Source organism: Microtus pennsylvanicus, chromosome 18, assembly GCF_037038515.1.
Source record: "Microtus pennsylvanicus isolate mMicPen1 chromosome 18, mMicPen1.hap1, whole genome shotgun sequence".
Lineage (NCBI taxonomy): Eukaryota > Metazoa > Chordata > Mammalia > Rodentia > Cricetidae > Microtus > Microtus pennsylvanicus.
This window is the reverse complement of record NC_134596.1, coordinates 39,181,927-40,335,359: the sequence shown is the minus strand read 5'-3', so window position 1 is coordinate 40,335,359 and position 1,153,433 is coordinate 39,181,927. Positions and strand designations below refer to the sequence as shown.

The 1,153,433-nt window shown below is 47.6% G+C and overlaps 9 protein-coding genes and 1 non-coding gene across 22 annotated transcripts; 2 read left to right on the top strand and 8 right to left on the bottom strand.

Moving 5' to 3' along the window:
• Positions 1 to 5,909: 5,909 nt before the first annotated feature.
• On the bottom strand, positions 5,910 to 12,133 carry Kctd14 (potassium channel tetramerization domain containing 14). Its single transcript, XM_075952967.1, has 3 exons — positions 11,918 to 12,133; positions 11,402 to 11,513; positions 5,910 to 7,047 (listed from the first exon to the last, which is right to left on the bottom strand). Exons 2-3 carry the CDS (start codon positions 11,510 to 11,512, stop codon positions 6,397 to 6,399), a joined length of 762 nt encoding a protein of 253 aa, XP_075809082.1. The 5' UTR covers position 11,513; positions 11,918 to 12,133; the 3' UTR covers positions 5,910 to 6,396.
• A 29,698-nt stretch (positions 12,134 to 41,831) lies between these two features.
• Thrsp (thyroid hormone responsive) lies at positions 41,832 to 47,502 on the top strand. Its single transcript, XM_075952953.1, has 2 exons — positions 41,832 to 42,444; positions 46,904 to 47,502. The coding sequence occupies exon 1, from the start codon at positions 41,973 to 41,975 to the stop codon at positions 42,423 to 42,425; it is 453 nt and encodes a 150-aa protein (XP_075809068.1). The 5' UTR covers positions 41,832 to 41,972; the 3' UTR covers positions 42,426 to 42,444; positions 46,904 to 47,502.
• A 3,181-nt stretch (positions 47,503 to 50,683) lies between these two features.
• Positions 50,684 to 55,390, bottom strand: Ndufc2 (NADH:ubiquinone oxidoreductase subunit C2). Its single transcript, XM_075952708.1, has 3 exons — positions 55,089 to 55,390; positions 51,225 to 51,368; positions 50,684 to 50,839 (listed from the first exon to the last, which is right to left on the bottom strand). The coding sequence occupies exons 1-3, from the start codon at positions 55,255 to 55,257 to the stop codon at positions 50,790 to 50,792; spliced, it is 363 nt and encodes a 120-aa protein (XP_075808823.1). The 5' UTR covers positions 55,258 to 55,390; the 3' UTR covers positions 50,684 to 50,789.
• Positions 55,391 to 60,003: 4,613 nt separating this feature from the next.
• Positions 60,004 to 78,030, bottom strand: Alg8 (ALG8 alpha-1,3-glucosyltransferase). Of its 5 annotated transcripts, none has more exons than XM_075952648.1 (13): positions 77,914 to 78,030; positions 75,688 to 75,766; positions 74,081 to 74,274; positions 71,854 to 71,963; positions 71,504 to 71,571; positions 70,256 to 70,382; positions 69,902 to 70,005; positions 69,114 to 69,239; positions 66,332 to 66,431; positions 64,006 to 64,111; positions 61,972 to 62,069; positions 61,752 to 61,824; positions 60,004 to 60,623 (listed from the first exon to the last, which is right to left on the bottom strand). In XM_075952648.1, exons 1-13 carry the CDS (start codon positions 78,006 to 78,008, stop codon positions 60,392 to 60,394), a joined length of 1,512 nt encoding a protein of 503 aa, XP_075808763.1. In that variant the 5' UTR covers positions 78,009 to 78,030; the 3' UTR covers positions 60,004 to 60,391. The 5 variants fall into 5 exon arrangements, with proteins under 5 accessions (XP_075808763.1, XP_075808760.1, XP_075808761.1 ...); XM_075952645.1 differs by having other exon boundaries at positions 64,006 to 64,145; positions 66,332 to 66,471; positions 69,119 to 69,239; XM_075952646.1 differs by lacking the exon at positions 61,752 to 61,824 and having other exon boundaries at positions 64,006 to 64,145; positions 66,332 to 66,471; positions 69,119 to 69,239.
• A 21,670-nt stretch (positions 78,031 to 99,700) lies between these two features.
• Positions 99,701 to 117,923, bottom strand: Kctd21 (potassium channel tetramerization domain containing 21). Of its 3 annotated transcripts, none has more exons than XM_075952335.1 (2): positions 117,579 to 117,923; positions 99,701 to 102,472 (listed from the first exon to the last, which is right to left on the bottom strand). In XM_075952335.1, exon 2 carries the CDS (start codon positions 102,441 to 102,443, stop codon positions 101,661 to 101,663), a length of 783 nt encoding a protein of 260 aa, XP_075808450.1. In that variant the 5' UTR covers positions 102,444 to 102,472; positions 117,579 to 117,923; the 3' UTR covers positions 99,701 to 101,660. The 3 variants fall into 3 exon arrangements, with proteins under 3 accessions (XP_075808450.1, XP_075808449.1, XP_075808451.1); XM_075952334.1 differs by lacking the exon at positions 117,579 to 117,923 and adding an exon at positions 116,923 to 116,984; XM_075952336.1 differs by lacking the exon at positions 117,579 to 117,923 and adding an exon at positions 105,188 to 105,606.
• On the top strand, positions 117,170 to 139,180 carry Usp35 (ubiquitin specific peptidase 35). 2 transcript variants are annotated; one of them, XR_012908245.1, is made up of 12 exons: positions 117,170 to 117,466; positions 123,475 to 124,250; positions 125,212 to 125,344; positions 126,967 to 127,096; positions 127,454 to 127,555; positions 128,140 to 128,298; positions 133,258 to 133,451; positions 134,783 to 134,876; positions 135,585 to 135,691; positions 136,098 to 137,358; positions 138,140 to 138,355; positions 138,600 to 139,180. XR_012908245.1 is itself a non-coding variant. In XM_075952333.1 (11 exons), exons 2-11 carry the CDS (start codon positions 123,578 to 123,580, stop codon positions 138,302 to 138,304), a joined length of 3,018 nt encoding a protein of 1,005 aa, XP_075808448.1. In that variant the 5' UTR covers positions 117,170 to 117,466; positions 123,475 to 123,577; the 3' UTR covers positions 138,305 to 139,180. The 2 variants fall into 2 exon arrangements, 1 of the variants encoding a protein (XP_075808448.1); XM_075952333.1 differs by having other exon boundaries at positions 138,140 to 139,180.
• A 3,906-nt stretch (positions 139,181 to 143,086) lies between these two features.
• On the bottom strand, positions 143,087 to 269,838 carry Gab2 (GRB2 associated binding protein 2). Its single transcript, XM_075952320.1, has 10 exons — positions 269,583 to 269,838; positions 180,981 to 181,281; positions 154,954 to 155,197; positions 148,686 to 149,257; positions 147,759 to 147,826; positions 146,551 to 146,815; positions 145,765 to 145,855; positions 145,206 to 145,308; positions 144,065 to 144,190; positions 143,087 to 143,467 (listed from the first exon to the last, which is right to left on the bottom strand). Exons 1-10 carry the CDS (start codon positions 269,658 to 269,660, stop codon positions 143,324 to 143,326), a joined length of 1,992 nt encoding a protein of 663 aa, XP_075808435.1. The 5' UTR covers positions 269,661 to 269,838; the 3' UTR covers positions 143,087 to 143,323.
• A 20,249-nt stretch (positions 269,839 to 290,087) lies between these two features.
• Positions 290,088 to 368,036, bottom strand: Nars2 (asparaginyl-tRNA synthetase 2, mitochondrial). Its single transcript, XM_075952652.1, has 14 exons — positions 367,697 to 368,036; positions 363,245 to 363,354; positions 362,012 to 362,132; positions 360,175 to 360,315; positions 353,636 to 353,716; positions 334,249 to 334,343; positions 315,951 to 316,083; positions 308,717 to 308,815; positions 308,574 to 308,611; positions 305,246 to 305,312; positions 301,418 to 301,555; positions 293,552 to 293,649; positions 291,484 to 291,510; positions 290,088 to 290,772 (listed from the first exon to the last, which is right to left on the bottom strand). The coding sequence occupies exons 1-14, from the start codon at positions 367,835 to 367,837 to the stop codon at positions 290,628 to 290,630; spliced, it is 1,434 nt and encodes a 477-aa protein (XP_075808767.1). The 5' UTR covers positions 367,838 to 368,036; the 3' UTR covers positions 290,088 to 290,627.
• A 14,954-nt stretch (positions 368,037 to 382,990) lies between these two features.
• LOC142837985 (small nucleolar RNA SNORD62) lies at positions 382,991 to 383,071 on the bottom strand. The gene has a single exon (XR_012908436.1). It is a non-coding gene; the product is annotated as a small nucleolar RNA SNORD62 (small nucleolar RNA).
• A 10,430-nt stretch (positions 383,072 to 393,501) lies between these two features.
• On the bottom strand, positions 393,502 to 1,071,304 carry Tenm4 (teneurin transmembrane protein 4). Of its 6 annotated transcripts, XM_075953236.1 has the most exons (34): positions 1,070,875 to 1,071,304; positions 932,697 to 932,752; positions 854,815 to 854,913; positions 794,162 to 794,258; positions 741,180 to 741,467; positions 737,755 to 738,024; positions 597,206 to 597,461; positions 587,136 to 587,234; positions 585,728 to 585,963; positions 565,607 to 565,777; positions 559,027 to 559,241; positions 557,302 to 557,512; positions 525,118 to 525,219; positions 523,744 to 523,938; positions 519,837 to 520,037; positions 505,353 to 505,538; positions 497,297 to 497,323; positions 488,803 to 488,949; positions 477,694 to 477,910; positions 453,707 to 453,826; positions 450,058 to 450,319; positions 447,303 to 447,570; positions 444,927 to 445,070; positions 443,231 to 443,480; positions 441,048 to 441,068; positions 433,861 to 434,093; positions 429,727 to 429,881; positions 423,277 to 424,154; positions 414,799 to 414,971; positions 411,574 to 411,809; positions 407,862 to 408,158; positions 404,808 to 406,422; positions 401,412 to 401,554; positions 393,502 to 398,773 (listed from the first exon to the last, which is right to left on the bottom strand). In XM_075953236.1, exons 5-34 carry the CDS (start codon positions 741,400 to 741,402, stop codon positions 398,015 to 398,017), a joined length of 8,310 nt encoding a protein of 2,769 aa, XP_075809351.1. In that variant the 5' UTR covers positions 741,403 to 741,467; positions 794,162 to 794,258; positions 854,815 to 854,913; positions 932,697 to 932,752; positions 1,070,875 to 1,071,304; the 3' UTR covers positions 393,502 to 398,014. The 6 variants fall into 6 exon arrangements, with proteins under 6 accessions (XP_075809351.1, XP_075809347.1, XP_075809348.1 ...); XM_075953232.1 differs by lacking the exon at positions 794,162 to 794,258 and having other exon boundaries at positions 1,070,875 to 1,071,011; XM_075953233.1 differs by lacking the exons at positions 794,162 to 794,258; positions 1,070,875 to 1,071,304 and adding an exon at positions 1,069,285 to 1,069,382.
• Positions 1,071,305 to 1,153,433: the final 82,129 nt, after the last annotated feature.

Here is a 1,153,433-nt window from a genome sequence, read left to right as displayed (position 1 = left end):
AGCCTCTGTCGGACCAGTCAGCGTGCTGTGCTCCCCGTGTCTCTGGAAAGGAACCAACACTTCCTCTGATAGCTGTGGAGGAGTGGAAAGAATCTTGAGACTGAGGAGGAAGCCAACGTTCCTCTGAGCCTCTGGTACAAACGTACCGATCATGTGTAACCCGACAAAAACATGCTTACAATGGAATGAAACAGTAGAGAAACAAGAACAACTTGTAAGCGAATGTATGTGGTACTGTCAAGTTTTACAACTTACAAGAAAAGAAAGTTAGCCGGGCGATGGTGGCGCACGCCTTTAATCCCAGCACTCGGGAGGCAGAGGCAGGCGGATCTCTGTGAGTTCGAGACCAGCCTGGTCTACAGAGCTAGTTCCAGGACAGGCTCCAAAGCCACAGTGAAACCCTGTCTCGAAAAACAAACAAACAAAAAAAAAGTTAATATGGGATATTTAGGGGAGGAAACAGGAGGTTAGTAAGTACAAAGACCCAAATACATCAAAGGTTATTCTCTCTCTCTCTCTCTCTTTCTCTCTCTCTCTCTCTCTCTCTCTGTAATTTTGTTTTTGAGACAGGATTTTATTGTGTAGCCTTGGCTGTCCTGGAACTTGCTCTGTTGATGTGGGATTCCCCTCTATGCTATGAATATCATTTGTGAATAAAGAAACTGCCTTGAACTGTTGATAGGGTGGAACTTAGGTAGGCAGGGAAAACTAAACTGAATGCTTGGAGAAAGGAAGCAGAGTTAGAAGAAGCCATGTAGCTCCACTGGAGACAAGACACTGGAACTTTAGCTGGTAAGCCACAGAGAAGTGGCGATACACGCTCAGGAAGCAGAGGCAGGTGGACCGATCTTTGTGAGTTCAAGGCCAGCCTGGTCTACAAGAGCTAGTTCCAGGACAGGCTCCAAAGCTACAGAGAAACCCTGTCTTCAAAAACCAAAAAGAAAAAAAAAGATTTATTTCTCATGTATACAATGTTCTATCTGCATGTATGCTGCAGGCCAAAAGAGGGCACCAGATCTCATTACAGGTGGTTGTGAGCCACCATGTGGTTACTGGGAATTGAACTCAGCCAGTGCTCTTAACTGCTGAGCCATCTCTCCAGCCCTTTTTTTTTAAGGGTACATTTTCAATAGAAAAAGACGATATCTCAGACTTCAGAGACAGCAGAGCGTATGCTGTGTCAAAGGAAATAGCAAACCGTTTCTTGAATAAATAGTAGCTGTTCTTACTATTCCAATATTTGGCTATCCTCTCAAACCCAATTGCTAATAAATGTAAGACCACTAGCTAGATGGATTTGTCCCATACTCCCAACCACAGGGAGACTCTTAGGGGCTAGCCTGAGCTTTATAAGAAATTTAAGGCAAGCATGTGCTAACCATAATTTTATGTGGGAAATTAACAAAACCGAGACTAACAGTAGTGGTTCAAGAAATGAATACAGTCAAAACACAATGACACGATTATGGAAATGCCGTGCCGAAAACCATGTGTTTGCATGCCAAGCAAAACAAAGTGTGGTGCCTCAGTCTGTAACCCCAGCCCCCAGGAGCTAGAGAACTCAAGGCCATCTCGGTACAGTGAATTCAAGGCCATCCTATGGATGGGAAACCAAACAACCTCAGGGTAAAATTGGAATGATACTGAGCTGAGCACATGCAGATTCGTGAAGCGTCCCACATTATTAAAGCAGCCTAAGGAAAAGATTTCGAAGGTTTCAGCTCCTCGAATTAGTGGCAAACACTAAATTAAATTAACAGTGAAATCCTTGTGTGTATGAGTGGTGTGTCCATGGATGGCTATAGAAGCCGAAGGTCAGTGTTGGGTATCTTCCTCAACCGGTTCCACCTCGCTTCTTGAGACAGTGTCTCTCACTGACCCCTGACCCTGATGCTGTTTTGGCTAGACTGACTCCGAATCCAGCGGTGACATCACAGGCGTGCCTCACCACACCAGTTCTGGGTGCCGGATGTCTAAATCTAGGTCTTGGTCATTTGAAGGAAGGACACCCAAGGTTATTTTCTGGCCTCCACGTGTGTGTACACACACACACACACACACACACACACTGCCGAGTAGAAGGATACTAAGGAGATGGCTCAGTGAGTTATGTTCCTGCCGCACACTGGAACCCCTGAACTGATACAAAAGCCAGGCACAGAGGTGGGGATCTGTGTCCTCAGCTCTAGGAAGTCAAAGACAAGCAGAACCCTAGCGCTTACGGGGCAGTCAGCCTAGTCAAATTATCAATAGTCCAGTGAGAGTACCTGTCTCAAAAGCACACTCGCGCACGCGCACACACACACACACACACCTCTATATAAAGCCGTGCTAACGAACACCATAGGAGGAATGTCACTCACGTGCCAAGCTTTAGCCACTAGAAACTGGCAATTGGAACTGCGGTGAACTGGAGTAAACTGTGAAGTAGCCTTCCTCTCCTCTTAGCTTTCCGTTCTGCCCTGACATGTCTCTGAGGAACGTCTCTAGGGCTTGTCATCTGATCTATGTTTTCAATTATCAGGCCATCCTTCCCAGATTTATTGTTCTTTGTCTAAAAAGCATAAAAGCTCCATTTCCTTAGACTTCACTCTGTCTGTGTGTGTGTTTACATGTGTGCTCTCTCAGCAAGGATCCTGCTGCTAGCTCTATGTGTAACCCTGTCAATGTGACTTTAAGACTTCTTCCATTAAAAGATAGGGTCATCCGGGTGGGGTGGCACACACCTTTAATCTCAGCACTCCAGAGACAGGGGCAAACAGATTTCTGTAAGAGTTTGAGACCAGTCTGGTTTATATAAGGAGTTTCTGGCCACTCAGTAAGACCCGGCTCACTGAAACAAAAGAAAAGAAAAGTAGACTCCATCTTCCCAGCCTTTGAATTCTGGTTGGCATTAAAAATTGCAGGCAGAGCATAGCAGAAGTAACGATAGAATAGATCTGACTTGAGCATTAACGTACACCTTTGGAGACAGACTTTGTTATACTGCCCAGAAACAACCATGCCTTCCCACCCATGGCAGAGAGTCATAGCACCCTGAAAGAGCTCCAAGAAGGGAGGGTTGTGCTAGTTTTATTACCCCATCACAGAAAGTAAAACTGCTCCTAGCCTCTCAGCAGATCTGTAAACATCATCAAACAAAGCTGTCAGTGCCATTTGCTCAGAAATGCCGGCATGTCTCCCAACAGTTTGTTAAGAGTTAGCAGCGCTGACTGATTGGCAGTGAAATAAATCTGCCACCACAGAGCGCCTGTGGAATGGAGAGGTAGCTCTCTTGGTAGAATGGGTGTCTATCATGTGGGAAGCATTCTGTTCAATCCACATCATCCCCAAAGGAACCAGGTGTGGTGGCCCATGCCCAGAATACCAGCTTTTGGGAGGAAGAACCAGGAGAGTGAGGAGTTCAAGGTCATCCTTAGCGACAGCAAGTTTGAGGTCAGCCTTGTTGCTAAAGAGTCCCCTGCAGGACTGGAGCGATGGCTCAGAGGTTAAGAGCATTGCCTGCTCTTCCAAAAGTCCTGAGTTCAATTCCCAACAACCACATGGTGGCTCACAACCATCAGTAATGAGGTCTGGTGCCCTCTTCTGGCTTTTAGGCATACATGCAGACAGAATATTGTATACAATATATATATATATATATATATATATATATATATATATATATATATATATATATATATATATATATATATAAAAGAGTCCCCTGCAAAGTGATGTACTCTCAGGAGGTAAGCCTCAGTGTCCGCTGTGGGCTGGTTAGACATGTCAGCGGCAAGGTTGAAGTCCACACTGCAGAACCTAACCGCCAACCTGCCTTTGTGTCATTTTGCTCATCCATTACTTCATAAAGCAAGCATGCAAGGAACTGGTCGAAGAGACCAACTGGATAGATTAAGGAGGCGTGGTCTTCCTGGATTCCTCCAGGAAGTGTGTCACTAGGAGGTTTTAGATGCCGTGCACCATTCCCAGATCGTTCTGTTTTTTTGCTTGTGGTTCCGGGAGTGAGCTCAGCTGTCCCTTTCACTGCATATGCTGCCTCCTACCACAGTTCTGTGTCCCAGTGGACTCTTATCCCTCTGGAACCATAAGACTCTATGAGTTGCCTTGGTCACTGTGGTTTTAGTGTAGGAATGGGAAAGCAACTAATAAGCCAGGAAATAAGTTTTCCTCTTTTATCCCCGAAAAAACTAAAGTGAGTTAGATGCTGTAGCTCATGCTTTTTTTTGTTTTTGTTTTTGTTTTTCGAGACAGGGAGCCTGTCCTGGAACTAGCTCTTGTAGTGGAACTAGCTCTTGTCCTGGAACTAGGTCTTGTCCTGGAACTAGGTCTTGTAGACCAGGCTGGTCTCGAACTCACAGAGATCCTCCTTCCTCTGCCTCCCGAGTGCTGGGATTAAAGGCGTGCGCCACCATCGCCCGGCAGTAGCTCATGCTTGTAATCTAAACTCAGGAACCAGACTTCTTGGGGCCTTAAGTTTTTGTTTGTTTGTTTGTTTGTTTATTTGTTTTTTCGAGACAGGGTTTCTCTGTAGCTTTTTGGTTCCTGTCCTGGAACTAGCTCTTCTAGACCAGGCTGGCCTCGAACTCACAGAGATCCGCCTGCCTCTGCCTCCCGAGTGCTGGGATTAAAGGCGTGCGCAACCACCGCCCGGTGGGGCCTTAAGTTTTTATGTGCCTTGCTGTTTCTTTAAAAGGCTGAGTTCTTATAAACTCGGAAGTGATCCAGCCCAGCCCTATCGCAGCTCCAGGTTCAGACCTGTCTGCCATTTGCTTGAACAAGTATTTTGTTTCTGATTTCAGATTTTGATCCAAGGTCTCATTATTGAGCCAGAAGTTGTCTTGAGTATGGGATCCTCCTGCCTCAACCCCACAAGCTCTGGGATTGCAAGTATATGCCATGGTGCTAGGCTAGAAAATGGCTTCAATTTTTTGTATTTGTTTGTTTGTTTGTGTGAAGGCCAAATGACAACCCTATTCTTGTGTGTGGGTGCCAGTGATGAAGCTTGGAGGCAAATTCTTTTTTCTGTTGGGCCATCAGGCCAGCCCGTTTCTATCTGTGTGAGAGTTATGTACACGAGGGTGTAGTTGCCTGTGGAGGCCAGAAGAGGGCATTGGACCTCCCTGGAGCCGGCGTTATAAGCAGTTAAGCTGTAAACTACTGCACCAGGGTGTTCTTACCTACTGAACCATCTTTTCAACCCCATTTTGTTTCTTTTAACTGTGTATGTGTGTGTGTGTGGGCACCCACCTGGGTGCATGTATGCCACCGCATACCTATGGAGCTCAGAGGATAATTCTTAAAAGCCACTTCTGTTATTTCACTGTGGGCTCTAGAGATCCAACTTAAGTCCTCAACTTGCACAACAAATGTATTTATGCACTGTTTTTTTGTTTGTTTATTTTTGTGGGTTTTTTGCTTTGTTTTTGTTTGTTTTTCGAGACAGGGTTTCTCTGTAGCTTTAGAGCCTGTCCTGGAACTAGCTCTTGTAGACCAGGCTGGCCTTGAACTCACAGAGATCCTCCTGCCTCTGCCTCCCCAGTACAGTCAAAAGCCATGACCGCCCGGCTTCTCTGTGTAGCTTTTGACTGTACTGGAACTTGCTTTGTAGACCCAGTTGGCCTCGAACTCACAGAGATCCGCCTGTCTCTGCCTCCAGAGTGCTGGGAATAAAGGCATGCGCCACCATTGCCCAGCTTGTTTTTGTGGTTTTTTTTTTTCTTTGACACAGGGCTCTCTGTAGGGCTCTGGTTGCTCCAGAACTCCCTCAGTAGTCCAGGTTGATCTTGAACTCAAGAGATCCACCTGCCTCTGCATACCTGCTGGGATTAAAGGTATGGACCACCAGGCAAGGTCTACTGTGTTAAAAAATACTGTTACAATCCACTGAAGGAAGTTACAGACATGAGGCCAGATCAGAGTCCTTTATTTAATCTGTGGCTGTTGTGACAGTCCTGCCACAAAGAACTTTTGGCCCCTAACTTGAGCACTACAGGATTTATAAAGACAAAACACAATGACATCACACCAGGTGCAGGCTAGAGGAGTTTTTGCATCAGGGTTATTTCCCAGAAAGCAAGGAGGAACCCTTTGATCTGTTAAACATTTGATAAGCTTCATTTCCCAGAAGACAGGAGAAACCCTACTTTATTCCAGGCAGCAGGATGAGGCTCCAGAGGGGAACAGGTGTGGAGTCAGGAGAGTCTGGCCTCTCCTGAGCTGTTTCGGTGGGGTCTCAATCTATATCCAAGGCTAGCTTTGAACTCATGGTGGTTAGTCTTCCTCAGCCTCCTAAGTACTGGAGCTACAGGCCCAGCTTTAGAACTTGGCTTGTGGTGGCACCTGGTTTCACAAGTTCCATCACAGCCACTAACAAACAGTCCCCACTCCTAGGGATCACCACCAAGTGAAGATGAATATCCAGAAGCATGTATACGGGTCCTTGCTCAGATGGTACCTCTGAGGGGACACCATATACCCCTTGGCTCTAATGTCCTTCTCCAGGCAGTACACAAAGTCCTCCGTCCCAGGGCCTGCCTTCCAGGGCCCAAATTTGACGACAGGTGTCTTTTTGGCCTCCAGGATATGCAGCGGCTCCACGCACTTGGCCTCCTCCTCCTCTGTGTGCACCACACACACCACCACCTTGGACGAGCGCATTGCCACGGCCTCTGCCCGAGCCAGGTGCAACAGGACCTCCAGATTCTCCCTGTAGTTTGGCACTCCCAGCAAGAACTGCATGCGAGCCACCTGCTCACCGAAGATCTGGGGCATATCCTCCAAAACCTTCACCAAGAGATGGATCTGGTAGAACTTAGCCTCGTGGTAAACCTCAAGAATGTTCTCTGTGGGCACTTGCCCAGTGCGTAGGTAGTCCAGGATAGGCCCGAAGTAGGTGCCAGGACGATCAATGAAGAAGCGGCCGTGAGCATCCTTGTAGAATTTTGCTGATCGGGATAATATCTCGGAGAACTTTGAGCCTGGATGTTTCATCAGGGTGCCCATGGTGGTGGTGTAGAACTGTCCACCTACGTTCAGCTCCACAACCTGCAGACACAAACGGCGGCGTGAACCAACAGTTGAGGAGACACACTGCAACAACCTACCAGGGGAGGTGCTGTCTGCAGTAATAAAAGTGAAGGCTGCATTTCCAACCTGAAGGTTCAAGTACAGGTCAGGGTGGGGGCCAATGATGGGGATGGTCCTTCATTTTGAGGTAGGCATGGCCTCATTCTCAACCTGTCTGTCTCACAGCCTCTTAGGATTTAAGTACTGTCCTGGAATTAGAAGACCCCAAAACAAGCCAGCTGCTGGGGTGGGGAGCATTGAGTTACCAAGTCAACAAGTCCTACAGGGGCTATTTCAGCTGTGGGGGGAGGTGGCAAGAGAAGAAGGACCCAGATCATACAGCTGAGGAAAGGAAACTCAGAACGTCTGCCTCCCCTAGACTTCAAGGCCCCTTGGCAAGGCTGTTTGGTTAAGACGGAAGCAGGGAGTTCTCAAGGAGCTACAGACTAAACCTTGAATAAATCACTCTGCTGGCAGTTCCTATTCTGCAGACGCTCAGCTTCTAGGTCCTCTCAGTGCCCTCATTTTACAGATAAAGAAAACCCAGAGGAAAGATGCATAGACCAGGGAAGTGATGAAGTGCAGCTAGGATCAAATGCCCACCAGACGGTCTAACTCACGTCAGGGTGGGTGTTCCAGCCCATGCCAAGTCCTGCCTCACTGAAGCCCATGTTAGCTCCCTGCCTGGGAAAGGAAGCTCACTCCTTACCTTAAGCCTTGACCTCTGTGAAAACGGAAGCAAGATGGACACAGAGAACTCAAATCTTTCCAACTCTCAAAGTCTAATCCACCCAGCCGCCTCATAAGTCCTCTCCAGCCGGGCAGTGGTGGTGCTCACCTTTAATCCTAGCACTTGGGAAGCTGAGGCAGATGGATCTCGCTGAGTTCAAGTTCAGCTTGGTCCGCAGAGTGAATTCCAGGACAGCCAGGACTACACAGTGAAATCCTGTTTCAAAAAACTAAAGCAATAACCCAAAGGAGTCCTTTCTGAAGCTAATTTACAGAAACCATTTTCCTAGCTAAGCTGTGGTAGCCCAAAAGTCATTCAGCACTCAGGAGGCACAGGAGTGTTTGTGCCTTGGCTATACAACAAGACCCCATTTCAAACAAAGCAAAACTAGTTTCCTACTCTACCACCCTGTGCGACACTGTTTCGTTTATCTTATAAGACCTCAGCCCTGTCCACAAGCTTTTTTATTTTGTGTCTTTTTTTTTTAATTTCTTTCTCCGCAAAGTTCCCAGCCTCTGTGCAAATCTTAGCTTCCACTCTCATCCATACACACTGCCCAGTGTGCTCCTAGAACGATGAACTTCTTTTTACTCTCTGGAGGAAGGCCCCTCTTCATCTTTACTACCAATCCCCTTGCCAGTTCCTGGGTGGGAGGGAAAGCCTTGGTGAGTGGCTGGCAAAGACTTTGCCTCTGGGGGGAATCTGCTGGGTGTGGAGTCTGTGACAGCCATGGAGATGCAGAGAGGGACCTGGCTTATCTCTCACCCAGTTTGGTCAGAAGGGTCCCTACACCTTCCTGGGTCTACCCAGCATTCACACATTATCTGAGCCTCCCCTCCCCCAGCCGAGTGAATGAGTGGCATCTCCACTCATGTTCTCAGGCCCCCAACATTGACCCCTCCTGCTGTTTCCCAGTTAGCTGAGTCAGAAGCCCAGCATAATGTGGTTTTCCCTTGATCTTAGTCTCCCCTACACACTTACCACCAAGTCCTGGCAGTCCTGTTGCCTTGCTAAGTTCTGTGGCCTTTGCTAGGGCCTACCCCTGGATCGATTCTGCACACTCAAACCAGAGTTCCTTTTCTCTGAAGCAAACCTGAGTCTCCTGCACTAAACACTTGAATAGCTTGAGGTTTCCCAGGCTCTTTGCAACAGGCCTACTGCTTGGCCTCTAGCAAAGCAGAACAAAATCACCTACTGCAGCCCTCCCTCTATCCATGGTGGGTTGGGGTCCGAAGCCCTCAGGACTTCACTCTCTTACGGCTTGCTTCCTATCACTGAGTCTACCCATCTTTCTTTTCTTTCTCTTTTTAATCCTTTTTTCTTTTCTTTTCTTTTTTTTTTTTTTGAGACGGCATTTCTGTATAGTCCTGTTTATTCTAGAACTCACTCTATAGACCAGGCTGACCTTGAACTCAGAGATCCTTGCGCCTCTATCTGGGATTAAAGGTTCCCCAGGGGCCTTCCAGAATGGTGGTCTTATGACCCCAGATTGACAAGTCATTCTAAGGTTACAGTAGCCTCTCCCTTGGGATCTCCTGTGTCCTCATCCTCCATTAGACTGGGAGGTTTGAGAGGGGAATGCTATTCCTCTCTGCCATACGAGTCACCAGCACCCACTAGCAGGGCTCAGCACACCAGAGACACTAGCACCCACTAGCAGGGCTCAGCACACCAGAGACACTCGATGAATACCTGTTAGAATGAAGGAAGTTCACCCTTGGCCCCGATCCGCAGCAGGACCTGGTATTCTGATAAACGCAGATCTTGCCCTACCTGGCATCAAGCTCAGTGCTGGCTCCCTGCAAGGCCTTCACCCAGGAACTCACTAAAGTCCTTTTTTTTTTTTTCGGTTTTTCAAGACAGGGTTTCTCTGTGATTTTGGAGCCTGTCCTGGAACTAGCTCTTGTAGACCAGGCTGGTCTCGAACTCATAGAGATCCGCCTGTCTCTGCCTCCCAAGTGCTGGGATTAAAGGCATGCGCCACCACCGCCCGGCTACTAAAGCCCTTCTTGAGCAGGAACGATGGACACCCTGAGTGCTGAACCCCTTGACACTAGGCAGGTAGCTTTGAAAACAGCCGGCAATGACATAATCATCACACTATTGGAAGGAGCCACTTGCCCTGCTTCTGGGTCTGCTCTCTCCCCTGACTCAGTGCTGCCGAGAATAAGAATTTTATTCTCTCAGTGTGCACCCAGACTTACTGTTAGCTGCTAAGTGAGGCAGGCACCTTTAGGGGCTAACTTCTACACTAAATGGGGTGGGGTGGGGTGGCATGCCACCTACTTACCACACTCTCAAAGCTGTCTCTTCTTTAATTTCAACTAAAACTCTGGGGAAGTTCATTGAGTTTTCTGATTTATTTATTTATTTATTTTAGGCAACCATCCTAACAGAGTGAGTGTGTCCTAACAGAGTGAGCATGTCCTGACAGAGTTCACATTGGCCATCTCCCCTTTCCTTTGTTGTTGTTTGGTTGGTTTGGTCTTTTGTTTGCTTGTTTTTGTTGTTGTTTAGTTTTTCTAGGCAGGGTTTCCTCTGTGAACCAGGCTGGTCTTGAACTCACAGAGACCCACCTGCCTCTGCCTCCCGAGTGCTGGGATAAAAGGCCTGTGCCACCACCACCTGGCTTGGTTTTTGGGGTTTTTTTTTTTTTTTTTGGTTTTTCGAGACAGGGTTTTTCTGTAGCTTTGGAGCCCGTCCTGGAACTCCCTTGGTAAACCAGGCTGGCCTTGAACTCACAGAGATCTGCCTGTCTCTGCCTCCCAAGTGCTGGGATTACAGGCGTGGTTTTTGTTTTTAAAGACAGTCTCCAGAAGCCCAAGTAGGATTGTGGGTATGTGCTGTGGAATTCAGTTAAAGAATGATTCTTATTATTTCTTGTTCCTGTTTTGTTGACAGTACTGGGGACTGTGTCCTGATCCTCCCACTGAGCCACATCCTGAGCCTTTGAGCGTTTGATCTATGAACTAAAACTGAGTGTGTGCTTTCCTGTGTGGACATGTATAGACTTCTTCAATAAAATGCCCACCCTTACTTCTTGGGGTCTAGCACTACTGTGAGAATAGCCCCAGTGTTATCCTCATTAAATTCAGTTACTCTTTCTCCCTTCTTCTCCTCCCGGCTTTGCACACAGCAAACGCCATTGTGCTCCCAAAGTCCTGTCACCCAGCCCATGCGAGAAGGCAAGTAAGCAAGGCACTCTTTGGGGCAGAGGGACAGTGAGGGAGCTGGCCAGGCTACCCCTATCAGGCAGAATAAAGGACTGACTGAAGTACCCTCCCCACCCCACCCCCGGACTATGTAGAGCCAGAGGTTTTCAGAGGGGACACACAGAGGAGCTAACAGACTAAGTGAGGTGAGCCAGGGAAGAAAAGAGCAAGTGAGAGAAGGCACAAAGCTTGGTGGAGCGGGAGGGGGGACCGCACAGGTATTAAAGGAGTTTACTGACAGGCGTAAGAAGATGCTCCCCGGGGTGGGGGTAGGGGGACTACTGGAGGGTGGGCGAACGAAAACGGAAAGGAGCTAGGAAAGCATCCGGCGGGGGTTGGAGGTGGGGCGTTCAGGACAACGGGAGCAGCCGCTGAGCAGGGGCGCACTTACAATGTCCGGGTCAAAGCCCAAGATCCTGGACTCCTGGCTGCGTTCCTTGAGTTGGTTGGCGGGCAGAGACTCCTGGCTGAGCTCCTTGAGTTGGTTTGCCGGCAGGCTCATCCTGGTGGGAAAGGACAGCTCGCAATGACCACACAGCACCGCTTTGTGCTGATAACTTATGGGCGGGAAACACAGTCCTGCCACGTGTCGAAAACTTCCCAGCCGGAGAGGCTCGTGACTCCACGCCCCTGAGAAACTCTGTGCCTCCCCGTTGCCTCCTTTGTGAAACATCTGTAGTACTTGCTTGTTTAGCTGGCTTAAAAGCGCTCTGAGGTGTTGAGCACCGACCCCACTGGGTCTTTGAACTGTCATCAACTTCAAGTAATCTATAATCTTTCAGGGAAGCGGTACTAGGAGACAGTCCTGGGGCTCTCAGAGGGTAGATGTCAGACCAGAGACTATAAAACGGTAAGTAAGAAGAAGAAGAAAAATGCTGCCACTCAAGGCAAGCGCTGTGAAATTTACCTGTTCCATGCCTTAGTTCTGAGTGAGAAAAGTCTTCTCTAAAACATGTTTACACTACGGGAGCCCAGTACGGTCATCAGCAGCGACAACAGCCAGACACTTGATTCAAATGAAACTGATTAGACGCTGCAATCACACACTTGGCAAAGGAAATAAAACCCAAGAGACTGGAGCATGGTTCAGTGATAGCACACTGCTTAGCCTGTATGAAGTCTGGTTTGAGCCACAGCAAAACATATAATACCCACAAAGAAGAGAGCTAGGAAAGCGGGAAGGAAGGAGAAAATGACACCCACCGTGTTCGTGTCCCGCCGTGTGTGTGTGTGTGTGTGTGTGTGTGTGTGTGTTTGTGTGTGTGTGTCCCATAAAAAGATAATAAAACCAATTTTCAAAGAATGTACACAGATAGCAAGGAGTCCTCAAAGAAGCTCACTGTCCAAAACCACAAACAACCACTAAAGGAAACAAAGTGTCCGTCATAGGAAACAAAAGTCAAAGGAAACAAGCCGGGGCCCCTCATGTACAGTGTGAACGGATTTAATGTCATGAGATAAATGAAAGAGCGCATCTAAAACACGGGCTGCAGGTGTGGGTATGTGGTAGTGCATTGTCTAACATGCACCGGACCCCATCCTAAACACACATCTACAGAATCAAAACCACACCTAAACCCAAACGTGAGTAAAGAATAAGAAAATACAACGTTTTAAAAGACCAGGGAGATTTTTTTTTTTTATTTTTATTTTAGAGACAGGGTTTCTCCGTAGCTTTTGGTTCCTGTCCTGGAACTAGCTCTTCTAGACCAGGCTGGCCTCGAACTCATAGAGATCAGCCTGCTTCTGCCTCCCGAGTGCTGGGATTAAAGGCGTGCACCACCACCGCCCGGCTGACCAGGGAGATTTTTTGAGCCCAATAAAACCTCTAAAAATGCAACACTAAGGTAGCCGAAATAAACCCTTATAAACCCTTCTGCAGCTTAGAAGGATTTAAACTAACGCAGTTGAAGGAGCAATGAAGTGTGTAATGATTTGTCCTGTCCCTTTAAGAGACAAGCCACGCCCACTCCCTCCCCTTATGGGAACTCTAAGAGCGAATGCCTGTGAAGTCTGGGAGGCAGGAAAAGGAGTGTTCAAACTTTGCTGGTTGGAATGTGAACTGCTGTAATCATTAGACGTTAATATAACCGTCTCTATGTAAAGATGTGGAAAATTTTAAGAAACTTTGCTTGATCAGGAGTTGGTTAGGGCACTGGGTTCAAGATACTTTATAGCATCAATAGTTAGCTGGAAACAGGAACCTTTGCAAAAGCACAAACTATGAAATGTCCCTAGCAGAAGTAGCCCACACCTTGCGTCTAGTGAACTGACCCTAAATGAACCTAGTTTGCAGTTCATAATGTCAACCCCAGATGATGAGGGGGGGTCTCCTCCCTACTGCGCTGCGTCTAGTGTTGTGGTCGAGTCCCCAGCCTGGCTGGAGAGTGCACTGAGTAAACCCTGCTTTTGCTTTTTGGACTTGACTGGATTCCGGTGGTGGTCTCTCTGAGGGTTCTCAACTTGGGCACAACATCTAAAACAAAACAAAACAAAAAACCCACTTTTGGTTATCCACCCAACAGAAAAAAAAAGGCCCATTTTGTATGAATATATTTACCACTGATCTGTTTGTGTTAGCCAGATTAGCTACAGTTAGCAGCTGAGTAAACCTCAGTCTGTCTTTGCCCTGCAATGCTGTGTGTCTGTTGAGAAGATAGGGAGGGACTGGGGAGGCCGCTCAGCAGTTAAGAGCGCTTGTTGCTTTTTCAGAGAACTGGAGTTTGGTTCCCAGCATCCACATCAGGACGCTCACAACTACCTGTTAACTTCAGTTCCGGGGACTCTGCTGCCCTCTTCTAGCAGGAGAGAGGGAACTTAATTGAGAAAATGCCTCCATCAGATTGACCTGCAGACAAGTCTGTGGGGGATTTTCTTTACTGATGGTAAATGCAGAAGAACCCAGCCCACTATGGGTGATACCATCCCCAGGCAGGTGGTCCTGGGGTATATAAGAAATCAAATTGAGCAAGCCCGGCAGAGCAAGCCGATTAAGTTAAATGAATGTAAGCAGTGTTCCTCCACAGCTTCTGTTTTAGTTCCTGTCTCCAGTTTTCTGCCTTGAGTTTCTGTGGTGGTGGCTTCCCTCAATAAACTGCGACTTGGGATAGATAAGCCAAATAAAACCTTTCTTCCCCAAGCTGCTTTTGATCAAGGTCTTTATTGAAATAATAGAAACCAGTGTTAACTGCCGTTATCCAGTTGGTTGGGTGTAGGAATGGAGAGACTTTTTGTTGTTAATATATCTTTGCATTGACATCAGTTATAGTAAAAAGGTGAAAAAACGAAAAAGCAAGAAGTCAGCTTTTCAACGTGAACAATCTAGAATGAGAAGAGTGGCAGGGAAGCTCGGTCTTGATGGATGATGATGCTCACTTTTGAGAGACCCGAATAGATTTTTCATTAGAATGTTGTACAAGAGAAGGAGAGACAAGGTATATATCTATAGTCCTGACTGTCCTGGGACTCACTATGTAGACTGCTTGCCCTTGTCTGGCCTCGAAGTCACAGAGATCCACCTGTCTCTGCCTCCTGGGTGCTGGGATCAAAGGTGTGCGCCACCATGCCCTGTTTGAACGCTGTGTCTTATGTAACAAATATCTATGGGCAAGGAAATAAAGCGTGAAGAATTAAAATGAAGACCATATAGATTTCCAGAGTCAAGTTTGAGCTCTGTGACTGTAATTCTGTTGCCAGACAGACATTAGGACGACCTTGGAATTGAGATGAGTAGCTTGAAGTAAAAGGATCCCCCCACTATGGGTGCCACCATCCCCTAGGCAAGGGATCCTCCACTGCATAAGACTGAGAAATCAGTTGGTCATTAGCCCAGATGGGCTCCTGTCTTTGTGACTTCCCCTCTATTATGGACTGGAACCTGAACTGGGTGCCAGATAAACCCTTCCTCTTTTAGCTTGCCGTTGTCAGAGTTTTATCAAAACGAAAGTTACTGTGACCATGACTTTTCTCTCTCACTAGTCCTCTCTCTCTTGACCATGAAGAGTTAATTACTTTGTATCACAGTGCATTGATCCATTTTCTGTCACTATAGCCAACTTTCTGAAGTTAGGTGTTCTACAAAGAAAAGAGATTTGCCCGGTTGGTGGTGGTGGCACATGCCTTTAATCCCAGTACTTGGGAGGCAAAGGCAGGTGGATCTCTGTGAGTTTGAGGCCAGCCTGGGCTACAAGAGCTAGTTCCAGGACAGGCTCCAAAGAAACAAAAACAAAAAAAGAAAGGAAGGAAAGAAAAGAAAAGAAAAGAAAAGAAGGTGGTGGCGCACGCCTTTAATCCCAGCACTTGGGAGGCAGAGGCAGGCGGATCTCTGTGAGTTCGAGACCAGCCTGGTCTACAAGAGCTAGTTCCAGGACAGGCTCCAAAACCGCAGAGAAACCCTGTCTCAAAAAAGAAAAGAAAAGAAAGAAAGAAAGAAAGAAAGAAAGAAAGAAAGAAAGAAAGAAAGAAAGAAAAGAGATTTATTCAGCTCACAATTTTGGAAGACGCTAGATGAGAACTCCCTATTGATTCAGTCTCGGGTGAGGACTCCCCTGGCTGGGTCACATTATGGTGCATGGCGCCAGGGGAACATGTGAGACGGGAGAGATCACACTTCACACACAAAATCCAGAGAAAGACCAGGCAGAGGTCAGCAACGACCTCCGGCAGGGAGGTCCTAGCTTTTAAAGGTTCAGCCAACTGCTAACATCGCCACGTGAAGCCACGTAAGCTCATACCACACATATCCAATCCACAGCCACAGGCAAGGTATGCGCCTCCAGCAACATCCCTCGGCAAAAATGGCCAAGCCGCGTAGACGAGGCTATGATCTCCTAGAGTCACGCTTCCCTGATTTATACAGTCCACAGAGCACTTTGCTTTAAGCATTTGGACTCCCAGAGGGATTAATGGCAGACTGGGATGATTCCCGCAGGGAGCCAGCGGTCGCAAGGACCTTCAACCCCGAGTGGAGGGCGCGACGCTGAGTAACAGCTTTTAGCTCCATTTCCTGTCTCCCCCAACCCAGCTGTCTGCTCTCCTTGCCTTTGTTCCTGCTGCCCCTTCTACTTCGAGTGTCCTTTGCCTAGAAAGCTCAGAGTGAGCTTTGAAAATGAATTTAGTCGCCCCCCCCCCGCGCCCCCGTCCCAACTTTTGTATTCATTAGTGCATTTAACCCTCACAGTTCAGATAAGGGAAGGGCACCTCTGTTGCGGTGACCCCTCTCTCAGAGTCTGTAGCAAACAAGAGACCTGAGTGTTACCTCTGGCTTTGCCACTGGGTCTCAGTATTTTGGCAGTCCCTGTCCGCCTCTGTGTTTTGTTCTCTACCTGTATAACACGGTAGAGGTTGGGGCATTATCTGAAAGTGCGTCCTTGTAATATCATCTTGGTTCGTGCTCTGGCCACAAAAGAATTCAAAATGCTGCATGCCCTTGTCTGTGACTGGGTTTTCTTTCCCTCTGGCCTAGTTCCGAGAACAAGCGAACAGCGCTGCTCCCTTCTGCCCTCCTCCCACCGACCCCAGCCCTTTGTTCTTCTTCCCGAGACAAAGCTGCCAGTCCCGATACTCCCCAAGCAGTTGGGCTTCATGCCAGCCAGTCAAGTGGCAGCTGGGGCTCAGATGAAAGGGCCCTCAGAAAGCTACCTGTGGCAAAATGCCCAGCCCAGGCTTGGCAGCTTTGAGCCCAGATGCCTCAAGAGGCATCGTGTCCACCACTCCCACACAAGGCTCTCTTTGTGAGCCCCACAGAGGGACACAACCCTGCCAACCCCCCCGCTACCCGCTTCCCTTTCCTCTGTTCAATAGTAGTTTGAGAAATAGCCCTTAGGTAGTGCTTCGGGCTTAGATCAGGTTGTCCTGCCCTTGTGCCTAGGAGTCTGGAACGTTTTACCCCATTTAATCTTCAGAACTGCGCAGGTAGCAAGTACTGTCTTTTTCCGTTTTCTGTTTTAGGCAGGGTCTGGCTTGTTATGTAACTCAATTAGTCTTGAATTTGCAAGTCTCCTTCCTCAACCTTCTGGGTGCTTGGATTATACCGTGCACCACAGATCTGGCCACCATTGAAATCGATATTCATTTGCAATCCTCTCTCTCTCTCTCTCTCTCTCTCTCTCTCTCTCTCTCTCTCTCTCTTTCTCTCCCCCTCCTGTATCCCCCCCATCATCCTCCCCTTCTCTCCCCTCTCCTTTTGCTATTCCTCCTCCTTTTCCCCCCTTCTTTTTGAGATAGGGTCTTTAGCCCTGGCTGGTCTTAAACTTTCCGATGTAGCTGAGGATGATCTTGAACTTCTGGTCCTCCTGCCTCTTGGACTCAGGCATGTCACCACATCTGGCTTATGAGGTATTGGGGTTCACACCCAGGCTTCTTACAAGCTAAGCAAGCCCCCCACCTGCCCCTTTTTTAAAACAGAGTCAATGTAGTCCCGGCTGTCCTGGAATATTCTATGTAGGACCAGATTGGCCTTAAACTCACAGAGATTCACCTGCCTGCTTCCACCTCCTGGGTGCTGGGTACTAGAACACTTTCTCCTTTCTTCCTTCTTTTTTACTTTTATTTTTTATTTACTGTTTTTGAGACAGGGTTTCACATAGCCCTGGCTGTCCTTGAACTCTTGTACCTCCTGCCTCCATCTCCCAAGTGCTGGGATTACAGGTGTGTGCTCTTACAGGTGTATCTCTATTTTAAAAGAGGGAGAGCACAGACACCGGAGTGTCTGCAGAGGTGACCTGAAGGACAGGGAAAACAGAGATGGCATGGGAAAAGAAAGGCACCCCTCACTCTGGAGTCTGAAGTCTCACACCATCAGGGAATCAAAAATCCAAGCACAACTAATAAAATGGTGTGAAATTTGCCTACACAATGCGAACGTTGCTTTTATACAGAGACATTTTAAAAAATAGTGTTAAGACCACAGTGGAGGGGCTGGAGAGATGGCTCAGCGGTTAAGAGCACTGCCTGCTCTTCCAAAGGTCCTGCGTTCAATTACCAGCAACCACTTGGCGGCTCACAACCATCTGAAATGAAATCTGTTGCCCTCTTCTGGCCTGCAGGCATACATGCAGATAGAATACTGAGAATACTGTACACATAATAAATAAATAAATCTTAAAAAAAAAAAGAGCCGGGCGGTGGTGGCGCACGCCTTTAATCCCAGCACTCGGGAGGCAGAGGCAGGCAGATCTCTGTGAGTTCGAGACCAGCCTGGTCTACAAGAGCTAGTTCCAGGACAGGCTCCAAAACCACAGAGAAACCCTGTCTCGAAAAACAAAAACCAAAAAAAAAAAAAAAAAGAAACCACAATGGGCCATGCCTGAGTGTACATGACCTTCAGTCACGGCCTACGCTTTTTCCAGACACATAATTCCAAACACAGTTTTCTGAGACTCTTACAAGCAAGACTACAGTTTACAGTAGAATCATGTTTCAGCTTCTACTCGTAACCCACGGCTTTACCTTACCATTGTAAATCTAGCAGTCAGCTCAGAACATAACCTGTGATGTCCTTTAAAGATGGGCTAGCGGTGAGGCAGAGCAGTGAGGACTTCTGGGAGGTGAGGTCTCAAAAGGGAAAAGCTGGGTGGGGGCACACAAGACTCGGAGTCCTGAGGCAGGAGGGAGGAAGAGAAAGGGCAAGTCCGTGGTGGGAGATGAAGAAATGTGTGCACTCTCTTTTGATCACCTTTGGCTGAGGCAGCCTCTGTCCAGAAAGGCCATACGTGAACCCAAACCATGTAGGGTTCCTGTGAACCATCATCACATCAGAGGGTCCTCTATTCTCCCAGGAAAGCCCACCCACCCTGCCTGGGGATTTTTTTTTACTTATAATCTTAATATCCTTTTATATCTGGGAAGTTCTGGGCTGGCAAGACGACTCAGTGGGAAAAGGCACTTGCTGACAAGCCTGGCAAACTGAGTTCGAGCCCTGAAACCCAGTTAAGGCAGATAGAGTCAGGTCTATACCGCTGCCCTCTCACCTTTGAATATGCACAGTAGCGTTTGGTCACTCACTACCCCACAAATCTCTCTCTCTCTCTCTCTCTCTCTCTCTCACACACACACACACACACACACACACACACACACACACTCGCACGCACGCACGCACGCACACCTATGGGACCTCACGCTCTTTGGTGATACCCCTACAGAATATCTGGGAGGAATCTGGAGAGCACGTACTGTCAGTGCCCAGGTACAGACAGGCATCCACATAGGCTGCCATAGAAAGAACGTCTGAGCATCCTCTCCAAAGGCCCCAGATCTAACGAGGTCCCCTCTGGAGAAGCCGGTCTTTGGGTAAGGGATGTAACTCAGTGATAGAGCGCCTGTTTAGCACGTACTAAAAGCTGGGCTCAGTCACCAGCACTAATGTCGATTAATAGCTTGGTCAGTTCAGCCTTGGCTAGAAAAACAGAACGTGGCTGGGAGGTCAGGGGTACTCCTGTGCCTGTGGGCCTGTTACACTTAAGAACACCCTTGCCAGGAGAATTCAAGATGCCCAGAGTGTTACCCTTTGTTTCACGGGTGTTATCTTTTGTTTTATCTGCTTACATGTATTATCTTATTTAGTCTTTGCAGCAAATTCGTAAAGGAGCTTAAGAAAATAACATTCCTGCTAACGATCCTAGCCGATTTTATGCGCCATGAAGCAAGCCAATCACCGGAATGAGCATTTGGAAAGAGTTTATCTGTGAGCAAGGCAGCGTGAGTGAGCACCTGAGGTGGGAGACCAGGACTCACTCCTGTCTTCCCGAGGGAGACATTCAGGGTATGGTTTTAGGATATCTGTGAAATAAACAAAGAGGTGAATTAAGGCATGGGGAAAGGTGAGATTTGGAGGTGAAGTCTTCAGAGACCTGCATATTTGAGGTCAGTTTTCATTCCTGATCATGGGATGCAAGCTCAGATGTGGTAGGTAGCCTTGGTATGACTTAAGGTTGAAATTCAGCTTCTGGTATCAAAAGGTTTCCCATCACAGGTGAAGAATCAATGTTTTAAAAGCAACTTTCCAGTCCCTGTAGAGTTAGTTACCCGGGAGCTGCCATCGCCATCACAATCCACAGTAACCTAGACAACCGTCATCATCATGACCCACAGTAACCTAGGCAACCATCATCATCATGACCCACAGTAACCTAGGCAACCGTCATCATCATGACCCACGGTAACGTAGGCAACTGTCATTATCATGACCCACGGTAACCTAGGCAACCGTCATCATCATGACCACATACTGAAGGGATAGCAAAGCTGGTAGGAGATGGACGTGTACGGCTCAGCTGCCTGACCTCTACTACTAGAGATTTGTTTGAGCTAGAACTCTTTATGTAGACCAGCCTCATCCTAGAGTCACAGAGATCTACCCTCCTCTTCCTCCCAAGTGCTGGGGTTAAAGGTGTGTGTTCCACCACTGCCCACAGTACTAGGGATTATTATTAATTTTTTTTTTGGTTTTTTGAGACAGGGTTTCTATGTAGCTTTGGAGCCTGTCCTGGAATGGAACCTGCTCTGTAGACCAGGCTGGCCTTGAACTCACAGAGGCCCACCTGTCTCTAACTCCCAAGTGCTGGGATTAAAGGCATGCACCACCACCGCCCAGCTAATACTAGGGATTTTTAAAGATGGTGAAAAGGATGTAGCCTCAGAGATAGGAACTAAAAGTACCAAAGATTACTGTAAATGAGACAAAGAGCCAGCTGTGTTCGTTGGCTGATAGTTAACAAAGTGAGGACTCAGTTCTAACAGTCTTAGAGACTAAAGCCTTTTCTTTCTTCAATTTTTTTTGGGGGGGGGGTTTCGAGACAGGGTTTCTCTGTGGCTTTGGAGCCTGTCCTGGAACTAGCTCTGTAGACCAGGATGGTCTCGAACTCACAGAGATCCACCTGCCTCTGCCTCCCGAGTGCTGGGATTAAAGGCGTGCGCCACCATCGCCCGGCTTTCTTCAATTTTTTAAAAAAATATTTATTTATTTAGCCTGCATGCCTGCACGCACACACACCAGAAGAGGGCACCAGATCTCATTATAGATGGTTATGAGCTACCATGTGGTTGCTGGGAATTGAACTCAGGACCTGAAGAGCAGCCAGTGCTCCTAACCTCTGAGCCATCTCTCCAGCCCCTTTTCTTCGATTTTTATTTTACATGTACTACACTTTGTCTGCATGTACATTTATGCACAGCATGTGTGCCTGCTGCCTTTGGAGGCCGGAGAAGGCTTTGGATGCCCTGGAACTGGAGGTACAGATGGTTGAGAGTCACCATGTGGGTGCTGGGAATGACATCTGGGTCCTCTGGAAGAGCAATCAATGCCCTTATCTGCTGAGCCATCACAGCAGCCCAACGTGCTTACTGTTAGGATGGCTCTCCTGTCCTGGACGAAGGCCCCAGACTGTAAGAATGCACATTGGTAGTTGCGAGGACCAGCAGATCCCTGTAATCTGCTGTTGTGGTTTGAGTGAGAAATGTCCCCCATAGTCTCATTTAACAGCTGGTCCCCAGGGCGTGGGAAGCTACAGAACAGTTAAGACATGAAGCTTCTCTGAAGAATTCCACGAGGGACCGGCTTTGATAGTTTTTAGCCTCACTCCACTTCTGGTTCGCTCTGCTTCCTGTAGAAAGGTTGAGATGGGATCTCAGCTTTCTGCTCTGATCTCTCGTCATCATGCCTTCTCCACCTGGACATCTAGCCCTCTGGAGCCCTAGGCCAACATAAACATATATAAACAAAATAAACGTATGTAAGTTGCTTTTGATGGTGGTATTTTATCAAGGCAACAGAAAAGTCTAACGATCCTACTGAACATTATTATTCGAGGGAATTGGATTATTATCTGTTATTATTGTGGGGGCCTTGTGGGCTGCAGAATACATGTGGGGATCAGAGGACAACCCATGGAGTCTGTTCTCTCTGTCTTGACATGGGTTTCAGAAATCCAGCTCAGCAAACAGTTCCCTGCTGAGCCATCTCTCCAGATCTGAAATAGATCTTCACTGGGTGCTCACTTTATGTCAGTCCCTAGGAGGGTCCTTTATATACATGGCTTGGTTCCATCATCACAATTCTGTAAAGTAGAACTTTAAGCTACATATTATAAGAGATAAAACTGAGGCCTAAGCAGGTGAAGGGACTCACCAAAGCTACAGCTCAGCGGTAAAGTACTTGTCCAGCATGTATGTAACCCCGGTTCTATTCCCAGCTCAGGGGTAAGCTCTGGTCCAGCATGTATGTAACCCTGGGCTCTATTCCTAGCACAAGAGCTGAAAATATTTACTTAGTGTTCCACAACTGGTTAAGCAGTGGAATTATGATTGGAAACCCACATATCCCTGGCTCTACGTGTCTGTGATGGCTACTGTCAATTATTAGCACAGTCCAGAATCACTGGAGAGGTAGGCTTCTGGACACGCCACTAAAGGATCCTCTCAGTGACGTTAAGAAGCAGAGCGTGAGGCCACTGTGGGTTTCAGTGTTCCCTGACTAATCCTGAACTATATAAGGTGGATAGCAAACTTTGCTTTCTGCTCTCGTCTTAGGGTTTGGTCTTGCTATAGTCAGGCCTCGGAGAAACACTTGCTAAGTGTCTTGGCTGCTTTTCTCTTGCTGCGATAAGACACTACAACTCTGACCAGTTATAGAAGAGTTTATTAGGGGCTTACGGTTCCAGGAATGGGAGTCTATGATCGTCACGGCAGGAAACATGCAGCAGGCAGGCACGGCCCTGGGCCAGTAGCTGAGAGCTTACAACCTGATCTACCAGCACAAGGCAGAGAAAATCATTTAAATCGTGTGAGACTTTTGAACCCTCAGCGCCCACTCCTGATCTCCTCCAACGAGGCCACATCCTTCCAATCATTCCCAAACAGTTCTACCAACTGGGGACCAAGTATTCAAATATGAGCCTATGGGGTCCACTCTCATTCAGACCACCCCAGTAAGCTCAAAATGGCAAGGAAAGGAAGAAATACTGGGGTGCCTGTGTGTGCCAACCGCTTTACAGGCTTTGCCCTATTGGCTCCATATCCTGTATGGTATGCCGCTGTGGCGGTTTGAATGAGAAGGTGCCCATAGCTCACAAGTTTGAGTACCCTGTTTCTAGTTGGTGCAACTGCTTGGGGAGGATCAGGAGGAGTGGCCTTGTTGGAGGAGGTATGTCACTGGGGGTGGTCTTTGAGGTGTCAGAAGCCCACACCGGGCCAGCAATCTCTTTCTCTCTCTCTCTCTCTCTCTCTCTCTCTCTCTCTCTCTCTCTCTCTCTCTCTCTCCCTCTCAAGCTCTCAGATCCTGTCACAATGCCATCCATGCCTGACTGTTCCCCACCATGATGATCATGGACGAACCCTCCCAACTGCAACCCGCCCCCGCCCCCATTAAACGCTTTCTTTGATGAGACTTGCCTTGGTTATGGTGTCTCCTCACAGCAGAAGAACCACAGTGACTAAGACAGCCACACAGCTGTGAGCTGGCTTTCAAACACCAGCCCCTCTACTGTCACAAACGCTTCATTCTCCTGTCCCTCACTTAGGGTTGACCACGATACAAGAGGCAGGGCTGGCCAATGGAGGTCCTGTGAATCATTCTTGGACAAACAGAAACCTGGAGAGCAAACAGTGTCCACTGTGGACACTCTCCTGTAGTCAGCGCTCCCAGACCATCCCAAGCCAGGCCAGGAATCTACATTTCTCCCTGTTTGCTCTCAGTCTCTAGGTCCGAGTCCACCTGGTCTGTGACCTGTAAGGATTCTCAGCTCTCTTTTCAGGGCTGTTTTATGAGCAACCTACTCACCAAGTTCCCAAGGGCTGGACCTAAACCCCAGATACTGGGCATGGTACTCCTAGGACTCCAAGTCCAACATGCAGGACAACTTACCAAATTCTGATGATTTAAAAAAAAGGGGGGGATTTCTACTAAGTCCCCAGACATGTACATAAGCCCAAGCTGGAACCTGGGGTGGGGGTGTCTTTTCTTTCCTTCTCTGGCTCTCAGAACCTGCAATGTCCTCTTTTAAAAGCCTAAACTTGTTGGGAGCAGTGAGACCCCAGATCCTGAATTTCTTGTGAACAACTTGTTTTCCCCTGATCTGAGTGCCTACAGCTGCTCTGAGCACAGATCTTCAGGAGTTCCTGATGGCAGGAGAGTGGTTTCTGGTGCGTTTGGCTGGGGCGTGGCTATCTCTATATAATCTGCCCCTGAACACGATAAAGGGGGCATTCTTGGGGAATTCAAGGATGACCCGTGTCGCTGTCTCTCTGTCTCTGTGTGTCTGTGTATTTTAACCTTCAGCCCCCTTGCCCGAAGCTCACCAACTGGGTGCCAGCGCACAGAGCACCTGGAACCTGGTGTGTGTGTGGGGGGTCTTTTCTTTCCTTCTCTGGCTCTCAGAACCTGCAATGTCCTCTTTTAAAAGCCTAAACTTGCTGGCACATCCCTGTAATCCTGGCACTTGGAAGACAGAGACAGCAGGGTTGGGAACTCCAGGTCCTCCTTGTCTTCTTGTCTTCTTAATGAGTTCAAGGCCAGCTTGGGCTGTGTGAGACCCAATCTCAAAGAACCAGAATCATTGCCTGGGGCTGGAGGAGCGGTTTAGTGGGTAAAACGCTTGCCTTGAAGCGTGAGGACCTAAGTTTGGATCCCCATAACCCATGTGAAGCTGGAGGTCTTGGTGGTGTGTTTATTAGTCCAGCACTCCTACGGAGAGATGGGAATTCCTAAGACACTTGCAGGCATACATAGCAGTAGGCGAAGAGACCGATTCAAACAAGATAGGGGTGAAGGTGTCACCAGACATGACACATTTGTACCCATATTCACACACATGAAGAGAAACATACACATCATATACACACATAGACACATTAATAATAATAATAAAACGGTTCATCATTGGTGGCGCACACCTTTAGTCCCAGTACTCAGGAGGCAGAGGCAGGTGGATCTCTGTGAGCTCAAGGCCAGCCTGGTCTGCAGAGTGAGTGCCAGGACAGCAGGGCTACACAGAGAAACCCTGTCTCAAAAAACAAACAAACAAGCAAAAAATAAACTCTGCCTCTCAGGTGAGTTTCTGAGATGCTAAGCAATGCTGGGTTGCTTATTTTCAAGATAGCGTCTTACTGTGTGGCCAAGGCCGATCTCCAATTTGAAATCCTCCTGGCTCAAATGCTTAAATCCTCCTCTTAAATGCTAGGATTAAGAAAGAATTTCCAACAAATTCAGAAGTGGCCCTAAACATATTCTTCATATACATTTATGCAAAGTGACATTCTCAGCATCAACAGTTAAAAAAAAAAACAAAATATCAGTCACCTGGAAACTTGACAGTGTTCTGTATCTTACAGTACAAACTTTAGCCATAATTTAATTTCTTGCATAAAGATAATGAAATCTGTTTCACTGATATGAAAATATGTTTTTATCTTTAATGAGCAATAAAACTGTATGCATGACAAATAATTGATTTAAAATAAATTTATTTGGGCAGGCAAGATGGCTCAGTAGATGAAGGAGCTTAGCTTTGAAACTGATGACCAGAGTTTGAGCCCGGAAGAGCTGTTTTCTCAAAGCTGTCCTGGCCTCCACATGCATGTTATAACACACACAACCATAAACACACAAAATAAATACATTTGGAGGGTTACTTGAATAAATAATTATTTATGGTTAATAATTCTTTATGTTCAGTAATGGTAGTAACAAATGTTTTAATTGATACACCTATTTTATATCTTTGCACACCAAGGTCCTGTAAAAATTTCTTGGGCAGAAAGGGATTACAGGTAAAAAAAAAAAAGATTAGGAAGCTGTGTCATTGAAACCTGTCTACAGGGGCTGGAGAGATGGCTCAGTGGCTAAAAGCACTGGCTGCCCTTCCAGAGGACCCAGGTTCAATTCCCAGCACCCACATGGCAGTTCACTGTCAAATAATCCAGGTGAGAAAGTCACAGACCTCCACAAATAGAGAACTGAATTAAAGTACTTTATTAGTTGGCACCAGAACAGGATTTTGCCCCTGAAAACTCTCAGCACCAAGGCTCAGGGGTGCAGCTTTCTTAAAGACAATAGCCAGAGTAATGTTACTGTTGGGTGAAGGCAGGAGAATCTTGTTTGTTCTTACTCTTCTTTCAGAGGGGACACTGCCACCTAGCTCCCAAATAAATCACACAGAGTTTTAGGTTGACTTGGTTCTAGCCTGCTTTTCTTTTCTTTTCTTTTTTTTCATTTTTCGAGACAGAGTTTCACTGTAGTTTTAGAGCCTGTCCTGGAACTTGCTCTGTAGACCAGGCTGGCCTTGAACTCACAGAGATCTGCCTGCCTCTGCCTCCCAAGTGCTGGGATTAAAGGCGTGTGCCACCACTGTCTGGCATCTCCTTGTTTTCATGACCTCTATTTCTTTAATTGTTGTCACAAGCGCACGTGTACACTATACACACACATATATATAGTGTTTTATATATATATAAACTTATATAGATAAACACATAAAAGTTATATATATATATAAATCTATATGTACATAAATATATGTGTGTATATATTCCTAAATATATGAATACAATCTGCTTGGTTCATATAGTTATATATGTGTGTGTGTTTTTGGGAGATGACCATTTGGCTTGGTTAACCAATTGGGAGGCTCTTCCTTGAGTAAAACTAATTTTCCTGCTCTCATCACACCTTAGTAGTTAGCTTGTAGTTCTCAGTCTAGGATTGAGGCTCCACGACAACGGTTCTCAGCCTTCCTGATGCTGGGCTCCTTTAATACTGACCCTGCAACCATAAAATTACTTTCATTGCTACTTCAGAACTGTAATTTTGCTACTGTTATGGATCATAATGTAAATATCTGATATGCAGGATATCTGATATGCAATTCCTATGACCCAAAGGACTCATGACCCACAAGTTGAGAACCACCGCCTCAGGAGCCACCGTTCCTTGTTATCAAGTCCAGTGATGCCATCCCTGCTCAGGTCGTGTTTAGGCGGCCATGTTGCTAAGACTTCACGGGCGCAGCTTCTCTGACTCTTCTAGGAGGCACAGCCAACTTTCTGCTTCCCTGGCTCTTACAGTTTTACCTGTTGGGTTGGAGCACGCTGTCATGTGTTCTGTGTTCTTAGATCTCGTGTGGTTCCTGGTCATGGTCCCTATCTGTTGCCAGGAGACGTTGTTTTGATGAGGGGAGAGAGCTATACTTATCTGAGAGCATCAGGACAAATATTTAGAATGTAGTTAAGCACTGTACTGGTTTCATAAAGTGGTAGGTGTCAGGCTCCCCTTGATCCACGAGTCTGGGGTGGTTAACTAGGTTTCCAGTAGCAGACATGGTTTCCTCCTTGTTTTGTGGCCTTAAAACCCAATTTGAGAGCTGTGGCTACTGCTAAAGGACAGGTGCCACTAATTTTACCCTCGGGAATATTGTTCCACACTGCTCATCGTAGGGTTAGTCACCATAGCTGGGGAGGGTCACTGCTTGCTTGAATGGAACCGTCATGAAGACATTTGTAAGCTGTTTTCTTGGAGAAAACGACCCAAGATGCCCCAGGGGCAAAGCCCTGACCTGGCTCATAGCTGATGACCCCCGCTGCTATGGAGACAGGCAGTTTTCTGGTGAATTCAATTACTGGACTTCACAGTGAGAGCAAAGAGCGGGAGTTGGCCTCCTGCCAGAGACTTGGAGAAAATTCACTCCACAGGGAAAGCACCGGGCTCCTAGGGAGGAACCAATCTAGATTTTAGATGATTAAAACAATTTACCAAGGGTGGAACGGAGCTGAAATTCAAGATGACTCTAAGCAGGGTGGGGAGATGGAAGTTAGTGACACCCTGTCACGGAACATTTGAATTATGCGGTTTTAAATGCACACATACATACGGGTGCACGTTTATTTCCTCACCTAGTCACACGGGATTTCCCCATATCGTGAAGGATCTTTCTCTTTTCTTTTTCTTTATTTCTGTTTAGTCATCTGTTTACATATTTATGAAAGGGCCCTTACTATGTACCCTGGGCTGACTTCAAACTCCCACCCCTTCTGTCCCAGCCTTCCAAGAGCTGGGATTATCAGCATCTGCACCCGCGCCTGGCACTGTACTGTTCTTGTCCTGCAAGTACATGAACGGAGGACTTACCAAACCTGTATCAACATTTTTTGGTGTTGATTTTTTGATGCAAGAGTTTCTCTTTGTAACCCTGTCTGTCCTGAAACTCCCTCTGTAGACTAGGCTGGCCTCGAACTCACAGTGATCTGCCTACCTCTGCTTCCTGAGCACTTGGATTAAAGGGGTGTACCACTACCACCTGGCAGCACTTCTATTTTTATTGCTTTTAATTGTGTGCATGTGTCTGTGGGTGTCTTCAGGTGCCCACGGAGGGATCAGAACTCTGAGGAGCTAGGGTTACAGGCCTGTGTGAGCTGCTGGTGTGGGTGCTGGGGGCTGAACCCCAGTCCTCTGTAAGAGCAGTACACACTCTTGACCACTAAGACATTTCCCCAGAACTTTATTATCTCTATTGAGACAGTGTTTCTCTGTGTAGCCCTGGCTGTCCTGGAACTCTCTGTAGACCAGGCTGGCCTCAGACTCAGAGATTCACCTCTTTCTGCCTCCTGAGTGCTGGGATTAAAGATATGTACCACCACGTCTGACCTCCTTATTTTTATTTGAAAAAAATATTGATTTGGGGCTAGAGAAATACATGATTAGTTCAGGAGCATACAGCACTCTTCCAGTGGTTCTGAGTTTGATTCCCAGCACCTTGATCAGAGATTCCCATCAGCTTACTACACCAATTCCTGGGGTGCGGGGCTTCTGGCCTCCTAGGTACATAACCCTCCTCACTATATATATATATATATATATATTTCTTGGGTGTTCATGTTTTTGCCTGCATGTATGTCCTTATGAGGATATCAGATCCCCTGGACCTGGAATTACAGACAGCTGTGAGCTGCCATGTGGGCACTGGAATTTGAACCCGGGTCCTCTGGAAGAGCAGCCTGTGCTCTTAACTGCTGAGCCATCTCCCCAGGCCCACTAATTTTTTTTTTTTTTTTTTGGTTTTTCGAGACAGGGTTTCTCTGTGGTTTTGGAGCCTGTCCTGGAACTACCTCTGTAGACCAGGCTGGTCTCGAACTCACAGAGATCCGCCTGCCTCTGCCTCCTGAGTGCTGGGATTAAAGGCATGCGCCACCACCGCCCGGCTCCCACTAAATTTTAAAATAATAAAAATAAGTAAAATCTTTTAAACTAGAAATGTTATCTTTTGGTACACATACGTGGTGTGGGTGTGTGGGTGCGCATGCACCTACATGTGTGTTTGTGTGAGCACGAACGTGGAAGCCAGGGTGTCCGTATCCCTCCGAATTACTCCCCACCTTTATCCTTAGGCTTTGAGACAGGGTCTCACGTAGCTCAGGCTGGTCTTCAGTTCACTACAGAGCTGAGGATGACCTTCCAAAGTCCTGGCATTGCAGACATGTGCCACTGGGTGCCAGGGATTGAGCCCAGGTTTTCACACATGCTAGGCAAGCAAACATTCTACCAATTGAGCTGAAAGGAAAAATAAAAAGGAATAAAAAGGAAGGACATGACAACTTCTAGGTATGGTGGAGAAGATTTACTGTAGATAAAAGGGACAGATAGCCAGAGGCAGGGACATCTGGGAGAGTCCAGAGTGGATATGACCTGAGCCATGTGAGGAGATGGGGGAGGGGAGAGCCAGACCAAGGGGCCAGGAGGGTGAGGGGTGAATGAAAAAGAACAGGTAATAAAAATGGCTGGATTATATAGGGAAGGGCAGCAGGGGGAAGGGAAAGGCCAGTGCTTGGGCTGGAGAAGTTTAGGGTAGGGGGCAGGGTATGCCAGCCATACCCTGTGACAGGTAGGGGTTGAGGGATGCAGGGAGAACCTGGTGGTCAGCATCCATTTTGACAAGTTAATGAACACCCCAGCAAGCCATTTTTTCCAAGTCAGAGACCTAACATGAGCCCCAGCCCCAGCCCCAGCTCTGCGCCAACACTGTACCTATACGGCTGTGTTACATGAATCTGTCTTAAATGGATGAAGCTACATTTCATTTCTTCCTATTTTCTCCCTTTCCTTGTAGCGTATGCAGCAACGCAATCAGTATTCCTTATGTCTAAGTGCCTGTGCAGAGAGTGTGCACTTTTTTGAGGGCCTTATCCTGTTGCTAAATTACTAGGACTACTGCCCGGTAGTGGCACATGTCTAATTCCAGCACTCAGGAGGCACAGGCAGGCAGATCTCTGTGAGTTCGAGACCAGCCTGGTCTACAAGAGCTAGTTCCAGGACAGGCTCCAAAGCTACAGAGAAACCCTGTCTTTGGAAAAGAAAAAACAAAACAAAACCAAACAACAGGGCTGGAGAGGTGGCTCGGCAGTTAAGAGCATTGCTTGCTCTTCCAAAGGTCCTGAGTTCAATTCCCGAAAACCACATGGTGGCTCACAATCATCTGTAATGAGGTCTGGTGCCCTCTTCTGGCCAGCAGGAATATAGGCAGACAGAATATTGTATACATAATAAATAAGTATTAAAAAAAAAAACAAACCCCAACAACAACAAAAGTGAGTTTATGGCCAGTCAAAGGCTACAAAGAGAAACTTTGTCTCAAAAGAAAAAAATTCCTAGGACTGCTATGCCACCCTCTGGGGACACAGCGTGCGGACATTCCTGTTTCTGTTTTTGCCTCATGTTCTGGTACCACACAGACAATTGTTTTCACATCGGTTTATCTGGGCCAGAAGGATGGCTCTGTGGGTAAAGGTGCTGCCTTCAAGCCTCGCCATCTGAGTTCAGGACCCGGAAGAACTGATCCCTACAAACTGACCCTCAGGGGCTGGAGAGATGGCTCAGTGGTTAAGAGCATTGCCTGCTCTTCCAAAGGTCCTGAGTTCAATTCCCAGCAACCACATGGTGGCTCACAACCATCTGTAATGAGGTCTGGTGCCCTCTTCTGGCCTTCAGGCATACGGACAGAATATTGTATACATAATAAATAAATAAATATTTAAAAAAAAACTGACCCTCACAGGGATGCACTGCAAGCCAGGTTGGCCGACAGCCAGACCAACAGCCAAGCCAAAGCTTTCCCCACCTGTCTCTAGTGATTTGCTGGATCTGCTGCAGGAGCATTCTTGTGGAGGACTCCAACGTCCAGGCCCACAGTCCTCCCCAGTGCCCACGCTTCCTTTTTTCTGTCCTTTTCCTCTCTTTTCTGTTTTCTCTTTCTCCCTTTAATTTTTTGTTTTAATGATTTTGCTTGGTTTGTGTGTGTGTGGGGGGGGGTTGTTTTCTGATTGTTTGTTTGTTTGTTTGTTTCTTGTGACAGGGTCTCACTGTGTAGCTCTGACTGGCCTGGAACTTGATATGCAGACCAGCTGCCCTTAAGTTCACAGAGATCCGCCTGCCTCTGCCTCTCAAATGTGGCATTAAGAATGTGTGGCACCAATCCCAGAGAACCTAGACAATGATGAGGACCTTAAGAGAGACATTCGTGGATCTAATCTACATGGGAAGTAGAAAGACAAGATCTCCTGAGTAAATTGGGAGCATGGGAACCTTGCGGGAAGATAGAAGGGGAGGGGAGAGGTGGGGAGGGGAACAGAGAAAAATGTATGGCTCAATAAAAATCAATAAAAAAAATGTGTGTCACCAGGACTGGCTTCCCCTACTGCTTTAGCTCTGGTCTTTGCCCGGCAGGCTCTTTTCTCTGTGTGTCTGCCTCCCCCCAGCCCCTTCTCTGTCTCCTTCTCCTTTCAATGTGTTCTCCCTTGGATCCACCCTTCTTTCTTTTCCTTCCCTGCAGCTCCTTGTCCTTTCCAACCACTTCTGCGTGAGTCACTGTTTCTACAAGAGACCAGCCAGCCTGGGGAATTGGGAATTAAAAGAAGGTGATCTTGCCTCTCCCAAGGCAGTGCTAACAGATTACAGAACGGAGAGCCAACCCAGCATGATGTAGGCAGTCTGAGCTTCCAGGAGTCAGCTTGCCTGGAGGCTTTGCCACCCAGGCTTTATCACAACGTGTTGATGACTCGTGAGACACAGGGCAGTAGGGAGCGGACTTTCTCCACCTGTGCGGGTTTAAGATTCCAAACAGGGAGCCCAGCGGCGCAGCAGGATCACCACGCTTCCTGCTGTGGGGCCTCAGGTCACAATGCTGAAGTGAGAATGTTTTGGGACCCAAACTCACCAGAGGGTCTGAGGTGAGATCAGTCATCTTTATGCTAAGGCTGGGTGTGCCGCCCCATTTTAAATGCTCTGAAGCCCATTTCTGAGATGTTCTTCTTTCAAACCATCTCCAGGAGTCCTCTGTGGGCAGATAGGTGTTATGGCACTGTTTGTTTTACAAGGGTGCTCTTGTACCTGTGTGTGTGCGCGTGCGTGTGTGTATGTGTTTGCAGGCGTGCACACATCTTAAATATCTGTTAATATTCATCCATTAAAGGGAACGAGGTATTCATAGAAGCATAGATGATTGATAACCAAGACTCATGAGAGGGAAGGGTGGGGAATTTTGCTTAATCTATTCAGATGGGTGTTTTGTTTTGTTTTGTTGAGATCAGAGTTCCCCATGTAGCCCATGTTGGTCTGAAAATCCTGGTCCTCCTGCCTCTGCCTCCTGAGTGCGGTGATTACAGGTGTGTGACCCCAGGCCCAGCTCGGGTGCCGAGCTTCTGTTTGGGGATCGTTGTATGATATTTTGATGTCGTCAGCACACACACAGAGACATACACACTCACCACATGGCAAATTAGTGTGCAGACTAACACAAAAGATATTCAAGGTGAAGTGGAAACCGAAACCAAGAAGTACCATGTAAATTACAAAAGTGTGTGAGTGTGTTTGTGTGTGATCACAAGGGCACACGTCACTTTCTTAGCCGCGTAAATTTTAGAAGTGTGTGAGTGTGTGATCACAAGGGCACATGTCATTTTCTTAGCAGTTATCAACGGATATGGGGTTGACTGGGCAGGCAAGGAAGGGTAGCATCCTTAGTGCAGAAGCACCTTGTGGGGACAACCTGGATCAGCTAGAGGACGTCAGGTGAGGGTCTTCCTGGAAGAGGAGACATTTTGGCTTCAAATGCCAAAAGATGGTCACCAATTGGAGAGGCAGAGATCTCAGAATGAGACCAGCTTTTCAGACGCCAGCTGGATTCCAGACCCCACGGAATACGGGAAGGTGGTTTCCTTAAACTTCTCTCTGTGGCATTAGGAGACAGGCTGCTCCCCTCTACTTTCTGGTTGGAAAGCCGTTGTAGGAACAAGCCAGGGGACCCTTGACGGTTCTCCAAAGAAATTTCCCCTCTAAATTCCTAAGGGAGCTCCGGTTTCCCTCTGAGGTAAGGGGTTGGATTTTAGATTTTTTTTTTTTTTTTTAATGAGTCCTGTGTCCTAGAGGCATGCTCTCCGCAAAGGCCCACAGCCCTGCGCGGCGGTGCCCTCTGTTGGCCGGAACCAGAGCGGCAGGCGCTCGCTCCTGCTGTGCCTGGCTAAGGACAAGCCTGGTTGTTAGATAACCGATAGCCAGGATGGACTCTTAAAACTATCGGAGCGCCAGTTCCACAGTGGGGGAGGAAAGATCTTGTCAGAAAATATGGCTATTGGGAGTGAGGCTGGATTTGAGGAGTTAAGATAAAAAAGAGAAGATTGGGAAAGCTTCCTTGGAGTTCGGGAGAGAGCCACAGCCTTGCCAAATCCTGTGTGTATATATAGCCTTTGAGCTTTTTCTTTGGGCTGGTATTTCCACCTGGAATCAATCAGTCTCAATCGTCTCTCTCCCTCTCTTCCCACCTCCCAACCCTTCCCCAACTCTGTTACAGAGCCTCACTAAATAGCCCAGGCTGTTCCTGAACTCGCGGCTTTCCTCCCTCAGCCTCCAGAGTGCTGGAGGGCTAGGATAGCAGTACACACCATCATGTCTGGCTTTTTCTAAGCAGTGTTAAAAGTAGCAGATATTTATGACTATCAACGTGCCCATTTCTTAGCGTGATGCACAAGACCTAGCGAATATAAAGTAACTATACTATTTTCTCCCCACCCCACCAAGTGATAGCTATTTAAATTTGTGGTTTTCATCGTGTGGTAAGTTCCTCTCATTTGAAATGCTGTAAACAGCCCAATGCTGGTACTAAACAAATGCTCCAGCACTGAATTATACTCACCCCCTTTATTAAAGTAGTTATTTCTTTTTGTTTTATGTGCATGCATGTTCTGCCTGTGTGAGCATGGATGTGCCATGTGCTTGCAGGCACGGAGCCCAGAGGAAGATATCAATCCCCTGGAGCTGGAGTTAGTCACAGATGGCCGTGAGCCAACACGTGGGGGCTGTGAACTGAACCTGGGTCCCCTGAAAAACTAGTCAATACTCCTAACCACTGAGCTATCTCTCTAGCCCCCTCTTTTATTGCCATAGGGTCTCACCATATGGCCCAGGCTGACCTCCACCAGGCAATCCTCCTGCCTCACCTTCTCAAGTGATGGGACTTGTGATACCAGACTAGCCCGATGCAAGTTTCTATTTACTGCACATGTATATGATCATAGATAAGGTAAAGATGCACGAAATCAGAAAAATTATACATACATTCTTCATTATATATACTATGCCACAAATACAGCTCATGGTGTGCAATACATGTGTATATATAGGATATGTAGTATAATAGTGTGTTTCTGTCTGTGCATATGTGTGTGTGTAGATATGTACATTATGTGGAGGGAAGGAAAGAAGGGAGGAGGAAGAAACTGTTTCTCCCTTAACATTCTGTGTATAAGATCACCCCAACTTTTCTTCATTGCTAAATCCACATAGTGAGAAATTCTTCTGGAATCTTTTCCAAGCTCCCAGGATAAGCGAGTGCCTATCTCCATCTGCCTGTGCTTTGGGGTTCATCCATTTCTGCTGAACTGGCACACTGGGTAGTGTGTTTGTCCGTCTTTCCCTGGCAGTCTCCGACTCTGAGCTTCCTGGGGTCTCGACTGTGAGTGTCTGGAAAGATGGAAGGACTTTTCTCCTACCACCTTCTCTTTTTTTGGGGGGGGGAGGACCCTATTTTTTATTGATATTTTTTGAGCTCTACATTTTTCTCTGCTCACATCCCTGCCTCTCCCCTCTCCTACCACCTTCTACCAGTGAGCAAGCAGATGATTCTGAGTCCGGAAACATGTGGTGTGTGCATATATGTGTGTGTGCGTGCGTGTATGTGTGCGCATGCGTGTGTGTGAGTGCATGCGTACGTGCGTGCGTGCGTGTGTGCTCAGGCTGGAACTTAGCACAGAGAGGAGGTCAAGTCAGTTCACTGCTGGCAGGGAATAAGGCCAGGAAGGCCAGTGAGGCCACGATAAGGCTTTGAACTTTAACCAGCAGGTGGTTCTCTAGCTGGACTTTGCTCCTTGTTCTGTAGAGGTGACCTGAGAGCTAACGTAAGAGGATTGCAGCCACGCTAGCTTCTTCCTTCTCTTGTTTGCTGGCTTCAACGCAAACCTTCCCTTAAATAGGCTGTGAAATCAGAATTGGAAGAGATGAGAAGAATGGCAGGCATAATAATGACCCGAAAGGAGTCTGTCCCCTAACCCCTGGGACTAAGATGGCTTACAGGCCAAAAGGGAATTAGGCTGCAGAAGGAATTAAGATTCCTAGTCAGCAGGCTCTGAGACTGGGGGATCATCTGGGACTATCCAGGTGTGCTTGGTGTAAATAGGAAAGGGAGAGGGGGAAGGGAAAGGAGGCAACAGAGCAGTGGGGGAGAGGCCTTGACAGCGGAGGAGGACGAAAGAGCACAGCGGATTCTAGCGGCTGGGAAAAGGCCACCAAGTGAATCCTCCCCCAACACCAGAATGGTCTACATCCTGGCTGACATCTTGATTTTAGGCCAGTGAGATCCTTTCTTGAACTTAGACCTCCAAGACTGTAATGTAACAAATTGACCCGTGCCCCTCTGAGACATTAGATTTAGGGTAATTTGTGACACAGAGGAAGCCATGGGGGTTATTTTCAGAAAGGAGGAATGGGGTCCTCGCACCTCAAGACTGACTGCGAAGGGCAGAATTGTGCAGGAGTCTGGTCCCGCAGAATGGAGGCCCCAAAGGAAGAAGGCCGTTAGGATAGATAGGGATGCTCAAAGCCGGAAGTTTGAGAAGCCTCGGAAGAATGGCATCTATTGGCCAATCTTTGTTCCTGAGCTCCTGGATCCTTTCCTTTGCTTTTTTGAGACAGAATTAGGTTGTATAGCTCAGGCTGGCTTTGAACTCCAGATCCTCCTGCCTCTAACTCTCAAGCGCTGGGAGGTGTGTGCCACCACCCCCAGCAAGTTTACAGATCCTATCTTGTTCAAGGTCTCTCATAACCAGCAATGACTCCTGCAAGCACTTGCCCAGAGAAGGCAAGGGCTCCCCAATCATTTTCTGGACACTGGCTAGGGTCCTAGCTTAGGTACTGGCCCTGGGGTAAGACCGACAGTTCTCCTAAATACACACAACTCACTGAGAAAGGGGTTGACCAAGGCAGAGTATGCAGGTAGGCTATTTGGGTCCTGGGCATCCAGGATAAGCTCTCTTTGGCCAGTATTTCACTCAGAGGAGCCAAGCAAAAGCCCGTGGAGTGAAACAATGGAAGTCTAAAATAAATAAAAATAAATAAATAAGAACAAACACCTGGAACACAGAGAAGCCGGATGTCCAGGCTTTTCCTTCATCACCTGTCCTTGTGGACCTCTTGAGAGGTGGAGTCAGGAGACCAAATAATTCAAGGTCAGCCTTAGAATACAGGGAATCCCAAGCAAATGGGCTACACAAAACCCTGTTTAGATAAATACATAAGAGCTGGGCAGTGGTGGTGCATGCCTTTGATCCCAGCACTTGGGAGACAGAGGCAGGTGGATCTCTGTGAGTTCAAGGCAGCCTGGTCTACAGAGCAAGTTTCAGGACAGCCAGGACTGTTATACAGAGAAACCTTGTCTCAAAAATAAGAAAGGAAAAAATAAAGAGAGAGAGAGAAAAAAAAAGAGAGAGAAAGCAAAATAAAGAGGAAGAAAGGAAGAAAGAGAAAGAAAGACACACAAATCAATATATACCCTTCACCCTTTTGGTAAGCAGTAAGGAAACAGAATCCTGAACTGCAGGGCAGGGGAAGAGGAAAGATCTGCATGTTGCCTCCCAAGTGTTCCCAGAGAAGCACAAAACAGGGACAAGAATTGTATGGTGACAGGGTTTAGATAGTGATAAGCCTGGCAGATGAAGTTCTTCCAGTAGAGGAAGCAAAATGTGGCTGCGAATAGAAATTGGGGTCTCAGTTTCCTCATCAGTAGATTTTAGGGGCCGTGTGGCCAGACCACCATACAGTCCTGCAGCGGTGACAATTCCATGCTTGTGATGATGGAGCTGTGAGGGAGCACTCAGGAGGAGCACTCCTGCTCCACAGCCTCAGAAGCCCAGTGTGAGCCCATTGCATCAGCCACAGGAGGGACTGGTTTTTCCCAGAACTGGGGCGAGGGGGCGGGGTTGGATGGGGGAAGTTGGGAGTGGGGCTGGATAGGAAGGCCTGCCAGCTTCCGGGGTCCACGCTGGTCAGGACTTCATACAGTGCCTAACAGTCCGCTGTCAGTAGGCTCTCTGAGCTGCATAGACTCACATTACAGCCAGCAGTGGAAAGAACCTGGAGCTCCTGATGTGACTGAGGTCTCCAGGGAAGGGTCTCTGTCCCCTTGTCAATAAACAGTCCTTAGACACCTGATGCCTCCATAGCCAGAAGACCTTTTTTTTTTTCCTTTAGCCTAATTCTTCCGGTTTCTAGGCAGGAGGCTGAGGCCTGCAGAGGCTTGTCATGTATGGACCCAGCCGTCCCTTTAAGTTCTGTGGGTGGTGGATAGCACACGTTCCTTGTCATGTATGGACCCAGCCGTCCCTTTAAGTTCTGTGGGTGGTGGATAGCACACGTTCCTTGGTCTGAGTGCATCCACTCTCCTTTTTCCCGGGGATAACAAGTGCCTGGAGTTAGGCTGGACAGGATCTGAGAAGCCACATGGCTGCTTTCTGAACATTGGAGGCTGCTGCCCTGCCGGTGACGTGAGTGACCCGAGTGTGTTATCTTGCATCTCCCTGATGTACATCGCAAAGTAGACAGGGTGGTGATGCCGGCAGATTGTATATGTCATCATGACTCTCCCCCAGATCTCAACCACCTAGCGTGCTGTTAGGACACACAGGAGGCTCTGAGCTTCTCTAGGGCTCAGAGACACTGTGTGGGTTAAGCCACTGAGGGCAGGAGCAGGGCAGATCACAGATAGAAGGCCTCTGACCTTGGGGGGTGTGTACCCGCGTCAATGGAGGTCAAACTCAGGGCCTTGTGCTGTGCCGAGCTGCCGTCTGCTACTAAGTTGTACCCTCAGGTATGGACTGCTGGACTCTGGACCTCACCAGTCAGGACTGGAGGGAACTGTCAAGGAAAACATCTAGGAGGTGGGGGTAGATGGCTCAGTAGGAGGATGCAGTGCCCAGGAAGATTCTAAGCCTTGATCTTAGCATGGTAGATGGTAGACGGGGAGGGGAGGAGAAAGAGAGAGAGAGATTCCTAGCGGCAGCCTGGGGCCCACAGACATTAGGTGACATGTGTATACATGTAGATACCATTTTTATCCTGGAAAAGCTGTCCCTCCCTTGGTCTGCAGTTGCCACGTGGGCTGGGTGCCAGCTGAGGTTACTTGGGGTCTGGCAGCCTGGGTACCACTTGCTCGTCTTGCCCTTGCTCCAGATTCACATGGTGTTCCTGGCCAGGCCCTTGACCCCAGTGCCTGTGGTGCCAATTCAGTTGGTCCAGCTTGGAGCACTCAGGGCAAGGTTATCCCAGGAGTCACATGGGCCAGCCTCAGTTTCTCCATGTGGTTGTCGTCTTGGAAAGGAAGACTAGAGAAAGGTGTGTGTGTGTGTGTGTGTGTGTGTGAGAGAGAGAGAGAGAGAGAGAGAGAGAGAGAGAGAGAGAGGAGGGAGGGAGGGAGGGAGGGAGGGAGGGAGGGAGGGAGGGAGGGAGGGAGGGAGGGAGGGAGGGAGGGAGGGAGGGAGAGAGAGAGAGAGAGAGAGATCTTGGAACCCAGAGTTTCACTGCTGCTAGGCAACGGTTCTACTCTTTAGCACACGGCTGGGGAACTGAGCTAAAGATTGAGGACCAGGCCAGCTTCCACACTTCCCTCCTTCCTAAGGGTCTCCTGGCGGCCTCTGTCCAGATGACTCAGATACGGCATCTGTGAGAGCAGGAACACTGCGCCGCTGAAGAGACCCTGTTTCCCCTTCCTGCCTCTCTTCCTTCTCTAGAGCTAGACCGCCTGAATCCAGCCTTAGGACTACCGCGTGTATCTGCGCCTGCGCACGCGTGTTGGGCGTAGGCATGCGTGCAAAGCCAAAGCCCAACCTCGGGTGCCTTTCTTCAGGAGCCCTGCTGCCCTTTGAGAAAGGCTCTCTGGGATTTGGGGATCAGCAACTCAGCTTTCTAGCCCAGCAGCCCCAGGATTCTCCTGTTTTCATCTTCTCGCACTAACACACCCAGTTTTCTATGTGGGTTCTGGCGAGCAAACTCAGGTCCTCATGCCTGTGCCCCAGCTCAGTCTGTCTTCTGATGTGACGCGTAGGCTGGTGACGTCCTATCCAGGGCTTTCTGGCTGTCGTGGAGACCCGGAGGCCGTCTTGGTTAGTCGTTTGCTGTCTGGGTGTTTCTGCAGCCTCCCCTCCCCCCATCCTGTGGCTCCCGTTTGTCCGTGCGTACAGTTCATTTACTCACCGGATCGCCAGCCCACGTCCTCCTTTGCTGCTAATACTGGGAATAGGCAGCCTCAGGTGGGATTCAAATATGCACACAGAGGCAGAATACACCGTGATGCGCACCGCGCAAGGGAGGCCACTCCTGTAATCACCGCACTCCGGAGGCAGAGACATGTGGATCTCTGAGTTTGAGGCCAGCCTGGTCTAGAGAGTGAGTTATAGGACAGCCAAAGCGACACAGAAAAACCCCGTCTCAGAAAACCAAACCAAAATAAGAACAAAACTGAGGCGCTAGGACCAGGCACTCGGGAGGAGCCCCTGCCCGTGGATCTACGGTGCGGAGGCACACAGTACAGACTCACCCTTGAGTTTTTTAACTGCAACGGAAGAGGCCCGGGGATGACCTGGCCACTGGGTGAAAGAGGCAGGAGGCAGTCGTTCCAGAGGCTCCCCGGGCCCTTCTGGCCCTTCTCCATGCCACGCTGGAGACAGCTCTCCCAGGCCTGACCACAACAGAACACTCTGTTTGCCGGTCCTCCCTTGTGGCCCTGGGCTTGGGCACTAGGCAGAGGGTAATGCCCTCAGGGACCTGGATGTGGATTCAGAAGGGGTTACACAACCGGTACTGGAAAGTCTTTTCCTTTGGAGATTTCCAAACCGTTCAGTTTGCGGGTGCACGCCAGGGAGTCTTGCGGCACGGCAGCTGTGAGCAGCACCAGGGCCCCTAGGGACGATGTCCTGCCTCATGACCTTAGGCTAGACCCATGATCAGCATCAACACGGGGAGAAGTTCTCTCCAGAAAGTGTAAAACACATAGCACATGAATATAGGGATAGAATGAATCAATAAAACATTTATTTTTTTTCCTAGATAAGGTTTTTCTGTAGCTTTGGTGCCTGTCCTGGAACTAGCTGTTGTAGACCAGGCTGGTCTCAAACTCACAGAGATCCACCTGCCTCTGCCTCCTGAATGCTGGGATTAAAGCCGTGTGCCATCACCACCCGGCAATAAAACATTTACTTAAAAGAGCACTTTTACTCTCACAGAGGACTTGGGTTCGAGTCCCAGCACCCACACAATGGCTCACAACTGTCTGTAACTCCAATTCCAGAGGTCAAATGCCCTCTTCTGACCTCTGCAGGCACCAGGCACACCTGCAGTGGGCCAGGCATACAAACAGGCAAAGCACTCATACATACAATATAAAATGTTTAGAAGTCAACAAACCAAAGACCTCATTTACTTAATTCTGTCTATTTACTTATTATTTTTGTGGCGCTGTGATCAAATGCACAGCCCCTACCTGTTATGGATTCTACCACTGAGCTACATCTCCTAACCCTGGATTAATTTTGATTTTAGTTTTGTTTTTCCTGAGGCAACATTTTCCTTCGTAGCCTAGGTTGGCCTGGAACTCATTATGTAACCCAGGCTGGCCTCAAACTGGTGGTGAGCCTACTGCCCCAGCCTCCTGAGTGTTGGCATTATTGGGTCAAGTCATCACAGATGGAAAATCCTTTAACTTAACATTCATTTTGGAAAAACTGCTCTTTCCCAATTCAGTTTAGCCAACAGCTTGATGTCAAGTCTCTAACTACTGACTGATCTGGGCTGCACTGGGCTAACGTGTCCTACAAAGCAGTTCTGCCACCGACAAGGGCTTGGTGGAAAATTACCACAGAGAGGACTGTTAGGGTTACGCATGGCAACACCCACTACGACTGGGCTTCTGGGCTGGTTTCAGAGCTCTTTGTCTGGCATCAAGCCGTTCCATTTCAGGATTTTGTTCCTGTTCTTTTCATAGCCAGTTTACCTGGATTGAAGAAGTGAGCTCTGCGCATTAGGAGGGGAGCAAGTGGCAAAGAGGCAGCTTGACTTCAGGTAACCTAAAAGAGCTATTGATTGCCTGCCCTCGAGTGTTCCGGCTGCCAAGGGGACAAAGCTTCCCTTTAGCTGGCTGGGCCAGCTGCTGAAGGAAGAGTTGGCCTCTCATTGAGGCGATCATGCAGACCCGAAATGACAAGCAGAAGGCTAGATGGATCACCTGATGTAGACACTGGGGACCAAACTCTGGGATTGGCTTAAACCAGGGCTGTGTTGCTCCAATGGTTGGGTTTTGGCATCCTGACAATCTGCTGACTGCTCAAAAGCCTGGAAATAGCGCCAGGGCAGTCTGTTGCACTCCTTGGAAAAGAAAGCAGCCATGCAAGTGCTGACCAAACGCTACCCCAAGAACTGCCTGCTGACGGTCATGGACCGGTACTCGGCTGCGGTGCGGAACATGGAGCAGGTGGTGATGATCCCCAGCCTCCTGAGGGACGTGCAGCTGAGCGGGCACCAGGGTTCCGTCCGGGAGGGAGCTCCGGATCTCTACACCTACTTCACCATGCTCAAGACCATCTGCGTGGAAGTGGAGCACGGGCTGCTCCCGAGGGAGGAGTGGCAGGCCAAGGTGGCCAGCGGCGAGCCCAGCGACCCTGAGAATGAGGCCTCCGAGGCAGAGGAGGCTGATGAGGAGAGGCTTGCCGGGGAGCTGGACCTAGAAGCTCAGTTCTATCGGCATTTCTCCAGCCTCCATCACATCCTTACCCACCTCACCCGGAAAGCCCAGGAGGTGACAAGGAAGTACCAGGAAATGACGGGACAGGTCCTGTAGGCCTCCAGCTCTAAGGAAGGTAATGGTGGCCATGCCAGCAGGTTATAATCCATGCAGGGGCACGAGGGAGGAGATGAACAGTGGTATAACTCAGTAGAAGGGGGCCAGGTGAGCGCTCACATCAAGGGTATTGGGGTTATCAAGTGGGGGAACCCAGAACTGGACTCCTTAGCATTGTCCCCCAGTATTGATAAGCAATGACTGTGAATTCCTACAGAGAACAGCCTGTGTACATCTATGTAGAAAGTAGTCTATGAACACATCCCTCCTGAGTACATGGGCGTGTGTGTGTGTGTGTGTGTGTGTATGTGTGCATGTGACTATGCACACATCCCTCCTGAGTACATGGGCATCTGTGTGTGTGTGTGTGTGTTCACTGTGGATTTGTTAGTAAACACATGAATGTTTGTAGATTAGCACTTGAACGAGTCTATTCTCAAGGTTACCCCAACCCCAGAAAGGGTTTCTCTGTGTAGTCCTGGCTGTCCTGGAACTTGCTTTGTAGACCAGGCTGGCCTCGAACTCACAGAGATCTGTCTGCCTCTGCCTCCTGAGTGCTGGAACTAAAGCTGTGTGCCACCATGCCCAGCTTTCAAGGTCAACTTTTAAAAAAGCTTTTAAATTATTTATCGTCTTTTAGAGAGTGTGTGTGTGTGTGTGTGACATGGCATACATGGGAAGGTCTGAGGACAACTTGCGGGGGTCAGTTCTCTCCTTCCACCATGTAGACTTGGTGGCAGGCACCTTCATCTGTTGGGCCATCTGGCTGGCCCTTTCATAAAGTTACTATTATTCCTGTGTGTGTACATGATGTGTGCTGTGAGCAAGTGTGCTCTAGTGTGTGTGGAAGTCAGAGGATCTTGTGGTTGAGTAAGTACTCCTTCCACCTTTCCCAAAACCACAACTACTTCTCCTCCTTCTCCTCTTCCTTTTTTTCCCCCCTTGAGAGAGGGTTTCTATGAAGCCCTGGTTGTCCTGGAATTTGCTATGTAGACCAGGCTGGTCTGGAAACTCCAGATTCTCTCCTGCCTCAGAGTATCTGAGCACCAGGATTAAAGTCATACCACACCATGCTCAACTTCAAAGTCAGCTTCTTTAAAAATCTGGTTATGGGGGCTGGAGGGGCGGCTCAGTGGTTAAGAGCACTGACTGTTCTTCCAGAGGACCTGGGTTCGATCCACAAATGGCAGCTAACAACTGTCTGCAACACTGTTTCCAGGGGACCCAAGGCAAAACACCAATGTACATAAAATAAAAATAAATAAATTTTAAAAAGGAGAGAGAAAGGGTCTGGAATAAGCATTAAAGTAAACTTTCAAAATATAAGTCAATAAAAGTCTGATTATAGGTATCGACTGTCCCCAGAGTTGGGACACATCCTACACATATAATCCCAGGGCATATACCACCCACTAAGGCCATCCACAAATCCTAAGACCTCTCCTGCCATGAATTAGTATCTCTTTTTTTTTGGGGGGGGCGCGTTTCGAGACAGGGTTTCTCTGTAGCTTTGGTGCCGGTCCTGGAACTAGCTCTTGTAGCCCAGGCTGGCCTCGAACTCCCAGGGATCCTCCTGCCTCTGCCTCCCGAGTGCTGGGATTAAAGGTGTGCGCCACCACCGCCCAGCTGAATTAGTATCTCTTTTGCACGAAGTGCCAACATGGCTCCCAATTGCTGTATAATTCCCGTATAAACCTACCAAGGTGAAAGCAGCTTTTAGGTTTTGATTATTTTTATGTTTCAGAGACAGGGTTTCATCTCACTATGCTGTCCAGGTCGGTCTTAAACTTGCCGCCCTCCTGCATGTCCCTCAGATCCTGTCAAAGACGAGGTTATTGTTTTCACTATGCAGGTGAAGATCCTGACCAGCTGTGTTTGTGTGTGCACGATGACTCCTATCTGCACAAGCCCACCTTGGCCTTTCCTGGCACACAGGGTGAGGCTGCTCACGGTGGTCCTGAGACTGGCAGGGAGAAGTCAGACTGCAGCGTCCGCTGGCTTTGACCGTGGGCTACCTGCCAGCTCCATCTCAGTCCCTTAGTTAGCACTGAGACTAGATTTGACCTCCAGGGTGGGCGAGATGGCTGGGCAGGTAGACACCTGCCACCAAGTCTGACAACCGGATTTGATCCCTGGGACTCATACAGTGGAAGAGGGGATCGACTTCTACCAGGTGTCCTGGCCCCCCGTGTGTGCATTGCCTCCCCCATTTCCTAGTATGGAAGTCGACGTGGGAGAGCTGAGTGACCATCTGAAGTCATGTAGGTAGGAAAGGGACAAGAGCCAGAGGAGACATGGTGTGCTCCTTGCGCTCAGAGTCAGAGTTAGAACTGGGAGTCCCAGAGCAGCGCCAAAAAGCCCAAACCTAGGATGGGCGGTGGTGCACACCTTCAATCCCAGCACTCAGGAGGCAGAGGGAGGTGGATCTCTGACTTCAAGGCCAGCCTGATCTACAGAGTGGGTTCCAGGACAGCCAGGGCTACACAGAGAAACCCTGTCTAGAAAACTAAAAACAAAACCCCAAACAAGCAAACAAAACCCCCAAACATCACCCAGCAAGCAAACAAACAAAAAGCAAGTCTGGCCCAACTTTGAGCTGAGGGTTCTTCCCAGAACCATTCTCCATCACCCTGGAAAGCTAGGGACCTCAGGGATCAGACAGAAACTCTGCTCCGGGCACTTTCTCCACCTCAAACATGACCTGTTTCCTCAGGCCTCTCTCCTCATCCCCTTGAGTCTTCCTGGGCTGCCTTCCAAAGGCGCTCTTTGAACACAACTAGGCTGGAGCCTGGGGGAAGGGGACGGGCTGAGCCTCAATTCCTGCTCACCTATCAACACTGAAGGGCTGTGGGGCATTAGGGCAATACTTTGTTTGTTTTTCCTCTGCACGTCAGCAGTAGTAAAGCAATGACTGGCATTTGAATAGTGTTTAAATCCCCTGCATATTAATTGTTCAATGAATTATCATTACTTAAATATTTTGCTACTATTGCACGGTTGGGGATTTAGCTCAGTCATTCAACACTTTGCCCAGCAAGCCGAAGACCCCAGGGTTTGCTCCTCAGCCTCAGCCTGCCTCCTGGTGGGTGGGGGGATGTTTTATTATTGGTGTGTGTGTGTGTGTGTGTGTGTGTGTGAGAGAGAGAGAGAGAGAGAGAGAGAGAGAGAGCGTGCACGCATGTGTGTGCACATGCACAAGCATAGGCAGGCTTCTGTGCTGGAGAACAACTTTTGGAAGTTGGCCTGTCCTTCCACCAAGGGTTCCAGAGTTCAAGGTCAGGCCATCCAGGATTGCTGCCAGTGTTCTTAGCTGCTAAGCCATCTTGCTGGTCCATATATTTTTATTACCTCTTATAGAAAGAAACTGGAGATCTGTTAGGCACGGTGGTGCATGCCTATAATTCTAGCATTTGGGAGGTAGAGGCAGGAGGACCAGAAGTTCAAGGCCACCCTAGGCTACACAGCACGCTTGAGGTCACCCTGTGCTACACAAGTCCCTGTCTCAAAAACCAAACCAAACCAGCCAAATAAACAAACAAAAGCGCTGGAGGACTGAGAATTCGGTTTTCTGTTCTTTAGAGCAATAAAGCCTGCAGCCTATGGTGGAAATGGGAATTGGGGGCAATGGAAGGGGTAGAAACCACATTCTCCAACTAATGGAACAGCTTTAAAAATCTGGGCTCTTCTCTTAGCTCCACTATTGCCTGCTATGGTACCCTGGGCCTCTTTGGAGCCTTGCTGCTTCTCGGCTTCTGCTAACAGGATGCAGAGGAGAAAATACCAGCAGCCCGGCTCTCGGCTTGTCTGCTAGCCCTTAATGCCTAAGGCTTGCAGTGCTACCAGCTTTCTCTCTCTCTCTCTCTCTCTCTCTCTCTCTCTCTCTCTCTCTCTCTTTCTCTCTCCCCCCCTCTCTCTCCCTCCCTTCTTTCCTCCTTTTTTTTCCTCTGTAGCTTTGGAGCCTGTCCTGGAACTAGCTCTTGTAGACCAGGCTGGCCTCGAACTCTTGATTCATGACCCCATAGGGAGTCATATAACTGATTTTATTTTATTTTTTATATTTATTTATTTTATTTATTATGTATACAATATTCTGTCTGTGTGTATGTCTGCAGGCCAGAAGAGGGCACCAGACCTCATTACAGATGGCTGTGAGCCACCATGTGGTTGCTGGGAATTGAACTCAGGACCTTTGGAAGAGCAGGCAATGCTCTTAACCACTGAGCCATCTCTCTAGCCCCCCTGATTTTATTTTATTTATTTATTTATGTTGAGACAGGGTTTCTCTGTGTCACTGCTCTGGCTGTCCTGGAACTTACTCTGTAGGCTGGCCTTGAACTTACAGAGACACAGAGATCCACCTACCTTGGTCTCCCAAATGCTGGGACTAACGGTGTGAGCCACCACCAGCCGGCTTGATTACATTCTTTTTTCTTTTCTTTTCTTTGACATTTGACTTTTGAAACATTTCCACTCTACAGATCAGTTTACTGGAGAGAGGGGGCTCTGATGAAGACTCAATGGCCCATCACCCTGAGACTGGAAAGGAAGACCCGGACCCAGCTGGATGTGAAGGGGACTTGTATCTCTGGGGTGCTTCCCCACCTCCAGCTGATTGAGTTTGTGGACTCAGTTGCAGGCTCACCTTTAAGAAGTTTGTTACGATTCCCAGTTTCTCTTCCTTAGCAGTGTGAGGTGGTGACTGAGCTTCACAAGGCAACGATCAGTATAAAGCAAAGACGTTAGCGATGCGACCTCTCGGATGTCATTTAGTGCCTGGTGTCACAAGTTATCTATCCCCTGGGGCCCACATTCCTTCACGTTTAGAGCAGGGACGCTGCACCTACCTCACAAGGAAACACGGAATTAAAAGCACCGGGCATGTGCCCACATCCTAACCGCCGGCGTTTCTAACCTCCTTGGAGCACGTGCTGTCTGGAGCTCCTGCTTCTCGCCCCAGGAAGAGGCTGAGGTAGTTGAGTGTGTGGGATGAGCTCCTCACCCTGCTGGATCTGATGAGGCTGAGCACAGGTGACCTATGAACCTATTTATTGCAGTAACAATTAAAAAGAAAAAAAGATGGCGTGTTGGTGTCTTTTTTAAAAACATTTTCTGTACTTTTAATTTTCACAAGTATACCCACCCCTGAACACCAAATTCATCTGAAACAATTGCCCAGAAGCAATTTCTTATATTCGTACTGTTACCTAATTTGAAATCAGGTACCCACCAATTTTACTCACTTCTGAAACCTAATCTGATTAGATATAGGTTTGTAGAGAAAAAAGGGTTTGGACAGCATTTGGATTCGATGCGCTGTAAAGAATTGTCTCTCTGGAGGCAGAGACAGGAGGGTCTCTGTGAGTTCCAGGGAAGCCCAAGCTATACAAGACCTGTAGCAACAAAGACCTTCTGCCTGCTATGTGTCGTCTTCTAGTGGCGATGCTCCAACCGACTATGGTAGCTACTGGCTGTCTTTTCCAGCGGTCCATCTAGGTGCAAATTCAATCTGTCCCGTTGAATCTTCCCAAACCCCGCTCTGTATTGTTACAGAGAAAGCTCAGAAATTCAAACCTGTTGTTCTCATTAAAAACATTTAAGGGGGCCTGGCAAGATGGAGCAGTGGGGAAGGATGCTTGCCACCAAGCCTGAAGACCTGAGCTGGATCCCTGGAACTTATGTAAAGAAGGGATCGATTCCCACAAGTTGTCCAACACACCTGCCATGGCATGAGCACACGCCCTAAATATAAAACACAAACCAAAACCCTTTGGTGACCCAAGAGTGACGTCTTAATCCTAGTGTTTGGATGGACAAACTGAGGCAGGAGATCAAAGCACACAGTCCACTGGGCTACATAGGAGTGAGGGCTCAGAAAATCCCAAACCTATTAAACACTCTGGTAACTTCCCAGGACTCACTGGGATCAAGTTGAAATCTCTTTGTGTGGCACAAACCCTCCATAATCTCCCTTATTTTGTACCCTCCTTGCACCAGAAGAGAAGCTGGGGGATGTTGGTGAAGGTCAGACACTATCTCAGGCTTTTCAAAGCAAATTGTCGTTACTATTCAAGTTCACAGCTGTAGTATTCTAAAGCAGCCACAAGCAATACATAAACAAATGAACATGGTTGCTTTCTAATAAAACTTTATCAATACTGGGGCTTCAGGCGTAGTTCAGTTGGTAGAGTTCTTGCTCAGCATACATGGCTTCAGTTCCCAACGCCGTATAAATTGGGTGCCATACAGAACATCCATAAATCCAGCACCGGGGAGGTAGAGACAGAAGGAACAGAAGTTTAAGGTCATCTTCAACTACATAGTGAGTTCAGAGTCATCCTGGACTAGAGACCTTGCTTCATGAAAACAACCCTCCCAGAGCTTTATCAGCAGTCAGCCAATCTGATCCACGTGCTAGTTTTTGTTTTATTTTTTGTATTGCTAGGACCAGCGCCTTGTAGCTGCTAGAAAGCATTCTACCGTAGATATACTCTACTGAGCTATATCCACAGTCTCTAAACTTGGAAATATTCCAACTGGGGGCTAAAGAGATGGCCCAACAGGCTGTTCCTCCAGAGGACCAGTGTTTGATTCCCACCACCCACACAGTGGCTCACAGCCATCTCTCACTCCAGCTCTAAGAGGATCCAGGGCCCTCTTCCAGACTTGTGCATGCGCTGTGCACATACATACATGTAGGCAAAAACACCCCACACATAAAATTAACAAATTAATTAATATGAAAAAGTAAGATCTGTGCTGATACTAATAAACTGTTTAAAACACATTTCACCTGGAGGGGGGCTAGAGATGGTTCTGCTCTTAAGATCACTGGGTTCAATTCCTAGCACAACTGTCTGTAACTCCAGGTGAAGGGGATCTGCACCCTTTCCTGCCTCTGAAGGCACCCATTCTGTGCACAGACACACATGCAGACAAAACAACAAAATACATAAACCTGAGTTTGATCCCTAGGACTCACGTGGGAGAAGAGAGGATTCCTGCACGTTCTTTTCTGACTTTCAGATGCTCACAGAATACACAGGATAAATAAATGTACAATATTTAATGAAGGCAGAGTTTCCCTGTGCCGGCAGCCACTTTCAAATAACCACCCAGAGTCTTAATATAAATGCTTAGCCAATAGCTCAGGTTTGTTACTAGCTTTTTTCTTTTAAGTTTTATAATAGATTTACTTTTAAAGGGCAAAACACTCAGACAATTTAAATACAAGCCCAACATGTCCAGATGTCCATGCTCAGTTAATGTCCCTGGGGAGCCTGTTTTTGTTTTTTTTTTTTTGTTTTTTTTTTTTTTTTTGAGACAGGGTTTCTCTGTGTGGAGCCTGTCCTGGAACTCTCTCTGTAGACCAGACTGGTCTCAAACTCACAGAGATCTGCCTGCCTCTGCCTCCCAAGTGCTGGGATTAAAGGCGCACGCCACCACTGCCCAGTCAAGGCCTGCTCTTATATTTGGGAGATGAGGGTGGGAGAGAAGGGGTGGATCTAGGGGAGAGGGCAGCTGTGGGGGCTGGGAGGAATTGAGGAAGGGGAAGCTGTGGCTAGGATGTATTTTGTGAAAAAATTGAAACAAACAAGGATTCCGAAGTTAGGGTTAGAGCTGGCAAACACCTATCATTCTAGCACTTGGGAGGATGAAGTGCGGCTTTGAGGCCATCCTGACCTACACAGCAAGATTCTGTCCCACGATGAGTATGGTAGTATACACCTGAAACCTCCAAACTTAGGGGGTGAGGGCTGGCGGATCAGGGGTTCAGGTCATTCTCAGGTACATAGTAAGTTCAAGGTCAGCTGATCATAGCAGACCCAGCTCCAAAACAACCAACCAAATATTCATTTATTTATTTGTGGTTGTTTTTTTGAAACAGGATCTCACAATGTAACCCTGGCTGACCTGGAACTTGCTATGTAGATCAGGCTGGCCAAAATCTCAAGGAGATCCACCTGCCTCTACCTCCCCAGTGTTGGGATTAAGGGTGTGTACCACCACATCCGGCTAAAGCATAAAAAACTTTAAAAAGGAACCTTGCTGGAGAGACGGCTCAGCAGTTGTGAGTGTGTACTGCTCTTGCCAGGGCAGCTCCAGCTCACAACCACTTCTATTAACTTCAGATCCACAAGGCATGGACACCCTCTTCTGGCTGCCTTGGATACCCAAGTGTACAAACTGCGCGCGCACACACACACACGTGTATGGGTGCACGCACACACACACAAACAGAAAGCAGCAAAAGAACAGAGTGCTTATAATAACTATTTTAATTACACTGATTAACCTAAATGTAATTGATATTACATAAAATTGGGAAACCACTCAGGCTGGGGTGAAGTGGAGCCTCTGCAGACCTCAGCGCACTGGATGGAACACCTCCAGAATCTCACCATATGTCTTTCTCTCTGTGAAGGAAGCACACCACAGTTATTATTAATTTATACTTAAAACAAATGCGACTTCTTGGGCTAGGGATGTGGCTCAGGAGTGGAGCACTTGCTGCGTGTGTATGAGGCCCCAGCTTATTCCTCAGAATTCACAAAAGAAACAAAGGTTGGGGTCTGGAGAGACAGCGCAGTAGCTAGGAGCACAGGCTGCTCACTACTATCTGGTAGATGTGACGAGGTGGTGAGGGGCGTTCAGAACGAGTATGTTCTTATAAAAGACATTTCCTATGGACCCAAGGGAGTCTGGTCTACTACAGAATATGTGGAGTCCACACAACCAGACAGTACCTGAAACCATGGACAGGAAAAAGACAAAGCAAATAAAGAGGTTTATATGAAATACCTTTCTCAGGAAAATCTTCTGGATGCAGTTTGATATACCCAAACATGTCACGGTCCTTCAGGGCACAAAAATACTCATGTCGTCTTAAAAGATAATATCCGGCAAAGTAAAAGGAAGAGACATACAGAAGCTGGCGATGCAAGCCTGTAGTTGAGAGACCCCAAAGCAAAGTCAGAGCACACAAAGGATTTCATTTTGATGTTGCACCCGGGGACCGCGCCTCCTGCCCCACCCACCCTGCAGGGTCTCATGTGGCTCAGACTGGAACTCTGTTCACCAGCATTGAGTACGCTGTAGCCTCTTTCCCACACCTAGACCTCGAAGCCCATCAATTCCACCTGGTAAACACTTCTCCTCCTCAGGGAGCTTACCCCTCTAAGGCTGGAGCCCCCGGCTCTGATCCGGTGTTCAGCTGGTCACCTTTGACCCCTCCCTCCCTAGTCTGTGAAGCACATGCTCCAGCTACTGCAGTACCCAGCAACTACATCATCACGCTCAACTTCTCCACAGTGGCTTCCCAGCTTGTGGGATTCAAAGGATGTGCTGGTTTGAAAGAAAATGGTCCTCATTGGCCCACAGAATGTGGCACTATTTGGACTTGTGACCTTGTTGGAGCAGACGAGGTTTTGGGGGAGGAGGTGTGTCACTACGGGGTGAGTGGGCTCTGAGCTCTCAGATGCTCAGGCCAGGCCCAGTGTGGCCCCCTTCCTGTAGCCTTCGATCCGGAGGCAGGACCTGCAGCTACCTCTCTGGACCACTGTCTGCCTGAGCGCCACTGTGCTTCTCACCATGATGACAATGGACTAAACCTCTGGACTGCAAGCCAGCCCCACTTAGATGGTTTCCTTTATAAGAGTTAACTGTGGTCATGGTGTCTCTTCACAGTGACAGAAACCCTAAGGGATGGCGAGATGACCCAGGAGTTAAAGGCACTAGCTCAGTTCCCCGCACCCACACGGCAGCTTGCAAGTGTCTGTGACTCCAGTTGAAGGGATCTGGCACCTTCACACATTTATACATGTGGGTAAAACATCAATACACATAAAAAAAAAATAAATCTAGCTGGGTGGTGGTGGTGCACGTCTTTAATCCCAGCACTCAGGAGGCAGAGGCAGGCGGATCTCTGTGAGTTCGAGGCCAGCCTGGTCTACAGATCCAGTTCTAGGACTACACAAAGAAACCCAGTCTTGAAACAACAACAAAAGTACCTGGACTCTGCAGTTCCAGGCCCTAAGAATATCTTGTGGGGCTGGAGAAGCAGCTCAGCTGTTAAGAGCACTGATTGCTCTTCCAGAGGTCCCGGGTTTGGTTTCCAGCATTCACATGGTGGTTCACAAATGCCTTTAACTGCCGGGCAGTGGTGGCGCACATCTGTAATCCCAGCACTAGGGAGGCAGAGGCAGTCGGATCTCTGTGAGTTCGAGGCCAGCCTGGTCTACAAAGGGAGTTCCAGGACAGGCTCCAAAGCTACAGAGAAACCCTGTCTCGTAAAACCAAAAACAAACAAACAAAAACAAACAAACAAACAAACAAAAACCCAAAACCCAAATGCCTGTAACTTGAGTTCCAGAGGATCCAGCACCCTCTCTTGACCTGCACAGGCTATTGCATGCATATGGTGCACATACATATATGCTTAGGCACACACACATATATGAAAATATTGTTTAAATGTATTTTTATTTATTTTATTGGGATTAAACGTTGCACCACCACTGCCAGGCTGGGTCCAGTTTCTTCTGCTTCAAACAGCTACTAATTCCCTAAACTGGTTCTGAGCCAGGGTAAGCCAGTGCTAGGAGCTCTCCAATGTGCCGCTGGACTACACAGTGGCCCATACTTGGGAGAAGCCCTTACACATGTTTTAGATACTGAGGCCAGGCCTTTAGATACTCATGGCTTGGCCTTACTTCTCCAGCTTCCTTTCTCTCTCTAGTTGTCCTCCACAGTCGCTTTTCCTTTCTTTCATTTGATGAGACTAAACCTGGAAGTCATTGTGCTGTTTGCATATGATACATTACCAATGTTAACCTAAAAAAATCAACAAACATTTAATTTTAAGAGACGTAATTACCAACTAACTTGAAGTGGTTATCAACAAGGTTTTCTGTTTGTTTGTTTGTTCGGTTTCAAGACAGGATTTCTCTGTGTAAGAGTCCTGGCTGTCCTAGAACTCTCTCTGTATAGACCAGGCTGGCCTTGAACTCACAGAGATCCGCCAGCCTCTGCCTTCCGAGTGCTGGGATTAAAGGCATGCGTCCCCACTGCACCCCCACCGTCCGGCTGACTTGCTTCTTTCCATCGCCCACAACTGAGTGGGCAGTTAGTTCTTCACCCCATCTACTCAGTTCGTGCCCCAGCACCTGGCAGAGAGAACGTTTAGCCACTTCCTTCTCACTCAGCACCTTGTGTGTCACACATCTTATCTACAGGACTCACTGAGCTGCCACAACAAACACACGAAGCTCCGTTATTCTCATTTGTTAGATGAGAAAACCTGCAGACTGACCACATGGACTGCCTAAGGGACACAGACAGGAAACAATGGAATAAAAACACATAGTTCCAAGTGATAGGCTTAGATGAATGTGGTGTGTGTGTGTGTGTGTGTGTGTGTGAGAGAGAGAGAGAGAGAGAGAGAGAGAGAGAGAGAGAGAGAGAGAGATTGATTTCCCTAGCAGTACAAACAAACAAAAAGATTACTTCCAAGAGCGATGGGATCCCACCAGTATTCAAGTACTTGTGGTCCTAGGAGGGCATCGATGCGGACCTCCAAGCCTAACACAGAGATGACTAACTGGGATGATTCCTAGTGGCTGGGACCATTTCGTTAGCTTTCTTGTAACTGTGGTCCTTAGCTCCAACTGGTGGTTTATGTTGCTGACAAACCCGGCTCGTTTCTCCTAATCTCACACACGAAGGAAGCAATAGAATGCACCAATGCACCCGCTTTCAGAAGTTCTTGCACCTCCTCCCCAGGCCTAGACCTCTTTTAACTTCGCCTGATATTCAAAGTTAAGTTCACAGTTAGTGAGGTGGATAAGGGCACTTGCTACCAAGCTTGAGAAGCCGAGTTCAAGCTCCAGGACTCACCCAGTAGCGGGAGAAAGCCAATTCCCTCAGGCTGTCATCTGCCCCCCACGTACCCACACACAAATAAAACAACAAAGTTCAAAGACACCCAGAGTTAGTTTCTTTCTTTCTTTTTCTGTCTTTGTAATTCTACAGTTCTTAGCACCGCTATTCTGTCAGCTGCAATCAATCTTGACAGGAAGCCAGTGACATACTCTACAGAATAGAAGGCTTGCTAGTTTAGTGACAGTCCCCTGTTCAGTAGGTGCTCCCAGAACAGCAGCAGCAGTAGCGTCTGGGAGTTTGCCCACATTAGCCCCTTCCCCAGACCTTCTGAATCAAACCAGTATTTTCAATGGATCCATTCTTCCGGGCTTTAAGTCTCTGAAGCTCAGGTTCCGAACACACACTAACGCAAGCTCCGCCCCTTTGACTAGCCACGTGACCGTGGGCAAGGGGTTTTAACCGCTCTTAGGCTCTGGGTCCCCGTCAGTGGCACTACTTTCCCAAGTTTCTGTTTTGTTTCTGACACCTACTGCTATCACGCCCATCCGAGTGACAGCAGCGCGAGCCCCGGAGTGCGCGACCGTGTAGTACGAACTAGAGCGCGAGCTAACGGCGGGATCTAGAGTTTCCCGCAGCGCCGCATTCGGTTTCTTTAGTTCGGTTCGGTTCGGAGGAGCTCTGGGAGGCGCCAGGCCCGGGGAAGCAGGGATCCGGGGTAGGGTGGGGGGACCATGGCAGGCGGCCCGCGCCCCTCCTCCGGGCGGCTCCCGTGCACGCAGCCCTCACCTGCTTTAAGCACAGGCCGCCTCTGCAGCGCGTTATTCAGCAGGCCGGCGCAGTAGCCCAGGAAGCCGGAGTAGACGAGGCGTGGGTCGTTCAGCTTGGGCGGCGGCAGGATCCGGGCCTCATCCGGCAGGAATGTCAAGGGCTCGTGGCCCGGCCGATTGTTCATCATATTGATGCCGGTTCCACGTGAGGTCTGACCTCAAAAGACTCCCGGCTCTGAGAGAAACCACGACGCCCACCACCGCGACTGGTAACGTCCTCCTTCGAGCTCCGGGCTGAAGGGCAGAGCGGACGGCGGTGCAGCACCCAAAAGCTTCCCCCGCGCGTGCAGCCGTAGGAGCAGCAGCACGCGAGGTTCCGGGCTACTAAGTGGCCCACGAGGCCAGAAGGCTTGCCCTAAGGTTGGAGTGAGAGCTTGGGAAGCCAGATGGATCCAGTCCAGGGGTACAGTAAATGACCTAAAGTGGGCAAAGACTAGGAGATATCGATATTTATTTATTTTTGTCCAGTTCTCACATAGAAATGTCCCCAGTTCTCCCTCACCTGTCCCTCCGCCCATAGTTCTTCAGTAAAGATTATCTTTGCATTCAACAATCAACACCCATAAGTGGTCGCGATGGATAGTTAATTTACTGAATTCCGTAAAAACTAGCTTTCTGGGGTTCATTTGCAGTTACACCCTCCAAAGTCTAAAATTAAGGTACGGCCAGCAACAAAGTATTGAGCGAAGGCCCGGAGCGGATCATTTAACCTGTTTTTTTTTTTTTTTAAATATTTATTTATTTATTATGTATACAATATTCTGTCTGTGTGTATGCCTGCAGGCCAGAAGAGGGCGCCAGACCTCTTTACAGATGGTTGTGAGCCACCATGTGGTTGCTGGGAATTGAACTCAGGACCTTTGGAAGAGCAGGCAATGCTCTTAACCACTGAGCCATCTCTCCAGCCCCATTTAACCTGTTCTTGAGATTCACTTCTGGTGATAGTCTGCTAAATGATTCCCTCTGGGCCTTCAGGTCTATGTAAGTGGCTGAGGGGACGGTTCCCTTAAAGACTAAGGAGTGAAAGAAAGAAGGAAGCTCTAATATCCTGTCAGATGATTGCCCAGTCTCTGCTCACTTTCCTAGAATAAGGGCTGTTTCCTGATACTGAACTAAAATGTTTTTCTGTCCTGTCTATTCATTGGTGACATTCTGCATTTTATCCAGAAGACTGCTCACTAAACCACAGGTCAGTACAAATATATATGCATCAAAGACCTGAGTGCTAGCCGGCGTTGGTGGTGCATGCCTTTAATCCCAACAGGCAGATCTCTGGGAGTTCGAGGCCAGCCTGGTCTACAAGTTTCAAGACAGCCAGAGCAGTTACACAGAGAAAGCTTCTAGAAAAACAGTATAACCACCAAGCCATCTCTCCAGTCTCACACACAATACTGATAAAATTGTTAATGAACCACGCCTGGAGTCGGTGTTCCCTTTGTGTACCAATACGGATCCTTTATCCATCAGAATCTCCCAGCACTCCCCTTCCATCTGTAAGCCTACAGTGTACCTGGTAAACCCGTTCAGAGCATTGCAGAATGTTCCTTTACACAGTGTGAAGACATGTCACTATGATTAATAAGGAGCGGAATGGCCAATAGCTAGGCGGGAAGAGGTCAGGTGGGGACAGAGAGGCCTCAAGGAAGAGGAAAGGCAGGGTTGCCAGCCAGACTCAGAAAGCAGCAGGAGCAGTAGAGAGAGGATAACGAGCCATATGACAAAATGCCGATTAAAATAAATGGGTGAATTTAAGTTATAGGAGATAGTGGGACAAGCCTAAGTTAAGGCCAAGCTTTCATAATTAATAAGTCTCTATGTTGTTTTTGGGAGCTGACAACACAGAGAAAGACTTGCTACCACAGAGCTCTTTGGATAAGAGAAATAAATATAGCAGTGGGGCTGGAGGTGTAGCTCAGCTGATAAGAGGGCTTGCTTAGCACGGATAAGGCCGTGGGTTAGACCCGAGCACCACATAAACAAGGTGTGACACCCGCACGGACTCAGGTTTTCTTTTCTTTGTGTGTTGTTTTCGTTGTTTGAGACAGGTTCCCATTCCCCAAGATGGCTTCATACTTGCTATGTAGTTGAGGATGACTTTGAATTCAGAACCTTCCTGACTCTAACTCTCAAGTGTTGAGATTACAGTCATGTGCCACAACACTCAACTCTTAAGTTATTTTATTTTTTGGATTTTTCGAGACAGGGTTTCTCCATAGCTTTTGGTTCTTATCCTGGAACTAGCTCTTGTAGACCAGACTAGCCTCGAACTCACAGAGATCCGCCTGCCTCTGCCTCCCGAGTGCTGGGATTAAAGGCATGCGCCACCAATGCCCGGCTAGTTATTTTATTTTTAAATTGTGTTTCTGGTGCGTGGAGGGGGAAGTCTGTGCACAAGCCTATCAGATCCCCTGGAGCTGGGATGACAGGCAGTTGTGCTGGGATCTGAACCCTGGAAGAGCTGCATACACTTCTAACCGCTAAGCCATCATTTTACTGCCTCCCTGGTCCCTGCCACACCACTAACACTTTCCTAAGGCCCAGAACTCACAGAGACCCACTTGCCTCTTCTGCCATGCCCAGCTTATTTTTTCTAAAATTACATTTTGTTTTTGTGGATATGCGTAGGTGTGGATGTCAGAGGACTTCCATCCCAGGGATGGAACTCAGGTCTTCACGCTTGGTGGCAAACACTCTTGCCCACGGAGCTACCCTGCTAGTGTGGAGCTTGCCCCGCTCAGGAAATCCCCACACCAGGCGGGCACTCTCACACTCTCATTCTGCATCCCATCACGTTCAGAGTGACAGTCTACAAATCGTAATTTAATTTACACTGGCATCGAAATTAACTCATTGAACTTGATCATGCCAGGCAGGGCAGCACACACACATACATACACAAAACACAGAGGAGTTAAAGGTGGCACATGTCTTTAATCCCAGCACCAGGAGGCAGAGTTAGGGGCAACTCTGTGAGTTTGAGGCCAGCCTGGTTTACATAGTGAGTCCCAGGACAGCCAGGGACAGGCTTTGAGACAGGACCCTGCCTCAAAGAGAAACAGAATCACTTTTAGTTTTAGGTTTTTCTCAAATGGTTTGGTGGCTGGCAGAAATGTGCGTCACCATGCCTGTTTTTAAACTGTATTTGTTTATTGTGTGTGTGTGTGTGTGTGTGTGTGTGTGTGTGTCACACGGCACACATAGAGGCTAGAGAAAAACTTCAGGAGTCATTTCTTGCCTCCCGTGAGTTCTGGGGACAGAACCTGAATGACAGGGTTTGTGCCAGACACCTTTACCGTCATCTTGGTAATTCTTGTTCTATTTTAGTGTGAAAACCTCATTATTAGCCAAGGGTGCCCTTTAACTCCTGATCCTCTGGCCTCTAACTGTTGGGAGCTGTTCCAAAAATCTAGACCCCTATGTGTGATTTGAGGAAAACAGGTAAACACACTCAAATATTACAGCTATGCATTAAGGGCGTAGAGAACACATAAACAGCAACTGATAATCATTTCAGAGACACCATGGTAAAGAACTGTTAGATAATGTCCGATGGCTCGGTTAAGGTGCTTGCCACTACGTAACCAGAATTCAACCATAGAACCCACTCGGTCAAAGGGAAGGACCAACTCCTGTGTTACCCCAGACTTCCACAGGTGGGTGCCATGGTGTGCACACACTTACACATGAACACACAGAATGGGAGCTTGCTTTCCAAGCAGGCTGTATGACTATTCTTTAATCACTGTGCTGTGCTAGCTTTAATGTTCACACACACACCACCATGTGAGGCTGGGCCTGGACACAGTGCATGGGGGATGGGGGAGCTAGCATATGCTTTCCCTTCCCTCTGGCACAATCCCCACAGACAACAGATGGGATGACTGGACCACACCCCATGACGACACAGGCTGTGGGCTTTCTTGGGTCTGTAGTGGGTAACGGATAATTACCATGTATACCAGTTCCTGTGTCAGCTAGGGTGGGCTGAATTGGGATGTGTGGCACATGGTAGGAAAACTGAGAACCAAGACCAAGTGTCTATGAAGTAGTCTCAAGAAAAGGGAGAAAAGGGGACATATGGGTAGGGACAGCAGCTGCTCTTGGACCAAAGTTTGGTTCCCAGCTTCCAGACTGGTGTGGGAGGTCCTTCTGTCTGTTTGTTGCTTTTATTGGTTAATGAATAAAGAAGTGCTTTAAGCCTATGGCAGGGAAGAACAGAACTAGGCGGGAAAGCTAGGCTGAATGCTGGGAGAAAGGAGGGTGGAGTCAGAGAGATGCCATGGAGCCACCGCCACACAACCTGTAACTCCAGTTCCAGGGACTCAACACCCTCTTCTGGTGTTTAGACTCCAAACACACATGTGGGGCATAGATGTACACACGGGGGCATACACACACACACAAAATAAAAATAAGCAAATCTTAAAAAACAATAGTTGGGTGGTAGTGGTACACGCCTTTAACCCCAGCTCTTAGGAGGCAGAGGCAGGAGGATCTCTGAGAGTTCGAGGCCAGCCTGGTCTACAGAGGGAGTTCCAGGACAGGCTCTAAAGCTATACAAAAGAAAAAACAAAACCAAAACAACAAAAAAACTCCACTAAATGAAGGGAGAGGAGCCGAGCCCACTCCAGTGTGTCCACAAGAGGAAGGTCATGCGGTAGGTATCCTTGTCTGAACCGCAGGGCTTGCTGTGAGAGAGTGAACACAAGTCCTACGGTGGCCTGGAGGCTCAGTGGCTTGCTGAGTGTAATCGCTGTATCATCCCTAAGAACAACTCTCCTGGAACAAGGTGTACAGAACAGACACAATACACCATCTGCCCATGTGTGTGCCAACAGGAAAATAAATGCAAGGGTTGGTAATGACCCAAAACATTTTGATATTTTATGTGTAAATATAAACCAGCATTTTATTTAGATTTCCTTAGGTATAGAATCCGATCATATTGCATCCTAACGATGGTCAGAACAGCAATAGAATACTATGCTATTAGTCACCTCATGGCTCCCCTTCAGTGGGCACAGCAGACCATTTTAACATAGGACAGCGAGAGCTTTCTCAAATGTGCTTTGCTGCTTAGAGAGGGCAAGTGGCTTCTCACCATGGAAACAATCGGGTTGCTAGGCAGGGCAAGGCCAAGTGTGGAAGAATGATCCTTAAACAGATTACGAAATAAACAGACCCTGCTACTGGCAACTGCTTCAAGTTCTGAGTAATATCCCATGAAGTAAGTGCTTGGCTTTCATCCAAAAGCGTCTTTCCTCATTGCTTCTTTGTCTTGCTGACAAGACAGCTGGTCAGCACCGAAACGTAGAGCCTGGCCCAGGCGTATGTGATGCCCACAGCACAATACACTGAGGTCAGCAACAAAGGGATGAAGGGGTACTTCAGCTTCCAGGAGGTGAGAGGGAAGACCAGTTCACAGCAGACTTCCAGTGGCCCCAGGCCGAGGAGGTAGACAGTTTCCATCCAGTTAAGAAGAGGTTTTTCTTTCCTGAGGGAGAAGTCTGATTTTAGATGAGTCACATCTGGTCAGTGAACATCCCGCTAATGTCTCCCACCCACATCCTCCGTGAACAAGAGCCAGGCTGAGGTTGGAGATCGCACTGACGCTTCACATGTGGGAAAAGCACTATCTCAGACACACTACCATCGCAACAGTTTAACCTACCACACCTACGCTGCTCAGACAATATCAGTTCTGCAGAGGACACACAGTGTCTGGGCACTGACAGCGGAGTAAGAACACACACGGAACCAGGGATTCTAAAAACGTGCTTTATTCTGGTAAAACACAAGTAACTCTTATACTTTTGGTTGTAAGCCTAGCTTTTAACTGCTGAGCCCTCTCTTTAGCCCCCAAAAAATCATAGGAATCATAGTACATAGTTTAGAAGGTTAAAAATTCTGACCGCAGTTTTCTACTAACTTTTCACAGTGTGAGTATTTTAGTTTTTCCGATTGTATCTGCAGCTATGCCACCATATCCTTAAGAGCACCTCACATTCTAGGCTTTGGTTTTCAGATAAGGTTTTGAGCTAGGCAGACTTCTTCATGTAACCCCCAAACTAAGACAGGGCTAGGGAATCCCCCCCTCTGCTTACCAAGTGCACACAACAGCTCCATTACTGTTATGAAACAGTGATGGCTGTGGGGACCACAGGCTGAAGCAAGGTGTCTTCAGAACTGCTTCTCTACCTTATTTTTAAAATTATTCATTTCACATGTATGAGTGTTTTCCCTTTATGTATGTCTGTGCACTGTGTCTGGTGCCTGTGGAGGTGAGACCCCTGGGACTGGAGTCACTAAATGGATGCCGGGAATCAAACGTGGATTCTCTAGAAGAGCAGCCAGTGCTTCTGGGCATCGTGGTCTGGCTATACTGGCTGGCCAGCAGGGGATGCTGTCTCCCACCTGCCCAGTGCTGAGACTGACCACAGGATCACATGTGCCTGTTTTCTGGGGGGCTGGGGATTTGAACTCCAGGCTTCCTGCTTACACTGAAAGCTTTACCATCTGAACCAGCACCCTGGTCTCAACTTGAAAATACATGTAAAATCCTCTTTGACCACTGAAGAGCAAACATCTCCCAGAAGGGAGCATGCCCTCGATGTGCTCGTACCTGAAGAGTGTCTGCAGAGAGGAGACGCTGTACACGGTGAACAAGAGCATGAGGGAGACTTTAATGGGGAGCTCTGTTAAAGACAAAACACAGACGTCAGGAGGGCACACGGACATTGCTGAGGTTCTCTTCTCTTCAGACAGGGTCTCCCCATATTAGGTTAGCGCGCACTGGTTTGGCACGGCGACCAAACGCGCCTTCCCCAGCAGAGACTGCTTACCTGGGGCAGTGAAGAGCAGAGGGAAGAGGGAGTAGTGTCCCGTCGTGGTCAGAATCAGAAAAGTCGTCGCATCCCCTGCTCTCTCCACAGACAGAAGGCTGAAAGGAAAAGTTCTTACAGAAATTCCTTAACACAACTGGAAGTTGTGTGTTATTCTTCTAAGGACTGGCTAAATTAAATACTGACAATCCCTTCATAAAGCGAACACTGATAATCCCCTATGAAATAAACATTGAGTCTGTTACAAGTCCAACTCAAATGAGATTTGACTATGTTTTTTTAAAAAAGTTTTTCCTGGGGCGGGAGAGATGGCTCAGAGGTTAAGAGCATTGCCTGTTCTTCCAAAGGTCCTGAGTTCAATTCTCTGCAACCACACGGTGGCTCACAGTCATCTCTAGTGAGGTCTGGTGCCCTCTTCTGGCCTGCAGACATACACACAGACAGAATATTGTATACATAATAAATAAATAAATTTTTTTTTTTTAAAAAAAAAGAGCATTGGCTGCTCTTCCAGAGCTCCTGAGTTCAATTCCCTGCAACCATATGGTGGCACACAACCAACTGTAATTTGATCAGGTTCCCTCTTCTGGCATCCAGAGAGAATACTGTATACATAATAAATAAATAAAATAAAATAAAAGTTTTTCCAAAGTTTTGTTTACTTCATGTGTATACACACAGTATGTCTGTGTGCACACACATATGTCTGTGACTGTGCTGGCATGCGTGGTGCCTGCGGAGGTCAGAGGCATCGATCCCCTGGAAGTAGAATTACAGCTGTCATGTGGGTGCTGAGAACTGAGCCAGGACCTCTGGAAGAGCAGTCAGAGCTCTTGAGTGCTGAGCCATCTCTCCAGCCCCAGGGTGTTGTGTACACACACACACACACACACACACACACACACACAACCTTGCTTTGCTGAGTGAATGAAGGACCGGCAGCTGCTCAGGGGAGAAAGACAGGGAAACTACTCATTTCCAAACCTACAGCCAATCTCAGATGATCCCTGGACCTGCGGTGTGAGTTCAGAACAGAGTCTGCTCTACCTTGTATGAAAGTTCTATGGCTCCAAAGATACGATACTGATCATAGTTTAAATGATTTATCTTGATTTGAGAAAACTCTTAAAAATACAAAGAGGCAGATTCCACTCTCATTCATGTGCTGGATTTTAATGAGGTGTCAAGCGGCTATTGTTCCATTTATAGCACTATCAGAAAAAGCACCGAGCCTGGTGCACACCTTTAATCCCAGCATTCAAGGGAATTTCTGAGTTTGAGGCCAGTCTGTTTCCACAGAGTGAGTTCCAGGACAGCCAGAACTATGCAGAGAAACTCTGCCTCAATAAACAGTAACAACAATAATAAAAAAAGCAGAACAAGTGAGAAGAACACAAACTCAACAGCGTAAGGGCAGGCTGAAGTCCTAACAGCGACTTGCTAGCCCTGTAACTTGGTTTTTAAGACAGCATCTTGGTATACAGCTCAGAACGGCCTTGAACTCATGATCCTCTTGCCTCAGCCTCCTCAGCCTGGGGGACACAGGCAGGCGTCACCAGAATAGGTTCAGCTATGTGACTGGTAAGTCACACGCGCTCAGCTTCCTGGCTTCTGCAGATTCTAGCTGGGATGACATCACTTCATCCCAATTGTCCTAAAGGTTGCCGAGCAGAAAATAAAGCCTGCAAAGCAATAAGCTGAGAAAGACCCAGCTCTGGAGAGTCTAGGTGGAATCATGAGAAGTTCTGTCATGCTCGGTCCTTTTGTGGACTAACGAAAGGGAACACCAGGGCTTTGTTCTTACTGATGTGATGATGCCAAGGGTGACGGTCTTTACCACACCACACTCCCACCCAACACCCAGACCTATCATGGTATTTGATCATCAAATATATAGAAGTAATGAATGATTTTCGCACGTCTCAGAACCCTCACAGGTCTAAAGATCCATCACCCTGACCCTCCCCACTGGACACAACGAGAACAGCACACAGTTAAGACCCTCGGAAACACAACACTGAACTGTCTGCCTACCTCATCGGGAGAATCGCCAGGAGTATGGCCTTTTCGTGGACGTGCCAGCCGAACATGAAGGAGCTCAAGGCACAGAGAACCAGGCACTGGAGAAAGCCTCGGGGCCCTTGCGGTTTATACCACAGACAGAAAACAGAGGGCTAGAAGCAACAGGCAGAGACAGAAGTTCAGTGTTATCGCAGCGCAAGGCGCAGACCAACACATCAGCAGGGCCAGGGGAGTTTCCAGCACCCTGTGCAGTCCCCACAGCTAGTGCTACAAAAGAAAATACAAGGCCACAGGGATCTGTATTTACTTCATCAAAATGACCTTTATACAAACTAGTAAATGGTAAGTTCTGGAATATAAAATTTAACAGCTTACTATCTGTATAATTAGCTAATGTCCACTGAACTTACTAGGTCAAACTACAAAAATTCATAGAAATTTTGGAGATAGCGCATTAAATTTTATCAGCTTTGTGAGCTGCAGTGAAATTTACAATAATAAAGCCATTGCTCTCTATACACACAGCTTACACAGCTGAGGTTTCATGTTCTTGTTGGTTTGCCAGGTTTTTTATATTTTACTTATTTCTCTCTTTCTGGCACCATGTGTGTGTGCACACTTGTATGGGATAATGGCACATGTACACAAAGCATGTGTGTGTGTGTGCACACTTGTGTGGGGTAAGGGCACATGTACACAAAGCATGTGTGTGTGTGTGCACACTTCTGTGGGGTAAGGGCACATGTACACAAAGCATGTGTGTGTGCACACTTGTATGGGATAATGGCACATGTACACAAAGCATGTGTGTGTGCACACTTGTATGGGATAATGGCACATGTACACAAAGCATGTGTGTGTGCACACTTCTGTGGGGTAAGGGCACATGCACACAAAGCATGTGTGTGTGCACACTTGTGTGGGGTAAGGGCACATGTACACAAAGCATGTGTGTGTGCACACTTGTGTGGGGTAAGGGCACATGCACACAAAGCATGTGTGTGTGCACACTTGTGTGGGGTAAGGGCACATGTACACAAAGCATGTGTGTGTGCACACTTGTGTGGGGTAAGGGCACATGCACACAAAGCATTTGTGTGTGCACACTTGTGTGGGTAAGGGCACATGCACACAAAGCATGTGTGTGTGCACACTTGTGTGGGGTAAGGGCACATGCACACAAAGCATGTGTGTGTGCACACTTGTGTGGGGTAAGGGCACATGCACACAAAGCATGTGTGTGTGCACACTTGTGTGGGGTAAGGGCACATGCACACAAAGCATGTGTGTGTGCACACTTGTGTGGGGTAAGGGTACATGCACACAAAGCATGTGTGTGTGTGTGCACACTTGTGTGGGTAAGGGCACATGCACACAAAGCGGTCCGAGAAGGATGTCTGGTGTTGTGCACTCTACCGCTGTGCTATTCCTTTCAGACAGAGTCTCTCATTGAGCCTGGAGCTAGGTGGTGGTCAGCAATGCCAGCCATCTTCCTGTCTCTGTTCTCCACACTGCATGTGTGCAGCCATGCCTGGCAGTTTTCATCATGGGAGCTGAGATCTGAGATCCTTGTGTTTGCACGTCATGCTCTCACTCACTGCCCTAGGCAAGGCTGGGGTTTTAGAATTCTCTAAACCTGCGACTAAGGAGATCAGCAGAACTCCGAGGCCTGCAGGTTAGAACTGCCACACGATCGCATGGGTCACGTGTCTTGCCAGGAGATCTTCATCATTTAGAAACCAAAATCAAAGCTAACGTGTACTACCCTTCCAACACTGTCCCAAAGCTGGAGTCACCGAGCAGTGACAGGCGTGGGCAGAGGTGGGCTCTCACCGCAGCTGGCCCACAGCAGCTGTCTTTGACCCCAAGGAGCAATCTTCCTGCCTCCACCCTCACAGAGCCGGAACTGCAGGCCTGTGCTGTTCCTCTCAATTCATTATCACCATCAAGACAAAATATCCTGTTTTCCAGACACGTTTGATCATTTAGCCAAGGATGAGAAAAACAAAACAAAGCTTGGATGTTTTGCCACAAAGATTTCCTCTTTCTCCACAGCATGCTCCACGCCTCCTACTTGGGCTTTTCTTTTTCCTTGTGCCAGGATGGACAGATGGCTTAAACAGCCACTGGCAAGACTGTCTCACAGAGGCTTTTCTGGTAATCTTCCCTCGCTATGTTCAAAGTTACTGAGAACTGCTAGGAAATAATCCATTCTGCAGGAATTCAGCCATGGAACTTATCCTGCAGTTGGAAAAGCTGAAAGCGGAAATTCAGCCAGTACTGCAATAGGAGAAGCAGAGAAGCATCAACAAGTGGGTACCACATGCCAAGTTCTTACCAGTATGGCTATCAGTGTGCAGATGAGGGTTGCCAGAGGGGAAACTGAGGGAAGGACTGTGTGCTGGAACTGCTGAACCAAACCACTTGTCATTGAGGCCCTGGGGATCTGGTTGGGGTCAAGAAGTTTCAATTCCAAACCTAGAGAGTAAGCAGACATTCCACTTTAATCAACAGGACTCCCTATCTTTTTTTTTTTTTTTTTTTTGTTTTTTTTGAGACAGGGTTTCTCTGTGGTTTTTGGAGCCTGTCCTGGAACTAGCTCTTGTAGACCAGGCTGGTCTCGAACTCACAGAGATCCGCCTGCCTCTGCCTCCCGAGTGCTGGGATTAAAGGCGCGCGCCACCACCGCCCGGCCAGGACTCCCTATCTTATGAGTCCACTGCTTGAGTAATAATTGTAAAACGCTAATAAATCTGCGGCCGTTCAAGGCTGGATTTCATGGTTCATGGGTGTAGGTCTAGCTGTGCTGCCTCCGGCACAGGCTTCTTTCTGGTTACAGACGATAATCTATGGCTATAGACTAAAATTGGAACAAGCCATTTGTGCAGCCTACAGGAACCTTGTGAGCAGGTGGCATTGGAACAGCAATCTTCTCTACCACTTAAGTGATGCAAGCTATTTAAAGAGCAAACCATGTCAGACCAAACTCAGCCTTTTTGACTTCCTGTAGCATGAAGTCCGTATTCCCACATCTAGCAGCCTTTGGTGAGCTGTCACTGTCCCCTCTCCGGCTCATCTGCACTGATGTGGCTTAGTCACAATGGACTGCGAGTCCTGAGCATACTCTCCTCTGCTCACGCAACTCCGAGTGACTCACCCACTCTGCCAAACTAACTAACTCAGTCATGCAAAGAGAACCCCTAAATCGAGAAGCCAGACTGCTCTACGGTTCTCCAGCGCTGTTTCTGTGTTTACTTTCTCTACTATACAATGTCCCTGAAATACAGAAGTGACTTGGAGTTCTTTCTATCCCCAAACACAGAAGGTCAATAATTACTTGTCAGATGAACCAAGCCTGGAACAACGATGCGAGCCCCACCCAAAATGAGCTCCAGAGAAAACAGTGTGGCTAAGACAGCCTGAGCACACACAGCCCTTTCTATGGCCACCGAGAACCAGCAATGCGGGGAGGCCACAGCCACCAGATGTGTTACCTACGTACTCCTTTCCCTTCAGATTCTGGGTCTCTTTTTCCTTTTTGTTGTTTTGAGACAAGTAGCTCAGTCTCAGTAGATCAGGCTAGTTTTGAACTCCTGATCCTCTTGCCTCTGCCCACCAAGTATAGGAATTACAGGTGGCCCAGCCACCTCCTCTCTTTTTTGGGACAGAATCTCATGTAGTCAACCCAATCAAGAACGACTCTGAGCTTCTGATCTTCCTGCCTCCACTGTCTGAAAGCTGGGGCTGCAGGCGTACCCCACTGCACCTGGATCACGCAATGCTGAAATTTGGGCTGCAGGCGTACCCCACTGCACCTGGTTTACGCAACGCTGAAAGCTGGGGCTGCAGGCGTAACCCACTGCACCCGGTTTACGCAACGCTGAAAGCTGGGGCTGCAGGCGTACCCCACTGCACCTGGATCACGCAATGCTGAAATTTGGGCTGCAGGCGTACCCCACTGCACCTGGTTTACGCAACGCTGAAAGCTGGGGCTGCAGGCGTACCCCACTGCACCCGGTTTACGCAACGCTGAAAGCTGGGGCTGCAGGCGTACCCCACTGCACCTGGTTTACGCAACGCTGAAATATGGGCTGCAGGCGTACCCCACTGCACCCGGTTTACGCAACGCTGAAATATGGGCTGCAGGCGTACCCCACTGCACCCGGTTTACGCAACGCTGAAATATGGGGCTGCAGGCGTACCCCACTGCACCTGGTTTACGCAACGCTGAAAGCTGGGGCTGCAGGCGTAACCCACTGCACCTGGTTTACGCAATGCTGAAATATGGGCTGCAGGCGTACCCCACTGCACCTGGTTTACGCAATGCTGAAATATGGGCTGCAGGCGTACCCCACTGCACCTGGATCACGCAATGCTGAAATATGGGCTGCAGGCGTACCCCACTGCACCTGGATCACGCAATGCTGGTAGAACTAGGATTTGCACTCCACCAGTGGAGATAATTCCCGATTTTATCTTACTATTAATGGCTATTCCCCTAAATATCTGAACCCGACACTAATTTCCATGTAAGGCATCTTTGGGGAGCAGGTACACAAGGTGGGGCACATTTCCGGGCTCAGGCAGGGTAATTAGGCCTTGTACTGCACACTAAGCTGAATGGACAACAGCTTTTCAAAATACAAACGTCTGAAGTTACTTTGTAAGAACGCCAGTGTCAGTGACACTGGACTGATGAGGGAGGGAGGAAACCAAATTATAATTTCTAAAAATAAATAAGTAAACAAAGTATCAATTCCCTATAAATATGTAACTCCAGGTCCAGGGGGATCCAGCACCTCTAGCCTCTGTGGGTATCAGCACTCAAGTGTACACCCTCCCCCATGTGATTAAAGGTAATTCTTAAAAAGCACCCAAATGCTTAATCTACTTATTCAAGGAAAGCATCTACAACCTCACTGCCACAAGGGACATTTGTAAGCAACGCAGTCCACTTCCTGCATGAAAGACTCGATCTCAAACAATTTGGCTCCACTCATCTTGTGCTGAAGTGCGGGGCTGGAGACCAAGTGATCCAGAACACACACCCAAACACAGCACGGGCGGGTGCTTCCACCTCCCGAGAGAACTACTCGTAGTCTACGTGAGAAAGCTGGTACCATACCAATGACACACAGGGCTTTGTCCACGGCATTGTACAAAGCCCAGAAGTTTGGAGCCCAGTAGGCATGGCAAAGGCCCCTCTTGAATGGAAAGAGTCGGGAAAAGACTTGTGGCAGCTGGTTCTGTTGAAGAGAAATGAAACCAATTAAACAGCCATCAACTTTTTCCAAATTCTAGAACAGAGCAGGAAAACTGCCTGCGGCACATCGCATAGGAAGTTCAGCAGTCTGGGTTCCAATCTTTGTTTCTACAGGTGAATGACCTCTTTGCCTAACCTTCCCAAGTGGTCAGGAGAAGACACCTAAAACCTTCCTGCTAAAACCATTCTTCCTGCTAGGAAGCACACGGAATCGACAAGGCACAGGGAGAGCACAGACTGTGCTCCAGGTAAGCCTGAAGTGGTAAAGAGCAGGGCACATTAGATATGGTTCTCCTCCCTTAACAGGAAGTAAAACACTGATTTCAGGGTGTGCAGCAAGAGAGAAAAAAAGATATTTGGACATCTATCGCAGGTGCTTCCCAGCGTTTACTGTCTACAAAGGATGATCTGAGAGGCCAGAAATATTAATGAGAATTAATTCCCGAGTGTAACCACAGTTCCATGCCACTTGAACATGACTAACATGTGTGGAGAGCACTTCCCTTCCCCTTGATAGGAAGGTAAGAAAGGAGCTTTTACAACGGCTTCATACACCCCCCCCACACTCTACTGTTCCTTCTAAACAACAAAACCATGACTTACAGTACTTTTTAAAAAGTGAAAATCAGAAATAAAATGTCTTACCAAGGCTAGGAAAGGGCCCAACGAAAGAGCAGAAACTAGGAAAACAATCAGTCCTAGGGAAAGTACGCGGACAAAGCTGAAGCTGCCCCATCGGACACTGCCATCTACAGAAAAGGAGAGCCGCATTACCAGGAGCATGAAGAAAGGGTTTCGACACATAGCCCAAATGTCCTCCCGCTTCAGCCTCCCTAGTACTGGGATTAGAAGTGATGCCACCATGCCCGGGGAATACACTGATGTCTCTGTGGATGGTGAAGGGTTATAGATCAGCACCCAGGAGACTCTATAACGCTCCATAACAGTGTAAGCTGCAAGGAAGAAAATAAGGATTTGGTTACCACTGCTCAGACTTGCCTGGTTTGCTCGCAGTAAAACAGTAAGATCGCAGCAGATAGATACCATAGGCTGGTGCTACGTAGAGGTAGATGTGCTTGAAATGCAGGAGGACAGCAAAGAGAAAGGCCGCTTCCATATGCCTTTTCTAGGAGACAGACAGGGAAATGGCTTTAACTTCAAAGTGGATGAAATGCAGTGTGTAAATCCTGCAGTGATCCTGGAACAGAAGGAAGACATTAGCAGAAAAGCTAATGAAGTTCAGATACACCAACGCTGGCTTCTTAGCCTTGGCGAACGGTTGTTTGAGAAGGCAGCACCAGGAGGAAATGAGTGAGGGGCATTCAAGGACTCGAAACTAGGACTGAATGAATCCTATCTGTTGTGCTGTGAGAAAAACAATTTTTTCGTGTGTATGGCTTGTGCTGGGGATTGAATCCAGGCCTAGTGCATCCAGGTGCGCATTCTCCTGCTGAACTACACCTTATCCTATTAAACAACAAACAAACAAACAAGAACGAAACCTCCAGTGGTTACAGCACTTGCCTAGTGTGTGTGAGACCCTGAGTTTATCTCTAGTTTGGTCTCACTATGACATTGAGCAGATGGGCCCTGACTGCCCAGCTCCAAAAGATCCACCTACCTCAGCCTTCTAAGCAGCTGGACTATAGGGTGTACCACCATGCCAGGCCAAGGGGAGTAAATGTGCTATTTAATCTACAGGAGTAATGGTATCCTGATTCAGAAAACAAAACTTCAGACAAGCCCCAGCTAATTCTAACATAGAAGTCTGAATTCTATCTACCTCATAGGAATTGGAGAAGAACCGAATACGGTAATGTTAAGGCCTGGCTGAGCCTTATGATTTTATTAGCATTAAGATAGAAGCATGGGTCTTTTGATTTCAAATTCCCTATTTCTATCACATTATTCTAACTATCTTACAAGCTTCTCATGAAAAGACACCACCATTAATTACTTCAACAGAAAATGCTCCTGGAGATTCTACCGACAGAAACAGTTCAGTCAAACACTCTGATCCACACCTGCCACACTGTAATGAGTTTTTTAGGATATAATTTTCCCATCTATAAAATAAAGAAAACTTATCATCCTAAGAGCAGGTAGAATCTGTGGAAGTACCAATAAAAGTATCTATATGGTGAAATTCTGAATGGGGGGGGCAAATAATATCTATCGCCCACTACAGCGTCATCTGTATAAGCTACAAACTGAAAGGGAAATCTCCTCAGGTTCTTCCGTGCTCACCTGAAATATCCGTGCAATTGATAGCAGCATGAGCCCAGACAGAAAGCCGTTGTACTGGAAATGAATATCTGGATGGACGTCAAGGAAATGAGCACACTAGATTCATAATGAACTGTGCTATGAAAAGGTACGGAATTTGTGGATGCTTTCTTAATGAGTAAATTAAGAATAATAGTTTAACTGGTCTTCCAAATTAACTACTCAGGGACAAATTACTTTAATAGCCAGAATCCAGTACATCTGGAGAAAGCAGCTTGTGGAGTTAAGTAGCCCAGACCTACACTGACGAATCCTCACTCCACAATGAACCTATCAAGTTTACGCTGTAAGATAAAGCACACCAAGGATACGGTCTACAATCAGCAACCCAAAGTTCCACAACAGCAGCACGGACAGAATAAACTTGGGCTTCTCTATAAGTTCTTTGCTTGTTTTCTTCCCGTCAATGCATTTGCAGCACCTACATGGACACACCAGGAGGGGAACAGAAACAACTTTCAGCTTCATCACAACATCGCCTTTTCTGACAAACTGTCCATGTTGTCCATGGTCGACCTCAGGGCTGCCCGCATCTTTTCCTTGGGTGTGCTGATCAGATACAAGTGTTCATTTAATAAAACTAAGCCAATAAATAGCAATCTAAGTCCTCAAAGTAAGGATTTTAAAAATGAGAGTGCACACACTAGCTCAGCCCTTACACGTGACAAGTGTGGGTCAAAGGCGTGGCTCTGTTGGCGGGGGCTGGCCTGGCACACAGGTGGCCCTGCACCAACCCTGAAGTCAGTAGTGCATGTCTGCATTCCAGCTCTGACAAGCAGAGGTAGTAAGAGGACATTATCAACAACATGGCAAATCTGAGGCCAACTTGAGACCTTCTCTCAATAAAATAAATAAATAAAAATAAATAACTCAGAGGCAGAGCACAGCTCTTGTGACAAGCTAAGCAATGAAAAGCAAGACTCTGGCTGGGCTCATTTCCCAATGTGCATGTATGATCCATATATTTATTTATATACAGAGCAAAACATTCAGACCCTGTCTCAAAAATAGACAGAACACTACCGAGACAACTACAACGATGACAATATCCTTCGGGAGAGGCTGCTGTGCAGGCGTGGGGACCTGAACCAATATTAACAAAACAAAACCTGAGCTCAGGGCTTGTCATCCCAGCGTCAGGAGGCAGAGTAAGGGGATCTCTGGGGACTGTCATTCATTTTCTTCCTCTTCCTCCTCTCCCCTCCCCTTCTTCTTCCTCTCCTTTTTCCTCTACTTCTTCTTCTTCGTTTTTATTTATTTACTTATTTGAGACAGGGTCTCTCCCTGGCTTGGAACTTGCCAAGTAGGCTGGTCCAGACTGGTCACAAGCACCAAGGATCTCCTTGTATCCTCCACCTCCGTAATGGGATCCCACATGTATGTTACCATGCCAGTCTGTAATGGGATCACACATGTATGTTACCATGCCAGTCTGTAATGGGATCACACATGTATGTTACCATGCCAGTCTGTAACGGGATCACACATGTATGTTACCATGCCAGTCTGTAATGGGATCACACATGTATGTTATCATGCCAGACTGTAATGGGATCACACATGTATGTTACCATGCCAGACTGTAATGAGATCACACATGTATGTTACTATGCCAGTCTGTAACAGGATCACACATGTATGTTACCATGCCAGTCTGTAACGGGATCACACATGTTTGTTACCATGCCAGTCTGTAATGGGATCACACATGTATGTTACCATGCCAGTCTGCAACGGGATCACACATGTATGTTACCATGCCAGTCTGCAACGGGATCACACATGTATGTTACCATGCCAGTCTGTAACGGGATCACACATGTATGTTACCATGCCAGTCTGTAACGGGATCACACATGTATGTTACCATGCCAGTCTGTAATGAGATCACACATGTATGTTACCATGCCAGTCTGTAATGGGATCACACGTGTATGTTACCATGCCAGTCTGCAACGGGATCACACATGTATGTTACCATGCCAGTCTTTTCCACATGGTGCTCTGCTTGTTGCAATGTGTGTGTAGAATGTGCATGCCTGATTCCCACAGGTCTGCCGAGGGCACTGGGTCCCTTGGATCTGAAGTCATAGACAGCTGTGAGCTGCCAGGAGGGCACTGGGAGTCAAACCTGTGTCCTCCACAAGAGTAGCAAATGCTCTAGCCAACCGTGAGATAAAGAGTTGACTGGAACGACACTGGCCAAGCAGACTGTGGTGAAGCACAATGGGTGTGTGTGCATAAATGTGTGTGTCCTACCAAACAGTGCAGGCCTTTGTGAGAGAACAGTTCAACAACGTTCACAGCATCTTCTCAAACCGCCACCCCAAACCCTAACAGCTCCCAATTTGTCCACCACACCTCCAAGACTGCTCCCTGAAATTACCTTAAGCATTTTGGAGCTCAACTGGGTTTTTGCTGTTTCAAGATTTGCTATTATATGAACAGGGCTGTGTTTCCTGAAAATCAGCGGTAATACAATTTCTCAATACCGTCCGCACGAACAAAAGCCCATGCAGCATGACGCCTGCCACTTACTCGTGAACAGCATACACAAAGAGTGCATCTGCCAAGATGACGGAGAACCTCTGGAAGAGCAGCGTTCCTGAGCTGAGGTAGTTCAGGTTACGGACATTAAGCATCTCTTGATCAAAGAATTTGGCAATATGTGATAGGGCGTACTCAAACCACGCAAAAAAAGGGGGGTAATCCAAAGTCCACTCTGAAGTTGCCTGCGATAAAAAAAAAAGTCAAAATTAAAACTAACTAACTAACTAAACAAGGTACATACTGAAATAAAGTTGCACTTCAAACACGCTAAACATGCAGAGCTCTTTGTATGTGAGAAGAATTGGAGAGTGACGAACACAATGCTCACCTCTAACCCCAGCACTGAGGAGGCTGAGGCGGGAGGACTTCAGACCAGCCTGGGATTCCTCGGCCATGCACTGGCCTAGACACCAGTCACAACCCTCCTTCTCTGCATTGAAATTTCTTTTTTTAATTTTAAAAATATGTATGAGTCTTTTTCCTGCATGAATGTAGATTCCCCGGGCAGGACTGGACTTACAGACAGTTGTGAGCCACCATGTAGGGGATGGAACCCTGTTTCTCTGGGAGAATAAGGCTCTTAGCCAGAGCCCATTCTCCAGCTCCCTGTTACTCTTTCAACAGACAGGACAGGCTCCCTGGGCACTAACTGGTTCGTCACTGGGACTCAGCGTGGCTCAAGGTGACTGAAAGGTAACTGTAACCAACGTGAGACTCAGGACAAACGATTGCTCGCTCTCTGCTCATTTTCCTTGTTAAGTTCTTTTTTGAAGTCCTGGGGTTGGATTTACGCAAGCATCATCACAGTTAGCCACGCTTCCGGTCCAGCCCTCTGCTTATATGAGCGAATGACAGATAACTGCTGGTCTGGAGAAGTCATGACTGGTTCACGCCCCCTCAGGTCTAAACACGGAAGCTTTAGGTCCCAGGTAAATCCCAAGGCGCTCGGGCTCTAATGCACCCACTCACTAACCTCCACACTTACAATGTAGTGAAGAATTCCTTCTAATTCAAGTCTCCGATGTAGGATGTAAGCAAAGTGACACTGGGCCAAGGAAAGAAAAGATGGACCTAGGGCAACGGGTAGTGGAGAGGTCATAGGAGGAAGTGAAAGCACCTACAGAGAACAAGAGAACTGAAGGGAAAAGGCCACGGACAGAGCCTGAGAGTACCAGCATCTTAGGGCTGTGAATATAGGCATGTGTTGCCAAGCTAGTTTACACATAATCTTTTTGTTCTCCTTACTAATTCATTTATTTGGTTTTTTTGAGACAGGGCTTTTCTGTATAGCCCTAGCTGTCCTAGAACTAGCACTATAGACCAAGCTGGCCTCGAACTTAAAGAGATTGCCTATCTCTGCCTCCCGAGTGCTGGAATTAGCTTGCTGTCACTGCCCGGCCCTGTTGTTTAATTTTTTTTTTTTGAGACGGAGTTTCTCTGTAGCCCTGGCTGTCCTAGAACTCACTGTGTAGATCAGGTTAGCCTCAAACTCAAAGATCTGCCTGCCTCTGCCTCCCAAGTGCTGGGATTAAAGGCATGCACCACCACTGCCTGGCAGCGTACATATAATTTTAAAAGGTGAAAATGAAACTTACCTCATAGTACCACTGAGATATTGGCAGACTGTGAGTAATAGCAAGCCAGTTTCGGTGTACTTCAAAATCCGTGGAGTGGCTACACAAGGCAAATACAGGCACAGCGTGAGATTGAAACAGCCGTATCTCATTATACCCTATAAAATGACATGGCATGCACACATGCACAGAGCCCTAAACGGTCATCTCTCTTATGAACAGGTCTCCCTGTGCTTTACTGGAGGATCTAGGGTTTGTGAAGGGGTCTCAGAGATATTCAAGGGCTGACAGAAAGCTTAAACTGGGCTCTCAGGCCACTGCACAAAGTGACTTTCTCTTCCTCACAATCCAGAAAAAGCCTTACAAGGAGCTTCAAATGTCTAAAATCAATCTATATTATTTTGTGTGTAGGCACAGGTGCGGAAGTCAGAGGACAATGTATGACAGTTGTTCTCTCCTTCCACTGCATGTGTTTGCGGATGGAACTCAGATCGTTAAACCTGCCATCAGGGGCCCTTTACCCTCTGAGCATCTCAAGAGCCCAAGGATTTGTTTTCAGACAGGGTGTCATTATACAGCCCTGGCTGGTCCTGAACTTGCTCCATAAGCCAGGCCTTGAATTTACATCAATCTTCCTGCCTCTGCTTTCAGAGCGCTGAGATTATAGATAGGAGCCACCATATCCAGCTCTTGCTTCACTGAGACCACACTCTACCATGGGTTACACTCCCTGCCTTGGAAACTCTCTTGAACTAACACAAATAATACAGAGGTGGTTTTGTGTATCAACAGCCCTATTAGACAAAGTCTGGCCACACAGTCCAGGCTGGCCTTATATTCTTTTCTATTTCTTGCATTTATTTATTTTGAGCACGGGGGAGGAGCAAGTTGTGGCCTGTGTGTGCTTGTGTTCAAGTGTGCGTGCAAGGAGACAGCTTGAGAGTTTGCTCTCTCCTCTCACAACGTAGTTTCTGGGGATCAGCTCAGGTTGTCAGGCTTACCATGGCCTTGAGCTCTTGGTGTTCAGCCTTCACATCCCAAGTGTTAGAATTATTATGCACGTACCCAGCTTAAAAGTTCCTCTGTCTGCTAAAACTGTTATCATTCTACACCTGCTTTCAAATTGTGGAATGCTGTTCATATTTATCACACCTAGAATTTATGTTGTTATTTTTGAGAAAGGGGTTTGCCATATAGTCCAGGATGGCCTCCTGAGTTCCGGAATTAAAGACATGAGCTGCCACGCCTGGATTTAATGTACATTATTTTCACATCATTTTAGTCAGGTTTGGAGATGAGATTAGCTTCGGTAACCAAAACCTTCAATGAAGCTGTGAGTTTCTCCCATCTCTATTGTTTCTTCCTTGGCGCTCTGACTTAGTATAGTGCTTAGAATAAAGTAGTTGGGAAAACAAAACAAAACCAAGTCTAGAAACAGGATGTCAAACAGCAAGCAACTACAGTGATCTATTGCTTAAAGTCAGGGTACATTCTGAAAAACTGCACTGTGCACACATTACAGAGCAAAGTTAAAAAACTAATAACATTATGACATCACTTGAGAATAAACTCGTGGGCTGGAGAGATGGCTCAGAAGCTAAGAGGACTTGTTGCTTTTACCCAGAACTCAAGTTCAGTACCTAGCACCCACACTGGGATGCTCACAATATCCTGTAACTCCAGCTCCAACACCTTCTTTTGCCCTCCCAGGGAGCCCACACACATGGGGCATGCAAACACACACACACAAATAATTTTTTTTTAATAAGGTGAACATATAATCTTCCAGGACTATCCTTGTATATGCAGTCTATCAGCGACAAAAACATTGTCGTCAAATGATACATTTGCGTTCTTGGTACTGCAATGTCTGCCATGCTCGGACTCGTTAGCCTCACACCGTGGACACACAGATAAGTGGTGGTTCCTGAGCTTTTAGTTTTGACTGTACACTCATCTTCGACACAAATGTCTTCCACAGCCCGGTGTGATCTGACCGCCGCCTATGTTTCCCCGTGTAGCTTTTCTTCCTTTCAGTTCTTAACTACACTAACAACTTTCTGGACTGAGAACCCGGAGCTGACCAGACACGGCTATACTCCAGCTCTCAGGTTAAGCATCAACCCGTGTGGCAAAGCCTTAAAAGGCGGAGAGAACACATGGCCTTTCCTCGTCCCGCCCAGGACATCCGCACAAGCCTCGCTCGCCCACCCTGCCGACCCAGCCCCTGCCTCTGTAGGTCCTTACTAGGTGGGGATGAGAAGGCATTTGAAGAGCGTCACCCCGAGAGCCAAAGCCGAGAACCAGTGGCCACTACGGGTGCCAAGAGCGGACGCCGCCATTCCTGGAGCCCGTCACTTCCGGGACGCTGCGCATGCGGGTGAGGCTTTTGAGGAGGCAAGGACGAGCTCTGCGCATGCGCCGACTGCTTGGGGGCGCTCTCAGGCGGGCGCGCCGGAATTTAAACCTCCCTCCCGGACTCCGCTGTCTCAAGAGTTAGCTGCACCTGCCCGGACCTCTGCGGTGACATTATTTATTCATTTTGATTGTTGTTAGTACGTACTTCTAGTCAAATAGTGGTTGTTTGCTTTCGGTCTTGATTTTTGGTTAGTTTGGGTTACACACGTGAAAAACAAACAAGCAAAAAAATAAATTAATTAAAAAAAAAAAAAACCAGAGCTGCTCAGTGGTGGTAGTGGAGACAGCTGTGAGCTCAGAGCAAGAATGGCGAAGGCCTTTGGGGGCCGGAAGTTAAGTCCAGTTGCAGTATGCTCTTAAGTAGAGAGAGCTGAAAACCATTTTGATTCTAGCACCGCCAGGCTAAGCTCTCCGTGCAGCCCCTGCCCCAAACAGGAGGAGGCCAAAGTCGAGCACTTAGTGCATTGTCGTTGTGGTAGTCGGTGGTTCGTTCACAACACCTGCATTTTCCTGACCCTTCTTTTACATCTCTCCTAATGTTGGAGATTGAATTCTCAGGGTAGTGAATTCATATTATTAGTGAGCTACATCCCCGCACTTAAATGCATTTAAAATTTTTCCTTATTTTATGTATTTTGAGGCAGAAGCTCAATATGTTGTACCCCAAGCAGCCTCAACCTCACTCTGGAGTCCAGGCCGTCCTTGAATTTTCAGTCCTGCCTTAGTTACCAAGTAAATGACATTCACAGGTTCTGGGGATTAGGACTTGGGTATCTTTGGAGGGTGTTCTCTAGTTTACCACATACCTCGTACTTATTATAACCAAAACTGAATTCCTGATTTTTAGTATTATCCACATAGAGGTCATCAAATATCCAGTTTGCAGCACACAACGTCTGTCTGCGCTCTATGCACTACCATACAGTTCGCGAGCTTCGGGCAAGAGGCTAGAGGTTGAAACACACAAACACACCCATACAGAGAGACAGAGACACGGACCTCTAGTCACTGGTAAGAAGCCCCCTATTCAATAGCACCACGGAGGCTTCTATACCCAACAGTCAAGTGGGCCAACAGGTGAAAACCTTATCCTCTGATCCTCAAGGCCAGTGAAGCAGAGCTGGTAAACAACTTTGACACAGCTTTCAGTAACTCAAATCAAAAGGAAAGTAAAGATCTCTAGCAGGGAAGAGCAGCTGGAGGCCAGGACTCCAAATGGTCCTAACACAGTTTCCCTCCCTCCCACACCTGTTCAGTTTGCTGTGACACTGACTGTGAAGTGATAGTGAGTGTCCTATTTGAGAGGGCTCTCTCTGTGTTACCCAGGTTAGTCTTAAACTCCTGGGCTCGAGTAATCTTCTTGCTGTTCTAGCAAACACACATCATCCTAATCCCCACCAGCAACCTCATGCTTCACTGTAGGGGTCTGGTTGGCCTCCGGGAAGCTTACTGTTACAATCTACCTGCCTGGATAAGAAATAATTTCAAAGAAGATTGGTCCTTTTTGTTTCTGTGTTTTGAAACAGGGATATTACCTAGGTTAGTCTTGAACTCACCATCCTGAGCTTCAGTTATAGCCATGTGAGCCACCATCTCCTTCCTTCCTTTCTCTCTCTCTCTTTTTCTTCTCCCTCTTCTTCCTCCTCTCCCTCTCCTCCTCTTTCTTCTCTTTCCCCTCTTCTTTCTCCTCCTCCTTCCTCTTCCTCTTTCATCTCCTCCTCTTCCTTCTCTTCCTCCTCCTTCTTCAAGGCAGGGTTTCACTATTAAGCCTCTGCTAGTCTAGAACTATCTGCTATCTGGAACTAACTTGTAGGTCAAGCTGGCCTCAAAGTTGCAACAACCATCCTACCTCTGCCTCTCAAGTGCTGGGTTTACAAGTGTTACTGCCCTAGCAGGCTAACTCCTGTGTTTTTTAAAGACATATTTATTTTTATTTTATATGTACAAATGTTTTGCCTAACTGTATGTATGTGCAACACATGTGTGTACTGCCCACAGAGCCTACAAGAAGGTGTTGAGTCCTCTGGAAATGGAGTCACAGGTAATTGTGAGCTGCTATGGACATGCTGGGGACTAAACCTAGGTCCTCTGGAAGGGCAGCCAGTGCTGTTAACCACTAAGCCATCTCTCCAGCCCCCTGGCTTATGGCTTTTACTCAAGAACACCTGCATTTTCTTCTTTAATGTGGCACAGTGGTGGAGAGCTAGTCTAGCATGCAAGAGGTCCTGTGTTTGCTCCTCAGCACTGGGGGAAAATCTTACCACTGTTTCTCTCTTCATTCCTTGTGTTGAATAGCTTTATGTTAACTTGACACAAGCTACAGTCATCAGATAGGAGGGGACTTCAATTTAAAAAATGCCTCCATAGCTGGCAGTGGCACATGTCCTTATCCCCAGCACTCGGGAGTCAAAGGCAGGTGGATCTCTTCGAGTTCAAGGCTAGCCAAAGCTATAAAAAAAAACCCTGTCTCTAAAAACCAAAAAGAAAAAAAAAAAAGAAAGAAAAGGCCTAAATAAGATAGATGGGATCATAGGGAAGTCTGTAGGGCATTTTCTTAGTGTTTGATGTGGGAGGTCCATTGTGGGTATGGCCATCCAGGAGCCAGTCAGTGGTCCTGGGTTCTATAAGAAAGCAGCCTGAGTAAACCAAGCCAGTTAACAGCACCCCTCCATGGCCTCTGCAGCAGTTCCTGCCCCTAGATTTCTGTCCTGCCTGAGTTCCTGTCCTGAATTCTTCAATGATGGACTACAATGTGGAAGTGTAAGCTAGATAAACCCTTCCTCCCTAAGTTGTTTTGGTCATGGTGTTTTATCCTAACAGTAATAATGCTAACTAAGACAATCCTCACGTAGGAAAATGTATGTGTCTTTCACATATTCAAACCCACCTCCTTAGCTAGATTTTTGTTGTTTATTTATTCCTTCTTTCCCTCACTCCCTCCTCCTCATAGTACTATAGTCAAATGTCTCAACATTCATCGTATGTAAGATCCATTCATCTATTGATGTTGATCTGACCTTTAAAGGTCCATGGGTCTTTTTGGATTCTAATTTAGTATTTTCAAGAGCCAGAGATTCAATAAGTACACATCTAGCTTTTGGATCTGTTACCCCTATTTGTACAGCCTTAGTTAATTTTTGTATAAAGTCACTAAAAGGTTCTTTCTGACTCGTTTAACCTTGATATATGATTTAATTCTTTCTTTGTTCCTGAATCCTGTCCCAAGCATTCTGTGCTACATAGGGGCAAGTGTTATTCATCATAGAGAGCCTGGTCCTGAGGATCAGAGCAATGGCCCTCGCCAAGGGTTTGATCCTGGAAAGCCTCATGTCCTTTGCTTTTCCCTGTTGTTCTAAAATTTTTGCCTCTTCTCGCCAATAACATTTCCATAGCAGTTGGGGTCCATTTTCTAGGACCACTGAGATTAATTGAAGCCAATCTTGTGGGATAGCTTTATTGCTTGAAGCCCACATTTTCACCAATTATAAATGCAGGCCATAAGATATTATCGCTTGCTTGATTTATTTTTAGATCGCTCACTCCTATAGGTTGTTGTCTATATTCTTTGACTACCTTAGAGTATTTTGTGCCAGATGGCTTCTCAGAGGTATTACCAGATAGGTAGCTAAAACTCTGGGTAAATCATCCTGGACTCTGGCATGAACTGGCGAGGCTAAACCCTGTCCTTGTACCTTCTCTCCCTGCTCCTCATTTTTCGTAATTTCCTCAATCTTTTCAATTCTTTTTACCACTGCCTTTTGCAAAGTCAGAATCTCCTGTCCAGTGTTCTATTATAATGCCCTCATTGATGATTCCAAGTTATGAAATTTGTCCAGTAAAGATAATGTCTCATCCTTGGACATAATTTTAATGGTGTGCATATTGCCTTCCTGGAGAGATATCTTATCTGTTAAGCTATCATAATTTTTCATCAGATTCCGATTACTAAATTCAGCAGCATGAATTTTTTCAGGTAATGTCACAGTACCCTTCGACATTGATTGGATTTTGTCTGTCAAATTAATGTTATCCTTTTCAATAATATTAATTTTGTCAACTAGCTGTTTATTATTAGTCTGTAAAGACTGTAACATTTTAAACGTGCCTCATTCTTGGCTCTGTTATCAAACCATTTTTTAACGATATAATATGAAAAACAAAACTAATTCTCAAAATCAAATAAATGGATGTATAAGGAAAATCACAGAAGCCTTGCAGAATCCCATCCATAGTATAAGCAGAAAGGTTATTAAATTCCTGAATGGTAATATTGTCTGTAATTGTATCACTTTTAAATTCATTTATTTACTTACCTTTGTTAGGAGAGTTCAGTAAATTGTTGTAGATGTAGTGATCTTTATTGGCCAGCAGGTGTCGCGGTTGTAGCTGCATGGTGGAAAGTCGCGACCAGCCACGGCTCCACGCATTGGTGCCTGGTTAAATACTGACAAATATGCTTTGCTTGACAAATTTAAAGCAATTAAATCAATTCTGTGCATTGAACAAGGAGTCCGGAGTTTGCAAGCAGGGAACACAAACAGGAAGCTGTGCATGTCTCTGTGCAGCAGGGAAAATGGCAGGGGAAGGGGGGCAGCATACACAAGCCGGGTATATTGCCAATTCACCCTCACAGTGGCTGTGGCGGGTTTGGCAAAAAAGCTGCTTGGTGGGTGAAATCAAGCCAGGCAGGCGGAGATGGGAGACCTGTTTTGTCCTATCCCCGTAGGTCTGGAGCTGGGATCCACATGGATACCAGATGAAGATGGAAGTTATAAATAAAGTAATCCCACACTAGCTCCGAATTGAGTATAATAAAGGGTTATTTATTTAGGGGTGGACTCACAGATCACAGTCCTCTGCATGAGCGGGAAACAGAAACTGAATCCAGAAGCCAGGGGAGAGAGAGAGTACACATGCACTTTTTGTTGGTAGTCGGCATTTATAGTGTGAGACCACGCCCAATACTGGCTGAAGGAATTCCTACAGCAATCATCCTCATAAAGTCACATTTAAAATTGTTTTCTTGTGTTTCTTCTGGGTTAGGATGATCAAGGCTGCCTGTTGTATGACCACTGGGTTCTAGTGTTACCATGTTGCTTTTGAGGTTGTTGAGTGAATTCTTGCATTGGTGCCTATCCATCTCTTCCTTCAGTTGGTGTCGGCAGTGTCTTTGCCTCCTGGTCCAATCCCTGCAGTGGCTGTCTGTGTCTTTGGGAACTGTTCTTGGTCTGCTCTGTACTGTCGCTGTTTGTGTCTCAGAGAGCCATTGAGGTCCCTCTGGGCCCGCTCTCTTGGTTGGCTCTCTTGGTTCACTTTGTGCAATCCCAGCCTATGCTTCAGAGTTCCTCTCTTGGTCCTCTCCGTGTAGTTGCAGCCTGTGTTTCAGAGTTCCTCTGAGGTCACGGGGGTAGGGAGGGATAGGAGAGTTTGGGGGTGGAGTGGGACTTGTAGCTTACAGGATCCCATCAATGGGACTGGAGTGTTGAAGCAGCGTACCTGCAGGATACTTGCCTGCTGACTCAGAGCATCAAGATTTACGCTTGACCTTTTCTACAATAACAGCTGTAACTTTTCATGTCAGGAAGCCAATGTGAAGGTTCTGATATTTGCCAAATGCATCTCCACCGATCTTTTCTCTCAGAAATTGAAGAACTAGCTGCAGGATGGGTCAAGGACATACTGAACCACTGTGAAATGGACTTGGGTTAAACATCCTTTTATCATTTGGCTCCTATAATCTGAATTCATCATCTAAAAGTGTTGATAGCCCTTGTCGCTTAGAGTTAAGGAGCCCATTCAATGATAATTAGAAGCACTAACAGCAAGCAGCTCTTGGCAGAGAGAGTGTGGGTGTCCAGAAGCAAATGTGCTGGCCTGTCTTTCTATAGATATCCTGGCTCTCCTCGGAGTGATCTCCTCGACTCTTGAGGGTTTTTCCTTCCCCTGATTGCCCTTCACAGCTCAGTATAGTTATTAAAAATGAGGACCGAAGATTTATCTAATTATTCTTTATTAATCAAAATTGGAAGTCAGATATTGGAGTAAAAACCTGAATGATCAGAGAACAGGGGAAGCCACCAATCACTTCCTCCCTCTCCTGTAAGGGGTCAAGATCCTCTAAGCCCTGCCTTACTACTTCCTCAGTCCTCCAAAACCTTTGTGGTTTATGTGGCTAGCCCTCTGGTTTCAAAACAAACTCTGTAGTCAGAAAGCAATCAAAATATCACACAGTTGAAGACTGGGGTGTGTGTGCGTGTGTGTGTGTGTGTGAAGAGGATGGCTCAGTGGTTTCGAGTCCTTTTTGCTCTGCAGAAGTCCGGTTTTAAGTTTCAGCACCTAGCCGGAGGCTCACAATATCATAACTTCACTTCTAGGGGATCCAACACCTGCTTTTTACCTCCAAGAACACCAGACATATACATGAACCTGTGTGTGTGTGTGTGTGTGTGTGTATGTGTGTGTGTGTGTGTGTACAAGGAATACACCAGGCATACACATGGACCCACCCATACATGTGCAGGGAATCCCTCATAAAATAAATAAATCTAAAAATATATTTAAAAAGGAAGACTTGCAATCCAGTTTGGGATCTCGGCTGGACAAGCAGTTGTCAGATGTTGGGCACATGGTTTAGCCTCTTCGTAATTCTGTTTCTTTACATATTGAAAAAAAAAAGTCAGTATGTATCTCACAGTATGGCTTCGTGTGCTGTGTTACTAGATGGGAATGTCTGGGATCCCCTGGCATAGAGTCTGCACCATGTAAGTGTTAGCTACTATTGCGGTTATTATTTGGCCAGCTCCCTCACTCAGGATTCTTGCTAGCCTGGTGTGTTCTCAGAATCCTCAGCTGTTGCTCTGTTGCTTCATTCTCTAATCCCTCCTTTCTCCTCTTCATATCCAGAATGTAATTCTTCCTAGATCTCTGTTTAGCTTTCTGCTTCCAAGTTAGACAGCCACAGTTTTTGAAAACACGGTCATGTAAATGTTTACCCTGCCAGACATGGTGACTTATGACTGTAATCCTAGCATGTAGGAGGCTTGAGGCAGGAGGATTGCCACAAGCCCAAGGCACACCTAGGCTACATAGTGATTTCTAGACCAGCCTGGACTTCAGAGTCAAATCCTGTTTCAGAAAACCAAAAATAAAAAACCCAAACCAAGCAAAAATGTTACCCTTACTCTGTGCGCTGTGCTAAATGCTTTCTTTGTATGCATCAACTCAGTCTTGAACCTCAGAATCTCCTGTCTCCACCTCCCAAGTGCTAGGATTTAAGGCAGGTACCACCATGCCCACTTTATTTGGTGCCAGGGGCTAAAACCAGGGTTCCCAGAATGTTAGACAGGCATGCTATCAATGGGGCTATAGCCCCAGTTTTGTGTCTTAAATAAAATTATTTTTTACTCTTTCTCATTTATTTTCTTATTTTTATATCCTAACCAATGCTTCCCCTCCTTCTCTTCCCAGCCCCACCCCACCTCCCCCACGTGCCCCATTCCTTTCTCCTCCACTGTTTCCCTTCAGATACAGGCAGGCATTCTATGGCTATCAGTCAGCCATGGTATATAAAGTTGTAGTGAGACCAGGCAACCCCTCCTCCACCAAGGCTGGGTGAGGCAACCAACTAGGAGGAATGGGTCCCAACAGCAGGCAACAGAGTCAGAGACATCCCCGCTCTCACTGCTAGGATTCCCGTATGAAGAGAAGGTTGCAGAGCTATAATAGATATGCAGAGGGCCTAGGCTGGTCCAGTGCAGGCTCCCCGAGATAGGATTTGGCTATGTAGTCTACAATAGTCTTGAACTTACAGCCTCTCTGTCTGGGCCTCCCAAGTCCTGGCATTGCAGGTATGTACCATTATACCCAGATTTAATATGTTAATTAATAAATGACTTTAAGTCTTTGAGAGGCATGTGATTTTCCATACACGAATGCACTGAAGAATGATGAAGGACAGCTACAACATTTTTGTAGTGAGAGTGTTTAAATTTTAATCTAAGTCTTCAGATACAATGTGTGTTATTGGATGGCCATGCTGCTAATAGATCTCCAGTGAGTATTCCTAACCTAGAGCTGTGCAATGGTGTTTCTCTATTCCTGTCTCGACTCTCTGCTTCCACCGATAGCTGTGCCATTGACCAGTGTTTCTCTATTCCTGTCTTGACTCTGCTTCCACCGATAGCTGTGCCATTGACCAGTGTTTCACTATTCCTGTCTCGACTCTCTGCTTCCACTGATAGCTGTGCCATTTATTTCCCTGGCCTGCTACCTGTACGTTAAAGATATGGGGCCTTTTTATGTTGCCCAAGCTAAGACGGCCCTCCCACTCCAGCATCCAGTGGCTATGTGTGTGCCACATCTAGAAAATGAGTGTAAAATAAGCCCAACTCGTTCCAGATGGTGGTTAGTGAAAGTTAATCTTCTTAGTTCAGGCTTTTTTCCTGAGAAGTAATCATTGTTTCCTCCTATTTACATGTTCTCTCTCTCTCTGTTTCTGTCTCTGTCTGTCTGTCTGTCTGTCTCTGTCTCTCTGTCTCTGTCTCTGTCTCTCTCTCTCTCTCTCTCACACACACACACCCCAACCTGGAGTGGGCTGGGGATGTTCCCAGGCACTAAGATAAATTCAATTTTAAGATAAAAGTAACTAATATTTTCACATTAATTAATGTGTGTAGTGTGTGTATGTGTGTGTGTGCACGTGCATGTCTATGCCAAGGTACATGTATGGTGGTCATCAGTCAGCGTGTGGGATTCAGTTTTCTCCTTCTGCCCTGTGGGTTCTGAGGGTCACACTCAGATCATCACGTCTGTTGACGAACTCCCTTAGTGATTAAGCCATTTCACCTCCTCCAGTTAAAATTAAGCAGACAAACAAACAAATATACACAAAGAAGCCACTGAGGATGATACCCAGTGTCGACCTTTGGCCTCCACACATGCATCATGTATACACACATGTTCATGTCTGCACAGACAAGTGATAACTGCAATAGAGCAAGTACGTTTGTGCATGCATCACAATGTGCAGGGATATCTGTGCCGCCTGCCTGTAGTGACGGTGAGTGAGTGCTTGCTTCTCCAGTCACACTGACACTGGGATTTAACCTACTTGTTTTTCTTCAAACTACCAAGAAGAGCACATAAAACATCCCCATCGTACGTCTTTTTTTCTGGATAAGAATGACAGATGTGTTTGGTTTTATCTTTCTGATAGTGGGGCTGCATCTCCTGTCCCGTCCTGTGGGCCGTACTCTGAGGACTTGGGGCAGGTGACCTGACCACAGGACTCAACCAGAATAGCTTCAGGCCGCCCAGGTAATTGAGAGCCAGGCTGGTGCCCGGCCTCATAATGGAGATGCAGACAAGCCAAGTTCTATAATAGAGCACAGGGCCACTGCTGGGAAACCACAAATTGCTGACTCGCTCCAGCAAAGACTACTCAGAAGCCAAGTCCAGGAATTCTAAAGAGGCATCAGGATCCAGGGTGGGGGAGGCCTTGCTTTTAGAAGAGAAGCCAGCAGCAAAGGCCTTGGTGGTGCTTCCTAGAGAGCCAGCGAGGAGCCATGGCCTTTTGCCACCTCTGATGACCCCAGGACAGTAAATGGCTGGAGCTAGAGTGGACCCCACACTCAGCATCCTCCAGGGAGGAGCCTCCAACTGTCAAGACCTGAGTGCTCGCTTCCCATGGATAATGCAGGGCTTCACCTGGGCCAGATCCTGATTCAGGCTCTAACCAGCTCTCTGAGTTGAGCATGTGATATACTTTAATGACCTGTCTATGTCTCAAATATCCTCTCTCCTTGCTTTAACTTTCCCAACCATAGATTGCTTGCTATTACACCTGTCTCAGAAGGTCAATGTAAGAGTCAATTGAATGATTATGTTCGTTTATTATTACTTGGCTATTTACAGTGTCCTAATGAATTATTGTTATTAATATCATTAATAATACAAGAGGACCCAGGAAGGGAAATGAGGGGAAAAGTGTTTGGAGGAGGGACTGACTATCTGAGATCTTGAAGAATCAGGATGATTTGACACATTAGAATGACTGAAGTTAATGTACAAAGGTCTCTTATATGTTCCTGGGCCCAGCTAGTCCACAGTGCTGGGCCTTAGGGCAGACCAATGTAGGAAAGAGGTAGGGGTAAAAGCAGGAGTTATCCGCTGAGAAGCATGACCAGTAGGCCTGGCTTAAATGGCATTGACAAGGGCTCTAACGTTTGCGGTTACATTGAAGTGTAGGACTGGGCACAGCAGCAGTTTCTGTGCAGTAGAAGCATGTTCCTCAATATCAGTCTCTTTGGAGAAGACTTGGGCTTTGGAATCTTTAGTATATTCTAGGGACAAGCTGTGTTCTTGGTTCTAGATTTCATACTTGATGGAGGAAGGTCATTGGTTAAATAAAAAGAAACTGCTGGGTCCTCATTGGTTAGAAGATAGGTGGGAGGAGTAAACAGAACAGAACGCTAGGAGGAAGAGGAAGTGAGGTCAGACTCGACAGCTCTCCTCTCCGGAGCAGACGCCTCAGAGAGACGCCATGCTCCCCGCTCCAGGGAAGATGCACGCTATGAAGCTTCGACCCAGGATGGACTTAGGCTAGAATCTTCCCGGTAAGACCGGTGCTATACAGATGATAAGAAATGGGCTAGTCCAGGTGCGAGAGTTAGCCTAGAAGAGGCTAGGTAGAAATGAGCCAAGCAGTGTTTAAATGAATACAGTTTGTGTGTTGTTATTTCGGGGCAAAAGCTAGCCGAGCAGGCGGCTGGGGTGTTGGGGACGCAGCCCCGCCGCTCCTATTACTACAGATTGGCCCCCAACGTGTGGACAACTGTATTAACATAAAGCCTGAGAAAGCTTGGGAAAGAGTAAAGCATGTTTCTTGGTAGCAGCGATTTCTTGGGTCTGCTCTGCTTGCTAGAAGCAAGCAAGCACTCTCATCTAAGAGAGGCTTCCTGACTCAGCTTCAGTTGCAAAACCCTGCAGCTCTTAAGAGGTCCTGCCATGAAACATTTAAATGGTGTTGATAAAAGCTGACTAAATGCTTGTTTGTTTTCAGCAGTAGCAGGAAAAAAAACCTGTGTTGTTTTAAAATGCCGGCTTTCTGGGCCATCCTGCCAGGGCAAACTCTGACTGTTTGAGGCAGGAGGGCCGGCTACAGAGAGAGGACTTGAATGTTTTCTGCTGTAGCTCTCTGGCTGGCAGGGACCTTGAAATGCCATATAGTTGTGGCGATAAACATGGTGGCAGCCTGTATCTCCGCCATGAGGCTGGAAAGCTAAGGAATGGGCTGGATCCAGCCGCCAAAGCAACAGCTTTAGTCCTACTGAGATTGCTTGGTAAATTAAAGACTCATGTGATTAGAAAAAGAGAGATATACAGTAAAGAGAGATTCAAAGACAAAGAAAATTTCTAAATGGTTTACTGTGTGTTAAAAATATATGCAGGCTAAAAGTTGAAGTTCTTAAAGTAAAAAGGAAGAGAGTTGTTGTGTGTGGTAGTACACACCTTTAATCCCAACATTTGGAAGGCAGAGGGATATTGACCTCTGTGACTTCAAGGTGTGGTAGCACACGCCTTTAATCCCAGTGCCTAGAAGGCAGAGACAAACAGATCTCTGTGAGTTCAAGGTGTAGTAGCGTATGCCTTTAATCCCGAATGCCTGGGAGGCAGAGTCAGGCGGATCTCTGAGAGTTCAAGGACAGCCTGGTCCACAGAGTTATTCCAGATCAAAGATATACAGAGAATATAAAATAGAAGTAGAAAGAAATGAAATAGAGATTGAAATAGAGATTAAACTGAAGCCGAACAAAGATGGAAAATACACAGAGACTTTTGATACTGTATGCTATTATGCTCTCTTTGAATTGTTTGAATGCTGAGGAAGGAGCAACAGCTGCTAAAAGATATTTGTTTATAAATGCTGCTGAACTAATCCAACATAGATATTTTGAAAATGCCTTGACTTTGAAATTTGGATCTAAGGACATGATGCTTTGGAAAGGAGTTTCTTATTTTGTTTTCACAGAGGATGAAACCCTGTTCATTTCTTCTATTTCGCTATGGTATGATGGACCATGCCCTCCTGAAGGGTTGCTGTGAACATCTTCAGAAAATTGCTTCACTCAACTGCCAACTGAGATGAAATTAGCACATAGGTTATACCATGAAAGACCTAATTAACGACGCCCCCATTCAGCAGGAAGCAGTTTGGAGAGAAAAAACTGCGCCCATGTTCCCAAATATGGTTTATAAACGTTCTTTTACATTTAAAGGGGAATATGATATAGATATGAATAATTTGCATTAGTATAGATTTTGTTTTATTGATAGAGATTTAAGGTCAATTTTGTTATATGTATATGCATATTTCTGCTATTGCTTAAGATATTGTGATTGTGTAGTTCATTAAAAAATGTAATATATAATTAAGAAATATAGGTTAATGGATAATCATCAGTAATAGTCAAACTTGTAGTCATGTTAGTTAGATTTTCTAGATATATAGAGATACATTTCAGTTGGATAGACATTCTTCATATCTTTCAAAGATTATAGAATATGGCATTTAATGTTTTAATAACTTAGGGTTTTTCATGACAATGAGACACTCTGCTCCTGGCAGCACCAATCTACTTCAAGAGGAAGATGGGCATCGAAGAGGATCGTTATGGAGTTTGATAGCCATTTAAGCAAGAAGCTGCCTGGACTATTGCATAAACTGGACACAGAGAACCCACAGAGAGAGGACTACTGAACTTGCCTAAGGTGAGATGATCTTTCGGGGTTCCTGATTCATGAAAGAGTCTGCGAGACATTGTGCAGGACACAACAGATAGTGACTGAACTGACTTTGAATTTTCCTGCTTTATGGAAATGTCTGCTGGATACCATGGGCCTGAAGGCTGAAGATGGATGCCCCAACGGTACAGAGGAACTTTGGGTGACTGTCCAGGCAGCGAGATGTCTCTGTCATTTCTAGAGTTTTGAAAGTTGCTTTTTTCTTGTTTGCTTAGGTAGTATTGTATCTTTCTGGAGTCTTTGATGGAGTTAAGAATAGTTAGTTATAGTTTTCCTTAGTTATGATAAAGATTATTGTAACTTTTACTTGATAACTGTTTCGTTATATGTAATTTTGCTGTGTTAAAGTTAAAGCCTTTTTTTTTTTGTTTAAACCGAAAAAGGGGAAATGATGGAGGAAGGTCATTGGTTAAATAAAAAGAAACTGCTTGGTCCTCATTGGTTAGAAGATAGATGGGAGGAGTAAACAGAACAGAACACTAGGAGGAAGAGGAAGTGAGCTCAGACTCCACAGCTCTTCTCTCGGGAGCAGACGCCTCAGAAGAGAGGCCATGCTCCGTTCTCCCAGGCAGACGCACACGATGAAGCAAGCCGCCAGGTCAGACATGCTGAATCTTTCCCGGTGAGACCAGAGCTACACAGATTATTAGAGATGGGTTGATCGGGATATCAGAATTGGCCAGTAAGGGCTAGAGCAAAAGGGCCAAGCAGTGATTAAAAGAATACAGTGTCCGTGTAATTATTTCGGGTAAAGCTAGCCGTGGGGGCGGCCGGGTGTCAGGGACGCAGCCCCGCCGCCCATATTACTACACATAATACCCCCGCCCTTGGTTTTTCAAGATGGGGTTTCTCTGTAGCTTTGGAGCCTGTCCTGGAACTAGCTCTTGTAGACCAGGCTGGCCTTGAACTCACAGAATGCTGGGATTAAAGGCGCACACCACCACCGCCCAGCATATTTCATACTCTTTGAAACCAGAGGAGCACGCACCGGACATCTCCTGCGGAGCCTGGTGGGATCGCCATTGTCATCATCATCATATTATTTGTTACTGTTACTATTATTATTATTATCATCTGTGACAGGTCTCATTTTGTAGCACAGGATAGGCTGGGAGTCATTACTGAAGTTCATAATGGCAGCCTCCTGCCTCAGTCCTTTAGATGCTGGAATTCTAATGAAACAGTCTGTGTCTCAAATATCCCAATCTCGTATTGCAAGATGACACACCCTTCCAGAGTCCACCACTAGCCCTCATTACCATGAAGCCATGGATTGGGATGTAGCTAGGTCCTAAGAGTGGAGCCTGCATGATGAGATTAGTGGGTTGGTAGTGTATGCAAACACAGAAGTGGGGCCTCACCAGGTACCACACATCTGTCAGCACCTGGATCTTAGGCTTCTCAGCCTTCAGAACGAAGAGAAATAATCTGTGCTGTTTTTATGAGAGCAGCCCAAATTTTCTAGGACATATCCATTCTCTCCCACTGAAGAAAGCGTAGATGTAGCCATGGTCCAACGTGCCGTGGTGTCGGCAACACAGGTTCCTCTTCACCATCTCGAGGATGCATCTCCGTAGTGTGGCCTCTGAATCCTGCCACACACCTGACATTTCAGGTAGCAGAAGGAAGGGGTGGGGATGAAGAGAGACATTTCCCAGCAAAGGTTGACATCTATCATCTGTGTATGTGTATGTCTGTATGTATGTATGTATGTATGCGTTTATCTACTGATCTTGTGTGTGCGTGCATACGTAGATGCTATCGCACACGTGTGGAGATCAGAGGACAGCTAGCTGGAGTCAGTTCTTCTTCCTGGGAACAGAACTCAAGTTCTCTTCTCTCAGGCTTGGCAGTCGATGCCTTCACCTGTTGAACCACCTCGAGAGCTCCACAGGTTCTTGAGTCACACAACCATCGTTTACTCTAAGAAAGCAAGGGGATATGATGAATACACAGATATATGCTTTTGGGGAGCGTGTGGTCAACCACCTGGTTACGATTTGGGCTAATACTGAAAGAAGTTAGGTCCCCGGGGAGTGGCTGTCATTTTCCTTGGTGGTGTTGCCTCTGGTAAGTTGCCCATATCCCAGGAAGTAAGCCCCATTCATGCTCATGCAAGCAACCACAGGTAAGCTTTAGTGGGTCCAAAACAATTAAAGGTAACAAAGTAGGAGGGGCTTGTTGGGAAAGAAAGAGTTTCAATGGTGAGGTGGGGGGTGAGAGAGGCCGTGGGGAGATACATGTATGAAATTGTCAAAGAGCAAAAATTTAAAAGGCAGGAAAAATGTATCGTGGTAGTATATCGGGTGTTATCCTTGAGGATGCATAAGTGAGGCCAGAAGGTAAGGTCACTTCCTTGTGGGCCTACGAGGCTTCCCTTGGGGGGGGGGAGGGTGATTATGTGTGGTGACCCTGAGAGTATAGAAGGGGACATCTGTGAAATATACGTCCAGGGGAGGCCAGTGGGAGGCGAGCTGTGTCTCTGGGCCTCTTCCTGGAGTTCTGGGCGATGGTGGACAGTGTTTCTGATGCACACATAGCACAGGGTGGACAGGAAGTCTTCCCACAGGGTGTCCTAGACTAAGGAGTCCTTCTCTGTGAGGATGGTCTAGAGCTGCCCAGACCCCGTCAGCCTTCGGCACTGCTCTCCCATAGCTGTTGCAAGCTTGGTTTTGTTCTTCTCTCAGGATCCTCGCCCTCCTGGAACATCTCCCCCTCAATCTCTGGCTCTACACACTCCCCTCTGCCCTCTGAGTTCAGTTCAGAGGTTACCCTCCTGACCCCGCCCAGCTCTCCAGCCGGGGAAGGGGGTGGTTCTTCTCTCTGCCTCATTTTATTGACTGGTGCTCCCAACCCTGGTCTGGGACTTTCCTGAAACAGACCATTCATGAGGTTCAGGCCTCAGTCTCCTAGCACCTGGCACCACACTTGTTTATATCTTTGGACAGATTATGACCCCATTGCTTTCCATGCACAGAAACAATCCCAGAGAGGCAAAAGAAGCAGTCCAGATCACACAGCTAGTTAGAGAGTCAAGGCCAAGCCCTGGAATCCGACTCCTGCTGTCTTTCACCACCTCGTGGGCATGGGACGTTTGGGAAAGTCTGTGAGCATCTCTGGGCCTTTCTTAATTCATCTTGCATCTTATCCATCTTGGCATCTTATCCCCTAGAGGGCCGCCAGGAGAGTGGTGGTGGGAGGATGAGTCTTGGCAGTCTTGTCTTGGAGTCACCAGGCAACAGGGAGAAGAGATAGACCATCCAGAGATGTATTTTGCTGACCCAGTCCTCAAAAACATGAGAACAAAACACTGCAAACTCAAGCTGGTGATCGGGCCAGCAGGGCGCTGAGTCTACTTGGACGAAATACACCAAACACATTCACCACCTCTTTCCTCTGGAGAGGAATTGTTTTCTGGTTCATCTGGATTTAAAGAAGAAAAAAAAAACCAAAAAAAAAAAAAGACAGTCTCTGTGTAGCCATGGCTGTTCTGGAACTCACTCTGTAGACCAGGCTGTCCTTGGACTCACAGGGATCCACCTGCCTCTGCCTCCCAAGTGCGGGTCTAAAGACGTGCACCACCACCGCCTGGTTAAACAATATCTAAAGTTAAAAAAACACAACTGATTTTATCAGGCTCTAGAGCATTAACGGAAGCTCCAGGGATGTCTTCTTTGGCTCTGCCTCACTTCTCCTGGGTCCTGGGTCCTGGGGATGGTTTATAGCACAGACAACTGGGGCACACGATTCTCCCTCAGCTGCTTCCCAGCTTCACTCTGGGCTTGCAGGGCTTCTGTGACAAAGTAGTTAAGGCTGGGTGGCTTAAACAACAGCTGGCAATTTTCTGACTTTCCTGGAGTCTTGAAGCCCTCAAACAAGGCCTCTTTGTGTGGCTCACGGTTGGTCAGCTTCATGGCCCAGGTGTGTAGAGATAAGGCACCATGAATTCAAAGGAAGTGACCCTCGACAGCCTAGGGAAACAGTGTACAGACTTACAGAGACTGTGTTCTAGCTCGCCCATGCCAGATTTCCCTTCATCAGCAATAACTCCAAGACACAAGTTTATTTTATGTTCTATCATAGAGGAATAGAAACTGACAATTGGACTACTAATTGCTACATTTTATTCTGACTTTACTGATGCTGGCATTTGAAAAAAAAATGTATTGGATTGACAAAAGATAATATATCCAGTTTTCTGGGTCTTGGCAGCAAGGTCCACCGGCGAGGGAGCAGGTTGGGTTATCTGGCTGGGGCCTAAGATTCTGCTGCTATTCCATATCAGGTTGAGCAGAGGAGGAGACTGGTAAAGGGTCAAGCTTACTGAGGACAATCACCGGCAGAACTATCCACATTCGTGGCCGGAAAAAGACATCAAAAACCACTGTTGATGCCCCACCTGAGTTTTAGTGGGCCCTGTGAAATGAATCTATGGCTTGTTTGGGTTCTTGTTTCAAAGCTATTACTAACTGACCAAGGGGTTGAAAAGAGAAAGGCTTCCAAGTATGAAGAGGGCTTTGTGCGCAAACATGGGAGGAGGGAGTGGGTGCCGGGGATTCCGGAGCCTGGCCTCAGCTCCTCCTTCCCTGGCCCTGGACTAGGCCATTTCTCATGCACTGAGCGGTGGAATTTATTTACCCATTCAGCAAATGTGAACTGAGGGCCTCCCCACAGCTGGAGGCAGTGTGCTGGGGTGCAGGGATAGCGGTGCCTCTGTTTCAAGAAAGCTCTGCCCTTTTTGGGGCGAAGGCGGCCACACTCCTGGCAGCATTTCCTCCTCTCGTTCTAGTGTCACTGAAGTAGATAAAAGGGTTTGTTTTTCTTTTTTATTTTGAGGTCTGGCCCTGTGGCACAGACTGGCCTCGACTCGCCATCTTCCTCTCTCAGCCTCCTGGCTGCAGGCATTTTTCATTTGTATTTGCGGCACACAGTCACCGAGAAACGGAACCAGTGCCGCTGGCTCGGGTGTGAGTGGAGCCGGGTCCAGACTCCCTCTCCTTGACTTCAAGCCAGCTCTCTGTCTTAAGTGGCCTGTCACAAGTTTGCTTTCAACATAATGTGTTTTTTTTTTAATTTTGTGCCAAAATAGCCAAAGAATATCACATTCTAGTCATCCCCAGTAGGTTCGCCTCTGTCATCAGTCAAATAAGACGAACCTGTTCTGCTGGTGGGAGGCATTCAGGGAGTCTACACTGGCTTCCTGATAAGGAGGCAGAGGGCACCGGATTCCAGAAGACTGAGCCACACCCTCACAAAAGCCTCCTGACTATAGTTATGGGAGGGTTCAGGTGTGACCCGCCCCCTGTCACCTCCATTTTGCCTGGCCGCTTCTCCTCCCTAGTAGCACTTAGTGCAGTTCGGCGTTTCACCCTGGGAAATACGGTGGCGTAAAATGCAGTCATACGATGGCTCCATCAGCCTTGCAGCATCTTGGTTACAGGTACGAGCCACAAGATGAAAGGGCGGCTGAGAACACAAGAGGCCAGCCTCCTGCCTGACAGAGACCGAACGTGGATTGTCTGGGCTCTACTGGCATGCTTCCATGGGCAAGCAGGTGATCTTCCCTTCCAGCTCTGGCTAGAAAAAGACTTTTCACTGGAAGAGCAGGCTCGTAATGTTGCAGTTTGCTGAGGAAGCTTTCAGGCTCAGGTCATTTGGAACACCAGGGGAAAAGCCTGGATCCGAGTCCTGGCACTCGCAAGCCTGTTCTGTCCTTGGCCTCAGTTGACTGGACATAACCTTCAAGTGCGTCAGATCAATTTCCAGGACGATTTTTGCCCCAACCTGGCCACTTAAATTAAATGCTATTTAATTAAATTTAATCCTAGCTAGGAGCATATTATGTGAGGGGCACCCTACTTACAGGCAAGCCATTTCACCTCCGTGTACCTCAGTTTCCTCATCTATGAAGTAAAGCCCTTTTGGTGCAGCTTCTCTTGGGAAAGAGAAATCAAGTCCTTTGTGGACCGTGAAGAGATTTATCCACCCAGGGGTATTGCTAAGCTTGCTGTCCTGTCTGTGAGGTCCATGCTACCTGCAGCCACCAAAGCACTGGCCACCGTATCTGTTTACCTGTGGCTGTGTCTCAGCAGCCTTCCCAAGGATGGATGTGTGGACTTTATACTCACGGAGCCCATCTTTGGGACTGGCATATTGTTTAACAGAGCTTTCAAATGTCAGAGTTTGCTTGGGAGAATATAATACACAGAATGATTTATAAATAATAGGAAAAAAATTTTTTGTGCCGAGGATAGAATCTAGGGCTTTATGCATACTTCGTGTGTACTTGAGACAGTCCATGAATGGTAAAAATTGGTTTCTCAGTTTTGGAGGCTGCTAAGTCCAAGAACAAGGTACAAGTTCATTAAATACCTGTGGAGACACTACGAATTATTACATCAGCTTTCCATGGTGGTAAACAATATCTGCTGTAAGTTCTTATGAAGAGAGATTGTGATAGAGGTTTTGTAGTCAAGAAGATAGCCTAGCGGTAGGGTGTTTGCCTAGCAAGTGTGAAGCCCTGGTTCACCCTCAATAATAAAGTTTCTTTAGACTGGATATGGTGGTACAGTTGTATAATCCTGGCATACAGGATGCTAAGGCAGGGGGATTGTCACTTGGAGGCAAGCCGAGGCTTTTATTGAATTCGATGTCAACTTGGGCTACATAGCAAGTTCTTGTCTCAAAGTTTCCTTTTCTGTGGGGCCTGTGGTGAGGGTACTGTATCAGGGGAGGAGTACAAGTCAGAGCGGAGAGTCACACCCCAAGTCAGGAAGAAAGAGAAGATGGGGTGGTGGTTCCCAGAGGTTCTCAGAGAGTGGCATAGCCTTATTGGAGGAAGGCAGTGGGCTTTGAGGTTTCAGATGCTCAAGCCAGGCCTATTGACTGTCTCTTCCTGCTGGCTGCAGATCCAGATGTCGAACTCTCGGCTCCCTCTCCGGCACCATGTCTGCCTGCATGCCGCCATGTTGCGCCATGATGATAATGGACTAAACCTTTAAACTGTAAGCCAACCCCAATTAAATGTGTTCCTTTATAAGAGTTGCCATGGTCATGGTGTCTCTTCACAGCAATAGATACTCTAAGATAGACAGACAGACAGACAAATAGAGGGAGATAGACCCACAGTTATTTTCAGTGAGCTAAGGACCCCCCACCACTCATCTCTTAAAGCCTCCATCCTGGGAAGCTAGCCTTTAATTCATGCGCCTTTGGGGAATTCATCATCCAAGGTATAGCTAGCTGCTCATTCCCTGCTCATACACGGCCATGTTTTCCCTGTGCTCCCAGGGTAGGAAGGGCAAGAGCGTCCTCTACAGTCCTCTTTCTAAGGCAGAGTGTGTGTTGGGGGACTCACATAATAGAGAGACGGGTTTGGAGTACTCTAGGCTACCAGCTAACCCGAAAATGGTAGCCTCTAGCCCTGGGCACTGGGGGCTGGGCGAAGGTCAGATATGCAAGGTTCAAACTCACTGCCCGTGAGACTGGCAGACAGCACCACTTTCAGAGCTGTTTGTTCACCTTGGTTCAGGTGGGACCCGGGAGCTATGGGTGCGTAGTGATCCTCAGAGTGACTCTGTCACCAGACTACCTCCGCTGCTCGGCCATGCTTCACTGACCCAGAGGTTCTGAAGGAGACTGAGGGCACCCAGCTGTCTGGGCAGATGGAGCTGTTAAAAGTCCGATTCTTGGGACCTGGAAACCAGCCTGGTCTCTCCCTCTGATAGGTCTGTTGTCAGGGTTTTTTGTTTCACTCTGGGAAATGATTACAGGGTCTAGTTTCCTTGCCAACCACTGCCACCAGCCCCGAGCCCCTGGATGCCCAGGCAGACACAGATGGTCAGTGTGGACTGCAGTCCAGGGAGGGAGGGGTGGCGCTCCGGCCACGAGCTGACCTTGGCTAACACCCCCTTCACAGAGTCTGTTGGGAATAATTCATGAAAGGAAGCTGGCACTGGGTAAATTCTAATAAATGCCGCGATTCAGGCCACACAGTGCCTAATAAAGCACTGTGGAAATGGCCGAATCTGGGCCGCACCGAGGGTGTCGGTGACAGAATGGTACCTCGGAGGCAGCCGCTGCTGGCCTTCACTGGGGCAGGCCTCACGCAGTGGTCATCCAGGTGCCTCAGAGTTCCCATGGGCACCTTTCCTGACCGTGTGCTGCACGTAAGGGAACAGAGAGCCGACAGGGCTGCCGCCTCAGCAGCGGTAGAGCTCAGCTGACCGCGGGTGAGCTCCCTCTGGGAGTGAGAGACTCAGAACAGCCCACCCCTGCTCCTGCCCCACTCCTACATCCTTGGCGATGACTCCGCCCACACTGCTCCGGGCTCCTCCTCTCTCACCTTCGCTGGGTAGCTGGCTGACCTCACCTGTGAGCCTGTCCCCATCACTCCCCCAGGCAGCCACCATGTGGGAGGTCCACCTGCCCTCAGCACTGTCCCGCCGACCCTCAGTGCACGCCTGTCAATTCCATCAAGGGCTAACCCACTTTCCGCCACCCATAAGGCTATGCCACATTCCCGTGGCAGGTGCGCAGCTGTTTCCAGGCTGGTTAGCTAACTGCCTACACCACGGTCCCCAGTAACATCCTTGAGAGACAGCAGCATCTGCTGAGCTGTGTTCCAGGACCAGCTGGAGTTCCTACCAACTCTTTCAAGGTACTTGGGGCATGGGTTAACCCAGTGAGGAAACAAATCAGAGGAACTCAGTTAGGGCCAGGGATCTAACAGTAAGCAGTGGAGCTAGTTCCAGCCCAGGTCCATCTTATTTAAGACCAGAGGTGTCCCCCTTTGGAAGCAGACACAAAGTAACTGTCATGTACGGTTTATTCTCACATTCGTTATTTGTGTGCTCCTCACAACAGTCCTGTGAGGTAGGTAGGGTTAAGTGTTACTCTACGCCCATTTCGCAGATGAAGAAATGGAGGTGGCTCAGTGAGGCGAGTGACCTGCAGAGTCACGTAGTGTGTTAGTGTCTTCACAGGCTCTGCCCTTGCTCTAAGGTCAAGCTGTTGAATTAGGAAGCACCAAACAGATGAAGAAAAAAAGGGGGGGCAGTGTTGATTTTGGAGGGTTTTTTCCCCCTTGACTTATCTGACCATGATCACAGCTTCTGTTGTCCGGATTGTGTTCTCTGAAGAACTTTCTAGTACCACTGTGCAGTGGCTCCACAGGCACAGGGAGACTCCTGGCTCCCGCCGGCTTCGCTGAAGGCAGGGAAAGGCCTTTGTTGCCTTAGGACCAGGTTTTGTCTATAACTATGAAAACGCCTCATGCACAAGGTGTAACCATGGAAACCCTTTGCTCTGTTCACCCCTGGATCCTGTTCCCGGCTTCCCTGGCTGTGTCTGGTGTGTGTCTCCAGCAGGGAAGATGACTCACAATGTGTGGCTCCTGTTGGGGAGTAGCAGTCTGGCATTTCTAGCCCTTCATGTGTCCCCGGGAGGCCCACAGGTAGTTATGACGGGGAAGGCTGCTTTCTTAGGAGGAGTGGTAGGGGCTGGACACTCACTCCAGGGCACTCTGGTGGTACAGAGCTGTACTCCCTGCCGAACACCGTGTTCCCACACCCCAGATCTCTCCAGTCAGCAGTCTTCTTCCAGCCAGACATGATCAGGAACATGCTGAGCCATGGCTGGTGGGGAAGGCTGATGAACTGGGGGCCAGGAACGAGGATAGAAAGGAGCTAATTTTGCTAATGACAAATTGCAAAGGGAGGCTGAGTTCTGAGTAATGGCACCGTCAAAGTGTCTAGTCAAATCAAGCACTTACGTCTGTGTGAAGAGGAAGACCTAGCGGGATAGACTGTCAACACTGAAAGAGCTTCCTGATAACCAGCAGGGCTCAACCTTGGTAGAAGCTGCCCTGGGTAGTGAGCTTTCTGTCACCAGGGGTGTGCAAGCTGGCAAAGGTGATCCCTTGCAGGTACTCAAGGAGAGGCACTCGTCCCCAAATGTACTGGGGTGTCCTAGAGAAGGGGAAGAACTAAAAGCTTCTGGATTATTTTCCAACCCTGAGAGTTCATAATATATTGGTTTAAACTGTTGAGTGACGCTTCCAATTCACGGGAAAAGGGCTAGGAAAGTCAAGCAATAGGCAGGATCGTGACGTGTCTTTCATCATCCTGGCTCCAATACTATCACATCTTTGCAGGGAAAGCAACCAGTTTCTGAAGCCAAGAACCCTTCATTCAGCATCTTTGGGAGGGCCGTTCCCTCCAGCTGAAGCCTAGACAGGCATCCTCTAGGCCACAGCACAGCTCAGCTTTCTCCCTGAGTGGAATCACAAAGGGTTCTGGGAACATAACGCATTCCGCACCACCTACACACGGGCAAAGGTGTCCTGGTACCTGGACGCACCCCCCAGGGCAAAGAGCAGGTGTGGCGGGAGTCGCTGCACACGCAAAGGAGCCTCTGGTTCCCACCCTCCCCCTCGGCAGCCAGGGCTCTCTCTGGAGATGGGGAAGCGAGGCACTGACTGGAGTATGAGAACCCAGGAGCCCACTGCGCCTCCTTTGTCCCAGCCAGAGAGTTCTGTGGGCGCCTCCTGTGTGCATCAGCTGACGTCTCACTTGTAAACTACCCACCGCCAGATCAACATAGCAAGAAGAGGTGGTTTCGTTTAGAGGACACGTGGATTCCCGAAGGTGGACTTCATCGTGCGGGATCAAGCCCTGCTATGCAATTAATACAGATTAGTGTAGGTCCCCACCTCGTGCCTGGTGAGACCCTTCTCAAAGCCAGGCTGGCTCCTCCCCCGTGTGGAGGGGGTCTTTCTACCTGTACCGTATCAACCGGATGATCTTATTGTTCATGAAGTCCAGAGCGTGCGGATGGGAAGAGTCGATGCAGAATCCATCGCTCAGGGCGATCTTCAGCACCTCTTCCACGAAGACCTGGAAGCTGTTGATCTGCTTGTTGGCGGGCACCACCCACAGCCTTTTGAGGTTCTGCTTGGTGTACTCTTCCTCTGGGAGGCCTTCCACATTGGCCACCCAGTCCAGAGTGAGGTGGTTGGGGTCCTGCAAGTGGCTGGTGATGGAGGAGAGGTTGCCGTTGGAACAGTAGAAGAGCTTGGAGCCCAGGAGCTTGAGGAAGAGGCAGGAGGTACTGAAGATGTTGGCGTTGAACACCTCCATGCTGGAGGACGACAGGCTGTAGATCTGCGGCGCCTCCCGCACGGTGAAGTGGACCGTCTGCACGCGCTGCTTCAGGGTGATGTTGAGCATGGCATTTTTCTCCGCCTTGGAGAGCTCCACCTCCTTCTCCTGCAGGGCCTCGATCAGGGGCTGGACCTGGTAGAAGTCAGCTTCCCTGCGGAGCAGGCCCATCTCCTGGAAGTCCTCCGGCAGGTCCAGGTGGGAGGTCCGCAGGAAGTTGAGGATATAGCGGAAGACTTTGCCATCGCGGTCGATGAAGCAGTTGCCCTGGCTGTCCTTCTTGGTGGGTATCTTCCCGCTGAACATGGCGCCCAGCATGGAGTCGGGGAAGCTGGTCAACGTGGCCAGGGAGGTTGTGTAGAGCTTCCCCCCGACATTCAGTGTGATGGGGTCAGACATGGTAGGAGGCCAGGTGCCTGGAAACAGTTCTGGGTGTGTAAAACGAGAAATCCTAAATTATTAAATTAAAATAAAAACTAAATTATGATCTAAGCATATCTACACAGTCACACGCCTTAACTCCTAATTACAGGTCAAGCCTCGCTGAGGGTGAAATGTATTAATGCCTGATGAATGGTTGACAACTGCCGCACATTAGACTCACAAGGGAAGAAAAACGCACACATGTGCACGCACACACACACACTCAGGCAGACACACATAAGAATTTTTGGAAAAGCTTCCTTGGTGATTTCAAAAGCTCAGTAAGGCTGGAGAGCCACTGGTCTGTGGATGAAAGGAACACATGCCTGGGCTAAGAGCTCCCTGAATTCTTTTATGAGTATTAATTTGCATACGTAACAGGCCTATCATCTTTGGACAAAGACGGTGCCATCAACCATCCCTGTGGACAAGGACATCTGGGCCAGGATTTATTCCTGGCTTAAAGAAGTGAGTGCTTTGGCAGGATTCAAACTCAAGGTCCTTTTTTTTGTGTGTGTGAAAGAAAAATGTGTAAATGATTCAAGATCATTCTGTGCGTCCCTTAACAGATGCTTTGTGCTGGGCTCAGTATTCTCACTGCATCAGCGCTGATCTGAAATGAACTATTTTCCTCTTCCAATTCACAAATGATTGTGACTGGTACCATCTCCACCTATCTGCAGAGCTACCCTGGATCACTGGCATCCACATGACTGTCCTTTTTGGACCCCTCCCCCACACCAAACCACTCGGTCCTCAGCCTGAAGCTGACTGCAGAGGGGTGCTGCTCCTGAAGGCGGTCTCCCCACTCCTTAAAAACACCCTTGGTTGGAGATGGCTCAGCAGACAGAGCATTCACTGCTCTTGCCGAGGACCGGGGATCAATTCTCAGCACCCACATGGCTGCTAACAACTACCTGTAACTCCCGTTCCAGAGGTTCTGACGCCCTCCTCTGGGCCCTAAGGGCGCTGCATGCATGTGGTGCACAGACGTACATGGCAGGCAGAATATTCATGTGCTATTAGTCTTGGATTTATTAAAATATTCCTTTTAATCTTCTTACATTTACTAGCATTGGTAAGCTGTAACTAACTGGATAAAATACATGTCTAAATTTAGCTTATATGTCTAGTTTAAATATAACAGGTAATGGTGCCCAATTCTCAAGTGCCTTTACAGATCTGAGAGTATGGCATTTAACAAAAGAGCTTCTACCACAGAGACATGCCAGCTCCCACAGCATCCTATAGCTCCTCCAAGAAGACGCACGTGGTTACAAAAGACCTTCCGCCTTGAGGCCTGCCTTTGGGTATGGCAAAGCCACCCACACAGCAAAATGCGGCCTTCCACCCCTTCAGCTTCCTGGATGCTACACCTGGGGGATCTGATGTCTCATCCTGCCGAGGCAGGCAGACTAAATCCTCCCCCACCACCATAGGAAAATCTTCAGGCCTCTTATACTCAGCAGCTACTGGCAAGCACTGCCTCTAAGGCTGGTGTTCTCCAAGGACTAAGGAGAGACTTGGGATTGCCTGTGTAGCTAAAAAAGCTGTCTCATTTCTGCTCATTTATCCCTCCCAGATCTGCTAATGGCATTTGATGACTTAAGGTACTGGTAGCTCATTGTCTCATTTGTTAAGTTTCCTGTTAAATACAGACAGGTGTGCCTCTTTAAAAGGCTTCAGAGTCCAGGACTAACAGGTGTATCTTTTAAAATTCCCTTTAATGTTCCTGTAAGAGAATGTCTTACAAATACCTACAGGTTCAAAAAAAAAAGTTTTGCTGCTTTATCAGGAAATCAGGTCTGGTAAAAACTAACAGTCTCCAGAGCCTATTTTAACCCTACCCATTTTACAGGTCACTCCTGCTGTCTGGACCAAGACCAACTTTCAAAGGGCCCTCCAGACAACGCCAAAACCTGCACCAGCTCCTGGGACTTCACCACTGGTACCTACCAACTAAAATTTGGTCTTATCTGCTCTTGTGTCTCAGCTATTCACCCGAGCCTCTCTACAACCAGGGCACTTCTCTGTCCCATTCTTTCTGACAGTTAATGATTTCCCACGACTAGCCCCATTCACAGGGCCAATAATAACAGTATTTTTTCTCCTAGCCACCTGCTTTTCTGTCTCCCTCAAGGAACAGCTGCCTGAGCTCTCCAGGATGACAGCAAACCGGATGCGTCTCCAGCCACACCTCTTGCTGAGCGTGAGCCCACCAACTCCCAGCTCTCCCCTCTCCCATGTTATGCCATGCCCGCAAGAAGTAGCCAGACTTGAGTCTGCGCCCCTTTATCCAAAGAAAATCTGAAATGCTTGGTCAAAAGCATCACCTCAGCTCCCTAACACCCCTTTATACAAAAAGTCTGGATTGTTAGTTAGGGGGCTTTACCCCAACCCCTGGTATCCATTTATGGAATGTTGGGTGGAAAACTCCATTCCAAGCTCCCTCCCCTGGGAGTTGCCTCAGTCCAAACTCCACCTCCGAGAAAGTCCACCAAATGGTGACCCCTCCCCAGGGAGGGTCAAGACCACTCCCACAGGCTATTTAGACTGCCCCCCCCAGAGAATGAACACGTGGTCTCCCCTTTTCCTCTCTGTGCTTTCCCAGGGGACACCCAGGAGTATTGTCACCCATTAAACCTGGGTATCTTTTAATTTGGTCCGATGGGGATTAGTTGTGTTGGCGGAGAGGTTGGTTGTTTAAGAAAAATACTAACAGCGAGGAAATACTGGAGCAAAGTAAGACCGAAAGCCAGCTGGGCAAACTCCAAACTCTGCATCTCCACGTCCGATGTCAAAGCGCTCTCGGCTTTGTTGACTGCAGCACACTTCTCTGTCTTGGGCTGGTTCCACTCCCCGTTAGCAGCTCTCCTCGGCAGGTGTCCCATGGCTCTGGCATCTAGAACACCTTGGGTTCTCCAAGCGGTCCAGGCTTCACCTTCACAGCTTCGTGCAGTGGCCTCTCCACTAGGCCTCCCAGGGATGCCCCTGACACATGCCTAGCCTTGGTGGCTTTATTCCATAATTCCTTTCTTCTATCCTTAATTCTTTTTTTTTTTCGAGACAGGGTTTCTCTGTAGCTTTGGTTCCTGTCCTGGAACTAGCTCTTGTAGATAGACCAGGCTGGCCTCAAACTCCCAGAGATCCGCCTGCCTCTGCCTCCCGAGTGCTGGGATTAAAGGCGTGCGCCACCACCGCCTGGCTTCTATCCTTAATTCTAAAGCCAGAACCACACGCCTGAAGCTGCCAAGTTCTGCTGCGTGCTGGGGCTGGAACATGGCCCCCTCCTTCAAATCCATCTTCACCTGTTTTCTGTTTTTCACTGTCTAAGTTTGGCTGTCTTTGAACTTGCTCTTTAGACCAAACTCAGAGATCTGCCAGCTTCTGCCTCCTCAGTGCTGGGATTAAAGGTGTGTGCCCCACTATACCCTGCTCCCAAATTTTTCTTCAGTTTCTTTTCACAAGTTGGAAACTTAGCTGGGTGGGGTCTTGCCCTGAAGTCACCATTCCCTTTATCTCCTTGAACACACCATTTAGCTTTATCCCACTTCCTGGTACCCTTTTTTTTCTTTAAAATTTACAGTTTGTAATTTACCTTGCTCAGCTTGCTCCTTTTCATTATTAATTTTCATTAGAGTGACCACTAAAAACCACACAACAGTGTCTATACTAGGCTGCTTTGAGAGTTCCTCTGCCAATGGAATTAGTTCAAAATTCTTCACTTTAGCCTGAGGCAGACTTTTCAGACAAGGCCAAAGACAGCTGCCTTCTTCACCAAAATATCACAAGAACGATCTGTAGACAACATAATAAAATTCTTCTCTGAAACCTCTTGAAGTGAGCCCCCAGCAGTTCAAATGACCTTAGCACCTCTGTCTTCCATGTTCCTACGAGCATGGCCCTTAAGCAGTGCTTAAAGCAGTCCACTGTTCATAATCCAAAGCACCAAAGTCCAAATTCCTCCAAACAAGCACACGGTCAGGCATATCACGGCACAACCTGACTTCTGCTTGCAACTTCTGTCTCAGGGTCTCCACTGCTGTGCGGAGACACCATGACTATAGCAACTCTTATAAGGAAAACACTTCAGAGGTTCAGTCCATTATCATCTGGGGGAGTGTGGTGGCATTGCCGAAGGCATAGTGCTGGAGAACTAGCCAAGTGTCCTACATCTTGCAACAGGAAGTCAAACTGACAGTCACACTGAGGGAAGCTCGAGCAAAAGAGATCTCAAAGCCTGCTCCCACAGTGACACATCTCCTCCAACAAGGCCACACCTCCTAACAGTGCCTTGGGAGCAATTTTCTTTCAAACTACCAGACCCTCCATCTTTTTTACTGTCAGCTTTTAAGGCCTAAACTAGGAACCAGTCATCTATAAGGCTCTGCCCAAGGTTCCCATGTTCAGAGCTCTCCTCTCATTGTGCATGGTGGTTGATACTTTTAATTCTAGCACTCAAGGAGACAGAGAAGGAAGGATCTCTGTGAGCTCAAGGCCAGTCTGGTAGAGTAAGGTCCAGGCCACACAGGGTGAGCTCCTGTCTGTACAAACAAACCAACTCTGTTCTGGGGGCTACAGTCCCACTCGGGAGGCGGAGGCAGGTGGATCTCTTTGAGTTCGAGGCCAGCCTGGTCTACAGCGGGAGTAGCAGGACAGGCTCCAGAGCTACTGAGAAACCCTGTGAATCTGGACGTAAAGCTCTCGGCTCCAGGGCCAGGCCTGTCTGTGTGCACACCATACTCCTTGCTATGATGATGAATGAACACTCCAAAACCATGAGCAAGCCCCCAGTTAAACTCTTTCTTTGAGGGAAGTGTTGCAGCCAGACAGTGATGGCACACACCGTTAATCCCAGCACTCGGAGGCGGACACAGGTGGACCTCTGTCAGTACTCGGAGGGTGGACCTCTGTGAGTTCAAGGCCAGCCTGGTCGAAGTGGTGAGTTCTAGGATGACAGCCAGGGCTACACAGAAAAACCCTGTCTTGAAAAATCAAAAATAAATAAATAGTGTTGCCTTGGTCATGGCTCCCCTTCATAGCAGTAGAACAGGGACTAAGGTGGGGTAAGGTGAAGGTCAGTGAGTTCAGAAGGCCCTGAGTTCAGAAAGTGGTACTTTTTTTTCTCTTTTGGATTTTATTTATTTATTATATGCATAAGAGTGTTCTATTCCAGAAGAGGGTATAGGATCCCAGATCCCACTGAAGATGGTCATGAATCACCATGCAGCTGCTGGGGATAGAACTCAGGACCTCTGGAAGAGCAGCTAGTGCTCTTAACCACTGAGCCACCTCTCCAGCCCAGAAAGTGGTGCTTAAGGGTTGAGTCATACAGCTCAGGAGCATCTCCCAAATACGTGCAGTGTTTCCAAGCCTAACACTACAGACTGACAAACTGGTAATGAAAGCCATAAGCAGCAGAGGCAGTAGCAGCCTCAAAAGGTCTGAAACCTCTTGAAGCATCTTGTTCAAACACCACTCGGCGACCTGCTTGGCAAGCCAGTGGCTGCCGCCTGTTGCTGGGCCTCACTTAACACTTGGCAACTCTTTACCCATTTTAATTAATTTCTTCCATGTTTGGTGGTGGAGTCAGGCAAGCATTCTGTCACTGAGCTCCATCTTCAGCATTCATATATTTTTAATTTTTTTTTTCTGTTTTGTTTTTGAAGACAGGGTTTCTCTATACAGCCCTGGCTGTCTTGGAACTCATTCTGTAGACCAGGCTAGGCTGGCCGTTAACTCACAGAGATCTGCTTGCCTTTGCCTCCTGAGTGCTGGGATTAAAGGCCTGCGCCACCACTGCCTGGCTCACATTTTTGTATTGTGGGAGATAAAACCCCAGACCTTGGGAATGCAAGAGTCTCTACTCCCTGCTACAGCCTCAGTCCTACTTTAATATGGAGTCTATGGTGCTAAGTGATTCCCTCCAAGCCTTTACAAGCACACCTTGAGGGGGTCTAGGACACACCACCCTCAACACGACATGACCAGAATATGCTGTGTCTCCTCAGGAATATGGACTGTTTAGTTATTTTGAGAAAGTGCAGGCATCGGAGCAGCTCTGGACAGATGTAGAAGGGGGGGCTGCAAGTACACAGGAAACTCATTAGGACCGAGAAGGGGGCCACTCGGAGACGGCTGTGGTCACCTGAGACTTCCTTCATTACACATTTCCTCCCCCCACTCTCCCATAATTCCCTACCACTGTCCGAAGTTCAAGCTCTTCCTCCTTTCTCTAGTCCAGGATGCTGTATAAACTTAATCACAAATTCTTGGAGCCTCATCTCTGTGGACTCCCAAAGGTGCTGACCAAAATGGGCTTCCTCCTGTTCGTCTGCTTTAGCTGTCCTGGGCATCTAATGCCCATTTTTCTTTCCTACAATACTCTCGTCCCCTCCAGTTTGTAGACGAGGGAAACTGAGGCTCAGAGAGGGTAGGTCGTATCTAGTCAGTGGAGGAGCTGAGATCTGAATCCGATCCTGAACCTCACACTTCTCAGTTTCCTCTATCACAGGATGAACGTATTCCCCGGTACACAATGAAAGCAGAGATGCCCACGTCCTCACGCTCTGTATACAGCAGCGTGGAGTTCTGCCCACTGACGCCCGAGGACAGGGGACAAAGTCCCAGGATGATGAACAGCACCAGCACAATACAATGCAGGTCCACTGAGCCTTTCCCCAGCAACCCAGGTCTTTCTAGGCCAGATTCGAAAGGTAAGCGAAGCAAACTGAATCAGGAAATAGAAGTTCCAAGCAACACCTACAACCTTGAACTAAGATCTCTGAGACAGAAACAAAGGAAAGTACTGGTTGTAGGTGTGTCAGATATAGTGGCCTCTTTAAGATCGGAAGGGGGAAACTGAGGCTCAGGAGATTAGGTGACTTGCCCAAAGCAGTGGCCGGTTGTGTGTGGAGGCTACTCTGTCTGCAGGGTGTGCACTCCGCAGCCTTTGCCCTGTAGGTGTTTCCACATCGACCACCTCAATTTGACTGAACTATGACAGGCTCAGAGCCATGGGAGGCGTTGTCCTGAAGATTAGGTCACTAAACCGGCACAGCGGCAACACTGTCATCATCCTGGTTGTGAAGGCAGCTACTTAAGACCACACACCGAGAGGAGGCTGGGCCAGATTTCCAAAGGAGGGCTCCCGAGCCTGTGCCCTGGCCAATACCAGAAGCCACAGTATTTTATTAAGGACTAGAAACAGAATTTGAATAAGGCTCGCAATGCTTCTGGGAGGAAAACCAAGGCCATTCATGAATTGATTGATTGTGGTGCTAGGGCTCAAACTAGGACCCTGTCAATGCTAGGCAACGCTGTACCAGTGAGATACTGAGCTCAGAACAGAAGATATTAAGGCTGTCCGCAAATGACAGAAAGGGTTGGAGATGTGATCAGTAGGACCAACTACTGTGACAACCAGAAGCCTACAGATAATAATCCCTCTCCTTCTGCTTAACTCATTCACTCATTCATTCTAGAGCCTAGAAATGATATGTAATCCATGCACACTTGTACGGGTCTTTCTGGACATCTCCAACAATCATTCATTCATTCATTCATTCACTCATTCATTCTAGAGCCTAGAAATGATATGTAATCCATGCACACTTGTACGGGTCTTTCTGGACATCTCCAACAATCATTCATTCATTCATTCATTCACTCATTCATTCTAGAGCCTAGAAATGATATGTAATCCATGCACACTTGCACGGGTCTTTCTGGACATCTCCAACAATCATTCATTCACTCATTCATTCTAGAGCCTAGAAATGATATGTAATCCATGCACACTTGCACGGGTCTTTCTGGACATCTCCAACAATCATTCATTCATTCATTCACTCATTCATTCTAGAGCCTAGAAATGATATGTAATCCATGCACACTTGTACGGGTCTTTCTGGACATCTCCGACAATCATTCATTCACTCATTCATTCTAGAGCCTAGAAATGATATGTAATCCATGCACACTTGCACGGGTCTTTCTGGACATCTCCAACAATCATTCATTCATTCATTCACTCATTCATTCTAGAGCCTAGAAATGATATGTAATCCATGCACACTTGCACGGGTCTTTCTGGACATCTCCGACAATCATTCATTCACTCATTCATTCTAGAGCCTAGAAATGATATGTAATCCATGCACACTTGCACGGGTCTTTCTGGACATCTCCAACAATCATTCATTCATTCATTCACTCATTCATTCTAGAGCCTAGAAATGATATGTAATCCATGCACACTTGTACGGGTCTTTCTGGACATCTCCGACAATCATTCATTCACTCATTCATTCTAGAGCCTAGAAATGATATGTAATCCATGCACACTTGCACGGGTCTTTCTGGACATCTCCAACAATCATTCATTCATTCATTCACTCATTCATTCTAGAGCCTAGAAATGATATGTAATCCATGCACACTTGTACGGGTCTTTCTGGACATCTCCGACAATCATTCATTCACTCATTCATTCTAGAGCCTAGAAATGATATGTAATCCATGCACATTTGCACGGGTCTTTCTGGACATCTCCAACAATCATTCATTCATTCATTCACTCATTCATTCTAGAGCCTAGAAATGATATGTAATCCATGCACACTTGTACGGGTCTTTCTGGACATCTCCAACAATCATTCATTCATTCATTCATTCACTCATTCATTCTAGAGCCTAGAAATGATATGTAATCCATGCACACTTGTACGGGTCTTTCTGGACATCTCCAACAATCATTCATTCATTCATTCATTCACTCATTCATTCTAGAGCCTAGAAATGATATGTAATCCATGCACACTTGCACGGGTCTTTCTGGACATCTCCAACAATCATTCATTCACTCATTCATTCTAGAGCCTAGAAATGATATGTAATCCATGCACACTTGCACGGGTCTTTCTGGACATCTCCAACAATCATTCATTCATTCATTCACTCATTCATTCTAGAGCCTAGAAATGATATGTAATCCATGCACACTTGTACGGGTCTTTCTGGACATCTCCGACAATCATTCATTCACTCATTCATTCTAGAGCCTAGAAATGATATGTAATCCATGCACACTTGTACGGGTCTTTCTGGACATCTCCAACAATCATTCATTCATTCATTCACTCATTCATTCTAGAGCCTAGAAATGATATGTAATCCATGCACACTTGCACGGGTCTTTCTGGACATCTCCGACAATCATTCATTCACTCATTCATTCTAGAGCCTAGAAATGATATGTAATCCATGCACACTTGCACGGGTCTTTCTGGACATCTCCAACAATCATTCATTCATTCATTCACTCATTCATTCTAGAGCCTAGAAATGATATGTAATCCATGCACACTTGTACGGGTCTTTCTGGACATCTCCGACAATCATTCATTCACTCATTCATTCTAGAGCCTAGAAATGATATGTAATCCATGCACACTTGCACGGGTCTTTCTGGACATCTCCAACAATCATTCATTCATTCATTCACTCATTCATTCTAGAGCCTAGAAATGATATGTAATCCATGCACACTTGTACGGGTCTTTCTGGACATCTCCGACAATCATTCATTCACTCATTCATTCTAGAGCCTAGAAATGATATGTAATCCATGCACACTTGCACGGGTCTTTCTGGACATCTCCAACAATCATTCATTCATTCATTCACTCATTCATTCTAGAGCCTAGAAATGATATGTAATCCATGCACACTTGCACGGGTCTTTCCGGATGTCTCCGACAAGAGGAACCACGGGCTTCCTGGAGAAATGAATGGCTCCTGGATTTTTTAAGGGAAATTTCCAGGTAAGCCCGGAACTTCCTTTGCCACATAACAAAGAACAAAGACTAATAAGTTCATGTCAGAAGAATACGGGAGCTGGTCTCAAGGACAGGTTTAGGATAATCTGAGTATCAAAAATAAAAACAGCGATAGATTTCAGCACACTGGATTTTTTTAATGGGTCCATAATCTCACTGCAGAAAGAGAAAAACGGGTGAGGGGGAACAGGGAGCGAGAAGGAAGGTGCACCAGGCAGTGGGCGGGCCTGGTCCAGACTTCGTTCCTTTTCCTGTGGCTGTGATAAACTATCCTGACTGAAAGAATCCAAAGGAGGAGCTGATTCTAGGACACAGCCCAGCGCGGTGTGTGTGTGTGTGTGTGTGTGTGTGTGTGTGTGTGTCAAGGGCAGCACGGGGTTGCAGCCCAACGTGTGATCACACTGAGGAGGCACAGCACGTGGTCACACTGCACCCAGTCAAGAGACAGAGGGAAATGAGTGCTCACTGTTGCCCAGTTCCCTTCCTCCATTTATATAGAAAGAGATAGGTCCCACCCAGCGTTAAGATGGCTCTTATGGCTGGATGTCATGGCAGATGTTTTTAATCCCAGCACTCGGGAGGCAGAGGCAGGCGGATCTCTGAGTTCGAGGCCAGCCTGGTCTAAAAGTGACCAGTACGGCTAAGGCTACATAGTGAGACCTTGTCTTGAAGAAACTGAAAAGCTGAGTCTTGTGGTAGTTGGAGTGAGAATGTCCGCAGTAGGCTCAGATGTTTGAATACTTGGCCTCCAGTTGGTGGTGGTGTCTGGGTAGGTTTAGGAGGTCTGACCTGGCTGGAGGAATAATATGTCACTGGGGGAGGGCTTTGAGGTTTTAGGGGTCATGTACCATTCTCTGCTTCCGACTTGCAGTTCAAGATGTGAGTTCCTACTGCCAAGATGGACTCTTAGTCCTCCGGACAGACTCAAACAAACTCTTAAATTGTCTTGGTCACAACAAAAATAATCCAGATAACCTCCCATGGCATGACCAGAGGCCCACCTCCAAGGTGACTGTAGATTCTATCTGGTGGACAATTACCAGTAGCCATCACGGGGATATAGGCCTGTTTCCCCAGCACTTGGGAGGAAGAGGGAGGGAGAGCAGAAGCTCAAGGCCAGTCTGGTCTACAGGAGACCCTGTCTCAACCTACTCTTCCACCCCAAATGAACACCAATACAGAAGGAATGGAAGAAAAACACCGTTTTGCAGCCTTCAGCGTTACAGTTCAGGCGTGGATGGAAGGAACGCAGTGCAGGGCAGAGGTTCTCAACTGTCCTCAGGCTGTGACCCTTCAATACCGCTCCTCACCTTGTGGTGACCCGGCCAATAAAATATCTTCATTGCTACATCATAACTATAATTTCGCTACCATTATGAACCGTAATGTGAATATGTGTTTCCTGGTGGTCTTAGGTGACCCCATGAAACTGTCTTTCAGCCCCCAAAGGGGTCAAGACCCACAGTTGAGATCCGCTGGTCTAGAGAATTGTGTTACAGACATTTTCCCTGTTGCCATGGAGACATCATACGGTCATGATATTAACTACTAACCAAATGCCTCATAGAGGCCCCTGATATCTGCTTTCCAGAGTGATGGAATCAGAAGCACACATTACCAAAAAGGCAGAAACAAAAATAGCCAGGCCCCGATCACTAATGGACTAATCAAGTATACATTGCTCAGAGAGACGCTAACGAACGCGGTATGTGGGCTGGGTGGGACCGCATCTGATGGCTAAAGGCAACAACTCAAGATTTTCGATGAAGGGAAATCTGGAAAAAATGTAGTATCAACCGCTAATTTGGTAACTGTTATGTAGCAGAACGCCACTATTATGAGATGGGTGCATATCGGAGAATTTAAGAAAAAGTTGTTTTTTTTTTTCCTCTAGGCAAGGTCTCACTATGTACCCCAGGCTGGCCTAGAAGCAATCTTTCTGCTCGGCGTCCCAAATGCTGGGATCACAGGTACGTGCCACCATGCCTGGCTAAGATATTCATCCTCTTCCTCCTTCTCTCAGTTCACTCTTCCTATTTCCGTCCCCTTTCGTGTGTCAGGCTTTCATAGAGCTGCCCTGCCCGCGCAGTCTGGAGCTCTCGGGCTCAAGCGATCCTCACGCCCCCAACTCCTGAAGGGCCCGGACTCTAGGAACAAGCTGCCCAGCCTGGCTTGTAGTTAAAGTAGCTGGGAGACGTGTGTGTGTCCGCAGAGAAGCAAATGTGGCCAAGCATGAGCAGGGGAGTGCAGGCTGTTCTTGGAACTTGTCTGGCAGTTGGAGGCTAAGATAGTGAGCGAGGTTCAGAGCCGGGGGAGTCGCTGAGTGGGAGACGTCCCATGGGAACAGCCTGATGTCTTCCACACTGGGATCCAGGCTTTGAGATATGGCTGCCTGGGAATGTTTCTGCCACTTCCTCCTGAGCCTAGAATCTGCTGCTGTTACGTGGCAAGAGCTACTTCTATAGCCAGAGTGCATTGAGTGTAGGCAGTAAGAACCAGCGAAGCTTTAGGGGTCGAGGACAGTGCATGGTTTTTGGACGGAATCAAGTTTGCTGTAGGTTCTGCCGTGTCCTAGCTGTGTAGCCAGTGGCCAGTTCCCAGGGAAGACTGCGATCATGAAAACTGGAACAGGAACAATAAGCTGACTCAGCATTTCCAACTGCTAATGAGTCAACATGCTCATCTCTACGAATCTCATAGGCGAATCAGACTCTCTCTTTCCTTCTCTCAGGACAGGGTTTCTCTATGTAGCCCCAGCCATCCTGGAACTCAAGAGATCCACCTGCCTCTGCCTCCCGAATGCTGGGATTAAGGAGTGGGCCACCTCGGCCCGGAGAAACAGATGCTCTCGGTGCTCTGCTTTATAGACCACGGCAGGCCATCTCCTTCCTCTGTAACTTGGCTTCTGCCATCCCCTATGCCAGGAATTCAAAGAGAAAAATCCCACTTCGCTGCCCAGCCTTGCATATGGAATTCCTGTCTTCCTCTTCTTTGGCTCCTAGCACCTTCCCTCCGCGCATTATTAGCACAGCTAACCTAAGTAGATGGGTGCCTGGCCTCTCTGTGGGCTGGGAAGCCCCTCTCTACGCCCAGAAACAGGCTGGGCAGGGACTGGAAGCAGAGTACACTTTTTTTTTTCTTACTTTGTTTAGTTTGAACCATTTCCACCTTCCCTGACAGACTTATTTACCAACAGGAATATTTATTTCCCTGTCTTGGAGACAAATATTTTTGAAACACTTCATTTTGAAATACTTTAATTTTCTGTTTGGAATCAAAGTCCTGGGACAAGGTCTCTCTGACTGCTGGGCTGTCAGGCAATGAAGACTGCCATTGTGGAGGGGAGTGGGCAGGGCACTGGGCACATTTCAAAGAAGACAGCGTTCCAAGTGTCTACTGGTCAACTAGCAGCTTCCCCACCTAACCCGGTTAGGTCACCAGCTTATGGACTTTGGCTGAGAGTCGGGCAGACTTCACCTTCACCCTGCACACCCAACAGCTGTGTCCAACCTGTAAGAGGCCATAGGACCAACTTAGCAAGAGAGGACAGGTACCTTCTAGACTCAGTTCACACAAGGGACCTGGACTTTGTGACCATCAGCGCAGCGGAGGAGGTGGTAGGGCTGGAAGAAGAAATCACCCAGCCAGATGCGATTTCCCTGCTTGTACAGAAATGCTTTGTTAAAGATGGTGCAGACTCCCAACAACCATGCAGAACTTTCCTTAGCCATATTGGCTCGCTCTCCTGCTTTGTAACCACCTCCTTTCTCTTCCCGTGGTCTTTCCACGCCTCGCATCAGTGATAATGAGAAACAAAGGGCTTTCAAACCCCTCCAGCCTGAAGACACCATAGGAGGGTTGCCTTCTAGCTTGGCGCGTGGAGGAGCTGGGGGAACTCGTCCGAAGCACAACTTTGGCAGGGTAGATCAGAAGGTTTATTTCTTCCCTATACTACCACAGACCCAACCTGTTTCCCCGGCCTACAGAAAAAGGCTGGGTCGTTGAAGGCGTTTGCGGCGAGTAACTTATCATCCGTGTTCCTCAAATGGAACCGGATGAGGCAAAGCCTTTGCGGGATGCGAGAGTCGACTGAGTTTTGTGTGTGACGCACTAAGCACCTACGATGAGCTCTTTATTTCTTAGTCACATGGAAAGAACGGTGCGTGTCCATCCACGGGTCCACAGTTCAACCACACGCCCTGGGGTGGCCAGAGCTGAGAGAGGGTCCCTGTCATCCCTGTGGTTCGCCCGCTCCCCCTTCACCTGACCCAGCACCCTACTCCAGGGCGCTGCAACCCGACCCTTCGACCCTTCGGAGCTCAGACAGACAAGACGCCCCTGCTCATCTGCAGACCCCACCCCTCTCCCCACCCATCCAAAGCTCCTCCCACAGAGCGCCCTTCCCCAGTCCCGTCCCCCCCCCCCCAGCTCCGTTCACCCCACCACCACCAAACGCGCCCCTCCCCCGCGGCCAAGGGCGGGGCCACCCCACTTCACTGATGAGACCATCGAGGCGGCAACAGATGACATTTCACGGCGGGACAGGTGCCCTGCGGGCCCCACTACGCGTCTGCTGGGTCCCGAGCTCCCCCTCACCCCCGGCGCACCGCACCCACCTCCAGCCCTCGCTCCGCAGCCTCCCCTCCAGCCAGCGCAGCTTCGCCAGGGGGCGGGCCGGGCTGGGGCAGGGGCGGGGCATCCCGGGCCGCGCGCTGGCCGCCGGGACTTGTAGTCCCCCTGATGGAGCCTCGCGACGCCGCGCGCCCCCGCCCGGACTCCACCTCCCAGGAGGCAATGCAGGGAGCCGGTTCGCGACTGGCCCGCCCCACCCACCCTTGGGCCAGCTGGCCTTAAAGGGGACGCGGCCCGAGTGGCCGCCCGCGGGGGTAGCCCCCGCTCTGGCTCCGCCCCGTTTCCCGCACCTCGCCCCTCCCCCCCTCGGCTCCGTCCCGCAGCCCAGCCACCGCGCAGAAGAGTTTCACTGTCCGGGTCCATCTGGGGTTATGCGGAGCGGGGTGGGTGGAGTTGGACATCACGGTGGCAGCAGCATCCCTGAGGTCTGGGACCCCCCTGGAGGGGAGCGGAGGACCCGCCCTGACCTCGCCTGGCCCAGCCTAGTCCAGCCTGGCCCCAGCGCCCCGCCCAGGAGTGGGTTCTGAGGTAAGGCCTGCTGAAGTCCAGGAGGTAAGGGGGCCCTGGGTGTGAGTGCTGGTGGCAGGGGTGGGGGGCAGACAGTGTCTGCATCCTGATGTTTCCAGGGCCCCATACTTACCTACAGGGTTCTGAGAGCAGGAGAATGGGAGGTGGGAGGTCTAGGTTCTTCTGGGCCTTGCTGTGTGACCTTGGGCTAGTACTGCCCCTCTCTGAGTCCTAACCATCTTCATCTACTGAGTATAGAGGTGGGCCAGCTCCTGCCCCCTTCAGTACTGAGAGCACAAACGCCTAGTACCACGAAGCCTGGCAATCTTTTTGCGGAGAAACCCCAGTCCCAGTCCGGGCTGGGCAGGGGTGCGATGGCAGAAGGAAGGGAGAGGAGGGGACCCCAGCGAGAGTACAAACCAAGGATCGGGAGAGGCTGCCTGGTCGTCTTAGCTTCACGGAATCTGGATCCCTTGACAACCCTTGCAGATTGGACAACCGAAGCGTAAACTCGTGTCCCCTCCTCCCAGAAAGGCTGGGTTAGTCAGGGGTAGTTCTGGAGGCAGGGGTTGAGTGTGGCCAGTCCCGGAGGTGGAACAATCTCCTGTCATCTTCCGTCTTCTCTCTCACTCCTCTTCAGCAATAGGGCACTTGCTTGTCCCCAGCAAAACCCTTGCTCGGGGCCAGACAAGGCCTCCTAGGAGGAAGGGTGCCCTCGGGGCTGCCTTGGTCAAGCACTAAGTTAAAAAGCAGACATTCTGCAGCTCGGAGACCCCAGGGTGCCCCCAGGAAGCCCTGGCACCCATGGAAGGAAGTCAGGGTGTGAGGTGTGAATGTGAGGGGCCGAGGGAAGGTGAATCCACCCCCCCCATCCCTAGCACAGGGCAGGGACCTGCTGACCCTCCCTCCTCCTTTGGAGGCCATCTGGGAACACCTGCCCTAGGGGCTAACCAGGAACAGGGTTTTTAATTCTACTTCTCTGCCTTGCTTGTGTGGACCATTTCTGGAGTGGCTAGGGGCTCTTTCAGTCTTGTCTAGTGGCCTCTGTGGGGTATCTCACAGATGCTCAAGGGTTGTGGACCAGGCCCAGGCAGGGGAGGGGACAGGAACTGCACTCAAGGTTAAGCCTGTCTCTGGAAGCTACTTTCCTGGTCACATCCTTGGATTTTATCTCGTGTTGCTGTCGCGAGTCTCTCATCAATAGCTAGGCACACCTTCACGGCCACCTCTGTCCATCCTGGGCGCCGTATACAGAACAGGATTGGATCTACTTCCTACAGCATCAGGCCCTAGCCAGGTGGGTGAGAGAGCGTGCCGAGAGGAGTCAGACTGCAGAGAGTGAAGAAGCCAAGGCGGCCTTGGAGCCAGACCTCTGAGGCTCGCTCTGTGGAGGGACAGGGAATGGCCTGCAGACTGGGCATTGCGGGATGAGTCAGAACCAGCCAGGAGAGAAGAAGCGAGCCCTTTCCAATAGAGAGGACACCAGCAAAACAAAACAAAACAAAACAAAACACAAACCCTTCTCAAATTCCCATCCATGCCTTGTATCAGTGTTGTGTCTCCCAGATAGCCTCAGCGCCTGGCTTTCGAGTGTGGGTTTTGTCGGAAGGGGCTAGTCGCCTTGAGATTCTGCGTAGCCAGGCAAGAAGCAACTTTTCAGAAATGAGGTTCATCTGATGGCATTGCTGGGAGAGTTGGGCCCAGAGAGAGGCTGAGGAGGTGATGAAGGCTGAGCTGATCACTAGGGGTCTTGGTCTCTGGTCTCTTTCTCCCTCTCCACAGCCCCCCAGGTGGTGATAGAGAGGAGCCAGGTCCGCTCAAGAGGAAGCAGGGAACTGTCAGCACACAGCCGAAAGGCCAGGGGTTATCTTTGAAAAGGCCAGGGCCTCTGGGAGGGGTGTTGCTTCTCCCAGGCGGCCTGGAACATACAGACAGAATGTGCCTGGGCACCCAGGTTGGAAGGCTGGTGGGGTGAGGACACAGCTCAGGGCCTGGGCAAGGGCAGCAGCCCTGGCTGGAAAAGGCCAAGGACTAAGTGGCCATGCATCTTCCATTTGGGTCTCAGAGGCTGAGAGGTGAGGGAGTTGCTTCCTCCATAACCAAGACCACCATGGCGGCTGTGTCTGGCTAAATTAAACACTGCGACCCTCCAGGACTTGTGCCTTTAGTGGAGGATGGATCAGATGAGGAGTGAGGTTCAGAAAACTCCTGTCCTGGTCCAGGCAAGGGAAACAGAGGAACTGATGTCGGGGGAGCGTGGAAACAGATGAACAGATGAACTGAGGGAATTCCTAGAGGCAGCTGGCAGTGCATGTTCCCTCCACGACAGAGGACCAATGAGAGACTCATGACTGCCCAGGCCACCATCTTTTCTTTTCTTCTTTTTTACACTGACCCAACCCTGGGAGTGGCAGACGCAGAACAGCTCCCATTTTCCAGAGAGAAAGCTGAGGTGCTAGTTCTGAGGGGAAGCCTCTGCCCCGTCCCTGCTGCAGGCTCTAGCGAGGGAGGAAGGGCTGCTGCACCTGGTGTGGGACTGGCTGCACTCAGAGCTTGTGTGGACACGCCATCCCTGCTGGGTAACCCAGCCTGCACCTCCGAGAGAGGTGGCCTACAGCTCTTTCCGGGGGCAGGGCGGGGGGGGGGGAACGCCAGCTGATTCTGTGTCCTGGAAGCGTGTCTCCCTCTGCTCCCTCCACCTGCCCTCCTTCTCTGGTCTGCGACCAGGAGTCAGGTGAAGTCAAAACCTCCGAAGCTCTTTTGCATGAATGCATCCAGGATATCGCGGAGTGGGTTTACTGGTAACCATGGTGACAGCTGACCCAACTGCTTGCGTAGGAGTTGGAGCAGGTAGCAGGGGTGGTGCTTTGTGGAGAGGCCAAAGACTGAGGAAGGCTGGCTCCGGTGACTGGAACTTCGGGTGGTACTGGAGGACAGGGCTTCCAGCTGCCAAGTGCGGCCCACCCGAGGTAGTGTCAGGTAAACTGGCAGGGAATTGTGGGTGTTTGATTATTCGGTTTCTGTGGTTTAATCTAAGGCCATTTATCTCCCCATTTTTAAAATGAGAAAAGCAGTGTATATATATACATATATATATTCCTTATTCAAGGTCACACAGTGCAGGTCTCCATTTCTACTTTGATTTTTTTTAAATCGTTTTCTAGAACCTTCCCTGGCTCCAGAATTCCATTTGTGCCTGCCCTTTGCCCTCACCCTCTATACATGATGCCAGAGTCTCATTGATTAAGGTTCCTTCTCAGCAGTGTGCGTGCTGGGCTTTCTTGGCAGCCAGGGTTAAGAAGCACGACCTACCCACTAGTCTACACGGCCTAGGGGGTTGATGACAGCAACTGCCTTGTTAGGGGGCCCAGGGTGACGTGGTGGGGGTGGGGGGTGCCCTCCTGCTTTCTGTTAATTCTTCTTGTGGTGCTGGGGATCCAACCCTGGCATTCCCAGCCTCCAGGCTGGATCCCGCTTTGCTTTGCTCCGCCTGCTGCTCTCTCTAATGGCATCTGCTTCCACTGCTGTGCTTCGCCTCCTTAAGGACCCGGATTTTGCTTCCAGACCAGCGGGAATTGACGTCTCTCGAGAATTTCCTCACATCCAGCACCATGCTAAGGGCGTCTTGGTTCATTTTCATAGCCCAGAGAGTGAGAGGTTCAAGGGGCTGGGTAATCTTTCCGGTAACCAGAATGCATGCCAGATAGGCCTCTCTGTAAACATGGAGTCTCACCTACCATCCTCCCGCTGCCTAACTGAGGAGGCCCTGGACATTTAACTGCTTTCTCCAAGGTGAAATCATTATTTAAAGAGAGCAATGAGAGCCGGCACTGGTGGCTCACACCTGTAATCCATCACAGCCCTGAAGAGGCTGGGAGAGGACACCACGAGACTCAGGTCAGCCTCAGCTGCAAAGTAAAACCCCATCTAGAAGCAAAACATACAAACAAAATGAAAACGGATAAGCAAACCCCAAGAAGCAGGCGTGGTAATTCATGCCTGCGATTTGAGCATCTGAGAGGTGGGAGTGCTTGCCTAGGGTGTGTGAGGTCCTAGGTTCAATCCCAGCGTTATCAAACAAATGGAACTGCACAGTGACATGCTAAGAGCACTTGGGCTAAAGGCCTTTTGATGCTGAGGCGGCGAGGCTAGCATTTGGGGGCCACTGATCTGGGCTACAGTGTACCCTACAGCCATGGAACTCCAAAGATTCTCACTTGGTGTGGCAGATGCCAGCCACTGAGACATAAGCTTGGTCCCTGTCCCAGGGAGCTTACACCCGGAGACAGACTTTAAAAAGGGGCCCCTGGAGAGAGACATGCAGTAATTAATGGTGGGCGCAGTTCAGAGGCAGGACACAGAAGTGTGCATCTCCACAGAGCCTGGTGTGTAGTTGGTTCCAGAACAGCTCAGGTTCTGAGTCAAGTGTTCTGACCCCTTGTCCAGAAAAAGTCCGCTGTCCTCACTCAGCTGCAGTGGGAAGCTTCGGTGGTTTTCATGGACTCAGCAAATGAGGCAGCTACTGTGGGTTTTGCCTAGGATAGGATTATGCAGAGAAAGGGCCCTGTCTTCTCTTAGGTGCCAGCTAGATAAGGGTGGGCCAGCGGTACCTGTGAATATCAGCCTGAGACTCGGGAGCCAAACGGCTCGGTGTGCAGGCGTCTATACCGCAGGGCAGTGAGGCCCTGACTTACCCAACACAAGCCTGCCATGTGCTAAGCCACGTGCTAGGTGCCAGGAGGCAGATACACAAACCTTGACTTCATTGGTGGGGAGGCGGACACCTGCCAGGGGCTGTAGAGGAGCTGGGCAGGGTGTTCTGAGGTCTGAAGCAAGGAGGGAGATCTGGTGAGGCTGCTCGGAGCGCCCGCTAAGTGTCTTGGTTACTTTTCTATCGCTGTGATAAACGCCACAACCAAGGCAACTTGTAAAAGAGTGTTTAATTTGGACTTGATGGTTTCAGAGGGTTCGAGTTCACGATGGGTGAGCAAAGGCGTGATAGCAGGAGCAGCTGAGAGCTCACATCTTGTTTGGTAAGCAGGAGGCAGAGAAAGCTAACTTCTGAACCCTAAAAGTCAGTATTATGGCACCCCCAAGACCACACCTCCCACTTCTCAAATAGGCCTTTCCGTGGGAACCAGGTATCCCACCGCGAGCCTGTTGGGGGCCCGTTCTCATTCAAAGCACCCCATCAAGCGAGGAGAGGAGGGGGCGAATGCATGTGACCAGAACACGGTGGGCAAAGGGCAGGGGCTGAGGCTGGAGACGCAGGTAGGGCCCTGGGGTGAAGGGCTGTGGAGCCAGGCTGGGTGGGAGGGCCAGTGAAGGCCTTTGGGATGATAGGCATCACCCGTGGCAGCTGGAGAGGGAACAGGCTTAGCCTAGAGTTTTCCAGGTGCACAAAAACACCCCAAGGGAGCGAGGGTTTCTTGCAGCTCCCTTCGCAGTGTAACAGTCAGGGTGGGGCGGTCACGGGGCAGAATTTGAAGCAGCTGGTCACTGCACGCTCAGGAAGGGGAGGGCAATGAGGGCTTGTGGTCCGGTCACTTTCTCCTCCCAGCCCAGAGGATGGTGGGTGGGTCTTTGATCCCAAATCAATCAAGATAACACCCCACAGGTGGCCAGAGGCAGAAATCCCTCTCTGGTGTGTCCAGAAGCAGGTCTTGCAGGTGATTCTAGGTCATATCAAATTGATAATAACGTAATCCACCGCGAGGGTGGTCTGGCAGGACCGGGAGTGGCTCACTTCGGAAAGGAAAAGCAGTTTGCCCGGTGTCTGATAGTGATAGGGCCTTATAGATGTGGTACAGCACTTTCCAAGAGAAGTTTCCAAACTTGTCGGTGATCTGCGAAAAGGGTCTTGGGCGGAGCCTAGCCCCCGCCCCGCCCCAAGTGCCTTTCCCAAGATTATTGCGTTTCTCAGGAGTGTCTGTAGTCACCAGCGAGGTGAGAAGGCGCCCAGCAGCCAGAGCTGTTCCCGGGGGCTGGGCAGGTGCTAAAGATATTCATGTGTGTGTGCCATTTTACAGGCTAGAAAACCGTGGCCGTTCTCCAGCGTCAGCACCCAGGGATTTAGACCGGGGTGTGTGTCAGGAGCGCCACCCTCTCTGCCCCCAGCCGCGTGTGGCCGTCATGGACAAGATCCTGGAGGCCGTGGTGACTTCGTCCTACCCCACGAGCGTGAAGCAAGGACTGGTGCGGCGCGTGCTGGAGGCGGCGCGGCAGCCCTTGGAGCGGGAGCAGTGCCTGGCGCTGCTGGCCCTGGGCGCGCGCCTCTACGTGGGTGGCACGGACGAGCTGCTGCGCCGCGTGGGCTGCCAGCTGCTGCACGTGGCGGGGCGCCACCACCCCGAGGTCTTCGCCGAGTTTTTCAGCGCGCGCCGTGTGCTGCGCCTGTTGCAGGGCGGCGCGGGGCCCCCCGGGGCGCGCGCGCTGGCCTGCGTGCAGCTGGGGCTGCAGCTGCTGCCGGACGGGCCTGCGGCCGACGAGGTGTTCGCGCTGCTGCGGCGCGAGGTGCTGCGCACCGTGTGCGAGCGGCCCGGGCCCGCCATCTGCGCTCAGGTTGCCCGGCTGCTGGCGCGCCACCCGCGCTGCGTCCCCGACGGCGCGCACCGCCTGCTCTTCTGCCAGCAGCTGGTACGGTGCCTTGGCCGCTTCCGCTGCCCGGCCGAGGGCGAGGAGGGCGCCGTGGAGTTCCTGGAGCAGGCCCAGCAGGTTAGCGGGCTCCTGGCGCAGCTGTGGCGCGCGCAGCCCGCCGCCATCCTGCCCTGCCTCAAGGAGCTGTTTGCCGTCATCTCCTGTACAGGTGCGTGTGCAGCCCGGGCTGGGGCGGGCACTCGGGCTGGATCTGGTGCGGGTTGCGCACGGAGGCGGACTGCGGCGCTTGGTTTTAGTGCGCAAATCTACCGCGGGCGTTTGCTGTGGGTATCATCGCGTGGTGCGGCTGGAAATGCGGGGAGCACACTACGTGGGGCGGAAGATGAGATTAGTTTGGGAGGGCAGAATGGTGGGGGGTCCTGGGCTTTAGGGTCAGGAAGGCTTGGTCTGGAGTCAGCATCTGGCATTGGGGGAGCTTGCAGGCGATACTTAAACTCAGGCTCTTTCTTTTTAAATTTTTATTTCACGTGCATGCGTGTTCTGCCTGTGTGTATGTTTGTACACTGCGTGTGTGCCTGGTCCGCTGAGATCAGAATAGGGCACTGATCCCTGGAAGTTAAGGATGGTTGTGAGCCACCGTGTGGATGCGGCGAACCGAACTCCGTCCTCTGCAAGAACAGCAAGGGTTCTTAACCGCTGAGCCATTTCTCCAACCCCTGAACTCTTGACATCCAGTTGCCAGCCAGCAGTGGACCTTAGATTCTAGCGTGGATGACCGAGTTGAAGGCTGTGATTTTTCTGATCTTAGGGCTGTCGTGCGGGGGAGGGGGCAGGGAGGAGAGAGCCAGGGCCAGCCTCTGTACCACGGCCTGTCTTCTGTACAACTGCACAAGAGTTTGGCATTAAATGTGCTGTCTCACATCCCCCCACTTTGTGTAGCTGCACCTGGAATGTCCTTTCCTCCCAAGGATAGTTCCAGCCTGAACTCTTCCGCAGGGCGTCTCTGCATGTCTGGTTGTCAGCTTATGCCAGTGAAGGGTTTTGAATGACTGTGTTAAATGGAATCAGAGGCTTTGATGCTGTAGGGGGAGGGGAGGTGGCTCCACGTGCTATCTGCCTAAGTAGTGAGAGCAGGAGGGCACGGAGAGCTGAGGCTAGCCCTGTTCCAGAGGAAGAGCCGCCGTCCAGCGCCTTGGCCAGTGTGGTCCAGCACCTCCCGCTGGAGCTCATGGATGGCGTGGTCCGGAACCTCAGCAATGACGACAGTGTGACAGACTCCCAGATGCTGACTGCCATTGGCAGGTGGGTGCTGAGGTTAGTGGGTGCGGGTGGGCTTTCCCCCCACTTCTCTCTGAAGCTCTTGACTGTGGATGGGGACTCAGGCTCTCCGCGGTCAGAGGCCAGGCTCATCTCTGAGTTCTACGGTCCTCCTCTGCTTGGCCTTGGGTTAGCTGTAAAGGACAAAGTCCTGCCCCAGTGATCCCACCAGACTGTGTGCTAGCGTGTGACTCTGAACCCTCGGCCTCATTTTCCTTCTGTATGAAAAACAGAGGTGCATGGTAGGATGAGATGATAAAGATAGGGGCTGAGGGAGTGCCCCGGGAGTGAGGAGTGCTTGCCCCTGGGGACCTGAGTGCAAACACCCACCTCCTGGCATGGCCGTGCATACAAGTGACTTCAGGATTGAGGAGGCAGAGATGGGCAAATCCTGGGGGTTCCATGACCAGTCAGCTTCAGGCTCTTGGGAAACCCTGAAGACCAGCAATAGAGCAGGGCGCCTGCTGTCCGTTAGATTCCGTACTATAGGCACACACGCACGTGAAGGCACACGCATGAAGACACATGCACACACGGTGAAAGTAGTTTTTGGTGTACTTTATGAGTCTGGAAAAGATCAGAAACAGTTTGGGTGCTTTTCAGCTCACTGCATTGGTGTACATTCCCCCTGACTTGAATGTTGTCACCCCGTGAGCTAGCTTAACCTGCCTGCCTTGTGACCTCTGACTAGGCGGCCTGTACTCTTCTCTTCAGGCCTTGGCCTGTGCAGACTTCATCAGCCTGGCATGCCTCCCTCTGCTGTTCTTTCTGTACGTACGCACAGGGCACCATCTCCATAGGGTTCTCCCGGGTTCAATTCCCCGCAACCACATGGTGGCTCACAACCATCTGTTCCTTGCAGTGGGTGAGGGTGCAGGCAGAGGGGCTTGTCTTCCAGGCTTCTCGACTGTGTGGCTTCGTTTCCCTTTCCTCAGCTCTAAACTGGTCATCCTTGAATGTGTTGAGGATTAGGTCAAAGTGAGCCATCCTGAGGTGCAGCGCAGCATCATGGGAACGTCCATTGGGGCCATTATTCTCATGGTGGCACCGTCAGCTGAGTGCCTGAGATTGGTGCTGGTTCCTGAGCACTGACCACATACCAGCCCATGCTCAGTCGGGCACATGGTCCTGGGGGACACTGCAGGCAGGGTCTAGCTGCTGCCCTCCTATGTGATAGTTTTCGGGGGGGGGGTTGTCTTGATTTGCAGCTGAAGTCCAGGCTCAGAGGGGAAGTGGTTTGCCCTGGTCCCCAGCAGGGACTTGGTGGAGCCAGAGTTCTCAGCCCAGGCTGGAGCTCTTTGCCAGGATAGCCTGCAGTGCCTTCTCCCCTGTGGTCCGGTACAGTGGGTGAAAGGGTCTGGCTTCCCTCTGGAGGACTGGGAGCCATTTCTGCTGGGTGCGGGGCTCGTTTGCATTTTCCAGGAGTGTCCCATTTGTCGCTGTGCGGGTGTGAGGCAGGACTTTATGGTCAGTCCCTGGGCTCCCTGACTCTGGCTTCTGGGCCTCCCCAATCCCCTCCCCTGTCCTCTCCCCTGTCCCCTCCCCTGTCCCCTCCCCTGTCTTCTCCCCTGTCCCCTCCCCTGTGTCACCGTCACCCCCCTCACCAGGATGATCGACTGGGTGTCCTGGCCCCTGGGGAAGAACATTGACAGGTGGATCATTGCGCTGCTGAAGGGCCTGGCTGCTGTAAAGAAGTTCAGCATCCTGATTGAGGTTTCGCTCGCCAAAATCGAGAAGGTTGGTGGCCTCTGTCCAAACCTGGGCTTGTGGCCTTTCCCGCTGGTCTCTTCTGGGCACAGTGCAGGTGTGGGGTGCAGGGTCTTGGGGTCACTGTGTGACGGGGCTAATTTGCTGCTCCTCTCTGGGCCTCAAATCATAGCTCCATTACCCTGACCGCTCATCCAAGGGCATGTCTGCCCACCCATTGCTCGCCCAACCCTGACTACCTGCTTCACCATGCATTGCTCCATCCAGCTCCGAGGCACATTTGTCTGTGTTCTTGCGTTGTCAGCCTGTTGCTGGGTCAGCTGTGACCACGCTTGGCTTTGGGTAGCAGCCTGGGTCTGAGGACCCCTGACACGAGCTCTTTTCCAGGTTTTCTCTAAGCTGCTGTACCCCATTGTTCGGGGGGCTGCCCTGTCTGTCCTCAAGTACATGCTCCTGACTTTCCAGCACTCCCACGAGGCCTTCCACCTGGTAAGGGCCCCACTGCGCTCTCCTCCACCTGAGACCTGGGAGACGGGAGCTGGGACTTTGGAGGCTCAAGGCCCTGTTGTCGAGGTGGGAGGCAGAAGGCAGAGGATGTGTGACTCTCACGAGCACACTGTAGGGTGACAGGGCCTGGGTTGGTGACAGCTGCAGTTCTTCCAGGTCAGGAATTTGCTACAGGTGCTTGCTCTCCCAGCTCCCAGACAGGCCTGCCTTCTTGAGATAAAGAAATGGCATTGGGGGCTGCAGAGATGGCTCAGAGGTTCAGAGCATTGCTTGCTCTTCCAAAGGTCCTGAGTTCAATTCCCCGCAACCACATGGTGGCTCACAACCATCTGTAATGAGGTCTGGTGCCCTCTTCTGGCCTTCAGAAGAGGCCAGACACACAGACAGAATATTATATACATAATAAATAAATATTAAATAAAAGATGACTGTGTGGCGCTCAGCTCTATACAGTGAAGGAGGACACAGGTCCCATGAGTGCCCCCTCCATCCGCCGAGGCCCCCCCTTGCAGTCGAGCCACAGATGGGTAGCCTGGCACTCACACTAACCCCCTATTCTCTTGTAGCTTCTCCCTCATATTCCTCCCATAGTGGCCTCTCTAGTCAAGGAGGACTCGAACTCTGGGGCCAGCTGCCTGGAGCAGCTGGCAGAGCTGGTCCACTGCATGGTGTTTCGGTTCCCAGGCTTCCCCGACCTGTATGAGCCTGTCATGGAAGCCATTAAGGTGAGTGGACGGCCTTCTCGGAGGCTATACCGTGGCTTGGGAGCAGCTTCCATTACCTGAACCCCTGCTGTTTCTTGTCATCTCTCTGGGTCTCAAAGACTGCCTTCAGTGAGCCTTCCCTGGGCTAGTGTCGGCAGGGCCTCTCAGTGACTCCTGCAGTACCAGCACTGTGTGTCCCATGTCTCTGTGTGTCCCGAGCACTTCAGAACAGGGGTGACACCTGGCTAATAGGGCTAGGCTGGTGTCCTGCCCTCAGCCAAGCTGGGGACCCAGGCACAAAGCAAACCAAGATGTCTTCCTGGAGGAGCTTTTGGAGCCCATTGGGGTAACAGACCGGCTTATAGGAAGTCTAATCTAAGGACCATTGCTACAGAGAGAGGGGGGCGGGGGGGGGGCGAAGGCCTCTTTCAGAGGCTCTGATGTGATGCTCGCTCCCACAGCAGACCCAGTGCCCAGGACACTTCTCTACAGGACATCCGGGCATGTGTGTTCAGACAGAGACAGCTTTTCCGTGTGTGTGTGTGTGTCTATGTCTATGTCTATATATGAAGAGGCCAGAAGAGGGCATTGGAATCCCCTAGAGCTGGAGACCAGTAGTTGGGAGCGGCCTCCTGCTGTGCACGTGGGAACTGATAACCCTTGCAAGAACAGCCCGTGCCTTTAACTGGTGAGCCATCTCTCCAGTCACATAGCAGACATCTTTTAAAGGACAGAGCTGATCTTGCAAGAGAATTGAGGGGAAACCTCCAAGGAGCCCCAAAGGAAGAGAAAGCTGAGTTCTCAGATGGTGGGGGGGGGCAGAGGATAATGCCTTGTAGCCAGGGTAGGAGGATCAGTGACATGACCAACTTCAAGCACAGAGGGGCTTGAACTGGTGTCGAGAAACCCCGATTAACCTCCACTATGGAGTGGTACTTTGAAGCCCCTTGAAAACCAACAAAAAGGCTTCCGTGTTGATAAGAAGAATGGTCTAGGGAAAAAAAATACATGTGGTCCAAAACAGAAATTGGAAAAACTTTTCTGGCTTGATGTAGACCCTAGATGAGAAAAAAAAAAAAGGAATTTGTAACCACCAGGTTTAGGGTTTGAAAGACAGGTCACTTGGTAGTGTTGTGGGTATTGTTATCTGTGTAGGCGTTGATTTAAAAAAGTATAAACTCAAAATACCCAAGGGCTGTCTGGTAGACATAAAACAAGCCAGCAATATCAGGCTGTATTGTAGATGAGTTAATCTAGAAATTACTGTTGTAAAATCCTTCCCAGGAGTCAAAAGCTATGTCCATTCATCCCCCCCTCTACGCCCCACTTTTCTCAAGACCCCAGTGACAAATGCAGGCACGAGTCTGCCAAAGTTCACTCCTACGAACCAGCGACTTTATAGGCTACTCTGCAGTGCATAGGAGAGGGGCTACTGACCCGTGTGGGTGATTCTCCTGTAACTCCACCTGGAAAGCCTTTACCCAACAGAGATGAGGCTTTCTCTGTGGCCATCCAGGTATAGCCCTCCTCTAGTCTTCCCCAACCAGTGTACTCAGGCCTCTCCTTAAGGCTGTGTGTGCAGTTAAGGCAGAGGTGTGAATGACAGGTGGTGGGGGGTGGGGAACTTCCTGGAAAGAGCAGTTTGACCTTGACTATTAAGTTCTGGAGGAGAAAGACATTTCCAGAGAATTCATGGGAAAGGCTTACAGGTGGGGAAGGTGAGTCTAGTCATTGGTGTGCAGGGGGCCTCAGAAAGGCCTTGAATCCAGGCAGAATCACTCTTCTTTGCTCAGTAGATCTGAGTTGCCCAGGCTGGCCTTGAACTTGTAGCCTTCCTTCAGCCACTACCCAAGTGGCTGGGATGACAGGCAGCTTTTTCTTTTCTGTTTAAAAAAATGTCATCCGTGAGAGGTGACTGATGTAGCTGATAAATGATCCTGGGGAAGGATCAACAAGAATGTTAACCGTGTGGTCAAGGCTGGGTGGGGGCTCTGTGCTCAGCGAGAAGGATGTGCTGGCTCATTTTATGTCAACCTATTCAATGCAAAGTGTGGTGCTTTGAATAGGTAAGGCCTGAATAGACTCGTGTTTGATGCTTGGCGCATAGGGTTCAGCACTCTTAGGAGGTGTGGCCTTGTTGGAGGAAGTGTGTCCCCTGCGAAGGAAGGCTTTGAGGTGTCATAGAGGCTCAAGCCACTCCCAGTTATAGCAGTTGCTCCTGTAGGTGCCTGTGGATAGAGATGTAGAACCTCTCCTGCGCCATATCTGCCTGGATACTGCCATGTTTCCCACCATGATGATAATGGATTAAACCTCTGAAACCGCAAACCAGCCCCAATTAAATGTTTTCCTTTATAAGAGTCGCCCTGGTCCGATGTCTCCTTACAGCAGTAGACACCCGAATTAAGACGCCACTGTAGAGTCATCAGAGAGGAGAGAGCCTCCTTGAGAGAATGTCTTCAGAAGATCCCGTTGTAGACAAGCCTGTAGGCGTTTTCTTAATTAGTGGTTGATGTGGGAGGCCAGCCCCTTGTGGGTAGGGCCATCCTGGGAAGGTGGGAGAGTGGTTCTGGGTTCTATGAGAAAACCGGCTGAGCAAGCCAGTTACCAGCACCCCTCCATGGCCTCTGCCTCCAGTGTCTCGCCCTGCCTTAGTTGCTCTGCTGACCTCCTTCAGTGGATGTGGAAGTGTGAGCCGACTGTGCCCTTTCCTTCGCAAGCTGCTGTGGTCATGGTGTCATCACAGCAGCGAGAACCCTAAAAGGGCAGAAATTGGTGCCAGGATTGTGGGGCCTTGCTGTGACAGACCTGATCATGTTTTTAGAGGGACTGTGGAAAGACTTTTGGAACTTTGGTCAAGAAAAGTATTAAGGGCTCAATGAACTCTTCTGTGGGAACAGGAAAAAGCTAGAAATGGCGATAGGAATGCCGGCAGCGGAGCCTGGCTTGTGAAGGTCCAGAGGGAAGATTGACAGTGGCTGCAGGACTCTCCGGGCCATTGAATATTTGCCACTTTGAATTCAGATTCTGTGACATTGTCAGTGATTGAGGTGAAATCTGGGAAGTGTTTCCTGAGAGTCAGCACACGGAAGCTGTGTGCCAGAGGTGGCCAACGTTGTACCTCACCCTGGCAGCTGAACTTGGTCGTGTACGGGTCCCCCAGGTGGTACTGGTTTTGAAGGCATTAAAAGGGGGTCGTGGAGAGCAGCTGAGGCTTGACGCTGAGAGGCCAGGAGAGGCCGCTGATGAAGGAAGGTGTTCCTTTAGGAGCAGTTGAAAGCCCAGGATAGAAGGGGTCATGCAGAGAATGCAGGGCTCAGCGCCAGGAAGAGCACCCGGGAGACACGGGTGAAAGCGAGGCCCAGTTGCCGCAGAGATTCCGGCATTCTGGAGGTGCCAGTATCTGGCTTGGGTGACTACCAGGAAGAGCAATGGTGGAGTGGGGCTAGCTGGCGCCTGGGAAGATAATCCGTTTGCTGCAGAGGGAGGAACCAGAGACTGGCCCAAACCCTTTGGGAGGAGTCTGGAAGATTGAGTGGATCCCAGACAGTGGATGTTAGAGTTTACATAATTGGAGTTTGATTTTGATTTTATTGTAAATGTGCCCTGGTTCTTCCCTCTTGAAATAAGAAAGTATTTAACTAATTTTTGATTTTATAGGATCCCACAGTTGAAAGAGTTTGGATTTTAAAAGAGGCTTTGGATTTTTTTTAAGAGAATTTTTAAAGTGGTTGAATTGTAAGACTGTGGGGCTTGTAAGTTAGAGAGTATCTTACAGTATGATGTTAAAATTTGGGAAGGCACACGAAAGGAAGAGTTGTGCTTAGTGGATGTGTTTGTGTCACCTTGACCCAAACTGGAGTAGTTAGCAAGGGGGTAACCTCAATTGAGAAAATGCCCCAGGTCTGGCTGTAGGCATTCTCTTAGCCATTGATGTGGGAAGGTCCAGCCCATCGTGGGTGGGGCCATCCCTGGGTTGGTGGTCCTGGGTTCTGTAAGAAAGCAGATTGAGCAAGCCAGTAAGGAGCATCCCTCCATGGCCTCTGCATCAGTTCCTGCCCTGAGCTCCTGTGCTGAGTCCCCTCAGTGATGGAGTATGGTGTGGAGGTGTGAGCCGGCTAACCTCTCCTTCCTGAAATTGCTCCTGGTCGTGGTGCTTCACCACAGCAATGGACCTAACGGGGCAGGTGACTAGTTAGAGGAAGTGTTGGGAATGCCTTGATGTGTACTCTAGAGCAGCGTGCTGGGCTCAGATGCCTGCCTCTGATGTCACTAGAACTGGTGTCAGATGCCTGCCTCTGATGTCACTAGAACTGCTGGCAGACAGCCTCTGGTGCAGCTGTTGAGTGTGACCAAAGACAGCCTGGGGAAGCATGCTGACCTCGGAGCCCTCGGACCTCTCACCGCTGTTGCGGGACCAGTGCCGGGCGTGACTGATCTGCCTGGAAGCTGGCTCTGTAGTGTCACACTGGGAGGCAGAGTGGGGTCATCACTCTGACCCCATAAGTGCTAGACCCATGGAGGGAAGGGTGTCTTCTCGGCAGCTGAAGACACCAAGGCACCTGGAGGTCAGCAGACTGAATCAGAGGCTTGCTAAGCACTCTCACCTGCTGTGGCGAGAGTTGGGGCTGGGACTGAAGTCTCAACACGGCTAGATCTGGCTAGCGGCCAGTGCCATCGTGGCTTAGAGTGTCACCCCTGGGCTCTGCCCACAGCAGATGTGTTAGTCCCCTAGTGTTTATGGGACTACACAGTCCTTTGCTCTCCTGAATCCTAGTTTTCCATCTCTGAGATGGGGATTGCTCCTTCACACAGCACCTGAAAGATGGCATAGAAGGCCCACACGTCAGAATGAGACCCTGCGTGAGCTGTAAGCAGGGGCTGTGCAAACACCTTTCCAGATGCCTCTGAGGGTGTGCTTGGGAGGGAGCAGTGGAGTGGGCTCCGCAGCTACCATTGGTGTCTGCTGTTCCTCCCCAGGACCTCCACATTCCCAATGAGGACCGAATCAAGCAGCTGCTGGGGCAGGACGCCTGGACCTCACAGAAGAGCGAGCTGGCTGGCTTCTATCCCCGGCTCATGGCCAAGTCAGACACGGGCAAGATTGGTTTAATCAACCTGGGCAACACATGCTATGTGAACAGTGTCCTTCAGGCCTTGTTCATGGCTTCCGAGTAGGTGCTCTTCTGCTTTGCTCTGTCCCTCCCTCCCTCCCTCGACAGGTTCTTACTGTGTAGCCTAGGTAAGCCCGCCTCAGCCTCCTGGGTGTTGGTATTGTGGGTGCAGCTGCCACATCTCCTCTTCTGCCATTGATGTCACCCAATCACCCGTGGCTCCTGGTACACCTTGTGGCTTGCTTGCCACATTGGGCACCAGATGAAGATGGACGCTTAAAAGAAATCCCACACTGGCTCAGAATTGAGAATAATAGAGGGTTATTTATTAAGGAGTAGACTCACAAGTCACAAGTCTTCTGCTGAAGCGGGGAACAGCAACCAAATCCCCGAATCCTGCAGTCAGAAAAGAGGCCGGATGCTTGTTTTACATAGGTATAAATAGTATAAGGGGCCATGCCCAAGTGGGCGGGTAACTTAAAGGCTACTGGCTGTAGGATTTCCTACAGCACCCTCAGGGCTCCATCGGGGCTCTGGGAAGGAGAGCTCTTTCTGGCGTGCCTCTGACCATCAGTTTTCTCTAAGCTGGGCGCCACTGTCCTCACTGCCTGCTGGGGTGAACTTTGTGTTCTGCTTCCTGCAATGCCCACACGATGACTGCTGTAAAATACAGCAAAAGGATTTGCTGGAAAAATCTCTTGGCTGTGTGAGGTCTTGTGATGTTAAGATGCTACAGCCCTCTGTGCTGCTCACTGTCTGCATCTAACCTTGTCTGAGATCCGCCGTGGCGCGGAGCTCCGAGTGCTGCAGGCTGGGTGGTGGCTCTGAGTGGGGCAATGTGGGGCCGACCTGCTGCGAAGGAAGGCAGTGTGCTTCAGGGACAGTGGGTCTCAGGACATCCTGACCCCACGGGCTCCATGCAGTGTTCTCTTGTGCCAAGGAAACCCTCTTTTAGAACCTGCCTGGTTTGAGGGCAGAGGCTTACTTAACTCAGTGTGGCTCTGGGCCAGGGCCCTGAGCAGGGGCCGCAAGAATGGGTTGAGGGCTGAGGTTGGGAGTGAACGAGACGTTATCGTGTAAGTGTGCCAGTGCTTGGGGCGATGCTATACCCTCTGGGACGCCACCTTCGAAAGCTGGCATGTATGAGTCCTGGAGTCACGGGGTGTCAGAGCTGGAAGAGAGGGCAAGGGTCACCTTGTGGTCCTGTTTGTTGTGTCCCAAGGCCATTACAGAATTCATGGCCCCAGCCACACCAGACCAAGCTGTTCACCATCTACTCCCTGGTCTCTGGCCTCATCTGGAGCAAATGCCAGAGACTCTGGGCGGCCAGGATAGGGAGTAGTGGCTCCCTGGGGCTTTGGCTTAACCCTGGGCTCCTGTTTCTTTCGAAGCTTTAGACACTGCGTGCTCCGCCTGACTGAGAACAACTCGCAGCCCCTGATGACCAAACTGCAGTGGCTGTTTGCCTTCCTGGAGCATAGTCAGGTGCATGCTGGGTGTGGGTGTGGGCGCAGTGGGGAGGGGAGGCAGTGCCCTGTCCTGCTGACACTGTTCATGACTCCAGGACTTGCCTGTGCCTGGCTAGAAGCTCCCATTGTGTGGATTGAGCTGCTGAGCCCCAGCCCCTGCTGGCGCCAGTTCATAGCCAAACTTCCAGGCCCATTCAGTGTCCTGATGCAGGGGCTGCAGCTGGAGCCTCTTCTGAGCTGTGCAACACCAGCTCCCCTGCAGAGTTCAGTCCCTGTGCACTAACGCACTCTCGTCTGCTGACTGTGAAACCTCGGTTACCTGAATGCGGGAGAGCCTCTCTCTGGTGCTGGAAAGAGGAGAACAGGCTGGGTGGGGGTTGACGGCTCACAGAAGGGGGCACAAGGCCTTGGGAAGGTGTCATGGAGGAGGCCTCTTGTACCCTAGGGACTCATTTTGGCAAAGCGGGGGATTGGGCAGAGAAAATGATGAACAAAGGCCAGGAGAGACTTATGTGGTCTGTGAGGGCAGAGCAGATTCCTAGAGAGTTATCAACAAAATGATGACGCCCACTCCTGGATCTGTGGAATGGGATGTGGGTCAGGACCAGCACGGAAGGGGAGGGTAGGGGGCTGACGTATTTGGAACATCATCTTGATAGATTTCAGAGGCTGCCTGTTGCTAGGCATGGCTTGATCTCCTGACCCCACCTTTCACCTGTCCTAGAGGCCAGCCATCTCTCCCGAGAACTTCCTCTCCGCGTCCTGGACACCCTGGTTCAGCCCCGGAACCCAGCAGGACTGTTCGGAATATCTGAAGTACCTGCTGGATCGGTAAGAATCGCGGTGTGGGTCCTGAGAACACTTGGGGCAGCAGCTCATCCCTCTGAGTGGGGTTGGATCTTCTTTGCTCTTCTGAAGGACAGAGACGGTGTGGACTGTAGGTGTCCAAGGATGCTGAAGTGCGTGTGAAGCCCTGGAGGGGCTGTCAGTGTGTGCTGCATGAGTGTGCTAACCCTTATCACACTGCTCTAGGGCCTCCTTTATGTAGGCGTGTGCTACGTGAGAGTGTCAACTCAGAAGGACAGGGATGGGATTTGTTTTGGCAGGCTCTTCATGTGTCTGAAGTATGGCGGGCAGTGTGCTGGAGGCGGGCTTGTGTGTCGGTGTGTGCACCCCGCCTGTCGGTCTGTGCACCCTGCCTGTCGGTGTATACACCATGCCTCTCTGCTTGTTCCAGGCTTCACGAAGAGGAGAAAACCGGGACGAGGATCTGCCAGAAGCTCAAGCAGTCCAGCTTGCCCTCCCCACCGGACGAACTCCCTAGCTCCCATGTGACATCCGTGGAGAAAATGTTTGGAGGCAAGATCGTGACTCGGATATGCTGTCTGCACTGCCTCAATGTTTCCTCTCGGGAGGAGGCCTTCACAGACCTCTCTCTGGCCTTCCCTCCTCCCGAGCGATGTCGTCACCGCCGCCTGGGCTCGGTGATGCTCCCCATAGAGGATGTGCAAACCCAGGAGATGGCACTGACTCCCAGAACCCCGGCAACACAGAGGCAGAGGAAGCACTGTGTCACGGGGGATGCTCCCTGCACGGAGCTAGACATAGAAAGGCTGAGCATCACAGACACTGGGCAGGAGGAGAAGGTGGAGAGGGAGCAGGCCGGGAAGGAGAAGGAGGCCGAAGAGGAGGAAGAGGAGGAGGAAGGAGCAAGGGAAGAGGAGAAAGAGCAGGGGGAAGAGAAGGAGAAAGAGAAAAAGGAAGACGAAAAGGAGAAGGAAGCCGAGAACGGCAAGGAGAAGGAAGCAGACAGCTTGGGTCCAGGGACCCACAGGGATGCCGCCGTCCCACCCAGGGAGCAGGTCTGTGGCCCTGAGGGTTCCCGCTCGGTACTGGACCTGGTCAACTACTTCCTGTCCCCGGAGAAGCTGACAGCGGAGAACCGTTACTACTGTGAGTCATGCGCCTCCCTCCAGGATGCAGAGAAGGTGGTGGAGCTGAGCCAAGGTCCGCGCTACCTCATTCTTACCCTACTGCGCTTCTCCTTCGACCTGCGCACCATGAGGCGCCGCAAGATCCTGGACGATGTCGCCATCCCCCTCTTGCTGCGCCTGCCGCTGGCCGGGGGTCAGGGCCAGGCCTACGACCTCTGTAGTGTGGTGGTGCACTCTGGGGTGTCCTCAGAGAGTGGCCACTACTACTGCTATGCCCGGGAGGGCGCTGCCCGGCTGAGCCCCGTCCTGGGGTCCACGGACAGGCCTGAGCCTGAGAACCAGTGGTACCTGTTCAACGACACCCGGGTGTCTTTCTCGTCCTTTGAGTCTGTCAGCAACGTCACCTCCTTTTTCCCCAAGGACACCGCCTATGTGCTCTTCTACCGCCAGCGGCCTAGGGAGGGGCTCGAGGCCGAGCCCAGCTCTCCCCGAGTTCGAGCAGAGCCCACCCTCCACAAGGACCTGATGGAGGCCATCTCCAAAGACAACGTCCTCTACCTGCAGGTGAGTCTTCTGCTGAGGGTCAGTAGAGCTCCAGACATCCGATGCCACGCCTGGGTGAGGACCTGGCCCGGTGCAGCCACCCACATAGGCCAGCTTCTTCTTCCGAGTCATCCTTAGTTTTAATCCATCCGCTCACTCGGCGCTTAGTGGGGGGATATGTTGGCGGCTGGAACGGCACACCCCTTAACATCAGGAGTGGACCCTGAATAACAGCACAGATTGATGCTCAAAGAGTGGGATTAATGGGCAGGGACTGCCTCTGGGGCTCCTGGAGGGGCCACTTCTTCAGTGGCCTTCATGTCCCAGTGTTCTCCTTTGTCACTGCCTCAGGCTCCCTTATCAGAGTCCAGAGCCATGGGGCAGCCACACCGGAGCTCTGTGGGTCCTGCACCTAGAGTTGGTGTTTCCTGTGAGGACCGGGAGGGCATGGGACACCAGCCTGCTTCTACATTTGCTAGGCCCTGCAGCGGAGTTGCAGCTTGGTGAAGTCTGAGAGAGGCTGATCTTATTTTAGCAGGAAAGGACCTGCTCATGAGCAGAAGATGGACCTCGTACCCCAGGAGAGGCAGCGAGGGGCAGTTGGAGGGGTTTTCTCGAGGTCCCAGGCAGGCACTCAGCTGGTCGTTATCTAGCGGTCATTGGGAGGAGAGTGTAGAGTCTGAATCTTAGACCTGAAGTTCTGCTTCCTGCTCCTCTACAGGGGCCAGTCCGGGAGGGGGAGGGGCCCGGAGCTGCTAACAGTGTTGTGCTCCGCCTACTTCCTGTCCTCATCTGTTTCCAGGAGCAGGAGAAGGAGGCCCGGAGCAGAGCTGCTTATATCTCTACACTCCCTGCCCCTCCACACTGGGGTCGGGGCTTTGATGAAGACAAAGACGAAGATGAGGGCTCTCCAGGGGGCTGCAACCCTGCAGGTGGCAATGGTGACTTCCACAGACTGGTCTTCTAACGGGAACTCCTGCCTGTGGGGGTGTCGCAGACAACCTCAAGAGTGGGCCAGGTGGGGCTCAGGGCCCGGGCAGAGCACTCTGCCGTCTGGGGTCTTAGGGAGCTGCGGAGGCAAGCCCAAGGTGAAGCAGGTCCTTTCGAGGGCAAGGAGGATGGAGAGGGACCATCTGGGGTGTCAGCCTACAGCTGAGGGTCACGGAGAAGCTGAAACCCAAAGCTCCTTGAGCAGCATCCTGTTAAGAGGTTCCGGTAGGAGCAGCCTGGATGAGCCCACTCTGGGCTTTGCCTCCCTGCAGGCCCAGGCAGCTCAGGAGCTGGGATGGCATCCCTTTGGTGTCCAGCATCCGGTAGCCCTTCCTTTTATTCTGGTTCCTTCATCCAGTTCTTCCTCGGTAGGAGAAAAAGCACAGCTCAAGTCAAGCCCTTGTACCAAGAAGGGGGGGACTGTGTTCCCTCTGTCTTGTTTCTTCAAGGGGGTCCCTAAAATGAGGTCTGTGGGTGCCTACACCCGCCGTGTGTTTGAGGCATTAGTGGAAGGCAGCATAGCACAGGATTGGAGGTAAGAGTCTTACCTGCTCCCCATCCCCCAGGCAAGCCACTGGGAGAGCCCCGTCCCTCCCCTCCCTAGCCTGCCTCAGTGCCTGCGATGCTGCCAGTGCATCGCCATTTAGTTAAGGTCCCGGGTCCTCACCCTACTGAAGACATTAGTCTGTTGAAAGCCATTGTCGTTTGAGGGAGCTAGCTGGCTTGGCTCCTCTGCTAGAATGTGCGGGCTGGGTAGGTCCACACAACCTCATTGTGCCCTGAGATGACTATAGCCCTTCTCAGTGGAGAAGAAACCTGTGTTCTTAATAGGAATAAAACTCGCTTCTCTGGACCCTGTGCAGGTTGCTGTTCTTCCAGCTTGAGCTGTGGCGTCTGCTATCCTTTGGGATGCTCACTTGTGTCTAAGCAGTTTTACAGAAACTTGGCCCCCCCCCCATAGGTAAGATGAGGATGTGCCCATGACCTGGGGACTTGAGATGTAGCAAGGAGGTGCTTGGTGCTAAGGTCTTGAAGGCTCCCGAGCTGGCAGCCTCCTGGGGCAGAGAGAGCGTGAGGGGGTAGCTGGGGGTGCTTCACGGGATAACTTGGGGCAGACTGGTTTGCCGGGTAAACACAGAAACCCAACAATGACTTTTCAGATTCTGAGAATTCTGAGCCACTGCCTTCCTCTATCCCTTCTCTGAGGAGGTCATAGCCTGTGCCTGGCTAGACGAGGTGTGGGCTGGGATGAACTGGGAAGCAGGTCTCCGACACTCCAGAATCAACAGCTCTTTTTAAAAAGATTTTATTTTTTTTATTGTATGAATGTGTGTCCGAGTGTCTGTGTACCATGTCTGTGAGGAGGCCAGTAGAGGGCACCAGCTCCCCTGGAACTTGAAGGTACAGGTTGTTGGGAGCCACCTGAGGTGGGTGTTGGGAACCAAGCGGCTGAGCCATCTCTCCAGTCCCAATATCCAGCTCTTTCCTCTGATTCCCGTCACAATCTTGAAGCCGAAGAGGGACATGGGCAGCTGTGAGTACAGGGAGGGTCTGTGACCGGCCTGCACCCCACGTCCCCTTCCATGCGTACTTGTCCTCTTAGGAACAAAGCGGCTCAGAGGTCATGATGGGGCTGTGACAGGGCTTTCATGGGCTGCGGTGGAGGTTTTGGTCCAAACGCCAGACTCCCGAGCTGTCGGGGAAACTGATCGTCCTGCCCCTGCTTCAGCTTCGGGAGTGCTGGATTACAGATGTGCACAACCATTAATGCCAGATGCTGGTCTGAGGAGGGAGGGTCCGTCCCTGTCCCTGTCCTGGAAAAGTGCCCAGCCGTTGGCACGGAACAGAGTTGGGCACACCGGCTCCCAGGCCTGTTTGTCAGAGGTGTGGCTGTACGACAGCGTGGGTCTCAAGGCTGCCCAGGATGGGACAAGAGTAAGTTTCCGCGCCCTGAAGGTGATCTCCAGTGGCCCACTCTGGGTGGCACTCCTAAAGGACTTCATTGTCCTGCTTCTACACGATAGTAGAAAGGACCCGCCAGTTCCAGGCCTGTGCCATCTGTGGTCACGGCCGCAAAAACACGACTCACTTGAACACACTTCCCGCCCCACCCCCAGACCTCACACGATAAATACATGTTACAATTTTTTTTGAAAACAGAATAAATTAATAACTTAAGTGATTAGGCACCAACAATGATTTGAAAAATTGAATGCCGATCTTAATGGGAACAAGAGACAAATGTAAGACTAGGCTTGCTTCTACTTCATTTTCTCTTCCCCACAAACACTGACAGTCCTGTGTGAAAGGGTTCTAAGTTTCAAGACACAAGTAGCCAATAGGTTACACAAGAACACACATCACCAGATACCACAACAGCACAGATCACCACTAGGCGCTCCTGTCAAGTCTGGCTCCTGCAGGGTCCAGGGCCCAAATATGGCAAGTCCCACAAAGATGGCCCTCTAAGGTTAGCCTGCTTATCCACACTTCACAGCCAGAGGCCCAAATGGAGAGGAGCCATCTCTCAGCCTTCAAAACTCGGCTGTAGGGAGGGGAGGGGGCCATGGCTGGGACCATGGCCACTGGAAGATAGAGGGCCCAATGGCAGACTGGACCCAAACCCACGTTCCAGTAGCTTCAAATGGTTGTGCTTCGGTTCTGGGAATGGGGCTGATCTTCATGGAGTCAAATACAGCTAGGGAGGGGTTGAGTTAATTGAGCTAATGTTCTGTGTGCTGCCCCTCCCCAGTGACCCAGACCTTCAGAGGATCCCCCCGGGTTCTCTTTACAGCCACAGAGCATCAGCTGTGACTACCCCATGTCAGACTGGCGAGTCTCAAGGAGATGCCATCTCCTTCCTTCACAGAGGGCGGAGCTGGAAGAGTCCCTGCAGGACAGGACAGGTACTTGTGGTATCTATGCTAAGAGGTGATGAGTGGTTTTGATCTCAGTCCTTGACAGCCACCAGGAGAGGTGAACTTTGACCCATGGGTAGGCCAAAGGATTTTTTTTTTAAATGGAATTGGCTTTTTCCTATTCGGGGGTTGGAGGATGGGTTGGTAGGTATATTAGACATGGTTAGGAGTTGGAACCAGAGCAAGACTAACTAGACTTGGACACCGGATTCCGTCTTGATAAGTGGCAGCAAGTTCCACACTCAGCTCAGAACACACACTCCGGGGTGGCTGCTGAGGCTGGGGATACCTGGACCTGCTGTGAGCTCCAGCAGTACCAGCCAGAGCTTGGTCACATGGGAGCCCCGTTGGAAAGTCTTAAAGGGTGCCATGAGAGTCGGGGAAAGCCAGTACCCTGTAACTCTGTTCAGAGCAACCAACCGCAGCCCCCTTACTCAAGGGGACAGCACACACCTCTGTGGCTGGCTTCACACCTTCAAACACCTTCTGTTCTCTTTTGTCTTCTCCGGGACCCAGCCACACCTACCTTTCTGAAGGTTCACTCTGCTCTCTCCTGGACGCCTCCCTCCCCAGGGCACAATCTCCCTCCCCATCCTCTGTGCTTTTAAATTCCTAGTCATTGTCTTACTTTTCTCACTGATTGTGACCTTGTTAGGTTTCATCTGTAGCACAGGGCTTGTTAGCCATTCCTAAATGGCCCATCCTCGTGGGAGAAGAGGGCTGTTACTGAGGGGGGAGGTAAGGTGTGCCTCTGGTTTTAAGAGGACAGTGGTCAGTTCATCTGGGACAGAATGAAATGCTGGTGTGCCCTGTTTGCTCAGAATTTCTTGAAGACCTGGTCAACAGCTTTCCACACAAACACATTCAGATCTCCCTGCCGTATCTTAGGAGCCTTAGGGAATGTCTGCTTCTCGTCCCTCTGATGCCGTGGGAGGACAGGGATACTCTCGACCATCCCTGCAGAGAAGGGAGCTGAGAAGATCTGGCCGGGCCCTTGGTCAGAGGTGCCTCTGTTGGGCACAAGCCGTGACCCAGACCCTCGTGTGGTCCCTAGATTTGATTAAGTTGTAGCTCCTTCCCATCCTGCTTCCTGCTGCACTCCTGCAGGTGGCCTTGGGCTCACCATCAGGCCCTTGGGACACGCCTGCCTCCCCAGCTCCTCAGCCACCTCTGCACCCTCCTACCTCCTAGAGACCTGCTTCATGTGCCATCTCTGCCACAGTGTCCGTGTTGCTCTGTGCCTACCACACCCCGTCCCAGGGGCCCCCTGCCTCACCCCTACTTTCTTTCCCACTCTGTCTCCTTCCATCAGGGCCAGGGAAGAACACTGCCTGTCCCAGAGTGGTAGAGTCCGTTAGCCCCGGGGTTTGTCACCTCAAGCCCTGTTCTTTGTTCCTGGTTGCCTGTCATCGCGTTCTCCTTCCTCCTGTCCTTCATCCTTAGCCTCTTGCAGTCTACAGCAGCGGTGTATGAGAACCTGATCCTGGGTTCCACCCTGCAGGTGATCAGCTACCCTTCTGTGCCCGGGAACCTAATTTCTTTGTCACTCAAGGTGACTTCTGACCTTCATTATTCTTCCTGTGGCATCTTGTCTTTCCCTTGCCCCAAACAGCAAGGATCTGAAAGCCCACGTCTACTTTAGTCTGTTGGTCCTCGGCTCCCTGGTTAGCATCCTCGAGGGATGGAGAAGCGGCCCTGAGGTAGAGGGTAGAGAGCGGTGAGCAGACAGGAGACATGAGCCTGGCTCAGAGCCTCAGCCCTCCCTCTGAGTCCAAGCAGCAGACAAATGGGTCCAAAGCAGGAGACTATTTTTTTTCTTTTTTTTTCTTTTTCTTTTTTTTGGCAACAGCTCCTAACTAAGGTGGCGGAGGCACAGCTAGTAGTAATGACAGAAGTCACGGGTGGACCCCGAGTGGCAGAGGCAGTGTCTCCATCAGGCCCTTGCCTCCAAGGGGGACGGGTCAGGGTCCCTGACTTTGAGTGCTTTAAAGGCTGGAAGTGGCACAGAGGAGAGGAGGTGTGGGAAGGGATGGAGAAGGAGGTGGCAAAGGCCAGCGCTGAGCAGCCGCCTTGAGGCATCACAGCTTGGCACCCTTGGAAGGCTCTGAGGACTGCCGCACATCTGTCCACTCCTGCATGGTGTTCTGCAGGGCCTGTGTCTTCTCCTTGTCCACTTGGACGTAGTCTACCTTCTCGTCCGAGGTGACAGATGAGGTGGATGGCTGAGGGGACAAAAGGGACGGACTACGGGTTACCCCTTAGGCTAGCACTGTGGGTGGCCTCAAGGTCTTGTCTGCGCACAATGTGGACTTCACAGGGCAATCTCACGTTGGAGGCATGGGGCCTGCTGGTACCTGCTGCCCAGGTTTCAGGGTAACCCCACCCACCGCACCTGGGCCCAGCCGCTGGTTCAGGCCTTGGCAAATGCCTCCATCCATCTTCCTTTGAAAGGAAAGGGCTGTGTTCCCACAAAAAGGGATAAGCGCCGGGCCTTAGAGCCCTCACAACATGCTGAGGGCAACTGTTGAAGGGGGCTTCCTCCTTGCTCTTGGCGAGGCTTTCCTGGGCCCTGAAGTCCCTTCCAAGGGTGCTGTGTCTTCTCCATCACAGCTCTTGGCCTAATCCAGACAGGTTTTTAAAGGGTAGGGAGACAGGACCTCCATGTCTTGGCTTGCTCCCTGAGCACTCTGTGTGGGTGTATCCCACAGTAAGGAAATGGGCAGACTAAGGGGACTGGTGCCCTGCACCCCCAGGTAAGGTGCCATGAGTCATAGGAAATGTCCCTGGCATGGGTCTCCTAATCCCCAACCTCCAGTTACCTTGCGGTGAGGGCTCGGGGAGCCAGGCTGGAAGTCCAGGGCTAGGTAATCCACACTGCCGGTGCTCTTCTTCGGAGCCGGGCTGTTGGTGCCACTGGGAACAGGGGATGCAGACACTGGGTTTTGCTGAGACGGAGAGGAAAACTGGGTAAGTTCAACAGCCAAAACCGTCACCTTGAAAAACGTATCAGGGCAAGAGCTCCCGAGTCTACTGAGCTGTGCATGGTGACTTTTCATAGTCTCGTTTAAGTCTTCGTGGCAGTCTGGGAGGTGGCTATCACTACTGTTGAAATCACTAAAGGCTAAAAACCTAGATTCAGGAAGGACAGCAAGACAACCACAGTGCCACAGCTGGTGTGGGATGAGAGCCAGGGATTTTTTTTTTTTAAAATGATTTATTTTTCTTTTTTTTGTGCATTGATATTTTTTGCCTGCATGTATGTCTGTGTGAGGGTGTTGGATCCCTTGGACTTAGAGTTAGTTACTCTGACCATCTCTCCATCCCCCGGGGATGTTCTCTGACTACCCATGTACCTGGCCGCCTCTCTTTAGAGAGACTCGGGGCGATGCTTAGGTACTGCCTCCCCCGGAAGGCCAGCCTCAGTTTGCAGGTCCCTGATACTGGTGATGCAGAGTTTCCTGTCACATCCGGCCACAAGCAGCAGGCACCCTATTCTCTTTTCCACAGGGACCTGAGCAAGGTCCGACTGCAGTAAGAAGTGACAGTCCCATTTTAATGACTGATCTGTCCTGAATCTTCACAGCCTCGGAGCTGCGCCCTTTTCGGGGACCTCAGAGAGGGACCGTCGTATCATGCGCTGTGTGTGTGTTTGTCTGTCTCTGTCTGTCTCTTTACTACTGCCACCACCACGGGGACTTATATACCTGCATGTCTCTCCAAGGGCACCAACCATGCTATCACCTGAATTACAGTAGTGAGAGAAGCAGGCCACGGAGGGTTTTAAGAGACAGATCTCCCTGGGGGACAAAACTGCATCTTCCTTAAGGTGGATAATGACCCCTTGTTTGACATTCATACATCCAGGAAGGGTCTGCAGGGGGAGGCTAAGGCCATCCCGCGCTGCAAGGCAGCCAGGTCCTGAGAACTGGGAGGCGGGGCAGGGAGCGCCTGAGGACTCACCATAGGGACGTAGTTCTCCTCGCTGTCTCCCGAGTCTGTGCTGGTGATGCTTTGTGTGGAGATGGGGCGGCAGTACTGGGAGGAGCTGGAGTTGAAGGAATGGCTGCGGGGCAGAGAACGGAGTGAACCCCAAGAGTCGCACTTCTTACCTAGACCTGGGTTGCCAGAGCTCTAAGATAGGGAAACTTAAAGCCATTTCTCCTTCATAGATGAGGAAAACAATTCCTAATAGAGCGAGACAGATTAATAAAGCAGAAGATGATTGGCATCTGGGAAGACCCACCCTAAATAGGCTGGGGCGGGATGGAACAAAAGCAGCAGCAGGGAAGGCATGCTTTCTGGCTGCCATGCCCTTCTCCTTAATCGGTTTCTGCCTTGCCACAGGCCTCAGATGAGCCAGATGACCACAGATTGTTTACGCCACGTTTTGTGAGAAAGACCAGAAACCGAAGAAAACCCCTGCCCTGATAGAGCATTAGCATCAAAACCCCGGTGTCCTGACCGCCCTGTAGTTATCACTCAGTACTGACACCAAGCTCCTGCTTCTACAGACACTTACTTGATCCTGGACCAAGACTTGGTGACAGGTGACTTGAAGGGGAGCTCATCGATGACAGCATTGTTTCTCAGGTCAAGGGGCGTTGGCTTTGCTAAGGTAGCAACAGAGTTCAGGGTTGAGCGACTGTGCCGAGTAGACACGCTTTGCACAACACAAGCACAGTTAGGAAGGCCACCAGTTTTATGCAAGGGATTTGGTTTCAGGACTCCATGGCTGTCACAGTCCAGATACTCAAGTCCATATCTTCACATTCTCTACAGCTCGAGTCCTTTCCATTGTATCTACCGTAGGCAGACTCTCAGGATCTAGAATGGACTCGTGGATATGACAACAGATTCTCCCCAGGTTTGTGATTTTATGTAAAATCAATTGTATCCAGAACAGAGACAGTCACAGTAACAGCTACTGCTGATTTTAGACAGTTAAAAAGTTACAAAGATCACACTGAAGAAAAGTGGCACAATAAACCTCAGCGTCCAAGTAGGCTAGACCCATGGGCAGCATCTCTGCCCAACTTCCTACTCTTCCCTTTGAGTCCCCGCTGCTCAGCTAGGGCCAGCAGAAATCTAGTTTGGACATTTTCCTGATCTCCATGCTGGTCATGCATGGGTCCGCTGCTACAGCACACCTGTGGTAGACCATGTGCCACACCCTAGATGCTTTCCTTTGATCCTTTGAAACAAATCCCAAGTCTGAGTCTGTATTATCTGCAAACAGCCACACCCACTACGTCCCGTAGATGCCTAGTCTCTTTAAGACACAGAATGGGGGAAAGAGTAGGCTCACCTTTCCGGTCAGGCTTGAGGTTGCGATTGACGGGGGGTGGCTGGATCTCACTTCCTCGGCTGGGGCCTCGATGGATAGGAAGGGCAGTGGATGGGTAGCCAAGTGGGTCAAAGTGATGGGGCCCTGGGCTCATGGGGATGTAGACACTTTGGGAATTGTCCCCTGCTCGTTCTATAGCCAGCAGGGTAGAAGAACCTGGGTTCATGGGCACGTAGTTGTCATCAGAGCTGGTACTGTCTGATCTACCCACGATAGTCTTCCCTGGCTGAAAAAAAAAAAAACCAGGAAAAGACCTACTTGTAAGTAGTGAAAAGAAGGTGAGACTCTGTACAAGGTGAGCTGTCTGTTCCAGTTTGTTGGATACCTGTTGAAGCTACACTGGAGACCTTGCGAAGACCAAATAAAGAGAGTGGGAACTGAGGTGAGCTGAGCTCTGCAAGCTCCTTCTTGCCTTCATGACCTCTTAGGAGCCATCTATAATTTCCGATAAGATTTAAGTACAAAACTCTGTGGCTACTCAAGCCTATGGCTCATGGCAGGAATATTCAAGTTACAGACGCCTAGCTAGTTCAGGCCAGAAATAGCTCAGGATTCACCACAGGTAAGTCAGTATAGACCCTGGCCAGCACATCCTGGACGCATAGGTCACAGCAGGTTGCAGGTAGAGCAGTCCCCAGACCTGTGTACACAGTGCAGCAGCCCTAACGACAGCCATCCTCCAACTTTCACCCCATTGTGCGACAGAGCACATCTGCCCACACGGATCTTCCTCCCTGGCTTTGCAGCGGGTTAAGCCCTGATCGGCTTGCTTCCAACCTGGACAGGTTTGGTCAACCCATTCCAGAGGCAGCCTGGGATCCTCACGGAAGCTGCCATCACTTCTGCTATGTCCCTACTCGGCATGCCAGCAGGCGAGCAGGGCTGTCGCCTCAGAGGAAGGACCCTCTACTTTGGCACGTGCCCGCTCCATTGTGTTCCAGGTGTGTCTCAGGATCAGATGAGAGTACCATTCTCATTTGCCAGTAGACACCTCCCTAGGATGTTGGACTTTGACAAGTAGGCAGATCCTGAAGGAATTACCATCGTTCTTTGGGTGATGTGCTTTTAGTTACATGGGGTGTGGCTGCTTCTCTACCCTGACTGACCCAAGGGGCCCTGATCAAATCCCACTCCCACCCCCCCAGGAAAGGGTGAACATGCTCACTCACAGATTCGGCAGACCAGCTGGCGCTCTCCCCACTTCGGGTTGGGTACTCATAGGTTTCACAGGAAGAAGCTGTGAGGAAGGAAGGACAATGGTTATACTCACACTGTCCCCCATGTTGACTCCCCGGTCCAGTGTGGCCATTCTCTTGATGTTCCCAGAGGTGCTGCTGGGCCTTCGAGGGACAGGGTGTTGCTTGCCACGCACCCCTCTTGCTCTCAGATCTGTTGCAGTGGGGGTGCCTGCAGAGAGGGCCTCCTGACTTCAACCCTGGCTTCTCCTACTTCCTTCACCTCTGGGAATATGTTAGTAATGGCACTGAGACTAACTACATGTTAGTTTTCTTTTCCCAGCGGGTGAGCTCTGAAAGGCAGGGGCACACGCATGTATGATACAGCTTCCACAGTACAGGGTGACTGCTCAGATAGCCCGACCAACTGCCGAGCTCTAAAGTGCCGCTGTGCAAACTCTAGAGAGAGCTCACTGAACAGAGGGCATATGCAGCATTAGAATTCACCTGGGACAAGCGAGGATAGAACTTAGGGGTTCGGGTCAAAGTTCAGATTGCAACCAGAGCTGTTGGTATAGCATGAAAATACCCTGAAGGTAATTTCGTATTATTTTCTGTGAGTCCACATAGGTTTGCTAGTCCTTTAAATTTGTTTTTACATTTTTGACTTAGTTTTAAATAGTTTTATCTGAGCCTCCAAAATATCTCTAAGGCAGAGTCTGCTTCCCTTCTTCCAAGGTGGGGGTCACGTGGTCAGCTGGGCAGAGGATTAACTGCTAAGGGGACCGCATGGACGCTGCCTTAGGTTGAGCTTGGTCCTTAGGTTGAGCTTGGCTTAGGGGTGACCAAGGGTTCGCCATACACGGAGAACGCCTTGGCCACCTCCCCGGCCCTCTGGTCTCAGCCAGGGATTGCACTGACCTCGGTGGAGTCGGCTGTTGTCCATTGCGGGGAGGGTATTGCGCCTGGGGATGGTAGCAGCTACGGATCTGCTATTTTCGCCGATGGGAGGTCTTTGCTGAGGGCTGCCCCACCGAGGTGTTTCTGACTGACTTGGCTTGGGGGGCCGGGGTGGGGGAGCTATGGCTGAGTCTCCAGGAGTGGCTACCGTCATGGCGTTGTGGTTCTTGTCCAGTGTGAATGTTCTAGGAATCTGGTAGGCTGAGAGGGGGGTGGTGGGAACATCCATATTGTCCACTAGGAGGTCTCCAAACTCCCGGCACAGGGTGTTGCTGGGGGTCTTGAAGGTGTACACATCTTCATCTGTCTCGGACCCTGTGAGGCTGCCCTTGGTGTGGCTGTGTGAAGCCAGGCTACGGGGGAGGTCATAAGTACTGTCTTTGAATTCTGTGTTGTGTCGGCTTGGCTTGGGGAGGCTGTAGAAGCCGTGGACTTGACCGCTGACTCCGTTGATACAGTGTCCATTGCCCTGGGCAATTTTTTGCACGGCCGTATCACTCTTCTGCCGGGTGCCCTGAGAGAAGCTGGCACTCCTAAAAGAGGGAAAAGGGGCAGTGAGAAGGGGGCAGGGGATGCTCTGAGCATGTTCAGCTGGTTGGCGTGGGAATCCTGAGGCGTCAGACCTATCCGAGGTTGACCTAGTTCCTACCACATATTAACGCGTGATCTTGAGACTCTTTTGGCATCTCCAACACAGTGATTAAAACCATACTATGAAGATTATTTAGGAAGTCAGCGCTGGTATCTAGCATGTATATGCTCCAGCAATGTTAATCTTTGCGAACCTCCTGACTCCTGTGACTGTCCTTGGCAGGGAACAGGGTCATTCCTGCGCCCCAGAGATACAACTAAACCAGTCGTTTGAATGACCACAGAACACAAGGACAAAAGCGAGGAGACAGTGGCAGGTTGTGGGAGACAGCAAGTCATTTACTCTCTAAAAATACATAGGTAAAATGGGTTCTATTTGGGAGCTCTATTCAGGATAGAAACTGGTATTTTTATTATTTTAAATGATGGTTGAGGGAAATAAAGGAACGGCGAAGAGGACATCTATGTCAGGTCCTGGCATTGCTACTGCCACACCATGTGACCATCCATCGTCAAGACATACTCCCTGATGTGACCGAGGAGGTCTTGGTGACTTCTGAGAAGCCACCTGGATCAGAGGCTCTGAGCCTCCCGTTTCACAAGAGTGTGGTTAAACTGGGTTCTGCATAAGTGCTTTGAAGGGTGAGGTTTGAACAGCAGGGAGCTTTTCTCTCTCTCTGATGATCCTTCCGAGGATGTCATCTTGGTTGGGGTGGGGGAGAAGAGGGATCAACACCTTCAGCAGTAATTCTCGGTCTTTTGTGGACCAGAGGTTGCTTAGGAACCTAATAACCCGCCCTGGGAACTCTTATCAGGATAAGGTGCAGGAACACCCTCAGACCTGTGCATTCTCAGGGGTCATTGGTGGGTCATTTGATTTCTCTTAGCTCTGCTGCTGCAGACTGGCCACAGGTGTGGTCACCAGGTGGTAGTAGAAAGAAGAAAGACGAGCCGGAGCGAGATGAAGGCGCACAGCTTTAATTCCAGCAATCGGGAGGAAGAGGCAGGCGGATCTCTGTGAGTTCGAGACCAGCCTGGTCTACAGAGCTAGTCCAGGACAGGCTCCAAAGCCACAGAGAAACCCTGTCTTGAAAAACCAAAAAAAAAAAAAAAAAAAACCAGGTGTGTGGGCCAGGTCTCTCTCCCCCCCCTCTCTCTTTCCTCTCCCCTCTCTCTCCTCTCTCTCTTTCCTATCCTCTCTCTCTCTTCTCTCCTCTCTCGCTTCTCTCTTCTCTTCCTCTTCTCTCTCTCTTCTCTCTTCTCTCGCTTCTCCTCTCTTCTCTGCTCTCTCATCTTCTCTCTCTTCTCTCCTCTCTCTCCTCTCTTCTCTCTCTCTTCACTCTTCTCCTCTCTCATCTATCTCTCTCTCCTCTCTCCTATCTCACTTCTCTCTCTCTCCTCTCTCTTCTTTCGCTTCTCTCTCCTCTCCTCTCTCTCTCTTCACTCTTCTCTCTTCTCTCTCCTCTCCCATCTTCTCTCTCTTCTCTCTCCTCTCACTTCTCTCTCCTCTTCTCTCTCTTCTCTCCTCTCACTTCTCTCTCTTCTCTCTCTTCTCTCTCCTCTCCCATCTTCTCTCTTCTCTCTCTCTTCTCCCATCTTCCCTCTCCTCTCCTCTCTCTCTTCTCTCTCCATCTTCTCTCTCCTCTGCTCTCTCGCTTCTCTCCTCTCTCTTTCCTCTCCTCCCTCTTCACTCTTCTTTCTTCTCCCCTCTCTCTCATCTCTCCTCTTTTGTCCTCTCTCTCCTCTCCTCTCTTTCTTCTCTCTCTGTTCTCTCTTCTCTCCTATCTCTCCTCTCTCTTCATTCTTCTCTCCTCTCTTGTCTCTTCTCTCCTCTCTCTCCTCTCTTCTTTCTTCTCTCTCTCCTCATTCTTCTCTCCTCTCCTCTCTCTTCTCTCCCATCTTCTCTCTCTCCTCTCTCTCTCCTCTCTTCTCTCTCTTCTGTCCTCTCTCTCCTCTCTTCTCTCTCTCACTCCTCTTTCTTCTCTCTCTCTTCTCTCCTATCTCTCCTCTCTCTTCTCTCTCTCTTCACTCTTCTCTCTTCTCTCCTATCTCTCCTCTTTCTTCATTCTCTCTTCTCTCCTTTCTCTTGTCTCTTCTCTCCCTCTTCAATCTTCCCTCTCTCTTCTATCTTCTCTCTCCTCATTCTTCTCTCTCTTCTCTCCTCTCTCTCCTGTCCTCTCTTTTCTCTCCTCTCCTCTATCTTCTCTCTTCTCGCCTCTCTCTCGCCTCTCTTCTCTGTTCTCTCTCCTCTCCTCTTTCTTCTCTTCTCTCCTCTCTCTCTTCTCTCCTCTTCCCCTCCCCTCGCGTTCGTTTCTCCCATTCCAGTCGATTCTAAACACATAACCAAGCTAGGGCCCAGAACAGCTGAGGCAGGAGAATGGACAGCAGGTACAGAGTGTGTTCATATTGTCTTGTTACTGTCCTTGGATATCCAGCCCTCTGCCAGATGTGTTCATTTGATTTGTTTATCTGACAAACACTGGCTGATGTCCTCCTTCCTGTCCAGTCCAGACAATGGGTCCAGGGATGCCACATGCTTGTGCTTGGAAACCACTCTAGTCCAGTCTGAGTCTGCCTGGTGGTGGCGCTGCCACCGCCAAGTGCCAGGAAGCCTTTCTCCCAGGCAGTCCAGCTTGTGACACAGCTTGGCATGTTTAAGGACCTACATGCTGCTCGGGCTGGAGGAAGCATGCAGAAGGTAAGGCAGACAGACACCGCGTGATCTCACTCGTATGGAATCCAAATCACTTATCGCACAGAAGCAGGGTCACCACCATTATACACAATAAAGTCACGCAATGGCAGCTGTCAATGTAAAAGGTTCAGTTAGTTTGGTTCAGCTCTATAAAAATCTGGTAGTCCAGGGAGACTTCCAGCAGTGGCAGAGCATCACAGGCATCCTGCAGTAACAACGGACACATTCCAGAATGGACTGGTCCCCTTCCTGCCTTGACTCTCTGGTATTGGGAAGCCAGAATCGAGGGGTTACCCATCCTGATCTATCAGGATTTTATGTCATCCAGGACCCTCTGGTCACTTGCATCCTGCTGATAGCTCCCTAGACTAACCTTCTGTCATCAGTACAGCCTCAGTGACTTAGGGCTGCACCCCAGCCTTTAGGTTTATTTCTGTCTTATGCTTTAGAGTGTCCTCATCAAATTTACTATAGACACTAGACCCTCACTGCCCCTGCCTCCCAAGTGCTGGGGTTATATAGCAAGTGCCACCATGCCCTGCTGACCTTTTCTTCTTTTGGTCTACCGTATTGAAATCTTCGTTCCTTCATGATTTTATCCCTGCCCCAAGACGGCTTTTCTGTGTAGCCTTGGTTTTCCTGGCACTAGTTCTGTAGATCAGGCAGGCCTAGAATTCACAGAGATCCCCCTGCCTCTGCCTCCCACATGCTGGAATTAAATTAAAGCTTAGTTTTATTTTTTCAATTTTTATTTCTAGAGTGCTGAAGATTAAACCAGGGCCTTGTAAATGTTAGGTGGACATTAGACACCATTAAGTTATGTTCCAGGTTTCCTCAGCCTTAGAACCCTCCTCTGTAGTTCACAGAACTGCTCCCTCGTTCCCAAACACAGCCCCTTGCCTGGACTCCAGCCCTGGCCTCGTGACTCACATAACAGACTCATTCCCTTTACAAAAGCAGAGTTGGTTCCCAGCTCCCATTTCCTTCTGCTGCTGCCACAGCCCCGGAACTTGCTTTGTAGATCAGGCTCTGCTCTAGTTTATTTGCATCTTTTATCCTTAGTTAGTCTACCTAAAAGACTTAATTTTATTTAGCTTTTCAAAAACCCAATTCTTTACTGATCTCCTGTGGCTTTTCTCTTTTAGTCTATATTACAGGCCTGGTGGGAAATGACTCCATAGGTTTTTGTGTTTCATATTTGGTCCCCAAACGGTGATTCTATTTTGGAGGAATATGGGTTCTACCGGGAGGAATTAAGTGGGGAGGGGGCAGACCTCGAGTGTCCTAAAATGGGCTTGCTTCCTGATCCACTGAGATGCAAATAACAAGTTACACCATCTGCTTCCGCAGCCGAGGACAGAGCTGCCCACTGCCATGCCTTCCCTGCCATCACGGACTGCAGCCTTAGAACTTTTCTAGAGCTTTGGGATTTTACTGTTTACATTTAAGACGTCGTCTGTAATTGTGAGTTGCAGTCCTAGAGGCACAGTGTGGCATGGTTTATGCTCTCGGTGGAACTGGGATTCCTAAAACGCCCCTCAGAGTTTCTACACTGCTCCTGAAGCTCGCTGTTACCCCCTCTAGTACACACCTGTGGAAACCATTGATCACAACATTTAGAGCCCTTTAAGACTATCTCCCAAATCTATGTGTATTTTAGTCTGTTCCTATTTTTCTTAGCGATGGGTCCACATTTTTACAGCTGCTTCTCCTCAAGTCAAGTCAAGGCCTTTATAACCACCACAATGTGTGTGTGTGTGTGTGTGCAGGTAACTCCCACAGCACATGTATGTAGGTCAGAGAACAACCACTGCAAGCTGGTTCCCCCTGCCACCTTGTGGGATCTGGGGACTGAAATCACAAAGTCAGGCCTGTGTGCAATTGACTCTACCCACTGACCCATCTTGCTGCTTCTTCGCCTTAGTTTTAAAAACGGGAATTATGCCTTACTAAATTAATTCAGGAACATGATTTGTAATCTGGATATGGTGGCAGCTGAGAACTTATTTTGGCAAAGCTCTGCACTTGTTTCTTCTAACAGTGAGAATAAAGCTCATAAGAATAGGTATAGCTCTGTGCCGAGAATGTGTCCCAGAATGTTCTAAGATGATGGATACATTTCTGTTCCTGCTGTCTAGTAGGAGTCACATGGCACCTGAGGTATAGCTGGCTTTGACTATGTCACCGTGGCAGGCAGGATAAGATACCTCTTATGTTGTTTACTAGGGTGTCTCTAGAGAGTTAAACTGAAGAGGGAGGACTCAGCCTAAACCTGTGCTTCAGGGGAATCTTTCCCTGGGATGGGATCCTGGAGTGAATTGAACAGAGAGAGAGGGCTGAGTGTCAGTATTTATCTCTGCATCCTAATTTGGATGCAGTCAAACCAGCTGCTCCATGCTCCTGTCAGTGTGAGCCAGAGCAGACCCTTCCTCCTCTAAGTTGCTTCTTACCAGGAGAAAAGTAATAATTGCAGACATAACAGAGCAATTGAATTTTAAAATTTCTCTCACTTAGCTAATGTAAGGCTACACAGACATGTCTGAGCGGTAGTTGCTATCAGGAGCAGCACCACCCTAGAGCGGAGAAACAAGGAGTTGCCCAGCAGTGTTTACCAGCTGAGCTCTTAAAGCCAGCAAGAAATTTGATTGTTACATTGTAGTATTGTTACATTGTAGTTCTGAAGCTTTATTCCCCGATGCTTCCTCTTTTGAGACAGGGTTTCTCTGTGTAGCCCTGGCTGTCTGAGACCTCACTCTGTAGACCGGGCTGTCCTTGAACTCACAACTATCCTCCTGCCTCTGCTCCTGTGTGCTGGGATTGAAGGTGGGTGCCACCATCACTCTGATTCCTTAATGCTTCTTATTCTTCGTCTTTAAAGCTGAAACCCAGGGACTGAGGAGTAACAGGACCTGAGTGACCACGAATCCCCCTGTTGTCTCCTACCTCGCGTTCTCCGTCCTCCGGCTGATGCACTGGTGTAGGTAGAGATACTCCTGAGGCGCACTGGTGGACAAGGCTGGCTGGATGTGGCTTGACACGGGGGGCTCAAATGTGAACAGAGTGGGTTGGCTGGAGTGGGAAGGGGCAGAGGACTTCCTTTCTCGGAGCAGGTGCTGGCTGGAGCTGCTGAACTCAGCAGGAGAGGAGCGGGGACCGTGGCCGGCTGAAGAAAGGTTTCTCAGGGAGTCTGTGGAAAGAAGAGCGAGCTCTGTGAGTGAAAGAAGGAAGGGAGCCGGGCGGTGGTGGCGCACGTCTTTGACCCAGCACTTGGGAGGCAGAGGCAGGCGGATCTCTGTGAGTTCGAGGCTAGCCTGGTCTACAGAGGGAGTTCCAGAAAACCAGAGCTACACAGAGAAACCCTGTGCCCCAAACAACCACCAAAACCTGAAGAAACAAATTAAGTAAGTCAAGGCTTCTAGGATGGAGTCATGTAAGGCATGGCGGGTTCCTGATGTTACCATCCCCTGGAAGCTTCTAGGATGGAGTCATGTAAGGCATGGTGGGTTCCTGCTGTTACCATCCTCTGGAAGCTTCTGGCTCTGCTGAAGGACACATTGCTTACTTCAGACTCACTGACTCAGTCCAGAATCTTTGCCTTTCTGCGATGAAGCACAAACACATCCCAGCTGCCCTTCAGACTAGACCCTGCTTGTCCGGGTGCTCTTCAGTTTCTCTCCAAGGACAACTTGGTTCTCTGTTCCCTACTTTTCTTGTCCACTGGTCCTTCTTTGTTTCTTCTTATCTCAAACTCTCCTCTGTTAGATTGGGAAGGAAGTGAGGTATTTGAGGACAGAAAAAGGCTTAGAGTACTACAACCTGAGCTCAGAGCCTTATTCATGGGCTGGTTCTTTAAGCTTGGTCCTCGTTTCCTAGTCTGACCTACTTCCTACTCTCTCTCCACACACAAGCAAAGCAGATGGAAGCATCCTCGGTCTCTGAGCATAGTGGCTTTTTCTTCTGTGATTCTTTGTTTTCCTTACACTGCTCCTTCGTCCTGGGTTTCATCTCTACACTCCTAGCAAACTGATATGAAGACCTCAAGATCCCATGCAGATGCTACATCCCCACAAAACCTTCTTGAACGCTTTTTCTTTCTGGGTGCTGACAGGTTCCAGGGCACACTCCCTTCAGATCTCTGGCCACTGTGCTCTCTTGCTCTTGGTTTCTGAGAAGTGTGTCAGTGAGGTTATTGCTTATACAGTCCCAGCATTTACCTACATCAACCGTTCTTAGTCCATGGTTATAGAAGAAAAACCTTTGCTATTTAAAAATTCCAACAGTAAAACTCATGTTCTTAAGAAATACGGAATAAAGGTATAAATGCGCTCAGGTGACATGCTAGCTAGGGAGGACCGTTTTGAGGATGATGGCTTTCTAAGTTATCCAGATCCTATCGGAGGAGACAGGTTCTTTGGCTACTCTCTCTTCTGACCTATTTCAGGCTGCACTGTCCGCATGACCCAGGGCAGGGTCATTGGTGCATTAGTGCTAATCACTCTCTGGTCACCCCCCATACAGTCAGGGCAGAGGAGAGAAAGCCAGTGAGCCTCTGGGGAAAACTGCTCCACAAGAGCCATATTGATCTCCAAAATGAATTCCTATAACAGGTCTCCTAGTGACCTGGATGATGTTAACAGAATCAATGCATCTGTTACTCCATTAGGTTTGTGGAATGAACTCTCTAATGGTGGGTGAGAGACGGTTTATACCCGACACAGAGTGGTCATGGCATGGGGGAGGAACACAGCTGTTCTGCTGAGAAGACACAGGGGAGGGATAAGAAGCCCTCCGATAAGGTTCTACACTCTCAGCTGACTATCTGGCTTCCTCTTGCTGTCTACATCTGCATTCCTCACGACCTAGTTCTAGACCGTCCTGTGACGGATGGCAGCTCTCACACTTCATCTCCAGCCCCGGTCGTCCTGGCTTCCTCCTGTACACCCCCTACCTGCTGGGCTCTTCCTTCGTATGTCCTGTCAGCTGCTTGAGATGAGCAACCTAAGCCAGTCTCCTCCCAGTGCTTCCTATCTCAGGGAAACACACCAACACCTTCTCCATCAGTCAGTCAGCCAAGCACCGTGTCAGCCTGGCACTGCCCCACTCAGCGATGGTGGCTTCTCCTTACGATGCCTACAGAGCTCTGTCTCTCTGAATAGTATTTTCTTGTTTATTTGTTCAACTGTATTTCTTACTGATGCGTCTTGTACTCCAGAGTATTTCCAGGAACACGCCAGTCTCCCCCTCATGACTGGGCTCCTTCCGCATTAGACTGAAACTCAGTGAAGCCAGAGATTCCAACCCTTTCCTAACAGCCGTGGCCTTGGGTCATGCCTCCTGAATCACGTGACTTAATATTTGTTGGCCAAAACAAATAAGACACAAAGGATAATAAAGTGCTACATCTTCAGTAACAGTTACTGATTTCTCATTGCCTTCGGAATAAAGGTGCTTCGGTGTGACAATGAAGGGTATTTTGTAATATCCTGTATACTTTATCTTGTCGCCCAGTGCCTCCCTCACTCCTGCAGTGCACAAATAAAGGGACCATCATCTTTGCCCCGCAGCCCTCTGCCTTCAGCGCGGACTGGAGTCAGTCTAGGACTCAGTGTATTCATTTGCCTCTCAGAGTCACAGGGAACTGGAAGATATCGACAAGCTCTCTTACCTCGATTTACTTATCTTACTCCTTTAATTATGTTTGTGTTGGGGGTGGATAGGTATACGCCGCAGGGCATATGTGTCTACGTATAGAGGATCTCTACGTAGTGAGACAGAAACAGAACAGAACCCGATAAAACATCTCTGAGATGTGGCTATCTCCTGGGAGCTGGCTTTCCTTCTACCGTGTGGATGCAGGGCTGGGGTGGGGTGGAGTGGTGGAATCAGGCTGTCAGACTTGGCATCAGGTGCCTTTACCTGCTCAACCTTGTCACAGGCCTGGGACAGTCTTGACAGTGGGGTATAGATAATCTCGTATGTTCCAATTGTTTCTGTATCTCCAGCACTGTAACTGCCTGGGTGCATTCAATACATACAAATAAAATTATTGAATGAGTGTACTGAGTAAGTAAAAAGATTTTCCCTAGCACACAAATCCAGATGTGTCTGTTCCTTGTGGTGAAGATCTGTACTTTATGCGTTAAAAAGATGAAGCGGGAGCTGGGATGAGCTGGGTCCTCTATGAGACCACTGGCGTTTCTATGTAGCTCTAGTCTGTAGATCTAGACAAGCTCTGTTAAAGCTGGCTCACACCAACCCTGCAACTTCAAAAGAGCTCTGCCTGGCCTGACATTGTAGTTCATACTTGTAACAGCCCTACAGAGTCCTGGGCAGAGAAAGTACGCAAGTCTGAGGGAAGCCTGCACTACATGAGTTTCAGTGAGATCCTGTCTTCAATACAAAACAAAGCATCAATAAGAAATCTCTGCCCTGGGGTTGGGGAGATGGCTCAGGGGTTAAGAGCACTTTCTGTCCTAGTCCAGGACTGGGATTTGGCTCACAACTGTCTCTGGCTTCTGTTTCAGGGGATCTGACACCTTTGTCTAGTCTCCTTGGGCATCAGGCACTCGCAGTGTACACATAAATTTGTCCCCTTATGTCCCCAACTATAAATATTTGTCCTTTATACTCATGGATAAGTGTAGTCCTGATCCCTCATCAAGGAAATTTCTCTTTGCCACGGATGGAGACTATCATAGAAAACCACAGCCAATCAGAATGCAGAGTTGTGGAGCCTGGTTTCAAGGGCTAGAAGTACAATACAAACCCTGCACCCAAGGCTTAAGGATCACTGCAGAAGAGGGGGTGGAGAGATTGTAAGAGCCAAAGGAACAGGGAGTTTGTCGTGAAATTATCTCCTAGGGATGTCAGAATCTACATTTATTAAGTCTCAACAACACGATTGTCTAAACAGGAGCTGAACAAGAAAAACAATAGGCATGCTAACATGGATAGGGTGTGGGCAGAGCCAGGAAGGCTTCAAACCTACACAAAGAACCACAGGGAACTGAGGAATGCTAGAGCCAGAGAAGTCTTCCACAGGGAAGAGCACACCAATTGGTTATCCTATACCAAATGGCCTTTGAAAACATAAAGGCGTCGTTCAGACTGAGAAGGTTGTATTTATGTATTTAGGAATCAAGATAAATAGATATGCAACAACAATGAAAAAAAAGAGATCATGGATTTGAAAGAGAGCAAGGAGGATGACATGGGGGGAATTTGAAGGAAGAAAAAAGAAGGGAGAGATGACAGAACTATGTTATAATCTCAAAAAGAAGACAACAAAACATGCACGTGCACGCACACGTGCATACACACACCAACATCCAACAACATACCAACACCCCTATAACATGACCTCAAAAAAAAAATCAATCGAATGAATCCCAAGTTTCATATAAGGTCTTGCTTGCTTTAGGAATAATAATAATAATAATGATAATAATAATTAATAAAAGCTGAATCCAGCTTACTGGAATAAGGTGTCCTCATTATGGACACAGAAGGCCCAGTATCCCTGGAGCCCTTTGCAAATGGAAAGCAGCCTGTGCACCATCCAGGGTGTGCTGGGGGATGCTGTCCTCACTTTCCCCGTCGGCTACAGGCAGTGTATCAACCAGCTTGGGCTCTGTGCTGCTCTGCTTTGTTCCTTTTAGGCAGCAATGGTCTTCAGTAATTGGAGTGTGTTTTACATGTGTGTTCTAGATAGGGCTTAGTAGTGCTATGACTTATGACTCTATAAGCACTCAGGGTCCTAGATTATAATAAAAAAAATTCAAAATTAGGGGCTAGAGAGATGGCTCAGAGGTTAAGAGCACCGGCTGCTCTAATAGAGGTCCTAAGTTCAATTCCCAACATCCACATAGTGGCTCACAACCATCTGTAATGAGATCTGGTGCCCTCTTCTGGTGTGTGGGCAAACATGCAGGGAGAGCACAGGGTTGTAGGAGAAAGGCTGCTTGTTTGTCCCTAGCCTCTTAGCCCCAGAATAATAATCACACAGAAACTGTATCAATTAAATCACTGCTTGGCCCATTAGCTCTAGCTTCTTATTGGCTAACTCTTACACCTTAATTTAACTCATCTCCACTAATCTGTGTATCACCATGAGGTCGTGGCCTACCAGCAAAGTTTCAACACATCTGTCTCTGGCAGTGGCTTCATGTCGTCTCCCTGACTCAGATATTCTTTCTCCCAGCATTCAGTTTAGTTTTTCCTGCCTACTTTTGTTTTGCTCTGCTCTACTATAGGTTCAACTCAAAGCAATTCTTTATTAATCAGTGGTTTTCACAGCATACAGAGGGGAATCCCACATCACCGGGCACATAATCTTTTTTTTTTAAATCAAAATTATATCCAAATACTTGACAGCACAAACTCTCCATGGGATGGCATATCTAACAGAAAAGGATGCATCAAGTAAACAACTGAGAGGTTGGATTCCTTTTGTAACTGTGCTTCTGCTTTGCTATTTAACTCTTAGCAAGTAGGCTGCTTGCCTTTGATGGACGTTACCCACCTCAGCAGTGGAAAGTTACAAGTACCACACACCCTACCACTAAGTATTGAGGGTTGCCAAAAGGATAGAGAATTGAAACACCCCCCCCCCCAAATGTCATACATGCAGGTTTCTGACAGCACTATTGAAATCACCCACAATGGAGCTGGAGAGACGGCTCAGTGGTTAAGACCATGGACTGCTCTTGCGGAGGATCCTAGCGCCAACACTGTGACTCAGTTCCAGGGGCTCCAGCCATCTTCTGACCCTCACAGGCACCAGGTGCACACACAGTGCACACATTTACATGTCACGCAAGAATAAGTAAAACGTAAGGAGAAACAGCCCAAACTGCCCACTGACTACTGAGTGGCTAAATAAAATGCAGCAGTCCCCAAAGTGGAGTCACAGACGTAGGCATGAGTGAAATACTGACGCGCAGCATTCTGACGAACCCTCAGGACTTTGTAAAGGAAGCCAGTTAGAAGAGATGGAGACCATACAGTGTAACTTCGGTGTAGGGTTTGGAAACCCAGACAAATCCCCAGACAGAGAAAGCAGGCGCAATGAATGCTTAAGACTGAGCAGAGGGTGGGGGTGGGGCAGTCAAAAGGGAGCGTGACCGCTAAGGACTATGAGGTTACTTGGGAACAATGAAATATTTAAAAATTAAGACTGCGGAAAGGGCTGCACATCCGTATAAACACACTAAAACCTGCTGGACTGTATATGTGATAGGCGAATTTAATGGTATGTGAAATAAATCTCATTAAAGATTTAGACATACAGTTTGATAATTTCCCAACAAGCTAAATATACCTATCCCCTCCAAAAAGACCCAGTAGTCTCACATGTACGTATATGTCCTAGATAAATAAAAAATTTGTCTGTAAAATGAACTTATACAGAAATACGTTCATGGCCACTGAGACAGCTCAGTGTGTATGCTGGTTACCTGAGTTTCATAGCCAGGATCAAACTTTACCTATCGCTGTAGCCCAAAATATCAGTTACTAGATTGTCATGATGATTGAATAACCTGCATGCTTCAGACGGGTTATAAAAGACCATACGTGTCTGGGCACGGCGACACGTACCCTGGGATCCCGGGGGTTCAAGGTCATGCTTTACTAGGCAGTGAGCTTGAGGCCAGTCTGGGAAACACAGTGAAATTGTGTCTCAAACATCAGAACAAAACAACAGAAAACCAAATAAACCATACACACACATACAAATCCCTAGCAAACTATTAAGTGTGGACAGAGCTCAATAGCATCTAATCATATGTTCCTGCCAGGCATAGAAGTTCGTGTCTACATTCCCAGCATTTGGGAGACTGAGGCAGGAAAATGACTGTGAAGTCAAGGCTAGCCTGCGTTATGTAGTGGATTCTAGGTTGGTCGAGGATACATAATGAGACCCTGTCTCAGAAAAAGGTGGGGAGGAAGTCACAGCGGCACACCCTTTTAACCCAGACATTAAGGAGGTAGAGGCAGAAAAATCATGATGTGTTTGATGTCGCCCTGATTTACACAGCAAGTCCCAGGCCGGCCAGGATTGCATACTGAGACCCTGCCTCAAGACACAAGGTTCATCCGACCTTTATTTTTTTCTTAGTTCCTTTTCTGAAGTGAAAACTGAGCATGTGGTAGACACCAGTCCTCCTGAAAGTGGTACATACTTGACTAAGAGACCTGGCCCCTTTTCCATTTTCGTCATCCCGTGCCCCCTCCTTTACTCCTCTTCACCCCGTAATTACAGCAGGGCAATACGACTTGGAGACCCGAGCAAGCTGAAAAATCCTTTCCAGACAGTGACCTTCACGTTTGGACAACAGCCAGTTCACTCAGACCCCAAGTCTGGTTCCGCAGGCAGCAGACTGAGGTCACGCCCCAGTTGGAGCTGGGAGGATAACGCCTGGCCTATAGTCCCCATGCTATGTGGCTGTTGTCAGAGTCGAGGTCAGAGTGTGAAGCAGACCATGCACAGATATAAAACGTTTGCAACGTTTGTTTTTATTGCCTGGAACCTTTGGAGAGAAGAAACTGTGGCACAGATAAAGGAAAAACGTGAGAGAACGTATGTCTGGGATGTTTTCGGTATGAGATGGACATGCTGTCGCGGTGATGTGTCCTGGGTCGCTAGGAAGGTCGGCTACACGGAGAGAAGGGAGGTTTCCAGACTCCTGGCCTGGCTTCTATCTCTAAGTCTAGACTAAAGATAACGGCTGCAAATGTCTCGGTCAGTTTGTTTTCTTTTAAGCAGGGTTTTATTTTTTCCTTTTCTTCCTGGCTTCTTTTTACGGCTCTACAGAATCACTCCCCTTCCTTTCCACAACCACCCCTGGGAAGGCTGCCCAGCATGCAAGTACTCCTCCCACCGCCCTGCAAAACTGCAGTGCAGGAACGCTCAGAGGGTGTCAGGGGAGGAGCTCTGCCCAGGCCGGGCCAGCCATCAACAGGCTGGTGATAACGGAGGCAGGAAAGGAGACCTGGCAGGGGTTTCTGGAAAAGATGACTGGCCGTATAACAACCGGTTCCCTTATCTGAATGCCCTTGTTATCTCTATTCCTTCTCTCCAAACAATCCACATCCCTAAAAGTCTCAGTGGGTCTCAGTATCCAGACCCAGGGAGACCAAAATACTGGAGATGAGGCTGGACCCAAAGCCTGTCTCTGCTAACTCTGAGCTCCATGGCTTGGGCGTGGAAGGATTCGAGATCATCTTGTAGGAAGCATTTGGCACATCCCTTCTTACCGGGAGACTTCAAGAGGGCCAAGAGGGATGAGCTGGATGTATGGATGGCAGCTACCCTGGGGAACTACTGAGAACAGAGAGCCAACAGCGTCTACAAATGAAAACTACCATTTACCCAGCACTTACTAAGTACTCCTCGTCACCCTGTGAGGACAAGCTCTTCATGCTTCCTGCAAGGACATGGGTTTGGTTCTCAGCACCACACTGGGCAGCCTACAGTGGTGCATAATTCCAGTGCCAGGGTGATTTGACACCTCTGCCTCTTCAAGTACTTGTAGTCCTGTTCCTACACACATGTGCCCAAGCCACAGAGCTCAGAAAGTTCAATGAAGGAACAAACGCCTCCAAACCTTTTCTCTGTATCACTGAAATTATAAAGCTAATTCCCAAGCAGCAGGATCCAAGTCCTCAAATCTAAACTCTGAAATCACTTCGCTTTTGCTCTGGGCAAAACATTTAATGTTGTTATATGAGGCCTCACATCCCTCATGGCCATGCCAAATGCTGAGGAGTCTCCGCAGAGTTCTCTGAGAGGAAGAGGCACTAGCGTGTTTGTGTTGTTGTGTTTTCAGTGCTGAGGATCAAACCCAGGGCCTGATACACACACTACTGATCAGCGGCACCACCCAGTCGATAAAGAGCAATAATTTAATTCTCGATATACCGTTAGTTTTTATTTCAAGAAGCGGGTTGGTAGAGGGGAGCTTCTAAAGGTCTGGCAAGAGATAACGGTCGATGGAAGAGTTTTAAAGACAGAACGGTAGAGGATCCCAAGAGCGGATGTTCCTCTAATAAAGCTCACTAGAAAAACAGATGGGTCAAGAGGGAAGGGCGAGGCTGGGTCGACAGTTCCAGGCCATTTGAACTAATAACCACAAGCTCGAAATTATTGACAAAGGCATAATTCTCATAGTCTTTCCACACATACCATAACTAGGGAGAAACTGCTAACCATAAGGACAAATAGACAAAAAGGCTCCACTGAATAGACAACCCTATCCGGTGGCAACAGCAGATTCCCTGGAGCCCAGTTCATTTACCACTGTTCGTCCTCCCCAAAGCTTTCATCCACCGTTCAAGGAACGGTGGCCCAGGGAAGGGAAACTGCTGGTCCAAGGCTCTACGGTGAGATCAGACATGAACCGTGGAGCTGGAGTTCAAATCTCTTGGTCTAAGAACGAGGCAGTATTCTCTAGAGCGTGGGAATCTATAAGGAGCCTTGAGATCCGACCACCAGAACGCTGGCTGGCAGGAGGGTTGTTTTGTTCTGGGTTTATAATGTTTTGCAGTAAGCAAACATCTGTTAGATCAAACTTAAAGACCACTATAAATAATTCTCCACGTTCAAAAATACGTCTTCTAGTGTCTACAGTCGTCATAAAGCAGAGGAAGTCGAAAGAGGTGGCAGAGATGGCGGGCGTGAGAGAGAGCCCGGGAGACCTTCCCCTGAGTGCCGCTCTCTCACCCCCTCCGCGGAAGAATTCGAGAAAGAACATCTCAGCGCTCGGGGCAGCCAAGTCAGAACATCCTGACCTTGGCGCATACGATCCTGAGGTATGTATTAGCGGAAATTGATTCTGGGGAATGCACAGAGGAAAGGCAGAGAGTGGCTGTAGCTTAGCGCTGTGGCTCTTGCTTACTTGTCCTTGGAGGACTCTTTGCCCCAGAACAGCCCCCTGAGAGACACAAATGCCTTCCATCAGGCCTCTAGCCGGGATCAATCATGCCTTAGTTTCGCCTCGGGTGGTAGTTGGGAATTCACAAACCTGCCACATAAAACAAGACTACAAGTCAGGATCCTGATCACTGTTTCTCTAACGATGCTTCCCACAGTGTTCCAGGCCTAGCAAAAGCCTGGGTTTCGATAAGAAATCCGTTCAGTCAGAATTTTCCCTCCCTGGCATCAGCAGAATGAATGAGCGGCCCCAGGTTCCAAATTCTCTCGGGCTGGAAGAAGCTGTTCCCACGGTGTGACGTTTGCTGGGCTGTGTATGCTTCTGGCTTTGGACAATGAGTCTGTATTTAGCCAGGTGCTGTCCTGCTCATTCGTGAGTGATCAGGTCAGCAAGCTCTCTTGTTGCCTTACCAAGCACACCCACCTTTCTCCTCTTCCTTTCTTGGGAACTTGGGCTGGTTAGGGTCCCTGTTGAAAGGTAGTCCCCTCAAAGTGTTTTCTCATACTTGAAATAAAGCTGATTTGGGGGTAGGGCGGGGAGAAAGTGCTGGGCGTGGAACCCAAGGCCACACATGTTTGCAACCACTGGAATGAAACACTCTTGTCATTGTGTATGAGTCATGAGCAGCCGCCATAGGGACTACACGAGCAATCTCAGGCCAGTCTCAAGGGGTGGATCTTGTCCTTGATTCACGAGCTCCTGCCACAGAAGCAAAGTGCTCATCTATATTCACGGGAGTACTTCCATCCTCCTCCTAAGGAACCCTGGGAACCCATTAGCATTCCCGGGGGGATCAGTCCATCCAGTGGGTACCATAAATTCAGATTTTAGGGATGCATTTGAACCTTGAAAACTTTCCATGAAAATATATATAAAAAACATTAACAATAAATACTTAAAGCTAACCAGCTTTGTCAGGTGGAGATTTTGCTCCTTTCTCAGCAACTCTCACTAAGATGGCACTGGTGTAAACTCCACAACTGTGGGAGCCCACTGAGAATCATTCGCCGTGGGATTAATTGAACAATAGCTTAAACTGATCAGTTTGGATGTGATGCTGGGAGTCTAAGAGCTCTAGCTTCCCCTATGGAACAAGGAGACACACAAAAGCATCCGAAGGGAAACTGGCTTCAGGAGAGGCACTGTGATGTTGGCGAAGGAACTTGAGATTTGGAGCCTGGATCCTGGTGTGCTTGCAAGGAAACTGAGTGAGGCTAAAAGCCCTTGGTTTGCACAGTTTGTAAAGACTGCTAAACTTTTCCAGGAAGAAACACCCGTGGTCCCAGGGAACTCCTGCAACTCATAAACACTTTCAGTAATGTAGCAGGATACAGGATTAACAACAACAACAACAACAAAATCAGTAGCCCTCCTTTACACAGATGATAAATGGGCTGAGTAAGAAATCAGAGAAACATCACCCTTCACAATAGCCACAAATAGCATAAAATATCTCAGAGTAACTCTAGCCAAGCCAGTGAAAGACCTGTATGAAAAGAACTTTAAATCTTTGAAGAAAAAAATTGAAGAAGACACCAGAAAATGGAAAGATTTCCCATGCTCTTAGGTAGGTAGAACTAACATAGTAAAAATGGCAATCTTACCAAAAACAATCTACAGATTCAATGCAATGCCCAGCAAAATTCTTCACAAACCTCAAAAGAATAATACTCAATTTCATATGGAAAAGCAAAAAAAAAAAGATAGCTAGAACAATTCTGTACAATAAAGGAACTTCTGGAGGCATCACCATCACTGACTTCAAACTCTACTACTGAGCTACAGCAATGAAAACAGCCTGGTATTGGCATAAAAACAGACAGGAGGACTAATGGAACCAAATCAAAGACCCAGATATCAATCTACACACCTATGAACACCTGATTTTTGACAAAGAAGCAAAACATATAAAATGGAGAAAAGGAAGCATATTCAAAATGGTGCTGGCATAACTGGATATCCACATGTAGAAGAATGAAAATAGACCCACATTTATTACCATGCACAAAACTCAAGTGCAAATGGGTCAAAGACCTCAACATAAAGCCAGTCACACTGAACCTCATAGAAGAGAAAGTGGGAAGTACACTTGAACGCATTGGCACAGGAGATCACTTCCTAAGTATAACCCTAGTAACACAGACACTGAAAGAAACAATTAATAAATGGGACCTCCTGAAACCGAAAAGCTTCTGTAAAGCAAAGGACATGGTCAACAAGACAAAACAGCAGCCTACAGAATGGGAAAAGATCTTCACTAACCCCACATCAGACAGAGGGCTGATCTCCAAAATATACAAAGAACTCAAGAAATTGGACACCAAAAGATCACATAATCCAAGAAAAAAAATGGAGTACAGACCTAAACAGAGAACTCTCAATAGAGGAATCTAAAATGGCTGAAATACATTTAAGGAAATGTTCAACATCCTTAGTCATCAGAGAAATGCAAATCAAAACAACTCTGAGATTCCATCTTATACCTGTAAGTTAAACCTGTAAGAATGGCCAAGATCAGAAACACTGATGACAACTCATGCTGGAGAGGATGAGGGGCAAAGGGAACATTCCTGCATTGCTGGTGGGAGTGCAAGCTGGTACAGTCACTTTGGAAATCAGTGATTTCTCAGAAAATTAGGAAACAACCTACCTCAAGACCCAACAATACTGTAACTCTTGGTATTTACCCAAAGGATGCTCAATCGTACCACAAGGACATGTGCTCAACTGTGTTCACAGCAGCTTTGTTTGTCATAGCCAGAACCGGGAAACAACCTAAATGCCCCTTGACTGGAGAATGGATAAGGAAAATTTAGTACATTTACACAATGGAGTATTACACAGCAGAAAAAAATCTTAAATTTTGCAGGAAAATGAACGGAGCTACCTATTTTGAGTGAGGTAACCCAGACCCAGAAAGATAAATATGATATGTACTCATTCATAAGTGGCTTTTAGACATAAAGCAAACAAAATCAACCTACAAATCTCAGTCCCAGCCTCTTATGAATAACATTAGAATTTCTTTTTAAAAAATGTATATATGGGTGTTGCCTGCATGTATGTATATGCACCACATGCATGTCTGGAGATCAGAACAGGGTGTCAGGACCCCTGGAACTGGAGTTATAGATGGGTGTGAGCTGCCATGTGGGTGCTGGGAATTGAACTCAGGACCTCTGGAAGAGCAGCCAGTGCTCTTGACTACGGAACCATCTCTCCAGCCCTAAAGTTTAAATTTTTCATGCTTCTTTCCTATTTCAACAATGCATTTCTGAAAACAACATTTGGAAATGAGTTAGGAGTTCTAAAACAAAGTAGATTAAACGACAGTTTTCAAAGTTATAGCCCAACACTGCAGCTAAATAATTTTTTTGGGGGGGGGGTTTCGAGACAGGGTTTCTCTGTGGCTTTGGAGCCTGTCCTGGCTCTGTAGACCAGGCTGGTCTCAAACTCACAGAGATCTGCCTGCTTCTGCCTCCCGAGTGCTGGGATTAAAGGCGTGCGCCACCACCGCCCAGCTGCAGCTAAATAATTTAAGAGAACTGTATCAAAATATCTATCTCTATTAGTGGCCACATGGTGCATAATATTGAAGCTAAATTCAAAAACACAATTTAAAGAATTAAATTTTAATTTGTTCAACTGATAGTATGTAACCTTGCTAATAAGGATGCAGAGCCATCAAGAAGGGTCCAAGCCAAGCGCTTGAAAAGATGAGGCATTCAATCTGAGCTCAAGACTAGCCTCTGGTACACGTTTCTCAAACCCAAACTATGAAAAGGTTCACAAAGGAAGTCTGGCTGAGAGAATAAAAAAGCAGGTTCTCCGTGGCAGAGGCTGGATGAGTAAACAGAACAGAAACAGAGGCAGCACTTAACACTGTGGGCTGCAGTGGTCAAGAGGAAGAGGAAACAGGTTCAGGGGAAGCAGAAGCAGATTTTCTTCAGAAATTCAGGTAGACACCACTGGAAACCCAGACACCTTCCAGTGGGCAGCGAGGCTTTGGGCAATGACTTAATGTCTGGGAAGACGCTGCTCTATGAGAATGACATTAAAAACAGGACAGGTTCATCCTAGGTTAGACTGAAGAGTGCAGGGCTCATCCTAACTGGAGCGGATGTCATGCTGGAGTGGTGTGTGCACGCAATGGACTTGATGGTGCAGTCAGAGGTCTGGGCATGACTGCAGAAGCCGAGGTGGGGACCGGGTCCTCGTGACACTTAGTGGGGCCCACTAAAGCACTGTTTCCAAATGTCCCATCCTATTGATGAGCTAGAGCACAGCCTGCTCTTCCTCTCTGTGCCTTTAGAAATGGCCATTTAAAAATGGGTCTGCCACTTTATGTATTTATTTGCTTGTTTTGATTTCCTAATAAATTCTTTCTCTTTTTGTACTTATTTTGTTTTTACAGCCTGCCCACAGTTTCACTTCCTTCGTCTCCTGCAAATATCCCCCCCCCCATCACCATTCTATTCCTCCACTCTTCGGAAAAAGCAGCCTCCCATGGCTATCAATCAGCCATGGTATATCAAGTTGGGGCTCCACCCCCCCCATTTTTTTTTTGAGACAGGGTTTCTCTGTGTAACAGCTCTGGTTGTCCTGGAACTCACTCTGTAGACCAGGCTGTCCTTGAACTCACAGAGATCTGCCTGCCTCTGCCTGAGTGCTGGGGTTAAAGGTGTGCGCCACCACCGCCCGGCCGGGGTGCCATTTTTTACTGGCGTCAGCTATGGGGAAAGCACCATCTAGTAGGACTGTGATTTTATGTGCACACGAGAGAGCGTGTTGCATGCGTGTGAGCACGGAGAGGCTCTGGATAAAGAAGCCTGACAGTCTGACCATGCTTGGTTTCATAAAATCAACTCTGTCTTTCTCTTGGTGTTTTCCATTTTGTTGCTGACCGATAAAAAGTTTTCGTAGCTTCGTCCTGGCCTAAAGGTCAGTGCTCTCCGGTCTCCACCACAGGCAGTATTTTCATACCGTGTTTTAGCCTTTGCAGGAGAGCGAGGGAGAAGAACACCCAGGTCCTGCTTCACTTGGAGCCTTTGACCCTCTCTGCTGAAACCTTCACATCGACCCTACTTTCCCTTTTCAGGTATTGTGTTCCATGCAGGACTGGATTAAAAAGCAATGCTTAAAATAGTGCTTTAAATGACTCCTAGTTTACCGCTGAAGGCCGCAAGATCTGTGCATCGAATCAATAACAAAACTGAAATCTCCTGGTGTAGATCCTGGAGATGTGACCACACCATAGACCCTGTGGCATCCAGAATCCCCAGAATAACTATCTATAACTGGATGTTTAACCAGCCTCAAGACTGTCAAGGATTCAAGAAGACAGCTTAATACAAATGCCACTTACCACTTGATACAAAAATCTAGTTCTATCTCTGGTCCAAAATGAAAGTTAAGACAGAACTTTGGAATCTACTCTGACAATTCAACCATCATTACTGCCGTCCTTCACTTGGGAGAATCACAAGTCCTCTATGAATAGCAACAAGGGGGTGTGGGAGCAGGGAATCTCAAGTTATAGTTGGGAGCTATCCAAAGCTGCTGGGGTGGGAATTTGGGACCAGACTGCTGCTACCTCTCAGTCTGTGGGTTTTGGCAGGTAACACTAGACTTAATCTATGCTGGCTGCTAGGGGGTGAGGGGGAACGTCTCGTATAAATAGACAGAGCAGGAAGAAGGATCAAGGTTTTGAATGGAGAAAGGGGTCATGTTTTTCCCAGTCACCTTTTCCTCCTCCAGAGTCTGGACTTCCTTGAAGGTCAGGGCTGGGGCCTGTTCCAGGACAATGCAGTAAGTTCTATGAAGATTTGTGGAGTTTATATTCAACTCAAGACCTGTTCTTGGGGGTGACTAGACCCAGTTGTAAACAAAAAAAATAAGCCAAAGACTTACAAAGGAGATGTGCTACTTTAGAAGGACTCAGAATAACAGTTTCCAGAAAAGACACAGGGATCCCAGATCAGGCTGAAAACTGGTCTGGATGTTTATTTTCCTCATTGTCTCAGTGGAAAAAAAAATGGGTGGGTGATTGAGACCGCAGCCTCCACCTCTGGGCTGGGGCCTGGGTCAGTCCCCACCCTGTTCTTTGCTTTGCTCCTCAGCAGCTGGTTGCAGTCTGGGAGATGCTGTCTCTCACCTCCCACACTGGCTCTCAGTTTCCAGAAGGGTCCCCAGAGAAGCTGGGAGTCTGAGCTCAGAGAAACAAAACAGAAAAGAGAAGGTCTCCCAGGGATGAGGGAAGGAAGACTTCTTCTCTCCCCACCCTATTCCACGCCCAGCTCGCCACACTCCCACCCACTTTTAGTACCGGGTGGCGGGGGAGGACACGGTAGTCAGAGACATTTGTGGGGACAGCGGCTCTCCCAGGGCTCTCTGCTGCCCAGCAGGATCTAGAGAGGGGCAAGCTGTTTGAAGACCCCTCAGTTTGAAGACATTTGTCTGCAGGATGCTGTCTATTTTCCCAAATCATTTTTATGAGTTTTGTCTGACCCCGGATGGAATCCAAGACTTGAAATACCCTGCTGGGTAGTTGGGAAACTCAAGGATTACTAGAGGTTTAAATATTTATAAAACATTTCTGGGGACAGTCTCATCAATTTTATAGTAGAGAAAGGCTGGAGGAGGAGATAAAAAGCAGCTGAAATCTGGGGAGTTCATCCCCAGAATTAGGCTAACGACTGCCACAGAACTCCTGCCAAGGAGTAAAAGAAGAGAAAAGCTAATCCCGTGGAGAGGATATGGAGGAGCTTTGGCCTTATTTCAAAATCTTTACCAGTTACAAAATGGGGCTTTGGTGACCTAAACTCCCCGAGCTCAAATTCATTCATAGTGGCTTGCTGGCTACGCAGACAGAGAACGTTGGTCTGCTAATTTAGCTGTCAGAGGCTGTTAATGTATAACAGCGCTGCACCGGCAGAGTCATCCGCTCCCAGTGACTTAGAAACGCCCTGCTGCTCCTCCTTCTGGCTGGCTACTTTGTAACTTAGAAGCGGCTATGCTATACCTGTCTGTGAAGAGATTAGAAATGAGAAGGAGTTAGCAAACGCAGCCTGAGGATGCCTCAAAGCCCTGGAGCTCACCCCAGCACCTCTACTTTCAGGCCAGGCTGCTCAATGATCCTAAAGCTCCCTGTCCCCGCGTGTGCAATCGGAAGAGCGCTGGTTGCCCCCGTCTACTTCACTTAGTTTCAAGTGAGACTACGGAAGGTTTGCTGACAGGAACGCTCTCTAAAAATGGTAGATACTAAGTCACACTGTTTATCTTGCTCTATAGATAGAGAAAACATCTTACTTGACATCTTCGTCCTCATTGTATGAAAAGCAGCACTTGGCAGCTACTGTCCCTACTGTTTCCTGTATCATCTGGGGTAACCCTTCCCAACAACCCTGGGAGCCTTCATTTCCATTTTCTAGATGATAAAACCTTAAGAGGTGAAGTTATGTATTTGACGTCAAACAGCAAATAGACCGAAGCCCTGGGTTCCAGCCAGACTCGGTAGTGGCTCTGTGGGTCCTGGACAGCAACTGAGGAGGGAGGGCGGGAGGTAGGGAGGGGACACAGGACTCAAAGGGGTGAGGGCTTTCTTTCCTAACACTGGCAGATTTCTCAGCACATGAATAATTCATCCAAGCTTTCTGCTGAACGCTGGTTCTTTTTGTCTGTGGTACATCTGGTCAGGGACAGCTGCCCACGAACGGCCACCAGCGTGAGGACCCAGCCGACTCTACTAGTAAACAAAGCTCAGAGTGGTTATCTGCTTCCTTATGTCAAGTTTTGAAAGTAAATTTGATTCATAGAGGGAAGGGGATTTTAATTTTGTATATACACACACAAAACAAAAATGGACCCTACATGCAATATGAAATCTTTCTGGCATGTATTCTTTTCTTCCTGGAGTATTCTCCCGGGTTTTCTTTTGGGAGGCGCTCTTTGTCAGGCTGATTTCTCCCCCAGCCTAGGTGAAAACTCATAGTCAGCTCCACTGCTGGTCCAGCTTGATCACTCAGGCTCTAGGCTAGACGTTTTTGGCTGGAGAATGTGAGGAACTGCAGGGTAGCAGTAGAAATAAGAATCTGGGGGTGGCACGAAAGTTGAAGAAAGAAAAGGACAGACTCCATCTGCTAGAGAAGCTCTTCCAGATGAACGAGAAAACCAGAAGCGCTTAGTGGATCCCATTACAGCCCTTGAGGGAAGGGGGCAGACAAAGGAAAAGGGGTGTCTGCCCGAAGAAGGCGCCCACGCGAGGGATTTGTACAGGGTCAGGCAGCAAGCAGATGACCCTGCGTGGGGTACAGTGTGCCCAGTTCTGGGGAACCACGCAGAGGGAGCGCAGCCAGAGATCTGCGGTTTGCCTGACGGCTCACAGAGAAGCAGAGACACTCTCAAGAAGGAGATGAAGATGGGGCTCAGGCAACCCTTGCTCACCCAGTCCCAGAGAGAGGATCGGAACCAGATATCCTTCCCTCAGCCTACAGGCACGCCGATGAAATCGGTCGCTGGACTGAAGCCCTGGAAGTCATTACAGAGATTATGGGAATGATTTGAGGTATAAGGAGCGACACCTGAGCCAGCTGTGGGACCGGCATGGCGGGGTCAGCAGGGCCTGCAATCTTACACAACACCAATGGGGAAAAAGTTGTCTAGTTCTACCAGATACTCCTATTCCAGGAGTTCAGGAGCAAAGAGATGGACTATCCTTTATAATGTGGAGTCAACCCTAGCTTAAACGTGAATCCTGGATGGGTCACTTTCTAGCTGTGTGACCGTGGGTCGAGATTATTACTACTGAAAAAGATAGCTGTTAATTTTTAGTAGGGATTTATTTAAAGTCTCTATGTTCAGAGCATCCGTGGCAGCAATTATTTCATTTTATGGCCGATGAAGGGGAGGTTGAGGCAGCACAGGGTGCTCTATACCTAAGGTGGGTGTTGATGCCAGGACACGGGGTCCCAGCAGGAGAGCAGGGACTGCCACTGGTTGGGCAGCTCACTGCACCGAGCCCAGGTCCGGAGTGGGTGGGCAGAAAGAGTCTTTAAGTGCTGTCGATCTGAAAGCGCTGCTCGGTAAGGAGAAATTACACACCGTCCTTATTTGTAATCGGAGGTGGATGTGGTGGCACACAGCTGTCATCCAACCACTTGGGAGGCTGAGGCAGGAAGGGCCATGAGTTCAAGGCTACCCTGGTTTACAAAGCAAGATCACACGAGAGGAAGATAGGAAAAGAGGGAAGGAAATAGGAAGGTGGGGGTAGAGGGAGGAAAACTGAAAGGAAGCATGAGGGAGAAAGAGAGAGGAAGGCAGGGAGGGGAACACGAGAAAGGAAGACAACAGAAACAAAGAGATTGAATGGCACAGGGTCGATCACATTAGATGAAGTTATGCCACTAGGGTGACATTGCTTCCCCCTGAGAACCATAGTTTATTTGACAAAGACTCAGCACCAAGCAGAAGAAACCTTGGGTCGAATTGTTGGTCAGGGGACTCCAGAAACTTATAAAACAATATAGGTGATTGCCATTGTCCTTGTCTCCCTCCCAGAATTTGAAGACAAACCCTTATTTCTGAAGACTCCATGTGCTTTACATATAGAATTTAGGAGAATTGAGCCAGAGCAGACCTGGCAGCCTTCTGCCCAAGGACTGGTTTTTATAGTACCAGAAGGTGCTATGCAAGCTGCCAAGGGGGAAACAATCAATAGTTGTGGCAGTTTGAACGTAATTGTAATTGACCCCCATAAGCTCATAGGGAGGGGCACTATTGGGAGGTGTGGCTTGTCAGAGTAGGTGTGGCCTTGTTGGAGGGAGTGTGTCTCCGTGGAGGTGGGCTTTGAGGTTCCTTATGCTCCCTGTCACCATGACAATGGACTGAACTCTTGAAGCTTAAGTCAGCACTTCAATTAAATGTTTTCCTGTATGAGAGTGGCCATGGTTTGTATACAGGAGGGATACTGATTTTTTTTTGAGTTAATTATATACAAATGATAAACTGGCCGAGAGCGAAATCAGAGAATCAACACCCTTTACAATAGCCTCAAATAATATAAAATATCTTGTGGTAACTCTAACCAAGTAAGTAGAAGAGCTGTAGGATAAGAACTTCCGTTCTTTGAAGAAAGAAATTGAAGAAGACAGCAGAAGGAAAGATGTCCTATGCTCATTGATAGACAGGATTAACGTAGTAAAAATGGCCATTTTACCAAAAGCAATTTACAGATTCAATACAATTCTCATTAAAATCCCAATGCAATTCTTTACAGACCTTGAAAGAACAATAGTCTACTTCATATGGAAAAACAAAATCCCCAGGATAGCTAAAACAATCCTGGACAATAAAAGAACTTCTTGATGCATCACCACCCCTGATTTCAAACTCTACTACAGAGCTATGGTAATAAAAACCAGATAGTATTGGCATAAAAACAGACAGGTGGATCAATGGCATCGAAGCAAAAACCCAGATGTAAATTCACACACTTATGAACACTTATGAATCCAAAATTATACAACAGAAAAAAGAAAACATTTTCAACAAATGGTGCTGGTCTAACTGGATGTTGGCATGTAGAAGAATGCAAATAGATCCATTTCTTTCACCTTGCAGAAACCTCAAGTTCAAGTGGATCAAAGACTTCAACATAAATACAGATACACTGAACCTGATAGAAAAGAAAGAAGGAAGAGGAAAATAATCTGGAACACTTTGGCACAGGAGAGGACGTCCTGAACAGAACACCAATAGCACAGGCACTGAGACAATTAATAAATGAGATCTCATGAAACTGAAAAGCTTCTGTTGTGCAAAGGACTCTGTCAATAGGACAAATGGCAGTCTACAGAATGTGTAAAGATCTTCACCAACCCCACAGCTGACAGAGGGCCAATTCAAAAATACATAACTCAAGAAAATAGATATCAACAAACCAAAGAATTCAATTTAAGAAATGGGGTTACAGATTTAAACAGAGAATTCTCTACAGGAGAATCTCAAATGGCAGAGAAACATGTAAGAAGGAAATGTTTAACGTCCTTAGCCATCAGGGAAATGCAAATCAAAACGACTCTGGGATTCTAATTTACAGCTGTCAGAATGGCTAGGACGGAAAAACACAAGTACCTGCTCATGCTAGGAAGGATGTGGTGCAATGGGAACACGCATTCATCGCTGGTGGAAGTGCAAATTTGCACAGCCACTTTGGAAGTCAGTGTGGCAATTTCTCAGAAAACTGGGAATCAACCTACCACAAAACCGAGGTATACTGCTCCTGGGCATAAACGCAAAGGGTGCACACTCATACCACAAGGACACTTGCTCAAATATGTTCACAGCAGTTTTAGTTATAATAGCCAGCACCTGGAAACAAGCTACATGTCCCTCAAATGAGGAATGGATAAAGAAAATGTGGTACATTTACACAGTGGAGTACTACCCAGCTGTTATAAACGAGGACACACCAGGAGATTTGAAGGTAAATGTACGGAGCTAGAAAAAAAAAATCATCCTGAGCGAGGTAACCCAGACTGAGAAAGATAAACATGGTATGTACTCACTCATAAGTGGATATTAACTGTAAAATAAAAGATAACCAACCATGCTACAATCCACAGCCGCAGAGAGGCTAGGTGACAAGGAGGGTTTGTGGGGGACATGTAGATCGCCCCAGGAAGGGGAGATAGAAGAGATGTTCTGAGTGAACTAAGGGGAGATGGGGAACATGAGCGGTCAGGTTGGTGGGGAATAAAGGAGGGGAGAATACTTAAAGAGAGCACTGGAAATGTGGGGGCATTTCAAGGTCAGGTAAAAAATCTAGCACAGTGGACTTTCCCAGGAATCTGCAAGAAACTTAGACTCCTAACAACAGCGGTATGGAGCCTGAGCCAGCCATTTCCTGAGACCAGACCTATGCCTAACACAACGGTCATCAGAGAGGCTTCATCCAGCAACCGATGGAAACAGACGCGGACCCACAGCAAACATTAGGCAAAGTTCGGGGAATCCTGCGGAAGATGGGGAGGAAGGATTGCAGGAGCCAGAGGGGTCAAGGATGCCACAAGAAAATCCACAGTATCAACTAACCCAGGGTTCACAGGGGCAAACAGAGACTGGATCGACAACCAGGGAGCCTGCATGGGACTGACCTGGCACTCTGCATATATGTGATAGTTGTGGAGCTCGGTCTTGTTGTGGGACTCCTAACAGTGGGTGCAGGGGCCGCCTCCCACTCTTCTCAGGCTTTTGGAACCCTACTCCTCATACTGGATCACCCTGCCCAGTCTTAATACGTGGGGAGGTGCTTCATCTTACTGCAACTTGATATGCCATGTTTTGTTGATGCTCGTGGGAGACCTGCCCTTTCCTAAACCGAAATGGAGGAGGAGTGGATTGGGGTGGGGACAGAGGGTGGGTGGGAGAGGGGCTGGGAGGATAGGAGGGAGGGAAAACTGAAGCCAGGATGCAAAATAATAAACAAATAAATTATCCGTCTGTCTGTCTGTCATTTATTTAAAGAAAAAAAAAACAAAAGACTTGCCATGGCCATGGTGTCTCTTCACATCAACAGAAACCCTGACTAAGACCGTCGTCCTATCCAGATATTATAGGTAAGGTATCCCCAAAGGTTCAATGGTGGTACTTATCTTCTGAGGGCAATTCACAGCTAAGTGTTATGACTAATTGGACAGAAAGCCCACTCACTGAGAGTGAATTCATGCTTAGTGCTGTGAACCTAGTCAACGACAAATGGCTGGTGAGGCCGCAGAACCCAGAGACCTTAACGTGGCCACTTTCCCAACTACAGTCTTAACTGCATTCTAAGTACTCATCCTCTTACCCACAGAATTTCTTTTCGTGGTAAACCGAGCCCACTGTAGAAAACTAGGAGAACACTGGCTGGGGTACCCGTCCCCAGGAGATACATCCCTCACCCTCTACCCTTCCCACAGATCCGTGGCCCCCTTTGCTTTCATTACCGTTACGTGTGCATGTACAAACACAAGCACAGCCTGCTGAGCCCATTTACTTTGCTCACACGTGTGTATTTTTAGGGTTGACCACTTCATATTAGATAACCAACCAGGGAGTTCATCTCTGGGGAAGACCGATTCTTCCTGTGGTTTTCACTTAGGGTTGGGGCCCCGTGAGAGTTCCCCATCCACGCTGGCATGTCCATCATGCGTTATCACTATGCAGGTCTTGTTTAGGTGACCATATGCCTGAGGTTTCATGGGTGCAGTTTCCTGACATAAGAAGATACTATCTTGAAGTGGATTTCTGGTTTCTGGCTCTTGCCATTTTTTTTTACCCCACTTCTTCTGTGATGTTCCCTGAGCCTTAGGTATGTGGATTGTTTCTTGAGGCAGAACTTGTTTTTGTTTTTTAAAAAATATTTATTTGGCAGAACTTGTTTTGAGGATGCATGCGTGCGTGTGCATGTGCGTGAGTGTGCGTGTGCAGGTGTGTGAATTTCCCTCCCCTCATGCTGCCATTTCATAGGTCCACAGCTAGCTTAGCGAGCTGTGAGCTTCCAGAAGACTCTCCTCTCCCTGGGTCTTACTTCCCACAGCTGTGCTTTGATTACAGACGCTCACTGCCAGACCCAGCTTGGCTTCTGAGGATTGAACTCAGGTCATCGGGGTTGACTCATTGAGCTTTGTCCCTGGCCTCACTTTGATGTTTGAGACAGGTTTAGCTCTTGTCACCCAAGCTGGCCTCAAACTCACGTTATCTTCCTACCTTAATTTTTTGAGTGCTCAGATTAAAGACATGAGCCACCATGCCCTAATAAGTTTTGTTTGTTTTTTCGAGACAAGATTTCACTGTAGTTTTAGAGCTTGTCCTGGAACTAGCTCTTGTAGACCAGGCTGGCCTTGATCTCACAGAGATCCGCCTTCGTCTGCCTCCCCAGTGCTGGGATTAAAGGCCACCACTGCCCGCCCAAATGTTTTTTCCCTCTGTGTGTGTATGCAAATGGATGTGTCCACTACACATGTGGAGACCAGCGTCGGCTGTTCGGTGTCTTCCCTAGTCCCTCTCTACCTTAATTTCTGAGATAGGGCCTCTCACGGGTTTAGCTAGGCTGGTTAGCGAGCAAGCTTCAGGGACCTGCCCCGCTCCCCTCTCTCTCTCTGGAGCATTTCTGCTACACCAGCTTCTTATGTGGATACAGTGAACTCACTTATGCTTGCGCAGAACTTACTGACCAACTATCTTCTGATCTCCCCAGACCCTTGGTGTTTGTTCTGTGAGCTGTTTCCCAGTTTTCTGAACAAGGACCTCACTAACTGTGCCCTGGGCTGTAACTACCTAATCACACCTTTCTAACTTCTGGCTTTTATTCCATTCTTCCAAATTATGAATCAGCCCAAGCCACAGTGAGATCCTCAGCATTATCTCCACGTTTCTCTGAGAGGACCTGGCGTGGTATTCCACATTCGATTATTTGGTATGAGCAATTCCTGTTTTTGGTAACAGTGCATGTTTTAGCGCCCACTGCAGACAGGTGTTTGGTATTTAGACATTTAAATTGTTAACATTTCAAATTACATGGTAATGGTTTGGAGCTATACAATAAACTAGCAAAACGTTCATTACCTGCCAATTCAGTGATGTAAACATAACCTCACATCTTCTTGAATGGGTGATAGTACGTGAAGGGATAGAACTGTCTTCTGTGATTTATGAGTAATAAGCCTAAATTATCACCCGTGTATCATTTACTTAAAGAACAGGTTATCACTTTGGAGTCTTTACTTGCGCTCACATGAAGAATCAGAACCTCTAGATCATTTTTAGATCTGTGTAAACTGCATTCATTTTGTAGAAAAAAGGATAAAGGCTGGGATACAGCTGAGTAGCAAGTTCCTACCTAGACCCAAAGGGCTTGTGCTTAGTTTCCAGAACCATCAAGAGTGACAGTAAACTAATAATTCCTGTTGGTATGGATGCTCCAGGGAGTTGGAGGTCAGGGCACACTTTTGTGAGCTAGTTATTTTCGCCGCGAGTCTCCGAGACAGAGCTCAGGTTGTCTTTCTCGTGCAGCAGACACTTCTGCCGAGCTGTCTTGCCAGCCTAGTGAATTGCTTCTGACAAGAGATGCGTTCTGTCCTGCTTTCCTAGAGTGCAAGTCATTCAAGTTGATCTGGGTCAGTCTCCTTTTATATTTTGCTACCGAGGCAACTGCACCTTCTAATGCTAAGACTATTACATACATGAAGACGCTCACTGCATTTTATTAAGGGACTGTGCCTACGGATGCTGCTATAGTGGACATAAAACCTTTGTAATTTAAGAGCCACAGTTATGACTTGCAAATGTGAGATGCCAGTAAGTCCTAAAATCAGTGGGAAGATTTTAAAGAAGAAAAGATATTTGCATGCCAATAACTAAAGTAGAGGACCACAGAAGTGATACTCAGCGCTCACCGTTGGCTGCTGTACGTGCATGGATGGGTGTGCACACCCCTCCCTCCCGCACATAAAACAGAGACAAATCGAGGTACTTTTTAAGAAAGGGCTCTCAAAGCTGAAACATAACCTCAGCCTTTCGTTCTCTTATCTGTCCTCAAATGGATACAAAGGAACACAAGACTATGTATCAATAACCACAAAGGATGCCTAAGAAGCAAGCAAGCAAACTGTAAAGTGCTCTGAAAGAGATGGACTATAGCAGACAGAAACGGACCATAGTGCGATCCAAGGGAGCTCTTCCCTGGCACGGCTGACAGGTGGAAAGACACAGTGCGCTAAACCGGGGGTGGGGGAAATGGTTCAGGGCTGACAGACGGTAGAAGCATCGGAACACCTGAAATATCGTTAGCCCCATCATAACCCTGACCTTTCTGGATTCCCCGTCGGATCATTATTAGAACCTGGAGGTCCCTCTAGATGGGGCCAACTCTGTTCCGCTCTCCCCATTTGTAAACAACTTGTACCAAAAACGAAGCCTTAACCAGAGCTGGCTCTCCCGGCTGGAGGGACCGGGGTCTCAGCAGCGTCCCCTTGGAAAGGGCTGTGTTTGCGCTCATACCTGTGCTCTCCTCGGCCTGGTTGAAGCCGCAGATCTGGCAGATGCTCTGGACCCACTTATTCATGTCGGCCTCCGTCTCGGCCACCAGGTAGAAGGTGCGCTCGCTGGTCTTGATGTCGAACACGAAGCTATCCTGCAGCTCTTTCTTGTTGAACGTCAGGCCCGCATCCACCTGCTCGCAGAAGTTCAGGTTGATGATCCGCAGGGGTTTCTTGGAGTGCTCGTTCTTGTAGTATTCCAGAACATCTGGGTCGCCACTCATCCGGCCGCTCCGCAGTATAAACCAGCGCTTCTTCCAGGCCTAAATCACCAGAGCCACGGAAAGAAGAGGGAGAAAATGTCATGTTATTTCAAAGCTTTTATCAGGTCCTGGCATATCACAGATTGAGGATGGGTATGATGGGAGGGTAAGGCCTGGAGGGAAAACTCAGGTCATCATAGGAAGGCCCCACCAGATTGCTCAGTGGATAAAGGTACCTGCCACCACACTGAATGATCTGATCAATCCCTAAAACCTACGCGGGATGAACGTTATCATCTGACCTCCACATGTGTATCACGGCGTTTGTGTTCCACCAGATAAATATGTAATTGAGATTACCATATAAAGGAAGCCAGTTGACAGAGGAAGACGGGGACTTCTGGCCATTGGCTACACGGAACAAAACAAGAGCATTCCCTGCAAAACAACCCCCCAAGACTCAATCTCTCTGAACGAGGAAGAAGGAAAGTGCTGTAGGTCACCTAGAAAGAATCCAGGCTGTCAAAGTCAGAGGACCTGGGGCCTGTGCTGGCTCCCTAACCACTCCATTCTCAGTGTGGCATCTATCACTAACCTGTGTCCCTAGTCCAGTTCTTTATTCTGGGACACAAGAACCTGGCAGTCTCAGCAGGCGGTGACAAAGAACAAATCCCAAACAACCAGAAGCTAAATACAGCTGCAGAACTTCAGGTTGAGTGTGAGCTCTCCTGCAGACGCATTGTAAGATTCTTCAGCTAAGTTACTTATTTCTTTGGATCTTTCTCTATGAAATGAGAATTGTAACCACCACTAAGACCATTTACCCTATTTATTTATTTATTTATTTGGTGGTGAGCCTAGACTTTAACGGTTGAACCATCTCTCCAGTCCAAGAGGGTTATTTTTAAATACAAATGAGCTCATAGTGGTATAAATGTCAATATTTTATAATCATGATCACCATCACAATTCTTTCAACCTCCAGGAAGCTGAGCTAATTCTACAATATTTCACACACACACCTTTCATCCTTGTCCTCAATTATTTTTCAGTGTTCAATTCTCCCAAACTTGCTTCTTTCTCCATTTCTCTTGTTTCCTTGACAAAACCGCAACCTCCAGCTAAGTCTAATGTCCTACCTCTTCTGCCTGTTGATGACAGGCAAGGTGGGGTGAAGTAAGAGAGCTCATCGCAGACCGGCTTTCCCGGGCCTTCCCACGGGCCACTCACAATGTCCAACAATCCTGATCTCTTTATACCTCCAAAACCTCTACTCCTTTCTCATTTTCAGAGAAAATACAATCAAAAGAGATCTGGTGCCACCTTAACCGATGCACCTGCCTCCACAGGCACGTTCTGGAGAGTTCAGCGGCTCTCCTGATAATTTATAGCTGTCTTCTTCCCTAGGCACAGGCTCCCTCACTCCCCTGGAGCATCGCTTCAGTGACTGTGCACTCTCTAGAGTAGCCGCTTCATCCTTCCCTGCTAGAACCATTTCTGCCATCTCAGAAGGCTGGTAAAAGGTGTCTTGATTCTATGTTCGTCTCTCACTATGGCTCAGCTTTTCAATTCTTCAGTTAAGCTGCAAGCATTTTCTGTAGTGCTAGGTTCACTTGTTCTGTCTCCTCCTTATGACGGCACTTTCATCAGGCTGCTCCCCGCTGCACCTCTGGGATAACGCATCAAAGGCCTGAAGATCTCGGTGATGCCAACTTGCATCTTATTGTGACCTCTCAGGAACCTGTTTCAGTGGTCTGTAATTGACACACCTTCCCTATCTCACCTCCATTGACAAACTTTCCTCAGTGGGCTCTGGCATCCACATTTAACTGTCCACTTGGTATTGCTTTTCCAGATCCCAGTGCTGGTTTTTCTTTTTCCTGTTCTCTAAGCCCTAGAGTGTTCCAAAGCTCAGTTCTCAGTTGGCCTGCTTCTACGCCCACCTTTGGTTCAAGGCCATTTCCCAATGTCAGCCCCCAGCATAGTCCCATCTGAGGAACCCAAGCCCTATACCAGCTCTCCATTATCGAGCATTTCAAAACTAATATGTTAAAAACTGAACTCCCAGCCAGGCACAGTGGCTCATGCTTGCCGTCTCAGCATTTGGCTAAGACTGGACGGCTGTCAGTTTGAGGTCAACAGGAGTTACGTGGTATACAAACGAGACTCTGCCACAGCTCCTATCTACCTCCAAAATTTGACCTTCTAATATCCCTCAGACTCCTTTTTTCCCACCATCTTTCCTATCTTAGTTATGGCTGTAACATCCTTCCTGTGTCAAAGTCAACTACTCTCACATTCCACATTCAATCTATCAGCAAATTCTGCCAGTGAACAAGTTCAGAGTATCTCTCATCCCCCCGTTGTTCCCTCATTTCATTGTGATTGTGTGTCTGTGGTATGAAGTGTGTGCATGCTACCGTGTGCGCGAGTGCGCGTGTGTGTCAGGGGTCAGGTCTCCCCTCCACTACTTGCCTACTGAGGACTGACCTCAGGTCACCGGGTGTGGCGGCAAATGCACCATCTCATCAGCTCACAACTGCGTTGATTTTTACACCTGCCATGATTCTATTCAACAATCTAGTCACAAAAGTGAGGCTAGAAAGCAGGGTAGGATGTAAATCGGAATCACCGGTACTTCTCCACATGAAACCATCGTCTGTCCACTCAGAGTAAAAACCAATTTCCTTACAATGACCCCTTAGCCTAGGTTACAGTTTGGGTCTTGTGTGATTCCAAAGCTTTGGTCTCAGCGTGTAATGCTGTTTCGGAGGCTGTGGGATCCCTAAGAAAAAAGGCCAAGAGAGAGAGGCCTTGGGTCATTGGTGGCATGACTTGGAAGGGACTATGGGACTCTCTTTTTTTTCTCTGTTTGCTCCCTAGTCTAAGACAAGCAGCTTGCTCTACCATGTGCTGCTCCCTGTCATAGGTACTTCCTTCCTATAGCGTAAAACAACAGGGCCAACCGAAACTTCTAAAACCGTGATCCAAAGCAAGCCTCTTTCCCCTCTTTATGGTGCTGAGCATGGGCCCCAGGCCAGTGTTCTGTCTTTTCTCTATAGTTGACTGTCTCAGGTATTACAAAAACTTGACTAACGCTGCCTGGCAGGCCTGAACCTCACGCCAGTCTTGTCCGTTTTGTTGCTGCATGGCCTTAAACACTGCCAGGCGCACACCTCCCTCGGGCTCTCCGTTCCAGTCGCTCTCTCTGGGGCCCTTCTTCTCCTAGTGTCCCCATCCTGGTTCTTTACTTCAAGTGCTTATCCAAATGCCACACTGTTGAAGACACCACCCCTGTTTTCCCACCTCTCCCCTTGCCAACACTCAAACTCTTTCTCCTTGCCTGGCTTCCCTGGTGCCATTGGTCTCCTTAGTGTCCACCCCAGCCCTGTGGACACTCTGCACACAGTGTTGGAATGTAAACACCGCCAGCACAGGGACCCTTTCTTTCTCATTTGCGGTCCCTCCTGTGGGGTTTGGAGTGAGAAATGTCCTCCATAGGCTCCGAAATTTTAATGCTTGGTCCCTAGTTAGGGGTGGGTGTCGTCTGGGAAGTTCAGGAGGTGTACCTTTGCTGGGGAATGTGTCTCACTGGGGGCAGGCTCTGAGAGATTACAGCTTAACCCCCCTCCAGTTTGCTCTCCCTGCTTGGTGTCTGTGTTTGAAGATACATGGATGCAGCTTTCTGTTCCTGCTACCGTGCCTGTCACCTGCTCCCATGTGTCCCCCCACGATGGACTTTTATCCCTCTGGAATCATAAGCATGAGCCAACTCCTCTATAATTGCCTTGGTCAAGGTAAATTAACCAATACTCCTCCTTACTCCCATGTGATAGTCACAATTTTTAGAATAGTGCTTGGCACATAGAGCATAATCAATAAATATGTTCATTAATTGATTATTTTTTTTAGCATAAAGTCCTTATGACATTTACTTGGTCAAGGGAAATATACGTGAGGTCTGATAAACCTTCGATTAAGTTAAAATTGAAAACTGAGGTATTACCATATATAAGAAAGTTGAGGGAAATAAAAATGAAAAGCATATGATTATAGTCACATAAAAATCTTATCCTGGTCATGGTTTGTGAAACTCTATACTTGTATAGATGCATCCAGCAGGTGCTATATACAGCTATATGTACACTGTATATATACAGTATATACTATACAGTATATTATACAGTATATACTATACAGTATATAAATACCATGGTACATTATAAATAGTTTCACTAGGCCAGCTGCTGCTGGAGTTGAAGTACCCCTTCAGTGCCCGTCTCTTTGGAAAAGGCTGTCCCTAAATCATAGATGTGCAGGTGCACACATAAACAAACACAGACACTTCAAGAGGAAGAAAATGAGGTTGGCTGCAGATACTTTAAGAGCTTCCCAGGTTCTTCTTCCAAGGAAGTAGTCCAGACCAATAAATGGCTGCTGCAGAATGCTGATGTAGTCATGGCAGCGGGCAGCGCTGTCTCTAGTCACAACCCTCTTCTGCCATAACTGCTTTCACCTGTTCCTTGGTATTTTCACCTCTGTCCACACAGTGAATGCTCACTTAGTGTTTACCATGTTCCAGGCATTATCCTAGAGCAATGGTTCTCGCCCTTCCTAACACTGAAGCCCTTAACACAGTTCCTCAAGTGTGCTGACCCCAACCACAAAAAATTATTACTATTCTTAACTGTGATTTTGCTACTGTTATGAATCATAATGTAAATATCCCATATGCAGGACATCGGATACGTGACCCTGGGAAAGGCTCATCAACCCCTAGGTTGAGAACCACCGTGCTTGATACAGCAAGAACTTTGGATCTCAAACTGTTAATACCTTGGACTTTGGAACTTCTTTCTCCAAATCTGAATTTCAGTTAAACAACTGAAATGTTCTTATTTACTTTAAGTCTTTTGAGGCTACTAGGCTCGGTGTGGCCACCAGGTACTTGGCACGGTGTAAACACACGGGAACTAAGCAAAGATGTACTGGCATTTTTTTCATTCAATGAGAATATTCATTTATTCATTCTAAGAGGTTTAATTTAAAAAAATAAGTTTTAAAAACAGAAAATAAGAAAGGCGAGCAAGAGGATTACAGAAGAGAGAACAAAATGAAAGCGTATATAGATTACGATGTGAGCTCCTTAGCTCTGCCCTTCCATTCTGAGCAGAGTACATGATAAATATTTATGAAGGGGTTTGGGAGCGCTAGCCAAAAATCCCATGACCCAGATACAAAAACATTACTCTCGGAAACAGACACATAATGCAGAGACAATATGGGACACAAGTCCTGAACATGATGTTAAAAGAAAGTTTCCCAGGTCCATTCTCATATGCACAAAATCTTGAAAAAAAATTAAAGTGGATTATGGATCTGAGTGCAATTCAATAACCCAAAGAGCCAGGTAACTAAGTGCGGCTTATTATGAGGAGGTGGAGCTGATCGGAAACTAACAAATATAATCACCACACAGAAAGGCTAGAACTGAAAGCAAGGTTCTATCAGTGCAGAACAAAATACTCATTCATTTAAAAAACTTAGAAGATAAGAATATAGTTAAACTTGTAGAATGTGATAAGTTGCTTTAAAAAGACCAATATCTAAGATTATAGGTTATAGTGAAATCTGAAAGACCGACCAAGTTGGAAGTAAGACAAAGACAATCACTTCCAATACCATGCTGGAAGTTCCAGCCATGCAACAAAGCAGGAAACACATATAAGAAACATACAGACCAGGAAAACAGGACAAAGACAAAAGATAAGGAAAAAAACTGTCCTGTTTTCAGATGACGTGATTATTTATGCTGAAAACCCAAAAATAACTGCAAAGGACTTCCTAGAACATGGTGGTCACAGGATATAAGACAAGTAAAAAAAAATCCATTTGCTTCTAGTCTATTTATTCTGTAGTCTAGCAGTGAATTTGTTGGAATAGGCAATGAAAATATACATTGGAGCTGGGTTGGGAGCTCAGTGCTAAGTGTGAATAAGGCCCTGAGTTCAGCCCTCAGCACCGAAAACAAGGAAAAAGATAAGAAGAAAACACACAGGATCATTTATAGGCACCATTTTAAAAATAAAAAGTATAAATCTAACAAATCATTGTGCACGCTGGACATAAATGTTACAAACCATATAGTGTTGAGAAAATTAATCAAAGTAGTACTAGATGTTTGCAGATATACCATGTTCACAGACTAGAAGAATCAACACAGTACATCTTTTTATATATATATATGTTTACCACAATAATTATAAAAATATCAGTGAAAAGATTTGTTATGTAGACCAGTTTATTCTGTAGTATAATATATGGAAAGAAAAAAGGATGAAAATGGGCAAAACAATTTTTGAAAAGAAGATTATAATGGATAGAATCAGGGCACCATATTAAATTTTTTATGTATTTTATGAGTGTTTATAATTCTGTGTAACAGGTGTGTTTGTGTGCGTGGAGCACTTGGAGGCCAGAAAAAGGCAATTGGCACTGGGCACCCTGGCACTGAGGTCGTGGATGGTGGTAAACTGCCATGTTGATGCTGGGAATTGAGGCTGGGTTCTCTGAAAGTGCAGCCAGTACTCTGAACCAATAAAGTCATGTCCAGCCCCAGTGCGCATATTTCAAGTGTTCTAAATGTTTGTTAGTCTCGAGCAATCAAGACTATGTGTGCTGGAGGAAAGCAACAAACATACAGAACAGAGAACTGAGAACTAGATCCAAATGATATACTCACTAATCTTTATGTATTCCTATGGTTACATTTATTTAGGGGGTGGGCATGTGTACCACAATGCAATGGAGAGGCCAGAGGACAACTTGCAGGAGCCGATTCTCTCCTTCTACCACGTAGGGCCTGGAGATGAAATTTGGGTTGCCAGGTTTGTCAGCAAACATCTTTACACACTGAAATATCTCGCTGCCTCCCATCGATTTTTGATAAAGGGGCCAAGGAATGGAAGACAGACAGCCTTTTCAACGAATGGTGCTGGAGAAACTGGGTATCCACGTAGAAAGGGCCCAGGGAAGGAGTCAGGTACAAGCCTGTAACATCTACTACTCAGGGGGCTGAAGCAGTAGGATTATGGGTTCTGGGCCAAGCTGGCCCACACACAGAGACCTCGTATGGAAAACAAACAGGCTAACAAAACAGTAACAAAAGATGAATCATGGATTTGAAAGCAAAATGTCAAAGCGATAAAATATTTAAAGAGTAAACAAAGAGCTGGATGGCTCAGCAGTGAGGAGGGCTTGTCACTTTCCCAGAGGACAGGACTTAGGTTCTCAGCACACAGTTCCTGGAACTCCAGCTCCAGGGGATCTGACCCCGCCCCTCTGGGGACTTAGTGCACATGTGCATGGACAGACAGACTCCTCTCCAAATAAAAAATAAATGTTTTTTCAAAAGGTAAATAGGTGGAAATTTTTGTCTTATGATGAATCAACAAGTTTGTTGTTTTTTTTTAAGTAGTCAGTGAGAACAAAGATGAGTTTTATTCTGTGCTATGTGGGATAAAGAGGAGACGCAAGACACAACGATCCTTTTAAGTGACTTAAAATATTTATAAAGTTCCAGGAAGATAAGACATTGATGTATAGCCCTTGGAGAAGAAGCAGGGTTTTAAGCGTATCATAAAGAGAGACACAATATCCTAGCAGAACCCTGAAAAAGGAACTCAGACTTCTAGGGACAGAAGCAGAGAGGGAGGAAAAGGGAGGGAGGAAGAGGAGAGAGAAATGGATGACTATAAACACGAGGGAGCTCGTAAAGCACGGAGAGACGCTTTGCTTTGAAAAGATTGCACGGTACAAACAAGGCCTGGGCACGGGGAAAGATAAGACAGGTTTGGAAAATTCCGTGAGTCTCTTGGCTGCGGGAAGGAGGAAAGCAGAACTGGGAGGTCTCGCGAGGCCTTCAGAGCCACCCTAGGACGCTTTATGTTTATCGGTGTTGGGAGTCATCGCAAAGTGCACAGCAGCAAGAAATGTTAAATCGTGCTGTGCACCTACTTGTTAAACTGTTAAATAGTGGTCATCTAGCAATGAGGAAGGTGAGCCAGAGAAAGAAAAATAAATACGAGGCAAAAAAAACAAAAGGTAAAAAAACCCAACAACAACAAACCCAATCTATTTAGGAAGTCATTGCTACAGCTTTCTATGGTCAGAGAAAATGGCAGCCTACGTGAGGATAAAGTCGGAACATTAGCTTGGGCAATACAGTTGAGACCTCTCCTCAAACAAACAAACAAAACAAAACAAAACACCAAAACAGAAAAACCAAACTCAAAAAAACACCCAAAGGAATACATGAAATAAATAAATAGAGTAGTGATAATCAAGGCAGAGGAGTCAGAGCTTAAAGAAGTAGACAGACAGATACAATAATGTTAGAATTTGTGTCCAGCATCAAGTAGCTATCACCGTTTGCTCTGATGAAACAGAAGTGACTCTTTTCCTTTTGTACCCAAATCGAGTCAGGAAACAAAGCATTTCACAATGACCCAGACCACAGGGACACAGATGTGGGCACGGACGACCTGGACGTTGCTCCACTTCTGCTGCCCAGCGCGGGGACGGGGTGGGGGGGGTGTGGTGTGTGGCAGGTCATGCGGTCCTCTCTGTCCTTTGGGTCATGTCTGTAACTGTGTAGAACAAAGTCATGACTTCCTCCTACTGCTCTTTGGCAACCAGAAAATTAAAATAGACCCCAACTGGGACTTAGGGTGACTAAATCACACTTTGGGTATTCTACTGGTGACGGACTTAAAAAATCCTTGTCTATCAGCCTCCGGTGAGATTCTGTGGCATCGCGAATGAGTGTAGTGAGTACAAAGGCTGCTCGACATACGGAACAAGAACTTGACTGGTTTTAGGTTATTCCACATGCTAAAGCTGAACTGGACTACTTCCTACGGGGGAGTTAGTTCTCTTCTGTTTTCAGGAGGAACTTCCTAAAGACCCTTTTAGCTTCAGTCCTAAAAGCTAAAAGTACTTTTTTTAAAAAAATAATTTATTTTACATCCCAGATGAAGTCTCCCCACCGTCTTTTCCTCCCAGTCCCTCTCCCATCTCCTCTCTGCCTGCCCCACCCCCCTCCTCCATTTCTATTCAGAAAATGGCAGGCCTCCCATGAGTATCAACAAAACATGGCATATCAAGTTGCAGGAAGACTAAGAACCTCCTCTTGTATTAAGGCTGGGCAAGGCAACCCATCATGAGGAATAGGGTTCCAACAGCCAGTAGGAGAGCCAGAGACAGCCCTGTTTTGACTGTTAGGAGTCCCACAAGACCAGGCTAAGCAACTGTCAAATATGCAGAGTGGCTAGGTCAGTCCCATGCAGGCTCCCTGGTTGTTGGTTCAGTCTCTGTGAGCCCCTGTGAGCCCAGGTTAGTTGGTTCTGTGTGAGTTTTATTGTGTTGCCCTTGACCCCACTGGCTCCTGCAATCCTTCCTTCCCGTCTTCTGCAGGATTCCCTGAGCTCTGCCTAGTGTTTGCCTGTGCTTGTCTGCGTCTGTGTACATCAGTTGCTGGAGGAAGCCTCTCTGATGACAGTTAGGCTAGGCACCAATCTGGTCACAGGAGACTGTCAGTTCAGGCTACCTCTACAATTCCAGACTCTCCTGTTCGGTTTGAAGTACTATACCAAAGAAAATAGAACTCTTTTTGAAGTACTAAGGATTTTTCTTAGACCCTCTATGTAAACTAAAAAAAAAATGTTTAATACTGGAAATTCTGAAAAAGGAACAGCCTAGAGTAGTGATCGGCCAAGTTCCCCGGAAAGGGCAGACAGCAAACACTTTAAGGCACACGGTCTTCATTACAATTCCTCAGATCTACCTTAGCGTGAACACAGCAGTTTATGAGCAAATGGATCTTCGGGAGATACTATTCCTAAAGAGTGGTGCAGGGTTCTTTGCTGAGCCCCAGATTAAGGTAAAGTAGAAGGAATAGTAGAGGGTGTTCTCAGAGAACGTGCTTAACACATGGACGAGAGACTGGAGTTTCTTCCAACTGGACAGCCTCTCACGGTGTTCGCTAAGACAATCTGATATCACAGTACCTTATTTAACCAGACTACTCAGATTCTTGGAAGCAAGAGATGTGTTCTTCTGAATAGCCAAGCTAGGCAGAACCTTCTATCACTTTCTTCCCTGGCAGTTGGAAATACTTCTAGAACTCCACAATCTTCTGCTGTGCCTTAGGTACTGCACCACAGATAACAGAACTCTTCTTTGCTGGCTAAAATGTTCTCAGTGCCTACAATCATCTTTCTCCAGATCCTGTGGCTGGAGCTGTAGAATGGGCAAGGCATTTCTTGGAAGAGAGTTTTGCATAACTTCTAGAAATGGGTGTGTCCTTTTAACTTCCCTCTTTCCGATGAAGGTGAAACCAAAAACTGCCAAGAAGCCAGGAGGTGCCTGTCAAGTGAGGAGTATAGTCCATCGAAACCTAACAGAGACTATCACTTATCAATATATCACTCTATTAGATAGAACAGAAAATACTTTATCTTTAAAAATCTCCTTGCTTTCTTAAACAAAAAATCTCCATAGCTAACGCTAAATCTACTTCCACCCTGCAGACTTCCAAGTAATGGCAGGATTGGAATTCTGCTTTAAGCAATCATAGGCACAGCAGACTTGATCAGGCTGATGAGTATGATTATATCCTAATTTATTTTAGTGTAAAGCACATCAGGCTAGCCTCCTGTCCTGGTATACCGAGTACAAGCAGGGACAGAGTAGATTCCTGGAGGAGTTCTTCCAGAGAGCAGAGGCTCTGGAGTTAATGTTCTTCTAGGAATCTTTCAACTACTGTGGACCCCTGAGACGTCATACTCTGAGGGACTCAAAGGAAGCATTTCCTGAGCTCCTGCAACATGCTGTGTGCTTTCTGACCCTTATCAGATTTAATTCTTAAACCAAGGAGGGAAGATAATTATACCTCCCTGTTCACAGATTGGGTGAGGGGAGCTCAGAGACTCTACAACTTGCAAACATCACAGCCTCAGATCTTCTTATCCCAGAGGTTTAGTGAGAGCCCAGAAAAGAGCTGTAGGAGATCGAGACAAACTCCTGATAAAATCTGAGAAACACGGCCATAGAGTTCATGGAGAATATTCAAGTAATAGCTAAGTGATGATGGCAGAAGACAACAGCACCACCAGAATTCAGGCGTTAGCTCTGGGCGCAAAGTTAACCTGAGATGTGAGCCCCCAGGAAAAGGCAGAACAGTTACCTGCTCCTGACTTCTTATAAACGCTCGCTCAGCCTCCAGATGAACACAGAATTAGCTGTATCTAATCACAAGACTGTTACGTTGAGGTCAGGGCTCTCTTTATCTCAGCACTGAGCACGGTACTTAGGACTCATAGTGTACCAGATAACAGCGATAGTCACACTAAAGAGCAGGAGGAAAGAGTATCTGCTTTTCTGTTGGCAAAACAGGAAAAGCGAATGAAGCAGATGCCAGAGCAATGCCACACCTCTCCTGGGTGAGGTGGTACCGCACACACAGCAGACACACAATGGGCATCCAGGCAAACTCGTGCTTTATATCTGAAACTACACCAGTTACAGGTTGTAGTGGGCAGAGCCTAAACCAGGGGAGGAACTTCCAGTGAACCACAGTGGTTAGTTCAGCAATCAGCACACAACCAAGATCCAACTCCGGCACCATTTTCTATGTTAATTCAAGCTCTCTATCATTGTACAGGGGCCTGTGATGATTTGGTTCTGAAATGCAGAGATTGCTATTTGCCACCCAGGGACAGTTAACCCAGAGAGAGCGGAGTTCTAAGATGAATCCTGTCCAGGTGTGGTAAAGAAGTGGGAACAGGGCAATCAGAAGTCCGTTAGTCCAAGCTCCGTGGGGATGACGGCGGAGACAGGAGTGGGGTAGCACGACAGAAACGTGAGCCCTAAATCAAATTCACTTTTGAGCCAGGTCTCTCCTCGGGTCTGTGGGCTTAGATCGCTAGATGCTCATTTAAACCTTTCTCATGGATTTCCTCTTACCTACAAAAACCTTCCTCTTCCTCTGAGCCCTACTCTGCCTTGAGAGAGACAGGGAAACTCACAGCAGAGATGATATTTGGGCTGGATGGTAAAGGATGGAACATTCCACCAGCTGAAGGAAGAAAAATATTACAGGGGAAATATTCAAGCAAGGAGAACGAGTCAGATTGACTCGATTCTTGAGGAAGTTATGGTTAATAAGGTCAGTGCGATGAACTGTGGCTGCTGAATCATTTTCCTAGGGGACAGAGTATTGGGCTTCTGTGAGCCTGTACTTATGTTGCATGCTGGTTTTTGAGGCAGGGTTTCACTATGAAGCCTTGGTTGTCCTGGAACTACATCTGTAGACCAGGCTAGCCTGGCATTCAGAAATCCGCCTGCCTCTGCCTCCCACGAGCTGGGATAAAAGGCGTGCGCCAGTATGCCCGATTCTAGTCACCTTTTTAAACACAACCCTAGTGACCTTTTTAAAAGATTAATCTTGTTTTCAGTGTTTCTGTTCATAGACGCTTTACTTATTTAATATAGATATTATTGACTTATTAGCACAAAACTCAGGGTCAACAGCATGAAAAAAGTTTATTGGACATAATTCTTTTCTCAGTTAAACATACCCAGTCTTCTTTGCTTAGACACACATGACATAACACCTCAGCATTGGAAGCACTCAGTAGAACCACTAACAGAAAACATGAGAATTACACACACCTACAATTGTGAAGGGTCCCTCTGGCCTGTAACCACTGAATGGAAGTATGCTTGAACCACTTCTGGGGAAATAATGGCAGTTTGGACCAGGACAGTGGCAAAATGAAGATAACAAAGCATAGATTTCAGAGACTGCAACACCAGGCAGTGAGCTGAATACGAGGGATGCAGAAGAATACGGAGAACTCCACGGTTTCTAGCTTAAACAACACCTGACATTTCTAGCGTAATCAGTTCAGCGGGCTACATCATGACTTTCACAGAAGAAAATCCCAGCTATCTTTCTGAGACAAGGCCATTATAATGCATTCTATCCATTTCTGCCCCGACCATGTCAAAGACAAAGGGTCCATGTGCATTTGACACGTTTGAGGGGGGACAGATGACATCTGGGAAACCAGAGAGCCTTCTTCAGTCGTTACATTGCCTTCTAGGAGATTGATTCTTCACAGGTCAGGCTAAGCTTCCTGCAGAGGACTCAAAACCCTTTAATGGAATTACCTCTCCCATTGACAAAGAAACAGAAGCTGTTGCCAGTCATTTGAGTTTTAGCAATGGAGGTCATTCTGTTGAGGGACAGCACCGTCATGTCCTTGAGTAATCTGATTTAAGCCATGTTTTAAAAACTGAATTAAGCAAAGGTTAGTATGAAAAACTAAGCACAGTTAAGTGAAAGGCAGACAAATAATGTTCATAAATACAGCTAACTAGTTCCCTTGGGAACAGAGACTTCTTGCATCAAACCCCCATCCCCAGATGAGACTCCGTATTTTCTTAAGTACTATCTGTGTTCTAGCCTTGCCATTATCCTTTCATGAGCCTTAGCCATGAAAGAGCGCCAGGGCCTCCTTTCACAGGACTGCCAAATGCTTCCTGGGGTTCTTTTCTCCCTTCCCTCACTGTCTGTAAACATTCTAGACGACAGGCCAAACAGAAGCTTTGGGAAGGCAAGCCCTGCAATTTTGAGTTTTGGGATGATCTCTGTCAGAATCCTATTACCCTTCCAGGAGTCTATCCTTCCTTATTCTCGGAGGAAAGGTGGGAACTCAGCCTTTCCTTCCCCGTATGCTAACACACATGGAGTGCTTGGTTCCGATGACTTCTCAGAATACCAGCTCTTATTTGCATTTTAAAAATTGCTTTATGTCAGAGACAACAGGGGGAATAGCTTCATCATTTTACAGATCACAGACCAGAAAATAGTAGCGACCTGCATGGATGTGCACGGTGGAGCGGAGTCAAGAACTCAAGTCTCCTCTAGCCAGACCATAAATCATTGTGCTTTTATTGAGGGTGGAGGAGAGACAGAGAGAGAGAGAGAGACAGAGAGAGACAGAGACAGAGAGAGACAGAGACAGAGAGGCTCCACACATTCCCCAGCCCTTCACAACACTTCTTCTGAGACAAGGGTCTCACTTTGTATCCCAGGTTGGCTTTCGGCTCACGACAATCCTCTGGTCTCCTCCTATATGCTAAGATTACAGGTGTGCGCCATCACACCCAACCAGACCAGCCATGTAAATTGCAAAAAAATAAAAAAAAATTCCTAGTATTGTTCTATACAATGTATACAGATGTTAGGCTACAAGATCGGTAGCAGATTGAAGGTCAGGATGTTAGACAGGACTGAATCCTGAGTTTTCAGACAAGAGAAGAGTCCTCCATTAAGAGAGAGACTAGTTTTCCTGAAGCTCTTGCTGCTGTCTTCCTTTTAAAATCTGATGTGCATGGGTGCTTTGCAGGCCTGTATGTCTATGTCCTATGTGTGTGGGTGTTTTGCCGGCCTGTATGTCTGTGTCCTGTGTGCATCCTGAGTTCAGAACAGGACCTGGATGCACTTGGAACTGAACTCACAGATGGTTGCGAGCTGCCATGTGGGTCCAACCTAGGGCCTCTGGAAGAGCAGCCACTGCTCTTAATGGTTGAGCTATCTGCCCAGCCCAGTTGAAGCATTCCTCCTAACTTAGCAATTGCTGTTGCCACCTCACCGGTTCACAGGTGTCTGTACACAGAGGAAGATGCTGGTCCCTTCAGGAAACAGCACCGATGCATTTTCATCTCAAGACATCCTTATCTCAAGCTATCTTTCTCTGGTTCTATGTAGCTGTACCCTGTGGTTGAATGAGTATCGGAGTCTAAATATTCCATTTCTCACCATTCTGATTCTGGGATATAGGGCTCCCTCTGTGGCTGAACCACGCCATCAGCTCCCACGGTTCTCCAGATTATGCATGACTTCATGACTCAATTCTTACAGTTAGTCCCATGTTACTATACACCTCGTCCATCCTATTGGTTCATTTCTCTGAAGAACCCACACTGATGCAGACACTAGCTATGTAAAGTTTTCAATCAATTTCTATGAGGAAAATGAGTCAATACACTGGATGCTCTCTCCCATTAAGCGACATAGTTGAGAAGCAGTATGGATATGTGCCTATTTCTGTCTGTACGTGCGAGGACAGAATCAATAAAGGGAGCGATCCAGAAGGACAAGATACTTGCCAGTACTAAAGAGCATACATAATGGCTGCTTTAGTTAGGGTTTCTGTTGCTGTGGAGAGACACCAAGACCATGGTAACTCTTAGAAAGAAAAAACACATTTAATCGGGGTGGCCTGCTTACAGTTCAGAGGTTTAAGCAGGCAGCATGCAGTCAGACAAGGTGCTGGAGTGGTTCTGGAGAGTTCTATATCTAGCACAGGCAACAGGAAGTGGTCTGCCTCACTAGGAGAGTCTTGAGCATATATAAGACCTCAAAGCCTGCCTCCACAGTGACACACTTCCTCCAACAAGATCACACTTGCTCCAAAAAGGCCACTCCTCCTAATAGTGCCATTCCCTTTGGGGGGCATTTTTTTCAAACCAACACAGTGGCCAATAAAAGAGTACCCCAACAGTTAGAAAGCACCGGTGTTTGTGTACACTGACCAAGTAGACTGACTTCAGTGTGCTTCAGGAAAACACTTTAGCCTGCAAGGTAGGCTAGATTAAGGAGCCACTGTCTCATTTTTTTTCAGGTGTATTTTATCAACTTTTAGCATGCATCAGAACTACCTACTGCATTTTTTACAATACAGATTTCTGGGCCCCAAGAAATTCCAAGAATTTCTGATTTAGGAGGTCTGGGATTTAGAAGAATGTAAGAATTTATGTATTTTTTAATTAATATTTTTACATTTCAGTTTATTTATTTTGTGTAAACATATGAATGTGTGTATGTTCATACACTCGTGTGCCACATCATGTGTGTGGAAGCCAAAGGATCACGTGCAGGAGTCAATTCTCCTTTCCTGCTGCGGGGTTAGGCCATGCGGCCTGGTGGCAAGTGCTTTTCCCTTCGAGCCATCTCATAGGCCAGACTTGATTTTCTATTAAGTTTTAGACGCTGCCACTGTCTCTAGATCAGTTTATTGTTCTTGTTTCGTTTGTTTGTTTTGGGTCTTCAAGACAGGGTTTGTCTGTGTAGCCATGGCCGTCCTGGAACCGCCTCTGCCTCCTGAATGCTGCGGTGGAAGGTGTGCACCACCACAGCCAGCCTAGGTCACGTGTGAGGCACAGCAAGTTCTGAGGAGCATTAACATTCGGGTCCCAACGCCACCACGACAGGACAGTGTTTTATTATTCTGGCGAACTAAAGGACTGAGAGAAGGGGCCTTCAATTGCAGGTAAGAAACTGGAGTAGAAAAGAAGCATGTGAGTCACAATCACACAGCAAGAGAAGTCACAAGCCACGGCACAGGCTCCAGTCATCTTAAGAAAGAAGCCAAGCTCCACGCCTCCACCCAACACCAATCAGCTATCGGGCCCCATGACCTTGCCAATTCGAGCAATTCGAGAAGAAACTCCTTTAACTTTTTATTCAGGTGAGACCATATTTTATCCTCTGGTTGTTTCTTTGGAGAACTCAAATTCACACAACTTAAATATGGGGAGGATATCGCTGTGAATGTAACAGTACCCTAAGGGAGCATACAAAGAATTTAGTTTTAGGGTGAGGTTAATCATAAGACACAAATAGATTTCCAATTGTGATATTTATGTATTTACTGTCTAAGACTTGTAAATTAGTCAAGGGAATGAGGTGCAAACCTCAATTACGATGCTGAACAGAATTTAAACAAATTTACAGTAACATTTGACTGTGCAATAAAAAAATCAATTTTCTAAGTTTTGAAATGAAACATAGGATAAAGCATAAGTAGACAACATTCTTCTACAGATACTGAGTATCTGTAATGCTAAGTGCGTAAAAAAAAAAAAACTTGAGTTCAACTTCTACTTACTATCTATCTAGTCTCAAATCTGGTTGGCCAGGCACAATAAACAACTTGTTATTCTAATATGAAACATCTTGTGAAGGTTAAGAAGGAGAAACCAGAAAAAAATATTAAAAATATAGAAATAAGTTTTAAAAATCAAAAACTAAAAACAACCAGCCAACCAACCAAACAAACAAGCAAACAAACAAAAGGGTCTCATGAGATGGCTCAGTTGATAAAGGAACTTGCTAACCAAGACTGATGAGTTGAGTTTGATACTGGGACCCACACAGCAGGAAATAATTGATTTCCTGTACATTGTCCTATGACCTTTGCAGGCACGTGTGCGTGCGTGCGTGTGTGTGCGTGCGTGTGTGTGTGTGTGTGTGTGTGTGTAAAATAAATGAAATGCAAAATAAAATACCTAAGGGGAGAATGGGCTCCAAGAATTGTGGAAGACAGAGACTCAACTATTCTACCTTGAGAGTGGAGACAAGGATACGTCAAAATGAAAGAACTGAAGAAACCCTAAAATGCAAGCCCATGGAGCACAGAAATGTGTGGCATCTGCAGAAGTGGCAAGTTCTTTCATGAGTTACAGGGAAGGATGTGGCAGACATTGTAGCCATGAGGTAACCATAAAGTACAGTCTCCGACTGCCACATCAAGAAATGTGAACTTAGCACCTTCATGACTTGGTTTTAAAGAGTGAACGAAGCTGCTCACAAAAGAGACAGGGAATATAAAAAAAACAGGAAGTAGAGAAAAGGAATTAAGAATGAGAATGTAACATTTTAAACATAGCTCAAAAACAAAATTAACAATATTGCTCAAAAATATATACTTACGATAAAAATATAAATAAAGCCAGGCAGGTGAAGGCAAGCAGGCGACCACAAAGGTCATGTTAACTGATGGCAGAAGAGTGTCAGTATGGTATAAATTAACCAAGAAGGGACATACAGAGTTTTTCGGCTGCTAGTGACAGGCAGGGGTCTTTCCTTTATGGCACAGTATATTTTATGCACTCTTTGTATGTATATTATATTTCAAGATAAAAAGTTGAGGACATATCATGTGGGAGTGTCATATATCAATCTGTTTATTTCATTGGTTAAGTAATAAAGAAACTGCTTGGCTGGCCCTCATAGGTTAAAACATAGGTAGGCGGAGTAAACAGAACAGAATGCTGGGAGAAAGAAACTGAGTCAGGGAGTTGCCATGATTCTCCCACTCCAGACAGACGCAGGTTAAGATCTTTCCTGGTAAGCCAGCTTGTGGGCTACAGCAGATTATTAGAAATGGGCTAATCCAGGTGCGAGAGCTCGCCTAGAAGAGGCTAGATAGAAATGGGCCAAGCGGTGTTTAAAAGAATATAGTTTCCGTGTAATTATTTCGGGTAAAGCTAGCCGTGGGGGCGGCCGGGTGCCGGGGACGCAGCCCGCTGCTCCAACTACAACAGACATAACTGAAAATATCGTGGAGGCTGGAAGACATTGGGAACAGTGAAAAATGAAGAGAGGTCACGACAGTGTTGGACAAGGGGATGTCACTTCAGTAAAGAGAGGATTCGAGGATTATTTAGGAATTAGGTCCTAGTAACCCATTAGAAAAGGAATCTGAGGGGAAGAGGCACTGCAAGCGACTGGGAGCTTGGAACACTAAAACGATAAATGGGAAAAATATTAAAAGTAGCAGACTTGTAATTTTAGAAGAAATTACTATCTGATCCACATGCCACAAAATGTCTAATCATGGGGGAGTGAAACGGCTCAGGTGGTAAGAACCCTCGCTGCCTAGACTGAATTCCATCCCCAGAGACCACATGGTAGAAGGAACAGAGCAACTCCATGTTGTCTTCTAACCACGTGCCTGACCCCCTACACATACATACACACAGTAACTTAATAAACAAACAACAGTTTATATACCTCTGTCTTTTAGCACACTTTTAAGGGTGTGAAGCCATCAGCCCTATCAAATTCCACAATATCTTTTCTCAAGATGGATCTAGTTCCAACTTAAAGAGTCAAGGTGTCAGGACATAGTGGTCTTCAAAGAGCAGAAGCGCTGTCCAGGATGGCTGGAACTGTGACTCTGTGTGATGGTACCTGGAGCTCTGTAGGCACCATTGCTCAGGGGACAGGTATACAAACTAAACCTGTATGGAATAATAGTCTCCCGTAACAAAGCGTTGTCACCTGGCTCCCTCAAATGTCAGTGGAGCCCGTTTCTCCTCAAAGAAATGGAAAAGGCCGAGATCCTATTATTTCTGCAAGTGCAACAACCCAAATGGAATTTACGATCTCTTAACCAGAACCAGGCCCGTGCTCAAAAAATGTGTGGTTAAAAATAGCTTAGAGAACAGCAGATTTAAATTAGCTCGCATTGAAAAGGGGGTATTAATAGAAACTTAAGCTATTTATAGCAGTGGATCTCAGTCAGCTATGGAAGCTGGTGACCCGAAGCCTGCAGCTCTCTGCCTCTGCGGCCTTGGCGTCTATGCTGTACCGCGGAGCTGCAGCTTCATAGATGCGGGAAGGGCAAAGGCTGTGCCCATTGGTACAAACCTGGGCCCCATAGAAGCCAGCAGAAAGAGGACCCACAGGGCTATGTCCTACAGCTTAAGAATAAGTGTTAGGGAGCTCTCTACATAAGACGTGTGCATCTAAATCTTTTTTCCCCTCTCCAGTTACTTTTGTATGGAATTCTACCATTGATCATTGCTTCAATTTTATCATGAATACTAAAGTTGATAATTTATTTCCAGTGTTTATTATAAGTGATACTCTATGAAGCATGTACAATGGTAGGAGGCTGTTCTCAGATAAAAAGGGCTTCATTCTTGTTGGGGAAATAAAACCCTGAACACAACCAAAAAAAAGAAGCATTCACCTATTAACAACTGAAAGTAGTTTTGGCGCTAATTTGGTGCTACAGAATTCTCTAAATTTGGGCTTTTTCATGGATCTAAGCCTGTTTCTCCAATTATTACACAAAGATCTTAGGAGGGCAATTGTGAGAGTCGGGTAATGGAAATGAAAGGGTGTTTTATTTCTTTGCCTATATGGAGACTATTAATTTTCCAATACAACTTGTTATAGAAGAAGAAAAAAATGTATTTAATATAGGAATGCTTCAACAAAGTGGGCAGCACTTGAACTAGGCTTCAAATTCGTGCTTAGGGCCGTAAACCTATTACATCACCGAGCGTTACATCATGACTGGGCCAGGCATGACATACTAGTGTATTGCCTAATGAGCTGCTTCAACAGCACCTTCCTATGTTTGCTGATTCTTCCCATAAATACCTAAGATGCAGGATGTTTGCCAGAAGGGTTAGACCCTCAAGCCTGTGCCCTTGTGCCTCATGGAGGGCAGTCTTTTAGGAGGGAGCAGCCCCCTAAATAGGAGTCAACCAGCAGCTCAACCAGGTTGGGTCAGGCAGAGGCCAGAGCTCTGCAATGGAAGGTCCAGAGAGAGGAGGCGTGGGAGAGCTCTCTCGGCGATTTTACCAAAAGAATAATGCTGTCCAGTATGGGATTTATGGATAGAAAAATCCAGCTTCAGTGCCTTGCTGCCATGGCTGAGACTAGTGATTTCCCCATTAGCTTTAGACCTGGAAACAGTTTGGGGAAGAGGGAATTATATCATAAAACACAACGTCGCATAAGACGCCCTAAGCTGAGGACAAAGCAGGATGGGTACCTGTTGGTGTTCATAGAAAACCCTAGGTCAGCCTGACCTGGGAGAAAAACCCAAAAGGATATATCGTTTCCACATAGCTCTTCAACAGGAAGGCACTAATGGAAAAGCAGGAGGAAGTTTTTTTGAGATCCCTAAGTTGTGGGGTCTTTGCCTTGGCAGTATCCATGGACACCCAGCATCTATAAGTTAATTTAATAATATCACTTTATAATATTTGCTTGTCTCATCTTCACAGTACATGACTAGCCACCATTGTCCCATTTGAATAGCAGATTATATAAAGTTATCAGAAGTCACAGTCGTGACTTCTTTACCTTCTTACAAGGTCTTTGCTGACTAAGATCCATCTCTGACCAATGGAGGCCTGCCTCAGACAGACCACACGTCTCTCAGAGATTACTGCAACTTTCTGGCCTGGAATCCCTATTACAGAAGGAGGGGTTGGAAACAATAAACGTTTACACTGATTCATAGTATTATGTCAATTTTTGATCTAAGCACCATTTTTGGGTTTAGTCTGTAATCTGTCGTTTATTGCATGATCCTCGACACCTTGCAAATTCTTTGGTGTAAAGGTCATGGAAAAGTTTATTCTAAAAGGTTATGCTAAGAATCAGATATGTGTACCTTGATATATAGGTTTTAGAATTATTGTGGAATTTTATTTCACCCTTTCCCCTTTTAAATTCTCCAAATGGCTTGGGTGAATGCAGATGTGAGATAGATGGTGTCCCTACAATAATAAAGCATGTGACTCACTGAATCAGAATCCTGGGCTGTTGTAAATATTAACGGCCAGGTCTGTTTTACATGTCTGTCTCATGTCAAGAGCTCCATGTGATGCTGACCAGATTCAGATGTCAAGCGAACGGTCCCTTTACTTCCCTTCCTGGCTTGGTGCTTGTGTGAGTGACTGAAATAGACAGGGCTTGACACTCCTGGCAGGAGACAAAGGCACAATCCTGCTAGAGACAGAATGCAGGATTCCATGGCATTCCCTTATCTGAGGATCACTGGGGATCATGAGCCCTACAACTGTCCAGCAATGCAGTTTCCCCACGCCCCAAATAGGCTGACTCATTTTACTCAGGGTACGCCGTGGAGCCCTGCCAAATGCAAGCCGCGGAACATGTGCCAGGCTTTTCTGGGAGCCAGATCATTACTGCCATAGTCATTACAGCAAACAACAACAAAAGCCTCTAGGTGCAAATTATCACACATAATAAACTTAATTTAAGAAACACTGAAGAGATCTTTAGCTGCATTTTAATTTACGCGGCACTGTTTATCGCACAAGTGCCCTGGGGCCACGCAAAGTGAAAACAAGACATCGGTGCAGGACAGTGTACCATTCTAAACCCACCTACCTGCCGCCCTGCCCCCCAAAGTGACGAGGAACACGGAGAAGACCGTAAAGAACTCTGGCCCACCATACCGTGAAGTTCTAAATCCCGTTTCTACCTGGATCAGTAGTTATGGTTTAGATCTGAAATATCCCCCCAAAGTTCATGTGTTGAAGGCTGGCTCAGTGTAGCAGCGTTAAAAAAAAAAATAGTGCCTGTTGGGAGGCGAATAGATCCTAAGGGTTTTCAGAGCTTAACAAGCTGCTCAAAGGCAGTAGAGACTTCAGGAGGTGGGATAGTTGGAGGGGGCAGGTCACTAAGGATCTGTACCTGAAGGGTGGCATTTTCCCTCCACTCTCTCTTCTCTCCCCTTAGCTTCCTGGCCACCAGGATGTGAGCAGCTCTGCTCGACCACACAGACCACACACACCACACACGTTGTAATGTCCTGTCTCACCACAAGGTCCAGAGTCAGAACATGCCAGAGATGAAATCAAAGGATTTATTCTGGCTCACAGTTTCAGAGATTTTAGTCCATGATCACTGTTGACTCTAAGTAGATTGAGTCCAGTGTGATTCATCTGCAGAAGGACTAAGCTGGGAGGGTGCTGTTAAAAAGGACCATTCGGGCTTAGGCTGGCCTCACGCGAGGCACTTGACGTAGGGGTCACACGTAAAGCAGGCTTAGTCACTAATACCACAACAATCCATGCCAGGCGTCCTCTCCCCAAATGCCCAGAAAGTGTTCTGACGGCGACAGAAAGATGACAGGTGAGGATAACTCTCAGCATCAGAGACCCTCCATGATGAGTCCTTACTATACCACATTCTCCCGTGCTGGCTTTAACACTCATGGCCCTTAGGAAGCGAGGACCGTTACCTTTATTTTACAGATGAACTAATTTGGTTGATGAAGTGGGTAAACATTTTACCTAAAGTACCCCACTTGGATCTCAGGTTAGCCAGGTGGCCTTGAGCAAATCCCTCAGTTTTCCTGGGCTACGGATTCCTGATCCTAAGCGAAGATAAACAAAGCCTCTCTCTTCGCTCAAATAATGTTGTCAGGGACAACATGCTACACAGAAAATTAAAATATCAGGTGCTGATTAAAATACTGTGTCTTGTTCCAACTTCACTGCAGCTGCTGGTGAGTAGAGACCACACAGTATCTTTTCTAATTCCTAAAATTAAGACTATATTGTGTATGCTGATGGAAAAATTATTTAGCCATCTTTTGACCCATTAACGGCATGCTCATTTCTGTGCCAGGTGACATGTGTGAGCTTGTGTGCCGACTGTGAGATCTTAGACAGGAAGGAATCCATGAAAGGTGTGGCGGTTAAATGAGCACTTATGAGGCGTCCGGTCACAAGAGTGGAAACTAACACAGCCGCAGCAGGGGGTGAGCACAGATAGGCCCAGACAACAGGCTCAGGAGAGACAGCAGAGTGATGAGCGGCAGAGAGACCATGTTGGCAGGGGTGCAGACACGGATAGATTAAAGGATGCAGGCGTCTGTGGCCATAGCTCAGAAACAACAGAAAGAAAACCCATGATGGTAAGGTGGTCAGACTTGAGCAGACGCAGGCAGGGTAGGGCGCAGACTCTGGAAGGTTGGCTCCTATGCACCGTGGACCTCGAGCGGCGTTCTTATTTCGAAGGAGTGTCTTTTGACCAACTCTGAATGCCTCAGATCCAGGGCCGTCACCCAAAGGGAGGGAACTGGCACAGCAGTTAATCTGTCTCAGCTGCGTGCTTCTCCCTTCTCCAGGAATAATGGGAGGACACTGGTGAAGGGAGCATCTGGCGGCAGCGAGGATCCATTCCTCCCTGGGCTGGGGCCGCTGGCTCATTCTTGGAAATCATAAACAATAGAGAATGGAGAATCGTTCTTTTCATCCCTTCTCACTGCATTATCCCAGCGACCCAGTCCCCTAACAATGGCACAGTTTGTGCTATGCTTTCCCTTCATCCCTCTCCTCTCTACCCCGCATAACGGAGATGCTGTGCACCAGGGGCCACAGAAGCTGTCATCCCTTGTAGCTTCTGACAGTCTGCACGGGTCAGGAGGCTCCTTCCGAAGGGGCTGTAGGCACGTAAGACGGGGAAAGGTCTAGGAAGGACTATTTTTCTCTCTAATCGGCAACAGATTTTAATGACTTCCAGGGAGGAAAGTGAGATTTAAAAAGTTATCCTCATATGTTTCCATAGTTGAAAGATTGTATAGGGTCAAAATTTCATTTCTAGACATAATTGCTAGAAATAATGGTCTTTTTCATTTTAATCCCTGGATGTAACTAGTTTAATTCAAATTCATCAATTTGACAATGAGTCAGGTTGTCTTCCCTTTCCTTAATGAAAACTGCTTGCTAAATTTTCAAGATTTTTTGCAACCCGGAGGACTTCAAAATGATAGTGTGCAACCAGCCACGTTGGGAATATTGACGCCATGGATGTTAGTAAATGCTTCGAAATAGAGGCTACTACTACTCTTTCCCTGATAACCCACTGCTAAATAAATCCCGGCACACTTCTGTCCGATAGCCGTAGAGATGAAAAGGGATGGCTCCCGTCCTGGCAAGTTCTACCTATTGGTTCTAGCTGTGATGAGGAAAGGTTGTTGAGTAGGGTTCGGAGACATCGTGTGCGGTTATCATTAATAATACACCAGAAGATGTTTATGACATTGTGCACATGATTCCAATACTTAGAAGCTAAGATGGAGGAATCAAAGTTTAAGGCCAGCATGGGCAACTAAGTGAGACTTTGTCTCAAAATAACAACATGAAAACCAAAATCTTCCCAGACTAAGAAGGGAGGAGGGGAAAGTGTCTTCACTTAATCCACGTCCATATTCCCTAACATGCCCTAATTTACAGATGAAATAAAAGCCCCACAGAAGGAAAGTACCTTCCCCGAAGCCAGAGTTGTGGGGCTCAGGCTGAAGTAGTCGGTGATCCTGAAGCTAGGAGAGCACACAGACCAGGGAGTTGAACCTCTCCTTGATGTGGCTGCATCCCTGCGAGCAGCATTTAACAGCATCAAAGAATGCAGCTAAAGGAATACAAAGGCAGTGCAGAGTAGACGGGGTGAGCCCTTGGCTCTTGGCTTACCGTGTTTCTGTCTATTCTCTGGTAGGCCTGCCTCCCGGCTACAGAAACCACCACCAACCTGAGGTGTGACGCTTCTAAGAATCTTACACAACTCGGCAACACCCTGACAGCTATTACATGGTAAATGATTAAATCACAAGATATAGAGATTATACTGTCAGGGTGATTTCATCAGAAAAACATGATGTTAATGATAACCACCAATAACAATTCAGACACAGTGAAAATCCGACAACGTTTATTAGAAATATACCACCCTAAAGCATGTTTTGTTCAGGTAACATTTCTTTCCTTAAACATTTTTGCTAAAAAGAAAACCAGCCTACAAACCACAATCCCAGAGAACCTAGACAACAATGAGGACCCTAAGAGAGACATATATGGATCTAATCTATATTGGAAGTAGAAAAAGACAAGATCTCCTAGGTATTAAATTGGGAGCATGGGAACCTTGTGGAAGGGTTGAGGGGGGAGGGGAGAGGCAGGGAGGGAAGCAGAGAAAAATATAGGGCTCAATAAAAATCATTTTTTTTTGCTAACGTAAAAAAGTCAGGGTGTGGGAGTTGTACACACATGTTCCTGCCTGGAGGTCAAAAGGCAGCTTCCAGGAGCCAGTTCTCTCCTACTCTGTATGACTCCCAGGAACCAGATCCAGGTTGTCAAGTTTGGCGGCCACTGAGCCCACTAGTCAGCCTGATTTTTTCTTTTTCTTTTTTTTTAATTAATTTCTTTTTTTAAAAAAATCTTTTCTCATTCCCTTCCTTCCTCCCACTCCCCCCACCTTTCTCCCCACCCCATCTCTCTCCTGGGAGAGGGTAAGACTTCCCATGTTCTAGAACATATGAGTGTGTGTGTGTGTGTGTGTGTGTGTGTGTTGGGGGGGGCACCCATTAGCATGTGCAGGCCAGAAGAGGGCGCTAGACTTGGAACTACAGATGGCTGTGAGCCACTGTTGATGTTGAGTGCTGGGAATTCAACTCGGGTCCCCTGGAAGAAGAACAGCTGTTGTTATATAGAGATCCCACTATGGTATCCAAGTTGTCGCCAAACTGCTGGAAAGTAGCCCTTTCTGCCTTCGCCTCCTGAATAACTGAGACCACTGGAGCGGGCTACCATTCTAACTTAAATATGGCTTGTTTTATAAAGACACAGTCTCATGTAGCAGAGGACGGCACCGTACTTTGGATCTTTCTGCCGTTACTTCTGGAGTGCTGAGATTATAGGCATATACCACGCTAGCTAACTTATGTGGTACCAGGGACCTAACCTTGCGGGCCAGGAAAATGTACCATCAACCAAGCCACATACCCACTCCTAAGCACTGTTTTACGAGAGAAAATTGTTTAAAAATCAGCAGTAGAAGGTAGTAGAGGGGAGATGGTTTAGCAGTTAAAAGTATGTATTGTTCTTGCAAAGAACTAGGTCCTAGCGCCATGGCCGGCAGCTCACAACTGCCTGTAATTGCCACCACCCCAGCCGCCACACACACAAAATTAAAAAATGAAAAAATAAATCTTTAAAAAATGAATCAATAGAAATAGGCAACAGGATGCAGGAACACATGCTTGCAGTCCCAGAACTGAGGAGGATGAGACCAAGATTGTAGATTCAAGGTTAGCCTAGAGTATATAGTGAGATCTTGTCTCCAAAGCCACCCAAAAGAAAATAAAAAGTTGTATATAGAATGGTAAAGATTAACAAGTTTCCCCCACCTTTAACCCCAGCATTCTGTTCTGTTTTGTAGAGATAATCACTGCCATCAGCTTCCTGTGTCTCTTTTTGAGATATCTGATGTGCATAACGAAATAGATATCATGTTCCCCACTATCTATTACATGTTTCTTGTTTTGTTTCCATTTAAATAATGTCTTGGAGGTTATTCAGTAACAGTATCCAAAGAACATATTTGTTACTTTTGTGGAAGACAGAGTGTTACAGCTTCACTGTCACATGAATGTCTTACCTCAAGTTGTATCACAGCTTGATACCGGAAGTCAACATCATTCAAGCCAGACGCTAAAGAGAGCTCTCACTGACAGACTTGGCGTGTAGCTGGGGATGATCTTGAACTTCTTCTAGTCTTCCTGCCTTTTGTGCTCAAGTGCTGGGATTTCTAGAAGTGAGCCACCAGCCTTAGTTTAAGAGGATTTATTTTAACGCTTACATGGATTTCCTTCAAGAAGGAAACGATATTTAAAGATCATGTCAATAAGAGGAATAAACAAGCACATCAGATATGTGCGAAAGAAGAGCAAATCATTCAAACTATAGTCAGAAAGCATTGTGAAGGGCTTTCCTGTAGGAATAACCAACTTAAAGTTATCTCTAGCCTATGATGTGGTGTTGTATGTGTATGTGACTGTGTATGTGCACCTGAGTGTGTGCATAGAGGTGTCTTCTTCAACAGATCCTCAGTCCCCATCCCCCTTTAAAGACAGGTTTACCCCTGAACTCGGAGCTTGCTGATTTTGCTTAGTTAGGGTTTCTATTGAAGAGACTCCATCATGACCATGGCAACTCTTATAAAGAAAAGCATTTAATTGGGGATGGCTTACGGTTCAGGGGTTTAGTCCATTATCATCAAGGCAGCTGGCATGTAAGCAGACATGGTGACGGAGAAGGAGCTAAGAGTTCTACATCTTGATCCACAGGTAGCAGAAGGAGTCTGTGTCTACAGCAGGTGTAGCTTGAGCAAAGGAAACCTCAAAGCCTTCCCCACAGCTAAGCACTTCCTCCAATAAGGCCACACCTATTCCAACAAGGCCACACCCCCTAATAGAGTCACTCCCTGAGTTTATGGGGGTCAAACTACCATACATATCATTCATTTGTGTTCCTGACCATCTTTATCTTAGCATCTATTGTTTTTTTAAGATTTATTTACTTTTATGATTATGAGTGGTTGGTCAACATGTACCACCTGTATCTGTATACCACATGCTTGCCTGGTGCCCCAAAAAGCCAGAGAGGGCACTGGCTCCTCAGAACTGGAGTTACAGACAGTTGTGAGCCACCCTGCGGGTGCTGGGAGCATAAAACAGTCTGTCATATTGCTTCTTGAAATTTTTTGTAAGTAAGATGGGCCAATATGCATTATAGACTAGCTCACTTACCTTGTACTCTGCTCTCCTTTTAGTGAAAAATTCTGGAAAACTAATCCAGGTGTGATGGTGTATGCCTGTAATCCAAGAGTTTGGGAGACGGGGGTATGAGGACCAGGAGAGGTCAAGTCCAGCTTTTTCTATGCAGTTAGTTCAAAGCCAGCCTGGGCTACATGAAATATTTTTTTTTAAAAAAAAAACTATTTCACATCTATCTATGGTGCTTATGAACTATGACAATGGCAATCCTGGCAAGGTATGCCGAAAGCTGCAATCCTGGCACACATACCTTGGTGGTGACCAACAGCTGTCTAATTGGCCTACTCGACTACAGGGAAATCATGACTGGTACCAGAAACCCAGCCAACTTCCTGGGGTTAGTGAGATCGTGGATATTTTACTACCACAACTTTTTACTAGGCCAGGATAATCTCAAATCATATTGATAGAGGAAATACCATGGAAGGGGGACATCTCGACGGTCCCGTCTATAGAGGAAGAACTGCCGGTAATTAAAGATGCTGAGAGAAGCAGAATCAGCCTCTCCCTGGGATGAGCCCCTTAACTTGTTAGTCAATACCAATTGGTCAATCCTGAAACAACATATACACAAGCCACATTTAATGGACTCAGGTGTGTGTGTGTGTGTGCAGGGGGGGGGTACGTCTGTAATAATAAGAATCAAAGAAGAAGAAGCCATCAATTTGAGATGGAGTAGGAGGATAGGAAGGGTTGGAAGGAGAAAGGGACTATAAAGCAAAATAAATAAGTTAAATAAAGCAAATAAATAAGTGAAATAAAGAAAAGTGATATAATTATATTTTAATTTAAAATCTAAAACGACAATATAAAACTGATATCTGAGGCCTCACAATTGTTACAGAGAAGGCCAGTATTCCAACCTTATTTCTCATCTAAATTGTTCATTCTTAAGGGATAAAAAAAGTCAGAATTTCAGTTCAAGAAACAGTGCAAAGCATATTTCTTTAAGCTTTTGCACATGTATGCACTGTGTGTTAAGCATATTTACCCTCAGACGCTCATCTTCTTTTTCCACCCCCTCTCCAAGAGTTCCCTTTGCTCACCTTAAAAGTTTACTTTAAAAAGTTTACTCTCATGTCATATTAATATACATAATTTTATGTATCTCCACAAAAATCTAGAAACCACAGTGCGAGAACATGTGTTTCTAAGATGGATTTAATTCATTTAATATTATTTTCAGCTGCATCCGTTTCCCTGAAAATAACATGGATTCATTTTCTCCATGGCTGGAAAAGTTTCTTTGTGCATATATACCACACTCTAACTACCCATTGCTTTGTCACTAGATGCCTAGGCTGGCTCCATAATTTAGCTCTTGTGAATAGCGTTGCAATGACCCCTGTGTTAAGTATCTTTGTGATGTGTTGACTTGGGTAAATACGTCACAGTGGGACAGCTGGATCCTGTGGCAGATCGATCTCCTTCTTGTTTGCAAATCTCCACTCTGATTTCCATAATGGCTGGGCTAGTTTGTGTTCTCACCAGCCGTGTATACAGACAGTTCCCTGGGCATCAAAGCACATTTAAATATCATGCCAACATAAGGAGCTGCTGTGCTAGTCACAGGAAACCTCTCTTCTACATGTAAAGACTCAAGGTAAGAAGGGAGTGTCCGTGCAGTTCTAAAGAGACTTTGGGGTTCGAGGGTACTCTAAAGCAGACCGGACTCACAATGGACAAAGAGTTGGGGGCAGTGGCAAAGAGGGAAATCTAGTGGCTGCCACCACAGCGTCCTTACTGAGACAGCTCTGTATCTCCACACCATTGTTCACGGCTCCTAGGACACCATCCGGACCTCATAAATGAAAGTGTCCATTGGGAAGTGGAAAACACATACACACACATGCCCCCTTCCACACACAAAAGCACGTTTGTGTCAGGGAGCCTCAGAGGCTGACACACATGAGGACCCGCCTCTCCCTCCCCGTCCAGAAAGGCAGCTTTTCTGGTGTTCCACAAAGGAGAGAGGCTGTGGCAGAGAAAAGAACAAGCCTTCTCCAAAACTGCTGACTTGATTCATCCCCAAACTGACACAATGTGGAGAGGAAAACTTCAGGAAATGGGTAGATTATGTCCAAGAAAAGATTTCCTGCAAGCAGTTAACAGGAAGCTAACATGAAAAGCAGTACTAAAAATACACAGGCGATTGGAAGCCAGCAGCAAGGGCCTGACATTTCAAGAAGCGGCTCAGGAAGTCACCAGGCTTCCCTGCACTCTCCTCTCAAGAGGTCAACTTAACATGGCTTACTCACCTAGAAGAAGCTGACTGGGGGCCCCGAGTGTGGTTTAAACTTCACCTGAGGCTTTATCAATCCTTGACATGTTTTAGGCTACTTATGGGAGTCATTACAGCCCAGAGAGAAGATTAAGAGTCTCAGTTCTCACACATGAAGAGAGGCATGAACCAGAAGAACAAACAGTGCCCAGGCCACCTGAATGTGGGCTCTGAACCAGTGAGCCTCACCTCTGAAGCAGCTAAGACTTCAGTCAATGGAATATGGCATAGAAGGGACAATGAAAGGCAGAATATCTATCTGCACTCAGAGGTCTGTGTATAGGGAAACTAAACTGTGACATCAGTAGGCCAAAGAGGAGCTCTTAAAAGTGGTTATTTGTAAATTTTGAGAAAGAACCCCTGTGTGGATGATTAGGGGCAGATGCTTGATGGAGCACAAATTTAAAGACAGTTGGGTTTCAGAGCTCTTCCTCTTCTTATACCTACAAAGTCCAAAATTTTTGGTAAGTGTTTACTGAACTCCAATATCTGTAATTTCTCTACAACACCGAACACAATTTAAAAAGGAAGACAGAAGAGGGGGGCAATGCTGGACTTCATTTCAGAGTTGGCCAGGAACTGTGGAGCGCTCAGCTGTCCTCAGCACCCACCTACCAGCTCACCCAGGCGAAAGGCACAATTCCTGACCTTGTATTTGTAGTTTGTACAGCTGGAAGTTCTGGTTCCCAGGCACGAAGGGAAAGTTTACTGCTAACTATCCTGCAAACACACAGATACATTATGGCAAGTTCTTCTTCCAAAATTAAAATGAATAATTTGAGAACGAAGATCTTTCTGCGGCATATTTTTTTATGCCCGAATAGGAGCCAGATGTGACGGGTACTGGCAAACAAAATGTAGGTGGTCCCGTGTGATAGAGTCTAGCGAGGACACAAAGCTTTCACCGTGGGTGATCTCTCTCTTGCTGGACACTTTGTTGCTCTTTGCTCACTTCTTGGCAGCGTCTGAAGCATCTGAGCGCTCCTTCTTCCCTAAAGGCTTCTTCTGAATCAGTTTAATGGTGGGGTATTACAATTTTCTGCGTCTCTGTGGTCAGTCTTCACACGGACCTTTTAACATCTACAACCCCTGAGATTTCACCCTCCTGTCTTACTCCCCACACTCTGGGTGTTTTAGAGTGTGCCCTCCTGGCACTTAAATTCCACGCTGCACTTTAGAACCTGGTGGGCAAGTATGAGTCAAGCTAACATCCTCGCCTTAATTTGTCAGAGCGGAAGGTTGATTCACTGGTACCCAAAGCCCTGAAAAATCGCTTTTCGATATAAATAATAGAATTTTGTATTTTGTCTATGAATATTAGGGTTTCTATTGCTGTGATAAAAAAACCATGACCAATTTGGGGGAGGGGGGAGGAGGTTTATTTCAGCTTATAGCTTCTCCATCCATAAAAGTCATGGCAGGAACTTAAGGCAGGAGCCTGGAGGCAGGAACTGATACAGAGGCCATGGAGGAGTGCTACTTACCGTCTTGATCACCTTGGCTTGCTCAGGACCACCAACCCAAGGATAGCACTGCCCACAGTGAGCAGGGTCCTTTCACATCAATTATCAATCAAGAAGATGAACCACAGATCAATTTGGTGGGGATGTTTTCTCAATTGAGGTTCTCTCTCCCAAAATGACTCTGATTTGGGCCCAGCTGACATAAAACTAGTCAGCACAAAGTCTATGTGTTACTTATTTTAAATCTTGGAAATATGAATACCACAATTGGCATTTCATTTGATAAATTTAAACAGCAAACATCATCAAACAGTGAAAAATCAATAAGAATAAAAAGTCTGAGAAAATTAAGTGGCCAAATGTTTAATGGCAATCTTAGTGTACAAGCAAACATAATAAAAGCCAAATTAACTGGATTAAGGATGAGACTAATACATATTGAAACATAATAGCAACTATTTACTATTTTTATACCTTATTTATTTACAGGGTTTGTTTGTTTGTTTGTTTATTACAGGGATTCTCTGTGTAGTCCTGGTTGTTCTGGAACTATGTAGACTAGGCTGGCCTCAAACTCAGAGATCTCCCTGCTTCTGCTTTCTGAGTAACGGGGTTAAAGCCACCATGCCTGGCTTCTTCTGTTTTTAAAAACTCGAGGTCATAGAAGAAAGAGAAAAAAATCACGGGATTCAACTGTTCAGAAATACGGTTATGATTTCTGATATCTCTACTTCACGGTGGAGTTTGGATGACTAGACTTAGGAAGGAACAGGGAGGAGAAAATCTGGGCTGGTCCCACTAGTTTCTTTTACGAAATGACTATTCTAAACATTCACCTAATGCTTCTGGATTCCAAGATCCCGAACACATTCTATTCTCACCATCTGGTCTGGTCTCAGGGAAGGAGTATATAAACATTTATAACTCAGTGTAGATTCAGTCAATGGGTTTAACGCCCTCCCCCAATATGAGCTGACATTTGAGTCTCCAGGAAGAACCAGAACAGGTAGAGTCTGCAGAAGGCACAGAGACACTACTTTGTATGGGGTTTTCTGCAACAGGCTCAGAGTTGGCAGCGAAGTCATTCAGTAAGATCTAGTTCAGAAGCCCTGAAATACAATAAAAACGGGGAATGCACTTCATCTTCTCCCTTAGGGTGTCAACGCAGAAGTTGGAAAAAGAACGGCAGCCATGAGCAGAAGAAATTCCTCACTGGTAACAGAAACATCATTTCAGTTACACCCCACCTTTACTCTAGGCGTCATTCCAGCTAAGAGTAAGAAGCAGAAATATTCTGTCAAATGTCGTAGGGAATTCCTACATTCTCTAGGCTACGGATCCTACAGTCAAGGTTCTTCAAACCTACCCAAGAAGACATGTGCCTTTTAAAAATAGAAACCAGGAAATAAACAGTGTATGTCAGGAGTTCAGTTGAATGAGCAATTGCTGTGGTTCTGGGTGGTCTAAAAAAGCTGTGTAAACAACGGACCTGGGACCAGGCCAGTCAACACGAAGGCTTTGCTGTTCTTCGTGGGCGACCTTTCTTCTTTAGAGCCATCATCAAGGAACTGTTAAACATATGATAACAACAATAACCACCAACAAACTACTTGCATGGGTAAATAAAAATACTTCATGAAGCACAAAATGTTAAATATGGTATCACTTCACTTTTCTAGAGAGCACAATGGGGTAGGAGTGCCTGTCTCCCTTGCCATCATGAAAGCATCTAACATCATCTGGGCATTGACGCTGAGTCTGAGCTGTTGGCTGGATAACACAACACCATACAACCCTCTCCTACTTTGCTTTCATCGTAGGGTCTAGAGAGGCAGAATATTTACTTTCCCGTTCTCCCTGTTAACACGTCACTGTCCTGGCTAATAAGTTACTAGCACAAATCTCCTAGGGGAAATGTTTGGATTTCTTTGTACCATGAGGCTGAAAACTAGTACACTGGATGGGAGGGCAGATTAGCTATCCTTGATTAAAGCTTGTAAACCTAAGAGAGCAAATGCTTGTTACAGAATTTCTATGTGAAAAGAACGAGCTATTTGTTGAAACCACTGTCAATCAGCCTTTCTGTTCCATAAACTGAAGATATTCTTGAAATAAATGCTTATCATGTGTTTATTCGGGGTTTATAAAGTAAGGAGGAGGCAGAAACAGATCTCAAGCCCATGGCTGACAGATCCAAAGCCCCGACTTAACTGCTGCATTAACAAGTAGTTACTGTGTGCACTGACTACCAAAGCTGCCTCTTGCTGGCCAGGCCATGAGTGCCTTGACTAGTCATCTGACGACATCATCCTAGGCACATTATAATAGCATCACCAACAACAGCACTGAATCTAGTTTTACTTGTGCTCACACTGGGGCAAAGGAACTCAATTTATTATTTATAGTCATATCCTGATTCTTTCCTTGATTGATGACCTTCTTTTCAACGTAGTTTTCTCCACATTTGAATTTTCAATATTTGTCGACAGGACATTTTCCTTTTTTGTACCAATTTGGAGATTAACGACTGTCACACACGAGACCAAGTCCTGCTCTTGTTGTCTATTAAGGAGACAAGAGCCACGTCGAAAGACTAAGCATCTGATAACACACTGACAGACAAACAGCCGACTATTTCTAGATGGTCACTTACGCTTACGATAGAGCAAAATGGAAGGCTGTTTGGAACTATTTCACAGCGGAAACAACGCCGATCTGATGGTGGCAGGGACCAGCTGGTGGCAGTTGTGGGGTTGCTCAGGGCTCACTCTCCAGGGAAATGTGTTCTTCTGTGATCAGGACTGGCCATTACATAGGAGGCTCAGTAGGGCTGCCTCTGGCTGTCATGGGAAACTTGGCATCGATTCTTTATGTGGACCCCTAAGAGCAGACAGCCCTTACGCGATGCTGATAGGTCATCTCCCTCAGTCAATTAGCTAATTGCCTGAAATCACCCCTCATAGATCAAGAAAAACTGCCTTCTAAATGAACTCGGTTCATTCAGAAAGCAAAAGCCTTTTAGTACCCTTTTGACAACCTTATTCAGCCCTGAAGCCCCTGCGGCTGTACAAAATTCTGCCAAAGTGCATCACCGGTTACAGTGAACAAATCCCTCTGACTTTACAGTGCACTTTTTAAAAAAGAGGAATTTTTTTTAAATGTAGCTTCCTGGATACACCAGGTGTGAATGGTAAATAAAAGAGCAAGCGGTTCCGCTGCCCGTCTTTGGCCGCTCCCTTCGAAGCTCGGCAAGCTGAGGTCGTTCCTGCTGCTTTCTCTTTCGCTGAACAAACTGGGTCTTGCTGGAAACACCTTTCGCACGACTGTCCCATCTAATCCAACACAGAGCTGATCCTAATAACTCAGGCTGCCTAGGAGACGGGGGGGGGGGGGGTAGCCACCCCCCCCCCCCCGTGTAAGCAGTGAGCACCCCAGTCGTTGTCTCTGGCCTACAGAGGTGCACCGAGTGACCTTACACTGGATGACCGAGAGCACCTTCCTGATACCGTTGCTCTCTGCCTCTTGCTAGCATTTACTTTCTTGCTTTCAAGCACAGGGCTGGCTCAGGTTTCTCTGCGCTCTGTGCCGCTTCCCTTCCTACTTAGAACCCTTTCTTTAAAGGTCTCACGTCCCACGAAGAATGCACATGTGGAGGGAATACTGTATCTTACACATCTGGAAACACTGGAAGTGCTTTATCGAGGGGTGATGTAATCGCTCAATAAAGGTCAGATAGGATTTTAATAAGCAGACACTGACTGCATGAGAGTCTCCAGGAAGGGGAAAAGGGTACTCGTCACGTGACAGACACCACTCTAAGTGCGCCTACATAAGTCCACACCTACCCCTTACCATCAGTGACTGTGGAAAAGACAAGCGTTGTGAGTATTTTCTCAAGGCCTTTAACGGATGTAAAACATTTACCCCAGTTCACAGAATAAAGGAGAGGGGAAGCTAGGCTTTCGGTTCAAGTCTGAATTCAAATTCTCTCTCTTCCTGTTGCGCCGGTGAGCGCGAGCATGGAAGCAGGGAAGGACAAAGCTGACTGTGGGTGGAAATGTATGTGGTACGCTTTAAGGATCTGTTCTGTGGAGTTAGCATTTAAAGAAAAGAGCTCCATGAGACAGATCTCAACAGTGACACGAGATATAACCAGCAAAGCTGGTGTTGTGTTTGCCCATGTGAATCAAAACTGGAAAAAAGTTATACCTTTTAAGAAGCAAGCATCAGGGGCAGGGTGGCGGCGGCACACGCCTTTAATCCCAGCCCTTGGGAGGCAGAGGCAGGTGGATCTCTGTGAGTTCCAGGCCAGCCTGGTCTACAGAGTGAGTTCCAGGACAGGTTCCACAGAGAAACCCTCCCCCTCCAAAAGTAACCATCATCAATCAGTCCTGGAGCTGATGACCCCAGGTGAGGACTATTCCAGTTGTTTCTTTTATCACATCTACTTGAAGGCATAAATAGTAGAGTCTCCACACTTAGACCCCAGTGTATCCATGCCCCAACCTTATTTCAGGAGATGACCTGAATGCTTCTTGCCTTACCTACATGTAAGGCTATGCTGATTCTTCAATTGAATCACATGGTCATTCTCCATTTACCAACTCTAGCCCCTTTCTTCCCTTTCTACAGTCCCTAAGTTCAGACCTAGCACACAACGGTAAGAGTCTACTGGAAGGAGGATACATGCCAGGCATTCCATAGGTATTTGTCACATAAAGAAACGGAGTGGATGCTGTGTCAGAAGTAGAGGAGAGGCAACGGTGCATGCATGTAAAGATGACAGATGCACACTGGAGCCTCCAGTATGCCTGAGGCCACCTTAGATACCACACATGGAAAACTGACTTCATTTTCTAGGCAACGAGAAAGATAGTTTCTGGATGCTGGGTACTGAGTAAGGAAAGGTGAGCCCTAACAAACAAGATCGTGAGAGGATACGGGGTTTCCAAAAAGCAAAGAGGCAGGAGAGACGGAAAACAGAATCCTCGGATTTCTCCGACCAAACACTTGGGCTTTGTCTGACGACACCAAAGGTCTTTCTCATCTTTTTCTTTCATCTGCACTTAGTGCTACTCTTCTCTCTATGGATCGTCAAACTTCAAGCACTGCTCAACATTGCTGGTTCAAGTTGTCATCTGGCTGGAGCAGCACAATGTCAAAGAGCCCCAGACCCCTAAAGTGGCTTAGAAAACACTCCCTTCACCATTTCCACTCCCGGCCTTGGTGAAGGGAGAAAAGGGTCAGGTGTTCTTGCTCCTGAAGAATTTCTCTGACAAATTCCAGCTAGACCAAAAACGAAGGAAAGGATTTCTTTCCGCTTTCTGTAGTGATGTTCTTAAAAACAGAGATTAACTGCCCTCATCTGGCACATCCAAATAACTCTACTCAGGGAAGCTAATTACAAGTTTCCTGGTCTTTGTTGATTGCTCTAGGGAATGCTCTCAGGTGACGTGCACTGACCATCTTGGGGGTTAACACTATCTTGGTGGACACTTAGGCTCATCCTCACGCTTCCAGGCAACTCCCCAACTGTGTGAAAATTATGCTCATCCTTCAAGCCCCGCCTTAAATGACGCCTCAGCTGACTCACTGCCGTTGATTTTGTAAGTAGGATGCAAGCCTCCCCTCATCGAATCTTTCCAATACTGTGTTACGTTTCTTAGCACAGATCATAAAAGAATGGTAGAATGGCTTCTCATCTCCTATTCTATTCCATTCAGAAACAAAATCATCTTGAAGCCAGGGTTTCTGTCATTGGATATTTCTCATCGTTTTTAAAGTAGCCCACCTAGTCTGTTCAATCAGAGGGTCTCAAGTCGTCACTGTTGTGAACTATTGACAATGACGCCTTGGTCAAGTTCTTCGGGGCATCATTATCCTAATCTTAAAAACAAGAAAATAAAAGTTCAGCCCTGCCCAGTGATTCAAAAAAGAGTTTCTGCTTTCCAAACAGAAGTTGATTAATAGTGTCCATTAATGGGTTCGGGTGTGAAGCGTGGGCTCCTTGGGTCACTGTCCCTTTCACTTATTGAGCAGTCCACAGACAACAGACCAGTCTCTGGGGCAAGGAATATAGAGGAGCAGCCTGTCAATACTTATATCGAAAGCTGTGAGGAAATAGGGTTGGTTAGTTCTTGTCGGCCAATCCTCAGAAACCACATCACGGTGAGAACCAGCTCCTCAGAGTTGTTCTCTGGTCTGTGCACACTCAGTGCACACACACGAACGAAATTCAAAGAGAAGTCAATACGATTTAATAAATCTATTTCTAGAAATATATTTTATCATCTGTTTATGATTCTAAGGCTTCTAAATACATTATGTGTTTTATACTTGAGGCATACATCAGTTCAGATGAGCCAGATTTCAAATACTCGGGAGATACACATGGCTAGAGACAACAACACTGGACAGAGAAAAATTACACAATAAGGAAAACATGATTGGAAGAGGGCCAGAAAAGAAGGTGATTCCTAGAAAGAACTGATCTCCCCTCATTTTACTTCCTGGAGTCCAGATACTCTGTACACTGTTATGGAAGGGGCCAAATTTCAGGTATAAATGGAAGTCTGAAAAGACAAACCTAACTAATGGTTCAATAATACTCACCTTACCCAAGAATGCCTTGGCGACATGATGAAAGTCACAATGCAGTCGGTAAATTACCCTCAACATTTATAGTAAGTATTTCTAAGTTTATAACGTTAAGAGAAATGAACTGAACCCAATAGTGAAGATATTAGGAAAGCTTCTGCCAGGGTGAAGCATGGTGAAGCAGTTTGTTTACCGAGTATCCAGCAGGCATTTGGCACTGTGCCAGGCATTTAAATCTAGCAAAACTGATAAAGTAGTACTATAATGTCAGTATAGATGGAGAAATAGGCTCAGGAGGCTTAAGGACCCTTAAAACTCCACCCAGATGGAAATAGCAGATTTTGATTTGGTGATGGGACTGGAGTTAGAACAGATCTCTTCGAAGACAGTAATAATATTTCCTCCACTGCTTAGAGCCTCCTCACCCCCCCCAGCCTAGGACAGGAAGGAAGGCCATCTCTAGATAGGAGTGGGCTATCCCCTCACGTATGGGGTTTCTGTTGTCTTTTTCAAAGGGGTCTTGAAGGGCTGGAGAGATGGCTCAGAGGTTAAGAGCATTGCCTGCTCTTCCAAAGGTCCTGAGTTCGATTCCCAGCGACCACATGGTGGCTCACAACCATCTGTAATGGGGTCTGGTGCCCTCTTCTGGCCTTCAGGCATACACACAGACAGAATATTGTATACATAATAAATAAATAAATATTTTAAAAAAAAAACAAAAACAAAGGGGTCTTGAAGAGTCGTAAGTGGGGTACACCTCTGCCTTGTGGACAAAGGACAATTCTCTTCCTTGGCTCTAGCATCTGCTGGTATTTTGTTAATTCTTAAGATTCCCCACCCACTGATTTCCCAGAGTCAAAAGCCAAAATATCTTGGCTGAAAGGGTGATGGGTCACAGATGACAGAGGTTCGAGAAAAAAGTCTGTAATGTGTTTCTCTTTTAAAGGCCAAAACCTATCACACACTTCTCATTCGTATTCTCTCTGCGTCCCGTCTTGAGAAACATTCTCTTGTCTGTGTTTTCATTCATCACGGTGGGAAAAGGCAAACAGGCCATGCTGAAAGCTTCAACAAATTTGCTGTCTTCCGATTTTGGACCAGCTGGCGTCCATCTCCACTGAAACAAGGCCAAGTATCAAGGAGAATACGCATGGAGCTGCTGACAGCGTACCCCCAAAGGAGTCCTCAGGGGAAGGGGCTCTAAGGGAGACCAACACTGGAGACCAGAACGACAATGGGACTCTGGGGTTTCCTTTCCTCTTGCCCATGACTCCTTTAACCTCACAACGCATGCATACTGGTTTTCAGAGAAACCTGCTTTTCAGCTTTTTAAAAAAGGCCTCCATTTCCAACCAAATATAACTTCCCCAGGTCCTCACGTTCTCAAGTCCTTCCTGTACGAAAGCTGCCCTGCCGCCTGTTTCTTCCTCAGCAGCCAAGCTTCGCTTTCCCAATTCTGTATTATAAAAATAGCCAGCTTTGCACTGTCTCATTATAAATTATAATACCAAATAAAAAATTGAAGTATGTACAAGCATCCTCTGAATCCTGTCTTCATCTGAGTGTTATTGAGAGGCAGGGATAAAGCCCATTAAAAGCAAATTGTGGTATTTTGGGTGGGTCCTCATTTTGGGTATTTCCATTCCTGATTTAGCCTGAGCTACTATCTTACTAAAGTTCCTTAGCTCCCCTTTCTCATGCACAAAGAACTCACCATAGGGTTATGGGCTTTTGTGCTCACCTGACTAAAGCCTCCTCCCCAGAGCGTACTCAGCCAAACTGTTTCTGGTAAGCGACTTTGGAGAATAAAAATTCCTTTGACATTTTCAACAAGGATGTAAGAGGCAGACACACGGGGGCGGGGGGGGAGAACTGAAGCACACCCCTCAAGTCACCTCTGCCCTGCGAGGATGGCGAGGAGAGCTGCAGAAGAAAGGAGGCCACGGGGTTTGGGCAGCAAACAGCTGGGTGCTGTATCCAGCTGTTGGCTAGACAACTGTCAGCTCAAGAACAGGAAGTCAGGATTCCATCTAAAGAAGGAGAGCATTAAACTCTGTCTCATTTGTTACAGTTTCTTCATGGTCCCTTTGAGCTCAAGGCCAGTGTTGGAAAGGTTCTTGGAGATCATTTGCCGGGTTATGTCTTTCTCTATCTCCCTTTGTTCCTTCTTTCTGACCCCCACTTGGAGCCCTCTCCCCCTTTCTGTATCCTATGTTTTGCCTAGAACTATGAGCTGTAAGTTCAAGCTGTCTGGCCAGAAGGAGACACAGGCCTCGCTGCCTCCCCGCCTCCAGTACGCACCTTTAATCCCAGCACTTGGGAGGCAGAGGCAGGTGAATCTCTGTGAGTTTGAGGTCAGCCTGGGCTACAGAACAAGCTGTAGGCCAGCCTGGGCTACAGAACAAGCTGTAGGCCAGCCAGAGCTTCACATTAAGACCATGTCTCAAAACAAAACAATAAAGTCTGGGTTTTGGTCTTGATTCTGCTAATTCTTAGTCTTAGGCTTACAGTACCATAGAGTCTCTGGATAGAACCTAGATGGCCGTGTCTTTACGTGTGATTTCACAGACTCAAGTAGATGTGCCTAACTTTCTTATAGATTCTCTTCTGAGGATATCAACAACTTCCAACATTTCATTTGCCATTTCTCTATGGAAGAGCCTCACATTAGACCTTTTCTTAGCAGAGTGATCTAAAGTACACTGGGAAGGAACGGGGATGCTGACAAGCAGATAGGGGTCTGGAAGTCTAGGACCAGAATCCAGCTGCTTGGTCTGAAAATTCGGGACCAGATTTCCAGCTCTCCGAGGACCGGAGAGAAAAGAATAACAGACCAAAATAGAAAATGATCATGGAATCAATATATGAACAGTTGCACCTTGTCAGGGACTTGGCTAAAAAGAAACAAATAAGAAAGCTTTTTAGAAATTGGGGGCTCCAACAGAAAGTGATCAGCCTTAAGACTTATTGATTTCCCGAGGCCTAGACCAGGTTCTTAAATCCCACACTCTCTCGCCTTAGCAAAACTGCTTTAGAGAATTCTCTGTAAGGTGGAAAGGCAGAGCCCTGCAGGGGTCACAGCACACTGTATCTAGGCTCCGACTTGCACAATGAAGCAAGTCAGTTGCCAAATGACAACCCAGGCAGATGCCCCTGTGTTTGGATCACTCACTGAGAGACCCGAAGCCATTTTCCTTCCAGCAATAGAATGCAGGTATAAAGCCAGGCATGGTGGTATGTTTCTACGAATGCACCACTTGGGAAGTAGCAGGAAGATCAGGAGATCAAGGGGCACCTCAGCTATATAGTGAGCTAGAGGCTAGCCTGAGCCATGTGAGACCCTGCCTCAAAAAAAAAAAAGTTACAGATTTGTTCTTTTCTTCTAGGGGAAAGTAGACCCTTCTTGTTACAGGAGTTGAAACCCAACTGGTCTAAAGCAATTGTGCATGTCCTTTTCCCCTCAGCTGGGACTGATCTAGAGAGGGACATGTTACCTAGTGATAGCCAATAACATTAAATAAAAATAAAAAAGAGAAGGAAAAGAGTCTGAAAACTAAACATAAGGGATTTTCTGGAGGACAGAAAGTATCTAATTTTCCTAGCAACAATGCTTGAGCCACAAAATAACCATAAACAAAACCCGAAACTTGTTACCTTTTAGTCTATGAAACGTGTCAACACCCTTAGGATTTAAATCACTACTGGTCAGATTTTGTTAACCACATCAGAGTTTTTCTGACTTGCTGAATTGCTTAGTAATTTGTAAAACCATGGGCCTTATATCCTGTATATAATCTGTATATCCATGTATTATTTGGTCTTTAAGTTTTGAGAGGCCCGCAGATTCAGATCAAGAGTCTTCAAGCTGGGCATGTTGGTGCATGTCTTCAATCCTGGTAATTGGGAGGCAGAGGCAGGCAGATCTCTGAGTTTGAGGCTAGCCTGGTCTACCTAGTGAGTTCCAGGATAGCCAGAGCTACATAGTGAGAGCTATATAGTTGCAGAAACAACAACAAAAGAGTCTTTACTTAATACCAGTGGCTCTCAGTGCATGGTACCCGGACTATCAGCGTGAATATCACTTGAAGTCTAGGTCACTGGCCAGATATCACACCAAATGAATTAGAAACATCAGGAATGGGGCACAGACAGCAGTCGGTATTTTATCAAGTCCTCCAGCTGAATTGATTCACGCTAAAGTTTAGAGAATATTGCTCTGAACTCAGGTTTATTCAACTGAACGTTTTACAGTGGTGACATGTCTTTATTTGAGATATCTAATAAAGTTATAGGTGAACATAAATGTCCCCACTGCTCTTGGAGAGCAGCTAAGTGCAACTGAGAAAGGGGATTTTTAATAAATGTTCATGGTCAGTGGCCTATGTATTAGAGAGCCCGGTCTGAGTTAAATAAGGAATCTTACATAATCAAACAGCTCTTGAAGGACAACTAGAAAAACATTGGTGCGCAATTAAATCTCTACAGCGAGTGGTAAAACATACAGGAAAGTCTCCCATTCCTGGAATTTACGACCCAGCAGGCCAGGCTTAGCCCGAGACCCTGCATTTCTGATACGTTCCTCTGACCTGGGTGTTTCTCATTTCAGGCTTACACTTTGAGAAGCACTGGAATGAGTAAAAATTGTTCACATTCTTCTATAGACTGCGCCTCGGACTCAGCAGGTGCTTGATATTACCAAAGGGACATGGCTGCTCTCTAACAAGAGAAACAGCTCAGAAGGCAGGCTGTGTTCCAGAGACCATTAATCATGATCGCCAGGTAGCAGGAGCCATGCTTCTGAAGAAGTTTACAGAAGTGATTTGCACAAGGTACCCCCACGTATTCCTTTTATTCCCTGATTCTAATCATGCCAGTGGAGGTAGGTGTGTGGTTTTGCTGAAAACCAAAATATCCAAGTGTGTGAAGATTTGACACATTCTAGAATAAAGTCAGGAAAGACAGCTGGACTGGTGATCAGGCTGGGGGCTACGCCTTCTTGAATAACACCACAGAGGAAACCATCTTTGCCAGAGACTGGGTCTGGCCAGCAACACAGCTTTCAAGTATTAATGAGAAAGGCAAAAATCAAGGACAAACACACAAGGGACTTTTCTGAAGGTCAAAAAGGCAATAATAAATGCCAAGCCCAGAGAAGCTTTTAAATCTGACCTTTTCCTCTGCTGCAGCCATTCGCCTTCCAGCGTCTTCAATCTAATAGACTGAGGAGGGCCCTCAGCAGAGGACGGGGCTAGCCTCTCCCTTAATGCTGCCTCTCCAGCCCTGCTCAAGCTGGAGCGCTATTACTGGTAATTACATCATTAGACCGTAATGGACCACATGGGCTGCGAGGGAACGAGCCCAGCAGCTCTTCAGTTGAGGAGAGGCGAAAAGGACTCCCCGTCCACGCTTCCATTTTTATTAACCCTCCCAGTTCCGGTTTATTTTTAAAGATAAAATGTCCTTAGGCGATTTCACAATCACAGAATAGAGAGCACAGAAGCGGAGCTCTGTTGAAAATCAGGAGTGAACTTAATACTTCAGTGTAAGGGCGGTTCCCCCTGGAACAGGAGCAGGACGTCTGTGTCTAGCTCACCTTTGCGGTGATCATGTGACAGTATGGACATAGTTTCTTCATCTACGAGGAGCAGAAGCCATGCAGTACACAGACCCTAGAACGTCACGGGGAGCCGCTGAGCCTGGACCCAGTGAGCTCAGGAGCTTGCCCAGCCCACTCTCAGCCCTGCCATTCTATTAAGTAAAAAGAGTCCAACAGGAGAGACGAGGGAAGGGAAACAGGAAGACCGACTCTGTATGGATTCTTGACTCTGCTCCACCCATACATTCACATTAGATTGTCGTCAGCAGCATCCTCAACATCTTCAAAAGCCCAAGCCCGGGACGTGCAGAGCACCCACAGAAGTCTCCTCCAATAGACAGAGTCACAGGGAGGCTAGTTTCTAACGCTTCTGTAGGGCACTCCAAGGTAGGTGGGAAATCGGAACAAATGGCACACGAACAACACCGAACACAAAACCGAGTTGTTTTTCCTATCGTTTTAAAAAGGTTTTCTTATATGGAAGGGGAAATCACCTAACAGAGCTCAAAGAAAGAATCAAAACATACAAAGCTACACACCAACTGTCCCATATCTCAGAACCTGAGATAGATCGTAGAATCTTCCTCTTCTAGTGCAAAGAAAATCAATTTAACAAACCAAGTGAAACAGTCCCCAGAATTAACTTCTAAAATACTATTACGTAAGCTATCTGTAGAGAACAAAATTAAATGAAGGCAGGTGGAAACGACCCAAAAGCCATCTGACAATGAATGGAATGGATGGATGAGCACAAAAGAAAATAATGTCCCGTGTATCACGTTCTCGCTCTTTCTCTCTCGTGTTATCATGCCACCAGAAGAGATGAACTTCTGACACAAAGCACGGCATGAATGAATATGAAAATATGCAAAGCGAAACAAGCCAAACCACAAGAGGAGAGATGCTGCAGGGCTGCACTAATGTAGCAAACTTAGCGTAGTCAGAGTCTGAGAAGAGGGAAGACCGGGAACCAAGGTTGGAGGCCAATGCGGTAATGTGTCATTATTGTTTAGAGGGTGCAGAATTTCAGTGTCCCAAGATGAGAAGTCCCGAGAGTGGATGGTAGCACCGCTGGCTCAACACAGGGAACGTTCACACCGCTGGACTGTTTGTGTGAAAATGTTCAGGGTGGTATAGACTATGGATATTTTGCCACAGTAAAAAGACTTGGAGAGTAAGCACTAAAATTATCTTCTGCACTGAGGCTTCCTAAGAGACATCCTAAGATGGTCCACAGGAGCTGGGGCTAGTGGCACGCACCCGTTATCCTGTTACTCAAGAGCCTAAGGCCAGGGACATTGCAAATTCAAGGCCAGCCAGTGTGACTTTGAGACTCTCCAAGTTTAAAAGAAGATTTAAAGAGACTGGAGCTAGAGCTCGGTCATAGGATACTTGCCGAGCACTGAGGATGTCCTAGGTTCAGTTTTCAACAAGGGATGGGGGTGAGGGAGAGGAGAGGAGAAAGAGGGAGAGAAGATCAAGAAATGAATTATAAGGGTGGAGAGTGGGCTTGATCGTTAAGAGCACTTGCTGCTCTTGCAGAGGACCTGGTTAGATTCCCAGCATCCACATGGCAGCTCACAGCCATCTGTATGTTTGGTTCCAGAGGATCCAGTGCCCTCTTCTGGTCTATGTGGGCACCAGACACATAAGTAGTATGCATACATGCACGAAGCAAAAACATTCACACACATTAAATAAAAATAAACAAATAATTTTTAAAGTATATTAAACTTTGAGAAATGAATGACAAAATAAGAGGATTTAAATTTTAACTAATCTTAGAACTTAATTTCAAAGATTAAAAGAAGAGGCTAGAGAAAGACATTATTCGGTGCCTTCAAATAGGACTTTTTCAGAGTCACTGAGAGAATAGAAAATTCAACAGTCTCAAGAAGATTAAACAGAACTAAAATCACACATTGCTATAAATTTGGCGAATTAAAGGCAAAAAAGATATTGAAACAAAATAACATGTCACAAGGGAAAGAATGGCAGCTAGACAGCTGGCAGACCCCACAGTAGTGACAAAATCTAGAGACTGCAGGGCATATTCAGTATGGGAAAAATGGGTTTCAATGTTTATAGCCAACGAAACTCCTTCAATATGGAAATAAAACAGGGATGAGTGTGGCTAGGTGACAGAATGTGTATGCAGTAATAGGGGGTCCTGGGTTCCATGTTCATTCTCCCCCTCCCGTGTGTGTGTGTGTGTGTGTGTGTGTGTGTGTGTGTGTGCGCGCGCGCGTGCATGTGTAAGATCCTGGGAGGAGGCACAGAGACAGGAAGAACAGACAAAGATTCACAGAGAAGGCATAGAAAGAAGAGCAAATGCATATCTGGGGACAGAGACTGGAATGGTGCAGCTGCCAGTGGCTGGAGGTGATTTGTCCCTAGAGCCCATAGGGTGGCTGAGCCCTATGTCACCTCGGGCTTGGAGCTTAGACCTCTGCAACTGTGAGAGAACAAATTCCCACTGTCTGAAGCCAAGATATTTATGGCAACCTGTTACAGCAACCATGGGAAATTAGAAGAACAGAAATTCATTACTTTACTCAAATTAAAATATATATACTCATATATATATGTATATAGTAAAGTACTCATTTTTTTTCTCTGTAGTGGTTTGAATAATGTATGTCTCCCATACTCTCAGGCATCTGAATACTTGGTCCCAAACTGACTGAGCTGTTTGGGAAGTTTAGGATGTGTGGCCTTGCTGGAAACCAGACATCACTAGAAGTGGGTTTTGAGAGTTTCTAAACAGTCCTGCCATTTTGGGTTAGCTCCCTCTGCTTTGTGTTTTTGGTTCCAGATGTGAGCCTCTGGCTTCTGCTCCGTTGTCATGCCGACAGCAGCTGCTGCCTCTCCTCTCTGCCACCATGAACTCTGACCCTCTGGAACTGTAAACCCAGATCAACTCTTCCTCCTACAGCTTGCTTTGAACAAGGTGTTTCATCACAGCACAAGAACATAACTAACATACTCCCCAAGAGAATTTGTTAATTTTACACATATTAAAATTAGAAGGCAATTTTAAAGTTGATATAGAAAAATGATGAATAAGGGAGACCACTGCAGCCATAAAACTACACCTTGAAGTATTATTAATAAAACAAAGTAGATTTCCATATGCATGGATCAACCAATGGAATTTAATATAATAATTAACTCTGTACATGGTTACTAATGCATCAATGCTTAGATTATTTCAGACGTAGGATCTCAGATCCGTGGGTAAAGGATTTGAGATGGCATTTAAATTTAAATGAAAGTGGCTGGACAGATCTGGGTAGGCTGGTCCACACCTGCGATTATAACATTTGGAATCTAAGGGAGCGGGGAGAACTGAGAGTTCTAGGCTGCTGGGTAATGTGGGAGAGAGGGAGGAAGGGAAGGAGAGAGAAGATACACAGAATGCAGAGGGGCACATTCCTTTTATAAGCGCTGAGTGGGAAAATATTTCTTACATATCTGATATCCAGAGTCATTAAAAAGATCATTAGAGCCAGGTAGTGGTGGCACACACCTTTAATCCCAGCACTCGGGAGGCAGAGGCAGGCGGATCTCTGTGAGTCTGAGACCAGCCTGGGCTACAGATGGAGTTCCAGGACTGCTATAGAGATTTGCATTGGTATGGATCTTGGTCTATTGATACAAATTTAAGGTCAATTTTGTTATATGTATATTTCTGCTCTTGATTAAGGTATTGTGTTTGTGCAGCTCATTTAAAAATGTAATGTATAATTAAGAAATACAGGTTAACAGACATCTGTAATAGTCAAGCTTGTAGTCATATTAGTTAGGTTTTCTAGATATATAGAGACATATTTCAGTTAAATAGGTATTCTTCAGATCTTTCAGAGACATTCAGAATATGGCATTTAAAATCTTTTAATAACTTGGGACTTTTCATGACAATGAGACACATCTGCTCCTGGCAGCACCAATTACTTCAAGAGGAAGATGAGCACTAAAGAGCCTCCATAAGGAGTTTATTAGCCATTTGGGCAAGAAACTGCTCTTGCCTGGACTGTCTTGAAATACAAACAACAACAACAACAAAAACAAAAAAAACATTATAGTGGTTATAAAATTTACAAATCTTGTATGGTAAAACACACATGTACACACAAATACACATAATCTGCAAATCCCTATAGATTTGCATATTGATAAACAAATTGCAAACTGTTAATAATCACATATTTTATCATAATTCCTGTTATGAAAGATGTATTTCTTATATAAAAAGCACCTACTATCAATGAGACCATCAAACCTGTAAAAAATGAGCAAAGGTTCATACATAGTGAAAAGACAACCAGCCAACTTACAATGCAAACAAAAAGCTCTCTGAAATACTGTTTTGCTAGTAGACAGGCAAAAATCCAGAAATTCAATAATATTGGCAAGACTGTGGAAAAACAGATATTTTTTTGCCAGAATGAGTCCTATTATCTCTTTGGAGGGCAAGATGGCAATGTAACATAAAACCAAACAGAATTATAATTGTGTATATACTCTCTCAGCAGACAATTTTTATATATACATCTATATTTATATATATGTAAACACAGACATACACACTCTTTAACCATGTAATTCCTTCCTAGAAATTAACCTTAGAGAAAGCATATATATAAAATGACATGCACATAATTACAGTTTGATTTTTAGTTTGTTTTTTTTAAAGTAAGAAGCAAACACTGTAAATGTCTATAAATTTAAGTGGGATGGGCACCCTGACATGGGCTCACATTCCCAGTTACTCAGTAAGCTATGGCTTCAGAACTTCTTGAGTCCAGGATTTCTGAACGACTCTTTCAGGGGTGGGAAGAGGGAGGCAAACAGATAGATGCTGAGATTTAGTTATGACTCCACTAATGACTGTAATAACACTCAAATATTGAAATGAAAGGTATGGGGAAGGAAAATCTTAACATATTAATACATACTGACTATTCAGATGTGTTAAGTGGATAAGTATAAATAAAGTTGTGCTTTGTGGTATCACAAAAATAAGTTAATTAGAATATGTATATATTTGTATTTACAGTTATGATCTGTATTAGAACATGGAGGTTAATATAGACTATATAAATTTGTTTATCCAAAGAATTAGAATAGAGCAGATTGAGGTAGAAGGGTCAAAGGGAATAATTTCTTAAGTGTATGTCTTTTCAATTGAAATTTTAAAAATTAGTAAGCCTTTTCTCAGCTGTCAGGCTGCAATAACAATGCTAAGATGTTTTTTTTTGTTTTTTAAAGAACGAAGTGGTTTAGTTTTTACAGTCCTTGAGGCAGGTAAAGTCCAAGGCCAAGGGGCTGACATCTGGCAAAGGTCTCCTTGATGCATCACCCTCTAAGGGAAGGCAGGGCAAGATGAGTGGAACAAGCCAAGATGAGCTCAGCCCACACATGTAACAAACATACTCTCATGGTAACATTGATCCGTCCACGGAAGCAGGGCACTAATGTCTCAGTCCCCTCTTTGAAGTCCCCACTTGCCAACACTGTTACATGAGGAACCAAGTTCCCACCACAGGGAACTTTGGGATACACTTTCAAATCATAACAAATGTGCTCAATCAAATGCCTAGGAAAACTATTAAAGTACACAGAATACAATGTCCAAACTAGTAGAGGAACAAAAATAGAGAGAAAGACAAAATATTCAGAACAAAGATTAAAAGAAGAAATAGAAAATTCAAGTCGATAGAAGGCATAACAGTATATGGTTTAGATAAGTCTACATATCCTCCTAATCACACCAAATATAAATCAGTTAGACTGTCTTAACCATAATAAATGGGAATTAGGTGAATTCACAAGTTAAAAGAGAGCCTCAGACTAACTAAAAACACAACCTTGTAACTGCATACTGTTTTCAAAAGATACCTCTCAAAATTTAACAGTCTAGGAAGGTTGAAAGTCAAGAGGTGGAAAAACTTACAAGCAACGTATTTCTCTAAGACAATAATGCTATAATGTGTGAACAGTCAGCAAAAACGATAATGCTAAAAGGTAAGGAGATTTATTTTCAAAGATAGAAGGTTAAAAGTCCAACCAGATATATTATTTTAAAAGTGTGTGCACTTAAAAAGCACACCCACAAAATATATTACAGCAATAACTTCTGTCTCCGCAAGTGGAGACCAACAGCCCCATTATCATCACGGGAGACAGCAAGAAACCTCTTAGTACTTGACAGAACAAGGGTGAGACTTCTCTTCTGTCCTCCAATTAACCTTTCTTAGAACTGCTCCGTCATCACGTCAGAAAAAAAAAAAAAGATCTGCTTCTACATTCCTGAGAAAATTTATCAAGATGGAAAGACGTGCTTCCTGTCTGGTTCTGATGACTAATATTCAAAAACAGAAATGGGAACTTACACACTGGCTGCATAAACAACCAGGCAGCTACATGTGAACATGTTCCCTGTATCAGCAGCCCTGTGTGCTTACGGTTCCACTTCCGAATGTTCTCAGAAGATGATAGTGCTTTCTTATACGCATCTGTATCTATCTCCACACCAACCACAATGCCTGACACACAGTAAAGGTTCATCAAGAGTTTGTTGGCTAATTCCTTAGGTACTTTTTAAAGATATTCGTGCCAGAACTTCTGAAGTGCCTGTTTTGTCCTAGATGTCAAGTACTGAGAACACACCGATAAATAACGGCATTTGCTCTCCAGGAGCTTATAATCTAGGAGTAAAACACAAAGGTTTTTAGAGTAGAAGAAAATAAGAACCCCCTGGCCCCCAAGCAAAGAACTAGACAACACAACCTATCAATGGACCAGTAGGTAAAGGGCCCAGAGAAGGACTGAATGTCTGAAGGGCATGTTCTAAAGTAGATGATATAGTTTATAAGCGCCTGATGCCAGAATCAGGACTGTATTAAAGAAAAAGCCTTTAAATTAGCCTTGAGAAGCAAATGTTTGATAAAATCCACAGGGGAAATGCTAGGTGATGAGAAAGGATAAGTATATAAGGCTTAGGAGGAAACGTAAGTGCTCAAAGTCAAACTGCGTGGGCATAGAACATAGCCCACCCTCTAAGATCTTTTCCTCCTAGAACTTTCTCTTCTCCAGTATTGATCCTGTCTAGCTCAGAGCTATTGACTACAAACGAACCAAATGATCTTTAAATTGAAGCCCAGGATTTAGAAACACATGGAACTCTAAAGTTTATTTGTTAGACAGGCTCTCTTTATGTAGCCCTGGCTGTCCTGGAACTCACTGTAGACCAAGCTGGCTTTGAACTCAGATCCACCTGCCTCTGCCTCCCTGCACTGGGATTAAAGGAATGTTCCGCTACGTCCAGCTTGAACTCCCAAGTTTTATGAATATCCTCTCTGGAAACAACGCATGCCACTTTTAAATATACTTCATTTCTTAGTTGATACAGCAGCAGCAAAGGGCTATTGAGGGAAAACTAACTCCTTCTGGTCAAGAGGATGAAATCTCTGACCTGGGTGGAGACCTGACACTTCAAGGTACCCAAAATACAAGTGAATTATTCCATAATTAACCCAGCTGGAGTAGCTGCTAATCACCTGGCTAAGGGAAGATAGACAGATCACTTGGCCCATCCTGAAGAGATAGGCAGAATAACTGTCCCTTTAATGAGATACTGTACTCTCCCTTCCCAGGAGTTTTGCTGCCCAGTGCAGTCTCCTATGGAGAGCAGACACGCACTCCCAAGTTGTGACCTTTCTCTTCGTTCTACCTCTTTCCTAAGCAGCTTTCCCTGGCACTTTGAACGTCATGCTTTCTCTAAAGCCACTCCCCATCATGTGGCTGGCTGTCACCACACGGCTGACTTTCATGAAGGATTAACACCAGCAACATAGGTTTTCTCCTTCTCTCCTCTGCATAGCTGCTTGGTACCTGCTTACGGCTGTCCTGTCCTGGGCTTTTTCTTTAAAAGTCTGATAAAATTGTCCTTTTTGAATAAACATGGGCTTTGCTTGACTACCAAGCTTTTGCTGACTTTTCTTTACTAGACAGAGAAGAGGAATCCATTCCTGCATTCCCTGATGGCATCAGAAGGACGGTAACAACTTACTCCCGTTGACTTCACTACTCAGTAACTGCTCTCAAGACCCTCTGTGTAAAAATGCTCATTGTGTGACAGTCATAATCAGCTAGAATTTCAACTCTAGGTCTTTTCTTTTAGTAAATTTACTTAATTAGTGCGTATGAATATTTTGCATGAATGTATGTCTGTGTGTATTTCTAACTCCTGAGGAGACCAGGAGAGGGCATCAGATCCCCTGGGACTGGAGCTGCAGATGGTCATGAGCTGACATAGGGGTGCTGGGAGCCAAACCTGGGTCCTCTGCAAGAGCAGCCAGTGCTCTTAACCACTGAGCCATCTCTCCAGTCCCTCCAGGTCCTTTCTTAGTTCAGAAAAAGACCACACACGTACACTGAACAATCATAATAGCGCAAACAGACATGACGCTAGGTTTGATAGAGTGCTCTGTAATTAAGCTTTCAAAAGCATGAGAATTTCATCAAAATTTCCCAGAGAGCCTTTCCCAAACTACGTATTTACAACAGAGCTAGTGAGCAGCTCTCGCGACTCAGCAGGGACAAAGTGGAGTTTGGACACAGGAATGTTGGAAAAGCTTACCAGGTGGGGGCCTAGCAAAGGCCTAGACTGGGACAAGAAGGAAATCTGAACTGTACAGATGGCCTTTACTTGTAGTCAGTGAGCCAGAGAGGAGCAGAGGAGAGACTAGAAGCCAGCTCATCTGATCTCCAGACCATTTCAGGAAGTTCCCACCATGGGAAAATGAAGTCTTTTCTATCAGTGTTCCTTCTTTCACGCTGACCCTTTTATTTTAAATCAGAAATTCCCCCAAGGGACCTTGGCATACTGAATGCCAATTAGATTTCCTCCACCTGCTCTGGGATTTAGAGGGCAGTGCTAATTCAGTGCCCTCCTAGGCTGACAAAGCCACGGGCATTCCTGGTATGCAGGGGTTGGTCTCCAATCTTTTTTCTCATTTTTTTTTTAAAGTCTGGAGCAATTAAAGGCTCCTGTTCAAGGCCTTAAGGAGGAAGTGGAGAGAGGAGGGGTTTTCGTTGGTCCAAAAGAAATGGAAGTACGGCCTCAGATCAGATTGATTGTTGTTGCAGAGCTGGGTGGGAACAAGGAAATTCTGGGAGGTGGCACTGGAATCCGGGTGAGGCAAACAAGCTAAATATTACTCAGGATTCTCACTCCCCGAAGGAATGCCATTGTCCTCCTGATCGAAGGGACGAGGACTTGGACAGCAAAAAAGAAAAACCCCATCCAAAAATAACTCGTCATAAAAACGTTTCCCTTTCTCGTCTTGCTTTCATATATACAAGTCCAAGCTACCCAGCCAAGAATGGTGAGCGCTCTGTACTCCAACCGTGCTCCGTATGGGTAGCACTCGTCTGAGGAAGTTCAGCATGGACCTTCCAGCAGGGGCACTGGCCTGCTTTCTCTATACTTTGGTTTTCTCATTGCAGCCTTCAGAGTTGACTGCGAGATCCAACGGACAGTAACTAAACAAAAGGATAAGCCACAGCATGGTGCAGAGTTTCAACCCAACTGCAAACACAAACCAATCCGATTCAGTCACCGAGTCTCTAGTAGAGTGCCTACACACAGCTGGCAGGGAATGTAACATCAATGTGAGCTCGCAGACACGGTTCTAACTAATGTGGCAATCGTGGCCTAGTTCGGGAGATAAGATTACAAAATAATATAATAAGCACTGAAATAGGGTGTGTGCAAAATTTAGGAGGAGGCGCCAATCACTCTGCTTCTGAAAAGTAAGGGTAGGGATTGATAATAAGCTTCCACCGCCCTGATGGAGAGAAAACATGGTTGGAGTGTGGATACAAGGAAAACATGATTGAGGGAACAACCCAGTGAGTATCCCATGATCTCCTACCATGACATAAGGATTTACATTTCCAGTCAGGCGGTGGTCCACGCCTTTAATCCCAGCACTCAGAAGGCAGAGGCGGGAGAATCTCTGTGAGGCCAGCCTGGTCTACAAGAGCAAGTTCTAGGACAGTTTACAAAGCTACAGAGAAACCCAATCTCAAAAAACCAAAAATAAAATAAAAAGATTTACATTTCCTTGCCTTCACGTTCAATTTTTTAAGATTTATTTTATGTGTATGTGTATCTTGTCTACATGAATATATGTGTACTATGATTGAGTTTGGTGCCCATGGAGGCCAGGAGAGGTGATTGGATCCCACTGGGGTTACGGATGGTTGTGAGCCACAATGTTGCTGTTGGCAACAGAATCCAGGTCCTCTGGAAGAGTAGCAAGTACTCTTTGCTGTTGAGCCTTCTTGACTTTTAAGTTTCCCTCAAGAGAAATTGTCCAAGAGAGATTTCAGCATCTCTTATGCACAATGTATTGTTAAGCACACAAACCATTACAAAGCAGACCCTTGAGGGATGGTGAGATGGCTCGTGGGTAACAGTGCTTGCTACACAAGAGTAAAAACCTGAGTCCAGACCTAACTTAGTACCCACATAAAGGCTGGGTGTGTTTCTGTAACCCCAGCACTAGGGGGCAGAGGCAAGTGGATCCCAATCTGGTGGGAGGTACCAGCCAATCTAGCCATAAGGACAAGCTACAGGTGCAGCGAGAGACCCTGGCTCAAAAAACACAAGGGAGCCCATACCTGACAAGGACCATTCTCTCTCTCTCTCTCTCTCTCTCTCTCTCCACACACACACACACACACACAGAGAGAGAGAGAGAGAGAGGAGAGAGAGGAGCAAACATAATATCATACACAAAACAAACAAACAAACAAACAGGTCCCTGAACCCAATAAATTTGCCGTCTAGTAACTGAGACAGTCACATATGGAAAGTGTGATGGGCAGATGTTTGCTAGGTCTAGGTGCCTCTGCAGCGTGTGTTGCATGTTTGAGTCTCTCAGAAAAAGCATAACCTTCCCTCCCTTTCCCTTTCCTTTTTTTCCTTCCTTTCCATCATTTTCTTTCTGATAATGATCAAGACATGCTGATCTTTCTCACTGGCTCCCTAACACACCTCCCCTGAGTTCTGCTGTGCTGCTGCTTACTGACCTCCCTTGGTAAACATGGCAAGCTAACTCGAAAGGCAGGACACTTTCTCTTTCTCCTCTCCATGCTTCCTCTCCCCCATAGTGGCTGCCAAGATTCACAGCTTTCTTGCCCTCTTATTTTTCTCTCAAACTTTTCATCGTTCACAAGCTCAAGACAGAGACAGATACAGAGACAAACGCTCCTAAGTCATATTAGCCTCTGGGAGGAAAGGAGAACCCAATCCCCTTCTCTGAAAGGATCAAAGTTGAAAAGTTCTACCTCATCCCCATATTTTAAACCAGGAGTTACAAATTCTTGCTTTTCACCACCACCACAAACATCTCCACCACCACCATCTCCAACACCACCTCTACCACCTCGATCACCACCTCCACCACCACCTCCGCCATTTCCACCACCTCCACCACCTCCATCACCTCCACCACCACCTCCACCATTTCCACCACCTCCGCCATTTCCACCACCTCCACCACCTCCATCACCTCCACCACCACCTCCCTCCACCACCACCTCCACCACTACCTCCGCCATTTCCACCACCTCCATCACCTCCACCACCTCGACCACCACCTCCATACATCTACTACATGCCAGAAGATACTCTGGTCATGAGGAAAAGAAATGAACACAATAGACAGAAAGTCTTGCTTTAAGAGACATACATTCTAGGTTCTACAGGTATACATATAGAAGAGATGAGAGGGAGGGAGGAAGGAGGGAGAGAAGGAAGTCAAGCCAACAGGAAAGCATAAGTTATGGCCAAAATAGACAGCTGCAACCCAGTGTCAGCTAACTGCTGCTATGCAAAAATTTGCAGCCAATGTTTCAGATCTGGAAGCTAGAAATTTTATGCAAATACCTCAGTTTTTAATACTTGACAATGAACGAAAACTCCAAGCAAAAATACTTCATGGGTAGAATTCTGGCTAAAAATGTCTGTTTAGGAAATGTTGGAAAACATTTCATGACATTGGTTTAGACACTACACGAAAGGTCTGTGGTAAACACAGTGCTTGCTATACAAGAAGTTCTCCTAGACTTGAGGAGGCACCACTTTCTTTGTTTTGGTTTTGGTTTTTTGAGACAGGGTTGTCTGTGTAGCCCTGGCTGTCCTGGAACTCATTTTGTAGAACTCACCGAGATCCTCCTGCTTCAGCTTATTGTTATGATTTAGACCTGATTTAAAGTTCACATATTGGGAAGCTTAATCCCCAAATTTGTAGGTTGATGGTATTTGAAAGTGAGCTGTTGTTGTTGTTTTAAGCAATTAGAGTTAAGTGAAGTCATAAGTGCTGGGATTAAAGGCCTGCGTTACCACCACCCGGTCAAGGAGACACCACTTCTCGTAGAGGTAGATTGGATAAACATCAAGCAGCCAAGCACATTATCTCAGAGCATTTCCGGTTCTTAATTCCTTATTAATTTTTTTTTCATTTCTTATTGTTCTTGTGGCTCACCGTGGTGCTACGTCTTGCTTAGAGACTGCCTTGCTAAGAATGAAAAGTTTAGTTTGCTCAACCAGAAAGTCTACACACAGCAATGCGAGCACAGCAGAGCCGTCTTGCTGGTTTGCCTGGATGTGCTACAGGCTAGTATTGTTCATTAGTATGATTAATTATCATCTGCTTTGTCATGGGCTTGCTATCTGGAAAATTTCTGAGGGTTCTGTCACCTCAAGTTCTCAACAAAGGGACATTTTCCAAATTATTTTGAGTAAAAAAACATTTCCTACAACTAAATCATGTCTGCCTCAAAGTCACTGAAATACAGTACTGACAATTAAGAAGCAAACTATGATTGAAAATAAAGTTCCACAGATTGTTATACAGTTACAATAAAAATATTGTAACAAAATTTGAAACAAAGTATACTCTAAAAAGCAAGAGTTTCACTAGCTAGTATATAACAAGAAAAGAAAAATGAACTCTAATTCTACCTCTCCTACTTCTCCTAGATACTGAAAGGGTGGGCTTTCAGTATCTATGTAATGGTACAACATAATCCAAAGCTTAAGAACAGGGGACAAAAAAATAATTGTATAGGTTTAAGTCTCCAAACTCAGACCCTTAGCAAACTCGTCCGATGTAGGTCAATCATAGTGTCAGGAAAATTCCTCACCCTGTGAGGTCTCTAGAGGGGTGTGTTAGTCACAAAAGTTCACCCATTAGCTTAGCCATACTCTTTCCAAAATAAGGTTCAATGGCTTTTAACTGAGTTAGTTCATTGTTTAGAAACTGAATGTAAGTCAGAGCTTCTGCTACATTGGAGTCCTGATTTAGGGCAGCAAACCCTTAATTTATAAGGTAATGGGTGAGAATGCACACCTGTGATCCCATTACTTGGGAGGTGGAGGCAAAGAAGATCAGGAGTTCAAGGTTATCTTTAGTTAAACCGTGAGTTCAAGACCAACCAGGACCTACATGATAGACTCTGCTTGAAAAAAATCCTAAGTAAAGGGATCCACTTGAGGTCATCCTCAACTACATGTCAAGTGACAGGCCATGTGGAATACGTGAGACTGTGTCAAAGACAAAATACATAAAATCTAATGGAGCAGCTCAGAACGGACCTCTGACCAGCAATGTGGCCTATGGCTTCTTTTGGTTACTAAACCCTAGGATGTGAAACTTGCGTCTCTATCACATTTTCTGTTTCTATTTTACTCTGATGGAGAAGTCATATCAGGGCAATCATTTTGTCTGAGTTTTACCTTGGTTAAGAGCCTTTCAACCTAGAAAACAGTTACATTTGACACTTGCTAGTATCTATATAAAATATTTCAAAGCAAGACAATGTATTTCCAGCTGATTACAGAAACACAAAGGCATTTATAAGGACATTTAAAAAGCAATTCAGCATTTAAAAATAGTAAAGAAAACATTGTAAAGGCTTATTGCTGTGATTTATGGTTCAAAGTTCAAGGGCTGGAAAAACTTAACCCCCAAACTTGTATGTTTATGGTACTGGAAAGTGAGGTTCTTCTGAGGAAATTAGAGATAAGTGAAGGAACAAGGGTGGGGACCCCACAACGAGAATAATGGTTTTATGACACTCTCTCCCACCACTGTGGATGCCTCTTACCGTTTAATGATACAACAAAGCTTTTGCCAGATGCAGCCACGTGACCTTTGCTGTCCCAGTCTCTAGAACTATAACAGATAAATTTACTTTCCTCAAGAGTTTAACAGTGTATGTGTTATGTTACAGAAATACTAAAATCACACCAAGACACTTGCTAACTGAATAATACTAAATCAAATTATTCACATATTACTATAGATATATCGGGGGGGGAACCCTTATAAACAAAACCCTGTAGGAGTGATGGGGACATTGTTAGTGAACCGTTATTTCTAGGTGAGAAGATGTGGGAGAGGGGCGAATCCCCTCACAGGGTTGCACATCAGAGAGCCTGCAGGTCAGATGTTTGCATCTCCATTCCTAACTGACAAAACTGCAGTTATGAAGCAGCAACAAAATAATTTTATGGGTGGGGGGTCACTGCAGCATGAGGAACTGTGTAAAGGGTCACAGGCAGCATCAGGAAGGTTTTCTGAATGCAATATGAACTTCCAATAATCCCCGGGAGACAGCTTGTCATGTGATCACTAGAGTCACTCAAGGGGCTCTTGAGACTTCAATTTGAGACAGGGTTTCACTTTGTAGTGCTGGCTGGCCTGGAGGTCATTACATAGACCAGATAGGCTATGACAATCCTGTGTGTAAAAGCCTCTCAAGGGCTAGGAATACAGGTTTGAGCCACTGTATTTGTCCTCGTGAGACAGATGACTTAGACATGGTCTGACAACCGTTTCCCCCCCCCATAAATGTGAATGTGAGTGTTGCGGGGTATCAAAGATTTTGAAGGCAGTTTTGTATGTCAGTCCCAGTAACAAATGGTCAAGTGACAAACTCTGAAACATTAATAAAGAACTTTGAACATAGAGGGGAATAACGCTATATTTTATAGCACTGCCTTAGGGACTGAAATTAAACAATAAAAGCTATAAACTGACAACAATAATCTTAGCACTAAGCTCGGGCAGGAGAATCAATGAGAGTTAAAGACCAGGCTGGGCTACCTAATGGGACCCTGCTCCAAACACAAACAAACAAACAAGAACTGGCGGGGGTCTGACAGGCCTGGCCCTGCCTCTCAGTATCCCATCCATGGTGCAGGGCACTAACTCAACTCTGACGGGAAAAGCAGAGACGGAGAGGATTTCTGCTGTGAGTCAAAGGCACCTGCTTCCTAACCCCCCCCCCCTCATTTTCCCCCATCTAAAACATTTTCATTGGCTATCAGCTCTGTGCTCAAAAGTCCATCCTCTGTGATTTGTGATGTGATTCACATTACCCTATGCGGTGAAAATTTTTATTTATTCTAGGTTTTTGAGACAGGGTCTGATGTAGCTAAGATGGGCCTCAAACTAACTATACAGATGAAGATGGCCCTGAACCCCTCCTCGTCGCTCTTCCCACAGGCACCAGGATTCAAAACCGCTCTTCCCTCTGTCCTGTTCTTATTCCCTTCTCCTTCCTCTTTTTCTTTCTCCTTCCTTCTGGTCACCATACTTGGCTAACTTTGTCTGTCTGTCTATCCATCTATCATCTATCTATCATCTATCTATCATCTATCTATCTATCTATCTATCTATCCATCTATCATCTATCTATCTATCTATCTATCTATCTATCTATCTATCTATCTATCATCTGTGTATCTGTCTACCAATTATGTTTCTATCTATCTATCTATCTATCTATCTATCTATCTATCTATCTATCTATCTGTGTATGTTTGTGTGTGTCTGTGTATGTGTCTCTGTGTGTGTAAGTGGCTGCATATTCTTATGTAAGTGTATATATAGGAGCCAGAGACTGACTTCCAGGGTAGTGTTTCTTCAGTCAATTTTCTACTTTATTTTTGAGATGGGGTTTCTCCCTGAACCTGGAGCTCAATGATTTAGCTAGATTGTCTGGCCAGAGAGCTCCACGAATCCAGCTACTCTCCCTCCTCAACACTGGGGTCGCGTGTTTGAGGTGCTGCACTTGGACTTTTCTGTAGGTTCTGGGAATCTGAACTCAGAACATCATACTTACACGGCAAGCACTTCACCAACTGAGCCATCTCTCTGCTCCCTGACTAACTCTTTATTATGGAAATACCATGTATCTTCTTGATTTTTATACTTTTACTTTTTTCAGTCTATCAGACAAAAGTAGAGTCCTGGAAGTGAACAGGAATCATTCCAGTGAACGAAACTTAAAAAAAAAAAAAAAAAACCATCCCGAGTACAGTAACCTGGACCCAGAAAGTCAAACACAGTGTGTACTGACTTGTAAGTGTAAGTGGGTGTTAGCTGTAAAGTCAAGGATAATCAGTTCACAGACCTATAGAGGGCTTAAGGGGAAACACAAGGACCTCCCCGGGAAAGAGAAATACAAAGATTTTGAGGGTTGACTGGGGGGGGGGGCTGGGAACAGAGGGAATCAACTGGGGGGGAGCAGGGATAGAAAAAAAAATAATCATTGCACCTTAGAAGTCAGGGTTGAAAAACAGGTGGAACTGTTAATATGAATTACTTATATATAAATAATAACTATATACAATTATGAGGTAAATTTGCTTTCTCTGTTATTACTTTTAAGATGTACTTGGTTTTGTTTTATAAGTACTTTGCCTGCATGTATATATGTGTACTACATGTGTGCCTGCCTGGTGCTCACAGATGTCAGAAGAGGGTTGATTTCCCAGAAGTGGAATTACAGACGGTTGTAAGCTGTCAGGTAGGCAATGGGAACTGAACTCGCGTCCTCTGAAACAGCAAGATCTCTTAACCACTGAGCCATCTCTCCAGCTCCACTTCCTCAGTCATGCACACATATAAAGAGCCAGCTCTAAAGTCAGGGTATTACAATGCCTCTTAGTAATTAAATAAGAAGCCACAAAACAAAAGAGCCAGGTTCTAATGTAAAGCTAAAAATCCTTGGCTGTGTTAAAGGGACTTAGGGGAAAGTTCCCAAAATGTAGGCAAATACTAAATATGTATCAAATACTTATTAGACTGCCTGGCCCTGGTACTGAGTTTATATAGCAATTATTACTGATCACTTTGCTTTTCTTTTAATTCTTGATTGCTCCAGCTTTTCCCTGAGAAGTGCTGTGTGATTGGGATCGACAAGGGCTTGTGAAAAAAACAAACCAGTCCCTCCGGTTCTCGTCTGAAGGCCTGAGACTTCTGCATTGAAAAGAATTCAAGTCCCAGCTAACCTTCCAGGAGATTCACTTTCAGTAGGGAAGTGATAACCCAGAAGATTTGCCCGAACCTACATCATAGTATTACACACGAGAAACAGACTAACTAGCCGCATCTTCCAATAAACCCCTTAAGACATCAAGTCGGTAAGTTTATTTTTGTGCTCCCAAAATACCACTTCCTCAATAAACGTTTCCCATGCCATTGACGGCCTCCTCAACAACTCTCAGAGAAAAAGAAGAACTTTAAAATACCCAGGCTAGAGCTGGAGAGATGGCTCCTGGGCGAAACTGCTTGTTGGACAAGCATGAAGACCGGTGTTGGGGTCCCTGGCACCCAACATGAGAACCTGAGCACAGTGGGGCTCAATGGCAGTTTCGGCACCTAGGACGGTGGAGGCAGGAGCATCCAGGTTCAGTGAACAACTCCATCTCAGAATGCAAGGTAGAGAGCAACTGAAGACATCTGGTGCTGGCCTCTGACACACACACACACACACACACACACACACACACACACACACACACACACACACACTCACACACCAGGGCCTAGCATACATATAATCTTGTATTTATCCCAGGTTGCTATGCCTTATCTGGAATCATTATAAATATAAAGTTGTATCTAAGGCTTCACTGATATAGGGGATATTTCTAGTTTTAATTCTGGTACTGCCTACACAGGCAAGTTGTTGTGCCTATGTGTCTGTGTACACAAGTGTGGATGTGAATGTGTGTGTGTGTGTGTGTGTAGGCCAGACAACAACCTAAGGTGTTAATTGCACTGTCTACCATTTTAGTTTTTGTCTTTTGAGACAGTGTTTCTTACTGGTCTTGAATGAGCACCAAGGCTAAGCTGGCTGGCAGTGAGTCCTAGGAATCCCCCATCTCTGCTTCCTCAGTGCTAGGATTACAGGTATACATGTCTGCTCCTTCTTTCCTTCCTTCCTTTTCTATCTTTGATGGCTCTTTGGGATTTGACTCAAGTCTTCAAACTTGTGTGACAGGTACTTACTATGTCCTCAGCACTGATCATCAATTTCATGGTTTAATGATTCACCCAAATGTTCGTTGAATGTTTATTATGTAGCAGGCAATACACTGAATGCTAAAAAAAAAAATACAGAAGTGAATAAGACTTCCCCCATCCTAAAGGTTCTGAGTTGTGGAATATGATTTTCAGGTGTGTGACTTTTGTTTACGCTGCATTTGTTTAACTCTGTGAAGCTGTGTTACTGCGCCTGTCCAAAACACCTGATGGTCCTAATAACGAGATGAATGGCCATGGCGAGGCAGGAGCAAGGACAGGCAGGGCTGGCAGGGAGAGAGGATAAATAAATAGAAGGAGAAATCTGGGAGGGTATGGAGGAACAAAGAGAACCAGGAGAGGAGGACGTCAGGGGTCAGCCACCAATGGCACAGCAAGCATTGGAGAAAGAAGTAAAGAAAGGTATGTAGAAATAGAGAAAGATAAAAGCCCAGATGCAAAAGGTAGTCGGGATAACTCAAGTTAAGAAAAACTGGCAAGAAACAAGCCAAGCTAAGGCTGGGCATTCATAATTAAGAATAAGGCACTGTGTGTGACTTGTACGGGAGCTGTGTGGTGGGCCCCTCAAAAAACCAAACGAGAAAGACATCACACAATGTGGCTGATATTCTTTAGGTCTCAGAAAGCATAAAGCGTGAGAGCCGCCACAGTGAAAGGCTGCACACGGTTCTGAAAAGCACGAAGGTGAGCCCGTATTCTCGCCAGCAGGTGGGTAGATACACCAGGGACCTAAGAGTGAAGAGAACCTGCCAGGAAGTTATTAATCCTAAGCATAAAATAAGGCAGAGGCTGGGAGGGAAACAAATATCAGAATTAGTTACTTCCAATCGCTGCTGACAACATCGAGTTTACTCAAATAACATGAAGGTTTGGGGTGGGCAGGGAGTGAGAAAGGGCTGCATATTGTCCAGATTGCCCTCACACCTGGTACATAGTAGGGCCCTAAGCTCCTGATACCCTTGCCCTTGTAAGTGCTGGGGTTAGATACGTGTATCATCATACCTAGCTTAAATATTCTTTTAATTGTATAATGTAATGAAAACTTTCAACAGAAGGAAGACTATAAACGGTATATTTTCCAATATTTAGGTAACTGAGTTAAGCTACTGCTGCTACAGAATAGTCTCAGTCTGTTTCATGGGACTTTTAAAAGCAAAATCTACAGCCATTCACTTTCATCTTGAAATAGTTTTCTTCATGGAAGTATTCATTGTCAAACACCTAATATGAAAAACAGTTTATATCAGTATATGGTTACATTGCCAACATGTCTATAATCAGACCAGAAGTTACCAAAGAGCTTAACATTTAGTGAGATAGTCTCCAATACGCCATTGATGCAGAAGCAAACACCTTGAGATCTGTCAACTACAAATGGGGCTTGGATCCTAACATCAGGTTCTAATCCGGACTGAGCAAGAAAGAATAAGAAGGGCCCAGAACTGGAGCACCCCATAAAAATTGTGATGGCTAGTCTTGGTTGTCAATTTGATTGTATCTGGAATGAACCAAAACCCACACTGCCAGGTTTACCCGTAAGGGACTTTTCTTGATTGGACCATTCGTGGTGGGAAGACCCGCCTCTCATCTGGACCACGCCTTCTAGCGGTAGTCTACACAAGGGACACGGAAGAAGGAAGCCCCTTTCCCTTTGCCTGTTGCCCTCTCTCTTGCTGCCCAGTTCAGTCCTTCACCGGTACTGGAGCTGACTACTTCAGGATTCTGGTGTATGTCAAAGACCACCTGAGCTATCCAGCCTTGTAGCCCAAACAGCTACTGACTTATTGGCCTTTCTGTTGGGAGACAGCTATGGTTGGAAGAGTGGGACCGTTGACTGTAAGCCACTCTATTAAATTCCATGTGTGTGTTCATTCCATTAGCTCTGCTTCTCACAGAGAACCCTGGCCGGCACACTCACCAAGCTTACCCAGTGACAGACCTCCCACTTCCCGTCGTACCTTACCAGCTGGTGTATCACAGAGAACGCTCAGGTTCTCCAGAGGAGCCTCTGCCAACCGTGAAATTCAGCCGCGGTGTCCCAGCTCCTTACCAGGGAAACCACATTCCAAGTCATTCAGAAGCTACATCCCCAGAGCCCGAATCTCCTACAAACAACTTGTTTTCCTGTGCTTGCAGCTGCTCTCAGCTTGAGACAGGGGAGTGGTTTCTGGTGGGCTTGCAGCTGAGAATTGGGGCGTGGCCATTGGTTAGGGAAGGCCCTATGTAAGCTGCCCTGGAACACAATCAAGTTGGCGTTCTTGATTCAAGGGGGCATTCTTGGCGTTCTTGTTTCAAAGATGACCCATCTGTGTGTGTGTGTGTGTGTGTGTGTGTGTGTGCTTCAATCTCCAGCCCCTTGCCCAGCTCGTGAACTGGCCCATAGTGCAGGTGGTAGTATCGTAGTACGTGTAGTACAGAACCGTAGCACACGTAGTAGCACAAACGCTACTGTATGTAGTGATATTTCATTTGTATTTTAATAAATAAAGCTTGCCTCAAATCAGAACACAAAACAGCCACACCAGTCAGCCATGCAAGCCAGGCAGTGGTGGCACATGCCCTTAATCCCAGCAGCCACACTAGTTAGCCATAGAGGCCGGGCAGAGGTGGTGCATGCCTTTAATCCCAGCACTAGAGAGGAATATAAGGCAGGATGAGACAGGAACTCCCTCTTTCAATCAAAGATTTCATAGGCGTGAGAGCTCTCTAGTGCCTTGGTTGCTGGGCTTCTCTGTCTCGGGGTTTTTATTAATTGTCTCCATATGTAAGTATAATAAGGGGATACAGATGGGAACCGTAGATGTATACACAGGAAAGGAAGGCCGGAAAAACCCCTCCCTCAGAGCTGTTCATTTCAGATCACGGTGAGGTGGGTTTGTTCCTCCGCGAGCTAAGCACGTAGATCCCAGGCATGAACTGAAGCAGCGGAATAATGCGTCCTTCAGCAGAGGTCCACCTGTTTTGCATTAAGCCCAGAAGGGCGTTACGATGGATGCCAGCGACACCCCCATAGAGGCAGCTGATGCACTTGCTGTGCACTAGACACTGCTCTCCGCATTTCAGACTGACGCATCCAGACTCACAATAGGCCTGATGAGCTAAGTTCTCTCACAAGCCTCACGTTAAAGATGAGTGAACCGAGACGCAGGACGCGCTGCCTCAGTGAGCAGTGGGGCTCCGAGCCAGAAATCCCGCGTGTGCTACAACAGCGCTGAAACCGAAGGCCATGCTCAGAAACGTGTCCTCCAGGTCTAGCACACTCACAGCACTATGGCTTTTCATCTGCCTTTGAGATTATTATAATGGCGTTCGTGTCTTCCTGTCCTCTCCTCTCTCCACATGCCTCTCCTTGCTCTCTTTCAAATTCATGGTCTTTTTAGATTTTTTTTTCAATTTTATTTTTATGATTATAATACAAAGTACTTCTTTTTAAATTTTTGTTTTATAACTTTTTTTGCAATACCAGGGAGTGAACCAGAGGCCTTGCTTATGACAAACAAGCGTTCTAGCAGTGAGCTAATCCCCCATCCTAGTATTCTTGTTTAGAAAACCACCGTGGGATGGAACAAGAGTGACGTAAGAGCGGAAAGCCTATAATTTAATTTATTTCTATCAATTAACGTGCATGGTATATGTGTGTGTACCTGCCCATGTGTTTGTATGACTGTTTTTATGTTATATGCGTGTGTGCATACATGCAGGTGCCCAAAGAGACCAGAAGAGGGTGTTAGAGCCTCCGAAGCTGGAGTTCCAGGCAGCCGTGAGCTGGAGCCAGTTTTCTGGAAGAGCAGCAAGTACTCTTCATTGCTGAGCCGCCTTTCCAGCCCTCTGCATCTTCTGTGTCTAGGTCAGTTGGTCACTGAGCTCCGGAATCTTCCTGTTCCTGTCTTGCTGGCATTGTGATAATAAGTACAAACAAGTTTTCACATCTGAGTGGCAAGCACTTTTGACTGGCTCATCTACCCAACCTTCATCTTAAGTTCTTTAAAATTTTTAAATCTCATTTTTATCATATGTGTGGATGCTTGGCTTACATGTATGTCTTTGCATCACATGCATGCGGCACCCTCAGAAGCCAGGAGAGGATGTCAGATCCCCTGGAACTGGGGTTAGAGCTGCTTGTGAGTTGCCATGCAGGCCCTGGAAATTGAACACAGGGCCCCCAAAAGAGGAGCCAGTGCTTTTGACCCCTGAGTCATTTCTCCAAGGCCTCATTTCAAATTCTAGCCAGGGTCTGGGATTCGGGAGAGGTGGTGGAGCAGGCCATGCTCACTTTATTTTGTATAACACAGTACAGAAATGTCTAATAAGCTTTGGAGATAAGTGGACCCGGAGTGTCAGGCTTTATCATTGTATGACTTGGGGAGAAGTTCCTTAATCTGAGCTTCTTTCTGGGTGGATGAAGTGAGTGCATTATCTACCCTATAGGATAATAATAATAATAGTATAATAAATGAATATGATAAAATAGTGCATGGAATTTACTTACTACATAAAAACACACAATAATATACTTTATTCTCCCCTACTTTTTAACTCCCGCCTCCCCCAATCTATCAGAAAGATAAAAGGAATGAACAAACTTAGGACAAAAAGCCAAACTATGGACACATACTTTATCACTAGCAATGAACGAGACCATTTCCCACGGGGAAGCTAAGCTACTCTGTGTGCCATACAAACAGGACACACCCATCAGGACGATCAGGTGGGAGACGCGCGGCCCTGGGCTGAGCAGCATGGTTCTCCAGCCCCGGGCCACACGGATTAGCCAAGAGGTAAAAGTATAACCTAGGTTATTCCAGGCCTTTCCGTTTAGAGTTCTGAGAACAGAGGCCTCACAAGAGTCTCAGATAGAGGATAACTGGGGGAGGAGCATGAGCTGACTGCAAATTTCTTTCCTATCATTGGGAGAAAGCTGGTCTACAGGGGACAAGCAAACCAGCTGCAGCCGAACAGTAAGTAATGCAGGAGGAGCTTTGGAAGCTCCAAATACTACTGCAAGTCCAAGGCCATCAGAGTTGCTCCGGAATCTGAAACACTTCTTCCAGTTTTACAAGCTTCCTTATGACCACTCAAATATATTTCTGTTTTTTCTTAATTTTGTCTGAGTTGAATTTTGTCATTGTGTAATTAAAAACAACATTTAAAACCAACCCAGATTTATATTTTATGCAAGGCTTTCTGTAAGGTGCTTTATAATCAAGATCCCATGCAGTCTTCACAGCAGGTCGATGGGAAGACAGGCACTGCTGTGTATCACAATGATGCGAGCTTCTCTGTAAGCCCAAAGTCAGGACGGCCACTCCTTATATTAACCAATCTGGTGGCAGAATGAAGAATCCCACCAAGGAAAATACATTCAGACTGCTCCTGCTAGGGGCACAATTAGTTAAATAGTTACGGAGGCCCGGGGATGGAATGTACTGTCTAGCCACACGGAGACACAGGGTAGATGAAGCCAGTTTCTTAGGAAGCACACGGACAGCTACCCAGCTACCGGGGATTAAAAGGGATGGTGTCGGGGGGAAGCCATCAGTAAGTGCTCACTACATATTCAACAAGGAAAATCAGAATGAACGGTTTTTTCAGACTGTTTAGGTTTCTGAATCATCCAACCAATAGCTCCCGCTGTTCACATCACTTCCTGCTGTAAGCTAGCATGTCTTTAGCCTAATTTAAGACCTTTGTTCTCCAGAGAGGAGGCGTCTCCGCAGGGATGTCAGCTACTTATCACTGGCTCTCCAGGCACTCAGTCCGAGCACCAAACTCAAGGGCTGATGTTGTAAGAGCAAGAGAGCTACAGATACTTTCTAGAAACTGAAACCATGAAGATCTGATTAAAAGCGAGTCCCCCCTTGACTTAATTGAAACTAAATGTCCCTGCTGCCTCCTTGCCTTGGCTTCCTCCTTACTACAGGTAAGCACAAGGTCACAGAAGAAGAACGCAGAGCTCGCTAGGAGAGGGTTCTGACCGTCAACACAAATGGGTTCTCTCCGGTTGGACTGTTAACGGGGGGGGGGGGGTGAGTTTTCTTCTTTTAAATAGAAATGTCCATTATTCTCCAGTTGTTGAGGGAACAGGACAGTCAAGATGGAGGAAGGACAGAGATGGTGAATAAGGAAAGAGATACTTTGATGGAGGGAGCCATTATGGGGCTAGCAAGAAACCACAAGGATGATCCCAGCTAAGACCCTAAGCAATAGTGGAGAGGTGCCCGAACTGGCCTTGCCCTGTAATCAGACTGATGAATATCTTAAATGTCACCATAGACCCTTCATCCAGCAACTCACTGAAACAGAGGCAGAGACCCGCAGCAGGGCACTGGGCTAAGCTCCCAAAGTTCAGCTGAAGAGTGGGAGGAGTGAGAATATGAGCAAAGAGGTCAGGACCATGATGGGGACACCCACAGAAACAGTCTACCTGAGCTAATGGGAGCTCACCGACTTCAGCCAGACAGGGAAGGAACCAGCATAGGTCCAAACTAGATCCCTGGAACGTGGGTGTCAGTGGTATGGCTGGGGCAGACTGTGGGGCCATTAGCAGCCATTAGCAGTGGCACTAGAATTTATCCCTACTGCGTGTACTGGCTTTATTGGGAACCCATTCTCTTTGGATGGTTACCTTGCTCAGCCCAGATATAGTAGGGAGGGCCTTGGACCTTCCTCAAAGCAATGTGATTTACCCTCTCTGAGGATGGGGTGGGGTGGGTGTGGGGAAAGGTGGAGAGAATGGGAGGAGGGGAAGCAGTAGGAACTGGGGTTAGTATGTAAAAAGAAAAAAAGATAGTTTGTTTTCTTTTTTTAAAAAATAAAATAGAAAAGAAAGAGATTCCCATTACTGCAATGAGGGTGATATCATTGTCCAGCACAACAGACTTTGGTTTGTCCACTGATGAGTTGCTCATTCCCTTCAGAGCAGTGACGGATGACCTCTCATCTTGAATAAGACCAGTCTTTCTATGAGTATCCTGTCCTGGCTTTTATAAATAAGGGATCCATAACCTACCTCATTTGAGTGACAAGGAGATTAAATAGGAACTGGCAAGGTTGCTTAGTGGTAAGGGCACTTGTCACCAAATCTGATGACCTGAATCAACCCCGAACATCCACATGGTGGGAGGGAGAGAACTGATTCCTCCAGACTGTCTGCTACACACACACACACACACACACATGGGGGGGGGGGATAGGGAGAGAGAGGGAGAAGGGGAAATAAATGAAACGTGAAACAAACTTTAAAAAGACTGAACACGGTGGCTGTGATTTGCATGTATCTCACCTGAACACCCGCGATGATTATCCATTGTGCAATTGTGGACTATAGCACCTATCTGAGTGGTTTCCAGGTTTGAAATATTATAAACAACAGTGGTAGTCCAGCTGTAATTAGAAGCCCCTTTAGACTCATCCAAAATAAAGTCTATTTCCCTAAACATGCAAAGCACTGAAAGATACTCTTCCCCAAACTCTAATAAATTCCCTGAAAGTTTGGGAATCGAAAATACATTTGTGTCTATGAATATTATGGATCTCTAATAGGGTCAACTCTGAGAACAATTTTGATCTCATAGAATTAAACACAACATATGACTGAGAAATTCTACTTTTAGGCACATGGCCAAGAGAGCTAAAAATACATCCATTCAAAAACTAACACATGAATGGTCCTAGTGGCATTATTCACAATAGGCAAGGAGTAAAAGCAATACACAAGTGCTTATCAACTGGTGAGAATTCACAAATAAAGCATGATATACAGGTCAATATATGATAGGATATCACTCAGTCTCAGAAGGGATCACCTTGAGCCCAGGAGTTTGAGGTCAGCCTGAACATAAATGGGGAAGTAGGCTAAAAAGTTGAAGTTTGTCCATTTCTCCCTTCTGAATCTTTCCAGTCACCACCGTTACCAGTTTAGCGAGACTTCCTGCTGTAATATTTTTATCCCTCGCAAGGCAAACCCATGTCCTCACTGTCACGTACAGACAGGCATTTTAGCTCTCTGTTAACTCAGACTTGCTTGGTTGTTTTCAGGATGGTCTCAGCCCTTTTCTCCTCCCATCACACACTCAACAGCTACAGACAGAGTAGGCAGCTTTCGAGGCACGCTATCCATGAACAACATACACACCACGCGTGAGGACAGAAAAGCACAGGACTTTCTGGCATAAATCTCAACAAGCACAGCCCCTCTTAAGAACACTTAAGAGATGGAAGCTCATACAGATAAGGAAGTGCTTAGTATCTTTCTCCTTGGCTTAAAAGGCAGTGGGAAAACCTCTGACACATTAGTGCCCACAGCAGCAAGCTGTAAACAGTGCTATTAGTCAAGTCCACCTTAACGGCCACCATGGGTAGCCTCATAAAAAGATTCACTTTGGGAAAACCAGGACCTTTGTACCTCCTTTTTTTTTCTCTGTGTGAAGGTTTTTAATCAGGGGGTAGGTGGCAAAGTCATATGGACTTCTGAACAACACATATCCTAAGTCTTATCCCTTATAGGCTTTGATATACTTAGGATAAAAGTAAATCAATATTTACATTTTTCTTAAAATTTTTATAGCTGGATATAGTGGTGTGATGTGGGAGGTCCCTCTGTGTGCTGTGATTACCATTAGTGAATAAAGAAACTGCTTTGGACCTATAGCAAGGCAGAACTTAGGTAGGCAGGGAAAGCTAGGCTGAATGCTGGGAGAAAGAAGGGCGGAGTCAGAGAGAAGCCATGCGGAGACAGATGCTGTGGACTTTACCTGGTAAGCCACAGCCATGTGGTGATATACAGATTAATAGAAATGGGTTAAATTAATATAAGAGTTAGCTGATAAGAAGCTAGAGCTAATGGGTCAAGCAGTGATTTAATTAATACAGTTTCTGTGTGATTATTTCGGGTCTAAGCTAGCTGGGTGGCCAGGAACCAACAAGCGGCCTCCTTACTACAGTTGTTAGGTTTGGTGATAAGAACCATTACCTATGTATGCATGTATGTGTATGCACGCATGTGTGTGAACAATTTTTGAGACTGTCACTGTGTAGCCCTGGCTGGCCTGCAACTCACTATGTAGATAAGCCTGGTCTCAAAGTCACAGAGATCTGACTGTCTCTGCCTCCTGAAGACTGGGATTAAAGACACCCACATCACAGCCGGCTCCAGGGTTTATACTTTTTAACTTCATCAAGTCATTTGGAAATCGTGTTAGAAATCTTTATAAAGAATGAGACAGGGACCTGGGTTTTGTCTCAGGTTTTCATGTAAACCATCCAAGCATCCATTTAACAATCAGGTCAAACTTGTCCCCAGCTTTAAATCAGAAAACCAATTGTGTGTCTTTAGGAAAGAGGACAAAGCCTTCTTAAAGTGCTCTTCTGAGTCCCCTACAACTTCCTACCTGCTTTCTGAGCTCCTGCATGATGCTGGCCTCGTGGAAATGTGATTTGATGGAAGGAAGTTTGTTTTATTCTTGCCATAGCTTAAGTCACCTTACTCTGAACCGTGATAGAACGGAGAACTGTTAAGACAGTTTTGAAAGACTTCTTGACTTGGGTCTTTGTGTCAAGATAGCTTCTCTGCATTTTCTCAAGTGTCTCCCTGCTTGCAAGCAGGCTTGAGGTAGAAAAAGGTATATTGATCTAAAAGTCCTGGTCAGAAAGGAGAGGACAGAGAGAAGCCTGGCCCTTCTACCTCTGTGGAGGAATGAAAAGAACAGAGACATAAAATCAAAGACTAGAGAGATAGCTCAGCAGTTAAGAGTGCGTGCTGCCCTTCCAGAGGACCCACGTTTTGCTCCCATGTCAGGTGCCTCACACCGCCTGGAACTGCAGCTCCATGAGATCGGATGCCCTCTTTAGGTCTCTGGAGACCCCCACATGTGTGGTGTGCATGCATATGTATCCATAAAAATCAGAGCTCACAAATTAGGCCAGCAATATGATTCAATGGGTGAAGGCATTTGCTGCCAAGCCAGATAATGGGTCTAATCCTTGAAACCCACATGGTGGAGAGAGAGAGAGTCCTGGAAGTTGGTCTCTGACACCCAACTGCACACCACAGCATGTGCATGGCCTACCATCAATATAAAATAAATAAAATCTGGACATCTAAAAATAAGTAAATATCATAAATTCTTTCTATTTCATCTATCAAGAAGTTTCAAATCTGTGTTCCTTTTTCTTGAATCGAAAGGGAAATGTGAGTCTCTCGATCAATAAATGGCAAAAGTAACACACGACTTCTAAGGCTCTATAAAGTGAAGTCCTGACCATAAAGATGCTTGCCCCTGCAGCTCTGAGCCGCCGTGTAAAGAAGTCTACGTTCTCTGAGTGTTTTGAGGACGTCCAGGCTGCACGTAAAGATATGCACACGTGTATGAAAGTGCTGGGTGGTGTTTCTGAGTCACTGCAGGCCTGATGACAGGTGAGTGAAGACACTTCAGGATGGCTCCAGCTTTGAGCCATTAAGTTATTTCAAGCCACCGGCTCTCACGCTGAGGCCCTGGATGCTGGCAAGCACAAGTAAGTTCTCACTCTGCTGTCTGAATTCCTGACCCACAGAATCCACGTGCAAAAATGAAAATGCTGTTTTATGCCACTTAGGTTTCAAACCTGTTTTAGCGTGAGCAAAGTTTTATGATTAAGTGACTAGGATAACCAGTAGAACTAAGAGGAAAAAATATGTAACTATTTCCTTCTTCCTAGTCTGTAATATGGAAATAATGGTAACTTTAGTTGGTTAGTTTAACAGCTGTAGGCCAAAGCAAGGTAAATGTTAATGTTTTTCTTTAGAACAGACAAAAATCTCCCTTTTCCATGAACCTCGTGCTGAGCCCACACGACTTTCTGGCCATGCTGGATGATTCAAAATCCACCAGTGAAAATTTCCGTGTCCACCTCTGGCTACTCTAGCGTTTCTGCAGATGTGAAGGGTAGATCTGTTTCATTCTTTCCCTGGTTCTTCTGCTCTGTTTCTTGCTGTGCAGAAGGTGCACAGTCTCTGACGCTTCTTCCCTGTGCCCTTCTAGACTCTAGTTGTTCGGATATGAGGTACGGCTTACGAGTAAGGGGCAAAGACTTTTGGCGGCTAGCTGCCTTGGAGTCTCCTGAACAGAGTTCCTCACTGCTTAACCAGCATTGCCTAAATGTGTATTTGGAGAATGAGTTCCTTCACTGTGTGGTCTGCAGACCTAAAGAATAGCATTCAGCTCTAACGTTCTCCGTCGGTCCATTTTCTGCCATCCTCTACTACCGTACTAAGCCCTCTTGGATGGAGAATTGGCAAATTTCCATGAGACCACTAGACCGATCAGACTTCTGTCTGTACCAGTGGTGGGGTGATAGCATCCCTGCCCCTAGTGACTCCATTTCCCTTCTGTCTGGACTGGAGCAGGCAGAGCTCTAAGTTGCCTGCCTACTTGCATATTCACCAGGAACTGGCCCTCCCCTTTTTTTCTTTTCTTTCCCCTTAACACCTGTAATTGGTTTGTCTCAACCCGCTAGGTCAAAGGGTCCACAATTTCTTCCCACTCTCTTGTGGGTTGTGGCAAAGGTCGGTGTACAGGAACACATGTCATGACTGGGTTAGAAGATCTCATACGATCACTTCTTTGAGTCTCAGGACTATGTCAGCCCTGCTTACCGACTGTTCTCCTGAGCTGGTGGGATCTTACCTCTGCTTTCTGCTGCGCATTCTCTTTACCATCTGCGGTGTAACTGAGAGAATTCTGCTTGGATTCCCTTACACAATTACTTTATAGGCTGCTGTGATGCTGAATATATTGTCAGGAATGTTTTAAACACTGTATATAGTCACAGTTATCACAGTGAAAAAATAACATATAGTCTTCAGTTCTAGGACACTTAGATATTTAACTATTTGTTTATTATGTGGCTTATTTGCCTTTTGATTAAGATCTAATATGTTTGTTTTTGTTTGTTTGTCTGTTTTCTTTGCTGGCAAACTGAACCCAGGGCTTCACTCATGCTAAGCACATGTTCTACTTATACCTCTCAGATCTCAGCTAGTTTAAAGGATATGACACTTTAAAACAAAGATTTCTATAGTTAGGATGAATTCCTATAAATTAAATTTCTAATTCACAGGGTGGAGTTAGTCATAAGGCTTTTGGATGCACTGTAACAAATAGAATTTCAGAAAGGATAGGTAGAATTTGGGTTTCCATGATCTCTCTTGGATACTAGGTCATAATTTTTTAAAAAAATACTTGACAATTCTGTTTAGATTTCTTTGATCGCTACTGACTGAATATATTCATGTATTATCAACTCATACTTTTAAAGGAATTGCTTATTTAAATGTTAGATACTCTGTGATATAAATGACGTAACTAAGAAGTGACTTCAGGTGTTGTAGATGAGAAAACTTGAAATAACATTAAGCTAGACGTGATAGCACACACTTATGATCCCAGCATTTAGATGGTTGATACAAGGGGTATCAGGAGATCAAAGCCATTCTCATACACTTACCAAGTTTAAAACTGTCTGGAATGCACGTGGTCCTGTCTCAAAAAGAGAAAAGAAAACTAACTTGAGCGGAGAATCACCTGCAGTTCAGTAGGAATGAGTGAGTGATCCGACCAAATGTGCCTATGAATTTAGCGGTTCTCTCTCAAGGGCTTTTCAGTTATGATTCCAGAGACTTACCTCATGCTACATTTGATAGTGATTCATTTTGGGGGCCCATCTCAAATGTCACCCACTTCTGATATTTTTCCCCTGGAGGAGCTACTCCTTCCCACCAGACCTGGCATCCCTGTGTTCAGCTCTTTGGATACTACAAGAAAGCTGTATTTTAGATGTCTTCCCCTTTGCACAGACTCCCCAGGACAGACTTGCTTCCTTTCTGCCCAGTCAGAATAGGAAATTAAAGCTCAGAAAGGGGAAAAATATACTCAATCCCACACAACAATGGGAGGGAGGTTTGGACTCTGATCCAGGACTAGCTTCAGAGACCATGCTTTTTTACACATCTGTCATTAGCGTCTGAAAATTCACTTGAATTTTTCATGCAGTCATGAAGAATAGTAAAAATCATATTTGCTGAAAATTAGATGAAACTAGATCATCATGCTGAGTGAGAAAGTCAGATGCAGAAAAACGAACGCCACTTTTCACTAAGGGTCTTAGAACTTTTTATAGAGACATCATGCTTCTATGTTTATGTCATGAAAGCATAAGAAAGATTATAGGAGGAAGCAGACAAGTTGGGACTCAGAGAGAGGGAGGGGGACTAAAATGACGGAAAGGGACCGAATGAGCATGGTCAATGGATACGACATACTTGAAAGGAGTTGTCTGTCTGAGACCCAACACTGCATGAAGACTGTATGCCAACAAGTGATTTTTGGTCATCTCAAGAGTGATTTTAAAAATATAGCTGGGCGGTGGTGGCGCCCACCTTTAATCTCAGCACTCACTCGGGAGGCAGAGGCAGGCAGATCTCTGTGAGTTCAAGGCCAGCCTGGTCTACAAGAGCTGGTTTCAGGACAGGCTCCAAAGCCACAGAGAAATCCTGTCTCGAGAAATATATATACACACATACGCACACACACAGACTCGAGGGTCTGAATGATCATTTTAGTGGCAAATGTTGTTTCTTACTAGCTACTACAGCATTTTAGAACTTAATACATAGTGCTAAGTTTCTCCCTTTTCATACAATAATAACCTAGGAAGAAAGTACAAAAGAGACAGTATGCAATTAATATGACTATTGCAATTAAAAGCCAGTGTGTTTGCTGCAGAAATCAACATTTCACTGGACTTCAGACCTAAGGTCATGTGGAGAAGAAATGATGGGGACAGAAGACAGACTACGGGAAGAAGTGTCATACCATCCATCTAGATCCAGGCAAACATCTGCATTTACAGAGAGTTTATAATGAATCAGTGAATACCAAGGGCATGAAATGCTGTTGCACCGTGAACTCTCAGTTGTTGTGAATGCTTGTGCAAGACGGAGCCGGTCAGCTCAGCATGGAGGAGGAAGGTTTACAGGCCCCGTTCTTAACCAAAGAAGTATGGGCAGATGATGGTTTCTGGGGGCAGGAAAGTCAGCATTCTTAAAGGTGCTATCCCTAGTAGGCCCACCACACCCCAGCGAATGGCCTCACACCCAGGAGTGTAGTGGATAGCTTAGCTGCACTCCATGGCTTATTTTTTAAAAAGACAAAAGTGGACAAGCAGTTCAAGGGATTAGGGAGGTAGAGATAAGATGGGAAGTAAATATAATCAAAACACATTATATTAAATTGTCAAAGAATTAATAAAAATACATGTCTTTAAAAGGAACATGAAATGGATAAAAATTCATTACATATACTTGAGAAGCTCCATATTAATGCCGTTCTACTTATATGGTCATTTAAAAAGCCATGGCTTACTGGGTATGGCGGTGAACACCTTTAGTGACAGGATTAAATATTATAAAATATAACAAATATTACACAGCACTCAGGAGACAGAGCCAGTGGATCTCTATGAGTCTGAGGCTAGCCTAGACTACATAGTGAGTTCCAGGCTAGCAGAGGCTATACAACCCTCTCTGAAACAAACAAACAAGCAAGCTATGCCTTAGGAGACTATTTTCTGACACAATATTTTTAATATACAAACTTAAGGTAATACACAGGGTGAACAGTCTTCCAGAGTTTATAAATGACACAAATATATAACTACAGAAAAAAATAGACAAAAAAGAAATACATTTAAATATTGTGTATCCTTTGTTGCAAGTCCCACTAATATTGTTACTTTGTTGCACATCCCGCTACCACGATTACTTTGTTGCCGGTTCCTCTAAAACTGTTACTTTGTTGCAAGTCCCGCCAATATTGTTACTTTGCTGTGGGTCCTGCCAATATGGTTACTTTGTTGCAGCCCCACTATGATTACTTTGTTGCAGGTTCCGTCTCTATGGTTACTTTGTTGAGGGCCCCACTACTATGATTACTTTGTTGCAGGTCCCACGGCTATGGTTACTTTGTTGCAGGTCCCATGGCTATGGTTACTTTGTTACGGGTTCCACTACTATGGTTGCTTTGTTGTGGGTCCTGCTAATACTGTTACTTTGTTGCAGGTCCCACTACTATGGTTACTTTGCTGTTATCTATTTTTATAATAACTACATTATAAAAGTAAAATTTAAGGGTCACTAAAAATTCTATTTTTGTTTTTATGTGTTGTTAAGCATATATTAAATATACAGAAAATGTATCTCACTACAATACATGTTTGGAATGTATTTTGATCATATTTACTACCCTTGTATTCCTCTCTTGTCCTTCTCCCATTCCGGTTGCTCTCCTTCCTTTTTCCAAGTAGACCCCCCCCTTTTACTTCCACGTGTGTGTGTGTGTGTCCTAGTGAATTTTATTAGAGTTGGTTACAGCAGCAATGGTGACACTAGGAACATGGGCATCTTACTAGTAGCTACACTGTTGAAGAAAATGTTTCCTCCTCCTCTAGCAACCCTTAACTGCCTATAGATCCTCAGATAGGAGTGAAGGCCTTGTGAGCCCCTCCTCCTGTTCGATTTTGAGATCGTTTCTCACTATGTTGCCCAGGTTTCACCTCAGCCTGCCACGTAAGGGGACTAGAAGGCATATGCCACCATGTATGGCATGAAAAAAAAGACTAGTTTTTGCAGGACAGTGGTGGCGCACGCCTTTAATCCCAGTACTCTGGAGGCAGAGGCATGTGGATTTCTGTGAGTTTGAGGCCAGCCTGGTCTACAGAGCAAGTTCCAGGACAGGTTCCAAAGCTACAGAGAAACCCTGTCTCAAAAAAGCAAGCAAGCAAACAAACAAAAAACCAACTAATTTTTAATGTCTCATTCTGTAAAAGTTTCCAGAACCTGCGGCTGAAATAGTCTTGCTTTCAACTCCGTTCTTGTTCCAGTCATTTCCTTTAAAAACAACATAATTAATTAATCAATGAATTGCCTGTATATAAGTGGGAGGAGGACCTATGCAAGCCACAGCACATATGTGAAGAGCAACCTGGCGAGTCCGTTCTTTCCTTCCACATGTAGGAGATCAAACCCAAGTCAGCAGGCTTGGTAGCAAATGCTCTTTACCCACTGAGCCATCTTACCAGTTCCCTCTTTCTTATTCAAGGAAATGCCACCAACCCTAATGTAATGTTTGTTCAAAACTTTAAAGAATAAAAAACCGGGCTGTGCAAACCACCAGAACTCCAACTGACACATTCTTTTAAGACAGACTAAGGAACGATGCTGATTTTCTTTCCAAGAAATCTCCCATGGGAACTGTAGTTATAGCATGCTATATATATAACAATGGTTAACAGCTCAGTGGAATTCTTAGAAGAGTGCCACCTCTATGACATACAGATCACATATGCTAGTAAATAACTGGAAGCAACATAAATGTCCAAGTGGGAAATAGATATGTAATATACGGCATCTTCACTAAGATGATAACCTTAAGATTTATAGACACTTCTAGGATTTAAAAGAAGACCACATGTCTTCTGATCTCAGAAGGTAAGCAGGGATGGGCCTGGGTAGTCCTTGGATGAGAGGCCCCCTGGGAATACCAGGTGCTATAAGTTTAAAAAAAAAAAGAAAAAAGGAAAAGTAAAGGAATAGATGAAACAAATGTGATGTCTTGATAATATGGGACACGATATGAATCTTTATTCATTTCACAATTTGCTTTATTTTTCTATATAATTAAGATTTCAATAGTTAAAAACTGGACAACTATTGTGGAGAAGTAAATGCACCTATTCATAATTACAGTGTATGGGGGAGAAGCAGAATATAAAATACAAGCTTATCGATAGCTTGTTACCATGTGAAAACCAACTGTGCAACCAACCTCATGATGAAATTCTTTCCATAGTGAGTTTCTATACAGCATTTTCCATAAAAGGAAGCAGAATCCTTTAAGGAACTGGATAATTCCATATCTGGATCAAGATATGTATAAAATAAACCTGGAAGACCTTGCCATACCATATCACAAAGAAATCATTAGACTACTAGTATGATATCAGAAGTCAATGTGAATAGGGTACCACAGGCTAAGGATAGTACAATCTGAACTTCGAACACAAAATAATAGGTCCAAATATGTTGAATATATTTAAGCATGTGATTTCATATGGAAGTGGAAATTTTGAATGGTATTATTTATAGAGCAATAAAAAAATAAAAAAAAAACAAAAAAATACTGAGAACCAGATTATAGTGCATGCCCATAGTCCCATTTACTCAGGAGGCTGGGGTGGGAAGAATTTGACTTTATGCTAAGTTCAAGATCAGCCTGGATAACACATATAGGTACTATCTCAAAAAGGCCACAATTGATCTGTTTGAAGGGTATTGTGGAACCAATTCACGGCTCCTTCTATGTCCCGTGCATGTGTGTTCAAGAGCTCATGGAGGCGTCACTCCTCAGGATCCATCTGCCTGTGGTGAATTACAGGGAACCTGGGGCTCACACAGGCTAGGTTGGTTGGCCAGGGAGCCCCAAAGCTCTTTCTTTCTACCTCCCCTGCACTGGGAATACAAGTATGTGCCACCACACCTGGCTTTGTGTGGGTTCTGGGATTGAACTCAGACCCTCCCTTTTTGATGGAAAAGTGCTTTATTAACTAAAGTGTCTCCCCAGTCCCTGACCCCCACTATTCCAACAACTTGTCAGTCGGTAAAAGCAGAAATCCAGAGTACAGTAGTTCTAATACACTGATCACAAGACTGTAACTGTCTTGGAGCTGTTGTCTAACGAATGGCACCATGCCACACCATACCTATACCCTGTGCGAAACGAGACATTGTCTGGGAAGCGCAAAAGGAAACTGCCAGGCCAGCATCAGAATGCTGGAGTTTAAAATGTCTTTTAGAAGCAAGTCCAGACAAAGGCTCACTTTGGAGACACTTGGAGAGGATCTCTGAGCTGAGTTTGAAGGATTACTTCAAGGGGCAGTTTGAATGAGAAATGTCTCCCATAAACTCGGATGTCTGAACACTTAGTTCCCAGTTCGTGTGTGCTGTTTGAGGAGGATGTGGAGCCTTTAGGAGGTAGTGCCTTGTGGGACACTGGGGGTCAGCTTCCAGTTCACCGTTTCCTGGTGTGTGGATGAAATGCTATTAGCATGGACTCAAACACTCTGGAACTATAAACCAAAATAAACTCTTTCTTTCCTAAGTTACTTTTAGTTACAATATTTTATCAGAGCGACGAAAGCAAACATACTGCTCCCTAGGTTTCGTCATTTCAGACCCGAGTCAAATGTGTGTCCCAGACTCTCATGTGTAGCTCCACACTCCCAGCACACAGACCCGTGTCAAATGTGTGTCCCAGACTCTCACGAGCAGCTCCACACTCCCAGCACACAGACCCGTGTCAAATGTGTGTCCCAGACTCTCACGAGCAGCTCCACACTCCCAGCACACAGACCCGTGTCAAATGTGTGTCCCAGACTCTCACGAGCAGCTCCACACTCCCAGCACACAGACCCGTGTCAAATGTGTGTCCCAGACTCTCACGAGTAGCTCCACACTTCCAGCACGCAGACATTTCTCAAAGTCAGGGCTTTGGGCAACTCACTGTGATTTAATTTCCATCCATTGAAATGGAAGACCCTTGAGATGGTTCTCGCAGGCAAATCTAACTCCTCAGCACTCAACTCTAGCTTCGGAATCCCACTTTTTACCACCACAACGCTAATCTGGCCCCAGCGAGAAAAGGACGTGAAGATGCTCGTTGACATGTTCAGATTTCCCATGAAAGGTTCAGTAAGTGTAAGTCTGCACCACCCCACTCGGCTACCTCCTCCGCCACTAAATACTGCCACACAGCTCTAGGTTAGGCAAAACTCGAGGTTTCTTTTCCATGTTATCCTGGTAAATCTCAAACTCTGTGGAGTGAGAAGCATCATTCCAGCCAGGCGGTGGTGGCACACATGCCCTTCATCCCAGCACTCGGGAGGCAGAGGCAGGTGGATCTCTCTGAGTTTGAGACCAGCCTGATCTACAAGAGCAAGTTCCAGGACAGACTCCAAAGCTACACAGAGAAACCAAACGGAACCAAACCGAACCAAACCAAACCAATCATTATCCCAGTTTTACAGGTAATAAAGTAGGAATCAGGGAAGGAAATAATTCACTTAAGAACCCAAACACCGAGGCAGGTCTTCTGAAGATAAACACTGTCAACTCTCACTGACCGACATCTCACAGAGAAAAAGGAGCCAGCTGTGAGGCAAAGACTTGCTGGGCAAGAGGGATGCTCCACCAGTCAACGCCACCCTACCATCCAAGGCCTTCTAGAGAACATCCTCTTTCGGGTTTCCTCTATGGACTTGACTCCTCCATCTGGGTGGATTTACTGTTTCCTAATCTCATATTTGTAGCCTCCATTATCCTGCACACAGTACTCCTTTTCATCCCCCACACTTCTGAGTCTAAGTCAGGTTGATTCCCTTCGGTCTCAAAACTCCTGTCATCGCCTGTACCTAGAGCTTTCGCCTTTCCACGGTGTGTGTCCCAGATCGTCTCCACCCATATAAGGGCAGCATTCGGCTTCTCGTGCGTATTTCTATCTCCCTAGTCTTCGGGGTCTTTGAAGGCAGGGTTAGGCACTGATTTACTCCTTTAGGAAAGGAAAGAATGTGATATATTCTCCAGTCATGGTTGTCAGAGTTAATCTGGAAGCTGGCAAAGGCCTGCTTTACACTTCTGCACATTTTGCTTAGCACCCGGCTATCGTATCCTGTTACTCCCTTCAATCTAAAGACCAGCCGGAGATACGAAGCAATGCCAGAGGTGCTGCATTTGGGGAAGGAACAGATGTGCTTTCAAGCTTCATATAAATTCACTGCCTCTGGTGCTCAGACCCTGATGAGTTAAGGCTATGGAGAGCCCATTCTGTCTTTTCTCTTTCCTTAGAAATATCAGCAATAAAAAAAGCAACCACTAGCAGCATTCCTAACCCCTACCAAATGCAGATTTTTAAAAATTAAATTTGGTTAATATTTTACGTGTATAAGTGTTTTGTCTTACTCAGGACTTTCCACCCGTATCACTGAAACTCTGAATTCACCGCACAATAAATAGTTCCTTACAGTCTCTCCTTAGACCTTCCAAATCACCATTCTTTCCATCACCGATCTAGATAAGTTATGAAAATAGTCATATAATATTTGTCTTTTGTGAGTAGCTTCTTTACCATAATATCATCAAAGTTCATCTATTTTGTAACATGTCTATGCGTCAACATTTTTCACATTATTATCTTTTTTTTCTTTCTTTAAATTTTTTCCAAGACAGGATTTATTTATGCAGCATGGCTGTCCTGGAATTCACTCAGTAGACCAGGCAGACCTTGAACTCACAGAAATCCACCTGCCTCTACTCCAGAGTGCTGGGATTAAAGGCGTGAACCACCACCACACAGCAAGATTATTCTTTTGTGTGCAAAAGTAACATTTTTCTTACCCATTCACTCACTGATGAACATGTGGATTGCTTCTCCATGAGGAAATAGGATATGATGCTAGAGACAACGGCTCAGGGCATTGAAGGGCAACACGGACTACACAGGATATGCAAGACCATCCTGGGCTACATGAGCTCCTATTGCTAAGATGAAATACACTAACACTGGGGGCCTGGAGAGATGAGTTGGCCGTTAAGAGCATCTGCTGCTCTTTCAGAGGAACTAGGTTTTGTTTCCAGTTCTCATGGTAGGTTACAGTCATCTGGAACTCCAAGTTCTAGAGTATCCAACGCCCATGTATGGCCTCCACAGGCACTAGGACACACACAACACACATACAAACATGCATGCAAAACTCTTACACAAGTAAAGCTCAAGAGAATGGACTGAGTTAAAGTAATATTTTTGTTGTATTTTGGAGACAGAGTCTTGCTGTGTGGCCCTAGGCTGACCTCAAACTCTCCATAAAGCACTGGCTATCAAACTCATAACCCTCCTAATTATCCCTTCGCGTGTCCCACCACACCTGGTCCAATTGGCATTGTAGACTACTTCATGATAGCAGAATAAACATCATTTCAAGTAGCCAAGGAACATTAAGGAAGAAAAATCATATCTTGGGCCATAAAGTAAATCTCAACAAACTTAAAATGATTGTTATTATACAGAATGTATTTTATTTCCACCATAGAGCCAAAATAGGAATTGGGAACAGAGAAATAACAAGAAAACCTACAAACATTTGGAAACTAAACAACATACATCCAAGTAATCCATGAGTCAAAGAAAGTCTCAAGAGAAATAAAAGACATTGAACTAAATGAAAAACGAAAATACAAATTATTAAAAATTTTAGAATAAGCTAATAGAACCCTCAAAGGGGACTTATGGCACTAAATGCATATAATAGTACTAGAAGAAAAGCCTCAAATCAGTAATTTAAGTGCCCACATTAAAAAAAAAACTAGAAAAGCAATATTCATCAAAGATAGAAAAATAGAAAAATGTTATAATAGAGAACAGAATAATAGATAAAGTCTGCGAAATAACAGCTGGTCCTTTAAATTATCAATAAGGTAGGCATGGTGGCACCCTTTAACCCTGGCCCATGGGGGGTTGATCAGGCTCCAGTGCCAGGCCACACATCCAAGATGATATGGGTGACACAAATTAGATTTGATGGGTGAGGGGTAAGGATGGGACCAGCTGGGTGGGCGGGGCAGGGGCTGGGTCTGAGCCAAAGTTAGCTGGGAGGGGGTGCCTCATCTACTCTGAGAGGAGGAGAGAAATCGTGGAAACCTCAGGTAAACTGGGACATCTGACTGGGATTTGTGCGGACAGCCATACCCTGATCGATTTTCTTTGTGACAAGAAGACGAGGTCATCAGCGAACACTGAAGGGCTGGGCCAGCGGACTAATCCAAAGCCAGGAACACACATATTTAATAACGATAATAAAAGAACAGACAGTTACTGTTTGTTCCCGCAGCTGGTCATTCCAACCAATACAACTTTCTTCAAATAAACCACCAGGGGGCAACACTGTGACCAATCTTCTTTTCCCTCAAATCTTGCCATACTGTGAAATTATAATAGCCTGTAACGTACTGTGTGCTGTAAATTTTCCCTCCACAAAATCCTGTCTAATATTTAAATACATGTACCCATGTGTTCTCACAGCCATACACGGGGACGAAGCTCCTTGTCCACTTCTCCGTGTAATCTCATGATGCACCCTGGGTAACACACGGTATGTTCCTTCTCTTCCCCACCCATCCAATTTCTTTAGGGCACACAACAAATACTCTCTAGCTTAGTGCTTCTCGACCTCTTAACCCTGCGACCCTTTAACACGGCTCCTCGTCTTGTGGTGACCCCCCAGTCATAAAGTTATTTCATTGCTACTTCATAACTTGTGATTTTGCTGCTGTTATGAATCAGCATGTAAACATCTGGTGCGCGGGCTATCCGACACACGGCCCCTGTGAAAGGTGCAGCGACCCACATGTTGAGAAACGCTGCTCTAGGTCATTTGTTCTTGCTTATGGCTAATCAATTAGAAAATTCAATGAGAAAAAAATCAAAACCCTGTTGCTGGATGTGGTGTCATATGCCTTCAATACCAGCACATGAGAGAACCAGGAGATTACCGACTTCAAGGCTAGCCTGGACTACACAGTGAGTTTCAGCCAATGTGAGGGTTAGACCCTATCACAAACAATACAACACTTTACATTCCGGCAACAGAACTTCTTCTGTATTTTTTCCTATTGCCTACCTTTTCCCACAAATTAGAGTTAGGTTTCAAAATAGCCTTCAGCTGTCATGTAGTTAATAAGCCACTTTCTTTTTTATCTCTGATGCTTGATGCACCCTTAAAATGAAGACATGTCAATCTACAATAACCACCTGACTATTACAGCTATTTAGGGGTGATGCATGTAGCAATTTGACTGGAAAATATCTCTAAGTTTGAGTCTAATTAATTTGAGCTTCTAAGAAACCAAGAACAGAGCTGTAACTCAAAACAGTTGGCAGAAATTTTAAAAGATTTTAAAAGAAAATGTAAGGGCTGGGGATTCAGTGATAGCCCATTTGCCCAGAACCGGCAAGACCTTGAGTTCATAGGGAAGCCCTTTAGTCCCCACCCTAGTATGAGGACGACCGTGCAAAAGCCAACTGTTTGCTCCAGAAACTTGGTGGACGTAGAAGGAGGCTGTGCTCAGGAAGCCTGGGTTAGTTAGGTCGCTTGTTTGAAGCAGGACTGGACTGCTCCAACTGGAGAGGCTTCCAGTCACACAAGCTGTTGCTCCAGTCAGATGCCTTAGGGGCTGGAGCCACAGGGAATGTGTGAAGGGGGCGGGGAGGGGGGTGGCTGAGGTCATCAGAGGACCCAAGAGCACTAAGGAGTTTAAATGGGTAAAACCAGAGTTTGACACAAGCCTCCAAACTTGGCTATTTTGAGCTAAAGCTGTTCTAAAAAACACTGGCAAGCTAGGTCATAAAGAGAATCTAGCGGGAAGGGTTGATGTAGCCAGGAGTCAAAGAGCAACAGTATCAACTATTTTGCAAACTGTTTCAAAAACAAAGTTTCAAAGACTTCTAAAGTAGTGGTTTTTTTTTTTTTTTTCAGTTCAAGGATGAACTTCTAATCCTTCCTTCTCCTTGGCATTCCAGACCTGGTCACCCAGCCCTGTTTTAGGCAGTGCTGGGATAAAACCCAGGACATCTTGTATGCTAGGCAAGCATCCTACCAACAATGTTACATCCCCTTCTAATTAGAAAACTGCATTTTTTAAACAGGACACCATTCCACTGGCTGGTCATGTAGTTTGGACTGGCCTTTAGCTGACTGTGCAGCCAAGGATGGTTTTGAACTCTTGATACTGCTGCCTCTGCTTTCCAGGGGTTGGGATTACAGGCATGACCAACCATACCCCTTAATTAAAAAACAAAATTCCCCCTAATTTTTAAAATTATTATTGGGTATGTGAGTGCATATACACACCACAGCATGAGCGTGGAGGTCAGAACTCTTCTTCCATCTTAATGTGGGTTTCCAGGGGATCAAATTTCAGTCACCAGGCTTGAGGGACAAGCACTTTTACCCACTGGGCCATCCTGGTGCTGTTCACTCAAGCACGAGCTTGAGTGTTGTTTGTTGGGTTTGAGGGTGGGGGAGCTGGGTTGTGTGTATTCGAAAGAGAGACAGGATTTCATGTACCGTAAGCTGGCCTAGAATGCTAAAACTATGCTGGCTTTGAACCTGTGATCTTCCTGTCTCCTGAATGCAAGCGCTGAAATTACAGACCTGGGTTACAGCAACAGGCAAGGCAAAACAAAACAAAATCCTCTCCTAATAACTAAAATATTTTACCCACATTAAACCCCCCAAAATGAGCCTTAAACTTTAAACACCTCTACTGTACTATATGTCAAATCTTTGTTCATGTTCAAAAGTCACGCACCAAATCCTTAGATTTCCCCCACCCACCCCCGCACGAATGACCTAAGTCAGAGCCTGATTTCATTGACACAGTTGCACTCCCCAACAACAACACTTCCTTTGAAAAACAGAATGTCACTTCCTCAGTCCAGAGGCCAGAAGTCCCTTGATTCTGATCAGGGGAGCAGAGACAGGAAACTCTGGTAAGCTTCTGTCCCCCATGGCCAGCCGCTAGCGCAGCTGACAGAGGGCAGGGTCTGTTGGGAGCTCCCTTGATGCAGTGCAGCTGGGAGCAACCGCTCACTTCCAGGCTGTGGGAGTGATTTCTCGGAGTCCAGCACTCCCAGCCAGCGTAACAAGAACGTTTCTTGGCAAGCGAAGAGGGAGAAGATGGGAGAACCTGCACTCCTTTAACGGACTTTCCGTTTCTGAACTCCCAGGACTACCCCACTCTCAGATCCTGGCACCACTTCGTTCTCTGACCTCGCTAAACAACGAGGGGGTGCACCCCACAGATGGCAGCTTCTCACCTAGAGGGACAGCTTGCCCCAGCAATTTCAGTAAACACTGTCAGTTAGCACCACCTAGCAATTCAGAACCATGATCTCGCCAGACCCCAGACACCATGGGCTGCACGACACAAAACTCTGGCCAGTTATAGCGGACCAAATTGCAGTGTCACCCCCGTGGGGAGGACGACCGCGCGCGGTGGGTGAGGGGGGCTGGGGTGGGGTGGGGGCTGTGAGAGACGTACGGAATAATGAGAAAGAAGGGGGACAAACAAATGAGTCACTTAAGACGAGCGCTGCACATGCCGCTGACGCTGCCGGTGATGCAGCGGCCGCGGACTGGGAGGAAGCCGGCAGCCACCGGGGAGGGGCGGGCCGAGAAAGGGACCGAGAGAGGGGCGCGGCGCCTCGCCCTTTGTGGGCCCGGGAGCCTACCCTCCCTCTCGGGGCGACTCGGCCCCCTCGGCTCCGGGCGGGCGTCAACTCTCCGGGTCGCCCAGAACGATCGCTCCAAACTTCGTCCCGGCGCGGAGTTCCCGGGGTTGGCGGGCGATGAGCAGCGGCTGCCGCCGAGCCGCAGCCCCGACCTGCGCCCCGCCCCTCGGCGGCGCACCTGGGACAGGTGTACGACGGCGCCCCACTCGCGCCCCGCCGCTCCTGCCCTCCGAGGCCGCGGGGCCCCGGCCTGGCTCGGCGCCCCCACCTCCGGGGCCGCGGACGCCCCCCTCCAGCCCGTCCACCCGCTCGCCCGGCCGCGCCCGCTCGCCTCACTCACATAGCGCCTCAACTTCTTCTCGGGAGGCGATTTCCTCAGCCAGCCGGTGCACACCACGTCGTCGCCGCCGCCGCTCATGGTCGCCGGCCGAGTGGAGCCCGCCGCCGGCTCGCGCGCGGACAAGGGCGCGGGCTGCTGGGTCAGCCGGCTGCCGGTGCGCAGCTCGCGGGGGAGGGGAGGGGCCGGGCAGCCCCGGGCGAGGACGAGGCGGCGCTGAGCGCGGGCCCGGCTGCCTGCGCGTGCTCGATCCACCCCCCCCACCGCGCGCGCGCTCGATCCACCCCCCACTCCACCCCACCGCGCGCGCACACACAGACAAGGCCAGCCCCACCAGGGCGCCTCGGCAGGCGGCCGCTCGCCACGCCCACAGCCCCGCAGGGTCCCCGAGGTCAGCCGGCGCAGAGGCCAACTCCCCAGGCTTCGGACCCTGCAGGCCTGCAGGCCTGGAGGCCAGGAGAGCTGTCGCCAGCCGGTGCGTCCTCAGGATCTTGGCTGGGCTATTTTTTTTGTTTTGTTTTGTTTTTTTTCTCCCAAACCTAGAGCTGCAGGCGGGGTGCTGAAGAGCAGCTGCCTGGTGCTGTTGGTGGAGCTAGGGCGAGGGACGGATAGAGCTGCCCACCCGAGATCGAACATGGAGCCTAGCCCCCACCCTCAGTCCCCACCCCCTAGGGTCGTGTGGGAAAGAGTTCCAAGGACTGCTCCGGTTTCCTGTCCATTCCCACAGTTTCAGGTTTCAGTACGTCCGATGCTGGCTGAGATGAGTGTCCTGCTTCCCTGAGAATTAACTCTCCCAGCTCTAGACCAGGGAAGGAGGCAGACCTACTGTGTGCTGGGGGCTTTTGCATTCCTTGTTCACAGTGATGGTCTCCAAGAACCTACCAATCCAGCAGGCAGTAATTATACCCATTTCACGGATAGCCTGAAGTACCGCAGCTGAGACAATGCAGTCCTTTCTAACCCAGGTGTGTTGGGAGGTGAGGAGGGGGTCGTCCCACCTGTTTTTTCTGAGTGGTGGATTGCTGTAAAGCCTGCAGATCACACGTGGGGGAGGGAGAGGGGGGACGAAGGGACGGGACCTTATTGCTAGGAAACAAAGTCCAGCTGGCTCTCTCCCATATTGCCTCTGGAAAAACCGAACCCAGTAAAAGGAAACGGTAAGAGTTGCAGAAAGGGGGAAGCAAAAATTAGTCAATGGACGTCATAATGAGTTGGAGAGCAGGGCGGTGTAGGAGAATAAGAAGCTGCGATAAAAGAAAAAAAAACTTGCAGGGTTTCCACTCACCCACTTAGGCAACGAGATCTCTCGTGTATAAATGTGACTGTAAGGACCTCCTCCTCACTGCTTTGTGTTGAGAAGGCTAAGACTAAGTACAAGGAAGCAGGCACCTCAGCCGGTGCTCCAGGGGGAAGGCGGAGGGAAAAGGGCACCCAAACCAGAACTCTGCTAAGAGTTCCTTTTTAACTCACCAAGCACCCTTACAAAGGGTATTAAGAGGTGGCTCTCCTCTAGCTTCTCTGGGAAGTTGCTTAGTAACCTGCGTTATCAATGGGGACTTGGACTGTTGACAGGTGAGTTGGAGGAGCAGAATCTCACAATGCCTCGTCCTGACTTTAGTTTCCAGATACTTTGTTCATTTCTCTGCTTCAGTGCAGCTGAGCGAGCTGTTTTAGACAGCTGGACATCCTTTACTCTAGTAGATTTTGATTGGATTGGAGAATCTTCAACCATTTCAGTTTGTGAAAACCCATCCCTACTACACTTAGCTTTTCTAGATACCCTGGGAAGTGAAAAGACCCCTCCCCTTGCCCTCATTTTTCCCTGACCTTGAAGTAGCCAGTGTGCTGCCGGATAGAATGCAAAACCAGAACACTTAGGCTCTATCTAGGACCATATCGTCCTTGACTTTTTAAATTAGGGATTCTTAAGCCACCAGTAGAATTATGGTCATGTTCAACTTCTGACTCCCAGGACCTTAAACTCTTTGTGAGACATAAATATCAAAATACTTAGTCTGCCAAATCAATCCAGAGGCAGTGACTCCCAGTCAAAATAAAGCAGCCCTGACTCTATTCACTTCTGAGTCATGGTGCCAAGTCTTCAGGATTGCAGCCTGAGAAAATCTCCGAGGATTGCCTGTCCCTGGGGTTTGTGATGAACGTGAAGCAGAAATATGCCCTATCCTTTCCTAGGAGTGTAGGAATACACTCCTAGAATCTGAGAATTACAGAATTCAAGACACGGGCTGGGAGACCCTTCAGCGGCTAGTTTGGGTTGCTTTTGTTTAACAAAGACCCACATGGAAACAAGCAGAAGTCTGGTGTTTGGCGACCAGAGACAGGAAGGGTCTTGAAAGGCAACAATTGCAGAGTATGGAAGTCTCCTAAGCACCCTGATCCTTCTTCCTCAAAGCTTAGAGCAAGGGGCCCTGCTTAGTGCTCTGGCTTTCCTGCCCTGACTTTGACCTTCCCTTTCTTATCACTGACTGCCAAGGATGAGCTGCACACAGCAAGCAGGACGGTTGTGTGTGTGTGTGGGGGGGGGTCCCCGGCTCTGAGTCCAGTCACAGAAGCGTGTTCTGCATGGAACAGACATAGGATAAAACGCTCCTGTCTGGACCTTTTCTAAGTAGTCTCCGTTCTCTGTTCTGTCCCCTGCCCTCCCCCCATCTCCCTGGGAAATAAAATGGAAAACAAATTATGTGAATGATTTATTTACATGAAGGTGGGCGCCATCTATCGGAAATAACTGGAGTGGCAGCCGCCCCCTAAGCCGTCTAGGGACATGCTTGACTAGTTTGTAATTTAGGCAATTTTGATTAAAGATCACTGGTATTTCCTAAGCGGAATTAATAGCCGGCCCCAAGAGTTCTTTGGGACATTAATCCTATATTCTCATTAAGTTCCCAGGAAATGACCATTTTAGGGGAGGTTACCCTGTAGAGATTAAAGACATGCACTCTTTGGGGGCCGGGAGAGGGAAATCCAGACACTACCCATGCCTTGTTTCCTCTCTCCTCCACAGAGCCTGGGCTCTAAAGGGTGAAGTGTGGCTTTGAATGTTATTGGTGGCAGCCTGAATTCGTGCCTGTCTCAAAAGTTGAGGGTTTGTGGCCAAGAGCAGGTGCATGGCTGGCGGAGGGATCCCAGGAATGGGTTGGGAGAGCTGGAGAGAGCTGCCCACAACAGCACACCAGGCCGGAGTGATTAATGCCCTTCTCTTTGGCCTTGACGTCAGTGACTGGCCTGTTAGTCGGGTTGGACGTTTGTGCCCTAGACCGTCTGCCTTTTCTCCCCTTCAATTTAAATGACAGGTTAATTTCAGAGCGGAGTGCTGCTGTGACTGGATGAGTTTCTCAGCTGGTGACTTTCAGGACACTTACCTCTGGGGGATATTGTGTGCTCCTGGGTGCTTTAAACCAATTTTATTACCCTCATTAAATTACCCTCTTACTTACCCAAAGCTGAGGATGGTGGACTTGGGGTGTGACTAAGCCGGAATTGGACTTCCTCTCTGTTGATGAGTTGTTTGATAAACTTCTTTGAAATGTTCAAGCTAGTCCAGTTTTCCTGATCCACCTTGATCAATAACCAGAACCAACCAGGCATGGTGGCACAGGCCTTTAATCCAAGCACTCTGAGAGGCAGAGGCAGGTGGATCTCTGTGAGTTCGAGGCCAGCCTGGTCTACACAGTGAGTTTCAGGGCAGCCAGGGCTACATAGTGTGCCCATTTCAAAAGGAAACAATGGACCAGTGCTACATGTTCTGCGACAGCTTAGCCTTCCAAGAAGTGGCAGCCAAACAGTGGTGGAGGTGACAAAGTAACTAGTCATTAGCTGAAAATCTACTCCCTGGCAACCTCAGCCAGCTACAGCCAATACCTGTAGCTAAACCGGTCCTCATACACCAATAAAGAGACATTTAACAGTGAAAAGCTGAGAAAGGAAATTTACCCAACGTGGCCATATTGAGAAATTAGAAGTATCACTGACCCGTGCCCCAACCCCAAGTTCATCCTGTGGGGAGCACTGGCTTAGATTTAAATAGAGGACAAGAGACATACATAACTAAGCATTTCTGGTCAAGGTGTGGTCCTATCTTTCACCGACCCATCATGGTCCTAGCGCCGGTCTCTCCTGGAAGTTGCTCCCCTACATTGTCTGAACTGTACGGGATCAAGTCCCTCCTCTGGCTAGCACAGGGTTGCAGCCTTTTTCTTCCTCCAGCATGCAAACTCTGGAGAAGGTTGTGTGTGTTTGTGTGTGTGCACACATGTGAGTGTGCTCTTCATTTTTTTAGTAGTCCAATAGCTGGAGGGAGACACGTTGGTGTTTCTTTAGCTACTCTTTCTCTGGCCTTGGTGGCCAAAGCAATATTTGTTACGCAGATCCTGCTGCAAATCCAGTGGTCACGTTCTCCCAAGAAATACTGAGCGCAGTAGCCAATGAACGGCGCCTAACCTGCTCCACAGAGAAGAAGCTCAAACTAGACCTTGAATACGTGCCAAGACCCGTTTTCCTTGAGCTGACCTCTTTCTTTATTGCAAATACTTAGCCAGTGCTGTGAATTCCTTGAGGGCGGGAGTAAATCTTAATTTTTTTAGGTCAGATAGACAATATGTGGTCACTCTGTATTTGTTGTCAGATCAAAAGAGTTCGCCCTTAAAAAGATGACGAGTAGGGCTGTGGATTACTTGAACACCCAGAATACCAGAGAAGGATCGTCCTACCACAGCCACTGACCCAGCTGGACAGGCAGAGCAGATCCGGGGGATCCTGTAGTTGCCTCCCTGAAGACGGCTATAGAGCTGGGAGTGTAGTTTCGGGCTGAGAGCTTGCCTAGCAAACAGCTAGAACTTTGGGGAATTTCAACATCCATGGTTCCTCTGACCTTTTGATTTCTACCCACAGGCTCGAGCGCTAAATCCGTTAACCTTTAGTTTCCAAATCCAGCTAGGGTAGAAGCCGGGTATCTTCTTCTCTGGGACAAAGTGCTGAAACTTTCTGGTTATCCTGACTCTGGCTTTCCTGATCACAGTCTTGCAGGTCTAGAACTAAGCTTCCGTCCCCAGACAACACTAGAAAAGCAGGAGAAATCGCGTCCCGATTTAAAGTGATTTCATCAAGCTCGAGCAGAAATTCTTCTGGCAGGCATGATGGTTTATGATTCTTGTGATCCCAGCACTCAAGAAGCCAAGGGAGAAAGGTTGCCATGGGTTGGAGGCCTAACCTATGCAGAAATCTAGGCTTGCCTGGACCATGGCTCTCCTCCCACCTCTGGCCACTTGCCCCTGCACCCCAAGTGGCACAGCATACTATGTGGGTCTGCAGCTTGGAGAGCTGATCTTTGTTTTCGTGGGGGATCCAAAGGCCTCAGGTATTTTTTCCCAGGTCCCTAAGATGATTGGACTAAACCTTGTGAGGAGCTGTTGACTGTATGTGTGTGTTTTGCCTGCATGTATATATGTTAACCACATGTGCCTGCTGCCCACGGAGAAGAGAGTAGTGGATCCCCTGGAACCAGAGTAATAGATGGTTTTGAGCCACCATGAGGGGTCTAGGGACTAAGTTCTGGTCCTCTGAAAAAGCAGTAAGTACTCTTAACTTCTGAGCAATCTCTCCAGCCCGCCCCCCCCCCCCCGCCGCCTTTTTTAAGACAGTCTCTTTTCCATGATGGTGGCAGCCATCAGGTGAGCCAAGATGGGTGCGTCCAAATACATCATCTAGGAGCTACAGAAGAAGCAGCAGTTCGACACAGTGCACTTCCTTCTGAGGGTCTGCCCTCGCAACCCTCCTACTCCCTGTTCCTGCAGGGTTACCAGCCCCACATATCCAGATTAAGGCACAGGCTAGGATAGAAGACCAAATGAGGTGGTGTCATATATAGGATTTGCACTCCTGCGGTGGCTGCAAATGCTTAGTTTTAAGGGTGCAACTTATGGCAAGCCTGTCCATCACGGTGTTACCCGGCTTGCTGGCTGGAGTCACCGGTGGGTCTGTTGCAGGACACAGAGCTGGATGTTTTGAGGGTGCTGAAGTTGGGTTCGTGAAAATTCTACATACAAATTCTTGTAGGATATCCTCATCAGTTCATTCCATAAAGCCATTAGAAGGAACCCTGGCACCCAGCGGATCACCAAACCAGCCCACAAGCACAGGGAGATGCGTGGGCCGACCTCCGTGGACTGCAAGAGCCATGGCCTTGGGAAAGTGCTGCAAGTCCCCCACACTCTTGCAGCTTGGAGAAGGTGCAGTACTTTCCAGCTCCACCATTACAGGGGTCTTACTATGCAGCCCTGAATGGTGTGGTGCTATGTGTTAAAGTCTCGAATTCCTGAGAGATCTGCCTGCAACTGCTGAGATCGAAGGGATGCACAGCACCTGGCTTGCAGGTCAAGCTTTTTCGTAAACACAGGAGTCTCTGATCCACTTTTCTGTTTTTTAAGATAGCGTCTCACTAAGCAGCTGCTTCAGTCACTGTGCAACATTGTAACCACACGACTGATAATGCAGCTTCAGAGAAATGCGCTTCACCTTCAAAACCCTGGCCCTGGTGACCTGCTTTTGTCAGTGAGGCCCCACCTCTTGAAGGTTCCTCAGCCTTCCAAATGCCACAATCAGCAGGTCAGCAGGCGGCAGGGGAATAAGCATTCAGAACCAGAGCCTGTAAGTGACACTTGTGATCCAAACCACAGCAGTAGCCCAGGAGGAGCTGGTCTTTTTAACTTTTAAAAAAGCATTTATTTTCTTATTTTATATGTATGACTGCTTCCCTCCCCCTCTTCGAGACAAGGTTTCTCTGTGTAGCTTTGGGGCCTGTCCTGGCACTAGCTCTTGTAGACCAGACTGGCCTCGAACTCACAGAGATCCGCCTGCCTCTGCCTCCTGAGTGCTGAGATAAAAGGGATGCACCACCATTGCCCAGCTATGACTCTTTTTTTTTTTTTGGTTTTTCGAGACAGGGGTTTCTCTGTGGCTTTGGAGCCTGTCCTGGAACTAGCTCTTGTAGACCAGGCTGGCCTCGAACTTCACAGAGATCCGCCTGCCTCTGCCTCCCAAGTGCTGGAATTAAAGGCATGTGCCACCACTGCCCAGCTGCGACTGTTTTCTTGAATGAATACATGTTCACAAGAGCCTACAGAGCCCAGCAGATGGTGTCAGACCCCTGGAACTGGAGTTGCAGGCTTTTGTGAGCCAGCACGTGGGTGCCGCGAAGCCGACCTCAATGCTCGTAAGGAAAGCAAATGCTCTCATCTGAACTCTCTCTCCAGCGCCCTGTTCATCTACTTAAGCATTGCTGGATTCTTTTCTGTAGCAGCCATACCTACCTGCAATGTATGAGCAGGGTTCCAACCTGTCCACATCTTCTCCAATGCTTATATTCCATTTTTATGACAATTTAAATCTTATTTAACAACTGACCTACAAGAAACCTTAAGACTGAGCAGCCCATTCTCACCACCTGGCATGGAGCCAGCTCTAGCGCCCCACCACACACGGCCTAAGAGAACCCACCTTTCTCTAGCCAGTTCTGGAGTGGACAGGAGCACACACAACAGATTTGACTTTCCTTCTAACGCCACTTTTCCCCTTACAGAAAATTGTACAAAAGGTCTTGGGTCCTTTCTCTTTGGGAATGGAGATGATTTCTAACTGCTGGACAATCACCAGGGTTGCAGCTCCCACCACGCGCTAGAGCGAGGGCAGGGTGTTTTCCCTCACACATTTGTATTGTGGAACAAAAATAAACCCAAACCCATCTTCCTGACACCCAGATGTACCTTCTGGATGAGCGCGCGCCCTCGAGCAGTTGCTGCAACAGGGTAAACATCTGTGGTCTGTTTCAACATAATTTGATGCAATCAGGGTTAATTTTGGTGATGTAGTAACCCTGAAGATTTTTTTTTTTAAAACTGGATTACTGTTGGGTCCACAATCATGTGGCATTACATTTAGTGGCTGAGACAAAAGCCAGAATGAAAACAGCTTCCGGCTCAGCCCCCTTCTAAATGACAGCTCCCCTGGGATGAGAAGTTACAAAGCATATTAAACACAATTGACTAAAAAAGGAAAGCAGCTGAAGTCGGAGGACAGGGAGGCACTTCCAGGGTCCAGCGCATCTCAGGAGAGCTGGACATTCATTTGCTTTATTTTCCTAGAGTGGTGAGAATTAGGTTGGCAGCAACTGTAATTTAGTATTTGCATAATGTTCTGGGGGGGAAAAAACCTCAAAATTTTCCTCTGCAATTTCTTTGATCCAATCAATGAACACAGCAGTTAACAATTTCTGTTTCTCACACACGTTTTAAAAGATGTTTGAGGTGTCTTGCTCTGAAACCTACCAGGGTTGAAAGTGTGTGATGACCGGGCGTGGCGGCACGTCTTTAACCCTAGCACCCAGTAGGCAGAGGCAGGTGGATTTCTGTAGTTCCAGGTCAAGGCAACATGTCAAGACCCTGTCTGATGACAATAAATGTGCGTACAAAGCCCACAACATTTGACATTGTTTCTGCAGATTGAGGTCTTCCTCCTGTTTTCGTACATCTGTTCATCTTCGCTCATGACGAGGTCAATGCCGTATCCCGGGTTGGTCGGAGCACACACACTTGTTCGAGTCTCTTCCATTTTAGCTTAGACCAGCTCAATACCAGTAAGGCCTATGACAAAGGGAACTTATTATATACAGTTCCCGAAGGCAGAATCTTTAAAGAGAGATGCTCCGGGAGGCTGTACACCACGCTGGTCCTTAGACCTCTTTAATCCAGTGCATAGTTTGTCCACCTCCTCCCTAAGTCGGCCTCACATACATGTTCTGTTCTTGGTGGTGTTCGTGTGTGTGTGTGTGTGTCTGTGTGTGACTTAGGATATTAAGAATCCTAAAAAGTGAAGAAGTCATTTAGCCTGTTACTGCATCTTAATTTTTCACCATGCTGGGGCACGGTGTGTGTGTGTGTGTGTGTGTGTGTGTGTGTGTGTGTGTGTGTGTGTGTGTGTGTGTGCGCGCCCGTGTGTAAGTCCTGTGGATACAGGGCAGCAATGGTTTGTCCAGAAAGAGTTCCAGGGAAGGCCCAGCACTGATGGAGCAGGAGATCGATGACTGTTTTTGATAAACGCCCGCATGTAAACATGTATGGATAAGGGAGTTTACTACATGACTTACTCTGTCATACTGTAGCTTCCGTGACACTTTGCTTTTTCCCTCTTTTTCTCTAATTTTTATTTTGGGGTGGGGAGGGAGATGGGTGGGACTGGGAGGCATGATGTGAAAGACACAAAGAATAACAAAAAAAAGAGAGAGAGCCAGGTATGGTGGCTCTTTAATCTCAGCACAGGAGAGGTGGTAGCAGGTGGCTCTCTGTGAATTCAAGGCCAATCTGGTCTATGCAATAATTCCTGGGCCAGCCAGAACCACATACTGATACTGAGAGCCTGTCTCAAATTTTATAAAAAATTAAATTATATCTAATGGAACAAGTTGATGGCCCAAGAAAGGAGAGTAAATTGAGCTAGCGACACAGCAAGAACTGGCCAGACAGGTCTGATCTGTGTGTCTCTGAGCACTGTCATTTCTGACTCTTGAGGCACTTCGCCTGGCAGCTCCAAAATTTGTGTTTCTGGTTTGAAGAATTGATCCATGTTCCTTTGTGTTCCCAAATGTATTTCTCAAGAGAAAATGAGACAGGGCCATTCTGGGTCAAGTGTCTGTTCAGCAAAGGTTTCAAGAGTGCTTGCTAGAGCCGGGCGGTGGTGGCGCATGCCTTTAATCCCAGCACTCGGGAGGCAGAGGCAGGTGGATCTCTGTGAGTTCGAGACCAACCTGGTCTACAAGAGCTAGTTCCAGGACAGGCTCCAAAACCACAGAGAAACCCTGTCTCGAAAAAACAAACAAACAAAAAAAACCAAAAAACAAAAACAAGAGTGCTTGCTAGGAACCCATTGGCTAACAGGAGGGGGTGGGGTGGGGCAAAGGAAGAGGATTTTGATGTGTTTAGAGACATAGTCTTGATGTGTTCCTCTTGCTGGGTTGTTACTATATAGCCTAGGCTAGCTGATGTTTTCCTCTTGCTGGGTTGTTACTATATAGCCCAGGCTAGCCTTGAGATGTTTTCTTCTTCCTGGGTTGTTACTATATAGCCCAGGTTAGCCTTGAGATGTTTTCCTCTTGCTGGGTTGTTACTATATAGTCCAGGCTAGCCTTGAGATCATGGCAATCCTGTGCTTTACCAACACCATGGCTAACTTAAAATGTTGTCTTTTTATTTCTTTTTCAATGCTGGAGTTTGAACATGGAACCTTGAGCGTGCTAGGAACTTATGGAGCTACATCCAGGCTTGAAGGATAGGTTGTTGCGAAATAGATATTCTTAAAACAAACAAAAGTCCACATTTTTTTTTTTGAGATAGGGTCTTCTGTAGCCTGCCTCTACCTTCTGAGTGCTTCTGAGATTGGGATTATAGACAAGTGCCACCTTGTCTGGTTTTATGGGGTCCTGGAGGCTCAAACAAGAGCAGCTGCTCTACAACTGAGCCACATCCCCATTCCTGCCGCTCTGCAACTGAGCTGCATCATCCCCACTCCCCATTCCTGCTCCCTCCCCCTGCCCTGCTCTGTCTCTCTGTCTCTCTGTCTCTCTCTCTCTGTCTCTCTCTCTCTCTCTCTCTCTCTCTCTCTCTCTCTCTCTCTCTCTCTCTCACACACACACACACACACACACACACACAGAGCTCTGCTCCCTCCAGAGTCTTGCTATATAGGCTGTCTTCAAACTTGTGGTTAATCCTCCTGGCTCAGGCTTCTGAATATTGGGATTATAAGAATGCACCACCTCAGGCCTGGAAAATGTAATAAAAAGCAATTCACTTTTCAGTGTGTATCTACTTATCATCTAAACCTCTAAAACACTTAGAAAAGCATATACTTCTTTCAAATATAAAATATTATGCTCATATCCAAATACACACTATTTAGGAATGGTTATGGGAATGGCATGCAACTCTCAGTAAGGATTTGCTGAGAAACTATCACCTCAAGTGTGGCAGCAGAACAACAAGATGAACAAAGACGAGTTTCTGAGAACTTCCAGATCCTTCTGGGGAAACAAAGAAGTAGGCAGACCTCTGCAGCAGTACCCGGGCAATGTACAACATGAGGCTTGTTCGGGTGAAACCAGGAATTACTAAGTCTGCGGGAACTGAAGACACACCAACCTACATTTCAGCTTCTTTCAGGCCCTCAATGCGGACAGGCAGAGAAGCCAACAGACATCTGTTGAGTTAGAGATGATTTAAGTAGTTACTGCTTCAAACGGAAGGCAAGAAGCTTGTCCAGAATGAGAGAAAGCTTGGAGAAAATCAGAAGCTGAAAAATCTCAGAACTTCAGCCCTATCCCTCTGAGTCTGACTCTGAAATTTTTTCAGCTGAAGTTTTTAGTGGAATGCCACATGCATGGCACACCGTCAGGCCCTGGGGACAGGACGGTGAAGCAGGACAGTTCCGTTCTTGAGAGGTCACCTGCCAAGTCACCGTAGTTCAAGAAGCAATGCCAGGAAAGACGTAGAAATCACCGAAAGGAACACAGATCCTGAGGACAGACTATTAGGTGAACCTTCAGATTCTTGCCTGTTTTGAGAGAGCAGCTCACTGTGAATCTCAGGTCACTCTCAAACGAGCTATTCTCTCGCCTCAGCCTCCTGAGTGCTGGGAATTCAAGTGCAGACCACCAGATTTGGCCCATTGCTTTTTAACAACAGTCTTTGTCTGTTTGTTTGCTTTTAAAGTAAGAGAGCTTCATGTAGTCCAGGCTGGACGTGAACACATATGTAGCTGAAGGTTCTTCTGTATCTACCTCTGAAATGCTGTAATTATAGGAATGTCCCACTATACCAGGTTTGTGCAGTGTTAGCAACCAACCCAGAGTCAAGTATGCTGGGTCAGTACTCTACCCACTGAGCAACACTCCCCCCAGGGTCAAGTATGCTGGGCCAGTACTCTGCCCACTGAGCAACACTCCCCCCAGGGTCAAGTACACTGGGCCAGTACTCTACCCACTGAGCAACACTTCCCCCAGGGTCTAGTATGCTGGGCCAGTACTCTGCCCACTGAGCAACACTCCCCCCAGGGTCTAGTATGCTGGGCCAGTACTCTACCCACTGAGCAACACTTCCCCCAGGGTCTAGTATGCTGGGCCAGTACTCTGCCCACTGAGCAACACTTCCCCCAGGGTCTAGTATGCTGGGCCAGTACTCTGCCCACTGAGCAATACTCTCAGACCCAATGTTACTTTAGTTTCCGCTTGTGATCCTACAGGGTTTTCTGTCTTGCTGTCTATGTGGTCATTAATTAACAAGCAGCCTATTCTGAGTTTTTAAAACACTAACTTGTACTTGTTACTACCTAGAAAGATGACAGAAGCCATTTTCAATAAAACTGACCCATCTAGGGTGCTGGAGTGGAAAGGGAAGGGGAGGTACTGGGACACTGATATACCACAGTGTAAGGGAGCAGAGGGAAAGGGGAGGACCTGGACACTGATATACCACAGTTTAAGGGACCAGAGTGGGGGAGGGGAGGACCTGGACACTGATATACCACAGTTTAAGGGACCAGAGTGGGGGAGGGAGGCACTGGACACTGATATACCACAGTGTAAGGGAGCAGAGGGGGAGGGGAGGACCTGGACACTGATATACCACAGTTTAAGGGACCAGAGTGGGGGAGGGAGGCACTGGACACTGATATATCACAGTGTAAGGGAGCAGAGGGGGAGGGGAGGACCTGGACACTGATATACCACAGTGTAAGGGAGCAGAGGGGGAGGGAAGGACCTGGACACTGATATACCACAGCGTAAGGGACCAGCGGGGGAGGGAAACATGGGAAGAAATACGGAGCCGTGCTGGAGGAAGAGCAATGTGCTGTGAGCTATGGCAGGCTGTGGTGTAAGGGTTCCCAGGGGTACCGTTTTGCAGGTCTGTTTCCCCATATTTTATACAGAAAAATCCAGGGGATAAACAGGCAAGGTTGAATATACCTCTAATCCCAGAAAGCGAGAGGCCAAAGCCGGTTGCCCCACGTCCTGGACGACATGAGAAGAATACGTCTCAAACAACAGCAACAAAAGAACAGGGGACGAGCCCACTATGGTGTTCACTGAGTTGGGCATTTGTATAATTAAGCGTCCCTTATCCCACACACCAAGGATCAAATCCCCTCTGGACGTTTCTCAGCGCAGAGTTAAACTCTTGCTCTTGACTGCTACAGCACAAGACCATGATGGGCTCTCAGATCCCAGCTATGCTCGCGTCAGTAGAAACAAGAGCCTCCGACAGGAGGGTCAACGGGGAGCGCATTACTGGGTGTGGCACAGGGAGCGGTCAATAAAAGTTCATGGAACTGAGCTGAGCGCGTAGGTAGACTTTAAAGGAAAAGCCACACAGCACCACAGCCCTGAAATAACTGATTCTCCCTTTTATGTATGTACACAGCATTTACCATGAATTAAAACTGAACTGTTCAAAATTTTTAACATATTTTCTCATAACCTTACTAGGTATAAAACTTCATTTGAAATGAATAAAATATAATATATAGAAAATACATATACATATTAGTTAATATAGGCATGCTTTTATTTTTAATTTTGAAAGAATTTCTATTAGGGACCTTACATTTGGGCAGTGCTTTCAACTTAGGAAACCCTGCCATATAATCTCACAGCTCTCCCGACATTATAGAAGCTCTACTCTTTGTAGGTGGCTTATAAACTCAGAGATGAGATAACTTGCGGAGTGTAATACAACCAAATAAATGAAACAAAATAGCACTTTGCTAGGTTTCCATTATCAGAGGGATACTCTTCAAGTAACCAACATCCATCTGTCTGGGAGAGCATCGGTAGTTCCCAACCAGGCTCTTCCATCTTTCTGGGTACATTTTAGGATAATCCAAAGAAGCAGACAGGGAAAACAGACTCAGTTAAGAAAGTGAGGATGGCTAGAGATGGACATCAGTTGCCCGAGTGCTTGGCTAGCATGAAAGGAAGCCTGGGTCTGATTCCCAGTACCACACAAACCTGGCATGGTATGCAAACCTCTAATCCTAGCACTTAGGCGGGGAGGTAGGAGGGTTAGGAGTACCAGGCCAGCCTGGGCTACATAAGACCCTGTCGGGAAGGACGGAACCAAAGGTGAAGTAAAGCCTAGTGGTCCAGCAATGTGATCTCAGCTCGCGGGAGGGTGAAGGAAGAGGACCTACAGGCTTGAAACTAGCCTAGGCTGCATACCGTGACCCTGTATCCATTATCCATTCTGAGGTTAACTGAGGTGTAGCTAAAATAAATTGCTTGACCTAGTGTCCTTTGTCCCATTTTCAGTTCCTTCACTAGAATGTATTTAAGCTCAATCATGTTTTTTTTTCCTTCTTCAATTTTAATTCCCCTTTCCCTCTGTAGAACAGGGAAATTAGAGGCCAAAGGTATGTTTTACAACATGTTGGGGTTTAAGATGCAACATTCTTTGATTACTAGGAAGTTCTGGCTTTAGTTTCTTTGGAGGCTGGGTGCTTTACCTGCAGTCTCTCTCTCTCTCTCTCTCTCTCTCTCTCTCTCTCTCTCTCTCTCTCTCTCTCTCCCCCAAGCTATCTTTTATTTAACCAAATAAGCTTCAAGACTACTCCGATACAAGAGAGCAAGGTTTATGCTATACTGCTTTGCGAATTAAGAAAATAAGACACATCAAAACATTTTAGAAACTCTAAAGCGATGTCCAAATGACAGTCCTAACACTAACAACAACCACACAGACTTAAGGCTTTAGGAAAAGGTTACTGAAGAGCCTACCTGATTTAGGAAGCACCTGGCAGCTTTTTTTTTTTAATAAAGTCACAAGAAACTACTCCACATGGTAATAAAAGCTGTGAATTCACGAGACTCCAAATAGAGCTCTAAATAAGAGCTTGTTGGAGCCACAACTGGTAAGAGGATCCAGGGTTCCCGGCTTCCACAGGATGTCCAGCTTCCAGGAGGAGTGTGAACCATGACCTGCTAAAATGTTTCTCATGGATGTTACACTGAGTCATGTTACCACGGCAATCAGGGATGCTCTCTCATTTCTTAGTGCTTTTGCTAATTCTTAATTTGCCACATACACTGGGAAGAAGTCACACTCGGACACCAACTTCATCTGCTTTCTTTGTAATTACACTGAGCTTAGATTGCAGACTGAACACAGATATTAATCAGAAGCCATCACTTATTAAACAAACACAGGAATAAAGAGCGATGAAACCCACAAGAGCATCTTTCACCTCTACTGGAAGCACAAAGTTTAAAGCTGGGCAGGGTTTCTCCATTTGACCAAACACATCTCCAGGGCCTGCCATGCTCAAGGCCTAGATCCCATTTACACAGAAGATGAATGGAACACACTGGGGTTATAAAGGGAAGCTTCTGACAGAGCCTGTCTGAGAAGGACACAGACAAACAGCTCCTTGCTGACCTCTAACAGATACAGTCTCTGGGATGGGTCAGACAATGAGAGCATAGATCTGGAATGTGTTACTCAAGCAATTACCTTCTCCTCAGATGGAAAAACATGACAACTGCCAGCTAAGAGGACAGTAAAAGGGAAATTCCAAACCTTGAAATGACAATAGGAACCATTGATAAAGAATATATATGGTGGTGCACACCTTTAATCCCAGTACCCAGGAGGTAGAGGCAGGTGGATCTCTGTGAGTCTGAGGCCAGCCTGGTCTACACAGTGAGTTCCAGGACAGTCAGGGCTACACAGAGAAACCCTGTCTTGAAAAACAAACAAACATAAAACAAAAAAATCCCAACAACAACAAAACCTCTAAAGGATACATACTCTTGAATTGCTGGGGTTATCATTTGGAGGCGATACTTGAAAATGTTGGGGAAATACAATCTCATGTCTTTCTCATTGGAAATTAGTCTTGCAAGAAAAACCTAACTTAAATCAACCTTTCAATACAGAAAACATAGTAAGAATACTCTTATGGGGCTAGAGAGATGTCTCAGCAGTTAAGAGTGTTGCCTGCCCAATCATGAGTACCACAGGTTCTACGAAAAAAAAAATCCCTGTAACTCTAGGTCTGAGAATCTAAAACCACCCTCCTTCAGCAAAGGGAGGGGGTGGATATTATACAATGCAATTCTGTGCTACTAAACGATACTTTTTTCCTGAAAAAATGTACTGGTCCAGGGCTAGGTGTGGCTCTATGAGCATGCCTGTAGCCCCTAGAGCTCAGGAGGCTACCAGACAGAGCATCTGAGCTCAGGACAGCCTTGCTAGCATGAGACCCTGCCTGAGTTACTTCTCTGCTGCTGTGAAGAGACACTGTGATTAAGGGAGCTTATAAAAGGAAGCATTTAATAGGGGACTTCTTACAGTTTCAGAGGGTGAGGTCCATGACAGTCACGGCTAGGAGCAGGGCGGCAGGCAGGTACCGGATCAGCAGCTCAGAACCTGCATCTTATCTGCACGCTGTAGGCGGAGACGGGGCCTGGAGTGGACATTTGAAGCCTTAAAGCCCACCTTCCATGACACACCCCCAACAAGGCCACTCCTCTTGATCCAAAACAGTTCCACCAACTGAAATATACGAGTCTATGGGGGCCATTCTTACTCAGACCCTGCTTACAGGTCTCGGGTTAACTGAGGCGTAGTGAGCTTTTTAACTGCTGGGCTTCCTCATGGTGACATTTTTACACGTGTATCCAGTTTACACAGGCCACACCCATATCCTTCCTTACCTCTTTTTCTCTGTCCCTTCCCCCTGGTCCCCTTACTCTGACATAGCCCCTGATCTACTGTCATCTTTTAAAACAGTCTATAGTCTAGAAGGGCACTGTGGTACACAGCTTTAATCCCAGAGCTGGTCTACAAATTGAGTTAGTTCTGGGTCAGCTAGGGCCACACAGTGAGAGCATTTCTAAACAACAAAAATCTAGATTCTACATGAGAGAAGATGTGGTATTTGTCTGGGTTGGATCTCCAATCCTACCAACTTTTCTGCAAAGGATGTAGGCATATGTGTTTAAGGGGATGGAGTACCCCCTGTGCATATGGAACCTGGGCTGGGCTGCATCCTGGCGACTGTGAACAGCGGGACAGCAAGGATCTATGGGCACGCTGCTGCACACTCCTTCTGTACACATCAGGAGTGGGGGCAGCAGGACCATATGACCGTTTTATTTTTAGCTGCCCCTTTAAAAAAGGAATCCCCAAACTGATTTCCACAGGACAGGGGTGGAAGGGATTCCCAATGCAGTCTTGATTTTCATTTCCTTTATAGCTAAGGATGTTGAGCAGACTTTTATATTTACTGGTCATTTGTATTTCTTCCTTTTCAAAATTTATACTTTTGAGAATAGTCTGTTCAATGAATTTGCCCACGGATAGATTGGATTATTTGTTCTATTAATGCTAAAATCCTCTTTTTATCTTTATATGCTCACATATCCAGTTGTTTACCTGTTAGCTGATGTGTGGACATTTTTAACAAGTTCCCTGTTAGGTTACCTGAAAGCCAGTTTGATTTGGTATCGTCTTCATTTTTCACAAATCGTGTTATCATCTGAAGTCAGTGTTTGTTTTGTTCAACTACCGGTAAAACACAGGCAGTTGAGACGAAGATGGAAACCAACGGGCGTGCGACAGGTGTTCAGCTTCAACCACACACTCCACACACGAACAACAGTCAAGGAGAGAAGGATTAAGTATGAGGTTTTGGAAAGACCCTGCTGAAGCTAAGCGAAAGGCCTGCAACAATATACGTCTGATGACCTAAAATCTTTCAATCCCGTACCACACACTGAACAGGCCGAGATCTACTGTTCGACTGTCAATCACTTGACTTCACTGTCCACCGTTAGAAACTCGGCGTGTGCTAGGTCCCGTGAATGATATAAAGATTACACAGACTTTAGTGACTATGTCCAATGCGGACCGAGAAATAGAAGGATCCTCAGAGTTTACCTATTCAGAGGATGAAATAACTGCAGACCCCAGAGATGATTTGCTTGCCTAAGACTCCACGGAGAAGCTGGTGCTGAGACTGGAGCATGGAGCTCTTACCCAGTGCTCCTTCATGGTGACTGTTGGGATGTCCTGCCGTCCTGCAAGACATCAGGGGAGGCCGGGTTCCTGGTGGAACTGCTACCACCTCAAGCTCCCTGGACTGCGGGTGGGTGGCCCTGGACTGCGGGTGGGTGGCCCTGGACTCGAGTGGGTGGCCCTACATATCACAGAACCACCGCCACTATGCCATACCAGCCAGTGCTGCGATGTTTCTACAGGACGGTGACTTGGTTCGCAAGATGAAGGCTTTCGCCTTTTTTTCCCCTTTTGGCCTGACAACCTGAATTCAACCCCTGGGCCTCACATGAGAAGAGAACAAACTCTGAAAAGCTGTTTTCTGCTCCCGACACCTGCGCTACCATGAACACCCTGTCCCCACAAATAAGTAAATGTAATAATTGAAAAACAAATGTTCTCTGCCTTTAGTCCCCCAGGTGTAAAGCTAAGCATCACTGTCCTCCGAAGGCAACTTTTCTAGACGCTTCTGTCCTCACACAGCTTCCTCTCTCACAGCGATTTGAATGTCACGCGTACTTCTTGTTACGTGTCCTTTCCAGGGATTATAAACGCCACTCTGCTTCGTCCACAGCTGCTCAGCACCCGGCACAGGAGTGGCATTCCAAAGCAGCTCAGACAGTATTCTCCTACTTCACAAGTGCTTTTCCTCTCTAATCCCGGCTAGAGCCGGTCTTATGAACGTCCTAATCATCCCTCTCAAACTTCCCTAAACTTAGTATGCAAGCCCAGGGCTTAGAGTTCCAGGGAAGCAGACTGGAGTGGGGTTAGCAATCATTCTGATTAACAGACTCAGCCATGGAATGAGTATCTTTTAGAGAAAGAAGCAGATGGTCCAGGTACAGAGGTGCTCTCTGCATTAGCAGGCCAGTCCTGCCAACCTCTTAGGGGTGTTCTGACCCTTAGCATCTCCAGTTCAGTCTTTTCAGCTGTTGTTTTGGATTAGGTTACAAAAAGGAACATAAACAAACTGGTTAGGAGCTAATCCAAGAGAGGGGCGTGCACTGTGGTACACCTCCAAGGTCAAGGCCGGTCTGCTCTGTGTAGTAAGTCCTGGGAGGCCAGGGCTACACAGAGAGACCCTGTCACCCCCAATCTCCATAAGAGAATAAACCTAAGAGGGGCTGAGAGATGGCTCAGTGGTTAAGAGCACTGCCTGCTCTTCCAGAGGATCCGGGTTCTAGTCCCAGCACCCACACAGCAGCTCACAATCTCTAACTCCAAACTCCAGGGCATCTCATGTCCCCTGTTGGCCGCGGTCAGCACCAGGCAGGCAACTGGGGCACACACATACACACAGACAAACAACCATATATCTACAAGTAAATTAAAAAGACAATCTGAGAGAGCTAGCTAATGAAACTCTTAAAATTAGTTATTTTAGGTATGCATATCCTTTTATAATTATTTGCTACACATAAATTCTGAGCACACAACCAGCAACAGACCCGTGCAGATGAAGCCCAGTGAGGACTGAAGCTGAGAACAAGTCGTTTTCGGAACGGTGAGACGCTGTTATCCCCCCTCATGCTGTGGATCAAACCCTGAGCCCAAAGCATGCGACATGGGTGCTCTAAGCCTGAGCCACACTTCTGGTACAAGCATGCTTTTCAACACACACACAAATACAAGTATACTCAGTCACTGCGGCAACTCTGACAAAAATGATCCAGGTCACACAAACCAGCAGCTTTGTCCAAGTACTGGAACGTGAGCTCCCAAACTGGCTCTTGTCCCTTCTTCCTAGGTCACACCACATTCGAGAATGACCTATTTCTGTCCCCATCTTGGATTAAAGGAGACCGTTCTTCCCAATTTCAAGTTAGTAAACTGGGATCCCAGCACTCAGGAGGCAGAGGCTGGAGGATCTCTGTGAGTTCGAGGCCAGTCTGGTCTACATAATGAATACCAGGCCATCAGGGATTTCATACGTTATACCCTGTCCTCACCCCAAAAATGTACCCTCTTAGGTACATTTTTATTGACTATTACATTATTTTAAATAGCTAATATAAATGAACTAGATTGGTGACTAAGGCCAATACACCATTAATCCCAGCACTCGGGAGGCAGAGGCAGGTGGATCTCTGTGAGTTCTAGGCCAGCCTGGTCTCTAGGACAGGCTCCAAATCTACAGAGAAACACTGTCTTGAAAAACCAAAAAAAAAAAAAAAAAAAAACCAAAACAAAACAAAAAAAAAAACAAAAACAAAAAAGACCGGTGCCCGAAGAGTTTAAAGGATTAAGGTTACCTCCGCAACTTTATAACTAAGGTCGACAGTTATTAAATTGATGTCTCTTCCCTGCCTGATAAGGAAAGTTTCAAACCAGATGAGCAACTTTGGCAATCAGTTCAGACCCTGAAAAGAATGTTTTCTTTCACAGAGTTGGGTAAAGCATGGAGAATAGGTGGGCATTTATTGCGGCTGAGATGGCAGGGGCGGAGGAAGAGCCAACATTATCTTATTTTTGGCCACTAGTAGTTTTAAAAAAATACAAAGGGAAGTGAGCTACTGATAAAAGCCAGAGCAAGGTGAAACATTACCATTCTGTCCTGGAGTCCAGGAGGAACTCTGAGGCCTTATCTTCAGCGTCTCCCCTCTTCTTGTTGAGATGTCTCCAGGCCCAAGTCACTCTCCTGCGCCAGCTCCTCCAGCAGCTGGACAACAGGCCCCAGCTACTTCTTTCCCCTCTTAACTGAGGTAACAGACTCAGAAGTCCAGTTGTTCTGAGGATTTCTTCTTGGGAGAGTTTATTACAGTCTGCGAAAAGCCTTTGGCCTTTAAGAAAATCAAGGCCATTTCTGGTTTCCATACATTATACCTCGTAGCACAAGAGCTGCGCACTGGAATCCACGTCTCTAAAACACACACCACCTGTCTTCTATATGTATATTCAAGGGCAGAGTTTTTACAAGTCTTTTTCCCCTCGGCTACAGAAGGCACGAATGAGTAAATCTTGGAAAAGGGATAACATCTTTGATATTGTCAACTCCTAGGATGCATTGCAAGTAGCGTTCAAATCCCATCCCAAAGCCTCCATGCGGCACAGATCCAAACTGGCGAAGGTCCAGGTACCTGTTTTTAAAAACAGAGAATCATGACTTCGAAACACTGTATGAGGTCAAGGTTATGACAGGAATTTTGTATTTTACAGCCATATGTTGTGGATGTCACTGCGGTAGATGGCGCACACCCATCTTTTCATTCCTCAGAGACCATGAACACGGAGACATCAGGAAGAGCTAGCTATCCTAGGGTTCCAAACAAGTGGCAGTGGATTCTGCTGTGCAGGGCAGGCGTTGGTCACGTGACCTTTTCTCTAGTTACTGATGCATCGCTCCTGTACAGAAATCTTGCCTCATATACTAGCTCTCCTTTTTCTTTCCACTTCCCAACTCAATGATGTGTTTTTACTATCTTATACTAGTTTTCCCCCCCTGAGACGGGGTTTCTCTGTGTAGCCTTGGCTGTCCTGGACCTTGCTCTGTAGACCAGGCTGGCCTCAAACTCACAGAGTTCTGCCTGCCTCTGCTCCCAGAGGATAACAGCAGCATCTAAGAGTCGGGATGATTCGAGGAATAGTGAACACAAGGATGGGAACGTTACTTGAAGCAGAAACTAAGGGGTAAACATCGCTTTACTGTTTTTCACAGACTGGAAGAGAGTAAACAATTTTCCGGCCTCACATTCAGTTCTTAGCATTGCTCACAGAGGCAGGGGAATACGAGTAACAGTCTTCCCCATATAACAGTCAGAATGCACGCAGAACGGGGGCCACATCCTTACCACTGGTAGGCTTCCGCAAGTCCTGATCTGTAAAGAAGAAAATAAGAAAAAGAATCGCGACGTCAATAAAACAGTTGTGCATACAGGGACCTTTGCAAGAAAACACAGTGAGGCCTGTGTCTCCAGTCATACACAATGGAAGTGAGGAGGTGAGGCTTCCTATTAGAGAGGGGTCTATTAATAACAAGGCAATCAACACTAACAGCAAGCAATGAGGCAATAAAATCTACAGACTGAGAACGGGACCAACATGCACTGACTCTCCGTATAAAATACAGACAGGCTGAACCAGGAAGGGCTGAAGACACTCTCTGTCCTGCACAAGTCCTCCTTTAGCTGTCTGAAGAACTGTTCTAATTTCCTTTCTGAGATGTGAATTCACAGATTACATAAAAAATATTTTGGAGATAGAAAGAAAGAAATCTTATTTCTAATTGAACTCCTGTATGAACAGCCGAAACGCTGCTCACTCAAGGAGCCTGAGGGACAGGCAGACAATGCGCACTTGGACACGAAGTTCATTCCGTAACATTTAAACCAACAGTGGGATTCTGAGGTTGCCTTCCCAACACGTATGTAATCTAGCTCTTGTCTAGAGGAATACGGGTAACACTTTAGGTGCTTAATGGTTACCGCAATTACCCTCAGCCCTTTCCAAAGGCAGCAGAATCACATCTGAAAGGACAAGGACCTTCAAAGTTCTAACTTTCTAAGGACAGAAACACGAGCTACAGCCACAGGCAGATCTGAGAGACAGAGGAGCACACATTTACTTCACTGCAAAGAAAAGTCTGGAGAGTATCCGAAGTCAGACACGGTTTCCTGGAGGGAGACGAACTGAAGAATTCGGATTGACTAATCTTTCAACAGATATGGTTTCCTGCCACGTGTCATTTCTGTTATGCTAAACATTTTTTAGAGAAATCTCCAATTCTTTGACTATGTCGCCAGGACTGTCTCACAGCGGGTGGCAGCGGGGAGGTGAGGTCTACAATAGCGGCCGCCTTCCGCACCGATCCAGTGCAGCAGCTAAGAGGAGTGGGAGGGCAAGACCAAGTCACTCAAGGGACTGACAGGTTGGGATCTTGGAAAAGCATCCACTTCCAAAGCATGTCTACATTAGGAAAAGGTGGCCTGAAAAATGGCTAATTCAGCAGGATATTTTCAAAATGTTTTTTTCCAAGTGTGACAGAACCCAGAAAAATCAAAACCAAATAAGATAAAAACAAAAAATAAAAGGAGAAAAAAAATTCAGTGTCTGATACAGCAAAAGTGGAAACCATAGAAAATGGGTTTGTAACCATGATCGGTTAGGAAGTCATCGTGGTTTTCTGGCAGATCATGCACATAGGAGTGATAGATAGTTCACTTAGAAATAGGATTTTTTACTTTCTATCTCCAAAATATTCTTATGTGATCTATGAATCCATTTTACAGATCTCAGAAAGTAAATTAAAACCAAGTTATTCAAGCAGCTGAACGAGGACTTGTGCCTAAGAGAGACTTACAAATGCTAGCTCAGCATCTTTCATCTCCAGCCATTCCTAGTTCAGCTGTCTTCACGATCAATGGGATCATGACCGTCATAAACCACAGTAGTAAAAAGTAACAGAAAACGAAGGAGATGCTTTAAAGGGCCTGGGAATTTCTCTTGCTTTTATTGCCATTTTTAAAAATTTTAAGACAGGGCCTTAATATTATGTAATTGTGTCTGACCTGGAACACATTATGAAAACCAGGATGGCTAGAAACTTAAGAATGGTCCTTGTGCCTCTGCCTCTGAGTGCTTGGCCTACAGGAATGAACCATAATGGCTTTTTTTTTGTTGTGTTGTGTTTTTTCTCTTTCTGTTTTTGAGAGGGTTTCCAGGCCAGCCTGCAACTTGTGAAATTCCTTCTCCTGCCTCGGCCTCTCTGTGAGATTATAAAGCATGTACTCCTACCCCTGCCAATAGATCCAGTCTTCAAGGAAGGGATGCTTATAGATGCTAGAGAAACATTCCTCAGGATGGGTGTGAGGAGCCCCTCCCCAGGTACTGAAGTGTGTTTCCTTTGTGTCTGACCAATACCTGGCCAGTCGCTGCTCGAGGATGTGGTACCGTTCCTCCCTGAGGCTTCCTCCAAAGAGCTCCCCAACTCCAGGAACCAGAAGATCCACAGCGGCGACCTACAGAAGAGACCAAGCAACCAGTCATGAATATCACTGTACTTCCCTGTGACTCCAACACTCGAGTTTTCAAACACATGAACCGTTTTCTTAAAACAGTTTTAAAATTGGCTGTTTGACTGCTTATTAGAATCTCATTTGGGGGAATATGTCTTAAATCAGCTGGATAACCAGTTCTCAACCTGTGGGTCATGACACCACAGGGGTCATATATCTTTCATATCAGACATTTACATTATGATTCATAACAGTAGCAAAATTATGATTATGAAATAGCAACAAAATGATTTTATGATTGAGGGGTCAGCACACCATGGGGAGCTGTATTAAAGGGGTGCAGTGTCAGAAAGGCTGAGGACCACTGAGCTAGAGCGTAGCATCAGAAGCTGCAAGTTTTGAAAATTCCCTTTGGAAAAGATCTGTTTCTTTTACTTATGTGGCTAAAAGCGTATTTACTTGTTCCTGTTTCTAAGCTTCATCCTGACTACGCTGACCAGCAAAGGAATGGCCAGGAGCACTCAGTGCTATGCTGGGTTAGTCTTTTTTCCTAGGAATTTATCAAATCACAGGCAAAATTCAGCCCGTGACCTTCAATTTTGAACATCCTCTGTATTAACAATCATTTCTACTTTAAAGAAAAAAAAGGAGCCGGGCGGTGGTGGCGCAAGCCTTTAATCCCAGCACTCGGAAGGCAGAGGCAGGCGGATCTCTGTGAGTTTGAGACCAGCCTGGTCTACAAGAGCTAGTTCCAGGACAGGCTCCAAAACCACAGAGAAACCCTGTCTTGAAAAACCAAAAAAAAAAAAAAAAAAAAAAAAGGCTCAAAGGACCAGAACGCATAGCGCTGGTGTAGATCTGGTGGTTCTGAAGAATAATAAGGGATTAGAAACTGGAGCTAAACATCTCATTAAAGATTTGCCAGTTGCTTCTAGGGAAATTCCCAGGAATCCACAAGGATAACCCCAGGTAGGACCCTAAGGAATGGAGGAGAGCAGGCCTGAACTGGCCTTCCCCTGTAATCAGATTGATAAGTATCTCAAATGTCATCATAGAACCTACATCTAGCAGAAGCGGAGATCCACAGCCGGGCACTGGGCCGAGCTCCCACAGTCCAGTTAAAGAGAGTGGGGAGCAATAATATGAGTAAAGGGGTCAAGACCACGATGGGGACACCCACAGAAAAACCTGACCTGAGCTAGTGGGAGCTCACTGACTCCGGACTGACAGTGGGGGAACCTGAATATCAGGACCAAACTGGGCCCACTGAATATGTGTGACAGTTGTGTGGCTGGGGCAGTCTGTGGGGCCATGGCAGTGGGATCAGGATTTATCCCGAGTGCTTGAACTGGCATCTTGGAGCACAGTCTTTTTGGAGGGATATCTTGCTCAGCCTAGATATAGATATAAGGGGGAGGGCCTTGGTCCTGCCTCAAAGTGAAGTGTCAGACTTTGTTGACTCCCCATGGGAAGCCTTGCCCTCTCTGAGAAGTGGATGGGGGTGGGGTGGGTGGAAGGTGGGGGAGCAGGAGGAGGGGAGGGCGTGGGAACTGAGACTGGTGTGTAAAATGAATAGAAAATGCTTTATAAATAAATATATTTCACTTAAAAAATTTGCCAGTTGTAGAGAGAAATGTCTCAATTCAAAGACGACCAAGTTTGAACCTTTTTGTATGAATCTGCAGCCTTGACATTTTAGTAGTGGAAAGACTTCAGCTCTGCCCTTTAACCCCTCTGCTAGGGGAGTACCAGAGGCTGCGTCACGTTCTTCTGCACATTTCCCCAACTCTCTGAGCATCTTTCGGCCCCGAATGCTCCTGGCCCATCTTCTACTGGGTGTGAGTGTGGATTCTGCTTACGTCACACAGCTGCAGCACACGCTGTCTGGAAACAGTCCGTGTTGGTATTCAAGCCAAGTGAACCCTGGCTTCTATTTATGATGTTCCCTTCTGACTCTGACTCTTGATCCCAATCAATGTACTCAAAATAAGGCTTAGGTTTCCAATTAAAAAGCAGGATAAACGGGAACAAAGCCTTTGATAGGTGACTTTCTTCTGCTACTTCTGTTACCCCGACCTTAGAGAAGGGGAAAACCTCTGATGCCAGAGCCAGGGGATGCAGATGGGCCAGTGGGGGCAACACTGAAAACTGTACTCTTGTGTTAATCCTCAGCCAATCTCATTACTTGTGCTTGCTAAATGGACAATGTTTTATAGCTTACAAAGATACTAATGGTTTCAAAGAACTGTAATTCTCACCTAGTCTCAAAATACATTCCCGTTCCCTCAGGGCCAAGGTAATTACCACGTTTCTTTCTTCCTTGGGAGTTCTAAACTCCCAGTCAGCCAGCAGAGATCAGCTGGGAGCCACACAGACACACAGGCTATCCAGTTCTTTCTCTCGGAGAAAGGAAACCATTTCTGTAGACACCACCTTAGGATTAAGTCTGACTCTGTGGTAATCACACGTGACTCACCCTTAGTTCTCTGCCTTCCTGTTCAATTCCCTCACCACGGCCCATCAGTTCTTGAGAACAGGTGTGTGTGTGTGTGTGTGTGCGTGTGTGTGTGTGCGTGTGTGTGTGTGCGTGTGCGTATGTGTGTACGCATGCACGCACGTGTATTGTGAAGCTCAGAGAATAATGAAGCTGGGGTTTGTTCTTCCTCCCGCTCAGGCTCTCAGGCTTATGGCAAGGACCTTTACCCGCTGAGCCATCTCAGTGGGACCTCTAACATCTCTGCAGAGCTCAGTTTGCAGAGATGACTGAACAGTTTTAGAGATGTCAGTTCTGCCTTTCACGAACCATCTGCAGTGAAAAAGTGAACTTGCTTCTTTAAGTCCTGCCTGTGCCCTCTTGGTTGTCATCCCTACAGGAATGACTTGACTATGATCACACAGGCTGCAGCTGTTATTCTGAGCTCCCTGTAAACTGCACCACACAGCACAGAGTTCTGGGGCTTGGCTCCTCTCACTGATAACTGTCTTTGTGGAACTAACTCATCATGCTGACATTGCCGTCGTCACCCTGTCTGCTGGTCTGACGTACAAGCTGTCATGACGGAGCTCCTTAGTATCAGCCAAAAAGATTCATGAACTACCTCTGGATTGGATTTCTATTCTCATGTTACACCCATTATACAAGGTCCAGTAGTGCTATAGGGGATCGAGTATGATCTGTGTCTCCCAAGGGTCTGAATGAAGATTTGACCCACAGATGCTACCAAAAGGGCACTGGATCCCCAAGACTGGAGTTACAGACACTTATGAGTTGTTGGGAATTGAACATGGGTCCTCTGAGAGAGCAGCCAGTGCTCTTAACCATTGAGCCATCTCTCTAGTCCAGCTAGCTTTCTTAAACAGTCAAGGATCTCTTGCTTAGAGACGGCACTGTATAGTGGACTGGGCTTGCCTATATCAATTAAAGTCAAGAAATGCCCTATAGACATGCCTAAAGGCCAATCTGATGGAAGCAATCTCCTCATGGAGACTTCCCAGATAACCGGGAGCTATGAAGTTGACATTTAATGCTAACTTGGAGAACTCCCTTGTATAGCCTGCTGCAAACCTGCTCCACACCTGTCAAAGAGTTACAGTGTTTATTCATGTAATTCATGCCCCAAGGTTTGTGCATTTACTATCTAAGGTTTTTTAGGAGTAGAAACAGGTACGTTTTACAGGTTAGAAACAAAACAAACTAACAAAAGACCAACCTACATTGCTAATATAAATGCTATTTGTTTTTTTGAGTCAGGGTTTCTGTGTCCTGGAACTAGCTCTGTAGACCAGGCTGGCCTCGAACTCAGAGATCTGCCTGCCTCTGCCTCCCAAATGCTGGGATTAAAGGATTAGAATTTACAAAGGCAAAAAGGAAATACGAGACAGAACTGCCTTTGAAGGACTCAGTTACAGCCTAACCGCTCGCAGGAACACTGAACACTGTGTATCTTTTCACAGGGTAGAAGGAACGAGGAGCAACGTCAGACTCACTAGCTGCCTGCTAGTTGAGGAGCGTGTCCCACTTCCCACTCGTGACCAATCCTCAGACCCAGAGAGTGATCTCAGTTCCCCACAGACCCTGCTGCGGACTGTGACTTTGTTTATGCTGCAATTGTTTAGTTATGGAAGGATGTGTTGCTGTTTCACCTCGCCTGCTTAAGACACACAATTGGTCTAACGAAAGGCTGAATGGCCAATAGCTAGGCAGGAGAGGTCCAGGTGGAGCTGGCAGGCAGAGAGAATAACAGAAGGGGAGAAAAGGACAGGGGAGAAAACGAGGGAGCTGACCGGCCGGACGTGGAGTAGGACACACAGAATGAAAGAAAAGTCAAAAGCCCTGAGGAAAAACACAGATGAAGAGAAATAATATAATTTATATAACTTAAGTTATAAGAGCTGGTGGGACAAGCATAAGCTCAGGCCAAGCATTTATAACTAATAAGTCTCTGCATCACGTTTGGGGTCTGGTGGTCTGAGGAAGCCTGCTAGAGAATCCTGACAGAAACTCTTTGAAAGACCTAAACTGCAACTGTTCAGATGGGTCGGTTCTTAACTCCCAAGAACCAAGAACGACCATAAATATGCACTGTTTAAATTAAAATTCAGAAGTTCAGAGGCTTGTCTATGATCACATTTGTCTTGTTGAGACAGCATCTGACTATGTAGCTCTGGCTGTTCTGGAACTCATCCTGTAGGGAGTGCGGCCTTGAACGTCCACCTAGCTCTGTCTCCCTGGTGCCGGATTAAAGGTATGCACCGGCCCACTCCACTCAGTCACATAATGTACAGCACACAGAGCTGTATCTTGAACCCAAGCATATATAATTCTGGGACCTTATATTTCCTTTTTATCATTGCCATCATTCAGGAGCTTTACGGTAAAAGTTCTTATCCACCCCTTCCCTAACAAATCAAGTTACCATGGCTTTATGTTCGCCCTGTGTCTAAATCTTTGGAGGTCTCCATCCGTCCAATCACCTATCCCTACACAGAACAGATACTTGCTATGTCCTCGGCCTTAAGCTAGGCACAGGTGTCCCGCTGCACAAAAGAGATCTGCAGGTGCTCTAGACAAAGGAAAGTCACCGATGACATAGTTACCCATGTGAGTAGAACATTACAAGTGTGTTAAGTCAACATGGATTAAGAATTAGCAGATCGTAATGAAGAGTCTGGCAACATACGCTCATTGGTAAAAACGGGTCTGACTGTTTTGGGGTAACCGATCACTTTCTCCTTGGGTTTAAGACCTGCTCCACAGGAAAGGACTCGATATAAACCGGCCAAGGACTTGTAGCTGAGGAGCTGGAGGAACTGCTCCTATGATGCTGCTGAAGGGATAAAACCGCCTCCTGAGTATTACTTGATAATCAGAGATAAGTGCGGCCTTTAGCCCTCACCAGAGAAGCTTCTCTGCAGAGGTCAGTTGTTGATACAGGTGCTCACGAGTGGTCAAAGTGCAGAGAGCAAGCATCTCCGGAGCGCTCAGCCTGAGCAGGACAAGTCAGACACACTCGGGCACCGCCATGGAGGAGGTGGGAAGTAGGTGAGAGTTGAGGATGGGGAGACTGCTGTGAAATGTCTACTGGGTGTGAGGCCTCCCAACACAGGTGGGGGAGGGCTCAGGAAGCTCCACCCACACCTGACACATGATTGGCAGCAAGGGTTGTTGGGGGGCAGATATTTTTCCCCTAGGAGTGTCACCTCTGAAAATATATGTATTGTATTTTCATTATATATATATATGAAATTTTCAAATAATGAATAGATAGTTACATTAAACTAAAAAAAAATAACGCTAGGTCTGAAATTTAAAAGATTATAATGGGTCAGAGAAGGTTCTTTTGAGAAATAGATAATCTGGGGAACAAGCAAAATCACTTAGGTGGGAAGACTGTACGAGAATAAAGCACGCATGGGGCAATAAGTTAGGAGGATGTGGGTGTGGCTGTGACAGAGGACAGGCAGACGGGGCGAGGGGTGTGCTGTACAGAGGACAGGCAGACAGGGCGAGGGGTGTGCCTCGAGTAGACTTCTTTAAATGGAATTTCTGAGTTATCTGAGAATAAACGATAAACTATTGAGACATATGAAGTCATCTGTCAAAGGAAAGAAGCTGCAAGATTTAGACTTAAGGAATTCCAAAACCAGTCTGTACAGGAGACTAATTAGAGTAACCAGTGGAAAAGGGAGAGGAAGCGGAAGACATGATGCCACGAAGCCAAGGGGTAAGAGGATTCTAAGAACAAGAAGCTGACAGTGCTGAATCATGCAGACAGATCCATTCAAAGACTTCTGAAAAAGACTTCTCAAAGACTGTGGGCTTAATACGTGGAGATCACCACTGAACCAACAGGGCTGGTGCAGCAATGACAGGAGAAGAGAAACGTCAGGGGTAAACACCAAGGGGCAGGAAACTTGGTTGATGCAAAAAGTGAAAAACATAAACAAAGGTCAATCTTGAGGCAGAGTTTAGCCTGAGAAAGTTACATTTGGACTATGAAAATAGACACATTGCTATGCACTTACCATTTCTTTACGTTTATGTAGAGTCAGGTAAGACGGCTCAGTACGGCAGGGTAACCCGAGTAAATCTTTACCCAGGAGGTAGAATGTAATACCCAAAAAAAGTACATTTCTGGACATGGCACGGAAGAGCACACAGCGCAGCCGTGCGGTAGGGACAGTAAGAGCTCAGTTATTGTTTTTTTTTTTTTTTTTTTTTTTTTTGGTTTTTCGAGGCAGGGTTTCTCTGTGGTTTTGGAGCCTGTCCTGGAACTAGCTCTTGTAGACCAGGCTGGTCTCGAACTCACAGAGATCTGCCTGCCTCTGCCTCCCGAGTGCTGGGATTAAAGGCGTGCGCCACCACCACCCGGCAAGCTCAGTTATTGTTGTGTGATGGTTTTAATTTGTAAACAGAGAACACAAGTTTCTTGGCAAACAGCTCTAGGATTCAGACAAGATGGCAGAATGTGTCTAATACCATCTTATAAGAGAAACAGGAAACTTCCAGACAGGTGCGTACGTATTCCTAAAGTGGCGGTGTCTGGTTTATTGGTAGGGTATAATCTTCATTTTCTACATGAGGTAAGATACGGGATAGCAAAATTTAGGTTTTTGACCTATTCTGAGATAAATATATTTGTCTCATAGACTTATAACAAATGATATTGCACATAAAGTGATTTGGGAAATTCATAAGTCAACAGTATATTCTTAGAGCTCAGCGTGTGAGTAGAACGAGAAGAGAGAAAGTAAATTAGGAGTAAAATCAATTAGAAATAGAGCATAAAGAAGAACGGAGGTTAAAAGGGGCCGAACAGATCAGAGAACCGATAGAGGCAGCTAGGGAAGACAGAAGGGGCCTGCGACAGGCAGTCAGCTAAGAGCTCCTCCATCCCTCCATGGCCTTCCCTCGCAGGTTCTATATATAGCGCAGACAAAAGAACGCTAAGCTGACCGTTCTTCTGCCTTATCACGCCAGTGGCATTATCTGAGGTCCAGCAAGCTTCTCTCCCAGGAGCCTCCTCATCAATACTGAACTTGACATTGGCCCAGTGTTATTCAGTGTTCTAGCCCACTTCCTGAGTGCAGTTATCCAAACAACAGCAAAAGAAAGCCGCTTGCATTTGGCTCCGCTAAAGGGAGAACCCCCTGTGAGAAGAATGAGAAGTATGTTTACAGAACACCGAGTTCTGTGGGAAGACTGGGTACAGTCTGGAACAATATCGGGGGCCAGGTTTCGATAGCCACGCTTACTTAAGGCTCTTCTTACCGTATGCTGAGGGCCATCTTCGTTATCCCGCATGTAGAAAGGCTTGAGTGCGGACGGGTAGTTAACGACGAAGACTGGCGTGCCACCGCAGTGTCTCACCAGGTACTTCTCGTGTTCCGTGTGCAGATCCTCCCCCCACTGGATGAGACACAAGGACACAGGATGACACACACGCACACACAACCCGTCCCGGTGCCAAGGCTTTCTCTCCCTGGGGCTGGACGATGTGTGCAGCTGTCTGCCAAGGCCACAGCTGACTAAACGAAAGGGAGAGACTCGCTAAGAAGAGCGGCCAAAGGCCTGGGAAGATGAAAGCCGAACCCAGCAGACAAACACTATTGTTTCTGGGCCCCATCTCAGGGGACAGCGTTCAGCAAGTGCGGCACAGGCAGGAAAACAAAATACTTTCCAAAGGGATAAAACGGATGCAGAATTATGGTTTTTATTAATACTGCTTAAAGTTTCTCCCCTCGTTACTGTTCCTAAGTCTCAGGAAATTAAAGGACGGGTGATAGTATTTCTAATACTAAGCCTATCTTCAGCAAGACGGCTTTTCTCGGTGAATTTCTATTTTAATGAAAGAGTCAATTCATAAATGAGTATGTAATAATACTATTCGGTCTATTTATTTAGTAAACACTGTTGTGACTATGAAATTCCAGGGCCAATATTAAATGGTGGACACAGTAGTAAGAAAAACAAAACAAAAGGGTATCACTCTTCATGAAGCTTGATACCAAAAAAGAAATTACACAATTAATTACTATAAAACCAACAAGCGCTGGTTGGTGGTCCACCTAAAATGCCAGCACCCATAATCCCAGAGGCAAGATCAGCAGTTCAAGGCCGTCCTCGTGACCCAGGAAACTGGAGACAAGCGGACTGCTAAGGTCCTTCCTCAAGAACTAAAGGATGGCCACAGAGCAGCCGAAGCTACTGTGGAAACTAAGGCACGTCTAACAACTGGAGGAGGAAGTAGGAGACAGGCCGTGCTACTTACTGTTTCCACGTTTGCCAGTACCCCCACAACTCCACACAAACACTTTAAACAGGATGCTTAATTAGGGGAAACTATTTTAGATTCATTTTCTGAAGTGTAATTTCCCCTACTTAATAGTCTGGCCTACATGTAATAGTTATACATAAACAAAAATTATAAAATTGTCCTTGATTTTATAATAAAAAGTGAAACACATTACAACTCTCCAACCAAGGATATTTATTTGTTTTATTTTTTATTGGCTTTTTCCTGTGAAGTTAGTATGAGTTTGTGCTCAGTCTGAATTCTTAGATGTTTGATCAGCTACAGAAAGCACAGGGGTCCCCTCAGCTACAGAAGGACAAGAGACGCAAGTCTGCACCAAATGAGCATACAGACGGCTTAACTGGAAGACAAAGCTGAATAAGCATGTCACTAACAGAGAAAGGAAATAGTATCAATCAAAATATCTACTGGCAATCAAAAAAAAGCAATATACACGAGTTACACTGTATGTACTAAAGGAATGTGGATGGAGAAAAATGAAAGAATAAGAAAACACTACTCAGTTGGGCAGTGGTGCGCACACCTTTAATCTAGGAGGCAAAGGCAGGGAAATCTTTGAGTTCAAGGCCAGTCTGGTCTAAGAACTGAGACTCTAGAAGCTGGAAGGACCCGGACAGATGTCAGGAGACCACAGATGCCAGCTCAGACTACTATTCCCAGGAAAACTTTTAATCATAAAAGATGGAGAAAATAAGACCATGCCAAAAACTTTAAGTAATATCTATCTATAAATCTATCTGTAGAGAATGTGCTAGAAGGAAAATTCCACCTAAAGAGATTGACCACACTCCAGAAAACACATGGAGCAATAATTCCAAACCAGCAACTCAAAATAGGTGAAACACACACACACACAAAATAAATAGAACCACCAAAACTAAAACAAAACAGGACTCAACCAACATCAATTATTGATCTCTCTCAACATTAATGGTCTCAATTCTATAATAAAAAGACACAGATTAGGAGAATGGATGTGAAAACAGGACCCATCCCTCTGCTGCACCCGAGGGACACACATTAACATCAAGAACAGATATCGCCTCAGAGTAAAAGGACGGGAAAAGATACTCCAAGAAAATTGTCCTAAAAAACCGAGCTGGTGAAGTCATTTTAATATCTGACAAAAATATATTTCAAATCAACAGTAATCAGAAGAGACAGGAATGGACACGACATACTCATCAGAGGAAAAGTTTACCAAGTTTACAATTCTTACATCTATGCACTAAAGACAAGGGCACCCAAGTTCGTGTAAGAATCACTATTACACGTTAAATTACATATTGGCACGCACACATTGACACTGGGAGATTTAAGTGCCCTACTCTTGACAGTAGACAAGTCATCTCGACAAAAACAGAGAAACACCAGCGCTAACTGACATTATATGCTAAATAGACTTAACAGACATTTACAGAACAGTTCACCCAAATGCAAAAGCATGTACCTTCTTCTCTGCACCTCATGAACTTTCTCCAAAACTGTCCATATATTCAGACACGAAACAAGTCTCAACATGTACAAGAAAATTGAAAATAATGCCTTGCATCCTAGCTAAACACCATGGATTAAAGACGGATACCAACAACAACAGAAACAAAGGAAAGCTTACAAACTCGTGGAGACCGAACAACTCTTGACTGAAAGAACAAGGGGTCTAGAAAGAAATTAAAAGTTTTCTAGAACTGAATTAAAATAAATACATGGGACATAATGTTCTAAAGAGGCAAGCTCATAGCGCTAAGACCTATATAAAAAAGTTGTAGAAGAGCAGGCGCTGATCTGTGAGTATAGCAGAATGACATTAGAAGTCTGTTTAGGTTTCCTATAGAGACCAGCAATACTTGGATTCACCCTATGTCCCTGGACTATCTAGTCTCAGGGTTTTGGTAACCCAAGCAGTGTTGGGCACGGGTTTCCTCTCACACAGTCAAATCTCATAGTAGTAAATTAATCTCAGAGATAACTTATCTCAGAGGTCACACAACAGTAACTTAACAGCATATCTCAAAGCTCTAGAACAACAACAAAAAAAAAAGGAAATCAGACACAAAAGACATAGATAACAAGAAATAAACTCAGGGCTGTAATCAAGGAAATAGAAACAAACAAATAAAAATAATACAAAGAATCAATGAAACAAAGAGACAGCTCTTTGAGAAAATAAGGAAAACTGACAAACCCTTATCCAAATTAACTAAAAGACAGAGAAAGAATATCCAAATTAACAAAATTAGAAATGAAAAGAGGGACAGAACACGAGACACTGAGGAAATCCAGAGAATAAGAAGGATGTACTTAAAGCTCTCTACCAAACTGGAAATCTGAAAGAAATGGATAATTCTCTTGATACTTACCAAAGTTAAATAAAGAGCAGAAAAGCAATGTAAAAATACTTAGAACCCCAGTGAAACAGAAGCAGTCATTAAAATATTCCCAACCAAAAAAAGCCCAGGGCCAGATGGCTTTAGTGCAGAATCCAACCAGGCTTTCAAAGAACGCTAATGCTAATACTTCTTAAGTTATTCCAAAAAATAAAAACGGACTTTTCTGAGTTCTAGGCTAGCTTGGTCTACATACCGAGTTCCTGGTCAGCCAGAGCAACACAGTGAGACTCGACTCAAAATGACTTACTCTCGAGCATGGCTAACAGAGACTCATAAAGCCTATGCATAGATCCACAAATATTAACGTTACCAAGAATAAAGTTATTTAGTGAAGCTAAAGACAACAGGGAAACACACTCACACACGTGCGTGCACACACACTCCATATAATACCTTGGGTGTAAAGGTGAAGTTCTGGGATGCTTGCTTTAGGATCTCAACTGCCTCCGTGTAAGAGATGCTGGGAAAACAAAGCAGAAGTGGAGAAGGGTTAGCACAGTGGGACTACTCTATACCAGGCCAGTTTAGACTGGAAAAAGTTCCAATATAATCGGTGAGGTCATAAATGAGCACTAAGTAATCGGAGATCTAGGCTGATCTGTCCCAGGAGTATGTGGTCTGCATGAAGAGAAGCGGCTGCTCAGTAAGTCCACTCGGGCCCAGCATGCAAGGTGCATGAAGTCATGTCAGAATGCGGTTTCTCAACATCCGTGCTCCACCAATACTCTACTAAAAGGTAGGAAATACCGAGGCTCCGAGAACAAAAGACTTTTCTAGAAGTTGTCACTTATTCATCAGGTGAACAAATATGTCACAGCTACTAGATGCTAAGCGTTATTCTCGGTGCTGGAGACACTATAGACAAAAATAGAGCCCCTGCCTTCTTGGAGCCAAGATGTGTGTGTGTGTGTGTGTGTGTGCGAACAAAGGTAAGCAGATAGCAGTGCCCAGTAGCCATTATGAAGAAACACAGAAGGGGTGTGTCTGGGTACCACTGCAGACAACGTATTCAGGGAAGGCCCACTGGGTTGGTGACATTTGGATAGAAACCTGCATCAGAAAATGAAAAAAAATGAACCATATAAACAACTGGGTGGAATACTCTAGACAAAAATATACTAAGAACGGGGCCTTCAGTGAGGAACAGTGTGTCCCTCTGAAGGAACAGAAAGGTCAGGGTGCCTAGAGCATCTGGAACACGGGGAAAGCGCCCAGGAAAGGCAGTAAGAATGGCAGTCTGATCATGAGCAGTTCTTCAAAGTCTTGGTCACGTGTTCTAAGCATTCCGAGACCGCTTCCCCCGTAAGGAACTCTCCTGCCTAACATGGAAAAACACGACTGCACGTGTGCGGACACCTAGCCGCTGAGACGGGAGGACTGCAGAGCCCAGGAGGACAAGGCTAGTCTAGCTACAAAGGGAGCTGAAGATGGTGGGAGAGCAGGAGGAAGGAAAGGAAGAAAAGAAGGGAGAAAGGGAGAGAGGCAAGGAAAGACAAAGCACATGCATCTCCCATCCTGCTCCACAGTCACGTGTGTATGTATGTATATCGCACGTGTGCCTGGTGTCCATCGAGGCCACAGGGTGTTTGAGCCTCTGGAACTGGAGTTACAGGTTATGAGCCACCGTGTGGGTGCTCAGAATCGGAGCAGAGTCCTTTGCAAGAACAGCGAGTGCTCTGAACTACCGAGAAATCTTCCCAGCACCTCCTGTATTCACTATACTGCGTTCGTGGTTACCACTTTCTTGTGCATCCTTTCAGAAGATTATAAATAAATATGTAGTTACAATATCTATTTTAGTAAATATCAGAACATATATCATACACACTCTCCTTTCACTCAACATTGTATGTTACAGATCTTTGCATTGTGATGAAGAACTTGTTTTATTAGACAAGGTCTCATGTTGCCCTGGCCAGCTTCGAATACACTATGTAGCTGAGGGTGACCCCCGAATTCCTGATCCTCCTGCCTCTACTTTCTGAGCACTGGGAAAACAAACATGTGCCACCACACACAGCTGTATGTGATGCTGAGGACTGAACACGGCAGCCTTCACGCGTGACAGAGACGCTCTCCACTAGCTGAGCTACAGCCACAGTCAAACAACTTCAGCTTCTGAATTAAACGTAACATTCCAATTATGTATGTACCTATTTACTTTACTCACCAACAGCTTTTCAGATGTTTCTACACATCCCTGTCCAATGCAAATGACAATAATTCTTACATACTGATTTTACACTTGAGAACGGATTATTGGATCAAAACTTGTAACTTTTTATGTATTCTGAAGCATACTGCCAAATTTACTGGCCTCCCTTTCAAAACGCCATAAAAGTGTCCACATATCAACAGCATACTAACACACCGGTAGCATGTGAACACGCCAGTTTCCTTACAAATTATCGGGAAAAAAATACCACAACAGTATTCTGGATGATTAAAAAAAATCTACAAAATTCTCTGGAGGACTCTGAGCTCGACCTACCAAGCACAAACTTAGGCTCTGAATTTTGGACCTACACAAACTAACTAGAATACGACTTTATGATGCAAGTACAGCCAGGCATGTTCTGAGTGACAGACTTTGCTGAATGCCCACTCTGTGTATTTCTAAGGAAATAGTGGCACTTGGTTGCAGGGGCAATAATAACGTGAAAGTTGAACTGCGTCTGCAGAAGGGAAGCCGAAGCTTAGTGAGAACAGGAGCAACTGTCCAGAGACCTCTCCTATAAGGTACGAAGCTGATCTGTTGGCTCAGCCAGCGCTTCCGATGCCTAAGATGGTATCTAATACTTGCATTTTCATGTGTCCCATCAGAACAAAAGATAACGGGTGCTGAGTCCTTCCGACTCGACTCTTTAGTAATGCCAATTGCTTCAACTTCATGAGAACGCACGGTTAATCTTTGCAATGTTGTAAGAACATTTAGACACTATCATCTATGTAAGATATTCTGTCTGAAGCTCTGTCCTTAGACAGCTGTTCTAGTCCATCAGTTACTTTGAATGATCTTCCAGCTCTGAGAATATTAAGAAGCAGTGGTTTTCATACAGCTGTTATGCTACTGTTTCAATATGAAGAAATAATGACTCCAATATTTCTTCTAGGGATAACGATCTTCTCCATCCCTCCCTCCACTCCCTCTTAATTTAAAGTATCGCTTTCAAGCTCAGATTACAGCTCTGACATGAGATATCCTTAATGGGCTTCTCAAAGTCTCTCTACTCAGTATGTGTCTTGATATGCATAGAGAATATTTCTTGGCCTTTCCAGAATGTTTCCAAAGTGCTTTTGGGGGCAGGGGGGGAAGTCATGGTGATTTACTTGTGTTTGGGGTTCTAATTAAACTATCTCCTATATTCACCATGGTATTGTGTATTATATGTAAATAGTATGCCATTTTATATAGGGTTTCAACCATTCAGACTTTAGTATACATGGGATCCAGGGATACCAAGGAATTACTGTACGAGGTATGAATTTCAGTAATACAGATCATAATTACTATAATCATCTATCTTATAGGATCCATTTATTAACAATACACGGGCTATCTATACTAATTAAGTATAAGAGCAATAAAAGAGAATTAGAATATGGGTCTTTCCTCAAATCTGGTTTGGTAAACACAGAGATAATTAAACAAAAACTATAACTCAATGTGATACAATGGTCAAATAGAGCAAAGCCCAGGAAAACCGTGATTTCTACTTACATTAGGAAGTTGTTTTTCAGCATATGTTCTAGTCTGTCCTTGAGAAGACAAAAAAGAACAAAATTTAAATGTAATTATATTCATGCTATATAATTAATATACATAAAGAGCGATGAAGCTGGCCTTGTTCACAAACGTGTTACCTTCTGGCCAGGAGCTATGAACCTGTGACACAGTGCGACGTCTTCAGGACAGTTTGTGAGAACCATCTCCGTGGTGGCCTTGAAGAGTTCTTCCATCACCTAGGAGCACAGAGACAGAATGAAAACCCTCAGGGCTCAGGGCCTGAGAGACCATCATTCCGTGTCCAGCAACTACAATCCATTACGCCTGTTAATCCCTGAATGTACTACAGCAATTTGGATCAATACTGGCACTGAAATGGGCTGTCACATGCACAGCTATCACTGACTGATGTCTCTTTACTCATTGATAAACTCATTTACAGAATTGAGACCATCACAACACCTCCCTCGTTGGATTGTTGTGAGAAATATGAAATATTCTGTGTATTAGCTTAGGACCTGGATCTAATATGTTATTAGATTTGGTTGAGAACTTTTTGCCTAGCTGTGTCAGTCAATGGTAAATGAAAGGAAACTCAAAAATTTGAGAAGCAACAACAAATATCTAAACATTAACTGTATGTATTTCTGTATGTTAAAATATAAAAATATAGATTAGTATATGAGGATTAATTCTACCATGATATCCCTGGAAGACATGTTTCCCTTAGAAGGAGGCAGTAACTAGAATGGAAAATATATCCCAAATTATTTATTTGTTTGTTTACTAACTAAGTTTATTTCTTGGAGACTAGGTTCTCACTGTGTAGCCCTGGCTGGTCTAGAACTCTCTATGCAGATCAGGCTGGCCTCAAGCTCACAGAGAGTACTGGGATTATTAGTGTGCCACCACACCCAGCCAGAAGTTGCAGCTTCAAAGTCTGTAAGCAGCAATGATGACGAATTTGGGGAGTAGAATCCAAAAATAAAATAAGGGTAAAGGAAAAGTTGGAGGAAATAGATAAAACCAATCCAAAATTTTCCAAGGGCTTTGCAATCTGAGGACAGGAGAGATAGTTAGCTATTGTAAAGCCGTAAGCACTGATATAAATAGGGCTGGGTATACAGCTTAGTGGGGAGTGCTGCCTGGCTCCCTGGCACTGCATCAACCAGGAGGTGGGGCAGTGTGGTAGCAACACTTCTAGAATCCTAGTCCTCGGGAGGGGGAGGCAGGACCAAGGCTTCAGGATCACTGTAGGACATTTGAGATTCCTGTTTCAAAAAACCAAAAGCCAGAAAGCACCACACAGAGATTGTTCAAATTCTAAAAGGGAAAGGAGGGGAAAACAATGCAATGGAGGCGGGAGTGGAGTCTGGGGACTTGAAAAGGAACAGCGGTGGTTAAAGGTCCTGCACTTCTAGCTGGTATTACCTTCCAGCACAGCGGTGAGATAAAGACACACCAGCGTCTGGACGACTTACAAGGTCATACCCTCAATTACGCAACACAGCCCACACACAGTAGGAGGGCAAAGAGCAGCCGGCCTGGGTGGTCCTTCGTTCTGTGGAAGAACCCAAGACCGCGACCACCTGGGTTGTTAACTTGCTGTCTGCTGAGCAGTAAATTTAACCTGAAGATGGAAACCTCTGCTTCCTTCCCTAGAGTCTGACTTTCAGACTGACTTCTATAAGTACATCTGATAAAACCAGAAACTATGGTGAAGGGTGAGTACAAGACGTTTCAGAAGTTTACTAAAGTGGTCATTGGTAATTAATTACTCATAATTCATGAAGGAAAAATTCTTTCTTTTATAACATTCCAAGTCAAAACTTAAATGCACCGAATAGGACAGAAGAAATGACGTATGTCACCACATCCTGTGAACTCTGGATACTTTTATTTATTTATTTATTTTGAGATTTTATTTTTAGGGTAATTCTTGCTTTGTCTTTTTGAAGAAGTGTTACTTTGCAGGTCAGGCTAGATGTCTTATAGATATCTATTTCCTATAAAGGAAGCAAAAGAGGAGGACAAGATTACTTTTTTCTGCCTTTAGGATTTATATTCTAATTGGCCAAGTCATTCAACAATATATGCTGAGTTTCACTGTTGAGTAACTAGCAAATCTGCCGCCAAAACCTAAATATTCTCTTTGAATATTTGAGTTTATTATTATACTTAGCTGTGTGGGTGTCGGCAGGCATGCACCACGGCGCGGGGCCAGCTCCGAGGACACCTTCCACAAGCTGGTTCTCTCTTTAGCGTGGGTTCCCAGGACTGAACTCAGGTCATCAGGATTACACAGCCAAGGGCTCTTATCTACTCTGAGCCATCTTACCGGCTCTTAAACCTCATTCTCACCCAGCTTCAGTTGTTACTGAGTCCAGGAGTCAGCACTGACACACAACTAGTCAGAGGTCTTCTTGTGCGATTACACAAGTGTTCCTTCTCTTTCGAGACAGGGTCTTCCCATGCAGTCCTGGCTGCCCTGCTTTCTATGGAGACGAGGATGGCCTCAGACTCACAGAGCTCTGCTTGCCTCTGCTTCCCAAGAGAGGGATTAAAGGTGCTCACAATCGTATCCTCTGGACCATGGATACTTTTATTTTTGAGATTTTTATGGTAATTTTTGTTTTATCTTTTCTTAACCAGCCTCACTTTGTAGTTCAGGCTTGCCTGGATCTCGCAATCCTCCTGACTCTGCCTTCCAAGTCAAGGATTGGAGATGTGTGCTGGCATCTTAAACCAGCAAATTAATGATCACCAGAGAGAAAACCTTTTTTTTCCCCATGTATGATATTGTTAAGAGAGAGAAAAGACAAGCCACCAAAATCAGGAGAAATATTTGCAACTTATGTATCTGAAAAATGAATTTATATTTGAAGATAAAGAAATTTCAAAACTCAACAACAAAGGGCCAGCTGTCATAATTCACATCTTCCCAGCACTCAGGAGGTGAAAGGGGGCAGAGCTCTGAGCTCAAGGCCAGTCAGGGCTACATATTGATGCCCTGTCTCAAAAAACTAAAACGGATCAAAGCTCAACAATAAGAAAACAAACAACTTGACCAAAGACTAGAAAGTAATGGCTAATAGGCAGAGGAAAAGATGTTTATCATAGAGAACCTCAAGAGATTGGGGAAATACAAAATAAAACCACAGAATGATGCTGATGCACAGCTAATAGATTCAGAAATTCATTCATTCTCTGTGTGACCACATGCGTGTGTGTGTGTGAGTGGTCACGTACACAAACACATCTCTGACTAAGTACTGGTGATAAGCAGACAAACCAGCTTTTGCATATTCCCTGTAGGAATGCAGAACAGTAGAGCCACTGTACACCAGACAGGTTCTTGATAAAACCTCACTCCTGGGATCTCACCCAAGAGAGATGAAAGCGATGTTCACACAGAACCTGCACCTGAGGTTTATAGCAACTTTCCCCCCCATTTCTTTCAGAGCCTGAACTATATCAAATGTTCTCCAACAGGAATGGTAAACCATGAGGTGCATCTGTACCACACACAGTATGCTGAGCGACAGGAGACAGAGTCAGGAACACAGTACATCACTAAAGTTCACAGGACACTCTGCAAAGGGCAGATTACTTAAGAAAGACAGGGAAGGCCAGCAGTTGACAGTGGGAGGGGTTGGGAAGGAAGGCTGCAGCAAGCTGGAGTTGTTTCGTAATGTCAGAATTGTTCTGTATTTTGACTGTAGTCATAGTAACAGAGGTGGACACATGCCTTAAAACTTAAAGTTCAGATGAGTATGATGCTAATAAAACAGACATAAATCAACACTGTCACAGGAATCCACTGCGTGCTTCTCAGAGTGTCAACGGGGTTGCCTCCGCTCCCAGACCCACTTCACCTAAAGCCACTGGACACAAAACTGCTCATCTCTCTGGTATCGTCTGGCCTTGCCTAGTGTGCCCAGACTATTGTGAAAACAATATGAAATAATACCAGCAAGAGTTTCTTAGGTAGTAGCGCTCTGGATAAAATGACCACCGTTCTGGTTCCCATTATTCTTGGACATTTATCATCAGTGCTTAAAATCCACTAGCGGCTGGGCATGGTGGCACACATCTTTAATCCCAGCACTAGGGAGGCAGAGGCAGGCGGATCTCTGGGAGTTCGAGGCCAGCCTGGTCTACAAAGTAAGTTCCAGAATAGCCAGGGTAGTTACAGAGAGAATCTGTTTTCAAAAACAAAAAACCAAAAAACAAATGCATCAGCTAAAATATTTATAAACAATCACAGCAATAGCTAATAAATGAATGAGAGAAAAACAGAATGGAACAATGATACAGTTCAAATATGTTTTAAATTTTGTTTTTTTTTTGAAGATTTATTTTTACTTCAGCTGTATGGGTGTTCTGTTTGTATACATGACTGCACACAGGAGCAGCCTGAGGCCTAGGGAAGCCAGAAGGCATCAGATCCTCCGGAAATGGAGATAAAGATGGGAATCAAACCCAGGTCCTTCAGAGAAGTAGCCACTGTTCTTAACCACAGAGCCATCTCCTGCCCCATCGTGACATTTTTGATTCATTTTGTGCAACTATGGTAGCTGTGTGGAGGTCAGTGAGAATACGGCCTTGTCTCCCACCTTGTGGGGCCCAGGGATCAAACAACTATGGGCTTAGCAGCAAGTGCCTTCACCCCTGTGTGAAAATCCGGAACTGAATTCCACTTACATTTCCTAAAGTAGTGTTTACATATCCATTTCTCAATGTTCTTATGAAAGAAACTTGAGGAAATAAAGGTATTTTGCAATCTTATCATGTGTCAAATAATTTGCATGTCATCTTTATAACTCTTCCCTTTGGCGTGCATGCTGCAGCAATGGAAATGCAGATATGGGGAGGTCTGGGAGTGGCCCCTTTCATTACAGAGAGAAGAGAAAACACCCGGTGGTGGGCTCAAATAGAACTCCTAAGGATGGCACACTGTCTTTTAAGGCTCAGAGCTCAGAGCGCAAGCAGCAGACTTGCTCCAGAGGCACTATTAACTAGATAACTCTTCTGGGGAAGAGAATTAATTCTGTGAGTGATGGGATGTTGAATGGCACCTCTGTCTTTAGCCATTACATCCAGGAGTAATTACCCTATCACCACCTGCAGGGATACACAGCAAGGTCCCCTGGGCGAAGCTGATCTAAAGAAGTCAGTGGAAGGCGGTACAACCCGTGGCCAAGTACGCCGCCTGGCAACGTGAACTGCTTATGGACTCTTCAGGAACTGTCAGCCCAAAGGCTACACCTTGCTCAGGGCTGTCTCTTTGAGGCTAACTAACCATGAGAAATACCTAGTAAATAGGAGGACACACAAAAGCCCACCCCCCTGCTCTCCTAAGGGAAAGTTATTTCTAGCTCTTAACTTCCTCATAGAAAAGGTAGCGGTCTCTCTAAATGTACCACAGTTCAATGTTACCCCCTACTCAAAGCTTTTCTAACCCTTTCCTCACAGACACGGTTCTCATGGCTGGGGCAGACTGCGGGGCCACCACCGGCAGTGAGACCAGGATTTATTACTGCTTGTATTGGCTTCCTGGAGCCCATTCTCTTTGCTGGGATACCTTGTGCTGTGGGATAACGCTCTTGATCCCTGTAAAGATTTGTCACTTGTATTGGTTTAATAAAACGCTGATTGGACAGAAGCCAGGCAGAAAGTATAGGTGGGGTGACCAGACTAAGAGAATTCTGGGAAGAGGAAAGGCTCAGTTTGCAGCGGCTCCCCTGATACAGAGGAAGAAAGATGAGAATGCCTCACTGAGTAAGGTACCAAGCCATGTGGTTAAACATAGACAAAAATTATGGGTTAATTTAAGTTGTAAGAGTTAGTTAATAAGCCTGAGCTAATAGGTCAAACAGTTTATAATTAATAAAATCCTGTGCGTGTGTCTTTGGGACTGAACGGCTGCAGGAGCAGGCAGGACAGAAACTCTGTCTACACTCTTGTTCAGCCTAGATATAGTGAGGAGGCCTGGTCCTGCCACAAAGCAATGTGCTAGACTTTGGTGACTTCTCATGGCAAGCCTTACCCTCTATGAGAAGTGGATGGGGGGGGGGGAGGAAGAGGAAGGAGAGGCAGCAGTGAGAACTGATTTTGGTATGTTAGATGAGAAAAGAGGTTTTTTTTAATAAATAAATTAATTTAAAAACATTAAAAAAAACAGAAAAAAGAAACAAAACAAAACAAAAACCCTTTAACTGCGGTTGCTGGAGATGGCTCAGCAGTTGAGAGCACTTGCCATTCTTGCCTGGGTTTGACTCTTGGTACCCACACGGTACCTCACAACTGTTTACAACTCTAGGTTCAGGAGCTCTGACACCTATTCTGGCTTCTGCAGTACCAGGCACACTTCTTCGTGTGGTGCATGTACATACGTACAGGTAAAACATTCATACATACAAAATAAATAAATCTTCAAAACCAAACCCTGGGTTAGAGAGATGGCTCCGGTGTTATTACTGAGAACCCAGGTTCAGTTCTCAGCACCCATGATGGGTTGGCTTGCAGCTGCCTGTGACTTGAGATCCAGGGGACCCACGGCACTGTCCTGTCTGAATAGTCATCCTTATATTCTCCTCTCCTCTCCTCTCCTCTCCTCTCCCCTCCCCTCCCCTCCCCTCCCCTCCCCTCCCCTCCCCTCCTTCCTCCCTCCCTCCCCCCTCCTCTCATGCAGATTATTAAAAAAGAAAAGAACTGCTAGTTCGTGGTGGCGCACACCTTTAATCCCAGCACTCGGGAGGCAGAGGCAGACAGATCTCTGTGAGTTCGAGGCCAGCCTGGGCTACAGAGTAAGTTTCAGGACAGGCTCCAAAGCTACAGAGAAACCTTGTCTCGAAAAACCAAAAAGAAAGGTAAAAAGAAAAGAAAAAGAACTCCGCTGGCAATAAATCTGTTAAAGAGTTGACCAGAAAAAGAAGGGGTCATATAAGGTCATGACCCCACCCTATCTGTACTGCCTATGCTTTAGGAGTATCAGATATACACTGAATAGAAAGTAAAGCTAATAGGAATTACTAAATTAAACAGTAAACTATGAGTAACCAAATATCATTGATAGAGAATTTAAAATAGTAAGTTAATTATTTATGCTAAGTATCACTCAGACACACCCAGACACTCTCTCTCTCTCTCTCTCACTCTCTCTCTCTCTCTCTCTCTCTCTCTCTCTCTCTCTCTCTCTCACACACACACACACACACACACACACACCACTTGTCCAATTCTCAACTGCTCTGTGATGTAAATTAAGGTATATTAAATAGATCACTATTTTCTCCACCCTATAAATCTCTATAATGCAGAAGCACTGTAATGTCAGAGATTTCTGAAAACGACAAACTGTATACCTACCTGCATGAGATCCTGAAGGCTGTCAATAAAAGCAATCTCTGCTTCAACCATATAAAATTCAGCCAGGTGTCTCCGGCTCTGAGAATTCTCGGCTCGGAATGTTGGGCCAAAGGTAAATACTTGGGCAAAAGCTCTGCAATTCAAGATTAAGAACATAAAAATAGAGCACACATGATTAATTGTAAATATTTAAAATACCCTTAGTGCTTAAGAAAACATGTTTTGCATCTATGCTGTGCCCACAAACCCACATACATTATCTGCTCCATTTCTCTAATGGGGGATAATAATAGTTTCATTAAAAATGTCACATTTATAGAAACCATTTTATCCCAGAGGAATCTGCAACTGCTTTAGAAACTCTATGGTTTTCTAAATATAGAAATGTAACCACTTCTGGGTGCACTTTACTGTGGCTGCCTTAAAATCAGCAACTCCGCGTGATGGCCGCCAAGAACAAGGGGACAAAAACACAGCAATCAAAGACACAGCTCAAGAAACAGAACTGAGTTGGTAACAATGAAAAGCAGAATTTCATGTGGATATGGTGTACTCAACTAAGTTTTTAAATACACAAAGATAGGATGTCATGAAAATGTAATACCCCCTGGTAGACATAGGTTTTTAAATGAAAATTTCAGTAGCAGGCATGGGAAGCCTCCCTTTGAGCTGGTGACCTAGGAGGAGGCCCCAGACAACACAGGTTATTGCCACTGCTCTTGGCTGCCATCAAATCAGTCTGTAAGACCTTACTGTCAAAGGCACAGCACACCTTAGCTGAAGGACACAGCAAAACCAAGCCATGGGGGTGGGGGGAGGAGACATCAGTGGACCCTGAACTTTACAATACTGATCTGCGGGGCTGGGGGTAACCAACTGCTTTCTGACTGACTTCAGGTCTGCTCCACAGAGTGAATTTATGCTTGATATTGTAAACCTGGCCAAAAGCCCATGGTTTGGAAGGGCATAGGCCCTAAGGAGGAATCTACTATTGTTTTGTTAAAGGGATGTGTTTTTAAATTATCTCATAAATATTTATGTTTATACCCATTGATTAGTATGCTATTTTCAACCTCTGCCTCCCTCCCTCCGGAGTGTTGGGATTAAAGGCATGTGCCACCACCGTCAGCACAAATACATTTTTTGACTGGTGATTGCTTCCCGCCGTCCTGTGATTCCAAACTACTGAGTTCTCAAAGTTGAATCTGATTATGTCAGTCAAATTTAAAAACCTTCAATGACTATCGCCAAATGGGTAAAATTCAAACTCCTATTCTCTCCTCATGAAGCTTTTTCAGCAGCTCTCTGAAGACATTCTCCTTACCTAGCATGTTCTGAGCCTATGTCTCTGCACAGAATATCCTTCTTCTTCTCTGGACACAAACTCTCACCCAACCTTCAAAATCTGCCCTAAATATCATTTCATTCTTGAAATTTTGTCACCCCGCCCCCAACTCATTATCCCTCCTGTATGTTACTGTAACACTTTATCCATATATTATTATATAAAATGCTTCACTTTGATATGCAATTAGGTTTTTAAATATCCCCTCCCCCGCAGAAAACTATAAATTTTTCCAGAACAGGAGTCATGTTTTATTCATGTCTGCGTCTACAGTGCCTGGTTAACACAGGTGTTCACATGAATGCGCACTAATGATGATGACAGGCTCCCTCGGCATCAACCGGGGAGGCAGAGAGAAGACACTCAGATACTTTCTCAGGCTGCGTCTTAGCATCTACAGTGGATGCTGAGATCGTATTCAAATGGGTCAAATGATTCTGATCTGTTCCGAGCATAAATCTGAATAGCACAGGCTGAGTTTCCAGTTTAGGGCTATGCTCTCCCACAAGGGCTGCCAAAAGTATCTACTTTTTAAAAATGGTAATTTTGTATGCCTCACAAGGATACACTGTATAAACATAAACGTTAGCATTCAAGTGTATCCTACTGAAATTTTTCAATAAATACACAGTGCAGTTAAAATTTACTTTGGAAGTTCTGAAATATAAGGAAAGACTTGTTACTTAAAATATGTTATTTCTATTAAAGAATTAGGTACAAACAAAACTGGTTTTTAATCAGATCTCCAAATTCACATTATAAGACCAACTGCCACTCCTGTGGCAATTCTATAAAGGATGTTATGGCATAAGCAGCAATAGTTGTTTAGTTATTCATGTATAAGGTCTTATACATCCTAAGTTGGTCTCAAACTCCTTACATAGCTGAGGATAACTTTTAACTTCTGATTGTCCTGCCTCTACCACTCCGGTGCTGGGATAATGGTAACGGCATGCACCACCAGGTCCAGTTAATGCAGTGCTCAGAGTTCTGTGCTTGATGGACACAGATTCTACAAACTGAACTGTATGCCCGGCCTTACAATTTTTAATTGGAATAATAATCAGGTTCTGACGAAGATGGTCAAGATTTAAGTTAACACCCTAAGCCAGAAACGTGACAATAACACTCTGAATTAACAGAAAGATAAAATATGTTAGAAGGTATATGGGGGGGGGACCCTAATTCAGCATCCAACTTTTAGGTAGTTTAAGCCATAAAATAATAGCCACACTACATGGGCACCCAATGTTCTATAAAATAGTGACATTAACTAGTAATGGTAGAGGCCACCATTAGAGAAAAGTAAAGAACCTTACAGTTAACTCTTTGGAGTTGGCTCATTTGTACATATGGATGCACATGTATATATTATTGCTTGTTTATACATATATACATATATCATTGCTTGTTTATCTATATGTACATGTTTATGTATTACTATTTATATATATGCACATGTATTACTGCTTGTTTATATACACATGCATTATTGCTTGCTTATATATACATATATATCTTGGTAGTATGTGTACATATATATGTATTATTGCTTGTTTATATGTATATATACATGTATATATTATTATTTGTTTATATACATACATGTATATATATTACTGCTTGTTTATATGCACATATACATGTATTATTGCTTGCTTATATGCATGTATACATGTATTTTTGCTTGTTTATATATGTATTATTGCTTGTTCATACATATGCATATGTACATGTATATATATTACTGCTTGCTTATATGTATATATGTATTATTGCTTATTTATATATGTATTATTGCTTGTTTATACATATGTATATGTACATGTATATGTATTACTGCTTGTCTTCCAGAACAAGAAACTGAATGAAGTTCACAGAGGTTAAGAAGCTTTCCCCTAAGTCTCAGAGTCACAGTCTGATGGGTGGTGGGGCTGCACTCAGGTCCAGATATACAGTTACACTACAGGTTCAGATATACAGTTACACTACAGGTTCAGATATACAGTTACACTACAGGTTCAGATATACAGTTACACTACAGGTTCAGATATACAGTTACACTACAGGTTCAGATATACAGTTACACTACAGGTCCAGATATACAGTTACACTACAGGTTCAGATATACAGTTACACTACAGGTTCAGATATACAGTTACACTACAGGTTCAGATATACAGTTAGTTACACTACAGGTTCAGATATACAGTTACACTACAGGTCCAGATATACAGTTAGTTACACTACAGGTTCAGATATACAGTTAGTTACACTACAGGTTCAGATATACAGTTACACTACAGGTCCAGATATACCGTTAGTTACACTACAGGTTCAGATATACAGTTACACTACAGGTCCAGATATACAGTTAGTTACACTACAGGTTCAGATATACAGTTACACTACAGGTTCAGATATACAGTTACACTACAGGTCCAGATATACAGTTAGTTACACTACAGGTTCAGATATACAGTTACACTACAGGTTCAGATATACAGTTACACTACAGGTTCAGATATACAGTTACACTACAGGTTCAGATATACAGTTAGTTACACTACAGGTTCAGATATACAGTTACACTACAGGTCCAGATATTCTGTTCCACTACAGTCTGACAATGATAATAAAAACTCTGCTACTCAATAAACATTTATCAGCTCAGAAAATTAGACAAGAAAAATGTATAGTACGTTCTCCCTTGTCAAAGACAGCTTGGTTAAGTAGCAGCTGTACCGCCTCTATGAGCAGCTTGTGTCAGAAGCAGAGCTGATGTTGTCATTCATAAGCAAGAATAACACATTACTAGTTATAACTGTAGTAAGTGAGTCAGCCGTGGCCTTCAGACTCTCACAGGAGGGGAGGCTTGGTATGGATCTGTAGTGTGTTTTGCAATAACTTTGTTTCTGGATCTACATGAAAGCAGTCATTTTAATTTATTCCATTTTCCCCCTATTATCTTAAGCCTTCCACAGTCACGAAGCCTTTTGCAGCAAGGCTTAAACACAGCTTTTTGGCCTTTTGGTGAAAACAAGTGTAGCAAAGCTTAAACCAACCAACATTTAAAATAAAAGCAGAGAACAAGGCTGTTCCTAAAATAAGCCACGGAATCAGGTGAAAGGTCGGCCCTGCTGCAAGAGGGGACCAGCAGAAAACATCCAGCCCTAAAAACCATTTCTGTGCCAAATTATGGAGAGATGAGAGCTATATAAGGAAAGTCATGAGCTTTGAGTAGATCTTAAGATAACAAAAGTACATTCAATACACATCAATCAAGATAGCCACAAAAATGGCTTTTTGGGAAAAAAGTGCAATTACAGAGAAGGCTCTACAGAGGACCCCCCCCCCCCAGCTTTCTGAAGCCCCAAGCTGCTAAGCAGATTAATAATAAAACGGTCACTGAATGTGTGACCTTTTTGAAGAACGAAGCTCCACAGCTAGAGAAAATACAGGACTTTCTGTTCTTTGGCCTGAGACTTAATCACCGTGACAGGGCAATAGTCGGTCGGCACCCAGGTACTTCCCCAGCCTCTGTGTCACGCTGCACTGTACAGGCGAAGTCTTTCCTCCATCACTCAGGAAGGGCCTGATCTCACCCGTCTGGTTGTATTTGGTGGACAAAGTGACCGTCAGCTCCTTAATGCCTGCCTGTCAACCCAGCAACTGTGGAAGTCAAGGCAAGAAAGTACAAAATCAAGGTCTGCTTGAGCGAAGGAGCAAGTGTAAGGGCAGCCAGGACCGCTTACTGAGCCGAAAGTAAAAAGTTAAAAACAGGCACAAGGACCGAAGCTAACTTTCAGCAATGCAAAAACATAGTCTGTTACTATCTCGTGCCCAATGCTTTATTAATACTGTAATGCATTTGCCACCCATGACTGACAGGTGACCTCATCATCTCCATATGCCACAGGCTTTCTGGAATTCAGGTCCTTCTGTGGCAAGTGGGATGGCTGTGTGGGTGGAGGGGCGAGCCTGAATTTAACCCCCAGGACCCACACGGCAGAAGAGAGCCAACACCCGTAACCTGTCCTCTGAACTCCACGTGTGTGTACGGGTGCGTGCATGTATGTGCCTGCATGTGCACAGAAACAGACACAAACACGATAAACCAATGTCATAAAAGAGATTCATTTTAACTTGTCTTTAATATTTTACTTGGAATTGAATTTGAGGCCCAAGCAAAATTTGCTGGCGACAACAGCAGAAGGGCTCCAGTGCTCGCTCCTCCTCCCTGACACGGGTTGAAAATGGGGCATTGAGCTGAACAGAGAATTCTCAACAGAAGAACTTCAAATGGCCAAAAGACACTTATGGTCATGCTCAACTTCCTTAGCGATCAGGGAAATGCAAATCAAGACAACTTTAAGATACCATCTTACACCTGTCAGAATGGCTAAAATAAAAAACACCAATGATAGCCTTTGTTGGAGAGGTTGTGGAGAAAGGGGTACACTCATCCATTGCTGGTGGGAATGCAAACTTGTGCAACCACTTTGGAAAGCAGTATGGCGGTTTCTCAGGAAATTCGGGATCAACTTACCCCTGGACCCAGCAATACCACTCTTGGGAATATACCCAAGAGAGGCCTTATCATACAACAAAAGTATATGCTCTACGATGTTCATAGCAGCATTGTTTGTGATAGCCAGAACCTGGAAACAACCTAGATGCCCTTCAATGGAAGAATGGATGAAGAAAGTATGGAATGTATACATATTAGAGTACTACTCAGCAATAAAAAACAAGGACTTTTTGAATTTTGCATGCAAATGGATGGAAATAGAAAACACTATCCTGAGTGAGGTAAGCCAGACCCAAAAAGAGGAACATGGGATGTACTCACTCATATTTGGTTTCTAGCCATAAACCAAGGACATTGAGCCTATAATTAGTGATCCTAGAGAGGCTAAATAAGGAGAACCCAAAGAAAAACATATAGGCATCCTCCTGAATATTAACCTTCAGCAAGCGATGAAAGGAGACAGAGACAGAGACCCACATTGGAGCACAGGACTGAAATCTCAAGGTCCAAATCAGGAGCAGAAGGAGAGAGAGCACGAGCAAGGAACTCAGGACTGCGAGGGGTGCACCCACACACTGAGACAATGGGGATGTTCTACTGGGAACTCACCAAGACCAGCTGGCCTGGGTCTGGAAAAGCCTGGGATAAAACCGGACTCTCTGAACATAGCGGACAATGAGGACTACTGAGAACTCAAGAACAATGGCAATGGGTTTCTGATCCTACTGCACGCACTGGCTTTGTGGGAGCCTAGGCAGTTTGGATGCTCAACTTACTAGACCTGGATGGAAGTGGGGGTTCCTTGGACTTCCCACAGGACAGGGAACCCTGATTGCTTTTCGGGCTGAGGGGGGGGGACTTAATTGGGGGAGGGGGAGGGAAATGGGAGGCAGTGGCAGGGAAGAGACAGAAATCTTTAATAAATAAATAAATTAAAAAGAAAAGAAAAGAAAAGGACATCCCGGCAACGGGCGCACGAGGCACTTAGGCTGTGTGAGAGCGAAGAGCCTGACGCACACTACAAGCAAAAGCAGGCCGGTGCAGGGTGACTGGCGGGGTGAGGTCAAGGAGGCAGCAGCAGCCAGGACGTTAAGAGCCTTCCCTGCACGCCTCAATAAAGGATAATGGCCTCCATTTCCTGAAATTCCTCACTGTGCTCTCTTCGGCTTTCTCCTACTCTGTCTCTTCTTTTCACAGGCCACTTATTCTGCCTGTTTATTAGATACTAACATTCACGGTGTGCACTCACTCATAAGTGGATATTAGCTGTAAGATAAAGGATAATCATGCTCCAGTCCATAGGTCCAGAGAGATTGGGTAACAAGGCGGGTTCATAGGCAGATGGGTCTCCCTGGGAAGGGGCAGCAGGAGAGACTTCATACACACATACGTTGTCCCTGTGCATTTATTTTAAAAGTTTAAATTTGTGACTATACAATATTTAGATACCAAAAGGAGTCAAAATGAACAAGCTAATGCAGAAAATAAAAGTGATAAAATTATAATAAAAGTACCAGCATCAGAGCCCAAAGGACCACCAGGCCACCACTGAGTCCATGAGCTTCCAACTCTCCCTTCTCCCCATTGTCCATTTAATCCAACAAATCAGGTACTGATATCTATACAGTCACCCGAGGCTAGAGAAAGCTCCAAACAGGGAATGACTTCAGGCACACAGGGTGTCAAACAGATCTTCCTTGTTCCACATACAGCTACCAACCACATATGGCTACTTACATGTAGTGACAATCAAATAAAATTAACAGAAATTTAGTTCTTTGAAGTACGGCAATCTCACCAGTCAACCTTACAGTGCAAACCACAACCATGGCCAGTGGCGTCCACACTGGACAACACAGCACAGAAGAGTCTATCACCGCGTAAGTCTGTCTAGCATCGGAACGGACTGTTGAAACCTCAGCACAGCCAGAAGATGACCAACTACTCAGGAAAAACTTCTCAACTTGCTCCAGGGTCTAGCCAGAGCTGGTTATTGTCTCCCGCAACCCTGGTCTTCCATGCCGACCTTTGGCTCTTCCCCTCTCACAGTGACTGCTTTACAGAGCACAGACTCATTGTCCCTGACAGGACGGCTTTCCCTCAGAAAGGTATTGTTGGAACCCAAGGATTATTTAGTAAAGCATGCTTGCAGCTTTTGTTAACTTTCAAATACAAGTGTTTTTTAAAACTGTACAAACCATGAACCACCTTGTCCATGTCACTGAAGAAGACGGAGGACCCATGACTCTCCAAAGAGCCTGGCTGTCCGATTGGGAACACGCAAAACAGACACAGATAAAAATGACCCGGAGTTCAGGTTTTTTCCACTGAACTTTCCTAGTGTCCTGAAGTACAACAAGGAGCAATGCCCAGAATAATTATACCGCTGAAAAAGCTAAGCAAAATTAATAAATAAGTGTCCCAGAAATAGGGTGGTGGTGGTGCCCACCTTTAGCCCCAAGACTCAGGAATCAAGGCAGGCAGACTTCTGTGAGTTTGAGGCCAGCCTGGTCTACAGAGCTAGTTCTAGGATAGCCAAAGCTACTCCCTGCTTCAAAAAACAAGCAAGCAAATAAAATGTTCCATAAAAAAAATTAGTCTCAACAAAGGAATTTTCAAGAACATCAAAAACATTTCTATCATAATTCTAATCATAATTGGCAGGTGCTAACCCTGCCTTTTAAACGTGAAATACGGCTTACTAAGGGTTTCCATACGCTCCAAACTGTAGAGATTTAACTCCACATCGGCTGTCTCAAATGGTAAAACATTGTGTTTTCTTCCTTCATTTGTTTTTTTTCAGGACACAATATATCACGGGAGATAGAGCAGGTGGCGATGTCAAGAGAAACGCAAACAAAATTAACCAATATCTGTGCAAACTTGTTATTAGGTTTCGTTCATGAGACAGAAGAAAAGAAATGAACAAAATTCCTCATTAGCGTCTTTAAAGGAGTAATGATGAAGTCCTCACTGTCCTGGTCTTAAAGACTCCTTTTATCTGCACATATGTGCACCACACTGGACCTGGTGCCCAGAGCTCAGAGGGCACTGGGATCCTCAGGAGCTGGAATTACAGAGCCACCATGTGGGTGCTGGGAACTGACTGGGGTCCTCTACAGGAACAGCAGATGCTCTCAGCCCCCAAACCACTTCTCTAGCTCCAGTTTCTTGCATTTCTACTAGGGCCCACCATGCCCTCTGTGAAATAATTCCCTTAAAAGAGATATAATACTAGTGAAGACAGATGTTTAATGTATTCATAGTCATCTGCTTTAGGATGCCCGTAAATCCTGGTTTGGACAGAACCTGCTTTGCAACAACTGACCTGGAATGAACCGTGGCTGGCCGCGCGAGAGAGACCAGTTACATCAGACAGCTGGCCGCGCGAGAGAGACCAGTTACGTCAGACAGCTAGCCGCGCGAAAGAGACCAGTTACGTCAGACAGCTGGTTGGCGGGTTTCTAAAGCTGTTTAGATATTCGACCTGCCCCATCCCTCCTTCAGTCTGTCAGTGTAGGTTTCAGTTAAATAACATATACAGAAGCAATTTAATTATTTCAGTAATTCATCAAGACTGTGCAGAAAAAAGTAGGTTTTGATTTTTAAGGAAACATACCAAAAGTTTTAAATTAAGATAAAAATTCATATTTATTACATGGTAATATATATATCAGTTAAACTGTTTCAGTATATCAACAGATAGTATTTCAAGATTTTTTAATTTTTAATTTTACTTTTAATTTCTTTCTTTCTTTTCTTTTTCTTTTTTTTTTTTTTTTTTTTTTGGTTTTTCAAGACAGGGTTTCTCTGTATCTTTGGAGCCTGCCCTGGAACTCACAGGCTGGCCTTGAACTCACAGAGATCCGTCTGTCTCTGTTTCCTGAGATTAAAGGTGTGCATCACCACCATCTAGCATATTCCAAGATTTTAAGAGATTTGTTTTTATTTCTTTTCTTTTTCCTTCTTTCCTTCCTCCCTCCTTCCCTTCCTTTATTTTTCAAGACAGGGTCTCTATGTAGGCCTGGCTATCCTGAAACTCACTCTGTAGACCAAGATGGTCTTGAACTCACAGTGATCTGCTTGCCTCTGCCTCCCAAGTGCTGGGATTAAAGGTGTGTACCACCTCCCAGTTATTTTTATTTTTTAATTATATACACATGTGTGTCCATGAGTGTGTATGAGAGCTAGTATCCGCAGAGGCCAACAGTATTGGATCTCCCTAGAGCTCGAGTAACAGGCAGCTATATGCCACTGGGCAGGAATGCTGGGAATCACACCTGGGTTCTCTTTATGAGCAGTACATGCTCTTAACTGCTAAATCATATCTCTGACCTCATATTCCAAGGTCCCCCTCCACCCTGGCTATCCTGGAACTAGCTCACAGTGACTCACCTGCCTCTCTATGAGTGCTGGGATTAAAGGCATACATCTTTTCTGTCTGGCAAAGTTTTTAAATGTATTTTATGGCAGATTTTCCAAGATTTTAGCTACTATTTTCTTCTGTAGTCAGAGACTGCATGTTCGTTTCCCAGCTGCCCAGACCCAAATAATCACACAAAAACTATATTAATTACAACACTGTTTGGTCAATGACTCAGGTATATTTCTAGCTAGCCCTTACATTTTAAATTTACCCATTTCTATTAATCTCTCACTAATGGACAGGTCTGCCAGACAGAAAATTAACACAGAAATAAGGGAACTAACAGATGTTATGACTCAGTTGGACTTAACAGACATCTATAGAACATTTCATCCAAACACAAAAGAATATACCTTCTTCTGAGCACCTCATGGAACCTTCTCCAAAGTTGACCTCAACAGATTAAAAAAAAATTGTAATAAAATAAATATCAGATCACCATGGATTAAAGTTAGAATTCAACAATAATACAAACTACAGAAAGCCTATAAACTCATGGAAACTGAACAATTTTCATCTGAATTACCACCGTGTCAAGGAAGAAATAAAGAAATAAATTAAAGATTTCCTAGATTTCAATGAAAATCAGAGGACAGCATACCCAAATTTAGCATCATAAAAACAGAGCTAAGAGGAAAGTTCACAGCACTAAGTGGGTACATAAACAAAGTGGAGAAAGCTCACACTGGCGAGGTAACAGAATACCTGAAAACTCTAGAACAAAAAGGGACAAATTCACCCATGAGTGGACAGCAGGAAATAATCAAACTCAGGGCTGAAAACAATAAAATAGAAACAAAAAGAACAATACAGAGAATCAATTAAACAAAGAGTTGGTTCTTTGAGGAAATCAGTAAGATTAACAAACCCTGATCCAAACTAACAGAGAGGCAGAGGGAGAATATCCAAATCAACAAAATCAGAAATGAAAAGGGGGCCATAACAACAGACACTGAGGAAATCCAAAGAATCATCAGGTCATTCTTCAAAAATTTATATTCCACATAACTGGAAAATCTAAAAGAAATGGACCATTTTCTGGAAAGGTACCCCTTACCAAAATTAAATTAAGACCACATAAATAATTTAAATAGACCTATTATCCTTAAGGAAATAGAAGCAGTCATTAAAAAATGTCTCCCGACCAAAAAAAAGGCCAGGGTCACACGGTTTCAGTGCAGAATTCAACCAGAATTTCAAAAAAGAGCTAATACGAACACTCCCCAAATTGTTCCACACACTAGAAACAGCAGGAACACTGCTGAACTCTTTTCACAAGGCTACAGTTACCCCATACCCAAACCACACAAATACACATAACAACAACCTCTTTTCATAAGGCTACAGTTACCCCATACCCAAACCATACAAATATACACAACAACAACAGAGGATTACAGACTAATCTCCCTCATGAACATTGATGCAAAAATACTCAATAAAATACTGGCAAACCAAATCCAAGAACACATCAGAACCATCATCCACCATGATCAAGTCAGCTTCATCCCAGAGATGCAGGGATGGCTCAACATACAAAAACCTGTCAATGTTACCCACCGTATAGACAAACTGAAAAATAAAAACACCATGATCATCACATTAGATGCTGGAAAAGTCTTCAACAAAATCCAACACCCATTCATGATAAAGGTCTTGGAGAGAGCAGGGATACAAGGAACATACCTAAACATAATAAAGGCAATATACAGCAATCCAACAGCCAATATCAAACTAAATGGAGAGAATCTCAAAACGATTCCACTGAAATCAGGAACAAGACAAGGCTGTCCACTCTCCATGTCATAATATCCCACAGATTTGTTCACATGGCAGCCCGAAACCAGAGAGACGGGTAGGAAGGGGCCAAGGATGAGAAAGCCTCCTAGAAGATCCCTGCTCTGAGCCCTGCTACTTCCAATCCAACCTTACCTTTATCTCCACCACTTCCCAATAATGTCATTAGATAAATTATGAAATTTTCAAGGGATATTATGACTTCTGCAAGGGGGCCTATGAGTTCCACTTATCACACACACACCTCATACATACGTACATACACACACGCACACACATTTACACCAAGACGTGTGTGTGTTTAAAAATGTTTAATGTGTGTATGTGCTATCTCCTCAAACAAATGGTTCATTCGGTACACTTGTGGCATGTGGGGATGGATGTGTAACACTGCCAATGTATTTTGGTTAAGATGGTGAATTTTGTTATTAGTTTACCATACATACATAAACTGCAAAGACAACCGTGGAGTCTGTTAACAGCTTAACCCCACCTAGACGAGAGAGGGGATAATTTATGCTGTATTACGTTCTAATTATTTACATTCTGATTGTGCTTCAATTACAGAAATAAAAGACATGTCAGGCATGCCTGGGAAATTCCAGATGGGCACAGAAATGATCCTGTGTGAAGGAAAAAACCAAGAATCCAGAATATTCCGTCCTACAGTCAACACACTGAGCGCGGCACTAGCACACTGTAGCACATCTGCTCTCAATTCCCGTCTTAGCTCTGATGTGTATCTGAGTTCTACACTTCGATCCAGTCCTTCATTCCAGGCTCCGGTCTGGTTTTACCTGACCTGTCTTGAGAGCCCTGAATTCAGGCGGACCCACTCTCTATCCCAACTCTCTTGCTTCTGGGAACTCCAGTCTATTCTGCTGGAAAACAACCTGAAAATGACCTGTCAGGCGATTCTGCCCGGTCACACTACTTTATCTGTCTGCCAGCGAGGTCCCAGCTGCCAATACCTGCCACCAGCAGCGCACTAACAAGTCGGGGCCTACACTGTGGCGAGTGTTTGGATTTTCACAACGGCTCTAAAAGGAAGTTATTATAACATCCTCCCTGATGTCCCACAGTTACCTACTGCTTAGGTGAATACTGAGCCATGGTTGAATACACGGATAGCCACTGTTACTTTCAGAGGGGAAGGAGCGAGGAAAAACATTTCAAAATGGTAAAAGCTCTCTGTTCCCAATGTAGCTTACATTCACCAGATACACACCACACACACCCACACACCACACCCACATACCCCCCCCCACGCAGGTTTTCTTGCTCCTAAAGAAGTAATTAAAGCTCCCCGAGCAATCGGGACAAGATCATACAGTAATTGAAAGATGTAACAGTATTTGCTTTGCTTTTTATAGATCTAATCACTGTCCACACGGGCCGAATTATTAAGGATTAATTTGATGTCTCCCTAGTTAGCCGATCAGTGGCTGCTTCTAGACAACACCGACAGGTATTGCGTTTCATGAACAGTAAGCTCCATGTCTGTGTGCCTGTATGGCAAATACTTCATTGACTGAGCCATTTCCCTAGCCTAAAGCCATAAATCGTATATGTTGAGTTATGTCAAGAAAGTTGTTCTTAAAAATATATAATTTAATTATCTGCACACAGTGATCTGATAAGCAGTCCACAAAGCAGATTTTTAACACCTATAAAACACCCCTCCTCTGTCTTCCCCATGTTAAATACACACAGAATCTCCAACCACTTGGTTAGTCTACCCCAGTCTTCATTATCCTGGCAATTCTCCTAGAGACAGGACACAAAGCTGTAACTTCTTCATATGAAGTCTAACAATAGATTCTAAGTATCTGGAAGTTGATTAGACAGAGAAGCTACACAGTTTTCTAGCTTTTAATGATTCTGCCAAAATAACTCATTCAATAACACATCCATCACAACGGAAGATATTCCAGAGCCACATGGACAAACAGGGACAGCAAACTAAAGATTATATATGATAAATGCTCTATAATAACTGGACTTCTGTGGCTTCAAGAATACAAACGTGAAGCATTATATCAAATACAAAAGTCATAACCATTAAATATAGGTGCCATTTTAAGACTCATCTTCATGTAAACACGGAGATAACATTGGCAGCTGCTCTTGTGCTTAGGACAATCTTTTAAAATCATGGCTACCCTACTTATGACTCATTATTTAATGCACATCTTGCTCAAAAGCGTTTATGGGGTAATAAATATCTGTATATCTCTGCAGACATGAACCTAGATCTTGTGCTTACCACAGACTTTCAATAAACACTGAGTCGAATAAATGCACAGAAGTTATAAAGTTAAGGAAAGTTTGATGTGGATGAAGACCAAAGAAGTCCAACAAGCAGATGGGAAGACAGGTCCACACTCCGTTACAAGGGGACCTACCTCGGTTAGGTCCTGTTCCAACGCCATCCGTCTCACCTGGGGAGGGGGGTAGAGCACGGCTTAGGAGCTCACTGGAGAACATGAAGAAACGACCTGAGGACGGCTCACGTCCATCACAGACTCAAGCTGAATGGAATCGGGGCAATGTCCAAGCTGATTTCCCCATCAAAACAGAAACAGATTTTTCTTTGATTATGAAGATATTAGACACTATTTTTTAAAAATATTAAAAGAAGAAAGGCTAAAGGAAAAAAATAAAGAATGCCAGCTGCAGGCTGGCAAGACTGTTGAAGGTGCTGGCTGCACAAGCCTGGTTAACTGAGCGCCATCCCTAGGACCCATGGAAAGTTGCCGGGAGAGAAAGGACGGCACAGAGCAGCTTTCTGACTGTTACTCCCCCCCCCTCTCTCTCTCTCTCTCTCTCTCACACACACACACACACACACACACACACACACACACAGTAATAAAAATGTAAAAGTTGCCATTCAAAACATGTATTTCAAGCGTGTGAGTGTGGGAAGAAAGCCTGGGAAATGCTTAAGGTCTTGGAAACAATAAAGAGATGTCCTTCAGTGGGTGAACAGATAAACACTACTACACAGGAACAACAGATTATGGCTCAACATTAAAAGGGAGTGAGGTAGCCAGTGACGAAGACACAGAGGCACCTCAGTGCACACTCCTCCGCCCATACAGTCAGAAACCATGGAAACACAGTGCACACTCACAGGAGAGCGTCCACAGCAGGGCAGCTAGTCTCTACATGGTAATGGTGGGCACGGGGGTCAAAATGTACAGCCCTAAGAATATATGCATGACTCTTGTGTTTACTATGCGCTCTACGACATAGTGACGTGTCAGTGTGGATTCATCAAAGGGAGGGACAAGAATAGAAATGGTGAACAAACATAAACAAAAGGAAACCCTCTAAGACATCCTGTACTACCAGATGACATGAAAGTACTTACAGGACACGAGACCCGATCTGTGCGGAGTTTTCTGTAATTACTGAATTACCTTAATTACCTAAAGTGGTTTAAGTAACTAAGTAGATAAAGCGATATCGAGGAACTCAAACTGTAAGCTAGATGTACCTGAGTCCATTCTGATGTCAAAATGACAGACTAAACAAAGTGCACAAACCTTCCAGGTCTGACCTCCAATACTCTAGTAACAGTGCAGTGAGTGTCCCCATGCAGACGACACAGACTCCCTCAGCAATGTAACGAGAGCAGCCTTCACCTCTGTGCTATTCTCTCAGAAAACCACCCTAGCCAGGACTCATCTGGAGAGGAACCGAGATCAGGTTACAGTCTACAGGCCACACAGACAAAGACTGGGAAAAGACTTGGGAAGAAGACAACTGTATTTCAGATATCTTGAGCTGGACCCTGGAAAAATAGGGTATTATAGGGAAACCAGTAAAACCAACATAAAGCCTGCACTCTGCCTAACAGTCACTGGCAAACTCTGTGCCCTATCCTGGTAATGGGGGATCCGGGGAGCGGCAAGGGTGGAGGTGGGGACCGTAGCCACTTGTCTACACACCCAGAAAACAATCCAAAGCAGAGCACCTACTTAAAACATGAAGAGCCTTGCAAACAGAGTCATAAACCCATCAGACTCACAGAGGTTCTTTGGAAAATGTTAGCCTTCTACATTTAACCACATTTGTGCCTTTAATGGTCAGTCGTTTAAATAAAACTAAGCAAAATCCAAAGTTAAGAGAAAGAACACTAAACATTTCTTATCAGAGTAAATCATGAGACACGATGTACTGCATATTAATAGTTCCAGAACGATGCATATTAGACCAGCAACATTGCATGACATTATCAGACACACGGATTATAAATTAAGGACCTAGTATTTCACCAATTAATCCTCATCAAGTTTCATTGCACACTGTGTTTTATAGGTCACTGTACTGAGAAAGAGGCTTGTTTACTACATGGTCTTATAATACAGAAATAAATGCCTGGTAAACACGTCCCATACACATGTGGTTTGAGGCCTGAAACTCGCTCGATAGCTGAGGCTGACTTTGAATTACTGGTCCTTTCTCCTCCTAAACGCTGGCTACAGGCATGTGCCTCATCCAAAAGGTTATTTATAAAGCTTATCTATACCTTGGATATAGGCTAATAGGTAAACAGCTTTTAAAAAGTAACGTCTTTTCAATGCAATACGGGAATAAGGACCAGTGCAAAGGACACATCGAGGAGAAGGCCCTTGCATTATTTCTTTACTGCGAGAGAAATATCCTGGAGTATGTCGAATTACATACCAATTTGTACATTTTGTCCTCTACAGAAACAAACAATTTCTTTCAGTTATGAGATAACACCAGACGTTAGGGTTTATTGGTCTATTGGTATGTAGAACACCAAGTAGTTTGTAATAATACAGAATTCTTAATTGGCCAGTTGTTAAAACTATCTATGGCTGGGTGGTGGTGGCTCACGCCTTTAGTCCCAGCACTTGGGAGGGAGAGGCTGGCGGATCTTTAAGTTTAAGGCCAGCCTGGTCTACCTAGTGAGTTTCAGGACAGCCAGAGGTACACAGAGAAACCCTGTCTCACCCCCCTAACCCCACAAAAAAAAAGAAAGAAAGAAAAAGAAAAGACAGAAAGCAGTTAGAGAACCACAGACAGGAGACTAAGGAAGAACTCTAAAGAGCTTGTTGTCCGATCTTTTCTTTAAGAAAGGGAGTAGAAGTTGGGCCCACAGGAATACACAGACTTTCCAGAGGTCTGACAGTCGTAGAAATTTACTCATAAAACCCTTGCTAGTATATTCACAGTCCCGTGTGTTAACTTCCCTTTTTAAAATTACCTGCTGGTGGTTGGGAGAGAGGGCTCAGGGGGTAGGAGTGCTTGCTGCTCTTACAGAGGACCTAAGTTCAGTTCCAGGGGCAGCTCATGATTGCCTGCAGCTCCAGTTCTATGGGACCCCATGCCCTCTTCTGGACACAGGCACGCAGGAATGCATTAAATACTGAGCAAAACTGGTTTCTACTTTATTTTGTTTCTAGAGACAGGGTTTCTCCGTGTAGCTTTGGAATCAGTCCTGGGATTTACTCTGTAAACCAGGCTGGCCTCACCCTCACGGAGATCCTCCTGCCTCTGCCTCCAGAGAGCTGAGATTAAAGGCGTGCACCACACCATCCAGCCTACGTTTTTTGGGTTTGTTTGTTTGTTTTTCCTCCAAGTGAAATGAGCTAGTATCTAATTTAGGCATAAACTGTGAGCATGGTCATTTATATTGAAATTTAGATTACACGGTTAGGATTTAAGCAAGAATAATAAGGAATACAAAAAAATTACAACTTCACATTTTACCATTAAACTTCTTATTAAAAACAGAAGTCTAAATGTGATGTTACTCGGAAAGCATTTCGACATTTCCTTTTCCTTTCCTTTTTATATTTATTGATTTGTTTTATGAGTACATGCTTTGCCTGCATGTGTATACATGTACTGTGTGCAAGCTTGGTACTCTCAGAGGTCAGAAGAGGATATCTGACCCCCTGGAACTCAACATGCAGTTGGAAGCCACCACGTGGGTGCTGGGAACCAAACACAGGTCCTCTTCAAGACAACAAGAACTCTTACCTACTGAGCCATCTCTCTAGCTCCTCTCTTGGACATTTTTCAAACTGTCTATTAAATCTACTTTTGTTACACTAATAATAGAAGAATTTCAGCTTTTAGGTTTGAGCACACTGTTTCCTTTGGTCTCCAATCACAATCAGCATATACAAGAAAAATAAAATAAAATAAAATTCTGTACCCTGACATCACTTCTAGGTGAAGCTGTCCCGAGACAGTTAAGAAAGCAGGAACATTGAAGAAATTCTCCTCGGGCACCTTCATTTTGCTTGAAGGCTGTAAATAAAAAACACAAGCCATGAAAATCAATTATGCATCTTGGTTGCTTTTTCCAACCACACATGATCCACAGCTGAAAACAACATTGCAGTTAAGCCTGTGCAAGGACTGCATGTACCTAACGCAACACACCTATGCAGGCACTGACGGCAAAGGAGCTTACCAAGTAATTTCAGAACAACCACAGGAAAACGCAGAACAGATACCTACATAATGATTCGTAACAATAGCAAAATTACAGTTGTAAAGTAGCAACCAAAATAATTTTGTGGGGCTGGAGAGATGGCTCAGTGGTTAAGAGCATTGCCTGCTCTTCCAAAGGTCATGAGTTCAATTCCCAGCAACCACATGGTGGCTCACAACCACCTGTAATAAGATCTGGTGCCCTCTTCTGGCCTGCAGGCATACGTGCAGGCAGAATATTGCATACATAATAAATAAATATTTAAAAAAAAATAATTTTGTGGTTGGGGGTTCACCACAACATGAGGAACTATAATTTGGGGGTCAATTCTATAAGCACATATGGAGAATGGACTCATGCAATCATTCACAAGGTGGGGCAGCCCACATCTGTTTCCAGCTACCCAAGGCTGAGGCGACAGGATGCTGCATACCCATGAGTTTAGGGGACCTGGGAAATAAAGCAAAGTCTGGCCGCAAGGGTGAAAAAAAAAACCCAAACAAACAAAACAGCAATTCTGAATCTCACAAGTTCAAAAACTACCCCCCCTCTGGGTTATGAATTTAAGGCTTAGGATTGCAATCTTAAATTTATAATTCTAAACAATTCCATTACCAGTAGCTGGCATACTGATAGGTGAGTCTGAGAACACCAAAGTTAAAGAATTTTATTTAATAAATCACAGACTGACAAGCGAATGAGGGAGGCTGGATGAAGAAAACAGTATTTGCAGCACAGGAAATCAGCCAGTGCTAGTGGCAGGGAGATGGCTTGTGGCTACGATAGAAAGGACTTGCACTGGGTCCCAGAAGCAACATCAGACAGCCCGATCAGACGAAGTTACAACCATCTGTAACGTCCGCTTCCAGGGATCCCATGCCTTGTGGCCTCTGTGGGCATCAGACGCATACATGGCCTATATCCACACAGACCTACGCAAGCACACATTAATGAAAAATAAAAACAAATCTTTAAAATTAGTAAGTGATTAGTGGGCAGAACAAAGCCTCTCTCCTGCCAAGAAAACAAGAAAGAAAATAATCTGCTGTAAATAGGAAAGTAGATTTACAGAGAAAGCATGGTTACATGGCTAAGATAGATGTGCAGAGGTTCTCAAACTGAGCAAGAAATTTAAAAAAGCAAATTACAAATAAGGCATGCTAAGAAAACTTGACAAACATTAGATTGCTAAAAATAACAAAGTTATATTAAGATAAAACATAGTATTAAAAAGTTACATCAAGTACAGGTGAAAATTCAGTGACACACACACACACACACACACATTCAAAGTGCAAAGGCCAGTTTGATCATTAGCACTTCAACAAAACAACTCACAAAACAAAGCTCAGGATGCGCACTGTGGGGAATTTGGGGCTATGTATACGTACCCTTCCACCCCAGATATGTTCAAACTGGGAACAGTCAAATATTTTCTGATCTGATGCCTATTCCAAATCGGGGAATTCGTGCCTGTATTGTAAACCTAGTGAAAGTCCATGGCTGGGAGTTCACAGACCGAGCAGGGAACCCACGACTGTTGTTCTACTAAATGCACGTTATCTAACTACCTTCTAAAGATTTATTTTTTTCCCTTTTATTGAAACTAGATTTTTTTCCTCACATAATATAATCTGATTACAGTTTTCCCTCCCTCTATTTCTCCTAGTCCTTCCCCACCTCCTCACCCACCCTTTCTGTCTCATTAGAAAACAAACAGGGTTCTAAGGGAAAATAACAATTAAAAAATGGAATAAAATAAAACACAAACTAACATATTGGAATTGGACAAAATAAACAGAAGAAAAAAACAAGAGAAGGCACAAGAAACAGCGGCCCACTCATTCGCGCACTCAGAGATCCCATAAAAACACTAAACTGGAAGCCATAATTCAGTGGTTCTCAACCTCCCTAACGCTGCAACCCTTTAATACTGTTCCTCATGCTGTGGTGACCCCCAACCACAAAATTACTTTCATTGCTACTTCATTAACTGTAATTTTGCTACTGTTATGGATCCTAATGTAAATATGTGATATGTAACCCCGTGACAAGGCTATCTGACCCCCGCAGGGGTTGCACCCCACCGGCTGAGAACCAAGGTCATAACATGCTGCAGGAACCGGTGCAGGCCCATGCAGGCCTTGTGCATGCAGCCTCAGTCTCTATGAGTTCACATGAGCTTTGCATGTTGACTGAAAGGCCCTGTTCTCCTGGTGTCCCCCATCCCCTCTTTATATACTCTGTCTCCTCTTCTTCAGGGCTCCCTGAGCTGAGGAGAGGGATCTGATGAAGACAGCCTACTTGCAGCTGACTGTTCCAAGGGCATAACTCTTGTGTGTACTTTCTGACCATGGGTCTTTGTCTGTGCGTCCATGAGCTGCAGGAGGAAGTTCCTCTGATGATGATGACTGACCTATGAGTAGGAGTCATTTTATTGCTACCTTGTTTGTACTTTTTTTTTTTTTTAGACCAGTAGATTTTAGTTTTACCCTACGTCCCCTCGGTCTATCTGGTTTGCCCACACGCGTATATGTGCACTGTGTGTGTGCCTGGTGCCCTTGGAGGCCAGATAAGCGACTGAGTCCCTGGAACTGGAGTAATGAAGGGTAGGGAGCTGTTATGTGGTGCTGGGAACTGAACCTGTGCAAGAGCTTAAAGCGCTCTCAGCGCCTGGGTCATCTCCTAGCCCCTCCATACTAATCTGATCTAAGAATTTTATTCTTTGTCTTGATGTTTAGTTACTCAGGTATTTTTACTCACTTTATTCCGTATGGAGATTTTCTTCCTGTTCTTGCCACTGCAGACTGAACTTGTGTACTGCCTCAATTACAGGTACTTTTGCACAGGACCAGGTCCCATGTCAATTCAGGGTTCTACTGAAGGAACATTGTTGCAGGGTGTGCTAGGCACCAGGCTAATGCTGGACACATTGGGGAGACAGTGACAAGGTCCCCAAGGAAGCCTTTTTTTTTTTTAAATTTTATGTGTTAACTCAACCAAGCAGAATGTTCGTAATACAGAATTTTCAATTCAGGGCTGGGGTGGAGGTGGGGTGCAGAGAGATGGTTCTGCATATAACACATTTGCCGCTGAGTGTGATAATCTGAGCTCAATTCCTGGAACCCACACGGTGAAAGGAAAAGTGACTCCCGTGAGCACAGGCACACACATAACAGACAGACAGATAAATGTTAAAAAAAAAAAAACCAACCAAAGACCCTTAAGTAGCATTTTTTGAAAGTGAGTGTGTCTGGATACTGACGAAATCCTTACTGAGTCACACAGTGGTATGCTGTCTCCAAGGAACTTAAACCTCTCCCCGGGCTCTGGCTTCTGCAGGTATACTAAGGAATTCTGGGTCACAGACTGTTGCTCATTTTCCTAGCCCAGGGTGGGAGTGGATGAGGCGTGTGATCCACAGAAAATGAGTCACGGCAGGATGCCAGTCACGTACCCTGAAAAGCCCATCAAGATTATCGCAAGCCTAGGGCAAAGGTCAAAATCCGGAACACTGACAACACTGAGCGCTGGGGAAGACGGGAAATGGCAGACGCTCGGTGACCATTGATGGGAAGGCAAAACGGTACAGCTACTTCGTTTGTAACACACCTAATTTCTTACAAAAGAAACATACACCATGAATCAGTGCCTGTCTGTGTCCCTTTGTATTTATCCAAAAGAGCTGAAAACTTATGTCTCCGTATTGAAAAGAAAATTGTATAGGGATGTTTACAGCAGCATTATTCATAGCTGCCAGAACTGGGAAGCAACTGAGACATCTTTTAGAAGGTGAATAAAGCCGGGCGGTGGTGGCGCACGCCTTTAATCCCAGCACTAGGGAGGCAGAAGCAGGAGGATTTCTATGAGTTCGAGGAGAATCTGGGCTATAAGAGCTAGTTCCAGGACAGGCACCAAAGCTACAGAGAAACCATGTCTTGAAAAAACATACATACATACGTACATACATAAATTAGAAAAAAAAAGCAGGTGAATAAGCTGCCGTACACTCAGAGAACAGAACACTCTTCAGTAATCAGTCCCAGATAGTACGAACTTTAACCCACTTCTAAAGTAAAAGAAGGTCATCTACAAAGACTTGTTTGGCTGTTTCAACTAAGTTGCACACCTCACAGCTACGTTTTAGTCAACAAAGGACTTCGTGGGCAATGGTAGCCCCCTGAGGAAGCTAAGAAGTATGAGTGTTGGGCCAATCTTGGCTATGGAGTGAGTGCTCAGAGAGCCCAAACTACAAGAGACTTGTCTTGTTGACTTTCTATTCCTGTGCTAAGATACCAGAAGGCTCGCTGTTTTAGTGGCTTAGAGCCCTTGACCCTCATGTCAGGGAGCATGGCAGAAGGAATAGCCTGGAATAGCAGGTGGGGGAGGGGAGGCACAGGCAAGCCTGCCAGTGAACAAGCTAATTCGGAATGCTGTGGGCTTTTGAAACCTCAAAGCCCACCCCCAGTGAACCACACACACCTGGAAACATGGAGCCCAACAGTGAAAGACCTTCACTAGTGGGGAGGAACATTCATGATAGATTTTCTTATATGGAAATCTGGTAAAAACAAAAACCCGAACAACAAGAAACCAAAGATACCAGGCAAGTCACGGGTAAATTTCAGGAAAGACCGGCTCAAGAAGAGCCTCAGGCAGGTCTTTTAGGACAGATCCTGAAGTGGGCACTATCACAGGAGATGCCTCAAGACCTTCCTACTGGACTACGATAATGTTTTCTAGAATAAAAAGTTATTAACCTGTAGGAACAGTTAGCTCTGTATCAAAGTCAAAGTGTTTCATGAGGGAACCTTTCTCCACAATATCCCTGGCTCCTGTCCTTTACTCACAGGAACAATCAACCGCGTGGTTCAGGCCATCAGCCACCTAATTAATATCGACTGCTTTTTAATCTACTTTACAGACTGAGTGCCAGTGTAAGACTTTATGTGGACAAGACATTTGGGCAAAAATATATAAAACTAACACAACAAATGATTTTTAAAAAGTCCTTCCCACGCTATTCTGTGACCCAACCAACTTTTCCCAGTCATATAAAAGTTATTGGAGCGATATGGTTTAACTTAGCCTTTATCACATACAACAGGAAAAACAAAAGAACTTCACGAGTTTATTCTGCCACTAGAAGCTAAAAAATAGTGTACAAAGAGACAGAAAACCAAGAATAACCAAACATTTTAAAATGCGTACAATCAGTGTTCTGTTTCTTTTTTGAAAAAAATCAAGGTGTACAGTCCTCTGCTTCTTTAAGGATTTCCAAGAAAATATGAAACAAATATTTTGAACTACCTCCCAGTTATCTGTTCTCACAGCAGAGCAAATATAGCTGAGTAATTTCCGTCTCGAGGGAATAAAATAGAAAAACCCACACAAGTCAGCTGTCTCCATGTAAGCTGTGCGGCGGGGAGAGCCAGCGCAGTGAGCCAGCACTGGAGAGCCAGCATGGGAGAGCGGGTACAGTGAGCCTGCACGGGAGAGCCAACGCAGTGAGCCAGCACTGGAGAGCAAGTGCAGTAAGCCGGCATGGGAGAGCGAGTGCAGTGAGCCAGCATGGGAGAGCGAGTGCAGTGAGCCAGCACTGGAGAGCCAGCACAGTGAGCCAGCATGGGAGAGCGGGTACAGTGAGCCTGCACGGGAGAGCCAACGCAGTGAACCAGCACTGGAGAGCCAGCACAGTGAGCCAGCATGGGAGAGCGGGTACAGTGAGCCTGCACGGGAGAGCCAACGCAGTGAGCCAGCACTGGAGAGCGAGTGCAGTAAGCCGGCACTGGAGAGCCAGCGCAGTGAGCCAGCACTGGAGAGCAAGTGCAGTAAGCCAGCACTGGAGAGCAAGTGCAGTAAGCCAGCACTGGAGAGCGAGTGCAGTAAGCTAGTACAGGAGAGCCAGCACAGTGAGCCTACACAGGAGAGGGAGTGCAGTGAGCCAGCACTGGAGAGCCAGCATGGGAGAGCAAGTGAAGTGAGCCAGCACTGGAGAGCCAGCACAGTGAGCCAGCATGGGAGAGCAAGTGAAGTGAGCCAGCACTGGAGAGGGAGCGCAGTGAGCTAGTACAGGAGAGCCAGCACAGTGAGCCTGCACAGGAGAGGGAGCGCAGTGAGCTAGTACAGGAGAGCCAGCGCAGTGAGCCTGCACTGGAAAGAACACAGTCAGTGATGAGTGTTTACTTAACCTCTGCAGCCAAACAAGGACTCCCATGCCATCCTCATGCTTGCTTCTGTTACTCAGAATCCCAGGATGGAAAAGGGGAGAATAAAATGGGTAAATAAGAAGCATGCCACAGAAACCTGAAAGGCCTAAAAAGTCAAGACTGCATCCTGCTGCCACGCTTATTTCAATCTGCAACGTCAAGTATGGTATGGTATTGAAACACATTCCAAAGTATAGACTCCTCCCCCATCTCCACCTGTGTCTGTGTGTGTGTGTGTGTGTGCTGTGCACGTGTGCAGGCCAGAGGCTGACACTGTGTCTTCCTCAATCACCTCCCCACCTTAATTTTTGAGACAGGTGTCTCAGTGTACTGGAGCTCACTGCGTGGCGAGCTGGAGCCCAGGAAGCCCTCAGGATCTCCCTGCCTTTATTAGCGCCTGCATTCAGGTTACAGGTACACTGGCACACTCAGTTTTTACATGGGTGCTGAGGATCTGAACTCAGGCCTTTATGCCTGTGTAACAAGCAACTTACCAACTACTCCATCTCCCCAGCACCAAAGTATAGCATTCCGATCACATAAAACAAAAGGACAAACTTTGCTATCCAGTCTCCAGGGATTTGCAGTTTGGTAATGGGGAACGTTCGTTTCCTATCAAACCTTGTCTTGAACATTGGCTGCTAGAACTGCTAAAGCAATTGTCCTAACAAGTCGTCAGAGTGCACTGCAGAAATAAAAATGGAATCCCGGGAACCGGGAGCAGCACAAACTGCACGGCACTCTGTAGGGCGTGAATTAACAGGACCTGGCTACCTCCCCACTCCCAGGGCGTCCAGTGTCGCCGCACACTTTTCAGCTGCTGCAGATGTGTATCCTGGTACACACTGAACTTCTAAAGAAAAAATAATCTTCCTTTAAAAGAAGGTCTATCTGCGTTCCAGCACACCGTGCCCAGCTCTGAGACAGGGTCCATCCTAGCAGCTGTTTGTTGCGTAGGAAAGGAAGTTTTGAGTTCCCACTGTTTGCAAACTCTTTTTCCTGCTGAGCATCTGAGAAAGAACAAGAATAAAAGAAATAAGGACCTGTCGCCCTTAAGGTTAGATAGGCTGGAGATTTAAAAAAAAGCTGCTTTTTTAAATTTTAACTTTATTTTATGTGCATTGGTATAAAGGTGTCAGCTTCCAGGGAGCTGAAGCTACAGGCAGTTGTGAGCTGCCATGTGGATGCTGAGAATTGAACCGGGGTCCTCTGGAAGAGTAGTCAGTGCGCTTAACCGTTGAGCCATCTCTCCAGCACCCCCCCTTTTAAAGGGGGGGAAACAATGTGAATGGGAAAAAAAGAAAAAGGAAAGGACATGACTGCTCCTAGGTGTATGGAGGAGAAAATTTATTATGTTACAGATGTGTGGGGGAGAGCACAGCCAGAGGCAGGGACAGATGTGCGGGAGAGATAGCCAGAGGCAGGGACATCTGGAGAGCCCAGTGGACACGACTTGGAGCCATGGGGGCCTGCAGAGACAGGAGAGCCAGACCAAGAGGCAAGGAGGGTAAAGGGTAGATGAGAAAGACCAGGTAACCAAATGGTTGATTACATAGGGAAGGCCAGCCCAGCCCCTGGGCTGGAGAAGTTTAGAGCAGGGACTGAGGGATGCAGGGAGAGCCTGGCGGCCAGCGGCCAGAACCTCAGCCATTTGTCCCAGGTTGGAAATCCAACAAAATGTCAAACAACGAAGCACAGGCTGAAGCCATGGATGGTCACGCTGCATTCCACACTAACCAGGGCAGTGCCAAATGCACTTTAGAAATAAATAATGGCAAATTATCAATCATAATGCAAGATATATGTCTTTTCCACATGTCATTCCTGTAAGTGTAGAGATTTGAGTAAGAGCAGTCCTGCATAGGCGTATTTGAACACTCTGCCCCCAGTTTGAGGCGCTTTTTGGGAAGGCTATGGAACCTCTGGGAGGAAGTACATCCCCTCCCCCACTTCCTGTGTGTGGATGAAACCGTGAACAACCAGCTCCTGCCACCGTGCCACGCCTTCCCCTCCATGATGGATGCCGTCCCTCTGGAAATGGAAGCTAAAGCAAACCCTTTCTTCTTTAAGTTGCATCTTCTAAAGCAATACAGAGGTAACTAATACAGCGCTACAGCTCCATTCACTTGTTGAAAAACAAACGAGAATATAGCAGTCCTCACTGAATACTGGCATACTCTGGTATACTGGCATATTCTACTGGTAATGGTGAAACTCCACCAGTACAGAGTAACTCCAATGTGCTAAGGTGCATGTGATAATATTCTGGACCAGACAGCAGCCCAGGATGCATGAAACCGTGTCTTAAAATTACACATTAAAAAAAAATGTTTCTTTGTGCTCTGGTCAGAACGAGATTAACTACACACAGGTGTAGGATCACATTTCAAATACAGGAGAGCAAAGTTTACGTCTGGAATCAACTTTATTGTGGGTCTTTCTTCCTAGATCTGTCCTAGGGAAAAGTCTGTCCCTTCTTGAACGATTGTGGGAAACTCTTTCAATCCACTCCTCGGTGAAACTGGTAAATATTATTAAAAGAAATAATAAAGCAACCATTAAGGTTTCTCTGGAAACAGTTTCAAGAATGTGTAGCAAACAAAGAAAGATCTATTTAAAAACAATTTACCAAAAATTAGTATGAGGAGCCTATAGTGTTTATATTAGAGATTACGCCCGTTCACCTCTCTTCACAGCTTAGAATGGCAGAAACTCTAGCTAGACTGGCGGTTCTAACCTTCCTAATGCTGAGACCCTTTAATACAGTTTCTCATGTTGTGATGACCCCCAACTTTAAAATTATTTCATTGCTACTTTATAATTTTGCTACCATTTGTAATGTAAATACCTGATCTGATACTCTGTGGTCCAGTCCACAGTTTGAGAACAACTGACCTAGACTGTTTGCCCGGTAGGTTCCACCCAGGTGGAATGTGGACTCCAGGCCAGGTGAGGCAATCCCAGGACACCTGGAGCTGCGCCCCCCCCCCCCCCCCCCCCCCGTCTGAACGAGGAAGCTATTCAGGGTCATCTTTGTTTCTGCCTCTAGCACCAGAGCCCCGCCCGGCTCCAAGATCTTGTCTCTGCAGAGAAGCAGGTCAGATAGCACCAATCCAGATCTGTCCCCAAAGGCGCTGCTGCACAACAGTGTAAGGGAAAGTTCAGGCAGAAGCGCGCTCTCCTCTCTGCAAGGGCAGTGATTGCAGCAAGAGGCAACTGGAGACTGGCAGATTCACTGAGGATAAGGCTAAACGGCAGATCTGTTAGTGTGCTGGGAAGATGGGGAAGCTGGCTGGGAACAGTCCTTCAGAGGTCAGAACAAATTTACATGCTGGCCATGAGAAAGATCCTCATATAGGAGCCTGAATTTGATTGAATTATTTTGAGATGCAATTTATAAATTTATAGCCCACGACTTGGTTAAAAATAATAAAGCAATGAGCCTGTGGTCAGGGGAAGAGGCAACCAAAGACAGCCCTGCCCAAGTTAGCAAGTGCCAAGTCTGTATCCTGGGCGCATATTCAAGCTGTACCCCCAAGGTACAGTAGGTCTTCCTGCTGCTGGGGAGGGACATCTCTAGGATATGTAAAAGAACCCCTACAACTCAACTGACTACCAAATGACAAACACATACAATTTTAAAATGTATTTAAAATGCTTCTATATACAAATATTCAACACACGTGAGAAAAGCCACTCACTATCCTTAGTAATTAAGACAATAAAAATTAAATCCATAATGAGACAGCACGCCACACCCCAGGAGAACTATCACCAAAGAGACTGGACATAGAGCACGTATGGAAGGAGAGTGGAACTGGAGCCCTCTTCACAGAGCTGGTGCCGACAGCACAGTACAGCCACCTTGGAAAGAAAATACTGCCACGGGGTTTGAAATGTTGACTAGAAAGTTACCAAATCTGAGAGATATGTAATGTTCATCCCCACAAAAGACTTGCACTAATCCTCTCTTTATTATTACTCATACTTCCCACAGAACAGAAAGTAAGAGAATTCATCAAATGATAGAGGGATAAACATACCGTGGGACACCCGCGCACTGGAAGACGTACTGGATATAGAAACCTAAGGACCACTTCATGGGACACACACACACTGGAGGACGTACTGGATATAGAAACCTAAGGACCGCTTCATGGGACACACACACACTGGAGGACGTACAGGATATAGAAACCTAAGGACCGCTTCATGCTGCAACATGGATGAACCTCACACGCCACAACAAATAGACTAAGTTTTATGAGTTCATGGAAAACGCAAATCTGAACAAAGTAGAGTAGATGAGAAAGGCTGCTGAGCAGCTCTGGGTTTGTTTCTGAGGTGATAAAGATGTCCTCACACGGTAACTGACTGGAAAGCTCAGCTAAGACACTAAACACTGCAACTATTTTTAAGTCAGCAAATTTAATGGTATGTGAAGCATGTCTAAAAAGTGCTCTTACTTTGTTTGAGACAGGTCTCATGTGGCTCAGTCTGTCCTCAAACTTGCTATATTGTGAGGATGATTTTAAACTCGGATTCTCCTGCCTCCATCCAAACTGAGCCCAAAACTCTGTGTTTGCTAAACAAGAATTCTTCAACTCAGCGGCATTCCCAGTCACAATAAAACATTTAAACACACACACCTTTAAAAACAACACACATGCACGCACGCACACACGCACACACACACACCCTGCTCTTTTTCCTCATCCCTCAAGCTATCCATCTCTATCTATGTAATTCATCGATAGGCACCTTCTCCTGTGTTTACTCCGTTCACTTCTCCAAGTCTTCTTGCCCTGTTCCTTCCCCCTTCCTGAGGCAGCTGAGTCACACGGTCATCTAAGAACTTCCTTAAGATTTATTTTTCATTTACGTGTGTCTGAAGCGTACGCACGCCACCTGCATGCAGACAACCACAAAGGCCAGAAACGGGAGCTGGAGTTATGGGCAGTTGTGAGCTACCATGTGGGTACTGGAGCTGAGCCTGGATCTTCTGCAAGATGCCCAAGGACTCTCTTTAGACCCTGGAGCTTCTTCTATCTTCTCAATCAATACTGGCCTAATTTTGCCTGAGATTCCCTATCACCTATAGTCGGTAACACCGTGACCTCAACTGTAGAAACACCACAGTTTCACCTCATTCTCTGATCGACTTTTAGTATGCCACAGCCCCAAATTCATACCTTAATCTCTTTTATCTTTTCAGAGACAAACCACAGATGCTTCTGGAGTTACGGTGGGACTGCATCCTGGTAAGTCCTTCATCAACTGAAAATATTAAATACTGAAAACACTTGAAAGTTATGGCTTAGCGACATACCACACTGAAGTGTTGGTGTACCTGGAGGAGCACGGAGCTGACTGTAGCCGTGGCTCGTTCGTCACTGCCTTAGCAGCATGAGAAAACATTCCTGTCACATACGATTAGCCCAGAAAAAGACGAAATTTCAGAACACGATTTCTGGGCTGAGGGTTCACCGGTAGAGTGCTTCTCTTTAGCGTGTTCAGGGCTTAGGTTTAATTCCCAGCAAGGAAAAACCAAAGTTACATTTTGGTTAAACGCTTATCACTTTTTGCAGCTGAAACATTCCAAACAGATTCATCCTAAACTGGGGACCATCCCCGGATGCTCCAACATTGTGAAGATCAAATACGGTTTTGAATTCAGTTGGGACCAAACAAGAAAAAGATACAAACAAATAGTATAAAATAAATATCAAGGATGAATAAAGAAGCATGCTCCTTCCTTCATCGCTTCCTGCCAACACACCAGTGCACAGGCCAGAGCCTCAACTGCATCATCAGCTCCTCTGCGATATTTAGCACAGCATCTTGAACACAGATGGCATCCAATGTGTGCGGAATAGCAAATGAATGCCTTGAACACAGCTTCTTACATATGTATGTTGCTGTCCCCAAATCTTAACAAACACGCCGTCTTAAAACTTTTGTACAGGCAATAGAGATGACAGAAGAAATAAACTACAACAGGGGGGCAGGCACCCACTTCTCCACGAGGACCGGGGTACACATTCTTACTCTGATTGCCCTCAAACCAGTGTGTACTATGTATTATTATCTTTAAATGCTTAGGAATACTTCAATATTGTCAAGGGCAGTGGGGCCGGGGTATAAAGGGTGCTCATTAAAAAAAGGCAAGGATTTAAATAGCAAACTCCACTCCTTTTTTTAAAGTAGACGCCAAGATTTGCACCATGAGCTTGAAGACGCAGCTAGGAGGAGACTGACAATGGACCCTAAAGGACAGAGTGACGTAAGGTGGGCCTGGAGTTCTTCTTCCAGACAACAGGTCTGCAGGTTACGCCTCAGCAGCTGAACTTCTGCAAGTAATGGAGGCAGCACAAGTAGATGAGACCTGGCCTGCTGGACGGACTGCGGGCCTACAGCAGCAGTCAGCTAGAGTGCAAGTCTTTGGGGGACTCGACAGTCAGGGCTGATTCCACCATGTAAAGTTCCCATGTCTGGTCCTGAAATAACATACATGATCACAGAACACTTCTCACTGTTCAGCTTTAGAAATATATTCTCCTCTTTTTAGTCGGACTCACCTGGTGATCTGCCTTCTTGAGTTATTTACAGGTCAAAAGGCACACGATGGAATCTACCAGATCTGCCTGAGAGATTTCCCATATGTGCCACTGAAGTTCAGGATAGCTTTCAACTTGTCTGAGTTCCTCTAAAAGTTCCCTTCTTATTTGTCCCGGTTCTTTTAACCTGCACCTTTGAAACCATTAAGTGGTTTAGATTAAGGGTTTATGCTGTGTATTTAAGATGGGTATTTTTTCAGTTCACATTCAGAATACTAAGAAAATGAGAAGACAATTAGAAGACCATTTTTTAAAAATCAACTCTTGTCTTTTTTATTTGCTGCCTTCTTTGAATTCATACATACAGATGCTAACTCTTCCATTTCAAATGTTCAACAAGTCTTTTTTTTTTCAAGTACTGGCATTACAGAAACACTATACCTCCCTTGACTCTCAAGTCATTTTTATTTTGCTTTTTCCAAAAAAAGCTAATTATAGCCAGGTGGTGGTGGCGCATGCATTTAATCCCAGCACTCAAGAGGCAGGGGCAGGTGGCGAGTTCGAGGCCAGCTTGGTCTTCATAGGGAGTTCATAGGGAGTATGGTCAGAGCTACACAGAGAAACCCTGTCTCAAAAACAAACAAACAAATCAACAACAACAAACCAGAAAGTTAATTATCATCAAGATTTCTTCACCTTTGGTATGAAGGAAATCATTTGATTCTTATTTTTAATAATGACGTCAACAGGTGAAGATGGTGTCTTACAGTGACCTCTCTGATAGCGTTAAAGAGGAAGAACCGCTAGGAGTCAGGAAGCACAGATCGTGTCAGTTGGCAGAATCAAACGTACAATAAAGCATCTTTTGGGCATAAAAAAGTCAGTAAATAAACACCAGGAACACAATTGTGACGCAACGACACAGTTCTCCGTGTCCGTCCCCACTGAGTCATCATGGGTGACAGCTAAGCCAGCAAACGCATGGCTCTCAACCGCCCGCGTGTGAGAAGCTGGGTGAGGATCCCACTTCTTCACTGTGTTTGGTCTTGTTATGCCCGAAATATACAATGCTCCTGCTTTAGCCATCGAGTGCTGGAATTCCATGAATGGAGACACAAGCATGGCCTGTTCTGATAACGTATCATGATCTCTACCTGCAGTGTGGGCAGGATCACAGTGTCTGGCACACACCACTCTCAGAAGAACTCGGGGCTGGAGAGAGGGAGCTCAGAGGTTAAGAGCGTCACGGCTCTTGCAGAGAAGGCAGGTTGAGCTGACAGCACCTAGAGAGCTCACGTGGATCTGGAAGTCCAGTTCCGGTATCTGGAGCTCTTGTTTGGCGACACAGGAGGTACACACACATACATGAAGGCAACACTCATGCATGTGAGATAAAAATAAATCTTTCAAAAATAAACTAAAGATCTTCACATCTTAAACAGAACAATGAGACAAGAGGGGGAAAAAAGCAAAAGATCTAAATAAGAAGAGGCTACAGCATCCTTATTTGCAGATGACATGATTCTATACATCAGAACTGTATTAGTTACTTTCATTGTGGTGATAAAACACTATGACCAAAAAAAATGATTTACGGGAGAAAGAGTTTATTGGGCTCATGATTGCAGAGGGCCGAGAATCCACTGTGACGAGAAAGCACGACAGCGTGAGGAGAAAGGTGAGAGATGACATATTTTCCCACAGCACAGAGAAAGCTCTCTCTCCCAAAGCCTGCCCCCAGTGACATACTTCCTCCAGCAGGGCCTTACCTCCCATACTTCTCCAGAGAGTCCTGCCCTCTGGGGAGGGGACGCCTGGGCCTAAGGGTGCATTTGGGGGACATTTCTCATTTTAATCACCACAAAGATCCTAATGACCACCAGACAACTCTTGGATATGGTAAACACTCTCAGCCAAGTGGCAGGCTACAAAACTAAGATACAGAAACCTGAAGCCTTCCTATATGTATCAATGACAAATATTGAAAACTAAATCAGGGACACAATGTTGCTCACAATTGCCTTAAAATGCAAAAACAAGCAAAAACCCTTGGAGTAAATCTAAGGAAATTAAAGAGGACAATGAAAACTTACACACCAGAAGGTAGAAGGATTCCCACATTCATTGATTGGAAGAAGTAACATTGTGAAAATGGCTATTTTACCAAAATTAATCTATAGAACCAATGAAATTCTCATAAAAATCCCAATGCCATTATACTAAAATAGATAAAATACTCTTGAGATTCCTAAAGAAGCACAAAAGATGCCAGACAGCCAACCAAGCCTGAACAGAGAGAAAGACGGCTGGTTACCGATGTGTCTGCTGTGCAGTATGGGGTCTGAGTCTGGTATACAGAGAGAGAAAGACGGCTGGTTACAGACGTGTCTGCTGTGCAGTATGAGGGTCTGAGTCTGGTATACAGAGAGAAAGACGGCTGGTTACCAATGTGTCTGCTGTGCAGTATGGGGTCTGAGTCTGGTATACAGAGAGAAAGACGGCTGGTTACAGACGTGTCTGCTGTGCAGTATGGGGTCTGAGTCTGGTATACAGAGAGAAAGACGGCTGGTTACCGATGTGTCTGCTGTGCAGTATGGGGTCTGAGTCTGGTATACAGAGAGAGAAAGACGGCTGGTTACAGACGTGTCTGCTGTGCAGTATGAGGGTCTGAGTCTGGTATACAGAGAGAAAGACGGCTGGTTACAGACGTGTCTGCTGTGCAGTATGAGGGTCTGAGTCTGGTATACAGAGAGAAAGACGGCTGGTTACCGATGTGTCTGCTGTGCAGTATGGGGTCTGAGTCTGGGTATACAGAGAGAAAGACGGCTGGTTACAGATGTGTCTGCTGTGCAGTATGGGGTCTGAGTCTGGTATACAGAGAGAAAGACGGCTGGTTACAGACGTGTCTAATATGCAGTATGGGGTCTGAGTCTGGTATACAGAGAGAAAGACGGCTGGTTACCAATGTGTCTGCTGTGCAGTATGAGGGTCTGAGTCTGGGTATCCAGAGAGAAAGACGGCTGGTTACAGACGTGTCTAATATGCAGTATGGGGTCTGAGTCTGTCCAGAGAGAAAGACGGCTGGTTACAGACGTGTCTGCTGTGCAGTATGGGGTCTGAGTCTGGGTATCCAGAGAGAAAGACGGCTGGTTACAGACGTGTCTGCTGTGCAGTATGAGGGTCTGAGTCTGTCCAGAGAGAAAGACGGCTGGTTACAGACGTGTCTAATGTGCAGTATGAGGGTCTGAGTCTGTCCAGAGAGAAAGACGGCTGGTTACCGATGTGTCTGCTGTGCAGTATGAGGGTCTGAGTCTGGGTATCCAGAGAGAAAGACGGCTGGTTACAGACGTGTCTGCTGTGCAGTATGGGGTCTGAGTCTGGGTATCCAGAGAGAAAGACGGCTGGTTACCAATGTGTCTGCTGTGCAGTATGGGGTCTGAGTCTGGTATACAGAGAGAAATACGGCTGGTTACAGACGTGTCTGCTGTGCAGTATGGGGTCTGAGTCTGGGTATCCAGAGAGAAAGACGGCTGGTTACAGACGTGTCTAATATGCAGTATGGGGTCTGAGTCTGTCCAGAGAGAAAGACGGCTGGTTACAGACGTGTCTAATGTGCAGTATGGGGTCTGAGTCTGTCCAGAGAGAAAGACGGCTGGTTACCAATGTGTCTGCTGTGCAGTATGGGGTCTGAGTCTGGGTATCCAGAACCTACATATAAGTGAGGGGCAGTGCACACATCTGCACCCTCAGCACTGGAAGGGCGCTAGAGGGCAGGTGGATTACTGGAACTCACTGGCCAGCTGGAAGCCTAGTCAAATCGATGAGCTCCAGGCTTAGCAAGAGACCTTGTCTGAAAAAAATCAACCAGAAAGAGATGGAAGAAGAGACCTGCTGCTGACCTCTGGCCTCCACATGCACCCACGTGAACCTGAATGTTCACGTGAACTCCCACACAACTATGTACACACAGTGTACCTCTACACACGAATGCTGTTACAAGTATCACTCACCTTACATAATTTCAAGTTATGTTTTAGAGCCATGGTATTAACTAATAATATCAGCACAGAACTGGCAAAGGATAGATATACAGATCAATGGAATAAAATAGAGAATTTAGATATTAAGCCTTCACAACTACTACCATTTGCTTTTTAACAAAAATGGCCAGCAAAATTATCCACTGGAAAAAATACAGCTTCTTTGACATATGGCACTAGGAACATTGGATATCCACATGCAGAAGGATGGACCTGATACCCTGTATAAAAATCTACTCCAAATGGACAGGAGACCCTCATGTAAGACGGAAAGTCTGAAACTATTAAGAGAAATAAGTACAGAAAACACTTCAAGATACAGGCATAGGCCAGGACTTTCTAGTAGCTCAGGAAATTATGCTAACATCTGACAAGGGAGAGCTCATGAAATTAGAAAGCTTCTGTACAGCAAAAGATACAACTGTGTGAAGATTCTCCTTGGAATGGGAGAAAGGCCTTGCTATCTGCGCGTCCAATAGAAGATTAATACCTAGAATACACAAAGAACTAAACAACAACAACAAAGTACCAAGAATCAACCCAACTGTCTTAGTCAGTGTTCTAGCTGTGAAGAGACACCATGACCACGGCAACTCTTATAAAAGAAAGCATTTTTTAGTCCGTTATCTTCACGGCGGTGAGCATGGTGTCACGCAGGCAGACATGGGACTGGAGAAGTAGCTGAGAGTTCTACATCTGGTGTACCAGCAGCACCAGAGAGAGACACGGCCTGGCTCGGACCCTAGAAACTTCAAAGCCAGTCCCAGTGACACACTTCCTGTAACAAGGCCACACTTCCTGATCCTTCAAACAGCGCCATTCCCTCCTAACCAAGTACTCAAATTTATGAGCTGGGGGAGGGGAGAGGGCATCCTCATTCAAACCCACTGCACCAATTGATAAGAGGTCTAATGAGACGAACAGACAAGACGGTTCTGAAAAGGTGAAGCAAAAATGGCCAATAAGCACATGAAACCCAAGTTCATCCTCGCTAGCCTAGTAATACAGATTAAAACTACCCTGAGATTCCACCTCCCCCGTCAGAATGGCAGTCCCTAAGAAGCAACAAGCCATGCTGTCGAGGATGAGGACAAAAGAGAACCTTCACACCCTGCTGTTTACAGTGTGAACTAGTCTGGCCACGAAGGAAATCCCTACAAAAGTTCCTCAAAAACATCAAAACCGAATCTACCACATAACCTAAATATATCGTTCCTAGGTATTTACCCGAGAGACCTCAAGTCAGCCTCGGGAAATGTCTGCACACTGGTGTTTACTGCAACTCAACGGCCGCGTAGCAGAACCATCAAACGTGGCATATATGCCCAGTGCAAGTTCGTTAAGACAGATTGCATGTAACCCAGGCTAGTTCTGAACTTGCCATGCAGCTGAAGGTCACCAAGGCTTCTGATCCTATGGCTTCCACCTCCCAGTGCTAGAAGTACGAACAGCACCACACCCTGACTGAGACGCTGGGAACTGAACCCAACTGAGGCTCTGGTGAGCATCCTAGCAAGTGAGCTAATTTCCCAGCCCATAAAGAACAAAGATGCCATTTGCAGAAAAAAATGGATGCAAGCAAAGCTTTCATGATAAGTCTACCTAAGAAAGACAAATATCACATTTACTCTCGTTATTGGTTTCCGGATTTTATATAAATGCATAAAATCAGGTATGTATATGTGACTGGAAAGCAGAAGCAGAACCGTGCAAGGGAACACAAGGGACAATGGGGGAGCAGAGGAGGAGAGGGTAGGGGAGCGTGTCGGGGAAATACACTCAAAAGTAAACTATAGATTGAGAGACAACAAAGCGTCTCAGGGAGACCTTCATTTCCTAGGAAAATCTACTTTACAAATCTGGTTCTTTACATGCACACTTTCCTATTTTGTTTAACCATTAATTTTTTGATTAGCATACACAGAAATGGGTGTGACTGTGACATTTCATAGATCTATTATTATTATACTTTGTTCTTATTTACAGCCCTTCTCTTCCCTGCCATTCCCCAGCCCTGCTTTCTTCCTCCAAAGTCTTCCTTCTGATTTCACTGACATATATGCTCCATGAAAAAGTAAACAGAATGCTAAATTAAAATTCATCCCTTCTAGTTACAGTAGAATCATGGGGCTGGATCAGCGGGAAATGGAAGTGATCAGAGCAGTGTGAATGTTTTTCAAGGATTACTATTGACAACTTCAGGCGCCAGCCGTGGTCTTCAGTCCACAAACGCATTATTAAGTTTCAAGCAAATCCTTAGAGAAAAGTGTTAAGCAGCAATAAGGGGGATACAGCTTACCTCCACTTGGAAAAGCTCTCCAGCACCCTCACAGTCGTTGGACGTGATGACCGGGGTGTGAATGTGCACGAAGCCATTGTCCTGGAAGAGAGGAAAATTTACTAGGTTTGCACATGAAGCAATTCCAAGAAGGCCTGCTGCGTTCTACTATTAAAATGGACGTTTGTTTGTGGGTGTTTGGGAGGGGTTTGCTATGTCCTAGGCAAATCTTGAATTCCTGATCCTCCTGTCTCAGCCTCCATACATCATTGCACCTGGCCAGCTGAATGTTTTATTATGCATAGAAGCATACAAAATGTTAAATATGGAACAGACTCATATGTATCTTGTCTACCTACTTCATTTAAAAAATAAGAAGACCCTGTCCCAGAGAGTTCATGAATTTCCAAGTTAGACAACTCATCAGCAGCTGAGCCGGGGATGGAACAGAAGCCCTTACTCTCTCTCTCTGTCTCTCTAACACTATTTCTTTGGCCCACGTCCCTAGTATACTGAGGAAGGTCCAAGGAGCACATGTTCACCCTGGCTAGTGTGGGGTGATGCTGCCCACACTGCTCACGGAACGCTACGTGAACAATACGAAGTTATCTTGAAATGAAACCTTGGCAGAAACGAACCATCAAAAAGGAGAAAACAGAGGCGGATAAACAGGAACTAAAGAAGGAAATGGGAAGAGGGAGACGTCTCTGTCCGCCAGCAACCGCACGATGCGCTGCACATGACACAGGCAGTGAGTGTACTTCCTTTGCCTGAAGAGTACTCTGAGCAGCAGCGAGCCCATCCATCACTGAGGCGCCAATGGCAGTCCTTCCGATCAAAAGTCTGCGACTTTTCCATTAGTGAACCACAAAAGCTGCTGCCAGCAGGACTGAAATAACCCATCAGCTTCAAGATTATGCTTCTTTCATTTTGACTATGCATGTAGGCAAAAGGTTAGGTTCACAATAGATGTGGCAGGACAGGAGCGCAGGTAGCTGAAAGTGAATTTACAGCACACAGGCAGAAAGCTATATACTTAATGCAGAATCTCAGCCTTGAAATCAATACGATAAATTCATACATCCCTGCTAGACTATCTAGCATTCTGCCTATCACTGGTAGACTATAAAAACATTTTTAGGCATAATCAGAGGGCGACCTTCCAAGTATGACCCTCTCTGAATTCAAGCGTTCTGGCCGTAAAAGAAATTATTTAATCAACAAAACCAGATAAAGACTGATTAAACAGTCAAATTACAAATTACGACTCCCAGAGATTATTCCAATATGCACCTAACCTGAAAGCAGCAGGCCGAGAGGGGCTGCACACGGCACCTTACGAAGGACCAATGAAATTCAGTCAATACGGTTACTGCATAAAACTTACTTCGTATGAGCTAAGAATTCTGGACATGAATCATTTATTCCACATGAATGCAGGCAACGAAGCATGAGCACAGTAAACAAAGAAGGGAAGTGAAAAATCCAAAGGAAACGAGGGTGGAAAGAAGAAACATGACGACAGTTGCCAGCCCTGGGTCTGGTGCAGGACCGCCTGAAACAGCACTGCTGATGGGAGGGAAATAATAGACTTCAGAAACAAAGTCAAAACATCAACTCTGCCAAGAGGCCATCGGCTTTTTAAATTTGAATGCTGCTATCAAAGCTTATCAAAGTCCACAACATCATCAAAGGCTGAAAGGAGAACATGTGAAGGAAGAACACAAAAAGGCAGAGTAAGAAAGTCTGGGGAAAAAAAAAATCGCGGTGGGAGAGGAAGACGCGGATGAGACCATGGCAGCGTCTGCCTCCCTGAGCTACTACTGAGGCCGTCCCATAGCCAAAGGACCCCTAGGAAGATGGAACAGCCGGAGAAAGGCCTAAAATGAGCAAACGCTTCGCTGGTTTCAGAAATCTCACCGACCACCCCCGGATATTGACGCGCATTTCAGAACCAGGTACGTTACAAGGTTCTTAGTGCCCCAAGTATAGCCCTCACATACCAACCCCCACGGTAGAAGACTAACAGGACCACAATTTTCTTTACACAAAGCTAAAGTAGCTGCTATTACTTAATCCACATCAACGAAGGCAGAAACGAGAGAGGAATTCCAATCACTGGCACGCCACCGGCAACAAGAGTGACAGGAAGAGGGAACAAGAAAGCCTGTGATTCACTAACACCCTGTTTTACACGCTAGCGGCTGCAGGCTCTGGAGGCACCGTCAGAGGGGGACACCCCTGGAACTCAGAGACACAGTCCTGTCTGTTGTGGACTTGAGGAGGACAAGGAAATAACATATTCCATTCTAGATAAACCCAGAGAATCTTCAGCTGTGTGAGGAACTTGGCTCTTCTAAAGGGTTTATCCTTGAGGAGTCTGAGCTGAGGTTTAGAACACAGCAAGAGTAATCTATGAGCAAATCAAGTTACGCTCACTGTGATTGTGTAAGTATGTAAAATCCATGCTTTTAATTTTCACTTTTAAAGCTAGAGTCTCATGTAACCCTGGCTTGTCTCAAATTTGCTAATGTAGTGGAAGATGACTTGAACTCCTGATTTTCCTGTCTCCAGCTCATGAATGGATTTCAGGCATACACTCCACCACGCCCTGCTTACTCTACCAATAGAGCTACAGCCCCATCCACTACCAAAAATATTTTTTTATATTCAAACCAAAAGATAGCGCTACACTGTCATAATACCCTAGCTTAAAATACTACCCAAATCCCATCTTTACCATATTAATAAATGTTTCATGGGTCTGGAATTTATGAAAATTTGAACATCTTTTAAGGAGCCTACAGTAATAAACCGAAGAAACAATAGCAAATACTAGGTAATATGTAACTGTTAATCGTAAGTGCAACAATAGACTTTTTGTTGATTCTTGAGACACAGTCTTACAATGTAGTCCTGACTGAAGTGGAAATCACTAACTCTAACTTATGACAATCCTCCTGCCTCTGACTCCGGAGGACTGGGATTAGTCATGAACCACCACACTCTGGTTCTAGTAACAATCCCAATTTTCACATACATAAGAAGACACCACAGAATGAAACATGGGCTTTATATATATATAATTATTATATTGGCTTTTTGAGACAGGGTTTCCCTATAGCTTTTGGAGCCTGTCCCGGAACTGGCACCTATAGACCAGGTTGTTCTCGAACTCACAGAAATCCACCTGCCTCTGCCTCCCGAATGCTGGGATTAAAGGCGTGTGTTACCATTGCCCAGCTGGCATTATATTTTTAAATATGATTAAAAATTTAAAAGAGCAGCACTCCGGAGGCAGAGGCAGGCGGATCTCTGTGAGTACAAGGCCAGCCTGGTCTACAAGAGCTAGTTCCAGGACAGGAATCAAAAGCTATGGAGAAACCCTATCTCGAAAAATCCAAAAAAAAAAAAAAAAAGTTTAAAAGAGGCTGGAGAGATGGTTCAGCGTTAAGAGCATGCTGATTCTTCCAGAGGACCTGGGTTCGAGTCACAGCACCTACAGTGGTTCACAATTACCTATTAATTCCAGTTCCCAGGGATCTGAAGTCCTCTCTGGCTTACACCGGCCCTGGAATGCATGTGTGGCCCAGACATACCTCCATGCAAAACACCCATACACATAAAGGATGCGTTTTAAAAAAACTAAAAAGTAAATTTGTCCAATTTAAAAAGTATCTCGATTTTATAACCACCGCATTAATGCTAAAATTATTATCAAACACATAAATGCTTATAATTTTTACTTCATCTTGATTATTTTCTTATTTCAGGTTTTATACTTTGCTTTATATTTTAAATTGTTTTCATATTTATAAAAGCTTTAAATAAATACATAAATGGAGGTAAAATTTACTTGTTAATGGATTGGCAATACCGCCATCTAGTGGCGAAACATATAAAACTATTTCAGAATAAAAGCAGGTTGAACCACACTGAACCTCATAGAAGAGAAAGTGGGAAGTACACTTGAACGCATTGGCACAGGAGACCACTTCCTAAATATAACCTCAGCAGCACAGACACTGAGAGAAACAATTAATAAATGGGACCTCCTGAAACTGAGAAGTTTCTGTAAAGCAAAGGACACGGTCAACAAGACAAAACGACAGCCTACAGAATGGGAAAAGATCTTCACCAACCCTGAAAATTAGGAAACAATCTACGTCAGGTCCCAGAAATACCACTTTTGGGTATATACCCAAAGGAAGCTCAATCATACCACAAGGACATGTGCTCAACTATGTTCATAGCAGTATTTTTTGTCATAGCTAGAACCTGGAAACAACGTACATGCCCCTCAACAGAGGAATGGGTAAAGAAAATGTGGTGTATTTACACAATGGAGTACTACTCAGCATTAAAAAGAAAATAATAACCTCTTGAAATCTGCAGGCAAATGGATTTAAGAAAAAAACCATATTGAGTGAGGTAACCCAGACCCAGAAAGACAAATATAATATGTACACTCATAAGTGACTTTTAGACATAAAGCAAAGAAAAAACAGCCTACAATTCACAATCCCAGAAAACCTAGACAACAAAGAGGCCCCTAAGAGAGATATACATGATTCTACATAAGAAGGAGAAAAAAAAACAAGTTCTCCAGAGTAAACTGGGAGCATGGGGGCCATGGATGAGGGTAGAAGGGGCTGGGGAGGAAGGGAGTGGAGAGGAGAAAAATGTATAGCTCAATAAAATCAATTTTAAAAAAATAAAAAAAAATTTAGAAAGAGAAAAGAATTAAAGCAGGTCCCTTTTCTCTGTTGAAAGTCAGGAAGGAAACAAAACCAAACCTTTTCTTTTTAGCTCTAAAGAGAGTCTGTATCTGTGTGTCAAGTACTACTAAAAATTCTTCATATGAAAGAAATCTGTGGGATCATGGGTAAATGGACTCTTTCAAACTCTAATGGGGTAAAACTATATACTATAATTTATTTTTCTTGTTTAATCAAAGCTATGTGCCTTCGATCTACAATGCTGTTGGGTGGTCTTTCAGAAAAGCAGACCTTTCCAAAAATCATACTGTCTCCCGGTGATGAGAACAGGCTGAAAGAAACCACCTGCATTTGGGCGCACCCAGGAGACCGGCGTTGCACTGCTTCTGTGCGCTAACGCAGGCTCAAGTAGTGATGTGGGAAAACAGCATGGGCCGTATCTGCTGAGTCACAGCTGGCCTTTGGTGGCCTCCCACTGACGACCAAAATACGGAAGCAGAGATTAGATTTACCCTCTCATCTGAACAAGCACAAAACAAACAGTAAAAACTGGACAACTGTATGAAACCGTGAACCAAAGCCTTAGGCCGGCGACCTGTGGGTTATGAGAAACAAGCACGGTGACACAGTGAGGTCCTTCTGGACACACCGCAGGAAGGAGGAAGGAAGGTGGGGCCCAGGAGACTCCACAAGTCATGGCCGGAATAGCAGACACGCAAGAAGAGAGGAGACTAGAGCCTAAAGCAGCAGGTTCAGGTACAGAACTGACCAGTGCATGAAAGGAGAAACTACCCAAGGCTGAGGACGGAATAATACAAAGAGGCTAGAGGAGACAGGGACCAGTGTTTGCATGCTGGCTTCATGCTCCCACTGGTGAGAGACTGAGAAATCTCACAAGTCATGAGGTACTAGGTAGACACTCAGGGAGGCTTTGCCTAGACCATTAGGAGTAATGACCACTACCCTGAGCACTGTTCCAGACATGACAAGCAAAAACTGTTGAGGAACAATCTTTCTGTACACTGTGAAGATTATCACTCTGATTGGTGTAATAAAAAGTGGAATGGCCAATAGCTAAGCAGGATTTTCAGCACAGAGAGAACAAGGAGAAGACACAGTGACAACCTTAAACAATCTGGACTTCGTCTGCAACACAAGGACTTGGGAGGCTGGGGCAAGAAGAGCTTGAGTTTGCGGCCGCCTGGGCTACGTGTCACTTCAAGAGAAGCCTTGCCTGTTTAGTAAGACTTCGTGGCTCAGTGGCTAAGAGCACTGCCTCCAATCCCAGGGTCATCTGACATCCGCTTCTGGCTTCCATAGGCACCAGGCATGCACACAGTATATTTACATACGTGCATGCAAAACACCCATACACAGAGAGATAAAAGTCTATCAACCTGCAATTCTATCTCCACAGAAAGTGACTTAAAAACTGAAAGTGACCTAAGAGATATTACATACGCACTTTCAGGATCGTAGATGCATTGACTACATTCATGTGGTGACGCTTTCAGGGGTACAGTCATGTGAAACTCATCAGATTACACACTTTCAATCTGCACAGTGTGCTATGCAAGCTACTCCTCTATAACGCTATTAAGTCACACACAAGAAAAGGACAAAAGGGAAAAGATAAAGATAGACATGTCTGTGACATCTAATTCCTTATAAAATAAAAAATGTTTACAACAAATAAGATCTTTCAGGAAAACACTTCAGGCTGACAATGATTCAAATTGTACATTAAAACACACACATGTATGTGTACATACACGTGCACACACACACACACACACACACACACACACACACACACACACACACGGAAGCAGGGCACCTTACCTTAAAGTAGGAATGAATAGCAGCCGTGGCTTCACTGCGGACCCGCAGTATGGAACCCAGAGTGTTCGTCCTACACCGCAGGTGAGGGTACTGTCTCAGGTACTCCAGGGGATGCCGCTCCTTGTACTTTATAGGGAACGCCTGCCAAAAGTACGGGGGATGTTTACAAGTGAAAAAAAGCTACCAAACAAACAACAAAAGTCATTTATGAACCAGTTTCCAGAGTATTTCTTAAAACAGTAGTGTTCTGGGGGCAAAACTAAGATGTCTTCCCTCTTTATTAATAAAAACAAAAACAAGTTTAAAAAAAACAAAAACTATTAATTACATGTATTTTCATGTGCACACACACACCTGTGCACGCACCTACATACATATATTTTGTGTGCACACAAACACACCATCTGCGCACATATGCATGCACACACAGGCACACACACACAGCACACACACACGCAGGCACACACACGCAGGCACGCACCACACACCACACACACGCACACACCACACACACACACGCACACACCACACACACACACGCACACACCACACACACACAGCACACCATTCAGAGGTAAGAGCACAACTTGGAATTGGTTCTCTCCTTCCACCACGCAGGTTCCAGGAATAAAACTTGGGGTCATCAAGCTTGGAGATCAGTACCTTCATTCATTGAGCCAGACCTTCTTTATTTCTTAACAGAATGGATTGTAAGCCAATTCCTTCTACCAGGTAAACCAGAGTTAGGGGGATGCCAGCTTCACTACTTAGTAGCTAAATTACTTAAAGCCACAGAGACTCGCCTGTTATTTACCAAGTTTCTATCCATTTGTGGTCAGTTTCTTACAACTAGAGAGATTAGCATGTAACTATTCAAATAATCCACTTGGGTACATGAGTTCAAAACATTACAAACATAAACGGCTTTTCCTAATAACATATACACACAGGTGGTATTTAGCTCTCCCCAATGTCGTGAAGCCACAAGCACAACCAATTAGGGTTGCTTATTGAGTATCAACTATTGTTGGTATCGAACAGCATGAGGGAGACACAACAACTTTCTTTCATTAGCACAGAAGTTTTGGAAAACATTAGAGGAAAGTATGGCTCCAACTGGAAACATCTCTGGCCTGGCCACACTCATGTTAGACATTGAGAAGACACACCTCTTTACAAACAGAACCTGAAATGGTAGCAGCAGAGTTTCAAAAGGACAGCATGGGTGGACTGCTTCTAGAATCCTCTCTTCTTTACGTCCTGGGTAAATATTTCTTTTTATGTTGTATGGAAACAAGTACCGTATTTACTAAAGGCAAACTGTGGCCCCATTAGTAGAGAGTCAGGATTCTCTCACGTCTGTAAACGTTAAGTAACACTCAGACGGGGCTAGGGATGTACCACTTACCCAAAGCAGAGTGTGGGGTATGATTCTCGGCAGCACTAGGGCAGGGGGTGGGGGATACCATCCATTTACATGCTGGAGGTCTTAGATTTGGGATCAGGAACGAGAGGAGTTTAAAATAAATAAATAACACTAAACAAAAGTATGAAAACAACAGAAGCCGAGGGACAATGATTTTGCTCATTAAATATTTAAAATTATAGCAAAAACAAGATTTCAAATGCTAGAAGATAAACTTCAGACCTGACAGGTCCCACAGAAATGCACAGTTATATTAATACATGGCTCCCGGAAGCTGAAGGAATTGTCATAGTGCTACTTCACACAAGGCTCAGCGGTCTGTTCAGTGATCAGGGAAGTTACAAATGAAACTGTTCTAAGTACCATCTTCTCCATAGACTAAACAGTCCCCCAGATTATCAGTAAACATACCTTGGCTTCACAACTTCCAATAACCTCAATTTTTTCTGCTTTCAGTTCCACATTCTGCCTTTTGGATAGACTTTTGACCAGCTGCCCTTGGACTTGCACGGAACTCCCAAAAGTCAATTCTCTACAGTAACAAAAAAGTACGATCAGAAAAGATACCACATATCACCTACACTTCAATCAAAATCTTACTGAAGTATATAATGCCAAAAGTATTTATCTATAGTTAAGTTAAATCATCTGCAGATGCTCTCTTGTACCAGGACTCTAAAAATAAATTCCGTGTTAAAATGGGAACGAGTAGATGATGTGGGATTACCATTAATGAATAAAGAAACTTCTTTGGATCAATAGCAGGGCAGAACTTAGGTAGGCGGGGAAGACGGAACTGAATGTTGGGAGAAAGAAGGGCGACGCCATGGAGCCCCCGAAGACAGATGCTGTGAACTTTACGAACTTTACCCAGTAAGCCACAGCCACGTGGTGACGTACAGATGAATAGAAATGGGTTAAATTAATATATGAGTTATCCAATAAGACCTCCAGAGAGGTTACAAAAGGGCATTAACTTTAACATCTGATGAATGAGACCGCAAAAGTTCCTTCCATTTATTCAATAATTATTGGCTATTTTCTAGCATCATGACAGAAGCTCAGGACAGAAACTGAATACATCGTTCCTGACCTCAAAGAGGTAAGAGTCAAAGGAGTCGAATAAGAATACAGTTAATTTCCAAACAATGGTATCCATGCTATGACAGATGGGCACAGGCTACCATGGGTGCGGAGAAGCACTTGCCACAGTCATGGGACACAGAGGTCAGCTGATGTTGAAGCACAAGCACAAATGAGACAGTATCTCTTTGTATCTCTTTTGGCAGAGGGGCCAACATGTGCCAGGTCTGGAAGACAGCAGGTTAGGGGAGGTGCAGGTAGTTTTAAAAATGACTGGAGGAAAAACACAGGCGGAAGATGTCGGCACGGGAAGACGTCAGAGCTCAAAGGCTCTTGATTCCAAGTTTATTTGGATTTTTCCTCAGAGCTATCTTTCACAGATTTGCTCAGAAAGATCATTCAGGTGGCAAAGGAAACACTCGGCTAGGGAAGCGGAGAACACTAGAAAAGCAAAATAAATAAATAAATAAATAAATAAATAAATAAATAAATAAATAAAATTTGAAGAACTCTCTAAAGAACAAGGGAAAAAAATATATATATAAAAAAAATCAAACTCGCCTGCTGTCAAAGCTTGAATCGGCAACAACCTGAAGGCTTTCCAGAGAGGATCCGTCATTGACGTGCAGGAACAGAACTTCCTTCTGGGACCTCACGGAGCGGACCCATCCCTGCAAAGAAGGATTCTTCAACGTAAGCTTGAAAACCGAACACTTCTACATTTTCAGGACACATTCAAAAAAGATTAAATGAGAGAAGAACGATGTCCATCATCTTGCCTCGGCATGCCAAACGCGGAGCATGGCCTGCTTTGGGCTGGCCTGGATGTGCGGACAGTGTTATACATGACTCTTATCACAGTGAGATATTATTTCATGGCCCACCTTTGTTAACAGAGCTCCTCATTTTAAATGGATGCTTTTCACTAAGGTGATGGGCCTAAGTAGCATAAACAGGGTCCTTAATATTGGCTTCCCAAAGCCATTCCTCACGCCTCAATTACAAAAAAAAGAAAAAAAAAAAACAAAATTCTCAAGTTGGTGCCTTTCTCCTGCCAAATTCTCAGAGAGATCACTAGACTAGAAATACCATATGGGATTTTGTTCTACTGACAGACTACCATACCAAAAAAAAAGTTACTTAAAAAAGTCTCGGGGCTGGAGGGATGGCTCAGTGGTTAAGAGCGCTGACTGCTCTTCCAGAGGACCAGGGTTCAATTCCCAGCACCCACATGGCAGCTCACAACTGTCTGAAGATCCAGTTGCAGGGGATCTGACACCTTCACACCAATGCACATAAAATAAAGTTAAATAAACCTTAAAAAAATTTAAAAAAAAAAAAAAGTCTCATGAAGCTAAATATAACAGCATACACCTGTGATCCCAATACTTGGGAAGCTAAGGCAGGAGGATCGTGAGTTTGAGGCCAACTTCAACTGTGTAGCTACTCTGCGACTCAATAATATATATATATATATATATATATATATATATATATATATATATGAAATGTCACAAAGAAACCTATTTCTCTTTGATTCTTATGGGGTTTTTTTTTTTTGTTTTGGGTTTTTTTTTTTGTTTTCTTGTTTTTTTTTTGGTTTTTCGAGACAGGGTTTCTCTGTAGCTTTGGTGCCTGTTCTGGAATCTTATGGGCTTTTATTAGACTAAAAAATTATGTGTGTGTCTGTATATACCATGTGTGCAGGGGTGCCAGGAGAAGGTGTTAAATCTCCTAGAACTGGAGTTTCACTCAGTTATGAATAGTCTGACGTGGGTACTGGGAATCAAACCCTTTTCCTCTGGAAGAGCAATACATACTCTTAAGCACTGAGCCATCTCTCCAGCCCCAGAAAATTAGTTCTTTGTAAGTTAACCAATACATTTGAAAAAATTGGAACTATTATTATCAAAAACAGCCTCTTAAGCATTTTCCAAATGTGATCTTTGCCATGGCAAAGACTGGGTATTATCTGCTCTGCAGCAGGAACAGAAACTAACGCCGAACAAGTAAAAATACATGATAAAAAGAGAGTCTCGTTAGGAACACATAGCCACACATCAATTCCAAAGACAGTCTTACCTTAAAGGACAGGTACACAAATGCTTACTAACTCAAGAGGCTTACTAACATAGTAACAGTTACACACCCAACTTGAGTTTAACCAGCTACTAGTTAACAGGGAACAATGTTTCCAAAGACTCTCAAAGATACACTTGACCTTTGAGCTGAACTCACAGGTGGTTGTGAGTCTCCTAATTTAGGCTCTGCCAATGAACTCAGCTGCTCTGGGAGAAACTCTGGTTCTCCAGAAGGGTGACAAGCACTCATAACTGCTAAGCCATCTCTCTGACACACGTTTTAAGTCAGAGAATACCCACTACCTACTGAACATGTATTATGTTAAAAAGCCGTTTCCCTCTTTCATATACTGCCTCATCTCCTGACGATTATCATACCTCTTTTACAAACAAGCAAACGGTGGCTCCAGGATGTTAAATGACTTATTGAAAGTCACGCCGCTGATGAACTATTCTCCAAGTTTGAATCTACACCTACATAACTAGGAAGTGCTTGATCTTTGGCCAAAGCTGCGCAGCATGAAGTGTGAACCACGTCGGCTTCACGGGCAAGGCAATTCCACCTCACTCATTCTCAGCCCACGGTCATTTCCGAAGCACCAGGCTCTAATTTTTACTGATTGGAGAGTAAACAGCAAACACGTTTAGTGTGCTTCTGTCCTAAATTAACTCTTTGTATTATGCTAACCGATCCTTACAATAGCTAAGTGAAGTGACTATTACCATTTGTGAAATGAGCAGACTTAGGGACAAAATGTCAAAGATAATCCAGGTAACAACTATCAGGTAGCACACTTGGAACTCAAATACAGCTCTTATTCTGAAGTTCACATTCTTATCCTCAAGCTTTCCTGGAATGCTACGGTCTCCCCATCTTCTGCCTGGGAACACATCCTGCTGCTATTTCCCAGCCATCGGTTACTGTACCTGGGGACACCATCCCCTAGGACACCCCGTATGCGGGTGACATCTTCTCGACCCCCACAGGGCTCAGGAACTCCCTCCCTGTTTCCTTACAGCTCTTTATTTACACCGCTAAGTAATCACTGCACTGCTATAAACTAGGGCTAACAAAAACATCATGTGAGCTACATAATAAAAAAAAAATAGAGCCAGAGAGATGACTCCAAGGTTAAGAACACTTCCTGCTCTTGTAGAGGACCCAAGTTTGGTTCATAGTATCATCCGAGGAAGCTTACAGTTGCTTGTAACTCCAGCTCCGGGGGTTCTGACCCCTCTATGGCTCTCCACAGGTACTCCTACGTACATGGCATAAAAATGCATGTGTACATATGTATTTACGTACATATACATAAATACAAACTAAATCTTTGAAAAGATTTGTTCCTACATTAAAAGCAAAAATAGATAATGAACTGGGCGATGGTGGCGCACGTCTTTAATCCCAGCACTCGGGAGGCAGAGGCAGGCAGATCTCTGTGAGTTCAAGGCCAGCCTGGTCTACAAGAGCTAGTTCCAGGACAGGCTCCAAAGCTACAGAGAAACTCTGTTTTGAAAACAAACAAACAAAAAAAATAACAAAAATAGGTAATGAGTAACATGTTATTTAACCAATTATGCTCCAAATGCCATTTACATGTAATCAATATAAAAGTATATTCAGATTATTTTTATATTTCTTTACTCTTCAACATTATTATGTATTTTACACGTACAACACATCTCCATGCACTTGGACCCTATTTCATGTGCTCCGTGGCGGGCAGTTTCCTTATTATATGGCTAAGCACTGAAGGGAAAGAAAAGCCTGTTGCTTGGCCAGTAGGTTCAGTTCGTTTTTGAATCTTCTTTGGATCATTACACAAAAGACATCATTAATGCATGTCAAATTAATCGATGAATACAGCAAATGGCTTTGATAACTTTGATTTGGATCATGGAACAAGTATAAAACCAAAATAAATGAAAGGAGAAACAGCTTGGTCACACCGGTCAACATCAAGAATATTAAGAGAGACCAATCGGTGTGTGTTAGCAATTCAAGAACTGCTGAACCCCCAGGTTTATTCTGTCCCTTTGAGGAACTCAGCAAAGTTGCTGCAGATGCTATCAAGAGAAATAACAGCAGCTAACATTGACCCAGAGGCCTCTGGTCTAAATAGCCTGTACCCATTATTATGTTTGATTTTCAGAACCCTCCGAAATAGAGACCAGTATTATCTCCGTTTTCATAAGAGGAAACCGAGGCTGGGGGCACTGTAGTGGATGCCCATAACTAACAAGGTAACAAGGCAACTGCAGCCCTGAGTTAGTCGGACTACAACATCCCACTCTCTCCTCGTGTATTACTTCCGTGGAAGCCTCGGATTAAGAGTCACGGTTGCTAAATAATGAAGCATGGGTTCCCATGTGTAAGGACCATACGAAGCTGTAATTCTGGACAGCTATGAGCGTAGCCCAAGACAAATGGTAAATTTTGAGACCTTTTTAAATGGGGGTGGAGTGGGGTGGTTTGTTGTTTGTTTTTGTAACTGGGTGGCTCAATTATGAACTTGGTAGGTGACAACATCGCGTTGCAATGAAGATGGTTGACACACTTGGAACTAGTGTTTCCTACCAGCCAGGTGAACAGGAAAACGGGAAGACAGGATTCTGCTCTCAAACAACCAGGCCAAGACATCCCTGACTATTACAAGATAAAGGTAGAAAAGGGGGGCGTGTTCGCTTAAACTTTTCTGCCCGACAGACAAGTTTACAGGCAACGCCTCGGTGTCAGACAAACTCTTTGTCGCACTCCTAATCGACAGAACGACTTGCAAACGGCCACAGGACGGTCGCCGAGAAGTCTGGCCACTGGCGATGCCTTCATTTCCGACTCTGCTCTGCCCACGCTGGGTACGAGAGGACCGTGCAGAGTGAAGCTAGTGGCCGGGCCCAGCAAGCTCCAGCAGCCGCCTTCCCACACACCCACCTGCACCGTGACGCGCTCCCCACTAGCGTCCTGCACCCCGAGGGCGTCCCGCACGCGCAGTCTCACAGACGCGCGGGGCCTGGGGCAAGAAACGGAGGAGCAGAGGCGCAGGGCGCCCAGGAGGCGCCGGGCCCCGAGCATGCCGTGGCCGGGACGGCTGGTCCACCGGAGCAGCTGGTCACCCGCGCAGGTCAGGCGCTCGCGTGGCTCTTCCTCCCCAGCCCTGGGCCGTCCCTGCAGGCCCTCTTCTCGGCGTCCTGCTCCCTAAGGCCCGGAAGGTGCAAGGACCGCGGAGCACGATGCTGACGGCGCGCTGGAGCGCCGGGGACTACCGGAGAGCGCAGCCAGAGTAAAAGCACGCTGCACTGGGCTACGTCACCCCGGGCGCGCCCTTACGTCATCACGCTAGGTGTGGTCTGAGGCTGAGCATGCGTGACTGTGTTCCGGAGCTGGCACGCCCACCGTGGGGCAAGAGCCGAGGTGGGCGGGTGCCCGCTGAAGTCACGGTTGTGTGGTATCAGATGTCATAACACACCCTTGCTGAGAAAGAAGAGACTCAAGCATTGCCTGTCAGAATCTTCAAGTCTTTCCCTTCTTTTGCTTGCTTTTGTTTGTCCTGAAAACCAGGACCTTTTCATATATTCGGCTGTATTTTAAGTCTACGCAAAAATTAAATTTTGCATAACTCAGCAAAACGCATGATAATGCCTTTATCTAGTTAAACAGTAAGAGGTCAAGGTAAAGGCGAATTACAGTTCCCACTGATGTTACACCGGTTTTACCGATAACAGGAACGGGTCATCCAACCAGCTTAATACAAGTGTCAGATTTAAACCCAGAATGCTCTAAACTATCCGACTATACGGTGTCTTGTGGGGAAAAGAAAACTGTAGTCCTGTCCATAGAGGAGCTCATGATCTAAAGATGATGATGATGGGGAACACACACACACACACACACACACACAGAGAGAGAGAGACAGAGACAGAGAGAGACAGAGAGATCATTACTGTGTAAACCAGCAAGCACACACATAATTATGTGTGTGGCAAGTGGATTGGCAAAGAGATAATTTGGCTGAGTTTTGAGGAAGGTTAGAATTTTGCCAAAAGAGAATGTCAGAAGCTGCTGGGAGGGCGAATGGCCTTGAAAGAATTGTAAAATTCTTCCCTAGACAGACTTGAAAATATCTCCAGTAAAAGTATTTTGGGGGCACTTCTAGAACCTCGAGAAAGGAAAAAAAAAAGAGAAATTTTTAGCCTTCCATATTATAGAAATGTATCTTTTATCTTACAGTATAAATTTGCATTGGATATCCCAGCCTCCAAAATAAAAAAAAGCAAAACCAGCAGCCAGTAGTTGTGGGCTATTTGTACACTGTGTGAAGGTATATTGCTGATTGGTTTAATAAGGAGCTGAATGGCTCATAGCTAGGCAGGAGGTGTAGGCAGAGAGAGGAAGTAGGAGGAGATAATAAAGGTGCAGAGGAGACGCTGACAGACATGGAGAGAGTTGGACATACAGAACGAACGAAAGAAAGGTGGAAAGCCACAGGGTAAGACGTAGATTAATAAAAGTTGGTTGATTTAAGTCATAAGAGCTAGTGGAACAAGACCAAGCTAAGGCTGAGCTATCATAATTAATAAAAAGTATCTGTGTCATCTTTGGGGGGAGCTAGCTGGTGGGACAGACAAAGACCCCTGACAACCAGCAGGCTCATTTCCTCTTCTTCATCAGTTTTCTGTCTCACCTTTCCTCTTCCTCTTCACTACGCTGGATTTTAAGAACTGTAGTCTGAGACTCAGGGAGACAGTCTTCCTCTACTTAAGCCAGAGGGATTAGAAATTCCCTTAGTTAGAAAATTCTGAGCAGAGGACCCTTGTTCAGTATCTCAAGGAAAAGGGAACCCAGTGGGTGAAATGGAAAACTAGCAGTGGTTAATCAAGCGTACAGCAAAAGGTGATCCTTCCCTGCCTGCCCCGTGCTGAGAGCCAGCCTCTTCCTGTATCTTTTCCTGCATCAAATCATATCGTCTTTTAGTCTGATTTGTCTTCAGTGTTTGGATTCATACTGCATCTTTAGATGCATCCCTTTTCAGGTAGTAGCAAGAATGACATTTCTACCATGAGTATCGTCCCATGTTAGCCGTGATGATGGGTAGAGTGTGTCAGAATGGCTCTTCTAGGCCAAGAATACGTCTTGTATTAACTCCATCGTCACCATAGCCCTTGCCCACCCCGAGGTTAGAAGGAACGAAAGCTTAGAGGGCTTTTGTACCAGACACCAACTTACTTAGCCGTCCTGTTCCAGCCCGTGCTCCGACTCATTGTGTTACTCTAGTGATTGAACTCCCGTGAATTGTTCTCCTACAACATAAGAAGACGTGTTATCATAGCCTGTCTAATAGACCTTCTCTGATTCCAGAAGTTCCCGAAGTGGCCCATTGTTAATCTTTGGGTCTGTTCAGTGAATGCTGCCAGCACTATTCTGGAGCTCTCGGAACTTTTTTTTTTTTACTTAAAATGTATGGGTGTTTTGCCTGTGTGTCTATCTGTGTACAACATATGTACCTAGTGTCCCCAGAGACTGGAATAGGGTATTGTATCTCCTGGAGCTGGAGTTACAGACCGTCATGAGTTGCCATTTGGTGCTGGGAATCGAACCCAGGTCCTCTAGAAGAGGGGCTAGTACTCTTCACCACCAAGCCATCTCTCCCTTTTATGGGAAGGTTTTAATAAGGTTCTATATAACGCATTGTAACTAACTTAAGCCAGGAACTTCTTAAAATTCCTTTTGTTCTAGGCTGGAGTTTACTCATGTATGTAATGTATTCTTCTTAAGGAGAATATTGCAAATTAAGAAGGCTCATGTCTCATGAGCCTAGATATGACTTTCATTTAAAAAAAGTACTTCAGTAAATACACTAGACACATTTAAATAATTGTCCATGTGTTATAGCCAAAGCATACTCATGTTGAAACTCACAAGGCTGTGCAAATTGTTTTCTGAGATGACAATCTGATTTCCGTGCCCTCTGGCATGCTCTGGAAGTTCCCAGAGTTTTACAGTTCCTTTGATTAGACGTTCTAATATTTATCACGAGGGGAAGAGTGTGTCGGTGTTTCCGAAGTTTATGCTTTGCTTCTCTTTTTCCTCTTCATCAAAATTCTATTTCAATGTAACTCCCATTTCTTTTTTCAGTAGCATGATGAACAAACCATGAGCCCGGCAATCAGAAGTCCTTGCTTAAGGCTTAGCTCTATGACCCATGATGGAACTTTCAGGAAGTCACTCGAACTCTCAATTTGGAGGGTTGGAGATGAAAGAAGGAGGGTGTTGGGGTGGGTACTCTCAGTGACTCACTAAGCTATGCTTGGGTTGACACTCTGCTTTGTTCATGGTGCCCGATCTGAGGCGAGTGTCCCCACAGAAAGCGGGACATACCTATGGCCAGTTTGAAAGCATTAATTATAAACTCAGAGTCCCCAATAATGGGCTGCATAAGGAAAGGGAGTTACTGAGGCCTTGTGCGTGGTGTGATTTAACCGAGATTTGAATTCCCCGCTTCCTTCTCCCCCGGTCTTCTGCTGTCTTGTGTGGGTCTGAATCTGTGCCTGCTAGAAGACTGTCAAACGTGTCTGTGGTGCATGCCCAGCAAAGGGCTTTGTTCCATGTTTACTGTCGAATGTGTCTGTGTGCGTGCCCAGCAAAGGGCTTTGTTCCGTGTTTACTGAAAGGCACAGGAAGTATCATATGGAGAAGGAATGAGGGCTGCGAAGTTTTTAAATTCAGTTTTACAAGGGATTAAGTCACTGACTCCAACTGACCCCACTAACCCAGACAACAAACAATATTACAAACATCATTGTTTATCAAGCAGTGTATGTTGTGTCCAATATTTCCAGTGGATGCTCACTTTATAAGGCCAATTTCATCCCATTTGCTGTTTTCGGCAAATGATTATTATGACATAACTCATTGGTCAGGGCCATGGAAGAGCCCATAACTGAAGATTACAGCTGTGCATTAACTTGGGTTGTAAAGCTGATTACATAAGAAATATAAGGCAAATAAGGTTGGCTGTTATACTGTTCTCTTAAGGTCATGTTAAGCAAACAGGCTGAGCACACAGTGCGATAGCAATCATAAGTGACCTTAAGGTTCATTATTAACCTTGGCTGTGAGGTTCAGCAAAATCTTACGATGTAAGGGATATAGTTATCTTTTTTTTTCTGTGTAGCCCTGGGCTGCCCTGGAACTCACTCTGTAGAATAGGCTGGCCTCCAACTCTGCTTCCCAAGTGCTGGGACTAAAGGTGTGCATTACCACAGTGGAGGGATATTATGCGTAATATTGCAGATAAGGAAACCCATAACTGGGATAGACAGACTGCTGCTAATTCTGATTTTGTTCAGTGAATCCTAGACACTTATTAATTAGCTGCCTGACCCGCGAAACTTGCATTTCCTGAATTGGAGGTGGACGTGGATCATAATGTCTACTGCAAATAGGTCAGTGTGTGAAGCTGATCAATTTTATGCCTTATTATTTGGGGGTAAATTGTAAAATAATTGCCTAGGTTTTCACTGCTGAGGTCGAAAGGAGGTTTAAAATGCTTTTATTATTCCATGAATAAAAGAAAAATGCATAAAACATAAATGCACAGTTAGGGACTATTTATAAAAATGAAACTTGTGTCAACACGATGTGGGTCAAGGTAAAGAGCCTTGCCAAGAATTCCAGCTACTTCACCTTTCCAACACAGCTTTCCTGCCCACGGGGGCCGCTAATTATGGAAGCTTTTTTGCTTCTAAATTTTCTTTACAGTTTAATAATCTAAGTATATGCAGCCTAAACATTATAATTGTACTTTCTCTACATTTGAACTCATGCAAATAGAATCTTGCAGAATGTATTACTCCATGTGTGACTTGTTCGCTCAGCATTGTTTCCATGAGGCCCAGCTATACCATTGCCTCGAGCTACGCTAGTTTTCCCCATTCATCTTCAATTTTGTTCTCTATAATTTTAGGTCGACCTGTGGTCAGCCACAGTCCAAATATGTTAAACAGAAAATTGCAGAAACACTTTGAAGGCTTTAAATAGGATCCCATTCTGAGGAACACCACGAACTCTCACATAGTCTGTGCCCTCGCACGTGGGGTATCTCTTTGTTCTGTATGTCCATCCTGGTATATACGCCATCTGTCTGTTAGTCCACTAGGTAGCTATTTCACTTACCAAGGTAAAAGTCACAGTGGAAGGCTGGGAAGACGACTCAACAGGTGATGTGCTTGGATCCCCAGAACCCACGCAAAATCCGTGTAGGTATGGCAACCAGCCTGTGATCTCAGTGCACCAGAAGTCAGAGATGAGGAATCCCCAAAGCAAGTTGGCTAACCAGACTAGCCAGAGTAGAAAGCTCTTGGTTCAAGTGAGAGACCCTACCTCAAAATATAAGACAGAGAGTGACCGAGAAAGACATATGCACATATGTCTATGTATACATGTGAACATACAGACACACATGCACACATACCACATACATATACAAAAAGAATCCATGCTATATATGAGGTTTGAGATGCTATTTGGCTTCGGGAATTCCTTGGGGTCCTAGAAGACACCCCAAGGAAAGAGCAGTACTAAAGCTTGCGTGTACTTTTTCATGACGAGCATCATCTCATTTAGTCAATGTAACCGCATGAGTCCATTTTCAGTTATTTGAACAAACAAACAAACAAACGACCCACGATCCTGAGTAATGTCTTCTGGGAAGAGGTCTATTTATCTCACAGTCAGGGATGCTGTAACCCCACGGTCGAGTGAATCCGTCTGTTCCAACTCTGGGGAGATCTCCTTTGATTACGCCACACCACGGTGGGTGGCATCACTGTGGGATGTGTAAGGATGAGAGGCTTCATGGCGCCTGAGGAAGTCAGAGAGAGTTGGGGCCCATGGTTGATTTTTGCCATTGGTGCCGCATGGTCAGTGGTAGTCTATATGCCGAGCTTCAGGGAAGAAACAGAGTTTGAAATTCCTCTGTTCATTGCTCAAGGCTGGTTCTGGCTGAGTGTAAATATTTTTGTGTATGATGAACCTCAAGCTTCAAACCAGAAAAGAATATGTCACTTTAGAGAATGAGCGCACTCCATTAAAGCAGGGTTAACCCCTTCTCATAGCGCCCTTCCTCACCTAACCATCACCCACTAGGACCCATCCTTTCAAGCCACCGCACATTGGCAGTCAAGCCTCCAGCTCGTGAACCCTTGAGGGACAACCCACCCCTATGCCGTAGCAATGACTAGATTTTTGTATCCATTTTTACTGATGGACATTTAGTTTGCTTCTCCATCATAGATCTTCAGAGTAAGATTGCTTGTTACAAATGTTTTGGTATATATAACTCACTATAAATGTGCACCAGTTAACCTGAGAGTAATATCCAGGAGTGAAACTACTATAGTATAGGATTTTAAATCTTTGCCTGTGATTTCCAGCCGGGCGATGGTGGAGCATGCCTTTAATCCCAGCACTCGGGAGGCAGAGGCAGGAGGATTGCCGTGAGTTTGAGGCCAGCCTGGTCTACAAGAGTGAGTTCTAGGACAGGCTCCAAAGCTACAGAGAAATCCTGTCTTGAAAAACAAAAAACAAAACAAACAAACAAAAGAAAGAAACAGCTTTTTCCAAATGTCACCTTCCAAACTTTGTCTTACCTCACATCCTCTTGACGTATCAGTGTGTGTGTGTGTGTGTGTGTGTGTGAGAGAGAGAGAGAGAGAGAGAGAGAGACAGACAGACAGAGACAGAGAGAGCGCACTTGGGGTAAAACTTGGGGTCTACACATATTAGGTAAATGCTCTACCACTGAGATACATTCCCAACCCCATCCTCAGACTTAAAAATAAATTATGTGCATATGTATATGCCTGCTTGTCTATACACACACATCGTGTGTGCGGAGTCCCTAGAGGCCTGATGACGACGTCCGTTCCTCAGGAATTGGAGTTACAGGTAGTTGTGAGGATATGGGTGTTAGGGTGTCAGGTACCAAACCCTGGCCTTCCGAAAGAGCAGCAAGTGCTCTTAACTTCTGAGCTACCTCTCTGACCTCTGTCAGACTTTTTGATGAATCTGTGTCAGTAAAGGTGGAGACCCAGTTCTTACTTATTCCTTCCTAGTACTATAAGTTTAAATCTGCATTCCTATGATCTTTGTTCTTGCATCCATTGCTGTGTTTATTTTTGCTGAACACTCTTGGATGAAGTGACTAAGTATTTTGCCCATTTTCTATTGAGCAGTTTCATTTAGTCTTGCTGGTTTTCTTATTAGAGCTATGTAGATCTAAGGTGTGTCTTTGGATATACGAACTGCCTCAGTTCAAAGAATGGCAAGCATCTTCAACAGTGTGGCTTGCCTTTCCAATGGCAAGCTGTGCCACAGGGGCTGGTGGGCAGCCAGCCTCGACATGAATCTTATCCCTTGCTTTGGAAATAATATTCAGTTTTTAAGCAATATTATGAAGATTCTTTACACTTTTCCTGAAAACGTAAGACCAACATCTTTTGTTGTTTTACCCGTCATTCTTTGAAAGTAGTTTCTTTTTTTGTTTTTTAAATGAAATGCCTATTTCCTTATGTTCTTGTGTTCCTTGTTGTATGGCTAACGCTTGTCTCTATGATGATCTCCTTGGAGCAGCCTGCAAAGCTTGGGATGTTGCTGGTTCTGGCTGTTTGCAAATATTTTTTGTGCATTATTAACTTCTAAAACTTCAAACCAGAAAAATAATATAATTCAGAGAAGTAAAATTGTACACAGCAGATAACAAAATCTGAGCCGATTCTCTCGTGCTCGTATTTTCCTTTGAATTGTGCAGAACTTCAAAGGTTGCAAGTAGCTTTTGAAAATATGTCTCACCGCATACGCAGATCTGTAATGAGAACCCCGCCGTGTCTTGGAAGTCTTTTTACTATTATACCTGCATTTTGCAGCTTTTTCCATTGATAGGGTGAAATTGAAAAGAAAGGACAAATTTTTCCCCCAAAATTTCTCAAAATATGAACAAAAAAGATATGCTTCATTAAGAGTATGTCCTACACATGTTCATAATGTTGTAGGGATTAATGCTTTATTAGCGACCTATTTTCTCTAATCAGGCACCCAGGTGTTGTCCACAGGTTCGGAAGACCGCTCCCAGTTCTCCATTCTTGGGATGACTTTGTTTCTGACTGTAGGGTCTGTGAACTGTTGGGAAAGGCCTCGTCCCTTAGGGAAGTTCCCCAATTACCCTGTGGATTGCTGCTCGCATGGTGTCTGCTCAACTCTAGTTACATAATGTAAATAATGAAGTCTCTAGTTCTAAATCTGAGGAAGCGCTGCGCTTAGGTTGGAGAATTCGGAAGCATGGTCTTCCTAGAACCCAGGCTGTCAGCACTCACCCTTGGTATACATGGAGCAGATAATTGTGTGAGCCTGGAGAGGTGGCTTAGTGGTTAAGATCCTTTGTGTTCTTGCAGAGGACCTGGGTTCAATTCCCAGCACCCACGCTGGGCCTTACAAGCCTCTGTAATTCCAATCATTGGCTATCTGATGCCTTTTTCAAGCCTCTGCAGACCCTGAATGCAGGTGGAACAATGAATTCAGGCAAACACTCATACACATAAAATTTTTAAAACATTTTCAAATCTCAAAAAACTTGAACTTATTGTAGGGCTGGAGAGATGGCTCGGTTACTCAGTTAGTAACAGTTACTGCCCTTGAAGAGTTACCAGCATCCACAACAAGTAGCTTGAAACTGCTTTTAAATCGAGTTCGAGGGGATCTGATGCCTCCTGGCCTCCACAGGCTCCTACATACAGGTGCTCAGATATACTCACACAGGCACTCATACATACACATGAAAAGAAAAGTTAGTAAATCTTTAAAAAATTAACTCCTCTGAGAAAAATTACTTTTATGCCCTTTTAAAAGAAGGAGGAGGAGAAGGAGGAAGAGGAAGAAAACAGCACATTACAGAGGATGCCCCAAGAAACCACTGAGCGCTGTGTTGCTGCCTGCTCATTGTGTCTTCCTACCGATTGCTTTGAGCATTCCATTTTAGGAGATACGTGGAATGCTTTACTTATTGTGTAAGGACTCTGGGAATCTTAATTATTATGCCTTCAAAATGATTATCCATTGTCAAATTATCGGCACATTGCCATGTACAGCTAGGACCTGGGTTTCTCAGAATTTTTTTCTGTATGGAGCTTCATATTAGAGCATTCCAACTCATGACATCTAAAAGCAGATGGCTTTTTAAGGGGTGCCCCTGTTTGGCTATGGAACTTTATCATCTGGGAACTCTGCCTTGTTGGTCCACTCGGCAAACATATGGGCAAAACATACTAGGTGAAAAAAAAAAACCTTGGTATTCTTGAAAATTCAGAAGGAAACCAATACACACAGTAATGTTTGACAAGAGTTTTCTAAAACCAATGAAAGACATTGAACTGCAGATTCAAGAGTCTACAAACCCCAGGGAGGGTAAACATGAAGCGTAGCCCATCTAGCATACAGCGAAGCCACTGACAACCAAATAAAATGAGAAAATATTTACAACTATTTATTATTTCAAATAAACTAAGACTGCTGCTCTTACAGAGGATCCCGGTTCAATTTCCAATATTCTCATTGGATGTTTCAGAGTTGCCTACTAACTCCAGCTCTAAGGGATCCAATACCCTCTCTGGCCTTACACATGCACACATGCACACACACACACACACACACACACACACACAGTCTAAAAAAACAAACAAGCAACATATTTGTATGTGTTGTGTATATGAGCACTTGTGTGCCAATGCCCATGGAGGCCAGAAAATGGCGCTGGGTGCCCTGAGCTGGAGCCATCTGATATGGGTTTTGGGAACATCTGATGTAGGTACTGGGACCTGAACTCCAGCCCTCTGCAAGAGCAACAGTACTGCTGGCCATGGAGCCATATTGAGAGCTTCTGAAACTGCAAAAATGTTCTACTAAAATCTAGAAAAAGGCTCCATTACAACATTCCGGGCAATGGATTTTGTTTTTGTTTTCTTTTCAACATTGATAGAAAACACAAGGCAACAAAGGCAAATGCAGACAAAAGGAGTTCTCCCGAGTTAAAAGCGTCTCCATAGCAAATGATCAAAGCACAGAGTAGACCATTTGAAACCCTTATATTTAAGAAGCTGTAATGTGTAAGATGCTCAATTCAGTAATCAGAAAACAACATGACTTATATGTGCAAAAAACTGGAATAGACAGTTTTTCCTGAAGAAGACATAGAAGTGGTTGAATATGTTAAGCTTAGCTAGCTAACTAACTAACTAACTAACTAACTAACTAACTAACTATCCAACACCTGACATCAGTAAACATTGGGGCATAAATGAGAATAAAAGCCTTGATGGACAATCACTTTATATATGCTAAAATGGCTTTTATTGGAAAGGCAAAAATTAGCAAGATTGTTAAAGATGTAGAAAAAAAAGGATACTGGCAAGTTAATGATGGGATTATAAATTATTGTGGCTGTTCTGGAAGGTAGTCCCTACCAAAAAATTAAAAATTGTGAATTACCAGATGTTTCAAAAATTTTGCTGTGGGTATACATCCAAAGGAGCATTGCCTGCTTTCCCAGACGACCTGGGTTGGATTCTCAGCATCCACCCTGTGACTCACAGCCATCTGTAACTCTCCAGTTCAGGGGATTCAACACCCTCTTCTGATTTCCACAAGACCTGTCTCACACATGGTATGCAGACATACACTCAGGCAAAATACTCCTAAGGTAAAATAATTTTAAAAAGTAATAATGTATTGTATCCATAGAAATTGCCGAGACATTTTCAACTCAAAAGATAAATATGAGGTGATACGTTGTCTTGATTTAGTCATTCTACAACATAAATATTCACCAACCATTATGTTATTAATATATGCAGTTGTTAGTTTAAAATATAATTAAAATAAATTCAGAGAGGAAAAAATGGAATGTATAATGAGTATTCTTAACTTTCAAGAGCCAAAGAGACCGTCTATGGGCTGGGGTATCGGGTATCTTACTGACCCAGCAAAGGGAATTAAGATTCCTTGCATGGGCTTCTTAGGTACTTACTATGTCCACAAGTATAAGCATGTATTCAAATTTGTTTTCAAGTGCCTACTTGAAAACATGCAGACATTGCTGTAGGCTTTGAGAGAGAGAGAGAGAGAGAGAGAGAGAGAGAGAGAGAGAGAGAGAGAGAGAGAGAGAGTCATTAAATATTCTGGAAATTCCCGTAGATTCTATCTCTTGCCCCGATGAATAGGTGTCTGTCTCCGGCTTAGGAGCCATGCAGAAATAGTGAAAATAAGGAGGAGCATTCCGATCATGGAGCGATCCCTGCTCTAGTGTTTATCGGGTTTCCAAGTTTGTTCATGAGAGATTGATGACACTTTTTATAAATTACTCCTTTTCCCTTTTTAAATTTTTTGAAAAATGTACATTGTTTAAAATATGGAGTTACACAAACAGTGAAAGAGTTCCCATACTCCTTACTTAGTTTTGTATTTTAACGATTTCTGTCTTCATATGAGTATAAATGCATGGTAGAATATTTATTAGAATATATGTATAGAATACATATGTGTCAATGAATAGTTTTTTCCCTGATCTGTTTGTGAGCTTCATGTATTATGCTCCTTTGTTTCCACATTCTGTTTATTTTTTAAGAGTTGTGACTTTCTCTTGAGAGCTTGTTTGGAGGTCCTAGCAGGAGAGGACAACTTGTACCCTGTGGTGGTTTGAATAAGAATGTCCCCATAGGCTCAGAGAGTTGAATACTTTGTCTTGAGTTGGTGGTAATGTTCAGGCAGACTTAGGCAGTGCGGCCTTGCCGGGGGAAATAAGCCACTGGCAGTAAACTTCGAGGTTTCAAAGCCACAAGACATTCTGTTCACTCCCTCGGTTTCCTGCTTAGAGTTTTATGATGTGCCTTCTCAGCGTGCAGGTCCAGCCACTGTGCCTCCAGCTCCCCATTATGGACCGATGTCCCTGGGATCACATGTTGCTCTGGCCATTCTGTTTGATCCCAGCGGTAGAAAGGTAACTGTTACATATACCGTTCACCTTTATTGTCCTCTGTGGGGGACATCTAAGGGACACACATGCAGTGGCGAGAGAGAAAGAGAATGCCTGCCCAGTTCAGCTGGATCAGCTCTGGTGATGGGTGGGTGATAGACGTTGCAGCCAGACTGCCCTTATATTTTTGGGGACTTCCTTTTATATAATTCCAATTCAATGAAAAAAATTTTAGAAAGTTTAATATTAATACTATTTTATGATACACATTCTATTTTTCAAACTGTACCAATTATCTCAATAATATCCTTTATATAAATTTCTCCTTGACCTAAGATCTAAACCTACATTATCCATTTAATTTTTATGGCTGTTTTTCCGTGTTAGTTAGAGCTTATTTCTGTTGCTTATAATGGAAGAATTTAATGATATAGAATCTGTTGTTTATGACCACAGATCCAACATATTACATCATCCAGTGTTAACCAATACTTCCTTGTAGGCACAAAAGTCTCTGCTTTAGAGATCAGGCTCATTTTCAAATTTATTTTATTTATTTCTATTTTTACATATATAGACGTATATTATATAGACATATGTGTAACATATATAAGAATATATATTAAGAAATTTATTCAGGATGACACTGCACATTCTTGGTCTGTGATTTAAATCCAAGCCTGCTTTATCCCAAACCCCTGGCTTATTTCATTGGCGGCCTGGAGATATTAGCAAACTGTAATCCCTCAAGTATCTTCCATGCTGTTTTTTTTTTTTTAAGACAAGTAATTGGAATAGATGACAGCAAATTTTAAACAGAGAAGTATGTACAAGGTGGAGGTGGAACTTGATCAATAAATTCATATCAAGAAATATGGTCAGGGCTTCAACAGCAGTGGGAGAAGATAAAATCAGCTTTCTCCCCTGGTGAAACCGAGTGTTTATAGATTGTCTGTCTACTGTCCAAAGTGTGATTAATATCAGCGCTGACCAGCCGAACTCTGCCATCTGCGCTGACGGTTACGTGTTGAGTTAGCTAACACCGCTAACGTTGACATCTGCTAATGTGACATTACCTCTGGAATGTGAGGGACTCAAGCAGTTCCTGTGTGATTTCAGTGTTTAACTGGCCATTCTGACCAATGTTGACATTATCCAGTCCTGACATTTAGCTGTAACGTATCGCAAAGATCCTATCTGTAAACGTGCATAAAAAAATCTGCCCTCTCTGGTTTGATAGTTTTAAAATATTGGCATCATGGAAGGAACTCTGAAGGCAAAGTGGTCTGATCCCCCCAAGCCGTCTAGAGCTAGCTCTCTCTCTCTCTCTCTCTCTCTCTCTCTCTCTCTCTCTCTCTCTCTCTCTCTCCCTTCCTCTGTCTTTCTCTGTCTGTCTCTGCCTCTGTCTCTGTCTCTCTGTCTCTCTTTCTCTCTCTCTCAAAGTCAAATAAAAAGTAAGCATTCGGCAGGAGAAAAAGCAGAGCTTTAGACCCAGAGCAAGCATTACCTGCCGTTTTATGGTTTTAGTTCTGAATCTGGTGACAAAGAGAAAATACGTGAAGGCGAGGAGCTTCATGGACTGAGTGTCTAGGAAGCAGTTGGAGGAAATTATTATGAATAGCCCAAGGGAAGCAAGAAGATGCTGACAAACCAATGGGCCCTCTGCTCGGCCAGAAGCCTGAGAATTTGCTGAGGTTCTCTGGATGGATGGGGGCCATCAGCAAAGGGCGGGAAGCACTGAGCAAATGTATGTTGGTGTCTTCTTGGTCCCAATGATGTGTGTTTAGAAGCCAGGCTGTCTTTTAACGCTTAACTCTGTTGTTTACAAGTAACTTGCCTTGTAGCGGTAGGCACTTAGGCATTATCATATTCTATTAAATTGGAAGATTTATCTTGGATTGGCAGGGGCCAAGCTCGAACATCCAAAGAAGGGTAAGAGTGGTTGCCATGGTGGCCATCAGACAGCCATCAGAGTTGTCTGGCTCACAACTTAGATTGTATTAGCCAGAATTCCTACTTAATTCCTACCTGAATTTTCATAAACCAGAAGACTCTAAGAAAAAACTTAAATCTGAATCATAAAAAGAGGATCATGACCCCCAATCGGTTCTCAAACTTGAGACTTCTAGAACCCCATGGATGAAGGGAAGACTGGGTACCCTTAAGAAAGATACTACTAAACATTTGTGTGATTAGTATTTCATCAGGCTTCACCCCAGCGTTCACACAGCCTTCTCTCTGAGTGACGAGGCTGAGGGAGCAGATAGCAGAACCCTTGGATACTACAGCACTATGTCTCTGAACCCCAAACATCACTGTGGTCCGCAGAGAAAGGGCTACGCCAATTATGGAGTTTTACATACACTGAGCAACTGACAGACTCTCCACACTGGCTTTCTAACCTTGGCGAGGAACAGAACTCATTGGCCTAGTTGAGTTGCCCCTTCCTAGGAAAATGACAGCCCCCCACCCTCCGCAAGACAGTGCTTTATCCCAGGAAGATTGGCAGAGTTCAGTGTCAGCATCAAGGGTCTCAAAGGTTTGGGGTTGGTGTCCCCCATTCCCTTCCCATTCCAATGATCTAATCTGCCTGTTCAGGACACAGAACCTAGAGAACAAGAGGAAATTGTCCCAAGTGTAGACAGGTGACATTTCTAACAGCAGGTGCTATCCCAGGTGTGGCTTCATCAAATAAATTAGCACAGCAATTGAAATTAGCAAATCCAATTTCCTGTTTTTTTTTTTTCTGCTAATGAACACTTGAAGAGGCAGTTTTCCTTCAGTTGGCACAGCTAGCGATACACCTTCAACAGTCCCTCCCTAAGCATGTACCAATTTCCTAGCCCTGTGTCATATATTAGTATGCGGGGGTCACCAGCTCCTTTCCCTTCTTCAGAACGCCACACTGGTCCCGCCATTCTATCTATTTACGACTGGACAGGAAGTAGAAAGAACTTCAGGTTTATTGGTTAAGATATGTGTCTGAATATGGAGAAAGTTTTGATAAAAATTCAGGGCTTTGGGACCAGAGACATGGCTCAATGCAAGAGCAAGAAATGTTCTGTCCTCAGCACCCACGTGATGTTTCACAACCATCTGTAACTCCAGTTCCAGGGGATCTGATGTCCTCCTCTGACCTCTTTGGGCACTGTTCACACAACACACACACGCATGCATGCACACACACATTTACATACAGGTAAAACACCCATGTACATAAAATGAAAGTAAATTTTTGAGTCCACAGTGGAGGGTCAGAAGGATCTATTGGAACTGCATCACTGAGAAAAAGTAAATTTTTAAAAATCCAGGGATCTTGGTGAAATTTCTAATACTCCTTTGATGTGGGGGAAGACATCCTTCCTGGGGTGCAGGGTAAGATGATGCATAGGGTTTCTCTCACAGTTATAAAACAGATTCGCTACATAGTAGGCTCCTTTGGGTTTTGGAAGTGACATGTCTCAATTTTCACGCTTATTCCATATGTTACATGACCTGGAAAACCTGCTGCTATTTTTGAACACAGGCTACACTAAGAGTCTTCTTTATACTAGGCCAAGGCCACTCTGCTCTCTGGACCATATGCCACAATATATCCGTGGTGCCCAAAACTTCGATGGCAAACAGAGCTGCTGTTTGGAAGAGTCCTTTCGGGTTCTAAAGCAAAGTCTAATGTCTTCTGTGATGGTCATTTTCATTTTTATAAAATAGTTGTGGCTTTCTACAAGGCCACCGAGATCGAATGCTAGCCATGGGGCACCAGCATGCCGTCCATCCTGAGCTGCCTGTCTGCACCATCAGGCCAGAAAGCGGGGTGTACCCAGCAGTATCAAATGGAGGTGGCACACGTGACTAGGCTTGCGTTGACTCCACAGGCTAAGTTACACGAAGAAGTTGCCCACACGCTCACAGTTTCTATTGCTGCTTACAAGACCTTCTTACCCCCAGCTGTTCCCATGGCCTCAGGGGTTGTTCCCTCCAATTCTTTAACAGGCAGAGAAGGAAAATTCAGGCCTGATTTACGGCTATTTTCTTGTTTCCTCAAGACACACAAGCATCTCAGTGACTGTGTGATATCCCTCTTGGTGGGGACCATCAGGAAGGATGTCCATGAAAGAAAAGCCCCCTACTGGCTAGACATGGTGTGACTTTTGCATGGAATGACCAGACATGAGACTCTATAGAGAGCTGTAGGCTGTGGTTGATGGTTTGGTTGGATGGTCAGAGACTTGGGAGGGACATGATCGGAAATTTGGTGACAGGGGAATTAAGGCTTAGGCATGCATATAGACCTTTCCTCATGGAATTGTTCTAGTTTCATTTCTGTCGCTGGGATAAAATACCTTGGCTGCATGAAACTTGGGAAAGAAGGGGATTATTATTGCTCCTAATTTTTTATTTTTATTATTTTCACATAGTATATTTTGATCATATGTCGTCTTCTTTTTCATCTCTTCCCAGATCCTGTCCACTTCCCTAACCACCCAACTTCAAGACCTTTCTCTAAAAGAAAAAACAAAATCCAAGGAAAAACAACAACAAAAAACTAACCAACCAAACAAAAGCAAAATAAAAAAAAGACAAATTGAAAGAAAATCAGTAAGAAAAACCCAAACAAACAAACAAAAAAAAAAATCAAAGACCCAACCAAATCAGATGAACAACTCAAACAAACGCAAACAGAAAGTGCACACACAGTCATGAACTCCTTCAACTCCTGGCATGGGTCCTTAGTTGTAGTAGATTATTTTTCCCTATTATTACAGTGGAATATTGCTAATATTCCTCTGAGGACTTTTGTATGTCTATTTATGAGGGATTTGGTTTATAGTTTTCTTTTTGTGATATCCGTGTTTTATTTTGCTATCAAGGTAATATTGGTTTAGAGAGTGAGCTAGGAAGTACTCCATCCTCTTTCGTTGTCTGAGATAGGTTTTTATTCATCAAAGTGAATAGCTACTTTGTAGCTCAGACTGGCTTGGATCTTAGTATATAGACCATGTTGGCTTAAAGTGTGGGATTATATACGTCCCACTATGCATGGCCGTTTCTCTTTCTGTGAGACAGTTTTGCTATACAGCCTAAATTGGTTTCAAACTGGAGATCTCCCTGCCTCAGCCTCCCAAGTGCATTGACTCCAAGCATGTGCCATGACATCCAACAACTCATTCCTTCTATTAAGGTAAAGGTTTAAAGAATCCATTAGTGACAATACCTAAACCTGGATATGTCTTCTCTACAAACTTCATTAAAACCGTGGATTCAATTCAAATACTATAATACTATCCAAATGATCCACTTTATCTTGGGTGAGTTTGGGTCATGGTTTGTGATGTCCAAAGAATGGGTCTATCTCACTGAAGTTGTAGGGCTTGGGTGTATAAAGTTGTTTGTAGTGTTCTCTAATTATTCTCTGAATATTTTTGTTGAATCTGTGGTCATGGTCCTCATTTCATTCCTTGTACTGATGTCTTCTCCCTCTCTTTGCTTATTAAATTCTATCCATATTTTAAGGGTATGGCCTTGTTTGTCCGTTTAATCCATCTCTTTATCATCTCCTCTCTGCTTGCCTTAGGTTTCTTCTGCCCTTACTCTCCACTTCCTTAAGGGTGGAAGACTTACTGACTTGAGCCCACACTCTGCTTCAGATACAGTAAGCTTGCGGGATTTTATTCTGTGAGTCAGGTAATGGAATTGGGTGGTGACCGTCCCACATGTTTTGGGAAAGGACAGGCATTGAGCACAGAGTCAATCAGATCTGGCTGGTTGATGATGGTTGGCAGAGCATAAAGTCAATCTGCTCTAGTTGGTCGATGGTTGGCAGGGCATTGGGTCTAGCAGGTCTAGCTGGTTGGTGATGATTGACAAGCACCGAGTTGATCACATCTGGCTGGTTGGCAGTTGGCAGTGCTGTTTGACAACCTCGCTGATTTTCTGCTCGCGAATTCTACTGCTGACTAACAAAGCTACACATGTTGATGTCGCCAATTACAACTGTGGATCTGTCTCTGTCTTCTTTCATTTCTGTCAGGTTTTTCCTTGTGCATTCTGAACTGCTTTCAACGCATGCACAATTAAGTACATTATGTCTTCTTGGTGGAGTGACTCTTTTATCATGGTAATTCGTGCCTGGCTTTGAAGTCGGCTTTGTTTGATGTCTGTGCAGTCACGCTGGCTTGCTTTTGATTACTGTTTTCATGGTATATCTTTTCCCATCATTTCACTTTTAACCTATGCCTATCGTATCGTTGGGTTCGAAGCGACTACTTCGCAAGGCATGGTTTGGGTCCTATCTTTTTCCGTAAAGCTTGCTAACATCTCTTTTATTTTGACGTGCTTACACCAGTTTGTGTCTGAAGCAATCACTGACATATTTACATTTGGGCTTTTTACTGCAGTATTTTTCTCTTTGTTTTCTTGATTTCTTTTGGATTTTTTTGAGCTGTGAAGAGTTCATCATGCTCTCACCGTGTCTGTTTTCTGGTCATGGCCTCAGGACTCGACACAGATGTCTTTCCTGCTTTGCTCAGAAACAATACCTTGTTATTTCTAGAGCAATGTACAAATATGCTACGCAGGTCCCTTCTGTCCTTTACTGGAAATCCATCCCTCAGTGCTGACCTGTCCACTCTCTAAAGAACTTGAACATAATTTATTAGGGTTACTGAAATGACTACCACTTCTGCTGTCCCTCTTTAATTCCCGAGGTGGCCAAGTTTCTTCCTAGATTCATGTCCACCGTCTGAAGAACCTCCCTCAGCAGCTCTGGGAGAGCAGGCACCCGGGAGAAATCCCTTAGCTCACTTGGTCTGAGAATTTTAATTTTATCCTCTTTCCTGAAGGTTCTTTTCATGACACTCAGAGTCATGAGCTGTCCTTTCTGTCCCTTCAGCACTTAGAAATGTCGGATGTCCTGACACAGTCATTGGAGTCATGGTTCCCTGTCAGCCACGCACTGTTTTCCTGTGTGTACCTATTCATGTGTGGCCGGAGTAAGCTGAGGAGGAAAGAAAGGGCTTGTTTGGCTTATACGTTCTACATCACTGAAGGAGGTCAGAACAGCCACTCAAGCAGGGCATGACCCTGGAGGAGGAGCTGACACAGAAGTCATGGAGGAGTGCTGCTCATTGGCTTGCTCCACATGGTTTGCTCAGCCTGCTTTCACCACCAGAATGGCCCCACTCATAATGGGCTGGGCCCTCTCCCATCTATCACTGATTAAGAAAATGCCCTAAAGCCCAATCTTACGGAGGCATTTTCCAAATCAAGGCTCCCTCCTATCAGATGACTCTAGCTTGTGTTGACACAAAACTAGCCACATACCCTACATCGGACTGTGTATCTGTGGGCCTCTGAAGTCAAGTCTGGCCCTTCTAGAAGGTCCCTTTACCATTCCTTTCACACAGAATAGTCCGTTCTCCTGGACACTCACCTCTGGATACTCAGGTTCTCCTGAGCAGAGGCTGTGGGATCTCCAATAGAGAAAAAGAAGTATGCTCAGTGCCAATTCAGTGAGACTCTAGGCTCATGTCCAGATCCCCAATCTGCCTGCTTAGATATGCTTTCAGAGTGTGCGAGACTCTGCTCTATACATCCTATCAAGTTCTACTGCTGCTCCCTTCCTGGTAGCAGAGCCTGAAGGTTCTTCCGAGAGCAATTGCATTGCCCCATGTTCAGTTGCTATCCCTGGGAGGCCTGCCCTCTTCTGAAGGGAAACACAGGGGTGGATCTGGCAGGGTGGTGGAGGCGAGGGACTAGGAGGAGAGGAGGGAGGGGAAGCTGCAGTGAGGCTGTCCTATACGAACGAAGACTAAATAAAAAAGAAGAAAAGAACAATGGCAAGCAATAAATGGAAAAGAAACCCAGGAAGTCAGCATGGTACTGCCCCAGGAGCAGGACTGGCAAACGCTCTGTCGGATACGTCATACTGTCAGATACTGACAGACGGACTAGGCTTGTTTACAACAGCCAGACCCAATTGCTGTGATTGTTGAGACAAGCCTGAGGAACTTATAGGAAACGTGGGGTCCAAGGACATAGGAAGTGACCCTCTGAAGAAACATCGGATTCAGGCTGGATGCTGTTCTGCAGCGTCCCTTCAAGGTGTCTATAACAGATAAACAGCATCCAACGTAAGGGGAAATTACAGAATAGGCTTCCGAAATAGAACAGGTAGGAGGGAGGCGAAGTAACTGTCCCCATGGTCTGCATGGGATGACTCTATGAGTCAGGCTTAGCGCTGCCTGGCAAATGGGAGATGAAAATTATTACTACATCAAGCCAACTCTCAGAGTCCCATCCCAGTCTCCTCGTTTGTAAAGCATTGGCAACATCTCCTTTTTAAAGCTGCGTAAGGATCCGAGGATTCCATCTTAGGTGTGGCGAAAGACACGATGCCACCAGTACCTAGTGTAATAATGCACATATTCACCACTAGATGGCAGATCAGGCCAGTCTATGTGGAGCCTGGGAACCACAAGATGCTGGACTTGTTTTTGTATTAAGAACTGCCTGATGACCCATGGCAGCCAGCCTGCTTCCCTCTCCCTAGGTAGGCGGCGTGAAGCTAGGGGTTAGAGTTGGTAGGGCCTTTAAGCATAAAAAGTTTGTTTAGAATTCACCTGCCGGGCAGAGGTAGTTCTTAGAGACAGCCGGACCAGCGTTCAAGCATTTCCTGACTTAGCTGTGTCTGATCTTGCGTCTGGTCACCAGAGTCCCAGGGCATTCCACCCCATCACGCATCACCTGTGTCCAAGTCTGGTCTGGCTCAGCTCTCTTCCTCCCCAGACAAGAGGTAAACTATACCTGGCATCAGGTACCTCCCTGGGAACGTTTACTAAGTGACTAAGTAAACACACCATGGTTATTCGGTTCGCTTTTGCTAGTAGCCTCCCGGTCAGGTAGCCCGGCTAACAACCGCATGCTAACCCCTGGAACTGGATTGCCTAGGCTCAAATCTTACTTGTTCCATCTGCTAGCTGTGTGCCTTTCCCAATACACTTCAATATCTCTGAGTGAAGACTGGGGATACCGATGGCACTTCTGAGGACCCTGTGGCCAGGGTTAAACGAGCAGATGTACTTAGGGTGCTGAGAAAATGCCTGGCGTCATAGGTGCCCCGACCATGTTGACTGCGTTCTGAAACTCGCCTTACCCTGGGGAAGACTAAATGTGATTGCAAAATGCATCCAGAGAAGATCTGCCAAGGGCCTGGCATGCTTGCCTGCCACTGGCAGCAGCATCTCAGGAAGAGAAGTCTTCTTTCTTTTCCTCATCACTGTCATTGATAGTTTGAGGTGCCCAGGGTAGGTCCCCAAGCTACGTGAGTCAGGGACTCTGCATTGTGTACCTTCTTCCAGCCCCAGGCTCAGCAGTGGCCTCTGCAGGTGACAGCATGAGAGTTGCTGTTGGGGACGGCGAGTTTACCACAGAGGGAGTATCATCACAGAGGGCGGCTCAAGGGTCAGAAAACACCAAGGTGAAAGAGGAAGGGGCCCCAATGCCTATTTTCTCTATTTCCTAACTAGAGCCTATTGTGGTTTTGAGACAGCTTCTGAGAGTCATTGTTCAGATGCAAGTGGAGCCTAGGACCACGAGGAGCTCATCTTGCTTGTTTTAAAAACTATGTATGTAATATAAACTATGCATGTATGCATGTGTGTGTGTGTGTGTGTGTGTATTCATTTGATTGTGTGCACGTGGGCATGGCGTTTAAGGGACAGTTTTTAGTACTGACTTCTCTCCTCCCATCATGTGGATCCTGAGGCTGGAACTCAAGTCACCAGGCTTTGCAGCAAGGACATTTAGTCGCTGAGAAATCTTGAAGGCTTGAGTCCTATATTTTGTTATGGGAAGCCATGTCCTGCCTGATCACACAGTAGAAAGGAGTTCTCTTCGGAGAAGCCATTTAGATCAACGTGTACATGGCTGGCTGTCAGTTGTCTGACGGAAGGTCTCCTGGACACCAGAAAGTGAAGGAACTGGACGGGAGCCTGGTGTTAGCCAGCTTTTCCACAAAGTGTGAGAGATGACCACTAGGTGGTGCCATGGGCGTGAAGAGATGGTGAGTGTAACTATTAGCCTGTCAGCAGGAGAGCTGGCAAACATCACCAAGAGAGGATCAGAGACCTCATCTAAATACATTCCAGCCATCTAGTGAGACTGGGGTGGGGATGGGGTTTGGCTTCGGAAACAAGCAGGGGAAGACACTAGGAGAGAAGAGGGAGGTGGAGAGGATGTGGTTGCTTGCTTTCTATTCACCTCTTCTATTCCACTATCAGGTCCCTCCACGACCTCACTCGTGAGATTATGTCTCCCAGCATGCATTGGTACCTCTGCCCCACTGCGCCATTGGCCGAAGATGCCCCTTTTCGTTCCTTTCTGTAGTAAGAAGGGAGGTGCGGGCTTACACCCGGGCTGGCAGGCTGCTTGGTCGTCCCGGCCACCTGGTTAGTTTATGCCCAAAATAATCACATGGAAATCTCTATTAATTAAATCACTGCCTGTCCCATTAGCTCTAGCCTCTTATTGGCTAACTCTCACATCTTGATTCAACCCATTTCTAATAATCTGTATGTCACCATGAGGCCGTGGCTTACCGGGAAAGATTCAGCATGTCTGACCTGGCGGCTTCCATGGTGGGCGGCTCTCTGCCTGCCTTCTTCCTCCCAGAATTCTGTTGTCTACTCCACCCACCTAAGGGCTGCCCTATCAAAATGCCAAGGCGGCTTCTTTATTCAACCAATGAAACCAACACAAATGCAGAAGGACCTCCTATACCACCTTTCTCTTTTGACTCAGCCAGGGTCTCCTGGAAGCCTCCTGTGACCACGCCCCCACAGAAGGAGCTGTCTCTCAGCTTCTTTAGAACCCACTTTCCTTACACCCCTCCTCGCACTTTGGCAGCCCAAGAGGTTTATCACCAAGTGACGCTTTTCTGGGTTCACTTGTGCAAAGCCCTTGGCTGAGCTTCGTCAGTCCCAACCCAACACACGCGAGGACATTCTTGTCCACCCGCCCCGTCTCTCCTTCGGAAATCCAGTGCCCACTTTGTCTCAGGGTCTTGAGAATGTCCTAGAATGCTGAGAGACTATTAACACTGAATAAGCAATACAGACACGCCTGGTCACGTGACTTGGATAACCCAACATAAGATGAGAATAAAGGGTACCCCCCCCTTAAAAAAAAGAAAAAGGAAAAAGAATTCAAGACAGAGCCAGAAGAACACTGAACTAAGAGTGGGGCCCTTCTAAGCTCGGAGCTCTCTGCAGGGTTGCACTGGCCCTGTCCCTGTGGCTGGCTCCAGGCCGAGGAATGCAGTATAATCTTAGGCAAGTCTGTATCTGCTGATGGGGACTTGAGAGGTCCAGCTCCCGGTGTCTTCAGTGTTTGAAGCCCTTTGCTTAGGAAATCCCTTGGTTCCCCAACCTTAGTACTAAGATAAGTAGTTTAGAATGTGGTCTTAGGCGATCCCAGATTCACGTTCTGATTCCATCACTAAACACAAATCGTGAAGCTCCAGCAACATGAGCTCATCTGCAGCACCACCAATCACCGATGGTTGTGGGTTCAGGAAAGATGAGTGTAGGCAGCTCCTGGTCTTGAGGCAATGCCCACTCTGTCTACTGAGACCTCCCCATTAAGATGTACTGCTTGTCCCCAGAAGTCAGGGACCCTGGGGCAGACCTTGGGCCTAAGAGTTGAGTGGCACTTGCTCAGTGGGGATTAGCTCCTGTGTGCTTTTGGAGCACAAAAGGGTCAGTTAAGTCATGGAGGGGAGAAGTCCAGAGACCCAGGGAAGGCCGTACAAAATCAGAGTTGTGCACACTGATATCTAACTGATATCTATGCATATCTCCTGTGCCCGATGCTGGGGAAAACGGGTGAGTGAAACCAGATGGGGTCCTGTCCACTGCTAACTGAAGGTAGCCTGTCCTGCTCCCCTGGCTGCACGCATTGCTTACCGATGGACATTTGTCAGGACACAGGACTCTACTAGCCTCTCTGGAGAAAGGAATGGAGGCTGTGCGTTCATTTCAACAGTCAACACCACAGAGTCTTCGTGAGCGGCCCTAGACATTTCCTCTTAAGGGTACAGAGACCAGAAGTGGGTGGCTCTCCAGGGCAGCTGAGAAAAGAGAGGCTGACCTTAGACCGGTGGGGAGCCGAATTCCTGTTTGGGGCACTGAGGATACTCAGAAGAAGAGACTTAGTCTCGCTTGACCCTGGGGGAAGATTTTTCCTAAATGTGACCCCATCTTGAACTTCTGAAGTCAGGCTAACAGGATGTCCTGGGAGAAACTTCTGAGAGGGGGATGAACTTCAGAACTTCAGAATGGTCTTCAGCTGGATGTGAAGCCTGAGCGTGGAAGCCTGACAGGTGTGAAAGTCTGGGGGCTTGGCCGGGTGGTCCGAGTTCTCAGGCCAGCCTGTGGTGTCACACGTGAAGGGAGAGTGGCCCAGAGGGCGGAGTGAGGCTGCCCCACTTGGGGCATTTGAAGCGCTACATGTGTTAAGCACCCTGTTGTGTACAATGCATCAAGGGTAGCGTAGCCACCGTTCTCAAAGCAGCAACACCTGGGAACCTGCTGGAACTGCACAGCCTGGGGCTGCACCCCAGGCCTGCTTACTCAGTAATTCAGGGGAAGGCGAGAGGGGCTATATTTTCATAAACTGCAAGACCAAGTTTGAGAAGCATCCGTATAGTGTGAAGAGCGCTAAGCTTCGGACAGTAGCTAAGGTGGGGGGCTGGGTTGGCTGGGGAGAGGGGGCTCCTGGCGTTCTGAGCAGTGTGCTACTTTGCACGACCTTTTCTTTAAGCGATACAAGAACTACCAAGTACCAAGAGGTCTGTGTCACCGCCTCTCACGTAGATGTACGATCTGGGGCTCAGAGTGATTAAATGACCCACTGAAGACCAGCTCCAGCCGCCAGGGGCCCCCCTTTACACCCATCTGACTCACAGTGGAGGGTCTTCACCATGGATGTCGCCTGCCCCTCTGCAGTGCAGTCCCCATCCGGTCTGGGTGGGAGGAAGGAAGGGGCCTCCAGCTTGATGCTTCGTTTCCCGAGTCCTTGGCGTGGACCAACCCTTAGGCCAGCGGGAGTGGTGTGACATTTCTGGCCTAGAAGGATAGTGGTTCGAATTTTCATAAGGTTTGCCATGTACGCCAGGGAGCAGGGCTTACTAGATAACCTCTTCTTCCCAACCCGCTTTCATCCCCGACTCTCATCCCTGCACACAGTTTAAGTGTGAGGGTGAATGGCAGAAGGACCCATGAACGGCCATGGGAACTCCGCGAGATTGCAAAGATGACTGCAGGGGAAACACACCCATGGCTAAAGGAGTTTTCACCTCTCTAAGTTGCACTAAGTGATGATAATCACGTCTCAGCTGAACATGCACCTGTTCATTTGTAGGGTGCAGTGTCCCTGTGGCAGGCCCTGTGTCTGGTGGTGGACAGGGCCAGGTATCTTTGAAACCACTGAACGTGGAAACCAGGACAGGACACGGCCTGGGTGGTGAATGGACTCTACCTGAGGTGAGGGGTTTCTGTAGTAACCTCATCTTTCAGTGAAGTCACCTCGGACTTTCTGTGCCCCTCTGGAAATCTCTGACCATGGCAGGCAGGACCTGCTAGGGACTCCAGAATTATGGTGGGGTTATCCAGCCCTCCCGGTAACCGCCACCGTCTCCCAACAAAGGCCACCGCACACCTTTAAACACAAAATAGTCTTTTATTTGTCAACGAAGGCTACACGGGATCACTTCTGGTTTTCTTTTTTTATGCTTTCCCCCCCTTTTTCTAGAAGGTATCTACATCTGCATTTATTTACAGCCTTGTTGGTATTTACACAGTCAAGAATACAGTGTTAGAAACACAAAAGTGTTGAGAAAAAAAACTTCTCAAAATTAGTTCCAGATCTCAGGAAAACATTTCCACATGGTAAGGCCAGAGTCTCCAGTGTCAGTCATCCAGAGGCAGCTTGCCAGAGCTGCGGGTTCAGAGGTCCTCGGAACAACGGGCACGTTTAGAACAGTGGGGTTCTGGTGGTGAGTGGATCAGAGCTGCCGGGGACCCCCAGACATCTGCGGGTCTGTTTCTGCTGGGACAGCCGAGCCTGCCCATGGGCAGTTATCCCTCAAATGTCTGCCCTTAGGATCAATCACATTTTTCTTAGGGACCAGGAAGTAGCCCAGTCTTGTGCCTTTGGCATTCCCCAGAGGGTAAGAAACACAACACAGGGCCCCGCCAGGGGCCTCCCAAATGTAACACGAGGTTCCCCACCCCAAGCCTTCCTGCCTTTGATCTTCCACAACACCGAGACACCTCAGAGCGCACCACTGTTCAGGGCAGTCAAGTACACAAGGCTGGTTTTGAGAATGAAAAGGTTGGAGAGGTTAAAGTTTCTCTCTGTCACCTGAGCAATGAGTCTTTAAAATGAGTTTGCTGTTTTGGGAAGGCTAAATAAAAAGGCCTTGCACGGCAGAGTGCTTTCCCCCCCACATCCTTCACCTCCCACAAAATAGAAACAATGGTTTGGACCTAGCTGGGGATGACATGCCTCACATGGAGGGCTTTTAGTCATGATGAGGATCCCAGGAGAAAGGAGAGGCTGGGTCTTTCGGGGACCTCCCATCCCCAGGATCGGGAGCCACCTCTTAGGCTGGGTGGTCGCTGTGAAGGATGAAGAGAATTCTCATCTTTGTGTAATGGGTGATCAAGTCCCAAAGCCCAGCAACCTGCTGAGATCCAGCAAGCTCATCTTCCTGGGTACAACACCTGGTGTCGCTGCTCTCACCAAGAGGCCACCAGAAATGCCAGGGCTGCAAATGGCAAAGCTACCGGCATTCTAAGATGTCACACTGCAAACCTTAACTGTAAAGGCAGCGGCTGAGAAGTCACAGCGGAAAGGCTCCTTCTTCTTCTTCCCTTGCTCTGTGCCTAGAAAGCCCTGCCCAGGTAACTCAGCTCTCTTAGGCTTCTCCGTCATCCAAGCCCCGCCCAGTGCCCTCTCTGTTTTCTGCAGGCACTTGTCCAGTCTCCATCTCCACTAGCTTCCTAGGGTGTCTGTCAGACCCCGTATCCCTCAGGAGAGTCAGGCACCAGCGTGGACCTTGGGCTAATTCTCTACCAGCGATTCTGAGCCAAGTGTCAGAGGCTAAGGTGTGGTTTACCACGGAGTCAATATTGCCCCTGTACCCTCCAGTGACGCTTGTCTGGGAGATGGTTGTAAGGGGGGTGGGTGGGTGGATCTTGGGGTATAGAAGACAAAATTGGGGATTGAGAAAGTCTTGGTTAAGGTCATGGAGGAGGGACTGAGGTTGGTAGCTATGGAGGGTAGAGGAGGCAAGGACTACTTGAAACAGATCTTAGAGCTACCACCCTTTAGAATCGCAAGCGTGAACCAGAGAGGAAGACCTGGTCACTCTATCAAGTAGACAGATGTAGTTGGTGCCCAAAAGACAGGTGCTGTCTAGGAAGACATTTAATACCCAGAACCTCCGACATAGGCGAAAGGAGCTGTGGCATAGGCCTCCAAACACACCTGGGAGGTGGAATCCAACTTAAAGGGGCCCAGGCTAGAGTGCCCAGCATAAGGTAGAGGCGTGTGTTTGTCAAGCCTGCTGCTGAATTAATTCCTTTGTAGCTCAGGATGCTTGTTTCCCCTGTAGAAGCTAGGTACTATCTTCTACATGGAACCCAGGAAGAATACTGGGTCATTCCTTTGTTTTGTTTTGTTTTTAAAAAGAACACCCAGTGATTCATCGTGTTTACTGCTCTTCTTTGAGGGAGGAAGGTAGTGGGGGAGGAAGACAGGCTGGCTAGGTACAAGGAGATGGTTCCCTTGGGTCACATGCTGTCTCTGGCTTACAAGTAAAAGTCCCCAGCGGATCTTAGCCAATGTCAGGCAGCCAGTCTGGGATAGATCAACTAGGCCAACTCACAGGACAACTCTGCCCAAAGGATCCTTACAGCAAAAGTACATTTTGAGAGGCGTTAAGTCTTTTGGATACAAAAAGAATTGTGGTATTTCAGGTCAAACTATTTTCTATCCCATCCAAGAACAATCATACCAGTCCCCATTAGCAGCTCAAGCTGGGTACAGTGGACCTGAGGGGGCATCGGATCTAACCTGGCAGAGCTCTCATCCAGAGGTAATGAGCAACCAGTGGACGAAGAGGGCTGAGACACACTGTGGTGACCAGTGGACAGGGCAGGCCATGACACACTGTGGTCACCAATGGACAGAGCAGGCCGTGACACACTGTGGCAGAAGTGTGGCATTTTTTTTTGAATCAGGAAGAGCACTTAGCGAAACACATCCTCCAATCCCAGTGGGACAAGGTAAGGCGAGATCTCCCCTCCTGGAGAAGCTTTGGGTGCCTCCCTCTGCCAGGCAGAACCTAGACTCCACATGGCTCTGATTCTCATGCAGTAAGAGACCTTCTCGGTTTCATTAACTCATGTCATGTTTCTGAAGACTCCATAAGGCTATAAAGGTGCCATGAGCTTATCAGTCCAACAAGGTTTCCACGGGGAATAGCTTAGACTCAGAATTCATTTTCCACACTTAATGTAAATGTAACCCATAAAAGTCCCATTTTCTAAGAAGCCCAGCTCAAAAGGAAGCATTTGGCTCCCCCCTTCTCTGCCCCCATCTCCCAGAGCCTCCTGTGAGTGCTAATGACCATGGGATCCAGGCAGACAGACCACAAAAGGAATTCTCCAGTGAGCTCATACCTCCCCTGGCCTGCTGGCTGCTGCCTCCCTCTGGGCAGCCCCTCAACACTGGCTGTGCCTGTGCCTAGACTCTTCAAGATGACATGTGCTAGCTATGTGCAGAGGTCTCCACGGGAACAATGCTAGCCTGGCCTTTGGGATCCGCGGGCACCAGCCTTTGGCATCACCATCCCTGATCCCAGTGGGGCTGCAGGACACCGACAAGCCATACCAAACAATCTCTTTCCTCTTATTTAAAACCCAAACCAAAACCAATCCTGGTTGGGGTTCTCTAGTGAAGAAACTCTGCAGAAGGGGTTTCCTGAAATCCAGGCTCTGGGACTCTGGAGCCTCTGGGAATAGCCCGTAGAGGGGAGGCAGAAGAGAGGCCAGGAGCCAGCTAGAAGGATCCCTGGCTCATGCCTTTGCTGACTCCTTTCTTTGGCTGACTTTGCATTTCCTATGCATCTTTCCAGGATCAAAGGCCACCGGGCATCTCTAGCCACACTCCTGATTCTCAGTGGCAGCAGCTGAACACTGGAAGGGACAGGGCTTCCTTGCCTTCCCTGGACTTTGAGGGCTTGCTGCACGGTGCTGGTTCTCACGTCTGACTTTGGGAGAGAGGAGGAAGATGAGCGAGGGGCATCGTGGAAGGTCAACCACTCACCGACATCCCGGTACTCTCGTCTCTTGGGAAGGATGGGGCTCGGAGCCCCAGGATGTTCTATCACCAGACTGGGGAGAGAACCTAGGAGACACCTTCTCTATCTTGTTATGGGGGTGGGGGTGGGGGGGGCACAGACAGCTACACTAGAGACTTGCAAAAGGGAGAGTGGGGGTGTTCATTTAGCATCAAAATACAATGCTGGGGCGGGAGTCTGGGGTGGCCTGGCAAGGTGCTGGCTGAATGACACCATGGACCTTCCCAGAGCATGATGTGGGCCCTCAGGAGACACAAAGCATGGTGGAGAGAAGCTCACCACTTTCTGTGGGAGCCTAACCAAAGTTCCTGAGGTCCCACAAGCCCGTTCCTCTCTGCACCCCTCACTTCCACCCAACTCCAGTCAAAGAAGAAAGGGTTACACATGAGACAAGTTAGCACAGACACTCGTGTCTCACATCACACTGGGTACCTAGGGATGGGTGAGGACACACCCAAGGCGATGTGTACCCCAAAGAGAGGAGAAATGTACCCCAAACAACAGGGAAAATTCCTCAGGGAAAAGGGGAACAAAAGACAATCAAGTCATCATTGTGGTCACACTACAGGAAAAATAACTTCCATTCTTTGCAAAAAAAAATGTGTGTGAAGGCCAAATTTGTGTTTTTCTTTAAAAAAAAATGTTGCATGAATTAACAATGCAACCATTATCTTTCTGTTTTGTTTTCTGCACTTGTTAAAAAAAAGTTTTTGTTTGTTTTTTTTGTTAAGTACAACACAGTCAGGTATACGGACACAGAAGGATAGCTGTCTTTGGCAAGAAGTCCGGGCCTTGGCCCTCTCTGTCACCTTCGGCCCATCTCGCTCTGTCTCATGAAGTGGATATTGTTGGCGCTGTCCGACAGTTCTGGGTACTGCTCGACGGAGGTGACAAAGAAGCCGTCATAGCCCTGCACCCGCCCTGTGTTCAGCACCTGCTGCCTCTCCCCCTCTGTCCAGGCCCGCAGGCCTTCCTCTCCTTCCCGCAGTCTTTGCTGCTCCCGGGCCCAAGCCTGGCGTACAGCTCTCTGCCTGGCCAGCTCCAGCACCCGCGCCTTCTCCTCATCCACGGTTGTCCCGTAGCGGGTGTTCAGGCACAGTGCCCTGTATTGCAGCTGGATGTCAGTGTAGCGTCTAGTCCTGCCACTGAGCATGGTGTTGATCTGGGACACCGTGACGTTGACCCCGTTCTCCAGGGTTCGCCGCCCCCCACTGAGGCCCAGGATGGCCAGGTCGCCTTCCGAAGGTCCTGGTTTCACAAAGTAGTGGGTGTCCACCCCGTCAATGGTGAAGTGAAGGTTCTCTAGATAGTGGGCATTGTTCAAGATGGCCGCAATCCTCCGCCCGTCCTCATTGGCCACGCTGATGATGTCTGTGGTCACGCGGCCATCTTTCAAGGCAAACTTGACCCCCTTGCCAAAGATGGAACCATTGGAGGCAAACTTCTTTGTCTCTGGGGCCTGCTGGCAGCTGGTGATGGTGGAGCCATAAAGCTGGTCAAAGCGTTCTAAGGTAACGAAGGCCTTGAGTTGCTTCTGGACTTCACATTGTACCCCAAGGATAGACTGATGGGGCAGGGTCATGAAAAAGAGAGAGGAAGAGAATAAGATAAGAAGAAAATCAAACTCCCGAGAGCACCAAGAATCAGGGCAAACAGTTATATGGAACCTCCAGGTAGTTTGTCGCATCTGTCTTGATGGTGCTGACCATCAGAATACCCAGCCATCCTTCATCCATTCATTCCCACACCCTTCTATTCTGAGCCAGTTCAGAAGAAACTGCTCTGGCCAGGTCCCTTTGAAGATACAAAATGAACTGGACGTCACTGTTGCCCTCAGAGAACTCACTGTTTCATGGGCACAGATGGACATGACAACAATGTTGCGACCACATGTAATGAATGACTGGTGATTTAGAAGACATAATAGCTAATAGATACAGTAATAGTTCTTGATCTACAAGCTCAAGTTTACCATTCAACACCCTGCTTGAGCCCTCTAGTAGATACTCTTATTGTTTCAAGGTCACTTTTTTTGAGACAGAGTAGGGGAGTCAAGGGCAGCTGCAATGAGAAGCAATCAAGGCTCAGAAGATGCTCAAGCTAATGATGGAGAAGAGAAGGAGAAGGGAGTGTTCCAAGGGGAGGGCCAAGCCGGAGTTAGGACTTGAAGAATGTGGGGGGTGACGTTAGCAGAGGGATAGCAAGAAAGACACGATGTTAGGACAACCAGAAATTGTCTCAGGCCTCTCACTTTGTTCTATTGCTCTGCACCTCCACTGTCCAAATATTTGAGGGACAGTCTCTGTCCCATAGTGCCTCCTCAAGTATCTCTGCATGTGGCTATGTGGGGTCAGGTTGGACCCTGTTGACCTGGGGTACCATCTCAAGGAGCTCAGTGAAGCTGTGCTCAGGGCTTCAGGGCTTTATCAGCAACTCAGGGAACAGGCTTTTGAAACAGCCCCATCAGCCTCCTGTTGAAATTAAGTCCTCTTTATAATTAATAGAACCCTGTCTGTGAACAATTATTTCCTAGAGTTTCACAAAAGCCAGAGTGCTCAACAACAAAGATCTTCAATGCTTGCCAAGGGCAGAAATCAATAATTCATTGACAGGCAAGGTTGGCAAACAGGCACTCAGACAGGGACTCTGGGGAGCACAGAAGGAACCTGGCGGGGGAGGAAGCGCTGTGTGGCTGGAATCAGCCTTGGGGACAGCAGATGCTGGGACATCTGCACGCAGGGGCTGGGGTAGTAAGGTCTGGTACAGGCTAGCACAGAAAGAGGAGGGGCTCTGTGGCCAGACAGACAGACACAGGTTCATGTCATCTTCTGTCATTCCCCAGCTGAACATCCTTGGGTAAGCTTTCTCTGAGCCTAGCCTCCTTATTTATAAAATGGGCTCTTTCCATGGGTCAGTTATGGTACCACAGAAGCACCGACAGTGTGCTAGCCTGTATGCTGGGCACTAATTGAGACGTGTAACTTAACCTATGATGATGTTTCATCATCTAGAAAAGGAGTAAGAAAGAAAAGGAAAGTTGGACAGAGCAAACCACTTGATCAGACTCATCCACAGGATTGGGAGGCGGCAACTAAGATGAGCCTAAATATTTAGTCTAGAACAAAAACAGGAACATGGTACTGGTGGGCTGGCTCAGTTAGCAGAGCTGACCCCACATGCATGAGGACCTCAGTAGAGAGCTGAGGATGGAGGCGGACATACATCTGTAGCCCCGGCGCTCAGGGGACAGAGACAGGGAGATCATGGTTCTTTTGGTCAGCTTGTCTGAATCCGTGAGCTTCAGATTCAGCAAGGGACACACAAAAACACAATCTTTCTGTCCAAAAGGTGACTGTATGTATACACACACACACACACACACACCATGTGTGCCAAGGTAGGGGAAGCAGGAGACAAAGGAAAAGGGGAGGGATTGGAGGGGAGACCAGGAAATTTTCCAAGGCCAGGACCATGCTCTGTGGTATTGCTGCTTCTCCCCAGAGTTTTCTGTCCCTGGACTCGCATCCCCTAGAAGACTTGGCCTACCTGCTGATCTACCCCTGCATTCCATGGGTTGCAGTACAGAGCGAGGCACAGACTCTGTTCCTGGTACAGGATTTATGAATGGAGGCCGAGTTTGGGACAAGCAATGCATGAAGTGAGAAGCAGGTGAGATGGGACTGTTGTAAAAGGTCTTCCCAGCCTTATAATCCCAAGCCTTTGAAATCTGGTCATAAAAAGAAGATTTTTTTTCTCTTTCTCTCCTAGAGCCTAGTCATGTCAGACGGGTGATCCAAAGTGGACAAATCTGGGTTTGAATCGTCTCCTGCATTAAACCTGGACAATGAGGAGAATAACAGCACGGTGCATTTGTGAGCTAGCTTAAGTAGAGCATCACTCAGTGCAGGTGCAGCAGGTGCTTAGAAAACACATCTACGTTCAGCCCTCTCGCCTAGCGCTTCTTCCTGCACGGTGGACAAAGGCTTATTATTTTTTACGGCACTCTGAACTTGGTGGCTCACACAAAACTCCCTTTATGCAGCCTGTGGTGTCCATGAGCTGCTACAGCTGGGTCCCCGGGGCCTGCTTAGCCACGGATTTGCTATTTTCTGAAAGCTGTCCGGCAGGAACCATGAAGGTGCTACCTCAGTTTCCATCCTGCCCGGAATGGCCTGAGGTGTGGCTGTCATGTGGGGCGTTACCTTGCTGTTGTCCCATTCCTGAGTTTTCATCTGTGTGTGCACGAGCTCGTAGGACGGCTCCATGGCATCGGTGTCTGGTTTGGGATAGCCAGGTATCACATTGTGTAGCTGGAATCCAAAGGTGAGCAGCCAGCTGTTGACATCTGGGTGGAGAGAAGCAGAAATATGCCTTGTGAGTGAGCGTGAGTGGGAAGTGACTGGTTACAGAGCTGACTGCCACACACACTGGAAAATGATGTCCTAGTCGTAAAAGCAAATGTACGGCTGGTCCCCCTTCCCCCCCCAGCCATCCCTTTCCCAGACTTGTGCCCATAATTGTCCTCCGGCAGGTAGATCCAGGAGAGAGGAAACCTAGGCAGAACCCACACTCCAGGTAGCTCTTTCCCTCTCTCATGCTCATCTGCTCACCCAGAGGTAGCTGCGGACGGATGACGCTCTCCCTGGCTCATCTTCACCCCCAGCGTCAATAGGAAACCCGTGCAAAGGTCAGTGAGACAGAGAAAGGATTTTCATGGCTGACTTGCAAAGTGGAAACATTCGTGTACGAAAAAAGCTGCCCCTTCTCTACCCACCCTCTTTGTAGCCATTAGAACCTCAGGGCCATCATGCCTGCAGGCATGAGGCTGGTTAGTGAGAGGATCAAAGAGCTCTCCTGTGAGCTACCTGTCTTATTTCTGACAGCACTAGGAAGTCTCTCGACCTCCCAGGGCCTCAGCCTGCTAGTCTCTAAGCTGGTTAATCATATTCCTTGGAGTTGCGAGTTATTGATAAGGTATTTCGGTGAGCATTGGGCTCACTGAAGAATGGACTCAGAAACCTGTGATCCCAGGTTGGGGTATACTTCAGCTGGTAGAGTGTTTGCCTAGCCTGCATGAAGTCCTGGGTTCAGTCTCCAGCACTACATAGATTGGTGCCCGTCATTCCTGCGCCCAGGAGGCGGAGGCGGGAGGAACAGAAGTTGAAGGCCATCCTTGGCTACATAGTGAGTTTGTGGCTAGCCTGGGCTACATGAGATCTATTTCAAAATAAAGCAAAGCAAAACCAAGGATGACAACAAAAATCCATCCAACTAACCAACCAAATAAAGAACTGCAAAAGCCATGCATGACCTTAGATGGGGGTTGAGGCAGGCTATCATGCGGCAGAAGGCCCACGGTGCTGGCAGATGCTAAGTCATCATAGAACCACCCCTTGAACACTTATGACCCCAAAGGGAGATGAGGCCTGGGCCCATAGATCTCTTAAATATGACAAAAATCAGACATGATGAAGGCATGTCATTGAAGCCTAACGAGAAAACCATGGCTTGTCTGGCATCCTTGGAGGTGGAGGTTGTACTCCAGGCAAAGATGGCCACACAAGGCGAGGTGCCTAAGAGGGGGCAGTGAGGATGAAGCAGAGAGGACTTCATAAATGCTGAGGAAGGACCAGAAACGACAGAGCCTGGGGTGGCCAGAGGGAGGTCATCTGAACCCTGCTGGAGGTAGTCTGTGTTGCAATGCAGCTCAGCCTTCTTCCAGAGGGGGCAGCTGAAGACGCAAAAGCTCTCATCGGAGGGACTCAGAATCCAAACCAACAGGGGGAGAGGTGGACAGGGTTTTGTGGCCAGCTCCAGAGCCAGGTTCTTTTGTTTTCTTTCCAGTGGAGACATATCTCTTTTGAGAGGTCCAGGGATGAGCCTGCCAAGGAGGAAGTGATAGTCCCCACCCACCGCAGCTGCTGAGTGGGAGCGACCTGTGGGGGTCAACAGGCAAGTGTGTTCTTGCAACTTTGTTGCAACCCGTGTTTCTCTCCCGCCTAAGCACCTCACATCTGTTTTTGCCTTTTCTGTTGTTTTCAGTTGTCCCAGGCCCATTAAACCCAGGTTTAAGTTCCCCCTTTAGCCTTGCTATGCAGGTCACAGAAGGGTTTCTTAGTGTACAAACAATGAACTTGGAGAGCTTACTTTACTTCTCAGAGACTTCTCCTGGGTCTGCATACTGAAGCAAGAATGGTTTTTACTAAGTCTTAGTGGAAGATAAGGATATCACTTGGAGGTAGCTGTTGTATAGCAGGAGCCTAAAATGTTGGGTTTAATTCACAGTCTCCAGATCAGGTACTCCCTCACAGAGGGCTTTCTGCCTTTGTCTATCCCAAGACCCCCATTTTCTTATTTGCAACAGGGGGCTTGGATGACTTCTCTATGGCCCTTTCCTCATTGAGTTTCCAGAAGTCTCTTATTCTATGCGTCTCAGCAGATGGATCTTCGGGAAATTAAAACTAGCAGAACATGGGAAAGAACACCTCACAAAGCCGTCTTGCTCTAGGCTGAGACTGTGCGTTGGGATTTGTGGTTACGAGGGACCCTTCTATCCAGAATAGCGCACATTCCCAGGGAAGCAGGGGATGCAGGAGAGGGCTGGGCTTTAATTAGGACTGATGGAAGACGGGAAGCTTGCTCTCACGCCTTTCAGGAAAACGTCAGAGATCTATTTATTTGCTAGCTTTCCTACCAGGCTTTTCTGAAGCACCGGGAATTGCACTCTGACGACCTGAGGGGCAGGCGTCTCCTTTCCATTGAAAAGCTCTGCTTTACCTGTCAGTCCCAGAAGTCACTGCTGCCAGGAGGGAGGGATAAAATGCAAGTGATCTGAATCCCTTTCACGTGGGCGTGACTTTCGTTCTTCACAGAATGTATTTGAGTTCAAAGAAGGCTAAGCATTTGAAGGCCGACCCACAGAGTTCCAAGGCTGGCCTCCCCATAAGTTTGCGTCTTTGAGGGAGGGGAGGGTTAATTTACCTGTCCTTAACTTCCTCACCCCAGGGGTTTCGGGAAAGACTTGTCCTGATGACCTGTGAGATACACCTGTGGTGGGCATTTTAGGGTTGCCTCCCCAAGATCTAGCTCTACCTTCTTTTTCTCTTGGGAGGGAGAGGGGAGCAGGCACTGATGGAGCAGTGGACCATGTGATCCAGGACGAGCCAATCAGCTCATTCTGTCCTCAACCCCAAAGCGCTCCATTGTCACATGACCCAGTAAGGTCACATGACCTTACTAGACTATACCCGAGTGTTGGGGTTAAGGTGTGCGCCACCACCGCTTGGCTGAGACATTGGGGTTTTTTGGTGAAACAATTTAGAAAAGTTATAGGTAGGTATACTAAAGAGCTCTTCTCACTACAGAACCTTGTAACCTCCACAAACTGAAGTATATTAGGAAAAGTTAAGAATGTGGTCCTGTCAACTCTGTTTGATGCTGGATCCATTATTTCCAGAGTAGTTTCCAAACTAGTGTTTCTTTAAATAGACTTTGGGGACCAATGCCACTAGGGGCAGTCAGTGTCTCCCGCCACCCCACACCTGCTCTTTACCAGAGCAACGGGGTAGGTCCTGACCTGGGGGTACCCCAGCCCTCACCTGTCATGAAGCACTTGATGTCCTGAGAGTTGCTGATGGGGTTGTTGTTCTTGAACATGTAGAGGTGAAAAGGCACGATGCTGCTGCTACTCAGGCGTTTCCAGAGGTCATGGTCTGGGCTCGTCCAGCGTCCGGCCAGCACATCATAATCCCGCCGGCCCATATGGACAAGCTTGGTGAGTGGGTCGTAGAGGCCGCCGTGGTAGCCGATGATGATCTGGAAGTTGGGGTTTGTGTCCATGTAGATCTCCCCGTAGGCTGTGTAGAGGATCTGCTTAATCATCAGGCCAGTTCCACTGAAGACCGCGAGAGGGGTCCCGATGTTGTCGCAGGCGATGTAAAACTCGTCGCCGCTGCTCAGCTCCATGGCGAAGAGGTGTCCTTGCAGGTCGTAGTAGAGGGACGTGATCTCGGAGCTGGAGTGGTTGTAGAGGTGGGTGACCTTGGTGGGGTTGGTCAGGTCGGCGTAGAAGAACTGCAGGTGATGACTGTGGCTGCTCTTGCTGGACACGCGCCGCCCCAGGCCGTCGTAGCGGTACCTGACACTCCAGCCACTGGCCCGGTTGTAGGCTTTGATGAGCAGGCCCGCCGAATTGTATTCGAAGACATCCCCACCCCGCTGCCTCAGGAAGCCGTCCTCATCCACCTTGTACTGCACATCACCCAGCCTCGTGATACGGTCACGGAGGTCGTACCGTAGTGGCGTGAGCCGGGCGCTGTTTCCGGGGCTCAGCAGGTGCAGGTTCCCATTGAGGTCATAGCTGTAGCGCCAGAGAGGCTTGTCGTTGATGGAGACTGTCTGCAGCTGGCCGTCGGCATCGTACTCGTACGAGTAACGGGTGGTGTTGGCGTAGGGTCCCACCTTCAGCTCCTTCTTCACTACCCGCCCCATGTTGTCGTACTGGACGGTCATCCAGTACATGAGGGACCGGAAGATCTCGTACTGTACTTCCTTCATCCTGCCGTAAGCGTCGAAATGCTTGGTGTGGGTCATGACGGCTGTGGTGATGATCTGGTTGATGTCGTAGTAGATGACACCAAACTTCCCAAACTGTTCCGTCTTCCCTGACACATCATCATAGCGGTAGAGATCGATGGGCAGCGGGGTCTCGTTGATCACGGCCTGCATGCTGGTCACGCGGAAGCTGTTGTCGTAGTTGTAATCGAAACGGGCGTTGACCATGCCTTCCTCTGTGAACCGGAAGATCTGGCGGTCGATGAGGGGCCCGATCTGACGGTAGCGGATCGTGCAGGTAAAGCCCTCGCTCTGGAGGTTGACGGTCTTCAGCATGCCCGCCGTTTCGTCGTAGGTGAAGCTCACCTTGGTGGTGTCATACAGAGTCTCGGCCAGCTTCGACAGCTTGCCGTACTTGTAGACCACCCTGCGGCCAGTGCCCAGGTAGAAGGTGTGCAGCAGGTGCCCGTCCTCGGTGAAGTCCTGAATGACGGAGGCGTTGCCTTCCGGGGGCTGATAGATGTTTCTGTAGTAGCCCACCGAGCGGATGGTTTCCAGCGTCTGCCTGGCTACGTTGGGCATGGTCACGGAAGAGAGGCGGTTGTTCTTGTCAAACTCGAAGATGTACTGCCTCTGGCTGTGGAGGTGAAGCACCATGGACTGGGGGGAGAAGACGGTCAGAGATGAAGGGGGTGGTGGAAGGAATGACAACCCAAGTACCCACAACATAGAGGTAAGGAATGAGAGCGAGCAAAGTGGTGGCTCTGTGCTGTGCCCAAGCAGAGCCTTCTTGCATGTGCACCGTGGGATGCTGCCAGCAGTTAGAGAGGCACCGTGGCCGGGCTTTCGCTCAGCCTTTGGCCTTGCAGGGTCCACACAGGCCATTTGCTTTCCTCTTGTGAGCAAGTAGTCTGCTTTTTTGTCCGGTATGGATCAGATCACTTCTGCATGCCATGGGGTGCGAGACCGTAATACTCTGCCCTGCAGTATTTGTAACTGCCTTCCCTGACCCAGACTTTCTGACCTCAGTCTTTCTATCCAAGGGAGAAGGAACATTACAACACAGCCTGATGGTCTTAAAGCCTTTGCCTGCTAAGCAACTTCTGAGGCTTCCCTGAGCCTGTAACAAGGTAACAAGTCTACGTCTAACTATCAAATCTACCAGCTGGGTGGTGGCAGCAGATGCCTTCAATCCCAACACTGGGGAGGCAGATCCAGCCTGGTCTATAGACAGAGTTCCAGGAAAACCAGGGCTACACAGAGAAACCCTGTCTTGAAAGAAAAATATAAAACAAAACAAGCCCCTCCCCCAAATAAACCAAATGGAAAAGGTACCACTCCCTCTTCCCTATATGAGATCAACTTCTGAATTTAGGTAATTTAAAAATTTACCCAAACACATGTAGAATTTATGTCATGTTTTTATTCCTAGTTTCTGGGGGAAGTGAATCCTGACCCAAAGTGGAAGGGATCTGCTAGGCCCACACCCAGGATTAGCAGCAGGGGATTGAGTTTGCTGTGCCTCTGAGGTGACCTCCAGGCTTGGATATCCAGGATGAGGCTGCACACTGTGTAATGGTTCTGGAAGCAGGAACTGGTCCTGTGTGAGCATCCTCCTGAGCCACTCTAGGAAGGTCCTACCTTATCATCCAATATGGTGGGCGGGCCTCCTGTTCTCCATCAGTACGACTTCTGTGTTTTCCTGGCTTAGGACCTTTTCCTCACTGCACTAAACCCGTTTTCCATCCAGAAACCTCCTGGGACCCCCTTTCCCCTTAGAAAATGCACATCTCCCCTTTTGGAAACCTCAACAGTCAGATTCATTCCTCTGAGGTCATCAGGCAAGGCTTGGTAAACTGGGGTACCTAGAAAAGGGGTGATGCTGGCTCAGAGGCAGATGTGCACACAGGCAATGAGGAAAGCAGGTGCCCTAGAGAATGCCTTCAGTTGCTCAGCAGGCCAAGACAGGAGGATCCGTCGAGGAGCCCAGGAGTTCAAGCACACCTTGGGTGGCGTAGTGGTACCATCATAAAAAATAAAGCCGCAATGATCAGCCTTCTATGTGGCAAGGCCATGGAAGGAGGGAGGCAGACACCCACCTTCTCTAAGTATGTGTAGCTCCACATCTTCCCATCCGCAAAGATCCGGGACGTGATGCGCCCTGCCTGATCATATTCCATCCTCTCAGACATGATGCCCCTTTGGATTCCGGCAATGTGACCCCCAGGGGAATAGGTCACATTAACCCCATTCAGCCTGCTGCTAGGCGACCAGAGGCTAGGCCTCCCTGCCTGGTCGTACAGGATCCGGAGGGTGAACTTGCGGTGGTCATCGTAGATCTTCTCTGTGCGTGTGACGCGGTCAAAGTCCAGAGACAGGAGGTTTCGGTTGTGAACCTGGGAAAGGAACAAGAAAGAGAGGGGCTCTGGGTGTGGGCATGGACGACGTGGCCCTGAGGGCCAACAATCGTGTCGAGTTCCTGAGAAGAGAAGGCAGCACGGGGGGTTGTGGGCATCAAACCTCACTCTGCCATCTGTGAGCTCTTTGAGGTGTCCCTATCTGCACAACAGGAAAAAAATGTACTTCTTGGCCTCTTGTAGGAATAAAGACAACATGGGTGATGAGCATACAGCATCTGTGGCTGTAGAAGACACATGATCTTATCATGTGATACATTAATGGGAACTTATTTAAAAGAAGAAGAAGGGGAGGAGGAGGAAGTCAGATCCTTCTTAGCTCCTAAAATCGGAACTGCCAAGTGAGCCCAGCAAATCAACACCTGATCTGTCTGCTATGAGCCAGACGCTGTGCTGTGTTGGATTCCGAGGTCACCGAGCGCAGGGAAGCTGCAGATCTGTGGACTTGGCTCTCGCTGGTGCAGTGAATACTTGAAGGCTTTCTGAGCAAGTCCCGGCATTCCTGGGGCCCTCTACTTGCTATGATTTGGGTCTCTCCTGTTTTTGCCCACAGTCAAGGCATCTGTTTCTCCTCAGAGGTGGCTGGGAGGCAGGGGCATTCACACCTCCTGTGGTTTTCTCCTCATAGTTCCTTATAGTCGGAACTAGTTCTAACTCTGTTAGAGGACTTTGCTTTTGCCTCCAGGGTCAGGAGCCCCAGCGTAGTCTCCCTGGGGTCTGTGAGGCTGCGGCCAGCTCAGCTTCCTTTGTGAGTCGGAAGCATAGACTTCCATAGAGGAAGCTGCACGTTGGAACTCTGTATGTGTTTGTGTGTTAGAGTTGGGATACACAGGAACCTGGAACTTTCTATTTAGGCTAGGCTGGCTGCCCAGTGAACCCCAGGGGCCTATCCGCTCTGCCTTCCCAGCGCCAGGATTACAAACGGTACCGCCATGTCTGTCCCCAAATGTTCACAGGTTCTTCAAAGCTAATGTTTACTGGTGGGGCTAGGGAGGGGTGCTGGCCCAACAGGGCACAGGGGGCACCTTTGCTGTCTCTTCTACTTGTCATTTAGTAAGTCTGACAAGCAGGAAGACCTAAGGGTTTTTTAGGTCACATGATGTAAAATGCATGAGTGGCTTGAGGAAGTCAAAGGTTGTTTTGGGATCTGTGCGTTTAGAAGAGGGTTTGGGTGTAGGCAGGGGTCAGGGTTAAGGTTGGAATTCCAACCTCGAGGAGGAGACCAGCTTTCCTGTGTGACCTTGCCCAAGTACCTTTACTTCTATGAGTCTCCCGCTAGATTCTAGACTATGAATAAGCACCCGTGGACAAGTAGGTGCATAGAAGGCACTGGATAAATGGCTATAATTATTTCCACTAAATGACAGAACGTGACCATGGTTAGTCCTAGAGGAAGGAGAGATATGTGTGTGTCTTCCCCCAGTCTCCCCGTACAAATGTCAAGGCCCCGAAAATCAGGATTTATAATGATGCCGCGGAGACAGCTGTAGCTGTGAATGGCCTGGTTATAATAAGCTTGCCTTCCCTAGGGTAATCAAACACAATTGCAGAAGCAAAAACTGTGTGGCAGACAATTCCCGTGAAAAATCAGAGGCGCCGGAAGCTCATCCCGTGTTCTTTGCAGAGGGTACGCGAGAAGAGGGGGCCACACTGCCAACAGCGATGGGCACATTTAAAAAGCATGTTTTGGGAGGTTCTTTTATACCCTCAGGGTTGGTGCCACCTAGACAGCTTCCCCCATAACCGAGGACGCTAGTGGAGAAGGGGATCTGTACCTCTGTGACAAAATTAATAAAACCGAGTTGAACAGTTCATGGGGGGAAGCACCTTGTGTTTCCTGTGCTTGGCAGTGGCGGCAATGAGATTATTTTACATCTTTCTTTATTAAAAAAAAAAAACCTCCCAGCTGTATAAAAAATGAGCCCCATTATGGAGAGGTACACCCGGCTAACATTCTCATTCCACACACCGCCACTGTGGGTGGCCATTTATTTTGGGAGGCAGCAGAGACGTGGCCACCGGACTAGAGTATCATCTATCTCTGGCTGGGAGAGGGAGCAATTAAAAGCCTGGGAAACTTCTGGTCCTGTTCGCACGGTAGAGAGACACTCCTAAGAGCCCTAATCACTGCCCTTTCCTGAGCACCTGGGATCTGCAGCCCTGGGCTAGCTAGGTACCTTGAATGCACCAGCGTCCCACAGCTGCTGAGGATGTTTAGGCTCAGAGCAGTTGCTGGAGGCTACACAAGAGGCCCAGCGGGAATCCAACCTAGGTCAAACTTCCCCTTTGGTTCGCTGCCTCAGAGGTGCATTGAAGGGCTCTTGAGAAAGCAGATGAGAGTTTAGTGAGACCACAGATGGTGTCAGGAACAAAGACAGCCAGGAACTAGTAGGGGGCAGGTTTCCACATTAGCTAGCTAGCCCTTGAGGGTGCAAAGGAAACCTGGCTTTTGTGGTTCTGGGTTTTGCTATTGGATAAGTCACTCCACTGTTGCTGCTTCTGACATGGGCCTCTTTCCCAGGATCTACAACACCTAATCACATGAGTCTGAAACAATCACTTGTTTTCTGGACTTTGCCCCATGTCGAAGATGGGAAGGTCTTAGCTTTCTTGGTTGTTGGAATCGAGAGTTCAGTGTTGCTGTGTGGATGTGTCTGTGGTTCACTGCGGCTCAGCAGCTGTCTCCTGAGTACCTGTGTTCAACGAGGTGCTGGGTAGAGAGCCAGGTCCAGGTCACCAGCTGTCCCATTGTACAGCCCTTGTCTTCTGCTTTGTACTGTGCATTGCTGCGCAATCTGCTGGGTAAACACTCAGCCACTGACCCAAAGCCCCAGGCTCCCTTAGCCCTGGTCTCCTCTTTGTTCTCATGCTAAGGACCCAGCAGACAAGCGCTCAGCCATTGAGTTCCTTCATTGATGCTCTTTGCCCTTTAACCCTTTACATTTTGAAATGGGGGGTGGGTGGTGGGTGGGCAGTAACAACATCCTAGCAATAATGACATAAGCTGCAGAAGTTACTGATCCCTGATGTGTGCTGTGCCAAGCCCTCTGTGAGACACTGTGCATGTCACTTTTGGTCCTTGGAACGGCACGTAAAATAGGTTTTATCTCCCAGGGACTGACACTGGAGCTCTAAGATGACTGACGTGCCCACGTTCAGTCCACGGAAGAAAATAAGCTGGAAACTCAGTGTAGGATCAATCACAAAGTCAGCCATGTTCCCGAACCCATCAAAACCGAAAAGGATGTCCCACAGTCCTTTGTTACGTGTGGTTCATGGTCTCAGCTCTCCCTACAGCAGATGAGGAAACTGAGGTTTTGGGGAGAGTCTTAAAAATGGAATCTGCTTCTCTGAACCCCCCCCACCAGATTGGTGCCTGCAAAATTATGCTCACCCGCAGACGGCGCCCGAACACTGTGACCTGCCCGCGAGCCTGCTCCTTGCGCTGCCGCCATTCCACCAGGTTGAGGCCATTGTCGATGGGCAGTGTGACGTTCCTCTTGCCCACAGTGGGGTTGACGGTGCCAGCCAGCAGGTGTGGCTCGGTCTGCAGGGCCACTTCCATGCCGTTGGCTAGCAGTAGCCGCAGGGAGCCATCAGCCCCGATGTAGTAGCTGTTCCGGACTTGGTCTGAAGGAGAGCAGAGCAAAGACGCTTAAGATGAGGGAAGACAGAGGCTGGGACAGGGGTCTAAATGTGCCTCCCGCAACTATAGAAGCAATGCATCACCACTGAGAAAAACTAGGAAGATATATGGAGACTATGCATAAACCCACTACTCAAAACCATCGGAAATATTTTGTATATCTGTAGAATTTACAATATTTCCTAATGCATTTACAGAGTCAAATAGTTACTGTGGAGTTTTCCATCATCCAATGCCTCATATCATGCCATTAAATATTTTTAATAAATATTTTTCATAATAACTACAGTCTTCCATTAAATGGCAATACAATTTATTTAATAATACCAGATAGACGTTTAATTTGTTTTAGCTTGCTTTTTTGTTGTTGTTGTTGTTTTCTTTTTTGGTTTTTGGAGACCGATTTCTCTGTGATGGGCTGTGGAGCCCATCCTGGAACTTACTCTATAGACCAGACTGGCCTTGAACTCCAGAGATCCGCCTGCCTCTGCCTCCCGAGTACTGGGATTAACCGCCCAGCTTGTTTCAGTTTTTCCAACTACTAATAAAACTGTAAGAAAATATATTATCAATTATCACTAAGTGAAAGAAGTCTGACACAAGCGGTCATATATCTTTTTTAGCTGAGAAGTCTTCAAAATATGATAGGTAGCTTTATTGTTATTCTATGTGCTTGGTGAGTATTCGGTGGATTAAATTAGGTATGTTCCAGGCTATGTTAAACCATAAAAACATCGTGCTGGGGCTTACAGCAAGACGAATCTCTGGTTAAGGCTATTTGCTGCTCTTGAAGAGGACTTGGGTTCAATTCCCAACATCCACACAGCAGCTCACAACAGTCTGTAGTTCCAGTTCCAGGGGACCTATCTGGTCCCCTCTTTTGGCTTCCATGGGCACCGGACAAAATGCCCATACACATGGAACAAAATAAATCTGTCTTTTTAAAAAGATAGTTTTCACGGGAAGCCCTTGCTGAATCTCCCCACTAAGGTGACATCCACTCAGGCCTTCCTTCTCTCTTCCCCATTCCATCTTTCCACGCGGTACCGCTTGCAGGGATTCTGCAGTCGGCCTCAATGTTGCTATGCATTGTTCACCGACAATCTGTATTTTGCTTCCATCTGAAGAGTGGGAAAGCCTGTGTCAATTTATCTTGTAAAGCGTCTCCTCGCTGAATGCACATGCGTCCATTAAGGTTGACTCTGGATGGACCAGCGTGCGGGGAGGTCCAGCCCACACGCGGTCCTGGTTAGTGTGGGCTGTGCCGGCCCAAGGCTGCCACTCATTAGCAGCTCCTTCTCATTATTTCTCGTAGTTCAGACCTGAGATGAGAGTGAAACAGATTTCTGACAAGGAGAGGCTCCTGAGATGGCGGCCAGGCCGAGCACCCAAGTCTGGGACACAGAACAGACGGGCAACCTGCAGGGGTGCCGGGCAAAAAATAGGTACCGCTCGTCCCTGTATTCTAGGGTGTGTTTTTCCTTTTTATGTTCTGATGTTTCTGCAGTTGGGGTTCTAGGCATGTATGCTGGACATTGTATTTTGATTCACCCCCACTTGAAAAGCTGGGATTAAATGGTGGGACTTTTTTAACCTGAGAAACGTGGCACTTTCGAATTTTAAAAAGTTGCCTAGCCATAAAAATCTTATTAAAGTAGACTTAGCAGTGTAAAGTGTGCAGACGTAACAGTTCTTGAGGGAAGAAACTCGCCAGAAGGCCCCACATCTTAACAATCATTGTCTTTGCTGTCCTAGGTCGGGCAGGGTTCTCACTGGATGGGGTCTGGCACCTTCTCTTGGCAATAACTCTGCCATAGCACACACCCTGTGATGTGCTCCAACTCCTCACGGGCATGATCTCTCTTTCTTTAATGGCTGCTATTTTTCATCCAGCTTTTTGAAAGGCAGAAACTATGCGTGGTAACTAAACCAGTAATGAAAGCGGAAACGTTTGCCTCCTTGTGGTAAATCCAACGGCTTGCTAATCACTGAGTTAATCCAGCAGGTGTCTTCTGAGCAGCACCCTGTGCCTGGCCCATGCCGGTCTCTTTACAAATTCTGTCTGCTGTGTATCTAGGCAACTCTGTGAGGCAGATCTTATAATGCTGCTCCATTTTCAAGATCAAGAAACTGAGGCTCGGGGAAGAAGAGTTGACCCCTCTCCAGTTCATGGCAACGGGAACGCGCATTGTGCAGCGGGCACAGGTGCCTCAGGTTCACTCAGGGACTCCACGCTACCCAGAACCCATTCACCATGCCTTTTTTCCTCGAAGAAGAAATGTGAGCACTGTGGCACTCAGGTAGCAGAGACGGAGCTAGAACTGAATCTCGGATGCCCAGTGCAAAGCTTCTTTTGCTATTGGATGTAGAGGCTTTGGGAGTGCATCGAGCCAGGGGAGGAAGGGAAAGGGCAGCCGGGGCTTTCCTAAGTGACGCTGAATTTTCTTAAATCCAACCAAGTTTCAGTGCATGGGGGTCCCTACTTCCCTTGGGAACAGTCTAGGTAGGGTAGGGAATTCACAGCAAGACTCCCTCACTGTCATTGACCTGAAGCTGATGTCACAAGCCATATTTGGGATGGTCTGACGGATGCATGGAAGGAAGGGTCTCTTTCCCTCAGAGTGAGTCCTGGCGGAGGCACAGACCTCTCCTGGGCTTCTGGGAGGATCTCTCCGCACCACAGTTAGGTGTGATTACTTGTGTCTTCTGCCTCCCTTGCACTAGCGTGAGGGGAAAAATCTGGGAGCCATTACAAGAGCAGAGGAGGTGGCCAAAGGATTCTCTCCTCTTTGTTCTGAAGATAATAGGACAGGACAATGGACAATCGCCCCGCCCCCAAGTTTCTGGGAGAGGATTTCCAGGTCTCTGCCTGGCGTGTTTGGCAAATGAGGAGGCAGAATGGAGACAAAGAGGGAGTCTTGGTCTTGGTCTTCACCTCTGGGTCTTAGAGGCCTCAGGCCCCGGATGACTTACCTTGCAACAGGGTGTAGAAGGCACCTGAGGCAGACAGGTTGGTGGTTATGGTGACGTCATCCTTGCTGGAGGTCTCTACCTGCACGTGCACGGAGCTGTCTGTGTCGCTCCGGAAACTGCTCACCTGGCCAGTTGGAAAGGTCACGTTGGTCAGGCGACCAAAGGTGTCATACCTAGAGACCGAAGGGTTGGCACTTAGTGATAGGCAGAGGATGGGACGTGTCATGGTTGACCTCAGCTGTCACACTGACCCTAACTTAGAGTCACCTGGGAAGAGGATACATCAATGAAAAGATTGTCTTGATCAGACTGGCCTGTGACCACGCCTATGGGAGTGTTTTCTTAAGTGCTAATGGAGCTAGGAGGCCCCAGTCTTCTGGGGGTGGCACCATCCCTAGGCAGGTGGGCATGAGCTGCCTAAGAAAGCTCTCTGTGCTAGGCAGAGGGACCCAGCCAGGAAGAAGCATCCCTCAGTGGGCTCTGCTTGAGCTCTTACCTCCAGGTTCCTGCCCTGGCTGCCTTCAGGGATGGGCTGTGACTTGGGTATGTAAAACCAATCAAACCTGTCTCTCTTCCGTGTTAGTGTTGAACACCCGTTGTTGTGATTATCAGAGCAGAATGTGTGCGAGCCATGCTCAGGCAGTGGCTTTGCACGGTCTGCCCTTTCTTTCTGGTCAGATCTACTCCCCAGTCTCCAACTTCTCCTTGTCCAGGGCTTGGCGGGGGGGTTTCCTAGGTGCGACCTCCCCTGCTGCTATCCAGCAGGAAAAGACATTACTTATCTGAATCTTTCTTTCCTGAGTCCATGTGGCGGAAAGGATAGCCTTGCCTGTCTGCAGCCAGCATGGAAAGGCCTTGCTTCCTGCTAGAGTGTTTGGGGAGGCTGGGGTACGAGTCGGCTCCCTCCTGGGACCGTGACTGAGCGCTGCAGGTCAAGACAGATCTAGTCACACGGCCTGGATCCTGTCATCTGCCACCGCTGTGATGCAGGGGCACTGGCTCTCAGTTCATCCCTGCCTCAGCATCATTTGGGAAAGTCAGAAACGGTTGGAAAGTAACAAATAAATGAATACAGTGGGCATGGGGAGAAGAGACCATGGTTCATTCACACATTGCCTCCTGCAGGACTTGGCAGACCTGGGCACACAGTAGGTGCACGGTAAACTTCTGCTGGAAGCACAGATCTAGAGGCAACCGCTCTCATTAAGTTGTACTTCAGCTCTCTCCCCAGGCTTCTCCCCCGAGTGTTCATCTCCAAACAGAAGGCGGCTTTGCAGCAGGTGGACAATTGCAATTATTATGGAAGGTAGATTGTAATGCATAATTAAATCGAGCCAGAGGAAGATACAATGAAAAGGCCCTGTGCCTTCAAGATCTGGTTTTCATTTTACATGCCACAGCCCAAACCCAGTAATTTCCACTCTTCACATATTCCATTAGAAGGACTGAATGTCTTAATTCAATGAACATCAAATGGAACAGCCAATTTATAAATTTTGGTCTCCTAGTCATTAATTTCAGTGTCTCCCAGAGCTTGAGAAATGCCAATGGATTGAGAAATTGATCCCCCGGCCTCTTGATCAATACCTGCGATTATCCTATCCGAGTATTCTACCTATCACATCGTGGGGAGAACTGGAGTCCCCCACGATCCGGGCCCTGAGCCCTCTGCCCTGTGGGCTGCCTCTGCACGACCCCATGGACCTTCTGAGAGTCACTGCGGCATGGGAGAGACACCAGGGAAAGACAGCTCCAGCTCCAAGTGGCTGCTTTGGGCGCCGGGTCTGTTTGGGTGATGTTGAGACAATGTCTTAATTCTGCTTATCATGGCTTTTGTTTGTTTGTTGATTTGGTGTGTTATTTTGAGACTGTGTCTGGTGTAGCCTAGGCTGGCTTTGGGCTGACTGTGCAGCTGGGGGGTGACCTCTCCGCCTCCACCTTATAGGTGATGGATGACAGGTGTGTGTCATCTCTCTGGCCTGACAGTCGTGCTTTCTATGACAGACACTCCCGAAGTCTGGTATGTTTTCTTCTATAAACAGGAGAGATGAAACAGTCTGAGCGGGGGTCCTGTCTCTACCCTTGACAGAGGTGAGCCTGGAGGACCACACTTGGCTCTGTCTAACCACAGCCAGTAGTAACACAGGCAGGCTCGTGGTGTAACTGTGGCAGCTATGCTTCCTTCGCCATGGCTGACCATACTAATGCTCATCTCATAAATACGCAGTGGACGTGAACTTCTGAACGTCTCAGCAGGGCCTTCCATATCCTAGGACTGTCCTCCGTGGAATGTTGGCCCCTGAAGGGAGGGATTCAGCTTGTCCTGGCTGAATGCCCACAACTTGGAGTACTTAATAAAGTGAATGAAGGTTGGCTACGTGACCCGACTCCTTCCTGTGTCTCTTTGAGCTTGCTCTTCTGAGCTTCCTTGGAGTCTCTGTGCTTCTGCTCCAAACATGCCATGCCCAGGTTGTGCTGGGGTGCTCTTCTGTTTGCAGAGGTTGATGGCTGCCTTTGAGTACAAGCCCAGCTAGTTCCTTTCAACATCTGGTGTGCTTCAGTTCAAATACACTAACAGTCAGGGACTGTTTGTAAAACAGACACCCCCTTCTCTACTTCATTACTCTCCTGTGTTCTTGTCACTATTTTTGTTATCTTGTTTGCCTGCCTCCTGACATTAGAATTTAAGATCCTTGAGGACAGGGACCTTGTTGGTTTCTCAGTGCCTGGAAGAGACTGAGCATGGAGATTCTGTTCTGCGATGCTCACTGACTAAATAAGGGAATGCTGGCTATTTTTGTTGATTTTTTGGGGTCTGATTAAGAACCGTCATCTACTTTATATCCCCTTCTATATGAAGAAAGAAGAGCTTGTTAATGTTCCGAGTGCTTTTCAGGTATCAAGCATCATGTTTATTAGCATCTTTCAGGGTAGGGATTGTTATTGTCATCTTACGAATGACAGTGACGGAGGTCAGCGAGGATGATCGTCTTGCCTAAAAGGACACAGGTCATAGAAAGATGCAGATTCAAAATCAGGTCTGCTTGACCGTAAAGATTGTGGGTTTTTTTTTTTGGACAAACTTTCCATAAAAGTGATGCTGTTTCAGATAAAGAAAAAAAAATCCTTTGTGTTCATCTCTTTAAAGTGGGGAAATGGAATCCTGTTTGGAAGTCTCAAGTGGGTCAAGAAGACTGACATTTTCAAGAGGTTCTGCTTGGCTCCGGCTGCAGCTCACTTTGCTGCAGAGCCAGGTCCCCGTTGGGAGGGGGGAGGTAAAGAGGGCCAGATGATTGGCTTGCCAGGGTTTCTTTTCCGCTGACTTTTCTTCACGCCAGTTTTCTGAAGCATCTTTACAGCACGGTGAAAGAAGACACATAAAAGATTCATGGAGCTGCTGCGAACTTGGCTTTCAGAAGAGGACGGCGAAAGGGTACCTTCACACGTGCTCCAAGGCTTTCTTCACACCGTGGACTTCACTGCTAGCAGCTCGCTACGTGTAGCAAGTGGGGGTGGGGGTATGCCAAGTTATCTCTGAGATATGTAACGTTTGCTGATCTTGACTTTTCGGTTGGATAACGAAGATGTTGATTTTCAAGGCTTTCGTCTGTAATTGTCCTAAATACCAGTGTCACCAGCAAAGGATCTGGTCACTGTGCCGTTGGTAAAGAATTAGAGTTCAAAGCCAGCTATAACAGTAGTTCCCTCGGCTTCGAGTCACGGCAATGGATGACATCACATCACCGGGCATTCTTCAGGCCAGGCAGAGCCAGAGAACTTTCTGGATTTTGCAGTCATGACTTACACTGAGTATTTACTGCAAGACTGAGTTCAAACAATGAATTCTAGCCTTCCGGATTCCTGAGATCCGTAGGACCTGCAGACTTTATAAGCTTAAGGATGCTGTTCTAAGGCCAGGTGTCTCAGCGGGGGACAGAACACTTAGGAGTCACGTCCAGCAGGGATGGAATCCTGGCTCTCCCTCTTCCATGGAACATGGAGCCAGTTGGTGACTCCAAGACCTGCCCTTTGACGTTCTTTGTCCCCTGAGAGGCTGGCGGCTTTAGATTGCACACTGGGCACCCTGCTGGTTTGCTTCAGTGGGGTTAGGTCAGCGGTGGGCATGGGAAAGAGCTGAGATCAGGACATGGTTTCCTTCACTATCTCCTGTGGTCCCTTTCCCAGCTGGCCAACCACATCTTCTTTGGAGGGGTGTCTATGCCCGAGGCTATAGCTTCAGTGACTTGTCCATGCCCCCCTTAGCCTGGAGGCTGGTAATGGCCGTTCGTTCTTCTTAGTGCCCGTGGGTCTCAGCTCCTTGTTATGATCCCTTATCTTTACCAGTCCCTCTAGATGTCTTCATCTAAACACATTTTTGGAATCACGTCTCAGTGGTCAGATATTAGTTTTGCTTTTCTTTTTGCATTCCTGTCTTTTAGTTTGCAGGGTTTCTGGTGAGAATTTGCTGTGATTGTTTTTTTTTTAATCATTTTTCCCCCTCCCCTCCTATAAAATATCCCACCTTTCCCCCGTCTTTAGGCTGTTTTCAGAAAATTCCCCTTTCTCTACGTTTCAATAGTTTGAATGTGATATGCTTAGAAGTTTCCGCCTGTGTATGTGTGTGTGTGTGCATGCGTATTTGGGCTGTCACTCTCTGAGCGTCTTTGGACGGTGGCCCGCTATTAATTATCAGTCATATTCGCTCAAGCATTTCTTCTGCCTATTCTCTCTTTTCTCGACTTCTATGACATGCACATTTGGCCATTTGATATTCTCTCCTGGCTCCTGAACGCCCCGCTCCGTGGGTTTATCTTTTCTTCTTTGTGTGTCCGTCTGGGTAATTTCCATTGACCCAACTGTGTCACGCTGTCATCAAGAGCCCTGGGTCCATCAGAGGCATCCTTCATCTCTGTGGCCATGGTTCTCAGTTTTAGCATTTCCATTTGATTCTTTTTTCCCACATCTCAGCTGAAACCGTCCATCTGATCTTGCCCCGCGGCCCACCTTTTCCATTAGAGCTGTTAATGTAATTACAGTTGTTTTAAATTCCCTGAAAGGGGTTTTCAACATTGCTGTCATATCTGGATGTGGGGGTCTGATGGCTACGTTTTTTGTTTTTTTTTTTTTGCTTTCTCTTGCCTCTTTGCACTGTCAGCTGGAAAACGTGACATCTTGTGTAACACAGAGGAAACAAAGGTGAGTGTGGGGGTGTGAGATCATAGCCTTAGGAGTAGGGCTAGCTTCGAAGGGTGCATCGCAGGCACCAACTTCTCAGCAGTACCTTGATTGAGAAACTGCTTTGCCAGAGCTGTTATTTATTCTTTTTCCCTGCCTCTAAGTCACTGCCCCTTCAGCCTTATGTACTGCCTTAGAGGGGTGTCTCCTTCCGTGTGCTGGCCTGCTCCCTATCCTTTCCTTTATCGTATCTGCCTCTTGCTTTTGCTTCAAGATTTCAGGCAGTTGTGGTGGTAGGGGCGCATTCTCTATGGTTCTGACAGGGCTTCCAGGGAGGTGCCCGAGGGTGCCCGAGCTGTTCTGTGCTCCTGGTCTTCTTAGGTGGTAGTCCTGGACTGGAGGTGCCCGAGGGTGCCCGAGCTGTTCTGTGCTCCTGGTCTTCTTAGGTGGCAGTCCTGGACTGGAGACCTAGCCCCACCCTTCTCTCGGCAGCGGTTATTCCATCCTCCTCTTCTTTGTCTCTCATTGAGCTGAGTGGATTTTCACCAGTGTCTGAGGAGAATGTGCGGATGCCCTTTCCCCTTGCTCCTTATTGGGGATAGGGTGAGAAAGGCATGGGTGGAATGGGCTGGTACTAGGATTCCCCTTAGCAGCTGCTGGGCCCCTCCATCATGTCAACTGTGAGAGTGGGTTCCTTAAGATTTTCTGTATGTGTGTGTGCATGCGTATGTGTGTGTGTGCGTGTGCATGCATATATATGTAGAAACCCCTGTTGTAGTTTGTAGGGGTCAGGAGGATCATGAAGAGGACATGCACTTCCCACATTAATTTCTGCAGCTCTGGCTAAACTTCTACTCCAGTGTTTGGCCATGTCTACCCAGGCAAGCCAGAGCACAGACATGGTCCTTTTCTGTGGTTTGAGTTCTTGGATTTGGGCCAGTTGCTTGCCCTGAGACCCCCGGGAAGGAATTTGAAGAAAACACATATATTTGTCTCTTGTCGGGCTTATTTTCATTGTAAAGTTGGGAAGGATGCTCTTTTTAGCTCTCATATCTCTTAGGCGCAGACCGAAAGCCAAGTATTTTATTTGAACTGTATGAATTGAATTCTGCGTCCCGCCAGGTGCACCGATAATGCCGGAGCCAGGATCTGCATCTAGTATTCTCGCGGCAGCGTGTGTGCCTTCTTTATCTCCCTTCCCCTCCTGAGTCAACATTTCATTCATAAAATATTTACTAAGCACCTATGAGGTGGCAAGCCCTAAACTTGAAGCAGAAATGAATTTAAAGAATTAGTAAGGAACCCACATATTTACTGCTGGTGTAGTTATAAGAGGAGCTGTCATGGGCACTGTGGGAGGCTGGAGCCACTTCCTCCTACAGGACATGGGGGAGTTTGTGGCTTACTCCCACCCAGAGAGTCAACTTTGGAACTAGCCTCATTCTGTCAGCTTCCTTGCTTGCTTCTCTTCTGGAGACAGGGTCTCACTATGTAGCACCACTCTGGCTTGGAACTCACTGTGCATGTAGCTCAGGCTGCCTCAGCTTCATGAATGCCAAGAGATGCAGAGCTGCAGGAGGAGCACCCACTATGCTCTGGCTTTATACCGACTGCATGACTCGAAGCTTATCATGCACTTTCTTTGAGCCTGGTGTGTTCATAGGTGAAGGGAACACGCAGATGGTAATTCTTACTGACTGGGGAGACCCTTGTCATGCATTTCTGTGTCAGGCCCAGGGGCTTGCAAACCCGAGGTGCTGTACAGATATTGGGGGAAAGGGTCTGACACACAGCAGTGATGTGTTCGCATTCAGTTTGGGATTTGATGAAGGGAGTGACCTTGGGAACTAATTGCGTGAACAGATTTGCTCTGACAAAGAAACCCCTGTATTGGCTAAATAATGTATAAGGGGTTTCTACCAGGCAATGGGAGAAATTGAATTATTTAGTGTATTTCCATTTCAATGAGCTAATCAAGATAATTGCTATTTTCCTGGATCTTTGTCTTTTTTTTTTTTTTTTTTTTTTGCAATTAACAAGGCCCCTGTTTGGAGAAAGGAATTTAGCTGGTGAACTTTGTACATGGGGCTATGACATTTTTTTTTAGTATAAATTATATTTAAAAATCAATTATAGCCCCCTCCCAACACGGGGTCCACTGTAGTGCTCTCGCTCCATTACAGCCTGCAAACGAGTCTCCCTCAGTCTCCGCCTTTGTAAAGGAGAAAATACTACCTGTCGCCCCCACTGCCGTGAGGATTAGCTCAATGACTCGGTTTCTAGCACAGAGCTGATGTTCGACAAGACCAAGTTCTCTGCCAGCTCCCACGGCCTGTCTAATGCTGACATATTCAGCAGGCTCGGTTGTCTCAAACATGACAAAGAAGAGAAACTTAAAAAAAAATCTCATATTGAAAAAGAGATGTTTAAGACCCATTCATTAAAACAGCACATCCGTCGTCTCCATGTATGTGAGATGAATAATTTGCCTGGGACTGTAGTGAGCTGCACTCCTGCCCCTCTGGCCGCACTGCTTTGAGATGCCTATCTCGTATGGAGAGGAGGAGGCAGGTACTTGAAGTGAACACCGTATTACACCCGAAAGCAGAGCACAAACGCATCACTGCGGTGAGGAGGGAGACAGTCAGAGAAGCCCATAAACAAGTGCTCAAAATCATTTGGTTCATTTAGGGGTGAAGGGCTCCGTGTCCCCACTCCTGGAAGTTAATTCTGTAGCACAGCATGACCTACAACATCATTCCTTGATGACCTTGACTTCCTAAAAGAAAGGCCAGGTGATGTTTATATGTTTGAGAAGGGAGAGTGTAATGAATGCCCTAAGTTCATCCAAAATTAAAAAAAAAAATGGAACCTCAATTATGTAGAAAATTCATTCATTTGGGGCGTTCCCTTTATTCTTACCTTCCTGTTTATATGAAAATATTAACACATGAAGTAGTTTAGGTTGACATCATGTTGCTGTGGTCTACTGTATCCATTTTCCAGGTATGCAAAGTGACACCTAGTGAGATTAAGGCCATGGTAGATTGAAGGCCATGTCTATGAGTCCAAACCATTTCCCTTTTAGGATAAATCATTCAGAACATAACCGTGCATAATCTACCATTTCCCTTTTAGGATAAATTACTCAGAGCACGACCATGCAGAACAAACCATCACCAGTAAGGGTCTTCAGTCCCAATCTGAATTAAAAGGAAATCCATAAAAAGTACATTCCCCCAAATCATTCATCTTCACTCTTACAGTGCATCCCGTAGAACACAGCCCCATCTTGATACTTACTCATAAAACGTCGTCCACCCGTTTTCATTGCTCTTGGTCGCCAAGAGGCCAGAGTTGCCATGGTATGTCATCATAGCCAGCTCGTGTCCTTGCGTGGTGACGCTTCTGAGTGCACTGTTGGTGCCCATGGTCACCCAGTACACCTGGCCATCTGGGACTACCAGCCAGAGGGGCATCCCGGTAGAATCCCGGCGGACGTTCACCATGTTGCCGTTGTTGTCGGTGATGTGCGTGATGTCGCCGTCCCCTGTGTAGGTGAAGTTGTACAGGTAGTCTCCCGTCGGCAGGCTCTGGGTGTACAGATGTTTGCCACTGGTGTCAAAGAGGTACAGCTCCTGGTCGATGGGGGAGGACAGCTCGTACATGTTCTGGGTGTTGAGGAAAGGCTTGTTCTTCCGGATGAATCGGATCCGGATGTTTCCAAGGTCAGCCACGTAGAGCTCCCCGTCGGCACACACAGCCAAGGAAGAGGGGGTGTTCAGCTTGGCGTCCTTGGCGTAGCCATCATCGCCAGAGAAGCAATCACAGTTGGCATCGTTTTTACAGTCGCAGCCGCTGGGGGCGCCGGCGACCAAGGAGATCTCACCGCTCGTGGTGACCTGCCTGATGCGGTTGATCTTTTTCTCATCCGTCTCGGCGATGTACAGGACCCCGTTGTGCGAGACAGCTAAAGCCGTGGCTGACTCCAGGGTGGCGTGGATGGCCACCTTGCTCAGCAGGAAGTGGTCGATGCCAGGGACCTGGCAGTGCATGGGCCTCCCGGCGACAATGCGCACCTGGTGGTTTTCGGAGATTTGCAGGACCACGTTGTTGTCAAGGACGTAGAGGGAGTTGTCCATTGGGTTGATGGCTAAGTCTGTGGGCCACTCCAGGCGAACCTGACAATGAAGACACAGACACTCAAATGACGCCAGGACGCTCACTAATCATCACCCCCAAACTCCCAATAATCCACGATTGTGTCCCAAGGGTGTTTATATTCAGTTTGACCCAGCAGGGCAGAAACAGAAGAAGGGGACCACAGCCTCGAGATGTAGACTCTGGAGTCGGACAGGCTTAGTTCTGAACCTAGACCCATCCACTCATGGCCTTTGGCAGGTTACTTTGCTTTTCTTAGCTTCAAAATTCATATTGGGAGAATAGGGGTGACCACTGTACCTCCCGACACACAGTAAGTGCTCGGACTCGTATGATGGATAACGGATGCAGGAGGGAGAAGAGGATGGGAGACTGGAGGCTGACATGGGAGTTGCTTGGGGGGTTTCAAAAGATCTCCATGAGATGCTGACATGGTTCACGCATGAAGGTGACTAACACGAAGTTAGGCTTGGGGGATGTAAAGCCAGAACATCCATGCCCGTCTGACACAGGATTCTAGACTAGTGGTTTTCGATTTTGGCCCCCTATTTGTGCTATCGACCAAGATTGTAGGAAATGTTCTGAGCAGTCAGATCAGTCGGGTCCTTGGTGTAGCTGGCCTGCTCACTGGGGTTGTTTAAAAGTGACTTCCTAGGTGATTATTTCTTGAGTTGGGAACCATATCTGGGTTCTTCTCTTAAAGGGAAATAATCAGACCAGCAGTGTCCGTTGGCACCCCCTTGCAGCTGGTCAGAAACGCAGAATGACAAGCTTGCCCACACCTACTGAATCTGAACCGATCCCTGGGGACCGAGTTCACACTGGAGCTCAGCAAAGACTGATTGACACGGGGGAGGAGGTGTCTCTAGGACTTCAGAGAGCAGGTCATATAGAAGGGATTAATGAGACTTGTAGTGGGACGTAGGCTCAGAGTCTGGAGACTCACATTGAGTCAGTCTCTCTCTCTCTCTCTCTCTCTCTCTCTCTCTCTCTCTCTCTCTCTCTCTCTCTCTCTCTCTGCTCCCCCAGCCTGGGAAAGTGGCTGGAGTCATGGTGAGCCTTCCAGTGGGTGCCTAGGTGACTGCAGCCATCAGGGTTTGGGGTGAGCAGTTTTACTCCAAGGATTGTTGCATGTATCACACTGGGAAGGGCTGGCCAAGAGAAGCCCTTGGCCAATAATGTCCCCAAGAGGCCCAGCCACGCTGCACGAATTCTGGAAATATTGACCCGTGCTTCTTGCAGCTGGCTTTCCAGCTCTACCTGAAGACCCATCATTTTGAAATTCCTGGGCTTCCTGCAAACCCTTGACATTCGGTCTGATTCGGAGCTTATTCAAACAATGTGAATAATGTAATTAGAAAGTCTCTCTTCTAGGAATTTTCTCTTGCATGCTAGTAGTGTTTATAGTGGTTTCTTCTTCTTCTTCTTTTTTTCTTTTTTAAGACAGGGTTTCTCTGTGTAGCTTTGGAGCCTGTCCTCGAACTATCTCTTATAGATCAAGCTGGTCTCGAACTCACAGAGCTCCGCCTGTCTCTGCCTCCCGAGGAGTGTGCCACCACCACCTAACTTTTTTTTTTTAAATCATGGCCATTTTAATAATGGCAACAAAACAAAACAACAAAAACCCCAAACCAAACAGAACCAACTCAGGTGCCAAAAAACCAAGAACTAGCTAAATAATGATAGCACATTTACTTGTCTTGTAATTTAGAAACCTGTGAATAATCTTTTCCCATGATGCTGTAGGTCAATGGTTCTCAGCCTTCCTAGTGCTGCAACCCTTCCGTGTAGTTCTTTATGCGGCGCTCACCCCTCAACCATAGAATTACTTTGTTGCTACTTCATAACTTCATGTTGCTACTGTTACAAATTGAAATTTGGATATCTGACATGCAGGATATTTGATGTGTGACCTCGAAGGGGTCGCAACCCACAGGGTGAGCGGTACTGCTCTCTCTAGGTGGTTATGGCATGAAGTGGGGGAAGTGTTTGCTACCTGCTAAATAGAAAGAGCAGACTACAGAGCTTCAGGAATAGACGGAAACCAGCTAGGGGAAATGCAGAAGTTACTTTACAGACAAAGAGGAGGTATAAAGCTCAAAGGAAACATACCAACATATTAACCATTCTGGGATCAAGGATGATGCCAGTATTCTTTTAACTTTAATTTTTTAAAAAAGTTGCTACAGTGTCTATGTGGTTGTCGGCAAATGTAAAACAACAATACCAAAATAAAAACCAAAAAAACAACCAAGCAAACAACAATAAAACCTCTAAACCAGTTTGTGAGTTTGCCTCTCTCTGTCCCCTTAGCTTAGAGTCCTTCTCAGATGGGTCAAAAAGCCTCTTGTTCCTCACTGGCCCCAGCCCCTGTCTGCAGAGCAGGAGAGTTACAGACCCCACAGAGCAACTGCCCCCGCCTCCCATCCAGTGCTCTCTGGGGCATGGTCCTGCCAGCTTTCGGCTACATCAAGAACACACAGTTTGCTTTAAAGTGACAGGAGACTTTTCAATTTCCTAAAGCCCATTCCTTGTCAACACTGGCCGCTAAATATTTTATGCCCTCTGGTCCTGTGGCGCCTTGGGGACTTCCTTGCAGAGACCTTTCTGCCTGTCGTTATGATGAAAAGATGGGTGGGGGGGATGGGAAGGAGCAGAGGCGGGGTGGGGGGGCAGAAGAAAGGAACAGGCAAGCAGAGCAGTTTAGCATTTTCTGTTTGTTTATGTGACCATGTGCCTGGGAAAGGGGATCCCTGCTCTCAGCTGCTCTGGGCTCTGACAGACTGGACTGCTGGCTTGACGTCTCTCCACCAGACCCCATGTGTTCCCCTCTCTCCTCTGGCTAATGATAACGCCGCCACAGCTTCAATCCCCATCACCAAAATGTTAGGCCTGAACCTCAGAGCTCCTGTGGCCCTCAAGGGACCTGGGGTGGAGGGAGCGCCCTTTCCCAGCTGTCCTGGGCACTCCATCAAGATGTTTCGAGGCCACTGCTTTGCCATGGAGCAATGAGCGTATGCAAATGTGTTGTCACAGGAATAACTCAGTGAATGTCTACAAACGGTGTGCAGGGCAGGAGGGATGGCGCAGGGCACCTCACTTCCTGTTCCCCTCCACAGTCACTAATGGGTCAGGTCACCTCACTCAAGTTTCTGAGACCCCGAACTTCTTTTCCCATATCAGAGCAATCAACATTATCCAGAGGACTGTGGCGAAAGAGAACATAGAGAGGGAAGTTCTTTATAGAGTTTCGTGGAATAGTTACATCCTATTACCAGCTGGTGGCCCTGTGCTAGGCAATTATGTTCACGATCTCATTAGAAAGATTCATTCCCCATCCTTGATGAAACCCAGGGCAGGGCTCTGTTTATAAAGGCATTTCCTTTCGCTCAGCCTCAGTTTCCCTCATTCTACCCCAGGGATGATGGTGACAAATAAACGAGAAAAGAGAAGTTGTACTCAGCTCCTTTCCAGCAGAGTGAGTACCCGGCACATGGTAAATTCTCATTTTGGCTCTACCGTATGGAGCGGTGGTGATTCTACCTGGGTAGCTGGGAATCAGCCTCCAGGGCTGTGGTGTCTGCTTGTCTACCGCATGCCCTCCCGCAGCGTGTCTCCTCCCACATTCCCTGCCTATCTGCTCTGTAGGCTTTGGTCATGGTTTCTGTGGCTTTCCTTCTTGGTCCCCACAGGAAAGCCAGCGAGCTGGGTGTTGTCACTAGAGGGGTCCCTGAAAACAAATGCCGCCTCCCATATGTGTGTGTAAAAACAGATGCCCGTGTTAAGAAAAAAAAATCCAGTTCCTACATTCAGACAAAGGCAGCAAGGACCAGGAGTAGAGATTTTACTCCGTGATTTCTCAGGATGTGGCTTTTCTGTTTTTCTCCCCTTCAACATGCCAGCTGCCTTCCAGAGCCTTTGGTGTGAGTGCCGGGCAGCGCCTGTATCTAAACCTAAACAACCTTCCGGTGTGTGGATTGAAAATGTTTGGACACCCTGTGCTGGCTGGTTGAGGGCCCATTTAGAGAGGCGAAAATACTTGTCTGCACATCCTTAGGTTTTGGCGGCTTCCTCCTGGGTAATTCTAGCTTGCTCACAGACTGGAGAGAGAAACTCTCGAGCCAGCAGGGCGAAGCCTGCCAAATTGCAAAGACAGTGGCAGGGAACAGATTCTTCTCTGGAAGGCATCATCGTGGAAGCTGGCACACGGACACTGCACCAGCATTGGGCTGGGAGGGGATGTGGGTGCTGGGACTGCCAACGGTGTGGTGACGGGGCTTGGAGAAGGCGTTCAGAGATGGGTGTTAGTAACAGAGGAAGGCACGGCAAGCCAGGCTGGGAGAGGCCACCATCAGCTTCTTTATATTCCCTAGGCTCTGATAATGTTAGCAGGATGGTTGCTCACCAATTGAACTCAAGCCAAGCTCTGATCCAGGGCCTGGCAGTAAAGAACCTGGCCCTTGCCAAATCATCAGAGGATATACTGGATAGCCAGTCACCATTGGGATTCCTGATGTCTACCTTCTGAGGCCCAAATCCCTATAGTATGAGGTTCTTCTCTCAGTGGCTCTAGGCCATTCTTCCTATCTCAGCTCCCTCCAAAGTGCCCTCTGCTTTGGCATTCAAGCCTCCAATGTTTTTGAGGGTCTCATGTATCTCAGGATGACTTTGAACATAAGCTAAAAATGAGTTTGAACTTTGGTTCTCCAACCTTAGGTCTCAGAAGTGGGATTACAGGAGTGTGCCACCATATCTAACTTACATGGACCTAGGGATTGAACTTGGGGCCTTGTGAATGCCAAGCAAGCAATATTCTATCAACTGAGCTGCATCCCCAGATTTCCAGTGTCCTTTGACCACACGAGGCCTGGTAACATCTTTGCATATACCATCTCTGTTCTTTTTTTTTTTTGTCATTCTGCAAATCCCTGGTCCAAACCTGGTACCCACGCCCCCTCTTACTGAAAGTGGATGCTACGATACTTTCCAATCATGACATCTCAAGTGATGAGCATTGTTGATCCCATTCTGTGCTGATGTCAATCACTTCGGTATATGGTTAGGAGAAATGAGGTTCAAAAGATCTCACAAACTCATACACGCACCAGAGCTTGGGGTAGCTAGGGACCTGTTGAGTGGTACAGCTAGGGTTCAGCCAGCTGTCCAACAAATACGGGCTGGGCTCTGACGGTATACCAGGCACCTTGGTTAAGTAGAGGAGACGGCAGGCAGGCTGAATTCCTGTCCTCATGCAGCTTATGGTCCAGAAAATAAACAGGTGTCTGTCTGTACATGGTGTAAAAGAGGAGGTTCAGGGCTATGAGTTTAGGTCCACCCTGGTCTGCTGGCCCTGGAAGGATTCTATCACTGTCCTCTGAGTCCCGAATCCAGCCACATACTTGTTAGACCTAATGGTTAACTCTCAGGGCAGTTAGGCTGGCGTAGTTTCTTCCTTGTCTTTGAACTCTGGGAACTCAACACAGGCCCTGAACCAAGTGAGACCCATTCAAAGGCAAGAGGAGTTGTCATCTGGTGACAGATGATAGGAAGGACACACGGTACACAGGGTCCCAGCACACAAAGTCTTCTCACCTGAGAAATATCCATGACAGAGTCGCAGCTGAGGGGCCTGGCGGAGGTGAGGTCATTGGAGCCCAGCAAGGTGGAGATGATCCCGTTTTGATCGACACGTCGGATCATTGTGCCATCCACGAAGTAAATGAGCCCGAACTTGTCCACTGTAATTCCTAGGGTGGAGAAGGCCAGGCAGGGGTCAGCACTGGAGATGAGAAGGAGCCGTGCAGTAGACAGTTTTGGGATCCGGCATCTTCTCCCGTCCAGCTCTCTGTCCCTCTGCAAGGGTCTCATACACGGAGGTTAGCACCAGAGCACTGAGCTACACCCCAGTCCCTCCAGCTCCCTTTTGTTATTTACCATGTCGTTTATCACTTAGGTTTGTTTACTTTTAAATTTTAAGAAAAAGAATCTAAAATTATTATTTTTTTTCAGACAGGACGTCCTATAGCCCACATTGGTCTTGAGTTCCAGATATAGAGAAGATGGAACTTTGGAACTCCTGTCTCTACCTTCCAAGACTGCTGGGATTATATAGCATGACCAGTGTTATGCAGGGCTGGGGCTTGAACCTAGGGCTCTGTGTGCTTCAGGCAAGCTCTCTATCAACTGAGCTACATCCCCGGCCCCTCCAGCCCCTTCCACAGATGAACAGGGTGCAGTGACGGTGTCCAGGCTTTGAGTGTCCCATGAGCGAGGGATTAAAAGCTAGTGTCCCAGACTTCAGGCTCTGGCTTCCTGCTTTGCTGCCACAAGAGAGGTTTCTTCTTTCACTTGGCTACTAAAAGAAACGTCAAGGAAGACCTTTGCCAGCCTCGCTGGGAATTATTTAAAGGAACCTCTTTCTGAAGTCCTGCAAACACAGTCATGGATCTCGTGTGTGTGTGTGTGTGTGTGTGTGTGTGTGTGTGTCCAGGCTGTCACTCAGCACCCTCCCTTTCACCTAACCACCCTTCCCAGGTCTCTGTGACCAAGTCACTGGAGCACCTGGCATCTGTTTTCTTACTTGTTAGATCAAAGGGCTGTTTGCAGCCCGCATTTCTGCCTCAGGCCTGCCTGAGAACTTCTAAGGAGCCTGTGGCACCCCAGCAGGCTGCTTGAGAAGATCTCACATGAGGTTTGCGTTCCCGAAGGACACCCTGGGTGATGGTAACGGTGGTACAAAACCGTCAGAAGGTCACTCAGGAGTTGGCTCCCTCTGGCCAGGGATTCATTTCATAGTCACCTGGAGAGCTTCTACTTGGCCTCACATCTGGCAACACCACTCAGGAGATGGCAGGGACAACGGCTCATGTGTGCATCCAAAGTTCCTGGGTGGCATCTGCCACCCATGTAGACAGTGAGGGGAGGTGGGTTTTGAAATGGAGGCACAGGACTGGGTCAGAAGCACATGCAGTACCGTGGGAAATGACAGACCCAGGAAGGCGGTGGTGACATAAAGGGTGATCTGGTCACTTGATTGGCTCTGTTTCCTTTTGGCCAGCCAATGTGAGGAGGGGTTAGAGGAGGCCTTGGGAGAGGGCAGGGTGAGCTCTGAGGCTCCTGATTTTGTGATTTCCCTCCTGACTCTTGGTTCTCCTCGTGGCTGTCTGGGATGATAGCTTCTGACTGGAGACCAGGGAGAGACCTCATGTGGTAAAGTGAAGACCTTCTAGTATCGGAACCCAAGGCCCACGGCCCTGGTGAGCCATCCCTGTGTTCCTCTTCACACACACACACACACACACACACATACACACACACACACAGATACACACCATACACATACACACACACACACACAGTTGGAGGCACAACTGACTTGGAATTGCTAGTTCCCAATATTCATCAGTGACCATTGTGACCGGGAACCAGCAGCCAGTACTGTGTGCTTCCAGGGCCTAGGTGGGCTTTCAGGTCCTTGCGTCTCTTCCAGGCCAGTAGGATGGGTTAAGGCCTCCAGGGGTATCTGAGTGACGGCCAGAATGCTCATCCCATCCCTCTGTAAAGGTCTGGGAGGCTGGAAGAGGACTTGACACCCATGTGCAGGCAGCTTCAGGGCTGGAAGCCTTTGCTGTGGTCCTGCCTGGAATGGCAATTAATTTCCTTCCTTCGGCAGCGGGGCATGAGTCTGCTTGTCTGCCTGGCTATGCCCCGTCTCTCCCTTCCCTCTGCCAGGACTGATGAGCTCTCCACAAACAATTGGGTTTCTTGTTTACGAAGTCAGCCGCACAGGCTAATAGAAGTGATCTGTCCCCTGATTAATTACTTCATATTTTTCTCCTTTTGTTGTGCTAAATAGACGGACATCTTTCCTCCTCCCTGTTGCGATGTGACTGTGGATTGCTGCGTCCCTGTCACTCCTATCTGGCCTAATTACAGGCTTTCGGGCAATGGTGCCGCCACTCCATCTGGGTGGGTGAGGGAGGGGATCGCAGGCGTTCAGAACAACGGAGAAATGCCAGGAGAGGAGAAAAACCTCTCGGCAAGAAACCGTTTCAATTCTGAGAGACTAGGGTGCTGCATCTGACAGGGTAAGATTTGGAAAGCTGGAACTTTCCTGCTTATTTACAAACCGGGAAACTGAGGTTGGAAAAGGTAGAAGCCTCTGTTGAGAGCCGTCTAGTATCAGAGAAGAATCTCGTGCAAACCTGGGCCTGTTCTCTGCTGCTTACTCCTTACTAAGAAATCTCAACTAAGAGGGCATTTAACCGTTGACGACACAATACTTCCCTGCAGTTGTCACCTGACTATTCCATTAGTTAGGGAGACAACCTGTCATGATGCTATCCCGGCGCATCTGCGTGATATAACACACTATAATGGCAGTAATGGGGATCTCCTCTGCTGTTATGTTTCCTGTGCACCCAGCTGTCCCTAGAAGACATTTATATTCCTGACAAGTTGGATTATGACCTTGTAATACAGAGGAGACAAATGAGGTTCAGAGAGGTTCAACAACTCCCCCGACATCACACAGTTACTGGACGGCAAAGCCTGAATTTGCATACTCGAGTTTTCTGAAGTCTACTGCTTTGATTTGAAACCAGACCTTGAAACCTGGTGCCCTTAACAATGTAACCATTTCTAACAGTTTTACAGGGGGCATGTGAAATGTATCAACTTTGACCCAGGAACAGTCTTAGGAGATAGGCACAGAGGGTATTATTACCCTCATTTTATTGAGTGGGCCTGAGGGTCTAGAGGCTGGAAGTTTCTTGGTATCTCGTTTGCAACATCTTAAAAGCTCTTCTGGAGGACGCTCGCTGGCAATGATGGCGTCTCTCCTGTCAGGCCTCCTGAGTCTCCAGGCATACAGGTCTCTCAGCTTAGAGCCCCAAACATAGCCCTTCCTTCTTACATCTCAGGGCCTGTGTCTCCTCGCTCCTATCAGAGTACTTCCCATTCAAGATTCATTTATTCTGCTCCAGTGAGCTTTGCTGTGTCCCACAAAGCTCTGTGTACTTGGTAAATCATTGAAAACTGGAGAATTAGAGACTGAGTCTACCGTCCATGCAAGGAAGGCACAGGACAGTGCCTCCGTGTGGCAGTAACTGAGAAAGCCTGCAAGGGATGGGGCATCGGTTTGTAAAAACCCGACGCGGCTGCGAAAAATGAGTAGCCAGGAGGCTGCTTACTGTCCCGGAGAAGTCACGTTGTGTCGTTTAGACAAAAGCAGCCTGCTGGATAGTGTGCTTGATGTGGTTTCATCTTCTTTGACTGCACTGACTAGTGTGCACAGACATTCAGAAAAAAAGACGAGCACAGACAGGCATTGTTAACCGGGGTGGATTCCGGCAGGTGGAATTACCACAGTTCCCCTGTGCACTCTCTGTCTCTGAGGCCTCTTGTTGATGATTGCCTATTATATACATAATCAATATTATATAATCTATTTATACATGTATATTATATAATATATAATTGTAACATTATATATTACAGTACCCAGAACCCATGTTAGAAAACAATAATCCAGCAGTGGGAACATGTCCTAGTATATCTATATACATATATATATATATTCAGTCAAATATATATTATAATTGTAACATTATATATTATATAATATATATTTGACTGAATATATGTATAGATATACATATATCTATACATATACATATATATATTCAACACCAAACAGATGGTACGGTTTTAAATGTGAGGCCTTACCCCTGGGATTAGTGAGCGTGGCTTCTGTGGCTTTCCCGCCATCTCCGCAGCGAGTGTCATCAAAGGGGAGACACTGGTCCCCAGTTCCCGCCACCACCTCGGAGTTCTTGACCAGGTCCTTCACCACTGTGGTGGACTTGATCCTGAAGACCCGCCGGCTGTTGGTGTCAGACAGGAAGACGGCCCCGCTCATGGGGTCTGTAGCCAGGTAGTATTTGTGTGCTGGGCTGTGGCTGCAAGGGAAGGCGGGGCTAGGGTGAGCGCTTTTCTTCTCTCCATCGTTAGCTAGAAATGTATAACACAACCATGGCCGTACCACCCTGAGCGTGCCAGACCTCATTTGACCTCAGAAACTAAGAAGGGTTGGGCCTGCTTAGTACTTGGATGGCGGATCTACGACATGAACCCCCAACCAATTTGATTCTAGGAAAGATGCTTTTATGAGGATGTTGTCTTTATTGCTGGTCACCTGAGAGCTCTGCCTAACGATTCCCCCCCCCCCCCCGGCCCCATTCAGTTACTAATGCAAAATCTCTTGCCTGGCCTGGGGACGCCGCTCAGTCGGTAAAGTGCTTGCCTGGCAAGTGCCAGGACTTGAGTTCAGTACCCAGAACCCATGTTAGAAAACAATAATCCAGCGGTGGGAACATGTCCTAGTAATCACAGTGTTTAGGAGGCAGAGACAGGCAACTCCTGGGCTCAGTGGCCAGCTAGCCTGCACTCCTTGGTGAGCTCCAGGCCACTGAGAGACTGACAACAAAGAGAAGGTTCTATGGTGCCCGAGAACCACCCAAGCTTGTCCTTTGCTTTCTACATGCATGTACACATATCTGATGCCTACCTGCACATACATGTGCCCTCACACCGTGCACACATACAAACATATACCAAAAAACCCCACCAGGCCTCTTGATGGCTAATGCCTCTATCAAACGCTGAGCTCATGCTTTCTTTTCTTCTTTTATGTGTATTTGTGTTTTGCCTATGTGGATGTATGTCAACCTGTGTGTGCAGTGCCCACAGAAGCCAGAAGAGGGCATCAGATCCCCTGGAATGCGTGTCACAGACTGCTGTGAGCTGCCATGTGGGAGCTGGAAATTGAGCCCAATCCTCTGGAAGCACAGCAGGTATTGTTAATAACTGAGCCATCCCTCTAGTCCCGGTATGTTTCCTTAAAAAGATTGTCAATGAAGTTTTTCACAGGAGATGGCTAATTCAAGATAGGAACATGCAGGCACATGGCTTTAAACAACAACCCAGGAATTTAAAACAAGTCTTTCTCTCAAGGTTTTTTTATTTGTTTGTTTTTTGGTTTTTAAAGACAGGCTTTCTCTGTAGCTTTGGAGCCTGTCCTGGAACTAGCTCTTGTAGACCAGGCTGGCCTCGAACTCACAGAGATCCGCCTCCCTCTGCCTCCTGTGTGCTGGGATTAAAGACGTGCGCCACCACTGCCTGGCTTCTCTCTAAGATTTTTACAAGTGGTTTCCAGTTCCATCTTGGGACCAACAGGTAAGATGCTGACTAGACCTGCCTCCTACCAGTGTCCACCCCATTTTCTGTTGCCCCCCATGATAGACTTAATCGGGAGCCCAGGTGTCTCCCCACTGCAGTCAGCCATACATGGAATGCAGGCTCAGTTTCTAATCTGCAGGGAACTTCAGGAGAAAGAAACAGAGCAGGCGTGGTGCTGATGGGGTCCTGTTTCTGGAAGAAAGTCACAAAAACTGGACTCTGGTAACAGGAAAACCAGACCATGCAGACACAAAAGGGACGCGGCATCCTAGCCAGAGGCTGGGGAAAGTGTTCAGGGTAGGAAGCCAGCTCAGTCTCCATTCCGAGGTGGGCCCTGAAACTTGGGTGTGTCATGCGGCCCTTGGACCTCCCGCTTCCTTCAGCTAGAAGAGGGGAGCGTTAGTGCTTGCTTACAAACTGGGAACATTCTTATGAAACCACGCGTGTCAAATGTGCAGTGACACACAGCACACAGGAGATGACGTAGGCTTCTCCCACAGGCCTCCCACAGATCCTGCTGCTCAGTAGCCCTGATTACAGCTTCCTTCAAGCCTAGTATGCATGGGTTCTGGGCTTGCCACGGGGAGTGCACTGTGACGTCAGCTTTCAGCTCTTTTGTGTAGTTTAACTACTCACTGGTCCCCCAAACTACATCTCAATATTGTACATTTATCAAGCAGAGAGATTAATCCCAGGTCCTTTGGGAAAACTTTTCATTTTACAAGCTGGCTCTCTTACCGCTTTCTTCCCGAGTTCCACTAATAAGACATGCTGTTCTGGGTGGCATTTCCTCTCCAGCCCCTACCACTCTCCCATTGTCTCTCTGTGAATGAGGGCAGCATCCTCTTCCTGCCCAGGTCTTCTTTAGTTGACCTACATCCCACCAGGTCATTACCATGTCTCACCGTGCATGACTCTCCTCCCATGTATCAGAAAAAGCACAGGTCTCCAAACCTGATGCGCCTCAGGCTTCTCTCACAGACTTCCTATCCTAGGAACACCCACAGCAGGCCCCTCAGTGTGTCTGACCCTGCCTGCATCCACTCTTCCTCCCTGTTCCCCTTTGCCACTTACTCTCCAGGCGCCCACTCAGGGACTTTTCCTGGCAAACTTCCCTGGTCGTTTTCTCGTGTGCCCTAGGGTTCATGCTAGTTAACATCTCACGAAACACGAGGCCATGACTATTTATACGTCTTCCATTCTACCCAACCGTGCTCAAAGGGGAAATTCTCTTCTGCAGGCCCAGTGTTCGACACGCAGCTTCCCAGCCCCCCACAGCAGCTTGTCCTCAGTAGACGACATGGCCATGCACGGCTTCTTTAGGTGGGGTTTGCATTGAAATCACTTAGCTTTCCTTTTACTTCCCGTGGGGTTGGTGAAATAGCCCAGACATCCTGCTTATCTTGAGATGTCCCCCTGGGACTTAGAAGGTGGCACAGAATTAATCTTCCCAGACAACCCTGATCCTGGCTTAATAAAAACGCAGTGACCTTAGATCCTGCTTTGTCACGCTGGAGCATCCTGGGCTCCCAGCTTCCCTGTGACAGCCAGGAGGCAGGGGGACTATTTCATTTCTGTGTGCATCACTCTTGATAAACGGCTACTATCTACCTTGGCAGGAAGAGGACCCCGAGGGAGGCTGGTGGAGGCCCTGTCCACTTAGATTAGCCCCTTGAGTTTCCAGCTCACATGGCCCTGCAGTCCTGGAGAAGTGTCACCTGTGTGGAGCGTCTCAAATGGGTGAATTCCGGGAGAAGGCGGCCTTGGCAGCATTATTCCAGAGTCTTTAAAAGCTATGGTTGCATTATTTATGCTTATCTTGTGGTCAGCATAGAAGAAAATGCTTGCTCTGGATGGAGAATGTGAAGGTTTAAATGGGGAAGTCAATGAAATGTGTCTCCTTCAGCTGTCCAATGGTCAGGTCTCTGCTCTGCCCACACACTGGCCTTTAGAGACATACGTACATACATACATATATGCATATATGCATGCATACACACACACACACGATGGTTGTTTGTTTTGAGGCAGGGGCTCATTTATCCCAGGCTAAACATCAAACTCATCATGTAAATAAAGATATCCCTGAACTCAGCACCAAATTCGCCATGTAGCTGAGGCTATCCCTGAACTCAGGATTGTCCTGCCCTGCCTCCCAAATGCTAGGATTATAGCTGTGTACCACCAAACTGGCTGTATTTGGTGCTGGGGATAAAACCCAGGGCTTTGTGTGAGCCTTGTTAAACCAATCTGGATGCAGCCCTGAAAGAAACTAGTTTGCTTTTTACCACCAGTAGACAGACGTGAGTGCTTGAGCCAGATAGGCAAAGGTTCAAACCCTGACGTTTGCTTGGGTAAGACTACATTTCCACTTAGACTCTGTGTTTGTATCTGAGAAATGGGGGTGATCAATCCACTTCCGAGGACTATTGGAAGTACATGAAGAATATAAGCCTCCCCATATCATGTCTGTTATGATAAAAACTGAGATGGTTAATTAATGGTGGCTGTTTGTTTTTGTCTTTGAGACAGGGTCATATATTTCGGGGGACCTAGAACCCACTGTGTAGCCAAGAACGGTCTTAAACTTCTGGTCCTTCTTCCGTCTCCCAATGGCTGGGATTAGAGGCCTAGATCACCATGCTAGTTTCTGTGAGGCTAGGGATCAAACCCAGGAATTCAAGAAATACTAACCAAGTGCTCTATTATCTAAGTTATGTCCCCAGACCCAAATGGCAGCTTTTAAGAAAATCTCTGGTAACACTGAGAAGATTCTAGAATATTTGTGTTGGTACACAATAGAGAAGCTACATCTTCTTGACGTAAAGCTGTCCTGTTGATCTATTTTCCATGACAGGGGCTCCTCTGTGTTAGTACTCTATGTGTAGCTTGGTTTGAGGGAGATTATATTTATGCGTACTTCTAAGACAGTTCTCCTGACTCTGGGGAAGAAACCATGGAAGAGATAAGGATGCTTATTTCCTGAACAGATCCACAGCACAGATGCCAAGGGGGCTATGGCTACTGGGAATGCCCACGACAGCAGGGGGCATGATGCTAAAAGACAGAGAAAAGTCTATCCTGGCAGTACAAACACACACGGGCCAAGGTTCCATCGGAGCCAAATGCTGCTATGGGAGAAACAGAAGCAACAATGAAGAAGATAAACTTCTAAAACTGCTTTAATCTATCCAATATCCAGTAGAGAAAACCAGAGTGATGTTTCATTTGTATTTTAATAAATGAAGCTTGCCTGAAGTTCAGAGAGTAAAACAGCTGCACTGACCAGTCTTACAGACCAGGCAGTGGTGGCACACACCTTTAATCCCAGTAGCCACACTAGTTTGGCATAGAAACTGGGCAGTAGTGGTGCACACCTTCAAGCCCAGCCCTAGAGAGGAATATAAAACGGGAGGAGACAGCCCTCAGATACAGTCTCATTCTGAGATTCCTAGAGGCGGGATTGCCATTTCAGACTGAGGTAGAGGTAAGAGCAAGTGGCTGGCTGTTTGTTTTTCTGACCGTCAGGTTAAACCCCAATTTCTGTCTCTGGGTTTTTATTAATGGAGCTACAGGGGACACCGAGGCTCAGAGAGAAGAAGGGATTTGCTAATAGTGAGATACCAGTCCAAAAAAAATCACAGTTGAAACCCAGATTTATTATCTTAGGAAAGTGGCTGGCAATGGGCCAGCCCCCTTTCCACTCTGGTTCCACTGTGGTTCACTATGGAGACAGATTTTTCTCATCTGAGAAAACAATGGGTAGAAAGAAGACAGGCCCTGTTTTTGACCCCGTATCATGGTTATATCAAAAGATCACTGAAGGAGCTGGAGAGACGGCTCAGCAATTAAGAACACTTTCTGCTTTCCTAGAGGACCCAGGTGCAGTTCACAGCATCCACATGGCAGCTCACAGCTGTCTGTAACTCTGGGATTCCACACCCTTGCACAGACATACATATAGGCAAAATACCAATGCATATTCATAAAAAAATCACTGAACGTCAGAAGTACGCACGCCCATACCTATATGTGTGCGGGATACACCCACACACAGAGACAATCACAACTTTTCTAACTGATAGGTGACGTGAACAGAAACCAGAGAGGCTGGCTGATCAGCGAATGCCACATAGCACAAGGCTTCTCAGCTGAGTCTGCCAGTACTGCAGGCATGTCTCCAGAGGTGTCACCATGGACTGAATGGTTCGATGCTAAACGCCGGGTTTTAACTTAAGATACACATGAAGAGTACCTCTGCAATATAGAAACTGAGAGGACAGACCTGTGAGCAGTACAGTGTCATCCATTCGAAGCTCACTGGGCATTGGCTTCAGTGTGAACACAGGCTACTTCTGCACAGGGAAGGGCACGTTTCCCACTGCTGACAGTGTGAACCAGGAAAGAGCTATGTTTCCACGGTTACTCTGGCTGCCATGACTTAAGAGTTTAAGGTTTGACCACAGTTGTTGTTCTTAGCTTTTACTTTTGGTCCTGATTTCTGCTGAATTTATCTTCTTATATGTGTCCTTGGTTGTCAAAGGACTAATTTCCTTTACGGGGAAAGACGGCGACATCTTATCATCATGATTATCTTAATTATGGTAAATTGTGGTAGGCTAATTACAAAGCCAGTGTATAGAGACTGTAACAGTTATTAAGATCACTAGTAACATTTTTCCATAGTAATTTCTGGAACTTCTTTCTGGGCCTGAAAATGCTGACTAATTTGAAGAGATCCTTTTTTGTTCCCTAGAATAATTTTTAATAACCATAAGATAAAAATAATGGGAGATGAAGCAATTACTTCAGGGTCATATTACTGGGAAACGTCACTAACCTTGCCGGTAAACTGGCTTATAATCACAGATGTCGACCTCACAGGGTGGCTCAGATATATTCATGTGCATTGTCTAACTCTCTGCTATGTAGTAAATAATCTATACATAGGAATTATTACTTAAAATAATATATGCACATCCATTCCTACTCACAGTTATATAGAGAGGTAAATTTAATAATGACTGGTACTTCAGGCTTTGTCTCATCATTCCCCAAAGAGCCTTCTTTTATCCCAACCTAGGACCATCCTATGCACCATCAGAGTCTTATGTAGACACCTGAGAGTCTCCCCTGAGGCTGCGTAAAACATAGCTCTGTCTGCTCATGGTCAGCAATCAAATCTACACACGGACACAGTTCTGTGCGAGGACTGTGATGTCCTGCCTGGAAGAGCCTCTGGAAGGGGTCGCTGGCATTGCCAGTGGTCTGATTCTGCAGTCTAGAATCTGTCTGTTTTCATAGTCTACCCCCCCCTCCCTCATAAGATGGCCTTGGTACTTCCCACCACGGTCATTGAATTCAATAGAGGATATGCTATTCTAGGGACTCATCAGGCTGTGGCTCTCAAGTTCTTCCCTGTTACTCCAGTCTGTCACATCCACAGACTACGGGGACCTCCCTTTGCCACAGGTCAAAGGAGTTCAGATCTTCGCCCTCCTACCCCACCACAACCAGTGGGGTGTTGTGGTTGCAACCGATTATCCCCTATCAGCTTCTAATCACACAGGGCTCCTTTGCCCTTGAGCCGGCTGGGATTGACAAGCAGGGCTTACCATACAGCATGCAACAGCAAGACAGGGGAGAGGCGGGAAATTCTCCACTGGTTGGCTTACCTATGTCTGAAATCTTTATTTCTGACAGAAGACAGGAGAGCAGGGAATAGAAGAGAGAAGGAGGTGTTAGCAGCAGGGTTAGACGCATTATTAGCGGCTGAAAACTTGACAGCAAGGCTACTGTACAACAAGGTAATAAATAAAGACTTAGCCATGACACTGATACATTTTATATTGGATACTCTGTCAGTGAGATCACTTACAAACAGCTACACAGCTCAGAAGGGCCCCAGCTCCACCTGCACCCTACTGCTAGCTTTGGGAAGAACATAGGTTGGTTACAGTGTTGCTGCCCAGAGATACACAGGCTTGCTACTCCAGGTCTGTAAGGTGTGTTTTCCTATGGAAGCTTTAGAAACTTGGCGAGCCTACTCAGAATATGGCATGGGGTTGGAGAATGAGTTCAGTTAGGTAGGAGGTGAATCAGAGAAAAGGGACCATCAGGAAAAGATGGGAAGATGCTTGGATAACCCCATACTGAGTTTCCTTTCCTAAGCTCACTTATTCCTTCTTTCCCCTCTTGCAGTCTCACGTGATCCTCATCAGTGGTGGGAGGGGGGAAGGGAAAACAGGTGGTCTTGTTTGGAGGATATGAAAACGGGAGGCCTCCTTTTACATGTGAGCTGCGGAATGAGATTCATTCGGCAGAGAAGAGCTTTATAAGACGGAACACTTCACACTGTGCCAGATGAGCACTCTTCAGTGGGGCGGGGCTGAGTAGTGGTCTCCTAGGCTTGGGTGTACCATTTTAGATGGATACACACTTTAAATCCCCCGTGTTTGCTTTTTGTTAACTGCCAAAGGGTGATAATGGTTCGTACTTTCCAGAGCTCCTGCACTGGTGACCAGTGGGACGCTATCTGCCCGTCCGTACTCTTTGGAGGACGCATTTCCATCCCAAGCATGCCTTGGTCATGTGGTTCCAAACCAGGATAGAGGTAGATATTTTTTTTTGTCCCAAAATAGCTGTAAAAAACAAACTTCCTGCAATTTCTTTTGGAATTGAGAGTGGGACTCCCCTGTCTCTGAAGTGTGGTTTCTCTCTAACGGTAGAGCCCACCCTGAAGCAGGGCTTTGGTTCCAAAGAGACCTGGTTTATGGATGTTGTGGGATATTTGATCACGCTGTGAACCCTGAATTTGCATTTGTGTTAATTAAATAAAGTCAACCTTAGTTTAGAGACAGCAACTAGTTGACTGGAATTACCCATAGGGAATCTGGAGGAACCAGGAATACGGATAGAGAGATACATAGGAAAGAGTAGGGCGGGGCCATGGAGTTTTGACCTTCTTTTTGGTTTGGGGTGAGTGGAGAGGTTCTTCTCTTCCTGGGTCTCTGGCCCAAAAGGAAGGCCAGCTGGTTGCTTCCCAGTCCCTCTGATCTAGCAGGCTTTCACCCCCACATCTGACCTACAAGTCCTTGTTGGCAAACAGAACAACAGAGACTTAGTTTAAACCTGCCTATCTCGGCCAGGGCCAAGCTGAGGCAGCGGAGCCAGAAGTCCCTGCAGGCTGCAGCCTGGGTGGCCAGTAGGGCACTGACTGTGGAGGGACATGGGGCCACAGATGGTAATTAAAATATTAGCAGACTCCTGTGTAGCTGCTAAGCCGACAGAAAGGTATCATAGGGACTTCGGAAAAACGCAAAGTCAAGCTGTCTCCAGCTGGACATAGGGTCTCAGCGCTCCATCACTCGTGGTCAGGGCTGAGAGTCTGGGGGTTCTGCTGCCCCTAAGGAGCAGACAGGCCCAGCCTGCATCAGCCCCGGGCCTCATTTCACCCCAGTCCTGGTTGGACAGAGCTAACCTCTTCTGAGGAACACTAAGGGACTGGGACCAAATGTGCTGACATTTGCTTGCTGTGTGTCCTTGGTCCTTAGAAGAAGACTCTTGTAGCCCATTCTATCAGGTAAGTGCAGAAAGAGGGTACGGTGGCTTCAAGGGGACTAACTTTTGGCTGTCAGCAGCCTTTCATGTCATCTGGATGTGAAGGACAACTCACTGTATCTTTATCTCAGAGCACGGGAGGCAGTGCCTGATGGAGCTGGGAAGTGAAAAGCCCTCATAGCCCATAGGTGTGGCTCTGTCATGGCCTCCTTCTTTGGTCCCCACAGGGAAGGCTGTTGGGCCTCATGATGGCAAGGGACACTGCTAGGAATCCCAGGGAAGGAATCCCCTTCCATACCTCATCTCCAGGATGTTGGTGACATTTCCAGAAGGGAAGATCCTGCGGATGTAATTGAAGTCTCCCACATAGAGACTCCCATCAGAGCCACAGGCAAGGGCCACAGGGGCCAGGAGCTTGTTGCCGTCAGCAAGCCCATTGCAGCTGGGGCAGGAGATGCTCCTCCTGCGCCCATTGCCCATGACGCTGCCGATGACCGGTGGCTGCTGGGACACGAACTGGTTCTCTCCGTTCCCTTTGTGTAGGATGCCTGGGATGAGGAAAGGAGGCCAGCGTCAGTGAGGGGCCAGGGGACTGGGTCCTTCTTCCTTGGGTTAGTCGATGTTATTGTGACTTCTGCAAAGTATAGGAGGAAGGCCTTGTCCAGGCTTGTCTTACCATAGTGAAACCCAGGGGAAGCTGAGAGGCTCCACAGTTTACCTACCAGATTCTCACCTTAGGCCTATGAGGCTGTACTGTTACCATTGCCGTGATGGACGGAACAGACCAGTAATTTAGCCAAGGCCCCAAGGACAAGAAGTGGGCAGGCCCAGAATCTCTCTCTCTCTCTCTCTTTCTCTCTCTCTCTCTCTCTCTCTCTCTCTCTCTCTCTCTCTCTCTCTCTCTCTCTCTGTGAGTGTGTGTGTGTGCATGCACATGCATGAGTATATGTTTAGATGTGTGCAGGTGTATGCAGTTGCACTTGGAGACCACAGGACAAATTCTGTCACCCTTCCTCAGGTGCTACCCTCCTGGTAATTTTGGTGCAGGGCCTCTCATGTCCTGGAACTTGCCAAGTAGACCAGGCAGGTGAGGGATCCCCAGTGAGCCCATCTCCTCCTCTCTAGGATTTGAATGGCAAGCATATCCTATCATGCCTGGCATTTTAAAAGACAGACTTTCTGTATATGAGTGTTTAGCCTACATGTATGTATGTGTACCACATATGTGCCTGGTGCCTGAAGAGGCCAGAAGAGGGCATTAGGTTCCCCGGAACTGAAGTTACAGGTGGCTGTGAGCCATTGTGTGGGCATTGGGAATTAAACCCAGGCCCTCTACAAAAGCATGTGCCCCTAATGGCTGAGCCATCTTTCCAGTGCCCAGCCTTCTTCTGGCATTTTTTACTTGGGTTCTGGGGATGGAACTCGGGTCCCTGTGCTTGCAAGACCAACACTTTCTTAACTGAGAGCTATCTCTTCAGCCCCAGAATGCAGCTCTTGACCATTCTGACTAATGCATCTCTCAGGCTCCATCCACATCTGTGTACCGCAGTTTCTCAGGTACGCAGGCTTGCTTTTCTCTTTCCGCCAATCTCGTTTCAAGTGTAGAGATTATGTCTCTGTCATTTCTGCATCCCCAGGGTTTACCACAGAATCCAACACAACATGAATACATTGGCTCACATTACAATGGCCTTTCTCTGCAAGTCCTCTTGCTCTGAACTCAGTGCCTTGACTCCTGCCCTGCCCTCTTGGAGGATCTACTCCGTGACACTCTGGGCTAGTCCTAGATCCTCTAGGATGCTGCCCAGGGCTCCTCCCTCTGTTGCTGCTTTGATGGCAACGAAGTGTTTCTCTCATGCCTTGCTGGCATTGCTAACAACCTTCTGCAGGCTCACCTTGGCGCCCACGTTATTCACTGTATGCCTTGTTTTAGGCTCCGTGGTCTAGCGGAGAAGGTGCCACCTCAGCTTAAGGACTCCCATGGTTCCACTCACCGCTCTGGATGTTCAGGGCGTGGTGCTTATCCAGGCTCCAGCCCCCCAGCTTGGAGGCATCGATCTCATAGCCCTGTAACACTGCCGTCCTTTTCTCCCACAGGATCAGATCTGGGCAGGATTCATATTCGTAACCCACGGAAACTGCAGGGACACAAGAGGAAAGGACACGAGTGAGCAGAGCCTCCGCCCTGACCCTCAGGCCAACAGGCAAGGCCTCTGACTGTCTTTCATGGAAGAGGAACGAGAAGGATCATGCTTTGACTTGGGCAATAGAACCATGTGGGATTACCAACACAGTGATGCTGGCCCTTAAAACCAATTTTTAAAGAAGAACAATCACACAATATTAAGAAGAGTTAAGTGAGCCACATGCCTTCAAAGGACCCAAGTGAACTGATTCTGGGGAAACAATTCTTTAAAATATTTTGTATACGCAGTGGTGCTGTTCATACGTGTGTGAGTGTGTATGAATGTGTAGGCATGTATACACGCGTGTGGAGACCACTTGGCTTTTACATGCCTTTCGAGGATCCAAACTTTAGCTACCATGGTTACATTCCAAGTGTTTTTACAGTGGGCGCCATCTTCTCAGCCCGGAAGTCATCTTTAAATAAGGAAAGTACCCCATTAACTCGTCAGTGCGTTCTCATTTGTGGCAGTGGATAATTGAAGCTAACACAGTGTTTCATCAGGTGAGACTCTAATCACGCCCAGGCCAGGGATATTACTCAGCCCCTGGACATCATGGTGGACGAAGACCACAGATGTCATAGGAAACGCTTAAAGGGACGTACTCAGTGGATAAGGCTGATTGTTTTCGGTCATCTTTGATTTAAAAAATCACTAGTTCCCTAAGCTTGGCTTCTGTGGAGGCCCAGGCAGTGGCCTTGGGAGAGCATCAGTGGAGACGGGCAAACCATCTCCTCTGAGTAGCTCCTCTGAGAGGGCACTATTTTCCAGCTGCCAACATCTAAACATGTGACTGAGATAGGAATGAACTGCTGGTCAGCCCTCTGAAGGCTGTTCACAGCTGCCCTGGGAGACGGCGCCCCACCTGCAGCAACAGGGGAGTGGGTTAGAAGATGTCCCCAAGCCTCTGGCCATGATGGTCTCAGCAAATGAGTCCCCACACTGGAATCTCATGGCATGGACCTTTTGAAACTACCTAGTGGGCTCTAAATCTGCTCATCTTAGTGGAGAAGGCTACAGGGCCTGGTTTTTACTTTTGTAGATGACAGAAGGGCCTGTGAACAGTGAGGTGTGGCATTTCTGCTCCTGGCGAGCCCTGGCATACAGGGTAGGGATGCAAATCTTAACGCAGAGCTGAATGAATCTAGCTTTCTTCCATCTATCTTTGCATCCTTGGGATGTCACCTCAGCATCCCCGAAAGGACGTGGCTGTGAGGTCCTCTTGTTTTCTTCCTGCATCCCTCCACTTCCTGCCACCCCTTCTCCCCTCCCTCCCTCCTTCCTTTTCTCAGCACAACTTCCAGGTTCCTAACCACTATTGCTATCTGAAGACACGTGAAAGAGGATTGGGATCAAGGTGAAGGAATTTGCTGGGCTATTGCTCCTCAGACATCTTGTTGGGCATCATGACTACTGACTGCCCATCGCTGAAGCTCCTGGGAGCCTGCTCTAACCCAGAAGGCAGGAAGGGCGGTCATCCTGCCAGGCACAAGATCCTGGTGAGGCAGCCAACTTTGGTTTCATCCCTAAAGACGGTAGTAAAAACAGTTACCAGAGGTGACCTCTCTGCTGGGAGACAAAATCATGAGGCCAGCTGGGCATGGTGTCGCACACCTACGATCCTAGCACCAGGCCATGCTGAATCAGGAAGCTGAATCAGGAATCACGTGAGTGCAAGGCCGGACTGTGCAACACAGAAAATCTGAGGTCACTCAGGGTGATGGAGGGAGGCCCTGTCTCAACCAGTCAAAACAACCATGAGGCCGAAAACCAAGCTTTGACTTTAGCTCTTATAACCGAAAATATGGCAGCGGCCCAACCTTAGCGCCTTTATTTTCATTTTAGATTTCGGTAGGACGACCGCGGGGTGACCAGACGACATATTCTGCTTTTCTGGCACACGGTGTACTTTAGCCCGACACACAGCACCCGAGTGCTTCCTGAGAACCGTTCTCATTCTAACTACTTTTCATGCTTGGGTTTTGCACACCCGGGTCTTCCAATGTTCATCTAGGTTATAGATGGCCACTGAGGTCTTACTGCCCCATTAAACCTTAGGTGGTTTTGACCTGAAAAGAGGAAGGAGGGAAGAAAGAAACATCCACGAAGGAAGCCACTCTCTGGTTCTGCTCTGTCTCTGCCGACGTGTGGAACCCGTGTCGCAGACACTTAGGGGAGGCTTACCGAAGGCTTCTGACAGCCCAAACACCTTCTGGTTGTAGACATCTGTCTTGTCCCAGATGAAGTAATAGGACAGGTCAGGGGCTGCAGCAAACCACTTCCGGAAGAGGCGGCCCTCAACTGCCACCATGAGGTGGACCTTCATAAGGTTGAAGGGGATGGTGGGGTGTGTGAGGCTGATCCTCAGGACAGACTTGTAGCCAGGCGTGCGGCTGCTCAGATAGCTCAGCCTCATCTTGCAGCCCGCAATGGTGATTTCCTCTTGTAGGGCCTACAGCACAGACAGAGCACAGCAGGGGTGTCACTGAAGGTCATGGGAGGAGGGGAAGTGACATCAAATACCTTGTGGACTTTGGGTGTTCATGGGGCACAGGAGGAAGCCGAAGGGAAGGAGGTGAGGAGGAGAAGGGAGAATAGCAGGAAGAAGATAAGGAGAGGTGAGGAAAAGAGAAATAGCCCTGGTCTCCATGGTCAGTTCCTGCACGGTGTACCTGCATTAACAAACCTCCGTGAGCCTTGGGCTCCTCCCCTGTGTAACATGAATGAAGATATTTTACTGTGGTCATGGGTTACTCAGCAGTGCACACCCCCAACTGATTAGCTATGTCAGTAGGGAAAACACAAGAATCTGGGAATCTGCTCTTCCTCACTGGGTCACACATGCAAAGTGCCTGGCCCATCACTGCATCAGGCAGGACAGTGGTATGGCTGGTACCTATGGTGCAGAGAGCAGGGGTGCCATAAAGACACTGACCTAAACAGCAGCCTGAGCCTGGTAGACTGTTTCTGTCTGAAGTGTTCTTAAAGCGAGATATAGTTTCAATGTGTCCTTTCCAGGAAGGTCAACAGAGAGCACACAGGGCTGAACAAACACATCAGGCAGCGCTTGAGAGCCTGGCGAGACCCTGTTCCAATGTCCCAGTGCGTCTCCAGAGGGTTGCCCACATGGAGTTTCCGTGCACACTGGCTCCTAGCTCCAGTGCCTTCACGATGAGCAAAGGAGGGAAGGCAGCGGCTCAGACTGAAGGTGGACACAGTCAGCGGATTCCAGACGATCACCCACAAGGCAAACGCAGGGGACTGTCATCAGCTTGATGCTCTGGGCTCTTTCTCAAGAAGGGGACATTAAATCAACTGATCCTAACACGTCCATTTCAGGGACGAGGGCTATATTTACCCTGTGTTTACAGAGGAACTGGGCCTTTTTCATCCTGTTTATTCCATAGAAGGGTGGAGACATTTTGTCTAGGCTTCTCTCTTGAACATAGGAAATGCTACAGATTGGGATTAATCCACTGCTGTCTTCCCAGTTTATAGTTCCAGACGAGGTAGGCTACACACCCGGGTGAGCCACGGGCGGCACTTGAGTGCTGGCCTGATGCTCTCATAAATATTTTCCTTCGTTAATGTGCCCACCACAGTTTCCACATCCCAGCACTTGTGAGGACTAACGGGCAATGGGGCTGGGAAAACAAAGAGTTCGTTTTTATGTGTTTTGCGGGACTCACAATAAGCAAGGGTTGTGCCCCAGCCGAACCTGTAGGCACCTGGCTCAGGGAGCACTGTAAGGAGGGGGTAACCTTGAACCTCATTTGTTCCACAGTCCCTGCTCCTGGGAAAAGATGTCTGGCTGGAACTGAGCCGGGGTTGAGTAACAAATTACTTCTCTCCAGCAAGTCCTGTCTCTGCTGACAAGCATTTCATACAAAGGTCAGCCTGGCCATTGAGACGGGAGACAGGCGCTGCATCTCTGAGAGGGAGTGAGCTTTCTGCCCAGAGCACAGTGAGGATTCAGGAATGGTTGTTTCCTTGCTGGGGACCGGCACTGGAGGCTGCTCGACAGGGCACACTCAGTGAGGTGGGTTTGCTCACTCAGACATGAAACACACACACACACACACACACATGCGCGCACGTGCGTATAAATGTTCTATTGCACCAGCACCAGGGCGATCCGTCAACATGCACTTTGCTGAAGGTCTCGATAGGCAGGCAGGTGACCTGGGCCTCTCTGGGCTTCTACGCTGCCATTTCCCCTCCTCCTTGGACCTTCTTTTCTGCCTGAAGACATCAGACTGGGGATGGCAGAGGAGATTCAACCCGGGGGTTGGATGGAGGAGATTCAATTCAGCATGGTTTTTCTTGGCAAAGAATTGATCTTCATTTTCATCAGATTAAAATACAGTTTTCTCAATTACTTCCCTTTAATGATAATTAGGCAAAACATTTGCATGTGTAGATCCGATCCAAAGCAAACCTTAATGGACATGGAGGCAGCAGGTGTTATAAATAATCTTACTAATAATAAGAGCTAAAACGTATCGAGCACTTAGTAGGTGTCAGACGTCGCGCTAAGTAACCCATGTTCCATTTTTCTTATTTACTCTTTATTAAAATGCTTACTAGTTGGGATCCCATGGCTTAGTCCTGTGTGTAGAAACTGGGTTGTTATACTTTTAGCAGAAATACCAAGACAAGTGAGACTCTGAAAGCTGGGGATGAGTAAGGTAGGGTGACCAGGATGGCAGAGTAGAAAGAACCAAGGAGTTTGTTGTAAGGCTTAGTGTGCCAGGCAGATTGTAGGCAGGCGTGTGAAATGGCCTTCATGATCTGATGCCATGTCCACTATGGGGTTTGGCCTTTGGGGTCTCGCCCAAGCCCGTAGGGGGACTTTCTTGGTTTCCATTGTCTCTGGGATTGTCCACTGTCCCCAAATAAAATAAAAGAATGGCCTGACATGGTCAAGAAGCCCGAGTACCTGGATTTCTGGGACAATGGGGCCTTTCTCAGCACAGGAACTCGCGAAGGACGTCAGGGGGGATGGAGACACCACGGGGTTGGGGCGGGCGAAGTTGCTCAGGTCACAGCTGGGAATCTCGTTCTCCTCGTGCCTCATGACGATGGTTTCCATGACAAAGAAGCGATCCCAGGGCAGCCAGAGGGTATGCTCTTGCGTGATGAAGGGTGCCCTTTCGAATCTCAGGATGATGGAGATGCCGCCGTTCGTGACCAGGTCAAAGCTGCAGTGGGAAGGGGAAGAAGAAGAGAACGGTGGGATTATGAAGGGTGAGAAGATCCCAGGAAGGGACCGAGTCCTTGGTCGAGGGCCACTCTAATGTTCAGAGACTGGACTGCAGCCACAACTAGTGACGGTGACTCCGGAAACCGCTAGCCGTTGCTGTAAAATGATTGGCGGGGGATGGGGGTAGTTACAGACGCCAAAGCACAGTAGCAGGGGCAGCTTAGCAGGACCCAGGGCATCTGGGGAGCCCCTGCGACAGAGCTCCGGTGCTATCACTGGGAAGAGCCAGAGCCCACTAAGGAGCCAGCAGAATGAGATTCAGCAGGTGCTACCTGGGCACTGGGAGCCCTGAATCCTTACCGCCATGAACTACAAGAGTGGCCACGAGTAAATCTGCCAGCCTCTTCAGTTTTCCCATCTATAAAAGCCCAAACTTTCGTGTGGATTATTTCTGTGTGCATGTGAGCAAATGTGTGTAGGCACATGTACTGTTTGTGTATGAACATGTGTGGAGATCACAGGCTGATATGAGTGTCTTCTTCAATTGCTTCTGGACATGATTGTTATTGTTATTTGAGACAGTTCACTCTCTCTTTTAAAATTAATTGTTTTTTTAGACAGGTTCTGACGATGGTCCTGGCTGTCCTGGAGCTCACTATTAGACTAGGCTGGCCTTGAACTCAGAGATTCTCCAGGAGTGTACCCACAGTTTGGGGAAAACACTCACGGGCTGACAATCTTGTCACAGAACTTCGCCAGAATGTTTTAAAATTCCAAACAGAAATTTGGCCAGACTTACAAACTCTGTTCAGGAGAGGCGGCCTGGAGGGAGGGAGGGAGAGACAAACATGAAAAGACTTATCTTCAAGGCTGTGGGCAGGCCAGGAGATGAGTGCAATGGGCTGAGGTCAGGCATGCTCATCTGGCAGGGGACCCTGCGGAAGATGTGAATGCTGACCCGGCCCCGGAGGGAAGGCCTGGTTCTCAAATGGAGCCTGTCTCTCTCTGGTCCAAGCTGCACTGCTTACATTACAGGTGAGTTAGACCATCTTCCAGGCCTCAGTTTCCCTGTCTGTAAAATTAGGCTGACCGTCATAATCACTTGCCAGGGTGATGGATGGACAAGCCCAGGGTCCCTTGTTTTCCCTGGGCCTCACTCAGCACAGCCCATGTTTCAAGTCTCCCCTTGTTAGGAGCTCTCTTAGTTTTGGTTGACTTCTAGTTTATATCTTTTAAATGATCTTTTGGGGTAATTTCTCTGTTACTATTTTCTGTGTATGAGCTACTGCTAAAATCTGGTCCTGCGCGTGTGTGCATGTGTGTATGTGTGCATGTGTGTGCATGCATGTGTGTGCGCATTCATGTGTGTGTATGTGTGCATGCATATGGATTCATGTGTGCGTGCATTCATGTGTGTGCATGTTTGTGTGTGCATGCATGTGTGTGTGCATTCATGTGTGTGTATGTGTGCATGTATATGGATGCATGTGTGCGTGCATTCCTGAGTGTGTGCATATGCATGCATTCACGCATGTGTGCATGTATGCATGTGTGTGAAGTGGGTGGGGAACTGGTGAGCACATCATGGTGCTGCCTGGAAATGGAAGATGACACAGGCGACTCAGATGCAGCGTAGGCCTTTAGTGCATTTCCATCCATTCTCTCCCCCAACCATCTTTAGCCTCATGGCTTCTCCTGTGTATCAGGGGAAGGGAAACTGAGTCACAGAAGAGAGGAGCGGAGTGGGCCAGATGTTCCCTGCTCACATACAAGAGGGAGTTTCAGACACTATGGGAACAAGTGGTAGCTTTTCCATATGTTATGGTGTCTATGTTGGAAAGAGCATGCTAGCCCCACGATGCATCAGCAAGGACTGATTTGAAATGCCACGTTCTGGCTGTGTCACCATGTGGGAGGCTGATGCAGGAGCCGTTCCTCTGAGCACTTAATGCCCACATGAAGCAGTACATATAATCAGCATAGCACAAACAGAGGGCCAAAGAATGGGTGACTGCTAAGGTCACCACATGTGGGATTACTATGGCATGTTTCGTGGATCCAGTCTAAGCAAGCCCAGCGGTGCCTCCTGCCTGACAGTCAGCTCTTTCATGTGGTGGGTGTCATGGCAAAAAGAGCAGTCTGGAGAAGCTCCATTTTCGATGACTGTTCCCCTGTGGGTGGGAGCGTTCTAAGAATATCCATGGCCGAGGATACCCACAGCTGCCATTTCCGTGCTATCCAAAACCCGAAGACCAGACGGAGTGAACAGGGGGAGCTCCTTCCTGCCCTGGTGGATGGCTACTGAGGGCCTTCTGAGCACGAACTCTGCAGCGGGGGGGAGCAGTGGCCTGGCCTGGTCAGTTTGCTTTTCCAGCTGGGTCCTTCCCACTGCCACGGAGGAGGGGAGGCTCCCCACACCCCGCTTGCCAAGCTGTCTTAGAGGCACAAACGGATGAGTCCTGCTTCATTATCACCCCGGCTGGGACATGCTCACATCTGATATTGGATTAAAGAGGTGCTAAAATCAATCCGGCTGGAGCATAATTTCCAAGGCAGAGTGAAGAAGCAACCTTATGGGCCCACGCTCAGCCAGATGGACTGACACCACCGGGCTCATTAAAAATAGAGGACTTATCACCACCGACAGGCTAAATATTCCACTCGCCTTCTTTTTTTCTAAAATATTTGTACTATTATCTCCTTGTTACTCAATAGTTCATCATAATTTGTAGTCTTAACATCCACTATTGATTGACTTTCTCTGTGTCATGCTAGTGAATCCTATGTGTGGTAAGAAGTCGTGACTTTTTAAACGCATACTATGTGCTAGGTGATCCCCATCCATTGTACTATCCTAGCCGTTCCTTTGATTCTCCCGACCAGTCTATGAGGTCGAGAACGTTAGAATCAGGCTACAGATGAAGAAGCCGAAGGTTGGGCAGCAGTGTTTGTGAGGCAGACGCCAGTCACTGGGGGAGATCCAGGCCATCATGGAAACCCTAGCTTTACTTCGTACTGTTGATGAAGTAAACCACTTCAGAGGAAATGCAAAGGCCAGGATTTGCTGTCACCGAGGTGGCTTCTGTTGAAGCAACTCCTAGGCAGTTGAAAGGAAGAATGTCACAGTATTCCTACGAGGAGCCACTGAGAAGAATACGGATAAGCTGCCCTAAGTTTATGTGAGAGCCTCATGAGAAGAAAGTGCTTAGCTCACAGCCGAAGGGACAGAGGCCAGAGTTAGACACAGGTCCCAGTAAGACCATAGGCTGTAGAACTAGGTGGGAGAAGGCAGGCTGTCTGACCCTCTGTCCACATAACCAATCCAGGGGCAGCCATGTTGGGAGACCACAGGCCCCAACTCCCTGTCCCACAAGAGGTCTCCTACCTGCCGTCTGGCCTGCTGATTGTGTACCCAAAGAGAGGGTTATTGATGAAACTGATGTTCACGCCAACCAGTGGGGTCCCATCTGATGTCATCACTTGTCCACGGATGACACATGCATGCCTGTGGGAGGAGGAGAAGGAACAGCATGAAGTGCCTCTCATGGTCAGCAGGGAAACCTCTGTTATAGCCAAAAGGCTGGTCACTTAGACACACCTTACATCCAGGAGCCCCAGGTGTTCACTTCCAATAATAATCTGTCACCTCTCAAGGGATCAAAGTGTCCTTGAGAGAATCACTCTGGGGAAATATTTTCAAGTATCATACTCCAATGTTATTTTTCTAAAGCCATGATTCACGTAAGGGAAGAAAGCTGATCCCAGGAAACAACACAGTATAGTTATGATGGGAACCACAGAGTCAGGTGCTCTAGGTTCAAATCCCAGCTCTGCTACTTCCTAGATCTCTGAACTTTTGCAAGCATGTGACAGTTCTTTAATCCTCATTTTTGTTTGCCTTTTTCTGCTTTTCATCTTGGAACATAGAAAACAACACTACTGGAAATGAGGATACAAGAAAGAGATTGGGATGGAGGGGTGCACTTCCTTCCACCTGGCATTCGAAAGAGAAGGACAAATGATGGCATCTCCTCGGGGTGTCTCCTTGGGAGCCTTTCCCCACTCCCAGACCCACTCCCTCCCCCAACTCCCACTTGTTCCCTGTACTTTAGACAACAAACCACGCACTTTCCCGCATTTGCCAGGAGAATGTTGTGTGAAGCCTCCCAGCTGTCTAAAATGTCATTTCTGCAGGCACCCCAACATCCTCATCCCACTTCTGCAGGCACCCCAACATCCTCATCCCACTTCTGCAGGCACCCCAACATCCTCATCCCATTTCTGCAGGCACCCACAACATACTCATCCCACTTCTGCAGGCACCCCAACATCCTCACCCCATTTCTGCAGGCACCCAAACATCCTCATCCCATTTCTGCAGGCACCCCAACCTTCTCATCTTATTTATTTCTGCATGCACCCCCCAACATTATCATCCAATTTCTGCATGCACCCCAACATTCTCATCCCATATCTGCCGGCACCCCCAACATCCTCATCCCTCAACACCCACTTCAAAGGACATGTCTTCTCTAAAGCCTTTCTTGACATTCCTGCTCAGAACTCACATCTTACTCCCTCAAACACTCAGACAGACACCTCGGTACCTTGCCTACTTCATATCTCTCTCCTCTCCACCCGGACCTCAGGCTGCTTGAGGGCATGGCGAGGCTTTCTCTATAGTGCAGTGCCTGGACCATAACTAGCAAGTACTCGGTCACAGTAAAAAAACCAAACCAAACCAACAAAAACAACAACGGGGATTGAGCAAAAAAAAACAAGACAATTTGCCATCATCTAGAATCATGGTTTGCATGTATTTCAGAAATCGGATCATTTTATAGATGACATTTTCTAAGGACCTCAAAGTAGGAAACAAACCAAAAGAAGACCTAGATGCAATGGTGACAGAATCTCTCCTTCTCTTGGCACACTGTGGTCACGGCCATTGATGCCACACTGTGGACACGGCCACTGATGACACACTGTGGACACGGCCACTGATGACACACTGTGGACACGGCCACTGATGACACACTATCCACTGATGACATACTGTGGACACGGCCATTGATGCCACACTGTGGACACGGCCACTGATGACACACTGTGGACACGGCCACTGATGCCACACTGTGAACACGGCCACTGATGACACACTGTGGACACGACCACTGATGACACACTGTGGACACGGCCACTGATGACACACTGTGGACACGGCCACTGATGACACACTATCCACACGGCCACTGATGACACACTGTGGACACGGCCACTGATGACACACTGTGGACACGGCCACTGAAGACACACTATCCACACGGCCACTGATGACACACTGTGGACATGGCCACTGATGACACACTGTGGACACGGCCACTGATGACACACTATCCACACGGCCACTGATGACACACTGTGGACATGGCCACTGATGACACACTGTGGTCACGGTCACTGATGGCACACTGTGGTCACGGCCACTGATGACACACTGTGGACACGGCCACTGATGACACACTGTGGACACGGCCACTGAAGACACACTATCCACACGGCCACTGATGACACACTGTGGACATGGCCACTGATGACACACTGTGGACACGGCCACTGATGACACACTATCCACACGGCCACTGATGACACACTGTGGACATGGCCACTGATGACACACTGTGGACACGGCCACTGAAGACACACTATCCACACGGCCACTGATGACACACTGTGGACATGGCCACTGATGACACACTGTGGACACGGCCACTGATGACACACTGTGGACACGGCCACTGATGGCACACTGTGGACACGGCCACTGATGACACACTATCCACACGGCCACTGATGACACACTGTGGTCACGGCCACTGATGACACACTGTGGACATGGCCATTGCTGACACACTGTGGTCACGGCCACTGATGACACACTGTGGACACGGCCACTGATGACACACTGTGGACACGGCCACTGATGACACACTATCCACACGGCCACTGATGACACACTATCCACACGGCCACTGATGACACACTGTGGTCACGGCCACTGATGACACACTGTGGACACGGCCACTGATGACACACTATCCACACGGCCACTGATGACACACTGTGGTCACGGCCACTGATGACACACTGTGGTCACGGCCACTGATGACACACTGTGGACACGGCCACTGATGACACACTATCCACATGGCCATTGATGACACACTGTGGTCACGGTCACTGATGACACACTGTGGTCACGGCCACTGATGACACACTGTGGACATGGCCATTGCTGACACACTGTGGTCACGGCCACTGATGACACACTGTGGACACGGCCACTGATGACACACTGTGGACACGGCCACTGATGACACACTATCCACACGGCCACTGATGACACACTGTGGTCACGGCCACTGATGACACACTGTGGACATGGCCACTGATGACACACTGTGGTCACGGCCACTGATGACACACTGTGGACACGGCCACTGATGACACACTGTGGACAAGGCCATTGATGACACACTGTGGACACGGCCACTGATGACACACTGTGGTCACGGCCACTGATGACACACTATCCACTGATGACACACTGTGGACACGGCCACTGATGACACACTGTGGTCACGGCCACTGATGACACACTGTGGTCACGGCCACTGATGACACACTGTGGTCACGGCCACTGATGACACACTGTGGACACGGCCACTGATGACACACTGTGGACAAGGCCACTGATGACACACTGTGGACACGGCCACTGAAGACACACTATCCACACGGCCACTGATGACACACTGTGGACATGGCCACTGATGACACACTGTGGACACGGCCACTGATGACACACTATCCACACGGCCACTGATGACACACTGTGGACACGGTCACTGATGACACACTGTGGACATGGCCACTGATGACACACTGTGGACACGGCCACTGAAGACACACTATCCACACGGCCACTGATGACACACTGTGGACATGGCCACTGATGACACACTGTGGACACGGCCACTGATGACACACTGTGGTCACGGCCACTGATGACACACTATCCACACGGCCACTGATGACACACTATCCACACGGCCACTGATGACACACTATCCACTGATGACACACTATCCACTGATGACACACTGTGGACACGGCCACTGATGACACACTATCCACACGGCCACTGATGACACACTATCCACTGATGACATACTATCCACACGGCCACTGATGACACACTATCCACTGATGACACACTATCCACACGGCCACTGATGACACACTATCCACTGATGACACACTATCCACTGATGACACACTATCCACACGGCCACTGATGACACACTGTGGTCACGGCCACTGATGACACACTGTGGACACGGCCACTGATGACACACTGTGGTCACGGCCACTGATGACACACTGTGGACACGGCCACTGATGACACACTATCCACTGATGACACACTATCCCACACGGCCACTGATGACACACTATCCACTGATGACACACTATCCACTGATGACACACTATCCACTGATGACACACTATCCACTGATGACACACTATCCCACACGGCCACTGATGACACACTATCCACTGATGACACACTATCCACTGATGACACACTATCCACTGATGACACACTATCCACACGGCCACTGATGACACACTGTGGTCACGGCCACTGATGACACACTGTGGACACGGCCACTGATGACACACTGTGGACACGGCCACTGATGGCACACTATCCACTGATGACACACAGTGGACACGGCCACTGATGACACACTGTGGACACGGTCACTGATGACACACTATCCACACGGCCACTGATGACACACTGTGGACACGGCCACTGATGACACACTGTGGTCACGGCCACTGATGACATACTATCCACACGGCCACTGATGACACACTGTGGTCACGGCCACTGATGACACACTATCCACTGATGACACACTGTGGACACGGCCACTGATGACACACTGTGGTCACGGCCACTGATGACACACTGTGGTCACGGCCACTGATGACACACTGTGGTCACGGCCACTGATGACACACTGTGGACAAGGCCACTGATGACACACTGTGGACACGGCCACTGAAGACACACTATCCACACGGCCACTGATGACACACTGTGGACATGGCCACTGATGACACACTGTGGACACGGCCACTGATGACACACTATCCACACGGCCACTGATGACACACTGTGGACACGGTCACTGATGACACACTGTGGACATGGCCACTGATGACACACTGTGGACACGGCCACTGAAGACACACTATCCACACGGCCACTGATGACACACTGTGGACATGGCCACTGATGACACACTGTGGACACGGCCACTGATGACACACTGTGGTCACGGCCACTGATGACACACTATCCACACGGCCACTGATGACACACTATCCACACGGCCACTGATGACACACTATCCACTGATGACACACTATCCACTGATGACACACTGTGGACACGGCCACTGATGACACACTATCCACACGGCCACTGATGACACACTATCCACTGATGACATACTATCCACACGGCCACTGATGACACACTATCCACTGATGACACACTATCCACACGGCCACTGATGACACACTATCCACTGATGACACACTATCCACTGATGACACACTATCCACACGGCCACTGATGACACACTGTGGTCACGGCCACTGATGACACACTGTGGACACGGCCACTGATGACACACTGTGGTCACGGCCACTGATGACACACTGTGGACACGGCCACTGATGACACACTATCCACTGATGACACACTATCCCACACGGCCACTGATGACACACTATCCACTGATGACACACTATCCACTGATGACACACTATCCACTGATGACACACTATCCACTGATGACACACTATCCCACACGGCCACTGATGACACACTATCCACTGATGACACACTATCCACTGATGACACACTATCCACTGATGACACACTATCCACACGGCCACTGATGACACACTGTGGTCACGGCCACTGATGACACACTGTGGACACGGCCACTGATGACACACTGTGGACACGGCCACTGATGACACACTATCCACACGGCCACTGATGACACACAGTGGACACGGCCACTGATGACACACTGTGGACACGGTCACTGATGACACACTATCCACACGGCCACTGATGACACACTGTGGACACGGCCACTGATGACACACTGTGGTCACGGCCACTGATGACATACTATCCACACGGCCACTGATGACACACTGTGGTCACGGCCACTGATGACACACTATCCACTGATGACACACTGTGGACACGGCCACTGATGACACACTGTGGTCACGGCCATTGCTGACACACTGTGGTCACGGCCACTGATGACACACTGTGGACATGGCCACTGATGACACACTATCCACTGATGACACACTGTGGTCACGGCCACTGATGACACACTGTGGTCACGGCCACTGATGACACACTATCCACACGGTCACTGATGACACACTGTGGACACGGCCACTGATGACACACTATCCACACGGTCACTGATGACACACTGTGGACACGGCCACTGATGACACACTATCCACTGATGACATACTGTGGTCACAGCCACTGATGACACACTATCCACACGGTCACTGATGACACACTGTGGACACGGCCACTGATGACACACTATCCACACGGTCACTGATGACACACTGTGGACACGGCCACTGATGACACACTATCCACTGATGACACACTGTGGTCACGGCCACTGATGACACACTATCCACTGATGACACACTGTGGTCACGGCCACTGATGACACACTATCCACTGATGACACACTGTGGTCACGGCCACTGATGACACACTATCCACTGATGACACACTGTGGTCACGGCCATTGATGACACACTGTGGTCACGGCCATTGATGACACACTATCCACTGATGACACACTATCCACTGATGACACACTGTGGACACGGCCACTGATGACACACTATCCACACAGCCACTGATGACATACTATCCACACGGCCATAAATGCAGGTGCTGTTGCTCACATTCTCTCACTCCCCGGCCTCAGGAACCCTTTTGCTCCTGGCCTACGGAAGAGCTACTGATAAGGCCTGTGGGCATTCATGAGAAAAAAAAAAAAACCTCAAACTCTATCCCATCTTTATTAGACACCCAAATCCTTACTTCCCTCAAGTGAGAAGCTTTTCTCTGTTTGATGAGAAAAGCAATTAACACCAGGCTTGCAAGCAGCTGGTTTTACTAGTGTCAGCTTGTCCTTTCTGAAGGCAACGACACCTACCCACAATGCACTGCAAGCCTCACCCCTCCCGCCCCACCCCACCCCACCCCACCCCACCTCACCTCACCTCACTCTGCAGTCTGACTGGTGCTAATTCAGTCAGAGCTTTCCTTCCGAGGCCCTTGGTCTAAATGCAATTACGTGGCAAGTCAGTTAAGCAGGCGAGGCTCAGCGAAGACCTGCAGTCCTGTTCGGACGGTCTCTCAAAGTATTTATGTGAAATTATCTTTCTGCTAATGGGAGGTATTTATTCCATCAATTGCATTCAGCTGGTACTGAGAGAGGCTTTCTTCAGTGGAGGACAATTGAATTTTGTTTCGCTGGAACTCTGTCCTTCCCATGAGTTACTAACAGATCTCAGCACCTGGTCCTGGCTACTCTCCAGCGCTTCCTGACATGCACAGCACCTTTGGATTCTGCCTGGACGGTAACCACCGTCATGGGGCTTCCCTGGCTGCACCCTGCACCCCTCCAACCCATGTGCCTGCAGACCGGCATCCTCTGATTGTTCTCTCTTTGGGGGAATTTCCTGGTTGTTGGAAAACATTAAACCATCAGCATTTGGCTATCGTTTAGTCCCCGTCCGGCAAACCAGAGCAGATGTAATGCTAGCGCAGGCTCCTGCGGACTGCTTTGGATTCTGGAGACGATTAAGTTGACACGCCTAGCCCCTCCAGGCCACTGAGGCCTCGTGGCAGAAGACAGGCGTTTGGCTCAGAAACCAGGTCCTAGAGTAAAACACTTCCATCCTCTTCTCTTTAACCGCGGCTTTCAGTTGTCGAGAAAGCCCTCTTTAACGCTAAGATGTCCCCGTGCCACAAAGGAGATGCGGAATGTCACTTTGTGGAGGCCTCTGTATGTGTTTCACGCTATGTGCTTTTGTCTAAGGAGGTTTGAGAAGAGCTAGGTTTCCCAACAATTGCTCCCTTTATGCAGTTATTCGGTGGTTACGACCAGCGGGGCATTGGTAGATGTTTAAGGACAGATGAGAGCGTGAAGGGGACAGAGAAGAGGAGAGTGAGAGGCACAGTTGTCAAGAGCGGTAATTATCCATTCCTGTGGTGTAAATGCTCCCATCATGGCCGCATTCAAGCTGCCAACATGATGCCACAGAGTTGGGGAGACAGAGTTGGGGAGAAATGCACAGTGGTAAACTATTATGGGGTATTCCTAGCTCCTGATGTCATTAGTCTCAAATAAGCTCAAAAGCAATGATAATTATAAAATCCAATCAAATCCTTAGGAAGTGGTAAGTCTCGAGTATGTATAACCCTTTGATATAATTCTAGTTTAGGCTTTTAAATTTAAACTGAAATTTTTTTATGAGTGTTTCGCCGGTATGTATGTCTGTGCACAATGTCCATGCCTGGTGCCCATGGAGGTCGGAAGAAAATATAGGATCCCTTGAGACTAGAGTGTTAGACTGTTGTGGTTACTAGGAATCAAATCCGGGTCCTCTGGAAGAGCTGCCATATCTCCAACGCGGTACAGTTTAATTTCTAATAATAGCAATTTAGCAACCAGCTTACCAAATTCCTAAACATTTAATAACTGGTTCTTTTAGTTCTAGCTGCTTGTTTGTTTTTGTTTTGCTTTGTTTTTATAGACAAGGTTTCTTTGCGTAGTCCTGGCTATCCTGGAACTCACTCTGTAGACCAGACTGGCCTCAAACTCAGAGATCTACCTGCTTCTTCCTCCCAAAGAAGTCATAGTCTACAAACAGAAAAAGGAAATGTTCAGTGCAGGGAGAGGATCCGCAACTTTTTTCCCCCTTATTCAAAGGAAATAGCTGGTATTCAGGGCATGGGAAAAGACGTAGGCCATCACCACCAGGCTAATAATCAGTTCTCAGGAGCCCAAATGAGTTGGTGTTTACACTCTCCTGGGACACTGACCTCATGCTGAAGGTGAGGTTTGGTGTTGTGGATGGGGTTAAGATACAATTGCTGCTTCTTTGATTTTAAAAGTCTACCTTGGCAAGAAACCAACTATCAGAGGTGAGGATCATTGCCACTCTGGATTTCCCAGCCGGCCATATCAAACCTGTGCTAATTAGCTTTCTTTTCTTTTTCTTCTTTCAATTGGATATGAACTGGAGTCATCATGGAAGATAGAACCTCAACTGAAAAAAAAATGATTCCATCAGATTGGCCTATAGGCAAGTCTATGTAGGCATTTTCATGATTAATGACCGATGTGGCAGGGCCCAGATCACCGCGGGCAGTGCCACTCCTGGGAAGGTGGTTCCTTGCTCTATAAGCAAGCTGGTTGGGCAACTCATGGGGAGCAAGCCAGTAAGCAGCACCCCTCTATGACCTCTGTATCAGTTACTGCCTCCAAGTTCCTGCCTTGAGTTCCTGTCCTCAAATCCTTCAAGGTAGACGATGACAGGCCCATGTAAACCAAATAAACACTTTCCTCCCCAAGTTGCCTTTGGTTGTGACATTTTATAACAGAAATCGAAAGCAAGCTAGGACAACACCTCTTATTTCCTCCTGGGTCCCTTGCTTGGGATGATGGAGGTGAGAGGTCTTATTTTCTAGTCATCCTTTGAGTCTCTTGCACCGTCACCACTTCGGTAAGGCTGTCACCAAGTCTTCTTGGTACAATTAATCACCCTTTCCTCTGAGCTCCTCTATGCCTTCTGATTATCTCTCCATGACGCTGACGATCCCATGACTACACCATTCACGTTCACGAGGCTGTCTCACGTGTCGGGGGCTGTGACTCACTTCCACTAGGTACGGCAAGCATGGCGGGCAGCTTCCTGCTCGTGAGGTGAATAACGACCAAGAACTTGAAACTCAGAAAGAAAACATTTGCTCAAGGTCACCTAGCCTAGAGACTAACTCGATTGGCTTAGTTCTCCCTTCCGAATCCTGACTGTGACCGCGGTTTCTATACGACACAGTCACAAAAGTCCCAGTTCTCCCCTATGAGCCAGGCGGGCACTGTGCTTGGTGCTAGAGTTACTGAGGTCTAAGAATCCCAGGTCCTGGTGACTTGCTGGCGCTCACAAACGCCATTTTGAAATTCCCTAGTGTGTTTGCCCCTGTTATCAGAGTGTCAACACATGGACTTAGCATATGCCAGGCAGCTGGGACACAAAACAAGCAATTAGGCTGGGTGAACCCTGCCAGGAGGAGTGCTCCTGCCAGGCCAGCAGGACTGGTGTCACAATACTGGCACTGGCCCAGCTACACACTCAGAGCCTGAACAAGGTGCCCTTGCTGGTGGCAATGAGATCTGTCCGATGGCTTCATGGCTTGGGACTGAGAGAAGAATCTGCCTGAGAGACAACAGACGGATTGTTACCCAGTCCTCCATCAGACAGTATAAAAAAAAGCAGCCTTGACTGTCACTCAAGGGAAAAGAGAAGAAAGAACTATGGTTGGGCAGTCACGGCTTCTTGTTCTGATCTGGTAACTGGCTGGCTCTGGAGAGCTACACACCTCTGAACCCCTATCCTTCAGCGGCTAAGTGCCCTGGAGTCCCCCCACCCCCATCTGGTGTAAAACAGGATTCAACATGTGTTTAGGAGTTAGGGATTTTGTTTTCCCAAAGAGTTTTTAATAATTTTTACCTGGTGCTAGGCGACCCGGTTCAAGTGGCCTTCGGAACAGAGAATTTCAGAATCCTCCTGGGCTCCTGACAGTGCACACCCCTGCCTCTGAGCTGTCCTCCCTGTCCTTCGCTGACCCTGCTCCCTGGAAAGCTGCCTGCTCATCTTTCAGACTCAGTCAGAGCATTGACCAAGCAGAGGCCACCTTTCCTGCCCCTCTGGGCTACTTCTGTAGAACATGAGTCATGCGATTATGATGATCTTATTTCCAAAGCGGGCTAAATTCCACGTAGATGGGATCAGCCATGTTTTCCCGCACACTCCGTTCCCAGCGCTGGGCCTGGCTGATGCTCACTTTCAGAAGGACAAGGGAAACATCTTCCGAGAGGCTCTCTTAGAATTTGAAGGCGTGGCATGGCATAAGCTCTTAAAGCTTTATGGAATCAAGAGATGAGCTGCTTCTCTTGCTGAAGGTGAGGGTGGTGTTGGAGAACCTGGGGCCACTTGACCTTGATGGGGATGTGTTTAGGGACCCCAGGCTGAAAGCACAGGAGCTTCTTCCCACAGTGGGAATCCCTGACCCTCGAAGGGTCACTTGGCTTCTGCTTGTACCCCTTGTTTGAAAGACTTAAAATGCCAGGAATGTGCTAGGTGTTAGGTTTACTGTTTGAGGCATAGTCTACAAACAGATGAAGGAAATGTTCAGTGCAGGGAGAGGATCCGCAACTTTTTTTCCCCTTATTCAAAGGAAATAGCGGGTATTCAGGGCATGGGAAAAATCATTAGGGATCTAGGTAGCAAATACTAACTGTGTGCGTCGCCTGCCTTCCCGTGTTTGCTTCTCCGTGCTGCTACTGGCTATGTAAATCAACACACCGCATAAGGCACTTTAAGTGGATTTATATGCCTGACTTGTACAAACCCTTACACTGTCTTCTGTGAGCTCCCGCTGACTGAATGGGATTTTTCCAGTACCAGCCGCAATTTATCCACAGTCTGTGAGAGATGTGTCTACAGTCATACTGCTTTTAAAGGCGGCTGGGCTCTGAGCCGGCGCTCTGTAGCGTGAAGCCTCTTGGTGTGTTGTGCTACGCTGTGTGGCATCCACGAGCCGGTTAGAGCCAGTTGGAGATGTCGAGTGTAACAGCATCTTGCTGTAGAGATTTCTGAACTGGAGACGCTGAACTTGGAACCCACCAGATTCAGCACAGAACAGATGCCTCTACCATTCACAAGCCTATGACCTTAACCCCCTGATGCAGTTTCTCTGTGCCTCGGGTTTTCAGGTTCTAAACCAAGGACCACCAACGGACTCCCTCTGCAGTATGGCTTGGGAGTTGGAGGTGGGGACTTAAGCACATCACTGCTTATAGACAGTATTCCTAGCAAGGCCTGGCACAGAGCACACTATAGCAGCCGGGCATCTGTGTATTTTATCTCACTGAACCTCACAGTACAGGGAAGAGCGCGTCTCCTTTGTCCAAGGTCACCAGTCTCAACTGCCCAAGAACTTGATCTAGGTCCCCTCTCCCTGTGCACTAAATCGTCTCTGCATCACCACGGCCTCCTCTGTTAACGCTTCCTGTGATGGACAAGGAGGAACCCGCTGAAGCTGCAAGGCAAACAGAGATGGTAATTCCTTTTGAAATCAATGAAGGGCTGATCAAGTGGCCGAGGAGGAGTTGTTAGCTGCTCATTAGGATGACGTGAGACGCTGCTGCCTGCATCCTCGATGGAATCCACCCTGTTGCTTTATCATCATAAACATTCATTTCGACGTGGGGAGGGAGTTTTAAAAACCAACATGAATAATATATTACGGCTGACACGTTTGGGAGGAAGTGGGAGCTTTATCTTTTTCCATCTTCCAGTAGGTAGTTTGTCACTGTCTCCCCCCCCCCCCCTTTGGTAACTGATGGGGTAGCCTGTCAGCTCAGTTTGTTTTGAAGGATCAGGAGTGTAATTCAATAATAAATTCACTCAGAGCCCAGCTGTCAGGAAGTTGGTGTTTATCTGAGTTCATTAGGAGATCCCCACGGCTCAGCCTCTTGGAGGATCTTGGTGGCTGTCTGAGGTCTGGGCCGGAGGTGAGGGCAGGAGCATGGGATGGGAACCACACGTGTGACCATTCCTTTTTTTCCCATTACCTTTTCCTTCTTTAGACTCCCATATTTAAAATTTCTGAAAATTTTGGGTTCTGCTTGAGGGTGTAAAAGAAATTCTGAAAGCTTAGGAGGTATGATGGTTACTTCCCTTCTGTTTAGATCTGGCTTTGAGTTGTGAGTCAAACACAATGCTTTAAATCGGTTTGTGGATCTTTCTGGGTCCCTGCCCTGACGCCTCCTTTCTGTTCTGCATCTACCATGCATGTCCTTCTCCCACGGGATCTCCACGCTTACCATTCTCATTTACTCAACTGCCATCTTGATTTCAAGTGCTGGAACATGCCTCCTGAAGAATGTCACCGTGGTTATCTTCCAGCACCGCTAAAATCCTCTATTTTCTGGTTACCCTGGAAACTCATACTCTTCTCCATATTGGTTTCTCAATCTACCATGCATTTCTAATCCTGTGCAACTGAAACCCACAGGAAGCAATACAGCTTCCCTACAGCACACACACCACACACACACACACACACACACACACAAATACATGCATGCATACACGTTTCACATACCCTCACACGTCCACACGCTTTCATGTACACACAGGTTCACATATTTATATGCTCTCGCTTACACCCCTTACATGTGAGGTTCCCCCCACCGACGCCATTTCCTGTCGCCCCCTGTTCACACCATGTCCTGTCACTCCCCGTCCACACCATGTCCTGTCACCCCTGTCCATGCCGTGTCCTGTCACTCCTGTCCACACCATGTCCTGTCTCTCCCTGTCCACACCATGTCCTGTCTCTCCCTGTCCATGCCGTGTCCTGTCACTCCCCGTCCACACCATGTCCTGTCACTCCCCGTCCACACCATGTCCTGTCACTCCCCATCCACACCGTGTCCTGTCACCTCCATCCACACCATGTCCTGTCACTCCCTGTCCACACCGTGTCCTGTCACCTCCATCCACACCATGTCCTGTCACTCCCTGTCCACACCATGTCCTGTCACTCCCTGTCCACACCGTGTCCTGTCACTCCTCATCCACACCGTGTCCTGTCTCTCCCCGTCCACGCCATGTCCTGTCACTCCCCATCCACACCATGTCCTGTCTCTCCCTGTCCACACCATGTCCTGTCACTCCCCGTCCACACCATGTCCTGTCACTCCATGTCCACGCCGTGTCCTGTCACTCCCTGTCCACACCGTGTCCTGTCACTCCCCGTCCACACCATGTCCTGTCACTCCCTGTCCACACCATGTCCTGTCACTCCCCATCCACACCATGTCCTGTCACTCCCCGTCCACACCGTGTCCTGTCACTCCCCGTCCACACCGTGTCCTGTCACTCCCTGTCCACACCGTGTCCTGTCACTCCCCGTCCACACCGTGTCCTGTCACTCCCCGTCCACACCATGTCCTGTCACTCCCCGTCCACACCATGTCCTGTCACTCCCCGTCCACACCGTGTCCTGTCACAACATGTCCACACCGTGTCCTGTCACTCCCCGTCCACACCGTGTCCTGTCACTCCCTGTCCACACCATGTCCTGTCACTCCATGTCCACACCATGTCCTGTCACTCCCTGTCCACACCGTGTCCTGTCACTCCCCATCCACACCGTGTCCTGTCACTCCCCGTCCACGCCGTGTCCTGTCACTCCCCATCCACACCATGTCCTGTCACTCCCTGTCCACGCCGTGTCCTGTCACTCCCTGTCCACACCGTGTCCTGTCACTCCCTGTCCACACCATGTCCTGTCACTCCCCATCCACACCATGTCCTGTCACTCCCCATCCACACCGTGTCCTGTCACTCCCCATCCACACCATGTCCTGTCACTCCCTGTCCACGCCGTGTCCTGTCACTCCCTGTCCACACCGTGTCCTGTCACTCCCTGTCCACACCATGTCCTGTCACTCCCCATCCACACCATGTCCTGTCACTCCCTGTCCACACCATGTCCTGTCACTCCCTGTCCACACCATGTCCTGTCACTCCATGTCCACACCATGTCCTGTCACTCCATGTCCACACCGTGTCCTGTCACTCTCCGTCCACACCATGTCCTGTCACTCCCTGTCCACACCGTGTCCTGTCACTCCCTGTCCACACCGTGTCCTGTCACTCCCTGTCCACACCATGTCCTGTCACTCCATGTCCACACCGTGTCCTGTCACTCCATGTCCACACCGTGTCCTGTCACTCCCCGTCCACACCATGTCCTGTCCACACCGTGTCCTGTCACTCCCCGTCCACACCATGTCCTGTCACTCCATGTCCACACCGTGTCCTGTCACTCCCCATCCACACCATGTCCTGTCTCTCCATGTCCACACCGTGTCCTGTCACTCCCCATCCACACCATGTCCTGTCTCTCCATGTCCACACCGTGTCCTGTCACTCCCCGTCCACACCATGTCCTGTCACTCCTGTCCACACCGTGTCCTGTCACTCCCCGTCCACACCATGTCCTGTCACTCCATGTCCACACCGTGTCCTGTCACTCCATGTCCACACCATGTCCTGTCACTCCTCATCCACACCATGTCCTGTCACTCCGTGTCCACACCATGTCCTGTCACTCCCTGTCCACACCGTGTCCTGTCACTCCCTGTCCACACCGTGTCCTGTCACTCCCTGTCCACACCATGTCCTGTCACTCCCCGTCCACACCGTGTCCTGTCACTCCCCGTCCACACCGTGTCCTGTCACTCCCTGTCCACACCGTGTCCTGTCACTCCTGTCCACACCGTGTCCTGTCACTCTCCGTCCACACCGTGTCCTGTCACTCCCCGTCCACACCATGTCCTGTCACTCCCCGTCCACGCCGTGTCCTGTCACTCCCTGTCCACACCGTGTCCTGTCACTCCATGTCCACACCATGTCCTGTCACTCCCCGTCCACACCATGTCCTGTCACTCCCCGTCCACACCGTGTCCTGTCACTCCCCATCCACACCGTGTCCTGTCCACACCGTGTCCTGTCACTCCCCGTCCACACCATGTCCTGTCACTCCATGTCCACACCGTGTCCTGTCACTCCCCATCCACACCATGTCCTGTCACTCCCCGTCCACGCCGTGTCCTGTCACTCCCCGTCCACACCGTGTCCTGTCACTCCATGTCCACACCGTGTCCTGTCACTCCCCGTCCACACCATGTCCTGTCACTCCCTGTCCACACCATGTCCTGTCACTCCCTGTCCACACCATGTCCTGTCACTCCCTGTCCACACCATGTCCTGTCACTCCCTGTCCACACCATGTCCTGTCACTCCTCATCCACACCATGTCCTGTCACTCCCCGTCCACACCGTGTCCTGTCACTCCCCGTCCACACCGTGTCCTGTCACTCCCTGTCCACGCCGTGTCCTGTCACTCCCTGTTCACACCATGTCCTGTCACTCCCTGTCCACACCCTGTCCTGTCACTCCCTGTCCACACCATGTCCTGTCACTCCTCATCCACACCGTGTCCTGTCACTCCATGTCCACACCGTGTCCTGTCACTCCCTGTCCACACCGTGTCCTGTCACTCCCTGTCCACACCATGTCCTGTCACTCCCTGTCCACACCGTGTCCTGTCACTCCCTGTCCACACCGTGTCCTGTCACTCCCTGTCCACACCATGTCCTGTCACTCCCTGTCCACACCATGTCCTGTCACTCCTCATCCACACCATGTCCTGTCACTCCCCGTCCACACCATGTCCTGTCACTCCCTGTCCACACCATGTCCTGTCACTCCTCATCCACACCATGTCCTGTCACTCCCCGTCCACACCGTGTCCTGTCACTCCATGTCCACACCGTGTCCTGTCACTCCATGTCCACACCGTGTCCTGTCACTCCATGTCCACACCGTGTCCTGTCACTCCCTGTCCACACCATGTCCTGTCACTCTCTGTCCACACCATGTCCTGTCACTCCTCATCCACACCATGTCCTGTCACTCCATGTCCACACCGTGTCCTGTCACTCCATGTCCACACCGTGTCCTGTCACTCCATGTCCACACGGTGTCCTGTCACTCCATGTCCACACCGTGTCCTGTCACTCCCCATCCACACCGTGTCCTGTCACTCCCCGTCCACACCATGTCCTGTCACTCCCCGTCCACACCATGTCCTGTCACTCCATGTCCACACCGTGTCCTGTCACCCCCTGTCCACACCGTGTCCTGTCACTCCCTGTTCACACCATGTCCACACCGTGTCCTGTCACTCCATGTCCACACCGTGTCCTGTCACTCCATGTCCACACCGTGTCCTGTCACTCCATGTCCACACCGTGTCCTGTCACTCCATGTCCACACCGTGTCCTGTCACTCCATGTCCACACCGTGTCCTGTCACCCCCTGTCCACACCGTGTCCTGTCACTCCCTGTTCACACCATGTCCACACCGTGTCCTGTCACTCCCTGTCCACACCATGTCCTGTCACTCCCTGTCCACACCATGTCCTGTCACTCCCTGTCCACACCATGTCCTGTCACTCCCTGTCCACACCATGTCCTGTCACTCCATGTCCACACCATGTCCTGTCACTCCTCATCCACACCATGTCCTGTCACTCCCTGTCCACACCATGTCCTGTCACTCCTCATCCACACCATGTCCTGTCACTCCCCGTCCACACCGTGTCCTGTCACTCCATGTCCACACCGTGTCCTGTCACTCCATGTCCACACCGTGTCCTGTCACTCCATGTCCACACCGTGTCCTGTCACTCCATGTCCACACCGTGTCCTGTCACTCCATGTCCACACCGTGTCCTGTCACTCCATGTCCACACCGTGTCCTGTCACTCCATGTCCACACCGTGTCCTGTCACTCCATGTCCACACCGTGTCCTGTCACTCCCTGTCCACACCGTGTCCTGTCACTCCCTGTCCACACCATGTCCTGTCACTCCTCATCCACACCATGTCCTGTCACTCCATGTCCACACCGTGTCCTGTCACTCCATGTCCACACCGTGTCCTGTCACTCCATGTCCACACCGTGTCCTGTCACCCCCTGTCCACACCGTGTCCTGTCACCCCCTGTCCACACCGTGTCCTGTCACCCCCCGTCCACACCGTGTCCTGTCACTCCATGTCCACACCGTGTCCTGTCACTCCCCATCCACACCATGTCCTGTCACTCCCCGTCCACACCGTGTCCTGTCACTCCCTGTCCACACCGTGTCCTGTCACCCCCTGTCCACACCGTGTCCTGTCACCCCCCGTCCACACCGTGTCCTGTCACTCCATGTCCACACCGTGTCCTGTCACTCCCCATCCACACCATGTCCTGTCACTCCCTGTCCACACCGTGTCCTGTCACTGCCTGTCCACACCGTGTCCTGTCACTCCCCGTCCACACCGTGTCCTGTCACTCCTGTCCACACCATGTCCTGTCACTCCCTGTCCACACCATGTCCTGTCACTCCATGTCCACACCGTGTCCTGTCACTCCATGTCCACACCGTGTCCTGTCACTCCATGTCCACACCGTGTCCTGTCACTCCATGTCCACACCGTGTCCTGTCACTCCCTGTCCACACCGTGTCCTGTCACTCCATGTCCACACCGTGTCCTGTCACTCCATGTCCACACCGTGTCCTGTCACTCCCTGTCCACACCATGTCCTGTCACTCCCTGTCCACACCATGTCCTGTCACTCCCCATCCACACCATGTCCTGTCACTCCCTGTCCACACCGTGTCCTGTCACTGCCCGTCCACACCGTGTCCTGTCACTCCCCGTCCACACCGAGTCCTGTCACTCCTGTCCACACCATGTCCTGTCACTCCCCGTCCACACCATGTCCTGTCACTCCATGTCCACACCATGTCCTGTCACTCCATGTCCACACCATGTCCTGTCACTCCATGTCCACGCCGTGTCCTGTCACTCCCTGTCCACACCGTGTCCTGTCACTCCCTGTCCACACCATGTCCTGTCACTCCTCGTCCACACCGTGTCCTGTCACTCCCCGTCCACACCGTGTCCTGTCACTCCCCATCCACACCATGTCCTGTCACTCTCCGTCCACACCATGTCCTGTCACTCCCCATCCACACCATGTCCTGTCACTCCCTGTCCACACCGTGTCCTGTCACTGACTGTCCACACCGTGTCCTGTCACTCCCCGTCCACACCGTGTCCTGTCACTCCTGTCCACACCGTGTCCTGTCACTCCCCGTCCACGCCGTGTCCTGTCACTCCCCGTCCACGCCGTGTCCTGTCACTCCCCGTCCACGCCGTGTCCTGTCACTCCTGTCCACACCATGTCCTGTCACTCCCCGTCCACACCATGTCCTGTCACTCCCCGTCCACACCGTGTCCTGTCACTCCCTGTCCACACCATGTCCTGTCACTCCCCGTCCACACCGTGTCCTGTCACTCCCCGTCCACACCGTGTCCTGTCACTCCCCGTCCACACCGTGTCCTGTCACTCCCCGTCCACACCGTGTCCTGTCACTCCCCGTCCACACCATGTCCTGCCACCCCCATCCACGCCGTGTCCTGTCACTCCCTGTCCACACCATGTCCTGTCACTCTCCGTCCACGCCGTGTCCTGTCACTCCCCTTCCACGCCGTGTCCTGTCACTCCTGTCCACACCATGTCCTGTCACTCCCCGTCCACACCATGTCCTGCCACCCCCATCCACGCCGTGTCCTGTCACTCCCTGTTCATGCTGTGTCCTCTCACTCCCCGTCCACACCATGTCCTGTCACTCCCTGTCCACACCATGTCCTGTCACTCCCTGTTCATGCTGTGTCCTATCACACCCCCCCATTCACCTATCTGCTGAGTGAGTGGGCTGACAACCGCCAAGGCTTGTCAAAGTCATACCATGTCTCAGACCTAGACAGGGTTCTTGAATGTATTCTCAGCCTCTACACAAATAGTGTTGGGTGTTATTTGCTGGCGCATCCCCTTGTAACCAGTAACTGCTCATGGAGGTGATATCTGCCCCACATCCATTTTCTCAACCTTCTTGGTGCTGCTCAGACATCTGCATGACCAGAAGAGGAAACTGCTCTCTCTTGAGGGTTTCCAGGAGATGCCCAGGCTGCCGACCCTTCCTTGCCTGTCTGACTCCAAGCTGCACAGTCTATGTCCTGTGCTCGCTCTTCTCTGTTTGGACGGTTGGACATCCTTCTACCATCCCCTTTAAGGCATTCTCGTCGGTGTCTGTTGATACAAAGCCGACTAACTTCAACAGGAGATGGCGAGACCTCCCCTGTTCTCCCTTCTCTGAAGTTCTTCCACCTCAGCTCCGAACCACCACTGTGGTTTTTTCCAGGGAGCCCAGCCTCCCTCCCTGAGGAGCTGTGGCCTGCCCCTCCCTATTCCACGCTTGCTGGCACTCGAATGCTCCACCTATCTTGTGTACATCTTCGAGGACTCTCTTGCTTCTTCATCCCAGACATGGATGGATGCTGAGGAGAGGCCTATACCACGAGAGTGGCTTGTTTATTTCCATATCTCAGGGGTCCAGCCAGTTACAAGCAGTAGCCTGGAACCCTCAATCTGAGTCTCCCTGGGCCTGGCATATGGCCGTGATTCTGCAGAGCAAAGGAGTTACCCTGCTGTCCTTACTGGACTCAGAGAGGCTGTGGGTGACAGTCTGCACTTTGGAAGCTGTGGAACTGTGCAACTCGTGGCACAGCATATAGGTTGCCCGGATGCGGGCTGGGCACAGGCTTTGTTACTGTTACATGTGGGCACTAAGCGGGCCTGTCTGTCCACCAGCTGCACCCTGGAGAAGTGCACTGGATTCCTCACTAACAAGGATCCCAGTGTCAGCTGGCTGGCAGAGCACAGCCTTTTCTTATCCTCTGACAGTGATCCAGCCACCTAAACCCATCTCTCCCGATAGGGGGGCTGGACATTTCTGGGGAGCAGTTGTTACTCAAGCTTTGATTCCCATTAAGGAAGTAGAGCTGGCAGCCTAACGCCATCGCCTTCATCCTCAGGCGCTGTTAGGTAATTATCCGAGGTGTTTCTGGGTGGCGGGCGCCCCAGGTTGAGCTTTGTGTACTTCTTTCCCTTTAATTCTCCAAGCCGCCCTCTGACACACACGTCACTCACCCAGTATCTCAGATGAGGGGACTGCACCTTTGAGAGCATGACCCCCAACCCCGCCCCACGCTACTGCCCTTCGCTCCAGGACCGTCTGATTGCAAAGTCTGTCCTAGTTTCTGATATGCTACATTGTAAAAGCCACCATCTACTGATCCATTAGGTGCCCGGCTCAGTCCATAACCAGGAGGCACTCAGGGGACACGCTCCTGCTGGCATGAACAGGGCACTCCCTAAGTGGATCCTTTATTTTAATCTTTTTTTAAGGCTGCTGTGAAATATTTATTATATTTCATGCATGCATGCATGGCTTGTGGTAAATCCAGGAAGGCAACACTGAGCCTTCCCCATTACCCTTACACCACCCTCTCAGATGAGAGGAAAGAAAACAACAGTTTGAGCCGGGAAACTGACTCTACTTCATCCCAATTGCACAAGGAAGGGTTTTTACCACTAGGCCCATTTGAAACCATGGAGTAGGCACCTGACACCTGACAGTGTTTCTGACTGGTCACCAGGCTTATTTGACAGAGGGATGTTTGGGGACCAATGGTGATGGATGGCTATTTTTTCTGAATCTAGATCAGCCAGGAGCAGGGGCCTACTGGATCAAGTGAAGGCCAGAAGAGGGATTTCATACTAACATTTTGGAACCTTCTATTATCGACTCATTTGTAAAACAAATACCACCTTCCAGGCCCTTCTTGACGTGTCACGGGTTCGCATAGATAAATAGTCACTGCCTTCCAAGTGTCTGTAATTTAACTGAAGGCAACAGATGTGTAAGCAAGGACGTGGGAGCTGTCTTCTCTAGTTTCTGCTCCTCACCTCCAGTGTGCTGTCTGGCAGATGGCTGAACCCTGCTGGACCCCGAATCCTCTGTCTAAAACCAAGTAAAATGTGTCTATCTGCCCCCCTTCCCTCTCCTCTTCCTTTTCCCTCTGCATTTCTCATTCTTCAAGGTAACTTATGTGCACACACATTCCTTGAGCAACTACTGAGTTCTAATGAGTGAGCTGCAGGATTGGCCTGGAGAATACAGATTCGAGGGGCGGCAGCTGCTGGCATGACTCTTTCATTTTATCGAGCCCCTAATCAGAGCCATGCACACAGGGGTTGCAAAGCCAGGAGCTGAAGTGGGCCTTAGCTTTGGCTCTTCCCCTAGCACAGGCTTCTCAAGTCCACGTAAGCCGTGCCGAGAACCCAGGGCAGGTCCCACAGCGTATCGTAGTACTTAAGCAGCAGGCTCAGCACGTCCCGAGGAGGACACCCGGGGGACATGTTCCTGCTGGCACGGAGCGGCCTGACATGAATATGGTACTCCCTAACAGAACAGCTACAGGCAACTGACAAACCGTAGCTCTAATCGGATGCCATATGGGCCGGTCATGAAAGGCTGAACAAGCACCATTTTCCTTGGTAGAAATATTATTTATATCTGCACTTGATTAAAAGAACTCACGCCGGGGGAAGGCCTACAAGCCTACATACAAAATCACACAATTGAATAACAGCATCTTCCTAGGAACAAAAGCAGCAGCTCTGGCCAAGAAATGTCATCCCCCCCCCCCACTCTTGCTGTTCCTCGCTCTAGCATGCGACTGGACGTGTGCACATGGAAAAGCCGCTGTACCTGCTCTGGGCTGTGTTTAAGAATGTGCCCTCTAATGTATCCACCTGAGTGGTGTACATGTGTACACATGACGCTGGGGGTGAGGTTGGGTCTTCGATGCTCTCCACTTGATTCTTCCAGGCAGGGCCCTCCCACTGAGCTTGGAGTTTAACATCTCATACTTCCTCCTGGCTATATGACTCTATTGTATCTTTACCCTTTCTCAGCTCAAGAATGACTTCAGACTGCCGGTAGACACTTCCCCCTGGATGTGTGACTATGTTGTATCTTTTCTTTACCCTTTCTCTGCTCAAGGTGAGGCCACCACTTTTCTCTTACCCCCGGTCTTGCTTTTAGATCCTCATCCTGGAGACGTCACCACTATCCACCCTGGCATCCACAGACAGGAAACCCCTCAGCCTCACACCCATCTCTAGCCAAGCCCCGCTGGTTCCTCATTCCCATGGTCTCATCACTTCTCATCACTTAGGGTAGGGACCCTTTGGGCCAGAAATCATTTTCAGTGACTGCAGGATTCACCGTGTTGACTCAGAGTTCAGCATGCATGAAGCATTACTGTATTAGAAGACATTGCAGAGAAATGATTATCTTTACTTCTGGAAACTGTGCTAGTTTAATGTCCTGACCAGAGCGGAGAACACGGGGTCATCTTTTGCTGGCTCCCAGATCCTGCCATACCTCCCACTTTTGTGTGAACTCTTCTTCCTCCTCTGAACCTCCCCTCTTTCACCGGCCTGGCTAACTGCCTCTCATCTTTAAGACTTGTTTCTCATCAGGCAGTGGTGGTGTGCACCTTTAATCTCAGGATGCAGAAGGCAGAGGCAGGTGGATCTCTGTGAGTTCGAGGCCAGCCTAGTCTATGGGGTGTGTTCTAGGACAGTCAGGGCTAGAGAAACCCTGTCAAACAAACCAAAAGAAAAAGTCTTGTTTCCCCTACTCATCCCGAGCACACCTCCTCTGTGTCCCTTAGGATCCTTGCCACACATTTTTGGCCAAGTATATCATAACTATATTCATTTTATAGTTGACAGTAAGTAACCAATAGGCAGACAGTATATCCTACCCATTGTTGTCACCCTAGTACTGGTCCTGACACAGACAAGGTCTCAGTGAGAAAATGTTCAGTGGGTGACACAATTATTAAAGGAAGAATGTGTGAGTACGTGGCCTGGGAAGATGCATGGACACGTGACGTGGGGGAAGAATGTGTGGACACGTGGCCTGGGGGAAGACCGAGTGGACACGTGGCCTAGGGTGCAGCAATGGCCTCTGCCTCCAGGTTAGTAAAGCCTTCTATCAGCTCTGAGGGCGAACAGTGTCAAAGCCCTTCAGCTCAGACCATGGGATCAGAAAGAGCTGACTGCAAAGTGGGTATTGATCCAAGATTCCCCTCAGACCTTTGATTTTCACTCACCCCATCTGTCACCCAGTGGGAAAGGCACAGCTTTGCTCGAAAGCCCTTGGGCAGCAGTGTTGTTGGTGGGAGTGCTGGAGGCTTGCTGGAGGCTGGGTCTTTGTCTCTCTTGCAAACACATTTGAGCTTCTGGCCTGCCCACCCTCTCAGCTTCCTCACACCAGACATCAGTCTCCCTGCAAGAGCTGCTGCTGGGGCTGAGCCCCACGGACTTACCCTCCATCAAAGGGGTTCTCCCCGGGGATGACGTGTGTACTGTCCCTGCCCACGAGGAACTTGACGCGGTCGTAGAAGGATTGCAGGTTCTGCTGGGGTACGGGGGCCTGGGTCTCTTGGATGATGTCCAGAGGATCAGGAGAGCCCAGGCACAGCGGGTTGACGTGACAGAGGGGCTGGAGGCAGCAGTCGGGGTCCATGCAGTCCACCAAGCCATCTGCAGGGGCGACAGAGCATGTGCAGAACATTATATAGCTACATTCAATCAGCCGTGTTTGCCTATCTGTCCCTCATTGCCAAACTTCAGATGCAGACAGACCCCAGGGCTTTTCAGAGCTCAAGAAGATCCAGGTGCTTCAGACGCCTCTGGCCCCAGACTTTCTGTCTCATAGCTGATACAGCTAGGTGAGCATATGGTGTGTACACTGTTTGTCCTCTTCTAAGGAGACAGCAGCGAGGGTTTTGGAGAAAGCTCAGAGGAGAGAGAATGCATGGCCATAAGAGATGCTAAGCCAAAATGCTGGTGTTTAGGGGGGAAATAGCAAGGATGAGGCTGCGGTGTGGGTTGGGGGCAGCTGTGTTGGACCGTTTAGTCCATGTTAGTGACCTGGAAATTTGCCCTCATGCCATAGGTACCCCCAAAGGCTTGCAACAGAGGGTGATTTCATCCAAGGCACACTGCTAAAACTCACAGATGGACCGGTGCGGTGCTGAGGTTGCACAGACGGGAAATGGAGCAGCTTAGGTGAGAGCGGCACTGATGGAGAACGCACAATCATTTTTGAGGGACCTACAGGGTGAAATCTAAAACCTGGTGACTCCCTGGCTCTGGTGTGAGGAAGAAGAAAGGATGCTCAGGCCCTGTAACCGTGGAAGCTTCCTCAGCTGTGGGATCAGTGGCCTGGGGCACAGCCCTCAGCCCTGCAGAGGCCCGGATCTGTCTTCTGTGAGTTGTGACTTGTGGGGAGTTGTCTTGACCACATGGACGGGTAGCTTCAGGACCCCTAAACTATTACAGCTCACGCTACTTCCCAAATACAAAGAAAGAGATTAGCCTAGGCTACATGGTTCGGGCTTTATTATTGTAAGGAACTCTTATAGTTCCCAACTAACAGTTTAGGATGGGTAACTGCTCCAGAGATCAGAAGATGGGCTGGGAAGACCCCAGAGTCATATCTTGGATGTTACAAGCAGAGGTGACCTGTGTACTGCCCTGGCTTGACAGCTTCTGAGCTGTGTGACACTGGAAAACTTTCCAACCATCCTGGGTCCCAGTGGTGCTTTGGTTATCTCTGCTGTACCCCTAGCACTCAGCAGATGCGCTTTGAAATGGCTATTAAATGAACAACAACAACAAACCAAATAAACAGTCAACAAATGACGCAGCAGATATCACGAGATGCTAGTCTGTAAAAGCCAGGACATGATTTCTTCAATCAACCGTATTCAGCAGTTGCGAGGATGGTAGGTTCATAAGCCACAGAGCCTGAAGATCATGTCCCAGCCCTGTCTGTAAGACTGACCCCAGACAACTGGCCGAGTCCGATCTCTCCGAATACCGGGTTCTCACCAACAGTACCCGAGAAATGCTGGCACAGCCAGCTCACCACCATTTTCCTAGGATTTATGGTATAGAGTCTGCACCTGTAGCGCAAGGGCATACCCCCTGGCTCTCCTCCGGTTCTCTCATTCTCGCTGGCTGAGTCACTTCAGGCCTACCTTCTATGGTGTGTTCAACGGCTGAATGAACAGTGCTTGGGGAACTTAACTTTAGTTAAATGGCCAAGCCTCTTGGTCGACCTCAATCCCAGTTTCTCGCACCCCCTTAAGTAAATTAGGGACAACAATTCCTGGCAATATTCCATTTGTTGTTGTTTTTTCCATTTTCCCCCCATTTTCAGTACAGTACCCAAGTGCCCGTGGCCTCCTGGCAGGGAGCACAGTGACAGAGTCTGAATTCCAGAGCTAGAGGACGGGATCAGCTGTCAGCTGTGACTCCTGGGATCAGATGTCAGCTGTGGCTCTTCCCACTGTGTGACCTTGGGTAAGTCAGTTAAACTATCTGGTCTCAGATTCCTATATTTTTCTCACTTTTTAAAATTACTACAGTTTCTTCAGGTGTGTATGTGTGTGTGTGTGTGTGTGTGTGCATGTGTGTGTGCGTGTGTAAAAGCATGGGCCACAGTGTACATGTAGTGCTAAGGGGACAACCTTGGGAGTCTTTCCTTCCACTCTTTCAGTCCCAAGGATCAAGCCTGGGTTTGGGTTGGTGACAGACCCTTCACACACTGAGGCATTTACTTAGCCAAATTCCCATGTTCTCACACAGATAATAAGAGGGTCATTAAGTTTCCTTTCAACAATGACCCATGTAGCACTACATCCCCAAATTCAACCCAGTACTGGGTACACAGTAGGTGCTTAATAAAGGTAGATTCTGAACCTAAAACATGGTTGACTGAAATGAAGGACTACCTACCTGTACCTCACCCCAGTATTATTGTGGGTGGTAACCTTAGCTTGTCTTCTAGCTTCCGGGTCCCACGGCCTAGCAAAGCAGCCGCCCTCTCCTGCCGATGGCGGTTTTCATTGCACCCTTTTTGGCTGCCCCCGTCAGACATTGCTTAAACACATAATTACAGCCCAAGCAGAGGGTTATTTGCATTCTGCTATTGATGTGAGCGTGACAGCTCCAGCGGCCGCATCCATAACTCTGCAGAGATGCTCCATTATTCAATCCCAGCGAGCAGGGACGGTGACCATTAAATCAGCCAGCACAATTGAAGGGCCGTGAAAAGTCATGGCTAATTTGAAATTTTATTAGCTCTTGCCTGCTCCTGTTTACCACCAAAGTAGTCCCTGGAAGCCAGTCTTTTACCTTTCCGTAAACACTCTGCCATGCGGCGCCTGGGAGGGGTGCCTACTCTCCAGCCCTGAGGAAGGTGACCCGGGAGTGAGGGTGCTTCTCACCATGTTAGGTTGGTGGAGAGGACAAATGACAGGGACGTCAGGCCCTGCATTGTGCTAAACACTTTATAAGGACTAAGGGCCTTAGTGCTGACCCATCCCGCGAGGAAGCCACTGTTCAGAGAGACAGAACCACATCTTAGGCGTGGTAAAGTTGACGGCTGTAGAGGTAGTTCCTAAAGAAGTTGAGGGGGGATCTGAACCCCGTTCTTTCTGACACACGGAATGTTCTCTGAGTCATCCTGGAGAGACTCACGGGAATAGTTTTGTAAATGGAGAATGGGAATTTGGGAGCCTTACTGAAACGATGCCCTGTTATGCCAGGCTCAGCACGTAAGACAATTTCTCTCCAGCCAGATGGCCACCGGAGTTGTGGGACCCTGTGCAAGTCTTAATGCCTCCAGCCTCGGTTTCTTTAGCCATGCATCATGACAGACAAAGGGTGGCATTTCCTTCTTTAGACTCATGGATCCGCCCACATCGGCTGTGCGTGCACAAGGCTTCCTCTGTAGCCTGGCTGTCTCCAATCCCAGGACTCAGCAAGTGTGCTCTGCAGTGAACCATATGCCATTCCTTAGGCATTTTATTTAGGATTGAATCTTGCGTACGTTCTGGAAAGTTCTCCTATAAACCGAGAATGCTCCTTTCTTCATTTCTCTCTGGCCCTTTCTTCGGGATGCTAATAAAAGTTTAAAGGGGCCGGCTCCTATTTCACGCCTCTCAGCCCCTGCATTTCCTTCCTTGTATTTGTGCCCCATCCTGATAAATTTCCTCAGACTTCCATTCTGCTTCCCTTATCTGCCCTTCATTTGTGTCTGGTCTGCTATTTAATTGGTCCCCTGGGTCATTAACTTAAATGACCATATTTTAAGACTGTAGATAGTCTCTTTGGGACTTTTAAAAATCTGCCATTCCCCCCCCCCCCGTAGTATCTTGTTCCATCCTTATGGTTTTACACATCAGCTATCTCTGTAGCCATGTAAAAGTTTATTTATGGTATAGTCTCTCTTGCATTACGTTCTTGTAGTCATCCTCTCGCATGCTATCACTGTTAACCCCAGCCTGTAGTCAGCCATTCCCGCCTGTTCTAGAAGTCTCGCTGGGGATCTCACGTGGTTGGTGAACCCTCCAGCATGATTTCTGGTGATTGCTGCCTGCCATGCCAGAGTACCACTCACGCAGGACTGCTTTCTGGGTGGATCTTCTAGCTTGGCGTTAGTACTCTGGTTTCCAAGAAAGGTAGGGCCTTTCTGCTGTGAGTTCTGTCTCTCACGGGCGCCTCTTCTGTGCCCTAGCTCCGTGCCACCCGCTCTGCTCTAGCAGGCACCTGCTTCACATGTAGGCTCTAGGGCTCCAGTTTTCCGTGTGGTGGCAGCAGCGATGCCCCACTGTGAGCACACCCTGCCATTGTCAGCGTGGTGCCGCGGCTTCTGTGCCTGCTGCCCTGGCTTCAGCTTCACTTTGTTCCTGCCTTCCAGGGCTCCCTGCTCCCCATTTCTCCTCCATCTTGTGGGCAGTAGGGTGCTATGATGACCTGCCCGGATCATGTATTTACTGAAAATACACGTCCCAGCAAAATCTCTGAGCCTTTTCCTCCACCTGTTAAATGGATCACCGTGAAGCCTACTTCACAGAGATGCCATGAGACTCAGGGAGGGAGGCAGTGAGAGGCTCCCATGTAAGGACCCAGCTAGGGACAGTGACTGGTGGCTTCTGACAGGCACTTCCCTTTGGCGAGTATCCTGGTATCCTGGCAACCAGTTGCCATTCGATCAAGCCCTGGTCTCTTCCTCTGCACACATTCCAGGCAGGATTCTGGGTGCAGTGTGACCCTAGAGGTCTGAGCTGGATAAAGCCAGCCAGGGTGACACATGTAAATTAGGTTACTGGAGCTCTCAGGGCCCTTTCGAAAGGAGACACCACATAAACCGCACCCTCACCAGAGACCTCGGAACTGAGGAATTGCCCACTGGGTGCCTGGTGATTGATGCCAGGCCAGAATTCTGCCTGCCTGCACCTTGGTAAGCCGGTGTTTCCTCCTCGCACATCTGACAAATATTTACTGAGCAGCAAATGTGGGCAACTCCTCCACTGTCACATTTAAATGAGACACATGCTTTGAAATGAATGGGGGGGGGGCACAAACTTCACTCTCAAAGATGCATTATATAAGCCCAGCATTTGTGCAAAACCTTTGTGTTCAGAACTGGCACTGGCAGCCTGTAACACTGTGGACGTCTGCTCCACAGTGTGTGTGTATTCATATATGTGTATGTGTCTGTATGTGTATATATGTGTATCCATGTGTATGTGTGTATGTGTGTATAAACGTATGTGTATATGTATGTATATGCATGAATGAATGATTCTGTAAGGCTCCCACATTTAACAGGTGGATCGGTTTGGCCAGCCTATCTAGGGTGGGGGCTATGACAGAAACCACACAGGTGTGCAGACAACAGCCAGATGAGGTTGGCTGATGTAAGCCAGCAGAGAGTAAGGGACTCATCCCAGACTTACAACCACCAGGGTAAGGAAAGCCAGGACAGCCATGGGGAAGCCGCTTATTATTAGCAATCCTTGTCTTCAAGCTTTCTCTCTTCCAGGACGCAGCCCACCCTGGGCTGAGGTGGGCCCTCGCTCTGGGCATCTCCACCACCCCCTGAGCTCCCCTTCTTCCCCATGAGAGGGCTGAGCCTCGCAGGATCATTCATGCATTTGTTCCTTTACACGGTGAGCATGGTGCCTACACAGGCAAGGTGCTGTGCTATGCACGGGAGATGCGGAAATAAGCAAGCCAGTTCCCGTCCCTATGGGACAGCAGGGAGGGGAACCAGAACACCCAGAGCATGGCTGGAAAGAGATGTGGGCAGACTGTAGGCCATAGACTGGTCTTACAGCAGACTGTGGGCAGCCCCTGGGGCAGGCCCTGGGGAAGGAGGGGAGGGTACCCCTCCCCTTTCTGCACACATCCCAGAGAAGTTTTTGTCACTTGCTATAATGAATTCCGTGCCTTCTTTCTAAAGGGCTTGTGAAATCTTTATCTGCTCCTTGGAACACGAGATTTTTTAAAGGTCAATTCCTCTCTTGTCTCTTATCACGAGAAATGTGGTTTAGAGACCGTCTGGAGGGTGACCAGATTCTAGGGCTTTGTGTGAGCGCCCCATGCCCACAGTGGGAGATGGGTGGAGCAGGTGGTAGAAGGACAGGGAGCTTTCTTTGTTTGCAGTTCTTTTGAAATTTCTCCTTCTGGGCTGCGGCTGTCAATTGGGGTATTGCCATCCGCAGTTGTCTTTCGTGGGGCCATGGAAGACGTTTTGATACCTTGAAGCTGCTTTGAGAAGTGTCATCTAAAGGGATCTGGCTGTTTAAATTCCAGTGGAGTTTTTGTTCCAGCATCTTCTTTACAGACAGGGCTCCTGTCTAGTCTAGCTCTCCCGCTGATCCACTGTGTGCAGCTGGGTAACTTCTTCCAGTTCTCTGAGACTCCGTGTCCTTGTCTGTAAATCTCTCTACCACCTACAGGTTTGTTGGAGGAGCTTTGAAAACCAGGCAGAGGTGGACCTTTTATTCTATGAATATGAAATGTTTGGGATAGATTTTTTAAGACCAGATCTTACTGGGTAACCCATGAGCTTTTGGTCCTCTTGCCAGGGTCTCCCAAGTCTTAGAATTATTGGTTGGAATCACCACACCCAGCTTGGAATATGAATTTTAATAAAAAATAAAAAAACAGTCAAAATCCGCCAATATATATAAAATATACTAAACCTACCTAAAAAGTATACTAAATATACTACCTAAAAAGGTAGTCTAAAACTTCACAGGGAGTAGTGTTCCCATGGAAATCAATTGTATATTGGAGTTCTCTCATGCTCTAGAAGGCTCCGTGGCATATTTCAAAGCGTCTTCAGGCCTGGGTATACACTCCCCACATTTCAAGGAGGACGAGAGTCTCTAAGAGGAGGAGGCATGCTCTAGATGCACAAGGCTACATGGGGCATCTCAGCTGGAGCCTGGAGTCCTAGTCTGGGCCCAGCTATTGGCTGTCTGTGTGACCGTGAGATGCATGAGGTCACCTCTCTCTCTCTCTCTCTCTCTCTCTCTCTCTCTCTCTCTCTCTCTCTCTCTCTCTCTCTCTCTCTCTGGTTTCCTGTTTCCTTGTCTACATTATGCAGGGGAGGAGAAGGAAGGACATGGAGTTCCTTCTAGCCCTGCTACTCAACATTAAACTCTGCTAATTTCCTCCAAGCCCCCAAGTCATTTTGGCCACTCAGGGAGCCTGTTGCACTTTCTCTCGACCCTGAATTGCCTTCTGGCCTTGCGCTGTGTCCCCTGTCTGGGCTGGCATGGAGGTGCTCCTCTCATTCTGCTTCCACGAGGTTCAGTCATTTAGATGACAGTTTTCTTCCGCATGACTGTGAGCTTCCTGAGGGAGACCGGGCCATGCTCACTGGTCCTTAGATCCTCTCAGAAAAGAGTGTGCTGCTGGACTGAGCACCCAAGGTCCAGATGAAGAGCAGAAGGAGGGAGAACATGAGCAAGGAAGTCAGGACCGTGAGGGGTGCGTCCACCCACGGAGACGATGTGACTGATCTAATGGGAGCTCACCAAGGCCAGCTGGACTGGGACTGATGGAGCATGTGATCAAACTGGACTCTCTGAATGTGGCTGACAATGAGGGCGGACTGAGAAGCCAATGATAATGACACTGGGTTTTGATTCTACTGCATATACTAGCTTTCTGGGAGGCTAGTCTGTTTGGATGCTCACCTTCCTAGACCTGGATGGAGGGGGGAGGGCCTTGGACTTCCCACAGGGCAGGGCACCCTGACTGCTCTTAGGACTGGAGAGGGAGGGGGAGGAAGTGTGGGGGGAGTGAGAGGGAAATGGGAGGATGGGAGGAGGTGGAAATTTTTAATAAATAAATAAATTTAAAAGAAAAGAAAAGAGTGTGCTGCCTTGCCAACGGCAAGACCCGTGGATGCTCCATGGAAGGGAAAATTGTGGATTGCTAGATATGGCCTACGTGTGTGCTCCCTGCATGGTGACCCTGCCTTTCCTTCTACCAGACTGTCTCTGCTTGTGCAAGGCCAAGAGACAGAAAGCCAGTGAGGGTAATGTCTGTCCTTTTGGAATCTGTAGTTTATTTCATCCACGCCATCTTACAAATCCAGGACCTTCTGGGGCTTCCTCCAGACTCTCTCAATGGATAGAAAGGCCAGCCTACCAAAGCGAGGCATCTCCTTACTTCACAGTGGAGAATCAAATGCCCAAGGCTTGTCCTCCCGAGACGGTTGAATTTCCAGTTGTGATGGAGGTCTTCCTGGGGAAGCCATGGCTCACTTCCCTCTGAGGTGGTTGATAATAGCAGCTGAAGGGCTGGATGCTTTTCTGGGACAGCAGGACCCCACGGTCTTACAGCTACCTCCATTTCCTCTTTCTGAATCTGACACGTTGCAAGGGCAGAGACTCTCGGTTTTACTTCTGAAGCCCTGGGAGTCGGGGCCTGACATGGTGCAGATGCTCAGCGAACATTCATGGAGCAAATGAAGGCCCTCACAGTGCAGCTTCTGTGTGCCGCGGAGGATGTACAAACTCATTCTGCTCTATAATATGCTTCAAACAACGTATGAGGTATGTTCTCCTGCAACTGGGGATTTTCTGGTTGTTCTTTTTGCTTTGTGCTGGCTCATTGCTCGGAGCAACTGGAGAAGGCTCCATTTCCCTAGGGTCTGGATTGTTTCCTATAACATGGGGTTCGGGGCTACTGTGGGCATAGGTTCTCTGGGAAAACTGGGCATTTCAGTGTTGGCTGTCTCTGAAGCATGGCAACCAGGGTGTCTACTCTGGTGTTCTTGTATGTGTGTGTGTATGTGTGTAGGGGGACTATATGTTTTCTGAACATCGCAAAGACCCCTTAGTTCCTTAGCTGTCCAGCTGTTCCACAGCTGTGTGAAAGCTTGGGCCAAGATCCTGGACTCTGGGAGAGGGAATGATTTCCCAGTATGGCTTCTCTCCTTTTTCCTAATTTTCCATGAATGTTATTGTTTATTACTGGCCTTGCAGCCACACAGGCAAGATGCAGCAGGATACTGAGGGCATCGTACAGACAACAGAAGCTGATCTCTTTCCCACAGACAGAGTCAGAATGCTCTTTCTCTTACTTGAAGACAAGGAGGATCGTTACCCTTCCTCACTTTGCCCTGCCTATGTGATCTCTTGAGAACAAAACACCCCTCCCCCCACATAAAACTCCTTCCTGCTCTGATATCACCTTCCTGATAAATGTTTTCCCAGTCCCACAACTAATACATAACCCTGCAATTTCACTTAGAACAATCCATGAACACTCAACCTTGGTGCTTCCTCCTTCCTCTGAGTTCCTGGAGGATGGACAGGACTTTCGCATCTCCGTGCCTCCTGTAAGACACGGTCCTCCAAAAGAGATGATACATGCTTGGGCAACTGAATAATGATGATCTCCCCATGTGTCAGCTAGATTAAGGGACATAGCAACACGATGGGATTCCAGGCAGGCACACATCTCTGCTCAAAAGCCATCAAGGCCCAAACCCTATGGGCACCTTGCTTCTAATTCTTCTCATAGCTGTTGTCTGAGGTTATCTGAATGACTGCTGTCTGGATTTGGGCAAGGGAAAGACAGTCCAGACAAACATCAAGGCTCTAAAACAACATTTCTAGGATTCCAGAGCCAACTGACCAGTTGAATTAGAGTGACCACAATATTACACACTTGGCCTTTTGATCCTCATGGGGTTTGAGATTGTAGAACACTGTAGACAGGAAATTTCCAGAAGGGAGGACACCAAGTTGCTAGTTCTCCAGTTTCTAACATTGTGCAGAATACAGGGAAGTCTCTTGGTTTAAATCAAAGAGAGCTGCCTAAGTGTGTCAGCTGCCAGCATTAGAAAGAGAAATTTTTTTTTGTTTTTGTGTCTGTCTTCTTTATTTTTCCAGTAACTCCCTGCGGTTGGTAGAAGCAGGTTCTACCACGTGGGAATGTGGAGTATATTATGGAGAATATTATGCAAGTTTACACCATAGAGAAATGGAAGCTAATTTTATGGCTAATATAAAGACTTGAATAACCTTGATGGGCAAACTGCCTCATGGTGTGGGAAGTCCTTCTGTCTATGTGCTGCTTTTATTAGTTAATGAGTAAAGAAGCTGCTTTGGCCTGTGATAGGGCAGAGTAGAGCTAGGTGGGAAACTCAAATTGAATGCTGGGAGAAAGAAGGCAGAGTCAGTGACATGCCATGTAGCCGCCAGAGAAGACAGATGTGCCCCGGAACTTTACTTGTAAACCACGAGCTTCATGGTAAAATATAAAATAATAGAAATGGATTGGTTAACAAGATATAAAAGCTAGCTAGCAACATGCTTAAGTGGTTGGCCAAGCAATGTTTTAATTAATACAGTTTTGTGTAATTATTTTGCGTCTGAGCAGCTGGAAACGAACGAGTAGCCTCTGTTAACAGCCTCATTTTATATTTGGGGAGAGTAAGGTTCAGAGACACCCAGTACCCAGGTGGGGTTAAGATCCAAGTTTTAATTAAAATGGGTTTTCACCCTGAGTTAATATTCTATAAGGCTAACCCCTCTTCCTTTGGGTTTTGGCTGTCCAACACTTGGGAAAAAAAGCAAAGGCAGACGTTATTACAAACCTATATGGATGAGAGAGCGTGAAGGAAAAGTGTGCCTTGATGTTCCTGAGAGGGTTACCTTCAGAATCAGAGGCGACACCTTAATCCAGGTGAGTGAACCTCCTTCCCTGGAGGAACATCCTTCACAGTTTCCGGGATACAAAAGAGGGCTGCTTTTGCAAACCCAGACCAGGTAACGATTCCACCACAGGGATAACTGAGGATGCTTCTCCTTGCCTTCTCTCCATTGGCCAATAGATGCCAACTAATTTCATTTATAGTCACTCATTAAAATGAGTCAAACTATGCTAACAATAGAACCCATTCCTCAGGCCACCCACACAGTCTTCTGTGTCCTGAAGTCCCTCGCTGTGTATTAGGATGCTGGTTCCCTGCTAACCCAGCAGTGTCCCCTCTTGTCTCTCTGTCTCCTACCTCTGGAACGGGCTGGGGTTTACGGACGCCAGATCCCTACCTCCATCGTTGTCTTTGCTGTCCCCACAGGCAGTTTCCATGGACGTGTCACATCCGGCTCCTCTCCAGCCCAGCTGGCACACACAGTGCCACCCATTCAGGTCCAGGGTACATCTGCCATTTCCATTGCACAAGCCAGGACAGCCCTCTGTAAGACAAAGCAGGGAGTCAAGGGCTGGGGCCCCATCGCAACTGCTACCCCTGCACTCTGCACTCATGCTGTACCAGCTGCCTATACGATGCTTTCACATCTGTCCGTCTCAGCAGCTGGGGAGGCAGGTACCACAACGACTCTCCACTTTACAGAGAAGACAGCAGAGACTCGGAGAAGTAAGGCCTCTTACGGAGGGGTCTGGAACCCTCAACATCTCCACCTCCCCCCATTTCACAAGTGATCAGGATTTGGAGCTGCAGTCAGTTGATCAAGCCTGCCAGAGCCTGACTAGGGAGGTCTTCCACCCATCCTCAATCCTGGGCTTGGTTGTCTTGTCTCTTGGCCTTTAACTCACAGAGATTCCCCTGCCTCTGCCTCCTGGGTGCTGGGATTGAAGGTGTTCTGTAACATTTGGCCTAGAGATGTGCTTTTCCCCCCTAGTTCTTGTAACTAGGTCAACTTCAGTGGGCCTTAGGCTTTTCATAATGGCTCTCCTTTTCTCCTAGACAACAGTATTTGCTTTGAGAATGAGGGCTTGGGTCTTTCTATTACCATTGTGTTTATGCTAGGCTTTGGAAAGGGCTTTATACCAGGGGAGCCCAGGAGACTGTCACGACATAGACGAACTCCTGCTGGTCTCAAGTACAAAGGAAGAGCCAAGCAGTGCTAGCTGCTCAGCTGTGTATTTACACACCTGTCCCTTATTAAGCATCTTATTTGGGCTAGCTACAGGCACAGAGATGAAAAATACCTAGTTGTACTCTTGAGAAGCAGGCATCCTACCAAAGTGCCTAGACGGAGACTTGAACTATACAGTGGGAACTAGGAACAGCTATGGCCATCTGAGAAGACGTGGGTGACCTAATAAAAAGAACAGGACACTGCTTGGAGCCCATTTCTTCTGCTCTGACCCCATGATGAAGTGGGGACTTTTAGTAACAGTCAAATAGGCTTACAGGATTTTGATTACTGCCCTTTCAAGCCTGGTTTGTGGCTCAGAAGGTAAAAGCTATTGACATGCAAGACCGATGACCTGAGTTTGAGTCTAGGAACCTAGGGTAAAAAGAGAAAACTGATTCCTAAAGATTGTCCTCTGACTTCCGCACCTGCGTCATGTTATGTACGAGTTGAGTCCCACAGGCTTTTGTGGTGTGAGAGAGACACACACACATTTCAATAAGGAAGAGACTCATGTTTAAGAAAACATTAGGTTTCATGGCTCACTTTAGCTCCTATTCTTTCATCTGAATTCTTTTCATTTCTATTCTTTCTCTTGAGTCCTTATTTTCATGATGGCCAGCTCTCTTCTCTGAGTGACTATCAACTCAAACTATGCTGTTCATGACATCTCTACTTCCTTTCCTTTGCTCCAGCCTCCAGGGAAGGAATGAGTTATACTAGTTTACTGTGATGAGCATCAAGTACCTGCCCATTTGGCTGTAAACTGAACATTCTGCCACGAAACCACAAAACCATGGAAAATGAACCTATTTCCACTATTGGTTGTTGTTTTCATTTTTTCTCTTTCTTTCTCTTTTTTTCCTCCCTTCCTCCCTCCCTCCTTTCTTCCCTCCCTTCCTTCTTTCTTTTTGAGACAGGGTCCCACATAGCCCACACTGACTTCACACTTGCTATGCAGTTGCAGATTGCCCTGAACTTGTGACCATCCTGATTCTGCCTCCCAAGTGCTGGGATTACAGGTGTGCACCACCACGTCTGCTCATGCATGCGGCGGTGATTAAAGCCCAGGTTTCACGAACGCTGAGTGAGCACTCTGTCCGCTGGGCTCCGCGACTCATTATTTTTACAGGACAACAAACCTGGCACATATAAACACTCAGGGAGCAGCTGATACAGCAGAACCTGAGACTAGTGTTTCAAGGACGTAAAAATGCATATTAAAACTAGCATGCAAAGATTAAATACCATTATGGCTCAAGGGCTTTGGATAGTTGACTCTGATTCCAACAAAAACCGGAAGTTCACTTCCTCTTGAGATGGTCGATGCAGACACCAACCAGTCAATGCAACCACGTCCTTTCCACGCAAGGAAGAAACACTGGTTGCATGTGGGGAATGCAGTGGGGATCACAAGAAGGCTTAGTAGAGGACGTAGAGCGTGTGGGAGGCTAGCCTCAAAACTGACCAAGAAGAAAAGCTGTAAACCTGGGCGCTAGGAGCAGTGGGTGACATGCGGGTGACTGGTCTGTGTTCTGACTAAGCCACCATGATCGGTCATCCAGAGTGATCTCAGCAAGCAGAGCCTCTCCTGTCTTTCAGTTCATCTCAAGTTTTCGTCCGTCTACCCAGAGACTACTTTTAATTAAACTACTCCTCCTGGGGTTAATCTTAGAGGAAGGAGGTGAAAGCTTTAAAAATATTAGGATACTCTTTTATTTTGCCCGTGATACAGCATCTCATAAGATGCAGAAAGGATCTTTTGTGAGCACGAGCTTAGAAGCCATACCAAAGGCCAGCTCTATGACTCTGTGGCCAGGGGACCATGTTATTAAATTTTTTTGAACCCCAATATTCTTAATTATAACATAGGGGAATTAAGAGGGCTCAACATAATAAGGTATCTGTTATAATCACTTGGTTCTGGCACTGTAGTCCCAAAGCAGGCACAGGCTATCCGTGAGTCATGAGCACAACGTGTTCTAATAAACTTGATTAACAAAAATCTGTGAGGAGGTAGACTTGGTCTGTGGACTATGTATTCTGGTAGATGCCTCAGGACAGCGAGGACAGTGACAGCTGCCATGTACTCGGGGGCTGCCATGCCGGGCCCCTGGGCTAGGTGCTTTGCACAGATTATTCCTCAAAGGGGAAACTTTGGGGGCTAGAGAAATGGCTCAGTGCGTAAAACACTTGCTGTGTAGATGTGAGGTCCTGAGTTTGGATCCCTAGAATCCACACCGAGACAGATATGGTAATCTCATTGTATCTACTTAGAGCTGGGTGGTTGAGACAGGAGAATCCCCAGGTTCTCAAGGGCTAGCTAGCTTGGTGCATACCGTGATGAACAAGAGACTCTGTTCCAAATAAGACGGATGGTGAGGACCAACACCTCAGGCTATCCTCCGGCCTTTGCAAGCGTGCTGTAGCTTGCACCCACATTCATCCACAAAACCTGGCTGTGTGTGTATGAGAACACACACACGTTTTAAAAAATAAATTTCCAGATTTTCAGAGAAGTTCCAATTTCACACCATTAGTCTCAAGTTTTTAATTAAAAAAACAAAATATGTTTTGTAGTTATGGCGAACTTCAACTCAGATCTTTTCTTCCCCTCTTTTGGCAGGGTTTCTCTGTGTACCTTTGGATCCTGTTCTAGAACTTGCTCTGTTGACCAGGCTGGCCCCGAACTCACAGAGATCTGCCTGTCATTGCCTCCTGAATGCCGGGTTTAAAGGCGTGCACCACCACCGCCTGGCATCAACTCAGATCTTAGCACAGTCATTGGACTTTCTGTTCGTGGGAAGATTATCACATTAACTCTGAACTTCAGTTTTTGTATCTGTAGGTGTGAAAGAGGCACTGAGAAGATTAAATGGCATGGTTTATGCCGGTTACTCAGCCCAGTAAGCATGGGAGCTGACTGTACAAGGGGCATTTACCATGTAAGGACCACTAATACTGGATTGGATTTTAGCTGTGTGTAACTTTACTAAGAACTGCACTCGCTGGAAAGTAACCCTCTGCTGCTCAAACTGTGCCATTGTTTAGGTCTCACAAATACCAACCTCTCTGAAGTGAAGGGGCGCCATGCAGCTAGGGACATAGCTGTAGGGTCACCGCGCCATGCAATTGGCATTGGTGTAACACGGGCAGTGCCATGAGTCCCGGTCCATCCTATTATCACCTCAAACTTCCAAGGCAGGCTGTCCTTCTGATGACAGTCACTCTGGTTATTGGTTAATTTCTCAATAGTTCAGTGGTCTCACTCCCTCTGTTAGAGTGCAGACTCCATAAAGGCCTCAGGGCTTCCCCTGGCGCCTTCACACGGCAGGCACTCACCACGCACTTGCTCAAATGAACCAACAGATCAGAGAGAAACGGGTTCTGCTTCTTCCCTCCTGACTGGTAAGGGTTGAGAAAGCTACCTCCCCTGTCTTGGCCTTGGTTTCCTGATGTATAACATGAATGATCCATTAGGTACCTCTAGCAAAACTGACCAATGAAGAAGGACAGACTATCAGATTCCATCACTCAATTCATAAGCTCAACATGTTTTATGCATCACCCACTGGATGCCAGACTTTGTGTTAATAGATGGACGGAGGGAGACACCTTTTGCCTGCATTTTCCTGGAAGGATTTAAACTTAAATTTATTTATTTATTTTGGAATGGTTTTACTATTTGGCCCAGGCTGGCCTTGAACTTGTGATCCTCCTCCTAACTCAGCCTTCAAAGCCCTGAGATAACAAATTTGTGCCACTCACATCTGTGGGGCATAAGATCTTAAACACTCATTCTCATAGGGAACTCTGTGAGAGACTGGTCGTAAGGGGTCTCTAAAGAGAAGCTATAGGGGCTGGGTGTGGGGATCAGTTGGTAGACTGCTTGCCTAGCCCCAGGAATATATGTTTATGTGGTGTGTGTGTGTGTGTGTGTAAAATCTGGGTGTAGTGGCACATAGCTGGAATCCCAGCTCATGGGAGGTGGAGGCAGGAGACACAGGAGCACAGGGTCATCTTCAGCTATACAGAGTTTCAGGTCACCCTGACGCAGACAACAACAATACCAACAACTATGAAAACCGACCAAAGATGACGAAGTGTCTGTTGTCAACTGAGTTCAGCAAACACTTTGGCTCTTAGCCACACTGAATGGTAGCACCTCACTGAAGAAAGCCCCATGTTTGTTCCCAGAGCATTTTCTGTTTTGGACTTGGAACTCTTTTTCCCACATATGTGCTGTGATAGTCTTGTCCAGGGCACCCCTCTTAGGTTTCTGCGAATTCCTCTGGTTGCCTACTCTACACACTTAGTGCTACTCAGAGGCACCCAGGGGAGGGAAACACTTAATATGGGGCCACTTTATCCACTCTCGGTTTCTTCAGATGACCCAAGTTCCACCCTGAGGACCTGCACAGTACGTTGGCATCAGAACGGCCTGAGGGTACTTGGGAGTGAAGAAGGTTCACTTGTTTCTGGCACCCATCACCCCCCATCCTCCACTCCATTAGCCAGCATGGGGAGGCCTCCTCCGGGGTGACTTGCTGATTTTCTTAAAGCAATGTGCCCATCCTTCCCCATGGGAGAAGCTCGTTAATTCCACAAACCCTGAAACTCATCAATAATTCAGAGAGCCCGAGTGACATTAACAGTCCCCTATGGAAGGGCTCACACCAGGCATTTGCTGGAGCCAAAATAATGTAGTCTGGAGATTTAGAGGAGGGCTCAGTTGTTCAAAAGAAACGATGCCCTTTAAATGACAAGGGACCACTTCATCTCAATATCACCTTTGCAGCTGACCAGCATCAGGCGTGGCCAGGAACCTTTCAGAATCTTGCGGAGTAGCAAGCGGGTTGCCTTCCGTCCAGCGCATGCCCTTCCAACTGCGTTTTGTCCTTTGCACCCCTTCATCTCTGCGCCCACCTCCCTGCACAAGATCAACATCTTTTCTCACCTCAGCGACAGCATTAATGTTACTGATCTCCTTGCTCCTAATATTCTCCCCCAACTCCTTTTCCACAGAAAGGACTAATGGGAGCCCCTAAATCACGAATGTCTTCTGCCCACTTTTAAAAAAACTTTTCACAGCTGTCTTAAAGCCCATGTCAAATTCCACAATCTGCAAGCACCCTGCCTCCTTTGGTGAGGTCTCCAAACCGCCACCAGCAGGGCTCTTATCACACTGGTTGGGATTATTTGCTTCTGAGTCTTCTCTGAGATACTATAGACCCCCTGCAGAGAGGGCCATTGCCACTGTGTGGAATCCACATTTCCTGGCAGTTTATGAGACCAGACAAGAGACTATTATTTATGTATGCTCTACCAACACAAGTGGGAAGAGAACAGAAGTGGGCTTTCCTTGAGCTATACCCCCCACCGCTCTGCTTTGACAAATCTCAAGCAGGCCGGTGCAGACCTCCGAACTGGGTTTGAGAATCAGCGCCCATTGCGCTAGGACACTGGCCGTACGGGGTTTGCTACGTACCCAGATTTTACCAAGAAGCATTTGTCTTTTAAAGGAAGTTCTGGTTCATTGACCTCAGCCCAATAAAGGTCTAGTGGTGGAATTTTCTGAACTACAGATCAGAGCAAGCGGCTTGAGGAAGGTGTAAACTACTTTCCAGGGAGGATACAGTTGGCGTATGTGATTGGGACGTAAAATACTGGGAATTATGAAACATTCTTGGTGACTTATGGTGATAGAATATAAAATGTTGGAGATCTGGATATGACCAGAAAGTCCAAAGTTCTGGCTTCATGACTTCCCAGACGTGTAACCTGGGTGAATCACTTAAAACTCCCTCAACTTCAGCTTCCGTTTTCACCCAAATGGGCAGCATTAAATCTGCTTCCTTTGAAAAAAAAATTAAGAGGACTCAAGACTCATGGACGCAAAGGACTCCACATGGTAGGGAGTGGTCCACTGAGTAATGATTCCATTATGAATTTAGTCTACACTCTTGATGGTGACTGCAATGAACGCTTGTCCCAGGAGAACACGGAGATATGTCTATTTCCTGCTGGTATGATTTTGTTCTCAGCAAAGGTCAGTGTATTAAAGTCAACAAACCTTGCTTCCTATCCGTTCGGTTGGGTCCTAGTAATACATTTGCTGCAGGGGCAAGGCTGACCCAGCTGAAAAGCATTTAGTCCATTATTGGTCCCTGTTGTTTGGATGTGAGCTGTCCCCCATAGACTCATATTTGAACACATGTTTCCCAGCTGTTTGGGAAGGCGGCGGAACCTTTTGGAGGTGGAACCTTATTGGAGGCAAGTGGATCACTGGGGGTTGACTTTGAGGTTTGGGAGTAGACTGTATTTCCTGTCTTCTCTCTACTTCCTGACTGCTGAGGTAATGGGGCTGGCAGGCTCATGTTCCTGCTGCCACACTTTCCACCAGGACGGACAATATCCCCTCAGACTGTCAGCTGAAATAAACTCTTTCTCTTTAGGTGGCTTCTTCTCAGGCATTCGGTCATAGCAACAATAAGAATAGTAACATAGTTCCCCAAACCTTTTCCTGAATTTTTTTTTAAAGTTGTTAGTCTTTCGTACAAACAGCCAATTTGCCCTTTTCTATTACAATTTTGGATTTTAATCTTGCTGAGTCCTTCAAGTCAAGAGAAAGAATAAGGACACAGTGACGGCACCATGCCACTTGAGTCTACGGAGTGACATCCCCACCCAGGTCCTGGTGCTTGGTGATCACTGCTTCATGCCACCCTCACGCTGCCCTCGTGGGGCAGACCTTCCAGCGTGCTCATCTTACAGATGACCATGTGACAGGGAAGTCACCTGCCCCCTGGTCACTCTGGCTATGGAGTGTGGAAGGGAGCTGGGATTCAGCTGATTACAGAATACAAGTCCCTAATCAAGGGACACAGGCACTGTGTTTAGACCCAAGGATTAAAAGCTATGACGTCATGTTTTCTCCTTAGGAAGTGCTGGGTTATTTTAAAAGTTTCAACCTGAGCCTTATTATTACGGCTCTGATGTCTTCGCGGAGAATTAGACATCACCTAAGCCATATCAATGTTTCACAATTACAAATCACGCTGCCATTAGGGGCTACTTTTCGTAGAACAAACTTACCAAAGCCAGGCCTTCTCTGTAAAGAAAAACAGGCAGCGAGCAACAGACCACCCTCTCCCCAGACTGCCATCTAGTTCTCATTCCCAGAGCCTGGCATGTGGACCTAGCACACAGTGAGTGCGCCCCGTGTGGCTGCTGGGAGAAGGAACACAGCAGTAATGGGATGCGGGCCTCGAGATTGCTTTCTCTTGCTCCCGAGCCTCTTCCTTTCCCAGGCCACCCAGGCTGGTCCCTAGTGTCTGGATTCTGATGGGCCAGAGGCCATAAGGAATGGGTGGGGTGACATGAGATGGGTGGACGGGGTGGAAGGTCTGGGGGTGGGGTGCAGGGGTGATGGAAGGGTCGCAACACAATGGTAATGTCACAGACAGCTCTATGTGACTGGGGCAAAGAGCGACATTCTCCATCCCCAAACCCACCCTCCTACGGTGACAAAGCTGGGGATGCGGCAGCATGTAGACACTGTCATGCCAATGGTGTGTTATATACATTCTTCTATGCACGTGACTTTTACGCTCACACACAAACACAGACACAAAGACAACAGGAAAATAGAGGAAGACCATACCTTTAACTACCCTATCCAGATAGTGAGCTTGGGAGATAAAAGACAGGACATTTAAGGTAGGACCAAGGAAGTGCAATACGGCCTGCCGTGTCACCATGCCAAGTGTTAAGGAGACACCAGGGAAGGGTGGGGAGTCAGGGTGGTGCCCAATGTTTGGGACAGGCCACTGTCATGGTGGGGGGGGAACAAAAACGAAAAACCAAAGACAAAATGACATGGGATAGAAGGACGGAGAGCAGGCGCATTCTCCATGAAGAGCCCGAAGGAGCAGTCGACTCATTCTGGGATCCAGGCATTTGGAAATGTGATCGTAGGAGCAGAAGACGTATGGAGAAGGAGGACGGAAGAAACGAGTCTGGGAAGCTGCACGAGTGGCCACAGTCCTGCCCTGTCAGGTTCATTAACGGTCACGGGAAACTACAGCTAACCCCTTGGGCTACCCAGAGCGATGGCCGACCTCCCTCAAGGGGAGGCAGCTCTACGGACAAATTATTTGGGCAGACAAACTCCTGAGAAATGAGAGGTTGGAGATCTGTAAATTTTGCCTAGTTTCTGATATACACCCGGGTTCTAGGTTCAGACTTTGGCTGAAATACATTGCTAGCTCATCTGTTTGGCATTTCCAAATTATCCAGGAATGCGCATGTCTACACAGACTCGAATGCAGGATGTGGGGGATGCCAAGTAAGATGTACCCCTACTTTGTGCATCTTATGAAGGATGTGAGGCGTAGATCGATGGATGTCACTGTGGAAAGTGGCAAGGCGAGGGAAATCTGGCCATGTCTTATCAAGAGACGGAACGATGGGTGCTTGGCTTTTCCAACGGAGGGGTCATTTGAATTATACGACACTCTAAGGTCTTGCCTACTTGTGAGGGTATCTGCCAAACATTGCTCTGATTTCTAAACCTAGTGTGTACACGTGCTATGTGTCTGGATACCCAGAACAGGACTAATCTCTTCAGTTCCTATTTTACCCTCCTTGTTGGGGTGTGAAAGAGGCTTCCTTTTCTGGTTTCTCTACACATCTTTTTTCTGGGTTCTCATACAGGCCAGACAGAAGGCACCATGTTCTAAAGCAACCAATGAATGCCTCAGACAGGCTGTACCCCATCCTCAGCTTGATTTCATGTACAACTCAAAAGTCCCTGAGACGGGACTGAACTATAATGATGGAGTGGCTTTATCTGGAAGCCAAAGGATTGTACGAACTGTAAGACCGGTTTTTCCTCACTTCATAAAAAAGACAGACAGGTACCATTGCTATCGCTATCTATCATCTGTCTGTCTATCTATCTATCTATCTATCTATCTATCTATCTATCTATCTATCTATCTATCTATCTATCATCCATCTACCTACTTACTACCTACCTATTCACTATCTATCTATTTGCTATCTATCTATCTATCTATCTATCTATCTATCTATCTATCTATCTATCTATTTATCTATCTATCTATCATCTATCTGTTTGCATCACAATACTGGTAGATGAGAGACTGTTCTTAGTTCATGTATCAATGCAGTAACTGTCATGATGATATATGCATCAGGAAGCCACATAGCCAAGTGGAAAATTGGGAGCAGGTGATTTAACGGGGCCTGCAAGCATCCCTTTATCCCCGGAGGTGCCGTGGGCTCTGTGCAGGAGGACATAAGAGGGGACTATGAAGGAGAATGGCGTTTAAGCAGGAGTGAATACACGGGGCCATGGGATGGCAAACATAGGGACCACCCAAATGAAAGAAAACTGAAACACGGGGAAAGCCCATCTCAAAAACAGCCAGGAGGTCTCTGGTCTAGAGGAGAACTTGGCTTGTTCTTAGTTCGTCTGTTTCTTTAGTTGTCTAAAAGTTTATTCATCTCAGTTTGCAAGGTGGTCTAAGATCTTGTAGCCATCACCTTGTGTGGCGTCCCGGAGCTTCGCCACCAGAGAGCAAGGGCAGATGCATAGAAAGTCCCGGCCCTGGTCGATTTTTCACTTTCCGGCATGCAGAGCTCCTGTGGGGGACCCTGGTTCAACATTCTTCTAACTACTCTAGACTCAGTGACATAGGACGTGTGCCGTGAGCTGTGACTTCCCTCCCAAGGATTTGGGTAGATGGGTCCCCTCACCGGGATCCACACGATCGCCTCGCTGTGTACTCGGGCTTTGAGGGAGTTTTCTGAACAGAAAACCTTCTTGATCGTCTCCAGACACAAGGGTGGCTCCCGAAGGTGAGGTACACTCCACGGGATAATCTCCTGAAAGCCAGGGCTGACTTCAGAGGGCTCTCTCTTCAAATGCCATTTCATTTCCGAGGACTTTGCAGTACGATAGATCTCTATTCGGAACAAATACTTTAATCCCTTTTAAGAACACTTGCTAATGTCTCCAGACCATAGGTGGGAACAGAAGCCAGCAGAAGTAACTGGAGCAGCTCAGGCTGTTTTCAGGAGGAAGTGTGGGCCTTCAAAATTTCAAACCCTAAGTCTACAGAGGGGTTCCTCTGCTACGGTGACACCAGAGATCACACCGACTAAAAAGGCTGGGAACACCTTCATGGCCAAGTCCAAGAGTTCTCTGAAAAGGGAACAAAACTTCCTTATCTCAGGCTGTAGAAAAAGGAAGCGACATCTGGGGTTTTGAAGTCCCATGCTGTTTCCTTAAACAAAGACAGAGGCCCACACTGTTACTGACTGGACATCTTGACAGGAGTGTTCTCAAACGCCACCATCTTGAAATCCATGACTTCAAGGTATTTTGAGACGATGGTGGCCAGCCCACAGTTTGTGGTTTGGAAGGTGGGTTCAGGAGTTCGTGAGATCTCTGCATCGTTCAACTCAGGGCTCCAAGATGAAGGTGCTGTGGGAGCAGCATCTTCCCCCACAGGCTGCAGGTATTTCCTTTATTTCCTTGTCTCATAGGTGTTCTTCCTATCTCCTTGTCACTGAGAAGACGGAGAAACCGGCAGCACAGAGTCATTTCCAGTAGGTTCTGAGGTGGGGTGTGTTAGGTGTCTTTGGTATTCCTGGGACCACCGGTGTGAAGATGCAGATTTATTTTTGTTCACTTGTCTGGACCCACAGAGGTTTCTAAGGGTTTTCCATCATAGTAGCTCCCAGGAGCACTGGGGCCTCTATCAAGGCTTCAAACCTGGTGAGAGGCTTCCCCTTCTCGCTCCCCAAGAATCCGGGGTTGACAATTAACCCTTGCATCACTGGCTCACACTATGACAGATGAAGTAGAGATCATTACAGAAGGTGCTGGAGTGGGGGTTATCGTCACGCGAATGTCTTTCCGGAAGATACCAACTACCAACGTGATGTTCTTACTGAGACCCAACAGGTCCTTGTTCTTCTTCTTCTTGAATGCAGGACTGGTAGATGAGGGGTCAGTGGTTTCTACCCTGAAATGACCCCACAAATCTCCTTTCTTTTCTTCCGGTTTCCCACCCTTTTCATAGGCGCACAGACTCGACTCTGACAGCTCCAGGGGGATCGCTGTGTGCTCTTTCCCTCTCTCTCCCTTTCCCGTGGGCTCTCGGGCCCTGTTGTGAGAGAGAGCTTTTGGGAATGAACAGCATAGGGTCATCACCCGGGTGCTGACACCGCCTGAGCGGCTTCTGAGCTCTTGTGGAAGGACAAATCTGATTACGAGGTGAAACTGGAGAGCTACCATTAGAAAGTGGACAAGGTACTCTAGAAGATTCTGCGGCTTTCTTGAAAATTCCCCTTCATCATGAAGTCTGGTTTTGCTCACTCAGGTGATTGCGTCACCAGAGTGTTATTTTGGTCTTTCCTCCCAGAAGAGGCTTTTGTTTAAGAATCGGGGTTTATGTGATTGGACGGCTCTCCCGAAGTTCAAGTAAATAATTCTGAATGTCTGGCATCTCCTGCCATCACAGCTTTGGGGTCAAGGTTGGATTTTATAAGTGAAATCAGAAGCTGGCATTTCCCACACGTGTTCTGAGGTTTTGTAGATGAGGGGGCGCTGAGGTGAATAAAATAATCACCGTAGAATTGATCCAAAATGTACGTGTTTTCAAAGACGGGGAAAAATTAAACACCTTAAATTTAACAATGATTTTCAACTTTTCTTAAGAAACTGGAGGTCAATTCTTGGACTGGCGGGACCCATAACATTCCTGGAACAGACATCTGAAATCGCACTTCTGATGATTGTATATGAACCACACACTTGAGGAACAGAGCCAAGTCAATCCATCTTACCTTAGCTTCTAGACTAGGAACCGTAGCTCCATATACGCAAATGACTCCCACAGACGCAAATGAAAGCATATTGAGGGAGCAAAACAAAATTGTTTTCTTTGGTGGGGGACAGTTTCAGGTGAAATTCTTCTGGGGTGATGGGAGGTGGAGGAGAGGGCTGGAATTCCATCATCACCAGTGACATCATCCAGCTGCTCATTCTGTGAGCGTTGAGAGAGAAACTGTCCCGGGCAATCATGTGATTTTCCTGTGGCAATTTCACCAGAGACATATCCACTAGGTGCCGAGAGAGGGTGATTCCTCACCTAAGGCATGGGATGGGGACGGGCTCCATGGGGCGCATTCTCACGAGAGTAAAAACAATATTGGCATTAAAGAAGATGCCATTGACGTGTTTTCTCTTATTTGGAAAACCAACCTTTTTGGAGATAAAACAGGCAGCTTCCTTGAAAGATCCAGGGAGGGTGAGGGTGGGGGAACCAAATCTCTAAAGGAAGGTGTGTGATGTCTACTATAACAATCTGCAATGGGAAGTGTCCCTGAGGGACAACACTTCTTCTGCTGGGGACTTGGCTGAAAGAGCCCAGAGTTTCCTCGGTCTTTATGTACTACTTCCTTCCTGCTGTAAGGTAAACACATTATTCCTCCCTGTTTGCGGAGGGTAGCGATGTTTAGATAAACAGACCCTGAGTCTGATCCCTTCCACAGCACAGAGGTCTCTGAATCGGCATCAAGGGTACTAGCATCTGCTCTGGTTGGGAGAGAACTGGATTGCAGGGTAGGTTCTAGCTTCAGGACTGATGGTGGGAGAGAATTGAACGCTTGGCATGTCTCTCACGTCGGCACCCTCTTTCCTACAAGTGATGCTCACAGGGATACAAAAGGGGGGATTTCTCCTTCCTACCACTTCAGCAAGGAGGGAGTACTCAACATTGTCTAAGCTGAACCCCTAACCCCTTCTATCCTGCACGGTTACTGACGTGTTACTTCAGCATGAGGGTACTGGGTTTCTCACAGGGATGCAGCTGGCCACAGCAGAGACCCAAAAACAGAAGGGAGCCATGCAGGGAAATTACACAAGGACAAAGAAAACGCTTATCACACAATGAGAGAATAGAATCCTGAGCCCAAGTCCTTTCATCTGAGCCACTGTGACTCGCCCGTGACCTCCTCTGTGTCCTGTGGCATTTTTCTTATTTTTGATATTTATGACTGTCAACCTTCCTCTTCAGCTATGCATATTTACCTTGATGTATTTCTTATCTAAAAGGAAAAACCATCTGCAATCAAAGAAGAAGCTGTTCTTAAAGGGAAACAATGGGGCAAGCAGGGGAGGTAGAAAGGACAGTAGAGCTTTTTGGCACCAAAACAAATGGGATCTTCTGAAAGCTGGTCTGATGAATGGCTACGGCAGATGTGGTCCAGCCTGCCTACAAGCCCTGACACCAATCCTCTGCAGCGAGACCAAGGGAGAATTTCCCTCCTTGCTGTCATTTGGCATGGGCGGGAGGTCTTGTTTTATAAAGGGCAGTTACCTCTTGGAATTTAGGAAAGCAAACTCAGAACTTCATAAGCAAGAGATGGAAAATGTGTTCTCCTTGGGTTCTGATGGTTTGTTTTTTCTAAAATGTATGTGTGAGCAGAGTGTGGTGGTGCACTTTTGATCCCTGTACTCAGGAGGCAGAGGCAAGTGGATTGCTGGAATTTTGGGAGCCAGCCTGGTCCACATAGTGAGTTTCAGGACAGCCAAGGCTACAAAGTGAGACCCTATCTCAATAAAACAAAAGCAAAAGTGTGTGTGTGTGTGTACACGTGTATCTATCTCAAAAAACCAAACAAATCAAAAACAAAAGCAAAAGTGTGTGTGTATATGTGTGTGTCTATCTCAAAAAAAAATCAAAAACAAAAGTGTGTGTGTGTGTGTGTGTGTGTGCTCACGCTCGTGCACAGCATGGAGGCCATAGAAGAATCTTAAGGAACACCACCACCTTATTTGAGATAGGGTCTTTTGTTGGCCTAGGGCTCACCAGTTAGGCTACACCCATTAGCCACTGAGATCCTATTGTCGGCACCACTCTGGCGCTGGGATTACGAGCATCAGCCACCACACCTGGCTTCGACATGGATTCTGGGGTTTGAACTCAGGCCCTAACGCTGGCAAGGCAAGCAGCTTACCAACTGAGCCATTCTCTAGAACCTGATTCTTTCCTGAAATGGGAATGAACTTCCAGGTTAAGAGGCTGAAAGTTTAGGCTGTCCTCGGAGTAAAGGAGAGAGGAAAGCAGAGGCTCTGAGATGACCAGGCTCACTAAGAATTCCGAGACAGACCTGAGATGGGATAACCTTACAGAAGTCGTCAAGCAGCTCGGAATGAGATGGGACGGCACGGTCTGCTGTGCGGAAGAGAAAGCCGCGTCACCAATATGAAGGGATCTATGAGGAGCATGGGGTGAGGCAAAGTTGGGGGGACTCCGAGCCTGACTGGACAAACAGGGCCCTGTTCTAGGCAGGGCCTGAGCTGGATGCCCGGTGGACACCTGGGAACCAGCTGCAAAGGACCGTAGGGCGAACAGCTGGGAAGGGAAAAATCAAGCTTCTAATTCTTGTTTTCAAAGGTTATACGCCCTTTACTTCCAGGTCCCCGAGAAAGAGAAAATAATCCATAACTCTTTGCATTGTTAGAAGTGTAAAATAATGCAGTTAGAGCCTTAGGCACAGTGCTTGGCACATCATAAATACTCAAAAATTAGGAGCCATTATTGTTAATAGATAGAACATGTTCCATAGCTGTTTATTAACTTGGGGATGTTCAGAGGACTGAGGATATGAAGTAATGGCAAAACAGAAAGACTGGATACAAGGTACACAATTTGCTTAAAATCCGTTTCTCTCTCAAAAGTTAGGACTTTTCTTGCCATTTCTATGAGACCCAAGGGGTCACTTTCTGCACTGAGAGGCACCTGGAATCCTGCCTTATAAAAGCCATGTGCTTACCATCTGATCACAAACCCTTTCTTAAAAAAAAGAGAGAGAGAGGAAAGGGAAGAAGTTAAAACGCGTACACAAAGCAGTCGATCCAATAAAGAGCTTTTGGTGAGTGTTCATTCCAGGATAATAAACCAAGCGAAACGTCTGGCTGTGTTTAAAATCAACAAAGCCAGCAGGAAAGGCAGAGAGACGGGAAGAAGTGATCAGCTTGTTTTGAAAGTGGCCGACAGTGCTGCTTCAGCAGGGCCTGGTGCGGAGCAGCCCCCAGAGAGGAGAAAGGAGACAGATGCAGACAGGATGGAAGCCTGGGGCAGGGGAAAGAGAAATGCAGATGTGGCCTAGGGACCTGGAGAAGAGTTTTTGCTGGGATTAGAGGCCTCTTCGGGAGCCTTGGATACTACAAGGAGCCGTGCAGCCATATGATAAAACTGCTAACGACGGCCACATGTTTGGGGCACTCCACCGTGCGCCAGCCTGTGCCAAGCTCTTTGCTTGCCTTATTCTCCCCATCCTATAGGTGAGGAAATTGAGATTCAGTGGGGCAGTGGCCCTTGCCCATAGCCGCCACTTGACTCATCTCTGAGCAAAGAGCAATGTCACATTTAGCTCGGGAAGGGCTCAAGAGCAAGACCTGCTAACCAGCTAGATGCCACGTGGGGAATGCATCTGGGGGAGGACGTGTGTGGAAAATGCCAGATGGTGCGCTTAAACCCAGCTGATGTCTAGGAGAAGCCAGTCATAATGCCGTCAGATGAAAGGACTTTGGGCCTCTATCCACATGCAGTGGAGGCCCAGGCTGGCCCCCAAGTGTCTTTCAGAGCAACCAGAATGCCCTGAGACCTTTGCCATACCGATGGTGCAGTGTTCGCCGTTCCAGCCGGGGCTGCATTCACACTTGCCATCCCTGCAGGTCCCATGTTCCGCACAGCGAGGGTGGCAGGCCCGTTGGTCGCATGCGGCCCCCATCCAGCCATCCTCACAGCGGCAGGTGCCTCCTACGCAGACGCCGTGGCCACCGCAGTCAGCAGCACAGATCTCTGTGGGCGAGAAAGAGGGGCAAAGGGCAGGGGTGGGAGGAGAGAGAACAAAAGCTTATTGAGCCAGTTGTTGCTGGGAACAGGGGTCACCCTTGGCCACCTAGTTAGGCTCTGTGAGCGGTGGGGATTCCAGAGGCTAGGTAGAGTAATCTCCATGGGCCTTTGGCAGAGGCCTGCCAGCACTGGCTTCTTCACCAGAATAGGGGGATTGTGTAGCTCTGCTCTGTTTGCTTTTCCCTATCACCACTCTGCTTTTGTGCTGGCCACTTCCAAAGGGGACCGGCCTTCTGAACAGATGCGAGAAAAAGTCACATTTAATTAAAAATCAGCTATGGGTGAAGACAAAGTGGGGATGCATCCCTGTCACCAAATGAGGCGCTTGTGGGCCTGGCGAGGACCCCATGAAGATTGTCTTTACAGCCTCTGCTCCAGTGCAGACAGAGTGGGAGGGCGGGAGGGGGAGAGAGTAGGGGTAGGGATGGCTGGTTCATGCTTCTGTTTTCAGGCTTGTCCCAGATCTAGGTTTGCCCTGCGAAACTGGGTTTATTTTCTGTCCTTGGGCTTGATGCTCCCCACAGCTTCAGGCACCACTGAAATGAGCTCTCTGGTCCAAAGTAAACAGCGGGGGAGGGGGACACCTCATGGCCAGAGAGGAGCTGCCTTATCCTTCACAAAGGCTGCTCTGTGTGGGTGCAAAATACACAGGGCCCAATTCACAAGTCCCTGGGGCTCCAAGCCAGCAGCTGCCTCATGCTTACTGAAAATCTCAGACCAAAAGGTTTGCTTTTTAGGAAATTTGTGTAGCTCGTGAACAGGCGCACACACACACACCCCAGGTGATCTTCTCCAGGGCTCTGATGGAGGACTAGACTTGATCAACTCGTTCCCCATGACCCAACAGTCTTCCCTGTGTGTGAAAAGCCCAACAATTTTAAATTTCTTTGCAACCAGGTTAAATGGCACCTGCATCAAGCTGTCTCCACCCATTTCTCCCTTGCTAGAGGCACTGCGGTGCTAAGAAGTTGCTAATATTCTAGGTTCTTCGACAAAAGGGAAGGACAAGGGCTGGGGGTGGCTCAGTGAGTGTTTGCTGCACCAGCATAGGTATAACATCAGTTTGTAACCTCGGTACCCACAGAGAAGCTGGGCGTGGCTACAAGTCTGCAGCCCCGGGGTCTCCCAGCCAGTCAGCCTGGTCCAGCAGGTGAGCTTCAGGTTTAGGGAGAGATGCTGTCCTCAGAGGAATACATAGGGTAGAGGGTGACAGAACAGGGACTCCCATGTGCACACACATGTACACGCACACACACACATAAACACAAAGGAAAATAAAATTGGATTTCAGCGGTTCTGACATTTTTTTTTCCATCAACCTAGAATACAATAAACAAAGTGCTGGGAAATTTAAAAAGCACAATAAGAGCTGCTATTTATGTTGTGTTTGTACGTAGCTATCTTGCCAAGCTGCCACCGCAGAATAGAGGTTGTGGCTAGATGCAGTACACAGGGCATCTCTCTGCTGTCCAGGCCTGGGGAGCTGCTGAAGAGGGGCGGAAGCAGTTGTGACATGGATCGTGCCAGGCCCAGGAGCTTCTGAGCTGTAGGATATGGAAGGAGGTCCCTTGGGTCCACCGAGCCACAGCTTTTGGTTTGGAGGGACTGTGCTGTGAAGCCTTGCTACAAAACAGCCCTCTGCTCTTCTCCAGACCCTCGTGAGTGCTCAGGACAGAACAGAGGGTCAAGGAACTCAAGATGGAGGTCAGGGCAGCCCACTTTCCCTAGGCATTCCGAGAGGCTTGTGAGACCCTTGCCTGCTTAGTCACTCGTCTCGGGACCTGGGTGTCACTTGGTCCCTGTCTCTTGGTGTCAGCTTCCTCATCTACTTCTGGGGGAACCGGAAGATGTCTAAAGTCCCGCTGGGGCTCCAAGACATAGTCTGTGCCACAGTATCCTCCACGTTACACAATACAACCACAGTTGAAGGCCTGGCCCAAGGTCCTGGCTTCTCTTCTCACCTGTAATTCATCTGTGGCTAGGCGTTTGCTTCCCCCCACCCCAGACTACACTTTGGGGTGCTTCTCCGTGTCACAGCCAGATCTACAGCAGCCCAGGGCTTGGGCTCCACCCTCTGGTCACCTCTGTTCCTGAACTGATACTTGTTAAATAACAGACAGATGGAGATGCCCCACGTGACAGGTGCCTGAGGGTGGTGAGTTCCCGTGCACGCCACTCAGCCTGGCTCAATGTCCAGCAAGCCTGTCTGTCTGCATCTCTGGGTCTGAAGATGGAACCATGGCACTAGGTGTCCCACATCCAGCAGCTCTCCAGGGTGTCACCCCCTTCAGACAACATCTTGGGCTTGCCCAAGGACAGAGAGCACAAGTTTCAGGCCCCAGACCCCTGTGGGTCATGGGTTGGGTCACATCTCTGACACTTCCTTCTGTTTATACACACTTAAAGGGCAGTGACCTCCTGGTGACTCTGGGGGCTGGTTGAGCACCCTGGGAGAGAAGAATAACCTGGCATTCATTTGGGTTTGCCCAGCACTTTTTTCCAAGTGGGAGTTGATGGTGTGAAAGCCAACAGCAAATAGCGCTCTGTCCTCGGAGGTGTGAACCACGAGACTGGCAGCCGAAGCTGTGGGGTTTGGGGAAGCAGGGCACAGGGAGGTAGAAGGGCCAAGGGCAGAGAGTGAGGCTTTGCCCTGCACTTGCATTTAATGGACATATAACCTCCTCCATACTTTAAATCATCGCTAGACGGAGTTGTCAGGGCCAAACAACTGTGTTTATAGTTGTTTGGTATACTCTTTAGGGAACAGATGCAAGAAAAAAAATCTATACTCAGTATAGATGAAGTTTTTGTTTCCAGTCTACAGTTGATCGAAACTCCAGAAGCAGAAGTTATGGACAGAGGACGTGGGCTTCACCTCAGACTTAGTAACCTGGCAGTGCTCACTGCCAGCCTGCTGAGCTGCTCAGCTGCTCTGAGCGTCCTTTCTTTCCTCTGTGTAACGGGAATGCGGAGAGCCACACTGCAGAGGCTCCACAGTGCCTGATCTAGGTGTCAGGGAGTCCCTACTGATTTACATCTAGTGAGCCCTGAGCCCGAGCTGTGTCTAGTGCTAGAAACGCACAGGCCAGTAAGATCCAACCTCTGTCTCAGAAAAGCACAGTCCACATAAGACACAAACTGATTCTAAATAGTCAACATATGCATTCTAAATATATAAACATTCCAAATAGTTAATATATTTGCTTATAGCATATGTACTAATACACAGCCATTATTAATACTTATACCTTTTTGTTTAGCTACCACGGGTTAAAGCCATGGCTCTAAGGAGGAGGCAGACCTGGGACTTGCCCATGGCTTTGTCACTTACGGACTGCATAAAATGCACTGTATTACACAACCCATTAAGCCTCACTTTGCATCTCTGTAAAATAGGGGTGATAACTTTCACTTCACTACCCTCACGGGCCTGCTATTAGATCAAATGAGGTAATGCGGGGGGGGGGAAGATGTTTCTGATTTAACACTTTTATCAGGTTTTACACCTCCCGAAGCACATTTCATATTCGGTTTCTCACTAATTCTTACAGCAACGTTATGAGAACACCGTGTTACTGTCCTTAGAGACGTGGCTCGGAGAGCTACGGAGTCCACGGACGCTTGATAAGGTCTTGCAGGCATCCTTGGAGCCATGCAGTCCGGCAAAGCAAACAGTTCTTTAAATGGAGCCTCAGAATAAGCAAGACGGGTACCCAGGAGAGCTCTTCCTCCAAGGTCCAGCAGACCTCTCCTGCCCACTTCTGGCCCCATTGTTTTGTTTTTCTTTGTTCTGCCCGAGTTTAACCCTGGGTGTTCATGGGATCTTCCGGGCAGAGTTCCCGGGATGACCCTGCATCTTGTTCTTTGCATGCAGAGTTTGGTCCCATCATCTAAACACGCCACTTTCTTGCTGGCCACATTTCCCTATTGTCTAGGGCTGCCTGGTGACTGGGCACCCCCGCCCCCACCACAGGCCCTTTACGAGCTGGCTTGTGAGCTCTGGCACGTTTTAATGGGAGGGGCCCAGACCGGGTGACCTTGATGTTTACGGGGTGCTAACTGATGGTAACACAGAAAAGCCTGTTGGACCGAGTGGAAGGACCCTCAACGCCTGATGGGAGGAGAAACCCGAGACTTGACTTTACCGTTTGGCTTCGGACTGACTGCATTCCCTATTCCCCGCCCCCCAATACTCTGGTTTATTATTCTTGCCCTTGAAATAAAAGGAACTGTTTTATTTTTCCTTCTCAGATTCAGCCTTGACATTAAAGCAGATGAAACTTCACAGAACGCTGGGTGAGAACCAAGCAGGACAGTGCTCTAGAATGTGCTTTGGCGGCTCATCTGCCATTTACATAACAGAAGCGTCCTCAGGGGAAGTGGGTCACAGCTCCTCTCTAAATCTCAGGTTTCCTGCTTTCTAAGTGGGGGTGGGGGTGGTATTAGCCACTTTAAAGAGTGTGGCAGGGCTGGTTCTCGCATGGGTATCTTCCTAAGTGCTAAAGTGACAGAGGGCTTGAGAATCAAAACCCGACAAAGCCTGCTTTCCTGTCTCCTGGAGTTGTATTCCAGCACAGCAGAAGCATTTAACCTACTCTGTCGGGTCAAATGAACTGACGTGTCCAAAGGTAAAGACCGTGGCATAGAATCTATGCTTGGAACAGTCAGAACACAACCAATTTCATATGTACTTTTAATGTATTTATTTTAATAAAAAGGAAACAAGACGTGGCAAGTGTAGCAAAGTCAAGAGATCAGTGTGAGTGCTGATGCCCGCTCCACACCTAGTGTAAGAGAACTTTTGGCAAAGCTACTTAACTCATGTGATCAGAACCAGAGGTTTCTGCCTGGGTATGGGAGGCCCCAGGGCCTGGGAGAAATCTTTTCTTATACAGGAGCCATAGGATAGACTTGTTTTCAAATGTGAGTACCAAATTTCCCAGGGCCCCTTGGGAAAAGTCCTTTACCCTTTCTCAACCACAGTTCCTCACTTGATTGGTTGAACGAACAGAGAGACATAAAAAAAAAATGCTGGAGGAGTCTGTTCCATGTCTGTGAGCTTAACCCCATCTCGGGGTCATGCTATACAAAAATTTCCATCAAGCACATCCAAACAGAGGTTCACTATTCTCAGGGGATAAGTGCTTTAGACACCCATGTCCAATCTGTGTGAACTCTATAACCATTAAATGTCTCAGTACACACACCTGCAGACCCATCTTCCTTCACGCTACCCCATGAGCGGTACCTGTCGTCTGCCTGTGACACGGATGGGAATGGACATGTGAGGAACAGGTGAAAAGGGCAGGAAAAGATGCAGGAGTTGGTTATTGGTAATTATTTCCCAAAGTACAAGCATGTGTGTGTGTGTGGGGAAGTTGCCCCAGGCTTCTCTCATTAAACACAAGTCTCCATCCATACAAGCCAAGATGAAGCCCGGGACTATCACAGTTACGTTTTGGTTTGTTGGGACTTACTTGACATCCCAGTCATTAAAAATCTGGTAGGTGAGGCTGTATCTTTGCCCTGCTGGGAAAGATTCGTGCACACTTTCCTCATAAAGCACCATCTACTCAGAAAGACGGACAAACTGGGAAGAGAGAAGGTACCCCACCCAAATGCATGAACACTCCCATGCATCAAGGAAAGGGAGGCGAAGATGGTTTTGAAATTCCCTGGGTGTGGAGACAGGATCTGCCCTGTGTGACCTCTGGGACGTCTTCCTAAGTCTGTACTGTGCACTGAGAGGGGTAATAAGGAAGATGCTCCATGGTGTTTAGGACCTGAGATTTGGAGACTGACCTTAGAAACTCGGTAGAGGACTTAACAGTTTCTAATGCTTCCTGGTGGCATTCTCTGTCTAATTACTTGGCAGATGTTAAGTCCAAGTCACACTGGCCAGCATGTGAGTCAAAACAAGGGGAGAGCCAAGCGTCCACATGTTCCAGAGTTATAGGTGGTGCTCATACGTATCCCCCCATCAACACCTAGGACCGACTCATGTATCCCAACTGAGCCAACAGCGTGGGCAGGTGAGGTGATCTGCTCAGTGGCATTTTGGCTAGAATGGAAGATCTATCTGTCTATCCTCGCTTCCTTCGTCTGTCAATTGTGCAATCAATGGAGGTCAGGCCTCTGATACAATCTGACGGTGTTGTCTTAGTATAAATTGTTTAGTAGATTATGGGCTGAGTTAAACAACGTGACTGCTGACATTGGAGGTGTCAATACCAAGATCTTGGGACCAGTTATATGAAGTCCAAGGAAGGCGCTTTATATTCTTCCCACCTCCCATGAGTAAACAGTTATTAAACGTCATGTTTGTGTAGCAGAAATAGCCGGGATTAGAAGACAGGAGGGGGGACAAGGAGATGGCACTCCACTGAGGTGCCTCTGAACAGTTGGTGGGCACTGAATCCAAAGTGTATTTGGAGGGACAGGCTTTGTGGGCAGCTCCTCAGCTGGGCAGAGAGTACAGGCAGAGAGATGGATGGGGCCCGGGGTGTGCGAAGGACCATCCAGAACAATGGGCGTGGACTTAAGCGATGGTGTCAATCCTCAGGAAGGAGACAAGAATATCGCTGCATGGAGAGCTGGTGAACAGATGTGGAGACTGAGATAGCCCTTCTGCGGACCGAGCATTGCAGCTCTGTGTGTGTGAAGACCTGCAGCTGGTTAACAGATATGGAGACTGAGATAGCCCTTCTGCGGACCGAGCATTGCAGCTCTGTGTGTGTAAAGACCTGCAGCTGGTGAATAGATGTGGAGACTGAGATAGCCCCTCTGTGGACCGAGCATTGCAGCTCTGTGTGTGAAGACCTGCAGCTGGAGGGCACGGGAGGGGCTGCCCATCACGCTTAGGGTGCGATCTGGCTGCCGGAAGGCAGATCCTTCCACAACTGCAGCTGCGTGTCCAGAGACAGCGAGTGGACGAGTGAGCTTGGGGATGGCAAGGCGGGTGTGAGAGAGAGGTACGGGAACAAGAGAAGAAAGTAGTGAATAAAGGCAGCTTGAGACCTAGGATGCTGGGATGGGTAGAAACTGAAAAGGGAGGAAGAGCAAGGAGAAATCAGAAGGCGGCTTGTAGCTGGAAGACTGTCACCAGGAGGTCCCCTTAAAGTGGACGTCCAGTTAAGGAAGAAGGAGCTGGGGACTCAGAGGAGCAACAGGAAGCAACACTAAGATACACGGTCCCTGGCAGTGGCGTGACGTGAGTTGATTGACACGATCCTGATGCCTTGCCTAGCCAGCGTAGCACAAACCTTGGTAGCTGCACATGAACCCTGACCCGAGAAGCTCCTGGTTTTCAATCTTAGTTTTCACAAAGTATTTTTGGGTTAGTCACCCAAGTTCCTTGAACCCTGGTTTCCTGGGAACCAACCCATCTGCCATGTCAGAGGCTTCTGTAGTCATTGTTTGAATAAACCATGAAGCCCATATGGGAAGGGGCTCAGCAAAATGTAACATTTCCATTCAAAGAGCAGGGTTTTTTTTCTTCTTCTTTTAAATCACAAGCTATCGTCCCAGCAGTTTGATTCAGGATGATGACTGGAGATTTGCTACAAAGTGTCAGCCTGAGCATCCAAACAGAAGCCCAACTCTGAGGTCCAATGGCAGGAGGGCTTCTATTTGCATACTGAAAGGCTCCAGTTCTGATAGGAAATGTTCCAGGGCTGTCGAGGGAAATCCTGCTAAATTACAAAGCTGCCAGCTTTTGCTTTATCAACCTTTAACTCTGGCAGTATTTAGCAGTGTGCCTGTCTGGGCTCAATTTTCCAGTCTTTGATTAACTGACCATCTCGCTGCTCTGCCTAAACCCAGTTCCTTCCCAGCCAACCGGTGGGTTCTTCCCCGCCTCCCCCACCTCACTCCCCTCCTCTGCACTGGTATTAATCTCTTAGATATTTATTATTCTGAACTTTGATACTTAGGCTGTCACTGGCTTTGGGAGGGGGTATGGGAAATGTCAGGTCTCAATGGATATTATTCCTCTGGTGAAATTCTAACCTTGAGTTTTCCGTCTTGTAACATACCTATACAGAAATAGCCTGGCCCGATCATTTCCTTTTGATGTTTAGTTGGCTGTCGGCACTGTGCTTTCTGGGCTGAGAAGGTAATGTTTCTCAGAGAGAGAACAATTCTGGCTACACAAATGAGACTTGTAACAGGGGAGAATGCTCAACGCCCAATCTAATTTTCTCTCCCATCCATGAACATCAGACAATTTTTCTGGCATTAAAGCATCTCGCTCGGTCTTTCTGTCATTAATAAGAATTAAATTCTCTTCCCTCAAATTTAAATGTAATTATATTTTGCCTCGTAAATAAAATTGAATTACCATTTTCAAAATTTAGCGCTAATGCAGTGGCTATGTTCAGAGCTTTAATTTTTCTTAATACTGATGCTACTTTCAGCTTATTTTTTTAAAAAGCATTTAGTTCATTGTGTTGTCAATTGTGACTTAATTCAATACAGAGCTTTTCAGCTTCTTATCCATCTAACCCATCCAATTATTTTTGTTCTTTTATATGCTTTGTGATTTTCTTTTTTCTTTTTCTTTTCTTTCTTTTATAAGGAAGAAGAGAGATAGAGAACGGAAGCCCAGAGAACCTAAATCTGAATCTGGAAGGTTTTCATCCAGATTTAGGAAGAATCTGGACCAGGTAGATCTGAGAACAAAGGGAGAAGTGGAGTCTAAAAGGGAAATAGTCCAGGCTCATTGAAAGAAATCCTCACCTCACCCCAAGACAGCCCTGATTGTCCTGGACTCTTTTTGCAGACCAGGCTGGCTTTGAACTCTCAGAGATCTGATCGCCCCTGCCTCTCCGTTGCTAAGCTGAAGTGTGCAGGCTGCCGGACTCACCCTTTTGTGTCCTGGTGACTTAACGCAACTGAGTCTTCACGCTTAAGTGCAAGTACCTTCCTGACTGCCCTGTTTCCCTGGCCTCTAATCAAAAATGGTGGGGAGGTATTTATTTGATGAGCTCCTAGAGTTGCACCTACCCGGGTCCTAGCTTCGCTGCCTACCCTCTCCTCCCAGGGGTTCCCCGCTAGTGAGACCGAGGAACAAATTTACCGGACTCTCAGACAGCTATCTGCTGGAGCACATGTGGTTACTCTGTGGGGTACCCGGAAGCCTCCTTTCCATTCCCTTCCTCCTAATGGTTCTCACGACTCCTCGGCGAGGACCTTCCTGGGTCATCGCCTAGCCAAGTTCAACACGTTCTAACCTCCATGCTCCTGAACCTATGGTGCGCACGCCACCTAGAGCTCTTAGCGGTTGTCATGCTTGGGTGGATTGCAGGGTTTCCGGCACACGAGAGACGTGGGAAAGGGGGACAGGAATGCATGTAGCTGTGGACTGAGTACAGGCCTAGAGCTGTTCTCGGATGCTGTCTGTGGAGATTGAGCTACCTGGTGGAGAGGAGGCTGATGTTAATGTGGGGACCATATAAACTCCCCTCCAACCCTGAATTTGTTTGAGGTTAAGAACTGCTGGGCTGATTTAGACCTAATCATGCATAATAAAAAAATGTATTCATGCTTCCTTTATTAAGCGCTTACTGAATGCCAGGCACCATAGTAGATAGTTTATGCACATTTACTAAAGCTAATTTGGAAAACAGTCCTGCAAGGAGAATAAGTATTAGTATTACTATTAGTGGGTAATTTGGTCCTGCTCCAAATCCCACGATTTTATGGATGGCACATGCTGCCTTCAGACCCACACCACTTGATCTCCAATGCATCTCCACTTTTTATTCCATGAAACTCAAGTGCAATGAAATTACAAGAATCATAAAGTACCAGTGCGAGCATTTTCCAGGCGAGAGTCTGCCATGTACTGCTTCTGGGAGCCAGCAACCCAGAGGAATAAAAGGCAGTGGCAGGCTCCACTCAAATAAAAGTCATTTCTAGAAGATAAGATGGGAGAGTGCTTGCTGAGCAGTGGGAATGAAGACCCAATTCATGAGGTGGAGAAGAGAGGCTCTGGGGAGAGAGTGGGAAAGAAGACCCAAAAAGAACCCGGCCCTGGGGCAGTCGGTGCCTAGAAAGCATCCGAGTGCCTGAACTGATTTAGAAGCCAGTAGACTCTGGAAGAAAAGCAGGCTTTGCTGAGTTTAAGGATCATGCCAAAGAGGTAAAATTCCCCCTGCCCATCTTGAGCAAAAGAAAAACCAGCTAAAGCACTTGGGTGGAGGCTGGGCGCAGACAATGAGCGTACTCGCTTGATGGGAAAGCTGCTCTCTGGGGAGATGCTCTGGAAGAGGCCAGCCAGGGCTGAACCTTGTCCTTGTCCAGGAAGGCACCGAACCAAGAGGAATGAGGTCTGGACCGTGACAGAAATGGATTCTAGGGCTTGGCTTTAGCTCTGTGGAGTGAGTGGAGGTGGAGGGGAAGGGAGAGGTGACTAGGAGGGCAAGGGAGTCACGAGACAGTGAAAATGTCCATCTTGTGATGCTGGGATTTTCCCGGGGAGCTTCAGCTATAGCCGCCCCCCCGTGTGTGTGTGTGTGTGTGTGTGTGTGTGTGTGTGTGTGTGTTCCTCGGGGCTCTGCCATCCTCACTTTGACCATTCCCTGGTCAGTCACTCAATGCAATCATCACGAGAACCTAACAAATGTTCAGCCCTGAGCTGGGTCTACTATCACATAGACCCTGACCCCATGTTGGTTTGTCTTCAGAGTCGTGGCTGCAAAACAGTGCTCAAATCACCACCATGCTTTGGATCCTGAATGTCCCCAGTAGCCGTACGTTTAAGGATTAGTCCCCATTCTGTGGCACTATTAGTAAGTGGTTGACTTTTTACTAGATGAGACCAAGTACAGGTAAGTTACTTTTACTCAGGGCATTTCTTAGACGGGAATAATGGGATACTGCCTCTTTTTGTCTCTCTCTTTCACTTCCTGGCAGCCACGGCATAGCCGATCCTGCTCCAACCACAGTGTGCTGCCTTGGCACAGATCCAAACGCAGTGAGGCCAAATGGCCATGGACTGAGCTTCTTAAACTGTGAGCCAAACTTAAGTTCCACTCTTTCTTGATTACCTCCCAGGTATTTTATCACAGGCACAAACATCTGCCTTTACAGGGCTCTCATGTCTTTCTGAATATTTGTTACTTTCTCCAATGGGCATTTTAACCAAATCATAATTAGCAATAACATGAACCGAGCACATATCATTGGCCAAGTTACACGCTAAGCTCCTTTTAACATTATCTTAAACAATCCCACAAAGAAGTAGGTAGGTTCTACCATGATCTCCATTTATTTTGGCTTAAAGTGTGATGGAACTTCTCTAGAGTTATATTTAGTAAGTAGCCAGGGTTCGAATCCGGGTCTGTCTGTGTCAGGGACTCCTCCCAGCATGGGACTCTCCTCTGTCTTTCTACATGAGTCCACATACATGCCTGGTATCAGCTATGACCATTAGGCCTATGACTAAGGAGGATGAGATCAATGAATCTATTCAAAGTCCTTTTCAAAGGTGTATGTATGTGTGTGTGTGTGCAGGTGATCACATGTGTGTGCTAGCCACACACGTGTGTGAGTGCATGTAGAAGTTAGAGATCAATGTTGGCTTTATCCCTTGATCACTTTTAAACTGTATTTTTTGAGACAAGATTTCTCACTGAACCTGGAGCTGCACTGGCTGTCTAGAGAGCCCCTGGGGTCCACCTGTCTTCACGCCTCTCTCTACCCATTGCTGGGCTTTAGATACACAATGCAGCACCCGGCCTTTACAGAGGGGCTGGGGATTGGCTTTCATGCTTGCACAGCGTTTGCCCACTGAGCCATCGCTCTAACCCCCTTCCTAGATGTTTTGACTTCGTTGTTTTCAGACACGACTGAAGTATACTCAGAAAGCTCAGCCAAAGCCATCCCTGCCTCCTCCCAGGCTGTGGAAGTTCATTGGGGATTAACAGTGCAAGGCATGGGTTATAGACCCTTCGTAAATTAGCTTTTCGGCCACGTAATGAACAGTACGAGGAGGCGTGGCCTTAAGAGGACCATTTATTATATTGCAATAAACAGAGCTATATAAAGAGTTACTCCTGAGACGGCACATCTGTGCTCACAATCATGTCTTTACGTGAGCTTTGCAAACAGGGATGAAAGTCCAATTTAGACTGTGCATTGAACAGCAGTTCTCCATTCAGCAGGAAAGGTAATTCTAGCTATTCTAGAGGTATAGATGCTGCGTGGGTCTTGTTTTTGCCAAAGATCATAGCCATCTCTCTTGGTCACGACCGGAGCTGTTAATCCAAACCATAATGAGCTGACTGGAGTTTCACGTTAACAGTGTGGAGTGCTGGGGCAGTGATTGGAGGTGTGTGTGTGTGAGTATGTGTGTGTGTGTGTGTGAGAGAGTAGATGTGTGCACGTGTGTGTGCTCCCTTCCCTGCTCCCCAGAATGCACACACTTATCTTTCCTATCTCTCATCCTGTCTGATTAAAAAAAAAGGACCTATCATACAGTAGGTGTGTTAAAATGTGGCGTAGATTGGAAAGCGGAGGCTTGGTATGGATGGAATGAGCTGTAAGATGTAGAAACAACCGACTGATGTCAGTGCTGTGTGAGGCTGTTCACCCGTGTTCTCATTTGGTCCTCATACTGGGAGGGTCTAATAAAAGAGTGTTTACAAAGAGCTTGCCAACAGAATTACCCTTTGTATGACCAGATGCCCCAGCCATGTGCTTGTCAACCCACCTGTGCATCCATCCGCGCATCCATCCACTCATGCATCCATCCACACATCCATCCACCCATGCATCCATCCACAGATCCATCCATCCATTCATGCATCTATCCGCACATCCATCCACCCATGCATCCATCCATCCACCCATGCATCCATCCATCCATTCATGCATCCATCCACCCATGCATCCATCCACGGATCCATCCATTCATGGATCCATCCGCACATCCATCCACCCATGCATCCATCCGCACATCCATCCACCCATGCATCCATCCACCCATGCATCTTTACTGAGCAGGTGTAGCAAGTAGGTCAGACCTTCGTTGAGTCCTGGGGCTATAGCCACTAATGGACACATTTGGCTACCGTTCATCCATGGTGATTACTATCCAGTGTCGCTCTAAGCCAGAAAGGAATTGCAGGCGTATTTCAGAGGACCCTAAAACCCACACCGAGTTAATCTTTCATTTGAAGGAAAGGATGAAACAAAAAGGACAGTATGGTGGGGCAGGTGCTCCCCCCGAGCCCTATTTCCTGAGCTCTCTTAGGATCCCTTGTGGCCTTGGCCCCAGACAAGTCTCAGTAAAATGCATCTTGAATCACAGGAGCCACCGTCGGCACTGGCAAATGGCACTTGCTGTGCTTTGAGATGGAAACGTTTCTCAAGGGCTCGTCTGCTGAACACTTTGTCCTCAGCTGATGGTGCTACTTGGGGAAGCTCTAGAAACTTGGTGAGGCGGAATGTGGCTGGAGGTGGCAGGTCACTACCGTGGTGCTGACGGGAGGCATCTGCATTCTAGGTCCCTAGCTGGTGGTGCTGCTTGGGACACTTGGGCACCTCTAAGAGTTAGAGCCTCCGGTGGAAGAAATGTAGCCCACTTCCTGCTCAGGCTTCCTGACCGTGTTAAGACTGTCACCCTCCAGCCGAGCGCCTGCTGCCACGTCTGTCTTCCACACCAGAATCGAATGGCTCCTCTGGGATTATCGTCCAGAATAAACCCTTCCTCCATTAAATACCTTGCCAGGTATTTTAGCACAGCAGCTAGACAAGCAACCAATGCTGTTGCTGTGGGCGTGCCCTGTGGGTCTCATGTCCCGTCTCCCTCCTGTCTCTTGCTCTGTTTCCCAGCCATCATGTGGTGAAGAACCTCTTCTATCACATACTCCTACCGTAATGATGGCATGCCCCCAGCAACCCTGGACCTAACTTTCTGAAACTGTGATGTGAGAGACAGCTCTCCCTTCCTCTAAGTAAGTCATCCTCTCGCGATTCTGTTCCGAGCTAAACAAAAGCACCCAGCACAGCACCGTTCAGCATCCCAGGGCCGAACAAGATGAGCATGTGCTCTTTGAATTCTTTGCTCACTGAAAGGAGAGGTTTCAGACTAGAGGGCAGGGAAGAAGAAAAAAAACTCCACAACCGGAGGAGTTCAGATTTAGGTGCCTGAGAACAGGGCCACACCACGGACTGGGGCTGAGTGGTCCCATGTAACAGCTGAACCCCCCCACCACGCCAATCCCTTTCCCCAATATTCACCAATGGAGCAGTCGTGTCCAGTCCAGCTTGGGTCGCAGTTGCAAAGCCCGGTGTCTGGGAGGAAGGTTCCATGGCCTGAGCACTGGTCCAAGCATGTGGCCCTGGGTGTCTCGCAGTTGGTGCCTCCCCATCCCACAGAGCAGTGGCATTCGCCTCTCACGCAGACACCCCGGCTGGAACATGTGGGGTCCATGCAGTCCACTGTGACATGGAAGGAAGATGGTACAGTAAACACGGACACCGCAGGGTGATCCTGGGAAGGGGCATGCTGCTAAAGGCATCTGTCCACTGGAGGAGATTACAGGCATAGTAAGGAGCAGGCCTCCTGTGAATGGCGGACCTCACCTGTAACATGTGGCTACAAGTCTCTGTTTTCTGGCTTGTGAGGTGAGCCAAGTATAGACATCAGCATGGCATCCAGAGCCCACCATGTTTGCAGTAAGACAAGGAGGCCCCAATGGGGAAACTGAGGCTCAGAGGGATAAATAATTTATGCCAGGTAACACACATAAATTCTACCAGAAAGGATTTTCCTTGTGTGTGTATGTACGTGTGTGTGTGTACATGTATATGGTACATGCACACGAGTGTGTGGGTGTATGTGTCCATGACTGTGCATGTGGGAAGATGCTGGGTGTCTTCATATACTGCTTTCTGTCTTATTTAACTAAGATAAGATCCCTCATTGAGCAGAAGCTCAGAGCCTTCTAACTATAAAACAGACAGGGCCAACATCCAGATCTATCAGGTTGCTTTAAGGAACAAGTTATGAGGAAGATCTGAGAGACTAGATGAACTGTGACATCACGGAGGTTATTTTTCCATCCCCTCAGGAGTTTGAGTAGTGAGGCTTGAGCAAACTATGGGCTCATCTATAATCCAGACATTTAAACACACTAATTTCATTTATAATCCAGAGTGTTCGGCTTTCATGCCAATGCCTGGGCAACATGGTCTGGGTATAAAAGAGTCGCAGGTGCAAAGAGGCCGAGACTTTATGACAGAGGGCATGCTGGGGCATCTGTTTTGAGGACCTAGTCTTCTGGAGGAGGCTCTTCGGCCATCTCAGATTTAGAAGGAGTTTTATTGGGCAATCTCAATGGTAGGCAAATGAGAAGGCCAGGGGCAGTTCAAAGCAGTGTAGCGACCGTGGCCAAAACTGTCATTGGTTTAGACGCTCTTCTGTGCTACGTTTTGATATTAAGCATTTTATATAGCTCTGCTTAATCTGTTATTTCTGTTAACTAATTTTTCCAGGGCGGCACAGAAGGAATTTACATTTCAGCCTCTCTCTCCCCTGTCTACATCGCTTGCTATTTTCTCTTATAATCAGACTGGTTTAAAAATACATTTGTGCATATATGCCCACATAAACACATGAAGTGCTTTAAAAATAGAAACCAAATCAAAACACGGAAAGACACAGGACAATGTGGGGCATTAATAAAGTCCAATGCAGGCAAATGGCTCTTCTCTCGCGGTCTCCAGACGCCATTTAGTAACGGCTAAAGCGTGGCCTGCTCAAGTTCGGGTAATTAAAAATAACAAAGACAACAACAGTGATAAATTCTCATGACGGGCCTCAGATCCCAGAACCTCAGAAGGATTATTCCAGCCTATTAGGCTACTATGGTAATTCCCTCGGTCCAGAGAGCTTTCCAACTTGACAGGAAACAACTCCATGGTTCCTACCCAGAGACCTATGAAGGTATTTTCCTGTCTTGTGAGTACCTGGCCCTGCTTTGGGTTGACCCTGCCTCTGGGCCCCCAGGGTGTCCTCAGTGTGGATCCTGTAAATATTCAATGTTAGCTTGCAGGCTGGGACGGTTTTAGTGTCACGGATCTGTCCTTCCACAAACAGAGGGAGCAAGGAGCAGCAAAGGGAATCCCACATCTCAGCAGAATAAAGACCAGGAGGAGCTGGTGAGGGGTCACCTCCTGTCCAGACAGTTGGTCTTCACGCCTCCAGGTGACCCGGAAGTTGGGGGGGGGCTCACAGAGGTCCACATGGCAGGGAAAAGGTAGCTCTTGGCACCCCCGTTAGACTTGATGAACTCATTGAATGTTCTTGGCCTTGAGCCCTGATTCTCAACCTAGGTCTGTAATCTCTGCTACAGTGATTCTCTGCCAAAGAGGCTTGGAGTGACCTGGATCTGCCCCCTCCCCGGGCCTCGGGGTGACAGCAGTTCCAAGAAAAGATAAAGCTGTCTTCTTCCCTCACTCTGGGACAGTCTCATGACCATGGGTTATCTCCCGGGAGGGAGGGAGTTGTGTGTAATGCAGGAAGGACCAGCAGGCCTGGGAGGGAGGAGGTATCTGTGAGGTAGGCTAACTAGAAGGCATGCAGCTCATCCCCTTTCCCCCTTTCACAGCGCCAGGATTCTTGGCAGGAGCTTGGCCCCTTAATGAATGACGATGCCCACATGGCCAGGCTGCAAGCGCAGGCCCCCCTTCCCCCCCCAACACCAATGTTCCATGCTTCAGTGACCATACGAGCCATTAGATGCCCTTCAGGACCGAGCGTGCGGAGTCTCACTTTTCACTGCAGAAGATCTATGTCTGCACTCTCCTGCCCCTCCCCTAGTCCCTGCTTCAAGCATCCCACCCCTGGCTCCTTCCAAGCTTTAAAAAATACGGGGGCTATAAACTTCAGAAGAAGGAAGAGGGGGGCAAAAGAGTAAGCTTGTTAGCTGATGTTTTATAAACAGGGGGGACCTGTTAGCAACAGAGCCCAGGGAGGAGGGCGAGGAGGAGGGAGGGGGAGGTAGACCCTCCGAAAACATTATTATAAACACGAGGCTGCGCAAGCATGTTTTAGCAGAGAAAAAAAATAATAATAAAAAGGAACCAGTCCCAGATGGCCCTCTTCAGAAAGGAGACCGGGAGGAAAAACGCTTCGTTTTGAACAGACAACGTAAATCAAAGCTCAGTACATTAGTTTTTTACTCTTGAAAAATATCCCACAGCTCTGGGGAGGAGGCCGCTGTTTAGCATCCTTCTGTCTGGAGGAATGCGCCATAGGCAGGGTTCAGGTAGGATGAAGGTGGGCGGACCGTTCTAATAGGAATCTCTCCTCACTTCCCTCTCCTGTGCAGGGTCTCCACCTCACGTGATCCAAAGAACAGGACAGCAGGGGGAGATCTTCACACTCCAGGTAAGGAAAGTCAGGCCCGTGTGTTCCGGGCTGGACTCCTCTCTCAACAGCCACCTCTGTCCCCAAAGCTAAGGGGTCTGCATAGGGCCTCACTACTCCCTGGAGGGCGATGTGCAACTGAGACAGGAACTGCCTTCCAGACATCCATCCCGCCTGGCTTCCTCCTTTAGGCCTGTTAACATTCTCTCCTTTAAGAGGGAATGGTGTGGCGAACGAAGGCTCTCCATCAAATCCTAAATGGGTTTGTTTAGAAGGCCCGCCTTCCTAGGAACCTCTCCCTCCCACTGGGGAAGGAGCCAGGGTGCTGGGGCGGGGGGGCAGGGGGTGGTGGCAAGCGTGTGCATTGACCATCAGCTGCAAAAGGCAAAGTCCATCCATTTTCAGAGCCCAGAGGAAGTGAAGAGGTGAGACGTGGTCATTCCCAGAATAATGCTACGGACATAACAGCCACATTTATGGAGCCTTTAATAGGTGTCGGCCACTGGGCTAAGTGCTGGATATGGGCTATTTAACTCAGTCCTCGCGGTGGCCTCCTGAGGAAGGGAGCCTCACTTTATTGGAAGGGGAGACTGAGCCAGGACTCAGAGGTATATTGGATTTCAAAGCATGGAGTTTTGAAAACTGTCCCATATTGGATGCTGGCCTCTCCCTTAGCGGCTGGCCCCGTACTGGATGCTGGCCTCCCCCTTAGCGGCTGGCCCCGTACTGGATGCTAGCCTCTCCCTTAGCGGCCAGCCCCCATGTGATGCTCACCTTCCTCGCAGCTCTCTCCCTTGTAGCCGGGGTTGCAGATGCAGGTGCCCATGATGCAGGTGCCGTGGCTGCTGCAGGCCACGTCGATGCATTGGTTGGTGGGCACGTCGCACTCGGCGCCCTTCCAGCCGCTGTGGCACAGGCACCTGCCCTTCATGTACTGGCCATTCCCGCTGCACAGCACGGGACAGGAGGCTGCGGAGACATCACCAGAAGCCGGGGTGAACCATGACCCAGCGCCCTGCTGCTGCTCTGTGTTCTCTCTTCCCCTCAGCTTGGTGGATGACCTCCGTGGCTTGGCAGGGCACACCTGTGTGTACCCGTCACCCATGTCCCTCGCGTTACTTCGTTCCAGCTGAGACACCTCTGGAGTTGGAACCGAAGGTGTGTGAGGCAAGGCCAGCTGCTGTAAATGGTATTACCAGTTTTTCCAGCCACTTGAGATTCAGCTGGAGGACCCTGGCTGCCAGGAGCTTTAGGCTGGAGGCTGGCATCTGTTCCTTATTACCACCGGAAAAGACTGGGGCTCCTGGGTGCCCTGCCACCGCCACACCACTGACCAAAAGCGGTCTTTAACCCTGGCAAGTCTCCACTTCCCTTGTCTTTTCGGCCCCCGCTCCAGCCCCTTATATCACAGCCTCTCGGAGAAGCGCTGAGCCCAATTTAGCTCTTTAAAGTGTGTTCCCACAATGCCTCTTAGCATAAAGGCTTTGTGATCATCTCTAGGAAGGATGCTATACAAGGATAGATTATACTGCTTTGTGGAGCAAGTGCTCACCCAGCCTGAGATAAAATCCGGCTGTGTTCTATGCGACTCTTAACTAGAAGTGCATGGGAAGAGACAGCAGTTCTCCTTTGGGGGAATGACTCAGCTCTCTGCAACTGCTTCGCTGGGCCCTACCTGGCTTCCTTCACTTCCGGAGTACCCAGCAGGCAATCAGCCTGCTTCCCAGGGCTGCCAGCTTGACTGTCTCTATGCAAGTCTATCTCGTATTAGCGGAAGTGAGCAGGGTCCCCAGAGCTGCACCCTGGTCAGGATTTGGAGGCTGCTATTCCCTTGGCCTGGAAAATCATCACTGCCTTTTCATTCTTGAGTTCCACAAGCCTTGGCCTCGGGTCCACCCCGTCTCTTCTCTCTTCTCTACACCTTTCTGAGCAGATCTTCCTCTTGCCTAGCTGGCCTGACCCCTGTGCTGTCCATAGCTGGACACCAACGGTTGACAGGGTGTGGCTCTACCTGCCAGCTCCCTTTCCCAGGCTACTGAGGAGTGGCTCTGGGCAGTCCTTCCTGGGCACCTCAGGAGTCTGTAGAGCACACCCCAGGGATCCCTAAGATGTGGGAAGCAGTTACCACTAGGCCACCTGAGCACTCACCTCGGCCGCAGTCAGGGCCCAGAAAACCCAGGAAGCAGTGGCAGGTCCCTGAGATACAGTCACCATTACCGTAGCAGTTGCTGGGGCAGTTATCCACTGATTCTACAAGAGAAGAGAGGGAGAGCTGAAAGTGGGGTTGGCTCCGTGCTACAGAGCCCAGCGTCCAGACTCTTGTGAATCCAGACCCACTCGAACATACATACGCATGTGAGTGTGTGTGTATGCACGCGCGCCACACACACACACTCACTCACACACACACTCACACACACACACTCACACACACACACTCACACACACTCACTCACACACACTCACACACACTCACTCACAGACACTCACTCACACACACACTCACACACACGCATGCACACACGCCACACACACATACACACACTCACACACTCACACACACACTCACACACACACGCATGCACGCGCGCCACACACACATACACACACACTCACTCACACACACACACACTCACACATAAACACTCACACATACTCACACACACACACCACACTTTTTTGAGACAGGGACTCATGAACTTGCTCTGTAGTGAAGGATAACCTTGAACTTTGGATCCTCCTATCTCTGCCTTGGGATTACAGATGTGCACAACTATACCCCGTTCCATGCAGTGTAGAGGACGGAACCCAAGGCTCTGCGCAGGGTGCCCCCCACTCTACCCACTGACTCACACCCCAGCCTCTGTGCGTGGTTTTATAAATACTTTATGTATCTTTTTAAGTATGTTAGCACTTCAGCCAAACTTTGTTGGGAGGAAACAGAATGACTTGTGAGCAGTGGTGATCTTTCGTTCTGTTCTACGCATGCACCAGTGTGTCTTCTCCTGCCTTTTCTTTCCCTATATCCATCTATCCTCCCACTCCCCACCCCTCTAGCTGGGGCCGCTACAGCAGCCTGCAGGTAGCCTTTCAGCACTATTCTCCAATGACAGCCTGGGGGAATCTCTGTGATATAAACTTGATGCTGCTATCCTGGTACTGAAACCCCTACGCTGGTCCTCACTGGCTCCAAGAGAAACCAATGCTCTGTTGAAAGCCGTAGACCTTTCTGTCCCCCTGTCACACAGCCCACTTTTGGGTGGACTGTCACTGCCTCTGACTTCCCTAAGACAACGGATAGCAGTCAGAGAGGCGGGATCTGAACATGTGACTTAGGACTTCGAGCTCGCACACATTCCCCGATGCCACACTTGCAGGGCCTTGCAGAAACCCATTCCACAGCAGAAGGCAGGGGTCTGAAGTAAGCCACAAGGCAGCAGAGGAACCAGGGAAGGGCAGGGAATTCTAGAACTTTCAGAGGTTTCCAGGGACCATCAAGGCCAATGCACTCACTTAACAGAAAAGGAAACAGGCTCAGAGCATGGCATTGACTCACAGACTGAGCTGGCTGACTAGGAGTGAAAGCCGAGGAGTGGACTGGAAGGGCCGGCAGCTGTAAGGATTCCGTTTGTCTTAGCCCACAAGGATCCATCAAGAATCCAAGACTGGGGGCCAGAGGGATGGCTCAGCCGTGAAGAATGCCTACTGGTGTTGCAGAGGACCAGTGCTTGGCTCCCACATTCACTAGCTCACAACTCCCTCTAACTGCAGCCCCGAAGGGTCTGCTGCCCTCTTCTGTCCTCCGCAGGTATTGCACTCATGTGTGTATACCCCCTTGTACACATAATTAAAAATAAAATATTCTTATAAATGAATAAGTTTTTTAAAAAAAGTCAAGACCGCTATGAAAGAGGCATCACCATTTTAGAGCCGTGCTGATCTGAGTAACAAGGTAACAAGTGACCAGTCACCTTGTCTGCAGCGTGACAAAGAGAAAAACCTCTTCCTGGAGGTAAGGGGACATGTGTCTGGTCCATTCTTCCAGTACCATGCTGTGTGACCAAAAGCAACTGTCTTCCCCTCTCTGAGCCTCACTCTCCTGTCTATACAATGAAGGTGATGGTACAGGTGACTCCCTGGGACGGTTTCCTATTTGAAAACGGCAGGAATTATAATGAAGGCAGAGATCAGTCGGATGGAGAGGGCATCACACCGCGAACACGGCAGACGCTCAAGGGTACCACGCCAACTGCTAGGGCAGAAGGCTGGAGTAAGAGCCTGGTGACGCCGAAAAGGAGCAGGAGGCACTGATAGGTTCCCTCAGGGCCGGAGCGCATGCGCTGTTGCCAAAGCCCTGGTTCTGAGCCCCATGACGCACGTTCTGCAGGCCTTGCCGGAACTCGTCCTACCGCAGAAGCCGGGGGTGAACCAGACAGGTTTCTGGTTCAGCAAGGCCACCAATGAAGGCAGCAAAGGAACCAGTGGAAGGGGAGAACATTCTAGAACCTTCAGAACTTGAGAATACAGACTGGAGAGCAAGAGACACTACTCCAACACATGGCCTCACCTCAGGCCTAATGGTCTGTCTAGGTGACGAAACCATGGGGAAAATGGGTCTGAGTATTTCCGGGCAGGCTTTTCCTGAAAGAGTTCATGTTCCTAGGTGTTTAAACCAGTACTGACCTCCTAAATACACTTCTAAATAAAAGCCGCGCACAAAATATCACTCTGAACGTCTTTTTTTAAAACCAAAGAGTCCAAGTAAAGTTCAAGGCTGGGTGAGTTTCCCTTTGAGCTACTGCTAACCTTACAATGGAAAGGACAAGTCCCCCAGCCCAGGTGCAGGAGCCCAGTGCAGGGAGGCCCTGGCCTTGGGTCCTCCCCTACCGACCCGCTCATCACAATGCTCCTTCTCTCCACATGTCCTGGTTCCCACCTTCTGTTCCCTCTTCCAGAGCTACTCCTGAGGCCACGACCTCTGAGGAGCCTTCCTGGCAGCTCAAGCAGGCCGAGTTCTCATCACTATAGAAACACCAGATGGTCCACTTTGTTAGCTATGAACCGTTGAGTTTAGAAACTCACTTTATTCATCTGGGCGGTTACCCTGGGCTCTAACCCAACACGACTCCCGGTCTACTTCTGATGTGCTTGCTGAGAGAATTCTCTGCGTGGTCTCCCAGATCTAAAAGTGCTACGGTTCTGTTCTTCTCGAGCCAAAGGCATGGGCTGTCCCTCTCGACAACTCACCTTAACCACTAGCTGCTTTTCAGCAGGTCACGCCTGCAGGTGAGCAGCGTACACTTCTAAATCTGGAGTTATGATACCTGCATGACATAACCTGTTTATCACCCGCTAGAAACCCCTGGCAGCTGAGTGAGGAAAGCGTAGTTTTCTGGGACGCAGTAGACTGCCAGCTCCGAAATCTGACAGAATGGAAGCCTAGATCCTTAAAACTTTGGCCTGGGCTGTCAGTGTTGGGGAAGGCATACATTTGAAGAGACAGGGAATTGTTTTAAGATGGCCCCGCAAAAGGAAAGGGAGCCATTGGGGGAACATTTGCTTTGGATAAAATATTTCCATGTATAGATATTCTTCCACATAGAGGGATTTCAGCAGCCTGGGGTCTACTTCAGATCCCATGAGTATGGGGCTGGAGAGATAGCTCAGCAGTGAAACAAATGACACTCTTGCAGAGGACCGGGGTTCAGTTCCCAGCACCCACATGGTAGCTTACAACCCTCTGCAACTCCGTTCTAGGGGATCTGATGCCCTCTGCTGGCTTCTGTGGGCACTGCAACATATGGTGCCCATACATGGACTTTATGCCCTGACAATGCTGAAGCATGCATGGGCAGCCCGTGTATGGCGGTTCTGTTGAACTTGTCCATTTTGGGTTTCACGGTCTAAGCTGATGAGGACGACTGAGTCTCTTCCTCAAGAGGGCATCAGATCTCATTACAGATGATTGTGCGCCACCATGTGGTTGCTGGGAATACGCGCAGGCAAAACATTTACATGCATTTTTTAAAAATGCAGAAAATAGATAATGATCCTGTGGATACTGAATCTCTACTGACCACCTCGATACATCTGTGCTCACGGCTGGGGTAGAAGTGACCGCCGCAGGCGTGTGAGAAGCATACACTTTACTACATAAACCTGTTGTCCGTTTCCAGTCCATGTGTGGTGAGTCTCTGCCCCTGCGTTCCTTCTGCTCAGCATATGCTCACACTTCCGGTGCTTTTGTCTAGCAGAAGGTGTACCTTCCGATCGGCCTGAATTGGAGTTTGGAATCCAGCTGCCTGTGAGTAACCAGTTTTCATAACTGGCTATCTATGGCATGCTGGGAAACGCAGGCCTTCTCCTCCTCGCGTCGGAAACTCATGGAGAACTTGGCTGTGGGACCAAGGTCTGCTTATTACCCAAGCAGAGGTCCAACCTTCTAATGCCTACCTCTGGCTGCTATGTCAGACGATGACAGCCAATGCTATAGACAAAGACTGAACTTGGACCTCACGACCTGGCCTTGACTTTAGCTTGTGACATACGCACTTTATGTTACATCTGTTCTGCCTCCTCTGTTCCTGATGACAACTGAGCTCAGCTTACGATGAGCAACCAAAAGGAAAAGCAAGACAGACCAGGCGGAGATCTTAGCATTTAATTCCACCTTAAGTCCAGGTTAAGGGGAGAGTCTGAGGGTCTCTTCACCCTGTTAAATGAACCTATAAACACACAATCATACAATCTAACTCAGTCCTCACAATAATTAAAAAATTAGGTATCATGTCCAATCATTTTATGTCTTAATGGAGACTGAGAGTTGTAGTTATTTGTTCAAGTGCACAGAGCTCAGAAGGTGAATCATGGCCTGGGAAGTGCTATACAACCCGGGCCAAAACATGGGCTCTGGAGCCAGGTTGTCTCTTGTGGCATCTCTCCATCCTCTGTTGTGGTGTTAGTCACATGACAGTATCATAGAGAATGAGCAGGGTCATGTTTGACATGGAGAGTGGCTGGCTCAGGACCTAGCTGGGTTGGTCTTTCAGTCTTAAGAAAGATCCACACATGTCTTCCATTTGTGAATTCAAAACACTCGGTCTAATGAATACAAATAAGGAGAAGTGGGTTATTTGGGGGGTAAACACACACATATGCAAAACACACACAGAAACTCCTCCTGGCAAAAACAAGAAAGCAAACAACCCATGTTCCTAGCATGCGGGGGCAGGGTGTTGGGGTGAGTCCCATGTTCCTAGCGTGTGGGAGCGGGGTGTTGGGGTGGGTCCCATGTTCCTAGCGTGTGGGGGCAGGGTGTTGGTGTGAGTCCTATGTTTCTAGCGTGCGGGGGCAGGGTGTTGGGGTGAATTTTCTTCTGGGTAAAGAAAGCACTGTCAGAGCAGATTAAACCTGTTATCTCCCTCAAGGCCCGACTCCGGCACACTCATGACAACACCTAAGAGAACTTTCCCCCTGTGTTTTCCAGACTGGCGCTGGGCAGGCGCCAGGTGCCAGAAAGCTCTTCTGTGGCCAGCGAGGTGTCAGTCCCTGTAGACACCCCAGCTTTCTTTACAGATGAAGGAATCCAAAGGTCTTCCATCTGCAGCCGTCTAGGTCAACACAATGACAGAACTTGACAGAGCCCCTGACAGCCTGGGCCTGATGCCAGCCCTGCGCTGGCATTTGAGCTGGGAGGCCATGTTCTCACTCAAACCCAGAAGTCTACCAAACCACGACAGAGATGCTCTGGGGAGGGATCCAGTAAAAAAGTCTTCCCTCGGCTTCATGCGTCTTAGCTCCTCATTCATTATTTCTGTGGGGGAATCAAATTCCACCAGCAAGATGGATGCCATGTCTGTTTTCCCAAAGAGCCCGTGAGGGTTGAATGTAAACCAAAATGGTCAACGACACTTGTTGTGTTAGCAGCTAAGCAGGAGCCCCATGTGGAAGTGGAGGAGGTCACAGGGCATGGGCATGGTGCAGCGATCAGGCTGGAGAGGAGAGGTCGGGATCTAAGGAAAGCTCTTCCCTTGCCTGCCCTCACTGTGCGTGCTTAGAAGGGAGGCAGTGACAGGAAGCTCACAGCCAGACTCCGCGGTGTTCTTGGATCATATTTAGAGTTATGAGTTCACATCTGGCAGCCACATTGAAGACACTGATAAGATAAGCTAACACGCTCGCCGGGGAGCGGGAGGAAAGATAAGGGAGCCCGAAGCCACATTTCAAAGAAGAAATTCTTGAAGGGATTGAGAATGGAGCTCAGACAGTGCGACCTCTGTTCCAAATCCATACATCACAGGAAACGATGGTCCTGATAGGCGGATCTATGGGCAAGGACAATCCGCAGTCTTCGGGAAACTGGCTTTGTTTGAGTCAGGACAGAACACACTTCCTGGTTGGGTTGTGCTCTATTTATGTGCAAACATCTGTCCAGATACCGAGGACCGAAGATAGGATGTGTATACATCACTTTTCAGTCTACAGCAAAAGGTATCAGCGTTGATCCAAAGCAGGGCTAGTAGACGGACTAAATGAATGGTACAAGGCCCATGCTGGAGACACCTGGGAAGACCAACCCTCAGTTGAGGAACTGCCTCCATCACACTGGCCTGCGGGCATGTCTGTGGGGCATTCTCTTGACTGACGATTGACGTGAGAGACCCCAGTTCACTATGGGTTACCACCCTTGGGCAGGTGGTCTTGGATTGTATAAGATCACAAATTGAGAAAGCCGCGAGAGCAAGTCATATTCCTCTGTGGTCTCTGATTCAGTCTCAGGCTGTTTTCAGTCACTGTGTTTATCATAGCAATAGAAAGTAGCTAGGACAAGGTCATACATTTTCTGTCTTTAGACATATTCAAGCAGAGGAAACACTAATGACTGGTGGGGATACCATGGATGGGGAACTAAATTAATTAATGATAGATCAAATTAATTAAGCCTGCAACCTAAGGTATGTACCATGGTATAAAGGAATAAGCTTGATATACCAAGAAACTTGGGCTCTCTTCCTACTCCTGGCACCAGAGTTTCAAGTGCCCTTGGCCAACGAAGTCTCTTCCTGTCTCTGGCCCTATCTTTTCATTTCCAACATTTATTTAATTTGCGCAGTAACCCTTTGCGGAGGAACTGCTCTGGGTATTAGGCTTAGGAGATATTCTAGTGAAGATGACGGCCAAGGTGATTCATCAAGGCTAGCATCCAAGACCCAGTGAGTTGAACCCAGCTGACTCTATGGAAACTGTACAAGTCAATGAGAAGTCTGAGGAAATCATCCTGATGTTTGCAATGGTGTGAGGGTGGAAGAGAAGGCTGGTCCTTTCAGGGCAGACTCGGCGATCCACTGGGCGCTCACTGAGTGCTTCTAGCTGAACCTGGCTGGTCTCTGTTCCTGGGTCTGTCAGCAGTGACTTTCTCAGGCTGCTCACTCTAGTTCCACAGCCTTCCCCAGAGACAAGGGCAGCTGAGCTTTCCTGCCTTGGCTGAGAGCACTTGCTGAAGAGGCCTTAGCTGCAGGCAGGGTGCTGATGAGATGGACGAGAGCTGTGTCATTCAGCACAGGGATCTGGAGGACGGGTGAGTGCTCCGTGCCTGGAGGGACCTTTACTTCCTGGGACCATTTACCCTCAGGTGCTCCTGGCAACCAGTGTTCCTTGTAAGTTCCTTCCGAAGCAACAGGCGCAGGCAGGCTGCATGACATCAACCGTCCTTTGTTCGTGGTCGACCTGTCCAGGCTGAGCATCTCCTTCAGGGAGAGCCCATTCACAGCTGAACCCCATTCTGGTCTCATTCTACTGTTTTGGACCAATCAGGGTCTTGCTTTTTTATATTCAAACTAGAAGAGATCAACTAGAAGGAACGAATAACTCCAGTTTTTTTGTTTTTTTTTTTTCTAAGACGGGGTTTCTCTGTGCAACAACCCTAGCTGTCCAGGAACTAGCTTTTGTAGACCAGGCTGGTCTTGAACTCACAGAGATCCGCCTACCTCTGCCTCCCGAGTGCTGGGATTAAAAGTGTGAGCCACCACCATCCCACCCTAATTTTAAACTTCTAAACAGCTATTAGAAAGGACTTTGCCTGCACTCAACATTTGTCAGAGAAATCATCAACATTTGGAATGACAGATGTACTGATTGCAACAATCTGATCATCACATATCATAAACATGCAGAGATACACCACAGTGCACCCCTTTACACATCGTGTACATGCATAGATACATCATAGTGCACCCCTTTTGTGAAATTCTGTATGTCGTTGAAAACTGAAAATATATGTTAAAGATTGGGAATGTGGTGTTTGGTGGTGGGAGCAAAGATCGAAAGATAGGAACCAATCCTAGCACTTGGGACGTGAGGCAGGAGGATTCAGAAGTCCCAAGTCATCCTTGGGAATCTGAGGGCTACATGATACCCTGTCTCAAGAAATTAAAAACAAACAGAGAAATAAAAAGACAGAATGAAAGAAAGGAAAGCGAGGACTAGGCAAGGCCATTCTGGAGAAGGAGAAACCCAGTCAGAGGGAGTGGGCTTAGGCCAGGATGCATGGCTGTCAGCTGAGAGAGAAGCCAGGCCTACAAAGACAGACAGAAAGAGTTCTCAAGATGCTGGTTCTGGGAAGCCCTCAATTGCCCTCAGCCACAGCCCACAGCGCTTTGCGAAAGAACGCTCTGTGGTTCTAGCTTTCTCTCCTGGTCACCTGAGTGTGATTTTGCCGCTGGCAACTGAGATAGCCCCAGGACAGACACTCACCTGTGCTCCTTCACGAGACAGTTGCAGGGTGGAGGAGAAACGACAAGGAGAGACCCTCGTTTCGCTAGAGCATTTCCACATAATGTATACTCGGCCCCTGTAGGCGGAGGCTGCTCCTTTACTTCCCAGCCAGTCAGACACAGAATAATACAGAAACTATATTAATTACAACACTGTGTGGCCTATTAGCTCTGGCTTCTTATTGGCTAGCTCTTACATCTTAAATTAACCCATTTCTATTAATCTATGTATCGCCACAAGGCTCATGGTTTGTTTACCAGTAAGGTTCTCTAGCGTCTGTCTCCTTCAGCAGCTACATGGCGTCTCTTTGGCTCTGCCTATTCTCTCTCTGTATCTCTGTTCAGATTTCTCATCTGGTTATATTCTACCCTACCATAGGCCACAGCAGCTTCTTTATTAACCAATGGTGGTAAAACATCTTCACAGCATACAGAGGGGACTCCCACATCAGGTCTCTATGAGTAAAGGGTCATGGTCCCTTATGTAGGAGATGTGGGAAGAAGAAAGGCGCAGTGCTCAACACTCCCCATTTTATAGACGAGGCCATGCAGGCCCTGAGAACTTTCTGAAGCCCAGTGTCAGACTGGTATTTAACGCGGGTCATTCCACTCCCCTTCCACCTGGGGGTCCTCTGCACAACTGCCTACGCCACTATTCTCACCTTTAACCTCCTAGTTGCAGAATCCAGACTGCCTGGAAGGTATGCACAGCCTATCGAATTCCAACAAGAGACGTCCGTTCCTTTACAGAAGGCTTCCTATCATTCCAAACTCAGCACGTGGCAGAAGGCACTCACAGGTGTGTCCTATGTAGGCCACCGTATGGATTCCCTAACTCTCTAATCCTTCATTCACCAAGCTGAATGCTGTCGGGAGCCCCGAAGCCTGATTCTTGTTCTCAGGGATCACTTGTGTATTAGTTGTTTTTTTTTTTCTTTCACTTTGACCAAATACTGGCCATATATTAATTAACTGGAGGAATTGCTTATTGTGGCGCATGGTTTTAGGGCTCGTTCCATCAAAGTGGGGGGGGGGTGAGAAGGGAGCAAGCAAAGCAATTCAGATCATGGCAGCCGGGGAGAGGGAGGGTGGGTAGGAGGAAGAAAGGGGGAGGGAGAGACAGACAGACAGACAGACAGACAGACAGACAGAGCCTACAACTGGCTTTCTCCCTCTTCCCTTTATCCCACCCCAACCCTAGCTTACGAGGGCAGCCTTGCAAACACTCTCCCCTGCTTACTACCCCTCAGTGTTGGTGACCACTCGCCTACTCCAACTGTATGCCTGGTGCAGAGTCCTTAGGAGGCGGTGACCTGCTCTATTGTGAGGGCAGTGATTTCCAATCTTTGGCCTACGCCAGCCACTCTAAGTTTGTTAGAACACAGACATCCTGGGCTCTGCCCCTCAGGTTTTCAGTTCGATAGGTCTAAGGTAGAGAGGTGGGGGCCCAGGCGAAGCTGCTGTCAGAGGCCTAGGCCCTACTCTGAGGGCAGCGGGGATGGCTCTTTATACATGGTGTGTGAAGACAAGACAGAAGAGGCACGAAGATGCAAAGTAGGCAAGGATGTAAGGCAGCTCATGGCCCGGTTCCAGAGAGGAGGGCCTGGTCCTCCGGGGGCTACCATGTGAGCAGCTTCCAAAACAGACAGCCTTTTGAAATGCTAAGCAGCTCTGGGGAGGATGGGGGCCAAGCTGGAGCCAGATCCAGAATAATTTTTTTTTTCCTGTGCTCCCACGCAGTGACCTGCTAATCATCCTGCCAACTTCATGTCAAGCCTGTCTTTGGGACAAATTACTTAAGAAATCGGCTTTTTAAAAACTCGACTCAGCGGCTGGCTAGAGACTTCCATCTAGTGAGCATCACTTTGTGTGGAGTTGTTCCAGGATGACAGACAATGCGGGGACAGAAACAGGCTTGGAGGGAGATGGGGGGGGGAGTTGCTAATTATTCTCCAATAATTTATCTAGGCTAGTCACCAAGACGTTGCTTGGCTCTGCTTACAGATCACACAGAAAACCAAGTCTCCGGTCAGGACGGTTTCTCTGGGGGACCCACACACCCAAGCAAGGATGACTTACACAGCACAGGGTAAGAACTCCTTCGCTTGGGTGGCTCTGGGGAGGCCTCCTGCACGAGCCTGAAGATCAAGTTCAGGTCTCCACATGGGAGCCAGACACATTGCACCCGTGTTTGTAAATCCCAGGTTCTCCACTGGGGACATGGGAGGCAAAAGTAAGAAAATCTTAAGAAGCCCAAAGGCCAGCTAATACCACTATACTTCAGTGAAGAGACCCTGTCTCCATCAAGGAGGGAAGGTGAGAACCAATGCCCTTACCTCCTCACACGCACACCTGTGTCCCCACATCGGAATATACACACACAGACTCACAACAAAGGTCTCCCCAGAACTAACAACTAAATCCCCTACTTAAGAAATAGAGCAGTCTAAGCCTCGGTTACCTCTGGCCTGGACCCCCTGCATCTAGATCCCTGGGTCGGCGCACTGCAGTCTAGACCCCTGCATCAGCGAGCTGCATGTCTAGACCCCTGCATCAGCGAGCTGCATGTCTAGACCCCTGCATCAGCGAGCTGCATGTCTAGACCCCCACACAGGCGCACTGCACATCTAGATCCCTGCGTTGGTGTGCTGCAGTCTAGACCCCCCACCCCGCATCAGCGAGCTGCATGTCTAGACCCCTGCATCTGTGTTCTGCACGGCCTCTGCTCACTAGCCTTCCCTGTCACGTGTCCCTATGACGGCAGGCAGGACTGCCAGTCTGGGACTGGGTCTCTTTGCCACCATCTGGAGCAGGCGTCACCAATGGGACCCCGATGGACACATTTGTTTGTGCAGTGTTTTTGAACACTGGAATGAGATGCCAGCATTTTCCAACAAGGGGATTCAGGGGAAAATCTTAATGCTGGCTTTTGTTTGGAAACCGGAAGCAGTGAAGTGGTAGTCACCTGCCTGGTCAAGGGTCTGGAGCAGTGTCCTCCCACGGTAACTTGTTTGGGTGTCACCGCCGCCTGCCATCTGTCCTATTACTCACTGTTGATTTGCTGAAGCAAGTTTATTTTAGACAGAAAATGGCATAGCACAGTGAGACCATGGTTCGCTATTCCCAATGACAGCTCGGCCAGCCCGCTCGAGGAAACCCAGGGCCTATGCAATCTAACAGAATCTTGGAAGCTACACTTTCGGAAACACGAGGAAGGGCCAGGCCCACTGCCCTGTCTATGCAGCATTCTCTGGGCTAGGGTCTAGCTCTGCTATAGGGTGAGTGCATACTTAGTATGCTTGAGGCCTGGGTTCAGTCCCTAATCTCCGAATGAAACAGAACCTGACACGTCTCTCTGCCCCAGAGGTTTGCTGGTACCCTTTTCATGCTGCAGTCTGGCTACTCCCATAGTCCCGCCTCGAGTCCACTCACCCTTCTTTGGTGCCGATAAAATTCCGTATTAATCCTCTCTTTGCTTGGCCCTCCCCTTCCTTCAGGCCCAATTTATTTCTTTTCAATGATTTGTTTAATAATTTTACTTATGAATGTGCCTGCGTGAGTTTATGTCACGCAGCTACATTTGTGTGGGTGTTCTCGGAAGCCAGAAGAGGGCGTCAGATCCTACAGAGCTGGGGTTGTAGCAGTTGGGAGCCATCTAAAGTGGGTGCTGGGAACTGAACCTGGGTCCGCTGGAAGCGCAGGAAGCGCAGGAAGTACTCCTCACCACTGAACTGTTTCTCCAGTGACTAGGACTAATTTATACCATGCCCCCTTCCATGAGGCTTTCAGGTTTCTCCTAGCGAGACTGAGCTCCCTCCTCTCCTCGTGGCAATGCACGTCCCCCTCTCCCTTGTCCTACAGCTTCTCCTGTGCAGCCATTTACACGCGCTGATGTTCATCTGAGCGCACAGCCCATTCCTGCAAAGGAAGGGTCCATCCCTACTCCTCCACACACCTTCCGACCGACCGACACTCTGCTTTGTCCACAGGCAATGCTTTCACAAATTGCAAGCGACCAAGCACAATAACAGCTGAAGTCCTGGGTGTGCTTGGCCTCACATGCTCAGGCCAGGCTCCTTCTCTGAGGCCTCCTATTACTTCCTTGTTAACTTTTTTGCCTTCCAATTTTCATTCCGCCACCTCCTCCCAAGCCCGTGGCTTCATTGCCAGCCCTTACCATTGTGCCCATTATCTTCAGCTGGACCTGGTCCTGGCTGGCTTTTCTCGAGACTTTTCTCAAGAGACTAACCATGTAGAGGAAGAGCATGTGGTAGTAAAATTCTGTGGGGCCTCTGTCCCTCATCTCAGTAGGAGCTGTCAACATGGTGTCCATGAATTAAGTACCTGGATTACTTCTATCAGGACATAACACAAGAAATTGATTAGCAAGATGGATAAATTTTCTACCTCTGGTGGATTTTTCTTTACAATAACCATGATGTGTGTTGGGTCAGTCACACAGTGACTTGAGCAATCTTTCTTTCTTATTTATCTACTGGGTAACCCTCAGCATAATAACTTGGGTCTATCTCTGAGGGCCAGAGGCCAAGTTGGACTTCTGCTTGACACCAAATCCTATTAGTGATCACGGTAATGTGGTTATATGTCCATGTTCCATATTTTATAGCTGTCCCAGCCACCTAGGCAGCCCATGCGCGCTGCCTCAAGGCAGATGCCACCCCACAGCAAACACAACAGCTCCATATCTTACAAGGGACCGAGAAATGGCTGCTGTTGTGAGAAGTGTACAGAGCCTTCCGGTTTCCTCTGACTCAAACACTGGCCTTGCCCATGGAGGAAGACTGCCTTGTACTTAGCCCAGCTTCTTACCCTCAGTTCTCTGTGTGCTGGGTGAGGCAGTCTGGAACATTCTGCCACCACCCATGGTGGGCCGACCGTCCTGAACCCCTTAGTTCCTTCCACTTGCCCCAAGCACCCAGTGGTCATGGGAGTCCTCACGCTCATTGCTGAGCCTCGGAACTTTCCCCAGCTACTCAGGTAGGAGCCTACCTCAGCAGGCATGATCTGATTGCTCACACAGAGAGCTCTCCCGTTCATAGCTGGACACGGCCTGTACCAAAAGATGAACCCTGACTGAAATTCCAGCTCTGACTGTCCCTAGCAGCTCTGAGTTCTGGCTTTCTCCCCCCCTTCCCCCGCATATCTTCTAGGCAGTCATGGGGTAAAGAGGCAGCAAGCATACACAGCATTCAGGAGGGCTTGCTGCAAAGGTCTCAGTCGTGGGAGGTAAATACAATGGCGTCAAACAACATGAGACCCTGTGCCAACCCAGAATCTGTGTGCTATGGTGGACGGACGGATCATGGGCTTTACAAGAGCAAGATCCCAGACTTCTAATCTCACAGTGCCGTGCACAGGCGACCTCGAGGCTACCACTGTTTTCCCGACCTATAAACTCGAGTACGTATGAAGCTCCCAGCCAGCATGGCTTCGGTATCAGCAACTGACGGACTGTGCAGGGGGTCATGGACCCTTCTTTGTGGCTGACTGTTGGCTGACCTTCACCGGGGCCCCCAAGACACTGTGTGTGCAGGTGTGTATGCTTTGGAGTGAGCCTGGCCGAGGGCCTGGGAGAGCAGCAACTACACTCCCACGCTGTCTTCACAAAGAGACGGCTTATATTTTAAAGGCACAACTGAGTCCACGGGAGATCATGTTTCTTCCACCTGCAGGGCACACATCACACGGGGACTGGTCCTCACTGTGGCTGCTCAGTTCCCTCGTCCTTACGGCTTTGACCTCCCGGGCACCCACAGATATTTTATAGACACAACTTCCTCTTCCTGTGAAAGATGACTTCCGAGGGTCTAATCCACTGGGCCTTTCTCATGGAATCTCTTACTCCTGGCTAGTTCTGCGGCCCCCCTCCCCCTTCGCTCTGTTACTGCCCTCCATCCATGCCTTGGTGATGTTCATGACAAGGAAGGCTATTTTTTTTTTCTTTAAAATGACTGGGCCTGTTCTTTCTCTACAGGCAGCATTGGGGCCCCAGTGACCAGGGCAATGTGCACCCAGGGAAAGCCATAAGACAGCTGTGGCCTGCTTTTTGTTTATTGAACTGGGGGTGATTAGGAGTCGTGTAGGGTTTGTGGGTATGGAGGCTTCTAAAGGATGTAACAGAGGGTAGGAAATAAAAATGGACCACACGCTTCAGGGGACAGATTTCTCCTGCTCATCTTCCTCACATGCATCCCAGAGAGGCGGCATCTCTGTGTGAGTGGCTGCAAAGGCCTTTCTGGCACTGGTCAGCATTCCCAAGTGTTGTATTATGAGCGGCGGAGCTGTGTCCCCGGCACCCGGCTGCCCGCATGGCTAGCTTATGCCCCGAAATAATTACACGGAAACTGTATTCTTTTAAATACTGCTTGGCCCACTAGCTCTAGCCTCTTACTGGCTAGCTCTCACATCTAGATTAACCCATTTCTAATAATCTGTGTACCACCACAAGGTGGTAGCTTACCGGTAAGATCCTAACCTGCATCTGTGTTGGGTGGGAGAATTATGGCGACTCCCTGACTCGGCTTCTTTCTCCCAGCATTCTGTTCTGTCTACTCTGCCTACCGAATTTTCTGTCCTATCAGGCCAAGCAGTTTTCTTTATTAGTTAACCAATGAGAGCAAGAGATAAGATACAAGACCCACCTCCATCACCCAAGTACTTAGACGCAGGTGCCTTAGGGCGTTCAGGCTATGGTGGCTACTGCCCTGGCCATAAGGAGCCTTAGAGTCTCAGGCTATGGTGCCTACTGTCCTGGTCATCAGAAGGTTTTCCTACCTCTGGTTTGCTGAAGGTCTGGAGAGAACCACCAATGACAGCTTCCTTCTCAGACTGACTCAGGGGACACTTCCCGAGGCATCCCGTGAAAGCCAGAGGGGGGCTATAGTATTTAAAGGGGGGCTAGAATATTTGCTTTCTCGTGACTCCCATCTGTGCTCCAGTAGGCCAGGCAGGACAGCCAGCTGACGGAGGCCAGGAACAGCGTCAGGAGAGACTTCCTACAGTTCGGGCTGGAGCCTGGAAGGAGCTGTATTTTAGGTAAATTGAGCGCTGGCTTTTGCAAATACGTCTCCTGTCTGAGCAGCCTTTTGTGGTCACCCACAAGTAGGTTGGCTGGAAGCATAGGTCTGGGCCCAGGACTACAGTTCCCCCAAATTTTGCTCAGTGCTCAGGCTTCCTCATTCAGCTTCTAAATGGGATCCAGACTAAAGATATGAATGGAGAAACATAATATGCGCGCCCACGGCCCATCAGGCAGCGTCTATGGGGCTCGTGGGGGGGATGAGGACCTCCTCACCACCTCAAAGCCCAGTAGCTACAGATCCTCTCCCTCCCAGGCGTCCCTCCCCTCCCTTACTCTACATTCCAGCAGCTTCTCTCCCGGAGTCTGTGCCCCTGGCTCTCCCTAACTTCCCATCTATGCTCTCTTGGTCTACCTCAGCATATAGCGACCCTCACGTTGGCCTCTCAAAATTCCACTGATAGGTTTGCCTTGGGCAGCAGCACTGGAGGTCTTAGTGTGGTCCATGTGCCAAGTGAGAGGCTGTGAGACGCTCTCAGAAGGCTACGGGGTTTGTGTGTGTGTGTGAGAGAGAGGTTTTTGAAAACTTAACTGGACTGGCCACATGCGAGCCAGTAAGCCATGGCCTTCCGCGACAGGAAAACGTCTATGTTAGTCCTCTGTTCTGCCAGCTTTTGGACCTAATGCATTCAGTCTTCGGTTCTCTTATCTAGTCCTTATCTTCAGCCCATAGCCATTCCATCAATGGAGATCTTATTTCAACTTTGCTATTTCTAATGTCCCCGGGGCCCTTCCGCGCTCTCTGATTTATCCCCCCCCCCCCCCCCCCCCCCCCGCTGTGTGTACGCTCTTGTTTTATAGAGTAGTGAGATCTTCTCTCCACAATCCCGATGGATTATTGTTTCTCTTCCTTTGAAGTTCCCATCACTGGGGCCTGCCCCCACCGTTTCCCCCCCCTTCTCATTCTTTTATTTTCCTCATTTTATTTGCTTAGTCTTTTGTTTTTCACTCGCTGGAAGATTTGCTCCCATGTCTGATAATCCTCTGGCCTCTTCATACTCAGGGCCGAGAGCAAGAAGTGCTCTGCCAGCTGCTGACTGTCACTGCAGGCCGGATATGATAATCCCCCAAAGGCACCATCTACAGGGTCTTTTCTTCCCCTTGTATAATTTATTTCTCTGATAATCTCCTGCCTTAGACAGAAGACATGTGCTTGGCTGTCAAAAACGGGGTCTAGAAATGTCACTTTCTGTATTCGGCTTACACTGACTTCCTGTTTTCTGTGTGTGACTCTCCCCTGTTCCCCCTTCGCCTTCTGCACGCTGCCCTGAGTACAAAGCCTCTCTGGTCGTTTTACCCAAAAAACACACCTCAGTTTCCCTGTCTGTGTGTGTGAGGCAAGAAAGCGAGGAGTCTGCTTGCAGCTGCGTCTGTATGGCAGGGCTGTGTCTCACATCCCAGCTGTGTGTCCTCTGGCCTCCATCCTCCCTGGCCCTCCCCCTCACCCCCCCACCAGCCGGGTACCAGAAGTTATCTGGACTCTGCTTCTCACTGGGTTTTAAACACCCTGTCTCTCCATGCTGCCAGCTCGACCCACTGTCTGGTTAACAAAATCTGCGGACATGTCTTGTAGGCCATTGTCTCATCCTCTCATCCTTGTGTGTTTATCACACATTAGTTTGTTTCAAATCATTGCTTACACTGTTGAGGGCGACAGTTGCGTTTGACATGGCTTCCGGGTCCTCTGTTCAGAAGCCCGCTTTCCTCGGCTTTGCGAATGGCATGCTGTCTGAGACACCCACCGCTGTGGTCTCCCGTCCTCATTGTCCGTCCTGGTTCTCCCCCCACCTATAAAGGCTGGCTACCCTTCGGCATCTGTCCGAAGCCCTCTTCTCTGCTCTCTCCACTCATCTGCCCACTCAGCATTCTGATGCCTCAGCTCAGAATCCCTGCACTCATAGGTAAACCTTTCCTTACTCCTGTTCCAATGAGGTCAGCATCCCTTGTTGACACATCCCTACCCCCACACTCTTCCTCTCTGGGTGATCACAGCACATTACTGACCAAAGCCTGTCTGCCTCAGCAAACTGAGATCCTCCAGGGCAGAGTTCATTCATGTAGCCTCATCGCAGCGCTGAGCCCGACCTGAGCAGCATGCAAGGCGTGCAAGAGGAGCAGAAGAGACACATACTGAATGGCGGCATGCTAACGACAGATGAATGAATGAATGAATGAATGAATGAACGGTGAGAAAAACAAGAGCACAGCGTCTAAGAGAATTCTTTTCCGGGTCCCTGCTGGGGTCCCTGCTGTCCAAAAGCTTTTTGGTTACGAACCTTAACTTTTCCAAACCTTTGCTGCTCTAGCTATGCAACCTGGACAATAATCCCAGTTACATCTTACTTGCCTGTACTGTGAAGATTAGCACAAAAGAATGAAAGTACGGTGTCACTGTGTTCAGTGAGCCATGCACGCCATACAGTGAGCCACACGCATCATATAGCGAGCCACACGCTAAACAGTAAGCCACGCACACCATGCAGTGAGTCTGGCGCTAAACAGTGAGCCACGCACACCATACAGTGAGCCACGGTACGTCATACAGTGAGCCACGCACACCATACAGTGAGTCACGGTACGCCATACAGTGAGCCACGCACACCATACAGTGAGCCACGGTACGCCATACAGTGAGCCATGCACGCCATACAGTGAGCCACACGCATCATATAGCGAGCCACACGCTAAACAGTAAGCCACGTACACCATACAGAGAGTCAGGCGCCATACAGTGAGCCACGGTACGCCATACAGTGAGCCATGCACACCATACAGTGAGCCACGGTACGCCATACAGTGAGCCACGCACACCATACAGTGAGCCACGGTACGCCATACAGTGAGCCACGGTACGCCATACAGTGAGCCACGCACACCATACAGTGAGCCACGGTACGCCATACAGTGAGCCACGCACACCATACCATGCAAGGGATTATTGCTGTCATGCGCACTGTACTCCAGATATTCCGAGCATGTTTTGGGCCTGGGTGATACAGGAAACAGAACGGCAGGCTCAGGTTTTCACGTCTCAGGATTTTCTAAAATGCCGTTCCTTTTGTAAAGCCAATCCGCACTAAGCCTTCTCTGTGTTCTTTAACACCAGGCACAGGGCTCTAGAGACCACCTGGGGGCTTTCCTTTCACTTCAGGCAAAGCTGGTTTAGAAAGAAGGTGTGCTTCCCGGATAGTGGCTTTACCTTAAAGCAATTAAGAAACAACTGAGAACAAAGAAAACATTTAAAATATTTACACACCACCCAGCTGTGCACCAGAGAGCTCAAGACACAGGTGTGTTCATACCACCTGGCCCACAGGTCTTTGCCTGGTCCTCCGGATGTCCACTTGGCCATTTGGGCCAAGCGGGAGAGGAGGAACTTGGAGGAAATCTACATTGTTTGAGGTCTTTGGGTGACAAAAGTTTTATTTCCCATGTATCCTGCCAGGGAGAACTCAGCTCAGAACAGCAACAACCTCAGTCCTGCCTGATCAACTCACAGGCTGGCAGCAGCTTTGCCTCCAGGGCAGGGAGCATGCAGTGGGGTAAAGCCGTGGCTTCAGACAGACCGCTTTCAGACAGACTTCAAGCTCAGACATCTCCTCAGGATCAGGCAAATTACATCCTTATCAACAGATGTGTTTATATTGTAAATATCACATCTATATCCTACTTCTGGGGCCAAAAAAATATAAGAGTTACCCTTTTTTTTTTTTAGAATTTTTGTACGAATTTTAATGACCATTCAATGTTCTCTGAGTGGATATACATGATCTACTTCAGTGCTTTCTTATTATTGGGCCTTTGGGTGGCTTCCAAGTTTCCTCATTTGTAAACAAGGCTGTTGTAAACAGGCAGCCTTTTCTAGCTGTGGGTTTATTCCTTTATGAGAGACTCTCAGAAGCTCAAAATGTTTATGATTCGATACAAACAGCAACTTGTTTTCCCAGAGGGTGTGACTGACAATGCAACCAGCAACAGCTGTCGGTGCAGGTAATGCAACCAGTAACAGCTCTCGGTGCAAGTGATGCAACCATTAATGGCTGTTGATGCATGTAATGCAACCAGTAACGGCGTCTGTCGGTGCAGGTAATGCAACCAGTAATGGCTGATGATGCAGGTAATGCAACCAGCAACAGCTGTTGGAGCAGGTACACTTCAGCCTCTGTGGACTGGGGTTCACGAGGCTAAAATGGGTTGATTTGCCACAATGTCAGTTTGTACCTGACCACCAGGGGGGAAGCACACTTGACGCATGCCCCTCTCAGACCATTTATTTCTTCTGCACATACGCTTTAGCCGTTTTCCTAGAATATACTGTCCATCCCTACTACAGGAGATTCAATACTATGTGTACATATATGTGCATAATAACATTTTAAACCTTGGTCTCCATATTTACTGCAAACATTTCCCCAATTTACGATTTTTCTTCTTATTTTGATTAGCTTTTAAGACATGGAAATTTCAAATATTTATAGAAACATTTGGCAATCGTTTCCTTTGTGATTTTTTTCAATGAGGTTTTAAACTTAAAAGCTGTTCTCTGGGTCAGGTAAGACACTCAGTCTTACCCTCTCTGAGTTTGACTTTTAAGTATTTACCTCCTTTGTCCATCTAGAATTTTTCAGGTATGAGTTAAGAGCTGAAATCTAAATCCAAGGTTGGAAATTCAAACTCTTCTGGAGGCTAGGCAGGTAAGATAGGAATCTGAGACGTCTTTGCTTTTGTTTGTAGCTTCTCTTTTAAAAAGATTTTGCTTTATAGTATTTCTAATTGTGTGTGTGTTTAAGAGAGAGAGAGAGAGAGAGAAAGAGAGAGAGGGAGGGAGGGAGGGAGGGAGAGAGGGAGGGAGGGAGAGAGAGAGGGAGAGAGAGAGAGATGCGTGCGAAGAGCAGATGGTATCATATCCCCAGGAGTTGAAGTGGGCAGCTCTGGTTGCTGGGAACCAGACGCAGGTCCTTCGTAAGTGGAATAAGCACCCTGAGCCGATGACCTATCTCTATTTCTACAGCTCCTGATTTGCTTTGTCTGAGTCAGGGCCTCCCTTTCCCAGGACTTTACGCATGCCAGGCAAGCATTCAAACAACCGAGCAACACCTCTGGCCATAAGCAGTTTTCTGAAAATCTACCTGGTAAATAGTGGGCCAACACTGTGGGTTACTAAACTACATTGTATCCATGAGCCACGCCCCTTCTGCTCATTGCCAAGTTGCAGCCTCTGGGTTACGCTGATGATTTTCCTTTTCCGTTTGTATCTATTGACTAAACCTGCTTTTCTCAGCTCACTTGTAACCCCTGCTTCTCAAAGGGTAAGTTTTAACGTATCTATTGGTAGTAACTCTAGGCAGTTTTTGTGCCATCAATCAGCTTGGCTCCTGTTCTCTTCTAATTACTGTAGATTTATGATCTGGTGAGATCTGTGACATGGGCTGCCATTCACGGTTCTTCCTTTGGAGGGTTAGTCTATGTTTTCATCCGCCTACTATTCCAGATGAAGTCCTCAACCGTTCCACACATCTCTGCAACTCCTTTCAGGTGTCTCCTAGGCATTCTGCCAAACCTGCAAACCGTATCCTAGACTATCTCACCCTTCTGAGTCCAGGAGCATGCTGTCCGCCCTCACTGTTCACGGTCTGTTTTACACTGACCGATGGAACTTTGCGGTTTTATCTTACGGGTTTTTTTTAAAAAAATATTTATTTATTTACTTATTATGTATACAATATTCTGTTTCCATGTATGCCTGCAGGCCAGAAGAGGGCACCAGACCTCATTACAGATGGTTGTGAGCCATCATGTGGTTGCTGGGAATTGAACTCAGGACCTTTGGAAGAGCAGGCAGTGCTCTTAACCACTGAGCCATCTCTCCAGCCCTCTTACGGGTCTTATTAAGATGGCAGAGTAATATTTATTAAGTTTCTTGAGTATGACATTTTCAGTAATTTGCTCAAGTGGTTTTTTTTTTCAGCTATTTTGGAAACGTCTTGACTTTGGAGAAACCAAGTTTGGGATGTGTGTATATGTGTGTATGTGCTTTTTACAAATAGAAACACATCCCTCATAAAAATAATAACAAATTTTGCCTCAGTCTCTTATTTCCTTTATTCTCTATATTAGCCAAGGCTTCTAAAACACTGTCTACTAGTGGCTATATCATATTTTGTTAGTGGTTTTAAAGGAATATTTCTAATATTTAACCTAGAAATTTAATAATGCGTTTTCATAAATGTCTCTGCTTTCTCTGCTTTTCCTTCGTTTTATTTTCAGTGTTTTTGTGAGCCAATATTGTCATCAGAATGCCTTCATCCGTTGTTCACAAAAGTCAGCTCTCAGTATAGTACACGGTGCCCTCCAAGGGGTTGAAATTTGCGAGCATCTGAACCAGATGTCACTGGGCTGGGACCCTGGATGTGACCTCACATATAACCCCTGCCTGTTCAGGAGAACTAGGGTGATAACTCTGATCATGCAAGCTCATGATGAGACTTCGAATATATTGATCGACTTCCATTCTGCTCAGGGTAATTTTAGCACTAGGAAGAGCTCAACCGATTTTACTTTCTTCTACCACTTGAAAGAAAGATAATGATAGCACATCAATATCCCCAAACACAAGCTTTCTGAGGAACACTTTGCATTTACAGGTCTGCGAAAATGCAGGTTCCGCGTATGGCAGACAGACACTATGCTGGCCCTCCTGCATACGACCTTTTCCCATGCTCTCCCACTACACAGGCCGTCTCCTGCGCCCTGAGGGGATTCTTTTGACCTGTGGCACCTGGTGGGAATAAAAAGCCAAGCTGACGTGTAATATGATCCAAGACTGAAGCAAACTCTGCTTCCATTAGCCCAGGACCTGAGTGCTTTCAGATAAAGGCAGGAAGAGGCAGCAGCTCAAACTCAATCCAGACGCTCAGACAGTTCACGCAGACACATTTTCTACTGCCCTTCACCTAACACTCAGGCTCCTGTCATTGATGTGGAAGGTGCACCAGGAACCAGCTCAAGCCCTTGTCAAAGTCACCAACACTGAACCGTGGCTTGATTTTGAAGGAGCCATCCATCCCCCCGCCCCAGTGGTGGTCCTGGGTACTCATTCTTCGGCATTTGGGGGGTGCTCGGGAGCAGTGGGGGCTCGGTATAGCTGTGCTGTCTTCCTTGTGTGCTGGGAGGGAAATGTGACAAGGGACAGATGCTCACTCGGGAGTGGGCGATGTGGACCAGGGATTCTTTGGTCAGACCAATTTAGAGGCTAATCCTACCTGTGTCCCTGCTTAACGTTGCTTAGGGCCAAGTTTGTTGCTTTCTCTGAACTTGGTTTCTTCATCTATAAGGGGGAAGAGTAGCTGTGCTTCTGCCTGTCTGGGACTGTCACAAACGTCAGGTAAAGATCCGTGTGCAACACTTCCTGCTTCCTGGGACCTGGTAAGCACACACAGCTTCTGGGTCTGCCAAAGTCTGGGTGACTATCCCCCAAACAGACACACATACTCTAATGGGTCAGCACGGCTCTGATTAGTTTACATATGCTGGCCCATTTCTCTTCATCATTGCCCTCAAGAGGTGGGTGCTAACATCATCAGATTTCGGATGAGGTAACTGGGGTCCAAGGTTGCACTGCGACTAAGTGGCCGAGACTGCGTACAAACACAGCTGCTCACATCCACTTCCTAACCACTAAGGCTGCGGTCTCCCCTGCTCCTTTGCTTGATGGTTCACCTATGCAGCAGCAACCCGGAGGGAGCTTTTACACAGAAGGGGACACAGGCAGAGTGGCTGTCCTTCCAGGGTATCCGGTGTCTAGAAAGTGCTGTGGTGGGGCACGCCTGTAGTCTCAGTACATAGGAGGCAGAGGGAAATGGATCTCTGAGTTCGAGGCCAGCATGGCTTACAGAGCGAGTTCCCAGATAGTTCCCACAACTACACAGAAAAACCCTGTCTTGAAAAAAGAAAAAAAAAGAAAGAAAGGATGGAAGAAGGGAGGGAGGGAGGAAGGAAAGGAGAGAGAAAGCGAGAGAGCAAGAGCAAGCGAGAGAGAGAGACAGAGAGAGAGAGACAGAGAGACAGAGAGAGAGAGAGAGAGAGAGAGAGAGAGAGAGAGAGAGAGAGAGAGAGAGAAGTCAAGCTGTGACCCAGTGGTAAGCTCAAACAGAGCCCCTTATCTTCTTCCCCTGTATCTTCAGGCCTGCTTTTCCCTCAGCACCTCCAAGTGCTCTCCCTCCCAGCTCATCCTCCACTCCTGCCTACCCCTCTGCCATTAGTCATCTTACCGGGTCTCCAGCTTTCTTCCCTGGCTTCCTTCCCATAGCTGACAACACCCTCGGGGCTCCCCTCACCTTATGTAAACCCTCAACCTGCCTCCTCCTCAGGTTACGCCCATCTATCTGTCTCTTAGCCCGCTCTAACAGGAAAGGTTTCCATTCTGCCTCCTTCTCTCCTGAACTCAAGGTGACCCTGCTCCTGCCTGCAGCCTGCGCCACAGGGGGAAGCTGCTCCCAGGGAGGGTGCTGCCCCCTCCACTGACCAACTTCCAGCAGCTTCTCTGCAATTGCTCTTCCTAAATTCCTTGAGTTCAGCGTCTCCAGATGTCTTCTCTTTCTGCCCTCTAGATGTGGGGGTTCCATCTTTAATCCCACCCCACTGCTAGTTCTGACATCCTAGCTATTCTACCTTGCTACCTGCTCCTCTGCTCCCTACTCTCACACCCATGCTGAGCTGTCTTGGGGTTGGGGCTCCGCCTCCAGCTCAGCACTATCCCCAAGTCTGGCCACATTTAGCGATCTACGTGCTGCTGTCTGTGAGCAACGAACATCAACTCTCAAAGTCTGTTAGGAGCTCAAATCTAGCATGAATTTACCTCTCCCTAGCTCATCATCCTAGCATATTTCATTCATTCGTTCGTTCATTTATTCATTTATTCAGCCAGAAGGGACTTTGTGGACTGGCTGGGAGTCTTCTTTTAAGACAGTAGGGTATGTAGGGTGGTTGTTAGGTCAAACTATATCCTGCGTAGATTTTAGACAGTGGCCTATACAGAGCTGCAGGATTCTCAAACCAACACAGGCGACCAGCTGAAGGCTGATTCTGTAGTCCCTGCTGGCTGATCTTGACTTCGTTTTCTAGTTTTTTCTCTGGGTGCACACACACATATCCTCATGTTGGTTTTCTCTTCAGTCCCAGACTCCCAGACACTAGGTGTCTTACCCAAAGGAGCGTGGCGCAGACAGCAGGACCACGTTGGACTTGAATTCCAGCCACCGCCCCTGGGGTGACCAGGTGTTTAATACACACACAGCCATTTCAATAGTATGAGCTTCATTTTGCATTGTGGGAGAGTACTTCCTTTGTATATCTGTTTTAGGGGCTGGGGTGCAATGGCTCTTTCTGGCCAGGTTCTCAGTCTGTCAAGCAGTTTTTTTCTCATTAGCCCCTCAGTTTCTCCTTGCTATGGATGGAACTGTGTTCCCCTACCAAGAACATGGCCCCAACATGACTGAATTTGCCTGGAGATAAGCCCTAGAAGAGGGTACTAAAGGTGAGGTCAGGGTATCGGGACGAGGCAGAACTAACTTTGCCTTGTGTGCCCAGGAAGTCAAAGCAAGTTGGTGAGAAAGGCCTCACAGAAACAAATTCCACCAACGCCTGGATCTTTCAGGCCCTGTTTCCAAACCAGGAAGAGAAGAAGCTAGGACCCTCTGCCTGTGCATTCTGTCCTGGTCACCCTAGCGAGGAACGGCCTCATCTCTCTCACCTTTTCCTGGCGAGCACTTCCTTTTGCAACGCCCTTCCTCTTTCTACCACTCTGTTTTCTGGGGCATCAGTTGTGTGCCTCCAGCTGAGGACAGTCAGCATACAGTAGAAGATTTTTTTTTAAATGTTTTGGATTGACACATGACTATAGATACATGGTGTCAAATTCCAACATGAGGCTGACACTTCGTTCATACATCCCGTGCAGTGGTTAAGCAGATAGTCTGCGTATCTATCACACCATTTATCTTAAGTTTGCGGCGAGGACATTCAAAATCATCTAGCTATCAAAATATGATATATCGAAATATGAGGGACCACTTTCAATAAGTTTAATTGCCACACACATCTGTAATGTTCTAGTAGTTACTGTTAGCTGCTAATTTACACGTTAAATTTTATCATAGGTATATATGAAGGCCTACAGGGTTTAGCGTTATCTACTGTTTCAGACAACCTCCGGGGTCTTGGGACATGTCCTATGCACATAAGCACCATGCTCTTGCTCCGGGTTTCCACCACCACTCTGGCCCCAAGTTGCTGAAAATATTTACACACCACTTCCCAGTACGCTCCACACTCCTCACAGTGAGCTCTTTGTGCCCCACAGCCTCTTCTACAGCCTTGGCAGAGGGGACAGCCCTCCTTTCTATGCCCACGAGCGCTCCCACATGCCCCTCTGTTCCTGCAGATCTCATTACGGGGTGATTACTCGCGAAAGGGTCAGTTTCCCCCACTTGATTGTAGGTTCTTTGAGGGCAAGGCTTGTTTTCTGCACAGTAAAATCTCCAGCACCTCCTCAAGCAGATACTCAGCCAATGAATCAAAATGAAAACAAGGTACTGATGCTTTCACAGCCTTGCAAGATGCTCTTGTGCAGGCTTTCATGGCCTTGTGGGATACTCTCTGGTGCAGGCTTTTACAGGAGACTTTGGTGAGCCTGAGAGGAAAACCCTACACCTCTCATATAAAACTGCACGGCTCGTGCCTACAGCTCAGCTCTGACTGCCCCGAAGCCTTTGCTCTCCTTCTGGACCCTGTCTCCCTGAACCCAGCTCTGCTACAGCTTTAGTGCTAACAGCGTTCACTAGCCACCACCAATGGCAGTCCCGGCAGACCTTCTCATCCTGAAGCTAAGGTGGACCCAAGAGGTGTTACAACGCAAAAGGCCGTATCTTTGGTCAGTAGCATGATAAAGGCAATGAGAGAAGGCACTGACAGCCCTCACTGCTGATGAGCTGGCATCTCTTCTAGGCAAGAGAAGCAACTTTTTAAGTAAACTGGCAGATAAACGAGATATCAGAAAATCCAGCCATCGCTTGCAAAAAAACCGAAGCGCTACTGACAAAATGTCTTCCATGGGTAACCTCACCTGACCGAAGAGTGGGAAGAGAGCTTTTAGCAGGGTGAGGCCCAGGTTGGGGGTGCTCTCTCAGGCAGGAATGTGAGCCTCAAGCACCAGCCCTGTGTGTGTGACATTGAGGATGAGGTGCCATCTCCCCTCTGCCAGGCTTGCTCCAAGCTTTTGTTTTTTTGCTGCTTCTTGTGGTCATAAGATGGCTGTTAATGGGAGCAACTCCTTTGGAACAGCACCCAGTGAATTTACCTCTCCTGATACAAGGGATTTATCCCGAGTATTGGTATAAGCAGGATGAAACTGTAGGTCCCAGGCATCCAGCTTAGGTCACCAGGCTTGGCAGCAAGTGCTTCACCCAGCATGAACCATCCCACTAGACCCTTGCTGTCTTTAAATATGGCTATGCCATCCATGCATTAAGGGACAGGTTAGATGTTCCTCTGGCCCAAGAGCCTCCGGGATCCACTCAGCAGGGCACACCCTCCCCCATTTCCCGCCTCCAGGGACGGCCTCCCTTGCTCTTTCCTTTGGCTTAGGAGCGGTTCCTATACCAATGCCATCTCAATTGAGACAAAGCATTAGCTGCTCTCTCCAGGTATACCAATGCCATCTCAATTTAGACAAAGCATTAGCTGCTCTCTCCAGGTACTCAACATGGAAAGGGCAAGGTTAGACAATAGACAGAAAGCCGGGGGAAGGAAGATGGAAGGAAAGAAAGGAGCTGGACCACTTCCGGTGCCTGGATGGAAGAGAGACAGACTTCCAGCAGCTGCCTGAAGAGAAACAGGTGGACCCTTCTGTCAATCAGCACCCAGAAGACCAGAGTGCATCCTTTGTAAAGTCCCCCATGCCTGGCTCTTTCTCACAGTGGTTCTCATTTCTCTTTCTGGATTTCTAAATCCACCGTAGGCCACCTCTGTTATTTTGCAGCTTGCCTTGCCTTGCTGGGGTGTCAGGTTGAGCTGTCCTTTTATGCTTCGGCAGCCACCCGAATGAAAAGATAAGTTGCTAGTTTGAGACCCAAAATACCTCAATGCCAACTCGTCAGGCCTCGGGGTGGCAAGCTATCCAGGGCAAGGTATTCTCATTTTTAAATCTTAAATACCGCAAGATTTTTCACCATGGTCTTTTTAATGACTGACTCCTCAAGAAAACTTCCTGAACTGAAGTGAGGTGCTTACTTATAATTGGAGGCAAGTTAACAAGGGGAAGCTGTGATCCAGAGAACACAGATGGAAATACTGAACCGTATCCATGACAAATAGTGAGACTCTATCGCATGGCGGGGACCCGAGAGGACTAGAATTCAAGCTTTCATTCTTGCTTCGCCTTTAATTTTGGGCAAGCCGTCTAAACATGTCGAACCTCAGCCCCTTCACCTGTTAAGTTAAATTAGAGTTAAGGTATCTCTCTTAAAGTTAGGGAGATATATCAGTGAGTAAAATGTCTACCTTGCAAGAATCAAGGCCTGAGTTCAACTCCCAGAACCTGCATCAGAAGGCTTGGGTGTAGCGGTACACGTAAGCCCAGTGCTGGGGCTTGACGACCAATTATACTAATCCAAAGTGAGTTCCGGGACAGGAAGAGACACGCGCTCTCTCTAAAAAGCAAAAATAGCGAACGGCACCTGAGGGACAACGTCCAATATTATCCTTTGGTGTGTATACTCCCTCATGCATATGTGTGAGCACGCACGCACACACACACACACACACGCACAGACACACACGCGCACCTCTTTCCCAAGGCTGTTATAAATTACACAAGAGCAAAGCATGGTCTCTGACCCATGCTGGACATTCTTTAAATATCTGACAAATATATTAACCAATGAATATGCGGAAAGCAAATTAAACATGAAAACTGACAGGGGGCTGATACAGGTGAGGAGGCGATGTGCTTACCATAAGGAAACCCTAAGTGCTGCAGCGAGGCCGATGTGAAATCCCACCCAGCTTTTCTGGCAGCAACCCCGGACCTCAGCTTTCTCATTTACAGTGGGGAGGGGGCTCTCCTCAGGAAGTTACTGTAAGTCTTAAAGAATGTTAAAAATCCTTCGAGAACTTCGAGAGCTGAGTTAGACTTTCGCTGGTGGGATCTGCCTACCCAGTGGGATTCTGCGAGACGACCACTCCGCAGGGGAGTCATGGGTAGAAAAGGTGCCCCCTGATTCCAAATCTCCCCATGCCAGGGGAAGACAGTTGCTTCTGAAAACAGAACGCCATATTTTAGTCTCAAACCAGCTGGGTTTCAGTGGGGAGTGTGCACGTGTGTGTGTGCATGTGTGCATACGTGCACGTGCATGGCATAGATCCAGTTCAGTGAGAGCTCTGTCAACATCAGGTCTCTGTGTGGAAACATTTGTAGAGCCAGTCTGGAAAGTGCTTTTAGATATTTTTTTTTAAGGCAAAAGATAAATTCATTTAATTTAGAGTCATCAGCTGGATTGCATTAAATGGAGGGAAAAGCAAAGTCGTACACAATGCAGCCATTTGTTAAACACAATTATTTCTCCCATTACTTAATCACAAGCAGACATAAATACACAGAATTCTGACATCCCAGGTCTTCTTGAATTCCCGATCTGTGTTTCAGCATGTAACGAAAGGAGGGTCAGATTCCAATTTGTGTGTTAAGCAAACCCGAGAGTTATAATTGTATATTGGGACCATAATGACTTTGCTAAAGCAAGACCTAAAATTTTAATTAACCTGCCAAGACAAATTACAGCTCACAGTTCACAGGTAACGATCACAGACAGCTGAGACTCAATGCCGGGGACTCTCGGGAAAGAGGGATTAATAGCGGCGTCAGAATCTGTCTGTTTTTGTATTAAAGGATTAAAAAAAACAGTGTTCATTAAACAATTGTTGTAGCTTGAAGGGAGGAGGACAGGTCAGAAAGACAGTGAGAAAAAAAAAACGGAAGGAGAAAGGGGAGGGACAGAGCACCCTAACCCCTTCCCTCTACCCCACAGGCACTGGGCAGGCTTTACTAATACCTACAACAGGAACTGCAAACAGCCTGAAATATTCTTTTTTTCTGACAGAAAAGGGGAGACCTACCATTGACAATCACAGAAGCAACAGGCAGTCACGAGAGAAAGGAGGACTAGGAATTGGTTTTTGTGGGGTGTTTGGGAGCTTTGCTGATAGGAAGCACATGGGGGCTCCCATCTGCCCATGGGGTCAGAATTTCTAAAGAAAGGACCAGGAATCTGAACCTTTGCCTGGCGATTCCTTAGTCCATTTGAGAAGGACGGTGACCAAACGCCTTGCTATTCAAAACATGCACAACAACCAGACTCACTGGGTACCGCTGCCCGGCCTGCTGGGTCAGCTTCTGCGTCTTATCCAGACCCCTCGGTATCTAGACCCCTGGGTAGGTCAATGCACTGATATATAGAAGCATGATTGGCTATTGGCTCTGATATATATGAAGGGGTTAAGAAACGATTTTCATCGTCTAGACAAGAGAGAGGAACCAGGTAAAAAGCAAGACCATGTCTTAATTATAACAGAGCAGGTTAGCAAGCTTTGACAAGCCAAGGGTGGGCGAAGGGGCAATCCCACTATTTCCTTGATGGTTTAAGATACATATCCTAATTAAAATGGCTTTCTTTAGGGATTTAAATGAACAACCTTTCATATTTATACTCAATTATTAAAACAGAGATCTAACTGTAAATGCTCCCAATCCTGTGTAAGCCCAATACCATGTGTCTCCTTGTCAGCTGTGCCTAGGAGGAGTCAGGGTGATGGACCAGAGAGCTCAGACACCATGGGACGTGAGAATTATGTCCCTAAGTCAGAGCCACCATATCAAGAAAGAAAACATGTAGTGACCGCTGTCTAGCAGAAGCCAGGAAGCGACAGTTTAGATGTTGGTGCGGCCAGAGTCCAGCTTCGAATGGCAGGGACTGTGAGCTTCCCTGTTGCCTTCCATGTGATCGACAGTTACTAGGACACAGCTTAGGATCCAGAATCCTCAGAAACCAAGACGGGAAAGGGTAAGAGATCTGTGCGATGTTAAAAGTCAAGTTCACGGCAGAGCTTCTAGACTAAGCCTGCTTCCCAACACATCACACGAGAAAGGGCGCAAGAGGGAAACCACCAACGTCATTGCAACTGCCAAGACCAGGGCTGCTGAGGGTCCTGGGCAGAGAAACGACCACGCTCCTGCTTATTCCCGACCAACCAGGAGGCATTGCCCACGGAGACTCCATGTGCATCGTGGAGACAGACTACTCCTCCAGCCAGGGACAACACAGAGAGACTTCTCCTTCACCAATACCATCTTTGCCATCACGGCAAAATGTTAAGGCCGAATGTGTAGCAGCGGCTTTTTAACCGTGCTCCATTAACAGAAAGGCTCGCTCTGCCTCAGTACTGAGGGCAGAACTGCAACTCTGAGGGGAACGGGCTGAAAGCAACTCTCGCTGATCAGGAGTGAGAAGCGGGGGTCTTTGAAGAATGTTGGAGACCTAGCAACAAGCTGAGATATCTTCCTTGTCAGAGAGATGCCCAGCCGACAACCAAGACCTTTCAGGGACACCCTAACGCATTCACTAGACAACAGTCCCTTTCAGGGCTTCCGGTCTGTGTTCTGGCTGAGCTTGCCTTCAAGGATGTTTATATTAAGACTGCATCCTAATGCTTCCAACAGAAGCCCAGGAAAATTCTGATGTGGAAAACACAGACTATCCGTTTGCCTTACTGTGGCCGCCTAAGGAGGATACAAAAATCTATGAAATGGAACATACCAGCAAAGACGAGAATGTCTTTTTAACAGGGATCCGGGCTACCTACATGCCTGTAGACTGTGGAGGTGGCCAAGGCCCTTTGCTACTACGAGGCACAGGGACGACGGTTCAAAGTCACTCTATGTCAGAGAACAGGCCATCTCTATTCTCAGTGGAACCCCAAGAGCAATGGCAGACCACTTGCCCAGCTGCCCCCTCTGCAGTTGACACTCTCTCTCCCAGCGCTTTCCTTCTGGTCTCATCTCTCAGCACTTGTTGATTTCAGAAGTAAAAGACAGACCCCAAACAAGCCAGGCAAATCAGCGAGCTGAACGAGGTGAGGCTTAGGTGGAGGTGGAGGGGAGCTGTGTCCTCTGTGCCTTGCCACCCAGAATTCCTATCTCAACACCAGTTCGACCTCACAGTTCTTGAGCGGTGCTCCACACACCACCCTTGCCCTGCAAGCCCACTTGGGATGACTTTGTACCACGCTCAGAGCGGTGGCTATAGTTCTGGGCAAGGCATATTCAGTTCTGATACCTTGCCAGCACTAACTCCTGAATCCACAACCTTCCTCTCGTTCAAAGACGCCACGGAGGGTATATCTGCTTACCAATGGTGGTGGTGAGAAAGGAAACCACTTCAGACTCCTTCCCATCGTTGTAAAAGGCCAGGTGCCAGATCCCCGAATCCAGGTACTGGATGAAACCGGTCTCATGGCTGGCTGGGGGGACAGCACCCCGTGACTGGCGCTGGGGACCCTCCAGGCTCCTTGCCTCCTGGGTTAGGAGCCTTCGTCCATCCAGTAGCTCCACAAAGTCAAACTAAAGAACAAAGAGAGTAATGTTAGCGACAGACTGACACCCCAACCGCCAAGCCTTATGGGGGAAGTCTCCCAGGGAGTCTAGAAGGGGAGAAGGAGTCAGAAAGGGGAGCCGGGAGAGCAGATCAATCAAGTCCTCCCCAGATCTAGAGTCTTCACGGAAATATTCTAAGTCTTTTGTGAGTGTGGTATCACTAATGATTATTGCCTTCTTTTGTTGTCATCTGGGGACATGCAAGTCCTGACACACACACACACACACACACACACACACACACACACACACACACACACACACACAAAGACGGCTACATTTTCTTCAGTGGCAGGTTCCTCAGTAGAAACCCAGACACTTGACGATCATTGGAGGTTCCTGCAAGTGTGGGTGGTAATCTTAGGGGCTTAGAGGGGGACTGTAACACGTAGTGGGGTTGGGTTAATCACGAGCTAGGTTGGTTTAGCTCAGACTTCCATCAGTGATTACGTGCTGTGTGAAACGCGAGGGCTGATTGATCCAGGACTGCTGGTCTGGATCACCAGACCACGCAGTATGACCATCCGGCGGGGGGAGGGGGGGTTAAGCCCTGCTGCCTCACTAGGAAGCACCCCAAGCAGCTCCCTAGTTAGGTTTAGTATTGGAAGATATTTGTCTCACACAAAGCTGAAGCTGTGAAGTTCAGGACTGCATGGTGGTTCTGTGGTCACCAGGGCCCAGGCTCATCTACTGCTCTGGGATCTGATCATGGACTACAACGCTAAACTAAACTGGATGCTGGAGTTAAAATGACTGCCTGTGGCCCTGCAATGCATGACGGATGGTTATGGTTTTGATTATTTGGACGCCAAAGCTAGTGTGTGTTGTGCGTGTGTGTGGAGGTTGCACAGGCCCCTGTTCTCCCTGACTCATGACTCCTCCTCTTCTTATTTCTTTCCTTTCTTCCCTCTTTCTCTCTTTGGATGTCAGAGACTGAATCCAGAGTCCCTCATGCTAAGCGCAAGTTCTATTCCTGAACTATACCCCCAGCCATTTGGCCGTTATCTTTATTTCTGGTACAATCCTGAAGAAGAGAGGGGATGCTAGAGGCAGGGAAGGTACCGTCTGTCTGGAGCCAGGTCCCATGCTAAGCGCTCTATGAATTCTGCAGGGTGGTACTCCCCACTTTAGAGAGGAGGAAATCCTCAAGGAGAGGATGAACCATGAGTCCACACTTGCATCACCAATGGCAAGAGGACTCACGCTCAGCGTGGGGCTTCTTCTCTAGGTCACACTGCCTGGGTCCTGTAACTTAGGAGACAGGGCGAGGGCAGAAAGGCAGCTGAGAGGTAGCCTAGAATTCTCGGGAAAAGCTCCCGAGAGCTAATTCACTCTTCCGGAAGGCAAGTGGGGCAAACAGATGAGTGCCCTGTTAGATAACATGAAGTTCCCTTCAGGCTTTAGGACCCGGTTGGGTTTCTGCCCGGGTTAGGATCTGAGCTGGCTCCCATGAGGTCCGTAGGTGTGTGGGGTCCAGTTACCTGAGTATGGGAAGGAGGGAGGCCTTTTCTGCCGTAAATGCCTACTAGAGCTGCCTTCCCCAAGGACACGTTGAACTTGAGGTGAACGGGGTGGTCGATGAACACTTGAGACCTCCAGAACGTCCCGGGCGGAATCTTCTGGGAAGCCCGTCTCCCCACATCGATTTCTCCAGAATCTATGAAGCTGTCCTCTGGAAAGAAACTACTTGGCTTTCCTACCAAGACACGGGGAAGGAAAGACAAGAGCCCTCTGGTTAGCCACACGGGACAAGGAACCAGCGTCCCCCACATCCAGGACTCTGCTCTGTCTCTTGCCCCGGCAGAGGTCTGCGTCTGGCTCTCTGCCCCCTTCCCCTCCTCTACAGAAGTAAGATAGTCTAGAATATTTTCCCCCAGTGATGCTCAAATTGTTCTGCTAAAAATATTCATTCTTTCAAAGCAGTATGGGTCCCTCCCAAAGGACCATCTGTTTACTGTGTAATGCCACAGCTTGTTAAGATATATTTTGATCCTAAAAATAATCACTGGTGGTCACATGAGAATAGCTTTGTGATTGTGTGTGTATATGTGTGTGTGTGTGTGTGTGTGTGTGTGTGTGTGTGACTGTGTGTGTGTAAAAGCTGTATGGCAAGCCAAAAAGGACAGAGGGTATGAGTTGTTGTCATTCAATTTCCAACCCTACAGTGGGAGGCATGATGGGAGTAGAGGGAGGTATTTTATGTGTATGTGGAAATTGGAAGCCACAGCCTAGGGCTACATATGTGAGTTGGGGGATTGGGTTTGGAACATGGCTATGAACTGACAAAGATGGAGAAGAAGGTTCTTAAGAAGGCAGGAGACGTCTGAAAGGGCTTTTGTATTTTGGTGTGTGTGTGTGTGTGTTAAACCGGTTAAAGGAATTTATCAAGAATGAAATCCATAGCATACTTAGAGAAATTCAACCCAGCCCTCAGCCCTGTACCACAAGGGGCGGAAGACATTCACCAGTGAGATCCTCTGCTTACTTCTATGGCCAAGCAGCAGTGATTGCTTTCTGGGGGCGACAAATCCCAGAAAGGAATGCTACCACCCCAAGCTTCCTCTTCAGAGTAATTAAAAACCCTAGATGTGAGTGAGCTAAGCCCTAACTTCCTGCCCTCTACGAGTGGGGGTGGAGGGGGCAGGAACATTGGGAAGACCACCCTTAGGATCCTGAAAATCCCAAATCAAGCCAACAGGCTCCACTGTGTTTGTCAGTAGTAACCCTCCCTGGGCATCCTGGTCCTAAGGCTTTCGTGTGGTTAGAGATGCTCAAAGACCTTGGGAGACAACAAGAATCATTTGCAAAGGAAACACGTCTGCGGAACGTTTTATGAAAAGCATTCCGAGGGAAGAAATTATCATGTCTCCCCACCCCCAGCTTTGTAAGACTCCTTACAAAGCACATTTGATGCTGAAATGGAGCTTGGCAGGGCATTGTTGCGGCCATAAAATATTTTACTGTTTTAAATAATAAAATTCAATTTAGATGTTAAACTTCTCCATATGTTATCATTCCCTTATAAACTCCTAGGCAGAAACATCAGGTTTTTAACTTCAAACCATTAAATGTTATTTTAATTAAAAATGTGCCAACAAAAAGAAAGTTAAGATGCACGTTCTCTATGAAAGTACCGTGGCTATTCTACCCTTAACACAGGGAAGAGTTCACGTTTAATTCCTATGGAAGGAGCGTGCACGCCCTAGACTTTTACCTTGAAAATGAAGACACACAAACCTCCACATTGTGAGTCATGAAACTTCAAAGGCAGGAGCCCAATTCACAAAACATTGAGATGGGAGAGAATTACTCACATTCTTCTCCATCTGATCCGCGGGCTCCCAGGACTGTAACCCTTTTTATCATGCAGGTAGAAAGCGCTACACTCTCAGCTTTAAGTTCTCCCAGGAGGCAGAACTGAGGGGGCGTATGAAACGAAAGCAGGGTGCATTCCGAACCTTTCCCTCCTAGGAGGGGCTGAGAGAGAAGCAGGAGACCCACAAACTGAGGGCCAGTTTCCTCTGAGAGTATGGAGGAGTTGGGGCCCAGGGACCTGGGCGCTGCCTGCACTCGGATGTTCTCATGTCTCAGAATAAATAATGAAAAACTGTTCCTTTGTTTTAGTCAGCTGGGTTCCTTTTCTCCCTAGCAAAGAGGAGAGCATAGCGTAGGAGATGGCCGTACGGTTCAGGATGGGTCCAGAGACACCCTCTGAACCTCAGGCTGGATCCTTAGGCAGGGCTCTGCGGTTCTTTCCCCAAAATGACAGAAAGGGGATTTTTCTTTAGTTACACTTTCTAGAAGTGCAAGGATGTAGGCCAGGTGGGAAGGAGATGCTGTCTGCACACTGGACCAACTGGTGGTGTGGACTGCTGGTTGGGAGGAGAGAGTGTACAGCTTTTACCACCTTTAGCTCATGGGAAAGATGCCTAAGATTGCCAGGGCTGGGCTGGGGCTGGAAGGGCAACAAACAAAAACCCTTCCTTCTCGCCTTACGAAAAGCCCATCCTGTTCAGATCGTAAGACTTCTTGTCTTTAATTCTGAGAACAAAGCATGAAGACTGAACGTAAAACGTCCCCTGCAAAAAAGTGGGGTGAAGAGCAGGGAAGAGGCTAGCGGCTGGGCGAGGGGAAACGCTCTGTGTATGAAGTTCGCCTCTTCGTGAGTATTCTGGAAGGCGGCGGCTATCAGGAGGAGAAATAGGAGTGAAGGCAGAGGTTAATGAGTCCGGCTGTGTCAAGTGCCTTCCTTTCCATTAGTTCTGTTGATTCTCATGGCGCTAAGAACATCTCTTTGCCAACGCTCTGAATGCTTGAGAAGCCAGCTGCGGATGAAGTCACTTGACAAGCCTCTTCACCTCTTCGGATGTGGCTCCTCTGAGGAGTCAGTGAATGAGTGATGAATTAAGTATCTGGAGGGACCCTCTCAAAGAGCAGCCACTCCTGGGGTTCCCGGGGTTCCCGGTGTGAATGCCAAGCCTTCACCAGCTAGATCCTAGGTCCACTTAAGAGCTCTGTGGTATGCCAGGGTCTGATAGTTGATCATTTTGACTAATTAGAAATCTGTAAACAGGCCTTGGAGTAGCCAGGGTCTGGGGACAGTCTTGAGAAGCATGCTGTGCCACGACTAGGTGTCTCCAGGCCTTACCACGTGGTGTGAGCAGCTTAGCTTAGTCCTTACCCCTCCTGAGAAATCTGTGTCACAGCACAGATTCCACTGATAACCGGCTTTTTCTTTGTAAATTTAAAGAGATTCGGGCTTCCTAGAGCAATGCTGTACAAATATGCAATCATATCGTCAAAGAAATCTCTCTACGATCTGCTGAAATGGTCGGATAGCTCCACCAAACGTGGCTGGCTTCAGAGAACTGGACATCCCCTGCTTCCCAGTCAGGCTCTGCTTTCCTGACCAGAGACCCCATCTGTTCAGGCTCTGAAGCTCCAATCAACTAACAATCGCCCCACCTATTTTTTTTTAATTCTTCTCAATGCAATAGACTGCACAAAGAATCCCTTAGTTTCCTTAGCAACTGTTTGAAATTTCTTTGGGTATCAGAATAAGCCGTTCCATTTTGGAGAGCCCAGCTGAGCCAGTGTGCAGCAATTTGCATGGTTCAGACCGATGAGCAATTTTTATTCCATTGCAAAGAGAAGGCATCCATAGCCCACAGAGTCAACTGTCAGAATGCTTGTTTATTCAGTGACTCTCCCTCCCCCATTGATGCAGACACAAGGTCTTGCAGTCTCGCTTCGGGAAGCTGCTACGTTTGGCTTCTGTCCCATGATGACCCTGAAATGGTTACAACCACTTTGAAAATACAAAAATACAAAATTATCCTTTGATGTTATTCTCCCAGACATAACAAACACAATACTGGGATTATTCTGTATTTAATTTATATAATTAAAAAGATATACTTCAAAAATATTTTTTAAATCCTCCAAACCTTAGGAGGACCCGTGAGGGGAAACATTAATTGGTATATATCTCTAGGACCTTCGTGTCTGACGTGGAATGGTCCCAGACTAGGTGGACACCATGAGAGACACCAGCTGAACTGATGACCACTCAGGATGAGTGGCTCCCCCCGCTGGGCTCTGAGGAGAGCCTCATCACCCTTGTTCTACAGGCAACTAGTGTAAGCTCACACAACCAATGAAAGGTTGGGTTGAGCACCACATCTTGGAGTAGGTGGCTCCAGGGAACACTCAGCCCCTTTCAATCACTTGATACTACTCCTCCCACCAGCAGGGGCAGAGATGCTAATCTCAACTCTGTAATGGATTCTTTTCCCTGATACCATCAGAAGGGACCAGAAATGTGCCCTCCTGGTACAATTGACATTTTCATGATTGAGATAAAGTCTAAGGAAGCAGAGGTTTATCATCATGATTAAAAACAGAGGCCGAGTAGACTTGATTTGGCTGGGGTGGGGTGGGGAAGAACCATGTTGTTTCCCATAGACTATAGGAAGCTTTCCCTCTGCTTTTCAGGCACACGTGTAGTTTCTCACTGTAATTGCTCTTGCTGCTGACTGTTTTCCAGTACTGCCCTGCGTCTGAGGGTTTATAAACAGGATTTCCATTTGCATCGGTAATGACAGATAATCCCTTTAAGCAAAAATCCTCCAATTAAAATAAGCCAATAAGGCAGTGCAATTTTAGGTTGCCTCTTATCTACACCTCCTGCTTCTCAGGAAAAACTAAAGAGAATCCAAACAGCCCACCGACTAATTTCATTAGGGTTGGAGATTTCAGATAGATTTAATTCCCGCTGAAGGAATGTCGGTCGGAGATCACGGTGGGAAGAAACTGCATTGTGTAACAGGAGACCCTGTGCCAACTCCATGACGGGTAGAGACACTTGAAGTGTGTTTCCACAGGCTTAATCTAAAGACAATTGTCCCTTTAGGGGGTCTTCGCCTGTGGCACTGGACAGTATAAACTGGTATGAGCAGCTCAAGCCACCGGCAGGACCATGGACAGTGCCCCCTTGGTTCAAAAGATTCCTGTGATGAGTCTTTGAGGAATCTCACCTGTAGGGCTTGCAAGTTACACTGCACGCTATAAGGTACCTATGGCCCAGGGTTTTTTGAAGGGTGGGGGGGAGTGAAGCCTAGAACGCCTGGCTCAGGGGACATGCTTAAGCGTACATCATAGTGTCTCCTTATGTGACACAGACTACTGTACTGGTCTCACGCCCGCTAACTCCTTCCCTACCCTGCCACTGGGCAAAGCGGCAGACGTTATTCAGTGGTTTGGGTACTGCCTGGCCTTTCCTCTCTAAAGAGTGGGTAAGCATTTGGATTTGATTCTTTCAGAAGTCTCCTCTCCTCACAGAGCTCCATAGGTCAGCAGCTGACTTTGAACTTCAGGGTCGTCATTGCAGAGGTTGTGAAGAGGTACTTTGAGCAAGCGCCAAGTTACCGTTTTAACTGAACAGATGGCTGGAAGCAAAATCTTTGAAAGGACACAGAGACCCACAAAAGGGATGACCCCAGGATCAAGTGAGGCAAGAGAACACCTGGTCTGAGCTGTAAAGGTAAGAGACACGGCAGCTGTGCCGACTGGGGAAGAGCACAGCAGAGGCAGAAGAAGGGAAGGCTGATAGACTGAAGGACAATCGGGGCTGGCCTGTGAGTTTACACATCTTTGCAGTCATGGTAAGCCTGAGCCACTCCTGGCTGACCGTGAAGGAAGTTTGTATCAAGGAGCTGTTATCAAGACCCTTAAGGAATTTAAAATATGGATTTGTGACCCCTCTCAAGAATGCCAAACCCAACGTGTCACCACCATTTCTGTTACAGATAGAAATATCTTTGTCTTAATGTAGAACAGAATTTCACATCCATATCATCTCTGAGGTCCTGTAACCGGGGTGGGGGGCGGTCGGATGAGGAAACTCATGGAGGGAGGGAGAGACCTCGGGTCTCAGGCCTGAGTTTATATACTCAATGCTGATACTCTGTGGGTCAAGTCGTTTCATGGGATCATCCGCGTTTATACCTAGAATGGACATAGCTAATTATACCCACTTCACAGGGTTTCTGTGAGGTTTAAGTGTACAATGAAATGACCTTAGAAGTTTTGGTACAAACACAGCAAACAGTAATTATTGTTACTACTGCAGATGAGGAAGCTGGCCAGATGGACTAGTAACTTATTCCAGGTCACTGGAGGGGGCTGATGACCTGAAATGTTTTCATTGAAACACATGGCCCTGCCATGTCCCACACATGACCCTTGGTCCCGCAGGGCGACCCAGAAGTGCTCCCCCTGACCCCACACAAAGATGGATAGCTGGCGATGCGAATGCCCCAGTGCATCCTGGGAAGCATGGAATGGGATACAGCAGAGCACCGTGGGTCCTTCTGAACCCCGCTTCGAGCTCACACTGACAGGGAACTGGGATGAAGACACGGGTAGACCACAGCCAGCATGGAGTGCAGAAGATGGAAGAAGCATGAGCCGTGAGTTAGGCACAGAGTGGGCATGATGGAGGCCTTTCCAGTCACAGGCAGACACAGAGGACTCACGACATGGACAACGCAGCGACCCTACCTTCCGTGGCTCCTTTGCCTTTCCTGTCAGGGTTCTCTAAGCCAGTGCCCCCCGAGGGATACAGGGAGACGTCCGTTGGCACAGGCCAACTGCTGGCTGTGTCCTCCGTGATCTCATACATCTGCCCCTCCATCGGCTGCAGGTGCCAGTTTAGGCCAAACAGGTGCATGGCTGTGGTAAGCAATGAAAAGAGTCATCTTTTTCTGCTGGAGGCGGAAACGGAGCTCCCAAGCCATAAAGGAGAGGGGGTCTGGGGTGGGGAACACAGACCCTAGGCTCAGCTCAGCATCAGCCCCTAGAGAGAGATTGCTTAGAGTGCCAGCCCCCGCAGGGGCACTTGGGACACGGTGATGATCCAGGTTTAGGGCTTGCCCTCAAGGGGCTCACAGTCTGGTGATGTTGGGAATGGATGAGGGGAGTCAGTTTACAGAGGTCTTGACCTTTTTCTTCAAAAGAAAAATGACAGCCTAGAGTGGAGAAGCGTAATTCATACCACAAAGAGTTATTTCCTTAATAGAAAAATAACATCCACATACAAGCAAAGTGGAACTCTGCAGTAGAAAAACGGGCACAGAAGATGAACAGACAGGCGAGGGAATGGGACATGCCTTCGGCTCTTAATCGTCTGTAAAGGCTCCCGACGTTGCTCACTGGGAGAGAGATCTAAGTTAAACTCTGAAATAGTATTTCTCACATATGCTTTGGCTAAGGTACAAAGGGCTGAGAAGACTATGTTGGCAGAGGGTGGAGAGCAAGCACCCACATACTTTGCTCGTGGTATGTGATAAAAGTCATGAAACTTAAAATACATTCACTTTTTACCCTGGGATTTCAAGGTCCCAACTGTAGAAAATTCTCCTCTGGATATACTCACACATTTAATAAATTATGTACGTACAAGGTTACTCGTTACAGCATAATTTTAACAGCAAAATTTCATAAACTGGTCCACTGATAAGAGTCTGGTAGGGTCTATCCGCACAACACAACAGCACAGATCGTCAATAGACCGAGGAAGTTTTTATGTGTTTTGTTTGTTTGTTTGTTTTTGAAGAAAAACCATAGCCTATAGAAGAATGTGTTGACACACTGCTTTTGGCTTTAAACTGTACAGAGTGTCTGGAAGAACGTGAAAGGCAGTCCTAACACCAGGTGCTCGCTGGGAGGAAGGAGGATGCTGCAGGGCATGATGGGAGGGCGATGCTCTGCACATCTCCGTTTTGTACCATAGGCATGTCTCCTTGCTTTAAGCAATATTTTTCCCCAAGTAAGAGGCTGCCAGATAGCCTGGTGCACCCATCTAGAAGAGGCTGCGGGACAAGAGAAAACGAACACTGAACTATGCCATGCTTGAGAAGGCTGGGAAGACTATTCCCCCAAAGATTTGTAATCCAGTGTGTGACAGCCTTGTGAGCTTCACCTTGGAAATCAAGACTTCGCTGTTGACATGGGCATGGTGGGGCACACCTGGGACCCCAGCAGTGGGGAGGCAGAGGAGGCAGCCTGTGAGGGGAAGGTCTCAGAGATGGGAAGCCAGTCTGTTCCATCTGGTGAGTGCCTTTCACAAAAACAAAAAGCAAGGGCCATGAAGGTGACTCCACTGGTAAAAACACTTATTACGCAAGTCTGATGAACTGAGTTTGATCCCAAAAGCTGGCATTTGGAGTCTGCATAGTGGCAAAGACAACAAAAGAAATTGTTGTTTCTTCCAACAGAAATGGGAGGAGAGACCAACCCCCTAAAAATTGTCCTCTGAAGTCTGCTTGAATGTTGTGGCATGCATGTGCCCATACTCACAGTATGCATGTGTGCACACTCACACATACGTGCACACACACATACACAACTGAAACTAAAAATCATCCCACAGAATGAAACAAGACTGAACCTTGCCCGCGGTGTGCACTCAGGAGCTCACTCTGGCTTCCACACCTGCAGCCGGCCTTGCCCTTCCCGATCCTGCACCATGTTATAGGTCGTGCCCCTTCATCTCGTGGATAAAGCTATTTTTAAAGGTCCTCGGTGGCAGACTCAGGTGAGTCAGTATCGATTCAGACAGCCAAAGTCTGCAGTAACACAGTGAAGACAGATGGATTAGGAAGTCCACTCAGAAGGTCAGGGTCCAGAGGAGGGGTGACTGAGGAGGAGGACCACAGAAATGCAGAGAGGATACACAGAGAGAAGGTCCATGGACTTGTACTTATTACCCACTGTGTGTGTCTGATAACTTGTATACACTATGTCTGATCCTCATGGCAACCCCACTAGACCTAGCTTAGAGAACATGAACAGATATTAGGTCTTAATACAAATTAATTTTTTTAAAAACCCAGAAAGTTAGTTGAAACCATGGTATTTGTAAGATAATGATTGAGAAGCTTTACTGTGTACCAGAGACTGTGTTAAAACTAGTCAATGTATATGTTAGCTTTCACGACAACCCCAAAATGCTAATCTTCGTAGCCAGACGTTACAGACGACCAAGTGAGGGAAGGAAGTGACGGGCATGTGCAAGGTTGAAAGGGCAAGAAGAAGCAGAGTGTGGTCTAGAACCCACATCTGCCCAGACCTGAAAATTCACACCTGAGTCTCTTTGCTATGGAGTCCAGGCTCCACCCACTTAGCCTTGTATCAGCTCTATTTCACAAGGTGGCCATATGAAGACACCCCTTCCTGGACATCAGTCTCCTAGGCTGAGACACAGGACCCTTCCACGGGATGCTGGAAAACAGATCTACAACAGCCTTTAAGCCACAGAAACACTGTAGAGAATCTGGCTCACACAGCACATTCTGTGGTTCCAGGTCATGGTCAAATCATATAGCGGACAGGCACAGGCTTGATCTAGGTTGCATTTTGGAGATGGCAGGGAGAATGACCCTTTGCTTTGGTTTCTGTGATATGGTACCAGAGCAAGGAAACTGGTTCTGAACACTAACAGTTGCTTCCTAGCCGCAGTAGTATTATCTGAGAAATGGGTTAAATACGTTCTGTCGTGTTTTTAGTACTGAAACAGTTGAGTACTGTGTCAGAAGGGCACTATATCAGAGGAGTGTACCATGCCAGTGGGCACTATACAAGTAGTATGCCATGTCGGAGGAATACCATGCCAGAGGGGCACTGTGTCAGAGGACTGTACCATGCCAGTGGGGTACTGTATAACTGGTGTGCCTTGTCAGAGGGGTTTCATGTCTGTGGTGTCACATGTAAGAGAGATACCATGTCAGAGGGGTTTCATGTCTGTGGTGTCGCATGTAAGAGAGATACCATGTCAGAGGGGTTTCATGTCTGTGGTGTCGCATGTAAGAGAGATACCATGTCAGAGGGGTTTCATGTCTGTGGTGTCGCATGTAAGAGAGATACCATGTCAGAGGGGTTTCATGTCTGTGGTGTCGCATGTAAGAGAGATACCATGTCAGAGGGGTTTCATGTCTGTGGTATCGCATGTAAGAGAGATACCATGTCAGAGGGGTTTCATGTCTGTGGTGTCACATGTAAGAGAGATAGCACATCAGAGGCGAATGCCAATGCAGTACTATGTCCTAAGGGTCCCATGATGAGCGCACCATATCATCAGTGGGATGCCACGTGGCAAGGTGCTTTGCCAAGTGTACACAATCACTGTGTTTCCCTGGGTGTCAGATTTGTGCTGTTGGTGATAACAGTACCGGCGACAACAGCGGCTCCCGCTGACTGAGCGCCTTTTTCGCGGGGAGTCCTGCGCCAGGTGCTCCCCTGCTTTCGGCTCTGAGTGATGGCGGCAATAAGGCGACTGTTAGCGTGCCCGCGAGGGAGGAAACTGCCACCCTGGGCTGCACTAGCTCACGCTTCTACTGGCCTTCCTACCGCTTTAATCTATATATTGGCAACTCCAAAGGGAATGGAGAACTTCCCCGAACCGCACACAGCTCAGATGAACACCACTTAAGTGAGCAGAGCTTCTTCCCCTGTTCCCAAAGGGAATGGAGAACTTCCCCGAACCGCACACAGCTCGGATGAACACCACTTAAGTGAGCAGAGCTTCTTCCCCTGTTCCCAAAGGGAATGGAGAACTTCCCCGAACCGCACACAGCTCGGATGAACACCACTTAAGTGAGCAGAGCTTCTTCCCCTGTTCCCAAAGGGAATGGAGAACTTCCCTGAACCGCACACAGCTCGGATGAACACCATTTAAGTGAGCAGAGCTTCTTCCCCTGTTTGAGTCAATTATCGTATCGGAGAGCGCCAAGCGCTGTCTTGTTAAAAAGGTCATGAGAATTAACTAATTCCAGAGCGAGGAGGATGCTCCCGGCTCTGTGAAGAGAAACATTTTTATTGTCAGGGCTTTCTCTTAATTTTAGGAGGATACAAATGCAAGACTTTCCTTTAAAAAAAAATGCAAGGTTCGGGTGGGTGGGAGGCAGGGTTCAGAGAAGAATCTGATTCCCAAGTCCAGGGTCCCTCGGGGAGCTAAGAGGGTAAGGCAGGGCACAGTGGGAAGGGAGCCGCACATGCCTCCGTCGTAGTAACAGAGGCCCATGCAGCTGGGAGGGTGACAGACAGTCCCTGTGACTTGGGGAAGAGGCCCCCAGGAAAGCAAAGCTCCATCCGAAACCACGTGTGACTGATTCCCCAGAGATTGGGCCACCCTGAAATGACAAGGGTGGACATGGAGGACAATGGCAGGGAAAGGACCCAGGTCATAAAGATGGGTCTGACACTTAACCACTGGCCCCACCAGGCAGAAGGTACCCACTGGTGTAAGAGTAAGTCTGCTACAGGGGGTCACCAACCACTTTCTGATTGGGATTCAGGCCCCGTAGACAGGAGGGAGTTCACACTGGGCACTATAAACCTCGTAAGAAGCCCAGGGCTAGGAGGACAGAGCCCTTAGTTGGGAAGTACCTCTTTTATTCTGCTAGACACGATGTGCCCGTCAGATTGCCTTCTGAATAGTTGTGTCTATCCCCATAGATCAGTGCAGGGACACCTCCTTAAACAGTCCAGAGTAACAACCGCAGAGACTCATAACTGGCCAGACTGCTGAGAATAAGCATTGAAAATGCCCGGCCACACCTGAGGCATCTTTATCGCCCTCTCTAAGGGTCAGAAGACAAAAGCACAAGAGCAGAAGGGGTGGAATATTGTAGAATGCTACCTTCTGGTCACATGACCTTTGAACTCTTCAACTACAGCTGCTAGATTACCTGAACAAGATGGAGCCTATCAACATCCAGTCATGCATCGGGGCGGGGGAGGGGAGGCTGAGGATCTGCCCACCCAGGAAGATCTAGAGGCCACTAATGGCTACAGGTGGATAGAGACATTTTCTGCTGTGGTGTGGCCACTGGTGAGGTATTCACACTTCTGGGAGTCACCTCTCACTCAGATATAGGCAAACCTAATGAAACTGTTTGGGCCACAGATTACAAAGAAAGGACATGAAGTCAAAGGGGAAACTGGGAGGAGACGGAAGGAGAACAGTGGGAAGGACACAACAGGGAGCAATGAAGGGTAAAAGTGATCACAATGCATTGTATACATGTGTGAGTGTCATAACAAAGTCCATTATCAGGCATGATTAGGATGTGATAATAAAAGCCATTGGAGTCATCGGAAGGTAAGAATTACAGATGTGGAACTGGAGGAGGCAGAGGTTAGCAAGCTATAAATAGCATCTTGAAGCCCAAAGGAAGAGGACTTTTATTAGCTGTCATCAGGGGTCAATAGAAGTCATGCTAGAAGCCCTCAGTTCCGTCACTGTCCTGTCCAGCAGGTGGGGAGTTTTACAGTCTTGGGTGATGGACAAGAAGAAGAGAGAGGAAGAGAAATAGTCTGGTCTGCTTGGCTGGCTCTAACAGATGCATGCACGCATGTGTGCGTGCAAACTCAGGAATTCAGTCCTCAGAGTTCAGAAGCTGTAGCCACAACCCAATCCCTGACAGTCACTCGAGTAGCAACAGTCTCACTGGAAAAGAGTGCTCCATGGCCAACAACTTATGACGTCACTCAGTATCACGCACAAAGGTATTGAAATGGAAGCTGATCTAAGGTGACCTTTGAGCTACTGGAAAGGGTTATGGTGAGCTACCTACCGAGACCAGACAGCAGAGCCGTCCTAGGGGTGAGACACGTTTCTCCTTCTTCCTTTCTACACTTTACTTTCAGTTGAAGATACGGGCCACATAGAGTTACCCTCAAAATAAAGGGGGAAATGAGTGTTGGGGGTCTCTGGCCTATAGGAACCCTCTTTTGAGGTTATGTCAATCAGTGAACGCAGTTGGCCAAATGTTCTGAAAGTAGCAACCATGAATTAAAAATAATAGTAAAAGAAGCCAAGAAACATAAAAGATCCTCCCCAGCATGCTAAAGGATGGACAAAACTATTTGGACATTATTATTATATCATATAACGTTATTATATCATAATTATTGTACCCTTCATTCTCTGAAGAATGAAGAATCATCACCCACCAAAGTACACGGCAGGATTACGTCAATTACCCCCTGTGCTGTCTATTTAAAGCTAAGGTGCAAACCCCGCTCAAGGGTACGGAGAGTGACCTAGATAAGAAACTTGGTTTTCCCATTAGACAACTTGTAATTCAATGGAAAGGTGACAAGATGCTGGAAGAGTTCAGAGACAGGCTGTGGAGAGGTAGCAGGGTCCAGGGATCACCCACATTGAAATGTTAATGATTTCTAAAAGCCAAGAGCCAGGGTGGGAAAGTTCAATTGCTCCAGCTCTGTCCATCTGATCCCGGGACTGACATTTTCCTGTCGCCTTTTCCTGCCCAGCGAGACATGAGTGATGGCTCAGAAAGTGCAAGCTTCGTCCTGACATTTGAGGGGGAAAAAAAGGGCTCCATTGATGTTCAGACACACGGAAAGCGCCCTAGCATCCACCACCCGGAAGAGGCAAATTAACCAAGTCACTAAGCCAACGGAGGACCAGGCAGAGGAAGGGGGTGTGCAACTCTGTGCTGGAATCTGCTTCATTTGTTCCTGGAGCAGGACTTGTCCAGGGAACGACTAGAGACAGTTATAGCTGCAGGTAACTGTCAGTCCAGGTAGCACTTAAAAATTATATTTTATTTATTTATTTATTTTTTTATGTATGAGTATTTTGCTGGCATGTGTCTGATCATCACTTGCATGCCTGGTGCCCTGAGGAAAGGGCACCGGAAGCCCTGGAACTGGAGTTATGCATGGTTGTGAGCTGCCATGTGGGTGCTGGGAATCCAGCCCTGTTACCCGGATGAGTAGCCAGTGCTCTTAACCACTGAGCCATCACTCCAGGCCCATCAAGTGATGCATTTTATTGTAAAAGTGGGAACCAACCTGGTCACATGACTGGCTACTCGCCTTTCTGCTTTCCTACTGACATTTGGGATTTTTGTTTGTTTGAATACAGCCATTTCTATGAAATTGAGGTCGGTAGGATGTTCTGACTTGCAGTCTTCCAAGGAGAGAAAAACGACAAGATCGATATAAACTGAGGTGCCCTGCAAAGGCCACAGCTGTGCTGGAGGCTCTGCAGATGGACTGGCCCAAATTTCATTGGTCGAGGAGAGTGGGATGCTGCAGATCTAGAGCCCACATTACCTGGGGCTGCCTTCGGTCTCCTTCATTACTGGCTGCTGGGAGCCATTTACCCTTCTTGTGGCATCACGGGCACGTTGGAATACAGTACCGTATCAGACTACTGGAGCCCCAACACCAAAGCTAAGCTACCAGTGAGTATCGGAGACCTGTAGGAGATGACCCTGCTTTGCTGTAACCTAACTGATGTCCCCACCAAGTATCTGGCTTCCCTTAGTTTTGTATTGATTAGTAATGTATTGCTTTAGTATGTCCCCTAGTTTGGTGACTATAAAATTTCCTTAAACTGTGTCCAGAGTAGAACGTGTCACGAGAGCCACCTGAATCCGTATTCCCAGGTCATGGTCTCCATATCTGACTCAGGATAAGCTACTTCTTACTGGTGTTAGCACCAACACCAATAATGACAGAAAAGGCAAAACCACACAACAAAAGAACAGCAGCTTTTCATCTCCCAGCCCATATGCCCGCTCTTCCTATAAAACTATCACACTTGAAAGCTCTGACCAAGAGTCCAGTGATACAGAGATGTGTGTGTGGAGAGGAACCTGAAGGGGCCTGGACACCTGACACAGGAGACTGGCTAATAAGGTGCACTGTACACATGACAACAGCCCTGACGAACACCAATGATAACCCACAATAAAGATCTCAGAGATGCAGTGTTGGGAAGGGGAGCAGGCTATAAAACTGTATGTTTTATTCTGGCTGTGCTTCTTTATGTACTTCTGTATCTGCATATAAAAATCAACAAGAGCTGGACATAGTGGTGCATGTCTTTTATCCCGGCACTCGGGAGGCAGAGGCAGGGGGATCTCTGTGAGTTCAAGGTTAGCCTGGTCTACAGAGCTAGTTCCAGGACAGCCGGGACTGTTACACAGAGATACCCTGTCTCAAAAAAAAAAAAACAAAATGAAACAACAACAAAAACATCATAGAAATAGATTCAAAGGAACCATGCTTTGAATCTGGGTGTTGGGCTTGTAGTTCTCCTGTAACTAACCGGCAAGGCAAGATCACTCTAAGGGTGATGGAGGAGAGGGAAGAAGACTTAACACACAGCAGGTGTCAGGCTCTAGACAAGGGCATCATACTGGGCTAACAGGTGGAAATGGAGGCCCACAAGGGCTCTGTGACTTCCAAAGACCTATGGGGATCTGACGGAGCAGCATCTGAATCTAAATCCTTGCGGTGTCAGAGCCCAGGCTCTCAGTTATCTCTCTCTGAGGAGTCACGAAGGCTAAAACTAAAACAGTAACCACAAAGCAATGCAGTTCACAGCAGGCACAGCTCTGTCCAAAGCACGGAGTGTGTCTGTTTACTGACGTCCTGGCTTTGGACAAAGGTCTCAGCCTCATCACCCTTAGCTTCCTCCTCTTCAAAATGAAGCTTACCACACCTGTCCCAGAGGATCAGAGAGATGACACGTGGCATTGCCACAGAGCGGTGCCTAAGAGGCTGACAAATGGCAGCTGTCATGACCACTGTCACTTGGTATCTTGCTGTCCTTAGCTCCTGTACTTACTGAAAAATTAAGCCAGTTCTGTCGCGGCCCCCCATCTTTCTTTCCTTCTCTGTATTCCTCATGACTTCCCTGCCACGCCATCTGCAGGCTCCTTCTAGCTGCAGGCGCTCTCTTGTTCCCAGGAGTTGACAGACTTTGGGCACGGAATGAGAGTTATTTGTCCAGCAGATAAAACAGCTTTTATGGGGAGAATCACTATGAAGCGGGCTGACAGGATCCCACCGGTGACTACGTGGGGCTAATTTTAAATCAAGTAAATATACTGTTTTCTCTCCTGTCTCTGGCTAGACCGTGACTGCAGCAATCAGGGCTACAGTCCCTCACTCCAGGACCCACTGTTTCTGGGGAATGGACTCTGGCACCATGGACCATTTTTCTGCACTGTGTAGTACTGGGAAGAAGGCCACTTCTGTGTGGCAAGCGTGTGAGTCTGTGGTCAATGTGGCTGCCCTTTTAACTGGCAGGCACCAAGAACCGGTGAGAGGCAAGCTGAAGATGAGAGGAAGCAGGATTTTAATTTGCACAGGAATTCTTACTGTAACAATAGACTAAGGAAGCTCTCCTGCCCCAAATTGGCTTTACCGAGACCGCTCCCATGCATTCCTAATGAAGGGGCTGACCTGCTCCCCCAACTTTTCAACCTGCCTGCCTCAGCCTCACCATCTGGCTCTGCCAGTTGCTACCAATGCAGATTCTCCAGTGGGGCCACGGTAATGATGTCTGGTGATGACCAGCCTGGCCTCTGTGGTCAAGGACATGTGACCGCTTCTCCCATGTTGACACTCTAGTTGTGTGGTGGCTTCCCTCTCTGCCACTGCCGTTCCCTTATCCCTGAGAGATGGTAACATCCATGCTACCTCCGGTGGGACGGAAGGTAGTGAAGTGGGCTCAGTGTGTACCATGGTTCACAGTATCCTGACTGCTTCTGTGGTGTATCAGGGTTTGTGATGAAGAGGTAAAACAAGGACCTCTGGGGGCTTGGGGCGTTAAGAGGCCTGAGATTATGTTTTAGGGCAGAGGAAGGTTGCTACCCTGACTATTTTGCTTTGGAGACCTACTAGCCCCTTCGAAGAGCAGCTGAGGAGACTCAGGCTTGGCTGACACATTTGTGGAGGGGCCTGGGCAAGAACTGAACCCACACCTGCAGCTATGTAGCTCTGAGTTCTTTCCATGAAAACAAAAAAATCCGGCTCTGAAGGCACAAAGAAATCAATCCTGTGTGAGAGCAGAGTACGCAATCTTAGTGCTTGCTGTCTCGCCAGGCAGAAGGAGCCCAGCCCAGTGTCCATAGCATGGGCAGTAGGTCCCAGCCCAGGCCATGTGAGCAGAGGCCTTTCCTCAGGGCTGAGAAACCTCCTTCCCAACTCCCAGCATAGCTTCAGGGATGTGAAGAGGTAGACAGGGATGTGCGAGAACTGTTACTAAAACAGCCACAGACCTGACTTAAGGTTTGCTCCCTTGTGCATGGTCTCAATGTTGAAGTCACTTTTGCAAGATCACTTAAAAGACGCTTTAAGGTGGATATTGCTAGTAACCCATGTTATAGATGAGGTGTCTCAGAGCGGAGTCAGACGGCAGGTATTAACTGAATTTCATAGTTTTAAAAAAGCGGACTCCCAAATGTTTCCGATTGCACCATTTACTAAAGGCGTGCTATGTGCTGTGGCCGCAGACGGAGTCCTGGTGACTCTGCTCCTGCTGTTGCCAAGGAAGCACAGCCCGGGCAGCCCTCCTCCCCTAGTTAATCTCAAGTCCAACAAAAGTGGCTTCCTGAGAGCACTGCTGAGGGACCAAGCAGTCAGAGAGTGACCCTGCAGAGAGGACAAAGACTCTACTAATGACCTTGAGATCAGAGAAACCCAGGAACAGCCCCCCTGTTCACACGGCTCAGCTGGGGGCAGGCAGCCCTGCCCTCAGGCAGCAAAGCCCTCAGCAGGCAAGTCTGGGACAGGCTTGTCATTTCCTTAGGCAGCAGGACACTGAGTCCTCTCTGCTGCACTTGCAGCCACGCCGCAGGTCACAAGTGCACCTAAGGCATGGCTGCATGCATCCATGCTGCAACACCAGTCACAAGTCCACCTAAGGCATGGCTGCATGCATCCATGCTGCAACACCAGTCACAAGTCCACCTAAGGCATGGCTGCATGCATCCATGCTGCAACACCAGTCACAAGTCTACCTGAGGCATGGCTGCATGCATCCATGCTGCAACACCAGTCACAAGTGCACCTAAGGCATGGCTGCATGCATCCATGCTGCAACACCAGTCACAAGTCCACCTGAGGCATGGCTGCATGCATCCATCCTGCAATACCAGTCACAAGTGCACCTAAGGCATGGCTGCATGCAGCTGACTGCCCCTCACTTTCATAACATCCTCCTTCACCTTCAGAAAAGATCTAATGCAGCTGAATTTTAAACTTAAGTTTGGCCACTCCCTGCCGCTCGAGGGAAGACACTTGTGGCTGATGTTCTGCTTCCACACCTCCTAGAGGAGAGGCTGTGGTTGGCCCCAGGAGCAAAACTTCCATATCCTGGTTTCCTGTGGCACATGAACCGTGTGACTTACCCTCTGCTTTTTCTATGATCAATTAGGAAGTGGTCCCTACAGCCTCTCAAGTGGGGTTTTAATTTGAGCATGCGTTATTAGTGGAGGGCTTCCCTGACGGGAATATCTGCTTTTGACAAGGATGAGGGCGGATGATTTACCTTTACGGACTTGTGGGGTTTATAAAGGGAATGTTCACCGTGAAACCTCGCAGGACAGTCTGGAGACAGGCTCCTGCCCTCGGGTGTCCCCTACCCTTTGATCACTGTGGTTTCTTGCCTTCCTGTCCCCGACTGTTACACGACAGATGTGAGGCCCTGTTGTTCTCTGCACACACAGACCCCTGTGTTTGGCTCGGATGACGCCCAGGGCCGTGCAGATGATGGTGACGGTATGAACCACAGCCACCAGCTTTAACTGGAAGCTGTCACATGTCCTGTGCTGTGTCCGTGTCTAGACACTGCCTATCAGGCCAAACTGGGCTACCTGAGACCCCATCTCAAGAAGTACAAAAAGTCAAAATGAATAAGGAAATAAATAAAAAATAATCCATGCTCACAAATTCTCCCATGGCATGTAGTACCTGCCTTAAAAGAAAGGACACTGGGCCTCAAAGCGGCTCAGCAACTTGCCCTACCTTTCCGTTTAGTATGAGGTACAGATTAAATTGAAATCCGAGTTGGGCCTAGGCTGACTATACCCTCTTGCTTCCTGATTAAATATAGAGAACCCTGGAAATGACAAGCGTGGAGGAAATGGTCAGTCCTTTAGTATCTGAACCTGTTGAACTGCTCACATTTTACCGGCAGTATTTCCCCAGAAGAACAGGCACCTGGGGTGAGATCACGTCACAGCAGACTCGATTTTAGGAGGGCATCTCGATGCGTGTTGATGATCATGTCTGACGGACTCCACCCCGTGGCTTCTCCCTGAATGAACATCTTGCTTTGTATGGATTCCATTGTCCCTCAAGGCCCGTGTCCAGTCCACATCTGTGCTTCTGACCTTGGCCTGGAGAGTCTATGACCTTATCAACTCTTAGACAGTTTCCCTCTTTTATAAGACTTGCTTCCAATACTGCCTCTTGCCTCAAGGACTTTTGCCAGGCAAACGAGACCTCTCCCCCGGCCTTTACTTAATGTCCTACACCTCTGCCTGGCCCTGCCCCAATGGTGCCCATTTGTGCTTCCTTTCCTATGTGACTGTGGAGGGTACCACAGGCTTCATAGGACACAAGTGAGATGCTGGCCTTCCTGAATAACGAAATTTCAGTAGAGCTCTTTTGAGGGTTCTTAATTTGGGTTTGTTGAGACAAAGCCTGGCTTTGCAGCCCAGGCTGCCTTCAAGCCTCCCAGGTGCTGGGGTTATAGCTGTACACCCCCATGTCTGGCTTGGGTAAAGGTCTTGGGAAAGAACACACAGAGAGAAGCAGGTGGCACGTGGCAGGTGGCACCCTCCAGAATGAAGATCTGCTACCTTCCTTCTAGTAGTCCCTTGTCACCCCTAGTTCCCACAGATCTCAGCTGACCCAAGCTCACATACAAAGCTCCGTACTTGCAGGACACCGAGGAGACTAGCTACCTGAGTAGGGTCTGGGATTCCGTCCTATCCTGCAGCATTGACCTGTCAACACCTGGTCACGCAGACAACCCGTTTGAGAGGAAGAAAGAAGGAAACCGCAGACGTGAAGATGTCCACGGGAGTGCTATACACAGCAAATGGAGCCAGCAGCTGTAGCAGTGGCAGGGATGGAAGCATCTCTCCCTCACCCTGCAGCGCCTGCAGGAGTAACAACATCCTGGTACCATTAGTGCAGAGTCATTTTGCTCCTCGACACTTGGCACTCGACTTTGCAATTAGTGTCTTCAATACATTATTCTCCAGTCAAAAGCAAATGAACAATCAAAGACACAAAGAAACAAGCAAATAGAACAACCTACTGCTTGATAATTCTGCTGCCAGGAAGATCACCCCCAAACTGTTCTATTGTGGGCAGCGCCTCAGACTGGAAGCCTTTCTTTCCCGCTGAGCTCAAACATGTTGCCTGAGTCATAATTTCAGTCAGGCTCTTGTGTGTTCATTTTTATTCCTGCCTTACAAATAAAAAAATGGAGAGCTTGATGAAGACAAGGCTTGCCCAGATGGTGGGGATAGTATCTGAGGAGGGATGGCACAGACATGATCATGGGCCTCTAAAGGCTATGCACTTACCCCTCCTCTCAGTCCAGATGCCTGTGCAGGTGGGCAGGGGCCAAAGGGGGACACGGGATGTCCTGGTCTACCACTCCCATCGTACTTCTTTGAGACCGACTCTAACCAAACATGGAGTTGGGCTGGCAGTCAGCAACCCTCCAAGGTCCTTACACTGGGCTTATAGCAAAGTGTATAGATATGCCAGGATTTTTCTGTGGATGCTGGGAATCCAAGTTCTGTCCTCATGCCTATATCCAAAGGATCATCCCCCAAGCCTCTCCCATCTTTTTATGCCTCATGCCTGACTCTGTCCTTTGGAAACACGCAGAGTGCGTCTGCTTGTTCTCCGGGACAGCATTTCTGACATGCCAGTCTCTAGGCCTTCCTACTGGGGAGCTGGGTGTCAGCTGTAAAGAGTACAACCCACAGACATCTTCCTACAGGGCAGGGGGAGGAACCAATCCTAGAGAGAAAGGCACTGATGCGGGATCCTGTATCCTGACCATTCCTTCCTCCTCATGAAAGATCAGGTTCTGTGGATTCCTCCCTCCGTGCTTTGGTGATAAAGCTAAACCCATGGCTTCCATCCAAAAGACTTGATGTGAGGTTAAAGAGAAAACTTAAGCCCTTAGCTGCTCACTAACACCCAGACCCAATGTGCAACAGGTCTGTTGTTCAAACTACATCTGAGACCTGAGACTGCACGGAGGATCCGGTTTCGACTAAGGAATGGGGGAGGGTGCTACCATCACCCCAGCTTCCACCGCTAAAGTGTTCCCTATTCTTCTTATGTCTTCTCACTTGTACCGGAATCCCAGGAGGTGAAACAAACATTTCCGTCACTATGCTTTGGCCCGTATCTTTCTATGTAGACTATTTACGGTCAACTTAAGCATTCTGTACAGTCCTTAATTCGATAAAGCTTTTCTGAACACAGCCACCCTGTGCTGGCTCTGGGCAGGATAATAGGCCACAGGAGGTATGCACTGCAGCCTTCTTGGGATGAGAGGTCTCCTGTCCCTTCCTGTCACACTGCCACACTGATGGTGGCCAGTTTAAGAGGCTCTGTGGTTTGAATGAGATATGTCTCCCACAGACATTTGGAATACTTGCTCCCCAGCTGTCTTGGAATATCTTTAAGAATTGGAGCCTTGCTAGAGGAAGTGGGTCACTGGGGGTGGGGTTTGAGGCTTCACAGCCTGGCCCCACTTCCTGGGCACGCTCTGCTTTCTGATTATGTCTAAAATGCCACTGTCTGTCTCATGCTTTTGTCATTATACTTTCTTTGCCACAGTGGACTGTATTCCTCCTCAAATTCTCAGCTCAAAGCAGCCTGTCTATCCTTAGCCGCCTTTGTCAGGTGTTCCGCCATAGAGATGTAAAAACTAACTCATAAACGGGTGGGGCGTCGGAGATCTCCAGGGAGCCCTCCTTCTCTGCAAACCCCATTAATTTCCCAAGTGCACCTCTACCAACCCTTTCCAGACGGCCTCAAGAACCGGATGACTCGGGCTCCACCAGGCCTAGCGCCGCAGTAATGTCCAACCAAGGTAAGCTGTCTCTGCACTGCCTCCTGGAAAGCGGCAATGAAGCTTGGCCATGCTCTCACGGTTAAGCTCTCCCCGCTTTGTGCCAGCGTTTACCTAGCTACTCGGTCTCGGGTAGAGGTGAAAATATGACCTGGTTAGTAAGAAGATCTGTCACTGTGTCTGAGCATGCAGGAATGTCCCACCCAGAGGCGGCTCAGGCTCCTGCTTGTGACCCCACGCTCTGTATGTTCTGATACGATGTCTGAGGAACTATGGGCTGCAGGGAGCTGGGTGGGATCAGCTGCACACATCACAGCCCAGGCTAAGACAGTTCCCGGAGCAGGAGTGATGACGGTCTTCCAGAGCCACCGGCGAGGGCTGCCTCCTCCACCACAGGCCCTGTGCTAAAACTAACGCAGCTCTATTATCCCTCTACCGCGTAGAAGTAGAAAGAAGACTCCCTGGGTTACCCTACTGAGGGGCGCCACGCTTCCTTAGAGATATTACAGTCAAAGCACCTCCACCCTTCAGGGTGGGCCTGGAGCTGGCGTGGAAGAGCCAGCACCCCGGGGTGCTCTGGGGCCTTTGTGTACATGGAAAGCCTTTCTCCATCCCTGTTCCACGGGCTCTCCTGCCAGACAGGTGCTTGAAGCCTCCTCAAGATCGTAATCTGTAGCTCATCTACTGCCTTTTACGCAGCTGTTCTGAAGCAAGGGAAGCTGTCAGCTTCATGGGGCTACGGTTGTCAGGGAAGCGAAGTCAGCTTTTGCCCTAGTTACAGAAAAGACGTGTGTGTGTGTGTGTGTGTGTGTGTGTGTGTGTGTGTGTGTGGCATTGTAGATGACAGTTCCTTTTGTGACTGCTGTCCTGGAACAGCCAGACCTCCCTCCAAATGTGTTCCAACAAACGCCCTGTTTGCTTCCTCGCTGCCCTAGTGACTCAGGCAGGCCAGAAAGCCAGTAGGCCACAGAGAGGCAGGCTGGCTAGGCCCAGGTCTTCCCTCAGAAGATAAGGAGGTAGATCTCTGCATTGTGATGGTGACACACGTCATACCGGTGTGTGTGTGTGTGTGTGTGTGTGTGTGCAGGGCAGGGTAGCTACTCTGTATAAACTTTCTTCCCCAGATTGCATGGCCACCCTGTGATGTAACCACTTGTGTTCCCACTGCACAGATAAATCAAATATGCATCTGAGGTCCTAAAGTCGGCGTCAGGCTCTCCGGGGGCATCTGTCCCTCGGGCGCACCATTCCCGTTATAGGAACGGTATGGAAATGGGAGGCTGAGGTTCTGAGGAGTTTAGAAAGAGATCCACACTTGCTCAGTGGATAAGGATCATCACCCGTTCGAGCTCAGGACTGTGCCTAGAGGCACGGTTTGGGAGTGGCAGCTATGCCATTTATTGCCTGGAGGATCCTTGAAAGCTGGTGTGTGCTCTGAGCCTTAGATCCCCATGAGAAAGTCATACTGGTTCCACAGAACCATTGGGAGGGTCCAGAAGGAAGCAGCGTGTCCTGGATCTGGTCCAATGCTAAAGTCACATTTAAGATATTCCCGCCCCGCAAAAAAACCCCAAAATACCAAGATTGGAAAGCTAGCGCATGAGGGTAAAGAGTGAGCTCCAAAGAGCAAAAGTAAGTTCTCAAAAGTGTTGGGATGCCTGTGGCTGGAGGTCACATTCCCAATCTAACCACATGGCAGTGAGTGAGTCACTTTAGCTCTGTGGGTCCCAGGGTCCTCATCCTCTGGGGTCAGGAGATTTCAATGGTGAAGTACAAGTGAGATGTGTGGGCTAGAAAGGGGCCCATGGAAAAGTCAGAGCTAAGAGATACTGATCTTGTGGATGACAGTGGCCACTGTCACTCTTCCCAGTCTACATATATTGCTGTTTTACTGAAAATGCTCTAAGCATGATCAAGACGCAGTAAAGCATCATCTACACGATGGCATAACATCGCCCTCCAGCCCGTTCCTCCATGTGGTTCTGAAGCAGATTGCTCTGGAAAAGGAAAGGTAAGGTCGTCAGTGGAGACCAGCGAGGATCTGAGAGCCTAACAGGAAGAGTCAGGTGGGGTGCGGACTCGTAGGCTGCCTGTCTGAATGCCAGTCCTTTGGCATAAAGGAGACCTGTGCGGACCCCTATGAAAATATCACAAGAATGTGAGCAGGTCCTCTGTGGAGGGAGGGCTCCACCCCTGTCCCACAAAGATTGCTGGGGGAAGTGGGCTGAGAGAGCCCAAAGGCAAGGTTCCATGGAGTGTTAACTCCACTTTCTTTGTTTTCCCATGGAAATGCCAGTAAATATGTCTGAAACTGAAAGGTCACTGGCTGATCATTTCTTCAGCACAGTTCCCAACCAAGAGGCTAAAGGTCAAGCAGCTCTGTCAGGATCACCACCCTGACATGGCTGCCCTGGGCAGATATTAGAAGCCACGTTCTTTCCCGCCCTTTGCTCTGTCTCCCCCTCTGCTGGCTACTAGGGGATGCAATTCTTATCTGGAATTTGATAGGCTGTAGAAAATGATTACAAATGAAAAGGTTATTCATAATTTTTAAATGAGTTAATTAGTAAACCCAGTCAGACTTGCTCATTGCAGTAATTAATAATTGATTATACTTGAAATTAAACACAATTTTTCATCAAAAATCTAATTAAATATCTGCGCTTTTTTTGCCTGTTGATTAGATCAGTTGGTCTGCTGGAAAAGAGTCTTTGTTAAGGATATTTGTGCTTGGCTGAAACAATTAATTTGATCTTTAATAATTGATAGTTCCTTACAAGTTAGTCATCACAGCCTGCAATTAGGGCCGAGCAAGTTGCCCGTGTGCCCATTCTAGCCCTCATCAGGGAAAGAGATCGGATCCTGAGGTTACCAGGCCAGCCCTTGAGATGTGGGGTGACCGCTCCCCACACAGGCAGTGCTTAACTCCAGCCTCACAGAAATTATTCTGGGGAACCAGTGAGCTGTCTGAGGGTGAGCGATCACCACGTGGGAGCGCTGGTCTCTAGGACGGTCTGGTACTGAGATCATTCTCTTCCCAAGCCCTTGCGGAGTCTATGCTAATGACAGAGGGGATGCCCAGACCCTCTCGGTGTCTTCCCCAGACGAGAGGTATAGTCCAGCCTTACGTTCCTTATCACAAACCTGTATTTACTCTTAATGAGCTCACTCAACTAATGCAATGAACCTCTGATTGGCGTTGCAAATCCTGCTAAAGTTATCTTCCACCTACATCCTTTCTCTCCAGGCCCACGCCATTATTATCTTAGTTGGAGCCATCAACTTTTCCAGACTAGTTCCTTGTAACCACTTCCCAGTAGCTCTGCCATCCGTTCCTTCTTCGTGTAATGAAAACCTAACTGTGGCCTACCACTGCTGAGAGCTCTTCTGATTGTCCATCCAATAATGTGCCCACCCTGTTTGCTCCAAGGTGACCATGACAGGCATCACTAATCAATCACAGAGGTTCTTTTTTATTTCATTGGAATATAGCCTCAGGATTCGTACAATGTAGCTTTCCAGGCGACAACCATAAATTAATTGGTAAAAGACATACGAATTGTACACCAGCTTGTTTTGGAGCTATGCATTCTCTAAGTCTATATTCATAGGGGAAACAAGACCTGGCATAGGGGAGATAGTAGGATATTCTCAGGTATGTCACCTTCCTGACTGTTTTTAGGAAACCGAGGACCCTATAGAGGGAGGTGAACTTAGAGTTTACATCATCATTTGAAAACCGTCCATGTTTAACACATTATTTTCATTTCTGAAACAAGTGGCGGTTCGTGTTCCATTGACCTTTTTCTATGATGCCATGGTACTGCCTCTCATGACAGGCTCACTTTGCATCCGTAGTGACAGCCTGCTAGACAGGGAAGTCCTCTGTCTTTCTTTGACCTCGGCTGGTCAGTTATAATTCTACCTACTGGCCTATACTGATAATCCCATTTACTTCCAGAACTCTCTCTGAACTCCTTAGCATGGGTTCAAGGCCTTCTCAGGCTAGGATCACCTACCTTCATCCTCGGAAAAGACATCCAGAGCTAAGCCAAACCCACTTTGGATGCCTTTCCTCACTGGCTTATTACCATAGAGGTCGCAGGCTCCTCACTCAGCCCACTTCTCTTCCAATTAATTGCTTTCCCAGGAGAAAATCAAAGCGGGGACTCAGAAGTAGGAAACCCGATTTTGCTAGAAATGTGTCCAAAGAATGCCAAGGAGAAGCCATCCTGCTGGAGCAGGGCCACAGGTCACAGAACTGGGGACTTTCTTACATAACCCAGAGTAGACCTGGGGTCCGGTAGAAAACTCGCAGCCAGTGTGGCTCTGAACCTCGGCTCCTCCCTCAGTCGGCTCCCCACTCCCGGGGGCCTGTTGCTTCTCGTGCAGGATTTCCTTGGGTTCTGACTGTATTTTAAAAACCATGACGGCTTCCACGACACACTATCGGCCACCCAGCCTGAAACCCACCCGGAGCAGTCCTGGTGGTTTCCTTTCACCTGTAGGCTCCTCTCCCGAACTGCTCCTCACCTTGGCCTCCTGACCCAGGCACAGAGGTTAGGGTGCTCCTATGCTGTACATCATGAACCACTCCAGGGCGAGGTTCCTTGGTACACCCTGCATCCTATGACCGTGTTGCTGGCGCGGTGCCTTTGGTGACCCCAGGAGCTTTGGTGGCCACCCTCTGGGACAAAGGGGCATCATGGGGAGCTGGGAGGTGGGGGGGGGGAGAACGTGCTTACCCACAAAGTACGCGAGCAGGATGACCAGGGTAGCCGAGATGACGATGGCGCTCAGGGCGGCACACTTCCAGTTGCAATACTTGGAGGGCTTCTTGAGGTTAAAGGCTGGCCGGGAGAAGGTGCTGCGGGGCAGGGGCCGGGGTGGGGGCGAGTACACGGTGCTAGACGTGAGGGGGTACCCTGGGGATGTGGTGCAGAAGAGCGGGGAGGTGCCTCCTGGCTTGAAGAGGAAGTGCCTGTGGATGGAGAGAGGCGGGAAGGTGTCAGCATCTGCCTGCCAACCAGGCGCCCAGGCCAACCTGCAGGAGAGACGCACGGAAGAAGAGACATGCAGAGAAGCCTGGAGAAAGAGAGAGAGAGAGAGAATCATCACCGGGAAGATGACAGGGTCAGGAAAAGTCACGAACCGGACCACAAACGGGGCACAAGAAGACACGTTTCCACAGAGCACTAATAGTACAGGAAGCCCCACCCGAGGCAGAAGGCACTACTCACTCAACAGAGGTGGCCCTGAAGTCCTTTTCCTGGGAACTGTGGAGCTGGGGTAGGGGGATGGTTCTTGGGAAATAAACTCTGTTTTCTAAAGTCATTACAATAGCTTAGGGGTGTCTAAAGTCCTGCCTGTCTCCTGGAGGTCATTGCTATTAATTTTTTTCCTGTTGTTCTAATACCTGCATTCCAGTGCACCTTGGTAAGGCACTGGTAGCCCTTCTTTTTAAATGGAGCTTTGCTGGGGTAGAAGTCAAGGAGTCACCATAAGTTCTGCCCATGGCTGGTAACAATGCCCTCACAGCCTCAGGAGCCCTAGCTGCAGCGCTACTTGAAAGCTATGTGGAGGAAAGATAGGCGGCTCCATCCTGTAGCCCAGCCGCAATCTTGAAGGCAGTGGAGAATGTCAAAGCACATGATTGTGGCCGAATCATGAAAAATCCTGCATAACATGGCCCGAACCATAGCCATGGGAGGACTTGTGCAAACCCTGTGTGGACTGCGTGATTTGTACCGCATGGCCTTGGAATCTTAGGACAAACCCACTCCTCACAGGCTAGAAGACATTCGGACCACAGAATATACACTCGAGGCCGGAATACGTGAGACACAGGGCCTGTGCTGTATAAAAACTGCGACATGAGATGGTTTCCAGAATGGCAAAGGCAGCCGATGGGAAGCTGAGAGCTGCATATTAACAAGACCGCTGTTAATATGCCGGGGGTGGGGGCGGGGCAGGGTATTCCAAGGACAGACTTCGCAAGTGGAACGTGGACTTGGGGAATGTTCATGCAACATGACATCGCTTCTCCCAGGAGTTCCCAGGGAAAGGTCTCAGGGGTTTGCATGCAAGTGCAGGGGCCACACGGAGAGCACACACGAAGGAGGAGCATGGGGGGGGAGGGGAGGTGCCACCTACCCGTCACTGTAAGCCCCATCATGGCGGGAGGCGCTGAGAATGTCCATCTCAATGAGGTTGTCCTGCAATGTCCCTAGGAATGGCTGCTTGCCTAGGTTTCTACACACACATGGAGACATGAATGAAGCCATGAGTCATGCATGTATCGATGAAGGGGAGAGTATAGAAACAAATGAAGAGTGGCTGTCGGGTGCGGCTGTGCGTGAGGCCAGCGGGGATGAAGGGTCCAGGCAACAGGTCGGTGTGCAAAGCCACGTGTGCACAGCATCCAGAGGGGGCGCTCTCTATACAAACCCGCGTGGCTGGAAGCTGTGTGCATCCAACTCCAGTTCTCAGCTGGGAGGACTGGAAGGTGCCCAGCAGTGGGCTAGGCACATTATATGCATTTTTCTCAAATTTCCAAACTAGATGCTATGCAAGGAAGTCAGGGTGATCCCAGTACTACAGATGAGGGCACCGGGATAGGGAACTGTAGTGGGACTCATCAAGGTCACCAGCAACAAGGTTCAAAGCAAGGATTTGAACTTGTTTATCTGGATCGACAGCCCAACGTTCTCTATTTGACTCCCTCCACATCTGCTAAAGCAACATCTGGAAACACCCACTTGACTTCTCTGAAGATATGAGAGCACCGAGCACCTGTGGCCCCTGTCTTCTAAAGAAGGAGAATATTCTGGAGGGTCGTACCCTGCCCAGGTCCAGCACAGCCACAGGGACTCAGTTGGTGCACTGAGATAGGGCCAAAAAATCTGGATTTTTCTTAAGTCCCTGTGGATGAGGACCTGGTTAGAGTCTCACCATCCCTCAGCTTGTGTGGGAACAGGGTGGTAACTGCTTAGCAAGGAAGACAGTTCCCTGAAGACACAGGCAGTGCCTTTGTCCATGAGGGCAGGGCCATGCTTATGCATTCTGCTGACTGTGCCCCGAATGTAGCAGCCTGGGTCCCAACTGTACCTGCTAGGTGATGCCATTCACTCTCAGGTGCCCTGGATCCCACTTCCAGCTAGTTTCAGGGCTGCTGCCGCCTCACGGTAAGGCATACCAGAGGGAGGAGAGACGGCAGCAAGCCAGCTCTGGGCTCTAGTCCTGCCAAGGAACCCTTCTGCCTCTTACCCAGCCTTAGAACACAGTATTCCAATGCAAAGACTTCTTGATGTGTGACTCTGGGTAAAAATCTCCACTGCTTTCCACCGTTCTTTCTCCGCATTGGTGAGTACAGCACCAAGATGCGCAGGTGGCTATGGGGTCGCCTGAGATGATGCTCAATGCGACGGATGCCCTATCCTGAAGCCACCACACACGGTCTGCTGTTCGAGGAGCTCTGTGAGTGACTTACACGTATTCTCCACCCCATTCCTATCAAGCCAGCTCTGTCATCTCCCCTTTCAGCTGGTGGGGCACAGCTAAGAGAAGCAACTTTCCTGAGGTCTGATCACAGGGTGAGTAGGTGGTGAGTTTGTCCCGGAACGGGCTGGCAGGGCCCAAACCTCAGGCCGTCTGGGCCGCAACTCTGTGTACTCAACACAGTTCAACTTATGCCTGCCACCTTCTCATATCATAGAGAGGGACTGTGGAGGTCCCATGTCACTATCACTAACACCCCAGGGACAGTGGAGTAGAAAGCGACACTGTTTTGCAACTGGGATGTTGATAATGAGGCACTAGTGGGCCTTGTCCTATGTAGAGTCACCAGGGTCTGGGCCACCACTGCAAGGTTTTCCTGTCACGAGGCTCCCAGTGCCTGGGACAGGGGTTGGCAGTTAGCGTTGTAGATGAGAGGCCTGAGGGACAAGGCAGATCTAAATTCAGGCCCCGGCTCCATCCTTCATTTGCCCGAGGCAGATGATCCCTCTGAGAATCTATCAAAGAGTGGTAACTGCTCACGTACACAACCAGAAGTGAAGATGTGGATCTTTTCTCTGCTCTTAACCCTCCCCAGACCTTCCCAGGCCTACGAGATCTTACATGATCTGGTTTGGTTTGCTCCTCCAGAGTCATGTTCCTGGTACAGACACACTGACTTCCTTGCCTCTGTCAAACAAGCTAAGCCCGAGCTGTCTGGTGAATATTCCCAAAGATCAGAACTTCCACAGCAATGGCTTCTCTCCTGCTCACAGCAGCTCCCAGTCTTTCTCCCCAGCTACTCACTGACTCCTTGTGCTGCTTTAGTACACGTCCACACACACGCACACATGCATACACACACACACACGCACGCACACACATGCACACACACACACACACACACACATACACTGCATCAATCCATGTGAGAAAACAAAGCAGTGCAAGAGTCAGGGCTCAGGAATGTTGACGGGAACACGGGGTGCTGGTTTGCACAGTATGTCTCTTCCAGTTCTATGAGGCAGTTATCCTTTCTGTCGGGCTTGTTGCTATGTGCCTGGAGGAGAAGATTGACTGGTACACACATGCAGTCACTAGACAGATCTGAGCTGAGTGCTGCTGGATGCAGGATATGCAGAAGGAAGCCTGCCCGGCGTATGGCGGGCACATAGAGCCTGGAGACAGCAGCAGGCGGTAGTTATTATTATCTCCTCTAGTCTCTTGTTTTGTGGAGGATTTTTGGACTCTCTGCATACTACCTCCTCTGGCATGAGGAGGCCCCACAGTGTCCGCTCAGAGAACCTAAACAGAGTTCTGCTACCTTTCTGCATTGATGCTGGCTGCACAGCCTATTTCTGGAAGCACTTGGGAGTTGGCCATCAGCCTACATTCCAGGGAGTTTGGTGTACCTCGTAATCACCAAACATAAACAAATAAGCATGTTTTTTAAAAGGCCAAGAAATAAGACCAAAACATTAATGTTAGGATATTTCCAGTGCCCAGGTCAAGTGATTTGTATCTTTAATCCGTGTGTCTGTATGCATGTTCGTGTGTCCTGGTGCATGTTCATGTGTGCTGGTTGGGTGATAACCTTGGGCGCCGAGCCTTAGGCATCATTCCTAATTTTTTTCCTTTGAGACAGGGTCTCTCGCTGGCCTGGAGCTTGCTAATTAAGTTAGGCTGGCAGGCCAGTAAGCTCTAGGGATCATCTGTCTATTTCCCCAGCAGTGGGATTACAGTGTGTACTATCACACCCTGAATTTTTATGTGGATTCTGGGGATCAAACCATGTCTTCATGCTTGGAGAGTGAGTGCCTGCCTGCCTGATCCCTCCCCAGCCCTATTTTAACATTTACCATTTAAAAAGAAACGTGTTTTAAAGGGAAGAGTGCTGACAAGCGTCACTTAGGAGCACAGAGCCGGAAGATAAGGAGACAGGCAACGGGGCAGAGTGAAGGATTTCTCCAGCTACCTTGTGATGGATCTTCCAAAAGTGCTTCTGTTAGCATGCCAACCTGGACATTCGTCATTTAGGTCACTTAGGGATGGGAGGACACAAACACTTGCCGGAGTGATGGTGGTTCAGACTGCTGCTGCTGCGGTGAGACCACCTTACTCTGCGCTTGCCAAACTGTTTAGTTCCTGATCAGATTATTCGGCCTATGGGATGGATGAGGACACTGACATCCAAGAAAACATGTCTCCTGATGCTAAACCTGCACAAGTCTGTGACAGAGCGGAAACTGCGTCATGGGTGTCCTGACTCCCAGATCATGGGTCCCCTAAATTTTATACCCCCCAACACCTTAGATGTCTAGTTCCTCTAATAAATCGAAAGTTTCTGGAGTTTTCATAGGGGCACAAGGTGTTGAGCCCATTTGGAGTTGTATCCGCCCTGTGCAACTCCCTGCTCACCCCTGCTGGTAGCTCCCTGCTCATCCCTGATGACAGTTTCCTGTTCATCCCTGCTCTGGTATGGGTGATTGGTTTATGATTAGGTATGATCTGCTTGTGGGTGGATGGTGTTTCTACCCTTTTCACAGATACAGGACTAGAGGCTTGGCAAGACTAGTGAGGGTCATATGGAATGGAAATGACAGGGATGGGACTCAAAGCGGTGTCTTTGACTTTGCCTGGGTTCGTGAGAGGGAGCTTTGCAGGGAAGTGTTGTTCTGCTCCAGGCGCCCCTCTCTGAGTGGAGAGGGATCCAGTCCCCTTTACACCCAGAAGAGTCCCTGAGCTGTCTGAAGCTGGCACCCACCAGCGTGAGCCAGGGCATGAGAAATTAGCCTCAAAGGGGAAGAACAGATGGCTCTGGGAAGGGATGCCCCCTGACCTTCAAGGGAAGTAGGTCTTCAGGATGGCCCCACCTCACACAAGCCACTGTGCTGGACTGACCTCAGAGCCTGGGACGGCCATCGTCACACTTGATTGTCATTGCCACTGAGTGGCGTAGGACAGTAGGGATCATGTCCTACGTGCTGCAGCTGACACCTCATGGTGCGCAGGTGTCAGTGACTCAGCCAGGCTCTCGAGGAGCCAGCTGCGCACCTGGCACTCAGACACATGAATGAAGAAAGGAAACAAGGAAAGCCAGCTCTTCCCGGCCGCGGCTGTCCTGGGAGAGGCAACCTCTCAATGCCCACATAGAAAGCTGTGAGCGACTACTCACTGGCTTCGGCAATCCTGGCCTCATGACCACGGAATGGGTGAGAACCCCTTTTCAATGACCTGACTCCCTCTGCTGCTCATTCTGTTAGTCACTCTCAGGAGGCCCTTGGTCCTCCCCCTCCCCCAACTATCTGCCATCTTACTCAAATCCTACCTCTTTCCTGGCTCCGTGCCTTTTTCCAGCTTCTCTTGAACTAAGTGTTGTCTCTGCTGACACCCTGCCAATGGAGGCCTTGAGAAACCCCTTCATTTTTTACTTATTTTTGAGACAGGGTCTTGCTATGTAGCTTCAACCCCACCATCCTCACACTTTAGTCTTCTGATTGCTTGTGCCCCCTCACCTGGCCTGAGAAGACACTTGAACATGATCAGGAAGTTGGCTTTGGACAGAGGCTAGATGCAAGGACTTCAGAAGACGGCCCAGATGTTTTAGCCTCCCCGTGTGCTGGCTGTGGGATCTTAGGCAAGTCACTTAATTCAGACCCTGCCTCTCTAGACGGGAGGAGGCGGTGTGTGTGCTCATAAGACCACTCATGCGGGAAAGAGTTAAAATGAAGCGGTCCTGAGTCTGCCTAAGACTGGCCCTGGTTGGTATCTGAGGTGCGGGCCTCAGGAGGCTCCCTGTGTGAACTGATAAGGCCCACTGGGCACACACTTCGTCTTCAACCTACTGCTGCGGCCATGTTTTTCTTCCAGGAGGCTGTAATTTCAGTATGTCCCAGGCAGAGGTAGTCCATATGGCGACCCTTATTATAACCTAGGGCACTGGGTCCCTACTGTGCCTCCTGCCTGGCAGCGTTCTATGCCTACCACAGTTTCGCTTGGAGAGCAGAGTGTGCCTGTTCTGCACGGCTGTACTGGGCACAGCCTCTGGAACCTGGAGCTTGGTTAGAAGCCCTCTACCTCACTCCGCAGATCTTTGCTCTGCCAATCTTGTTTCCCATTCTTCCACTGCAGTGAATGCGGAGCGGCGCTCATGACCGTATCATGAGCCCTGTTAGCCATTCCCCAAACCTGGTGTGGTCCTGGAGACTTCCAACATGCCATTTGTGGGGAAGCTGCGAGGATTAAGGGGTTCTATGTGGGAGGGATTCTCATTAGCACCTGGCAGCCCCCAGGGAGGTCCTTGAGAGGGTCAGTCATGGGTACGGATGCTCTCCAGCACACAGAATGATGTCGTCTCCTTTGCTTGGTGCGCATGCTCATTTAAGCATCATCCATGGTGCCTCTCTTCCCTTCGCAGGTCTACCTCCCTCTGGGAGCTTCTTGCACGGCAGTGGCATTTGCCTTATATGGGATCTTGCACACAGCTGAGATCAAATCACCCAGGGACAGAGAAGACTGCCCATTCTGACTCTGCAGTATTCATTTTACAGATGAACTAAGGAGGCTCAGGCAGGGTGAACGACTTTCTGGGCTCGCCCTGACCCATCCCTGTGCCTCATTTGGGGAACCACAGTAGGCTTGGCCTAGAGACTGCAGGGTGGCCTTATCCCTGAGGTTACATGGGCGGTTTCTCAAATTCAGTATGACCACAAAATGGGCTCCAGGCTCCTGAACCATGGCCGGGATGAGCTGAGGCAGAGCAGAGGTCTGGCAGCCTTCTGTTTAGGCTTTCCCCTCATTCAGCAGGAGCCTGATGGGTTATTAATCAGACAGTCCCTGTGAAATCAATTAAAAGCTTGATGCCACAGTCTGTCAAAGAAGTGGCTCAGAGGTTGGGGACCCTTCGACACATGGCTCCACAGAAGAACCACAGACGCGTCTATAGGGCATACTCCAGGTCTAGGGAGCGCAAGTGGGTCCAGGCTCTTCCCCGGAGGACTCAGTGAACCCAGGGGATTGGCAGAGGCACAAGGGTATAAGAAGGGAATGAGTCTCCAGAAGTCCCCTCTCGCCAGCCTTCTGCGAACCTTCTTTTTCTGCCAGGAGGAAATAAAATCTCTCCTGGTCATCCTACCAGCTGCTATGGGAAGCTGTCCCTTTTCAAGTGTCAGTCAAGCATATCTGGTCACCCCTCTGTCCCATCGTCACTCTTTTTACCTGTGTGTTCATATTTTAAGCCCCCACCGTTCTGTGACAAGCACTGTGTCTGCTGGGGCCCCTACAGTAACTGGATCACAGCGTGTCTCCCAGCTTCCTCTGCCATGACCATCTGAGGCAAGAGGTTGTTTTCTTTGCTCTCTTAGCACACAGTAGGCACCTGGTGAGTATTTACTGATAATGAGAACCGCTGTGAGTTAGTGGGGGCCCCTAAGACGCTGGAAAAGTCTGATAATGGAGGAGGGTGGGTTAGAGATGGCTGCCAAAGCTGGGAAGTGGGGTTCAATCCCTCTCCTCTTGAATCTGGCTGGCCCATGACAACGTCAGTCGACAAACGAGAGCAGAATTGACACGAGGCCAGGTCTGGACTAAACTTCTCAGAGGATCAACCTTGGGACTCCGATGCACACAGCATGAAGGACAATTATCCCATTCAGAGGATCATAAGCAGAGGTCCCGAGGTACCTTAGGGATGAAGGAGTCCCACAGACAAGGGAAAGGCATGTAATGTGTGCTAAAGATGAGTTGACACTATTAATACCACATGGATCAGGAGAGCCGTACATCCAAGTCCTTCCCTATCTCCTGACTTTCCTGTGAAGGACTAACGACACGTTGCCCTTGTCACTAAATTGGGAGGCATTTGTCATGTAGCAGTGACAACTGGGACCAGAAACCACGACTGTTTTCAGGGGTGCAAATGCACAAGGTGTAGGTCCACTAGTGAGCGGTAGGGTGGAAGTTTGGGGGGGATGTACCTGACCCCGAGGACTGTGCCTCTCGATGGTGAACGGCCTGTCACATTCTCAGGACACCAGGCCACACATTTACAAAGCAGTGAGGGGACAGACCCTGTCCGCTTCCTTCCTCTGTTGGGTAGGGACTCATGGCTACTTTCTCAATGACTTATTCCTTCACAGAGTTGACACAGGGGAGCAGAGCTTTATGAACATACAAGAAATATCTCTGACAGTGTGGTTGCTCGATGCCAGGCACTGTATGTGTGTCTCTTATGTTTGCTTCTTTCCAACCTCTTGGAAAAAGATAATTTTTATCCTAATCTGTCAAGGAAGAAGCCAAGGCTTGGGTATATTGAATAACTTGCTCAGCCAGCCGATGTGTTTAACGTACAGGTCTCATGTGGCTGAAGATAGCTATGGATGACCTGATGAGGCCAACATTAACATACAGAATTCTTATGGCGTCGTTGAGCTGGGTTGGTACTGCTCTTAGTTTGGGGGCTATCTGTAGATGCACAGAGCTCTGGGGTCACAGAGGAAGCCTCTTCAGCTGTTCAGCTGGGCTGCAGTAGTAAGTAGGACTCAGCTAGACCAAGAGGTGAAGAAGAGGGCACCTCCAGTGGGCGTGCAAGACCCGTGCAGAAGTCTGAAAGGGCACAGACTTGGAGAAGGCTTACATGCATGTCCTCAATATTAAATACATGCACTCTAACTATATATAATGATGGTGTGCTGCATGTGTGTTGATGGATTATGAGAGGGTGTGCATGCCCGTATGTGCCTTTTGGCAGATCGAGGTGGTATTTTTCTTCTTGCTTATCTTATTTGTTAGCTCTCTATGGTGGATATTAATTATCTGAATGATAATGACAGATGAAAGCCCAGTTTCACTCATTCTAAGCAATGGAGACAGGAGGACAGAGGATCAGCGAGGCAGGCACATTTTAGCCAATGGGCAGGGGAGGGGAGGCGGGACAATCTTCATATCACATATTGACCATCTGGGACACATCTCTCGGTGCCCCTCTCCTGCCTCTCTTCCCCTTGAGAAACTTACAGACTCACGGGAAAGGTCCTACTTTGCTCCCCAAACGAACACTCAAGCAGAGAACAGCCTCCATGATCCATGTAGATAACCAGAGCCACTGATTGGCTGCTGGTCTCCATTAGCCATGTCCCACACGATAAATACTGAAGATAATGGAGACTTGACTGGCTACCCGGGGTGGGATGATAACAGTCCACCCTGTGATTGATGTGAGTGAGAGAGACATTTCAAAGGATGTGGATGGACAAACATGGTAATAAAAAAAAAGACATCGGCTGGGGTGGGTCCTGGTAGGCTCACATCTCTGACAAACTCGGGTTTGGAAAAGTGGATCCACAAGTACAAAATGTGACCAAAGGTTTGTGATTTTTCTCTTGCAGATCCCATGAGCTCCATGTGCTGATGCTGTCATCATGATTGTTGGGGGTCAGCAGAGGCGGGTGGGTGTAACTTTTGTGTGTAGGCTAATTTCCTTTCCTCGGGTGTGGTTTGGCTTTGTGCTCCTCACGAAGAACAGGAGTTTGGGAAAGGAAAACCTATGTGTGCCATTTCTGTGTGTGTGTGTGTGTGTGTGTGTGTGTGTGTGAGAGAGAGAGAGAGAGAGAGAGAGAGAGAGAGAGAGAGAGAGAGAGAGAGAGAGAGAGAGAGAGAGGCGTGCCCAAAAGCGCTCTGCTCGAGTGTTAGAGTGACAGATGATCTGATTCTCTTTTTATCTTCCTATGATTTCTTAAGTGGTCGCATGGTTTTTATAAACACACACACATGTGCGCGCGCACACACACACACATACACATGTGCGCGCGCACACACACACACATACACATGTGCACACACACACACCGTTTGGAAAACAGTGGCTAAGCATGGTGGAGGAAGATGGCGGCAGGCCTGAGCTGAAGGAAACACCCCATGGCAAATCCTGCAGGAAGGGAATGAGCCGCAGGGTAACAGTACTGGACGGAGGGTCTGGTGCCCTGAGTTCGAGTCCTAGTCATGCATTGTACCAGCCTCCTGTGTCTCCTGTGTGACCCGAGCTGGCCACAGAGCCACTGATTCTCACCTTCCCGAACTCCTGAATGAGGACATCATGCGATGTATGCAGAATACATGGAATCACCACATGCAAGCCTGTGCTAGCGATGCTAATGGAAACCCTTGGGAACTATCTGGGTACAGAAGGGCCAACAGACCAGGAAGCAAGAAGGGAAGGGGAGACTGACCTTCACAGAGTCCTTTCATAGTCCAGACAGGTCGGATGCTAGCCACAGAGCAATGAAATCACATACAACTGGCTGAGCTAAGGACCCAGACAAAATGGAACCGAGTGCCTGCCTTGTCCTATACTCAGGCTACCTCCTTGGTACGTTTCTTGCCCACTTTTACAAAAGCCTTACCTAACTCGCTGCATTGCCATTGTGTAGACAAGGCAAGCAACGTCCATGAACTTATCAACTTGACCAATGGCATACCTTTAGGAAGCAGCAGGCTAGCGCTGGGCCTCGGCTCTGGTGGATTCGAGAATCCCAGCCTTCCCCAGCTCTCTCCTACTACTGGAGAGTCCCAGCCCAAGACAAGGCATTTCCTATCAGCTTCTCCAAAGAGACAGGAGGTAGAGACACAGTCCCTACTGCCCTGGCCACCAACAGGCCCTAGACCCTGGTTGGTCTGTCCTCTGCCCACCCAGCCCACCCATGCCCTCCCAGCCTTGGTCCACTGGGACCCACCTGGTCTCCAGTGGGATGTTACTGTTGAGCAGCCAGTTGTCCTGGGCATGGGTTGGCTCCTGGGCGCTGCCTGCCGGGGGCTCCCCGGAGAGTGAGTGGTCTGTGGGTGCCGGGCTGGGGTTGCTCCTGGGGGTGAAGTTGCCCCTGTTCAAGGAGTTGATGGAGGCCGCATGGTGCTGGTTGGGGGTATGGGCATGGGGGAGTGGTGGCGGTGGTGTCCGGAGCCGAGGGTGGTTCTGCAGGCCGCTGGGGTGATCTGGGGGAACAAGCAGTCATGGTGAATGGGCTGCTGGCTGGGCGCCACCCCTGGCGGGAGGAACAGCCACAGAGGACTGAACAAGACCGCAGGGGTGAGAATGAATGTGTCTGGCACTAGCAAATTGCACGTTAATTCATTCAGTCAAATTTGTACTCCACGGGTACTTCTGAGTTCCTTCCATTCTACATGTGTGTTGGGGCAAAAAACAAATAAAAATGCCCACCCCACACACTGCTTTAGGAGAGTAATAAGAAACAAGACCACGAGAGCAAGAGAGAGAGAGAGAGAGAGAGAGAGAGAGAGAGCGCAGACGCGAGCATGTAAGAGTCTAGCCGCCCATGCCGACGACCTGGATCCCTGTCCACAACTTCACTTTTGTCTCTCAGACTTTCGTGGGTTTTGTCTTTAGAGTATAGTCTCACACCTATGGCCTCCTCACCTGGGAGTGAGTGTGTCTGAGATGGAAGTTCTGGTGCCCTGACCCAGACTTACTGATCCAAGAACCCTGGGCTAAGGGCCCAGGAATCTGACTTTACAGAGCGTCCCAACGACTGACCCACGCTTCAGTCTGAGAGTCACCATTCCTGGGAACGGCGCATGGTAAATGAAGTCAGCAAGGTAAATGCGTGCAATGTGCAGGTATCTGAGAGCAGACTCTTCTAAGAACACAGAGCCAGGGCAGAGGTGACGTCTGTAGGAAGCACAGGTACCCACGGAGGTCTAGACCAGATGGCCTCCGGGAGAAGATGACATTGGGGAAGAGTGAGCTGGGTTGTGTCTGGGTGATTCAGAATTAACAGCATACTTACCGAGCACACGCTGTGTGCCAAATGCTGGTCTGAGCCCCCACACCGATGAGGAGGTAGAGAAATCCTTTATTTAGTCCCCCTCAGTTACTCAGAGCAATGGGTATTGTTCTTACTAAGATGTAGGCAGAAAACCAGGTCTCAGGGTGGATGATTCGAGTTCTCATGGGAATGTGGTAAGGCTAATGAATCAGGCAAACAGAAACTGCTGTCGTGATGACAGACAGGCCTGCGGGAGACCTAAGCCGCTCACAGAGGCCTCAGCTCACAGAGCTGAGCAGTGTGACAGGACAGGAAGTTGGGGGACTGGGGTCCTGTCTAGATTCTATCACTTGCTAAACATAGAACCCCAGGTGAATCGCCTCTTCGAGACTCAGTTTTCTCATCTGTGGAATGGGAAGTGCCTTTGGGACTGAGATGAGAGTGTTCCAATGCTAACAACCTTGGCTGTCAATGGGAAGGAAATCCGCTAAGGGAGGATGTCTCATCTCACTCTGTTTCTTAAGCATCTAACACAGATTATTGTAGTCCATGGCCAGAGGGAGTGGAAGTGCCCTTAGAGAGGAGCATGGTTTCTGGGCTGGAACATGCTGGCCTAAAGCAAGATGCCTGCTCTGTGTCTGAGCAGGGACACCTGCCTCAGCAACTGTTTAGAAGCTCTGGATCATTGTAAAATTCTGCGGCAGTTCCAATCCATACTTTCTTTCTATAGATCCCGTATTGGTCCATGTGGCGACACACGAGCTACTGTGGTTTACAAACACCAGCTTCAGTGAAGGCCACTAGAGTATCTGTTTTGCAAGTCTGTTTTTCCAGAAACGGCTCTTCTAAAAAGCTCCTTGGGTATATTTGGTAACTCATGCATATAATCCCAGAAGAAGGCTGAGACAGGAGGATTGTCTCATAGGAATCTGAAGTCAACCTGGGCTACACAGAATGATCTGTGATAGCCTGAGTTACAGTGAGACATAAGTAAGCAAACGTTTGCGGTTGCCATGGTTCTCAAATATCATCTTTCATTTAACAGGTGCAGAAACCCTGAGCACCGGTGTCTCTGCTGACTGTCCCCAGCCCGAATCCCATGGTGGTGCCCTGCCAGTGCTGAGCAGAGGAGCAGATCACAGAAAGGGACTGGGCCTTGCTGGCCCACAGCTCTGAGTTCAAATTCTGTCTCTTCTACTTACAAGCTGTGACTGTGGGACGGGAAAAATGTTTCTTGCTTTCCATGCATGTTTTGATATGTGTGCATGCATGTGTGTGCACACACATACACACACACCATGGCATAAGCATGTGCGCACACATACACACACACCATGGCATAAGCCTGTGTGCACACATACATGCATACACACACTGTGGCATAAATGTACACACACACATGTATAGGCACGCACATATATGTGTGCTCATACACAGGCACCCCATAAATAAATGTAAAAAATTTTAATGTATAATTTAAAAAAGAACCTATGATGTCTAACAAGTTGCTGAACTTCTCGAGTCATAGTTTCCTGGGGAATTCTTTCTAGAGACAATGGCCACCGAATATGGTTGTTTTGAGATTTGAATAAGATGCTTTATGTCAGTGCTCAGCACAGTGCCTGGCATACAGCATTTTAACTACATAGTACTATTTACTTTCCAGTGCTGCTGGCTAAACCCTGGCCCCCACGTGTTGGCAAACGCTCTGCTATAGGTCTACACTTCAGTCCTGAAAACAGTAGCTGATAGATCTACACTCCAGTCCTGCAAACAGTAGCTGCTGGTCCACAGCAATGCTAAAGGAACATGAATGTATCGCCAACCCATAAAGCATTAGATGGCTCCATGGGGCTGAGTCTTCAGCATTTATACCAGAAGTTCTAAAACAAAAGAAGTGAAGAGGGAGGACAGGAAAATGCCCAGCAGAAGGGCAGTGCCCTTCTCCTATGCCTGATGGATCCGGCTGTGACCAGTCCACTAGCTCCTGGGAGCCAGAAAAGTACCCGGAGCTCAACACAGATCAGGAAGTAACCGGAATGGATGGCCCTGTCCCTCGAGTGAGCTGTCTAGGGCTTCAGGTTTTCAAAGAGAAAGGCTGTTGGATGCATTCGACAAGTTTCTCAGGGCAAACACCAAATCTGTTTGTCCTGGGCTCACCGTGGACCCTGGAGGTTCCTATGGTTGTTTCAGGGGCTGATGGGTTCTCAGATGAAGATGTGCACCCCATCCCCGACAAGCATCAGTTTCAGGGGTTGCTGGTTAAGAAGAGTACAGAGCAGGGCCCAGGGGTCTCACATAGCAGGTGCAGCTTCAGCCCTGGGTCTGACAGGTGATGTTACATTAGGGCAAGTCACCACTTTCTCAGCCTCTAGCTACTACTTACTTAGCAAATGTGCATGTGTCAAAGGTGCCAATAAAAGAGGGAGAGATGGTGGTCTTTTATAAGTTCAAAATAAAGATGCACAAGCATGATCAACTTGGAAATGCTCAATCTAGTTAGACAGCACCCGCTGAGAGAACTGTGTGAGGCCTCATCATACAAATATGTATTGAGGACTTACCAAGTAACAGACGCTAAAGGCTTTACTTAGGAAACCCTGCAACAGCTCCAAAAAGAAGAGGCTATTGTTATTCTTCACAGAAAGATCAAGTAACTTGCCCACATTTACACGACAGAGGGAGCCAGAATTTGAACTTCAGCAGATTGGCTCCAAGGCTGTCGTGTGAAATCCTTCACTCATGTTCATCAAGTGAGCCAGGACAGGCCAAGCGCACCCAACAATGTCTGCCATACAGGGTGTATGTCACCTTGTACTCCAGCCCCTCCGGAGCATCCTGGAGGCACAGAGGTGGAGGCTTGACTCGAGCCCCTGGGCTCTCGGAGGCTGCAGGAGAGGCGAGGTACGATCTGTGTTTGGGGAGCACTCCAGGCAGAAAGTAATGAGTGTGCACGGTGATAGAAGCCAGCTTGGCTGCTGGGGGCACACTCAGTCAACAGTATGAGTGGCTGTGAGGGGCGGTGTTGGTGGGGGAGGTAGGGACAATGGGACAGGCTGAAGTGGTGGCTTCCTGGAGGGAAGAGGCTAGAAAATCTGGTCATCATTGGAAAGGTAGGAGCTGGTGCTGGGGCCACTTTAGCACTGAGCCTGGCGGGAGATGAGGCAGGGGTGGGAGATAGAAAACCAAGCATGCCCCAGGTCAATGGCAGGTGCCTTCTTAGGAAATGAGTTGCAGTTGAGCAGCCCACGCTCATGAGAAAAGAAGCATAAACTTTCATAGCTTTGGCTCAGCCACGGGGCTCAAGTGCTGAAATTAAGAAAATCAGATGGCTCCAAGAAAGGGTTCCGGGCCAGGTGCCCGCACACACCAACTCTGCCAGACCGCAGACAGGTAGGTGCCCAAGGCTCTCTTTGCGCCGGAGTTAATGATGACCCCAGTGTGCACGGCAGTCATTAATCGGGCCCCGAAGAACGTCAGATACGAAAGACGATGGTATTTAATTATCATAAAACACAAAAACTCCAGCTGCCCGAGCATGCCAACAGAAAGAATTATTTGGCTTCCATTAAAATGCCATTGACCACCACTGGCTCGGGGTGGTGATGGAGAGGCACTGAGACCTCTGCTAATGAGCCTTGGCCTGCAGGACCAATTTAGAGAGGCCGGGGAGCTCTTTGTCAGCGCAGCCGCAGCGGCATCTGATGGCTCCGCTGCTAATCTCAGTTCGGCCTCCGCGGTTTATTTAACTTGAGTTCCACCTTCTGTCACCTGGCAAAGGCACGAGACAGTAACTGGCAAACTGTAAGGTCCCAAGCAAGGGTCAGGGAGAACTGCCATGGACCCTGATCTAAAAGCGAGCCCTGGTGTGAGCGGGAGGTGAGGGGTAGATCTCTGGGGCGTGGTTTCCCTTCGTTCACTTTCCCCCTGTGTGAAATGCTTGCTGCTCACTTTCACCAAGGTCGCTCCCGTGGCCAGCGAACAGGAATTCTCAGTCGTAGCTGGTCTGACGTGCTAGATGGACTTAGAGAGAGGGACGGGCCCTGGAGGTGGGGCAGTCCCTGCAGAACTTCCCTTGCAAAGAGTAACACAGACTGGAGGTTGCAAGATGGCTGCTTGACTTTCTCACTGACGTGAGGCAGAGCAAAACCCCAGACTGTGGCAATGCTCGGCATCATTCAGGTCGGAACAGTGAGGTAGCACACACCAAAGCTCCTCTGCCCGATACAGAGACTCCTACGAGGGGGCTGGAAACGAGGAAGGGGTGTTTCTCGGAGTCTGAGCGGCTGCCCTGGCAGAACACAGTTAGGAAAGCTGACGAATTCGGACTGGTGAGCCTATCCTTGGGACATGCACTGCGGCAGTACTGGGAGGGTCGACAGCTACTTTACTGCTTGCTCTGAGCTCTAGACCGTCCTCTGCCCTTCTCTGATCCTTGAAGACAGCGTGCTTGAGATTCCCTTGTCCTTGAGCTGAATTCCAAGACTGGATTATCGGTCTCAGGTGAACCTGTGATAATTTGCTCACGAACGTCTGGTTGCAAAAGATACCCCAGCATGCCGTGCATGGGATATACTGTATTGGCCAGGTATCAAATAAGGTGAAAGCGAAGAATGGGTTGCTTCCTGCTTCTATGCCTCTTGCAGGATTCCCTCTGGATTTGTGAGCACTGCTGTCAACAGAGGCCAGCTGGGCAGGGTTTCCGCAGCAAAACTGTCACAGATTTGTTGGAAAAGGCCAGCTGAAGCCAGAAGCAGTGGTGGTAGGGTGTCATTTCTGGGTGCACACATTCCTTCAACTTAAATCTACGTCTACCTCGAGGCTGAGTTTGTTCTGGGAGAGCTTTCTGGCTGTCAGGCGAGCTGCCCCTTCCTGTCGCTGTCACCTTTGCAGCCTTTTCAAAAACGGTCTGTCCCCTAAACAGTCAGGTCAAGGCCTGAATCAACAAAGGCCGCAGTTGACAGGTAAGGCAGGAGGGAGTGTGTGTGTGTGTGTGTGTCTGTGTGCATGCTTCCACGCAGGAGTGCCTGTGTGTGTTCAGCAGGAGGGTGTGCTGGAACAGATACACAGCCTGTGGAATGCAGAGCACCAAGAACAAGGGCGGTCTACTGTCAGTCTCTGTGATAGGTAGAGACGGCCGAGGGGAGATTCCCAGACAGGATCATCTCAACACTGGAGGGTGACCCTCTGCTGGCCTAATCAGCACTTCCCTGACTTCCTGAGGTATGGAATGGTCCCAGTGAACAGGTGGAGGACCAATCCTGTCAGTCTGGAAAGAGGTAGAGCTTAAAGACAGTGTGAGCATGTCTAGAAGCCTGCTAAGAGCTTAGGACTAGTTTTCCAAGCCTCATAGATTTGTTCATACAGTCTACATGCCAGGAAGTTAAATGCCCAGTTTTACCCCATGTAGCAGAGTTCTAGACTAAAGAACTTCTCAGTATGGCTACTAACTCACTCATGACTTTGGATGGGCCTCAATTTGTGCATGAGGAAAATGGGATTCCTCTATTCAACAGAGGATCTCTGGTAGTCTCTGCCAGGCTCTGACAGTTTGAGTCCTAGTGATATCCCTTTGCTCCTCTTAGGGAATGTCCTAGAAAGAAGACAGCCGGGTGGGCGCTCCTGCTGCCCTCAAACAGACTGAGCTCGGAAGAGGAGTGGGATTGTCTCCATGGAGACTTCAACAGGGGTAAATCCAGACCAGGCCAGAGAAGAACAAGAAGCCTTCTAGGAAAGGTTCCACGGTCAAGTCCATCCGAGCCCCTCAAGCAGCTGTTTCAGCCACAGCTTTTCATGTACTGCTCTGACTGGAAGGCCATGTCGCCTGCATTATCACGTTGACTCAAATTAGAAGCTGCCCCTTCCAAGTTTTCTGTGACTCCCTTCTCCCTACTTTGAGGTGGAGGCTCGTCCTTCAGGTTCTTAAGCCTCCATACCTCACTAAGTCATCCCCAGTCTTAGAGCCCACTGGAACAGAGAGTTTGATGGAAGGTGGCTCACTAAACATTTGTGACGAGGGTAGTATGTAGAAGGAGAGGGGAGATTTGAATCTGAAGCTGTTCTGCCTTAATCGTGGCAATTACACACCCCACGAGCCTGTTCTGGGTTCTTGTGCCCTTCCAGTCAACCTGTTGTTGTCACCGAGGTGTGCCAGCGTCTGTCACAAGATAAGGCCAGTTCTTCAGCATTTACTGATGGAAGTAAAGGGCAGGGAGAGAAGGGAACAAGATGGAGGCGATTTTTCCTCCTGAGGATGCTCTCTGGGTAAAGAGCATTAGGAAAATGACCCGATAAAGTGCCCTGACCTTCAGCACTGGGGTCTGTTTCCACGACACAGGTGTTCCCTTCAGGAGCTCCGACAGCCAAGCCTTTATTCTCCTTTTATACCATCCTACCTGCTGATGAAAACATAAAGCATTTACAGCCACCTCGGTTGTCAGCTGTGCTCCCTGTGCAGTTTGAAGACTGTCAGACCAAGTGGAAAGAAAGCATCGGTGTTCCTGAAATACCTAAAACCCTCCGTGTTTCCCAACAGCCGGCAACAGCGCTTGGGTGCAGAAGCCTGCAGTGTTGTGGACTCCCAAAACGAGAGTCATGGTATAAAAGGAATACCACCATGGATACTTTTTGTGTTTTCAGGATTGGGAACCTGCAGTTCTGTGTGCCTTGGTGGCTAACCCAGTGCCCACGCACAGAGACCCTCAAGCCTGACTTCAGAGACCACCCAGTGGCCACTCCAGGTTTTCAGAGCTGAATGTGAAACCTGTGAGTCCCAAGCACTGTAGCATCCAACCCCGTCAAGTCTCAATACAGCATGGTGGCACCCTGCTAGTGCGACGGGCTCCTTTCTCCTCCTAACACACTTCTTGATGGGAGAGGAAGCCGAAGGCATCAGCTGATCACCCTGACCAGGGCTGGGCTTTCTTTCCAATACACATTCCGCAGATTGGGAGCAGGCTTTCTAGTCGTTGATGTCCAAAGCCTGGTCACACTGGAAACAGGACACATTATTGTCTTCTCGTAGCCCATTGCCAAGTGCCTGACTCTGTCTCCAGGCCACAGAGATGTATTACTCATACCTATGATGGCCTCCAAGCATTGGAAGAAAGACCGATTTTCTGTTAAGCGTCTTCGATGCCAAGCATCTCTGAGGCAGTAGGAGGGAAACATGGCTCTGTGTTAGGAAGGCCGCCTGAAATTGACACAGCCATGGACTCCACGTGTGACGGAACTCACCTTGTGCATTCCTTCCTAGTGTGAAATACGGAGATTCCAGTCCAGCGTCCACAGAAAGAGCTAAGGAAACACACGGCCCACGGCACTTGTCCTCTATTTGAGCTACATCTATCATGTATTCCAGAAGGGGAAACTGAGGCACACACAGGCACAATCCGCTCTTGTGCCATTGCTACTCGGTGCAAAGACAGGACTGCCACGCATCTGTAGCTTCACCTGCCTGTCCTGGCGAGGGCCACGGCACACTCCCCGCAGGTAACCCTCCTGTTCGCGTCACCTGGCCGTCAGGACGGTCCCTGTAGATGCTGTTGTCATTGTTTGTATTTGAGGGTGCTCTCTGGTAGACACCCTCCCGGGCAGTGATTGGGGGTTCTTTGCCCTTTGACAGCCATAGCATCCTGGACTGTTTCACCCTGGTACATCTTGATGAAGGTGACAGATTGGCTAGAAAGGTATGAGAAGCCAGAACAGGATGGTGGGCCATGTGAGCACCGTGACTTCACCTCCAGCGGCCTCAGGTTCAAATCTCACCTTCCCTGCCACACACTGGCCACACCACAAGTCCCTTTCCGGCCTCTGTTTCCCACGTCAGCAAGGTTCCTAGTGCCGTGAACTTGATTTCCATGCAGAAGGCGTCCACCTGGGCTCATTCCCCAAGCGGATTCTTTTCTTTCAGCTGCGGAATATTTTATTTTTCCAATTTCACAATCTACTTATGTTAAAAAACGGAAGGGGAAGAAATCCAATCAGCCTGGCTCAGGTTTGCGAAACAAATAATGCAGCCAGTACAGAACCTTAATCAAACAGTGATATTCACAGCCACAGCGATGAGCGCTCTGCCTAATTTAAAGCGCTCAGGGTGTCCTAGGAAAATGCCTCCTGTCAACATCTGTAGCCGGCACCAAGACAGACACGGAGGAGGCAGCATGGCTACCCAGGCCTGGCGTCCTGGGAAATCAGGGGCACCTGCGGGCTGCGGGCTTGGCCCCCAGCCTCCGTTCGCACCTGAATGCCATTCTCTTCTCTCTTTTTCTTTTTGTTATGAGATGAGAGGAGAGGAGCAAATTTGGAATTGGCAGCTTTGTTTCATGCGTGTTGTTATGGTCTGAACGTGAATGGTCCCCAGGAGCTCATGTGTGCGGAGGGCTCAGCTGTTGGAAGAGGCCGAATCTTGGAGACTGTGACCTTAGCAGAGGTGAATCTGTGTGTGTGGGCTTTGAACGTGCGGACTCTTTCTGGTCCACCAAGCTGTGAACAAGCCATGCCGCAAGCTCACGCCACTAAGGACGTAATCCACTCCGGATGCCATGCCGTCCGTGTTAGAAGGGTCTGATGTCTTCTGAGACCATGAGTGAAATCCATCCCTCTCCCTGAGTTGCCTCTGTTGGGCATGTTGTCATAGCAATTAGAAGAGGGACTGAGACAGAAGAAAACTGGCCCCAAGAGTGGGTTCTCAGAGAGACACCTGACCATGGCGTTCTTGGACCCTGGACTGGCCTGCGGAATGTGAAAGGCTCTGGAGTTGTGGGCTTGAGAAGCGGGAGAATGCCGTGTACAGAGCTTCTAGGCCCGAGCGGGGTCGGGGGTCAGAAGACCAGAACGCGATAGGAAGCATGGACAGTAAAGACTGCGTGTGACGATTCCAAGGGGACAGAGACTCCACTGGAATGTGGCTGAACGTTCTCAGCTGGCACGACTATTCTGGGAGGTGGCGAATCCTTTGAGACTGTGGCCTGTTTAGGAAACGTGTGTCTCTGGGGGCTGGCCCTGATGGCAATAGTGGTCTCTGGTTCCACAGAGGCCTGCATTCCCCACTTCCTGACTTGATAAGATCTGAACCAATCACATCACAGGCTGCCTTTGCCACGGATTGATGCTTGCATGGCTATGCCTTCCATATCATGGTGGATCGACCCATCCTTGGAACCATGATCCAAATAAATCCTTCCTCCCTTAGACTGCCTAGCAATGAGAGAAGTACCTGATACATACATGTTAAGTAACTGATTCATACATGTTAAATACCTGATACATACATGTTACTCCAATCTGCATTAGAACCCTGTGGGGGCAATTACTACTAAGAGTCTCATTTTGTAGCTGAAGAAACTAAGATGCAGAGGGTTTTGTAGGTTGGCCAAAGGCAGATTTGCTAATGGAGACAGGATCCAGACCTAGGCAGTCAGCTTTGGAGTTTCTGTTCCTGATCCTCATGCCCCATGCCTTGACTGTCACATGGATCAGCACTGATCAGAAGCTCTGACAGCCAGGGCTGCAGTAGGATGAAGAACCCACTTTGGGGGTGGGGGGTTTTCTGCAAAATGGCCACTGCTCATAACACTGTTGTCGGACGATGTGACTCGTAAGATGCAGGAATCAGTGCGGGATTGTGAGGTCCCGTAAGTGCCCAGCACTTCTGCTGACTGCACCATGAAGACCATGGCTGAGAGGAAAAGTGGGGCGGATGCTGCCCACCATGCCTTTGCCCGTCAAGCGGCTGGTACGGAGGGTCTTTGCCTGATGTCATTTCTTCTCACTCAGTTTCCGCTGGACTGGAGCATCCCTACTGCCCGCCGGTGAATGTGTCCTTCCGGCTCGGGTGTCTGATTCAGGCAGAGATATGTGACTCTGGTGTCTCCCTGCTTCCTCCTCGCTCCCTGAGGTTGAAACTCATCCTGGACGCTGAAAGGACACATCCAAGCCCTTCCTCACGCTGCAGATAGATGCAGCTCTGTACTCTGCAGGTCGTTCATGCGTTGTGACCATGATCCTGAGATCACGAGGACCTGAACTCACCCAGGGGTACACCAATTCTTAAGTCTGTAGAGGTCTCTTATTGATTTGGGGGTCCCTTGAGATAAGTCCCACTTATACCCGGGCCGATACTTGCCACACAGTGGGTGAAAAAATGAACAGATATGACCATCTCAGACTTCCCTAACGTTTAAGCAAATTCCGCGAACATCCGGTTTTTCCAGTAAAGCATGTCCGTTTTCACTTCACACAGCAAATGCCCTGTAATGCCCTGTGGATACTGAGTAAGAAGTGGGAGTGTGCTTTTCAGTGGGCGGGGCAGGATCAGCACAGAACCAGAACTGTGCCTCTGGGCTTGTAGATGGGCCAGGACAGTCTGTGGGCCATGGTGACATGGTCTGTGCTTTTAAAATCATGCAATGGTTTTTTTATTTACTCTGAGGATTTCACACATGTCTACAATGTAAAATTCCGTCTTCCCCACCCCCTCGCTCCTCTTGCCAAATTCTTCTGCCCACCCAGCTTCACGCTGTTTTCAGTTGCTGCTTTTATACCTCTCCACGTCTAATCAGAGGACGCTTCAATGTGCGCGGCTGTGGAGCCGTCCGCTGGTACACTGGCCACCTACCAGTGGCTACCGTCCCAAAGAGAAATGACGCCCCCTCCTGCCAGCTGCCATCAACTGCCTTTAATGGCCCTTCAGTGGAGGGCACGTCCCCGTGGGCCCCTCCCTCGTCCCCACTGGAATTTTGAGGTCTGCAGTTTTCTTCTCCGCCTTGGCTCCTGCTATATAACACAGGAGCACTGTTACTAATCACACTTACTCCCATTGATTTTTTTATTTTTATCCCCGAGGACAAACTACCTCATCCCTCCTTAATCTAATGACTAAAATTAGGCAAATCCAGCCATCTGATACATATTAGGCATCACCCCAGAAAGGAAGACATCAAACAAAATATGACCAGACCCCTTTGAATGTCTCCATTCTCTTAACTGCCCGTGCAAATCGGGCAGAGGCCTTCCAAACAGGGAAAAGCTGTCGGAGGCTGTGAATGTTCTCGGGACCCTTCCTTGGGTCAAGTCACCCCGGGAGCACCTCTGGGTGCGGCCCCCTTTTCTCAGGAGCAAGCACTGAAGCCTCCTGTGTGCTAGGCAGGCACTGTGTTTAAGGTTTTACGATGGTGTTTTCCACGCCATGGTGTTGCACCATGAAGACAATACCATCCCCCTCATTTCACACAGAAGGAAATTCAAGGGAATGGTAAGCACCAGGCTGCCTAGGAGGTGGTCGGTTCAAACTCAGGACTAACTTAATCCCGCAGGGCCAGAAACTTTCTCCCCCTTCTCCCCACTCCCTTTGGCTGCCAGTAAAGCTGGAGACAGCCAGTTTTGCGAAGATTGACTGACTGAATACAATGGGCACCACTTGTAGCCCTGCATTCAGTGGCCTAGAGAGAGACAGTTGGGAGGCCCGGGTTCATTTTGGTTGTGGCTCTGTAGGACCTGAGGTCTGGCCAGGGAAGGCTCTAGAGGAGCAAGCATGTCCAGACATATGGGAACCGTGCCTGGAGGAACTTCAGAAATAACATCTCTTTTCCTCCCTCTCAAGGACACCAATGTGGCCCTGGGGACGGTTTCTAAATGTCAGAGTCTCTGTGAAGATTGTCTGCCGGCCCCCTTTGCGCACACTCGAGGTCTGTGCTAGGAGTACAGACGCATCTTCTCTGGCCCTCTGTGCTGGGCTGTGGTCAGCACAGGAAAGCATTGCAGGCAGGCTCCCAGAGGACTCTTGTCCCAGCAGACTGGTGGGGAAACCTGGTCATTGAAGGTGGAGGGCCGAGGCAAGAAGAGAGCCTGGTGTGAGGTTGACAGCTCAAGCTGTTCTGGCCCTGGCTTTGGTTCACCCCAGTGCACGCTGCATCTTTCAGGGGGAACCTCAGACTTTCTGAGGATCATGGGAACCCCTGGAGCCTCCACATACACAGACCTTTCCCCTCCTCTGACCTCAAGGCAAGACAAACACTAGCACCTACTATGTACAAGGCCAGGTGAGGGGTGTAGAGAGAAAGAAAGAAAGAAAGAAAGAAAGAAAGAAAGAAAGAAAGAAAGAAAGAAAGAAAGAAAGAAAGAAAGAGAGAGAGCCCACTAAGACGGCAAGCTTTCCTCGGGGGCCAGGCTTGGGACAATGAGCCCTAACTGAAGGCAGCATGGAAATCAGTAAGATCCCAGGTGCACTGCATGGCCAGTGTGAGGGCTGGAAAGGACTGGAATTCTCTCGCCAGATTTGGAGAGGACCTAGAAGGACAATGAACAACTACCAGACGGCAGCATGCCGCAGGCACACTGCGGACGTTTTGTCCATGGTCTCAGAGGCAATCTCCCGAGGCCTTGAAGATGGACATCACTAAATGAGAAGGATAATCTATAATAAGCAGGGACAGGGCGAGCACAAGCAGGCAGGCAGAAAATAGAGGGGATGCGGTTTGCGCCACTCGGAGGCAATTAATTTAATTAAGCATTGCCCTCCTGATGTCTTTACGGTGACAGCTCTTGTTATTCAACTCTCCCTGTGTTTTGGTCTGGGGTCTCCAACTAGGCCATCTTGTCAAAACATTTCTTTATAACTCTGGCTCTCCCCGGAGTCCACATGATTCTCGGTGTGAGACAAAAGTCACCACAGCCGTCACTCACTAACCGAGGACCAGTTTCCCAAGTCAGAAAAGAACACACATTGTGTGATGGCCACTTCTGAACATCCCATCTGAAGGCCAGTCACCTCGAGAAGGAAGTCCACGACATGGTGAACACAGATGAAAAGTCAAACCATAAGACAGTGTGGCTGTCCTGGCCACCTGTGTCAAATGTGTGATCGCAGTCCAGAAGTAGCGGTGGTATTCTCCAGTGGGCATTAGAGCCCAAAAGACCAAAATCAGAAACTAAATTAAAACGTCCCAAGCTCAAAATACAAAACTTGCGCTAGGAGGCGCACAGGGGCGATGGGGAAGTTTGGGGGTGACCTCAGAATCAGGCCAGCATCATCAGCATCCTTGCTAGATTTCCTCAGACTTCAGGAAACAGCTCAGCCTGTATTGCCTCGTTCCCCCGCCCCTACTGTCTGCCGTGCCATGGATGAACCACAGAGAACATGATAACAGACAAAAAAGGTTTCATCTCAAACAGAAGCTAGAGGTTCAGCGTTAAACACTGTGCAGCATGTGGCCCAGGCCAGTAGGTCACCTTTCCGGTCCCCCAAGTGCTGTACAATCAGACAACCTCATTCTTTATTTCATATTCTGCTACCATCTTGGAATTCTTCTAATAAATTTTGAATAAGGGTGTCCACACTTCCACAGCACACTGGGCTCCACCAATTATGTGGGCACTTGTGAAGATGGAAAAAGAGCTTTGCCCTCTGGCTTCCATTCCGACCTTTGACAGAGGAGTGACCACTGCTGAAGGTGTCTGAGAGACAGCGAGGTGACTCCTTCTCCTGGGTCAATGAACGGTTCAGAAATGAACAATGTGACTAGTTTGGGACAACAAGACTCAAAGGTGGTTTCTTGAAAATCCTCTTTGTTTTTAACATCAATAGCTATGAAGCCAGTCTTTCCTGACCATCAAATGGTCTGTACTGCAACTAACGGCCGTCTTCCAGATACAAGCGGAGTCAGCTTGACTAGATCTAGGAAAGCTAACGCTCCTTCACAATTCCATCCCTCTCCTGAGAAACTAACCCTCAATCCACCCCATCTCTGGGCTTTCGTTTGTGTAAAACAGCACGCCCCGCTACTTGATGCTAATGCGGTGAGTTACCCCTAAAAGTATCTCAACCGACAAAGTCAGATCGGCTTCATCTAAAATCCAGATCTTGCCACGTACCCACATAACACCTTCAGCAAGCCTCATTTTCTCTCCCTGACTGGAAAACGAGGCTGAGTAATCACATTTCATAAGATAGCAATGGAGACCAAAGGAAGTAATTCTGAAAAGAGTCTTGGACAGTGCTGGCTACACGCACGGGCTGGGTCACTGACAGGAACCATCAATGATGGTCGACTTCTGGACCCGATGGATAGCTTCTGCCACTGAATTTCCTGGTGGTAAGTTAGATAATGAGCTAAATTTCCCAACTACAGGGAAAAGCAGTAGTAATCTTTATTAAAAATAAAATTCTATCCTTTGCATGAAAAGCAAGTATGGCTATACCAGCAGAATTTAAAGGACTAGGGAAGCCAATTAAATCACGTGCACACTGCAGAGGTAGTCAGAGGCTTGGTCTTTTGAAAATCTGGACCTTCCCCAACCGCTCACCACAGTAGGGCTTTCTTCTTAATGAATGCTAATAGCAAAGTTCGTGGAAAAATCCAAGATGGCAAGGGTGAGAGTCTGCAAAAATAAAAATAATTGCGGGGGAACATGTCTGCGGTCCTAGAGCTGGGGAGGGAGCAGCTGTAAGATCTCAAGTTCAAGGCCAGCCTGAGCCACACAGTGAGACTCTGACTCAACAGAAAAATCACTTCCACTGGCAACCCTAGTTTCTTTCTGAGCAACCTTTTGGATCTGAATTTTTACACTAACATTGGTCTCTTGAAAGTGTCCAATCTTCCCTATAAATAAGTACCACCTAAACTGTATGATTTCATCTTAAGAACTGAACTTTAGTGTAGAGAATAAATTCTAATTCTAATGGTGATGGGAAATGAACGGACTCACTCTACTCACGCTGGAGTTATTTTTACTTTAAAAGAAAAGTGGGGGGGGTGGATAGGAGTGGAGAAAAATGGCTTTCTTTTTGTCCATTATATGAACCATTTTGTGACCAGATAATTCAAGAAGAATCTTGAGAAATTCTAATTAAGTATGCTCACATAGGATCTTTGCCGTGCCTACACCGCCTCCCTGTGAGGCTGGTACAGGGAGAGAGGCGGAGCCAGTTAGCAGCTCAACAGACACGTACCCCGGTGTGGGTGTTTCTTAAAGATGGCACCAGTTGTGCTGGGGAGATGTCGATGCAGACGCCTTCACAGCCTCTCCACGTCAGTCTGAGAGCTCCCATATGGTGCTTTCACACAGCTATCAGAGGAATGTTCCAGAAAGACATTTCCCTGCCTGAAACCTTTCCCTGGTACCGTATCACCCTGAAGTGCAAGTCCCTCAGCCTGACATTCAAGGTCCATTAAGATCTGGGTTCCTTTTATGGTCTCATCTGTCAACAATCCCTTGCATTAAGCATCCTGTCCTGGTCACACTGAAACCATGGGAACTCCCCAAAAAGAAAGAATCGGTTAACAACTCAGAGAAAAATGAAGGCATATACGAGAAAGGATGGGTGGAGAGAGGGTGTGGCTTGGTTTAGAGGGAAAGACAATGAAAACCAGAACCAAAATCTCTACACATCACACAGCATGATTATAAAGACTCATGGCTGTTTATTTAACAAAAAGCGATTATGCTAATTATGAGGAATTGTGGGAGAAAGGAGAGAGTGGGTGGTGTGGGAATCAGCTTCCTTGCACAAAACCCACAGGTAGTGTTTACAGCTGGTTAACACAGAAACAGCAAGGTGTGTGACTCACAGACACAGAGGGGTAAATGGCAGAGGACACGGACAGTTCCAACAGGAATCAGAACTGATGCCTCTGGGGAGGGAGACCTAAGAGAGAGAAGGGCTGGTCAAGCGGTTTTTCTTTGATATTGTAAACCTTTGGCAGAAAGGTAACTTCTAAAATTTTGGGTACAGATCACTTTCATTTATAAAGAATCCCTAGGAAAAAGTTGTTCTAAGTCAGAGGAGTGGAACTCCAATACCAAGTTTTATATTAATGTCACAGACATTCTGAGCCAGGGGTTCTCAACCTGTGGGTCAAGACCCCTAGGGGTCAAAAGACCCTTTCACAGGGATCGACCAAGACTACTGGAAAACACTGATATTCACATTATGGTTCTTAACAGTAACAATATTACAGTTACGTAGTTGCAACAAAAGCTATTTTATGGTTGGAGGTCAGGAACTGTATTTAATACATAATACATAAGGAACTGTATTTAAGGGTCACAGCTTCAGGGAGGTTGAGAACCACTGCCCCAGAAAACGGAGCGCCAGAGGGTGGTTTACTAACGAAGATCACATGCTTCCCAATGCTGCAGCGGGGAATATAGCAGCGATGGGGAGATATCGGGAACCCATCTGACGCGAGCCTGAAGGCTTTGCAGATGTGTGCTCACCTGGCCTGGCAGAAGCTAATTCCGCAGGCTGGAGGACCATGCTTCTTACAAAGCACTGGCATCCCCCGAGAGATTCAGTGACGTGAAGTTCGTCTTTGCTCACTGCGCACCGATGTGCCTGTCGTCCACATGGGAGCAGGGTGCCGAAATGTCCCCAGCAACAGTGGGTTACTCTGCTGTGGGATTGGAGCTTGTTTCGGATGAATTATCTGCTTGTGTGCATGGCGGCTACTAGAATGGGGATTGATTTAACGTTGAAGTCATTTCCTCGCTGCCCCGTGCCATTTTTTTAGTGCTCTGTTTGCTTTGTCTGCATGGATTGTGCGGCAATTTATTCCCAGTTTATTTCTGAGGGAAAGGACCGGTGATGTATTACTTTTATATTAGGATAAACAAACAACATCTGTAAGGAAACTGGTTGCCTCCATCCAGCCCTTTGCTCGTTCTTCTACTAAAGGGAAGAATGAGGAGGCGGTCAACAAGGGATGGCAAAGGAGGAAAGCAGGAATGGGTCAGAATTAAAGATCTCTTGAAGGAATGGGATTTAGGATGGAGGACTATATGACTCACCTTCACTCCAAACCTAGGAGGGATGGGTGTCCCATCTGTGCAGAGGCTGCCTGTTTAGGTCCCAGCACACTCAGCAGACCAGACAAACACGTGCCTGACACCCACACGCTCATGTTAAGTTAAAGGGCTCTTTGCTTTCACAACTTACGAGGTGTGTACCAGTTTTTGTCACCCTCACTAACAGTATCCTTCAAACCAAGAGACACGTCAAACAAAGCACAGATCCTGCCACAGACTGGCATCCAGCCAGGCATAGATCCCTTTCCCACCCATCTCTGAGCAAAGAGTCTCTTTAGCTATTTTTTATTTTAAAATATGAAACAACAGAAGTGTATTTATTCAATATGCATTTTTAAAAACTCAAAAGAACATAATTTGAAAGAAATAAGGCAAAAATACGACCATAGTTGAAGATCCAGAGTTCATATAGAAATGGGGAAAAGGAAAGGGAACCCAGACTGGTCGGGACTCTAGGCTAGAGACCCACTTTGAGGGGGTCTCCTGCAGATCGTTCTTAGAAGTCACTGGTCTTCCTAATGCTTGGTGGTAACAGGTGTGCTCCTCCAGCAAGCTCTGGATGGAGAGCACAATGGGGCTCCTGCCATCAGTTAGGGTGAACTGTTTGCTTAGATGGATGTATTGCTGGGGGTCCATGCTGGGGTGGCCGCAGTCTGGGTGTTAGAAGGATGGCCACCTAAATTTGAATCCTCAACACCTATGTAAGAAGGCAAGCACAGCTGAACACACCTGTAATCTCAGCATTGGTGGGCAGAGGCACCCAAATTCCAAAAGAACAAGATTCCGGTTTAGAGAGAGACCCTGAATCAAAGCAAGAAGGTAGAGAGCCATCAGATTCATTGGGCATCTTGCTCTGGCTTTCATAAGCATACAAGTGTGCACATGCTCACATATGCATTATATACAACACGCATTCAAACGCTTTAACAATATGAGTATATGTCTTTGAGGGCTGGGGATGTAGTTCAGCTGACGGAGTCCTTGAGGAGCAGTCATAAACCCCTAGGTCAGATCCTAGGACCACATAAATCTGTGCATGGTAGTGGATGCCTACATTCCTGGTGCCTGGGATGTAGAAGCAGGAGGAGCAGAGTTTAAGGTCATCCTTTGATACATAGTTAATCTGGAACGAGCCTGGGCTAAGTAAGGCCCTGTTAGTCATGGATGGGCAGGGAGTGAGGGGGGCTGGAACAAGAAGAGGGGGGTAAGTGAGGGAATATGGGGAGGGACAGCTAAAACAAAATGTCCATTTGAGGGGTCACACGGAAACCTAATATAGAAGAAGAGTCTTAAAATATAGACATATATGAAAGAAACTTAAATTGGAATCACCAAACAATGGGGAGGCACAGCCACAACTAGACATCTTTCACTACCAAATGGAACTTCCAGTGCGGAGAATGGGCTACAGCTAAGTGAGTTCCTGATGAAGGGGGTCCCATGGGAACCCCAAACAACCCATGCTATTGAATGCCCGCCACAGACAGATGGCAAAACTCTGTTTCCGAAGACAACACCTACATTACTCACTGAACATGGAGAGGTCAAGCTGGTGCCTACCTAGAGCCTTCGTCTCTGCTGACTTGAGTTCATGTCACAGGAAGGTATACTGCACAGCACCATAGGAGAAAGGGAAATGCCAACCCAGCTACAAACCCTGAGACCTACAGCGGTGACAGCCTGCAACACACACTGGTGCAGCAGTGGCACCAAAGTTGTGGGAGCAACCAACCACTACCGCATTGGAATTAAGGCCTGCTCGGTGAGATGCAACACCCATGGCTGACCCTGCCCGGGTGACCCAGAACCTGAGACTAGACAGGCTGTAGACCTAGGGGATCCCAAATAACACTAGAAGAAAAGGACTCCTAATGACATTCTGCTATACTCATGGGTCAGTGTCTTGCTCAGCCGTCATCAGAAAGGCTGCCCCCTGCAGTAGATGGGAACAAACATAGAGACCCATAGCTGGGCAATGTGTAAGGAGTGAGAAACCTTGGAATACCCTGTCCTAAATGGGACATCTCCTTCAATTCTCTTCCCTCAGGCCTCAGGGAACTCTGCAGAAGAGAAGGTAAAAAGATTGTAAGCGCTGGTGGGTATGGAAGACAGCAAGGGAAGAAGTTCCTCTAGATACAAGAGGATTGATGCTCACAGGAACCCAAAGAGACCGAGGCAGCCTACACAAGGCTTGCACAGGTCTAAGCCAGAGAAGGTCCCAGCGCTGGGAGGGGAAGAAGGCACCAGTTCCCGTCCCTAACCCAGAAGCTATTTCCAACTGATAACCACTCACAAAGGAAAATTTTGTTTTCTCTAATGGAGTTTCACTAGGTATACAAACCACACTGAAGAGTAGGCTTCGTGCCCAGCCATGGATGGCCTACACAAAGCTAACTCAGTGGTATTTTTTTCTTTTGTCTCACAATGCTTTGTTTGGCCATCTTTTCCCCCTTATAGGATCTTTTGTTTATATATTATCATTTCCAATTTTATTTTTATGGGTTTTCCGTGTATGTGAATGCATGCGTTACAGCGTCTGGATGTTATTTCTTGTGCTTTCCTTTGGTTCTTTTCTGTTTGTTTTGTCCTATTATGGTTTGTTTATTTTTATTCTTATCTTATTATTTTTTAGATGCCTGTTTGTATTCTAATGAGAGAGAGGAGGCAAGGGTGTGGACTTGGATGATGGAGAAGTAGAGAGGACCTGGGAAGATCTGAGGGAAGGGAGCCATATTCAGAATACACTGTACAAAAAAAAAAAACCCTTTTTAAAGAAAGCACAGAAAAAAAAAGAAAAACTAGGTAAGAATTATATCTTGGAATGCACAAATGAGGAGGTTACAGGCATGGCTTTGGAAATATATCTAAGTATGTTCAGATCATAATTTTCCATTTCCTGGGTGTGTGACTGTACATATATTGCATAACCTTTTGAATATTCTTTTCTTCCCAATTAATGGAATTAAACCTAGCCTATAATTATGTAATAAATTATCGCTGGCAGAATTAAGTAAGGGAGTGAGAGGCCTGCGGAGGACAGAATCCCAGCGAGAAAGTGCTGAGCCGATGGAGTTGGCCTTGAGACAGAACTGGATCCCGAACCCGCGGCTAGAGACAGCCTGGCCTCTCTTTGCTCATCTGCACTGGTGGGAACTGGTAGTAGGATGCTTCCTTTGCCTGCAGATCTCAGGTGGGCCGTGGGTGGGGCCACTGTCAGGGCCACAGGGAGTTCTCTTTCCTCCTCCTGCCAGTAGAGGTTCCATTCTAGAAGGTGGACACAGAGACCCAACAAGTGCTAAATACCACACTCCTAGTGTCTGCACAAGGAAGCAGCCCCATGCCTTTGGCCCTTTTCACTCTTTCAAAGATCACTAGTGAATTTTCACCTCGCTGCTTCCCACCCCTCTAGACGTTCACAGGGTGAACTCAGCTGTCAGCTGAGGTTGAAACAGGCAGGACAAAGACACAAAGTGCTTCCGTGTGTGGTGAGTAATTACGGAATCTGCTAAATTACAGTGATTAGGCCTTGCCAAGGAGAAGCCAAAAAAAAAAGTCTCCAGCAACTTGGGAGCTGGGAGGGGGAGAGTTTAATTAAACCGCTCTTTGCTCCTGATTTAATCTCTCCCTTGGAAAAACCCACAGGTTCTGGAGGGACAAGAGGGAGAGAGGGCAGCGGAGGACCTAGGAAAATTCTCCCACCATGGTGCCTCCTGGGTCTTTAAAGGGTTCCCGGGGAGTTGGTGATGAAGGGAGGAAGGGGGGCCTTTGTTATGGAAATGCAAGAATTAAGCCAAGGATTGGAGCCCTTGGGGGAGGCTGTGAGGAGGGTCCAGTTATAACCATTCCTACAATCTTGTGGGGGCCAAGCCAAGCCTCAAGTGGCTATAGATTTTTCTCTTGAAGGATTTATTCTCCTTGTGGCAAAAGTTCACTACCCCAGACTCTGTCATTTGGGTACAAAAAAAATGTGCTTTTGAAAAAGCCACCAAACACTGAAAACAATGGCTTCTCTGCCATCTACTTTCCCAGCAAAGGTTCCTTTGAAGACTGATTAAAATTTGATTTTGGACTGGAGAACACCAGTGCAGGCGTGGGCCAGGCATGGAGCGGTTAAACTTAGACAGAGGAAGAGTTCTGAGCCTCTGTGGATTTCAGTTTTAGGAGGAAAGCCTTCCAGAGCTGGACTCCAAGGACTAGAGAAGGGGCTGCTGAGCCCAGGGAAGGAAGACCTGGAAGGACTGAGTACCAAGGGCCCTCTAGTATCCTGCTTAACCACTAGGCTTGCAGAGCTGGCTAGAGAACTCAGTGATTGACAGCTCCCACTGCTTAAGCATGAGCCCTGGAGTTCAAGTCCCGTGTCGGGCAGCTCACGAATGCCTCCAGCTCTGACAGGGCCTTCTAGCTTCCATCTGAACACACAAGTGCACATACACAAACATATATGCATATACACATAAGCAAAAATTTCAAGTGCAAACAGCATGAACATTTGCAAACAAACACAAGGCTTGTGACCCTGATCAATCTATCCTTTCCCTACAGTTAATTTTTTATATTGATACCATGTGCACATTTGCCGTAGGTACACATTGCATGATTTTAATATGACGAAGTGACAGTAAGATTCTTAAATGAGAAAGAAACTAATTGATCAGTGTCCTGGAAGCTGTTTGGATGACATGACTTTATTTAAAGACCTTTCATGGCTCCTACAAAGACCTCTCTCCCTGCAGCTAGTGAGTTAGCTGTAATGGAGAAAGGAAGGTAGAGGCCTTTAAGTTGGTCTTTTCAGTCACAGACGTCCTTTGAGATACCTGCCCTTCCTTTTATCCAGAGCCAAGAGTTATTTCTCTTGGGTTTGTGTGTTCTTGACAATGACTTCGGATGTCCTCCGAGTCTGGTGCCAGAATCCTTCCGAAAATGAAATTCTATTCGTGTGAAGTGGGTTGGGCCACTGTGGGTCCTCATAAAAAGCTCCCGAATGTTGTAAATATCACCCTGAAGACCTTGCTGGAAGAACATGCTAGAATGGTGGGGATATGAGCCCTTTCTTCTGACTGAAGCAATAATTAAAACCAGGCTGACTGGAAATGACGATTCACCACCCTGACCCTTCAGAGGCAGGAGACTAACTATCGTTAAAAGGTCATCTTTGTGGCACGGACTGCATATGGTTGAGGAGGTTGGGGGGCCCCAAATGGTTGTGCTTTCCTTTTACAGCACTGCCAACAGGATCTGAGAATCCACAGAGCCTCATCTGTTGTTCCTTAAGCAAACAGTTAATGTAATTTGAAAGTTCACTTCATCCTTGGGATGACGGCTAGCAGTCCTCCCCCAGCGTGTGCTCACTCTCCCTTTTAGGGAGGTCAGGGCACTTTCCCAGGAGCCTCCAAAGTGCTGGAGTGTCCCATGGATTCTCCCTGCCCACCAGGCACAAGGAAGGTTACATACAGAGGGCACAGTGAGTAGCACCCTACCTACACCTTCCTAGTACAGCAGCAAGATTCCTCACTAGCTCTCTCTAACTGGAAAACGTGTGTGTGTGTGCACATGTGTGCGTGTGCATGTATGTGTGTGTGCATGCGTGCACGTGTGTGCACATGCATGTGTGCATATGTGTGCGTGCTGTGTGTGTGTATGTATGCGTGCACATGATGACTGCGCATGCCCATTAATGCATGTTTGGAAACCAGAGGCTGATACCAGGTATCTTCTATGTTTTTCCCCCTAATTATTCAAGACAGGATCTCTCACTGAACTGCACTGATGAGCTGGACTGACCGGACAGGAAGCCTCAGCCAGCCTGCTTCTTCCTGCCAGGTGCTAGGATTACAGGCACAGCATGTCTCTAGACCCAGCTTCTATGTGGCCGCTGGAATCTTAAGTCCTCCTGCTTATGCAGCAAGCATTTACCAGATGAAGCATCTCCTTAGCCCAAAGCCAGCCTTTAAAAAGGCATGCTACCACTGAGTACCGTCAGCGGCACTGATACCCACAGCCCTGAAGGGAGATGCTGGAGGAAGTGACTGTGTGGGGCCAGGGTTGTGCTGTTGTAGAGCACACAGCCCCGAGTTCTGTCTTTCTCTACTATAAAATAATATAAAAGAAACCCAGTGAAAACGATGCCTGCGTTTCTACTGAAGTACCTAATAACTGTGCCAGTGAGAATCAGTGGCCATGGAGAACCAAAGGAAGGAAGAAGGCGTTTACCCATATCCACAGGCTTTTTGGCAACTGTTATCTTGTTTAAGCTTGAAAAACCATCCAGGGAGTTAGGTGCTATTGTCCCCCTATATAGTATGTGGTAAGTGACTGGCTTTGGTCCTGATGCTGCTAAGGGTGACATCATCTTGCAATGGCAAAATTGTGCTTCTCAAATCAGACATTCCTAACAACTACGTGACCTTAAGCAGGGGGACAGAACCTCTGTCCCTCAGTTAAAAATGATCCTAGGAGCCAAGGGTAGTTCAGTTGGTAGTGTCTGCCTGGAACGCAGGAAGTCCTGGGTTTGATCCCCAGCACTGCCTTTCAGTGTTACCTCTAGTCATTTCACTTGAGAGGTGGAACCTGGAGGATCAGAGGTTCCAAGCCTCTTTAGTGGCTTTAAGGCCAGCTTCATGATATCTAAACAAGCATACGAATAGATAACTGTCTCCTATGGTTATGGGAAGATTTTGGAATAATCCCAGTAGACTGCCTGCACACGGAAATTCCTAGTAAATCACAGCCATGGCTGTGCAGGAAGGAATAACCAGATGAACTACACTAGACACAGGGAAGGTCAACCTAACTGTTTTAACTTATCAACATCCCCAATCCAGGCACCGTGAAATGAACATGTCACAAAGCAAACAGACCAACTATAACACTGTCCTGAGTCATTTAGCCGCCAGCCCTGGGAGATCTTCGGCCAGCTCCTCATGACCCAGGAGGCATGTCAGTCCAGGTCTGGCAGCTACAGGCTGGTGGGTTTGATAATATGTTGTCTTCTGTTTGCCCCTTTGTGGGAAGACAGCTCCGTGAGAGCAGAAATGGTGGCTGCATGAGTGTGTGCACACGTGTGTGTCTGTGTGTGTACATGCATGTGAAATGGCTAAGGGAGATCCTGGAAGTGTTCTGAGAAAATGGCAGAATAAACATCATCGATTCCCAGCTCGCTTCACCGGGGAGACTGGCTGACCAAGCTAAGTCTAGCGATCTACAGCCTAGCCTCCGCATCTACGCAAAGGGAGATGCTGAGACATACATCACAAAGGTACTGATCTAGGGTTTCAATACCTTTGCCGCTGGCAAAGGGGAGCGTGAGATGCTCTGGATAGACAAGAGCACACTGAGTTCAGCCCCCGGTCTCAGGACACCGAGAGTCTGCTGCAGGTAGCACTTACAGAAAGCAGGGCTGCGGCTGCCCTGCACGGAGCATGGGGTGGGGTGCCCAGGGTTTCTCCTTGTCTTCCTCGTCTGTGTGGAAGGCATCGCTCTCCCCTCAGAGGGTGGAGGGGAAAAAGAAAGGACACGTATTATAAAGAAGTTACCAGACCTGCACCTAGAAGCGGTTCAGGAAATGTCAGCAATTACTAGTGTAATTCAGGTTTGGGGGTAAACATGCTGAACAAACTCAACATGTTATTATTTCTCTTCTTATATCTACTTCATAGGCCTTCAATTAAGGCATAATTAAAGATTAGCTGAGGTTACAAGGGTGGCTGCCCACATTTGCTTTCTTCATTGGTCTTCCCTGCTCCTTGTAACTTTTATTCAAGCCTCAGGCAAGACATAAACCCATTCTCCAAACACCCAACGCTGCCAAAGGCAGATGAGATTTTGCAACATCCTGAGAGCAGGGCAGTGGATTCATTCAGCTTATATCTCAGAGGCCAGGGAGATACTGAGCAAGCTGGGGCGCAGAGGGTGACAGATGCAGCTGGCTCCTGAGGTGCCAGGGGCAGACTGGGTATGGTTCGGTGACCATGGACCTCTGTTCGGTAGCACAGAGTAGGGATGCCTCTCTGTGAACTACAGGAAGCACACAGGTGAATTCCCACACCCTGGCTGTGCTTGTGAGGAGACCAGAACCTTACATCCGGCTATTTCTATCCACCAACTGCAGGCTAGAATTTAAAACCCCTTCTCAGGAAAAGGGGAGGGGATGATATTTGCTTCCTGGGCCCCTAGCACCACCATGCACAGTAAGGATTAGACCTCCATTCTGTCCCTGTGAAATACTTCTAAGAAGAAAAAAAGACGGTCATCACTTAGGCAAGGCACAGGGCAGAATTTCGGTCAGTGAAGGGAACCCAGCACTGCTCCTCAGGATGGATCCAGACTTGGAAAGGGGAGCTAAGGGTATGCTGCTGGGGGAGCATACCCAGGCTCATCCACATATCATTTGAAAACAGGAAACCCGAACCCTAAAAAGAAGGTGCCCACAGTAGCCACTAAGAGTCCCTAGTTCTCCCCTCGTTGCTTTGTTATATGATAAACATGGGATTCCTGGTAAATCAGGAGTCCCCCAGGACCTGTACTGTTAAGGACTCCCTAGGCCTCCATTGTTTCTACCATCTGGGACTTGAACTAGAAGAGCTGGAGGGCCCTCCTCGCCTCCTCGTGCTGTGGCAGTGCAGTGGGGACGGCTTGGGCACATCCCATGCCTGCTTCCCAAGGTGGCGCACACACAATCGCTTCCCAGGAGGTCAGATTTCGCACACTCCAGCCATTACCTTGAGCACGCTCACCTGATCTGCTTCCATGAGAGTTCATAAAGTAGGCGGTGGAAGATGTGTTAATAGTTTTCATGAGGTGCTATGGCCCGGGATCTGGGGATGATATGAATTATGTTTTGTGTTAAAGCCTACTTTACTCTCCCAGGGGAGCAGACAGACTCTATGTGGATTATTTTGTTTTGGTTTTGGGAGCCCAGGGAGTTTTGATTTACTATGCAGAGGGGATTGTGTCTCATGGCCCACAATTCTGCTTTTGCATCTCTGTGAACTTTGTGAGCAAGGAAGCATAGGACTTTCGAGGGCTTCTGGAACCCTTGGAAGGCAGGAAGGGGAAAGGGGAGCTAAGCACCTATTAAGTTCTGGGTACCCTTTAACCCCTGTACAGTGGCTCTGTGAGACCAGGTCTTATACTTGGCCCACTTCACAGATGAGGGGATGGACTCAGAGAAATAAGATAGGCGGCCTGAAGCTAATGAGCCCTGCAAATGTGTTTAATTACAGAGTTGGCATGCTTTGATCAATTGTGTGTGTGATGTGTGTGTGTGGTGTGTATGTGTGTGTGTGTGTTATGTGTGTCAGAAAATGAAACAGAAGAATGGTTCTGAGTGCTGGACAAGAACTAAGGAGCTTGGGTGAAAGACAGATATGTGGTCCACGGAAAGACACAGGACAATCTCCCACGCATTCTTCAGAAAGTTGAGAGGTATCACTGCGTCCTTGTACAGCACCATAACATGGACTTGGACAAATATACGTTCACATGTGGGAGAGGTTTAGATAGCAGCCATCCCTTTGACAAAGAATTTCCTACCTCCAAATTCCAAAGAAGTACACACTTCAAGAAAATTGTGAACATATTTTTTAAAATCCTGTCTGGGGAGTTAAAGGAGCCGAACTCTATCTACATCTACTATGGTTGGACGGGACCACATCTAGCCAGTCACCCCGTGACTTGGAGGCAGCGCTTGCTCCCCTGGAATGGTGGGGTTGGACATCAGGTGCAATCTCTGAGGCTTTTCAGAGTTAAAGCTCTACGATGCCATCTGTGAAATCCACTTAACCTAACAGCTCATTCTCCGGCGAGGGATAAATGAGGTGTTGCAGGCCTGCCTTGCGGGTTTCATGTGGGCAGTTCATCTCCTTCAGCTGGGAGGTGAGTTCCTGGAGGGCTGGAATGTGTCTTAATGCCTGGCGCCCGGCACATGCCCACGACTGTTGAGTTAACTAGGGGAGTGGATGACAAGCGGGGGTCTTATCATTCCTGGTGCAGTCTAAGGAGAATGAAATCTTAATATAGCTTTACTCTTAGCCATGTTTTTCTCATTTATCGATGGAGAGCAATAACGGCCTCCTCACAGGGTTGTTGACCGCTTATTATTATTGCCAAGTTAAGGGTTTTTATTGAAAGGAGGGTGAAGGAGAGAGAATAAATAAAAATCTTAAAGGCTGCAATTAACGCTGTAGTGAATGGCTTGATTAGGCTAATGGCAGCTGCACAGATGCACCTGTGCTCACGTGGTATGCCGTGCGGCGGGACTGTGGAGTGGGGAGTGCGTGATGATCACAGGCGAGAGATCATCTCTCCAACTAGTCGGGGGTATAGTCTACGAGCCTCACTAGCTGTGGGAGGTAGGGACTGCCTTTCCCAGTCTCAAGATCAGAATGGCAAACTTCAGAGAGGTTAGCTTACAGGCTGACGTCAAACGACGATAGAGGCCAGGAGGCCGGCCAGACCAGTAGGTTTGATGAACTAAAATGTGCACGCCTAATAGTGTGAGCGTTTCAGTAATGGCTCTGCTCCATCTGAGGTGGTGCGCTAGAGTGAACACAGAGGTTGGAGATGAGGAGATGCCACCCAATTGATGAGAGCCCATGGGTCAAAATCAAGATGGAGCTCATAGATGGGGAGAGACGGGAACTAGAAACGGGTGTATAATTTCACCAAATGCAAAGATTTGTTAATTACAGAACTTACTTAGTAGAAAAACGACTCCTTCAAAACCACTTCCCTTCTTCGGAGATTACTTTTCATTACTGTGATTTTTTTTTAAAATTTGGTTGGAAATGTGGCCCAGAGCATCCCTGACACTGTTGGTCACAACCTGCAGAAGAGCATTTGGGCATGAAGGAGAGTGACCCAGGCATGTCTGAATCTCGGGGCTCGGAGATCAGAGGAAGAGGAAAGGAGTCCTACAGACATTGTCCTCCCTCCAACCGGAAATGAGACCCCACACTGCTTAGGTCTGCAGAACTTAGGCGTGACTGTGTCACAGAGGCCGGCAAGGAGTCGCACTGGATACAGGTCCTGTGAGAAGTTCTCAGCAGGGTACAACAGTAAACAAGGCTCTAAGGGGCTGGGGGAACTGATCGGTCTGTCACATGCTTGCGAGGTGAGCATTAGGGCCCATGTTCCATTCCCAGGACTCAGGTAAACAGCCCAGCAGGGTGGTATGCTCTTATAACCCCATTGCTAGATCCCTGGAGTCTAATAGGAGCCAGCCAGAGTCAGCTTAGCTAAATTGGAAGTCCTGGGGTCACGCTAAAGGATTTTGTCTCCATACAAAAAGGTGGAGAGCCCCTAAGAAATGGCAGCAGAAGCTGGCCTCTAGTTTCATAAGCACACGCACTCTTATGCATACACATGTACCCCAGTAACAGCCCCCCACCCCAGAGAGGGGAGAGCTGCATATAGTCTCTCCTGCTTAGACACACCCGAGGACATATCTAACATGTTAATGCCCCCTGGAACTCGTGCACCAAGGAATGTCTTTGACCTTAGTCTTCCTGGAGTTCAAGCGTCTCTGGAACCCCTAAGCCAGGCAGCACCATAAAAACGAGCAGGGCTAGCTCGTTGGGACTGTGCTCGGAGCATCCTCTCCTGCTCGCTTTGTTTCAGTTATTCTGAGACTCGGTTCTCTGCAGCCAGACATCACCCTGACTACTGAGTGATTTTTCTAATAGGGAACCTACTCAACTTTACTTTTAGCCAGAAGTTTCCCATGACTGCTCCCTATCCTAGAAGAAAGCACGAAATCTCCAGCCCGATGTTCCAGCTGCTTCCTAACCCCGCTCTAAGTAACAGCAGCCCTAGGCTCCTCTCAGCACCACGCTGCCCTCTGGGTCCTGCTCAGGCATGCTCGGTTTCGGCGTACATTTATTTATTTTGAAATAATCTTAGACTCACCTAAAAGTCGTTTTAAAAAAGAGTACAGAATTCTTTGGTACTTTTTGCCCACTGTCTCTCAGTGACAGAGTTCAGCTTTCTCCCAAAGAGTTCTCTTCATTTCCTACCTCTGAATCAACTGCCTTGAAGTCCAGGTCTGTGTCTGTGTTAATCTTTGCGTCTCTCCTGGGGCCTGGCACCAAGCGCGGATCCACAGGCACAGGCTCGGAGGCTCCCAGATGGTCCCATTTTGTTGTAACAGTTCAAACAGACAAGCAACCAAAAACAGAAGCAAAAAAGAAAGAACCAGCCCAAACTGCTCACGATTTACCATTACTTCTTTGAGAAAGGTACCTGAGGATGAAGGACGAAGCTCGAGGAAGCCCCAGTGAGCAAGTGCCTACCCCAATCTTCTCTTCTGTAGCTGCCGCAGTTTTGGGCCAAGTAAAGCAGGCCATCATCTGGTTGCCCATAGACATGGCAAAAAGAGGGCTGTCTCGCCTCTCTGGCACCTTGTCAGGCGTACATGGCCTGACTTGTATCATAAGCGCCGTTTACACAGTGTGGGTGGAACACACATTTCAGTGCACACCCATCTCCCATCCCAGACAGGTTTCCACGTGGCTGCATCAACTTGCTGCCAGCAAAGAGTGAGTGAGCAGAGAGAGATGAGCTTCCAGGCAGTAGGCAGACTCCAGAGGAACGTGTGCCTTTCTCCAAAGCCTGGGCTCTTTCTGGGGCTAAGAAGCCAGTTTACTCTCTCCCTTATGGAGCCTGGGGTGACTTACTGATGCCGGAGAGAACCACAAGCAAACTTAAACCATGACTGCCCACTTTAGCAGGCAGCTCCGTGGACTTTCCAGTCTCGATAAGGTGCGGGCAGCGTGGGGTGCTAGTTCACACCCACGGCTACTCTGACCCTGGCATTGTCTGAAACATTTTCCTTGCTCTGCTTGGAGAACTCCCGGGTAACACAGTCTGAGTGACCAGTGTCCAGTCTTCCCAATTCTGCTCTTGGTCCCCACAGCAACCCATAGCAACTGGAAGCAAAGTGGGTTAACTGCTACCGACCTCCAGCAGAGGAGGCGGGTTTAGATGTTAGCACGCGTGAGGTGCTCAGAGCAGTCTGTAACTCTTAACCAACCTGCCTGTGTGGTCGCTGCAGCTGTTGTCAAACAAGGCGCTGTCTGGTCTTTACACCCTCGCCAGGCCACCGGCTCCTGCCAAGCCATGGGCTCTTGGAGTGCAGGGGTTAGGTTGTCAGTTGTAGGGCAGAAGGGAAATGTTACTTTGGAAGAAATAAATTTCCTATGGACCCCAGAGTAGTGCCATAGAAACTATACAACGTATACGAAGGAGGAAAGTGCAAAGAAGAAAACGAAAGTCATCAGCCTTAGGACCTTGAAGAAAACCAGGGATGGGCCTCTCTGCTGTGGGACCTGCTGATATATACTCAGTGAATTAGGTTCATATTCACTATATCACTTCTATCCAGTGTCTTCTAGGGGGATTTTTATATTTTTGCTATTTAAATATAATTTTAGGTGCTGGGGATGCAGCTCAGTGGTAGACCCCTTGCCTGGCATGCATAAGGCCCCAGACTCAATTCCCAGCACTGAAAAAACAACCAACCAAACAACCAAACCTACCAAAACCAAACTAAACCAAATCCCCACGATTTTAACTGCTACTCCAAACATTGCTGAATGGACAGAAAGCAGCGTTCCTATTGCTGGACACCCATGGTGTCTTCCTTGTTTTTGCTTTTGCAACCGTTTCAGTCATCTGGAAGCTCTGACAAGGTATTTTGGGCTCCAGGTATAAATAGGTCTCTCTCCCGATCACAGGATGGATACTTGGGCTGAGAAAGGTTCTCCTTGCTGGGGACAGTTTGAATGACCACGTGGTAGAACAGAAGACTGTTGGCTCAGACCTAAGTCCCTTATACTCCCCTCCCCCAATATCTCGTCCTATTAACATTCCTCCTGGGAGATGCAGTTCCAAAGCACAGGCAGGCTTTGTTGGGTCTCAAGGGCCCTGAGAATGGGCCTGTAACCCGAGCCCCGCCGGCTTGGAGTCACTAGGGCAGGTCACTGTGGGGACATACTGGTGACAGATTAAAGTGCATTTTAGGGGCCTGGATTGTGTTTCCTGAACACAGGTGTTGGGAGATTATCTTTCTGACAAGCGAAGCACTTACCCTGATCTCCACAGCTGCTTTTGCTTCTGTCTCTAGTCCTGGGCCTACCACAAATAGCAGACTCCAGCCTTTCGATGTGAAAGCCAAGAGCTGTCTTCGCCACGGCCCCTGTGCCCAGAAGACTTTACCCCAAGAGCCTGACAAATTGCCTCACTTTGTCAATTGAGAGGACGAATAAACATCCTGCACTCGGAGTGGCCGGGCTGCCTGTCGCTCCATGGCGGTGTCTCCGGAGCTCTCTGCTTGAGTGGTACTGAGACAAACAGGCACTTGACATAGGGGGCCTGTCTCCTGGTAGTCGCCTGACTTTGGGCAAACAGGCTGGGTTTTGAGCCCTTCCGTTGCTCCGCCTATTAAAAAGGAGCCCGAGTGTCTGTCCTATAATTGCTGTGAAGATAAGCCACAGACTGCCACATGGCAGCCCTCGGAGCCCTAAGGAAAGGTGCCAGTGGGGAACATGCACAAGGGACCTGCTTATTTTGAGGGTCAGAAAGTAGGGATGGGCCTCCCATAGCACTTAGCTAGGCTGTGGAGGGGGTATGTGGGAGGAGTGTGCAAACAGGGAAGGGCTGTTCTGTGCGGGTCTTGATGACATGGGTTCAGGTGTGACCCGCAGGCAGCTTGGTCCTAGCACTGGGGACAGGGAGGCAAGCGCTGGCAAGGAGCCAGCTGGGAGCCCGCTAGATGCAGGTGCTGGGCAAGCAGACGTGGGAACGTGGCCGGATTGGCTTTCTGAGCCCACCCCTAGGTGTCTTGCAATGCAGAGCAGGCTCTCTCCCTGGGGGCTGCCCGAGTCATTCTCACCTCACAAAGCTGTCCCTGAAGTGGGCAGGAGCTGCCTGTGACAGAACCCAGATTGCATTCCTGACCTGTCTTTCTGCAGGCTAGTCTTCTGACAGCATGGGCATTGTCTGATCTCCTACTGTGTGCTGGTCTCATGCTTTTAGGCATAGACTTCAGTGGGTCCCGGGGACACTTGTGTGGTGTAGTTATTTTATTCTTATCCTACGCTGGTGGGAGACTCTGAACACACTGTGGGCCCTGCTAGGTCAAGCCCCCAACAGTTATCCCTTTAGTGCAAGAGCAGACACTCCCCCAGGCTCTCAAGGATCTTAGGGGTTGGTGGGCACAAGCCTATGGCAGGGTGAGGCAGTCTCTCAAAGAACGGACTCCTCCCACTCTTTGTGGGGAACAGTCCCCTTGATTGGCCCATCTTTCCCAAATGCCTCTTGTCAATGACTCTCATCTCACTCCACATAAGAATAATTATCCCTATTGTGTAAAAGAGAAAAACGCTGCTCGGTGAGGGAGATGAAGTGTCTGACGCTCGACGGCTGCACGTGGGGGAAACTGTGAACTGAAGACCTTTTGGCTGGCTCCAGCGTTAACACCGGACACAGTCTCAGCAGCCTCTGCCAGGGAACTCCTAGAAGGCTTGGAAGCTCGTGGCCTCTCAAGTGCAAGGAGGGGGGTTCACCAGACCTTTTGCCAGATGAACTGTTCCCCTCAGACCCTGGTGCAAGGGTTCTTTTAGATCCTGCATTCCTGTCCCAGCAATTGTACCAGTTCTAGCCCCTAGGAATGAGGCTTACGTTGGTATCCTTAAGGAGCACACTGCAGGTGACAATCCCGAAGCTGGCTTCTGTCAATGAGTATGCAACAGTCCTCAACCTGGCTCAGAAGGAGCCCTGAAGGAAGGTGGTGATTTCATAGTCTGGTTTCTAGGCTGTTTTTCAGAAGCTTTGGGGATGGTCCAAACAGCATCCCAACTCTTGGAAATCATGAGACAGAGTGGGAGAGGAAACCCTGTATGGCAATGAGGGCCTGGGGTAGGTTTGAGCAGGGGAATCCTAACCTGGGTAGTGAAGAGATTAAAGGGGAAACACTGACCCCACCTGCGGGAGGTCAGGAAACAAGTTCAATGTCTTCCGACGTGCATCTGTCCTACCTCTGTGCCAGGGGAGGAATCCACACTCAGCAAAGTGACATCAATTAACTTCTAGTCATAGATTCTCATCTGTCTGGAGCAATGGAAACTCTCAAGGCAGAACCCCAAACTCTATTTTTCCTTAGCAGGAACCTTCCTAGATCTCTGGTGACAGTCTAGAAAGGATAGACCATTGGATGGTCTCAGTGACCCAAGAACCCAGGAGCCATATTAAATGTCAAAACTACAGTCATGAATATAGATGCCCAAGGACCTGAGGAGATGACTCCATTGATAGAGTGCTTGCCCAGCAAGCACGGGACCCTGGGTTTGATTTCCAGGATCAGATTGAAATCCCGGCAGTCAGTAGGTGGTTGCCGGAGGATCAGAGGTTCAGAGCCATCCTCGGCTGGTTTGAGGCCAGCCTGGAATGTACTAGACTGGGATGTCTCAAACAAAATGCAACAACAACTCTAGATACCCAGATGGGAACGCTAACAGAAGGTGAGCCAGCATTCCTCCTGCCTCCTGCTCTGCATTGAAAATGCTCCCGTGTACTAAGCGCCCAGTCTGCCGAGTGTCTTACTAACAACATGTTCGTCTACATACAATGTCTGTGGACTGCTGAGTATCTTACTAACAACATGTTGGTCTACATACAACGTCTGCGGACACCTACTGCACAAAGGTGTAAGCATGCCTGTGGTACAAGTCTTATTGGACGTGCTCGTAGAGCCCACCTTCCCATGCAGGTCCTTGTAAGCACTCACACCGCCATGTGCCTTGCCCCACAGAAGCCAGCAGAGCCAGGGGCTTTCATGGCCCTTTAGCGTGGGAAAGGGAAAGGTCCGGGGGATCCAGAGACTTTCTAGTAAGGAAAGAGCTGGGCCTGAAGTGCTCATCACTTGGGATGAAGGGGCTGAGGTTGCCGGGCTTTGGGTGAAATCACCAAACCTGTTCCAAAACCACCCAGTTGCAGCCGTGTAGAAATGAACAAGGCACTGACTCCATTGTGCTGTGCACTTCCTTGCCCGGTGTGAAGCCTGCACCAGAGAAAAAGGGGCTTAGGAGAATCCTTTCCCCCATGTGAGGCAGTGGCCTTGCTTGGGAGAGACACAAGGACTTGCCTTCTGCTCACTGTCCTCCCAGTCCTTCAACCCCCCAGAGCTTGAAGGATTAGGCAATCCCAGCATGCCTTCATCATGGGTTTGGGGGGTTGTGGGCGGAGCTGGACATCAGCTGCCTTCCCATGTTCCTAGTCCTGCTGCCCACGAATAGCTCTGGACAGACAGGTCCTGCTCTCGGGGACTTTGGTCTCTCTCAGATTTGGGACTAATTGGGCTCTGTTGGTCAAATGCCCGGGCTAGAGTCTGTCATTAAGTGGTCACTGCCCTCTCGCTACTGGGTTGGCGATGCCATATACCCTGCTCCATCAATGAAGCCACTGAAGCCCAGAAAGGCTTCCTGATGCGTCCGCACCATCCCATCAGAAGTAGCAGAGCTGAGTTCGAATCTAAGCCTGTAACGCTTCAAGGCCTCTTTCAGGACAAGAGGTCTTCAAAGGATAAAATCAAATTACGTTTTTTTTTTTTTTGCTGTGATTTTCCATATTACTTCCCTTCTAGTAAGAATTGTACTTTGAGAGCCAGAGAGATCATTCACTGGGGAAACATACCTGTGGCCAAGCCTGATAACCCGGGTTTCCGTTCATAGGATATACACACATGGATAAGGAAATCAATGTGAAAAAATAAAGATTTTTTTCTCCTTTGACTACCTTTTAGATAAAAACGAGAAGTTTTAAACAACTGTTTTGCCCATTTCTGTTTCTGACATATGCTATCAGAAAGGCAATACTGAGGTCATGCACCCGGACAGGTTGGGCCACTGTGTACTAAATATTTTTGAGGCTGAAGCCCAAGAGAGGAACCAGCTTATCCAAGGCCACACAGCTGCAATAATCAAACTCAGAAACAAGATTCCCTGGCACAGCAGACCCCCCTTCCCACCCCCAACCCCAGAATGCCACAGTTTCTGCATTTGATTGGATTGTGGTCTGGGCTGGAGATGAGGAGGGGCACAGAGTAGAGTACTAGGGGCCTGGCTGAGAAGGAAGAAGGGAACAGAGAAGACTTTATGCCCAAGTACTTCCTCCTTAGCAAACTCCACAAAGGAACGCTGGCCTCTGCCGCCTAGAGGTTTTTCATGTTGCAGCTCGTGTTGAATTGTTTTATGCTGCAGCCATAAACCTCTGACAGAGAGGGCACAGGGACGGGGCTGACCCAGGTTTAACTGTGGCCCGGCCACTGTAAAGCCAGGGTTATGAGGCTCACTTCTGGTGCCAAGGCAGTTTAATAAGTATGAACGCACGTAATTCCTTCCAGCCCTGCCTTGGCATAGGAGAGCTGGTTCTGGGGCGAGGCTTCCTACGCCCCTGACAATGTGGTTCCTATTACCAGCTATCGCGCCTTGCAGAGGTTCACCCCCCCCCCACCCGGCCAGACTCCCAGACTCCTTTCATCGCGATACCCAGCTTCAGGTCCCTCTGGAAAACGTCAGAGCAGTTCTGCATCCCAGGAGGGAAGGAGATGGGAAGAGTGGGTGTTCTCTACAAAAGGAGCCTGTCTCACCTGTCTTCAGAAACCCTTCCCTGAACTCTAGTCTCTCTGCAACCCACGCACAACCTCTAGTCTTATTCTGAAAAATCTCAACCCCAGAGGAAATTTGAAATAGTACAAAAACATCCCTAAGTGCTTTACCTAAATCTGTCACGGCTAATACGGTGCCATGCTGTGGTATCTATATTTATATGTAGCTTTTATTTTCTCTCTCAAAGCAAGTTGTAGGCTTCAGTACATTGCACACAGCCTGGAACGAGGATGTCCCATAGCTTCAGTACCACTGCATCGCTAAGTGAATGAGCAATGGCCTTGAGGCACTCTACACGTGTGAACAGCGGCCCTGCAATGCTCTACACGTGTGAACAGTGTCCCGCAATGCTCTACACATGTGAACAGGGGCCCGCAATGTTCTACACACGTGAACAGCGGCCCTGCAATGCCCTACACATGTGAACCACGACCCTACAATGCCTACACAGGCCATATCTAAAGAATCCCACATCTTTCTTATAGCTTAAAAATCAATTATGATCTGATCAATATCCAAGTAAAATTTGGTTGCATTTTGCTGGTGTCTCTAAATCTAGGGGTGCTTCCCAACGACCCAAACACCTACATTTCTCTTTTTCATATCACCTACTTTCCTAAACCAGTGGCTCTCAACCCTCCTGACGATGCGGCCCCTGAACACAGCTCCTCATGTTGTGGTGACCCTCAGCCATAAAACTCTTTTCATTGCTACGTCATAACTGCTATTTTGCTACCGTTATAATCATAACGTAAGTATCTGCTATATGGTCCCGGGGTCGTGGCCTACAGGTTGAGAACCACTGTTCTAAACAGTCCGGTCTCCTGCTCTGCAGCCGGCCTGGCACCGTGGGCAGGCTGGCCATGTCCTCTGGTAGCTTTGGGCTCAGTGCCTTTGGTGAGCCCATGTGCGGTGTGACGGGCTGCTGCTTCGACCTAGCTCTTGTTCTTTCCTTTCTCCTATTCTTCCTCTTCCTCTCCTTCTCCTTCTCCTTCTCCTTCTTCTTTTCTTGTCCTGTTCTTACAGTGTTGGATGGAGCCCTGGGCCATGCACACGCTAGGCAAGTGCCCTAGCACTGAGTTCCAACCCCAACCCCTGGGCTTCCTCTGACCTTGCTCCCAGCAAGCTTCACCATGGGGCTCTAGCAGGCACTGCACTGTGTCCGTGTTAGAATTATCTCCCTACGTGGTTCCTTCCTTTGTAATTAGGAAGCAATCTGTGACACAGGACCAGCTCTGTGAGTCGGCCATCCAGACTGCCCCCCTGCTCTCTCCCTTTGCCATCCACTCTTTTGGAGGCTCATGGTCTCCGGCAGCCAGCCAGATGCCAAGGTCACTGGGTATTTCACATCTGCCTTTCTCCCCTTCTTTAATTTCTCTACAGTTGGACATAAAAACCTAAAGATTTAACATATTAGAGGAGCAATGTGCCCTGCGTGTCTTGATAGCAGAGTTGGACATTGCTGCTTAGGCTCCTCCTAGAGAGTGGGGTCTAGCTCCGTATCTGGCAGTCTGTAAATACACCAGACGTCTTTGTGGAATTAATAGCAGGTGAGCAGATGAACGGGTGAGCGGGTGAGCAGGTGAGCCAGGTGAGCCGGGTGAGCCAGGGAGCCAGGGAGCCAGGGAGCCAGGGAGCCAGGGAGCCAGGGAGCAGGGAGCCAGGGAGCCAGGGAGCCAGGGAGCCAGTGACTAAATACACACATCAGGGCAAAGTCCCAACTGAGGAGGCTGGGCTTGGAATCCCAGCTCCCAGTCTTCATACACAGGGCAAGTTTTCGCTTTGAAAAAAGGCTAATATTCAAGATACTCACTCAATAGGATCTTTATCCAGATGCTAATACAGGGGACTTTGGAAGGGCTGCTGGAACTGAAGCAGCTTGTAAGGCCATTGAGGCCAGTAGCTCAGGGAAGGAGGGACTGGGTGAATTCTGGAGGGCCATGGCTGCCAGGAGAGAAGGCGGCCCTGGAAGCTGCAGCAGAAGGAGCAGCTGGAATCAAGTCTGGGCCGCCTAGGTGTGGGCCCCTTGCAGGATGGGTGCAGATACATCATGATCCTCTCTGTGTCCATCCCTTCTCAACCTTTGTCACCATGGGTCCTCTTTGATGTGGCCTGTGCATTATTCCAGGGCTTCTCCTGCTGGGCTGAGAGCAACTTCTGGCTGGTGAGCTGGCTTCTGGGAAGCGCGGGGCGGGGGGGGGGGGCAGAGGCCAGGCCGCTGAGTGATTTGATGACCTGAGAAGCCAGCCCATTGTCCAGGCCTTAAGGAGCCACTGCCCCCTTGCCATTAACCCACCTCAGGATAAAGGCCATCACCAGCTCAGACGAATTAAGCAGCTCGGCCGGACCTCATGCATCATCTTGTCACCCACGCAGGGGTCCAAGGGGCGGGGAGGTTGTCTTAGAGCTGAGGGGCACTGGAGTGCAACTCAGCAACTTCCATTCAGTGGGCTTCTGATCAGGGCCCCCGGGTTTGGAGCCAAAATGCACACTCGGCTTTCCCTCCCCCCCCAGGCATGGGGGCTAGAAAGGAAATCTCTGATCTGCTTTGGAGGTTCCCCTAGACCCTGTGGCTTCCCGGGGGGCTGTCAAGAAAGGAGGACAAAGGCTGTTAGATGACCAAAGAAGGAACCCAGTGGAGCAAGAAGAGTTGGGTTGAAAGGCCAGGCGCTTTGGGGACGCAGCATGCCACCAGCTATCTGAGCCATCCCGGAAGACTGCCGGACTTCCCAAGGCTTAGCTAGTCGGCTCTACTGGTAACAGAACAATGACTACAACAGAGAATTTCCAATCTTGACACCGGCCAGGTACTGTGCTACCATTTCACACCACATTCTAATACTAGGGAAGGAGGAAATCGTCTGCTAATGCCAGCTTCTATAATAATGAAGCCATAGGGTCACCCTGCCGCTCTAGAGCCTTCTGACCTCCTGGAGAAATCAATGCGGACAGAAATGCCAAAGCAGCCAGCATAGCACCTATGCCCCAAGGCGCTTGGTGATGGGACCCACTTTTCTGCTACATGATGCGGGTGTGACTTCAAGCCCAGTTGGGTCCAGCGTAGCACCCTGCCTCCAGCTAGTACTGCTTTCCTCCTCCCCCACGTCAAGCCCTGGAAGATGGAGTTTGCATTTAGCAAAGAGCCCTCCACAGCATACACCGGGAAGAGACTCTTGTGTGGGTGAAGTCAGGAACCTCTGGCTATCGATAGGCATCTGACATGCGATACACCACGGTCAGGCCAGCCACCTGTGAGAGTGTAGATGATACAGGGGTCCTCCCAGGCTACACACTCCAGCCTTGAGGATCCGTTTGCCCTCACTGCCTGCTTCAGGGCTGAGCTGTTGAAGTCTGAGTCCACCTTCCTGAGGACGGGGGTGGAGAGGGGAAGCCGACTGAGGGCTCTTCTCCTAGCGCATAGCAGGTCCTTGATCATAACTTGCTCACTTGAACTGCTTTTGAAGGGTAAACAAGGCTCTTTCTTTCCACATTAGTTAACCGAGACCCTCCCTAGATCTCACATTAACATGAAGAAGTGTAGGAAAGCTTTTGCTCTCAGCATTGCTACAAATCAGCGCGGGCCTCATAGCTGGGCCTAGGGGATGATGTCTTAAGAAACAGGTAAACGCTGGGTAGGGCCTGAGCTTTCACACTGGGAGTGAGGCGTTGGGCCACCAAGATTAGGTCTCAGAAGGATCACTGTGGTTTAAAAGGGAGGAATGTAAGGTGGGCAGCAAGCCAGAGGAGATGTCCTGCAATGGCTCAGGGCAAGAACACACTAAGAAGCTCTATGACTGAGGAGAGCCGAGTCTGTAAAGTCAACAGACAGCTCCCACTTCTTTTCTGGATGAGAGCAGACAGGGGATCAAACTTCAGTAGACCCGCAATAAACTTTGTACCCTGAAAAATGCCCCCTATTTTCTTCTAATGAATAAGAGGGAGAGAAGCGGCATGGGGCACACTGAACTACGGGCTGCTTGGCCTCTGAGACGGTCACAGGCTGCCGTCCTCAGTCCCCTCCCACAGATGGCCTTGCTGCTATCAGATGTGTATCTTGGAGCATGTCTTCTGGGACACTGACAGAGACGTTTCTGGAAGTATAAATATACGCACTATTATCATGAGCTGTTGCCGCAGCTCTCCAGAGCTAATTTATAGAAACGTGATCTACCAGCAGAGAGGGAAGGGGGCATAAATGAATTACCAGCCAGTTTCCTCTCCTTTCAACTCCGTGGGGGAAGGCCGCAGGCCAGAAGGAAAAGGCATCATAGTGCCAGACCGGTGGGGACCAGGAACAGTGCCGAGACTCTGGTCAGGAATGCAGCGAGGTAATGTTTCTGAGACCCCCACGCTATGTTTGCTTAGCTGCTGCCTTGGGCTCCCTTCTTCCCTCCCAACCTGCAATCTCTGAAAGTCATCCAGAGCAGTGTGTGTGTGTGTGTGTGTGTGTGTGTGTGTGGTGGGGGACCAGCTGAGGACTCCTAGGCAGAGTTACTAATTGCTGTGACTTTCCTAAGTCTGGAGGGGAAGGAATGAAGGACCCTGCCTTCTTTCCAGGATATCTGGACACTTTGGGGGCACAGAAGGACAAGAAGGAAGCCAGCATTCACTGGGTTCTTCATTTGCACAGCAATCTGGCAAAGGGATCGAAAGGAAACTCTGACAGGAGAAGAGTGTCAAGTTGGGAGCTTAGGCCCCAGCCCCTGGAATCTATCCTAGCCCCCTGACCCTGAGAGTTACAACTCTGGACTCCAAATCCCAGCAGGCCAGGTCCTGACCCCTTCCTAGGCCAAGAAGAAGCTGAATAGATTCCACAGGGCCACACATCCCAGCAGCGGGATGTGTGCCCCCCATCATCTTTCCCTACCCTGGTTCCACATCATGCCATTTCTGCTTCTTCTAACCTTGTAAAGCAAAGTTGTTGTTTTTCTTCTTTAAGTTGTTGAATCTCAAACACCTACATAAATAACGGCAGTCCAGGGGAAGCCGCATGGTTTCCTGGTCCACACTGAGAGCCATTAGCCGGTAATGGGGGATCCAGCTGAGCTCAAAGCACCCAGCTCGGCCCTGATGACAGGGTAGAGGACCAGAGAAGTGGGGGAGGGTGGGAACAGATGGTCTGCAAAGACCACGCTTAGGAACGGGGAGGAAGGCTGGGTGCTGGGAGCAGCCGGAGACATTTACTCTCAAGGTGGGAAGGCTCTGAGGGATGGCACGAAATGCTCAGGCAGCCAGCGGCCTAGAAAAGGCTGCAGAGCTGCATCCCCTGCAGATGCCCTCGGTGTCTGGTGAGAACAATCATTAAGTAGTTCTCCCATGGGGAGCGCTTCCTCTTTCATCCCTTGGCGTGAAGTGATGGAGGCTATCTCTCTAGGCACCCAGAGACACCTGCCAATGTCCCTGTTTAACAACGAGAGCAAGGCTTTGCTCCACAGCCTAGAGCGGGCACCCTCTTACCGGAACATGATAACCCGCTTTCATTGTGTCTATTTTTACGGTTAGCTTCTATTTATGGCCAACCACACACTTGCCATATGGCGGCAGTGGTACACAATTTCCCCCTTAAAACGAAGAAATTCAGTTACATCAGGAAAGTTTGGGGAAAGATGCGGCTGAAAAGAACATCAATATCAGTGGAGGTGGGCATAATGCTGGGTCCACACCGGGAAGCGGACACAGAAGCAAACAAGGTCTGGAAAACTTTGAGTCCAGTTCTTTCACTGTCCAGACTCCTGCAGAGTGGCCTAGAAGGTCAGAGACAGGCTGAGGGTTAGAGCCATTCAGGTGGCCTGGTCTGTAGCCCCCACACCAGTGGAATTCACGCTAGCTTCGGGTCTCGGCAGAGGTTTGTAACCAGACAGCAAGCTTTGCTGACGGCAATGGTTTCACAAGCTTGACCTTCTGTTGTACAGCCAACCCTACATGGACGTACAGATTCCCTTCTGCACACCTCACCTCCAGCACACGAGCTCCAAGCTCAGTCACCCTGGAGGCTCTGTGGATCTAAGAGTGAGCGTCTGGATGGGAGCTTTGGGAAAGGGAAGTTTGCCCATGCTAACGTCCTGATTCTCCTTAGTCTCTTTCCAGGCTCTTCTTCCAACAGCCTGGGCACGCAGGTGTCAGAGATACGTGCGGATTTGGCCTGCTATAAATGAGGACCCTACAGGGCCCACAGCTAACATTGCAATAGGAACACGAAGCAGGCTGTTTCCAGATGGAAAACGTCAGGACGCAAGGCTGACACGCCTCCTCACGGGGTGGCCTTGGAGTCCTGAGATCCAATCAAGCCACACACTAAACGTGCTATTTCTGTACTTTTTAATACAACTGTATTTGGGGAAACGAGGGAAAATAAATGGGGCCGTGGTTGCAGTCTAGTCACGTGAGTGACTAATTAGAGAACCCCGGTTCTCCCAGGACATTGGGCTACATTAATTCAAAGTGTGACTTGTTTGTTTTGTAGGGTCAAGGAGACGCTTTACCTCCTAGAAAGCCAAAGTGGCAATTAGATTACAGTCACCAGAGTTTGCCTGAGGTAACGCATGAAAAAGGGCTTTGTAAATTACATAAAATAGAAGTGGCCCCATTGAGGCTGTCCCTGCTGCCCCCAATTAGGGGGCATAATAGTTTGTTCCTGGTGGGAGGCAGAGATGAGCCCTGATCAAGTTAAGGGAGCACCTGGCCGAGTACAAAGAACACAGGAGAAGGGACCGTAACTGCGAACCCTGACTGCACCAATGCTGATCTCTGTCTCTGCGAATCTGCAAGGCTGGGCCTGTGTGGCTCAGTGCACATGCGCCCGTGTCATATGCGGGGCTAGCGGGAAGGAAGACGTAAGGACGACAACAGATTGTCCAGCGAGGTTGTGAATTTTCAGGTTGGAAGTTAGGAAGCAGACATAGCCAAACTGGCCTTCACACACTCGGAACAGAGCCAGGAAATGAGACCCTGGCCGACAGGAGTGGTATCTGTTCTCAAAACAGTGAGACATCCAACCTTCGTTGTTTCAGGAGAGAGAGAGAGAGAGAGAGAGAGAGAGAGAGAGAGAGAGAGAGAGCGAGAGAGCTCAGCCAGTAAAATGCTTGTCTCACAAGCGGGAGGACCCGAGTCTGATTCTAGCACCCACATAAATATCTGGGCATTGCGGTGACACTTAAAATCTCCGCCAGGGAGGTAGAGACAGGAAGACCCCTGGTGCCCACTGACTAGCCAGACACACATAATAGGTGAGCTCCAAGCCAAAAGAAGACCACATTGGTAAGGACGACACCCAAGGCTGTCTTTGACCTGTGTGTGTGTGTGCAAATGCGTGCGCGCGCGCGCGCGCGCGCGCGCGCGCACACACACACACACACACACACACACACACACACACACACACGCCATGCCCATACACTTTGAAGCTGGGCATGAAGGTGGCCATGGGTAGCCATGCCTGTAATCCTAATACTTGGGAAGTTGGCATTGGTGGGGGGAGTAACAAGTTCAAAGTCAACCTGGACTACATAGCAAGGTCATGTCTCAAAGCACCAAACCAAATGAAACCATACCAGCCAAGCAACCGACCAATCAACCTTGTTTGGTTGCAAAATCTGCCTTAAATAGACACGAGGCCTGGAGTCTTCCTCCTTCCTTCCTCCCTCCTTCTTTCCTTTCCTCCTTCCCTCCCTTCCCACCGATATAAACTGTATGTTTTACTGCAGAGATGGGGATGTGCTTGGTGATGGGACAAGAACACGGCGTGTACTCTATTTACTCTGGAATCCGCAAGACTTGCGGTTCCAAGGGTTCATTTATTTCCTAAGATCTCTGCTTACAACACTCTTCACCTTCCTCTCTCGGGAGAACATCCACCGGCATTTAGCATGTCATCGGGGATGAAGGAAGCAAGGAAGGATTCCACTTGTCTTTCTAGCAGGAGAAAGGAGATTGAACAGACTTCCCCACACAGCTTGTGTCACGCGGATGTATTTACCAACAAGCTTCTTTTGACACAAGAAGAGCTGAGGGGAGCAGTGGACAGAATTGAGGGAGTGCTTGACACCCCCCACCCCCAGCAGCCTTTCGCCCAGTGAATGTGTCAAGCAAGCAGACCCAAGTCCTGTGACCACCATGAGTGCCATGAAATTCACAGCGAAAGAAGAAAAACAATCTGGCTGGGCACGTCTCTCTATCCTTAGAAACAGGCATCACTTTGCCTTCTGATTTCACAAGTTGACTTGAAAGGACCCAGTAGGCTCCCTTGGGAATGCTGCATAGGTTCTAAATGAAAAACTTTTTTTTTTTTTTTTAAAGAAAACACTTTTTGGAAGGAGCTTGCATGCATAGCCGTGTTTCCCATTTAGAAAGAAAAATAAACAGTCCTCTGCTGGATTGGAAGTCAAAACAAAAACAATCCCAGCTGCCTAAGACCCAAGCAAGGCAATGAAAACGCTAAACAATCTCGCTGCTGGCCAGGGAAGCATTTTCCAGGGCCAGGTAGGAAGGGTCTGGGGCCAGAGGGAGCCAAGGACACATGTAGGGTTTTGCTTTGGGAGAATTTTGCAATAATTTCGTAACCAAATTTTGCGTTGAAAAATACCTGGTCTGATTCATCTACAGAACCCTTGAGATCCTCATAGAAATAGGCCACAAAGATTCGGTATCATGGTCTCAGAGAGGCCCGGGGTTCAAACCTGATCCTATTGCTTAGAGGCTTAGCGAGGCAGAGGAAAGGGCTTACCTCTCTGGGCCCCTGTTATTTCAATGAGACCTAAATGGGTCACAGGGTAGATAAGAGGACTAGTCAATGCCTCCCTAAAATAAAGAGGGCTCCCCAGTGCTGGGCACTTCATAAATGTTTGCGAGGTAACAAACAGAAATCAAACAACCTGGAATTCTTCCAAAAGAAAAAAAATCCAATTCAGCGCTGGTGGAATTCCTTCTCTTCGGTCAGTCTTACTATGGATACAGAAAGACCTGGATCTGGCATTGGAAATAAGACAAAGGAAAGAGAGCCCTGGAGGCAGTAAGCTTTGGTTTGGAGTCTTTGTCTTCCACGGTGGCCATGATTAAGTCACTGCCCTCATCTCTGGGCCTCAGTTTCCCCTCAAAAGTGAAATGCAAATAAATCCAAGACCAAAGATGATAATGCGTGCTAAGAAAATGCATGCATACAGAAGGTATGTTAGACGCATGTTCTTTTGCCCCCCCCCCCCAACATCCCCAGGCTTTGAGAAGCTCTTCACAGCCTTCTCAAGGCTCTTTATTTCCTGACCCTTTAAGCCCTACCTCTAAGTTTCCAAAGCCCCCTGGCTTCAGAATGCAGTTGAACACAATTGATGAAACACTGTTGATTCTGGACGTTTCTATGGGGTTAGGACAAGCATCCCCTTAATCCTAACCACTTCCTGAGCGCCTGGACTGTGACGGGTTGATATTTGGGGGAAATCTTTCCCTATTCACACCAGAGACTTCTGGACGAGTGCCCTGGGGAGGATTAGGGCTGTGATGACAGAAAGAGCGATTTACCCTCTCTCTTCTCTGCCACCGGGACAATGAGCTGCGGGGAGATGCCCCTTGCTTCTCTCTGCACTTTACATGGGGATTTCGGCAGGGCTTCTCTGAGGCCACACAGACCCAGGTCCCAGCACCTGCTGGAGCAGACACAGCAGCTGGGAAAGACTCTAGGGGAATAGCTAGAAGGCAGCCAGGGCCCTGAAGGGGCTTATTCCAAGGGGACAGCTCCTTCCTGACACTTGTGGAAAGCAAAGGAAAGTGAGAAACCTCTGCACTGACACCCTCCAGCAGCCATAGAAGCAGCCTGGGTCAAGTACAGTCAGAGAGAAGTCTCAGGCGAGCCACCCTTCAGGGGTTTAGCATTTTACCTGCATGGGCTGGCCTCAAGCCTCAACTCAGCGGCAGAGGGTGCGGTATGGAGGTAGGGATGCCCAGGGCCTCTAGGGTTGGCAAAGGGCTCCACCTCTGACTTACATTCCTACTGCCCAGCTTTGTAGTTTTTAAAATTAGCAGAACCGCAGCAGGTGTCCTTACCTCATGGATGGAGTAACTGACTGAGGGGATGGGAGCTTGTCTAAGACGGCACATTGAGGATCTGGCTCCGCAGCTTGCTCACTGGGTCATTTACTCACTTAGGAGGTAACACTGAATAAAGGGCATTTGTTTTTAAGGCCGGGGACCAAATCGCTAACAGTGGTCGTTTCTGGAACACAGACTGCTCAAGGAAGTGACCTTTCACTTTTCTGCATCATCTGAGGTGTAAACAGACTTCCTTACTTTTACAATTAGCCAAAGCAATAGAAACAATTTCATGAAGATATATTCGCCTCCGCCTGAAACAAATCAGATAAAACCTTGCAAACATTTACTGGACCCACAATGTAGAGACCAGCTTACTGTCACTTGCACGGGGACAGGACCTTCCCATGTGGAACTTTGCGGCCAGAAAGACAGGAGGTAAGGCACAGCAGCGGGCTCTCATGGCACCTACCCCCGAACAGCAGCCAAGGAGAACCCAGACTCTCCCTTCCCACCACGGACACATTTACTAATGAGGTTTAGAAGGCCCTGGGGAAGGAGTTCATAGCATGTAGAGGCCCCTGGGAAGCAGGCGCTCAGAGGAGCTGAGCGGAGCAAACAGCTGTCACCAAAGGCCTCCCGTGGTCTCTGCACATCAACAAAGCAAGAGCGAGCACCTTAGCCTGCCTCAGAACTTATGACAAAGCCACGGCTCCGGGTCAGTTATTAGCAAAGGAGAGATTAAGGACTTTCATTTCTCATCTTTTCTTTTTTCCTGCAAGGTTTATTTACTCAGAAGTGAATGGAGAACGTTATCAATTATCCATCAATCTATCTATACTTGTTCTCTATTTCTATATCAATATTTATATATTGATAGGTAGGTACAGATATTTACAGACTTATTTTTTCTTCCTCATTAAGCTCATGATGGTAACTGGCAGGGGCATGATCAGCACATGACATTAATAAAACCAGATTTCTTAGAAACCGCTCTATCACCGACAAGATGGCCTGAGGCAAGAACACTGAATAGCCAGTGAACCACAGAGCCGGACACAGGATAGAGGAGGACTTTCCCCCTAGTCCAGAATCCCTGCTTCTGTCTTCTTTAAGGATGTTCTGTCTCAGAGGACGCTCCAAAGATATGGGGCCCTGGACTGGACGGGTTTGGTCAGAGGCCACAGCGCCTGTGTGATCATACTCTCTCTATTCAGCTCCTGGAGAAACTCCAGTGATCTGGGAAGCCTTTCGTATTCTTCTACGTCAGTGCCTGCTTTGTGCCCAGTTCCTGAGTGTAAAGGAGAGGGAGCTGGCTCCCCAACTCCTACCCAGAATTCTCTGTCCATGAATGTCCAGAATAGTCCTGGTATCAAAGTCTGACCCACCCGACCCATTCCTCCCCACCCAGCCAGCATCTCCTAGAGGAGACATTTTCCAGTTCTCTCGGGCAGTGCGGAGACTTTCTCTCAGCCACCCTGTCAGCCAGCATGCTAGGCTCTGTCCTTCCTTATCACCTGCAGCTGTCTCCCTCTGCTCCTGAGAGAAGCCAGGGCCTTGGGTGTTTCTCCCAGCATGCGGAGTGCTCCAGGATATGTGGAGAGCCTTCTCAGGGAGGCTCTGAATGACCTCTACAGGGCAGCGGCAGGTGACAAGGCAGGCACCACTCTGATGCTGTTCATCGTGACCTGGATACCAGGCCGCCTGCTTTTACAGCTGAAGAAACTTGGGGAGTCAGTGAGACTTGTCCAAAGCCCCCAGGGATGGGGCTTTGATAGGATGCAGAGCTGTACGGTACCAGGGTCCAACAAGCCTGCTTCACGCATCTCTCGATCTCGGGCACCTTTTCCAGAATACGGCCTAGAGTGCAGCTCCACAAGGCACTTCTAAGATTTATTTTATATTAAATTATGTCTATATGTGTTTGTCTGTACACGCTATGAGCACATGTGTACACATGCCTGCAGGGACCAGCAGCATTGAATATCTCTGGAGCTAGAGTTTCAGGAGATTGGGAGGCACCTGATGTGGGTGCTGGGAATGCAACTCAGACCCCTGCATAAGATCAGCATGCACTCTTAAGCACTGAGCCTTCTCCTCAGCCCCATGCAGGCATTTATAAATAAATGTTTACCAAATCAATACAACCTCAGGTGGTCTTCGTTGGAAAAGCCCAATTTCCTTTCTCCTATTAGAATCAGGAAACTCTGGAGCCATTAATGCAACCCCAAGTTCTCTCACACACATTTTCTGTCCCTCCTACTGGCTCAGATCCCCCACAGGAACATCTCTGCAGAGAAGCATGCCGGCCACGCTGGCGGGACAGGTGGGTATCTTGGGCCAAGTGCAGGATCAAGGTGGGGCTCTTTCACTAAACCCTTTACACCTTTGCAAGTCAAGCAGAGGAAAGTAGAGAACAGGAGCGGACCGTGGGAAGAGCATGCTGAGTCCCAGCCCTTCCGCCTTGGTTAGAGTCAGCTCTGCAGCTGCCTGGAACTCCAGAGCAGGGAACTTGCAAAAAACAGCCCTGGGCTTTGGGGAACATCCTTTCTCCGTTTTCTTATTGCTAATGAGGGACACTGTCACACAAACCCCCCTCGGTAGCTTTATGAGTAGAATCTAAGGAAGCAACAGGTGACTGCCTGGAGGGCTCTTGCACCCAGCAGAGAGCCAATCGGAGAAGCAAGGCCCCCACCCTCCAGTTTGCGTCTTTGTCTCTTCCTGGGCGTTTAGTCTCCTGCTGTCTGCGCACCTCTGTCTTGGGCACCTGTCACAGGACAAAGCCTTCTCCGTGGGGCGGACAGGAACTGGCTACCCCAAGTCCACGGAACCGCCCAGGTCCCCGGCTACCCACGAGCCCTCACCATGCACCAGGCCACTCAGCTCTTGCAAAGGGGCGAGCGGCCAGAGCGGGCATAGCCCACGAAAAGAAATAAACCATTAAAAGTTAGCAAAAAGAGAGAAGCACTTACCGTTTGCTGCGACCCCCAGGCTGGCGGAGCCACTTTTAACTAAGAATGAGTTAGGGACAAACTCTTCCTCAGAGTCTGAGTCCAGGGTTGGCTGGGCCACACCGTTGCCTAGCAACCGCCTCTGGCTCTCATTGGCCGGAGGGGAAGGGGGCGGGGAGGGGGACTGCTCAATAGGGGTTGATGAAGCAGATGAACAATGCAAGGGAGCACCTGCGGGCCACAAAGACAAACACAGACAGAAAAAAAAATAATGAAAATCCATTTCGAAGCACACGGGGAAGGGGAGGCAACAAAATAAAACACGCAATAAAACACGTATCAACGGGGGGGGGGGGGGGCGGGGGCTCTGGACGCTAAGATCCGCTGCACGTGTGGCCTGGACAGGGGCTCTCTCTGTGCAGAGAAAGTCGGTGACCGCTCCTTCTGAAGAGCAGGAGTTGGCCCACACCTCAGAAACAGCAGGAGCAGCTTCTTCGTTGTTTAGCCTTTCTTTGACAGAGGCCTGAAAGCCCTGGCAGGCCATGTTTACTGCTGACTGAGCCTTTTACAGAACAGGAGATTGCCTTCTACAGCCACAGTGGCCTCTCTGGTAAAATGAGCAGCCGGGGGTTGGGTGAAGGCTGAGCCCCTGTGACCCAGCCATTCTGTGATGTCACTGAACTGAAATGATGTTCTTATTAGTGAGATTTGAATCCGACTTGCCTGCAACAAGTCCTGGGTCTCATAAAAAAGGAGAGAGCTGGAAAAAATGACCTCAGGCTCTCCTCCACCTTGGGCGGCCTAGAGTCTCAGCGTAGCAATATTTTAGTTTTCTGAGGCTATTACATGTTACGATCCTTATATTCTGACATTCTTTGCAAACTTCCTGAAGTCAAGAGCTTTAGCAGTCTTCCTCTTTTATCGTAAGGGAATGCCAGGCTCACACCAGGTATGGAAGATATGTTACATATATTAATGCTACAGCTCTAACATACTAGGATCCTTATGTCCTGATAGCTGAAATGATAACACCCTATCATATCAGGACACTGCCAGTCTGTGAGTTACAAAACAAGACCCTGGCCCTGAGTTTCTACCCCGTAGAACTTTTATATCGTTCTAACTTTCCAGTTTTCCCTATCTCTATGAGCAAACTCCCAGCTCTTCAGAAGGAGGAGGTGACACCTTGGGGACATTCACAGTCTTGTCTGCGGAGGACCAGACCACACATGCAGCATGTCGTGTACAAGAGAGGACATCAGCACAAACACATAGAAGTATACAGTACAACGCAGGCTCCACCCGCTGGCACGGGCTGCTCTTTTCTCCCACCTTGTCTGGGAGAATGTGTGCAACACAATCGTATGTGGCCAGCTCTGCAAAGGGACTTAACCTCAGGAAACACAGCCTGGCTCAGAGGGGTCATCTTAACACTGAGCAGGATCTTAAGAGGCACAGAACTTCTGTTCTGGGGACACATAACAGGAGGCCCCCCAGTTCCCAGCCACCAAATCCAGCAGTATTTTAAGGATTTCACTGCTTGCGCTTAACCGTACATACCAACACTTTATAGAATTGCTTTGTGTGCCATTTGTCTGGTTAGTTCAGAGATTCACCAAGGACAAGGGAGGTAGTGGGAGTCAAGGACCAAGGTACATTCTTTGGGTGGCTTTTCCTTCTGGTTTTTGGTTTCTTTATCCAAAAACTTTGGACTATGGTTCAACTGTCCAAATCAGTACCTCAAATATACCACGAGAGCCTTCCCTGACACATTTACAAGCCAGCACAATAAGGCTGAGCTTGCCTTTATCAGCCTTGCCTCGCCAGCTGATGCCACCGTTTTCTCTGTTATAGTTCAAACACGTACAACTGTCCCCGACACTAATGTGCACAATACACCCTGCTTGCGTTGTTCACACTTAGCATAGGCTTCAAGAATTTACCAGAATTGAGGTTGATGCCACTGCCTACTGTTTTATTAGTTCTATGATTTGGGGAAGAATGACTTCCATGCACCCCTTTGAAAGCTCTCTACTCCCCACACACTCTGATATTTATGCTGTAAGCACCATAGATGATCTGTGGGAGTCTCTAGGACATATGAGCGTGTAGGAGCCGAAAGGTTGCTTGTTGGTTCCCAGCCACCTGGCTAGCTTAGACCCCGAAATAATCACACAGAAACTGTATTCATTAAATCACTGCTCGGCCCATTAGCTCTAGCTTCTTATTGGCTAAGTCTTATATATCAATTTAACCCATTTCTATTAATCTATGTATGGCCACGTGACTGTGGCTTACCAGATAAAGTTCACAGCGTCTGTCTCGGGTGGCTCCATGGCTTCTGACTCCACCCTTCTTTCTCCCAGCATTCAGCCTAGGTTTCCCTGCCTACCTAAGTTCTGCCCTGCTATAGGTCCCAATCGTCAAGAAAACCTTAGGAAACAATTACTCTGCCAATGCAAAAATTTCTCAAGTTTCTATGTAGTATATGTTTTATGCTTCATATGTTGTAGCAACTGGAATATGCGGATGGAATGGCATGGCTGCTATCCTTGGGCTTTTTATTATTTTTTTCTGGAGTACTAGATGTCCGGAAATGTACAGTGAACATGGCTTCATCCTACAGATGTCTCCTAATGGTCGACCGTCAGGCTAGAAGCTGAGGAGCACAAGGAGAGACCCAGCACTGAAAAGCCAGTGGGAGGGTAGGAGAAAGGAGAGCACATACAGGCAGGGGTGGGACGAGCCAGATGGCATGCCAGCCCAATGTGAGGCATTGGAAGGCTGGGCTCAGTCTCAGATGGGAAGTGAGACGGGCTCTAAGGAGCCACAGAAGACTGCAATGGGCAGAGACGACCATGTGAGCTTGTCTGGCGGAGGGTGGAGCACTCACACTTAAAGCCCCCTTGCTTCTGCCGGTCTCAACAACCTCTCCATCCCAGTCTAAAGTCCTGTGCTACTGTCAACCTCTCAAGTCTCCAGAGACCTGTAGAGGCATGCTAGGGACCCTTGTGCCCCTGGGTGAGCCCCTTTTCTCCAAAGGCGTGAATGCACCCAGCTCTTTGCTGGACTCCGTCTGGAGAGCATCCCTGGAGCTCTGTGCAGGTTTTGCCTCTGAGTTTTGCACATGCTGTTCATTCTCCAGGGAGTCTTTATTTTCCTGACTACTTCCCAGCTTGTCTTGGTGGTGTTACCTCATCCTCTGGGCTTAACACCATGTGGCCTCCTGCAGAAAGGCCTTTCGGATGCTACAGTCCTGGATTTCACCCCACTGAGATACTCTCCTGAGCACCCTGGACCCTGCTTGGCTTCTCTGTTAACCGATTTTTACTGCCTGGCTTAGCGTGGCCCCTAGAGTAAGCACTCGTCAATATTTGCTAAGTGAGTGGACGGGAGGAGATCATCTTGATTGGGAGTAGCTTAAGAAGTTGAATGCTGGAAAAAGGAAATCCTATTCGAACTGGGGAGCCACGGACGCTTTCGGAGCAGGAAGGGGACAAGACAAGGACTGCTCTGTAAGCTCGCAGCGTCTACTCAGTCACCGGGATTTCCTTCCCAGTTCACAGTTCAGTGGGATGTGAAATGTCAAGAGAGCCAGGGGTCGTCTTAAGAGCGGAGCCACATGAACACTTTTGTAGGCCAACAAGGAGGTTTGATTCCTGCGGCTCAGGTATGCTGAGGGGAACCCAGAAATACAGAAATACACCATGATTACAATGAACTTCCCCTTGCACTGTTCCAATAATCTGGGGGGGGGGTGCGTGGAAGCGGGGGCAAGAGCTGTGTCTTCGGGAGGGCTGCAGATAGCTATTCTGATCCGAAAAGCTTAGGCAGAAGAAATATTTCAACTTGTACCATCAACTGATGTTTACCTTTGCCATTCAGGATTCTTACATATTCCTTTCTGTGTATGCATGCGGGAAGAACTTGCCTATATAAAACATAGAATAACTGTATCGATTAAATGTCAGGTTGCTTGAATTTCTTTACAATTTTAATTTCTGTTCATTCTTGTACAGATATATATTATATTTTGAGCATCTTTTTCCCAGTTCCCCCCATTCTCTGTTTTGTTGCCTTTCACCTTTCCCATTTCACCCCTAGATAAAGCTACCCCCGCTTTCATCGAATATATACATACATGCCATGTACATTTCTTAAGACAGGGTCCCAGTAAATCTTTGGCACGGAGTGGGTAAGGGTAGGCAAACTGAGGGATAACAGACACCCGCAAGGTTGGGGTGGGAGGCAGGGCAAACATGGCAGAACTTGCAGGACAGCAACAATGGGGAGATGCTTTTCCACACGATGCTCCAAATACAGAGTCATTCTCATGTTAAAGCTTACATGTTAGAGCCATGGGGTCGTCTGTCTGGAGCCATTGGAAAACCCATTGCTTTCCTATCATTGAGTCCTGAGGGTGGAACTGATGAACCCTGGTTTGGATTCCCAGTGAGGCTCGGGGAAAGAGACCCAGAGAAAGCAGAAGGACCACGACCTTCCCATTGATCAAACCCGGGATCAAAGCTAAGTTTTAGCAGTGAGTGACATCGTGTGTCACTTCCCACACAGTCTCTGTCTTCTCCTTTGGAAACTGGAGCCACTTGCTGGAGTCTGTGTCCTGACAGTCACTGGGAAGCGCAGCTGTCTGTGTGCTCTCACTAAAGGCTCAACCAGTGTTGTTCTTTCTGCTATCTCTCCAAGTGGGGAGCAGAGGGGGAGGCAGTGGCAGTTGTGCAAGCCTGCCAGTGAGGCTATTACAAATCTGTATTTGATGATGTAACAAAAGAAGAGGAAAGTAACAAAAGGAGAGAGAAAGAGAGAGCGAGAGAGAGAGAGAGCGCTGTGAGAACACAGGTCAGAGAATCCTGACAGATAAGATATGCCTTTGTGTGAACTGACAGTAGATTTAAAAACAAACCATTTGGAACCCAATGCATATGCCCTCATGGTGTCATCACACTTGGATGGCTGAGGTGGGGAGATCGCGGCGAGTTTAAGGCCACCCCGCCTCGACCACCAAAAGCAATAATGAAACAAAAACAAACACACGAACAGTGAAAAAGAACGGAAGGAGAGGAACCCTGGCCTACAGCTGTACTATAACTGCTCTCCAAGGAAAGCCTTTTAGCATTCCAGATTCTGAAAATAATTTTGGAATATGCCAGAAGACTAACATCGTGTGTCTTCATCGTTGCTGATAGACTGGTTTATTTCTCTCAAAGAAGAGAGCCATCAATAAAAATGACTTTTTCCCACTTTGCTTAGCATTCTTGAGAAATCCATTTGACTGCCTAAAGGAAACTGTATTGATCAGTGTTTAACCCCATCCAGGCTATGGTAGGGAACTCTGTGGCATATGTATGACATAGGAAAGGAAGGACCATTATCTGGCCAGTTTTAGGTGTGGCCTGTGGGGAGCAGAAATCCTGAGGAACTTTCTGGGTCACCCGGAGAGCTTCCTAGTAACCTTTGGAAGGCAGTTTATAATAATAATAAATGACTTTATTCCAAGTGCTGAGCCTGGCTACAGACATCACTCAAAAGCGGACACCTGATACAGATGCACAGATCACGACAATGGATATATAATAATAAATAATAATAAATGGAATAAATTTATTCCACGTGCTGAGCCTGGCTCCAGACATCACTCAAAAGCAGACACCTGATACACACGCACAGACCACGACAATGGAGGCTGTCCATATTGCCTCTTTACCTTCCCTCTTTGGGCACACTTCAATCACTCCACCGTCCCTCTCTTCTCGTGAACTGATATTGTCCAGGTGTCCCACTGAACAGTAGAATCCTACTCAATACTGAGCAGAAGAAGGGCACTGAGGGGTTTGGTTGGGGTCAGGGGCTCTACTGCAGCAGCACCGTGTCCTGAATCTTATGCCAGTGAAGTGCGTTCACATCTACATCCCGAGCAGGTTTTCCTCCCGGCACGGACCACGCACCACTCATCTGTGCTCTGGCCCAGCCCAGAGTCCCACATCAGCAACAAGATGCGGGACTTGTTCCCCTGGTTATTTACATTGATTCAGTCTCATTCCTTTTCGAAGGGATGAAAACCTGGTAATCTTGGTGACTATCTGGTCTGGCTTTGGGGACAGCCCCGGTTTGTATCTGCTGTTCTGCACTGATCAATAGTGGTGTCCTATTATTGTCAAGGGTCTTATCTAGATAAGATGTTATGTGGTCATGCTGTAAGGCCATGGGGTACATACAGAGGTCCACATCAGAGGCAGCCACCTGTGACCACGGAGCAGGAAGCAGGAGTCATGGGCACAGCGTCAACAAAGCATTTCATGATCCTGGCACCTCCTTGCCTTTTATCTGAACTGAAACCTCCTAAGGTTCTTTCCTGGCCCGACCTTCCCGAAGACAAAAGCATCAGCAGCCTATGCTTCCTGGAGGTGTCAAGAAGACTGAAGGGGACCGTGGAAAGGATGCAGGATAGAGATGGTTTCAGCTACAATGAAAACCAGACGCATCCAGTATAGCAGAGGCCCCCAAGATCTTTACAGAAGTATGGATTTGGGGAATGGTATTGAAGAGAAAAGTTAGCTAAACTTGAAAAAAAATCTTTATAATGCTATCACCCCATGAGCAATTTTAATTCTGAATATGCAGTTATATCTTTAAGCTGTTGCCCAATGGCATGCTGGGAAAGTGGTCCAGTGTGCAGAGAGAGGTCCTTGTCCTCTAGCCTGGTAGCCTGAGTTTGAGCCCCTGAGCTCACAGGACGGAAAGGGAGAATCCACTCCTGGGGTCGTCGTCTGACTTCTACACGCATGCACTGGCCAGTTTGCCCCCAAATCAACAACAAAGAAAAACACAAAAGTATTCTGTAATGAGCATGTTTAGCTCTTTTCATACATTTAAGCTGGAGTTTTAGAACTATAGAGAAAACAGAGAAATAAGCATGAAGATACCTTGTAGATGCTAAGAGAGATGTTGGTCTTAACTGTAAATATACACTTACATATGGAAACTAGTACTATATCTCGCCATAAACCGATTTTTAACAAAGAGATTCTTTATTAATTCCATTTCTAGAGACCTATTCAAGAATGGCCTTTGAAAGATTTTTAGGGATGTTCTTATCACATAACAGTAAAACTTTAAGGAAAGTTCTCAAACGGTTAAACATCTTTAGCTGTCTAAGCAAGTGCATAGTGACATAAAGTGAGACAGAAATACAGCAGTAGGACGGACAGACAGACGCTGTAAACTGTGCTTGTAAGCAGCAATTAAAATAACAGGATGGGAACTGTATGAAGAAAGGCTCTTTTGACTCTTTTGACGTGTGTGCGCACGCGCACACGAACAGGCATGTGTGCACACTGGCATGTGTGTGCATGTGCATGCGTGCATACGTATACACACACGCTGCAAAAATATTAATATTGCTGTGCCTGACTTCTTCATTGCTCACTCTTCTCAAGGAACAAATTCACTGGTAAGATTTGATAACAAACAACAAATAATCAAGCTGTTTTAAAGGGAAGACAACACAAACAGAAATTCAACTCAGGAGACAGTTTTAGCCTCAGAGCCCTGCTGGGAGGAGCTGGGTAAGAGCAACCCTACAGACCCTAAGCTCAGGCCAGCAGTGCAACCTAATAAATCTATGGGTCTCACGCCTGCAGCCCAGCAGTTCCTGCTAAGTCAAGCATCCCCACGGCGCTTGTTTTCAGAAGCAGGTCCCAGTCATCTGTCTCTGTGACTTACGCTGGGAAAATGGTCTTTGAGAACAGAACACAGTAAATCAGTAAATTACTCAGGCTCAGGGCATTTGATCTCCTCAAAAGTTTCTCAGGGAGTGTTTTGCTTTGCTTTGTTTTTGCGTCCAGGAAGATCAGAGCTCTGCTTTCATGGGCTTGCCCAAGGAGTAGTTTCCTCTTTCATGCTGAGAAGATAGCCCTGGGGTCCTCACATGGGGGTGGACAGTCTACTGGTTAGCATGCTTTGTAGCAGAGAGACATTAGCGGAAAACATGCATTTATTTTATATGATCTCTGTTTAATTGGAGAAATAATTCACAAGCCATACAAGACACCCGTTTCAAGGACACCACTCAGAGGGGCATTGGATATATTTCTAGAGCGGTGTGACCAATGCTATATCCATCTCAGAATGTTGGTATTACCCACAAGGAAGCATCAAAGTCACCTGTAGGCATTCCTCATGGTCTCTCCAGACCCTGTGGATTGGGACAATCACAGATCTAGTCTCTATCCCATGGTTTTGCTTAGTCTTGAATTTTCAAGGAAATGGAATCATATATATTTCAGGCTCTTTTGTGACTGGCTCCTTTTATTGAAAATGTCTTTAAGTTGTACCCACATTTCCCCGTGTTGCCAGCTAGCACTATATTGGATGGATATGTTCCATTTTGATCATCCACATATCAAACCTTGCTTGTTTCCCTCCTTGGCTTCTCCTCCTGGCTGCTAAAACTTGCAGGAGAGGTTTTGCATGGTAGAATGTTTTCACTTCCCCTGCGTACACACTTAGGTGTAGAGTAGCTGGATTGGATGCTGTCCTAGCTATGCTTTGTCAACTTGGCACAGCCTCGAGTCACTTGAGAAGAGATTTTCAACTGAGAAGTTGCTCAGATCAGAGCAGCCTATGGGCATGCTGGGGGAGTTTGTCTTGATTGTTAATTAATCCACAAGGACCCGTCCACTGTGGGTGCCGCCATTCCTCAGGTGATCCTGAGGTAGTCAAGAAAGCTGGAAGAGCATGAACCGGAACAAGGCAGCAAGTATCCTGTCCCCACCGTTTCTGCTGTACTTCCCCGGCTCTGAGTTCCCTGGTTAGAGGCAGCGCTGGGTGGAATAACAAGAAGGCCTGACTTCACTAACGATGGACCGTAACCTGTAGGTTCAAATAAGCCCCTTTCGCCCCAAACTTGTTTTGTCAGAGCAATTTAACAGAGCCACAGAAAGGAAATTAGAGCAGATGGTAAGTCCGTGTCTAGCCTCTTGAGGAAGTGTCAGGTGGCTTTCCAAAGTGGCTGTATCGCGCCACATTCCCGCTGAGAGCTGGCTTCTCTACACCCTTGCCATCACTGGTTAGTATCTGCCTTTCTCAATGCAATTCTTCTGGAGGGTTGGATTTGCGTTTCCCCTACAGTGAAGCTTTCCCAAGCTTCCTCACCACTTCGGTGTCTTCTTCGGAGAGATTTCTCTTTGCTAACTCCTTGGTTACTTTACCTAGTTTTAAACTGAGTCATTTGCATTGCTGAAATTTTGCCTATTTATTATTTATTTTATAAAATTCAGTTGCAGCCCTGACATTTTCTTCAAACAAATTATTTTGTGCCTGCTTGGCCAGGCACTGTTCTGAGCGTGACTGACAGGCAGAGAAGGAAGATCCCTGCCTTCAGCAAAGTTGCATTCTCCTAGAAGAGACAATCACTGATCTCTAAAGCAAACATCTTATGTATAAGACAGTCAAGCGAGGTAAACAACATGAAGAGCTGTTGAATGAACGCAGGGCCAAGCGTGATGCCGTGGGTGTGTTGTTTTCAGCAGTGTGGTAAAGGCCGGTCTCCCTGAGGAGGTGGCAGTAGAAGTAACTGAAACCCGAGCTACTCATTACCCAGAGACTCTCTCTGCTTCAGGTAGAGAACCCAGCAGTGACAAAAGCCTTGCAGCAGAACTGTGGTCCCTGGAGGCACAGGAAGGAAGCTAACTGGGCTAGATGAATGGAACTTATAAGGCGCAGACTACAGACAAGACTGGAGACCTTTCCAGGGGCTGGGTTATAGATGCAAATTAATCTCCCTCTGCTGTGCCGACACAGCGATTCCATACATGGTTGGGATCTGTTACACGTTAGAGTGGGTCCCATGACATGATAGAGTGGATCCTAACTTCCTAATCTCCTAATCAGAGCAGCGCCGAGCTGTGATAGACTTTACAGTCTACGCATGAGCTTCATATTTGCCGTCTCCTCTGACCTACCCTTCTCCCTCTACAGACAGGGAAACTGAGGACAGGGGAAGAGATTTGTGTGGGAACACAGGATTCCAGTCTTAAGGGGCTAAATGAGACTTTAGCCTGGGGGAGGTCCAGCGAGTAAGATCTAGACCTGAAACTCAGACTTTGGGCAGGTTGCTTCATCTTTTAAAAACTTAGGATGTCAAGATCTGGTCCTACTCAACATGGGTCCCATGAAGGAAAAATGAACACACGTGTATCTAGCCGGTGATCAATGTTGCTCTCTTTCCCTCCTTCCCTTCTGTCCTCCCTCCCTCCTTCCCCCTTTATACTCCCTCCTCTCTCTTTCATGGCCAACCTTAGTCAGACCCCAAGGCAATTCCGTGGGGGCCTCAGCTGGGACTGCAGAAGACAGACTGCTAAAGGCAGCTGCTCCCCTGGAGGGACCCAGACCTCCAGGATGCAGGAGACAGAAGTGTATCAGTTTACACAGGAGATGTGGGGATGCAGAGGAGAGCAAGGGTGAGGGAGGGACTGATGGGAAGGTGATGGGCAGATGCCCTAAGTTCCAAGTTCCAGCTACACCCTGGGGCTCCTCACAGACTCCTGCAGCCTCTCCTAGGAGCTGCCTCCTGACGGGTACAGGATGCTTTATCTGGGCCTCTGGAGGCTAGAATTGGGCTGGGGCAGAAAGCCACTTTCCATGGGATGTGGGAGAAGGAGAAGAGGAAAGGCCATCTGTATTATCTCTCTGTCACACCGTGCTGGCAAACGGGACTAAAGGCCACTGGAATTGATAGAGAGCCTCCAACTATCTGGCTATGGAGAGCTCGCTCTATCAGGGGAGCCTGGGCAGCTTCACTTCTGCACTGAGATGTGATTAAGAAAGCGCTTCCAGACAGCTGCACGACATCATTTATTACTTCCTGGGGCTGTATCTCTAGATAACCGCCTTCTCCCACTCGATTTACACAGCTGCAACACACTAGGCTTCATAACCGAGGAAGTTCATAACCTTTGTGCTGGTCCCTCTACTCGTGTACTGGGGATCTCAGACGCAGAGGGAAGAGGCAAGGGGTGGGGAAAGAGCCAGTTTCTGGAGAATAGGTTGGTTACAGACCTTAACTGAGTACCCACTATGTGCCCAGCACTGTGGAAACCTTTCAATATGAGCCACCACCTTCGGTTGGCCACCCTTCTGGAAGCTTCCAGGGTCCTTCCGTCGACAGATTAGAGTGGGGTCCTCGAGCAGCATGTTCAAGGCTCCTCAGCTCATGAATGCCAGGCTGGGCTGTGATGCTCTGATGAACCCTAAGCCCACGCTCTTCCCACTAAAAGGTGTGTACAGGTCTGACTAGGCGAGGCTGGCCAACGAGATCCACCCCTTTGGTGCTGAGAGTACAAGCGTGCCCCACTCTCTGCAACATTCTCCTTTTGAAATGTGGGTTCTGGGGCTCGAACTTAGGTCCTCGCGCTTGCAGGCCAAGCACTTCACAGACTGAGCCACGCCCCCACTCCCTTTTGCCCATCTTTTATTGGACACCAGATAGGGCCAGTAATATGCCAAGTTGGGCTTCTTTCTCAAACCAATGAACTGGAGAGGATGTGGAGCTGGACCTCAAATCCAGACCCTGAAGCCAGAGCTGGAGTGCCTTCTAGAAACCTGTTCTGTGTCTCATGAGGACTTAGGAATGAGGGTCAGGAATGAGTGTAGCCAATGGATTGGCTGAAAACCAACCAGTCTCATGAGGACTTAGAATGGGGATCAGGAATGAGTGTAGTCAATGGATTGGCTGAAAATCAACCAGGAAACAGAAAGTACATAAACATAAAGCCACTGCTGCATGCTTCTCTGTGGCAGCGCTTTCTAAATAACTATTATGTCTCAATGAAAAGTTCCAAGAGGAGCCCAGAGCCATGCTTGGTGAAGGTTAGCATTCAGTGAGCGGCATGTCCTAGAAGGGCTTCTTCCTGCTCCACGGACTGACTTGAGGCAGCTTGCCAGGCAGACCAGAGTGGGCCCTTAACTCCTGGAGGACTTGGTGTCGGTTTCCTAATGGAGCTGACACTTTTGGAGAAGCCTAGTGGTGAGCTCTGAGGTTGGGCTAAGGAGGCAGGTAGGCACAGGTGTGTGCTGAGTGTGTATGTATGTGCATGCATGTGTGTATATGTGTGCACAGTGGGTGGGTCTATGTCCTAGTCAAACAGAGCCACACGGGCTGAGGCCCGGAGGGAGGAGGAGCACAAGAGAGTGGAGGAACAGCAGGATGAGAGGAGTGTGTCTAGAGAGGAGGTAGGGAGGGGCAGAGATGAGTGGAGAGAGAGTCGGGACCTAGGAAATCTTATCTGTCATTATTTCTTTGGTTCTAGACCCAAGAGCAGCGACCAAGTCGACTGCACCACCAGAATCAAGCCACCAAATATCACTGAAGCTGAAAATGAGCGTGTTACCAGTCTACCTAAGGCTCCAGTAGTAAAGCCGGCAAGATTGATCGGGGCTGTTCTGCGAGTCCCCGGTCTGTCTCTCCGAGTTCCTCTTTATTACCCCCATTTAGCAGGCGAGAAGAGAGAAGTTCAGGAAGGTTAAGTGAGTACATTCTGAAAGTCTATGATTTTCTGGAGGAAACCGCCCTCGAGCGTTCTGCCTGAATAACCCAATCCTTTGCTCTCGGGAGGAATTTTATTCGGGGGCGGGGGAAAAAGACTCCTTAATCACAACAATGATCACAGTAGCTGCTATTGGGTTCATACTTTCTTCTTAGCAGACCCTCTACCACACTGTGTGGAAGACACATAACCATTTTTTTAATGCCCACAATAGTCTGACGAGGCAGATACTTATATCACCCCCCATTTCAGAGAAGAGGCTTCTGTTTACAGTGCTCAATCAGCCTGGCCCAGGTCATGTGGTCCCACAGTCTGAGCAGCTTATCACTCTTCTCTGACGCTTAAAACCAACAGAGATCTCCTGGTCCAACTGTAGGGAGATTTTCAGAAGCAGGACACCGCGGTATGGAGCAGCCTTGCCCGGCAGCCAGGCAGCCAGAGCAAACGCCTGGGTTTAAATCTGTGTTACCATTTCCAAGCTGTGCGACACTGGGTGAGAATTCCTATGCTCTCAGCGCTTCATCTGCAGAACGGGGACCGTGTTGGCACCTACCTCACAGACTGGTACAGGGTCTGAGTGCAGACCTAAAAGCTCCATCTGAGCATTTGTGGCCCCTTGTCATCTGGTTTGTACTGGCACTGTATCTGACATGCCTTGTCTCTGATTCTCACAGGAACTGGGGGAGGGAATTTATTGTTCCCATTTGAAACAAAAGAAAAACAAAAACCAAACCAAAACGCACATTTAGAAAAATATACAGAGTGTATCCAGAACTATGCAGCAAGGGGACTGCACAGAATGGAACTGGAACCCACAGGTCTGATTCTCAAGTTTACATTGTTTCCCAGAGCGACATCATTCTGCAGACAGCATTGCAGAGAGCACTGTCAGCCGTTGCTGTGAAGTTCTTGGTATATTATCTGTGTATGTGGGTGTGTGCATGTCTATGTATGTGTGTGCATTGTGCATGTGTCTGTGTGTGCATGGGTATATAAGTGTGTGCATGTCTGTGTGTGTGCATGGGTGTGTATGTGTGTGCACCTCTCTCTCCCATTCTCTCTCTCTCTTTCTCTCTCTCTCTCTCTCTTCCTCTGTGTGTGTGTGTGTGTGTGTGTGTGTGTGCATGCACACACGTGCGCTGAGGATCTCAGAGCGTGACAAGCAAGGGAGCAAAGGCAGTAGCAGCACAGAAGGCCGCATTGAGGCGTCGGCTATTGTTCTATAATAGAAATGTAATTATTTCATAAGGATAATAACAACTCATCCCGTGTGTGGAACTCTGGCTGGTGCAGGAAGCCCTTCCACACCATTATCTTACTGCATTCCATAATGGCCCCACAGGCAGGGCAACAGAGCTAATTATGTTAGGTTTTGCTTGCGGCATCCTCTCTTGGTCGCTTACTAACACCCATTGCCCTTGCCAACAGCAATCCTGACTCTTCGGCAGGCCAGGCCTCTATCCCATGTCCTAGTTGCCTGTTTGTGGCTGGCAAATTACAGCGTTCCCATTCTTCTCTCGGGAGTGTGACCGTGGGTCAGTTTCACATGAGGAGAAACTTGGGGTCCCCTGGATGCTGAGCCATCTGCATATGCTTGAGACTATGGTAGCAGAAGTTACGATGGCACCCTGAGCTTTGATAAACCGTGTCTGGAACTGCTGTGCCTTGGGACTCCTTGCTGAGTGAAATAATGAGGGACCAAGCTAATAATCATAATGGTTACAGGTAAGTAGAGTTTGGCTTTTGTACATGGCATCTTAAGACAGTTCACCTTTCTTTGGAAAGTGGTAAAGATGAATTGCCATCATTTTGACTGGAGCTGGAATCACCTAGGAGACGCACCTCTGGGCAAACCTCTGAGGATGTTTTCAGACAGGTTTCCCTGAGGAAAGACTCACCCTGAATAAGGGAGACACCATCCCATCTGCTGGGTTCCATGACTGAAGAAAAATAGAAGAAGGAGGAAGAGAGCTGAAGACCAGCATCCGTGTTTTGGATTTCTGACATGGGTACAATGTGTCCGATCATCTCGTAGCCCTAGTGCTGCGCTCTCTGTGTGTGATAGACTCTCTTCTCTGTAACACCCTTTTCTTGAATTGTTTGGGTTAGGTATATCATCATAGTAACGAAAAAAACAACACAGCATTCCTTAAAGTCTACCCCCGCTACTCCAGCTTTTTTTTTTAAACTTATTTTCCAGTCACAGCCTATGCTAGGAACAGCCCTGCTGCTTGATCAGTTGCCTGCAAGCTGTGGCTCTGTCCTTTGGGTTTCCCTTCAACACCTCCTTTACCGCCAGTGTCTGAGCCGACTGTGTCAGAGGGCAGGCATGGGAAGCACACCCAAGAAGCCTGGTGAAATTGGCTGCACGGCAATCCCGAGGCTGCTTCCCCCACTGTTACATGAGATGCTGGCACCTTTTTCAGGCTAGCTGTGGTGCACGGGTGGGCACTGGGGCTGTCAGCATTCCTCCATGGAAAGGGGACTTTCCTCTGTCAGGAGCAACCCCAACATTTTCTGGTTAGTATTTCGTGCCAGTCACAAGGACCTGTGGTGAATGAATCCATCGCTTTCTTGATATTTCTATTCCAATAAGGCATGGACTCTTGGATACCTTGACTACTTTCACCTCAGACCCACCAAGACTTTGATTCTTCTAAGAATGAGTGGCAGAGAGCAATTTTAGTATCAATAAAGCCACAGTAAGCAGTTCCAACCCCTGGATGCTGTAGAAACTCCTTCAGCCTTTAAGATACTGGCCCACTTTGGGCATGGTCTCATGCAGACAAAAGGCATGCAAGGGCCCCTTGGCTGCTGGATTTGGTTCCAGTTCCCTGAGCACAGAGAGGACAGAGCACGGAAGGTCACTACTATTTCTGTGAGGTTTTCCCCCTAATAAATAAACCTTTATTATACTCCATTCTACGCTAGTGTGGAAGTCATTCATACTGCAACCCCTGGGCTCCTACTTCCTGCCTGTTTGGATGATGGCAAAAGCATGATATCTCACTGTAAGCCTTGACTTCCTCTGGAGGGTCCCCACACCTGGTCTCAGTGTCATTATGTCCTGGTTGGTCAAACAGGGCCCTTCTTCCAGCCCTCCTCAGCACCTCATAGATCCTGTACTTTGAAGCCTGTTGGTACCCAGTGAGGACCATCTTGCTGCCCACTGTCCACGTCAGCATTCAGCCAAGCCTGAACTTGTGCACTTCCCACACAGGGCTTATCCAAAATGCAACAGATGACTCCCTGTGTCATGACTGATTTCCTCAGATCCAGCTGAGTCATCCCAGGCTCTACAGTGCCCGTTGGTGCTAATGCCTTCTGGTGATTTTTGAAAAGTTGTTATTCTGTAATGAAGCCTCTGAGATTAGCTTATGTTAAAGGCCGGCCGAGGGTCTCCACGGCTGCTCCTACAATCACTGACTACACACAAGAGCTCGCTGTCTTGACCGCTCTACTCTTTTTGTAGGCTTCTCTTCTGAAATGTGATACCCTTTACAATATCTGTTTGGAAAGCATATTTCAAACACCGCATTCTTGGGAAAAGATGGAGGAACTCACCCTCTTAGGCGGGTTGTAAACACAGGGCTGTTTAAGCCCCCATTTACTTAAGTTTTCATTCACTAATTCATTTATTCTTTCCGAAAAGTATGTCTTGAAAGCCACACACAGTAGTCCCTGGAGCGATGCCAGCAGTACTATCCTATGTGAACTCACAGACTCATGGGACGGTCAGCGTTATACTTTGTATAGGAAATGTGCCTATACACATATAAAGGCTCACGTGTTGGAGGCTTGTTCCTATCTGATAATGCTCTTAAGAGGCGATGTGATCACAAGGGTACTAATTTTATCAATGGTTTGATCCATCGGTGTGTGTTTAGACTGAATAGATGATTAGAAGGTCAGCCTGGTTGGAGGAAGCAGGTCATTGGGGGAACACCATTAAAGTGCCTACTTTGTCTGCCACTGGTCCCTTTCTATCTTTGATGTCTTTGTTTCCTGTCTGCCGTGTGGTGAGCAGTTGTGTACCCCCATGCTCTCTTGGCAATGATGCCCTGCCTTACCAAGGTGGACTGGAGGAATCACGGACTAACACCTATGAAACTTTGGGCACAAACACATCTGTCCTCATTTGAATTGCTTCTTTTTGGTATTTGCCACAAAAACACAAAACCCAGCACTTCCTGTGTGTTATGTTTATATTGTTTTATGATGTGGCTGCCTGAGACGTTTTACAGGTGAGGGTGACTGCTACCAAAGCTCAGGCCAGCTGAACCAGGCCCTTCTCTGTGCTTCCACTGTGTACCCTACTCTACTCGGCAGCATAGAACCGAGGTCTGCCGTGTGCCAACAGTGGGGATATAGGTGGGAGAGTGAGTGAGGCAGAGGCTTTGCATAACATGGGCCACACCTGGTGGAGGGGTGGTGTGGTGATTTGAATAGGTATGGTCCCCAAAGAATCATGGATATGACTGCTTGGCCCATAGGGAGTGGCATTATTAGGAGGTGTGGTCTTGTTGGAGGAAGTGTGTCATTGTGGGGGCAGGCTTTGGGGTCTCATATGCTCAAGATACACCCGGTATGATACACGGTCTCCTTCTGCTGCCTGAGGATCAAGATATAGAACTAGCAGCTCCTTCTCCATCACCATGTCTGCCTGCATGCCACCATGAGCCGCCATGATGATAATGACTAAACCTCTGAGCCTGTGAGCCAGCCCCAGTTCAATGTTTTCCTTTATAAGACTTGTCATGGTCATGGAGTCTCTTCATAGCAATAGAACCAGGATGAGAAGCATCCCTCCATCCATCTTTCTCTCCTATTAGTGGCTTAGTCAGCATCTCAGTTACCAGAGTGACTCTGTCTTACACCATGTGCTTGTCTTCCACAAACTTTTATTTACTTAATAGCAATGATTAAGTATTTAAAAAGTGTTGAGATCAGGCCATATATTAATAAAATGGGGACTGAGACAATACAAAGACTCAGTGGCACTGTGAGCCAGTTTTTTTTTAAAAGATAAACAAGATTGACTAGTTCTGGCAGAACTGGAGAATGTTATCGAAACGCCAGGTTACTGAGTCTGCCCCTGGTCTGACCGAAAGAAAGAGGATGCAAATCAATACAACTGGAGTGGAAACGGGGTGCATGACAACACAGACTAATGGAAGCAGAGTGTTCTGAGAGAATTCTTTAGAAAACTACATTTTTGGAAACCTGAAATATGAAAAAATGGATATATTCCAAGACACAAATAACATACCAAAATTAAACCAAGAAGATATAAACAATTCAAATAGATCTATAATAAGCAACGAGATTGGAGCAATTTTAAGGCATTTTCCAGCAACGGCCTGAGGTTCCACCTTAGTCGGTAGAGCGCTTGTCTAGCAAGTACAAAGCCCTGGGTTTGAATCCCAGCATCACATAAAATAGGTATGATGGTTCATGAGGATGATCAGGAATTCAAGACCAGCCCTGGTGAAGTAGTGAGCTCAAAGGTAGCCTGGGCTACATTAGACAAAGACCCTATATCAAAAATAAAATAATTAAATTAAAAAGAGTCTTCCAATATAGAAGAGCCCAGGACTAGACAGACTAGCTACCAGATTCTACCAAACCTTGAGGAATAGTTAGCACCAATATTCCTCAAATTATCCCTCCAAACAGGATTGGATGGGTGCCACTAAACACACTCTACGAAGCCAGTGTTACCCAAATACCAAAACCAGACAGTGTACAACCCCAGAACACAATGGACCGAGTCCACAGGTGCAAAAACTTGCAAGAATGAGTACACAAGCAGAGTTCATCAGCACATTACAGAGTGCCACACACGGTGGCCATGTCAGTGTGGCCACAGAGATGAAAGAGGACACAATCCAGCACAAATCCAGACTCAGGGACGGGAGTCGCCTCACGACCTTTACAGTTTCCAAGACGACCTTTGACAAAGCGCTACATCCCCACGAGAAAAGCCCTGAGGAAATCAGGGATAGCGGGGAGAGTGAGCGGGCTCCTCCAGGAAAGGCACTTGTTGCCCGAGGCTGACAAGCTGAGTTGAGTCTCTGGCTCCCATGTCAAGTTGGAAGGAGAGACTAGATTCGGCAAAGCTGTTCTTTGTCATCCGTATGGGTGCTATCACATGTGTGCTGATCCACAATGTAGTCATAAAAACTTTATGAGAAAGAGAAATTAAAAATAGATCTACCTCCACATGGTAAAGTCTGTATGTGACAAACCTGTAGCCAATACTATACTAAGTGGAGGGAAACTGGAGACATTTGCTCTAGAACCAAGGAAGAGACACAGGTGTTCACTCTCTTACTCTTGTTCAACATGGCACCTAAATTCTAAGTCACACACAAGGCAAAAAGAAAGAAGAGGGAGGCAAGGAAGACAGGAAAAGGTCAAATTATCTTCATTTGCTGATGAGATTATCCTATACTTAAAAGGCTCTAAAGCTGTGGTGCTCAGCCTTCCTAATGCTGCGATCTTTTAACACAGTTCCTCATGGTGTGCTGACCCCCAGCCATGGGATTATTTTCGTTGCTACTTCATAACAGTAATTTTGCCTCTATTATGAACTGTAAATATCTGGTGTGCAGGCTATCTGATAGGCGATCCCTGTGAAACTGTCATTCGCTGCCCCCAAAAGGTCGCTACCCATAGGCTGAGAGCAGCTGCCCCAAAGACAGCACCATAGACTTTCAGCAAAGCAGCAGGCACAGAATCGGCATACGGAAGGCTGCAAAACAACCCGTTCACAATAGGTGAGAAGACATTTAAGAAGAGTTACCGAGGAGGTGGGAGGCCTCTAAAGTCCAAACTCCAAAACTCTGAAGAAACGGAAGAAGATTCTAGAAGATGGAAAGACCTCCCTCCCAACACATGTGCTCATAGATCAGCAGAACTAATGTGCAGGAACTGTCTATGTTACCAAAAGCAACCTGCAGACTCAGTGTGGTCCTTATGTTAAGGGGGAAATGCCAGAATCAAAAAGTCAAATACTTTGCAATCTTGTGAGTGTGTGTGTGTGTGCGCACGGGTACACACACGTGAACATACATGATGTTAAAGTACTCAGGGTGGTAATGGTGGGGGTGAATATGATATAAGTACAGGCTATGAATATGTGAAGACAAAAATAATGAAACCTATTGTGCTAATTTAAACAGTAAAACTTTCGTATGCTAATGTAGAAATGAACCCATTAGCATGGCGGGGATACAGCTCTCTTAGTAGATCCCTTCTCTCAGAGGCAAACAATTCTGGGTTCAGTCTTCAGATGTGTGGAGGGCAGAGAACAACTCTGTGAGAGTCGGTTCTCTTCTCCCTTGTGGGTCCAGGCGATTGAACTATCAAGCTGAAAAGGCAGGCTCCTCTATCAACAGAGCCATCTAATTGACCCCATGCCTGACTTGTTCAAGGTTTGGATCACGAAGGGATACATAACATTGTCAATGGCCTTTTGGCATCTATTAAGATGATGTCATTTTTAAAAAAGTTTTATTTATTTTTATTTTATGTGCATTAATGTTTTGCCTGCACGTATGTCTGGTTAGGGTGTCGGATCCCCTCAAACTGGAGTTATAGACAGTTGTGGGGTGCCATGTGGGTGCTGGGAGTTGAACCTAGGACCTCCAGATGAGCAGTCAGAGCTCTTAACCTCTGAACCATCTCTGCAGCCCTAATAAGGTTAGTTTTTAAGACCCCCCCTCAAAACACGTCTAATATGAAAGATATTTAATTTTGCATAAGGCAGAGAACAGATGTTAACTGAACAATACTATTCTCCAAACATTAAACAGTGATTTTTATATTTTATCCTTCTGTTTCACCTCTGTGATCCCAGGCCTGGGAAGATTCCCTGGGAACCCGTCAGGTTTTGTTAGGGGGCTACATTTTCTGACTTCTGGGGCAGGACTCTGAAGCCACCTGGACTAACTTGACTTAACCGGCTCCCTTCACTTGAGTCCAGTTTCCTAGACAGTCAAACAGAGAGAATTACGTTTCCTCCGATGGATTCTGTGAGATTTAGATAGGGAATGGCTGTGAGCATGTAGTTAATGCCCGCGTGACAAAAAGTCTAATAACTGCCATGACTAATTACAGCAAGTGAAGCAGTTCCTATTTTATTATTTCTTCTCAAACGTATTATTCCTCTGTCAATCACACCTCCTTCCAGCAGGGCATGTTTGTATGTGGCCGGTGGTGACAGTGATAGAATCATCATGATTTCAGGGCGGTTTTCTTCTCCACAATGTTCTAGAAATCATCCAAATACCCATCAACAGATGCATGGGTCAACAAATTGTCGTGATTCCCATCACGGGAAGCCCCACCGCAATGAGCAAGCGCATACGCGACACGAAGGATGAATCCCAGTGTCACACGGCTGTGCATTGAAGTCAGCATGCTTTATAGACATCACTGCACACATGTTCTTCTTCAAAGCCTTCCCAAGCAGAGAGCAAGTCAGATGCAAACCTTTGGTAAAAGATAGGGTATCTACCAAATCTAAAAACTGATCAGGGTCGAGTTTCTGTAAGTAGTAAACACTGCCGTTATGTCTAGATGCTGCTTTCTGTGTTGTAGGACACGGAAGCCCCTTAACATTCATTCTATCTCATTTTTTCTAAGTGTTGGGAGTGGACACCCAGGGCCTCGGGCATGCTGAGCAAGCCCTGTCCTCGGAGCTATATCCCTATTCCCTTCTCTACCCCTCCTTTCAGCTTCCTTAAAAATTAGGGTCTTGTTAAGTTGGCCCTAGTGGTTTTGAACCTGGATTCCTCCTATCTCGGCCTTCCAGTCTCCTGGGATTTTAGGGTGTGCCAGTTCACTGGGCTTGTCACTCCTAACCGCCACAACTCTGAGGGGGTAGTACTATCATTTCTACCTGAAAAATTAAGAAGTTGGGATATGACAGGTCACATCCTTTGCCTCGGGCAATTCAGCCACATTGGGCTGGGACTGGGGGCCAGGTCTGAGTTTCACTATGGCCTTCATTATTGCCTCCCTCCGCCCTAGGGGACCCCCGGGAAAGGGCATCCTCTGGCTTCCACTTTTACATTGATTCCCTTGTCTAATTCATAGCGCAGCCAAGTTGGGACCCCAGCACTGGAAATTCAGATCATTTCCAGGTCTAGGAAGACCTCGTATTTCCTCGAGTCACTTGCCGTGGGGAAATCAGCACGTGTGGCCAGGACCTGAAGCCGCACGCCAGCAGCCAGCCTCAGTCCTCCGACGGTGAGTGTGCCATCTTAAAGAGCACAATAACTAGATGGTGAGCAAATCTAAGAAAAAACACTAAATTTTTAATTTCTTCTGTGTGTGCATGTGTGTGTGTGCGTGTGTGTGTGTGCACATGTATGCATGCATGTATTTGCAGGTTTCCATGAAGGCCAGAAGAGGGGTTGTCAGATGCCCTGGAGTGAGAGTTAGAGGAAGTTGCAGGCCATCCAATATGGATGCTGAGAATCAAATTCAGGTCTTCTGGAAGAGCAGCAAACACTCTTATGAGCCCAGCCATCACTTCAGCTCTTTAAATGAAGAAATTCTCTCTCCTCCCTCCTCCCTCTCTCTCTCCCTCTCTCTCCCTCTCTCTCTGGTGTATGGTGAGTCCACTTGCATGCACGCATAGGCTGGAGGAAGACACCAGATACCCTGCTCTAACTCTCCGCTCTGCTTTATTTCCCCTTTGACTGAACCAGAAGGTGACTGACTGAGCCCAGCTGGTGACCAGAGAGCGACCAGGAACCTCCTGGTTCACCCACCCTCTGAGCTGGCTTTATAGGCACACGCTACCATGTGTGTTAGGTGTGAGGGATTCAGATGCAGGGCTTCAGACATCTGCGGCAAGTGAGTCATCTCCTCACCCCACCCCCACCCCCACCCCGGAACCTACTCAAAAGGCCCGCAGAGTCTCACTGAGGGCTGAGATTTGTGTGGTAATTCCTAAGGGGCAGCCTTGGTTTCAGCTCTTCTCTGGTCTTCGTGGTTCTCCTTGGAATTTTATTTTGGGGTTAAATCTACAAAACTAAGGCTGAAGATCAGCCATTCCACACTCCGGCTATATCCTCATAACCTCAAAACTCTAGGCCTGAGTAATGCACAATTGTGCAGAAAATAGAAACCCGCTCTTTGTTTGTTAATCAATTAGCCCCACGAAAGACAAAGAACGCAGGGGTTCAGTGGCATTTGGTAGCGGCTCTCCTCATTAGAATATTAATCACCAGTGTCAAGACTCACTGGATTCTATTAACATGAAGCAAAGGTTAGCTTTGGGTCAGCACTTAACATTTCAAGACTGCAGGAATCGCAGGACACGGAAAGAGCCTGCTGACATGCTGGGCCCCGTCTTCTGCTCCCCAGGCAGATACTTTAGCCATATTTGATATACCCAGAGGTAGGGACCCACACACGCTCCTCTGTCGGTAATCGTGTTTTCTATGTTGCGTTTCATACTGGCAATCAAACACACTTCTGCATCTCACACACAGTTCCCCCGTTTTCATTTCGGGCCCTTTTCTTCTGCTTCGTCTTCTGAGAACATGAGGAGCAAGTGTTAGGAGGCATGACGCAGAGAGTGATGACATCACAGCTCGACCCTTCTTGGCTTCGTATTCGACAGCTCACCCTCCTCTACTGGAACTCCTGCCCGACACAGCCCCCCAGAACCCACTCCTCTCCAAAGTCTCAGTGCTTAAGAATGCGATTATAAGCAGACAGTTCTGCCTCCTAGGGCCATTTCATAACTTTTCAACTTTCAGACTTGCAGGTAGGTGAGGTGTGTCAGTCCCCTTTAGGGCCACCCTGCACTTTTGTGATGCAGACATAACTCAGCAACGGTGTACCTGAGCTCTGTCTGGGGCTGGCTTCCTGATCAGCCTCCATTGCCGCTAGTCTCTTGTGTGGGTTGCGATCATCACTCAAGGGTGCCCACCTGGGTTTAAGTCTATTTTCTATCTCTACCAACAACACTGAGGCAGTGCCACCCGCGACAGTAAAGACATGAGCATAGCCTGGCACCTGGGGAAGACACTGTGTTGGTTTTGGTAAATCTTAGCACGTTGTTGAGGAGTCAGCTACAGAACTCTGCCCAGATCACAAACACAGGCTACCGAACAACTGAGCACAGGATTCTGTTAGTGTTTGAGAAAGGTATAGACGCATGAGCTTGGCATAGAAATTTCTAGAAAGACACACAGGAAGCTGCGAAGGACAGGGTGAGATGGATGCCAATGCCCTTGGGTTTTCATTTCATACCACTTCAGCACTATTTGAATTTTTAACTGTGTGACTTTATGACTTCTTATAAGAAAAGCGACATATATATTTCAGTGTTAATGCTGGGGAATTTCTGCGGGGTTTCCCTCTCCCCTTGTCACGACTTTCTAGTACTTGGCTTTTCCCCTCACCTACCATGTACTATTTATATACAGGGAAAACAAACAAAATTAAAAATAAATACTCAGTAGCTGCAGTGACCTGCGTCTAAAATACTCAAAAGGGCAACGCTGCACAGATGAAATCAGGTTGCCAGTGTCTCATGGTGACGATGATATCTGAGATGGGCAGGAGTTGTCTGTGTGCGCTGAGTGTGGCTGCAGCTGTGCGCAGGTCCGTTTTGGTTGTCACGGTGACTAAGATGCCCATGGCTAGCACATAACACCCTGGTGTCATGGATGATAAAAAAAAAAAATGTTCTGCCCAAAATGCCAATAGAGTTCCCCTAAGAAATACCCGTGGATGATTTAAAAGTAGAATTGTGGAATGTCTCTGCCCCCCAGTTGACCTTTCTATTCCCTTTAAAGAAGAATTTGTTCCTGTCCCTTGTTGATGGTGGGGAAATAGGAGATAGGTTCCCTGCAGGCCTTCTAGAGATAACTCCCTGAGAAAGAAAGGTACATGGGATTGGGTACATGGGATTGCATGGAGTATCCAAAAGGCAAGAGCATTTGAGTATTGGATGAGAACTTGTTTATGCAAGGGTTGTGCCAAGCCCCCTTAGTCTCCCCCGTGGTTAACAGGGAGCGATTACCCCATTTTACAGGTGAGTAAGCCGAAGGCTTATGCCACTGAACCCTGAGGCTTTGGCTAGCAAATGGCTCAGTTCAAACCCTGGCTTGGCTTCCCAAACCCTTGCTCCTTGCCAGGCTCCACAAAGGCTTCCCTCACAGGCACAGAGGAGGCCAAGGGCACCTGGAAGCAATTTCTTCCCCAGTTTCCCCCAGGAGCAGGGCTAACTCTGGTAAGGGAATTCACGGTGAGAAATTAACCTCTGTCTGCAAGGGCCAATTACACAGTCTGGAATAGAAAGAGCAACCTGGGCCTGGACCCTGGTAGGCACCTTCTACCTCCGCTGCCTGGAGAGGCAGTCAGGAAGAGTCTGAGATGGGGCACGGGAAACCCGTTCTATTTTAAGAAAATAGCCGTGTTTGATTATCCAATAATACCAAGCTATAAAGCAGGGACAACTATGGATTTCCTCTAAATTTGAAAAATTGTGAGCCATTAACTTTTCACTTTTAAGGCCGATCTGTTTGAAAGGAATTGAATCCCTCAGGCTGTGGAGAGATCAGGACTGCAGACTTCTGCGAGGGACGGGGGCTGAGAGAAGGCGCAGGCTTTGAGATTGCTTCCCACCATCTCACTGACCCTGGGTCTCCGGCCTCGGTCCTCTCCTGAAGGCACAAAGCAGTTCCAGTCTCGTGGGTGCTTTAGACTTTGGCCAGTGTTGAGTCCTTTAGACTCAGTTCAGGTTATGATTTCCTTTGGGCTGTCCTCCGAGACCCCTGAAAGCTGGTTCAGGAGCCCCCAAGTCCACACCGCTAACTTCTCTCATACCGTGACCCTATTTTACAGAGGGCTCTTGGATTGCACTATGCATTCCTTTAGGGTGGAAAACGTCTGACTCTCACTGATCTTATTGCTTACGATAGTGTGAGCGCCCGGTGGAGTCATGCTTTCTGGGTTCGTGGTTGTATGTGAAGAGATTTTTTTTTCCTCCAAAGTAGCACTTGGCCTGGATTGAGAGTGAGAAGTGAACTTCACCAGGTAGGTGTGGGAAACACAAGACAGACGGAAGGAATAAAACGAGCAGACAAAAGAACCATGGAACTATCTGATGAGTTAGTTTCAGTATGGAATAGAGACAGCTCTGAAGAAACAGTCCAGAAAAACCACTTATTTCCTATGCGACCTGAGGTGATTTATTTAACTGTTTGCCCTTTGGTTTTCCCAGGATGATTTTAATTGGGTGTTTATTAACGGCTTGCCACAACGCCTGCCACCCAGTGAACACTCGATAAATTGTGGGTTCAACTAATATCATTCTGGAAGGCGATGGTTATTTCGAAATCATAGGAAAACCTGGGTCCTAGTTTCTTAGGAATTGTTTCCTGGGGCTGGAGAGATGGCTCAGAGGTTAAGAGCACTGACTGCTCTTCCAAAGGTCCTGAGTTCAATTCCTAGCAACCACATGGTGGCTCACAAGCATCTGTAATGAGATCTGGTGCCCTCTTCTGGCCTGCAGGTGTACATGCAGGTAGAACACTGGAAATAATAAAGAAAACATTTTTGAAAAAGAAATTGTTTCCTTAGATGACCAAGACTTGATAACTAATTTGTACTATTCTTGTGGTCATTCATGTGAATACTTCCTTCATTAATCTTATTCATTTATTAAGAAAACTACTCTTGGCAAGATATTGCCCTGCGCTGTGGGAGTCCAATGCCACTGAGCCCGAGGACCTCACTGTATCCCCAGGATCCGCATGATATGAGCGGGATTCCTACAGGGTACCCTCCCTCCATCTACTCATGTGCACTGCACATGCGCCCCCAACAAAAACCAAATGTCGCTTTTAAAGATTGATATCTAGCCACCAACGTTCAAACTCTTGTAGGGGCAATGAAACAGACATAGAGTTCTAGGCTAGGAAGAACCAAAGTGGAACTGAAGAGAAGGGAGGGGGGAGTCTGTAGAAAGACTGAGGAGAATTGGTTCATAGGAGAAGGACCGAGGACCGTTTGCATCCTCAAGATTTTCTTTTGTTATCTGTTTGTTCTTGGGATTTCTTGCGCTTCCTAAATCTGTGAGTTTAGTTTATACTAAATTTGAGGAATTACCACTTAATATCTATATCTATCTATCTATCTATCTATCTATCTATCTATCTATCTATCTATCTATCTCTATCTATCTATCTATCTATCTATCTATCTATCTATCTATCTATCTATCTATCTATCTATCTATATCTATCATCTATCTATCTATCTATCTATCTATCTATCTATCTATCTATCTATCGACTATCTATTATCTTTGAAGATCATTTTAATTTCATCTTATACTAAGAAGTATTCACCTACAAGTTACTGAAGCTCTGTTCAGTCTATCAGACTCTCTCTCTCTCTCTCCCTCTCTCTTTCCCTCCCTCCCTCTTTTTGAATTAGATAGTTTTCATGGCCCTGTCTGCAAGTGCTTGGATCTTTCGTTAGACAAATTATAAATACCTGATAAATAACAGTTAAATCCATCAATAAAAGTTTCATTTCAGATATACTTTTCAATTCAAGAATTTCCATTTGGTTTATTTCTTCTAGGAGATTTTTCTCTTAGCTCACTCATGTTTGGACGGCTTTGGCTTTTCTGAGTTACAGGTCCCGCGCCCTCCTGGACCCTGCATGAAGTCTCCTCTGTCCATTGCGTGTTAGGATCGCCAAAGCTTCTGCATTCTGGGCTTAGCTGTCTCCCTTGGAAATGTGTTGAATTTTATTGAGGTGGAAAGAAATTTCTGGGTAGATTAGCATGGCCATGTCAAAGCTAAGTCTAAACTCCATGAGCTCAAGCCAAAAGCAGTCTTTACTCCCTGACCAGTTTGTCCTTGCTCCTAACAGACGACCTTTCTGCAAGCGCTTCCAGGAAGTCTACAGCATCTAAACAAGGCCTTGCTACTCCAGACAGTTCACTGTCTCTCAGCCTTGTGTGAGTCCTGGCATGCAGGTGCTCAATGCAGCTTTTATTTTTGGATTCCTTTCTCTCTAGTCAATCAGTTTTCAATTCCGAACATGCCAGCATCCTCACTTGCCCCGGACAGAATAGCGGTGCTCTGTTTGATCTCTCCTGCACTGTTGCCTCATAAGCCTTTCTAGACATAAGCTGGGATCCATACCGTTTCCTCATTGGAAGCCATAGTTTGGGTTTGCTTTTTGTTCATTATGAGAAAATGATAATTTTATATATCATGCCCATTGTCACAATCATCTATCAGATAGGACAGGCAGTTCACTAAAGGGTAGCCAGAAAAGAAGTCTGGAGAATGGAGAATACTTAAGAGTTGTTTTATGGACAGGAAAGGCTTAGACATAAGGCAGCGAATGAGGAGGCTCACTTCAGCAAGGAGGCCACGGTGTGCTGAGTTCCTGCCGTGTACTGTACGTGTGGATTTTATGCTGAATAGGACAAACAGAGACTGCCCTGTTGCCGTGACCTGTGCTCATGTCGATGACTTTTGGGATGCCTACTCCATACAAGTCACTGTAGGGGTAGGAATTTGGTGTCACTTTAAATGAAAAGGGCATAATGCTTCTCTTTAGAGAGCTCACCGTGGTTTTAGGAGAGTGGTAGAAATACAGCGGCCAGGTGACAAAGCCATCCCTAGGGTGCTGTGGGAGAAGAGAGGTGGTAGGTGTCCCCACCTCCGTGATATATGCACAGTGTCCCCGAAAATGACTAAGACTTAATCAAGACACAGTGGCACACACAAGGGTCCTGTAGGAAGCTTGAAGCATCTCAGTATGAGAGGATGAGATGAGCCTGAAAAAGCAGATAGGCCTCTGGGGGCTTCATCTGCTAAGCTCAGAGTTTGGATTTTATCCTGAGGGCAATGGGTGGAGCCAGGGAAAGCTTTAACACAGGAGCTGAAGAACTCCTGTCCTTGACATATCCCAGGAGCCGGCTGACCAATCTAATACTCCAGGGAAATTTATGGGCCTGGGAAGGGCTTTAGAACTTAATGCTTCTCTACTAGAACTGTAAAGCCTTTTGTAAGAGCCATTTGGATAGAAATAATTATAATAACTCAAGATACTTTCAAATGGATCCTATGGGGTCTAAGTCACATCAGGAGATGTAGAGAAGTAGTCTGTGTGTTTCTTCGGGAAGGTAGTAGGTTGGGCTTAAGAATGGCCCTTGGAAAGAATCAATCCTTTTCCCTGCTCAAAAAGAAAGTGAGACCCAGTGAAATGACCGACAGAGGAGGGGTGACAGAGAACGTTTTGCTGGGCAGTTAGGTAGATCGAGTCCTGGCTTTGGCCACCTGCTGGCTGTAGCCTCAAGTAAATCACTTATGATCTCTGGGTTCCGGTTCCTTCAATGAACATCAGAGAATAACAAGTCTGTCTTGCGGGACATAGAAAAGTGATCCATAGAGAAGCTGCTACGAAGCCTTCAAAGAACTATTCTGTGGAGCTCCCCAGCTGCCCAGCTCCTCAGCTACCTAGTTATCTGCACAACTGATTTCATGGAAGAAAGGGAGCCTATCATGAGACCACTTCCTTGGAAACAGACCCCAAATAGGGAGAGGAGACAGCAAATTAATGAGAGCCACAAATCCCCACCAGCCTTAGATGAGGACGGGCCTTATTTTTCTCCCTGTGTGTCTTGGCTGACCTCGCAATCATCCCTTTAATCAAATGCAGGAGAGGGAATGAATTGCTGGCTCTGGGTTTAGACTTTAAGAGAAACTTCTGCTTCCTGTCTATGGAACTGCTCAGCTCATGAGTTCGAGTTCTCCGGAAGTCATGCTGGGCAAGTCAGAAGACCACATGGAGAGACGGAAGTTCCAGACTTCCGGCAGAGCAGAGCCATGCTGGGAGCTCCAGCCACTGCCGTTACAGTCCCATAGCTACAACTGGAGCAGGACTTGAGAGCTACCTGGCCAGCCCACGTAATTATGAAGAAAATATACGTGGCTGCTATGCTAAGTCATTTGTGGTAGTTCATTTCACAGTGAAGGACACTCAGAAGAGATAAGAAGGTTTGCTGTCCTGCAAGGTCTGAAACTTGCTGGGAAAGTCCCAAGCAGGGATGCTCTGGGGCCCAGGGACCAAGATTTAGGACACAGTGGGATCTAAGTCCTTCTTTTCCTCCCAGCCCGACAGCATCTGTAGGTCAACGATAATAGTGCATGGAGCAGAGGAACTGCAAGGGAAGCTTTGCAGCTTTAGGACTGCCCAGAGTTCACTAATGGGCAGGACTGGTGGAGGGTTCAGCAGCTACAAGCGAAGAGGCAGAAAGTGTAGCAATGGAAAGTACAATGTGAATTATCATGACACATCTTAAGCTCACATATAGGCTTCCAGAAAGCCCCAAAGAGTGGTAGGCTCTCCACAGGAAACCTAGATTCTTATCCAGTGTGATCAAACATTAAAAAACATGGGAACTGCCGGGCGGTGGTGGCGCACGCCTTTAATCCCAGCACTTGGGAGGCAGAGGCAGGCGGATCTCTGTGAGTTCGAGGCCAGCCTGGTCTACAAGAGCTAGTTCCAGGACAGGAACCAAAAAAAGCTATGGAGAAACTCTGTCTCGAAAATTCAAAAAAAGAAAGAAAGAAAGAAAAACATGGGAACAGTCATTTATCTATTTATTTATTTCTGTGCATTGGTATTTTGCCTGCATGCATGTCTGTAGGATGGTGCCGGATCCCCTGGAACTGGAGTTACAGGCTGTTGTCAGCTGCCATGTGGGTGCTGGGAATTGAACCTGGGTCCTCTGGAAGAGCAGTGAGTGCTCTTAACCTCTGAACCATCTCTCAGGCCCCAGTAAAATTCTTAATACAGAGCTTGGTATATGGTAGGTGTTCAATGTGTGACAGTCTTTATCATTAGGGAATTGGTCCTGACATCCAGGGACATCTAACACTTTCTCTCCGGAAGGCTCTATCCCTTGCCAACTCTTCTGAGGTTGTTTCAGAGGCAGCAATGTTTACACTAAGAACACAGAGCTCAGAATACTCCTGGGAGACTTGGGAACATCTCATCAACCGCCAGAGTCTGCATTTGGAAGCCCTCGTTTTGGGACAAAAAGTAATTGTCTGCTCTTGGGTGCTATGACTCTCTAAATCTTAAAGCAAATGTCACCTTTCTTTTGCCAGATCATTTTGCAGAGGAAGCTAGAGATAAAAGTGACTTTTGCAGCTTTCAGTCTGGTCAAAATAGGTAGAATAGGTCAAAATAGGTCAGGGTTTCTCACAGACAAGATCCAGCGTCCCTCATAGGCAGCTGAAGGAGGACATCACCTTCATTACCAGCTCTCATCTCTTGGTGCGAGGGGTGAGACCCTGTTGAAGGGCACAACTGATCCTTTGGTTCCGTGGCCAGAAGCTTGACTCTTGATGAGTATGGAGACTCAATACAATTGTAGGCATTGGGCAGCAAGAGTGGGCCAGCTTTGGGCTGGCTCCTTTATGGATTATATCTGTGGGTACCCTTTCAGATTCCTAAACTGAATGAAGGTCTAGCATCCAGAATGATGTAATTCGGGAATGCATCACAAGGAGGCGTGCCCAGTTACTTGAAGTCACAAGTGCCCGCGTTAGAGAGGAAAGCGGTCTCCTCCTTCTCTGCTCAGTGGTGTACTGTCTGAGGAAAGGCTGTGTGAAGTCACCTCAAGAAGGCAGCTGTTAACTCGTAATGTGGTCCCCATAAACAGCCAAGACTCCAGAGATTCAGGAAAATCCTATCAGCCTCTGTCCTGGACTTCAGTCTCTCAAGTATTATATGTAAATATGTTTCATACACCACCTTCTCTATGCTATTTTGCAAGAGCTAAGAGACTTCCTTCCTTAAAGCTCAACAAAGCCCTGCCCAGTAGGCATAGCAAAAAGGACACCCAAGGTAGAACTCGGACCTGGAATTCTGGTCTGGCTAATTTCTAGCTACACAATGATAGAAAGTCATTAAACTTTCTGAGCTTCACAGCCCCCCATTTAATTTTAAAATATAATTAATTTAATGTGTGTGTGTGTGTGTGTGTTTGTGTGTGTGTGTGGTTGCCCATGGAGGCCAGCAGAGGACATTGGATTCCCTGTAGTTAGAGTTACAGGCGGTTGTGAGCCTCCTACCATGGGTGCTGGGAACTGAACTTGGTTCCTTAAGAAGAACAGGAATGTTCTTAGTGTTAACTCCTGTGTCAATCTCCCTACCTGTCCTCTCCCTTCATTTTCTTGATCTTTGAAATGGGACCACCAACATTTACCTCAGCTATCTCTCCCAATCAAATGAGATTGTGGAGACCAAGAGAGTTCAGAAACTTCAGAGGGGATTTTAGCTGTGGCCAGTGAGGACCTTGGCTAAGCACCCCCCCTCAAAAAGAACTAGAAAGTAGGACAAAAGTGTCAAAAATAACCATTTCAAAGTCCTGAAAACTGAACAAAGATATGATATACAATAATCAGATCTCAAAAGCCTACATGAGAGACTTTGCTACCTTTGCTCACAGAGTAGAGAGAGAGAGAGAATTCTGATGCAAAGAAGTAGGAGCCCCTATAGATGTTTTAGACAGTTACAATGGACAGTTCTTAAAATTTTAAAAATATTTTTGTGTACATTTTTATTATTTTCTGTGTATGGGTGTTTTGCCTGCCTGTGGAAGCCAGAAGAAGGCATCAGATCCCCTGGAACTGGGGTTACAGATGGTTGTGAGCTGCCATGGGGGTGCTGGGAATCAAACCTGGGTCCTCTTCAAGAGCAGCCAGTGCTCTTAACCACTGTGCCATCTCTCCAGGCCTGTCACGGTCGATTTTATATATCATCTGGACATGCCATGGAACCTACAGACTTGGCCAAATAGCATTCTGGATGTTAAAAGAGGAGTGAGTAGTTAAGCAGGTAAACTTTGAGTAAAGCAGATTGTTCTTCACGAAGGGGAGAGCCTCATCCAATCACTGGGAGACCTCACTAGAGCAAAACCTGGCCTCTCTAAAGCTCAGCAGACGGCCTTCATCCCAGCCCTATCACGCCATGTTTCCTGGGTCCCAAATCTGCAGCCCATTCTTTTGTTTTGAGTTGTCCAGCTTTTATAGAGGCGTGAGCCTATTTCCCCATGATGCATCACTTTGTGTGGAGCCGACACCTCACTGGAATGGCGTCTCTGGAGCAGCCAGGCCAACGCAACATCTCCATGACCTTTTAACCGTTTTAACTGACTGGATGGCGGAACTATTTTGGTGTGGACATTTACGACAGTGAGTGGAGGGTGGGTGATGGGAGCAGCGGGGAAGACAGCTTAGGACAATTCCTCTGTGGGCGGCGGGCACAGAGGCAGAAGAAAGTCCTGGGCAGTAGCGTCCCTAGTGTGTTAGAACCAACCGGATCACAGAGCCTCCTAGTGCCCAGTGGTGCTGCCAGGCTGCATTAGGTGCTAGGCTCCAACTCCCCAGGCTCTGCATGCAGAAAGTGGGTTCCTGATGTAAACAGGTCACATGACCACTGTAGAGCAAGGGTGAAAACTAGGGGCCTAGGCCAGGAGACACTGCCTGGAAGACAGAGACGCTTAGCATAGCCTGTGCTGCTTCTGAGATCCATAAAGGGTCCTCACATCCCAAGGGAGCTGCTAGGGGTGAAGGCACAGTGCCCCCACACTGGCTCCTCCCCTGACTCCCGCCCCACCCTCTTTCCTCTCTTAAAGGGTGTCATCTTTCCCAAACCCTCTCCTTTCCACTCACCTCACTAAAACTGCAGTTGAAATGGCTTTTTTTAAAATCCACCCCTCTACCCTGAACCCTCACAAGGGGCCACTGCGCTCTGTTTGGTTGCCAGCTCTGCCCCAGATCCCAGTCCCGACTTACTGTGTGGAGTTCTAGCCTTTCTGGCTTAGCAATGTGCGGTGCTCTGGGCTGGAAACAGCAGGGAACTCCGAGTTTCAGAGCTGCAGCTCTTAGTGGGTGAATGGGATTTTTATGAGGCTGCCACAATCAGTCTTGCATACGGGGTGCTAAAACTTTTTATGGCGGCTAGGATTCGTTGGAAGCGCCAAGCCGGAACGTGATGGAGTTCCCTATTAGAGAATGTCCCCAGGAAAGCAGGCGTGCATGGTTCCCTAGTACTCGGAGGTGTCAGGGAGCTGGTTTTATGGAAAGCAATTTCCTCAGTAAAGAAAAAATATGCTCCAGAGACAGTGCGATTTCGGCACAGGGGCTCTGCCGCCCCCGGTTTAACCGGCTTCCTTCGCAGGCGGTCCCTGGCGACTGCAGAGACAAATGGGCCCTAAGTATTCTGCTGCCAGCAAACTTCTCCTCTATATCTTTCTTTAAAATATACACACTTTTATCAAGATAATGAAAGTTCTCAAAAAATATATAAAAAAGTAAACCACGCTGCAATGACATCACTCACGGATCACTAGCCTGAGTATTTTGTTACATATTGTACACATTGTTGACAGAGTTTGAATGTAGCTAAGACACAGCTGTCTAACTTTTGCTTAAGGTTTTCGTAATAAGCGTTTTGGAGTCACAGGAATCATTTTGTAAACCGATCTCATTTTAAGTAACTTTGTAATATTCCATTAGGTTGGAGTATGTAAGCTGGTGCTTCTGTTTTTAGTATTTTTTGGATTTGGAGCTGGTTCTGTGCATGTGCGCATGTTTGCGTGTGTGTGTGTGTCTCTCTCTCTTTCTGTCTCTGTGTGTGTGTGTGTGTAAATAGTGACATCATGAACATCTGGTGATATAAAACTTGCTCACATTTCCTGTGAGTCCCTAGAGTTTATGGCCCAGGCTCACAGAAGGGCTACATTTCACACTGTCCTGACATGAGCTTTAGCTTGTCTTCCTTAGACATGCTCAGTGGCCCTTCTTCCACCCTCCAAGAGGGCACCTATGCAGCCACGCCTTCGTGGATGCTGTGTTCTTCAGTCCCTAACACATCAGATGGTTCACTAAGCCCTCGGCACCACCTCACCATGTCGTGTTTCCGGGTTAATGACTGGGCTGAGCATCTTGGCCATGTGTGTATCACTGGCCTTTTTCCGTGACAGCAGAGACCTGTCCTGCACTGTTTGCTGTAGAGAACCTTGTCAGATGCATTTGTCATAGATTTCCACCCGTTTGTCAACCCTAGAACATTTCTCAGGTACAAATCGAGAGGGGAACCCTTGGGCTTCTAGTTCCTCATGGTATCTGTTCCAGGTCCCAGCTTCTCCGGGATGGAGGGACTGTTACTCACGCTTTGTCAGGTATGCAGGGAACTCATGGGGCCTATTCAGTTACAGGTCCTCAGCTAAGTACCTCACCGTTCTCACACCTGACCCTGTACATCCAGATCCTGGGGACGTGAAGACCATCTTACACCCCTCACTGTTCAACACCTGTACACCCAGATCCTGGGGACGTGAAGACCAACTTACACCCCTCACTGTTCTCACACCTGACCCTGTACACCCAGATCCTGGGGACGTGAAGACCAACTTACACCCCTCACTGTTCTCACACCTGACCCTGTACACCCAGATCCTGGGGACGTGAAGACCAACTTACACCCCTCACTGTTCTCACACCTGACCCTGTACACCCAGATCCTGGGGACGTGAAGACCAACTTACACCCCTCCCTGTTCTCACACCTGACCCTGTACACCCAGATCCTGGGGACGTGAAGACCAACTTACACCCCTCACTGTTCTCACACCTGACCCTGTACACCCAGATCCTGGGGACGTGAAGACCAACTTACACCCCTCACTGTTCTCACACCTGACCCTGTACACCCAGATCCTGGGGACGTGAAGACCAACTTACACCCCTCCCTGTTCTCACATCTTACCCTGTACACCCAGATCCTGGGGATGTGAGAACCAACTTACACCCCTCCTTGCAAGTAAGCCAGTGCTACTGGGAGCACATGGCATGCGATAAGGGTATGCCCCAACATTTGAGGTTCGCATTCTTCAATTTATAGAGCTCCGAGGTCAGTCTCTGAACCCAAGGAGCCCGGCTCTAGGTCCCGGGCGACACAGAGCTGGCGCGAGGAGTTCCCCGCTCCTCACCTTCACATGATAGCTTTAATGTGTCAGTCATCAGGACTCAGAGTTTAAAATACAGCTTTTGCTCTAAGAGGACTCACAGTATGTGGGGAGAGGGCCTTTTCAGGGAGGGGGCAGTGCATGTACAGCGAGGAACCAGGCCACTAGTGCTCAGAGGACACTGGGGGATGACGGGGTTAACATCCTGGGGTGAGAAAGTATTCCACCAGGGTGGCAGTACAGACTTCATCAGAAAGCACTGGCTCCGGCCGAGTGCACGGCAGCTTGGGAGCCAAGCTCGTCCCTTCATTAACTGGGCAAGTCCCTTCCTGCTGGTCCTTGGTTTTCAGATCTCTAGAAGGATGCTTGTGAAAAATAGATGAAGCACATAGAACGCTTGATAGAAAACTAGTGTGTACCCATTTCTGTCCACTCTTACCAAGCTTTTTAGGAATAGCCTCTTTTAAAAAAAAAAAACTCTCCTGGACAAGCAGAAGTTCAGAAGAGCCCTCACACGGATGCTGCACTACCCTGCTCTTCAGAGAATGTTCCTCGCCTCTGCCTGGCTGAGCACTCTTCAAACTCTGCCTTTCCCTGGGTCCCCAGATAACCTCCCATTGGAGCCACAACCCTGACCCTGGCCTTCCATGTACCTTTGCTCGGCTAACAAAGAGTTCATGGGTTTTGCTGAGCTCCAAGACCCAGCTCAGATTCGGTGTTAACTCTGGGTATCTGATTTAGGCCCTTGTAGGCCAGCCTTGCCTTACTTCTGTGAGTCACCTTCTCAAGAAGACCTTTCTGAGGCCCTGGTGTATGCGTTTAGATTCCCAAGTGTGGAACCTGGGGCAGATCCCCTACCTACACCCAACTAGCTGCTGGAGAGAACACCAGCTGAGCCCTCGCTTGGCAGTCTCTGTTTAGCTTCAGGAAGAGTGCCTAGCACCACTGCCATTTTCCTGTCGCTTCTCTGATGGCTGGGAGGCACTTCAGACCGGAAGTGGGTGCTATTTAGAAGAACATTATGCTGGGTCATTAATGGAGTCACCAGGGGTAACAAAGAGGAGATTATTCTTCATGAAGGGATCCTAAATGTCATCATTTTAAAAAAAAATACCTTTTCAAAAAAGTCCATTGACTCCAACTGTCATTCTGATTCAAAAAACCCAACTCTAGTTTCTCTCAGTTTCCCCTCTTCAGGTGATGCCCTTTCACCTGGGAGCAACCACTGGTCTGTTTTTACTTCCATACTTCTTTCTACTGTACATTAATTGTCTATCATGTGTGTGCTCTTCCATCCAGAGCTCAAAACTAAGACTTCCCAGATCTGCTCAGCCACAGACTACATTTCTCAGCTCCGTGTATCTAAGTAGCCCCAAGGCACTGAATTTTACTTACAGAACTGGCCAGAACAAATTATGACTATTCTCAGCCCAGATGGATAGGGCACAGGTTTCTTTCTTTCATAGATACCTCTGAAGTGCTAGGTGAAAGAAGAGCCACAACACAGAAGGTATAAGGGTCTCTCAATCATTTTCAGACTAAACAGCTGTTGCTGCCATCCAGGAATACTGTCCCAGACTGATGAAAGAGCAAATGAGATTTATACAAGCCTCTGGATGTTTGGTTTAATCTCCCAATAAAGCTGGCAAATAAAGTTGGTGTGGTTCTCTCTCCTCATGCTTCCTAGAAAGGGTACATTCATGGGATGGCAAGCATTCTTGACGTCAGCCCAAGAGCACGCATTGAGAACTTTTCTATTGTTGTTCCTCAGTATCCTCCCCATGAATAGGTATGCCAGACTAGCCTATACTCTCCATAGTGCCACCTGGAGATAGTGGGAGAATCCAGGAAGGTTGGACAAGCAAAGTGTCTAGGCAAAATCAAGTTCACTGGAAAGAGGACTGTGATCAATTAACTGTCTGCCAAGGGAATAGGAGAAGGTACTTTGCTCTGTACACGCATGCCTGCTATTCAGGACTGGAAGCAATTATTCTGGACTGTAAGTAATCAAAATCAAGGAAATACCAAAAGCAATGCAAGTCTTCTGCTGAGACCTAAAGCCCAAATTCTTAATTGTAGCTTCCAAGACCACGTGTGCTCCAGCTAGCCAGGATGGTGACTTCCAAGACCCTGATCTGGGACTCGAACTCAGTGAAGTTTCTTCCACAGCAAGAGGCTGCCCTTTATCTCATCCACTAAGCTCCCCATTCTCTACGAGATGCTGGAGGCAGAGCAGGTCAGACCTAGCTCTGCCCCTCACACAGCTCCTCAGCCATGCAGAAACGAGCCTCCATCTCCGAGATGGTGTCTGACAAAGAGGCAGAGACCAGTAAGGCTGGTGAATCCATTTATCTATTAATTTATTATCTAATTAAGGCTCACAATGACAGTGCTATCTGTTCCAAAATGCCCTCAAACTAAACCAATACAGCACATGCACGTTCTAATCAATTAAAACGGTTCTCCTTAATGTCTGCCTTCAGCAGCCAGTAACTGTTGCATTCCCGGGTCCAGGGAAGGGAATTGCCTTTGCACTTCATTAGACCCCAAACCGTCTAACTTCTCGATGGCCACCAACAGTCTAGAGTGAGAAGCAGCTAACCGAGGTTGTCCATGAAGAGCGAGAGGGGAACTCTGCAGACAGAATTGCCTTTTCTCTTTCCCTTTGCAAAGAAAGTCCTGTAGAAGAGAGTGTGTGGGCTCTGGCAGACACAAAGAGGAGCAATGGGAGGCAAAAGCCTTCACCCATGAGCCTTGTGGGCCTGGCCAGAGGCTGTGGATTTTATAACCAGGAAGGCTAGGACTAGTGCATTTGCAGCTAACTGTTAGGGTGAGCAGGGAGGGTCAGGGCCTCCTCTTCAGGCAGCTCCTCAATTCTGCACTTGTTTCGTGACTTCCCTCTGAGCTGTGTGGTATCCCTAAAAGACTAGAGAACTTTGGGGTTCATATCAGCCGGCACTGGCAGGTGCTTATAGGAAGCACTTGTTGAGCTGAACTGAAATAAAAGTAACCTCTTTAGGTTGGTGGGAGAAAACAGCAGCCAGAAGGTCAGCTTGCAGCCTGGAGCCCATGATCACTAGGACACATTCTAACAATGCCTGCTTACTATCTGCCAGGCACCGGCTGGGAACATGTGGAATTCACAGTGGGAGGAGGGTGGTTTTGTTGTGTGTCTGCGCCTGCGCAGGGGTGGAGGGGTACTCCCCAGGGCCTGTGCAAAGGTCCGCTAACCTGGAGCTCACAAGTTGTCTAAGTGTGCCAAGGTCACAGGAGCCTTTGCCTCCACATCACAGAGCTTAAAGGACAGGAGTACACCTCCACTTTCCAGCTGGGTGCCAGGGATCTGGATTCAGTTCTGATGTTTGCGAAACAAGCACTCTACCCACGGAACCATCTAGCTCCCCACCCAGGATAGGCAGCGTTTTCATCATCCATTCACTTCCGAGATGAAGGATTGCCATGGAGCAGTACCCACATCTGTTCTCATCACCTGGAGCTCTGCTGCCTCCTGAAGAAGGGGAAAGGTCAGAGGACACGTGTCTCCACTTTAAATCACGGATTGGCCAAGTACAAGGAAAAGTGACTGCTGATTTCACAAAGGAAAAGCGCTTTCTCTCTCTCCCTCTTTCTCTCTCTCTCTTTCTCTCTCTCTGTGTGTGTGTGCACGTGTGTGTGTGTGTTCCAAGAGACATCCTTATCGTCAACTCTTCTATAGTGCAAAAACATATTAAATTAAAATTACAGGTTATGAAACTCTTATTGCAGCATTCCAGAAAGACCTATTATGTCAAAGGACCAAAGAAAAGAGGGAGAAAATCCTGCAGTTTTCTTGCATGTGGTGATGATTGCTGTAGGAGGTGCCACCGTGAGAGAGACAGCTCCTGCCCTTGCGGAGACACAGTAAAGGGAAAGAAAAGGAACAGAGAAAAGAATGGACCCAAGTGTTCTGACGGAGCTTAGTTATCTCCATCAAGACTCCTTGAAAGAGGACGGCAGAAAGCAGTACAGGTAAGATGGTAAGAGAGTGTAGTGATATTTCACTTGTATTTTAATAAATAAAGCTTGCCTGAAGTTCAATAGCCACACTGATCAGCCTTACAGACCAGGCAGTGGTGACACACACCTTTAATCCCAGTAGCCACACTAGTGTGTCGTAGAAACCAGGAGGTAATGGTGCATGCCTTTAATCCCAGCAATAGAGAGGAATACAAGAAGGGAGGAGACAGCTCTCACACAGTCTCACTCCAAGATTCCTGGAAGTAGGATCGCTCGCTCTTTCTTTCTTTCTTTCTTTCTTTCTTTCTTTCTTTCTTTCTTTCTTTCTTTTTTTTTTTTTGGTTTTTCGAGACAGGGTTTCTCTGTGGCTTTGGAGCCTGTCCTGGAACTAGCTCTGTAGACCAGGCTGGCCTCGAACTCACAGAGATCCACCTGCCTCTGCCTCCTGAGTGCTGGGATTAAAGGCGTGCGTGGCACCATCGCCCAGCAGGATTGCTATTTCAAACGGAGGTAGAGGTAAGAACTGGTGGCTGGCTGTTTTGTTTTTCTGACCTTCAGGTTGAACCCCAATTTCTGTTTGTAGGTTTTTATGAATTGTGCTACAAGGAAGGGCTGGAGAGATGACTCAGCAAGAAAAGGAGAGTTGCAAGCCTGATGATTTAAGTTCAAGTCCCAGCACCCACAGGAAAGAAGAGGAGAAAGGACACCACAAAGTTGTCCTCTGACCCCCACATATGAGCCACGGCATGTGTGTCCACATACAATAACAATAAGTGAATATTAGGAATATATATTCCTAATACTATTAGGAAATAAAAATACTATTAGGAAAAGTCTCTCAAGAAGATGACAATCATTCATCTAAAGAATAAGAGAGGCAAAGAATGTCAAAAGAAGAGGGAAGAGCATTCTAAGAAGGGAATAGCATCTTCAGAGACCAGAGCCAAGGATGGCTTTGATGTGTTAGGAACTGAAGGAGTGACTGCAGAAGCCTAAGTAGAAGAGCCGAGAATGAGCTATAAGCCATCAAAGCTGCAAGGGAGTCTGTTGTTGTTGTTGCTTTTGAGACAGGGTTTCTCTATAATATAGCCCTAGCTGTCCTGGAACTCCCTCTGTAGACCAGGCTCGAACTCACAGAGACCCGTCTGCCCTTGCCTCCTGATTGCTGGGATTAAAGGCAAATGCCACTGTCACTCAGCATATGAGAGAGTCTGAAGATGCTCTGGATCTTTTTTTGTTTGTTTTTTTTGAATGAAAGAAAATCATAGAAGTCATAGAAATTGAAGGGGACACATGACATGCTGTTCCAACTGCATGAAGGAGGTAGATTGTTCCATTCCTCAAGACAGCAAAAACTGGGGGCCACTAAGGATTGGAGGTTATGATTATGAGTTGTCTTTCTAATGCTGTATTTGGACGCACCAGACCCAGTCAAGACAAAATGCAAATGAGTGGTTTGAAACTGAAGTTTGGCATTTGAGGAGATGACTGGGTCAAAGTTATCAACTTGGTTGATATTTAAAAGCCTGAAAGCACGCCATCGCCTTGAGAGTCACAGCAGCAACCAGTCAATGACAGGACGATGATGGGGGGGGGTCGGTGCTTGACGTGTGCCGGGGGGAACTGCACGGTTGACATCGTGTATGTAGAGACGCTCTTTGGGAAAGCATCAACTGTCAACCCCATATTGGACCCCAAGGGGACTGAGAGGGGAGGTGTGATTCTGGACCAGAGAAGAACAATGTGGTGGGACATTTGTATACTATGAAGATATATTTGCTGTGATTGGTATACACAAAAAGCTGAATGGCCAATAGCTAAGCAGGAGACATATGCGAGACTTTTGGGCGGAGAGAGGACATTGGAAAGAAGGTGGAGTTGCCAGGCAGATATGGAGGAAGCAGAGTTGGCAGTATAGAAACACCAGGGAGACACCGAAGAGGTCAGACGTACAGTACAGAGGAGAGGGAACTGATCCACGTGACAGAACATGGATTCATAAAAGCAGGTTACTTTACATTGTAAGAGCTAGTGGGACAAGCATGAGCTCACGGCCAAGTTTTCACAATTACTAAGAATTCTCCACACCATTATTTGTGAGTTGGCAGCCCAAAGACAGATCTGACTACAGAACAAGGTTTGGTATTGGGAAGACCAGCTGGAACCTTCCTTTTGACATTTGCTTCTTGTATAGACTCCCTGAGCTGCCTGTCTATCGGGGCCATTACACCAAACATCCCATACACCCTCCTGAGCTGCCTGACTGGGAGAGGCAATTACACCAAATACCCTATGGCATCATCTAAAGATGTCATCATATTGATACATGCACAGCCTGGTTCCTGGCACACAGTAACTTTCCAAGGAGGCTATTATTCTCATTAGGGAGGATGCTCAGACTGTTTGGGCATGAGAAAGGTGGAAGACAAGAGATCAGTATTTATTTACTTAGTTAGTTTTCTCAACTTCTGGCAGAAAGTTTGACTTATTCTGGGTTCCATACATACCAGAAATCACAAAACATTCCAGACACCATAACCTGAGAACGAAAATGGCTGAGAAAATAGATTGCAATTCAGAGAAGTTGAGGCTTAATGCGGTAGGGTGGGGAGGGAACTGTCCTCAGTTTCCACACCTTTGCAGAGTTTCATGTGGAGAGAGGAACTGGCCCTGCTTTGTGTGGTTTTGAAGGTAGGAAGCAGAGGGGTAGCTATGGTGGGGGCTACTGGATTCCTGGAAAAATGTTGCCAAGCATGGCACAGGGAAACCGATGAGTATGCAACTTTGGGTCTTTCAAGAAAGGTGCCCAGGTAAGACCATGTTTACATTTGTAAAAAGGACTCTGGAATTCAGCGACATGGAATGCTGGGAAATGTGTGGGAAAGAGTGCGTATGGGGCAGAGTAAGTTTCCAGTGTGCGTCATCATGTCTTGCTGGACTTTTGAGCCAAGGAAGCACATCACACGTTCAAACTGTTAAAACTGGCTATGGAATGGAAACGAGCAAGCATGCATGCAAGAGGGTTTGCAGGTGTGGCTGGCAAGCATGCAAGCAGGCAGGCAAGTACATCTGAGCTCTGAGGTCCACAGACAGGGTTCAGGCTGCTGGAGGGGCAGGGCTACTGGTGCAGGCATAGCCTTGCTGGCCTGCCCAGAGCTAGGGCTCAGAAAACCTCCAGGCTCCATTAAATTTCTACCGCTGCCATCTTGAAATCATTGCTCACGGTACACAAAGAACATTTTCATTTTTAATTTGGGCCCAGAAACAATGCAGTAGGCCCTGCTTGGAGAAAAGGTGGACCTTATTCTCAGAGGTCGTCTTTCCTGACAGCACAGAGCAAACCCCTACTTCTAGCTGTTTCTAACACCAGCGTCTGCGGCTTGGATGAACATGAAGCAGGTTGATTTGCGATGATCGTGTTTTGTATCTTCAGCCCTCGGGTTCTTAGCTATCCATGTTTAATGTTTAGATTGTAAATTTACCCTGAGGTTCCCTCTCTTGCCAGTATCCAGCTCCTTGTTCTGGTGGTCAGGGGTGGGAATCCCATTCACTTGGGATGCTTGAGGATCTAGGCTGCTACCTGGCCCTGCTTACTATGCCAAAAAATGTGTACACACACACACACACACACACACACACACACACACACACACACTGAGGTCTGGCCTAGCTCCCCAGTAAGCCGATTATTTATAATGTGGTAGAAGATAGTTTTAAGATAAGGAAATGGAACTCGGGCCTGATTGAAACAATGTGCTTATCTTTGTCTCAGGAGGAAAGAGTGGCTGGTGAGAGGGAGATTACCCGGAATAGGTTTGCTCGCTTCCTGGAGACCACCCCCACACCCCGCCTCATTTTCCAAATGGGTTTAATATATGATGTGATTCGAGCCAGGCCCAGCAAGTAGAGTGGAGGTGGTTTACTAAGGTCTAAGGCCAAGCTGATCCATGTGTTCTTCATGGATTTTTTTTTTTTTGCCAGACTTTCAAATTAGCAGGCTTAGAACGACTGGGTTGGCTCAGAGGCAGAAACGGAGATGGTTTTACAGAGCGAGCATAACCACATTTGACAGAAGAACAAGCCCAGAGACAGGCAGGACTCTGACAGGAGAGTCAGGATAGAAGCAGGGCGCCCACTTGGGTTTCTGTTTCTGGAAGACTCTCCAGTTGTTTGCCTTGTCCCCCTCCACACTGCTGTGACCCCGCGAGAACCACTCTCCTGGCTGGAGCGCTAACCATACGCTTGTGCTTCAGAGAGGGGATTCCTCCAGCCCGGCCCATCCCAAGGTCCCCGGGAGCCTGGACCAAAGCCACTCTTGCACTTCCTGGAGGATGAAGGGAAAGAGTCATCAGCAATGTAGAGCCACCTGTCCCCTCCAAAGCAAGCTCTGGTACCTGAACATACCCTGAGTGCCAATCCTCCCACAGGACGCAAAATAACCACGCCTGCTGGAGCAGAAAGAATGGCGGTCCCTACCTTCGGAGGTCCTCTCTGCTTGTTGCCTCTTCTGGCATGTTCCCTCCCACGATCTCCTCCCACTTAGTTTGCGAAGCATCCTCCATCCCAATTCTTGCTTCCTTATTATGTGAACGAGTATTTATTAACCACCTTCTAGAAGTTGTGTTTAATGCTACGTGCAAGTTCTTCGGCCGCAGTTGAGAGAACAAGGACAGGACCCCGCCATTTGCCTCGAGTTCACGGTCTGATGGAAGACGTGAGTCTGCAGACATGAGGAGGCTAGATGGAAGGGAGCCCTGGGGATACAAAGGACGCCCTCCTCGAACCAGGATTCACAGAGAAGTGAGGTACTGGAAGGCGAGCCTGGCGTGTCTGTGAATGTTGATAAACGCTCGTGACCCCCAGGCACAAGAATACTTTTTACCATTTCTTAGTTCATTATCTTGCCTCTGTGTCAGCTAAATAGCTTTGTAAGACTTTAAGATTCACTCATCTTAGGCAGGTGGTGGCGCACGCTTTTAATCCCAGCACTAGGGAGGCAGAGGCAGGTGGATCTCAGAGAGTTTGAGACCAGCCTGGTCTACAGAGGGAGTTCCTAGACAGGCAGAACGGTTACACAGAAAAACAAAAGACAAAACCGAAAAGGACTCATCCTTTCATATCCGCATAGCTCATCTCCATACTCAGAATCCAACCCTTCTTTATTAAACAATACAGCCAATTATAACCCACATGTAGTGCAAGACAAAGCATCCAGGCTGCTAGTGCCAGACTTCACAGGGTCATGTGACTGACAGAAAGAATTAAGAGACCTTGCACACCCCCAGTGTCAGTCGGCTGACTGGGACCGCTCTCCAACCCAGCCTCAATCATCAGTTAACAACGCAGCAAGATTGAACACTAATTTTGCAGACATTAAAATTTACCAAAAAAAAAGCTATTAGAAATTTCTTCCCAAATATTGTGCTCATGTTGCTAATTCTGTTTTAATATTAGCTATCTCATTTGGAAATTATATCTCAATAATGAAAAGGTTATCTCCGCTGTAAGATAAATAATGAGAAAGACTCACTGGCTTCGACTTGATCGTTTGAATTTCTGCCACTGAAGCTATGGTCTCAATTACGACCCAACAAACTGATTAAATATCAGCCAAGCATGAACAATAGCTTGCAGCTCAGATTCTTCCTCCCTACCTCATCCCTGAAAGCATTTGAACCTTAGAATATAAATGGGAATTTCCCTCACATAAGAAAGGCAACAACAAAATCCCTTGCATTTTGGGCCCTGCTGCTGACTGACTGTCACTGGCAACGTTCGGATTGCTCGGATGGGCCTTTTTCTTCTCTGAAATCAAAGATCTAAGATGCAAATAAATAAATACATTAAAACAAAACAAAACAAACAAAAAAACCCAACATTTGGTCCATCAAGATGATTCAGTGGGTAAAAGTGCTTGCTGCCCGACAACCTGAGTTCAATCCCTGGAAGCTGCATGGTAGAGAGAGCCATCCCTTCAAGTTGGCCTCTGAGCAGACCATCCACAAAATGAAAACAAACTTAAAAATGAAGAAGCATTTTAGACGATCTAAGAAGAAAGGGACTCTTAGTTCTGCTCAGGACTTTCTGCACCAGTGACGTCTCTTCCCTGCTCAATTGTTTAGTTCTGCTCCACAAACATCCCTGGGCTCCTATGCTATGCCAAGAACCCCAAGCTCATTCTGCAGGGGAAGAAAACCTGCCATTGCCGAGCCCAGGCCTGCTCCTTGGAGCTCTTGCAATGCTCTCCATGGCTGCATGCCTGTGTTACTGCACAATGTGCCTTGAGGATACAGTCTGTGTCTTTTTCATTGCTGCATCCTGTTGCACCAACCCAGAGCTTGGCACCCAACACACGCTCACCCATTGTTTGATGCGTATTAACAAATTAACTGAAATTTTATACACCCTTTTTTAAAAACACAATCCTCAGAACAATCTTCAACACAGTCTCGTCCCCCTAATCTGCATTTTCAAGTCCCCTCCCAAGAACAGGAGCTTCTGAAGACCGGGGCTTTCATGATTCCCTTGTGGTCCAGGCAGCTTCTGTCACATGGCCATGCCTCCTGCAGTTGTTCCTCTTATATACAAGGCTGGGGAAGACATGACTCAGGCTCACGGAGATTCTGAGAACGAGGCACACACGGATGGAGCAGGGATGTGAGGCAGTACACGTGCACCTGGGGATCACCCCCGACAGGCGGAATGAGCTGTGGTATTTACATGGTAATACCAGTCCGCTGTTGGTTAATGACCGCTCCCGCGGTAGGGGTGTTTGTTCTATACAGCACCTGATCTACACTAGAAAATGACTTGGGGAGGGGAGGAGTTGAGCCAGAATTGGGGCTGGCTGCATTGCCATCCTCAGAGAGTATGAATTGGATACATACTCACACGATCATGGCATGAGAAACCCCAGACCAAAGGGGAAGTGTACGCTTTGAACTATGGTGGTGCACCTGAAGAAGAAGGCACAGGAGTTCCCTAAGCTGCTCCTCATACTCTAGTATTCCACAGATGAGTGTGTAGGTTCCCTAAACTTCCCATCATGTATTCTATCATGCCATAGACTCGTGCATTCTACTGGCTTAAAGTCTCTTTAATTACATTTATTTGTGTCTCCTCCACATCTCTCTGTTTGCCATGGGGTGTGTATGTTGGTGTCAGAACAATTTCCAGAAGTCGCTTCCCTCTCTCCTCCGTGTGGGTCCTGGGGCTCTACCGCAGGTCATGAGGTTTGGCATCAAGCGGCCTTGCTCACTGAGGCATCTGGCCAGTTCCTGCTGGCATTTGTGGTGCAAGGTATTCCCAAAGGAAAATCCCTGCGTCTTTGGGTTGAGCAAGTAAAAGATCGTGTGAGAAGCCTGACAGTGGGTGCTGAGCTGTAGCCAACCGGTTTGGCGCAATCATTCTTACACGAAAGCAACTTTGTGGAGACCAAGAGGTCTTGAGGGGCGAGATAAGCCAGGGAGCGGAGGCAGACAGGCGGGACACTAATGGGAAGTGCCAGGGAGCCCCAGCCACAGTGCCGACTTTCACCAATTATCTGACACTTCACCATCCCCTGTATTGTGCCAGGCACTCTGCCACCCTCACGTGCGTTTATCTCAGTGAATCTTCACAGCCACCCTGGAAGACGTCGTAAAAACATAATTTTGCCTGTGAAGTGACTGAAGCCCTAAAACCTCAACAGTAAACTGCAAACCAAGGCGGGACTGTGAGTCTGTTACTCGTTGTGTGACCCTACGGTGGTGCCCAGCTCACTTGTGGCTGTTCCTTCACAGCCTTTCAAAGGATGCGCTACTGGGCTCAGCTAGGCAGTCAGCATCTCCTGCAAAGGATCTTGGCTCTGAGTTGTGATTAAAGCAAACAAGGAAATCAGTTCCAGGACCAGAGGGAGGGCGGCGCTCACCCCCATGCATGCCTCTCTTCACCAGACCCTGGAAACCTTTCAGCATGACAGTGGCTGCAGCAATTACCCCTTAGACCACAGAAGAAAGGGGTCCTGTCTGGAAATGCAATTATTTCAGAATAAAAGGTTTGAAAAAGACAGATGCCACAAAAGGAAAGGTTTTGTTTTTCTGAAAGTGATATTCCCAGTAATGGTGAAGACTAGCTTTGATCATGGTCTATAAAGCTTTGTAAAAAAAATGACGGGGATGATGAGGATCACGAAGAGGGTGGTGATGATGCACATCCTAAGAGCATGATGATGAAGATGATAACGGTGGTGATGAGGAGGAGGGTGGGGGCAATGTGTCTTTCCCAAGCACTTAGACAGGCTGATTGTTATGGGCACTTCAGACATATTTTGCGGTCATCATAGTAACCGTGGATTAGGGACAAGTGTTTCTATATAACACACAGGAAACGAATGCTCAGAGAAACGAAGTCACAGCCCAAAGCATGCGCCCATAACCACTTACCCAACAAACGCCCTTTATTTATTCTTCCATTTGCTCATTTACTTTTAGAAATCCATTCATGTATTCAGCAAACACCAATTTCGGGTCTACCTACTGCAGCTACAAGACCCTTCTAATTTCCATGTGTCAAGGAAAGGCCTTTCTCCTCACATTAGGGGTAAATGAAAATGAGAGCAAATTCCATTCAAATCAAGATTTATCGCAACAAATGGTCTACAACTAGGGTAAAAAGAACCATTAATGATGTCTCAGCTCCTATGAGCTAATGCCAATTATCTGCTTCGCTCTTAATTAACGTGGCAGTAAAAAGCTACTCAGTCATTGGTGGAGAAGAGAGGGGCTGCCTTGCATTGCACTGCTGTCTGCGCCCTAAGTGGCAGCCCAGCTGAGCAGGGTTGGCGGATTCCAGGGGGAGAGCATGAAGGCTCGCAGTGCCGGGCTAACATCTGGGGGCAAACGTGGGTGGAGATCTGGACAGCAGTTACTACTGCTTGGCCACTCTCTATAGGACAATGGAGGGTCTTGTTCTCTGACCCTGCTGAGAGCCATTTGCTAGGTATTTGTCTTGGACTATGACACACCAAAAAGGAACATTAGACACTGTTATAAGATATAGACAGTATTTAGGTCATTCAGTTAGTCAGTGAAACGAATAGTACTTGACCATATCTGTCTATGAGCTTTGGAAGTTTACATAGGAATTGCCATAGAGATATATCTCCATCATCATGTAGTGAGAAGGACAGATGTAATGGATGGTGATAATGATGCCCGAGCAAGGCTGACGGACACGACATCTAGATTGTCAGCCCACATCTATCTCCGACTTAGACTATTACCTGCCTGGAATATATTTGTTCTTGATGCCTCTGGGCCCACTGTGCTTGGAATGTCTCTCCCCAAACTGATGAGTTAGAAATGTGCTTCCTACTGCAACAGAGTCAGGAGGCAGGACCTAGGCAGAAGTGTTTGGGCTCCAAAGACTCATGAGTAGGTAAATGCATCATAATAGCTTGACAGAGGAGGTGTGGCTCTTTTGGCCTTTCTGCTCTTTTTGAATTCACATGGCTCCCATGCCCAGAGGCTGTAGTGTTCTAGATGCCACCTTAGAAGCAGATGGCAGCACAAGCAGACAAGACAGGGTCTTCACCTACAGAGGGAAGGGGCTGCTTGGTTTGACTCCTCTGGTCTCTTCAGCCTCCCTGACTGACTCTTTAGATTCTAGTCTTAGTAGCCCACCTGTTGTTTAACACATCTGATCATAGGACAATGCAGATAGAGCATATATCAATCTCATCGATCTATGTAACTTAAAAGTGAGCCCTCATAGCATCCTAAAGTTGTGCATATCCAAGAAAACACACCTTTGTAGCCAGCAAGTAAGTAATGGGAAAGTTATACACAGCCTGGAGAAAATTAAATTATATCCTAAAATTAGGATATATTGTTGTTCCTTGCCTAGATCATGTGTGGACATTTCCTCTCAAGAGGACAGGCACCCATTCTCTATTCCCTTTGCATTTCTCATAGACCCTGCCCAGCCCTGGCACGGAAAGAAAGCCATAAGGATCATAGTTTGAGTCACTATAAAATTATGGCATCTCACCTCAGAGGTCATACTGAGCAGAACCAAGATTGCCATCTCCATATTCTACAGGAGGAACCTGGGGCCAAGAGACTACTAAAAGCCTGGCCAATGACCACACATTCCATAGCAGTGGGGATGGGACTTGTACCAGGTCTTCAGATTCCTGGACCAGGGTTCATACCCACCATCCAATGATGGAGAGATCAGTTCCTCCTTCAGAAGAAAGACAAAGCATTAGGAATGGCCTCCTCGGAAGATCAGCCTGTGCTCTGGGAAGACCTGCCGTAGTCAGCGCTGGGCCGCTGTGATCTTTCAAGATGCCTGGAGGATGCTGGCTGAAGGAAAGCGAGGGCCGACCCCTGGTATTTTTCTACTTCAAACAGCCCCCTGTTGTTGCCATAAAAACATAGCTATTTTGTCTCTAACACTGGACGGTAAACCCCGTCCAGCAAGGTCTAGGTCAAATTCACATGCATTTCCCTACTTCCAGCATCAAGAGAGATTTGGCATCACGTGGACTTAATGAAAGATGGAATGAGGTTAAGTCCACCAACCGTGACACGCCTACATGCTTTCACGTACTAGGTGTGACCTCACAGACCCTCGGAGCTGCAGTGCGCTCTGTAACACATATCAGTGACAAACATATCTTGCAAACTATTTTGTAGGGCGAGAATTATCTCTTATCTTCAGGATTTGTTTTAGTGTGTGTGCGCACATGCACGCACGCACATATGTATATAGGCGCCCATGGAGGCCAGAAGAAAAGGAATTAGATCCCCTGCAGATGAAGACGTGGGTGCTGGGCACCAGACTTGGGTCCTCCTCGGGAGCAGCGAGTGCTCTTAACCACTTAGCCATCTGTTTAACCACTACCCTTTCAATTTAGGAGATGCTGTAGGATTCATTTACCGAACTGTGCCAAGTCTTTTGTTGGTGGTAGCTTATTCAAATCTTGGCAACGGTGGGCATTCTGTGATGGGTGCTATTATTATTCATACCCCTTAGATGAAGCCTAAGGTCTGATGGGTAGGGACTTTATTTAGAGCCCAACTGAACTGGCTCCCCTGAGCTGTTTCAGCCAGAGCTGGATGCCCTAATGAGGCGTTTGTCACACTGACAACAGAATGGAAGGTAATTGGGAATCTTCCAGGAGCAACAGACGCAAGCCCAGTCTCTGGGTATGAGTTGCATGGCTGGTTTCTGATCACATGCATGCATGCTGAGAGAGGAGGGGGGAAAGGAGAGAGTAAGAGGGAAAGAGAGAGAGGGAATGTGATCTCATTCGGGGCTCATCTCTGAAATATTCCTAGAGGCTGCAAACCTCTGTTCCCTGTGCTGTGAAGTGGGGCACAGCCCTTAGCGTCAATCACAGCATATCTGTGCCAAATTCAAACCAGTACTTGGACAGGTAATGAACTGGAAGGCAAGTGTCCTCATGCCAAGAAGAGCCACAGGTGGTATATTTGATAGTGTGTGTGTGTATGCATGTGTGTGTATATGAATATGTGTGTGCATGTGTGCCTATGTGTGCGCAGCTGTATGCATGTGTGTGCATGTGTGCCTGTGTGTGTGCAGCTGTATGTATGTGTGCATGTGTGCGTGTGTGTGCATGTGTGCGTGTGTGCATGTGTGTGTGAGCGCAGGTGTATGAATGTGCATGTGTGTGTGTGGTGGCAGGGAGCAGGGTACATGCTCATGAGATATTGGATGCCTTGGAGATGGAGTTGGCTACAGGTAGTTACAGTTGTTGCCTGATGTGGGTGCTGGTAACCACTTTCAGGTCCTCTGAAAAAATAACATTCTCTTAACTGCTGAGCCATGTCTCTTGCCCCCAGTGTTACTTTTTAAAAGTCTGTAATGCATAAACAGGAAGAGGAATAAAGCCCTTGTTGCTAGGAGGTGCTCTCACAAAGCCCCCTTGTGTGAAATAGGAGATGGGTAAGAAGGCAGAGAAGGGGATAAATGTGGACTTTGGCCCAGAGATTTGAACTTGGAATTTTCTAGACCTAAATACGAGTCTTGTGAACGTCAAGGGAAGAGGTTAGGACAGAAAATGCTCCTAAGAGTGGGTTTGTGGTTTGTGGATAAAAACAAACAGAGGGCCAGCAATTCTCCCCAAGTTAAGGAAAGGCCAAAGATTCATGCATTCTCTTGAGTTTCTGACCAGCAGCGTCTTGGTGATCACCAGCTCCAATTCCCATTTTTCCTTCCCAGCTCCAGCCGCGGCCAGGAGACATCGACGATTCCTGGATCCCACAGCTGTTTTCCAACAGACATGGAACTGAAAACCCTTTTGATCAAAGTCTAGTAGTTTGGGAAGAGGGTTCTGTGAGTGGAGCGGCCATAGTAGCTGCCTGGGTCCTACCTGGCCACCCAGATCACCCATGATACCATCCTGGAGACTGGCATCTTCAATCGCATCTTGTTTCCTGAGTGCTGAATTGAAGGTGGGTACACCTTATCGCCCCTTTTCCTTAACTTTGTCTCCACTCATTTCTTCTTCTACCCAAGCTTCTCACTTCCATGGTCATTTCTTCTCTGATCTTTGTATCTAGCCGGCTCCAGGGTTTCCATGGGCCATGGAGAACCCACTTCCTTCAGGCGCCATCTGAGAAGTGTTTATTGCATCTGTCACGGTTTTAGCATCCTTAGGTCTAACAACAAGACCCAGGTAGATGTTAGGTATATCCTAATGACTGAGACTCACTTCAGCCCCACAATCCCATGGCATAGGTACCACCAGCCCCTAGGTTGGTGAAGCTCACATGGGTTCACTACAGTTATGCAGTTACAAGGAAAAGCCTCAGTTTGATCTTGAGAAGTAAAACCCTCTACCTTTAGTGGCCACAGCTGGCCAAGTCCAGACTCCATATATTTGAACCCCAGCTCTGCCGCTATTTGGCAGTGTGATCCAGCGCATGGTGTCAGTTTTCCCGTGTCTCAGTCTTTGCTTTTAATGGGGTGGCGGTAAAGATTTATGGCAGGGTCAATGGAAAGCATTTAAGACATAATGGAAGAGCGATTAATATTAGCCGTTGCTCTTGGTATTACTATCACACGTCAGCTTATCTAGGGCTCTAGATTACAGACTTTGGGCTGTCTGTTCCTTGTCTTTGTTTCTCTGGGAAATGGGGCGCCAGGTGGCAGCTCTCTAGAAGGAGTTTCCTCACACTTAGGCACACACCCTGAAAGGACAGAGGGGGCCAGGTTGGGCAGGGGGTGAGCTTGAGGTAGTACAGCCAGTGTTATGGAGAGCTCTGGAGCTGAGCTGGCCTTGGAAAGTCATCTTGAGCAGGGTAAGGAAGCCTGGCCTTGGAACTTTATTTCCCCTTTCCATGTTTCCCTCTGAGGAGAGGCTGGGCAAGGCAGCCTTCAGAGATTGGGTCTAACCTGGGGCTGGGTACGGCGGCTCCTTTCAAGTGAAGCTAATTCCCAGGAGAAAAAGTAGCTGAGGGCCTGAGTTCACTCTATGGCCTTCTGGGCAATGAATATTCTGGGCTTAGGAGGCTTACGGAAAGGGCCCCTCTATAGCATCTACCCCGAGCCTAAATAGCAGAAGGGTAGGGAACCATCACCACCTCCAGCGCCGTACGGCAGGATAGACGTGGTACAGGTGCAGGGATCCTGCCCGGCGCAGTAGTTACCACAGCTTTTAGGGTTACAATTAAGAAACACTGTGAGTGAGAGTGTTGTGCAGGTCCAAGGTACACCTCAAATTCAGCTCATGTGTCTTCACTCCCTGCTGGGGTTACAAATAATAGAGCCAGACTCTGCCTGCAAGGAATTCAATGCTAACACACCAAGCACCTTCCAGAGCTGCTGTGTTTCCTCCTGGCCTCCTCCGGCAGCCTGGTCTGCCACTTTCATGTGTGCTTTCTGGGTCCCGATAACACACGCTCCGAGCATCTAATAGATGTGTTTCGCTTGGGTCTGCTGCCTCCCCCGCCTTCAATCATCTGCTTTCTCTGCAAGGGCACCGGATCAGAGGTTTGGTTTCTCCTTTGTCCATGTTCTCTGCTTCCCGCATCATTAATATGTTCTCAGCCAAGTACAGCAACCTATTTCGTGTTAGATGTTTGGCTGTCTTGGAAACCCAAGAGCCCCTGGGGGAACCGAAGGCCCAAGAGGATAAGAGTGATTTAGAATTCCTCAAAACCAGGCCCTAACATTTCTCGGTTCTATTCCTAGAGGGCCCTTTGCAGTTGGAATCTTAATTCAGAAAGTTACCTTCGGAGTTGGAGGGCAAACGAAAGAAGGGAGAGGGTGAAATGGGACAAGGGTGATTTGGCATTTGTAACAAGTAGCTCTCTCCATCCATGTGGGCTCTTTTCCAGGAAGCCCTATTAATAACCCCACTTGCTATAGAAACAGCTTTCACTGTGAGAAATCCCCAAGTCCTTTATGGGGAAAAATCGTATCACCCGACAATGAACTTGATCCGTGGAGCAGAGTAAGTTAACAGCTGTTGGACAGCTGTATTTCTCCAGCTGAGGGGAAGGGCCTCAGAGCAACTGAGGGAAAGACAGCCACAATGCTCCTTCTTTAACAGGACAGTCGGCGTCCACCCTGGGTGAGGAGCGAGAGTGTGCCTACTCAAATGGATGGAACTAGAAAAGAGTCATCTTGAGGGAGGTAACCTCGACCCAGAAAAACAGACACGGTATGTAGCCACTCATAAGTGGATATTAGCTGTAGAGTAAGGATAACTGTGCTATATTCCACAGTCCCAGGAAGACTAGGAACAAGGAGGGACCAAGGAGGGATGCATGGATTTCCCTGGAAGGGGAAATAGAAGAGATCTCCTGGGTAGACTGGGGGCAGGTGGGGATGAAGACATCAGGAGTTGGGTTGAGGGGTGGGTGGAGGGGGAGAGTAAAGGAAGAGATGTCTTCATGGGTGGGGGTGTACTTCTGGGTCAGATAGAAACCTGATATAAGGGAAACTCCCACAAATCCACGACGATGACCCCAGCTAAGACTTCTAGCAATAGTGGATAGGTAGCCTGAACTGGCCTCCTATAATCAGATTGCTCAGTTGTCATCAGAGAGCCTTCGATCAATCAGTACCTGACAGGAACAGAAGCAGAGAGCCACAGCCAAGCCCTAGGCAGAGCCCAGGGAATCCTGTTGAGGAGAGGAAGGAAGGCTCGTAGGAGCCAGAGGGGCCAGGGTCATCACAAGGGAACCCACAAAAGCAACTGGCCTGCTCATGGGAACACACAGAATATGGACTGGTGGCTAGGGAGCCTGCAAGGGACAGGCCTAGGCCCTCCGTATGTGTGTGATGGCTGTGTGGGCTTGGTCTGGACTCCTGGCAGTGAGAGCAGGGCCTGACTCTAACACTTTGGCTGTTCCGAAAGATGGGCTGCTTTGCCCAGCAAAGGAGAGGAACTTAGTCCTACCTCAACGTGCTAGGGCAGGCTTTGTTAGCACCTATAGGAGGCCTGGCCCTTTCTGAACAGAGGAGTGGGTGGGGGAGGGGGTAGAGGAGAAGTGATGGGAGGGAATGGGGAGAGGGATGAAGCTGTGGTCAGGATGTAAAATAAATAGGAAAAAAGTTAATAATAATAATAATAAAAGTGTGTCTACTTGGCAGTCAGCATCACAGAATCAGAGGAGCCGGGATAGTCACTGGGAGCAGAGCTGGCGTATGACAAACACCTCACGGACCAGGGACTGTGCTGAGCCATTTGCAAAGGATCCATTGAGTTCTCAGGCCTACGGGAATTTGGAACGTTGGTACTCCCATTTCATATGGTGGGAAAGAATCTCAGAGAAGCGAAGAGACCCTCCTAGGTTCACCGGGGCTCCCGCCTTCTCACTCAGAATCAGAAAATCTCTCAGCCACTCCCTTGACCTGACTCTCCAGAGTGGCTATGCTTCATCAAAAAAGCGAAAGGAACTGTTGTTTCATTTGAACATGCCAACCAGTAAAGCTTGGCACACCTTTTCCCTTTGACAGGAAGGGAGAAGTCAGGATCACAGGGCATCTGGTTACTGGTCCTGGGCTATCATCAGCTCTCCTGGGCTATCATCAGCCCTTGGTCCTCCACCACTGGGAGTTTAACACAGAAACAGCTGCGTGCTCGTCTAGGGCTTGTGGCAGATGACTGATGGTCTCATATCCTCCCATCCCCAGGAAGGGCCGATCTTCCTTACTTATCCTTCAGCCCAGCTAACCTGTCAAACCCCTTCCGCAGACCTTTGATGTAGTCATTCCCTCACCAAGGAGAAAACCAGGGCGGCAGGTGCTGGATCGAGATCTGGCACCCTCGAGAAGCTGTTCAGTGGATACGGATGGGGATAGAGGAGACTTGCCAGAGGAACATAAGAGACAGGTCAAAACAGGAAGGGGGCAGACAGAAAGCAGGAGGAAGGCAGGGAGTGGGAGGAGAGAGGAGACAGGAAGGCTGGTGAAGGCACATTTATGTTCGTGATGGATGATGTGACGAAAACACCCTCCCCTCGTAAGGCCATGCCTGGTTTTGCTCACTTTTATATCCACAGAACACACCCAGCATAGTGACTGAGATGAGCGGAGCAGGGGGGTGCTCTCAGTATTTATCAAGAAAGATTAAAAATAAGGAGAAATAGTAGAATATCAGTTTTGGCACCTAAGAGGAATGTAGCAAATGCTTAGTTATTAGATACCTACTTAAGCTCAGGAAGTTGCTGTGGGTAGGAGCGTGAGAGAGACCTAGTTTTCAGGCTAGGGGTCCAGAAGACCCAACAGGAAAAGGAGTACTGAGGAAAAAAAGGCAAAGGGCCAAGTCGATGCTCTCAAGTCGATGGTCCTGGGCCAGAGTGGGCAGTCATCAAGACGCAAATCTCCTCATGAGGACCCAGAAGCTGGCTGCATGGTCGCCATCTTGGAACAGTGGGAGAGAAGAGTAGACAATGGCAGGGCTGAGAATGCACAGCTGATCTCTTAGGATCCAGCACCAGTCCAGACGTGCCACGGCCCATAGGGAGAAGTCTGCCAAGTGCTGAGTGAGAGCAGGATTGGAAGATGAGAAGGTCAAGGCTGGAAGCTTGAAGCAGTGCCCATGGAAGAACCGTGTGACTTGTGAGGTGGGCACAGACCTTTGTGTATTTGGGCACCATGCATGACCCTTACTTCTGCTCACACAGGAAACATCTGGTCCTCAAAAAGGGTTTGTTTTCTTCCTCAGGGCATACTTGGTTATGTTTGGAGACATATTTGGCTGTTACCACTCAGAGAAGGTTCTAGGGTCTAGCCTGGGATGGCAGCTCACATAGTGCACAGGGGGCAAACTCTACAACCAAGACTTAGCTGTCGGACGTCAGGGCGTTCTTTAGCTCCCTGAGAGTACAACGGGCTCGCTGTCTCGCTGTCTCTGAATCTCAGGCCTCACCGAGAGGTGCTTACTCATTATAATTAACATAACAGGGGTTGCTAAAGAGTCACACGCTAACATGTGAAAACAGTTAGCTGCCCTCGTGGGTTCCTTCTTTAAAGACAATGGCAGTAGTTCGTGCTCAGAGACACAAGGCCGTAACCCTCATCCATAGGTCTGAGGCTACCATGGCCACCACAGTGACACTCCAGGGTGTTTCCTTCTTAGGAGCTTCCCATTAGATTTCATTAGATTTCCGGAATTTACAACCTTGGACCATTGAAATGAAAGGAGCATGGCTTTGCCTGACAAGTAAGGAAGCAGATGTCCAAGAGAGCAATGATATAGCCAGGGTTCCAGGGCCTGTGAATGGCAGACAAGGCCTGGAATCTAGGCCTGCATAAGCAGCCTTGAGATATTTTTCTGTTAGAGTCTTCAGGAACTTAGTTTCCAAGAAGTTCCTCTTTGAATGAGATACACAGGTGGCCTGCTGAAAGCCTTGCAAACATTTGAATAATCAGGTTCAGCTCTCCCAGCCTGACTGTTGATCGGGAGCAAGAGCCCAAGGCAATGGTCTTTGGGAGTCTGGGTCTGAGCAATCCACGTGTGTTGCTCCAAGACTTTCTTAACCACTCATGGTGGCCTGAGAGAGCCAAAGACCAAGACTGTTATATAATAGCCAGGGTGTGCCTCCTTTACTTCCCCAAGGAAAGGTGGCGCTGGCCAGTCAAAGATTGGGACAAGCCATGTATGGTGGCGTGTGCCTCTAAACCCAGCAATACCAAAGGCCAGGGAGGAAGATCAGGAGTTCAAAGGGATCCTCTGTTACATAGTGAGTTTGAAGCTAGCCTGGAACCATGATATACCCATAGATCTATACCCATAGATGATCCCACATTTCTCAACCCACCTTAGAGAAGCTTCTCCTTGCAATAGACAGCAAGTAACACAGAGACTCTCACCAGGTCAGTGGGGGAGAGAAGAAGACACTATGCATTGCCCAGCCCTAAATGAGACATATACATCACAATCCTTCCCCCAAGATTCAGGGATCTTTGAGAAAGAGGGGATGGGAAAAAATAACAGAGGTAGTAGATAAGAAAATAGTGTTTCTCAGACACAACAGGGTACAAAGAAGACCTGTGCAAATTCCAGCCAGACAAATCCCAGAGATGGGTAGGGAAGATGAACATGCGATCCTATCAGTAGTTGAGGAGCTAGTGCACTGGAGAGCTGCAGAGAGAGAGAGAGAGAGAGAGAGAGAGAGAGAGAGAGAGAGAGAGACAGAGAGAGAGACAGAGAGAGAGACAGAGAGTTTTCTTTAATGATACGACCCCTGGTACACATGCCAGGGCAGGCCTAACTCCCAGATGAGTTAGGCAACACAAATTGGACTTGATGGGAAAACAAAGAAAGAAAGAAAAGAAACCTCAGAGCTGGGTGGGTAGAGATGATGTAGAGGTTATAAGAGGAACCTGGGGCAGAGTAAATATGTTCAAAATACACTGTATGAAATTCTTTAAAAATTAATAAAAATATTGTTTAAAATAAATAAAAAGTACTACAGGTAGGCATGGGTATTTCTTGGCCATTCCCCAGGGCCTTGGAGACTTATTTTGATGATTAAAAAGATGCTCTTCACTTGCCCAGGGAGACATATCAGTGGCTAGTTCATTTTGAGTGAAAATTGAAGATCACAGACTTTTCCTGAGAGATGAGGTCATTTAACAAGCCACAGAGCAATTAAATTCCCCCTCTCCACTCACCCACTCATCTCTGAGTGCTCTGTTCCTGCATCCCTGATTCCAGAAGGCATGCCTCATCCTCTCCTAAGAGCCAAATTGGCACTATCTCATGACTCTTATGGCTACATAGGCAGCACCTGATATATTATGGCTGTGTCCCCAGCAGACTCTGAACTCTGTCCTGAGTGCTTGGCATGAGAATGGATAGAGAATAGAGTTCACTGAACATTTGTTGACAAGCCAAAGCTGGCTGTGTTGGTGAAGGGCTTGCTGTACAAGAATGAAGACCTGAGTTCAGATCTCTAGAACCCATTTTAAAGAGTCAGAGGTGGTAGCATACACCTATAATCCCAGCAGTGGGGAGGCAGAGACATGAGTATCACCTGACCTCACAGGCCAGGCAACCTAGCTGGATCGGAGGGAGCTCCAGGTTCAGTGAGGGAGGTTGTCTCACAAGATAAGGTAGGGAGAAATTGAGGATAGAGAAAAATACCCCAAGTCAACGTCTAGCCCACATATATACCAACACACTTACACACACACACACACACACACGACAGGCAGACAGACAGATACACAGAGAGAAACAGAGACACAGACACAGAATGAGACATACAGACAGAGAGACACAGAGAGAGCCAGTTCCTATATCAAAGCTGTTTTGAAGGGAGAAAGCCACGCACCAGAAAGCAGAATAAACATTGTAATGCCAAAGGATGTTCACACCTGCTAATCTTACACTCTCTGTGTGACACGGGGGTGATAGGCACGGTCCTCCTGATCATCTCATACATAAACTATAGATGGCACTTGACTTTTGATAGGCTTATATTCCAACAGGGTAAATAAAAAATACACTTCATCCCCTCAACCTTCCAAATATCATAGCCTACCTTACGGTTTCTTTCCTTTTCTTTTTTTTAAAATTTGGGCTTTCTCTATGTAGCTAAAGATGGCCTATAACTCCGTGTATCCCAAACCTGCCCCAAACTTGTGATCGTCTAGCCTCTGCACCCCGAGTGCCAGGGTTATAGGCATGCACCAGGAAGCTGGGCTTAGTCTAGCCTACCTACGGCAGCCTGTAGTTGTGTGAAGTTATTTCATACAACATCCATTTTATAACTAGGTGCTGTCTGCCTCACACAACTGACTGGATACTGTCTGAACACAACATGCAGAAGGGTGATATGTATATCAAGTCAAAAATTCACTAAGCTGAGTCATCGGGACCCAGGGACTGCTTGTGTTGACCCCAGTGTACCGACAAGGAGATGGTATTACATGCACAGAGCTGGGTTTCTGGTCTACCAAGCTGTTGCTTGCTTTGCTTTGGCTGCAGAGCAGTAAAAATTTATTTCCTCAGTCGGAAGAAATGCATAAGAGGCTTGATTTGATTTGTAGACTTCAGATTTATGAAGCTGTTTGTGAAAAGGTTCTGCAAAGATACAGATAAGCAATATTCTGCTAAGAGCATAAAGACCTGATTGTAGTTTAACAGTCCCCCAAATTCAGGTCTATTCAAGGCATCCATGGCTCACCGTAGTCATTAACCATTGCAGGTGACTTACGGCAATGGTCACAGAGTGAGGAGAGCAGGGACAGGTCACAAAGCAACGGTCACGGAGGCAGTTCTCAGTCTATCTGTGAGGCGGGGCTAACGCGCCATCTACTACAGCTGTGGGAGGCTTAGCACTTTGTGTCCACTTGCAAATGCTTAATTTAAAAGCAACTTTAATTATGTATGTGGGAAAAGTTAAGAAAAAAAAAGAAAAAAAAGAAAAAAATCTACCACCCGAATAGCGTACAGCAGTAGGCCGGCTCACAGACGTCAGCATTCAAGTCCAATGCCTTCCTTCCCCCACTCATGTCGAGGATGAAAGGACCTTGTAATTTGTAGCGTAGTCAGCCGAGCCGCAGGTGCTATTCTGGTGCTTCACCAAGGCGTGATCCTTGTTAACCTCCAGCCCTCAGAGGCTCGTGCCTGAGATCCCTCTCTCATTGTGGGTCTAATTACAGACATTTTTAGCTCTCCAGAATCCCTTTCAAAGAACAAAATGTACGGGAGAAATCCTAAGCCATCATGTAGGAAATATTGTGGAAGTTTAATTAAAAGAATTTTTTTTTAAATGTTAGATTTAAAAAAGAAATGTTTGAGATGTCTTAAAAAATCATCTCAAATGCTCTGGTCTGGGACTGTTGAGATGTCTGTGAGCTGCTACTGGGAATTCTATAGTAAGTCATGGGTGGTCAAGCAGCCCCAAAGGATGGCAAGGTGAACTTGGGGTGGTGGGACTTGGATGGGCAGGAACCAGGCTGGTGGACTGAGTACATCTTTGAAATCAGACGTATTGGTAGGAGGTTCTGGAACTTTCCTGAAACCTCTGTCTTGAGGACGTGTAGGGGACTCATTCTTCATAGCCTCTAACACAGACCCTCCCTGGTACCGATGGTGCTGGGAATTGAGCCCGAACCCTTGCTCATGTGTCAAGTGTCCTACCGCTGAGCCACACACCCCGTTATGGAACCTCTGCTGCATGCTGATCCTCACACTGTGCTGGCTCATCAGGATCCCAGAGGCTCCTGGAGGAAGTTGAGGTGCTCAGAGGCCGTGAACCAGTTCCCATGCTCCCCTGAAAATGTGGGAAGTCACTTCTCAACAGAGAAGGAGCTGAGGCCTCTGGGTCAGAAAAAAACCTCACATCCATCTTCAGGCTACAACGTTGCCTTCACTGTTGCCAGGCAACGGGGGAGTTACTCTGTCAGGTCTGCACAGCAGCTCTCCTCTGACCTTGGAAGGGTGTCGATAGCATTCCCAACCTCTGTTTCCCCAGCTGTGGGGTCATAATTGTCTTGGAGCAAAGACTCAAGATACAGCAGCCACCTAATCCTAACTCTCCCCTGTTCCTTCTGTCTATATTTAGTTTTTACCTTCCCAGACCGCCCTCAACCACGCCATTTGCATCCTTCAGGTCTGGGTCATGCCCCTGTGCCCACGTTAGCTGCTGCCTCCTTATCTCCTTTCCTAATTCCTCCTTATAACATTTTTGGTCTATTGGTTCTTCCTACAGAAGAAATACACATTCGTTGTAGAAAATTTTAAAATTTCAGACAACAAAGAGGAAGAAATAAAGAAAGCAACCACCCATAATTCCCCTCCTTAGAGCTATCCTAGTAACCAAAAAAAAAAAACCCCAAAAAACCCCTTGTTTCTTTTCTGTTAAGATCCTCTTTGAAATGCCCACGACGCTTCTGAAGGGTATTCTCCACTGTGTGGTTAAATGTACACTTACCATAATCTCCCACCCTTTTGGAAATGCTAGTTTGCATATATCTTCTCTAAAAAGAAATAATACTAATGTATGCATGTATTTGAATTCAAGCAACACAGAAATAAGCTGATCATAACTGTATATGTCTTATGTCTTCCTTTACTCCTTCCTACCCCACCCTTTCTACTCCCCTTGGGAGGCAGCCGCTGCTCGTTGGAGTATATACAGACATTTTCCACTTCATTTCCATATTATAGCTAATTACTGATGCTTAAAAATCCCTAAAAGATGACCTCAGACCCAACGTTTGGTTTCTCTGGCTTGGTGGGTCATTTCACACCAAAGCGTCTGGTCCTCAATTTGGGCTCAATATTTTCTCTGTAATCAACTTTCTTAAAAATCTAGGCCAGGGCTGCTCATCTTTCGTGCATGTGTGAGCCACCAGGGAGCTGGGTGAGGAAGAGATCTGCGAAGCAGTCTGGACTGGGCAAAGATTCTGCACTTCTGACTGGCTCACACTGTTGTTTCCTGGAGCACTTTGAGGAACAAGAGTCCAGGACAACCATCCACCTGAGTCAGGCCTTCATGACCCGGATGATGGTTTTCCCTATTCGTATATTTCCAAATGCTGTATCACTATCCTGTCCTGATGGGCCAGAGTAAAGTCCAATGCACAAGTCTTTCTTGAAAGTTTAGGTCACCCATGATAAGGAGTTTTTTGGGGGGGGGAGTACTGGGTTCCCAAACAAAAGGGATCTTGGTGTGAACCATCTTCTGCAAGGGCAAAAGACATCATGATCACCATGCCAAGTGCACAAAGATATGGCATCCAAGGGATACAGCTACAAGGAGCTCTGAACTGCACCGGGTGACAGAAGCCAAAAGAAGCACAATAATATTCGAACCCCTAAACTCAGCCAAAGGAGTTAAGTACTTTTTGACACACCAGTTGTAGTGAGAGGAGCAGATATGGACAGCCAGTGAAAGAATCTGCCCTCCAGTGTCTTCTGACAAAGGATGCTGGGACGGGGTGGGGTGCTGGTGGGAACGGGTAATGGGGCCATTATGCACCATTTGAGAAAGAGGGACAGTATGGGGTGGGGCTGTGCACACAGATAAGAAGAGGCATTAGAGGAGAAGCAGCTGCCCATGGGTACGACCACCAGGGTGGCTTTTGGAGATAGGGGTACACCTGGGAACCTCACCAAGATCCACGCCACCCGGTGCTGATCTTAAAGCTCAGCCCATGGGTATCTTACATAACCATGGCAGTTGGCCATGGGGAAGACAATGCTTTGGGGACTCAGCCAGATGATTTGTCATCCAGCCTGGGGGCTGGTGAGCAGCTTTGAATCCGCTGTACTCCGAGAATTAAAGAACTAGGGTTCCCCTAGGATAAGACAGTGTCTGCCAAGCATAAACAATGTCCTATGGTGTCTACAGTTAAGCACAATGCATTTCACTGTGCATTTTAAATGTTTAAATCTTTTGGATACTAGAGAATAGCTTACAACCCTACTAGGCCACAGCATCTTAAACTTTCCCTGATAATGGTTGGCAGGTATTTCTTCACGATTTGTCTATAAATATTACTCCTCCAAAATAACTCAAACCTACAAAGGATATGTCTCTGCAGTTTTCATTTATATCCTTCTGGAGCGCAGAAATCAACACATCTTTCCAATAAACTTTCATGGCTTTGATCAGCATTAAATCCTCAGAAAGACTGGGTTTCCCCTTCCTACCTGAACCTGGGCAACAGTAGTAGAAAGTGACTCTTGCCGTGAAAGAGAGTGAAGAGGTCATACTTCAGAACCAACGTTGGTCTGTCAGTCAGAAACCCTAGATACCGTGTGTGTGTGTGTGTGTGTGTGTGTGTGTGTGTCCATACTTTGCATCTTGAGGCAGAGACTGTTTTCTCATTGCTTAAGTCAGGTTCCTAGGCCTATGACCTTCTGGTGATTCTCCTGTCTCTGTCTCCCATCATCTCCCTGCAGGAACACTTGGATTTCAGATACACCTGCTACCTATCTGGCATTTACATAGGTTCTGGGGATTTGAACTCAAGTCCTCAGACTTCCCTCACCGGGCTATCTTCCCATCCTCGAGATACCTTCTATTACCGGGACGTCTCCAGGGAAAGGAGAATGGGGACAGATGACACACACCCCACCCGGTGACCCTGCAAAGCCAGACGACGGAAGTCAGAGACTGCCCCATTGTCCGCATTGTCTGTTTGGTGATTGCTGCAGTCCAGAATCCAGCTCAGCCCGGTGGAGTAGGTGCTGCATGCATTTCCCTTGAATGAACGGGTACAGGAAGAGCATGATCGCGTCTAAATCAATATCTCCAGAAGCTCTTATTCAGCGCCAGGTGTCTAGTAATTATCTCGACTTCGATGCCTCTCAGGTGCCTCGAGCTCACCACGTCTACCAACGTAACTCATCAAACCCCACTCCCTGTCCCTGCTAACTGCTCCTTCAGGACTCCGGAGTTTCGAGGCCATCTTTAATCATCGGAGCCCCTCTCTCTTACCTTCTTGTTTACAAAGGTATCAGGGTGAGTGTTCCTTTCTCCCCGATACCTTTGGATGCCTCTCACCTGCTCTTTCTTCTCTGAGCATAGACTAGAATTGGAAGTAATAGCTGTGCCTCTTTAGAGTAAACTTTAGAATTTAGTATTGTGTGTGTGTGTGTGTGTGTGTCTGTATGTATGTCAGAAGACAACGTGCAGAAATGGGTTTTACTCCCAGGAACAGAAATCAGTTTCTCAAGCTTGGAATTACATGTCTTAACCTGTAAAGGCATCTTTCTGTCCCTTCCTGTGCCTTCAGGGGTTGGAGGCAAGAGACTGGCCTACTCCTACAGGCAGCAGACTGTCTCTGAAGGGCAAGGCAAAGTTTCTTCCAGCTCATCACTTTCTGTTGTCCTTCTAGCTGCAGGAAAATAGAACTCTGACTGGGGGAAGCAGGGGAGGCCAGGAGCTCTAACCAGAACCCACTTAGTTCAAACCCTGACTCAGGAAAGAGCCATCTTAGAATTGCACTGAACTTGCAGGAAGTGGAGGCGCATGAGAAAAGGAACAGCTTGTCACTGCTCAGCTTTCAAGAGTCACGAGGGAAAGTCAAAGTTTGGGACTTCTGATGGTGTCTGTTGAATACCCAAAGACCTTCAAGATCACGCCTGTGGTCATGATGTAAGTGTATTTACTGGTGGGAGCCGGGGAGATACATTGAGCAGGACTGTCCGGATATTACAGGTTTGGGCTTCTGTTGGACGAATCAAGACAATCAAGGGAGCCACGCTAGTTCTGGATTAGGTGATCGTAAGGTGGGGACAGCTGAGTGATATAGTTGGGGACAAAGGTTAGAGGGAGGTAGAGACTGCAGTGAACAAAGCAGAGATCACAGAGAGGAGGGCAATAGCAACGCATCACTGTCACCGCATGTCCTGACCTTGTCTATGGCCTGAACATGGTCACGAGGAGGGCTGATCTACGCTGGGAATATCAGTCTGGATGTAGGGAGTACTGAGTTTCTCTATCTCTGGCTTTTTAAAAGTGAACCTATGATTATCAAGGGGCTTACAGTATGTCAGTCACGGCAGCACATTCTGCATATGTGAACCCCTAGATCTCTTCATGAGAAGGGCAGGAGTGGCAGGCTTTCACCGCAGAGAAAGGCTTAGCGGTGCCCATCACACTTCTGCCGTTACACAGGTCAGTGGCAACGCCAGGCTTTGCGTTTGGGGCTAACGGACCCTAAATTTGGCGTGCTCACCTTCTACACTCTCTCCATTCTCACTACCACCGTCGCCTCTAGTCATCCTCCCAATAATGACTGAGCCCACGGTAGCCTCTGTACTAGGACTTGGGGAATAGGGAGTGTGAGACATGATTCCTAACTTCACAGCAATGAAGGGCACACCCCCAGCCCCTGATTTGAGAGCTGCACAGATCCAGTCTCCCCCCATGGCGGTTTAAGTACAGATGTGAGATAAAGTCAATTAAAATGAAAAGGCCACTCCCTCTGCTGTGCTCCTTGCTTCCCCAGTGCTCGGTGACCGCAGCAGATTGGCGGGTGTTGCACAGGAAAGCGTAGATGGGACATCTGACCACTCACAGCGTTCTGCCGAGGAGTGTCGTTGCAAGAGAAATGGTCCTTCTAATTAAAGCAGTTTTAAAACGCCTGTGGGGGGAGGGCACCCACATGGACGTCAGAGGATGACCTGGGGTGTCGCTCTACCTTCTGCCTTGTTTTGAAGCAGCATCTCGGTGCTGTTTTTCCACTATGTATGCCGGTGTTGGGAGCAGTGAGACCCCGGATCCTGAATTTCTTGTAATCCCCTGATCTGAGTGCCTACAGCTGCTCTGAGCACGAGACCTTCAGGAGTTCCTGATGGCAGGAGAGTGGTTTCTGGTGGGTTTGGCTGGGGCGTGGCTATCTCTATATAATCTGCCCCTGACCACAATAAAGGGGGCATTCTTGGGGAATTCAAGGATGACCCGTGTCGCTGTCTCTCTGTCTGTGTGTGTCTGTGTATTTTAACCTCCAGCCCCTTGCCCGAAGCTCGGGAACTGGGTGCCAGCGTACAGAGTGCAGACACGGGGGTACGGTGCGCGGTATGCCAGGGCAGCTGGCCCTCAAGCTTCTGGAGATTTCCCAGTCACTGCCTTATCTGTCCCTGAGGGACTGCAGGCACATGCTGCTACACCCAGTTTTTATGCTCGTGAGGAGTCTTGAACCCTGGTCCTCAGGTCTGCATGGCAAGCGTTTTCCCTACCGAGCCATCTCCTGAGCCTTGTGCCTACTCTTTATAAATCCTGTTCTCTTTGTCTGGTTTTCTATCTAGGCAAAGAAGTGATCTATCTAGGCAAAGATCGCCAAACCCCATGAAGAGTGTGAGTGTGTTTTCCTTCCCCTGCCTGTTCATGGTGCCTTCTGAGTCATGAGCACAGATCTTCTTTACAGCCCCCGAAGGGTTTGGGAGCTGTGGTGACAGGAAGGAAATGCTACCCGAGGAAGAAGCATCGTCCTGTGTTTCTCTGCATCGACAGAACTGCCAGCCTGGCCCAGATGTGATTGTTCCAGTAGCTGCTGGAAGCAGAAAGGAGTTGTTTTGATGTCTAGGCTTTGGAGGCAAAGAGAAACCCTCCTTCCACTTGTGAACTGAACTTACGGGATGTAGGGATGGTCAGAGGAGAGAGTGTGCCAGGTGCAGGACATGGTCTCCAGTGGAGATTTTCAGCAGGCTCTGACTGACCAGCAGGTAGGCAAGACCCTCTCAGAACGAGGACATTGGTGCTCATGTCCTTTGTGAAAGCTTTTATGGCAGCTGCCAGGTTTGTCAGCTGAACAGAGCCTCTGTGTGTCTCTAACCACGCCATCATCTCTTTCCTATCCCATTGTCTTCTCTGGTGACTAATGATGGGCCCAGAGGAAGGGGACAGGATGGCAGACATTGCATATAGTGCAAAATCTAGATAGAGAACCATGACAAAGAGGCCATCTTGTAGCCAAACCTAGTAGTACAGGCCTGTATTCCAGCTACATGGGATGCTGAGGCAGGAAGATTCCTAGTTCAGTAGCTGCCTAGTTTACAGAGTGAAGTAAGGGCCACCCTGAACAACTTGGTACCTCAAAATAAAAAGCAAAAGAGCGGTAGAGATGTAGTTCAATGATGGACCTTGTGCATAGCAGGAATATGGCCCAGGATCAATCTCTGGTCTTGCTAAAAAGAAAAATAATAAAGAAGAAAGAACCCATATTGAGTACGTTTGCCCACGGAGCAGTGGCCAGCAGCCTGGCCCAAGTCTGCCTTCCAGCCTGCGTGGTCAGTTGCATTTCACGGTCCACTTGAACGGCGTCTTTACAGGCAAAGACGGGCTCAACTGGTAAGTTCTAGAGATTAAACCCAAGCCAGTGAGAAGCAAGATGGTAGGACAGGCAGCACTCTCGGCCTCTGGAGACCCAGTCAGGTGGACTCAGCACCTGCCTTAGATCCAGAAATGTCTAGCCAGCAGCAGTTGCTAGGATGAACAGAACGGTTGGGGTCGGCCGCTGCTCTTGATTTCCAGGCCACTGACACATCCCCTACTCTACCCACAGGCCCTCTCGACCCTGCACTCCCTGAGATACTTCCAGTGCACATCTCTATCCCTTGTGTGACTCAGGGGCATTCCTTTTTCTCTGAAGGAAGCGCCACTCATTCTGCGACTGGGTGGAAGTTAAAGGCGAGTGGCGTTTCAAAGGCCTACGCTGTGCCTGCCAAGCAGGGTCTGAGGGGCTCTTATATAAGACGCCAGATTCGTTGCCTGCCAATTAGAAGTCGTCACCATCCCAGCTCACAGAAGAGGAGCCAGGTCCCCTGAGATTAGCTCTCACTGTCTCCCTGCCGTCCTCAAGCTCATGGGGAAGGGGTTCTCCTGACTTAGCTACTCACTGAGTGCGAAGATTCTGTAGGCCGGGAGATACATTTGCAGGCTTCCTAGAGACGCTCTGAGTTGGGGAGCACTGACGTTGCTCTGGACTACAGCTTCTCTCCCTTTTTTTTTCTGTAAAAATGACATCCTTAATATGGCTAATAAGAGTGGTATGAAACCTGCGCATCCAACAGGAGCCCAGACCGATCTGGCATATCCACTAAGGCTCCCATCTTCCCCTCCGGTTGCTCTTCTCCCCTCTGGCCTTTCATCTGCCTCCAGCCTCCTGCCTTTTTCCTGTGCCCGCCCAGCAACCTTAGTCATGCTGGATCTGCTCCCAGTCTACTTGGCTGCAGTCTGCTGTTCAGTGCACTTATTATTCCAGGCACCCTGTGATTTACTTTTCTAGTGAGTTAATTGCAAAATCCATATGGAGTGGAGAGAAAACATCCACCCAGGCTTGCCATGAAAAGCAGGGCGCAGAGGAAGCTTTCCATCTTGGCCAGCGCAACCTGCAGAGGCAGGGGGAGGAAGCCGTCGCCGCATGGTTTGTGCACGGAGCCCAGTTGCCAAGCTCAACGCGAGGCATGAGGTGTTTGGACCCCTTGATTCCCTTTTGGTTTTCACTCTGATCCCTTTAGACAGACATCTTTCTCAGGTTTAGAGACATCACTGTGGGCATAAAGTAAGGTCTAGGTGATCAAAGACCCTGGGAGCTTTTATTAACAAAACCAAACCGAAATGTCATGTCAAGCTTCTTTTTCCAGACTCTCATCGAATGTCTTGGATGGGGCCATGGTTCATCCCTGTATATTGCTCATATTGCCAATCTGTAGGCCAAATGTGAGGAAATAACCCCACAAAGTGAAGGTCGGTAGTTGAAGCATTAGCAGAACTTGAGAGAGGTTTTGGCTTTCCTCTGTCCAGTATGTGTCCTTGGAAAAATCACACGACATCTCAGAGCCTTAGAATTCTTCCCCTCTCTAAAGCAGGAAGTAGCATACCTGCCTGACATGTGCATTGAGAAGATAACACAACCATTTTAGAAGCCTTTCACACACACACACACACACACACACACACACACACACACACACACACACACACACAGAGAGAGAGAGAGAGAGAGAGAGAGAGAGAGAGACAGAGACAGAGACAGAGAGAGAGAGAGACAGAGAGAAAATATGAATCCCAAAGACACTTTTCTTTCCCAGGAAGGCACTTTTTAAAACTAGCCCGAGGCAACTTAGCTACTGAATGCTAATATCTTTCTGTACGTGTTTACTGTTTACAATATCTACTGACGGGCCTTGAGGGGGGAAATCAGCTCTTGTTTTGAAAGCACTTTGAAGATGAAAAGGTGTTCAACCCTCCGGAGACCGAGTTGGTGAAAGTTTAGACAAATGTTTATTTTAATTTGTTGAGTTATAACTTATTAAAAGCTTCTGCAATGTGGAAATGCTATTTTTGTTCTCACGAGGGATCCAAACAGTTTTGAATTGCTTGTCATTAATTCATCCATTGGTTCAAAAAACACTACCTGAGCACCTGGGTACCAGGCCAGGTGAGCAAGTGTCGGCCCCCTGGGACTTGGCCTCTGAAGGATGACAGGACAGCCTAAGGAAGCCCAGGGAGCTGTGACTTCCCCAGCCTGAGAGACTGGGCCTGAGGAAAGTGACAAGCAGGAAATGGCTCCATTTTGAAAGCACCCAGATTGCCACACAATTTAAAAAAGCAATTCTGGTCCTGGGAGAGATGTGTAATTTGAGATTCCCCAGAGGTCACCCCCCCACACCTTTAATTTCTGAGACACTGGGGAAAGCGGGAAGGCTCTCCTCAGCCTCGGGCCCTAATATTCAAGTGTTTCCCAAACACTTTTGATTTAGAGGTTCTGCAGCCCTTCAGACACAAGCACGTCCATCTCTCTATCATCTCTCTCCAGTCATGCCCCAGCTGTCCCTCACGCTTCCACACAGCTGCCTTGCCAGCTGGTCTGACTGCTTATGCCCCCATGTTGAAGCCCAATCTGGGGCATTCTCTTAGTTTGATGAGCGATGACCTTTAGGAGGGGATTAGGTTAGGAGGGTTCTGCCCTTATTTCTGGAATTAGTGTCATTATGAAACAGACTCAAGGACACTGTTCCCTCCCCACCACGGTACTTTGATCTTAGACTTCAGCACCCCAAGCGACAACTTTCTGTTGTTATATAATCTGAGTCAATTAATCGTAATAGGCCAAATGGTCCAAGGTGATGGTTCTCAACCTGTGGGTGGCGACCCCTTTGGGGTTGACTTATCAAACGACCCTTTCAAAGGGGTCGCCTAAGACCACCAGAAAAGACAGATATTTACATTATGATCCACAATCGTAGCAAAATTACAGTTATGGGAGTAGCAATGAAATAATTTCATGGTTGGAGTCAGCACACCATGAGGACTGTATTAAAGGGTCACAGCGTTAGGAAGGTTGAGAACCACTGGCCTAAGGCCTACAAGCAGTCAGAATCTGTATCACAGACCTGTGTCCTTGTCTCTATTTAGCCACATCTATTTAGCCACACACGTCTCTGCTCCCTTGTAGTCAGGCTGAGCCTTATGACTAAGGAGACCTGTGGGCTGTGAAAGGCAGCCGCAAGGCCACTAGCTGCAGAGATGGAACCTCTCTTCCTCTGTGTCCTCGAGAGACTATGAGGAGCAAAGTTTGACGGGCAAGGTACGTAAGAGGTAAAATCTGTTAAATCACCAAAACGCTAGGCTCGCCCCAATTGCTTCGTCATGAGCGCAGACTCACAAATACAGAAATAATCGTTTCTACCTATAATCACCAACATGGCACCTGGAGATGTCAGTGCTTATGACACATTGGACGGTAGCAAGGATGTGAGAATGAATATGCAAATAAGTCTAGAAAATGGAACTTGAGACCTGGAGGCAAAAGAAATCGGCCCATGTTAAGCATCCCAGCAGCTCCTGTAATTTGTACTCAGGGTAGGATTGATTCTTTGGTGTCTTGACTCTGAAATGGCTCTTTATTTATGCCAATCAAATGTACACACAGACCCTGGTGGATGTTTCAGTGCCTTGGGGAGCCTGGTGACACATCTTTATCAGTTTTCTACCAAACTGTACAACCCCCGCATACTTCCTGGGCTGTATCTGGATTTGGTTCCGAGGAGGGAGATTCATAAATTTTCCAGGCCAAAGGTTTTTAATTCTGACAGCTCCTTCTCCTACACCAGATTAGGTAATAGCCTCATTAGACCATGTATCTCTACACACATGGGGTGGGGATGGTCACTACCCTGAACCTTTCAATGCATTTCAGTTGAGCACAAAAGCAGAGGTTCCAAGTTTTGGACTGAGTCCGTGCATTTTCCAAAACAAATACAAAAAAGGACTTCATTCCAACGTCATGGGTTTTTGAGGTTCCTGCTCAGCAGAAGGGTGGAATACTCATACAAATGTCGAGCTCATAGTTTAGAAAGAACCTGGATTGGGAAGTGCTGGAATGGGAGGCAGGTGCCTGAAGGCAAGAAGGCTGGCTAGGAAAGATGGAAGCTCTCCAGGTCCAAGGAGGAGGAGCCAAGGTTCTTGGTACCCTGATCAAGTCTGTGTTTCTCTACTCTCTGGCTGTGTTAGGATGGAGGGAGCTGGTGCTGGACCTGAAACAAGGAGGAAGCTGAAGGAGTTGGACACACATCAGCACAGAGAGAAGGTTCATATCCTAGCGGACCACCTTCGGATGCTGTGACTCAGAGCAAGATCTATGCTCTCATGGTTATGAGTTTATAAAGTACAGGAGCACTCTAGTTTTTGGAGGATCACATGGATTGTATTCTACAGCTTCTTAGCCTGAATCCTCTCATCCCAAACATTTCCACATCACCAGGACTGGACTAATGAATGCATTCAATAGATGTGATGGCTGTGGGGTTTCTAGTGGGACAGCGTGCACTTTGCACAGCCCTGGGTGTGAAAGACAGCACCCAAAGCAAAACGAGACACTGAAAAAGGAAGTAAATAAATATAAATAAGATCAAATGTTCTAGGTCCCCCCCCCGCTACCATAAAACTCAGTGGCACTGGAATTCATGCAACTACCTGGTTCTAGAACCTTCTCATCAAACCAAAGAGACATTTCCCTTCCCACTAAGAGTTGCTCCCCTTATCCTCCCATGTTATGGTGGTTTTAGAGAAAGACAAGGCTTTAAAGCATTGCTAGTAGCTGTTGGTTTGTGAACCTTGGCTGGTGGAGGGTGAGTATCCGCAGGACACACTGAAGAAGCTTGAGACCAGGGTCCCAAGAGAACACAATGGAGATGGAGCCAGTCAAGGCAGAGTGGAGCATGCTGATGCCAGTGAGGTCAGATGGGGAACCTGTAGGGCTGGATGCTGAGACTTAGACTTAAGTCCACAAATCTAGGGATGGTGACTCAGTCCTTATCCAGCCTGAGATGCTCGTAGGCGGAGAGGATGGGGACACACAGCTCTTCCCAGCTGACAGGTCTGAAGGGAAGGCCTCCTGGCCTCGCTCCCTCTGGAGCTGTAGTGCAGCTGACTGGGAGGCAGGCAGCCATGGACAGTTAATGAGTGATTTATCGGTGTTGCCATATAGCAACTTCCCTGGGACCTGATCTTAATTAACAAACACTATGTGGATGCTCTCTCGCTCTCTCTCTCTCTCTCTCTCTCTCTAAGTTAAGAAGTCTTCAAAGACTTTCTACCCTGACTTAATGGCAGGAAAAGACTTTATCTAAGCTTATTGACTGATTCTAGAATACAACAGTTATTTAGCAGAAAATTCCTGTTTGTTCTCTCCCCCCCCCTCTCTCTCTCTCACACACACACACACACACACACACACACACAAACACACACACCCTCATATATGTTCAAATCCACACACACTTGTTTCCACACTTCCCAAGCACTGCCCTAATTTGTTTCCGCACTGAACACTTACATTTGTGTCAGGAGTACCTTCTCTTGACACTTGAAAGTGCTTGCACACAGGAATTCCAGCACAGAGACATCATCACACCATCAGGTCATCGCCCAGACACACACACACACACACTCTATTGTTAAGGCTCGGCTGCCAGGTCACTTCTGTGGTCTCAGGCAGGAATGAGTTCTGGGGGCATCTTGTCTCCAGTGAAGAGTTGAGTCACTGAGAAGGGGCGTAGGATTGGTTGGTCTGACTTGGCTTGATCAAGGAAGGAGAGAGAGAGTTTTAGGGTCCCTGGAGGCCATTTACCTGGGGAATAGTAAATGGTTCATCATCCAGAATACAGAGCTCTTTCCTGCCTGCACATACGCTCAAGAATCCCACTTCTGAATGGGAGAACCACGGTGCCTAGGATAGTCTCCGGCACCTAACAGGCACCTTTCATGGGACCAGCTGGTTCCCCTCAGAAGATGCATTCAAGTCTTATGCCCAGGACCTCAGCACATGGCCGTATTTGGAAATAAGACTGCTAAGGCTCTAATTGTAAGATGAAGTCACATTGAAATTAGAGACCTCCCCATCCAATCTGTCCTCATAGGACAAGAGATAAATGAAGACGCTGATAAAGAGTTGTGTGACAGAGAGGGCAGAGACTATGGTGATGCAGTTACAAGACCAAGGATGGTAGGGATGGCCAGCCAACCACCCAAAGCCAGGAGAAAATGAGGACAGATCCAGCAGATTCCAGAGGGAACACGTCTTAGATGTCAAACTTCTACCCAGAGTGGTAAGGAAGTGAGACTTTGGTCATTCTGAGACACCTAGTCCTGTGTTCTTTGTATGAGCTCTATGTCTTGCATCCTTCCTGGACTTCCAGCTAGTATTCTGAAGTAATGGGCATACTGCCCAGGATGGATGAAAGATACCTTCCAACCTGAATATATTAACAGACTCTCATGCCCAGGCCCTGATCCCATGGAGACAGAGGCATGCACTACAGTCTTGCTAAGACTTACAAAGACCTGGCAAATGTCTAAATGCCAAAGGAAAACAATGCATCTGACCGTAAGACACAGCTAACAAGGCCATGAAGAATGGTCTTCATGAGACAAGACTGAACTCCGGAAGGGGACAGCAAGGTTGACGGTCACTTCTACTTTACAGGGTTCATCTTAGTTTTGAGCTGTAGGCCTTGAGCTTCATTAAGACTCCGTCATGGGGGAATGTAGAACTGATCACTAGCGGGCATCTCTCCCACGTTAATCAGCCAGCTGTGCAGGACCGGAGAGCAGGCAAAGCATCACCTTGTCCTCTGGGGACGCCCGACAACCAGCTCACTTGATGCAGCTATGACTGCAATCCCATAGGCACCTCCTCCCTCCGCCAGGGCAATGGCCTTGTTGGAGTCCTGTAAACTCCGTGTGTGTGAACACTAGGGGGTCTGTCACAGAGTTCTTGTGCTGGGCTAGGCTCAGCAAACAGCTGGGACAGTCATTTCTTTCAGTGTCCGTGACATATGCCAGCCAGGAAAGCTCCCAGCACTGGAGCGAATGTGGGTTCCGGAGCTGTGTTTGAATTTGGTGTCTCACTTCCTCTTTTCTTATCTGCACAAGAGGAAGATAGCAGCTTTGTATAGACAGGGAGATACCATAAGGGCTTTTAAAGAATATACTTGGCCTATAATAATTATTACTGCATACACATTATTAAATAAATTTTAATAGTGCTTAATTTAGTAATATAATTATTCCTATTATTAATTAAGACATTTTTATTATTATCTTCTCTGAACACTAGAATTTGTCAAGGGTACATACAGCTCACCTAAGGCTCTCAAAGCAAATTCTCAAACCTGGTACCAATGTCTTATTCATTATTTTTAGGTTTGGCATAATACAATGGTTAGTGCTAATCAGCGATCTGAGAGGATCTGGAGTAGCTGGGCATCAGCAGAGGACTGGGGTTAACTGGGATGGGAAGACCGCCATAATGTGGGCACCACTACCCAATAAGCTGGGGTCCGAGACTAAATAAAACAGATGAGAGGAACACCAGCCTTTTCTCTCTCTGCGTCCTGACTGGGGGTGCAAAGTGACCCACTGTCTCAGAGTTCTGCTACCACAGCTCCTCTGCCACTCTGGACTGCACCCTTGAATGTGAGCCACAAGGACCCCTCCTTTCCTTAAACTGATTTTGCTCTTTAGGTGAGAAAAGTAGGTTATCGAGATAAGAGAGGGAAAAGGCAGCCCTTGGTGGCCAGACAGCCTCAGCTAGACCGACTGCGGCATTTTGCCGTTGGATATAAACAACCAACACCATTTCATACACCAGCTCCAGAAAATTTGGTGATTACAATGGATGAAGCTAAAGACAAGGGCACCCTGGAGTTGTTTCTGAATTCAGGCAAAACCCGAAAGCATTGTCCAAACCGCAGAACGATCGAGAAGCTCCCACACTGCCTACAGTTAGAGACAGAGGCATTCTCCTGTGGTTCTGTGGCAGTCTGTCCTTGATTGGCTGGCTACTGGCCACTTGGTGCTGTTCCTAGCACTGAGGTGTCTGTCCTTCTGTAGGGTGGCTACTCGGTCCTACGCTGAGACCATCACTCGCTTCATGTACAGCTAGACCACTGCAGAGCCAAAAAAGAGTGTCACATTGTTCTGCTCGGCTTAACTTACCCACACCATCACAGACCTAGGAGCATGGTCCTTCTGTGAGGTTCATTTGAACACAGGTCGCTCCTCTAAGAGGCATCGTTTCCTCTCTTCTTCCCTTATTGCCTGCACCAGCATCAAGCGTTCTTCGTTAGGCAGATTCTCCCAGCTAAGACTTACAGCCACTGGTTAAGACCAGTGTTAAGACTCACTGGTAAGGACTGAGAGTGTTAAAAAACAAACAAACAAAAACTTCAATGCTGTCCTGAGAAGTGTGGACTGGCCAGTGTACTTGGATCATTCTTTGATCGAGCAGGAGGCACGTCCAGCCCAAGTGTGCAAAGGAACTAACACACCGCAGACCTGACACTACATCCGCAGAGTCCTTCTGCCTGCGAGGCTGATCCTGGGCTGGTGTTTGGGAACCTGCTGGTAAATGGCCCCTCCTCATTTATGAATGTGACTCAGGATGCCTGGCTGCTTACCCAGGCAATGTGCTTACGTTAAACAGCTGCATTGTTTCTGGGTCTGGAAATTTGGTGAGTGGCCAGCAGAAGTTACCTATAGGATCAGTTTCCTGATGAGAAACTTTTGCTCTGGGTCTCCCCTGGGCTTCTCTAGATGACTGCGGATGTCATTACAACTCACGGTTGCAGGGATCATGCTCTCCCTCCGTCACTTGGCAAGGGAAGCCCCTCAGAAGCTTAGAGCTGGCTTCCAACACACCCGACTCACTCGGCCCCATGTGCGTTCCCTTAGATGCTTTGCTTCGGGTCACTGTTGGACCATAAATTTTGGCAGTGAGTCCCGCAGCATCCTGGGCCCCATCTGGATTTTACTGAACTGTGGGTGTGTCCTGACATTGGCTCCAGGTTCTAATTTCACTGTTGGGGTTCAGAGACTGGTGATGATAGAGTTGTTTGGGGAACACAGGTATCGAAGAGAAAATGTGAGTTATTCTGCTCTTTTTTTTTTTTTTTGAGACAGGGTTTCTCTGCAGCTTTGGAGTCTGTCCGGGAACTAGCTCTTGTAGACCAGGCTGGTCTCATCTCTGCCTCCCAAGTGCTGGAATTAAAGGCGGCATGTGCCACTACCACCACCCGGCTATTCTGCTCTTTCTAAATGTGAATAATAATGGGCAGGCTAGCAGGGAAGATTTCCTTTAAAATCCTCCTGGGGACAAATGTGGCACAAATATTGTCTTCACATATGCAATCCATCCTTTAGCTTTTAATAGTTGTGCTGCAGATATGGATGCGAAGGTGGAGGATACGGCGAGGAAGACATCCTGTGTGATGGGAAGGGTCGGGCTGGGAAGAGCTACATCAGGACTAACAAACGAGAAAGAAACCAGTCAGCAGAGAAAGGCTGGAATTCCTCTCCCGCCCAGTGTACATATAAAGGACGGACAAGGATTGAAAAACCCCCCATGATATACAAATGTGCCAATGTGGAAGAGACAGGTGCTATGGAAGTGACCTAGGAGGGGTCAGGAGTCCCTGGGCTCCTCCTCTTTTGAATGAATGCTCTAGCCTCAGCTTACAGCCTCACTCCCATCCGTTGGAGCAGATTTCCCTTTCTTAAAAACTGTCTCTGCTTCTGTTTCTGAGCTGAGGTACAAGAGCCCAGAAACTTCAGGTGTCCTGTAACACTTGGGGTATAAGCACACACTCTTAGCCGCCAGGCGCCTGGTTTCTAATTGCTGCCTAACTTCTGCCTTCAGCCCATTTGCTTCCTCCTCTGCATTTTCACAGCCCACTTCACACCCAAGATGGCTCTTCTTCTCCGCTCTCTTCCATCTTTCCAAGGAGCTAGAATTGCAAACAATTTCCCTTTGCTCATAGGCTGCTTTGAACCTGGGTTGTTTCACACGCTCCCTTCCTTCACAGAGGTGCCCTTGCAAAAGCAATCTATTTTGTAGTTCGGGTACTACAAAACTAAGTGTAGCGAGCTCATCAGTGTTCAGAACATAAAGGGATGGCCTATTTGTTCGAAGCGAAGTGTGTTTCTTCCAGAAGGTGGCTGTTTCTCACAGAGCAGCCTGGGAGAAGCCTTGGAGGAAAATCAGGCTTGCTGGAGCCCTTATACTTGGCCCAGGTACCTGGGAACCATCCCTGGAAGAGGAGCCAAGCTGACTTCGTGCCAGATGGAACCATGAGCAACTGTGCGTGGGTGTGGAGTCAGGGAGACCTGGGGTTGAATCCCATCTCTGCTTCCATCCAGTTTAGTGATCTGTGAGCACTTCCACCAATGCCGAGCGTCATAGCTACCTCTTAGTCTCCTACAGATGTTAAACAATGTCATAGCCATGAAGTGCTGTGCAATTAATAACAAAAACATGTGCTTCGCACGGCACCTCCTATGCGCCAAATAATATTTCAAGCGCTATGAGTATCTTCATTCACTTAATCCTTGTGACTTTCCTATGAGGTAGAGAGCAGAATGGTCCCAACTTCCCAGGCAAGCCAACCGAGGAATCGAGATATTAAGGGACTTTGCCTTGAGATATAAAATAACAAACACATCGAGAAAGCGATGGGGTTCAAATCCAGACAGCGTGGCCCCCGAGTCTGAGCTTAAGTGTGGGCAATTTTGTTTTTGTAGACGGGTACATCTGGTGTATCAGTATCATTTTAACCTGCCAAAGCCTTGGTGGTCACTCCCTCAAACCGTTCCGTATTTCTGTCTCCACCAGGCAACACAGCTAGCGGCAAGCTTTGGATTTCCACGTGAACTCTGGGACTTCCTACCTGGCAAGTGATTAAAACTTTGAAGGGCTCCTTTTAACCGTTTATAAAATGCTAATAACAAATGGCTTTGCAAACCGATTGGGGCAATTAAATGAAATAAAGCGCCCACACTGCCTGGCTTATTGTAAAAGCACACAATAGATGGTAAGCATTATTGACACCGTTATTAACTGAAGTAGGGTTGAGGAGTGAAAAGGAGGCGGGGGCAGGAAGGAGGAGGGAGAAGGGAAGAGTTAACCCCAGTGGATTCGTCACTTGGCGTTGCTCTGACAAAAATACCCCAATAGATACCTTGAGGGTGGGAAGATTAATTTGAGGTCATGGTTTTAGAGGTTTGGGTTCAACCTAAGAGGGAAGGCTTTCCAGAACAATTCCCATCTTCATATCATGGTGGCGAGGAAGAAGAGAGTGCATTACGGGAAGTAGGTAAGGACAATATACCCCGGGAATGCCACCACCCCTGCTCAGGACCCACTTCGTTTGAGCAAACTTCACTCCTCTCTGCTTCCAGAACCTCCCAAGTCATGCCAGAGTCTTCATCCCAAGCATTCGGAACATGAGCCTTCCTTCTGGGAATATTTTTGAAAGAACCCGTTGGAGTGGTACTGATGAGAGCTTATGCACCTGCCTTAGGGTTTCTACTGCTGTGATAAACGCCATGCACAAAAGCATTTTAGGGAGGAAGGGGCTTATTTCAGCTTACACTTCCACATCAGAGTCAGTCATGGAAAGACGTCAGGGTAGGAACCGAGAGGAAGGAACTGAAGTGGAATTCTTACTGGCTTCCCCCTCATGACTTGCTACGCCTGCTTTCTTCTGTCACCCAGGGCCACCAGCCCAGGGATGGGACCACTCACAGTGAACTGAGCCATCCTACATCAACCATTATTGAAGAAACCGCCTCACAGGCTTGCCTACTGCCTGTCTTCTGGGATATTTTCTTGCCTACTGCCTGTCTTCCAGAGTATTTTCTCAGTCGAGGTTCCTGCCTCTCGGACGGCTCAAGCTTGTGTCAAGCTGATCAAATACTAGCCAGCACAGTACTTTGCCAAGTCTCCTGGTGTCCTCACCCGCTGGAGGTAAATGATCTGCCTGCAGATGCGGGCAGTCAGAGCCTCCCAGTGCTTACTAATGTCTTCCATCAGGATCCTCAGCAGTTTGTCTTTCTGTTTTCCCTTCTTTCGTACTGTCTTCCTTCTGGAGGCAAGGTTTCTCTACAGGGTCGGCAGGAAGACCATGGGCTGGCTTCCTAAGTAGAGGCCAGCTATGGCCTGCACGCTGTGTCACTGTGGAGACCAACTAGCACGGCAGCGTGTCACTTTTCTCTTGAGTCTCCCCCTTCGCCTCGTTTCTCTCTGCCAATACTACCCTGAAATTTGACCTCCCATAGGCGGCATGGGTTCTTTTGCTTACCTGAAGCCCTATTTTCTAGAAAACTCAGACTAAATCAGTTTTATCAATACAAAAGAGCAGGAATTGTATATACAAACCCGCTCTGGATAAAGGGTTTGCACTAGGGAACCCTCTAGTCCAAGTTCAGAAGACAGGACCTGAGCCAAGCTCTTAACTGTTGTCCAAGGCAAGTGCATTCTGAATACAGGTTCCAGCTAGACCTGGACATTTACTCTGCCGGACTGCTTTGCAGCTCATAGCCAAGGCAATGCCGTCTTCTGGAGAGGGAGATCTCCCTACATGTAGCCTAATCTGAAGCAGAGGAGATCTTTACTTTCTCCCAGGTCAGACTTGGCTTGGTTTCTGATTCCTTTCGGAAGAGAGGCTGCATGCATTTGGCTTTATCCGCTGCATCGCACCATCGGGGAGTCTAACTTTCCCCTTGGCCCATCTCTTAGGCTTCAGCCATAACAAATACTAGTGGCTTGATAAACAGTACATCCAGCCAGCAGCCAGCCCCAGCCCCCTCACTGCTAGGGGTACTCTTATCTGCCTGGCTGCTTCCCTATCAGAGACAGCTGGCCTTGTCATTGTGGGAAGATTTTGGGGGAGGACCTCAGTCTCTCTAAATCACTGCAGGAAGTTTGTCCTGGGTTTCCCCTGAGCCTGGCTCCAGAGATCCTAGGGGTAACTGGCATCATCCTCCCCACATCAAAATTCATGTATTAAGCCCATATGAGCCCCTTGGGCCCCCTTCACCTTTAGCCTACCCCATGCGTCCCCCCACAATGAGGTCAAAGGAAAAAGAACTGTTTCTACATGGTGGCCCATCTACCTGGGTGATCGGCGTAAAATCTGATTGTGGTAAGATCTGGGAGATGCTGAACTCACTAGCTACATGTGGTATCCTTAAATACGTGCCCCCAGGTCCTGCATCACTGCTGTATTGAGCAGAGCGGTCCAGATGGCTGAGTAAAGCTGCCTTATGACTCATGCGGCTCCAGGTGCTCCCAGGGCAGCACTTCCTGCTTGAGGATGTTTTTCTTGCCACCCATAGCTACCCTTGGATTTATTTTATTAGTCATTCATTCACACAGGAGGGAGAGAAAGAAGGGGGGACAGGCTCCACAGGCCAGGGGGTCTGTGCTATCATACAAGCTCTGAGCCTTTGAGTCAGCCCAACAGACTCCAGAGCTATAATCTCTGCCCCTATGTCTCAGACAGGGGTCCTGAGAAACAGTAGGGCTAATAGTTTTGGGCCAAACCCATGATGGAATGAATCATGGAATTTTTGAGTTAAACATTCCTTAAAAGTAAGGGAATTAACACAGGATCCAGTCAGGTGCAGGGCACTTTCTTTAAATCTTTAAAAAAAAATTCTTTTTTACTCGTGTGTGTGTGTGTGTGTGTGTGAGAGAGAGAGAGAGAGAGAGAGAGAGAGAGAGACAGAGACAGAGACAGAGACAGAGACAGGGAGAGAGACAAGTAAGTACAACGCAATCACACAGATGTGGAGGTCAGATTAGGTAACATGCAGAAACTGACTTTTTCTTTCCACCGTGGGTTTAAGGGATCAACCTTGGGCGGTCACGCTAACACAGCAACTACTTCTCCTGCCGAGCCATCTCGCCAGCCACTTAAACTTACAGAAAATTAAATGGAAATAGATAACCAGAGGTGTGTTTTACATGGTGACTACACATGCTTTGTGTCAAGTGTCCTCGTAGTCTGCATCTTACAGAGTCAGCATCCGTTTGGCTCCGTGCTGTGTCTTCTCTCCTGACTCTCCCTAGCTCCTTCATTACGTTAACAAAGATCCTGAGTCATAGCGTTTATGTTACAGTTGATTAGAAAAACACTGTCCTGCTCCCTTCATGTCTAGGCTCCTTTTGCCCTTTCCGCTCTCTCCACATCTTTGTGTAATAGGCACTTATTCCTAAGCTGCAGGTGGGGAAACTGAGGCTCACTCAACTTCAGTAATTTGCATAAGATTCTTCAGTTGCTGTGTGGCTCAGATTCTGAGTATAAACCCCAAACCCATTGTCCTTCCTCGTTACCCCACTGGTGACGGGTGCGCAGAGAAGAGAAATAACTCGTCTGGGGTCACATTAGGGCTGCTGACAGCCTCGTTCTGAAACCAGACTTGTCCCTGGATGCCACACTCAGCGCTACACTCTCATCCGCAGGAGCCTCTCTTCTGCCACTGGTGGGAGTGAGTGAGATGAGTTCAAAGAGGTTTAGGAGCCCACTTGTCCTGACAAGGCTGAGCTCACCCGAGGAGGAAAATGTCTCTTGAATATCTTGGGAGAGAATCCGGTCATTGCGCTACTTCCATAGAAATTGAAAGTCATGTTGGCACAAATTAAAAGCAAAATTCTTGTTTGCTGCACCTCTCTGCGCACCCACTGGGTCTGAACAGAGGCTCAAGAACGCAATCCATTTTCATTTAGCAAGGTCTGACTCTCCCCATTCCCTTCTCCTTCCCCGGTGCAGAAAGGGACACAGCCTGATTGGCACTACTAACCAAGCTCACAGGTGGGAGAGAGGTGGGAACACCAGTTCCAGGCCAGGACTTCCCGAAGTCCTCTGAGAGGGCACTCCCAAGAACGGCATTGCTCATGGCCTTTAAACCACAGCAGAGGGACCACTGAGGAGGAGAGGTCCCTGGTCATGCTGTCTGAGGCCGCTGAGCAGAGTAAGTGTGGCAACTGTGGCTAAAGACAGGATTTTAGCAAAAGAAGCCAGAACCACATGTCTCTCACGGGGAAGAGATCGCGAGGCCAGGGTTGGGAGGGAGGCAGCAGGATCTGAAAATGAGGTGATGAGCAGCAGGATGAAGAGCTGGGATGAGAAGTGGCTGGGGATGGATGTGGTTCAAGATCAAAGCCATAAACGTGGAGAGAGAAGGGGCACCGGGTGGGCCAGTGGCTACAGAATCCAGCAACTGTGCCCAAGTAGGTAGGTGAGCAGAGGATCAAACAGATACTCTGCTGCGCTAGAGTACTGGGAATCCAGGCTGGTCCAGGACTGGAAGCAAAGGGGTGGGATGGTCCTTGATGCCAGTAAGATCTTGGGGGAGCAGGGTAGAGACGTTCAGCATAGAAGCAACTTATAAGCCCTGCCTGCACTGTCAGAGTCCCCCTTCCCCATCTTTTTTGCCTGGATTTTTTTGCTATAGCATCATACTTCAATCTTTGCCTGTGGGGGTTCATTCTTTACACATTATCCAAAATCATCCTGCTTGCACACTGTAGACCTCGGCCAGACTCTTCAGAGGGTCTCCTAGCAACAGCCCGCACACCCTCCACCCCAGGCCATCGCTTTGGCCTCCTCTACTGGTCTACTCACTGGCCCCCTTCAAAAAGCCACTTACGTCCTACACCAAGGTCTCTGCAGCCATCCTCTCAGCTGGCATTTAGTCCACAACCTCAGAACTCCTGTTATCTACGACAAAGTTCCAAAGTCATGTCTCTATGAAGCCTTTTCTGGTCTTCATATTTAAAATCATAACCCCTTTCCCTCACCCTGGGACCTGTTCACACAGCACTTACTATCTTGAAGCAGTCCATACAGTTTAGGTTTTCAATTGGTCTTCCTCAATTCCCTCATTCAAAGTAGCTTCACTAGTTTTGACGGTTTACAGAATCTCCGTACTTAAAACCATCCCCTAGAATATAGTAGTAAGTGCTCAGGAAATTGCATCTATTATCGTCGTGAATTGTCCTGAGATGTCTGGCCTTGTTGAGAGTGGACCATGGTATCAAAACGGTTCTCCTTTGCCCCAGACTCAAGCATGTTTATATCAAGTGTCCTCCAAAACCCTGTCCTGGGTCAGGTTACTCAGTGGCTCTGGAACAAGGGCACAGGAAAAACAGTAAACACCTAAGGATATTAAAAACATTCTGTCCTTGAGAACAGCTAGAAGGCAAATCACTCCCAAAAGATATTGCTATTGTTTGTCCTATAAAGTAAAACTGTGCGTAGTTGTGATAAGAAGCCAGGAGCTTCCTGATGGAGAGGCTCTCAGGTGGAACTCCAGCTTCACCAATTCTTCCCCAGTCAGCTTCTGCTGGATGTCAGAGACTGGTTTGATGACATTACTTATGTTTGCTCCCTCTCCTCTCCTCTCCTCTCCTCTCCTCTCCTCTCCTCTCCTCTCCTCTCCTCTCCTCTCCTCTCCTCTCCTCTCCTCTCTCTTTCTCTCTCTCTGTCTCCTCTCTCTCAGTCAGGCTATTCGGTTGTCTCTGCGGGATATTAAACCCATCTGTGATGATGTCTTGTTGTCTACCTGTTACTTGCTATCTGTCCTTTTACTTTTGTTTGCTACAGGCTTAGTAAACTCACTCATTTGCAAGTATGGTCCCTGTGTTCTCCAGATGACTCAGAACAGTGCTGGGTTCGGTCGTATGGCTTCACGACTCCACCCCATATCACCCTTAACACAGGCTCACACATGTCTGCTTGGACCAGCCTCTGGGGACACCCTTGCTGTCTGTCTGCACAGAAAGCCCTTCCTTCCATTTCTTTACCTGTTAAATCCCGCCTCATCCTCAGGGCCTGAGCCTGGCACCTCCTTCATGGAGTCTTCCTGGATGCTTTCTGACTGGACTTTTCAACTTTTCTCTAGCTTGACAAAGTTTAAAAGTGGCCCTGGTGATTTTCATATCCTCCTCATAATGGAGAGGCCATGCTTCTAACACAGACAAGGAAATTTATGCTGTAGATAAGGGCAGAATTCTTTCTCAGAAACGTGGAGCACACGGAACAGCGCACACCATTCAGTGGAGTGGTCAAGAAACACAGTGATTGCAGAATGGGACATGGCTGGGTTTGAGTCTTGACTCTGTCCCTTAAACTGCCACTGATGTCCAAATCAGGGTGCTCGCCTAGAAAATGGGGGGGGGAATGAATCTTCTAACTCACTTCCTAAATTCTCTGGCTCATGCCAGATCCTTTCCAGTCCTCTTTAGAACTTGGTGGGATCCTGGTGTGCTCGGGAGTTACATGGCTAACTGTCCCATGGGAGAAGAACTCTGGTCTGTTCAGGAGGGAGTGTGGGCTGGCTCCAGAAACAGGAAGGCACTCAGCAGGGGGGTGATGGAGGAAGGTCATTGGTTAATTATAATAAAGAAACTGCTTGACCCTCATAGGTTAAAACATAGGTGGGAGGAGTAAACAGAACAGAATGCTGGGAGGAAGAGGAAGTGAGCTCAGAGGCCATGCTCCCCTCTTCCAGGCAGAGGCAATGAACTCCGACCCAGGATGGACGTAGGCTAGAATCTTCCCTATTAGCGCACCTTGGGGTGCTACACACATTATTAGAAATGGGCTAATCCAGGTGCGAGAGTTAGCCGAGAAGAGGCTAGATATAATGGTGCAAACAGTGTTTAAAAGAATACAGTTTGTGTGTTGTTATTTCTGGTAAAGCTAGCAGGTGGCAGGAGCTGGGTGGCGGAATGCAGACCCGCAGCTCCTTCTACAGGGGGGTTCAGTCTTTAGTCCAGCTGTCTGGCTCAACTCCCTGCCCTGGAAGATGCTGTCTCTTTGGACAGGAGGCTGAGAGGCAGCACTCAGAACATTTCAAACTTACTGGCCAGTTTTCATCTACATCTTGGCAGGAATGACTGATCTCAAGGGTCTGGACCCAGAGGTGGGGGCATGGGGGGGTAAGCCCAGTAGACTTGGGAAGGAGCTCTCTCTCAATATGCTCTGGAGATTGCTGCTCAGTGGACTTGATACCTCATTAGCTTAACCCACACATTCCCCTTTGATGTTAGTCGACAGACTCATAGGGGAGGGGTAAGCTGACTTTTCCTTCATTTTCTTTTCTAAGTGAATTTTTAAGTTGGCTCCTGGGATGAAAGCAGAGGCCACCCAGACACTCTTCGTGCCTCCCGGTCTGGGTCCTGCAGTGGTCTCTCCTGGGCACATCTCTCTAGTGCACAGTCAGCTCTTACCTGGCCCAGAGACCCAGGTATAAAGACGAGTGGGGAGGAGGACCTTGCCCTTTGCACACTCAGGGGAAGTGAATGACTCCTTCCTCTGGACCCTTAAGCAAATACCACCGTCAGATGCCTCAGGACTCAGAGAACAGGGACTTGCCAAGTGGTGTATAGGCTAGCAACGCCTCAAAAATGGCATGGATTTTTATATGTTTCATTATTTTTGTTTGTCTGTGTGCTTGTACATGCATATTTGTGTAGGTCCAGATGAGTCTAGGGGTATGTGTGCCCATGTAGAGGCCAGAGGTCAACAGTGGGTATGGGTTCTCAGGCACTGTCTACCTAATTATTACAGTTGTTGTTATTATTATTATTAAAGATAGGGTCTATCATTGGCCTGGAGCTTGACAATTAGATTATACTGGCTAGCCAGTGAGACCCAGGACCCACCTGTCTCCATGACCCCTGTATCAGGATCACAAGGTTACCATAACTCCTGGCCTTCTATTCTTTTAAAATGCTGCTTCTGAGGATGGAGTTAGGTTCTCATTATTATACAGGGAGGATTTTACTGACTGAGCTATCTCCCCAATCCCCAGATTTTATAGTTTTTAACCATGATAATTAAACCTAATATCAGGGCTTTTAAAGTGAATAAGTGGTATAACTTTCACTAGATTTATCTCCAGAACTGCCTCACCCTCCAGACTGGAACTCTGTAGCCTGTAACAATCACCGTCAGGATCTCCTTCCCTGCCTCTAACGACCACCAATGTGTTGCTCTTAAATCCAGGCTCCGTGGCTCAAAGAGGTGAACCAACTTGTTCAAGGTCTGACAGCTGGGACTTGGTGCACTGCACCTCACGGCGAGGTCCGGTCTCCTCAGGGGCAGTCAGTTCTTTCCAATGCTGGACGCCTCTGCTCTCATACAGGACCACAGGGGACTAACTTCCCATCCCGCCCACTACTACTCTGCATTCACCTTCTAGAAGAAAGCCTGCCACACAGGAGACACTCAGCGACCACACATTCCACATGAATCCACAGAGAGGTTTTTGCTATTCTGCCTCAGTGCTGGGGATAGAGCCCAGATCACGTCCTCTACCCTCTGAAAAGCATTTATCGGATGCCTACTGGGTGTCTGTCACACTAGAGTCTCTTTACTGCCTGCGGCTTGCTGGACTGCACCAGGAGGAGGGACCTGAAGGATTTCTCTGGCTGATGGTTGTGAGGAGGACGGGCTTGTGTCTCTATCACCCGGTCAATTTTGTATTTATTTCGAATGTTAAGCAGTGACATAAAAGCTGCTGACATTAACTTTCAGGGACAGAAATTGGCCTTAATGGACTCTACACAAGTTATTACTGATGACAGCTGCACACAGCAGCCCTGTGACCTCATCGGAAGCTCCCACCGCTGTCAATACTGTAGACCATACTCGACTGACACAAGGCCAGGTGTGGAAGTGGAGCGCACGCTTGTGTGGCTGGAGGTCACGGGGGTTATGCTCTGCCCTTTACATCTATCAGGAGGTCCCTCTGAGAGCTTGGACGCACACTGCCAATGTTCTCAAGTGAGAGACCCTAACTCCTTATGACTCAGAGGGATGCAAGCGAAGGACCAAAGAGACCTGCAGTCCAATCAAAGCTTTGCCAGCGTGCTGATGGCGACTGTTGTGTTAGCTGGCAGGTGGGAATGCCATTGCCATGTTGTGACAGTTAGAGGCCATCCCATGCGTGCATTGGGGCTCTTGGATTTCCTTTATTCCTGAGCGGTGGCCTCACTGGGATGAATAACTAACACACCCAGTGCATGGAACCCTCCTCCTCTGATGAGATCCAAGCCCTCCTCAGAGGAAACGGAGAGAGCCAGGTCTAGAGGGGTGGGCGGTGGAGGAGCAGAGGACGGGATGGTGGGAGGTTCCATGGAAAGGGCAAGGGGAAGAGGGGAGTCGGGGAAGAACAGACGCTCTTGACAGGGCATGGCCTCTCTGAGCCTCAGCTTCCCCAGCTGAGCAATGAATCATAGCAAGGCATTCTGATGATCAATATCACGATTCCGATCAGAGTATAAAACAGCCATTAGCACAACTTGCCAAGGAGTCAGGGTTCCAGAGGACGGAAACCTGTGGGTGCCTGCTCTGGGAAGCCATGCCTGAAAGGGATGCAGAAATCAGGGTCTTTTGTTGGACTCCCTTCCCTCTCCTCTGCCTCTTCATTTCTTCTGAGTACAGCTGCCTTAGCTCTGTGGTCCCAGTGGAGATGGAAGCAGGGAAAGGGAGCCATGCCTACGCTGGGGAACCAGCCACCAACCTCCTGGCCCCGCTGTCTGCTGGCTCATAGCACATGTCATTATCCCCCCAACAGAGGCTTAATCCAGCTCTCGTGGATATACAATAAAGTGGGCGGTGTATGTCTTACGCTGTCATGACTTTACAGAAAATGATCCTCAATCGCCCTAGCAAGAAGCCTCCAAAAGAACACCCAGCCCCAGCATTTTTCTACTCAGAGAATTCAACAGGATAACTAAAGCTGATGAAGTTACGAGTTCAGATCGGTTAAAAGGCCAGAGTTCTAATTCCATCTAGCCAGCACGTGAGCCGGAAAGACAGACTTCTTGGCCTCTGCGGTTACACTTCCTTGTTTCTGTGCAATGGTTGTAAAGAAACTGACTTCCAAGAGTTGAAGCGGCAGTCTGTGAGCTCCTGAGGCTGGAGTAAGCGGCCAGCCATACTCAGATGTTGATAATCAGGTGCGCTGATTAACTCTCCGTGGCCCTAATCCTTTCAGGCCTGTCTCCGGCATGCCGCCGTCAGTCAGAATCCCACGTCTACAAGTCCTGGACGTCATTCAGCCCAGCTGGTATAAGAGGCAGCTATCAGAACACCGCCCCCTCCCAGATGAGCTGGGTTCTGCGGTTGAAGGCTATGACGTGGGCGACCTACAAATGCTGGTCATTTAGCCATCAGCATATATGTTAATATTTCAAAGGCTCAGAGCAGTCCAGCACAAGAGGATCTCCTGCTTCCTCACAATCACAAAACGTGACCAACGTGCCCCTTCTCCTAATTTGAGAGCTTAGGAAATGAGAGCTACTGATTTCACTAAACCGTAGATGAGGAGCCTGAGGACAAGAGAGGGGACGAGAGAGGGGACGCAGCCCAACCATTCTCCAGGCCAGTGACGGAAGACTTCCTGTTCCCCCAACTAGACCTCATTTTCTCCGCGCGCTGTTTAAAAAGGTGCTGTGCTTCCACGGGTTAGGGAGTGATGGGGCTGCCAGCTCAGCCTGGGCCTTCGTGGGAGATGAACGGTACAAGCTATTCACGGTGGGAGGGAAGAGCCACAGGGGCTGAGGCTGCGGGACCCTCCCTGGTTGGGGCAGGGTCCAGGCCCTGTCTCTCCTCCCCCACTCCTAGGAAGGATGCCACTGGCCCAGATGGCAGAAGAGACATCTGGAATCCTACTGCTGCTGGCTCTTTAAGAGGGATGAAATCCTCTACCTGGTTCTGGCTCTCGTGGTCAGCTGCCTGATCTCTAATCTGGGCTTTGATCTTTGGCAGCTCAGCTGGAGCTGTCTTGTTATGGACTAAATGGGCTAAGTCCTCATCCTGACCCAGATGCTGGCTGGGAATCCAGGTTTTTACATTTAGAGCTGGCAGCCAGTAGGGGGCTCTGGCATCTGGCTGGCTCTTCTCATTCCTTCGTTAGTTTGTTTTATTACAACATCCCATGTTGCATTGTGCCTGTTATAGGAGTTGAGAGTAAGAGCCCAGACCCCTGACCAAGCGTCTCAGAAACAAAAGCCTCCCCGGATGAGGCTGTTCTGGGCTCTGACAGTGACCAAGGTGGACTCTGAGTTCCTCAGGGCCCCACCAACAAGATCTGAGGGGAGAGGATGACTCCGAAGCTGAGCTCCCATCCCTCGGACATAAAAACATGTGCAAACTACTTGCCCTTTTCCTAAAACCGTAGCACCCCGGGGCCTCGGAGGATGGAACACAGCCTGGAGTCAGCTCCCCACGACAGGCAGGCGTGGAGCAAGGCCCCCTTTCCACCTCAAAGCTTATTTTTACTTTCTCAACTCTTAACTGACAAACGGCGATTGCATACATCGACAGGTTATCATGCGATGTTTCCATAGACGTACGCGCATGCAGTGGAAGGATTCAATCTGGCTGACTGCGAGTCTACCACCTTACACTCTGAGAGAGGAGGGGACCTTGGTAACCTACACCTTTAGTGAGTTTGAAATACTCATAGTAGGTTGAAGACCCTTCGTCTTAAAAGCAGAAACTCTGAAATCTGAAATTCTGAACATCGTGTTGGAATAGGAAATTTCTAGATTTCAGATCTGGGGGCTAGAAATCTTCAGCAGGAATGTCTATTCAAATAGACCCACTTTGGGCAAACTATGATTTCCTGACTCCAAGCTTTTGGGTGACTGGGCAATTCCACACATTCATCATATAAACTTATTCCTTCTACTGAAAACTTTGGAGCCTTTGACCTCTATCTCCTTTACACCCCAAAGGTCAAGTTGCTCCTACATGACAGTCTTAGTCTGTAGACCCTTCTTCTGAGCAACAAAGGAGAGCGGGACGGGACAGTGGCCCTGGAGATGGCCTAGGACTGGTGGGGGAGCAGAGCTGAGCACTGCACAGTTCACAGGGAACCAGCTCTCCAGAGGATGGGTTACCGACACCAGCAGCCCTCTGCTCCCTTACCTTGTGAGTAATAACCCAGCGCTTTAGCCTTGCCCTAGTCCGGACTCAAAGTGCAGCGAGCCGTCTCTGACACATCACTGATGGGTGGGCCTTTCATGTGACATTACAGAAGGCTCTGACTCTTGCCCACTGAAGGCAAAGCCATTTTTCATCAGCTTCCCCAGAGCCCCAGGGAGAGAGCAAGAAATCAATATTATAACGCAAACCACAGTCTGGCCATCCCCGTAACCAACAGGCCAGGTGAGGAGGCACTCACCGGTCTCCGTGTTCTCGTGCTCCGTGTCCGTGAGCGTGAGGTTGGAGTTGGCCCGGCTGGACAGGCAGGAGCTGCGTCCTGACCGCGTGCTCCGACCCCACAGGCGCACTGGGTGCTCAGGGGACAGTACAGTGTCGGCTTCCAGGTCCGCCTCGGAGCTGGCCCCCATGGAATAGCCGCAGTGCGGGAGGCCGATGTCTGTCCGGTAGAGGGTCCCATGAGGGGGTGTCATCTCCCCGAGCCCCAGCTCACGCAGGGTGAAGTTGGTGCCTGAGGGGAGACAAGGTAATTACGGTGAAGGGGCTGGGAGAGTTTTCCACACCAGAAGCCCTTTACGGCTGGGTTTCCTGCTGTACTCCAAACTCACTGTACAGTCCCAGCCCCCTCCTCGGCGTGCAGGGCTCCTGCCCCTCCTTCCCCTGCCAAGTGCTGTGCATCAAAGCTGATTCAAGCTGCTGCCTTCCTCCGTGGAAACTCCGTGTTACCTACCTACATGTGTGCAGAGTTCGCTGTCTCTTTCTCCCAGTTCCCTCTGGGAGATGCCCTGCCTCGGTGATGTTAGATGGTGCCGTTGTCTGCCACTTTTGCTGAAGGTGGCTTCTACGCAGGCAGATTCTATATGTCTTGTTTATTTCTAAATTTATGTGTCTCCAGACAAACCCAGTAGAGTGAAGGCACTCAGTTTAATACGTCTGTTAAATTGCATTGAAGGTTTCTGTCTCCCTTCTCAAATAGAATTTGCCAGTAACGTCCAGACGCAGGCAGAAACTTCTTGAGTGAGCCCTACATACATTTCTGGAACCAAGAGTTCTTTCCCGGACAGGCCAGAGGAATTTGGAATGGGAAAGAGTTCAGAGGCTGGCACAGCCACGATTTGAGGGCAAAGTCGTAAAACCCTTCCATGCTAGTGGGTAAAAAATGCATCAGTATCTGGAGCCGCTAGTTCCCCCCTTACTCTGCCCTGGCTGTTCCAGCCACTTCTCTTCCACCCCTATCCATTACCCCCTCAGATCCAGAAGCCAGACAATTAATTTCATGTCAGCAGGCCCTGGATCTCAGGGTCTCTGGGTTCTGCTCAGCGGCCAGTCAAATGTTGGGATCGGCTGGGGTATTGGCCTGATAGGTTACCTACTTGGAACCTCACTCCTGTGTGCCATACTCCACTCCTCTCATACGTTCTTCTCCTTCTAAGAACAAGTGATGCCGTGCACACTTGAGCCCAGTCCCCAGGTCCTTCCCAGGTCTCTGCAGATTCCGAGTCCTGGCTGCTGTGTGCACTCTCCTCCTCTCCCGCTCTCCACCCCGCCATAGCCGCGCTCACTGGGTTAACCCTCTCAAGAGAGGCCACTCATAAAGAATGGCTGCTCTGCTTAGTGAAAACTCATATTTATTTGCCGTAAACAGCCTAAGCCGCATTGATTTCCGTAGGGCTTTCCCTCCGTTCCCTTTTAAGCTGACAGATTTGGCATTCATACTGATGAGCAGAGGCATCTGGATAGAGAAGGGTTGCAAGGTAAGGGCCAAGTCCGAGAGTTAGGGATCCCAGTGAGCCAACTGGGCCCCTCCGTGAGGTGGGAGAGTCTTTTCACCACGTGGTCTCTTTCTTGAAGAGCCCAGACCCTGGGTCGCCATCCTAACCTCTCTCAGAGTCTAACTGCAAACTCTGGGCTGGAGGTCAACTCAGCTTCCTTCAGCTGGGGGATAACCCATGCCTTGTTCCTTCAAGTGATCTTTTAAGATCCTAGATGGCCGTTAGCAAACGGGACAGTACATGCTTGAAGATGCCTAGATGTTCTTCCCCAGGACCAGAGGGACTCCTTTCCTTGGCCTGCTGCGCTGGGCTTGCATCTGAGCCATGGGCTCACTTAGTTTTGTTGAGCATGGCTGGGCAGGGCTAGAGGAAAGCTTGGAGGTATTTTGTCTCTTGCCTTCACTGAGGCTCAGAGGTGACAATATAAAGTCAGTAGCATTCATAAGGCATGGGTTCCATGCCAGGCTCTAGTGGCAAGGATATTGTTTACAGTCCTCAATAACCCTCATGAGCACCCTACCATCAGGCGCCATTGTCCCTCTGCACAGGTGAGGATGCTGAGGGCTGAAACCAGATTCACATTCGGATCTGTCGGATGCCAGGGCAGAAGCTCTAAATCATGAGCCAGGGAAGAGCTGTGGAGATGACAGTTTTCAAGCCTGAGAGGCAGTCTTGCTAGTGGGACAGCTTTCGTGTGGACCCAGGCCTGCAGGAGGGAGTGGGAATGAGGCCATAGATACGTGTATGTGTGTGTGTGCATGTGTGTATGCCTGCATGCTTCTCTTTCTTGTTTGATCTTGGAAACACGATTCAATCTGGGGTTGCTGTGAGGATTAAACAGCATTGCTAAAACATGTCTAAATTACATAGCACATGTCTAAATCATGCGTGGCTGATGCTGTCTGTGGAGGGGAGGAGCACAGGGAAGAATCCCACAGACTGCTGTCACTGGGAAGGAACAGGGTCACCTACCAGTACTCACAGAGGCCTGGAGCAGAACAACAGGCTCCTTGAAGACTCTACAGTAGGAAGCAATCACAGTTGCAGGATGCAGCAACCGCTCAGATGTGCTAGGCCGTGGGTGGGGTGGAGAGGCCGGAGACAAAAAATTCTAGGGAGCTGAGGAGGAAACTGAGGAAGGACTCCTAGCGTTGGGAGTCACTCTCGGGCTTCAGTGAGGCTTATGCCTGAATGGGCAGCTCTGGGTTGGATGGTCATCGAGGTCAATCTTCCAGGACATATAACCATGTCCAGGACTGGGCAGTGGCAGAGGGGAAGCAGACAAGGAGTTGACTGAGAGGTATTCTGGGAAAGAGTGGCTAGACTTGGCTGAGGACTGGATGGAAGAAGGGCGGGGGGGGGGTATCTAACAGCAGGATATCTCCCAGTTGCTAAGCGGTTCAGTCTAATCATCCCAGGAGCAGGATCTCTCAAGGTCACACAGCTCACACTGAGAAGGTGCTAAGATATGCTCCTTGAATGGATAAACCCACAAACTAAGCACTGGTGTTTATCCAACACCTACCTCTGTTATCACTGCTTACAACTTACAGGTGTCCACACCCCTGTCCCCCTCACCAGTCACAGCAGCAGGGAGACTGACTGCTCAAGGCCAGCTAACAAGGACCAGGGGTAGCGGAAGAGCTTGATTCCAGGCTGGTACCCAAGCCCAGCCTCCAGCCAGCACTCTGAGCAAGGCAGCTGACCTAGAAAACATGTCTGTCCCAGTATGAACTGCAGGGTAGACTCTCAGCAGATCCAGGGCCCCAAATAGCAGGAACTTGGATTTCTCTAGAGTCACCTCCTCCCTCTCTAGAGTCCAGCTCACCTGCATTTTCATTCACGCACCACCTGTATTCTTTCGGGTTCAGCCCACACTCCAGCATGCACTCACCTGTGCGGCAGAACTCCTCGGCCTCTTGGGGTACCATGTCCTTGACGCGGCTTCCATAGGCTAGGCGGGCATCTTGGTCATAGGCCTTCAGGGTCTCACTGGAGCTGTAGGACTTCTGCGGGGCCTTGCCCTCCTCGCTGTCTGCCGACGAGCTGGTGTAGCGGCGCTCAGCATCGCGGCGCCGGGTCAGCGAGCGGTAGGGCTTCCTCTCCTTCACGTCCATGGCCTCGGGCCCACGCTCTTCCACATCCACGAATTGGGCCCTTGCCGCACTCAGGGCCGAGCGGTCTGCAGTGGGGAAAAGCGAAGCAATGCTGAGCCTCAGATTTGGGTTGGGAGAGGCAACGCCAGTGTCTGCCCTGGACCCGAAGGACTCTAGGAGCAAAGCGAGTCAAAGACCAGGCTGCTGAGGTGTGGTCAGGTGCCATTGCTACCCTGCAGCAGCAGCCTAGGGCACCTCTCATGGACAATCCTTTCTCTTTCTGTTGCTGGGACTACCTACCTGAGGATACCCCATGCTTTCCTCTAGGGATGGAGATCAGTGGGGCTACCAACAAAGACGGGAGGGTGCTGGCGCCCAGTGATGGTTGGAGGCAGAAGAATCCTTGCTACTTCTCATCTGAGAGAGGGCCTGACCCTGACTTAGGGGCTCTTGGTGTATCTGAGAGATGATGGACCATAGCCAGGCTGGGACTTATTTCTTCAGCAATCTCACTAAGTCACTGTACGTCTGCAGACATCATTACTGTCTCCAGCAGCCATCTCCACACTGATTTAAACTGTGGCTGCTTTGACTTCCACACCAGGAGTATACCGGGGTTTTCACCTGTCCATATCCTCACCAGCATTTGTTGCTATCCATGTTTTTTTTCAGTGACTGGCCATTCTGGCTACTCATTAACACTACGCTGAGATTCTGCTCACCCAGGCCAGAATGGCAGCGGATTTATTGCTCTGTTCTGAAGGCCTGAGAGCTTTTAGCTGAATGGCATCTTCGTTTCTCCTTCCAGAGTCTTTCTTTAGTCTGGGGCACAGACACAAGCTCACCCCACCCCTGAACAGGCCAGGAGTACAGTACAGGAGGAAATCGATGTTTCATTCAAACGACTGACCAGACGCTGTGCCTTCCTTTCTGGAAGCCTACAACCTCCTCCGTTCTGTTCCACTCATCACAACAACATGGGTGTGCAAAACATTTCCTTCTTCACTGTTTGGCTCGAAAAAATGGCAGAGCAGGAGGCTCTGTGATAAACGAAACACAACTGGGGGCTCTTGCTGGACAAGACTCTGCCAGCCAGAGTGGCATTTAGTGCCTGCCAATGGTGCCACTGGTGTTTGGCGAGAAGGGGTTGGGAGATGTCTTCTGAAATTTTAAAATGAGCTGGGAATTTGGATTTTGAATTGAAATACGTTATTTAAAGATATAAACTTTTTTATTTTTGATTTCGCAACATGTTGCAGGACAAACAAAGCCTGATTTGGTTGGAGGACTAGCAGGTTGGCTTGTGGGCATAGGCACCTGCATCAGATCTTCAGACTGACCTACCTTCCTTCCTTCCTTCCTTCCTTCCTCAAAGAGTCTCTCCAGGGTAGCTCCTAGCTCTACTCCAGTGGGAGACTCTGTCCACCTCTTAACAAGCCCTCTGGACGCACTAAGATCAGCCCTATACCCTAAGCTGAATGCCACAACCACTTTGCAAGGAGATGGTCTGGAGTTAGTGCTCGATGTCTTTGGAGGGATTATGGATCCCGAGGGCTTAATCTAGACTTTTCCTGACATATTTTCCTTCACTTTTCAGAGCATAAACATTTGTGATTTTATTGGTGCTGCATAAAAACCATGAAGCACACATGTGACTGTTTTCATGGATCCTGAACCATTCAGCTTCCCACCTAGGCACGTAACATGAGTCAGTAGAAGCGAAGTCATTATTACTACAGAGACCAAAGTTGTGCCTAGAAGCAGTCAATAAGGAGTGAATTTCTTGGGGTCTTCATTCTCAAAACATGCTTGATAATCGGGCAGTGGTTTAACCCAAGACACACAAGAATTACTTCATATGATGAAGGCCCAAATCTAGGCTCTAAATTCTGTCGTCTTTGAAAAAATATTTACTTATTTTATTTTGTGTGTATGAATGCTTTCCCTGAATGTGTACCAAGGGTGTGTCTGGTACCTGCAGAAGCCAGGAGATGGCATTGGATCCCCACATGGGGATCCAGAAGTGTATTCTGCCATCTCTACAGCCCTTGAGTTCTGCTGTCTTGATGCTCAGCCTCCCAACACTCACTGCCAAGACCAAGTTCTGAGGGTGTGAAAAGCAAGGCCACAGGGAAGACCAGAGAGCATCCACACCTTCTCTTCTGGGGTCTTTAGAATTCCCTGACTGCAATTCTCAGCTTAGAAACCAACTCGCAATGCATCCCATACATAATTTGGTAAGTGAATATATTTATGGAATATGTTACTAGAAGCAGAAAAATCTATAAAAGTTATAGAAGCATGGAAGCTAATGCTTGCTCATAGTTCCCAGGTTAATCTAATAGTTTTTTTTAAAAAAGATTGTGTGTGTACGTGGTGGGGGGGCATGTGTGCACGCTTGCAGAGGTCAGGAGAGAGCACCTCACTTCCCCAGGTTACAGCTGGTTGTGAGCTACCTGACATGGGTCCTCTGAAAGAGGAACAAACACTTTTAACTACTGAGTTATTTCTCTAGCCCATCGATCTTTAATTTTTAAAGGAAGGCTGATTATAACTCTTTAAATTGATATTAGGATTCAGTAATGGCTTTTGATCCATAGCACTGTTCTGGTTTAATCTGGGTGAGCCTTGTGGCTTCCCTAGCCCCGGAGTGGGGGAAATGCTGCTGATATGAACACACGCACACGCACGCACACGATAAAGATTAGCTATCATGAACAGGCAGTACTAACACACTCATAATCACACCAAATTAGCACCAGCAGTAGAAAATATATTTGTGGTGTGAGCCAATATTTACTGGGTGCTTAATTTACCTGCTGTCATAAGTGATAACGTGTCAGATTGCCGTGCCAATCCTCCTATATGGGTCGTAGGACTACCCACAAATCTGTCTAGGAAGGTGACTCTCTTGCCCAAGGTCACACATTGAATTTGGCACATGGTTTGTTGGATGGTTTTGCCCTCCTCGGCTGTGCCGGCTGAATTCCCAAAGCCCAGTTCATACCATGGATCTGCTCGTGCCCCCTCTGCGTCATGGCCTAGCTGCTAGGACCAATTCTAGCTTCTTAACCGAAATGAACTTCTAGATTCAGATCATCTCGTTCCATCCCTAGACCCATGTCCACTTCCTTGTGCAGGGGGCACAGTCCCCACCACGAGGGTCGTGTTGTTCCTTTCTGGGACACACAGATAAGCGGCTAATGGTATGGAGTCTACCTTCCCCTTAGGGCAGGCCTGGCCTTCATGGTGCTTGCAGATGTTCCCTGAGCAAATCAGGGAATAGAGGACTGTTTGGCACTAACTTCGTTCCTGTGACCCCAGCAAACTTTCGGCGGTTTGCTTTAGTAATATCTCACAACAAAACTAGTTGAATGTAAAGATTAAACTAGAGGTGCTACTTACATGTGTCCTTTGAACGTTGTGATCAGCCTGGGCTGCAGGTTTGTTTCCCTGCACTGACCAGCTGGGTGGCTTTAGGGCAAGATACTTAACCTATCTACGCTTCAGTTTCCTTACCAGCAAAGCCTCTCTTGGCTGCTCTGGGAATCCAATGTGTCAATACATGCCCCCGGCACACAATTAACACTCAATATGTATTAACTCTTAACTTCAGAAACCCCATTTTCAAAGGCATAATTGAGAAGGCCTCAACTAGATGTCAGTTACCATCAAAACAGGAGCACCTCACAGAAATATATGCTACCATGGCTGCTAAACTTGTGGGTGACAACACTCCCCACCAGTGTGGCTCTTCTGACTGAACACAGCCGCTTTAAGATGAAGAACGCAGCTGCATGCCCGTTCCCAAGAACGCCGCTACCAACAGGGACGTCCCCAAGCAGAGCAGAGGCAAGGAGAGCCCGCCTTCCCCTCTTAACATCGCAATTCAGTAAATATTTATGTTTCCGTACAGATAGGGGGTCAGAGAGAGTTCACACGTAAATTGGTGTTTAGCAGAGCGAGAAGAGCTCGGGTTAGAGTGGAATGATAGGAGAACGAACTCCCTGGAAGCCTGCAGCGACCTGCGGCTCCTGACAGAAGGATGGGGAGATGGTGCAGGAGGTGCTCCTGGGCATGGCTCTGCAATCCATGGATGGGTCGAGGACCAGCTGGAGAGAACACATTGCCTCAACACACCTTGTATTTTCCTTACCCACTGTTATGCCTTGAATGGGCTTTGCGTCTCTTCCCACCCCTCCCGGCCCCTCCTTCACACCATGGCTGTGTTGATGGTATTTGGGAAATGATTAGGTTTGGAGGAGGTTATGAGGTTGGAGGCCTCCAGAGGAGATTCGGGGCTTCCTAGGAGAGAAAAGTGGGGCCTAAGCATGGGCCTCCCCCACGTTCCGTTCTGCTATTGACGCCCTCCATCACATAGTCACAAAGCCAGAAGATGCTCACTCGATGCTCCCTTATATGGCATTTCCTGAACTTCAGATTTCAAGAGGCAACTCTGTTACACCCAGGGCACAGAGTCCCAGAACTATTTGCAGTCGGCTGGCATGGGCTACTGTTCTCACAGTCTCCATCTCTGTGACTTGGTTCCATTTTATGGAAGAAGCAGGGGTTTATAGGAGCTAAATAACCAGCTGGAGATGACAGGAAGGTCATCAGGAGGCTGCCATGACTCCTCTCAGGGGCAAGATGAGCTCTGGCCACCTCCTAACTGTGTGACTCTGGAAGGTTCCTCAAGCTAAGATATAAATAGTTCGTCAGATGCTTTGCCAACTGCAATGCTCTATGTCAGTATAAGGGATTAAGAATTTTTGATTAATGCCATTGTTACTGTCTTCATCATCACCCTCATTTTTGGTTTTGTTTCTAAGCAAAATATTCTTAAGAATGCAAACTGTGAGCTAACTTAAGCAGATGGGGACGTTTAAGGGTGCTCTGGGGAAAAGTGAATACATATCCAAGGAGTCAATATTGGGCCAGGCTGTGGGCCTCTACCTCCATGAGGCAGCTGCCACTGTGGCCCCCGCTGACGCTGGCGGTCCATGTGTGAGGACGCTGATGCTGACCACACCTAGGAGCCATCAAGGCCTTGGCACGGGCTCAGCGGCCAGTCTCTCCTAAGCACGACTCTTTGGGAGTCTTCTCTAGCGCCAGTCCCAGCACCACAAAGGTGCAGTGAGAACGAACCCTTTCTGGGAGAGCAGCAGAGCAGTCGGTCACTGTGCTGCTGTCTCCAGAGATGCTTGGGTCAGAAGCCTTGCAATGGCAGCTTTCTGCCTGGCTAATGTGTCATAGGAAAGCCCATCAGTGGAAATTGACAAATTAGGAACTGCAGATTCCTGCGTTTCTTGTTAGACTCTGATATGGGTATCTGATTTGGTCTATCAGAGGCCAGAGAAAGGGGCTGGGACAGGAGGGCAGAAGAAATGTATGTATTGAGTACAGAGTGTAGCCTTCCCACCGGGACTCACGCTTCTCATCACAGAGGTCAGGATGCTCCAGTTTACAGGGTGGATAAAGGACAAGGCTTGGACTTGAACCCAGGACTCTCAGATTCTATACTCAGCATTCGGAATTCATGTATGTGTGTGTGTGTGGTATATATGACATGTGTGTGCTGCCCCTGCCTGTGGAGGCCAATGGTGGACACTGGCTGGGCTGCTTGATTGGTTTCCACCCCGTTCCTTTGAGTCAGGGTCTCTCATGGAGGCTGAAGGTAGGGCTGGTGACCACCACACTCCAGAGAACCTCATGGTGCTGAATATGTTACCGGCTGTTGTGCGGCCCTCCCTTCTTTTGTGTATGTGTGTTAGGGATTTGAACTCAGGCCCTTAATTCCTTTGAAGCAGACGCTCTTACCACATGTTCGTGTTTTGACTTTGGTTTGGTGCGGTTTCCCTTCATACGGAGCTAGTTTTGGAAGAATCTGAATGTTTGAGCAGGTGTGTGGAAATGGGGAGGCCAGGGGTGGTGATGGGGATCAGAATAGCATTTCGGATAGGAAAAGACCCAACAGAGACACACATAAAGGGACCTGCACTTAGAGTTCAGGGGCAGAGTTCTTGATGAGCGTGTGCAAGGCTGTGGTGGGTTCAATGACCACCATTGGAAACACGAAGCTAAGAGAAGCCATGTATGCCATCGGTTTATGTTGCGCTCAACGGCACACACCTGCAATTTCAGCATCTGGGAAGGGGAAGCAAGAAGAACAGGAGCCCGAAGTCAGCCAGCCTTGGCTACACAAAGAATTGAAGCACAGCCTGGGCTACATGAGACTCTGCCTGAAACAAACGAAACACTTAAAGAAACAAACAAAACCCCTGTTCACTTAATGCCTCCTCGTGTCCTGGTTACTGTGTGCGTATTATTCCCAGTTCCCATGGCAACAGTGCAAGCTAGGCGTCATTCTCTTATTTTCTGTTTTCTCTTGTTCTTGCTTTAGCGATGAGATAACAAAAGCTCAAGGAGGGTAAAAGTGAATTACTCTACATCACATGGGTCTCTCACGTCTGGGTCTATATCTGAAACAGAATAAATGCTGAAAAGCCAAGGAAAGCATTGCACACCTAGCAGCACAGGCTGAGTCACCAGGCACATCATTGCTAAATCCCCTTTCTTATTTCAATACTGCAGGGGCACACGCTGGCACCGCAGGAGTCTCCCTCCGCCTCCCTTATGGTATCCCCCCTCCTCTCCAAGCGCTGAAGTCTTGTCTAACTGTTCAAGCTTTATTTGAAGCATCAGAGGTCGAGCCCAGGGTGAGTGCGTGCTTAGCTTGTGATCCCCAGGAGCCTCTATTCAGCAGGCAATTCAAACAGGAGGGAAGACAAGGGAGAGGGTCCCAGGGCCACCAGGCCAGGCTGAGAGGGGCCAGCGGCAGAAGAAGGTCAGGGTCTTTCGCCAGGGACCATAGTGGTATCTAAAGCAAGGACATGTCTAAAGCTTCACCATGGAGAAGTTGAGCACAATCGAGGGTTTTGAGATCAGGAGAGAAAAGTGGCACAGATTAGTGGCTTCCAGACTGCTCTGATAAACTGAAAATGTGCCTCATGCTACAGCCTAAGGCCCACATACATTATCAATGTCTCACGTGCTTGTGTGTGCCCTTGCATGCATGTGGAGGGCATGTTGCTTTCCGCTCCATATTTTGAGGCAGGGTCTCTTGCTGAACCAAGAGCTCACCGGTTCATCTAGGCTGGCTAGACAGTGAGGCTGCTGGATCCTCTAGTGCCTGCCCATCCAGCACAAGGGGGATCTGACTCAGGTATTTGTGCATGCACAGCAAGCATTTTACCACCGAGCCACCAGCCTAGCCCATACATTACCAACTAAACCCCGAACTTTGTGAAACCACGCTAAATCTTAGAGCAAGGGTGGAATTTGGTATTTTCAAGCCCATTCTACTTACATAGGATTATAATGAGTTGCCAGCTGGCATGAGAACACACAGTTGTAGGTTACCACATGGATGAATGACCTTGAGCAGAAAGGAGCCAGGTTATTCTTGGAGTTCAGACTATGGGGAGAGAAGATATGGGAGACAAAACCTGCGGTGTGGAAAGAGCCTCCTGCTCGAAGACATACATTTTCATAATACCAGCGGACAGGAAAAGCGGAGTGCATGTGGCAGAGAATGCCGGCCAAAGACTCAGCAAAGTCCTCAGGGAGGGTACCTTCAACTGCATTCAGAGACACTGATGCCTGCCCCAGCAGGGTAGAGTTCAAACTGTCCAGGAGAACGAGCTGGGTGCGGGGTTTGTGCAGAAGGCTTGTCTCAGAAACAAAGCATCCATGTCTGGGGAGAAGCTCACATCTGGACCTTTCAGATGGCCCCCACTTGTATTTACATAGAGGAGGAGCATTGAACATCTGGGTGGGAGACATCCATAGACAGCAAGGCCTCAGCTGCCAATACATCTTTCCCCCTACACAGCCCACAGGGGAGAGGGCTGTTATCACCTGCTTACCCAAACCCAGTCAGGAAATTGACTGAATTCCTGCCGGGCTGAAGTTTTATCAGTTTTGCTTAACATAAGCAGAGGGTGGTATTTTTAGTTCTCTGTGTGTCAGAAAGGCCCCTAAACATTTTGGAGCTAACATGTGTTCTGCAGAATGAAGGTCCCGGGGAGTCCTGGGCATGTACAAAAGCATAAATCTTACTTTCCTTAGTCTTTCAGTGATTGCTCTTTGTTTTCAGCTGGGATAGGAAAGGCATGGTCCTTAGCCTGTGCCACATTCTGTGCTGGACTCTGCAGACCAGAAGGGGAGGCGTCTTTTCCCCCATGTTAGGGGTTTGGGAAAGAAAGGCCTGCAGCATCAAAGGGATGCACACATTCATGACACCAGGACGGATTCTACAGCTCTGGCTTCCACATTTATGCCCACCATTATACCCCGAACACATTTACATAGCCCTGTTACTAGGGGGGACCCCTCACCATTTAAATAGGGGGGCAGTGCTGTTGAGAGTGCTGACTAAGAGCAAGGTATTCTCGTCTCCTCCCCCACTGAAGCCGCACCATACCCTCTCCGCAGTTTGCAGATGAGAATCCAGGATCAGACAGGTGAAATGCTTACTCAGGGGACCACGTTAGGAGGAGGGTATGGGTAGGAGTCACATCTCAGCTGTCCTGTCCAAGGCTCAAACTTTAAACCGACCTATACTACTTCCTCCCTGCTCATCCCGTTCTAATTTGTGCCAAATGTTCTATCATCTCATTTTTAATAGCACCAGCTCCTCCGGCAGTCCACTTGGCCTCTGGTCTGCTCACAGCAGTTCCCTGGTAGCCTGGAACGGAGCAGCACTCTGGGCCAGGGAGAGGGCTTCACTGGGAGTGAGCTGGCTGGAGTGTGGCCCTGTGCCCAGCCTGGCTGTGGGGACATCTCTAATCAGTGGCTGCCAGGCAGAGGACAGATGGTGCCACTATTTGCTGGAGCCATCTTGCCTTCTGGTGGAGGTTTGTCAGAGGCCAGGCATCAAAGGACAGGGACTCTGATCCCGAGCCAGAGGGTTCCCCTTCAAAGGGCTGGGCATGTCCAGGACTCAGGGACACAGCAGGACGTCAGTCTGCAGGAGGCTTTAGGATGGCTGTGGTGTCTACAATCCCGCTCGGTCCAGGTTTTGCTCCCAAAGCCACAGATCTGTCCAAGACCCTCTTACAGAATCTATCACCTCAGAGCTCAGACAGAAGGTGACACTCAATGGGTGCTTGATGTCTCTTGGTCTCATTTCTACTGAGTCGTCATTACGTGACCTCTACTCTGGGACAGCTTTGCTTACTAGCTTTTACTTCCTGTTATGGAGTCAAAAATCTGCCTCCTTTCAGCTTCTTTCCTTCTCTCGGCCTCAGCCCTATTCCCTGGGAGTCTAGGAGGTATGTCTAGTGTTTTATTCCCCAGAATAATCCTTCCAGACTGAAGATAGGGCCAGTCTGTGTCCTTGAGTTCTTCGTCAGAGACAGAGACCTTGAGTCTCTGATGGTCTTCAAGTCCCAGCCTTCTTGGTAAATTCCCCCCAGGTCTGTCTTCCTTAGGATCCTCTTCCTTTTCTGATCTGGCCCTATAAAATCCTGGGGTGTGGACTGAGGAGCTGGATTGAATTTGGTCTCCAAGGAACCACAAAGCTGTCAGAAGGGCAAACACATCTACTCTTAAGTCCAGCACAGAGGAGGCAAAGGAACAACGGACACAGATGGCCTAAGGACAGAGATGGGACCTCTAGAACTCTAGGCCTCTGCTGTCTGGGGAGATGATCTCCGAACTCAGCCACCAGGCTGGGTCTGGAGTCACTCAGTGGACCAGAGAGGAATATCTTCTTTATCGTCTCTTGGCTTTCCCAGGGGAAGCTGCTGGGGCCTTGATAGATTGATGTCCTCTCTTTCCACTGCATCCTTCTCCATCCTCCCCCAGGAAGCTGGTCCCATCCACTTCTCAAATCCTCCTGGACTCCAGTTTCTCCATAAACACCACCTTGAGACATTCCCTACCTCTGCCAAAGTTCACTGACTAGCATCTCTGTCCTTTCTCCCAGGAAGCCCTGGCAAAAGTTGAGGCTGCAACTCAGTCTGTTTGGGTGCCAACTATGCATGAAGTTTTCTTTTCTCCCGACTTTCCATGGGCTGGGTCTAGACCTGCACTATGAAATATTCAGTGCCGAGCGGAGACGCTGGTTGATTGAATACATCCTACTGAGGCCAAGTCTTAGCCTACAATTACCCGGGGCTCCCACCAGGCCTCCTCCTCAGCGGATGGGGAGGGGGAAACTGAGGGTGCTACCCGGCTCTCAGGGCAGCAAGCAGCCGTTCAAGGCTTCTAGAAACAGTAAAACATTCAGTGAAATGCTACTCAATGGCTATAACGCTATGGGCTCAGAGCCTTTGGGGACTGACCCAGGATCAGAGTGTGGCAGGGGCAAGAACATCACTTTCTTTAAAAATATGTTTTTAGTTAATTCTTTGAGAATATCATACAATGTATTTTATTCCCCTTCCTCCTCCCCTCAGATACATTCGTAGGGACTGTCAAATTATTATCTATATTTCTTAACCACTTTTTCTTAGTTTATTTCTGTGACTTCCTGAGATGCAGGTAAGTTACATAAATTCTTTTAATTGCATCAAATCCAAGTTTATCCCACTTGATATTTTAATTGTCTACTATGTTTATCTACTTGATTACTGTGTGTGTGACTGGGTTTGTCACGGTGCAAGCCTGAAGGTCAGACATCACCTTCTAGGAGTTGGTTCTCTCCCATCATATATAGCCCACGGATAGAACTCAGGTTGTCAGCCTTGTAGGCAAATGACTATACCTGCTGAGCCATCTTGATGGCCTAATATCTCAAACATTTATGTTTCTTTAATATCCCTGTTTTCTGATTGGGCATCTCCATAGCCACCTGTTCCTATTTCATTCAATAATTTTTAATCCTTTAAAAAAACTTGGTATTTGCTCAGTGTGACTTTCACATCATATATCTTGATCAGCTTTGCTCAGCTCACAGGCTCTCCCCATCCTCACCACCAGGGTGGGCTCTCCAGTACCACCCAGCTAGGAACTTCTTATTTTTATCACCTCTGCTTACAGCATCCTCTCCTCGGTCACCAAGCACCTGCTCAGGTGGCTGGAGCCCCAGGTCCCACGAGCCTAGCCTTTCCCAAACGTACATTCTAAATCCCAACTTCTCTTTAGAGAACACCTCCCTGGAATCAACCTGAGTCCTGAGATTTGAATATGGGTAGCAACAGCCTGGGATCCCAAGGATTTCATGACACTTGGTGTTATAGTGAGGGAGGCTGAGGCACAGCTACAGTCCAGAAGTGAGGGGCCAGAAGCTGTTAGGTTCTTCCTGGGGCCTTCCACAGCCCCAGTCCTCCATACAAGATGGTGAGTATTATATCTGTGCCTGAAGACTTCCCTGATCTTCCAGAACACACACACATAAACACACACCACGCATGTGCACACACACACACACACACACACACACACACACACACACACACACACAGAGACGGAGAGAGAGCTGGCTGTCAAGTATCAGAATTTCTGTATGGTGCATGGACTACAACATCCCTTAGGCACACGAGGCTGGTTGGTGAGGGTGTCCCAGAGAGAGATGTCACATAGAAAGCAAGGCAGAGAGAAGTAAGTGGCTTTGGCAGAATTTCACTTGCGTGTCTGGGTACTCAAATTTGGCAGTGGTGGAGAAAAGTCCTTTAATGATGGGAAAACCCTAAGTGCCTGAAGCTGCCTTCATTTCTAGTCATTAGGGTAGATATTAGGGCCCTCTTGCCAGTAGCTGGGTGGCCAGGCAATTTTCATTTCAATAATTAGCCTCTGTAAGTCTCACAGAACTGGAGACAGATAAAGGCAGGACCAGCCTCTCACGGAGCTAATTGTGCCCAGAGTTGTACACGCCTAATCAAGCCATGCACTGCCTCCATCCCTTTCATCCAAAGGCTCCAAAGACTTCGCCATCAGTAATTAAGCCTCCTCAGTGTCTTAAGGAAAGGAATTCTCCAGGGCAGTCAGAATGGAGAACACTCTGCCGGGGTGGAGGTGGTGGAGAAGGCAGCCGTGGTGCAAACTGCTAGAACAATAGGGAGCCAAGAAGAGGTCTCCATCCCTGAGAATGGCCCTCAGTGGCTACTCACCTCTGAGCTTTCTGCCACAACAGGGTAACTGATGGCTTCAACTGTACCTGGCTAAGCCACAAAAAGCCTTCCTTAATTAATAACAGGGCTATTCTATGGAAGATATGTCTGTTAAAAAGTTCCGACAAGGGTGATTAGAAACCACTCTCTCAGGTTCTCAGACTTGGAAGGGAATGTAAATGAGGGAGCCACCCAAGACTTGTCGAATGCTGGGTGACTTCTGTACATCCACACAGACCCCGCCAGCCCTGGGTGGATCCGTGATGACAGTCCGCTTATGCCTATCACATTGCATCCTCCGATCCTGGCCTTACACGGCCCATTCTGCTAGTGAGCTAACACTTAACTTTCTTTAAAAGAGATTTTCTGCTGCCCTGGCTCTGCTTTAGAAAGCTCACAAACAAGAAAATCCTCCTCCAGGAGAAGACTTCTTCTCCCCAGGCTCTAGAAAACAGTAGAACATAGTGGATAAAAATGCAGGCTTTTTATCAAAAGCACCATCCAAATAGGAAAAAAAAACTGGTAAGTCATCCTTCTCTGAAATTCTTGTGCTTTACAAAATCTGCAGAGGATGAAAAGTTAAGCTACAAAGTGGGAGAAAATTTGTGCAAACCACCCGTCGACAAAGGCCTAGCAGGGAGATCCCACCAGGAACCCAAAACTCAATAGTGAACTAAACAAACACTCCAAAGAGATGAGTAAATATCTTACCAAAGAGGCTATACAGATGGCAGAGAAGCCCAGGGGGGACAATACTCAGCATTGTTAGTCACCAAGGAGATGGGAATTGAAATCACTATGAACTATTGCCCTATACGCATCAGCAGGGCTAAAATGAAAAATAGCAACAACTCTCAATGCTGACAAGGATGCAGAGAAACTGGATCACCCGTGCATTGCTGGTAACAATGAAAAATGGCAAGTCCCCCCTGGAAAATAATTTGGCAAATTGCTTAGAAAACGGAGCATGCAATTACTGGACAAGCTAGCAATTGCACTCTTGGGCATTTAGCCCTCAAAAATGGAAACTTATGTGCACACAAAGGCCCACATGACAACATGTACTGGGGAGATACTCTGAATAGCCAACAGCTGGAAATGGGCCAGATGTCGCTTGACAGGGGTTGGTTATATCAAAGTAGAATCCCATGGAATACCGCTTGATGACAAAAAGGGATGACGTAATGACGGCACCAATGAATCTCCAGGGACTTATACTGAGTGTGTGTGGGTGGGAGGGGGCAGCACAGAAATCAAGCCCTTCCATAACATTTTGGGAATGCCAGTGCTTCAGGAGGGGAGACCAGAGAGGGATCGAGTGGAGTGTGGCTGCAAAGGGCATCGTGAGGGAGGTCTGTGCTGGAGGACGTCGCACCATCTCCTGCAGACTCAGCTGTCCCCACCGTCACATTCTTAGAACTAACCAAGGACTCTCAAGTGAAGTAAGAAACGGGGGTAAGGAAATGGAGTGTCCCAGTGCTAACATCCTGGTGGGGACATGTGCTCTCGCGATAACGGCTTGCAAACTTCGACTGGAGAAACCGCGTAAGGGACGCACAGAGTATCTCCGTGTTATTTCTGTATGTGCGCTACAATCGGCACAACAAAATAATTTTAAATGAGGGTGTCGAGTCGATGCCTTTTGAGTCAGGCACACCTGCATTTGAACGCCGAATCTGCTTCTGTGCTCCTGTGCCCATTTGGACGAACAAAGTACCTGAGCCTCAGTTTCCCCATCCAGAGAATGAGAGTAGTGCCTGTCATTCTGCAGGGCTGTCCTGAGGTTTAGATGAGGTAAGAGACGTACTCCACTCTGGCCCTGGCACAGAGCAAGGGCTCAGTCAACAACAGGTGTAGACCACGCCTCTTTATCCAGGATAGACGTTTCTGTACCGTAGCCCAGTTCGATTATCACCTGCCCTTTCTCCTTTCTGCCCATTTGGTCAATGTTCCTCTTTGGAGGCCAGATGGCACCAGGTGCACTCGGGGAGGTCTGACTTCAGACGCCATGTCACCTTGATAACGCCAGGTTGACAATGACAGCCTGGTGAGTCTCGTTACCACGGACAGCGCTGCCATCTTAGGGTTCTAGCCACACAGACACTTTGCATGCCATTTTTTTTCTATGCAATATCTTTCTTCATATTTATCCAACCCTGGGTATTGGTATTAATACAAACACCACAGGCAAAACGTCTTGCGTTTCTTCCTAAATCTCCAAGACGTCCCTGGAACCTGGGTATGCTGATAGACAGCCAGAGCAACAACTTCCTATTAATCACATCTCCTTGTATTCAAACCCCGTGCACCCTAACCCTCCCTCCAGGGTTGGCCATGTGTCTTCCACCTTGTGAGCCATAAGCCTAAAACAAACTCATAGCAGAGACAGGGAAGACCCCTGAGTATCAGGGCTTGCCTTTTCTTACTACTGTTGAGCAATTAGCAAGATTCAAAGGACTTTGGATCTCGCTACTAGACCCAGGGCTGAGCAGCAAGATTTTACTGGATTTAGCCACCTATGTGAACCCCTAAGCACACTCACCTACCCAGCTCCATGACCTTCGGAACCAATGAAGGATTAGTGTAAGTTACTAGATTTTGGGGTAGCATATTGCATGGTAAAGAGAAACTATAATTTCTATATCATAGGTGAAGCGACTGAGTGAGGCTCAGATGAGTCAAGTGAAAAACAGCACTTTAGAACTTGTACACCTCTCCCTCGTTTTTGCATGATTTAAGCTACCCCTCTTCCATAGCTTACTGTTTATATTGGTAGTATTCTCTATTTAAGTGACTGCTTAGCGATATGCTCTAAGCTATGTGCTCCCAATCCCCTCAAACAGTAGGCACTTAATATATAATGATTGGTTAACTGGATGAAAGTGCAATATCTCTGAGTAGCTGGGCTATCTCAGGCAGGAGACTCACACCCAGGGAGAGGACCCTGTTGCCCAGTTGCATAGCTAGCAGGGCCTGAACTCTGACGAAGCTCTGCTCTTCTAGCCCAGAGAGCAAAGGTCTGCCCTTCAATTTTCCATGCATCCCGAGGGCGAGACAGATGAGGAAATGAGTAACTGCCCCCACAGTTAGGAGGGAACGTTCCTGGATGAATTCCATATGTTTCAGGAATGCCAATCTCCGTGCTAAGAGGATTCTGATCAAAACAGGCTCCCAGCTGGAGAAGAAGCATACTGGCGCAAACCCCACTGCCTGGGATGGGAGATGCCGGTCAGTTGAAATCCTGGGTGAGCTTGTGCCGTCCACCCCCGTGCAGACCCAGGAACATGGTTCCTAACCTGCAGACTCAAGGGCACAGAACATCCCCTTCTCTCCTCAGCTCTAGGTCAGGCTGTATGTGAGATCAGCTACAAATGCCTGCTTCCTTTTGTCCGGTCCTCCTTCTCTGTTTACTACACCGAAGTGATGCTCTCAGTATGTTCCTAACTACTGGGTCCCAAGAATCCCGACTGTACCTGAGATGGTGTTTACCTTGACAGCAGCCAGCAGGCACCGAGACCAAGCTGTATCCCTCTGTTGCCTCCGCAAGCTCCCGCCAACTGTCTCCTGGGTGGCTGTGGCGTCTCTCTGCCTTTTAGGAGGGTCTTGAGTTAGTCCCCTCTGTGGGGAAGCCCTGGCCCTTGCCCTTCCACAATCTAATGTTACACTTGGGTCACGGCAGCCTGGCTTCCCGGGGACTTTGTTCTCTTGATCAGAGACCTAAATTTGTTTTCATTAAGAAACGCTGCCCGTCACTCCATCAAGTCTGCCCTTTTGGGTTGTTAACCTCAATTAATGGTGCCAGCTTTGGAGGCCACTCTGCAGGAGAGGGAGGGGGCAGGCTACTCGGTCTCAGCAGGCTGGATTACAGGGGCTGCGTCTGATTTTGACTAGGCAGCAGAAACCCCCATTTGCCCGGCTGTCTTCTTAATAGACCACCCACCCACACTACCTTAGATAGGGGCCCTCACTCTGGGGACAGGATCCACACCCCTGCTCTGCTATGTCCTAGGGTATGCCATGGCATTCCCTCCTTTCCCTTCCTCCCACTTTCCTCCTCCTCTCCAAAGAGGAGACACTGATTCTACCTCCCTGCTGGGGCAGCTGGGGAAGGGCTGGTGACTTAAGGAGACAAAGCACTTAGAAAAGACCACAGCTAACTCTTGGCGGGTTTCCCCCTCCTGCTGCACACGTGCGTGTGCGCGCGCGTGTGTGCGTGTGTGCGTGTGTGCGTGTGTGTGTGTGTGTGTGTGTGTGTGTGTAAGGAATATGCATATGTGTGTGGATGCGAGGTCATTCCCCAGGAACTGTCCATCTCATATTGTCCACCTGTTTTTTGAGACAGAGGCTCTCACTGGCCTGGAACTTGCAGAGTAGGCTCTGCTGGGCAGCTGGTGATCCCTAAGACTTCCAGTCTCTGCTTCCCCAGCACCAGGATCCACAGTACACGTTAGTGTTGTTGTTATTATTATTAATGTGGGTCCCAGGAAGCAAACTCACGTTCTCGTGGTTGCAAAGCTAATACGTTCCAGACTGTCCAGTCTTCCCAGCTCTGGAACCAGCTGGTTCTCATCCTCACCGCAAAGCTCTCACGGCAGCTCTGGCCTTCTCCACCCACTCATCCTTGCGGTGAGACACAAATAACTCCCTTTAGTAGGACTTAGTCCTTCCTTTCGCCACAGAATAAATGTCTATTGGGACCCTCAGTACACTCTGATTAGAGATCAAATACAATGTGATAAGGATCTAGGCAATGATTGAGCACGCACGATCTGGTTTGAGTCTCACTCTTGAACATGGCTGGCATAAGCCATGGTTAATCACCCAGGCTTTGCCTTCCTCCTTGCCATGGCTGTTATTTTCCTGATGACCTATGCCAGTGTCTGGTTGGGCCCTGCAGAGGCACAACGTGGCAGTGCCTTCCCAGCAGAGCCCCTGGTCTTGTCCAGCTCATGCCAGCAGGGAAGAGAGGGAGCCCTCTCTTCAATCATCCCAGCAATCATCCCAGGTCACCATGCCGGCCCATCTTCTCTGGGAAACCTGAACCACCTTCAAAGAGGAGCTTTTAATTGGCTTAGGCTCTGTGCCCACTGCAAAACAGCTTCCAAAAATAGGATTAGTGCCCCTCCCACTCTGCACAGCCGGCCAAGGCCCCACATCCAGGGCAAGTGGCTGGACACTGGCCCGCTTTGTCGAGACTTCCCTGAGATGCGCCCTTGTTATGGCTTAGTGGGGTTGGTGGTGGGATTGCTAGGTCCTGCTCTTCTTTGTCCCATGAATTTAAGAAATGGGTGCTCAGGAGAGCCTCGGGTGAAGAAAGAATTGATAAGGGCCTGGCCAGTGATTCTTTCAGATAATATGAAGCCTTAACAGTTAAAACTATGACGAGAGATTGGCTTAGCATTGCCAGATGGCCCAGGTTACCCTGGGAATACACCAGGCAGAGGCCTTACCCGGACCCACTACAGCTAGTCCCACCATAGCTAGTCCCACCATAGCTAGTCCCATCGTGGCTAGTCACACCACGGCTAGTCACACCACGGCTAGTCACACCACAGCTAGTCACACCATGGCTAGTCACACCACGGCTAGTCCCACCATAGCTAGTCCCACCATAGCTAGTCCCACCGCGGTTAGTCCCACCACGGCTAGTCCCGCCACAGTTAGTCACACCACAGCTAGTCACACTATGGCTAGTCACACCACAGCTAGTCACACCACGGCTAGTCCCACCAAAGCTAGTCACACTACAATGTCAGTTAACTTGAGACTACCCTGAGTAGCAGGTGTCGCAGGCTCCTTCCAGCAGGTCAGAGGTCAGCAGGAGAAGCATGGAGTTTCTCTCAGGAGAGCTAACTCCGGCACTGGCTTTGTGGTCATTGGCAATGGCTGGACTGTACACATTGCGGCCCAAATGTTGGCTTTTTCTTACTGGCTACCTTGTAGGTACTTGGTGAAGCTTGCTTTCCACATCCTTACCATCTTATATAAACCCCAGCTCTGGTGGGCAAGGACTTGTCCTATACACTCTAGGTCTTTGTGTTAAGTGTATGGTACATTTGTGTACGTGAGGATGCAAGTGTATTCAGGCCAGTGGATGTGGCGGATGGAAGACAATTTTGTGCTCTATGCTTCAGGCAGCATCTATTGTACTTGAGACAGGGTCTCTCATTGGCCTGGAGCTCACCTACTAATCTCGGCTGTCTAGGTAGCAAACCTGAGCTCTTCCTGTCTCTGCCTTCCTAGCGTTGGGATGGCAAGCATGCACTTCCACACTTGGAAAGGGCTTTACATGAGCTCTAGGAAGTCAACCCAAGTCTCCATGCTTGCAAGGCAAACGCCTGACAGACTACCGTCTCCCCATGGCACCACCCTAGTTTAGAAGGGAAAAGGCATTCAGAGGTTTACACAGTGAACCTCAGCGTTTCGTTCCAACCCTGCTAGGAGGAAGGTTTACAGCCAGAGATGTTGAGAGTGTGTCACACCAGCAGGTACACATGGCCTTGAAACTGTGCAACACAAATATGTGTTATTCCCATTGAGGAAATGAAGCCTTGTCCCAGGTCACATCGCTGGCAGGAGTTAGACCTGGGATTCGATATTTTCCTCTGAGTCCTGGATTCCCTTCCCCTAGGCTGTAGCTGCCTCTTTCACAACAGCCTGTGAGAGGATTTCCCTGATGCGGGACAGGGGCCACAAATCTGCAGAAACAATCAGGCTGATGGTATTTAAAGACCCTGCTATTTGAAAAATCTAACAACAAGCAGTTGAGAATAAATGCCAAACCTCTGACTGCTTAGAAACACCACCCGGGGGCACAGAGGTTTGCTGAGTGATGGAGGCTTCCTGCCGAAATGCAACAGTGTTGCAGACACTTGTGCAGAAGCGAGGCAGGCTGGGAGCTGGCGGAGGCAGGGTCTGGGGAGAGCTGAGCTGCCGAGTATGCCAAGCTCCGCTTGTGTCTGGTCGCTCATCTAGTTTTCTGCAGGGCACATATCTGAAGGAAAGACGAGCTATCCTCCTGAACCAGAAGCCAAGGCCCAGAGACACTGAGTGCACCTCCAAAGCTGCACAGCTGGGATTTTGGCCCCTCAAATGTTACACTGAATATATATGTACTATACATAAGTTTTAGCTCCTGGATGCTTCTGTTGCCCACACCACAGGTGCTGCCTGGGTTCTGTGAGTTCAAGCCTCGCATCGCCCTTTCCTAAGGACCTCATCTGAACTAGTTTGCATACACCATGGGATACCCAATGGGGTTTCTGTAGTTCAATCCTGTAGGGTCACACTGTCTAGTCAGGAACCAATCCGGACGTAGCCCATCCCCACCTGAGGTCCTGCAGCAGTGAGGCTTCCCTTGGCTAAATGAGAGGAGAGCTAGCCTGGCTTCTTCAGGAAAAACTGATCCTTGGGAGAGTTGGGAGGGGGCAGTGGGGAGACAAAAGAAGGACCAGATTATTGGCTCTAGGGCCCTCGTCTCTGGACTAAACTGGGTGGGCGCTCAATTACTTCTTATGTGCTTTACATGCGTGTTCTTCTGGGGTTTCACGTGTATTGCCAGATGCTTGGTTAAAAAAAAGTTGGGAAAACTACTTCACTGACATGGAGATTTGGCCTGGCCTCAGGGAGAGCTGTACAGAACACTGGCGCTTCGGGGAGGGGGGGGTAACCTCACTCCTTCGTTCTCCATTTTCACATTCGGGAGCTCTAGCATGAACGGCACCTGGCTCTTCTATATCTCCCGGCTCCCTGTTATGAGCTAGCTAGCACTCTAGGCTGTAGAGATACAGAAACAACAACAAACACATCTCCCATTTTACCTGCCTTCTCCCACCCTCTGGAAGCTTCTCCTCAGCCTTCAGAGTACTTTTTCTAAAAAAAGACCGAGACCACAAGTATTCCCCTGTGGTGGCGTCATCCAGCTAAATGGGAGGAGAGTTGGCCTGGCCCTACCTTTGGTGGCTTGGTTACAGCCACAGCAGTTAGCAGCCTGTCAGAGATGCAGTCTCGGGCTCCACCACAGAGCTCCTCAGTCTTCATCAGGGTCCCCTGTGACCCCCCCCCCCCAATCCTAAGACCTGGTGGTACATGCTCATATCCTCTCCACCCTGTTTTCAAACATACCGGTCTTAAGACCACTCTTTCCCCCACCTCCTCCCCTCTCCTTCAGCATCTATCCACACTGCCCTCTGCCTAGAACATCTTCCCCTCACACCAGTAGCTAAATCCTCTCAAGGCAGGCTCCCATGTGCCTGGGGTTCCCTCGACTCCCCTTTTCCCTTCCATATGACCCTTGAGGCCTAGCCTCCTCTCTCCTGAAGCGCAGGGCTCAGCAGTTGCTCTGGCATGTATGCAGGCATCCGCTTTGTTACACATATGAAGAGTTACACATGTTACACATTCGCTTTGTTACACACATGGAGAGTTACACATGTTACTCATCCGCCTTGTTACACATATGGAGAGTTACACATTCGCTTTGTTACACATATGGAGAGTTACACATGTTACTCATCCGCCTTGTTACACATATGGAGAGTTACACATGTTACTCCTCCACCTTGTTACACACATGGAGAGTTACAGATGTTACTCATCCGCCTTGTTACACATATGGAGAGTTACACATATGTTACTCCTCCACCTTGTTACACATATGGAGAGTTACACATGTTACTCATCCGCCTTGTTACACATATGGAGAGTTACACATATGTTACTCCTCCACCTTGTTACACATATGGAGAGTTACACATGTTACTCATCCGCCTTGTTACACATATGGAGAGTTACACATGTTACTCATCCGCCTTGTTACACATATGGAGAGTTACACATGTTACTCATCCACCTTGTTACACATATGGAGAGTTACACATGTTACTCATCCGCCTTGTTACACATATGGAGAGTTACACATGTTACTCATCCGCCTTGTTACACATATGGAGAGTTACACATGTTACTCATCCGCCTTGTTACACATATGGAGAGTTACACATGTTACTCATCTGCCTTGTTACACATATGGAGAGTTACACATGTTACTCATCCGCCTTGTTACACATATGGAGAGTTACACATGTTACTCATCCGCCTTGTTACACATATGGAGAGTTACACATGTTACTCATCCGCCTTGTTACACATATGGAGAGTTACACATGTTACTCATCTGCCTTGTTACACATATGGAGAGTTACACATGTTACTCATCCGCCTTGTTACACATATGGAGAGTTACACATGTTACTCATCTGCCTTGTTACACATATGGAGAATTACACATGTTACTCATCTGCCTTGTTACACATATGGAGAGTCCAGGAAGAGTCAGGCATTTGCCTCTTCTTCCCTTCATGCCCATTCTTTCAGATCCCACCTCAGTCCCTGTGCCTCCAGGCCAACAGTTCTCAACCTGTGGGTCAAGACCCCTGTGTGGGGGTGGGAGTGGAGGAATGGGGGGGTGGGGAGGGTCAAATGACCCTTTCACAGGGGTCACCTATGACCATTGGAAAACACAGATCTTTACCTAACAGTTCATAACAATAGCAAAATTACAGTCATGATTAGCAAGGAAGATAATTTTATGGTTGGGAGGCGGGGTCACCACTGTTCTAGGTCCTGGGGTGCAGAAGGGATTTAGAGATTGCCATGGGAACACGCAGTTCAGCCAGAAAGACAGACTGCCAGACTTGTGAGTACAAACACATGTTCTCAGCACAGACCTGTAAATGGGATGTTTATTAACCGAACCCTTTTGGGGGCTACTTAGAAGCAAGGAAACCATCACTGTCTCCCCTCCTCCTCCTAATGGTTCCCTGAGGAATAGCCCCTGGATTCCAAGTCATGTTCTCAGAAGCCTCAGTTATGTGAATGGACCTCTGTCCATCCTCTCAATAAACACAGTAACACATTAGTTATTACCAGCAAAGATTTGCTGAACACTTACTTTGTGCCAGGCCATCAAGGCTGCTATTTGGAGTATAAATAAAATTAACCCCTGCTTGCTGACCTCTCTGAGGTTTCTCCTCCAGCTCAGGGGAGAGTTTAAGAATGTGGAAAACAGCAAGATTCACTGTTTTCAGAGTATGTCTCTTTACCTCGAACAACCTCATTTTCTTTATATCTGTACTTCGAGGATTACAGTTTCTGTGTTGTCCACAAGTTTGAGAAACTCAAACATAATCACAACTTCGAAAAGTATGTGGCAATTTATAAAACACTATATTAATTATACCAACGTTTATAAAGGCAGCCACAGATGATGGCCAATTCAAGACTTACTGTCTACCCACTATTTCCCAGGCTAAATTAAATTTGTCTAAGGCAAGTCAGACAAATAAGACAAGCCTGCCTAGTTCCTGTTTCCCAGCTACTCAATTTCTCAGATTCCCTGACGGCGATTGGCAATCACATGGCTTTATTCTGGCCAATAAGATGGAAAGAAAGCTCGCTAGTGGGAGGAACTTGAGAAGTAAGTGGTTGATAACACTAATTTCCTTCTTATGAACATGAGGTCAGGTGGCCACAGTGGAACCAACCCTGCATTGACAAACAGGATTCCATCAAACTAGACTTAAGGATGGTGGCATAACTCTGCTCCTTTCTGCCTCTCCCATCTCGGTGCCCCTCACACCACCTGGGGCACCATCTACCATGAATGACAGCTTCACCCTCCAATCAGATGCTGTCTCAGGGCAAACTGGGAGGGTCAAGCTGATGTGACAGAGGCTGTTGATTCTGAAGCACTGTGGCCCTGGAGGGGAAGACCTTGGGGCATAAGAAGCACTAGACACAATGAGAGAAAAAACAGGGGCCCAGGCCAGAGAACATTGGGGGTAGCATTGGGTCTGCACCCCCATAGCTCTGTCTCACAGGAGCCTAACTCTATTTAATGGGATGGTTGTCCCAAACTGGGCGCCCGCCTTCTCTAGAACTACCCTTTTTCTCTCAACACAGCAAATGGTTACTAACCAGAACAGACCCTTAAGAACCTACAGGTGTGGATTGAGGGAGGCATACCCGTGCTGACTCCGCCCATAGCCTTTGGCTCACAGATGAGGAAATTAGAGGTGTGGAGGAGGTAATTAGTCTTCTCCAAGAAGCCAATTCTCTGCTAGGTCTTCAAATCTCTGTGGTTAAGGCCCGGGTTGGCTACCACAGTAGCCATCCACAGCATGGCATGGCTAGATTTAAATTTCCAATTGCAATTAAGATAAAATTAAGGTTTTAATTTTATTAGTCACACGTCCTGAGTACAACAGCCACATGTGGAGGCAGGAGTAGCCTAGAACCTTGGTATGGTCAGAGAATAATACAAGTTAGCACAGGGATCCAAACATGCTGTCTCCTGTTTGAAGGAGCAGAAACGGGTGGGGGAGAGATGAACAATTGTCACTGTACAGTGTTCCTGATGTCTGCCAGCTGCCTGTCTTTCCTGCCAGCTATACACCACGTGACCAATAAGACAGTGGGATACAGGAGTATGACAAAGACTTGGGCAAGGCCGGGCGTGCAAGCTGGAATTCGGACCCTGGTCCCCCTATTGCGCCTCTGTTGCAAAGGGCCATCTTAGCAGCATCTCCTCCTCCCTCCAATCATTTCTGAAAGGATGAACTGGATCTTCCGGGTGAGGGAAACCAAATTCCAGAAGGGATGAGACGTGAAGGATAGTTGTCACCTAGGCCGGGAGGGAGGTGACTTTCCCTTCAGGGCATCTCTGCTTCTTTCTGCGGCCTGGGAGGCAGGTCATAGGGCAAACTCATTCTTTCCGGGGCCTCCCTTCACAGGCCAGGCTGAGGCCTCCATAAATCAGGCTCCACTCACCCCTTGGACCCCAGACTGCAGTGGGAGTGAGGGGTACAGCTTCTAGAAGCTGAGGCTTCTCAGTTCCCCCAGGGAGCTTGCAGCAGCTTCAAAGGCTGGGCCTGATTTATGAGACTGCTGATGGCTCCAGGCTGTCCCAGATCTATGCCTGTCCCAGCCCCAAGTTAAGCAGTTGACCAGAGGTGGGTTAAAACATCCCAGGCCAGACCTAGCAGAAGAGGTCAGACCTGTTCCATCTGCTCTCCAGAGGGCTCAAGTCAGCTATGTCCTTCAGGGGAGGATGTTCCCGGCCAAGCCAATTTTCACCTTGCTGGGAAGTGGAGTGGGCTAGGGGCAGAGGTGGCATGGTCTGAAATCCTTGGCTGTGGGGCCCTGGTTGTTTGAGACCTGCCTGTGAAGGTAGTCCTACAGCCAGCCTTCGATCGTCATGGCTATCCTTTAAAGCAGCTTGGGCACCTTTGAAACGTGAGAACAACAGCTAGGAGGGCAAGTGGCATCCCAAGGGGTGAGTGGCAGGCAGCCAGGACACTCACACCTCTGCTTCTTGCCCTCAGCTCCCTGCCCAGCATCCTGTCTTTGGCCCTTCTCTCTTGATCAGGAAGGAAAGACAAACGACCCTCGCGGAGAGCAGCGAGCAGGCTCCTTTGCGTTCCCCCACATACACTACTGCGTGGGGGAAGAGGAGTAAGGCACTGGCCATGAAACACCTAGAAAACAGGACAGTTCTGATGCCAGGGCCAGCGCCAGGCCTGCAGCTTGTGAGAGAGTCGGGGTCCAGCTTGCCTCAAAAAGCCTCGTTAGCTTAAGGCCTCAAGGGGACCAATCTCAGCTTCCTGTAGTGAGGGACCAGACTCCCTAGGGTTCAACAAAGCCCTAACTCTCTTAGTTCTCTGCAGCCATGGTGCCACTCAGCAGGTACCAGGCCACCCTGTTATTATTATTTCTTCTGGTAGCCTAAAAGAGTAGACATTTTCATCTGGTTTGCAGGAGTTCGGAGGGATTTATGACTCATGGTTGATGCACAGCAGCGTAAGAGCTTGGCCCAGCTACATTATCTCCTAACCCATTATGCTCCCACTGAGCACTGTAGCCTCAAAGAAAGGGCTAGCCTGGGTTAACCCAGTGAAGTTCTCTGTGCCATACGATTGCTGCCTCTTTGTCGTTCTGTCCAGAGGGTGTCTCAACTCCAGGAAATAACAAACACACACAGTAGAGGTGGCAAGCGTGGACACTAAAGTCTGAGCCTGGATCCAGCTGCCAGCCAGGCTTCTTAGCAGCGGTGTGTCTCAGCAGTGTGACTCTCCGGAAAGAACCTCTCCGATCTGTGTCTGGTTCTGCCCAGCTACCTGACCCAGGAAACGGTTATTCCCACAAAGCATCTAGCACCACACTGGTCCAGGGTAAACAATGGATGAATGTTCAGGATGGCGATGGCCCTGCTGCCATCGGATCCAGTAAGGAAACAGATAGAATGAGGGAAGCTCTGTGGACTTGACAGAGGTAGATGAGGATTCTGGGGTGACATAATGTTGGGGTGACTGTGTCAGTTACACTGCTACAGGGACGTCCAGATGGAGCTTGTCCACACGGACAGGCACCGGGGAGGTTTCCAAGGTTCTTCTTTATGTCCACCCAAACCTGGAAAGCGCCAATTCCCTGCCCTCCCGCCTTCCCCACCGTCAGCTCTGTAGATAGCAAGCAGCTGTCTGGGCAGTCATTCCTTGGGATCTGTCCCCTGCTCAGCTAGGCTGGGATGCCAGAAGACCAAACCTAGCCAAACATATGGGCCTGCAGCCTAGTAAAGCCCACAGCTGGGCCACGGACTGACTTCTCTTCTGTTCCTTGGAATATTCTGGCAACGCTAAAATAGTTTCAGCAACTTATAGACATTTTCCCAGAGTATTCTGGTCTCTAAGGGAACAATCTGCTCTTTTCTCACACTTTTAAATCCCTTTCTTGGAAGGCCAGTTCTTGTGTGAGTACGCGTACACTCGCACATGCAGACACACACACACACACACACACACACACACACACACACACACACTTAATTCCGTCCTGGATGTAACGAGTAAGACTTCAGTATATAGACTTTGAGCCTGGCAAATCTCAATGACTGGATTTTATTGCGTGTTCTTTATAATGAAGTTCTAATTATTAAGTTTTTTTTAAAAAAAATACGTCAACAATGCATCAAATAATAGCAATTACTATACTATTCGTTAAGCTCATGCTAATTTTAAAAAGTAGTTTTCATCTCTATCCCTGCACCAAGCACTCACAGGAGGCTTGTGAAGACTCTGTTATCCCCATCTTACAGATAGGGAAGCAGAGGCAGGCTGTCTTGCCAGAGGCAGATACCAATCCTGCACAGCTGGCATGGAGCACAGGGTAGAGATGTGGTACCCAGGGGCCTGTTTCCTCTGCCCCATGCCCTTGCCCCGTGCCAAGGAACCTTCCAGGCAGAGCTGCTCCTTCCTTGGGTTGTAATTGGCAGAGAGAGACTCTATACAGCTTGAGTCTCTTCCACTGGAAGCCCAGACAATCCAGAATGCTTTGCACTTTCAACTGCAGATTCCTCTCTGGCTTTCTTGAACAGCACATCCCTAGCCAGCTTTTCATCCCCTCTTTGGCCTGAACAGATTCTTTCTTCCAGAACATGTATTTGGAAAATGAAATCTCCCCCATTTTTTATGTAAAAAACAACAACCAATAAATAAATAAACCAACCAACTAAACAAACAAAAACAAAAACCCAGGTCCCCCAACCCTTCAGAACAGATACAAGGAACCCTAAAAACACATTTCCTAGCAATATCTGCTAGCTGGGACAACAACAAGCTGGGTGGCCCTGCCAGGACACTACCAAACAATGGCCATGAGAATCACCTAGATGCCAGTGAGCACACCGAGATCCAGATATTTCCTGGTCTCTGACCCGGGGAGCGGGGGCAGGGGTCATACTCGCGCATCCTTCTCAAAACCCAAATATGAAACCATGTAAGAAGCCTTGAAAAATTAACACACTTGATTTAGAATTCAGAGTCCACAGACCCCAAGAAAATGAAACCCAAACATACTATAACTATAAACTCTGAGAGCCGGCCAAGTTCTACTCAACTGGCAGCATAAGCATGTTCTTCCCACAGCTGGCCACAGGAGGACGTGGCCGTGCCACAGGGACAGGCATAGTTCTCAACTCACACGATCCTCCGTCCCCAGGGCCGTTGGCTGTCATGCAGTGGCCTGCCCAAGTGCCGCGATGCTCTGCCTGCCACAGCCTCATCCTGGGTCTCCTGCGATGCGTCCAGCCCATCTCCTTGCCAGTGACAGTCATCTTTCACAGACACCATGGGATCCCATCACTCCCAGCCCAGGCTTATGTTTCCTGGCTCCCCCTCCTCCTAGGAGATCACCCAGCTCTGCTCCTGGGACCCTCTGGTCTCCTCCCTCACAGCTGCTCATTAAGCCCCAGGAATGTGCTCCTGGCCAGGCACCTGCTTCTGCTCAGGCTCTTCTCAGCGTGAGTCAGAGAACTGGCCTCCCTAAGCAGGCCCTTAGCAGTGGGTGGCTCCTCCCAAGTTCCCTAAGGAGGACTCACCCTTCAGGAAAGCTGGCAACAGGTCATCACAACAGGCTCCCACCCTCCTGGAACAGAGGCAGCCCCCACTCTCACAAGGAAGAGGAGCAGAGAGAGTCCTTGCATAGCGGACAGAGTGTCCATTTGCATTCGGTCCCCTCTCTGCCCTACTAGGCATGCAATGTGCCTCGTTGGGCCTCAGAGCTTCCATGTACAGGGCAGGCCAACATGCCAGACCTTGGAGCCACAGACACCAGCAACTTTATCACCATCTCTGTGCAATGCCCATGTGGAACGGGTTTGGCACAGGCAGGTAGAACAATCAGAATTTTCAACCTAGCACCCAAACTTGCCTTGGCTTTCCTCCCCTGTCAAGTGGAACAGAAAGAGCCCCTGAAGCAGTTCACTGTCTGAACTCAGACAAGATATGACATGCAGGAATGGCCTTACAAAGGGGTCAACAGGACAAACATAAGCATTTACTCTGGCCTTGCCCAAACCTGCTTCCTAGCAGCTAGTAGGTGCCCCTGGGCATCACTGTGACAGCTTGCCATCAGGTCCCCTGAGCCTTTCCTCCCTCTGTGTGTGTGACTCCATTGCCCATCTAACTCCATGGTCACTGGTTTCCTTCAGGTATCACCTGGACTGTCCCTTGGGTGGAGCTCAACCCAAGAGAGGGATCCTAGGATACAATGCATCCTTTGGAATGCGACCATTCTGGAGGTCATTCTCCTTGCCTCGCTGTGGTCCAGGACCCATACTGAAGTCCGTGGGTCTTGAGAGCAGAAACCTAGTGTTCCCCTTGCTTTTGCCATTTCCTCCCCTGAGATGGATGATGTCATCATTTATTTTATTTTCAGTGTGCGTGTGTGCTCTTCTGGATATGTGCACATGTATGAGGGTACCTGAGGAGGCCAAAGAGGGCATCAGAGTCCCCTGGAGTTTCAGGTATATGCAGTTGTGAGCTGTCCAGTGTAGGTGTAGAGAATGAACTCAGGTGCTTTGTAGAAGCAATGTGTGCTCTTAACTGCTGAGCCATCTTCCCAGCTCCCAAGGTCCTATTGACTGAGCCATGTTCCCAGCTCCCAAGGTCCTATTGACTGAGCCATGTTCCCAGCTCCCAAGGTCCTACTGACTGGCTTTCAGAATTGTCTTCCGCGATGCTACAGGCAGATGATCTTTGTGCGATTTTGACCTTGAACCTTCCCCCACTTCCTTCTTTAACTTGCAGAGTCTTCTTGGGGGAGGATCTGGACCCTGTTGTGGAATACTATTTTAGCTGTGTAAAGGCATGCTGCATTTGTGAGCAGTGTAAGGATGTGTGTTCAGGTGTGTAAAGACGTAAAAGGGTTTCACTGCATCCGCCTAAGGTACCCGACTGATCTAATAAAGAGCTAAATGGCCAGTAATTGGGTAGGAGAGGGCGAGGTGGGGCGGCTGGGCAGAGAGAGTGGACAGGAGAGAAGGAGGGGGACAGAATGAGGGAGGGGAGAGGAATGCGCTTGGGGCAAGAAGTCAGGCAGCTGCCGGCCAGCAGCCAGATACAGAAGCAATGAAAGTAAGAGACACAGAAGGAGGAAAGGTGAAAAGCCCCGAGGTGAAAACACAGACTAAGAGGACCAGGTTAAGTTAGCCGAGCTAGCTAGAAGTGAGCCTAAACCAGGCCGAGCATTCATAACTAATAAGAAGTTATTGTTTCTGGGTCATGATTTGGGAGCTGGCTGGTGGTCCCAAAAGAAAAAGTCAGGTATAGGACTCTAGCTCCTTTTTTAATTTTTCTTCGAGGATTTTATAGATGAGTACCCCTGCCTATCCCCTCTCCACGCCTCTTGTGCCCCCCCATTCTATCGCAAATTCATGCACCCTTTTTCATTGTATGATATAAAGCGATAGATAATATACATTATAAATCCATCTTACTGAGTCCATTTAATGTCACTCCTATGATGTACGTATTTAGGACTGAGCACTCGGGATTGGATAACCCCTTGGGGGCTGGGCTAGTCCATGGGAAATACTAATTCTCCCTTTCTCGGTAGCTATTAATTACTTGTGGCTCTTCCAGGCCTTGTGAGATTTCCCTTTGCGCATGTCAACCGGTAGGATCGTGCAGATCTTGTTTAAGCAACCGTATTTTGGGGGTTTCATAGGCTCAGCTTCCCTGTCAGGATTAGATGTCCCAACCTGTCTGCCTTTTCTTTTGCAGTGTCCCCCGAGACTCAGGTTTGGGGCAGGGCTGTAGATATAGAAATGGGAACGGGGCAGCCCACAATCAGTGCTTGTCTTTCGGTCAGTGGGGAATCTCTGTTCTGTTCCATCTGTGAATGGTCTGTCTGCTGCAGAAAGAGGCTTCTTTCACGAGGGCTGAGAGCTACCCCACCTGCGGGTATAGGGATTTGGATACGGGTGAAATTATACCAGTCTGTATTATGTTTTCCTCTAGGGTCCGTGACTCGCAGGCCATAGGTAGTTAGTCAGGTTGACAGCAGCAGTCATGAGCTTCCTCTTATGAGCAGGCCTTAGGTACCATGGCTGTTGGCTACCCCTAGGATATAGGAGCCACGATTGCACCCTTGGGAACGTCTTTCCATGCTGGTTCCTCAGGGATGCCATCCAGCCCATCTTTATATGCTCATTTAAGGCTGGGTCTCCTGAGAGTCTTGTATCCCTCACGTCAAGCCCGAGCCAGCAACAGCTTCTGTGATTTCTAAAGTACCCACGGCTTTTGTCAGCCTGCGCCTCTGTGTCACGTGAGCCCCTCTACCGCCCCCTTCTCATGCGTCTGAGGACTTTTCGTTCTTATGCCATGAAAGGTTGGCCGACATTTGCAGTCCTCCCTGCTCTGAGCACCCATTTCCTCACCTATGAACTAGGGATCGGGACATGTAAACGACAGAGGCTTCTGTAAGCATCATATGGTCCGAGAAAGCTACCACGGGCATCTAGCACACAGAACGCCTTTAGTTTGTGTTTTCCACAACCTGGCTCAAAGGTCACTGCCACTTGGCCTCTTCCCCCCCTCCTGCACGGCACTGACATCTAGTGGTCGTCTTCAATAACTGCAGGTGTGCATACCCGAAGCTCCAGTCCCTTTCCAGCATACAAGACCAGCCTACAGGGAAGGTCAGCTAGGTTTCTCTCTGTTTTTCCAAGCACCCATTGCCTCATAGTATCCACAATCTATCCTTTATTGTATACACTAATGACAAACAGAGAATCACCAGCAGATGCAGGGCTGGGGCAAGACCTGCCCGTCAGTAATGTTATTTTGTCCACATCATTCCCCATGCCTAGGACACTCTCTGGTACACAGCAAATACCCTGGAAATATCTGTACAAGAAAGTACCCTCCACAGTTTAGGAGTCCACAGGACAATTAGTAGTGTTGTTCTTGGGGTCAGTCTATCAAGGAGACTTCTTCCACTGCTCCCAATGTGTGAGACAAAAGTATTTAATACGAGTGTCCCCAGCTGGGGCGGAGAGACAGCCCAAAAGTTAAGAGCACTCGAAGCTTGCAGAGGACCCTGATTTGGTTCACAGAACCCACAAAGTGACTCACAACTGCCTGTAACTTCAGTGCTGGGGGCAACAGTGCCCTCTTCTGGTCTCCACAGGCACTGCACATACATGGAACATACACATACATGTATAAAATAAAAACGATACAAATCTAAACAAACAAATAAACAAATATTCCTAACCCTCTTATCTGTAAAAGGAAACTCTTCTGGAGCCCCTGTGCTCCGTGGCTTTTCTATATCCACTCCCTAGAAAGGTCAGGTTGGATTCCCGCAGAGTAAGACAGGAGACACAAAGTATAAGGGAATGTGAACTGGGAAAGGGTTGTTTGTCCTTTAGGGTCTGTGATATTGGGGATTGAGCCTATGACCTGGAGTGTGCACAGCCACGTAGCCAGTCCTGGAGGGCTTCTCAGGGAGACACTAAATGACAGCCCAGGACTCCATAGGAAGACAAGAATCCTGGCGGGAAACTGGCTGCCTGAGACAGGGGAAGACCCGGGCATCCTGAGGCTTCAAAAGCAGGAACCTGCCATCACTCTCTCGGGGAACTGGGGAATCTGGCAGCACCCACAAATCACTATTAGCCCTGATGGTGAGCACTTTCATAGAAACAGAGGAAGCTGATGTCTGTGAGGCAGCGGAAGGCCAGAGCAAAGCCCTGACCCCAAACCCTGGGCTGTACAATTGATTTCCCTTGTGCCTAGAACTCCCCATCCCAGGTTCTATGTAAGAGCCTCCCTCTGGCCTCACAGACGAGGCCTGAGCATCCCTCCCTAAACACCCCAGATGAGGTCTGTCTCACACACACCACACCCTGTTCTTTGCCAGTGTTCTCAAACTAATCACACCAAGGCATCCCTGCCTGTAGCAACATTGGGAACCAATTGTCTGGCTATTTATTCTCTGTCATGCCTAGCAGGACTCTGAGTTTCTCTAAGGAAATATTTGTCTTACAGGCATCCAAGAAATTCTTGAAGAGGCTAGAGTTCAGGAATAGAGCATTTGCCTAGCGAGCTCGGCTTTGATACTCAGTGAAACCAGGAGTACGTGGAGGAAGAACAAGAGGGAAGGGGGGAGGGAAGGAAGAAGAGAGAAAGTGGGGGGGGGAGGAGGAGGAGGAGGAGGAGGAGGAGGAGGAAGATATATCCCGTGGGGGTATTTTCTAAATCAGAGTACACAAGAGAATAAAGACATTCTGCGCCTCTCCCTACTCAGGGAGACTCACATACAGACCTTCTAGCATCTGACCCTCCAGACTGACATGATTTTGCTTTAAATAGATTATCTCAAAAGGTTTTTACCATATGTAGATCCATGCATGCACATGCCGGTAAGGCTCAATTTATAATTAAATTCTGTAATTATACCCACTTATCCCACAACTTAATACAACACAGGTGTGTGTGTTGCCGACCAACCCCAGCTCTAGTTCAAAAGGGTGAAATCCCTCTTTGCTCCCCCTCCACATACTTAATTGCGGGTGGAAAAACCAATGCATGTAATTTGGCTTCATTTGGAATTCCCGCTTCCTTTCCCACTTCCTTGTAATTGAGCTGAGCTGAAACTTTGCAAACTCGTGTTACCTGTCTCCCCTGGCAAACCTCGTCTGCCCTTGGGGAGAACCTGCACCTGGAAGCTCAGGAACGAAAGATGAGTAGACGCAGCGAGTCCGCCTTCCTTCAGGGCTCCTTTTATCCCTGCCCTCACCTGCTCCTCCAGGGTCAGATCTTAGAATCCTGATCCTTCAGTATAGAAATAGCACACCACAGTCTATAATGTACTATCTGTGGTTTGGTGCATCTGTTCTTACAGCAGGCTTGGGAAGCTGGCCCAGCAAGACTATTGGTCTTAATTTACCTAAATGCTAGTGTCTGTGTTAATATTTCACAAGACTCTTTTCAAGCCTCGGGACCACCGTGTGAAATAGCTGCCTTTTACAGACCGGGAAACTGAGGCACACAGAAAAGCTAAATGAGGGGCTGGAGAGATGGCTCAGCAGTTAAGAGCACTGGCTGCTCTTCCAGAGGACCTGGTTCAATTCTCAGCACCCACAATGGCAGCTCACGACTGTCTGTAACTCCAGTTCCAGGGGATCTGATACCTTCACACCAATGTACATAAAATAAGTTTAAATAAATTATTTTTTTTTTAAAAAAAGCTAAGTGGTTTTCTCCAAGTCACAGGGTCAGTAAGAGGCCAAGCATGGTAGTTCTGCCTCTGAGGCCCAGGGAGTTACAGGCAGAGAGCGGTGGAGTTTTCTGAATACTGAGACTGATGCCTTCTCAATTCACTCTCCTGGGCACTGGTCATGGAGAAAATCAGCTCAAACAAAAGAGGAGACTTGGAATGGGCAGCCCCAGGCTTGAGTCCTGGCTGTGCCCCTTACCAGTAGAAGAGCCATCCAGTGTTTCAGTGTGGCATTTCTGCAGCATACCTCGCACAAGTCTATGCTGGGGACCCAGTAGAGCATCGCATAAAGAATGTCTGGAAGGCAGTAGGTGCCTGATGGACTTTAGGTGACCTAACTATCTCTGGACTAAAGCTACTTGCAGGGGCATTTATAGCCAGGCCTTAAGGTTAGGTAATAGTTGGTCCAACCTTCTACTTTGAAGAAGGGAACACAGACTGAGGGAGTGCTAACTTAGCCAAGGTCCTAGCACAGGGCCATGGCAGGGATGGGACAGGAACCCACGCTCCTGAGCTCCTGCCTTCTGTTCTTTCTACCACAGTGGGTTAGGAACTCTTCAGAGAGGTGGCCCAGTAAGGTTTGGTATAAGCAGAGTGGCGAGAAATGCCAGTATTAATGATCTTTCGCCGGGTGGCTGCAAACCCAGCTGTGCAGTCATGTGCACGGATCCCTCACAAGAAATTCATATGCACATGCATGTATGAGATTATAAACATATGGGTATACGTAGGCACCCATGGGAATGTTCTGTTGGCTCTGTTTTCCTGGATGGTGCTAACCAACACAGTATCTTAACCAAGCTCAAGGGAGCTTCATTGGTCAGAGACAAGGGGGTCTGTGCATCCTGGTGGACCCCACCCCTGGCAGACTTATGCAGGATTTCGAATGAACTAGTAGAAGAAGCCTTTGGTGTCCCTCCGCTATCCTCATGCCAGCAACGGTGATGGCCCATGAGTCTGGCAGTCACAGTGATGCTCCGGTATGGGCAGTGTCACACCTGGGGGATGTGTTTGTTCACACAGCAGCAGCTGGGTTCTGAGACTGCGCTCAGGGTGTCCTCCCTCTCCCTCTCCTCTTCTTTTCTCTCCTCTTCTTCCCCTTCCCTCTCTCTCTCCCTCACTCACCTTCCCCTTCTGCCCACTCAAACACACACTCACAAACACACCCCAGCTTTCAGCAGGCCCCTGGTGATCTGCTTTCCAACAAGGCCAGCCTCTGCACAGAGTCATTTTGCAGGCATTCGTGAGTTCCTCAGCACAGCGTATCTGTCTATGGAGAGATATTTGTACTTCCGCCCTGTGCAGGGATAGGGACCTTTCAAGGAAGACAGGTGCCTGCTACCCTTCTGAGCCACAGGTGCCTTTTTAGGGAAGCAGAATATTACCACTTAGTACTTAATTCACGTCTTGTGTTTACCTGGACCAGTAGAGCTTGCCAATAAGTTTGGCCAAGGACTAACGGCAGGGAAGCCCTGTCAGCAGGCTGGGAGCCACAGGCTTTATTGCTGCAAGTATAGAGACTCCTACAAGCAGGGAGTGAACGCCAACTCCAGAAAGGACCCCTCCCACGACTTGGGGGAGATTTCTGAAGCAATGAACTTTTGGTTCATTGTTGTGAACCTTGCTTGTGCCCAGAGATGCCTTCTAGCATGGAACAGGCCACAGAAGACTGAGGGAAGCTGCAATGCAGATTCTACTATGGCCACACAGGGGAGAGAACTCAGGGTAGCAGGCAGGCTACCAGAACCAGAAGAACCTCTTTTCCCACATACAAACAGGAATGAAGGTTTGAAGAAGCTGCTGAGACAGCTTACTAAATACAGGTCTGGGGAAGTCCCTAAGCCAGGGCTTGCAGGGCAGATGTGGTTAGCTCGGTGCTTAGAAGGAACGTGGTGAGAGGACAAGAGCAGCCTAACCAGAGAACCCGCTCCTCGTTCTTTAAGGTCAAGCCTGCCTCCTCAAGGTCAAGCCTGCCTCCTCAAGGAAGCCTTGCAACCACCGCTCCCAACTCCTAAGCTGCCTACTCTTTACACGTCCTCTGAGCATCCATCAGCCTGTTCCAGATTCAGGCTGAAACAGAGAGATCCAGCTCTTACATCCACCAGGCACCAAACTGTCCCAGGAACAGAGACACACGGAATGGGAATCCTTACCCCTCACTGGCTTCAGCATCTTCAAGCCTCATTCAAAGTGACAGGGACGGGGACTGGCCGCGACCGTGATGGAACAGCTCAAAACAGCACTCCGGCAATGACAAACCTACACCGTCTCATGGTCTCTTGGAGGGAGAAGCAGCCAGGGCCCTGAGGGTCAGAATTGGCTGGGGGTCAGGGATAGAGCTGGACTCCTTTCAGGAAATAGAGGAGGAGGAGGAGGAGGAGGAGGAGGAGGAGGGAAGGAGGAGGAGGAGGAGGAGGGAGAGGAGAGGGCTCTCTTGGAGCAGATCCAAGATCCAAGAGGGAAAACATAAAAGAAAATTCATAGCCTTCATATTCTAGTTCTCTGAACTTCGCGTGATTCTGACTTACTCCCCTGCCCACTGGACGTGTATGTGTGTGTGTGTGTGTGTGAGCGCATGCATGCGTGAGTGCATGTTGCAAGAGAGTTGGGGGGTTGAATCTCAGATTTCATGAAATCCATTTTAATCACCCTCTGCAATCCACAACACTCTGTAATTACAAGTCTCTTATGCTTGAGTATAAAAAAAAACCCTCATGGAGAAAGCAACATTAAGCTTGCAAGCGGAAACATGAAAATTCATGAAACGCACAATTAAGGATCCGATGACAGTGTTAACTCTCTCCTTTGCCAGTCCGGGCACGGGGGATTACCGAGAAAATGGGTAAATCTGAACCCTGAGGCTTGAGCTGCCCATGTTGGGAACCCTGACCCTGCCATACATAGTCTCTGGTGAATTACCATCCCAATAGTCTGCCCCATGCTGCGCAGAATTCAGAGCCTGAGCCCTGGGCAGGAAGGACCAGGCTCAACCTCAGAATGGCAGAAAGAACTAATACCTGTTGTCACCCAAGTTCAGCCCAGAGGGAGGGCTTCGCGGAGGTGGGGGTACCCCTGCTCCTGTCATAGAGGGACCAGCTCCTGTCTGCCCCTCCACTGCCACCCACCTCCATTTCAGTGCCTTATTGCCACCCTACAAACAGTGCTCCTATCCACTCCACAAGCTGGCTTCCTAAGCATGCGCTTGCAAAGAAAACCCTTCTCCGCCCCTTAAAATGTTCCTCGAACAAAGCAAAACTCAATGCTATAGTGGAAGAAGTACCAGCTTAATTCTGAGACTTAGAAAAAAACATGAACTCGGGAAGATGAAGGATGCTAACCAAATGCTGGCTGGTTCCTGCTGGGCCGGGTGCCTGTGGGCCAGAGGGGGAGAGGGAGGAGGAGATTAAGCGGGCTTTATGCTTTTCTGTGCTTGCACATATTTTCCACAGAGCTTATGACCTGCAGTCAGGAAGTCCGGAGATAAACTGGAAATGTCACCTCTGCTCAGAAACCTTCTGTAGTTCCTCATTTCTTATGCGAGGAGCCATAAATCCAGTATCTGGTATTTATAGCCTCCGACGGTCTGGTCCTCATCAGTGGGCCTGGCTTCATGGTGTGTGATGCGTGAAGTTGCACAGGGCCTGTACTCAGAAGCAAGCGGGATTGGTGGAAGCTCCCACGGTGGCTTTTTTAGGTTGTAAAAACGCCGGGCGCAGCATTACTGTGCACCGTACTCCACAATTTTAGGGAACAGGCTCTGATGATCAGTATCTCTAGCCATCCAACTCTTTAGCCAACACCCTTTGGAGTCAGAGGCCATGGCAAGGATAACTGGGAAATCAGTGCAAACAGCGTCAGGAAGGACCAGGGATTATCGGTCGGGTTGGGAAGGAGCAGGAGGTTATGTTGTGTGTACAGAATGTCTTGAGTCTTCTGCGCTCTAGGACAAACACCCGGACAAAGCAGACCATCTGCCCATGCCCTGTGGAGCTTAGATGCTGACAGGGGAGACAGACAATAAATACATAGTTCTCTTTGCTAAGCAGTGCTATGAGGAGAACCCCAGAAGGAGAAGAGGGTAAGGGCTGGAACTGGGGGACACACCATTTGGTTTAGAGTAGGAAATATGCCAATAAATCACGGGCGACTCAAACACAGAAGATGTTGACACAGAAACAGAAAACTGCAGTACACTGCGAGTTTGTCGTTGCAGGGACTGCGTTAGAGCGTGAATAAGCAGGAACTTGCACCCCTTGGATGAGCAAGGACAGGGCTGGGGAGGAGCTTTGAGTCAGCATCTGCCTCCCCTCCCCAACTCTACAACAGGCAGAGACTGTTTGTCCCTGGTTAATATTTAGGGATTCTTTCTCCCCTTCTTTCCCTATGACAGGAGAGGCTAGCAAGATCTTTGTATCTCCTAATCTCTGCTGCAAATCCCACCTCTTACCCCCCCACCCTCCTGCTTCCCCTCCACTGGGTGCTTCCACGAGGACTCTGCCCTAAATCTTATTCTATAATCCTCATCTTTCTCTTGAATCTCGGACGTGAACACTAGCTGCCTTTGTCCTCTGGGGCATCTGAGAGAGGAGAGGCAGGGCTCCTCACTGGTGTCCGAGACAGTCATCTGGTTACTTCATTGTGCTTGCTCCGGATACCAGAGCCTGTGGACGAGGAAAGGAAACTGAGAGGCAGGCGGGGTCTGTTCTTTCTATCCCACCAGTCTGCTGCCTCGCCTACACCTTAGAGGTCAAGCTCCCATTGTGTCCAGCTGTGTGATCCTCAGGGCCGGTTCATCTCTAGAATTCTAGGTTTCTTTACCCTGAGAATAATGCAGCAAGGGCAGAATTTAGGGAAATTTTTTATGGCCTAAGGTCACAATAACAGCTTGGCCTTACCAAAGATCCCAGCTAACTCTTACATCGGTGCCAATGGGACCTGAGGATGCTAGGGAAGATCACATGATAGGGAAGAAAAAGACAGAATGCCAATATGTTAGCTGACACCAACCTGTCCCCTTAGCCAGAGCTGTCCACACAGGAAGTCAGGGTGTTCTCAAATGGTTGTTGGGTGGGTGAAGCAAATTCCTCGCTTACTTTGTGACATTGTAGGAGCAGGGCACACACATACATTGTACGTGCACCTCCACCTGTAGCACGAATTTACTGTCGCTTAAACACGTTAAGTAGTGCCCAGTGTGCTGGTGCATGCCTTTGAGAGACAGCCTGGCAGCCAGGGCTCTACAGAGAGACTCTGCCTCAAAACACAAAGAGACAAACAAACATAAGCAAACAAAATGAAAGAAACACCAAGTAGCTTGCTTGAGCTCACACCGCTGGTACCTGACGGAGGTGAGACAGTGGGACCTCAGCATGGCTTCTGCTTTTTAACCACCAAGAGACACCGAATGGATGGTGTTGCCTATAGACAAGCGGGGTAATATGCTTTTGCCTAAGTCAGACTGAAGTTTATCCTAATGCCTGTGACGGTACTGCCACCAAGCCGACAGGATAAATTATTCCTGAAAATGCTCTCCCCCAAGTGACTTTTCATCATCAGGGCTTTGTGGACAACATCCTAGGTGAGAGTCACTTCTTAAATGACGCCTACTGTAAAGCAAGTAAATAATCTGTTTTTGAAGATGCATAATTAGCTGTGACTTTATTCACGACACAGTAAATCTACCAGAGTCAGGACCATGGAGTCTGGGGTCAGGTAGACCTCACGTTCTAATTCTGGGTAGCATTAACCATTTTGCCTTAGACACACAAGCCACCCAGTCTCAGACTTCCTTGTTGGCCAACCAGAGACAGCAACATGGGACAACACACACACCGTGATGAGCCTGAGACCGTGCCTGTGGTAGGAACAATGAAAACGGTTCTGGTGACGGAGCTAATTCAAGCTGCCTATCGTATGACGAGCGCCAGCATCTGTACCATTGTTCTGTCCTCATCGTCATCTTTACTTAGCTACCCAAGGTAACCATTCAACGCGCTATGATAATGTTGAAAATGGAGCTATTCAATCCGCTGTCCAATTTATTCACGCATCGCAATAAAACTCCAGTCTTAACATTGACTTTGGCAGGGACCATACCCTGGGGGTTCTGACCGCACTATACCCCCCAATGGGTTCCCCCTTTACCAGCTCTCTTTGCCTGAGAGCCAGGCACACACTTGACATGCCGTGGGAAAAACGAGTGTTCCTTTGGACCTGAGGGGCTCCGATTCTTTCGTGCTTGGCCTGGGTAGGCAGGTGGCTATTTTCAAGGCTAGCTTGGAGTCTTCCTAGTGTCAAACAATCCTAGTCTTTTGGAGAGGCTGATGTTCTGAGGCTGTGAACATCCCTGGCCTGGCCTCATAGAAGCATGGACACGAAGGGGGTCTGTATGGTGAAAGCCAACAGAGTTTTGGCTTGATTGAGAATTCGCTTCCCCCAAGGACTCTTGGGAAGAGGATCAGCAAAGTTTCCCACTGCCTCTAATGGTGTTAAAGTCATTTGGCAAGTGTGGCTTTTTGCATACTTCCTCTGAAGATTGGCAAGCATTTTCCCCGGCCATCTGCAGACCCACGGCCACTCAGAAGGGAGGAGAACCCTGATGGGCCTTGCCTTAGTTCTGGGACGATGAGAAGTCACTGAAACTTAAACCTCATATGGGTAGGCAAGTGGTTCCCAAACAGCTGTCCCCTTCCTCGCTCCCCCCAGGCACATCTGTGCAGATAAGAACATAATATGAAGATGCTAAATTAAACATGTTTTTGAAAGAACCTGACAACTGATAAAGAGATGAGAAAGAGTTGCTTAGATACAGGCACTGTGTCAGAAGCTGGGCTAAGCCATTTTCAGATGCTACTGTACACTTTCCTCATGGGGACTCTGGAGGGCAGTATGCTGACCTTAGAAAAATTAATAAATAAAGGTATGGGCTTAGCGAGATGGTTTATCTGGCCAAGGCACTTCCCATGCAAGCATGGTGACCTGAGTTTGATCCTTAGACCCCCCCCCCCCACACACACACACAAAAAGCTGGATGTGGGAGCTGGAGAGAGAGATAGCTCAGCAGTTAAAAGCATTAGCTTCTCTTTCAGAGAACCCATGTGGCAGCTCACAATCACAGCTCCAGGGGCTCTGACGCCCTCTTCTGGTCTCCTCAGGCAACAGGTAAGCAGGTGGTACACAGACACACATGCAGGCCAAACACTCAAATGCATGAAGTAAAACGTTTAAAGCTGGATGTGGTGACTGGAATCTGTAATCCCAGCACTCCTAGAGCAAGACAGGAGGCAGGGACACTGCCCTGGAGCTTGGGGGGCCACCAAGGAGGAAGTGAACTGCACAGGGGCAAAGGGTAAGAGAGACACAGATGTAACAAGGTGGAAGGAAGCAGAGTGGCATTCTGGGGCATGTGTGCATCTGCACGGACGCACATGTGCACATGAAAGAGAGGGGGGGGAGAGGGAGAATGCAGGGGGGTAAAAACCAACATAGAACATCCACAGCACACATTTCTCCATGTTAGTAATTTTTCAGGATCCAGCTGTTGCACCGAGACACAACTGGTTGAGCTCCCATCGCTACCGTCCCGCTCCAGGACCCCTGTCCCCTGTACAGCTGAAACTCTGAACGGGGACAATAAAAACCCCGTTTTCCCTGCCCCGGCTTCCAGCCACTGCCACTCCTCTCTCTTCCTGTTCGGATCTGACTATCCTGGTCCCTCGTAAGAGTGGATCCGTGGGCTGCGTCTTCTGTGGCTGACTACACTCACACAGTGTCCTCAAGCTACTTCCGTGTTGGAATATACGAACCTGCTCTTTAGATTCTAATAACATTCCGTGGTATAGATATGCCATGGCCGTTCATCCGTTAGCAGCCACTTCACCTCTGGCTACGGGAGCGATCCTAGGAACACGGGCGTACAAAAATCTCCTCAAAGCCCTGCTTCTCATTTCTTTTAGATGTGTGCTTAAAAGTGGAGTTCCTGAACCATATTGTAGTTCTGTTTTTCCTTTCAGTTGCTGTACTCTTCTCCGTAGCAGCGCGAGCCTTTTAACAATCCCATTTTAGAGATGATAAAACTGAGTCCCAGAGGCTAAGCAGCAGGCGCAAGGCTGTGCAGGTTAGAAGGATGGCAGTGAGTTCCACTGAAGTTCAGCATGCCTGCACTGACTGAACAACAGTTCCCAGGGTGGGGGCTCCGTCACGGCATGGTCAGGACACCCCCAGCACCTTCATCAAGCAGACAGATTCCTGGGATCTGGGTCTAGAGAGAGGGAACCATGAACGTGTCATCTGTGAGGTTGGGCTTGTGGCTCGGTTGCTTCTTGCTTAGCATGCGTGAAGCCCTGGGTTCAATCCCCAGCATAGCATAAACTGAGCATGGCATGGTGGCATAGGCCTATAATTCTAGCAACTTGGGATGCAGAGGCAGGGGTATCAGGAGTGGTCACACCGCAAGTCTGAGGTCAGCCTAGCCTACACGAGACCCCATCTCTAAAGAAGAATTGTAATTCAAAAAGCACAGGATCCAAATCAATCTCCAAGTGTTTCTGGTGGGTGTCGAGTTTGACAGCCATTGTTTAGGACTGTGATTACTGCTATCAGTTTTGACTTTGTTACCAAGTTCCCCGTCACAATCGTCCTGTATGAGGTCACTGGGCACGTGAGAAGGTCTGGAAGTTGGGGGAAATGTGGCGTTCTCAGGACTTCTCCGCACGGAGCCCAGAGCCTGGTCTTTGACAACTGCTGGCTCTCAAAGAGGGGAACATTCAGTATTCTGATCAACGAGGCAACAGCCAGGCGCCTGCCCAGGCCTCAGATTCCTGACTGATACTCATTAAGCAACTCAAGCCAGTGTGATCCCCAGTGTTCACAGGGGCAGGACGCTGGCATTTTAATCTCATTAGGGAGCTGGAGCTCTAGAGAAGTGGCCAGAGCAGCCCTTGGCACGGTGGGGCAAGGTTCTGCACACCCAGAGCACACCACTCTGCCAAGCCCACCCCATCCCCTCCAGATCTCCACCCTCCCCTGGGCCTGCAGCAAACTCTGGGAAAATGGCTTGATGACGTCAAGGCAACAGCTGTGATAGCCGGCTAACCAGCTCAGGTGACCAGGCTGCCTGTATCCCAGAGCAGACCCCAATTACCCATCTTAGCCTGTCCTGCGCGGCTGGCACCAAGCCACAGGTAGCCTTCCCTGAATCCAACTTTCTGGGACCCCCTCCTCCATCAATACCACTGAGAAAAGCCAGACCAGGCCCTGGGAAAGGAGCTGCACAAAACCCCCATTGTTGAAGGAAGAAGCCATGGGAGAGGCAGAAGTGTACATACAGGTTGTCACGGATGGAAGACGAAAAGGTCTCCTGAAAAATGACTCTCCGTGCAAACAGATGGCAGACTACGCGAATATACAGCCATGGCTTTCCACTTCCCTGCAAGAGAAATTGTGGGGGCCTTCTCTATAAAAGCTCACAAGTGCATATGCACACACACACTCACGCACATGCACACACACTTGTACATGCACACACACATGCACAAGCAACACATGTACATGCATACACACACGCACAAGTACACACATGTACATGCATACACACATGCACAAACACACACATACACACACGCACACACATATACATGCATACACACATGCACAAACACACACATGTACATGCATGCATACACACATGCACACACACATATACATGCATACACACATGCACACACATATACATGCATACACACATGCACAAGCACACACATGTACATGCATACACACCTGCGCAAGCACACACACATATACATGCATACACACCTGCACAAGCACACACATATACATGCATACACACATGCATAAGCACACACATGTACATGCATACACACATGCACAAGCACACACATATATACATGCATACACACACGCACAAGCACACACATATACATGCATACACACATGCACAAGCACACACACATATACATGCATACACATGCACAAGCACACACATATATACATGCATACACACATGCACAAGCACACACACATATACATGCATACACACATGCACAAGCACACACATATATACATGCACACACACTCACGCACAAGCACACACATGTACATGCATACACAGATGCACAAACACACACATACATGCATACACACATGCACAAGCACACACATGTACATGTATACATACATGCACACATACACACACGCACACACATTAATATAGTCACATACTCATTACTCTGCTTAAATTAAACAAAGAATCACACATAGATTCATCCATCTATCCACCCACCCACCCATCATCTACCTTCATCGTTCATCGATCCATCCACCCACCCATACATACACGCAGAAATACATTTGTCTATTCACACATTGACTTAGCCCCTATGTGGGCATGAATCCAACTGAAAGAAAAAGCAATCTAGACTGGAGGTTTCTAACGGGGAGACAGACGCATCGGTACTGGCACGATCTTGGAGCCTGTACACTATTTCTCTAGACACCGCCTATGTATGTCCATGTCTTGTACAACATACATAGGAGCTATTATGATCTGCACATGTCCATGTCAACCATTACAAGGTTCATAACCACTTTTGTCATGTGTTTCTGAACCCATGAAAGCAAAGGGAATGAGTGCTACTCGCCAGGAGATTGTGGAGCTCTCTGACAAACAAGCGTGTAGACTCGCATTGGACGGATTCAGGATTATCACAGCCACAGCCAGCAAAGCGCCACATGTTGGGCATCCCTCCAGCAGTGTGACTTTCTGATCTCCACCACAACCAGCCTATGAGGGCCATTACTATATATTCATATATGAATGAGGCCGGCTCATTATACAGGTAACCGCACAGAGCCAGGGAGAACTCAAAGAGCTAGGTCAGGTCACACACCGGCAGGGGCAGAACTTGGATTTAAGTTCAGGGAACCTGCTCACAAATGAGAACTTTTTAATTCTCCTTGTCCAGGTAGGAGGGATTGCAGATTCTAAAATACCCATTTTAAAGATGAAGAGACCGAAACTCATGAGGCCATGTGACATGCCTAGTAAATTCTTGAGAGACTTGGGGTGAGAATTGAGCCTCCCAAAGTGAAGGTCAAAGTGTCCCGTGCTGGGAACAAAACAGTCAGGAGACTATAGAGGCCAAGACGAAACAGACACTGTCTAGACCATGGCTTCTTCCCCGGGACTGGCTAAGATTTCCTTGGAAGAAATTCCTGACATCCGGGAAGGAAGACTCAGCCTGAGGAAAACTCACCCTGGGGACTTGATGCTCCTGGTCATTGAGAGCTTCATGGGCACTGTGTGGGGGCAGCCGACTCTGCCCTGGTCCTGCACAGGCTTGGCCCTTCACCAATGAGCAACACTCTCTCTCACTGCCAGGAAACCCTAGGAATGAGGGGCTTGCTCCTACAAGCCAGTGTGCCCAGTTTAACCCCAGTGATTTAAATGGGGGTTATCTTTGGCACCTGCGGCCATGGCAGGCTCCAAGGTTGGCAGAGGAACTGCTGGGTTGGATCACCAGTCCCTGGGAGGTGGGACGTGGCCGTGCAAAGACTGGAGTGTGGCAACTCTGCTGGACTCCTGATTTGCTGAACACTGGGTGGAGTTAACTGGGACCAGCTTCTGCATCTGCAAATGAGGACCGCACCTTGCTCACTGTGACTGAACATATGTGGACATACGTGGATATATGAGGGGCACATGGCACAGTAAGAGAGGAGACTATAAGAATAGGGAGAAGTTGTTTAAATCTTCTATCACACAAAAAACACTTTTTTGATGTTGGGAGAGATAAAGTATGTATTGCTGAGCTGAGAGATTGGGGGGTCAAGATTTTCTCTATCTGGCCCTTTTCTTCTCACAGAAAAACCTATGGGTTCCTCTAGGGAATTGTTTGACTGGGTGATCACTAACTTCCTTTCTGATATAATTAAGAAAAATAAAGGAAATGAGGAAGGGGAGTAGGAAGGAGGAAGCAAAGGAAGGAGGGAGGGAGGGATGAAGCAGGGAGGCAGGGAGGGAGGTAAAGTCTACTCCTGCAGTTATCCCTGGGAGGAGATTCCTATTGCTGAGTATGTTAGAACATGAACAGTTCTTTACCCTCAGAAGCTTACAGTCCAGGGGCAAAGTCAGAGCCCCAACAGCTGAGAGACTCCAAGGTGACTTTACAGAGGGATATGGGCCCAGGGGACACAAAGAAACAACCCTGATTGTGTGTAGCGATTGGGGAGGGTAGCTTGGAAGATAAGGAGGACAGCTGCTTGGAGTTCCCTGCTGACATCATGCAGGAGAGGATGGGATGCATGATGAGGTGACATCACAGCCCTCGGTGATGAAAACTGTGGGGGCCTTGCAGTCAAGGAGCTCTCTACAGCTCTGCCTGTGAACCGTGTGTGAGGCAGGCGGTGTGAAGGAGAAACAAGACCCCCTAGTTCCCTAGGTCAGGTCCAGTACGCCACAGTCCACCTTGCCAGGGAGATAGGGGCCCCAGCGACTGCTTCCTATGAGGCCCCAAGAGAAGGACTCAGAACAGGAGTGCTCTGCAGTCACCTACAGACAGAAGCTTGTCTGGGAAGCCAAGGGCTGCTTGCAGGAAAATGAGTAATAGATGCACTGGGGTTCCTGGGACCCACCTACCCTGGCATCTGCTCCAGCTCTGAAAACCAGGACCGGAACCCAAGCCTGACCTGGAACAGTCCTGACATCCAGCCCTTCCTGAGGCCGATGGGAAAAGCGGATTAGCAGGTGCTTCAATCCAAATGGGGAATTCTTCAGGCTGCCGGGAGTTGTGGGAGAAGACACTCGGGAAGGGTTTCTTAGACTCAGTGTGTGCTTCATGTTGGCGGCTTCTAAGAACCGGATGAACATACTTCATTCTGGGTGCGACTGAGATACTCACTGCTTTTGCTGGGGAGGCACCTACACAGCTTGTCCAAGGAACCAGACAGGAGGACCAGCCCCGGAGTTCACACCCAGGTGGTCTGGTTCCAGTGGGCATGCCCTTAGAACACTTTCCTTTATTATTTGTGTATTAGAGACAGTCTTCCTCTGTAGCTCGGGCTGGCCTTGAACTTATTATAATCCTCCCACCTTAGCCTGTGGAAGGCTGGGATTCCAGGCACACGTCACCAGGCCTGGATTAACCATTTTACTATTTCTGTCTCTTGCCTTTTCCCAAGTAGCTTGGAGAAAGGGGGCAGGTGAGGAGGTAGGGGGTCCAGGCCCTGCTTTAGGTTATCATTGCTACAGGCCAGGGCCACTGCCTCTGCTGCAAACTCCAAGTTTTTCTCAGCAAGGGAACACATTGGCCAACGCCTCATTTATAATTCTACGAGCGTTTACCGGGGGCAGACTGGACCTTACATAATATGCACAGTTTCCCTTCCCAGAGAAGCCCAGTTCTCTTTTTAGGGCTCCAAACTAAGCTCCAAGCCTTTTTAAGGATGGACTGTTCTGGCCAAGGAAGGGACGCTTTTGAAGGACATAACAGGGAATATGGAGATTTTTAGGATGAATAAATTTGGCCCAGAACCATTAGCAAACCCATTGCGGGTTTTCTCAGAACCTTTAGCACGCTGGTTGTGTTAACACCTTGGCAAATGGATTCAGTGCATGGTGCTCCTCAGGTCATCCATCACTATACACACACACACACACACACAGACACACACACACACACACACACCCCACATCACACCACACTCAGGTCATCCACCACCATCTACACACACACACTCACACACACACACACACACACACACACACACATACACACACACTATACTACAGTCAGGCCATCCACCACCATCTACACACACACACACACACACACACACACACATACACACACACTATACTACAGTCAGGCCATCCACCACCATCTACACACACACACACACACACACACACACACTCACACACACACACACACACACACTACACCACACTCAGGCCATCCACCACCATCTACACACACACACACACACACACCACACCACACTCAGGTCATCCACCACCATCTACACACACACACACACGCCACACATACACACAGAGGAAGAACTCTTCTGCAGGACTGATGTATCGTAGAGACAGTTTAGGACGTTGGTCCTAGGATAACGACGATGTCAAATCGTGTCTGGTTTGGGGCGTTGGGTCCTTAGCAGCCCAGTGAGACTTACTCATCTCTCTAGCTCTGGCCTTCAGCCAGACCTATGGTAGCACGGTTCTTCAAAGAGGGCAGAAGCGAGTGAGAGCTGTAGAGCGGAATTCCAGACCTGTACTAACATTCCCAGCAGCATCTGCCTGCATCTCTTTATCGTGTCTCCTAGGTGACAGGCATTTCCTGCCTTACATGTCTCTGGTGAGGATTTCCTCATCACCCAGGAAGGCTCCATCAGCGTGTGGCTCTGCCTCTTCTCCCTACATGGGACTGCAGGCAGTTTCCTGATACACACGGTGGTGATTCTCCAGCAAACTTTTCAGGTGTGTTTCCTTTCCTCCATCTTCAGCTTCAGCTCAACATCTTCCCTGGTCCCTCTCTAGAAACCTGGGCAGCTCTATACTGCGCTTACCCTGTACCTATGCAGGCAGACCCACGCCCTAAGTAAGGAGATTCTGTGTAGCTTATGCTGTGGGATGCTGGATAGAAGGGTTGGCAAGGGGCTAATGACACCCACCATCCTGTTTGGGAGGGTTCCAGTCCCTTTGTACAAACTCGCCCTCACCCAGGAAGCTCTATGATTACCCAAGCCCAGAGTAGAGGCACTGTTGCCCACAATTCTTAACAAAAACACAAACTAGCCTGGAAATGTGCTTTATCAGATCTCAGTTACCCAGTGTGTTTTCTTCACACTTTTCCCACGTTGATAGCCCTTCTACCATCCATAGCCAGCCATTCTACCGTCCGTAGCCACTCTACAACTTTGGCATGGAGGCTGTTCTACCCAAATGGAAAAGTGATTGAGTGTAGTGGTGAACCCAGAACAGATTCAGACAGAGGAGGCAGGAGGGAGAAGGGAGAGAGAGAGAGAGATTCTGGGGAGTCAGACTGAGGTAGCTGAGGTGGAAAACAATTGCGCTCCCCAGTGTCCACCCCCTGCCCCAGCCGCTGCCATCTTGTGCAGGACTGGCTCCCTTCAGGAAGGTGGCAGACTCAACAGTCCACCCATCTGGGCTCACCTTGCCACCCACACCCATCTGGCGAAAACTGGCTACACACTCACGGTTCCCAGTGACAGGAGGCCCTGAGGCCGCCACCTAGCTCTGTGCTACCCTAGCTCTGCTCTTAAGTCCTCTTTGTGTATCAAGATCCTCACCTAAAAATGGAAGCTTACATTACATAAAAATTGGTAGCTCTCACTCCCTGCCTGTGACCCATGACAAGAAGTACAGAGTAAGAAATACCCAAACCTGTGGACACACGTAAGGCAAGGTACCTACCAATCTGCTGTGTTATCGAGCAATGCCAACCTTTATGATCCACCATGGTACCTCCATTACTGTACCTGCATTTGTTTATTAAAGCGTGACGTAAGTGCGGCGGAGGGAACCCATCAGACCGCAGCAGCAGGGGAAACTGCATCAAATGGAAGCCGGGTCCAGCCATGACGCAGGGGCATCAACCCAGCTGCTACTCAAGAGGTTGAGGCCCAAGGACAGGAAGTCAACCTCACTCCAAAGTCATCATCAGGCCAGATGGCAACTTAATTTCATTCTCTTTCTCTCCCCTCACATCCCCACTTTCAAATAAAGGGCTGGGTATAGATCTCAGCAGCATACAGTACATTTTGTTACTGTGGTATGAGGCGTGAGGACCTTAACTCAATCCTCAGTGCCAAGGGGAGAGAAAAGAAAAGGAAAAACTCCTCTTGTAAGCAGCCCTCAGATCAAAGGACAGGACAGCATTAGTGCCTTGGAAGCCATTTCCCATTCTCTCCCAAGCCCCAGATCCTCCCCTAAGGGTAATCATTCCCCAGACGTCTACAGCAGGGATTTGTCTTGCCTGCTTTTTGCACTTTATAAAAGGGAATCTTAAAGTTCTGCGTCTGGCTTCTGTCTTTTAGGTTTATGTTTGTGGGGGTCATTAACGCTGCTGGACAAGCTGCCCCGTTGTGGGAAGAGACTGCATTTTGTCCATTCAAGGCTGAGTTTGGCATGGGCTTGACACACTTACGTGCAACTTGTGATTTTTATACTATATGCACCCAGGTACACGCATCATGGGTATAGCTCAAAGAGAGGCACCGCTTGCACACCCATGTCCTCAGTGTTTGGTCCTGCTGAATAGCGTTCCAAAGTCAGCACACCAATTCAACTCAACCAACATGAATGCATTTCCATGGCGTTCCATGGCCACCAACATTAAGTAAAGTCTATCTCTTCCATCTGAGTCTTTCTAATTGAAGCATGGTAGTGGTAGCATTTCATGGTGGTTCCCACATATAATTTTCTCAATATTAGTGATGTTTCCTTATCTTTATTGGCTGCTTTGCCAGTCTCTTTTCAGAAGTATCTTTTACCCATTTTTAAGAGCTGTTTATCTTTTCCTTACTGACTTCTCTGAAGAGCTGATTCTTTCCTGGTGATCCTTTCTTTATTTCGGATAAGGAATCTCTGTTAAAGAGTCAAGCATGGTGGGGTGAGCCTGTAATCCAAACCTTTGGGAGGGAAGGCTAAGACAGGAGCATCACAGGTTCCAGGCTAGCCTGGACAACAAAGAGACCCCATTTCAGCAAAACAAAAATAATTAAATACATACAATGGAAATAGTCTCATCTTCTCTATTTAATTAAAATTAAATGATGGTCTTGTGTCACCAAATTAATTTCATGACTTGCCAATGGACTGCCCACAATTTGGGAAGGGTTTCAGATTGGTTGTACAGCTTCCATGGGTCCGGATCTCTTCTAAAGGTATGACTGGCTCTATGGCAGTCAGAACAGTTCCATGCCTGCAGCCAGTAGCTGTCCAGAAAGCAGAGGCCAGGATCTTAGTCTTATTTAGTTAATGCTAACTAATAGATCAATTTTCTGCCTTAAAGGACAGCAACTTCCAATTCTCCTGAAACTCAGGTCTGCCAGCCCATCAGTCCAGACTGAGGGAAAGGACTTTGGGGATGAACAGGCTGTGGGACAGTCCATCAGAGACAGGATAGAGTAACCATATGGCTTGTCATTCCCCGAGGTAGCTAAATGCTCAGAAAATAGTCCCGAGGATCCAAGCCATTCCCAGAGGCCCTCTATATCAACAGGTAAGAACCATGCTGTTGGGGGAACTCCTTTAGCCAATGGCCTTTGAGATGTTGGACCAGGTTGGGCATGGCCTTGGGTGCTAAAAAAAAATGCATGTGCTGGCTCTCTTTCTTGGCTGTTGGATTTGGTTCCTGTTCCCCGCTCGCACAGAGGACTGTGATCTGTGAGTCTACCCCTAAATAAAGAACCATTTATCATACTCAGTTCTGACTGGGGTGGGACTACTCTATCATGTTCATCTACACCACACCCCGTTAATTCAGTCAGCAGCCAACGGCAACAAGACCCTGGCTTTACAACATCTAGAGCGCTTCCTTAGTTGAGGGCTCATTCTAAGCAACTGTGTCCCAACTCTTCAAAGTAGCTTTCTCCACAGACTTGAGGCTTCAGGAATGCAGGGGCAATGCCACTCTTGTTAAACACGGCGACATTATTTAATCCAAGATAATGGAGCTAGTCAGTTGACAGAGTTGGTTTGACTGACTTCACGGCCTGGGTTATACTTCTTGGTGGGACCCAGACACTTTGTAGAGCCTTGGTTATGCAAAAAGGGCTGGAGGTAATCACAGACACATACATACCCCTGTGCGTACACACAGAGGCACATGCATAAACACGTGCACACCCACAGACATGCACGTGTATATATACACATACTTCTGTTTTCCTCAACAGTGTGTGGGCCGCCCTTGAGCGGCTCATCACACACTCATCTGAATTTTACCTGGCGCTGCTTTGGAAGCGTTTGAGAGTCCCTAACACGTGGATAATTCAAGACCACAAAGTGTAGGACATTTCACAGCGTACAGCTCCCGTTCCCATCCAGTACCACACCTTGGAAGGCTCCCAGCCTTCCAAGCAGACATGAGTATGGGATGCTTTGCATCCTCGTTCCAGGGACATGAGTTCTTACTGCCTCCAACTAAAGCTGTGACCCTGGCTATGGGATAGGAGACTTTATACAGCTCTGGAACCCGACATCTCCCCCCCCTTTCAATAGTGTGTTTTCATAGCAATCAATCTATCCTTATGAGATTCTGCGTTTTAACTGCATCCACTTTCTTGACTGGGGTGATGCTTGCATGGGAGTTTATCAGGTACTAACATTTCTCCTTCATGCCCAACAAGCAGGCTGCATCTTCTTGTTCCTTTTTTATTATTGCCACCACTGCCTCTTGTCCTCTCTGATAAGTAATTCCATCCCTAGTTAACAAATACAAGGATTCCCATTGATTGCGAATCTCCTAGGGACTAAGGACGAAGTACCACATCTACATTGTCCCATTGCGTTGTCACCGAGACCACTCCGACAGGCATTAGCATCCCCGTTTCCCAAGTGAAGAGTTAGACATTTGCAGATGAGAAGCGACATGTATAACCACGTGCAGAGTCTACAATTCCTAAAAGCCAGGGTTGGACCTAGGTCCCACTGCCCAGCAAATTCTGACTCACTCCAATGCCCAAGACTGCTGGAAGCAGCCACTTCCTTATTGTGAGTCAGCAAAACCATATGGATGGAGGGAGCACCTGTGGGCTCATCTCATCCCATCCTCTCCTTCTCCCTCAGCTCAGAATAACACAGCCTCTTTCCTGCTGGCTCAGCATGAACAAAACCTGAAGGAGAACCTAGGCTTGCCTCTGCACTGCCCCTCCCACCCACCAGCAGTGCCCTGCAGTGCCCTTAAGTCTGTGTTCTAGGCCTGGCTCCATTCTTAAGGCGGCAACATTTGCTGGGTTGGGAAGATGAGCCCAGCAGGATGGGCCCTGGAAACGAAACTATGTGGAATTACTAGAGGAACAAAGAATTAAAAAAATTCTGGGGGAGGGGCCTGTGCTCTTGGTGCACAGCCATGGTTAGGATGGTCTAGCAGGGAAGGGGAGGCTGAAGGGGAGGAGGAGGTGGGGGTTTCTGATTGAGAGAACTCGCTAAAAGGTTTGAGCATGGACAGACACCGGCTTCCCCAGTACTTCCCGGGGTTCTCCAGGTCCAACCCAGGTGTCCGTGGGAATCTCTGACAGACAGCAAGAAAGGCTCTGCACTTCTGACACCCTTTCATCTCTGAAATTCCATACGCCTGTGAAATATGTGCAAATCCCAACAGCAATATAAAGGCATATTCCCTGCTCATTGTTCTTAGGGAGGAAAAAAACCTTTATTATAAAGTAAATGGAGACGAAGTTACCTCCTATTAGCGCATATTGAAGAGGCAGGGTGGGGGTGGGGGAGCCCTGGTAACATTAAGTCATGAATACTCTGAAGTGGAAGAAAAAAGACTCACTTTTTAAAAAATCTTCTTAAGAGGGTCTAAGAATAGTCCTTCAAAGAGTCCTTGAAGTACGCAATTTTAATTTGGACACATGGTAATTTCAGTCTACCTGTTGGAAAAGACAAGAAAGAAATCAGCCATTGTTGATGTGGATCTCTGTTCTTACAAGTGTCAGGGAAGATGCTGGAAGCTTAGGGGTGGCGTGGAAGAGAAGGGGAGGGCTGGACTGGGGAAGCCACAGCGCTGCAGTAGCCCTAAGCCAAGGCAATGTCCTGTCTGAGCAAGTGTTCAGTCCACCTAGGTGGAACGGATGAACCAGAAGGATGGACAGACAAGGGCTTTTGCCACACTTTGGTACAGAGAGATGCCCTGGAGGCTCGACTTTTCAACTCTGTGGGAGGCTCTGAGTGTACCGTGAGAAACAGTGCTGAAGCCACGTTTGTGGTACCCAGTATGAAGGAGGGATGCTGGGCCAGCTGTGTCTATGGCCAGAGCCCCGACTCTGCTGCTACCCTCAGCTCTGAGCTGGCTGATTTATGACCGCCGGTGTTCTTAAATTGGACACATAGACCATTCATTAATTTTTAGTCCTTTTCTCTTTCTAATATAAGCACCGACGACCATAAATTCCCCTCTAAGTGTTGTTTTGGCTGTGTTCCACAACTTTTGATATTTAATATTTCCTTGATTGCTCATTTATAACTGTTTTATAATTTCTACTGTCATTTCTTTTTGACCCATGAGTGACTTAGTAGTATGTCTGTAAAAATCTCTCAATACAGTTTTTGTTTTGTTTTTAGAAACCCCTCATTTTCCTGTTATCAGCTTTTAGCTTAATTGCATTGTGGTGAGAGAATGTGTTCTGTAGGATTCAGATTCCTTGAAATTTATTGGGAAATGGTTTATGAACGAAAATGTAGTCAACTTTGGTAAATGTTTCACGTATGCTTAGAATGTTTATGCATTTTCTGGTGTGACCTCAGGCCAGCTTCTTTTTTCCTTCCTGCCTTTCTATCTTCTTTCCTTCTTTCTCCCTCCTTCCCTCCCTCCCACCCAGGGCCTCATGCAGCCCAGGCTGGCCTCAAACCCACTAAGTAGTTAAAGATGACCTTTAACACCTGTTCTTCCTGCCTCCACCTCCAGAGTGCTAAGTGGGACATAAACTTTGTGTATGCTGGGTGAGCACTCTGGCCGCAGACCCACTCAGAAGCCCTGTCTGCATTTCTATTTCCTTACCCTGGAAAGAGACTGTGAGCAACACACATAACTCCCTCTTAAAGGTAATAATGACTTTCAGTTCTGGTGACAATAAATCAACAGACAATAACAACAACAAAACAAACAAGAAGACAAAAAGAATCGCAAGGAACACAAGAGAAAGCAGTCCAGGTGGGGCTAGCTTTTGTTGATAATAATATTGCCAGCAGCATCTTGGGCTCGCCAAGCACTCGGATTTTCTAAATAATGACCACATCTGTCATGGGGTCTGAAGCGAAGTCGTGGTGTTGCTCAGAGAAGTAGGGGGTAGGGTACTGCCAATGAAGCTGGTGACGTGGGACACTATGGTTAGTCCCTCTGCCGAGTACTGGAACCCAGACCTCTCCACTGCTTCCTTCTGTCACTCCTTGCCCAGTTCCGTTACATCTTCTCACTCACTGTCCTCGAGATCCACCTTCCTGATCACCTCCAAGGCTAACCTCATTTTGAACCTGTTTCCTTCCAAGATTGCATTCTGACAAGGTTTTAATAGACCACTCCAGGAGGTAAATTCAGAGAGACAATCTCCTTGGCAGGTGTAATTCTGGAGCAGGGCTGGGGTTAGGTAGTGGGTGGCAAGCAGAGAAGCCCTGAATTGACTGAGTTTCAACACTCTTCCCTCAGCAAGCACCTTCCCATGACCTTGTCCCCTCCCCCGTCCCATGCTCTTTTCTCCCCGGAGCTTAGCTGAAAGAGCTGTCTGTATCTCTCTTCTACACCTACGCTCTTCACAGAGCACAGTGGTGCGGCTCTCACCCTAGGAACAATCTCATCAGGATCGCGATGATGTCACTGCAAATTATCAATTCACGGTGGCGTCTCTGAGTCATCTTTGGCAGGAGCCAGCCACCCTTCCGGAAACTGTCCTGCCTCAGCATTTATGCCACCAGCTTTCCCCAGCCCTTTTTCTCTTCTAAGAAATCTCCTACAGCTTGAATTCGAATTTCTATAACTTCATTAGAATCATTTAAGAAAAAACAATGACCCTAGAGCACTGTTAATTACTTACACACCACGTCCATGCCGGTTATGTGTCTAACACTGTTTTGTTTCTCTCCATACAATAACCACCAGAGGTAGATGTTACTATTTATATTTTCCAGATGAGGAAAGAGAAGCCTAGAAAAGTTTTATAAACTCCTAGGACCACTCAGCTGAGACCTGGCAGATTAGGCGTGAAGCTCCAGTTCCATCTAATCTACATCATGTGGGGTCAGCTGCAGGGGTTCTCACTTCTCTTCCCCTCCTAGCTCTTTGTCTCTGTGATTACTACCGCTCTCCCCCTTCCCTCCCCAGTACTATGTATCCTCGCCCCCCTCCCACCAACCCCTTCCCACCTTTTCTTTTCCCTGCCTCCATTAGAAGACCTCTGGTCTGCAAACCATTCCTTGGTCCAGGCTCTGCTCCTATGTCCTTCCTCATTGCTCTTGCCAAGCCTAGTCAAGGAAACTATTCCCATCCTCCATTGTAAAAAATCTGCACACCAAGCTACCCATTGGGCCCTCTCTTCCCCAGGAATTGCACAGACAGAGCAGAAGTTTCTTTGTTTTTTTTTTTTTCCCCAAAAGTAGTCTACGTACTAGAAGCAACCAAACAAAGGAATTTGTTCTCAGAGAATTTCTTCTTCTTCTTCTTCTTCTTCTTCTTCTTCTTCTTCTTCTTCTTCTTCTTCTTCTTCTTCTTCTTCTTCTTCTTCTCCTCCTCCTCCTCCTCCTCCTCCTCCTCCTCCTCCTCCTCCTCCTCCTCTTGCTCCTGCTCCTCCTCCCCTTCTTCCCACTCCTCCTCCTTTTGATTGTTGTTCTTTATTTTATTCATTTATTTTATGGATATGAGTGTTTTGCCTGTATGTTACCACATGCATGTCTGGGACCCACGGAGGTAAGAAGAAGGCATGGGCTCCTATAAAACTGGAGTCACAGATGGTTGTGTGTTGCAAGTGGATGCTGAGATTTGAGACAGAGCCCTTGAGAAGAGCATCAAGTGATGACCCAGCCATCCTAAGGATTTCACCCTTTGAAAAATTAACCAAGCTGTTGTTCAAATGGAAAGGATTTTACTAGAAGTCGTAGTGCTTGGGTAAGGGAGGAGATCTGCTCAGCACTTGGGCATAGATACCATTCACATGATTTGGCCAGGACAGTTGCCAAGGTTACTAAACCAAGTCTTGTCAATTTCCTTACCCAATTGTCACATTAAAAATCCTATTTACACATCAAGCCACTCTCAAACGCCTCCTCATTCTTGAGAGATTTGACTTCTCCTACCCTAAGAGGTGTAAATGAACCAGCTTTCACTCAGGGTGTCTTTGATGGCTAAATCACACTGGGCATTCCATCATCCATCACGAACGTCACAGTTCAAGGGGAACCACAGCATCCTCCTGCCAGCCCTCCCCTCCCTCTCTGAGCCTCCAGGCTCAGAGGTGCGTTCAATTCATTCTTGGTGCATTCAGAACCAGACCTAGAGTTTGGCACGCAAATATCAGCAAGTGACTGGAACAAGATGGCACTGGTCTCCAAAAACCACCAAATGTGAGTCTCAGGGGGATGAAAATGGAAACGGGGGGCACTACCAAAGGACCAAATCCATCCAAAGTCATGAGGATCCCAAATCAAATGGGGAGGATGTTTGCTCTGGGCATGAAACTACTGAGAACCCACACACTGTGGCTCACAAACACGTCAGTGAGCTGGCTGTTGACCCCCTCCAGGTGAACCAAGCATTGGAAGTCCTACATTCAGACACATCCCGGTTCCCACAGTCAAAAGATCAGAGTCAGCACTTGGAAAGTAGAAAGGGCTTCAGGCAGAGTCACGACGGCCAACTCCCTTCACAGAGGTGCAGCAGGGGCACAAGAGGGCAGTGTCCATGAAGCTCCCTGTCCCCTCCCAGAGTGGCAAATGAAGCCTCCAGGAAGCCAAGTGCTTTGGGTATCACTAAAAATAAACTCCCCAAACTTCATCTCGATACATTGCAGCTGTGATTCACGGCGTCTAGAGCTTCACGTGGTATAATGAGCAAACGGATTACAATGATTTATTTTTGGTTTCAAAGCTGCACTGAACACAACCTTCCAGTAGAATGGGAAAAGAAGAGGCCGGGAGCCAGCCACATTCCTCCAGCCCCTTTCCTTCCAAAGCCATAATTTCCATGCTGGCAGGCGTCCACCTACTGATGTCCAGTGGACATGCCATGAGACAGGACAGAAGCTCTGGGTTCTGGTGTCCCTGGAAAGTATGACTTTGAAGATAAAGCCTCTGACAGGGTTTGCTCTTTAGGAACTGGGAAGATGCCTAAATCACCGTTTATATATGGGGAAACCCAAAGGAGTTTGCTATGGAAGGAAAAAGAGACACAAGCCTTAAGTGTATCTCTCGAAACATTAGCATGTACTAAGGCAAACATAGCCAAGACTAATTGCACGGAGGGATTCCCTCTACAAACACCGATGAGTTTCCAGGACAGCTTCCCTCAGCTTGCCTCGGCACAGGGAAGCCTATTATGACGGTTTAGGAGAGGATGGCGCCCAGAGAGGCTGGGCCATGCAGCTGAAGGAAGACAGCACTGGGCTTGGAGCAGAATTGTTGGGGTTTCCGTTCCTTCCATGTGCCAGGAATAACAGCCCCCCTGAGTGCTTTTTATTAAACGGCCATAATGAGTAACTACATCAGCGGATTGTTCCGTCGCTTGAAACGAGAAAAAGAGTGGGAAAGGGTTTTTTTTTAATAAATTAATAGTAGAGATTTTTGTCACGCAAATAAATTCCAAAATAGTTCTTTCTTTCACACGCCTGTGCGTACATGTTTGGAAGTGTGTAGTTGCTCATGTGTGTTTGCGCACAAGTAGGTACATTCTGAGTACTGTTCTCTAGCTTAATTTTTCAGGCATGCCAGCCCGCAAGCTCCAGGCATCTCCTTGTCCCTGCCTCTCATGCCCTGAGATGACAGGCATATGCCACCTCCTGTATGTAGGTGCTGGGGTCTCAAACTCAGGTCTTCATGTATAGCAAGCATATTACTGACGGAGCAAACTCCCGAGGGCCCCCAAAGGGTCTTTTAGTTGAGGACTTTATCTTTCCAAGGTCCTATGGAATGTTCTGGGGCCAAGGACAGAGCAACTGAAAGCCTGGAAGGTTATCTTCTCTAGTTTCCTGCATGGTGCCCTGGCAGAGACAGGTCTCCCAGCAGAGCTATCTGGAGCCAGGACAGAGGACCGGGTTTCAGGTCAAAGCATCAATAGCTTGCCTGCCTCTCTAGAGCGCTCCACCCTTACACAGGCCGAGTCTCCCAAACACTGACACCGGATAGAGGAGTGTTCCTCACAGAGAGGGAGGGAAGGCAGCATCTGCCCAGCACCACGGCCAAGCCTGCCACCTCCAGAATGCTCTGTCACCCACACCGTGCATGCACACTGGGAAGCCTCTTCTCTCCCTGACTCTCTAACTTGGCCACCTAAATAAGGCGCTGGCTTTCAAGGCCACTCCCTAGCGGTCTCTAAGACGAGAGCGCATCAGTGCCTCGGTCTGTAATTGGGAAACCCCAGACCTGCCTGAGTCTCCTAACAACTCTCACAGCCAAGCATGGTGGGCATAGCACGTCTTTAATCCCAGCACTCGGGAGGCAGAGGGTCTCTAAGTTTGAGGCCAGTCTGGTTCACAGAACAAGTTCCAGGACAGCCAGGGCTACACAGAGAAACCCTGTCTGGAAAAACAAAAACAAAACAAACAAAATTCAAAAACACTCCCCCCCAAACAAAACAAAACCCAGAATGGTGGCCTTAAGAGCTTTAGAAGATGAGAAGAACTGGAAGGATTGGATTCGGTGTTCAAGATCGCTCATAAACATCACCCATCTATCAGCTACCACACGGCTCCATCCAAGACTCAAAGACTTGTGTGCCTTCTTCGAGAAACACCTCTCTCTGCACTCTTAGTCCCACTTAGACTGAGTACCTGGGGCAGCCTCACTACACCCACACCAGATTGCCCGTCATCCTCACCTCCATTCTTCAGAATCCTGCAATCCCACACCCATCTCATCGACTTTTTTTTAAAGAATTGTTTATTTATTATGTATACAGTGTTCTGCTGCAGGCCAGAAGAGGGCACCAGATCTCACTATAGATGGTTGTGAGCCACCATGTGGTTGCTGGGACTTGAACTCAGGACCTCTGGAAGAGCAGCCAGTGCTACAGCTCCTCTCACTGACTTTTAAAAACTGGTTTGAGCACTGTGGGTTGAACGCAGGGCCTTATAGGTGAGTGCCCTTTCATGCTACTTTCCAGCTGCTTTTACTTTTTATTTTGAAATCAGATCCTTGCTATGTGGTCCAGGCTGGCCTTGAATTCACAATCTTGCCCAGCTTCCCATACCTGGAATTTTAGGCCTGTGTCACCAGGCCCTGTGTGAGAGATTCTATAACCAAGGTCTATCTCCTGATTTGAAGGTCAATGCTCTGAGCAGACAGACTCCTGTCCATCCTCCTGGAGTCGGGCACACAGTGAACTCATCACCTCCTGTTTTGCTGATGGTTCTAAAGCAATACGTGGCTCCTAGCAGGGACCTAGTAAAAACTTACAGAGGACATTTCCACGCAAGTCAAGTCATTTTCCGAAGCCGCTGTGGCTTGGCCCTCCCTTCTCCGTCCTCCCCTGCACTTTCCATGTCTTATTTACTCCTGCGACTCAATCATCATCCAGGTGAGCAGTTTGTCTTCCCTGCAGACCACAGCAGCTGAGAGAGGGAAGCAGAGGAGGCCCATGAAGGAAAACCCTGCACCTAGGTTCTTAAAAAGGGACACGTAGCAGCAGAGACCTCAGAACCCATTTCTGGAGCCAAAGCTTCCAGCCTTGAGTTCTGGCTTCCTGGGCATAAAAATGCCTTTCTCTCTCTTCCTCCCCCCCCCCCCCGTTTGGCGTGAAATAAATAGTTAGCCATTAAGATGTAAAATGCTGCTGTCACAGTTCATAGAACAACAGACAGGTTAATATGGGTTCTTAAGATTGTCATTTCCTCGTATTAACCCCGGAGCAACGGCGACCTATCAAAATGCACTGTGGAGGGCTCCGGAAGCCAGCCACTTTTCTACTTTAACAATATTTGATGTTTAAATAACATTTGATGCTTGTTTCCAAGTAGAGTTGGATACGCCGCTTTTTGCCTCCTCCCTGCTTCCTTCCCTCTTTTCTCTCCCCTCCCCCACCTCTTCTTCATTCCTACTCTAAGAATATATTGGCCTTGGGTTTCTCCCAGGGAGATGTTTATGTAGGTTACACTGGCGTTTTGTTCTTGTCTCTAGAGCCCTCTTATCCCAGATTCCTCTTCTTTTTGCTATTCTTTACCTCTTCCCAACTCCCAGGCTGCCACCCATCCTACCTCTGATGCCTGTCATAGAACTAACATAACTCTGAGGACGTTTTAGGTTCTTCCCGGCAAGGGTGGGCTTTATTCTCATGCCAGGTGTAAGCAGTCACAGCTGGCCTGTTCCAGCAGACGGGACGAAGCACTGTGCTCAGAAGAAATGCCTGTGCAGGCTCCAGGGGTGGGATCTGCACTGAGGACCCACCCAGCTTGCAGCCTGAGGAAGTGACATCTGGGCCTGTCCTGCCCATCAGACCATTTCGGTTACAGGGCTAGCTGGTACCCTGGGAGCATCTCTAGAGCAATCCTATGTGTCAAAGGGCTGTTTCTGGGATGTCCATTGGAATCTGGCTTTCCTCTGGCTATGCTGAACTATGCATAATACATGTTTCATAAGAAGTCCTAGAGGGACAAGCCGAAGGGTCAGACATTACCACTATCAAAACTGCTTGTGGTTCATCCAATGGGCAAGGTTCTCAGACCCTAGTGCTCGAACACACTGTTTCTTGTTGTTTTTTCTCCTGGTTCTTCCCACGCTATGCTTCCTTGGAGATCCCTGTTGTCTTTGGGCAGTGGTTTCCTGTCGTACCTGTCTCCAGCATGGGTCTGGGGAAGTGGCCACCTGCCTAGCTCACACATGCAAAGAAGAGTGGATGCATTAATTAATAATCCATGCGTCGACTCTCTGCCTTACTCTCAGAAGAATTTAAGGAACCACAAAGATCAAATGCACATCCAAGGGGCTTTTAATCTAGCAAAATGGCAGACACATGAGCATTGTTAAAGCACAGAAGAGCTGAGATAAAAAGATCTGGATGAGGGCTCTGAAGGAGGGGACGTTCTCTGGTGTCCTTTGGACCAAGCATGACATAAGGGTACACTTAATGGGTGCTTTCTGATTATGTGACATAAGTAGATGGGGAAGACTTGAAGGGCCTTAGAAAGCACAGATTTCAGCAAGGAAGCTTGAAGCCAGAGACAGAAAGAGAGAGAGAGATTGAAAGAGAGATAAAGGTAGAGAAAGAGAGAGACTGTCAAACTAGCAGCTAAGAAATGATCCCGGGTCTCCGGGTGTGGACTAGGAACTCTCAATCCAGTCACTGACGGAATGGGCTATACTGTCTCTACAAGTCCTCAGACTGAATGCTGTCTCTATGAAACCTCAGACTGAATCCTCTGACCAAATGGGCGATCCTGCCCCTATAAAACCTCAGACTGAATCCTGAGCTGTCTCCTCCTGCCTTATATCCCTCTCTCCACCCAACCACATCACTTCCTGTCTCTACTTCCCTAGTGCTGGGATTAAAGGCATGAGCCACCGCCTCTTGGCTCTGTTTCTCTTTTAGACTGTTTAAATTTTCCAGGGTGGCCTTGAACTCACTGAGATCCATCCGCCTCTGCTTCCTGAGTGCTGGGATTAAAGGTGTGCCACCACTGCTTGACCTTTATGGCTAACTAATGTGACTAGCTCTGTATTCTGATCTTAACGCAAGCTTTCTTTGTTAAAGCACAAACAAAATATCTCCACATAGAGTGATAAAGTTGACCTAGAATTTTTCTTTTGGAAATTAGCGGAAGTCCTGGCCCTCAGCTTCTTGGTACACAGGCTCCTGGTTCTCAGCATCCTGGGCCCCAGACTTTTGGTCCTCATGATCTCGGTCTTTGGTTTCTTATTCCCTAGGTTTCTGGTTTTCAATCTCCTGGTTTTGGTTTTTGGCATCCTGTTTTTCAGCCATACACTCAGTGTAGATGACCACCGGCTCTCAGTGATTTCGTTCATGTTGTCTCCCTGGCTGGAAGGCGTTCTCTATTGTCTCAGGTCTTTTATCCACTCCCAAGGCCTTGCCCACACACTTCAGCCACCTCCTCAAGATACTTTTCCCTGACCTACCTTTACTAGGGTCAAGGACTTTCCCAAACACTTCAGCCAGCCACCTCCTCGATACTTTCCCCTGCTCTGCCCTCACTAGGGTCCAGAGGCATTTCTTTCTTTTGTAACCACGCTATGCTGCGTTGGTGGGTTCTATATCCTAAATTCATTATTATGAACTTTTCAAGGCTAGATATTGCTTTTCTATCACTGCAAACCAGCAGTGTGCAAATCAACAAGGACTTGGGAGAATTTGAACTAATTTGAACTAATTAACTATATCAGCATGTATCTAACCAGTATCCTCTTACTAGCCCAGGGCTGCAAGGAAGCGCAGAATAGTCCTTATTGTACCCTTTATTTTGCCAGCAGAGTCCAAACGGGCCCATTCGAAAGCTTCTTCTGTCCTCAGAATTTGTTCTCACTCACACAGGCTCCATGAACCCTGCGCCTACATCCTTGATGTCTACTGAATGCATGGACTTTATGAGGCTGTGCCAACGGACGTGCGCCATCCAAAGGAGGAACATCCACCTTTGCATCATGCTCACAAGCCAGAAGTCTTCCTAGGACCATTAGCTCTGCTCTCTGCATCCTACCATTTTGGTTCTTCAAGGAGGGAACAATGATAGCCTTCTACAAAGTCTGTCAGCTCACAGGAGGTTGCAGAAGCAGGCAAGACCTTGTCTTGGCATAAGACCACCAAGGGCTGAGCTTCAGCTCCGACATGCCAATTCTAAGTCCTCGGCCACTTGTTTATTTCCTGTGAGGAGGCTCTAGGTTCTCGTCTGGAGACCAACATGGACCACAGAACCTTTCTGTCATTGCTGAGACTCTTGGGATATGGAATGTGATGGTGGACTGCCAAGGAGAAGTGGGCTGGGCACTCCTACGTCAATCATTAACCAATAAAATGTCCTATAGAGTTGTCCCCTTGTAACCCGATGAAGATGTTTCTCAGTTGAGGCTCTCTTCTATCAGAGGATTCTAGCTCATGTCAAACTGACAAAACAAAACAAAGCAACTAACCTGGAAATAGCATCAAAGTGACCTTGGACACCGTAACTTCAAGGGTGGAAGAGAATCGAGGTAGGGGTAGGGCATGACCTTCATGTGTGATAAGAAGAAATAAATCTTTGTGTGCCAACTAAACAAGGTTTGGGATCGTCTCTCATCACATCTTCCCTGGTCAATCCTGACTATTGATTCCAAGTTGAAAGAATTGCCTGAACACCAGATAAATACAGTGAGAATAATGGTGTGTGCCCACAGGGCCTTTTTTGGCTCTCCTCCTGTGCAGGAGGTAGTATTGCCTTTACTTAGACAGGGGAACTGAAATCTTAAAGGACTCCGTACCTTCCCCACTATCAGATAACCGCTGTCCCTATGGTCTCCTTCCCATGGTGTCTAGGATCCTAATGTCCTTCCTGTCCCCATCTGTGACGGGGAGGAGAGAGATGCTTCTGTCATTGCACAGTCCTGGGATGCTCATTGTTCACACTCTGTCACTTCAGTTCTCCATTCAACAACTCATTCATTCATTCATTCATTCATTCATCATCCATCCATCCATCCCTTCTTATTCATCTCTCCACATTTTCCCCATATTTACTCATTTATTCATTTTCTGGCTTCTTACCATATTTGTTCACCTTTTCACTCATCGACTCATCTCACTTATCATCTTCATTTTCTCATTTCACTAATGTGCTCGCTCGCTCACTCTTTCCACACATTTCCCCCTCCTTTCCCACTCACAAGCACGTATATGTCCCCTGCCTACCCTCTTATGCCTCCCTCTCTGCTTTTCAGCACAGCACAGCGCCCTACCAGGAAGCCGAACCTCCCTTGGCTAGGTCCATTAGCCCTCCCTTCCAGAACATTCTCTTCCATTTGAACATCAGCTTGCTGAGCCACGCAGGCATGTCTCCTGGTGTGCGGGGGACACGCTTTCTGCTCAGGAACAGATGTTCCTGTAATTACTGTTTTGACTTTCACCCCCTAACGCCAGAACATTCTTTCCACAAATTCCTGCAGCACACAGGAAAGCGAGTAGGAAGCACGGGCAGGGAGCTCGGCGCCTGGGGTGCAGATTCCACGGCATGGTTGGTGCTGGCAGCCAGGCAGGGCATTTGGAGGGCCTCTCTGCTCCAGGATCTGGGGTCTCAGCTGAGCTGGGACAGGCAAACAGGCTCCGAAAAGCAAGATGGTGCCTCCTAGAGAGAAGCATTGACGGATGCCAGGCCTGAGCAGCCTGGTGTTGCTTTACCTTCATGACAAGTCCCGGAGTCAGAGGACGCTTGTTGTCCTGGGGGACACTGTCAACAATATGATGGCAGAGACGGAAATGATACTTTGCTAGCTTCTTGTGTGTGCTGGGTGTTCCTCACACTCTAGGCCACTTGTCCCTCAATGTGGTCTCCCCAGCCTTTCACCCTCCTGAGTTTTAGCTGGTCTCATGTCCTCTCAGCCAAAGACTCCATTTCCCAGATCCCCTTCCTGAGAGATGCATCTAACAAAGTTGTGGCCAATGGGTGTGAGCAGAGATGATTTCTGCAACCTCTCCGATGCGCCCCCGAGATGATGTTGGGTATTCTCCGCTTACCCTCTCTCCACCAGTGGCAGCGAGTGACCCTTAGAGAGAGACAGAGTCACTGCCATCTGACTTTAGGGTTCGGGAAGCGTTACAGGGCATGGAAGAAAAAGAGAGAAGAGGCGCTGGTTCCTGAAGAAGTCAACTTTGTCTCTTGACTCTTAATTTCTCATTTCTGTTCATTTTAGAAAGCAGGCTTTGACTTTACAATGCTGATAAGGGGACAGGATCCCGGACAAGGGGAGAAAGGGGGAGGGAGTGTTGGGACATAGAGACAGGCTTGGCATGGGCTTGCGGGGGAAGCGTGAATAGAAGCTCAGGGCTGGCTGACCATTTGTTCTCTAGACTTGCCCCCCTCAGGGTCTGTATGAGCATGGCCCTAATGTTGGACACAGCAGAGATTCCAAATGAAGAGTCTGGCCTGCCATCCTACCAACCCTGTTGCTGGGTACAGACTTCTCCCCAGTGTGGTGATGCCAAGACCAAACAGAGCAGCAGACAGTGTGCAGGGCTGTAATTTTCTGCTGCTCCTGCCTGGAGGCAGGAGGGACAGAAGGACACACAGGGCATTGGGGAGGACCCAAGACTGTTCATCGTCACACCTGGTAACCTGCTGAGCTGTCCCCACAGCTGTAGAGAAAACTTCCCACCAATGGTATGATCTCAAGTCTTGCCTGCATCCATACCCCTCTGTGGTGTGACTCCCCGGGAGTCCATTCTGCCTCCTGTTAAACCGCTAGGGGAACAGGTCCAGGCCAGCCTACTGCAGATGACGGTAAACCAGTTTCCTCCTATGGTGCTACTTCTTTCTCCTCGGTGACACTCGGCCCTAACAGCTCCAGCAGCTAGGAACCAAAATCCCTAGTTTATCCTCTCTGTTCCTGGGAGAGAGGGAGATGGAGGAGAGGGAGAGAGAGCCCACGCCCACGTTTGTGTATCTGCAGGTCCTTGCATGCACATGCCCATCCGTGCAGAGGACAGAGGCCAACCACACGAGCTCCTCCTCAGGAGAAGTGGCCTGACTGGAGAGCCCCGGGGATCTGCCTGTCCCTGCATCACAGGGACCACATGTGTGCGGCAGCAGCAGGCCCAGCATGTTGTGGACATGGACTCTGGAGGTTAAACTCCAGTCCTCATCTTTGCAAGACAAACACTTCATGGAGGGATGGCTCTTTCCAGCCACAGACGTGATTAGGGTTCAAAAGGAAAGTCCAGCATCTCAAGAACGTATTTAGTCACAGGCCAGAAGAGATGGCTGGTCACTTGGTCTGACATCTGGGGTATGAGTGAGCCTAGCCAGGCATAGTCTAGTCCCACAGGTCTTCTGAGAAGCCCTGAAGATTCAGAAGTCACACCCAGACATGGAGTCCTTGAGAAAGTCCGGAAGTTGCAGGAAGGTGAGGAAACTCTCCCAGCCAGCGATGAGTCTGGTCCTTCTCCTTCCACCCAGCTGCCTCTTTAACCAGCACATTTGTGCAGTAGGAACTGGAGCTTCCCCAGAGACTGTTAATTTGACAAATTTCTGGTCATGCTTCACTCTCAAAGATGGTTTTTGTTACAAGATCCAATGTCAGAGCATATGCTATGATCCCCTTCCCAGAAGCACTGATGAGACCAGGGCTTGACCACAAGTTCCGTAAGGCCAGAGAACAGAGAAAAGGCAAATGTTTTCAACCAGGAGAGTTGCACGCTCAGATTTGCCTCATGTAACCTGCACTTCCCATGCCACACGGGCCCAAAGCCACCTAGACTCTGAACAAAAGAGGTGCTCACCAGGTGATCTGAGTTCTAAATCTGACATATGCCATCTTCTAGACCTTAGCCACATTATTGCACTGCTCTGTCAGATTGGGTATCAAACCATTTAATAAAACCTGGACCATCTCTGGTAGATTCTCAGTGAGTAGAAGCCATGACTTGTTCAACCTGGCACCCAGTATTAGGCACTGCACTGGCTCAGTAAACGGGTATTGATGGTTCCACATGGAGCCGTGATGGTTATTACTCTCCACTGTCAACTTGATTGGCCTGGGAAACACCTAGGCAACTTGTAAAGCACAGCTATGGGTGTCCCTGTGAGCCCATTTCCAGAGACACTTAGATCCTGAGGGCTCGGGCGTGGTCCAACTCACCGATGGGTCGACAGACTATCAGGAGGTGGTGGAACTTTAGAAGGTGGGATTTTTTGGAGAAGCAGCCACTGAAGACATACCCTTCAGATTGTATCTTTCTATGGCCCTTCCTAGGGTGGCTCAGCTATGCTCCCTGTCTCCTATGGTGATACCCACTTCACCGTGCCCTCATGTCTCAGAGCCTCTGAGCCCTAGCAAAACCAAATCCGTCTTCCCTTAAGTTGTTCCCGTCAGGTATTTGATCGTAGCGACAACAGAACTAACACAGAACTGTGTGGGTGTTGTTATTGTTGCTGTGTGTGTCTGAGCCTGTGGGTCCTCCAGCTCGTGTTCATGCCTGCGATGCCAAAGGAAGGCACTGCATGTCTTTCTCTACACCCTCTGTCTTATTGCCTGGAGACAGGGTCTCTCCCCGGGCTGGAAGCTCACCTTTTCCCACGAGGCTGGATGCCAGTCTTCCCCAGGATCCTCGGGTCTCTAAGCCACCAATGCAGGGAGAGGCCGGGGCAGGTGCATCTATGCCTGGCTTTTGGCGTCTGAACTCAGTCCTTTACTCTGGCGTAGTAAACCTTCTTGCTCACTGATTCACGCCCCAGCCCCAGCCCCAGCTTCTGTTCTCTCCCTGCTTGCTACTAAAGCACTGAGCTTCTCTAGTCATTTTGGGCCCTTGGCAGATTCCCTTGGAAGAAGTACAAGTTTACTCCCATTCCACGAAGAGTCACCCTGAGCTTCTGTTATTCCTATCTCGATATTGTTGCCCCTAAGAGATTGGTTTGACTGTGTTCGTATGAGCCCTTTCATGCCTGGTTGTTATGAAAACATGGGGGGAAGGAGACAGTTCAGAATTTGGGAAGAAGACTGGTATCAAGTAGGGGCTGGTGGTATCAAGAGTCTAGTGGGGAACAAGGAACAAATGGGGTACCAGATGGACCCCTTTTCTCTCAAGGGTCATCCTGTCTCAGGAAGCCAGGCCGTAAGACATTACTATCTCAGGATTCTGCTGTTGGATAGATGGCTGCCTGTCCCCAAGGCAAGACAAGTTAGCTGCAGCAGTAACTCAGATCGTCCTGGGCTTTTTCGTATTCAGGAGGGCCAGTGACACCTACTCAGAGTTCACACGTGGACATTCTCACTCCTGGCACCTCCATCACGAGATTGTATCTGGAACTGGGTCTTTGTGGAGGTAGTTTGTTAACTAACGGTGAGGTCAAATCTAGGTAGCATAGGCCTGGAACAAGGAAATGGAAATTTGACTGGGGATGTGAGCCCTGGGGGAGGGGCCAGGGTGACACATCACGCCCACTGGCCCAGGAGTGTCAAGGCAGGCGAGCAGAGGCTACAGGAGAGGATGAGCAGATGCATCTTGCAGCCTGTGACAGAGGCTGAGTCTCCCAGCCTCCAGACGGTGACTGTGGGGACTCAGATTTTCCCACCTTGTGATGCCGCGCTGTGCAGTCCCAGGCGAGCAAGATGACAGAGGAAGAATCTGAGACATTTCCTACGGTTTGAGGTCAGGAGGGCAGAGCAAAGTTCCTCAGCTGTAAGAGGAATTGAGACGGGGATCACAGGAAAACCACGGGGACCGGCACTGATCTGTGCAAGGGCTTGGAGTGAGTCTCAATCTGATACGAGAGGCAAAGGCTGCCACCAGGCTCATTGGTGCCAACAGGCTCATGCCCATAAAGTACTTCTGCCTTTTCCCCCAAGGGATGCCTGCGCCAAAGCAGAAGCAATCAGAGGTAAGGCAATGAAAGCTCAGGATATGGTCATGTTCTTGTGAGCGAGGTGGAGGCTGAACTGAGGCGAGAACTCGGCAATCCACAAATATCCCTCAAAGACCAGCATGCCTTGGCCAGCAGACACACAGAACTAGGCCGTCTGTGTGAAATGCTACAGCCTCCGTGAGCACAACTGCATATTTAGACACTCTCAAGGAGGGAGGCTGGCGGGAAAGTGGTTCTTTCCATTTTCACAGATTATTTTAGGAGTTGGGACAAGTAAGGATTTTCTTCCAAGATTAGAGGAAAACCTAGCCACCAAGAAGCTGTGGAATAGGAAGTAAGTTGTTAGTGCCCACATGAAGCCTTTGGTCAAAAGACCAACCATGAGGAACTGTTAAATGGTGTTAAGTCCACCGACTGATTAAGAAGCATGTTTCAGAAACCATTGGGAGAGGAAGAGAAAGAGGAGGAGAGGGAGGATGGCATGGGAACCTGAGTTCCATCCTAGGGTGTGAGTCCATGGCTTGGATGATCAATCAGAAAGCAGGGGAATGTGCCCTAGATAATCGAGGCATTGGCCAGCAGAGAAGACTCAGTCTGTGGGGACATCATCAGCTTGGCTAGTGCTGAGGGGCAGGTGCTTCCTAATTACCTAATGTTGTCACATGAGAAATCACATCTTCAACACCTCTCTAAGTGACAGGGACTCCATCACATAGAGTAGGTCCTTTGGAGGGTGTGATGATTAGTTTGAAAAGTCAGCTTGCCATGGTCGAGAACCAGCTGGGAAGAGCGTCTCGGTTGAGGAATTCTGTACATCAGTTTGGACGGTGGACATGTCTGTGAGGGGTTGTCTCGACTGCCGAGGGATGCAGGAAGACCCACCCTGAATGTGGGAGGCCCTATTTTATGGGCTGGGCTCTGGACAGTGTAAGACTAGAGAAAGCTAAAGAGCAGGCAGGAAGTCAGCAAGGCTGCATTAGTTTTCTCTGCTCCTAACTGTCAAGGCTACACGCAAAGCCCCTTTAAGTTTCTGCCTTGATTTCACCTTCACCTGGAGTGCTAAGCTAGACACTGTCTTCCCTAAGCGCTTCTCTGTCGGGATGTTTTAGAACAGAAACGAGACTAACAGAGGGTAACAGGAAGTTCTCCCTCTTTGTGAGATGCTGGAGTCATGTGTGAGCCAGGCCCATCACTGGCAAACAAGGATACAAGCGTAGCCCACTGCAGCTTCCAAAAGAGACACCAAGGATGGCCGCTTCTATTCATCCAGCAGATTATTCAACCAGGTCCCAGGCTGCCCTTCCCTGGCTGGATCTCCGTCCAGTGGCCCACACATCCTTTCACTCTCTCACTGGCTCATGCTCCTCACACCAACCCAGCAGCCCATCTTCCCAGCTCGACCTGCACGTTCCATCCCCATGTGTCCATCCGCGTGATCCCCCTGATTCCACCCCAACCCTGGGCATGGCCGCCTCTCTTGTCAGTAGCAGGAACCTTTGGATCCATCACCCCATTCGGACACTTGTTTTTTCTAAATGGAGGGGAGGGGAGAGAAGAGGATACAAGGAGAAGAGAACGGAGGAGCAGGGAGAAGACAGGAAGGGATGGGAGAGAGCACGTCTTTAAAAACACAACACAAATGCGAGTGTGCTCTCCCCTTGCTCAGAATCTTCTAACAGCTTCCTACTGTGCTGAGCACCAGGGGCCATCCTTTTATCTTGTTCTTACACGTTTGCACAATTAGTGCGTGTTATGGAAATGCACATACACAATGCCAAGCGTGTGTAGTGCAAGGCTGTCCTCTAGCTTCCCAGTTAACCACATCACTGTGGGGAGGACATTTTCATCACAATTTCTAACAGTAGGAGGCTTGTTGTTAGTGTTGTGTGTGTGTGTGTGTGTGTCTGTGTGTACACGTGCATGTGTGCACACACACACGTGCACATATGCTCGCTCATGCTGTTGCAGTTAGAACACAGGGCATTGGCCTTACGCCTCTGGGCAAGCAAGCTAGCATTGAGCGGCATCTTCGACCTTTGTTTTTGACATTTTTTTTCTTTGCTTGTTCCTTTGAGACAAATTCTCACTTCCTATCCCAGGCTGGCTTCAAACGTATGGCCCTGATCCTCAGCTTTCTGAGTCCGGAGGTTATAACCACATCTACCCCTAGCTTCTAATGATAATTTCCATGAGAAAGAGGCCCACGGGGGGGGGAGGGGGTCTCTCTGTCCCTTCAGTTATAGGCATTACAATGAGTCACCGTAGCAGTAAACAAGGAATAAACTTGGTTCCTTCAAACACGGCCACCTTCTAGGCCCCAGCAGTTGGCACCACGCTTCTGCTTGTTCTAAGGAGCTGGCTCTTCCTCCACCGCACCCACTACTGCCCATGACCAGATGGGTCAGCCTGCCCAACTCCGGATCCAATTACCGAGTCGATTTGGCACTCAGACTAAACAAAGTTATTCATCCTCAGCAATCGACGTGGCATCTTGGCTTCCATCTGCCACTTTTCTTCTCACCCAGAACATCCAAATTCGGGTGGAGAGAGGAATATTGCTTTCTGGACTCCTTCAAAGACTTCAGATAGTCTCAGGAAGCAGAGAAGCCCCTGCTTCTAACCTGACGCGGAGCCCCTGCAACCCCGAGTGGGCCACACTGGCCCTGGAGATGGAAAGCTTCCATCCAACCACAGCTGCCGCCTGAGCGGGAATCACATGGGTCCCGGTGAAAACGCGGGCGCAGATTTAGCAGCCGCGTTTAGCGCAGAGAAATGTCTCCAGGAATGAATCACGAAGGGAATACTGTCATTTGTGCAGAGAGACGGAGGGTTATGAAGGGAAACATGGCGAGAGAGGCTCGTTTCTGCGTATGAAAACAGATGGCCCCTTTGAAAACCAGGAAGCCCAAACAGAAGCATCATTTATCCCGGGAGCTAAGCGATTTTCCTATTGACATCGAATCAAAAACCCATCTCCTATGCTCTTTAACCCCCTGGAGGGTCCATAAATGGCACTTCTTAAAATAAAGGCAAGCGGAGCTCTCATGAGGTTGCGAGTTACATAAGACAAACCAGGCTCCCTGTTCCCATCATTTACTCCTCCCTCTGCTCTTGGCCTAGGTACTGCAAAACAAAACCACTGACAGCAGAAACAACAACCCTTCAAACAGCAGCCTGCCAGAGGGGACAAAAGGAAGCCGAAATTAGGATGCTCCCCAGGGGGCACATCGACACATACTGCTTTCTCACCCCTCCTGCAGTCACAGAGGACTGTGTAGGGATCTCTCTTTTCTCTTTCTTTGCTCTATTCTTCCTTCATCTTTCTGACTCTGTAAAACGGCAGAAGCCAAACTGAAGCGGCCAAGGCTGCCCTCCCTCATCTTCCTGCCCCTTTCCAGACTGCTCTGTGTGTGGGAACCTGTGGACCAATGCAGAGGTTGGCAGGTCTCCCTGTGACGTCTAGCTGGATCCCACCAGTGGGAAGCACGGGTAGGAGGTCTGAGACAGTTGGTGGAATGGTGGTGGGGTGTTTACTCTCTGGATGACTCCTCTCTGGGCTGTGGATTAGCAGGGGCTGAGTGCCCATATAGGAGGGCACAGATCCCTACTTGAGTCTTAATTACAGATACAGCTCTCTCCTGGGGCCACTGCTTGCTCTCTTCCATGTCCATTGGGCCTGGGATGATACTTCTCAACTTCTGTCAGTCAAGGGGTGTGCCACTAACCTTAGTGACCGTCCTTACTTCTACCCATGGTTTTTCAATCCTCCCTCCCTTTTCCTGCCTCGGGACCTCATCTGATGGTGCAGTGGTTTCTGACCCGGACCTTATTAACCATGACCTCTCCGTGTCAACCGTTACATCCATGTCTGTCTTCCTTTGACTTCAAGTGGATCACATTCTCTCTCTGTCTTTAAACACTTCCCCATCAAATGATTTTCACAGGGCTTGAAATAGAGCTCAATTCACAGAGTGCTTGCCTACCATACGTGAAGCCTTGGCTGACTTAGAGACAGCAATCCATAAAACCGGGCATGGTAGCATCTGCCTGTCATACCTGTGCTTGGGAGGTGGAAGTAAGAAGTTCAAGATCATCCTTGCCTATATAATAAAGTCAGGGTCTGCATGCTTTTCACAAGACTATTTTGGGGGTGTGAATGGGGAACTTTTGAATAAACATCCCAGAAAATTTGAGCACAGGAGAATTTTAGGGACTGTCTGATCTGATGCTAATTAATTAATAATACTTATTTTCTAAAGGCCTTTGACAAGATTCAACACCCCTTCCTGATGAAAGACATGGAGGGAAGGTTTATGGAAGGGACATATCCAGACATAATAAAAGCAGCTTTCAGCAAGCCTATAGCCAACATGAAATTAAATGGAGAGAAACTCAAAGCGATTCCACTAAAATTAGGAAAAAGACAAGGCTGTCCACTCTCCCTATACATGTTCAATATAGTACTTGAAGTCTTAGCTAGAACAATAAAGTAATTGAAGGAGATCAAGGGGATCTTATTTGCAGATGATATGATAATATACATAAGTGACCCCAAATTCTCCACGAGGAAACTCCTACAGCTGATAAACACTTTTAGCAAAGTAGCTGGATACAAAGTTAACTCACAAAACCAGTAGCCCTTCTATATACAAAGGGCAAACACACCGAGAAAGAAAACAGGAAAACAGCATGTTTCACAGTAGCCACAGAAAATTATAAAGTATCTTGGGTAATTCTAACCAAGGAAGTGAAAGACTTCTATGATAAAATCTTCAAGTCATTTAATAAAGAAATTAAGGGAGTTTATCAGAACTATCTCCCATGTCCATGGATCAGTAGGATCAGCATGGTAAAAATGTCCATCCTACGGAAAGCAATCTATAGATTCAATGCAATTCCCATCAAAATTCCAACACAATTCTTCATAGATCTTGAGGAGACACTTCGCAGCTTCATACGGAAACACACACACACACACACACACACACACACACACACACACACAGAGAGAGAGAGAGAGAGAGAGAGAGAGAGAGAGAGAGCGAGCCAGGATAGCTAAAACAGTCCTGAGTAATAAAAGAACTTCTGGAAGTATCACCATTCCTGATTTTAAGTTTTCTACAGAGTTATAACAATAAAAACAGCATGGCATTGGAACAAAAGCAGATACTCTGAACAATGGAACTGAACTGAAGACCCAGAATATATTACGTGAGGAAAGAATCTATTTTCAATAAAAGGTAAAAAAGAAAAATACAACCAAACCAAACCAAAGGATTATTGAAGAAGGGTTTGCCAGGGTGTCAGGTATGACAGTAGTCGTGTAAACTATTGTTTTACCTAATAATATTTGACACAGTTTAACTATGGACCAGACAAAAAAACCCACCTCATTTTCTAGAGGTCAATTCTTCTAAAATATCCTGAAAAAATGTTCAGTTTCTATAATTTAGATATTCTAATAATCCTTGATTGGCATACAGAAGTTCCCAGGGGCATGACAATCCTGACTAACTGACCGGCTCCCATGAGTTTGAACTGTTCGAGTATCAATTGCTGGCGTCTTAGAGCAGGCTCTGGTGTCCGCATAGTGCAGTACACCAGAACCATGGGGAACAGGAGAGAAACGGGAATGACCTCCGACCTCCCCTGTTGTGGAATACTATGCAACCACACACAAAATGATTCATTCTGTAGGTAAATATCAGACATGGGGAGAGATGCGTATTGTCCAGTGAAAAAGAAGATCACAAAACTTTAAGGAATAGGTGGACACGTTAAAGAGCCAGAACGCTATTAGCCTGAGGGTGTCCCTGTTCTTGGAACTTGTACGTACAAACAGCAACACCATTCTGGCTACTACTCTTCCACAAAAGCTGAAACCTAAGTGTAAGAGCAGACACGTTCCAGCCAATCACAGCCAGCCACCTCACCAGGCCACATCCCCTCCAGGCCCGTGCCTGGCTGAAGCTAGGCAGGTAGTCCCTGGACTTTGCTTTTAAGGTCTTCCAATCCATTTATTTATTTATTTATTTGAATTTTTCTTTTACTTTTGGGAGGAGCTTGGTCCTGCTTCAACTTGATATGCCCAGACTCCCCATGGGAGGCCTTACTCTTTCTGAGGGGGCGGAGCTGCGTGGGTGGGGGAAAGAGAAGGCAGAAGGAGGGGGAGGGAGGAGGAACTGTAGTTGGTATGCAAAATGAAAAAAATTTTAATATAAAATTAAAAACAAAACCAAACAAATCCTACTATTTTATTCCGACTGCCGGGCGGGGATTCTGAGGGTTGCCTGGCTCACTCAGGAGGTGCGGTTTGCGCTAATAAAGTCTCCTAAGTTGAATTCGCCTACACTTTTTTGTTTAGCCGAGTATACCTGCCTACACACCAGCAACGCTTCCCTTAATGTGGCTCATTTCCTCCCATTTGCTTATCCGTAGCCTCTAAGACTTCAAGAATAAATAGTTTTACTAGCGAGAAAATATCACAATAAAACGTAGTTTTCAAAACCACCTAGCATCATGTTAGAGGCGTGTTATCTAGGAACAACTTATTAGCAGCCTCCGATTTTACTGAACACACAGTCTGTAGAGCTATATAGTTCGCCAGCGGCTTCTGGTCTCCCTGGAGGAGGCTGGAGTTCCAAACACTTGATACTCCTCAGCCCCACTGCCTCTTGTATACCTACCAACTCGGGTTCTGTGTGGGGCCCACTGCTGCGCCACAAGACAGACATGTGTCCAGATCTGAGCCTGTAGCCAGTATCCCGGCAGTCTTTCTGAGGTATGTTCTCCTAGAACATGTAATGTATTCCTAGCAGATTCGGTGACACGTTACTAATACCCAGATAGGCTGTCAATCAGCAACTCCTTCTCAGAGACACTTTCTAAGTCAGTCACATTAAAAAACCTATTAAAACAAAAGATTCAAGAGACATCTTTCTCAATTGTACTCTTAATTATTAGGCACCGAATTTTTCACTCTGCCTCTGCTTCCAGAGGGCTCAGGGAAGGCAATTAGCTAACTCAGAGCGGCATGAACATCTACGCATGCGAAGATGAGCGTCTATGGATGTAGCCATAGCAGTGAGTGAGGCATACTACCTCATCGTCCCTCCTCAGTAGCATTAACCCTTCCATGGCTTCCCGGCTGGAGTCTCAGCTGCGGTCTGTCCTTCCTTCTGACGGGCACCCCCTGCAAGCCTCTTCTCTTAACTTGTGGATGGAACGTTGTTTTGACTCTCGCGTGCCAGGTCCTCCAGAGGCCCTGCCAGATGTAGGATGGCTGCTTTGAGTGAACCTTTAAAATACATCTAAACAAGCGGTGTGGCGATTTGAAGTTTCTAGCGGAATTCCTCTAAGTGCTCAGAATACAGTAGTGTCAAATGAGGTCTTCCCTGGCAAGGGAAAACTGGGGGTTTGCAGCACCCCCTCTCCAGCTTTAGTGGCTTTTAGACCTGGTACACCATCATCCTGCAGGTGGCAGGGCGTTCTCCCCTCTGCTCTTCACTTCTTTTCCCTCCTCTCATCAGCAGCCCCGTGAGCATCTGAATGTGTTGATCTAGGGCCGGACTCCAGTGCTGAACTGACAATCCCCTACCAGAGCCTGGGTCTAAGGCAGACTAGGTGACAGTGACTGCCACAGAGGAGAGCACAGCAGGAGGGGGAGCGACAGTCAAGCTCAGCTCTGGGGTGAGGTCAGGAAAGGTGAGGAAGTGGGCGGCACCCAGGACAGGCTTGCAGGGACCTCTGGATTCTGCTCCAGCAGGCATAAAGGTGTGTAGCAGGAGAGATGGTATATTGGGGGTGGAGTGGTGAAGAGGCTGGTGCAGCAGAGCTGGGGTCTAGAGAACAGGGGGAGAAGAGTCCCTGGCACCACGGTAGGACCCTCAGAAATAGGACCCTTAGGTTATTACCATGTTAGGACCCTCAGGTGATAACACAGACAAAGCAAGGGTAACAGTCGTGTTCTGATCCTTACTGTAGCTTGATATGAATGATGGTGGATTGGATGGCACACATGAGAGAAACAGAAAGTATAAGGAAACATGGTAGAGCCTCCTCAGGGAGTGAGGGACACTTCTTACACACACACACACACACACACACACACACACACACACACACACACATACACCCCCCACACACACGCAAACGTTTTGTCCCACACTCCCCATCTCGGGAGGGCCTCTGCCACCTAATTGTTTAAATTCTCTGCTTATGTATGACACCTGGAAAATAATCCCACAGAAATAGCCTCTCAGCCTTCGCCCCTGCCCACGACCAAATTCAGGCATCCACCAAACCCGGCAGTGCCTGCTCCTCTCCACCACAGACGTCGCTGCTCTCTGACGCTCCCTCTTCTTCGCCAGTGGCAGCTCCATTGCTTACTTTGCTGAGGCCAACCATCTTCACGTTTCTTTGTCCCTCTGACTGTTCCTCCCTTACCATTTACGTCTCTGATTAAGACCTTCTAAAGGTTCCCATCTCAGCCTGGAAGATAGGATCTGCCCAGTATCCCATGTGGTTCCGTGTAATAATCAAGGAAGTCACTGCAATCCCACCCACAACTTCCCAACCCATTCAGTAAGATCAGAGTTTCCTCAACACCAAAACCAACAAGACAAAAACTGGAGATAAATATCATTCATGAGCACAAATAAAAAAAATTTCTCAGCCAAATATTAGCATATTAGCAAGTCAAGCTGAGTAATACACAAAAATAATTACAGATCATAACTGCATGGGGTTCCCTCCAGCTATAAGGCTGGTTCAGCATTTAAAAATCAACTACCTAATCCATCACATTAACAGGTTAACTATCACATAATCACATATACAGATTCAGAGAAAGAATCTGACAAAATTCAATATGTATTTGTGAAAAAAGCATCATGATCAAGTGAAAACGGAAAGGAATGTCTTCCCTTTGATGAAGGATATCTGCACAGAGAACATTGCAATCACAGTGAGAAGGCTCCTCGGCTAGGAACCAGGTAAGGTTCCTCTGGCCATACTTCTCAGTATTGTATTGAAAACCTTGGATAGCATAAGAGGTCATGACATGGAAGCAAAGTGTAAACAGCCTGGAAAGGAAAAATACAACTGTTTGCTCACAGGCTACGTGATTATCTAAGCAGAAGAGCTGAATGGACTGCTGAGAACCAGCCAAGCTAATGCAAGCCACCTGCAACTAACAAGCAAATGAACAGCAAAGCTGTGAGACTCAAGGTCAGTCTAAAAGAGGTGCTTTCCTGTGCACCAGCAATGAGCAGGGAGGGCTTAAAAGTTAAATATATACTCCCACCGATATTTGTGTCAATAGAACAGATCACATATAATCATATGAGTTATTACATATATGTCCAATTACATGCAACAATAACATACAGATAAAAGTTTGATTAAAGAAATCAGAGAACTACGTGATAGGGAGGTGATTCTATGTTTTTAAAAAGGAAGACTTCGTTTGTCAAAGATACTTTCTCAGCTTTACCTGTAGGTTGAGCACTACCTAAACCATGCCTTGGCAAATTATTAAGTGGATAGTAATGAATTGGTGGCTTATATAAAGAGGTAAAAACAAGAGGAACCGGCCAACATTTAAGAAGAATGTCAAGACTTACTACCACGTTACAATAACCAAGGGATTGTGGTACTGGCAACAAAATAGACCAATGTATCAATAGTGCAGCACGCAGAGGCCAGGACTCACCCAAAGAAAGGCAGCTGTGGTCCTCAGAGGGAGAAAAAGAGGAACAACAGATCAAAGACAGTGTCCCAGTTAGCTTTAACTGCCAACCTCAAGAAGGCTGGAGTGAGTGAGGAACAGCCTAGAGCAGTCTGGCAGTGAGCATGCCTTGGGGGGGGATTCCCTTTATTATTAGCCAGTGTAGGAGGGTTCAGTCCACTGTGGGTAGCACCATCCCTAGGCAGGCAGATCTAGGCTACAGGAGAAAGCATTAGCCTAGAAGTGGACTAGCAAGCAGCGTTCTGTTCCTCCATGATTCCTCCCCCAACTTCTGTTAATGATGGGCTGTGGCCTGGAAGTGTGAGATAAAACAAACCCTTCTTTGAGCTGCTTCTGGTCATGGTGCTTGCCGCAGTGACAGAACAGGAACAAACAGAGAACTTAGTAAAAGGTTTAAGAAAAAACATGGACCACCAGGTGCAAAACAGTTAAGCACATACTTTACATCCTTCAAAATGATTAACACACAGTTGTCATGGACCCAAATATAAAATGCAAAGCCATTTAATTCCTTGGAAACTATAAGAGAGAAAACCTAGAAGACCCTGGGTTTGGTGATAACTTCTTGGATATAGCATAAAGGGCACAAATGGTGATAGAAAGAGTCGATAAGCCGGAGCCATCTAAAATTAAGTCTTATCTGCAAAGGATTATTGTTTTAATGAGACAAAGGCCAGAGGTGTAGAAGGAAATATCTGAAAGAAGCCATGTGATAAGGGATGATTATGCAATATATACAAAGAATTAAAATTTGACAATAATAAAATCAATGCTATGATCACAAAACAGATAAGAAATTTGAAAACAAAAAGACCTGAATGGACACTTTAGCTGAAGAAGCTACCTAGACAGAACTAAACATATAAAAATATGTTCAGCAACATATTGCAGTAGAGAACTTCAAATGCAGACAACCTCAGAAACCGCTGGACTTTTAGGGCAAATTTCAAGTCACTGGCAAGGTGGGTGCGGGGGAGGATGTGTAGTAACAGGACTTCTTATTCATTGCTGGTGGGGAAGGTGGGATGGCCCACCCCAAAGGCTGCACTTAACAAAATGAGTTGACAAACCCTGTTCACTCAGAAACCTGCAGGTGAAGGTTTACAGAGGTTCAGTATCTGCCAAAATCTAGATGTCTTTAATGAGAAGAATGGATCTATAAACACTAGTACATCCAAACAATGAAATGAGCCATGGAAAACCATAAATGCATATTGCTAAAAGAAATCACCTGATCCACAAAGCCTAGCTACTCTAGGATTTCCCATCATGTGACCTTGCCAGGGGCAGAGGAAAGAGGACTATTTGGCTGAGCATTGTGTGATTCCTCAATGGTGGATAAATGATATTATATACAAATTTGTGAAAGCCTATAGGATCTCTGTAAACTCCAAAGTGAAGACTATTGTGGTCCATGGGCTGTGGTGATAGAGATGTTAGCTATGGGTCATTAGCTGTGGAATTTTCCACAGAGACCCTACTTACCATGAATGTTGGCCTACTGCTGACTGAGTTTCCGAGGCAAGGATAATGTAAAAGCAAAGGTGTTGTTTATCCCTCTCCATAAGGTCTCCATTTTAACAGAGTCATAAACTCCAGCACTCTTTAGAAAAAAATAACAAAGCATCAGCTTACACAACAAGAAGCGTGCCTGCACCCACTGTCTCCCTTCTCAGAATTCCCCCGGTTAGAGCTCTCTGACATCAAATGAGACAACCCCCAGAACCACAGCAATGATGACAAGCAGGGCTGGGTGTCTTCAGCAACTCAGTCTGGTCATTTCTGCATGCAGAGGAGTTGAATTTATTGTCCCTGTCATCTTGGCAAGGAATTAGAAAAATCTCAATTCTCAATTTCAAAAAAACAAAAACTTAGGGTCTGGTAGATAAGGGGCATGTGTCCAAGGTAAGAGGCAAGGCTGGGGCTTGAATTAGTTCCAACTGCAAATCTATTTTCTTTCTTTTATGCTACATTGCCTTTAACAACTCCCCCCTGCACCGGGTAAGTAATACCACCACAACAAATCTTGTGCTAGCTGACTGTTGGCGGAGCTGGTGGTAATTTCAGTGTTTAGGGTGGTGGTGTGGCTCGGAGTGGAGATTGCCCTCGTCAAAGCAGGGAGGCAGGGACCAACAGTCTTGCTCCTAAGAGTCTAGTCTAAATCTCAGCTTCTTAATTTGTGGGCTGCCACCCCAAGGCACACATAATGGAATAAGGATGTCGTGGGAAAAGTGCCAATCATAAGAGGTATTTGGATCGGTAACAACAACAACAAAATTGACTCAATATCAATTAGTACATGATGGATCCAAAGTGTTTGTAGAAGACCTGGCCTGAAGTGTCACCCTGCTTATGGTGATACACACACATGAAGGCAAAACATTCACATGTGTAAAATAAATCAGTGTAAAGGAAACTGCCGTTTAAGTTGCTAATTTGAGTGTCATTAAAAAAACCATTCAATGGATTTTGGTTTGGGATCGAGATGGGGTTTCCAACCATTTTTAAAATGGCTCTAAACATACCTCTGCCATTTTTGTATTATGTATTTATGGGAAGTGGCATTATCACCAGTTGCAACTGTAAAATCAAAACACGGATCAAGGCTTCACATCCTGCAGGACCAAATACTCAGGTGAGATTTAGTTGTTTATAGAAAATAAATAGGCACATTCGTCTCGCTGGCCTGCAGATTTCCTTTCATCTTTAATAAATGGTAAAATTTTATACACCGAAGAATTGTTTTAAAATAAATTTATGCATAATTCACCACCAGTTTGTTTGATCTGCATACCTATTTGATATGCCGGCAGACCTGAGGTCACATAAATGTGCTTGGGCAAATAGGAGTTATGAGGAGAAAAGTTAATCAGCCCTGTTTTTAACACAAAGCCACCTGCAAAAACTTACTAATAATTAAATCTATTCACTAAGCAATTGTTCAGACCAGGCATTCCAGTGGAGGGCTTTATAGACTTGTAGTGCTTAGACACAATGGTATGTTATTCAGCAGTAAAGAAAAAAAATCAAATGTAAAAATCTGCAGGAAAAATGAACAGAACTGCAAAAATATTTTACCAAGGGAGACAAACCCAGGCTCAGGGAGGCAAACCCCATGCGTTCTCCCTCATACATGGATCCTGGCTTCTAATTTTTAGATTTGTCTGTCTAACCTGGAGTGTCTGTAGAGGTCAAAAAGAAGAGAGAGCTCAAGGCGGGAGATGGGAGAGAGGATAAAAGAACACACGGGACATGAACAGAGGGAGTGAATATTGGGGGTTAAAGCTTTGCGCAGGGATGGTGGGGAGGGTAAAAGAGGCAGTGGAGGCAGGTTAACCAACATGAAAGACGCATGCAAAAGCCTTCCGGAAACCCACTTCTTTATTCACGCATTTAAACACAGACAAAACGATACATAAAGGGGCCTGAAAGGAGGTAGCCTGAACAAGTGGACAATTCTGCTCCCAGAAGGCCTGTCACTCATCTTTGTACTGGGCATGGGGTACCTTCTTTGGGAGAACACTTTAACGCCTGACTTTCTTCATCAGGGTTGTTCAACGTAAGCAAGTCTGCAAAGCCAGAATATGGACCAGTGGGCATCTAGGATTTGGGCTGTTGAGGACATGAAGAATCGTAGATAAAGGGCACAGCATCTCTCTTTTCACGTAGTTGTTTTTATTGAGTCTTTGGGAATTTCACGTCGTTCATCCCAATCTCATCCATCTCCCAGTCCCTCTGCATCTGGCCCTCACCCCTGTAGGGTTTTCTCCCAAAGGAAAATTAAAAAGAAAAAAAATAATAAAAATAAGATGAAAATAATAAAATAAAAATAAAATACAGATAGGAATGTTAATTTCAATTAAAAACAAACAAGCACACAAACAAAAATCCCACTTGACTCCTCTGTTTCTGCCTCTCTGTCTCTTCATTCGTCTTAGCGGCTTTGGGAGCAGCTGTGTATCATGTAGTACACATACGCTTTTGTCCAAACAGCTTTCCTTGAAAATGTGGGATACCGTCTTATGAGTGATGGGTCAGGGAGGTTCCAGAGGATCCCTCCCCGGCAAAATTGCCATTGCTCTCGGCTTTCCATCTCGTCTCCATGTGAAGATCCTATTCCTGAAGATACTACACACTTCAGCAGCAAGACATAGGGACATTCAGTGGGGACTGATATAGAACTTCTTTCCTCTTGCCCAGCTTTCCTCCTGCCAGAGGTACCGTTCAGGCTGCTGGAGGAGAAACTACATCAACAGCCTTACTTGATATGAGGCCCTGTGATAGGCTACTGCCCTGCCAGGGAAGATGTTCCAGCTGGAGAAATGACGGCGAGACTGTTACGGGTGTAGCCAACTACTTTCTGATTAGATCTAAGGCCTATTCCATCTGAGTCATTTGAGCTTGGTACTATAAACAATGCCAACAGGTTATGGCTGGAGCAGTCATCGACCCTAAGTGGGAAACCTATTGCTGTTGCTTTACTGAATGGTCATGTTGTAAAATTGCCTTCTAAACATTGATGCTTATACCTAGAGATTGGTGCTCCTTTCAGCCTTGGTCAGAGTTGTTTCTTGTTCCTATAGAACAGCAGGGATGAAGAGAATAATACCTGGCCACCAAGGATATGGTGAAAGAGAGGAAGGAAAGAATGTAAGAAGAAAGAGGATGGAGAAGAGCATGCCCTAAAATACTGTTCCCTGGAAATGATGTAGCCCTCCCACTTATGAACTCATGCATCTGCGGTCACTTGCACAAGATCAGCACAAGATCAAGCCAGTCGACATTTGAGCATGGATGGAGGAGGGGCCATGAGGTTCCACTTCTCGTTCAGGAGCTATTGGCAGCTAATGGCTGCTGGGAGATGCAGTCCTTTTTCTCCTTGATGTGGTCCCTGGTGGGTTGCCCAAGCTCAGTTGATAGTCCCACACCCATATGCATATGGGCAGTGCTAACTAGATTCAATGGGTTATATCTATTTAAAAAGAAGAGGAAATGAAGGTGGGAGAGGAATGTGCTGGGTATTGTCTCAAGGAGTGGAAGGGGGAATAGGTAGTAGGTATCATCAAGATACATTGTATACACATATGGAAATGTCAAAGAATAAATATAATGATTAATAAAAGCTAAAATTAGGCAGGAGATTTCTCTGTCTCATTACTGCTACCTCTTCCTATTCTTTCCTCCTTTGTCCCTGGAAGATAAAGCCTCATACATAAAACTCTAAGATGCTCATAAGCTTTGGAGTTAAGATGCTTCCCAGCCCTTGAACTCCAGCACAGTGACCTGAACTCTGTGTACTGATTTGATGACAAGAGGGATTAAAGATACAGCGGTTACAATAATCCCTTCTACTGGGCAGAGAGCAGAGAGCGCAAGACTAAGAATAGCTCCATGGACAAAGAAGACAGAGCGTCTTGCTATCTGTCAGAGAGAGAGGAGGCAGCCACGTGGGCCTGCTGCTTGCTAATGCAGTGTCCACAGCTCCTGCTTGGCCCACGGATGGGTCCTGAATAATTAATCCTGGGACCGCTCAGTCAGAAAGTGCTTCCTAAATAACCTTCTGTCAATAGCGGTTTGAATAAGGACCAAGCTCTATATGTGATGGTTTTCTACTGATTGGCTTTGTGCATGGTCCCCTCCTGGGTCACCTCCTCAGGCAGGCACAGTTTGTTAAGAGCCAAATGCCCTCCTTCTCTAAGTTCCTATGTGGGAGCGTTAGCCCTTGGTGTCTTCAAATTGACTGTACACAGAGATGCACAGAATGCTTGTGTCCCTGGGAGAGGAGGAGCCTGCAGCACAGATGCACAGAGGGTGGTTATGAGAAGACACTCAACGACAACAGCTATAGACTAGCCGAGGAGAGATGCCTTGGAAGGGCTGCTGCTGCTGCCCCCCTGACCACAGACTTTCAGTCTCCATAACTGGAAGGAAATCCATGTCTGCCATGACAGCCACCCTGTCCGTGATACTTTATGGCAGCCCTGGCAGGCTATTTGCAACTTTGCTCACTTGTGAAGGACAGTAGGGTGCAGTTATTTGGCATCAGCAAGACACAACGTATCCATGATGTCTTGCTTACTAAAAGGGAGTCCTCTTTACAAAAGGCTTCTTCCAGCTGCCTTCTTCAGAAGTAGCAAGTCACTCCAGTGCATTGAAATCTCACTGGAGACACTGAGCTAGGGGAAAATAAATGCTCTGGTGATCAGGAATTGAGAGACCCATGGACACAGTGCTAGATATCGGAGAATCTACAAAAATCTGTGAAATTTCTCCCCAGGGAAACAAAATGATGAGCTGAACTTCAAGGAAGACAGGGAGACAAAGGAGAGAAGAGAAGAAGGAAAGTGAACAGAAACCAAGACACAGGGAAAGGGGAAGGGAGGAGGGAGAAGCACTCGGTGGAGGATGTAGGAGGGAGGGAGGGAGGAAGGGAAGAAGGGAGGGACGGAGGGAGAGAGGGCTAGTCCAGGCAGAGTTCAATCAAGCAAGGGGACAGCATATGGTCAGTACAAAGCCCACAAAGGCATCAGTACTTAGAGGTCCAGATACAAGGACAACTTAGGCTATGTTAGCTGTAAACACTGAAAATAAATATTTAATCCTCTGAGCTGTGCTAACAAAATGTGCATACACACACACACGCACAAGCATGCAAGCACATAAATGTGTGTACACACCAATGAAATTTCGAGGGCAACTAGTTTGTAAGAGGTGGGGATCAATGGGAGGCGTGGGGGACAAGAGAGGGCAATGGGTAAATGTGATTCGAATGTGTTACAGACATGTATGAAAATGAAGCCCATTAGCATGTACAATTAACATGTGCTAACTAAAACATTTAAAAACACAAAAGGTATTTGAGATGTCACCAAAATTGTGAAGAGTTCCCAGGGCTCATGGGATTTTATGAAATACACAGATATTAGAATCAATGTGCTGGGCATAGCTTCCTAGGCAGAATGTCACCCTTGCTGAACTGCAGGGAACATAGAAAATACACATAAAGGCCCCAGCAAGTCATTCAAATCAATATATCATATGATCATAAATATGGATATATTATGGAATACAATATGCAATTCATTCCACATTTTCATAGTTAGTGATTTGGGTGAGTTACTTTATGTGTATTGATGTTATTTGCCACATCTACATAGAAAATGAAATTCATGAAGTGATGTAATATATGTAAATCTCCGGCATTTAGTGGCGGGGGGACTAATAAATATTATGTTTTTTTCATAATATTATGAGTTAGCCTCCTCCCCTCTCCGTGTCCCCGCTGTAGCCACTGTCACCATGATCGCTGGTATTTTGCTGTAATGTTGTGTCTACACGCCTGCTCCTCCAGCTGGGCCCGTGTTTCCTGACAGCATGGTCTGGGTTGCGCTCTTTAACAACTTCCATAGTCTGGCTCATTCAACAGTGAGAAATTAACCTGTGGTTTCTTTCCGCAGCACCCCAGTGGTGGCCTGACCTGGCACCTGCAATTGAGACTATCTGATGATCTTCTCTTTCCTAGACAGAACCTTTCAAGTCCTCTCCTCTCATGCCCTGGGTAAGTGGTGCCTGTGGAAAAAGCTGTAGGGCCCTGATAAATATTTGCGAAATGGATTTTGCTTTGATCTGAAATGAAAACCAAAGTTAATATTGACTGGACTCCACAGCTGGCATGAATCATAGTGGGGAGGCCTGACAGCGTGAAGCCAGCGCTATTTAGTCCTGTGGGTTTCGTAGGGTCAAGACACAGAGCATTGTGGGACCTCTGAACCATTGATAGGCAGGAGAAATGACCAAGGGGCAGTGGTCACCTCCTGCTCTAGTGGTGGCTTCTCACCCCCAGCATGATGAAGTCAGCAATGGATTGAAATGGCACTCTCTCTGGGCAACCTTCTGGAACCTTCTGTCTAAACACCATTGACCACGCTCTTCTCTCTGTCCTACGTAGCTTGGGAGACACATCTCTTCCTGACAGGGCGATGGTCACACTCATTCTTAGGCTCTTCTCTCCCAACCCTAGGCCTTTCATCAAACAGGTCATTTCAGAGGCCAGAAAGACCCCTCCCCCTTTTTAATGGCCTAGGGATTTGTGTCTCAGCTGTGACACTGCTGGCCCAGACCATGCCCAACTTGTATATCTAGAACTTTCTAAACAGTTTTACTGGAACCCTCTGGTAGTAGCCTTTGTCCCAGGATTAATGGCGCTGTTCCATTCTGGGATACAACTGTGGAAGCAGGCAGCATGTCTAACAAATGCCCTTGGGTTGTAAGCAGGGTTTTGATTTTTGAGTTTTGTTTTTAATGTGATTTACAGCCAAAAGAAAGCCAGCTTTGAGCTCTCAGGTCTCTATGCCAACCCAATTGCAGGTCCTCTTCCCAGTGGGTTTTCTTTTCATGTGCCAACTAGAAAACAGGTTTGTCATTGGCTCCTCTCAGAGGTAGAGGTACGGCTACAAACAGGCTGGACCGGTGCCTGCCTCCTCATCATAGTGTGCAGAGATCACTTTGGCTCCCTGGAAGACTCCAGCATTGTTTCCTCAGATAGCATGATTTGATTGGGAAGAAATAGGCTCAGAAAGAGTGGGGAGAGACTAGCAGCAGTTTGCCTCTCCTGAATCACCTGGGTAGGTCTCAGGTTGGTCCTTCAGGATCCAACCCCAGACCAATTGAACTAGAACCTCCAAGGGTCAGCACTTTCCAAACTTCCCTCCCTGGTGCCTGGCATGCAAGAAGTTAACACTAGGTTTTGGCAGGACCATCAGAGCCCAGCTAGGTCTGCACCCAGGACGACCAGAGCCCAAGTTCATAAGCAAGTTGCTACACAGCCTCCTACAGATCCTCCCAGAATCTCAGGTCCACACTCCCCCGCTCCGCATCACACAAACTCTTCCCACACAATCCTCTCCACTTCCCCGACCTCCTGTGATTTCATTTTCCCACTTGGCATTTTGTTTTGATGTTCAAGGCATAAAGGGCCAATAGCTTCCCCCAAGCTATTTCTCCTCCAAAGCAGTGAAATAGCTTCGCAATTTTGGAGACATTTAAAATGCATTGTTTTGCTGGGGGACCCGATGGGGGGAATCCAAGATTTCTCCTAAATCCTATCATAGAATACTGAGGGCTTCCAATCGGGATGGTTTTCTATCTCAGAGTCTTGCTAGTCACGGAGGCAGAAGCCTGTCCGCCTGTGCCAGGCTCAGGGAAGAAGGAATGGCGTTGCATGCAATGCTGTGGCTCTTCGGGTCAGGATTCCTCACAGAGGTCTGAGTCCCTGCTATATGACTTTATCCTGGGTCCCCTTCTGTAAAAGGGCAGAGGCACCAGCTAGTGAGGCACTGGCCAGGCTGGGGACAAAGGTCCTGAACATTTATACAGCGTATGGTAACTGTTGCTTGTCTTTAAGGGGTGAAGATGGAGGCCTTTATCGGAGCACAGATATCTGTGAGCCTCATGAGTGAGGTCTCTGGTGTGAGCGGAATGGCTGAGCTTGGGCTATGTTTTCCTGACTGCCTCCCTCCTCCTCCCTCCCTTTTTCTTCCTTCTCCCTGTTCCTTCTACCTCTTCCTTTCTCCCACTCTTTCTTTTAGACAGTCCTCCTAGATCACAGGCCTGTACTACCTACCAGCCCTGGTCGATTTCCCACTCTGAGAAAGGTTCTTTCTCTCTGGGTGGTTTGGCCTTCAAAACACGATCGCAAAGACCATGGTAAAGAAACTGAAAATAGAAGCTGTTCTCAAACCAGAGATTTTGACTTCACCGGCTGGGCAATGGGCATGCAGGTGTGTGTGTGTGTGTGTGTGTGTGTGTGTGTGTGTGTGTATGTGTGTGTGTGCAAATATGTGAGTGTGTGTGGTGTATGTGTGCATGTGTGTGTGTATGTGTGTGTGTAAAGCTGTCAGGATTCTGTTAAGCAGACAGATGCATGAGAAGCTGTTGTTAATGCCTAGTTGAAAGCAATGAAGGTTTTGCTGGGAGGCTCACAACCTTGCTCTGCGAAAGCTGGGAAGCAGGCAGGAAGTACCCAGACTGCCCTTACACACATCTTTGCATCCTGGAGGACCTGGCATTCCCAGCCTGTGTCCTTGGCTTCCCAGGCCAACACTGAGCAGCTGCATCAGGGTAGGCAGCTGAGGACAGCAGCGCGATCTTGCTCCCGAAGCCTCTTTTCTGAGTGCAGGGGGAGGGGCTGCTAGGAGATCATGTGATAAGATGGGCTGAGCTGCTCAGCTGAGGATGACAGCTCTCTTGAGCAGCAGCCTTGACTCTGGGCACCAGAAACACGGTGGGCAGGATGAAAGAGTTGCCGCTGAAGAACCCCGACGATGGGCACGATCCCATGTTCCCCACACACTAGTCATGGGAGTCAGAGAACAGCAGCAGTGGCAAGTTCAAACACTGCTTCAGACTCTTAGGAGTTCTGTGGCCTTGGGCTAGAAACTTAACCTCTTTGACCTCCATCTCTAAGCCAGAGATGGTAATGAGAGCTTTGGTGAGGATTAGATTAAAATAATTAGTTTAGGTAAAATCACTTGGAAGAGTACACACGGGACATAGCAAGGAATATATATGTGTGTGTATATATATATGTATATATATACTCAGTACCACTGGCAATATTGTATCAGACATTGTTTCAGGTCCCATGTCCCTAAACCAGGAGGAACAATGTAGCCAACACTCACTACCACTAGCAACATTGTATCCACATTGTTTCAGGTGCAAGGGCCACAAACCAGGAGTAACAATGTAGCTGACTCAGAGTAAGGGAGAGAAAATGTGTCCGCAATCTGTTCCTCATGCATAGGAGGCAACAGTGAGTTCACCGCCACTGTTAGTTATCATAGGCCACTGAGCATGCTGGGCCGGGCCTCTGAGACTCCATGGAGCAAACTGGCCAACAGCCTGAAGCAGCTTGGACCTTTCTCAGGGGAAATATACCTTGACAGTGGGTCTGCCTCTCGGCCTGGTCAAGATTCCCAAGCCAGTAGCTGGAGGAGGGGCCCTTAGAGTAAAGAATCCACAAGTCTACCCAGCTCTGATCCCTCCTGATTGCTGTCTGCATCTAGTAATTCCCACAAACATGTCCTGGAGGCTTTGCACTCAGACAGCCATCCCCATCTTGCTTGTTTTCCTGCAGTGGCAGGGGATAAAGGTTAAATTCAACCATTTCCTATACCCTAAGAGCTAACAGTCTGCAAGGAGGGTACCACACAAGTGGTCCCTGGACCAGATGCCGAGCCTCCTGTTCTTTCGCAACACAAGGATGCCAGGAGCCACACTCCATCAGGAACACAGAGTGGGTGATGAGTGACTGAGCCTGCCCTGGGTCTGCAGGGTCTTCAGAAGCATCCTGTGGCTCCCTTCCCCACTCCCAGGGTGCAGTGCAGTGGCGCCCCCTAAAAATAGCCGTGGTTATTCAGGGAGATATTGTGATCTGTCTCTGGGGATGGCAGGGCAGGCCTCCTTCAAAAATAGAACCCCAATCAGGTATGCTTCCTCAGCCCCGTCTCTCACCATCAGTCCCAGAATCCTTTGGAGGGAGCCAAGGGCTGGGTAGTGGTCGGGTGCTGGTGATCATGAATATTACACGTGTGAGTGCTTGGGGAGAGGGTTCTTACTCAGTTCCTCTCCCTAGAATCCCGTACTTTGCATGTAAAAAAACAAACCCATGGTTCATTATTCTAGGTAATATGGAAATCATCAAAAGGTAATCTCACTGTCGAGAAATAACAACTGACTATTCTTTCTCTCTTTCCTCAGCATTCTATTATTCCTACACAGATGTGTGTATGTTCTTACATGTGGACACACACACTACACACACATACACACAGTGCATATACACACACCACACATCTCTAACACATACACACACACATATACAAATGCATATACACACACCACACATCTATAACACATGCACTCAGCACACACACATACACACAATGCATATACACCAATTACACATCTATAACATGTGCACACACAATATACACCACACACACACACACACACACACACACACACACACACACTCGTACCTATTTATAGAATTGAGATCATGCTTCATAGTCTATTTTGCCCTTACTGAAAAACCACAACCAAAGCATCTTCTCACACCATCCATACTTTTCTGCCTCTGGTCTTTAACTGAGCATGGTCAAAAGATGAAGCCTATGCTTTTGCTCTGGAATGATCTTGCTTCAAGTCTGGGTCTGTGGCCTTAGGCCCTGAACCCCAGTGTTTGCATCTGTGAAGTGGGTCAGCAGAAGTTACCACCATCATAGGTCGTGACGAGGGCAAAGTACAAACGCTCTCCTAGTGACATCCTAAGTTCTGCCGACAAGGGCATGCGCAGTGAATGATGGCAAACTCTGATAAACTACAAATGAGATCAAGTTCTCTTTACTCCTGCTACTGATAGATACTTAGATTATTTCTAAAGCCTGCCACAGGCTCCCTTTCTGGCAAGTTCTAGATTCAGAGAGCAGATGATAGCAGCTCCCTTGCTGGAGACCTCCCTGGGTTGATTGGCGGAAAGGGAAGTTACGAGCTCTGGGCTTCCCTTCTGGGGACTTCTCTGGAGTGTGGCCTTTCACCACTGTCACGTGTGTCACCTGAAGCTCTAGAACATGTCACTCCACACGGTGACTCTGCAGACCCCGTTCAGGGGCGTGGGTCTGAGCCTTAAGTCTAGCTTTCGGAGATGCCCAAACAGAGGTCCCCCTGCTCTGATGCGGCTGGGTCCATCCTGGTAATATTCCTTCCAAATCTAGTCTCTTCCCTATTCAAAACCTCTCACAGGCCTGGAAGTGTTATGTCCTGGCCCTTGATGGTGAAAAGATGGCTCAGAAAGGTTAAATAACTCCTCTACCGTCACACAGCTATTCATCAGTCCAGCATGGGTTACACAATCGATCCAGCTCTCCTCTAAATTCATCTGTGGAAGTTCTGGCCCTAGTACCTCAGACATGGCAGTGTTTGGGAAAATATTAAAGAGGAGAGTGGGTTGAAATGAGGTCAGATGTGTGCCTTTCATCCATGGTGACCAGTGCCCAAAAAGAAGGGGTTGTAGTACAGACAAACATAAGGATAACACAAGAGGGTGGACCCTCTGCAAAGCAAGGGGGCTGGGCTCAGAAGAATCCAGACAAGCCAACACCATGATCACAGACTTTGCCTTCCACAGCATTAAGAAAACAAATTTCAGCCAGGCGATGGTGGCACACGCCTTTATTCCCAGCACTGGGAAGGCAGAGGCAGGCGGATCTCTGCGAGTTCGAGGCCAGCCTGGTCTACAAGAGCTAGTTCCAGGACAGGCGCCAAAAACTACAGAGAAACCCTGTCTCGAAAATTAAAAAAAAAATACAAAAAGAAAACAAATTTCAGTTACTCTGCTCTGAGGTATCTTATAAACGAAGTTCTAGCTAACAAATACCAAAGCTTAAAAATAGAAACAGAACTCTTACCAGGGTATAAGATCACAAAGTAATCCCTCAGTTTTTGTTTTATTTTGTAATGACCTTGTAAGATAGAAAGAATATTTCCCCCCATAAGAGTAGAGACCTGGTAACATGCATGTAAAATGCTAAACCGAGTACCTAACAGGAACCGGTGCCAAAAGGCTAGTGCCACCACCCCCAACCATTGTGACTTGATGTGGAGTCGAAGTGGGGGAAAGACACAGGAGATAGGTTTCAAACTCCTGGAAGAGACAGCGGCCAAAGGGTGAAAGGGCCACCTGGAAAGGAGCGAGCAGCATCACAGGTTGCTGGGATCACAGGAAGGATGGTCACTGGGGGCCATGCGGCCAAGCATCAGTTTTCACTGTCCCCCTCGGAGCAACAGCAACCATCCATGGGAGTACATTAAGAGTGCTCTATCTCATGTGCGAGAAAACGTTCAACATGAATGATCTGGTGACTCATCTCTGAGCTTCTAAAGCGGAAACTCTGGAGATGTGGCTTTGTTCACCCCCTAGGGGGTACAAGCACATCATGACATTGGGAACCAGATTCTGGACAAGACTGTATGAGCAGTGTCCTCCTCTTGACCCTTAAAGACCTTTAGAGTCAGGGGCTCGGAGACTCAGGAGGAAGACACAGTCATCTCTCCTCCCTTGTCTTTCAGAGGCCACACACTCATGAGTTTCAGGTGTTGGGGGTCGGTGAACCTCCTTTGGTATCAGCTGACCACATTCAACTGACCTCCCATATGTGAGGCTGGAAGGAAGTCTCTCGAGAGTCTAGTGCCCTGCAGACTGCCATGATTTTAACATCAAAGCTGGATAGGGCCTCGGAGATAGGCCACCAGAGCCAATTGGGACAAGGAAGATGAGGTTCATCCAAGGTCATGTATCAGAGTGATGTAAGCCAGGCCTTCTAGGCTCGCTCCTCATCACTGTGGGGCTCAGCTGGCACTTAGATAATTCTCAGTTTTAAGCTGATCATTCTTGACAGAACGTTTCAATGTCAAGGTGGGGGCAGGGGAGGACAAAACTTTTGCTTCGGGCACAGTCAAGCCTTTGAACTTTCGGCTTGTCACTAAGAGTTCCTGTCCTCGTGGGGAGATTGTTTGCTCCCAGAAATACTTCTACCTGGGGCATTACAAGGGACTCATGCTCAGGTTGCCTTAACACCCAGAGTCATGGAGGAGAGATGCTTGATTAATCTGTCCTGGCAGAGAGTGTACTCGGTGGATGGGGATGTTTATACCTCACATGACTTGTTGACCTAATTGAAAAAGGCCATGCTGCAGAGGCTCTGGGAAGAAGCTTTGGTTCTGCCTGGTCCAGTAGAACTCAATGAGGCATCACAGAGAACACAACCAGGTCAATGGTAGTTAAGAAGTTTTTACTGGGGCACTTGCTAGTCTCTCAAGTGCATGCACATACCTGCCAACTCATGTGCGCATGTGTGGAGGTCACTGTTCGACATCGGCTGTCTCCTTCAATTGATCTCCACCTTAGCTTTTGAGACAGGGCCTCTCACTGAATCTGGAGCTTGGTGATCAAGCTCCCTGAATCTGCCTGTCTCCCCAATGCTGGAGGTACAGATGCATACCACCCTATCTGGCTTTTGTATAGAGCTGATGGTGATCTCACTCTGGGTATCCATGCTTGTGCAGAAAGTGTTTACCCACTGAGCCATCTCCAGCCCATAGGTGTGCATTGATAACAATATTGCTGAGGTTGCTGGTCTAGGAATCTAACTTTGAGAACCACAGGGAAATATCGACCTGCTGTGTCTTTCTCGTGAGAGTCTAGGGATGGCTCCTCTGCAGGTCTCACTGCTGCTCAATCTTTGCCATTTGCCTGCACTGCTGGGCTTTGAGGCCATCCCTTATCATCTCTGAGTCTTGGGCTCCCTATTTATCTATTACTGGACATGGGGGCCAAAGAGAAATAAATGGGCAAAAGAGATGTCAAAACTGTCAAGACTATCCAAGTGAAAGAGCGCTATAGAGATGAATAATTCGCATTGGTATGGACTTTGGTTTATTGAAACAAATTTTAGGTCATTTTTATTATATGTACATTTGTGCTCTTGATTAAGGTATTGGGTTTGTGCAGCTCATTTAATAATGTAATATATAATTAAGAAATATAGTTAATAATCATCTATAATAGTCAAGCTTGTAGTTGCATTAGTTAGGTTTCTAGATATATAGAGATATATTTCAGTTAGATATATATTCTTCAAACCTTTCAAAGACTTACAGAATATGGCACTCAAAAATCTTTTAATAACTTAGGACTTTTCATGACATGAAACACATCTGCTCCTGGCAGCACCAATCTACTTCAAAAGGAAGATGGGCATCAAAGAGGCTCCTTATGGAGTTGGTTAGCCATTTGGGCAAGAAACTGCTCTCACCTGGACTGCTTAATGTTATGCTGTATGAACTGGACATGTAGGACCCACAGAGAAATGACTGCTGAACTTGCCTAAAGGTGAGATGATCCAATGGGGTTCCTGCTTCATGAAAGAATCTGGTAGATATTCTGCAGAACACAGAAGAAAGTGATTGACAAACTGCCAATATAGGCAGAACTGTCTTTGATATTTCCTGCTTCATGAGAAAGTCTGCCAGATACTATGGGCCTGTGGGCAGAAGATTGGATGCCACAATGTTACAGAAGAACTTTGGGTGACTGTCCAGGCAGCGAGATGTCTCTGTGAATCTAAAGTTTTGGAAGCCGCATACAATGCACTTCCTGTTTACTTAGGTAATAGTATATCCTTTTGGAGTCTTTGATGGAGTTGAAGAATAGATAGTTATAGTTTTCCTTAGTTATAAGATAAAGTAGATGTAAATATTGTAACTGTAATTCTTGCTTGATATCTGTTTTGTTATATGTAATTTTACTACTTCCTTTTTATTTTGACAAAAATGGGAGGTGATGTGGGATTCCCCTATCTATGCGGTGAGTACCATTGGTTAATAAAGATGCTGTCTTGGGCCTGTGAAGGGCAGAATAGAGGTGTGTGTGGGGGGACTAAAGTGAATGCTAGGAAAAAGAAGCAGAGCCGTGAGATGGCATGCAGCCGCCAGAGGGAAAAGATGTGAGTTGCCAGCTGGAAACTTGCAGGTAGGCCTTGAGCCTTGTGGTAAAATATAAAATAATGGAAAGGGGTTAATTATAGATGTAAGAGCAAGCTAGCAATATGCTTAAGCTATTGGCCAAATAGCACTGCAAATAATATAGTTTCTGAGTAATTATTTCATGGTCTGAGCAGCCAGAGATGAACTAGCAGCATCTCTCAACATAAGAGGAAACAAACATTGATTATTGATTGGACAATCCCTGTGAACGAGAAGCCCTATTGGATGTTGGGAATATTGACCTGGATGAAAAGAATCTGTGCTTAGGGAACTCGGGTGGATAAGGAAGACAGGTGAGTGCTGAATGGCATAGTTAGTGTAGCAGCCAAGAACCACAGGTGCCTGTGATGGATAAGGGGCAGGGCAAGTAGCCAATGATCATCCCCAGTGCAAAGAGATGCCAAGGTAGGATCTTAAGGGGCAATGAACTGGATGAGTTACAGGAAGAAGCTGCTGCAGAGACGCAGAAGTGAGATCATGCAAATCTGGATGAATGGTTAGATTGGTAACTTGGAAATTTATGCGGAGTCGGCTTGGGGGAATGGTGTGGCTGGTATGTTCACCTCTGAGTTATTGCCTGCATGCACTCATCAGGTGCCGTCCTGAGGACCTTCCACTGCCACACCACCGAGGCCTTCTCCACTGTGAAGGACTCATCTGTCTCCATTTTCCTGCCCATTGTCACCAACCTCACTCACCAACTCACCATGCCCTGGTGTTGTGAACTGTATTGTTCTCTATCTCTGTCTGTCTGTGTATATCTCTCTTTCTCTTACACACACACACACACACACACGAGTTGTTTCCTTCCTATTCATCCATCCATAGAGTCACCTTCCACATGAACAACAGTAGCAATCAGAAAGCAATCATCTTTTCGTCCTCCATACAATAGCTGGGTGTGCTGATGATGTTTGTTGCAACAACAAAAATCATGTCATGAAAAAAAAAATGGGACTCCTGCCAAAGGAAAGGAGGAAAAGCCTATTTAAATAAACTCAAGTGGTTCAGACACTACTGAAGGTGCCCCAAAACAAAAGTGTACTTGTGTTTCCTGGCTCTCTGCTTTGCCCATGCCATGGAGAAGAGGGTGCCACACTGGGCTGAGAGGGCCTCTAGTAATAGACCTTGTAGCCTGTGGGTATTCAGAGGATGGTTTGACTGCTCTGGCTCCCACTGTGAATTGCAAGCATTAATGAGAGCAGCTCTCTGGGATGGTCATTCGTTCTCAACTCAGTGAGAACAGGTACTCCTGGAGGACCCAGGTGACTTTAAGAAAGAAAGACGTGGGCAGATAAAAATAAGCTGCCATGCGATTGGGTCCTGGGGAGAGCCGCCTTCATCCCTTACTATGCTGGTGCTCTTCCAGATTGTGGTCCCACTTGATTCATCCTCATATCTGCCCTGCAGAATGTGCACTGTTAGGTTCCTTTGATAGAGGGGAAAAGACTTACAAATAAACAGCAAAGCTGGAATCGTAATCCAGGTTGCACAATGAGTTACGAGTCTGTAACTGAGCTATAACCAGAAAGACAGATCATTGTAAGTATTGGTGAGGCTGAAGGGAATCCATGCCCACTGCTGGTGGCAATGTAAAATACTGCACTCACTTGAAACAATCTAAGAGTTCCTCTAACAGTCAACTCAACACCTAGACGTACGTCTAGGAGAAACAAAATGGATAGGCATAAGGAAATCTGCACACAGATGTCCACAGTGGTACAGTGCAATCCATCACAACAAAGGGGTGAAACTATCTCCTACATTCATTTACTAAACGCAGGTATTTGTGTGATAGAATATTGGTCGGCAATAAAACATAAGAAATTACCGGAAGATAACATCATGTGGACGAATCCTGAAACATACTAGAAGAAAAAAGCCAGCCACAGAAGAATGCAGATAGAATGATATCATCTACTGGAAAGTTAAGCACAAGCAAATCCAGGCTCTAAAAGCATAATAATGGCCATTTGTGTCTGTCATATCTAGCAAGATGAATGGAAGTGGAGTTGGGCTCATATTGGAAGAAATCTGGAATGATTATTGATGGGTGTCAGCTCTTCGGAGGATGATGAGAGAAATGTTTCAGAAAGCACTCTGGTGAATGCTTGTCTGAGCCTTCTAAACACCACCGAACCACACGCTTTAAGTGAGCCCGTTATACATCAGTTGTATCTCAATGAAAGTATTTTTTAAAGCATTGATGGAGTATTAAAAGAGAAACAATGCAATAATAAAAAAGAAATGAAGATTGATCTTCCCAAGAGATTTTTTTTCTTTCACTCATTAAAATAAGTATTGGGCTCATGTTATATGTGAAGCACATAGCTAATATAAACACATACGTGGAATGACTAATAACAATTTGGGGTGGCGCTTAGGGAGAAGATGCCTATGACCAGAAGAAATCATGGGACCTTTAATTGCACTTGTAAAGTTTCCTTTTAAAACTCCTCACAGTTGATGTGGGATTCCCCTCTGTAGGCTGTGAACCATTGGTTAATAAATAAAGCTGTTTAAGCCTACCAGCAGGGCAGAATAGAGCAAGGCAGGAATTCCAAGCAGAGATAGAGGGGAAAGCAGGCCCAGTCCAGGAGATGCCATGTAGCTGCCAAAGGAGACAGAACCTTACTGGTAAAGCACAGCCTCGTGGTAAAATATAAAATGATAGAAATGAGTTAATTTAGGATGTAAGAGCTAGCTAGAAATACACTTAAGCTATTGTCCAGACAGTATTGCAATTAATATGGTTTGTGCATGATTATTTCAGGTCCAAGTGACTAGGAAAAGAATGAGCAGCCTCTGCCCACACACAACAGGTTTTATTTTATTTTTTGTTAAAAAAATATACTGAGCTGGGTGGTGGTGGTACACACCTTTAACCCCAGCACTCAGGAGGCAGAGGCAGGTGGATCTTTGTGAGTTCAAGGACAGCCTGGTCTATGAAGTAAGTTCCAGGATGGTCAGAGTTACACAGAGAAAGCTTGTCTTTGAGATTATGATGGCTAACTGGGATGGCAAATGGAAGGGGATTTAGAATCACCATGGAAACACACCTGTGGGCATGTCTGCAGAAGAGTTTCTAGATGGGGTTAATCAAAGAGGGAAGGCCCGTCCTGAATTTGGGTACCATTCCATGGGCTGGGATTGTGGACTGAGTAAGCGGGAAAGAAGCATCCAAACTCTCTGCATCTTGAATATAGATGGAAGGCAGCTCCCGCCTCCTGGCCCTGCCATGGTTCCTTCTTTGTCACGATGGACTGTATCCTTGCACTGTAAGCTAAAGTAAGCTGGCTCACAGAAACTCCTTTCTTGGGTTGATTTAGTCAGGAATTACATCCCAGCCAGTGGGAAAAAACTCATGGAGAGATAGCTACACATTCACACGTGGTTGTGGGGCAAATCACAGAGTCCCCTGTGCATGTTCCCCGGTGTTTTCAGTGACAGCGTCTTGGGAAGTTTTGAATGCTAACAGGACGGGTGGAAGAGCCACCAGCTTTCTCCATATTCTCATTGGGTAGTGCTCGCCTGCGTCTGTGTCAATGCCTATGTAATTTTATCGCCTCTAAAGGGTTTGTGCGTCTCTCAGCACAGTCAAGACAAAGGGCAAGTCTGTCACCGCAGAATTCCTCCTCATCACAATATACAACACACTCACATACATACACGCACTATTGTACAGGGGTGTATCATGTGCTACTGCACATATATGGCGCTCAGAGGACATTTTTCCAGAGCTGGCTGTCCCCTCCCACCGTACGCCTTCACCTGCTGAGCCATGTATTTGCCTTCCCAGCTGCCCTTTTTTCTAACTCCAGACCCCCCAACCCCTGGTTCCATTCATCTCCCATCACTAACCACTAATCCACCCTCTATTTATAAAAATTTGTAACTTCCGAAAATCCAGTGGACTTGTACAATATCTATGTCTATAAATACGGCCTTTCTCATTCGGCATAATTCCCTAGAGATTCATCTAAGTGTTGGGCATGTCGCTAATTCATTAATTTGGATGCGGAGGGAAGGGAAGAGGCATGGGATAGCCAGATTCCACCTGTCTTAGCGTCTGCCCACCGAAGGATGTCTGCAATTAAAGATTACCTGCTTTGAATCTCCTCTTGGGTAGTAGGCATGCAGACTTCCACTGTATTCTCTCTTTATCCCAGAGAATGCTTAATTCAAGTACAAGAAAAGAAAGGGATGTCAGGAATGCTGGGTCATCCTCTGACCTGATCATCCGCTCTTGTATACAGGAAGCGGGGCCTGGGTACCAGATGGCTTGAGGTTCTAGACCTCACATGGGAGCACAGAAACCTCACAATAAAACCTCCCATGGTCCTTGAGACCAACCCAGAATGGGAGCAAAGATCTGCCTGAGAGCTGGGAATATGGAACGCTGATTGCAAAGGTGAGAATCTTCTTCTAATGAGGTCAACGCTGCTTGGGACTTTTGTTGCCTGCGAGTAGATAATGAGGCCCAAATACTCTCTGTTTCTGCCAGGTGCAGAGAGGAGCCATGCAGAGCCCTGGTTTCCTGTGTGCCTCCCACACTCTTCCCACTGCGGCTTTCGCCTTCTTTGCTTAAATCCTTGCAAATATGTATTATGACTTCCATAGCCCTGGGAAGAGCAGAAGGAGAAAACAGAGTCATGCCACAAGCATCCAGTGGGGGCTCACCTAGGGCTCAAATACTTCCTTACCCATAGTGCTTCCAGCGTAGAGATCCATCTCTGCCCCTTATCTGCCCAGAGAATAGTGACACACACTAGGAGGGCCACATAAGTTGATGATTCTTGCTATGGGACAGAGGCAAAAGCAAGGCAGTCATCCTAAGATGTTAAAGCAGCCTACGTGGTGGGAGAGTTCACCTTCCAGGAGTCCCGGAAGATCGAACAGGGTTTAGAGAGTTCACAGTATCCAAAAATCAGAGCCCACTCCTGGTCTCTCGGACAAGACGTGGTATCAGAAAAGCCCAAATAACACACGCTTCTCCTGACTTGGGCAATGGATTCAAGGCTCCCTTGTGTCCACCTGCTGCTCTGAGCTCCCAAAGTCACCTTAGTCGGTGTGTTTCTCTCACTGTGCAATGGAAGGATGAATGTGACCCCTGCAAGTCAGCTGCTGGTCTCAGTCTCTAGCTCGGCCACTTGTCACCTAAACAAACTTTCCTAGAAAGGCCACCCCCAACCCCATCGCCTCAGGTCAGATCCCACGGTCTCTCCAGCCCATGCAGCTCTGTCCGGAGTACCCTCAGTGCCACATCTCTTCCAAGATGCAACCGACCTCACCCACCAGTGGCCCCTTGTGAAGGTCCGGGAGAAAGTACACAGCAAGCACTGGCTGCCTGCACTGTGCTCTGAAGAGCAGGAGATGGTTTTCCCATTTCTAAGCTAGCTTGAGTTTTCCGCACTTCTAGATTCCCCATCCTTGTTTCCATTGCAGACACGAGGAGACGAGGAGAGAACAGGGGTTGAGCGGATGGGGGTGCAGACTGAAGAGGTGGACAGAGCTGCAGCTGATCCTCCAGGTCAGGCTGGCTCTGCAGGGCCTTTGTCCTGACATGTCCTATACAGACACTAAGAACCGCTTAGCTGCTGTTCCTTGCTGTAGAAGACAGGCTTGTGGGAAAAGGGCTGGTGTCAGACAGAAGCCCTTCTACTGGGCTCTGTAGAGAACAGTGACACTCCTTTACTCTTTGGTACACGGACCTGCATGTTGTCTTCTGTATGGCACTGATGTGGTAAAGGTGACTTGCCTGTCATACCTGAAACACTTAAGCCTGGACAGGAGTCGAGGTTGGCAGCTGAGCTGGGATGATGCTGACGGGGTTGAAAGAGGAAGGCAGCCCTGCTCACTGCTAGACAGAAAGTCTTTTCTGCCCCTTTCTTCTTGAATCAGGCATGACCTCCGGAATGGAATGAGCCTTCAGCACGCTCTGGGGAAGACCCTATGACACTCAAGGGGACCTAAGTTCAAGGGTAAACTTGAACTGCCTATACTGACTTTGCAATCTGTTCACCTAGGGCAATGCCTCATCTTGTATGAGTTTACCCGCCTATAAAATTGGTATTGTCAAGATGGGTCAGAAGAGTCTTATAAAATGGAGTTTCTAGGGAGAGACTCAGGCTGGAAAAAAAACAAACCCACTGTTATAGGAAGTATGGAGTAACTTGGAGCACAGCAGAGTTTGATCTCAACAGGGTGATGATGATGGTGGTAGTGGTAGGAGATTGATGGCTGAGCTGCTTTGAGAGTCAAGAGAAATGATGCATCAAAAGCCAAGTGATCAACGAATGGCAATTGCTGGTTTTAAGTCGGGGAGAGAGCCGACTCTTCAACAGATGCATAACAAGGGTGCAGCTTGTGCAAGCCACTATTCAGGAATTCTTCCAGGCCTTCGCTAGAGCAGGAAGGATGCAGACCAGCAAGCAGCATTTTGGGGCACAGGTGAGGTTAACTTAGCCTTCCTTCTTCAACTCTCCCTGCTGCCCCAGTGCTGCCCCCTGTAGGCTGCTCTCCTCCAATGCTTTCTGCTGCCCCTCTTCTCTGCCTGTACCACACATGCCTAGGCTAGAGACAGCAGTTTGCTCCCTCCATGGTGTTACAGGGACCAAGGGCTGAGGCCTTCAAATGAACTGAAAACCCAAAGGAAAACCCCTAGCAGATTGAATCCATTTAAACTCCTTGAATATTACAGATCACTCCACACCTGATTCAAGGTGACTCCACGGACTCCAGACAATGTTTATCTTCCTGGGGACAAAGGAAAGAGCTCCCCTAGGGCTCCTCTCTCCAACCCCCACGACAGACTGGTGGGAAAGCAGCTCCCCCAACAAGCATCCTTAGCATTGGGCCTTCTGGACAAGCAAGTGGGAGGCTCAGCAGAGGTGGAGAGCGAGTGCACTGGCATCTCCAGCTGCCCTCAACATGCCAGGGGCTGCAGATTTCATGCAATCCTCCTAACAGCTGGAGCGAGAAAGGCATTGCCCCACTTTGCAGATGAGGAGGCAGAGGTGCCGCGATTAATTTGTCCCGGCTATATAAACTTTCAACAAGCCCGGCAGCTCTTGATTTTAGATGTGGCTGACGCCAGTGCCGCTGGTCTTTCAGTTGCACCAGCCATGGTCTGCCAGGGAACCCCTTTAGAAACTTGTTTCTCTTGACTACACTCTGGTTCCTGTCTGTTTTGTTTGTTATTGTAGCACCCAGTACCGTACATCTATTTATATACTGTAGCCCTTGGGGGGACACAAACCATTATAATAATATTTTCTCACCCATAATTCCCAAGTAACAATCTTACCCCCTTAGCGACAGTACTGCCCCTGTTGAAAATCCATAAATTAAAACGGAGGTTCTCAAAGGCGGTTTCTGGTCTGGGAACTTTCCACAGCCTAAAGCTGAAGGGAACAGAGAACGACCGTTTCATTGGGTCGTGTCTTCTTTGGAGGGGGCAGCTATCTTTGGTCTGTCTATTCCCTGCTCTTCTCATTATCCCTCTGATCAGCCACCCCCTCTGAGAAGCTTTCCTGGGTGCCTCTACCTGAAGCTGTGTCAGTTCCCTTTCCACACAGCAATGTCAAACTGTGTGGCCGCGGTCCATATAAGCATCTCTGTCTGTAAGGAGAAGGATCACAACCTACCCATTTGCAAGCAATCGGTGCTCAGAAGATGTTTGCAGAACCAAAGAGCCCAAGCAATAAACAACCTTGCTTACTCTGCCTGCCTGCCACTGCTCTGCAGGGTTGGTGTTCATTCCAGGCCAATCTGGGCTGGCCGACTCACAGGAGGAGAAAGCAGGAATTCCTCCAGAATGTGGCATTCATCGGGTATCTTTTCGCAAACAAACTTCTGTTTATCAACATCTGTAGGCGGTCAAAGTCTCTTTGGGGCTGAGACAAGCACAAGCCAAGACCACAGAAGAACAATGATAGTAATGTTGAAAGACAGATTTTTATGATGTACAAACATCTCTACTCTCTTGACTTACAAGGTTAACTTAGAAGGAAAATGACATTAAGTTGTGTAATGACCAAGGAAGCCTTAACTGATGACATCGACGCATTTACAGCAGTGGAGACCCAACAATAATCACTTTAGACTTCTACTTTCAGAAATATAGCTTCCTACTCACCCCAAGGAATTCTCCTGACGCTTAATATATTCATTTATCTGTAAATGTATAGCTCAGCTGGCAAGATGCAGAAGGAAACCCTCAGAGGCCATAACAGCACAAGATAACACAGCGTGATATGTGATGGGTGTCCTTAAGGTATCTGATTACCCTTGGTGGTATTGGGACTTTCCATTACAAAGCAACAACACAGGAAACAAAGCCAAAGGTCTTCAAAAGGAGGGGAGACAGACAGGCTGGAACCCTCAGATACAGCTAGGGCCCTAAACTTTAGTGTGTTGATGAATTAGAAAAGCCCAGAACACCACACCTTCTCACCACAGGACACAGTAAGGAAACTTGGCCCTATCAGAGGCAAAGGAAAAAAGAAGGAAAAAAAAGACCCTCTGAGAATTTCCAAGCACAAAATGACCCTTATGTTGTATTACCTTATGGGCAGAAAAATATCCCCACCCCCCAAAAAGCCCAAAGTCCAAACTGTATATTTAATTTGAAGCAACCCTGAGGTGGTTTCCTCTAGAGAAAATGCCCTTTCTGCAGCAGTGAATTTTCAAATCAGCCTTCAAAGAAGTTCCCAAGTTTCCAAATCATGAACTCACACGAATCAAAGAGTACACGCGAAAAAGAGCCTCCATTAGAAGAGGCAGAAGAAACAGTGACCGACCGAAATGAGCAGCCCCACGCAGGGTTAAGTCCACAGCAATCAGAATTGGTCAATAAAATAGCAGGTGCAGTCGGTGCAGATACCGCAAGGACTGGGAAAGTTTACATCAAGACCACACTGCCAGAAAAGCAAAGCCAATAAAGAAACAGAAGCTCCTCACAGCTGGGGTTCTAAGTCTGTCTTGCAGTATCAGCATGGGTCAGAAAACAAAAGGCTTCCAGTCCCAGCACTCAGGAAGCAGAGGCAGGCAGACCTCTGTGAGTTCAAGACCATCCTAGTATACTTTTGAGGCCAGCCAGAGTTACATAAAGAGTTAGTCTCATTAAAACAAATGAGAAAAGAAAAAGAGATTGGTATATTGAGTAAATCTCTGCCTGTCTCCGAGCCTTGGTTTCCTCGTCTGTAAATGAAAGGAAGGATACTCTAATTTCAAGTCCAAGTCTTGACATTAGCATTCGGTCATGCTGGAAAGCATTTCTTGGGCTTTGTTTTTTTCTCCTGCCACCCCATGGCTATAGGTATCGTGCATAAATTTTAGTCCTTGTGATCTTCCAGCAAAGTATGAACTAATAATATCTATTTTATACAGACAGCTGGTGAGTTGTGTGGAGTCCAGAACAGGTAGCCCAGGCTTGGCCTCCACCAGTGTGATTTGAGAGCCTTCCCTCTATGACTTAGTCCACGGCCTCCTACTAGGCTTGGTGCTCAACATTCTCATTTTCTCTGACCTGTTAGGAGTCTGTCTTAATAGGGAGCAACTCCTGGCTCAAATGGGCTACTAGTAGCAACCGGAATAACCGCTCCAGGGACAAAGATATACCAAGTTAATTATCAACCACCAAGGTTTCTAAGTGCCGTCTACAAGCAATGCCTGTGCTTATTTGATGATTTGGATGAGAGCCTCCTCGGACAGAGTAGCAACCAGTGACAGATTGCTGAGGCTCATCTTCCAAACAGCCACTCACAGAAAATTATCTGAAGGTCCTTCTCTCGGCCCTGGTTTCTCGTGTGCCAAATGGGGATGATGAGTATGTAATATCACATTCATCTTCTCGGGGTTGATGGGTTAATACATGTTGGGCACAGAGCGTGCGTTCCACAAATGGTCCTCGCTATAGCTGTGGGTGCTGCTCTCCCACCTGCCCACACTGGGGAGAGGTGGGACTTTGTGGTGGATGACCTTGAGAGAGTTCCAGCTTCCCCCACTTCCCTGCTATATGACTTTAAGTCACTGACCGTCTCTGAGGTTCTACGGCCCCATCTGTGAATCAGAGCTCACAGTGCTCACCTCTCCCGGTAGCCGTGAGGGTTAAATGGGCTGACATCCCGCGGGCCCTCAACAAACGGCTCTTCTCACCCCTGGAGCACTTCTGCACGTGTGGATTTTCCACTGCGGTCACAATCCAAAGAAGCGGAGGACTCTGAGCCTTTGATCGACTTGTTGTTCTTTTCCAACAGGGGAACTTTCGGGAAAGCAATGAGAAGTGGACGATATCTAAAGGTATTCCTTTCATGGTATGTGAGTCAAGGCAATACAGTCGAAGAGGTCCAAAGTCTTGGAGATGGGCGGTTCGACTCCTGTCTCGGCTGCTTTGGCAAACTGGGCAGGGAAGTATGTGGCTGAAGGTGCAATTAGCAACCTTGTGATTTGGTGATTGAAGTACCAAGGATAATGACATCAATCTTCCGTTTGGAAATAAATTAGGCATTCAGCTTGCAAGCGGCTGAATGGCTCTGTGATCACTTTAAACACACACACACACACACACACACACACACACACACACCCCTCCCACTGTGCATCACACTCTGGGGAAGCAGGAGAGTTAACTAAGGTTGACATGAAGAATAGCATGAAAGGGTTCAGAACCTACGGAGCCAAATCCATAGTACCGGCTGGACTCAAGGCTTCTAATACTAACCCTGCCAGGCCTTAGCATTATGCAGATTTCTACAGAAGGTTCTGGCAATGTCTCCCTAGTCATTACCTGTCAAAACTATGAGATGCCAGAGCCAGAGGAGGTTCCATTTGGGCAAATATAACTGTGGGCTTCAGGATCAGTCAACGGTACTGTTGGGATTTCTATTCAGATCAACCATTCGCTCTGTCTCAGCCTAAGCATGTGTTTTGTTTGTCCGATGGTATTAATTAGAGAGGCTGCTGTTGGAAGATGATGTAGGCATTGGGAGGTAGTGGACACTCCAAGTCTCTAAGCGAATATGGAGGTGCAGACTCAGTGCAGGAGATACAGCCAGGGAAGATGGACAGAGCCTGAGAAGAAAGCCTGAAACCTCTGTGAGGTTAGCATGACCACCGCTGGCCTCTGAGGACTTCACCTCAGTGCGACAGCCTAGCTCTCTATGATGTGATGTTAGCATGACCACCGCTGGCCTCTGAGGACTCCACCTCAGTGCGACAGCCTAGCTCTCTATGATGTGAGGTTAGCAAGACCACCGCTGGCCTCCGAGGACACCACCTCAGTGCGACAGCCTAGCTCTCTATGATGTGAGGTTAGCAAGACCACCGCTGGCCTCCGAGGACTCCACCTCAGTGCGACAGCCTAGCGCTCTCTATGATGTGAGGTTAGCATGACCACCGCTGGCCTCCGAGGACACCACCTCAGTGCGACAGCCTAGCGCTCTCTATGATGTGAGGTTAGCAAGACCACCGCTGGCCTCCAAGGAATCCACCTCAGTGTGACAGCCTAGCTCTCTATGATGTAAGGTTAGCATGACCACCGTTGGCCTCCGAGGACACCACCTCAGTGCGACAGCCTAGCGCTCTATGATGTGAGGTTAGCAAGACCACCACTGGCCTCCGAGGACTCCACCTCAGTGTGACAGCCTAGCGCTCTCTATGATGTGAGGTTAGCAAGACCACCGCTGGCCTCCGAGGACTCCACCTCAGTGTGACAGCCTAGCGCTCTCTATGATGTGAGGTTAGCATGACCACGGCTGGCCTCCGAGGACACCACCTCAGTGCGACAGCCTAGCGCTCTCTGAGGCCACACTCACCATTTCCTCCCAGCGTCATGGCTGAAGGACAAAACAAATGGCACTGCCTTCACCATGTCACAGCTACGCCTTCCTGGGCAAGATTTTTCTCTGAGTCACAGCTTAAAAATAGAAAAAGTCCAATGTCATACTTGCGCAAAAAATATAAGCTTTGTGCTGGAGGTGAAGCTCACACCGTGGTCTACCACAGATGTGACTCGTCCCAAGAGTTCACTTAAAGGTACATCACCCTTGATAGCTTACATCATTGGTACCACACGTGACAGTGCAGTCTTAGCCTCCTAAGACTGATTTGTACATATATGTGTGTGTATATATATATATATCCACACAAGTACGGGAGTGTCCAAGTTAGGATTATTTTTCCAAACTGACCTCATACCCTACTCCCTCTGACTTCCTTCGTTCCAGTCACCAACCAAGATGGACATCTCTGATAGGGTCTGAACAGCTGAGTATGTCAGTCACTAGTTAGTACCTCTAAAGGATAGTAACTTGGGTTGACATCTTAACTGCGGTACTGTTCATGGAAGAGGAGTCAGTGCCAAAGTGGAGACTGGATGCCATCTCTGGAATCTGCCATAGTATATACCAAAATTTGGAAAAAGAAGCATTTTTTTTAGTGTTTCCATTAATCTTTCCATGAGTTAAAAATATGCTTGGAAAGATATGATTATAGGGATGGGGAGGCAGTATATATGTGTAGTCTGTGTGCTTATGGAGCGTGTGTATTTGGTATGCACAGGCTCACGAAAGGAAGCCAAAACAAGCTACCCAGTGCCCAATTTTATTCCCTTGGAATAGGGTTTCTCACTGAACTTTGAGCTAGACTGTCAACCAACCAGTCCCAACAATCTTCCTGTTCCTGCCCGCTCCCCCAGTACTGCGGTTAGAGGTGCACACCTCGCATCTGACTTTTTCAGTCGGTGGTAAATCCAGATCCCAGTGTTGACACAGCGCTGGATTTTGTCCATTGAGCCATCGTCCCAACCCGGGACCATGCTCTTTGTTTGTTTTGTTGTCTTTGTTTATTCCAAAAAGCAATATGTAGTGATCAATATTCAGGTCCAAACTAGGGATGCGAACTTAGGTCAGATGGGTGAGCGGTTAACACAGCATCCTAGGCAGGCTTGCTGGAGCTCTGGGTTTGAATCCCAGCTCTGTCATTTACCGGGCAGTCTGTAGACTAGCAGACATTTACTAGACAGACTAAGGGGTCATAGGGAAGAGAGCCCCAATTCTCCTATCTGTCTGATGGAGTCTCCCAGTAGCTGTTCTGCTAGGAGCATGAGAAATTCTGGGCAGTGCTCAGATACCTGTTTCCCTCCTCTCATTGCTCCTTGAAGGCGCGTGCTCTCTCTCTCTCTCTCTTTCTCTCTCTCTCTCTCTCTCTCTCTCTCTCTCTCTCTCTCTCTCTCTCTCTCTTTCTCTCTTTCTCTCTGAAACAGTGTCTCTCTACAGAGCCCTGGCTGTTCTAGGGCTCACTATGTAGACCAGGCTGGCCTTGAACTCACAGAACTTTACCTGGCTTTGCCTCCCAAGTACTGGGATTAAAGACATGCACTGCCACACCTGTGTGCCATTTTTAACGTACAAATGCAGGGATCCCTGAGGGTTCCCAACAACTCTTAGATCACCTATGAGTTCAAACTGTTTCCACAAATGTTCTATCCTCACTTTCCTTCCCTCTCCCTCACGGATGCCCGTGAACCCTCCAGACTGGAGGCAGAGCGAGGACACCTTTCGGTGAGTCAAACATGAAAGGAACCTTCCACCCTGTGAAGCGAGGCCTTCCTAGCCAGCTCTGCTTTTTATTTTCACAGAAATGTGTTTTTGATGCTGATATTACAGCTTGGTGTTTTATCTTAAATAAACTATACATACCAATGTAACATTTTTAACTGTTAATTATTAATATGACAAATATATAAACACGATCTCATCATGTACGGACTGTGTAAACAAAAGCCCCTCTGGGGACATCAATAATACTGACGAGGACGAGGCCTTGAAAACAGCATGATTGGTGCTTGAGGTTGGGATGCAGCTGGACCTTTCCTTCCCACCCTCCAGGGCGGTTGCTTTACCTCCCTGTGAAAGCCTTCAACGGCACAGCAACCTTCTCTCCCCATGGTAGCCTCTTTTCCAGACTTGTGGAGCTATGATACGGAGGCTTTGGTAGGAGAAAGACTGGGATGTACAAGCAATTCTATGCCTCTGATCCGCATTCCCCTGGTGGCCATGGATATTAAATACCGTTTTACATGTGTGTGGACTGCTTCTGCATTTTCTCTGAATAAACACCTACTTCAAACTCTTGGCTCATTTTAAAAATATGTTTATCATATTATCATGGGGTTGTGTTCTTTATATATTGCAGATATAAGTCCCTTACCAGATATATGATTGGCAGAATACCATGTCCTATTTGGAGTTGCCTTGCGGCTGTCCTTTGAAGCACAAAACTTAAGACTTTTGAAATCCATTTCGTCTATTGTATTCCTCTCTTCACTTGTAGGTGCCAAACCATTACACAACGCATATTTACAGCTACGCTTTCTTCTGAAAGTTCGGTTTTAGCTTTTAGAGACTGGGTCGTAATTTGTTCTGAGGTCACTTTTGCGTCTGAGGAAGGCCCTCCATCATGCTCTCACGTGTGGATCGCTTCTGTGCCAGGATCGTTTGTAAAGACGTCATCATCCCCGTGCTTCAGAAGCCTCGCTTCTCACCTGGGCTTTACGAAACCACCCTTTAAGACGTGAAGGGAGTTGAATGAGATGACCCAGGGAGAAGCAGCCCGTGGGACCCCTGGTGTGAAGTCCTAAGTGCCAATAACTGAACGAATGAGCCCCTGAACGCCAGCCACCATCACTACTCTCTGGCTTGAGCGTCCCACTCCTGAAGCTCACGAGGTTCAAGGCCTCATTCACTTATCACACAGTCATGGCTGTCCTCAAGACACCAGCCCGCAGCCCCTCTCCTGCACACCCCTTTCTTGTCCCATTGTCCCCCCCCCCAACTCTACCTTGACTGGAAGTATTAGATGCTTTGGCCTTGGCTACTTGATTAATTAACTGTGAACCTAATCGAATTCTTTGTCACTGGACTGAAAAAGCATGAATGAGACGTCCATCAATGAAAAGGTCTCTGATTTATACATGGCAAAGTGACACCCCTAGGGATAAAAACGTTGACCCGGGTCACCCTTGCATGTGCCGTCCAAGATGGCTGTTTCCATCCTCGGCTCCCCTGCCCTCCCAGAGAGATCCTTTGAAGTTCTGTGTCCCTCCTCCGTGGCGTTGGCAACACCTCCAGATTTAGTTTCGCTCTGAATTTCATTTGCTGCCTCTTCCTGATCTCTGAGGCAGGTGGTAGGCAGGAGGGGGCCTGGCTGAAAACCAGGTCTTCCCGATGCCTGACTTCAGGCAAAGAGGACATGAAAAGGAGGAGGAGCCAAGAGACCTGGGGTTGAAGCTGCAGAGAAAGTTCTGTTCCCCCCTGTTGAGGTCAGTGAACAGTAACCTCCTGGTGCGGAAGTCTCAAAGACCGGGATCTGTTTCCTGCCTTTGAAACCCCTGGAGCTCTGGACACTGGAGGGGACAATACTTGGGTGATGTGTCCCAGGGACTTCAGCCTCTTGGGCGAGCAGAGAGAATTGTGGATGGGAGAAGAATTGGGGGCTAAGCATTGGTCAAGTCCTGTTGGGACTGGTGGGGAAATGAGCAACAGCAGAGATGGTTGATCAACTACTTGCTCATTCATTCATTCATTCATTCATTCATTCATTCACTCTGTCTTTATTATCTGCCATGAGCTAGGCATCATTCCAGGCATGGGAACAATGCAGGGGACTATAAAGAAGGCGGTACCTGCTCCCCTGGACATTAGATACTAACAAGAGATGTCTGGGAATGCATGAACAATCTTGCACTAGCTAACACAACAGCTGGACATAAATGTTCCCAGAAAGACCTGGGCTGGGAGGAATGGTCTTTCTCATAGTGTAGTTGGATGAGGAAGGCTATGCCCCTCCCACATTCAGTGACAACCCTTTGGCCTCTGCAGCCACTGGGACAGTTGACATGCTTCCATGAAGGGCATCTCATGCTGCATGGGACAGCTCACAAGGACAATGACTTTTACTTCTGTTTGCTGCTGTTCCCTAGGCCAGAAGAGTTCTTCCCAAAGGCTGGGGGAAGGCCCATGCATGACACTCCAAAGCAGGGGCATTTCTAGGGTTCTGTGAACCTGGAAGAGGGGACTGACTTAGTCACAGCTTAGAGTCCTGGGTGAAAAGGGGACCCAGGGACTAGATAGCAAGACTGGTGGGTGGCAGGAGGGCCTTTACAGGTTGTTTTTTTTTTTTGTCAGTGTGAGGTAGACAGCCATAGGAGGGCTTGGCAGGCGAGTAATATAATCTGAGAGGTGCAGCGACAGATGTCTTTGGGCTAGACAAAGAAGGACACCAGTACGGTGAGCAGGTTACCGCCGGAATCCAGGGCCGAGAGTATTCGGTTCAGTGCACAGACAGAGGAGGTCACAGGGACGAGAAAAGTACAGAGATCTGTCAGTGTAAACACAGCACTGAGTACAGGGTTGGGATGACGGGTGACGGAGCTGGAGGGACAAGGGGGAGTATTCCTGCGTCAAGGACTTGCTGACGTCAAGGTTTATGTGTGGCCCCACTCTGCCAGATTCAGATGTTTCAACGAAATATTTTTGCACCATGCCTTTCTTCCCTCCCTTGGTACAGATGACCTCAACAAGCCTTGTTCCAGGCCCGGCTCTGTGGGTGGCCACATAATAGGAATGAGCAATTCAGTCTCCCTCTGCCAGGGATGAAGGTGGTGCCTCCAAAGTGCAGCACGCCATATTGGGCATGTTGAGGAAGCAGGGAAGGAAAAACCCTCATTGAGAAGACATCTAGGGAGACCAGGGTCCACATTTCTAGAGTTTAGAGGGATGGGGGAGATTCTGTTACTGTTCTACTGGAACGGGTCATTATTGTACAGAAGCCTCAGATGGGGCTGATGAACACGTGAGTTTGCCTCTTACCTGGCTCCGCTGCACTCGGTTTTCTTATCTTAAATGTGGGGCCGTGAAAACTGACTCATGGGGCAATGCGAGTTAAGTGCCATGTGTGAATCGAGTCTCTGTATGTGTGATCTCATTTTGTCCTTACAGACAAAAGCTAAAGCTTTCGGAGGCTCTTGGAGAGCCATCTGTCCAAGGCAGAACATTTGCTGTCCTGTGCAGTTATATATGCTCCAGCCACCTCTGGTTTTGTCATTCCCGGAACCATGACAACTGTTCCATATGTCTTTGTTGATTAGCCACATGGATGTTTCAAACAGAGGTTACGCAACACCCAAACCACAGCATTCTGTATTCCGGCAGTCTGTGCACAATATGGCGACTGCCTCCAAGTCTCCCGATTGCTGGGCCGTGAGATGGAAATAACTTTCTAATCTAGGGAAGAGGGTTTCGGCTCGGCTCGCTCATTCATCTCCTTCCCACTGACCCCAGGACCTTGGATGTCAAGCAGAGTCTGAGATACTCAGTAAGCTGGGTATGCCACTTCTGATCCAAAGTACAGCCAACATCTTCCAACTGTGTGCACTAGAGCAGGGCCCAAGGGAGCTATGTGTTTCAGGGCTCTCTACAGACGGCACTGGCCTTTATTGTGAGTAAGAACTCAGTCTGTTTATCCACTGGGATTCTGGAGCGGATTCATTATGGCATCCGATAGAGTCCATATGTTGCCTTATGAGACTGCTCAGAGAATAAGAATCCAAACTTAGTATAAGTGGGTATGTAATAAATCTCCAGTGAAGAGCTTACTCCCCTGCCCCCATTTCTGCCTCTGCAGCCTTCTTCACTGGGCTCCGTTTCCATGTACGAAGCTGCCCGACTGTGGGCCACACTCCCCCAGCTCGCCACTTGCCATCACGCCGCTTTCCCCATCCAGCCCGACTTTATCATCGCGGAGCAGCATTTTCTACCCATTGTGTGTGGCCGTGCTGCGTGGCAACATGAAGAGAATCTTCCGGAGAGCCTCTTGGACCCCTCCTGACAGACCCCCCTCCCTGTTTCCCTCTCTTGCTCAACCACGCTCTGTCTTCACCTAGCTGTAGGACTTGCACCCTGGTCTACTGGACATGAGAATAAATTCCAGTTCACCGTAGCTTTAGTTGTCCTGGGCCGGCCTGACCGGTACCTACTCACTGCCAGCAGCATCATCACGTTCCTGTTGCATGCCCAACCCCACTTACACGGCCCTTTTCACCACGCTGTAGGGCTTGCAGTGTGAAATATAAAGGTTCCCTGAAGCCCAGCCTAGCAGTAGTTCTACCACCTCCTCACTGGGCAAATACACCAGGAACTACAGTTCCCAGCAGTCTTTGTTCTTGTCCTCTTATTAAGACAGGCACTACAACTCCCAGCAGCCTCTGCCTCTTGTCCTCTTCTTAAGTTCACTGCATTTCCTGATTCTAAAATGCATTTCTCACTAAACCGCAGACTAGCAACTGATGACAGAAAATCAGAGATGACAGGGACTGACCTGGCTCCATGTCAGCACTTTGGGAAGAGTTGGTGTCCGCAGGCCCTGCAGCCCCCTCTCCAAGGCCATCGGATCCCGGAGGACAGGGCGATGTGCTTTCTGTTGAGGAAGAGAAGAGAGTGGATTAGGGGACAGCATGACTGGTCCCCAGCTTTCTCACAGTCCCCTCCCCAGCACCCTTTATGAACATGGGGTTTGTTCTGGTTCCATGGCCACGAAGCAAAGCAAGCGGAGTTCCAAACCCCGAGGACCTTGAATGAAACGCCATCTTCATAGCCTTGCCGTGGCGCTCAGGAGAGCCATCCCCTGTACTGCACTTCTGAGAGTGTGCTAACATTGTCTTCCAGTCATTCCCTGCATGGATGTCTTCCTATACACTCAACCCACCAGGACAGGGGCTAAATAGCGAGGCTCTGCAACCCAGGTGCCAGTGTAGGGCTTGAAGCCCAAGAGCAACAGCAACTTCCTGGTAGACAGAGATGATTGATCCTGTCTGTGATGGGCGGAAGGCACACAGCATGGGGCTGCAGCCTTGGGGCACTCCCAGCGGTGGCATGGCCTGGAAAATAAGGGAAGCACCTTGGCTCTCAGGACCTTTGGCATCTGGCTTAGGAAGTGGATCTTCTTGGCTGTGATGAACCAGAAAGAGTCTCAGAGTCACTTGGGCAGGGGCTGTCCCACGAAAGAACTCTGCACTGGCCTTCTTGCTATGACAACCTCTGTCAAATCATATTTCCTTCTAGGCCTCAGTTTCTTCACTGGAAAGCAGAAAGCTCTGAACTGGGCAACATGGGAACTTCTTTTTTGGCCTAGAATTCAACAGCTATGAATCTGCTTAAACAGTACCACTAGTGTCCTTACTCAATAAATGTCACATGAATGTAAGAACTTCCATCCCATTTAAAAGAAAGGTAGGGAGGGGCTTTATGTCATTTGCCTTTGGTGATCACAACAAAAGGAACTGGAATCTGAACACAGATTCTCAAAAGTTGCAGGTCCGTGCAACATAACAGATACCTCCAGATGTCCTCTGCATAAAGATCCTACAGGCAAAGGCACTTAACGTATCTGAGTTTTGTTCTCAAGCCATTATTTGAGAAGTTCCCTGAATACATATTTGCCAAATATACTTAGGAACCCTGCTAAGAAGTCATTATTGTCTCTTATAAGGTGAGGAATTACTGGTAATTCCCATTAAAAACAAAAATCTTGTAAGTGTGAAAATTTGCCAACTCTCCCGGTGTCTCCGATATTTCTTTCCTGTGAATTCTAATTATTCCAAACAGAGACTAGCTAGCAGCCAGGAGCATTTCCAGACTCTGCCCAAATGCAGGGCCTCTCACCTACTCCCCAGGGTCAAGCTCTACCGACCTCATGAACCAAAGAGTCCGGAGAAAAACTGAAAATGCTCTTCTAAGTCAAAATACAAGGCTGAGGAGATGGCCCAGCCCAAGACCTAAGTTTGGATCTGCAGAATCTATACACAAAACCAGGCCTGGTAGTACGCATCTGTAATCCTAGCAGCTGTGGGAAGGAAGGCAGGCAGGGAAATCCCAGGAAACAGACTGGTAACTAGCCTAGCCTCAGAAGTTCTAGTCGAGAGAGTGAGAGAAAGAGAGAGAGAGAGAGAGAGAGAGAGAGAGAGAGAGAGAGAGAGAGAGAGAGAGAGAGAGACCCTGACTCAAATATATGGAAAGCAGTTGAGAAGCAACACTTAAGGCTGACCACCTGCACACATATGAACACCATCATACAAACACACACACACATACCAATGAGGATAAAAGCTAATATACTAAGTCAGGGTATGAGTCTCATTCTATGCCCCTCAATTGACTCTGGGACTTTGTCATTGCTTTCTATTGCTGTGACAGCCACAATGACCAAAAGCAATGTGGGGAAGAAAAGATTTATTCCATCCTAGGGCTTACAGTCTACCACTGAGGGAAGCCAAGGCACAAACTCAGGCCTGGAACCTAGACGCAGGAACTGAAGCAGAAGCCATCGAGGCTTGCTCAGCCTGCTTTCTGGTCCAGCCCAGGGACAGCACTGCTCACAGCGGGACAGACACTCCTACATCAACCGCTCAGACAGACATCGCTCCGCAGACAGGCTCTGCTGATCTGCTGTCGGCAGGTCCTCAACTGCGGTTCCCTCTTCCTGGATGACTCTAACCAGCCTGCAAAGATTTAATTCCTATTTACACGGCTTTATTCATGAGAATGTCATCCCCTGAGGCTTCAAAGAGAGCAGGAACCTGCCTTGTTCCGCTCCACCCATGGGTGAGATAAAGCCTGCCTGATGTCTGTGTCTGGACTTATCCCAGAAGATCTGTGGCTTTTAAGATCTACATCTGCTGGGCTTGTGCCCACCGATCCTGTGGGGTCCTAGGCATTTCCACTGATCTGGGTGGACAAGATGTGACTGGACACTTGTCTGGGTTTTAAGATTCCGCCGTAACCCACACAAGCTACAGGCGAGAGCTGTGCACCTGGACCGCTCACCTGGAGGAAGAAGATGCCATGTCTGCCCCTTTCCTGCCTCTGTCATGACTGAGGCCTCGGGATGAATCACCTCATCTGCCACTTCCTTTCCAGTTCTCAGCCCCACATTCCTCCAGGAAGCATTATAATAATGACTGCACATAAAACCAAAATATTCACCGCGTCCTTGTTTGCTTTCCATGGCTATGATAAGTGCCATGACCGAAAGCAACTTGGGGAGGAGAGGGTTTGTTTCCATTTACAGGTTCTTGTCTGTCATGAAGGAAACCAGAGCAGGAAGGCAACCTGGAGGCAGGAAATGAGGCAGAGACTAAGGAGCTAAGGAGGTCTGGTTACTGGATTACTCCTCGTGATCTGCTCATCTTGTATCAAAAAAAAGCAAAAAACCAAAACCTCAGGATCACTTCCCATAGGTGGAACTGCCCATGGTGATCTGCTGATCTGCACCTTCTTACATCAATCAATAATCAAAATTCTACCCCACAGACTTGCCTTGAGGCCAGTCTTAGGGACGCATTTTCTCAGTAAGATTCTCTCTTCCCAGATATGTCAGGCTTGTATGCAGTTGACAAAAGCAACCAGCACATATGGGTGGCTGAAAAAGTTCTAACATTCCACTGAAGAGAAGACTAGTAAGGAAAGGATGCCTTCCTTCATTCATTCATTCATTCATTCATTCATCCTTCACTTATTCATATGATGAGTCTGATGCTGGGTGGATACAGTGAGGACAAAATCCTGACTTTACAGGCACTTTACGGGCAAAGAAAATAAGGTTTGGCCACAAAATCGAGGATGTCCCTGCAGTTTCCTAGGAGGTACGGATAAACCCTAGGCAAAGGCAAGATGGAGGGGTCTTCTCGGTTGAGGAAGTTCAGTCTTGTCCCAGGGATACAGAGTAGGGATTGAGAGGGGTTCTCTGAGTAATGGAGCAAAAGTACAGGAGGAGAAAAAATGGCAAACACATGAACTTATCTCACAGGGTGGCTATGTACAGGATAACACATATTACAAGCCAGGGCACAAGAGTGTCAGCGTGCAGGGTCCCGAAGGCCAAGTCAGATTGCAAGTGTTGCTTAGCAAAAGGAAGGCAAGGAGAGCTTTTAAGAAGAGGTGTAGTTTTATTGGAGATCTTCTCTAGACAGGTGAAGAGTCTGAAGAGGAGGCAACCAGGGCAGGAAGCTCCTGGCTATAGGCTAGGCACTTGGCTGGCTGTAGGTATTTTGATCTCCTTGATCCTTATAAATAATTGCAGGAGGCAAGCATTATCCTTTCTGACTTGCTGACAAGGAAGGGAAGCTATGCGGGCCCTAGACTGCTTGCCCCTAATCCTCAGCCAGGAACCAGTGGAGACACGCTAGCTCGCAACCCTGTCTATTCCCTTACAAGTGTGCTTAGAAGCACGTAGGATTCTATACCGAGCGTGTCTACCTAATACACCTGCTTCTGCTTGCGCATCACACCCTGTATACCCCCAGGATGTTTACGGCTCCGTCACCTCCTGGGCCATCCTGACAGAGAGTCCATGGCTTCTGTTAGTTAGTGTCTCCCCTAAAGGACCACAGACCAAGGATGTGAAGCGCTCCTTGGTCCCTTTGTGCCATTCTTCACAAAGTGGGAGGGAACCCACCCTCCTCTCAGCCAAGCAGTGCTCACTCTCGTCCTGCATTTCTCACCCAAAGCTGAGATCACTGGAGCAGCAGGCTCCAAAACCCCACATACTGTTTGTTGTGCGCACAGAGACCTGGGTGTGCATCAGAATACGTGAGGGCGCCAGGGTGTCTTTGCCCATGGAGGAGATCACTATTTTAGCTCAAAGCAATGGATCTCTCTGTTGTTGGTCTAAAACTTCGGAACTATGAGACAAAGTGAGTCTCTTTCTCCTTCACTGTTCTTCTTGGGTATTTCTGTCAGAGGGACATTGAGTTTAGCAGATGCTCCAACTGCATGAAGAGTCCTCCAGGCAGCCTTCCCTGAACAGGGAGCTCATCTCTGAGCCCACCTGGAGCACCACTAGCTCCCTGGCTTGAGGCCAATCTCCCGCCTTGTTATGGTTTCTCATTAAAGGAGATAAAAACAATGAACGGCACAGAATAACCACCGGGCCCTTAGCACACCTATGGTAGCATGTGGTGAAATCATTCCTTCTGTTTATTTCTTTATTTTGTTTTTAAAGAAAGTCTATTGTCGAGACTGGCCTCGCCTCAGCTCATGACAATCCTCCTGCCTCGGGCACCAGTGTGTGCTTCTTGTCTTTTAGAATACAATGCTCTGAGCATGCTAGCTCCTCAGGGAAGAAGCCAGAGTGGGGAATGTTAATTATCAGTCAGACAGGATCTAGAATGACCTAGGAGACAATTCCTTAGGCATACAGGGAGCTTCTATACTGAATTAATTCATGTAGGAAAACCCATCTTAATTGTGGGCAGTGCCATGCCATGGGCTGGGGTCCCAGACTAAAAACACCCTAATTGTGGGCAGTGCCATGCCATGGGCTGGGGTCCCAGACTAAATACAAGGGAGAAAACAAGTTGAGCACCAGCTTTCACCTCTCCCCTTTCTGGCAGTCGATACAATGTGATGGGCTGCTTCAAGCTCCTGCCTCCAGGATGGACTGTACCCTCAGACTGAAAGCCAAAACAAGCTCTTCCTTCCTGGAGTTGCTTTTGTTGGGTGTTGGATCATCATGGCCATGACCTCAGGCTAACTGAGCTTCTCCCCAGCTGAAAAAATGAATGTGGGGAGCAAAGATGTTCTGAGACCATATCAATATGGTCATACTCTTGATATCATCTTCATGACTAGACTCCTGTAGCTTTGCATCTTTCTTTCCTGTAGCTCCTTGGCAATGGGCATCATTTCTGGACCCCTAGCCCATTCGTGCCTCTTCTTTCCACATCAGCTGCCTTATTTCTGAGAGCCAACCAAGTCTCAAAATCTTCAGCCCATGTGAGATTTCCACTCACGAGCCTGTTTTGAAGAGGGTCTTTCACCTTCCAGAACACACGCAATCCCCCAGAAAACCATCTTGTTACCGTATAAATCATTAGCTCAGAATATTTCACCTTGTTGCTTTGCTGAGAGCTCTGGTTTCTAATCCAAACCAATTACGAGTGCCAACCTATTTGATAACATCTTAATATTGCCAATTTTTCCAGCTCTCTGCCCAGAAGCAGACCAGATTGAGAGATAGGCGAGCCAACAAGGCCTAACAGGGGAAGCACGGAGCATGCGAACTAGATCCAAACACTCATCTAAGCATGTGGGTGCAGCCCAGCCCAGTGCGGCATCAGGATGAATGCTCAGTAAAGGTTAACTCCCTTCCCTTCCTCTGTCTCTGGAGAAAAACATAACCATTAAAATTGCAAGTCAACAGGAGAAGAGAAGACACACCGCATGCCTGAGTTCATTTGCAGTTCCGACCTTTGAAGCTTGTCTCCCTAGACCCAGCGAAGCTGATGCTCTCATTTTTATTATGGTGACTGCAATTGCTGGTGGTTCTGTCCTCAGATCAGAGAGGAGGCACACACAGCCATATACAAACTCACCAACAGAGACTGCCTCAAACCCAGAAAGGCACCTTCTCCAAAGCGCAAGGCAAGAGCTGGGGCAAATCTGGGTTGTCCTGCTAGGGGTTCAGGTGAGAGCCCTGTGCTCACCTTTTCTCCCACCTGACTTCCTCTTTGCAGCCGGCCTTGAAGAGCAGCTCAGGAGCCCATCGGCATAATGGCATGTTTTAGGGCAAGCAACTATACCGTTACGATGCATACAGGGGGAAAGAAAGGCTTCTTTTTCCTTTAATTGTTGTTACATACACACTCACAATATGTGTGCACATATATTTTCCTAAATATGTATGTAGTTCTCAGCCCTATAAATTTTTAGCTGGATGTCCTCGTTTGTGAGGGAGTGAAGGGGGCTTTTCTGTAGGGCCTCCATGGGCAAACACAGCCACCCCCGGCTATGCTGTAGAGAAGATGTGTGTGCCAGCTCCGCTGGTGTGGAAGGCAGGTTAGACCTGTTTGCTTGTCTGGGGGTAGGAGTCAGGCTTTCCTATTCAGTATTCTCTCTGGGGGTTCCCATGCTCACGCAGGAGTGGTTCACATCAGCTCTGGCATGGTATGAACTGGGAGACTTCCATCGGTTTGTTGCTCAAATCTGACCTTCATGTGTGTGTGTATGTCTGAAATGACTAAGAAAAGGTGCTTTTGCAGGGACCCGGTAGGGAGAAGGTCAACTATGTGTCCTCCACAGCAGACAAGCTTGAATCCGAACCCTCAGTGGGAGACAGGTCCTTCTATTGCTTATCAAGACAAAACTACATCATTCCCGTAAACTGGGGTACCTAGAAAAGGGGTGATGCTGGCACAGAGGCAGATGTGCACACAGGATAACAGCATATGATTCTGAGACTTAGGCTATCACAGGCGAGAGATTTCCAGAAGTCAGGAAAGAAGCTTGGTCCTTTTCTGCTCCAGCACCTTCAGGGAAGCCTGGCCCTGCTGTCACTTTGACCCGGGGCTTTCCACCTTCAGGACTGAGAATAAACGCATTTCTGCTGCTTCTCCGATCTCTGTCTATGGTTCCCATACCATAGCCCTTAGAAACTCTTAATCTTACGTCAACTTGGCAGAATTTGGAATCACCATGGAGACCTCTGGGCATGTCTGTGAGGGAGTTTTTGGATTGGGTAAATTGAGGAGAAAGACCCGTTGGGAATGTGGGCAGCAGCATCCCAAAGGCTTAAACCTCAGGAGGTAAACTGAGTACCAGTTTTTATCTCGCTCAGCTTCTGGACGGTGGACACAATGGACTATATCAGAGGTTCTTAACCTATGGGTAGTGACCCTTTTGCGGGGGTCAAATGACCCATTCACAGGGGTCACATATCAGATATCCTGCATATCAGATATTTATGTTGCTATTCATAATGGTCACAGAATTAGTTATGAAGTAACAACGAAATAATTTTATGGTTGGGGCTCACCACGACATGAGGTGGTATTAAATAAAAAACTGTATTAAAGGGCCGTGGCATTAGGAAGGCCACTGAACCACTGAACTCTATGCTCAACTGTTAGCCAGCTGAACCCTTCTCTCCTCGGCTGTTTTCATCGAATATCTTATGGCAATAATGGAAGCCTGCAGGCGCAAAGGAAGGACGCAGATAATGAACCAGATCAGAGCCACCTCTGGGTTAAAACATCATCCTAGGGAAAACAGAAGAGAACTCCTGGGTAAACTGGGGCTGGGGTGTGTGGAGAACATGAGGGATCTGGCTGGGCAGGGTGGGGATGGGACGGAGGGGGAGAGTAATGGAAGAGGTATCTCGCTAGAGAGGGCCATTTTGGGGTTATAGAGAAACCTGGTGCCTGGAAAACTCCCGGGAATCCACAAGGATGACCCCAGCTAAGACTCCTAGTAATAGTGGAGAGGGTGCCTGAACTGGCCTTCCCTTGTAATCAGATTGGTGGACTACCCTAATTGCCACCAGAGAGCCTTCATCTAGTAGCTGATGGAAGTAGATATAGAGATTCACAGCCAAGCGCCCCGCCGAGCTCCAAGAGTCCTCCTGAAGAAAGGGAGAAGGGATTATACAATTGGGGGCGTCATGATGGGAACCCACAGAGACAGGTGACCTCAGCTTGTGGGAGCACATGGACTCTGGACCAACAGTTGGGGAGCTTCCATGGGACCGACCTAAGCCCTCTGCATGTGTGTGGCAGTTGTGTAGCTTGGGCTAGCAGGGATCAGAACCCGTCCTAGAGCTTGAGCTGGCTTTTGGAACAGGCTGTGTAGCCTCAAGCAGCCTTTGTTGAAGCCCAAGGGAGGCCTGCACCTTTCTGAATGGAGACAGAGGAGGAGTGGGTGGGGCTGAGTAGAGGGGAGGGAGAGGGGTAGGGAGGAGGAAACAGGAGGAGAGGAGAGAGGGGGAACTGCAATTGGAATGTAAAAAAATCAATAAAATTTTTTAATTAATAAAAATTTAGAGAAACAACTCCACCCTCACTCTGCTGCATCTCTGCCCTTTCTCCTGCTGCTCAGCCAACTCCTTCTGGGGTTTTAGAAGCCAGTAAGAAGTCACTCTGTTGTAAGTGCAATGGACTGGCAGTGGGGGTGGGCTTCTGTCACCTCATATCTAAAATTAATAGCATTCTTAGCTAGTACTGCTATTAATATTTAATAATTACCATTGCCACTAGAGTTAAGACGAGAAGAGACACAAATGATTCCACTGCTGTTGAATCTATCAGGCTGGGGACAGAGGGTCATGGGATCCCACCGCTGGAAATGCTGTCTTAACAAGTGCCAGCCAGAGACAGCCCCATCCTGCCTGGTCGCTGTGGCTGCCTTGCACGACCTAATCCTCTCCCGGCTTCCTTTAATCCAACTAACAGCCTGAATAAAATTGGAAAGGATTTTCTTCAGCGAAGTTATGCCTTTCTTCCCGATCCAAACATAATTGTGTGCCTGGGTTCTTGCAACGCTCCAAAGCAAAACAGAAAAAGTCATAAGGCTTTTCTCACATTCCATGTTGTTTTCTTGGCTGCACCGACTGAAGGACCTTCGCTTCTTCTGTTCTGTCTTTGGGTGGCTTTCTTTTTCTTTCTCCCCCCCCCCCCCCCGCCTACCCGCTTCCACATCCACGTCTGTCCAGAGCTCTTGTGCTAACAGTAAGGGCTCTCAGAGAGCAGAGGAGGAAAATGTGCTCACAAAGCTGAAAGGCTGGAACTGATTACCCTTCTTGGACAAGAACTGAAGCCCCTGATGCAGGCTCACTGTCTTTCCCTAATAGCTCCTGAACAGAGCTCTTGTCTGCAGAGTGTGCCTGGATAAGGGGGGTCTGAGTGATGGGTCTGATCTCGTACCTCAGAAGATAAACAACCAAGGTCTAGCTTCACCTCAAAGGCTGCCACGGTGGTGAGGATGAACAGAGCCATCTACCTTGAAGATTCCATGAAAGAAAAGAGGCACGGTCTTCTCTAAAGGAGTCGGGACGGCAGCTGCACACAAGGACCACGCTGTTGGCTACAGAGTACACTGTACCCTCCCCAGGGTACAGGGAAAGCCTGGTCCTCAGTTTCTCTATTCAGGAGATATCATGGGAAAAAGACGCCTTTACCAAGAGGTCAGCTGTCATGATCAGAGAAAATAGAGAAGAGCAGGGTTCAGGAATGGAGGGGCCCAGCTAAGCCCTGGGCAAAGCTGATTGGTACATCTGAGAAGTCTGAGCAGACACTGAGACTACTTGGCGATCGGCTGCTGATCCACACCCCTGCCCCCGCCATAGTGATATTCTCTGCTCTGCCCTATGGGGAACCAGTTTTCTCAGTCTCCCTTGCTAACTGGATTCTGGACAGGTTTGGCTAAGGAAAGACCCTGAGCAGGCAGAGTCTCCATCCTTCTCCTGCTCTGTCTTAGACAGTATGTCCAGCAGGGACCACATGCCCTCTGTTGTTTCGGGTTCTGAGAAGTACTTTACAAAGTGGTTCTAGCTCCTCCTGATTATCCCAGCTTCTGGGATCTAGAAATGTCACCCTCTCATTGCCCTTCCAGCCTGGAAGGGACGGGACAGCCTGCTGCTGCTGATCTCTGGACAGTGTCTTGGCTATTTCCTCAACTCTGTGACCAATCCTGTATTCGTTTCCCTCTACTAAAACACCTGGAATGATTTCTGTTTTCCTGCCTGGACGGGAGCTGACAAGGGAACTGAGAGACTCTGCAGGTGGACGGGCTGGTGGGGAAGTCTCAGAGCGAGAATTCACCAAGGGAACACACAGGGAAGGTCAGTGTGTGGGCTGAGGTAGGGAGCTCATTATGGAACTGGCCAGAAGTCAACCCCTGAGGAAATGAGCACCAGGTGAGGCATGCATGAGGCTGAGAAGGAGGTGCTGCAGAAAGGAAGGTAAAGACTGCAGTCAAGTCTTTGCGTGTGTGAGGAAGTTGAATGTGACTCTTCCTGGCAGATGAACACCGGGAAAGCCAACCATCAATCGATCCGCCAAATGCCAGTAAGTTCCACTGTGACGCACAAACTCTTGGGAGAGATCGGGGTGTCCTGCTTCAGGTCAGGGAAGCCAGGAGTTAAATGAAACCAAAGATAGACAAAAAAGACAGCACTCAACAGAGTTGGAGAGACATTTTACTATGTAGCTTTGGGGCTCTTGTCTGGGTGGATACACAGGACTGTATTAAGTTAGCTTCAATCCTTCCAAACTCAGAAAGGTTGAGAGCACATTTTTTTTAAAGAGGGAATGGATGGGGATGGGTATATAATAGGAAACTTTCCTCCACCTGAGGCAGTCAACTCTTCGCTGAATTCTATGTGAGAGGCAGTCTCTCTGTTGTAGCTATGATGGACTGGCCATTGAGGGACAGACAGTGCAGCCTTTGCTAGTAAAGAGGCATTTGAACATTTTTTTAAAGTATGTATAAACAGAGAGACACCAGCTGGAACTAAAGAAACCAAAGAACAACAACAACAAAAAGACCAGAAACAAGGCTTGGAGCCCAGCAGGCTCTCCACGGGAACACGTCGCCTGGGCGGCAGGTTCACAGCCGAGGTCAGCTTCTCACAGTGAGAGCAGGGGTTCTGGGATCTTGGGACACATTCTCTTTCTACCTCTGCTCGAGCCTTTGTCACAGGTGGCCTTTTATTGACTGACCCAAGTGTCTGGGGCCAACGTCCTCCAGAGGAAGCACAAGGACCACCAGGTGTGGAACATGAAGGCTCTTAATGAACCACTGCACATTCATTTTCCTCTGGAAATTGGCCCCAGGGAGGAAACCGAGGCCGATACATCAACACAGACTTCCTCTCAAGCTCAGCATCCTTACCTACCTGCTCAGCCATCCGAGGACCACCCAGGTGGGCCTAGTGAAACTGAAAACATTGCCCGGGAGAAACGTAGATGGGCGAGAAAGAGTGCTACCCAAAGATAGGAAAAACCAGAAAATCCGGGAGGGAGGGTGTGTTTTATAAATGATTCTCCCCTTTACTTTTCTACTTTTTACCATATACATCTTCCATGATTAAAATAAGAATTTCTGAAGTTACATATTTCAAAACTACTATGGAGACAGTACTGTGACTCCCTTGGTACCCTGCAGGGAGTTTTCTTCACACTAAGCTTTCTTTACTACGGTTCTTTTGTTGCAGATGATGAACCAATATTAGGAAATTACTTTAACCAACACCTATAATTTATTCAGGTTTCCGGGGTTTATATCTAATGCCTCCTTCTCTCCCAGGATTCCTAGCAACGACACCTAATTGGATTTAGTCGTCACAGGTCCTTAAGTTTGTCTTGGTTGAACCGTCTCCTCAGACATCCTTGCAAGGAGAAGGATGTCACTACAGGATGCTGCCACTCTAATGGTTAATGTTGATCAGCAGAGTCTAGAATCGCTGAAGAACAAATGTCTGGGCATGTCTGTGAGAAGATTCGAGACAGAATTGCTGAAATAGAAAGGCTCACACTAAATGAAAAAAAAAAAACCCATTCCATCGGCTAGGGTCCTGAATGAAAAGGAAGGAAATGAACGGAGCACCACACTGGCTTCCGTATATTCTCCTCCACCGTGCCTTCCTTACCATGAAAAACCAAATTCTCAGCAGCCAATAGAAATCCTTCTTCCCTTAACTTGCTTCTTCCCAGGCAGTCTGTCTGTGCTGGCTAGTTTTATGTCAACTTGACACAAGCTAAAGTCATCTGAGAGGAAAGAATCTCATTTGGAAAAAAATGCCTCTCTTAGATCTGGCTCTAAGGTATTTTCTTAATTAGTGATCGATGGGGGAAGTCCTAGCCCATGTGTGCGGTGCTGTGCCTGGGCTGGTGGTCCTGGGCTCTATAAGACAGCAGGTTGAGGAGGCATGGGGAGCAAGCCAGTAAGTAGCACCCCTCCATGGGCTCTGTATCAGCTCCTGTTACCAGGTTCCTGTGTGAGTTCCTGCCCTTGTGGCTTTCTGAGGTGAGCTGTTATGATGAACTGATGTACAGAACCTGAGGAAATAAACCCTTCCCTCAAGTTGCTTTGGTCATGGATGGGTGTTGTAACGCAGCAATACTGGCCACTAAGACAGTATCACAGCAGCAAGGAAAGTATCTCCTGCACACACTACTGGACTCCGTTTGGATGGTTTGGTGAGGCCATAGGACCAGGAAGAGTGTCTCTCTGACATATGTCCTTACATGTCTCCCTGTTCCCTGCTCTAGAAGTGGTGCCTGAGCCCTTGCTGGGGCCACTAGCTGACATCCCGGACACACAGCAATGGTCTGCATGTTATCACAGCAGCAGCTACACAGTTCCGGTGTCCTGTCCCTGGAGATGCCACCAAAAACTCATAGTTTGGTTACAACCCTCATCTCCAGCACTGAGCCTTGATTTTTCCTCCACCTCTTTCTCAAACCTTGCTGGAAAATTCACACATCTCTGACTTAGGCTTTTGCCCTTTCCTTCACCAGACATATTGTCCTGTTGGCTGCCTGGCGCCCCCATTATGGCACCTCCATAGTCACAGGCTAGCACAAACCCCCTCATCTTGAAAACAAAACTTACCCCAGTTTCTCCATGCTGCGTGGAAGGTTCCAGTCTAACCCTGACCACCTGACTCCACCCCCAGGCTCCAGTGCCGGCCCCCAATGGTTACTAACATGTTTTTGTTGTTGTTTGTTTTGTTTGTCCTCCCTGCTCGCAAACTCCCTGGATTTGTTCTGTTGTGTTTACTGGGACATTAGACGGCAAATCATACTTGCTGAATCATTAGCTTCTAATGCATTTCCCATGCTTTTCTTAGAGCTGTCCAGGCTTGCCTATTTCCTCAGGTGGCATGGCTTACGAAATTCTGGAAAAGGACAGATCCTGTTTAGCCAAAGAAGCCCGATTGCAAAGCTGGCAGTTACATCTCTTCTTACAGATTTTTCAGAGCATGCTGGATGCCAACCAACTACCGTTCTTTTGTTTGGACACCACCTTGCCCTCCTTATAGGAGCATCCACGCGAAACCATCTCCTGGCATTTAAAATCTAGTGACTTCTCAATGGCGGGGAGATCCATTTCCATCTAGAGCTGGGTTTAGGACTCAGATGAAAAGACTTTGTCAAGGCTAAAACAATAGCAGTTCTGACACCAGAAGGCAGGGTCTGCCCTTCCCCTGACCAGTAGGGACCAGAGCCAAGGTCTTGAGCCTCATTTTCCACATCAGATACTCTCCATGACGATACAGGGAATGGGGGGCTGCTGAGAGGACTCGGGGATTCAAGTACAACAGCACAGATTGTCAAAGAGAAGTCCAACCAAAGAGGAAAGGACTCTTCATTCCTTGTCAGCAACGTACCCCGTTTTGTGTTCTCTGACCCTGTGACATTTGGCAGAGGAAACCTTGCTCAGTCAGTGAAAAGAGGAGGTGCTCCATCAAGTTCAAGTAGAAGAATTTTTGACATAAGTGGTTAGGCTTTTAAGAGCAAAATCAAGGGTGGGCCCCAAACCACACATGCATAAGCCCACATATGATGGCCCAAAGGACAAAAGACTTGCCTCCAGGTACATTTCTGTGGCCTTTTCCCATCTATTCAATTCAGCCACCCTGCTGGGACAGGAGGGGTATGTAATGCCCATGGAGATTCACTCCAACACTCAGGGTAGAATTTAGGGCCCTGATGATACAACTTAGTATGAATGGAAATGAATTGCACTCTGAAATTCTATACAGCATGATAGAAAGAAAATAAGCAAAAAGATATGGGACTGGAAAACCCTGTACCTACAAGGTGTAAGGTTAAAGGTCACTCAGCGAAGACCCAGTGCAAACCATGAGGGAAGTTTAGTTGCCCAATAAACACATTGTGTAGGAGGCTAATTGTATGTTGCGTGAGGAGACACATGGGGAAATGCTAATCAAATGAATGAAAATCAGAGCAAAGCAAAAAATATCATTTTATCTAAATTAGTCATCGTACTTTTTAAAGTTGAATTTAGCTTCAAATGAGTCCACAGACTCATTGAGAAGTCACAATTTATTTGGAGTCAGCTATTTTAAAGGAGCACTTATGGACACCTACTGTATACTCACCTAATACATGCATAGAACTCCTCCCCCAAGAAGGGAGGAGCTGGCGTGGCAGGTAAGCAGAGACAGGGCCAGGCTGCCAAGCTGGGGTTAAGAGTCTTCAGATACAAAGACTTTCACAGATGACTCCCACCCTAAACCCAGGCTCCAAATACAAAGCCACTATCTGCCCTCAGACAGGACAGCTGGAGGGCTTCCCCCAATTCCCATAGCTAACAGGAAGAGCAGTTGGCTGGCAGAGGCTGACCTGGGTGATGATCGGCAGCCACAGGGGGCCGAGGTGCCTCCTGTGCACCAAACATGACCCTCTCTTCACACTCTGACAGGAGTGGGCCAGCATTTCAGACACACGGCGCTGACCACGGCCAGAGTCTGAGTGAGATTCAGGACTCCTGTGAGTAGTAGTGCCTGGAGGGGGTGGGGAGTAAAATTGTTGGCCAGATGCCAGTCGGCCAAGGCATGGACCCAGGTGTGCTACTTCATATTCATGTCATGTGACTGAGGAAAGGAGACTGTGAGCTGGGTTTTGTCAGATCGGAAGCAAGCCTATCATCCGCAAGTGCTCAGGGCATGGTCTTAGCCCATGTCTAGCTGCTAGTTCTTCGGCCATCAGGGGGTCCAAAAGGATCAACGCTGGGCTGGGAATGACCTGAACAGAGCAAACTAAAGTTCGTCCTGTCTCAGTTAGGCCCTCAGGCCTAGTGAGTAGGACAGGAAGGGCCCTGACCCTTGAACACCCCAGTGATGGCCTGGGTCACCTCTCTAATGGAATGGGTCCCATTCAGTGTAGTGCAAAGAGCCCTGTCTTAGGAGTCAGGCAGGCCTGGGTTCAAATCCTAGGTTTGCAGACTGGGGTGAGACCCTTCTCTTTTCCGAGCCTCTGCTTCTTCGTCTGTTAATGAGAGTAACGAGGGCAACAACAGCCACTTTTCAGGGTAAATGTTAACTTAAGCAAGCCAGGATAGGCCGGGACCTCTCCCTCCTTTGATCTTCCTGCTAAACATTTAGCTCATCATGTAAGCAATACAGAGAAAATTACTATTAGAGAGTCTATTGTGTATTTATTGCTTATTTCCTGTGTGATTGGTACCCTGAAAACTAAAAGCGAGGCATGAGGATGCAGAGTCGGATCTCCGAGGACTTGCAATGAAGCATCCATCGGGTGCCATCCACGCTCAGTCCCTGGTTGGGTGCATGCATACGATGTCTGACCATCACAGGCCTGTGCACTTGTGCACACAGCACGGTTTTCAGACTGAGGGGAGCAAACACACGGGACATGGGGAGGCTTGTCCATGTCCCCTCCCTATGTTGCAAAGCCCACCTTTCCCGGGTGTTCTGAGAGACTCCTCTCTGCGTTCTCATTTGAGCGCTTAACAGGTTTCACCCTCCTCAGTGACACCTGCTGGAAATGTAACTGTGCACGTAATGGCTGTGTGGGAATGGAGGCTGGCTCATTCCCCAAAGTGGGCGCTTCCCTTAGGAAACAGCGAACCTGCTTCCTGCATCCCTGCTGGGGGAGCATGTGCTTGGCTTTCCCTGATCTATTCTGGGCAGCTGGCCAGGAGGACTAGCTAGGCGAGATAGCGCACTTGCCCTAGCGTTAAGATTTCTAGAGATGGGGCTGGGGAGACAGCTGACTGGCTAACGTGCTTGCTGCACAAGCAGGGGACCTGAGTTCCAATCCCCAGCACCCATGTGAGAGCTGGACACAGCACAAATGTCTGTGACCATATTGCAGGGAATGTTGGTGGAGACGGGCTGATTCCTGGGGCGTATTAACTAGCCGGCCTAGTCAAATCAATGAGCTCCAGGCTCAGTGAGACACAATCACACCTTGGAAAATAAGCTGGAGAGCAGTAGAGGAAGGCACCCGTCATCGATCTCTGGCCTACACACTCATACATGTGCACATACACACGAGCACACATATACCCATGTATCTCACATGTACATAGAATGTGTAGATACAAATACCTGGTAGAAGGCTCACTGAGGCCATGTGACTTATCACAACACCAAGAGGGGACAGAAAGCTCTAGCAAATGTTCCTGACGATCATTCTGGCTAGATGTCCACAGCCAGAGTTTCTGACGAGGTAGGAGGACCTGGGCACAGTCAGAGCCCCTGCCGTGGGCCTCTCTGGTCATGTTACCTGACATACAGTAGGGACTTAGGGTGGCAAACCTGGAACCCTGGTATCAACACTAGTTACCAGTGATCATGGCTATGAGTGACTCGGCAGAGCTCAGGTCAGAAAAGCACGGAAGGGCAGAGAAAACAGGACAGAGGGCTGGGAGTGGAGGTGGGGAAAGCAGACTCAATGGCGGCCTCTACACAGACGCATAAGCAATTGGACATAAATGAATATGCAAATGCGCAAATACATGTTAGATTGCCATGTTAAATAACCTGCATGTGGCTCTTTGAAAATGACCTTTTCCATCCACCCTGTTCCCTCCTTCCAGACTGTTCATACACTTTCCTTCAGCTTGCAGTGATCTGTCTAAACCTCAGGATAAGATCAGAGCTATGAGTTAGGCACAGGGTCGCATGCATGTAACCCCCAGCACTTCCGAGGAAGAGGCAGGAGGATCTTGAGTTCAAGGTCATCTTGCACTAACAGTGAGGTCCAGGTTAGCCTGAGATACAAACTGAGACCCTGTTCCTGACTACCCCCAAGGTAAATCTCAAATCAGAAAGAACAAAATGAGTTAGGATGCTTTGTGTTTTCTTTTAAAACCTGAACTTGATTACCTGTTCATATCACTTCCCTGATCTCTGTTGTCTTCAGATCCATTCATTTCACTGAACATGGCGGGGTTGGGGGGCTGCTGTTGCTCTAAGCCTGGGGCCGTTCTTCTGAGAGTGTCTGCAATTCTTTTGGGGGGTAACGTGCCTGAAATGATGCTTGAGTTTTCTGGTCTCCAGATCCCTGGATGCCACTCTAATGAAGCGGGGCAGTGACATTGCCAGTGACCCTCTCTTGTCTGAAACACAGCAGAAGCAAGGCCCTGACTAGGCTTCTACCCCTTTCGGCTGCAGCTTCACAAGAAAGCAGAAAGTCACAGAATGTGTGTGGAAAACTTTCAACAGCTGCCTGGAGGTGCCTGTCCTCTGCTCAATGTTCTGAATGTCATCCTCACTCTAGCTGATGCCCAGCTATTCCCTTCATGCCCTCTCCAGCTCCACCCTTTGTGAGTCTGGCCTCTGGAACACCAGTCACCCTTAAATGGACTGTCCCCTCTTCTCTCCTCTTTAGAGTTTACTCTGTCTCAGGCTGGGAGCTCCTCTGGGACTATCCACACACAGGGGTCACTCTGTATTCCCATCGCCATATCCCTTTCCAAGAGAATGCTCCAATGGAATACAACTTGACCATAGGACTTGGCCATTGAACCCTCATCCTAGGTCCACACTTGCAGTAGCCGTCATAAACTCTCTCCACATGCATCTCAATATTTTCTCTGGGTTAAACAGGCTGGGCGGTGGGAAACCACAGAGAGCGGCTTCCCAGGAAGCCCGCCAGATAGTCCAGGATGGATGTTGGTACCGTACATGGAGACTGTGCTCCCTTCCCAGCAGCCCATGGGTAGAGGTAATTGCTTATCTAAACAGAGTGCTGTAGTCTCCGTGCTCTGGTTTCTAAAATTGAAATGTCAACTAGTTAGGACAAGAGGGGTTCTGTGCTGTGCCGGGGCCTTCTCTGTCCTGTGGTGTCCATGCTAGGATCCTTGAAAGTGCACAAGTAAAAATAAACAAGTAAGTAAATAAATAAATAGCCACAATGAGCCAATGAGATGACTCAGTAGGCAGAGACATTCACTGTCAAGGCTGATGATCTGAGTTGGATCCCCAGGACCTACATAGTAGAAGGAAAGAATTGACTCCCACAAAATTATCGTTGGGCCTCTAATGGCACCATGGCACAAGTGTCCCCCAACATAATCACACAAATAAATAAACACATAGACTTTAAGTATTGCTTTTCACAGGAAAGTGCGTAAGCAGCCCCCTCTAACTTCTTTTCTGTTTAGACTAGTCAGAACTAGATTGAAACACGTCTTCCCCACACCACAGTATGAGTGGACATTCTTACATCTTTGTCTTCTCTATGCCCAAAGCATAATCTTGAGCTTCGAAGTCCTCCTGAGATCAGAAGGAGGTGCAGAGCTGCGTCCCCCCATAGGCGCTCTACCCCCGCTGTGTGTGTGGGGGCACAGCTGCTGTTCTGCTGAGGACTGGCGAATCAGATCACCTGGCTGATTAACATTGCGTACAACACAAACACTAATAGTGAAGGGATGGGCTGAGAGGATTTCTTATCAGAAACGCGCAAAGACTTGTATGAGCAAATTGAATTTTTGTTTTGTTTTGTTTTGTTTGTTTCCTGCTTGACTGGCTCTCTGCCGTGTTCCAAATAGCTGAGGGACTTCCAGATAATCAAAGCTCGCTCCCCATACATACTGTTAGCAGCTCCTTTCAGACCCTTCCTGTCCAGATGTACCCAGAGAATAGGGGAAGGAAATAACTCCAACACTTCCCAGCGACACCCACGAAGCCGCCAGATCTCCGCAGTTCTGAATCATCAAACTTTGCGATTCTCATTACCTGCCCCTCATATGCAGCTTTTTCAATTAAGCTGGGAGCCCTGCTCCACTAATTATGTTATGATATTAGTCCCCGCAGATTAATATGCGGCTAACAGTTTAGGAGAGCCGTCTGGATTGGCTCGTTCAGCCTCCTTGCAATCAAACACTTCCTGCAGAGCTGTCCCTGACTCAGGGCTGGACCTGAGCGCTTAGTTGTGTGAATTGACTTTCTCCTCTACAGGATGCCTGTTCAGTTGGAAACCCTTCTGGTGTCAGCAAAGGTGTTTCCTGGAAGAGACCCTGTAGACTGAGTCTAGATGAAGCTCCTTAGTATGAACCGGCATTGGCCAATCCTTGAGGGTCTAAACAGAGCGGAAGGGAGAAGCATGAGGGGGGAGAACCATCTCCTGCCTTTGGCCACCAATCTTCTGTCTTTGGAAGTGCAGGCTGTGTGTTCTGAGGTCTTTTGGCTTGACTGGTAATGACACCACTGGCTTCCCTATGCCTGCTGGCAGCCTGCAGTTGGGGAGACTTCTCAACTTCCATATTTGTGTGAGTCACCCCTACCTGATCCCATGGAGACACAAGGCCATGTTTTGCGTTTCCTCTGCAACCCTCATAGCCCTGGGCTCACAGGAAGTGCTCAGTTAACACTTCCCCAACAGACTTGCCTTGAAAAGTCCCACTGAAAAGCTACAATAGAACGTCTGCCAATGTCTGCTTTTCATAAAAATAATAATAATAATAAAAACCATGGCTCTGTGCCATGAAAAATACAAGCAGAGAAGGGGAAGGAAATCATCTTTGCTGTTGCAAGTTCTAAATCAGACACTTTCCAAACACACGGGCTCATGTCACGCACCCAAGCTGCAGCTGAGGGAGACGTTGTTTTCTGCATTCTGTAGAGAGAACTGGGGGCAGTGACTAGCACCCTTGTGCTGTCCAGCACATCTGGAATTGATGAATTTTGCTGTAAGGGTGCATGGAAAGGCACCAGGCATTGCAGGGCATTTTAAGACGTGTGTCTGTGCCCAAGAAGGACAAAGGAAACGAAAGTCAGCGAATTGTACTGAATGCAGTAACTAGTCATGACGAGTCACTGACATCCGCTCAGCATGGACCACTCCTGGGCACCCTGCGAGCTAAGCATCCTCACTCTGCCTCCTAAGAAGGCAGAAACTGAGACTGGGATTCTCAAGGGCTAAAGAGAGGGTGGGCCAGGTCTCGAGCAGGTATCCTATTGACTATGAGTGAGTCACTACAGCGCTTCCCACTCCCCACCTTGTAAAAGTGAGAGCTTGTGATTACTGCACAGAGCGTATGAGAGGCCCAGGTGCTAACATAGGCCAGTTGTCAAAGGCTTTACCAGCTGGAGGCTGTAGCAGACGCAGGGAGCCAAGGCAGCCAAGAGCTCTGAGATCAGACCGCTCAGTTCCTTTCCTGCCTCCGCTGTGGGTAGACTTTGGCTGTGACACGCTCTGGACTGTCTTTGCACACTTTCCTCATCTCTGAGATGGGGACGACAGCAGTGCCCATCTCACAGGGGGTTCCAGATGGACTATATTGCACAGACAGCCAAGCAGGAAGCACGGGACTTCTGCATGCTCAACACTTCCCTGTTGTGGATTCTATCCTGACATGCAAGGCCCATGTCTTAAGAATAAGGGCTCTACATGAGACTGTGAAGTGGGTATTGGTAGCCTGGCGCACAGTCTACTCAATCTAAGACAGCCGTTCCAGAAAGCCCCTGGCATTACCGGTTTCTGACAGCCTGCTTGCTGGGCTGGATTTCTATGGAAACTCAGATTCAGAGAGATTAAGCTCCGCACCCAAGGTTACAGGACTAGAAAAGAGCAAACTGAAGCTTGTCCCTCACACAAGCAAGCACAGACATTGGGCTTCTTTGATTTGGTATTAAGCTGTCTCAACATAGAGCTTTTTCAAAATAATCCTGTTAAAACCCTTTTAGTGTGTGCCTGTGTGTGTGTGTGTGTGTGTGTGTGTGTGTGTGTGTGTGAGAGAGAGAGAGAGAGAGAGAGGGGGGGGGGAGAATACAGATTTAGTTTTTATTGAAATGAAATTTGTACATATTTGGTATGTGAAACTGAACATCTTTTTTTCAGTGAAAATCAAATAACAAATGAAAATGAACAAAATTACAATAGAAAAATATCAATTCCAAGTAAAGTCTTCCAGCTTCTTCTGAGTCTCCACTTTTGCGTGGTAGGGTTCATGCCACCACGAGGAGAGAATTTTGCTGTAAGTATCATCTGAAAATGCAAAGTGTCCATTGAATACAATAAACATGCTATAGGATGAGTCATGTGATCAAAATGATCACTTGACCCACCCAAGCGCTCTCTCTCCTCCTCCTCTCTCTCTCTCTCTCTCTCTCTCTCTCTCTCTCTCTCTCTCTCTCTCTCTCTCTTCTCTTATGCTCACTAAAGAAGAGAAAGTAGATAGGCACATACTGGTAAATGCTAACTGTCCAGATTCACGGGGAGGTTGCTAGAATCCCATGCACCACTACCCAGAGGCCCAGAGCCTTCCAGCCTCCTGCAGAGCAAATGGATTATGTTTTTCTTTTCCCCATAGACACAGCATACAGTGGTGATGTGGATTCCACACCGTTTTGTTGAGACAAAAAGGGATAAAAATACATTTAAAACAGAAAAGTGGAGATCCTTTACCCATTGTTGCTACTTAGAGAAGCCCCTCCCCCCAGTAAGTTGAGCAATGGTCCCTTCGACTGTAGGATCTTTCTCCTTTAAGCCTTTCTAAATTTTCCTTGAGCCAATCTGCACAGTGTACATTTCTCAGGAAATCTCCCCTCTTCAGGTTTCCAGACATGTCAGAGTCACAGAGCTTCACTTTGTCGGATTATGATATCACATCAGCTGTTGGCTACCCTTCCCTTTATCAGCTCTTCTCACTGGAATAGCGATGCTTTCCAGTGCTTTAATAGTAAGCATTTGCTGGTCACAGACGCATATGCAGGCGATGTGATGCCCAGATACCAGCCTCTGGTTTGAAAAAGAAACCGGAATGGACCCGAAAGAGGATGCTTTGGGGTGGGGGGGATGCGTCAGTGGGCCAGTTCGGACGTGAAAGGAAAGGGAGGTCTAGAAAGGAATGGACATATTGTTCTGTCTGTGAAAATCACAAATGTATGGACGAAGAATGGTGAAAGAAAGGTCCTGTCGGGGCAGCGGTCAGGGGGAAGGGGCCAGGCTGCAGGAGGGCCTGCAGAGTCAAACTGGCCAGGGAGATGTGCGACTGCTCTAGGCTTCTGGAAGCCTGCTTTGAGGTATACAAGTGGCGGTGCACGCCTTTAATCGCAGCACTCTGGAGGCAGAAGCAGGTGGATCTCAGTGAGTTTGAGGCCAGCCTGGTCTACAGAGCGAGTTCCAGGACAGCTAGGGATGTGACACAGAAAAACCCTGTCTCAAAAAAACAATAACAAGAAAACAAACGAAAACAGAAAAAGAAGAAACTGATCACTCCAAAGGTAGAGAAAACCCTGGGGATGTGGTGCAGGGCCATCCCTGAAATCGTGTGAGCTATACCAGTTGGCAGAAGAATATTTAATGGAGTTTGGTATAAAGCAGGGGCAGAGACTTGACAATACTTAGTTTATAGGTTACTGTGGGATTGAGAGGCTGATTACAGGGTCCACGTCCTGCAGGGCATCACTAGAGCAATGCACTCATTTATACTAAGGAAAGGAACACATGAGACACTGTCACACGGTCGTGAAAGTCCAGAGTCACGGTGTAAGGAGACAAGAGGGAAGGGCTCAACAAGAAGAAGGTCCAGGAGTGTTAAGATCAACTCCCATCTCTGCCTGGAGTTGGTGAAAACCGCCGCCAGTGTGTGGCAGGACCCTGGTTCATTCCTGAAAGGCAGGGCTGGGACTTGGGCCAGTGTACCCCTATGGACCCAGACGTCTTGGACACATAGAAAGGTACAGAAACCATCCACAAAACAGCATGTGGACACACATCCCAAATGTCATTTCTGATCCTCGCATTTGGGGCCCATCTCAATTAAGATCGGTTAGAAGCCAATTTCACAGTGGCTGGTTTTTGAAGATCCCCGAAAAATGATAATCTGGAAACAGGCAGTCAGTTCCTTCGGGAGCAGAGGCCATGCCCAACAGGGTGCTCAAGTGCTTTATTTTATTTATTTATTTTGATTTGAATTTAATTTAGTAAATAGTGTTGATTTAATATTTTTTTCTCATTTCAAAAGCAATGTATGTCCGGAAGATAGAGGCAGCTGTTACATCCCACGCCCAGGCTCTCACAGGTGATGAGTATTTGGTTTATCACAAGCAAGCCAGAAACGATCATCTAAAACAGCTGAGCAGCCGTTTCCAAATTCAGGGGGGAAACCCAAAGAGATGAGATGAAAAGGAACAAAGCCCACTCCCCGGAGAACCCGTGGGGGCAGGGGTCTCCTGTTGGCTTCCTGTCTGTCACCGGTTCACAGAGCTAAGATGTTAACACCGAGAGTTTCCACCCTGTCTCCCACACTGAGTGGTCTGCCAGAAACATTTCCCCTGACATCGGAAGCTTGGCAAACATCATTTTTGATGGCAACAAAATGCTCCGTCCTATGAGTGAGCCCCAGCTCACCTAACCAGTCCCCTAAAATGAAGCACTGAGAGGTTTTGGTTTCCACTCATACACAAAGCTGCAGCGATCATCAGCATGGATACGGTGGTGCCTGACTTTCAGATCATTTTCTCAGGACAGATTCCCAGAAATAGGATTATTGGGTCAGAGGAGACAGGCATTTTAGATGCTCTTGAATTTCACTGTCAGACAGCCGCCCTAATCTCCTCCTCCCCCTGTAGAGTCTCAGGGCCCCTTGGTGCACTTAGCAGGCTGGTTGACCCCAAATGTGCATTTTAAAACCACCCTCTCGGGGGAAGGGAAAATACTATTTGTCTAGGGCCCTGACCCAGAACTGGAAGGATGTGGTTACTGTCTCCATGGAAACACATGGGATGCGTCTTCCCATCCCCTAGTCTCCTCCAGAGGTCCCCCTTTTTTATTCTGGCGTCATGTCCTTATGTCTAGGGTACAGAGGAAGCTCTTCCTGGCTCTGAACATCACATATCACAGTCCCATAGGATGCAAGGAAGGGAAGGAAGCATCCATGCTACGGGCATTAGTACTTTTTCAGCCATGTCAGATTGCAGAAATCATGTTTTTCTCTTAAGTGTCCATACACAGGAGAAGGCTTTGCGCCATGTCAAAGAGCCATCCTGCAATACACTCTATATGATAGATTTTGGAGCTGGGTTCAGTTGGCTTTGGAGAAACTCTTGATTTGTGTTCTAAGGTCACCAGAGGTGCCTGACTAGAGGGTGATGAGGAATTCTTGTTGCAGCTAAGAGGGCAGAGACCAATGTAGGGATCTCATCAAAATACTGAAACCCAGAAAGCCTAAGCTGAAAACCTCAGCAGCCGGTGTCCAGTGGCAGCTACAGGGATGCTTCTGTACCTTCATGTGTGTGGGAGTCAATTGGCAGCATCGCTAACATTCAGAGTCGGATTCAGTGCTTGCCTTTCCAAGTCGTTCCCAGGCGATGCTGAAGCTGTTGGGTCAGGGAGCACAGTTTGAGTAGCAAGAGCTTCTCAAATTTTAGCAAGCATTACAGATTACCCAGAGAGCTCCTTCAAGCACCAATGCTGGGTCTAGGCCCTTGGAGCTTGTGACTTAGAAGGTCTAGGATGAAACCTCGGAATTTGTGCTATATGAGCCTTCCAGGCAATACTAATGCTGTGTAGGGTCCAGCCCTTGGTCCTTCGACACAGCCCTACACGTGTGTGTGTGTGTGTGTGTGTGTGTGTGTGTGTGTCCACGCATGTGGAAACCAGAAGTCAAACTCATATTTTCCCTAAGATTCTACCTTTATTTTTGTCTTGTATTGAGACAGGCCCTCCCACTGGTCCAGAACTCACTGATTTGACTGGGGTGTCTTCCCAGCTATCTCCAGGGATTCCCCTGTCTCTGTCTTTCTAGCTCTCAGATTTTAAGTCCATGCCATGACACCCCACAAGTTTTTATATAGTATCTGGGGGAATCAAACACAGTACTCATGCTTGTTGGATAACCATGTGGCCCAGTGAACTCTTTTTCCTACCTTCCAAGTCCTAAGCTCTTGTGGGGATTGGGGAGCCAGCCCAGTCCTCTATCAGGGTGCTGACTTCAATCTTTTAGACCCTGCAGAGGAGCAGGCTGCCCTTGTCCTGAGAACCTCAGCTATTGTCAGGGGCATTGGGAGGACAGGACCTTGTGGGTGGTATGGCAAGTCTCTAAAGCCCTTTTAATCTCCTTGCTGAAGCAAGCGGTGGTGGGAGAGGTCTGAATTCTGGAGCACCCTAAAAAGCCGCCTTGCTACGGTGTATCAGCTCCATTGTGTTGTCGAACACAGCTTCCTGCTTGTTAGGTCTCAGGGTTTAATAAAAAATATATTATCACTCAGGCCAAACTTTACAGAAGTCCTTGGGGAATCTGAGAGGAATCGTGTTAAGCTCCTGTTATAAAACAACAGTGGTCTCTTTCACAAGCTTGGGGCCACAGTGGACCACCGGGAGGCAGGAGGGGGAGCAGGGATGGAAACTCCCCATTTAAGGTGAAGTCTGCACTTGGGGTCTTTTTTAAACCCCAGAAATCTGAAGAAGAGCACATAACCCTCTTCTTGGCTGCCTGGGGAGGAGGACGCTTTATAGGGACATACTCTCTTCCAGCAGAAGGGAGCTAGGGAAAGCAAGGCCCCAGGGAACACTTCTTCCAGAAGTCCTTCCTGGATTTCACCAAATAGAAGCCACATAAAACTTCATCTTAAACCCAGAAAAGCACTTCCTTCTGGGCAGACTCCTGATCCCTTGACGGCTGTCCTGTTTGATGCAGGCACACTTGTCCCTGCAGAGCAAGGAGCCCCACGCCACTGCACTGGTTTGTTTAACTGAGTTTCTTGTTCCCCTTTCTATCCTCACTCATTGGGGGGGGGGGGGCACCTCACATGCTGAAATGACTCTTAACGGAATCATCAAACCTCACTTATGATGTCATTCCATAGTCTAAAGAACTTTCAAAGAAGGAGCAGAGAAATGGGTCAGATTTATGGGGTGCTTATGTAATGTTACCTCTTGCTAGGCCAAATGCTACTTCCTTCTACCATTGTAACAAGTTTATACATTGTATCTGTTTATTCCACATTGAAGGCTTTTGGTAGTCCAGGCTAGCTTCAAACTATGGCATGCTGCACAAGACAACTTTTACTGATGTGATTTTGAAGGCAAAAAAACAGCCACGGTCGTCTGTTCAGGAGCCTAGCTGTTAGTAAAATGACAGAGCAGCCAACTGGACACTTCTGGAAAAAATGTGGCGTCATTTTGTGACGTTACAGATATAGGGCCTAGGTACTAGCAACCCACACCTAGATGAGAAACCCAGTTGATTGGTGTAGATACATCCTTGGCATCATCACACAGAATTGTCAACACAGAAACCGTTAACAGCAGTACAGTGTGAATCTTGTATACGTGCAGGGGTCCATCTAAGAGCCAGGGAGGCTGAAGAAGGCCTTGACCCTGGAAGACCCTGGTCTACCCTTTCCAACCGCAGAAATCCATGTCACTGCAGCTGCTGCGTTCTGAGGACCCAGCAGATCCAGATCTGCTGTGGGCGTTTGCTTTCTTTATCAGTAATTCTTACGATCGCATGGCAATGGAGCCAATGAGGATCTCTTCTACAATGGTGGAAATATGTAAAATATTTTCAATGTTTCTGGCTAAGATGTGACAGAGTCAGGAACTAACATGAATCTGTCCCTGGCGACGCCTGCAGGGATGTTTACTGTTCACCTGGCTGCCTGGTTTCCCAACATAGAGATCATCTTCTGTCTATGGGAAAACAAGCCCAAAATGGCATGGCTTCTTTGAGCCTTGTTGTGTCTTGTCATAAATTCCACGTTCTCTCATGTCAAACTGGAGACCTTCCCACCCCCTTTAGGATTAGCTGGGACACCTGTGTGTCATCCCAATGAAGTACCAGGTACACAGTAGATATTTAATAAAGGGATGTTGGTCAGCAAGGCTGGTTCTGTGGCCCCTGTGATTGGACTAGGTAGAGGTCCCACCAACCTCTCTTTGTCCAGAGTCCATTCAAACTACAAGGCCACACCTTCCTGGGTGGCCAGGGACCACTGTGTTGGAGAATTCCCACAGGGCAGAGGACAGTGTGGTGTCTTCAGGGGATAGTGCCTCCTCACCTTATAGAACCATTTGGAGATGTTGCAACGGTACCTGTAATTCTGTCGCTGAAAATTTTATGTATCTTACTAAGAATTTAAAACTTAAATTTGCCCAATAGTCAGTGAAAAGATTTTTAAAGCAAATATTTTTTCTATAACACTATTTTTTTTTAAAAAAAACCCACATACCTTTTCCCTATATCTTCACTAGAGACCTTTGAGTTATGAAGTGCACGTAACACCATGAATTGCCATGGAAACTACAGCATCTTTTACGGAATATGGTCAAGATTTTTCTCTGCAGAATCTCTCTCTCTCTCTCTCTCTCTCTCTCTCTCTCTCTCTCTCTCTCTCTCTCTCTCCTTCCAGCAAAAACTTGGAATAATGGGCGGCTTCCCTTCCATCTGTGGGATGACCCTCTCTACTTCAGACAGGTTATGTCCTCCCTCCTCTTCCCTCCCCACTTTCAAACAGGCTATGTTCTCCCTCCCCTTCCTATCTCCACTCCTGACACAGTCCATCCTCCATCCTTTTTGGGACAGCAGACACTACTTACTAGGGTTCCAGGAATAAGAAAAGGGAAAGATGAAGAATTTCTGTCCGTGATCCTATTTATAGAGCCTAGGTGTTGACCTGGTACCTTCACTAATAATAATTGGTCTTCACCAGGTTTTATTCCTTCTTGTTAACACAACTGTAACATAGCGCAGCAATAGCTACTAACGGCAAGTGTCCTCTGAGCGCTTACATCAAAACAAGAGCTGCTGTCTAATATCTACTCTGTGCAGGGCCTATTCTGAGTGTGCCATTTTATTGATGAGGAAACTGAGGCACAGAGGGATTGGATCCACTTCCCCACAGGCGTAGAGTTAGAAAGTACAATTTGAACAACATGGGTTCCTCTAATCCCAAAGCTAGCCTGTGAACTTTGTAGTACACTTTCAGCCCTACCTTTTAAAGGCGTGATCTCCCCTTAACCAGTCATCAAATCATTAACGAATTAATTGATTTATTAAACATGTTAAGCCTCAGCTGTATGTCAGGCACAAAGCCCTACTGCACATTCATCTGCCCAGGAAACTCCCTCAGATGAATTTTACCCCAAAAGAACTATATCAAATACCCCAAGCCACACCAACACACTTCTGAATCAACGCTTTATTTGAGAAACTGACATCAATTTCTTTCCTTTCTCTCTAAAAACAATGGCAATAAGCCCAAGATATAGGATGACGGTTGGGATTGCAGATCTCTTAGTCCCTAACTCCGAGCCCGAGGTGACTCACCTATGTCCCCCAAGCTAGCTTTTCTCAGTATTCCAACAGACACACTCTCAGGAAGTGGTCCAGCAGATGAAGTCAGGAGAGGCATGGGAGGTGAGGCGACCATGCTGGAAATCTCACCAGGCAGGAGTAGGGTAAGCAGCTACTCTCGGCAGTGGTTATAGACTTAGCCAGCTGTTACAGACATTCCACACCAGCAGTTCCCAGCTCCCTGTCTGTGCCCTGCACCGATTTTCACCCAAGGCAATACCTAGAAAGTTGGCTGGGAGACTAAATGGAACAATCCAAGCATAGAATGAAGCAGGGCACTGGGTACAGTGCAGGTACCATGGCATCCTTTATGTCTGTTGGGGTGTATGGTAGAGCTGGAACTTGAACCGATATCTGGCGATTTCCAAAGTTCCTGTTCTGGCACTGGTTAGACTAGGCGCACTAAACCACACATTCTGAACACACTAAAGTTCTTTCAGCATTTTTCAGAAGTTCAGTTGTAACTCTTGCTCTTCTCATTAAGGATGTCTGTTTTGCTAGGAAACGTCTCTTCTATCAATCCAACATTAGATACAATTAGATTACTTAATGATATTCATGATAATTATGCCACGCTTCTAGTTGAAAATGAATAATTGAAATTCTAATTATTACAAGAATCAATAGGAGGTAACTCAAGACAGCAACTTGTTGGGCACTGCTTAAATTCTCAGTTGCTTTTTAAATCCAGGAGGCAGCTAGCTAGTCAATTACTTAACGGAAACACATGGCTGGGGTGTCAGGGAGGGTTACATCTTGGGAAGAAGCTTAAAATACAAGGAACCTTCCCTAGTGATTCTGTTGAGAACCTGTAAGTGTTGGATTTGTGGCTCTGACCAATACAGAAGGTGGGATTCATGGATTTTCTTTCCGAGTAAGCCTTAGGAAACATGGGACAAAATGAAATAGAAAGGAAAAAAAAAAACAAAATAAGGAACATTTACTTAGAGTATCAAGAAGAAAGGCAGGAGCCACAGTGGGCCAGCATTATAGGAGACACAGAGATCTCAGTAACTGAGAGCTGGGAGCTTAGCTTTCACCTGGGGAAAATACCCAGGCCACGTCAAGCCAAGAGTTAGCACGGAGTCCCTGACTTCTCCCTAAAGCCTGGGCCCAGAGGGTTTCTTCCAGTGATGAAGCCTCTGTCCAGCTCGCGACATAGAAGACCAAGAAGCTTGTATCTGCTCAGGGATTGTGGGAGGAAAAAAGATCTCATGATTAGAAACATGAAGTCTCTGTTGCAGACGAACCTAAAATTTAGGTTCACACCACCGATGGGTGGTTGGGATCCTACACCAAAAAGCTAATGTGAAGGCTGGCCGGAAGCCAGGGCATCCTTGGCGGTGGTTGGCAGTAAGCACACAGTGATTCACAGATCCCGCAGAGACCTTTCGGCAAGGTGGGACACAGTGAAACCCACTGAGGTTGACAACAAACGTCAACAATAAAACACAATAAAGAACAAGAAACACATCATCTGGAAATGAGCTCACAAAGAACATACAACTCACCCATGCGTGTTTCATTAGCAGACACAACAATGAGAGCTCGCACCCTTGGAATACTGAGTAACCCGAGAGATTACAGATGTGCTAACGGAGGAGGAGGAGAAGCGAAGGGGTAAAATAATAGAGAAGCAGCAGCATCACATGCTTCTAGCCATGACGATATAAAGGCTTGAAACATAAACAAGTGAAAATGAAGTCTTAAAAAAAATCACCACTCATGTTAAATTTCAGAGGCTGAATGAAATTGCAGATTAAATACAATTAATGGGAGAATTGGTAAACTCAAAAATATGTTTTTGGGGCAGGTGGGACGATTTAGCTGGTAAAGGTGACACATGGTAGAAGGGGAAACTCTGACTTCCACCCCCATATTATGGCACACACACACACACACATGTACACATGCACGTGCATACACACATGCACACGCATACACACGTGCACACACATGCATACATGCACACATACATGCACACACATACACACATGCACACACATACATATGGCATACACACATACACCACAAGCACACGAGAAAGAGGGAGTGGGGGCATAAAAATTTTAAATATGTTTGTGAAAATTTCCCGTAATGCAGCACACAGGGAAAAAAAAAGGGGGATTAATTGGTTTGATGGGATGATTGGAATTTGTGAATTACTGTTTTTAGAAAATTGTATTGGTATTGTTTCTTGTATATTGATATTTTGAATATTGAATGTGAGTGCTCCTACCTCTATTTTTTGTATAAGAATATGCTTATAACTTTGTCTATATTGTATCGATACATTTACCATATTACAATGTACATTTCTACCTCTGATATTATTTATATAATAACATTGTTTACATTTGATAAAACAGGATTGTCTTATCTTGCCAAGACAAGGTAGGATAGTTCTAAGAAAGTTCCTTGCCTTTAATAATGGTATGTCAGTTATGTAAGGCCTTAGCCAAAGTTGGTTGACTCAGCATTGCAAACGAGACTTTGGGTAATTACCCAGGTAGTCAGTTGTCTCTGTCATTTGTTACACATTTTGGATATCTCTCGTTTGTTAAGTAATATTAATTCTCTTCTCAGATCTTTGACGGAGTTAAAGATTAAATAATTGTAGTTACTCTCTACATTATTTAGACTCCTTGAAATAGAATGTTTAATGTATTTATTATTTGTTCCTATTGTATATAGTTGTATTTGGTTTGGCTGTATCTTATTTAGACTAAAGGGGGAGATGTAGGGGAAGCCCCAACCAATCACCTTGCTTGTAGGGCGGGGTCCCCTGAGGATATTTTTTACTAATAAATATTGCTGGTGTGCTCCCCCCTTCCCTTCTGCTTTCCTGTTCTCCACGGGAACTTCGGTTCTGTAAGTCTTTCCCTTATTAAAGCTAAAAATTTTACTTTAATTTCTGTCTGCTGTTCATTTACGCCGCTACATGTGTATACTCAGTTTTCACCTTCCATCACGTGGATTCTAGGTATTGAACTTAGACCATTACACTTGGCAGTAAGTGCCCTTACCTACATGGCCAACTTGCTGGCTCCCTAAAGCCTGAATTTTGTTGTTGTTGTTTGGTTTTTGTTTTCGAGATGGGGTTTCTCTGTAGATTTAGAGCCTGTCCTGGAACTAGCTCCTGTAGATCAGGCTGACCTCGAACTCACATAGATCTACCTGTCTCTGCCTCCCGACTGCTGGGATTAAAGGCGTGCACCATCACCGCCCACCTGACTTAAAGTCTGGATTTTTAAAGCATTAGAAAACTGCATCTCAGCACGTTTGCTGTTGGATAGATGGATGAATGGATAACAACTTCTCTACAAGACCAGAAATATCACCTGCGGGGACTCAAGCTCACATGCAGAGCCTGAGCACGTGAGGTCTGGTCCAGTACATTGAGGTCCCATGAGAGGCCCGTTTCCCTTTAGGAGATGTCTGCTGCTCAAAGAGCTTGCTCAGAAAATGAATCCCCTTCCTGCCAGGGGAAAGGAAAACACATTGCACTGGAGTGGAAAATAATCACAGCCTGTCAGACTTCTTGGCAGGCTGGTGATCTTCATGGTCCAGCAGATGGTGTCAAGGAGGTGACCCCTAGCGGTTCTCAATGGGCAGTTGACAGAATGCTAATCTAAATGGGAGACACAGAGTCCCAGGGCTGATCCATGCCTTAGCGCCTGGTACTTAGCAGCTGCTAATGAATGGGCTGATGGGTAGCGCTTTCCCTGAAACCAGTGGCATCCTAAATGACTCATCAGCTTGTTCTACCCAGTGTGGAGGTGGGCAGAACCCTCGAAGAGGTACAGAGGGCTCCCTGTGACGGCAGCAGGGGATGAAGACATCTGGACCCTCCTCCTGCACTCTTTGGTTTGGCATCTTCTACTAAGCCGAAATAAATTTGATGATGACATTAAAATACTTGTGATTTGGATCCTGCATTTGGTGTCACAAAATAATTTAAAACTTATTTTCAGAAGAAACACAACAAAGGATATAAATGTATTCAGGGAAGAACAAATGTTCTAATAAACATATGAAAAGATGTTTGGCTGCATTGATAATTAAAGAAATACGGATCAAAACAACAAAGAAATGCTATTTTTTTTATAATGCTTATCAGGTTGGCAAACATTCAAAGGCGTGATAATTGCAAGGGTTTGCCCATTGTGAAGGGGCTTTCTCACACATTCCTTATGGGGTGGTGATCAGGGAAACGTTCTGCAGGCTGAGTTGGCTATCCCTGCCGAAATGAAAAGTGTTTTGGTCCATGCATTCAGTTTCAAGGGAAGAGTTGATAGTTACAGCCCAACCCCACCCAATACAACAAGACAGAGGACACAAGAGGGCATTGAAGAGTTATGTGTCACGGCTGCACTTGGAGCTGTGCACATCTGGGGGAGCGTTCACTCTACGGAAAAGCACATAGCACAACTCACAGGAGTCCCTGGACTCTGGGGAGCAAACTCCCACCCATCTCATTAAGGAAAAGCAGGGACAAAATTACCTCTATGGTATAAACAACAGCAACAACAAAAACACAGGTCTGGCTTTTCCCTCTTTTTCCTGGAAGAATGAGGAGAAGCAATGGTCACCCCTGGAGACAGGCAATCATGGTGGTGAGCCAAAAGTCACCAGGTGCTCTAGTATATCTTCAGAGCTCTGCCCTTCCCCCCACCAGGTGCCTCTCCCCCTCGTTTCACGGGAGCTGTTTGGGTCGTGAGACGATGTGTACATTCTTCCCATCCTCACACACAGCGAAAAAGGCTAGCAAATATATGACATATGAATATGAAGGGCTGATGGTGCGTGTCCCGGTGTCCAGCAAAGGATGTGAAATAGCGGGAGACAAGGGTACAGGAGTGCCAGGGTACAGGGGTTGGGGCAGGGCACAGCTCCCCAGCATGGAGCTTCTCTTCTTAATGGGAAGGAGATAATCAGACAAAGGCAGGAGAGGGGTAGAGAGACAGAGAATCCTCCTAGTCCTAGAGAGGCCTTATCTTCCAGATGACAGATTGTCCTGGGATTCCAGGACAATGGTGGGGAGGGTCTAACAAGTTACACCCACAGATTTTTAAGAGGCATCATCAGAACAGACCACAGGTGACAGGAAATCTCCAGAAACTATGACAGAGAGATGGGCACCTTGCAATCCCCTGCAGGAAGGCAGACAGGGGAGGAAAATGTAAACTGCCTGCTAATTTCTCTTCTCTGGTCCTTAATGTTATTTCCCAGTGGGATGCAGGTGGCCTCATGGTTCCTTTCCCTACTCTGCACCCTGTAGGTGCCTGGTGCTCAGGAAGACCTGTGGGTGGGCCATGCTCTCCCATGGAAGTAGCCTGTGGGTGGATTCCATCTCCCACACATCCCTGCAGGGCAGTTAGGTCTCCTGCAGAGCCCAGAGTCTGCCATAGAAGTTATTTATACATATGAAAAGTTTCAAAGAACTCCTGGAAAGGCTGACCTAGTTCACCAGTTAGGGATATCTGAGCAATAAAAGTTCATTTAATCCATCAGATCAAATGGAAAAATAAAGCTAAAATTAATTAAAAATGACAGCGTACAGCTCCTTACAAAAGCACCTTTGAAGTACATTCAGCCCATTTAAGAGCCACGGTTGGGGTGGGGGGCACGAGGTTCTAATGACCGCAGCTACTGGCTCAGAGAGATAAGGTGGATAAAAGAAACCCACAGATAATCACAATTAAAAATCCTTTATTCTTTCTTCCCATTTCAACCTCATCCTTACCACACTCTTGTGAAGTCCTATAAAGAACTCTCCTATTCTCTGATCTTGTCTTTGGTCCCTTTTCTTGCTTGGGTGGAGGGGTTGATGCGCCAAGGGAGAAAGGAGCCCGCCTGGGAGCCTGTCTTGCTCAGACGGCTCTGGTTTGGGTGAACTCCTGCTGCCCTCCAGCGCCCTTCCCCACCCCAGTGGCTTCCAGCAGAACACAGACCTTTCCCTTTGACTTCTGCTTGGACTTAGCCAATGGGAGGGTCCATCTTTGGAGGAAGAAAGAGTATTTTGACACTATTATATATCATTGTTCTCTCCAGAGCTCCTGCTTGAGAACTCTGCCCCTGAGTTAAAGAGTCACGTTTCAAGGAAGTTTATGATTTGATGTTAGGCTACTTTCATAGCTATCCTGGGCCACATGTAGTGGTCTGTGATGTTTGACCTGGCTACAGGTAAGCTATAGGCTTGCAAGGGTTTCCTCTCTCTACTTACACCTTACTCTATGGAACTGTCCTGGAGAGCTGCATCTCTCTCCACATCTGGGCACCTTGCCTTTCGTTAAACCCGTCAGCAATTCCATCTGAATAGGATATCAGCTTCTAAATGTACCCTTCAGTGTCTCGTTCCATAGCCTTATTTTCCAGGGGAGTAGAGAGCCTCAAAGAAGCTATCTTGAGTTTCCTAATTTGCGTATTTGGAGTTGGCAGAGCTGGAACCCAGGCGAAGGCTGCCTACTACCAGAGCTTGGCATCTGACGGCTTCATTACGAGGCTGTGAAACCAAAGCAGACAGCCAGAGTTTGCAAGATGCTGCCAACTGTGACAGAACTTCTGGGAGGTTCCCCTGAGAGTTGAAAGCATGCAGAAAGTGGGTCATGGAGAGTGGCCGTGCCATGTTTGCCAGATGTGGTAAGAATCTGGCCTTTGCTGCCTTATCTTTTGGATTCTAACTGCTCAGCTCCCATCCCAGTCATAGATACTGGATGCGGAGGCTCACATAGGCTGCCTCCGGATTTTATGGCTATCACTGAGGTCCAAAACACTGTGGGGAAAGAGTTTTGCAGTGGGGTAGAAGCTCATGTAGCTTAGTGCCCAGTCCTTTCCACATCTATCCATCCATCTATCCATCCATCCATCTATCCATCATCCATCCACCAATCCATCTATCCACCCACCCATCCATGCATCCATCCATCCATCCATCCACCCATGCATCCATGCATCCATGCATCCATCCATCCATTCACCCACCCATCCATCCATCCACCCACCCATCCATCCATCCACTCATCCACCCACCCATCTACCCATCCATCCGTCCATCCATCCATCCATCCATCCATCCATCCATCCATCCAACCAGTCAATGCACAATCACCAAAGGATGAGTCTATCCAAGCCATTAAATAAATAGTGGCCAAAATAAGCAAAACAAGACTGGAAATCTGTGTTGGCAGTGTGAACACTATGGAGGTGATTCTGGCTTGCCAGAATTAGTGGCAAAGGCAGCATTTTAAAGGATGCTGGAGTTTGCATGGTGGAGCTACAGAAGGTGTCTTAGTTAGGGTTCCTATTGCTAGGGTGTAACACCATGATTGGAAGCAAATTGGGAAGAAGGATTGATTTGGCTTACACTTCCACATTACTCGTCATTATTGGAGGAAGTTAGGATAGGAACTCCAACAGGGCTGGAATCTGGGGCAGGAGCAGATGCAGAGGCCATGGAGGGGAGTGCTTACTGGTTTATTCATCATAGTTTTGTTCAGCATGTTTTTCTTTTTAAATAGAACCCAGAACCACCGCCCTGGAGCTGGATCTTGTGGAGGCATTTTCTCAGTTGAAGTTCTCTCCTTTCAGATATCTCTAGCGTGTGTCAAGTGGAAAGAAAACTATCCATCACAGAAGGTTCTGAGCAAGGGATGAGGGCAGAGGATGTCAGGAGTCCAGAGTTCTAAGCGAGGAACTCATCCAGTTAGGAGATGGACTAGAAAGGCAGGAAGGACCAATCATAGCGGCTCTTGGCCAGTGAACTAAGGAAACAGGCCTCTGTTATGAAATTGGCACCCATGGTTTCAGCCAGTTAGTTTTGCATCTTCTAGACTGTAGGTCATGGCCTAAGGGGATGTTATGGCATTTCTTAAAGAGTTTATTTTCTTGGTGGTTTCAAACTTATTTTGAAGTAAAGCAAATAATTCAGTGAACTTTCATGGACCCATTCTCAGGATACTCTCTAGCTGACTCCTCCAGGTTCAGGCTAAGCATGGCTTGTTGCTAAAAGGCCTGGAGGGACAAAGATCCTCAAACCAGTGGGAAAGGACATTCCAGTGAGCTCTGCGCAACATGCTGGAAACCCTGGTTAGCATACACTTATCTATTTGCTTCTTCACACCTGCCCCTTGGAAGGCAGAGGGATCCACAGTCAATTCAATTAAAAGAATAAATGAGAAAACGTTCACATGAGTCTTTGACACACAGGCTACCACACAATTTGCCAGGCAAGCCAAGTATCCCCAACTAGAAGCTTCTAGAATGAGAGGGAATATATAGTCTCCTGGAGCAGGTCATATAGAATCTCCATTCAACCCATTATCAAGGCCATGACATGTACTGTTCAGATGGGAGATTTTCCCCCTGAACTCGAGAGCAGAGAGCGTCCCGACTCCACAAATGTGATCATTAAGAATCATCACGAATAATGTGGTTTTAATTAGAAGGGTTGAGATACTGGCAAATGTTCAAGAGTCTTGTCACTTGAGAATCCACCAGGATCATGGGCACGAACAGCTGCCTCATATGAGAAACATCCAGGAATTCTTCCTGCCAGCACCTGGAAGGTGAGGCCTCACTCGATGACTGGGACAGGCTGGGTGTCTGAATTTTGGTCATTCCCCTTACAATGGGGAGGAAAGAAGCATATAGGTTTGGGTTTCTGTCACATGTTTAAGTGACAAACTTAGGGATTAGGTTACCAGTGACTCATGGTCAGACATTGAACCCTTCTGACCCCTGGCTTCCTCAATGGCTAAAATGTATTTCTGAGTTCTAGAGGAAGGAGTAAGTTGGTGCGCCCCAGATTGTTTCAGATGACCGGGGATGGATGATGTCCAGAAAATGAAAATTCCTTTTCCTTTTTTGTTTCTCGAAGCTGGTCAAAAGTAATACCTTCTCTCTAATACAAGTCTGTGAATGCCAGCCATTCTATGCAACAACTCTCCATCACGAAAGAGGGCCAGGGCATGGAAGGCTTTACTTCAGAAGAGTCAAGTTTGTGGGAGGCAAAGGGGACTTGCAAAGCATTGGTTTGTAAGTGTGGGGCCTTCACCACCTCTAAATCCTGTCAGCTTCCTACACCAGGGTCTCTTGACTGACGGTGAATCCATTAAACCCAAATAGATGGCCAAGAGTCTTAGCATAGCACATAGCCCTTGTCTGCTGACAGGGTCAGGAGTTTCAGCAGGCACAGTTATTTCAAACAGGCTCAGGTCAAGCTGTGTGTCTCCTGCCTGTTCCCCAGTGTTATAGAATCATGCCTGCCATGCCTGGGTCCAAGGCATCAGCTCTTTGGCAGGCCAATCATCTCATCTGGAAAGAAGCAAGTCCAAGATGAGCAGTCTGAAACAGTTTCAGTCCCGGCTTCTCCACTGACCGGTCATGTGGTCAGGGACCATTTCTTCATTGCTTTGGAGCATTCTAAACTGTGACAAGCAAACTTCCACGGTCCAGCAGACCAGCGACAGTGTGCTAGGCCACATGCTCAGAGTTGGATGAGCTGGCACTTCAGGAAGGAGCTGGAGGAGCTACTCACATAGCTCCCAAGACAATCAAGGCTCATATAAAGTTACAGGATGGGAAGAATGGTGCCCAAAAGTGATGGGTATCTGCTTGCTCACCCATGTTCATCTCCACTTCCCTGCCTAATTCAATAATAAATGCAACAAATATTTAGTGACTGTTATTATAGCCAAGTCCTAGGAATTGCATAAATATCAATAAACAGACCATGTGAAATCACTGCTTCTTGGGTAAGTACAAACGCGAAACCCAGCCAGTCAGCCATTAATTCATTCACCCAGATGCTTAGCTACCCATCAATCCATCCGCCCACCTGTTCACTACTCATAAATCCACCCAGCCATCCATTCATTCACCTAGCCATCTGCCCACCCACCTGTCCACCTATTAATAAATCTACATATCCATCATTCACCCACCCACCCATTCATTTGTCCACCTATTTGTAAACACACCCACACAACAATCTATCCACCCTCGTTCCTTATACAGCCACTCCATCCATCAACCTATCCATCCCGTTATCTTCTCATAAGCCCATCTGGTTTTGACTCCATCCGTTGGTCCCTTCATCCACCTACCTACCTGCCTATCATTTGTAAACCTGTCCACGCATCTCTTTACCCATCTCACCCCCATCCATCCATTTATACATCCACACGACTATCTCGTCATTTGTCTACCTATTCCTCCATCTGTTCCCTATCTGCAAGTCCACCCAACCATTTATTCATCGACTCACCCATCCATCTATCCACCCACCCTTTTACCTAGTCATAAATCCACTCCTTCATCCATGGATGCATGCATACATTTATTTGCCCTTCTATCAATGAGCTGTATCACCAGGCATTCATTAAATAACCACTAGGCACTTCCAGTGGGCTAGTTGATGGAACCACTGGGTTAGTCAATGGAACCAGTGGGCTAGTCGATGGAACCAGTGGGCTAGTCGATGGAACCAGTGGGCTAGTCGATGGAACCACTGGGCTAGTCGATGGAACCACTGGGCTAGTCGATGGACAGAATTTTCAAAAAACAAACAACTGAAAAGCTCTAGGCAGTTGCGTCTTAACATACTTGGGGTAACCACACCCCAAGATGGGTCAACACGAAACTGTCTTCAGAACAGATGCATGGGGGTGTGGTCTCTTCTCGGACCTGTTAGTTAAACAGCTCTCTACAGAGCAAGAAACAGCTAAGAGTAAGGTTAGTGAGATAGAGTGGGCAGCCGTTACTCATCCTTCAACAGTGGGTGGCTGGAGGGCTGTGGCTTTCTGTAAAAGGTTCTTTTCAATAGATGGAAGATTGTACTTACACGCAACTGGAATCTGTTTTCGTAGGTAAAGGTAGATACCGCTGTGATAAATAAATGAGTGTTCATCGTCTATTATGTTGTTCTAAGGCGTCAATGTTCTTAGTCATCATGCAATCTCATAGTTGGGACCAATATAAAGAGAGTGAAGGACAAGCTATGGAAACTTAAGGTGGTACTCATTCTCCAGTGTGCTGCTTGCAGTGGCGTGATCCTGACTGTGAGCGCCTCCTGAAGTTTCACACCTCAATCTCATCGGCCCTAAAATAGCCGTAGCCCTTCTGTAAGGCAACATTTCTATTCCGGTCAGTGGACTGTGGATGCTTTGACATCATTTTGGTGTTCATGCTCATTCTGTTAAATGGCTATGATTAGTCCCATTGTGAAGAGAAGGAACTGAAACTGAAGAAGGGGATGAATCTTCAGATTGTAGCATCGGGAAATCCATGGGCTCAAGATCTGCCTCATGCTTCCCTGGGGTCCACGACACAGTGGACACTCACAGAGCCCCTCACTCAACTGTCGCCTTTTCCCTGAGGCACAGCTCACATCTCTCCAGTCTGACCTCACATCACCCCTCCTGGTGAAGAGAGAAGCCAACTGGTGGGCCATTTCTGAGTGAAGACAAGCAACCCAGCCCCAGCTGATGAGAAGCTGTCTGCATCGAGTCCCACTGCTGAACACAGGACTGGGGGTGGGCGGCCCTAGTCCACTGTCTTCCCATCCTGGGTGGGGAAGCTGGCAGGATTTGACCAATGCACAGATGCCAGGATCAGGGATTAGGCACCACTGTCATTCCCTTGGTGAGTGTTCACTGTGACCCTTGAAGTAGTAAGGAAATATGTCTGCATTTCTTCAGGCCAAAACCACTGGAGAAGAGTTCTTTCTATTTCCTAGGTCAGAGGGACTTAGCTGGGGATGAAGAAAAGCAGGAAGGGGCTGCAGGACAAGAGAGAGCAAGCATATGTCAGCTGTAGGTCATGGAGGCCTGAAGCCTCTTGGGCTGTTTTTCTTTGGTGGGAGGATGTACTGGGCTGAGGATGAAACTGTTTAAAACACGGCACAGATCTTGACAAAACAAAGTCTGTCGCTTTCTTCCTCCGCAACCTCTCAAATGTCTTCCTTAACCCTAGAGACAAAAGCTGGCGCAGGTGACTGAGTCCCTCGGAAGAGAGACTCGTACTGTCAACACACAGCTTCCTACAACCCCGGGATGGATGAAAGCAAAGCCCAGTCAGGGTCCTGGGGGATCCAGAAGGACCCGTGGAACTGACATGTGGATGTGTTCAGAGCCCTTGTTGGAGTGTCTGATATAAAAATAAACAAACAGAAAATCCCAAAACCAAAATCAGCCTTCTGGATGGAGTGTTCTAGAGACAGAGAAGCACCACGGGAGGCTATGGGTCAGAGCGAGAGTCTGCAGTCATGATGGCCGATGGTGACCCACGCTGAGCTTGCGCTCCAGGCTTGCCTCTCCCAAGACATGGGAGAAGCAGTTCTTCCTCGACTCTCAAAAGCCCCTGGCTTTGTTTTCACATTCGGAAAAATCCATGTCTATCTCTCTGGGCCTCTGGGAGAGCAGGGAAGAATCTGGGGTATAGAACTCAATGTCCCTCTGTCCTTCTGTGTTCCTTCGCACACTGCATTCCTGACGCCAGCCACGGATCTGACAGCCCAATCTAGACCTTTCTTTGAAAATTACCAGATTCAATAACAACAGAAAAACCCATCTGGCTCAGGGCAGGGAGTCCCCGAGGAAGCGGACGCCACACTGACGATTCAATTACTGTGACCCCTGGCTAGAATTGAAAACAAATTCTGCTAAGTGTAAACTGCTTGTTCCCTCCAGTGCCCTTGTGGCTTCGAAGATTGCTGTCCTCCCTCTCATGTTTTCAGACACCAGGAAGAGATGCTTTGGAAACGAGACCTCGAGACAGAACCCTGAAAACTAAGCAGGAGTATGGGACCCGGTGTCAACAATCACTTAAAGAAGCAAGTCGCTGCATTAGGTATACATGTATTCCAGGATTCAAATCCCTCCCTGCTAGTCCTGGGCTGGACATATGATCTTGGACAAATTATTTAACATCTCTGAGTCTTAAGAATCTCAGCTATAGGCTGGGCAGTGGTGATGTACACCTTTAATCCCAGCACTTGGGAGACAGAGGCAGGCAGATCTCTGAAGTCAAGGCTGGCCTAGTCTACAGAGTGAGTTTCAAGATTGCCAGGTCTACACTGAGAAATCCTGTCTTGAACCCTCCTCTCCACCCTCCTCACAGCCCCTCCAAAACACCCCACAGCCACTGAAATCTCGCTCTAAGTCTTCAGAGAATGTACCTAGCATAATGTGGAGTCAAAGGTGCCATGATGTTCCAGTAGGAAGAGCAGAGAGACTTCCTGCTGCTGGCTACATCCTTAGCGTATCAGCATGTAACCGTGAAGACAGCCTGCCGCCCGTGCATTCTCAGTGTGCTGCCCAGGCAGCTGCAGAAACCAGCCAGAGTGGTTCTCCCCCATCCCAAGCCCAAGCCGCTGAAGCTCTGCATCCATCTTTTGGCCTTTGTGTTTTGTCATTGGAGGAATTAGAGTGTTATTAATCAACCAATCAGTCAAATAAGGCTCATTACCATTGAAGAAGAGAAAGTATGCTTTATTTATGCAATTATAAGGCATTTAAAATACAAAGGGATTATTATTAATACCGGAGCTTGGCAATCTTCCCAGAGTGGTAAACCGACAAGAGCTTTGTTCTTGAAGAGGCAACACAGCCCTTGCAGACTTCTGTCTTCTTGCTCCAAGCTCCTGGTGTGTGGTGGAGCCTCATGAATATGCAAAAACTTTCAGAGGACCTCTCTGTACTAAGCACTATTTGGAGTAAACATCAAGAATAGGAAGTTAGGGATGACCTACTGTGTGACCTTAGCCAAAACAACCTCTCTGAACTGTGGTTATCCAGGCTTTGAGCTTGTCCATGTCTGAGGTTGCTAAGAGATGTCCATGCAGAGTTCCCAAACACATATGTCTGCATAGAGCCCACAAGGAAGCTCGCTGGTTTAAAAACTGTCAACCCCTGAACAGAGATATATATTATACCTGCCGGGTTATCCTGCTGCTTAAGACAAGGGACAGAAAGAAACAACCGATCCCCATGGCTTGCAGCCCCAGGTTGACAGTCCTAGGAAACGGACAAGTCCCAGCACACATCTGGAGGCTGTCTCAGTAGCTTGTAGTATCCAGTATCCAGGAACACGGAGCCCTTTCTTGTTTGAGTTTCCGCTGGAAACTTTCAGCAGGTAGGGGATAGTAAGTTCTGACCGGATGGGTGAATGGATGGTTGGGTAGATGACCGGAGGCATGGATGGATGAAAAGGGTATGGATGGGGTGCATGGGTAGATGGGTAGATGGATAAATCAGTGGCTGCATGGCCAAGTATTTGGGTGGATGGAGAGATGGTTTCTGGCCAGCCGAATGGATGATCCGTAGATGATGGATAGGTCATTGGGTAGATAGGTAGGTAGATGGGTGGATGGCAGACAGGTGAGTAGATTGGTGGATGGTTGCATAGACGGTTGGTGGGGTTCACGGGTGGCTGAAAGGGTGGGTGAGTAGCAGATCCCAGACATCCTATTTCTTCAGCAGGATGCTGAGTATCAGAGGTTGGGGCCCAGGCTTGTACAGCCTGATTCTATAACAGCTGGCCATGAGAAGAGTAGCCATTCAAACTGATCCTGTTACGTTTAAAAACCACACCCCATTTCACAGATGGAGCCTATGAATAAGAACTTAAATTTTGTTTAAAATATGTATGTTAATTATACATGGAAATAGTATTTTGGTTATGTCAAAGTATTATTTTTGAATTTGAATTACTTGAATGTAATTGATCTTATCAGGTTCTTTTTTTGTAAAATGCTTAGCGGACAACTTAAAATACTATATAGTTCTATTGGTAAGTACAGCCCTAAACTACTTTTCTTCTGTTTCTTTTTCACGGATGTATCTATGCTGTGTGATTACTTCTTTCAGCGTGTCTTGCCCACCAAGAATCTCTCTGCTCCTGCCTTTCCCTTCCAACCTTCAGGGAGGTTAATAGCATGGTACCATAGAAGGTAAAGGAAGGAATAGGGACTAAGAGGGCATTTGCTCTGTACAGATATGTCCCTATGAACAAGAATAGTCTCGGCTGCCTCCGCCAAAGCCATCTCTCTCTGATGGCTACTGTCTGCTTGGAAAGACTCCTTCTCATCCTTCAAGACCCGGATCAAACTGCCTTCCCTAATCTTCCATGTCATGCCCCCATGTGCCTTTCCAGACACTGAGCACAAATGGCTGTACCTCCCAAGAGTTCACACGAGCTTTCATAATTTTTCATATGTTTGTGTAGTATGACATGGATATGCATGTTTATATGTATGTGGGGTCCATATGCATATACATGCATGAGGCCCCATGGTCATGTCTGAAATCTTCCTGGATCACGCTTTCATGGTATTCAATGAGGTAGGCTCTCTCAAATAAACCCAGAGCGCACCAAGATGTCTGGTCATGCTCACCCGCTCACTCTTTGTAAGCCAAAATTACAGGTGAGCTGCTATACCCACCTAGCATTTATGCAGGTTCTGGGGATTGAAACTCCAGCCTTCTTGGACATTAATCATTTAGTCATTTCTCCATCCCTTTTGTGGCCTTTTTGAATGCAGGGTACTCACTCCTCTCTGAGTCCCAAGGCCTGACTGAAGCCTGAGGCATGCTCAGTGCATATTGGATCAATGGATGCCTCTCTTTCCTCCAAGGGAAACGGAAACATTGTGACAAGCTCAGTCTAGGGAAAGGGAATGAGTGAAACATACTTATATCTGCTCACCAGGAATTCCCAGGCCCTGTGGGACTCCCCTTGCCACAGCTGATGCCCAGGGTAGAGCCTCAAAATATGACTGCAGAGAAGAAGGTGCAAGGGGATCCCAGTCCATTCTTTAGGCCCTTCTCTCAGCTTTTGTTTCCACGGAGATGTTCTTAACAGAGTCTTTACAACCCTCTGCTTACGCTGTGTACTAAACAGTTTATGACATGAAATAACAGCGCGACAGCCACTGTTTATCGGTGCTGATGGAGGCCTTGAATTGGCCAAGGCAAGCCTTTTGCGTTTCTTAAAGTCATTCTTAAAGTCACTGAACAAGTGGCCGAAGTGAATGGCAAGACTGTCAGAATCCTCCAGGAGGAGGAGCCGTCAAGGAAAACGCATATGCATGTATGTATTTGCCTGCAGGTTCAGATGGAGGCTAGAGAATCCCATGAGGCATTTCTTTTACTACTCTCAACCTTATTGTTTTGAGACAAGGTCCCTTACCAAACCCGGGGTTCATCATTTCCACTAGACTGGCTAACCAGTGGGCCCCAGGGACCCCCAGTCTCAGCTCCATGCGCTGGATTAGAGGCATGCATGTGTGTTGCTGTGCCCACATTTTATGTGGATGCAAGGGTTCTGAACCCAAATCTTTGGGCTCTTACAGCAAATGCTTTATCTACTGAGATATCTCTCCAGCTTCATGAGAAGCATCTGAAACCATCATGGTCACTAATGTGACCAGCTGCCCTCCTCTCTCACTGACATGGACTAACTCGTTCCTGCTCCTGTGATTTCTCCGGACTGACCTTGGAGCGGTATTTCAGGAGGGTCTCCAGTCATCATGGCAGAGAAAGCACGGCAGCAGGAACAGGTTAGTCCATGTCTGTGGGAGAGGGGGTCAGCTGGTCACACTACGGTCTACTGGGAAGCAAGGAGCTCAGACCAGAACCAGAAACGGGTATAACCATCAAGGACCAGCCCTAGTGACGTCATTCCATCATCTCAGCTCCATCTCTGAGATAACAAAATCTCCTCAACAAGTGCTAGGAGCTGGGGAGGGAGCCATTTCTCATTCAAGTCACGGCACAGGCTGATGGAGCAACTTTCAAGGACAATGCTGACTTCTGGTATCCAAGCTTCAACTTCCCTTCCCGTTCCATAAAAGGGATAATCATAACTAATGACATGGTGTAGACATTCCAGACCCATAGCTATGTACTATAGAGAAAAAATGGTAGCAGAGAATCTGGCATGGAAGTCCACAGCAAGTCAGAGTCTCCTAAAGAGAAAAGAGGTTATTCGGAAAAGTAGGTCTTCGTCTCCTTAGGGACAACAGTGATTGCTGCAGAACCCAGGCCCTGCCCCAGATGGAATACTTTATTATTGGAAAGTTCCAGACATCTGCATAACTTACAAACGGATCACGCTTTTGACCATTTCAGGCATCCTAACTCTCTTCCACCATGACAAAGGTAGAGATCTTCTCTGTTTCTGTCACAACAGTGTGAAGAATTCCAGTTTGCCCGGACTTTAAGTTTCTTAACATTAATGTGAAGAAGAGAACGTAGATAGAAAGGGTCCAGTGTTAAAAACGTTTAAGAGGGAAAACGAATCAATTAAGTAAAGCACACATGACCTCAGCCTGGGGACCACAGGAAACCTCTTCCGCTCTGAGTCAGCAGGTTGAAGAAGGGAGGGAGGGAGGGGACAAACCTGTGGCTATACCTGGATCTTAAATCTGTAAACAGCATGGGCTTGACAGACTGTATGATCTCTGTGGCAAGGATTCTATGTTTCCATTTTGACACCAAGCAACATATAAAAAAAAGAGTGCTTCAATAAAACTTTAAAAAAAACTCAGTCTTCAGGCCCATGTCCTGTACCACCTGACCCTGGAGCTCTGTAATAGACCACAGTTCAGATGTCAGAGTACATCACTGAGGTTCTTCAAATCTTACTTCCTGTGCCCAAAGGCCGGAGGTATTACCAGAGTGAGAAGCAAGTGAAACACAGTTAGACCTAATTGCTCACGGAGACCCCTGGTTTACCCTGCTGCTCAAACGTATTTATGAACTTGCTTATCGGCTAAACGTGCTTGTAATCCCACGTGAAACACTCTCAGGAGGTTTGCGACACATGCAGAGACATGGAGAACTGAAATCACTCATGTTGGTGATGGCAATGGTTTGCTTCTTTGTCATAGTCTACTTAGTACCGCGTTTTTCACGTTTCTAATTCTCTCGGTGACATCCTGAGTAAAACGCCCTCGAGGTTAGCGTCTAGCGTTCCCACAGACAAGGAGGTTGGTGTTATGTAACCTCCCTTTACCCCCGAGGTCAACATGAGTGACTTAAATGTATATGTTAGATCTGGTCTGTTTAACCAGAAACTCACAAGAAATGAGGTTATGCATTGATGGTTGATGGACAGGTGGCCGGAGGCCCACAGCAACTTCCTCGAGCAGCAAAGGATTAGAACGCTGCACTAACTCAGACTTTGTATCCACTATGTAGAGCGTAGCTGCCATGAATAACGAGAATCACCTGCATGAATATGCGGTCCAAGGTGGTAGCTAGCCATCTACTCTCCAACTCCTAGTTAATAACGGTGTGATGACAGGCTATTATTACTGGGTAGTCACAATGCTTTAATGCTATCACTAATTAAGCGTGATAGCTTTGTTCTGCTTTTATAATTTGGCAAGAGTGTTGCATTACGGTTATTAAGTGGTTGCATCTGAAGTCAGCCGGCAACCATGTCCACTTCTTTCTCCCAGGACTTTTCTGAAGGGCTACAAAAAATAAGGCCTACCAATGAGTGGTCTCTGGCTTCTTCAGACGCTTCTGAAGCAAAAACGAGGTATTCTCCTGGTCAAATGAGAGCAGCAGCTGCCAGGAAGCCCTATCTAGTGGGGCCTTGAAGCTGGGTTCTAGCTTGAGAACCACCCATGGTGGAGTGGGGGCTCACACCCTGCTGCCTTGGTTAAAATGCTAGCTGGTATTTATTTGTTTGTTCCCAGACAGATGCCAATGATAGGGGGTTGGGAGAAGAGACAATGGCCCAGACTAACAGGGGCTGCTGGACAAGGGGCCTCTGTGGCTTGTTTAATGAAAAGGCCGCTGTGTTTTTATTGTATCTATTTGATTTTAGAGTGTCGTCTATAAAAACAATTCAACCAGTAGGATTAACTGCTTCTGGGCTTCCTCTTCTCCCTGAAGCTCTGTGGGTGTCCTGCCAGCCCCACCACCCCTCCTCCCTTCCTCTGCCCCTAGCAGGTTCTTTCCCACACTTTCCAGGACTTCCTACCCTAAGGTTCCTCTGCAATGCTGACTATGTCCAGGTACCCTGACCCCCTCTCCACCTCCTTCCAGCCTGGCCCCACAGTGTCTCCTCTTGAGAACCACAGAGGCTGCTTCTGCCCTCTTCTCTTCACTCTGGAAATGGTCTTTCCTCCCAGAAGGTTTCAGCGAGTACGGCAGGCAGAACATAAGCAGGGCTTAGCACAGGCAGTGCACCATCCACAATGATCCCCCAGCGGTTTTATTTTCTTTGCCATTTTGCAATCAAAGCAATTTAGCTCCTAGTCCTGTAATACAAATACTATATTGTGTGCCATTTGCTTTGTAGCTATATAAATTCCTTATCATCTATCTATCTACCTATCTACCTATCTATCATCTACCTCTGCCTACTACCTATCATCTATTTCTGCCTACTGCCTACCATCTATCTATCTATCTATCTATCTATCTATCTATCTATCTATCTATCTATCTATCTATCTATCCATCTATCTATGCATCTAACATGTACCCACTAATCCTCCAGGGTTTTGTTACGTACCTCCTCCAAGAAACCTACCGTGATTTCTCCTGCTATGGATGGCCTTTCTGTGTTTCTCAGCTTGCACTTGACATATACATTAGTTGCTTTCTAAAACTGTATCTAACTCATATTTGAAACATTCCTATATTCTCAACATTAAGTTGAGTGTTACCTCCCACCGTGGTAAAGTCCTGGTCTCAGTAGAAGTTAATTCTAAATCCTTATGAGTTTCATTCTCAGCTCCTTCTGTGGCTCAGGTTGACTCTGAGGTCTGGGTTTGTGGATGACTTGTATGATAAAATCCCAACACTTCCCTTTTCACTTTGGGAAGAATCTTCCTAGACTGTCCCTGCTTGTGTTCCTCATGTTTTCTTTTCTTCAGAGAAGAGGAACTTGTAGGTCCCATCTAAAGTCCTGATGTAAAGCCCAAAGGTTCTGGTGCAGTGATTTCTCAACAGTGAAGGTGAATGGGTTTTCTTAAATACACCTGTGTGTCTGCTGAGATGCATCCCAGAGTTAACCAATAGTCCCACATACACACAGATCCTTATAGCATCAGCAGTGCGTCTCCCGTTCAAGGAGAAGTTGCTCCATATGTATCTCCCTACAATATAAGGTATGATGAAGATGTCTTGAAACTCTCTGATCACCATCCCTGAGTGTTCATTTCTGCACAGGCTCAGGATATCGGAGGAGTAGCTCTCACCTGTCCATTTTTGGCCTCCGTGGACAGGTCAGCAGCCTTCTGTGGACAGGTGAGCAGCCTTTTGTGAACACGTCAGCAGCCTTCCCTTGACAGGTTAGAAGCCTTCCGTGAACAGGTTATCCCCACAAAGGTCCTATGAGGTCCTCTACCCAACTTACAAACACTGAAGGGACTCACTGGTGTGGCTTCACCCCAGTATAGTACTCAAAAACTATCAGGCGTCCTGTCCTCACAGTCAGTCACACTGGGCTATACCTACTGGGGCCCACAAGAAGCTAGAAATTGGCCAACATCCTGTATCTTCAGTCAGCTGAATTAGACCATGATCTTCCATAGACCCACCCACCGAAGAGGGTTATATTCTGGCTATCAACCCCGCAGCTCCTGCAGCTCAGGCCACTGAGAGACCCGCAGACATCACTGGCATGGATGCAGCTGAAGACACTATATATACTAAAGCTCCCACAGGAAACCTACATGAGCATCATCTACCCAACCAATACCCTTAGACACATCACCACGGGACAGTCTTTTACTATGCGAGCCATCTCCTAAAACTGATAGAGAGTTAGCTGGTCTTCCAGATGCATTACAGTAATGTGAGAGAAACAAGAAGCTAGGAAAACCAAACCTCAACTTGATGATGACCCTTGAGCAATAGATAGCAAAGAAAATAAACCAAGGAGCTGACTAGATGTCAGCAATGAAGTGTAGAGAATAAAAAGTGCACTAAACATGAGCTCAGACTGTCCCAGAACGGTGTCCCATGCTGTGAGTGCTGACTTGTAGATGGTCTAACAGAGAACCACGGATCCACCGTCTCTCAGTCTGAGCCTTATATATGAACTCAACAGTTTCTACTTCTAGAATTGCTTTGGAGAGTAAAATGAATTTTGAGGATCTGTACCAGAATCTCACACTTCCTATGCCCAGTCTCCCTAACTTATATTTCCAAGGTTCGATGGTGTCAGAGGCTCTTCCATTGATATGTTGGTTTCATTGGTTAATGAATAAAGAAACTGCTTTGGGCCTGACAGGGCAGAACTTAGGTAGGCGGAGAAGACAGAACTGAAGGCTGGGAAGAAGGGCAGAGTGGAAGACACCATGGATCTTCTGCTTGAGACAGACACTGGTTAGAATCTTGCCAGTAAGCCACAGTCACATGCCGATACACAGATTAATAAAAATGGGTTAAATTAAGATGTAAGAGTTAGCCAATAAGAAACTAGAGCTAATGGGCCAAGCAGTGTTTTAATGGATACAGTTTCTGTGTGGTTATTTTGGGGGCTAAGCTAGCCAGGCAGCAAGGATAAAGAAGGGGCCCTGATCCTTGAAACAGTTCAAACCCTTGAGATGCCTCCCATGTCCTGACAGATTAGGTCCCAATATACTGTGAGGCATAATGGTAGATCATATACATAATTCTGTTGACTTTTTACAAGAGAAAAGTATAGTTTGAATAAGATAGCTTTAATCTTATTTATAAATGTATTTTCTTCAAATCATGATTTTGATATATGATCAAAATTTTTAAAAAATCAGTGTTATTTGACCACTTCTTCCATAGTGGTTTCTTAAGCCCATGTGTAGTTTGTATGCATGGTACCCACCTGTGAGGACTCCCTGCACTCCTGGGGCTCAGCAGGCATCCTTGGCTAACATGGAAACCTTCTCTGAGGCTACATCTTCTCTGACTTCTCATATGCTGGGCTCCTACAGCAGAACCTCACCAGCCCAACTCACTCAGTTGCCTGAACTTTCAGATCATAGGGTTCCTCCCAACTAGCAGGTTCTCCTGGGTCCAGAACCTCTCTCCTCTGCCCCATGGCATTTTAACAGTCCTTAAAAATGCACACTAAACAGATTACAATTGTTTGGATCTCTTCAGCTGTAACTGTATCTTGTTTATAGGCGAAGCTTTGATGTCAAGGATGTGTTTAATACACATGAGATAAGCAGTCAGATGAGATGATATTACTAATTAAAATGAAGCTCCCTTCAGGCCTTGCACAGAGGTCTGTTCAGTTGGCTCTAAAGAGGGAAGAGAAACAAGCTGTTCCTCACCTACACAGCTACCCAAAGGAGCAGGGCATTAGTTCAAAGCCCAATTCTACCCCCTAATGAATTTGTATCTTGGCCAAGCCCCTTAACTCCTTAGAGACTTAGTTTCCCAACTAAAGAGTGAGGCCCTATGTCCCTGTCATTCCTAATGGCTGCACAGACTAAACAATGAGTGATACAAACTGGTCCAGAACAAGACCTGGCCCACAAGATCTGGTCTACAAGACCTGGTCCAGAATAAGATCTGGTCCATAAGACCTGGTCTACAAGACCTGGCCCAGAACAAGACCTGGCCCACAAGACCTGGTCCACAAGACCTGGCCCACAAGACCTGGTCTACAAGACCTGGCCCACAAGACCTGGTCTACAAGACCTGGTTCAGAATAAGACCTGGTCTATAAGACCTGGCCCACAAGACCTGGCCCACAAGACCTGGTCCACAAGACCTGGTTCAGAATAAGACCTGGCCCATAAGACCTGGTCCAGAACAAGACCTGGCCGACAAGAAGCTCTTAATATCAACATCATGAAAGTTGATGAAATGGCATCAATTACAGTGTCTTAAATCACAAGGTAACATGGTTAGTTACTTTATAAGGTATTTTTTAAAAAATTATTTTATTCTATTGGTGTTTTAGCCTCTATGTATCTATCTGTGTGCTGAATGCTGGAGTTAGAGACAACTGTAACTGCCATATGGGTGCTGGAAATTGAACCCAGGTCCTCTGGGAGAGCAGTCAGTGCTCTTAACTGCTGAGTCATCTCTCCAGTCCCTTGTAAGACATTCCTACAACAATGGCACCTCCAGCCACAGGAACCACCACACATATGAAAGCATGAAAGGATTAGGAGACCAGTAAGTCACTGTCCTCAAAATCAAAGACAGACGGTAAACCCAGGTCCTTCACCCACTTGTGCCTTTGCTCTAGAGTGTCCCTGGGAAGAAATCTTTAGTACAGGTGTCCAACTTACATCTGAGTCACATGACATGAAGTCATGGGTCTTGGGCTTTGTGGGCGTTCTAAAAATGAGATGAAAAGGATGGCTATTTACTGAGTCCCCACCGTGGATGAGCAACTTTCCTTGCAATATTTGAAATATCTCAGAAATTTCAAAAATATTCCTTCTTAGCATATTCCCTATTTGTTTGAGACAGGATCTTTCAATACAGCCCTAGAGCTTGCATTGTAGGCCGGGTAGATCTGCCCGCCCCATCTCCTGACCTCGTCCTCAGTTTTGAGAGAATGAAATACCCAGTCTGAGGTTAAATTCCCCCTCTAGGATGTGACAGAGCCCAGCTGCAGCTTGAACTCATGAGTCCACCCAGCCAGGCCCTTACCCCCACAGACTGACCCCCAAAGTCCACCAGTAATGTCTCCCTAGTACACCCCATGGTCCGCAAACTCCTCAAACATGTAGAGAATCAATCTGACAGACATGCATTTACTGAACAGCAATAAACTTTAAATAATAGGTTAGAGAGACCCCTGCAAAGATGTGAGGGTGGAGGAGAGCCTTGCTCTTTGCAGAGCAGGGATCTGCACAGCTCTGGGAGCCCCAAATCACTAAATCAAAGAGCCCATCACTGGCAGCAAGCCAGGAACTCCTCTGGAGTATTCAGCCAGAGTGGAGACAGGCATCAGTAGGGTCAGAAGGATGAGAAGGCCAAGCAAGCAAAGGCAGGCAGGGGGACACACCCCTGAGGGTTATCTTAGCTGCTAAATGATTAAGTAGGGCAAAAGTGAACAATTGAATTGGTGTCAGGGGTCAAGGACAATAGGCAGGAAGGCTCCCTCATTTAGATATGGAGCCATGTTTGTTCCCAGGTTCCACGAGGGGCTTCTGTTGGTGGTGCCAAGCTTGTAATTCTCTCAGATTTGCTGAGGCCAGGAGGACAAACACTAGTCCTGTACAACTGAAGGAGCCTTGCTCTTTCAATCGGTTGTCATAGGAAGAGTCAGGTAAGTGGGATCCAGATTTGCTCATGTGAGGGTATCTACAGTATGGGACTCTCTGGTGTTCTTTGCTTTAAAGTAGCTTCCTCTGCCTCTCATGGCCTGTCTGTCCTACGGAATACTGGTCAAATAGGTCTAGCTATCTAAGTGGAGGGGATGAGGAGGAGATGCCCACCCCTCACCTGGGGAGACCCAGACCTGAGAAGCAGAGGGATTTGAAACTGATATATTGGTACTTCCATTTATGGTTCTACTGAAACTTGGTGGGGGTGGGGAGGGGACTCATGACCCAAATGGTGGGAAGTGGGAACCTGCTCCACAAAACTGACCTCTGACCTTAATGTGCATGCCATGGTGTGCCTGTAAACACACACACACACACACACACACACACACACACACACACACACACAATCTGGGTAGCAGCACATCTGTACTGGGAAATGCAGGCTTTTTCATCATCATATCCTAAACAATATCGTTGCATTGTTCTCACTGGAGTAAACATTCTCAGCAAACAACAGATGACCGTAAGTGCCCTGGAGGGAGTGCCTGGGTCCCAGGCAAACACCATGCCCTTCTATATAAGGCACTCGAGTGCCCTTAGCCCTTGCTATTCATGGTCCAACCTTTCTGGAAGAGATCCAAAAAGTCAATAGTATTTCCATCTTAGTTCGGTTGTGAAATGTTCTTCCCCAGGGTGTGGTTCTGGGTTCCATTTTTCGCTCCATCCTTCAAATGCCATTTGACAGTGACTTCGAGGCTTTCCTCTGGCCTCAGTTTCCCAAAGGATGCTGAGTAATGGGGCTTTCACACTGCATTCAGAGGAGTCCAGGCCTCCCCTCCTCCCTCTTCCCCACTTTATACCAGAACGCCTCTGTTTTTCTCTTTTGTATCTCCCAGGTCCCTATAAAATTCCCTTTGAAGACGGAGAATGGAGGCCAGTAAGTCTGAAATCCCCTAACTGAAAAACCTCCTATGTTCCTCCCAGCCTGACATCCTATGGTTCTCAAAATCACCAACAACCAATTTATCTGCAAGAACAAACAGCTCCCAGAGACGTCTCTTGGGACCAGGCATGTGTGAGTGGTATATTTGTGCACGTTGTGTTTTTAATTCTCCAACGTCTATGTGTCTGTGAGAGTGTGCCTCTGCGTCTCAGAGACAAACCACGTGCAAACATTTTACCTGGAAACATCAGCTGTTCTCGGAGTTATTTATTGATGTGTCAAAAATGCCTGCAGGCTGAGAGGGCTGAGCCTGCTCCCATGCCGGCCCTGCCATGTGCTCTGAAGTCTGCATGGAGGCAACACTGTGCCCGCAGACTGCAAACAAGCAAACCAACCGAGAGAACAGAGCCCCAAGACGACAAGGGAGGAGGAAAAGCATGCTCCGGGAACCGTGGAAGGCAGTGGCATAGTGGCAGAAGCACACGCAGAAGGGGTGGCAGGCCCCCCGAAACAGTCTTCGACCTCTCATGGGGACAACTTGCCTCGCCAGAGCTGCGGCCTCAGACAGGGCTTCAGGGTAGAGAGTAGTAGAAGCCAGCTCTCCCTAGCTGATGGGAAATCCTTCCCATCCTATGTAGACAGGCCTTCTGGGCCTGCCTAAGATTCCAGAAAGGGGGATGAATGAGAAGAAACCCCAGACCATGAAAAATCCTAAGTCATTTCTATTTTTCTTGGGATCATGTGGGTTTTATTGGAGTTGGGAGAGGGTAGAGAACACATGCTTTTCTTATTATAGCCTCATTATGCCACCTAAAACTCTACAGATAAATAGGCTGCAAGACAGGAAGGCCTGGCCATCATCTGCTTCACCTCCTTCATCTGAAGGGTGGAAAACCCGGATAGGGCGGGCGGGAGGGGAAAGCACTTTGGCTTCTCCTCTACCCCTCAGGGAATCAGCTAGCTGTCGGAGTAGAACCCAGGGCAGACATCTGGCCACTAACACTCTTCCATCTCGAAGTCTCCTTAAGAGACAAGGGCAAGGCATCTGGGGAGCACATGCGGACACGGTTCTCATAGGGGAATATCAAGGTTGTTCAGGTTATACCCCACACTATGGAGTAATTGGGGACCCCCAAAACACCTCCACCATGTCTGCCTTGGACCTTGCCTGATATGGACTATACATGTGTGGCAGAAGTATGGATTCTTGTTTAATCTGCATAGAAGGGCCAGCCGTGCCTCATGGAGGCAGCCAGTGTGCAGACAGTGGCAGAGCAAGCAGGGCAGGGACAAGGAGGTGACATGTGAGAGAGAGAACATGCAAAGAGCCTTTGTGAAAGACACAGGCCCTGTGCCTCTCTCCTGACTTAGGTCCATTGCCCTATGTCACCTCCATCTGAAGCATCGACAGGACAAAGCCAGGGACATCCTTCTTTGGGTACCAACTCAAAGCAGAGCTTACTCCTCTGCCTTCCCATTGGCCAATTTTAGTAATCCTGGAATTTTCCCAAAGCATCTGCCACTGAATTGCTTCATTCTACAATGGGGGCACACTTGACTACCTGCTTCCTCCCTAGTGGCCCTGTTTCATGCTGCTTGCCCACTTCCTGGAGAATGAGGAAGGGAGGCAAGGTCCAGCTGGCATCTGCCTCTTGTAAACACCCAGCCCCCCCTCACTCACCCCGACTCGCCCCCACTCCACTGCTTCAGAAAGGGCTGAAGACACAGGTTCTAAATATAGACTCATAGCCATCCTCCTGTCTGGCTAATATTAGTCCTTTTGTGGAGTCCACTGACAGCATCTTCCCCTCGTTTTTGGCTGTGCTGGTGGGAATCCGTCTACTTAGAGGAAGGCTCACAGGCTGAGCCAGCAAGGCTGAAGAGTACACGGAGCCAACTCCTGCCAGAGTTCCCCCAGTTGGGCTGCACCAGGTGATTTATTGAGTTGCTTTTCAGACAGGAAATTTATGGTTCTGTGAACTGGGAGGCTTGGGGATAGGGGTGGAGGATAGGGGTGGGGATGGGTGGCTCTGGGTAATTGAATTCATCAGCTACCAACTGGAGGGAACACTAACATTTGTTGATGATTTTCTCTGAGCCAGACCCGATAGCACTGAATTTCACACACATGATCTCATTGGATTTCCCCAGCAGCACTCTGGGAGGAGAAGGTTGGTCCTCTGTTTTGCAGGGTCACTGAGGCCTACAGACGTGAAGCCATGAAGGCCCTTAGCCCTATGGCCAAAGGTTGAACTGAACCTAGGGTTTTGTGACTCTGTTAATAAGACCTCACCCTTCTTCACGCCATTGGATCGACCTGTCCTGGCTCTGGCAGGACATCCATGGAGGATGCCGTGAATGTGCCACTCTGGGATGCACACACAGTTATGGTCGGAGTGGCCAAGGACCGGCTCTGGATGCTGAATCTTGAAGCTGCCTGCTGCCAGGCCAATGTGGCACAATCTACCGATCAGCTCTGTAGCTTTCAACTCCCTCCCACGAAGTAGGAGGGCCCAAAAGAGAACCGATGATGCCATCAAAGCAGCACAGTATCACTGAGGGCCTTGTGACCCGGAATCACTCCCAGCAAAGGGGAGAGTAGCCATGACTGACTGTGAGCAGAGGCAAGGCATGGGGAGCCCGCAGTGTTGACGCTACTGTGTACTTCTGCCCCAATTTGTTTCAACACAGACACATAGCAGGGAGTTTAGAAGCTGCTGGTACCTAACAGGATGGTGATGTCATTGTCCAAAAAGGGGTAAAGTCAGTGTAAACCAAAGTCCTAACTGAGCCTACCCACCCGCTCCAGAAGATGAACATCTCTGGGCACCGTGATCGACGAGGGTCCCGGGAGCTTATTCTCTGGCAGCTGCAGAAACGCATCCAGCAGGGCAATCTGCCTCATCACCAACATCTGGATTAAAGCTGGGAAACCAGAGGGAGTTCCCAAGAGCCTTTGGGAGGGATTCCCTTCCCAGGCTGCAGACATCTGGGGAGTTTCCCATCACAGCAGTCTCTGAGGATGAAGTATCCAGACTCTGGACACTTGATGGAGTTTGCTGAAGTTGAGCGGATACTAAAAATGGCATCTCTAGAACCTTCTCCACACTCTTTCTCTGAGGAAAGAAGCTGGCCCATTAGTGAGTCACTCAAATGGCCTGTGGTTGTCTCTTGGGGATTCTCTGAGTTCACAGCTCCCAAGTGGTACGGAGAACGGGTGGCCGTGTGCACAAGTGACAGGCAAGCGCAGCGACGTTGTCACTATCAGGAAGCCACCAATGCAGGATTGCTTTCAAGGCGAGGCAGGGCCTTTGTACTTCGCAGAAGCAATAGAGCTGGAAGGGAAGTCTTGCAGGCACATCCCACTCAGCATACCAAAGGGGCACTCAGGAGCTGGAGGATACTGACGTAGGTCACCTGCATACATGACACCAGACCCACAGGGCTGTTCTAACATTGCAGATCCTGTGTGACCATCAAGTACCAGCCAGCTAGCCAGGCAGACAGACAGACAGACAGACAGACAGACAGACACACACACACACACGTGCACATGCGCCTCAGCCTTCTCAAGCCAGAAATCCAGTTTACTAGGGACTGGGTACCTACCTACCTGCTCTGGAGTAATTCCAAACTCACAGAACTCTGCCAACTGCCAAGAATCTCCTCTTCAGCATGTTTCCTAACCTTTCCTTCCCAGAAGACATTGGAGGAAGTTTACCAGGCAGACTCTACGTAAGAGCCCTTGGGATCTTCTGAGAGCAGATCAGATGGAAGGATGCGGAGTGGGAGGCCAGAACTAAGGGCAATGAAGAGGAAGCCCTACCCAAGGTCAAGCGCAACTTCTTGTTCCGAAAGGAACACACCTGTTGTGTGTTCTAAATCAAGGGGTATTTCCATCTGGGATCTGATCTCCTCACCCCTCAGAAGTATTGAGCCCACGTCCCTAGTAACAAGATCTACAAGGCAGAATGAACCGCGCATCTACCCCTTTACCCTCCATTCCTGCTCCACTGAACTTGCCCCAGAGTCCTTATGGGATCCCCTCGCCCCCGCTGCCACCTGGGTCTGTCTTCTCATTTTGCTCTTTATTTTTGAGATGCTGTGGATTAATCCCAGGGACAATCTCTCTCCCTCCCTCCGTCCCTCTCTCTCATATATATATATATATTTCAAATTGCTCTCTTCTGTCTCATGAACTCCTCCTCGCCCTTTAAGATGCACCCCCCAATGTATTTTTTTCCCTGGCGTTTGAAGGCCAGTGTTCTTTAGAATTAATATTCCAAGTTAACTCCCCAGTGTAACAACTTTAAGACATGGTGCTTTCACAGGTGACAGGAACATGAGGGATCTGCCCTCACCAGCGGATGAGATCCAGTTAGAGCCTTCCATCCCTCCTCCTGCCCTGTAAGGACATGGGAACATTCCCTCTGGAGGACAGAGCAGAATGTGCCATCTAGGAAACAGAGAGTAGCTCTCAACAGACATTAAACCTGCTGACCCCTTGGGTTTTCTATTATTGGTAAATCCCCAGTCTCAGGTGTTTAATGGACCAAGATATTCCTCTTCAGGGGCTTCCTTTTCTTTCTTCCCCAAGGCACAACTACCACAGCCTCCAAAGAACCCTCCAAGGACCCCCAAAGACCTTCTTTCAGCCCTCTGCAGGTGTCTTTCCTTGGGTAGCAGTTTCAGAAAGAAGCCATAGGTCCTTTATCCCAGTCCTAGCTGTGAGTGGGCAAATCCTATGGGGAGGCATTAGGGCCAGGGCTCTGGACCTGGGGACCACCAACCTTGACCTTTTACCTTTGGGTGGAAAGAGAATAAGTAGACGCCACATATGGGAACCAGATGGTGAGGACAACTAAGTCAGGAACAGGCACTGCACTAAATTTATCTCTTAAGGTTACTGCAAAACGTATGTTCTCCCCCAGGACACATGCCAAGGTGTGACCCCCATTGTTTCTCATCCTCGTACACTGGCCTGCAGATCCTGGAGCCTCTGTCTTACTCTACTTTTCCAAAGTTCTCCTCTGGTGGGACCAGCGGTCTGAAGCGTTATTAAAAACACACACCTCCCAGGTCACACTGTTTAATGCTCTATTGTGCAGAAGCCATGGCTCTGCCACTTGACTGGGTAAATTGGAGCAAGAGAGGCTGGGTTAGTAAAGCAGGAGATGAAGCCCTGATTGCTCCCTGAAGTAGCCCCTGATGGATTAATACCTGGCTGGTCCACTCAGTCCAATAGATACATAAAATGAGATGATTTCGAATCTCTTTTCTTGTTGGTTTATTTAGATTTGTGAAAGGACAGTGAATTCATTTTTGCAGTTAGGGATGAATAAAGGGTAGAAGGCTGGAAATGAACGCAACCGTAGAAATATTCAGCCGTCTTCATATGTCCATCACGATGCTGGGCTCTGAGAGAAGGGAGAAGGGCAGCCATGGACTCGGAGACTAGGCGGTGCGATAAAAAAAGAAGAGCCTTGTGTTCACAGTCAGTTTTAAAGCCATTCAGTACCCAGCATGCCTGAGAGGTGCAGTGATCATCACTCAAACACTCCTTGGCAACACCACGAAGGAGACATCACAGGCAATTCTGTTTTGCAGAGGAAGAAACCGAGACTCAGAGAGTCAGACGAATTGTCAAGGATCAAACCCGCGGTGGGTAAGTGGGGCTGGGCGGTACTGTTCTCAACACCAGTGGTCATACATCTGTAACAGCCTGGGTCTTATCTTTGGTCCAGCTGGCAACAGAGATTCCTAAAACCTTTGGAGGTCCTTTTATTTATTTATTTTTCAAATCTTTCTTTCCTTTTCTTTTTGTCAGCTTTCTTGTTTATTTATTTGTAGGATGGGGTCTCTTGAAGCCCAAGTTGGCTTGGAGCTCACTATTGTGGGTGAGGATGACCTTGACCTCTTGACCCTCCCTCCTCTGCCTTGCAAGTACTGGGACACAGGCATGCCACCATACCCAGCTTGTGAGACCCCCTGTTCATTTCATTGTCACAAAAACCTAGGAAGTAGCATCAGTGACCCTGTTTTGCAGATGAGAAAAGCTGGGTTTGACCCAGCTTGAACCAGAGTCAGGGTCAGAATTCAACGCTTTCTACCCTACCCTCCCAGTCATCTGAAATGGCATTTTCAGGTTTCAACAGACAGGAAAAGGCCTGTGGAGGTGTGACTCTGTGGCAAGGCCCCAGGAAACCTACATCCATGCAAGAAGATGTCTCTGAGGTCTAAACATGATTTTTTGTGACATCCTATTTCAGTGCTGACTTTCTGACATTGTAGGATTTGTTTGGATAGAAGCCCAAATCCTTAACATGTTGGACGTCCTGGGATAAAAAGTACACAGACCCTTCAGGATCTGCCTCTTGGGTTTCTTCATATCATTTCTTAGCTCTCCCTTTGAACCCTCAAAAATGACTTTGACTGCAAGATCATACACCATGTTCTGCTTGGACCTCAGCCATGTACCGCAAGCCAGTGAGAAAAACGGCTATGTACCCTTCAAGACTCTGTATAGATACATTTCTCCTGACATTGACCAATCCGAATGTCTCCTTGCTTATATTTCTTGCAGCACACCCAGTTTTCAGTTCTGTCTATGCCTGGGAGTTACTGTTTATATAGCTTGCTATGCCCCGCCCCCTATCAGACCATCTGCTGCTGTGGCCCAGAAATTCAGATAGATTCCTCTCTGCACAGACACCCCAGTAGAGGGGCTGGTACAGGAAAGGAGCTTAATAAATAACTGTTGTATTAACTAACGAAGGGACTGACTAAATGAATGAGCAAGAGGCCACATCTCCAACCGTCTCCAGTAGAAATGTTCAGACTTGTCATTACCCTCTGTGCTATAGTGAAATCTCCATATTTATGAAAATAATCTCGGGCTCTTGCTTTTCTGTGATAAAGCCATTTAAGAGAAGACTATTCCCTTTTCACATTCACATGTTAAGAAGTAAGATGAACCAACCCAGGACCCTTAGACTAACCCCTTCAACAGCAACCTATCAATACTTGTGAATGTTTTGATTTTCTAGGGTGACCAGGATGGATTCGTGAGAAGATAAGGGTGTGAGCGTTGGTCTCGTTAGACCAGCCTCCTCTCTGCGATGGGGAACAGTCTGCTTTAGAGGAGAATCTATCCAGACATCTGTGCTGAAATAGCTAGTTATTTATTCTTTAAAAGCAGGAATTCCATCTGTTCTGCCCACCCTTGGTCTGCAGTTAAGGGCCTTGCCTGGCATAATGACAAGAGATTTACAGTTCTGCTTATGGAGAAACGTTCAAGATTCGATCAGCATCAAGGGTGGGTGTTCATTGGCTATCTTTCCCCTCCTGACACAACCATATGAAAAGACCTAACCATGAGTTTGTCAGAACCTTGGTTCTCATCATCACTTTTTTGTTGTTGTTGTTTGATTGGCTGGCTGGTTTTTTGAAAAAGGGTTTCTCTGTGTGGCTTTGGCTATCCTGGAACTCGCATTTTAGACCAGGATGGTCTCAAACTTACAGAGATTCATTTACTTCTTTTTAGTCTTTTCTGTTGTTTTGTCTTTTTGTTTCCCCTGAAGCTGAGAACTGAACTCAGAGCCTTGCGCGTGTGAGGCAAGCTCTCTACCACTGAGCTAAATTTCCAAGCCCTGTTACAACTTTTTAAAGTTTTCAAGTAAGCAGCAAGATTTCTACAAATACTTAGTCAATTCTTGCAAAAAATAATGGAAGGGAGAAGAACCCGTTCCAATTTATTTTATGATTCTGATGCCCAAGCCAGACAGATAAGAAAAGAAAATTACATATTAATATACTCCATAATATAGATACAAAAATTCTCAATAAAACGCTATTGAGTTGGCATAAAACATACAGGAGAGATTATGCATTATGGCCAAGTGGGATTTCTCTCAGGATGTCAGAACGGCTTCTTATGCAAGAATCAATCAATGTTTATATACTGCATTAACAGAATAAAGGACAATATCCCACAATCAGATCGGTAGACACAGGGAAAACATCTGACAAGATTCAATGCTCTTTCTTGATGAAGGACAGTCAATAGACGATGAACAATGGCAATCCTCAACTTGATGCAGGCCATCAGTGAAGGACTCACAGCTAACTTCAGACTTCGAGGTGAAAAGTGGGAAGTTTCTCTTTAAGACTAGAAACAAATCAAAGTGGCCACTCTTAACCCTTCTCCTGGTCTAGTCAACACTAGACTAGAGACTGATGAATTAATTAAGATAAATTAATCAAGAAAAACAAATGAATACATTCAGATGGCAGAAAAAGAGAAACTGTCTCTTCATAGATGGCAAGGTATATAGAAAATATGAAGGATCTCTCATGCACACACACACACACACACACACACACACACACACTCACACACGCAGAGAGAGAGAGAGAGAGAGAGAGAGAGAGAGAGAGAGAGACAGAGAGAGAGAACTAATAAACAAATTATCAAGATGGAAGCCTGTAAGATCAAGAGACAAAACTCAATGTCTAGAGTACAGAAATACTCTAACAGTGATCAATCCAAAAACACAATCAAGAAAACCACTTTATTTGTAATGCTACCCAAAAAGGAATAGAATAAAAACACAGTTAAGAAAATAAATACAAAACATGCACATTGAATATTTTTTTGAAAAAATCACAAAGAGAAAAATATAAAATCTTAAATAATTAGCATTACACCCTATCTTCATAAATCAAATGATCTAATATTAGAATACATTTTTTAATCTTGTCTTCTTTTTAGAGGCTGAGATGTGGAGTTGAAGAGACGGTTCAGAAGTTAAGAGCACTGGCTGCTTTTCCAGAGGCCCTGAGTTCAATTCCCATCACCCATATAATGGCTCACAACCATCTCCAGTGAGGTCTGGTGCCCTCTTCCGGTATAAAGTCACACATTCAGATAGAGCATGCATACATAAAAGAAAGAAATCTTAATAAAAGAAATTGAGATGCATTTCCTAAGACATATTTAAATGAATGAGATATAGGAGATTAGATCTTGGAAAACAAGAAAAAGTTGAGGTATCCACACTTCTCGATTTTAGAACAGCTCTGCAGGGGCGATAATGAAGACAGTGGTCACTGGAAGGATACGGATCTATGGAATAAAACGGAGAGCTCGGGAGTATGCTCTCACGTTTATGCTCAGTTGCTTTCTGACAAAAATTCCAAGACAAATGAATGGGAAAGCCTTTTTAATCAACGATTCAAAGATAATTGGACAACTTCATGCAAATGAGTAAAGTTGGGCTCAGACATCACTCAAGACACAAAGCTCGACGCACAGTGGATCACAGGCCTAGATGTGAGAGCTGAAAGTCCTAGAGGAAAACAGAGGAAAAACGCTTCCCGATGTTGGAGAAGCGGTGGTTTCTTTGATGTGACACAAAAATCGCAGGCAACAAAAGAGATATGGGATCTAAATCGGACTTCATCAAAAATGTAAGAATTTGTCTTTCAGAGCACCGTCTCAAGAAAGGGACATGGCAGCTCGCAGAGGGGGAGAAAACACTCTGAAATCATGGGCACAGGACTCAAATCAGGAATGTATGGAATCTCATAACACAACAGTAAGAAAGACAGACAAGCCAATTAGCAAATGGGCAAGGAACTATAATAGACATTTCTCCAAGGAGTTTTTTTTAAAGTTGTCAATAATCACATGTCAAGATGCCACTGTTAGTAATTAAATCCAAATCAAAACCACAACAAGATAACACACCAAAACCTTGAGAATGTCTAGAAAAGGCAGTAAATAAAAAGCAGTGAATAGAGAGGATATAAGAAATTGGAAATTTCGTGCATGCATAGAGGAATTATAAAACGGTATAGCTGCTTTTAAAAACTGGTTGGCAGTTATTAAAAATATTAACCACCAAGGAGTTACCATAATGTAGGACCCAGCAATATTACCTCCAGGATATACCCAAAAAATGGAGGACATAAAATATCACCCTCAGGATATACTCAAAGAATGTAAGACCTAATAGCATCACCCCCAGGTTTTACCCATAGCATGTAGGACTTAGCAATAGCATCCTCATGGTATACCTAAAGAATGTAGGCCTTAAAATAGCACTCTTAGGACATACCCAAAGAAGGTATACCTAGCAAAATCACACTCTGGATATAGTCAAAGATTGTAGGACTTAGCAATAACACTCAAAGAATGTAGGACCTGGCAATAGCACCCTCAAATACACCCAAAGAATGTAAGACCTAGCAACAGAACTTTCAGAATATATTCAAAGAACATATAGTTCAGCACTATCGCCTTCAGGATATACCCAGAGAATGGAATACCTAGCAATATCACACTTAGGGTGTACCCAAAGAATGTAGGATCAGCAATATTGCCATAAAGATATCTAAAGAATGTATCACCTAGCAATATAAGAATATAGAACAGAAGATATAAATCCACTAAAAAATCTGCACATAAATCAGTATTCATAAATCAAGAAGTATAAGCAATTCAAGTGGTTATGAAGTGATAAATGAAGAAAAATGGTTAGTGTGCGTGTGTGTGTGTGTTAGGAGTAAAATTCTTATTCTCTGAACATTGACAAAATTATGCTAAGTGAAAGAAAACAGACAGAAAAGCAACACCTTGTATGATTCTACTTATATGAAATCTTCAGAATAGACAGGGCCATAGAGAGAGAAAGTAGATTAGTGGTTGCCAGGGACGGGGGATCTGGAGGATGGTGAATGACTGTTAATGAGGGCTTCTTTTGGGGGTGATGAAATGTTCTAAAATTAGATAGTGATGATGGTTGCACAACTCTGTGAGGATTCTCAAAACCAGGGAATTGTGTGCTTTAAAAGGGTGGATTTTATGGCCTGTGAATTATATCTCAATAATGCTGTTATAAAAAACATGCAAGAAAGAGACTGTGGGGAATGTGGAAAAATGGAAACAGCTGACTTGCTAGAAATGGCGAGATGGAAGGTGCTTTTATTTCTTTTCCCATTATTGTTGTTTGTGGAACAATAATACGAGAAGAAAGGAGACAGGGAGAAGAGCTTGGCACAGAAAATAGGCCCCAGGTTTGGAGTTCGGAGAACTGAGGTCTCTATCCCTCATGCTGCTAGTTGTTGAGCATGTGCTATTGGGTATGCAGCTTTGCCTATCTGGGCTCCAGTGCTCTCTTCTCAGATGCAGGGTAACACCAGCCCACCAGAGCCACGAGGAGAATTGCATGAAGTCTTCCCTGCCTGAAGCAGCATGTGGCAGGTTTCCATGGTGCTGGTTTTCTAGGGCACCAACTGCAACCTGAGGCTCTGTTCTTCAACATGTTAGACTTGAATGTGGAAGACAGCCACAGCAATTGCTCCACGGTGCTCATTGGGAAAGGGCGGCTATATTTCATAGATAGCTTGTTGGATAGCTGTGTGCATGGAGGATATATGCTTCTACACTCGTTTCAGGAGCTGCTGGTGAAGGGTCTAGGCCAAGCAATTCGGATCAAGAGAAGAGAGACAGAGTCACAGCTACAAACCCTCTCCCCAGCCTGTGTCTGCTCTGTGATCTGCTCTCATCCATACCATCAACTCAAGCGCTTCTCAGGAAGTCGTTGCAAGGAAAAGATGGCGACCCAATCTGAAGATGACAAGCTAGTCTTGAAGAGCTTGAGCATTTGGTTTCACGCAGCCACCACCAGTGACGGAAGCCCTCCCCCTTTACCATCGCTGCCTCTCCTGAGCAACCCAGCCTCTCTCACCAGGAAGGAAGATTATGAGAAGGCGACTCCTCGGACAAGGAAAAGGAATTTCCATGAAGTCATGGTGGAAAGAGAACTTGAATACGCCGTTCCCTTCCCCAGCGTCCAGGGACTATCACATCAGACTCACTGGCCTTAGATCACCCAGTGAAGATTTAATGCTATAATGTCCCCATCTGCACATTATCAATGTCCAGTAAGTCCTTCCCCAGTGACATTACTAAGTCATAAGTGGAGGGAAGGTACTCTAAACAATCTATTTTCTCTTGGTGGAGCATGAATATCAGCCACCCTGAAGCAGCGCAGCTGGGGTGACCTACAGGAGACCATGGACATGAACATGACCAAGAGACAGGCCGAAGAACTCAGGTATGGCCAGGCCCATGGTAATGATGGTGAAGTATTTGCAGCTTGGTGAGGGGTAAGAGTAAGGAGGGAAGCTAGAGAATAAGGAAGGTAGAAGGTTGAAGAGGAGTTGGTAGTGTTTGGTGCTGTGGCACTTTTGAGTCATCTATATTTGCCTAAGAAACCCCACACGTTTTCATAAATGACTTCAGTAAATGCATTGGCTTACCAAGTTGAAATGGTATAGAATTGTTTATCCATCTGCTGATGATGGATTAATAATCTTTGGTGTGTGTGTGTGTGTGTGTGTGTGTGTAAAGCAAAGCATTCATCATTCCCAGAACACCACCGTTATACAGTTGTTCCCCCAGTATTTGGGACCTGAGTAATACAACAGTCACGGTCTATACAGATGGTGACCTTGAAGACCAGGAAGGTCAAGTGACTTATCTCTGATTGCCCAGAAAATCTGCAGCGGAGACAGGAGTGAAGATTTGAATTCAGTTCTTTGCTAGCTCACGCTGATTCTAAATTTGATTCCTTATAGAGGAGTCATTGTCTCAGGGCCAAGGGCACAATCCACAAAGAGTACAGAAGACATGGAATGTTGAGGAGCTGAGGCACCAGGTTTATAATTTAAACTGTGGAGCATTGATTTAACGTCCATGACCCTGGGTGTTTAGATCAATGCTTGGCACAGAACTGGGCCTCAGTGGGTCCTCTCTGAAATGCCCTAATCTATCTCAGGTTCTAGTGGAGCTTGCTTCCAACTCAGAACCAAAGTCCTGCCTTTACCAAAACCAACTTCTATGAAGACAGGAACAGTAGCAGAGTAGAGACATTCCATCCAAAGACCCCAGCGACCCTGGAGGGGCATTCTCAAGCTTGTGGCAGCAGGCAGTCGGACCAAGAGTTGTTACCAGCTCTCTCTGGGCTTAGGTGTCTACACCAGTCCATCGGCTCTAACAGAAAGTGTGTGATCCCCAAGGCCCCTCGCAGCTGAAACACGGAGAGAAATGAATAAACAGCTCTATGCTGCCCACATGGAGAAGCAGAGCGTGTCTGGGAAAGAAAACAATTCTCCGAGCCGTCCGGTGTGTTTTGCCGGTCAGGGCAGGAATGGGTAACTGCCACACCTCTAATGTGACTCCCAGTGACATGGCAGACTAACAAGCAACACACCAGCCCCCAAAGAGCACGTGCAGAAATCACCCCAGGGGCTGGGGAGGTGGCTCGGCGGGTAAAGCGCCTACAACATAAAGCACAGGAGCCCGTTTGACCCACAGCACTCGTGTAAAAGTCCACGTGTGGTAGTGCACTTTCATAATCCTAGCATGGAGACAAGAGGATCCCCAGGACTCTATGGGGAGCCAGTCTATCCAAACTGGTGAGCTCCGGGTTCACTGAAAGATCCTGTCTGTCTCAAAAATGGGGTGGAAAATGATTGAGGCTGGCCTCAAACTCTGACCTCAGCATACGTGCGTGCACACACACACATACACACATACAGATATAAACACACAGACACACACAGACACACATCCACATCCACACACACTCATAGAGACATATACTACACACACAGACATATATACATACACACAAACACATACACACAGAGACACACCCCAACACACCCCACACACATATACATATGGACACACATACATTCACACATATACACATATATACACAGACACACATGCACAGAAACACACAAGCCAACATACATACATGTACATAGGCACGTTGCAAATAAATAAGTAACCCTAGCAAATATATCAAAGGGACAGAGGGGAGAACACGAGAGCACATACTTAGGGAGCCATGGAGCCAAGATAAAGTCTGGTTTTATCTTTCACGGGATGTTTGATCTTCAGAGAACACCATGACCTCCCTGAGCTCTCCTAGGTCATACACATTCACTAACATGGGTATAGCCTGCCATAGTGAGGAAGGCTACCGGGGTTAATGGCATGATCAGGCTTCCTAGAGATTAACCACAGTTGCAATAAAGAGTGTGGAGTAGGAAATAAATGGGAAAAGAAACGAATCCGAGGGGCGGGGGTGCACTGAGCAAGACAAGAGGAACACAAGTCTGTCTGCGCGCAAATGGAATGTGGCCAGGGAGCATAATAAGGGAAAATACAAGAAAATCACATTTTCCAGCAGACATGTCAGGGAAATTGTCCGAGGTCTGCCAAGAGTTCGATCTTGCCAGTTCAATCATAACACTGAAGACTTATTATTACCCCATCAATAAACGTCCCTTACAGATGGAGAGGGCAAAGGAAGAAATAAGTTCCTTCTTTTGAGTGGATTCCAGCGATCGAGAGCATTTATCCCAAGCCCTGCATTTGGGGGAGTTCTGAGACTACCTGAACCACAGTGGTAAGGAGTTCAGCCTTAACCGGAAGTGTCCACAGAGGGCTGGCAGGCAGGAAGGGCAGTTGCCTGCTATGTACAAGGGAACCAAGGCGCTCACTCCTCCAGCTCTGGAAAGAGTTGCTGTTAGATCCCCAGATGAGCCCCTCAGCTCCAGAGAGGCGCAGTCTGCAGCTCCTACTGCACCAGTGCAGTAAGGTAAACAGCACTGCATGTAGCGTGGGATACCTGAAGAGGCAGCCCGAGATTTGCAGTGGGGTCAATTGAAGCACTGCTATGAGAATATTGCAGCCCTCCCACTGCCACTCCCTCCACCTTGTTCTGGATCCTATTCTCTCTTTCAGTGGTTGGTTTGAGGAGCTTGCGCCTATAAACCTTCTGCAAGGGAGCCTGCCCAGACCCAGTCAGGGGAAGCCCACTCCCTCCATCTTGTATGCCATCCCTGGGTAAGCTCGATGTCTCTGTGCCCAGCTAGTAGCTTGACATCTGTGTTTGCTTGCTCTTCAAAAAGCACTCAGTCAATGAGAAGCAACACATATTCCATCTGCTTCCTCTTTCTTTAGGTGGCAAGGAGACTCAAAGATAAGTTCTCCATCTTTCTTCTTCTTTGCTGATATCCGAGGTAAAATTTTGCTGGATTGGCTCTTTTTCTCTCATTTCAGACACTACTCCTCCTAGCCTCTGACTCTAGGTGAGATTGCTCTTGTCCACAGTTTAGTTTTGGGGATCATCAAAGATCAAAGATGTCGTCAGGGGCCTGAAGAATACATTCCCCTGACTCTTGGCATGATGCAGTCAGCATCAATTTAGGCATACAAAGCCAGGTTGTCATTAACTCTTTTGAACAAAAGACACAGACTGGTTAAAGGGTTCCCACACCACTCGGCACTTTTATTGCAAAGCCTAGGCTGATCTCTGCCTCTCTCGATTCTGACACATTTAGGGGAGAGTCCTGGAAAACATGGCTATTAGTTTAGGGGCCCCTTGGACTGGGCTCTCTTTATGCTATCGTGGGACCCCAGAGTCTTGGTTATGTCCAGATCCTGCAGCGAGTATTGAAGAACGTAGTGGAGACAGAAGATGGCACAACAATCCAATGTGTAAGTCCTGGCTACAGGCTGGCCAAGGGCTTTCTCCTGCTTGAACTCCTCCCTCAATGGGTCGCTTGTTGTTGAGAAGACTCATCACGGTGCTGTTCACTTGCCTGTGTGATTGGATGGGGACTGAGAAGGAAGGCCAGGGTACGGAAAAGAGGTGATAGACGCAGAACCTGGAGTACAGTACCGAGCACACAGAAGGGGCTCGGAGAGAGAGTGCTTCCTGCCTCTGATAGACACAGAACAAGTAGCTAGAACCAGTGTATATGGAGCCTGGCTCTAGTCCCCGAGCTAGGAATGTTCCCGACAATCCCTTCATAGCCTCACATGGAGCCAGAGAAGCACACAGATTAACTACGGCTTCTCCCTGCCATGCCATCTGAGTGTGAGGCCTGCCTGTCAACATGTGGCCTTAGAGAAGTTGACCTTAGAGATGCTGCCCAGCCATCTGTGCCTCTGTTTCCCCTTCTGTAGGATGAAGAGGGAATCCTGCTATATTTCTGAGTAAGGATTGCCATCTATATGCTTAGACTTTGCTGGGTACATAGTAAATGTTTAAATGTTTAATGCCATTTCTATCATCATTCACGGTCTATAGGCCAGGAAATTGAGACAAGAGATTCACCCACTTCCTTAAGGTCAAATGTCTGAATAAGGAGCAAAGCCTGCATAGAAACCCTGGTCTGCCTGGATGCTGAGTGTACATATTTATCTTTATAAACGATTTCTTCTGTTACTCCTTTTACTTTTTGCCTTTTTAGAACAAAATGAGTAAGGGACACTCCAGAGGGGTTCTGCCTGAGAGTCCTCACTGGTCACTGCTCTGTGGGAGGAGTCTCAGAGTCATGTGACACAGTATGGTGCTACAGGTTCACTGAAGAGACAGGCAGTGGCTGAGACAGCAAGCTCACATCCAGGTTCCAGACCTGCCACTGCAATGAAACTTAGGCTTTTGATTTGATGGGAACATGGTCTACAGAGAAACCCACCAGCCCCATACACCAGTGTGAACTGGTGACTTTCAGGGACCTTGCTACCCCGGGGTAGACTGGTAAGGAAACATGGTCTACAGAGAAACCCACCAGCCCCATATACCACTGTGAATTGGTGACTTTTTGGAACCTTGCTACCCCGGGGTAGACTGGTAAGGAAACATGGTCTACAGAGAAACCCACCAGCCCCATATACCACTGTGAATTGGTGACTTTTTGGAACCTTGCTACCCCGGGGTAGACTGGTAAGGAAACATGGTCTACAGAGAAACCCACCAGCCCCATATACCACTGTGAATTGGTGACTTTTTGGAACCTTGCTACCCTGGAGTGGACTGGTAAGGGAACATGGTCTACAGAGAAACCCACCAGCCCCGTATACCAGTGTGAACTGGTGACTTTTATGGACCTTGCTACCCCGGGGTAGACTGGTAAGGAAACATGGTCTACAGAGAAACCCACCAGCCCCATATATCACTGTGAATTGGTGACTTTTTGGAACCTTGCTACCCCGGGGTAGACTGGTAAGGAAACATGGTCTACAGAGAAACCCACCAGCCCCATATACCACTGTGAATTGGTGACTTTTTGGAACCTTGCTACCCTGGAGTGGACTGGTAAGGGAACATGGTCTACAGAGAAACCCACCAGCCCCGTATACCAGTGTGAACTGGTGACTTTTATGGACCTTGCTACCCCAGGGGTAGACTGGTAAGGAAACATGGTCTACAGAGAAAACCACCAGCCTTATATACCAGTGTGAACTGGTGACTTTCAGGAACCTTGCTACCCCGGGGTAGACTGGTAAGAGAACATGGTCTACAGAGAAACCCACCAGCCCCATACACCAGTGTGAACTGGTGACCTTCAGGGACCTTGCTACCCCAGGGTAGACTGGTAAGGAAACATGGTCTACAGAGAAACCCACCAGCCCCGTATACCAGTGTGAACTGGTGACCTTCAGGGACCTTGCTACCCCAGGGTAGACTGGTAAGGAAACATGGTCTACAGAGAAACCCACCAGCCCCGTATACCAGTGTGAACTGGTGACCTTCAGGGACCTTGCTACCCCGGGGTAGACTGGTAGGCAGAACAAGCAGTTGTCACCAAGCACAAGTGTTTCGTTAGGTGCGGCAGTGGCTCAATGATGAGCCGTTGTCCTTCTGCACCCATGTGGGGAGCAACTGGCAGAAGGCTCTGCACAAAGGACGCTGGCAAATAGAGGTCAAATGCAAAGGATTTATCAACATTGTACGTGGGCATTGAACAGTCAGAACAGACAATGGAAGCGGGCGTGGGCTGCAGAACCACACTGCCATGGGGGTCCGATATACCAGCTGGACATCTGCCCCAGGATCATAGAAACCTAACATCCAAGTAGACAGGGGAGACTCCTCAGCTGAGGCCCAGGAGTCAAAAGAGAATTTACAGCTGATCTCCCATGAAAGCCCTGGAGAGGATTCCTTAACCTCTCAATGCTCTCAAAAACTTGGGTGAAAAACCCTCCACACTGCAGGACAAAGACAGGGCTTTTGGGCTTCAGATCAAGACCCAGGACAGTCTCTCCTTTTGGTGCACAGGGAGAGTTACCAAGAGGGCAATGCTCTGATTCTATCAAAAGGCAAGTCTGTGAATGCTATAGCTCCATGGTCACCACATGGTTATTCTAGCTAGCCTTTCCATCCACCAAACAGGCTCCCCTGCCCTGCTGCTTACAGAGGAGGACACTTAGTCATTGGTGTCTTTGAGAATCTGAACAAAGCCTGGATTCATGCCACGTGAGGGACCTAGGGCAGCTTATGAATTCCACCAGAAATCTCGTCGCAGCCCAGTAGCCCCTGGGAGCCTCTCCAAGCTCCTATATCCTGACTCAGCTCAGCTTCTCTGCTGCTTGACATTATAGGCACGTGTGTTCCTAATACCTTTTGGACAAAGTCACAAGGGGTCAATTATCTTGCCACCATGAGGCTGGAGGACCATTTCGCCGGCTTGCATAAGATCAAACTCCACATGATGAAACACGTCACAGGCCCAGGAGGTCTTGTGAAACAGCACAGGGAAGGGAAGGTGGTCCCTTGAGAGCAACGCATCACGATCTGTGCATCCCCACCCTTCGCTCAGCCTCACTCACTAATAATTTGGCTGTAGAGAACTTGCCAGATCAAGAAAAAAATAAATCCCCAAGAGCATGTGGTTGCAAATTTCCCCACTATTTTCCATGAATTGAGAGAGCATCTGTTGATGCTGTCCTTGTCCTGCCTGTATGGTACAAATGAGGCGGACTCATACTCTCTCTCCTTCTGTTCCTGATTTGGACCTTGGGGCTGTAGTCCGGTGCTCCAATGTGGGTCTCTGTCTCTGTCTCCTTTCATCGCCTGATGAAGGTTAATATCCAGGAGGATAACTATATGTTTGTCTTTGGGTTCACCTTCTTATTTAGCTTCTCTAGGATCACGAATTATAGGCTCAATGTCCTTTATTTATGGCTAGAAACCAAATATGACTGGGTCTGAAAAAGCATGGGATAAAACTGGACTCGCTGAACATAGCGGACAATGAGGACTGCTGAGAACTCAAGAACAATGGCAATGGGTTTTGATCCTACTGCACATACTGGCTTTGTGGGAGCCTAGACTGTTTGGATGTTCACCTTACTAGACCTGGAAGGAGGTGGAAGGTCCTTGGACTTCCCACAGGGCAGGGAACCCTGACTGCTCTTCAGGCTGATGAGAGAGGGGGAGTTAATTGGGGGAAGGGGAGGGATATGGGAGGCGGTGGTGGGGAAGAGACAGAAATCTTAAATAAATAAATAAATAAAAAACAAATGAGGCTGACTCCCCCAAAAGGCCCCACTGTACGTTGACTCTATCAGGAGCTCTTCATATCATCTTTTCTACGTTGTACAGCTTCTCAGCCTTTCCCAGCCCTGCCCTGGCTGCAAGGAAACACTGCTTTAGGTTGTCAGGCACAGGATTTGAGTGACAGCTTCTTAGGAATTCACAGATGCAGCCACGACCCCCAGCTGTGCCTGTGAGGACAATCACTTAAGGAAACCAATGCATCTCAGTGAGCAGGACCTTCGCTGAATGCCAGCTCTGGAGTGTTAGGTCAGATCCCTCCCCGGGTCTGCTACTCTTAAGTTGTGCAACCTGGGGAAGTGGCAAAGCACGTTCAAGCCATCACCTTTACGGTAAATGGTAGTAAGTAGAGCATCTCGCCAAGAGGGTGCTGCAGAAATTAAACTAAATATCGCACTCATAGGTTACACTGGGATGTTTTGATCAATAACAGATCACATGTGCAGTAACCGTCTCCTGAGATTATAACTGAGCTGGCAGAATTTCTTACTGCTTATACCATCATTATCACGATGGAGTTCAGTGTGTTGTTCGTATGATCATGGTGATGCTAATGTAAACAAGCCATGGCCAGAGGTGTGAAAGTGGAACATGAACATTGCCTACAGCACAAACTACGTGGTAGTAACAGCAAGCTGCTGTGTAAGTCTATGGATTCAGTGTGCCTTTTTACTGTGCTTTTAGAATACATTTTTATACTTACTACAGTAACATGCCACTGAGCCCTAGGTTAGTATAGTTTAGTACAAACAGCACGCCACGAAATGTCAGCGCCAGACTCACGTATCAATGCTAATAACATATCTGATTCATCAAGGGGCCATGTGAAGTGACCAAGCCCTGTACCATTTAAAAAGAGTTTGTAATTCAGAGCGGCTACACGATGAAGAAATCACCTCACCTTGCAGTTCTTAGGGCTCATCTCATCCTTCAGAGACAGCTGAGAAAGCCCTCAGGGCTATGCGCAGCTAACACACAGTCAGTAGCTTACTGCTAACACGATTGATCAATCTATCCTCTAGCGCTGAGTTGCTGCAGACCCAGCTCTGTATGGCTGGGGCTTCTAGTTGCCACCTCAGGGAACCTCACCATCCAATGGAGGGAGACCACAGGCAACCAAGCGTTAGGATATAACATTAATTTTAAAAGAACCAGCTCTAGTCAGTGACACCCCGTTTGATCTAGGTATTGTATGTACACGTTTCATATAAGGCCAGGGTGTATGGCTTCTAGCCTAAATACCTGGATACAAATTCCAGCATGATTGCCAGACACTTGTGTAATCTTGGTCTCATTCATTGACTTTTTGGAAGCCGAGTTACCTCATCTTGAGAACAGTTAGAGAAGCATACACAATACTGACACCCCTACTCCCTACTCCTGCTGCTCGGTTGACAAGTACTAGCGATAATTAGTATATATCTGTCAGGTGTACCTGAGGATTATCAGCAATCTGCCTTCATTAAAAACAAAATGAAGAAACTGAGGCTGAAGGAGAGAGATCTACCATCTAAGCAAAAGCTCTAAAGCTTCCTCCTTGAACAACAAGAGGCGCCAGGAGCTGGGGTTCCAGGCACACAGCAGCCACCTTGTGAGCCCAGACACCAGCTTTGTCCACTGTCAGTCAGACAAGGGGAGAGGTCACAGCCTTGGAGAGAGAGGGGACTGCAGAGTCTGTGATGGGAAAGTTGCCTCGGAAGGATCAATGTAAGGAAGAGGAACGGAATCTGACCCCGACACATCTCTGTCCCCTGCCTAGACAGCCACACACAGGGCACACTTTCAAGACCAGCATGCAACAGCCTGTGCAAAGAGACTGAACAGACTTGCCGAATAAAAGCTAAGTTAGGAGTAAAGTGAGGAGCATACATACATACATGCACACACACATGCATGCACACACACATGCATGCACACATGCATGCATACACGTATGCCTACTCCACAGGTCTTTCTGGGGGAGCCAGGGGCTATTCTGGAGACCAGAACCTGCCTGGCCTAGTCCCTGTCAGAGGACTCTGGGATAAACACTAGGTACTTGAGGCAGAGCTTGGCATGGCAGGGCCTGATTACCTCTGCAGCAGGCTATGCAAATTAGACCGCAGCAGCCCCACAGCTGAGCAGGTGAGAGAGGAACAAACCAAACAACACAGACTCAGACCTGTTTACAGGAACACATTCTTGTAGAGAGCCTGATAAGTCTGTTGCTAAGCCTGCCTTGCTTCCTGTCACCAAGCACCTGCTTCTCATGCAGGAAAGATAATCACTCTGGGAACGGGCTCTGCTCCGGAGACCTGGCAGAACGCTTGCAGTGTAGAGCCAAGTCCTCCTTTCAACAGGCCTTCCCCTTGTCCTGTTTGGGGTGAAGGGAAACCCTACCTGGCAGGGAAAGGCTCTGCCCTGTGGGTTGCCTGCAGCTGAAAGTGACCCGCAGAGAAAGGAAGATGCCCCCTGAATTCCAAGCTCAGAGCAGCTGTTGAACAAAGACCCCAAAGATTCTTGCTGGGACAACACTGAACATCAGGGGAGGAGGTCCCAAGAGCATGGCAGCTATCACCTGTCAGGTTGGGCAGTCACCTGCTTTGTTCCTGCTGAGTGAGGCAGGTGAAGGGAGACAAGGCAGCCCTGAAGAGAGGGGGTACAGCAAAGGGTGTGTTGGGGGGGGGTGCCTGCCTCAGAGAGAGTAGCACAAGAAGCAAGAGTTTGTAGTTGACTCAAAAGAAGAAGGTAAAAGAAATCTGGGTAATTCTAGCCAGGATGAAGAGACAGCTGGCCTCCCACTGTAATCAGAGAGGTCGATAAGGCTTGTTAAGAGCTGTTTTGGGGTGCAGAGAGATGGCTCAGTGCTGTGAGGGCTTACTGCTCTTCCATCACCAGCACCCATACTGGGAGAGCACAGATATCTGTAACACCAGCTCTCAGAGATCCAGTGATCTCTCTGGCAAAGGCTGACACCAATACACAGCTGGCAGACACCAATACAGACGCATGAACAAAAAAATCAAAATGAATATTTTTAAGCACATTTCAGAGCCCTGATGAAAACTTCAATGTAGATATATGTATACCCCCCCCCTCTAAAGGGGGCTTAGTCCTTTCTTTCTCTCATCCTCTCTCCTTCCCTCTCTCCCTCCCTCCCTTCTCCCTTAATCCACAATGCCTGTCTTCTCAATTAAATAGGACCACCAGCGATTCCCAATCCACACTCAAATAGAAACACCAGGTTAGGCCCGAGGTTATCCTATCTGTGCACACTTTGAAATTCCAGACTTTGAAGGAGCCTAAGAGCTTCCTTCAGCCACTAGAAGTTGTCTTCCACATAAACAAAGAGCCCAGCCTCTCATCCCTAAGGCTCTTCATGCAGAGCCTGAGGCAAGGTTCTGCAGAGGCAGGAACTAAGAGCTTGCTTCAGAGTCCAGAACCATTCAGCATTGGGAAGCAGCAGCCTTCAGCAGGGTCACTGCACAAGGGGAGTGCGCCCCACAGCCCTTGGCAGAGTCTCTCTGATGTGTTAAATTCCAGCCACTTGGAAGCAGGGGCTCTGGCCCTGGGCAGGTTGCCCTCTGGCTACCAGTTTGTCCAGAGCTCAGACTGTCTTCACTCTGGGAAGGGAAGACACTGATTTTTGTAAAACAAAGACTTAGACCCAGGAAAACAAAACAAAGCAAACAACAAAAGGCACAGGACTTAGCTTGAAGTCCAGTTACCCAGGCACCATCCTTTCTGCTGAGGAATAGGTTTAAAAGGGTCATTCATGACTAAACTTCATTATATACATATATGAAACCGTCAAACAACTATTTAAGAATTCTCATTCATGAGATTAAATCCCTGGAGGAAGTCCATTGAGGTCAGAAATAACTTAGCGTTAGTCTGTGTCCCAAGCATATCCAGGGCAGCTTTCTCATTCATAGATTTACCCTCGGTGTCACGTAACACTAACCAGTGGTGATCCATCCAGCAACAAATGAATCCATCACAAAACCACTATAACCATGAACCCCAAAGCGGGTGTTAGAGGGTTCCGTGAAATGACAATGGTGGGAGGAGGAGCTTATATCCCAGAGGCACAGGCTACTCCATATTAATCCGACACTCTCTGTGCCAGCACAGAGCTGAAACCTAAGAGTCTGATGAAAACCAGCGGGTGAAAGGCTTGCTGAAAGTCGCGGGATAGGTTGTCACAGGGCCTGGGTACAGACCCACTGACTGCTGATTACACAAAACACTCAGGGCTCCCAAAGGGACAGGCCATGAGTGTCACACCAGCCAGGTTCTAATGAGTGCCGCCATCCTTCAGAACGGCCTCACCCAGGCCCAAGAGATCTCCACAAACTTCTCTGCTCAAAAGTTCAACCAGGTCACGGCAACAAAACAGAACTCACAGCCTGATTAATACCCAAATACTTCGAACCAGCTCAGTTCATCTCCTTACTTTTACACAAAACAGAGAAGTCAGGAGGCTGGGGTCTGGTGACCAGATGTACGCATTGATTCAGGCTGCATTCAGCATCATAACTTACCTACTGCCCAAGGGTCCGAGAAATCGCTAGCCCTCTCTCAGGCTCAGATTGTCCATCTGCAAAACAAGAAGACAACCGCAATGAGCCTGGGTGTCCTCTGCACCCACAGGTGTCAAAGATTCGACACTAACACTGCCTGTTCCTGGAACAGGATGTTTCAGATGCTCAGGGGTCAACAGGGAACTGTTCACAAAATGAAGTATGAGCACAAGGAAACTTAAGCCGGACGATGGTTGTGTGTCAAGCACGACACGGGCAGTACTTAGATTGCAGTGTGGGAAATGCAGCCTTCCAATCATTTTGGCACACACTTTTGGTTTTCATAGATGCCCACATACTATGCTAGGGACACCGTAAGAAGGCACACAGAGATAACTACCTCACACGCTCTCTTTTATCATGTGGGGTTATTTTTTTATATTTATTTTTTAATTTTTAATCGGTGTGTGTTTGCGTGGGTCAATTGTGTGTGCAAGGGGCCCTGGGAGGCCAGAAGCAGCCATCAGGACCCTTGGAGTGGGAGTTACAGGTGGTTGTGAGACAACACAGGTGCTGAGCACTGAAGCCTGTGTCCTCGAGGTGGGGACGAGCTCCTATTGGCTGAACCACCTCTGCAGCCCCATTTGTGGGCTGTTCTTAGAACCCTTTTGCTCCCAGGAATATAGTTTATTATTTCTCATAGCAGGACAATGGGATATGAAATCTCAGGGTCTCATCAGACTCCTTTTCTTGTCCCCAGTGTTAGACCAGCGCTGCTGCTTGTCTTGTGTCTCATTCTCGTCTCTAGTCCCTTCCTCCAAGCACTTTGCAGGCTTGTCCTCTGGCGTCTGGCAGCAGCACCGTCTACGCTGGGTCCAGAGGAGTTCAGGGTGGGCAAGTGTGGCCGCTGGACTCACCCAGCCTTCAGCTGGCTCCCCTCTGAGAAGGAAGGGAGGCAGGCCAGCCCGCCACCCACAGACACTGCTTTGAAGTAAGAAACAAGAGGCCAAGAGAAGGAAAGGAAACCGTCCATCTGTGCCCTTACTCTGTGACAGCTGCCGAGCTGACACTGTCTCCAGATATTATCTCGTGATCCTCAGGAACCACAATGGGAATTTTCACGACCAAGAAGACTAGTTCAGGCTGGCTGGCAATCCCTCCCAAACCTGCTCAGTCACTGGGGCTCGCCATCACGTGGTTTTCCATATCTGTGTGCCATTTATACCGTAGCGTACAAGTTTTCTAGATCAAGTCACTCGGTTTTGCTTTACTTAATGTTTAGATTTTTGTTGTTGTTGTTGCTTTACCTTTAGGTATTTATTTTGTGTGTGGGGGATGGGGCATGGCACACCGCACAGGTGGTATTTATTTTGTGTGTGGGGGATGGGGGCATGGCACACCGCACAGGTGGTATTTATTTTGTGTGTGGGGGATGGGGCATGGCACACCGCACAGGTGGAGGTCAGAGGGCAGCTTGTGGGTATCGGTTCTCTCCTTCCACCGCGTAGCTTCGGGAACTACACTCAAGACAGTGAGCTTGGTGGCAGGTGACTTTCCCTACCGAGCCGTCTCCCTGACCCTTAACTTCACCTGAAAAGGATTTATCAAAGAAGTTCCTGCACTTCTTTGTTTCTTGCCCTTCTCTCCATCGTCCAATAAAAAGCAACCTTGCAACACAGGTGGAGTCTGTAGCTGCCAAAGGGTTGCTAACAATGGAAAAGAGTCCACCATAGTAGCTGAGCTGCACACAAATGTCTGCGGCTGCCTGTGGAACACATCTCATTAGAATCTGTAACCTTTGAAGGCTAAAATGCTCGCCCGTCTACCACTCGGGGGATGCTTGCATTTGGTCCTGGGTTATTCTGCAGCCTCAGAACTTAGAGCGATCACATTTTAAAGCTAAAATCACAAAAGCACTTTCCACTGTGGGATGTCGTAGAGGTTCCCAAGGTCACGTAGCTAGCTACGGAAGGAAGCAAGACTTGCCTTCTCTAACCCGGTGAACTGCTCTGTGAATACACCCACTCCCCCTCCTGCAACCTGTTCTCTGAGCTCCCAATCTATAACTCCTTGGCATTTGGCCGCTAATTAAGTTCTATTTCCGAATCAAGGCAGGTTCAGCCCATTCTGCAACATCATCAGCGCTTCCATAACGTGACGAGATCCTATCAAGGGCTATTTAAGTTCCCAAAAAAGGGTACTTTAGGAAGAAGCATCCAGGCTTCAAAACATGTGACTGAAAGCAATTCTTTATTTAAAGATCCAAGATAGTAGCCAAGGGAATAGAAAGGGCCTGGCACATAATACCTAGGCCTCCGCTGTCTCTGGTAAGGAGGACGAAACCCCAGTCACCAAGGGGCTGTGTTGGACTCTGGCTGACGAGGCTGGGGAGTAGGATTGTTAGAACTCTAAGTCCCCACCTCCTGCCATCGGCTTAAAATTCATGGGCGTGAAGGTTTTATGAGAAGAGAGGAAATAGGTGAAAAGGCCGGAAGAAGCGGCTTCGCCTGCTTTGGTGCGAGTCCTCATTCCCTCAACAAAGACTGGGCAGAAGCAGCCACAGAACAAAGCCCCGAATAGCCTCTCCCAGTCCAACAACCCCTCTCTCTGGAATCCTCGCTCCCCAATTCACATTAGAATTAGTTAATTATTGTTGCAACCATAATTCCACATTCCCCTTTAAAGTCATTTCTATTTACCAGAATGCACTAAATATTTTTAAAAGTTACTACCACCTGGTAGCATCAGTTAAGATCCAGGCCCCTGTAAGCCTGTCTGAAGGAATACTGAGAGACAGATGTTGACATAGTATGTGTTCATGTTTACACAGTAGGGCCACACCACGTACACTGACTTTAATGCCTTTTGAGCTTGTTTTTTGAGACAGAGTTTCGAGTCCTGGCTGTCCTGGAACTTGCTTTGTAGACCAGGCTGACCTCAAACTCACTGAGATCAGCCTGCCTCTGCCTCCCAAGTGCTGGGATTAAAGGTGTGTGCCACCACCACCCAGCGACTTTAGTGTCTTTTTAACTTAGTAAAAGAACATACTCTAAAATGGCTATATGGATAGGTAATTAATCCCCCACTGATGGAGGTATACACTTTCCAAATTTTTTGCTAATTAATATTTCATCCATGTTTCTCATGTGGCAGTTTGATTATGTATTTTTAAAGCTACGCTGCTGAGCAGTTTTAAGAAATGTGCAAATGCCCCCCACAAAAGAGTGTATCACTCTAATCTCTCCCGACAGCCCACGCGCGCACCAGCCTCCCTTGCTCTTGTCAATATTAAACATTAGAATCCTGGTTTACTCTTGTCAGTGTGGTAGGTGCATGGCAGCCTGGTATTTTAATCTGCATACCTTCAATGTAAGCATGCTTTTCTACATGTCCTAGCTTTGTTGGGGAGTTAACATGCTTGCAGCCCTTTACCCATTTCTGAGTATGTGCTGGACTCTCTGAGTTGGTACAGAAGGATTTGCCATTTGTCTGTTTCTTTATTATTACTGCTGCAGCGGCTGCTGTAGTAAGCTTGCTTCCAGCATGTTCAATCACACCCCCAGCTCCTAATTGCTTCTACCCTAGGCCTGGATAGCTGTTTTGACACATCCCTCATGTCACACTGGCCCTGGCCAATTATTCGCCAGACCCTATCAATTCTACCTTCAAATATACCTGAAATCAGTGCACTTTCCTCCCTCCACAAGAGCTGAGGGGGCTGTGGGCCTCTCTCCCTGTGTTAGCATGGAGAGCATGTTAACACCCCAACAGAGTTAATTGCTGCGACATGCAGGAAGCAATGTTGATGATGAAGATATGCACATTAAAATAGCAAGGCACCATGCACCTACCACGCCAACAGAGATAAACCAGGATCCTAAGTTCCGCAGTCCCACCAAGCCACCGACGCCTCTCACAGGGATTTCTGCGGGACCCTCCTGCCCACCCTGCACATCCTCTACTATAACCCTCTCCCCACAAGCCTGAGGGTTGTTTTTTTTATAAATGAATAGCCCCCAAAACTTCCTACTCTCTTGAAATGAAAACCTGAAGTCTGTGAGGAGTCCTTGAGCCTGTTTCGAGAAGTTGGGGGCAGCACTGCTGGGTATCCTGACTCTCTAGCCATGCCCCAAGTCACCATACCTGCTTCCTCCAGATTTTAATGATGACAAAAAGGAAATGAGGGACAAACTGGGTTTGTATCAAAGGCCAAGAAAGGACTATTACATTTTTTTTTTGCACACAAAATTCAAGCCGTGGCCTTGGCAGCAAGAGCCCTAGAAGTGGGGATGCCTGGGAGGCTAGATCCACATCACATGGCACGCTCCTCCACAGCTCTGGTGGCTCTCCACCCTCCGTGCCCACATTCAATAAATGTCTCTTCAATGGATTCAATTTTAAGTCAAATTATGGAGTAATTACATCAAATTTACCCTCTTCCCTCCCATATTCAAAAATAAATTTGCATGACTGGAATTATTGACTTGATGAATTTGTCTTTCTATAGAGTGAGACATATATTTATAGATATTTCCTCCCCGGTTATTTTTCTGAGTTAAGTGGGGGGAAGCCGATAAAGGGAAGAGAGGCTCTGCTCTCCTCTGGCTGTGTTTCAGCATCTTGACTCTGCTCCCCGAGTCCACCTTGTCCTCAGTACAGCATCCAGCCACCAAATTTACTGAAACTCTGTTTACTCTACATCCACGCCCCTACGGGATCCCAGAGAGGGGCATAACAAGTCTGGTGTGGTATGAGTTGCTAACGTGACAGGATCGAGAATTAACCTGGACTATGAACCTCTAGGCACCAGGCGGTTAAGACCCATCGTAATTGAGAATGAGACTATTTCCTGGGTGGGGGCTTCTGGACCGGATAGAAGGAGAAAGTGAATCAAGTTTCAGCTTGTATTCATTGCTCTCTGTTTCAGATGGTGGGTGTGATGCGGCTGCCTCAACATCCCTGCCATGGCAGAGGGGACCCTGAGCAGCTGAAATGAACCCCTTTTCCCTTGTTGCTTTTGATCACAGCAGCAGAGGAAGAAGTGGTGACTGGTGCGGCGCCATTGCTTCAGGTGCATGGAGAAGCTTCTCGAGCTAACCCACCCCAGTTGCCAGGGACCTGTTGATAACATCCTTTATAACCCTGGGACCACTGACATATGTAAATCAGGATGCTCTGGACCCTGAAGGAGGAGGCGCCAAGAAAAACCAGTTTCTCTGCTGCCCTGGCCGGAGTCAAATTCCCATCAGGAAGCTAAGGCCAAGATAGCTATCAGTAGTCTGGGTTCTGCGTCTGTCTCTGCCTCATCCCAAAACTCTAGAGCCACTGCTTCAACATCTCTTTCTTCGAGTCACCCTTTCTCCGCACAAAAGTTCACTTCTCCATCTCAAAATCCAAGGAAGAGTGACGGGGCAATGGGTGGTGCCCCTTCATCCTAGAAAACACTGCTAACCATCACAGGCTCTGCAATGAAAGCCTGGACCTGACAGCTGCCTCCGATTTCCTCCCAGGCTGGTTGACCTTAGGCAGCATTTGAGACCTCAATGAGACACCGTATTTCCACCTGGGATGTACACATACGGATAGCCCTGAACCTTGGGGTTGCCACAGCCTTTATACGCCTGCCACCTAGCAGAAATTCAACACATTGGCAAACGCCATTCTGACTGCAGTGAGGCCCCATGTAAAAGACATTGCTTTCCTGGTTTCGACCCCCTTAGGAGACTACAGGCAACTTACTCTAGTTGTGTGGCCCGAGCATCAAGTGGGCTGCTCACTGTCCTAAATGCTCTATAAATACCATTTCGTTTAATCTGCATTTACAATTTTGTGAGCTAGGTGCTGTCATTTCATTATTTTACAGAAGAAACGAGAACCCTGGAAGGCTGGCAAAATGCTTTAAGAGCATCCATTGAGTAGCGGAGCCAGGATTTTGTTTGTTTATTTGCTTGTTTGTTTCAGATAGGTCAAGTCTATTGCCAAAGAATGTGGGGTCCTTCTCCCACAGCTTCCCAAACGAGGAGACTGCGGGAGTATACAACCACGCCTGGGGCAGGACTGAGACCTGGACCCACGGAACCCAGGCAGACTGGCACTAGAATCCAGTGGGTGGGGTGATTGTAACAGGGTTAGTTGGGGTGTCAGGAACTCACCAAGTTCCCAAAGCCTTCCACTGAAGAGGAAACCGTGGCTGGGTCCCAGAACTGTCTTGTGTCTGTACGTGAGAGCTGGGGACAGAACGTCCCCCTAACTGCACTGGAAAGGGAACCACCTGAACTTCTAGGCCCACCTGCCAGGAGGGCTGAGCCATTTGCTGGGTTCCAGACCTGAAAGAGTTATATCCCGCAGGGACTCAGCACAGCAGGGCTGAAGAAAGCATAAACAGCCCTTCTGGAAGCTTCCATGGCTCTTGACTCATCAGGCTCCAGAGACCCTGAGGCCCAGACATGTTGTGTCAGCTCTGAGACACAGAGGCTTTCAGGAAACTCTGTTGATCTAAGCTAGGCTAGTCGCCTTGCTACCAGATGGCCGTGTGAGGAAGTTATCTCTGAGGATTACGCGTTATAATTTTCCATGTCATCATTGCTGGGGCTTGGATTTTTACCCCTGGACTTCTGCTGTTGATTAGGGTATCAGAACATGTTCACTTGAGCTTTCTTCTGGGCATTTTAGAATCAAAGTTCCTGTCCTTTCTCACTCCTTCTCAGTCAGATTTCATCTTATGTCTGTGGTCAGGGCGATGGAAGCAATTTAGGATGAAAAAAATTATACTGTAGACACAAGGTCTCAACCCCCGCCACCTAACAACTCCCCATGGCCTGCCAGAGCCAAGAACGAAATCCTAGTGCGTTAACTGGCTTTCCAAGGGCCAGCTAGGGCCTCCAGGCATCTGTCCCATCCGCAGGCACTCCCAGCAGGACGTTCTGCTTTGCACTGCTTTCCAGGGAGTTTGCTACAAAAATAATGGTTTTTATTATGTATCTAAGAACATGAGAGGTCTAATAACCATCCAAGATGTTGCAGGATGCTGGTGCTTTTCAACCAGACACACAGAGCAATGGGAGAGAGGTTTTTCTAATTTTAACAACTCAAGCAAGAAAGCCTTGCTTGGAAGAGCAACTTCTCCACCCAGCAATTTCATGCTCACCCCTCCATTTGACACACAATTGCCAGCCCCCATATCTGGGCTGCACATGGAAAGGAACCGGTGACAGAGAAAAAATAGACAGAGCACAGGGCTCATCTGTGTCCAAATCCTGACTTTAAAAATTAATGACTTTTGACATTTTCATGCAGATATACAATAAAATATGACCATAACCGCACCCTATTTTCCCCTTCAGCTCTCCCCATAAGCTCTGAACAGAGCCCTCCCAACTTTGTGTCCTCTCTCTCTCTCTCTCTCTCTCTCTCTCTCTCTCTCTCTCTCTCATAACACACCAAGTTCAGGTAGTACTGACCTATGTACATAGATATGGACCATCCACTGGACTACAGGAGAGCTACAAATGATCACATCAACCAAAAGGAATGATTCTCCCTTCCCCTGCAACTATGAGCTGCTAATAGTTCTTCAATAAGGGGCAGGTCCTGGAGGCTCTGTACGCCATCAAAAGTGTCAAACCCCAGACTTGTACCAAGGGTGTTACCTGACATTGGAAAGATTACTTAGCGCCTCCAAGCCTCATCTTCTCCATCTATAAAGTGGGTCTCTTTATCACAGCATCTATGTATATTATGGGAATCACACAGGAGCGCCATCTCCCTGGCCCCACTTTTATCTCTCGACTGCTCGTCCTAGATGATAAAACGTGTGTTGAAAGCACAAGGTGGAAGAAGGGGTCCTGTGGGACCCCACGAAGTCTCTGTTCTAATGGGTGAGAACGGGAAGTTGGAAAGAGCCCTTGCCACCAGAAGGTCCGGGAAGGAATGTGAACTATGGACCCATGTTGATGCAGTCAGTAGGGCAGGCAGGCGGTGAGCATCCGAACATGTGAATTGGGAAGGGTTGCAGTCGAGGGTTTTGAAGTTGGAGGCACGGGTCACAGTTTGTTCTTGAGTTGCTTGATGTCTGCAGTGAAGACACATTGAAGGTGGGGCTGGGATGGAGGCTGAAGCGACCAGCTATAGAGCCATAGCTGATCGAGCCAAGGGTCTCCAGCCATGGGGACCAGGCCATCCTGTTCAGGACTACTTAGCATCCTATGTCGGCCTGTTCCTTTTAGACACCAGCGGCAAAACTTCCCCACCATGCTTCTTTCTGACTCAAGTGGTACAGTGGCCTCCGAGGCAGGCTTCGCAGGACCTGGGCTGGTATGTGTGGGGCTGCTGTGGGGAGCCTGGGGAGGGTGACTGAGATACCACCCCCACCTCTACTGGCCAAATGAATTCTATAGCACTCAGCTGGAGTGTTTTCGCATGCGTGGACCATATGATCAGTTCTGAGAATGCTGTGCCGTATCAAGAGACAAGGCCCAAGAGATTCAGTGGAGGAAGCACAGATATCCCACAACCCCAAAGTAAGACCTCAGATATGTTCAAGAGAGGGCCAGATAACGGCGCTGTTGGAGCAAAAGACACCCCTTAGTGGCACCGGGAGAGTTTCAAGGACGAGGCAGCACTTGCTGGGTCCCAGAGACACAGAAGTTACTAGTCATGGGCTGGGGAAAGGTATTAGAGGTCTAGAGAGGGTATGTGTGGAGAAAATGGCCTTCCTGCTGGAGCTGGACCTCACGGGTGAAGAGGAGGTGATGGGAGACCTGGGAAGAGAGGTAGGTAGAGGTCGTACCAAGAGGGGTCTCACGTCTATCCCCTCCTGCTTTCTCCTCTGGAGCAGCAGGAAAATGGCCATGCAATAGAAACCAAAGCAATCACTGTTACTAAAGTACCCACCATGCACCCGGTAGGATGAATTATTACATTAACTTTGCATACATTTATTGAGTTTCAACTTCCATGGTCCCAGTGAGCTAGGTCCTAATCACCGTTTCTTCTTTTACCTGAGAAACGAAGGCTCAGAGAGCTTCCGTGGCCTGCCAGGGGCCACAGAAACAATCCTGGAAAGCTGATGCCTGAATTTCATCCAATGATGCCATTGTGACACAGTCTTGAGTGACAGGGACAGAAGGATGCACTGTTTCTGACAGTCAAGGAAGCAGACTCGGCCTCTCCACGGCCACACTCGTCATCAACTCCACATTTCATCCCGTGAGGTACAGAGACCACCCGAGGCCACGGACAGTTCACAATGCAGGGGACGCCTCCATTCTATATCTGCAATACCCAATGCAGCAGCCTTCAAAAGCAGGCTTTACTCCCCTAGTCCCATAGTTGCCATGGAAGCATGGGAGCGGGAAGTGGCTTCCCAACTGCGGGCTAATTAGCATGAAGGAGAAACAATTGTCTTGATGCTAGGAACCACCTACTAACTGCAAACTCCACAGGGGGGCAGTTCACACCTCACAGGCTCCCGCCAAAGAGACTTGCTTTGCTGGGCCCCAGGTTGGCAAGTGGAGCAGGGGTCACCCTTATAGCCTTGCCCTCTGTTTCCATCTCCCAGCTCTGCGGTGTCTGCCTTCTCAAGCTCTCCCAGTTTCCGGCCTCCTCTCTCCACTTAATGCCGGCACTGGTGACCCAGATGAAGCCACACTCGTCTCTCAGCTGAACTTCTGGTAGGGTCTCATCTCTAGTCCTACTGAGCCTTGTGCTCTTAGGACAAATGGTCCCCGCCCTGGGTACAGGCTCACTCACGGTCCTGTCCGCAGCTTTGCTTCCTCTCCCTTGTATGTTTGCACGCGTGCATGTGTTCATACGTATGTGCGTGTATTCACATGCATGCATGTTCATGTGGAGGACAGAGGCCAACCTCACTGCCCAGCATCCTTCCCTTTCCTCCTAGATCCTGTCCTGTGTGACTCTGGACTCTAGCCCTCCCTGTGGCTTTTTCTATAAAACAAATTCCCGAACTCTCGGGATCAGTGATGCTCCTACGGGGATCTTGCAGAAGAACAGGGGTGAGGAGGATGTCAGCCGTGAGTGATGAGACCAAGATATTTGAGCACTAGATGCTGTCCATCACAAAAGACCCGGATGGGCCTAGAGTCTCCCGTTCTCTCCTCCCACCCAACCCACACTCCTCTGACGGTGCCAGCCTTCCTTAGACTGTAGACCAGATGGATCTGATGAAATTGAATGCCATTCCAGCTGCGTGTGGCCTTGGGGAGCACCTCTGGAGCTGTGTCAGGTGTGGAAGTAGATGGGGCTGGGGAGGATGGGGGGAGCTGGGCTGCTGAGTGACCATCTGGCCTGGTGGAACCTGGGGTCCTGCAGGGACTCAGCCTAGTCTTACCTCTGGGGTCCCACCAACCCCTTTAACACTTCCTTTAAACATATAGACCTTCTCCCAGGAAGAAAGGAAGGAAGGAAGAAAGGAAGGAAGAAAAAAAAAAGGAAGGAAGGAAGAAAGAAACCCGCATCTTTTAAGTGCATAAAATAAAAACCAATCAGATTACAAAGGAAACCAATTATACTGAAATAGTTATCAAAATGTTAAAATGAGAAATTTGTGATTGTTATATTTTTATTTCTTTTCCAAGTCATAACAAGATCTAGCGGCTTGTCTAATAACCATCATAACCTTGAGGTAGTGATGAGCGCAAATGATATTTTGAGGCATCTCCAATAACTATAATGGGATACAAAAATATCTGATCTTCCTGCTAACAAGTCCCAGCAACTGCTAATGCCATTGTGGTTTATTGCCTATATTCGCAATGGGAGAAAATGCTAACTTTCAGTTATTTTCTTCCCGGCCACATGTTCACATTAAGAAACTCTGACTTGAGGCAGTAACCTCACTTTGCAGTAGAAGAAACTGAACTCCCAAGGGGAGGGGCCAGTCCCTGAATAGGGTTACCCAACAAGTATGACTTAAATCAGACACTAGCACAGGCACCTGCTGCCCTGTAACCATACCCTGCCTACTCTGCAAAGCCGTGGTCACTGAAGGCATCACACAAGAGAGTCATTTCATTCCCTCAGCCTTGGTCTCCAGAGCTGTGGAAGGGGAACAGCCGCGCCCACTCCAGCAGGCGGAGGGAACGGGTAGCAATGCAGATCTTGGTGGTTGGAAGGGTTTACGCAGTGTTCATAGACGGGAAGAGGGCAAGAGAGAGACAGAGGCAGGCTTACCTACACACATGGGTATGCACACCCGAATCTGCATGTAAAAATACATGCACCACGTACACACAGGTACCTGGAACACCTGACCACTCTAGCCTACAAACACGGCACATGGGGCATTGGTTGTTTCTCCTTTCCATTGCGTGACTGACAGCTCCTCGCTTCATGGCCCAGCACTATGGAAGCCCGTCGTCCTACACAGTCTATCCCAAGCCTAGCAAGAGACAAACACACATCATTTCAGTGTGTTTTCTACTGATGGTGTCGATTTTGTACCAGCACACAATTCTCGTTTTGATTCACTGCACACTGGGACCGCCTATCGATAATACATGCCTACTTATGCTCTCCCGAGAGACCACACCGCCTGCAGGCCCAGGAAGGTAAACTGGCTTTCCCATACAGAAAGTACAACAGAGGGGGAGGAGTGGAGACCGGCAAACCAAACTTCAAGGGGGTTTCACAACCGTGAAAGGGGGTACTGGTTAGTTTCTGTCAGCTTGGCAGAAGCTAAAGTCATCTGGGAAGAGGAACTTCCATGGAGAAAGTATCTCCATCTGACTGGCCTGGAGGTGAGTCTGTACTGCATTTTCTTGATTAGTGATTGAAGGGGGAGGGCCTGGCTCACAGTGCCACCCCTGAGTAGCTGGCCCTGCGCTGGATATGATGATCCTAAAAAGAAAGAAATAACCTAAAAATGTAAAAATGAATTAAAAATAAAGAAAGCAGAAAAAGTCACTGGAAATAAGGCCATAAACAGTTTTCTCCACAGTCCCTGCTTCAGGTCCTGCCTCCAAGTTCCTGCCCTGCTTGAGTGCCTGCCGACTTTCCTTCAGGGATGGATTGATACCACGATGTTGAAGCTAAATAAGCCCTTTCTTCACCAAGCTGCATTTGGTTATAGTGTTTATCACAGCAAACGCTGACCAAGGGGAGGCCACCATTCAACACAGTGGCCATCAGAGTGGTGGGGATACCACAAGGGAAGGCAGCCCTGCCATGGATAATCAGGCTTTCTAGGAGAAGGTAGAAACACTTATTTTGGTAAGATATTGGTATTTATTTTTTAATGCTAAGCCAGAATGTGCAACCAAACCTTGCCTGTTTGCCGTCTCTGAGAGGCACAGAAATGTAAGTTCTACCATCTGAGGGCGGAGAAGGTAAAACATTCCAGTGTTTTCCAAGCAGGCTGGTTCTGTGGTCCTTGCCCCACCCTGGTCCCGAAGGTCAGATGGGGCCTGTGGAGAGTGGGGGTTCTCACTAGGGCAAGTAGAGCTCCCCCCCCAGCTGCGGCCACTGATTGTAGAACAGTTCTTTAGCCCTGGCAGCTGGGAAGCTGCTGAGTTTTATTAATAACCCTGGATAGTGCCCACAGCGCATCAAGGTAAACAGAGACATTTCCAGGGCGTGAGATACAGGCGGTTCTAACAGATGAAGAAGCAGCCTTCCAAATATAAATAGAAGATAAGATAAATAGAACCGAGAGCCCAGCCGGCTTCACACCGGCTTGCAGGCTGCGAGCCACGCACTGTGTGAGCCACACACTGTGCGGCACGGATTGTGGGGCTGGAAGGAATGTTCTCGAGGAGGATGGGGAGACCCCCAGAGAGAAGAAAAGACACGCTGGGGTCCTGTTGATCATTTGGGTGTTCATGAATACTCCCAGCATCGTTTTCCTTCTCTGAGAACTCTCGACGTCACATTCGCAGTTTCTAGAAAGCATTCTACTGTTTCCCACCCAACGTCCTTGCCATGAAGAGCTGCCTCTCTCAGTCTTGACCTGAAAAACCCATGGGAGTCAGCCTGTGAGAGCCTGACCCCGACTCCTCCATGCAGAAGCAGATACAAAGCTGCCGGGGACCACAGTTCCTGTGCCCCCATCATCTGCAGCACATACCCAGCTCACAGTGCCCACTGTGGGTGCCTTTCTCTGCCTTTGTGGCCGAGAGAAGAGGCTCCGCCTCATCCATCCCTACTTGGTGCCCAGATTTAGTCTGCACACAGGGGTGCTCTATTAACCACTGTGCTAAGGAATAGCGAGTACCCATTCCCATGTGTGAATAACCAATCTGCTAGGAAAGAATTCACCAAGCTCCTCCACCTTGATATCAGTCTAACATGCAAATGGTCCCAAACCTGAGATACAGGGGAGACTTGGGTCTCTAACATCAAAGACGAGCTAAAGCTCTCGTGAGCAAGGTATGGGGTTTCTTTGAAAGTCTTTCTTGTGAGCAAACGGAGAGGGAAGGAAACTAAGTAGTGGCTGAAGATCTAAGAACTGCCAGGTTCCGCCTGGGTACCCCACACACTGCCTCTCCATGAGCTTTGAAGAAGACGGGAAGCACCACTTTAGAGGGATGGAAAGGGCAGAAGCTAAGGGTCACAGGTTGGGGGGCTAGAAGCTGGTGCAGGTGACTGCAGGGTTCTTTCTCCTATCTCACTGTTCACTGCTTATCCTAGGTATGGAGAGGCAAGGGTGGGCTTTGAATACATCATCTCTTCACTCCCCACTGCAGCATGGCCACTGCTGGAGAGTCCACACAACGGAAACACCCTGATTGTCCTGTGCACACTGGGCATTTGCAACTGATGGTGGTCCAGACCTGCATCTGGCAATGACTGGTACACTGATAACCCGTGCTTCCTAAGCGGACGAGGTTGCGAGTCCACCAACACCTCTGACTCCACTTCTGTGCATAGGCCAATAGGAGAGTGACCACAGGATACAGGCCAACCGGCCAGCGCTGTGCCCAACATGCGAAATGCTGGATGTCCTACCGCTCCCACCGCAGAGCTCCTGGGGGCTGGCTGTGAGAAACGAGTGACCAAAAGGAACGGACAGGATAAATACAGCAGATGCACTATTTAGTCCCTGGGACCTTGCTTCTGCTCTACCTTGTTAATCCTACTTTGAGGGTTGAGTTGATGCTTTACAAGCCCACAATATAGACTTTTATGAGCCCATAAAAATCTTCAGAGTGGAATCAAATTCACTCGCTACTCTCTGGTTTGAGGACTATGGTCCCTCAAGCTTATCCTGTGAGCTCTTTGGCCAAATTCCCTCCAGTGAGTCCTGCAGTTTCCATGCAAATCTGTTCACACATGCACACCAATATACACACATATACATTCATACACCTCACACACGGACACAAACAGACATCCATACACTACACACACATACAGACATCCAGAACTAACACACACACGCACACTCACACACACACACCATTCTGCCCAAGCCCACCTCTGCCCCTCTGTTCATGCTGACTATTACTGTTCTGGAACAATCCAAACACTTCAGAGTCTCCCTCACCCTTGCATCCATGTGGACAGCAGCCATGTCACTCAGACCCTGTGGCCTGTCCCTTCTCAGAGTCCCCTAGTACTCTGAGAAATTACTGCCGGTATTTTATTCTTTCTCTCCCTGGGGCTGTTCCTGTTTCATTGGCTGCAAAGCCCCATATACTTCCACATGAAGAGCACCTCCAAGGCAGGGCGGTGCAAACTCTCATCCACTATCACCAGGTCACGATTTCCTCCCTGTCCTTAAGCCTCGTAATCAGTGCTCTTTCCTCCAGAAGGTTTTCCTTGGCTCAGCAAACCGGTCTCTATCTCTCCCAATGATGAATCCCTGCAGCGCTTGCCCTGAATCATCTTCAGAGGACGCACTACTTCCTGTCACAGAGAATGGTCATTTATGTGGCTGGTCTTCAACACTATGAGCGCACTAGGGAAGGGCCATACAATGTTCACTGCTACATTCCTGGTGTCAAGGTGCACACGGAGCAAGATCTCAACACACATCAGTTTTAAAGGGATTATGACTCAGTAAGGGTCCAGCCTTGCAAATGCAAGGCCCTGAGTTCATTCCCCAGCATCCATATAAAAACCTCAGATGTGCTGGCAGACACTTGTAGTCATAGGAGTGGGAAGGCAGAGACAGCAGGGTCACTGCCGCTGCTCAACTAGCTGATCTGAGCCAAGAGATTGGCCCCAGGTCCTACCACTGAGAGACCCTGTCTCAAACAACAAGGCGGACAGCTCCTGAGGAAAGACACCAAAGGTCGTTGTTTGGCTCCTACATTCATCTACATACATGTGCTCATATACCCACGTACACACATGCAACTACTCACACACATAAACAATAACTCAAAACAATCATAAAGTACTATGTGTTGGCTACTATTGCAATTGCTATGTATTTGATTATTTAACACTTTACATGGTAGTTTAATTAATGTCTTAACTATATTAGCTTATTTAATGCTCTACAAAATACAAAAGTATTAATTTATTTTACATATCTAGTATGTACAACCTCTCTATGAAGTATGGCCTGTTATATTCCTTTTCTGTTCATTTCTTCGAGTGTGTGTGTGTGTGTGTGTGTGTGTGTGTGTGCATGCGTGTGTTGGTGGGGTAGAAGCATCCCAAAGCACATATGTGGAGGTAAGAGGACAACTCAGAGGAGTTAGCTCCTCCTTTTGCAATGTATATCCTGGGGATCAATTCAGGTCCTCAGGCTTGGCACCTTTAGCTGCGGAACCATCTGGATACTGCTATAGTCTCATGTGTTATGATGAAAAAAATTTGCAGAGGAGTCAAGGAATACATCCAATAAAGGTTGAGCAAGTGACATGGCCTGAGCTGGACTCCAGGCCTTGATGTCCCAGAAATGAGTTTCTTAAGCAGTGACCAATAAATAGCACCTCCGAATGCCACCAGACAAGCGCTAAGCACACATTAGGGCCTGCTCTTAACAGCTCTTCAGTAGAAGGCTACCCTCCATTATGGGGAGACCCAAGACACACTGAGTGCTTGGCAGAGTGCACACCAGCCCTGGCAACCCTGCCCTAAGCGTATCCTGGCTCCTTCACTTAAGGAGGCACCCAGTTCCCAAGCCATAGAGCCCTCGTGGTAGGGGAGCTGCATGCTTTGTTCCGCTCAAGGCTGGCTATTCGCCTGCTTCTGGAAACCCCCTTCTTCCTTGGCCACTGTCAGAAAACATCAGGCTGTACAGCCAGCGATGTTTCCTGACCCAAAGCCAAAGCCAAAGCAGCAGGCTTGAGAGCCTATGTCTCTGACCGGATGCCTTTATTATCTTTAACCCCATGTTCCTACAGAGAGCATTAACTTTTCCTCATCTTACACAGTGGGGTTTCCAGTATTTTAGAAAGTGATTCCCAAGCCAAGTGAAAGAAAGCCATTCATTTGTCTATCTTCTCAGACCTGTGCACAGAGGTTAGTGCTCCCGACAAAGGCAGCTCCTCCCCATGGTTCTGAAGTTACTGACCCGGTTCTTCGTACACCAGTTCTTCACCACAAAGTAAATCTCACACATGCTAAACTCCCCTCCACAACAAAGTATATCCCATGTAATGCTGTCCAAAAGGGTAATCCTCTGCTAAATCCTATACAATCACTTCCAACGCTGGCTAGTAATGGACACCAAGAAGCCAGAAAACTTGCCTGGGCTCTCAGCGTTTTTGCTGACAGACAACTGCTCCAGAGAGCCTTATCCCTGCTGCTTTCAAGGCTCAGGAAACAAGACTCCTATTTCCCTTTGACTTTGTTCCACATAATCCGTCCTCTGTCTGTTTCGTGCTCTTCCTCCAATGTTCCAGTGGGCCATTGTCTTTCATGAATAATGGTTTCAGACTTGATGAATGGCCTGCCATCTGTCATCAAGGAGCTCCAATGGCAACAACAGAGGTGCTTCTGTGCCCTCTGCAAGCAGGCGGAGGATGGCCTGGTCTGGGACCTGCCTCCTCCTGTCCTGGGATGGCTACAGGAATGCTGGGGCCACTGGGGCAGGGGGTAGAGGCAGAGACATTCTGCTTTCACAAGCAGCCTCCTGGTTTGTGGGCCCTGACTGTATAGTCTTTGCCATGTGGCCATGCCCCCTTCACATCCGTGTTGCATTTGCATCCTGAACCTACCTGCCACCATGTCACCCATCTCCCTGTTGAGCTGAAGGATCGAATAAGATAATTTTACTAACGTTATACTGCAAATACGGAATTGACAGAGTGCTTAAGGGGAGGCTGAATTCATGTCAGAAAGGCCTGGGTTAAAATATGCCTTTGCTACTTTCTAGCTCTAACCTGACAGGTAGGCTAATTAACCTCACCAAGCCTCAGTTTCTTTTCTATCCAAGTAGGAGGCCCAATGCCTGCCTCACAATGACATCTTGAAACTCAAATGGGTAAAGTGGGAGGCAAGGGATACAACCTTCCTTGTCTGGGTTCTGCATCTCAGAACTCAAACAATCAGGGCTAAAAATATTTGAAGAAAAACCATGTCCATTCCAAGTGTGTACGGGCCACTTTTAATTCTTGCTATCCCCTAAACAATCCATCTAACACCTATTTGCACAGAATTTGCATTGGGGTTTGGAAGTCATCCATAAAGGATTTTGGTTAAATATAAAGATTAACATGGATTACAAGTAAATACTACATCATTGTATTTAGGAGTCTTTAGTGTCTACGGACTTTGACATCCTCAAGGGAATCTGAAGTCAATCCTCTATGTCTGCTGATTGACAGCTCTAATCACCAACCAAATAAGCTTATTAAGGGCTACTATTGCTTTGAAAACTAATACTACAAAAATACTAATCAGGATTCTATATTCTCCATAAAGCTCTAAAAGTGACGGCAGAGAGAAACGAAGTGTCTGTGGCGTTGAGTCTTCCTGTGCCTCAGAAGCCTGCTGCTGCCAGTTCCAATCAGCTCCAGCACAACCTGGATCAAGCTGAGATGCTGGCTTTGGCAGTCCCTGCGTGACCTCATCTGGTCCAGCCAACTTCTCTAAGCCTCAGCTCCCTCCAGTCAGAGTGAAGCAAGTGAGGTCTGCTCCCAAGTTTGTTGAGTTGGGGAGCAACGGAAGCAAATGCTGGAGTCTTTCATTCTGTGGGCAACGGCAGGTGTTTAGTGTAGGTCACCTAGCCACACCGGCAGCTTATTAGATATGGCTGGAGCCCGCCATCCTGTCCAAGGTGCTGGGAGGGTTTGAGGAATGAAAGGAAGAAGAGGCAAAGGTAACTGGAGCCTGGTCTATATTCTCACGGAGAACGAGGGGCAGGCCATGATCTTCGTCTTCATCGCATGACGAGGCCACTAGAGAACTTTGAACAACACCAGTAACTGGCTTTCTACTCAGAGACTCTGATGGAACTGGTCTTAGGTGAGGTCCCTCTATGAGCATTTTTAAAAACCGCCAGGTGATCATAACATGGCCAGGACCAAGAAGAACTAATTTAATCGCAGACTGGGATAAACACACAGCTGTTCCTAGTAGCATGTGCTCTTGAATTCAACCATATTTCATAAAAGGTGAGTCATGGGCACAGACTAATGGAAAGGCCTTGTCACCTTAGCAGCATACTAAGGCAGGAGGGCAGCTCATCAGAGCAAATCTGTGAGCAGGGCATTCTGCCCCTTTATTGCATGACCCCAAGTGAAGACAGAGACACACTCAGTAGACAGGAACTTGTGTGAGATCTTGTGTTCTCACAAACAGAGCTTGCCCGGAGATCAGGGGGTGGAGCTAGCCACTAGTTAACCACAGAAGCTGGGCGATGGTGGCTCATGCCTTTAATCCCAGCACTCGGGAGGTGGAGACAGGGAAGTGATAAGGTGGGGTGTAGACAGGTTCTCAGGCCCCTTTTGGATGCAGGAAGGAGACAGGTAGGAAGCAACCCGTGGCTGTTCCCTGTTCTCTGATCTTCCGGGTTTTTACCCGGATATCTGACTCCTGATTTTTATTGATTAAGATTAATTAGATTTATGCTTCAGGAGCTGAAGTAAACCGGAGAGGTTGATAGGATGGTGTGAGGAGCTGAGCTAATTCCCACAAGCAAGGCCCTTCCTCTGCTTTGTCAATTCCTGCCCCTCTACCCTACTCCTGGGCAGGGTCTCTGCTCTGAGATGCTCATCCTTGAAGACGAAGACGCTGCCTTTGTGGAAGAGTAATTATAGTTTACATCATTAGGCAGCTTCTAGAAGGATCCTTGGCTTCCTGATCAATTGGTAGCAATCAATTGGTAACACAGATTTTGCTGAGAAGCCAGGCAGTGGGGTTGGGGGAAGGAAAAGGAGGGCATGGGTTGACTCTGTCCGTGGTACTGAACAATGCCTGCCCCGGAGAACCTGGATGCTTAAGGTATTACCAGAAGATAAATCCCACCTATATCCCATGGGTGCTTGTTAAAAATGAAGAATCGGGGACCCCATCTCGGACCTGATGAGTCAGAACCTGCCACTTATCAGCACCTAGATGATCTGTGTGCCCATTAAAGTCCAAAATGCAGGGATTTCCAGTGGGAAGCTGCATCTCTTTCATGAGCCATGAAATGAACTTAATGCATCAGAAAGATCATTTTGAATGGATTTGAAAAGGATTAAAAATGTCAGGGTTCATCCCTGGTTAACAACAGCAAGCTTTGCTCTTACATGCAGGCCCCAAGCAGCACTTAAAACAGTACTTACTATGAGCTGTGTTTTAAACAATGACTAAATCTATGGTTTTTCTTAAGACCAGGCACTGGTGATTCTCATCCAGCAACTCCCAGGACTCAGAGCAGGTTGGTGAACCAATAGTTGGAGAAAAACAGGTTACAGCACAACAGAACGTGAATGAACGAGCAACCCTGGGGCTGCTGGAGAGGCGCACAGCTGCAAGTCACAAAGAAGGCTGGATTTGATGTCATTCAACAGTTCTTGCAAGAGAAGCAACAACCCAGCAGTAGGCAACTTCAGTATGAACAAACAGGCATACTTGCTGTGGTAGAGGGGTCTGCTCTGAGGATCACTGTGCACAGAGCGATTATCTAAAGTACTCTTGGTTTCTCTTCCTAGTTCAAGGGCATTTTGTAGCATTTTACCACGTCAGTGAGTATATTGCTCACTGGGAGCAGCATGTTCTCTGTGCTGCAGGAGTCTCTCTCTTGTTTCTCGTTGCTTCTTACCACTTGTCCCAGAAGTGAGTTAGGGGGCAATGTAGCTTATGGTCAATGGCCAGGGTTCTTCACTTTGCACTGCTCCTACATTTTCTCTTCCTCGCTATTCACCCTCCCCCTGCCCTCCCCAGATGGAGAGAGAGGCTCGGCTCTGGAAAACTTTGGAAAGACATAAATGGAGCCTCTTTATACTGTACAAAGACGCTTTGTTCGCTTCAAGGGGCGACAGAAACAAATGTCAAGAGGAGAAGTGACACTGTGATTTCTCTTTCTTTCAGGACCGGGCGATGGGAGTTATTAACCTCTGGCCGCATGGCTGCTATTCCACTCACACAACACTGCCCTACCTTCCAGTTTGCCTAGGAAAGTGGTGGCTAACGCCAGATGATAAAAATGACGTTTAAAATAATTTTCTTTCAGGCTAGTAGAGTTTATAAAACACTGAGCTCAGTATCACCACTTTGAATAGTTCTGCATGGAGAGAGTGGAAGAGGACACGAGAGAGAGAGAGAGAGAGAGAGAGAGAGAGAGAGAGAGAGAGAGAGAGAGAGAGAGAGAAAGAGAAAGAGAGAGGGAGAGAGATATTTTCAAAATCAAGGAAGTCACAAATTCCTTTGTGGAGCACAGGTTAGAGACAGAGTCTCTCTGTGTAGCCCAGGCTGTCCTGGAATTCACTAAGTAGACCAGGCTAGCCTTGAACTCACAGGGATCGGCCTGACTTTGCCTCCAAAGTGCTGGGATTGAAATTGTGCACCACCATATTCAGCTCTACACCACCTCTTGCAGCTGATCCTGGGTCGTCCCCAAAATGACAGAATCAAGACCTGCATCGCCTCCAAAAATAAGCCCCTACCAGGTCCACTGGAGCACTTTCGCGTTACATTTAAACAAAGACATGACTGAAAGATCAAAGTCTACAACTTATGAAGAGAAGTGTTCCTATTCAGAGTAGCTCATTTCAAGAGGCATTGTGAGTTCCCCAAGACTTTAGAATGGTTGTCCTGACTTGATATGGCAGGCAGAGTGACTATTCCTGGGAACTCAACCATCCAGGGTCTTCATAACTTTATCTCACTTAATACATGCAATAAACAATGGGAAAAGTGTTAGAGTTTCTATTTTCTAAGATTGTTAACAAAAACGAAGCCCAGAGAAGTTCCTGTCCTACCTCAGAGCACACAACTCATCAAAATGATACAAGCAAAACCTAAACAGCAGCATATCTCAACATAAAATGTCAATCAAGTTGTCCAGGGGTCAACAGGTTCAACTGCTTTTCTGCCTCAAATTCTAAAAGCCCTGGAGGAGTATCACAGTGGCCCTGGAGTATCACGGTGGCCCTGGAGTATCCCAGTGGCCCTGGAGTATCCCAGTGGCCCTGGAGTATCCCAGTGGCTCTGGAGAGTCACAGACGCCCTGGAGTATCACAGTGGCCCTGGAGTGTCATGGTGGCCCTGGAGTATCCCAGTGGCCCTAGAGTATCCCAGTGGCCCTGGAGTGTCAGAGATGCCCTGAAGTATCCCAGTGGCCCTGGAGTATCCCAGTGGCCCTGGAGTATCACGGTGGCCCTGGAGTATCCCAGTGGCCCTGGAATATGACAGTGGCCCTGGAGTATCCCAGTGGCCCTGGAGAGTCACAGACGCCCTGGAGTATCACAGTGGCCTTTCCTATGGTTTCTTGTTATTTTCTTTCATTTCTGCTTTCCTCTCTCTGGGTCCTGCATTGAAGCTGGCTGACATTCTCCTAGTTGCTGTCCTGTGTTTGTGGATGGTCATTCATAGAAATAGGTTTCTGGAAGCTTTTCATGTTAGCCCATATATCAACACCTGCCTCCCTTCTATCAATCACTTAGAAAAAAATCAACAACAATGACAAGAACAAAACCCAGCCTGTTCCCACAGTAGGGAAATTTCAGTCAGATGCGTCTGTGGGGCTAAATTTCCTCCATAGCACAGTTTTAAGTATTCCAAAACTGGTTAACGCTTAGAGGGAAATGGTCCTATCTGAGAAATGACATTTAAAAACCCTGATCTGAATACAAAGACAGTTGATTTTACACAATAACACTTTCCTCAGGGCCTCTGGTGTTCTGCACACTGTGAATTAGAGGCTACAAACCCTACCAAGCCACCATCGCAAACCATGTATTTATTTACCACAAAATTGCCGTAAATTCTAACAAGAATGTCAGCTGGAAGGGGAATCATCTCAGGTCTCCACCGGACCCTGCCCCACAACGAAGCAGCCCCGCCTCTTAGGAAGCTTCACCCAAACTCGTGCTGGTCAATATTTAACTCCTGACCCCCTGAAGGAAGAGCAAGTCAGTCAGTGAAGAAACAATGCTGATTCACAGGGTTTGCTCATTCCTGTGGTGAAAACACTCCTGCCATGGCTGACTTCAGGCAATCAGTAAAGTTATCCGAGGGAGCTGGGGAGACCAGAGCAGAAGCAGCTGTCTTGCTGTTTCTACCACCCAGAGAAAACAGATGCGTGGCTTCGGGAGGACGGTAATGCAATAAAAAAATTGGGAAACGGTGAGTGTCAAGAGCTTGCTCTTTGTTTCTAACATCATTTATTTACAAGTGAGCTTATGTCCTTAAATTTTTAATTCTAACTGTGTTTAATAACAAGCTCACACAATCCCTTAATAATTAACCATGCACTGATGCCTTCTTGTCTGCCAGCTTGGAGGGTGCAGACCTTCGTGGGGCCTTTGGTACCCTAGGGATGGTGGTGGACCAGCGGATGCAGGATGGCTGCTCATCACAGAGGTTATCACAGAAGTCTCTGAGCCCACACCACCAACACACTAGCCACTGCTGAGGCTGTAGTCTTACTGTCTTTAGAAAGTGTAGTGGCATGTCATGGCCTCCTATGTTCTATAATAGTGACAAGTTATGCATGCTTTAATTCAGTGTCTTGACCAAAACCTCAGCAGGTAGACTTGGAATGGTTATCATTCCCATTCTACAGGTTGAAAACCTGAAGCTTAGGAGCTTTAAACAACTTGCCTAGAATCAGAGAACAGTAAATGGCTTTGTGGAAATGTTTGACTTGCGATCCTCTGTCCTTAAACAAGTATACTACTCTGACATAACAAGCCATCCACTATTTCTACAATTCCACTTCCATCCAAGACAAAACTCATCTGGAAAAACAAAATCAAGCAAACAAACCTTGTGTTCATTGCTCAGTCTCTGGGATCCAGGAATTAAACGGCCCAGAGCATATGAAGGAAGTTTTAAAATGAATAGCACACTTCATTTTATTGTTTCAGTTTGGTAATCAACAATAAAAGCAATTAAATTATTAAGACTTAAGCTAGGCTTTTTCTACATAAATAATTATCACCAGAGACATCCACCCCCCAAAGCAGGGAAATACGCACAGCTTAACTTTCTTCCACTAATGCACAATGTGGAACAAGATGCCCAGCAATACACAAGTTAGTGTGAGGATTTGAGCATCATGCTGACAATACCCTCCTCTGGAGGAGAGCACAGAAGTAAGCTATCCCACCAGGTAGATAGTTAAGACAGGCATGATTATATATTCCTGCACCGCACAGACACATACGTCTTAATTGAGAACCAACCCCTCACTCCCTGTCGTGACTTCAGACAGGACGATAAGTCTTTGTAAAGCCGATGGCATTCTTTGCCCCATCCTGAAGCTTTCTTCCGAGTTCCCTAGTCTATGGTAGGCAATCAACATGGCTGGGTTCACTCTGTGAAATGGCAGATGTTTTCACCAAAATTCTAAAGGCTCCTCCACCCATGGTTACTGGGCTTGGGGTCTAACTCCCTCCCTGTATGGTTTACCACCTACCTTCTACAGTAGAGAGTCCTATAGGGTAGGCAGATCACAACCACAGCGGATCTGGTCAGGAACCTAAGGGGCACAGCCCACTTCTGCAGTCTCTAGGAGAGCCAGGCAAGACCACAACCAAATGCAAGTGTTTACTCTCAGTGTTTACCTGCAGAAGCTTTTGTTACCAACTTCAGCAAGCTCCCTGGGCCATGCGGATTGGCGGCTTTTTCATCATGCCTCTGTCGCAGAAACAGGCTGGAAACACATGCATGATGCAAACTGTCTAAATTGCAGGCAATGGCTCTGTTGCAACAAACACAGAGAGGGCTGTCTGGCTCTCGGCTGGAAGTGAGGAACGCCTCACTTTAGAATCATTCAGAGTAACAGTCGAGGATGGAAGGAGCACCTGTGTTAACGTTTTCAGCACTAGTGACACGGCAGGCCAGGGTTTCATCGCCGTCCTCAGAAGCAGCCATTCAAGGTGTCTAATGCAACGCCACTTCCTGGATGCTAAACAAGCCTCAGACATTTGGGGAGTTCACACTGCCCATGAACGGCACAGCTGTGATTTAAAACCCTGTCTGCTAATGCCGAGAATGCTTATTTCAGCTACACTGTGGCTCCTGTCCATTATAACAGGAAAGAAAATAATCATTACTACGGGCTTATTTGGTACCAAGAATGATGATGAAGATAACGGCAATGATGAAAGTAGCTGATATTTCTGTGAATGTCAGGTAGTGATAAAACCAGGGTTTCAAACCCTGCTAAAAACTTTCTCTATTGGGGTGAGAAGACGGGTTCAGAGAGCTTGTATGATCTACTCCACATGAATGCTGCTCTCGGCTTCTACTTACCAGTTTTGGGGAAATGACAGATGATGTCATCCATTCTCACATGGGGAAATCGAGGTCCCTAGAAGTCAAGACTTCTTCAGAGGTGCATGGCTGAGAATTTTAAGCATTTATCTAGTGGTGATCACGTTTCAGGAGCAGAAGACCTGACTTGGGAGAAAGCTGGTTGCCTGCCGTCTGTAAAACATCAGTATGTCTCTTCTCTTCTATGCCTTGCTTTACTCTGGAGAATGGGGAGGGGCTCGGCAGGACACTCCATCCCAGCTTTGCTACACAGGCCCCTGGCTGCCACTGAGAACTGTAGGGACCTCTCTCTCTGCTCAGAGACAAGAAGGGAGGGGCTCGGCCGGATGCTTTATCCCAGCTTTGCTACACAGGCCCCTGGCTGCCACAGAGAACTGTAGGGACCTCTCTCTCTGCTCAGAGACAAGAAGGGAGGGGCTCGGCCGGATGCTTTATCCCAGCTTTGCTACACAGGCCGCTGGCTGCCACTGAGAACTGTAGGGGCCTCTCTCTCTGCTCAGAGACAAGAAGGGCTGCCTCAGCTCCACACTCCATCTTTCCCACTGCCCTGTCTGATACGTTTCCAGGCAAATAAACAGCCCCGAATGCTTCCCAAGTCACTGCTTAATGCGCCTTCTCAGCGGGATCTCGTTTATGAATCCGCAGAAAGGGTTTATGGCGAATGCTGTTGATGGTTCGACGTCCCAGATGATTTATCAGGGGAAGTGTTGTAGAGGAACAGTAAACCATCACAGAGAAAGAAGGGGGTTCCCGCCCAGTTTCTGCTGGCGAGGACGGAGACAGCCACAGCTGAGAGGAAACAGGCAATCTGTCAGAGTTCAAACAGCCTGTCACGAAACCCCTGTGATGGCTTTCTCCACAAACATGGATGACAATGAGATGGACAATGTGGGAGACGTTGAAGGAGCTGGCAGAAGCTCACACAGGCTTTCGTCTCAGAGCCTCAAAGGCCTGTGGGCGGCTGAGTGCAGTGTGTCTCTGGACTATCTCCATCTTAGCTAGGAGCTGACCTTGCAGGAACCTCATCAGAGCTAGTTTGGCCTGCCCTATGGCACTGTGGGGAGATCAGGCAATGAGAGTTAGGGCAATGGGCAGGCGAGCCGGCAAAGGAGCATGTACCGGGCTGTGTCCCAAATGGGAGTCCACGGGCCTGAAATCCGTGTGAGGTCGGGTCACATGGACTTTATGAGGGGGAGCTGATGAAAGTCACAGGTCACAGGCTCTTGGCAGGCCCTGTTCAATTCATCTTTCCTTTTCTGCCTCACCTCAGACAAAGCCTTCTCATGACTCAACTCCTGTATCCTCATATAGTAACGCTAGCTGACTCTCCTTCCAGACAGCCCCATCACGCTCTGCTGGTAAAACCCTGCCTCTCTTTTTGAGTTTCCAAACACTGCCTGACTGGGAAGTCTTGTTCCCTATCCTGCCTGGGTTCCTCTGTGTCTGTCCCACAGGCACAAATGAAGCCTGGGTTAACCTGGGCTCAGCCTTTTGCTCTACTGCGAAAGTCTTTAAAGTCCGAATGTTTGAATGAGGGACTCCAGCTTAGCCCTGCTCACTGGGTCCCACCAACTATGTCTCTGGACCTATTCATGCCCGTCCAGGCTGTGCCTCCTGTCGCACCTCCCAGGTTCCTACGGCGCCAGCCATTGCTTTAGTTATCTGGTTCTTTCATTTTGTCTTATTACCAAAAAAGGAGAGTATTTAAACAGTGAAAAGGGATGCCAAACCCTTCCCAAAACCCTATGACCACAAACACGTAGATGAGAAAGGAAAGGACAGGGTGGTAGCCCAAAGTGAGTTCTGAATTAGCTTACTTCTCTCAACAAGCAGACTCGTGTGACTCAATACCTCCTAGCGGGCTCCTGGGACATGAAGCTGCTGCTCTCACAGCTCTGGGCTTACAAACTGCTCTAGCAAAATATATATCTTTACAAAGAGATTTATTTTGTGTGCATTGGTGTTTTGCCTGCATTTTAAGTCTGCGTGAGGGTGCAAGGTCCCATGGAACTGGAGTTATAGACAATTGTGAGCTGCCACGTGGGTGCTGGGAATTGAACCCGAGTCCTCTGGAAGAGCAGCCAGGGTTCTTAACCACTGTGCCATCTCTCCAGCCCCCAAGATATGTATTATTAACATGTGTGTATGTGCATGTGTGAGTGCAACAGAGACAGAGAGAGAGACAGAGAGAGAGACAGAGAGAGACAGAGAGAGAGAGACAGAGAGAGAGACAGAGACAGAGAGAGACAGAGACAGAGACAGAGAGAGGTGGAAGTGCAGACACATCTATGCCAGTCCAAGAACAATTCCTGGAAGACAGTCTCTACCTTCCCACCTTGCTATTAGGCTCTTAAGCATGGTCTGTTTTGCTCTGTTTGCTGCTTAGCATTTGAGGCTGGCTCAGAGCTTCTGGGAAGATCTCTCATCTCCACTTCCCATCACACGGCAGGAGGTCTGGGCTTACACATGCATGACCCATCACAGCTGCAACCTTCTGTGGGTGGCAGGGACTAGACTCGGGTCCTCAGTTTTGCACAGAAAGTGCTTTTACCCACTGAACCCTTTCCCCACCCTTTCTTAAAATGAAAACAAAGGGTATTTTCCATGAGAATCATCATCTCAGGGACTTGGTAAGCCAGAACGACTTCAATCTGGTCGCTCTACCTCCTCAGTCTCCTCCACTCATATTGTCATGGGGTGAGCACCACAAAAGGTTACATGGCTAACAGTGCTATTACTCTATGGCTGGTACTGGATTCTTCCATGGATGCAAGACTCGCAAAGGCTCGAGATGCACTGGGCTCTAGTGGAATGTGCTCACCTTCCCGTAACGACCCTCCATCCAAGTTCAAGGTCGTTTTATGCACCAAGGTGCAGTATGGAGAACCTGCTAGGATGTGGGATTACAAATTCTTGAAACTCTTCTCTAAGCCCTTTTTCTCTTGTCTCCTAGCCTATCCCAAGCTTAGCGTGCACTCAGCATATGGGAGCAGCGGTCAGACATCTGTAAGAACAGTTGCATGAATCCGGGACCAAAACTTCCAGCAGGTCCATCTGGCTTGCTCTCCATCCAGCTGAAGATGGGGCTGTTCCTCAGAAATACCAGGCTCCTTTCTAGCTCCAGGGCTTGTGAAAACTTCCTGGGTCTGTGGAACCATCAGTCAAGCCAGCCCCTTCCAAGCTCTAGGGTGTCATGTGGGTGCACCCAGTTCTAGTCAGGAGTTCCCGTGAAAGCATTTGTGGATACCACTGGCATCCATAATCTGTTGACTCAAAGCGGCTTATTCTCCTGGTGTGCGTAGACCTCAGCCAGTCAGACCTCACTCAGTCCACAAGAGGCCACAAAAGAAAAGACCACTGTTTCCCGAGAGAGACACAGAAGTATTGCTATGCCTCCAGATTCAACGTGGAACTCCTGCCTGAACTTCCAAGCTGAAAGATTTGCCCTGAGATATTGGACCTGGTTGTCCCAACAACTGCATGAACCAATCCCTCCAAATAAATCTCTTCTTTCAAAATGTGTATTGCACAGATGTAAATCTGTGAGTATGAGATGAGATTCATACATATATTAGCTGCTGAGACAGATACATAGCTGGCTTAGAGATCCATAGAGACAGGTAGATAGACAGACCTCCCCAAAGGGTTCTGTTCCAATAAGGAGCCTTCACAGTGCCAGAATACTCTGAAGTACCCTAAATGACACTACTGCTCTCCCTAGAGGCTATGTCCACCAGACGTATATAGGCTGACACGCTAGATACATGAAAGGGATTCTACAGAATGAAAGTGAGCATGGGAAACCACCTGCCGAGGTTTCAAAACATGACAGATATAATGGGGGTCAAGAAGGGACCATTCCTAGAAGAAACCTTCAGATGCTCCAGGGAGTCCTGGCAGATACACAGCAGCACAGGGCTGGGATGAGCTCCTGCCCCTCCACTATCTGCAGCATGCAAATGGCTGGTTGAGATGTTTCCAGGTTGGCTGGAGAGTTGGGGAGAGGAGTGGGGAGTCAAAAAGAAAGGATGGCTGGGGTAGCTGTAAGCCGGATCTGGTCCACCACTGAGAAACGGGTGGCACCCGTACTAAGGATGCGAGGGAGGAACGATGTTCCCATCCCCAAACCTATAAAGACCTCTCCCGGCATGGGTATCACCTACGAGAAGTCTATCACCTTTCCCGTGCAAAGACATGGAGAAGGAAGGGCTGTGCCACTTTGAGGAATAACCGACAGCATTTACATATTTAATTTGCCCCCTTTTTGCTAACTTGATATAGTTGGAGTCATCTGAAACGAGGGGCCATCAACTAAGAAAATGCCTCCATAAGATCCACCTGTAAAACATTTTCTTAATTAGTGATTGATGGGGAAGGGCCCAGCCCATTGTGAGTGATGCTATCCCTGGGCTGGTGGTCCTCGGTTCTATAAGAAAGCAGGCCGAGCAAATGATGATGAGCAAGCCAGTAAGCAGCACTGATCCATGGCCTCTGCATCAGCGCCTGCCTCCAGGTTCCTGTCCTGTGTGAGATCCTGTTCTGACCTCCTTCAATGGTGAAGAGTGATTTGGAAGCATAAATAAATACATTTCTCTCCAAGTGGCTTTTGTCATGGCTTTTCATCACAGCAATAGAAACCCTAAGTAGGACATGTTTTGAAAAGAATACTCCATTGGCATAATTATAGCTTCCTCCACTCCTAGCTATGTGAGCATGGATGGAAAGCTCCCCACAGCAGAGGTCACTGTAAGTGACTGCCGTTGTCAATGGCTGCCTTTAGGGTTACATATGAGCATCACGGCTCATATGCCCATAGTCCCAGCTACTTAGCAGGCTGAGCAGGCTGAGGCTAAAGGATCATTCGAACGCATGAGTTCCAAGGCAGCCTGGGCAGTATAACAAGACCCTATGATGGTTCACTGTCAACTTGACATCACTGTAGTCGGCTATGAGGATATCTGTGAGGAAATTTCTAGACTGGATTAATTTAGATGAGAAGAACCAGTCAAAACAAGAGCAGTATCATTTCATAGTCTAAGGTCTTGGGGCACAATTAAAAAGTTGTTATTGCCGGGCGGTGGTGGCACACGCCTTTAATCCCAGCACTCGGGAGGCAGAGGCAGGTGGATCTCTGTGAGTTCGAGACCAGCCTGGTCTACAAGAGCTAATTCCAGGACAGGCTCCAGAACCACAGAGAAACCCCGTCTCGAAAAACAAAAAACAAAAAAAAGTTGTTATTTCTCTCTTCTTCCTGACTGTGGATACCATGTGACTAGTGGCCTTGTATTCCTACTGCCTGACTTCCCTGCCATCTTGGACCATATCCTCATACTATGAACCCAAAGAAACCTTTACTTCCTAACGTTGTGTCTGCCAGGGATTTCATCAAAGCAACGAGAATAGTAACCTGTAGACTCCTTCTTGAAGGAGGGAAGCTTCAGCTGAGATCATGCTATCTGGTGTCTGTTAGGTGCTCAGTGCACAGAGACTATGGTCATCTATTTCCAGTTCACTGGGTCAGAGGTATGGAGGAGGCTCTGGATTGCTCCTGCATCTTTGATAGCATCCCCACACCCTCCTACACACACCAACAGCATATGTCACATCACCCACCCACCTCTGCTCCTGCCAGCCTCAAGGGAGCACAAGACTCCAGCGTTTCTAAAGATTTTTACACAGGTGGGAGGGAGGGAGGGGGAACGCGTTGTGAATAATCAGAAACCAGAATCACTTAGTGAACTCATTAGACGTGTGTTCTCATGTACATCTCTGTGTGTTTTTCTCCTTTCCCACTTTGGACTGGGTGCCTATTATTAACCGCCACCCTCAGAATAAACGTGAGCCCTACCCCAGGAACACACTGTGGGGGAAGAGATTCCCTAATATAGCGAGTGTCACCACAAGTTCTCCAAAAGTCCCACCGCTGGGAAGCAGAACCTAACTCCAAAGCTACCTTGCGCTCCTCTGCCTGCAGACCGAAGCAGAAGCTCCCGCTGGACACGGAAGGGCTCTGTTGATCCCTTTCCTCGTCTCCTCCTCTCCTGATCAGGCCACTCACGGTTAACTCATAACCTTCTCCTTATAGTGACCCTGCTCATGGTCAGGAAGGACTATCCAATGTCCTCTGGGTCTGGGTCTTTATCCCCGGAGTGTCCAGCTGGCCCTCAAGACTTTTGGCAAAGACTATTATTTTCTCCAAGCCCCTCATGACTCCCCAGACCCAACAACCCTCCTCTCCTGAAATCCCATATCTTCAGGCTCATTTTCCTTTAATAACGTTTGCTGTTTGGTGTGACAAAGCCTTCCCATTCCTGTGTGTTTCAAGTCCCCCTCTCCTGCCTGTTCACTGTCTGGTCCAAGTACGCTATTGTAGCAGCGGCCGTCAGACACAGTGAGACAGAGCATGCTCTCCCTCTGCATCCTACCTAAGTCCAGACCTGCATCAGCTCCTGCCGGCTTCATGTGTATCTCCTTCCCCTCCCCTTATAGGCAAGGGACCAGGTCTTCTCATTTCTGCTCCTGTGTCCCAGGGCTGGGAATATTGTTGGTATTAGCATTGGCCGACCATAAAATAGGTAACTATTTATAAACTAGAAAACAAAAAACAAACAAAGCAAAAAGATGCTGCCGTAAGATCCAGGAGGCCCCCAGCCTTGCCTTGCTCCGTTTCCTTGCCCTGTTGAACGCTCCACCGTAGCAAATGTTGAATAACTGATATGAACTACTCAGAACTGAATCACACAGAAGTCTTGCTTCTTAAAATAAAGCATTCATCTTCACAAATATTCAGACATGGTCCCGTAGTCTTAGCAAAGTGGGGTTGTATAAGTCAGCCGGGACATAAAGCAAGAAGGCTTCGTCGACAGCTTTAAGTGCCAGAGAAATAGATAATTTTAATGGATACTGTATTCCTACAGATGTAAGATGCTCTCTCTGATGGAGGCAGAGGCCGAGTGTTCCACTGCCAGACGAGAGTGAAGTTTAATTTGAATCAATGGGGAAGGCCTACGAGCCAATTACCCTTCCGCGGACTCCCTCCGAGTAAATGAAAGTTTAGGGCCAAGAGCAAAAGTACATTCTAAAAGCAACTTTTATTACTGAACAATTCCCCTCTCGTCGCCATCACCACAGAATGCTCTACAACACTTAAATAATATTTATTACCTCATTGAACCAAATCAATATTAATGTAAAGTTCATGGTGCCTAGAGTAACCCAGTAAGTTTAGTTTCCAAGTTCCCATTTCACAGTTAAGGAAACTGAATCTCAGTGAATTAATTAGCGCAGTCCCGAGCTCATTCAACTATCTGGTCAGAGCGAGGGCAGACTTGGAAATCAGAATAAAAAAACAAAATCAAAAGTACCTAGTTTTGTGAGCTTTGTACACGTCTAGACCAACGAAAGAAAGGAACAGAATATTAATAGCAAAAAGATACCCAGGGGAGATGGCTTAGAGCTCAACTGTCTGAATTCTGCTGCCCGGAGGCCTATGTGTGTTCTCCTAAGGAGAGACACATCACTCTTGCAAAGGACACTAAAATAGCAAGGTCTCTGAGCACTCGGGATCCAGGTTTTGTCCTGTGAACTATGGAGGAAAGTGTTTCCCAGGCACAATCAGAGAGTAAACGCGTCAGGGAGCGGCAGCCCCACAGAGGACCCAGTCTGTCTGCCAGGCCGACGTGCACCAGGTCACTCAGCATTCTGAGATTGCCTGCAAAGGTGTCTCAGCAAGATGTCTTGATGGCTTTTCCTTTTCTTTTCTGGAACTCACACACTGGCCTGTCAGACCCATCCTAACACAGAGTCAGAACTGCTGCTGTAAACAAGAGTGTGGGAAGAAGACAAACAGATGTTTATCACATCCCTGCTCTGGGTACCCAATTCCATTCTCTTCCCGGCCTTCTCAAGGTGGGCCTGTGTTCCCATAAGCCAGTGTGGGAACACCAGCGCAGAAAGGCCCTTGAGTTACCAGCACTCAAAGAGAGTGCAGTAGGCTCCGAATGCCAGCTGGGGGCTGCCCATCTCTAGCTCTCCACTCTTCCTACTCAGGCTAGGCAGAGGGTCTCTGCCTTTTCTGCTTCTAGAGAACAGAACTTAGGGAACCACACTCCAGGCTGCCACCCCCCCCCCATGGGATTCTCTCTGGAAGCCTGGTTGGTGGCACTGAGGGTGCAGTATGCAGGTCTAGTGGGCATGTGGAGAAAGTCCGTATAATAGCATCATCCAGAGTATGCCCACTCTTTTGATGGTTTGGACAGACTCGTGCTGGTACACATTTGGAAAACAAGGAAGGAGACCAACAGTGATCAAACCTTATGTGCTATGCCCCATACAAACTAAGCATTTCTCTACAGTATTTTGCGTTTGATCCCTAGCGGTGTGTTACAAGATAAACAGCATGAGCCTTGTGTCACAGACAAAACCGAGGTTCCTAGAGTTCAAGACCTTTTCTAATTTGCAAGAACTAATACAGGCCAAGGCTTGACAGATTCCAAAGCTTGTGTCTTTGTCTTTCTGTCATACTGGGGATTGAATCCAATGCCTTGGATGTGCTAGGCCACCAAGTTATATCCCAAACCCTGGGGACTGTTTATGACATCTCAGGAAAGTTTCCCATGGGAAACTTCCCAGTTGGTCAATACCTGGCCCCATGAAATTTAACCATCTAACTAGACCCTGGCCTCTTGGACATCACTCAGGAGCAGCTAAGTTCATCAAAAGCCTGGAGAGTTTGAAGCATAAGCAGACAGAGCCAGAGGAATGGATACTTCTTATCTATCTATCTATCTATCTATCTATCTATCTATCTATCTATCTATCAAATTGAGGGGGGATCTCATGTAGCCCAAGCCGGTCTCAACTGGTATCAGACTCAGTATCAGCTAAGGGTGGCTTTGAGTCTCTTATTTTCATGTCTCTTCCTCATGAATGCTAGTGCTTGGGTTGTAGGCATATTCTATATCAGTAGTGCTGAGGATAGAGCCCATGGCCTCATGAATGCTAGGCCCTAGACAGGGCTACATCCTCAGCCCTCAAAGAAGCACTTCTGGTTCCCCTTCACTGCTTTTCCTCCCCTTGAGGCACAGAAAGTTCCTTTCCATGTCTCTAAGTTTAGGACTCCATCTACCATGCGCATATGAGGAGGGACAGGAAAGTTTTCTCAGGCTAAAGCTGGTTGAATTAGTGATTTGAAGAAACTTGAGTGATGTGGGATGCCCCTCTGCATGTTGTGAATATGTTTTAATACCATTGGTTAATAAAGAAGCTGATTTGGCCAATAGCCAGGGAGAATAGAGTCAGGTGGGATATCCAAGCAATGATAAAGGGAAAAAGAAGGTGGAGTTAGGGAGACATCAGCATCCTGGAGAAGGAAGTTGCGAGGTAACATCATGGCCACGTGGCAATACATAGATAGATTAAGAGAAACGGATTCATTTAAAATGTAAAAGCTAACAGTTTGTAATTAATATTAAGCTTCAGGCTGGATATGTGGGAACTGGTGGGCAGGACAGAAATCTCCAGATAGACTTGAGGCAGAACCCTGGTCAGCAGCGGTGGGTAAGACCCTTCCTGGAGCACATGCTCTTGCAGAAGTGAGCCTACTGATTTCCCCATCACCTGTCACTCACGACAATTGTCAACCCCCTCCCTTTCTTTCTGCAGGTAATAAAACAGTAAAGGAGGGTGCTTTGGGCAGGAATGGCAAGCAGACAGGAGGGCCTGCCTGTCTGTAGTGGCATGTCATGAGGAGGAAACACAGGACTGAAAATCCAGGAAGCAGAAGACTGGAGGACAGAGTGCTTTCTGTAGAAGCACAGATCCCAAAGTCATGATGTCAGTGTTTCCATCATGGTAGGGAGGCCAGGTGTCAGAGGCCGGGCAAACAAGGATGATGTCAAGGTCATAATCTTCCATGGCATAGGGAGCACAGTGGGCAGGTCCCAACCAGGTGGAGTTTTCAGTCCTGGCATTCTGGGAACCATAGAGGGTTTTCAATTTTGGGAACCGTAGAGGGTTTTTTTGTTTTGTTTTGTTTTGTTTTTTGTTTTTTTGGAGGGGGCAGCAGGAACTAGTTTGTATTTTTCCAAGGATTACTCCTGCTCCTTGGGATGGAATGGACAGTAGAACATTTAGCAGCCAGGCAAAACCTGCTGAGTAGGGGGTAACAGTAGCGTAGACTAAGATGGTAGAAAGGCAAGTGCAGAGAGTCGGGCAACAGAGCGCTGTAAATGTTTAACTTGGGAGGCATCCCTGTTTGCCAGTTTCCATAGAGTAAACATTCCACTGTGGCCAATGTCGAGCTGTCAATGTGACACCAAGTGCCAAACTGGGAAGAACCGTGCATAGCACATCTCTACAAGCTGGTGGGAGCTGACCCCAGAACACCAGTAGACGAGGGACCGTCTTATCAGTGAGGGTCTGAACATGTGGGGGATAGGGTGTGGGGCCGGGGAAACCAAAGATGACCTCAATGGTTTGGGCCAGACCGACAGGATGGAGAAAGAAGCTACTTCCCAAATCCCTCCCGGCCTGTGTCTGCTTCTGGTTTCTGGCTTCCAGGGAGGCAGGAGGCTACGGAGAAAGAACACAGTCTTGAGGCTCGGAGCGCCCGAGAGCTGATCCAAGCCTTAGTCCCTTCTGTTGCTCCGCATTTGGTTCGACACACAGACAGGATGTTGTAAGGGATGAGTGTGAGAACAAATGCATGTTGGATTGCCTCATCTGCAGAATGGAGTGGCGTTATGCACTCCCTCCGAAGAGAACCCTGAGAGCCACACAGGATATAATACAACAGCCTCCACAGTGAAGACCTACGGGTCCTGGCACCCCTGTACCTGCGTCCTCACATCAGCCCTTCCAGTTTTACTTAGTGCATGGCTGCTGAGCCATGGGACCAAATGCATCACCTCACCCGTTGCAGAGCCAGGAGCCAAAGAGGCTCAAGTTGAAGGACTGATTTCACAGTAGCTGATGCAGCCCCAGCCCAAGGTAGGTCAACTTCCACCAGGGACAGTGGGGCTGTATGGGTACAAAGGACATAGTAGTAACCAATGTCCTCCCAAGATCTTCAAGCCATGTCTCCTAGGAGCAGGGATAATCTGCTTACACTGTTTGGGAAGAGTGATCGTGGCATGGCTACCATGCTGGAGACAGCCTGTGGTCAGCACAAGAGCCAGTGTGGCTCCCTGACGGAGACAGGCTGACCCGTCCCTGACTAAGTGACTTTTTAAAGCCTCATCTGCAGGGCCAACACATTTTCCCTAGGCTGATAGAAGTGTGGGAACGTGGTCCATAAAGCTCAAGCTTCAGCTCCACTCCGACTACTCCAGAGCTCTGTGGCCAGCGGCCAGCAGCTCATCCAAACAGGTAACACCTTTCTTTCCTCAGCTGGAAGACAGGAGCCCAGGAAGACTCCTTCCCTTAAAGAGCTGTGGGGAGGACTCAGGGGTTCTTGGAGTGGGAAGGTCCGATCTCTTCCTTGCCATTTAACTGGTTCCAGGTCCAGCTTTGGCATTCTTGGCTAGTCATGCAGAAAGGTCACCCGTTCTGAAGTGACACTGATTTACATGACAAGAGAGTTCTTTGCTTTGGAAATGACAGGTGCCCTCTTGGCTGCCATATCACCATCCATCATCTTCTCCAGGCAGAAATCCCAAGGTTCCTTCATCTGCCCTTCATGGAGCTTGGTTTCTAGACCATTGTTGTCTAAAGCGAACATGGACCAGCATCCCCATGACTCCAAAGGGAGGCCATCTTTGTACAGAGCCTGGCCAAGCATGTGACTAGGAATGGTCCCCTTTGATGTGGCCATCTCGCCTTGGACTTAGAGAGCCTCTGCTCGCAGCGGCTCTTCTGGCCCCACCAGCAACTTTCCAACTGAATCCATGAAAATTGTTTTCGCAGCTGTTGGTACTAAAACCATGCCTGCTCTTGAGTATTGGGTTTAAAGACCCAAAGAGGAAAAAAAAAAGATCCCACTCCTCATGTCTGTAGTGCTGGTTTTAGTGACAAGCAAGGGGGCACATTTTAAAATCTGTATTGTGTGTTGCATTTCCTTCCAAGAAAAGAATTTAAGGCTTCGAGAGTCCAGTGAGTCCTTTGCGCTCATCTAGCCATGAGAAAAAAGCCGGGGTGTAAGAGCACAGCCCTCCGGTCCTTGGGCTTTCTTTCCCTCCTGGGCTTTCTTATTTGTGCCTGTGAAGTTTCTTCTCCTTTGAACTGGACACTTGCTTTGGGGTACAGTGTTTGATCTGCTCTCTGTCGACACCTTCTACCCTCCTTAGCACCGAGAGGGAGTCCGTCTCAGGTTTCTGCAGTTCCTGGACACATCAAAGCCGTGTGTGCAGACAAATAGCACAGAGTATGTAGGTGGGCTTCACACAGCAGCAGAGAGTGGACAGAATAACAGCTCCAACCACCCCAGCTGCCAGAATCAGAGACCACTACCTGAGCATTCTAAAAGCAAAGGGCTGCCAGGAATATGCAAAAAATCTACTGCATCATACTCTGGGAACTACTCCAGGTCAGTGAGATCCTGTCTCGACACCCAGCAGGGGGCTTTTGTTTGTTTGTTTTTCAAAGACAGGGCTTCTCTCTGTTGCCCTAACTGACCTAGAACTCGCTCCTTAGACCAGGCTATCCTGGAACTCAGAGATTCACCTACCTCTGCCTCCCTCCCGAGTGCAGAGATTGAAGGTGTGAGTCACCACCACCCAGCTATCATCCAACAGGGTCTTAATGACTGTTGTGTGTTGGTGCTGAGTCCCTGAGTTGTCCCAGTTAATAAGGATGCTCATACACAAACTTGTGACAAAGACTCCAATGAGTTGTATTACACAGCATCTGAGCTGCCAGCTCTCTGTACCTTATTCCCCATAATGATTCTTATTTAACGCATGCCCACGGTGCCCAGCATCTCAGGGCAAACTCTGTCCTCAGCCTAGGCTTTTCAGTCTGGAACCATTTCCAGGAGACAGTCTTACTATACAGCCCAAACTCTCTACGCAGTCTTCGTAAAGCATGGCCCAGGACATGAGAAAGCCTGGGGAACGCTGAAGAACACTTTAGGATCCTGGAAAATGGTCGGAACGTCACAAACACCTTTGAGAAAGAGCGCTTCACTTGAAGCCCAAGGTTCTTATTTTGAGACAAAATTCCTTTGTCTGAACAACACCCATTTTGATGCCAAGGGAAAGCATTTGGATCAGTCAGCGATGTCGCCCACTTCCTTCTGCAGCTTCTATGCCTCCAGGGTATTAGCTTGCACTGTACACTCTGACATATGCATCCTTTCTTTCATTAGAAAACTTCTAGCGATGTTTCAAAGTTTGGTTCAACTTATGAATTTTCTGAACAATATTTCCATAAATTTAAGCTCTGATTTTCTTGTCTTGATGATAGCTTTTATCACAAGATTTAATATTAAACTATCTTTCCTACCCAATGGCAAGATCTAGGCCTGATTCTTCTCTGAAAAATGCCTGTAGAAGACACTGGTCCTGACACAGTAGGCGACAGATATTGTGTGTGGGATGCAGGAGTTCATGAATAAGAAAACGGAGTCCATTTTCACAACGGAGATACAGTTCAGGGTAGCCCTACCTCAGAACCCTGCCAGCGAGGCCAATTGTCTAAGGCAATAGGCACCATGCTCAGAGAGAGTCAACAGGTCACTTTGGGAAGAATCAAAATAGATGCCACCCTGCTACATCACTCGGCGGTTGCTAGGAAACAGCTAGTTTGCTACGAGGTAGGTTGATTAGCTTTGCAAGGAAGACAGAAACCAAGGAACGACTTCATCTTTTCTCCCTGCCAAGCTAGGCATTAGCACACTCTCTCTTACCCAACACCTGTGGGAAGGTAAAGGTTGAGATCAGGCTGAAGACCACAGGTGCCCCCTAGAGCATTTCCAAGGTGCAGAGTTCCTCTGGAGGCACCAAGGCCAGAGCAGGGCAGAGCTCATTTAGGAGGCCAGCTCCCTTCAGTCTTTCACTGAGAGTCTGTGTGTCCCTGTGGAAGTGGAGTCTGCTGGAGACAGAGCCTGGCAAAGTCTCATTTCCACACCAAAGGAGAGAGCTCTAACTCAAGAAGAGTTGTTGGTTGTATGCTTTTAAGGTATTACTACAGAACAGTGTGGAGGCCGGAGATCCCCCATTCATTGTTTATTACTTTGGACCCATTACTTAATCCTTCTGAGCCTTATTACTTCCTTCCATTATAACAACGCCTTGATGACATTACTATGAAGACACAATGATGTAAGATACATGGAGGAATATGCACCATGCACCACGGGGTGCAACATATATGTGATTCCCCACCCTTCTTTCCTCTCTCTCGAACATTCGATGGCAATGACATCACCCAAGCCATCACTCACGCTGCGTGCTCCCTGGGATCTCCTCAGTACTAGGATAGACCAGTGCACACTGAGTCCACACTGCCCAGCAGGATGAGACCAACTATAATTCGAAGGCTGAGACCTGGCCCCACTCAGGGACACAGCGTGGAGCCACTTTGTAGGATTCACATTCAAGTCACAGTCCCCCCAGGTCCCAGGGAAAGAAAGACAACAGGGGAAGGAACAAGGAAGTTACCTAGCTAAATCATTTCTGATTAAAGCCGCTGGCCCTGAGCCAGCCCAGCCAACCTGTGCACTGTTTACGTTTGTCAGCACTTGCCTGAGATTCTCACACACCTCACATTCACAGAGCACCTAGAACAGGCACTCAGGAAACAGTAGTCAGTTAGTAAATCTTAGTATGTACAGAAAATCAGGTCGACAGATACTTAAAACTAAGAGAAAAGAAGAAAACAAGAAAACGAGAACGTCCTCGAACTGGGGGAGCTAGTCTTCGGTGAACGCATCAACAGCACATCCTACAGAAACCTCTCTCATGTGCAGCCCAGGAATATTTGTGTCTTACGAGCACATCCCACAGTAATCAGGGCTGATTGAAGCAGATGGTACTCGTCCCTTGAAGGAGATAAGCCATAACTGTGCAGCAACCTTGTTTGTCTGGTTAGGCTCCTCCTCGGATGATCTGGACCTTGACTGGGGGGCTAGAGGCAAGGGTTGACAGAAGAGGGAAGAGACAGAAAAGGGGTTTCCAAGAGTTGGTAGACTATTGAGAGGGCAAGGGTGAGCAAAACGGAATTTATGCTTCAAAACGTTGTGGGTCTGTAAGCTGCTAGGAGGTAGGTGGTCAGAGAGCAGAACAGAGTAGCTACACAGAGAGACAGAGACACACATAGCTCAGTGTTCTGCAGCTCCCTGTCTGGGGATTTCTGGGAGACTTTGCTGTAGTGAGGTTCTTCCTCTCTCTGTTGAAGCCTGAGTAGGTAGGTCACGATGCTGTGACACCCAGGATCCTGGGCAGGACAAGATCAGAGTAGATAATGTCAGCCTCATTCCACAGATGAGGAGCCTGCGGGCCAGGGAGGTCTGGAGACCTACTGGCTCTCACAGCTGGATCTGGGTCCAACGGAACTCGCTTCCCTGTCTCCTCTGGTTCACCAGATTATGAAAATTTACAAAGAACCCACTGGGTCTCAGAAGAAATCATGTGACAGAGATAGTGTGATGACCAGATTCCCAAATGTCCCTTCTGTAGACTCCGATGCTGGGGGTTGGGGCTGGGGCTGTCTTCTTATATTTCCTGCTGCATTTCTGGAGTCCAGAACAGGGCTGGTCCCAGGGCAGATGCTGGGAGATGTGTGTGGAACGAATGGCTGAATCTATTAATCAGACACAGGACTTTATGACCATAATAAGATTAAGGGAGGTTCACACACCCTCAGCACAGACAGGGGAAAAAAAAAGTCACCGCACTTGGGATTCCAGATTCTTTGGAGGCAAATTTTCACTTCCTTCTCCCTGGGGAATTTTTTGTCAACAACAGCCACCATGGGCTTGAGGTCAGCTCCCGGTCAGAGCTGGGATATAGGAGCGCCATCTAATCCTTGGAATGGGCTGGCCTCTGACTACCACTCAAATGGCAGGAGTTGGAATTCTCGACATAGCATCTCCAGCCAGAGATTTTGGTGCCTGTTCAAAAGCCCAAGGGATTGCAGCCAGCCTGTCCTTCCCCTCTGAAGCACATGCACAGGAGGAAAGGAAACTTCTAGCTACTGACTTTGGCTTTTTTTCCTGGGGCTCTGGTCCTGGCCTTGGACCCACACAGAAGCAATCTCATCATTTCATTGTTTATGCCCTGGCAATGCTGAAGCACGCGTGGGCAGTCCGTTTATGGAGGCTCTCCAGTTGTTCCTATCCTGGGCAATCCTAGATGCCTGCGTTATTGTCATGCCCAAGGTTCCACAGTCTTCCTTTATGCTGTCTATCCAGTGTTTTGTGGGCTTTCTTCTTTGCTTTATCCCGTGCACTCCTCCACAGGGAAGCCACCTAAACTACCACAAATAAAACATGTAGCGAAAACCAATCATCCTGAAATGTGGCCTAGGGCGATGTGAATGCCGTACTTGTGCAGTGAAATCTGGCCGGTTGTTCTTAGCTTCCCTGAATCTAAAATGCCTGAAACCGTCACTCAGACTTGAGTTCAAGTCCCAGGTGCACCGTGGGAAGCAACATTTGCCACTGAGCCTGCTTGCAGAGCTCTGCAGAGGAGCGCCTAATAGGGGACTCGTGTCTGTGTGTGGACATCGGAACACTCAAATGAGCTGTACTCTGGAGATAGGCTCTGTTCTCTTTGGGCACAGAGACTTAAGGCCCCAGACACACACATACCCCAAGTCCCAGACACAGCACAACAACAGAGCAGAGACTCTCCATTCAGGAAAGATCTCAATCTAGTTTCCCCAAGACTCTATCTTCAGGATCAAGAGAACAGCAGGCACCCAGGGGAAAAGTGGACAGGCCCTGCCTACTAGTGCTATGCTCCGTGATCCAGGGAATAAAGGACTTCAGGCTCAGCGGGCAAATGACACAGGTCACCCGGGTGCACACGCCTCCCCGAGCCTCGGGCTTCTCATCTATAAACAGGCCAGGGTGCCTGCTCTTTCTTCAGCCAGTCATCATCCTAGAGATCAAACTGGCTAATACAGAAGAAAAAAAAATCCTTCCAAATGCAAAGTAAAATGCCTTTGAAAATCTCCCTAGTACACTGGAAGCAGCCCTGCTCCCTCTGGGAGCCAGAGCCAAGTCCAGGGACTCCGGTGTAGGACTGCGGGTCAAGCACTTGCTCTCTGCCCCTAAGTACATCCCGCTCTCCCTGAGGCTCACTGAATAGCTAACGTGGAGCCCTCACATTATTGGAATTAAGTGTTATTAATTCTCACTGTATAGACCAAAAGCTGAGATCCAGAAAGACTAAGTCAGCTGCTAGGTCCCATCGTGATTAAACAGCAACTCTAACCGGGGGACGGAGTCACCAGAGAAGAAAGGGAAATAAAAGTACTGGACAGGGGGCAATGGAGGGCAGTCAATATCAAAAGGGGGCGAGGAGAAAGGAAGGGGAGAGAGAAGGGAGGATGGAGTGGAGGACATGAGGAGAGGGCCTTGGGGTGGCAAACAATCTGCTCCCAGGTGGGTGGGTGTGGGATGGAGGTGGGGCACTCCTCAGACCTGAGGGGGGCCCAGAGAACACAGCATGAGGAACTGACAGGTCAGCAGAGACATACAGCTGAGCTACAAAAGCCTTCCGCCAGGGTGGCAAAAAAAAAAAAAAAACATTAAGCGAGACTTCCTCGGGCTTTAGAAATTGCTGAAATACAGAGGCCGCAATGGAAGATAAAGTGTCCTACAAAGGGAGCACCGAACGGAATCAATTTCCCTGGGCCGACTTTTATGTCCTATTATAAGAAATTGAAAAATTATTTCTGCGGGAATGTCGCTTTCCCGGTCCACTTCTCCTGAAGATATGGAGGAGGAAAATGGCTTCCGATAAATGGGCATCAGGGTCTGTTCTCCATTACCAGAGCTGATCCTCTGCTTTGTGACTCAGGGGCTCGAGAGAGCGGAGGCATGGGATGGGGCTTAGAGAGGGGAGTTCTTCTGTCAGAGTTTGGGGGCTGGTCTGGAGAAGGCAATAAAGACAACTCTGAGCCTCGGGGACCTATAGGTCCCCCCCCCCCACTGCCAGGGGGGAATGTGATACTCTTGAGGCTAGCTAGACTGAGCCCGGATGGAATTTCAGCATACCCTAAACAGGATGTCACACCGCACAGTGGACTCCATTCGCAGCTGCAGTACCGTACACGCTTGCTTCTGCTGCCATCACACAAACAGCCCTGAGACCCGTCCTCCCACCACTCACAGCCACAACATTCTTACCTGGTCACACCCACCCAGACCTTCCTTCTGTGTCCCGGCATCTTTGCTCCGCTTAGAACAGCCAGTCCTGCAGATGAGCCTGGCAGAACCCTACTCATCTCTCCCAGAATGAGAACGCGAGAAACGTCCCGCTTAAGAAGTTATACCTGACCACGATGGGCCTTTAACCCTGCTGATGCCCTAATCCCCGGCACCTATGACGGCTATGGCATATGCTAACAGGAAGTTTGCTGATCCGATGAAGTTATGGATCTAGGTATGGGGACGTTATCTAAGTCCACCGCCATCTCCAGGTCCTTATTGGGAAGAAATGGAGGCAGGAAACTCAGAGTTAGTTGCAAAATATGAGAACAAGAGATTGAAGGAAAACTTAGGAGGAACCACAACCCCAAAACGGCAGGTGTCTACAAAGGGAAGGAATAGGGATGAGGGTCTTGGTGGCTGGGAACAGACAGAGATGGGAATGGGCAGTTGCCTGGCCTTTCTGTAAAAACGGTACGTGGCTGGCAGTTACAAGCTCAAGGGCCCCACGCCAACCATCAAGCCTAGGGACTCTCAGCCCTCACTCCACAAGAGTCACTTGAGGAGGGCTTAGATTCCAGGGCCCAGGCTGCACTCCAAGCCACTGAACTCAAACTCTGGGAGTGAGGTCAGTCGGACTTCTCTGGGAAATGGCAAATCCCTAAAAGACTGAGCAGCTGCGTTCTGGGCCCGGTTTCCAGGGCCAGAATGCCAGCTTCTACGGATCACATGAATTCCACCTGGGCGGATTATCTTTGGCCCTTCCCACGCGGCTGCAGCACTTGCCCCCCCCCCCCCCAGCCTTGCTTCCCCGTGCCTTGCCTCCCCAGCCCTGAAGCACTGTAAGAACACGATCCTTCCCTTCCTGTCCTGGGTCTGAACTGGGCCTTTGTGGGTGTTTGTGTGGTGTCTGAGGCTTAGGTTCCATCTGCCTCATTTCCCTCAGCAGCCAGAGTGTCTCAGCGGTTTGGTGGCCTTACCCTGGGACTTGTGAGTCCTCGGCCCTTACGGCTCACTTGAGCGTAATTAAATCTTGCTTTGCTATGAGCCATCTTTAGTGTGAACGTCCTGGAGACAAGGGTTGGGTCATGGATGGGGATGAGTCTTCTTGCTCCTGGCAGCGGAAGCCAGGGATCAACTGACTTATTCTGCGTCTGATTCTGGAACATGTACAAACAAGTGAGTGAGTTTCTCCTGATTCCCCGTGTGGCAGCTAGCTGAATCAGGCATCTTGTTTCACAGCGGGGCTCACACAGGCCCTGGGAACTGAAAGACAGGGCTTAAGTTTCCAGAAATGGGAAAAGTTAGAGCTGAACCCCACCCCCAGGTCTGCAGACTCCAGAGGTTGACCTTTGACATTCAGGGTCTAAGTTTCTCATCTGTAAAGTGGCAAGGCATCAAATAATTCCTTGGACACGTTAAAATGGTGTTTCCCTATTAAGGGATGCAGATAGTTGGGTACTTAGCTGTAGACATTTGGCACAGAGGCCCTAGACTTCCCTTTTAGAAAGAATGCCACATTGATGTGTATTTGCCTTGAAGAGGTTATACAGTTACATTGACAAGAGAAAAAAATATAGCCAGAGACCAGAATATTATTTCTTCCATCTCTGCTTTGATTGATTATTTCCCACGTTTTCTGACAAATGAAAGGGATCACTGACACCATTAACTTTGATTAACTTTGGTCTTGGCACCCAGCCAATGAGAGGATGTTCTAGGCAGCTGGCTGGGGACTTTCAGGGAAGCTGAAAAGGGAGGCAAGGCTGCTCCCCAAGGCTGTTGCCTCACCTTGCCATAGCTGAGTCTGTGAGGTTAGGTGACTCAGTGGCACAGGTGATGCCTGGAGCTCCTGACACACTTCCCAGCTGTGCAGGCTGACACGTCGCTTTTAGTGACTTTACTTTTCAGTCTCTACTATTTTCTACTTTAAAACATCCTCTCCGTGGGGCATCTCAGATACCACGAGGAATTAAATGAGTCTTCGACCAGACTGAGGATCATGCCCGGCCCAGAGTTTTCACCTAACAATTATTTGTGGAGTGAGTGTTTGAATAAACGAATATGCATTCGTTTGTTCTTCCCAAGTCTCCCAGTTTACAGACTCAGGACATCGAAGCGCGCAATTGTTAGCCACATGGTGGTATTGGGGGCTGCTCAGAGAATAAGGCCGTAGGAAACTGAGAGAGGAAATAAATGTTTTATGAATGGAGGTGGGGAGATGAATACAGAAGTCACAGAGGGATGGCTGACCTAGGCATGAATAGAGAGGAAATAGACTCAGGCCATAAGTAAGGTCTCCTATCCCCACTGCTGCTTTGAGCTGGGTAGGTCACTGCTGCTCTGGCTGAGCTGTGTAGGTGTCTGGAACTCTTAAGCAGAGGGTATGGATACCCACCCAAAAGACGGTGAGTACCCAGCTCTAGTGGTCCTGGTGCAAGAGCCTTTCAAACAAAACCTATGCTCAGGCTTTAGAGATGGATGCACTGGTAAAGGGCTTACAATGCAAGCATCATTGCTTAAGTTTGGTCCTCAGAAACCGCACCTAGAGCTAGGTGTGGGGACACATGCTTGTCATCCCGGCTCTGGGAAGTCGGGGAGGGGTGGGTCCCTGGGACTCACTGGCCAGACAGCCAGCACAGCCTCCTCGCTGAGCTCCAAGCCGATGAGAGATTCTGTCTCAAAAACAAGGAGGATGACATGGGGAGAAGACGTCTGGAGGCCAGATCCTAGTCCAGACACGTGTGTACACATGTGCAAGTGTGCCCCACAGCCAGTGTCACCTTCTGCCTTCTCCCACACCCCCCACAGCCCTTCTTCCTGACTTTTCCAGAACGGCAATATTTTGTGTTACTGAGAAACCCAGCAGCTCAAGCAACAGGAAGAGAAGACGGGATACTGTCCCAGTTCTACCTACAATTTCTACCTAAATTACCAAGACAAATATTTCGGGGAACTGCACATGGCTGGGATAGGCAGGTAATTTATTTTATTTACCATTGAAACACACTTGAGAGCGGGAGATGGATTCATTCGCACTGCCGCTTCTCAGTCAGACGCAATTCGGCGTAGAAATCACTGCCATCCGAAGAAGCTTCCACAACTTCCAAAGGGTAATGGGTTTTTTTCAGCTCATCTTTCTTCCCGGCTCATCTATGCTAGAGGATTCCAAATGGGTTCTATTTGCTGTAATTACTGTTCTAACTACAGCTCACTTGCCATGTATCAGGTTAACGCTAACAAGATACCCAGCCGGGGCTGGGAACGCGTGTATTCATTGTTCCGACTTCTTCACCCTCCCCCTTTGGTGTTGTCTCAATTCTGTTTTCTGAACCCAAAGGGGAGGGAGCACAGCCAAGAAACAGGGATGCCTTTTTCTTTGTTTCATTCTTCTCTAATGCCATGGGCTTTTTCTCAATGGCTTCCCATTGTTCCCAGGCTCCGCCTCTCCGCCTGTACATGCCTCACCTCAAATGCTACCTGTTTCTCTCCTTCTCACTAACATCCTCGCCTCCTCTCAATGTTTTTCGTAGTATTGGTGTCATTAGATGCCACACTATCGCTATTTGGTTATTAATAAGAATTCATATTCCCCAAACCCTGACAATTCGGAAAATACATTTTTTTCCCTACTTTTTATAATCAGAAGTGAAATAATTATCTGATGTATTGTGAATCTCTCTTTTACAGTAGGGGAGATGGCTTCATGGGGGAAGCACTTGCTGTTCTACATGAGAACCAAGTTTGTTTCTCTTTTCTTTAAATAACATTTTTTTCATTTATTTTACATACCAACCCATTTCCAGTCCTTCCTCTCTTCTAGTCCCCTCCCCTTTCCTATCTACCTCCCCTTCCCATCCACTCCTCCGCCATCTCCATTCAGAAAGGGCCAGGCCTCCCATGGGCTTGCACAAAGCATGGCACATCAAGCTGAGGCAGGACTGAGCTGCTCCCCTTCCGTTGAGGCAGGGCCAGATAATCCAGCGTGGGGAACAGGTTACAAAAAGGCTGCTAAGCCCCAGGGAAGAGGTCCTGCTCTCACTGTTGGAAGTGTTACTAAGAGACCAAGCAACACACACACATGAAGAGGGCCTATGTCGGTCCCACGCAGGCTCCCTGACTGTTGGTCCAGCGTCCATGAGCTCCCGTGAACTCAGGTCAGCTATCTCTGTGGGTTCCCCCATCACGATCTCCCTGGCTGGTGCAATCCCTCCTCCCTTTCTTGCACAAGACTCTCATAGCTTAGCGCATGCTTGTCTGTGGATCTCTGCCTCTGCTTCCATCCATTACTGGATAGAGCATCTCTGATGGCAATTATGGAAGTCACCAATCTGCTTAGAGGAGAGTAGAGGGCATCCTCTCCACCATAGCTAGGAGTCCTAGTTGGGGTCATCCCTGAGGGTTCCTGGGGTTTTCCCTTGCATCAGGTTTCTCCCTAACCCCGAAATGCCCAACCCTATAAAGATGGAAGACAAGTTTGAGTCTCAGGGACCAACATAAAGATGAACACTGAAACCCATCTGTCTCCATTCTCAGTGTTCTCAGAGAGAGACAGAAGGACCCCTAGAAACTGAAGGGCTAGCTACCCTGGCATAAGATGTTTTCACAACCACGATTTCTATCTCAAGATCCAACATCTGAGATTTTCTTTTGACCTTCACATGTGTGCTGTGGTGCATGCACACACAGAAACACACGCAGACACACGCACACACATGTAGGCACACACACAGACACACAGATACACACACATGCAGATACACACATACACACAGATACATGCACACACACGAAGACACGCAGACACACACAGACACACACGTACACACGCAGACACACGTACATACACGCAGACACACATGTACACACACCACTACCACCATCACTACCACTAGATGTTTTCATCTTCCAATCACTAGTTATATTCATAACAAGGACATACAGATAGAGCAACACGTGTAAGTGACGAGAGACAAGTTTAACCTGTGTTTCAGCACTTAGCAGCCACGAGTTCAGTCCTGCTTGTCCCTCCTCACACTTTCCTCCACACGAAAGGACAGAACTAAGACCCACGTCCCACGTTGTTGAGAAGTTCCTAGCAAACAGTAGGGACTTTGTTACCATCGTATCCCACCAGCTCGTCCAGTTAAGCGCAGACTCTGTTGTGAATTCCAAAGAGCTGAGCTAGGAGAGGCTTAGAGAGGAAATCCTTGCTATTCGGTGTGGGGGGAACCCTCACCCCATCATTCAGAAACATAATGAAATGTAGTTTCTCAGCTCCTTTCTGGTGGGGTGGTAGTGGGTGGGGGTTATAACTTGACATCCTGAGCTTCACAGAGAAGCAGACTATTCTCACTTAGCCCCTCGACGACCTGATCTCGGAGTTAAGGGTATGAGATTCACAAAGAAAACGCCCAAGTCTCCATTCCTCAAGTGGCTGCAAACCTTCTGAGGGCATTCTGCTCACCTCCTGACAACAGTCATCGCTTCAAACAGCGAACACAAGCATCATGTGTTGATTCTGGTCTGAGAGTCTCAGACATGCAGCTTTGATCTGTGCCAAGTAACTTCTAAGTTCCCTTATCCACAGAAAGGTCGCCATTCCGACCTCCACGGGGTTGAAGAATAAATGCAGACAGCTGGTGATACCGTAGGCACTCAACTACAGCTGTACCAGAGGTTGTCTTTGTCATAGTAACAGTCCATGTTTGTGTGGGCGGGATGGGGGTAGGGAGATATATTTCTCATCAAACGCTCAAGGCTCACTCTACAGATTCTGAACAAGTATTCCAGGAAGCCCTGATATGCCTAAGCCTCCAAACAGGCTATAAGACCTGCTGACTCAAAACTTTTCCATGATTCATCAAAGAAGGTAAAAGAGGTCACTCGGCAACCTGACCTGAGGACCGGGGTCGTGTCTCCACTTTGTCAAAGCGTCAGCACAGCCCCCCCCCCCCCCATGAGAACCTCATTCTTACAGCACATCAGGGTCCTGTTGCTGGTGAGTAGGGTCTGCTGGGAGCCATTTCTCTGCTCCTCACCCCCTGGGCTTCTCTCAGCTTCCATCACTACCTAAGAAAAATGTATTCTTGCGAGGTTTGAGAGGGGTAGAATATGTGCACAGGTTTGTTACAGAGTCTTACCATGTTGCTCAGGCTGGCCTTCAGTTCCGGATTGTGGGCTGGCACCACCATGCCAAACTATCAGGTTTAGTTACTACCCTTGCCCTCACCTGCCTTGACAGACATCAAGGGGTCCCATCTTCACAGGATACCTGAACGAAGCTACTATCCATAGCTTTTCTTGTACACAAATATAGTTATCAGTCATTATCAGAGCCATCAGTTCATTTATGAGATTTATGTTTATTAAACACCTCTGGTCCAGTGATTGTGATGTGGATTGAGTAGTGAGCAACGCTGTATTGGTGCCTGAGTTCATGGCAACTGTGCTCTGACTGCAAATGCTACAGCCTTTCCAGCCCTGCAGAATCCCCTTCACTGGTGCAGGGTACCATGCCCTTCAGTGATGTAGGGTACCATGCCCTTCAGTGATGTAGGGTACCATGCCCTTCAGTGATGTAGGGTACCATGCCCTTCAGTGATGTAGGGTACCATGCCCTTCAGTGATGTAGGGTACCATGCCCTTCAGTGATGTAGGGTACCATGCCCTTCAGTGATGTAGGGTACCATGCCCTTCACTGGTGCAGGGTACCAAATGAAGAGCTCACACAAGATGCCAAGCATCCAGAACAAGGGACCCACTGATGCTGGAAACCAAGCCTTGGCTCTATGACTTGCTAGGTATGAGGCTGTTAGCGAGTGGATGTCTATGTCCCCATGGCCCCCATATTCCCAAGCTGAATTGGCAGTCAATGTGATGGTTTGCCAGAGGATGGACTTTGGAGGCAGAGTTAGATGAGGTCTCACGGGTAGAACTCTTATGGTGGGAGTAGCAGGTTTATAACAAGAGGGGGAAGGAAAGTCCACTTCAGGAAACGCTGAGAAAGTGGCCACGCAGAGTCCAGGAAGAGGTTACCAGAAAAGGGATGAGCCACACACTGACCTCAGACTGCTCAGCTTCCAGTACTTGAGGACCACATTTCCTCGGTCCAAGTCACCTGGAGCATACACACACGGTACCGCGTTATAACAGCCCATGCCTGACTAACAAAGTAGTGTTTCTTATCTCTTAAAGGCCTCGGCCTCTTTGCCTAGAAATGAATCCAACCCTACCTCGGAGCCTAAATGAGGAGGAGAGGAAATGATTTGTCTTTATGAACGGCAGAGAAATGCCATTCAGAGGACAATGATCCTCAAGAGGCTCTGGAGGCTTCTGTATGGTAGAAATGAGGCTCGCAGAGGGATCCTTGCTAGGGACTGCCTAATCCAGGATGCTTGGACTCTTCCACCATCTGGAAAAGCCCCATGCTTCCTCCTTTTCACCATCTTGGACATTCTGTCTGCCCACTGGCACGACCACCTTTCTCCTGTGGTGTCAGGTTCCCGAGGCGGTTGCTAGGAGACAGACAGCCACAGTTGGCATCTACAGCTGAAACACCACACCTGGAGTTATCTTAAATTAGGTTGTTAAGATTCGTCCCTTTGAAGAAGACCCCAATTAAAACAAAACAAAAAAAACCCTGTAATAGCCAAAGTTTGCTTTGAAAAACGTCAGGGAGGAATTAGCACTGAGCCACCCACCCGGCGCATATATCCTAGCCCAATATTTTTCATTTGCTTTGTTCTTTATGGTGTGTGAATGATCAAGTTTCAGTTCTCACTGCCTCATGAACACACACACGTGCTCAGCACTCCCCAAGTGCTAGTCAGAACAAGGTCCTGGGCTGAATGGTGAAGACATGCACATGCCTCTACCTGCGTGGGGCTTCGGCTGCGGTGAAGGGACACAGCACAATCCAGAAGGAAAGTATTTTCAGATACTGTGACGATGAAGTAACGTGGGAAAAATGGAGAGAGGAGAGAGGGACGGGGTGGGGGAGGGAAACTGTTAGGAGTAGCCAGGAAGCTTTCCCTTGAGTGGTTTCTGAGCAAGGATTATCAAATTATTGCATGAATGACTGAATGTTGATTTCTTTTTTCTTTTAGGTGTGGAAATAGAGCCCAGGTACGCATGGCGGGCACACAGAGGGGCCAGGAGTCCAGCTCTTAGTCTCCTCATCCTGGTCTGGAGGCTGTCAAGTCTAGGAAGCCAGTCCCAGGGACAAGGTGAGCTTGGTGGGCATGAAGACGGAATTCGGGGATCCTACGCTCTCACGCCGCCCACCTGTCAACTCCTACAGTGTTCTGGGACCTAGGGTGGATGCTGGCTGGGGCAAGACAGCAGACAATGGTCCTGCCCGCAGGGACAAACGCACATACAGCTGCGCCTCATGACAGGAAGCACACAGCTCTTCCCCACCCTTCCAAAGGAGGCTCCTCCCAAGCTGACTGGGACCAGTTCTCCTGAATTTCTGGGTGTTTTGCTGTCTGAGGAGCATTCGTGAGATAGCTACGGACTCTGGATCACTTCTGTCTTTGCCACACAAGTACCCCGAGTCCAGCTTTTAGTCACGTCTCCCATTCATACCCTGGGGACGCTGTCATCACCCCTCACCCGGACTCCTCAGCACCCAAGCTGCTACACCCTTAACAGAGTGTCCTCAACCAGCAGCCATGTGTCCTACCGAACATTGATCAATCACCTGACCCTACTGTGCACAGTCCCTCAAAGGTCTTTCACACCTTTGGTGTAAGAGCTAAGCCACTTCCAGTGACCACATGAACCTATGTCACCTGCCCCCTTCCCTTGTAGACCTCTTCTCCTTAGCCACTGTGCTCTGTCCTCTCAGCTCCCTGTCCCTCTCTCCAGGCTCCAGGACTGGGCCTACCTCAGGGCTGTCACAGTCATTACCCTGGAATGGCCTTCCTGCTGGTATTTTCAAGATTTGCCCCGGACAAACCTCATCATATTTTAATTTGCGACCTCCACTCTGCCCCTGCCAACATTCCCCATTCCCCACTCTTTCATCTTCTCCTGACTTACTTTGTTCATGCCCTGGTTTCCCTTAAGAGGATGCAAGGTCCTTCACGAAGGGGATTGTTACATGGTTTGCAGTGCCAGGCTTCAGACAAACCTGATTTTCCTTTGGCTTCCCGCTTTCTGGTTCATGGCTTTGGTGCCATGGCTTGACAAGCTTCCCTTGGAGCCAAGGAGGTGATGAGCCAGTTTTAGGTGCCATGGAAACCAAGTGAAACCAGGAATGCATGGTCGGTCTAGGACTTGTTTTTTTTTTTTCCCCACTCCCTCAGACTCCAAGTAAGAAATATCAGTGTCCTGCCCTGTAAAATCAAGATGATAATATCTATTTTGCAAAATGAGATGAGATTACATATAAAGAGTACAGAAATGTGTGTGGTATAGTGGATGCAGAAGAAAATTAAAATGAAAAAATAAAGCACTCTGCTGGCCCTGGACCCCAGAGTCTTGTTCATGAATAGCTCTCCCCCCCCCCAAATCACCTTCTCACCCTCTCTATCAACCTCCTAGGAGGACTCTGGAAGCCCAGATGTGCAGTGACAGAGGAGCAAATGAAGGACCTCGAGGGGAAAGAGGAGGTTATGTGATCATAGGATACTTTGAGTCGTTCTGATCTTTCCTTCAGCTGTCTGCCTGACCCAATCACCAGTCACGGGCTTGAGGGGAAGCCCAAACCTCCCGGAGGCTGTTGAGATCCTGAGTTCCCAAGTATGCAGCGGCTTCCCTCCCTACCCTCACCATACCCAGTCCGTCTGCTCTTCCTCTCAAGGCAGGCATCTCACAGCACAGTGGAGTGACATCTGTGGGAACAGAGAGGAGCCTCGGAGCATGACTGCCTGCAGCTAATTGATTTGTGGGGCATTGTGGACAGAGGGACGTGCAGGACCTGGGAAGAAAATCGGGAGCAGGATGTTCCGGGGGAGATGGTTGCGAGCAAACGGGGCAGCGCCGTCTGCTGCCGGCCAGCTGGCCAGCCTGCAGCAGCTTCCACAGTGGCCTCTGGAGTTTAATTGACAGGAAGGAAAGAAAGCACAGAAGAGAGCAAGGGAGTGGAATAAGATGGGGACAGGAATGCAAGTCAAATGGTTTTTTTTTTTTTGAGCATTTCCTGTGTTCAGGTGTTTTTTTTTTTTCTAACGGAGTAGGAAAAGAGGATGCAGTGTGAAGGAAATGAAGGCAGGTGATGGAAGCAGAGACAGAAAGGGGAGAGAAACGCAGGATGGAGATGGGCATCCACCCTGACCACGCCAATGCCGTAAGAACAAGACCAGCTCTGCAATGTGGGGAATGAATCCGCCTTCCAGTCAGGGAATAGGGTCAGGGACAGAGAGTTCAGAGCGCCTTTGCCTTACAGGACAGTGAACAGGGCTTAGCTTGTATGGTGCCTGCTGAGGTTTGGAGATGGCAGTGAGGGTGATGGGTTCACATTTACCTCTGGGACAGGGTCATCGCCAGTGTCCACTACAGAATGTTTCAGATAGTTGGCCATAAACTTTCTTTAGGGGTTAATTTTTCCTTCAGTATCTTCCTAGGAGAGGTCCAGCTTCTGTTGAAGGACTCTACATTCTGATGATCAAGTTCAGAAAAACTTTCTGATCTCAGAAATTTCCATTGTCAGACCCACCTTAAACATGTTTTTTTTGCATTAATGTATCTGTGTGTGTTTCTCTGATCTACATGTATGCAGGGGTATCCATGTGTATAAATATGGGCACGTGCTAGATGTGCCATGCGTGTAGAGGTCAGAGGGTGATCAAACGTCAGTCCTCGCCATCACTTGTTTGAGGCGTGGTCTCTTTACCGTTTCTTTCTGCCATCCACGCCTGCTCTCTGGGCATCAAGCCTCCACAGGGCTTCCCTTGTCCCTGCAACTCATCTACCCACAGGAGCGCTAAGATTACAGATGTCTGTGCTGTCCCCATGTCCAGCTAATGCGTGGGTTCTGGAAACTCAAACAGGTCCCCACACTGGCGTGACAAGTGCCTTGATCTACCGAGTCATCTTCCCAGCTCTGAATCTGTTTTCCACTAGGTGAGGAACCGGATTTCACTTTGAGCCCAGCAGACTAGACTCTCAACTGCTACAACTTCCCAAGCCTCTCTTAACCCAACAAAGGTGGCATCCTGGGGCTGTGACAATCTATAACGCGTCACCGCTCATAAGTGACTCCCACATGCTGCCTGGTTCCCGAGAAACACTTAGAACCAATCAAGCAAATTAGAAAAGCTGCAGAAATAGTTGTCACGTATATGCCTACTGCCAAGCGAAGCTGCAGAGGGGATGCTTGTGATCAACCAGCCAGCCAGAGATGGGGAATTCAAATAAAAGAATGAGGGGGGGAAGATGGTTTATGGCGAGGTTGGCATGCTCAGAGCCGTAGGCCAAGTCCACCCAGCCAGCCAAGTTTTGTAAATAAAGTGTTACTGGCACACAGCCCCGCCCATCTGTTTGCCTGTCATAGACGGCTGCTTCCCACAACGACGCACAGTTGAATGCTTGTGCCAGAAGTTGTACAACTTGCACTATTGAGAAGATTTACTAACAGCATCTTTGAAGACATCTGACAACCTCTGACGTGCGAGCCAGACTCAGCATTTCCTTTTGTTCCCGGAGGCTACATCTTGCTCTCTCTGTGGGTTACCTTGCGACATTTTAAAAGTAAAACTATAAGCGATATCTACCAAACTAAGAATTAAGCTTTAAAAACAAATGAAGGGGAGGGAGAGGTAGCTCAGTTAAGTGCTTGGCTTGTAAACATGAGGCACGGAGTTCAGTCCCCAGAACTCACTTGAAGGCTAGGCATGCCCTTGTCACCCTAGTCCTGGGAAGATGGAGATGGTGGATCCCTGAGACTTTGTGGCCACAGTCCGGCCTATCAACAAGCCATAGAGCTCAGTGAGAGACTGTGTCTCAAAAAAACAAAGTGGAAGACTCCTGAGCGACAACACACAAGGCAAGACTGGTTTCTGCACCCCATCCCCACATGATGATTTAATGTAACACAAGAACGCTAAAGACAGAGGTGTTTTATACACCACCTGACGCATAGTAAGTGCTCATCCATGACCGCTTGCGTTGTCTATCACTAAGTTCACACAAGTCTTTTCCATAATGCAGAAACGGGTTACCGAGTTCAACCTCCTGAAGTTGAGGGAAATGAACATCCCATGGTGGCCTTCTCTAAGTCCTAGCATTTCATTTCTTTGGTTCCCATAAGGACTTCGTGCTTCTTCATGAGGGAGGCCATTGAGATTCAGAGAGGTGACACCCAAGTCCCAAACAACAAAGAGGACATGAACACCTATATCTCTTTCATTCATACCTTAAATCCACATTGATTATTTTTTTCTGCCTTAAAATATTGTGGTTGAAAGTGCTGGCGCTATTTTCTTCAGAAAGGCTGAGGATCAGGGGTGACAGGGTAGCCCACTTCCGGGTCCTGAGGGGTTCAGGACAAAAGAGACAGGATTGACAGAAGCATCCGAGGACAAAACTGGAACTATCATCCCGTCTCTTCTCTTGCTGATTATAGGCACTGGAAAAGCTAAAGTTTCAAGGATCCACGATATGTCTCCCGATGACGCAGGCGAAGAAATCCCGACACAAAGGAGAATTTGAATTCCAAAAGGTTCAACTCAGCCCTAAGGAAAAGCTGGCACAGACAGAATAAATTATCTGCAATATTCTGTCCTGAGCATTGGCAGCTGATGGAGAATTTCCCGTATCTAACTTTATTTGATGGTCAGAGAAAACGCGTGAAGAAGAGGCACATGTCATAACCTCCCCACTTGACAGAAAAGAAAACCAGACCAAGAAAAGGAAGTGTCTCGGCTAACGTCACTCAGCCGAGCTGCGGCTCACACTGACATCTGAGACCGGAGCGATGAATCACGGAACCTCAGTGGAACAAATTCATACAATTGAGTGTTTGTCAAGATGAAAAATGAAAATTACTCTGAAGCTTTTAGCAGCCAGAGTCTAAAACTTCAAGGCAGGAAGCGCATCTTCTGAGAGCCAAGAGTCCCAAGGGGCCCAAGGCACACCCCCTCTCGTGGTCTTTAGACTTTCAACTTCAGAAGCCATGGTGAAACCCCTAGGTGACATAAGCCTCCCTGTGGGGGTCTCACCAGTGGTCAGCAGACATCTGGACAACATAAACAGAAAGTATTGCGACCCACCAGTGAGTTCCTGCCATCTGTCTGGGAACAGCTCCAAGGAAGAGGACCAATAACTGTTTCTAGCCTTCACAATTTAGACTCTTCTGAGAGTGAGGGGTGGGGGTGAGTACAGATTCTAGGGTCCCGGATTCAGGCAAGTGATAGCCAACCTCTCCGCCCTCAAGTTTCCTCTCTACAGAGGCAGGAGGACTGACTGACATGTAAGCATCAAATAAGGACACTCATGGGAAACGCCTGTCCCTATGCCTAGGACTGGGTCCCCTCTGCACTAGTACAAACACCTATCTGCAGGACATCTACTCTCAGAGAAAGACGTCGGGCATGCTCAGGCTCCTACCACCAGAGTTAACCCACAATCCCCCAAAGCACAAAGGGCTGATAATTGCGCTGAAGTCATCACCCCAACTGAACCCACATCGGTTCCCTCCTCCAGCACGTGGAAACAGTGCCCCATCTAACTGTCTCGTGAGGCCATGAGCCTCACTCAACCGAGGTAATAGACGGGCTAGGGCTTTGTAAACAGCACAGGGCTGTTCACAAATGAGTCAAGGTCATGATTGTCATCATTACCACTGTCAGTCCTGAGTGATGGAAGCGTTATTACAGAGAGAGAATTATCTGCAGAGTCAACGCGATTCATTTTTAAGTCTGATAGGACAATGCATTCTTAGACTTTAAAACAAACAAACAAACTGGTTTCATGGCCTGGTGCTTGCTCTCAGGAAGGTTCCTATACTCCAGCTCCATCACGGGTATCATCTCTAACTAGAGCTACCGCTCCCTCCCCCATCTACTACAGTCAAGGAAGACTCTTCGGGGATATGAGCGTGCTATCCAAAGAGTAGAACTGGGAGGTGTTAGATCTACTGGGCAGAAATCAAAAGCTCCGCTCCTGCTCCCTGACCCCAACAAGCCCAGGATCAGAAGGCAGGAAGTATTGTTTCCCCATTCTGCTTGGCAGGTGATTCTTCATGTGGTCACTGTGGACTCTTTAAAAATAGAATGTTGCCATCAAATAAAAGCAAAAGCTTAACCTGACCTTGGACTGCTAACCGTTTTATTTGGAAATTTTTATAAAAATGGCATACTCTCAAATCCCACACATGCTTTGTTTGCCAAAGAGGCTCATGATTTAGATGGGGTTCTAGGGGTTGGGGAAGAAATCTCATACAGTAAAGTAAAGCAAGGGCCTGAGTTCAATTTTTCGTGCCACATGAAAAGCTGGATGTGGGGACATGCACTTACAATCATGTTGCCAGAGAGGATGCAGTTCCAGGCCACCCAAGAGACCCTGCCTGAGGAAGAACAAATAGCACCCAAGGTTGACCTCTGGCATCAACACACACTCCCACATATGTGCATGTGTGCCTGCACACACATGAACAGAAACACACTCTTGTGCACATAAATGGACCAAAGCAAATGTGCAAACCCCATCTCCTGATCAGAGTTAGTGTTGACATCAGACCAAAGACACACACGCGGGGTGTAGGCACAGTCCTCATCTGGTCCCAGCACGGGGCCATTCTCAATCTCATAGGTGTTTTCCATGCTCTCCTAGAATTCCTACTTGATTAAATCACAGCAATTTACGGTTGCATAAAGACTTGCCAAAATTCTTGCCCCATGTATTTGGTACCCAGTGTGTCCATAACCTCTTCACTTAGTGACTCCTGAAGCCTGTTGAAAAGGAAAATTTTATGACCATGTTGCTATAGACACAGGACGAAGGGTTGATAATTGTGCAGAAGACTGAGTCATCACCCTGCACCAAGATCTGTCTCTCCAAAGGAACGGGGGAGAAAACAAGCGTGCCTGGTGTTTTGGGTTGTTGTCAAATTTGCATCTTAGGTTGATGACCTCTTAACTAAAATGTCCTGTCAATTTCTAGCAATAACCACAATTACCTGCCCTGGTGTGGCAGGTGTGTTTATACATAAAAATATATACTGTAAGAACAGTCAATGTGCCAGGTGGAGGTGGCGTACGCCTTCAATCCCAGCACTCAAGAGGCAGAGGCAGGCAGAACTCTGTGAGTTGGAGGCCAGCCTGGTCTACAGAGCGAGTTCCAGGACATCCAAGGATGTTACACAGGGAAACCCTAACCAAAAATAGAAATCAGTTCCTAGAATATCAAAATAGATCAAGTGTGACACTGTGCATTAGCTTAACTGAGAGATAGAAACAGAACTGAGTGATACAGAAATGTTAGCACAGGAATTACCATGCCCAGGGTTGTACTGCCCTCTGGTTTCCACACACTAGAACACGCATGAACATATGTGGATACAAACACATTATTGTGCATTCATATGCACACACAAAGAAACTGATCAAATAAAATAGGCACGTGTGGTGTGAAAATACATCTGATCTGAGGTCACTTTCACAGTTGCCTCAGGCATCAGCTTAGAAGATGTACAATCCACTCTACCAGGAAACTCCTGCAACTCATAAACATCTTCAGTAATGTGAAAGGATACAAGATAAACTCAAAAAAATCAGTAGCCCTCCTTTATACAAATGGTAAAGAAGCCAAAAAATAAATAAAAGAAACATCACCCTTCACAATATAGCCATAAATAACATAAAATATCTTGGGGTAACACTAACCAAAGAAGTGAAAGACCTGTTTGACAAGAGCTTTAAGTCTTTGAAGAAAGAAACTGAAGATACCAGAAAATGGAAAGATCTCCCATGCTCTTAGATAGGCAGGATCAACATAATAAAAATAGCAATCCTACCAAAAGCAATCTATAGATTCAATGCAATCCCCATAAAAATTCCAACACAATCCTTCATAGACATTGAAAGAACAATAATCAACTTCATATGGAAAAACAAAAAATCCAGGTTAGCTAAAACAATCCTGTACAATAAAGAAACTTCCAGAGGCATCACCATCCCTGACATCAAGCTCTATTACTGAGTGACAGTAATGAAAATACCTTGGTATTGGCATAAAAACAGAGAGGTTGACTAACGGAATCGAACTGAAGACCTGGATAGTAACCCACACACCTACGAACACCTGATTTTTGATAAAGAAGCTAAAATTATACAATGGAAAAAATAAAGCATCTTTAACAAATGATGCTGACATAACTGGATGTCAACATGTAAAAGAATGCAAATAGACCCATGTCTATCCCCATGCACAAAACTTAAGTCCAAATGGATTAAAGACCTCAATATAAATCCGACCACACTGAACCTGGTAGAAGAGAAAGTGGGAAGGAGACTTTAATGCATGGGCACAGGAGACTACTTCCTAAATATAACACCAGTAGCACAGACACTGAGAGCAGCAATAAATAAATGGGACCTCCTGAAACAGAGACGCTTCTGTAAAGCAAGGGACACAATTAATAATACAAAAAGGCAGCCTGCTGAATGGGAAAAGATTTTCACCAACTCCATATCAGACAGAGGACCGATCTCCAAAATATATAAAGAACTCAAGAAATGACACCTCAAAATTCCAAATAATCCAATTAAAAAATGGGGTACAGATCTAAACAGAGAATTCTCAACAGAAGAATCTCAAATGGCCGAAAGACAATAAAGGAAACATTCAACATCCTTAGCTATCAGGAAAATACAAATCAAAACAACTCTGAGATATCATCTTACACCTGTCAGAATGGATAAGATCAAAAACACCAACGATGGAAAGGATGTGGAGTAAGAGGAACACTCCATTGCTGGTGGGAATGCAAACAACCACTCTGGAAATCAGTATGCAGTTTCTCAGAAACTTAGGAATCAACCTACCTCAGGATCCAGCAATACCATACTTGGGCATATACCCAAAGGATGCTCAATCATACTACAAGGACATTTGTTCAGTTATGTTCATAGCAGCACTATTTGTCATAGCCAGAATCTGAAAACAACCTAGATGCCCTGCAACTGAAGAATGGATAAATGAAGTGTGGTACATTTCACAATGAAGTATTATTCAGTGGTAAAAAAAAAAAAAAAACCAATGACATCTTGAAATTTGCATGTAAATGGATGTAACCAGAAAAAAACATCCTGAGTGAGATAACCCAGACCCAGAAAGATGAACATGGTATGTACTCACTCATAGGTGAATACTAGCTGTAAAGCAAAGGGTAATGAACCTATAGTCCACAACCCTAGAGAAGGTGAGTAACAAGATGAACCCTAAAAGAAACGTACATAGATTCTCCTGGGAAGGAAAAACAGACAAGATCTCCTGAGAAAATTGGGAGCATGGGAGTCAGGAGAGAAGGGAGGGGAGAATGGGAGGAGGAGGGGAGAATGAGGTGGGTGCGGAGAACTTGAGGGAACTTGATGGTCGAGATGGGGGAAGGACAGAGACTGAGAACAAGGAAAGAATTATCTTGATTGAGGGAGCCATTGTGGGGCTAGCAAAAAACCAAGCACTACAGAAATTCTCATGAATCCACAAGGATGACCCCAGCTAAGACCCTAAGCAATAGTGGAGAGGATGCCTGAACTGGCCTTGCCCTGAAGTCAGATCGAGGACTATCATCAATTGATGACTAACTGCTGATGGAAACAGGCAGAGACCTACATCGGAGCACTGGACTGAGCTCCCAAAGTCCAGTTGAAGAGTGGGAGGAGTGAGAATATGGGCAAAGAGGACAAGACCATAATGGAGATACCCACTGCAACAGCTTCCTTGAACTAATGGGAGTACCAGCTCTGGCCAGACAGGGAAGGAACCAGCATAGGACCAATCTGGACCCTCTGAATGTGGGTGACAGTTGTATGGCTGGGGCAGACTGTGGGACCACTGGCAGTGGCAACTAGATTTATCCCTACTGCTTGTAGTTGCTTTTTGTAACCCAATACCTTGCTCAGTCTAGATAAAGTAGAAAGGAACTTGGTCCAAAAAAGAAAAAAAAAGACAACTGTATCCTGGTCCCCAGAGAGTAGACTAACCTGAGCCACCCTCAGATAGACTGTTCCTTTATGGCACTCCCTGCCCAGGGCCTCTGTAATCAGAGCATCCTACCAGATGAAGACGCTCCCCAAATGCTTTAGAATGATTATTTCTTTATCTGGTTTGCAAATTCCTCTCTCCCCTCAATATATAGTAGACCATTTCAGGAAATTAAATGATAAACATTTTTTAAATGACTTCCAGCTCAGTGTCAGCTGAATAAAGGCCAGCATTATGTCATATTGCCCCCAGGCCTACGAAGCCATGACTGGGTAGCCAGTGAGTGAAGGTCTCCTTGCAGGAAGCTATGGGGTCCAGGCTGGGGACCAGGGGGAGAAGCAGGAAGCCCCGTCAACCAGCAGTCAATCTAATGGCAAAGGTTTAATCACCACATGGGGAAAGCAGGACACAGACTGCACTTACTCCGTGATCCTGGGAATATCAAACCCCACATTCATGTGATGTTCCATTCAGAAAAGGCACACTGGCCATGCAGCTAGGCACCAGCCAGGAGCTACAATGCTGGGCTCTACTAATAGCTGAGTAACCAAAAACCCACCTCTATCTTCCATTAGGTTATTTTTTATGTATCTTGCAAGCTCTCTACTTTTTTAAAATTAAAGTACCATTTCTTTTCTGGTATAAAACAGCTGTAGTATTCTAAATAACAAAAATACCAAACTATTTAAGCCAATCAGAGAAATAAGAGCACCCCCTTGATGCCTGAGACTACTAAGTACTTCCTGTTGATGAACACCTGATCTCATATTTGATTTTTTCTCTCTCTCCAAAGTCAGGGAAAATCTTAAATCGAAGTGTTTACAAATGAAATAACTTGACAGCTAGGATACTGACAGTTGGTGAATCTAGACGGTGGCTATTTGGAGGTTATTATACTCGTTTATAGTTTGAATAAGTTTGAGTATTTTTACACACCCATCTAAAAAATTTAAAAACCATGTTAAAATAAATAGGATGAGTTGGATGGGGAGTGTCAAGGTCTCAAGCATGAAGGAGGAATGGAAGGGCGGGTGGAGAAAAGAGGACAGGGGCCTATGTAGAAGGAAGACTGGGAATCAGATTGTTCTCTTTGGATGTGGGGGTGTCTGTCTACTTACTTAGGCTGCCCTTAAATCCCACCAAAGCCTTCTGAGTCCTGGGGTTACAGATATATGCTACCATACTCAGAATGGATCTACTTTTGAAATATTTGGGGGAACCTGGAGAAATGACCAGGTAGTAACAGAACATGCGGAAGCAAGAGGGTTGGATTCAAATCCCCAGCAGTCTCGTAAAAGCTTGGCATGACTGTGTGCCGGCAATCCGAGCACTGGGGGACAGAGGTGGCAAATCTCACTCCCAAAGCATTCTGAGACATTCTATGAATTCCACGTCCTGCATCTTCTTCTCATCTCTTAGGCAGAGGGTGGCCACGACTCCACACTGTGGCTAACTCCTGTGTTCCTCACCCTTGCTCGGCATGTCCTCATCCTCGCTCATGTGTCTCTGTACACAGCCAGCTGACCAAACTCTCTTCAGTCACCCCAGTCTAAGGGACCATTTATTTCCGGCGGAGGCCCTGATAAGCACAAATGAACTACTGTAAACGAAGAACCAGTCGCTCTTCTGGAGATTTCTCACAGTGTGGGTGCACTAGAAAGATAAAGATTTCAGTGGGGCGAGGGGATGGGATGTGATGCCCAACAGAAGCGGCAGCTCAAATCAATGACAGGACAGAGCAGACTACTCAGAAGCAGTAGATGGACAAAAATGAGACTAGACAGAAAGACACCTAACGCATGGTTACTTAGCACCCACAGAAGATATTCAGTGATGGGGAGAGACGGGAGCCGCAGCAAAGGTATGGGACCCTCAGAGAATCCAGAGTAGATCCGGAACCCAGTTAGGAAACATCATTCCTACTTAACAAAGTGAGGCCAGACATCACAGACTGATCAGATTCACCTAGTAAACAACGAACAGGTAGGTTCTATAGAACTTGGCTGCACCCATCTCTGGGCTTGAAGGCGAGCTGTTTTTCACCATTTGGCCCGGCGTCCCAGGCTAGCACCCTACCCTTGAACACAAGTGCTGGCAGCTGCTGCGTGTCAGCCGAGAGGGAAATAATACCTGTTCATCGGGGAGCTAATTCTGCAAAGCTCACCGTCTAATAGGCGCTCTACACACGTAAATAGGATGCTCTAATCAGCAGGAAAGCAGGAGCTGCAATCTATTCCTCCTGGACCTAAAATATAATGGAGCTAAATTGAAGGTTTTACGATACTCAGAGCACTCCACTTGGAAGACTGCTGCCGTTCCAGGCAAGGTGTTTATTTCTAGAATGAGCTACCACACTCTCTGACATCTAGCCCCGGGGAACAGTGGGCACTAAATAAAGCAATGTCCAGAGCAGGCCTTCAATGCTTGTAGAGCCCAGAGAAGATGGGACAAGGCAGAGACGAGGAGAACAGACTTAGAAGCCAGGCAGACCTGGCCAGTACCAAGTCTTATGGCCTTGCCTCGCCTCGGGCTTTCAACCTCTCCAAGGGTGCTCTTTCACCAGCAGAAGACAGGAACGACAGCCTCCATCAGAGGACTGGAAGGTTAAGTAGTATTAACATAGGTAGTCAATGGGCTTTAATTAAAACTAAGTTCATTTCTTGGTCTGGCTTTTTTTTTTTTGCCCCAAAGAATATTCCCAGGGGAGAGTTCTCAAATGCCAGCTGTACAGTTGGAGCATGCACACTGCCTTCTGCTGGCTACTCTGATAAGGATGAGGGAGCAGATCACTGAGGGTTGGCCACTGACATCACACCAGGGTTGGCAGCTCCGGTATGTTCTATTGCCTTCTATGGATTTTCGGTTTCCCTCCACGTTCCCTCTTCTCCCTTATCTCCCCTCTAACCCTCTCATAAAATACGTTACTATAAGTCTGAGGAGATGGGCTGAGGCTGTGCCAACACTTGCTGCACAAGCGGGAGTGTCGCGACCGACCAGCAAGGATGACGCGGCACCGGAGCTCTTCTTGCAGTTTATTCAGGACCTCTTTTACAATTGTATCTCTCTCTCTTCTCTCCCCAGGCAAGCCTCTTCCAGCCCTTAAGTAGGCCTGGGCTACCAACCCTGGATAGCCACGTGGGCACCGTCCATAGGTCCACACATATGCAAGCAGCCAATGATCATTGCGTGATAATAGCACGAGTCAGGCCTTAGCCATATTAGGAGTTGATTATCACAGAGAGCACGCGCTTTCGGGATCGCGGAGGGCGGAAACCAGCACCATCAAGTGCGGCTCTACGCAGCTCTCTACACATCGCCATCAGGTGTGGCTCCACGCTGCTCTCTACTCGGGAGGGCAGGAGTTTGAACCCCAAGCATCATGTAGAAAGTTGTGCATGGCTATATATGCTCGCGCAACTGGTGCAGAGGTGAGGGTCAGAGCCAGGATGATCGGGGGAGCTTGCTGGCTGCTAGCCAAGCTCCAGCTTCAATGGGAGAGCCTATTTCAATGAGCAAAGCGAGATGGGTAACACAGGCTATCTGCTACCGTACTCTGACCACATACGCATGCGCACTACATACACAGATGGCAGTCCACAAAACAGCCACTTCTCATGTTGTTCTGGGTTTTCCCTCGTCTGTGTGTTTGGTACAGTCTTTGCAGCTCAGGTTCACCTAGGACTCACGGCCTCCTGCCTCAGTCTCCCGAGGGCTGAGACTACAGACACATATAGCCACGGCTGGCTTCATTACCGTTTTTTTAATTGGTGTGCAACAACGGCTCATCTTTATGGAACATGGTGTGAAATTTCAATACACGCATACACCTTGTAATATCCATATCTGGGCATTTAGCATAGACGTCACGCCACACACACATGTCATTTCCTTTGGCAAGGGCATTAAAAACCCTTGTTAAGTGCTCTGAAGTGTTCAATAGCAATATTGCTAGCCACTGTCACCCTACGGTGTAATAGGACAAAAGACCCTAGTCCTCCTAGCTATAACTTTGTATGCATTTTTATTTAGTCAAATGAATCTATAACAGGTTAAGAACATAGATTTTCACAGGAAAATTTGAATTTCCAGCTTTCCTTGAAGCAATGAAAAGTGTGATGTCCAAACGCGTACATGCTCCTTTAATGAGCAGGAGAGGACGCTTGACAGTGGCCCCTGGGGACTCACCGGGGCCACTGTCCCTACCTGTCCCACTCGCTCTACCATCCCCATTCCCAAAGATTCCCAAAATGGCTCTAGATTCATCCTGACGTGGGCCGTCCTCCCCCAACTGGAAGGTAGAATGATATAAATTTGAAAATGCGAAGTGAGAAAACTGGGGACGGGTGTGGTGACAATGGCTTTTGGAATCTGGCTGACCTCAGTTCGAATTGTGGTCCTGCCGCTTCTGGCTCTGTGGTACAGTTTGTCTTTGGGAATTCAGCTGCCTTTGGATCTCTTCCTCTCTCTCTGAAATCTGTGCCCATGTGTCTCTGACAAGCACTGAGAAAGCGCACACCCTCTCCAGCTGGAGTAAGGTTCCAATGCTTTCACAGTGCATGCGAAGTATTTCAGTGTGTGGCCACGGCAGCAGACCTAAGCAGGATAGATATTTCATAATGATTGGAGGAAAATGGAGTCAAGAGACCAAGGTTATGAAGAAACCTCTAAAACCCCCTTATGTCGCTTTTCTAAATGGGACAAGTAACAATAGATCTTCTACGTTATTTTAAACAGAGGCTGGTTCATCCATGATAGTTTTAAATAGTAGTGGCCTACATCTGCTGTCTTTAGATACTCATATTTGAAACACCCAGAGATCATTCTCCTCCATTGTCTCAGTGGCATACCCGTGACCCAGAGATCATTCTCCTCCATTGTCTCAGTGGCATACCCGTGACTTTGTAGGCTTTGTGGCAAGTGTTACATAGCCTAAAGGAATGATTCTCACCAGTCATCTTAATGCCCATGGCCATGGCTGTTTCCAGTTAGATTCGCCACCTTCTACCTTCCAATTTCATTGTGTTCCCAGAGATGAACGGTTATTTTGCCGATTGAGACAGAAAATTCTAGGAGTGGCCAGCCCTTATTTTTTCTCAGTGGCATCACCAAGGAGGTATTTTTCTAAAGTCATCCTTGAAATAGGAGCACGAGCAAGCCGCTCTGACCACAGGAGCCACTTGCTAAGCCCACACATGCTCCATAACTCCGTGGATCAGAGCCTGAGACTGCTGGGCACAGGGACACAACAGGAGATGGGACAGAACTGCTCCCCATGGCCCTGAACTACCTGTGTTTTCTCAACCCCATCGGACCCTTGTCACCCTCCTTAGATCTGAGCATTCCACGGGCCTCATAGTCCTTCCCGGATGGCAAGACCTCGGACAAGTGTTTGGGGCTCCTCTCAGCATATCTTCCCATCTCTCATGACCTTACCACTTTATTTTTGCAGCCTGATGCCCCCCTCCCACACAGCCCAATTACCTCTGTAAGGAGCAATTTCAAAATTTACATAAACTTAATTCAAATCCTCACAGGTGTGGAAAGCTACAGTAAAATCAAAGTCAGGCTAACTTGTAGTAGGCAACGAATAGCTACATGCTATTAATAGCCATGGCTCCTATTAAATACCCATCACACCATGCCACTTCATCCACCAGCAACCCCTTAAAGTATTAGAACCCCATTGTTGCAGATGAGAAAGCAGAGGCTGGGATTACACTGAAGCCCAAAATCACACATTGATCTATCAGTCCACGCCAGAGTGGGAGTTTAACCCTATCTCGGTCTCACGTAAAATCGAGCAGCCACCCAGTATGCCATCCCAACCAGCATGTGCTTTCTCTTAAAACCCTCTGCAGCATGTCATCTTGTCATTCTCTTTTCTCAAGGGGACTGGATAGAGATCCTCCAAGCTACTCACCAGAATCATCTTCAACGACAACAGAGACACTTCTTGAAACATTCGCTGTTTTTAAGAGGAAAACAAGAACCATTGTCAACATCCTCCCAACAAGGATATCTGCCTGATAATTACAGTTCTCTGCCTGCAGGATAAAGGCGGGATTGCCATTCTGACTGTGGAGAAAATGGATGGAAATTGTATGGGCTCAGCAAGAACGATTGCTTTCCAACTCTTGACACTAAAAACGGCAACTCCGAGGGGCTTTGGGCTGGGATGCTTCACCAACTAGGGAAGGACTACTCTGATGGGGTACCTTTCTCCCCAATGTATTGAGACAGGGTGTTTCCCGCATCTTTTATAAATGTAGCTCACGAGGCTTGTCGCAGCCTCCAGAGGAAGTAGTCACCCTCGGTGCCCTCAGAAACCTCCATAACTCAAACTCTTCTAAGTTCTAAAACCATGAGACTTCAATGTAAAGAAGATCCAAATGTTTAAATGTTATGCCAGAGACAGAAATCAAATACTCAAGAGGGGCTGAGCCCTGAAGCCTTTGGAGAAAGATTCTCTCTGCCAGGAACTCAGGATGCAATGATGGACCTCTGAGTGATGGGCACTGTGCTTTGGAGTTTATACTCTGATAGGGAACAGGCAGTAGCAATGGATAACTGAGCAGATCAGTGATCTCCCACAACACAGACAAGAACGCATAGAAAGCTTCTGGAGCGTGGGAACAAGGAAGCTGCCCCCACGTTGCAGGGTGTTTTGAGTGAAGGCAGGGCTGGTGGGGGAGTACGATGTGTGGAGCTCAGGATGGATGGATGGATAGATAGATAGATAGATAGATAGATAGATAGATAGATAGATAGACAGACAGACAGACAGACAGACAGACAGACAGACAGACAGACCGACCGACCGACCGACCGACCGACCGACCGACCGACCGACCTGGGGAGGAGCTTTTACCATGAGCCTCATGGTAAAATATAGACGAATAGAAATGGGTTAATTCAAGTTGTAAGAGCTAACTAATAATAAGCCTGAGCTAAAAGGCCAACCAATTTGTAATTAATATTAAGCCTCAGGGTGTTATTTGGGAATAGCACAGATAGAGAGAAACTTGGGGAGGGGACAAGAAGACTGGGGGTGGGGTGGCAGCAAAGCTTACTGGTGAGGCTTGACTGTGTGTTAAGGACTTGGAAGCAGCTGAAGCAGAAGAGACCATTGTGAAATGTCACTGTGGTTGTAGAACAGAAGGTTGTGATAGATGATGAAATTGCACACAGATCTAGAGCCCAATTTCCATGCCCCACTTTGCAGCCTTGCATGCAGAGGCCTTATGTTGGAAGACCCAGATGGGCTGCTGTGAGATCAGAAAAATTGGCAAACACTGCGCAGACTGGGGACCCTCTTCTTGTCCTCTCTGAAAGCTGACTTTTACAATTTCTGCCCATAAGCCAGCAGCTAGAAAGGTCAAGAAAATGGGAAGGACAGCAAGGAACCAGAATCCAGGCAGGACAAAGAAACAGGGACCAGGATGATACCAGGGAGGTAAACAAGAAGCAGTACGTGTGTGCTTATAGGGTGTTTGTGACGGCTACAAAAGGAGCTGATGACTTGCGTGTGCTGAGGCTATTTCCTGGAGCCTTTCCCATGCCCAGGCTGAAGATGCAGAAGGATATTCTATACTCCTTCAAGGAGAGAAAAGCCACGTAAAAGGACTCTAGCTTATGGTAGGAGAGGGCAAGTTTGGGGACACACTAAATACCATAGCATACATTCAAGCAAGGTTAGTGGTAGCGGCAGCAGCTATGACGGTGAGTGTTGAGTGAAAAGCGCCTTGTTACCACCCAAGGGATGAGTGTGATCCGTCATATTTTAGAGATGATAAACTTTGACTTTGGGCAGATTGAGTAACCTGTTCTAAATCCTTACTGGTATTAGAGGGTATGAGGGAGAAAGCTATCACTTCCCAGGGTTCAGTGGCCTTGAGCTCAGCCTTGAGTGTTGGGACGTAGGAGATGGGTGTGAGGGTGGGTTGTGGGGTGGGCATTGGAGGCAGAGAGGCCAGCATGGGCACAAGAAAGGAGGTGGGAGGCCCACGGCTCTCAGAGCATTTCCAGTGAGTTCTGAGCCATAGCTTATGGTCTCTGTCACAACTCGATGTTACCACTTGGGCTCCCAAAGAGCCATAGACAACATGGAAACAAACGTGTGTGGCTGTCTTCCAACAGACACTTATTTGTGGACACTAAAAATTTGAATTTCATACAGCTTTTACATGTTACAAAAATATTCTTTTGATTTTATTTCCCTAAACATTTAAGACATAGGAACTATCCTTCGCACATGGGTCATATGAAAACAGATGTTGGGCCTGGATTTAGTCACTGGACTGAAGTTTGTATGGTTCAGCCTAAAAAGGGCTGCCCAAGACAGGGTTTATGAGAGCTATACCCTAAGTCATTTAAAATTTCTGATACTCTCATTTGTAAACCACATGGTAAAACTAGGAAGACAAGGTGGAGCTGTGTGTGATGTGGGATGCCCTTCTGTATGCTGTGGATGTGTTTTATTACCATTGGTTAATAAAGAAGCTGATTTGGCCAATAGCCAGACAGAATAGAGCCAGACAGGAAATCGAAGAAAAGATAAAGGGAAAAAGAGTCGGGTAGATGCCAGCAGCTGCTGGGGAAGCAAGATGTGAGGTAACAAGCCTCGTGGTAAAATACAGAATAAGGAAAAGGTTAATTAAGCTGTAAGAGCTAGTTAATAATAAGCCTAAGGCCAACCAACTTGTAATTAATATTAAGTCTTGGAGTGCTATCTGGGAACTGGTGGGCAGGAGAGAAACCTCCAATTACAAGTGTGAGTACCTATAAAAGTTTCACTATGCAGGAACGGGTGTGTCCTCTTCCCTTCACACCTCAAAGTGAGTATGCGAGATACTCTAGTCGAAGGCTGCCTGAGTGTCTCCCTACGAGCCAGCCAGGAGGAGGGCGTTCACCCAGCAAGGTGCATGGATGTGGTGCCTGATGATTTCCATCACCACCCATCTCTGCCCTGCCTCCCTACTCTCTGTCTTTGGAAATGTCTAAGGAAACAGGTCTTTAGAACTTCTTCGTACTTCATGTTCTTCATATCAAGAGCTAACACATGGCAAGCCTTGCCTGGTACACGCCTGTTGTTGACTAGGTAGCAAGGAAGAACCGCCGTCATTTGATACAGGTGTTTGTCTACATACATTTATGGATCTAGCTATTCTCTCTCTCTCTCTCTCTCTCTCTCTCTCTCTCTCTCTCTCTCTCTCTCACACACACACACACACACACACACACACACACACGCACGCACACACACACACACACAGAGAGAGAGAGAGAGAGAGAGAATTATTTATTTGCTTATGTTTTTCTTGGCTATGTGGATAGGAGGCTTGGAAAAACCTGGTGTTAATCTAATATATCACTAACCTGCTTAAAATATCTACAATGGAGCAATTTATCATCATTTTGATGCAAATATTTGGAAGAATATAAAAAGGAGAACATGGAAACAAATACGACATTCCAGGGGCCTGCTATGATGGGGTGGGGTTTCTTCCCTGAAGACTGCAAAAGGAGACAATTTGAATAAGGCCTGGCCTTCCCTGCAGAGGGCATATGGTTTCTCAGCATCAAGAGCCTAGCCTCCATGGGGTCCGATTAACAGCGATGATAATTGATGTCCATCTGGCTGTAACTAGATCTGAGTCAGGCCAGGAAAGGCGGTAGTAGTTTAACTTAAGGTGTTGAAGCCAAGCCCTACCATTTCTGGCTACTGGGGCCCCTTGGGGAGGAAGTAAGAAGGCAGAAGTCCAGAGCCCACCCCAAGACTCAGGGTCCTCTGGGGCAGGCCGGGGCAGCCTCACCTCTGGCGCCCCAGCGAGAGTGACCAAGGGCAGCCCTGCAGCCTTTGTTGAGCCACTGTTTGCTCAATAGATCAGGGCCTCCAGGAATAGTTTTCTAAATTTAATGAGACGAGCCAGCAAAGGAAATCATCTGGCTCAAAGGCAGCTCCGAGCCTCAATTAGCAGATATGATTTTGGGTAAATGGCTTGACCTCTCTGAGCACCAGTATCCACAAGCCAGGATGGGAGTCAGCGAGAGGTAAATACACACGAAGATGAAATAGCCTGTACAGCACCCACGCTTGGCCAGCGCTCAGGCATCTCTGGGCCGGCCAGGCACAGGGCACAGTACAGAGATGAGCATGCTTACAGCCACGTTCACCCTGGCAGACAGTGCAGGCTATGGTCAGGCTGCGTGTCTGCGAACCCCAATTCTTCCATTCACTAGCTAAGTGCAGGAACACACGCATTCTTTGGACTTACTCCTCATCTGCCAAACACTCCCGCTAACCACACCTGTACTGCAGGGTACTGTGCGGAGCCAGCCAGTGAGCCAGTGAGCACAGTTCCTACAAAGGGCCGAGAGCGGCAACTGCCACGTTGTGTTGGGTGAGCTAATTAGACTAATTTCCAACCTAAAAAAATAGGGGAAGCAACACCTATGTTGTGGAATTGTGTGGAGTTCAGGAATTCAAGAGTGACAGGAACCTGCAACTCGGTAAAACAGCAAATAAATACTAGTGCGCTCTTCTCTCTCTCTCTCTCTCTCTCTCTCTCTCTCTCTCTCTCTCTCTCTCTGTGTGTGTGTGTGTGTGTGTGTGTGTCTGTGTGTGTCTGTGTCTGTGTGTCTGTCTGTCTCTCTCCGTCTCTCTCTCTCTGCCTTCCCAATTCCAGTAAGAAGACAGGTCTGGGAAGGGCTACTCATTTCTGAATGCATGTGAGTCCACCCTCACTTGTTTCTCTTTCCTTGTAAAATCTTTTCTCCCTCCCTCTTTGCTCCTAATTTTCTCCAGTCTCTAGACAACAAAAGAACAGGCTAAGTTCTAGCTGTGAATGAAATCTTTCTTTCTTTTTTTTAAGGCAGAGCCAAGACTTAGTAGCACGGCCACCACCAAATTACCAACCAGAATCAGAGGGTCCTAAAAGCCGCTTAAGAACCTGGGCAAGGGTTTACAGCACGTAACTGGCTGAAGCCTTTTCAATCGCAGCTTGTCACCCCAGAGTTAAGTAACGGGTGAAATCGGCATGTGTAATTCTCATCAAGCAAGGTTCAGAGAGGCACATTACACTTCAGCATGATTAACACCCTCTTTCACTCAGCCCCCCCCCCCCCACTCTCATTTTCCTTTTCCGAGGACCAGTGATAGGGTTCAAAGAAGCAAGAGGGGCAGAGGTGAGCGCTTCAATAGAGCATGTGCTCAGCTTTAAGTGAAACTCGCAGACAATTGATGGGCAGGAAAAAGATATTTTCCTCACGCCCTCCTGCTAGATGTAGCAATTTACTATCAGGCTCCCTGGGCTAAGAGGAGAGAGAACTGATGTGTAGAAACAGAAAGAGCTTCTGAAATACAAATTTACGGTCCACCCATCCTTCCCATCATCCATTCCTCCAATTATCCATCCTTCCACCCACCCATCAATCTATCCACCTATCCTCCCACCTATCCATCTGTCCGTCTGTCTGTCTGTCCACCCACCCATCCATCCTTCCACCCACTCATTCATCCATCCATCCATCCATCCATCATCCATCATCCTTCCACCTATCCATCCATCCACGTGTCCATCCATCCATCCATCACTCATCCTTCCACCTATCCATCCATCCACGTGTCCATCCATCCATCCATCCATCATCCATCATCCTTCCACCTATCCATCCATCCATGTGTCCATCCATCCATCCATCACTCATCCTTCCACCTATCCATCCATCCATCCATCCATCCATCCATCCATCACTCATCCTTCCACCTATCCATCCATCCGTCCATTCATCCATCCATCTGTCCATCCATGTGTCCATCTTTCCATCCTTCCACACACCCACCCATCATCTATACATCCAATAATCTCTCCCCTTTTGACCAGGTTAACATAGATTCATCTGCAAACCTCTGCCAATTTCCTTCTAGAACCTTTGAAGAATGGATCAAAAATCCGCTAAGATCTCAGTCGTGAGTAAATTTCACTGAGAGCACTAAGCACAGTAGAAAAATACTATACTTATTTGAGCGATTACTAGTTAATGGCCGCTAGGGCTCAGCTGTAACCCTGAACTGCCTACCTCCAAGACCAGCGTCTTTCCGCTGGGAAATGTTCAAGCTGATCCTGGATCTCCAACTCATAGGCTATTCTAGACTTCACCACCTGCTCTTTCTTTCTCTGTTTCCCCTTTCTTAAGGGAACCACATGTCACGGGTCGCAGCATCTGAGTTCCTACCCTATTTGGCTTTTCCAGGACTTGTTGTCAGCCAGGTCTCACATGCGTAAGGATTGGTCCCCAAAGAGGGGAGGCAGCAAAGCGCAGAGATCACAGTGGACCCTAGAACCACTCCTGCTTGCTGCCCTTGCTTTCACTGGGGCCTCTGAAGGGCCTGCGGCAAACACACTGCTGGTACCCAGTGCTCAGTCTCGACTCCTTCCTTCTGGCCACTGACTTTGAATTTCACAGGTGCCTCTGGGCCAGACTGCACAGACTGATGGACAGACAACAGCGACGCTGGACAGACTGCAGTGATGAGGGCGGCTGACTGACTTTAGTGCAGAGCCCTGGGGACCCGCTACTCATTAACCACTGCTTCTGTGACGTGAGGGATGAGCACCCCTGAAGTTCAGAAAAATTAAAAAGTGGAGAATTTAATTAAAGCCCTCCCCATCTAATTGCCTTCCTGTTGGCTACGGGGTCCTGTGAAACCATCATCCAGGTCAGTTTGGGATGCACAGGTTCGGGGCCTTTTGCTGGAGGACATCATGTCTCACATGCCTTTGCCTCCAGGAGTTACCAGGACAAAGCAAAGGAGAAAATTTCGTGCTTTGGTGGGCACAACATGTACATCTCCAGAAACATAAATTCTAAGATTAAAAAGGGATGGTTGTGATAACTCTGGAATTAAAGGTTTTGCAATTTATGTACATACATATTTTTAGAGATAATACTTGTCTACCACTAACAAAATTAATATTTAGAATTCACTAGATGCTCCTTCGAGAAGGTAAGAAAATCTAAGAGCCTCCATTGACAAACAGACAAAGAATATAGAGAAGTCAATGACCGGAGACACTAAAGGCTACCAGGCAAACCGATTGTACTAAAAAAAGACAGCAAAGATAAATAAAACCCAGCAAGATATGGGTACAGCCATCCGACTGATGAAAATTCAAAACACTGCCTCTTGTTTTCAAGGCTCTGACAGGTATAGAATATGGGACACACCTGGGACCTTAGGAAACGCGATGGGTTGAGAGGTCATCTGACATGGTGTCAAGTCATCCTGTCACCTGATTGCTGTGTGTGATTTTCTAAGCTACACAACTTCTCTAAGCCTCAGTTCTAGTGTGTGTGCGTGTGTATCTGAGTGTGTGTGTGTGTGTGTGTGTAGTACATGAGTATGTCTGTGTGTGAGCCCACGAGTGTGCATGCATGTGTGTGTGTGTAATACATGACTATGTCTGTGTATATGAGTGTGCATGCATGTGTGTGTAGTACATGAGTATGTCTGTGTACATGTGTGTGAGTACATGAGTGTGCGTGCATGTGTGTGAGTGTGTGAACACCCATTGAGTTGAGGTGATGTGGGAGTGTCATATATCAATCTGTTATTTCATTGGTTAAGCATTAAAGAAACTGCTTGGCTGGCTCTCATAGGTTAAAACATACGTGGGAGGAGTAAACAGAACAGAACGCTGGGAGGAAGAGGAAGTGAGCACAGACTCGACAGCTCTCCTCTCTGGAGCAGACGCCTCAGAGAGACCATGCTCCCCGCTCCTGGGCAGATGCACACCAGGTCAGACATGCTGAATCTTTCCCGGTAAGACCGGAGCTACACAGATTATTAGAGATGGGTTGATCGGGATATCAGAATTAGCCAGTAAGGGCTAGAGCTAAAGGGCCAAGCAGTGTTTAAATGAATACAGTTTGTGTGTTACTATTTCGGAGCATAAGCTAGCCAGGCGGCCGGGGTGCTGGGGACGCAGCCCTGCCGCTCATATTACTACATTGAGGTGAAACGCCACATCTCTTTGCATGCACAGACACGTAAGTGGAATATACACACAGAAATCCACCTCATCCATTAGCCAAACTGTGTCCACATTAGGTACTCCATTGAGGGGAGCTTTGCAAAACCACCTCCAATGTGTCCGTTATCTTCATCACGTGCAGTTCACTCCCAACCCGAGCAAAACACCTTCTCTGGTCGGATGTGAGGCTAGACATGGCTGTGCACAGCTGTGGTCCCTGCTCAGGCAGCTGAGGAAGGATGATCGCTGAAATCAGGAGCTCCAGGCCAGTCAGGGCAAAAAAGGGAGGGAAAAGGTAAAGAAAGATCTAAATCTCCAAAGCTAAGAGTGACAGGCTTTCATAGGCAGCGTGGGGACAGTGGAATGCCTGAAGCCACCCTTTTCAGGAAGGCATAAAACTCCCTAAACTGCAAGCCACCTCCCATGTATTCTAATCTGATGTCACCCAAGTCACGAAGTCAGACACAGCCTCCATATGCGGACACAGAAGCAGGCTCCAGACGAGGGTGTTTTGCCCAAGGCCACGAGCAAGTGAGGACTCATGGCCCTGTCACCAGGCTTATGCCACCAAACCACACTGCCCTACTTGCTGAGCAAGGAGACCAGGAGTGCTTGGAGGTCTCTTGGCGGAAAGAATAAGGTTGATAACAGTCATGCTGCCTAGAAGCCTGGTAATTTCCAGGTGCTTTTATGATGTAACTCCATTGAATATTTAAAAAAATGATAACAACAACTTGGACTGGAAGCTGGAAGGGAGGCAGGATTTCTCTTTGGTGGTAGCTGGGAGTGTCATGGGCTAGCTCCATGGGCTCAGGCAAGCAGAAAACACCACCTTACCATTGTAGGACACAGTTTCACTGCGAAGACCATCACTAGCCCTTTGAATCTTTGGCTGAGTTACAGCTCTGCAAGCTCTCGTACTTGCCACGTTCAAAAAGGAGAAAATCCACAGAGAGTGTGCCCTTCCCACAACAGCCCTGAGCTCTGGTTTCCCCTCCCTAGCATCTTCCCAAGGGTGTGCTTTGACAGAAGCCTGGGTACTATGGCCCCCAAATCCCATAAACCCTTGAGGAAAGGCACCAGAGAAATAGAGCTGCTGTGGTGGTTGACAAGGCACGAGACCTCCTGGGGACTGTCACTAACCCCTGTGATTTTCAGGATAAAAAAAAAGGGGGGAGACTTTGTTCCTTAGCATAGGACTCCACTATCACACTGATGCGGGGGCAAACGGTCCCTAACTGGCATTCAGAATGTGAGCAAGTCAGCATTGGAAACAGCTGCTGCCAGCCGAGGAAAAGCCTGAGACACCAGGCCAGATCCGACCGAGGAAATGGCAAGTAATCCTGAGAGCCTGCTCAGGGCTCCTGCCCTGCCTCCCCCCCCTTGCTGGGCAGCTGAGCATCACACACTTCCATCAGGGTCACTGAAAGTTTGGCGCACACAGATGGACTCTTGTACTGTTCTTTCAGCTAGTGAGATATATTTTGAGTGGTGATTTTATTTTTATTTTTTTCCAATCTCAGTCTCTAAAGGTCAATCCAATACATACTAGATGGACATCCCAGGGTTTGCAATATAACCTGGACCCATGTGATGGGATCTGGAGAGCTGAGCCATTTTCTTTTGCAGTAAAATGTAATAAGAAAATCTGCAAGAAGGGGAGGTTAAAATTATATGTTGAGGGTAGCGGATGGTCTCGCTGTGGCAAGCCTTCGCAGTCCTGGTTTCTGTGCCAGAAGGAGAGCTCTGCCAGGCAAGAGTTCCTACTGTACCCGGCCTGAGTTTCTAGGTCTCACACTGGAGGGGGTATGGGGGGGGGGATGAGGTCCATGCCACAGCTGTGAGCTACCCTAATGGAAATCTCAGAACTGGTCCTTGCTCACAGCCAATAACATAAGCAAAACGGACAGTAATAGACTCAGCAGAGAAGGCATGGATCCTGACCTGCAAAGACCAGACTTAAAAACTGAGGAAGGGGGTTCTGGAAAGATGGCTCTGAGTTTTCAAGGACTGACCGACCACTCTAACAGAAGTCTTGGTTTTGATTCCCAGAACCCACATGGTGCCTCACAACTGTTTGCCACTCTGGTTCCAGGGGCTCCAATGCCCTCTCTGGGCCTCTCAAGTCACCACCATGCACATGGTAAGCAGACATACATGAAAGCAAAACACCAGGACACGTTCTTTTTTCTTTTTTAAAGAAGAGGGCCTGGAGAGATGGCTCAGAGGTTAGGAATGCACACAGTTTTGGAGAGGACCCGAGTTCTGCTTCCAGTACTCATGGCAAGAGGCTCACAACCACATGTCACACAAGTTCCAGGTGATCATACAGCCTCTTCTGGCCTCCATGAGCATGGGCAATCATCGGGGGATATCCACACACGGACACAGACACATGCACACACAGAGACACATACACACACAGACACATACACACACACGCAAATAAACGCACACACACACAGATACATGCACACACAGAGAAACATACACACACGCATGCACACACAATATTTAAAAACAAAAATAAAAAAGAGTTGAAGAAGCCATTTGACTTTTATCTAAAACTCGGTTTCCTCTGTAAAATCGTGACAAAATGTTTGCTGGTATGGAAAGACATGGGGACATTTGAAGTGACAGGACTTGGCAGGGTGTGCAGTAGTTGCTCAGTCCATCTGGGTTCCACATTGCGCCTTGACAGACTCACAACACTGTGTGAGGGAGATGGATGGCAAAGCTCAGTATTACAAATAGGGGCTGTCCATGGGTTGGTGGGGACTCACCGTGGAGATGATAAAGCGTATCAGTGCAGTCTCCTCAGAGGTACAAGAGGTGACTGGATGTTTCGAACAAAAAGCTTTGCTGGGTTTGTTCTTTCCAGCACAGGTTTTTCTTTTTGCATCATTAAAAACACACACAAAACAGAGGCATTAAATCCATAGAGATTGGTCTGTCGAGTTCAAGGCCGTAAATCCGAGGCTAGCACACTTTCTGAGAAGAAGCAGGTATTTAACAAATGCCTGGTATGCCCGTCTGGGGATGAAGGATGAATGGGGCATAGATGAAAACATGGGTTGCCTGGGGGTAAGGGGAGTGACCAGAGAGCAGGAGACACTGAGAAGGGGAACAGATCATATACTATTGCTAAATTTTACACCTTCTCCAGTAGTACAAATCATCACTTCAAAATATGTGTTTTTGTTTATCTCAAAGGCCAAATATGGCAGAGGAGCTGATTCTTCAAATAGCTGTTTTATTAAAAAGCCTGGCATGGCACACAACGCAGCTAAAAACCATCTTTTAAAGCCATTAAGTTAAAGGCAAAGACACTTGATCCCAAGCTCATGGACTTCTTCCTAGCGGTCACTTCTAATTCCACCCTTTCCCCAGCACAGGAAAACAAGAATTCCTGGATTCAGAAGAGAGTACAGGACTACCCAAGGCTGGAGGAGGAAGGAAGGGGAGAAAAAGAGGCACACAGGAAAGCGAGGGGAAGGGCTGCTGGAGTTTGAATGTGTCAGCCAAGCTGGTGTGTTAAAACATCCCGATGCAGCAGTGTTGGGGGTTTGGGCTTGCTGGGGGGTGTGGAGTTCATCAGAAAGAAAAACATCAAGGGAGGCCATTACTGCGCAGGCCATGGTTATAAAGGAGTTTAGTCTCGCTCTTGCTCTTACTGGCCCCTCCTCTTCTGCCTTCAGCCATGACACTATGGAAGACCTCTATCATGCACCTGTGCCTTCTTCTTGGAGTTCCCAGTCTTTAGAGCAGTGTTTCTCAACCTTCCTAACACTATGACCCTTTAATACAGTTCTCATGTTGGGGTGACTCCCAACCCTAAAGTTCCTTTTGCCGCCATTTCACAATGGTCATGCGGCTGCCGAGCCATGGTTCCGTTCCTAAGACCACGGGAAATGTGCATTTTCTAATGGTCAGGACCCACAGGCTGAGACTGATGCTTCAGAGCAAAGAGCCCACAGTTCTGTTTACATAAGCTATCCAGCCAAGTACAGTCACGGAAAACAGACTAAGGCAGTGGGACAGAAGCCAGCACTTCCTCCCAAACTCTACAAACAACAATTTCTTTTCTGTGATTCGAGTGTCAGAGCCAAAGGTCACATGACAATTTTCCAACATGAAGTTCAGGGAAGTAATGGACCTTAAGGATTGAGATTCTTCCGAGATGAAGCTCTAATAAGTGACCGCACTGGCCCCACCAACCCATGTGCTTTTTTTCTCTCTTGAATTGTGTCTTTAAGGGAAGTATTCAAAAATGACATCGATGGACTGCAGCTTTGTGGTAAATAATAAGATGATGCTGATTTTGGCACAGACTCTCTCATCTTATTCTCTTGGTGGTTGAATGGGAAGAACGATGCCTGGTTAACATCTAAAATGGCTCTAGATATGGAGTCATACTTACTACAGAACTGTTTTAGCCGACTTCGAGAGTATGCCGTACCATGTTATGGCAGCTGAAAGCCTGGGGTAATTAACACACACACACACACACACACACACACACACACACACTCTTCATGGGAATCCTGCTCTGGCAGCGGCAATGCGCACGCCTTGAGCTCATTTTCCTTACAAAGGCTCTAATGCCAATTTGTCTTTTATCCCCCCTGGGCATTAGTCCTTGTGGGAATGCCATGAGAAAAGCTGAAAAGGAATGAAGGAGGGGACTTTCAAATATTCCCTTTGTCTAGCCCATAATAAGGATTACTCTAGATCCTTTGTCTAGCACTTATAAGATACCATGGCAGTTAATGGATAAGTTAATTGGTTAAACCGGTCTAGTGGAGGCTGCCCATTCGTCCCTCCGGGCCTGGAATGTGTGTAGAGTAGATTAGGGCTGAGGTTGAGAAAGGACCAGATGGCTTGAAGTACCCCCAGTGATAGTTTAATTTCTTTTTAATTAGTAATGTCACATATTTTCACCAGAGAAAAGTTTGGAAAAAGAGAAGAGCTAGAAAAGCAAAACAAAAAGTTGTTACAAAGCATCACTAGCTACAACTAATATTTTGATAGATTTTAAAGTGACTTTGCATGAACTTTATAGAGTTGAGCATAGAGTAAATGTAACATTTTCTTCTGATTCTCTCTTCTAGCATTTTTAAGTTTCTAATAAAAAATTCTTTCAAAAGATAGTTACTGGCTAAAGAATATTATCTAGAATAAATGTATCATGGGCATTAACTCATTCACCCATTAAACAGTTGACATCTGAAAATTCCTTTGGTATTTGTTATTACCTGTTCATATGTTATGCACCTGGGTCAATGAAATAATCTTCTCTATCTCAGGAAGAAGTATTTGAAGTGGATGATATGTACACATAGTTAATCAAAGTGTGTGTATGCAATAAGAGAAGGCACCCTTCAGCTGAGCCCTGAGGCCAGAGGCAAGAGAGGGGTCAGAAGGGGAGCTGCAGAGGCGGATGCCAGAGGGAAATGCGTGCGCAAACACACCTGGGCAGGAGCTGGATGCTCCCTGCAGACTGCACAGCACTGCTTTCATGGCTGGACTATGCAGGGAGCAGGGCCAGCTCAGGTCATTCTAGCCCAGACACATGGAAAAGCTATTCGCGCTGTGATAAATGCAAGGTGGATTTAACATTTTCAAGGCGAGGTGTGTTAACACTGAGAACACTGTGGGCCTGGCTTCTTCAGACCTGACAAGCCTCTAATCAGCAGTCAGTTTGCATTCGGATTTCACGGCTGGCCAGTCTGCCTGTCTGGGCAGCGTGGGCCACATGTACAGGACAGCAGGGCATCCATCCAACAGAAGAGGATCCTTGTCACCTCGCAGATACTAGCAGAATCTGTCCTTTCTTCTTTGGCAGATTTTGTCCATATGGAAAGTTACCTGGGAAAGATACCAGGAGGACTTCAAAGAACAAAATGCACTCTTTAGGGTGAGATGTTCTCACCTGAAATTTGTCTCAGTCTTCAGGTGACCACTGGGTGCCTGCCACAGGCAGGTGGACGATATTTTTAGTTTTAGTCCAAGGGAAAGTCTTTCTCTGTAGTCTAGGTTGTCCCTGAACTCCTGATTCTCTTGCCACAGCCTCTCAAGGGCTAGGATTGCAGGAGCGTGCCACCGTGCCTGGCCAGGCTGGGTTGTGATTTCAATTAACGCCCCTCTTCCCCATCTCAAGTAGACCCAGCTGGCTCTTCCTTATCCTGCAGCCTCAACCTCAATCTAAGGCTTGCCTTCTCCTGAAAGAGTTCCCAGGAAAGGGTGACACTTTTCTCATCCTACACTTGCCATGGTGTGTGTATTAATTGCTTGACCTATCTGGCTTATTGTCTAGGTTGTGAGATTCAGAGGCCTGGCAGAGAATATCTGCCCAATAACTTGTTAATTAGTGAATGAATATGAACTGTGGGCCGAAGATCTCGACTTTAAAGCAGGTTAGAAGTCAGCCAGGGTGCATGCCCTCCCCAAAGACAGGAACGTCATCTGTCTGTCCTGCAATTATGAGGGCAAGCTTTGTCCCCTCTCTCAGCATCTGCTGTGGGACAATGGTTTTACCCTGTAAAGATTTGTTTCTTGTACTTGTTTAATAAAACGCTTAGAGGCCAGTAGCCAGGCAGAAAGTATAGGCGAGGTGACCAGGCAGGAAGTAGAGGCTGGGAAGCAACAAGAACTCTGGGAAGAGGGAAGTTTCAGTCTGCAGTCGTGACCCAGATACAGACGACTCAAGATGTGACTGCCTTGCCGAAAAAGGGACCAAGTCACATGGCTAACACAGACAAGAATTATGGGCTTATATAAGTTATAAGAGTTAATAAGAAGCCTCAGATACTAGGCCAATCAGTTTATAATTAATGTAGACCTCTGTGTGATTTCTTTGGGACTTAACCATTATGGGAACCAGGCAGGACAGAAGCTCAGTGGGCAGTCAGCAAGCCTCACCTCCTGTCTACTGTATCCAGTCTTAGGGTGAGATCTGTGGGTACGTTCTTTGTAGCCTGAGGGTTAGTGTGGCTAGGGAAGGGTGGAGAGCAGTAGAAGGATCCTGGGGGTTGCGGGAGAGTTCTGTCTGGGATGCACTGAGGTCCAGCCATGTTCTTGGACCCCTCAGCTCTTTGTAGCTACTAGACAGCGATGGAGGGAAACTATGGAGAGACAGGGCTTATGGGCCAGGGCATCCAAATGAACTGTTACCTGTTTGAGTGAGATGGCAGCATGCTAGAAATCCAGTCCACACTGAGTGAGCAGAGTAGAGCCAAACTGCTCAAACATGGGCAGTTGCTTGTTTATATTTTCCACTTAAGTTAAGACAGAGAAAAAAAAAACAGAAGAGGAAGAATGGATGCCAATACGGAGCTGTGCTGAATTTCCAATTCCTGGAGGCAGGATCCGGAGCTATTTCAGAGAGCCTCTAATAACCATGGGAGAATCCCAGACCCAGGAGACACATTTGCTGGGTCAGACCTTAAAAACAGCTGATTCAGGGTCTTGGCATTCACTGGGGAGTCTCAGCCCTGTGGGATGCTAATAGACACAAACAGAACAAAGATACAAGCTTGGCCAGCTTCTGGAAGCTTCCTAACAGCAAGACTGGGTAGAACTCAGGAAGGTACCTTGTGGCCCTCCAGGGAAGAGAAGGCAATCCCCCAACGCTAGCCATTGTCACAGGGAACCTCCTCCCAGTTCATGAGTCCCAGGGGACAGATTGAGGACATTGGCAGGTCTGGCATCTTGTTCTTCAAGGAAAGTCAATGGACTCAGAAATGAAGGTTAAAGTGTCCCAGTGTGCAGATCAGAGAACAAAGCAAGAGCCTTGGAGGATGGGATAACAGAGGGTACATGGTGGGGCTTGGGGATGGACCACAGCCACGAGAGGAATCGTTGCAAGTTGACCACGAGGATACAGAGAGACAACCTCTAGGAAGGCACGGGTGCAGGGTCAGCACACAGCAGATCTTCCTGGACCTTGGGTCTGTACAGGTCACATGTCCCTGCTCTACCAATAGCACCTGTCCTTGGTGACAGCCATCCCAGGTACCCTGATTCCCTGCTTTGATCAGCTCTCAAGTAGTCAGGCAAGGGGCAGCCAAGAACAATCTAGAACTTCAAAATAAGCATCCCACCCCCACCCCGGCATGCCAAAGATGCAGGCAGTCACATCCCTCAAGCTAAATGGCCTGAAAAAACTCGAGGAAGAAAGAGCCAGTGTGAACAGCCTTCTAAACGCTTCAGGTTTCTGGACCGTTCCCAGCTCCCTGTCTCCTTAACTATGGCTTCTGCGGTGGCTCAAACGCAGGACATGCCCTGGAATTTCAACAGCCCCCCAGTATTTGTTCGGCACTCCATCATTCATTCAGCACATCTTGGCGGATCCCCTCTCTAGACAGATGTTTGCAGCCAAGCATTGAGGTGCAAAGAAGCTGCCAGTCGGCTGGAGAGGGGAGGACTAGGGAGTCAGGAGTTATAGACAGCCCTGTGACCAAAATGATGAGGCACTGGCCCATTCTAAGAGGCTTCCAAATCAGCTTGTGTTTAGCGAGCAACTGGTGTGTGCCAGATTCTGGGCTGGGGATGCTTCCATAACTTATCCCCACTCAGACACAATTATGATCTTTTCCAAAGGTGGAATGATGAATTGGGCAGATATAGAGAGTTCTCAAAGCTAAAGAGATTACGAGGGGAGGCCAAGATTAAGCTTAAGTCTGTACCATGGGGGCCAGTTCTAATGAGCAGACTGTGCCTATGACAGAGGGGCCACCAAAAGCCAGAACACACAGGCTGTGCAATGTCATTCTTATTCTGGGACTCTAGGTGCACATGCTTCTGTGTCTGTGTTGTGTGCGTATGTGTGTGTACAGCAAGCGGAGGCCAGAGGTTGACATCAGGGGTCTTTCGTTATTGCTCTCCTTCTGTCTGTCCGTCCGTCCTTCTTTCCTTCTTTCCTCTTCCCTCCTTCCCTCCACCCCTCCCTTCCTCTCTCTCTTCCTTCTTCCCTCCCTCCCTCTTTTCCTCCCTCTCTCCTTTCCTTCTTCCTGAGATAAGAGAATTTCACAGAACTTGAACTCTACTCCTTCAGCACCCTGTCATGCCTGGCTTCTGCATGGTTTCTAGGGATCTCTACTTAGGTCTGCATGCTTGTTCAGCAAGCATGTTAACCAAGTCATCACCACAGTCCTAAGAACTGTATGCCTTCTGCCTTCTAGTTTCTTCCTCTGGTGAGGGGATAAAACCTCTGGCTGTGTGCATGGCATGATCAGACAAGAATTTAGCCATACAAACTGGATTCCCATGGAAGGTTTTCCCAGCACAACCCCACCCCCTCGAAGACCTGACAGAAGGCCTCCATGCCTCTCTGGGCAGCAGTCCTGAAAGACAGGTTACAAGAGATTCTAAGGCAGAGAGGTTCCTATGACGAGGAAGCCCACAGGCTAACCTCTCAGTGGAGGCTGACCGAGCAACAAGGACGAACCACCACAGACTCTCCCTCCAGGACAGGCTACTCTGGCTCCCTGCCTGAGAAGCAAAACCACTCCTTTCTGTGCCAAGGATCCTGAGAGGGATATTTATGAGACAGCAAAACCACTGCCATCACATCTTTAAAAATTCTCTCGTACGTGTAATTATGGGCCCAGGGATTCAGTTCCTGGACGTGATATTAATTACTTCCTCGCAGTTCTGCAGTATCCGGGGATGGGAAGTGAGGACATGCAGCCTGTGGGTCTCTTGGATTTCGTCTTTTGCTACTGCGGATACTTCATGCACAAAGCTACCACAGCTGTCACCTTGACCTTGACCTACTCTACCCTGTGCTGGGTTCCTCTCAGAGAGCTTGGTTGGCTCAGTTCAGGTATTGCTTTGGTTCCTTAGCTGGCAACACTTAGTTGGCCTTGGCCAGTAGAAGGCGGGGGGGGCACCCTGCAGTCTCTCTCCTAACATGGTGTATTTGTGGGAGCGCGGGTGTTCATTTTCTACCCTAGCCTAAAACAAAATGCCATGCTGACTACATCCATGGTAAATAAAACACTAGAATAATACATTGCTTCCCCATAATCCATTCACTTACCCCAAAGTCCCATAGAACATCCTATGTGCCAAACCCTCAGAAAGGAGCACCCTCATGAGGTGTATGCCTGCCGTGGAGTCTACAGAATAGCGAGTCTCTAGTGTGTACTATGTGACCAAGAAAACCAGAATAAACACAAAGTTTCCTCATCCTACTGACTCATCTGGCAGGACATGGCCAGCCACACACTTTAGCTGGGGAATCAGGACATTCAGCACCCATACCATGGGGCCCTGGCTACACTGTCTAAGACCTGGCTGAGTGGAATCTGAATAGGATCCCATGGAGCTTTCTGTTTATGAGTAGCCTTGCACAGGGTTAAGCTTCAGATTCTTGCTCAGTGTCCTTTCTTCAGAGGAGCTAGTAGGCAGAGGCTGTCTGTTTCCTGGCTGCCCAGACCCAAAATAATCACACAGAAACTCTGTTAATTACAACACTGCTTGTCCAATTACTGAAGCGTATTGCTAGCTAGTTCTTAGATCTTAAATTAACCCATTTCCATTCTTTTATATTTTACCGCGAGGCTAGTGGTTTACTAGTACCGGCGTGCAGGCGTCTTTTTCCTCTGGCGGCTACATGGTATCTGCCTACTATCTCCTCTTCTATCTGCTTGGAATTCCCACCTTCCCAATTCTGCGCTGCAATAGGCCCAAAGCAGCTTCTTTACTAACCAATGGTATTCACAGCATACAGAAGGGAATCCCTATATTTCGGTCAGCTTCTCCCTGCTACTGGCCCTAAGCGGAGTGTTTCAATCTCAGTCTGTCACTAACATGCTAGTGTATCAATACACACCAGAGCTCCTTAGCTCCTCACCTGCATGAGGCCTTGGCCAATATAAGGACAAAGCTCTGTATGGGAATTCACTGCCCAGGCCATAGCTTCCTGTCACTGAGCAGCGCTGTGGGCTGTTGGGAAAAGAGCTGCAGTCCACTTCCGGTACTGCAGGGAATGGAGAGAAAGTTCCACCATTGAAAAAACTTGACCTTGTCCATTGTTTTTCACCTTGGCCAATCATCAGAGTTGGCTGAAGAGCTTTCTGCAGTCTTAAAGTCCAGGTTAACCCCAGACCGATCACACAGGAATCCAGAACTGTGGCTCAAGTTCATGGTGTAGATGCCCAGTCAAGACTAAGCTCCCCCTCAGCATTTCAGGTGATTTACCCAGATGATTAACCATGGCCACCAAGAGCATGGAGTTTCAATGTAGCAGAGAGGGGATTTCCATCACAGACAACCCAAAGAAGCTGGGCTGCTAACTGCTCTATTTATGTTCGTACTTCATTTACAAAAATGTAATCCCCTATTAAGGAAAGAGCATATATGGATTAACTCCTGTAATCAAAAAATGTAATTAATAACTCAGTTACAACAAGATTTTGAAGAGCTAATAATCCCTAAGTACAAATTATGCATGCTCATTAAAATCAAACTGTTATAAACCCCATTTATCCAACAAATAATTCCTTGTCTGACAGCTTGCCTTATTTTACAGCTATAGAAAGTGAAAATGTGTTCTCCCATCCTCTGGGATTAAACTCTTAGAACTTTTCAAAGCTTTCAGCCATGACCAGCACTTTCCCCACACCTCCCTCTTAGGGACAAGGACTTGACTTCCTGTCCTTTTGCCCTCCGGATCACCCTACACTTCCACCTACCAGCCTTTATTTGCCACTGGTTACTTCAACTGTGTCCCTATCAGACAGCACAGAACAATCCTGCTCCAGTGAAGTGTGTGGGGTCTTCCATCTGGAAAGTGTTCTCAAGCCCATTACTCAAATTCTTTGTATTACAGAACAATGAAAAGAGTGTACACTCCGGCATTCGATCCCTCTACCCAAAGCTCAACGCTAGGAGACCCACACAGGTACAGCTACCCTTCATTTGACCAAGAGGACTCCTCTTAGCAGTGGAGGAAGGGGAATTTTTTTCCAGTGGGTATTTCTAGCTCAGCTGGTTATCCATATGCAAAAATAGAGAGTGCACTTTGACTCTCAAATTCTCAAGAAAAATCAATTCCAGATGGATTGTAGATCCCAATATCAATGGTAGAAAAATAAATTTTACAAGACAAGGTAATATAACATCTTCACGACCTCAAAATAGGCAAAGCTTCTTAAGCAAGATGTAAGATATGTTAATCATAAAGGGAACCTTAAGAATTCAATTTGACCAGAATGGAAACGTGTACTTATCAAATGATATCATGAAGGGAGTGAAAAGCTAAACTTAATTGTCAGCTGGATGGGTCCTAAAATCCCTAGGCCTCAAGCCTCCGCCTGTGGGCAGTTATCTTGGTTACGTTAATTGGGGTAGGAAGAGCCAAGCATTGTGGGAGGCACCATCCCCTGGAGTGAGATCCAGGAAGATGATTTGCCCAAGCATTTGCTGCCCCTGTTTCTCCACTGTGAACACAAAATGCCCAACTGCCTCACTATTACGCTGCGTCGATGTCTCCGCCATGAGCTGTGAGCTGAAATCAACTCTGTTTCCTCTCTCTTGCCTCTGGCAGGGCATTTTACCACAAGCAAGAGGAAAGGGAACTCAAGTGAGCCACCGTCTTGAAGACTGAGAGCCATGTCTGGTAAGGGATTTAGAGTGCAATGCACTGGGCATTCCCATAAATAAAGAAGAGACCAAAAGCAGGCTGTGTGATTCACTGTTTAAAAAGCAGGTCGTGAACAAGCACTTGTCAAAAGAGGATCTCCAAGGGGCCAACAGGCTTGTGAGAGGTGCTCCGTGTCACTAGATACGAGGGAAACCTAACCACAATGAGACATAATCGTGCGACCCCCAGAGTAGCCGGAGTGAAGGTGGCAGTTGTTGGGGAACATGTGTCCTTGGAGCAGGCAAGGCAGTCAGACCACACTAGTGGACAGCTGGGTTGGGGTTTGTACCCGGGAAAACCTACTAAATAGTATGTGCATATGTGTGTGTGTGTGTGTGTGTGTGTGTGTCAGGAGGTGCTTGCATGTGTAGATATATGGAAACAGCCAAGAAACACTACCAAAAGTCTTACACAATCACCCTTCTTGAGGCGTCATCTCAAAGCCCGTAAATGGAGAGCAACATCATGTAAAGCCAGAGCCAATACTTCACGGTGATGGAAATGAACAACCACAGGCCAGGGTGTGGATAATCCAGACACCTGAACACTGAGTAAAGGAGCAGACAAATTGAGCCTGTGCTCTACAAATCCACTACATAAAGCTGGCCAAACGACAGTATTCTAAGTCTGGATAGAAATTAGCCTAGCTGGAAGTGAAGAGAAGGACAGAGCCTGGGACGGGGAAAGGGGAGCTCTCAGAAGGTGGTGGTGTTTGCTTTGTGATGAGCATTCTGGTTCACTTCAGAATGTGCTGACCATCCTTCATGTACAGAAAACATGCATTAAAAGTTCACACACACATACACACACACACACACACACCTCCACCACCAACACGAACAAACCAGCCAAACTTGGCCAGTTTACTTTTGAACTAGATTAGGCGAAACATTTAATCTTTTGCTTCTCCTGACTTGCTGAGATGTTGCGGGAGGTCCTCCCGCTCCTTCAGCCTATAGCCACTGAGATACCAGCCCATTGGGGCGTGGTCTCTCTCAATTTAAAAAAGCAGCCACTTCCCTGTCCTCTCTCTCTTCACTTCCTGCTCCGCTGGCGACTAGACTCCCTTCCTGGTTGCGCAGAGGGCTGTTGTCTGGGACGGCGATCTGTAAGTTTTTTCCCCTTTAAATAAATACCACCCTATTAATCATAATTCCAAACTGGTGTGAGATTGTTTGTGACTTATGCCTTCATTGAGTTGTCCAGGTTAAAGTGTAAAGCAAAACAAAACAACAACAACAACAAAACCAGAAAGCCCCCAAGACACAAATCCGCAGATTCCCAGCCCTACATGTTCCATATCTCCCATTCCTTCCTTCCTTCTTCCTTTCCCTTCTCCCTCCTCCCCTGCCTGTTGGGGAAGACCTTCTTCATCTTTTTATGATCTGGGATCTTAGAGACTTAGTCTTTTTTTTCTTCTCTTACACACATTTTAAAATGCACAAACCCAAACGAGAACAAGTACAAGAGCAGCCGAGCAGATGTCTTGAGGGTGAAGGAGGGTGTGAGGCTTTCGCAGACGTCTGGGGGAGTTGAGAAGCATCCAGCTGCAGCCGCAGCACTGGGGGTGTGAGTTGAACCTGTGGGTGAACCTTGGGTTGGGCTCTCAGTTCAGAAGCCGCGGTGTTGCGGACTGCATTGAGATTGCAGAAAGAATGCAGTGGGACGCTGCATACAACATGCTTTCTTCTCTTCTAACCACACACGGGCTGTTTTTCAACAGCGAAATTCTTCACAGACCAAAAAGAAACCAAAGGAAAACCCACTTTGCTTTCTTAAAACAAGTGCCAAAGTACTGATGGGAGAAAGCCGGAGTTACAGAAAGCGTGAAATTCCCAAAAAATAAATTTGCGATTTCCAGAAACTTGAAATCCACCACTGCCAATGACACCTCCACCCTGAAACACTAGACGGGCTTCCTGGATGGCAGTGGGCTCCTGGCATGCAGGGGAGCAGCCCCTCCCCCAACTGCTCGGCTTGCACTTTGATCCTTTGTCTGCCAAGCAAACATTCTCCGTCACTGGTGGGAGGTGTACAAGAATGAAGGGCTACATGTGGGCATTCCCACCTGAAGGATGGGCAAAACCCAGAAGTAAGAAAGGACCACCTGATGTCCCCGGAACGGAACCAAGAAAGAGCAGAGAGGTTTGATACTGTGAGATCAGAGTAGGTGTCCCATAGACATTGCCCTGTGACCTGCAGTTCTCAATCCTGGCTACACCTCAGAATCACAAAGATGTTTTCCCACAATGCTGGATACCATGTTTTGACTCCCAGACTGCACTTAAGTGGGCTCCGGGGCAGGCACCATCATCAGGGTGCCTGAGAATCACCCTGGGCGTTCTCGAAAATCAGAGCCTTGGGCCCAAGCCTGTGTCGGTGTGGCCTGTGGACTAAGAACGGTTTTTACTGGAGACACAGTTGCCAAGAATTCTGCAGTGGGGAACATGAACTCCACTTAAGCAAGTTCGGATTTTCTTCTCCTTTCTTCCCACCAGCTGATGTAGAGTGATGCAGTCTTAAGAGTTCAGTGAGCGCCATGTATGTAAGCTGTCAGCCACAGACCCACGCTATAGTAAGGAGCCAGGCAGCGCAGTGTGAGCGATGGCTGTTGTTTCCCAGTTCCGTTTATTTCCCCTACATATTTCCCCACTAGTCCAGTTACTCAGAACAAACTGGATCAGCCCAAACCGGGGTCAAGGAGCAGAGCTGGGAGCCTGTCAAGGGATGTATCCATCCAGGGCTGATCAGCGCCCTCTCCACGCCTGTTCTGTCCGATCCTTAGGGATAGCACATGGAGTCAGTCCCCCTCCCCGCCCCATGGCTGAGGTCTTCACAACTTGATGAACCACTGAAAATTGATTTATACAGCGGTACACAGTACATCATCTTCTCATGTGGGTTTATACAGTAAAGTAGCTGGTATCCATCATCGAGAGCCACAGGCCCTTATCAATCCTGACACTCAAAAAATCCAGAAACCAAAAGGTTGCTTGGATTCTGTTTTTTTTTTTTTTAATAACTCGGTTGATAGCAAAAATCTGACCTGCAGTGATGTAAGGCTATTTATTGTCTTTATTTTTCCCACTTACTGTGACAGTCAGACATTTTCCTGCAGAAAAATTAATAGGCTTGATTACAGAACACTGCCCCAGACTCCACCGGGGGTATTATAGAATATACAGTATATGCAACCCATTTCCCTCCAAACATCCAAAAACACAGATCCCTAAATATATCTGACCCCAAGGCTCCGAATGATGGATTGTGGACATGCATTTATTATTTCCACGGGACAGCTGTAATCACTCCTATTGTTCCCTTCAACCAAAAGATACAGAAAATGGGTGTTTGCCCATAACTGAATGACTTTTTATTTCTCGCTGAAAAAAAATTCAATATATTGTCGAGAGCCAAGCAATAAAATCAGCTTTCCTCTCTTTTTTACACAATTGATATTTCAAACATTTACTTCTAGCCAGCCCAGATTCCTACAGACTGTTCTCAAACAGAAGAACCCAGTTTTGAAAGCAAGGCCAGTATCTGCCTGGCCTCAGCACCAGGGATACCCCAGGCTGGGTGCAGAGGTCAAGCAGGGATGCTAAGGGTGAGATCTTTATCAACTACCCTCAAGGCCAAAGTCATCACTCTTTCTTTGTGGTGGTGGCTCACAGGGTGTCCTGCAGGGTCCCAGAGAGTGGCTGCTGACATTAGGCTGGACAGAAAATGTTGTGAACTTGGATGCCGAGCGTGCAAGGAAAATTAAAGGTTTCTTTGGGTAATTAGTAATGGTGGTCATTTCTGACAACGGATGGTAATGAAGTGGCAGGGGACATCAGTAGCCTGGATGGCTGGCTGCCTGCTAGTGTTGGCTCCCTCAAAGGAGAACGCATACATATCATGTTTCTGAGTGTTCTCTGAGTCACAGTGTTTGGTGTCCTTGACTCCTAAAGGTGCCTGTCTGAGCTTCGTCCCCCACCCTCTTTTCCTTTCCCTGTGTTGGAGCTGAGGCAGATGTGTTGGGGAACAGGTGTTCTGATCTCTGCTGTCTGCTTGCTATGCAAATGGAGACAAACCTCAGAGTACCCCCCCCCCCCAAGTGTCCTCAGCTCACTCAGTGAGTGAGACCTCAGAACGGAGATGCTCACTAGCAAACTGACCAGCCACACCTCCGTACCGGAAGTGCCATAATGACAGACAAGAAGAAGCACCTCACCCCCACCACCCCTGAATGCTTGTACCTCTCGCTATACTTCTGTTTGGCCTTGGCTTCTAATCCCCAAACCAATCAATTCTGACTTCTCGGTAGCCATATACCTTTCAAGCCCCTGAAGTACAGCCTGGTAAGAACTGACCACATTTTGTAAGACTGATGGAGCAAAGCAAGCCGGGACAGCCATCCTGTTCAAGGCAGACGCGGAAGGCACAGGGGTGAGACATGCGGAAGGACGGCGCCCTGAACAAGGTCTTGCACCTAGGAGATGCATGACTAGGCAGGACCAGGCATACATGTGTTCTGAGGAGGTACAGTGGGGAGATGAAAGATGACCCACTAAATCTGTCACCTGCTCCACTCTGACCGACTCCCACAAGTTAGAAAAGGCCATGGGCAACACATCACTCAGGTCTCAGGATCCACCATCAGGTGCAAAAGCAAATTCTAGGCTTTTCCAGAACTTCTCTCATCTCTCCGGACTTTGACCATCCACAGCTCCTTCTATTCCACCAAGTAGACAAGTCACATGACATTGGGAACGGAGTTAAAGTCAGGTTCGGCTTTTTCATCAGTCAACGTCACTAAGTATCAGAGGCCTATTCTGGGGCTTACTACTCAGGACACAAAGGTTTGCCATGTGTGTTTCTCCACAGCCTCCATCAGAAGAGCTAGTGAGAGATTCGAGACCTCCGCTTGCTCGTCTTAAAACTCGGCGGACAACACTGGCTGTACTTTACAGTTAGCCTGAGGAACGCGGACGTGCCATGACGTGTCTCACACGAGACAGGTGTGCAACAGATATCACATCTCCCTGCACTCATTTTTTTCTTGAATCTTTGCTCAGAACTGCCCTCCGCACCCCCACCCCACCTCGCTAAGTCTTTGCCTTTCATCTCGACTTTTCCAAGGCCGACACATGTGTAAGATTCATGGACTGCTGATCTTTCTGAAGTGTCCGCCGACTAGTTTCCTGACATTCTGCAGCTGCAGCAATCTTGAGACTGCCCCTACTTACTGTGTGGTTGGACTGAATCCGTGTCTTACTTTGACCTAGCTTCTGGCCTCTCATGATCTTTTTTTCATTATTGTGCTTTATATGTCTTGTTCTTGTTCTAGAAGTATCTGACTGATTTATTCCACAAGCCCCCTTTAAAAGGGAGAGAGCAGATGTCATTCAGAGTCCCTCAAAGACTGGGGCTCAGGAACCAGTCTCTCTAACAGTTGAAGCAGAGGAAATCTCCTCTTCCGAAGCCCTCTGGTTCCCAGATCGAAATGGCTTCACCAATTGCTCCTTCCCAGCTCCCAGTGTGGCCGGTTCTTCAGACTCCTGCCAAGGACCTTTCACTTCAGGTAGAAGAAATAGGTGCCATGTGACAGCCCTCACTGGAGGGTGATCAGAGGGACGGCATGACAGCCCGTGGTGGGCAAACCCAAGGGTCTACCTCCTTCTTCTGTGTGTCTCTCAGAACAGGACCTCATGGTGCCAGCCTCTAGCCTACAGGGAGGGTTGTTGGGGCTCCATAGCCCTTTCTGCTTCCTACCCCTTAGTGCCAGTGTAGAGCTTAAGGAAAGACCACAAGACCAAGATGAGAATGGCTTCAGTAACTAAACAGCCAAGGCCAGGACAGACAGACAGAGAGACACAGAGAAAGCTGCTCTTCTTGAGGCAGTGCTTAGGGGAACCCGAGCCATCTCCATTGATGAAAAGAACTTGACTTTCCTCCCCATGTCTCTCCCTTCTTCCCCCCCCGTTCTTCCTGGGGTCTCTTGCTTTTGCCTTTCTCCGGTGTTTGGGGATGGAGCCCAGGACTTTGTACATCCTGGGGAAGTACTCCATCACTCGGCTCTATCCCCAGGTCTTTCTTCCAATGGCTTTTTCCTGGATGCTGCTTCTGGGGACTTAAGGGCCTATCCAAAGACATGGAAACCTTAGAAAGAGCTTTCCAGTTCATATGACAGACTCTAGTCCACAGTAAGTTACAGACTTGAAGCATTGGGAAAGTGACATTCCAAGGGCCGGGCTGGAGGGAAGCTGGAGCTAAGAGGACAATGGCCGTGCCCACAGATGGGGACATCAAACTCAAGGCAGACTACTACACACCAGACATAAACGTGTATGCTCACTGATTCTGACGTGAGTTTATCTTATATCCAAAATGTATTCTATTGCAAGCAAATTATTTTTCTTATATTTGTATTTTACAAATGGCAAAACAAAACCCTAGGGGACTTGGTAACATAAACATGGTCGGAGAGCTAGGGAGCAGAGCATGAGGGTGCTCATCGATCCAAGTGACCCCATGTCACAGGGCTCCTGGGGAAACCTACAGAAGTGCCTGCTCAGCATAGGCTGCCCAATACAGTTTCCTGAGTTAACCTGTTATCTTCCATTTTTTGATATCCAAAGTTAATTCCTTCCTGGACCAATACTCACTGCCACTCACTGTAGTGATATTTCATCTGTATTTTAATAAATAAAGCTTATCTGCAGTTCAGAGATTAAAAAACAGACACACTGGTCAGCCTTACAGACCAGGAAGTGGTGACACACACCTTTAATCCCAGTAGCCACACTAGCTGCCATTGAAACCATGCAGCATTGGTGTGCCTTTAAAAAAATCAGTAGTCTAGTGGAGGCAGAAGGTAGACTATTTGGAGTACAACCCACGATGCCAGATACTCTGTGTGATTTTTTTTTCCCCTCTCTCACACATACTTTTGAAGCACCCTACCACTAAATCCCTCAACAGAACCCACCACTACCAATGTGCACAGTGTAGCATTCTGGTGAGATTTGCCTCTGCATTGTTAGTTGCAACAATGAGTGGTGTATTTCGGGACCCTGGAAGACAGTAAGACTCCAGGTCACCACTGCTACTGCAAAGCAGGTGACTCCAGGAAGGGTCTTTCCTCCCGGGCTTTTGCTTTCTTACCCATTCCTATTCACGGGAGAATTAGCAATGGCTGCTGAAAAGGCAAGATGGACTAGAGAAAAGTGAACATTCTTGTAAGTCACAGACGGTCACATCAAAGGGAGGTTTGTTTCCATCCCTCTTTGGGCTGTGTATTAAGAGCACGGGCCCAGTAGGGCCCAAACTTAGGGAGAACAGAATCGGGGTTGTTGCAGAATTGATTCCACTGCATTGAACAAAGGTATGCATGCGGAAAGTGTGGCTCTGTAACAACAGACAGAAAAGAACCGAAGAGAAGTCAGCACATGAGATACGAGACTGAGCGAGGACAGGAAAGAATTCTGGGGCCCACACAGAGGATGGCAGAGTACACTCCAGGGTAACTAAGCAAGGACATTTCTGTCCACCAGGGGACTCTAGGACTCAGTCTCAAAAAAAGGAAGAACACTCAAACTAGTCAACATCCAGAATTGTCCCATCAACAAAAAGATGAAGAAAATGTTTTATAAATAGATAACGGAGTTTTATTCATCCATAAATGAAAGTGAAATAATGTCACTGCAAGAGAATCGGATGGATCTGGATGTTGTGATGCTGCTAAGTGAAGCGAGACATGCTATCACAAAAGAGACAAATATCACACTTTATTCCATATGCGGAATCTCTCTCCGTGTGTGTGTGTGTGTGTGTGTGTGTGTGTGTGTGTGTGTGTGTGAGAGAGAGAGAGAGAGAGAGAGAGAGAGAGAGAGAGAGAGAGAGAATGAGAACTATTCAGGGTAGAGAAGGAACCAGCCAGTGGGAATGAGAAGAGAACAAGAGAGGGTGACTGGAGGGTAAAGATGAAGGAAGTACAAGGATATTCAAGTCTACAAATATCACAATGAAATCCATTATTTTGTACAATCCTTTTTAAAATGACTAAAACGTCTTCTCTAAAGGAGAAGCAGGACTCAGCCAAGTGGAAGTCTTTCCTCTCGGAGCCGACAGCACAGCCATCCCACAGAAGCCCAAGTAGGATGATGTACAGAGAGACACAGGCAAGTTTAGTATGGGGGCTTCACAAGGACAATCACCAACCTCTGAGAAGAGATAGGGTGTGTGTGGATGTAGCTACCCCGCATGGTTTCCTAGAGGCAGAAGCACAGAGACAGCCTCGTGTGTCCCCAACCAAAAAACCACTCTGCCATTCTTACTGGGATTTGCTGGAAATTTCCTGAAGGCCAGCCAGTCCCAAACAATGGAACGAGAGTTCTGACTGTTCCAGCAAATGGGAATCAAGGGGTTCCATATTCTTCCCCGAGGAGCGAGCATCAACTGAAATGAGAAGTCGGTCTGCATATTTACATCTTATTTTCCTCTCCCTTGAAACATTCCCCAACAAGAGCTGATCTGCTGGGAAGGCAAAGAAAAAACTTGCAATCCCTGCTACCAGAGCCAAGGATGGGAGACTGCTGGGGGGGGGGGGGAGGGGAGGCGGCTGCTTTCTGCTGTCAGGCTAACAAAGCCTTTGGTATTTTACAGTGTGAGAGGGAGCCCAGAGTCGGGAGACAACCTAGAGTAGTCCCGTTCAGCACGCTAGGATGAGATTCCCTGATAAAAACAGCCGGAACTATCAGCAGCTTGACTAACAGATGCTTGCTAATTTGATAAACCTAAGGCACACACATCGCAGCATTGCACACCAAAGGGGAAGGACACGGAAATGTGGGTTGGAAGAGACAGACAGAGTCAAACTGGGCGGTTCCTACTTGCCCTGATTGAATTACTATGACCTTAGGGCAAGCCGTCCAAACTCTGTAAGTTCCTTTGTCTATCAAGAGTAGGTGATAAAACCTTCCTTGTTTTGGTTATAAGGATTAATTGGAATTGTGTGTGGAAAGGGCCCAGCAAAGTTCCCGACTGCAACCTGCCTTCAATAAGTGGTAATTATTATTATCTCATTAGCCCAAACTCCACCCAAGGCAGTCACCCTTCTAGAAACAGAAGGCAAACTGAGAGCTAGCAGGTCACTTCCTGAATACATATTTGTTGGCTGGTTCTGTAATTAGCTGGCTACCTACCCAGGAGGCATACTTGTCTACACACACACTCCAGGAAGATTTCTCAAGACTTCTAGAGGAAGGAGCTGCCTTATCAACCAGACCACACAGACCACACCTCTCTGCACTGATTGACAGTTAATGGTTAAATCCCCAGCACAGAGCCAGACCTTGCATGGTTCTTCTCCAATCGTTGCTATGTTTTCTTAGCTACTTATGTTTTTTTAAAACCACACATATTCTTTTTGAAGAACTTCCCAGAACACTGCATAACCATGAAACAAATAGCTTCTAACTTCAGAGCACTGTGAACCTGGTGATCTCTGTACACTTGGGGCAGAGCTCATCTAAGCCGGCACCTCACCACACAGGGCTGGAAATTGCTACTGTCTCCAAGGTCCCTTTTCTCCATTTCCTCCCGTGACTTGGGCTTTGGTTTCACCATTGTAATCTGGTGCAGTCAAGATCAACCACATTGCAGCATACTCTGGCAATGAACTGAAATTGATAGTCCACCGTTCAAATTCTAGCTTCCAGCCTCAGTTTCCCCATGAACAAAATGGAGATGATAACCATACCCACCTTGTAGGACCAAAGTGGAGAGGGGACAATGCATGCCAATGCTTAGCACAGGGCTTGGCACAGAGTAAACAGAGAGTGGAAGTTGTTTACAGTCATTTTTCTCCTATCGCATCTGTCCCCCTGCCGTTTAGGACACTGTTTGGCACTTTTCCATTTAAAAAAATGCTCCACAATTTACCCTCAGGTCTAGACTCTGCAGTCCTGAATGCTATGCCCGAGGTATCACGCAGGGGGCACTTTACCCAAGGGAGATTTAAAGGAACCCTTAATATGCCAGACCTCACCTCAGAGGAGCTTTGGTAGGCATTGGTGAAGTCTTTAATTGTGAAAACTTAGAACAATTTAAAATACTGATTTAAAAGTCATTGACTAGTAAATTAAAAATCATAGTGAGGGGACATCCAGAAGAAGTAAAAGCAAGTGATTCCTAGATGTTTTATATATATTAAGAGAGAGAGAGAGAGAGAGAGAGAGAGAGAGAGAGAGAGAGAGAGAGAGAGAAAGAGAGAGAGAGAGAGAGAGATTGAGATTGAGATTGATTTAATGCCTGGCTCCTGTGTTAAGGATCTTCCCCAGCCCCTCCTTCCCTGAGAAACTAAGCATGTATGGAGGTGTTACTTGTGTAGGCCTTGTGCTAAGCACTGGAAAAAGGTCACAGGTAAGTCAAGAGTGCTTCTGCCCTCTCAGAGCTCACATTCTAGGGGCACAGATGTACACAAAGACCACAAGTCCTCCAACCAAGAAAGGACAAGCCAGAGCCTCAGACCCCATGTGGGACATCAAGAAGCAAAAGGTATTTTCCAAACAGGGTAACACCAATATGGAGCGCTTTTTAGCCATTTTTATTAGACAGTTTTGCTGGTTATAAAACTAACACACAACCGTCAAAGAACACTGGGAAAGCTCGTTATCAGAAAACTAAAACAGTAACCATTTTCTTACCCCTAGAGGGAATGACAGATACATTCCAGAGCATTCCTCTATTAATTTTCCAACCCGCAAATTTCACCAGTCTATGTACAACGAGAAAGACCTTCTTATTCCATTAACATTAAACATAAGCATTTTACGCTGAGGTCAGTCCAAAAAAAAAAACAAAAACAAAAACAAAAAACCCTGAATCTTTGCTTTGGTAACCAAGGCCAGGAGCTGAAGAACCAGCGCTGGCCTCAAGAAGGAACTGATGTTGACTTGGATGTTGCTGAGCAAGTTGCATCCGAGGTGCCCACAGGGCATCATCCCAACTAGGGACGGGGCCTGGAGACCTTGCAGAGCTGGATTCAGTACTCAGGAGACAGTTCAGGCCTACAGAGTTCTCAGCACACAGGCAGTGGTTGACGCCATGGGAGTGGAGGCTGTCCCACAGGGAGGGTGTGCAGGGTGAGCGGAGAGATGACCAGGGTAAGGCCCCTGCCCTCTAGAAGCTCACAGTCTAGTTGTGTTCAAGTACAAGTCATTGACCCCCAGCTAGATTGTAAGCTCCTTGAGGGCAGTCACCACTTCCAATACAGCTGTCCCTCGTCAACCAAGGGGGCTAGGTTTCTGTAAAGCCCTGGGACAGGAGCGGTCAGGCTTGAGGAACGGACCTTATTAGGGAAAAAACAGGGTTAGGGGAGCCAAGTCACCAATGAATTTCTGAAGTCATAATTTTACATTGATAGAAAATTGACAATTTTAAAAACATTAAAAAACTGTGAAAAAATCATCAACACATCAACATATATTAACAACATACACTTCATGAGTAATTTTCATTGACTGTCCATTTAATAGATCTCTCTTCATAACTGTAACAATATGTATCTGAAATCATTTTTTTGTACTCTGGAGAGAAATATAACCGCTAAGAATCATTCCTGTCAGTGTGGTTTCCCACATAACTGGTCAGGGCATTCTGTTTTATTGTTCTCATCTTTAATTTTTTTTCTTGAGGTACTAGGGATTGAACTGAGGACCTCATAAGAATTAGGTAAATGCTCTACCACTTGAGTGGCACTCCTATCCCAGTACTAGACATCACTGGCTTTTATGACGCTAGTCTATTGACTCTAGTCTGTCTCTTTGTCCCACATACAGATACAAACGCTTGCCCATGTCCTGACAGACAGGATCCCTGCTGAGGTCCGACCATCCCCCTGCCACTAACATCTTTCTCTTCACAGATACTTTCCTCCTCGGTTCTGCAGCCCATCTACTTTAGGAAAAGTATCTTCACACCCCAAAGGAAGAGGCAGACTCCTCCCTAATTTGGATCCTCTGTAGCTTCTCCAAGAATGTATGAGGGTGGAGCTATCACTGTTACAGCTGAATGGCATTCGTTTTGAAGGCTTAACGAATTCTTCGCTTGCTAGCTTGGGGTGAATGCTTAAAGAACTGCCATTGAACTTAGCAATTTCCCAGTCCAAAGTAAGGGCTGTGGATTATTTTCCCTCTCTCCGCTCTCATTGCTCCAAATGAATATTAAACCTTCACCTAGCACAGACATGGAAATACTTGTAGGCACATTTAATTTTCCCGTCTGGCAGGTCATGACGACAAAAAAACAGCTAATAGATGCAATCTATCTGCATGCAGGAAGGCAGTGTTGAGTTCCACATGGCGTGCTGTCAATAGAGTCGAGGGATACGGCCCTTTAGTGAGGAAATTCTCCATCTTTTCCAGCTCTTGGACCACCTGAATAAACCCAAAGACCTGCTAACCATTGGTTCCCATAGAATATTTACGACCCAAACTTGTCACCAGGACTAAGTGGGAGGACAAACATTGCTGGATAAGACATCAGAATGACAATGCCTTTTCAATGAAGGAATCGGGTGCACATATGCAACCCTTTACAGTCTACAGGATATTTCCACACACATTTTATAGCACTATTTCTTCACAAAACCCCCTTGGAGGTATTCAGGGGAGGTATTGATTGATATCTCCATTTTGCAAATGCAGAAACTGAGGCTTACCCTAAGGAAGAAGTGGTCAGAGGAGGACGTTTCCCCCACCAATGCTCTGTTTCCTGGCGACTCACAAGAGGAAAAGGAAAAATGAATTGGGATGCCATTCCATCACCATGGAATTGCCAGCGTCCCAGAGGCAGTCCCTGGACTTCCAGTCTCCCTCATCCACAGCACTCTCTCCCCTGGTCCACTGGATGCCCTCCAGTGGCCATCCAGGCTACCCACAGTCATACAGAAGCATTGTGGGTAGCAGAAGCGATACTGGACACCACTCAAATATACACCACACCCCCTCCCCCCCACGCACATCTCATTGTCTCCCAACCCAGCTTTTGTGCCTCCTGTCTAACAAATGAGGTGAATTGTATACAAATAAGGTGGATTATAAAAAAAAGAAATTCTCTTAGCTCCAAGGCTTGAAGTGGAAGAGTCTCCCTGAAGTCTACCAAACTTTTGATAAGTAGCAGGCTTAAAATTTGAATGCAGCTTGGTCAGTGCCAGCTTTTTGAGTTCCTTCCCTACCTGCCTCTCTGCTTCTAAGGAGCAGACCAGGGTCACAAGGTCCAGAAGTCTCCCATTTGGGACGCTACCAAACGCTCATCATAGGTACCTTTTGGAGAAGTACAAACAGGCCCGGCAAGACACTGACCTTGACCAGGGTCATACGCCCACAGTGACAGAACCAGGATCTGAACTCGTGGATGCTTGATCAGCAAGAGAACTTGATTTTATTTTCCGGACAGAAACAACCTCAAGAGCCATGAAACCTCTCGCTAGCTTACCAACCAGGTCTGCTCTGCTTTAGTTCCTCCCTCCCTCTGCTCTGTCCCACCACCATTCAGGGAAAGGGGCCACCCTAACAGGGGTCCTCATGGGCACCAAAGCAGATCACGTGACATTGTAGTTAAGCTTCTCCCAGCAAAACCTCCTTCCTGAGAGAAAAAGTCTTTTCTTAAATGAATTCACCGAGAAGTTCCAACTCCAGAAAACCACAAACTTCCCACACCAAGGGCGTGGGGATGGGTCTACTCTTACTTCACAAGATCTTCCAAGCAGAGGAGTAAATTAACTTTCATCTTGATTTTTAACAGAGGTTCCAGAAATGATACTCGGTACCACAGACACATTGGGCACACATGGTCTCACCAACTTTCCCAATGAGCTCAAGATAAATGAGGCCTCGGGAGGCATTTGTAGATGAAACTGGTCCTCTTGCTGCCCAACCTGAGCATCCAGGCACTCAGCAGAGTGCACGCTCAGCACCAGCATGGGTCAGGCATGTGTGAGCGCCCATTTCCACCGAGGATCCCATGCACTTGCACTTATACAATGGCTGGGGTAGGGAGTGGCTTCAAAATTACATCTTTACAGCTCCAGCCTTTCTCTTCTGGGTACCAGGGGTTGAACCTGGGACATCATATATGCTAGGCAAGCACTCTGCAACTGTACTGTGTGCTCAGTTCTCCATATCTATCCACCTCTTGGGGACAGGAGTTAGCTACGTTGACCAAGTAAGCCTTGAACTTGATCCTTCTCCCTCAGACCTCTGAGTAGCTGGCATTTCAAGCCTGTGCCACCAGGTCTGGATATATATCATTACGCCTCCCAAATTTATAATAGGGAAAGCAACAAAAATAAAAATGAAAATGTCCACCCGTTACTAAATAATGGAGCCACTTGTTGAGAGCTGGATGACAGGCAAGCACCCCAATAGGTATCTCTTATGAATCCCTTGATTTCATGTTCACAACAACCCAGAAGACAGATATCCTTTCATATTTTTCAGGGAGGAAATTGAGGATCAAGGTTAAGCACTTGTCTGATCACACATTAGTAACGACAGAAGCTAAAGTGAAATTTGGTCCATCTAGCGGATGCCCGTGCTTTGGGAGGGGGAGGAAAGCCCAATAGATGCCTTTAACTGTCAAATAAAAATAGTAGAAAATATCACAGACATTTTTAACAGATATGATTACTTCAGCAGAAACAGCCACTGTTAACATTCACAGGCATGATTCTCTCATCTGCTTGAGTTTGAGGACTGCCTGTTTTACACAGTAAGTTCCAGGGTAGGGCTATATGGTAAGACCCTGTAGCAATAGAAGAGAAGGAGGGACAGAAGAGAGAGATCGAGATTTGATTCCTAGCATCCACATGTTCACTAACAATCACATGTAACTCCACTCCCAAGGGATCTAGTCCCTTCTGCAGCTTCCAAAGGCACTGCGGGCACAGACATAACTATATGCTTAATAATTACACACAGGAAAATTAATCAATCTTTTAAATTACACATGTGATTTGTAGGTTGCTTTCTTCTTTTGCAATACGCCTTGAACATGTCCTCACATCTTACAGTTTCCCCCACACCCCTTATTGAACAGCTGTATATATAATATTCCGCATCTGAGCTGCCATAGCTAACGCTTCTCATGGGGCAGGGGAATCATTTCCAGCCCCTGGGTATGGACACAGCGCAGAGGTCATCTCTGCCCACCCACTTCCTCTCCATCTGCATTATTTCCTACGAAGCTTTGGACTTGAGACATGCTCCGAATTTTATGTCCTTATCTAGAACCTTGACTAGGCAAGAGCATCTCCTAGGGGAGTTTCTAGAATACTCACACAGCCCACTACAGAGCAAGCAGAATCTCCAGTGGGAATGGGATGGAGTGGGGTACATGCTTTGGTGACTCTAACCACAGAAGCCAGTACTGATGACCAGCCCTGTCCCTTCTTCTGGCTTGACTATACAGATGAGCTATCTCAGTGGAAGAGAGGGCCTGTAGTAAGAACAGCCAGCAGAGCCTATGGCCTGCAGACAATCGTGTAGCTCTCATAGACGCTCCTTCCGGTGTCTTGACCTCAGACACACCCACAGGCTTCCTGCACTGTTACTAACCTAGTATTGCTTCGATTCCATTGGCTGCCCCTTGAATCAATCTATTTAAGAAGGAAAATGCATCCCATTACGGTCATCTAAGAGACATCATCTTGTGGAAAGAAAAGTTTAAGCACAAATGCCAGGAAAACCCAGTGGATACTGTGACTTGCTTTTTGCTTTTTTTTTTTTTTTTTTTGGTTTTTCGAGACAGGCTTCCTAAGCTAGACTCAGGCCTTTGTTAAACAGGGAGCCGAGCGAGCGTCACTGAGGTATTAAATATCTACCAGTGCCAAGATCCAGTCTGTCCTAGACTAAATTACAAAGAGGGAAGAGGAACCGAAACCGACGTTATCACCATGTGAGTCACTGGCATTTAACACCGTGCTTAGGTACCCCACACAGCCATCTGGTACCGGTCCCCGGTGGAAAACACTCACTACCCGACCTTCTCCATTTACATGGGAATAAAAGATCCCTAGAGGCTATGGGATAAAAACTTTGCTAGATCTAAGTCGAGCATCAAAACTGAGCCAAGAGCTCAAACCTCCTGTGAGCCTGTCTCATTTGATGGCTCTTGGATTTGTTTTTCAACTTTGGGCAGTGGCATATGCCGGAAGAGAAACAGAGTTTATTTTGGTATTTGTTTATGAGATCTCAAAGTCTATTATGACAGCAGATCTCAGCCTGTGAGCCTGTCTATGGCCATTTTCTTGATTGTTGGTTGATGGGGGAGAGCCACTGTGGGGGTGCCGTCACTGGGCAGGTAGCAAGCCAATAAGGAGCCTTCCTTCACACGCTCTGCTTTAAGCTGCTGCCTCCGGTTCCTGCCTTGACTTCTGACACCAATGGCCTGCAACCTGGAAGCCAACTAAACCCTTCCTTTCTCCAGTTGCTTTTGGCCAAGGCATCTGCCACATCAACAGAAATCAAGCTAGGATGGAAGGGTATGGACATTTTTCAAGGTATTGATTAGGTTGGGAGTACAGCTCAGTGGGAGAACAAACACCTGCTTAGCATACGCGACATTCTGGGTCCCTCCTCCAGCACTTCAGAAAAAAGTAAATCAAACCATTTGCTAGTTTAGCTATCCTTAGCAAGAACTAGCATAGCCACATTAATCATTTCATGGTTAGCAACTAGCTGGTATTTATTGGGTACTTACAATATACTTGGCACTGCGCTAAACCCCTTTGTAGACACTAACCCACTTAATCCTCACATGAACTCTATAAAGGATCATTACTATCTGCAGTACACAGAACTGGGAACCAAGGTTGGAACTGAGATGCAGCAGTTGTTTTTTTTTTTCCAAATCACACAGGTAAAAAAGGCTTGATGCCTCGATACCAACCCAGACAGCTGGCTACAAGGTAAAAACTGATCAAACTCTGAAAGGCATATTCACGAGAATGGAAAACAAAAGTTCATTGAGGTCTCCTTTATTTTTATTTTACTTGAATTATAGCCCTATGAGGAGGGGCAACATAAAAGCTACAACAGCTTAATGAATAGTTTATCCATCGATCAGCATAACGGGTGTGGCTGTGTTCCCCAAACACCACTGTGTGTTGGAATCACCTAGGAGGCTTGTTAGGACAGAGACTGGGGAGACCAGCCCCTGGTTCTCACTCAGCAGGTCTAGGGTGGGGCCCACAGACTAGCATTTCCATGGGTTCCCAGGTGGGAATGCGGCTTGCTTGAGACCACACATTGAGAGACACCAGGTTACGGGTTCGTGTGCTGGAGTGGTGGTTAGGCCTCATCACGATCTTGTCTGCTTTTTGTGTGACTTTCAGCGAGTCACAGAGTCTGATCTCAGCTTTAAAGGAGAAAATGCCATCAGCTAAAGCCCACTGAAGTGTGCATTGCATGAGGTTATGTATATAACCTGCCAAATGCCTACTGTAGAGTAGGTATTCAAAAAGTGGCTTCTAATAACACTGATTAGTGATCCACAGAGAAAATTCATGTTTTTTGCCACCGACTGCCTCAACAGAAAGAGAAAGAAGTACATTGACCCTTTGGTTCGATTAGGGACAACTCATCCCAAATAATCTCTCTCTCTCCTTCTCTCTCTCTCTCTCTCTCTCTCTCTCTCTCTCTCTCTCTCTCTCTCTCTCTCTCCTTCTCTCTCTCTCTCTCTCTCCTTCTTTCTCTCTCTCTCTCTCTCCTCTCTCTCTCTCTCTCTCCTTCTCTCTCTCTCTCTCTCTCTCTCTCTCTCTCTCTCTCTCTTTCTCTCTCTGACACATACACACACACATACCTGAGTTTTACATATTGCAGGCTATCCTCAAAGCTGGATACTTAATCTGCGATAACAAACTTCGAATCTTCCTGTCTCTATTACCAAGCGCTGGATTTCCAGGCATGCACCGCCATGCCCATCTGAAGCAGTGTTGGGGACTTTACTTGGGGCTTTGTGCGGCTAAGCAGGCACTCTACCGACTGAGTGACACCCTAACCTGTGTCTACTTTTTTTATGCAGAAAAAAAAATGTTAGAAAATGGTGGCAGGTGAAAAAGAAAGGCAATAATGACGAGAAGCCCAATGGAGCCAAAGCCAGTGGATTAGACAGGGGTGTTTTTCCCAGCACTTAGCCTTGCTGGAGGAGCATGGCCTGCTGGGAAAGGACTTACAGGCCAAACTGAGGTGCTTGATAGAATCTGGTTTGTTTGAAGCTCACTACAGAACAATCCTTATAAAATAGCAGTTTAATTGCATGGGGTTTTAAAAGTACTTTGTTCTTAAATGGAATAAATGGGAAGTATTAAGCAATCCCTTTGGCCTTTCTTTGCCTAATTTGCAAACTGTTATCTATGAGGGATAAAGGGGTGTGTGTGTGTGTGTGTGTGTGTGTGTGTGTGTTGGCACGGGCCTCACAAGCGTGTGTGTGCATGTATATGATCGCGGTATTTTTAAAACAAGCCACACAGACAAATCTTTTATGAGCCTCTCGTCCTGAAAAAGAAGAACGTCTGAATGCCAAGGCTGGAACCTGATGCTGGGACTTAAATAGTTGCATGGTACCGCAGTGGTGGTACCTGGGTCTATCGCAGAGTTTCCTGAGAGTACTTAGAACATTTAAAGGTTCGGGTGTGACTCAAGGGAGCATTTCTAAGGCTATCTGAGGTGTGTAGCTGAAGGAAAGCGGTCATCACTTGAAGTGAAGTCTTGCCTTCTCCGAGCCTCCTTCAACTAAGTAGCAATAGAATAGCCTGCGTGGTGGGTGTGCAGCCAGTACTGTGGGCTGAGATACAGAGTTTCTGGTACATGGAATGCATTTAACAAGAGTGAGTTGCTCTCACTCCCCATTTCTTTCTCTTGCCACCTTCAAAGCCCTTAGATTTCCATAGTTAAGTTCCAGGCTCTACGGAGAGGTGAGTCTCTCAGTATCTCTCCCACGTCACCCAAGCCCCAAGGCCCTGATGAGTCATCCCTGTGTTCCTCTTCACATGCACAGACACACACATAGACACAGATACACGCAGACACAGAGAGAGAGATACATACAAACACAGACACACACGCACACAGACACAGAGACAGACAAACACATACAGACTCACACATATATACAGACACAGACACACACATACAGACTTACAGACTCACATACATGATGTGGGAGTGTCATATATCAATCTGTTGATTTCATTGGTTAAGCAATAAAGAAACTGCTTGGCTCTGATAGGTTAAAACATAGGTGGGAGGAGTAAACAGAACAGAATGCTGGGAGGAAGAGGAAGTGAGCTCAGAGAGACGCCATGCTCCCCTCTCCTGGGCAGAGGCGATAGCTCTGCTCTCTGTGGCAGACGCATGAAGCTCAGACCCAGGATGGACGTAGGCTAGAATCTTTCCCGGTAAGACTGATGCTACATAGATTATTAGAAATGGGTTAAGAGGTTGAATCTAATGGGCCAGGCAGTGTTTAAAAGAATACAATTTGTGTGTTGTTATTTCGGGGCATAAGCTAGCCAGGTGGCCATGGTGCTGGGGACGCAGCCCCGCCGCTCCTATTACTATACATACATACAAACAGACATGGGCACACAGGCACATACAGATACAGACAGACAGACAGACAGACACACACACACACACACACACACACACACACACACACTCACTCTGCTGCCCTATAAGCCCAAGACTCCTATTCCATACAGAGTACTTCTAGACTCACTGTGGTCCTTACAACCAGGCCACTAAGCCATTTCACACGTACTGGAAGTGAAACCCAGTGGAGAGGCTGAAGGTCTCAGTGCTCAGGTCACAGGTTTGCAGAGTCCTGGGTTGTTCACAGACCTTCTGCCTTCCCTGGGCTCCCAGTGAAGTCCAGAGCCCACAGTGGTGCCAACACTGTAACACCCAAACAGCCTGCTGAAGGTCGCAGCAGAACCCCAGTGTTGAATGGCTTCACTCTTGCTTGGTTTGATGATAATTCATGCTCTGCCCAGGCACTTCCAGGTAGGTACTGCTAGCCTGCCTATCTTACAGCTGAGACTCTCCTGAGCATAAACTGGGCTCTGGCTTGCTGGTGCCTTCTGGCTCTGGCTCCTGTTTCCTCTCCCTTCTGATCTGGCAGTGTTCCTGTCTCCTTTGGGACTCCCACGGCAACCTTTCTCTCTCCTAGTATCCCCATCCACCAAAGGGTGGAAGGTAAGTTGCACACCCCCCCCCCCATATCATCAGCAGGTCACGATAGAGCTCCGAGAAGGGATGCTCAGCTGAGTTAGCGCTCACCTCCGGAAGGCTGCTCTACCGACGGCCCTGTTTCAGCTCTGTTAACGTGTAATGACAAGCACTGGGCAGCAGTTCAAACCACCAAACAACATGGTTAAACACCACCAACTGCTCCCTGTCAAGAGAGAAGTCCACAGCAGGAGGAGCTGAGATCTCAGTTCAAACTTGGCAGAGGAGCCCGGCAGGGCCTGATGTGGCTCAGCCACCACCACGCAGACCTCCTTCCTGTTGGGTTGAGACCCTCAGCTCTCAGGGGTCAAGTCATGAAAAAAAAAAAGATGGTAGCCTGCGAATAGGCACCATGACAGCCCAGGAGCCCTGAAGACCCTGAGAAAGGACAGAGACTTCTCAGTCCTTTTAATGTTTTTCAGCTCATTTGAGCCCCAGGACATTCTAGCGGTCTGTCAGAAGAAAAGGTTAACCAACAGGGTGAGAAATGACTACCTGAAGATGTCTGGCTCCCTCAGAACAGTCAAGCTTAGGGACAAGCCCTCTGTTCCCCAGGAACCCAGGACAGCCTTAGCAATGATGCTAGGAAGAGGCTCCGAGTCCAGCGGTTATCAGTGATTCCCCGGTCATCCCACATGTCCAAACCTAAGTCTCTTCATATGTGATGTAAGAAAACAGGAGACCTTATCCACTGGGCTTTCAAGAAAATAAAGTGAATTATTTACAAAGTGATTTTAAAATGCCCCACGGCACCATAAACACTCGTGAGCATTAACTGAGTAGATACTATACCTTCCAACCGCTTCCTAGAGCAAACCTCTTAGGAAACACATTCATTATCATATCTTCCTGCATTCAGTTTTTTTTTTTTGTTTTTTTTTTCTCCCCTGTATCCCTAGACTTTTCTGCCTGATCACAGTGTGGAGAACTCTGGGTCACCGGGGCACAGTCCAAGGGCATCTTCACTGCAGCGTGGTTGCCACTGCTGCCCCGTTGAGGCTGCACACAGACAACACATGGTCCGTCAGGGAAGAGAGAAGCAGAGTGGGTCATCACAGAACAACGGCCAGGCCAGAGAACGACAGGCATCTTAGCGATGTTATAGCAACCGTGCATCACCTAAACAGATGATGGGGGTGGGGTATGTAGGTCTCGTCATTCTCAAAGTGCTACCATTTAAAAAATAAAATAAAATGAGAAACAGCAAAAAGAGGTCACAATAAACACACACACACACACACACACACACACACACACACAGTTTGAACCTTTTAGAACACATGGAGGCTGCCCTAGCTCTGGGCTCTCAAACCTCCTGGCAATGGGTCCTGCTCTTGAGATGATGCTAGGCTCACACACCAGGCTCCTCTCAGCTCCTCAGGCAGCTCTCACCTTCCTGAGAAACTAGCCACTGATTTCAGGCCTCTGGTTTGCTGCTCCTCAGGAGCCTCAGCCTTTAGGCAAGGAGCTGGATGGTTCTGCCTCTGCCTGCTCTACAAGCCTCTCTATCCCGGCACAGGGACTCCGGTCCTTCCTGTTGACTGGTATGTGTTCATCAGCAGAAAGGCGTGTGTGTTCCCATGAGATCTTACTGGCCAGCCCCTAGCAGCTGCCTCAGCTGGAGAGGGCCGGCTCACTCCAATTTGGAGATGATTTTAGCTCATGAAAACTGCTTATTAGGAATGTTGGTTCAACATACCAACCGAATGTAATGCATAAATCATGTTTGGGTCCTAGTTTAGGGAGGAAAAAAAGAAACCGTGAAGACATGTTTGCACCATCAGGGCACTGTGATGTGAACTGGAAATCAGAAGGCTATTTACGGTGTTATTAGTTTTCTTTTCTTTCTTTTTTTTTTTTTTGAGGTATAAGCACCATATTGTGAGGACATAAAAAATGTTTTAGCTCTCTGTGCACACAGAGAGCCGTATTCACAGAATGAAGAAGAGGATACACATGTTCACATGTGCACAGAGACCCGTATTCACAGAGTGAAGAAGAGGATACACATATTCACGTGTGTCATACATGCACACAGAGACCCGTATTCACAGAATGAAGAAGAGGATACACATATTCACATGTGTCATACATGCACACAGAGAGCCGTATTCACAGAGTGAAGAAGAGGATACACATATTCACGTGTGTCATGAAAGAAGATAGGTTAGATTAAGGCTGCTCCAGTCCTGAGCCATTCTAAGTTTCTATGATTATTCTTCTCCTTGGAGAAGCCCTCCTAATCTAAAAAGAAAAAGAAAAAAAAGAAAAAAATGCTGCCGCAACTGGTATTTGTGAAAATCACGCACATTTAACCAAACAAAGAGAGCAAATAGCCCCCGGAGCACTTCAGATGTTCCCGTGACTATGCACGGAAGAACATACATTGCAGCTTCCATCTAGATGATTCACAGGAAGTCGTCCATTGGCGGGTGATGAGGGATAAACGAGTCATCTACAGAGCTATCAACAACAATACTAGCATCTACAGACCTTAGTAATAAGCAATACTAACATTATAGACAGCCACTGGCGGTGGGCATCCGATACAGGCTGAATTCTATGCTAAGAGCTTTGGGTGTAAGTCAAAGACCACAGCCATGGGGTGCTGTGTGAACCCGTCACCCCTGTTTTACAGCTCAGAGAGCTTCGAAACCATGTCCAGGGTGCCAGAGAGCAGTCAGTCACTGTGGTTGGATCTGTGCTGCTCTGTCATCTGGCAAACAAACTTCAGTTTGTATACATTATGTTTCCTTCATCTTCAACGTCAGATTTTGGAAAATATCACGAAGCTGTATTTGAAAGACAACAAACCATTCCATATCTAAATCGCACAGCTTGGGTTCTGATGCAGATGTACCACTGTGAGACATCAGAACCTCAGGGGAGGACATAGGCATCACTCTCTGCCTCCCTGCCTCCCTTCCTAACTGCTTCGGGCTCTCCCCAACCACTGAACTACTCGGTTGGGACTGGACTGTTCTGCACACGCAGGGCTCTGACCAGGTGGAGCTGCATGGTATATATTCTCTTTCATCTGGCTTTCCTACCCGCTGTAGCTATTCTGAGACGAAGTCATACTATTGGGATTATTAAGATCCATTCCCTATTGATTACTGAAACATTCCATTATGGATATACTATGATGCGTTTATCTACTCCTGTTGATAGCCATTTCTGGGGCTTACCATTCTCACTGGCTACAAGTATGGCCACTAAACATCCTTGTGGGGGTCTTTGTGTCAAGAAATGTTTGTTTCTTATCTTAGCTAAGCAATTAAGAGTGAAGAAAGAGGCTTGTCATAAAGTGGGTATCACTTTGTTTTGCTTTGAGACAGGTTTTCATTTTGTAGCCCAAGTATACCGAGAACTAACTAGGCAACTCACGCTGGCCTTAAACTCATGGTGATCCTGCCTCGGCCTTCCACCTCCTGAGATTACAGGCATGCGTCCTAACTTGACGTATGCTTCTGAGGCTGCCTAACTGCTTTCAATGGAGATGCACCCTTCATAAGACATTTAGGTTGCCTCACAACCTCATCGATAATTGATATAATAAGCCTTTTCAATTTCAGACACTCAAGTGAGTTTGAAGTAGCATCTCACTGTATCTTTAATTTTTATTTCCCTAGTAATGAATGATGAGTGTCCTTCAGATTTCTTATTTAAAACATTAAAAAAAAAACCACCCTACAGGCTCTGTTAATAAAGTGCTTGCCATACAAACATAAGGACCTGAGTTCAAACCCCCAGCATCCATGAGGAAAGCTAGATGTGGAGGCACACATCTAATCTCAGCACTGGGGGTCAAGACAAGAGGACCTCTGAAGTTCTCTGGCCAGCCAGTTTACACAATTGGTGGGTCTCAAGTTTAATGAGAAGTCCTGTCTCAAGGCAGTGAAGTGGAAGAGACATTTAAGAAGACACCAACGTCAGCCTTTGGCCTTTGCACACACGCGAACGGGTATGTACAATCATGCTGTACACACCCACACAAACTGTTTCTGTATGTCCTCAAGCTCTGATCAAAATAGCACTATTATCATCGCTTATTAAACTCCTACCCAATGTTGTAATGCACACAACACTAAGAATTTTACAGCCTTCGTGTCTCCTGACCCTCACAACAACCTAAACAGACGGCAGGAAGATCCAGCTTTACAGAGATGAGAGAAGACACTCGTGAGCCAGAGGCCCCGCTTCCGGTCCTCCAGCCTGAGCACTGTGCAGAGTCTGCAACTCCCATCTCGGCGCGCACCGCCTTCAGACAGTGCAGAGGGACACTGCAGATAAATGCAGCATCGACCCTTTCTCGCCGCTCACCCACGCCTTCCCTGCTCGCTAGGAACGCGGGGCAGGTTAGCCAAGATACACTGTGGCTCAGGTCTCGATCAATACATCGATACTGGATAACGTTAAAGGGAGAGCAGATATATCTGGAAAGCAGTTAACTAAGAGCCTCGAATGTAAGGCCTGGTGTAAGACATCAATGTTTGTTTAGCACGTTTGTGCAAGGCTGAAGAAATCACTCAAAGAAAAAAAGCCTTCTATTCTTTTTATTGTTGAAGGCAGGTATCTCAAGCTTTTGGTTCTTACATAAGATGTAAGCACTGGAAACACATTTAGAGTTTTCTTAGCCCAGAGACCGAGTTCTAGCATCTAGTGCAGGCTGCATGCCCAATGGGAACCCTGGGCAGCGTTGAGCCTGCCTTTTAGCCTGTCTGCAGCCAGTTTCTTCTCTGGGCTGCAGGTGGCTCCCTCTTCTCCCTCTTCCAGGCAGGAGGTGTTATTTGAACTTAAAGGACTGCAGGAACCTGCAACCATGACAGAGATAGCAAACATGATGCCTAACAAGGAAGCTATGCCCGAATAAAAGAGCTGCACCCAAGTTTCGCCTTTGTATTTTTGACTCTACATCCTGACTTTAAACAGGGGCTGATGCTCCATGTCTATAGGTTGTAGCACTTGGAAGATGCATGTCTCCTGTGATTTTAGGTGAGGTTCTTGCATTTCTTGTTCTAATTATGAGACATCACCTATTCGTAGTTCCTTTGCCGCATCAGAATTTAGTCCAAATTCTCTAATGGTTTCCCTCGGTCCTAGAGCCACCTCATCCTCCCTCATTTCCCCAGCCCCACAAGCTTCCTCAGAGCCCCTGCAGCGTCTACCTTCGGCCTTGGGAATCCTTCCACTACCCTCCCTTGAAGATCTCGTCAACTGTCAAGGTTCTGAAGTCTTCCCTGGTGAGCACCATCCGGGCAGATCGGGTCACCCCTTAACTGCTAGATGCTCACTTCTAGGTCAGCTCTCCTCCCACTATGTGTGAATGGTGTGTGAGTGAGCAATGGGCTTGTGTGTTAACCTCTACTAAACCAGCATCGCCTGACAGGAGAAAAACATCTAAATATAATAAACAAGCACGTATAATGAATGACATCAAAATAATTAAAATTTAGCTGGGTGGTGGTGGTGCACATCTTTACTTTAAACCCAGGGCTCGGGAGGCAGAGGCAGGTGGATCTCTTGAGTCTGAGACCAGCCTGGTCTACAGAGTGAGTCCCAGGACAGCCAAGCCACACAGAGAAACCCTGTCTCAAAAAAAACCCCAATAATTAATAATAATAATATAAGAAAAAGAATTTAAAAGTTATATACTACACTGAAATGTAAAATTCTATTCTACCCACATTTCAAGAGCCCTGTAGCAGACAGATATGGTAACACACATCCGTAATGCCAAGTACTCAGGATGCTGAAGCAAGAAAATCACAAGGCGAAGACCAACTCAACCACCTAGCAAGATCCTGTCCCAAACAAAACAAAGTGGAATGAAGCAAAACGGCGAAAGAGCCTGATTGCTGCTTACAGTTACAGCTACAGGCACAGGGCCAGGGCAGGGCCAGCTAGAATACTCCCCTACAAACTTCATCCCAAAGGCGCTACATTGCTTTACAGCGTAACTAGCTTCTTAAATAGGCAAAATATACTGGGACTGCAGTTGGAGAAGCATAGACAAAGACATACTGACATTCCAGACAGCAAGATGCCATAGCTATAGAGCCACAGTCAACACAGTGACTTTAAACCAGACTCTGGTGGCTAGTTCTGTGTTTCAGGAGCTTGAACCTCTTCTCCCCTGTACAGATTCATCCACCTTATACCATCCTCCACTTGAATCCTATGGAAATCAATTGACCTCCTATTTCTCTACTTTTTAGGGCATGCTGCTCCCTGCCCGCAGACTAACATCAATCACCCTTCAACACAGTTCAGGCTTTAGCTGTGTGCGTGTGTGTGTGTGTGTGTGTGTGTGTGTGTGTGTGTGTGCTGCACATGTATGGATATACATACATGTGGAGGCCCAAGGTTGACTGTGGAGGCCCTCTGTGATCACTATCTTCTTGATTAAGGGGATGTCTCTGAACTGAACCCAGTGCTCCCCAATTTGGCTAGCTTAGCTACCTAGAATGTTCTGGAGAAATACCTTGTCTCCATTTGGGGATCCCCCGCCTCTGTCTGCCACATGCTGGGCCTACGGGTGAGCTGCTACATCCATCCAGAATGCACGTGGGTCCTGGGGTTCCAAATCCCAGTCCCCATGCTTGCTTTGCAAGGCTGAGCCATATCCACTCCAAGCTTCTTTCCCACGAGACCACCCCAGACTGCCTCTAGGCGGAGGCAGCTCATACATGTGTGTGTGTGTGTGTGTGTGTGTGTGTGTGTGTGTGTGTGTGTGTGTGTGTATGTAGGGACACTCACACCCTCTGCAGCCACTCCTTCATGCGGTTGTCTTCCAGCAAGCTACACTCTTCTCAGAGGCAGGTGCTGTCTCTTCCCCAGGCTCTGTCCACTATGCTGGAAAAGCAGGCGTCCCCCACAAACATTACTTGAAAGGCTGAATGGAGGAGTCGTGGGACTGCCACATTCCCAAAGAGGAATTCCACCTTGTGTTGAGTCACAGCTCTATCACCTGAATAAATAAACCGTCTCCCTAGGTACCCCACGAAGGAAGTAACTTCACTGGATTGTTTATGCCCTGGGTCAGATCTATCATAGGCTTAGCCCAGCAATGTTTAAAGCACATAATGGAATGAAGCTCATTAGGACAGCAGCTGAGCCACATCCCTGCCTCCAGTACGAACTCACAGCTAATGTAGTCAAAGAGGTTTAAACACACACACACACACACACACACACACACACACACACACACACACACCTGCCTTTTCAAAAATACATAGGAAAGAATTCAAAACAACTTCTGCGAGCCATGGTAATGTGGAATTAAAAACGGAGGTGCCTCCCTCCGCGCTGAGTCAGGGCCTTTGTCTGCTGTATGACTCACTCAGAGGCTTTCCAGCCACCTGAGCAGCTGAGGAAGAAGCCAGGACTCACGCCCACAGGTAGGAGTTCTGCTCCTCCCGTTCACATGGGCACCCACAGCAACCACAGCTTTGGACAGGGCGCTCTTCCCTAGCTCTCTAGGAGACAACAGGGACAGCCCCATTGCTCCTTCCTTTGAGACACGGACAGGAAGTGAATGCTGGAAGAAAATGAGATCTGCATGAGATTTGTCTTCCGGTCCTGGCACTGTAACACTGGCCTTGGAACCAGCTAAGGTGCCATCCCATGTCACTAGCCACGGCCTCTTTTCTTTAGTGAAAAAGAACCCATCTCCTGGGTTGATTGTAAAGAGGTCAGAGCTGGCCATGTGGTCAGAGTTTGGACATGTTAGACATCAACGGCCTATCCAAATCTCGATCTCGTGTCCCCTGAAGAGGCTGGAGAGTTGAGGACACTTCCTTTTTGTCCCCAGCAATGTGGCTGCGACGAATCATGCCTCAGAGTGAGACTTTCCATGTGGCATTTTCTACATGTACTTATGTACCTATGAGAAGAAGGGAGGAGGGAGTGGGGAGGGAGGGCGGGCGGGAGATTTTAAAGCTCCCTTCATAGAAAGCAATTTCAATATTTCTCTTCTAATCCACTGTGCTCTTTGCCTCGTATGTATTTTCAAAGCTTATCTTTGCCTTTTAGCTCTTTCATCAGCATAAATCCTCGCCAAAACATAGTAAAGGGTTTTTTTTCCTCTCCTGATACCAAGGGGGGGGGGGGAGAAAGAGTTGAATGCTTTTCTTTATATTTAAATTTTTTGATGTTTCCTATAAGATAAGCTGGGAAGGGGCAGAACAAACCCTGCTCCATTCATCTGAGAAGCTAAGGTATCAGAAAGGAAGGAATACTTGTGGCCTCTCAGGGCGGCAATCTCTGCAGGAACTCTGCAGGAATCTCTGCAGGAACTCTGCAGGCCACCCGAAACTCTTGGTCTGGGCACATCACTACAACTGCCCGAACCCCAGGCTGTCAAGAATCCACTGGGCTCATTGTGAAACAGTTCTCAAAGGCACCCTACTCCTCTGCAGGAGACATTCTGCAACTCTTAGATGGGAAATACCCCCCACCAACACACACACACACACACACACAATCACACACACACACTTGGAATGGAACCCAGATCCTCAAGCATGCAAGGCAAGCAGTCCACCACTGAGATACAGCCTCACCCAGTTTGGGAACTTCCTCCCTGCTCTTTACCTCACTGCAGATACACCCAAGCATAGGAAAGGCCCCAAGGCTTGGGGCAATGTAGATGCCTGTCTAGCCAGCCTTAGTTGGCACTTTCCAAACTCATTCCAAACTATTACTCCCTTCCACATACCACACATGCACGCACAGCATGGAAAAAACATGCTTGGCAGCAAGTCCAGGGAACCAAGATGGGGTTGGGGTGGGCGGTGGGCGGGACAAGGCTGTGCATGTGTGTTCCAGTCAGATAAACCCAGGCTCAGTGATAGTTCCACCATCAACGTATCCTCAGAGACGCCACTTAGCCTGTATGAGAAGATGCAGGCGGTTCCTGCAGTATTGTGTGTGTCACATGAAATGAGCGGTGTGAGCGGTCTCACACACACACACACACACAGAGGCATCTGCCACACAGGATTCACTCTGGAAATGTGACTCCCTCTTCTCTCCTCTGCAGAGTCATCAGCAGAGATGTTGGAAAACATACCAGTCGGTTTCCTTTCTTTTATTTTTTATTGTAAAACTCAGTACCAAAACTTTTCATATAATAAGTCATCTTAGAAGGAAGGGGTCGCGCTATTACCCTATTAGCCTGCACGTTTTCATGAGTAGTCACGGGCAGGGGTACAGCTGTCTTTAATATGTGTGTGTGCGCGCGCGCACGTGTATGCATGTTCATGAAAGAACCTATTTCATATAGCTATCTAAAATTTAATAACATGGAATCTGCCTGTGTCCAATATTCCTTTAATTCACAGAATGTGATACCACTTGATAGAGTCATAAAGTGCGGTCCTATCAAAATACAGCTGTTATTACCATTACTGACAGCTATTTTATTCTGGAGAATGTTATTGAAACCGTAACGACGGACACTTGCTAAGTAAGTTGTCCCTAGCTAATTTCCAGAGGCCCCTCTCCCCCAGAGACTCAATAACGCAATTCTAACTGAGGTTCCGCAGACTGTAGGATGGGGACTTTAAAACACTTAAAAGAGGGTCATCTTGGGGTCGCTGGTAATTAAATAAGAGCCGGAGGATGAGAATAAGGAAAACGTCTGCTCTCTGACTCTGAAAGAGAGAAACAGATAACACTGGAGCAGCAGCAGTGAGACCATGCCCATCCGCAGCAGGACTCTTTCCAGCCCAGATGTCTATTTCAAATGCCCACTGAAAGTCCATGATGAACTTTAATTATGAGAAGCGGCAGATAAGAGTCCATCTCTTCTCTTCTCATTGTTAGGGGTGGTTTGAAGCTGCCAATCATCACTCTCTCAAAGAGGCCCAAGATACAGAGGCAGAGAGGTGAGGGAGGGGCTCTCCCCGCTCTGCACATGCCCACAGAGCTGATGGACTCATGTTTAAATGCCCCGGGGAACTGCAAAGAGCTCTGAACCAGCTTCCCACTACAGCTACCAGCAATCTCCGCGTGACGCAAGGCACGGGAACCACAAGGCCACGCCTCTTCCCACTCCTAGGCCTTCTGAGGCTCATCTTCTCACCTCTGTTCACCTTCCGACTCTCAGGGGGCCATGTGACCTGGCACCCTGGAAGCCAACAGGTGACACGAGCCTATGTGTACATATATGTACGTATGGTAGGGTGTGGCAGGTTGTACAGGGCCTTCCAATAGAAACCGCACCAGCTCTGGAGTCAGAAAGACCCGTGCGCCTGAAGACTCCACCCACCCCCTTCTGCTGGGTTCGGCCACACAAGCTACACACCTTCTCTGCCTGCAAAGTGGAGACAAGCTACCTGCCACCTCCCTTGACCGGGGAGGTCACGGGTCCCTACCAGGACACCCGATGCTGCTGTTATTCTCCTGAGAAAAAGCAGAGGGCATACAGTCCGTGTCTGTCTGCCTCCTTGGTTTCCCATCAAACAAGTCCCTCCGCCCTGGAAGAGAAACTCGCTGCAGAGGCCAGCTGAGCAAGAAAAATGTTAAATAATTCAGGAGCACTAACATCAAGTCTGATGCCGGTATAAAAATAGTTACAAAACACCGTACTCTTCGTGTTTTTATTACAACCACCTCAGCTCCCTGGTAGAAAGAGGAGTGAGGGTCGCGCCTGGCTGGAGCTGGGCCTGGGGTGTGGGTAGAGCTTGGGAGCTTCCTAGGCTTCCTCTGACCTTTCTAATGACTCATTTTTTGCGCCATAGCAGGGCAGGCAGTTGCTTGCCACAGCTATATTTTAAAACTGCCTTCTGATAGGCTGGCTTATTTTTAAATCCGAAGTATGCTCAGCTGGGCTGCTGGAAGCACGGGAAAAGCGTTCTCTACATCTGGTCTTCTGGTCCGCCCTCCGAAAACTCCAGGCCTGGTCCCAAAGTGTTAATTTAAAAGAGAAGACAGACAAGACCACGGGTCTATATCTTTCAGGATAGCGCTGTCTCTCGAACCACTAAACTCTAGGAATAGAAAGGACAGTTCCAACAGAGATACTAAGAATGAAGGACCCTGCCCTCCAGGTCCTCCCCCTATATTGCCCCCTAGAGCCTTCCAGCAACCTCTACAGCAGATGCACGCCTCCATGTTTTTATAGGTAAGGAAAGGAACTTTGAGGAAATAAAGAGACTTCCCCCTATAAGTTCCAACAGGTGGGCGGGGCTTCCTGAGGCAGTCTGACTCCCAGCTCCTGGCTTCTCCCCCACACCATCCTCCAGAACCGAGTGTCTGGCTTGAAAGGGTGTCCATGAAATATTCAGCCACATTCTCAGCTTCTGGCTGCCTCACCCAGCCCTGATCTGAAAGCTTTCTCGGGGCGGGGCGTTTTCTCTTGCAGAGGAGCTGCGAGGGATGAAATGTCCGCTCTCTACTTAACAAGATGGGGGAAGAGCGGCTGTTCTTGGACCGCTCGGGGACACAGGGCAAGTCGGTGCGCATCTGTGGAGGAAGGCCCTGGGAGAATTCAACGGGAGGCCAGAATCAAACTCACCTCGTCTGGAAGCTAAGAGGCCACGAGGTCTCTTTCACGGGAAAGAAGAAAGGGCAGTGAGCAAGCGAGAGTAGGCCTGTGGGGGTAGACGGAGGAGGGAGAATAGCCCTGACCACAGCAGTTCACGTCCTTACGGAAAACATGCTCTCATCTTTCCAGTCCGACCACAAGCTCTTCTTTCTTCTGGGAGCTTCTCCTGCCTCTGCCAGGCACCGTGGGAATGAGAGCTCTTTCCCCAAATGCATCTGCCCTGAGCCAGGCTCTCCGCTAGAATCTCATCTGGCCTCCTCCCACTTAGCCCGTAAGCTGGTCTTGTCACCACATGGTGACGAGAAAAACCCTAAATCCAAAAGTGTAGGTAACTGGCCAAAGGTCACACACGTCAGTACAGCGGTTCTCAACCAGAGACAATCTCGTATCCCCCTCCTGGGTGACATTTAACAACGTCTCAGAAAATGTAGCCTGTCAGAAGTGGTGGAGAAGGCACCAGAAACCAGCGATCGGGAGGTAACAACTGTCTATCCTACAATGCAGAAGACAGATTAGGACAATCACCCAGACAATGGGGCCAAGGTTAAGAAAACCTCAGGTAGAGATGGCTGAGCCATAATGTAAGCAGAGGTCAGCCTGACCCCACCTCGGTGTTTTACAATACTCCCTTGGATCCTAAGAGCCCCAAGTTCCGAGCAGACATGCCTACTCCACCGTCTTCCCACAGTAGTCCAAGCTGGAGTGCACTGAGCAATCACTTGTTGCTTAACCTATTCTAGGATGGTGCCCAGGATCCTGCTGAGGAACCCCACCAGAAGAATCCAGCCACTCTCGCTCTGGATCTTGGAAGAGGACACTGAGTACTTTTTTTCCTAGCCCCTGCAAGGAGTTTCCCCTCAGGACTCTCAACCTCCTTGCTCTCCTTCAGAGACTGGAGGCTCACTCCCCCTCGGTAGGCCAGTACTTAGTGAATAAACTCCTAGCGGCAGAGCTGAAGACAGCTTTCCAGCCAGCATAACAGCCCTCAGCATCTAAGTCCCTAGGGGAATAACTGTTGAAGGACCCATAAGAAACTGGCCCTAACGTCCTGGCTACATACTGCTGAGATCTGGAGTACTGACATCCAAGCCAGGCAGGCTTATATTCAAACTTGGCTCTACTGTTTACACCGAAGACAAAGGAGCCTAATAAATACGGCTGGCAGAGTCCTTACATGGGCACACAGAGCCGTGCTCCAGCACAGAGTCTGCTGCAGGGTTCCTGACCGTCGCCCCCTGTCTCTGGTATGGGACACCTGCTGGCCTGCCTCTGGAGCCCATTTCTGAACAAGAGAACTAAATTTGGTGGTGACTATGGGGATGGCAAACTGAGAGGGCTGACAACAGATCAAGAAATGACAACCGTGAGAATTGCCATGGCAATGCTTTCAACTTGAAAAGTTCTAAGAATGTTCTGGAAATTACAGGCAGCCCTAAATGTGTGTGTGTGTGTGTGTGTGTGTGTGAGTGTGTGTGTGTGTGTGTGTGTCTATTTTGATGCTACGGGGCTGTCACCCAAACTCAAGTCTGGAATGAATTTTCCCATGCTACATATATATTTGGCAACTGAAGAGAGCGCTTTAAAGGGACCTTCCAAGAGCTCAGAATAATTCCGAAAACAAGGTTCAATTCAGCAAGGATGGTAGGTGTCTGCTAGAGATGGGACGAATCTTGTTTCTGCCACTGGGAAAGTTCCCCCACCTCCTCCATTTCCCATGAGCTAAGTAGAAACCTCTACAGGAGGAACATTTGCTTCAGGGCCAGGTGGATTTGTTTATGGAGCGGGTTCTCTGACTCACTGCGGCTCAGGGCTAGATGCCTGACCTCTCTGAACCACCTTTGGAAAGAAGGCAGAAGAAGACCTCTCAGTGGGGGCAGTGTTGCTGCTATAGAGTCTCCACTGCCCCGACAGGACCTTTATTAAACAGACGGCCAGTGAAGTGTTTCAGTGGGAAAAGACACTGGCTGCTAAGTCCCACGACCTGAGCTTGATCATTGAGACCTACATGGGATAAAGAGACCTGACTCACAGAGTGTCCTCTGACCTCCAGATGGAGGAGCACATGCACCCTCCCACCTGTAGACATGCACACATAAACAATAAATCAACATGTCATTTTAAAAAGACCTCCCTGGATTTGTCGCAAGGACCAAATGAGACAATGCAGACTAGAAGCCTTGTACAATTCGGCCAAACATGAAATGGGGTGACTTTGCCAGACTCACTTGCCAAGGCACTGGGGTTTCCTCTGTGAGCAAAAGGCAACGATCTCTACCTCCACGGAGATTAAGAGAAATCACAGGAGATGAAGATGAAGAAACCATGGCCAGAACAGACATAAAAACAGATCTATGACCCAGCGCTTCAGTAGCCGCTGGCCAAATTGATCCATGACTCTGACCTTCCAGCTTTCCCAACTTTTGCCCCGGCTTGAAATTAGAGGAAGGCGAATCCACTTTCTAAACCAGTTTTGTAGGATGCTGGCTTCTAGTTGGCTTCCTTCCCTTGGCAACAGACTCCAATCACAGAGTCAGAGGAGCCTGAAACCTCCCCTGCTCTCTCACTGTGAGGCTGACTACTCCCCTGCCTGCCTTCGAGGCACGGACAAAGGCAAGGGATGGCAGCAGACTCCCTTGTTCTAACAAGCTCTGAATAAACAGTTTCTGCTGTGCCTCTTTGGGTAGTCTTTATCCATTTCCAGCCAATAAGTGCAATAAATAAGGAAATTACATAGCGCGCTCTGCCCTTGACCCACCTCCTCCTTTCAGATTATTCTCAACAGAGCAGCCAGGGGGATCTTGTTAGAAACACTCGAGCATAACATTGAACACGAGGGGAAGGAAAAAGCATACAGCAGGGTTAGGGACCAGTGGAACAGTAGAGCAGGGGTCAGGGCAAGGTCCTGACAGTAACTAGATTGTCAGGGTGAGGTTTGATACGATGGAACAGAGATCAGGAGGTAGGCCATTACCTATGGGAATATCAAAGGGAAAAGCATCCCAGGCAAGGGAACAGCCTTGAAGCAAAAGTGGACCCAATGTTCTTCAAAGTGCGGGAGAGTGATTGGGGCAGGAAGCAGGTGGGTGAGCCTGGTGAGGGTGCTTTGTAGACTTTGAAAGTACGTTCGCCATTGCCCTGAGGTGAGTAAGAATCCCTCACTGAGGTCTGAGCAGAGGAGGGACAAGGCCAGAGTTATATTTTGATATAGGATTTAAATATAGATGTAACTAAACAAGAGAATCATTCTAGCTGCTAGGATGATAAGACACTGCAAGGGGACAAGGACAGACTGGGAACCCAGGGCAGGAAGGTGCCACAACCCAGATGGGAGAAGATGAACATAGACCAAGATGACAGCCGTAAGGATCATGAAAATATGTCAGTTTCTGGGTCTGTGTTTGAAGGTGGACCTTCACAAGACTCCAGATGCATCTGCATTCAGACATGGGAACAAAAAAACAGGAACTGAAGGTGACTCCAATGTATGGGACCTAGGAAGCATAGGATGTAGTTGCTGCTGGTCAGGATAGGCCAAAGACGATAGGCAGAACAATCTTTGAAACAAGAATGAGTTTGGGACACATCAAGTTCTAGAGAGCTATGAGATTATTCGAGAGAATTATCAAAGAGGTGGTTAGACTCATGAGGCGAGAGCTTGGAGAGCACTCTGCAAGTCCCTTCCTTCTCCTCTCTGCATCCTCACCTATTCAGACATTCTGGAAAGAATATGTGGTCTGTGTTCAGCTGTGTCACCTGCTGGCCCTGGCATGACACAGGTTAGGACACACATTCAGAAGAGCGCGGTGAAGTCGTCTGCTCTCAGGTCTCCAGAGGTACCACCCGGTATCCATGGCAAGTTGACGGTCTCCTTACTCCCACATTAACATAGAAATGATGAAAACATCCTTCATCAAACTGGGACGATCTCCCAGACTAGGGGAACCCGTGTTTGCTTCCTGCTTCTGGGGACCCAGGAGCAGCACACACCGAATGATCTGAAATGCCAGATCGTTGCTGACCTAGAAATTTCAAGTAAAGAGAACGGGTGAAAGGAACTAAACAAAATCCCACAGCTCTGTGAACCTCAGCGTTATTTACAGCGGTAGAAAACTGGCAACCGCAGAAGGAAATTAGAGAAACAATGGCACATCCTTATGATGGAAAATTACATATCTAAATAACATGCTGAGAGAAAAACGTACTGCCATGGGAAATGACCTTAACATTAAAGTCAGAAAATAACGTGTATAATTCGCTCTAGTGGCAGGAGTGAACAGGAGTAGAGGAAGATTAGGATAGCAGGCAAGGGACCAGAGAGATAGTAACTCACAAACATTAGTAACCTCAGTTCCAGGGCATCTGAAGCCCACTTCCAGGCCCCATGTGTCTGGTGCATACAGACACAGGCAAACAAAACACTCAAGCACACAAAATAACAAGAAATATATCTAAAAGAATGTTTTTCAAAGACTTGCACAGAAAAGCAATACATTTGAGAAGACAGAACTCTCGTTTGTATGGCCAAAGGGATGTGTGTTGCTCTCCCTTACTATCTGGGTTACCTTAGGGTTCCTAAATATGCTGGTGTTGAGTGCAGTGTTCCCATCATAAGGGACAAATAAACAAATGATTTTTTTTCCATTTTGGTAATGCAGAAAACTGAACCCATGGCCTCATGCGTGCTAGGCAAATGCTTGATCACTCAACTGTATTTCTTAGCCCCGAACATGAAAAAAAAAAGCACACCATCTTTAATGCAATACTTTAATAATAAAGTTGCTACCTCCTCCACCATATGTCATCATATTTAATAGATGGAGGGATGGTAAGGAAGCCTGGAGCGCAACTGCATGACGATGATGGCCGCTGTGTACTACGCTGACTGGCATGCTGCAGCTGCTGCCACAGAGACCATAGCAATCCTGACAGCCAGAGGCACACAGCGGACAGACTTCATTTGTTCTGTGACAGTCCACAGCTGGTACTTGTGGACTTGAGGAGACAAAGAGGACAACGTAGAAACAGCGTGGAGCCCTGCCCAGCAAAGGGGCAGTGGCGGGGTCCATCAGCAGCACGTGTATCTACCGGGAGCTTGTCAGACTCTCGGGTCCACTCTCCAATCTGCCGAGGAAGACTCTGTGAGTGTGGCGAGGGGTTGTGTGTGCTGTGCGCCAGTGTGTTCAGCGGCATGGGTGCACAGTTCTCTCCATGTGCACTTAGAGACCAGAGATTACCCGTCTCTTGATGCCTTATTTTTAAAATAAGGCTAGCAGCGGACCTGAGGCTCAACATTCCTACCAGCCTGGCTGGTCAGGGCATCGTTCTCCCTCCCCCCACCCCCCCACACACACCTGGTGTTACAAAAGAGGCCAACATGCCCAGCTCATACATGGGCGCTAGGGCTCCAAACTCTGGTTCTCTGTGTGACAAGCACGTTACCCACTGAGTCATCTCTGCAACCCTGAGAACCTACACCTTAACAAGTCTCAAGCTAGTTCCTACATTTCTTGTTTGCTATTTTGTTTTGTCTGTTTCTTGGAGCAGGCCTTTCTATGTTGCCCATGCTAGCCCTGAATGTGTGATCTGCCTGCCTTAGAATCCCATGTTGTTAGGACTAAAGAAATGGACTATTCCATCTGACTTTAAAAGGCCTCTCTCTATACAGCCGGGCAGTGGTGGCGCAGGCCTTTAATCCCAGCACTCAGGAGGAAGAGGCAGGCAGATCTCTGTGAGTCTGAGGCCAGTCTGGTCTACAAAGCTAGTTCCAGGACAGCCAAAGCTGTGACACAGAGAAACCCTGTCTCAATACAATACAACTACTTTCCCAGATTTGAGATGCTATCAAGAAGAATGCATCCAAAGGAGTGAAGAATTTCTTCATTTTTACTATTTATATTAACAGTATTCATACTTATTTGCATGTGAGCATGCTCATGGCTTGGAGGAGGACACATATGCCACGGCACATGTGGAGAGATCAGGGGACAACTCTGTAGAATGTGTTGTCTCCTTCTACCTTTCCACGTACTCCAAGAATCATATTCAGGTTATCAGGCTTTCGGAGCAAGCATCTTTCCTGGCCAAGGACTGCTGAAAAAACTGTAGCCATGGACAAGATGTCAAATCCCCTAAATCCCCCAAACTGCAGAGCCTTCAGACCCTCCCACAATGCCAAGTCTCTGGCACAATTCTGGGAGGTGGCTACCATGAGATATGCATTTGGCATGCCACCATAAGAGATGAGGCCATCCTCTCTTCTCCCCAGGGAATCAGAAGAGCCCTCACAGGCTGGGGGATGTCATGCAGGAGTAGTTGCTGGGCAGAGCCCAGGAGAGGAAAACATAAAAGAGCAGAGGTAGCCCAAAGACCTAGCCTGACACCTCCAAGCAAGACAAGCCTTCCTTCCAGCCTGCAGAATGCAGTGGTTGGAGGGAACAGAACAGGCCTGGGGAGAAGGCTGACTCTCCCACTGAGATGTCCCAGTTTGCCAGAGGCAGGGTGGAGGGCAGAGCCAACAGCCTTGATTACCATATTCTAGTCTCCTGGCTTTAGCGAATTAGGTCACTCACCTCATACATAAATTACTCAGTATGGGCTTTCTGCTTCTGAAAAGGAAAAGAAACTGACATTTAAGGAAGCTCCACTCTATGAGTCATTTCTCAGCCCTGGCTGTGCTCTGTGATCAGGACAATAGCTCTGCTGGCCCCCCTCCCCCACTACACACACACACACACACACACACACACACACACACACACACACAAAAGTAAAGCACTCATGGGGAAAGGGGCTGGTCTTTGACGTCCACGTGACTCTACTGCAGAGACGGGTTAGAAATCCCTGTCAGGCACTGAAATGAAGCTATAGCTAGCATTGAACAGTCGTTCGAAGAAGCAGGATGCTGTGGGACAATGGTCTTGTAGCATGTCACTTGTATTATTTTAATAAAACACTGATTGGCCAGTAGCCAGGCAGGAAGGATAGAGGTGGGGCAAGGAGAACAGGAGAATTCTTGCATGAGGAAAGACTCAGTCTACAGTGGTAACCCAGATGCAGAGGAAGCAAGATGAGAATGCCTGGGTGATAAAAGGTACCCAAGCCACATGGCTGACACACACAAGAATTATGGGTTAATATAAGTTATAAGAGTTAATAAGACGCCTGAGCTAATAGGCCAACTAGTTTATAATTTATGTAAGCCTCTGTGTGTTTCTTTGGGACTGAACAGCTGCAGGACCGGGCAGGACAGAAATCTCAGGCAACAGCAGGAAGAGAATCCTTATGGCTTTGTAGATGATCAAGCTGGTGCAGGGAGCAAAGAGACAGCTGATACTGAACCAGGACCTGCTCACCAGAGATGTCTGACTTTCTGCTTCTGCAGGTACCTTCATTATCAATGGTGAAGGATGCCAAGGTCCTCCTGGAGCCAGGCTTGTACAACCTTGCAACCAGTATCTTCAAATCCTCCTATGTCTCTGATCCTCCTCAGCCCGCTGAATTGCACAGGCAGGCTTCAGAAGAAGGTCAGAGAACCAGAGCTGAGCAGATGGGGAGTAAGAAATATGCCAATGCCAGGGGCCAAAACTGGCACAAAAGACACTCACCAAAAGATACTACACAAGTACCACACAAACCCTTAGGAGACAGACTTCAATTTTCCATTTTATTACTGAAAAGAAGGTGGATGCTCAGGGGATTTCTATGCACCTTGTTTGAATGTATACAGCTACCAGGTGACAAGGCAGAACCCAGCCTTCACTGTGCTGGCATTTCCAGAAGCACTCTACAAAACCACAGCACAAGGGAGAGCCATCAGCAATTAAAGAAAAAAGGAAACCAGAGCTTCGCTGTACCTCAGTCAATTACTTTTCTTTCCTTTTTGTTTCTGTTTGCTTATTGTGGTTCTGGGGATCGAACCCAGAGCCCCGCAGTGCCAAGCAAACCCTCTGCTACTGGGCTAAAAGTCAATAAATCACTTTTAAGGTTCTGGGAATAGTCATATTGCCTCAGCAGTTGCAAGGACTCCTAAGCTTGTCATAAATGATCTTTCCCAATAATCATGCTCACGACCCTGCCAACTTCTCAATATTATTCCCATTTGATGGACAGAAAAACTGAGGCATGCAGACGTTAAGTAGCTTGTCAAGGTCCCACAGAGAGATGGCATGAAGACTGGGAGTGGAAACTTAGTACCACTCTGAGATGCTGGGGGAGAAAGCTTGGGAGCTTGTTTAAGGTTGCAGGGAGTGTACTGACCTACAGTCCTAGACAGTTCCTGGAATGTAGTTTCACACTGAGCCTCACAGCCATTGTCACTTAGCAGCTGGGGACAACTTTTGAGTTAGGGACCCTTTGGGTTTTAATCAGTCAACCCTGCAAACAAGGCGTTCCAGCTTTATTTATTCCTTGGGAGAGAGGAGCGGAAAGGATAGGGACTGGTTAAGGGCTTACACAGCATTTCAGTGCTGTGCACTGCAGGGAAGCCCGTGAAGACAACGGATCAGGAGGAAGTCAGCTTCCAAGTCTGCACCAGAGACAGTTGGGGAGCACAGTCAGCCACATCTGTACCAGGTTCGGCTCAGCCATTCAGAATCAGATCCTAGACTCACAAGAGGCTTCTACCTTCCTCTGGAGACTGGAGATCCCACAAATCTCCTAGGAGCATCATGAATTCCAGACAGGCCCTAATGTCATCTGCATCTTTACTTGTTTGGGCTGGGTCTTTACTAGGGTGAACACCGAATCCTCACTGCCATGAGATGCGAGGTTGATTTACTGCACTCTTTGTTAATAGATGAGGACAGTGAGGCACAGAAGGTTGACCCAAGGTTTCCATGCCAGGAAGGTGGTGGACAAGGTCTGAGTGCCAGTTCTTCCTCTGAACAGTCTCCGAAGCTGTTGTTCTTCTCATTATCCCACCCTGCTCATCTGAGTCGCCTGAGTCCCCCCTCCCTCCTTTCCTTCCTCCCTCCCTCTCTTCTCTTTCCTGTCTTTCTTTCTTTCTTTCCTTCTTTCTTTTCTTTCTTTCTTTCTTTCTTTCTTTCTTTCTTTCTTTCTTTCTTTCTTTCTTTCTTTCTTTCTTTCTCCTTCCCTGAATCTGGAGCTTGCCAAGTTGGCTAGACTAACTGGCCAGTGAACTTCAGGGATCTCTTCTCCCCAGCACTGGGAGAGCAAGCAAATGTTGCACTAGCTTTATACATGACACCTGAGGCCCCAAGGTGTAATCCGGCCTTATGAAGGTGGAGACAATAGGATCCCTGGAGCTTGCTCCCCAGCCATTCTAGCTGAATTAGTGTCCTCAAAGTTCCATGAAAGATCCTGTCCCCCAAAATAAGGCAGAGAATAGCTGGAGAAGATAGCCACTGCCAGCCCCTGCTCTCCATAAGCATGCATACAAACAAGAAAAGAACACGCACACACACTACACACAACGTATAAATAGGGATTCAATAAATAAAATGCTTTTATTACTAGTTAAATATGGTTGAAGACCTCACCGGGTATGGTGGCGCACCGCTGTAATTGGCACTTGGGATGCCGAGGCAAGGAGGCTGCAAGACTAACACTTTCCTGAACTTCTCTGTAAGGTCTAGGCCAATGTACATAGATAAACAGATAAGTAAAAGAGTAAACAGATAAGCAAGTAAGTAATTAGATGAGTAAATAGATAAAAATATAAAGGAGGCAAGGAAGATTAATAAAAAGAAATCAGACACAACGTTTAAACGTTGTATAGTATCCCACCGTCCAGCTACATGTCCAGCCCATTCCCTACACTTTGCTCATCTAATAAACAACACTCCAGGGAACGTGGTTGCTCTGAAAACTCCTCTGCCTGTCTCTGAATGTCTCCTTTGGCTGGGTCCCTAGAACTGGGATAGTGGACTAAAGGGAGAAGAGAGTGTTTCTGAGACTAGGGCCCAATTGCTTTCCTAAAAAGGGTACATCCATTCGCATCTCCACCAATGGGAGTTCTTGCCTCCCAATTCCTCTCCAGGTGCCATGCATGGTCTTAAAAAAATACTCTTGCCTAAGAAGGAAAGGGATGAACAATGGCATGGGCCTTCAAAAAGGTGCAGGGTGCTAACCTTACAAGGGACGTGTGGCACCCACAGGCTTTGAGCTCATCCTTTAGTGTCTACAGTTGGCTCCCTATGGCGACCCTGAAGCACCGGGCCACAGATCGAGCTACTCGGTGTTCTTCATGTGACAGCCAGTTTGGAAACGTTTTACATTTGAGTTCCATGGTTGGCCAGGACTTCTGCATTATTCTTTGATTAACCCCATCATCTAACCTAGTGCGACCTCTGAGAGCTTCCCACAACTACGGAAGGATTCTTTAACTGCAGCCATCGATTAGAGCAGCCACTATCCACAGCTTCCACAGCTGCGGAATGGGAGTCTTGACTCTGTTGCATCTTAGTTAAGTTTCACTTCATTGGTGAGGAGTGACTGCTGAGCTGGCTTATGCAGCCCTACGCTGTCCATAGCACCGTAACATATACTACTGAGTGAAGAACCCATGTAGACTCCTAACTCCACCTGCTGCTACCATATTTCCATCAGGGCAAGAGCTGGCCTCTTCCCCCCTCAGCTTCGTGTGTCCATTTATTCTCTCAAATGGAGGGCTAATGCTACTTATCAGTCATGCGGGGTGATGTAGGGATCAGCTAATTAATGTTTGCAAAGAGCTGCATTACTAACTGGTTCTCAGAATAATTGCACCTTAATAAAACGTTTAAACAGCCAGTTCTCACCCAGAGGCCAAAGAAAGGCTGGGTTGATTTAGTAAAATGCTGGTTTCTCTGACTCATCCTGAACTGGGTCCTTTCACTGTTGACCTTATCAAAACAAACCCCTCTCACTGGGAAGGTCCTACCAATATGCAAATACTGGGATGGGTCTTCACGGTGGAGCTGCTATTATTACAAGTTGGATGGGTAAATTAATAATACAAACGAGATGGGGAGGGCAGACACCTAACCAGCTTGAACGAATTCCTTTTAAGCTCTTAAGCACTTTAATTGCTTACGTGATAATGATGAGTATTTGTACATGTCTTGATCTACTCCCAAAGTTGGCCCAGAGAAATGAAGAAGAAGAAGAGAAGGAAGAAGAGGAGGAGGAGGAGGAGGAGGAGGAGAGGAAGAGGAAGAGGAAGAGGAAGAGGAAGAGGAAGAGGAAGAAGAAGAAGAAGAAGAAGAAGAAGAAGAAGAAGAAGAAGAAGAAGAAGAAGAAGAAGAAATAATAATAAAGGAGAAATTTTCTTAAAAGAATCACTTGGTTAAGTGCTGAATTTTGATGATGTGATATTCCAGAAAGTTTGAAGGTTGCCGTTCTATGGAACAGAAGGGCTGAGAGCTAGAGAGACCTACTATCCAGTGTCAGATCCAGCATGGGACCTTGGGGCTTCCTCATCTGGGCAGACTCCACCGACTCTTGGAATGCTGTCCCCTTGATTCCCAACCCTTCTCTTTCCTCCTTCACAACTTCAGACAAGAGGGGTCACCACACCTTTCCAGCTGTGTCTGTGCAAATGAGATTGCCAGGGTCCAAGAGCCACAAGGAAAGACAGATGCTCTCCTTAGAATGCAGATCCCCAAATCAAACACAGCTGGAACCGTTTGGTGTCTGGGGTCACTATTGTCGTGTTCTAAAAGAACATCAGAGAAGAAGGCTCTTGGGAATGTTCTCCTTGGTATGTACTTTGGACACGAAACCTGGCACGCCTTCAGACCGAGTTGAAACCCATTTTTTAAGGCTTGCTTTCTATGATGCTAACGGTTAAGTGATTGCACTTGACAATCTCCGATGCTCCACCTCCCACAGCACAGAGCCAGCAGGGGACAAACAAGGCAAAGACTGCTTGCTCTATGGAATCCTTCACTTGTCTGCTTCTACCTGTTTCCCAAACAAAAGAAAAGCCTGGATTTGATATTCAGACAAAACAAACGACCAAAACATCCTCTCACTTTCCCTGATGAAACCAGAGAGGCATGGGCGTCAAAGGCAGCAGATTCTAAACTTTGTTTGAAGTCAGAGGCAGGGAGCAACAGAGCCACTTGGCATATCCTCCAACAACCCTGGGGTGACCTTTTCACTGGATCTAAGAAGAACTTCTGCTTTCTCTTGCTGAGGACGGGGGACACCTTGGAAAGGAGAGGCTTCCCTTCTGAGCGCCACAGACTACTATGTCAGATGACAAGTTATTTAACCACAGGGAGCAAGTCTTTCCTGGGTCACAGAAAAGTCACACAGGAAGGAGCAAGACGGACAAATGCACACTCTGATTGAAGCGGATCGTATACCAAGGGGACAACACACCCAACTAATTTTGCTCTTGTAACAGCAAGTAGGTAGAGTGGGTGGTTGATTCGCCATGGCCCTGGGAGAGTGGAGGGAACAAGGGGCAGATTTGCTGCACAGTGCCCCTTAGCAGATGGGGCAGCTGTGCTTCTTTGGGAACTGTCTCCCTCTCCACTGTCTCCTCCTGGGACCGCCTAGGACAACCAAAGGTCTCTGAGCCAAGGGAAGAGAAGACGTGGAAAGTGTGGCTCCACCTCCTCTGCAAGTGCTGGGAGACAAGCTCACTTCTCCAGGCAACTGCTTGTCATTTATCATGGAGCCAACCCCACCTACAAGAGTGAGGAACATATTTACATATTTCAGCTCCACTGCTGGCTGCAGCACCAAAGTGATGATTCCAAGACAGCCAGAGAAGAAAAAAAAAAAGTTCTTGGAAAAAGAAAAGGATTTGACTATCAACTCGGCCTAACATCTCAAAGTTATGCAAATCCCCTGTGTGAGGTTTGCACTTCACCTCTATCCCCAAGTTTAGAGGGGACTGGAAAGTAAACATCAGGATTCTGGTAGACAACACAGTTTACCCTACCGCTTCTCATGTGTGGCAGAGCCCTGGTACAGCCCATGCCTTTGACTCTGCAGCCCCACTTTCTAGGAATTTGTCTTAAGGGAATGTTAAAATTCTGTGGAATGTACTAAGCTGCTTGTTGTGGTTCTGTTACCATAAAACACTAAAGGTAAACAAGAAATCAAAACGTAAGGACTGGCTGAAAAAAAGCATGTCATATTAAAACATCAGGGCTCTATACTAACACAGGAAACTGCTGCTTGTGTGTGTGTGCGCGCACGCGTGCGTGTGTGGGGCTACAACAGGATAGGTCTATATATTTTATCACTAAGTAAGAATAAGCATTCAAAATATTATAAACATGGTACCACTTTTTCTGTACTCCTAAAGTCTCAAGCTACAACCCCAACAGCAAGTAAACTTACTTTGATTTTGTTTTTTGTCTATACTGTCTGAATTGCATCAGTGACATTATAACCTAGATAATCTGAGCAGAAACAAAAGAGTAACGATAAAAGTAATAAATACATAACCTACACAGTACACACCATATATGTATGCATGCATGTGTATGCATGCGCATATGCATATACATGTATACACATTTATATCTGCACATTTGACTGCTTTCCTGTGGAAAGTTAGAAGGTTTGGGAACCCATGTTACTTAGCTGCCTGGGATCTGGGGCATGTTGCTTTCAAAGTGGCCCCTACAGCTGTCTGCCTGAGCGGAGGAAAGACAGACTGATCCGGCTCTCAGTCACACTCAACTTGTGTGACAGACCATGTAAGAAGCCAGGTAAGAATTGGCCCCTTGGATCTACAGCTGACTTTGATTTACTCTCCCAGGCTTTCAGAATCAAATCTGCAAGGGGGTAATTTAAATCCCATTGTTCCTCTGTCTCACTGTTTAGATTTATGGGTGTGGGAGAACGTCCTGGGACTGGAGACTCTATAAGCTTGGGCCTGGGCAGAGCAGCTGTCTATCAGTATAGGACAGGCAGCCAAGGTGAGCATCTGCACGGCTGTGCTTATCCAATCTCATTTTTCTTCAACCCCTGCCACAGTTAAAGGGTGTAAATGGGTGCCTTACACCGAATCCCTCATTGGTGTTGTCCAACAATCTCCGCTTAAGTTCCTCATCACCTCTTTTCCTGGAGTTGTAACTTCTGATCCGAAAATATCAGGTTATATAATATGCCAATCTGCACAAGGATGGAATTCTGTCAGGAAAAAAAAATGGACCCAACGAAGCACAAATTCTAACAAAACTGGAAATGACTTTTCTAAGAAAAGAGAAGATATTTTTGTTTCAAGCCCTTGAAGCTGGTTTTAAATAGACTTTGGATGCGATGTTTGCTGGCTCTTGGGGCACTGTTGATTCCCCTGAGTAACCTCACCCAACGAATGTTTGCTGGAGGTTTAGTGGGCGCCAGTGCTGACTTACAGCGCCCTAAAGTAGGTGGCATTATCACAATATGCAGGGGAGAGAAGCGAACCTCCCAAAATAACCTGCCTCAGGCCATGAGGCCACAATCCCTAAACGGTGGAATCCCCAGCAACATGCTCCCACAAAATAACAAAAGGCTGAAGGGATTATACCAGAAAGAATTCAATTCTGTTGGAAGAGAGTCCTCTAACCCGAACCCCACCCTTCTGCTGGAACATCTGCTCTCTGCTTAGCATTCCATTTGCTCTACTCTCAGGGTTCCTCTGTAAACTGAGCACTGGTTGTGACCCCCACCCCCACCCCACCCCGGGGCAAGGACTGACTCTTTCCTCCACAGGGTGGTTTCATGGCTTAATGCCCAAAGCCTGCTTCCACCCAGAGATGACTTGATTAAAAGCCGGACTGGCAAACCAAGAGCTGGAGAAATCTCTAGAGAAAGGAATCTCTCTGTCCCTGACACCTTCTCCATCCAAGTACATGGTAATTTCACAGGCTAGCCTGCTTCCTGTCCCCAGCCCCTTCAGTAGCAGTACCGGGAGGGAAAGCCACTAAACCATAGGAGCATCTATGGAGACAGTCACGCACTCTTAACATCCAAGAGGGCCTACGGCTGACAGGCCAGCACAGGCTGGCCCAATCCCACTCAGAGAAAGGGCATCCTGGTCACCCTCACCAAAGAAAACGGATTCTTTCACAATACCCAGAAACAGGGAAATTCCACTTTCAAGCTATGGTCTGGCCTAGTCACAAACCTCTGCACGCCTCTCCATCACACACACACACACACACACACACACACACACACACACACACGCAGAAAACTTGTTCTCGCTACCACCACCTGTGAAAACAGTCCTTGTAACTTTAAAGTAGAAGCCGGCAAAGTATAGATAGCTTCAGGGTGCAAGAAGCGCACCCAGGGTCTTAAAGAGAGTGATCAGGCATTGGAAGGAAGGGAGGCTTGCTGGGGACCCAGGCTGGGTCTTGCTCCTGGTGGGAACTTGGCTGCCACAGCTCGGGTTTCAGTGCCTAGGCCCCGCCCACTCTGCAGTCTGGCCAACTCCGCTGACCACTGATCAGGCCATCAAAAAGCCTTAAAGCCCAGGGCGTCCAGCCCAGGTTGGCAGAAAGCTGAAGGGGGCCGCAGCCAACCCTGGAAAACCCTTCCCGGAGACTTCTAGAGGCGGATGAAGAGGCGAATCACGTGGGGCCAGCAGCAGGGCTGGGGAGCTAAGTGTTGGTCCCCGAGATCTGGAAACAGGTTGTCGCTGAACCCATCCCCACCCCCAAGCCACCAGGCCGCGAACCGACTCCCACCGTGCCCTGGGAACGACCCCAGCCGCCTCCAGGCAGCGGTCCTCCTTCCCCAGCCCCAGCGACTGTGCCAGAGCCGCTGAAGCAGCCCGGGCGAAGGCGCCTTCAGCAAGGTCAGGACGCGGCCGGCCGGCACCTGGGGATTTTTCCCAGCCCGGCATCGGCTTTGCAATCGCATTGTTAAGGATCGTGGCAGAGGCAGGAAATCCGAACAGGTCTGCGCGAGGGAGGATTTATTTCACAGCGCCGAACACACTCAGACAGACCCGGGATTTCAGGAGGGAGGGGGGGATGCAGAGTTTCAGGACGCAGGAATGTGGCGAAAACAAAACCCTCCCCACCCGTGCATGCTATCTTCTGACTTGGGGGAGGGAGTTCAGGGCCACCAAGCCCCAGAATTCAGCGTTCCGCAGGGTTCTGCCAGGGCTGGGATAGCTTTTCCCTCTACAGGCGAAAACACAAGCTTTAAAAACACGCCACTACTGTGGTTCTCTATCAAAGCCCATCAGCGTGCGACAGGCTGCGGCAGCGAATGGAGGAACGGGATGGGGAGTGGAGGCGGGGGGGGGGGGGGCGGTGAGCGCAGTCGAAACAAACTGTTTTCGGTCTAGGAGGGAGGCGAGGGGGCAGAAGTCATACCACGTACCCATTCCCCTCGCGTCCGCATTAGGTACTTAAACCGTTGCTCCTCTCCGCCGCGGAGGCAAATACTCTACTTCTTAACCCACTACCTCCACCCCAACCTGGGCCTGGGTGCCGGGGCACCTGGGTATTTCTGAAAGGGACTTGGGTGGGGGCGCAGGTTTCAAAGCAAGTGAAGGACGCTATATTTAAAGACAGGGAGGGGCGCCGGGAGGGACCAAGAAGAGAGTCTTTCGGTCTCCTAGAACACAGGTTTTCCTAAAACTACGTTCCCTGGAAGGCCTTCCAATTCCCCCCTCCCCGAGTCAGAAGGCTCCAAGGACTCAAAGAAACCCGAGTTCTGACCCGCTCCTCTTCACAGATTAATCTTGGATCTCCACCCACTCCGTCCCGGCCTCAGTAACCGGTTCCTTGAGGGCAGCGCTTTAGCACCCAAAAGCCCATTTTAGGAGTGGGCGCCGCTGAACAAGATGTCCAGCTCGCCATTAAGTGTATCTCCCTCCCAGGTACTTACAATCCCCAAGCAGGAAAACTTTCAGCAAGAGCCGGGTGCTCGCAATACAGTTCTGGGTAACCACCGAGGCAGCTTATATAATCGCCCGCGATACTGTTCAGCAGATCTCCTCCGTGCACGGCCTCACGGCTCAGCACATGGGCACCCTCTGGCCCCGGCGCTGAGGATCGCGAGCGTGCCCCACCGGCGCCTTCCACAAAGCAGCAGGGCGATCTCCAGGGCTAATCAAACGCCAGTAGTGCGTTCAGATTCCCGCAAACCCGGGCTCGCTCGTCCCCGTAGTTGCCTACGTTGGTGCGTTGGTGGCTCACTGTCTTAACTGCATGTGTACAAACCTTCTCTCCAGGGTTGCGGGGGGGGGGGAGGGGGGGAGCGGATGGCGACCGGGTAGGGAACTGGTGGAGGTCTGAGGAGGGGTTCTAGGTCTAACCTGAGCAAAACTCTCATCCACACAGAACCCGAGTTCAGAAACGGTCTTAACGTATCCCACTGAAAGGGGTGCCAATTTTCCAAAGTTAGAGACCACGCAATTGAATTTCCAGTACTTTTCAACCTGGCCTAGGCGGGGGCAGGGCAGAGAAGAGGAGGGTAGTGACCAGAGAAACCCACCTTTGAACCCAAGAAGCACTGACCATTCAAGCCATCCCTCCTCCCTTCCTCCCAAGTAGTTAGCGGCTTATTCTTGGGTTACATGTGGACACACACACACACACACACACACACACACACACACACACATTCCGCGCCACCACCTTCTGCCTGCTCCTCCAATGTAAAGACTGCGTTTTTAAATCACTAGGAAAATGACTAAGAAGCTCAGAGATCACATTTCAATACACAGCACATTTCCCGAAGCTGGGGGGCGGGAGGGGTTGCAAGTAGTCACACACTCGCACCCGTGAACCCCCAGAGAGTCCACCCTGGCGCCTGCAACCTCAACTCGCTCCGAGACAAACCGAACGAGATACGACGCGGACAACAAGGATAGGCAGGAGCCAGTGGGGCTGCAGAGGGCGTGCGGCTTGGGGGTCGCGTCCCCGGGTTCCCGGCTCCAACCGCAGCGCGCACGGGGGCCGCTGCAGCTGGATCTCGCCCCGCAGGGCAGGCTGCAGCACGGGAACCCGGCGCCGCCTCGTGGGCTCCTCCAGCGCCCGCCGGGAATCTGGGGCGGGCGAGTCTGCAGAGGGGCTGCGGGCGGCTGGGCCGTGGCAGGGAAAGGGAGCCGGGTGCAGCTGACGAACCTGGACCGATCCCATCGGCGGTCCAGAGTCTAGGGCTGGCTTCCACCTCTCCACTCTCCCCCAATACTCGCTCCCAGACTCTAGTCCGCGGTGGACTCCTGCGCTGCGGTGGTTGAGGCTCTGGGCTCCAAGCTCCCTGCCTTGCCGGCAACCTAGACGCCCGGCTCGCCGTCTCTTCCTCCCTCCCTCCCCGGTGCGGAGCAAGGGTGCAGGTTAGCATCACCCGGAGCCCTAAGCGAACTGCATGAGCTGCCCGGACCAGCGAGTGCAGAGAGGGGCGACTGAGCTGGCGAGCCGCCGCCGCGATCCCCAAGGTGCTTTTTTGGTAGAGCTGATCACGCCGCCTTACCGTGACTGCAGGCTGCCACCGCCGGGAAAGCGGGGACGAGGACGGCGGGGAGGCGAGGCACTGCGCCGCTGGTTCCACCGCTTCACGAGCCGGATAGAGGTGCCCAAGAAGGTGCAGGTCCGGGTTCTGTGCTCAGCTCCGACGAGACCAACAATAGCTCCCGCGGGGAGTGGAGCCCCAGCGAGCCTCCAGCCGCGCGCACAAGCCGGGCTCCGGCTCCCGGCCGCTCCCGGCCGGCGTCTCTGCCAGCACTGCTGCCCCACATGAAACAGCTGCAATCCCGAGGATTCTGGGGGTTGGGGCGGGGGTGAGCGCGCGGGTGTATGTGAGTGTGTGTGTTTAATAGCTTCCCTCCTCTTCTTCCCCTCCCTGCCTGCTCGCCTGCTTGCCTCCGTCCCCCACCCTCGCTCTCCTACACACAGGGCGAGCTAGCAAGCGAGACACACTCACACACGCGCGCGCGCACGGACACACACACACAAGCACGCAGGTTACATGAATGGGAGGCGGGAGCCAATCCTAAAAGCCCGGGCGAGCCACGCTTGGAGCAGGGCTGCACCACGGCGCCGGGGGGCGCCACACAGGTGATGAGCCCCTCCTCCCGTGGCCGCTTGCCCTCCTCTCCTCTCACACGTCTCTGTTGTGTGCACGTCTTCCCTTATCTCCTTCCTCCCCTTCTCTGGGCTGCTTTCTCCATCTTCTCATCTCATTTTCTCTCTGGAATTCTCCATGCTCAGTATTTTTCTCGGATTCCCTTTTCACCCTTTCTTCTGGCTTCCTCACAGCCTTTCGGAAACTTTCTCCTTCCCTGTAGCTACTTTTTTGTACTTCCTTCCCTCTTGTCTTTTGTTCTCATTTCTTCCCCCAGGATTTGTTTATTAGTATGTTGTGTTGCCTGACTCCTCTCTCCGGAGTCACACCTCTCTGTTGGTCTTGGCCCCCTTCCTTGCCTAACCCTCTGAAAAGCTTTTCCACACCTCCGACTCTTTTCCCGGGTTGTTTTTGCCAGTCGCAGCTGCTGCTTGGCCAAGGTAATTAACGGTTCCATCCTTGGGCATGCAAGATGTCTTAAAGACAGGCCTTCCTCGGACAACTTCTCCAAAACCATGGTAACAGCTCTGAGTCCTGTGGTAGCAACCATGGGGATTGGGGGGGCGGGGGGGGCAGCAGTGAATATAGCCCAAGAAAATTTCCTTTCCTTATGAATCTGGATCATAATTGCCAGCGCTTTACTAAGGCAAGGACATTTGTTTGTGATGAAGAGACAGCTTGAACTCACAGGGGCTTTCTGCAGAGAGACTAAAGGTTTTCCCTCCCGCAGCCTGCTTCAGGCTGGCTATTGTAGGACTTGATTTCAGAGTATTTCCCTGGCCCAGTCTCAGTATTCCCACCTGTAAAATAGGTTATAGCCATCTCACTAGGAAGAACAATGGACAGGATGCCCTGGAGTACTTAGGAAGTTCTCGGCATTGATTTCCTTCACCTCTCCCACCTTCTGCTACCTCTCTCTAAGGAGCTTTGGGAAGGCTAGGTGAGACAGTGCTGATTTCATGCTGATGTGGAAGGAAGCTCGGGCCTTTAAAAACAAGCACACAAACCTGCTACTATGTGTTCCAGAGACCCTGTGCTGATTACAAAGCCATCCTGGTTTAAAAAATGGGGGGTGCTGGGTATCCCCACTTGAGTGCGCAGGAAGGCAAACATAGAGATGTGCAGATTGCTTTATAGTTGGGCTAATCTTAAAATCCTCGTGATTGGTGAACACTGACCAATGACAAAGGCTGGAGACTAACTGAAATGTCAAGTCTTGGAAGTCATTTGTCAACGGCGTGCCCTCACTGTAGACATCAAATGCTGACTGCCATCATGAGTGGCACTCACATTATGTCCTTCAGCGAGCACCGTTGACCATCTGATCTGTGCCAGGTATGTAACAGGCCCTGGCCGCTCAGGGATGAAGCCAGCCATCCCTGCTTTCTGGACGTCAGTGTCCTAGACATGTCTCATAAATGCTTAATGAGAAATAGAAGGACACACGCTCTGAGCAAGTGCCATTTCTTCAGTGGCACGTAGAGACCTTATTAAAACACGAGGCTCATGATGGGGATCATAAGGGATGTTTGAAAGCGAGAACACTGGAAATTACCTTCAGGCTACGTACCTTCTTCAAGCGATGGGAAGACAGACCCCGAGGTTGAAAGCAGTGGGTACTTGATGAGAAACAAGATAATCACCAGAGTATCTCCCAAGATTCAGATCCTTTCAAAGCCATAATAATAACTTTAGACGAGAAAATTCTGTCAGGATCCGTCCTTATCAAAACATCAAAGTTAACATTATAGGGACAGAGTCAGGCATCATGGGTCCTGGCATGGTGTATGATAAAGGACATAATGCCATTCTGTGATACGTCTACAGGAAGTAAAGAACCAGAATTAATCACTGAGGCTTATAAAAACAGCTCCAAACTGAGGGCTCCATGTTATTCAAAAACAGCAAAGTCACAAACAGGACTCCAGAGTAGCCTCAGATAAAGGAACAGCTCAGTTGATATGACAGTAACCGTGACATGTGATTCTGGATAGCGCATTAGTGGGGGAACTGGCAAAAGGTAAATAAAATTTATGTAATAATATGCCCATGTTAATTTCTGGTTTGGGTGGATATATAGGAGACTATCCCCCATGTAAATGAATAGGCAGCTGAAATATTTAGCGGGTCAAGAACAAAGAAGTAGCAAAGCCGGTCCTTGTCTTTAAGAAGAGACACCTATGGAGGTGTGTCTGCCTGAAAGGGACAGTGTGAGCCCAGGGTGTCCATCCTGGTTCAGGGAGCAGGAAAGGCTTCCTGCAAGGTTAGCTTCTCAAGACAGGCTAGAGTGGGAAGGGAGAGGGGCTGCTCTCTTAGCCAGGGGACAGTACAGGACATGCACAGATGCACGAGGAACTTGAACCATATGTGGATGTGGTGGCCATGACTGGACCAAGTGGAGAGCAGTAAGCATGCTTCGGTGATGGAGGGGTCTGATGGAAGCCCAAGAGCCAAAGCTTACTTGCTGGGGATGGGAGAAAGCTACTGAAGGTTCTTCGCTTGGGAGTGATGTGTATCTGACACAAGATGATTCGGCAGTAGGAGGGAAAAATAAGGAAGGCGGGTAGCTCGGGGAGACAAAAGATAGGACCAAGCGAGTCATTTAGGTAAACTAAGGCAGCTGTAATGAAGAAGACAGGAGAGATCGGAAAGCTTGGAGATGTGAGCACGTTTGGGTGTCTGACTAGATGCTGTGGGGCTAGAAGTCCAAAGTCACAACCAGTCTTCGAGTTTTGTTATCCTGGAGGAGGAGGGAACGACTCTCGTTGCAGTGTGGAGCGAGTTCGTAAGGAAGCAGAGGTTCTAGAGGGGAAATGAAGGCTGCTATCATCATGTGATCATCCAACTCTGTGGTTCTGCACATGTTCCCGTGCGGCTGTGTTGGGCCACAGAAAACACATGCTATCCCAGGGATAGCACCAAAGGCTGAGACACTGCTTACGAAAGACAACTATCAATTATAATGCTGGAGACAGAGACCAAAACAACCTGAAAGGTCAAGGATGAAAAGTAAAAAGGGAATTAAGCTTTGTGATAATATTATACAATTACCCTTAAAGTATATTTTGTCTAGTTTTTCACACCATTAAAATATCACTGTTATTATGTAAAAAATTTATAACAGAATTCAGAATTGATAATTATACTTTGAAATTTTCTAGCAAGAATATCTGGGTAGCAAAAGGAAAGAAAAACAAAAATCTGTCAGCTATTAGGTGTGATTGCCTCAGGTTGGTGGGATTATGACTTACAGGTATTTCCTTTTTTGTGTGTTTTTGTATGTTCTCTAACTTGCATAATGTTCCTTATTTTCATAATAAAAATTAAAGACTGTCACTGAAAACACGGACAAGGCTGGGCACCCTCCCTATCCACTCTATCCCTTTTCAAGGTGCCTCTCCCCACTCCCCTGAAAAGCTAAGTGCCTTCCAAGCCAGAGTGAAATACCAAGGCATTTAACAAACCAGGGGAGCTTATCTGCTGGCCTGGAGAGGGGAGGGGGTTCTTTTGTGGAGGCAGATGCAGTATTAGAGCCGTTGGAACTGTGTGTATTAAAGATATTTGCATTGCCCTTATTGATTCTGTAATATGTTACAAGGAAAAGAAAACAGAGAAAATGTGAGTCTTTAAAGGGCAAGTTTTAATTAGGAAACATATTTATTGGGGGGGGGGGAACACTTCTGTTCGGAGACCAGCAGTTACTACAGAAAGGTTTCTGGATGTGGGTGTTCCAGATTCCGGGCAAGGGATCACAGAGGGGCGATGGCCAATGCTAGCCACCTGCCGTCTGATACTTCGTCAAATACCAAGCTGGTCACATAGGATTTAGACAACCACTGATAAACCCCAGCAGACTTTCACAATTATAATAAGGAAAGGGCCAGACCATGGTCCCAGGCTTGGAAAAGCTTGCTGTAAGCCGAAAGCTCTGTAAAACAGCTCTCCCTCACCCCTTCGCCCTTATTTCCTGTTTAGTGTGAGGGCCCGATTAATCCCAGTATCAGAGCAGAGCCCTTTCACCTCCCCCACTGTGGATCCGCTGAAGCCCTCACCGGCCCCAAGGGGGAGCCTGCGACAAAGAAGGCAGAACCACCCAGCCAGGAGCAAAGATTAAGCAGTGCTGAGGGGTGCTTAAAAGGTGGGCAAATGGGTAGGGATGGGGTTGAGGAGGCAGGAGAAGTTCCTGGAAGTCCTCGGGTGTGGCCTGGAGCTTCCGGGATGGGATGAGGCATCTGTAGGATGTCAGAGGACGGGGAGAGTCACTGAACCCGGTGTGCTGCTGGCTCAGCAGCTTGAGAATAGAAAGTTAATGTCAGAAGGCACAGGCTCCTGGCCTTTATAAGCCACATTTGTAAAAGGCAAGAGGTGAAGCGGTGACTCCTCTGTGGCAGACAGACTCACGAACGCCTATGCAGTCTGCCCATGGGTCTAACCTGTGAACCTTCTGCCTGATGGGAAAGAGATCTGGGAATAACCCACCACTTATGACTTACCTTGTCTGCTTGCAAGTAAGGGGGACACTTTTGCTCAGAAATGTCTCAAATACTCTCTTTGAGGGGAATGGTTGGCTCTTGTCCTCCGCCCTGCTCCTTACTTCTAAACTGTCAGCCGCTTATTTGGCATTTACATATCCTTAGCAAAAATTTCTTCACTGAATTAAGAAATGGATGTTAACACCAAGAGCCTAGCATGGCCTGAACACTGTGCTAGGACCCTCCTTTCAATTGCAGCACCATGCCAAGTGATCTGTATCTCCACATCAAAGATGAGGAAACAGGCAGAAAGGTGAAGCAAGGGCTAGTGAGAAGGCTCAGCTGGAAAAGGGGCTTTATCTGCATTCTGTCCCTGGTCCCACATAGAAGGAGCAAACTGCCAGGCAGTGGTCAGTGGTGGCGCTCACCTTTAATCCCAGCACAAGGAAGACAGAGGCAGGTCTTTGTGAGTTCAAGGCCAGCCTGGTTTACAAGAGCTAGTTCCAGGACAGGCTCCAAAGCTATAGAGAAACCCTGTTTCGAAAAACCAAAAAGGAGAAGGAGAAGGAGAAGAAGAGTGAGAGGGAGAGGAGGAGAAGGAGGAAGAGGAAGAGGAGGAGGAGGAGGAGGAGGAGGAGGAGGAGGAGAGGAGAAGAAGAAGAAGAAGAAGAAGAAGAAGAAGAAGAAGAAGAAGAAGAAGAAGAAGAAGAAGAAGAAGAAGAAGAAGAAGAAGAAGACAACAAACAGGTTTTCATAATGTGCTTTTTGTGCTATTTGTGCTTGGATTCTGTCAACTTGACACAACTCTAGTCACCTGAGAGGAGGCAACCTCAATTGAGAAAATGCCTCCACAAGATCTGGCTGTAGGCTAGCTGTAGAGCATTTTCTTCGTTAGTGGTTGATGAGGGAGAGCCCAGACTATTGTAGGTGGTGCCCTCGGGCGTGTGGCTCTGGATTCTATAGCAAACAAACCAGTAAGAGGCACTTTTCTGCGGCCTTCAAATCAGCTCTTGCCTCCAGGTTCCTGCCTTGAGTTCCTGCCCTGACTTCTTCAGGGAATCACAGTGATATGGAAGTGTAAGCCAAATAAACCCCTTTCTTCCTAAGCTGCTTTGGCTACGGTGTTTCATCACAGAGATAGTAACCCTAAGACATCTTGATATCGACACTCAGGTCCTGGCATGTGATGTCCGTGTGTGTGCATGTACACACAGGCAGCAAGTAAACATAATTTAACAATAAAACAAAAAAATTAGGTAAATTGCTGAAAGTCACTATTTTAACTCTAGTCTAAACAATGTCATAGCTAGTGTCCAGCTTGTATAGACTATACCACAGTTTATTGGTCAGGTGGATAGAATTATTGATATTAGTAGTGAAGGGAGCTAGCAGTACAACTTACGGTTTATTTAAGCCTGTTGAGAATAGGTCAACACGTTACTTTTCATGACAATGTCCTGTTTATCTCCTGCATTATATATCCCACAAGTTGGAGTTGCAATTGCTTTGCTTATGCGTGCGTTTTATTTTCAAAGTCCGAGATTTAAGTTCCACAAGTGGGTTGACCACACTGCATCTCCATCACTGCTGGGTCTCCTAGCACCCAGCACAATGCCTGGCACTGAGGAGACGTTAAATAAAATGCTTGTGGAGTGAATACATGAGCACAAGCTCCTGCTGTTCTAGAGCGGCAGAGCCCCTGTGAGCCTCCAACCATGTACCCAGCCAAAGGCTGGGGATCTTTCATTTAATTCAACCCCATTTCCATGCCAACACTACACCATCCACCATCCGCCCTTGACGGCGTGCAGTTCGGGCGGCGGGGCTGAGCTTCGGATCAGCACGTAATGATTCCCATGTCAGACTGTGCCCCTTCGCTGACATTTGCTCCCAGATAGCAGGGAAAACACTGGTCAGAAAATAGCAGCATCTGTCGTGGTCAAAGGTGATTAGCTGGCAAAATTTGGTGGCAGAAGCATCCTCTTTAAGTTAGCCACCTCGACCCCTGCCTCCACCAAGCACTGGTGCTCCCTCCTTCCCGCTGACCCTGCATGCATGATATTTTCTTTCTGAGAGCACTTCCAGAGATCTCCTCAAAAGGAATGCTAATGCTTCTCCATTTCTTCAGCCTGCTTGATCCCAGGGTTTGGCTCAGCCAAGCCTCTGTCCTGTCCTGTCCTGTCCCCTTCCCTCCCACCTCATCCTACCTATAGCCTAGCAGGCTTCCTTGCCACCTGTACAGACATGTTCTTCACACTTGAGGGAGGTCAGGGGCAGGTGCTGGCCCTCTGCAAACTGAAGGCAGCTCCATCCCCTACTTCTAGAAGTCCATGGCCTATGAGAACTATGTACTGGTCCAGGGTGTGTGGCAGAGATAACCGATAAGGGAACAAAAAGCAAGCAAGAAAGCTTCAAGAATGGCTTTCACTCAAGTCTGAGAGCCTTTACAGTGTGAGTCACTATACTGTACACGCTAAGCACTTGACAAATATTCACACATTAGGTCCAAGTCACATTATCATCCAGTATTTTCAGGCCTAACAGTCTATGTCTGCAGTAATAGGGCCTGACACTATTCTAGTCCAAATACTTTTCTTATTTACAGAATATCTGGAAGTGTGTGTATGAATATATATCTATATATGGATATATATCTTATTTTTTCATAGTTACATGCCTTTTTAGCATACACATATGTGATACTTTGTGAAGCTGGCCATAGAGATCACAGTAATTGTAATAATATTCTCTTAGGTAAAACTTTGGTAAAGAGCAAGAGGTAAATCACACAGCCATTGTCCCAAAACGTCAACTATGTAAGATACATTATCACTCCCATGTCTGTTAATTGTTAGGCAAAGCAACCCAGAAGAAGGTAAGATTTTAGGTCATAACAGAAAAGGCAAACATTCCTACCACCTGTTGGCGTACCTGAAGGGAGCTGCTTCCTTTACATTTGGAAACATTTATCTATGTATGTGTTTGTGTGCACAGGTGCCATGCTGCACCTGTGGAGGTCAAGGGGCAACTTGGGGGATTCTGCTAGCTCTCTCCTTCCACTTTATTGGCTCTGAAGACCTCAACTCATCAACAAGTGTCTTCACTGTCCCGAAAAATGTCCAGACTTTATGTGAAACTAAAAGCATACAAATTCCAGGAGAAATTATAGGTGACAATGTATCTAATGAGGGGGGGCGAATAGAGAAGACCCTCTCAAATGTCATATTAAATGGAAGAAATCTTAAAGAACTATATAAAATTTTGTGGGTAGAGACAGTTTAACTCACAAGTCAGAAGAACAACATGGTGAGGTATTTGAAGCATACGTGAAAATGCGAGTTAGTATTCCTTAATATATAGTGGAGTTTTACAGACATACAAGAAAAGACATCTTGGCACCAGACAGGGGCTGGACTCAGCAGTTAGAAGCATGAGCTGCTCTGATACAGTGCTGGGGTTCACTCCCAAGAACCCATACAGAATCTTTACAATTGCCTGTAACCCCAGCTCCAGGGGACCCTGCAACATCTTCTGGCCTCTGCAGGTGCACAGGTACCCACACACAAACATTCAGGAAGGCATTTATTTATTTATTTATCGATTTATGTATTGAGACAGGGTTTCTTTATGTAGCCTGTAGGCTGTTCTGGAACTCATTCTATAGACCACACTGACCTTGAACTCAGAGATCCACCTGTCTTTGCCTCCCAAGTGCTGGGACTAAAGGTGTGCACCACCACTGGCCAGCAATACACACATAATTTAATTAAATAAACAATAAAATGAAAAGGGAAAAGAGACCTCAATAGAAAGTACGGCAAAAGGGCATAAAGACTAATTTATGTAAAAAAGTGGTTTTTGTACAATATACACACATACATATTATACATATATTAAGGATATAACTCACTGATGATGCTGAAATATGAGGTACAATGATATGGTGTTTCTGTTTTATTTTGGGTTTGCTCATCAGATGAGAAACATAAGGAAAAGCACCAAGAAGACTGTCACTGTCCCTGATCATATAAGAGTGGGGGTACAGCATCCCCAGACTATTCAAGCCGTCTGTCCCAAAAGGGCTCAGCTGGGAGTCACTCTCCACCTAGACTCTGTTTGTCGGTATGCAGGACTCAGAGAACGGTAGGAAGCCATTTCATGAGTGTTAGGAGCAGTCCAGGCCATTGGGAATACCTTAAATACTAACCTGTTAATTTATGATCGAATGCCTTCAGGCGCACAGACATATGATAGACCGCTACGGAGCCACTGCAGGTCATGATGTAGAACAATGTTTAATGAAGGATTTGTGAAGGGTTTGCAGTAAGTATTCTTGTGACTTTTCTTTCATGCATTCTAGAGAATTCCAAGCAGAAGCAAAGTTGATCAACTGACTTCAGCCGTCACCTAGCTGCAATAATTCTTAGCGGGCGTCCAGTCATGCTTGACTGACTTTCACTTACTTCTTCCCATGCTATTTGAACTGAAAGTTCTGAAAACAAACTCTTTCATTTGCCCACAAATATCTCAGCAGCCATCGCTTTGTTATGGGCTATTTAAACAATATTAAGTTTTATATTAAAACAACAGCAATTTACCACTATTATCAAAGTACCCAGTTGCTGTTAAATTGATCCTGTTTCCCAAGTCTCTTACAACATCCAAGTAAGTCTCACATGTAATTGATCAGTGGGTCTCCTAAATTCCTTCTGATCTACAGGCTTCCCGCCATCTAGGTCTCTTCTCTTGTAAATTAGTTGTTGCTGATTTACCCTAACATTTTCTACAATCTAGTTACTTGGTGTACTCTTCTGGGATGCTTGAACACATTCTTCTTTTTCTTTCTTTCCCATAAGCTTGCAGTTCATTCTAGAAGCTTTGTCCCCTTCAGAGTTAATTTTTTGGCAGGACTGCTTTATAGATGGTCGAGGGTGCTTCCATCTGTCTTGGTGATGTCAGCAGCCTTTGGTGTTCATTGACCAGATTCATCATTGCCCCAGAGGTAGTAGGGAGGTGATAGTCCATCACGCCTTCTTCACTCTCCAGCAGAATACTTCTCTAAAGACAAATGACCCCTCATGAGCTCCTTGGTTATCTTAAAAAGGTAGGGTCCATTTTTGACATTCTTCCTTTCACTTGCCAGATCTTCAAAACATGAGTTGGCCCTTAGCATCGCCCAGAAGCAAGCAAGGCTATCTGAGTGTGTGTGTGTGTGTGTGTGTGTGTGTGTGCATGTGTACAAGCATGTATGTGTGTGTGTGTGTGTGTGTTTAAGAACCATTCATGAGAGGTTAGAGAGATGGCTCAGGGTTAAGAGCATATAAAGCTCTATATTTGGTTTGTAGCATCCACACTGGGCAACTTTCAACTGTCTTTGACTCCAATTTAGGGGATTCCAAGTTGGCTTCTTGGGTACTTGCACTCACGTGCACACACCCTAGACCCCCACATACATGATTAAAAATAGTGCAAGTAAATAAGAAAAGAATATTAGTGAACTTATGAATTTAAACTTATCTAGTGTATTGCCACTTACTTCAAGTATTAATTAAATTTATTTTCAAATTATCTGGTCTTTGGCCAGCATGAACATTTCACATCGATTCCTAAGCCTTCTGGAGTCTCTTTTCTTTCTATAACAAATGATGTTCCAGAGCTGAACACCATGGTACCAGCATTCAACTCCAACACTCTTGAGGCTGAGGCAGGAGAATTTTGAGTTTAAGGTATACTGGACAATATAGTTTGAGGACAGCTTGGGTTAGATGGGAGCAAGACCCTGTCTCAAAAAAAAAAAAAAACAAAACAACAACAAAACAAACCCAAATAAACAAAAAATAGTCAACCAAACACCAATGAAATGAATGTTCCAGCTTGAGATTATTTATATCTGTCAAAATATAGAACTAAAATTACTGAGAACACCTGTTCCATCTTGGGATTTATTTATTTGTTGCTTAATTTTAAGTAGCGAGTTTTAGAATTCAGTCTTATCACTATGGATTCTTCATTTACTATGACATTAATTTAGCTTCTTTTGCCCATTTGGAATGACCAGAAATTTGCAATCTTTAAAAGGAAATTCATTATGCGTTTCTATCAACCCTGTTGCACCTGCAGAGCTGCAGAGCTGGCTCCGTGGTTAAAAGCGCAGAGTACTCCTGCAGAGGACCTCCCTCGGTTCCCTTCCCAGAACCCATGCTGGGACCTCACAGGTGTATGGCATTGCAGCTCCGAGGAACCAGATGCCTCTGGTTCTCATAGACACTTCGCTCTGCTTCCCTACACACACACAATTCAACATAAAATCTTAAAAAACGAGATGCGCTCACGTTTCACTTAACCTCATCTAGTTCCTGTGTCTCTTTTCTTCCATTATAGACAATACCATAGAAAATATTTAATAATTCTCAAAAATAACAATAACATTTACATTTGATGTAAATAATTATAGATATATAGCAGACATACGCATATCTATATATATGCATATATTTTATTTTTTGGTTTTTAGAGGCAGGGTTTCTCCGTAGCTTTGGAGTCTGTCCTGGAACTAGCTCTTGTAGACCAGGCTGGCCTCGAACTCACAGAGATCCGCCTGCCTCTGCCTCCCGAGTACTGGGATTAAAGGTGTGCGCCACCACTGCCCAGCATTACTCTATATTTTATATAATTATAAAAACCAGTGAGCAGTAAGTGTTAGCAGTAATAATTCTTTTTGTCATTGTTGTTGTTTGGTTGGTTGACTTGGTTTTGGTTTTATTTTCGAGACAGGGTTTCTTATGTAACAGTCCTAGCTGTCCTGGAACTTTCTTTGTAGACCAGGTTGGCCTCGAACTCAGAGACCTGCCTGCATCTGCCTACCAAGTGATGGGATTAAAGGCATGAGCCACCACTGCCTGGCAGCAGCAATGACTTTTTATGATGAAATTAAGCATAAATTAATTTTATTTTCTTTATTTTTTTATTATTTACAAAATGTCCCCAATGAGCCTATTTTTCTTTTTTGGCAGGAGAAAAAAACATTACTAAGAACCCCCCAAAATAAACCAGATGGTATAAATCGCAATATTATAAACTCCCCATCTTATACGTGGGCAGAATCATGATAAGCTATGACATCTGTTACGTGCTGTCCTATTTACAAAGTATTTATTATCTTCCATGATCGCTTCAACATATTTGTGAGATAGGATAGAAATATTGTTTTATGTCAGAAAACCTGTCTTAGGTGTGACGGTGCATGTCTCTAATGCTAGCCCTTGAAGACAGAGACAGGTGGCTCTCCGTGAGTTCATGGTAAACAAGAAAGGAAATGGACTCACGGTAAAAATTAGGGCTGCCCACTTGTTGACTAGTGTCCTCCCCCATGCATAAAGCGAGCTCTCAGTGGTCATCACTGTACAGTTTGGCGGTGGTCATAATCGTGTGGTTAGATAGTAGGGGAATACCTATGCCGTCCATCTTGTTGGCTAAGATGCTGTCCCAGAACTTCCTTCAGTCAGGGACCTAAGGGTTCACATAAATGCCAATATATATATATATATATATATATTTTGCTTTTTCAAGACAGGGTTTCTCTATGGCTTTGGAGCCGGTCCTGGAACTAGCTCTTGTAGACCAGGCTGGCCTCGAACTCACAGAGATCCGCCTGCCTCTGCCTCCCGAGTGCTGGGATTAAAGGCGTGTGCCACCATCGCCCGACCCAATATTTTTTAAAGTACATAACTAAACCCATTTGTATGAACGACCATTAGGATCCCAGATATGCCTGGATATTGAAGAGAAACTTCACAAGATAAATGGTGCTTAAATTCAGTCTTATGTGTACACAGCATGAGAAACTCGGGCGTCCTGTTATTCCTCCAGAAACTTGCGAGGACTGGGGGAGGAACTCCACCCTGTCTCTCTCTAGCTCCCCTTCTCTGCCTTAGTGAGCCCGCTAGCACTTTGTCCTGAGCAGCCCAACAACCAATGACTTGATGTGGCTCTTCAGGGGGACCTGCAGGGGGATGGACTTGTCTGTGAAACCGCAAGGGCTTTACTCAGATTTGCCCCACAGTGGGGTGGGAAGAAGGTTTGGGCTGGAGCATGGGAAAGACACTACATAGCATCACTTCATAGCAGTGATGGGATCTAAACCAGTAAAGACCAGGGAAGACCAAACACAGGCCAAAAGGGACATTTTAAACTTCATGTCTTATTTTTTTTTCTTTTAACAAAGCTACTCACGAGTACAGTTTTCAAAACACAAACACTCTGCCTGTATCTGGTGTAAATAGAAGTCCCTCATCTACAGGTCACCATCTAACCCTGCTCGACAAAGGCAACAACTCCCGTTTCAGTCGTCTCTCACAATGTTCATTTATTTCCACATTTTTAAATAACCCGCCTCCTTTGAAATATCTTGATTGTTTTCAAGTTTTGAGAGGACTTCACACTGTTGAAGAATATGTAGGAAATCCATTGGTAGTTTTCAAAAGCACAGTTGAGGGATATGTCTTTTCTTCACCTCTCCCTGAACTTATATAATGAAACAGTTAAATGTTAGTGTCTTCCTTACAATGGATTTGTCAAATTGCTCCCAGGTAAGCTGTATCACATACATATAGCTCTCCCGTGTGAAGTTTGGTCTTCTCGCCACTTATGTCCCCTTTTGCCTTTTCATGGTTGCTTAACATTTGGGGATTGATATTACTTGATCCCCTAAGCTGTAAACCTGCCCATATACCCCATCAATAAAATAACCTATCTTTGTTTTTGTTTTTTTCTTCTTGTTTCTTTCTTGCCTAATAGAACTTCATTTCCCATTGTCCCACTGTCCCAGTGCAGGCTGGCTGTGTTCTGGGCCCTCTTGGGATCTCCTTTTACCTCATTCCTGGGAGTTCTGTTCTGGTATGTTCGGCTCTGAGGACTCCACATCCTCGTCTTTTCTCTCCCCTTCATGAAAGACTGTATGGAAGCAAGGATCTGACTGCACATAGAACTCTAGACAGAAATAATTTCTCTATCGCTCTCATGATGTTGATGGCCTCATGTCTCCTTTCTTCTATGAGCTGTAAAAGGGGTTCAGTGCTAATTGTCTCTTTGTCCTGTTCTGTATTGTGACAATGTGATTCTCTTACCATTTCCCCTTCTCCGGAAGCTTTTAAGAGCACTTCGGTTTCCCATATTGAAAAAATAATATTGCATATATTTATTTTTCTCTCTCTCTCCCCCCTCCTGTGTGTGTGTGTGTGTGTGTGTGTGTGTGTGTGTGTGTGTGTGTATGCACAGTGACTGGGTGGGGGCCAGGCACAACTTGTTGGAGTTGGCTCTCTCCACCAACTCCATCTACCACCAGGGTCCCAAGGGTTAACTCAGGTGGTCAAGCTTAGAGCCATCTCTCCTGCCCCCTTTTCCTAGCTCTTTATTTCAGAGGTCACAGGATGCTCGCTGTGGGCCTTATTTCTTCCACTGTACTGGGCTGTTGTTGGTTTTTTCGACTCTAGAAAAATCTGAGATTTGCTTTATTTCACTGATAATTTTCTTCTTCATTTCCGAAATTTGCCATATTCAAATACTAGGACTTGCAGACTGCCTCTTATTTTTCAATCTTCTCCTCCTTATTTTCCATATTCTTGTCTTTCTGTTCTACTTTTGGGAGATTTTTGTCAGTTTTGCCTACTAACCCTTCTGTTGACATTTTCACTCCCGCTGTTGCGTTTTTAATTGTCAGAAGCCTCTTTTAGCTGGTTGAATGCTTCCCTTTAAATAGCCTCCTTACTTCATGTGTGCAGCATCTCAAAGGATGCTAGCAATTTATTTTATGAGCTGATCTATCGACGCTGTTCTCATCACTCTCTATGCTCTTTGAGGTTTGTTTATGCATTCTTTGGCAATTTCATACACGTATATAGTAGATGACTGCCATATTCAACCCTAATTCCCCCTTAGTCACACCCAATCACTCCAGAAGTCTGTCTTTTCCAAAATGTCCCCTCTTATTTTCGTGTTTTTTTTTAAATAATCCACTGAGTATCACTAGAGTTGTTTGCAAATGCATGGAATAAAGGCTTTTTCTTTTTGCACTAAATTCAGGGTTATTAAGAAACCCTGTTTTAATACAGATTGAGAGGGAGAGTACAAACTTTGAGACTTTTTAAAATGTTGCTTTGCTTTTTGAGTTTGCCTGTCTGCATTAATGACGATGCTCATATTTAGATGTATACACACATAATCAACCCCAAAAGAGTTGGATAGTTCAAGATTATCCAGAGTAACGCCCATTGCTGGTAGGTTCTGTCATAGCATGCTCTGGCCAGGTTGAGGGGGCAGGCACCCAGAAGAGTGCAATAGAGGGGTGGAGCTGAAGACTGTCAATCATGCTTTCCCTTCTGATCTCCTCCCAAACCACTCTAGATAGGACGGCCTCAAGCCTTCCATTTCCCAGGATCCCTGGGGCTCTGCAGCCACAGTCAGAAACCCACAGGCTTTCCATACAGAGAGCTGAGGATGCACAATCTCAGAACAGTTCTTGTTCATCAACTGCAGTTCTCAAGTGCTATTGTCTTCTTGGCTCTTCCTTTCCCTTGGTGGCTATGTGTCTTTTTAGCATTTCTTTCTCAAGTTGGTAGTTATTACAGAAGAAACAAGAATTGAACATGTGTTCCATTCCCATGAGCGGCAGGAGACTAAAGCAGAAACTTCACTCAGCTGCCGTCGCCCCTTGCCCCCTGGGACCTGGAGCCCCTTACTGAGTAACGCTATGGCTCTATCTACTATTCCCTGGCTGTGGATGAGCTGGAGGTCCTTAGTGCCCTCATTATTGTAGTGCAGATAACCATGTCTGTCTTCTAGTTGCAAGAACAACCAGGATAATGTCTGGTCTGTAATCCTAGTTTCTCCTTTTGTGAAGTGTACCTACAAATACCGGTTACGTATACTTGTGACATTATCATTTCTGGCTGTATTGGTGACCAGGCTTATTGGGATATTGTTAGAGATGATGCAGCCTACATGGGAATGAGAGGATCCTCCTTTCTAAACGTTGTAATGAAACATTCTAGCCTATAAAAGACAACAGGGTAGACAATGGTGGTGATGGTAGTTAATATTTATCAGGAGCTTGTTATGTGTCGAGAGGCTTCCTATGCCATCTCAACTGAGCAGCATGACATCTCTGTACATGTATACCCTTGCTGTGTTGTTCCACAAAGGAGCAAACTGAGGCATAGAGATGTTAAATCTTTAGGTCAATATCACACAACAAAGATATGGCAGGTCACACGATTAGAGTGTCTAGTTTACCCCCAGAGTGATGGGGTAAGACCAGACCAGACCAGAGCTTCTCAAACTTTAACACGTCACAAATCACAGAGCCTCTTGTTATAGAGCAGATACAGTTATGTTTTGTTATAGCGCAGCCTCAGCAGGCCTGGTATGGGGCTGCAGTCCGCATATCCAACTAGCTCCCAGGTGATGCTTGTGATGCTACCACAAGGACTACATTTCAAGTGATGATCTTGATGGATATCACATTGCATGGAACCTTGCTTCGTAAGGGCACCAATGAGACCATAAGAACCATGATGTGCCCAACATCTCTTCCTATGTGCGTATCCAGGGCCATGGACATGCCCGCTTTCACCACACCCTTGCTCAGGACACCTTGGAATGGCTCTACCACTGTCTTCCCACTGCTCTGAGGGCAAGATTCTCACTGCTTGCCATCGCCTTCAGAGGGAGCCAAGGGTAACCTGGCATTTATTGTTCACGCCGATTCTAGTCTCTTCTCTGAACACAACACTGGCTTTCTGAGCTGGTCTCCTGAAACATACAAGTCCTCAGGTGTGGGGCCAGAAAGATGGCTCAGGGGCTAAAAGGCCTTGTTGTCTAAAATGATGACCTCAGTGTTATTTCTAGGCCATCCATGACAGAAAGAAAGAACCAGATACCACGAGTTGTCTTCTGATTTTCACATGTGTGCAGTGGCAAACATGCACATGCCCACACACGTACACACTACATGCAAGAATTTTAACAATAAAAACCATTTCAATATGTGGAAATATTTCTCTGAGGCCCTCTGCAGGCTTGGGCCATGTCACCTAAATGGAAATGTGTAGAAGACCCTCTCAATCTGGGTCTCCTAGACCCCAGCCAGCCCTTTCTGTACCCTGGATCTCAGAAGTCCCCTTGCGAGAGCAACTCTGCCAGCTGCTGCCTATAGTCTATGACCCAGAAATATAACACTTGATCTCTGACTTCTTTCTCTTTCTTTGGCCACTGGATCAACTCTCCTGGAGTTCACTACCCTGAAAGCAAGCCAACTGGAGTCAATTTCCAGGCAGGCAAAGTCGGTGGTGTCTGTGAATTCAGCAGATACAAGGCTACTATATGTGAGTCTCAGCCTAGGCTCTCTGTGCCTGGTTTTTTCTGTGGGTTCTCAAGGACCACACTCAGGTCTTGTGTGGAAAGCGTTTTATTGACTGAACCATCTCCCCAGCCTCCATTTATTATTTTTTTACATATCTGGAGGGAAGGAAATCAGTATGCCCAAGAGTCTTCTACACTCCGTGTTCCCTGCCTCACTATGCACAAGGAAGCTGCAGTCACCTTTTGTAAGAGGTGTGAGCCCTGTGTGTTGGCCCAGCCCTCCAGGGTCCCCATGAGCTGGCTATTTCACTCCAGTCCTGGAAGAATGAGTGCTTGTGATCTCTGGCTGGCAGGCACACGGATGAGCTGCACACTGTCAGGTAAGTACTTATCCTTTCTAAGACCCAGGGTCCAGATTGCTCAGTGGGGATAAGAAATGCTCACATTATTGCACAGGCTGCATTACTGTGCCAGGGGGCTCGGCAGCCTTCTGGGGAAGAAGGGGAGCATGTTAGGTTTTGCAGAAACCTGTGGTTTCTTCATTTTCTTTCTTCTTCTTTCTCCTCTGCTTCTCAGATAGGGTTACATGTTTTCCAGGCTGGCCTTGAGCTCCATGAGTAGCCAAGGATAGCCTCAAATTTCTGATCCTCCTCCTTTTTATGCCCCTATTTAGGAATTGAACTCAGGACTTCAAGTGTGCTAGGTAATCATTCTGCCCACTGAAATACCTCCTAAAGTTACATGTTCTTATGTTTATTATCCTTAACTTTAAAATTAATTTGTTTTAAAAAAAAGAAAATGTAAACAGTCTTCAGCTCCGAGGCTATATGAAGACAGACAGCAGGTAGATTGCCCCTGACCAAAGTTTACAAAGCCAGAGCACTTATGAAGTCTATGATAAGACCTGGCACCTGGAGAATATCAATACATGTTTCTTCTGCTCAGCACAACACCAGGCCTCTCCCTCTCAGACACGCGTGGATGCCACAGTGCCCATCAGAACTCTCGCTGTTGTCCTGACTGTCCCCAACACTACGGGCGGGGAGGTGGGGGAGCAGCGTTGCCTGTTGAGGCACGTCCTTCTGAGGGAAAAACCTGTATGGTGTGTCGTGAGCGCCAAGGCAGCGTGACAAACGTGGTGTGACCATGTCACCACCGTGAAACCAGAGCCGTTGTTTAAGTCAATCGCTAAATCGCATCTCCATTCCCATTCCTCTGCCCATACCGTTGCCAAACAATCAAATCTGGACAGGGCATTGGGGGCTCTGAAGTCTGCTGAGCGACTCTTCATGCTCACAGCTCTCCCCCTCCTTTGTTTTTGTTATTTAACTCCCCTCTTCCCCGCCCCCACCAGCTCAAGCTGCGTTATTTATTATTTAACTTGAATGCTGGGGATGTAGCTCCAGATGAAAAGCATTTGACAACATAAAATTGCATTGTGTTATGTGACTCTCATGCATGCAGCTTGGCATAATTAAAGCAAGAGAGGCCCGATATTGTTTTCCTATTCTAAGACTACGATGACTATATCTAAAGAAATGTCAGTCATTTTCTGTGTTGTCCACAGAACCCAAGGAGAATACGCATTTACATACAAGAGCCAAAGACCATGTCAAACGATTGTCCAAAAGACACATGTACTTTTTTCTCTTGTTATTTACCAAGAAAGGAAACAAAGTTATATAGAGGCGCATAAGCCAAGTTTCTAGAATATTTCGCCTTAAATTTTCTTGACCCAGGCATGCAGTAGGTAAATTATGTTTATGGGGATTCACCAATCTTAAGTTCTTTTGAAGAATGCTACTTAGATGCAATGGCGGCTCACTCTCATTGTGCACTTGACAGAATCTAGAGGCATCTGGCAAAGGGACCTGTGGGTATGCCTGTGGTGGGTCATCTTGATTATGATAATTGATCAGAATAGACTCATTTTCATTGTGGGCAGGAATTAGGTGGGAAAAACCCTGGGCCGAACAGAATGGGGAAAGCTAGCTGGGCACTCACTCCTCGCTCTCTTCCCTGAATGAGGTGCGGCGAACCACTTCAAGCTGCAGCTGTCTTGACTTCTCTGACATTATGGACTGGGAGCCACAATAAGCCCTTCCCCTTCTAAGTTGCTTTTGCCACGGCACTGTATCACACCAACAGGGAAAAGCACCTGAGCCAGAGATCTACAAAAGGGTTGGGTCCGACGCTGAGTGCCAGAATGAAGGGGTGGAAAAATGAAGGTTTCATAATGAAGAAGGTAGATGCATGAGACATACCGATTCTGCATTGCCACTAACTGGCACAATTACAGCTGGAGTCTGTGCGGCAGGACTTCGGCGATATTTTAAATGCTTTTTTACTACAATGAATCCTTTTAACCTTCTCAGGCAATCCTAGGAGTTATATACTATTACAGATCTCCACAGATGGGGAAACTGAGGCCAGGCACAGAACAAACTCTTAATTACAGAAAAATATCTATTACGTTGGGGGATCAAGTTCTCTCTGCTGGCAAGACAGAAGGACCTTTCAAACGGAGAAGGTGTATCTACCTCCCCCACACCAAGGTGAATTGGTAACAGACCCAGAACACTTTCTTTAAAGAAAATGTTTTGTTTTATTTCTAGGGTGTGTGTATGTGCACATGCTTTGGGCTCATGTGTGCACACTTCAGAGTCCACATGGAGGTCAGAGGTCAGCTCGCAGGAGTCTATTCTCTCCTATTAACTGTGTCCCAAGGATCAAATCTGGGTTATTAGGCTTGGCAGCAGACACCTTAACTCAGCCATCTTGCCAGAAGAATGGCCCAAGCCCCACTCCTACCCTCGCCTATTTCAAGCAACACAGTGTTACAAATAGTTGTTTATTCAACATTAGTCTTTCCTGTGGTTCTGGAGACGTCAGGGTGTCTGTCTTGTGGACTGCTGTATGCCTGATGGCCAGCACGTGCTTCAAGAGTAAATTTTGACATGAATATAGAAATCTGGTCAAGGCAGAGGCGTGGATAGAGATTAAGGTGCTACTGGACAAAGGTTAAGGCTCAGCTCCACTCTCCACCCCATTAGCATTTTAAAAAAACCTCTCATTTCGCACTGCTCTCTCGGCGACAGGCCCACGGTATTCCTAAAAGGCTTTAAAAGCACGGTATTGTCAAAACTCCCATTACTGCATGTTTCAGTAACACTCTGCACATAGATCCGCAGCAATTACCTCGCGCACAGAATCCTACGCTGAATTCTGCACTTTACCCAAGATCGCCATTAATTAGCTGAAATGCTGTGGCTGCTGCATGCCATGTGCCTCAAAGAGCAAAGCCGTGTGTGGCAAGAAGAGAACTTTCTTCTTCTCTTCTGCAGAAGAAAGCCATGCCAGCGGCCTTGCAGAAGCCCTTGGGCCGCCAGGCTGCTCTGGCAAAGCAGGAGGACCTGTGCAGAGAGGAGAATGTTTTGACTTTGATAGACAGGTGAACAGAGATATCTCAAGCTGGAGGTAAAATGGAGAAACAAGATTACCAACTTGCCAAGGTCTTTAAGATAGATCCGGGAATGATTTGCAGATTGGAGTATTATTATTTTTGTTATTATTTGGGCCCAGATCTGCTTTTGCTAGGCAAACAGTCCATCCCCAGCCTTTTTCTATTTTTACTTGGAGATAGAGTCTTGTTTGCTAAGTTGCCTAAGCCGAACTTAAACTTACATTGTAGCCCAGGCTGGAGTTAAATGCCCCTGCCTCAGCTTCCTGAGCAGCTGGCATTATGGATACCCACCCCCATGCCTGGTTTAAGATGTCTTTGCACATATCCAATTGGAAATATCATCAACCTCGAAGATTTTTCTAGCTCATAGAGACATTGAGAAGAAAGGGGCAGGGTGTGGTAGCTTTTATCCCCACCAACAAAATCTTTATTAGGGAATTATGTTAAATATGATTCAGATGTTTGATATAAATATACTATTTCCTCTTGGAATTATTTCTCAGCGTGGAGCCACTGATGGCTTCTTAACTACAGTCATGTGGGGAGTGAGGGATTACAACCCCTGCCCATCAAGAGCAGGCAGGGGAGCCCTGGCAGCAACACACGGTGTCCTTTGGGTGTCCAGTGAACCCCATGCTCATAAGAAAAGGTGGCGAGCTCCAGGGTGTCCTTGGATAGCGGCTGAACTTCAGGATGCTAAGTGGATGTACACAGAACACAAAATGGCAAATGTTGTGTCAACCTGACCTGAGTTCTGGTTTTGGCTGTACACCCTAGCAGCTGTGCGTCTCTGGGAAAACTGCAAGGCTTGCTGAGAAAGGCATTCCCTGTCCCCAGTGACTTCATTTTCAAACCAGAGTGCACCATGTTCCTTTAGAGATACAACCAAAATGAATGAATGAATGAATGAATGAATGAATGAATGAACGAACAAATAAACGGCTTGCCTGACTGCATCAGACAGAGGCTTCCATTTGGGAAGAGCCCATCACCCTCTGCCAAAGGCCTGACGCAATGGGAAATGTGAGATGCTTCCTTTTTTCCCCTTCATTCCACAAACATTTAGGGTGCGTTTACAGTGTGCCAACCACTATGCCAAATCCAGGACACCCCGGAGATCAAATGTCGGCATGGTTCTTTTGGGATGGCTTGTGGGTTGCTGGATTCTTCCGTCTACATCATCTAAGTGAGAAGAAACCAGCATTGGTGGAGACCCCACACTACAGACGGATATATCTGAAGCTAAGAACCAGCAAATTTGGGGCATGCATGGTGCCAAAAGTTAGCTTCAGACAGCATTCGAGGGGCACTGTTCCTGTGAGGCCTTCCCATGGCGGCACCAATATCACCCACCTCGGTTTAGTGTTAGGGAGCAAAAGACTTTTGCTTACTCAGGTGCTTGTGCATTTTGCAAAACAGACACATTAATTATTATCCTTGCATTTCACTGATGCTATTGAAAACCTGGCCGGATTTGGTGGCCCACTCAAGAACACCCGTCTACACAGGCCAGAGCAGATGCCGAGTTACAGGACCCTTACATGATGCATCGGCAGGTAATACCGCCCATAATTCCTGCCTCAGTACTTCCCGATTTGGGAACTTTGAGCTCTGTGGTCTTAAACTATTTCCATAACCGATGCCGGTTATAATTACATTCCAGTTAATAGGCCATTCTGCAGCAAAACTTGAGCACACAATGAGCAAAGGCTTGCCGGCTTGGCGCGTTATTTATGGACAACCCCGAGGACTGCTCCCTCTACATCCGCTGCAGAACTATGCGCTCATATATGCAAGCTGGCTACTCAGCTTCATTTTTCTCTGTGTTCCCTCAGCAAGAATGGGGAAAGAAACTTCCAGCATATGGAAACATTTCTACACTCTAAGATTTTTCAGGGTGAGGGTGGGGTGGGAGGGTGGGAGCATAATTTGCAGCTGTGTGTCAGAAGAAATATGTATTTCAGAGTGAGGCTGATTAGGCCAGGTTCCACGTGGCAAAAGTCATCTTCAGAAAAGCATTTTTTTTTAAAAAAAAATTCAATTTTGCCCCCAATTCAGCATTTGTGAAATAAGTACTTCTCAGTCTGTTCAACATTTGCCAAGACACAAATCACAAACAGCTCTGGGCCTTGATTATCACTGTGGTCTGCTCTAACGTGTGCTCCTTTGGGCCTGCACAGGCGTGGACCAGAAGATGAAGGCTTCCCTTAAGTGTCTGTGGCCACACTGACTTCTATTTTTATTGCATTGGTTCCTGTGGACATGTGCATGTTGTGGCGGACCTCACATGTGTACATGCATAAATATGGAGCCCAGTTTCTCACTCTGCTTCTCTTCACCTTCATCTCTGAGACAAGGTCGCTTCACTAAGCCTGGAGCTACGTGGCTGAGGGGCTCTTCTCCCCTCTACCTTCCCAGTGCTGTGTTTGGAGGTGTGCAGGCCACACCCCATTTATATGGTGCTAGGGACTAAACCTCGAGCTTGGCACATGCTAAACCAACTCCCCTAAAAACTGAGCTATCTCCCTAGCCCATCACACCGAAGATTTTTTTTTAAAGTAAATTAAGAGACTGAGTGTGTAACCATGATCTGTGTGGATGGCCCCATTTAAACTTAGTATGCCCAACATAACAATGTCATGAACAAACCTATACATAATACATTATCCTAGTCTCTAGAGAACAGAGGCTCCCCAACTGCCAAAGGCACAGCAGACAATGCAATACAGACTTCCAGGGTTTTAAGAAAGTCTCCGTTTGTCTCCTTACATACCCCACTTCCCCTCGAGCGGGGTCCATCCCTTCAGGCACTACTTGTCCTCCTCAGTTAAAGATGGGTCAGGTGTACCCGTCCTCACTTGCCAATTAGTAACGTATAGACCCGAAGAAATCAGGGGCGTCTGCATGATGTGGAAGGGCTCATGGGTAATTCTGGGCCAGCAGGCCCAATGCACACTGAAGATTTCACCCCCACTTTGCTGTTTCAAGGGTGCTTGCAGAGAAAGCAAAGGTGAGAGCTCTCCTTCCACTTCTTAAAGATTTACCAAGCGCCCTCAGACCCTCCGCTTTCTTCCTGCTGTTCCAGGCTATGTGCCACTAGGAGCTGTTATTATTCCTTTTACATGGGAGAAAACTGAAAAAAGAGGGAAGGGTGAAGAGAAGGAAGAAGAGGGGGTAGGAAGAAGAAGAGAAGGAGAAAAAGGAAGGAGAGCAGGAAGAGAAAGAGTTGACTTTTCTTAGGTCACAGAGTGAGAGAAGGAAACAGCAGGCATCCCAGGGATTAGGGGATTAAGAAGTTGAGCATTTGCTCTCCCTGCCTCCATTTCTGGTACCCTGGGAATTCTGCACCTCACAGCTCTGTCCATCCAGACAAGAACCCAAAGGGTCTTTTGTTTTTGATTTTTAAATTCCACTGCCTTTCCCATCTGCCATGTAAGTCAATTTTGTAAATGCCTCAGGATCCTAACACCAGAGCTTAGAGCAGAGGTTCTCAACCTGTGGGTCGCAACCCCTCTAGGATGGCACACCAGATCTCCTACATACCAGATACTTACATTACAATTCATAACCATGGAAAGATCACAGTCATGAAATAGTGATAAAATAATTTTGGGGTCACCACAACATGAGGAAACTGTGTTAAAGGGTCCCAACATCATGAAGGTTGAGAACCACCAACTTGAAGCATTTAGAAGAATCCAGGAGGATTTAATGATTCCTTACGTCTGACATGGCCATTGGAAAGTTCACATTTTTATATCCTTTTCCAAATGAGGTTGACCTGGAAATCAGAGTTGGTGACTTTGGCAACTCTTGCCTCCCTCCCGCCCCATCCCACAGCCCTTCTCTTCTGCCAGAGGGACTGGCGCTTAGTAGGCAGGAAAGAGTCACAGCTTTGCTTCCCCACCACTTTATTCTTACTGAATTTCTCCTTCATGCACAACATGGCAAAGACTATTGAGCGTTGGTTTAGAGAATTATCAATCATACACGCCGTCCCTAACAAAGTCGTTCTTTATAGCAAAAGCTGAACAGATATTACCCACCATGCCACCGCTACTCAGGTAATATGCAGGTCAGTGAACTGCAGGGCCAGCAACACTCCATAGTAAGGGCACTGGCAGCTGTATGAGGAGACATACCCGACCCCCCAGGACATTTGCGTTTCTTATAATTTCACTTTTTAAAATAAGGCAAGTCAGTGAATGGACAGTAAGGCATGTCTACATTATTATGCCACAGTTATTTATTTATTTATTTATTTTTGGTGTGTGCATACGTGGTGTGACTGGGGTGTGTGGCGGGTGCATGCAGCCATGCATGCGTATGTGAAAGCCGGGAGAAGACTGGGTGTCTCCCTCTAGCTCTTTCCACCTTATGTCTGAGATAGGGCGTGTCTCTTGAACCCAAAGCATGCTGCTTTAGCTAGATGGGCTGATCAATGAGATCCTGGGATTTGCCCATCTCTGCTGATCAATGTTGGGGTAACAGACTAGTCACACTCAACTAGCCTAGCTTTGAAAAAAAAATCTAAGAACTGGGGATTTGAACTCAGCTGCTCTGGCTTCCATAACAAGTGAACTACCTCTTTAGCCCTGATTTTTCTTATACTACAAGAGCATTAACTTGAAGAAAACAAATATTTTTTTAGGATAAAATGAAAATTGGTTATAATGGGGAAAAATTAAGCTCCTGTATTTTTGGGGTACATGGTAAGCGAGCAGGAGGAAATGGGAAACACCATCTATTTTTGTTTGAACCTAAAGATACTTCAAAGTCATTTTCTGGGTCTTCCTGCAGCTCTACAAGATCTATGTATGGTGGCTTCTATTATACCCATTTTACAGGGAAGGGTACTGAGTCTCCTCAAGGTGACACAGCCAGAAACTGGTAATGGAGCCCACCTCCAATCTGTGACCTATTTGGGGGTTCCTTCCAGCACCCCTCCCTGCCGTGTATAGAATTTCCAGCGTTCAGCTCTCCAAACTGAAAACCACCACCTTATAATGAAAAGGGAAAAGAGACTTCATCAGACGTGACCCAAAACAAAGCTCTAATTCAAAATCATTTACCTTCTTCTCTGCCACCTGAGACCTCCAGACAGCAGCCAGGGCTCACCGGAGAAAGACTTAGAGACATCGTCTGGCTGACTGACTTGTCAGGACCGGCATTTACAGAGGCCGTGCTGTCAAAGGACTAACCACTCACACTTAAAACCACACTAGCACAAACACCCATGCCCATACTCAAAACTCCCAGTCCTGGGGGTTTAGCAAACACTGGCTGCCTCCTTCCCCCTCTGGCTGTGGCTTCAGACTGCCAAGCACCCTGGGAAGCCAGAGATCTGTGTGTCCTTATGATGCAAGAAGCAGAAAGAGCCTCTGGCTGAAATTCTTGCGTCTCATCTTTGGCCACCAAGCATTCTCTGGATACAGGCGTATTTCTAAGGACCACAAAGGGAAGAAATCGTGGCATAAGAGATCAGTCAGCGGGCTACAGAAAACAAACTTCTGCACACCCGAAAATTCATTAAAAAATGAAAGGCAAGTATCATGAAGAAAATATTTCTAATAGAAGCTACAAAGGCCTAATATCATTAGTAGGAATGAATCTTTCATGAATTGAAAAAAAAAAGAAATCAGCATAAAAATGGACAAGGGCCACGAACAGAAAATTAAGAGTATAGACAATCTGCAATGAACATGAAAAAGAGTTTCATCTCAGAAATCATCAAAGCAATGCAAATTAAATTAATATGAACAGACTAAAGCTTGTAAACTCTTCGTCAAAGGTAAAAAAGATAAATTCCAGTGTCTGTAAGCTTGTGGGATGTGTTTCTCCATGTCTCAGCTTGATGCATACAGACTTGTCCCATGACTGCTCCGCCTTGTGCTGCTTTGACTCTAAAATGTTTTAAAGTGTTGATGTTCTCTGACCCATTGATTCTAAATCATAATGAAGTATGAGTTATATTTATCCTGGCCTTGTTTACATTAACAAAACCTGGGTTCATAGGAAGCTAAATTTCCAGAAAGAGAATTATTTAAATAAATTGCAACATGTGTATTGTTTCACAGTCACAAAAAAATATAACGAATGTTTGGAATGGCATTAGAAAGTGCCCAGCATATTTAATGGATAAATATGCACACACAAGCACAGAGGTATAATATAATCCCAATTGCTTAAAAGACTATCCTGTAACCAATGCATATACCAAAGAGAAGGAAACTCTAGAGTGTGCAACAGTGATTCCGAAGAAAAGCAATGTGATATTACAGCAATATGAAATGTGGCAGCCTGTGTGGGGAAACTCTCCAAAGAAGTAAACCATGTACGGGAGCAAGCTGTGTCGGATCTAGGTCTTACACGCGCAGTGGAGCATCCCTGACTGTTGTGAACACACCGCCGACACAATCGGGGCTGAGAGCTCATTTGTTCTCTTGTGCTGCCGGGGACTGAACCTGGAGCCTCATGTAGTCTGTCCACACTAGACAAGCTCGGCATCAGCTGCACCCAGACAGCTGATACAATGTAGCCTGACACTGTGACACTTGCCTAGAAGTAGGCTACCGTGTGCAAGAGACATCTGCTATCAGAACGATGACGTGCGCAGGGTGTTTACGTGACTCACTGGGGAGAAACATGCTTTTCTGGAAAAGCACTATCTCCCAATATAGTAATTCTAAAAATATTAAAACTTTTGCTTAATGTAATATGTATATATATATTCATATATATCAAGAAAGTATGGGAAAACAGAAGAGTATTTTAATTCTATAATACAAAGATAGCTAGTGTTCACATTTTGTTATATTTTTACCTGTAAGAATGGTGTAATTTTAATTGGATTGTTTTTCTTTTGGATTTTTTTTATATGTCTGATATGTATAAAGAAATAATTTCTCTCTCTAATTCTCTCTCTTTCTTCATCTCTCTCCATTGGAGGCAAGCCAATCACAATTCAAAGGAAATACAATTTAAAGTGTGTATGTGTGTGTCCGTGTACACATACACATAGGAGATAGATGATAGATAGATAGACAGACAGACAGAATTAGAATTATTCGTGTCATGCAGAGAAATGGGCCATTTTTAGGGAATCATAAAGCCACAGAAAAAAATTGACAAGCAAATAAATCGCATTTAAATCAGAAAATAAGTAGCACAACAGTATTTCATCCCAAACTTTGATCTGTATAGTCTACAAGATTTAGAAACTTTTAAAACTCTGTCTCTGAAACTGACTCAATCATACATTAACAAATACCCCTGTTCAGGTTCCAGGGCCAGGCATGGAATGCGGGTATATTTTAATACTCTTTTCCACCCACTGAAATGAGACTAAAGTTGAGTATGTTTGGTTGTCTGTTTATTTATTTATTTATTTTTAGATTGATTCTCACTAATGATATAGTCCTGATTATATAGATCAGGCTGGCCTTGAACTCACGGAGATCCACCTACCTCTGCTGCTTCTCCAGTGCTGGTATTAAATGGGTATGCCATCCCGTACCCCTGGATCATGTCTCTATTTTTAAGGGACATGTGTTTTTCCTTTCATGCCAGAAAATACTGTGTAAAAGTTCTTTGGGTCTACGACTGCAATTGGCCACAGTCACGGCCAGTAACATCTTGTCAACCAAATACATTTCTCTCTCAAATTTCAATGCTCTACAGCCAGGAAATTCTATTGCTAAGACAAGCTGTAACACTTGGGCTGTGCTCGCAACACAGCTGAAAGCCCTAGAATCTCCAAATACTTGAGGAAAATACAGATGATTTTTCTAGCCATCTCTGCTTCGTTGCTTGCGAAAATAATGAGCTATGCACACAAGTAAATGAAAGAGACACACCGGGAAAAGCTTTCCGGGGAAAGCAGTGCCCACATACCCAGGAGGTCAGGCTAAAAACAGATGGGGGCTTTGTAGCTTCTTTGATCTTTCTGTTTTCAAATCATAAATTTCATATCATAGTCACTAACGTACTAACAGATACCATTATTGGTACCTCAGGTGTGCGCTGCACATACCATGTTAATTCCCCGACAGTTCTTGGTCGGTACCCTACCTCCCAGATGACGAAACTGATGCATGATGGGAGAGACCACCTGAACCCCTTGTTGTGTTTCGCTTTGCCGCGGGTATCTTTAGAACAGAGTCCTTGGACTCTACTAAGGTACTAAGGTACGAGTGACTTTAAATTTGTTCTTTAGTTTGTGGCGGTTCCCTCGAGAATGAAGAGCAGGACAGTTTGTTAAACATATTGCCTTCTTTGACCTCTTGTATAGCATCAGTAGCGAGTGAATATCTGCTGTGTGAGGTGCTGATATCAACATATAGGACATGCACTACCGCATTGAGTTACCTGCACAGCTCTATCAAGCAGCAACAAAAGAAATGCAAGCAAGCAAGCATCTAGTTCTCCAAGGAAGAAACTGAAACCAAAGCACAGGAAAGATGCGTGGCCTGCGTAACATACAGCGTGTAAGAGACAATAGAAAAATTCGGCAGGGTGGAGAGATGACTTTGGATAAAGGTGCTTGCTGCAAAGGCTGAGAGCCAGAAGTTTGATCTCCTGGACCTACATGGTGGTCCTAGCACAGGATTCCCCACCCCCACCCCACTAGATGCATAAGCCTAAGATCAAAGAACATTCCTCGTCCATCCATTCAGCCGTCCATCTTCACCAATCTGTGTGACCCCTGCATCCTAACATCACAGATTGCACGGCAGAGGACACCAGAAGAAGCGTCTATGGGTCCCAGAGAGACAGCTCGAATGCAGTGGCTATGACAACCTGAGTTGGATTTCCCGTATCTTACAGAAAGGTGGCAGGAGGGAAGCAGAGCCACATGGTCTTCTGGCTTCCACGTGTGTACAGGGGCTCGCAAGTGTCCATACGTGCAGACGGGGGTCGATAATCAAACTGATTAAAGAAAAGAAGCTTCTTTGGCTGGGCATGGTGGAAGATACCTGTCATCCTGGCCCTCAAGAGGCTCAAGAAGCTGAGTCAGGAGGATCACAATGAATTCAAGGCTGGTCTGGAGAGCAGAGTGAGCCACCCTTAGCTCTGCAGAGAAACTGGCTTGTAAACAATAAACTCAGAGGCTTCTCATTGCAAATCAAAGCCTAGTGAAACCACTCTTAGGCATATACACAAAGAATGCTCCACAGTACCACAAGGACACTTGCTCAGCTGTGGTCACTGCAGCTTTATTCGTAATAGCCAGAACCTGGAAACAACCTAGATACCCCTCAACTGAAGAACAGATAAAGAAAATGGGTGCATTTACACAATGGAGTATTACAAAGATTTCATGAAATTTCCAGAAAAATGGATGGAAAAAAATCATCCTGAGTGAGGTAAGCCAGACCCAGAAAGACAAATATGGTACGTACTCACTTAAAAGTAGATATTAGCTGGAAAGGAGAGCCATGCTGCAGTTCACAGACCCAGAGAGGCTAGGTAATAAAATGGCTTAAGAGGGGGACATTTGGACATCCCTGGGAAGTGGGGGAAAGTACTGAGAGAGGCTACCAGAAAATGGGGGCATTTTGGGGTTAGGTAGAAACCTAGTACAAGGGAAATTCCCAGGAATCTACGATGATGACCCCAGCTAAGATGCCTAGCAATAGGGGATAGGTAGCATGAACTGGCCATTTCCTGTGACCAGGCAAGACTTCCAGGGGAGGAACTGGGACAGCAACCCAGCCACATAACCTCTGACCTACAGTCTGTAAAGGTAGCACAGAGATTGTGGGAGTGGCTAACCAATGACTGGTCCAGCCTGAGACCCACGCCATGAGAGTGAGCCTGACCCTGTCACTGCCTGGGGTACCAGGACCCAGAGACAAAGGACAGACCCAAACACAACTGCAAAAAGAGAAAAAAGTCAATGTAATGATGTCTAATGATATTCTTATATATACGCACAGATTGGTGCCTGGCCAGTTGTCATCACAAAGGTTTCGTCCAGTCACTGGAAGAAACAGAGACAGAGACCCACAGTCTAGCGTTAAGCAGAGCTCCGGGGATCCTGTGGAAGAGAAGGAGGAAGGACTGTGGAGCCAGAGGGGTCAAAGACACCTCAAGAAAACCCAGAGAATCTACTAACCTGGGCTCACAGGGCTTCAAAGAGACTGGATTCACAATCAGGGAGCCTGCACGGACTGACCTAGGCTCTCTGCACACATTGACAGTTGTATAGCTTTGTCTTTCTGCGGGGCAGTTATCAGTGGGAGCAGGGGGTTTTCTCCGACTCTTTTGCTGGCTTTTGGGACTCTGTTCCTCACACCAGGTCACCTTGTTCAACTTTAATACGAGGCGAGGTTCTTAGTCTCACTGCAACTTGATAGGGCATGCTTTGTTGAGAACCATGGGAGGCCTGCCCTTTTCTAAATAGAAACGGAGAAGGAGTGGATGGGTGAGGCAGAGGGGAGGTGGGGGAGGAGCTGGGGGAGATGAGGAAGGGGGAACTTTATATTATATATAACATATAAATATATAATGTATATATATATTTATATATATATTTGTACATTATATATAGTATACGTGCAAAGGAATAGCAAGCCCAGAGAGTTTGTACATGGGTTACCCGGGGAAGAGACAAAGGTGTTGGCTCTCAATTAAATATCTTCAAAAATATTTACAGTGTTGTCTGGTACAAGAGAAGTAGTCACAGGTGGGACTCTTGTTGTTAGCTTCTTAGGTTAAAAACTCCACCTTCCAAGAGCTCTGTCCAGATTGTTGGACACCATGCCAGACCTTCACGTCAAAGACCCTCAGTCATAAAGCAAGGCCGAGCACTCCCCCAGACGGCAGCAAACTGTTCCTATATCTCCAGTTTCTTCTGTGTGTCAAGCCTAGGGCTGGATAACACCAGCATCACACAGCAGACACCTACCCACGGGAAGTGGCTCCTAAAACCCGGGAACGATGTGAGATGCCGTTTTCACTCACGCTGTAGACAACTCTGCTCTCCCCTCCTGCCTCCTGCTTTTCTGAACTTCTAGTCCCCCCAGGGGTTACCCCATTTGCGACAGAAACTTATGCTATGGGGGAGGGCGTCCCTGAATTAAGCAGAGAAAAGGAACTAGGAATAGGCCAAAGCTTCAAGTCACCTAGTGTGGAGCTAAGTGCAGCTGCTGAGGTGGACTGTTAACCACCACATTTAAACCCAGCCCAGCCTTCATCACTCTGTCATTTCATGTCACCGGGCACACACCAGGGAGAAGGGGGGCAGTAGTAAACAGAGGCTTGACCTTTTTGTCCAGTCCCTTAACTGCGTTCTGGGCCCTCGCCATCCCCCTTGGAGTTGGCTAGAATTGGCTGGAGAACAGTCCTTGACTCAAACGGCTGCAAAATATACTTAACACCACATTGATTTTCCATATAATTTTATAAGCACAAACATTCTCTTTCATTTCCTGACAAACAACCAGATTCCCCAAAGCGTCCAATAAAAATCAGTAATTTGCACATCACTGTCTCTCTCAGAGGCGGCTTTTTGGAGTTAGTCGGCAAGGCCAAGGTCCCTCCACTTCCAAGCCTTCCCCAAACAAAGTGGAAAGTGGGGTGAATCGCAGCCTGCTTTCTAGACTTCCGGATGCCCGACACATGTGCCTCCCCTGCCAGCAGAGAGGCAAGACACCACCCTACACATGAGGCCCTGTCCCACAACTCTGCCACCACAGCGGCTGTTGTGGTCAGCTCCCCAACTGCTACCCCAGAGCCACGAGGGAGAGTAACTCCTTCCTGCCTCTGTCACACTAGAATGATTAACTCAATGACTGACAAATGCCTGAGGCTAACCAGGCACTCGGGGTTCGGTGGCAGGTATTACTCGAAAGTTGCATCATCGAACAAGCAATGACTGGATTGAAGCATAGAAACAGGCGGATTTCCATCCCAGGAATCTACATGCCATGCCCTCTCGCCCCGGGCCAGGAACACACAGGGTCCTCCTCCTCCTCTGCGCGGTCCTAACTTCAAGCCTAGCCTTTCCCCGCCGCCCCCCAGCCAGCCGCTCCCCATCCAAGCAGCTGCTACAGGGGGCGGGGACAGCGGAGAAACGGAAAAGTAGAGATTCTTACCCACAAGTCGGGTCTCCTTAGGTCCTGGAGAAGCGCAGTTCTCAGGAGACAGGGCACCTGGGTTGCCAAGGGAACCTGAAATACTAGTTTGCCACAGTCTTGCAGGAATGACGTCCCAGGGGTGAGTAGAGAGATTTCCGTCTTTCAAAACTGCTGAAGCTCAGAGTCTGAAGAGGAGAAAAGGAAGGAGAGGGAAAGAATGTCTCTCAGCGGCCCACAAGCAGAGGACTCCAGATGCGGGGCTCTTCCTGTCCCCACCCAGGGCTGGTTATCAGGGAGCCTGTGTTCTTTCTTCATGTTCCAGGGCTGCTGTTTTCACTTCACTTTCCCTGAGACCTGGCACTGGGGAGCATGGAATGGCTCAACCTGTTGTAATCGAACATGTGGGTTGCTGCTTGTTGCAAAGATATTGCAGCAGCCTCTTCATTACAAGTGACTGTTCTTGGATTCAAAGAATTAATTTCCTTGCCTGTGGGTGCCTGCTTATGCTCCCGGATGTGGATGGAGCCCGGTGCTTGTGAAGAATGGGGACTAGGGATACGGGGAGCGGGGGTCCTGAGCCTGTGTTCTTTGGAGCTGCGTCCCTGGTTTCCACTGTCTTGATGCATGCCTGGGTCTTAAGAGCCATAGGGACTCCTGCCAGGTGCGTCCTCTATGTGAGGTGGTACTCAAGCCCCGACTCGAAGCTATGCCTGTAAGGCTGACCCCTGGAATCTCTGTGGTTCCGGTGTCTCAGGCTTTCTTGTCGTAGGACATACTCTGAGTGGGACTGTCCTAGAAAACAGGGAAGGCATTCATGGCCCAATTTGTTGGCTTCTTCCCTCCCTCCCTCCTTCATTCATTCCCAAATTTGTGAATTCGTCAGTCTATTTGTGTGTTCATTCTTGCACTAATTAGTTTACAGGTTAATTTGCCGATTCCCACCCATTTCAGTATTCAGATATATTTTATTCATTCATTGATTGACACACCCATTTGTATTATCACTTATCATGATCACCAATTGATCGTTTTATGTAATCTATACACTCAGTAAACATGCATGTATTCATTTTTGCATGTATGAAGCATTTACTTTTGTTCCAATATTCATCCATCCATCCATTCAGCCATCCAGTTAATCATTTTAAATTCGCTGATACATTGATTGGTTTTATAAGAATGTACATTTTTATATTTTTATGTACATATTCATGTAATTCTTTATCTGTTGAAGATATATCCTAAATCTTACTATATGCTGGGGGAAAAAAGAGACATCAATTGGTAGTCCTGAAAACATATATACAAGTAATGTTATATGAATGCAACAGGCTAGATTTAAGAATATATATCTGTATACAATATGTACATGTATATATTGTATGTATGCAAAAGCAATTGATGAGATATATTATATATTTATATATACATGTATATATTATATGTACAAAAGCAATTGATGAAATAGAGGCCATGACTTTGAAGGAGACATGAATGGGTATATGAGAGGGTTTGGAGGCAGGAAATGGAAGGGGCAGATATTATAATTAAAATACAATTTCAAAAGTCAACAACACCAAAAGAATGAACTCCTGGTCAGAAAGTGGATAAAGGAAGGCACAGCGGCAAGGAGCTAGACTCTAACACAAGGAGGAAGACGATGGATTCCAGGGGGCAAAGGGGACGTGAAAGAAGTTTTTAGAGAGATGTCAGGGACCTCCCACCTCCCCTAGGGTAAGAGGGCTGAACTTGGATTCGGTCTAACAGAGCATCAGCCTTGAACAACCAAATTCTCCACCCAGTGTAGCTTTGCAGGAGTTAGTTAACCTTTCTGAATCTTTGTCTCATCTGTCTGCAGAATGGGCATGAACTGGGCTGAGGATATGGCTCAATGGGTAGAGTGTTTATCTAGCATGCACAAAGCCCTGACCCACAAGAACGGTAGTGGTTGTGCAAACCTATAGTATCTGTAGACCGCTGGAGCTGGAGGTAGGAGGATCAAGAGTTCAGGATCGTCCTTGGCTATGAGGTGTGAGACCAGCCTGGGAACAGGGGGCCATGTCTCACTCACATAAGATGGGAGAAACACTGCCTACTCTCTTCTCCCAGCGGCTGGGGCAGCTAAGCAAGGTCACTGATGTGAAGGGCCTGGCAGATTAAAAGTAGTACTCTGTGAATGTTTATCTTTTCCCTTCTTCCTCTTCAAACTTTTTTCCTAAACCTTTGTCAGCAGGACTCCCTTTCCATTCTCTGTGGAGAGGGTAAGGAGAGAGGCTAAAGGTGCTGCTCGTAGGGAGTGTCTCCAGGGAATGGAAGAGGCAGAAGTTGATCTCCCAAAGGCTTCTAACCCTTGGGGGGCCCTGGAGAAACGCCCAGGGAAACTGTCAAATAGCCCTTCAGATGTACAACCTGCCAAGGGAATCAGCCAAGAAATCCATCACCATTTGTGCAAACCCGCTGCACTGGGCAAAAGGGGAGGGTGGATTTTATTAACAATTGAGCAAGACCATGGCTTGACAGCCACTTTGGGAGGGGCTTCCAGCTGGGTGGGGAGGGATCTGCCTGGCAGGTGTATGGTTTGCTTGGAGAAGGGAGGGAGTATCACCTTTGGAGCAGTCTGTGCTCCCACGTAGGGCATGAGGAGGTGCCGAGTGCACATTATCTCTTCCTCCTCTTCACGGGCCTCACGAGCCAGACATTATTACAAACCAGGAAACCAAGGAGGGCAGAAGTGTGTTCAATGTCGTGTAATTAGTAACTGGGAGGCGCAGGATTTAAATGTAGGCTTGTGTGAGTTCGGCACCTCTGCTTTGGTCTGCCAGGACACCCTTGTTCATGAAGGTTGTCCATCGTCTGTAGTCATTTTTTAAAAGTCTATTAATTGGGGTTTGTGTGAAGTGTTGTTGTCCTGACTTCTTTATGGTCTTTTCAAACTGGAACTTGAAATGTGAACAGAAGTAGGCCAAATCTTCAAAACAATACATAAAAATCTGGGGGCTGGGGAGCAGCATTTGGTAAAGTACTTGCTGTGCATATTCGAGGAATTGAGTTCAGATTCCCAGCTGCCACATAAAAGCTGGGCATAGTAGCACACATCTGTAACCTATTTCTGGGAGCAGGTGGGACTCTGGACATTCTTGCCTCTTGCCAGCTAGCCAGTCTAGCTGAACGGTGAGCTCCAGGTCCAGCAAGAGAGCCTATTTCAAATATGTTGGCCAGAGAGGAACAGAGACAGGTAGTCAACACTGACTTCTGGTCTCCCCATGCAATGCACACATGTACATATGCACGCATGCATGCATGTACTCATGCACAGGTACATCCATGCACAGATGCATGGTGCACACATCACATGTGTACACACAGAATTTAACTGGGGGTTATTTATAATAAGCATTATAGTCATTATAGTATATATAGCTTTTTCTTTATTTTAAAATATTTTTGGCTTTGAGACCAACCTGGTCTACAAGAGCTAGTTCCAGGAAAGGCTCCAAAGCTACATAGGAGCCCTGTCTCAAAAAAGCCAAAAAAAAAAATTATTTTTGGAAGTGAGGACATAAAAACATGTCATCAAACCCAAATGGCTTTCCTTGTGCTCCATGGCAGGGGCCATGGCGCCATTGCTGTCCTCACAGGGCCAATTTCTCAGTCTGGGCTCAGCACTTGTATTCCATATACGTGACCACAGGCATGGTGTTGACTCAAAGGAAGCCTAGCTAGAATGGGCGAGGCTGGTGGCAGGAACTAAGCTGCATCCTTACCTCCTTGAAGTCCTAGGCCCTGTACCTCCTGACAGCCCTGTATTTGGAGATTGAGCCCTAGGGTAGTTAAATTAAAATGAGAGCCTCTGAGTGGAACCTAATCCAATCTGGTGTCCTTACATCACAGAGATGAAGACACGGGCTGTTGTAGAGAGTCACGACTGTGAAGAATCAGCAAGAGGGTAGGCAGCCATTAGCAGGCCGGCCAGCGTGCCTTAGAGGAGAGCAACCCTACTCGTGCCTTAACTTTGGATTCCAGGCTTTTAAACAGTGAGAAAAAAATGTCTGTTGTTTAAGACACTCAGGTTCTGTTGCTGGCTTATTAAGTCAGGCGTAGCTGTGGGGGTCAGCGTAAGGATGCAAGGGGACTTGGTAGGGACCAGAAACCTAGCATCCAGCAGGGAGACTAGCATTTTAGCCACCATCCTGAGCCAGCTGAGTCAGACCTACAAACACGCACGAGATAAAGGAGAATTGAGAAGGGGGCACGCCTGTGCCCAGAAGAGATATCCTGAAAGACTCAGTGGTGCTAGGAGAAAGATGTCTGAGGTGTGACCGTCCATTCCCCACCAGGAGGACGGCCTGGGGTTTGGGTTTCCTATAATAGTAAACCCCAGCAAAAGTGGCTGGCTACAGGCTGGTTTCATTTCCTGACCCCTCTTCTTAGGCTGCAGAGGTACTGCTGTTTCTGAGGCGCAGCCTGACGGTGGCAGGAAGAATGGGGGCAAAGATGACAACAACTGACCCTAGGTGGCAAGGGAACCAAAGGGGGCAAAGCTGGCGTCTTTATCATTGTCCCGTTGAACTTGCAAGTGGCATAGGAACTGACAACTCCAACTGTAGCTGTGTGGACATCTCATCTCTAGCAGGAGCTTTTGGTTAACTTGTGTTCCCTCCTTATGACTCTTGACACATTAAAACGTGTGTTTGTAAAGAAAAGAAATTCTGAGAATTAGTCTTGTGGGTTAAACAATAAATTTATAAACACATTGTTTTCACTTTACTAAAGTGAGATGGACCCCTCCTTACACAACCAAGTAAAGAGAAATCAGCTGTCATTTAACTAAATGCTCAAACATGGAGCAAACAACAGCAGGTCCAATATAGGGCCCCTTCCACCCTACAAGCAACCGAATGATCACTAGTGACCACGTGACGAACAGCAATGAAGCTGTGGCCAGAAGGCCAAGGGTAATCACCCTCTGGACTATTGCTAGAAGACACCAGTATAAGAGCAAAGCTACACACACAGAGAGCGTGTGTGAACACACCTGTCACACGTGAAGCTCTTCACAGACCGTGCTGACTTTTGCCAATTCAAGCGCGAAAGCATACAATTCTACATTAGGGGAAAAAGGGAGCCGTCCACTTAACAGAAGTTACTGGGCAACCAGTGACACAGAGGGCACCCCGCTTGCTGCTGGAGACACGAGAGGGTACACACTCTGAACTCGAGGTATGCTCAGTGTGAGACAGCAGGGAGAACACACATGGAAATCAAAGGGAAACAACGACGTTTGAAGCTACAACAGGAGAGAACAAACCAGAAACAAGGAAGCCCAGAGGAGGAGACTTTCTGAGATAAAAGCTCCTTTGTTTTTTACCAAAAACACAAAACCTCATTTGAACCTGGTATTTGATAGAAGGAACGTCTAACTCTTATGGTTGCCAGAGAGAGCTTTTCAAGATGAGACTCGAGGACCCTCTCTCTCATTGTGCCGCAGTGGCCCCTTCCCCGGGGAAGGCTCAGGTGCAGGAGGGCAGCGCTGTTCCTTTAACTGTTTACTTGTAGAACGCGCAAACTTTTGGCAGAACTACGATGTGACTGGGACTTCAAAGCAGCTCTCCGTCCCCTCCTTTCCCATGAGTTCAGATGTTCTGTGGAGTGAGGTTTATGGCAGTCTCTCTCATGGAGCATGGCAGGGAGAAGAGCTTGGGCTTGGAGTCCATTGATGAGGGTTCAAGTTCTGACTTCACGTTTTCCTAACCCTGTGACCTTGAACAAGCTTTTGAACTCCCCCCAATTTCAGTTTGCTAATCTACAAACTGAGAATGATAAAGATAACAATGATATCCACTAGAAAAGATTGAGGTGAGGATAAATTCATCAGAAATTATCAGCAGACTCTTCCTTCTTATTAAATATTTAGCAAATATGGATATCATATTTGTAATTCTCATAATAACCAACAGAAAATGTCTAGACTTTTCTCATTGCTCAAGGCATCGGGGGCAGGGTTACAGCCTCTCATTCATCTCTTAGTATGTTCACTCAACTGGTCCAGGAAGGAGTGAGTCAGGATTATCGCCGCTTTTTCAGGGGGAAAGATTAGAGATGGGTCGCACTGAGGAACCCACACTGAGGAGCCCAGAACCAGCATCTCAAGTATGGACAGCTCAGGGGATAAAGTGAAACAGCGGACATTCCAGAAGGAAGCCCACTCTATGCCTGACTAAAAGGGAGGTTGCCCCTTTAATTTAACCGTAGCCTGTCTAATAAAAGATAATTCTTCAATTTTGGGTGGGGTGTGTGCCTTAACTACAATGCCTTAAAAAAACTAAAATGTCTTTTTTGCAGGGGATAAGGGTGTTGAAAGTTTGGCTGTGTGAAGCAAACAAACTTCCACGCCATGTTTGATAAGCATGTACTCAAATACTTGGCGTTTGTATTTCAGAAAGCAGGTTTGTGAGAACGACGCTCTACACACTACTGGAGAGAGGGCAAGGATGTATTTACCCTGGTTTGAGACAGCATCATCAATGAATGTGGTCTCACCTGGTGATTTGGAGGCATTGCTCTAGTAGAGACAGTCTGTGGCATGCTGGAGAGGAAACCAGAAGGGGTTTGAGAGGCCCAAGTTCAAGTCCTTTGTCTTCTCTCCCAGAGGTCGCCTGTCACGTGTATTTCCCTTCCGAATGTCAGGTGTGTCCCATCTCTAAAATAACGAGACCCCTGATGTCTGTCTTTTTTCACTGCAAGGACCACGATTTCCACAGTTTGCCCCCCTTTATTCCCTGCAAGACTTTGCCTACTTAACAACCCAGATTGGGAAAGTTATTAATAAGCCTGTGAAATGGGTACCGGAAGCAGACACATTATCTGGGAGGCAAATTAGCCTTAGGAGGGCAATTCTATCCCAGCAGCAGAGACTATCCCAATAATAATTCAGACTATGCTAACTACAATCATTTATTAGAAGTTTACTGTGCACCAGGCACTCCCTGCACGCATTGCCTAGCAACCTTCTTATTGAGTAGTAGGGGATTGCTACGTTTTTTTCCATTTCACAGATGGGGAGACTGAGGCTAAGTTTGTCTAAAGCTACACAGTTGGTAAGGTACGACTTCACAGCTCACGCTCATCCCTGGTAAACTCAATGGGCTCTCACTTCTGATGCAATGATGCCAGTGTGGCTGAGGGTGTAACTGAGTGGTAAAGTCCTTGGCTGGCGTAAAAGTCCACGGGTTCAGTGCCAAGAGAAGAGAAGCTGAGGAATGTTTCCTGTCTAGAGCTCAAATTGTGAAGTTAGGGAAGGCACGGAGCCTTGAATCATCTCCAAAATCCCACTAAAGCTGTGGCTCAAACTCAAAATAGAAAAAGCATCTGGAACACACCTTGCCAACAAGGTGGACAGAAGGACCACCCCACTTAAAATACATCGAGTCCACACTTCTTCTTTTCTATGTTCTCTACTGTCCCCCCCCCCCCCCACCACTTCCTTTTCTCTACTGGATGATTTTAGCTGCAATGACTTAAATTAGTTTCCTCTTTCTGCTGTAACAAATTAGGAGCCATGTAAAGATGCCGTGGAACAGACATTTATCATCTTATGGTTTCAGGGTGTCTACATCCAAAATAGGCCTCTCTTGGCTAACATCTAATTTTCAGCGAGGACTGCACGGCTTAGGAGATGCTCCAGTGAAACGGTTTGTTAGAGCTTCCCCAGATGGCAGAGACGTCGTAGAGTTCTTAGCTGCCTCCACCCTCGAGGTCTTGGTGTTAGGACCTGCAAGTCTTTGGGTTCCCTTTCCTGCTTAGTATACGGCTAAAGTTAAATTCACACATGGTGGAATACTGTGATATTAAATCTACTGCAATATCAAGGCTCTTAGGTACATGTAGGCTTCCTTGGGTTTTGCAGCATTAGCATGTTCTGTCAGAATCCCCAGACCCAGCCGGGTTTTACTGTCTGTGCCCGACAAATGCTAACCTAATGAACAAAAATCATTTTTCTCATTTGACTTGTCCGGATTTCTATGTTTCAATGAATTTCAGAACCACAGAGAGTCTCCTATATGTCATTTAACTTTCACCATGGCTAACATTAGACTTTATAATAAACATCCTTTCTTTAGGCCACTTCGACTCTGTTTAATTCCTTCAGTGTGTGATGTGATGTGATGGAAGTTGCTTGCCGTTCCAATAAAACACTGACAGAAACCAACATGGAAGAGGTTACATTTCCAAGTCATAGTCCGTCTTGGAGGGAGATCGGAGCAGGAACGTAAGCAGGAGCGTGGAGGCTGTGACTGGAGTAGAGACCACGAAGGGATGCTGTTGGCTGGTTTGCTCCATTGGCTTTGCACACAGCCCAGCCCTATCTCCCAGGGGATGGTATAGCTCACAGTAGGCTAAGCACTCCCCCATCAATTAGCAAAGAAGAAAAGCCCCACAGGTCTGGGCATGAGCCTATACTGGCTTTCCCGTCTGGATCCTGGTGGCTTTGAGAATGCCTGACAGCACATGGGTATCGGAACCTTTCCAAACACCATTGTCCGGGAACCAGACTGAAACTCTCTATCCTTTCAAACACACCGAAGAGGAAAATGTCCTAATATCTGAAGGCAAACAAAAGTAAGTGCCCTACCCCTTCTGGGGACAAAGTCTCTCTCTGAAGTACAGGGGAGTCATGGGGATGCCGTGTCTCTGGTTGAGAAAATCACGTGGGATTAGAGATGACTTTAGACGTAAGGTATTCAGTCTGATCCTTGACAGGAACAAGGCTCAGTCAGTCTGTGGTCAGGACAAGGTCACAGGACTAGGGAGAGGAAGGGACAGAGGTAAAAATCCAGGTCTGCCTTTCCCTCATACCCCGTGCTGTACTATGACAGGATTGGAAGAGCCTTCCTTGAGTGAGCGAGCGAGTGTGACTGGGTGAACGACTGAGCAAGTGAGCCAGTGAGAACCCAGGTCAGCAGGGACAGCACTTTCCCCAAAACTGTCGAGGAACGGGCAAGGCTGCCAGGCCTGTGCTCTCTTCATTCTGCGGCCAAGGTAGAGCTTGGTGGCTCCTCTCAGGAGGTGGGAGGTTCTCTGGTTCCAGGGAGTAGCAGGTGTTAATGCTGTATCATTCCTCCGCAGCCCTTCCCACCAGGCAGCCCATGTGGGTTGTCTGAGGCCAGCAGACACCTGACTGGGCAAATTTTGTGTGCCACCCCACAGTCACACAGCTGCTGCTCGTCCCTTTCTTTCTCCTCTATCCTTCCATTTGCCTGAGGTTTCATTGTATGCCATCGGCAGTGCAGCGCAGCGCAGGAGAAGGCGGAGGCAGGAGAGGACGGTGGAAAGAGTGGGGACTTCCCACGTGATGACAATGCACTACCCAGGGTACCAGTCAGCACACATGGTGACATTTTTCACGGGGGAGGCACACACGCCCATGGACAACACTGGGCCGCCTCCAAACTCAAACTCATCGCCTACTCTGAAGGGTGATGTTATTTGGAAATAGGGGCTTTGGGAAGTAATTATTTGATCAGACCATGAGGCTGGGATTGATAAAATGAGATTGGTGGCTTTGTAAGAGGTAGAGAAGAGGAGATAGAGCTCCCTGACTCTGCCACCTGAAAGAGAAAAAGAAGGCTGCACTCAGGTCAGGAGTAGAGCCCTGGAGAAACTGACTGGATCACCACCTTGACCTTGGCCTTCCAGCTTTCAGAACCTTAAAGGGTGTGTTTATTTGTTAATTCACCAGTTGGTGGCACTTTACTATACAGTGACCTAGAAGGACCAGCACACCATGAGAAACTCATTCCATCTTTTGTTTTTGTTCTTGTTTTTTGAGATAGGGTTTCTCTGTATAGCTCTGGCTGTCCTAGAACTTGTTCTATAGTCCAGGCTGGCCTCAGACTCACAGAGATCCGCCTGCCTCTGCCTCCCAACTGCAGGGATTAAAGGATGGCATCTTCTAACACAAACAAGGCACAGTTGCTTCTTCGGTTCTGCAGAAGAAAGGCGCCAGGCTAAGTACAGAAACAACTACCAGGACAGCCATGACTAAGTTGTTGGCTTGCAGGACAACATCGGTCCATCCCAGGTCACTCCAGGATGGCCCTGGCATTCCTGACATTCAGATTAGGACTCTATCTATGCAGGGGCCCCCATCTCCCTTGCTTCACAGCTCCATTGCCCTCTTGGGAGCACACTGCTTGAAGTTTCCTCAATCATCAAGAAAGAACCCTTGGCTTTGGATTCTGACTCTGTCTCCTTGTCCAATTTTCTCATCTGTGCAATAGAGACAATAATGGCACAGATTTCATAGCGCCGATGTGTGGATCACATTATAAAGTGAGATGCGAAAAATGGCAGCTATGCCAGTACATAGCTGGATCTTTCTGTTAAACAGAAACAGACTGCAAGGTGCCTCTAGACCCTCCACAGGCTTGACCTGGGCTTTCTTGCTTGCAGCAATGGTGGCACCATCCTCGAGGCACAGGCTAACTGAGGTTGACTCCTACGTTTTTCTGACGCCATTCACACGGTATCTTGTGAACTTGGGAGCCATGACAGCAACGATTCCTAACAGTGAGTGCCCACTGCATGGACATACACTGAACTAAACGCACCATCCCAACCCCAGCCTGCAGTCCACAGATTGAGAAGTAATTTGCATCTCTTTTCAAGAAGAGAAAAGCGGAAGGTCAAAGAAGTTAAGTAATTTATTCAAAACTCTGGGAAAGAAGTGGTTAAATCTGGCAACCACTCACATCATAGCCGACAAACCAAGTCACTGATTTCAAACTACTCCTGTTGGGAGCCAGGCCGGGATCTAATCGATGCCCAGGTGCACAGGTACGGCAGCTGTGAACTGGAACTCTCTTATACCAATGAATCAGGGTGGCCACTTACGAGCTTTAGTTCATATCGTCATGGGGGTGGTGAAGACAGAAAATCATACTTTTTGGTTTAATATAATATAAAATGTCCCAACATTGAAAAAATGACCCATGGTTTAACTCCTAAGAGAGACGTCTGCTCCTTCAGGGCACATTTGAGTTACGGTGCTAAGGCTGATAGTCTATCCCGCCTCTCCTGCTCAGATTATTGGTACTGCTGCTCATTACCCAGAAAGCTTTGCTTCCATTCTCAGTGTCTGTGCAGCTAGTGATGCTGAGCGTGTGGTCATCATCAGCGGGACTAATGAAAAGTCTCATGCTAGAGGCCAAGGATATCTGTGGGTGAGGAGGAGGAAGGGCTTCTATGGTGACACACAGAGGAGGAGCCAGGGAGCCCTGGGCAGTGGGGGCCTAGTGCAGCCATGACATCCGCTCTCATCCCATGGAGCTTCTCCCCAAGCGCACCAGGAGAGCTGCCCTTGCCCTAAAACCCCCAAGCCAAATGCCTTTCACAACTTCCCAGCTGCGGATCAGTTGCAGGCAAAGGTCTTGTTTTCAGCACTTTCCTGCTGAGCCATTTAACCTCATGTGCCCTGGCAGAAGGAAGCAGACGGCTGACCGTGTTCTTTATGAGAAGCATCCCTGTGTCACAAAGGAACCGAGGTCTCTGTCTGTGCACAGTGAGGACCCTACATGGGAGAGCTCACACACAGTGACATCTGTCGCCCTCCCAGGATCTTTGTTTTTTTCTCAGTGGGGGCTGAGTCTTAGAGAGATTGTGAAGCCTGCCCATGCTACTCACACACACTACACGCGCGCGCGCGCACACACACACACACACACACACACACACACACACACACACACACGCTGTCTGGATTTCTGAGCTGGTCTTCTGAGCTGGGTATGGACACAGTGTTGCTTTAGCTCTTGCCTTGACAGGAACGGCAAGCCTTCATCCCTCAAACTGAGGCCAGTGATGCAGTAGCCATGTCCCGACCACCCTGCCAGAGTAAGGCGCAGGATCAGCACTAAACCAGAGACCCATAGCCCACATCATTCATAGCCCACATCATTCATAGCCCACACTGTCCGCAGTCCACGAGCTTCTCTGGTAGCTTGGAGAAGCCAGAGGGGTATTATCAACTAAGTATAGAGCCACACCTCACACCAGCTCACCCCTCCCACACACACACCCACAAGTCTTGGAGTCATTTTGTGGTTACATTCCTAGGTTAAACAGTTCAGTTTTTGCATCAGCTGATTTTATGGTTTCACTTTCCCTTTTATCTCTTTTCCTTCCCTCTCCTCCCCATTTCCTTTGTGCTGCTCCCTCTTTCTCTCCTTTCCCTCCCCTTCGTCTCTTTCACTTTCTTTGTTTGATCACTTTACTCCATATGGTCTCTTGTGACCCAGGCTAGCCTGTAATTCAGTATGATGGTGAAGTTGTCTTTGAACACTGAGGTCCTCCTGCCTCTGCCTCTCAAGTGTTGGCACCACTAGAGGACTGCGCCACCATTCTCGGAGTTCTTAAAAAGTGTTGATTTATTTGTGGGCATATGTGCTCTGGAACGTGTGAACTGATCAGAGGACAACTTGCAGGGATCAGTCATTTTCTTCCCCTCTGTGGGTTTTGGGAATTGAACTTGGGTCTTCCCAGTTGGTGGCTAGCGCCTTTACATGTTGAGCCATTTCACTGACCCTCATGGGGTTTTACAATCATTTTTGCCTGGCACCATGCTTGAGAGCCAGAAGGTGCCACAAAAAATTGAATTCTGCAGAATCCCTGCCTTAGAGCAAGGTGAGTTTGTCTGTGGCAACGGAAGGACCTAGCACAGGTCACTGGCAGGTCACCCAGCAAGTCGGCTTGAAGGAAATTCTGGGTCAAAGTGCAGATTGGGCCACAGGAAATTTGAGTAACAAAGTCCAGTAGAGCCATGAAGAGCCATGCTTTCCACTTCTTCACTGATCTCCCAAGATATAAATCTTTTCTGACTTCTGTCCCTGGATCTTATAATATATAATCTTTTTTCTTTTTTATTGCTTTTTTTGAGCTATGCATTTTTCTCCACTTCCCTCCCTTTCCCCCCTCCCCTTTTACCCTCTTCCATGGTCCCCACACTTCCAAATTCTCCTTAAAGACTACACACATCATTCCTAGGAAAGAGACAATGTATCTAATAGAAGTGTAGTGGTTTAAAGGGACAGCAATTCTCAGAGATGCTCATTTTCCAAAGACACACAGTGACATCTTTAATCTTACATGTTTGACTGGGAACTGGCTACCTCTCCATCAGGTTCTGGGTTCTGGGTCTTTTCTCCTTCAAGCTGGGTGAGTTTGGAGAATGTCTATGGGGGAATGAGAGAGTCTATACTACAGGAAGGGGCCTCCAGATCCTTGCTCCAAACAACAACTGGATCCGCTGCACAGATGTGTGTCTGGAACCCTAACGCTAATCAAAACCCTAATCTTAACCCTAGCCCTAGCCCTAACCTTAGCCCTAATCCTAACCCTAGCCCTAACCCTAAAGATGTTCCCAGCCTCTGCTTTCCCAGAAGTAGACCCAGTCATGGAGGAGAGAACTAGTCATTTTTGCTGCTCTTCCCAAATTCCTGACCTACAAATTGTTTTAAGCTAGAAAAATCAGAACAATATATTATGTAACAGGATTTTAATAAAACCACGAATACAGTAAATAGTAGAAGGAGCAGCAAGATTTGTGATTAGAGAAGTTCCTATTATATATATATATCCCCTACAGTGCCCTGCTAGGGCCAGCAGCTCCCGGAGACTCCGCCCCTGAGGTTTATGCCCCGCCCATCACCCTTCCTGCCAATGGGGATTCAGCCCCTGTGCTGCTCTCCAGCTTCTTTGGTGTCAGTGGGACAGAAGACAGTCAGAGGATGCAAGCTTAAGTGGCTCCTATGTCACCGCAGCAGTGGCGGGTCTGCTTTCTGCCCGCTGGGAGGTGGGTATGGGGGTGGGGCCAGGAGATGCCTTGGTAGGAGTGGCTATCCCGCCTGGGTGAGGGCAGCTCCTTAATCTCTGATCTCCGCTGCCTTTACATACTGGCCCGACAGAGGTCAGCAGACTGGACACATTCTTTGTTGCGGTTAAACCAAGCCCTCAAGGGCTTAGAATTGGTTTAAGCCTGATTAACTCCCGAGGAGACAGAAACATTTACATTTGGGGACAGAAGAATAGATGTTTAATCGCCTCTTAGAAACAAATGCTTTCCTTGTTACTCAAAGCCAGGCCCCTTGTTCTCACCCTCTTTCTCTTCTGTTTTGCTTTCAAGCTACTCGCTCTTTCTCCTCTCTTCCTTTTCACACTTCTAGATTTTTCAGCATTCTTGCCCTTTCTTTAAAATTTAAAAACTTTTAAATCTGAGTGAGCAGATATAGCCTCTGAGTCATCTCTCCAGCCCCCTTCTTACCCAAATTTCTCACTGTCTGTGTCTCCACGTCTCTCTTGTCCCTCTTTGAATATCTTCCCGCTTTGGCATCTTTCACTTTCCTGCTTCTTTGCTCCTGAAGGGTGAATCACACGAGGGCCTTTGAAGCAGTGGTGTGGTCCTCAAACGCTTTCTAAAAAGGGGGTCCGAATTCTGGAAACCCTGACGCTGGCTTGGCTCATGTTCTGAGCAGTGGTGGGGGAGGTACCCAGCCATGTGTCTCAAATCTAATGAGCCCTTGTCGGCGGGAGGCCTGGTGGAAGCCATGCTGGGTTTGAAATTCCATCACAGATGGCTCCCAAACTTTTGGTGATAATCTCAGCGCAATGAACGAGGGTGGTCAAGCCTCTCTCTGGATCTTGGCGGGGTAAAGATCTCATCTCCTATCAGCCGTTAGGCAGTCACTTCATCCCTGAGCATGTTCTTCACCCATAAAATGGATAGCGGTCATCATCGTGCCTTTCTCAGGGGGCTATTATGAGACGCATACAAGCTAATGAATGAGAAAGCAGTTTGCAAAGTACAGCGTGCTGTACAAATTTAAACCCTTTTTATTATTGTTGCTATCATGATCATAATTTTTATGTTGTGCTAATGCTATTCTTATAACTCATCAGTATTAAAAAGAAGCTCTGAGCGGGAATGCAATCTTGCTTCTCCCTCATGTGTGGATTTAGGGCGTTCTTGGGAATAAATCGCTATTTCAAGGGGCTTTATCAAGTCTCCTGTTTCCTCTCTAGTCTGCTCAGCTTTGTTTGCACAAAGGCCGGGAAAGCTGAGTTTATCCCCCAAGCCTGGTCTAGCAGCTTCCCGTGGTGGTGGCATATTGCCTCCCGCTCCAGGCAGTTTCTTCTCATCTCTCCATCTGCCTGCTGTCCAGTGAGCACAGCTTCAATCTCCGTCCACAGCACAGAGTACCTTCTCCCTAGCTCACCCAGAACACAGATGACCTGTTCTCAGGTCCTGCCCCCTCCCCTCCGTTCCAGCTTCCGCTACGCTCGGCTTCAGCCTCTGGGGCTCCCCCGTGTGGCAGGTCATGGCCACGCCTGCCTCATGACCCTGGAGGAAGGCCTCCATCACTGAAAGCCACCTGTCCTTCTCCATCTTTCCCAGCTGAGACCACTCACTCTCCTAACTTTCACTGCAGCTAAGAGGAGTAAGGGTAGTTATTCATGCCTGGCTATCAAGCCAGTCATCATCCTTGTTCTAAGCTGAGTCTGCATTCTCTCCAATCTGCAAACCTGGATCAGAGCACCTCCCAGCGAAAGGAGCTTACACAGCAAGGGCGGGGTGTAGGAAAGAACTCTCTGTTCCACCCTCCTTCAAGGCTTCACCGCCAGCACTGTGATAACCCACCCACACTTACCCTGGCCACGTCCTGATGCTCCCGGCTTCCCACTTTTGCTTCACCCACTCCTGCATCTCCCTCTCTGACCCTCGGGAGAGCCGCAGGCCTCTCAAACCCACCATGCGCTACTGCCTGTGATGACGCCAAGGGGATCTATCAGTGCATTTTACAGATGAGGAAATCCTGGACCAGGGTCCAGGAAGCGAAACCCCTTGCCTAAGGTCAAGCAAAGCGGGAGGTCACGCAATCACCAGGGCTGCTTCCTTCAGACTCTCGCCTACTCATTCTTGGCTCTGTCCTCATGGACCTCAGGGTGGGATGGAGCAGAAAATCCCATAAACAGATCCTTGCCACAGACCATGGTCATCATGGCATAGGAATACATTCAGAGCTCCAAAATCACAGAAGGACTAGATATTATTTTGCCTGAAGAGCTGATTGACAGTGGTGGTGGTGGCGTGTGCGTGTGTGTGTGTGTGTGTGTGTGTGTGTGTGTGTGTGTGTGTGTGTAGAGGGGGCTGCTGTGAAGCAACACCGTAGAGATCTTTCCAGAAGTCAGAAACTCTAAAGGGTAAATACAAATGTTTTGCACCATTGCTATTGCTAATCAGCCTTGACCAATGACTCCACCAGGCTCTGCCGTGCCAACCATCCCCTGGTCGCTCCTTTGAAGAGGTGAGACTCACTGGGTTGTCCTTATGTGACAGCTCTGTGACACCAAAAGTAACTATTACCTCGTGTCACCACTCAGGTCACCTCTGCCAGTGAGGTGGTCACGACTATTGTCCTTTCAGAGAAGAAGAACCTGCAGTCAGGAATATCCCTTCCTTGGCAAGGTCACACAGCCATGGAGCTAAGAGGGTTCAGCATGGTACTCCAGCGTGCCTCCCCTCAGAGCCTATGGCTTCTTTTCTTTTCCTCCCCTTAATCACTGTAAAATGTTTCAGCACTGAAAGAGGCTGGAGATGCCTGCGTATGTGCTGTCTGGACTCTCCAGTGAGGATGTGTCGCCAAGCCTGCCTTATTTTTGCGGAATGCCATGGTGCCCTGCCTCACACATAAATAAAAGGGATTTAATAAAGCAGTTGAGCAATGTTCAACATTTCTCAATGAAGCAGGCTCTTAGTGGAGTTTTAAAAAGAATTTTCTTTATAAATTGAAATCGTGTCTTCAGGTATTTCGGCTCTCGCAGCCAAGGAGAGTCTGCGGCTCACAGACTTGCTTGTCTGAGGAGTAATTTAATGCTACTGCCATAGATCTCGATTTCTCTTTTTACCTTTAATCAATTTTAACAAGCCAGATGGCCATTGCAAATGGCTTCTCTAGCGTCTCCCTTTTCTGCCTCTACTGTGCTAGGGGATTTATTGGAATGAGGTTCCTGGAACGATCTCATCACTTCCCATTCTGGGCTCTTCCTGCCACCGCCATTCAGGGCAGTCTCCAGCATCCACAACTACTCCGTCTCTGGCTCCTCAAATGGAAGGAGCTCCTGTGCCCTGCCCTGCCCGTCAGCCCCCGGGAGAACAGAACACACACATGCCTTGCATTAGTTATTGCTGTTGTGATTTCTAATTAGACAGCATTGCTCATCTATAATCTATGCGTCAGGAGTAAGGATGGCTGTGGAGGTCAGAGTTTCCTGGTGCTTTTCTTCTTTGTGATCTTTAATACCTACAGTATTGGAACTAAGGGTTTTTTTTTCCCCTGTATTCACTTTTATAGATATGACCACAAAAAAATCAGAAAACGGAAGCACTTTGTGCCCAAGTTGCACAGTTAATTTTAAGGCTGAGGGTCCATTCTGATCACCAATCCTCTTTATTAGAATGTGTTCGTATACTGTTTAGGAAGTGAAAATAGGTTGCAGTTTCACTAAAACTCCCAACCATCAATCCCTGTATTCCGTAAACATTTATTGATCACTTACCATGTGCTAGGATTTATGCTGGGTTCCGGGGAGACAGCAGTGACTGAGATAAAAAAAAATCCTTGTCTCATGAGGCTTAGCGTGGAAAGGGGATGGATGGGAAATAAGGCTGCGCAGGCTGAATAATGGCTCCTGTCAAAGACCTTCTCATCCTTATCCCTGGAATCTCTGAAAGCTACCTGACACTTCACAGATGTGATTAAGTCGTGCCTTTGAAATGGAGAATTAACCTGGATTAACCAGGTGGGCCCAATGCGATGAAAAGAGTCTTTAGAAAAGGGTGCAGAAGGCTCTCCAGCACAAAGAAGGTAGATCCATGGAAACCGGGGTCAAACAGCTGTGAGTGACAGCTCTAAAATGGGAGAGGTCAGAGGTCAGAGAAGGAAAGCACCCCCCCCCCCATACTAGGTGGTGGGTGGGCAGAGGAAGTGAGATTCCCTGCCCCTGAGCCTTGGCCTGGAATGCAGCCCTGCCCACCCACGTCAGACTTCCCACCTGGGAAAGTCTCTGGGAGTGACTTCCGGCTGCCTGAAGGCAGTTGGGGGTAATTTTTACAGATTATGATCCAAGCTAAGAATAAAGTTGAAGTTCCACTGAGAAAACAATCCTGGAAGACTCTGTGAGAGAAAGGGTAAGAGAACCAGGGCCAAGAAGGACGTTCCAGGCAGAGGGAAGGGCAGGTCCCAAGGCCCAGAGAGTGGGGAATAAAAAGAGCCACTCTGGCCAGCCTTCAGCAAGAGGAGAGTGGGGGAGAGGGGTGTGGAGTGGAAGAGAGGGGTGCGGAGTGGGGGAGAGAGGTGCTGTCAAGTGAGGTTGGACAGTTACTCTGGACTCAGAGATTATAGTGTCGTTTAGACCACAGGGAGGGGGTCTGGTATTTAACTAAAATCAAAGAGAAGCTGCTGGAGAATGTTAAAGTGTGTGCATGTGTGTGTGTGTATGTGTGTGAATTGTCATTGCTTTGGTCAAGCATCCATGAAGAAGAACCTTCCTTGGGACAAACAGCAAACTTAGAGGCAAGCAAGACCAACATGTCCTCCACAGGCACACACCTGTATCCTGGCACACACATTCCTAGAAGAAGTTCAGCCTTCAGTGGGAAGCAAGGGCTCCTCTTTCTGCTGACCTAGCTTTCTAACTCCTCAGGGCAGGGCCCCTGAGTACTCAGTGAGCAGACAGTGCTGTAGCCTCCAGCAGAATTTATGGTGGTGAGAGTCGACCCCGACATGGAGGCACTCAGCATTTCTGTATGACCTAACTTGAAATGCTCCTGCTCAGGGGTGGAGCGTTCCATCTGAGGCACTCTGTGACCCTCTGGCTCATTATTTAAATGCAGCTTTAGATGGTAAGCTTTATGAAGCAAAGGACCACCTGTACTTTATCTCTGTAGCTCCGGACTAGCACAGAGCCAGGGCTCAGTAGGGTCATGGTGAAAGCAGGGTTACATGGGAGAGAGGAACACCACCAGGACCAGTAAGTTAGACCTGGTATTTGGTAGGAATTGGAAATGGGAAGAGTACTAACAAACAGGAAAATTAAAATTATTAAAATACTTCTCCATGGTTCTATTCTAATTACTGTTCCGAAGACAAGGCTTTGTTCTCAGGCAGCTGATACCAGGAGCAACATAAACACCAGACAAGTCTTTCCACCCTAAAAAGCCTTAGCTAGATGCCCAAAAGCCGCCAAACAGAGTGTGTGGGGACACATAAAAGGCACACACACACACACACATCCAAATACCATCCAGTCACTTAGTTTTCTGCACATGCTATTGTGATTAGAATGTGAAGTATCCTCCATAGGCTCCTGTGTTTGAGCATTGATCCCCAGCAGGTGGCAATGTTTTGGAAGGTTGTGGGATGTTGAGGAGGTGGAGCCATGCTGGAGGAAGTAGGTCACAGAGGGCTGGCCCTGAGATTCCACAGCCCAGCCTCACTTCCTGTTTTCTCTCTGTTTTCTGACTGGGGGTTCAGTGTGATCAACCTGTCTCTGCTTCCTGTTGCCACACTTTTCCTTTGGGGGATGGAATGTGCCCCCTAAAACTGTAAGCCAAAAATAAACCTTTCCCTCCTTAAATTGCTTTTTGTCAGGTATTTTGTTATAGTAATGAGAAAAGTTTAAAAAAATACACATGCTAATATCCACATCTGTGCACATCTGGCTTTCTAATGACCATTTCATGTTTCTACAAGCAGGTCGAGGCGGTAGGGCTTTCCCAAACCGAAGTGCCATGATTATTATTTTGTTTAGCCATTAAAATAGTTTAAAGGACGCTACCTTTTATGATTGGGTGTCTAGGAGATTTTTAAAGTTGTGCCTCACTGGAGAAGTTTGAGTGTGTTGTGGCCCTAGCTTCATTTTCTGCTAAATTCTGTGAATTTGCATATCTCAGTGATTTTTTTTTCGGAACACATATGGGGTAAGATAGAAGAACTGACTGTACTTTCCTCTGTCGGCAACACCAAGAAAACAAGAAAATACACAGTCATTAGCGAGAAATTGAAATCAAACCAGTGCGCACGGAGGATGATTCATGATGTCCTTCTGGTGTATAGGACACTCATTATTTATTCATTTTCCATCTACTCCTTCATTCTGTTGCTTACTCTCAACCTACCCATCCAGTGCCTACTGGATGTCAGCTCCCATCAGAGGTTCTGTTGATGCAGCAAAGAACAAAAGCAGAGTCTCAGAAAAGCTTAGGGTTGGGAGTGGATGTAATGATACACACCCGCAATCCCAGTCCTTGGGAGCAGGAAGAGGAGGGTCATGAGTTCAAGGCTAGTCTAGACTCCTTAGTGAGGCCCTGTCTCATATAAAAATCTTCAAGTTGGAAAAAGATAGTGTACATATATTTCGTCACTGCAGCCTTGCAGGTTTTCCTCCACAACTATCAGTGTGCTTACTATACAGTACCTACTTCCTACTATCAATGTACCATTGTACTCGATTCTTTCAGTGGCCCAGAGTCACTGGTAGCTATCATCCATGTGTAAGGGAGACAGACTACCTAGTCCTCTCAGTTTCTGGATGAGGATTATGGGATCTAGTTAGGAGGTGATAAAGAGAGCTGTGTAACTCCAGCCTTGGTTGTGAATACTGCCACTGACTTCTGGGGAAGAACACATTGAGTCTTCATTTTTGGAAGAGGGTGGAGGATGGCTTGCTCCATTGGAGTCAGTCTCAAAGGGGGAAAATAAAACCCATCTGAAGAGCTGTCACTAGGATCCAGGGTAGCGGAGAAACCTGTATTTATTCAAGAAGATACCTAGGAGGCCACTTCATTTCATGGGATCATAGGAAGATGAGCGCCATGCTAAAAGGACACCGAGTTACCCTGTGTGAGGTTGCGGTGTAGGCTAGAGAGGTGAAGGGTAAAGGGGGGGTATAAAGTGATGGCACCAGACTGCCCATCGGGGGGGTCCTATGGGTCAGATATATCAGGCTCCCATAGGTTGGGGACTCTCTGTATTTTCTTTTTTACATTATCTGCATCTTTGTACTGTAGACTTAATATTAACCACCCTGCCACAAAATCATTTGCATCCTTTAGGGGAAGATCAATATTCAAAGCCATGTTCCCACCTGGGGTGGACTAGCAGTCAAGAGTAGGGAGTGGACCAAGGAAGGATATTAGTACAGGATGATGGCCACTACCTCCCGCTTTCCTTGGTCAACCACGGGAACCTACAGGCCACTGGGGTGGGCAATCAGAAGACGCTGGGTGTGAATTTGTATGGCTTCTGAGGGCTTACAGAATCTGAACAGGGCTCAGGTGTAGATTAGGGGTATCCAAAAATCCCTCATAGATTAAGAAACTGAAGATGGCCTCTGAATTAGAGTTGTCAAGAGCAAGGGCCTTCAAGTCAGGACAAGCAGGCTGTAAGTCCCTCTTGGTCATTTCCCTGGGCCTGCCTGCATCTACTTCATCTGCGGGTGGGGGGTTACTGAATCATAGAGAACACCCGGGGAAGTGCCTGGCATAGTCTTGCAGCCATCAGCAGTGCTTTCTATGACTCCAGTACCAGAGTGTGACATTACTACTCCAGCCTGAGTGCTGTGGGGGAAAGCAGACCTGCTGGGGAGCCTAAGCCAAGAGATAAAGGAGCGAAAAGACCATGCCAGGCACTAAGGTGACTGTTCAGGAGGTGTCCAGTGATCAAGACCAAGACCAGGCATGAGTTAGGAAGGGCTACTCTGCTAGGGTTTGGATTCAGAATGTTCCGAAGTCTTTTGTGTCAAAGACTTGGTTCCCAACTGTTGGTGCTACTGGGAAGTTGTGGAGGTGATGGAAACTTTAGGTGGCAAAAGGACCAGAGGGAAAAGGGAGGTTACTTGGGGTGTATTTTGGGAGCCCAGTCCTTCTGTTTCTCTTTTCTCCCTGGTTACATGAGATGAGCGTTTTCTCGCTCCCTGCCATAACGTACATCTTGTTCTCAGTCCCAAAGTCAATTGGCCAAGGTGACCATGGACTAAAACATCTGAATCCGTGAGGAAAAATATAAGCCTTTCCTCCCCTTAAGCTGATCATCTTAGTGTTTTCTCACAGTGATGGGAAGTTAACTGCATATGCTCCTTCCTTCTAAGGCTATAGGTTCCGGTTCCACTTGCTACCCTGGCCCGAGTACCATCGTCCACTGTTCAATTGTGCATCCAGAAGATGCAGACACAGGAAGCTGTTACAGCTGTGTTTGTTAGTATTCTACCACATCTTTCATACCCCTGTTGTTCTGACTCTTGGTTTGAAAGAAAGGATGTCCTCCATCCCTTCTTTCATTCTCTCCCTCTCGGCTCCAGCTGCATCCCTTTGGTGACCTGGTCCCTCTACCTCACTCATTCATGGACCACCTCCTGCAGGCAGGGTCCTGGCCACTCCATGCTGGCCAGGAGACCACTCAGCTGGACCGGGGACCTCCTTTTGGACTCAGAAACAGGCTCCACTGAGATAAGCCACTGCCGTAATTGTCAACAGCCGTCAGAAGGCAGCAGATGCTCACTGGCCATAAAGGGCGCAAGTCCTTGCTGGGGGAGCTGGCTTGGCTGCAGAGACCTTGTGTGTTATTTATAGTGCCTGGGCACAGAGGTAGCAGATGAAAATGCCAAGCTGGAAGGCTGCCTGCCCACTGAGGGCTGGGCCCTGCCTGTGACTTTCAACTCCCGCTCTTTGTTGTTGCTCTCTCTCTCTCTAGGATGAGGCTTCTAGGCCTGGCTGATGGGTACAGCTCTCCCTCCAGGGAGCAGTCACCCGAGAGGGTGCCAATCACTGGGCTGTTGAAGTAAGTCCTCTACTCAAAGTCAACGCCTAGCGCCAGGGTTCCTCAACTCCAATGCCACTTCTACTTAATGGGTGAAGACTCTAGACCTTGGAAGTGGGAGGGATTCCCATAAAGTCATTTTCCTGAGGAGAATTTCCTTCTTTTAGTGTTTGCTGCCACTTTCTTGAAAATGTGGATCAGGGTCCCTGCCTCCTGTTTTGCCCTAGTTATTCAAACTTAGAAGAGCAAATGACCCTCTCTGAGTCCTATTTCCCCTTCTGTGAAGTGGCAACGAGGGGCTGTCACCCCAGGATGGCTGGAAACTAAAGGTGAGGAAGTGGGGAGGGTGCGAGGAACCGAGGCGGTTTGTAGAAAGAACTGGGCATTTGTTAGAAGTTGGCGGTATAATTCCCATTGCCGGGCCATCTGCCATCACTTGCCCTGTGCCTCCCCTACCCCTCACAACCACTCAATGTAGCAGACGAGCTCATTTTCAGATGAAGAAATCGAGTCTAAGAGAGACAGCCGGGGTTTCTAAGGGCACCCAGCTAGGGAAGGGCTACTAGTTCCTAGACACAGCTAGTTCAAGGCTGTGATGAGCCTTAAACTTGGGTCTCTACTCTCCTCTGTTCCAGGTGTGCAGCTCAGATGCATGGGGATTCCCTACATGCTGTGTCCCCAAGAGGTTCAGCAGAGGGGACAGGGCTGTCAGAATGATGGTGTGTTTATGTGCACACACGAAAGGCAGACAGGCTGGCAAGGAAGAAGAGAGGGAGAACTGAGAGCCAGTACCAAACTCCAGACTGTGGCTCTTCCACCTGGCCTCTCCAGTGTCCCCGAGACAAGGTATGAGTCACTCTGGTACATAGCATAACCCTGCACATGGTCCACCCTGCCACGACTCAGGGGCTCTGTGGTGCCCAGGGGTTGTCCCTTTCTACCCATCCCACACTTAAAGGTGGCCTGGATGGTGTAGACCTGGAGTTCTCTCTCAGGACTCCTGCTTTGCTTCTCTCCTGGGCGGTCTGTCTTTTCCATCACACTCAGGCACACCTTGTCCTCTCAAATGTGAGCCACACCTGCATCTCAGGGCGGTACTGTTGCTGCGTGCTAGCTGCTCTCACTGCGTGTCCCCAAGAGTGGCCTTCTCTCATGGGAATTTCATAGGGACTTTCTCCTGACACTTACTCTCGATTGACAGCTTGACATTTAGCTGTCACTCAACCCTATCCAAAGTCTCTTCCTGACCCCTAATACATTGCAATGGGGAAGCTGATAGTCCCCAAAAGAGAGTCCCCAGGAAAGTGGTCTTTAGGTTCTTAATTTCTGGGGAACAAACATCCACCATGGAGATTAGCATGAGGGAAACAGAGAAAGAGGTTCAGCAAGTACTTGGCATGAGGCTTCCCAGAGCCTCTAATGCTAATTTCTGATTTGGAAGCTTCCTGGTTAGTCCCTGGCAAGGCCACTTTGAGCTTAGGAGATGTGATTGTGGCATAACCAGCATGGATTCCAGGTACCATTTGCATGCTCTAGCTATTTTAACTCATGCAGGTGCCATGACCCTAGCAAGCAGGAACAGTGCCCATCCGTTTTGTGGATGAAGAAACTGTGGGAGGAAGCTAAGCAGCCTTCTAGGGTCACCTGGCCAGGCTGGGGAGGAGCTGGGGTACCCATGGAGATCCAGCCCAGAGCCATACTTTGAGAACTTCCTCTGTCCCTGGCCTTGTGATCAACACCCTATAAACATTGTTTCATTTGATCAAACCTTCACTATGGCGACAACAAAGAGAACCACTCTGGCCAAAAGGTGGCTGAGATGAGCTTTGAACTCGGGGCTTTGTGGGACTTGTAAATCTCTAGCCTGGCCGTTGCAGACAGAACAAAGAATCCTCAGGTCAAGGAGCATCTCGTACTGTGTAAAACATACACGAGGAATGCTTCTTTGGCTTGCTGGGAGCATTCATGGCGGCCAACTTATAGCATCTACTTCCCCCAACTGGGAAACTGCCTAGATTAGTCCCAGGTCCTGGAGCGCTATCTCTCTCCCCGGCTCTGCACCCAGGAAGGACTAAAATAAGATCCTATTTTTTCAAGCATCCAAGATGTAGGCTGTCCCAAAGGTTTTCTCCTATCTGCACTTCCATGGAAAGAAAGTTTTATAAAAACATAACTGGATACATTACAGACTCATCCATCCATCCATCCACCCACCCATCCATTCATTCATTCACTTACTCACTCAACAAAAGCTTATTGAGCAGATATTATTGGGTCAGGTGATAAGGAAGCAAGCAAACCAGGCCCCAAGTTAGGTCCTCCTAGAACTTATATCACAGTGGAGAAAAGACACCATGCTGAAAGGGATCCTCCTATAGCTGTTTTGAAGGTGGGGAAAGATGGGGAGGGTGAGAGGGGGAATGGAAGCTGTTTTTACATAAGATGCTGCCGAAGGTCAGCCTGACTGAGTCTGAGCTTTGAGGGAGGCTGCCAGGAGGCAAGGAGGCAACCTGCGAGCTCAGAGTTCCAGGTAGGTGGCGCAAAGGGACACTAACTAAGCCTCCAGAGGGAGACCCGGCTTGGGGCAGTGGTGGAGGGCCTCAGGAGATGCTAGAGGGACGTTTCTTCATTTGTTTGAGGAAAGTTCACACTTTGCCAATGTGTTAATGCAAACTTTTCAGTCGCATTCTCTAAAAAGAGGAGCTTCATTACAAACTAAAGTACGTGTGATGCTGAGATATAGTCGGCGTCTGAAAATCCTGGGGGTCACATAGGCCCTGCAGATGCTGAGGAAGTTGTGTTAGTGTTGACTTTGGGTGATCCCCTACCTTCTAAGCCAATGTTTGGTCAGGCAAGCATCTCAGATCTCCTCCAGGTCCAACCTTCTGCCGTTCCAGGAGGCTCAGCCTCCTTTTCTGTCCCCTAGAGGTTAAGGGACTTCCTGGTCTCTACCTTGTGCTATCAAATCAGGCAATCAATGTGCCTGTGCACAAGCTTGCGGGTAGCTGTGTGGAGGCCAGAGGTCAAGGCTGGGTGTCTTTGATTGCTTCCTACCTTATCTCTGAGTCAAGGTTTCTCAAGGAATCTGGTGCTCACCGATTTGCCTAGACAGGTGGTTAGCAAGCCCTGGGTCTCCCGCTGTCTCCACCTCTAAAATTTTGGGATTATCTGTGCATAGCTCCATGTCTGGCTTTCATGTGGCTGCTGGAGTTTTGAAGTCAAGTCCTTATACTTGCAGAGTAAGCTCTTTATCCTACTCTGGGTCATCTCCCTAGTACCTAGGCTGTGTATTGAAAAAGAAAACAAGGAGGGGCTTATACCTGATGAAGATGAGTTTTCCCTGATGTTACCCCCACAGTGGGGACCAAATCTACCATTTCTCTGTGCTGAGGGCATTTTGTTCCTCCTCTCTGTAACGGCAACATTACACCACGGACATTGCCATCTTCTGGAGGACAGAGAATAAGAGAGAAGAAGACAATGAGAGTTGGCCTGAGCTGACGCTATCCAGGCACCACACACCAGGATGGCTGAGGCCAAAGATGAGCTCATAGGACACAACCCAACCAAATACAACCAAATGCTCTCAGTGGCTAGGTATGCCAACTTCTGCATAAGGGTTGCTGCAAACCTGAGAGGGAATGGCCACTCTGGGGACTCAGAGCTGTGGACAAATGCCTCATGCCTGCTCAAGACAATGAGGCAGAAAGGCTTCTGGTAAGTCCTGGTTTCAGGCCTGAGTCTGGGTGGGGTGAAAGCCTTATGCCCAGCACCCCAGTGGGGCCCCCGAGTTTTTCAAAGGATCAGGGTATCAGCCTAACCCGCAGGATATTAAAAAATGTTAAGATGACCAATAAGGACCCCCACACACCAAAACAAAGGGAATATGAACGGAGAGCAGGGGCAGAAAATTCATCTTATAGGTTTTAGTACCAATATATGTATATATACACACTGTATTAAAGGCCCTAAACAAAACCATCTTTATTAACATTTCCACAATAGTGATAAGATAGATGGAATGGAATTAGATATGAAAAAAATGTAATATCTGTGAAGGAAACTCTGGGGAGACATGGAGTTATGAAGGTCATTTCTCATTAAGGGCAAACTTTTCTGTGATTTTTTGCCTCTGACTTTATCCTATGAATCCTCTGCGAGAGCCTGCTATATGCACTTCTTGCTCTGTGTGCTGGGGACAGGCTGTGTCACCCAGCGGCCCCCTCAGCTAGGCAGTGTCAGGCTATTTTTAGCTCCTCCGAACAACTAATGGCATTACTGTCCATTTCCCTGCGGTGAGCTGCTCCGGAGCTTACCAGCTTCTTAACTCTGCTAGACGCCCAGTGCTAGGAAATCAGGGTTCCCTTGAACTGGAACCCAGGAAGAAGCAAAGGCTGCTGAGTTCCAGAGGTGGTAGCTGTCTCTTTTCAGTGGCAATGCAGATGTTTATGTAGACACGACTTCTGTAGACACAACGCATGGCTGTAAGGTGCACAAAAGAATGCCCACCTCATGGGTGGCATTACTCCCTCTGTTGGGCTTGTAATGGAATTTGAATTCCAGTACCTTGGAGAATGGCTTTATTTGACCATACAGTCTTCTAGAGAGAGTTGGATTAAAATTGTGGTATTTAGGGCAAGTCCTAACTGAATTGGTGTGATTTTTTTATAAATAGGACAAGTTTGGTTATGGAGACACATAGAGAACCCTGCACAGAAATGAAGACAGAGAGCAGGGTGGAGCATGGATGAAGACCTCCGTGATGTCAAAGATGGATGCCAAATCTCCAGAAGCTAGGGAAGTGGCCTGAATGGACTCCCGCTACAACACTTGGAGGAAACCAATCTGAGAACACCTTGATTTTTGGGCAGCCTCCAAAGACAGGAAATTCACTCTTTCTTTAAGCCACCTGGTTGGTGACATATTGTAATGGCAGCCCTGCCATTACAGGGAGCACTAATCAAATAGATCCGGGACCATCACCCGGCGTCAAGTTCAAGGTCCTAGGTCAGAAACGTCTCCAGAACAAGTCAAGGGATGATATAGAAGAAGTCCCTCACATGGTATTTCTGTGCACCACTTGTGGTCTTGATTCCCAAAGACACCAGAAGAGGACATTGTACTCCCTAGGGCTGGAGTTATAGACAGTTGTGAGCTGCTATGTGGGTACTGGGAAGGCATTGCTCTTAATCAATGAGACCTTTCTCCAGACCCAGAAGCTGCTCTTAAGACTTAATAAGTGGATGACTGAATGAGGTTCTGAAAAAAGGCATGCACCCTAGAACTTGGCATACAGATATTTAACAAGTATTTGATAATTGTATGGTCATCAGCCTTTGCATTTATGCAGTTTCTCCCCATGAACCAGGAAGGACTCTAAATGATTGACATACAGTGACTGACATGTATGAAATCCTTACAACAACCTTCTCAGCTTTTGCATTTCTTTCATTTCTGCTTCTCTGTTGGACAGTCTTATCTACCCCAGGATGGCCTCTAAAGATGACCTAAAAATTTTCATCCTCTGACTCTACTTCTTGTGCTGGGATTACAGGTATTTGATTGGTTCACAGGGTTTTGGTTCTGGGACGGAACCCAGGCTTTCATGCATGACAAGCAAGCCGTCTACCAACCCAGCTGCATCTCTACCTAAAGACCTCATTTTCAAGATGAGGAGACTGAGGCATAGAGAGGCTGAATAACTTTCTCAGATTCATCGAGTGGTTGAATTGGCTATTTGTTATGCATGTCTACTGATTGCTGTTTTGGGATATGGGGTCACACTGTGAAACTCTGGGCCTCTGTTAATACAACTGACTTTGGATCAGGGGGTGGAGCCAGTAGAATTAGCCAAAGAGTATGGAGGACAGAGGAAGATGGAAAAAAAGACACACAAGAAGGAATAGGGAAGGACTTAGAGATTTTCAGTCTTTATTGGTTTGGAGCAGGTGGAAAGATAGATGCTCTCTTGCTAGATTTTCATCCGAAAATGAAGATCAGTTGGTTGTGTTTTAGCTTCCCTGAGCTAGGTTTTCACCCCCACATCTGTCTCTCGAGTCTTTATTAGTAATCAGAACAACTTAGATAAAAAGAATAGATTTCAGTGATGTATATGAAGAGCCCACAACACAGTCAGAGCTCAATCTGGATGCAAGGAGTAGTTGGGAGTCTCTGGGGGAAGGCAAGCAGCACTGGGCCTGGTCTCTCTTTTGTATCCTCTGCTCTCCACAGACCCTGTGGGTTTTGTGCTCCTCCAGGATGGGAGGGCCTAGGCCTGACTGGAACCCGAGGGCCCTTTCTAACAGGAAGCTCTCCTATGCAGATTTCTGTCCGTACCCCTTAGGCTTGTCTGAGAAGAAGCCAATCTGGTGCTGAAGAGGTGCAGAGGTGTGGCATAGCCTTGTATCATCTGTCAGAGGCGGGCTGCACATTGTCCCTAGCTAAGAGCCATAATTCATCCCAAACCAAGTGTGAGATGCTGACTCCGCACTTCCTCCACAGGCCACAGGCTGGCTGTGTGTCCGCCTTTCTAGACTCAGCTGGGCTATGCCAAGTCCCAACCCTGGCAGTGATTTACAGTGTCACAGGCTGGTGTCCTCCACCCTGACCACGGCTCTTGCCCACAGGTTTAATTATTTAAACAGATTTTACATTTTATGAGCATGCCCTCAGGCCTGGCAGAGGAAAGAGAACCTTAGGAGGAAAAAGACTTTGCTTGAAACAGTAAATTGAACGGTGCAAGGACAGAGTTCGGGAAGCGTTCCAAATTCCTGAATGTGAGCATGATATTCAAGGCACTTTGGAATTCTCTCCAGGTTGTCTGCTGCCCCTGCTGGGCATAGAGCATGCCTCTGCCTCACTGTGGAGCGAAGCAAAACCCCCGTCATCTTTGGAAGTTTAGTTGGCTTCTGCTGCAGCCTGCCAACAATGCCCTGTCCTGCAGACTGGGCATGCACACCGGCATACCGACTCATCTTCCCGTAGTCACGGTAGTCACGGTACTAACAGGAGTGAGGTCGGATTGCTGACACAGCAGTAACCAGCCTCCTCAACCCCCCTCCACACACTTCCCTCTCCAAAGCAAGAGACTTCCTTACATACCCCTTGGAGGTGTTCCTCATTAGGGTCTAGCTACATGCTGTCTTCCCTGTCCGCCTGCCTCCCACTGAACCCAATTGCTCACAGCAAATGCTAGTCATCTATCAGAGCCCAGCATCCTGGGACCATGACGAAAGGTGAACTCAAAGCTTCTCTTAGGTTTTGACTGCCTTCCGGATGGGATGGTGGAATTCAGGGTTTATTCTAGTAGGACGATGCCTGCTTTTTACCAGGAAAGACTGACTCCTGGGTGTTTTCTCTACTGGATGGCTTCCTGTTGTTGCTTGTTTACTCATCCCTGCACTCACTCGCTCACTCACTCACTCACCTACTCCCTCTTCCAACACACCTTTATTAAGCCCCACTACACATGACACCTTTTGCTGGGCTCGATCCACAGAGACAGCAAAGCTCTCTGTCGGGCCCTGGCTGCTCATTTTACCGCTGTGAAATCATTTGGTAAAATGGCTGTTCTGAGGTTCTAGCCTCTTAAACAGCTGCAGTAGCTGTTACCCTGGGGTAGCATGCACACTCGGGTTGGGCTAGAGAGGATCCACATAACCCTCAGGCCTTCCGGGACTGTGATTCCTTTGCTCTGCTCAGAGGACCAGGCTGGAAAAAATGAAGCTCACCAATCTCCATCTTCCCTGCTCCCCACATCCGTGTAGACTGGGGATAACAAAGTCCAGGGCTATTAAAATAATGATGCAAATAATCCACATTTTTCATCTTAAAAGCACTTCTGCCGCATCTGATTAATCTTCCCAGCACCCTTGTGTGGAGGTAAGTGTAAATTTGTGCTTAGAGATGAACGAAGCCAAAAATGTGAGGTGATTACTCTTGGCCTGAGGCTACATGGAAGGCAAGCTTTTGAGCAGGGCCGAGATTCATCAGTCTTCTGTTATTTTGAACAATTTTTCAGACTCTGAGGACCATGTCCCTTGAGCAACTCTCAGGAATGGAGCTGGTTTGTCTTAGCCGTGTTCATGGAGGTGCAGGAGCTATGTGGAGTAGATGGGTGCCACACCCGTGACTGGCCACTGACAAGTGACCTGACCTCTCTGTGCATGCTCCAATTTCCCCTCTTACGAAATGGAGATAATGACTGGGCTGCAGGGTTAGGACGGGATACTAAATGAGTTTATTTTTGCATAGTTATTTGCACAGCAGGCAATACATTTTTCTTAAAAGAATAAAGACAGAGCACAAAATAGGTGAAGTCTTTTTAGTTGCTAATACTCATTGTCATCATCCTCACCACCATCACAGTTACTAAAACCATCCGTATCACCATCACCATCACCATCACTGTCACCAAGATTCAGCATCATCATCACCATCGCTACCAAGTGTTTATTCAGTTTTCTTATTGGACTTCATTAAGTCCCATGGGTTTTACAAGAACAGTGAACAACACTTTTCCCCTCAAAGATATGCTAAGACATTCCCACCACAGCTATCACTGCTGTGCACCTCCCTCACTGCTGTGCACATCCCTCACTGCTGTGCACATCCCTCACTGCTGTGCACCATCCCTCACTGCTGTGCACATCCCTCACTGCTGTGCACATCCCTCACTGCTGTGCACCATCTGCTGTGCACATCCCTCACTGCTGTGCACCATCTCTCACTGCTGTGCACATCCCTCACTGCTGTGCACATCCCTCACTGCTGTGCACCATCCCTCACTGCTGTGCACATCCCTCACTGCTGTGCACCTCCCTCACTGCTGTGCACCTCCCTCACTGCTGTGCACATCCCTCACTGCTGTGCACCATCTCTCACTGCTGTGCACATCCCTCACTGCTGTGCACCATCCCTCACTGCTGTGCACATCCCTCACTGCTGTGCACATCCCTCACTGCTGTGCACATCCCTCACTGCTGTGCACCATCTGCTGTGCACACCCCTCACTGCTGTGCACCATCTCTCACTGCTGTGCACATCCCTCACTGCTGTGCACATCCCTCACTGCTGTGCACATCCCTCACTGCTGTGCACATCCCTCACTGCTGTGCACATCCCTCACTGCTGTGCACATCCCTCACTGCTGTGCACATCCCTCACTGCTGTGCACATCTCTCACTGCTGTGCACATCCCTCACTGCTGTGCACATCACTCACTGCAGTGCACCATCCCTCACTGCTGTGCACCATCTGCTGTGCACATCCCTCACTGCTGTGCACATCTCTCACTGCTGTGCACATCCCTCACTGCTGTGCACATCTCTCACTGCTGTGCACATCCCTCACTGCTGTGCACATCACTCACTGCAGTGCACCATCCCTCACTGCTGTGCACCATCTGCTGTGCACATCCCTCACTGTTGTGCACATCCCTCACTGCTGTGCACATCTCTCACTGCTGTGCACATCCCTCACTGCTGTGCACATCCCTCACTGCTGTGCACATCCCTCACTGCTGTGCACATCCCTCACTGCTGTGCACATCTCTCACTGCTGTGCACATCCCTCCCTGCTGTGCACCTCCCTCACTGCTGTGCACATCTCTCACTGCTGTGCACATCCCTCACTGCTGTGCACATCCCTCACTGCTGTGCACCTCCCTCACTGCTGTGCACATCCCTCACTGCTGTGCACCATCTGCTGTGCACATCCCTCACTGCTGTGCACCATCCCTCACTGCTGTGCACATCCCTCACTGCTGTGCACCATCCCTCACTGCTGTGCACATCCCTCACTGCTGTGCACATCCCTCACTGCTGTGCACCTCCCTCACTGCTGTGCACATCCCTCACTGCTGTGCACCATCTGCTGTGCACATCCCTCACTGCTGTGCACATCCCTCACTGCTGTGCACCATCCCTCACTGCTGTGCACATCCCTCACTGCTGTGCACATCCCTCACTGCTGTGCACCATCCCTCACTGCTGTGCACCTCCCTCACTGCTGTGCACCTCCCTCACTGCTGTGCACCTCCCTCATTGCTGTGCACATCCCTCACTGCTGTGCACCATCTCTCACTGCTGTGCACATCCCTCACTGCTGTGCACCATCTCTCACTGCTGTGCACATCCCTCACTGCTGTGCACATCCCTCACTGCTGTGCACCATCCCTCACTGCTGTGCACATCCCTCACTGCTGTGCACCTCCCTCACTGCTGTGCACCTCCCTCACTGCTGTGCACATCCCTCACTGCTGTGCACCATCTCTCACTGCTGTGCACATCCCTCACTGCTGTGCACCATCCTTCACTGCTGTGCACATCCCTCACTGCTGTGCACATCCCTCACTGCTGTGCACATCCCTCACTGCTGTGCACCATCTGCTGTGCACACCCCTCACTGCTGTGCACCATCTCTCACTGCTGTGCACATCCCTCACTGCTGTGCACATCCCTCACTGCTGTGCACATCCCTCACTGCTGTGCACATCCCTCACTGCTGTGCACATCCCTCACTGCTGTGCACCATCCCTCACTGCTGTGCACATCCCTCACTGCTGTGCACATTCCTCACTGCTGTGCACCATCCATCACTGCTGTGCACATCTCTCACTGCTGTGCACATCCCTCACTGCTGTGCACCATCTGCTGTGCACATCCCTCACTGCTGTGCACCTCCCTCACTGCTGTGCACATCCCTCACTGCTGTGCACCATCCCTCACTGCTGTGCACCATCTGCTGTGCACATCCCTCACTGCTGTGCACATCCCTCACTGCTGTGCACATCCCTCACTGCTGTGCACCATCCCTCACTGCTGTGCACATCCCTCACTGCTGTGCACATTCCTCACTGCTGTGCACCATCCATCACTGCTGTGCACATCTCTCACTGCTGTGCACATCCCTCACTGCTGTGCACCATCTGCTGTGCACATCCCTCACTGCTGTGCACCTCCCTCACTGCTGTGCACATCCCTCACTGCTGTGCACATCCCTCACTGCTGTGCACATCCCTCACTGCTGTGCACATCTCTCACTGCTGTGCACCTCCCTCACTGCTGTGCACATCCCTCACTGCTGTGCACATCCCTCACTGCTGTGCACATCCCTCACTGCTGTGCACCATCTCTCACTGCTGTGCACATCCCTCACTGCTGTGCACATCCCTCACTGCTGTGCACATCCCTCACTGCTGTGCACATCCCTCACTGCTGTGCACATCCCTCACTGCTGTGCACCTCCCTCACTGCTGTGCACATCCCTCACTGCTGTGCACCATCTGCTGTGCACATCCCTCACTGCTGTGCACCATCCCTCACTGCTGTGCACATCCCTCACTGCTGTGCACCATCCCTCACTGCTGTGCACATCCCTCACTGCTGTGCACATCCCTCACTGCTGTGCACCTCCCTCACTGCTGTGCACATCCCTCACTGCTGTGCACCATCTGCTGTGCACATCCCTCACTGCTGTGCACATCCCTCACTGCTGTGCACCATCCCTCACTGCTGTGCACATCCCTCACTGCTGTGCACATCCCTCACTGCTGTGCACCATCCCTCACTGCTGTGCACCTCCCTCACTGCTGTGCACCTCCCTCACTGCTGTGCACCTCCCTCATTGCTGTGCACATCCCTCACTGCTGTGCACCATCTCTCACTGCTGTGCACATCCCTCACTGCTGTGCACCATCTCTCACTGCTGTGCACATCCCTCACTGCTGTGCACATCCCTCACTGCTGTGCACCATCCCTCACTGCTGTGCACCATCTGCTGTGCACATCCCTCACTGCTGTGCACCATCTGCTGTGCACATCTCTCACTGCTGTGCACATCCCTCACTGCTGTGCACCATCCCTCACTGCTGTGCACCATCTCTCACTGCTGTGCACATCTCTCACTGCTGTGCACATCCCCTGGGAACTGACATGCTCCAGACATAAATGTGCTGCAATTTTGCTGTTATAACAGAACCGCGTCCTGGGACTGTGAGGGGAAAGGAGACTTCCCCTCACATTGCCTTTGTTTGGGCATCTTATCATAGCAACAGTAAAGCTATCACAGTCTCCAAACACAGGACATAGTTGTGTAGGAGGGGAGTTATGTCTGAAGACAGCTGAAAAAGCAACCAATGAAAGCCAGGCTCACAGAACAGTTTGTGAGGTGCGCCATGTAGATGGGCTTTCTGGGTAATTTTGGGTCACAGGGTATCGCTCAGTGTCTAATGCTGGCACATGCTCTGTCAGGGGCAGGTGGATACATGAGTCACAGAAGCTAGTTTCTTGTTTGTTTTGTTTTTGTTTCTGCCTTCTAATGTCGTATCCAGGCAGAACCATTTGAATTAGACAAGCTGTGCGGAGATGCTGATAATCATTTGGGGCACACTGATGTAAAAATACAACTCTGACCTCAAAAAAGATAAGGGAATTTATTCTGGGGCCAAATATGAGGGACCATAACCATCTAAAAACAGATGTAGGCACCTCAAGCTCTATGCTCCAGTGAGGCATCAATTTCATGAACTTTTTATAGTAACAACAAATAAACTGTAAATCAAGACTCTTTTACAAACACATCAATGGGGACAGTAGCTGGTGGCTTGTAACAAAATGGAAAGAACTCTACTGTAGGTATCAGATGGAATCTGACAGCATCCCCCGCACTCTGCTTGGCGAAAAACTAAAGTTTTGTTAGGTGAATATATTCCAAAAGATGTTTATCTGTTAATCATGAGATGTAAGGTAACACGGAGGTGGGCAAGGGATAACTGCAGGGCTAAAGATTGCACAAGATACATTGTATTCAGGCTCCGGCCCTGCACCGGTCCAGTATTTCCACACCAATCTGTCATCAGCTTTTGTAGCCACAGCTTTTTTCTAGGAATCCTTATTCACAAGCACATCATGAACCCTACCCGGAAAGTGCTTCACAGATTTTCCTACCGAATTCCTCACAAAATCTCTGGGATTTTGCTGGTTTCCCATCTCAGAGACAGGAAACGGAGGCAGGTCAGGAAGTAGCTAGGGCTATATGACTTGTGCCCAGGGGCAGAGTGGGTCAGTGTGATGCTAGGTGGGTATCAGCTCCTGATGGGGCGGAGACGTACTTCAGGAAGGATGGCTGATGAGACTATTGTCCTGGAAGCCACCTGCCTTATTTCCTTCAGCCAGAAGGATGAAGAGCTGTGAAGCTGGGAAGTCACTTCGGTTAACACACAATTAGCATGTTTACCTGCTGTTAGGGGAAGAGTGTGCGCAAACTCCATTTGCACCTCCGTTCCTCATCGCCCACCTGTGCCTGCTTCTAGAGGTGTCTGTGTCACTAATGATGGCAGAATACCTGTGCACACTACTCTGAGATTCCTTCGGAGGCAGAGGGTGGCAGGGTCAGAAAGAACCGAGGACCACGAGGACTAGCTACCCAGAGAGGTCTAGGCTTAAGTTGTGTTTTCCCTTTTTTCACATCAGTTTCATTCACATCAGCCATCATGAAAGGCTGCACGCTGATGGCTGAAAGACATCGGGGCCGCGGAGGCCCGCAGGATAACTGGAAAGCAAGGGGAAAGCGGCGCCAAAGACAAGCTAAGGTCCCAAACAGCTAGAGACTACCAACAGCACAGTTCAGGCCAATTCCTAGCAATCCTTGTGGCAGGGAGTGCTCACATGACTGGATCTAGCCAATGGGATGTGGGGGACCAGATGCATGCAACTTCCTGCCTTCTCTTCTGGAAACCTCCGCATGGGATCTTAACCTCTTCAGCCTAGAGGCTCCACAGGGGTGGGGTGTGCTGCCCCCAAGATGGGTAGCACTGGGGGTCTCTGAAAACTGAATTTTCTTGCCTACTCTGACTGCTTTGCGATACGAAAACTGAAGTTTTATCAGGGTAAGAGTTCTAAGATTCATGGGTTAGTGTAGCTCTCAGTCGCTAGAGTGGTATCTGAGTCTCAGCTGGTCAAAGGGCAGGGAATCCGTGTCTATGGAGTGTTCAGCCATAAATCAACATCTATATCACACCCTCATGCAAGGCTCACAGACCACTGGGTCATGAGGACGCTCACGGGAGCAGTGGTTCAGTGATCAAGGGTGTTTTGTATGCTGTTTGGCTACCGTTTTCATTTTTGGTAGCATACCCACCCTCACCCCGAGTTGAGGACAACATACATCCAGGGCTTTGTGCTTGCTAGGCAACTACCTTACTTCGGAGCCAAATCGCCAACCTTTCTAACAGAATCTATTTATTTTCTTTTTACATATTTATTTATTGTTTTAATGTGTATGTTTTGCTTGTATTGTTGGCATGTGCGGCCTCACATGTGTAGTACCCATAGAGGCCAGAAGAGGGCGTCTAATTTCTCGGAACTGGAGTTCAGGAAGTTGTGAGGGTGCTTTGGGTCCTCTCTAAGAGCAGCAATTGCTCCTAACCATCCGGCAGCATCACATAGCATCGGAATGATTCGCCTTTCCCAGCCAAACGGAGATGGGGAGAGATAGGGACCCCACTTGATAGCATGCGGTGAAGTTCTACCTGCCTGCCGCCCAAGTCTCGTTCTATGCTAGAATCATGCTTAGCAGGGGATGGACTTCAGAACAAAGCTTAGATGGGGCCCAAAACACGGCTTGTTCAGTATTGCTTATGTCTCTAGGGGTGGCCAGTCATACACCAGGAGATGAATGAAGCCACTAAGTATATCGACATGGCACATTTTTTCTTGAAGGTGCAGAAATAAAACGTGAAGTTTTTGTAATTATTTTTTAAACTTTGATATTTCAATGAGTAACCTGTATAAGCAACACCTGAAGATGTTTTGTTTCCATATTATCTAAACTCGAGTTTCCCCTCCCTCGCAAAGCAAGCAAACTTCCCCTGTTTACACCTAAGTTTATATGTCAGTGAAGGGCCAGTTGGAAACAAAATTTTGGTCCAAGTGCATCCTGCCTCCCGTCTGCTTTGATACCACAGTATCAGCCCTGGGTGGCCCTGAAGGATCAAGACTTTGCTTCTAACTCTAGCTCCCTGGGAGCAGTGCTACCTGAAACCATTTTATGCTTGCACTGAACTTCCTAATTCAGAGGAGGTGAGGAGTTAAAGCCTTGGGAATTCTTTGCTCTGCAGATAGGAAGAGGCTGGGTTCCATAACGGGCCTCCTGCCCTCTGGCTTCCCTAGGGAACCCCGCCCCCAGAGGTCGTATTCTCTCATTTTCCAGCTTGCTCCAGTTCTGAGGCCTGCATCCTACACATTTGTTTTCTCTTATCTCAGCTAAATGAACTGTGTCTATCTCCTCTCGGCTGTCCCTTTTCTTAATATTTTTTATTTTTATATTCAAGTTCACAGAGAATGTCCTCTTTGGGGTAACTTTCCCCAAACTCTTTCTAGAATGAGGCAGCATATACATCAATTCAAGAAATTACATAATGTCCAAGAGGCCAGCATTGTTGAAATTCTAAGTGGGCCAGATAATTTTTCCCTTTGCTTCTCTCTCTCTCTCTCTCTCTCTCTCTCTCTCTCTCTCTCTCTGTGTGTGTGTATGTATGTGTGTGCGTAGGACACACATACTGTTATTGCTCAGGTGCCTCTGGTTACCTTGTTTTAAAAATTTGCTTTTTAAAAGCTAATATCTTTTCTCATTTTATATACCAATCCCAGTTCCTACTCCCTCTACCTTTCCCTCTCACCCCCATCCACTCTTCCTAGAGGGGTAAGGCTTCCCTTGGGCAGTCAACAGAGTCTAGCACGCTTCTTTGAGGCAGGACTGAGGCCCTCCCTACTGTATCTAGGCTGAGCAAGGTATCCCTCCAAAGAGATCAGGCTCCAAAAGGTCAGTACAAGCAGTAGGGATAAATCCTGGTCTCACTGCCAGTGGCCCCACAGTCTGTCCCAGCCAGACAACTGTCACCCACATTCAGAGGGTCTAGTTTGGTCCTATGCTGGCTTCCCCGCTGCCCGGTAGATATCAGAAAATGGAAAGCTCTCCCTTGTATTTTTTTGAGATAAGATCTTTGACCGACTGGAACTCAACAAGAGTTCAGGGCTGTTCATCAGCCTCCTTAGTTCTGGGGGTGCAAGCTATGCCATGCTACTGGATTCTTTTGTGTGTGGTTCTTGGGGATCCAAATCAGGTGTTCACAGGTTTGAAGCAATTACTTTGTAGTGCAGTTAAGTCCCCAGAGCCTTGGCCCCCTCTGTTCTTCAGGGTCAATTTGCGGTCCTCGGATTCTGTTTCTTCCCTGGCTCCTCATCACTTCATTGGTGAACCACCCCGAAAAAGCCACAGAGAGTGAAGATCTGGCCTTTCCCATAGAGCAAGGAGACTTCCGTCGCTCCCCTTATGACTGCCCCAGAGATGGTGAAGAGCTCGGAGGTTGAGGGCCTTAGGCAGGGGCCCTGTGGGAGAGACTGAAGCCAGGTCACCGAGGTAGAGGAAAGGGTGCTGGCAGGGGCTGGAGTTGGGACACCGGGAGAGTGTGGGTTCGAGGATTAACCTGAAGGTCATGTGCGATGGTGGGACCTGGTCGTACTATTTTTGAGCTCACTCAAAATCAGGCCTGTTTAGTGTGTTGTTGTCTGGTTACATTTTTTTATACTCTTGGAGATTTGTGCTTAAAACATGGCCACTGAAATCAGCTCAGGGAGTTGAGCCTCTACCATCAAACGTTAAAGAAAATCACTCTGGATTTAAGAAATCCATTTGCTAGCTCAAATGCTTTTTATGTATTTGTTTAAAAGTTCCCACACGCCTTCCCCCCTCCCTGCCTACCACACATGGTTTTTGCTTTTGGTTGGGGAGAGGCCACCCACCGAATCACCGTTTCAAACAGGCTCACATCAGGACCCCTCCCTTCACGGTTGTATTACGGGCTGACGCATGGCTAGAAGGCAATCCAGAGAAGTTCTGTGGACTCCAGCAGACTGCAGATACAACCCCTGACTGTTGGGGGCTTGGAGATAATGGTACAGAATACAAATCCATCTCCTCCACTGGCACATGTGGACTGAGACCGGTTATACATGGGGACACTTCAGTGTCAAAGACTGAAGACCTGTGGCTTCTCTCTCCTCTCATGTTTTATATTAGAAATTGATTTTAAGGTTTTTATATAAGTATGTAATGTACATTGAACACATTCCTCTGCATACCCCTCCACCTTCTTCTCCTTTCTCTCCTTCCTCTCTCAATAATTCCCTTTGTACTATTAGGTAGTTTTAGTTCTATTTCCAGATCATAGACACACACAGTTTTTAAAATCAATCTAGAAATCTAGGAACGTGTGACATTCGTCTTTCTGAGACTGGTCTAAGACTCTTCGTATGATTACCTCCTGTTGTGCCCATTTTTCTTGTGGACGATGTAACTGTTCTGCTCTATGGCTGAACAAATGTCCATTGTGCTTACATACTACGTATTCCCACCCATTCTTCCATCGTCTCAAATGCAGGCTGGATCCATAACTTAGCTGCTGATGCAAGTATCTCTGAGATGGGTTGGCTTGGAGTCTTCAGGTAAATACCTGACTCCTTAAGTTTAGGGAAGGAAAACCTAGATTCCAGAGAGGCAGCAGCAAGACCCTTCAAATCACATTGCTAGGAAGGGGAACAGCTTGCACTGGACTCCAGACATGCAGAGGTTGAGGTTGCAGAAGCCTGCAGGTCTTGATTTCGGAGGAGATGGATTTATTGGACTTCTATCCGCTGCCAAGCATGATGTTTATGTTTGGCATTTTAATGTTGCCACTGCTGTTGCTACGCAGTTACCCTCCGCTTCAGTGATTTCTTACTGAGTACCTGCTACATGCTAGGCGCTGTGCTAAGAACTCTAATATTTTGCTATCCATTATACAGCCCATGAGGCAAACGTTATCATTGCTGACATTTGGTACATGGGTAATCAGCCTCCCGGAGCTCGTTCTGTTGCCCAAGGACATACATCTGGGAAGTGTGAAAATGGAACTATGAATAAACCCAAAAGGGCTGGGACTCTAAAGCCACGATCTTCTCCGAATCTTGTTCTTCTCGCCAAGGAAGGGTTCTCTGTCAACTTGTCTGGCCTTTGCCCCACAGTGAGTGCCTGTGGCTGGAATGTGGGTACAGGATGCCCCTTTCTGATGAGGGTTCTCTTTCCCCCACGCTGTACTTCCTGTTCTTCTGTTCTTGGTGCACATGAAGTCATGTATGTGCTGCCTCAAGGCATTTGATATAATGTAGGCTCACCTACATTACGGCCATATTAGTTTGTGTAAGTGCTTTCTATGATATTTGCGTAACAAGACCGCTTTAAAAAACCCACTATCACTGTGTGGCAGACACAAGTCCCAGCACTTGAAAGATGACAGAAGAAATTCAAGTTCAAGGTCAGGCTGCACTATGCTTTGAGACCTTTCAAAGCCAATGTCAGAACTACCAGTGAGGAGTGACACAGCGTGTTTATCAAAATGTATCCCTGTTAGTAAGAGCTTCTCAGGGAAGAATACAGAGCCGGAAGACAGAAGGGACATGCAAATGTCAGCATAGTTGCTGCCCTGACTCTACCACATGCGGCGCCACAGGTGGACCGAGTTCTCTGAGCCTCACTGTCCTCATCTGAAAAATAAGGATGGCTGAGTTCGAGGCTCAAATTCAGACACAGTAAGAGCTGCAGAAGTAAAAAAAAAAAATCCTACAGTATCCTTCGCCAGCTCTGGCTGGTCTCGCTCTTGAACAAAATTCAGAGCTGCAAAGCCTCCGAGGACCCTGGAGTCAGGGGCCTCTATTGATTTTCTTTTCGCTCTGTGTGATGTTGGCTAAGAAGTCTGGGAACACAGGGCTGGAACAGCATTTGCCTAGGGCCATTCTGGGTTATGGGACGTGTTTGTTTCACTCCCTGGTACACAATTTTGACCCTCTAGGCACGGTAATGCTCAAGATTCTCGCTCACTCCTTATGAATGATAAAGGAGGAGAAGAATTATCTATAAAGCATTTTGGGTAGATGGAGTCTCTAGAGCTGAGGTCAAACATCTTTCTGTAGACACTGATGTGAAGCACAGAGGAAGAGGTCTGTGGTTTGATGGCACAGATTTTCCCAGAAGGATGTCAGTGTGTGTGTGTGTGTGTGTGTGTGTGTGTGTGTGTGTGTATACAAGGGCACACATGTGTACAGGCCTGCGCTTGCTTGATCTGGGTTTGAGCAATCATATTTTTATATGAAGGGTCTCTAGTGCTACCAGGAAGCAGGAAGCTTACATGGTTTCATTTGGGTCCATTGGAAACCAACACGGGCATGGTTTCTCTCTTTACCATGGAGGATGTTGAGAGCGAGCTGAGCAGTGCTCAGACCAGGTGTGGGTGGAACCCAGGGAACTTCCAGAGAACCCTAAAGTCTCAGGCATGGCTTTGGAGAGCTTACTGGGGTGAGTGTGGGAAGGCGCAGGTATCTGTCATTTTAAAAGACATTTCCTGCACTCTTCATGCCAAGCACGGTTGAAAGAACCGGTCACAGTGCCAAAGTGGGACCTGGTTTTAAACGCCTGTCTCCTCTGAGCGATCTCGAGACTAGCATATCCATTGCATCATTTCATTGCCTACAGAATTTCCTTGGTGTGCAGGCAGGAACACTTTCCTCTCACAGAGAGTGGCAGAGGTCTCATGGCTGGGCAGGCTCTTGCCTCAGATGAAAGCGTTTTTCTCATCCCTCTCCACTGGAAGAGCCACGGACGCAAGGCGTCTTAACATTGATGGCACTGGAATGCACATTGGTGCCACCGGGATGCACTCCTCTGAGTAAAAACGGCTTTTTGCCTAAATTAAAAAGTAAAATACAACGTGTGCATTTTTTCCATCTGCCACAATAAAGAATAATTTCTCTTCCTTGTGCACAAGAGCTCCAATTATGATTTAATTCAATTCCGATTAACTGTGCTTTGATGGCATTTCCATTACATAAAAAATAAATGTATTAGCCAAGCATAATGTGTTTTGACTATAGTTCTGATGCTAATAAGGAGGCTGTTTGGCGGCTATGATCCCACACTTCATTCGGCAGTTGTAAAGAAAGGGAAGAGAAAAGGGGATGGGGCAGATTGCGAAGAAATCCCAAATACTAGGGTTGCCGTGATTTCCAGGGGCACCAGAAAGGCCTCACGGGTTTGTTGTCACAGCCTCTGTCTGAGAAACTTCTCCATGTGCGGTGGTTGTTCCGTGCTCTGGAGGTTTGCAGGTGGAGGAGGGATGGCGGGAACTCCTGACCGTGGAGCTGACAGCACACCTGTAAACTGTATGAGTCAGTGGGAGCAGGGCATGGGTAAGCTGTACGAACCAGCGTGAGCAATGCCTCTTCCTTCTCGTGGCCTCTGAGTCACCATCAGCCTTTGCCTGAACTCCTTCTCCTGGTCTCCGGTTGGGTAATCCCCTGGAGATGGCCCGCATCAATCCAAAAAGTTTTTAATCCCTTCCTGGGCAAGTCCTGATCTTTCCTTATACCTGTGATTTCTCCAATGGGCCCTGACCTGGGACTCATGGGAAATGTGTTGGCTGGAGCCTACTTGCCTTCACACCCACCTCTGAACCCTTTCTCTTTAATTTCTTGTAGCAGGAGCTGTCTTCTTCTGGGTTGAGAAGGTAGTGCCTTCCAATGGCAAGGTAGCACCAGCCGAAGGCAGGGTACTGTGTTTTCTAGCTGTGGCCACTTTGACAGAGAACCCAGCCCCCAAACTGGGCATCGTGCTCCATTCTGTCTGTTTCTATTGGTGTTGGATCTCGTTGTGATTTTATAGATGTATTCTTTAATATATTCAGGAAGGTATATAGGCACTGTGGTCACATGCACCTCCATATGGCCCCTGCTATCCTCCTCTCATTCCCACTGGGCCCTTTGTTCCCCTCTAGTTCCCCCAGTGAGATGCCTTTTGTTTTAAATCTCAGAGGTGGGGCTCCCTGTTTCTTGCTATTAACTCTTCCAGTCACTACTTCTTAGGTTTCTATATACCTTGTAAGAAATTCTCTCTCTCTCTCTCTTTTTTTAACTAAAAAATACATGATTTGAATACTTATGGATGTTTTGCTTATATGCATGCCAGCATGCCACATGTATGTCTGGTGTCTATGGAGGCCAGAAGAGGGCATTAAATTCCCACAGAGTTACAGGTGGTTGTGAGCACTATGTGGATGCTGGGACACGAACCCAGGTCCTCAGGAAGGGCGGTTAGTGCTCTTAACCACTGAGCCATATCTCCAATTCCCAGGAAGGAATCCTCTAAGCACATTTCCTTTGTTCAAATGCTCCAAGCAGTTTCCCTTTGGCTGAAATCAGACTTTCAAGGGGTGAAGTAACTGCCGAGAATAATGGCCATCAACTCTGTGGGGACTTCAGGACTTAAAACTGTGTACACTGATTTATTCTATTTGGTTAGATTTGTCATCCAAGCATAAGTAGATCATATCGTACATATGGTTTGATCCTCTGTTTAATATATTGTGCAAACTTTATTTTCTCATTTGAATTCAAACATATTTTCATGACTAACGCCCAACTATAAAGGTCTATTCTACTTTGTCGATGCAATCTTCTGCAATTGAAAACTTGGATTTCTTTGCTTCTTCACTCATTTAAATAATTACATGGAACAGCTTTAGCTATGCCAGCTGCACAATTGGTCCATCCTAATTCTTGACTAAATAAACAGTAGCTAGTTGAAAATCTGCTCATCTCTCCCCTCCCCTGAATCTTCTAGAAATCAATAACAAAGAGTTTTCATTTCATGCAATGAACTACAAGGAAATAATTCTACCTCTGTTGGCGGTAGGGTAAGCTAACCACACCAGGTCAGAAGCCACATAGTGGAGAGGTGAGCCCATCTGTTAAGAGGTGAGCAGACTGTCCAGGGGCAGACCTCTTAGCCTATACTTACTAACCTCAAGGCACTTCCACTAGCTCAGATCATCTCCTGGATCACCACAACTCTCTGTTGGTATATTTATGTTGTTTTCCACCCTGGAAAGCTATGTCTTCATCTCTTGAGAAGGTTCTAGTCTTGCCACACTACAGCCATTATTTCAGAGAAGAGACAAAACAAATATCAGATACTACAAGAAGGAGCCAGGAAACAGAAAGCAAAGAACCCATGTGATGGCTGAGGGAGCGTGATTCTCACAGGGTTCCATCCTCAGGAAAGAAAGGAACATGGTAGGGAAATGAGAGAAAAAAAAGAAAAAGAGGAGGGAAGGAAGAAGAAGAACATCGTTTACAAAAGATGAAGGAAAACCCAAGTAGGAAGAAATACTTTGCTGTGGAACCATCCTTTTGTGCCTGGGGAATATGTATAGCTCTCATTGGTTAATAAAGGGCTGACTGGCCAATAACTGAGCAGCTAGAGTTTGGGTGGGACTTGCAGACTGAAAGAAAGGGGCAAAGGCAGAGTTGCCAGGAGTGAGGAGAGAAGCAAGTGGACCTGCCATGCTGCCACGGGGCAGAGCACAGAGAAGAAATATGGCTTAGTTTAAGTTATAAGAGCTAGCTAGTAACAAGCCGAAGCTATCGGTCGAGCATTTAAAATGAATAATAACTGTGCTGTTAATTGGGAGCTGGCCGACGGTTGTAACAAAAAGACTCGGCATACAATACATCTCAAAAAATATGGAAAACTTCTGCTTTGTGTGGCACTAGAAAACATTAGCATCCCACACTTCATGAAAACCGGTTCAACAAGAAATGAGACAACCAACCCAGCACAGCATTAGGAGAATTCACGGCGCTCAGAAAATTGACAAAAAACTGCACTATTATGGAAATAACAAATTACAAACAAAAAAATAACTAAATTAGGCAGTCGAAAATTGCGCTGCTGTCATAGTAGAAAGGCTTGCTGAAATAACAGTGGAAGCTGCTTTTAAAGAACAGAGATTAAGGTCCTCAGTGAAGGGGGCAATTTAAACATCAGGGTCATGGTGTCTCTGCTGTGGAGTCACATGTGGGACAGAAGACACATTTTCCTGTCGTCCACTGGAGCGAAAGGGCAAACCACACTCCGGGGAAACAGAGGAGGTGGTAAGAATGATAGCCTGTTTCTACCAGGTTCCAATAATGAAGACATGATCTCTCTGGCAATAACCAGGGAAGAATAGGCTGAGTTCAAGGAGAGAGGTCAAGCTGACTTCAGACTTCTGCATGCAGACTTCTGCGCAGACGTGCCCATGTGAGCGGTTCCTAAGGCAGAACCCGAGGTGTTGCTAGGGGGACAACACAGGCCCTGAGCACCGTTTGCCTGACCACTCATTGTGGAGACACAAAGGGAAAAAAAATCATTCAGGCCCGGGGATGGTTCGGTGGGTGGAAATGCTTTTTACACAGACGAGGCTGGAAAGCGGAGCTTGTCCCCTGGAACCAATGTAAAAAGCCCATGTGGCCGTTTCCATCTGGAATTTCAGCCATCCCACAGAGAGCCGGGAGAACTGGGCCAGCTATTGGCAGCCGGGCAGAAACAACCATCTCTGCTTGCTTAAGGCTCTCTGCCTTAGGAAAGTGGGAGAGAATTCACCCCCTCAGATTGTCTTCTGACCTCCATGTGTGCCGAGACACATGCATACTCACACACACCCATCACACACACATACAGCTCATACAACACCCACCCCCGTACCCGCTTACTCGTGTACATGCACATCATACAGCACACATATAACACACACCCAAATAAATACACTAGCAGAACAACAGTAACAAATGAAATAGCAAGAAGCAAACGTCAGAAAGCAAAATGGAAGAACTCCGCTTTGGTTCCTTGGCCAGAGAAAGCCATTCAGCTGTGAGCCAGCTAACCGGGATCGTAGTGCAAGCAGAGAAGGTGAAGTCCAAGTTAGACAAGGTTGGAGCAGTGTCTGCAGTAACACGTGAGAGAGCGGTATCTTAGGGGGCTGCATGTTTTATACACAAGTCTAAGGGAGGAATAATGGATTTTCAAGTTATTTAAAACACAGAGATGTGTGATTTATATAGCATGTACAACATTATGACGCTGGGAACAGCATGTAGTTATTTACGGAGTTGAGGCTGGAGAACCAGACTAAGTCTTGCTTTTGTTGGCTTGTTTTAGCTTTGCCTTTTGAGACAGGCTCTCTAAGAACTCACTACATATGGCCTTGAGCCTCTGATCCTCCTGCTTCCTCCTCTCAGGTAGAAATATAGACAAACTGAGATTATGGAAATGTCTACCATGCCCAGCTTACGTATTTACTCGGTGTTGAGGGTAGAACCCAGGGCATCACGCTGGGCAGCATTCTACCACCCTAGCCACATACATGTCCAACCCTTGTGATATTTACACAAGTTTAAGATTCTGTGTTGGGTCACGTATCAGCTATAGCAGGGAGCGTGTGGTCCATGGGCTACAGGTTAGAACATATATGAACCTTGTGTATAAAAGAATAGATTAACTGCTGTTGAAATTAATTTCACCATACGGTGAACCAATACATAAAATTCTACCGGTACAAATGCCTTGGAAAAAGTCTGTCGATTAGTATTCAATCAGCTTAACTAAAATAAAACAAAGAGAAGCATCTAAACAAAATATTCTTAAATAAAATGCTTTCAACAAATAGAAAGCCATGGTTGAAAAATGATATGAATTTATACTGTTATGCCAGAGAACTTAAATATTATAAATATCATCACAGTAAAATTGCTAACATCCCCGAGGGAAAAAAGAGAGGGAAAATTGTAGAAGTGCTAATTTTCTCATTTTTCACAAAGAAGAATCATTCAATGCTGCTTAAGACTATATTAGAAAACACAGACTCATACTTTTCAAATCTTTAAAAAAAAATTTCTCCCTGGAAGGAGACTTATTTTATTTGCATATTTGCTAGTGAATTTTGTCCTCCTGAGTAGATAAATTGGAGCTGGATGTGACCCATTTAGAGACAGGGTTTTACAAAACTTGAATGAGGCCTTCGGGGCACACCCTAAGCTGATATGAGCAGTGTCCTTACATGCAGGGGAAACACTGGGCACGGACTTGAACCAAGGGAGGAGGCAAGAGCAGATAAGACAATCTGAGTCTGCCAAGAGCTGGAGGAGAAAGAGGATTTCAACAGCAGATACCCTGACCCTAGGCCCAAGCTGCAAAATTGATACACCAGTTTTTTTCATTGTTGCTTGTTTTAGTTTTAGCTTTTGATTTTTTAAACAAGGTGTGATGTATCCCAGGCTGGTCAAGAACTCACTGTGTACCAAAGGATGTCCTTGAGTCTCTCACTGCACTGCTCAAGAGCTGAGATTAGAGACATTCTTTCCAGCCAAACAGCCTCACATGCCACCCCTGACCCTGGGAACTGTGAGTCACTGAGTGGCTGTTGCTTCAAGCCACCTGATGTTCTGGGCGTTTGAAAGTCTTGCAAACATCACTTAGTGTTTTTAAAAGGATCGTTGCACAAATGTTGGAAAATAATGTCCGAAGTTTACTAATCCTGCAGCTTAATGTCAATGTCTATGTGTTTTCAATGTATACATATATATAAACAGGCTGTTTTTCTAGCTTCAGCATTATGAGGGACTCTGCCCTAAGCTATTTCCGTCTATGAAGTGCTTTCTAAACACCCCACCTACCCATTTTCTGCCTACAGCTCAGAAACGGAGTGAAATGTCACCTTGTTTTTAATGATGGTTATTACTACAAGATCAGATTTGGGCTGATTGTTTTGCTTTTTAACACTCACTATTGAAATGTTTTTCAATGTACATGAATACTTTAAAAAATAACATTGCAATGAGAACAATCATTTTTTTTAAAGCCCAGGTCTATTCCCGCTCCCCCCCGCCCCGTGCCTTTTTTGAATGCTAGGTACTGTTGCATAGTGTCTGAATAGTCTTCTTGATACAAGTAGTTGAATTCCTACCTAGATTACAATATCTTGTGTTTATACAAGCAATGGATTAGGATGTAGGCTGTATTTTGCTACTTAAAGTGTTGTTATTGTAACAACAATTTGAGAGGCTGAAAATATTTTAGACCCATTGTTTCATTTTAATTGCTAGGGGTTGATTTTTTTTAAAGAAAATGTCATCTGCATTTCTTGTTCTGGCTGAGTTTCTAGACTTCCTCTGTGGTTGGTTTTTATTAACTCATGAGAAGCACAGAATTTATACTTGTTTGCACATGCGTACACATATGCACAGAAACTTCCCCCATTTGTTGCTACTACTCTGGTAGTCTGTTTTGCTTTAAATTTTAATTATTGATGTCTTAAAATGTTCATAAATTTAAAATTTGCTTTTGTCAGGTATTTTGTTTTGCTCTCTCCTTGGTTTCTAATTTATTATGGTTTTGTGGGGGGCACATTTTAGCCAATCCAGGCATGTACATCATATACCCAAAACCACCCTGACTACTCCTTCAAGGTTCTCTCTCCCCACCCTTTGCACTAATATATATATATATATTTTCTTCTCCTTTATGCTTTCCCCACTTTGAGACAGAGCCTTATCTATTACATGGTGATCTTCAACTCTCTGTGTAGCAGGGATGATCTGAACTGATGCGCCCCTCTTCCTCCATCTCCTGAGTGCTGGGATAATAGGTGTGCACCACCACACCTGATTTCTGTGGTCCTGGAATCAAGCCCAGGGCTTTGAGAATTCTAGGGAAGTGCCAGCTAAGCTACATCCTCAGCCCTTTCCTCCTTCCTCCCGTCTTCCCTTCCTTCCTGCCTGCCTTCCTGTCCTCACTGTCTCTTTCATACCCAGCATTCACCCCT

Coding starts and splice junctions, on each gene's coding strand:
- Alg8 (XM_075952645.1), bottom strand. CDS start 78,008: ATGGCGGCGTCCGCTCTTGGCACCCGTAGTGGCCACTGGTTCTCGGCT. Junction 75,767..77,913: donor TGCCTTCTCATCCCCACCTA/GTAAGGACCTAC, acceptor TGCCTTGTGTAG/CCACTCCACGGATTTTGAAG. Junction 60,624..61,751: donor TCTCTGCAGACACTCTTCAG/GTACGAGCACAT, acceptor CTTCTCCCTCAG/GAAAGAAAAACCTCTTCTTA.
- Thrsp (XM_075952953.1), top strand. CDS start 41,973: ATGCAAGTGCTGACCAAACGCTACCCCAAGAACTGCCTGCTGACGGTC.
- Gab2 (XM_075952320.1), bottom strand. CDS start 269,660: ATGAGCGGCGGCGGCGACGACGTGGTGTGCACCGGCTGGCTGAGGAAA. Junction 145,309..145,764: donor AAGTCTTGGTCCAGGATCAA/GTAAGTGTCTGT, acceptor TCTGCCCCGCAG/CCATTCCTTCAACTCCAGCT. Junction 144,191..145,205: donor AGGAGAACTACGTCCCTATG/GTGAGTCCTCAG, acceptor TCTCCGTCTCAG/CAAAACCCAGTGTCTGCATC.
- Kctd21 (XM_075952335.1), bottom strand. CDS start 102,443: ATGTCTGACCCCATCACACTGAATGTCGGGGGGAAGCTCTACACAACC.
- Ndufc2 (XM_075952708.1), bottom strand. CDS start 55,257: ATGATGAACAATCGGCCGGGCCACGAGCCCTTGACATTCCTGCCGGAT. Junction 51,369..55,088: donor GCGGCCTGTGCTTAAAGCAG/GTGAGGGCTGCG, acceptor TCTCAACTACAG/GCTTGCATCGCCAGCTTCTG. Junction 50,840..51,224: donor AGAAGATTTTCCTGAGAAAG/GTATTTCATATA, acceptor CTTCCTTCACAG/AGAGAAAGACATATGGTGAG.
- Kctd14 (XM_075952967.1), bottom strand. CDS start 11,512: ATGAGCCTGCCGGCAAACCAACTCAAGGAGCTCAGCCAGGAGTCTCTG. Junction 7,048..11,401: donor TGGGCTTTGACCCGGACATT/GTAAGTGCGCCC, acceptor TTGTGTCTGCAG/GTTGTGGAGCTGAACGTAGG.
- Tenm4 (XM_075953232.1), bottom strand. Junction 520,038..523,743: donor GGGAGAGAGCTGCGAGGAAG/GTGAGCATCACA, acceptor TCCATGTCACAG/TGGACTGCATGGACCCCACA. Junction 497,324..505,352: donor CGGCGAACACTGCACCATCG/GTATGGCAAAGG, acceptor TTATCTCCCAAG/CTCACTATCTGGATAGGGTA.
- Usp35 (XM_075952333.1), top strand. CDS start 123,578: ATGGACAAGATCCTGGAGGCCGTGGTGACTTCGTCCTACCCCACGAGC. Junction 127,556..128,139: donor CCCACGAGGCCTTCCACCTG/GTAAGGGCCCCA, acceptor ATTCTCTTGTAG/CTTCTCCCTCATATTCCTCC. Junction 135,692..136,097: donor CTGAAGTACCTGCTGGATCG/GTAAGAATCGCG, acceptor TGCTTGTTCCAG/GCTTCACGAAGAGGAGAAAA.
- Nars2 (XM_075952652.1), bottom strand. CDS start 367,837: ATGCTCGGGGCCCGGCGCCTCCTGGGCGCCCTGCGCCTCTGCTCCTCC. Junction 334,344..353,635: donor GAGAGCTTTTCCAAGTGGAG/GTAAGCTGTATC, acceptor TTTTATTTACAG/CCTTCAAGCAAAATGAAGGT. Junction 290,773..291,483: donor CTTGCGGAAGCCTACCAGTG/GTAAGGATGTGG, acceptor TTTTAAAAACAG/GTACCTGGACCTTCGCCAGT.